The 967270-nt window shown below is 35.2% G+C and overlaps 1 protein-coding gene, 1 non-coding gene and 1 pseudogene across 6 annotated transcripts; 1 reads left to right on the top strand and 2 right to left on the bottom strand.

The window, feature by feature from the left end:
- Positions 1-40824: 40824 nt before the first annotated feature.
- Positions 40825-40897, bottom strand: TRNAM-CAU (transfer RNA methionine (anticodon CAU)). The gene has a single exon. It is a non-coding gene; the product is annotated as a tRNA-Met (tRNA).
- A 603-nt stretch (positions 40898-41500) lies between these two features.
- LOC150103911 (YTH domain-containing family protein 1 pseudogene) lies at positions 41501-43390 on the bottom strand (annotated as a pseudogene).
- An 18284-nt stretch (positions 43391-61674) lies between these two features.
- LOC150103910 (uncharacterized) lies at positions 61675-651383 on the top strand. Of its 5 annotated transcripts, none has more exons than XM_090397176.1 (25): positions 61675-61809; positions 164925-164989; positions 169421-169479; positions 185519-185629; positions 189445-189521; positions 223546-223654; positions 244174-244266; positions 283768-283848; positions 293817-294038; positions 328300-328392; positions 358243-359502; positions 388431-388727; positions 416532-416748; positions 435362-435446; positions 457397-458172; positions 475028-480089; positions 499203-499321; positions 512654-512839; positions 531737-531936; positions 532030-532210; positions 542403-542578; positions 572601-572750; positions 603180-603269; positions 628901-628949; positions 649923-651383. In XM_090397176.1, exons 1-25 carry the CDS (start codon positions 61775-61777, stop codon positions 650000-650002), a joined length of 9873 nt encoding a protein of 3290 aa, XP_090253302.1. In that variant the 5' UTR covers positions 61675-61774; the 3' UTR covers positions 650003-651383. The 5 variants fall into 5 exon arrangements, with proteins under 5 accessions (XP_090253302.1, XP_090253301.1, XP_090253304.1 ...); XM_090397175.1 differs by having other exon boundaries at positions 169418-169479; XM_090397178.1 differs by lacking the exon at positions 61675-61809 and adding an exon at positions 134861-135154 and having other exon boundaries at positions 169418-169479; positions 457397-457782.
- Positions 651384-967270: the final 315887 nt, after the last annotated feature.

Genomic DNA, 967270 nt, shown 5'->3' with positions numbered 1-967270 from the left:
AAATTTGTTGCAGGTGTATGTTTATTTTATTGTATTATGATGATTTCTGCTTTAATTACTCTTCATAATATTATATTACATGATATAATTTTATCAATTGTAAATACTTCGAAGTTGAAATAAAAATATATCTATCAATATCGGAGGTTTCATTTTTTTTTTTTTTTTTTTGATATACATTCAAATTTATTCATGTACATAAATATTTCAGCAAAGCTTTGTTGTGTGTGTGTGTGCTTATTCAGTAATAAATAAAACAAAAATCATTTTAAAAAATCCTTCATAACTAAGGCTTATAAGACCACTGTATTACGAGTTACCTTAACATGAGTTTTAAATAATTTAATTAAAATTAAATGAACTTTCTTATTTATTTCTTTGCATCTGGATAGGTTTAATAAGGACTATTACAGTTCTCATTTACAATACACTCAAGATGCAAACATTTCGCACAGAGCAGTGCTTCCCAAACTCTGGGCCATGGCCCCCTTGGGGGCCGTAAGTTTTGTTTAAAGGGGTCGTGAAATAATGAAAACAAATTTTAAATGTTTTTAAGACTAAGTAGATATTTTTTATCTTAAAAAAACGTATTTAATTTTTATTATTTATTTTTTGTTCTTTATTTTTAATGGAAAAAATCGCACATTGATGTGATTTGTGAACATTCATTCTTATGTTCACAAATTTTGCTTGTTGCGTATTTCAGCGCTTAATGAATATTAGTAAATATATGCTTATTCATATAAGTTGCATTTCAAAGGTATCGATAAGAAACACAAAAAAGATTACAAACACAAAATCTTGAATATAAATACAATAAATATTATAATAATATGTCTATATTACGATTTTTTTTTTTGATGGGGCCATGAAATATTTCAATTTTTCCAAAGAGGGTTTCGTATCCGAAGAAGAACTGACATAGAGAATCCAATCTACCAATTTCTAATTGCATCACAAACAGAAACCTTATAGTCCTAATAAGGACTGGCTTAAAGGGACGAAGCAAGAATGCTTTTCATCTTCCCCGTTATCTGTAGAGGACTGTATAGGGATAAGGTGTTATTGAGCTATTAAAGCTCTGATCATGACAGGAGGGTAACAGCAATAGCCGAGCCTCAGTTAGAACTTCATTGGCTACAGCATTGCCAACCATTGCCCTCCAAAGGTATTAATCACCGCATCTCACGGTCGATCAATCCAATAACAAACAGAAACCTTAGAGGTTTCTGTTTGTTATCCGAAGAAGAACTGACATAGAGAATCCAATCTACCAATTTCTAATTGCATCACAAACAGAAACCTTATAGTCCTAATAAGGACTGGCTTAAAGGGACGAAGCAAGAATGCTTTTCATCTTCCCCGTTATCTGTAGAGGACTGTATAGGGATAAGGTGTTATTGAGCTATTAAAGCTCTGATCATGACAGGAGGGTAACAGCAATAGCCGAGCCTCAGTTAGAACTTCATTGGCTACAGCATTGCCAACCATTGCCCTCCAAAGGTATTAATCACCGCATCTCACGGTCGATCAATCCAATAACAAACAGAAACCTTAGAGGTTTCTGTTTGTTATTGGATTGATCGACCGTGAGATGCGGTGATTAGTCCTTATCCTTATATAAGGACTGGCTTAAAGGGGCGAAACAAGAATGCTTTTCATCTTCCCCGTTATCTGTAGAGGACAGTGTAGGGATAAGGTGTTATTGAGCTATTATTAAAGCTCTGATCATGGCAGGAGGTAACAGCAATAGCCGAGCCTCCAGCTAGAACTTCATTGGCTACAGCATTGCCATCCATTACACTCCAAGGGTATTGGAATGAATGAATCAATCCTGCGGTGATTAATCGTGTCCACTAATTTTTATTATATTATGATCATGATTTTGAACAGGTGTAGTTATAATCTTCTTAAAATATCTCAATTATTTCAAAAATAATCAACTAAAATTAAAAAAGTAAAGAAATGTTAATGTTATAATTAATATTATATAAAAGTTAAATTATTTAAAATAATTAAGTTAATAATATGACCATTTAATTCTATTTTTAGATAGGCATTTTAACGATTGTGCTGTTTTATATAAAAATTAAAAAGCATACAGTTGTTCAGCTATAGCGATATGGCTGAACAACTATAGCGAGAAGATACCCAAATGGATAAGAATGATTTTCAGACAGCGTCCCAGTTTAAGACTGGAAACTTTTATGGCAAAAGTGAGAGAATTCCATGATTATTACTTTGATATTATTTAAATTCCCTAAGTGATCCAGTAATTCAGAACAGTATTTATTTATTTATTTATTTTTTAATTCTGTGTTCATATTAGTCAGTCAGTTTTCTTGACACGTTCTTAAATTCAGTTACTTTGTTCTTATTAGGTAAGTCCAGGATTCGAAGAATTTTAAGAACTCTTCGACTGAACATGAAGTATCCGACCTTAATATGGGTGTGACAGGGTTTTCAAGGACTCACCACAAGAGAGCACATACACGGAGTTAGTACAGAATTAATAAGGGTTTTATGAAGCCAAGTTACCTGGCCGTGAGAGGCCATTGAGTCTAACAAGTGAGAGCGAAGATCAGATGATTCTCTCGCATATTTTCTCAGTAATTATTTTATCCTCTTTAATCAAAAAACCTTACACCAACTTTATACCAGGACTTGGGTTGGTTATATTTCTCTGGTTATATATTGTTTTATATCTCTGGTATATTTCGTAGCATCAATGTATGGCATTACATTCTGAAATATTTAGAGTTATGTTTCACTAAATTCGTATTTACTTTGCACAAACCATTTGTTATTGGTATCGACAATGTTTTATGGTTGGAGAGACTTAAGTTCGAATTCGTAATAGGACACCGAGGACCTTTATCAGCTGAAGCCAGTCTCACAGAAAGGTGACACTTTTCCTTCCCGAAACTCGAGTTTTTTTCATTCCATATGACAGGAAAAATGACACAGAGACAGCTATAATACATTGGTTGTATAGCCTTAGTTGGCTTCGGTCGAAATTGAAAACAGACAGTCATTGTTATGGACGATATTTAGGTTTTATAAAAATATCATCGCTATGTAAAAAATTTATTAAAATATAAACATTTGACTGTCGATTTATATTACGATGTTGCAGAATAATAACCAATTTTTTTTTAGGATTTTTTAAAAAAAATTATATGACTCCTACGTATACGAAAAGTTGCATACCTATAGTACGTTAGTGTACGTAAATAGGCTATGGCCTATTTATGTATACTAATATACAATAAGCAGGGAGATGGTCTGATACCGACAGATGAGATTCACCTAATGATAATCACAAATATCCATCCCTACAACGGGTTTGAACACGCAGCCGATTGGTTACAGAACGGATAAGTTAACGACTCAGACCACCGAGCAGTCCGGCAATGTGTCTACATTATACGCCGACTTAAATTAACACATTTATTATCAATACTATTTTTAGTACTTATTTGAATAACTCAGTTGCGTTTTTTAGATTTTTGGCAAACTGTTCATTTAAATGGATTGAAAAATCAAAGTGGTTTAAGTAGATATTACCAAATAGCCTTTTAAGACTTCTTACATTCCCCCCCCCCTTTCAAATAAATATAGTTTCGAGATGAGATGAAACGAAAACAAATCCCTAAGAACAGAAAGAAATATTATTAATAGGATTTGATACTTAATGACCTCCACGTTATTTTGCATCTAGTCATAATTCATAGTAAATGATCGAGAATTAAAACGGTGTATGAACTACAAGAACATGTCATTCATATCTAAAGTGAAGGAAAAAACTATTTTAACATCGACTACGCCATTGTTGGTGACGTAAAAAGATGGCATCACACGGTATGTTGCCTGTTTCATTGTTATTCTATCTATTGTAAATTCACCAAGTATATTTAATAACACATTTCTGTCATGTTGTGATCTATCTATTGTGATGTCTGACTATATTACTGAATTGCCTCCAAATTTTTACAAGATAATATTTCCCGTTTTGACTCTCGAGACCTTGTTAGCTAAGTGAAATCAATATACCACCGCGCAGAATACAGTCATCTGTATTGATTATGATCAAATAATACAGACATATATGATACATTGTGGGAAAACATAACCTCGAAACTGAGGTATGTTTGGCTGCTATCATGAGTAATGAGAATCTAAATATATCTGGTCCTTAACATAACCAGTAAAGTACTGTATTATTTACTACCAAACAAAATAGGAAAACCAACTATTTCTATCTTATCGAAATATCTATGAGCTATTTGCATAAATATGTCAATAAATATTCATTGAAAGACTCAATTCTATTCCTCTGTTGGCTGGGAGATGCTTCTTGTTAGACACAAAACAACAAATTTGTAGCTTTTCTAAAAGACGCCCACTTCCACCAATGAGAGCAAACTGCTAGGCAAGTTTGCACGATAAGCGTTCGTTCTTTACTCCTGGTGACAGGTAGATATTGAGCTGCGACCTTAAACAAATGATTCCCATCTCAACCATACTGTGAGGATTCCTTTGATCATTTTTCAGCAGCCGCCAACATCTCTATTACGTCAAATAGATCTGTTGCTACAGTTTTGTTCCCAGGAACGCCGGTGATGTGCTCTTCCCACTAAATGATGGGAAGTGTAGTCATGCAATCATTTGGGAATTCTGCCTTTAACTGCACTTTCCGCTGTGGATACGTTGTTCTTAAAAGGAACATTCAGAAAAAAACTTACAAAAGGCAATACCCAAATCCGTTTTTATTTTGGGGGAGGGGAGGTGATTGTTAAAACTGATGTTGATCGTTAACTAATCTGACTAAAGCAAAATTTGTTTAAGTAGATTCTAATCCAAATAATTCTTTAATTACGAGATCGTCATTTACAGAAAAATTGACCTGCTCACAACCAGCACCTATTGTTTGGAAGAAACAAGTTAAGGCTCTGATCATGTCAGGAGGGTAACAGCAATAGCCGAGCCTCAGTTAGAACTTCATTGGCGATGTGTAAGTAAAGCCAATCTCTAAAAATTCGGATGATCCCTAGGCCACTCAATCGTGGGCGAAAGACCGTCCATCTCAGCGGTGGCTCCACTCAGTGATGGCCTTCCACCCACACCGAGCAGAACCGCTCATATTCCGAAGGAAATCATTCACCGACAAAGCCCCTCAGCGGGCCGTGCCGGAGAACACTTTCTCCGGAGACTCAAATTTTGCTCCCTTAAGGCAAAAACCTTAAGAGAGCGAACTCAAAACTCTCGAATCTCTGCGCCCCAGTGGGTAACAGCAACAGCCGAGCCTCAGTTAAACTTCATTGGTTCAGCATTGCCATCCATTACCCTCCAAAGGTATTGGATTGAATGAATCAATCACCCAAAAATTTGTATTAGGTTTTATTAAATTTAATTATAATAAATATAAAAAGGTATATTAAATTATTCATAAAATATTTACAAGTTTTTTCTAATTTTTAAATATTTTCAAAAATTTTCAATTAATATTAAACTTACAAATAGCTTTTATATTTATATTTATCAAAATTTTTAAAACAAATGCATTTTATAGTTTATCTAGATGGACTGTTTTTTTCGATCATTATTCATGGAATATTCATATACACATTATATGTGTATATGAATATTCCATTTATATGACTACTGTACTTTAATTCAAAACTCTCCGAAAGAATTTACTTGAAGAAACTAAGCATGCGTGTATAAAATATTCAATAGAAATAATTTAAAAAAACAACAGCATATTCTGAAATATAATGAAAAGCATCTTCATTACATTTATGGGTTTCAAGTAATTTTGCTGATAGGATCAAACACAAAAATACCATCGGTCTCGTTTCACATCTCACTGTAAACAAGCGACGCGAGGTCTGGCTTGGCGCCCTTGTGACCTTTAGGGGCGTATCCCAAACATGGGCGTCACTTCGGTGTTGCGCCCTTCATCGCATTCACGAACCGTACTAGCGGAGGAAGCAGTTAATAGGCGGAGTTAAAACGACGAACAGAAGGCGTTTGAAAAGGGTAACACACACATACAGGTAGAAGCGTCACTTTTCTTGTTACGTTAATATTTTAGCGTTTAAAATGAACGCGCAGTTTGGAGTTTTAAAAAAAAAACATCATTTGAATGTTGGCAGAGAGAGTAATAGCACCATTTTTAGAAATGAGGTTTATACAAATAGAGATTCTGGAATAAAAGAAATATTCTACTAATATAAATATCAATAAATACCTATTAATAATATAAAAAGCGTTACACATCCGAAGGTTGTATTACGCAGACGATCAAAATTTTGATGATGTAATATAGAGGACGCTAGTTTTTTTTTTTTTCTTTAGCGAACTTAATATTTAAAATGAAAAAGAAAATATTTCATTCTTAATTATTATTGAACAGATATTGTCGAATAAGAAATAATTCTCCTCAATAATAATAATAATGCAATATATAGTAATAAACACAGGTTACCTATCAAAGTTTGTACTTATTTTTCGTTGAAATTACATGACGTAATTCATTGGGCGCATTTTTTAGTGATCTTCTAATTAACTAAGATATAAAATAAGATAGAAAACTGCAAATTTTATTTATTAATAATTAATTGAATAATAAAAAAAATTGTTTAAAACACAATGATGTGTTTTAATATAAAATGTAAAACTGTTAATTATTATTTAATAATTAACAGTTCAACATTCAACTTATATCAATTAATATAGTTGGTATAAGTTGAATGAACAGTCTTTTGAAAGAGCTAATGATGCAAAACTTTATAAATGAATAAAAATATTTGGGTATTTTGGTTAATACGAATTTAAGTTTAGGTTGCAAGTATGTTAATTATTATTTAATAATTAACATATTTGTCAAATAATAACAATAATAATAATAATTATTATTATAATTATTATTATTTGACACCTAAAACTTTATTTAATATATATATATTAACACTTCTTATTTTTAATGTATTATGAAATTAGGGAGGAGAAGAGTTCTTTTCAGAACTTCCAGGGTAACGAATGGCAATGCTGTAGCCAATGAAGTTTTAACTGAGGCTCGGCTATTGCCGTTACCCAGCCATGACTAGAGCGTTTAGCCCAATAGCACCCCCATCCACACAGATTTTCTTCATTCAGATGACGGGATAAAGAGTCAAGGACTCAGTCCATCGCCCAGTTCTTATAATTTAATGAATTATAATTTAGCATTACGTCTCACTAAAATTCCATTCAGTTTTCTGAATAAATGAAATCGCTGTCGTACTATTTTCACTTTATTTCTTTATGAAATTAATATAAAATTGATTATGACATATGACGTATTTGCTTGTTTTTTTACGCGAAGTCAAGAGCAAATAGATCAAAGTTGGTTACGACAAGATTAATTTCGATTTCAGTTAAAACCTTTGGCAGTTCTGTTTTAAAACTACACACTATTGTTAACTAAGTGTTCAAAATAGGTACTGACAATTACTTTTTTTTTATTTAAGATTTTTTTTTTTTTTTAAATCCACAGCATAAGTCGAATGCTGTGGATTTAAAAAAAAAACTTAGCTTATCACATTCAACTTATATCAATTAATATAGTTGGTATAAGCTGAATGAACCTTTTGAAAGAGCTAATGATGCAAAATTTTATAAATGAATAAAAATATTTGGGTATTTTGGTTAATACGAATTTAAGTTTAGGTTGCAAGTATGTTATAAAACTACCCTACTACAGTTACAAGATGACTTGGTTACTATTGCATTATGGCCCCATCAAAGGATTCAATGGATATCAAGAAAATCTACAATATTTTAGATGGATAGCAGGAACGTGGGATGGCCTTTACATTTTTGTTTGTGTGTTTGTTTACGTTTCATTTCTCTTATCTCTAGGAATTGCGTGTTTTCTGGTCGATTTGGGAGATGAAAAATCAAAGTATCAGGAAAGAAAACTCCTCCATCTCCTTATGAGAGTAATTAATCGCCTTCAGATGGCTATCAGCAAAGCGTTAGAGGAGCAGTAAGTTTAAGATAGAGTTGTTGCAAGTGGAGGACAGGTAAATAAAACTTTTATTTATAATGCTTACCTAATTTAGCAAGGGTGAAGTCGGTATTACTACGCGTTCTTTGTAGACATTTAAAAAATGATGAAACCAATTTTTTTATTTTTAGTTTTAACTGGCCAATTTTTCAATTTTAGTTTAAACTGGCCATAGTTGTGGACATAGATTGGGGAGATGATTTCCTCCTAGTGCTTTACCCTCTTACAAACGTATTGTTTTATATCGAATACATTTCGATAACAGTTCTTATATGTAACCGTAAAGGGAAAGGTTTCAAAGTATGCATTTTAGGTAATACTCAAATATATGCCATTGGCATCATAGACATGTTATCTCCTGGTGGAAGGATGATAATAATAAAGAAACACTTTGAAAAGCGCTTAGAAACAGATCATAAAAACAAAGATGAATTTTAAATTGAGAAACGAAAAGATGTTGAGACGGGAAAAAAAAAAAAAAAACGAAATTTTCAGATGTGTCAACAAAATTGAGAATATAAAAAATGCAATTTAACAAAATAAATCAATAACTGCGCTTTGGGGGAGTAGTTGGTTGAATTTATTAGATGTGTTCGCGATATTGGTAATAATCCACTAGCCTTTTTGAGGTTTTCTAATTAAACATGAAGTAAAAGGTCAGCGGAGGTTTAACTCCTATATTCAAAGAGAGACAGCAATTACGGAATATTTTCTTTATGACCGGTGAAATATCGCGGACTGCTCCACCAGACCCAGAGAGGAAGAAGAAGAGAAAAGATTGATTTTCGTGTCGCTTCACTTCTTTCCCACCAGGCAAACTAATCTTGTTATCCATAAACTTATCCAGTTATCCTCAAATATCTCGTAATATTCGCTAAAGGTAAAAATGACAAAAAAAAATGCCTTAAAAATAAATATGTTGGCGAAACAACCAACTATTAGGATTTCTACTTACATATCTATAAAAGATTTTGTTGATTTCTCTTTAACACTCAGTCGTAGTGAGTGTGTTTTCAAAAACGCAGTTATGTATTGGTCAAGAGATAAAGTTTGTAGATTTCTATAGATATTTACAGTGCTTGGAAAGAAGTCAACGTACAACCCCCTATGGGCAACGTGCCATATAACGAGTCATGTGTTTATAGCTGGTATAAATTGGATGAATATGATGCTCCCAACTTTGCCCGGGTGAAATAGCTGCGAGAACTGACAGAGTTTAAAAGAGGAGCTTTGATAGGCCTGCCACGTTGCAGGCCTATCTGTTCGGCAAATTGTTGAAACATTGGACCATCCCAGATCAACAATCAGTGATAACATACTGAGATGAAAGCGCAGGGGGGGGGGTCAACTGCAAGTGTTACCCGCAGTGGACGACCCACCACATTCGCTGAATGGGACCGTTGGGTGCTACGATCGTAATATCTAAAAATCGCCATTTCTGTCATGTAACACGTTGAATGCTGGAGTTCTGGGCATCGACTGGAACACGAATCTGCACAAAAACATTCAGAACCGACGCTCACGACATGGGCTTCCATGGTAGGACCGCAGTATGCAAGCCCCACATTACCCAAACCAATATGCAGCTTTGTCTTCAGTGGTGTAAAGAGCGTGTGCAGTGAGACGAGGAAGCTTCTTATGGAGCGACGAATCACGCTATACCCTCTACCGAGAAGAGGGACGGGTGTGGGTGTGGTGGATGCTCGATAAACGTCTCTTATACCAGAGTACGTAACCCCAACTATGAAATTTGGGGGTAGCGGTGTGATGGCATGGTCCTGTGTTTCCTGGTTTGGCCTCGGACCTCGGTTTGTGCTGGCACAAATATTGCACTCCGAGATGTTTCTGCACATCCTGGACAATACAGTGCTTCCTACGTTGCAGTGTTTCTACAGAAATGTCCATTGTCTCTTTCAGTAAGACAATGTCATAAGGGCGCTACTGCTCTGTAACTGCGTGGTTTGTGGACTCGAATGTCACCACACTTCACTGGTTCCACTTTATCCCACAACATCTGTTGGATAAACTGGTGCGTCGGGTAAGGTCAAGAGACATCCGTTCCAAAACAGTCCAGCACCTCGTTACATGCCTATCGTACTTGTAGAAAGTATGCGCCATCATTGCAACGAAAGGAGGTCCTACATCTTATTAAGGTGGGTGCCATGGCTGTTTGTTTAATAAAATTAGACAAGTTATTAAACATGCCATGAACACTTTTAACCAAAAGTAATGTGCAGATCAAACTTTAGGTGTAAGCAAGAACTAAAGATTCGCCTTCACAGATTTACTAAGTTTATAATTAAATAAAAAATATAACATAAAAGTATGAATTAAAAAAATAGAAAGCTATACAATAAATTATTAGACAAAATCCTCAATATTTTCTTAAATATTGCAATAAATACAGTAACACCATATAAATAATAAAACAGATTTAACTAAATAGGCCTTATTACCAACTGGGCATCAAACAAGATTGCTGAATTACATTCTTGTTTGCGTATTTTGTTGTCTCTGCCATATTTGTTTTTCTTTCGTGTTAATTCAACTTGAAAGGATTTGATACCCCATAATATTTGTTTTTCTTTCGTGTTAATTCAACTTGAAAGGATTTGATACCCCATAATACCCCATAATTTTAATTTAATACACTGAGTCGGTTCGATAATCCGGAAGCCATGTTCTAGATGCTAAACATACCAATATGGCCATGGCGAAATTCGAATCCGCAGCCTGTTGGAGAGCGGGACCGCTATTCACTGAGCCAACTAGGCTGACATAATCCGATTCGAATTCTGACCTCCTTCTCGTGCTAATTCGTGCGAAATACTTACACAACTTCTCTTGACCTCGTCAAATAGTTACATGTGATGATGGAATTCTAAATTTTCTCTTGGAGTTCTGAGTTTGATTCTAGAGATGTATTTTTTTCTTCTTCTTTCGTAGTTAATGCCAAATGTTACACTGAAAAAAAAACAACAACAACAAAAAAAATAGTCCCATAGTTACCGGAAAAAAAGAAAAAAATAACAAACGATTTTGTTAAATTTTTGGTTTCTTTGAATGTCGGTGAAAGTGCTGGTCGGCGGTAGATGGCATTGGTGTAGATGATGAAGCAAGCTGCGGTCGATGGAGCAGTGGAGACGGAGAGTTGTGGAGTAGGTGCCCTCTCTCGATCAGTCTTTGGACCTCCTGGAGGTGTCGTGTAATAATTATAATAATATACCGTTTATTTTAACGAACTTTCTTTTCGTAGTAATAATTGTTGATAAAGTTAAGTTCACCTGGTGCAACAACTGGTATTATTCAAACTTTAGTGTTAAAAATAGCTTCAAGAACAATGCAATGTTTTATTTTTTAAAAAAAGTACTACAAATTACCAATCTGTCAATACTAATCAGCTTTCAATACATTTAAATTATGTTTGCCATCTATTTTTATTTCGCTAATTATTAAATCCCAATTATCCAAATGTATAATGTCTCGTCGTCATCTTCATAACGCTGATTATGGATATCGACCATATTGGTCTGTTCCGGTCTTATTATCCATCCAATATCCTTTTTTGAGGTCTACCCTGCCTTCTCTTTCCACTTGGCTTATATTTTCGTATTTGTTTAGGATGTCGGGTGTTGGCCATTCGGTTTACATGTTCAATCCATTCTTGTTTATAATTGTTTAGTTTTTCTTCTTAGTTCTTTTTAAAATGTCTTCGTTCCTTTTTTGATCTAATAATGTTCTATTTTGCAGTTCTCATAAATCTCATTTCAGTTGTTTTTAATTCTTTATTTTTCTTGTTTGTTTATTGCCCAAATTTCACTGCCATATAATAATGTGGGCACTGCTAAAGTATTGTATATTTTCAAGAGTGTTTCTTTGTGTACTATATTTGGATTGCGTGTTCTATTTATCAGGCCTATAATCTATAAAAATGTTGAAGTTTTTAATTTTATGTCTTTTTCTCCTTCATGTGATATTTCACATCCAAGATAACTGAAAGTATTTATCTGTTCTATTATTTTTATTATTAATAATTATTTTACTTCTATAATCTATAATTTCTCAATCCACAATTCTACAGACAGAGTGTAATATAACCCCTTGACTTGAAAGTCTTTGTTTATCATTTATAAATTATTGATATTTCATGGGAGATATATAACAACTAATGCGGTTATATGAACTTTACACCTTAAAAAAACAAACAAAAAAAAAAATAATAATAACGTTAAACCGTATTCCAACTTGTCAAATCCAGAAGTTATCTTGGAATATAAGGTTCTGGATCATTCTTCCTACTTGGGTCTAAAATGTGATTTTGTTGCGAATCGCTAGAAAAAGAATTTCTGATTATTGTCATCAATTAGACTTAGAGTTAAAAAAAAATATGCCTTTTAAAGAATACCAAGTTTTGGATGATCCATTTGGATAATGATACAGAACATGTCCGTGCAAGTTTAGACGTTGTTGATTTCGCTATGTAGATTCCGTCAAAACTAAATCTGTTATGTTTTGCAGTGATTTTTACAATGTCTAAAGAAACGGACTAATGTTTCTTTAATTTTATTTTAAAATTGGCAAAATGGATAGGGAAATAAAACATGCTTTACGGAAAATATGGGACATATACAAGTCTGTGAGTACTTTGTTGATTTAATGGCAAGCAATCCAAGCAATACAAGACCAGCAAATTCTAGAAACAATAAACCGGAGAGAAAAGTGTATTTAGAAGTGATCTGTTTTAGCTCCGTGACTGTGATTATAAAAATAAAAATAAAATAAAAAATCGCAAGGCGCCAGATTTGATGATATCGTGGCAAATTTGACAAAATAAAATGAAAATTTCGTAAACGTTTCCGACAGCTAGCAGAAATGAAGGATAAAGTGTGTTGCGTTAAAAGGACTTTGATATGCTTTATTCTAGAAATAAAAGTCCATAATTTCAGTGAAGGATGTTGTACAGAATTATTTATGTGATTAAAAAAAAGGGAGGACATTATGGATCCATCCATATTTTATAGTCAAATTTAGGAAGAAACTTACAAGTTTCGAAATTTACCAGAGAACTTATGAGAATATAACTTTTTGCATCGAAGTTACCTTGGTTTGCACTATTGAAAAGACGTGAACTCTACCCAGGAGTCCGTAGATTTACCTTTTATTAGTGCTTCTCGGTTCTCATCAAAGACCACGAAGATACCTTAATACCATGTGTAAGAAAGTTATATTCAGACTGTCCATAATATCCTCCATTTTACTATTTTATTTTTGCAAAATTCATTTCTGCTCTATACGTCAGTATATATATGAGCCTGTGTAGCTCAGTGGATGTGGCATTTGCACACCACAGCGCTTGACCGCACGAAGGAAGACGTCTTGGTTTCGAATCTAGTCGGCGACTAGAAGAAATTTTTCGACCGGTTCCCGAGTTAGTCGATCTCAGGCATGGGCAAGCGGGTTTGTTCTCCCGGAAAGTCGGATTTTTCGTGTCGTAAACTCAAGAAAATGGAGCGTAGAACCCCCATTATTTCAGACATTAAATACGAGTGTTAGGGACCACGAGATGACGGCACTTGTTGAGCCATCTCTCTTCACTGCATGCCGCTTAATTAGTGATAGCCCTGGGCCAGCTATCTCTGATTGGCTACCAGTGGAGATTGAACTGCACACTCAGTCTCCAAAGTTAGATAGGGCTAAACGGCCTCGCCTACTCCCTATATACGGGAATAAAAAGGCGTTAGCTGATTTTTCTTGATTGACACAATAAAATAATAAATAAGTCATCTTAAATGATATGCTTGTCTCTTACACACGTAAGTGGCCTTTGATTTGATTTTTAATTAGAGCTAACACGTCTGATCAGAGACGAGGTTTATATAAATGTACAAAATAATAAAAATAATAAAAGTTTGTATTAATTAGTGTATGTAAAAATACAAAAAATCCTCCTTTTAATGTAAAAATACATGTTTATATTTATTAAGGTAATCTAATAAACAATTCATTTATTTGTACATGGACAGTATGTACAAATATATCATTAATCTGTTATCTTAGATCTCAGTAATTGTTGTCAAATCCTGTTATTTATAACTTCATTTTATAGTGTCAGAGACAAGTGTGATCTGGACCATATATTGAGTACTTATGTACGTTGAATACAGTGGGCCTGGGCTGGTTTGAGAATTGGAGAAGTTTCTCTTTCGAGGGGTACCAACATCGCGTCGGCCTTCTGATCCCAAGTTCGCTTTGCACACACCCCCATGTTCTTTTTTTTAAAGCTAGAATTTAATTTTAACATTGCTGGTACTTCAAACAAAAGGCAAAATCGTTGTATGTTACAGTGATCTTTATCAATTAACTTAATAATAACACAATTAATCTATAAACATATTATCAATTATATTCATACAAATAATCTAATGGTGTCTTCACTTATACTTAATTAAATTCTATATTTTATTAGACTAACTAGAACTTTTATTATTTTAGTAGTATATTATATTTTAAATTAACTTAATTTTTAATTATAAAAACATTTAATAATTGTGGCAATTTTGTTATTTTGTTAAAACTTTCAAATAACAATCGGGATTTCATCTTTTCTTTGTCCACTTCATTATGATTTGAAATGGCCACCTATTAATTTCTTCACATACAGTATTTTTTTTTTTTAATTTTAAAAAAGTAGTCTGTTAAAATTCGAGAAACTTAATAGTAGAAAATTAATACAAATATTCAAACCAAAATGATTTGAATGTTGTTGTTTTTTTTCATAAATTTTCAAAAACCTCAAAATCCATTTTAATTTCATTTTAAGAATGAATTTCTACGGAATAATTAGAAATAATATTTACTATATTGTAAATTAATTAATTAATGGGAAACCTTCATTTCTCCTAGCAATAATAACTTTCAAAAAAAAAAAAAAACCGAAGTCTTTAAACAAAACAAAATAAAATAAATAAAAAAATAACATAAATAAATAAAATAGTGTAAAGTTGTATTTGTACTCGGTCTTTGTGCGTTCGACATCGGAAACACAATTAGAGGACTCGCAGCAATACAAAACTAAGATATTTAACTACAGATTACTGAGTATGAAATACCTCATTTGCCTTCCTTGATGAGGGCCACATTTCGCCATTTGGCGTATCGTAGTTCCTATCATAACAATTCCCCTCTCCTAAGCACTCGACGATGCAGACTTCATTGAATTGCAGTAGTAACACCATCGCAATGCTACATAAGTTGAGTTAGAGAACTGCCTTGCAATTTGCTATTGCAAACAAGGCCATCGCTTTAACAAATTACTCGTAACTAACTGCACGATCACATTCAGCAAATGTCGTGCTTTTATGAGTAATGTTCTGGTATATTAATGCGTGATAAGCAATGGCAGAAAGCACAACTTTCATGCACAGAACATGTGTAATTCCTGATTGTGTCATTAGGTTAACTTGCGGACTAAGGAAAGGGAAAAAAAAAAAAAAAACGAAGTCTGTAAACATAACATAGACAAAGTGCCCGAGCTATTAATATAACACATGACTCATATACGTATGTCACAGAAGAAGTAGCATATTACTTTAGTCATAATTAATGAACTTTTGGTTGGTAAGCGCCCAGAATTTATAGGAGACTCCGGTGTGTTTATTGAAACCGAAATCGCCTACCCACTAGAGAAATAAAAGACATTCATCTTGTCTCCAGTTATTGCAGTAGCTGTAAATATTAACACAACGAACGAATTAATTATTAATGTTATACTATTTAGAAAAGTGACATTAAAGTATACAGCACGCTCGCCTTCCTTATCATCAGCGCAATTAATAACGGGAACACCTACTTGATAGGAAACGCAAGATAACTTATGGTTTTTAGATCGAAAATGGACAGTAGCTCAGCGAGTGTATTACTAATGAACAGTGTTACCATCCCTCCGCCAGCAGGTTAAGAGTTCGCTAACTTTAGGTTTTAAAACACAGAGCTTTAGGCATTGAACGAAAAACTTATTTTTAATTAATTTAATGGGAAGAAAAAATCGTAATTTAATATGTAGTTTTATGTAAAATGATTAATCTCGCCCGATATAAAATAAAATAATAAATAAAATGGAATTCTAGGAGAGAATTTACCTCTCTACCCAGATGTACTTTCAAATTTAGCACTGCTGACTTCATTGGAATATATAATAATCAAGACTTATGTCGGAAGACAGTTTTCATAGAAACAGTTACCATAGTGACATGAAATTGACACCAAATAGAAAGGTGACGTAATTTCACTTTTTTCACAATTCGGAGAGTATAAACATTCCTTATTATTATTATTTTAACGTACATCCTATCCATCATCTAGATGTGGTTGGGTATATTAAAGATTAGATAATAAATAAGACATTTAGTATATTTATGGATGAATGAAAGAACTGTTGCACATGAGTATCAACTTGTACATAATTCCTAACAGTTTGAAAATGAGTATAAATAAATACGGATTAAATACTAATTAAACTTGCAATTTCTATGCAAGAATGATTCACGGAAAGATAGATGGCGCCACTTTACAGTTAACAACTTTGGGATAGCCTTTCAAACAAATTTCAAACAAATATTCAAATCTAAAATTTTAATCTCATGGTATATAATGAAAGAGGATCAGTGGTGTTCTTCCATTTTTTCTTTCTTTTTTTAAAATTTTTATATATATATTAAAACATGAAAATTTTCTCAAGGAATATTATATTTTAAGTCTCTTTTTAAATAAGATATTATTTATTTTTCCATAAAAAAGCATTTTTTTTCGAGATGGCGTTTTTTTCTTCATCATTAATATTACAAGACTTTTGTTTTAAAAAAATGAAACAAAATCCATATTAATTTTGATTAGCAACTGATTAATCTAAGGAGAGATGGTCGTGGATTTTTCTAATTAGATGAGTAGTGCGCTATACAAGGCCGCATTTATACTTTTGGAGGCCCGCATCATTATGAGGCCTCAAAAATAAGCATTTTTTAGTTTATTTATTGAAAATAAAAGTCAGCATTTCCATAATAACTCATTTTAATAACTCTATACAACATTGGTATACACATATTTGCATTTTAAAAAAGTATAAAAATAAATCAGTTCAAATTTAAATAAAAAAAATTAATAACTAAAAGTTTTTTTTTCTGGTTTTGGTTTCAGCAAATATATCTATAATGACATCTAATTAATCGAGTCCATTACATCTGATTCAATGCATAATAACGACAGGTCACTTGTTTATTTTGATGCAAGTTGCTTTTTCCATAATTTTTTATTCGTTGCAGCACTGAAAATGAGCGTTCAGCACTTGCATTTGAAATAGGCATCGTCAAAAATATTTTTAAAATTGTTTCTACGTTCGGAAAAGTAGACCTTAGTCCATAGTTTATAAATTTGTACATATTTTGAATTGAAGAATTTTCTTCCTTTATTATTATTAAAAATTGCTTAACTTCATCAGTAAATTTTTCTGGATCAATATCAGTCCCATAAGTTTGTAAAATTTTATTAATACTAGTCTTGATCTATATCTTTCTTCAAAAAAATGTCAAACATATCTGATATGTCGAAATAGCTTTTTGTTCTTTCATTAATTTCCAAAATTAGCTTATCGTAAATGACATTAAAAGTGTTCACAACGAAATTTTCTTTCCCATGTAATATAATCTCACTGTTAGTCTGTGAAACTTCGTCACTCATTTTTTTTTTCGTCTTTTAACTCTTTCCTTTTCATCTTTAAATTTTGTCTCATCTTTAATAAATTTGCTTCTTCATTTACAGCATCAAAACTATTTCTTATATCTAAAATAAAACCAACTAAAGACTGTAACAAATTATTAGCTAAAAACAAATCCATATCGAGATCTTGTAGAGATTTACTAGTAGCATGTATCGTTGTAAAATTTTGTCCCACACAACTATTAAAATTGCTGTTTATGGTTTGTCAAAATGTTCAGCCAATGATGAGCTCTCTAATTTAGAAATAAGCTTTTCATGAGGAGAAATGGTTAGTTCAAATAATGCGTCTTTAATTTGTTTATATTCGCGTTTCAAAGCCCATATAAAGTTAGCTCTTGCGGACCACCTCATTTCACTTAGTCTTTTAACTGTTAAAGATTTTTTTTCTAAATGTTTAAGGAGTATACCCCATCTTCTTGTTGAAGATGAAAAGTAATTATATACATTTTGAATAAAACAAAAATATTGCACTGCTTCCCGACAAGATTTCGCGGCATAGTTACCAATTAAATTTAAGGAATGACTAGAGTAGGGTATATAATGTGCAGAGGGACTATATTTTTTCAGCCTAGCTTTTAAATCTTTATAGATACCTTTCATATTGGCAGAGTTATCATAGTTTTGCCCTCTGCACATTTTTATATCCAAAGATAATTCTTCTAATTTTTTTAACACTACCTCTTCTAAATATAAGGAATTATGTTGTGCAATACTGATGAACCCGATAAATGTTTCTCTAATGTCAGAATTTGCGACAAAATACCTAAATATCATAGCTAGTTGGTCATTATGGGCAATGTCTGGCGTTGAATCGAGTATTATTGCAAAATAAGCAGCTTCCATAATTTCTGATATTAATATTTCTCTTGTTTTTTTAGCTATTAGAGCTATGAAATCATCACAAGTGTGATAAGAAAGATAATTTGATCTGCCAGAACCATAGTTGGCGTACATTTTCATGTGATGTTTTAAAAAATCATGAAATTCACTTAAATAATGTAAACACGATAAATAATTTCTGCAAGAATCAGAAAAAATATCATTTGTATTTCCTCTAAATGCTAGCCCTAGTTTACTCAGCAACTTAATGGTAGTTATTATTCTTTTTAAAACCTCTCTCCAATAATTTTCTTCAGATTGTATTTGTTTGATCAATTCAGAATCAATTCGACAATTTACAGAAGTTGATTTTCTCTTGCGATATGTGCACATCGCTCGTATATGCTCAGTAGAATGCTCGTGATCACATAAGGTTCGTGTTATATTTCCCCAGTCATTAAATCCCTTCATATGCTATTGTTTGTCTTAGAAAACAATCTACAAACAAAGCAGTAAATTGCTTTGCTGATTTCTGAAAAAAATAACCACTCTCGTTTCTTCTTTGTTCCATTCGCCTGTTTACAGTAAAAATGTGATATATTTACACTTCTGACATATATTCTATTGCGTTCTGTGTATTCGTTTTTTTAAATTTTCGATTTTACCAACATTCTGGGGCATATTTATTAAAATATGCTCGATAAACTGTTCATTAATAGTAAGTGACCACACTGCTATATCGGTAGGATAAGAGATAGCTTGCTTGCTGGTAAGTACAGACTCCGATTGAAAATTTTCTTCAGAACTCTCTTGATTTGTTTCATTTACTTCTTTCTCTCCTTCTGTGTTTTCTACATCATTTTGATGTTCTTCATTTTCACTTTCATCTCCTCCTGATAATGATACCAATGTTTCGTTTACATTCCGAGAACTGTGAAGTACAACTTCAGTTCTACGAAATTCTTCATTTTCAGAACGCAAGAAAGAACAAAATTTGCCCCCTTTTGACTATTTAGCTGTTTTTCATTTTCTCTGAGTCGTTTTTCTTTTACTAGATCCGGATTCAAATTTTCTTGGCATCATTATGTGTATTAATCTATGAAAAGCGAAATAAATATTTATTAAATACAAAATAAACATATAAATAAAATAAACAATTACGTTAAAAGCTAAAAAAAAATACGAAAATAGAAACGGTAGTATCTTGGTTTTGTTAAAATAAACGAGTAACAGCAAAATAAGAATAATAAATTAATTGAAAAATATATTCTTACCGACTGCGACAACTACTTTAAACATACAATTAGGTAATACACTTGTATACAGTATACTGCTTTACAAATACTAGCCAAATAACGGTAACTAAACTGTCAGTTTAATTTGGAATTTCCTTTGCTATTCTACGATATTTGACCCTTTTTTGGTGCACAACTTATTTATTGTGTCTCTTCCCAAAAATAAAAACGAATTTCACATGTATACAATAAATATTAATATTAAAAAAATCTTGGTAATATTAAACCAGCAACGTTGTTAGTCATTTTATATAAATAAATGGCTAACTTATATCGATGGATTATCAATAATTATGCAACTTCTACGATACTTTACATTTAATATTAAATTTTCTAAATAGTTTAATGTAAATCTTTTAATGTAATTCTAAATATATATATTATTTACACTTTTAAATATTCCATGTAATTGAATCACAATTAATTTAAAGAAAGATGTAATTAAAATCTTTCTGTGAAAGATTTCAATTGCAGCGTTGATTGTTGATTTTGAGAACGTTGATTTTGTTTGACAAGCTTCGTTGACGAGCATCATAGTTGCTATAAAAATTCTGAATACCTAAAAAATATCAAAAGGTATGGTAATAATTTAGTATAGCGATAAAATTTTTTTTTTTTTTTTAAAGAATTTAAATGCAATCAAATTAAGCTTGCAAATCAAGGTAAAAATAGGAACTTCATCAACTGTAAAGTTCAGATATTCTCACTAAAAATGAAAAAATTTGAATTTACGGTAATAAAAATTGTAGAAAAAATCGTCATATTTATGGAATTACAACATGGATCTAAATATAAATATAAAACGTTTCAGTTTGCAGTAACATGCATATTATGCCTCCTTGGTTGACAGGATTGTTAACGTATCTTACTGGAGGCCTGGGATTCACATAAAAAGCATAAATAGAGGATTAATTCAGTTCCAACTTTATTGCACAATTATTAATATTTATTCAACTCCAGCTTTGATTTTTTTAATAAGTGCAGTAATAAGCATAATAATTCCAGCTTTAGTTAAAACGTAGGGACAATAAATATTAACGATAACTTGCTATTCTCACTAGCATCCACTTTTCTACTCGACATTTTACCCTAAAATAACTAGAATCTTGATGCACATAAAAATGAACTGAAAAATCAATTTAATTTATAAATAATAATAAACTTGAAAATCAAATGCATGCACCTACAGATGTTTCGAAAGATAAACTGTATGGAAAATATCGCTACTTCAAAATTGCCGCATTATATCGAAATTAGTCGAAAATATATACATAACAGTTTACTTCATAACTGACGTTTATTTTGATTTGTAGTGAGTGATTGAGGGGGAAACCAAGAAAGTTGAAATGCAAACACCTATCGATTACGTTATAAAAATTATGCATTACATGATATGATTCAAGATTTATGTATGATTCTCTATAAAGCAAAATTTAAAAGTGCGAACCTTAAAAATATAGCGAACCTTAAAACTTGAAAAATATAGCGCCAGGGCCGCATTTACCATTAGGGGCATGAATTTTATTGAATACAGAAGTTCCTGTTAGTTTTATATTCTAAGGAAAGAACAATGTATTTCAAATGGAAGCGGGAGGTCTCAAAAAGTTTTCAGCTGCCTCTAGTTTTTATATTATAAATTTAATATCTAAAAATAAGTATTTTATTTTACAACTATAATTACGCTGTTTTTTATTATTCTTTGTGAGGAGTAAGGTTTTAAAATGTAGCCCCCATAGAAAGTGAGGCCCCCAGCTTGCGCCTCATGCCCCTAATAGTAAATGCGGCCCTGGCGCTATATTTTTCAAGTTATTCTGTTGTTAACTTGATATTAGGTGCTGCTAATTGAAGAAGTAAGCAAAATGTTCCAGCTCTTATGCCATGAAGATAGATAGTTAGAACATTACCTACATTTTTCAGCTTATTCGATTGAGTGTGTAGCGTTTCCGGTTCATCCCTCAACAGGCCAAGGATTCAAATCTTATTGGGTATGCGCATTTTTAAGTGGTAGATAATGTCATCACCTCATGGGAGACTATTACCCTAATTATTGGAGACACGAAGGATTGGAAACGTCCCCTGTTTGTTCTATAGAACAGGATTTATCGAATTTTAACATTTAGTATATCGGGTATTAATTTACAATGTTTTACAAAATTTTTATTTTGTAAAACATTGTAAATAACTCCCAGCCAAAATGGGCAATTGGCTGGGAGTCACATGACTTTAACAAACATCCAAGTAGCCGAATTTCAACGCCAGGTGGGAGATTACTACCCTCATTATTGAAGGCCCTCAGTGGCGCTTTTAAAAACTTCCATGATTGTTATCTACAGTAGAGTTTCTAGATTCTCTAACCCAGGGATGGCCAACCTTTTACGTTCCATGCGCCAACTTTTTCACGCACGAGTTCAAATGCGTCATACAACTCTTGTACCCTTAAAAATCCCTTAAAAAATGTTAATACTGTATATACATTATATATTGATTTAATATGAAAACAAGATAAATATTATTTACCTTAATGAGACTTTTGAGTCTGTTTTGATTTCGCCAAGCTTTTAATGTTTGGAGTAAAATTGTTAACTCCCAATATGTTATATAGTGTCTATTAAGATCATGTCTTTTATTATGCGAGGAAGTGTTTTCACAAACAATGAAAAACGGTTTTCCTGACGGATTCGCTATAAACAGGAACTCATTTCCCCACCGTTCATTAAATTCACGTTTACCATCACCTTCTGTTTTTTTTTTTTTTTTTTTCTTTCTCAACTGCAAATGTTCACACGAATAAAGCACAACCCCTCAGCGCACGAATATCAATTGTAAGTAAACGACTGTCAAAAACCTGTGACGCAGCGCTGTTGCTAACGCTTGGTGCCTCAGGACCAAAACAATAAATTCGCTAAAAATAATTACTAATTTTAGCTTTTTTTCTATAAATCGGTTTTTGTTAATATTTTCCATAAATAGGCTTACATATTTATTATTATCATTGAGGTCCAATGCACCACTTTTGGCGGATGCGCCATAGGTTGGGCATCCCTGATCTAACCTATAGCATACCAAAGCTTAGAGTGTGGGATATATGGATTAAATACTGTGGTGTGTGTGCGCGCGCGCGCGCGCGCGTGTGTGTGTGTGTGGTTCCACCTGAGTTCTTATGTATAGGAGAATATTGCTATTTCAGTTATAAACTCTTAAGTTGGTCAACAGACTATAAACCAGACAGATATGTAAACTTTTCATTTCAGTGTGGTCTGTGTTTCTTGTTAATTAAATGAAAGTAGAAGAATTTTCAACTGAAGATAGGGTTTCCGTCCTCATATAAAGAAGTGATAGGATTTTCTTCCCAGAAATTCATGTTTTCATCTGCAGAAAATGATAAATCAGCCGAAGAAAACACACACAGTTAACAGACAGTACACTAGCTTCACAACCTTTATTATTGGTCTTAATTATAATTAAACTATTGGTTAAGTTTAACAAATATTTCTTATAGCACACACACACACACACACACACACACACACACACACACACACACACACACACACACACACACACACACACAGTGAATAGAAAAATCAATTATTTGTAGAAATCGTCACAAAAGATCTTCCACAAGTGTTTTTTTTTTAATCATTGTTGCTGCAAGTGGTCCAGGAGGATTGGTACCTTTGGATGCCTGGTGCAGGGGCAGAAGCGACCCACGTCTGCATCTGCACCAGACTCTTATAAATCCACCTAGTATTCGCCTGAAATCACGAAACCCCTTTCTGGTCCATGGACAACTCTCTTCAGCTGCCTTACATCAACTCCTCACATGTGGAGAGAACACTAGTCCAACAATCTCCCAACAAACGGTTTCCTGATTGAAGAGTCTTGTGCTCCGCAACCTGGTTTTGCCCTTCCCAGGAAGATTTGATCATCTATCAACATATCAGAACTAACCAGGGCAGATATGGTTACCTACTGCATAAATGGAGATTATCAGCCCACCCTTATTGTGACTGTTCCCCTGTGACTCAGACAATCACTATTGTGAATGACTGCCCAAGGTGTCAATTTCATGGTGACGGTGGCCTCCAGAACATCCACGAGGTGACAGATCAGGCCCTGGATTGGCTTTCTGTTATGGACATTGACCTGTAACTGCTTTTGCCATAAGAATAAATAAATAAATAAATAAATAAATTCCAGAAGTTTCAAAATGTTATTGTTGTTTATTCAGTACAAATGGTCAATCTAATTCTGTAGCATTGGTAGGTTACCCTTAGAGGCTCCATATAGAACCTAGGTCTTTCCGCCCCTTTGGCCGGAAAGACCTGGGTTCGATTCCCATCAGTGATGTGAGGAACCTTTATCTGGTCTCTTTCGAGGAAAGGTGAGTTAGCTGGTCTCATGCGGTGGTAGAGGTTTTTTTCGTCCCCACACAACAGACAAATCGGCACAGTGAACACACGTGGATTATAGTCATGAATACGTCCAACTCATATGCCAGTGCAGAGCCCGGATAAAATTGGAGGGTTGGGGAAAGCAATGGTGAACACCCCTGTAAAAAATCTCAGCAGGGCAATGCCTATAAAGTCAACTGTGATCGGAAACTACTGAAAGGTAAAACTAGGTTACTTGAAGCTATTAGCAATTTGGAGTTATGACTAAAACAATTAAGGCTGTGAGACCACTCACAGTGGTATATTTCGAAACATTAAACACTGAAACCAAAACTTAGGTAAAATAAATAAATAAATAAGGTGATTCTTTACTTGCATATTGCATTCAATTTTCAATGTACTGAGACATTGGCGAGAATTTCACAACTATTAAATTTATTTCCCCTAAATGTTAGCTTCGTGTTTATTTTTTCTAAGTATGTCAACTTACGTACCGATATTAAAGCAGTGTGTTATATTTATCATTTGCGTGTGTTCTTCTGTCAATTTTGCTTTTTTTTTTGTTTTTTTTAAATGAAAAACCTAGTTTCCAGCAGGAGAAACTTCTCCATCTCCAAGTTGGGACCAGAGATAACGGCTAGTTGAGTCTTTTCTTGGAAAAATGAATTTTTTTTTAAAAAAAAAAAAGCTTGGTAAATTACTCGAATACTAAATATTTATTGCAGTACCTTCTCATTTGATTATAGAATGCTGTTTGGAAAGGTTCTGGGTTCGAAACCGTCAAGACGTTACAAATTTTAGAAGATAAATTTTTACTGGACCTCATTAAAATTTTTATAATAATCATTTTCGAAATTTTGAAAAAACATAAAGGAAACAATTTAAAAAGAAAAATCACAAATATTTAGTAAAAGAATAAACATTAATAACAATATTCATTTGAAATAGTTTTAATCACACCTTGGGCAGACAAAAACACTGTCTGAAGACCTGATCGATGCTGCAAGCTCCCTAGGACTTCTGTTATGAGTGTGTGTTGTACGCCATAAACGACCTGAAAAAAAGGCTTTTGATTCTTTGCAATAACAAGTGTAATGTCTAAATCTCAGTATTTCCTGCATATAAAATACTTTGTATATTTAGGTATGTTTTCTGAAAGATACAAGGTTCGGAGACATCTTTCAAACAATTGACTAATCGCGTTTTAGAAAGTGAAGTTGGTAATGTATCAATCATTAAGAACCTACTTGATCTTACAAAAAATAATAGAAAATATTTAAAAAGAAAATTATAAATAATTAATAATATAATGTATTTGTAAATGTTTAGGATTTTAGAGATTTTTCAAGAAAACTCAAATATATAAATGCACCTCTTATTTTATTAAATATCTTATATTAAAATTAATAGTTTAATTATTATTTGATACAGGGAGGAAATCGAATACCGTTGGCTTGATATCCATACCCTTGGAGGGTAATGTATAGCAATCTGTAGCCAATGAAGTTCTAACTGAGGTTCGGCTATTGCTGTTACCCTCCTGCCATGATCAGAGCTTTAATGGCTCAATAACACCTTATCCCTTCACTGTCCTCTACAGATAACGGGGAAGATGAAAAGCATTCTTGCTTCGCCCCTTTAAGCCAGTCCTCATAAGGACTATTTGATACAGGGAGATGAGGCGGTGCGTGGAATACATAGTCCTTTTTAGGACTTCCAGGGTAACAAAATGGCAATGCTGTAGCCAATGAAGTTTTAACTGAGGCTCAGCTATTGCCGTTACCCAGCCATGACTAGAGCTTTTTAGCTCAACAACACTCCATCCACACAGATTTTCTTCATTCAGATGACGGGATAAAGAGTCAAGGACTTAGTCGATCGCCCAGTTCTTTTAATTTAATTAATTAATTTGATACAGGGATTACGAATTCGGTGGGAATTATGAAATTGATATCGGCATATAATGAACAAGGAATTGGAGAGGCGATGATTAATACCCTTGGAGGGTAATGGATGGCAATGCTGTAGCCAATGAAGTTCTAACTGAGGCTCGGCTATTGCTGTTACCCGCCTGCCATGATCAGAGCTTTAATAGCTCAATAACACCTTATTCCTACACTGTCCTCTACAGATAATGGGGAAGATGAAAAGCATTCTTGCTTCGCCCCTTTAAGCCAGTCCTTATAAGGACTATTTGATACCGGTAACAATCTCGACAGCGTTACAATTGTATGACACTAGATATTTCTTAATAAATCTCTTACTAGCAAAAGAATCAGTGTATGAAAGGAACTAAATACGACTTCTCCTCAAGAGAGATATCCTTACCTATAGATGAAGACATCCAAATTCAATGGTGAAAACTACAAAAATAATGTTTTAGAATTTTAGAGATTTATTAAGAAATATCTAGTGTCATACAATTGTAACGCTGTCGAGATTGTTACCGGTATCAAATATTCCTTATAAGGAATATTTGATACCGATAACATTTGTATTGGTGTTATCTAGAGAGTACAAACCTTTTTTTTTTCTATACCAAACTTTAAGAGTTTAAGTCACGTTTTGGGTTAAATTATCTGCTGTCTCTCTCTAAAAACACCAAATTCTAACAGGTCAGATTTTCGAGTAAGTGAATGAAATGTTTTCAGATAACTCAAACAATGTCAATAGGTAGCATTGGACAAATTTCTAAATAATTAATTAGAGGATATCAGGTTTCCCACGTTCCTGGCATTAATTTCACAGTTGTAGTGATTTTTTTTACAATAATTAAACAGAATTGCATTAAGGTATAAAGTTATGGATTTAAATATCAAATTCTAAACTGAATAACTGAGTAAAAATTTCACTGTGGAAAACACAACAACAACACACATCTTTGTTCATTTAAGTTTTAAAAATGCATATTTTATTTTGCTGGAATTTTATTTACAAAGAAAAAAAAATCGAAACTTGTAATTACCTAAAAATATTTCACAATATTTAGTTTACACTCTTAACATTTTCCAAAGATTTCAAAACCTGGCAACATAAAACCAATGCAACACACGATGAAGACGAAAAGAGAGGCAGAGGGAAGTATTGATCATAAAATAGACTATTTGTGAGGAACCACTCAACAATTACTGATTCCTTAGAATCATATTGTTAATTAAACAGAAAGGCAATAAAATAGTATAATTCAGGGACGATTGGAGATACATTTTATTCCCCATAAACATGCTCGAATTCATCCAAAGGAAGATGAGCGAGCTCGCTATTTGTGGATATCTTTTAGTGATGTCACCTCAAACTGATAACCAATGAGATGAACGATCTTGCCAATTTGCAGATGTCCGAAATTGTTGGGATGGGAAAAAAATAGAATTACATAGTGGAGGTGAAAGGGTAGTCGAGAGGTTGACAGTGGTCTTCCCTACAAGGCTACACCAGTCTACACCACCCCGCACCCCCCTTCTCCTCCAGAAGATGTCTACTCATCCAAGGGGAGATAAGCGAGCTTGCCGTTTTCGGATTTCTTTTAGTCATGTCACCTCCAACTGATGCTGATAACTTTGGAGAGGGAAAAATTTTTTTTTTAGATAACACAAATACAATTTTACCTTTCCTCACACAAAGTATGATAAGAATTTGGTTATTTTACAGAGAGACTGCAGATATTTTTAACCCATCACATCATACCAAACTCTTACAAAAGCTTGGTGTAGAAAATAATAGAAGGCACATTTTTCTTTTCGTTTCGAGCATTTGTACATGACAAAAGTTTAAAAACATATGACTGGCAGTCGAAACTTTTTTTTCTTTCAAAACTTGACAACACATTCTATTCCATTAGGAGAATGAAAAAAGAAAACAAATAGACAGATGTGATAGCTAATAATGTAATTGTGTCTTTTGAAATGAATAAAGTACAAATGAATTTTTTTTAATGTGAAATTTCTGTTGGTGGTTTTACATAGAGACTGCAAATAATTTAACCCAAAACGTGACTTAGACTGTTAAAGTTTGGTATATAAAAAAGATTTGTACTCTCCAGATAACAATTTTAACTTTACCCACACAAAGTAAGATAAGAATTTTACAGAGAGATTGCAGATATTTTAACCCATCACATTACCAAACTCTAACAAAAGCTGCAAATGTTAAATCAGAAGAATAAGAGAAAAAAAACTGTCTTTTTCACTTTATTTAATTTCTGTATGTTAGATTCAGTAAATGCAATTTGTTAATAATATTACAGTCAAATAAAAGATAACATAGAAATAACAAAGTATATATTACAAAGCTAATATTCATTTCAAATAAATTCCAGTTTCTTAGCTACACAATATATAAACAAACAAACAAGCCATCTACTTGAAAACAATAAGTGTATAAAATTCTTAATCAGGAATGAATAAGTTTAGGATATGTATCATCACAATCATATGAATGCTAATCACTTAGTCATATGTAAGTGTTTGAGAAACATCCAAACTTGGGAAAATGATACCTTTCAAACAGTGCCACAACTCGTATATTACAGGATGTGATTAATACAATCAGACTAAACTACAGACAATGACCGGAAATAAATGAGATTAACAGAAAGGCAAGCACTGAGTTTACTTTTCTTTCACGATGTCGGTAATCAGAGAAGCTCCAGAAGCACGGGAAAAAAAATGTGGGAAATTATACCTTTTGAATAATACTGCAAGTCATCCAATACAGGATGTACTTATTTATATACAAAATGACTAACTATCGTTTCATAGTCTGAAAAGAGGATCGAAACTAAGACTGGAAATTAATGAGTCATCTCCAAGAAAATGAACAGAACCAAACAGGTGGAAATCTAAACGATGTAGTCAACTATATTTTCTGGTTATTTACAGAAATAGTGTTCTGTGTGAGCGGTTGTGTTGTGCTGTGGATATAAAATTCAACTATTTTGGAATATCTTTTTTTGAAATATTCGCATTTTGATGAGCCATTCTGGAAAGACTGTAAGGAATTTAAATTATCATTAGGATTTCTAGAAAGAATTCCCATAGTCTTTAGAAAATGAATATAGAATAAAATATGTATGAGCTATGAAAAAAAAAGTGTGTGTTTGAGGGACACCAGCATATAATTAAATTATTCAGAAAAGCCTAATCACTTCTGCCATCACGACTCTACTCTAAGAATTCTCACCCATTAACAGGAAAGAAATACCCCAAAATGTATTGGAAAATTAGTACAGCCATCTATAGACAACCAAAGACAAAACATGACAACAATGATGGATGTGTGTTAACCTGGGAAAATTCCAAGATATCTTATATCAAAAACATCGCCCATAATTTCATAGGCAAACCAAAACACCATGTGATATCACAGAGAGACATATGTTCCCCAGAAATTTCCAAACACATAACGTCACGATTGCTTATCTGTAAATATAACCCACAATGCTGACGCGAACCCTACACACCACGTGATGTCCCTGACAGAAGGGGAGGGGGCAGCGAAATTCCAAACATTCCAAAATTTATCTTATCACTATCCATCACCCATAATACCATATGCAATCCATTTACTTATCTACAATTCATAACAACACACATCCAGGACACTGACGTCGCTTCCTCTTTCATCCTACCCCTATTTAGTTCATAGTGTCCCACAAGTCACGTCACGTCACGAATGCTTATCCACTAATATATCTCCCTTTTCCATTCAAAACAATAACGCCACTTATTTACAACTAACAAATTACGTCACTTATCTACATCTGATAATAACAAACATTCATGTCACAATTCCTTATCTTATCTTGATCTTGATCTGATCAGAAGTGACCACCCTACTACTGGAGCCTGCTTAGAACAATCAAAATAGAGACAGATTTCCTTTAGAATACGATGAGAAAAGCGACGACGTCATTCATAGGATCTTCTCAAAATGGGGAACTTTCAAAGGCATCAAGAAAGGTACCGACAACGATTAACAAGAGTGGAAATCTGAGAGATTAGTTTACCTATGGATTTTTTTTTATTTTTTTTATTTCGTATGGTGAATCAACAGCCATAAGCCCCTTTCACTGGGGAGGTATGGCACCACCTCAATTCCCCCTGTTTTTATCCGGGCTCGGGACAGACATAGCTGACAATTCAGACCTATGACTGGAGGGATCGTCTTAGGTATTCCTGACTGTATCCGTGTGTGTTCAAGGGCCGGTTTGCTTATTTGCGGGATGAAAAACCCCAGATAAACTGGGGGGGGGGGACCTGCTGTCAACGCCCAAGAACGGCTAACTTGGCTATGGCTGAAGAAGATCCTTAAGCTCCTCGTCGCCGATGGGAATCGAACTTAGGACACTCCTTCCCCAGTCATATGGCTGCAAAGCGCAAAGCCACAAATCTAACCCCAACTATGGAAATGAAGAGCCGTGTTCCTAATTTCGTACTAATTGATTCTGCAAAAAAGGTTATGGTTTTTACCCGGGTGTCAGAAGGCAGCGCTTTAGGTGTGGCGCTCATTCATAGGAGCGGATGCATACGAGCTAAATGTCGTAATTGCAACGTATCTGGACACACCCGAGAGCAGTGCTTCCCAAACTTCTGGATGTCAGGTTAGGTTTCCCCTTTGGAAAAATTGAAATATTTCACGGCCCCCTCGAACAAAAATCGTAACCTAGACATATATTATTATTATATTTATTGTATTTATATTCAATACAAAACATACACAGCGAATATTGCAAAAATCAAATGCAAATATTACATTTTTAGCAACTTACATACACATTTGACATGGCCCATTACCTCATATTTTTATATAGATAGATATGTTATTGTACATTTGCAGTACAAGCACATGCAACGTAAGAATAGTAATAAAGAAAGAATTAAAAACATAAAAGAAGTTTAATAACAATTTAATATGTTTCAATACTGCTACACAAAAAGTCAATATCAGGTGAAATATTTGAAACTGCAATTTTTAGATTCCTTTCCAGTGCTTTCATTGATAAGCAGGACCTGTGTTTATTTTTAATTACCAGTAACGGAATGAAAATTCTGTTTCGCAAAGGCATGTAGATGCGAAAGGAATTAACATATTTAAGGCTGCTTTTGCTAATGAAGGACATTCTTTTTGTCGTCGAATCCGAAATTCTGATTAATCACTGTTAACAAATTCCGATTGGAAGGTTGAATCTTCTCTCATATCAATTAGTTCTTCTAGGGATGACCATAAAATACGAAACAGTCTTGAATTAGTAGCATTACGTTTTATATAATTGACTACAGTAGAAACTTCTGATCACACTTTACTCAGCGATTCTTCCATTTGTCGAAATACTAAGTTTTCTCTATGGATAAGGCAATGAACATGTCTTCCATTCGAATAAACTTTTTTTTTTTACTTCTGCTACAAAACCTGAAATTCTCCCCGTCATGGCTGCCGCACCATCAGTGTAAATCCCAATGCACTTTTGCCAATCAAGTTCATATTCTTTAAAAAAATTATTCCCTTTTTCAAATATATCTTTTCCTTTGGTTGTACCGAAACGATTTCTGCAAAACAGTAAATCTTCATGAATTTGAAAATTATAGAGGTATCTAACAAAAACCATTAAATTAGCGTCCTTTGTATTATCCGTAGATTCATCAAGTTGAATGGCAAATGTTGTTTGATTCGTGAAATTAATATAGACACGATATTATCGGCAATGCAATCTGTTCTTCTTTTAATTGTGTTATTAGACACAGGAATTTTTTTTTTAAAGATTCTGATATTTCGGAACCATAGATAGTTTCGCAAATTTTTATTACTGCTGGTAAGACGAGGTCTTTACCAATTGTATGAGGTTTCTTTGTTTTTCCAATTAACAAAGCAATTTCGAAAGATACTTTTAATAATTTGTCATTCAGTTTAGTATGCTTTGAAAAACATTTAGTTTGTCGTTTTAATTCTTCAGCCTTTCTTTGAAAAAACTCAATGGGCTTACTCTTATATTCCCCACGAACAGTATCTAAACGGCGACAAAGTTTTCCGGTTAGCATGCAATCATTTGATAACTGTTTCCAGCAGATTACACACATAGGTTTGTTTGGATCATCATATGATGATACAAATCCATATTTCAAATAAGAAGGATCGTTTTTTTGAATATTTTTCATGGACATTTTTTGCCTGTTACCGTCTTGCGCTGAAGACGATGCGGACTGTTCTGGTCAAATATTAGATACTGTCGTCTGTGAGTCTGTTTCTGCTTCTGCTGACTGTTCGCTGGATTTTTATTTTTATTTTTTATCAGCAACTTATGCATCTCGGGGTTAAATTTTTAACATAGAAATAATAACACCACGTACCGATACCGGAACACCACAGACTAACAAAATGAAATTAGTGAATTATTACCTGAATAAGGGAACATTTTTCTGTTTTGTTACTTTTCTCCCATTACGGTAATTAAGCCTAATGCAAAATAGACAGCAAAGGCAGCAGTGGCTCGACGGCCATGGAAAAGTTCAATTCACAAAGTGATTTTTCTTTCTGTTTAAATATTTATTTAATTATTTCTTTACCCAATAATGTTTAATATGTTCCTATTTTATATACTTGTAGGTTCCTATTATTTATTTATTTTATTATTTATTATTTATTTTTTACCAAATCATTTTTGTTGTTTTTGTACCTTTCTTGTATGTTTATTGTTTTTTACACATTTTTTTTTGTAATTTCTGCTTTTTGTCCAATAAACTTATAATGAGTATATTTTGTATTTCATTTTTACTCACTGATACGTTTTTATAAAGTGATTTTTTATTGGCGGGAGGATATAGGGGCACCAACTAAAGTTTTGCACACAGGCGCCGGACACTACTGGCGCGCCACTGAAAGGCAGGTTATTAAGACGTGCATTTTGTTAATGCAGTATTAACAAAAAATCGCGCGACCGAAAGATAAAAGGATAGCTGAGAACTGAGCTGAAATGCTAACTTTCTTAAACTGAATTCCATACGTGAAACTGTCATAACATTCACTATATACAGATACTGTTTGCTGGTGCAACATATAGTTTTGCTTGAGTCTATACAGCATAGTTTCTGTATGAGGGAGGACATGTGATTCATTAATTAGTGTCGTTTTTATCTCAGTTGAATTGCACTCTTTGTTGAGTAATATATTACACAAACCGATCGCACCTTATTCACCGACATAATAAAAGCACTTGTTTTTCTTGCCTCTGTACTATAGTGGCTGTTGGGGAGGGCGTGTTGTTTACCACTGCAAGCGAGTTACTATCGCTCGACATGAACATATTTAAGTTTTTTTCATGTACGAGGTATATGCGAAACTTTTTAATTTCTTTTTTCGAAAAGCAAAATCAGCGGTGCAAGTTATATGCCAGGGCGAGTTATATTCGAGTAAGTATTTCAAGTATGGATAAGTACATTGGTACCTTCTTTAAACAGAAAAATAGCTCGGATGATAGTGATAATATAAAACGAGTTTTGAATGTGTATATAAAATCAGTATCAACAGTCGCCTGATTACGAACGGGTGAAGAAAGGGACGGGAAGGTTTGGAGCTTCCCCGGAGAGCATTCAAAGATAAATACAATTGGTTATTTTGTATACGGTCCCGGAACTAATTCGTTTAGAATTTAACCACTACTTTGAAATGAAACTTAGATGAATAAGCATATATTTACTAATATTCATTAAGCGCCGAAATACGCAGGAAGCGAAATTTGTGAACCAACACCGATATGGAATTTTTTCCATTAAAATATAAAAAAATAACAAAAAAGAAATAACAAATAATAAAAATTAAATACGTTTATTTTAAGATAAAAAATCTACTTAGTCTTGAAACATTTTAAATTTATTTTCATTATTTCACGGCCCTCCTAAAATGATAAAACATCTTATCATGGACTTCAAAGCAAACTCACCTCGAATGCGTGGGTTAAGAATTAAAGGACAGTTTTTTTAACTACAGTTTTCTCTTGTACACGCTACAACTGAAGAAAAGAATAATGCTGAAAAGAGTTGTTTTATGATGAATTAGATAAGATCTATGGGGAATGCCCAAAGAGGGATGTAAAAAATATTATAGGTGATTTAAATGCCAAGATAGGCGAAGAGGACACAGGCCAACCATTGGGAAATATAATTTACTTAATGAGACTAGATTGATCAACTTTCGGTTTCAAGAAATATGGTTATCGGTAGTACAATGTTTAATCATAAAGATATCCATAAAATGACCTGGAAGTCTCCTGATGGAGACACCTTTAACCAAATTGATCATCATTTAATAGATGAAAGACATCTATCCGATTTGATGGATGTTAAACCTACAAAGGAGCAAATATTGATTCTGATCACTATTTGATTATATCAAAGATTGGAAGCAGAATCTCTGATGCAAGGAAGATATATGGATCCCATGCTAGAAAGTTTAACAAGGAAAGATTGAAGGAATTAGAAGTTAAAGCCAAATATGGTGGAAACCTCACTGGTCTAACCATTGGGGAGAGTATTATTTGTCACAGGGACAACAGCAGACGTAGGAAATGTCAGTAGAGTTAAGTATAACCATTGGTTTGATGCAGAATGTGAACGTGTGACTGTATTAAAAAATGAGGCATACCAACAAATGCAGCAAAGGAACCACACTCGAAAAGCAATCGCTTGGCTAGAAAACAAGAAAAAAAAGCATAAAAACAGACAGAAGAAATACTATGAGATGAACTTAAGGAATCGGAACATCTCAGAAGTATGAATGAAAGCAGATCTTTCTATCCAAATTTAAATAGTAGTCGGAAAGATTTCCAGTCTAGAACAACGTTATGTAGTGATAAGGAGGGTATAATTGTGAATGGGAATGAAATGATACTAGGAAGATGGGCTGAGCATTTCGATGAATTATTGAATCCAAATATATCTGGTCGAGTGACTTTCAAGAGAGCCAAGATCTAGAAGCAGTTCAACCAATGCTAACAGATGCAGAAGCGAGGCAGCTATTAAAAACTTAAGAACAATAAGGCGCCAGGAATGGATAAGATACAAGCAGAATTAATTAAAAGTGCAGGTACAGAATACTTCAAGCAGCTGTGTCAACTTATCCACCAAATCTGGATTAATGAAACAATTCCAGGCGAATGGAATCTGAGGGTCATATGCCCCATCCAAAAGAAAGGTGATGTAATGATATGTTCCAACTATAAAGGAATTAATTTACTACGTACAACTTATAAAATTTTCTCTAACATTCTACTTAAGAAACTTTATCCTTAAAAAACGAGACTTTTTGTGGTTATGAGATATAGGTTCTTTAATTAATACATATGCAGTATTAGTATAATTCCGTTTATTAGTTTCGCTAGCGACTGCTTAGCTTTGTCAAGACTCGAACGCTGCACACAAGAAACTATGAGAGAATACAGAAACGTTGCTAACTGTTAGGCAGTTAAATTTGAACATATGCGTGACAATGCGTGCATGTGTTGAGAAGCTTCAGTCAGTATCATGGATACGTGTTGTATGCACACGTGTTACATGATTTTCGCGTATTGTAGTTCCGTTAAACTGAGTGAGTTGATTACGTTTTTCCATATATCTTTCAGTATGGCACCCTGATTTCTGTTGAGGTTGTTACCCGGTCTTAATACCACTGCAGCTACCTTGAAAATTCTGACCATAATCATTATCTAAATACGGCATAGAGCTATTTTCCCAGTCAATTGCATGGTTGGAAGTAGAAAAGTGATGTGCTAAGCCTAAGGAGACTGTCATGTCGTGATTCACATCCCCAACATGCCCCTTCTGTCTGATTTCCAGGCTTCTTGAAGTTTGCCCAATATATGAAAGACTGCACGTACATGGAATTCTATAAACACCTGGATATTTGAAAAATGGTACACTGTCTTTAAGAGATCTTAATACTTGTTTGATGGTAGTAGTTGGCTTAAACACCACTCTGATGTTGTGAGATTTTAACATTCTCCTAATCTTGAAGAGACAGAATCAACATAAGGGATGACTACTGTTGTTGGAGGTTGTCTTTATAAAGGAACTTGTTGATGATATTTGTAGGAAAACATTCTGCGATAGTGTTATAGCAATTTGAGAAAGTTCTGTCTGTACCTCTTCTTCGTATGAAATAATTCTTGTTTGGTAAGGCCGTGATCTGACATGTTGAAAATCACTTTGTCATCTGGGAGGTTGTTATAAGAATGGTATTTTTTCTTATACAGTTCTTCAAATGTTTTAATTTGGTTCACCTTGCTTAACTGGAAAGTTTTCTCATATCTAAATTGTAACATGTGGTCTATACTGTTCCAGGTGGTGTAGTCTAAACTCTTTGAAATATCGTCAAAATGGTTCCAGCAATTAAGGTCAATAATATTCAGTTCATACCTGATATGTTGTATCCTTTCTCGAATTAGCGCCAAAGAAGCTTTGTTTTAGATAAATTTGGCTCATTTAGATGAATATATACTTTAATTATTAATAGCTTCGGGATGATTGAAAAATCTCTGCATCTCTCAACAATTTGTAGAGAAACTGAAGTACGTTAAGACATCACAAATGGGCATAATGGCCAGCCTGGATGTAGTTTCCTTATTTACGAATGTTCCAGTGGAGGAGGTCATTAACATTATTAAAGATCTCTTCCCTACAGACATTACACAGTTGTTCAATCACTGCCTGAAATCAAATTTCTTCAAAGTAAACAACACAGTTTACCAACAATCGGAAGGCCTAGCAATGAGTAGCCCACTGTCACCACCTTGTGCAGACCTATTCATGGAAATGTTGGAAAATGAAATTTTTACCAAAATTACATCTAAACCATCGATATGGTGGAGATACGTTGATGATATTTTCATCATTTGGAATGAAAACATGGAAATGGAAAACCTACAGGTGTTTTTAAGGGAGAATGAACTCACTTCACAACAAAATTAAATTTACTCTAGAAGTTGAAAAAAAAAACAGACAACTCCCCTTCCTAGACATACTGGTGAAAAGGCAGGAGAATAATTTTAAACTTTCCATATACAGAAAACCTACAGATACTGGACGTTATTTACAATATTCGTCTAACCATCATAGATCACAAAAACATAGCATCATCCACATGTTACGGAACAGAGCCAAAAAGTTTATTTCAGACGAAGAAGAGGTACAGACAGAACTTTCTCAAATTGCTATAACACTATCGCAGAATGGTTTTCTTACAAACATCATAAACAAGTTCCTTTATAAAGACAACCTCCAACAACAAGGAACAGTCATCAAGTACGCTTCAACAATAGTCATCCCTTATGTTGATTCAGTCTCTTCAAGATTAGGATAACCATGCTTCGTCAACAAGGAGTGATGCAAAATTAGAATTATGTTCATTTACAAACAATAAAACTTCTAGCCTTAATTGAAATAATCTTGTTAGTACTTTTCCCTTGGAAAGCCAGCGAATTTCAGAATGAAACAAAAGGTGTATAAATTCACTGCCCATTTCATCGAAGTGTACTGAAAATAACCTGTTATTTAACGGTCGAGCCTTAATAAAATTAACTAGCTTTACAGCATTGTATAGCGCAGTTTTAAATTCTGGTGTCATTCCTTTGGAGGCCAACCTTTCCCTATGTATGGAACAATATACACGATTCATATCTAGAGCCACTTCCTTGACCATAGGAACAACCCTCAACTTTGCCTGCCTGTATGGCGCTGTTCGGGTTGAAAAAACAGAATATCGTTATGAATGTTCTTATCATGCGCATATCTTACATAGCATATTAATTGCGCATCATCTGTAACATCAGTAGCCTCGTCTATTTGTAACGCATAACAAGGGCTCTTCTTAACTCTTTCGATTAACTGAGATTCTACGTCACCTGCCATATCATTAATTCTGCGACTTAATTCTGTGTCATGGGAAGAGGAGTCAAATCAACAATTTTTAGTAACTTGTTGCCAAACATAGTTTTTACTACATCTTTTATAGTTGGAAGTAGTAAATTTCCCCCGATAGAATGGGGTTTTCCTGTTTTCGCTATTTGTAAACTTAAGAGATAGATGCTTCCAGTGCCTTGCTATTAATCGAACCCATGGCCGAAACTACATCTTTCCATAATTTAATGTTGCTAAGCGTTGCTGAAATTGGCTTTTTTTCTTTCAATTTTCTTATTTTAGAAACTAAACATTACAATGTTTAGTTTCTAAATGTTTGAGTTTCTCAGGTTTCATGCACTCGTTCGACAACACTTCATAACACAAAACACGCTGAGGTTTCTGTTCACTTTCATCGTCACACCAAGTAAACCCGAATTCCAAATACGAACTGTTATATTTCCTACTGTATTTTTTCTTTGAACTGCTTGTTTCTTCTACTTTAATAGTATCAGATTTACTCGCCATTTCAACATGTGTATTATAATTAGGGTTAGCATCACCTGTTTCATTTGCCCTTCTTTTCAAAGTCCTAGTTCTAAGTCACTTTTCCATTATTAAAAAAGGTTTCCGAAAATTATATAAATATATAAATACTGAGGTTAACTCACGACGCACTTTGTCCAAGTATCATTTAGCACTCTGAAGGTATACTGAGCCTTGGTTGAAGGAGGAAAACCTTTAGTAATAAAAATCAATAAACAACAAGCAATTGGTTGAAACGTGGATAACATGTTCACTTCAATGTTCACTTGAAATCTGACAAAACAGCAAGGGAAGGTGGAAGCAATAAAACTATATTGTTGTTCACTTCACCCCCTTATTATTCGTCATTCTGCCGCTACAAATTCTTGTAGTGCCAGAATGACGAGTAATAAAAAATGGGTGAAGTGAACAACAATATAGTTTTATTGCTTTCGGCTTTGAAGATTCTGACGCTATTTGTTGCTGTTTTTAAAGTCTCCATTCGATTTCAATAATTTTTACTTACTTATTCAATTTTAATTTGTTTTGTTTGGATAATTAAAAAATATACATTTATTTAAGTAATTTAAGTCTGCCTGTAAACCACCTGTCCCATCGTCGAGGACCACCTGTGGTCTGCGGACCACAGGTTGAGAAACACTGGGTTAGTGCACGAGACCGAAAGGGTTATTAACGAATCGGACGCTTCGCTATCAGCTACCACTAAATTCTGTTGCCAGTCCATGACTGGGGACACCAAGTACAATAAATGCAGGGGTCGAGAACTGTTTTGACCACGTGTAGGCAGGAGACTGGATTCCCTCCGTGTGAACAGTGCGTGTTTGCGAGCATCACTTTTCATTGCACTTATCTCTACCTCCCAACATACGATGAATTACAACTAAAAGAAACATGATTTTACTGCGGATCGTAAAAATTCTCCCACAACATATAATAAAAATCATAACATCAACAAAAATCTAAATAGAAAAATCCACCAACATCAATTCTTACCGAAAATAGGTGAAAAGGTTGGGGGGGGGTGGGGGGGGGGGGGGGTGGGGGGGGGGGGGGGTGGGGGGGGGGGGGGGTGGGGGGGGGGGGGGGTGGGGGGGGGGGGGGGTGGGGGGGGGGGGGGGTGGGGGGGGGGGGGGGTGGGGGGGGGGGGGGGTGGGGGGGGGGGGGGGTGGGGGGGGGGGGGGGTGGGGGGGGGGGGGGGTGGGGGGGGGGGGGGGTGGGGGGGGGGGGGGGTGGGGGGGGGGGGGGGTGGGGGGGGGGGGGGGTGGGGGGGGGGGGGGGTGGGGGGGGGGGGGGGTGGGGGGGGGGGGGGGTGGGGGGGGGGGGGGGTGGGGGGGGGGGGGGGTGGGGGGGGGGGGGGGTGGGGGGGGGGGGGGGTGGGGGGGGGGGGGGGTGGGGGGGGGGGGGGGTGGGGGGGGGGGGGGGTGGGGGGGGGGGGGGGTGGGGGGGGGGGGGGGTGGGGGGGGGGGGGGGTGGGGGGGGGGGGGGGTGGGGGGGGGGGGGGGTGGGGGGGGGAATAAAAAAAATCGAAAAAAAAAAACCATAATTTGCATTATTCAACGAGTGTCGCCATCTGTCTGAAACATAATAAAATATTTAAACTGCATGGTAAATGAGAACTCTTCATTTTTGGATTGAATTTAATTTTGTAAAATCTAATAAAATTTAGCATATAACTAATGACAGCTCATTTCCTCTTCAGGACACAAAATAATAATAATAAAAAAAACTATCTTCAAAAATGTTTAAAACAAAATTTTATAAAAATAAAAAAAAGTTATAATATTCTTTTAAATTTTATATTTTTGCTATTTGAAATTAAATTAAATTTAATTGTATAATTTATTTTTAAATAGGAAAAAGTATAAATTAAAATTGCATTAAGTTTTTCTAATGAAATTAACATATTCATAAAAAATAAAATAAAATACTACTAAAATCATTCGTGAATTTTTTTACTTAGCCAATCAAAAATATGGTACATTTTAGCTGACTATTGTGAGCAATTTAAATATTCATTTTGACTATCAAGTAAACTATCAGAAAATATGTCAAGTTAACATAAAAAATGCCCCAGGTGAGGATCGAACTCACGACCTTCAGATTATGAGACTGACGCGCTACCTACTGCGCTACTGAGGCACATAGTTGTTTAGAACGTATGTTTTTTTTTTTTTTTTTTTTTTTTTTTTTTTTTTTTTTTTTTTTTTTTTTTTTTTTTACAGCACTTTATATATGCATGTATATTTATATATATATAATGTGTCTATAACAAATTTCCATAATCCAACAAAACATGTAATAGCTACTTGCAATGTTGCTTTTTTTTTTTTCCCCTTTTTTTTTGTAACAGTGACTCAACATTCCATATTTTACAATTAAGCTGGCTAACCTAAAAATCTTGCAAAAGACAGGTTCAATAACTTGCAGTGCCTGCTAAATTTCCTATAAACCAGCAATATAATACAAGTTTCAACAGCAGAAACCTAAAACCATCAAAGTTCATCTTTTTTTTTTTTCCAGTCACCCATTACAAAGATACATCATGAGATTAATAATAATTATATATATATCTATATATATACATACAGATCTATCTACATATATATAGATATATATAAAATATTATCGCATTAGATATTAATGAACCTGAAAAAAATACATCTGCATTTAGGATGGGCTACATAAGGCTTTATTTTACGTGCTTTTTTATAAGTTTTAACACCTTATAAATCTCCAACAAAATGATCTTCCTCTTGAACATGCATATCCATTCTTGTAGTACTGGAAACTTTAGTGGAGATTAAAAAGCAGACTTCTATTTTAAAAAATTGTGAACACTGTCAAAAGGTATGTTCTTGCTTGGATTTATTTTTGTTTTTGTTTTTTTATTCACCGTAAAATGTATCTAAATTGCATCCCTTCATTTGTCTAATTATTTAGTTCTCACAGCCACTTAGATTAAGAATTTGAGTTATAATATCTGTTGTAGTAATTGCCATTAAATTACGGGAAAGTCAAGCTGTATGATGCAGAATGTGAAGAACATCAGCCCATACAGAACTGAAGGTTATGTGAAAATTGTTCTGAAAGAATTCAAGGCTTCACACTGTCACAAAAAACTTGAAAAACACTGATGTCCAACACCAAATTCCCAAGTATTACTGTTCACTTTTCTTATGGCCACATCGTTCCTCACTGATACTCTGAGGAACGCTTGAGTATCACTGGCCTTGCTTCTTTTCCCTTATTAGATATATGATCTTGCAGTCTTGTCACTGAAGGAGTATCAGGTTGAGTTTTACGATGCTCATCTTCTTCTTGACGTTTCTCATAATGAAGAAAGTCATCAAAAATAGATGTCACATGTTGAAAATTATGAATTACTTTCAGTACTTCTTTTCCCTTTTCTAAAAGAACTTCTTGCGTGTCACGTGAATTAGTGACAGGTTTATTCTCATTGTTCTCCAATCGAATATGTCGTAAATGGGAATTGGGAACATCTTTAACATAAATCCATTTAACCTTGAATTGTCCTTTCCACTTATACTGTGTCCACACACCTGATAATGTATCATAGTCTACAGGCGACACCATCTGCGCCATTCCACAGAAGTGTCCAGAGCCATTTACACTAAAAAACAGGTAAACAGGACCTTTACCTTCCTGTTGACGATATGCAACATCTAATCGCTTATTACCATGTTCTGTTGAGCACCAAATGGAATACTTAATAGAACGATGAATATCATCCTCTGAGTAAGATTTAATGATGAAAAATCGTGCTCCCTTAGGATTCAGATCAAATTCTTTTGGATTGTAACTATTTTCCATTCGAAGCTTTTCTAACACAGGATGAGAAGGAAAACCATCAGTTCCAGTAGACAGCTGATTAGACGACACATGAGGTTGCTGTGGCTGATTTGATAGTGCATTATAAGAAGGCCCAGAAGGTCCATTATCCCTACTTCCTCGAGGTGCACCCCAAGCAGCAGACCTGGATTGTGGAGGAGGTGGCGGCGGCCCCATTTTACCTCCACCAGGACCACCAGTACTATTGCCATTCTTATTTTCCCAGGTACCAATATCCATTCCAGGAGAATTATGCTTTCCATGAAGCATTGGAGCTGGTGGAAATGACTTTTTCAATTTTGGTTGCGGTTTGGCTGGCTGACTTGCAATAGTAGCCCAGGTTAATTTTTTTGCACCAACTGGTTGTCCAGAAGCAGAAAGGGACACTGAATCTGAAGTGGCAAATTTTTTTCCTAACTGATGGTCACTTATCAAACTAGTTGAACCAGGTGTAACTACTGGCTTAGTATATCCATCTTTGTTAAAATGAGAGTCATTCTTGTGATCAGTCAAAGCAAGATTTCCCATTGCCTGTTCTACATGTTTTAATGCACCTCTATCTGCTCCCTGATCATAAGAACTACGATAATAGTCATCATGATAACCTGTATGGCCTGCAGGTTTATGTGTATTAACAGCAGAATTCCCCAAAGTTGAATAATCTCCACTGGTCCCAGCAAAAAAGTTGAAGCCTTGATTATAACCACTAAAGCTATTTTGTCCAAACATGCCATCCATGTAATGCGAGTCACCACCTCCCATCTGTCCACCAAGGAATGTCATCGGATCACTACCATTACTCCAGGCTCCATACTATACTATTTAGAACGTATGCTAAACTCAGGGATTGTGTTATTCCACGTAACAATGGATACAACGAAAAGTGTGCTGTAAGTTGCTGTGTACACATCAGAAAAGACAGAGAACAACAGTTAGAATACTGATTTTATTCAACGCTCCTAGACATCGTCTTAGTTGTTCAATGGGTTACAACAGCCTGGGATACATAAGTTTAGCTCGTCTGTTTACTATCTAATAACCATAGTAAGATCTTACGATACAGGAAAGGTTTATCATAACTTGGCAGGAGGGGGGAGGCACGTCGATGATCTCTAGAAGTTGAATAAACGTAAACAAGCGATTAAGTAAAGTCTTCCAGTATAAATAATGGGGACGTGAATACACTACAAGTAAGGGCGAGTAGAGATATTTTGACGTCGAAAAAATTGAGGGAGAGAAACGAAAACCTATGTCAGGTACAGAGAAAAATAGATGGAATGGACCTCAGTGGATTTTAAAGTGAACGGCTCAGGAAATATGTCCTAAGACCTCCGTTTAGAAGATGGTGTTTTGTGCAGCTCGTAAATTCTAGGAAGACAGTGCTGATAACAAATATTTATAACTTCTATTCTGTTCTATTGTATCCGTTTGGGGTATATTTTTAATAAACCTTCTTTTCAATCATTTCCCAAGTTTTTTCGGTCATTGGCGCATACAAGTTGGGTTTATAATCCCCTAACAGCAGCAATCAATAGAAATTACGTAATATTACCACAATAGTGAAATGGTGAACGGTTTTTATGCACAGAAACGAATTTTCGTACAAAACATTTATTGCTAGTTAACCAGTCATATGGTACGCATCTCGGGCTACTGACAGTAGCGCAGTGCGGACTATTATTTCGTCTCTGTGTCGTGTTGTGTAATAATTCCTTATGAGTATAAAATAGAAATGAAATCAAAAATTGAACAAAAGTTATCCGGTGCACAAAATCGTAAGCGTCATGCTGCGAAAGAAGCGGATATTAAGAAACAAACTGGGGCTCTTAATAAATTTATTAAAATATTCTGATGCAGATTGTAACCAACTCGATACATCAGAAATCAGAGTTGAAGAACCGTGCACATCATCCAGTTAGCATGAAAGTACTATTGCAACTATTGAACACGATAACAAGACGCATGATTTAAGTGAAAAACAGTTAAGAGAAAATTTAGTTGTAGTTGACCCATGAAATTAACACGTTGTTAGTCTCTGTAAATTTAGAAGATCCAAGTGAATGGGAAAATATTGATGAAAAATTACGAGTTGTTTTAATTGAAATGGGGTCTGTTCAAAAGAAAAATATAATATATCCCAGAGATATACTGTATATGGTCGTGAATTTGGCGACACGTATTATAATAGAAAATGGAAAATGGGAGTTCGTGCCAAGAACATGGCTCATTTATTCCGAAACTTTAAATTCTAGTTTTTGCTTTTGTTGCAAACTTGTCGCACCTACTGAATCAACTGAATCACCCACTGAGTCTTGTAGATGGTTATAACGATTGGAGAAATGTAAGTCCAACTTTGCATAGACATGAGACTAATTTAACTCACATGAAAAATTTCTTAAAATGGAAGGAACTTGATATAAATTTAAAAAACAAAACTACTATTGATTGCCAGACTCAAAGCATGTATGAAATGGAAAAGAAACGTTGGACGAGTGTTTTAGAATGCTTGATTGAAATTATAAAATTCCTTGGTAGCCGAAATTTAGCTTTTCGCAGATCATCTGATAAATTATATGAAAGGAATAACGGCAATTTTTTAAAATTAGTCGAACTGTTTGCGAAGTTTGATCCCTTTATGGAAAATCATGTTGAAAGGGCCTACAAAGAAACAATAGAGTATACTATTTGAGTGAAGACAGTCAAAATGAAATATTGGAAACTTTAAGTAACGCAATCAGGGATACAATTTTATTATCAATTCGCAAATCTAAATATTATTCCATAATTTTAGACTGCACACCTGATGCAAGTAAAACAGAACAAATGACAATTATTATTCGCTTTGTTTCCTGTGACAATAGAATTGTCAAGATCAGGGAAAACTTTTTAGGTTTTGCAGATATATCAGATTCCACAGGACGTGGTTATGTGCAACAATAATGGAACAACTGGAAAAATGGAATACTCCCATTGAAGAGATGCGAGGTCAAGGTCACTCTAAATTTTATCATTAACGATGCAGCCAAAGCGAATGCAGATACAATTAGTTTCTTTGCAATTATTCAAGATATATACAATTTCTTTTCATTCTCTTACAAACGTTGGGCAATCCTTTTAAAATTCGTAAAAAATTAACATGAAACAGCCATCAGAAACGCGATGGGAAAGTAAAATTAATGCAATCCGCCCTCTACGATATCAGTTAAGAGAAATTTAGGATGCACTTTTTTGAAATTTTAAATAATGAAAATTTTAATAAAGAAACTCAGCATGAAGCACAAACATTATGTGCTAAAATAAAAGATTACAAATTTATTTGCTCTCGTATAACTTGGCATGATTTACATAACAGAATAAACCCTGTGAGTAAAATGCTTCAAGACAAAAGTATGAACATTACACTTGCTTTAGAATCTATCGAAACTTAGAAATATTCTTACAAGAGTATCGATCAGATACAAATTTTAAATAAGCTCTAAAAACGGCAAAAGAACTGAGTGAAGAGGTGGATGGAGATCAAGAATTTAAAACTGGTACTGAAGTTCGACGACGAAAGAAGACACAAACAATTTGACTACGAGCATCACGACAAAACGCCACAATCGCCAGAAGATAAATTTAGAGTGAATGTGTTTTATACACTTCTAGCAGTTGCAATGCGTTCGTTAATAGAACGTTTTGAACAACTAAAAACATGTTATGATAATTTCAATTTCTTGTATAGCTAATTAATAACGAAGATTTACGAAAAAATTGTGACAATTTAGAGATTCTCTTGAAGGACGGCGACAACAAAGACGTAAATGCAATAGAACTATATGACGAGTTATGTGCTTTCCAGGATATTTTTCAGAAGGATAATTTAAATATTCAAAACCCTTTCGATATTCGTAATTTTATTATGTCCAATAATTTATCTTTCCCTAACTTTCAATTTTAATTTTCAACTTTAAGAATACTATTAGCCTTACCTCTTAGTGTAGCGAGCGGTGAACGTTCCTTTTCCAAGTTGAAATTGATTAAAACCTACTTAAGAACAAGTATGTCACACACAAAAAAAAAGGCTTGTTAGTTTGGCGTTAATAGCTATTGAAAATGATATATGTGCGGAATTAGACGTTAAGACCATTCTTTCTAATTTTGTGAATATGAAATCAAAAACCCTAAAATTTTAATTAAAAAAAAATTCAAGTATATTTATGTAATTTATTTTATTTTCTATTATTTTGTAAAGATGTTTTTTTCTTGAATACTTATATTCTTCTTCTTCTTCTTCTGCAGCTTCTCCCACTTAAGTGGGGTCACTGTTGATGATGAGTCTCCTGCACATCCTCTTGTCTTGGGCTGTCACCACATCCAAGTTCTTGATCCTCAAGTCCTCTTCTACCAGCTCCCTCCATCTCTTCTTCGTCCGCCCACGCTTCCTCCTTCCTTGCACATCCACCTGCATGACCCATCTTCCCACATATTCGTCCTCCCTCCTCATCATATGACCAAACCATCTCAACCTTGCCTCCTGTATCTTCGCTCCTAAGTTCGTAACTTTCACTGTTCCCCTCACATAGTCATTTCTCAGACGATCCTTTCTGGTCACACCGTACATCCACTTAAGCATTCTCATCTCTGCTACTTCCATCCTGCTGATGTTATTTTTCCTCAGGGCCACAGTTTCTATAGCATACGTCATAGCTGGCCTCACTACTGTCCTATAGATTTTGCCTTTCAGATTGATCGGCACCCTCTTATCTCATAACACTCCAGTCATTTCCCTCCAGTTCCTCCAACCGCTTGTATCCTGCGTCCCACTTCCTTCTCATCTCCTCCATCTTCTTCCACTGTTGAACCTAAATATCTAAAGTCCCTGACCTTCCTGATGATATTTCCTTCCAGATCTCTCTCCTGGCCGCCGTTCACTCTGCAACACATATACTCTGTCTTACTTCTGCTCAGTCTCATACCTCTCTCTTCCAGTACATTTCTCCATCTTTCCAGTTCAGTTCCCGCTTCTTCTCTTGAATCTGCACGCAGCAAGATGTCATCTGCATACAACATTGTCCAAGGTGCATCTTCTCTCACCTCCTCTGTCACCACCTCCATCACAATGCTAAATAGAAACGGACTTAATGCCCTTGATGCAAGCCAACTGTTACTTGAAAACTTTCTGTCTGTCCCAGACAGGTCCGAACACTTATCTTCACATTTCTATACATCTCCCGCACCAACCTGACATATTTCTCCGAAACCTTCTTCTCCCTCAGACACCTCCAGACTTCTTGCCTTGGCACTCTATCGTATGCTTTCTCCAGATCAATAAATGCCAGATGTAGCTCCCGTTGTTTCTCTCGAAACTTTTCCATCACCTGCTGTAACCCAAAGATAGCATCTGTTGTTGATATACCAGGCATGAAGCCAAATTGTTCCTTTGCAATCTCCACCTCCTTCCTCAATCTTCCATCAAGAACCCTTTCTAGGATTATTATAAATTCGGCTATTATAGCCTGTTTTTGTATAGGAGTGACCCTAATTTAAATACATTGGCTATCAATACTCAAGGGGTATACACTATACTTAACCCTTACTAGGATAGTCTATACTTAACCCTTTCTAGGATTTTCATTGTGTGAGACATCAACTTTATTCCTCTGTAATTTTTAGTCTTGTGCATCCCCTTTACCCTTGTAGATGGGTAAAGGGGATGTACATATTAAATTTAAATTTAAACTTATATTAAATGTTCTAATTATTTCTGAATTCTTTTCTTATTTTCTCATCTATCTTGAGTTTCTTTTATTTTCCTAAAAGATAGTTCCACTTATAAAAATTATTAAAAAAATTTTACAAGTTACTAAATTCTTAATAACTTGTAAAATGCAAGAATTTTTTAAACTTTAGTTGAAATAAATTTTAACTTTAATTAAAATTCATTTTAATTTTGTTAGCGATTCGAGTCGGTGAGAAGGCTATAATCCCTGTATCATTATATTTAACGATTAAAGTGAAGTGGCTTTATCAAAATTTGCTTTAACTTTTGAGAATTTTTTGAATATTCGGGTTTTTAAGATTATCCTGCCTTGTCAACACCCCCCGGTTCGTTACATTCAGCGAACCAACGTGTGGCTGTTCTGTCAAAATTTATTTAAGAAATTTCAAATAATTTAAATTTTTATTATTGTAAAAGAACCACACACGCTCGGATCATTACAGGGGCGCTTAGATAGAAATTGCATGCGGGAGGCAAAGACACTAGCGCCGGCTCTGGCAGTGCTTATCGTGTTTACTCCGTCTCTTTAAATATTTGGACATTACAATTAAAGACATAATATTTGTTATAGTAATTTTTAAGTAATTTTGAATTGTACTAAACTATAATTTTATCGATAATAAACGATATTTTTTCATGAAACAAAACAAGAAGAATATATTTTATTTTTAAGTAATTTTGAATTATACCAAACTGTATAATTTTATCGATAATAAACAATATCTTTTCATGTTTATTTTTTTATTTTTTACCATAATTTTGATATTTTATCCAAACACGTATTTACTTACGGTGTGAATGTATATTTCGAAAGTTGCAGCACCTCCACAATTTCAAGCCACGAGCCGCCATTGATCACTACATATTTTCCTACCTCTCCTTGAATTCATTCATCGTCAAAAGATTTTTCGTCCCATCATTTGTAGTGCATTATTCACGTGACCATCCTTTCCGTGGGTAAAATGCACCACCCCGTTTGCCAAGTTACGATAAACATTTTCTTTACTCTCTCAGATTATTTTGCATAACACTGGCGAATCTAAAAATGACGAATGAGATAGCCTCAAGCGTCGAATAGTAATATGAATTTTCACTTTAAGCAAATAAAATCAGTATTTTTTTTATGTTATTTGTGCTTTTTATTTTCTATTTTATTGATTCATTTAATTTATTTGTTTTATTTATTTATTTTATTTATTTATTTCGTTTCCGATGTGTGCAAATACTTTTAATAACCATGACCCATGCATAAATTGGATGTCGCTGAGTTTGTCATTTAGTCTACTGAAAAAAGATGTCCTTCAGTAGCGCCATTCGTAGCCTGAAGGTCTTTAATTGGGAACTTTTGTTCTTTATTTTTTATGATTTGCTTGGAATACTGAGCTAAAGTGCACAAAGGCTAAAGCAAGAAAATAATAAAAAAAAAAATAATAAATAAAAAATAAAATAAAATAAATAAATAAATAATATTTTAGTTGTATTTTATTCTATTTTTGATGAATATGACGAGCTCAAGAGAAAAAAAAACTGAACTTAAATTATATATTTGCTATTTAAAATTAAATGAAATTAAATTATAAATAATTAAAAATAGAAATTGAAACTTGCTATGGCATATTTTAATTTAAAAGAATGGTTTACAAATTTTATTCAAAAATCGATTCTCTTTTGTAATTGTTTTTGAGTTTGGCAAAGAGGAAATTATCGATCGTTGGTTCTTGGCCTTTTGCCGCATTTAAGAAAAAATTAAATGAAATAAAAAAATGAAGAGTTCTCATTTAAGGTAATAATTAAATATTTTGTTAAATTACCGAGAGATAGCGACACATTAAATTATATAGCAGTGGAGGCTAACCTTTTACATTCCCTGCGCCAATTTTTTCACTTACGAGTTGAGATTCGTCATACAACTCTTGTACCCTTAAAAACTCCCTGTAAAAATGTTAATATAGACATATTTAATGCACACATGATATATTGATTTAATATAAAAACAAGATAAATATTACTTACTTTAATGAAACTTTTGAGTCTGATTTGATTTCGCCAAGCTTTTAATGTTTTTGGAGTTAAATTAGTAACTGAGAGCATCAGAGAATTCTTCAAATTTGAATCTGTCAATCGCGACATCATTTTGTTTTTAATCCATTTTGTGGATAAAAATGCTCGTTCACCTATATACGTCATTCCGAAACGACTGATATAACTCTGGGAAACTTTTCTTAATTCTGGAAAATGTTCACATGGTAATAATCGCCAGAAATTAATCATGTTCGAAGCATTTGGGACTGAGGGAAGCTTATCAAATTTCATGTTCAATAATGAATTTGTCTTCAAGTCAAATTCCATTTCTCTAACGGAATAAGCATCTTCATATTTTTTTATTCACTAAGTGAAAATGGGTTTATAAATGCAGGTATATGTGGCTCTTTTTTTCTTTATCAAAATCACGAAAACGACTTTCAACTGACTCTTGCAATAGCCAGATTTTTTTCAATATATTTTATAAAATTGCCATTATCTTGAACACATTCACTCTGTTCTTTTAAGTGCGGAAACTGGCTCAAATCCACATTTTCTATAGCAAATATCATTTGCTAAGCTAGGAAATAATTTGTTCTTGTCCTGCGGTTTCAAATTTAAATCAATGAGATGGTTAGTAACATCAACTAAAAATTCTAAATCAAACAGCCAGTTATAATGACATAAAAGGGCTCTTTCCTCATGCAGCTCATTCTCTCTTTAAAAAAAATTACGAACAGTATTTTTCAGCATCCAAAATCTACTCAGAAACCGGCCACATAACATGCTGCGCATATAACCTTGGTGTATAATGCAGTGATATTTTATTAAAGAAGGACAAAAAAATTTCAAGAAAAGTTGTAGTCCAAGTAGCTTTACCCATCATTAACTGCGCTTCGTCAGTAAAAACATTGTTGAGTTTATTAGAATCAACTTGTAGGTTTTCTAGGCATGATTTCACTTTCTCAAATATATCTGATCCTCTTGTTTTTCCATGAAGCGATTCAAGACCGATAAGTTCTTTAAAAACTTTAAAATTATTCTCAATTCGTCTTATAGAAATGCTTAGCTGGGCTACATTACATATCTCAGCAGATATGACTAAAGTTCAAGAAAAGAAAGTACAATCACGGACTAGCTCTTTCACTTGCTCAGATACATCATGAGAGAGTTCTTCGGTGCGTCTTGTAACTGTTTGCTTTGACAGAGCAATATCAGATATTTTTTATTACCAAGACATCTTGGAAGTATTTGGAGACAAGGCTTAACAATTTCTTCTACATCAGAGAAAGACTTCTGATTTTTGGCCAACTCTAAAGCTCTTTTGTAGGATGCTTCTGTCATTGCCGAACTTTCATAACTTCTTTTAAGAAATACATTTCGTCATCTTTTGATTTCTTCCTTTTTCTTAATCACATATTCTCTCCGTAACTATTCAGACCTAAGCATTAGCTTCAGTTTTCCTTCTGTTTCAGTCTGATGTTGTGTTTTATAGTGTCTATTAAGATCATATCCTTTATTATTCGTAGTGTGTAGTGTTCGTGAAAGCTCCTGATAAGATAAGCGTTATTTTCAGTTATCATTGATAAATTTACTTTAATATTGCGTAGTTTTGTTTGCCTTACATATCTTAGTGCGTCTGTTTGTGTGTTTTTGGTGTTTATAATTTATAATTTGATAAAATACGTTACCAGTAAGTATGGCTCCAGTACGAAGGAATATGGCGGCCAGTAATGATGGTTCGCCATCTTCTTTCAAGAATGGTAATGTAAAGGAGATTATTCAGTGTACTACCTGCGAAATGTACGCTTTGCGGAGTGCGGTCAGAGTGTGGTTAGATGACAATAAAGGAGTGAATGTGTATGTGTAGAAAATGTAGGGAGAATGAGGAATTGAAGTGTATTTCGGATCGCGAGTGTGACATTTTTGTAAAACTTCAGAATGAAGAAAACAAGGATATGACAAGAAACGGTTAGGTTGTACCAGAGAATTGTGAGAGTGTGAATGTAGAAAGTGTAAATGATAGTATTAATGGTTTTACAGAGAATAAAAAAGATGAGATAGATGCAATGAGTGAGATCGCGTTGTTGAATAGTGCGATACAAAGGGCAAAACAGCAGCTAGAGCGTATGAGCAAAAGTCGACTGATTGAACCAGCCAATAATAAAAAGTATGACAGGAAAAATAGGCGTATGAATGTGAACATGAACAAAATGAAGGATAGAGTGCTGTATGGAGACTCGCTAGTACGAGGTGTGTTTGTAGAGGATTTGACAAAATCGTACCAACCTGGTGCCACCACAAAGGATGTAACTGAATCTATTAGACAGCAAAAAGAAAGGGTGAAAGAAATGATTGTTGTGGCAGGTACAAATGATTTCAAAGGAGATAAAATGGAAATGATAGAAGACCTGAATGAATTGTTTGAGGGTAGCAAAAGAAAAGAGTGAGACAGTTAGAATGATTAGTCTTTTGCCACGGTATGACAGTGAAATGTTTCAAAGGAGGGCCATAATTGCGAATGACTTTATGCGTGGGTTATGTATGACGAGTGGTGTGGAATTTGTGGATGTGTGGAGTGAGTTCGATGGGCGAAAGGATCTATATAAGATGGATGGCTTGCATTTGAATGGTTACGGTTTAAGGAGACTTGAGAAAGTGTTGCTGAATGTAGTAAATGTGCAAATTCAGGGAAACTAGATTTATTAAGGGGGAGGGTAGATATACAGTCCTTAGGGAGGCAGTTGAATGTATGAATGAATATAATATGCCCGAGTGAATAAGGACAACAAATCAGAGTGGGACAGTTAATATAAGGCATTAGAGTACGGTTGGGGCTAATGGGGGTCTTAAATTCATATACACTAATGCTAGGAGTATTATGAACAAGAAGGAAGAGTTTTTGGCCATGGTTGGCACTTCCAGGTCACAGGTTATTGGTAATAGTGAATCATGGGATATAGCTAGTGGGATTGAATGTGATGGATATAGTAAGTTCAGAAATGACAGGGAGAACAAAATGTGGGGAGGAGTTTTGTTGATGATAGCTGATGAGCTACAGCCAAGGAGAATAGAAGTTGAATTGCAGGATAGAGAAAAGAGCACATTTGGGGCCATTTGGTGTGAGATTGTGACTAGCAGAACTAAATATACAATTGGGTGCTGCTATAGACCAGGTGATGGAAAAGATGGTGGTGACAGTATGCACAAGCAAATAGAAGAAAAGAGTGGAAGGAGGGTAATTATTATGGGAGATTTCAACTATGGTCGCATTGATTGGAGTGAGGAGAGGACACACGGGAGGAAGGAATTGGATTTTATGCGGTTATTAAGGGATAACTATCTGCGACAGCATGTAATGGAAAATACTAGGGGTCAGAGAGTGCTTGACCTAGTAATTACATCTGAGGATTTGGCTGTAACAAATATGACCACATTGCCACCAATTGGTGAGAGTGATCATAGGGTCTTGACTTGGGAGGTGGCTAAAGGTGTGGAATTTTCAATTAAGACAGGGTACATGTGGAATTATCAGGCTGGAAAGTATGAAAAGCTTAGGAGTTTGATTGGTTCAGTGCCATGGCATGTACAACTGCAAGGACTAGAAGTTGATAGTGCATGGGAGGCAGTTAAGAAGTGTTTGCATGAAGCAATGGCTGATTGTATACCTAGAGTCCGAATAATAAATCAAGTAGGGATTAAATGGATGAATAACACCATTAAGCTTGAGCTGCAAAAAAAAGAAACAACTATGGAGGGAATTTAAGGAGAAAGGTGACCGGCAGGCACAAGAACGGTATAAAGCGCAGGCCAGAAGGGTAACGAGTGTGGTAAGAAAAGCAAAAAAGGATTACGAAAGAACATTGGCCATGCAGGCTAAAGAGAATCCTAAACAGTTTTTTAGATATGTAGCAAGTAAAAGGAAAAATGTACATGGCAGAATGATTTTAAAGAATGCCGATGGTAGGGAGGTAACTGAATCAGTTGAGATAGCTGAGTTACTTAGTGAGCACTTTGCAAGTATATATCAACCAGGTGGTGACATTGCAGAAACGAATAAACCAGTAGATTATACGGGAATTGTGGTAAATGAAGTGGAGGTGAGTAGTATGTTGCATAACCTCAATGTCAATACATCCGTGGGATGTATGGTATACCAGCTCGTGTTGTACGAGAAGCAGCTAAAGAATTGTCAGTACCCTTGACGATTTTGTTTAATTTGAGTCTTGGGTCTGGGTTAGTCCGAACGGGTGGAAAGAGGGGAAAATAATTCCACTGCATAAAGGTGGTTCCAAGACTGCTGTTGTAAATTACCGACCGATTAGCATATCAGGAATCATTGTCAAGGTCTTAGAGAAATTAGTCAAGAAAAGACCACAGGATTGAATAGATGAAAATGGGATATTGTGTGGGGGACAACATGGTTTTGCGAAGGGTAGATCGTGCCTCAGTAACTTGCTCACGTTTTATAACAGTGACGGCTGAACTGGATAGGGGTAATGGGTTTACAGTGATACTACTGGACCTTGCCAAGGCCTTTGACATGATACCACATGGAACCCTAATCAGTAAACTGGAGCAGATGGGAATAGATATAGGGTTGGTGAGATGGATAGGATGGTGGTTGAAGGAGAGATACCAGACAGCGGTTTATTCAGGAGTGGAGTCTAAAAGACGGCTTGTGAGTAGTGTTGTGCCACAGGGCTCTGTTCTTGGACCACTGCTTTTCAATTTGTTCATCAATGATATAGGAAAGGATTTGAGAGGAAGTGTTCACATGATTGCTGATGATGCAAAGTGGGGTAGAGCAATTGTGAATGCACAGGATGTCAAAATTTTACAGGATGATTTGGATAGTTTGGAGGACTGGGCTAGGAAAAATGGATGTCAATTTAATGTGGCAAAGTGTAAGGTTATGCACTTTGGGGTGAAAAGTATAGCTGCAGTATATCGCATTGGTGGAACCATACTCCAGGAGATTGATGAGGCCAGGGATTTGGGAGTGTTGGTGGATAGGGAATTGAAGTTTAGGGGCACATTGCAAAAGTGACTAAATCAGCTCATCAAATCACTTGGCTTCTGAAAAATGCTTTAACACGCAGAGACAAACAAGTTGTTGTTCCTCTGTATAGCCTTGATAAGACCCCATCTGGAATTCTGTTCCCAGTTATGGGCACCAGGGTTTTTTCGTGATGGGGAGGAAGTGGAGAGGATCCAGAGACGAGTGAACAAGATGATAGCAGGTCTGTGTAATGAACTTTATGAGAATAGGTTGAAGATTTGTGGGTTGCAGAGATTGGAAGATAGGCGAAGGAGGGGTGATATGATTGAGACATTCAAATTACTGAACGGTTTCTATAAGATTGATCCAGAAGATATTTCTGAAAATATGACTGGTGGCGGGAGGACTAGGGGCCATGCATGGAAGCTGGGCAAGAGCGTGGTTGACAAGGGTGTTAGAGCTAGGTTTTTTACTTGGAGAGTGGTGAATGAGTCGAATAAGCTTCCAGAGTCTGTTGTGGGTGATACGATCGTGAATGAGTTCAAGGCAGGGTATGATAGATACTGTGTCAATGTCGAATAGTTGTTCTTGACATGATGTTAGGGCCTCCCTCGATGAGTCTGTCGACTTCTTGGAGTTGCCCGGAACAACAACAATAATAATAACAATTATGTTTTTATTATTAAAGTTGTTATTTTTATTATTAATTGAGACATTCAAATTACTGAACGGTTTGTATAAGATTGATCCAGAAGATATTTCTGAAAATATGACTGGTGGTGGGAGGACTAGGGGCCATGCATGGAAGCTGGGAAAGAGCGTGGTTGACAAGGGTGTTAGAGCTAGGTCTTTTGTACTTGGAGAGTGGTGAATGAGTCGAGTTGAACGAGTTGAATGAACGAGTTGAAATTTTTATTATTAAAATTGTTTTTATTTATTAAAAAAGCAAAACTCCGTAACGCACGAATATCGGTTATAAACTGACTGACATAAACCTGCGACGCACCGCTGTTGCTTGGTGCCTCAGGATAAGATAAGTGAATAAGCAAAAGATGTGCATAAAACAATAAAATCGCTAAAATTAAAAATAATGACTGAATGTTAACTTTTTTTTCTACAGATCGGTTTTTGGTTAATACTTTTTGCATAAATAGGCATACTTTTTTATTATTTAAATGGACATTTTTATTATTTTATTATTTAAGTGGACATTAAATCTACCATAATTTCAAAGCCGATTGCAGAAACTATGAAAGTTTCGTACGAAAATTGTCCAGAGAGGTTACAGGAATACAGTCGCTGGTTATTTACGATTTGCCCTAGCGCGGACCTTATATGAGACATGATCGCTAGCCCAAGCGTCCATATATTCGCCTTCTATTAGTCTATTTCGATAAGGTTTCACTCGCCAGACAGCTGTTTCGAACTGATTTCGATATTTCGATTGAAATAATGCCGGGTTTAATATCTGCTTGATTTATATAACTTTGCATCGTTTAAATGTAGCCTTTTGGCTCTTTATTTTAGTAATTACTTTTTATTGTTTTCATTGGGATTTAATGCGTCACTTTTTGGTGCATGCGCCATAGGGTTGGCCATCCCTGTTATACAGGGTACAATGCTGTATTTTGTTTCTCTCAAGTTTTTCTTATTTTGAAAATATTATCATTTTAAGTAAAAAAATCCTGTAATCTAGAAAGCGGGAAAAAAGTGAGCTAAGAAGTCAACAAGCAGAACGTTTGTATTTACATATAAAGCAAACTTAGTGGCATTTTTAATCATAATATTTATTGTTTGTTTGTTGTCCTGCTGCCCTTGCTATGTTGTAGCATTAGTGGTGACAATCTTCAACAATTACAAGAATCCTGTCAGTCACGTATTTATAACTGGTACTAGAGTTGATTTCTCAAAACGTAATTTACTTTTCTTTACATGTAAGATTTTTTATGTAGTTTTCATTTGATTTTAATTTTATATGAAGTAAGGAGAAAATCCAAGGTTATTTTTTACATATTGATCCCATATACGAGAGGTCAAAGGGATCTATAAGCGGAACAGTATCATATGTGAGGTGCAGGTGAGAATGAACAAAGAATTTTACATTTTCATCCTTCATTGCAGATTGTAGTTGTTTGTTAACACTTCATGGGGAAAGCTGTTTCAGAAAACAGAGGAAGATGCGCTAAAAGACGAAAAGGAGAAGCAAGTTCGGTATATGTGTGTTTGCAGTTGTACTGAAAAAGATTCTGGGCAACTGCTGCTCTTCCATTAACAGATTCAACAGAAAGTGAAAGGATGACGGTTACCACTTCAGCTGGGAAAACCATTAAAGTATTTGTAGATAGATACAGTGCTGAAACCTTGTGTCTGTGAGATAGAGGTCGAAATGAGTCTACAAGAGAGGTAAATATCTATGAGGCAAATTGCTCTCCTCTGGACTGCATCAAGAATTTTGGGGAAGTTTTTGGTGCATCTTTTGAGATAAAAGTTGGCTAAGGCAGGGGAAAGTGGACTTCTCATGGCAGTTCCTTCTATTTGCTGTGGAATTTGTTTTGACACAGGAAATATCCGGAGTGCATTACGAATCGGAATAATTTTACGATATCTTGTGGGAAGATGTCAGTAAGCCAACCTTTATTAGGAGCATTTAGAAGACATCCTTTTTTCATCTATATACCCACAACCTTCATTCTGGGTTATATATATATATATATATATATAGACGACAATTTTGCAGTGTGGCCTCCCAACAGAGATTCCTTACCTCCCTTTTTAGCCAAAATAATACTTTACACCCTCCCATCAAGTTCACCATGGAATTTGAAAATGATAACAAATTATCCTTTTTAGACAGCCTTCTCTTCCGTTCGCCATCAGGTAATTTAACTACATCTCTTTACAGAAACCTCACTTTTACTGGACGTTACATTCTCAAGCAATCTGCTTATCATCCTTCTCAAAAGACAGAAATCGTTAAATGTTTAATTCGACTAGCTAGAACTAATTATTCAACTCCCCAGCAGTTACAGAAAAAACTTTCTACTTCAAACATTACAGGAAGTTAAATGGTTTCTCCGAAAGGACCAAAAAACATCTTTTCGAATCCTACAAGTCAAACCAAAACAACAAAGAATCTATATGTTAGTTAGAGTTCCATATATATCTCCGGAATATCAGAATCAATTTCAAGAAGTCTGAAGAAATACGAACTAACAGCTATTTATATTCCTATCAATAAAACATCCACTTATTTTCCATCGTCGAAAGATTAACCTCTGCTACACCGTCTGTTCAAAAAGAAACCGAACTTTTCAAAAAAATAGAAGAAACTAGTGGTACCACTTGTTGTATCTTTTTGTTCTCGAAAGCGGCAACCTTCATTAATGTTGTTTCAACTGTTTATGACATTTGTTTCATTAGAAGAAGAGTTATAGTGCAAAGAGTGACAGTGTTTTTGACGAACGGTCGGAAAATGAGTTTCAAACAGAGAGCTGCGATTGACTTTTGTGTTAAACTTGGTAAGAGTTTTACCGAAATGCATGAAATGCTTCAAAAAGTATACAGTGATGAATTTTTATCCCGTCCTCAAGTTTATGAGTGATTGAAGCGATTTCAAAGTGGGAGGCTTGAGGACGACAGTAGTATACCAGCCACTTTGAACCAGATCAAGATCAAGATAAGATAAGAAATCGTGACATGATTGGTTGTTCATTCAATGAAGTCATTGTGGGCGTAACGTCATTAGTTTGGAATGTCAGGAATTTCCCTGGGGGCATATGTGTCAGTGACGTGAGTTCTTGTGTTTTGGTTCGCGTATGGAATTATGGGTGATGATAGAAATAAGGATTCGTGTCGTGATTGGTGGTGCACTTCTGACCAGATCAAGATCAAGAAAAGATAAGGAATCGTGAGGTGGGTGTGTGTTGTTATGAGATGTAGATAAGTGACGTCATTTGTTATTTGTAAATAAGTGACGTCATTTGTTAGTTGTAAATAAGTGACGTTATTGTTTTGAATGGAAAGGAAGATATATTAGAGATAAGGAATCGTGTCGTGATTGGTGGGACACTTCTAATAAGATCAAGATCAGATAAGGAATCGTGACGTGACTGTTTGTTGTTATAGAGTTTGAAATGTTTGGATTTCGCTAGGGCCCTGGTCGGTCAGGGACATCACATGGTGTTTTGGTTTGGCTATGGAATTGTGCGCTCGTGTACGAACTCTATCAATGTACACAGGCCCTACATAATCTCCGAGGTTTGGAAACTTCACAACATAAAATTGAGGTCACAACACCGACCAATAGGCGATAACATAAACACTTGAAAAACAGAAGCACCTACCCGACCTGCCATAGCATCCACTTTCCCAATGTGTTCAGATGACGACCAAAAATAGTCGAAACGGACCGCACCCCGTCAACCCCCTTTCCCCTATATAAAAAATCAACCCTTTCACCTTTTCCTCACCCTATATAACATACTAATATAATATATATGTTTATATATATATTACTGAAAAATACCCAGGTTTTTCTAATTTAATTCGCCCAAATTGCTCACCCCCCTCCACACACTCAGCAGTTTTCAGAAAGAAGAAAAGCCGCAACACCCAGAAAAAGGTATGTGTAAATTTCTCTTCCTTATGCTATATATACCTTTTGGTAAATTTACATCTACAATGCCCTAATAATCCGTGAGTAAATAGCCAGTGACATTTAAACAGGGGCACTCCTAAACTGAAGCAGGCAAAATAGCCGTAATTATAATAATCTTTAATATGATTTATAAATTAAGTTTTTTGTATGACATTGTGAACTTATACATGTAATTTATTTCTGTACTCTTACGTTTACATTTCTTCAGTGAAACGATATCGTGATTAGCGATATAACATCACTCGGGTCGTTCTAATTTTATTACCACAACTAGTATTTTTAGTCTGTAAATTGCGTGTGTTCTGAAGGGCCGATTTGTCTGTATGCCGGATGAAAAACCCGAATTTCCGGGAAAGAAACCCTGCTACCTTCGTATGAGATCAGCTAACTCACATTCGATTGAAATCGTCCAGATAAAGATTCCTCCCGTCCAGACGAGAATCGATCTTAGGCCTATTCCAATCGAAGGGCGCAATGTACCGTCGTTCTTCCAATTGCGCTAAGGCGCTTGAATTAATTTAATTTTGAATGATCAATTATTTGTATTCTACTTTGCAGTGGCGGCCAGTGAAATTTTAAGTAGGGGCGCTGCCTATACAAAATAAAAAATAATTAATAAAATAATAAATAATAAAAATAATATAAATTTAAATATAATATAAATAATAAAAATTTATATAAATAATATAAATTGGTTACTGATTAAGAAAAAAAAATATATATATATTTTTTATTTTATATAGGCAGCGCCCCCACATAAAATTTCACCGGCCGCCACTGATACCTTGTAAAAGACTGTTTCCTGTCAAGCCACTGATGATAGTTTGTTATTTTCAAACTGAAATATCTGGCAATATATTAAAGATTCTTCTTGTGCTAACGTGTTGATAATTCTTAATTTCAGCTCACAAGTTTCTCTCAAAAACAAAACAAAATAAAATGTGAAACATGATTTTAATTTTTTGCCCTCAAGTCATAAGTAAAGAAATCTCTAGTAATATTCGACTACCAGCCTTCAGAAAGTTAATTTTGGCTAAACGGCATCTCACATTCTCTTTAGGGAATGAAAGGAGTTAGCGATTTATTTATTTATTGAGTTTTGTATTTCACAGGGCCAGTGAAAAAAGAACAACCGTTTCAGGTTTTGTAAACACTTGTTTGATAAACACCTGGGGTGTAGTTCGAAGATTTTTCAAAGCATATAGTACCAAAAAAAACAACAACAACCGAACTTTAAAGTGTATACTCTTTCTGTTTAGAGACTCTTCATAATTCCAATTGTCTCCATTTGAACTATTTAAAGCATAAATATCTATCATTGAAAGGAGTTTTAGTGTTTATTATATACTTAATATGCATTGCTTGATTCGCAATCGTCTGCTACAAGTCCGTTGTGTGTCAATGTTTTTTTTTGTTTATACAAAGCATTCTAATGTATAAATTAATATTTTAATATTATTTAAAAATAAAATGTCATATTTTGATATTTTTTTCTTGTGGTTTTTATATTTAATTTAAGTGAATGTTTCAAATCACTTCAGTTTTTGATTTCCGTTTCATGTTGTTTCTGTTTTCGAAACACGTGTTTCTAATAAGTTATGACGCGGAAATTTCAGTTTGGAACAGCAACGTATTCGCTTTCAATGATATTATTTAATGTGCTATACATCTAAGCTTTTCAGCAACGCTGTAATATTAAGAATTCTAATTTGACTTTTTAGTGGAATGGAGGAATCTGAAGTGTTCTCAGAACTTAAAAGGTAAACTGTGGCCGTTAACGTTATATAACATGTAGAACCAGTTTAAATTTACAACTGATATTACAGGTTTTTATTATGTATAAATATATATATTTTTTCAACCGTTAGTTTATGCTGCAAGTTTTAACACGCGAAATTAAATTCTCAAAATATCTACATTTTTAAAATTGAATTATATGGAAAGTATATGTGTAAACAAGAAAAATAACGAACAGAAAACAAAAAAGATCGGCTGATGAAAATGTGCAATATTCATTTGCCAGTTTAGCTTAAAAGAGTCAGTCAGTACTTTAAATGCGGAAATACTTCTTTTGTCTTCCATTAAATATTTCAACTAGGAGAGAGAAATGAATTGGTTTAAGGGAGCCAGACAAATACAAACATTAATGTAAATGTTGTATCATGCATGTAGTCTTGTTTTTCCGAGTTTATATATATATATATATGTCATGTGTACTGTATGATATAGATTTGATAGATGTGCCAACGTCTTAAAATTAGAACAAGGACAGAGCTGTAATTTTACACTAGCAATGGATGAATTGAGAACAAAGCAGAATTTGAAATAATCATAATTTAAAAATTCATTCACCTTGCCCTAATTTAAATTTAAAAAAAATTGCAGAAAAAAAAGTAAAATGATTTATTCAGTTTTCATGTTTCAAGCAGTTGATTAATAGAATGCCTTTTTAATAAGATAATATACAGCAAGGTAATAATATACAGCATAAGTACTGCTGACGATAGCTGAAGAGCTGCAACCAAAAAACAGTATATCAAGAAGATAGATGTGTGAATGATAGTTCATTTGAGGTGATCTGGTGTGAAATATTATCCAGCAGAACTAAATATACAGTTGATTGCTGCTATAGGCCAGGGAGTACAAGGGGGTGATGTATAAAATATGCATCAGCAAATTAGTGCAGGTAGAGTGATTATTATGCAGGATTTTAACTGTGGTGATATTGATTAGAAGGAGGGAAGATCATGTGCCAAAAATGAAATGGAATTCATACGACTTATAAGAGACAATTACTAGAAACAGTATATAACTGAAGGGACTAATGGCGTGAGAGTGATGGATCTGGTCATAGGTTCAGAAGACCTATGCATAAGTAAGGTGTCCATGTTACCTCCAGTTGGTGAGAGTGATCATGCAGCATTGACTTGGGAGGTTGCAAAATTTGTGGATTTCTCTCTTAAGAAGGGGTTATGTGAAACTACAGGTTAGGTAATTATAACAAACTTTGGAGGCAGCCATCCCATGGCATAAAAAAAAATTTGCAGGGAAAAGAGGTTAGAGTGGGTATCTGAGGGAAGCAATATTGGAATGTATTCTCGTGGTCATGAAGATAAGGTTGGCACTAGATGGATGAGTAGTAGTAATGTCCGACCACACAAGGTAGAACTCTCGTTGGAAGGCTGCCAAGAAGAATCGATTCATGTTGAAGGGAAGAAAGAAATAAGACGACGAGCGAATTGTGCAACAACATGCGAAATCATGTGCTTCATAGGTAAAATATTCCAACTGTTATACAAGCAAAATAGTTACCACTTTAAAAACTACAATGATCATAAAAGGGAAGTTAATTTTTCGACATGTAATAATAAACAACTCATCCCGCAATACGGATTGATTACCCTATTATCGGAATGGATTCTCCTTCTGTTGACATGCTCAGATGAGTCGAAGGGTCTCGTATCTGTGGGCATGCTATATTAGGCGTGATCTGCAAAAAAAAAAGAAAATGTTATGGAGAATTGACAAGGAGAAAAGTGATCAGTACAAAGCAATGTCTAACCAATGTATAAGCTTATCTATAAGAATTTTTATAATAGTGTGACAGCTGAGTTGGACAAGGGGACACAGTGATACTGCTGGATTTTGCAAAGGCTTTTGATAGGATACCCCATGGAATACTTTTATGCAAATTAGAACAAATTGGGATGGATATTAACTGGTGATATGGATAAGAGAATGGCTCATGGACAGATACCAAAAAAGTAGTGTATGGAGGACCAGAGTCCAGGATGAAGTAGGTGACCAGTGGTGTGCCTCAAGACTGCTTGGTCCATTATTGTTTAATTTGTACATACATGATATAGGAAATGACTCAAAGGGAAATGTTCAGTTGTTTGCTACTGATGCAAAGTTGGATAGTGCAATAATTAAAAAAAAAAAAAATTAACGAAGCTGATGTAGATTCTTGTAGATAAACTTATGTTGATAATACATAACTGTCAGATTTTAGGGAAAGACAACGTATACTAGAATATTAATTAAAAACTTTAATTAATACTTCCTATATTTTGGTAATGTTACATTACCATCTGCAGAGAACATAAAACATAATGATATGTGCATGCAGGCACCAACACTAAACAGATATGGCTGAAGAAAACAACTGAAGTCAATCCTACAGTCTTAAAGGTGCTCTCTAGTGGGCTAAATTGGGTTGTCTTGGCTGTTGGGCTGATGTTCTTAGATTGCAAGCTTCCCAAATTTGGGGTAGTCTCATTGCATCCAAATTTGTTGAGGTTTGGACTGATTCCAGGAATAATCTCTCATATTTATACTTGTCGCGATGTAGTGAAGTGGCTTTCTTCCAAAGCTGATGTAGAGAGCTTGCAGGATGATTTAAATAAGCTGGCAATATGGCCATATCCATGCTTATATATTAGTTATTCATAATTGTAATATTTTAAGAAATTACAATGTCAACAAATATTAATTACCATAACTTTGCTGAAATATTGGAAATATTAATTAAGTCAAATTGCCATCATCAGGGAACATGATGCAATCTTTGTTCATGCAGGCACTACCCTGAATAACCAAAGGTGAGCTTAAAGTCCTAAATAGTGCACCTTACTGAATTAAAATGGCTGAGAATGAGGGCTTCTTAGAGTTTGGGCAGTTTTGTGCAATCAAATTTATCAAGGTTTGTGCAGTTTCTTAAGACTGAGGCAGATTCTAGGAATAGTCTGTTGTATTTATATTTGCTACATTAGAGCAGGGCAGCCGTCTTTCAGCATATCCTATGGTAGGTGCAAAGCATGGTCAGCAAGTCTTAAGTGCCCATAGTGGGAGAACTGGAGTGTATTTATTATACTTGGCAATTCTGATGTTGACTGCCCTGTCTTGCTATTGGTGGATAGTTTACAAACTGCAAGGAACCTAGTAAACATCCGATAGGTCAAGGGACTCTGGCTTATCTCTGAAGTGAAGTGAAAAGGGATGCTAATTTTTATCTTGTCTGTAAATGGTATTTTTCTAAAATTTTTGCTAGTTCATGTGTCCCAAATACATGGGATGGTTTTAAATTTCATGTTGTCTCTTATGGAGGATGTGTGTGTGTGGGTTTGGGGTTTTAATATTTTTAAAATTTGGTGAGATCATAGCCATTGGCCAAGAAGGTGTTGAGAATGTGGTCAAATTCAGTTGTGAGGTCACTGGTATCAAAATTAATTAATTTTGTCTTGCTATATACATTTTTAATAATTCCATACTATCGAGAGGCATGACTTGATGAATCTATCTGCCAGTCTGTGTGCATTTTCTGTAAATGGAGAATGTCAGGGACCTCTCAGCCTGGCTTGTGATCAAAGTGCCTAGGAAAGGAAGGCTTTTGTTTTTCCCTTTCTAAGGTGAACTGGATCCTAGTATGTTGGTTATTTAGATGTGTTAAAAAAATGTTGAGAACGTCTAGGCCATGTGGCCAAATCGGGAACATTTTCATAGCGTAGCCAGATAGTGGATCTATGTGGGGCAGAGTTTAAGGCTTTCTTTCAAAGATCTCCATGAAGTAGACGTTCACCATGAAAAAAACTCAGCCCACTTTAAGTCCAGTATAGAAAACCTCACACTCTGCCATACTGACATAATGATTAGTTTTGATGTCATTTTTCTCTAGTGTCCCACTTAAAAGCACCTTAGACATTATACCAAGAAGAGTGAACTATATGCATCTTCTCCATACCCTCTTGTCTTTCATTAGAAAATTCTAAATAGCTTAGATACCAACAAAACCAGACTGTCTTGCTAATATCTAATCATCTCATTCAAAAGTGTTTTTCCCTAGTTGTGATCAAAACTTGTATTACAGAATTAATATCATTTCTATATTCTCTATGCTCTTATACAGTATGCACTACAGAAAAGATGCAAAAGTGCCATCTACATGAAACTAGATGTAGAGTCCTTTATGCAGGAGTTTCAAGAAAAGAAGAATATCAGGACAGCTCTGGGTGATGTTACAGTGGTACCATTGAGATGTGAAATAAGATATGAAGGGCTGAAGTTGGAAGTTATTGTTTCTATTAGTCTTGCTGAGCTGAGGTACCAGAAAACACCAACTGCGGTTGCGATACACTGAATTTTTTTTTTCTCGGACAGCCTTGGCACTTGTTGGTGATTCATGTTTTGGATAGTAGGCAGTGATGATGAGTAGAAGGAGATAAAGGCTTTCATTTCAGCAACAGTTAGTTCAATGATTCAGTTGGAGCAAGTGTTTGGAAACAGTAATATGTGACTAGATAAAAATTTTGAAGGTCATCCTGCTTGATATCATCATAGTGTCAGAGGACATAGGGCCAGGAGAGACTGAAAGAAGAGCATTTTGTTGAAAAAGAAGCTTGGATGAAGTTGAAGGTCTGAGTTACTAAGAGAACTGAATCTACAGCACATTTGTAAGGGAAACTGGTTGAGTAAAAGTTAAGAATGTGGATTGGTCAGGGCTTTCTGATATTCAAATAGCTAGACATCATATAGTAAAGCCCTCCTTCTCACCAAGCAGAATGGTTTTGGAATTTAGATAGTTCAATTGCAGGAAATTCAGCATTAGTGATAAAAATTCAGTGGTTAGAATTAGACAGTATGTTCCCCCCCCTGCACATTCTCCTTCTTTTTTTCTCTTTATCTTTTGAAAGATTTAAAAATGAAACTTAGCCTGAATAAGCATAGCATTTCTGTGCATAAAATAAAAAATAAATCTCCTCCAAAATCCCCCCCCCCCCCGCCCCGAAAAAAAAAGACTCAAAAATTTTATGAAAAAATTTTCATATTCAGTTTAACATCCATGGCATCAGCACTAACTCCCAAAGGGCTCAGTACTGGGACTATATTGTTTAACCTTTATATCAATGACATTGTCAGTGGATTGCAGGGGGATGTTCAGTTGTTTACGGATGATGTGAAGCTGGGAAGGGTTATTAGTAGTAGTGCAGACGTGGTAGTCCTGCAAGAGGATTTGAATAAGCTAGACAGATGGGCAAATGAATGGGGGTACGGTTTAATGCAGCAAAATGTAAGGTCTCGAGGTTTTGGGACACATGATGGGATGCTGCATGCTCTATTGAAGGTGCTATACTGGAGGAAGTAGGGGAGACAAGAGATCTGGGGTTGTTGATTGATGGAAACCTGAAATTCAGGGGACATATTGCAAAGGTGGTGAAGGTAACACAGAGGATTGCGACAATAATGAGAAGGATGCTGACCTGCAGAGATAAAACAGTTATCATTCCATTGTATAAGACCGTGATCAGACCACACTTAGACTATTGTTCTCAGATTTGGTCCCAGGATTTGAAGGGGATAAATTAACTGTGGAAAGATACAAATGTAGATAACAAAGATGGTTTCAGACTGTACAATGTTAGTTATGAGGATCGGCTGAGGGAATATGGACTGCGGAGTTTGGTAGATAGAAGGAGAGGTGATATGATTGAGACTTTTAAACTGTTGAGAGGTGGTTACAGGGTTGACACTGAAGAGTTCTTTCACTTGGTTGAACAGTGGGAAGGAGTGATGTCAAGGGGGCCATCCCTGGAAGTTATGTAAGGAAACGGTGAGCAAGGGGGTCAGGAGTGGTGTCTTTGCATGGAGGATGGTTGAACCGTGGAATGCATTGCTTGATAGAGTGGCGAGAGTGAGAACAGTCAGTAAGTTTAAGGAGTGGTATGATGGACTTTGTGTTTACTAGGAAGGACTTCCCACGATGAGTCTTTTGACTCCTTGGAGGCTTAAATAATAATAATAATCTCATCTGTTTTGGTTTAGCTATTAGCTTGTCACTGGTAGTCTATCAAAATTTGATAGACTTTGAAAATACCACTGTATATGCATCTCCTTTAATGAGTGAATTTGTCACCCTGTTGTAATTAATGATGTAATTTTTTTCATGTAGTACTATCATATCCTGTACACCTCTTGAGGGTACATGGCAGGAATTTGATGATGGTTGTAATATATAATCAGATTGCTGAAACATACTCTTTATAAACCCCAACAGCCATCCTTGGAATACTGCTCTCATGTTTGGAGTGGTGCATCTAAGATCTCTGCAGTTTGGGTTATTAATGACACATCTGTTACTGACTCTCTTCAACCACTTTCCCATAGAAGATCAGTTTCTGTGTCTCTTCTGTTTATAGATATTTCCATGGCTGAATATATAGATAATTCAGCAGAATTATCATCCATTATGCCTCCTATTTCTGCTAAATCTACAGGAACTTGAGCAACAGCTGCTCAACTTCCTTTTACAGTTAAACTGCATATTCACTAAACCTGCTACTCCTAGTCATCTTTCATTCCATCCACTTGAATTCTGTAGAACAGCCTCCCCTGCAAAGCATTTCCAAAGGACTATAGCTTCCAATGATTCAAAAAGGATATCAATAGATTATCCCTGCCTATACACAACATTTATTGCTATAGGCCCTTCTGCCTTTCATGTGTGGAAGTAATATACAGGCATCCCTTGGTTTATGCCTCACTTCCGTTCCTGAAAAACGGGCATAAACCGAATCGGCGTAAAATGAGTCCAATTTTAATGGGGGGTACAAATTTATGTTCTGTGCAGTCAAAAAATATGCACATGAAGTATGTGTGACAGTATTATATTTCAAGTTTTGATCATACATACATATATATTTGTTAAAATAAAATTATTAATAATGAAAACAAAACAAAATTGTATACAAAAAATATGAAACTTCAAAAAGATATTACATATGTCTATGTTGAAGTTCCTGGTTTTGGATCACCTACATTTTTTTTTTGCAAAAAAGTATCCAGTGTTAACTGCCTAGATTTTCTTTTTTCTTTCTTTAAGGAGTTCAGCGTAAGGTTGAATAGATGCCATTACACTCCTTTTTTACGTTCACACTCAGTTTCCCAATCGTGGTCCATTTCGCAGAGTTCATCTGTCAATATCCCTATGCTTGCAAGGATATGCTGTAAATCAGCCATTTTTATATCTCTCAGAGGACCTTCTTCATTTTCTTTCTCCTCCTCTGGATGTTGACTTAATTGTTTGGCTAATTCTTTTAAGTTTTCATTGGAAAGCGGTCTATCATGGTCTCTAAGACTTCTGTCACATCTTCAGCCGTAATATCATCCAATCTCACCTCTCTCGCAAGCTTGGTAACGTCTTCAATAACATTCTCCTCTTGCTCTAATTCCTCAAAGTTGTGCATAAATGCTGGAAGAAGTTTTCGCCATGCCCCTTTAAAACACTTTGCTGACACTTCGTTCCAAGCTGCCTTGATGTTGTCAATACCCTTCAAAATATCAAATGACCACCAATGGTCTTTAATAGTTTTTACCTGAAGTTTCCAAGACTTACCATTTCTGTAAATGTTATATGGAAGTAATAGGCTTTGAAGAGTGATATAATCCCCTAATCCATCAGTTGCAAAAGCGATGTTGTGTTTGGGGACATGTGAACAACCTTGAAATCCAATGGTGTTCTTATTTCAGCAAGATTTTGAGGATTTCCAGGGGCATTAAACAAGAGAAGCAATGCCTTGGCTGGCAAATCATTTTCTTTACAGAAGCGAAGGACAAGAAAGGACAAAAATAATTTGTCCTTTCTTGTTCCATTTCCAATAGACTGGCAGCATGGCTTTTAGACCCTTGACGGTGCGTGGTGTCTGTGAATGGTACACCAACATTGGTTTAAGCTTCAAAGTTCCAGTGACATTTGCACCCAACAAAAGTGTAAGTCTATCTTTTGCAGCTTTAAAACCTGGAGCGGAACGTTCTTCACAGGAAATGAAGGTGCATGATGGCGATTTTTTCCAGTAGAGCCCAGTCTCAACAACATTAAAAATGAGACCAGGGGGATAACTTCCTTGTTCTACACAGTCTTGAAATTCTTTAGGAAAAGTAGCTGCTGCCACAACATCTGCACTTGCCACCTCACCACATAATTTGACACTATAGCACTTACTTCGAGACTTATCTCATGAACCAACCTTTGCTTCCTAAAAATGTTTCCTCACCTCCATCTGTCTTTTTAAGATCCTCAAAAATTGTTTTTGCTTTCTCAGTTATAACAGCTTGCATCAGAGAAATGATTTTATGATTCAAGTCATCCACCCATGATAATAATTTTTCCATTTTTTCATGAAGTTTATCCCTGCTATAACTTACATGTTTTGCATTTAGTATTGCCGTAGATTGTTGTGCAGACTGTTTTATTCTGTCTGCATTTTTCATAATTGTAGTAACAGTCGATGGAGATAAGTTCATACTTCTACAGATTAGCACGTCTGCCCTTCTTCCACTCTTCAAATCATCTCCATCTTCTTTTCAAGTGTGATTGATTTCTGCACCTTCTTAACACCAAGTTCTGCTAACTTTTCTGCACTTCTTTTATCAGACATGGTATGTAATTATGTACTTTATCAATTTAAATGCATATGTAGGTAAAAAAAAAAAAAATTAAATAGAACAATTAGGTAGATTCAATACATATACGTTGTAGTAGCTCGGTAAACACTAAAACACTTGCGTGCCTGCTAGTGTCGTTTCTCAGTCAAATCACACTACAGTAAGAAAGCACACGCAGGCATCCACCGTTATTGTGAATCGGCATAAATTGAACCGTCGTAAACAGAGGGCTGCCTGTATATAGAAAAATATGTAAATACAACAGAAAAGGTCAAATTGAGGTGAATTCGGATCATTCAGTTTTGCATAGGATGTTGAATTATGTGAGTTTATAATTATTCTCATACATGAGAGGTCAAAGGACCTATAAGCACATCAGTGCAGTGTCTGCGATGCAGGTAGGAACGGAGATAGAAGTTAATTGCATTTTTTTTGAAGAGTTGCAGGTTATAGTTGCTGAGAAATACTTCTTGTGGTAGACTGTTCTAGTGGGCAGAGGTAAATAGAACAAAAGAGGAAAAGCACGTTCAACAGGTGTTTGCAGTTGCGTAGTAAAGGCAGCTGCTGCTCATATAGTAAAGACATATATAGTAAAGACAGCTCCTGTCTATTCTACAGAGTGCCTGTAGAATAGACAGGAGCCAAAACATTGCATTTGTGAAGATACAGGTTGAAGTGAATCTGTAAGAGAGGGATCATATATGAGCTGAACTGCTCTCCTCTGGGCAGCATCAATAATTTTTAGAGAGCTTTTAGGTGTACCATCCTAAACATGTGAGCAGTATTTTAAGCTGCTCACATGTTTAGGATGGGATGTTAGGATTTGTATATAGTTAAGAGCTGGCTGAGTATAAAATAGCATTCTGAATGAAAGACAATGCCTAGTTTTTTGGATGCTAAGGAAACTATTGGTGTAATGTATTTGTGCTAGGAGAGACTGGAGGTAAATGTTAGTCCAAGCAGGGAGATCTGATCTTGTATGGTGATTTGTATATTACTGAAAGTAAGAAAATGTGAGCTGAGATCTGCAAGAGAAGCACGACTGTGTTTTGGTGGCATTGAATGTGACCAGATTGTCCTCACCCCGTTGAAAGATAGCATGGTTATCAACGTTTAAGGCACTGGTTGTAGATGATCTTGTTTCCTGGGATGTTTGCATACTGCATGTCAAATTAGTTGGATGAGTTGAGAGTAATATTGTTTGTAAAGATGCGGGTGGGATTAATAGTGATTGAGATTAGGTCATTTACATACATGAGAAAGAGGGTAGATAATACGATGGTACTCTGAGGTACTTGTGCATTGGTGAAGTTTTTGAAGAGAGGGAGCCAGCAAGCTTGACATGCTCACTGACTGATCAGAGACGAAAGCTGGCAACCTAATTACAGAGGGTGGCAGTTTGTTTAGCAGGCAACAATGCTAGATACAATATCAAAAGCTCTGGAAATGTCAAGAGTGACAGCATAAGTTTCTCCAAACTTTTCCATAGCATGTGTTCAGTGGTGGGTGGTGTAATCTAAGAGGTCAGTTAATCCTGAATTATGGATCCATACTAGTTGCTGCAGATTAATTGGTGCGCCTCAAGATAGTGGAGAAGTTAGCTACTATTGATTACTTTCTCCATTATTTTGGAGAGGACCAAGGTGATGTGATTGGTCGGTAGTTTGACTGTTGACTTTCTGAGTGGCTGGATTGAATAGGCTGGATATGTGATTGCTCTTACATAAACACAAGCTATGTATAATAGATTGTAGAGATGATACAGGATGGGTATTATCTCTGGAACACAGTGTTTGAGAACAGTTGGTGAGATGTCATCAGAACTAATAGACTTTTTAGTGTCCAAATTGGTAATGAACTGTCTTTTCATTGAAAAACTACAGGAGATATATCATGTTCAGATTCCAATATGATAGGAGGCGATTTTCCTTCTCAATGCTGGAGATCCAGGAAAAGAGTGATGTTAGGTGGTCAGCATTATCTTTGGGTGAAGTAACAGTGATGCCATCAGGATGAGAGAAATGGAAATGCAGGCGATCAGAAGTTGCTTCCAATGGCCTTAGGAAGGGACCAGAAGGCACGACTTCTATTTGGACAGAAGGAAGTTTTCTATTGTTGGCCTTTATGATATCAGATTTAGATCTGCTAATGACAGTTTTGCATTTGTTGTATGCTTTAATATAGGCAGAGTGTGAAGCAGGAGGTCTTGATGTGATGGCATCACTGTTACTTTACTCAAAGATAATGCTGATCACCTAACATCACTCTTCTGATTTCCCTCCTGCATTGAGGAGGGAAATCCGCAGAGTATTGGGAGGGAAAGTGAAGAGGGTTTTCAGGAATTTGTGTAGATGGATGAATTATTTGCATTAGGTCATTTCTTGTGGCATAGATTTCTGCCTCTTATCTAGCTTGGTTGCTAGTGTTGTAAAATAGGAGCCATTTGAAATTATGAACATTGAGGTTGCTTAGGAAGATGACATCACTATTTATTTGGATTGCTTTTGGTTGGGTTTTGTGGAGAGGAATGTGAAGAGGTCTGAGTGGTTATCAGAGTTTGGAGCATAGTAAATACAGCTACAAGGAAACCTTGAAGCATAGGAGGTCGAAAGCAGGGTCTGAATTAGCCATTCTCTGGCATGCAATGTCTGATCTCACAAAGGCACAGGTGCCACCCTTATGGCAAAAGGAATTGTGACGTGTGTAATATGAACACTGCAAATGGTCAGTAGTGGATGCAGATGCTATTCGTGTTTCTGTTAAGAGTCAGAAGTCTGGTTTGGATGATTGTAAGTGATGGTGAATGTTATTTATGATGGTTTTAAATGCCACAGACTGATAGACGTAGGAGAGGAGATATGATAGAGGCATATAAATTATTGAAGGGGTTTTATAGGATACTGATTGATAGGATTGATTCCTCATTCTCTCCCTTCCTACACTCTTCAGTGTAGGAAGGGAGAGAACGAGGGATTATCCCTGGAGGTTGTGTAAGCGTGTGGTTAACAAGGGTATTAGGACTAGATTTTTTGCATGGAGGGTGGTGAATGTGTGGAATACATTACCAGAATTGGTTATGAATGCTTTGTCTGTTAATAAATTTAAGAAGTATGATAGGTATTGTGTGAATTATGGTTAGTGTGTTAATGTAGGGTCTTCCGTGATGAGTCTTTTGACTCCATGGACACACCATTATAGTAATAATAATAATAACAATAACAACACAGTTTTCTAAGCTTCTGTGTCCCACTGTACAAATTCTTTGCACTGTAGACCATGCTGCATGTTGGTTCAAGTAATGTGGTGCTTGCATATTGCAGTTGTACCATGGAAACCCATGTTGTGAGCCTCAGTTCTGAATGTTTTTGTGTGGTTTTGTGTTCCAGTCGATATCTTCCTCTGGTCATATTTGGTGAGTGGTGGGTCATCCTCTGCTGGTAGCACTTTCAGTTGACTTCCTTCACTTTCATCTCAGTATGATATCACTGATTGTTGACCTGGGATGGCCCAGTTTGTCAACAATTTGCCAGATAGATAGGCCTGCAACATGACATCCTATCACAATGCCTCTTTTAAACTTCATCAGTTCCCTTCTCGCAGCAATTTCGCCCGGACACAGTTGTACTGACTTGGGAATATCATAATTCCTCCAACTTATTCTGGTTAGAAACATGTGACTCATTACATGCTACAATGCACCTTGCCCATGGGGGTATCTGTTGCCTTCTTTTCAAGCAGTGTATGTTGTGATTGGTTATGTTGTGTCATTTTTGTTCAGATTAGTTTGAGTAAGATTTCTCTTTTGTTGCAGTGTTGCACCCTCACTGTCATTGATTATAAGATCTGTTATTGGCTTATTTGTGGATTGATAGGAGGATGAAGTGGGAACGTGCAGTGAAAGGAGATAAATTCTAGGACATGACATCCATACAGAGAGTGACCAGTCTACTTGCCATAACCTGGCCTTGACAGTGCTTCCTACGTACTACTAGAACTTTCTCCAGGCATGACCTTTCAGAGTTTGTGGCATTTGGTCAGGAAGCCTTCTATCTTGTTACTGATAAGTTCAGACGCATACACTGACTGGCAGTCAGTCTGCATCACAACTGTTTTAACTCAGCGATTTTCAACCAGTGTGCCGCGATAGGTCTTCAGGTGTGCCATGAGATTTATGAAAACAAATTAACCGAACGAAATAATGTCATAATTTGCACGTTTATTTGTTAGTATCTGGTCTTCCATCTTTTTGTATGTGTAAATCAATCAAACCTATTTTTTGCCAGATCATCAAAAAATTAAAAGAATTTTTTTTTTTTAGTGTGTGTGAGAGCCAGTGTAGCTCAGTGGATGTGGCGTTTGCACACCATGGCGTTTAACCGCACAGAGGAAGACTCCTTGGTTTCGAATCTAGTCAGCGACTAGAAGAAATTTTTCTAAGCCTTTTTTCGACCGGTTCCCGAGTTAGTCGATCTCTGGCACGGGTGAGTGGGTTTTTTCTCCCGGAAACTTGGGTTTTTCATCCCGTAAACTCAAGAAAATCGACCGTAGAACCCACATTATTTCAGACATTAAATACGAGTGTTAGGGACCACGAGATGGCAGCACTTATTGAGCTGTCTCTCTTCACTGCGTGTCGCTTAATTAGTGATAGCCTTGTGCCATCTATCTCTGATTGGGTACCAGTGGAGATTGAATTGCCCACTCAGTCTCCAAAAGTTAGATAGGGCTAAACAGCCTCGCCTACTCCTTGTATATGGGGAATAAAAAGGCGTTAGCTGATTTTTTATTTTTTTTATTTTTAGTGTGCCGCAAAATTTTAATAATTAGTCTAGGTGTGCCGTATTATGAAAACAGAAACTGGAATCATGCTCAGGCTAAATAAACATGGCATATGCCACTTCAGTACTCTAATAAGCTATTTGGTAGTATTTCACTGGGAAGTGAAAGTCATCTACCACCTAGTGGTTGAGTTGGCATATCTTTCAACTAGGAAGAATTCCTTTATAGCAGGAATACTTTTTTTTTTTTTAACAGAGCCTGATTTGTGGAAACAGGCTACACCACAGGAAAGTGGGATTAACTTGACAGGGAGATGCTGTCTATTGTGCATCACCTGTCCATTGGAGAATCCCAAAAGTGCACTACCTTGTTGCAAGGAATTATGCAAACTGTAGTTTGATCATTGTGTTCATTTAGGAATATGCCATATTTGGATGCCTATAACTAGTGCCACACACACACAAACACACCGTTTGTTTACATTTAGGCCATGAATATTAGTAAAGATATTGAAGTGCTATTTTCCATTCTGTTTTTTTAAATGCATTTTGGATTTTTAGATGCATTTAATATTATTCATTCTAGCCATTTCATTTTACATATAAAAGATAAACTTTTGCACTGACTTCCTAAACAATTGTCAAGATCCGGTAAAATTTCTGTTGTACTGTTTGCATGGTGCTGCACTGGTAAACTCTCCATTCTGATCCGTTTAAAGCATTGTGGCCTTGTCCATTTTTTCAGTAACTAACAACTTTCATTTACTAACATTCATGCAGGGCGTTGCAGTCAAACATTAACAGCTGTCATGGAACATGCCGTAGAAAGGGCCAGTCTTCGTGAAGCAAAAAATGGAAGGCATTTACATGATATTGTTTTTCATAACTAATAATAAAAAATACAGAACCCGGAGAAAAAAATCTACAGGTTCTGTATTTCATTATAACAAACAAACTAACCAAACAAGAATAAAAATAATTAATAAATAAATAAAGTTATTGAATGTTTAAATCCTTTTGTGATTTATAGCCCACACTGCATTTATTTATTATTTTTCATTTTTGTATAAGTAATGTATGCACTTGTACTCTTTGTTGTAAGCAAGTTTAATTTCTTTCTCAGGATATTGTGTCTGACAAAAGTAATCTCATATCTATCTTTTAACTTTTTTTTTACTCAGTCGAACTTTATTTTTTGTGAGATATATATATGTATATATATATAAAATCCCACATTGTTACTATAATTATTTATTTTTCATTGTATTGGAAGAGAAGAGTTAGATATCAGTGATTTGCAGCATGAGTGATACTCATAGATATGTCTCTTATCTACAGAGCCCTTCTCCTGAATTTTTGATCTTTACATAGCTTCAGTAGTGTCTCCCCATACCATTGTATTCAGACTCTCTTGGCACAATCTTGAACAATAAGTGATTAGAATAGAGATTATGGATTACCTGATCAAAAGCTTAGTACTATCTATCAGCCTGCATTGGCTCATAGATTTTATTGCTTGTTTCAAACAATTTTAAGAGAGCATAACTATTATTTTTTAGAAAATAACATCATATACCAAAATATTAATTATAAAAACTTTAATTGCCTCACTTGCCCACTGTTAGTGCCTGTGGGCACATATTGTTTTTGTGATCCATGATGATGTCAATGTAACATTGCCAAAATATAGGAAAGTATTAATTAAAGTTTTTATAATTAATATTTAGCATACGTTGCTATTTCCTGAAAAGTAATAGTTATGAGTAACTAATGTATAAACCTATCTACCAGAATTTAAGAGAGCATCTGCAAAAGAAATGTCTTAGCAGATGTCATACACATAATAAGGTACAAAAAATTGTACATGCCTGTACTGAAAATCAACTGAATCCAGCTTACCAACTGGGGAAAAAAAAAAAAAAGTGTAAGAGAAGTTCCTCTAGTTGGTAATTAGAATTGAGCCTATAATGGTTTTTCTTCTGACAGTCTAGTCCTATGGATACAGACATTATCATTGACTATATGTATTGTGCAGAAGCATTATTATTATTACATGACACCTCCAAGTACTCATTCAACTCAAATCGTTCTGATGATGATCTCCCTTAATCTTACAAGTACATGACATTACTACCATCAACATAGTGCCACCTACTGCCCACCACTAGTATATATTGTCTCTAAATTGTGTATTTTCTTATGGCCAATTTGCCTGTATGTGTGAGATAAGAAACCCAAGTTTCCAGGAGAAAAAAATTGTACTACCTCCATGTGAGATTGACAATTCACCTTCAATTGAAAAAGTCCATATAAAGATTCCTTTTGTTATGATGAGAATCAAATTCAGTTCTTTTCCAATCAAAGTGCAACGTACTTACGTTTTTCCATCCATTTCATGCTCCACAGCACATAATGTCAGGTCAGGCCAAGCTGTTTTCTCCAGTTACTTCTGTCTTTTGAGGTTTCAGAACTTATAATACATTGGCAGTGTATGGTGAGCAGGAGTTAATGAGAGAAGGGATCTGTTATATTCTTTTCAAATAGCTGAAGGTTGTATTCTATAGGGAAAATTGTTGAGGAAATCTGCTTCAAAGAATGGAGATAAATGAAATGAAAAAGAAGATTGGAGAGGAGTTTTGTAGGTGAGCATTTGAACTGCAAATGAATCTCTTTGATTGAAATGAGAGATAATAGCTTAGTGGAAATAGGGGGAGGGAGATAATATATGCTAATTCAGTGGAATAGTGCCTTTAATAATATATGTAGAAAACGTTTGACGCAGAAACAGACCATCGGAGTCGGTCTGTGAGAAAGGGATCATTGATAAGTTAGAAAAGAATATCCAGTGAGGTGTTTGGTGCATTACCCCAAATGTGAGAACAGTATTTTAAGGATTGAGTAGATTTGGGATTTTACAGAATTAGGAACTCAGCCTGTGAAAAGTAATGTCTTTCACAAAAAAGGACATCTAGTTTTTTGTTGGACCAGGATGCTACAGATGCGACTTGTTTCTCCTAGGTAAAAATGAGGAAAATGTCAGTTGAATATTATCAAAAGTTAGGAGTGGTGAAATACCATCTACTTTATAAGAAAAAGCAGGATCTTGGTTTTGTAACTACTTCATTCAGATGATGGCTAGTTTGTCATCATCCCATTGAAAAATGGTATTTAGATGAATGTTTAAATCATTACTTCTGGATATGTATCTTGAACCTTGAGATGTTTGAGCACTGCAGGATTTGTAGCAAGAATTCTAATCAGTAAACTGTAGATAGGAGAGATGAGGTTTAAAAGTCATTTATGTGAGAAAGAGGGTGAGCATTAGAACAGAAGCATGGACACCCTGTATATACATTAATATTTAAGACACTACTTGTAGAAGATCTTGAAGCTTGAGTTGTTCAAGCAGACTTTGTCAGATGAGTAGGAGGAGTTATGGTGTGACAGACATTTGTGTGTGAGAAAGAAAGATGGGCAGTAGCAGCCTTAGGCACTCGTGTATTGGTAGAGAAACCCGAAGAAGAATTATTCTCCATTATATGCATTGAATTACCAGAAAGGAAACTGGGATAGAGAGAGAGAGAGAGAGAGGGGGGGGGTATTGTTCAGCAGCCTGTCAGCTCATGATCCTGCAGTTTTGTAACGTAGAAATGTCTACTGATAACGTCTAATGCAAAAGCAAAAGCTGAACATTTCCTTGGACATCCAGAAATGGGTGCTTCTGGCAAGAAGATCTACTGTGAATCTAGAGTAGGCATCCATACTGGTGGTTATTGTTAAACTAATGGAGATCTCCAAATCATGAAGTTAATGGCTAATGACTTTGTCCATTATTTTTGAAAGGTGAGTAAGGGCAGCAGGTTGATAATTTGATGGTAAACTTTTATCTCCGTGCTGTAGGATAGAAATTCTTATTTATGAAAGTTATAGAAAATTAAAGCATTGCTATTAATCCTTAATTAGTTGTTATCTACACGGTCACGTAACTTGCATATAGCGATAGGAGTACCACCATATACTAATCATATGAATAGCCTAAACAGCTTGAACATGAACACATCATCTGGTCCTGATTTCCAAATTTGCTCCAAAATTAATACCTATTCTGTATTATCTTTTCATTGTTTCTTTTTTACTTGTCTGGCATCTCCCTTTTTTTCGTAGAAACAAGCTTATCTTCAGCCTATCCATTCCACACAAAAAAGTGATAAATGTGAGCCATGAAACTGTTTTCTTATTGCATTCTAATTACATTCTTCAGTTTTCTCAAAAAAAATCATTGAGAAGCATCAACACCAACTTCTTCACCACTATCCTGGAGGCTTATCAGCTGATTAGTGACCTGTAATATGACTTTTGTCACTCTCAGTACACTTCTGATCTCATGGCTATTGCCATTGAGCTTTGGAAAGATTTTGAGATTTTAAAAAAACATGGAAAGATTTTAAGAAACTTACTTTGTTGCTTGATATTTCCAGAGCAGTTCGATTAGGCTTGGTCCATAGGCCTGGTCAGGAAACTGCCATCTTACGGTCTGCCTTTTGCAATTTTGGTCACCTTGGTTGCTCATGGCATATCATGGTAGGCAGCTTCTCCCTCTTCATATTTTTTGATCACTGCTAGTGTACCTTAGAGCTTTGTACTTTTACCCACTCTCTTCCTCATGTACATAAATGAAATGCTCTTCTCTTACTGGCTTCAAATTCTATCCATAACTTTGTTGATGCAGTAAATTTCATTCCTCTTTTTTATTTGACAGGCCTTATAGTTCAGTCACTTGAATCTTGCACTAAGTGTAATTCTCCATTCTCATCACTTTTGAATTCAACTCTGTTCCTTGATTTTAAAATTAAAGAACCTATAATTTATATATTGGCTAGAAATTTTTTTTTTTTAAGTTTTTTTTTTTTTTTAAATTTGAACATCACAACCGTAAAAGTAAGACATGCATGAACATAATGACAATTTCAACATAATTGCACAGAAGGTAACTTTATTTCATAGAAATGAAATTAGTACTATGCTAGGGCAGCTAATCCCATCTGTTATGTGCTCTTCTGCCAGCTCATCTTTCTTGTGGAATCAAAAACTTGAATTTTTGGAAGATGTATTATGCTAGAGATTAAATATGGTTCAAGCCACTTCATGAAATTATAACTAAAATATTATAACTAATAACTAATATTTTAGACACAAGGAAATCCCTCGATGATGTGATTTTATGATCTAGAAAAAAAAAGAAAAGAAAAAAGAGTCATTTGTTTATCCTTGTTCAAGCTGAAGTATTTATTCCCAAAAATATTGTAAAAGACATTCTTTTAAGTATGTAATCAGCAGATTTAGACACTTAATGTTTGAACATAAAACTTTTGCATGTAGATTCCAGAAAATTCTTCTTAGTTTTTTAAACATTTTGCATTTCTTACTTTTTGTAAATCCCTTAACACACACATTCATTTTTTACATGTATCTTGCCCATTGGAAGGTCATAAACATTGGTATACATTAACATACATTAACATTGGTATCCATGAGCAGACTAAGGAGTTAGATATACAAAAAACACTGCTCTTGAGATCAGACCTGAAACATTTTCAAATCACTTCAAGTCATTTGTAAGCTGGTTATAATAGTCTTGCATTGGGTAGTTGAATTCATATCTGTCACATAAAGACATTTGCAGATGTCCATTTTTATGGTAGAATTCCAACCCACAGCCAGTTGGTTAGAGGTAGATTCACGATCCACTCGAACAGCCAGTAATTACTGTGGTAAAGGACTGAATAATTAATTAATGGCATGCCACTTGAATTTTATTTGCCATCCCTGACCTAAAGACTTTCACGAGTATCTGTGCCAATGTTGGATTTGAAACCAGAGCCAGTTGGTTAAAATTTTGAGACTTATTTCACTCAGTCAAAAAAGGTATAGGATGGAATATAATGATATTTTCCAACTTGCACTATAACAAATTCGTTGTTATAGTCAGAGTTGATTCTTGTTTCAATATCTGAATAAATTTTGCTTAACCACCCAACCAGCCATGGTAACCTTAACGCTTATAGACGTCAAGGTTACCATGGATGCGAAGTGCATATTAAAATTGTAATACCATTGATATTAAACATTGTCTGCTGTTTTTGCTCAGAAATTTGAAATGATGACTAAATTAGAATTAACAACAATATGTTAATTTAAAAAATAATAATTTACTGCCAGAATTGCTAATTGTATGTGCACATCATGACTTCTATCAAAAAACACAAATTGGTGGACCATTGAAATAACTATTTGGACAGCAATGTAAATTGCATGGAACTCATTAGTGATTAGAACCCTCTGTTGGTTATTTTATCCTTTGTGTCATGCTATCCACTAGTTTGCCTGCACTCTATTCCACTTCATCCTAAAAGTATACTGTTGGGTTGAAATGGGGATTTGGTTCTGGTCAGTCATTTTTTACATATTTTCCTCAAACCATGTTGCAAAAATACTGACAGTATGACGTGGTGCATTGTTGTGTTGATAGACACATGAGTCTGTTATCTAAAGCTGTCATGATGTAGGAAGGAAGCATTGTACTATTCAGTAGAGTTGTAGTTCTGAGAGCATTCCCCATTCCAGACACTATAATCAAAACTCAATCAGTCCATATTGAACACATTATACTTGACACTAAACTTGAATGTTGGGATAATGCACTGAGATATAAGGTTCTCTCGATATCTGCCTTGCCCACACTTCCTTATCCTGTCGAAAATGGTGTAGTGTGGTTGTGCCAGTCATAATGTGCTTCACCCTACTGTAGCAAGTTCATTGTAACTGTTGGCATTTGGCTTATGTGTAGTGCTTTTCTTTTGTCTCTGCTATTAACTCTTTACTAAATACTACCAGCATGAAATTCTGTAGGTACTTTGAACTACTAGTTGTGTCCATATGAGATGTTGAGATTTCTATCCTTTTTGAGCACTTGAGATAGTTACTTCTTAGTCTTTCTGTCCATTTCTTGACTATGGCAGCATTCAATTTCAGAATGAAATATGTTTCATTCAGAAATCAGTGGTTAGAATGTTAAATTTGAGATTTGACTGTTCTAAAAATTCACGGTTTAATCCAGTGTTATTTCAAAAGTGTTTATCCCATACATTTTCTGTGTCGTGCTAACGAATATTTTCTCACGTACACGTTATATGACCTGACTTAACGGCGGCGAATTTTGCATGCGGTTGTGGATGGATATCACAAGATGCCCAGTCATTTTACGAAGTATTTCTTTTCTTACTCTACTTCGCCCTCCATCGTTTTAAAAACTTTTCTTAAAGCGAAATTATTGCCAAAACAGAGGCGAGTAAATAATCATCATACTCGTAAAGACGCGGTTTAGGTATGTAAATATGCTAACCTTTTTTTTAATTATTAGTAATTATTATGCCAGACATATGCCACAAAGCACTTGTGAATCAGTATTCTTGTAATTTGGCAGAATCGACACTACTAGTCCTTGTGTTAAAACTAGAACCTCACTAACTTTGTTTTGTAACTGCGTTACCATAGTAACACCGATAGTAACAATTCTCGTTCTGGTGCCTGCACGTGCAAGAAAATTAGCCTGTGTTTAAGCTTGGCCTTGAAAGTCAGGAACTTTCGCATCAGAAGTAGCTGACGGTAATAACTGTAAGCGTCATTTAGCAGATGACACATTTCAGCGAAAAAAAATCTATCTCGGTTTAATTATTGATCAACACCCAAATCGTCATCAGACTTAATGCACTATTCTGATAAACGTTGTTAGTCGTACTGCTTATTGGAAGTTTTCAGATGACATTGGTACCTGACAAAGGCATAGTAGGTGGAAGTAACTGTTTTTTTTTTTTTTTTTTTTGGACATAATATAGCATTTCTGTACGATAAAGCTAGAAATGTTCATTATTTGTAAAATGTATATAATCAGTTCATATTTGCAATTAATTTTCTCATTTTATCTTCAGAATCTGATACGTTAAGACCAATTAGTCATTGCTCCCATAGGCTGATAAATAAGTTTAAACCAAAGGGAGTGGGGATGGGAACTTAATGATTTGGAACATTTTTAGATGGCCAATTTATGAATACAGCCGAGAACAAAGTACCACTCGACCTTCTGTGTTCATTAAGATATACGATATAGTCCACCTTGAAAGAACATTAAGCTAAGAGAATAATCTTGCTAATTAAGTGCCGGTACAAATTGAACACTTATTACACATGCAATAAAGTGCTTAGTTTCTTCCTGTCATTTGTAGTTTTTAAGATTTTCTTAACTGACGTTAAGAAACCTCAGTTTGTGCTATTTTTAATTTATTTACATTTTGTTATTCAGTGCGGTTTTAGTTGTTAGTATTATTAACATTTATTCCTTCTCCACTTAATATCAAATTTTGAATTTTGTATACGTGTGAGCAGTCTACATAAGTTGCTTAGGATCTTGCCTTAATTAGTATGCAAAATATTTAGTATTAAGTGTTAAAGAGCAGTATGGACTGCTCTTAATTAGAGCAGTACATACTCGTAATTCAAGTTGACAGTATCATTATTGACCTGATTAAATTAAGTGATGAAACTTTGTAGTTTTCTAGTTTCGATAATATTGGAATTGTAGGGGAAATAAGTGCAGAATTACTCTAGATTATTGTCAGATAATCTAGAGTAATTTAGAAGGAATATCAGATAATGGAAATGAGGATTATTAGTTATAATGATATTCTTGACTGGAATAGAAGTTGATGGATCTAGCATTTTTAGAGGGGATACAAGTGACAAAAAGGGATGAGATGAGTATACTCCTAATGATGCGAATAAGGTATATCTACATAGGTGTGAGAAAATAGGAGATGGTCATGACAGTGGAAAGTATTTAGTGTAAAATACTTATGAAGATATTTGGGGAAAGATATTTGGTTGGTTTTTTGCTGTCTACCTTGGAACACTGTGGATGATGGGATGGAAATGTTGAGTCAAATTGGTTTTACTAGTACTAAAAAGGTTATCCTAATGAAGGATTCTAAGGAGGAAATGATTTATGAAAGTACGAAAAGAAACTGCATGTACTTGAGAGAGGTGGGGGGAAAACATGATGGTTAAGGTATATATTTGGTAATAGTGTGGAGGTAATAATTTTGGAGGTGCTCAGATACTCTTAAGTTATATGGGATAAAAAGATATATGAAAGTAATGCTTTCGGTTTTTTTTTTCTTTCTCAGAAAATAGAATTATTATTTAATAATTGCATTTACATGGATTAATTCTCCATCTCTCTGGGACATTCTATTTTTCAACAGTTTCCATTATTCTTTCTACGCTTCTGCCACTGCTGAGTGAGACGCTGTATGCTGATCCCGTCAAGTTTTTACTCCAACGTTGGAGCTCTTCATGAACAGTTTGTTTCAGTTCCTCGTCGAGGGCACCTATTTATACAATTCATATGCTGAATTGTATAGATAGTTCAGCATATATATATTCAGAGAGATGATGCAAGACTCAAGAGGACAGCTTGAAGGAGTGTTGTGGAAAAAAAAGAGCCCCCCCCTTTGAAATTCCTTTCAAATTCATACCTTGGAGGTAATTAAGAAGTATTTAATGCAGTAACAGATCGCGTACCTACATGCAAAAAAGTAAATCAAAATAATGCCAAGTGGATGAATAGAGGAATTAAGAATAGCAAAGGAGAGATTATGGGAAAAGTGTAAAAATGGTAGATTTGAACAGTTACACGAAAAAAAAAAAAGTGTAATCTATAAGAATAACAAGTATAGTAAGAAAGTAGTAGGATAGAGTATAAAAGGACACTAGTGAAACAGGCTAAAGAAAACCCTATGGAGTTTATCCGCTAATATGGCCATCAGGAGCAAGAATCACTATGGAGAAAATCGCCCTGTCCGATGGAGATGGTGGCAAAGACAAAATCTATTAATAGTGGAACCGTTCAGGTTTTTCTCACTGATTGAAATAATAGTTCCCAGGGGAGCTGAGAGGTTGAAGGTGACTGAGCTAGAGGGGGTTTAAATAATATTGAAGAACTGAGATTTCGCCACATTTTGCGTTGTGAAAGAATATGCTAATGAATTGATCACCACCACCACCATTGCATTGGTTGTTTTAATGAGATCCTTATATCTGGAACTATCCAAAAAGTAGAAAGAGGGAAGGCTTACACTTTTGCATAATAGTTGAAGTAAAAATATAGATGTATTAAATTACAGAGTACTTTGCATTTCTGGATCCAAAGTTCTGATCCCCCCCACCATCTTCAGAGATGGTGGGGGGGGGAATTCCATCTACAGGTCAACACGGTTTAGTTTTAACAAGGAATAGTCTCTCTTCACCAATCTCATTACATTTCGTAATGAGGTGATTAATATGATGGATAAGGGGATTCATATACTATTTTATCGTTCGTCAACAATATTATCAACAAACGTTTTTCAAGTAATTCACCAGTATTTTTTTATTTTCAAAAATATCTTCACTAAATGTTACTTAAATATAAAGAGCCAATCGGCTTCATTTCGGCGATATAAACATTATTAAAATTAAGGGGATATTAAATCCCACATTATTTTAAAACCGAATAAGAAACTCAAAGATTGGAATCAGAGAGTTTCATGCCGAATATAGTAAACTATAAAAGTATCGGCGATTACTAGCGTGAGCTAATGCAAGTAGTCCTAGTACGTAGTACAATCTCGGGCAACTCGCAGCAAAGGTGGTAAAGTTCTGATCGCTATTCTTGGTATTTTCCATAATGTAAAAACACATTTCCTAGGAAATGTATGCTGTTATTACATTATGGTGGGAGGTCACTACCCAGACCGGTTTCAGCCTTTATTGAGGCTTCATCAGTGAGCAGCTAGAATTTATAGTTTACTATATTCGGCATGAAACTCTCTGATTCCAATCTTTCTGAGTTTTTTATTCGGTTTTAAAACAATGTGGGATTTAATATCCCCTTAATTTAAATAAATCCAGTAAATGTTTTTTAATTGTTCATTGCGCTGAAGCGCTATTTGATATTATAATAGTCATTTCGTTAATTGTAAATAATAATTGAAAGCGTATTTAGAATACGCCTGCTTGACAGTCCGTGAAGCAAGGCCAGTTGACATTGAAAGATTATCTCCGGTCTCATTCTACGCTCCATACTGCGGTTCAGTAGGCAAGCGTGATATGAAAGCGACTGTAAAAGTAGAATTCGAAAGGGGAAAAAAATCGTGTTTTTTTTCTTTTACGAAGGGGAAAAAAAACGTAATCAGCAGTGTTTTTCTTTTCGAAAAAACTGAGTTCAAATCCCGTCAAGGAATTTCATATGAGGTTATGCTTGTATGATCTAAGGCGGACGGTGATTCTTCTTCCTCTCTCCTCCGCGCACACAAAGCAGCCTTTAAAAGACATAGCAGTTACTGAAAGCAGGATTAAAAAAAAAAAAAAAAACTACTGAGAAAATTATTCTTGCTCAGGGTTAGTTTACACTTACTAGAACACTGCAGTCATTAGCCCAGTGTATGCTCACGGTCTTATAATTTCCATGTGTCATTGACCCCATTTTTAGAACGCATTTGTGTTTAGTTTTTTTGTGTGTTCTCTTCTTTACGTGTCCCCCCCTACTCGAAATATTGGCTGACAATTGTTAATCCCATATTAGGCTGCCTGCTATTTACATAAATATCCGATAAATATTCGAAAGTTGTGTTGATGTTCTTTTCGGTTATGCTATTTTTATTTTTTCAAGGCTCACACGTTCATATTTAGTTGTTTATTCAGTAGCGCACAATCCGATTTTTAGAAAGCTGCAGTTTAAAATTTTATTTTTCACTACTTTCATGTGTTTGTCATTCTGCACCTTTTTAAAATGAGTAAAATTTGAAACTATCTGTACCATTTTTGATGAGGCTGCACCTTATCGAGTATTAAATTTATATAAATTAATCTTCATCTTTATGTAAATATGAAGTGATTAGTGGTTGTCAAAGTTGATACGAACTTCAGAATTCTGATACAGTAAACCCTTGATTTAACGGACTAATAGGGGCTAAAGGGGTGGCCGTTAAATCGCGAATTTTTAAAATAAAAATATCTGTAACATTATACTGCAATTTTATCAATATTAGCACTGCAATAACAGAAAAATTGTTTTACGCACAATTTTCACACTTTTAGATAAGTTAATGTTCGATGTTGAGGCGCTTGGTTTGGTAATCCTGCTTTGAAAAAAAACTATCACTTTTTTTTTTTTTTGAATTTTTGAATTCTGCTGGGTTTTTTATTTTTTTATTTTTATAATTAACTCCCTAAAATTACGAAAATGTGTGTAATAAAACTGCCGCAAAAATCACGCCACACGACAAAAGAACCAATTATAGTGCGATTGGTGTGATCACTTCCTAATCATTCGCAGAACATGTAAATTAGCAGTGACGCATTTATGTCGACTAAATTACTACAGTGTTTTTCAAACATGTGATGGCCTATTCGCCAAAATTTGTTAAAAAGAACAGGAAATTAATAACAAAAATAACCTGTTAATTTAATTATAGGCAAATCTTGGTTAAAATCATTTTAAAATTAACAGGATGTTAATTTTCACATGTGACATACGGACCGGAAATTCTGTCCGTTAAATTGAAGTTTACTGTACTAGGAAATTTACTAATTTTCTGTTTTCTCTGAACAGATGACATATGCCTAACAGATTCTCTCAAGTTGAGGGGGGGGGTAAGGCGATCAATTATTCAAAACGTTGGTGCCAAATCAGAAATGCTTGCACATAATAGCTAACGGTAAAAACCTGCGCCTACAATAGTTGCAATAAAAGAGCTAATGTTAAAATTTCTGAGAATCTCCGAACACATTAAATGACTTGGAAAGTAATACATTCCAAAGCGTGTTATTTGGAATTTTTAGCGTTGCTCCAAAACAGAGAATTGTAAAGTACTAAGGCCCAAAAAATGAACGAAAGTGTTAATTTTGAATTGCGTTAAGTTTTATTGCGAATAAATGCTTGTTTTAAATTAATCCGGATTCATTATGGTAGATTGAATTGACCGACGGAGATATTTTGTTTTTTTAAACAACAATTTAGTTTTTTTTGTTTGTTTTTAATTTATCCGTGTTATCAAATGTAGTAACTTTTAGGTGTTTTAACGTTTATGTTTTTCGAAACTTTTGATGGAATTATTTACTTTCGACCAACTAGCTGCATTTGGAAATAATGTGACAACACTGCTAGTGCATTTTGATATATAATAAACGAGTGCTCATTTTTTTTTTTTTTTTAAATTCAAGTGCGTCACAGATGGCTTGATAATTTATATATACTATAAACGTTAGTGCCCTATCCTCATTCGTTAGCAAGCTCGATTCGACAATTTTTTTCCCCATTAAGTGCACGTAGAGGTCTAATAAGTCAAGTTTTGTTTATGTGTAACGACTACCGTTAGTCCGTCTTATTGCATGTATAAATGAATGCATATGCGAACAAATCGGTTCGATTCATGTAAGTACTGTATACAGTATATTATCATTTAATAAGTTAACTTCATCTCATGTACTTTGATTGAAACTGAAAGATGGTTTCTTAACTTAAATATATAACCTTGTGATTTAAACAGTTAAGATTATGAAACCTCTAGCAAACCATTTATATGCCGTTAACTATATAGTCTGGTACTTCAAAGCGCTTTTATTTGAAGAATTAATTGCTTATAATCACATTATCCAGAAGATGTGAATACAGCAAACCCTCGATTAGTGCGCCTAATGCGTTCTTTAAAACAGGTGCATTAATCGAAAACGCACTAATCGAATATAATAACCTATGGGAAAATGTATAATCGTTCCTCAGATTTCTTTTTTGACCCTTAATTTTTTTATAAAAGAATTAAGGTATGCCTCAGGGCCTAGTTAAAGGAAAACCATGAAGCTGAAAGACAATAAAACATTCAGAATATAAATTTTATTATTCTACTTCTTAACAAAGAATTGAGCTAACGTAGTTTGGCGGGCATTTTTATTATTATTTTTTTTTCATACAACCGACGGTATGGCCCTATTGCCTCTTCTGCAAATTTTACTGCTCTTCTTCATCAGGGTCAGCCTCTAGGCATTGCTGCTTAAAAACTTCGATTGTACGAAAAAAATCTTCAATTGTTTCTGTGAAATCTCTTTTGGCTGACTATCAGTAATTAAATTTTCTTCATATTTTTCATGATCTTCCCGCTGTGCATCTAAATATAGCAAGTCTGAATCACTCAATTCTTCAGAATGAGATTTATTAAGTCTTGAACGTTATCACTGAAGGGGAGAAAGAAATGAAGGACGTACGAATTGGTCGCCAACACGTGAAATCACGTGCTTTATAGATAAAATTTCCCAACTGTTATACAAGCAAAATAGTTACCACTTTAAAAACTACAACGATCATAAAAGAGAAGTTAATTTTCCGACGTGTAAAAATAAACAACTCATCAGAGAAGACGGATTGATTACCTTATTATCGGAATGGGTTCTCCTTTTTGTGAACATGCGCAGAAGTGTTGAAGGGTCTTTAATCTGTGGGCATACTATAACAGACAACATAAATTTTGGCGGTAAAAATTTGTAACATAGTATACATCAGTAGTGTTCAACCCGTCGATCGGGGAGCGATTTTTGGTCGATCTCTTGTGTATTCCTCCTTACTTACAAATTTAATTAAAACTGGAAATATAATGTTTTATTCATCATTATTTTGTATTATTTTTAATTCGCTTTAAGTGTATTGCTATTGTTTATTTATTTTTCGTTAAAATTGTCAAATCAGTAATTTTCTTATAAGTTCGGGTAAATGAATTAATTTGGATCAGTGGAAGTCAAACAGTGAGCCGAGTGAATACGATTATAAGCAAAGTGTAAAAACTCGATTGTAGCTTAAATATTAAATATCCCAAAGCACATTACATCGATTTTTTATTTAGGTTAAGTCCCATGTGAATATTGTAAAAAAATAAACTTTGTCTTGGTATAGTTTGTATTAGATGTTTTTGTAAATAACACTTTTGAAAGCTAACTGTATATACTGCTTTAATAAGAATATGTTAGAGTGTTAAAAACAAAGGCAATGTTTTTGTCGCCAAAGCTATACATGGCGGCATTAGAAAGATTGTTATTGAAACTTGTATGTATGAGAAAGGCTTTCAGGCTCTAAGTGTAAACAGTAGAAGGGTAGCCACTTCTGACAAGATCAAGATAAGATAAGGAATCGTGACGTGATTGGTTGTTGAGATAATGACGTCATTGTGTGTGTGACGCCATGAGTTTGGAATGTTAGGAATTTTTCTGTGACCATCTCTGTGTGTGACGTCACATTGTTTGTTTTGCTCGCGTATGGAATTATGGGTGATGATTAGAGATAAGATTCGTGTCATGATTGGTGGGACACTTTGATCAAGATAAGATAAGGGATCATGTCGTGAGTGTTATCAGATGTAGATAAGTGACATAATTTGTTAGTTGTAAATAAGTGACGTTATGAATGGAAAGGGAGATATATTAGTGGATAAGGATTCGTGTCGTGATTGGTGGGACACTTCTGACAAGATCAAGATATGATAAGGAATCGTGACGTGTATATGTTGTTTTCAGATAAGTGACGTAATTTGTTAGTTAAATAAGTGACAATTGTTTTGAATGGAAAAGGAAGATATTAGTGGATAAGGATTTGTGTCATGATTGATGGAATACTATGAACAAAGGTGAATTGGGGAAACGATATCAGTGTCTTGGATGTGTATTGTTATGAGTTGTAGATAGGTTTACGTATGGCGTTATGGATAATGATAAGATAAATTGTGGAATGTTTGGAATTTCGCTTCCCCCCCTCGTTCAGGGACATCACATGGTGTGGTAGGTTTGCGTATAGCATTGTGGGTGATATTTAGAGATAAGAAATCGTGACGTTATGTGTTTGGAAATTTCTGGGGAACATGTCTCTCTGTGATATCACATGGTGTTTTGGTTTTTTGGTTTGCCTATGGAATTGTGGACGATATTTTTGAGATAAGATATCTTGGAATTTTCCCAGGGTGAGACACATCTGTCATTGTCATTATGTTTTGTCTTTGGTTGTCTATAGATGGCTGTGCTAATTTTCCAATACAGTTTGGAGTATTTCTTTCCTGTTAAAAGACTGGGAATTCTTAGAGTCTAGTAGCAGCGGTGATTAGGCTTTTCTGAATAATTTAATTATATGCTGGTGTCACTGAAACACACTTTTTTTTTCATGGCTGATCCATATTTTATTCTATATTCATATTCGAATTCATATTTTATTCATAATTCATCCGAATATTCTGATTTGTCTAAATTTAAGATCAGATCAATTTCTTGGTTGTCAAGCCTTAAAAGCCGGTCAGCATATGATGGGAGATGTATTGGAAGGGGTACCTGTACGTCGATCCTTTATAAACAGAGCATCAGAAGCTGGGAAAACCATTGCTGAAAAGGCTCAGAGCCGATTACTTCAGAGAGAGATCAAGGAAGCAAGAAGAAAGAAACGAATTCCAAAAAGTGCAAGCGAGATGACGTCTTTTGCTGAGGATATGATGTCAAAGTTAGATCATTTTTTCCCACCCTGGTGTCAACATGTGTGTGTGGAAAGAAGTTCTTATGTCACCTACCAACCAATATCCAGTACTGACAGTGGAGGTTCTGTGGAATTTTGCATACCAGGTACATCTGAAGAATACTTGGATTTGGGAAAATCATACCTATGCGTTTGTGTGCGCATCACTGACAATGATGGTAAACCTACTAATCGAAGATTCTTCAGTTGGTGTTGTGAATAATTTTTTTCATTCCCTGTTCAGTCAAATTGAATTTTCTCCAAGATAAACTAGTGAATGTGGCATCAGAGAAGTATCCTTATAGGGCTTATATTGAAAACCTACTAAATTATGACAGATGCTAAAAACAGTCTACTGACAAATGAACTATTTTTTAAAGATGATGTGGCTAATGTTAGTGATATGTTTACCAAAACTGAATATGGGATGCGTAGACGACAAACTTGAATTAACCAATCAAAAAGTGTCAAGATGCTTGCGCGAATACGTGCTTGACATGCATCAAGACCGGTACTTGATCAACGTTTCTGTTCATATTCATATGGTTTGCAGTTCTACCAAATTTTGTTTACTGACTGCAAATGCTGATGCTAAGGCTAAAGTGCAAATTGACGAGGCTACACTTTTTGTCCGCAAAGTCAAAATAAACCCAAAGATTCAACTGGCTCACCTGTCTGTGTTAGACAAGTCAAACATGGTATATCCCATCAATCGAGTGCAAGTGTCTTATTTTTAGATTCCCAAGGGTATGTCAGATGCCACACGAGACAATCTGTATCTAGGTGAAATACTATCTAAATTAATTATTGGACTGGTTGCTAGTGATGGATTTAATGGCACTTTCAGCAAAAATCCATTTAATTTTTATCATTTCAATCTGAATTTTCTTGTGGTGACAGCTTACGGTATTCAGTATCCCTTGCAAGCTTTGACTCCGAACTTCAAAGAAAGGCATTACAGCAGATGTTACATATCATTGTTCACATCACTAGGCAAATGGAACAGAGACTGTGGTAATGACATTTCTTATGATGAATACATAAAGGGAAATGCTCTCTATGGATTTGACTTATCGGCAGATCAAAATGTAGTTGCCCCCATGTCAACCTGTTAAGAAGAGGAAGTGTGCGACTCAAAGTTAAATTTGCTCAACCTCTTCCTGAAAACATCACAGTGGTTCTTTATGCAGAATTTGAGTGTTCGTTATCCGTAACAAAGGATCGTTCTGTGTTACTGTACTATGAACACTGAACAATTAGTAAGTATACTAGAGTTAGAACCCATCACAAGAAAAGTGGGTTTAGGAGTTTGTGCTCGTGATGAATTGCCACAACATCCGATCAGACAACAGTCGATGTTCGTCGTGAACACAGATCCGACCTGGTTGCCAGGACAACATTGGCAAGCTATCTATATCAAAGACAAAAATGGTGATTTTTTTGATAGCTTCAGTCATCCACCCGAAAGCGATATTGTTAACTTATTGAATATCAACACTAATATAGCATTATAATAGTGTACCTGCACAAGCTAATGATTCTGTCGCGTGTGGTTTGCACTGTGTATATTTTTTAATATTGAGATGTCGTGGTCTTTCTATGCAAAATATTATTAGCAAACATTATTCTAAGGATTTGTGGTTAAATGATATTGTAGTAACTTATTCTGTTACAGATCATTTACTGAAAATAAAAAATAATTTAAAAAAAAATGTTTTTTTTCACTTACCATTTTTTCCACACCAGTTTCTGGTGTGGAAAAAATGGTAAGTGAAAAAAAACCCACGCAGCTTTCGGGAAGATAAAAAGAAGTTGCTATTGGTTCTTCGAGCTCTCCTGTGGGCAGGGAGTGGACTGAAGCATTTTCCTCACTGGGACTGGCTGATGTTGATGGTTGACAGGAATGGTTCTGGGTGTTCGGTTTGTTTGTTCAGTGTAGGTTCTGGATGTGGCAGTCTATCTTCCTGTTGCTCTCCTGTGTGAGCCAATTGGTTTTTCAAACCTAAATACTTTTGCAGAACATTTAAATATGCTTTTACTTTTTCATCTGCATGTTTATTTCTGATTTTTAAAACGGCACTCATTTCATCATCTAGTGTGTATAGTTCACACTCCTCAGGTGATTGGAGGAGTGTAAATTTTTTAAATATGATTCATTTCCTAATAAGTGAACATAAAGGAACAATGATACTGCCTAATAATGGGAACAGTGCTGAAAAAAACAGTTTTCTTCTAGTAATGGGAGGGAACCAATTTGTTACTTAGTGCTCTTATAATTTTTTTCCCTTCGTAGGCATGACTTCTGGTTATGTTTTAGTGGAATATTTCCACATAAAACATTTTTGCAGATTTCACAGAGTGGTAATTTGGCTGGAAGTGCAGTGTTTTAAAGTATTATTTGCTTGTTTGGGAGAGGAATGAGATAAGTACTTGATGAGTACTTATAAAGGGATAAACTCAGGGATAAACACTGTATTGGGTTCTTCTCCTGGCAAAATCCATGACCTTAAGCATAAAATATCAGGTGTCCTGTCTAAAGTCAAACTAATATGAGTGGAGTTCCCATGTTGCATCTTTATAAATCTGAACTAATACGTTCGTTTATATACTTGGAAAGCTAAATGAGAAAACTGTAAAGAGTCTCGAGGATTTTTAAAAGCAATATCATAATGGCTATTGAGAGAAATTGTCCAAAAATGTGTTCCTTTGCAGAATAAATTTTGTGTCAGTAGAATGACACTGAGGTTACAGTGATGTGAACCTTTTATGAATCAGCTATTTCTGTGCTGTCCTTAGCCTGGTGAACCAAATCATCGATTATGAGTAAATTTCTCACATTTGAATCAAATTCAGGTAACTTCAAACCATTCACAAATTCTATGTTGGTAAATTTTTTAAATTTATCCTGATTTTCACTGTAACAGTAAACGATTCGCTCAAATGGTGGTTTGATTAGTTGATTACAATGTTCTATGAGAGACAACACGAATGTTGTTTTTCCTGATTGTGTAGCTCCAGAAATAATGCATATAAATGGATGCATGAACATAGCAAAAATGATAACATAATAGATTGTGATTATTTTATATAATCAGAGATCATGTAAAAACAGATAGATACTTGTTTTAATATCAAAAAATCTCCCTATCAAGATTTTTTTTTTTTTTTTATCATATTTACCATGTAATCATACCAAGATGAATTTTTTCTTTTCAAATTCTAAGGAAAAAAAAGCTATTGTGGAATAATAGTAATAACAGTCATGTGAAAGATGCACAAGAGAAGGGCGACACCACAAATCATCGTGTTGGGAAACAATCATGGATTTTTACCTACCAGGTAGAATGTTTAGTTTTCTGTCCCATAGATGGCATCTTTTGCTTATGGGGTATGTATGTGTAAGGAATTATCCTTTAAAATATTCATAGGGAAAAGCGCATGTGTCTGTTGACACTATGCGCTTCGCAAAAGTGTATCCAAATCTTTTTGTTACGGAGGTCGTTTTGAGTTGACAGCTCCGTTTGTCTCTATGAACAGAAAATGGTACAGGAATTTGGATATTTTGTGGCTCACCCCCTTACTGTTGCTATCATAGATTCCAGATTAATATCAGTGGCCACACAAGAATTTAAAGTAATGCCTTTGCATTTGGTCACAATCTTCTCCCCCCCCGCATTCTGTAGGAATAAGATTTGGGGCCTGTGGTAATGTCATGACGTTCTCTTCTTCATGTTCGAATCCGCCATCTTGTTACAAGTCACTTTCATAAAAAAAACAACTAATTGTAAATTGATCACCAATCCAAGGGTAGAGAAATTTCTATTATACTGCGCCACTCTATCCTTAGATTAGTCTATATAAAATAGCAGGATCAATTCATAGTTAGTTAGCAGTCTCCTCATTCATTCTGGCTGAGGTATTTTATTTTCCACTTGGGATTCCCGCAAAATTCGAATTTTTATGAACGGTGCAATAAAAAGGAATTCAGGCAAACACAATAATTAGATTAACAAAATAAAACATTTAATATAAGCTATATGATACATACATAAATTCTACCTCTAATTTTAAACAATAGAATAAAGTTAAATATTAGGTCAAGTCAATCACATTACTTCAATCTTCCAAACATTACATACATTTTCTCAGTTTCTGAGTCACAAAATTCCTACACTTAATTAAATACAATAGAACTTCCCATCTGAATGGTTTCCACACAGTTCTCAGCTATGCTATACACTTAAAGAACACCGCAGGCACTAATTGCTGTAAATATCTCTCAACAATTCTTATTTTCAAATTCTCATTCGCAAAGAATTTCCAGTTAAGGTTAGGTTAAACGTAGCGTAACTAACATTCAATTCTTCATACATTGAAAATGATCAATATGTCAGTTCTTACCAGAAACAGTTCCTAGTACATCAATTACGTTGCGAATAACTTTCAAAATATATTTGTTGCACATAAGAACACATTTATAAGACTTCTCCGCAGTTATAACTAAAACACTATTAATCACGCTTCACGACTATGGATATCAACTGTAAGGTACTTTGATTATCCTTGTTACCACTCATTAAATAATTAAACACTGTGCAGTTCTGCTTAAGGCGATTTAGAATTAAGTCGCAATTCTAGATTAACTGGGTTTAATCAGAATTCTTCACTGAACGTCCAATTTCTTCATATTATCTGATTGCAGCATTAAATTCCTTTAATTATCACTGCTGACTTTACTTTCAGCTAACTATAAAATTCACTTCGTCTTTTTTCGCTTATAATTATTATCCCCTTTAACTTCTGCCCTTGAGAACTTTTTATTTACTTCCACCTCTCTAGTTTATACCCTTGCTTCCTTTCACTTCAAAATTTCCGTTCCAACTCTCTCTTGTTACCTCTATATAATTTTTTTATTATCCTTGTCCTAGCTCACGCTCTGTTCCACTCGCGCTTGCTTCTTCATGCGTCTCCATGACAACAAATAAAATATAATAAAATTGAGCTATTGCATAACTCTAAACTTCTATAACAGAAATAAATAGAGAATATTTACATTTCAATTAATACGCAGTTAAAATTATCAAGTACAAATTCTATAATATTAACATAGTAATAAATAAAATAACTTAATAATATTTAATACAGTATTTTCATTATTAATACATATATCTTTGATTAATTAATTTAATATTAGACAAAAGTAAGGTAGTTATATGAATATTTAATTGTAAAATAAGTGATTTACATTAAATAATATTTACAAGTTTTGCCTATGTGATGGAAGATCATGTTGGATTCTGAAACAAATAATAATTACTTCAATCTCTATATAATCAGAATCCAACAGTAACAAACTCAACTATAAAGTCACCGTCGAGTTTGTCGCCTAGCTGCCCAAGGTGGATGGTGAGTAAACGCCTGGTTTTTCACTGAAAATGACAGAATCGGTATCTGTGTATAAAAGCCGTCTTTGCAAAGGTTCCATGACCCTCATATAACTTTATCCTACTGTAGGCAGCTACAAATGAGGAGATGATAGCATTCCCTTTCCTATTTTCACGCTCAGTGTCTTCAATAGGAGAGTAAGCAACCATCATCTGCTCTTCTGAAACTAACCTGGCATCTTTGGTAAATTTACTGTTATCAAAAAGTTCTACGAGGTCTTCATAAGAGGAAATCACCATGGTCTGAGTTCTTAACATTCTCATACCAAGCGAATTCAAATGAAGCTTAGCAAGTGAACGTTTACCAGGATTTTTATTAATGTGTTCACTATTTAACATAACACCTTCCCTTAGCAAAAATTCATCCAGATAAGACTGTCAGTTTTGACCTTCAGGCCATCCAGATGCTTCCTGTTTCAGCTTCAGAAAGGTATCAATGTAGTGAGCAAAGAAGTTTTCTTCACCTTCAAATTTTTGAGAAAAATCCCACACCTTGTAAAATTCTAAAACTTTATAACTGCAAGCACGTGCTAAATCTAAATCTGGAGTACACCAAAAACCTATAAAAGATCGGTCCATATGAGAGCACAATGGGACTATTTTGGAAGCACATTTTCCACACAGGGGGAAGATTAATTTTTCGTTCACTGTGATGGGCAAAACCGGTAAAAAGAGATTGGTAGGTGCTTCCACTTTTGCGTGGCAAATATCAAAGTATACTCCAGGAGAATAGTCGAAATTATCGAGAATAACTTCGGGATGCCCCATAGGAAATACTTGGTATTTCATTACCTATGGATAAAGGCTATTGAAGTCCAAATAGCGAATAACTTCCCCTTCTGAGTTTTGTGATACATTTTGTAGCAGTCGGTTCTGCCACCATGCAGAGCACTATGAGGTAAAATGGGATCTGGAATATTTACCTCCCTACTGGCTAGGACGTCTATAGACGTCCAACTAAATCTGGATATGTTTCAGCCTACCTGTTTAAAGAACCTGGATAAGAAGTGCAATTTGACTGTCATATCCATTAGAAGGTGTGATAAACCCTCACGCTGAAGAGAACGGTTAATCGGATTATCTCCCATTCGTAGCTGCCTCTCAGTTGCCTATAACAAGAAACGGACTTTCTTGTTCCATGCTGGTTAACTGGATTTTAGTTATATATGATAGTCTAAAAATAGAGAAATTATTTATATTGTTGTTTTCTCTTTTTATTGTACAATACAATTTTAATTTCTGGACAAAATAAAGGTCTTGCATAATTTCTTCACTTAAATATTGCCTTACCTTGGAGAACCAATTTAATTATTTATTTTTTTGCGCTAATTTTTTTCTAATCGCTTACTAGACAAAAGATTTTTCTTTGTTCTCGAAGAAATTAATTCACGATAATTATTTGAAATATTCTTTTAAAAAAAGAAAAGAAAACCGGCTGCCGACGTTCCAGATTATATTATTTTTATTTTTGTACAAAACCATCAAAATTGAATAATACTTCAAAGTTGCTCAAAGGACAGGCTTGAGCAACTTTGCTTTATAGATAATAACATGAAATTCTTTAATCATATTACTAAATTTTTTCTTCATGTTGTATAGTAATCTGTACTTTCACTTTCTTGGTTTCCTTGTATAATTGGTCCTTACAAAATGAAATTAACAGTTATGATTTAAATTTATATTTTCTGCATAATTCAGATATTTTATTCTCCAATTTTTAAAGTAAGCGAAACATTTGCTGCTTATTTTTATCATTCAAAATATGTATATCAAATGTGAAATTTCATTTCCATATTTTTATAATAGAATTGAACTTTATTTCGCCTCTGATAGTTTAACCCCCCCCCCCCCCCCGTTGCATTACTATCACACCCCCGAAAACTGTTATGAAACATAGGTATAGTTTTTATTTAATTCGTTATTTTTCTCTAGTAAATGTTCCACATACCTTTAATTTTTCGATACTGAAACTATGTGGTGATTATTATAAATTAGCCAATATAAATCAGACAATATACATATTTCCTGATTATTATAAATCAGGAAATTATGTGATATTCAGATATAGCTGAAATTAATATTTAAAATCACTGTCATCCTTCAAATGCAATATCAGAATAAAGAAAGTGGAAAGCCCGAAGTTTCGAAATACATTTCGAAAGCTCGCTCTTGAAATGTATTGGTCTACAGACTGGATTCTGAACACGCCAATGTTTCTTGATGTTATGACTGAAAAACAATTCAGCCTCATCATGAAGTATTTGCATTTTCAGAATAATGAGGAATACGATCAGGCAACACATTCTTGCCCAGTCCTCAACAAAATTTATGATTTTCTGATGAAAATCCATCAGAAATGTAGATCACTCTACATTCCTGAGAGAGACTTGAGTATCGATGAAAGCCTTATGCCATTCAAAGGTAGACTGAAATGTAAGCAGTATATTCCCAAAAAGAAAGCGAAGTATGGAGTAAAATTTTTTATGCTTTGCGAATCGGAAAGTGAATATCTTTGGGATTTCAAACCTTATACGAGAAAACAAACTGTAATCGAGCATGATAAATATTCGGATCTTCCCTTGTCGATGCGTGCAGTAATGCAGTTACTAGACCCTTTACTGGGGAAAGGTTACTGCATTATAATGGATAATTACTATATATATGTCCTGAACTCGCTGATTTGCTTTTACAGCATCGTACAGATAGTTATGGTACTGTAAATGCAAAAAGGCGAGATATGCCGCCAGATCTGGCTTCAGGAAAGCTATCGAAGGGGGAAATCCGAACTTATCAGCGAGGGAAAGTCTTTGCACTACGTTGGAAAGACAAAAAAGATGTTTTTCTGCTGTCTTCCCTGCACAATCCATCAACGGAATCCGTGGAGAAGCATGGTTTGAAGAAAGAAAAACCCATTGCTGTGTGTGTGCATACAACGACACTATGGGTGGAGTCGACAGATACGATCAGCAGCTATCATTCTACTCTGTAATGAGGAAACAGCATAAAAATATTACAAAAAAGTGTTTGGACATGTATTGGATTTTGTTATTTGGAACAGTTTCCTCCTGTACAAGAAAAACTGTTTGTCTACCATAACATATCTAGAATACAGAATAGAAAATCCGAAAGCATTGCTGCATGCACATGCACCTTCAGCAAGCAGAAAAACAGGAAATCCTGCCAGACATCTGAGGTTGAACGCTGCTAACTCCAATCATTATCCTGAAAATCTACCACCAACGGCTAATAAAAAAAAACCTGCACGCAAATATTATGTATGTAATAAAAAAAATATCAGAAAGGAAACAAAAATCTGGTGCCCTGAGTGTAAAACTGCTTTGTGTGTTTACCCTTGCTTCAAGGTGTTCTACGCTGTTCAAGAATTTTAAATTCTGAACAGTATGAAATAAAAAATGTTTGTTTTCAAGACCATCAAAACAGTCCTTTTCAGGACTACAAATATTGATAGAGGGATACCCGAATGCACTGTTTCTTTATCATTCTGAAGGCTAATATTTAAGTTCTTTTTATGACAGAGAAACTGGAAAGAGTATTCCAAGTAAAGTAATTCATCAAAACAATAAAAAATAATGAAATAAAATCTACCCTATATATATATATATATATATATATAAAATGATAAGCCTTTTTATGTCGTGTTTATCGAAACGTTTTGAAACTCAGGGGCTACCCTGAGTGTCGAGTCATCAGAATTCAGGGGCGGAACTCCCTTTCGAGTTATCGCAATTGAAGGAGAACTGGCCTACCATACCGGAACACGGGGGGTTGGGCATAGCCCCCCTAGTTAATAAATGAAATATATAAATAATAACGGGAACATTTTCACCTTGCCAACACTCAACATTGATGTGATATGGGTTCCAAATTTCTTGTTTCGGAGATATATATATATATATTACAAAGTTTTGTAATAAATATTTCTGCTACAATGAAGTTTGGCAGAATCAACAATATTATTACTACCTTATTTCTGCTTCTCGTGTGGGAGAAAAACAGTAAAATGTCACTCTTATAATTATATGAGATGTTATAATGGCAAAAATAGTAAGAAAAAAGTCATTTGCACTTTCTCTTCAAAACACAAAGAAAGAACATTGTAAATTCAGCCAGTGGAAAAGAAAATACTACATATTTTTCTCCTGTTATCTGATTTTTTTTCTTGTAGTACAAAGAAGAAATCACTGCATATAACATGAAGTCTGCAGGAGGGAAAAAAATCTGGAAATTGATTACATTATAACGAATAGAGAAATCATGTCAGAAAAATTATTCACGTAAGATTCTAATCTCAGCAGACATAACATTTTCTTCTAGATTACATATCTAAAGTAACTGAACCTTTTGCTACTATTTTACACTAAAATGAATGGGTATGTTCCCCAAGTGATTTACGTTTGTAACAGCTGTCTTGCGAACGATTTATGAAATAAATTATCTGAAATATCTGCAGATTGATTAGGTCTATGCCCCCTCCCCCCAAAAAAAGAAGATTATGAAACGCATATGCACCTTTTCTTTGAAAATAATTCAAATAATAAGATAATATTCAAATAAGATAATATAAGTGAAACTGATCATTATAAATTAAGCAATTATTTTGGCATAAATAATGTATAAGCATGTAAACGAAATATCAGTATTTCTGTTAGGATATAGGTAATCAACAATCGAAAAGGAAACAAGACATTCTTGACATATTCTGCATTACAGCCTGAGGCACTTTAGTGTTCTCCCCTTTCTTCTCAATAGCACTGAGAATAATAAGCCTTCAACTTTTCCTCCAGCTAAGAGGATATTACCAAGTATTTACAAGATGTAGATTATTTCAGAAATAGCTTCCAGCAGAAGTAATATTTAGATTTTTTTAAAGAAAAACAAACACAAATAATACTACTGAACTTTCTTTTGTGTGGTATGCATACAAACAATTTTGCATGGTGAAAATATACCATATTATTTCTAAAATTTCACATAATTTCAGCGGACAGTAGAACAGCTGGTTTTAGATTGCAAATAAATAGAGCAGAATTAGAAGCTTCACAGTACAATCTGATTGCCGTATATCTATTGTCAAAATGGTAAAATGAAGTAATAGATTTTGAATGCTGTCTAGAAAAGCTTTCAAACCTGTATAGAAATTTAGAGTAGTTATGCAATTGAGTTCCAGGAGAGAATAAGGAGGGGGGGGGCATTAGAAAATCTTCAAAATGAGCAAAAATGTTGAATCATTCCGTATATGATATTTTTCACATTATATTTTCAACATATCTACGAGGTTATGCACTAGATATTATCGTAATATGCATAATACAAATAAATAAATGATGAAGGCGAAGAATCACTGCTAAAATATCATTGGATATAAATTTTTGATACCAAAAAGACATTATTCGGAAACCGAGTAATGCAATTTAGCATTTTAACATTTTTTTTTATTTTGTCTTTATGAATAACAAAAAATCGTATCTAAATCTGAAATGTGATGATCCATATAATGCTATTTGGCTAGAAACGAAAGAAAAAGGATATATTTATTTCAATAAATATTATTTAAAAATATAAATATTTGACATAATATTTTCAAAGCAAACATTTGAAAATTCTAAAATTCGAAAAAAAATTATTCAATTATTATAAGTAAAGTGAAAGAACAATCAGTGCAACTCTTCCGGTGCACTGATTTGTAGAATAAAATACACCAAATTTACTATCACTAAATAGATTCATTGCAAAAGCTGATCAGTGGTCATTTCAGGATTGATTTTTTTTGCATATGTGAAATCCATTTCAATTTTTAGGAAGAGATACAATAAATCATTTTAGATGCAAGATAGGTCAAATAACTTAGGACAGTAAATGAAATTCTAAGCAACACAATAGACGTAAAGACAGGGGGAGGGGACACAAAGGTCACTCAGCAACAGTTAATCCACTAATGGCCATGGAATAGCCGTAACGAGATTAACGGCAGAGGAAGGTAATGGCATGATAAAAGGTAGAATGCTGATTAAGTTTTGATCCATGAAAAAAGCTAGGGAGTGTTGAATATTTCATCCACACTGGCAGGTTGGGAGTTAAGAGCAGCAATAAAGATTTTCAAGGCTGTGTTTTCAGAAATTTCTTTATTCAATTGACATTCCCAAATTGAGATCACATCAAATCCTTTGCTACAAAAATAGTTTTCACAATCCTTTGTTTGCTCAAAAAGGGAAATAATGTCTGTGTTTCTGTATGGTTGGAATGTACTTGATTTGTAACATTTTTGGCACCCATGATGGAAGCAGCCGCAGAATTCATATAAAAAGCTTCCACATTTCCCATCGACAAAATAAGGTTCGATGCAGACTTCTCCCTCCACAGAATGTGTATGTATGGTTCTGTTCTTGCCATTTGAGCCAAGCCAAAGCCTTTCGACTTTGCACGTTTGCTCCTATGTAACCCTGAGCAGGAAGTATGGCCAAGGTTTCAAAAAGTTTTGGAGAAATACTCTCAAACATACTCTTGCAATTGTAATGTCATAGAGAAAGGGATCAATCTGGGTGAGCTGTATGAAGAGAGTGCGAAAAGTGTTGCAACTGTCACGCAAAACATGCACGTCATCTTTCGTATATGCTAGTAGTTCCGCTTTCAGACAGTATTCAGTGTCTAGCCAATTTTTGTACCAAGTCTCGAACTCTGTATGAGTTTCTTTGTTCATAAATTCCAGCTGGAAATATGATTTTTCGGGGATGACTCCGCGATAATCCAGAGAATCAAATGTGTGAAACTTATGAGGAAAGAAACTCTTACGAACTGGGAGATCGAACATGGCTGGTAGTTTCCTCAGACCCACACTAATGTAGGAAAAACTGTCAAGAAATATGATGTTTAATGAGTCATTATAGGTAGAAAGTATCTTCGATCCGTCAAACACTACACGGGGTTGGAAATTTTTTGAAAAAAGATATTCCAAAATAAAATACCCGTCAAAACTACGAAAATTGTGTGCAATTGCACAAATATTTTCTTATTTTGGTTTGACAGTCCGAAGGATCCTACCATCTCGATCCCTTTTCATGATATTCTTGACAGAAAACAACTCGTCTAGGAACTGACCCACACAGTTTTCACCCCAGAACGCGCGTTCGTGACTACCGAAACGAAATCAGCTATACATAATATTGGAACATGACGATGATTTTTAGCAATAGTTTCAGTGTCAAAAAAAATCATAGAAACCTGTTTATTTGAGACCTGATTTTTGCACAAAACACATCTGTTTTGGGTGAACTAACTTGGAGTGGCAGCAGAAATTTTCAGGTGGACACGGGTTTTATCTGTAGAAAAAGTAACCAAACACTGTCCGCAACAGTGGAATTTTGAACAAATATTTTGTATGTGCAAATTCAGACAATCATTGCTGTAGAGAAATCTATTGCATGACTCACACAAGAGAAGGTTCTGCACTTTATGAATGGCGTTTGTGTGACAGCGGATGCATACATTTTTACAACTATGCATTTGCAATTTGATAGATTGTTTGAATATTTTCAAACAAAAGGGGCAATAATAGTTATCCCCAAACAGAGCTAGCACACTATGCACAAAATCATAATGAGAGCTGTGGTATAAAAGACAGATCTGTTTACTTGCATTTGGACCATGGAACACCACAGAAAAATCAGCATCTGCCGAAAAAATTACGATTTGGTATTCCAGAGTCAAATGCTTTTGAAAGAGACCTGCTTCTGGAATACCACAAGAAATTAGCAGAACCCCTGCAATTTTGTGGAGAGTTAAAGCCCTCTTTGTAAATTTTTACAATCTAATCACACTTGTCTGTATGTTTTGCATCATCAACGTGTGATGAAACAGCCAGAACAAGTGCTCGGGCCATGCAAAGATTGTCTTTGTTGGTAATTTCCACAATAGCTTTTTTATTTTTACAAATTCATCCAAGCTAAGCAGCATTCTTCTTTTTACATTGGATCTGCCTCCACCATTGTTACTGATGTTAATAAGTACAATATCAATAGTAAGATCATTTGCCAAAAGAAACTCTCGTTTCGATTGGGTGACAGCATAAAATGCATCAACTATCCTTTGGATAGTTAATTCAGAAAGCAACATGAATGGTAAGTTAATATTGCTTTCTAAACTGGATGCACTAACGCCCAACCGAACATGAGAACAGATTTCTAGACTCGATACACTGAATGATCTCATTAAGCATATCTCGAAACATTTAAAAAAAATACTCTGGTGGTAGGAGTTCAAGATCACGAAATCGAATTTGATACTCCATTTGACGAGTTTGATATTTGATGGAATTACGTGATTGGCCCACCGAAACAGTATAAAAATCCCTGTAGAGTGAGGGGTCAGTAGTGGTAGAAGAACTTTTAGTTTCACATTCAGAATGTAAAAATTGTGGGGGATCACGAGAACTTCTAGCCACACCAGCAAGAGAAACACATGGATTAACACCATGACCTGTGTGTTGTTGTTCATATTCACTTACAGATGAATCTGTTAAATCAACTTTGACAATAACTGGTGCATGATTATGTACAATGCCACTACTAACAAACCGAATGACTGATGATCGCTATAAAAAAAATTACTTTTTGGATTCAGAAATCTCTTTTATAAATAAATGTTAATCATCATAAAGTGATTTTGCAATTGCGACACTACGCGATTCTTTCACTAACACAAGTTGACTAAACATCACCCCTCAAAATCTTTCCAAAAAACCCTACAAACAACAAAAAAAATAATGATGACTTACGGACATTTCACTTAATACAAAACCACTTTGCAGTATTTTCATGAACATGTTTTTAATTCCATTGCAAAACCACCTTATAAACATATTAAAAACTTAGACCTTAAAAAATTACTTTCTAGATTTCAGATAAATGTTATTCATCATAAAGTGTTTTTGCAATGGTTTCACGAACACAATTTACTAAACATCAGCCCTCAAAATCAGACAAAAAAAATACTTTCTAGATTTCAGATAAATGTTACTCATCATAATGTGATTTTGCAATTGTGACACTATGTGATCCTTTCACTAACATAATTTTACTAAATAAACACACTCAGTATCTTTTCCCAATGAATAAAACACACACACACACACATATATATATATATATATATATATATATATATATATATATATAATGACTTATGGGATTTCACTTAACACAAAACAGATTGAAAATCATGAACATGATTTTAATTTTCTATTGCAAAAACCACCTTATAACTTTATAGACAAAAAATTCGCTAATGTAGTCACTAAAAAAATTCAACTAATGTTAAAATTTTCAAATGACATTGCCATAAAAATGACAAAATTAACTTACATTTTCTCCAGAAATTCTCATTCAGAAGAAAAACTTCTGAATGCATACAGATATTCCAAATACTAGAAAAACAAAGGGAAGCACTAAGCCCATTAGTCTATTTATAAAAAATCAGAACCAATGGAAAGCCAACAACGACATGTGACATTGAATAACTTAGTTCTCATCGATCACACGAGGTCAAATTACAAACCTTTGCTACCTAACAGTAGTGTAATCAATTCCTGTATCACCTCGAATACATTAGTCACATCAGAAATCATGAGTAATGTACAACTCGGAAAAATTTTACCTTTGAAGAAACTGCGATACGTCTATGAAAGGAAGTGATTCGAATAACTTAATTCTCGATTACATGAGGTCAAATTGCAAACCTTTGCTACCCAACACTAGTGTAAACATTTAGTCACATCAGAAAGCATGAGTAATAAACAACCCTGGGAAAATTTTACCTTTGAAGAAACTGCAATACGTCTATGAAAGGAAATGATTATTTATTTTACTAATGTCTAACTAATGTTCCCAATCTGAACGAGGACTGACTGGATATGAGTCACTCAGTTATCTACAAACAAGTCTAATGAAAATTAACCATGGGAAAATAATTCACACAGTTTATTTATTTTATTTTACTCAGTTATTCTGGTTATAATATGTAGTTAACTGAATTTTAAAAGTAGAAAATAACCAATCATTTGAAAAAAAAGAACCATAGAAAAAAAATCTGCATTGAGAGATGGGAAATTACCGATCGCTGGCAGATATATTAGTCAGAAAAACACAGTTTGAGGTTACACTCACTACCTTGGGGAATAAAACATGGTATGACCAATGCGAAGGAATGAACGGTGTACCAAACGGACAGAAAATCTGAGGGAACAAAAGTCGAATAGCTTTTCAGGTTATTACAGAAATTTCGTTCTTTGAAGCTTGTGTTTTTGTGTGTGTTCTGCTGTGGATAAAAATTCAACTATTTTGGAATATCTATTTGCATTAAGAAGAGTCATTCTGGAAAGACTAAGTAAATTTAAATTATCATTAGAATTTCTAGACTACATACAAAAAAGTTATTGTAAGCCTTTAAGTCTCGTTTATTTTTAATTTATTTTTTTAAAATGCCATTCGGTTTTTCTCTTCACGGTAAACTAAAAAAAAATACCAATTCCCAAACATTTGTAAACAAGATAACGTTAATTCGAAAAAGATTGTCATTTACCAATAATCTTTTAGCGATGTCACCTCCAACTGATAGTGATAATTTCGGAGCAAAAAAAAAAAGTGTGTTTGAGGGACACCAGCATATAATTAAATTATTCAGAAAAGCCTAAACACTGCCACGATCACGACTATACTAAGAATTCCCATAGTCTTTTAACAGGAAAAAAATACCCCCAAACTGTATTGGAAAATTAGTACAACCAAAGACAAAACATAATGACAATGACGGATCTGTGTCACATCCATCATTGTCGTTATTGTCCATAGGCAAACCAAAACACCATGTGATATCACAGAGAGACATATGTTCCCCAGAAATTTCCAAACACATAATGGCACGATTTCTTATCTCTAAATATCACCCACAATGCTATACGCGAACCGAACACACCACGTGATGTCCCTGAACGGGGGGGGGGGGGCAGCGAAATTCCAAACATTCCAAAATTTATGTTATCATTACCATAACGCCATATGCAAACCATTTACTTATCTACAACTCATAACAATACACATCCAAGACACTGATGTCGTTCCCCCATTCACCCTACCCCTATTTTGTTTATAGTATCTCACCAATCACGACACAAATCCTTATCCACTAATATCTTCCTTTTCCATTCAAAACAATTGTCACTTATTTACAACTAACAAATTACATCACTTATCTCCATCCGAAAACAATATACACGTCACGATTCCTTATCTTGATCTTATCAGAAGTGTCCCACCAATCACGACACGAATCCTTATCCACTAATATATCTCCCTTTCCATTCAAAACAATAACGTCACTTATTTACAACTAACAAATGACGTCACTTATCTGCATCTGATAACACTCACGACACGATCCTTTATCTTATCTTGATCAAAGTGTCCCACCAATCACGACACGAATCTTATCTCTAATCATCACCCATAATTCCATACGCGAACAAAACAACGTGACGTCACACACAGATGGTCCCCAGAAAAATTCCTAACATTCCAAACTCACGACGTCACACACAACGACATCATCTCAACAACCAATCACGTCACGATTTCTTATCTTATCTTATCTTGATCTTGTCAGAAGTGGCTACCCTTCTACTGTAAACATCTCCGAAGTCAGTCAGATAGAGTTTAAACAACTTTCTGATGGCTGGCAACTTTTAAAATCAAAAGAAAGCGGAGGAGAACAAAAGGCGGGCCAAACTTGAAACTTAAGATGAAAGACTCGTACCGATTCTTTGGGGTTGCCAAACTTCATACGAGGTTTCAGAGGAGGCCTAATAAAAAGGGACTGAAGCAAGCAGAAGGGATCCTGGTTCCAGAATTGCTGTCAGAGAGGAGACCGCCCGGTCCAGAGTCGCCGTCAGAGAGACTGCCCTGATCCACGTTGCTTGAGAGAGGAGCTTCCCGCTTCCTGAAAGGAGCTTCTTGATTCGAGACGTCGCTAGAGAGAGAGAGTACTAGGTCGCAGACAAGGTTTCAAATTGCCGAAAGGAAGAGTTCCAATTGCCAGAGAATAGTTTCCAGGCCAGGTTAATGTCAGGCATTCACCAGTGTGTTGCGTTTTCATTACAATTTGATGAATCAAACGACTTCACTGATATTGTTCAGTTAATGGTATTTATTCGCATGGTATTTCAAGATTATTCAAGTAAAGAAGAACTTTTGAAAATTATACCATTATTGGGAAGGACTAGGGGAGAAGACATTTTTTCGGCATTTGATGAATGTGTGACAAACTTCCGATTTTTAAACTTGTCTATTACTACTGATGGTGCTCCTGCAATGATAGGTAATAAATCAGGCTTTTTTCATTATGTAAAAACGATGACAAATATCCAGATTTTTTAACGTACCACTGTATTATTCAATAGAAAACGCAACACGTACTGTGTAGTAAAAGATTACACACAAAAGATGTTTTGGATATTATATTTAAAATTATAAATTCTGTTCGAGGAAAAGCCCTGCAACGGCGGTTATTTAAATTACAGGCAGATGATGATAGGGAACTTCTGTTGTACAATAATGTTCGCTGGCTCAGCAGACGTCAATTTTTAGAAAGATTTCTTGTATTAACGATATGAAAATTTTTCCTGATGAAAAAGGAGATATTTATCCACAATTGAGTGATAAAAGATGGTTGTTACGCTTATCAGTTTTAGTAGATTTCTGTACGAAATTAAGCAATTTAAATTTAGAGTTACAAGGTAGAGATAAAAATTTAATTGACATGTTAAGTTCAATAAAAACTCTCAATACTTACTTTTATTAAAGAAAAATATAAATGACCGCGAATTTAGACATCTCCCATATTTATTAAATTTTTTGAACAAAATCAAGAAATGCTTCGTTATGATTTAAAAGAATTTATTCGTGAAATAGAATTAGTTGAAGAAGAAATAAATTCAAGATTTAAAGATTTTAATAAAACTGAAATGATTGTATCTTTTATCAATAATCCATTTCAAGAAAACTTGAACATCACAGAAATTTCAAATAAAATTAGTGGGCTGTTTGATATAAACCAAGCTGATGTAGAACTTGAGATAATAAACATTCAGAATTTACATTTGAAATCAATAAACAATGAAGTCATTTGGAAGTATGCACATGAAAAATTTCCAATATTAACTGATATTGCTCGAAACATTCTGTCGGATTTATTTATTTCGGATCGACATACTTGTCAGAATCCGCTTTTTCAAATATCAATGTCATAAAAAAATCAATTAAGAAACCAAATTACAAATGATCATTTGGATGATTGTCTGCGATTGGCCACTTCTTCATATCAACTTGACTATGAAAATGTTGCGAGGTCCAAACAATGCCAAATTTCACATTAACGTTTTTTTTTTTTTTTAATCAACCAGCATTTCCCTTAACTTGTGAGTTTGTAATCAATCTGTTGTTTTTTCTAACTTTGGTTTTCCAAAATAGAGAAATAAATATTTTATTCCAATATTTTTTTTTTTTGTTGTATTAAAATAATTAAAAGTGATAAATAAATTTTTAAATACACAGATAAAGTTTTTAGTTGTGTATTTTTTTTAGTTGTTTATTTGTGCGTAACCAGATATCGTGTTGGGGAAACGTGATCTATATAAGAGAGTAGATCGCCGAATAACTTTTTATAGAAAAAGTAGCTCGCGTAGTAAAAGAGGTTGAACACCACTGGTATACATAGTGTGATACTACACTTTGCTCTTAGCCAAAAGGACCAGAAGCGATAGTGTACATGGAAGTATAGTATACCATTAAAAATGATTTTGTAAAATGTTTTAAATCGGTAACTAAATTATTTCATCCTGGCGAGTGATTTTTTTAAAAAAGTTAGCCATAAAAATGTATAGACAGAAAATTTTTAAAATTTGTGACATTTATTTTTAAGATGTATATATATAGGCGCATTAACCGAATTTGGGTATCGAAAACGCACTAATCGAGGGATTACTGTATACAAGAAGCATCTTTCAGCGCGATCTGGGCTGATAGTTGTCACTTAATCGAAAAAGTAAGTTTTTTTAGTTTCTCAACATAAATAGGAAAAAGATCATAATGTACCTTGAAATTTTATTTTCATTTGAAAATAAAATTTCTTTATTTACGTAAAATCATGTTCAGCCATTTACACAAAATCAGCAATTTTCAAATGATGAGATGCAGTGTCTCGTAGCATAGCCTATTTTCCCTTTTATTTGCACATAAACGACGTTGTTGATTGAATCAATTCAATATACCATAAAACAATTTAAGTCGTCTTTTGCTGTTGCTTGAGAAATTTTCGGATCGGGATTTGATCCATTTTCTTCTGAGTACACTGGTGTAACCTTTGTTTTGGCGCAGGTATGATTTTTACTGTCCTAGCGCCCATCGACCAACCAATTTCATATTCCAATCCATGGGTTTTCTGTCATGGCTTTTGATTTCTGCATTGGCCTTAATTTCATTTTTGCTCTGTCCTCTAGCTGTAACTCAAATTTTCAGTTCATTTGGAATTAATACACTACTTTTTTTTTTACCATCTTGTAGTTTTAAGGGAGCTCAGTTTGCATTGAACTCAGTTCAGGCAAATGTTGAACTTGAAATTTCGATCCTTTATTTGATGTTGACGACTTCATGAGTTTACAAAACTGAACTCAAAAACTTTTGCCTGCATCATCTCTAAACATTTTAGAACGCCTTGATCTATACAGTGAATCACGGATGTCACATCGATGGTAAAAACATGGCCTTCATGGCCATCGATTAAATTCCTTATAAATGGACCGTGAATGAGCGTTATTCAGAACGAAAATAGGCTTTTCGAATAAGTGTTTCTTCGCCTCTTGCTCGCAAAAGGTAGAAATTCAAAGGAAAAAAACATTCTTTGAAATATACAAATCACCCATGCAGTGCAGTGATTTTTTTTATTTTTTGCATCGTGCTTCATACTTTTTTTATTTTATTTTTTATTACGTTCTAACGTATTTCATTTGTTATAGAGTCGTTCCCAGTTTTCTATCTGCTCTGGAATCTTCCATAAATTTTTAAACAGCAAGCTGATTAAATAATTTCTCCTCACTAACAGTCACTTATGTATACAGTGATTTTTTTTTTTTTCCCCCAAAGTTCCAAACGATCTGTTACTTGCTGTGCCACCAGTCTTTTGATGTTGGGACCAAGGCTTCCCACAAGCCTTAGGACATAATCTACAATCGTTAATTTTGGTTTCTTTCAGGTGTTACGAGAACTTAATGCCTATTGTGAAGCAGATGGAGAGTAGTACTGTATTTCTATTTTTACGACTTCTTCCCCATTTTTTTTTTTTTTTTTTTTTTTTTTTTGCGTTTGCCTTCCCTCCTCCCACAAATGATTTTTTTTTTAGCAACTCGCTAACTTTATTAAGGCTTTTCAAAACGTTTTCGTAAAGGAGACAAACTTCTTTCTTTACTCTTATTTCATTATACAAATTTACAGTAATTACAAATATATTCACCAATATATTCAGTTGTGTAAATAAGAATGGCAAATAATTTTCCCTCAAGGAAAACACAGTTTGTTCCAAACACGCGGCTGACCTATCCCAATTCAATCGACTCAATAGGGGGTAGCGGGGTTCCCGACTAACCTATTCACCGCGAGCGTATATTATTGTATGCTCACTGCACTGTAGTGTTACGGACATCACCGTATGTTTTAAAAGAGGAAAGGTGGAGAATGTTGCTTGAGTTCTATTGTTCTGTAAAGCTTCCCTGCCTGGCCCTTCTGCATCTATACGAGAGCTCTGGAAAATATAGGAAATCGAGTGTTTTCTGGAGATATTTCGACCACATACAAGTTTCTTGATTAATCTCCTTCAGAATATAATCTCAATATGATAAGCATGAACTTATAAAGTTTTTGTGGATCAGCTTTTGTGGTAAGCTACATCATTAAGAATTGTCATATACGGTCACTTTGATACCTTTCTCGGTTTCCGCAATAAAAATTCTATTCCAGATATTTATGATAGCCTTCGTATAATGAGAGTAGTTTTTACTGGATAGATTTTGACAAAATTTGATATCCGCAATAAAAATTGTGGGGCTATTTCAAATGCTCGTTACAATAGGACAGATTTTAAAAATCGCAAACACGCACATTGCATCTTTTTTATGAATTTTTTTGAAAAAAAATTGTAAAAAAAAGTTGACATTTTTTGTTCAAGTGCCTAACCATCAGTTTGTTCTATTTACTACTTACATTAAGTATGCTAGAATCATGAAGAGTTACAGGTTATAAGGAAATTGGAATATAGTCCATCGAATATCTATAAGTTATCATTTTTAGAAAGTTGTAAGTGTAGTTGGATTATGCCTTGAACATTGATAATTATTGTAGAAACGAATGCCGAAGAAACTGTCGGTCTTCGTAAAATGTACCTAGTGTACGAAGTGGTATTAATTGCCACTTTACTGGCTCGCTTGGTTGACAATGCATTGCATCTCGGTTTTTCAGCCTACACGTTGTTCGTTTGAATTTCATTGTCGCATGGATGTTTGTGAATGCCTTTAGGTGGTAGATTATTTTCATCGTCCAGTGTGAGATCAGCATCCTTTTTATTCGAGGTCTGAAATCGGTCTCTGGAGCAGAGTTTCCGGATTGGATTATAACCATAGTATTTTTGTGTTACATGTTTATAACGTTTCGTGGATAGATTGTCATATACACTGTCTACCAATAATTGTCTAGGCATCTCTATTATTTGAAGTTATGAACATTTGAGGTTTGTTAATAACATAAAACCGGTGTACAGATAGTAGGAAGCAGTATTTCATCTTAGCAGTTGAATACAGGTGGTGTCGTATGGCAACACGACACGAACTCAGTGACTTCGAGAGAGGCGTCATCGTAGGCTGTCACATTGGTGGCAAGTCAATACGTGCCATTGCCGCTCAACTGGAGCATCCAAAATCATCGGTTGGCAATGTGATCAACAAATGGAGACGTTGTGGACAGGTGCCGAATCTGACTGACAGAGGAGAGTTAAAAGGGGTGGCACGCAGAAACCGGCTACAGTTGGCAGAGACCATCCGTGATGAGTTCCAGAGCTCCGCTAACATCATGCTGAGCACTAATACCGTATGAAAAGAGCTATTCAGTGGGTTTCCACGGAAGAGCAGCGGCACACAAGCCGAACATCACAACAGTGAAACAAGGTGGCTCGCCTGGCCTGGTGCAAAAAGCTTGTGAACTGAACAGTTGAGTAGTGAAAAACGGTACGCTGGAGCGATGAATCAAGGTTCAATTGTTTCCAGTCTGATGGCAGGGTGTGGAGGCAGCCTGGTGAACGCTTGTTACCACAGTGTGTTGTATCACAGTAAAGTTTGGTGATGGAGGAGTAATGGTGTGGGGTACATTCAGCTGATTTGGAATGGGACTACTGGTCGTTGTCCATGGTTCCATGCAGTGCCTGATTACCAAATAGGCTGAATAGGCCTATTTGGTCTATGGGCCCCCACACCATTCAGGGACCCCGCGACAAAGGATCAAAATAATACTGATTTGATCTTGAAAGAAAATTACAATCAAGCTTTCTTAAATTGTTTCCAAAAGATAGAAAAAATGAATTAACTCAAAGAAACGAAAACTTTACAATAATGTTATCCCACTAGAGCGTGCACACGAGAAACTCCAGAAATGAAGCTTTCTGTGAGTTAGTGTGTCGCGCGTTCCCGCCGACTCCAGATGCTAGAAGAATATTCGCTAGTAGAAGCTTTGAGAACACCAACGAGTATATATACCCGACGTCTGCGTAAGTTAGCTCTTCTGAGTTATAATGAAGTTCGATTAACTTCACCGTCTAATTTCTACTGTAAGGGTGAAAACAGTGTAGCCTCGTCCAAAGCAAAGCACAAAGCATCGACTATTCAATCATCTGCTCAACCATCATATTAAGCATCAACTGCGTGCATAGTGGAGCATCAACTGACCACTATCGACAGTCTTATCGATTGATGACTGAACTTACCATTATGGCCACTGAATACGACGTCTTGCACAAGGTAGACTTCCAAGATATCCTGAAAGATTTCACCACAAAAAATTGAGAAAAGTGAATGCTTAGTTTTTTGTTTATTAAAATTAAGAATTCCTTACTTTTTGTTTAATAATATTGTGTAATATTGTTTAATAATATTTAATAATTATTGTTTAATAACTTAATATGTTTATTTGTTTAATAACATTAATAATTGCTAATGTTTGTTTTGTGTAATAAAATTGGTTTATTAATATTGTTGGTTGGTAAAATTAAAAGCGTATCAGGAGATAATTTGCGAGGGATTCCCCGAGATTTCGACTGCCTAGGGTCCTCCACAGGGTTTAATCTGCACTGGTTCCATGAAGGCACTTAGTACCTTGATATTCTGGATAATCAGGTGCTGCATACACTGTGGAGTTTTATGGAACGGACCCGTGTTACTGTCAAGACGAGAATGTCCCATATCACAAAGCCGCAGCTGTTATGGAATGGTATGAAGAGATGGGTGTTAAACGACTACCCTGGCCTGCGCGGAGTCCGGACCTCAACCTCATCGAACGTGGGACGACTTGGAGCGGCAAGTGAGGTCCAGAGCAGTACGTCTTCGATTTGTTGATGAATTCAGTGCTGCTTTGATGGAGGAATGGAGACAAATTCCACCTGATGTTTGCCGCACATTGGTGGAAAGCCTCCCTCAATAAAGGGTGCAGGAGTTGATGAAAGCCAAAGGTGGACATACCCGATATTAGGGTTCGCCTGCTGGTATCAATTGTAAATTACTAAAGTGTCTGGACAATTATTGGTAGATGGTATATATTTATGTAAGGTGATGGGGTTTCTATGAACATGAGTGTACATTCTTTAATTCTCCCAAATGCATCACACGTAATTATACAGAAATGGACTTTCCCTTAATGTGGGTTTAAAATTTACTCAACAAGTCACTGTGCTTGTCCTTCATTTATTGTTCATAATGAAGGTTGAATTTATATAAATTATTCGTGAATAATAATTTAACAGAGACAAACAAATAATAAAATTCACGAAAACAAGAAAGCAGGTATACTGGATGCAGAGCCAGGCTCACTTTTCACAATGCATCCGTCTCATGAGCCAGTATCTGAATTGTTTTTGCCAGATAATTGTATTGTTTGTTTGTTTTAATATCAGTATTAAAAAGAATCTGTATTATGTAAATTCATGTTATCAGCTGTGAAAATAAGCTTAGGACAATACTATATTACAATTGCGCACCTACTTGATGGGTAAAGGTGTTCGACGAATAAGATATATATAGATGTACTTCAGTATTTAATTAGATTGCGGTAGTTTTAATTTGTGTTTATAATTTTTGGTTTATTTTGTTAATGAGATAATATTGAAATTATCAACATTTGGTCAAACCATTTCTTATTGTATAGACACATCTGAAATGGCAATTTCAGAGGGGTAATTTAGTTTTGGTAAAATAATTACTTTTGCGTGCTATTTCAGATTGTGATAGTGTAACTATATTATAATTAAATGTGGTGGGATTATTGTTTTTTAATATATTAAAAATGTTGCCTCCTTCACTTCCTCCCCTCACCCCTTTTTGCCAGCATTTCGCATTGAAGATAACATTTCACTCGAACTCGAGAATGAAGCAGACGAATTGTTTGCACTTTTGTATAGTCGACCTGAGTGTTTCGGTGATTCTTGAACTATTTAGGAAGTTAACAGAAGAAATTGCGCAATTGACAAAGCAAAAGTATTTGTATATGATATCAGATGGGACGTCTTTGTTGAAAGAAAAGATATTTTTCAATTTTAAAAAATGAACTTTTTTAAAATTATTTTTAAAGATATTCACATTTTGATAAACTGAAGACGTAATACACATGCAAAAAGCTTTTCTCACTAATGGTGCCTCCGTAGCTTAGTGTCAACGGATACTCATTTGGTTGGAAAGATCCGAGTTCGAACCCCATTTAGGACGTGAAGAACCTTTATAAGGGCTTTCAGTTTTTTTTTTTTTTATAAGGTGAGTTAGCGGATCTCATACTGCGATGGATGATTTTTTTCCCTCCCAGAAACTGTTTTCACGCAGAACAGGCAAAAGTGAGTTATCCAGTTTCATACGGAGGTAAGGTTTCCCCCCCCCTTCCTCTGGAAACTCGGGGAGGGGGGAAATTCCGCAAAATAGTTAGCCAGAAGAACACGCAATTTACAGACATCGTAGGCTGTTCTCACTTTCTTGGTTGGTCTTGGATACCTGTGTTATTTGATCATTGATCAAGTAACACATGTCAGTGTTTATGCCAATCGTCGGTCGAGCATTTGGTAGCAGTAAGCGTCCTGTTTCTAAGCTGATGCATCTGTATTGCATTCGCAAAGATTACGTGACATTTTTGTCCTTCATTTGAAAGACGATACAAATCCAGCCTTAGGCATGTCAGTCCAGTGTCAAATGCAGGTAGAAAGGTTTTCATCCCTCAAACCGACTGAAGAACATATGTAATAAACACAATGTATATACTGACCTCTAATTTAGAAAACTTAATTCCAACTTGCAAATAAGCTTAGTTTAACTTTAAACACTTATTGGCTAATTTAATTATTATTATTTTAGTCTTTCACTGTTTATCGAACTAAACATACTGACTTACACTTACCACGTTTTTTCACGTTTAATCATTGGAAAAATAACCTGCATTGCTTGTCTAAGAGGCGTAACTGTGGTCTTCAGACAGTCTGTCAGGAACGAGATAGCCGTCGTCTGAGGAGGACTGTACTGACAATGAGAGCTTCCTGCGTGCAGCAGTTGACCGAAGTCACTGGCCGGTATCTGTGTAATGGCATAAGTGTCATCTGACCTACCAAATTCATTACTAACTCTTCTGTGTGCAACCCGCTTAGTCTTTTTTCATTTGAGTATTGAACTTTTTTTTTTTTTAACACAGTGTTGTATAATTGAATATAGTTAATTTGGCATTACTAAGAACTTTATTTCCTCTGTCTTCTGAGTAGTATTTTTTATTTAATAAGCGAATGATTATAAGAAAATAGCCAAAAAAAAAAAAAGTAAGCGTAAGGAGTACAATGACCCTGTTAATAATGTTACCCCAGTAATCACTTAAGAACGAGAGACCGGAAATTTGCTTCTCACAGATCCATAACGAAAGTGACATCGAGACTTACAAGCTGGTAGAATAACTTCCGTGCTCCAAAGAAATTACTCTTTTGGAATATCTATTATGTTGCAGAGCGATATAGAGCAGAACTGGCCCCTTGATGTGCGTTCATATGATGGTGCTATTTCACATTAAATAGTGATTCATCGTATAGTGAAATGTGTGGCCGTCGCCACAAATGCAGTGACTAAATTTTTCAGCTTCTATTTTTAAAACTATTGATTTTTAATAATTTCTTAAGATTTTCTGATTCTAATTAACGCCAAATTTCGAATGAGATTTAAGATAGCTTTGTTAGTTCCTTTCAGAAAGCGTTTAATGGAGAACTGAACTTCGTTAGCAGTTTACTCTGGAACAAATATACCCCCACTTTTTTTTTTTTTGAAAATATATTAAAATGCAACTTTAGTGGATTAGATGTACTGTGAATGTTATTCAAACTTGACATGCTTTCTTCTTGTTAGCATTGATGTTATATAGTTGACATTTGCTCTTAAATTGCTAGTTCACTATTAAATTGGTATACATTCTCTTTTTTTTGGGGGGGGGGGGCAGGTTTATGACAATTAGTTTTCATTCGTTTGGTGTTCTTAGAATCCCTACCCAGACTGGGTTCTTGAAAAAATAAAATAAAAATATTTTATTTTTCTATGATTATTATTTTTTGTATGAATCCCATGAACTATTTATTAGCACCATGGATTGGTTAGTTAAAATAAATGCAGAAACGCTGTTCTAGAGATCAAGCACGGAACTTTTTTCAAACCAATTCAGGCCTCCAATAACCAAGCCAGTGGTTTCAAACCCTGGATGAAATTCATATCACCTAAAAACATTAATTCCGAAGTGGAATTCGAACCCACAGAATATTTTGGTTGAAGAGCGGAGACACTATTTATTCAGGCAATCAGGCTGGTATTTTCCAGCTTTATTTTTCAGTTATCAAATTTTAGAGCATAATTAGGTTTTTTTTGTCCCCCCCCTTTCCCCATCACCTATAGAAAGCTTTACCAACTACTTCATCCGTGCAATTTATAGAATCACAAAAAATTTCAGCTCTGCGTATTTGTATGATGCATTTCTGGGAACTCCTGTTTCTGATTAAAATGAAATCAAACCTTATAAATAATACTAGCAGAACCAATAACCAAACTTTCAATTTACAACTTTACTTTGTGGACTTCAATACATGAAAATGATGTCAATAATTTTATTTAGTATATACTTACCGGATCGTCTACTTGGAGTATTTTGCTCATAGGTTCTTACCGAACTAAGAGATGCTTGTGCAACTTTCTATAGATGTTTTCATAAATTACATTCGAACATCTTATCATTTTACCACGGTCATCTGAACCCTTTAAAAAAATGTGTTGTTAGGGCAAAAAGCCAGAGTTTTTTGCTAGTTGCCTTTATAAGGCAGGATTTTTCTTTCCTCAGATCCAGAGACAATCCCGGCTCAGAGCGCGTGGAACTTGTAAACGTTGACGCACCGACGCCTCATGCCTTTATTTGACGCCCACAGTAGATTATTTAAGCTGAAGTCCATCCACAGTACGGAGATGTAATGGTTATAGAAGAAGAAAAATTGTTTGTTAAATGTGTGTGTGTGTAAACAACTTGTATGCGAGTCCACATTAATTCTACTGTTGAACTGATTTTGAGTAACTTAAATATCAGAATAGAAAAGAAACGACAATGTGCATAATCATTCTCAATAATGGATATGCAATGCGGTGCTCTTTTTAATTGCGTGGTAGCTAATGGGTTGCTTTATCGATAGCGGAAGCCTATCGATAAATATTTCGAACAACTGACCTAATAGCTAATCTTTGATTAAAAATGATTAGATTAGGTTACCGAATGCAGGGATTGGTATAAACCGAAGCTACGGATTGCGAAGTAGTTCCCCCTCCCCCCTTATGCACACAGAGTTATGTAATTTGAACGAACTGAAGCCGATATGGCGAAGAGGAGGATAATTTTTTGTTACATTTAAATGGCAAGCTTAATTTTAAATCTAAGAAACTCAGTTCATTTGTGGATTGATGTACACCGACTGACCAAATCGTTGCAGGTCCATTCAAGGTCATATAAAGCAGGTAGACAGAGATTGATCTTGTTGAATTACGAATGAAGCAAATAAGACGATGTGTCTAGTGTATTACGTTTATTTCTTTAAGGAATAGGTCCTTCTCATCCGATACGGGATTCGAAGCCAGATCTTTCTAGCCAGGGCAAATGTCATTTTTGTTCTCACCACTGCATTACAGAGGTGTAGATGGATACCAAAGGATAGTATTTAATGTGTGTGAGAAAGAAAACGATTCGGGATGATAATGGCTACCTTTTTGAAGTGCCCACAAACGGGAGTGAACAGAAAGTGTCGACAGTCGTCTGACAACACTGGAAACGTCCTATTAATGACAGTCTCATGGCTGGAGAAAGATTAAGAGATCTTCATACAAAGATGACGCATGGATTTTCTTCCGGGAAATTTAGGTTTTTCATTCATCAAAACAAGCAGATAGGCTAGTGGAATACAGACATTTAAAACATTAGTGGGGGGGGGGATCTCATAACATTGGTTCGGATGTAGTCAAACCAGTTTATGATCTGAAACCGACGGAAAGTTACAAGAAAGGTCCTTGATTTTAACAGCACCACAGTTTTCGGACTGCATAAAAAAGTATCGCTGTCAAAAAAGGGTTTGGTATAGCAACATGTTCTACCCTTATCATCTGAAAGTTGAAATAATGATGTCCTTTGGTTGGAGAGACCTGGGCCTCAATTCATTCTAGAATGGGGGTTCATGGCTTCCATTCAGGGATGCATTTCATCTAAATCCGAACTTATTACGGAAACTCCACCTTTTCATCCTGCAGAACACATATCCTTTTGACAAGAAGAACACACGCAGTTAACGTGCATGATACCGTTAACTGTCTCATGGCTTTAATTCTAAACAAGCCAAACTTATTTGAAAGAGAACGCTCAACTGAAACACTCGATCTGTGGAAAAAGGTGATCTGATCCGATAAATTTTAGTTCCATTCTGCCAGTAGTCAGGAAATAGTGATAGCAGCATGACAATCGGTCCAGCGGTACCAGATAGTTGCTCTTCAGATGGTGTGTATGTGTGGAGTATTCATATACTGGTAGAGCCGTCTGAACGCCAAAGCTCACTCTAATTTCTTTCGCTACCAGGTATGTCTCCCTCGTATTTAGTTTATTCATACAGCAATAGATACTTATTTTTACCAGGATAATACGCTCCATCATTAAGATATTATTCGAAAATAGCTGTAGGAGAATGGTGACTTTAATGGTTGCTTAGTCAGCGAATCTTAATTTAGTTAGTTCTTAAAATGAAGTTGAACGAACCTTTTACAATAGTGCTTTGCTATAGTCCACTCTGAGGCAACTGTGGTATAGAATAGGGTTGGCATGGATCAGCATTTTTATGGAACGCTTTCAGCACTATGGAGTTAATGCTTCGAAGTTGACGTCGTTCTGAGGTTTAAAGGCGGTATGAGGAAATGCAGGTATAAAACAACATGCGCATACAAACAGAGACCTGAATACTGGCATAGAACTAGTCTGCTCATGTTTTGATGGAGGGAGAAAGTTGAATCTCCAGAAGAGAGAGAGAGAGAACGAGAAATATAGTAACCGATGGACGGATAAACTGCTCATGTTCTACTGATGCCTCATCAGAGAGAATTAAAAACTTTTATTTTTACTCTTCAAATCGGAAGACAGTAATTCATAAGTGTCTGACATTACTTTTTAGACGTTTTCATTTGGATTGGAGATTTGAAAAGAATCGTTTTTAATACCCAAACGCTTTTTTTTTTTTAACTTTTAGTTGCTGTTTTTCTGTTGACTTTAATAAAATACCGAATTATTGACTCAGAAAATTAAATCTATGAAAGGTCATTTGGATTGGAAAGTAAACTGAGAATGTTCTCTAAAGATATTTTACATTGTTCAGACAACCATCAAGCAGGAAAAACCATAGGAGTTGCCAAAACTTTGATACCGTTATATAATTACTGCTTCAGTGTTTTCATTTGTAAGCAGGTTTAAACTGAAGTAAAGTAGTAGGTTACTATAGATTATTTTCTTCTCGAAACTTCTCTCTCTCTCTCTCTCCAGGTGAAGGACTTTGCATCTTAAGGTATTAAAAGTTAATTGCCTTTCCTCAAACTAACAAAATATACTTTTAACTTAGCCTGAAGCAATGAATCCTTAATCCTCATTATTAACTACCATATCCACTTAGGTATCACTGTAAATTTACATATAAACTTTTAATTCCATTATCAGTTTCATTGATAAAAATTAAAAAAAAATAAGTGGATCCAATACCGACCTCTGCGACCCTGCTAGTTACCGAAGGCATCAACATTCAATGCTTTCGTACCACTTCAGCACCTTATCTAATTCCTTTGTAACCGTGTTTAAGTTTGTGAAAGACCTGTCTTAACAAAAAGATGTTACGAATGGTTCTGTAGGCTGCCCTTAACAATAGACTATTATTTAACTCTAAATAGATCTCAGGGAGAGACCTGTCGTCCATCGCATCACTTTTTGTCCCTCCTTTATGAATCGGAGAACATTTGCCTTCCTTCTTCTTCTTTGGTGCATCAATCCGAAAATTGGTAAATATAGCAGCACATCACAACATCCTGTCTTGTGACTTCCTTTTTATTTCTTCATAACCCTTAGCGCCAGTTAGCATCATTATGTTATTTATATATGAAATACTTGGTCTGCCTCGTGGCCTCTTTCCTTCTACAATCCCCTCCATTATTTCTGTAATCAGTCCCCCATACCTCAAATGGTGTCCAATTAAGTTTTTTCTTCTCTTATTGATGTGTTTTTATTAATGACCGCTCTTCATGAACTATATTCAGAACTTCTTCATTACTTTTCTTTTCTGTCCAACTAATTTTCATCATCTTTCTCCAGCACCAAAGTTCAAATGCCTCCAACTTTTTCATGTCTTGTTTTGTTAGAGTCCAGGCCGCACAACCATATAATGCAATGCTCCATATGTATGTTTTCACTAGCCTTTTTTTGAGCTGGATGCTAAGTCCTTTACTGGTAAAAATGTTTCTTCTGTTATAGAATGCTTTTTTGGCTAGGATTATTCGTGCTTTAATATCTGATTGGTTTTTTCCGTCTTCTGTGATAAGACTTCCAAGATATTTAAAAGAGGATACCTGTTGTAGTAGGTTATTATTTATTTCCAGGTTTATTTTTCCAGTTCACTGGAATTTCCCTAAAATACCAACGGATCCTTCATTATTAAAGTTACAATGAAGGCTTTGTTGGATTTTACGGCTCAAGGTTTTGTTTTAACCAGGGGTGCGGAACTGCAGCACCCCCAATTTTTCTAGATATATAAATATATTTATTAATTTATTTATATTTGCTTGTAATATTTAATTTTATCATCAACAATCCTATACAATTCTCTTATTTTGTATAAAAAATAATAAAAATCCATCTTGTAGCACGAGGGCGAAGGACGCTAGCAGCACTGTGTTTACCACAGTATCATATTGCTACGCGCGCAAGCATATCACGTCATAGTGAGATGCGAGCTATTAGCGTAATGCGGCACTGTTGTTTATATGCAGTTTGCGCCAGTAGTAGAGAGTGTTCGTAGAGTATTCTACAGTAGACCCGACATACATGATTATTGTAAATTAATTGACTTGTTAAAATTTATAACAAAAAATAATTTAGATTGTGTTCTTGGTGAAATTACTGTATTGATAAAAATTCTCTTGACAATTCCTGTGACTACATCAGAGCCTGAACGCTGTTTTTCAACATTAAAGAATAAAAACATTTTTCTAAGGAGCACTATGCATCAGGATAGGTTAAATACACTTGCGATGATTTCAACGGAGAAAAAAATTCTTCAACAGTCACACAAACATTAAGGAAAACGTTATTGACATTTTCGCTCGAAACAAAACAAGAAGAATGGATTTTATTTTTAAGTAATTCTGAAATCGGGGACTATTACATTTAGTGATTTTTTTAAAGGGTTTTTACTGAGCTGATGGCCATTTGGACATTACCAGATCCTCATCGGCAGCCAGATCCCTTGCAGACTTACCAAATATATATATATATATATATATATATATATATATATATATATATATATTTGAAAAAAAAAAATTAGTGTATATATATATATATATTTTTTTTTTTTTTTTGAATTATACCAAACTGTATAATTTTATCGATAATAAACAATCTTTTTTCGTGTTTAATGTCTTTTTTAAATTTTTACCATAATTTTGATATTTTATCCAAACACGTATACACTGTATTTACAGTGTGTATGTATATTTCGAAAGTTGCAGCACCCCAACGATTTCAAGCGACGAGCCGCCACTGGTTTTAACTATCTTTTTCTTTGCTTAATGTCACATTATGAGATAAAGCCCGTTTTATTGGAAATTGTGCTTAATTATAGATGCAATAGCTTTACTGAAAAAACAGGAGCATTTTGCTCTCGAGGATTCTGTTTGAGTTCTGAAGTTGGTACTCAAAGCTCTGCTTCTTTGCATCAGATTTTATAGTAATACTATTCTGTCTTTATGATTTGGATAATATTTATATTTTTTATGTGAATGGTCGATAGTTTTGGAGCAAGACTGGAGTGTGATGTATTCGAATTGAAACTGATTGACTGGGTTGTCGTCCACCTATTACAAGATGGCGTGAAGATTTATGGCGATAGTTCAATGTCTGATTAAATTGCTGAGTTTGAAGAGAAATAAAATGTTCTCACTTCTAGTGGAGGATAGAAAATAAAAATAACTTTTTGATAGGATTTGAAGTCGGTGATATTAGGAAACAGAAATCTGAACAAACAGTTAAAAGTAAGAACCCTCAAGAAGACAATGATCTGGAATGGAGACATATGGATGTGAGTCCTGGACGATCAATAAAGAGATGAGTGACTGATGGAATACGTTTTGAAAAGTGGTGCTTAAGAAAAATGGATCGTATCGGCTGCACTAAAAGAGCGATCAATGAAGAGGTTATTGAAAGATTCAAGATGAAAAGAGACTATATGGCTCGTATCCAAAGAAGAAAAAATAGCGTTTGCAGGACATTTGATGAGTGGGTTCTTCTGGAGAGCTCCACAGAATAGTATTGCAGGGAATGGTGGAGGGAAGGAGAGGAAGACCCGACTGCAATGGAAAGACAACACCAAAGACTGGACGGGCAAGAGTCTTACAGAAGCAAGAGATACAGAGGCATGGAAGTGAACTGTTCATCAACTGCAACTCTCTTAGAAGAGGAGGCCACAGGATTAGATTAGATAATTAGTTCATTGTGTGTTAGAGTTAAAAGCAAAAGAACAGACTCAGGGACACTCCTGCTTTAGTAGGGAAAGCCATCGACCGTAATTTGGAACTAGAGGAAGGACCCAGATTAACGAATAGGGTAGGGTAGTAAAAATTATTATTTTTTAAGTATAAAAAAAAAAATGAAAAACTACTGAACGTGAATAGAAACAAATTGAGTTATGATTTCCATATATGATAAAAAGCCAAACGGCTATTTTTTTCTGGCGAAGTTAATTAAATTAAGGGGATAAAAATCCCTTATTATTTTACAGCCAGTATGCGAAACTCTGAGATCGAAAACTACGATCTAAGAGTTTCATGCCGAAGAACTATCGGCGAATCCAAACTTAAGTGAACACCTGGTGGTACAACACCAAGGAAACTCGAAGCAAAGGTGAAGCAAGCTCCCTCACTATCCTTGATATTTTCTCATAATGTAAAAGACAGCTCCTAGGAGATGTGATACTGCCTTACATTATGAGGAGAGGTCACTACCCAGACCGGTTTCAACCTTTTTTGAGGTCTCATCAGTGAGTAGGTAGACCTGGATGATGTTTAAGTGAAAAGAACTTACATACCTTCACTATACGAATGCCAGAAAGGTGTGACCATATATTATAACTAAGATAATTATCTTAGTTATAATATATGGGCACACCTTTCTGGCAGTATAGTGAAGGATCCAGGTCTACCTACTCACTAATGAGACCTCAGAAAAGGTTGAAACCGGTCTGGGTAGTGACCTCTCCTCATAATGTAAGGCAGTATTACATCTCCTAGGAGCTGTGTTTTACATTATGAGAAAATATCAAGGATAGTGAGGGAGCTTGCTCCACCTTTGCTTCGAGTTGCCTTGGTGTTGTACTACCAGGTGTTCACTTACGCTTGGATTCGCCGATAGTTCTTCGGTATAAACTCTTAGATCGTAGTTTTCGATCTCAGAGTTTCGCATAGTGGCTGTAAAATAATAAGGGATTTTTATCCCCTTAATTTAAGATTTCCATATATGATAGTGTGGACGTTATCTCCAACACACACAAGCTAATATATATATATATATATATATATTCATCAAAACTTGATTTGCTTCCTCAGTCTTAAGAAAAGGCTGGTTATATTCCACTAATTCGAGCCCTACTCAAGGGCCTATGAGTTGTGGAAATACTTTCTGAAAATGAAATCTGTGCCGAACAAATTGGCCTTTTGCAGCTGCCCAATTTTTAATCCATCTAACTCGAGTGATTCTAGATGTTTTTTCAATGTTTTAGGGATGGCGCCTAAAGCACCTATTATTATGGGAACAACTTTCGTTTTCTTTTGCCAGATTCGTTCAACTTCGATTTGCAAATCGCGATATTTTTTAATTTTTTCATTTTCTTTGTTGTCAATCCGACTATCTCCTGGTACTGATATTTCGATAAGCGTAACACCCTTGTTTTCACTTTTTTCAACCACTGTAATATCCGGTGTATTACATTCCAAGCTTTTGTCAGTCTGGATTTTGAAATCCCAGAGTATTTTAGCTTTTTCATTCTCAACCACTTTCTGGTGAACTTTATGCTTCCAATAGTCTTTAGATACTTCAAACCTATACTTTTTACATAAATGCCAGTGGATTATCTTAGCTACGTTATCATGCCTTTTATGGTACTCAATTTGTGCGATTTTGCTGCATCCATTTATAATGTGGTCTACCGTTTCTTCCTTTTCTTTGCACAATCTACATTTACTGTCTTCTTGAATTTTTTGTATTTTTGCCTTCATAACGTTGGTTTTAATGGCCTGTTCTTGTGCTGCAAAAATTACTTTCTTTAGTTCTCCATTTCTCAACCATTGCCAGGTCAAGTTGCTGTCAGCGCTGTCCTCTATGCTGTGAAGGTATTTTCCATGCAATGCCTTATTTTTCCATTTTTCGGTTCTCACTTTTACTTGGTTGGTTTTGTATTCCAATTTTGTCTCCATGGGTTTAAATAAACTCTCTTTCCTTACCTCAATTAGAAAATTTTCCGTTGTTTGCTGCAGATAATCATTTAAATTTCGTTTTTCTTCTTCAATAACTTGCTTCACTTGTAATAATCCTCTACCTCCTTTTTTCCTTGATAGATATAGCCTATCAATGTCACTGCGAGGATTGAGGGCATGGTGCATTGTCATTAATTTTCGAGTTTTTCGATCTAAATCTTCCATCTCTAGCTGGGTCCATTCAACAATGCCTGCTGAATATCTCAGAACAGGTATGGCCCAGGTATTAATCGCTTTTATCAAATTTCCAGCATTAAGCATTGACTTAAGGAGTTTTCTTAATCGTCTTATGTATTCTGCTCTAGTTCTTTCTTTGATCTTATTGTGCAGAATTTGTGATGCTTCTAAAATTCCCAAATATTTGTAGCTGTCTTCGAATTTTATTGCTTTGATTATTTCACCATTGAGCAGCTCGATTTCGTTCATATCTTCAAACTTTCCTCTTGTTATTCCAGCAATTGCACATTTGTCTAAGCCAAAATCCATTGATATATCTTGACTGAATATGTGCACAGTGTTTAGCAACGATCCGAATTCATTCTCTGATTTTGCATACAACTTCAGATCGTCCATGTATAAAAGGTGAGATATCTTTGCACTCTTTTGCGCAGTTTGATAACCATGAGCAGTTTTATTTAAAATTCTAGTTAAGGGGATCAATGACAATATAAACAATAGAGGAGATAATGAGTCGCCTTGAAAGATGCCCCTTTTTATGTTTACCTCTCCAATTTCTTCTCTATTTATAACCAACGTTGTTTTCCAGTTTTTCATGCTGGATTGCAAAAAGTTTTGTACATTTTCGCTAATACCAAATAGTTCTGTGCATTTTAAAATCCAACTATGAGGCACCGAATCAAACGCTTTTTTTATAATCTATCCAAGCCATATGAAGGTTGGTTTTTCTACGTTTGCAATTTTTAAGAATCATTTTATCAATCAGCAATTGGTCTTTTGTGCCTCTTGAATTTTTGCTGTTACCTTTTTGTTCAATTGGGAGAAGAGAATTTGCTTTAAGATAGCTGTATATTTTATCAGCTAGTATGCCTGTGAGTAGCTTAAAAGTTGTTGGCAGGCAGGTTATTGGTCGGAAGTTTTCTGGGTTTGGACCTTTATCTTTATCCTTATGATCAAAAACGTTTTCCCTGCTGTGAGCCACTCTTCTTTGCATTTTCCTTCTAAAACATCATAAAATTGGATAGCAAGTCTTTCATGTAAGCCTGTTAGATATTTCAACCAGTAGCCATGTAATTCATCCTTCTTGGGTGTTGACCAATTTTTTATTTTTTTAGCTTGCTTTTGAACCATTTCAGTTATTTTCAGTTGGTCCATTTTTGTTCTTGAGATTTGTTCAATCCATTTTGCCTTGTTATTGTGCCTCTTAGGATTGTCCCATAGGTTTTTCCAAAACTTCAGTGTATTTTCTTTGTCTCTGGTATTTATATTTATATTTTCTTTAAGGTTATCATTCCTGCAGCAATCAATTTTCTTGTAAAACTGGTGCTGATTTGCGCGAAACATCGAATTTTGCTTGTACTGTCCAATGCGTGCACTGTATCTTCTTATTTTAGCTGCAACTATTTTTTGCTTCACTTCCTCTAATACTTCATCAATAGGTCGTGTTCCAGTATTATATCTCTTTATGAGGTTATTTCGGATTTTTGTGTTTTTCAGCTTCTTTTCCTTAAGGTTTTTCAAATTGCTCACGTCTGCTCTGAGTTTAAGAATTTTATTCTCCAGTCGATGCTTCCATTTTAGTTACTGAGCCTCACTGCTTTTGGGTTCACTAATCTTATATTCTAATTCAGATGTTACGACGTAGACTATTGAGTACATAAGTTGATTCGTTTGCCCAATAGTTCCAGTAGGAATATCCCTTGCAGCTTTATTGGCCTCTTGTAGGAGTTCCTTCAGTTTTTGTTGAGGTACTTGTCTCAATACTGGAAGCCTAACTCGTTCCTGGTTGCTGTTCATTTGCTCGATAATTTTTCGTGCGAGTTCTTGTTCCTTATCTGATAGCTTCCTTTCAATTATTTGTATATTTTCAAAATTTTCAGCATTCTGCATGTTGGAATCTGGTTCTGCTTCATTCATATTCTTGGTCACTTCATGGTCAGTACGATCTCCTTTTACAGCTTGAGGTTTCAGTGCTTCCAGCTCAAGTTCACTAAATACCTTGCGTTTGATAATGAAGCTGCATCAGCCTTTCGAACGAAATTTCAGAATTTGGGTGTCGTTCAAGCCAACGTTGGAAGATATATGTGTGTGTGTAGCTTGTGTGGCGAGCATTGGAAAGATGTATCGCAAATAATACGCCCAATCATCCAGAAGTTGTGTTGATGCTGAAAGACACAGATGCATACAAACAAGCTGTGGATTCGGATACCACTGTGGCACTGACTGTTTGCGAATGGCGGCAAATGATTTTATCACAAGATACGAGACCACCTTTTGCTTATTAGAAAGATGGAGAGGATCGGAAATGACCATATTTGGTATCCGAAGACTGGTTCTCTTCCAAGTGAGAGGGCTTCCGGTTTATCTATTACATATTGCAATGTTTCTTAATTTTTTTTTTTTTTTTTTTGAAACTGCAGAATTTTACATACGAATATTTCTTTTTAGAGGAATATTTTAATAAGTTTCCAGGAAAAAAAAAAAAAAAAAACTTCCTCTGTATGAGACCGGTTTTACTAACCTTTAACTGAAAGGACCTGATAAAAGTTGTGTTGATGCTGAAAGACACAGATGCATATAAACAAGCTGTGGATCTTATACACGGGATTTGAAGCGCAGATCTTTCCAATCAAAGGGCTCCGTCGAAACCAACTGAGCTAAAGAGGCTAATTTGACATGTTGTCAACAATATAATATTTGATTCGTGGATATTGTGCACCACCTGTGGGAATAAATCAGATGCCGAATTATGTTTCTGTAAATTGAAAGTATTAATGAGAAAAATTCCGACCCATTTTGCTCGTAATTCTTTATTAATTGATGCTTTAAAAATTTAGGCTTATAAATTATCATAAAATAATAAGGGATTTTTATCCCCTTAATTTAAGATTTCCATATATGATAGTGTGGACGTTATCTCCAACACACACAAGCTATATATATAAATTAGGAAATTGTTTGACAGCAAAATTTGAATGTTGCTAATATGTAATAAGACTATATTGTTGCGACCGTACACAACTGCTCTGTACCTAATTCTTATTTCATCCAGTTGACAGAGCTGCTTCTTGAAGCGATAAGGTAGTATATCTAAGTATACTTTATACTAAAAAAAAAAAAAAAAAAATCTAGGATAACTAATTGCGTAACTGCTGCGAAATTCTACATTGCTGTTATTTGAGAGACCATAAAAGTTTGAAATCAACGTTTGTTAAAACCAACGTTTCAAAAAAAGTAGTTACCAACCGAGCTATTGACGCTCTACTTGTAGGATTTGCGAGCGTGGTTGGCCGAGTCGATAGTATTTCAATCCTCTAACCCAGGGTTTCCCAAATTGTGTTCCACGGAAAATGAATAAGTTTTTCGTGAAAAATTATCAAAATTAATATTAATATGAGCCTGGAATGGTTTTAAATACTGCTACTCTAACCAAGGTTTTCCGTCAAAAATTTCTTGATTTTTGAAGCGTTCCGTCGTAGGAAAAATTTGGGAAAGCTACTCTAACCAGCTGTGGCAAGAATGTTTGTGAATCTCTTAGGTAGCAGACACTTCTTTCCCCGGTGTTAGATCAATGCCCTGCTTATTCGAGTTCTGAAGTGGCTTGAAAAGTGGCATGCGTTTTGATCTCTATAGCAGGGGAACGGATTATCTAATACTTAGCCCACCCTATTATGTTGATTGTGCAATAGGTTTATAACTCTTTTTGAACGGGATTCACGTAAATATATATTTCTATAATATGTATATAAGAAGCGTGTTTATTTTACTGTACCAAAAGAGTTCACTTATTCAAATATAATTGAATAATAAGTGATAAATTATTCTGCGTTTGCTCGGATCGTTAACTCATTTATTTATTCAACGAAATATTTTCAAATCTGACAATTTTGAATTACTTATTTTTACTCCCTCTGTTTCTCCAAGTTTGTGTTAACATAGCTTGTGGTTTTCTCATATCTTAGGAGACCACAAAATTTTGGGCTGATAGGTTCAATGGTGGAAATGCTTATAACAAAGAACCGAACAGACAGACATTTGTCATTAGGATTGCTTGGAAGAATAGCGCTTCTGTATGTCTACCAATAAATGCAGTAAACGTTGTTAACTGTTGTAACAATTACCTCTTTCTTCTTTCGTTAACCTTGGGACTACATATACGAGGGGCGTTCCGAAAGGAGCGCCTCCATTGCAATAGCTCCCCACCCAGAGGAGAGATGTCAGTGAAATAAGAAAAAAAAAAGTGTGAAGGCTACTTTATTTTTATACACTGTTTCTCAACATATCTTTCTCTTTAAATACATTTTCTGGCCAAGTTTTTCAATGCCGTTGTAGTATATCTTCGTAAGTTGTTTTTGGAACCATTATCTCTCCCCTGCTTGGACCTCTCAGTCATTTTCAAAATTGATATCCTTTAAATGCATCTCCAGTTTAGGAAATATCAGAAGTCCAATTGAGCTAAGTCCATGTTGTAGAGAGGTTCCACAACTTCATTCGTTTGAACGGCTATCGAATAGATCGGAATTGAAGTTGCGGAACAACTTCAATTCCGATCAGATCAATTACTACCTCCAGTCATAATCATGATAAATAGTCAAGGGGTAACAGTTCGGCTTTCGGACATTAACCAAAGCGGTAAACTAAAATTTGATAGTTGTAGGTTCAGTGATGCAAATTTTGTACAGGTTGCCCGATAAATCACGAAGGGGTTTAACATTTAATGACTTTTATTTATTAATTATTATTATTTTTTTTGTTATAATGAAATACAGAATCTAGAGATTTTCACATTTTAAACCCCCTTCGTGACTTATAGGCCACCCTATGTATGGATAATAAACATTCACTTGTGTATTTTTTTTATTATTTTATAATAATTGATAGGCTACTTTTATAGTATTTCATAGTTTGCTCCTTCCTGAGCACTCCCCCGCCCCAATTCATGGATTCTCCATAATTAGGAACTTGTGACCTGTCGATCATTTTAATTGCTTTCCGTAAATTTTAATTGCTTTCGTTGGGCCAATACACGTGGTAGTGTATTGGCCCAACTATAAATGAGCCTTTCCGACTTAACGGATTTTGACAAAGTTTGGTATTTGAAATTTTTATTAATACGTATTTACCATTATTAATTCAGCTTTTATTTATATTGGTCAGCCTCTACATAAACATGAAATTTCAGTGAAATCCTTCCAAGCCACTGTTAGTTTCTAGCTTTTGCAGCAGTCAATAAATTGTTAGAAAAAAAATTGTTTGACCTGTGAATATTTTTCGCATTAGCTCATTCATATATAAATATAATCAAACTGGTCAGAGTAATTGAACCCAGCATATTCAAATATAGTCACAGTTTACACGCATGTGTATTTTATTTTATTTTAAGTTAAATTTAAATCTTTTGTTAAAATCCTGCCAAACGTAACATCAGCATCGAACTTCATACCCTGAATTCTCAGTTTCATGTTTTTTTTTTTTTTGTTGAGCTCTTTGAGTACTGGTACCATTGAAAAGTTTTTATCATTACAGAATATTGCACATCTCTTGTCTGCAGTGTGGATACAACAGTTTACAAAACTACTCTTGGAATGTTTTCTAAATCAGTAAAAATTGAAAACATTTTCGGATGTTTTCAGCGAGTCATAACCTTATTCGCATTTCAGATATGCAACTGGGATGTTTTTTCAAAAAAAAAAAAAAAAAAAACCAGTTGTACATCTCAAATTTCGAATGAGCTATGGCTCGCTGAAATCAGCTAAGAAATGTAGGAGTTCCTTAAAAAATTCACAAGAAACAAACTAAGTAATTAGTATTATAGAAATAATTTGTGTGAACTAGCTTTCTTCTGGTTTTGTATAATAGCAAGTTAATTGTTGAATAGTTCTGTAATATACTTATTAAATTATAATTGGTTCAAGGTTTCAGCACAATGTTGATAAAAACCTTTGGCTCAGCGAGGTTGACACCATACATTTTAACAACATAATTAGATAAGCCATTCTCTTGGTGTCTTAATTCTGTCCAATAAAAGATAAACTTAGTGTTTTTTGTTATTATATTTATTATTCAAAGTTGGGATCGTTATTAAAATTTTAACTTGGATTATTATACGCTGAATGACTTTGCTCTCATCTTTACGCAGAGCATTTATTTTTAATTTTTGGCGTGAAAATTTCATTTCCAAACATTTCGGATTCATTGTGAATGGATACCCCTTGTTTCACATGATAGGTTCCTTAGCACGTGACTCAACACATACACGTGTTCGTTTTTAGTTTACATTATATATCTGTGGGAATGCCAGTATACCTTTTCTTTTCTCGCTCATATCCACTGTATAGAATTTTCTTTTGAGTTCTACGTTCTCATGGTAACTGCGGTCGTTTCTTGGTATTGAATTTCTCCGTCAATGCGTTCATTCTGCATACTCAAACCCCCGACTGCGTGGACTCGACTAAGTATGAGAATAAGTGTATGCGCAGAAGGCACACGGTGGATGAGGATGCTGAGAGGCCACTGACGCCTGTGCGGGCGCCCCCACACTCCTTCTTTCCACTGTGGGGGGAACTTGAGCCAGGAAGTCGGGAGCGTCTGCTTCTCACTGCTGGTGGTTTACTGACACTAGACTGAAGACTCCAGCCATGCTTTATCCAAGAGAAAACTCGAGTATTTGTGAACGCAAGTGTGTGCGCGCGTATGTATGTGCCAGCTGGCAAACAAGACGCGAGATGCTCTCCACTGGTGACCTTTATATAGTTCTCGGTGCTTGCATCATTATAACATAGCCGAGAGTTTTGTTTCGAAGTAGTTGATGGAACTCAGAAATCTTCCCTTCTGTGTTACTTTAGGATGTAGTAGCCGTTAAGTTCCTATGGCTTCAATTAGACCGTCCCGATGTAGGAGTAGTAGCCCGCCTAAACGGAAATTACGACTTAATGACTACCGGCGACCCTTCAGGAGGTATTGTGTATATTATTTGTAGTGTTTTATACAAAATGTTGGCCATGCTAATGCTAATAGTAAACAAACTTAGAAATAATATGTACCGTGTAATGATTTTCCATTAGCAGCTTGGAGATTCTGTTAGTTACACTGTTGTAACTTAAATTATAACTTTCTCTACGTGTTTCACAGAAAAATTGACTGCAGTGATTAAGTGACTTGAGCTTAATGAATGCAGTTTTATGTTCAGACCCGTATCGCGTGTAAAACTTATATATGAGATTTATTATCGTGTGTGTGTATTTAAATTTCTTAATTCTTATAGCATAGAAACAAGAATGAAAAGAAATATTTATGATGATGATCACCGCATTCAAATTGACTTTCAGATCATCCTTATACATGTGAATTTCTCCCGGAAAGTTGCCTTGTCATCTAGTTGACTCCAGAAAGGTCCTGATTCGTTATTATGGTTTCATCTTTCCGGTGGGAAAAACGAAATCATTTTTGTAGTGTGTTTATCGTCTTTTAAAATATTTATGTGCTGTTCCGACGGCATTAATTTTCCTCTACTCGAATAAGTAGAAGGTATTTCTTTGCTGCAGATGTTTTGTATCTTGGTGACTCACAAGAGATAGAAAGAATGTATGACAAACAGTTCGTTCATAGTTATTGATTGCAAAGTGTCTGATGTAACGGGAAAAAGCAGACGAAATTGTAACCCCCCCCCCGCTTTCTGCCTGCCAGATTTGCAAGTATGTTATTTCATCCTATGAATAATGTATCAGCAGTTTGGAGATCGTTGTGGCTACTTGTTCTGCAACAAAATCAACTTAAACTTCCTTTTTTTAAGTGGTTTTTTTTTTTATTTTTAAATGTTTACTTTACATCGTGTTGTCTCGAAACTTATACAGTTTATCAGCGATCGTTGTCTTCTTGACATTTTACAAGATAAGTGTACATACTTTATTCAAGAAACTTTTGATTAAACAGGCATATAAAATTACAGTAATTCCTCGATTAATGCGCCCCCGATTAGTGCGTCATTTTTTTTTCGATACCCAAATTCGATTAGCGCGCCTATATACATCTTAAAAATAAATGTTACAGATTTTAAAAATTTTCAGTCTATACATTTTTATGGCTAACTATTTTAAACAATCGCTCACCAGAATGAAATAATTTAGTTACTGATTTAAAACCTTTTACAAAGTTATTTTTAATGGCATACTACACTACTTCCATGTACGCTATGTATTCTATGTTACAACTTTTTACCTCCAAAATTTATGTTGTCTGCTAATTACATAGCATTTTCCTGATCATATCTCGTACCTCCTTTGCTTTAGATTTTCAATACTTTTTTTTTTTTTTTTTAAAGTATTTTCCCAACCTTTCACCATGAGTAAAAGAATTAGTGAGCAAAAAAGTGAAAGTGTGAAAATGATTCGAAAAGTAATCTCATTGAAAAAAAAAAAAAACTTGAAATAATAAAGAAAGTGAACAAGGCGAATCCAGAGCAAAGATAAGACAAGAACACAAAAATGGGTGAATCAACTGTAAGAACAATTTTAAGCAAAGCTGAATATAAAGTATTATAATGACTGAATTAGGGAGACTTCTTTGTACACGGATCGAAGACTGTCATTAAGTCTCTTAAGTGCATTAAGTCTCTTTGCAACCTTGAAAAAAAGGGCTATCAATGATGGGAAAGAAGAATTCCACGTTAGTGCTGGGTGGTTTGAGAAATAGCCTACATAATGTTCTAATCACAGGCGAAGCTGCAAGTGCCGATAAGCAGGCGGTTGCAAATTATCCAGAGATTTGAAGAAAATTGTATAAGAAGGGGGCTATTATGACCAACAAATATTTAATGTCGATGAAACTGGCCCTTGTTTGGAAGCCAATGCCTTCCACGACTTTTCTGGTTAAATCAGAGAAATCTCAGCCCGGTTATAAAGTCGATTGAAATTATTGCTAGCAATATGCGATCCATTTGGAAGCACATTCTTCCACATTGTGCAAATGATTTTAGAGGCTTTTCAAATGAATCTAAGTTAATTAAATCTCATTCTGAGAAACTGAGTGATTCCGACCTGCTAAATTTAGATGCACAGCGGGAAGATCCTGAAGAATATGAATAAAATTTAATCACTGATAAGCCCAAAGAGATTTCACAGAAACAAATTTAAAATATTTTTTGCAACCGAAACTTTTAAGTAGCAATGCTTAGAGACTGGCCCTTGTGAAGAGAGAAGCAGAAAAATTTGCAGAAGAGGCAGTTGTATGAAAAAAAGAAACAGAATGCCCCAGAATAATAGATTTATATTTTGAATATATTTTATTGTCTTTCAGCTTCATAGTTTTCCTTTAACTAGGCCCTGAGACACCCCTAATTCTTTTATAAAAAAATCAAGGGCAAAAAAAATAATTTGAGGAACGAATTATACTTTTTTCCATAGGTTATTATACTCGATTAGTGCGTTTTCGATTAATGCGCCTGTTTTAAAGAACGCATTAGGCGCACTAAACGAGGGATTGGTGTAGATTTTTGTCTTGTCAGTGTGAATACAAGACTTTTACACTTACCATTTTTAATAGGCTCATAAGATTAAAAAAGAATTGTTTTTAATCATTCTAACTGAAGTGCAGGTCCTAGATATATTACTTGCGACGTGTATTTAAACTTCTAATGGTTTTTTTTTTTTCATTTATATCAAAATCCTTAAGAACAAAGGGCTTAAATTCTCTTTAAAAACAGAACTGTTTTTATTGTTTTGTTTGCTATTATGTTTAGACCGCTTCAAATTGCCGGCATATTTAGCTGAGCGGATAGTGCCTCCTCTTTCCAATCAACAGGCTATCAGTTTGCATGCTACTATGGGCATGGATGCTTGTGAATATCTGTAAGTTGTAGACTATTTTCGTTGTGCGGTGTGAGACCACCATTACCACTACCCCGCTTATTGGAAGTTTGAAGTGGCTCGTAAAAAAGTTTCATGATATAATCCTTAGCCGACCGCGGTATCACACGTGCTATGGATGAGATTCACATAAAATATACATACTACATTGTTACTGCATGCCTGAATATTGATATAATTTTTAAAATTCGTATCCCACGATCACATAATTTAAATTATGAAATTATATTTTGCCTAAATATTCGTATATATATCCCTCTCGAATAGATATACAGTAGTTTAATTACAAGGCACTAGCTACACAATTTGTCAACATTTCTTAATGCATATTTGTAACAATGCGTTTCGAATTTCTGTAGTGTTGCGGTTTCCTAAATATTTAAAGTATCCCACTGCTGAAGTCTCAGATCAGCCGACATATAATTGAGTAATTTGTTTATGACAGCAAACATGGATTTAAACTCGACTTTTAAGTAATTTTTCAAACTGAAAAATTGTTACATAATATATACAAACTTCTTACTTTTTCTTTCTTTCTTTCTTTTTTTTTTTTAATCTATGTATTATCAGTTTATATCCAGTAGAAGTGTGTGTCTGCATATATAAGAAAGCATCTTCGAATTATTGTCAGACAGTATGGCCAGATAAAGCTGCTTTTGAATTCTATACAAGTCAGCTTTGTGTATTGTTTCTCGATTTGGTATAATCGCCGTTTTTGTCTCAGAGAGGGGATGAAATATGCTGCCTTATGCGACCGGCTAACTGTACACGAAATCTTTTATAAAGATTCCTCACGACTTAGAAAAGGTTTAAACATAAATCTTCCATAGGGTATATTGGTTTTTCGACAGCACTACAGAAATTATTATTTTTTAAAATCAGAGTTTTTTATTTCGCTCAACAGCAATTAACTTATATTTTCATGTAATATTATGGAATATTATTGGAATGAATATTAATATATTCTAAATGGCATATAAAATCATTTTTGTATGCAGTTTGATAGGCATTACGCCTTTCCATACTTGCATTGCAGATAATGCGTTTTCATCGCTATTCTTAAAATTTCCTTGTCTCAGAAGAGTCGAATCCCGCTGCGACTTAACTCAACCCACTGACCTTCAGTGGGTTTTTTTTCCAGTGAGAGTGAGTTAACCAGTCTCATACAGAGTTTTTCATCCTGCAAAAAGACACAAACTAACAATAGAATACACATGGTTAACAACTTCATAGCCTTAGTTACTAATTCCAAACAGTTCGACTGTTAAAAAGTAGTACTATATATAAATTTTATAATATTAAATTTCATAATACTAAATATATCTTATGCATTTTAATTTTTATACCTCGATCAATAGCTGAACACAAAATGATCAAGGACATTTTGTTAAATGTCCCCCCCCCCCCCAAATGACTGCTGTGCTCTCTCTCGCGTGCACACACACAGACTCATATATTCACTCTGCATGTACCGATATATCATTGAAAAATAGCACCGCCGATTTTGTGTATCTGACAGTTTAAAAATTTTCATGTTGGCATCTTAACCTCCCTCAATTCTGTTTTTGTCGCATGACAATAACGCTCACAAAGGCCAATTTTCTTTTTTGTTTACGTTGTGACGTGGGAAACTTATTTACTCCAATGTTTGTTCTTTTTCTTGCTGCCAGATTTCACTCCTATTCTCCCGTCTCCCCCATAAAGTTATTCATTTAACTAGTGACTATTTGGACAGCTTCTTTTCAAAATTAAAATGAGAAAACATCTTGAACTTGGTGAGTTTCAGTGGAAATCAATTCGCTTGTTATCTTTAACTTGCCTAAACTCGAATGACCACTATAAATTCCAATTGCCTGTCTGGCAGGACGGACTGATCTTAGGATATATGTTACTCTAGGTAAGCACAAATTTGCCGCCCCTAAATTCAAGAAAAGATGTTTAAAAAAAAAAAAAAAAACGGCGTTTTTAATTTTGAAATTTTGCCGGCTTCTAACCATCATTGGTTGCTTAGTGGGTTATGATGGTCCTGATTGATTCTATAATCACTCAGTCTTGCATGACCATTTTACTATGAGAATTGTATTGTATTGTATGTAGGCTACATTTTGATCTAACATTTCTGAGTTTATGGTAGTTTTCTCTTCGTTTCTTATTTTCCTTATTTTTAGCCCCCCCCATTTTTGGCTTCTGTGCTTGCGCTGACCTGTTTTTCACTGTTGACATATTTTCTGTATGTGTATTAATCTGCTTGATTTCTCCTTCAAGTTGTCTCTTAATGGACGATGCAGTAAATATTCACAGAACTGTAGCTAGAATTACTCTGTGCAAGGGATGAGACATGAACAGGAAAACTTCTGTGACAAGTTTTGAAATAGGCAGGTTTTTCTTATCAACTACTATATCGCACCACATTTCTTCGGGTGCATCTTGGTTTTTTTAACGACAAATTATAATGCCATTTGTATTAACATCCACACAAAAGATTGAAAACCAATAGTATCATGGGTGGACCAAGGTTTTGAGAAGTGAATCCTTTTCTATATACATTGGCATATTTAATACTATTCTGAATCCCCGGTAAGTAAATCGATGTTATACCACACCGGATGATGATTCAAAAGTATATATCTGCACACACATCTACTCGTTGAATGGAATTCTGTCCATACGAGTAGATAACTTTTAATATAAATATTTTATATATGTTTCTAAAGTAATTGATACAGTGAGATAGCAAGCGGGCTTGCTGCCACGTATGAGACTCTGTTTAATTCACCGTTAAAGATAATTGAAAGCTTGCCTAAATATTCCTTTCTTATTATAACTGAAATCGAGCCCAAGTGTTTCATCCTGCCTAACACGAAGAACCAACCAGGGAATCCAAGACATTTCTAGATAAAATACTCTCCTCGTACCCTTAGTTCGGTTGGTGTGTTTTGTAACTATAAGGAACCAATGATATAGAAATGTGTGCCTATAAGCGATTTATATTTTTCTTGTATTGGTCAGATGTTAAATCTACCACCTATCTGGTAGATGATTTTTATTTGCCGGTGTGACGCCTTCACCTTGCAAGATGGAGGTATGACGCATAAAACACTGTTGGTCTCAAGAGTACAGCTCTTCACCAACCTACGGCACTAATGTGTTATCTGTTTTAGCTGAAGAGAAGATAGCTTTTTATCTCCCAAATTCGCTAGAAGAACTCACGCAGTTAACCGATATAAATATGCTGCCTTAGTTGCTTCGGTCGCACTTCCGAACAGAATGAAACAACCCAATTTTGTTTTTAGTAACTTTTTTTAATATATATATATATATATATATATATATATATATATACACACCCATCCTCTCTCTCTAATAACAGATAACACTAATGCGTTATCTGAAGAGAAGTTAGTCCGTTTCATACTGAGATGGAAAGGTAATTAATGATAATTTAGATAATTTTTATCTCCCAAATTCGCTAGAACTCACGCAGTTAACCGACATAAATATGCTGCCTTATTGCTTCGGTCGCACTTCCAAACAGAATGAAACAACCCAATTTTGATTTTAGTAACTTTTTTTTTAATAAACAGATAACACATTAGTGTTATTTGTTTTAGTTGAAGAGAAGTTAGTCCGTTTCCTACTGATATGGAAGGTTTTTTATCTATCAGATTTTATATATATATATATATATATATACACACACACACACTCACCTCTCTCTCTCTCTCTCTCTCTCTCTATATATATATATATATATATATATATATATATATATATATATACACACACATAGATATATATCTATATATATATTCAAAATATATACTACTTATATATATTTGCCAAGAAAATCTTATGAACAGAGACTTAAGTTATTTTGTGATATAGTGCTGCAAGATGGGACACCTAGTTCGGAAGGCATTGGAATGGCTACTAGGGAAGAGCAGAGAGGAACTTCCAATGAAGTTAACAAGAATGATGAAGCTGGATCAAAGCCTTCTGGAAGTTCAAGTACTGATAATCTCAGAAGAAGACGCCTTCTCTTTACTGATTTACATAAAATAAGAACATTCCATTTTCCTGTTTTATGTAAATGTTACATTCATACAGATGTATGCACTCACTACAGATTCAATTGAAGATGACGTCGAAGAATTTTACAGCTGCATGCAACAAGCAGTATACAGTATTGATAAAACAGATTTTTTTCTTGATATTAGGTGATTTGGAATGAAAAAGTGGAAGAAAAAGAAGAACAAGGCATCACTGGAAAGTTTGATTTAGGACCGAGGAATGAAGCAGAAGAAGGATATTGGAGTTTTGTCGAAAACAGTTACTTTTTTTTTTGCGAACACTTGCTTTCAACAACATAAAAGAAGATTGTACACATCGTCTTCACCTAATGGTGAATATAGAAATCAGATAGATTATATATATATATTGTTGCCAGCAGAAGATGGGGAAGTGCTATCCAAGCAGCAAAAATACTACCTAGTGCAGACTGTAAGACAGATCATGAATTATTGATAGCTGAAGTTGAATAGAAATAAAGTCTAAGAAGAAACAAAAGGATAGTATTAGATTTGATTTAAATCTTATAAATGAAGCATTTAATGTAGGACTCCGAAAGAAATTAAAAAAAAAGTTTGGAGAAGACAGGAAGAGAATTAGAACTGTGGGAAGAAACAAAATGTACAGTCATAGAAGCAGCAAAGAAGAAACAACAAGTAAAGCAACAAGAATGTGAATTTTGAAGCTATTCAAATAGCAGAGGAAAGAAGAAAAATGAAACTTCAGAGAAAGGAAAAAAGGGTTAGACAACTGAATGCAGATTTCCAGAGACAGGTTAGGAATGATAAGGAAAAACATCTAAACAAAAGGTTCAAGGAAATCGAAGAAAGCAATATTACGGATAGAACAAGAAATCTGTTTAGAAACATAAATGATGTTACAGGGAAGTTTATCCCTAAATTAAGACTTGTAAAAAAGTAATTCGGGAAAATGTCTGATGGAAGAAGAAGAAGCAGTGAACAAAAGATGGAAAGAGTATGTAGATGAATTGTACAAGAAAGATAATAATATTGAAGGAGGATTTGAAAGGAGAGAATTTGTTGAGGAACCCATGAAAAGTGAAGTGATATCAGCAATGGAACTGCTGTCAAAAGGAAAAGCTCCTGAAGCTGATTGAGTGTCAATGGAATTATTGAGATTAGCTGTGGATGAAGTATTGAATATATTGACTGAAATTTGTCAACAGGTTTGGAAGAAAATACAATGGCCTAGAGATTGGAAAACTTCAGTATTCATCCCACTTAAAAAAATCAAATCTCAGAGATTGTGAGAATTGGGAATACCTGAGCATCTAATTTTCTTGATAAGAGAGCTAATTAATTAATTAGAAGAAACACACGTATAAACCACAGTGAAAATTATTTAATTGTAAATATTTCATCCTAAGTATCTTAGGACATCATCAGTACAGTATTTAAACAAAATTAGGAATAACATACAGTTAGGGCGCATGATTACAATAGAATCTCATGAAAACGTGCTACAGTAGTACAAAAAAAAAAAAAAAAAAAAAAAAAAAATTATTTAACACAATTTTGTATGATAATTTCCCATACTTTAGGAATAGTAAGTTCTGAAGCCCTACTACACAGACCAAACCTAAACCGCAACGACGTTCTTACTATTCCTAAAGTATGGGAAATTATAATACAAAATTGTGTTAAATAATTAATTATTATTATTATTATTATTATTTTGTACTACTGTAGCACGTTTTCATGAGATTCTATTGTAATCATGCGCCCTAACTGTATGTTATTCCTAATTTTGTTTAAATACTGTACTGATGATATCCTAAGATACTTAGGATGAAATATTTACAATTAAATAATTTTCACTGTGGTTTATACGTGTGTTTCTTCTAATTATGAACGCACCACAGGTTTCGTTTTTTAAAAAAAAAAATGATAAGAGAGCTGTTTGATAACTAAGAAGCTTCGGTAAAAACAGTCTTTTTGGAGAAATAGACAGTGTTCGAGTAGGAAAAAAGGGTGCGGCACGGTTGTAACTGTCTCCCTATCTTTTTAATATTTACAGTGAATATATTATGAGAATGTCTGCCTTAGACAAAGATCCAGCTGGAGTTAAGATTGGTGGAGAAAAATAATTTAAGATAATATGCAGATGATACAACCTCTAATAGCAGAAACTAAGGAAGATCTGGAGCAGTTGATTTTATTGGTTAAGAGGAAAAGTAACAAAGCCGGACTTAATGTAAATATCAGCAAAACAAAAGTGATGACTTCTGGCAATTTAAATGAATTTATATTAGAGGAAGATAAAATAGAAATAGTTGAAAGTTATGATTTACTGGCTTCTAGAATCGGAAATGAAAAGGATAGTCATGAAAAATAAATAAAAAAGCTATGTTAAACCTGACAAAAATTATGAAAGATAGAGGTGTGAGTGAGGCCACGAAAGTTAGAATTGTGAAAGCAATGATATTTCCATTAGTGATGTATGGATGTGAAAGCTGGATTATTAAGAAGAAAGACAGAAAGCGAATTGATTCGTTTGAATTATGGGTGTGGAGGAGACTATTAAGAATCCCATGGACTACAAGAATAAACAGTATGGAGGTTTTAGAGAATATAAAGGCAGAATGCACCTTGGAGGCGATGATCGCTAAACAGAAATTGTACTTTGGGCATATGCGAGCTGATGAATCATTGGAAAGGCAGTTGTGTCGGGGAACATTAAGGGAATGAGAAGAGGAAAACCACAAAAGAGTGGGATGGACAACATAAAAGAACTCGCCATTCTTGAACTTACAATTGCTGAAAGAAAGGACACTAGGCTGAATGGGATAGAGATTCTTTGTTCACAACATCACCAAGAATCGAAAACGACTGGATGGCACATAACAGCAAAGTTGATATAACAACTTGTTCACCTAATTAGAAAAAAAAATTAAAAAAACGTTGTTAGTTTACTGTTTACTCGAATAAAAAATCAGTTTGTTGGTTATTATTGATATGTTTTGTCACTAGTTTTCTTTAAATTACTGTATATTTTCATTTATACAAACGCTTATTTTTACGGACTCTAAAATTCAGAGACCACACACAAAAATCGAATTAGAATCGGTGATGCTCTAATAAACACCAGAGTAATGTAATGAAAAACTTCCAGAGGCACGGCAGACCTCTTTAGCCTTACAAAGCGATTCGCTTGACCACTCTTATTACAAGAATAATTAGGGCCAAAATTCTACCTGATGTAACTCTAAATTTTAATTGAATATTACAGATGAACCATTTTTATTCGACAGATATATTCAAGATGACACAGTCTTCAAAATTTGAAGCATTAAATCCATTTAATGTAAAAAAAAAAAGAAAAAGAAAGAAAAGTGTACCCCGAAAATAGCGAAAAACGTCCTCTTCTACAGACTTCTATCATATTTGGAATGTTCAGGTAGTTCCCGCCTTTAGGAATTAAATGATTCCTGGCGACTGTTCATAAAGCGGGAGTTTATTTGCCTTTGAAATAATGCTATAAGCGAGAGTTATTTTCGTAAGAAGGAATACTGTATATAAAATAAATATTAAATGGTAAGAAAAAACTTTACTGGCCAAAGATTTACATATTTAAAAAATAACATGATAAAATTCGTAAAGTGAGAACTACCTGTAATTGTTTCCTACGTTGTTTATGCCACACTTAGAATTTCAGTGCAATTTAACAAAAAGGAAAGGGGTGGAGTTGGGGGAGTTAAGAAGAATGTGTCCTTCGTGGACATCTCTGTATCGCCAATGGAGGAATATAGCAATTCCTAACGTTGCATAAGGTCCTTCGGAAGAATTCTGCCCATTCCGATTAAAATGAAGGTGGTAGCTGAGAAATCATTTACAGATACCTGCGGATCACATCATTCAACCATATTTGACCATGAATTGTAGTTATTTCTCGAGATCGCTAAGTTCAGTCCATTCAGAAAAGGAGAGAGGTGATCCTGTTGTAGTCGCTTCCTCCTTGGACACTGTAGGTGTTGCATCGTTTCAACGATGCCGACAAAATTTTGTCATTATTTAAGGTTCCCCCCCCCCTGCAGACAGTTTAGCACAGCTGGATCAAAATAGAAGGGACAGGGCTGAGGGAGAAGAAAGAAAGAAAATTATTATTTTAAAACCTGCTTTCATTTATCTTTAATATTTAATACTTCTCCACGTGAGTTTTTCTATAAGTATGTTTATTCGCCTTTGAATTAAAATACGTCTATTCTTTGAAAAGATATATATTTCATTGTTTTCATTTTGGGTGTGTGTGTTTGTTTAATTTCATTTTTTCTTATTCTTTTAAATAACGAAATTATCTCTCTAAAGCTTTGAATCGAAACTTGCCTCACAGTATGAATATGTAATCCCCAATCCACCTGGACGCTCGCACCTTTTGGAAATATGCATTCTAGGGAACTGTTCAACAATAGAATAGACACTGAAACGATAGAAATTGTTTTATAAAAGTAACACAAGTTAAAGAAATCTGGAACAACCCCTAAGAGTTCACCAGTTTAAGAGCCAAGTATATTATGCACCCTGAAAAGTATGATTCGTTAATTTTCGTGTAATTGGTATTACTTAGTTTTTGTGCCTAAGAGCACCTCAATTCATGGGTCTTTATAGCATTAGTATATTGGAAATTACAACTGTGGTTTGTTACAAAGTTAAGGGAAAATATACGATATAAATTTCAGCAGTGTTATTTTTTTATCGTTTTATACATTTTTCTTTCTTTCTCGAAAGCGAGTTTACTTGTTCATGGATACCTAAGTCTGTTTGTGGGTCACTTTTTTTGCAAAGTAGATAAAAATTTATTTGAATATAATCTATTGAGTCCACGAACCTCCTGGAGTGTCAGGTAATAATAATTATGAAGTATGCTATATAAACATAAGAAAATATCAGGTATAATTTTATTCATTGAGAGACACTCAAAATCTGCATCCTATTTTTGTTATTTTAGTTGTTTCTACACAGAAGCAGTGGAAAAGTATTAATGATTATTGATTATAAAAATTATTGATTTTTTTATTTATTTTGTCATTCCTTTCCATAATTATTTGTCTAGATTTGCATGTCGAAAGTAGTATTCAAGACACATCAGCATTTGGCCGATCTGGTTGACAGAGTGACTAACGTCTTCGCTTATTAAGCTGTGGGTTCAAGTTCCACATTGACATTATTATTATGTACACTGTAAGGAGTTTATAAGGATTCATCTTAGAAAGGCATTCCACACACCTGCAGTCTCCATTCTTCAATTCTCTGTTCACACACAACATTTTATACTTCCCAACAGTAGTATTTTTGTCTGTAAATTGCTTGTCGATTCTATAAATCTTGTTGGATTTGTCTCTGTATGCAGGATGAACAACCTGAGTTACCTGGGGGGGGGGGGGGGAGGAATCCTGCTACAATATTTCCGTATGAGATCTGCTAAACCCACCTTCAGTTGAAAAAGCCCTTATAAAGATTCCCTTTGTCATCGAACAGACCTCTTTTCGTGGATATTTGCGAGTCTATGCAGATGATTTTCATAGTCCGTCTGTGTGTCAGATATTACACTGCCTATTTGGAGGTCAAGTGGCTCGGGAAAAAAAAAGTTTGTTGTCTAGAACATTTCGAATAATCCAACTCCGACGGAAAAATTTCTCTGCAACTTGCACCGTGTGATTGTAATGGTTTGATAATTTATCATTGATATGATACAACGGCCGTGAAGTCCATACGGGCAAATATGCATCATCTTATGAAACTAATATAATGCTGTTGCTTGTAATGTAATTTTTGTCTGTAAATTGAATATATCCTGTGGCCGGTTTATCTATTTTGAGGGATAAAAAACCCGAATTTCCGCAGTGAAACCCCATCGTATGTGATTCGGTATCGGTAAATTACCGAGTAAAATACTCGGTAATTTACCTTTAGTCGAAAAGCCTTTATAGAGATACTTTTAATTACTGAAAAACCCTCATAAAGAATTTTCGCGTCTTAGACGAGATTCGAACCCAGGACTTTCCCGCCAAAAGAGTGTAGTTATTGGCTGTGACGGAGGTTGCTCAAAGGTCTAAAAATACTGGTAGAACGTCATGTGAATCAAATTAGCCTTTTCCGTCATGTATATATTCAATAATCGGAAACGTCGAAAGTGCTGCAGTAGCTATACGTGTACATGGATTTCATCGAAGTTAATATCTGCCCAGCGAAGTTGATATGCTTAAGTGCTAACTCTGCTCTTGTGTTTTACGCGCATCGCCAACAGTTTTATTGACTACTGCTACAAAGTATGTTCGATTTTTGGCAATGATTTGGGTGACCTAAGAGCACACCAGACTTCCGTTTTCTCTTTGCACTTTTTTAAAATTACTACTACTACCGTTCCACTTCCAGTCAATGCATCAACTCGGATTTTTTAAACGAAATGATAATCCCAACTTAATATACTGTATAAGCATTTGTTGAAAGAGCATGTTTAAGGCAATCAACTAAAGACATTTGAAAGATGGAAGGGAATAGTTGTTAAAGTTAGCAAGTGGACGTGTTGTAAAAATAGCGCCTTTTCATCACTCCTTTCTATTTTGGGATGTTTTGTGTTCACGACCAATACACATAACCTATTTTATATATATTTAAGCTATAAATATTTGCTGAAATTGTTTAGCGGTTATTACATTCGATGTTAAATAATCGCATCGTTATCGTTCCTTGAGCTTGTTAGATCTAAACAGATTTCTGTAACCTAGAAAATGTAACAGATGTAATGATTCAAAATGCGTATATGTGGTTTTTATTACTTTTTTTTAGGAGAGAAGCATTGATTGTTTATTTTGTTATTATTTCTTCAGTCCGTCTGCAGTGGAGAAGAGATGAATTGATTTTGAGGACTGTCGTGACTTTTTATTTCTTCTTCTTCTTTCAAGATATAGGCTAAAAGCCTGTTTTGGCATCCTAGGGACTATATTTTCATTCTCTTGCTAAGTGTTTTTATGCCTCTTTTCCCCTTTAGTTTATATACATTGTTACTTTTTTTTTTTTGGTATCTTTCCCTTCTCCATTCTTTGTATTTTCTCCAGTTCATTTGGTGTTTTATTTTTTTATTTTTATTTCATAAGTAATAATAATATTATTTATTCAGTGCACTAAGAGTTAGTGTAGAGCAGGGCTGACATGATGGGATTGCCATTTGGTACATTCCTCTCTCCCTCCCTTCATTTCATTTCTTTGGGCCTAAAATGTGTGTGGGGCTGTAGAAGGCATTCTTTATTGTTTCCCAATACAATACATTTGTATTGTATTTGTATATATTTGCTATCTCAATACGTGATAGCAAATTAGATTTCATGATCACAGCATCTAGGGCTAAATCTTAAAAATCTGAAATTTCTGATGGAACTGATGTTATGGCAACCACTGTATGTAGATGCAATTGGATAAGTTCATTTGGTCTGCAGCAGCCATATCCTATGCATTCATATTGGCAGGCCTGTTAGTCCTAGATATATCTCCCAGTCAACAAGCAGTAGACAATCAGACTGGAAATTATCCAGGAATGAGCTGTCAGAGGCAAGGGTGACAGTATGGTACTCACATCTCTCAAAGAAAATGCTGCCAAACCTCTGTGGTACTAGGCATTACTAGGTTGTACAATGAGTTTCATCTTCTGATGTGATATCACCACTTTGCTTTGAAGCATCAAGTAACTATGTTTGGATTGCAGTGTCCCATTTCTTTCAGCATGCAATATAAGTAATGTCGTCAGAATTATGTTGGATATTGTGAAGAACAGGGGCATGCCAAGGGTATTTGCTGCCCAGGCGTAAACTTTTATCGGCTGCCCCTAATACGGCATTGTATAATCCAAATTAGATTTTAGCTACATAAAATGCCGCCCTGTCAATGTTGCCGCCTGGTTGCGGTGCACCCCTTGCACCCTCAGGTTAACGCGCCGAAGTTGGATCTCTTCAACCTCAGGTTGAAGAGATCTAACACTTCTTCCTTTTGAGGATACAGCTCTTTAAAATGGTTATTATGCATACTGGCTGCCTGATAATATACTGGGCCAAACCTAATGGTAATGCTTTAGGGACTTCCAGGTCAGCTGGCAAATAATCTTATTGTGACTGTTCTGCTAGTTGTACCAGGAAATAATTGGAGTGTATTAGTGATGAGATTACAGTTTGCAAAAGAATTGAGAGGTGAAATTCTCTGTGTACAGCTTACACATAGAGAATGTGTAAAGAAAGAAAGTTATATGTAGGAAAGTGTATTTCATTGAAATCTTCATCTTCCTTTTCTGTTTCTATCAACACCCGAAATAACTGCAAGCAAACTATCAGTACATCGAAAACTGATTTTGAAAGGGTAAAGCAAGAAACTTTATCATATCCAGATGAGCTGTTAGTGTTGATAAGAGACTAGAATTCTCTTCTGCTCTACTGAATATCTATCCTGCAGTCTGGAAATTAGTCCATATTCAACCTGTTCCTAAGAGAGAAAAGAAATCATTTCTATTTGATTACTACCAAATTTCGCTCTCTATAGTTCCTTCTAAAAGTAATTAATGAAGAAAACTATTAACACTAATCTTCTAAGCTACCTTGAATCCTCTTACCTTCTAGTATGGATTCTGCTACTGTCCATGAACAGGGAATCATCTTGCTTATATTACCTACCTTTGGACAAATGGCATGGAAAAGTTTGCTGAATCTTAAGTGGTTGCTGTTGATATCTGTAAGGCATTTAATCAGATTTAGCACAAAGGCCTGTTAAGTAAGTTGCCATCATATAGTCTGATTTCTGCAACTGGGTTGCCAGTATTTGTTTGGACCCACATTACTTGTGATGAACATTGTTTGCAACTAATGCTGGTGTATTCGAAAACTCTTCTTTATATATTGATAACTTCCAGTTGCCTGCAAATCCAATACATGCAGCTTTGCTGAAGGCAGTACATTGCATTCCTCTTTTTCATTTGGCCTTGCACACAAATCTCCAAAACTTTCCAGATTAGCAAACTTTTGCACGCTTAAATACTGATACTGATCAAACATTGCTTCATTGAGGTTCTGATGATAACCTTGTGAGTAAAACTCAATCCTGTTTTATTTCATGAAAAAAAAAAAAATCCCCCTTCTTGTCTTACTTTTGCCCACACTCAGATCTCTAGACAAGATGAAATTTCACTAGTTTCAAGTTTCACTTGGCATAAACATATTACAAATATCACCTCTTCAGCTCCAAAAAATTAGATTTGCTCTTTTGCTTGAGGCATTACTTCTGAACTGCTGTAAATCTTATACAGATCCATCTGACTATTGAATACTGTTCTTACATTTGGGGTGTTGCCCATAAGAGATGCTTAAAAATGCTTGACACAACACAGAGAAGAGCAATTAATTCACTCAACTCTTTCATGCACAATGTTCTGTTCTGTTTTACAAAACTCATCAGAATGATGAGTTTTGTAACTATTAGGTGACACCTTCAAAACCATTAAGTGATACTTTTTGACTACTTGTATATGGAAATATGACTTCTGCATTACTTCAACCTTGGTATCACTTCTGGGTTTGACTCCCAATGATGAGACCTCCATAATGGTCAAAACCAGTCTAGGTAGTGACCCTTCCCATAATGCATAGTATTATACATATCTATAAAAATGTGATTGCATTATGGGATACTAAGGCAATTGATGTGAAGTCATTATCCTCTATATACAAGTAGTTCAGTCGTGAAGTACTTCATGTGCAGACTTTGTTTGCTTACACTTAGATTAAGGATGAAACCTAGAATATAATTTCTTGGCATCTTTAATTTATAGTATAACCAAGTAAATCAACTTTCAACATCCATCTCTAATCCAGAATATTTTAGTAATAAGGTGTGACACCTTATATGACTTTTGCATTACTTCAATCTTGGTATCACTTTTGGGTCTGGCTTCCACTTATGAGACTATCTAATACTGACTACAAGATAATTTTCCTCCTTATCAATAAGGCTCAAAGTGGAAATGAGAGACAATTAAAAGCACACAGGCATATGGAGTTCCTGGTGGAGCGGTAGAATTTAATCTGTTTCTGCTATGCGATCTCATCTGTTTAGTTAATACAAAAAAAGCAGTCAATAGCAATGCTATCAGTTGACCTTGCTCAAGCATTTGATAATGTCCGGCATCCCTTTCTGTTTCACATCCTCCAGCAAATTGTTGTAGGTAAAAAGCTGCTATTCGTTATCAAAGGAGCCTATGCCAATTCAACTATCTGCCTCTTAGTTAATGGGTTCCTGTCAGATCCCGTCAAAATTCAAAAAGGAGTCAAGCAAAGTTGCCCTCTTAGTCCATTGCCTTTTGCATTGGTTCTTGAACCTTTCTTACATGAAGTCAACAATACACATGTTGTGCAAGGAATAACAGTTCCTTCAGCTATGAAGGAAAATAAGGTATTAGCATATGCCAATGGTGTAGTGGGCACTTTGAAGGATGATGATTTCATATATATATTTTTAGATATTTTGGAAAAATTCAGCAAGATCAGGGGATTAACTACTAATGCAGACAAGACAATTAAAAGTTTTTGGAAAGTGAGATCTTGGAGGCATTCCTTTTTTGGACTAAGAGAGAACCCCTCATTATACTTGGAATGCCCTTCTCCACTTATCTAATATTACCAGTTCAAGAATTTATATACAAGAACTTTGAAGACTGGAAAATAGGGCCACTTTCCTTTTCTTCTAAAGTTACTCAAAACCACAATCCTTTCCTGCTCAGTTGTTGTACTCATATATAATAAATATTACAGACATAGCTGAAGAAAAGCAATTATATAGTAAGCCTGTGCAATTTTTTTTGGCCTAGCCAATATCAAGAGGTTAAAAAGGAATTTCTTCAACTATCAAAGAAGCATGAAGGATTTGGACTTTCAGACTTAAAATTCTGCTATTGAAGCAATACAGCTTCAAAAATTCATAAAATATTGCAGACCAATCGTGCCGATCTTCTCCTTTACTACCTGGGTTTTCATCTTTCCCTGTTTGGAATAAATGATTATGAAGTTTCAAAAGCTGAGATTGTTCCTGATACCACAATACTATGCTTAATTCCAAGACTGCTTCAGCACTCTGGCATCGACATTCTTTCCATTAAAAAAAAGAGTAAAATTTGGCAAAAATTTAAAAATCTTCAGAAAAATTTAGAAATCTTTAATCTCTTTCGCTGCAAATTTCACAGTTGGGTACTGACAACAACGCTTTGTTTCATAACTTATTTGAAGTTCCCAGGTATCTTAACAGCATGGATCTTGCTTGGAGAATTACATATGGCCACCTTCCAGTCAATACCATCAAGTGGAGGTACTTTAACATTGGAAATCCAATCAGTGACATCTGTTAACGATTGGAAACAGTAGAACATGCATTCTACAGCTGCCCTGTGTATTTGGAACAGATTATGTATTCCATTACTTACAACAGAACAGGTTATTTTTTTGCAGTAACCACCACCTGTCAGCAATAGGAAGAGAGGTTTGATTTTTATAATTAATGAATTAAAATACCATTTATGGATAGCTAGAAAGAAACATGAATTTGAAAACTAGCAATATGACCTCCAAATGCTTTATAAATATCGTGTTGTGGAAATTTTATTGTTCAGTCAGATGATTTTTGTATTTAGAAAGAAGCATTCTAGGAGATATAAAATTTTTGACTAGGTGATGTAGACCAGTGTTTCCCAAACTTCTGGATGTCAAGCCCCCCCCCTCGAAAAAAATTGTAATATACTGTAGACATAGATTATTATAATATTTATTGTGTTTATATTCAATACAAAACATACACAGCGAATATTGCAAAAATCAAATGCAAATATTACATTTTTAGCATCTTATATACACATTTGACATGGCACGTTATCTCATATTTTTATCTAGATAGATATATTGTTATTGTACATTTGCAGTACAAGCACATGAAATGTAAAACGATTAATAATAAAGAAAGAATTAAAAACATAAAAGAAGTTTAATAACAATTTAATGTGATGGATATATTTCAATACTGCTACACCAATATCAGGTGAAATATTTGAAACTGCAATTCTTAATTTCTGCTTAGAAATGAAACTTATATGAATAAGCATACATTTACTAATATTCATTAAGTGCCGATACACTCAGGAAGAAAAATTTGTTAACCAACTCCAATGTGTGATTTTTTTTCCATTAAATTATAAAAAATAACAAAAAATAAAGAATAAATAATAAAAATTAAATACTTTTCTTTTAAGATAAAAAAATCTACATAGTCTTAAAAGATTTTAAATTTGTTTTCATTATTTCACGGCCACCCTCAACAAAACCTATGGCCCTGCCCCACAGTTTGGGAAGCGCTGGTGTAGACCACCCACATTATGCACCAGAATAAAATTCTGTATATTTTTGCTATTAAAGTTTTTTTAATAGTTCCATCATCTTAATTCAATGTGATCTTATAGTTAATTGCAGGGACGACTGGAGAGCAATCCCGGGCAGAGAAAGCTGACTCATGGTGGCTAATTCAGATAAGGCTAACCATCTGGGTGTCAGTCTTCTTTGTGTGTTTTAGTTTCAATTGGTCTTTTTATCATTCATCTATGAGATTGGTGAAAAAAGGAAAACTGATAGCCATTGGCTATATGATGATATAAAAGAAGTTGAGGCCTTTTCTCTCTCTTACTATATCTCTGTCTTTCTTTTCTTTCTCCTAATACAGTCATACCCTGACTTATGTGAATCCGGAGTTACACGATTTCTTATATGTACGTATTCCCGTTCCGCTTCACGCCTCACCACTAGTCGTATCTTTCATGCGCCGGCCACATTCGTTAGTGTCACACATGCTGTGAACAAGCACTGACGTGTTTCGTGCGGTCTCCATTCATACATGATTTTTATAGTCTACAAACCTTGCGATTGTTTAATGTTATGTTCTTGATAAAAATTTTATCACATAAAAAAAATAATGTCATCCAAAAGAAGCAAGTCCGATTCTTCTACTGCTAGCAAGAAAAGAAGAAACAAAACTAAACATTATTAAGGATTTTGAAGGCAGAATGAAATTTTGTGAGCTAGCAAAGAAGTTCGATCTACAGGAATCCACAGTAAGAACAGTCATAAAAGAAAGGTTTACAGATTTTGGAGGACATAGATTCTAACGAGGAACGAATTGTAGCCACAAGGCAAGGAATAAAAAAATCATTAGCTTGCTATGAATAAATTTTGTGTGACAAGAAAAAGACATTATGCCGTCAGACAAATCTATTAGATTTTATGAAACCATCGACACCGAAATAACTTTCTTTTTTTTATGTACGAAAAACTACAATTATGATTATATTTCTTAAAAAATATAGGTGTTTTTGTAAACCTTTGGTCCCAATTGTATGTTTGTATATATAAATTGCATGCAAAATTATACTCCGAGTTACGCGAATTCGACTTACGCGCTTTTTGTTGGTCCCACCTACCGTGTAACTTCGGGGTTTTACTGTACTATGCACCCCTATATTACTCTAGACCAGCGCTTCCCAAACTATGGGCTGTATAGAGGCGGGCTATATTGAGGCCAATATAGCCCGCCAGGGGGCACCATCAGGACTTTAGGAAACGCTAGCTTCCTTGCTTCAATCTCATTTGCTGTTATTAGTACTTGTGTGCATGTGTCTTTTAGTAAGTTCCCAAGAAGATGGCAATGTGACGTTCGCCGAAATATCGGAAAGTATATATTAAAGTTTATTTAATCTATATTTCTAGTATATGCTGTCAATTCCTTAAATATTAGTTACCTTTATTCAAGTGTAAGCAAACAAAGTTCGTGCGTGAAGTAACTTCATGCCTGGCTACTTACATATAGAGGCTAATGACTTCACATCGGTTGTCTTAGTATCCCATAATGCAATGCAATATGCATATCCTTACTGACATGTATAATGCTATACATTATGGGAAGGACTACAAGCCAAAACTGGTTTCGACCTTTGTAAAGGTGAGGGAGTCTCCAAAAACTTGGGCAATCCTTCAGATCACCCAACAGTGAATGACCCAAAGGATCATTTAACTCAGCAGTGGTTCAACTCAGTATCAGGCCCATCCTGCCATGGAGAAGAACCCTCAGCAGTGGCTCTGACCAATGGCATGCTCACTCCACCACTGAGCAGAGCCGCTCATATCTAAGAGAAAAGCATCCGTTTTTCAGCAGCACCGTCTCAGTAGAAACCACTACAGCGGATTTCCCTCTTCCCCACAAAACCATATCAGTGAGAGCCAGACCCAGAAGTGATACCAAGGTTTGAAGTAATGCAGAATTGATATTTTATTATTATTACATCACACCTCCAGGGAATCCAAAGACTCATCGAGGGAGGACATTTACTCCACCAACCTTCATCTAACACCAACGCTATCTACCACCAACTACCACCACTAGTACTTTCACAGACAATCACAAACATCCATGCCCACAGTGGGATTCGAACCCACAGCATTTGGCTGGAGAGCAGATATGCTAACCATTTGGCCAACCAGGCCGGCAATATTTCTATATACAAGTAGTCAAAAGGTGTCACACATTATTACTAAAATACTCTGGATTAGAGGTAGATGCTGAAAGTTTTTTCACTTGGTTATACTATAAATTAAAGATGCCAGGAAATTATATTCTTGGTTGTTCCATCCAAACAAAGTTTGCACGTGAAGTAACTTTATGACTGGGTTACTTGTATATAGAGGCTAATGACTTCACATCTATTGCATTAGTACATAATGAAACATAGATATCCTTCAGACATGTATAATGCTATGTATTATGGGAAGGGCCACTAGCGAGATCGGTTTTGACCATTAATGAGGTCTCATCATTGGGAGCCAGACCCAGAAGTTGTCCGATGCAGTGATCAGATCTAGCACTCTTGAACATTGTATCCCACCATTACATGTTTCCTCAGGTAATTATCCCTTAGCAAATGTATAAATTCATTTTCTTTCCTGCCTGTGACCATTCTATGTCCCCACAGTTGAAATTCCCCCATAAGTGAGTTGGATCTTAACTCTCTGTATCCTTACAACATCACTGACATCGTTTATCTTAGCTCCAGAAAAACATTATTTTGTCACATGCATTTTTGAAAATTATGGAGACAACTACCGTGTTTGAATAAAAACTTTAGTTTAATATAACTGAAATCTACATTCGACGTTTCTACCTTTATGTCAAGGTCATCTTTTGGAGCATACAACTATACACAGAAAACAAGCTACACTACAATCAGACTGGTTTGTTAAAGATATTGACCAACTGCTACAACAATTGTTGGCCTGACCTCTGGTGAAAAAAAAAAAAAATTATACATCAACGCTAGAGTCGTATTGTTAGTGTTATCTGTTGGTTGTAGAAATACATTGAGCGCAACAACAAGTATCTATCTATATATTAACATCATGATTATACTTGTACATTCCAGCCAGTTGGTATGGAATGGTTTCTAATACTAGCTGAAGATGGGTTAGAGTCCTGACTTATGCTGGTCTTATATATTAGGTAGGCTGAATGTGTGCCATCCAGATCCTTGGAATTTTCATGCCATCTTTGTTGTTGATATTTGGGTGGTTTATCAGGATTTCGCAGGCTTCCTTAAATTTCCTTTCATACCAGGTTTTTGTGTGGTGTAAAGAGCGGGTGCTTTTCCAGTTGATTTGGTGTAAGGTGTTGAGTGCGTGGTCTGAGAGGCCTGCTTCACCATAATGGTTATATTTAATGTGTTTAATGTGTTCTTTCTTGCATATGGGGATTGTCCGTCCTGTTTCACCAATGTACGGTAAGTTACAGGTGCAGCGGATGCAATAGACTCCAGGATGTGCTAATGGGAGAAGAGGATCCTTAGAGGAGTTGAATATGGTTTTAAGTTTAGTGGGTGGTTTAAAGGTGGCATTGAGGTTATAATGTTGTAGGATTCTGTTGATTTTTTCTGATAACCCTTTAATGTATGGGATGGCTATGGTTTTACTGTAATCTAGATTCGTTTTTGTTGTTGTTTTATGGAGTATTTTATTAATAGTATTTTTGTTATAGCCATTATTTATAAATGTGTCACTGATGATTTTTAGTTCTTGTTTCAGGGCTTGTTGGTTAGAGCAAATTGTTGTAGCTCTGTTTTTAAGGGTGTTAATGACTCCGTATTTTTGTGATGGGTGGTGGTATGAATTAGCTAGATGTATTGGCCAGTGTGTATCGGTTTTCAGTAGACTGTGAAGGATAGACTGCCTGAAGGAAGACGTGCGACTAGTGTGTCTAGGAACGGGAGCGAATTTTGATTTTCGATGGTAAATTGTATGCGTTTGTGTTGTTTGTTCAGGTGGCTAAAGAATGTGTTTAGCATTTGTCACCCGTGCGGCCAGATCACGAACACGTCGTCAACGTATCTAAGACAGACTATCGGTCTTAGTGTGGCGGAATCAAGAGCCCTTTGCTCAAAGGTTTCCATGTAGAAGTTAGCGATTGGGGGGGGGGGAGATAGTGGTGAGCCCATGGCTGTACCTTCTTTTTGTAGGTAAAATTTGTTTTGCCACACGAAGTAACCGGACTGTAGGATGTGAGCAAAGAGGGCCGTAATGTCGGGCAGAAATTTGTTCTGTAGTATGAGAATTGTGTCATTGATGGGGACATTAGTGAAAAGGGCAGAAACATCGAAACTGACTAATAAGTCATCTTTGTCGAGTGTTATGTTTTTAATTTTGTTTATAAAATGTTGTGTGTTTTTTATGTAGGAGGGCGAATGACCTACCAACTCCTTAAGTGTTGCTGCTAATTTCTTAGCTAAGTGGGAATTGGGACTGTCTATTCCTTCCACAATTGGTCGAAGGGGCACATTTTGTGTGTATTTTTGGGACCCCATATATTCTGGGGGGGGGCAGGCGTAATGGGGTTTGAGTTTTTTTAACTGTGTCTGGTGGCCAAGAAGTGACGGACTCGAGTAGTTTCTCTGTTTTATCCTTTATCCTTTTTGTTGGTTATAATTTACCAGCTTATATGTGTTGTTATCAGCTACTAGTTGATTCATCTGAAGTACATAGTTGACCTGTCAAGGACAACAGTGGCATTGCCTTTATCCGATTTCGTTATTATTATGTTTTGTTTGGCTTTTAATGACTTAATTGCTGCTAATTCTGTTTTGTGAGATTGTTCTGTATGGTTTTCTTAGTGTTCAGGACATTACTAGTTTCTAATCGTATTTTATCGGCTATATTGTTAGGTAGGGACCCCTGATGCCTTTCTATGTGGTAGATAAAATTCAATTTGTTTACCTTTTTAGGTGCTATTGCGTAGTTAAGTCCTTTATTCAGTAGCATAAGTTCGGCGTTGTTCAGGGTGTGGCTTGATAGGTTGATCACATGGTTCTTGCTTGCCGGTGCTTGGTCGCTCCTTGTCTCCCTTGTTTGTTGTTCATTGTTGGTGTTTATCGGGGAGGAGGTCTTCTCATTGGATGGATTCCTGTGATTGGCCGCCATATTTTGCCGTTGTTTCAAACTGTGGAATTTGGTTTTGAGTTTTTCTTTATTCTTTTCCAGGGTATATTTGGCCGAATTGTCAGTAATTCTTTCAAGTACTTGTAGAATGTCTGGATTAATATACCGTATTTTCCAGTGTATAAGATGCACTTTTTTACCTTAAAATTCATCTTAAAAATGGGGTGCCTCTTATATAATGAAGGTAAAGATTGTTTCCTCTTTTCAAAGTCATGCGCACCCTTTTATATTCCAAGATCTTTGTAGGTGGTTAATGGTGCAATCAAATTGATGCGTGGCCTTCACGTGACTTCTAGCGCGTCATTGGCTAAGAACGGGGAGTCCCTATTCAAGTTTCATAATATCTTATCCGAGTAATCAGTTACCGATGTTTATAAGTATTGAGTTGACGTGTTGAGATATTTTGTGTTCAGTTTGATATTTCCCCGTAGATTTTAGTGATGGAAAAAAACAGGCGACATTCATATTCTTCAAGTTACAAATTGCAGGTTGTAAAATATGCAGAAGAACATATGAATAGGGAAGCTGAAAGACATTTTGGACCTCTGCCTACAGAAAAAATGATTAGAACTTGGCATGGTCTGAAGGAGATTTTGTACAATTTGCGTAATGAAAAGCGTGCGGAATGTGGAAAAATTGCAAAGTGGCCAGAACTAGAGACCGAAGTTTTGAAATGGGTGCAAGAAAATCGGCAAAATGGCATTGCCATTTCAATAAAAATGATTTGTACACATGCAGTCAAAGTAGCCTGTGAGCATAACATTGAAGATTTTATAGGTGGTGCGTCATGGTGTTACCGTTTCATGAAACACAGTGGACTTTGTATGCGTACAGAAACAAAAATCAGTTAAAAAATGCCAAAAGAATATGAAGACAAAATTATTTCTTTTCATAAATATTGATTCAACATCGAAAAAATTACAATTTTGAAATGTTTTAAAGTTTAGGTTTTTTCCAGAAAATTGTATTAAATTTCTTGGGTGCGTCTTATACATAGGAGCGTCTTATACACTGGAAAATACGGTAGTTCGATAGTTCAGATTGCAATTTTGAAACCAGATTTTGTGTTATTGCTAGGTTTTGGCATGCTGTTTGGATCTGTTCTCTGAGCATTGCTTTTTCTGTGTGGTCATAAATACGGAGTGCTTTAACGGACGTAAATTTCTTTTTTAGCCTGATGCAGATAGGAATAAGGTTATTGTCTCTGCATCTCTTTAAAAAGGCCAGCCGATTGATCAAGAGGGAAATGCGAATCTTTAACTTACCATACCGATTGCAGCGCTTGTGGGTATCATTTCCATGGATGATCTGAATCCTTTATTTTATTTTCTTTAAAGCTTAAAAGAAAGGATTATTTTGTCACACTTTCTTCAAGGATTCCTTGTATCAATAAATCACCATACAAAACTGATTCTCATTTTCATGCTTTTGTTTTTCATTCTCTGCTTTCTCTTCCTTTCGCTTCTGTGTCAAACCATCCGCTAGGATTTCTCCAACTGCTCAATCTCACATTTTGTTCTATGAAGAACCCCACCTAAGTGTGCTATCTTTTCCATTAATATCTGGTCACTCTCTTCATTTTCCACTGTGTCATTTGTACAGTCACTCGTACTGCTTGCAACACTAACTATGCCAATTGCATTATCACACATTTCATCTTTCACCTGACTGCTATCACTCTTCTTACACTCTTCATGCTTATGACATTTGCTCACAAAACACTTTTGACAAACACATTCACTAGTTTCATTTTCATTCCAAAAATCTCTTTTGCAAAGGCTTTACATTTTGCACATGCTACAGCAAATGTAATCACATGCATTAAAATCATCTGCCACTAAGCAGGGTAGTGGTCTCACACTACCCTGCTTAATGTTGAAATTCATCTCTCACCTAAAGACAGTCACAGACTTCCATGCCCATAGTGGGATTTGAACCTGCAGACTTGATTGGAGAGTTGGTGCATTAAACACTTGATCAGACTAGGCAAGTAATACATGTACATATTTTTTTTTTTTAATAGCATAAAGAGTCTGTATGTTGTTGGTGTATTGCCAGCAAATTTAAATTTTAAAAATAAGAATGTATATGTTATCATTTATTTTCTAAAACCAGTAATGCTCTGATTTTGAATCTCTCAATACGGTATGACAACTAAACTACCTCAACCCAGAAAATAATTTTAAAATGTTTCACCATGTGTCATAAAGTTTCATATCAGCAACATGTGCCCTTCCAGAAACCTACTCATGACCAATGTCGAAGGGTCTCATATCTGTGGACGTACAGTGCCCACAGATTTAAGACCCTTAGACACATTTGTGCATGTCAGAAGGAGGAGAATCCATTCCAATAATAGGATAATCAATAATCCGTCTTGTGGGATGAGTTGTTTATTATTACACTTCGGAAAATTGACTTTTCTTTTATGAACATTGTAGTTTTTAAAGTGGTAACTATTTTGCTTGTATAACAGTTGGAAAACTTTACGTATAAAACACCTGATTTCATGTGTTGGTGACCAATTCGTACATCCTTTATTTCTTTCTCCCCTTCAGCATGAATTGACTCTTTTTGGCAGGTTACCAGACTAGGGTCTCGGATATGTGATCGGACAGTAGAGTGCATTCCCCTACTTTCAGAGACTTTTCTGTGAATGGCTAAGGCTGGAAGAGCTAGCCAGAATAAGAACCTCTTTGACCAGCCCAACAGTTGGAATAATGATGGTGTAGATAATTGGAAACCTTTTGGAAAAACTTGCAGTGGAACTTTTATGACTGAAATGCACATTGCTGTTGTGTCAATAAAGGAATATCCTCAAAGGCATGACAACTCATTTAAGAAAAAAAATAAACATAATAGTGAAAAAAAAAACTAATCAAGTCATGTTCTACAGGCTAACTGTCTACCAGATAGTGTAAGGGACTGACCATGATAGTAATGTGTTTAGGTGGCTTCCTGATCAACTGGCATGATTGCTACTATCTACACTGACAGGTCATGTTTGTGGAAGGCCATGTAGTGCTGTGCAAGAGGCACTGTTGAGGCCATGTTGTAATATGGAGACTGGATGCTCTTTGTATGGGCAATATGTCTAAGAGTCTACTTCCACCCACAGTATATTATTATTATTATAAGAACGACAGTACATTGCACCCTTTGATTGGAAAAGACTTAAGTTTGATTTTTGTTGTAATTGTGATGAGAGGAATCTTCATATCGGCCTTTTCAGTGGAAGGTGAGTTAGCCGATCTCATTCAGAGGTAGAAGGTTTTTACTACTGGACACTCAGGTTTTTTCATCCTGCATACAGATAAATCAGCCTTGAGAGCACACAAAATTTACCGACAAAATAAATACTAGTGGTGGTGGTGGACAGTAGATGCTATTGGTGTCGATGATGGTGGCGGTTCGGTATGGTAATTATGGGCACAGAGTTGTTGAAGTAGGTGCCCTCCCTCAATGAGTCTTTGGACTCTTTGGAGATGTCACAATAATAATAATAATAATATTATTATTGGTCAGAAAAAAAGGAACATACATTTGGAATGGAGAACCAAAAACTGGACTATAACATAACAAATACATCTGGAATGGAGAACCAAAAACTGGACTATCTCAACATGCTTTAGAGAAAGACCACTTCATAAGATGGAAGCCAGGCTACTTTACAAATCTTGGTTTAAATCAGAGAGACTGTTCCTGGAATTGGCACAAGTTCTACAGGAATCTTGTTAACTGTGACAGAACAGATGGTATCATTTTAAATAGATTTTGGCACATTGCCCTATCTATCCATCAGCATTCACAACAGAAATCACCACAAAGAGCACTGCCCACTGTTGCCATACATGCACATGACTGCCCTTGTTATCCTGGTCATTTTAGTTTGTGTCTCTACTGAGTGTGTGTGGTGTTATATTGCCTCCAATAATGCTAGTGAAATGTTGGCTCTAAATAATTTTAGCCAGTAAATTATTTATTTGCATTCCAGTGTCTACGTAGTTTTCTATTTCAGAAACTTTGACACTTGGTTCAAAAGATGATTTGATTCAGAGATCTATATTATACTATAACAATATAATTTGAACATAAGTTATGTTCTATTTTTAATCCTTTACTCATGCACATGCAAGCAGGTTTGCATGTGCTTGAGTAAAATTTAATTTTACTCGAACACACTGTAGAAAGTTTCACCTCTCGGTCACAAAGTGTATTATACTTGACAAGAAGATATATTCTTTTTTAATCTTTTACACAGTTTAATGGATAGAAAGGCACTTTTAGTTATCCTTGCTACTGTTTTTTTATGATGGGTACTATTTGGATGTATTACGGACTTTCTCATTGTTCACAAGTAGGTCATTAATTTCTTCTTCACTCTGTGGTACTTCTGTATTGATGCCGATGGATAAAGCATAAAGAGAACATGATGCTATGAACTTTTATACCTGTTGTTAATAAAAACACTGATTCATCTTCAGTGAATACTCTAACTTATAAGAACAGTAATTTAATTACTAAATGTCTGCATAGTGCACTTAAAAGGATGTTGCAACCTTTACCTTTAGTTGGAATTGCCTGGGTTTGAATTCCATCTAGGTGTGAGGAACCTTTATGAGAGCTTTTCAGCTGAAGTTGAGTAATTGGTTTCATGTGGAGATGGCAGAGATTTTCTTCCATTAAACAGGCAAACTGACTGGAGAACACAGCTAAGTAATAGACTTAAGCTAGTCTCATAGATCTAGTTGCTTCAGCCATAATTCCAACAACTAAATCTACTAAGTCTGCATCTACTTACTGACAGTTAGGAAGAGCCTTCACAATGTACATGACGCTGACTTGATACACAGTGTGATTTATAGATGGGTCTTATTTGGTCTTATGAAATCTGTATTAGTAATGAACAGTGGGAGGAAATAACTGATTTAGCATAAAGATTACCTGTGACAAACTAATACTATTATATATTGCTAGTATCATATCTAATACAATACACTGAACTTGTTGCTTATGGTTGTCAATTTCCTGTGAGATAGAGGGAAGAGTAGCATACACATTTTGCATAATTGTGTAATCTGTTGAATGCCATAAGAACAATGGTAGTTGATTTTTCCAGTTGATTTCTGGCTGTTATTTTAATTTCATTGAATAATCAAGAAGTTCTAAGATCCAGTTCTATAACATATCAAATTATATAATATATGCTGAAATTTTATATTTTTTTCTCTTTTAGTACACATTTAGATAACTTTCCTGATGTATCAATGGACAATGAGCAAGAAGACTTGTCTCCATCAAGTAAGTATTGTGTATATTTTTTTCCCATATAATTTTTAAATTATTCTTTCATCAAGATGTATAACTACATTGTTGGATGATTTCTTGAAATACAGCATGTCAAAAAACAATATTACCTAGATAAATATAATATTTACATTTGCATTTTTATTTCAAATACTATCTGCATGTGAGTGGTTTCTGATGTGCAGTTACTGCTTAACATGTGGACACTGCCAGCAAGAACTGCTTTATTGTATGTATAATGCTTCATATTGAGCAGCTTTTCATAAAGTGTATATGGCATGTTAGTTGCAACTTTTTTTTTGGTAGAATTTTATTTGTAAAATTAGCATTTGTGAATGAACTGTCTTGATGATATCAAAAATCTCAAATGGAATTCAAACTGATTTCAAGTTGCATATATGCATATACATCTTTATTTGCTTTTTGCACCCAATAACTGCATTATAATGCAGGCCTGGTTGGCTGAGTGGTTAGCATATCCACTCTCCAGCCAAAAGGCTGTGGGTTTGAATCCTGCCATGGTTGTTTGTGATTGTCCGTGAAAATACTAGTAGTGGTGGTGGTGGTGGCCAGTAGATGGCATTGATGTAGTTGGGTTCATTGTGGAAGGTGGATTTGAGTGGTGGAGACAGTTGTAGAGTAGGCCCTCCCTCGATAAGTCTTTGGGCTCCTTGGAGGTGTCAAGTAATAATAATAATAAACAGCTAACACACATTTTTTGCAACTGAAAATTTGGAAGAGGATGAGAGTTTATTTTTCACTTGGTTAGACATATGGGAGATATTGAGATAGGAGTGATGAGAGCTTTCTCCACCTTTGCAACGAGTTTCCTGGTGTTGCACTACCTTACCACAGTCCTGAAGATACTTTCAGGTGCAAACTTTGTTTGCTCACACTTGGATAAGGGATTAAACTAAACTTATTATTTGGAAGAGGATGTTAGAACAAATGTATTTAGTTAGATGCTATGTGCAGCATCTAACCAAATTGCTTATATGCAGCATAATGTGTGTGGGAGGTGATGTGTTTTTCATTATAAATGTTCATTAGAGTTCTCTTCCCAGTGAGTGCAGTAATTTATTTCTCCCCCCCATCTTTTTGGATGGAGGGGGGGAGATAAATTACACAATACACAACTCCATAAACAACTTGCTGGCTCCTATTAGCCAGCCAGCCAGCCTTGTAACCAATACCTTGTATACCACATGACTATCCATTTTCATCCTTCCCAATTCAATAGTAGTTTATCTGTGGTATGCGATCAAATACTTTAGCAGAATCTAAATAAATCACTGTATAAGCATCTCTCTCATCTAATACATAGTCACCCTATTATAAAATCTAATAAGTTAATAAAGTTAATAAAGCATGACCTCCCCATTACAAAACCATGATGCTATTTCGAAAGATTTCCATTTTCATCAATCCAGGATTGTATTGTCTCTAACCAGCCTCTCTAACACCTTCATCACTACACTTTATATGCACTGCCCTATAGTTTGACACCACTGACTTGGATTCTTCCTTATGTGGTGGCACTATTTTTCCTTTTTTCCACTTGTCTGTTCCTGTTTCCTCTCAGCTTCTTATGATCTATGTTCAAAACACAGTTGTCCTTAATCCTTATTAATTCAAAGCCCTTAGAATGTTTGATTTGCCCTCACATGCATCTTTTGAGCATGTTATTTTTCATCTTTGCAGGAGATAGCCTTAAAGTATCTTGGCATAAATTACCGTATTTGCCGGCCTATAAGATCCACCCCTTTTTTTCTACACATTTTTTAGGAAAAAACTTGATTGCTGAATATTATAATGAATTTACATAATGAAATTCAATAATTTTTTCTTCATATTCAGCTGGCATCTTTTGTGATATTTTTGTTTTAGTCTGCATACATAGCTGGTTTCTCTTCATGAATCTTGAACATCATGATGTTGATCCAGTAAAGTTGGCGATCTCTCTGTTAGTGGCTATCGCTTTTGCTTGATGAATAATCATTTTTGTAAACACTGAAAGTCCCGCTTTTCTGTGTAAAATCCAAGTATTCAGTTCTGCCTCAAGTTCTGGCCATTTTGCAGTTCCATTTCGTAGGTTATGTTTACTGTGAGTTGCTTTTTTTTTAGATCCTCTTCCTGATTCCTCCAAGTTCTTATCATTTTCTCAGTTGGGAGTGGCCAGAAGTGCCTCTCTGCAGCCCTGTTTCCATGTTCTTTAGCATATGCAATATTGTAGCAATGACGACGTTTTTCAACCATAATTTGCCAAGAAATTTAGAGAAAATTTAACGACATATCTGTGATTTAACAGCTGTGATCGTCGATGACAGCGCATGCACATTCACTGAACTCTACGTAACTGGAATGCTCACACACACTAAGGTCTAAATAGAGCCTTACACACACACACACACCACAAGGAAGCAAGAAAGAAATCGCATAACTCGAAACAGAAAATTTCCAGAAATGAAAGTAATAAAAAACTGAGTATCGGCAGAAGCACCCTGTTTTTCAGACCTATTTTCAAAGGAAAAAAGTGCGTCTTATACACCGGCAAATACGGTATATACTTGACAAGAAATTACATTGTTTTTAACTTTTACTGAGTTATAAGCAAACAAAGCTTGCACGTGAAATATCTTCATAGTGAGGTTACTTGTGTATAGAGGCTGCATCACTTGCGTGAGTATCATTATTATGGGATACTGAGGCCACTTATGTGAAATCAACAGCCTCTCTGTACAAGCAGCTCATACTTTGGTAAAAGATTAAACATGAATATAATTTTAGGACAAAATAACACATGAACACAAGGGAAAGGATGAATAAAGTATTAAACTTTAATAGCCATATATTTCAACCTAAAAAAAAAACTCACAAAAAGCCAGAATCATAAACTCATTTACATTGTGTTTATATTATATGCGCTAAATCACAACAGCTCAGACAAGAATTTCTGGACATCAAGAATTTTATTACTGAATGGCTTCTCAGAACAAACTATACAACATGTCTTTGATTTCTACAGCCTACTTCAAACAACTACAAAACAAAATGGAGGGTTCTGATCCCATGCATTTCTAGCCTCTCTGAACTAATCTCAAGAAACCTTAAAAAAAAATAGTCTAGTGGCTAGCTACATTTATTCCTTTCCTCAAACTCTCCTCTTGGTTCCCATCTTCTAAAGATAATCTCCTCTTTCTCTTTCTGGCATTTACCAAGTTCTTTGTGACTGTCACCTTTTCTACTTTGGACAAGCTGAACTTTCTGTGGTAAAACAATTACAAGAACACTAATCATACATTTGTTTATATATGAGAAATCTGGCCTCTCACAACATGCAGTTACTATCGACCTTAATATCCTCTGGATGAAACACTTACTCCATTGTTGCTACTACAAGCTTGAATGCTTATTTAAAAAGAACAGTGAAGTGCTCCATTGTCCAAATCTGAATCAGAATGACTGCCTCTCCTTACCAAAGATATGGGAAAGGCTTTGTAATCAGATGTAATAATTTTTTTCTGCAACTATAGTAACATTTTTCTGCTAACTGTTAAGCCACGCTTTCCATACAGCAGTATCATATTGTATGAATAATCTGTATTATGTGCTATTCTTCAATGTGTAATATGTCTACCATACAGAACATCAACTGTAATTGTAGTACTGTGCACTTATCTGGACACTGAATTATTACTTCATATTGCAGCAACTCCAGTATTTCTGTTGAGCTGATGATATTTAATTTCTGGAATTCATTGTGAATCAATGTAGCAATACCAATAACCAGTCTCTTTTTATGGAACAATTTATAATGGACTAGTTTGCAACAAAATTTAGATCGACATGGACATAAAAAATTTGGTGATGTAAGATTTTACAGTAAATCTACCTGTTAAGAATGTATATTAAAATAAATTCTCTAAGTGGATCTTACTAACCTATTATATCATCATCTTGGGTGGCATCTTCATATTGGGGGTTCACAATTATGGATCTATCCATAATACAGCCCTGGAGGGGTGTGTGTGTGGGGGGGCTAATACTGCACAGGAGCCCCAAGAAGCAAGTTCAAGAGAAAAGTTTCCTATATATTTTTGATTGTATATATCCATGCGTGTTCATGGGACCAGTTTGCCTGTTCTGAGTGATGAAAAACCCTAGTAACCTATTACATACATGTTAATAATTTATTAATAATGAAATCATTTTAAGTATGATTTCACTTCGATTACTGAGATGAAAACTTTATTTCAGCAGTTAAGTAAATTTTATACATTTGTATAGATTTTATCCCAAAATATATTTTATACTGTAGTATCCTTCAGTAATTACAATAGTTTATAACAAAATAAAATTGGGCTACTATCATAAGCATACATTATTATGTTTTGAAAATAACATAAAACAATACTTTTGCAGCAGTTCAAAGATGTGGATATTTGTCACCACTTAAAGCTAGAACCATCAAAGAATATGATCAGGTATGGTCTTAAAATACAAAAGATGATTAAAATCATGCTAAAATAAGTAAGTTTTTGAAACAAATCTTAACTATTAATACTGATATATATGTTACAGTTAAAGTGATAAATCTGGTTGTTATTATTAATAATTACTGGTTAAAGTGAATAACTATTAATCACTTTAACCAGTTAAAGTGAACAATTCCTAGAGGAGTCTGATAAATGCAATAAAAACATGTTTATAGGTTTTGTATATAGGTTTTCATTCTCAATAGAAATTATAACAGGTTAGGTTAGTTTAGTTTAGTTTATAATGAAAAAAGTAAGGAAAGTACTTCTTTTGCACTTAATGAAATCAGAACCTAACCTAAACTAACCTGGATGTCACATGTCGAACCAGAGTGTAGTCGTAGTTTGTCGTGGGCAGATTAATGGGTGAAAGATAAACATTGTTCTGGGCTGAGCTTAATGATTGCGGGCAGATAAATGGGGATAACAAATAAAAGTTATTGTGGGCAGATGAATGGGGATCAGAGAGGAACTGATCAGTGTTTTTCTCCATTGATGAGGAAAGAGGTACAGGAACGACATTTATCTATTATCCCCATTTATCTGCCCACAATCATTAAGCTCAGCCCACAACAACGTTTATCTTTCATCCCCATTAATCTGCCCACGACAGACTATGACTACACTCTGATTCGACATGCGACATCCAGGTTAGTGTATAATGATTTCCATCCGATAAAGGTTAGGTTAGTTTATAATGATTTCTGATTTCATTGAGTGCAAAAGAAGTACTTTTCTTACTTTTTTTCATTATAAACTAACCTAACCTAAGCTGTTATAATTTCTATTGAGAATGAAAACCTATATATAAAACCTATAAACATGTTTTTATTACATTTACCAGACTCCCTAGGAATTATTCACTTTAACCGGTTAAAGTGATTAATTCTCGTAAATTATTCACTTTAACCGGTAATTATTAATAATAACCGTATTTATCATTTAACCGTAACATACACACACACATATATATATATATATATATATATATATATATATATATATATATATATATATATTAGTATTAAATCTACCACCCTCAAAAAACTTACTCATTCAAGGTATTAGTCTATATAAATATTATTATAAGCGATGTTTTAAAAAGCTGAATGTTATGATAAAATAAAGTAATACATTATTTAATTATTATTACACTTAATTATACAGCAATATCCTTTCCATTCAATATTGGTTTAAAATGTACACAACTAATATTTACTGTTCATTTACATCAGAGTTTCATATGTCCTACAGTGTGTCTTTTTTTGTAAAGTCCTGTGGAGAGGTGCCATTCATATGTATCATTGAAAAGTCATTCAGGGTGGAGGGTTTCATTGATGACCTCAACTTCTCTATTTTTAGATTCATTTGACTCAAATGTTGTTCACATGACGACATACTTACTAGTAATCAATTTTGAGAGAAATGGTAATGATCTTATTACATTATTCCTCCATAAAGATCTTGTGTGTTTAAATGCTTCCATATAACTGAAACTATTTACCACCTGTTCACAAAATTTACTGAAACTGTTTCTTCATTATCATAAAAATATTTGTTGAAATATTTACCCCAAATCTTACTTTCTTCTTTCCTAAAGTCTTCCAGATCTTTATGCCAGGTAAGTTTGAGATATCTTCTAAATACATTATTGCTTTATATATTAGATTTTTTAATACAACATTGGAATAGTGCTTTGCATGCGTTATCTGAATATTAACAAGTGCATTCAGTGCCCTACTCTATTAAGTACATCCACCTTACCAATTGCCGATGCTTCAGGATTTTTGTGTGTAATATTGTTGCTTCTTTTTCCTAATTCTTTCAGTCTGGCAAATTCTGTTAAAATATATATAATTTTTACTACTGTTTTAATTTCAGCATGCAATACTACATGTTGATATAAGATATGGCATGTCTGTCTTTAATTATGCTACCCTATTACTTTTTTCCAGCATGTTTCCTGCTCCATCTGTTCCAATGTATTAACCAGTTACAAGTTCTTCGTAAGCAAACAAATTTTATGTGTAAGTTATCTTCATGAATAGGCTAATTGCACATAAAGACTGTTGAATTCACAGCAAATGCTTTACATTAGTAGCCTAGTCATGAAGATACTTCACGTCTTGCCCAGAAAAGGAGTGTACTGTGCATTATGAGTTTATAACTGTTCATTTTCGCTTTATAATGCATCAAAGTATTCTGCAGCTTGCAGCAAAATTACAGTAATAAATGCCTCTTTCAGTTTCTGATTTTATCTGAAAGAGGCATTTATTACTGTGTATCTATGTATCTCATCCTCATTGGAATATCTGTAGAAGCATCTAGAAGAAACCTAACTCTACTGGGGTTTCCAATTTCCTTAACTAATTCTTGTTTAATAACATCAGCAATAATTGACATGTCCTTTTGATACTGGGTAAATTAATAAGTTAATTCGTTATCAGCTGCTCCTGATCAAATAACTTCACAGTGAATGAGATGATATTTTAAAATGGGCGGTGAAAAAAGATAAATTATGCAAAAAAAATAATATATTCTGAATGCATTTTGAACCAGGCTGAAAATTCACTTCATCATACTTGTTTGTGATAACTTGCCTGTGGTGAGTGTGCAGGTAGATTTCTAGAGCCGTCTTACTTACATTGAACTGAATGCTATTTCACATGCCCACATTTCCAGCCTATTCAAATTATTCTGCAAGTACTGATATCAGCTGCATTCCTGATTACTTTTCCTATCTTTGCATCATCAGCAAACAGCTGTACTTCACCTGTCAGTTTCTTCCCAAAGTCATTCTCGACCTGGTTGGCCGTTTGGTTAGCCTACCCACTCTCCAGCCAACAGGTCATGGATTTGAATCCTGCTGCAGGTATGGATGTTTGTGATTGTTTTACCTTGTGTAGTGTTGTAACCTTTGATATGCTGGAGAATTGACCTTTGCTATCCTTGTGCCATTAAGACCATAAATGATGATCATCATCATCTCAAAGTCATTAATGTAAATTTTGAATACTGTAGACCAAGGACTGATCCCTATGGTATCCAACTGCTCATATTAAATCCTGCAGACTCAAATCTACCATATACCACTTCTTGATATATATCACTCTTATCTACACTAATATTTTATAATCTAATCTCATATGAGTAGACAAGCTTATCTGTTGGCAGTTCAGTTGAACTCCCATTACATAAGCTTGTCTACTGTTGTAGGATTCTACATGGAGATTATATTGTATATGCAAAACACGACAGTTTGGTAAGTGTAAGTTGAAATTCACATGGCAGTTAAACAGGTTAGTCTTTTTACAAAGATGCCAAGATATTAACACTATCCTGAACTGTGTCAAAATTAAAAGTAGGAAATTCATTTGGCCAAGGCCCGATGTATTTATAAACAGACTAGTCTAGCACTATGATATGAACAAATTAGCATTACTCGTGTGGAGCTGTTAAAAATAAATATAGCTATCAACAGCTATCTTGAACTGTTGGCCATCCTTCTTGACATCTCTGAAGCTGCAACAAATAAGGAATTAAAAAAAAAAAGTCAAGCCAGCACAAGCAGAATTTGAAGTTTTCCAACATTGTCATTCAAGGAGAGACTACAGTCACATCTGGATCACATTATTGTAATCTGATCATCAGTAACACTAATGGAAGAAGCTGTCAACACATTAAGCCATGGTCATAACTTTTCTGTTGCATCTAGGCAAGTTCCAAAAGTAGAAATAATGGCATTTGTTGAATAAGGAATATGCGACCTGCCTGCAGTTATTGCCCGTAGCATTCATTTGGATGTACATAGTGTACCCATTAAGTAATGAGACAGTTATTATATCAAAACAGAGCACTATATTTGGAATTATCACTTACACAGATTCAAAATAATCTCCCTCCATCTCCACACAATGTTTACATCTGTTGTACAGGTGTTCAAAGGCATGCTGGAAATCCTGAATTTGAGTCACACTGCATTTGATGTCCTCATTTCACTGAAGCACTCCCCTTTCAAGGCACACTTCATCTTTGCTAAATCTGCTGGAGCAAAATCTGGTGAATGCAGGGGGGGGGGAGTTTACAGTCACACAGATTAACTTGGAAGTTAGAAGAGACAGCACTATGTTCAAAGACGATGCACAGTGCATGGGCACATTGTCATGCAACAGAAGCCATCATGGAACAGTTCTTTCCTGACACATCTCATGTGGGCTTACAGATGCTGCATTTACTAATACTGACTGTTCACTGTGGTGCCCTCAGGAACAAATTCGCAGTGTATAATTCCAACAGTGTTGGGAAAAAAAAAACAGTGACCATCGTCTTGACATGTGATTTTTGCAACCTGACTTTCTTTTGCTAGGGAGAAGATGTTCCACACTATTCCATGCTCTGGCATTTCGTTTCTGGATTAAACTGAAAACACTAACTTTCATCACCAGTGACAATTCTTTGCAACACATCACGATCTTGATCAACTGCATGGATGAAATTTTTACAATGTGCAACCCAGTGCCCTCTCTCGGGGTTTGTGCCACACACTGTTCATGTATCAATGTGTGTGGCACAAACATTGAACAAAACTTCCACTTGTGCAAATCTCTTTCCAAGATTGTCATTTGTCTTTGCAGAAACTGCCATTCACAGTGTAGGTCATTCTCCAGGGACTCCCCTCCCCCCCTTTAAACATTGCAAACCAGCAGAACATGTGCACACGGCTCAGACAGTTATTGCCATCAACGTTTTTTATGTCTTGTATTAGTACACTACTGTAGCAGTTTTTCCTAATTTACAGTAAAATTTTATCACAGCCCTTTGCTCCAAGACTCACCTTCTGACCTGTTCCACTCATACACTCTTACTTCAGTAGTTGCCACACGAAAACTGCAGCTTCACCTGACTCAAGTTGCACCTGCGATTACAACACACGAGTGTTCAAACGTTAAAATGTTTGTTACTTTTACTCAAAGGGCTATCCTGTAAAAAATCAATCTCATTACTTAACGAGCAATCTGTGTAGCTTATATCCTAACTAAATTAAAACCTCCCAATAAGGAATATCCTGCCAAAAGAAATCAGTTTTAAGAGCAATGCAATAACAGGAATATTGTTATATTGAAAGAAGAAAAAGGAAACTGCTGTGGTAATGAATGAAACGGAATGTAACAACAAAATGCATGATCTTCAATATCATTCTATTTACAAAATCGTAAATCATGAGCCTACTAATACACAAGAAGCATCATCAAATTCCTGATATATACCCTCAAGGGGTGTGCAGGATATGATAGTACTACATGTAAAACCACATCATTACTAACTTCCTATCTGCAATTTTCCTCCAAATCAGTCTTTTACCTGTCAAGAATCCAACATTATCAGATCTTATATTTCTATCTTCTAAGGCACTTTTTACTGTATCAATCCACCTATATCTTGGTCTAAATCTAGGTCTTTTTCCTGCCAACCTGGCAGAGAACACTTGTTTTGCTAATTTTTCCTCTTCCATTCTGTTTAAGAATGGAGCCATACCACCTGAGATTAGCTCTGCTAATGCATTCCTGGATGTTGACAATGTCGAGTTAATTCCTATTATCCTCGTTTTTAATATGATATTGCCATTGATGCCATCTGTTCATGCCTCTAATCTTACTCAGGACTCTCATATCAGTGGTCTCTAGTCTTTGGTCAAGTGTTTTTACTTCTGACCCAGCTCTCAGATGCATAAGTTAAAATTGGCTTGAATACTATCTTGTATACAGCTAATTTAACGTTTTGGCTAATTTCTCTCTTATTCCATATAAATTTATTCATTTGACTTCCTACCATACCATCTTTGTTGATCCTGTTGTTTATTTCCATATTTAATTTCCCATGTTCACTAAAAATCGTGCCTAAGTAGCTGAAGTGCTTTACTTGTTCTATAGGTTATCCATTCACAATGCAGTTGATATTTTCAATGTTCCTGCCTATTTTCATTGTCTTTGTCTTTTTAATGCTGACCTTCATACCATATCTATTATAACAGTTATTCAATTCAGTCAGGGAATCTTGCAGACTTGTAGTGGATTTATTTAGAAATATAACATCATCCGCATAAAGCAAAGAGCTGAGATTAACATCTGCAATTTTGATATCAGGTTTAATACCACTTTTTGTGATCCATGTAGATAATGAATAACAGAGGGGATAATGTACATCCTTGTCTCACACCAGATTTAACATTAAAACCACCTTCCTGTACTTCCTTCAATTCTAACTGCTGACTTACAACTCAAATAAAGACTAAGTATTGCTTGATATAATGCCCCATTGACACCATATAACTATAGCGTATTGAATAGCTTCTCTCTTGGCACCTTGTCATATGATTTTCCAGATCTACAAAACTTATATACAGATCTTTATTATAGTCCCATGATTTCTCAACTATCTTTTTTTTTTTTATTTTAATTTATTTTATTTTATTTTTTTTTATGTTGGGCCCATATACAGGAGGTTGGTTGGTTGGTCAACCTATAGTACATTGGTACCATGTATGTGGGTTGGGAAAGGAGGAATTTGTTTACATTTGATTTGAATGACTTTAAGTTGTATTCATTGGGAAACACAGCAGGTGGGAGACTGTTCCACAGTGCAGCAGTTGCAGGGGTAAAGGAAGAGGAAAAGAAACTTGTTCTGTTTGTTTCTAGGTGTACTGTGAAGGGTGTTGTGCAGCAGCTGCATGTGTTCCAATGAGCTTAGTACTGAGATGGGAATTATTGATGTTATTTCAGATGAGCATTTCCCATGGAAATATTTGTAGAATAAACTGCAGAGACCATACGTGTGTGTGAAAGTGGCGGGGGGGGGGGAGTTGATAAGGGATGGATCATTGATACGTCTAATTGCTCTCCTCTGTATTGAGTCTAGCATTTTGAGAAAGCTTTTAGGGGTCCCACCCCATATGTGGGAGCAATATTCAATAGTTGGGCGGATTTGTGACTTGTATAATGTTAATAGCTGTTCGGGAGTAAAGTAATGTCTTGAATGAAAGAGAAATCCTAGTTTTTTGAGGATGCAATGTTTGAGATATGTTTATGCCAGAAGAGGTTTGATTTGAGGGTGATTCCAAGGAGTGAGATCTCAAACTCTGGAAATTTGGGTATCATCAAAAAGGATACTGGGGAAAAATTGATCTTTTTTATGGGAAATAGTACAGAACTGGGTTTTATTTGCATTGAAATTTATGAGGTTATCCGAACCTCATTGTAGGATGGCTTGGAGATCGGAGTTTAGGGTGGTAGTGGTTGATGTTCTGTAGGATGAGGTGAGTTGTGTAGGGTTAGGCTTATCAAATGCAAGCGAGGGGTGTAGTGTGCTGTCGTCTGCAAAACCGTGTATTGGGTTGGAGGTAAATTACAGTAGGTCATTGATATAAAGCAGGAAGAGGGTTGGTGAGAGGACAGAACATTGTGGGACCCCTCCCCCCCCAGCATTAATTGAGTGGTGAGAGGATAGGGAGATGTCCACCATCACACACAATGTGCATCCGGACAGAAAACTGGCAATCCACCTACAGAAGTTCTGGGTCAGACTGAACGATGGTAGTTTGCCTAGTAGACCTTTGTGCCAGACCTGGTGAAAGGCTTTGGAGATATCTAATGCAACCATTTGAGATTCGCCAAACCTCTCCTTAGGATTTGTCCAGAGATGGGTGACATTATGTGAGTAGATCTCCTGTTGATTGGCAGTGGCAGAATCTTTGTTACATTCCCATGATTTCTCAACTATCTTTTGTAAAGTGGAAATCTGATCCTGACAGCCTCTATTTGGCCTTAATCCAGCTTGTTCTTCATCAAGCTTCTCTTCCATAATTCTTCTCAACCGTTTCTCAAGTATACTTGCATATATCTTACCAGGAACACTCAGTAGAGAAATACCTCTGTAATTCTCACATTCAGTTTTATTTCCCTTTTTTATATATGGGTACTATGAGAGCTCTACTCCAATCATCTGAAATTCATCCCCCTGTCTAGTCCTTCTGAACTATGCAGTGCAACCACTGTAAGACTTTTGTACCTCCATACTTCAGCATTTCTGGTTGAATATCATCTACTCCTGGTGCCTTTTCCCATTTCACTCAGCACTCTTTCACTTTCCACAGCACTCTTTCCTCCATTTCTGAGCTTCAATCTCCAGAATATCTTTCCACCTTGATATTTATTTTTTATGTTCTTGCCAAAGTCATCCCATGACTTTTGTTTAGCTTTTACACAGTGGTTAGCTTTCTTGCATTTGTCTCTGTATTCTCTAAGAGCACAAGCTGACTTATTTGCCAAGAACTCTGGATATGCTTTATTCTTTTCCTTCACTGCCTCTTTAGCTTCCTGTGTCCACCATGGAGTTCTGATTTTTCTATCCTTGCAAACAACCTCGCCACATGCCTCTCTGGCTGAATTAATCAGGATTTTCTTCAAGGTTTGACACCGAATCTCCAAGGGTTGGTTCTTGTTCTCAAACTCTCATTTTTTCTTCAATAATCTTTGTGTATTTTAGTCTATAGTTCACATCTGAGAGCTGCTCAACTTTTCGCTTTAAAACTTTCTTACATGTCATTCTTTTCAATATGAAATTCAGTTTTATCCTACTCAAGACTAAATAGTGATCGCTTCCAATTTCAAATCCTCTGTACACTCTGTTATCCTGCACCAGGGAGAAAACATCACTAGCAACAATAACATAGTCAATGAGACTTTTCTTATTCCTTGCCTCTTCTGTCCATGTGAATTTGTGCACATTTTTATGTTGAAACATGGTGTTAGTAATAACCAGTCCATGTCCTGAGCAGAAATCCAACAGGTTATAACAATTTGCCATTATTATTAGCTTTGCTCTTTTCTCCAAATTTTCCCAAAATATTTTTGTATGTCTCACAATCATTTCCTACTCTGCTATTTAGATCCCCAACAAGGACCAACTTTTCCTTTTTCATTGTGTCAGTAGCTTTCTCTAGACCCTCAAAAAATTCCTCCACTTCTACCTTAGTAGAGCCTTCTGTGGGACCATAGGCAGAAATAAGTCTCATTATCCAGTTCCCCATTATGATATTTGCCTGCATCACTCTACTTGAGACTGCCTGCCATTCAAGAAGATTAGCCTCGTATTTTGTGTTGAATACTATGGCTACTCATTCTTTTCCTTGATGGTCATTGCCTGAATATAACATTTTGTATTTATTGCTCAGAAAGATCTCACCAGTTTTTGTCTTTTTTGTTTCAGTCACCTTTATTATGTCGATCTGGTACTTATCTAATTCCTCAGCTAGCTTCATTTCTTTGTCATTCAGACTTCTTATGTTGATAGTACTGATCTTTAAATGGTGATGTTGAGTAGGGGTGTGTTTTCAGATTTGTTCCAGTAGCTGACTTTTCGCTGTTCGCCCTGGTTCCCTGGTGAAAACAATGGGGGCCTTGTTTAATCAGGCAACTCTCCAGCCGGCATGAAATTTTGTTATGTTGTACCATCATTTTGTATATTGATATAAACCAATAAGAATACAATTTGGTCGGCTAAATCCCAAATTGGCAGCCCATCCTCATTCGTTCAGTATCCAGGTAGATACCCAACAGGGTGCACCACGAGAAGGTGAGGATTGGACATTAGGTCAGAAGCCCTGGTCAGTTCTCCGCATTCCTTTAAAGCTGTATAACTGACCAGGTTATACTTTTCCTGGTCAGTTATATCAGTGACCCTTAAGCACAGTTTAGTGCCATACAATTATATAAGGCTGAGGTTAGCTAGGGGAATAGATGTCCAGTGTATTTGGCAGGAGACTAATTAAGAAATGATTCACAGTGTTAGAAAAACGATGAGGATTATGGTTAAATAGTGAACTATTTGTGATACTTCATGACTGATGGCAAAGTATTCAGCTTCCCTTACAGCTTGATCTGTGAAGTTGGAGAAGGAGAGTCAATTTGTGTTGTAGTCATTAATCTCCTAGTAAGACAATCTCATGGTCTGGGTAATTAGTGTGCAATCAACTTTTCATGATAAATAGTCAAAGAAGGACAACATAGTTGCCAGTTGTGGTTCATTTAGAAAAAGTAGATCAAGTTTTGATGTCTTTAAGTGGTGGTGAATATTATTGTCTGTGTTGATGTTTCATATGTTGGTGAAATGGATATGGAAGTGCTTTTATTGGGAAAAAATTGTGTTATTTTGGAATTTTTTGTTATATTTTTATTATTTAAAAACAATTGTATTTTTTCATGGAGGAACTGGAGAGAGATGGCTGGAGTGCTATGCGACAAGAGGGTGCCGATCAATCTAAAAGGCAAAATCTGCAGGACAATAGTGAGACCAGCTATGACATATGCTATGGAAACTATGGCACTGAGGAAAAATAACATCATCAGGATGGAGGTAGCGTATATGAGAATGCTTAGGTGGATGTGCAATGTGACCAGAAAGGATCATCTGAGAAATTATTATGTAAGGGGAATGGTGAAAGTTATGAACTTAGGAGCCAAGATACGGGAGGCAAGGTTGAGATGGTTTGGTCATGTGATGAGGAGGGAGGAAGAGTAAGTGGGAAGAAAGGTCATGCAGATGGATGTGCAGTGGAGGAGGAAGCATGGGCAGCCAACAAAGAGATGGAGAGAGATGGTGGAGGAGGACTTGAGGATGAAGAACTTGGATGTGGCTACAGCCCAAGACAGGAGGTCGTGGAGGAGACTCACTACAAACAGCGATCCTACTTAAGTGGGAAAAGCTGCAGAAGAAGAAGTTGTATTTTTTCATAATTTTGATTATTTAGGATGGAAAATATTTTTATATCTGCATTTAAAACATTAGCATTTGTATGGCTGTCTTTCATGTAAGCGTTATTAATTCAGGAAACATAAAGAGAAGGGATATGCAGCTGGGGCGAGGGACTTGTGCACATGACACCTACATAAGCAGTGTCCAGACTCCAGTTTAAGTGTGATCTTGGTGGCCTCCTTCCAGACTTGACTTGGCAGAGTAAACAGTAGCAGAATTATTCACTAGCTGATTGGGATGCCTCCACCAGACATGTTACCATTGGGTTCAGTCTTGTGCACAATCTGGATCAGCTTGTAGAAAGCTGCTTTACTGCTGTGCCATCCAATGGATTAGATACTCCCTAATTTAACAGTGTGTTAAGCATTCCCAGCAAGGTCATCATGTGCACTCATGTGGGAAGAAACAGGTGGACAGAAGCTAAAGACTCTACTGGAGAGATGAAACATGGTAGTTACCACTTCACATCTCCAATAAGCAGAGTGATGGTATTTCATCTGGTGGAGAAAGATATCTACCACCTCCACCTTGAGGTCTGGCTGGCATTTCCTCCAGTTATGGAAGATATGCATTTACACCATTTAGAAAGCAATACTTGCCTTGCCAGAGCTCTATTTGTGGAAGCAGGCCATACCATGGAAAGATAAGGACGGCTTGGCTGGGATAGGCTATATATTGCATCATCATCATCAGTCCATATACAATGGCCCATTTACAAATATATAGTGCATAATATATATATATATATATATATATATACTGTGTGTAAAATGTTTTCCCACTATTTCATCCAGACACAGTTGCATGGACTTGGGAGCATCATATTCCTCCCATTTACATTGGCCACAAACACATGACTTGTTACATGCCGTTATTCATGATAATGGATAACTCCATAATGAGTTACCTGGCGTTACTCATTATGATGCATTATGACCCATTGGGGGGGGGTATCCAATGACTTCTTTCCAAACAATGCGTAGTGTTATGTGTGTATCTGTGTTCCATAATTATGTAATTTTGTCACACAATTTCTGCTCTTATGCCATTTAGGAAACAGCTAAGAGCAGAAAAAACACAAAACCATTAAGAATATAAAATAAATAAATCCACTGACACCTTTTCCCTTAAATGAAGTAGCAAGACTATTTGGCCGTAACCAACTTTTTGAAGTCAAGCTCCACCCTTTGCCAACACTGATAGCTGGCCAAAAGCTATCACTAATTTTAATAAGCATCGAGGAGGAGAGTATGGTAGACAACTGCTGCCATGTCATGGTTCTTAATACTATTATTACTTGAGCCAAAGTGAGTTCTATAGATATTCTTGAGTTGTGTTATGAGATTGTAAACCCTGGTTTTGAGGAACAAAAACCTACTTGCCCATTCCAGAGACTGAATAACTCTGGAAACATCAAAAAAAGTTCTCCTGGTTGGCAACTAGAATTGAACATATAACAATCTTTTGACAAGTACTCTCTAGTGCTGTGGATGCAAATGATGTTTCTAAAGGGATTCTGGCTTACTAAAACCACTGAGCAAAAACTCATTTGATTTTTTTTAAGGAGCATAAAAGAGAATATTAGCCATTTTTGTACTCAGAACTTTATTTTGATATTGTACAAGTTTGTTACAGTGAAATTGGATGTTAATTTTAAAACGTATTGCATATCATTTAGATAATGTTATTATCATTGTACTACTGTTTTGCTGTGTTCAGGTTTATTTATACTGTAAAGTCCTACTTGTGTTTCTGTATTTTATTTTTTTCTTTAAGAATCAAAAATATCTTTTTATGCAGGCTATAATTTTATTCAATTATTACTGTGGCATTGCATAAACAGATCACTATATACATGCTTGTGGAAGATATTCATACTATTGACACATGCATCATTGGCCATGGCAATTCTTGGTCTGTAATCCTGTATGGTCTGTCCAGATATTCACCTATTTTATTTTAAAAAAAAATACTGTACGGTTAAGTGTTTCTGTCTATATAGGTTTACCTTTTGTAAGTTGTATTTGCATCATGAGAATACTTATAGTTGTATACATCAGTATTTGAGATGGGGAAAAAGCCATCTGAAATCTAAAATATGGGAAGTCAACCAGAAGTATATAGTGTTCAACCTGAAATGCTGACATATCATTAGATATTTTTACTGAATAATCCAGAAGGCTTGGTCAGAAGTTTGATTCCCAAATGATTAGTGTACAGCTCTCAATATATCAATTTATTAAAAAAAAAAAGCAAAATAATAAAAAAAATATAAAAATTGCTTCCATAGTGCAGTTAGAAGAGCAGTGGAACAATGCACCCTTTGATTTGAGAACTGTTTTTAACTTTCCAAAATCTAATACTACATACAAGACAACTATTACAGGCTTTAAAATACTTGTAGGTGAATATGAATTTCTTGAAAACACAACATTAATTAATTGTATCCTGTCTTCCTGAAAAGTCTCCATCATATAAGTTTTTCATAGTTATTGTAGAACAAGAAAAGGGCACTTTGACTGACTGTTGGAATGGCACAGGTGTTATTGACCAGCACTGCACAGCGAAAGGGATGACAATAAATTTGCCAAACTATGTGAAGACCTTGAGAATGTTGAAATGATAATCCTGTTTATATCAAGTAATCACCATTGCATTTGTAACATGACAGCACAAGGTCTCACATGAGCATGTTCACAAGCAGTGAGGTTAGATTTGAAGTCGTGGAACAACTACATCCCAGATTTGGCTCTATCAGGCTTCTGGTTACTTGCTAAATTGAAGACATATCTCTAGGATATTCATTTTGAAAATGATCAAAGTGAAGTGAGAAAATGGATTCCAGCAACAGCCTGAAGAGTTGTACCATGACAGCATTGAAAAACTTGTTATACATTGAAGAAATCACCCTCCCTTTCAAGGTTTTGCAAGATACATTCCTCGTCATCAAATTCCTGATATGTACCCTCAGGGTAGGTGAAGGATATACAGGTTATTCATAATGGAATAATTACAGCACAAAGAGAAATAATTAAACAACAGATTTAATCATATCAATATTTCATGTCAAACATCTTCAGGAATACAATGTTAAAATTGTAATAACACACACAAGAAATAATAAGTGAAAAAATAAAATTTGACTAAATGAAGACTAGTCTTATGAGGGGCTCCCTCTATGGGTGCTGTTGGCCAGCCTTAGATGTGGTGGGAGGCCTAAGAATTAAAATTTCTCAAATCTTAGGAAGATTAATACAACCATATTTACTGGATGGAAGATTCTAAAAAAAAGTCCTTCAAGTTTGTATTTAATGTGATTGAGCATGATAGTTTCTTCCATCTGATTCTGTGCAGGTATAAGTAGCTAACCAATGAAGGGAAAATAATTAAATTTATATTAATTTATAAGTTTAAGCCATGACTGACACAAGAATATTGGTTAGGTGTAAATGGGAATAACTTTTATTTTATTACAGTTTAAGAATTGCACATACTCACACTCATTAACTAAATGCTGCAGTCGATAGGTAAATAAAATAAATTTAATTAAAGAGTGTGAAAGTGAACATGTGGGAGACAATAAAATACTGAACGTCAATGCACTAATAATAAAATAAAATAAATTATAACATCCCACCGTTTTTTCCACTACTGGAAACAGTTCTGGAACTGTTTAATTGGAATACTGTTTATGACCTCCATTGACTTTTCTTTCACTTCATCCACATCAACGAATTGATTCATGGGAATCAAAAAAGACATATGGAGAGAGAGAGAGAGAGAGAGAGAGAGATATCAGGTGAGTAGGGAAGGTGAGGAACCACTGCCATGTTGTTTTTCGTCAAGAACTGTTGGATGGACAAGACCATGTGGACTGGGCATTGTCATGGTGCACCAACCAATCTCCCTACTCCACATTTCTGGCTGTTTTCGTTGCACACTATCATGCAGTCTTCTCAAAACATTGAGATAAAAATGTTGGTTCACTGTCTGTCCAGGAGGAACAAATTCTTTGTGCAATTCCATTCACATAAAAAAAAAAATCAACATTGTATTGATATTTGATCGTACTTAACGTGCCTGCCTTCTTGGGTCTTGGTAAATTTGCATGTTTCTATTGGCTTGATGCTTGTTTTGTTTCTGGGTCATAAACATAACACCAAGACTCATCCCTGGTCACAACTCTCAAAAGAAAGTTCTGGTCATTAAGAACTTACACCCTCAAATTGCAGCAAATATTTACTTTTTTTTTTGATCCTCTGAGCTAATGAGGCACAAATCAATCGAATACACATTTTATTTGCAAATCTTCTGTTAAAATTCACTGGCACAAACTCCATGACAAATTTGTCTCTTCAGAAACTTGCTCAATGGTCTTTCGATGATCTTCATTGTTTGCCTGGCAAACCTTTTCAATGTTTTCATCATTTCTGCATGTTGAGGGTTGGCCAGATTGTGGTTGGTCTTCATCTGACATGTCCCCATTTTTGAAATGGGGAAAAACCCTTGTAGACCTTTGTTTTACCTAAAGTATCATCCTTTAAAGGCTTGCTGAAGCATAACAATAATTTCAAATGCAGTTTTACCAAAAGAAAACAGAATTTCATGCACACTCTCTGTTCCTTGTGGTCAGCCATCACAAAATCGCTAAACTTGGTTGTAAGCACTAACAAAAAAGCAACCATAACAACGAACCAGTTCACACAGGATGACACCACTTGCTAGCCTGGTGCAGAAAACTGCACACTCGCAATGCCTAGTGGCATCACCTGTAACTAGAAAATGCATGCATGCCAAGTTCAGATTCAGGTTATTTTTGCACCCCCCCCTCGTATATTTAGCATTTTTAACAGGTTTTCTCTTGACACCTCTTCATATCCCTTAGATCTACAAAACTTAAATACAGATCCTTATTATATTTCTATGACATTTTAACTATTTGTCTTAAAGTGAAAATTTGATTGTGACAATCCCTATTTGGCCAGAAGATTTGAATTATGATAGCAAGATACACTAGTTTGCAAAAATATTTCAATTTTTCTATTCATTTAGAAGAAACATGGCATATGATAAGATGCACTTTATATTTGTTTAGTTCATAAGTTAATATTGGTAAGCTATAATTTTCATCTATATATATATATATATATATTTGTCTTTTAAAATTTCTGGTTTTTAGCTGATATCAGCTCTAAGGAAAGAAAATTTTGATTTAAAATTAAGAATGTATTTCCTGGAGGAGAAAATCGACAAAAAATTTGATGGTGACAGTAAAAAAATCCATAAAACTGTAAGTATCATCTTAGCTACAAAGATTTAATTTTAATAGTGGTAATTTTTTTTTTTTTTTTCATATAAGGAATAATGGTATGATGAAATATATAATGTTTGCACCTTTGTGAATCTTCTTCTTCAAGTGCCTTCTCCTAGAAGGAGGTTGGCAACCATGTCACGGAACCTTTTTCTTTCTTTTGCTGCTCTGGAACATTTTTGGTAATTCAAGCCAGTCCAGTCCTTAATGTCTTCGAACCACATTCTCCTGAGTCTACCTTTGTGAATAGAGATGGATAATTTGTCATTTAATTCAAAAGAACAATTTTTTTTTAGTGAACTGCATAAAATGAATGAAATAATTGATAGCTGAAATTGAATTGAATTTTAATCCACATAAACCATAAAAATGAAACAGTCTACTTCTGTTGTGTTTTTCCCTGCTAATTTAGAATATTAGTAGACCTGTCAATTAATATTATTAATTGACAGGTCTACTAAACTGATTTGTAAACAATGTATTGATTTTCATTTTACTTTAACTACTGCTCTTTAATTGTTTATGTTGTAGTTAAAAAAAAAAAAAAATCCAAATGATGCTTTCACTATAATTTATATTTGCAGAAATAGCATACAATTCTAAAAAACATTAATGTTTAGTTTTATTATAATTAAATTTTTAGGTCTGTTGTTTAGATCTATAAAGATGTAAACAAAGGATCTCAAAAAAGTGAACTGTTTGAAACTAATTAAATGATTGATATTTTCTTTTAAGTTAAAATCCATCATTTATATAACAGTAAATTATTTAAGTTAATAAACCTTTTAAGATAATTGGCTTATTTTGAATGTTAGACGTTTCCTATGTAGAGAAGCTACAGCACGAATACAGATATTTAGTTAAAAATATTGTCCATGTTATCCCATCTTGTTCATATGTCATCTCCTATCCAGGAGGCTGACTACCATGATGTGACTCATAGTTAACTATGGGCATAACAACATATGGTGAGGACCCTATCTCTTCTACATATTGTCATAAGTATCCATGGCTGTAAATCTGTGTGTGTGTGTGTTCGTGGGGCCAGTTTGCCTGTTCTGAGGGACGAAAAAACAGAGTTTCTGGATGTAAAAAATGCTCTATCTCTATATGAGACTGACTAACTCACCTTGAAGTGCCATCTTATATGGAACCATAAAATTCTACTTTTGTATTTTTTTTAATAAGCTTTGGGAATACTTTGCAGAGCAAAATACCGTATTTTCTGGTGTATAAGACGCACTTTTTTTACTTAAAAATTCATCTTAAAAATGGGGTGCATCTTATATAATGAAGGTAAAGATTGTTTCCTCTTTTCAAAGTCATACGCACTCCCTTTTATGTTCCAAGATCTTTGTAGTTTTGGCATTGGCTAAGAACGGGGAGCCCCTATTCAAGTTTCATAATATCTTATCCGAGTAATCAGTTACCGATGTTTATCAATATTGAGTTGATGCGTTGAGATATTTTATGTTCAGTTCGATATTTCCCTGTAGATTTTAGTGATGGAAAAAAACAGGCGACATTCATATTCTTCAAGTTACAAATTGCAGGTTGTAAAATATGCAGAAGAACACGGGAATAGGGAAGCTGAAAGACATTTTGGACCTCCGCCTACAGAAAAAATGATTAGAACTTGGCATGGTCAGAAGGAGATTTTGTACAATTTGGGTAAAGAAAAGTGCGCAGAACGTGGAAAAATTGTGAAGTGGCCAGAACTAGAGACCGAAGTTTTGAAATGGGTGCAAGAAAATCGGCAAAATGGCATTGCCATTTCAACAAAAATGATTTGTACACATGCAGTCAAAGTAGCCTGTGAGCGTAACATTGAAGATTTTAAAGGTGGTGCATCATGGTGTTACCGTTTCATGAAACACAGTGGGCTTTGTATGCATACAAAAACAAAAATCAGTCAGAAAATGCCAAAAGAATATGAAGACAAAATTATTTCTATATTATAAGAAATTAATGATGATAGAGAAGAGTCAGATGACAGTGACATGGGTTTTGCAGGTTTCTAAAAGGTCAGTTTACTATTAAAAATTACCTATTATTTTATCCATTTTTTTTAAAAATCATACTTTAAAGTTTAGGTTTTTTTCCAGAAAATTGTATTAAATTTCTTGGGTGTTCGTCATGTCAGCCTAAAGTTACTTTTTTTTTTTTTTTTTCAAAGCTTAAAATAATTTTATAAGCTTATAACATAAAAAAAAGTAACTTAAGCCTTAACACATGAACATGCACAACTCTTAGTATGTATTTTTTATTTAGTCTTATTGAATTCTTTCTTATACGAATTTTACACCTTTTAACTTATTTTTTAAATTTTATTTTTAATCAAAAAGCCAATACCATGGTTGCTTCCATCTTGTTTTGCACATGTTAATAGATGCCTATTGCTTAGGTCTTGGATCGTATTTCCTTTTTGTCTATCTTCTTCCAATTATATTCCATTTAATATCTTCATGCTCTTTATCTAGATTTATTAATCTGTCATCATCAATAAGCATATCTACATTATAAGTAACTATGTATAGAACTCTTGCTGATCATATTTAATGAATTATTAATTTTTAAAAGTTGGTTAGTTTATTTCCATCTGGGACATCACTTCTTTGCAGGTTTGGAACTGTTTCTTTATTCTTCTGGCCAAATAGTCTTATTTGTGATTAATAAATAATAAAGGTCATTATGGTCTTTGACATTATAGCCTTTCTTTCTTCTCTTCATATGCATGGAAGTTTTTGGTCTCATCTCCCACATTGACCACACAAATTGGGAAATGCATTTTATAGATTACTGCTAGCAGTATAGTAGAATAATAGGAAATGGAAGAGGGGGGCAGAATAGAAACCTCAAGTTGCTCTAATAGCATAATGTCTGAAGAATTAGAGAAGTTAGAAAGTAACAAGATGAAATTAAGGAGACAGGAAAGGGATTTCACCATCAAATAAGCATAAAGTATGATCAGATCCAGCTCAGGTACCTTAGGATTGCCAATGCTGTGCTCACTAGATGTGAGCCCTTGAAGGAGAAATTTGCTTATCTGTCTTTAAATAAAAATATTCAGATATATAAAAATATTTATATTTTATCTGTGTTAATCATTTTTATTGGTTTCAGAAGAAATTCTCTCAAAATAAGCTTTAACAAGTTGAATCTATTATTTTGCTTTTATTAGCCAAGTCACCAAGATATTTAATAAAACCATTTGATACTTTAATTCCTCCAGAAGAGCATATTGAAGCTGCAGCTGTTAAACTCAAAGTAACTGTCAGGAACTGCTTTTATGATATTCAGTAATCCAGTTGAGAAAAAAAAAAATGGATAAAGAATAGGTAGTGTATTTTTGTTGGCCTAGTTAGCTGAGCAGATAGTGTTCTCATTCTCCAACCAGTAGGCTGCTCGTTCATATCCCATAGAAGCATGGCTCTTTGCAGATGTTTTTAGGTAATAGACTATTTTTGTCACCAAGCCATTACTTTGCTTATTTAAGGCTTGAAGTAGCCAGAAAAAGTACCATGTTTAGTTTTTTGAACAGGATTCCTGAAGTATGGAAAGCTATTACAGCCTCATTTTTTTTTATAGACAATATTCACATTATATAAACCTTCAAGGAGTGGAGGTGAGGAGATTTGTGTCCATCCTGTAGTTATTTTACTTGCAGATTTCTTTGGTCTTAATTAAAGGTTAGTGTTTTGTTTATACTGCTCTTAACCTATTATTTTCTTAATGCATCTTATTTTTAATTTTTTTTTTTTTTAATTTTATACTGATCTGAATTTCTGTTTCAGAATATTCAGTTGAAAGTTGATAATGAAAAACTTCAGAAAGAGTTAGAAAAAAAAACTAAATGGCTTCAGGATGCACTGTGAGTATTCTGATTTTTATTTTATAAATTTCAGTTTCAATATTTTTTCCCCAGTATTTCCTTTCACACTATGATTGAGGGTCAATCATAGTGTGAAAGGAAATACTGGGAAAAAATACTGAAATACTGATTTTGAAAAATGCTGACAATAAAAATGTAGGTACTGAAATGATTTGACATTTTATTTTCTATTGAGATTTTGCTGCATTTTAATGAGATATGCTGTTAGGGTAGAGCTGGTCAGAATATATTTAAAATATATTTTATATGGGTTTTAACCGTAATATATTAGCTGTTATGAATACAATTATGAGAAAACTGACTTGCATAATGCAAAAAGTTTTGGATTTTTTTTTTTTTAATACTATCCAACTTTCAATTGAGAATCTTTTTTTCAGTAAAAAAATGGGCCTCAATTAGTTTCATCAGTATCTGCTTTGGTTTTTAAACCAAATGTTTTAGAGAATTTTTCTTCCTGGTAATGCTGTAGTCAATACTGTAAGAACTGTGACACCATTTAAATGAGCTTCCACATCTGAATCCTTTGAAAATAATAGAAGCTACTTGATGTAGCTGATATTTGGCCACAGTTTTGGAAGCCTCTACGATGATAGCTATTCCATGTAGATTTTTCTATGTTTAGAGCTGGATGGCATTACCAAGCTGTGGCCTTTTTTTGAAAGATTCAGATGAAAGTTCATTTCAGTTTTGTCAGGGTTCTTATGTTAATGGCTGATGCAATGCTTAATAGAAATCTGAAAACATGCTGTAAGCATTTTCTCTATTATTATTATGATTATTATAGAGATTTTAGGGAGCCAGGGATTTATTGGCGGGCACACATCGCCAACAGCAGTTATACTTTTTCTTAAATTCATTCATACAGCTTGCATTCGCTCACCTAGTAAGCCATTCCAATCATGCATTGCTCTGTGGGAGAAAAATCTCACTTTCAACCCTTTTTGGACTGCATTCATTCTCAACTTCCAATGATGCTCTCTCTCAACTTCTCCTTGCCTTCTATAAAATGAAAAATTCTATCTACTATGCTGTAGGTCTTAATTATGTCATTTTACTTTCTCCTATTTTTTACTATGCAATCCACACATGCTCAGTCTATTTGTGTAATCTGTCACAATTCTGATATAATCTTTAATATCCTCTTTTGCACTTGATCTGCTGTACCTGCATCACTTTGAAAAACCAAGCGACCAGATCTTTGCACAGTAGTCTAGGCGAGATTGTATCATGACCTTGTAAGGAATAAGGAAGGCAAAACGACTTCCTTATTTCTTACAAGTCAATGTTCATTTTGGCATTGCTGTAGTATAATTTGAAAAGCATAATTTTCATTTCTTTCTGCTCATTTGAAATCTGGAAAATGTTTGTATAATTTCAAGTAACATAGTCTCTTAGACTATTTTTATTTTTTATTTTCATTCTAGGACTAACAAAATAAATTAGACAGTCCATAACATTGTGTAACACCCGTTTCATGTCATAATGCAACATAGTATTAGATATGTTTGGTCTAGGTCCAAGGAAGTGATTTATATTTCTTGTTCTTCTTTATTTTATTTTATTTTATTTTGTGTGTTTCATCAAGCTCTGTTAAAATTTTCTTATCTAGTTATGATTTTGTATATTCATCCATTTTAAATGCTGCTGAATCACTAACTGGATTCATCCTTGAGCAATGTTATTAGTGATTGCAGACTCTAAGTGATTAACTATGCACTGAAACTTAGCTTAATTATTTTAAATGAAGTCAGAAATCACTCCAAGTACATAGGAATAAATTTAGTTCATCACATGTTATTTACAGTGATTAATATAAACTCATTAGCAGTGCTCAACAAATACACTTGCTCATAGTGAGTAGATTTTTCTGCTTTTGTTTTTATATTAATAAAAATATTGGTGGGTTGGGAAAGGAGGAATTTGTTTACATTTGATTTGAATGACTTAAAATTGTATTCGTTGGGAAACACAGCAGGTGAGAGACTGTTCCACAGTGCAGCAGCTGCAGGGATGAAGGAAGACCAGCAGAACGTGCAGCAGCTGCACGTGTTCCAATGAGCTTAGTACTGAGCAGGGGAATTTTGGATGAGCATTTCCCATGGAAATATTTGTAGAATATACTTACTGCAGAGACCAAACGTCTGTGTAAAAGTGGGGGGAGAGAGAGAGAGGGTAAAAGATGGATCATTGATAAGTCTAATTGCCCTCCTCTGTATTGAGTTGAGCATTTTGAGGGAGCTTTTAGAGGCCCCACCTCACATGTGGGAGCAGTATTCAATAGTTGGGTGGATTTGTGACTTGTATAATGTTAGTAGCTGTTCAGGGGTGAACTAACGTCTTAAGTGGAAGAGAAATCCCAGTGTTTTTGAGTCTGGGGATGCAACGTTTGAGATATGTTTGTGCCAGGAGAGGTTTGATGTGAGGGTGATTCTGAGGAGCGAGATCTCAGGCTGTCAGGAAATTTGGGTATCGTCGAAAAGGATACTGGGGAAAAGTTGTTCTTTTTTATGGGAAATAGTACAGAACTGGGTTTTGTTAGCGTTGAAATTTATGAGGTTATCCGAACCCCATTGTAGGATGGCTTGGAGATCGGAGTTGAGGGTGGTCAATGTTCTGTAGGATGAGGTGAGTTGTGTAGGGTAAGGCTTATCAAATGCAAGTGAGGAATATAGTGTGCTGTCATCTGCGAAACTGTGTATTGGGTTGGAGGTCAATTACAGTAGGTCATTGATAAAAAGCAGGAATAGGGTTGGTGAGAGGACAGACCTTTGTGGGATCCCCCCCCCCAGCATTAATTTAGTGGTGGGAGGATAGGGAGATGTCCACCATCACACACAGTGTGCATCCGGACAGAAAACTGGCCATCCGCCTAGAAGTTCTTGGTCAGACTGAATGATGGTAGTTTGCCTAGTAGGCCTTTGTGCCAGACCCAGTCAAAGGCTTTGGAGATATCTAGTGTAACCACTTGAGGTTTGCCAAACCTCTCCATAGGATTTGTCCAGAGATGAGTAACATATGTGAGTAGATCTCCTGTTGATCAGCAGTGGCTGAATCCATACTGGCAGTCATTTATTTGGTGAGTGTCTTCAAGATAGTGTAGAAGGTGGGAATTGATGATTTTTTCCATTACCTTTGACAGGACTAAGGTAAGTGAGATAGGGCAGTAATTGGATGGCAGTAACTTGTCACCCTTCTTGGGAATGGGCTGAATATAGGCCAATTTCCAGTTTGTGGGATAGATTCCAGTGGAGTAGGAGAGTATATATAGGTGACATAGGATAGGGGTCAGTTCTGAAGCACAATTTTTCAGAATAATTGGAGGGAATGCCATCGTGGCCAGGAGACTTTTTTGTGTCCAATTAGGACAATATTTTTCTGATTTCATCCTGGCAAAAGGATATAGGGAGCATTGTATGGTGGGTGTCTGGAATGGTTGGGGGACATTTACCATCATTAGTTATGCATGCATTTGAAGCAAAGTATGAGGCCAGAAGATTGACTTTTTCTGTGGGTGATGGGGCAGTAGAGCCATCAGGGTGTGGGAATAGTGTTGGACAGAAGTTGAGGCCAATTGCTTTGGCAAGAGACCAAAAGGCTCGGCTGCCATTTGGACAGACTGCTAGTTTCCTGCTTTTTGCTCTTTCGAACTCTGTTTTGGAAGCGTTGATTGTTTTTTTTTTTTTTTTTGCATCTATTACGGGCGTTGGTGTAAGCTTTGAGGGAGGATGAGGTTCTTGATTTCAGCCAGTTGTGGTATGTCTGGTGTTTCATCTCTACAGCCTTGGCACATCTTTTGGAGAAGTTTTAGGGAATGGCAGTTCAGAGTGTTGTGTGGAATGTTTGTATTCATATGAGGATTACTTTGGTAATAAGCTCGGTGCATATGTTTGGGTTGGAAGGCCGGAAGCAATAGTCCAACCAGGGAATGCAGCATAGATGTTGCAGAGGCTGTCCCACTTGGCACTGTTATAGTGCCAAACTACTCTTGTATGGGAGTGTCTGTGTAAACGTTGTTGCATGGGGGAAGAGATGAGCCCTAGGTTGTGGTCAGAATTGCCCAGGGGGCTCACTACTTTCATTGTGTATTTGGAGGGGTCATTGGTGAGGAAGAGATCTAGGGTGTTTGGGATATGGCTTGGGTTATCTGGTATTCTGGTTGGCATCTGGACAAGTTCTGTAAGGTCGTGGTGATGGCAAATGTTTCTGCATCTTTGCCTGCAAGATCTGTACAACCGGAGGAGGAAAGCCAGCTAGTGTTGTTGGCGTTAAAATCTCCTAGAAGGCTGATTTTGCTGTTGAGAAAGTGAGATTGGAGAAAGTCGACTTTTAGGGAGAGGAAATTAAAGAGCTCGGGGTGGTTGGTTACATTGGGGTAGCGATAAAGGCAGCAGATGAATTGAACTGAGTGGTGAAAGGATATTTTCAACCAAAAAAGGTCAAAGTTGGGTGATTCTAGGTTAGGTGCTTTCTAGCAAGGTATGTCTAAGCAGATGGATGTGCAGACACCACCCTTGGGGCAAAAGTTGTTGAAGAGTGAGTAGTTTGGGAGGTTGAGATAAGTGGTGCTGGGGGGAGGTCAGATTTGGGTTTCTGCCAGGAAGAGTAGGTGGGGTTTGGTAGACTGTAGGTGGTAGTGGACACCATTCAGGTTGGAGTTTAAGCCATGGATGCTGATGAAGTGGATATGTAGGGGTTTGTGGGACTTTTGTTGGACTGCATGGGTCTTGCACATTTCCTATGCAGTGCCTGCCTGCTGGTCTCATGGTGGCTGCTAGTGGCATCACTTGGTTTTTTCACCAGTTCTTCTTGTCTGTAGTTGATGGTCCAACTGTTGTCACTATTTTGATGTCTTTCTTCGAGTTGTCTTCGAAGCTGACGTCTTCATTCTCTTTGTGCAAATGATGTCTTGTTTTGCACGTATGCGCGATTGGGGGTAGGAGTCTTTGAACGTGTTGTTGATCGCTGTTATTATTTTTGATGTGCTTGTCGGCATGTCGTAAGTCACTTTTACTAGGCGCAGAAAGTTCGTACTGTCACTTCCTTTTATTTATAGGCCCAAAACGATGGCACCTGACGATATTCTCGGGATCGATGTTACATTCTTCGGTTAGTTTCTTGATGTCCTCTTGTAGGGATATTCCATTTTCCGCCAGGAAGTTCAGAATGATGCTGTTGAGTTTTTTGTGTTCAGCCTCCATCAAGTCATTTACTGTTGATGCGATTAGATCGTGAAGTTCTTTCACTGGCGGAGTGGAGCTTGCATTGTGCTGGTTTTCGATTTGATCTAGCTTAGCTTCGACTGCACGTATTTTGTCGGTAAAAGTTTCATTTAAAGCATTGATGTGCTGTTTGAGATTTTCGACGCGTTTGCCTATGTTCAGAAGTTGTTCTACCGAAGGAAGGCACAGCGAACAGAAGTACGGCTGGTTAAGTTCGATAAGTAGCTTATGTGCAGCTTCATCAATTTTCGCACAGATAACGTGCAGCCAGTGGCAACAGAACTTGCAGAATATGCCGTTTTTTTTGTCTGTGACACCTTTTTTTTGTCTATGATCGTTCGCCATTGGCTTTTAGTGCTGCCATCTTTGCTGTGTATGGTAGGCGTCATGTGCGCTTACACGTGGCTGATTTTGAATTGGAAGGATAACTGATTTAATACACTAAAAGTACTTACAGGTTGTACTGAAGTATTCCGCTGTTAGGTTTCTGTTTGATGGTTAATTTCAATGGAAAAACACTCGCAATAACGGTAAATTAGGGAGCACAATCTTATAGTAGCTTGTTCGCTGATGCCACCTGGTGTCACTTCGTAATGCACAATATGTATTTTACTTGAATAAATGTTAAAGAAATACACAATGTGGTAGTTGCTATTTGCTTGAAGGTTTGCTTTTGTGAATATATATTATTGCAATTTCTGCAAAAGTACTTCAGTCTTTTATGCAAACTAATATGAAGGTTTTTAAACTTAATGCTGCTAATATCCCTATAAGTGCTAAATTTTGTCACCTGTATGCAAAAACTATTAATATGCAAGATAAACTTGCTCAGATTATTTGGTATCTTTTAAAAGGCATTAAATGCATTCATCATGCGTATCAAGGATTTAGGCCTAGCATGGCCTGTCTGGCCTTAGAAGTCATTGTTGAATCGTTTAAGAGGACGTCCTGGTTTTCTTTTATCTAATGGCTTGTACTTTAAGGCTTATTTTGGTAATCTTTCTGTTTTCTTTCTTTGAATGTGTTCCATTCATTTTTTAATTTTCATTTTTTAATTTTTTTCTATTACTGGTTCTTGGTTTAATTCTTTCATAATTTCTTCGTTTTTTGGTGATCAAATAGGGTATACTTTGCAGTTTTTCTCATAAACTTCATTTCTGCTGTTATTAATCTTTGTCTTTTTGTTTTGTTGTCTAGATTTCGCTTCCATACATTAAGACTGGTAGGGCTAATGTATTGTATACTTTTAGTCTGGTTTGTTTTTGAAATAGGTTTGATTTAAATATAGAGTTAATTACACCTGTTGTTTTTAAATATTTTGCAATTTTTACATTTATATCTTTTTCATTTTCATATGTGATCACACATCCTAGGTAGTTAAATGAATTACTTGTTCTAAGATCTTGTTATCTATTACTATTTTAGTTTTTGCTGGATCTTGTCCTTTAAAGGCCATAGTTTTTAATTTTTCTGTTGATATTAAATTATCATACCATAATTTTTGGCCATCTCATTTAAAATCTAAAATAGCTTTCTGTAAGTTATTTTCAGAATTTGTAATTATTATTTGGTTGTCGGCAAAGAGGAGAATGTTTAAGTTTACTGTAGGAGAAAGTTTAATTCTTTGATGTAAATTTTATTCCATTTTATTATTATTTCATTTAAGTAGATATTAAAAAGAGTTGCTAAGAGGGGACATCCCTGTCGGATCCCTTGGTTTATCTCTCTCATATATGATAGCTCATGATTTAATCTTATTTGTATTTGATTATTTTCATATATACTTGTGATAGCTTTTAGAATATTATTTGGTATTTGTCTTTCTTTTAACTTGGTCAAATGCTTTTTCAAAGTCAATAAATGCAACATGTGTTTCTAAATTGTATGCTCTTCTTTTCTCTATTATTAATTTTAGGCAAAAGGCTGGGTTTATACATGATCGTCCTTTTCTAAATCTATTCTCTACTTCTAAAATAAAGTTTTCGGAATATTTCATTAGTTTGCTATTTAATATTCTGCTATATATTTTGTAACAGGAATTTAGTATACTGATACCTCTGTAGTTTTTAGGATCATCTCTATTACCTTTTTTAAAGATAGGAATCACAGTTGTTTTTTTCCATTCTATTGGGGGGGATACCAGTTGAATAAATTATTATTTAAAAATAATAAGAGTCTTCCTTTGAATCTTGTTCCTGCATATTTATATAGTTCTGAACCTAGCTTATCTTCTCCAAATGATTTTCCGTTTCTTGTTTCTTTCAGGCTGATTTCTAATTCTTCTTTAGTTATTTACTTTTCATTTTCATTAATTGTTTGCCAGTTGTCTTTTTTAAAATATTTGTCTGTCCACAATTCTGTGTAGTAATTTAGAAATTCTTCTAATTTCAATTCGGTGTTTAATTTTATGTTTTCTTTGATATCTGCATTTAAGTGTTTCAAAATCTTATATACATTGGGTCTTATTTTATATAAATCATGTTCTAAATTAGAAACAGATTTGTTCCATGTTCTCTGTCTTTTTCTGACTTCTCTTTTAGATATGGCTCTTATTCTTTTATATTCTATTTCATCTTCTATAATCTTTTACTGCTTAACCATTTGTGATAGGCCTTCTTTTTTCTTTTTGATTATTTCTTTGATTGTATCATCCCAGATCTTCAGTTTTTTTCCTTTTATTGAATTTTTTGGTATGTTCGGACCACACACACGTATACATGGTGGGCTCCCCTATCCGCCACCCAGGGGATGTGCTCCTTAGGGGTTACAGGGTCCCACCAAGAGTCTGTTTCTTTTCTGTTTTTAATAATAGAGTAAAATAATGAAAAATTGAAAACAGAAATTTTCAGGTTGAAATATTTGTTTTGACTAGAATATCTCCAGGAGGAACGAGTTTTATTTGAAATGACATTTATTTATTTCGTATCCAAACACAAGTGATACAGTAGTAAGTGGTACAACATTATTTACAACAAATTAGGATACATTACAAATGAGAACAGCTTAAATATGGTAGGTGAATTATTCAGGGAATAATAATTAAATATGAAAAAAAAGAAACTATACATAACTTGTATCTATGGTCAGATGTTCCTCCAGTATCTTGCACAATCAACTGCTGTTTCTGTGCAGGATATAAGATCCTCTTTTGTTCAAGGTGATGGAAGAAAGGGACAAGAAAGAAGGTGTTCCATTTGACTGGGTTGTCCCACACTCACAATTATTTGGGCTAGTGAGGTATCCCCATTTGATGAGGTTTTGTTTGCAGCATCCTGTCATTTGAAGTCTGCTGAGGCTTTAACAAGTATTCCAGTCCCACACTCACAGTTGTGTGAGTGTGGGACTGGAGAGTGGGCACCACGTGGAAGATGTTCGGCTGTTGGAATACCAGTATTATTTTCAGGATATATTGCAAGCCATTGTTGAAGTCTCGTCTCTGGGAGGTTTTTACGTGATTCAACAGTTGCCAGGCAGCTATGTCGGGATCTTAGTCTTTGGGGCACTGCGGTCTGGCCGATGGCGTTCATCATTCATTTGTCTGCTTGAAATGACATTATCAGCTATTTACTAATAGGCATAATGCTGAAGCCAATTAGTATCACTTTTGTTTAATGTTCTTATAGAAGTAAACAATTCTTGCCAAACCAATTTTTGAGAAATTTAATGTTGGTGATCCTTAAGAAAATTCATTGACCAGATTCTGTATTACTCAAGGTTAGACATTCTGATCTGCCACATTATGTGGAACCCAGGGAACATTTTATTTTATTTGAGATTGGCTCACCCCCACTTTTCCTATATCTCTAAAAAATTCCCAAATTGTTTAGGCAATTAAGATTTTAATACGAAATTATGAACTGAAGAATTTTTTTCTTCTTTTTTTAACAAACAAATTTTGTTATGTAAATTTGATGTGCAGAACTCAAATTTACACTGGCCCTATATTGCAGTACATTATCAGCAAATTCAAAACAAACTATTCGTAGGCCAGACTTTGCTTACTGTTCAAATGCCAGTCAAGTCTTCTGGTTCCTTTATTAGGTATAAACTAACTTTCCATTTTTTCACCTCTGCAATGTCAAGATCACTATTATAACATCATCCACAGATAACACTGATAAGCTCTGTCTGTGGCCAATGTCTACTAGTCACAGATAAGCCTACTGTGCTCTATTCCACTTTAAGATTGCAGCCTGCTGACCACAAAGAAGGTGCATATTCCTCTGTGCTTCCTCTCTGTGCCTACTCCTATTAACGAATGTTGTTTTGATGGAAAAGGCAATATTCCTTTTTGGCTTCTCGTGTGCTCTTAACAGTTGTGTCATTCGTGATTTGCTGGTAGTGTGTCTTAAATTAACACACGTTTCTTGTAGATATACTTATACGTTGGTAATACATAACTGTCAGATTTTAGGGAAAGACAACTTATACTGGAATATTAATTAAAAAAAACTTTAATTAATACTTCCTATATTTCGGTAATGTTAAATAACCATCTTCAGGGAACATAAAAATAATGATATGTGCAAGCAGGGTCACTAACACTAAACAAATATGGCTGAAGAAAACAACTGAAGTTGGTCCTAGAGTCCTAAAGGTGCCCCTAGTGGGCTAAATTGGATTGTCTTGGCTGTAGGGCTGATGTTCTTAGAATGCAAGCTTCTCATATTTGGGGCAGTCTCATGCATCCAAATTTGTTGATGTTTGGAGAGTTTTTTAGAGATGAGGCTGATTCCAGGATATAAGGAATGGTGATAGATTTAGAGTAATCTCTGTTATGGAGGGGGGGTAATTGGTTTTAATATGTCCTACCAGCCAAATAGGCAGAATATCTAATATATATATATATATATATCTGAACATAAGGACTATATCTGGTTCCACTTCCACTAATACAGCCACTCAGGACTTGCTGACTATGCTTTGGACACCCACCACAAAATACGCTGGAAGAAAGCCACTTTACTACACCACAGCAAGTATAAATATGAAAGATTATTCCTGGAATCAGCCTCGGTGCTAAAAACTCCCCAAATATGTGAAGCTTGCATTCTAAGAACATCGGCCCTACAGCCAAGACAACCCAATTTAGCCCACTAGGGAGCACCTTTAGGACTCTAGGACTGACATCAGTTGTTTTCTTCATCCATATTTGTTTAGTGTTAGTGCCTGTGTGCACATATCATTACTTTTATGTTCCCTGAAGATGGTTATGTAACATCACTGATATTTAGGAAGCATTAATTAAAGTTTTTTAATTAATATTCTAGTATATGTTGTCTTTCCGTAAAATCTGAGAGTTAACCCATGTTTCATCCAGAAAAATTATACTTCTCCCAGCTTGTTGGTGCTGTCTAATAACTTGAAGGTATCGAAATGAGATGTAATTATCGAAAAGGATGTAATTGCCAAGCAATTACATCCTCTCATTTCTGAAGGTTGCTGCACGTCGCTGTTTTATGTACCTAAAGCCAAGATCTTCCATCATCCAATAAATCTTCTTTCTTGATCCTTTGTATTTTTACTAAATAGCTTAAGGAAATTACAACGTATACTAGGATATACATTAAAATAAATTTTAATACGCTTCCAATATTTCGGCAACGTCACGTTGCCATTTTCACAGGAACTTGAAAACAAGACACTTGCACGCAAGCACAACAAACAGTAAATGAGGACAAAGCAGGAAGCTATTCTTTCTCCTAAAAGTCCTGATGGTGGCGCCTAGCAGGCAATGTTGGTATTCTTGGGCGATTGTGGTGAAGGTCTTCTGATGTAGGTTTCCCAAATTTGGGGCAGTCTCATGCAACCAACTTTGTTGAGGTTTGGATTGTTTCTTGTGGCTGAGGCTGATTCCATGAAAAGCCTTCCATATTTGAATTTACTATGGTGTATTATTGTGGCTTTCTTCCACCATATTCTATGGCAGGTATCCAGCGCATGGTCTGCAAGACCAGAGTGGCTGTACTGGTGAAAAAACCGGATGTAGTCCTTGTGTTCTGAAATTCTGATATTAGCCAAATGGCTAATATCAGAATCTGTTCCAATGACAATGCCCTAACCACAGAACTAAACCACATTCTCAACACTTTCTTAGCCAATATCTACCCCCCCCCTTCCCAACCCCCAAAAAATATTGAAACCAGTAAACCACAACCCCCCTCCCACCTCTCACAAAAAGGATTTAAAGCCATTACCATACCCTATATCCAAGGCACCTCGGAAAAAATTACAAAAATAAAATCTTAAAAAAAACATGACTTCTTGTTACAGACCATATAAAAAATTGGCATCCCTTATCCGCTCTACTAAAGACCCCCCCACCTCCTAGACCTACCTGGCATATACCAGGTCCCTTGCAGCTGTAAGCTGTCCTACTTTGGCCAAACAGACAGGACAGCTAATATCAGAATTTCAGAACACAAGGACTACATCCGGTTTCACTAGTACAGCCACTCTGGTCTTGTAGACCATGCGCTGGATACCTGCCATAGAATACGGTGGAAGAAAGCCACGTTAATACACCGTAGTAAATTCAAATACGAAAGGCTTTACATGGAATCAGCTTCAGCCCTAAGAAACAATCCAAACCTCAACAAATTCGGTTGCATGAGACTGCCCCAAATTTGGGAAACCTACATCAGAAGACCTTCAGCCCAATCGGCCAAGAATACTAACATTGCCCGTAGGGGCACCATCAGGACTTTTAGGAGAAGAATAGCTTCCTACTTTGTCCTTATTTACTGTTTGTTGTGCTTGTGTGCACGTGTCTTGTTTTCAAGTTCCTGTGAAAATGGCAACGTTGCGTTGCCGAAATATTGGAAGTGTATTAAAATTTATTTTAATGTATATCCTAGTATACGTTGTAATTTCCTTAAGCTATTTAGTAAAAATGCATAACCAACGTCTAAGCCTTTCCACGAGAATTGATCCTTTGTAATTGTTGGCATCTACAGTATATTTGATAGGATATTAATAAAAGGTTCAGGATGTTTGGAGAATGAAGATTATCCTGTATTCTCGTTGGTTGATCTACGCTTTGTATTAGATCATTACTAATAGGAAATAGAGTACTTCAACATCTCTTCCCTCTTCATCATCATCAAATTCCTGCCATGTACCCTCTAGGGGTGTACAGGATGTGATAGTACTACATGAAAAAAATTATATCATTACTAACTTCCTATCTACAATTTTTCTCCAAATCAGTCTGTTACTTGTCAAGACTCCAACGTTATCAGATCTTATGTTTCTATCATTTAAGGTACTTTGTACCGTATCAATCCACTTATATCTTGGTCTTCCTCTGGGTCGTTTTGCTGCCAACCTGGCAGAGAATACTTGTTTTGCTAATCTCTCTTCGCCATTCTGTTTAAGTGACCATACCACCTGAGATTAGCTCTGCTAACGCATTCCTGGATGCTGACAATGCCAAGTTCTTTCCTAATATCCTCATTTTTAATATGATATTGCCATTGATGCCATCTGTTCACGCCTCTAATCTTTCTCAGGACTCTCATATCTGCGGTCCCTAGTCTTTAGTCAAGTGTTTTACTTCTGACCCAGCTCTCAGATCCATAAGTTGAAACTGGTTTGAATACTGTCTTGTATACAACTAATTCAGTGTTCTGACTAATTTCTCTCTTATTCCATATGAATTTATTCAATTGACTTCCCACCATACCAGTTTCGTTGATTCTGTTGTCTATTTCTATATTTAATTTACCATCTTCAGTAAAAATTGTGCCTAAGTAGCTGAAATGTTTTACTTGTTCAACAGGTTCTCCATTCACAACACAGTTGATATTTTCAATCATTCTGCGTATTTTCATTGTCTTTGTCTTTTCAATGCTGACCTTTATCCCATATCTATTACAACAGTTATTCGATTTAATCAGAGAATCTTGCAGACGTGTAGCGGATTTATTTAGATGTATAACATCGTCCGAGTAAAGCAAAGAGCTGACATTAACATATCCAATTTTGATATCATTATTTAATACCACTTTCCTTCACGATGCGATCCATATAGATAATGAATAACAGAGGGGATAATGTACATCGTTGTCTCACACCAGATTTAACATTAAAACCACCTTCCTGTACTTCCTTCAATTCTAACTGCTGACTTACAACTCAAATAAAGACTAAGTATTACTTGATATAATGCCCCATCGACACCATATAACTATAGTGTATTGAATAGCTTCTCTCTTGGCACCTTGTCATATGCCTTTTCCAAATCAACAAAACTTAAATACAGATCTTTGTTATATTCCCATGCTTTCTTGACTATTTGTCGTAAAGTGAAGATCTGATCCTGACAGCCTCTATTTGGCCTGAATCCAGCTTGTTCTTCACCAAGCTTTTCTTCCACAATTCTTCTCAACCGTTTCTCAAGTATATTTGCATAAATCTTGCCAGGAACACTCAGTAGGGAAATACCTCTGTAATTCTCACATTCAGTTTTATTTCCCTTTTTATATATTGGTACTATTAGAGCTCTACTCCAATCATCGGGAATTCGTCCCTCTGTTCTGTCCAGGCTTTCTGAACTATGCAGTGCAGCCACTGTGAGACTTTTATACCACCATACTTCATCATTTCTGGTCGATTATCATATACTCCTGCTGCCTTTCCACATTTCAAGCCTTTGATGGCTTTTTCTACTTCAAGTATGGATATGTATTCCTGACTGCATGCCTGGTCAGTGTCTTTTACCACTATGCTGTCATCACTGTTGTTTCATTTAGCAGTTTTTCAAAGTAATTACTCCATACTTCAAGGATATCTTTTTCTCCTGTTTTCATGTCACCTCAATCATCTCTAACTCCTTTTACAGCACTCTTTCCTCCATTCCTAAGCTTCTTCAACAACCTCCAGAATATCTTATCACCTTCTTGATATTTATTTTCTACGTTCTTGCCAAAGTCCTATGACTTTTGTTTAGCTGGTTAAACAGTGTTTTGTTTTCTTACATTTGTCTCTGTATTCTCTAAGAGCACAAGCTGACATATTTGCCAGGAACTTTTGATATGCTTTCTTCTTTTCCTTCACTGTGTCCACCATGTGGAGTTCTAATTTTTCTATCCTTGCAGACAACTTCACCACATGCCTCTCTAGCTGAATCAATCAGGGCTTTCTTCAAGGCTTGCCACTGAATCTCCAACGGGTTGATTCATGTTCTCAAATTCTTTCATTTTTTCTTCAATAATGTTTGTGTATTTTAGTTCTACAGTTTACATCTGAGAGCTGCTCAACTTTTGTTCGCTTTAAAACTTTCTTACATGTTATTCTTTTCAACATGAAATTCAATTTTATCCTGCTCAAGACTAAATAGTAATCACTTCCAATTTCAAATCCTCTGTACACTCTGGTGTCCTTCACCAGGATGAAAACATCACTATCAATGAGACTTTTCTTATTCCTTGCCTTTTCTCTCCATGTGAATTTGTGCACATTTTTATGTTGGAACATGGTGTTAGTAATAACCAGTCCATGTCCTGAATAGAAATCCAACAGATATTTGTCATTATTATTAGCTTTGCTCTTTTCTCCAAATTTTCTCAAAATATTTTTGTATGTCTCACAATCATTTCTACTCTGCTATTTAGATCCCCAACAAGGACCAACTTTTCCTTTTTCATTGTGTCAGTAGCTTTCTCTAGAGCCTCAAAAAATTCCTCCACTTCTATCTTAGTAGAACCTTCTGTGGGACCATAGGCACAAATAAGTCTCATTATCAAGTTCCCCATTCTGATATTTGCCCACATCACTCTACTTGAGACTGCCTGCCATTCAAGAAGATTAGCCTCGTATTTTGTGTTGAATACTATGGCTACCCCTTCTTTTCCTTGATTGTCATTTCCTGAATATAACATTTTGTATTGATTGCTCAGATAGATCTCACCAGTTTTTGTCTTTTTTGTTTCAGTCACCTTATTATGTCGATCTGGTACTTATCTAATTCCTCAGCTAGCTTCATTTCTTTGTCATTCAGACTTCTTATGTTGATAGTACTGATCTTTAAATGGTGATGTTGAGTTTTCAGATTTGTTTCAGTAGCTGACCTTTCGCAGTTCGCCCTGGTTCTCTGGTGAAAACAACGGGGGCCTTGTTTAACTGGGCTATGCCCCAGTTGGCATGAAATTTTGTCATGTTGTACCATCTTTTTTTATTTTTGGTTTAACCAATAAGAATACAATTTGGTCGGCTAAATCCCAAATTGCCAGCCCATCCTCGCTCGTTCAGTATCCAAGTAGATAACCAACAGGGTGCACCACGAGAAGGTGAGGTTTGGACATTAGGTCAGAAGCCCTGGTCGGTTCTCCGCATTCCTTTAAAGGCTATGTGGAGGTCTCCTCTCAGTTATACAGCTTTGACCCTTAAGCACCCTTCTTCCCTCTTAAATGTTTATAATCCATATTTAGAAGTCAGTTTGAATTGTGAACATGAAGTCTCCAAGGAAGATTTCACTGTTTGGGTGTAATAATTAGACCATAGGAAATAAATCTACAGAGATAAGTGAATAGGTTATAGTTAATAACATAATTAGAAATGCAGCAAATAAAAGCAACAAAGTGATAGGAGATTTTGAGCTAGAGCAGATGGGAGAGGTTCTAGATTTAGCAATGTCTGACATGTCATGCAAGAGTTGATAAATATGCATGCTGTCAAAAAGAATCAAATTGTAGGTTTGGATAGGTGAGGATGCCATTTGTGGTTTTGTGATAAATAGATCAGTTTTGTATGCAAGTGATGGAACATGTCATTGAGGTTAGTGAGTTGGATCAAAGTGTTTTTTTTTACATGGGATTTTATTTTTTTTTTTAGAGTTGGAGGAGGAAGCATGTATTTTTTATTTTATTTACGATGTGCATTACAATATATCCAAATAATTTACATTTTTTGTTTTGGTTTGATCATTTTTATTGGCAATGATTATTTGAATTGATAGTAATAAATAATTCTTGAGGAACTTGCTGAGATTTAATAAAATTTGGCATTGAGGATCTTTAGTAAAATATTTGAGGTGATAAACAAAAAACAAATTGATATTTTGTGACCTGCATTATAACTTTATTACAAAAGTCCATCATTCAGTAAATGTCTTTGAATAGTGTTACTTGTAACTTTGACATCACAATAAGCCTTTCCAAAAACAGTGGTAATACCAGTAATTGAAAATTCAGCCCCATACCATTTCAATTGTATTGCATGTAAACAATTATATGCAAAATATTCATAGCACAGTTACAAGAATGATGGAACCTTGCACTCTTCAATTGGAAAATATTTGATTCCAATTCTTGTCATGATGAGAGAAATCTTTATATGGAGGGTCAGCCAACTCACTTTCAACTGAAGGCTAGTTAGTAGCTCATATAAAGATAGCAGGGTTTTATCTTCCAAAAACTCAGCAGCAGAATACAGATAAATTGGCCAGAGAATGCACTCAATTAACAGTCAAAAATGCTATTATTGGATAATACAGGTAATGGATAAAAAAATGGAAACAGTGACATGCTTCTAACGCTTCTATTATATTAATCGAAACAACACCATATTGGTGTTTTGTCCAATGTGGGCATCTAGGACATCCTTTATTCTTGAGGGAGAGACTATCAGTGCTTGGAACTCAATAGGAGGAATTTTACACTATTTGTGCGACAGAAACTGGATGAATTTGCTGGAAGTTTATTTTTCACTTGGTTAGACTATAATAAATTTAGTTTAGTCCTTTATCCAAGTGTAAGCAAACAAAGTTTGCGCCTGAAAATATCTTCAGGATAAGGTAGTGCAACACTAGGCAACTCCGAGCAAAGGTGGACCTAGCTCTCATCACTCCTTGTCTCAGTATCTCCCATAATGCAAAGCACATCTCCTTGTGGACATGTATACTGCTATGCATTAAGGGAAGGGCCACTACCCAGACCGGTTTCAACCTTTATTGAGGTCTCGTCAATGGGAGGCAGACCCAACCGTTAAGATACTAAGGCAGAAGCAATAGGAAAGGTCATATTTACCTATAGGCGTTGCCAACAGATGTACCACCTGTTTGGCAACTGGTGTTGGGGTTGGAGTTGCCAACAGGTGGTAAACCTGTTGACAACTCCTATAGGTAAATATGACCTCTCCTGTTGCTTCTGCCTTAGTATCTCAAACGGTTGGGTCTGCCTCCCACTGATGAGACCTCAATAAAGGTTGAAACTGATCTGGGTAGTGGCCCTTCCATTAATGCATAGCAGTATACATGTCCAAGGAGATGTGCTTTGTATTATGGGAGATACTGAGACAAGGAGTGATGAGAACTCAGTCCAACTTTGCTCGGAGTTGCCTTGTACCGCCTGTTGGAAACTGGTGTTGCAGGTTGGAGTTGCCAACAGGTGGTACACCTTTGGCAAGGAGATGTGCTTTGCATTATGGAAGATACTGAGACAAGGAGTGATGAGAGCTCGGTCTACCTCTGCTCGGAGTTGCCTGGTGTTGCACTACCTTACCTCAGTCCTGAAGATATTTTCAGGTGCAAACTTTGTTTGCTTACACTTGGATAAAGGATTAAACTAAATTTATTATATTCTAACCAAGTGAAAAATAAACTTCCAACATCTTTCTCTAAATCCAGAGCAATTCAAGAATAAGGTGGTACGCGTGTTGGCAACTCCTATAGGTAAAGGTTGAAACCGGTCTGGGTAGTGGCCCTTCCCTTAATGCATAGCGATATATATCCCCAAGGAGATGTGCTTTGTATTATGGGAGATACTGAGACAAGGAGTGATGAGAGCTCAGTCTACCTTTGCTCGGAGTTGCCTGGTGTTGCACTACCTTACCCCAGTCCTGAAGATATTTTCAGGCACAAACTTTGTTTGCTTGCACTTGGATAAAGGATTAAACTAAATTTATTATGGATCAATTTGCCTTTGTTTTTTGGAAGTGGAAAACATTTCCTGAGAGCTTGCTCCAAATTTTCCCATAATTGTTCTATAGTCTGGTAATTGTTCATATATAGTCTGGTAATTGGAATGACCATGGCGACAAGACACTTCACCATCATGTTCTGCAAACCACTGGGTGATCACATTTACTCGATGAATGTGAGCATTATCCTTTTGAAACATGGCACGCTGCATAGGAGAAATGTGTGTCAACATGGGATGAAGATGATCACTTATGATTGTAAGATAACATCCACTTTACCTTCCAATATAAATGGACCCATACCATGCCATGAGAATGCACCCCAGACCATTACAAAACTACCAAAACCTTTCACAGTTGGAAACAAGCACTCTTGCTGGTAAGCTTCTTTCAGCTGATGTCACACACATATTCGTCCGTTTTGCAGCAAAAATTGTGAACATCACTACCACTAAATAATGCAAAAATCACTACCTGTGATTTTTGCATTATTAGATGCCTTGACGTGAGTGATCAAAGGCTTGTATAGCAACCCAACCATGATATCCAACTTTGTATAGTTCCTGGCACAGAGTTTTTGTTGAAATGAGTTTCTTACAACTGGTGTTGAATTTTTTACAAAATTGCTCAGCAGTAGCCCACCTATTTTTCATGGTACAATGCAGTAATGCTCAAACATCCCTCTCTTGCAGTAACCCCTTTTGCCCTCTATTGCATTTCGCTGATGATATTTGTCCTGTCGACTGCTATTCTAACATAACCTTAGAGACTGTTTCTCGACTAACATGTGCAGTTTCAGCTGTTCTGGTCACAGATATACCTGCCAGCCTGGCTCCAACAATCATGCCCCTTTTCAAAGTCACTGAGGTCCTCTCTGGATTCCATTCTAACATGCAATAAATAGCAGCAGGTCTCTGTTTATTTTTATATACACATTCCTAGGAATGTTGGGAATATATTTGCACATCAACTGTCTGTGTTTGGTGCATTGTAGGCACTGCATTGCAACTACCGATTAACACAGCTCGCTAGCTCAGCATTTCCATTTTTTTTGTCCATTACCTATAGATAGTATAGTACGTAGATGATGGATAGTTATGTACTATATGAAGATAGAAGAGATGTTGGGTTGTGTTGGATCTTGAATAAAAAGATTTCCTTAAAGAAATAATTTATTTAGGATTCAACAAGTTTTAGCTAAACAATTAAAATGCTTGTACATAGTTAAAGATACAAATTGTTTTAGTCATATGCTAGTACTATTTTTGTAATATTACTTAAAGGTAAACGATGTCAATTTTTTGCAAGAATTTATAATGGAAGAAGTATTCTTTGTAAGATATATGTTAAGGCATGTAACAGAAGTTCAAAGTCTACTAACGAAAACCTCGGGTGAATTGCATAGCCTATGGCAAATTGTCTACATGCGGGGCGGCATGTGCTCGGTATTTTCCAGGAAGATGCGGTATGCACACAGAATTCTCCAGGAAGAAGCGAATAGAAAAAACAACATGTGCGCAATAAGAGGGTGCCAGGCAGAAAGGTATGGAAGTGAAGAGGGCGCCAAAGGTAGTGGATATAAAAGTGGTTTGTCCCTCTTTCAAGCTGCTTTTAGTCTCTGTCTTTTTGTCTGTTTTACTTTGAATTTTCTTGTGAAGTCGGGGCGAGTGTGAGATCTTATCAGTAGCGTGTAGTTATTCACGGCCATCATTTCGAGATGTCGTATGGAAGGATTCGATGAGGAGATAATCGGCAGCATTCCGAGCAAGCTTGAAGGAACTGACTGCCATATATGTCCACATGGATTGGTCCGACCCATGCTGTTTCTAGTCCACAATGGGAAAGAAAGGCAGAACAATGAAGTTCAAGCCTAGCCTGTGAGACAATCATCTAGAAGAAGACTGCACATTCCCTGGGATGAAGTAAGGATAAGATGACAGAATGAATATACTTCCAGAGATATGGTAATGTTAAAACCTTTTGTAATTCTTTGTTAAGAAAGAGAAGAATATTGTAATATGGAAGAAAAGAGATGTTATGTTTCAGAACTCTATACTTGTAGGAAAAGGACTATAGTGAACATTGGATAGCAGTGTTTTAAGTCTTAGGGCTATTTCTCAAGTAATTAATTGAATGAATTATAGTTTGAATTGTTGTGAGTAATTATCTATAAAGTTACCGATGCGATTAAATTAATTAAATTAAATTAAGGGGATATTAGATCCACACTGTGTTTAAACCGAATAAGAAACTCAAAGATTGGAATCAGAGTATTTAAGTTTCAATCAGGGTATTCATTATTTAAGTGATTAAATTAATTTGAGAGAATGTGTAGACCACTAAGGATATTTGGAAGATGCTAACAAAATTTTGTGCCGTGGAATTAACCTATGCTTAAATTGTTGTATAGAATACAGTTGCTATGCTTAACCTTTTACTTAGGATACCTATATTCCAATTGAGTTTATTCTTGTAAATGTGTAACCTTAGGAATTTAATAAATGTATCTTGAATATCTTAACCTGGTTTGTGCTTTGAATTGAATCCAATGCATCCCTTGCTAATATCTGAATCTGAGCAGGATAGAATTATTTGACAGAGACCATGACTGCAAACTAAAGTAAATTTAGTGACATAGATAAAACTGAGATAAGAAACATTTAGTAAATTGATTAGCTTAGTATATTTTCTGAGGATTATTCCTTGGTTAAGAGGAATTTGTAATCTAGGGATCTGGCTGGCACAGCTTGATCAAATAAATATTGCCAGAACCTGATTTAGGAGGTGACTCCAGACCGTTATTACTGAGGATAGGGCTCTATTCAGAGGTCTACCCTTTGTTAATTATTTATTATACTTAATCATTCTAAGAATTGGCCAGTTGTCTGGATAGATTTTACAGTGAATGCGAGAGTGCAGTGTTATGTTAGTTTCATGAGTATAGACCATAGAAGTACGTAGTTAAAGTGATAACACTACACAGCGATAGTTTAATATAATAGGAAGAACACAATTAAAAATATAAAAATAAGGAAATGTCACGACATAACAGTTGTATGGCATAAAGCATACTACAGTAATGAGTCCTTGGAGATGTCATATAGTACAGTCAAGTCCCAGTTATCTGACATAAATTGGACCCACATGTAGTTTAATAAACAATAATATCATATAATACAGAAATGTATTATCTGATATTTTTGATGTAGATATGGGATGAAAGAAATGCAAATTGAATGGGGATCTGGTATTAGTTTGAAATCTTGTTGATTAGTAACATTATGCAACTATAGAAATTACATCAATTGCATGAGTATATAATATTTTGAATGCAGTAGTTTATTTAAAAAAAAATAGTGATTACAATTTGTTTTTCTGTTCTATATCTCTTTATTGTGGTGAGCTTGCACCATCATCTCAATTGCATGACATCAGTAGCAAATGCTTCCTGTTGTTTCGTGTGTTTATTTTTACTATTCATTCCATGATTAGAGGCCCCAACTTTTCCAACACCAAATTTAGATGCAATTTTTTGCACGGATTTTTTTAATAGTCTTTTTAATGCTTCTTTTTTATGCCTCCATTTTTTGCTCAATTGAAAGAAACACTTTTTTCTCTTTTCGTTTGCCTTTTTAATGGAAAAAGAAATTACAACCGCAATTTATACAATTTCATTCCACAGACCACCAAACAGTTAGGCCTGTTGTGAAATATGATGGACTGAGATATATATATAAAAACTAATAAGGGGTGTAACTGAATTGTGCATGTCACTGTAATTAGCTTGGATGAGACTCGGGCTGAAATAGCTCACATTGTATAGGCATGTTGGATAAACTGCAATGTTGGGTAGCAAACAGTCATATAACTCATAGTTAAAAATATACAACCAGATATGTCTTTAATATAAATTAAAATTTTTATATTAGTCATTTAATTTAGCCTCTATTTGAAGAAGAAGGATAGCTCCATCACCCGGTGTGCTTTTATTATTTTTATTTTTTATTTTTATCTTTTGGTATTGTATACTACTACTACTACTATAACATTTTTAAAAATTTTATCATTTGCATGTTTCTTTTTTTTAATGAAACAGCTGTTACTGATATTCAGTAAACTTCAGTAATCTTATTAAGTAAGAGATTCATAAGAAAAATATGATGTGAAAGGAATAAAGTGTGCATAAAGATGATGTCAGTTATGAAAATTATAAGGAATAGGCCAGAAGAGGTACAACTTAGTATGAAAAGAAACTGACTCTGCATGCTAAAGACATCCCAAGCAATTCTATTTTTATGCTGCAAGTAAAAGAACAAATGAATATGAAAGAATAACCCTACTGAATGCATATACAGAAGAGACTGTTCAACTTATGAGTGTCCATTTCGCTAAAAAAAAAGTTATCAATCTGTGTATGCAACATTGTGCTTACTGCTACCTCTTCATTGGTTGAAGAGACTCAGGTATATGATGAGGTACTAAAGCTATTGCACAAACTGATTAAGAATTTGACAATAGTACCAATGGGTTATCGGTACAGATGGTAAAAGGGTGGTGTTCAGTTGAACTGGCTATTCTTTTGATGAGGCTATATAATTTGAATCTCTAAATAGTGAAGATTCCACAGGAGTAAAAAGAATGTATGGTAATTCCACTGCACAAGGGTGGTGTAAAGATTAACAATTTATCAACCTATCAGTATTTCTGTAGTGGTGGTGAAAAAGTTGGTTAGGGCTTGCATATAGAAATGGGTTGACAGAGAATCTATGCTTTGCAGTGAACAGCATGGGTTTACTAAGAGAAGGTTGTGCTTGGACAACTTGATTGCATATGAGACTTCTTGGATTTTGCTAAAGCTTTTGACAGAATACAGCATGAAAGACTTGTACAAATAGGAGAAGATGGGGTTATGAAATATTAGCATGGATAAGAAGATGGTCAACAAATGGTTATATAGGGGATTTGAGTCTGTAAGATTTAAGGTAACCGATGGTGCACCACAAGGATCAGTCCTTTATCCATTGTTATTCAGTCTATACATTAATTGGGGTTGGAAAAATATGACAGGACACATCCAGCTATTTGCTGATGATAATGCAAAGATAGGCAGAATAATCAGGAATGCTGCTGATACGCACTACTGTACTTGGCAGAATTATTTGATTAGGCAAGAATTGTGGGCATGTGAAAATGGCTATCAGTTCAATTTTAATAAATGTAAAGTCATGCACTTTAGTGTGATTAGATATCCAATGTCATATTATATTGGCAGGATTATACTAAAAGAAACTGATTAGACTATGGATCTTAGAGTTTTAGTAGATAGGAAGTTGAAATTCAAGGGCCATATAGCAAAGATTGCAAATATAACTCAGAAGATAATTGCAATGCTGAAATGTATCATGACATGGTAAAGATAGGAAGTTATTATGCCTCTTTACAAGGCCTTGATAAGACCTCACCCAGACTATTGTGTGCAGATCTGGTTTCTGTGGGGATTCTGATACAGTGGAGAGAGTGCAAAAGAGAGTGTTAAAAATGATAGGATTGTGGAATGCAGATTATGAAGATAGATTGAGAATGTGGAGTGCAGACAGAGAAGGAGAGGGGTGATATGATTAAGAATTGAAATGGTCATACAGGATGTTAGTAGATGGATTTGTTCATTTTATTTTTATGGAGATAGGGGAAAGGATGAGTGCGCATCCTTGGAATTTAAGAATGAATGGTGCCAAGAAAGGGGGGGGGAAGCTAGATTTTTCTCACATAGAATGGTGTGTGATTGGAATGGATTGTCATTAGTGTGGTGAGTGCTGTAGTGTGAACAAGTTCATGAACAGGTATGACATCTAGTCTGGGTAATATGTGGCTTCCCTTGATGAGTACTTGAGTCCCTGGAGGGCTCTCTTAATAAGAAAAATAACTTCTCCATTTTTATTTTGTGATTATCTTACCTCAGAAATATCACTTGTACACAAGGACTGAAAAATGTTTGCTGACTGACCACTGTTAACCATTTATATATTAATGTGTTTATTAACCTGCAAATAAAAAATTCATACATTTTGTAAGTGATACAAGACCATTTATTATTATTATTTTTTTATTAATGATACTGTTTTTTGCTGTTTTCATTTCTAACACTTATGTTTTGAATCCCTTTTATGGGAAAAAAAAATTAAACATTTTCTTCTCTGCTGTAAATAAACAAATGTTGAAAACACAACAAAACCTTTAGGTCTACTTTAGTGGATTTCCAAATTCTGATTGGCTCCAAAACGTTGTCAGATGACCAGCGATGTCATAAGACATGGCAGCAACTCAAACAGTCGAATAGCGATGACAAAGGGTCATCCTAGAAGTTGTGAAAGGAAGCTGTGAGCAAGAGGGTGAGGAGTGGTTTCTTTGCATGGAGGGTGGTTGAACTATGGAATGCATTGCCTGATAGAATGGTGATAGCAAGAACAGTCAATGAGTTCAAGGAGTGGTATGATAAAGACTTTGTGTTTCCTAGGAAGGACCTCTCAGGATGAGTCATTTGACTCCATGGAGGCCTGAATAATAATAATAATAATAATAATATTTAGGTTAGAATCTATATAAAGAAATACTTCGGGAAAATAACTACTTCTTTCTAAACTTTCCAAGTTTTAATATCCATTAATAATGGTTTGTATTCTGCACATTCCATCACTGGATAAGAAATGAAGTAATTACTTCTCTCCACTGTGTATCTATATTAGGTTGCCATGTTACCTCACAGTATGACCGAGCACTCTCTAAAGATAAAATGATTTGTATGTATCCTTTTCTCTCACTGGTTATATTCCATTATTACAAAATCAGTGATAATCAACAGAACAAGTGTTTAATGATCGGCATTCCCAACAAATGCAATAAGTAAGATAAACATGCAATAAGTAAACCACAAAAACTATTTATAACATAAAACGTGAAATGAAGTCAGCATAATGATATGTGTATGACCAAAGCTTGAAAATTCTCACTATCTGCAGACAAGCAGATGAGCACATTTTTCAATCCCTGATCATACACATATCATTCCTTCAGCATTAGAAAAATTATTATTATTATTAAGCTATAAATCACCCAAACCAACTATCATACCTTTCCTTAAATTCATTTACACTAGATGCACTCACTACCCATAAGGGCAAATTATTCCACTCAGTCACTGCTCTCTGTGAGAAATACCTAGCTCTTACCCTTTTCTTGACTGTGAACAATCTTACCTTCCATGGATGCCTCCGTGCTCTCTTCCTGCCTTCCATATAATGAAAAATTTCATAAGTTGAAATGCCATAACACCCATTCAAAAGTTTATAGACCTCTATCATATCACCCCTCTTTCTCCTGTTAACCAGAGTCTGCAATCCATATACTCACAATCTGTCCTCATAATCTAAATCCCATAATCCTGATATAATCTTTGTAACTCTTCTTTGCGCCCTTTCCACAGCTTCTTTATCCCCTTGGAACCCGGGAGACCAAATCTGCGCACAATAATCCAGGTATGGTCTTATGAAAGCCTTATAAAGAGGCAAAATTACTTCCTTATCCTTACATGTCAAAGTTCGCTTCAACATAGCAATTATCCTCCGAGTTGTATTTGCAACTTTTGCTATGTGATCTTTGAATTTTAAATTCTTATCCACCAATACACCAAGATCCTTTGCCTCTTCAGTTTCTTGTAGCATAACTCTGCCAATATAATATGCTGCTGGAACTCTAATCATGGCAAATTGCATAACTTTCCACTTACTAATATTAAACTGACAGCCATTTTCGTTTGCCCAGATCTCCATTCTATTCAAATCATTTTGTAATTGCTGAATATTAGTAACATCCCTGATTGCCCTGCCTATCTTCGCATCATCAGCAAACAATTGCACATCTGATGATAGACCCTTCTTGATGTCATTAATGTATAGATTGAACAATGATGGCCCAAGGATCTTTCATTTATCATTATTTTGAAATGTAAATAGTTAAGTAGTAGACATAACTATAATTATGAGAAAATTTTTGGTCTTGTTTCAAGACCGTTTTCAGTGTATGCAGTTAGACATTTAAAGAGAAAAAATAACATTTGAAAATTATAATATGTTATAATATATGATGTTAAATGCAGAAAGAGAGTTTGATCTGTAATCATTAGAATTCAAAGAAAATGTGATACTGAAATTATCATATTAAATTATTTAGCATAGTCATGAAAGGTATGAAGTAGAATAACTTTTCCAAAATTAGGAAAATTATAAGGAATCATTTCTGTTTCAGTTCATTTGATGATTATAAACTTAAAACTTTCTTTATATAATATTTCTAATAAAATATGGATAAATAATCTTCTTTTTGTTATCCAAGTGTTTACAGAATTCTTTGCTTATGTGGTCTATCATATTATGGACAGACACGTTTGTTTGTTCAAATTTATTTAGAAGGATACATTCAGTGCCCATTTATATGCTATAGGGCCTTCTGTCTCTTCATGTGTGAGAGTAATATTTTATTTTATTTTATTTTTTTAAAAAGGTTACATGATTCTGATAAATTAGGTCTTGCATTCACATCATATCTACAGAATTCATGGCTTAAGATTGAAGTTTCACACAAAGTTCTTTTTATCTTGAATCCTCCATCTCATTGTATCATTATTCTATTCCATTTCATTCTATCCATCAAGTTTTTTGGTTTCATAGATAATTCTGGAATTTCTTTGAAATTCCATTTATATTAATATTGTTCCTATGAGTAATTAGTAAACAGATCTATACAATATTCTGTATGTAATATACACTTATTTGTGAGAAGTAAATTATTTTTGTACTGAATATCTCACGAGACTTATAAAACAGCAAAGTAGTTAATAGAAAATTTATTAGTTTTAGTATTGTAATATCAGAATTGAACTCTAGCATTTATTGAGAGTGCTAAATGAACTATTTATTTAATTATAAGTATTTGGCTTTTATGGTAGGCTTAGAGTTAAACATTGTTAATGTTTCATTGATGATTGTATTCCTTTCAATTTATTGTAGTTGTGTATAGGATTGCCAAGAAGAAATTCTTAAAATGTTTGCTAGTAGGTACAAATATCATGTGCTTAATAATTACTGAAAATAACTGACTTAAGTCAGTTATTTTTCAGCAATGATTAGCTAAGTATATTTTGAACTAAGAGCACTATAATTAAAGGTTATGGTTTTTCATTGTAAAAAATCCACGCCTGTTTATAGATATCGCTGGCGTCAAATTTAAGTTGCACAATGTTGAAATATTTTTCATGCCAGTGATGCTTGTAGGCAGACATAGTTTGCATATAGGCATATTGTATTAAAAGTATTATAAAATGCTTTGATAAGATTATTTTATTTTAAAAAAAATTCCTTTTAAAAATCACTTACAAATAAAAATGTGAAAGCACATATCTAACTAACACAGACACTTATGGATGAATTGCTGTTTTTAATGTTTATTATCAAATTAAAATATCTCATCATAAAACAACTGATTCACAATTCATTCCATCTATCTTCTGAGAATTATTCTTCTTTATTAATTTAAAATGTAAGTTTTTCTAAGTTTTGAAAGGCTATTGCAGTTCTCACTTACATTGCATTGTTGAGGATAACTCACATGTTGGCTTTGAAACTTATTTCTTAGAGCCAAGCATTTCACTCTAAGAAATAATTTTTATTGTTATTTGTACAATGTCATTTGTAGAATAAATGTTTATAACAAATTCTGGAGACATTGATTAAGGGCAATGTACAAATGCTTGTGTGTTGCTGATGCACACCATAAGTGACATTTCCTATCCCTTGTCAAGGCTTCAGCATTAGAAAAGCTTATGTGTAGTTAATATTAACATGAAAATAACTGCAAACAAGCTTTTTAGGTTTTCTAATGCTTACTGTTTTTGTGAATTGTGAAGTTAAACTCTTAAGCAGTGAAAATTTCATGTTACAATATTACTAAGCATTTCCTCTCATATTATGTTTATGTACATGTCAAATTCTTTGTTTTGTGAAGAATAATATTTTGCTGAATTCCTGCAGTATATTATTCTATTTGGTCTTCCTTTATGTATTAGGCTCATGGTATTTTATTTTTTATTATTTATTTATAAACTTAAATTTTTAAGTTTATAAAATTATGTGATTAATCCTGTTATGTCTCTCAACCTCTATTCTTTTGTAAGTTTTTTTTTTGTGGAGGTAGAGGAACAGTTTCCAGAAGGTAAAACTGCTACTTCTGTATGAAACTAACTCACTTTTATGAAATGTGCTTTAAGTGTTCATCAGTCTTTTTAACCAAAGGACATCATCATAACTATATTATGCAAGCATGCATTATGTAACAAGTAGTTGCATGATTTTCTGATTTCGTCATGATTATACCAGTATTAGAGTAAAATGTTATTCTGATTTGGAAATTGCAAATTCTCAGCTTCTTAAGCAATTTGTTATAATTAGAAGTTGGATGATTAAATATGTCAAAGTGATTATATGTTTCGAAGGTTGACAGTGCTTATTATTATTATTATTATTATTGACACACCTATCTCCATGGAGTCAGGAGACTCATTGTGGGAGGTCCCGCTCTCACATGCACAGCTTTATCATACCTCGATTTAAATGCATTCACTGTCCCTGCGCTTACAACTCTCAGGCAGTGCATTCCAATTACCCATCACTCTTCATCCAAAAAATCTGCTCCTCACCCTCTTGTTCTCCCTCTGTCTCCAGATATTCTACAAGTAATCTCATCCATGTTAAACTGGTAATTACTCATCTGAGTGGTTAGCGTATCTGCTCTCCAGCCAAAAGGCTGTGGGTTCGAATCCCGTCGTGGGATTCGAACCCACAGCCTTTTGGATGTTTGTGATTGTCTGTGAAAATACTAGTGGTGATGGTTGTCAGTAGATGGCATTGGTGTAGTTGTGGTTCATTGTAGTTTGTGGATTGAGTGGTGGAGACAGAGTTGTAGAGTAGGTGCTCTCCCTCGATGAATCTTTGGACTCCCTGGAGGTGTCACATAATAATAATATGTCTCGATCATGTCTTCCCCTCTTCCTTCTATCCACTAGACTCTGTAATTTGCATTCTCTCAATCTTTCCTCATATTCCACATTCCGGAGACTAGAAACCAACTTAGTCTGTTGTCTCTGAACCCTCTCCTACATTTCATCATCCTTTTGAAAACCTGGTGACCAAATATGTGCATAGTAATCCTTATGTGACCTGATCAAAGCCTTGTACAATGGAACCTTATTTCTACATGTCAGTGTTCTCCCCATCATTCTCATAATCCACTGTGTTGTCCTCACAATTTTAGCAGAATGACCACAAAATTCCAAGTCCTTATCGACCATCACTTCCAGATCTTTCATCTCCTCCACCTCCTCTAAAATATCCCCACCAAATCTATACTCCACACTATATTCTATACTACTAAATCTATACTCCACACTATATTCTATACTACTAAATCTATACCAGTCTATAATATATTCTATACCACACTAAATCTATACTCCAAATCTATAATCATCATCTTCCCATCTTTGCTTCCCAAAATTTAAAACCTTACATTTTGCAACATTAAACCGACATCCTCACAAATTCGCCCATTCAGTTCAGTCAGTCTATTTAGGTCCTCTTGCAAAGCCACAACATCTGCTCTACTTCTTATAACTCTCCCTAACTTTTCATTATCTGCAAACAGCTGTATATCACCATTTAAGTCCTTTCCAATGTCATTTACATACAAATTAAACAACAATGGCCCTTCAAACAACCAAAGTCTATTCATTCCAGTCTATATTATCATAATTGAAATCGCCTGTGATGATCACCCTTTTCTTATTAGCCAGATCAATTTGTCTAAATATTTCCTTCTCATTTCCCTAACACTTCCATATTACTAGGTCTATAGCAACATCCTACTAACATTTCATCATGTCCACCTTCACACCATACTGCTTCAAACCACTGTCAGTATATGGACTAGGGTGAAGATACTCCTTGCATCTCCACCCTAGATGGACACAACTCCTCTGCCATCATTAATAGCACTCTTCCCCCCCCCCACCCCACCCATTGCTTTGTCTTCACGAAAGACTACATATCCTTCCATCTCTATTTCTGTTAGCATGTCATCCTCATTCAATCATGTCTCACTTATACAAACAATTTTTGGGCAAACGAACTCTACCAATGCTACAATTTCATTCCCTTTGTTTTAAATACTTCTAGCATACACACTAGCTCATTTCTGTTTCTATAACAAGTCCCACTAACTCCACTTCTTAGATATGACTCCTCCACACTTCCCCCTGTTCTTTCCTGTCTATCATCATTAATATTACATCCCTCCCCAGACCTAAATGCCACATTTGCATCCTTGACTATCTTAATCCTTTCTTGTGCACTCACATGTCTACTCCTGAAACCATCATCTACACTTTTCATACAGTGTTTCCTCCTATCCCCATTTCCCTATCCATTCTGTGTTCTTTCTCTCTCATTCTCTCCACCTGTGCCACTCACCTTTCCATTCACAAACTTGCCTACCTTACTCTCCTGCTATTCCACAACACACCCTTTGCTTCCTCAGGTCTTACATTCACTTCAGTCATTCTCTCTTGCAGCAACAATTTCTCCAGCTGACGTACACCAAATCCATTCAAATGTAGTCCATCTCTTTTATACACTCTGCCTGTGCCTCAAACTCATCCCAAACATTCACAAATTAAACTCCTTTCTCCTCACACAACTCTGCTAGCATACCATTTGTAATCTTTGCTTGCCTTCTCAACTCATCATACCTGGGCAACACACTATCTTACCTGCTACACTATTATCTTTCACTCTCCTTAACAGCCTCATGACATTCCTCTTTATATTCTTCTTGTTACCAGTCAAATCATTCTTTCCAACTACCACTACCAACTCTTTTGCTTGCATACTCTTCTCATCCAGTGCTTCAACCACCCTGCTCATTCTACCTCCTGGAAAATGGACGACCTTGTGTGTCTTTTCACTCACCACTCCTCTTATCATCGAATCTCCATACTGTGCCACTCTCAAATTATTCGATATTTTTTTCATATCTTTTGTCTCATTCTTCTTCACATTCCCATGCAAATCTGTAATTCTCCTCAGTTCATTTCTCATATGTTTAATCTCTTGCCTCATCTTTACCAACTCTGATTTTATATCTTCAGTTAGTTTTTCAGTGCCACTTACTCAAATCGCATTTTCACTACACAGCTGATAGCCATGTGGCGTGCTCATATAATTGAAACCAGACACACACCAAAAATCAGAACTGCTGTCATAATAGATCTATAGTGGTTGGCTGTAAATGAGATACATGTTGGTTGCAAAGTCCCCCTGGAAATTTTAGTAATAAGAAAATAATTATTTTTGATCCCATCTTCAGAATAGCAGACCATCCCCCCCCACCCCCAATCCTTTCTCTGTTTTTTTTATTCAACCTAACCCTCATGTTACAGGAACCATGTGATTCAACTCTCTTCTGCTTCTCATTAAGGTTTAGCCATTTGCTTTTGCTTGTTTTGGCTTCATTAGCCTGCATTTTGCAGTTAGCTTCTTTTCTTTCTTTCTTTTTGTCTATATTTCTCTGCTTCTTTTAGTCTGTATAAATGGCCTTACCATTTCTCCTCATATTCCTTAATATTTTCAAACTATAAATAACTAATCTTCTAATATCTAATAATTCTCTTCTGATATCTTTATTTTTATATGATCTAATTGCATACATCCTTCAATTGTTCCTAAAAATTTCATTTTATGATGCTTGTATTTTACTTTGATTTTTCATTTTGATTGTCCATATTTCTGAACTGTATATATATTCGAAGACCTGTATTCGAATCCTGTCTAGGATGCGAAGAAGACCAGGTTAGCTAGTCTCATACAGAGGTAGCAGCTCCCCCCCCCCCAAAAAAAAACAACCTCATTTCTTCATGCAAAACAGGCAAACAACCAGAAGAATACATGCACACTACAGGAATAAGGATTAACTGCTATATTTCTGTTAGATCTGGTTTCAAAAGTCTGCAGAGTATGATTAGGTCTACATTTAGAACTGAACAGAACACAAAAATAAATGACTATTACTTTATAGAATTTAACTTTTTTTTGTATTTTTTTTAATTCATTGTCATTATGTTCATTTCACAGATTTTTCTGACATTTATTTTATTTTTTTGGCTTTATCTGTCTTTTGAATGTTATTGTTCATTATAAGTAATTAAATTTGCTGAATCTTCTACGACTAGTTTTGATCTAATATGATTTTTACCTTTAAAGTTTAAACTTTTAAACCATGTTTTTTTTTTATCTTTAAATTGTATTGTTGCTTATTTAATTCATAAACTGATTTAAAATTCCCCTTCATTATTTTATAATATAATCTGATCATCTCTATGTAGCATTTTGACAACCATTCTTGTTAACTGGATACCCTGTTTAATTGTTATTTATAATTTGATTGGCGGGAATATATATATATATATATACACAGTAAGACCCCGAAGTTACGCGGTAGGTGGGACCAACAAAAAGAGTGTAAGTTGAATTCGTGTAACTCGGGGTATAATTTTGCATGTAATTTATATATACAAACATACAATTGGGACCGAAGGTTTACAAAAACACCTATATTTTTTAAGAAATATAATCATAATTGTAGTTTTTTGTACATAAAAAAAAAGTTATTTCGGTGTCGATGGTTTCATAAAATCTAATAGATTTGTCTGATGGCATAATGTCTTTTTCTTGTCACGCAAAATTTCTTCATAGCAAGCTAATGATTTTTTTATTCCTTGCCTTGTGGCTACAATTCGTTCCTCGTTAGAATCTATGTCCTCCAAAATCTGTAAACCTTTCTTTCATGATTGTTCTTACTGTGGATTCCTGTAGATCGAACTTCTTTGCTAGCTCGCAAAATTTCATTCTGCCTTCAAAATCCTTAATAATGTTCAGTTTTGTTTCTTCTTTTCTTGCTAGCAGTAGAAGAATCAGACTTGCTTGTTTTGGATGACATTATTATTTTTTTATGTGATAAAATTTTTATCAAGACATTAAACAATTGCAAGGTTTGTAGACTACAAAAATCGTGTATGATTGGAGACTGCGCGAAACACATCAGTGCTTGTTCACAGCACGTGCAACACTGGCAAATGCGGCCGGCACCTGAAAGATACGATTAGTGGTAAGGCATGAAGCAGGATGGGAATATGTACATATAAGAAACCGCATAACTCCAGATTTGCGTAAGTCGGGGTATGACTGTGTGTATGTATATATATATATATATATATATATTTTTTTTTTTTTTACAAAAATAGATCTGAAGACAGACATTTGTATCTTATTCATTAATTTCTTATTAGAAGCATTTTCTGTCTATAGATGTTAAATATATCTCCAAATTAAATTCTCATCTTTTTCAATAATTTCTTTATCAGTCTGATGTATCTTTCGATGATTAATAAATAATCTTTGAAATCTTTCATGTAAGTATTCTCTGCTGTCCTCCAAACCCAATTCTTCCTTTTGTCACTCTGCATAAGCTATCTAGTTCAAGATAAACCACCTCTCTCTCTCTCTTTTCTTTTTTTATTTATTTTTATATTATATATATATATTTTATTTTTATTTTTTTTTTATTTTATTTTTTTTTTGCTAATGGTTTCATTTTATTGCACTTGGACGTATTAACTACTACTAATCTTTTTTTTTTTTTAAGATCTCACTAATTTTATGTAAAATATAGTTTTTAAAAATTGAAAATGAATTCTTTTGTTATAGTCTAGCATTAGAAAAAGAGGCAGCTAAACACAAATCGGAGCTTGAAGAAGTAAGGTCATCTGCTGATAAACAAATTGAGAGCCTTCAAGAACAGCTTGATCTTGCTGAGGTAATATGCCTGTGTGTGTGTGTGTGCGCATAACTTTATTTATTTGTTAGCTTGTTATTAGAGAGTAAAAGGATTTTTATGAAATAAAAGTAGCCAAAATTTACATGAGATCATTTAGAAAAAAGTAAGGGTACTCATGGAATACTATTTATTCATGAGTAAACAAGTATTTTGGCTTAGGTGGTGATTTACATTTTTGTTGCACTTAAATGGAATAACTTATAGCACAAAAAGAAATAATTAAACAACAGGTTTAATAGATTTCAATATTTCATCTCAGTCAGAGAATCATCAGCAGCACAATGTCAAAATTGTAATAACACACCAAAAAACATGCAAGAAAAAATTTCTTCCAATCATTGTTTCTTGCTTTTGTGTGTGTGTTATTACAATTCTAGCACTATATATTTCTGATGTCTATGTGTTGGATCGTAACTTCTTCTCAATCACGTCTTATCATCTATAACTCTTTCTCTCGTTGGTATTTATTGGTTGTAGGCTGATATATTAATCGAATATGAAGAAAATTTATATTATGCTGCGCCACTCCATATTCAGAAATTGCAAGAGCAATTTAGATAAATCAGCCTTCAACTGTATCAGGTTATCATAAGTTGATTTTAGGCTGAGGTTTTTATTACATTATTACATAGGGTTCCCTCTGAGATTCGAATTATTTAATGAGCAGTGCAATGAAACAATCAGGCAAATATAAGATTCAATTCAAACAAAATTATTTAATGCAGTGTCACATAAATTACATTATAACACAGTATTCCAACAGGGACATTACAATTAAACGAATACAAAGCTCTCATAAAGATTCTAGTATACTACTCAGCTGAGCTTAAACTTTATACTTAAAGATTATATTTAACAGATCTTATCCTTCTTGTTACAATGGACTTCTATCATAACTTTACTCTGATCACGGTTACATTTCAAAACATTTTAAATATCAAATCAGTTCAAGATATTCGCAAAGAATGCAACTCATGAACCATCAGACATTCATTTGTAATTCTCTAAGCTCAGTCTAACCTTAACCTTCTTTCATCATCATTATATTCATCTGCCTAAGGCAAGTTGAGGCTAACATGAACATTAGCTAATCTGTTTGCAGCTTGGTTATTAAATTTCAGTGGAAGTTTAGACAACTTATAATCTTCATGTTTTCTGTCTGTTTCCTTTTTGGCTTTCCTTGCAATATCTTTCCTTCTCTGCTTCTTTTTTGGAGAAAACATTTCAGTAGGACATGTGCAAGAATGTCCATACTACTACAACTATTATTAGAATATGTGGTGTGATTCTTCTCTGATCTTCTCCCTTTTCTTTTTTTTTTTTTCATGCTGTTTTTAAATTTATTTTCTCACACATGTTTTCAAAGCAGGTTTATCTTTGTTTTTCTTTTTGTCTAATAACCAAAGTCTCTGCACCATGAAGAACTGTAGAAAGTGTTGGTCTATATGCCAACCTGGTTGGCCGAGTGGTTAGTCCATAGCCTTTTGGCTGGTCCGCTCTCCAGCGAAAAGGCTGTGGATTCGAATCCCGGCATGGGCATGGATGTTTGTGATTGTCTGTGGAAATACTAGTGGTGGCGACGGGTGGTAGATGGCATTGGTATAGTTGCTGTTAGTGATAGTTGGTGGATTGAGTGGTGGAGACAGAGAGCTGTAGAGTAGGTGTCCTCTCTCAATGAGTCTTTGTACTCCCTGGAGGTCCAATAATAATAATAATATACTTTTAAGTTCTTTAGAGAGATGTGTTTTCTGTCAGACCAGCCTAGATTTATTATGTGTTTAATGGTGTTTTCATAATTTAACCTCTTTACGTCTAAGTAATTAAATTTTTTGACCTGTTTCAGTTTATTTCTATCCACTTCTGTCTTCTCCATCTCTATCTGTTGCCATTGTGTTGGTTTTATTAAACTTTATTGACACTGCATAGTCTTTGCTGTTCTTATGTAATTTTTCAATTATATACTTTAAGTTTTCTTTATTATTTTATATGATGTAAATTTATATACAATACTTTATATGGTGTATTTTATACACCATATAAAGTATTGTATATAAATTTACAATACAATAAAAATATACAATTTATTACACAAGGGTGGTCTGAAAAGTTCTCAGCCTAACAATGAAAAAACAAATTTATAATTTCAAAATTATTTTTATTTTTCAACATAATCTCTCTTAAGACTAATACATTTATTCCAGTAATGCTCCACTGCCATTATCCTGTCCCTGTAGTGGTTCTCAGTAAGATCTGCAATTCTTATCTTATTCTACAACTGCAGTCACCTCTTGATTCGAAGAAAAACACTGACCAGCGAGGAAGAGTTTTTGTTTTGGGAAGACATAGAAGTCAGAGGGAGCCAAATCTGGGGAATAGGATGGATGTTCCAACAATTCATAGTGCAGACCACTTAATTTTCCCATTGCCAAAACATCTTTGTGGGCAGGTGCATTGTCCTGATGAAAGATGATTTTTTTTTCTTCTGCAAACCTGGTCTTTTCTCATAAATTTTTTTTATCTAATCTGGTTAAAAGATCGGAATATTATTCCCTTGTTATTGTTTTACCCTTTTCAAGATAACTAATAAACAAAATGCCTTTAGCATCCCAAAACATGCTGTTTGAATTCTGGTGTGTAATGGTGAATCCTAGTCTCATCCATATAATAAATCGACACACAAAATCGGTTTTATTCTTTTTAAATTCTCCAAGCACTGTTTAGAGATTTTCATGTGAGTGTGTTTTTGATCTGCTGTGAGCAAGAGTAGTACCCATCTTGTGCAAAGCTTTTTCATTTGCAATTCTTCATGCAAAATATATCCTTCACGTTCTTTTGAAATGCCTAGTCTCAACAATTTCATGCACTTTGACTCACCGATCATCCAGTACCATATTCTACTTGATCAATGATTTCTGGTGATTTGTTAGACTTTTTGGACGTTCTTCATGTCGATCATCTTCAAGGCTGGTACGGCCATGACTAAACTTTGTAGCCCGTTTCTTAATTGTCAGAATCAAAGGAGAAGAGTGCCCATAAACATTTATGAACTTTGAATGAATTTCTTTTGGCATTAAACCTTCTTTAACAAAGAATTTTATAATGCATGATACTCAATTTTATCCATTTCAAGGGATACAGACAATACTTCAGACAGCTGTATAAAACAAGCTACTTGACAGAATGAGTTGCAATTGAACATGGATGCTTATGACAGTGTATCAACTTAGAAAAAAAAAATCTTGCCAATGGTGTTGCCATCTATAGTCGAGGCCGAGAACTTTTCAAACAACCCTCATATTTCACCATATTTTACATGATGTAAATTTTGTCAGTTTTAAATTTCCAATTATGTTAAAATATCTATTCTGGGATAGAGAATTTTACCAGTTTCTCTCCCCCCCCCCCACACAGATTAAACAAATATGATGAGAGCAGACATTACTGTGAGAAACCTCTCTTGACACTGCTCACAAAAGAAATAGCTTTGAATGAATTGCCAGAATGATAAGCTTAAGATAGGTAGTGAAATAAAATGAGGTTGTATTGTTACGAGGTAATTTTGTAATAGAAGTATTCTTCTTATTGTGCTATCTTCTATCGAAGGTCAGCGACCATCTTGGCGAACAAACCGCGCTCTTGTGCTAATCTGAGCAGTTGTGCACTGCTCTTTCCTGTCCACGTCTTGATGTTGTCAAACTATGATATTCTTTTTCTTCCTCTAGTTCCTTTGCCACCAATTCTTCCTATCAAAATAGTTTGTAGAAGTTGGTATTTGCTGTTTCTCATGATGTGGCCATGATATGATGTTTTTCGTTTCTTGATTATTTGTACAAGATGTTTAGCTTTGCCAATGGATTTTAAGACATCTTCATTGGTAATTTTTTCTGTCCATGATATCTTTAGCATTCTTCTGTATAGCCACATCTCAAAGGCTTCAATTTTCTTGATGATTGTCGCCTTCAATGTCCATGTTTCAACTCCATAGAGCAGAATAGACCACACGTAGCATTTCAGCATTCGGCATCTGACCTCCATGTTTAGGTCTTTATTGCAGAATAATGTTCTCATTTTCATGAAGGACTGCCGTGCAACTTCAATCCTTGTCTTTATATCTATTTCTGGATCCCACCGTTCATTAAGCCAGCAACCAAGATATTTATATCTTGACACTTGATCAATATTTTTCCCATTGAGTGTCAGTTTCATTGATGAGGCTGGATGTTTGCTGATGATCATGTATTTTGTCTTGTTGATGTTTATATTTATTCCCATTCTTTGGCTTTCTATGTATACTCTGTCAATGAGTTTTTGGAGATCCATAATATTATCTGCAATTAGCACGGTGTCATCTGCATATCGAAGGTTGTTAACAATCTTTCCATTTATTGCGATTCCCTCTGAACATTCTTCCAATGCTTTTTTAAAGATTACCTCTGCATATATGTTGAACAGGAGTGGTGAGAGCACACATCCTTGTCTCACTCCTCTTTTGATGTTAATATCACTGGTGGTAATGTTGTCTAATTGAACGGTAGCTGACTGATTCCAATACAGATTTGTTATTAGTCTTATGTCTTGTTCGTCTAGCCTTATTTGTTGAAGAACTTCTATTAAGTTAGTGTGTCTGACTTTGTCGAATGCTTTTTCAAAATCTATGAAACACATAAAGACAGATTTCTGTTTTTCTATGCATTTTTGTATCAATATTTGGGTACAGAAAAGGGCCTCTCTAGTACCAAAACCATTCCGAAAGCCGAATTGTGTTTCACTTAGAGTTTCTTCACTTTTTCTATAAATACGATTCTGAATTACTTTCAAAAATATTTTTAATGTTTGGCTCATTAGACTAATAAGTTGGAAGTCACCATAGGAATTCGCTTTGGGTTTCTTTGGGACAGTGATAAATGTAGATTTGAGCCAATCTGATGGAAATTCATCACTTTCATATATTTTATTAAATAGTTTTTCAAGAAGTTTGATGTTATCTGGTTCTATTAATTTTAAAAATTCTGTTTGCACACCATCTGGTCCACTGACTTTTCCTGTTTTACTTGTTCGTATAGCATTCTCTATTTCGCATGATTGCTGGTCCTTGAATGTTATCTTTTATATTTATAGGCTTCTGTCTAGTATCATTGAAAAGTTCTGTTACATATTTTACCCAAATCTGTGCTTTATTCTCTTCTTCTAGAACTATTTTTCCATTTTCGTCTCTTAGAGACACTATTTGCTTTTTCCTCAGTTTTCCAGAAATTTCGTTGATTTTCTTATACAGATTGAAATTATCATGTTTCTTCTGAAGCAGTTCAATTTCAGTACATAAAATTTTCATCCAATTTTCCTTGGCTTCTTTTATTTTTTTCTTGATGATGTTATGTGTTTCTGTATACCTGGCAAGGTCTTTGTTTTTGTACATTCTTCTTGTATCAGTAAGAGAAAGAATCTCATCTGTCATCCATTCCTGTTGTTTTATATTATTCACATAACCTACTTCTTCAATACTTGTTGTTACGATGGCATTCTTTAAGCTATTCCAAAGAGATTCCACACTTGTTCTTTACTTCTATGTTAGTCTGTTGTAATTGCAGGTTAAGCTGTGTCTTGGCACTTTTATTTATGTTCGTGTCTTTCAGTTTTTCTACATCAATTTTCTTTTTCTTCTTTTGTGATTTTTTAGCTGATTTTAATCTAAGACATACTTCTGCAACTATGGGATTGTGATCTGATGAGATATCTGCTCCAGGATAAGTCTTTGCACTCTTTATACTACTGTGGAATCTTTTATTTATCAGTATATAATCAATTTGATTTCTGACAATGTTATGTTGGTTATCTTGAGGCGATTTCCAAGTATACAGTCTTCTGGGTGGAAGTTTAAACCAGGTATTTGCTATTATAGAATATTATAGAATAGAAGTATTAGAAAATTCATTATAATTAAATGAAGTAAGAGATTAATTACATTAAAACTAGATATTCATACTAGAGCAAATAAAGAGAATATTCACTTTAGAAGTAGAAGCTGTTAAACCAGAAAAATGCATTACATGTTATGGCTGCTACTAATGCATAAATACATAGCTCACACAGATTGCATGTAAATATTCTAAGAATACTTGCAATGGAAACAGAAGCCATTTGACTTCCTCTTTCTATATCAGTTTTGCTTTGCAAATTCTGTCTATTTATTATTATTATTATGTGACTCATCGACGGAGAGTGTGCCAACAGCATCGAACGATTTCTCCTTCCAACTACTAACCGCGCTCAAAATTGCTTAACTTTTTGTATGAGCCATTAGTAGCAGAGGCTCTACTGTTATATCTTTTCTTTCTCTTAAGTGTATATTTATTTATTTTATGTTTTATTGTTTTAATTACTATCTTGTTATACACTTGTTATGATATTATCTCTCATCCCTTTACGTAGTATTGTATCTTAGCTAAAACCTATTCCTTCAGTGGCCTATCATTCCGATAGATCACGGGTGCAAATCCTACAAACAAAGAGAATGCCTTAGGCTAGGGCCAATTTTCCTTGGTTGCAATTCTGGAGTTAACTCCTTTTCAGAATTAAGAAAAATTTATTTTTTGAAGCTGCACCATCTTAATTCCTATACAAGAGAAATCTCCTTGTCAGGGAGTTAACACGCAGACTGTCACACGATCTTGGAATCTAGTAATCAACAAGCTCTTAAATTACTTTCTTCAATTAGCAGTCGTAACCAGTAGTAACCCCCCCCCACTTGAATTTTTTTATACAGGTTCTAATTTAAGCAAGCAAGGTTTGAGAAATCAGGCAATTTACTTAGGTAAAAGAAACGAGAATGTTTATTCATTCTAAGGTATTGTTTTGATTACTATGTAATCAATAACTTTGATTACATAGTAATCAAAGTTATTCTAAACATAAAAATTTTGTTCCTGCAGGTAACACCAATCTATCAGACAAGATTTAATTACAATTAAAGCATTACACTAAAAGACATCAGCAAATCAAACTGTCCTATTCTCGTTCACTTATCACAGCTATGCAAGTGAATAACTACTCAATATCCAAAGATTAGATTATAATACACCGAAAATGATTGAAGGACAATATCTGTTATAATATACTTCTAGGATTACAACAATTTACCACAGGTTAAAGTACTAGAGTTCTGTCATATATTAGCAAGTCCTGTCACTTATTACATTAGCACATTAACTCTTCCTAGCTCTGTTTACAGTTCAATGGACAAATAAAAGGTTACGTTACCGGCCAAGTGGACTAAGCAGGAATTTCCTCTCGATCAATCTTTGCTGACTCCTCTCGGCTAGTTTCTTCGATCTGCTACCTGTTGTCCTCCGATTTTGCCAACTAATAATTACATTCACGAATCACTCCTGTGCCAATGATTGCGATACTACTCTGACAGATGGGTGCATGTGGTTCTGCATAAAGCTGCAGTCTTCACTGGCTGCTTAGCTGTGCCACTGCTATGTCTGTACCAGACCACTACCTGACCGCATGGCCGTTGTTGACCATTGTTCTTCCCATCCGCATGAACAACTTCTACTGGAACCCGAAACCAAGGGGGAGAGAGGCATGAACCAAGAAAAAAACCTTGAGCTCGTGCCGCCAAATCTTTTATATCCATCGCGGCTGCTCTCCCTACTACGTCACCGATTGCTGACGGTATCTAAGCCTTTTGCACTCCATGCTATCTTCTCTCCGATATGTCTCCTACGTGAGTGCCTTGCACGTGCCTCGGACTTCGAATCGCGACTACCTGGGGGTTATGTCTACAAGCCAATTAAACCAGTGTGAACTTTGCTCTAACTGCTCTAACTTTCTTGTTCCAGTGTAACCTTCACAAAGACTTTTATGGTTCTTGTCTGTTATTTACAGGACAGTTTACAATATAACACATACAAAATTTCATTAAGAAAGTATTATTACATTATTTACAAAATCACTTACACCTATGTACAAGCATTTCCTTTCGAGAATTTTGGCATCTTAGTTAAATCCCAAATGAAATGCTTAATAATAAATTAAATCTTTCATTCCAGATTTAACGCTACCAATCGACCAACCTTTGCTGGCAAATTAAACATCTCCATATTTAATTTACCATCTTTGCTGAAAATTTATGCCTAAATAGCTGAAATATTCACTTGTTCTATAATTTCTCCATTCAGGATGCATGTGATGTTTTTCAATGTTTCTGCCTATTTTCATTGTCTGTTTATTACTAATTTTCACACCAAATTTTTAACACCAGTTATTCAATTTAGTGAATAACTACTCAATATTCAAATACTGGATTTATTTGAAATGTAACGTCATCTGCATAAAGAGCTGAGATTAACATTTCCAATTTTAATATCAGGTTTAATACCACTTTCCTTCATAACATGATCCATATTGATAATGAATAAGAGTGGAGATGATCTACACCCCTGTCCCCCTGATTTAACATCAAACCATTTTCTTATACTGCCTTCATAGCTGCTGACTTACAACTGAAATGTATTGCTTGATATAATATCATATTTACAGTTATATCAGTGGTTCCCAAAGTGTGCGCTGTGGTGCCCTGGGGAGCCGTGGCTTCCTCACAGGGGCGCCGCGATTACAAAATTTTCATAATTTTATTTCCATTTTCAATTCCATGTGGTAGGACGTGACATCTAGTGCCCCTGGTGCAAACCAGTAACTCACTTTGTAATAACTTTTGCAGAAGCCTCTACAAATGGTTACTAGATGGTGCTCTACAATAATTAAGTTTCTCGATTGTTTTAGTAGTTTATTGAACTTTCTCAGTATTTTGTGTTTGTATATAAATAGCTGTCGGTTTCATGCAGTCTTAGTGTTGAATTAGTTTTCGGAGATTGTGTGAACTGAATATTGTTGTGATTTAGTCAAGTGAAATTTTTGAAGTATTTCTTCTTGTATGTATTTTTAAAAATGGATCGGTTTTTACTAAACTGTAATAAGCATTGTGTGAGAGAGAAAATAAAGATGGGGCACACTGTCAAATAGTGGCAAGAGTGTGAAGAAGCATAAATATCGAAAATATGCTGACAATTATTTGGACTTTAGTTTTACATCGACAGAAGTGCAGTGGTGAATGGAGACTGCAGTGTGTACTGTGTATGACAGTTTTGGCACCAGAGTGCACACTACCAAGTAAGTTGAAACGCCATTTAGAAACCAATCATCCCAGCATGGTTAGTACATCTCGTGACTACTTTACCAGAGAGTTAAAAGAAGTGAATCAACAAAAAGGTAGTTTTTATAAGCAGGCGTCAATACTAAGCAGTGCTTTGCTAGCATCTTACAAGGTGGCACATAGAATCGCAAAATATAAGAAGCCTCATACCATCGCAGAAGAACTCATTCTACCGGCTGCTGTAGATATGGTGAACATCATGATTGGTGAGTCTGCTGGGAAGATGCTTTCAAAAATGCCTTTGTCCAATAACACCATCAGTCGCAGAATACAACACATAGTGGTGGACCTCAATGATCAATTAATTGAAAAAATAAAAGGGAAGGAATTTGTGTTGCAGCTGGATGTGGCCACAGATAATAATAATGATGCTCACTTGATTTGCTATGTACTGTTTATACATGGTAATAACATTGTAGAAGAACTTCTCTTTTGTAAAAGTATCACTGCTGGTGCTAAGGCTCAAGACTTGTTCGAGATCCTTGATACTTTTATATCCGAAAATAATTTGAAGTGGACTAAGTGTGTTGGTGTCTGTACTGATGGTGCTCGTTCTATGTCCTGCTGTTATGGAGGATTGCAGGCACTTATTCGAAGCAAAGTCCCCTGATGCACTGTGGACCCATTGCGTTATTCACAGGGAAGCACTCGCACCAAAATATCCGAGTTCTACATTGAACCAGGTCTTAGAAGTAAACTTTATAAAACCTCGGCCGTTGAAGGTAAGGTTTTTCAAAAAACTATGTGAGGATATGGGATCCGAGCACACATCTTTGTTGTACTACAGCACTTCGCAATGGCTCTCTCGTGGTAATGTTTTGTCTGGTATGTTTGAACTGCAACAGGAAATTTATATTTTTCTTAAAGAGGAAGACCACAAGTATACTGAAAATTTTGTGAATGAAGATTTTTTGGTAAAACTAGCATACTTATGTGATATTTTTGAAAAGATGAATGCTCTGAATCTCTCCTTGCAGGGATGCAACATACACCTTTTAAAGTCGATTGAGAGAATTTCAGCTTTTATGAAAAAACTAAAACTATGGAAAAGAAAAATGGATGAAGATGGAGGCAAAGAATGTTTCCCCATGTTGCAACAGTTTTTGACCTCCAATGGAATTGATTTCTCTCTAGGTATGAAATCCATTTTTGAAGAGCTTATCACCTGGTTTGAGAAATATTTTCAAAACGATAATATTGATAAATTTGCATGGATTCAAGATCCATTTAATGCCAGTGCTCCATCTGAATTTACTGCTGCAGAAGAAGAGAATCTTATTGAGTTGTCTTGCGACAATATGTTGAAAACAAAATTTAGCAGCATGGAAAACTGAATTTTGGATATCAGTAAAAGATGAATATCCCCTTCTGAGTGAAAAAGCTCAGAGAATTTTAATTCCATTTGTGACTTCTTATTTGTGCGAAGCTGGATTTTCGGCGGTCGCTGGGATAAAAACTAAGTATCATGCAAAAATCAATGTGCAGAAGGAAATGAGGGTGGCTGTATCCAGTTTGATTCCAAGATTTGAGAAAATGTGCGGTGATCAACAGGCTCATCCATCCCACTAATGATAGTTAGTTGAATTTGTTCAATTAATTTTTATTTTGTGATCTTAAATACACGTTTTATTTATTTTTACCTAACTCTTTAATTAAAAAAAAGTTATTCACTATTTCGCAAAGTGTACTTGTTAGAATTTGACATAGGGTGCCTTGGGAAAACCTGGATTCAGCAAGGGCGCGAAAATCGAAAAAGTTTGGGAACCACTGAGTTATATGGTGTAAATGTGAACAACAATTTTAACAGCTTTTCTCTTGTTACCTTGTCATATGCCTTTTCCAGATCTACAAAACTTAAATACAGATTCTTGGTATGTTAACATGATCTCTTAACTATTTGTCTTAAAGTAAAAATCTGATCCTGATGACCTCAATTTTGCCTGACTTCAACTTTGTTCTTCTCCAAGCTTTCCTTTCACAATTTTTCTTACCTCTTTCTCAAGTATACTTGCATAAATCTTACCAGGAACACTTAATAGGGAGATTCCTCTGTAATTCTTGCATTCAGTTTTATTTCCCTTTTTATGGATGGGTACTGCGAGAGCTCTACTCCATCTGAAATTCGAACCTCTGACCAGGCCTTCTGAACTATGTAGTGTATCATTATAAAACTTTTATAGTTCTATATTTAAGCATTTTTGGTAGACTATCATTGATTCTAGCTGCCTTTCCACATTTCAGGTTTTTGATGGTTTTTTCTTCATTTGATATATATTCCTGATTGCATTCCTGTTGAGTGTTTTCTACCATCATGCTTTATTGCTTCTTTCATTTAATAATCTTTCAAAGCAATTACTCCAGGCATAGACTGTCTTTACCTTCAGTTTCATGTCACCTTTATCATCTCTGATTCCTTTTATAGTATTCTTTCCTCTATTTCTGAGCTTTTTCAATAGCCTATATAATATTTTGCAGCCTTCCTGATATTTCTGTGTTCTTACCAAAGTCTTCCCATGACTTTTGTTTTGCCAGTTTCACACAGTTCTTCACTTTGTTACATTTTTCTCTGTATTCTCCAAGAGCACATGCTGACTTATTTGCCAGGAACTTTTAATAATGCTTTCTTCTTTTTCTTGACCACTGACCACCTCTGTAACTTTTTGAGTCCACCATTGAGCTTTGATTTTTCTATCCTTGCTGATAACCTTACTGCATACCTCTCTGGCTGAATCAGTGAATGTTTCTTTTAGGGTTTGTTTTCAAATTCTCATTTTTTTTCTTGTATAATGTTTGTGCATTTGAGTCTACAGTTCAATTCTGGAAACTGTTCAGCTTTCATTCATTTCAAAACTTTTTTATGCACCTTCTTTTCAATATGAAGTTTGACTTTATCCTGCTCTGGTGATCACTTCAGATTTCAAATCATCTGTATACTCTTTGTGTCCTGGACCAGTGGGGGTAACACCACTATCAACAATAACTTAATCAATGAGACTTTTCTTATTTCTTGCATTATTATGTCTCTATGTGAATTTATTTTTATTTTCATGTTGAAACATTGTTAATAATAACTAGTTCCATGTCCTAAATTGAAATCCAGAAAATACTTACCATTATTATAAACTTTTAGTTTTTCCAAAGTTTTCCAAAACATTTCTATATGTCTGATAATCATTTCCTTCTTTGCTGTGTAGATCCCCAGCAAGTACTAACTTTTCCTTTTTCATTGGAATGGTGTCCATGAAAGTACATGTTAAAAAAAAAAAAAAAAAAATGGTAACAGTCCATTTTAGAGACAGTGGCTGGAGGGAATCTTTGAGAGTGACACCATTGATTAGCTGAACAACATTAAACAAAAATGGGGGAGGGAGGGGCTTTTAGTCTGCCACCCCAAATGTGAGAGCAGCATTCTGAGTTGAACAGATCTGAGATTAGTACAGAGTTAGTAGCTGAAGAGCAACATCTTTGGCATAAGAAGGTAACATGTTTTAGAGGCTGAGGGAGCTGCAGATGTGATGTCTTTTGTGACAAGAAATGTCAGATTTAAATGTCATCCCACAAAGAGTGCTGTGTAGCTAGTTGGGTATTGTCATAGATAAGGGAAGGATAAAGGGGAAAAAAAATCTTAGGTGACCTAACATGATGATAATGATTATTATTTATTTTTATTTTTTGCAAGAGGAAAAAAAAATAAGGGAGAACTGTATTTTGGTAGCATTGAAAGTGAATAGGTAATTATTATCCCACTGAAGGATATATGAAGAACAGTGTTTAGGACACTGATTATTAAAGACATTGAACCTTGGAATGTTTCAGCACTGCAAAGTTTGAGGAATGAGCAGGAGTAATGGAGACCATGCTGTCATCAACAAAACTAAAATTAGTAAGAGTAAGTCATTTATGTGTGAGTGGAAGAAAGTGGCTATAACAATCCTGAGAAACACCTGCATTAATTCTTTTCAGGAAGGGAAATATGAAAAGAGAACAACATCATCTATCATTACACACAGTGAATGACATATAGTAGGTAGCTAGCCCTAACTTATGTTATTCTCCTGGTTGGCAATTTGCTAACCCTGTCAAGTGCCCTGCAAAAATGTCAATGGAAACATCCAAACCTTTACATGGCATGTGTCCAAAAGTGGGTGATTGTAGGCAAGGGTTGGCTCTTGATGACCATCTGTGTTATTTTAGCACATTGAGGCAAGGTGGGGACAAGAGATTAGTAGTTTGATAGCAGACGATTTTCTTTTCTTTCTTTCTTTCTTTTTTTGGGATGGGCTGAATATTAATTTTTACATTCTTACTGAAGTCTTCCATGATAAAAGCTGTGACGAATTTGGTAAGAATATAGACAGTAAATAAAGTTAAACATAATAGAGGCATGAAATGTTGTGGAGGAAAGAGTACTGTAAAGAAATCAGATGATAAAGGAACATAAAATCTTTTAAGAGAAAGATTACTGTCATTATTACATGACACCTCCAACGACTCATCGATATCTTGAACTAATTCAAAGGATTAAACTTTAAAAAATTGTTAAACAGAGAGATTAAGATTAGGGTTATGTTGTGTTTCACACATTTCAAGGAATAGATGATCGAATTTAAATCTACCATAGTAAAATATCTTTGTCTGATTCCAATGAACCTGTCTAGTGTTGATGTATGAGAAGCAAGGCCTTAACCCCCCCCCCCCCATCCTCCATCATCCCTGATTCTGGAAATCTTAAATCTGGGTGTTATTTGATGATCATAGTAGAATGGCCAGTCTGCCCAAAATAACAAAATTGACATGAACAAGGTACTTGATAGACACTTGGTAAGTGTTGTGGAGGTAATTTATTTTTTGTAGATGATAGGAAAGGAGATAGCTTTCATTCTGTTTGAAAGTAATGTACATGTTGTATTTGTAGAGAATTCTTGGTATTTGTTCAGAAGTCCCTTTAAGGTAGGATAGGGTATGGAAATTCTCTTCAAATCAGATTGTAATCTGGCTGAAGGATGATAATTATCAATTATTTTCTGATGGTAGATTCTTTATATCCATTAGACAAAACAAAGTGATTCATATTTTATTTATTTATTTTGATAAAAGGAGTTCAAAGAAGAAAATTTACATGTTCTCTGTTCAAGACTTTTGATAATACCTGTCTTGTATGAAGAATGATATCTTATCTTAGTAATCCGTAATCCACACGCAATATAAAAACATTCAATATTGCCTGTGGAGTTACGGATTACTAAGATATCCAGAAATGGAAGACTGCTGCTAGACTCAAGTTCAATAGTGAACTTGATGCGGTTATATCAGCAGTTTATCCTATCCAAAAACTGAAGTAATTCTGTTTCAGAGTGGGTCCAGACTGCAAACATCAAAACTACATGGTCTTCATTCCCTTTCTTGAAACACTACCATTGTCATCAAAAAAGCTGACAAAAGTAATGCCACAGTTTTGATGAAAACCACTGAGAATCACAAACTGAATGCTTTATTATGGGACAGATCAACATAGTACAATGTAGTATAATTATTTGTGATGAGTCTTTGAACTCCATGGTTGGAAGTAATATTAATAATCAGCATGGATTCTACTCAAAGTCAAATAAATGAATTACTGTATTTTTGGACCATAAGACGCACCCCAAATTTATGAGACAATTTTTAGAATAAATATATTATTATATAAAAATATTCACAAACTTTAAATTTCATTTATTATTACCATAACTTGCATTAGAAGCATTCAGTTCATCTTCACTCATCTCGTTACTGTCACTTTTCATATTGTTGTCTAAACTATTGTTATCACTCTCTTCAAAAACTAAGTCATCTTCAGTACCGTCCATTGTGTTACTTATGCTGCATTATTTAAAAGACTTAGTAATCGTCTCATCCGTTCAAAACCGCATACGCTTGCCCACTAACTACTGTTGACGCTGATCAAGTTTTCGTATGTAAATCAGGGATTCCCACATATGCAGTGAAACACGTGTTTGGCTCATATCGAAAACATGGGAATCCAAGACTTACCCAGAATCACCTACCTTCGGACCATAAGATGCACCCCAATTTAGACTAAGTCAATTTCTCTACATGAAAAGGTGCTTCTTATGGTCCGAAAAATATGGTAGTGGATCAAACATATTCTTTAGATGCTAGTACTGTCGAAATTTGTAAATTCATCAAACCAATGCAATAGTTGATTGTATCAGTTCTCCTACTTACTATTTAGTTAAATACCTTTCGAATCTTCTTCAAAACCTCATTAGCCAAACCGTCTCTTACGTGAAAAATAGCATTGACTTCAAGGAGAAAGTTGAAGATATTTGTTGGCTGGAATTTCAAATTATGGTCTCTCTTGATATGGTTTCTCTGTTTGCAAACATGCCTCTCCAAGAAATGAGAATTAGGCACATTAAATTGTTTAAATTTACCATTAATGCAGGAATTACTTCAGTTTTTTGAACAGAATAAACTCTTTATACAACTGCATCAAGTTCACTATTGAACATGAATCTACAGCAGTCTTCCCTTCCTGAATATCTTAGTAATCTGTAACTCCACAGGCAATATTGAATTTTTTATCTACAGGAAGCCTACCTTCATTGGCAGGTACATCTACCCATCTTCACATAAGACAGGTATTATCAAAAGTCTTGTACACAGAACATGTAAAATTTATTCTTCTGACTTTCTTTATCAGAAGAAATAAATAAAATATGAATCACTTTGTTGTCTAATGTATATAAAGAAACCACCATCCAGAAAATAAATGTTCCTTACAATCTTGTGTCCTGGTCCTATTTGAAGAAATTATGGGTATTTTTATGTTTGAAATATGGTGTCAGTAATAAATACTGTAGTTCATGTCCTGAACAGAGAACCTTGTTTTCAATTGTTTTTTTTTTTTGCAACTAAAATAAATGATAACAAAAAGGATATTTTTTGCATTAGGCATTAGAAAAACTTGTACCAACTAGTTTTGCTCACACATATGATAGATTCTTCAGGGTTTTTAAGAAAACACATAAAAATAGATGACTACATAGCCATGCAACTCTGAAACAAATCATTGTAATAGAAATTAAAAAAAAAAAAAAAATCATCCTAACAAGAATGTAGAGTAGTGTGGCAAGTACTAGCTGTCACCCAAGAAAGACCGAAGATAATTGTTGGCAAAATTAAATTCTGCCATGTTGAAAAATCTAATGAGAGATTTACAGATTTCATTTAATATAAGCCTTTGGTTTCTCTTAAGAGACCTGCGTGAATGGATAATTGTCACCGATTGTAAAAGTTTTCTTCTAAATACATCATAATGGAAATATCCCAATCTACTGTATGGCTAGTAGTTGAGGTATGGCTGACCAGACCAGATTATTCCTTTCTTTTTGTGCTTAACATCTCCAACATATTCTCTCTCACCTTCAATTCATGGCTTGTCTGCCCCACGTAAGCCAAATGGCATGAGCAAGATCCTGTAGACTCCTAGATGTTTGTAAAAGGGAGTGCTGTTTTTAGGAGATCTAAGATGGCTGTAAACAGTTTGAATTGGCATGAAAGTCACTCTGCTATTATGATTCTTGAAAAGAGCAGCAGTACTAATAAATTGCCAATTTATGGAATGGCATTTGAATCTGTACTGAATGTTCTGGTTATGGAGGAGATGGATGGTTTGAAAATGATATCTGCATGGGGTTCACCCCCCCCACCTTTTTTATTTTTTATTTTTTTATTTTTTTTCCACATCCCTTTGGGGAGGGGGGGCTGAGTCCTCCTGATGAGGGATTAAGTATATATAGTTTTTAGGAGTGTAGATCTGTGTGTGTGTTCATGGGGCCAGTTTGCCTGTTCTGAGGGATGAAAAACCTGAGTTTCCGGGTGGAGAAACCCTCTACCTCCATATGAGACTGGCTAACTCACCTTTTAGTCAAGAGAGACCAGATAAAGGTTCCTCACATCATAGACGGGAATCGAACCCAGGTCTTTCCGAGCTAAGGGCTGAGCTACTTTGTTTGAAAATGAAATCTTGTTAACTGTTTTCTTGGAATATCTATTAAGAACAAATCAGAAGAAAGGACTTGAAGTACTGTCTCAAGTTGATACTCATTTTGTAAAATAGAAACTGCTTAATTCTTGAGGATGTGGACAATGCTTAGCTTTGGAGAAGGATGGTTATGGTATGAAGCATGAAGACAGTATACAGTGTGAGAAAGTTTAAAATATACCAGTGTCAGGTTTCTTTATGATGAAGACATTTAGGAAAGGGACTTTACCATCCTTTTCTAGTTCTAATGTGGAATTAATTGTAAGTTTAAATGAGTTGAGAGAGCAAGTTGTGGTTTGGGAAGTCATGTTTCCAAACAATTAAGCCATCATCTATATATCTTCACCAAATGACTGGTTCTATGTAGTTTGAGCCAGAAAACATTTTTCAAAATTTTCAAAGGAGAGATCAGCCAACAGAGGAGATGAGGGGGCTATCTTTTGCTAGTGCAAACTGTTTGAAAGATATCACATAGATAGTTTAGTCATGCATATTATTAGGCATATCATGCTATATTTCACTTTATGTGACTGTCAGTCTGAACTGTTGTTTATAAAAAAAATCATTCTTCCAAAGAAATTGGATCAGACGAAGAGTGTTCAAATAGTTTGGCAACATCCAACAAAAAGAGGTCTTCAATACGGCTTCAAACATCATCGACAGAAACATTATTAAAGAGAGATGCTATCTCAAGACTAGTGAGAATGTCAGATGATGATGATATCTGTATAACCTGTTTCACTTTAAGATTGCAGGCAATTACTTCCTCATGGAAAATAGCCAATTCTGCAAATAGAAAATGGTCCCTTCTTAGGATGCAATTAAAATATTGTTTGGGCATAATATTATGAGAGTGTGTGTAGTCTTTTTTAAATCAAACAGAACATTTAAAATATTAGTACTACTTTAAAAAAAACCACAAAAATAAATAAATACACTGGCTGATTGTTTTGACCAATCGTGTCGTTTCGTGGTCACAGTATGATTTTAAAATCAGAACAAACAACATGCTGGACGAGACAGGTGTTTTGATTATGACTCCAAATTTTTTTCCTTGAAATTCTCACAAGAAAACATTGACAAGTCAGTCAAAGCAAATTTTGACTGAGTTGTCAGGGTGTAAAGCTTTGCGAACTTCACACCCTGGCAATACCAAAGAAGAGAGTGTAACGATGGTGAGCAAGCTGACCAGTGTTTCAGAGAGAACCATTTTCAGTGTGACAGCCGATAAAAAGACGTCATACATTCTGAAGACAACATCCAAAAAAAGCAGGTATGGCAGGGACTTGAACTCAGCCAATCCAGTGCAAAGCACTTGATGCCAAGATTTGACGACTTCATTTTGTGTGCCATTCACCAAAAGATTCATGAATTTTCCTTCAGGAATGAGCAGCCCACACTGAACAAGCTGATTGTTAAAGTTAACAGTGATTGCAATCCGCCACAAATATCAAGAATGATGGAGGATCTCTTCTTCAGATACATAAAACAGCAACATACATCAGCCTTCATAGAACAAGAGGATGCAATTGCTTGGCAACATTAATACCTTCAAACTATTCAACATCACTGACAAACTGGGAGGAGCATAATTTTTCTAGATGAAATGCGAATTAATTTCAGCCACACTACAACAAGCCAACGTGATACTAGCTGTGTGTATCTTTGGAGAGATAGTCTTAGAGAAATGGCAATTTGAGTTTTTGTAGTAAGTGCAATGGCTGCCAGTTCATTGTATTCCTAAGCATTTTTTTTTAAAATTTATTTTATTTCATTTTATTTTTTTGTGGGTGACAAAAAAAAGAAATCATTTTCATCAAAACAATATCTGTTAATTTAAGTAGGCTGTCAGAGAAGGAGCATGGAGGAATATGCACCTTCCTTGCGGTGGGCAGGCTGAAGTCTTAAAGTGGAATTAGAACATATACATATTAGACAATTTCTGGATGAAATGAGCTGAATTCTTGATATAAGAGTCAAATGACCTGATGTGATATCCTAAAAGACCATCACATCAGGTCATTTGACTCTTATATCAAGAATTCTGTGATCAGTTTCAAAGAGATGCCAGCTTTGTGTATCTTTGGAGACCATACAGTCATGGAGAAATATTGATTTGAGTGTAGAGATTTGAATTTTTGTAGTAAGTCCAGTGGCCCACTTTTGCATATTCCTAAGCAAATCGTTAGTTTTTTTGTGAGTGGCACAAGTAGAATCATGATCTAGAGTTGAGTAGGTGGAGTCAGGTAGCAAACTGGATATTTTTTAAATTATAATCATTAGTGTTCATCATTAGTGGTATTTTCCTTTGTCTCTTTTTAAATTGACAATATTTCTGTTATTCTTAAGGGACAAGAGAGCTTCTCTTTCTGATATGGTGATGTATTGATGAATAAATGAGAAAAGCAGTAGCTTTGAGTGTAATATCATTATCAGGATCAATTGCAAAGTTACGAATGCCTTTTTCTCTTCTGGACAAAAAATCAGCCTTTGGAACGTTACCAGGAGTGACTCTGAAAAGTTAAATAGATTCTTTTGAACATGAAGTGTTGCAGAAGCTGCTGGTTGTGTGTGAACAAAACTAGTTGGAACGAGTTTTTAAATCTAACAACTAATAAAAAATCATTTTTGATCCTTAGATTAGCTTTAACCTTGCTTTAGTAAAAGCAACAATGAATATTTATTACTTAAATTAAGGGGATATTAATTCCCACATAGTTTTAAAACCGAATAAGAAACTCAAAGATTGGAATCAGAGAGTTTCTTGCCGAATATAGTAAACTATAAAGTATCGGCGGACACTAGCGTTAGCAAATGCAAGTGATCCTAGTACATAGTACAATATTGGGCAGCTCGTTGCAAAGGTGGAGGAAGAAGTTCATATCGCTATTCTTAGGTATTTTCCATAATGTAAAAACACATTTCCTAGGAAATGTATGCTGTTATTACATTATGGAGGGAGGTCACTACCCAGACCGGTTTCAGCCTTTTTTGAGGCTTCATCAGTGAGTAGCTAGACCAATTATTCTTCATTCGGTTTTAAAACTATGTTGGAATTAATATCCCCTTAATTTAAGTAATGTTTTCATTGCCGAAATGAAGCTTATTAGCTCTTTATACTTAAGTAGAATATTTATTATTTTTAATTAGCTTTAGTTACATTCTAATTAAAAATATTTCCTTTTAACTGTAATGCACAATTCAATAATTTATATATTGTTGTATTTTAAGGATTGTCAGAAAATTGACTCCGAATCTAAAGAAAGAAAAAGAGATAGTGAATTTTACAAGCAGGCTTTTGGTCTTGAAGATACATTCAGAGAGGTAAATAACAGTTTTGCAGACTAATATAGAAAATTAATCTTTTTGAGTATTTTGTTCTTCTGGTATATGGAAACTGGAAAGGGAAAAATATGGAATGAAAACATACATTGTTGTGAAATCTTGCTTCCATTTCTTTTTTTTTTTTGAAAAGTGACTCATACAAAATCAGAATACAGTACAGCTCAATGATCTCTAGTAGATTTGTCAGCCTGGTTGGCTGAGTAGTTAGCATACCCACTCTACAACCGGTATGTTGCGGGTTCATATCTGCTGTGGATATGGATGTTTGTGATTGACTTTAGATAGAAGATGAATTTTATCACCTGGTATGAGACCACTGCCCTGCTTATTGGAGACTTGAAGTCGCTGGGAAAGTTCCATGCTTGGTCTATAGAGCATGATTACAAGACTATGTAAAATTAATTAAAATAAATTGCAATATTGGGTTGGCAAATAAGTTCGTTTGGTTCATGCATTAGTACAAATTTGTCGCTTCGCCTGTCACTATTGTTGCGCTGTTGTGCAATTGAAAGGTGGCATTTCACATAACCTTTCAGTGAATTTTCGTTCGGCCTACTTCAGTTGCATGTGTGTAACATATTTTTAGAAATGGAAGGAAATAACTTACCTCACCAGCATATTTTGCTTTTTTATTTCAAAAAAGGCAAACGAGCTGCAGAGGCCCATAAAAAATATGTAGCGTATATGGGGATGATGCCTTAACAGAATGCGTATGCCAAAAGTGGTTTACCAAATTCTGTTCTGGAGATTTCGATGTCAGTGATGCAGCTCACACCGGTCGTCCGACCGAGGTTGATTCGAGTGTTGTGAAGGATATTGTCGACACAATACGTCACAAACAGTGTGGGAGATAGCTGCAGTACTGAACATATCCCATAGAAGCGTTGAAAACCATTTGCACAAGCTGGGAATATGTTTCAGACTCAGTGTTTGGGTGCCGCATGAATTAACTGAGGCCAATATGACTTCTCGCTTATCCATCTGTGATTCGCTGCAACATTGCCAAGAAAATGACCCATTTTTGAAGTGGATGATTATGGGAGATGAAAAATGGGTTGTGTACGATAATGTGGTATGTAAAAGATCATGGGGGCACAAGAACGAACTGCCGCAAACAACCTTGAAAGCCGGATGGCACCCAAAGAAGATCATGCTCTCTGTGTAGTGGATATAAAAGTATTGTCCACTACGAGGTGTTACTGTCAGGCAGAACGATTGATTCAACTGTCTATTGCTCACAGTTAATGCTCCTGGCCTGTGCATTTAGCACAAAACATCCTGAATTGGCAAATTGGAAAGGAGTTGTCTTTCACCACCACAATGCCAGATCCCACACATCGTTACCAACCTGAAGTAAATTGTTATGTCTTGGCTGGGATGTTTTGCCGCATCCTCCGTATTCACTGGACCTGGCACCTTCCGATTATCACTTATTCCGATCGTTGCAGAATTCTCTGAATGGGAAAACCTTCGCTAATGAGGAGGCTGTCAAAAGACACCTGGATCAGTTTTTCGCCAGTAAATCCCAGGAGTTTTATGAATGCAGCATAATGAAGTTGGTGGACAGATGGCAAGAATTCATTGATAAAGAGGGTCAATATATAACTTACCAGTATGTATTATATATATTAAATAAAATGTGTTTCATTCCACTCTGAAAAACCGAACGAACTCATTTGCCAACCCAATATATATATATATATATATATATATATATATATATATTTAGAATTAATAATTATACTGACTAGAACCCGAGGAGTATAATAAAAAACTTTAATGAATCACAACTAGTTTCATCGGGGTTCCAACTTCTTCAGGTGAGTAAGAAATAACTAAAAACTTATAAAAACTAATACAGTAAAAAAATGGGCTTTTCAGTTTAACACAAAAGAGTTAGAAGAATAGCAACAGTCATATTTGAAGTAGAGACCACGTGGCATTATTAGCGTGAGTTGATGTTGCGTGATAGCTGATTTTAGAGCGCCAGTATTGGATTACTGTGCTATGGGAATCAAGCAAACTATAACTTAGATTGCTGTTCATGTGTGAAGGATCCAGGACTATTTCTTATATGTTGTTACTAGAGTTGACTCGGGATGTATACATTTAGAATTAATAATTATACTGACTAGAACCCGAGGAGTATAATAAAAACTAGTTGTGATTCGTTAAAGTTTTTTATTATACTCCTCGGGTTCTAGTCAGTATAATTGTTAATTCTAAATGTATGCATCCCGAGTCAACTCTAGTAACAACACACACACACACACACACACACATATATAATTGAAAAAATAGGGGGGGGGTAGTAATAACCTTTCATGGGTGGTAGGCACATTAAAAAAAAATCTGCTATGGAAAACCACTCATATTTCTGGAACTTTGTCCTTGTTGGGTACACCTAAATTTTATTTATTTTTTTTTTAATATGAGAGGACTAAAGCGTGGTTAAGCAACTGTGCAGGAAGGGTTGGGAAGGGACAAGAGAGTTAGAGGAAAAGGAAGGAATCTCTTGTTTCTTAAAAAGCTGGAAGTTGTATAGATTGTAACAGTCTTTCCTATAATATTTTCGCTGAAAATGGGAGAAACTTTTGCTAGAATCTCCGCAACAGCTTCATATTCATCTGAATTTTTAATACTGAAAGAGCAGCAAGAGAAACAAAAGCTTAATTTTTTACCAACATTCTTCAGCCATTTGTTAAGGAAGAACTAAAAAGAGCTCTCCTACAATCTCACCGTAGTGCAGTAGGGCTTGATGACATCCGTTATGAAATGATAAAACATCTACCATCATCTTCTATGGATCTCCTTCTCTTACTATACAATAAAATACTTGCGGAGGAAGAGTTTCCAAATTCTTGGCATAAGTCAATTGTCATTGCTATCCCAAAACCAGGAAAAGATCCAACACAAGCAAATAATTATTCACCCATTCCTCTGACCAGTTGTCTTTTCTGGTATTTAGAAAGCAGCAGTCTTCTTTCCAGTACACAATGTGGTTTCCGTAGACATCGAACAGTTCATTGAGGTCAGTAGTAAATATTATTATTTTACAGCATCTCCATGGAGTCTGGAGACTCATCGTGGGAGACCCAAATCAACCATCATACACACAAATCCTATCATATCTCTCCTTGAATCCATTCACTATCAGGGAACTTGCAACCAGTTTTGATAATCCGTTCCACTTACTCACCACTCTCCACACAAACTAACCACACTCTTACACAACTTCAATGAATGGCCCCCTTGTTCTCTGACTATTTGTCATATATTGAAAACTTTCACTTGCATAACTTTTATGAAACCCCTTTAATATCTTAAAAGTTTCTATCACGTCTCCTCTCCTCCACTTATCAACCAAGCTTTGTAACTCAAACCTTCAACCTATCCTTGTAGGGAGTATTCCACAGACTTGTCACCATCTTGGTCACTCATCTCTGAATCCTCTTGACCACCTCCTAGTCCCCAAGAAACCCAGGTGACCAAATCTCTGTGCAGTACTGAAGATGTGGCCAAATTATGGCCTTATAAAGAGGGATAATAACATTGGGAAATTAAAATAATTGTAACACTGTTGTAGAATCCATAATTTGTGTAAAATGAATTCCTTATCTTTAATGAGCATGTATTTTCTTGATCACAGAACTAATGTAAATAACTATTTGAGAACATTGATCAAGTGTAAACAGATAAGTATTTTAATACCAACTAGTTTCACCCAGCTTAAGCTGTTGGCATCGTCAGGTACAAACACTGAGGTTAAAACATATCACAAAATAGATCTTAACTGTAAATTCTAAAAATTATAGTTACAAACTAAAATAGCATTGAACGTGAATAATACACATATCGCATGTACATGATTTACTAGTTATTGCTAAGGGACATTCTATAGTTAGCATTAAAGTTCATTTCTTGTGTGTTCAGAGATCTAATTAGAGTTTTCCATATCTCTGGAAGTATTAAACCTTGGTTCCTGTTGAGGTTATCTGTAGTGCGTGCGACTGTGGCTGCTTCTTTAAACATTCGAGAGTGGTAGTCTTCCTGTATGTAAGGGGTACAACTTTTGTCCCACTCAATGATATGGTTTGTTGTGGAGAAATGTGATGACAGGTCTGATATGTCTTGTCTGTTATTTTTAACATAACGAATGTGTTCCTTCTGCCTAATCTCGAGGCTTCTCGAAGTCTGGCCGATGTAACTTGAACCACACGAGCATGGGATATTATAGACTCTAGCATACTTATAGAAAGGATGGGTATCTTTTGGAGATCGTAGTAGTTTATGAATTGTTTCTATAGGTTTGAATGTGACTCTTATTTTGTGTGGTTTGAGGAGATTAGTGAGCTTGTTAGAGATACTTCTCACATACGGAATGACGATTGTTGTAATATATTGAGTGTCTTCTTGTTCTCTTTGTGGTGGCTTAGAGAAAAGGATTTTGTTAACCAAGTCTTTGTGGGTAGCCATTCAAGGTGAAGTTATTAGATATCAATGTTAATTCATCTTGGAGGTCTTTTTTATCTGTTGTAATGTGGACAGCTATTTTCTTTAGTATGTGTATTGTGCTGAGTTTGTGAGAAATGTAGTGTGAGGAGCTGAAATGTAGATAACGTCCTGTATTCATAGGTTCAAAAGGCCATTAACTTGCTTCTTAATTAAGATGTTCAAGAACGGTAGTTGTTTGTCTTTTTCAAGTTCTAGAGTAAATTTAATAGAATGGTGAAAGGAGTTGATTTTATTGAGAAAATCAATTAGGTCATCTGTGTTGTGGTTCCGTACAATGAAGATATCATCTACATATCTCCACCAAATTATTGGTTTAGGATTTATTTGAGATAGAACTTTATTTTCGAGATCCTCCATAAATAGGTCAGCACAAGAAGATGAAAGGGGGCTACCCATTGCCAGGCCAGTCAATTGTTGGTAAATAGTTTTCTTCCAAGAAAAATAGTTTGAATTTAGGCAATGATTGTACAGTGAGGTTATATCTTGTGGGAATAAAGTGCCTAAGATGTTGATAACTTCCACCACAGGAACGTTTGTAAAAAGAGAAGTGACATCTAAGCTTGCAAGTAGATAATTTTCAGATATAGTAATGTTTTTTTAATTTATCCCCAAAATGTTGTGAATTTTGGACATAACTCTCTGAGTTATGGATTTGTTGTTGTTGTAAGAGTTTAGAGAGATGCTTAGACAATAAGTAGGTAGGCGAGTTAATTCCATCTACAATGGGACGTAAAGGAGTACCATCTTTATGAACTTTTAGAACCCCATAAAGTCTTGGAGTTAGAGGGTGCATGGATTTTAATTTTTTAATTAGATCTGTTGGCCAGTTGATCATGTTGCGTAGTAATTCGTTTGTGTTATTGTGGTTTTTTAATGTAGGATCTTTCGTTAAGATATGGTAAACAGACATGTCCAACAGTAGATTGTTGACTTTATCCTCTTAGTCCTTGGTGTTTAATATCACAGTACTGTTACCCATGTCTGCCTTAAGTATTATGATATCTTTCTTTCTCTTCAAATTATGAATGGTTCTTCTATCTAGAGAGGTGAAGTTTTGGTATGTGTTCTAGAAGAGGAGAGTATTATGCAACTTTTTAATCTGAGGTCATTTGCTATGTGTGGTGGTAATAACGAGATTGCTTTGTTCAAACTGCAGATGAAATCTACTTTTGTTATCTGTTCAGGTATAGTTGAAACCTTTTTTGAGGATAGCAATTTCAGGTTTGGTTAAAACGTGATCCGATAAATTAAAAATAACTTGGTTATCTGGCAGAGAAAGTTTGGACTTAAAATGGTTTGTATAAAGATGGTTAAATTTCTTGATTTGGATCTGTTTGCTTTTATTGAAAACTTTAGTGTAGCTAGTTTTGTCATTCTGTCTAAGAGTTGCCAAACTTCTTGGTCTAGAGAGCTCGAGACATCCATGAAGAAATCGTAACATTGTGAGTCTATTTGACTTAACAAAAATCTTCTGTGTTGTATCTTTTCACGAAGGAACGAGAATTATGCCCTCTGAACTTCAACTTCCTGCAATACAATACTATCAATATGATACACCATATACAACCATTTCAATCCCAACCTTACATTTTGCAGCATTATATTGACAATCATTATTACCATCATCCTGCAGGATATCTACATCACCTTGATCAATTATTGCTCTCCCCAGTTTTGCATCTTCAGCAAACAACAATATCCCCTTTTAAATCTTTCCCTATGTCATTGATATACAAATTAAAGAGTAATGGCCCTAGTACCGAACCCTGAGGTACTCCACTAGTCACTACCATTCTCCATGATTGAAAGAATTCTTGATAATAATAACCTCTCCCTTTTAAATAATAAACTCGATACTTTCTTCCATATGCCTACCCGTTCATATTCTGCAATTGATCGTACAATCTGCTCCCCCTCCATTTTTCCACTGCTCACATGGGACGTTGAAGAGAGCACATATGGGAGTGATCACTTTCCTGTTCTCTGCACACTGTCTTCACAGGAACCATGTTCACCCACATGGATACCTATGTGAAAAATGGACCAGACTGACTGGAACACTTTCTCTCATCTTGCAAAATTTAATGCTGATGCCATTAATCAAACGCCTATCAATGAAGCAGTAAAATATATAACAGAGTGCATTGTCCAGGCAGCAACAGCCTTCATCCCAAAAACATCATCTCAGTTTCCACTCTATACAAAGCCTTGGTGGAACCCAGAATGTCAGACATCCAAAAAAGATCAACACAGAGCATGGGGTATATTTTGTAGATATCCCACCACATCAAACCTTATAGCTTTCAAGTATGCTCGAGCCAAAACATGCTATGTGAAGCATCAGAGTCAAAAACAATCATGGATCCAATTTACTACATCAATTAATCAAATGACCAGTCCAAAAATTGTATGGGATAAAATCCATACATTATGGTCTATACAAATCCATACATTATGGTCTAAGAGAGACAAACATTGTTTGTCTCTCTTAGACCATAATGGAAGTGTTATTGCTGATCCCAAAGCCATTGCAGACACTCCGGGAGAAAATTTTGCCAGAATCTCAGCAACAGCTTCATATCCTCCTGAATTTTTAATTCTGAAAGAACAGAAAGAGAAACAAAGGCTAAATTTTTCTACCAATGTTCTTGAGTTATACAATCAGCCATGTTTTAAGGAGGAACTAAAACGAGCTCTCCTACTATCTCACCCTAGTGCAGTAGGGCCTGATGACATCCATTATGAAATGATAAAACATCTACCATCATCTTCTATGGATCTCCTTCTCTTACTATACAATAGAATACTTGCGGAGGAAGAGTTTCCAAATTCTTGGCATGTCAATTGTCATTGCTATTCTAAAATCAGGAAAAGATCCAACACAAGTAAATAATTATCAACCCATTGCTCTGACCAGCTGTCTTTGTAAGATACTAGAGAAAATGGTTAATGCCAGACTTCTCTGGTATTTAGAAAGCAACAATCTTCTCTCAAATACACAATGTGGGTTCCGTAGATTTCGCTCAGCTTTAGACCATTTGGTTCGTTTAGAAACTTGTATAAAAAAGATGCATTTCTGAAGCAAGAACACCTTGTTTCATTTTTTTTTGACATGACAAGCTTATGACACAGCCTGGAGATATGGCATATTAAAAGACCTCTATAACCTGGGTCTTAAAGGACATCTTCCTGTATTTATTAAAAACTTTCTTTCCAGGCGAATTTTTCAAGTCAGAGTGGGAAATACATTATCTCGATCATATCATCAAGAACAGGGTGTTCCCAAAGGCTCTGTCTTAAGTGTGACACTTTTCTCTGTTAAAATTAACAGCGAAAGTAAGACAATTTACTGCCACTCCCGTAACATGAGGGTAATTGAAAAACAACTTCAGCAAGCAATTGATCATGTTTCTCTGTGGGCTCTTAGTGATGGGTTTAGTTTTTAACAGAAAAAAGTGTCTATGTACACTTCTGTCTTAAACGCACTCTTCACTCAGATCCTGAATTAAGAATGGGATGGACTATTATTCCAGTAGCTAGAGATGCTAAATTCTTGGAACTGATCTTTGGCAGTAAACTTACATTTATAGCACGCATTTGATAACTAAGAGAAAAGTGCAAGAGAACATTGAACCTTCTTCGCAATCTCTCGTCTACTGGGTGGGGTGCTGATCGAGCTTCATTGCTCCATCTTTATCATGCACTCATACGTTCAAAACTGGATTATGAGTCCCAAGTCTCTGGTTCTGCAACACAGAGTAACCTGCGATCGTTGGATTCCATCCATCATCATGGTATACTGATAGCTACTGGTGCCTTTCACACATCACCCACTCAGAGTCTTTATGTTGAAGCAAATGAACCAGCTCTATCACTCTGATGGAAACAGTTGTCTCTTAATTATGCCCTAAAGATAAAGATAAAGTCTCTCCCAGATCATTCTACATGGACTAGTCTCTTTTCTCTGCACTGGGAAGCTCAGTAGTACTACACACTTCAAACTGCCATACGTCCTTTTTGGTATGCATATTAAAGAGACTATGCAAGCTCTTGGTATAAATGTTGACAACATTACCTACACTAAACATAACAGCATCCCTCCATGGCAGGTTTGCACAACATCCTGCAACCTTTCACTTTGTCAGTTACAGAAATCTCATACTCCATGTCTACCTCCCATTGTTTAATGCACACAGAGCCGTACACTCTGATTTCTTGCCTATCTATGCTGATGATTCAAATACTAATACCGCTGGTGGCTGTGCTGCTGTGTTTCCTGACATTATCTCCAACCAGATCCCACCTGATTGCAGTAATTATACAGCAGTGTTGCCATTCAGCTTGCACTTGTTCATATAAAAGAAAATTGCTATGAAAAGTGTATAATTTATACAGACTCATTGAGCTCTCTACAGGCTATTTCCTCTGCTATGCATAATCCACATCCAGTACTTTATGAGGTGTTACATCTTTTCACAAAATGAAAATCCTTAATTTTGGTGTTCAGTTGTGCTGGATTGAAATTACAGCACAACTCATTTCCCTTAATTCCAGCCACGTTGGAATTAAGGGAAATGAGTTGTAATTAAGGGAAATGAGTCAGCAGATGCTAAATCAGCTTTCTAAAAAAACTTTCTCCATGTTCAACAGTACCATATACAGACAACAGACAGTTTATACGATCAAAGCAAATTGCTCAGTGGCAGTCATCATGGCAGGAAGCATTAACAAACAAATTATATGACATTAAATCTGAAATCAAGCATTGGCATTTTAGTTCAATGAATAAAGAGAAGAGAGGAAATTGTTCTCACTAGGCTCTGGATAGGTCACAGTCATCTTACACATTCTTATTTACTGAGCGCTAATGACCCTCCCATGTATGAAAAATGCAATACACATCTCACTATTTATCATATACTGATAGAGTGCCAGCACTTTTCATGAGAGAGGAATGAAATTTTTGCCTACCTGGCCAGACCATATACACTCAGGCAGATGCTGACAGACTCGGGCAGATTGCATGATGTTTTTAATTTTTTACAAAGAATTAATTTATACAAACACATTTCATTGTAATTTTGTTTATATGTAAATACTGTATTGCTTCACTTAACTTTTGTAAGTATATATTACAAAATATGTAATGTTTTGTAATGTATATGTGCAGGAGTTGAGTATTAATGTATATATTACTCATTAGGTTAATTTCTGACCAGTCACATATTTTTGTAAATTTTTATGCATACATAATGCATAATAATTCCTCTTTAATTCTATATATTACTGTAATAACATTTGTTGTAATCTTATACGTAGATACTGCATTCCTTGGCTTGGTGTTGTACATGCATTTTGTTTATTAACTTATATTGTTGTCTAATTATGTACTGCCTTAAATGCTGCAGTAATTTTGTTTATATGTAGATACTGCATTGCCCAGCTTAACTTTGTGCATTTTAACTTTTTTATGATTAATTATATATTTCTGTAGGACACCTTGTATATTTGTGTAACCTTCTTGTAATTTTGTTTATATGTAGATACCACATTGCCAAATTTTATTTTTATGCATGTATGTTGTATAATAATTCCTTTTTGCCTATTTATGTATGGCTGTACAAACATTTGTTATAATTTTAACTATATGTAGATACTGCATTCCTTGGCTTGTACACACATTTTGTTTATTTAAGTTGTATTGTTGACAATTTTTTGTACTACTATAACCTTTAACCTCGTGTGTTGCTGTGCCCTCTGCAGCAATTCTGTTTCTATGTAGATGCTGCTTTGTGGAACCTAATTTTTGTACAGGCATATTGGTTAGAATTTTCTTTAACTGCTTATGCATAGTTGTAACCTTAGTATGGCACAGTATGACCTTTGTAATTTTTGTGCCAAATAAACTATTTACCAAATAGTTCACTCCACCATATACTATTTTCTGGTGTCTGTCTGTCAGCCACCCCTTATCCATGCTATGATACTAGCCTCATATCCATTCCCATTTGCTCCAGTTTTTTTAATAGTTTTTCATGCAGAATTTTGTCAAATACCTTGTTAAAGTCAAGCAGTATCATGGTGTAGCCATTACCTTTATCCAGTTCTGCCATCACCTTATTATAAAATGTGAATAAGTTACTGAAACAGGACCTATCCTTTACAGAGCCATGCTCCCTACTCTAGAGTATTGCATCCCTACCCACCCAGTGTTGTATTTTATCTTTCACAAACTTTTCCAATATTGTATAGCCACTTGTGATATATTAATTGATCTGTAGTTGTCTTGTCTGAGACTTAGTTTGAACAACTTCATCAGGGGCAATGCCTATTCTCTTTCACATTCACAGTACACAGGCTGATATGCCATCTAGTCCCACTGCTGTGTTCACGTTCATATTTTTTAATATGCTCTGAATGCCTCCTGTTTATCTACCTCAATGTTGATATGCATCTCTGCAACATCAGCAACTGCAAAATCTCCACCTGGATGATACACTTTTGCAGAATAATCACTCAGCAACTCAACTATTTCTTTTGGTTCAGTCACCTTCCTGCCATGAGCATTGCTTAAAGTCGTTCTACTTTCCTCTTACTCGCTACATAATGAAAAAACTCTTCTGGGTTTAATTTGGCCTGTTTGGCTCAATATCTCTCATAGTCTGATTTGGCCTTCCTTACCATACTAGTCACTCTTCTTGCTTGCACTTTGTACTGCTCATGAGTATGCTGATTACCTTTCCCTTTATGTTTCCTCCACTTTTTTTTTTTTTTGGCTCTTGTTTTATATCCCTACTCAGCCACTTAATTCCAACTTGGTTTATCCTCCTGACTTTGGGTATGCAGTTTGATACTGCTGCTCTCAAGCCATCTCTGACCTCTTGCCATGCACTACTGACATTCTTTCTTTGTAGCTTTTCAAGCCTGTTCCAAGATGACTCCTGAGTCTCTCATAATCACCAGCCTTATAGTTGAAGATAAACCCCTTCTTGACAACGAACTGCATATGTTTGGTAAATTCCCAGAACAAGACTGCATGGCCACTCTCCTCATTTGGGAAGTGGGACTTATAAGTTGCTAAGGGATAATTACAGGGAACAAGGATTTTGAGGATGTTGGATCTGATAATAGCATCAGAAGATGTGGTGGATCTTCCAGTATAATAATAATCAGAATATGAATTTGTATTCATATCACATAGCTCTAAATAAGTTAGTTTAATCCTTTATCGAAGTGTGAGCAAATGAAGTTTGTGCCTGAAGGTATCTTCAGGACTGAGCTAAGGCAGTGCAACACCAAGGCAACTCGTGGCAAAGGTGGAAAAAGCTATCACTCCTATCTCGGCATCTCTCATAATGCAAAGCACATCTCCTTGCAGATATGGGTAGTGGTCCTATGCATTAAGGCAAGGACCACTACCCATACTGGTTTTGACCTTTATTGAGGTCTTGTCAGTGGGAGCCAGGCCCAGTAGTGGAGACACCAAGGCAGAAGCAATGAGAGGTCATCCCCACCTATAGGAGTTGCCAAAAGGTATACAACCTTAACTCCAGATTCAGAGAAAGATGTTGAGAGTTTATTTTTCACTTGGTTAGACTATAATAAGTTTAGTTTAATCCTTTATCCAAGTGTGAGCAAACAAAGTTTATGCCTGAAAGTATCTTCAGGACTGAGCTGTGGTGGTTCAACACCAAGGCAACTCATTTAACACAGTTAACTCAGGCAACTCACCAAGGCAACTGAGCTAAGGTGTTGTACCACCTTAGCTCAGTCCTTTATTATAGTCTAACCAAGTAAAAAAATAAACTCTCAACATCTTTCTCTGAATCGGGAGTAATTTAATAATAAGGTTGTACACCTTTTGGCAACTCCTATAGGTGGGGATGACCTCTCATTGCTTCTGCCTTGGTGTCTCCACTACTGGGTATGGCTCCCACTGACGAGACCTCAATAAAGGTTGAAACTGGTATGGGTAGTGGTGCTTGCCTTAATGCATAGCATTACACATATCCGCAAGGAGATGTGCTTTGCATTATGAGAGATACCGAGATAGGAGTCATGGTAGCTTTCTCCACCTTTACGAGTTGCCTTGATGTTGCACCACCTTAGCTCAGTCCTGAAGATACTTTCAGGTGCAAACTTTGTTTGCTCACACTTGGATAAAGGATTAAACTAAACTTATTATAGTCTAACCAAGTGAAAAATAAACTCTCAACATCAAAATCACTTAGCTCACTATGGTGAAACAGTGCAACTTCCTATAAGGGTGTAACACCTCTCTCTCTCTTTTATATTATCATCAGTGTGTGTGTGTGTGTGTATATATATATATATATATATATATATATATATATATTTTTTTTTTTTTTAAATTAATGTTTGCACATTTCAAAAATAAAAGATTTTCAGTTTTTTTTTTCTTAGCCCCAGATTATATTTTCTGAGAGTTTCATTTTTCTGCATTTGTCTAAAAATTAGGCAGTGTTATTCTATCTGATTTTCACTGTCCAATGAATCACTCTCCTGATTATTGAAGCTACCTGAAATGATTGAAAAAGTTCCATGTTTGGTTTCTAGAGTCAAGTTTTCAGCATTCATAAAATAGAATATTCTTTAAAAAATTATGGTTTATCTAGAATAATTAACTGAACATTTCTTTAATTACTAATGGAGTGAGATTATATTTATATTCAGTGGCAGACTGAGTCTAAAAATATTGGTTGTCAAGAGACAAAGGGAACCCACAACTATAATGCTATCATTTAATTTTTAAGACATAAATAAAATTTTAAAAAAATACATAAGTGGAAAAAAGGTGCAATTATAATTTTTGTGAAATAAATGTATAATTTTTTAGTAATTACAGTGTACACATATTGTACAAACTACTGGTAGTATACGGTAGATACTAAGTATAACAGATTGTTATAATTAAATTTTTAATTTATTTTTATTTTTATTTTAAATAAATGGTGGATATTTTTAAATAGTTTGCTTGTATACTGAACATTTTACACATTAACAGGTAGTTCAAAAGCATATTTCATGCAGTCCACTATATTAAGAGCAGTCATTTGAATTCACTAGATGATTGTATGAATCTGTCAATAATTGTTCTGCATCCAATTCATCTGACAATTCCTTATCAGTGGATAGCAACATGTGTAATTCCAAGTTCTCCTGAGACAGTGAGTTTCTTAGCCTTGTCTTTATGATCTTTAACTTTGAAAATATCCTCTCACATTAGACTTGAGTAACTGATAGTGTGCAGATGACTTTATAAAGTTCATAAAGGTTATCATATGCTTGTCATGAAGTCTGTTGGAAGCCAGAATGTTTAGTACACACACGATGGGCAATTGCTACAAATTTTACACTTGTTGCAACTGGAATCTATATTCACACCACCTTAAGCAATAACTTTAATACATCAAAGTCCGAAGCAAAAGAAAACAATTCCAATATTACTTGATCTTTGTTGATTTGTCGAGATAGCTTAATTCTAATACCTTCCAATGCTTCATCTTCAAGGCCCCTCTCTGCAGTAGTTTTAAACTTTGCTGGGTCCATCAGGATAAATCTTTACACAACTTTTTGTGTTGTACAAAGCATGAATCTAGTGACTGGACAATGTGGTCCATTATTAAGTTAAACACGTTTACTTGCAAATCAGCTAGAGAATCTGAGGAATTTCCTACATCATCTATAAACTCATCTGCCATTCTTTTCTTCTTCCACTGCCTCTTAATTGGCAGTGCTGTTTCCAAAGTGTCAATTTCCAATGTTTGATTTTCATCCATATTCAACTGTGAAATCTTGTTATTACATTTATTTACAAATTCCAATGCCTTGTTGTGAACGCTATCAAATGTTCTTGTCTATTCCTTCAACTTTGTTGTAGTTGAATCTATTAAACTCCATGCAGCAAACATATCTGAACCACTTGTCTGTAAATAACTTAATAACGGAGCTGTAGTTTCAAATATATACAAGTCAGTAAATGCTGTCAATATTGTTTCAAACTTTAGAAGACTTTGAAATAAAACATTTGCTTCTCGTTTTGTTGTTGTATCAAACTTGTCTGAATCTTGTGTCATTGATAAGCATGTCAATAGATTTATAAAAGTACTGGCAGCAGCATCATCAAAACATCCAAATATAATTGTTGTTGCATTGGATTTTCCTGACAATCTTGTCTCACCAATTAGCTTTAATCGTTTCATTTTTTCTTGTTCTAGATGTTTTCCAACAACTTCTATCCATACAGCCATTCTTGTGTATGATGTTTTCACAAAAGTTGCTAAATTCTGGAGCAAATTGAAAAAAAGAAAATGCAGGCAAGCAACGTTTTGTTTTTTTAGTTATCACCAAATTCAAGACATGGCCATAGCACCATATATGAACATGTTGATCAGCCACATCAGTAATTTTACTTTGTAAACCATTATAGCCATGGTAGCTTGCAGCTCCATCTGTACTATCAGATAAACATTTTTTGGGATCAATTTTAAGATACTGTAATGTTTCAATCAATAGATCTAAAAGTCCCTGTTCTGTACCATCATTACTTGGCACACCTGAAAGTAGTTGCTCACAGATAACACCTTTAAGCACATACTGAATAATACAGGTATCCCTTGCTTAACTCGGGATTTGATTAACATGGCAAAATTAATTGTTGCAATTCATTGATATATGCGGCAAGAGTTTTGATTAACGCATCTTTAACTCTGCAGAGCTCACAGCTGATCTGACAGTTACATGCAAAATGTTTAAATAAATATTCTTACACAATTCGGTGTATAGCTTGGAGGTCATTAGAAGCTGTGCATTCATACGTTACGAGTGATATTCCACACTTTTTTACTGTCAGTTTCGTTTAACACATGTTACGTAAAGGTTTGTGATATTTTACAGTAAATTGTATCTGAGAGATACCGTGACCTCCGATGTCAGTATAGTATGGTTTAGTTGTTTTTCTTTTTATTCTTTGTTCAATAATTTTTAGATTAACTGAAAAATAAATAAACCATCATATATTACTGAAATAGAGAGCCAAAGGCTTATTTATCATACATGTCCTCTGGGAGATGTGCTTTACATTATGGAAAATACTAAGGAAAATGATCTGGAGCTTACTCCACCTTTACTATGAGTTGCTCATAAGGTTGCTTATGCTTCCATCTGCCGAAAATGGTGGATATATAGAAACTGAAATGGCTTTTAGTTTCTATATATTCAGCATGAAACTCTTGTAGTTTCTATATTCAGCTATGAAATAATGTTGGATTCAATATCCACTTAATCTGTACCATCATGTATTATATATATATATTTTTTTTCCTTTATGTTTTATTGCTTGTTTGCTGAGGTCTAAAGAGTCATTTTGCTTACTATCGTAGAATTTATGCAGATAAGAAAAAAACTAAAACTATTCAAACGACTCTTGATGACTTCTTTTGATAAAAAAAAAAAAAAAAATTGCAGTAAATAATTTAGGTACAAGTATTTATTATAACATTTACTTTGCCTTCATTTTTTATCTTTCCAAAAAGAGTACCATATAAAACATTATTAATACAGTAATCGATCATAGACGAATTGTAATTTTTACCATTGATTGTTAGATTTGATTAACGCGATAACATTGAGGGATTAATTAACTGCATTAATCGAGGGTAATACCTGTAATATTTAGTATTACAGTTTAGTATTACAGTAATACCTGTAATACTAAACTGATTGATGGATGAATTATCTTGTGTTGAATCAACCTGAATAGAATAATATTTTGCTTGAAAAACTTCACGACTAATTCTTTCTTTTATCATATTCCCTATAATTTGGATTAACAGGGTAATAGTTTTTTACTTAGGTATGTAACAAGTCCACTACTGCCTTTACTTTGAGTCTTTCCTTGTTGTTCTAATTGTTTGATTCTTTATGCAGACTTTGTGTTTTGTACTGCAGAAACGTGAGCTGCCATAATGGGGTCATATTTTGCCATCGACTCACTGTAGCTAAAAAATTGCCATGATTCAGAACCTCATTATCCAGAATGTAGGCCAGTTCATTTCTGTGACCTCAAAAAGGAATTGCTTGCTTGCCTAACAACTTTATGGTGTATATAATCATCATGATCCATATACTTTATATAAAACACAGCAACCACGAGATAAAGAGCTGATGAAGCACACTCAAACTGAGGCTGACGTAATGAAAAATATTTGCTGTCTTTGCAATGTTATGCAATAGCTCGATACAAAGTTGACTCCAGCTGCACGTCATGATCCCAGGCTGGGATTCCCAGCTAAGCTTCATTGTGCAATCACAGTTATTAAAGATCGGCCTCACATAACCGAATCAGTGTTATTTGTTATATTCTTAAATCTAAAGTATCCTCGAAAAACGATTATGTTTAAGGAGGCCCACTTACCATTAGGCTAGCTGACAGCTTGGCCAGTGCGCCACTGTTTATATTATTCGAAATTTGTGAGTGTCGGTGTTATTTTGTTTTCTTCATTGCTTAGCTGAAGATTTTCAGTTATATGTTTTGAGGAATTTCCTTCATCATCTATAAGCTCATCTGCCATTCTTTTTTTCTTCCTCTGCCTCTTAATTGGCAATGCTGTTTCCAAAGAGTCTATTTCCAATGTTTGATTTTTATCCATATTCTACTGTGAAATCACTAACTATGGTATCAGATGGCTTGAGTTCAGTTAGAATAGAACTTACATTTTTCGTTGTCCATTTTTGAGATCAGAATTTTTGTATGCGACAGAAAAAAAAAAAAAGGAAGGTGGCACAAAATTTTATCAGTGAATAAAAATTGCGATAATTTAGAGCTGTTTAGCAATAATAGTAACATTTCACAGTTCCAAACTACTAATTTGTGAAGTGTAGGTGATTAACATTACCTACACTTCATAGATTCTAATTACTCACATGCATATTTATTGTTGGTATTAGTGAAACCTTACTCTCAGAGTCAGATGTCATAAGTAGAATTAAGTACAAAGGATATAGTATTTTTAGAAATGACAGAATGGATAGAAGAGTGCAAGTACCACTATGATATCAGATGGCTTGAGTTCAGTTAGAATAGTAAAATATTGTTCTGTATAGCACTGAGTTTGAGACTGTGTGGAGTGGAAGTTAACAGGGTGAAATGTATGGTTCAGGGCTTTGCTACTGAACTGGCTGGTTCATGGTGAGGAAGAAGACATGCTCTACCAAGTTACCTTGATTCACACTAAAGGGATAATTATTATGGATAACTTAAATTATCAGAATACTGATTGGATAGAGAAAACTCATGATAAGAATGAAAGAGACTTGTTTAGCTGTTACATGACAACTTCCTCAAGCAGCTTGTTAAAGACATGACTCAAGGACAAAGAGTGTTAGATTTGATCATAGCCTTAGTGCAGGTTATATGCTGAACCACAAATCTGGAAATTATAACTAACTCAAGAGAATAGTATCTTCACTCATGGTATCAGTTGTTGAATAGAAAGGATGTCAGCAGTAAATCGGAATTTCTTATATAATGTGACCTATGGAGTATCCATAACTATAGAATCACAAGTACCACAGTAAAATTAAATTTATTATACAGATATTTCATCTTACATATCGTAAGATATCATCAGTGCAAACAATGAACAACCATAAGGAATTTGAATAAAGAAACTGTAGAGTGCATGTGTTAAATTGAAATCCTTCTATATACAGTTGCATGTTCATAGGTTAAAATTTCTAGACTAAACATTTCCATTGGACTTAGTGGACTTATTCAAATTTACAATTACATCTGATTACTTCATGTGAAAAGATAAAATATATAAACAAGAGGAAGGAATTGCAATGGGCACACCCCTATCACTTAACCTAGCCAACTTTTATCCTGAACACCTAGAAGAAAGAATCTTCTCTTGAACTAAAACCAACAGTTTGGCTGCAGTACCAGAATCAGAAGTCCACTTATTTCCACAAAAAAAATCAAAACACCCTACATCCTTGTATTAAGTTCACACTAAAAAATCGCCTGAAGATGTACACATCCAACATAAGCAAGATGGATATATGTCCATTTCCACTTCTGTCTACCAAAAACTAATTTTTACAGGTTGTTTTATTCACAATATATCAGCTCACCATCCATCTGAAAAATATGGCATCATAAAATCCCTAGTATCAAGAGCACAGAAGATTTGTTCTTATGAAGAAATTCTCAAAAGAAACAGCCTTACTAAATGGCTATAATCCTAGAATAACTCGAAATAATTAATGACTCGCCTATACAACAACCCAGACAAGAAGAAGCCCATAGTCTCCTATACCATATATTAAAGGCATCTCTGAATGGGTGGCATAAATTATTAAAAATGTATAAACTTATTGCTACCTGTAAACCCATCAACAAAATTCATAAACTATAATCTTTCCCAAAAGACCAACTCTTATCACTGATGCTACCTGGTGTATACATACAAAGTACCATATTTGTGCAACTTCTCTTACTGGACAAACAAGGAAGATCTGTCAGTAAACTAATCTCTGAACATCAAGACCACATCCAGCTTATCAAATCTCACAAATCTGTCTTGGCATTACATGCAATTAAAAACACTAGCCACAAGATCCAATGGGGAAACCAAGCTGATGCATAGATCCATATATAAACTTGAATGTTTATACAAAGAAAGTGCTGAAGCCCTCCTTCATTGGATTAAATTCAATCGTAATGACTGCCTTACTATTTTAAAAGGGTGGGAAATTGTTATTCTCAACTGTATTAAGTAAATTTGTAATCTCTTATATTTTATTTTTAACTAATTTATTTCAATTGATTATTCAGCCCAATAGTTTTAACCTGTGAACATGCACCTGTATGCATAGAAGTATTCCAGTTTAGCATGTGTACTCTACTGTTTCTTTATTCAAATCCCTTATTGTTCACTGTTTGTATACTGATGATGGCTTACGATATGTAAGACGAAATATCTGCATAATAAATTTAATTATTGTGTGGTACACATGGGATTCTAAGTTATGGTACTGCATGGGAAGATTTGAAAATATGAAGATGCTTAAATGATGAGGTATCTGAATGCATCCCTAGAGTTCAAAAAGCAAATAGAATTGCAGTAAAAGGGTTGTGCAATCTCATTAAACAAGAGATCCATTAAAAAGATGATGTGGAAGGAATATTGTGAGAACAAGAATGAGAGGAGTTATGAAATATATAAAGTTCAGGCCTGAAAAGTTATGAGTATTGTAGGAAAGTGAAAGTTGGAGTATAAAAAGAAATTGGCTGCACAGGCTAAAGACAACCCAAAAGAATTTAATTGTTATGCTGTAAGTAAAAGAAAGAAAGAATGAATGCAGAAGAATAACTATCAAATACATATGGATCCTAATATCAGAAGCAGATTAGAAAGTTCAAATAGTGAGTGCTCACTTCATCAAGATCTATCAACATGATGTATGAAACATCGTGCACGGTGCCAGCACTACATTTGATGAAAAAATAGAGGTATACGAGTAGGTTCTAGAGCTGTTGTATGACTTGGTAACCTGGATAAGAATTCAGTAATTGTGCTAGATGGGATATCAGTGTGTGTGTGCGCTAGAAGAATGTTCAGCTGAACTGGCTAGGTCTTTGACTTGCTTTAATAATTTGAATCTTAGCTCTGGAAAAATCCCACAAATTTCACAAGGGTGGTGTAAAGACTGATGTCTGTTGACATGTCTGTATCTCTGGGCTAATTGTAAAGATTTTAGTGAAGTTGGTGAGAACTCGCACAGAAATGGGTGGACAAACAGTATATACTTTACAAGGAACAGCATGGGTTTACTAAAGGTAGGTCCTGTCTGAGCAGTTTGCTCATTTTATAATAATATTATGACTGAGTTGGATAAAGAAAATGGATACATTAATATCATAATGTATCCATTTTCTTTATCCAACTCAGCCATAATATTATTATAAAATGAGCAAACTTAGTAAACCCATGCTGTTCCTTGTAAAGTATATACTCAGCTATACCATTAGACTTTGCTAAGGCATTTGATAGGATGCCATATGATGGGCTGTTGCATAAACTAGAAAATATTAGATTGGAGTATAAACTATTAACTTTGATAAGTGGATAGCTGATGGACAGGTATCAGAAAGTGGTATATGGGGATGCGAATCTGACAGATTTAAAATGACCAGTGGTGTGCCTCAGGGATCGGTCCTGATATTGGAAAGGGACTGACAGGAGATCTTGAATTGTTTGCTGATGATGCAAAGACATGCAGGACATTGAGAGATATACAGCATTTACAAGGCGATTTGCATAGGCTGGAAGTGTGGGCAAGTTATAATGGCGGTCAATTCAATGTTAGTAAGTGTTTGGGGTGATATATTGGTAGGATTTTGCTTGAAGTAACTGATAGGCTAGAGATCTTGGAGATAGGGTAGATGTTGAAGTTCAAAGGTCACATGACAAAAAAATTGCAAATACAGCTTAAAGGATTCTTTCTTTTCAAGTTACGCATTGGTTAGCATTCAATGTGAAGAATTTATGGAGACAAAAACACGTGTTGGAGTATTTCTTTACTTCTAATTATGAAAATAACACAACATTTTGATCTGTGTATTGAGGATGAAGAAAAAAATCATCAGTAAAAACATACATATGCAAGACACAAGCTACATGATACTACAAAAAAGTAAGATATATCGAAATGCTTTGCTAATAGTTTAACCTAGCCTGACCTCTGGTGAAAAAAAAAATAAATAAAAAATTATACATAAATATAAATAACAAAATAAAACAATTTTTTATACATATAAGTATAATGATATACAGTTGATAAAAAAACTAAATAAATAAAAATAAAAGTTTTATAGTGCAACTACATTAAACTCATCTCTATAGTCCTCTTATATTAAGGTTTTTAATGTGTTGGGGTTCTGGGTGCTGTGTAGGTTGCAGATGGGTCCTCCAGATTTTTGGAATTACTATTCCATCATTCTTGTTTAGATTTGGACAATGTTTCAGCATTTCACAAGCTTCCTTGAACTTTCTTTTAAACCAGGTTTTGGTGCAGTGTAAGGACTTGGTGCCCTTCCAGTTGATTCTGTGATATGTTTGAAGTACATGGTCTGACAGACCTATTTTACCATAGTGGAGAAATTTAATGTGGTGTTAGGTTTGGATGGTGCACTGTGTTTCCCCTATATAGGGTAGGTTGCAGGTGCAGTGAATTTTGTAAATCCCTGAGTGGGCAAGGTAGGGAAGTGAATCTTTGGATGAGTTGAGTATACTTTTTCATTTTGCAGGAGGTTTGAAGGTTGTCTTAGCGTTGTATTTATGTAGTGTTCTATACAGCAATCCCTCAATTAATGCACCTAATGCATTCTTCAAAACAGGCGCATTAATTGAAAGCACACTAATCGAATATAATAACGTATGGGAAAATATGACTATTATGCCTTTTTACATAATAGTCAAAAGGAAAACAATGCCAAAAGGGGAAATTTCCCTCTGGAATTCATGTAAGAGTTTAAAAGAAAAAGGGCGAATGGATACTACAGTGGTGAAAGATTGGATTAGAACAGTTTGAAACTGCTTTCAATTTAGCGATAGTGAATAGCAGATTCTTGGTAAGTCATACCCATTTTCAGTTTTTTTTTAAAATCATGGTAATCTTATGATTCCGAAATGATAAAATGACAAGCAATAATGAAACTGTTTGTTTCAATTTAATTACAGCAGCGTTGTCACTAAAGATTCAAATATATTGCGTGATGAAGGTGATTGGCTGATCATGTCAATGTTGATAATTAAAATTTAAATGCATTCATTTTATAAATAATTATAAATTATTATGAATTATAAATTCATTATTATTTATAAATTATAATGAATTTATAATAATAGCAATTATAAATTATAATGAATACTGAGGATTTAATTATAAATGTCAGTTTAGTTTTTTTACTGAAAAACTTTAGTTTCCAAAAATCCCTACAGTTGAATTTTTAACTTGAATTTTTTGGAAAAAAGTGAGAGTTATATTTGAGTAAATATGATAATAGTTGTTAAGGCTGTATGTTTGAGGGTGCTGATGACCCCTAGTTTTTGTTGGATGATGGTATGAATTTTTGTGTATGTATTGGCCTATGTGTGTAGGTTTGCTGGAAGTTTTTTTTCTCTACTTGGTTAGACTATAATAAATTTAGTTTAATCCTTTATCCAAGTGTAAGCAAACGAAGTTAGTGATGAGAGCTTGGTCCACCTTTACCATGAGTTGCCTCAGTCCTGAAGATACTTCAGGTGCAAACTTTGTTTGCTTAAACTTGGATAAAGGATTAAACTAAATTTATTATATGTAGGTTTGCAGTAGACTGTTAATGAAAGGCAGCCTGAGAGGGAAGATGTGTCTAGAAAAGGAAGAGGATTGTTGTTTTCAATCTTGATGGTAAATTGGATATGTTTGTGTTGTTTGTTCAGGTGGCTTAGTAGTGTATGTAATGTTTCACAGCCATCTTGTCAAATGGTGAAAATATTATCAACATATCTGAGTCAGACTTTGGGCTTTAGGTTTACTGAATCTAGAGCTCATTGCTTGAGTCTTCTGTAAAAGTTAGCTATAAGGGGGGAAAGGTGTGAGTCCATGGCTGTATCTTCTTTTTTGCAGGTAGATATTATTTTGTCACATGAAATATCCAGAGTGAAGTACATGGGCAAAGAGCCATAATATTGGGTGGAAATATGTTCTATGTGAGAAGAATAGTCTCATTGATTGGGGCATTAGTGAAAAGGGCAGTTATGTCCAAGTTGACTAATAAATGTTTGTTATTGAATGTGATCTTTTTAATTTTGTTGAAGTGTGTGTTTTTTATGTAAGAGGGGAAATGACCTACCAGCTCCTTGAATGTAGCCATTAGTTTCTTGGCTAAGTGATAATTGGGGCTGTCGATTCCTTCAGCTATCAGTTGTAGTGGTGTGTCTGTTTTGTGTATTTTAGACAGGCCTTAAATTCTTGGGGATCCTTCTTAGCACAATAGTCCATATTCTTTATATGATGGAATGACTACTCTTCTATTCCTGCTGGTTAGCATCCTTCTCAGTATTGCAGCAATCCTCTGGTTACTTTCTTCACATTTGCAATATGTTCTCTGAATTTCAGGTTTCTATCATTCATCACCCAAGGTCCCTTGCTTCCAATACACTTCCTCAAACAGAGTATGCAACCTCCTATCGATGTATCCCAAACTTCAGGACTTTACATTTTGTTGAATAAAACTGACCCCAATCCCCATTCATTTGCCCATCTATCCAGCTTATTCAAATCCTCTTGAAGGACTACGAGGGTTGTTAGTAATAGTGCTGTTTTCCAATTTCACATCATCTGCAAACAACTGAATATCCCCTTGCAATCCATTGACAATGTCATTGATATAAAGATTAAACAATACCAGATCCCAGTACTGAGTCCTATGGGGACCCCACTTGTAACCTTTTTGCTTCCTTGATACTGCTCTCGTATACAACTCTGATATCTATCAGACATCTAATCATATATGCTGTAACTTAGATGTCAGCTTATTGTAAAATAAAAAATGATGGCAGTATATGCCTTCCCCTCATCAACTGCTCTCATTACTTTCTTATAAAAGGCAATTAGATTACTAAAACACCAGTGCCCCCTTAACAAATCCCTCATACATAACATTACCCTCATCTGTTTAATGCTGTATGTGATCTCATTAATTTCTCCAAAATCTTAACTACTAATGAAATACAAACTGGTCTATAGTTTGACCATCCATTCGACTATCATCCTTATGCAATGGCATTATTTTACTATCTTTCCATTCTTTAGCCACCTTTCCTGTAGCCAGACTCATTCAAAATCCAAGTCAATGGAGGTCTGTTCTTTAATGCATTCCCTCAAAACCTATGGTGAAATTTCATGCAGTCCCATTGCTTTATTGACATCCAGAATACGTAACATTTGAAATTTGAAACACACACTCTCCTCTTTCACTTCTAAACCTTGAATCCTCCCTATCCCTTTAGTATTAAAACCTACTTGTCTGTGATAAAATATCTTAATAAAGTATTTATTAAACAACTCTTCATCAGTTACTCTACTTCTATCTTTGTTAGACCAGTCATTCTTCCACAGTCATTCCTCCTCCCACTGGCCACTTAATGAGAGAATTCCTTAGGGTTTTTCTTGGATCTCAGGCCAATCTTTTCTCATATTCAGGTTTTGCCTTCCTTACCATACTAGTCACCCTCTTGGCATGAGTCTTATATTCTTCATGCATCTGTCCCCCCCACACTTTTCCTTATATCTATTCCACAATCTCTTTCACCTTCAGTTCCTGTTCGATATTGTTTATCATCCACTTTACATCAAATTATGTTCTCTTTTTCACTCAAGATATACAACTTACCATTGTTGCTAATAAATTTTCCTCACCAGTTCCCCATGCACTGATGATATCTTGCGCTTCCAATTCTTTCATCCATGGAACTGCCACAGCTGATTTCTAAGATTATTATAATCACCTTATAATTCCACATAACTTCCTTTCTGTTTGATGCTCCTGCATGCCTATTCATCTTTCAAGTCAAAATCCCATGGTCACGCTCTCCATCCTGAAGCAGAGATGCCATCTCAGTTACAATCAAATCTTCTGATGCTATGACCAAATCTAGGACTTTTGAACCTTGTGTTTCTTCTACTACAAATGTTGCATAACCCATTTGTCCTTCAAGAATTCCAGAAATTCCATCCCCTTGCTGTTATGTGCAGTTCCCTTTTCCCAATTTATACTGCTGTAGTTAAAATCTCCATAACGATCATTCCTTTTGCATTTGCCAAGCTCAACTGCTAAACATCTCCTGCTCCTCACCCCTTTATGCTTTATGTAATGTTTCACAGCCATCTTGTCAAATGGTGAAAATATTATTCATCTCCTCAGGAGATGACTCCATGGCTTATGCCAACACCTCACTAACACTCTCAAGACCATTAATGCCACTGCCATCCAAATCCTCCACTCTGAGAGAACAACACATCACTTACTATAAGCAATATTCCATCACTGCATTTGGGTTTATTATCCTGCTGAAAAATGCTATACCGTTCTATTTCTATTCCTGTCAGTGTATCATCTTCCATCAACCATGTCTCGCTGATTCCAACAATCCTTAGTCTCTCACCTGCCGCATTTCTGACTGCCGGAATGCCAACATGCCGCAAACCCAACTTTCCTTCATAATATGATCCATATTTATGATGAATAAGTAGAGATAATATGCAATCTTGTCTCATACCAATTTCATCACAGCATTTTCCTCACCTCCAATTTAAACTGCTTACTGACAGCTCAAATATAGACTGTGTATTTTTCGATATAATGTACCATTTAGGCTGTATAATTGTAGTGTCTCAAACAACTTTTCTCTTGGCATCTTGTCATATGTCTTTTTCAGATATACAAAACTTAAATACTTGATTTCTGAACTGTTTGTCTTAAAGTAAAATTCTGGTTCTTATAACCTCTATTCAGCCTGAACAAGTTTCTTTTCCAAGTTTCCCTTCCATAATTTTTCTTATCCTTTTCTCAGGTTTGCTTGCATGAATCTTGCTAGGAATACTCAGTAGGAAAATTCTACTGTAATTCTCATATTCAGTTTTATTTTCCTTTTTATAGAAGGATGCTGTGAGAGCTCTCCTCCAATCATCTGGAATTAGACCTGACCAGGCTCTCTGAATTATGCATTGGAGGCTTTGTAAAACTTTTATACCTCAATATTTGAACATTTTTTCCCTCAAGTATCATCTAGTCTAGCAACTTTTCCACATTTTAATTTTTGATGTCTTTTTCTACTTTAATAGTGATATTCATTCCTGTTGAATGTTTTCTACCATCATCACTGCTTGTTTTATTTAAGTGTTCCAGAGTAATTAGTGTGGAATTTTAGAATATCTCTATCTTCAACTTTTATCATTTCTGATTCTTTTTACAGTACCCTTTCCTGCATTTCTAAGCTTTTTCAATAGCCTCCAAGATGTTTTATCATCACCTTCCTGATATTTATTTTTTATTTTCATACCAAAGTCTTCCCATGACTCTTGTTTAGCTACTTTTACACACTGCTTTGCTTTTTCATTTTTCTCTGTATTTCTTCAGAGCACAATGCTCACTTATTTGCCAGGAACTTTTGATATACTTTCTTCTTTTTCTTGTCTGTTTCTTAACTTGCTTAGTCTACCATGGAGTAGTAGTTTTTCTATCCTTGTAGAGACGTCCTCACCACATGCATCATTCTGGCTGAAACAATCTTTTCTTCAGGTTCTGCAACTGAATCTCCAAAGTTTGTTTTTAAACTCTCATATTTTCTTGAATAAAAAACAAAGTCTGAGTATGAAAAGAAACTGCTCCACATGCTAAAGACAACCCACAAGAATTCTATTGATATGCTGCAAGTAAAAGAAAGAATGAATATGAAAAAATAACTTCTAAATGCTGATGATGAGGGTTAGTATTAGAGCTGTTGCACAAACTGAATAAGAATTCAGCAAATAGGGACTAATGGGATATCAGCATGTGTGTTAAAAGAGTGTTCAGCTGAACTGGTTGTTTCTTTGACCAGGCTGTTTAATGATTCTCAGAACAGGGAAGATTCTACAGGAATGGAAAGAATGTATGGTAATTCCATTGCACAAGGCTGGTGCAAAGACCAATGTATCCAACTATCGACCAATCAGTATCTCAGGAGTGGTGAAGATTTTAGAAAAATTGCTTAGGGTTCGCATTCAGAAATAGGTTAAAATTGGATCTCTACTTTGCAATGAGCAAAATGGGTTTACTAAGGAAAGGTCATGTTTTAGCAACTTGCTTACATTTTATAGCAATATTACCAGTGAACAAGACAAGGGGAATGGATACACCATGATACTTTTGGATTTTGCCAAGGATTTTGACAAAATACAACATGGCAGACTGTTGCATAAATTGGAGAATATGGGTTTGGGTTATAGAATATTAGCATGGATAAGCAGGATGGCTGACTGACAGACATCAAAAAGTGGTATATGGGGGTTTGTGAATCTGCAAGATTTAAGGACGATTTTAATCTCATAGCCTCTAATAAGGTGGGCTTACAGGAACTCCTTGATCGGGCAGTTGACTTTTTTCTCTATTCGAGGTCTTTCTATTAATGTAGAGAAGTCCTTCTCTTTAGCTCTTGTCCCCCCTGTGGTTGTGACAAGAAGCCTAAAGTCAAGACTATAGAGTTTCCCCTGCACGGGAGGCCGTTGCATGCCTTGACCATCCTGGAAGAGTGGAGATACCTCGGTATTATGTTCACCCTCAAATGGAGGGTTTTCTGTCCCTTCTGTCCTAGAAGTTGGGATTGCTTCTTTGAGGAAAGCCCCTCTCAAGCCCCAACAAAACTGTTTCTCTTTTCACACTATCTCCTACCTCGCTTTTACAACAAGTTGGTGCTTGGTAGGACGTATATCTCTGTACTGTCTCGAATGGACAGGGCTATCCGTTCAGCCGTGAGATCATGGCTCCGACTGCTGCCTGACACTCCTACTGCATATTTCCACACAAGGGTAAAGGACAGCGGGCTCGGCTCCATCACTTAGATGGCCGATCCCACGCCTGCGGCTGTCCACAATCACAAAGTTCGAACTATCTTCTTCCCCTATCTGCAGAGAGGCTTTCTATAGCCAATTAATACAAGAAGACTTTAGGTCGGCTAAAGGCTGGTCCCATTATCAAGTTACATTAATTGAGTCAGCACCGGCAGAACACAAGAAATGGGCATCTCTGCTGCACTGTTCTGCAGGTGGTGCTCCTTTAAAAAAGTCATATCTGGTGCCTCCTCAGCATGATTGGATAAGGGATGGCACCAGGCTCCTCCTTAGGTTCGAGCATATTGACTTTATCAGGACGAGGATTAATGCCCTGTCCACTCGGCCTGCACAGCTTGATGGGGTAGTGACGACTCAAACTGTAGGGCTGGCTGCCAGTACAGTGGGACATTGTCTCATATAGCCCAGTTTTGCTTCCACAACCATGAGGACCGCGTGCGGAGGCATGACACCTTGGTCTCCATTCTTAACAACCGCTTTAAGAACAAAGGTTGAGAGATCGCAGTGGAACCACATTATAGGACCTCCGCAGGTTTGTGTAAGCCAGACTTAGTGATTAAAAGAGATGGTGACGTTTGAGTAGTTGATGCCCAGGTGGTGAGAACAGGGCGCCCACTAGCCTATAGCCATAATAATAAAGTAAATTATTATAAAAGTAACCCAGATCTAGTTAGTAAGATACGGGAGGAGCATGGGGCAACTCCGAGGTTTACCAGTGCCACCATCTCTTTACATGGTGTATGGAATGCAGATAGTTATAAGGACTTAAAACAGCTTGGGCTTATGTAGAAGGATATAAAAGTTCTTTCCTTGAGGGCCCTACAGGGCACACTGGTGGCATGACTACAATGATAACTAGAACAGGCATAGGGTAAAACACTTGTAAAGGCTTAGGCCTATATCAAGTCTGGACGTGATGTAAGGATAGTACTGCTCATAACCAGTACAAAGATTAATAATAATAAAAAAAAATAACAAGTGATGGATCAGTGCTTGGTCCACTGTTATTCAATCTGTACATTAATGATATCAGAAAGGATTTGACAAGCGACATACAGCTATTTGCTGATGATACAAAGATAGGTAATGTAATCAGGAATGCTGCTGATATGCAGTACTTGTAGAATGATTTGAATAGGCTGGAATTCTGGACATGGGAAAATGGATGTCAATAAATGTAAAGTCATTCACTTTGGCATGATTAGATATCCAATGTCATATTATATTGGTGGGATTATGCTAAAAGATGAGGCTGGGGATCTTGGAGTGTTAGTAGATAGGAAGTTGAAGTTCAGGGACCATGTGGCAAAGATTGTAAATACAATTCAAAAGATAATTGCAATGCTGAAATGGATGTTCACATGTAAAGATGAAGATGTCATTTTGCTGCTTTACAAGTCCTTAATATGACCTCATTTGTACTATTGTGTGCAGATCTAGTCTCCTGGATTCCATTGTGATTCTGATATATTGGAGAGAATGCAAAGGAGAGTGTTAAAAATTATATCAGGATTGTGGAATACCGATTATGAAGACAGATTGAGAATTTGTAGACTGCAGACACTAGCAAACAGGAGAAAGAGGGGGTGATATGATTGAGACTTACAAATTTCTGAAAGGGTCACACAGAATTTCAATTGATGTAATTTTTTCATTTATGGTGGGTGTGGAAAGGAAGAGGGAATCCTTCGAAGCTAAGAATGAATGCTGCTAAGAATTGAGTGCTTTTTTCCATAATGTGGTGCATGATTGGAATGGATTGCCATTGGATGTTGTGAGTGCAAGCAGTATGAATGAATTCAAGAATAAGTATGATAGCTGGTGTGTGTGTGTGTGTGTGTGTGTGTGTAGTATGTGGCCTCCCTCGATGAGTCTCTGGCTTCCTGGAAGTCTCTCTTAATAATAATAACAATATTTTTGTATTTGCATCTATAAATCATCTTTTGAAAGTTGCTCAACTTTGATTCCTTTTAAAACTTCCTTACATACTAATGATATCACTATCAACCATAACATAGTTAATTAAACTTTCTGATTTCTTGTTTCTTCTCTTCATGTGAATTTGTATACATTTATGTTGGAACATTGTATTAGTAATGACTAGTCTATGTCTGGAACAGAAATCCAGCAGGTATTTTACCATTATCGTTAGCTTCCCCCCCCAACAGTATTTCTACATACTTGGTAATGGTTTTCCTACTCTGCTGTTTAGAACTCCAACAAATACTATCTTTTCCTTTTTCCTCCTGTCAGCCTCCATCTTTAATGTCTCAAAATTCCTCCACTCTTTCTTGGTAGAACCTTCTTTGTGATAGGCACAAATAAACAAATAATTTTTATTGTCTGTTTCCCCATTTTAATATTTGCCACATCACTCTACTTGATGTGGGCAAATATCTCTACTTGCCTACATCCAAGAAGCTTATCCTAATATTTAGTATTTATTATTATTTATTTAGTATTGAATATTGATGAACGTGATTAATTAATCCATCAATTAATGAGCGGTAAACGAAATCATGTTAAGGGAATACAGTAACCAATTGATCTGGTACTTATCTGTTTCCTCTGCTAGTTCCATATCTTCTCTGTTGATACTTCTTATGTTTGGTGCTAGTCTTGAACTTTGCTGGAGTTGAGTTGGATTTTCATAGTTTACCTTGATTCAATGACAAAAACAGCAGGGCCTTGTTTAATCATGTGGCTACCCACCCAACATGAAATTCTGTTATGTTGCACCGTAAATTTATTTTGATGTAAGCCAATTAGAATCATCATCATTTATTTATAATTTTACAATTATAAATAAGGAAACTAATCAAAACAAATAAGTAGTTTGTGTCCACTGAGACAGGACTTAGAGGTAGGCTTCTTTATCATATGCTAACTGATGGAACTGTGATGCAGAGAGTTGGTGGGAAAACAGGGAATGCTGATGTATTTCCAATATTGAGTTCGGGGTTTGCCTCTTTTTTTTTTTTTTTTTCTCATCTGTAGGAGTATAGAGGACCAGAACATCAAAAAGTGCAGAGGGTGGGCGTCTGAGCCATTTTATTTGTTATTTTTGAAGTGCTCACTAGAGGATCTTGATGAGTTTCATTTAATATAATAGAATTGGGAATGTGGTCTTGCCACGAGTAATCCAGGATATTTCTTAGACAAGTAGTTCCAAATTCTCGTGGAAAGGCTTAGACATTGGTTATGCATTTTTTACTAAATAATTTAAGGAAATTCCAACGTCAACTAGGATATACATTAAAATAAATTTTAATATACTTCAATATTTTGGCAATGTCACATTGCCATTTTCAAGAAACTTAAGAACAAGACACGTGCACGCAGGCACCACAAACAGTAATGAGGAAGAAGCAGGAAGCTATTATTTCTCCTAAAGTCCTGATGGTGCCCCCTTAGCGGGCAATGTTGGTATTGTTTGGCGATTGGGCTGAAGGTCTTCTGATGTAGGTTTCCCAAATTTGAGGCAGTCTCATGCAGCCAAATTTGTTGAGGTTTGATTTGTTTCTTAGGGCTGAAGCTGATTCCAAGAAAAAAACAACTGCCTTCCTTTCTTAGACACACTAGTCACCCGCCAGATGGAACCTTGGTTTTCTCAGTCTATAGAAAACCCACCCATACAGGCAGATTCATTCACCAACAATCCCACCACCCCTCCTTGCAACAGTATGGAGTCATTAAGACACCACACAACAGGGCTAAACTTATCTGTTCAAATGACAATTTTTTACTAAATAATTTAAGGAAATTCCACCACATTCTCAACACTTTCTCAGCCCAATGGCTACCCCCCCACCAAAAAAAAAAATATTGAAACCAGTAAACCACAACCCCCCCTCCCTCCCCTCACAACAAGGATTACTCTAAATCCATCACCATACCCTATATCCGAGGCACCTCGGAAAAAATTACAAAAATCTTAAAAAAAAAAAATGACTTAACTATGTATATTATTTCTGGGAAAACTTCCATGTTACTCCTCTTTATAAACTATTATAATTACAGCTATTTTGCCTGCTTCAGTTTAGGAGTACCCCTGTTTAAATGTCATTGGCTATTTACTCATGGATTCTTAGGGCAATTATGAGTGTAGATGTACTAAAAAGTATATGTAGCCTAAGGAATAGAAAATTGCACATACCTTTTTCTGGGTGTTGTGGCTTTTCCTCTGTCTGCGATGTCGAGAACTGCAGTGTGTGTGTGTGGGGGGGGGTAGGCAGTTTGGTAGAATAAGTTAGAAAAACCCGTTTTTTTTTTTTTTTTTTTCGTAATATATAGAAACATATACTATTATATAGGGTGGGGAAAAAGTGAAAGGGTTAATTTTTTAAAATAGGGATGGGGAAGGGGAAAGGTGGTTGACGGGGTGTGGACCGTTTCGACTATTCGTGGTCGTCATCTGAACACATTGGGAAAGCGGAAGCTATGTCAGGTCGGGTGGGTGCTTCTGCTTTAGAGGTGTTTGTGTTGTCTCCTATTGGTCGGGGTTGTGTCCTCAATTTTATGTTGTGAAGCTTCCAAACCTCGGAGATTATGTAGGGCCTGTGTACGTTGATAAAGTTTGCGTCGCACTTTATAGCTATTGTTTCCGATATTCTGAGCATTGTTTCATTGTCTTGTCTGTCTATTATGATGGCCTTGTCTATCTGCGGGGTGTGTTTTTGTTCAAGGGCGTGAACAGCTATTTCCGTTTTTCCTGTTCTTTGTATACGATTTTTCTTTTTGATGTTGCATTTTTTAGTGTTGTTCTGGAATAGGGATGTTACAGTCACGGAAGTGTTCTTGTAGTCTTGCCCATAAAGACCTGATGGTGGAACCTGTGTAGGTGATGTCACAGTCTTTTTGGCAGGGAAATTTATAGACTACATTGTGCTGTTCAAATATTTCTTTTTGTGTGTGAGGTTTTGGATTTTAGGAGGTTTGCCAGTTTTTGGCTTGTGGTGAATACCAGTTTGTAGTCAGTATGTTTGAAGATGTATTTATAGGCTTTGTATGTGTTTTGGGTGTATGGTAGTTTGATAATTTTTTGTGTAGGGAAGTTCGTTTTGGTACTTGGGTTGTTTTGGCGGTTTTTTGCCGTCTTGTTTGCGTAGTTAATCAGTTGTGTAGGATAGTTGCGATTTAAGAAGATCTGTGTTAGTTTTTTTATTTCAGCGTTTAGACTATTTTGATTGGTTGAAAATTTGTAAGCATTTATGAATTGTGATAAGATGACGGATTTTTTAACAGAATACGGATGGTATGAGTGAAAATGGAGGTAGTTTCCGATGTGTGAGGGTTTGTGGTATATTTTCGTGGCTATTTTGTTGTGTGTTCTGGTTAATGTCAAGTTTAAGAAGTTGATGGATTTGTTCTGTTCGGTTTCTGTGGTGAATTTTAATCTGTTGCTGTAGCTGTTTAGGAATGTTTTTAAGGTGGTGATGTGTGTGGGATTACCAATGCACAGAATATCGTCTACGTATCTGCCATAAAAGGTGATGCCAGGGGGAAGGGAAGGGTGGAGTAGAAGTGATTCTATATGTGCCAGGAATAATTCCGCTAGTTGTCCACTGATGTTTTGGCCCATGGGGAGTCCGAAGATTTGTGTGTACATGTTGTTGTTGAACTTGAAGAAGTTTGCCGAGATTACTAGTTTTATTAAGTTAATAATGTCAATGGGCGTTAGTTTAGTACGAGAGTGTAGGGTGTGGTCTTCTGTGAGTAGTGTGTGTACGATGTCTAAAGTTCTGGGGACGTCCACATTAGTGTATAAAGAGGCCGCATCCAAAGAAGTGAGGATGTCTTCTTGGGATAGGGTTAGGTTTTTTATTTTTTGAAAAGGTCGTCCGTGTTTTTTTATCATGAAGTTAGACGTTGTGGTTAGTGGTTTGAGGAGTTTCGCTACGAATTTTGATAAAGGGGCTGTGGTGGTATTTTTTGTGGTGGTACTTAACTTCTTGTTACAGGCCATAAAAAAATGGCATTCCTTATCCGCTCTACTAAAGACCCCCCCCCACCCCCCAGACCTACCTGGTATATACCAGGTCCCTTGCAGCTGTAAGCTGTCTTACTTTGGCCAAACAGGCAGGACAGCAAATATCAGAATTTCAGAACACAAGGACTACATCCGGTTTCACCAATACAGCCACTCTGGTCTTGCTGACCATGCGTTGAATACCTGACATAGAATACGGCGGAAAAAAAAGCCACGATAATACACCATAGTAAATACAAATATTGAGGCAGTCTCATCAGAAGACCTTCAGCCCAATCGCCCAAGAATACCAACATTGCCTTCTAGGGGGCACCATCAGGACTTTAGGAGAAATAATAGCTTCCTGCTTCTTCCTCACTTACTCTTTGTGGTGCCTCCATGCACGTGTCTTGTTCTTAAGTTTCTTGAAAATGGCAACGTGATGTTGCCGAAATATTGAAGTATATTAAAATTTATTTTAATGTATATCCTATTTGACGTTGTAATTTCCTTAAATTATTTAGTAAGTAGTTCCAAAGCTATTTATAATATTGGATGCTGCTTTTGTAAACAGCAGGTCTGGGAGCCGTATAGAAAGATAGACTGGCTGGTACACTTGTAAAGACAAATCTTCATCTCCTTTGAGATGAGACTTGACTTTCATACTTGATTAAGAATTCTGTGGAACTGGAGTGCTTTTTGTTTTTTTCTCTTAATATCTGTTAAGGAATCTGAAATGTGTGATCCTAGGTATACAAAGTCCTCTACTTCATCAAGGTGATCATTTTGATTTATATAGATGTGCCCATCTATCTGATTTTTTAATATCTTTTTTTTTTTTTTGGTAATTTATTTTTAGTCCAAATATTTTTGCGGTCCTAAGGCTGTTGAAGTGGTTTTGGGCATCTGTATATACAGATCTTTGATGAGGATTCCAGATTTAACTTGAATATATTTGACTATATTTTTAATTAAAAATATAGTCAATCACAATGATGAATGGATATGGGGCCAGAGTATCTCCCTTTGGAAAAACTGTCTGTTTTGTCTCCATTAACTATTACTGTGGCTTGATATCCATGGTAGAGTGCCTTGATAATTTTAGGTGGAATGGCATAAAGTTTGAGTGTTTTCCATAGACGTTCCCTGTCAACAGAATCAAATGTTTTAGTAAAGTCAATAAAGTTTAAAAGCAATGGTAAGTTCTTATCCTTTGAATCCTCTATTGGTCTTCTGATGCAGTGAATGCGTTCTAGAGTACCACGTTTTTTTGAGGAATCCAGCCTAGTTTGTGCGAAGTAATGGAGTTATATGTGGTTCAATTAGAATACAATTTGAAAATTTGTTCAGTATCCCTATGTATACTAACTAATGGGGTGCATGATGAAAAGATAAGATTAGGCATTAGGTCATTCGACCTGGTCAGTTCTTTGCATTCTTTAAAAGGCTATACAGGCAAACCTCGTTTAACCCGATTAATTAATCCATGAAAATTGTGCTAAGCAAAATCGCGTTAAGGGAATACAATAACCAATAGGAATAATTATAATTCATCCATCAGTCAGTGTAAATTTGAAAAAAAAATTACAGCATAAGCTATATTAAATGATAAAATCAACAAAGTTAATAAAAAATCAATTGTTTAAATTTTTGTTTAATGTCTAAATATTTGATGAGCTACTTTTTTTTACAAAAAAATTAAGTAAAGATGTTTGAATAGTGCTTGACATTTTCATCTTGTTATGCAATTTGTGATAGCTGGCGATCGCTTTATCAAGATTTTGGCAGACTTCAAAGCTTCGTCCCATGTCAGGATCAGCATCAAACAAATTTTCCTTAGCATCCTCAATGTGATTGAAAACTAGCTCAAGTTCTTTTGCAGTTAGTCTCTTAGTCATAACATTCTCTTCTTGTTCGCACTCGTTATCTTCTTCATATGCACACTGTTCTTCTAGTTGAAGGAGATCATTCTTGCTTGACTGTTCTAAATGGGAATCGAGCAAGTTTCTCACATCTTATCCAGTTCATTAAAACCAAGTCTTTTCCTATTGTGCTGATTTCTTCAGTAATGTTAGATCTTAGATTTTGTGCATGATAAAATAGCATAGGCTTGAGTATAAAGTTGCCTTCTGCATTGCCTCCTAATAGAAGCGTAAGACGATCTTTAGATACTTTGTATCCTGGTTGAGATGCTTCAGTTTTAGCTAGGAAAGTTTTTGTTGGCATACACTTCCAAAGAGACCATTTTCGTCAACATTGAATAATTAATGATCATCATAATTACCCTCCTGAATTATCCTTTGAAATTTTTAGGAAACTTGGCTGCAGAATCTTTTTCAGCACTAGCAGATTCCCCAGTTATTCTTACGTTATACAGTCCAGCTCAACTTTTAAAACGGTCAAACCATCCTAAACTTGCAATAAAGCTTTCACATTCCTCCTGAAATTTGGTCTCTTTCAATGAGGTAAAAATATTGAGAGCTTTTGCCTGAATATTCCTTGTACTAAGAGGTATTCTTTTTTGGTTACAATCCTCAATTCAGAGTGATCAAAGACACTCCATCTCACTGCAGATCGATGACAAAAATTTCACGTGACATAAAAAAATCACGTTAACTGATTAATCACTCTCGTAAAGTGGGAAATAGTATCATTTCACTCAATTGCACTAACTGATTATCGTGCATATCGAATTCAAGTTAAACGACGTTTTCCTGTATTAAACCTCTCCCAGTTATCCAGTTTTGAGACTTTGAGACAGAGCAATTTGTAGTTTATCTCTAAGATGATTAACCACATGTCAGGAGTCAAAGAAACAGAGGCAGATTGATGAAATGCTAAGACCAAAACAGGTCATCTGACCTAGATTTCTGAAACTAGGAGGAGGAAAAAAATTTAGAATTTTTATCAAAATTTACCAACCGTAACATTTGAATTTCAACTGAAAATGGATAAATTAGACAAGTGTTTCTTAAATTTTTTTTACAATGGAACACTTCACAAATCCTGAAATTTAATGGAACACTTTGGTTAGAGTCGAGTATCACTGGTCTCGTATTCAATATAAAGCTAAGTGCACACTATTGCCGAAGCAGGCTTATCGCATCACAAAAGTGCGACAGTGTACACTACAAGCATGCAGGGGCCCAGCGTATCACATTGACCCTGCTTCTGACCTCACGTTTTCTAGAATAGATACTTCCATACTTCACTCGTGCTCAGAGGTGTTGACAACCGCTGGCAGCTGAGTCAAGGCCAGCACACACACTGGCCTTAATAGCATAATCTACATGCAAAATGAAAATCACCTGATTTTCAAACATGTTTGAACTTGTCTCAGCATTTAAAACCATTCCAGGCTCATATTAATTTTGATAATTTTTCACAGAACACTTATTCACTTTCCGCAGAACACCAGTGTTCTGTGGAATATAGTTTGGGAAACCCTGAATTAGATCATGGATAGCAAGAAATGTACTTTTTTTTTTATCTCTTTCCATGCTTCATGTATTGAAAACTGTAAAATATTACCTATCAAGAACATTTTTCAAAATTTGATCACAATGCAGTTTGCATATTTTGAAAGAGTTGTACGTTGTTGCCTGCATAGTAAAAATGGAAAGATCAAGTTGAGAGCTTGATGTTGCCATCTGTTTGATGAATTGGTGGATTTAGGGTGACCAACTCTCCCATATTTCCCGGGAACTCTGGTATTTTAGCTAAGTGTTTTGGATCATCCCGGCTCCTGTATTGCTCTTCATATACTCCTGTATTTTTCATAATCAATCATTCTCGTTAAATTTTCAATGTGTTATAACTGCCAAATACAATTTGACACTAATATCAATAGTTTTTAAAAATTCTAATTGATACAATTCTGTTTCGACCAACGAATATACGTGGGTGTTCCAGCAACGATGTGTTATATTGTTGTGTTGATCTTGTAACCTTTGGTGCCATTTTAATAATCAATACCCATTCAAAATAATCAAATCGTTGGTAGCGATTTTCGATATACACTTCTGGATTTTGTTTGTCTGTTTCCTATCTTGTGGTCCTACCAGCTGTTGTATCTGCATTCATTCTCAAAGTATTTTCAGTCGTGATGGATAGTGATGGTGAAACGGAAAGTAATAATGTAAAAAGGCAACCAAAAAAGAAATGTAAATATTTGTGTATTTATCTGAAGAAATGGGAAGAACAGTACTCGTGGCTAAAACCCGTGCCATCCAATGTTCACAAAACTAATTGTATATTATGTAAACGTGACTTCATTATCGCCCATGGAGGTAATAATGATGGCAAGCAACAAGTGCCATAGTATATTTTTGGGATGCGTAGTGACGGTGAAACGGAAAGTAATAATGTAAAAATGCCACCAAAAAAGAAATGTAAATATTTGCGTGTTTATCTGAAGAAATGGGAAGAACAGTACTCGTGGCTAAAACCCGTGCCATCCAATGTTCACAAAACTAATTGTATATTATGTAAACGTGACTTCATTATCACCCATGGGGGTTAATAATGACTGCAAGTAACATTCTAGCACTGAAGGACATAAACAGAGAGAGAAAGATGTGAAGACGTCTTCGAATTTGAACCTCTTTTTCGGTAACACATGTAAGGATTTAAACAACACTGCAGGTGAGCTAGCATTAGTTTTTCACACTGTAAAAACACAACATCAGTTATAGAAGCACGTACTGCACAAATAAGCTATCAAGGGACAATTTCTATGACTCGAATTTGGCCAAGAAGATTTCATGTGGTCGAACAAGGGCAGATACAATTGTGAAAAATGTTCTGGCTCCAAGAATTAATTAAATTAGAACTAATGGTAGTGATAAATTTTGATTATGATTGTAAAGAGTTTTTGCAGTTTGCACAAGGAGACAAGAAAATCAAAGCTGCAGCTGCAGCATCTGTTGATAAATATAAATAAGTTTAATCTAAAAAGTATGGATATTTTAATTGTATGTAAGTATAAATGTTTAAAATTATATTAAATATTTTGATGTGCTATAATTTAAACTGCTATTTGTATATTTTAAATATAAAACATCCTATCAATTAATGTAGGATTCATTCATTTTAGAAAAAATTTTTCTAAAATTTGTCATGACAAAATCTCCCTTATTTTCATGTTCAAAAGTCACCCAAGGTGGATTATTAAATTTCAAATCAACACTAGGAAAGGACTTAAGTTAAAAAAAAAAATGTTTAAGTTAAATAAATATAGCAGTATGTATTTCTTGGTTGTCTTTTTGTATGTATTCTAGAGTTATAAATTTTCTTTTATGCTAATTATATAACAGCTACAAGATAAGAAGAAACAGACAGAAGAGGAGCTAACAGAAGTGAATCGTGTGCTTATTGAGAAGATCAAAGAATTAGAAGTAATGTTCATGTTCATTTTATAATTTAACTAATTTTTAAGAACTACTTTTATTCAATTATGTGTAGAGTTATTGATTTTTCCTGATTCATACAATTAATAAGCAGCATTAGTAATAATTAATACATTCCTTATTTCTTTCAACAGTATTTTTGCAGCATGTGGAAATTTATGTCCTAAACTAATTTTCAGATATATTTTGATTGCTGTTTTATTTTGCTTTCTCTCTCAGCATGATTTTGTTTGTACAGTTATAGGAAAATTATTACATAAAAATCAAATTTATACCTAATAAATTTATGTATGATTTGAAAACAGTTTGAAATATGAACTCACTCTTTGCTCTGAATATATCGGTGTTTTTTTATGCCATAATCAGCACTAAATTTTTAAAATATTTTTATTATTATTAATTTTTGAATAGTACGAGTACACTTAACATTACTTGTAGTACAACATCATAACATGCATATAACAAATGTCACTAGCAAGTAATAATATTTTGTATTATTAACATTATAATATCTGGTGCATACCAGATAAAATGATTGTCACAACTCAATTACTCTATCACTCCTATTAACAGTTTTCTTCCAAGTTGGCTAATAATGCTACCATTTCTCTCCTTACAGATACACACACACACACACACACACACACACACACACACACACACACACACACACACACACACACACACACACACATATATATATATATATATATATATATATATATTACAATGAAATTTTTTTTTTGATAAAGAGGTTCTCCTTATTAAAAATTAAATATTAAGCATTTAATGCGTATAGAAGATATAAAAAAACTTAAAGAAAGTTATCTTTTGTTCTCCAAAACAGACTGTCACACTAAGGTATAAAAAACTATAGTAGACTCTCGACTATCCGGCTTGCGACTATCCGGCCTCCGTATTATCCGGAGCCCGGATTTTATCACGGAGAATTATAATAATACAGTAATTCTCCGTGATAAAATGAGGAATACGTACTGTAATTTACTTTGCCAAGGCGTTGCAAGCGGACGTCTGCTACAATCCTCCTACGTGCCATGTGCATAACACAAGTTGAGACATGCAAAGTGCGGATTTCCCCACTTCGTCAGTTGTGTATTGGATGTCCACAAGTGCGCAATACGTTTGCCACTGTTTCTGGTTACGTTAGTAAATTGTTGTTTGGTGTGCTTTGTTGTTTTTTTTATTAAAGATTACCAAATGGGTGATAAGCGAAAAAAGGTTGTAGTGACTATGAAGGAGAAACTACGTGCTATAAAGCGACTAGACTCTGGGGTAACGGTAAAAACTATTGCTTCAGAGGTAGGAGTCAGGAAAAGTACAGTTGGAGACGGGAAGAAAAATCGAGCAGAAATTGAAAAGTGGTGTGCTTCCCAAGCTAGTGGAAGTGGAATAAAAGTAAGAAAAACGATGCTGAAAAGTAAGCATAAAGAAATTGAGGAAGCTTTGTTTTTGTGGCATGAACACTTAAGAGGAAAAGGCTTGCCTGTTACTGGGCCGATATTACAGGAAAAAGCATTGCAATTTAAGCGACAAATACATGTAGAAGGAGAAGATTCAGAATTTAATGCCAGTGATGGTTGGTTAGATCGGTGGAAAAAACGATTCAGTATACGCCAGATTACCACAAGTGGGGAGGCTTTATCTGCTGATAAAGAGGCTGTACCAAAGACTATCTTTTTAAGCTTATTGAAAAGGAGGGAATTTCTGGGGAGCATTTGTAGAACTGCAATGAGACTGGTTTAAATTATAAGATGCTCCCTACAAAAACGCTTGCATCAAAAAAAGAAGCCGGTGCACCAGGATACAAGAAAAGCAAGGAACGAGTCACCATCTTGGCTTGCAGTAATGCAACTGGCAACCACAAGCTTATGCTTATGTTAATAGGAAAATCAAAGAAACTTGGAGCTTTTAAAAAACTGAAAAATCAGGAATCACTACCCCTATATTACACACATCAAAAGAAAGCATGGATGAATTCAGAAATCTTTAAAACCTGGTTCCAAAATGAATTTGTACCGACTGTAGAAAAACATTTGAAAGACAACAATTTGCCAAGAAAAGCTGTGCTACTTCTTGACAACGCACCTTCGCATCCTGCCAATGACGAACTCACAGATGGAGACATCAAAGCTTTATTTTTAGCAGCATCCAATGTGACTGCTGTTTGTCAGCCGATGGACAAGGGCGTCCTTGAAATGCTAAAGAAAAAGTATCATCGGCATCTTCTCAGTTCGTTGATATCAGCGATTGATAATAATGAAGACTGCGTAATCACTCTGAAAAAGATTGACTTGCTAGATGTCATGAGGTGGTTGGCCGAAACGTGGGAAGAGATTCGAAACATATCACTTGTAAAGTCTTGGAAAATTCTTTTGGATCATGAAGGTGGACATTTCAATCTTGAACCTGTGTGTGAAACTGAAGTGTAAGATGAAAACGATAAACTTGTTTCATTGCTCAAAAATGTACCGAGCTGTGACAATGTCAATGCAGAGGACATTACAGAATGGATGTCAAACGACAAAGTTGATGAAATAACTGACAACGATATTGTGGAAATGGTGACACGGGGGGGAGAAGAATAGGAGGAGGAGGCATCCTTAGATGACAGGAAAAATCTCATCCCACATTCAGAAAGGTTCAAGACGATTGAGGCAGCGCTGCACTACATTAGTGAGCTGGAGGAAGCGACGCCAACTGATATCATCTGCTTGCGTAAGTGTAAGTGGAGGGACATTGCATTGTGGAAGAGGGCTAAAAGGGTGAAGCGGTCATCTATCAAGGACATTTTCAAAAACTAAAAACTAAGTTTTGACTCTTTCATCTTATGTCTACCTTTTCATATTTGTGTGAAAAGGTAGGCCTAGAACTCTGGCCTATCCAGCTTTTGCGTTATCCGGCATAACCTTCCACCACATTAGGCCGGATAGTTGAGAGTCTACTGTACATACAAAAATAATGAAGTAAGATATGATATAACTGAAACTGGGATTTGGATCGTTTCAATATTATTTTTAAATTGTGAAAATATCAATCCATCTTCTTTCATGTCCTAATTTTTTTTTTTTTTTTAATAATGATGCTATAGTATTTATACTATATATTTAGATTACTTTCCTGAAAAGCTACTCAAGTCAAAAAAACATTCCTACATTTGTCAGAATAAGAGATAATTTTCTACTTAGAAATGATATGTCAAAATAAGTCAATACATGTTCCACAAAGTGATTAATAGTACTGTACTGTGGTTTGAGAAGTCATCTTATTTTTTTATTAAATAAAAAATATTCTGTTTTGTCTGTTTGCAGCTAGCAAAAATTACTCTCACCAGCTAGCAAAATTACTCTCCATGGGTGAAAGGACAAAAATATTTGTAAAATCATCATCATCATCATCAAATTCCTGCTTTGTACCCTCAAGGGGTGTACAGGATATGATAGTACTACATGAAAAAAATTACATCATTACTAACTTCCTATCTACAATTTTCTTCCAAATCAGTCTGTTGCTTGTCAAGAGTCCAACATTATCAGATCTTATATTTCTATCATCTAAAGCACTTTGTACCGTATCAATCCACCTATATCTTGGGCTTCCTCTGGGTCGTTTTGCTGCCAACCTGGCAGAGAGTACTTGTTTTGCTAATCTTTCTTCGCCCATTCTGTTTAAGTGACCATACCACCTGAGATTAGCTCTGCTAACACATTCCTAGATGCTGACAATATCAAGTTCTTTCCTAATATCCTCGTTTTTAATATGATATTGCTATTGATGCCATCTGTTCACACCTCTAATCTTTCTCAGGACTCTCATATCTGTGGTCTCTAGTCTTTGATCAAGTGTATTACCTCTGACCCAGCTCTCAGATCCATAAGTTAAAACTGGTTTGAACACTGTCTTGTATACAGCTAATTTAGTGTTCCGACTAATTTTTCTCTTATTCCATATGAATTTATTCAATTGACTACCCACCATACCAGCTTTGCTGATTCTGTTGTCTATTTCTATATTTAATTTACCATCTTCAGTAAAAATCATGCCTAAATAGCTGAAATGTTTTACTTGTTCCACAGATTCTCCATTCACAACGCAGTTGACATTTTCAATGATTCTGCCTATTTTCATTGTCTTTGACTTTTTATTGCTGACCTTCGTACCATATCTATTACAACAGCTATTCAATTTAGTCAGAGAATCTTGCAAACTTGGAGCAGATTTATTTAGAAGTATAACATCATCCGCATAAAGCAAAGAGCTGACATTAACATCTCCAATTTTGATGTCATGTTTAATACCATTTTCCTTCATAATGTGATCCATATAGATAATGAATAACAGAGGGGATAATGTACATCCTTGTCTCACACCAGATTTAACATTAAACCATCTTCCTGTACTTCCTTCAATTCTAACTGCTGACTTACAACTTAAATAAAGACTAAGTATTGCTTGATATAATGCCCCATCGACACCATATAACTGAAGCGTATTGAATAGCTTCTATCTTGGCACCTTGTCATATGCCTTTTCCAAATCGACAAAACCTAAATACAGATCTTTGTTATATTCCCATGCCTTCTCGACTATTTGTCGTAAAGTGAAGATCTGATCCTGACAGCCTCTATTTGGCCTGAATCCAGCTTGTTCTTCACAATTCTTCTCAACCGTTTCTCAAGTATACTTGCATAGATCTTGCCAGGAACACTCAGTAGGGAAATACCTCTGTAATTCTCACATGCAGTTTTATTTCTCTTTTTATATATGGGTACTATCAGAGCTCTACTCCAATCATCGGGAATTCGTCCCTCTGTCCAGGCTTTCTGAACTATGCAGTGCAGCCACTGTAAGACTCTTATACCACCATACTTCAGCATTTCTGGTCGAATATCATCTACTCCTGCTACCTTTCCACATTTCAAGCCTTTGAATGCTTTTTCTACTTCAAGTATGGATATGTATTTATGACTGCATGCCTGGTCAGTGTTTTTTACCACTATGCTGTCATCACTGCTTGTTTCATTTAGCAGTTTTTCAAAGTAATTACTCCATACTTCAAGGATATCTTTTTCTCCCGTTTTCATGTCACCTTTATCATCTCTAATTCCTTTTACAGCACTCTTTCCTCCATTCTTAAGCTTCTTCAACAACCTCCAGAATATTTTGCCACCTTCTTGATATTTATTTTCTATATTCTTGCCAAAGTCCTCCCATGACTTTTGTTTAGCTAGTTTTACACAGTGTTTAGCATTCTTGCATTTGTTTCTATATTCTCTAAGAGCACAAGCTGACTTATTTGACAGGAACTTTTCATATGCTTTCTTCTTTTCCTTCACTGCCTCTTTAACTTCCTGGGTCCACCAGGGAGTTCTGATTTTTTTATCCTTACAGATAACCTCACCACATGCCTCTCTGGCAGAATCAATCAATGTTTTCTTCAGAGTTTGCCACTTGAATCTCCAAGGTTTGATTCCTGTTCTCAAACTCTTTCAGTTTTTCTTCAATAAGCTTTGTGTATTTTAGTCTACAGTTCACATCTGAGAGCTGCTCAACTTTTATTCGACTTAAAACTTTCTTACATGTTATTCTTTTCAATATGAAATTCAATTTTATCCTGCTCAAGACTAAATAGTGATCACTTCCAATTTCAAATCCTCTGTACACTCTGGTATCCTGCACCAGGGAGAAAACATCACTATCAACAATAACATAGTCAATAAAACTTTTCTTATTCCTAGCCTCTTTTCTCCATGTGAATTTGTGCACATTTTTATGTTGGAACATGCTGTTAGTAATAACCAGTCCATGTCCTGAGCAGAAATCCAACAGATATTTGCCATTATTATTAACTTTGCTCTTTTCTCCAAATTTTCCCAAAATATTTTTGTATGTCTCACAATCATTTCCTACTCTGCTATTTAGATCCCCAACAAGGACCAACTTTTCCTTTTTCATTGTGTCAGTTGCTTTTTCTAAAGCCTCAAAAAATTCCTCCACTTCTACCATAGTAGAACCTTCTGTGGGACCATAGGCACAAATAAGTCTCATTGTCCAGTTTCCCATTCTCATATTTGCCCACATTACTCTACTTGAGACTGCCTGCCATTCAAGAAGATTAGCCTCGTATTTTGTGTTGAATACTATGGCTACTCCTTCTTTTCCTTGATTGTCATTGCCTGAATATAACATTTTGTATTTATTGCTCAGAAAGATCTCACCAGTTTTGGTCTTTTTTGTTTCAGTCACCCATATTATGTCAATCTGGTACTTATCTAATTCCTCAGCTAGCTCCATTTCTTTGCCATTCAGGCTTCTTACGTTGATAGTATTGATCTTTAACTCTGATGATGTTGAGTTGGGGTTTATTTTCAGATTTGGTCCAGTAGCTGAATTTTCGCTGTTTGCCCTGGCGAAAACAACAGGGGCCTTGTTTAAACCGGGCGACGTCCCAGCCGGCATGAAATTTTGTCATGTTGTACCATCATTCTATATTTTGGTTTAACCAATAAGAATACAATTTGGTCGGCTAAATCCCAAATTGCCAGCCTATCCTCGTCCATTCAGTATCCAAGTAGATACCCAACAGGGTGCACCACGAGAAGGTGAGGATTGGACATTAAGTCAGAAGCCCTGGTCGGTTCTCTGCATTCCTTTAAAGGCTATGTGGAGGTCTCCTCTCAGTTATACAGCTTTGACCCTTAAGCACCCCTATTTGTAAAATATCTACTTTTATCTACTTTAATTAGTTTTAACTTTAACTACTTTAAACGCATCTACTTGATGCAACTCGATGAGTTGCATCGAGTAGATCTCGGCTGTAATTGTTTGGCCTGCAGCAAGAAACTCATAGTAGACAGTACTGGCTCCATTCCACCACACACAAAGCATACACTTCTGAGGATGAAGTGTGCAGTACTGGATCGTTTGGTGACAACCAACGATAAAATTTGCTTCCTGTTAGAGTAAAAGTTCCATTTTTCATTACAAGTGAGCAAGTAATCCAAAATGTTTTTTTTTATGGTGTGAAAGAAGTGAAGAGCAAATTGATTGTCATCTGATAATGCATGTGGGACTCATTTGCTTAGCTTCCATGATTTTCCCAGTTGATACAAGTGTAAAAAAATTGTTTCACCACTCACCTTAAACATTTGTGAAAGTTCTTGACATGTTAATCTTGTATTATTTTCAACAGTGGCATGTAATACTTCACTATCAATAATGGATGGTCTTTTTGAACATTCATCTTCAAGTGATTCATCACCAGAAACAAAACTTTTCAACCATTTCTGCACTGTATGTTCTGCTTCCGCATCCAAATGCTATACATATATTATGGGACACTTCTGAAGCCTTCGAACTGAGTTTAAATTTGTAAAACAAACAAGCCCGAATTACACCAGGTTCAACTGACATTTTAAAAGGGTTCAAAAGTCACTGAAAAAGAGTACACACCAAGTTAGAGCACACTGATTGACTGACACACATGAACAATTGTGCTCTGCAAACCACTACAAAATAAAACAAACCATTGCAGTGAACTGGACCGAAAACCGAATGAGCTTTTTTGGAATCCTTATAATAACTTTTATTAAATTGACTTATTTTCTAGAACAGACAGTTACTTTATTATGTGTAATATTAAGCATCATATTTTCTTGATTGAAATATTTTGCAATTGATATTTTCATAATGACATAGTCATGTCCTTTTAGTTCTTTCTAAAGTTATTTTTTTTTTTACTTCTCATCTTCATTATTATTTTTTTATATATCACACCTTTCTAGGCCTTATGTATTATCTGGCTGTTGTAGCTCTAATGAGTAGCATTTCACATGGCATTGTTGAACCTTTCTGTTCTGTATGTTTGCAATTGTATTCCAGCCAGTTTATACTGAAGATGCTTATGATATGTGGTGAAAATTTTTTAATAAATAATTGCTTTCATATTTCCATTTAATTATTTTTAATACATATACATCAATTAGTACATTGATTTCTAAATTTACTGAAGTGTATTTCTAAACAATGCAGTATTTATGGAAGGCAACTGGTAAAAAAAGGCCAAGTACATTAACAGGATCAAGATTTCTTAAGCTCTGTAAAATGGTCAAGGCAGTATTCTCTCTAAGATGTGTAGGTGCACAGTTGCTGGCAGACAGTCATAAAGTTCTGTACAGTCATCAGGTCATGTAAAAAGTTTCTGCACAGAGCAGTAACAGGTCTGTACAGCTATAAAAAAAAAAAAAAAAAAAAAAAAAAAAAAAAAAAAAAAAAAGTGGGGGAGAGACATTGGGTTCAGGTAATCCCTACCTGTTGTAGAATTAAAGAACCTTATTTGGTCTTACAGAACCCACCATATTTACTCCTATGCAGCAACTTATTACTATCATGTCAGCTTCATGATACGTATAAAGTGCAAGTTTTTTATTAATGCTGCAAACCTTTGATAATTTATGATGAACTATTTTTTGCATTATAAGCTGAAATGTTTATCATTATATGCTGAATTTCTGTGGAAATTTATGATAATTTCTTGTTTCACAGTAGCATCATTATCATTGAAACTGCGTTTGTTTCTTGGGTGTTCTCTCTCTTCGTGTGAATTTGTTCATGTTCACATTTTTATGTTTGAACATGGTATTGTTATTAATGACTAGTTCATGTCCTGATTGGAAATTAGCAGGTACTTACCGTTATTATTAGGTTTGCTCTTTTCTTCAAAATTTTCTCAAACTATTTCCAAATCATTCTTACTGGCATGGTTGACTGAGCAGATAGCACATCTGTTCTCCAACCAGCAGGCTATGTTTGAATCCCACTGATCGGCATGAATATTTCTGAATGTCTTTTGTTAGAAAATGGATTTGATTGCTCAATGAGACCACTACCCTGCTTTAGAGGCATGAGATGGCTTAAAAAAAAGGTTTAATGTATGGCTTGTAGAGCAGAATTTCCATTTAAAATATATACGTAAGGTAAATTCATTTATTATTTGTTAATTAACTGCATACAACTTTGTGTTCCTACATTTTCTCAGTATTTCTAAGGATTCATTCTGGTTTATTAACTGCTATAATAACTAAAAATATTTATTTTGAGACACCCCAACATCTGTTTTTACATTTCATTAAATATAGTCAACTTTTTCTGCATCAAAGTTATAGGGACTATAAAAGAAGTAGTTCATTGTTTTGGAAAGTCCAAGGTGAATTTCCTTTTAAATAGCATTGTTATTTGGCTGGACCTTTTGGTAATTTACACTGATATCTGTAAATGGATTTCACATAATAAGAGTTGAGTCTATAATGTTTATTTATAATGTTATTTTGCCTCTTTACAAGGCCTTGATAAGACCTCACTTGGACTATTGTGCGCAGGTCTTGTCTCCTGGTTTCCGATGTGATTCTGATATATTCGAGAGAGCACAAAGGCAAGTGTTAAAAATGATATCAGGATTGTGGAATGCTTTGATTATGAAGACAGGTTGAGAATTTGTAGATTGCAGACACTAGCAAATAGGAGAAAGAAGGGTGATATGATTGAGACTTACAAATTGCTGAAAGGATCATACAAGATTTCAATTGATGGGATTTTTCAATTTATGGAGGGTGGGGAAATGACGAGAGGGCATCCTTAGAAGCTGAGAATGAAGGCTGCCAAGAAGAGTGTAAGGGCTAGATTTTTTCTCTCAGAGGGTGGTGCGTGATTGGAATGGATTCCCATTTGATGTTGTGAGTGCAAGCAGTGTGAATGAATTCTCAAGAATAAGTATGATAGCTGGTGTGTGTAGTATGTGGCCTCCCTTGATGAGTCTCTGACTCCCTGGAGGTCTCTCTTAATAATAATAATAATAATAATAATAATAATGTAATTAGCATTTTGTTTCTTTAGCTTTGGTTCGTACATGTGAGATTAAGAATACACTGTATATTTTATAGGAAACAAAAATGCAATTAAAAGAATTAAAAAAAAAGGTTTCAGATCTTAAAAAAGGAGTTTCTAAAAGAGATATGACCATTCAAGGTTTAGTGACAATGCTGCGTGGCAAAGATCGAAAAATTAAAATACTTCATAGCCAACTTGGACATAGTGAAGAAGAGAAGCTGCATAATGAGACAGTGCCAAATGCATCTGACAGTGATGAAACAGACTTCAGCAAGGTTAGTATTCAACATAAATAATGGAATTGATGTTAATTATGTGAATTTTACTTGATATTTTTTTTTCTTTAGAAAGTTTGTAATGTAAAGTGTATACTAGTTTTAAACAATTATTTTCATCAATCTTTATTTACTTATTAAAAATCATTCTGATTATGTAAAGAAATGCAAATACATTAAAAATTTATACTCTATTAAACTTTTGCATATTTTTCATTACTGTGAATGTCACAGTGCCAAGTGCTATCGGTGTTAGCACTGATGAAATAAGACTGTGTTTAATAAGATTAGCATTCAATAGAAACATTGAATTAATATTCTTTATGTTCTGTATTTGATATTTGTGATTGATATATTTTCTTTGGGAAAGTTTGTAGTATACTGTAAAGTGAATAATTATGAACTTTTATTTGCATATTAAAAATTAGTGTAAAATCCGTGTAAAAATTAATAAAGAAATGCAAAATACATTGAAAATTTGTGCTCTGGTTAACTTGTTGAAATTTTTAATTATTGTACACTAAATTCAAACTTTATTAAGGAAGTTAAGAAAGAACTACAGTACCTTTTGCATAAGAAGTTATTTAAGATTTATTATCATTGATCATGTATTTTAATGCCAACAGTTGAGCTATTTAAAACTGCAAAATATAATGACAATTTGTTTTTGATAAGTTTTATTTAAATCCCTATTTATTGCACATTAAGTTAAAACTTTAATAGTATCAGTGGAAGAACTACATAATTTTCAACTCAAGGAATTCTGATATATTTTATAAACATACTTGTATGTTGTAAATCGAAGTGGAAGAAGAAACTTGTTAATATCTGCAGGACACACACACACTCACACTCACGCTCTCTCTCTGTCTAGAAAATACATGAGAAGAAGGCTTTTCTTTGGAAAAGCCTTCCCACTAATGAGCAGTAGAGAGAGAATGAGTGAATGAAATGTAAGAAAAATCGGAGTATGTAGGTGAAGTGTGAAGGATATTGAATACCTACAGCATGTGGTACAAATTTAGAGGAGAGTGGAAGAAATACACATGCCAGTTCTGATGAAGAGTGACAGTAGCTTTTGTTTGTATGTTTCCCTTTTATAGGGAAAAAATCCTGCCATCTTCATAAAAGTCCTAAAAGTAACTCGCACACTGGACTGAATTTGAACCCGAGTCCGTCTGCATGAATGGTTAGATATCAGTCACCATAGAAATATCTGAAATATCTATAGAAAATTCAACATACATAAACTGATTATTTGTGAAAGTGTAGTGAATTGGTGAGAGATGATGGGTCATTAATCAACCTACTTGCCATCTTTAGTTAGTTTAGCATTTTTATGGAGCATATTAGCATGCAGTGCATGTGAGAACAGTGTAGTCAACATTTAAATTGATTTGTGTAGGGTTAATAGTTGTTCAGAGGTCTTCAAATACTTGGAGTGAAAGGATATCAAATTTCTTGATTTTGGAGTGATACTTGTAATATATTTATGTTAAGAAAGATTGAAGGGGTGTTAGAGCTGTCCTGTGGGCTTATCCTGATAGTTGGGTGTTGTCAAAATAAAATAGGAAGAAAAAGTGTTTTTGCAAGAATTAAGACAGGATTGAGTTTTGCTGGCATGAAGTTAATCTAGGTAAGAATGGTCTGGGGAGATTAGAATGTAGTACCACAGAAGTACATATTCTAATAGCTTTTTGCTATTAGAATAAAAGGTTTCTCTAACCTTACCTCTCTCATTCTGTTTAAGTGAACATACCACCTTAGCTTATTCTACTCACATTCTTGAATACAAACTATATAAAGTTCCTTCCTAATGTTCATTTTTAATATGCTTGTACCACTAATGCCATCTGTTCAAGTCTCTAGTTTTTCTAAGTATCCCCATATCTGTGGTCTCAAGTGCTTTATTTCTAACACTACTCTCAGATCCATAAGTTAAAACTGGTTTGAACATAGTCTTGTATACTGCTAATTTGGTGTTTTGTCTAATTTCTCTCTTGTTACATATAAATTTATTCAATTGGCTCCCCACCATACCAGCTTTGCTTATTTTGTTATCTATTTCCAGATTTAACTTGCCATCTTCGCTAAAAACTTGACTAAGTAGCCAAAATATTTTACTTGTTCTATAGGCTCTCCATTGAGAATGCAGCTGAAGTTTTCTATGTTTCTGCCTATTTTCATGCCAAATTTGTTACAGTTGCTATTCAATTTACTTAGAGAATCCTGGAGACTTGCACTAGATATGTTTAGGAGTGCATCATTATCTACATAAAGCAAAGACTAAGTTTGTCATCTCCAGTTCTAATATCAGACCTACTGTCACTTCCTTTCATAATGTGATTCATATAGATGATGAATAAGAGTGGAGATAATGTACATCCATGTCTTATCCCTGATTTTGCATCTAACCACCTTCCTGTATTTCCTTCAATTCTAAGTGCTGACTGAAAACTTAAATATAGACTTGTGCTGTATAACATTTCATTTGCCCCGTACAATTGAAGTGTTTTGAAAGGCTTTTCTCTGGGCACCTTGTTGTAAGTCTTTTCCAGATCTACAAAACTTAAATATATGATGATGAAAATCACATTCTATAACAACCTTTATTTGGCCTGAATCCGGCTTGTTCGTCACCAGACCATTTCTCTTCCACAATTTTTCTCAGTCTCTTTTCAAGGATGCTTTGCATAAATCTTACCTGAAACACTTAGCAGAGAAATTTCTCTGTAATTCTCACATTAAGCTTTATTACTTTTTTTTTTTAGAGACAGGAACTGTGAGAGCTCTAATCATATGAATTTGACCTTCTGACCAGTCCTTCCATGAATTATGTAGCTTAGTCACTGCAAAATCTTTTATATCCCCATATTTGAGCATTTCTGGTTGAATATCATCTATTTCAGCTGCCTTTTCACATTTCAAGTTTTTGATAGCTTTTTTTCCTACTGCAAGTATTGATATATATATACACTCCTTTTTGCATTTCTCCTGAAGATTTTCTACTATGGTTCTGTCACTGCTTATTCCATTTGTCATTCTTTCAAAGTAATTACTCCAGACATTGAGGATATCCTTATCTTCAGTTTTCATGTCATCTTTATCATCTTTGATTTCTTTTACAGTACTCTTTTCTCCATTTCTAAGTTTTTTCAATAGCATCCAGAACATCTTGCCACCTTCCTGATATTTACTTTCTATATTCTTACTGAACTCTTCCCATGACATTTGTTTATCTACTTTCCCACATAGTTTAGTTCTGTTACATTTCTGTCTGTAATCCTTTTGGGCATCTGCTGACTTATTTGCTAGGAACTTTCAGTATGCTTTCTTCTTTTTCAGAATTGCTTCTTTAACTTCTTGTATTCTTGCAGACAACTTCACCACATGCCTTTCTAGCTGAATCAATCAATGTTTTCTTCAGAGTTTGCTACTGATACTCCATTTTTGTTTTCAAACTGTTTTGTTCTGTCTTCAATATGGTTTGTATAGTTGATACAGTTTACCTGTAAAAAGCTGTCCAATTTTTTTTACATACTGTTCTTTTCAATGTTATATTCAGTTTTATCCAACTTAAAACTAAGTGATGGTCACTTCCAATTTCAAATCCTCTGTACACTCTTGTATCCGGAACTAGCATGAAGATATCACTATCAAGAATAACATAGTCAATGAGGCCTTTCTTATTTCTTCTGTTTTTTCTCCACATGAATGTGTGCACATCTTTATGTTGGAACATGATGCTAGTAATGACTAGTCCATTCCTGGTGAAATCTAGTGAATACTTTTCATTATTATTAGCCTTTCTCTTTTCTCCAAATTTTCCCAGAAGATGTCAATATGCCTATTGGGATTCACTTCCCACTCTGCTGTTTAGATCTCCAACAAGTACCACTTTTTCCATTATCTTTATGTCAGCCGCCCACTATAGTGATTTGAAAAATTTCTCCACTTCTTCCTTGGGAGAACCATCTGTGGGACCATAGCACAAATAAGTTTCATTGTTCTTTTCCCAATTTTGAAGTTTGCCCACATAACTACTTGAAACTGACTTCCAATCAAGAAGTTTATCTTCATGTTTGGTGTTGAGTGCTATCATTACTCCTTTCTAATAACTATTAACTTACCCTAATAACCATATATTTTGTCTGAAATAATCTGAGTTCCTACTGTTAGTGTTTTGAGCTACAGTCTTTCTGGAGGAAAGTCTTATTTGTTTGTGCCAGAGATCAACTAACTTAGGAACCAGCCAGAGAAAGGCTTAGAAAAAAACTGTCTAGTTGGCAAATAGAATTGAATCCATAATGGGATTTTTTTGTGCTATGAAAGTGCTATGTAATCAATTACCATTTTCACAGGACTGCAAGCACCCTAACCTGTTAATGTGTTTAAAAATATGTATATATATATACATAGAAAAGATGGGAAGAGAACATCTGTGAGTATATTAATAAGTGTGAAAGAGGGAGAAGGTTATCTGTTAAGCAGATTGGTTTTGCAAAATCCTCCCAAACATTTTTAGGGAAGATTTTGATACATCACTCCAAATGTGAGAACACTATTCTATAGTGTTCTCACATTTGGAATGATATGGAATTTTGTAGTTTTTGAGTTATACAAGTGAATAGAAAACCTTGAACAGAAGTGGAAAATATTTTTTTTGTTATGGAGCTATGATTTTTCTTAAGGAGTTATGTGAAAAGGCTATGGATGTGATATGTTTGTGCCAGGAATAACTAGAGGAGGAAATGGTCCTCAAGAAGAGTAATCTGAATTACTAATTATATGAAGAGCCAAAGGCTTCAATTCGGCGATGTGAAATTATGTAAGTTAAGGGATATTACATCCCATATTGTTTCATAGCCGAATAAGAAACTCAAAGAGTTTCATGACGAATATAGAAACTATATAAAGTTCGGCGAGTCCAAGCGTAAGCAAATACCTGGATAGTGCAACACATAGTCTCTCTGGTAGTGCAACACTGAGGCAACTCATTGCAAGGGTGGAGCAAGCTCCGATCACTGTTCTTGGTATTTACCTATTATGTGAAACCCAGCTCCTAGGAGCTGTATTACTGTTCTACATTATGAGAGAAGGTCACTACCCAGACCGGTTTCAATCTTTATTGAGGTCTCATCAGTGAGTAAGATTGGGAGTTCATATCTTTCATCACCAGCCTGTGGAGTCTAAAAGTTGTGCTGAGGGTCAGCAGATAGTGAGTGAGGAAGAGAAAAAGGTAGAGAGGATAGTAGTAGGTATTAAAGAGGCCTCAGTCGACCTGCTTGGCCACACATAACCTATTAACAGGTCTGTGGCCAAGCAGATCTCCAACATCATCTCCCTATATCTGTTCTCACAGCTCTCGTCGGCTAGCCATCTTCAGATGTCTGACCGACGAAAGAGGCAAAAACAAATACAAAGAGAACACACAAATGAACAAAGAACAGTACTGGGCTATAGCACGAGAAATTACACAAATAAAAAAAAAGAACGAGTGAATTGCAAAATTTAGACATGAAAGAGTGGGGGAAGAGCCTGGCCCGAGTGATACAGCCCACGAGGAGCTGCACCGCCTCGCAGTAAGCCTTCGCTGCTCGGGTTCTCAGGTCTACCCCCCTCCTATGTGGATTAATCATCAAACCTGTTGAAAACAAACTGAGAACCTTTTTTTTTTCCTGAGCTAAAATAATTTTCCAATGACTGTTATAAAAATTCTGTCAGGATTTTAAGAAAGACCGATATCATCTTCCGGTCAAGTTCTTCTGGCAAATTCCCTCATGATCCATGGATATCTCTTTTCCATGTCTGACCGTGTCAGCGACTCCAATGTGTTGCAAAATTGTCTTTTCTCATTCTCATTTAAGTCTAGGTGACCGTTTAATTGATGAGGCGCGACTTTGGTTATATCTTTGATATAGAGTTCTCCCCATTCAAGTCTTGTGCTCTTTTTAAAGAATGAGAAAGTCAGTTCCCCTTCTATAGTCATTTTACTGAACAGTTTTCCTACTGTTTTGAGGGGCCCTTTAAAGTTCTTTAGAATTACGGAACCGTTTAGAGTACTACCGTCAAAAAAGTCATCTGTTTCTTCCATAGGTTTTTTGTTGTCTCTTTGCTCATTTTCTTCTGATGGGGGTTACTTCTTCCGTTTCTGTTTGGTTTTCTGTTCTGGTCTTGCTTTCCTCCTCCTCCTCAGAACCTGAAGCTTCTGCTGGGCTTCTGTTGTTTGGTTTAGTTCTTTTTGTTTCTCTTTCTTCTGGCGTAATGGGTCGTTTGGTTGTACTATTACTGATTTCCATTTCTTCTGCTTCTGTGCTTTTATTGTTGTTCTCTTCCGTTTCAATGTTATGGGATTTCTGTGCATTATGTTTCTTTTTTTTTTTTCTTTGTTTTCTCTTCTGCGTTGTTCCTAGTGGTTGGCTGATTTCCTTTCGTAACTGTCACGATAGCTGGGGATTGGAGGACTGGAAAATCTTCTGGCTCTGTTGTTTGAGGCTCTTCTGCTGTTTTGCCTGTAGCTGGATAGTCCTGTTTTGTGGTTTCAGGACTAATTACTGGAGTGGTTGCTTGGACTGGCGATATAGCGCCTCCTATTCTTTCTGCCTGTGTCCTGTTAGGACAAACGTCTACTTTGTGGGTTGTGTTTCCACATTTCAGGCAAGGTGCTTCACACTGAGCTAGGGCATGTCCTGCCGCCATGCAGCTCCTGCACTTGTTCTTGGGGCAGTCTGCGCCTAGGTGCTCGAGTGATCCGCACTGAAAACATTGCTTCCTAACCCCAGGGTAGTTAACCACTACCCTGGCAAAGCCTAAAAACACAAAGTTGGGCACTTCTTTCTTCATATTCATCCGGAAAGTTACTTCTCCGGTCTTCCAATTAGGGAAATTGATTTCATTGGCGATTTGGATATCGCATGCATTCCCCCATGTCACAAATACTTTCTTTATTACTGCAGTCGTACCCCCCCCCCCCCCCCCCCCCCAAGATATTCTAGAGGGAACCTCTCTATCTTTAGTGTCTTAAGGGTACTGCCTACTAAAAAGGGATAGATGGTTTTCCATTGGCACTCAATGCCTTCTAGTTTTTCCGTTGTTTCTGCATTTTTTGCTACAACTTGATATCGGCCGCCTCCATAAGGGGGTAAGACCAAAGATATTGTCTGTGCCTACGACGTCCACTAGAGCTTTCGCTAACATCCTCTTTGGGATCTTGGCATCTATTTCGATGGCGAGCGTTCTCACTCGCGGTAAAAACATGGTCATAATTTTGAATGAAAAGACTAAGTTCACAAACGGACAGACCTTAAGAGAAGGCCTGCACAGACAGAAATAGGGACCAAAAAACTGTAAAGGTTCTTACCAAAGGGATACTGCTTTGCAGCAGGACTGGAGCTCTTTCTCAGGGCTGCTGGAACTAGAACTTCTAGAAACCAAGGGACACTTTTTGCAGCAAAACTGGCAAACATGGAGCTCTCCCTCAGGGTTCCTGGAACTGGAACTTCTCACCAACTGGATCATGAACAGGTACTGCAATCTCGATTAGCACTGGAACTGGATCTCACTTGATTGGAACGGTACCAAGTCTCTACACCACACCAAAACCTGGTTCAAGCAGAAATTCAAAGAAGCATGTGAAATGCTCAAACATGATCCAAATCTGAATAAAAATGATGGTCTAACCATTCCAAGAATGTGGAGGACCCATCTACAACCTTCATAGCAACCACGAAGAAAAATCTCAATACAAGAAGACTTGAAGTGTTTTTTTTTTTTTTTCCTTCTTTCTCCTGAACATTCAATAGCAACCTGTACCGTACAAATCCAGAAGATAATCGTAATATAACAATATAAACTGTATAATTCCAGAAGAATCCTAACACATGAGGACTTTAGCAAAGTTTATTGTAGTTTTTATTTTATTTTACTTTTTTTTTATCACTAGAGGGCAGGCTAAGAAAAAAGATTAGTTAACAACGTAGATGTAATTTACCTGTATAGAGTGCAACAGCATGTAGCTTGGTTCTTATACATATGTATCTTTCTGAAGATGACCTCAATACAGGGGTCGAAACGTAAAGTTATTATTTTATTATTAATCAGTAAAATAATCTTTTCAACACGTGTTTTGTGTCCCTAAATTCATAAATATGAATGCTGATCACCGTGTAACCTTAAAAGAAAGATACAAAACAAGTGTTTGTAACAATCAGCATTGTCTAATAGATTTGATGAGTAAGATAAGCATTAAAAAAAAAAAAAAAACTATTTTTGACATGAAACAGAATCAGCATTACATAAATAAAATTGATGATTAAACCGAAACTGCTTTTCTCATTTTTTACTTGTCAGTTAAAAATTCTCACTCATCACGGATGAGCAGACATTTTTCAAGCCCTGGTTATGACAAAAAGTCTATATGTACTTTAGAAGTATGTATTCCAGGTAGATCCAGCTCTTGATGCCAGGGAGAACTAGACAAAGAATAGAGGTAGATGAAATAGAAATATGTTACAAAATCTTGAATCTTGTAACATATTTCTGGTTATTCAGCATGTAAATAATTCCTGATGAGCAGAGGGAGAGCAAGATAATTCTGTTATACAAGAGTTGTGGTTGTGGTACAAAGACTGGTGTAGTAAATTATAGAACAATTAGTATCTCTGGTATAGTCCTAAAGGTATTGAAGTGGCTAGTTAAGAATTGCATCCAAAGTTTGGTAGACAGTACTAGGATCCTCTGTAGAGGATAGCATGATTTTGTTGAATGCTGGTTTTGCTTAGCAATCTGCTCATGCTCTGTAACACAGTGAGAACTGATAAGGGAAATGACTACACCATTATTTATACCTCTGGATTTTGCAGCTAATGCAGAATCTCTTTAAAATTCTACAAAGAGAAAAGATGTTCAAAAAATACTGAGCAAACAATTAATGGTTAAACCAGACATTATATCAATCAATATATCGCCTATACTTAGGTTCCAAATGCAGTTAGAATTAAAGAATGTATAGTAAAGATGCACAGGCCATCAGATTAGGTGTAAGATATTAGTGTGCTTTCTCTGCAGTTATTCATCTATATAGCTCCTTCTGTAAAGGAAAAAAAAAGGGGGGGGGGAGCATTACCTCATTTTAAAACCAAAGACATTAATCTCAGCTCATTACACAGAAGATTTAGTACTTCTAAATAAATATAGCACAGATCTTCAGGAGTCCTGAATTTAATAACTGCTGTAAAAAAAATGTTATGAAAATCAGCAAAAAAAGAAAATGATGAAAATGGGTAGGAACATGGAAAACATCACTTGCATTCCAGTGGAGAGAGTGTATAGATAAAACAGTTCATCTATAAATAGCTGATATTTTTATGAATTTTACCAATAACAGCAAATTAGATACTTAAATAAGGCCAGTATGATGGAGAGAGAGAGTAATAAACTTATATGGAATAAGAGAGAAATGACCCAATATTATAAATAATTTAACAGATATAACATATTCATACAAAAAAAAGTTAAAAGATTATTAAAAACTTTTTATTTTTTCATTGAATTAAGGACTTAAAAGGTAAATAATTAACATACAAAATTAAATCCGTTAAATAACCATCTTTGAAACAAGAATATGATATCATCAAATTCTTGATCAGCTGTTTTTATTTCATATTCAACTCTCTAACGCATAAGTTAGAATTGGTTTGAACACTTGTATACTGCTAGTTTAGCATTTGGCTAATTTTTATCTCAGCCTTGTTCCATATAAAATTATCCAGCTGGCTCCCAACCAATACCAGCCCTGCTTATTTTGTTGTGTATTTCCATATTTAATTTGCTGTCTTCACTAAAGTTGTGCCTGCATTGCTGAAATATTTTACTTGTTCTATAGGTTCTCCACTGAGAATGCTAATGTTGTTTTATGTTCCTGCTATTTTCAAAGCAGTTTTTCAATTTAGTTCTTCAATTTCAATTAACATCATCAGCATCAAGTAAGGAACTGAGTTTGAATACACAATTTTGATATTAAGTTTAATGCTACTTTCCTTCATATTGCAATCCATGCATGATGAATAAGATTGTAGGAGTGCACCCTTATGTCACACCATCCTTCTGTATCTTATTCAGTTCAACATAATTGTAGGGTGCTGAAAGTTTTTCACTTGGTTATATTATATAAATTAAAGATACCAAGAAATTATATACTTGGTTTAATCCATTATCCGTAAGCAAACAAAGTTTGCACCTGGAGTATCTTTCAGGACTGGGGCAACTAATGGCAAAGGTGGTATAAGTTCTTGTCACTTGCCTCAGTATCCCATAATGCAAAGCACATCTCCTTATGGACATGTATAATGCTATGCATTAAGGGAAGGGTCACTATCCAGACCCGTTTCGACCTTTATTGAGGTCTCATTAGTGGGAGCCACACTGAGAAGTGGTGATACTGAGGTGGAATAATGGAGAAGTCATATTTCCATATACTAGTTGCCAAAAGGTGTCACACCTTATTAAAAATACTCTGGATTAGAGATATAGTTGTTGAAAGTTTATCACTTGGTTATTGTTTTGTCCCTTATTTCGTTGTTTATTATTTAATTTTTTTATATCTTTTCTCTTATTTAATTCTAACCTTTTTTCTTTTCTTATCTACATTTAAGACCCTAACTTTATTACAAGCTTCGGTGCTAGTTATAGATGTTATCTATACACTCTGGCCGATCCCTAGATTAATCGTGTGCATTAACTACTTAGACAAGGGGTTTACCTCTGACTGGAGACAAATCCTTTGTTATTCTGTCTGGAGATATTTTCCCAACTATATACTGGCAAATTTATTTGTTTCTCTGGGACAGCCAATATCATTAGGTTAGAAGGTATCCTTAACCAAGGAAAATTCTCAGATAAACATACAGCAATGATCAATCTACCATTAATACTTAGCACTTAATTATCTATATCACCTTTGTCAATTATCGTTTGCAGTCATGGCTATTGACATACTATTCTATCCCGCTCTAGTTCTAGGTTAAATGAGTGGTACATTGAATTCAATCTCAGGCCAAATTTCAGGTAAAATACAAAGCACATTTATTGAGATCATAAGATTACAAGTTCACATACATACATACACTCTACTAAATTAATATCATTCTAAGTTATAGAGCAATTTAGGACAACTAAGTCTTAACTCGACTGGATTCTGTCATGAGCTCTCTCTATAAGGTTCCCTCTATACAATATATTGACTTAAATTTGCATCCATACAATTATTTAATCTCGTTAATCACTTTACATAATATATTTGACACACTGCATCTATTTAAAAAGCTGTACATTACCAATTTTCAAGATGTTCAATAGGTCCATTACTTAGTTCTTAGTTGAACTTGCACTGCTCGGTCCTTCTTCTTCTAATGAGACTAGAATGTCTCAGTCTGGTTTTGACCCACGTGGTCACTCATGGAGGTCCTTCGATCTGGCTATCTCGAAAGGCTGTCATTTTGCCTGCCCTTGACCCGCTCTGCTGCCATTTGTCATCATCCGCATTGTTGACCCGAATGCCATACTCAGTTATTCTTCTCCGAAAACGTACCGAGCCAGGACTCTGGAATTATGGTTGTTGACATCAAACTACCGAAGGCGGTCTGGAATCCATGAATAGGTGAGAGAGAGACCCGACATCCCCGAAGAATGCAAAAAAGGCCTTCCCAAAGGGGAGCAGACTCCTTTTATGTTGCACCTTTGGCGCCGTCTTTACTGCCATGTTTTTTTCTCGCTAGGTACCGATCCTTTTACTTTTGCACGCAGAACGGTCCCTTATACCATGTCTCCTTGTGCACATGGGACGATCCTCTCCTCCGCGTCTTCCGAGAAATACGAGCGCACGCTGTTCTCCGTGCAAGTGCCACTGCCTTAGGCCAAACGCTCACCCTAAATTTTCGCCAGTGGCCCTTGAACTTTTGGTTTTACCTCATGACAAACATTTCATATAGAATACCTCTTAATTGTTACAGTTTACAAAACAGATCATATTACTTAGATTAAATAAATTCCATATTAAGGTATCCAATCACAGGCATCTCCTTGTTGATTTATTACACTTGTTAAATCCTGAATAAAAATTTTCTAGAATGAAAACTCTTCATTCAAGATCTATGCATGATGAATAAGATTGTAGGAGTGCACCCTTATGTCACACCATCTTTCTGTATCTCATTCAGTTCAACATAATTGTAGGGTGTTGAAAGTTTTTCACTTGGAAAGATACCAAGAAATTATATACTTGGTTTAATCCATTATCCAAGTGTAAGCGAACAAAGTTTGCACCTGGAGTATCTTTCAGGACTAGGGCAACTCTTGGCAAAGGTGGTATAAGTTCTCATCACTTGCCTCAGTATCCCATAATGCAGAGCACATCTCCTTGCAGACATGTATAATGCTATGCATTAAGGGAGGGGTCACTATTCAGACCAGTTTCGACCTTTATTGATGTCTCATCAGTGGGAACCAGACCTAGAAGTGGTGATACTGAGGTGGAAATAATGGAGAAGTCATATTTCCATATACCAGTTGCCAAAAGGTGTCACACCTTATTATTAAAAATACTCTGGATTAGAGATAGATAGTTGTTGAAAGTTTTTGACTTGGTTATATTATATAAATTAAAGAAAGATATTCAGGTGCAAGCTATATTTGCTTACGCTTGGATAATAGATTATACCAAGTATATGATTTCTTGGTACCTTTAATTTATATAATATAACCAAGTGAAAAACTTTCAACAACTATCTATCTCTAATCCAGAGTATTTTTAATAATAAGGTGTGATACCTTTTGGCAACTGGTATATGGAAATATGATTTGTGCATCACTTCCACCTCAGTATCACCACTTCTGGGTCTGGCTCCCACCGATGAGACCTCAATAAAGGTCGAAACCGGTCTGGGTAGTGAACCTTTCCTTAATGCATAGCATTATACATGTCTTCAAGGAGATGTGCTCTGCATTATGGGATACTGAGACAAGTGATGAGAACTTATACCACCTCTGCCACGAGTTGCCCCAAGTCCTGGAAGATACTTCAGGTGCAAACTTTGTTTGCTTATACTTGGATAATGGATTAAACCAAGTACATAATTTTTTGGTATCTTATAATTTATATAATATAACCAAGTGAAAAACTTTCAACAATGGGGGAAACCCCATACGAATAAATAAAACTGCATATATTGATCTCCAACAAAATACTAGCATACATGAGATATTTGAATTTTTTTCATGTACATTTTACAATAAACTTTCATTGTGAAAATACATAATTACTTTCATATTAATTATATAAAATCAATATAAAAGAGAAAAAAATCCTTACCCTCTCCCCCTCCCCAGTATGCATGTACTATAGGTTTGCAATAAACCTTTCATGGGTGGCAGCTACATATAAAATAACTGTCCTATATATAATGACAGTTACATGTATTGTACCTTTTTTTTATGAAGGAACCTAAAAAGCGACATGTCCTTTTTGATTCTGTGATTAAGCTCTATTCTAATTTTAATTAATTAAAATTGGAAAGAAAGGATATAGGACAAATCAGAGAACTACAGGGAAATTAAATTGTTCTACATTACATGAAAATTATACATACAAATTATTGGAAATATAATAAATAATTTAATTGAATTATTCAATGAGCAATAAGGATTTAGGAAAAAGATCAATAGATGTATATTTATATTAAAGAATATAATAGAGAAATCAGTGGAATACAATAAATCTCTCTACATGCTTTATTAATTTAAAAAGAAATTGCAAGAATTATTTGATAGAATACAGTTAAGATATAATAAGCACATTAAAAATTTGACTGGAACAAATTTTATAATTAAGAATACATATACAGATAACAGTTCTATAATAAATACAGAACAAGGAAAGGCTGAAGAAATTAAAATAACCAAAGGAATTAGACATGGTGAATCATTAAGTCCCATCTTATTTATTGATGGATAAAATAATAGAAGAAGTGAATTAATGAAAAATTAAGAATAATTGGATATGCTAATGATATAATCTTACTAGCAGAAAATGAAGGACCTACAAAAATATGAAGATATCAATATAACTAAAACAATGATGGTTGCCAAGGAACCCATAAGTTGCATTTCAGAAATTAAAGGGAAAATAATTGAACAAGTTAGTGAGATAAAATATTTAGGAATAGAAATGAAGTACAAGTAATGATCTGGATAGTGATTCCCTCCCTTAAATGCATAGCCCTATACACTTTGAAGTGTGCTTTGCATTATGGATACTATGGCAATTAATGTCATCAGCCTCAATATATAAGCAGTCTAGTCATGAAGATACTTCATGTACAAACTTTGTTTCCATGTGGATAAAGGATTAAACAGTAATATATATTCTTGGAAAGTATAACATTATTTCTCAAGTTAAATTTGACAGATGAACACTCTATTGGGAGAATGTCACCCTTCTTTAATCCATAACAGTTTGGAAAGATTTATATGATTTTCAAAATCAAATTTAAAAATAAATAAATAAAAAATAAACATTCTGTTCAGAAGACTTTTTTTTATTGGAAGAACATCTTCCCAGAAACATTACCAGCAACTCCTTCATGCAAGTCTATAACTGGTATTCCATCAATTGATGGAATACCAGTTACAGTAGTCCACAAAACTTTGAATCTTTCAAGATGAGTGTTATTGGAATGGACCACCTTTATGTTCCTTCTGAGGAGATTTTGCTCAGAATTAAAAAGATCAAGGAGTCAACCATATGAAGAATGATTAGAATTGAGCAGGAATGGTATCCTGGTGCTAACCAGAAATATCATATATATGTTTATCATCTTGAAACTCACATCAATGAAACCAGGGTGTCTTAACTGCACTTCCCTACACCCCAAACTTACTATTTTAAGTATCAGAAATATTGTCTGCTCTGACAGCTTATGGCACATGGCTCTACCATGTGTACCTGATGTGACAGTAAAGAGCATGAAAAATAGTGTAAAAGCAAAATACCCAAATGTGTTTGATGACAAGGTAGATTATCCAGTCTACTCCCAAGAGTTGAGAGGTGGAAAGATGAGAAAGAGATTCAAAAGATCAATACAGAGCATCTCAGGAGGTAAAGAGAAAGCATACCACAAAAACATCTAGTGGAAAATCGTCTTAAAAAAGTATGTAAGGTGACATTAACACACGACTGTCCCACCTTCTTTTAATTATATCATTCTTGAATGGGTGTTACTTTATTCTCAATAGAGTGAATCAGAGAAAAAAATCAATAGGCATCACTCCTGAAAACACATCAAAAATTATTCCATTATATCAGAACTCACTTGTTAAATAAAATATAATGGGATGCTCACCTCAAAGAATAAAGGTCTTGGCCCCTGAAAGAGATGAATAGTTATGTTCCAGCCCCTCCCCTAGAGAGGAAAATAAAACTATAAAAATACCCATTATCCTGGATGGAGTTGAATTTGATTTTTATTAGATGTTTATTAGATGTTTTTCCTGAGGATGAAGAGATGGACACTGGCTGGCCACAATTTCCCCAAAGTTTAGAATCTGTTTAATGGAAGGGAGGCGCAAAGGATAAAAAAAAATGCCTGGCTGAGGTTAGTCAGGAGTTTTATGACTGACTCATCAATCTTTATGATCCACCAAAAATAAATAACGAAAGCACTCCTATAACTTCTATAATGGAATTGTTGTTGAGAACACCCTGGTTTCACTGATGTGAGTTTCACCAAAATAATGATAATATGAGGGATCGCTTGCAGAAGTAAATCAGGCCCTTGTCTGCAGGAGATACTTAAACCTGGTATGGATCTTGTGTCATAGAATGTTACTACCATCTTTCAGCCCATGCATGGTATTTATTTGCTTGTAGGCCTTGGGCAGAGGATGGACTTGCCCATGGAAGAGTTGCCATCCATCCACTTCTCAGTCAGGCCTCTTTTTTACTATATGCTGCATCTGCTTACCACCTGGTGCAGATATATCCCAGGATGCTCATGAAGATGACATTGTAGACATTGGCATCAGAGGAAGAGCTATAGATCTTATGCTCATCAACAGTAATTTGCCATTCCTAAACATAGGAAGCAACACTTTTTTTTTTTTTTTTCTGTATGCCTACTTGAACATCCACTGCCATTGACTTAACAATCTGTTCAATTCCGTCTTCCTACTGTTTAAGCGTGAAACTGATAACTTATATGGATATGACCATTTTCACATGATATCTGTCATCTTACATGAGCAGTTTTTTCTCTTTTCACCTTTTCCTTTTTAGCAGAATTTGATTGTCAGCAAATCCCTGTGATATAGTGAATTACATTATAGAATGTATAATACAAGCTGCTGCAACTACGAAACTTAAAAACATCTAGTTGATTCTTGTCTTACCATAAACCAGGGCTCAACAAACATGCTTGCCAGCTTGCAAATAGCTTCAGACTGGATGAAAGAGAATATTTTTTATTTGATAAAAAATAACTTTTTAAACAAAATCTTTTTAAGAAAACATAGATATAGCACTACTAATCACTTCATGAAACTTTTAGTGACTTATTGGAACATTATCATTAAAAAAAAAAGATCTTAGTGGACAAGCGCATTTTTTTTTCTGTGATAAGTAGTGTTTTCCATAATTTGTTGAGTCCTGCCTTAAACTGAAATGCTGAATGTAGAGTACCCAAGAAAGCTAAGAACAAAACTTGGAATATCCTCCTGAGATACCACCACAACAGATCTGATTGCTTTAAAATGTGCTCAAGCTTGAGCACATATCTGTCATCAGAGGACTCCCAGATCTAGTATACATCTTTTATAACCAGATCAACCAGCCTCAAAGAGATATGGAAAATGAAGAGCAGATATACCACTTACCTACTTTTGATCCAGGAACACAATGGATGTGTTCCTGGATCTCATTACTGGTATGTTGTGTTCTCGTTAAACAGCCTGCAACTTGACAGTAGGCTGCTTGTGAAACCAGAACTGAAAACTGCTTCCTTTCAGTGCTGACCAGCTATTATAGGACTGGATAACATCCATTATGAGATGGTGAAACATCTATTATCATCTTACAGATCAGCTACTCTGCCTGTTTAATTAAATTTTTTGTGAACACAAATTTTCAACTTCCTGACAAGGACAATTATCATTACCTTTCCCAAGCTAGGTATGAATAATAATCTCCAACAAATTACTGTCCAATCGATTTGACTAGCTGTCTGTGCAAGATCTTGGAAGAAATGATTAACTCTTATGATTTATTGTTTCTAGAGAGTAATAACCTTTTTTACACCACAGTCTGGCTTCCAAAAACATCATTCAACATTAGATCATTGGAAACATCCATTAAAGATGCTTTCCTTAAAAACACCTAATATCAGTTTTCTTTGGAAAAAGTCTATGCCACAGTTTGGAGATTCAGCATACTGAAGGACCTATAAAGACCAAAAAAATTGTATACAATTTTTTTGGTCTTAGAGGAAATCTGTCTCTTTCTTATTTCTCTCTTTATATATATCAAAAAATTTCTGTGTAACTGATCTTTCCAATCCAAGATATTTTAACCACTCTTTCCCAATCCTTACTCCGAGAGAGAGAGCCACAAGGATCAGTTTCATGTGTCATGCTATTTGAAGTCAAAGTGAACTTGATTCCAGAACAACTTTTTCCTACCATAAACAGTATCCTGTATGTAGATGACTTTACATCTTTTGCCATTACAGCAATATGTAGGCCATAGAAAGAACTGTTGCACCAAGCCATTGCCCCCCCCCCCCCCACACACACACCTGGGTACCTGCATTGTGGTTTGTGTTTTCACTACAGAAGCCTGTTTATATGCTTTATGCAAAAGTTGTCTTCATCCTGACCTACTGCTGATACTATGACCAGTGGTAATAGTTGTGACAGAAACAAACTTTTTTGACTTATATCTGATTAAAAAAAAAAAATGCTGATATGTTAGTTGCAGAATAAGTGTCCTTGAGCAATGAACATGCTTCACACATATCTTCTATCTTCTTGAGTGCAGACTAATGTTCCTTGTTCTGTCTCTATTGAACACTTATCCAATGAAGACTCAACTATGATTCCCAAGTCCATGTATCCACCTGTGACATATGCTTTAATGATTGGATTGCATCTGCCATCAAGCATCCTGGCATCACTTATTTATTCCTAGTCTGTGTTAAAGTGAATGATCTGCCAACCTCATTTCAATGACAGTAACTGTCTTTGTGGTAGGCAACAAAAATGAAATCATTCAACATGGACACACATTTTGTGCACATGTTGGAAAAACTTATATAGCATACAACTGACTGCCATATGCTCCTTTGGGCTGATTTCACTTGAACATTACAGTGAGATCAGTGCTGAGCTACATGATATAGGGTTGCATCATATTATATAAAGAAAAAATGCTGCCAGTTATTTACACAGACTCATTAACTTGTCTGTGGACTTTGAGAAGTCTGGTAAACCAGTCACATCTGATGCTCTGTTGGATCCAACACATTTGGAATCCAAGTGATATTGGTATCAAGGGAAACAACTGTAAACACTGCAGCTAACTCAGCCCATCCCTTAAGATGAGATTATCTGTCTGTACCTCACATAAATTACGGATTACAAGACAAATACTGATATTCCAGTGGCATACATCATGAAATAGAACAATGACAAGCTGTATTAAATTAAGCCTGAAATTAAACTGTGGCAATCTAGTCTTTTCAGGGTTTACAGAAAGGATTGTTCTTGCTCTCTTTCTCATAGGTCATACTCAACTTGCACACTCTTTCCTTTTCAGGGATGATGATATACATATGTGTTTTGTTATCCATTTTAACAGTTCATCATATTTTAATAGATAGCTCTGATTATTTTACTCATTTTACCGATCTATCTGGGCCTTATACAGTCAAGCACATTTTATTGAATTTATCAGTTGTATTTCTACTACATATTGATTTATATAATATTCTTTAAAATCTGTGTGAGTATATACATTTCTCTGTAATTTTATTAATACACACTGGCAGATCCCTGTGTACATGGTTGTTTTTCTTTTAAACACTTGACTTGGCACAGTGTAGTTATAGTTGCTGATGCACCGTAAAAATGCAAACAATTACTTTGCCCTTTATTACATGTCTTTTCAAAAACTACAGAAATATTCAGATCCTTGTTAATTTCTCACCTGTTCATCTTAAAGTAAAACCTGGTGTTGACACCCCTAATTGACCTGAAGTCAGTTAATTCTTCAAGTGTCTCTTCCACTTTAACCTCTTTCAAGTATGTTTGGAACACAGCCTTCCACAGCCTCTTTCAAGTGCCACAGCCGCTTGAAAGAGGCTGTGGCACTCTATGAGAAAATTTCTCTGCAATTCTCATCTTTTTTGGATGAATATTTGTGAATGCTGTATTCTAATAATTCAGAATTCATTCTTCTGAATTTTATAGTATAGTGTAAAAATTATGCACTATATGGTTTCCAGTAGTTATTCTGCTAACGGCGAGTGGTATTAAATTTCTATAATGAAATCTAAGCGTACTAGTTTGATCCTAGGTGTATATGTTGCTAAAAGATAATTCTCTTCTGTTCTTAAAAACATTCCAATATGTTCAACATTTAAAAACACACACTTCTAAATACCAAAATGAAAACAGTTTAATAAATTCCAAAATCCATTTTTTAAAAGAGAAATATACAACATGTGATATTTGATTTCAGGGACAAGTAATTAATTTATAAGATTTTGAAAGAATAAAATTTTAACTGCATTCAAATTATACAAGTGTTTAAAGAAAAGAACTTCAAGCTACTCTGATTTGCTTAATCTCAAAGTGTACATCTTTAAGATTAAGTACGAGGGTGGTCTGAAAAGTTCTTGGCCTTGACCATAGATGGAAACATTATTGGCAAGATTTTTTTTTTCTAAGTTGGTACATCTGTCATAAGCATCCATGTGAAATTGCAAGTCATTCTATCAAGTAGTTTGTTTTATACAGCTGTCTGAAGCAAACGTTTTGTCTGTATCCCTTGAAATGGATAAAATTGAGTATTGTGTGGTTATAAAATTCTTTGTAAAAGAAAGTTTAATGCCAAAAGAAATTCATTCGAAGTTCATAAAAGTTTATGGGCACTCTTCTCCTTCATTTTTGACAATTAAGAAATGGGCTGCCAAGATTAAATATGTCCATACCAGAAGATCATCCACTTGAAGGGCATCCAAAAAGTGTAACAACACCACAAATCATTGATCAAGTGCACGATATAGTATTGGATGACCAGTGAGTCAGAGGGCGTGAAATTGCTGAGATTATAGGCATTTCAAAAGAACGTAGGATATATTTTGCATGAAGAATTACATATGAAAAAGTGCTGCACAAGATGGGTGCTGCATTTGTTCACAGCAGATCTAAAACTCGCTCACATGAAAATCTCCGAACAGTGCTTGGAGCATTTTAAAATAAAACTGATTTTGTGTGTTGATTTATTACTATGGATGAGACTTTGATTCACCATTACCCATCAGAATCCAAACAACAGTCAAAACAGTGGACAGAAGCTGGTTGTTCAGCGCCAAAGAAGAAAAAGTCAGTTCCATCAACAGGAAAGGTCATGGCATCGATGTTTTGGGATGCTAAAGGCATTTTGTTTATTAATTATCTTGAAAAGGGTAAAATAATAACCAGGGAATATTATTCCGATCTTTTAACCAGACTAGATGAAAAAATTTGAGAAAAATTGAAGAAAAAATTGAGAAAACACCTTGTTTTTAGAAGAAAAAAAATCACCTTTAATCTGGACAATGCACCTGCTCACAAAGGTATTTTGGCAATGGGGAAATTAAGGGATCTGCACTATGAATTGTTGGAACATCCACCCTGTTCCCCAGATTTGGCTCCTTCTGGCTTCTATCTCTTCTCAAAACTCTTCCTCACTGGTCAGCGTTTTTCTTTGAATCAAGAGGTGATTGCAGCTGTAGAGGGGTATTTTGCAGATCTTACTGAGAACCACTACAGGCAAGGGATAATAGCGCTGGAGCATCACTGGAATAAATGTATTAGTCTTAAGGGAGATTATGTCGAAAAATAAAAATAATTTTGAAATTCGTTTTTTCATTGTTAGTACTTTTCAAACCACCCTTGCATATTAAAAGCATTTTTATTCTGCCGAGAAGAAAAGGAAATGCCAGTTATTTTCTATTTCTTTTATTAACTGACTGAAAGTTATAAATAAAAATTGCAAGTTATTATACTCGATCTATTCTTATTGTGAAATCATGAAAGCAGATTCAGATTTCTTGTTTTTAATAAGAAAATGGAAAGTTTAACCTTTGATTTTCTCCAAAATATTACATAAACCAGATACCTTTACTTTCTGTTTTCTTTTTATCTCCTTCAAGGGTCACATCATTATTCTTCTTTCTGTGTGAAAGACTGCTACAAAAAATGAACAATCATTAATCCAAACAAACTCCCAAACAGCTGTCACTGTTCTGACAAAGCGTTTGGTAACTTATATATTCCTGTATGAAAGACTTTGTACAGGATTACGAGGGGGGGGGACTAAAAGTTCTAATAAACACCTTGAACAAAAATTATATTAAAGCATCTGATATAACCACAGGAAAGAACATATATGTTTAAACCCTTTAACCCTCATGTTTCATCAAATTGTAATAATTTGTTCTGTTTCTTTTAATATATATAAGATGCATCAGAGGTTTTGAAGAAATTTGAAGACACAGAAGTGTGAGCTGTCATCAAGTTTTTCATGCTACAAGAAAAGTCCACAGCTTAAATTCATCAAACTTTGTGTGAGACTTTAGGCGAATGTGCCCTATCATATCCAGCAGTTGCCAGATGGGTGGCCAAGTTTAAAACTGGGCATCCTGAGACAACTGATGCCCCCAGGTTCAGGAAGACCTTCCACAGCAAGAACACCAGAGAACATCGATACAGTGCATGCCATAATCCTTGATGATAGAAAAATACTAGCCAGAAACACTGCAAAGACTCGGGATATCCAGGGAACGAGTTGGAGTCATTATTCACCAACATCTGGAAATGCAGACACTCTCAGCGAAATGGGTCCCCAAATTGTTGAATGCCGACCAAAAAAAAAAAAAAAAAAAGAAAGAAAGAAAGAACGTGCTCAAGGGATTTTGGGTCATTTTGAAAAATCAGGTGCAAATATTTTGGCTCGTATTGCGACTGTTGATGAAACATGGCATCACCATTATGAGGTGATGAAGAGACCAAAGTTATCATACTTGATAACCAGGGATAACTCTATAACCTGGAGACCAAACAATCGTCAATGGAGTGGAGACACAAAGGTTCTCTGCGGTCAAAAAAAAAGTTCCGAATTCAGAAGTCAGCAGAGCTGGGGATATCCAGGGAATATATAGTGTAATCCTTACGAAGTATCTCAAAAAAAGGTGAAACTGTTACAACAGCAGTTTATTCAACAGCTCTGATGGAACTGAAAGAGGTACTGAAGGAAAAATGCCGCAGGAAACTGAGCAGAGTCGTGTTACTTTTGCAGGACAGTGCACCTGCTCACACTGCTCATGAAACCCACAGACAATACACAACTTTGGCTTTCAATGTTTGCCTCACCAACCCTATTCGCCAGACCTGGCCCCATCTGACTATTTCCTATTCCCAAATTTAATGAAACACTTGAAAGGAACAAAATTTTCCACAAATGATGACGTCATATCTGCAGCTGAGGACTGGTTTGTACAATAAGGGAAAGACTTTTTTCTCAGAGGATTGCAAACAATTCAGCAGCATTGCAACATATGTATAACGCTTCATGGGGAATATGTAGAATAATGTGTAATTTACATAGTTCTACCTCATTTCTTCATGGTGATTATCACAACTTTTCAGTACACCCTCATATTTATTATCATGTTCCAAAAATTTCTATACTTCTCATTTTTTCATTGAAAAATGATTTATAATAACTGTTTTCCTAATTAACGTCATAACATAACTTTACAACTTTTAAATGTTTTTCTTTCTAAATGAAAGATTTCAAATTAAATTCTCCATTATCATTTCCAAAATTTCCTTTATATCTTTATGGTCGTTTTCCTAGTTACCATATTCTTTTCATTCATGTATACTAGGGGTTCCCAACGTTTTTGTTTCCTAGAGCACATTCTAAAATACCAGAAGGGCGACGGGCACCATCTATTTTTTCAAGCAAATTTTTTGAATTCTTTTGTTAAATGAATACATACAAAGTTTACATTATATAAAAATTTAAATATATATATGTAAGTTAATGTGATCCTTGGCATTGCATTTCATTGACCAGTGCTTCATAATTAGGAGAATATGATGATATTCCAGATCTTAAACAATCATCAAGCTGCTCATCAGTGAGTTGTGATCTATATTTTGATTTTATGATATTCATGGTTGAAAACAATGATTCATAAAGGTATGTGGAACCGAAAAATGATTTTATCTTGTACACTGGTCTTTTTAAGAATGGAAACCTTTTTCTATCCACTAAATTCCAGAAGTTTTCATCTGTTATATGGGATTTTAGCATAATGTCATTCTGAAGATCCAAAATTTATAGCTCCAGTTCTTCAGCATTTACTTGAACAAGCTTTGCAACGCATGCAGCTATTTCCATTATATTTACTTGGCAAGTAAAAGGATTGATAAAAAAGGAGATCATTGGCTCAATAGTAAATTCCTGAAATCTCTTTTCGAACTGTTCTTTAAGCACTTGAAGATGTTTAACAAATGGTGACAAGTTAAATTCACTATCACTTACCATTTTTTTCATATTTGGGAAATGAATGGGAGATCCCATCTGCAGATGTGATATCCACAAATCCAGTTTTGCTTTAAATGAGTTTACAGAGCCTATCATTTTAGTGACATGTCTATCTTTTCCTTGCAACTCCAAATTTAAAGAATTCAATTTTTTCATGATGTCTGTGAGAAAACATAAATCCAACAGCCAGCAAAAGTCATTTAGTTCATCAAAATTTTAATTTTTGACGTGAAGATATTTTTTTATTTCTTCAATTAACTTTACCTTTACTGAGCCAACGTACTTCAGTATGTAGGATGAGATCAGGTTCTTTATCTTCAATGTCTTGCATTAGAGCTTTGAAAAGTCAGTGCTGCAAAGGGACTGCTTTAATGGAGTTGATTATTTTTGTAACAACTTTCATGACATGTCCAAAGGGCAGTATTTTACTGCACAAAGCTTCCTGGTGGATAATACAGTGGTAAGGCATAAAATGAATGATCTTTCTTGCAGAGTGCAAGAAAGATCATTGAAAGTAGTTATCGCAGACAGCTTTTGCAAAGACATATCTATCGACTTGGCATATATTCTGAATGTATTATAAATATATTCACCCGTTGTTCATCCTTTCATAGGTAATATTTTCAGTAGATCTTCTTTTACAGTGAAGTTACTAAATACTATTCTCACCATAACTGTGTTGTGTCTGATACATCTGTTGACTCGTCAAATTGTAAAGAGAACCAGTTACATATTTCCAAGTCACTTTTTAACTGAGTTTGTATGTCCATTGAAATTACACGTATTCTTCTTGTGATGGTGTTATTTGACAATAGTAAATCTTGTATTGCTGACATAATCTCACGTTTGTTAGAAAATCCCTCAAATAAGCAATCGGCACCAGTCATAAATGCTTCTATTAACAACTCGCCATCTTGGAACAGTTTTTTCTTCTTTGCAAGCATTGAGAAATTTTTAAAGAAGCAATGGTGGCATTTTTAGATGTTATCACATGTCTAGTGAAAACCGACTGTTGGGCAGACAGTTTCAATTTTAGTTGATCTATTTTTTTCATTCTTATTTCAGACTTAAGGATAATTCATATTAAAAGTGACATGCATTGTCTGGAAGTTACATTCAACATTATATTTTTTCGGAATTGCAGTGCTACTGTTGCACAACAAACAAACACAATTATCTTTAAAATTAATGAAACGATATGTTTCCTCCCAGTCAGTGTTAAAATTATAGGTTCATTGTCTTTTACTTGATCCACTCGTTTTAGGATTAAAAATCGAAATATTTCAAAAATTTAAGTACAAGACACCGTTAAAATTATGCGCATATAACTAGCAACAGATAATGAACAACTTCGAATGCGCGTCTACTTTATATTGTATGCGTTTAATACTCGTCGTGTGTCATTAACATATGCGTCATATAGCATGCCACAAATTGTTGTGTGATGTTCGTGTAATTATTTCAAACTATACAGCACATGGTTGAACAGCAGCGGGCACACAGATTGGTCGATGGGCACCATGGTGCCCGCAGGCATGTTGGTTGGGAACACCTGATGTATACCGTAGCATGGATGATACTTCCAGTTTCTCAATCATGAAGCAAAAGCAAGGAGATGCCATTATGTGTTTTTATCATGTTGCTTTTCTTGAAAAAGGGTAAAATCTTATATTCTCAGTAAAAGAAGTAATTTTTTTTTTTCATTTATGTACATGAATACATCAAAAACATTAGAATTACTGCCCTAAAGGAACTTTTGAGTATTCTCAACTTTTCTTCAACATGGGGGGGGGATAAAATAGTATAGAAGCGAAATAAAAATAATCATCTTATGCTAATTATCCTGAAAGAGCTAGAAAAATGGTGAATTATAAACATTTCACTTAACTTGCCTGTATTATTCTCATGCCATCTAATGGCAGTCTTCAAGGCAGACAGCCCATGCACTTTCCATGCAGACAGCCCAAAGCTCATGCCTGCACTTTCCTCAGTCTCACTATCAACATGGACATGGTATATTTTCAATGTTTAGTGCTGCCTATTTTTATTAATAGCACGAATGTCTCATGCCTTATAAAAGTCCAGTGAGAAAAAGATGATGCCGTAGCCTGTTATTAAGAGATTTATGAAGAGAAGAAATAAGCCATTGTTCGCACTTCTCTTAATTTCATAGGAAAAGTCTAATGGACATTTGTAATTACATATTAATATCCAATTTATGTGTGAATTTTGTGACTTAACTAACCTGAAATAACCATTAAAAATGCACTACTGTATGCACATATTAGGAACACATAAGTCGTATGGTGTGGTTAACAGGCAAAGGGAATTTTCTCTAGCTCTAACGACAAAAAGTTATTTGAAACCTATAATACATTTGTATCATACATGACATAAAGATTTTTTTTTAAAAATTTTTTATCTGTTTATATTTATTTGTATATATGCAGTGGAACCTCAGTCGTTGAACTTAATTCATTCCTGAAGGCTGTTCGGAAACCGAATTGTTCAAAAATTGAAACCATTTTCCCATAAGAATTAATATAAAATGGATTAATCCGTGCCCGAACCCCAGGTGATTGTTTATTTAAACCTTTACAACAGTACCTCATGCATAAGATCATATACAAACATAATGAAAATGCATAAAATCTTACATAAAAAGAATAAACACAATAAATAGATAAAATATAGACGAAAATCGATCGCCTCTTTATTTTTGAGTATTGTACAGATCGTTGATTTCGCCATAGCAATATCTGAGACACGAATGCCATTTTCATCTTTGGATATGATTTCTTTTTTCATCTCTATCATGGTGGTTCTAAACAACTTTTCTTTTCGCTTTGCTGCTATTACTATTCTTCTGCACTCCCATGGTGGCTTAATTAATAATAATTTATGGAAAAAAAATCAAACAAAACATAAAGAAAATCGAGAAAACTCACTGCAAATTCGAGCAGGTGTCTGCACTGAATGAAGGCTGCTGCTTAACTGACGCTTTCCTGCCTTACAGCTAAGCACGCAAAGCACGTGGTTGCCATTTGTCTGTTCAGGAACCGAAATTATGTTTGGAAACCGGGGCATTTTTTGTTCAGAAAATATGTTCGGAAACCAAATTGTTCGAGAACAGAGGCATTCGACAACCGAGGTTCCACTGTATTTATTTTTTATTTTTCTGGAAACACTTCTTTAGACACCAAACATGGAACTTTCTCAATCCACTGCAAGCCTCCAATAAGCTGGATGGTGGTCTTATACTAAGTGATGAAATTCATCTCTCACTTGGAGATGGTCACAACATCCATGCTCAAGGAAGAATTCAAACCCACAATCTTGTTAGTTGGAGAGCAGATATGCTAACCACTTGACCAACTAGGCCAGATTTATTAGTAGTTAGATTAGATGACTGTTAGATTTAATCAGATTTGCTCTGACTTACGTAAAATTCAAGTTACATAAAGTGTGCGGAACATAACTCTTACATAATTTGGGGACCGCCTGTAATTAATAATGCAGTTGTGTGTCTATGCTGATTATTATATTAGAAAACTTGGTGCTGTGATTTTCTTTCTTTTCTTCATTTGAAACATTAATCGTATGTTTTATAGTTAAATAGAATAGGCAATAATCAACATAAGGGGATTTTGTTTTCAGTTTTCTATGCTGAAATTAAGTTTAGTAATGTTATGTGAAGTTAGAAGTACCCCTTAACAAACGTGATTGAAAACTATTCTTGGCAATGAGATTATAGGAAAACCTCGCTTAACGCGAATTTGATATGCATGATAATCAGTTAGCATAATTCAGTGAAATGATATTATTTTCTGCTTTAAGTGAGTGATTAATCAGTTAACACGATTTTTTTACGTTATGCATATATTTTTTTTATGTTTACGAAATTTTTTACGAATATTTTTTTACGAAATTTTCTGTCGCCAATCTGCAGCGAGAGGAAAAGCTGAAAGTCATTAAGAGACATCAAAGTGGCTTTAGTAATACAATGATTGTGCAAGACCTGGGATACAGCGATTAAATAAGAGCAAAGAATACAAACAATAAGGAAAAGTTGCTACTGCTTCTTTAAGCATGCAGATCACCCGAAATAGAAGCCTTTTAATGATCAAAATGGAGAGACTTCTTTCACTCTGGATTGAGCATTGTAACCAAAAAAGAATAACTCCTAGTACAGGGAATATTCAGGCAAAAGCTCTTAATATTTTTACTCATTGAAAGAGACCAAATTACAAAGAAGAATGTGAACTCTTTACTGTGAGTTGAGGATTGTTTGACCGTTTTAAAAATCAAACTGGGCTGCATAACGTAAGAATAACTGGGGAATCTGCTAGTGCTGATAAAGATTCTATGGCCAAGTTTCCTGAAGAATTGCAAAGGATAATTCAGGAGGTTAATTATGAGGATCGGCAAATATTCAACATTGATGAAATTGGTCTCTTTTGGAAGCGTATACCAACAAAAACTTTCTTAGCTAAAACTTAAGCATCTCAACCAGGATACAAAGTATCTAAAGATCATCTTATGCTTTTATTAGGAGGCAGTGCAGAAGGCGACTTTAAACTCAAGCCCATACTAGTTTATCGTGCACAAAATCCAAGATCTAACACTATTGAAGAAATCAGCACAATTGGAAAAAAATTGATTTAATGAACTGGATAATGAAGATGTGAGAAACTTGCTCGAATCCCATTCAGAACATTTACGCGAGAATGATCTCTTCAACTAGAAGAACAACGTGCATATGAAGAAGAAGAAAAAGATAAGGAATGCAAATTGCTAACTGCAAAAGAACTTGAGCTAGTTTTCAATCACATTGAGCATGCTAAGGAAATTTTGTTTGATACTGATATCGGATGAAGCTTCGAAGTCCACCGAAATCTTGATAATGCGATTGCCCGCTATCACAAATTCCATGACAAGATGAAAAAGTCGAACATGATTCAAAAATCTTTACCTAAATTTTTTGTAAAAAAAGTAGCTTAATCAAATGTTTAGACATTAAATAAAAATTTAAGCAATTGATTTTTATTAACTTTGATGATTTCATTACTAATATAGCTTATACTGTATTTTTTCCACAAAAATTTACGCTAATTCATGGATGAATTATAATTATTCCTATTGTTTATTGTATTCGCTTAACACGATTTCGCCTACCGTGCAATAATTGATAGATTAATTAATTGCATTAAGTGAGGTTTTCCTGTATTATGTGTGTCATTTATTTATTTATTTCATTTTTTGTTTGTTCAAAAATACTTTATCTCATGTAAATTTTCTATGCCATTATAGGAAAGATATTTTTATGAAAATGAGAATATATGCGCTAGTACATTTCCTCAAAGAAAAAATAATAATAACAAATAATGTTCTGTTATAAGTTATAGAAATACAAGAACTAAGCTTTCATGGAATGAGCAATACTAAAAGGATCAAATAAATAATTTATTGAATTACTAATATTTTGATGGATTTCAAATGAGCATCTCATTAGCATAAATTGCAAATGTTGTAAAGCACACAGCAAGCAACTGTTGGTTGTTGAAACTATTCAGATTATAACTTAAATGTCATCATCAAATTCCTGATATATACTCTCAAGGGGTGTACAGGATATGATAGTACTACATGAAAAATTTACATCATTACTAACTTCCTATCTACAATTTTCCTCCAAATCAGTCTGTTAAATGTTAAGACTCCAATATTATCAGGTCTTATATATCTGTCTTCTAATTACTGTATCAATCCACCTATATCTTGGTCTTCCTTTGGGTCTTTTAACTGCTAGCCTGACAGAGAACACTTGTTTGGCTAATCTGTCTTCTCCCATTCTGCTTAAGTGACCATACTACCTGAGATTAGCTCTGCTAATGCATTCCTGGATGCTGACAATGTCAAGTTCTTTCCTAATATCCTCGTTTTTAATATGATATTGCCATTGATGCCATCTGTTCATGCCCCTAATCTTTCTCAGGACTCTCATATCTGCGGTCTCTAGTCTTTGGTCAAGTGTTTTACTTCTGACCCAGCTCTCAGATTCATAAGTTAAAATTGGTTTGAACACTGTCTTGTCTAATTTAGTTTTTAGGCTAATTTCTCTCTTATTCCATATAAATTTATTCAGTTGACTTCCTACCACACCAGCTTTGTTGATTCTGTTGTCTATTTCCATATTTAACTTACCATCTTCACTAAAAATCATGCCTAGGTAGCTGAAATGTTTTACTTGTTCTATAAGTTCTCCATTCACAATGCAATTGATATATTCTGCAATAAGTAAAGAGCTGAGATTAACACCTCCAATTTTGATTAACATTTTGATTAAGAGCTGAGATTAACACCCCTCCAATTTTGAAATCAGGTTTAATACCACTTCATAATATGATCCATATAGATAATGAATAAGAGAAGGGATAACGTACATCCTTGTCTGACACCAGATTTAACATTAAACCATCTTGTACTTCCTTCAATTCTAACTACTTACAACTCAAAGACTAAGTATTGCTTGACATGTACCCAATTGACACCATATAACTGTAGCGTATTCAATAGCTTCTCTCTTGGCACCTTGTCATATGCCTTTTCCAGATATACAAAACTTAAATACAGATCTTTGTTATATTCCCATGATTTCCCAACTATCTGATCCTGACAGCCTGTATTTGGCCTAAATGCAGCTAGCTTGTTCATCACCAATCTTCCCTTCCACAATCCTTCTAAACCATTTCTCAAGTATACCTGCATAAATCTTTCCAGGAACACTCAGTAGAGAAATACCTCTGTAATTCTCACACTCAGTTTTATTTCCCTTTTTATATGTGGGTACTATGAGAGCTCTTCTCCAATCATCTGAAATTCGTTCCTCTGTCCAGGTCTTCTGAATTATGCAGTGCGGCCACTGTAAGGCTTTTATACCTCCATACTTGAGCCTGAATCCAGCTAGCTTGTTCATCACCAATCTTCCTTTCCACAATCCTTCTAAACTGTTTCTCAAATATACTTGCATAAATCTTACAAGGAACACTCAGGAGGGAAATATCTCTGTGATTCTCACATTCAGTTTTATTTCCCTTTTTATATATGGGTACTATGAGAGCTCTACTCCAATCATTTGGAATTCGTACCTCTGTCCAGGCCTTTTTAACTATGCACTGCAGCCACTGTAAGACTTGTATGCCTTCATACTTTAGCATTTTTGGTCGAATATCATCTACTCCGACTGCCTTTCCACATTTCAGGCTTTTGATGGCTTTTCTACTTCAAGTATGGATATGTATTCCTGACTGCATGCCTGGTGAGTGTTTTTTAACCACTGTGCTGTCATCGCTGCTTGATTCATTTAGTAATTTTTCAAAGTAATTACACCATACTTCAAGGATATCTTTTTCTCCTGTTTTCATGTCACCTTTACCATCTCTAATTCCATTTACAGCATTCTTTCCTCCATTTCTGAGCTTCTTCAACAACCTCTAGAATATCTTGCCATCTTCTTGATATTTATTTTTTATGTTCTTGCCATAGTCCTCCCATGACTTTTGTTTAGCCAGTTTTACACAGTGTTTAGCTTTCTTACATTTGTCTTTGTATTCTCTAAGAGCACAGGTGATTTATTCGCCAGGAATGTTTGATATGCTTTCTTCTTTTCCTTCGCTGATTCTTTAACTTCCTGTGTCCACCATGGAGTTCTGATTTTTCTGTCCTTGCACACAAACCTCACCATATGCCTACTCTGGCTGAATCAATCAGTGTTTTATTCAGGGCTTGCCATTGAATCTCCAAGGTTTGGTTCTTGTTCTCAAACTCTTTCATTTTTTCTTCAATAATCTTTATGTATTTTAGTCTACAGTTCACAACTGAGAACTACATGTTCTTCTTTTCGATATGAAATTCAATTTTATCCTGCTCAAGACTAAATGGTGATCACTTCTAATTTCAAATCCTCTGTACACTCTGGTCCTGCACTAGTGGGAAAACATCAACAATAATATAGTCAATGAGACTTTTCTTATTCCTTGCCTCTTCTCTCCATGTGAAATTATGCATATTTTTATGTTGGAATATTGTTTTAGTAATAACCAGTCCATATCCTGAGTAGAAATCCAACAGGAATTTGCCATTATTATTAGCTTTGCTCTTTTCTCCAAATTTTCCCAAAATATTTTTGTATGTCTGACAATCATTTCCTACTCTGCTATTTAGATCCCCAACAAGGATCAACTTTTCCTTTTTCATTGTGTCAGTTGCTTTTTCTAAAGCCTCAAAAAATTCCTCCACTTCTACCTTAGAACCTTTTGTGGGACCATAGGCACAAATTAGTCTCATTGTCCAGTTCCCCATTTTCATATTTGCCCACATTACTCTACTTGAGACTGCCTGCCATTCAAGAAGATTAGCCTCTTATTTAGTGTTGAATACTATGACTACTCCTCCTTTTCCTTGATTGTCATTGCCTGAATATAACATTTTGTATTTATTGCTCAGAAAGATCTCACCGTTTTTTGTTTTTTTTTGTTTCAGTCACCCCTATTATGTCGATCTGGTACTTATTCAATTCCTCAGCTTGCTCCATTTCTTTGCCATTCAGGCTTCTTATGTTGATAGTACTGATCTTGAACTCTGGTGATGTTGAGTTGGAGTAAATTTTAGGATTTGTTCCAGTAGCTGACTTTTTGCTGTTTGCCCTGGTTCCTGGCAAAAACAACAGGGGCCTTATTTAACCGGGCGATGCCCCAGCCTCCATGAAATTCTGTCATGTTGTACCATCATTTGAAATTTTGGTTTAAGCCAATAAGAATACAATTTGGTCGGCTAAATCCCAAATTCCAGCCCATCCTCATCTGTATATTATATATTATCCAGGTAGTCCAGATACCTAACAGGGTGCACCACGAGAAGGTGAAAATTGGGCATTAGGTCAGAAGCCCTGGTCGGTTCTCCGCATTCCTTTGAAGGTTATATGGAGGTCTCCTCTCAATTATATAGTATAGCTTTAACCCCTTAAGTGTCATTTCTTTAATAATTATAAAAAAAATAAAATAAAATAAAAAATATATATATATACTGGTAACCCTCGTGTAATGTGATACCTATACAACGTGGTCTACAAATTGTAGTAACCCTTCATCTTTTCATATATTTTTCACCGCGCTACTTAAAAACCATATTTTATCTTCATTAAATTTGCATCTGCCCATATCACGCATGTAGTTATAAGTAGTGAATTTATATTAGGTGAAATACCCTTTAGCAGTACGTCAGTTGTTTACCGTATAAAGTGTTTATTGTTGAAAGTTGTCTTTGTTTTCTCAGGAAAGCACATAAAAATCATAAATGTGTCTTCAAGCTGAGCACTTTATTTTCCAGTGAGTTACATGCAATATGTAATGCTTTTTTTATGTAAAAATTTTATTTTTATAGTAATGGCCTCTTAGTGGGCTTTTGATATGGTTGAAAACGAAATGAGGGAATTAATTGATGGGGAAATAGATTTAAATGAGGAGGAACTGGTACAATTAATAGATGACATTGAACGAAATGGCAGAGAAAGTTCTGCCAAAAATTTTGATTGTGATGAATCCATTAAAGAATTCAGTTTAAAGAAATTAGCAGAAGGATTGAACTTGGCAAGAAAGTTAGGAAGTTATTTTACGGCTAATGATCCATCAATAGATAGCTCTGGAAAATTCACGAGACAATTGGATATTTGTTTAGCTTTGTATTATGAACTTAATAAAAATTTTCAGCATAGTCATAAGCAAAGTCTTATTACTGACTTCTTGATAACTAAACCAACCGATGTATGCAATGAGAATTATACAAATGACGTCCAAGCGATTTCAAATGATGACGACGTCTGGTCGCTCGTAAATAAAGAACATCTACGAAATGTTCTTTTTGAAGATAGTGATGATGATTATTAAATTATGCACTTTATTTTATTTTGCCTAAAACATTTATGCATTATGTGCATGATGTTTATGTACAATTTGTATTTTTATAAGTTTATATATGTATTTGTTTCATAGTTTGTTTTCTTAGCTTACATGAATTACCTGAATTAAATAAAATTCAGGTAATTTTAATTATAATTAAAAAACGATTTTGGAACATCCCTACTTTTTCTATTTGATCTGAGTCTCGCATAATGCGATTTATATAACACGGTATTTTTGTGGAACCTAACATTTGCGTAATGTGAGGGTTACCTGTGTGTGTGTATATATATATATATATATATATGAAGAGCTAGGTTCATCTCATTAGTGTTAAAATTAGAAGTCGCTGAATGCACTATAAAGTTAATTATAAACATTGGATACAAAAGTTAGATTATAAAATTCAATAACGTTTTTTCTGTTTTACATTTTATTCAAGGTTGATGAAATGATATCAGATTACAAATCACCTCTGAAAGAAGAATGCAAGACCTTGCATGAAGCTGTGAAAAAGAAAGATATTTTTATCCAGGTAAGATAAATAATATATATGCATTTCAGTGTTTGCTAAGTATACATTTCACGTAGTATGTTCAGGGGCCACATTACACACAAGATGTGAAACCATCACACTGGATAATGGCAATGATGCAGAGGACCGTGACAAGCAGAAATAAAGAGGTTATATGGCATTGTATAAAGCCTTGATCAATCAGTCCTCATATGGATTATTGTGCACAGATCTGGTCGCAGGGTTTACATGGTGAAGAGGATATGTTGGAAATGGTCCAGAGAAGATTCGCAAAGGTTGTCAGTGATCTTTGGAATGTAGATTGAAATGTAAATTGAAAAGCCTGATGAATAGGAGGAGTGGGGGGGGGGATATGAATGAGACATAAAGTAATCAGGGGCTGTTATCAGTTTGACATGGAAGACATTTTTCTTAAAATGGGAGAAGAGGTTAAAACAAGAGGCCATCACTGGAAGCTATATAAATAGGATGTGAGCATAGGAATGAGGAGAAGGTTCTTTGCATGGAGAGTGGTTGGTGACTCAAATGCTTTGCCTGAGTGTGTTCTAAATGTAGACACATTGAATCATTTTAACGCATGGTTGAATGAGCATTGTGTGCAATAGTGTGTATCTCCCACAATCAGTCTCTGACTCCATGGAAGTTGGATTTTAATAATAATAATAATAATAAACTTTCTGCATATAGGTTATAGTTTAATCTTTTTAATAAGATTTCATCTGTTTATGTTTGCTATTATTATATGCAGAAATTTGCAAGTAGAAGACTCCTTGTCATTAAAGGATTTTTATTTTTTATCTTATTTTCATTAGATCCGAGTTCTCTACATGAACCATAAAGTGAGCTGATCACATTTCACAGTAGGCTTAATCACTCTCTAGGTGATGCTCTAGATTTTGTGCTATCTAATTTAGTGCTATTTAAAGTGATTTTACCAATTTTACATCTCAAATGATGTATAGCAATAGATCTAAAGGAACTGAAGAACTCACAGCTGTAAGCATTCTGAGCTTAAAAAAAAAGATTTTTCCAACTTTAATATCAGTCAAAGCAAGTGCTCTGCACTCAGTGCAAATATACTTGCAGCTCAAAAGATGGTGGAAACAAAGCCAAGCATTGACAGAGTGCTACTAGTCCTCCTAACTCTGACAGGACAGTTGAAACTCAGAAGTGTCATAAGCTGCAAGCAGAAAATTATGGACAATAAAAAGAACCTTCAGTGTGATTTTGCTGCAGTCAATGCATGCTAATTTCATAAAGATTCATGAATCAGTCATAAAACTCCTGACTAACTTCAGCCAGGCTTTTTTTTTTATCCCTTCGACCTCCCCTCCATTAAACAAATTCTAAACCTTGGAAAGTACATGGACAGTCTAGAACAGTACTTTATCATGTATGATCATACTTTCTTATTTAAAATTGTTGCATTAGGAAAAAACTTGAAGCAGTTCACAATCTACATCTTGCCTACTGTGAGAAATGCTAGTGAATTTTGCAACCTTATTGCTTTGTCAGTCCATGACATCATGGAGGCAGAGAATAAAAAATACAATGCCCTCATCTGAACTTTCCTTTAGAAACAGGCAACACTTAACAACAATATCTGCAAACTTCCCAAACAATGCAAATTTGACCCTAGGAAAATATTTCGTCAGGTGTCACCACTTTGGGACTACAAACCTACAGAGTAATGGAACAAATCTTCCATGCCTTGCCAGAGTGGCTTACAATATGCTAATGATATTAGCATATGTTATTCATGATGGTTATGAGTGGCTTATAATATGTTATTCATGATGGTTATGAACACCAGATTGGTGTTCATAACTATCATGAATAACATGTCAGAAGGCACCTCTGTCATGGCACGTGTACTGCATGTGTACATGGCAATAATCTTCTACCTGGAATCTAGAAGAAAAACAACAAAGTTGAGACAACACATGGACAGTCAATTATAAAAAAGGAGTACTAATGCCAAAATCCACTCCTACCAGCCAGCCAGCACAGACACTTTAACTCCATCACTGCATTGGGGAACGTGCATGAGCCATGCAGTCAAGAGCGAACCTCACAGAATCTTCCAAGTAAAATGCACTAGTATACATTGCCTCAGATCCAACTTTAATGATATCATTTCCACCTCCAATCTGCAATCCAAACCCAAATTTCTACCCCAAAGCACTACTCAACTGAACTATCCCAGTTACACACTCTTTGACTCCTTTTGCCTCAAAGGTTTGTGCATGTTCACTCAGATATGGCATTCAGACAGCATTCGTTTGCTTCTTTACTACTCTCCTAATATCAACTATTTCTTTTCCTTAAAAGTCTATATTCTTCAATCCAACTTTCCTAACAGTGGGGTTATTTGCCTTGGAGACTTCAATGTCCATAACATTAGCTGACTCTCCTATTCTAACTGTATAGATCAAGAAGGTAGAGAGGCTGAGACATAAGGCTACTAGTGACCTTATGCAAATAGTACACATGCCTTCCAGAATTACAGACAACCTAAACTACTTTCTGAAAACGGACTTCTTCCTCACTAGTGATCCATTCAAGTACACTGTAAATGTGACCTGTCCTCTAAGCAGTTCAGAATACAATCAGTTATATCCATGCCTCATATTGCATTATAAAAAAAAAACCAAGTGGGATGATCTATAGAACTACTATGTCACATTCCTTGAATGCTATTGTTTCTGTCCATCTGATCCAAACCTATGTCCTGAATGTATCACCAAAATAATTCTTATTAGAATCAAAACATATATTCCCTGTTCCACCCTAAGTTCTCTTGTTCCCTATCTAAGCCTTGGCTGCATGCATACCAGAGGTGTACAAAAGATGAATTAAACATACCCTAACTGACTTGCATCAAAACTCCAACTACCTGTATCACTTATACTAAACCCCAGAATAGCAAGAAAACTATCAACATGTCAGAAACTGACTTTGAAAAATCTAAAAGCAGGAAACTTGTATCCTATCCAAATGGCAGCCATCCATTCTGGTCTCTAGCCAAAGCCATTGGCTAGAGACCAGAACATCATCCACAGAATAAGCCAAACTTCGTGGTTTCCTTCTTTTAAAATTTTTTCATGGCTGAGTATGGTAAATGTCCCCAACTGTTCCACTATCAATCAGTAGATGATCTACTCACTTGTCATCCATATCTGGACAAATTCCATGGAATAGTTTGGCAAGTGTGAAGTGGTTGTCCTTGATATCTACAAGGCTTTTGTCTGGGTCTGGCACAAAGGCCTGTTAGGTAATATAATAAATTTAGTTTAATCCTTTATCCAAGTTTGAGTAAACAAAGTTTGCACCTGAAAATATCTTCAGGACTGGGGTAAGGTAGTACAACACCGGGAAACTCATAGCAAAGGTGGAGCATGCTACCATCACTCCTATCCCAGTATCTCCCATAATGCAAAACGCATCTCCTTGCGGATATGTATAATGTTATGCATTAAGAGAAGGGCCACTACCCAGACTAGTTTCGACCTTTTTTGAGGTCTCTTCAGTGGGAGCCAGGCCCAGAGGGGGAGATACCAGGCAGAAGCAATAGTGAGGTCATCTTTACCTATAGGGGTTGCCAAAAGGTGTTCCACCTTTTTATTAAATTACTCTGGATTTAGAGAACGATGTTGAAAGTTTATTTTTCACTTGGTTAGACTATAATAAATTTAGTTTAATCCTTTATCCAGGTGTGAGCAAACAAAGTTTGCATCGAAAAATATCTTCAGGACTGGGGTAAGGTAGTGCAACACCAGGCAACTCTTAGCAAAGGTGGAACAAGCTACCATCACTCCTATCCCAGTATCTCCCATAATGCAAAACACATCTCCTTGCAGATATGTATAATGTTATGCATTAAGGGAAGGGCCACTACCCAGACTAGTTTCGATCATTATTAAAGTCTCTTCAGTGGGAGCCAGGCCCAGAGGTGGAGATACCAGGCAGAAGCAATAGCGAGGTCATCTTTACCTATAGGAATTGCCAAAAGGTGTGCCACCTTTTTATTAAATTACTCTGGATTTAGATTAGGTAAACTCCCATTATTTGTTCTACCCCATGACTTTTGCAGTTGGGCTGCACGCTTTCTGACTGGACACTCACTTCAGGTGATGGTGGATGGTCCCTTATCTTCTAGGTATACACCAATGCAGGGATCCCGCAAGGCTCTGTTCTCTCACCTGCTATATTCGTTCTATATATAAGCGATCTACTCCAGCACACTACCAATCCAATACTTTAACTGATGACAGCACATTACATTCTTCCTTTTCATTTGACAAACCTGGCAAAATCACTGCAATCTTCAGAGCCTTAACCACTACTACCTTAAATACAAATCTCCAAAACATTAATCTGTGAGGATTTAAAAATCTTGCCAATTTCAATACTTGCAAAATAAATCTCTACCCTTTTTCCCATAAAAAAAAGAACCCTTCTCTTCCAGCCTTGCTTTTAACAACATTCAAATTCCTATGCATGATGAGATCTACCTTCTTGGAATAGCATACACCTCAAAATTTTTTTGGCACAAACATATTACAAATATTGCCTCCTCTGCTTCCAAAAAATTAAGTTTCCTTTTTTGCTTGGGGCATTACTGTAATTCAGACAACTTCTAACTTTATATAAATGACATCCATCTGACTGTTGGATATTGCACTCACATCTGGGATAGTTTTCCTACGAGCTCCCTAAGGATAATGGACTCTGTATACAGAAAATGGGTGTTCAAACTGATTAATGACCCCCCCCACCCACCCCTATCTCACTAATACATTTGACTCACCTTCATATAGGCATCTTCTACAGCCACTGTTCAACAGAATTGGCATCAATAATATACTGGTATCTAAAAGCCAAGGACAAACTACATTTTTACCTGTATATGAAAAAGTTTCATGACTACAGCCAAATGTGGACATATATTTATTGCCAGCATATTAATAAATTATATTGTACAAAAATGTGTTATAAATTTCATACAGATTAAATTGCAATATGTTTTGGCAAAAGTTACGAATTTCTTAAGGAAGTAGTTAGTGAATTAATGTACAGTGCTTACAGAAAGCTATGAGGAGTGACATTTCAGTATAGAATGCATCCCCCCCCCTCCCCCAAACTGTGATGTCAGCAGCACTACACACAAGAAAGTGTGACATTCCAAACTCTGGCAATATCAGTAATTCTGCAACCTTTGCATGAAATCATCTAGTTGATGTCTTTGAGACATTCAGGTGTTCAACTTTATTCCTCCATGAAAAGAGCTTCCTTCAAACACAATTCACTTAGCACAGCCTTTTGCCTTTTATCTAGTTGAGTGCTATCATGTGACCCCTTTGCATGCAATTTGGAAATTTGAATGTATATCCACATTCTGCTATAAATTGTCAGTTATACAAATTGCCACAAGTTGATTCATCTGAATTTGTAGTTGTAATATTCAGAAATAGTGTTTGTCCTTATATTTTGGACACCAGTGTATCTTAGACTCTGTCAAATCTGTTCAAACATATGCAGCAAACTAATCAGCACTCCCTCTCTGTGCATCTCCAAACTCACAGAACAAATTCTCCTCCTGTTCATCCATCCCTTCCACTGTTATCCTCTAGGACAGTCTGTCATCTTATGTGTTTCCCAAGGAATACAATCCACAGCTCTTAAAGGTAAATGTGAACAAATTCCTTCTCACCCATCCACGGTACTAGTGTACTATAGATTGATCTACCTCTCATGGATGGTTTCACATAAAAAAAAAAAAAAGTAAACTGAAATTGAATTTGCTACTGAGTAACATCTATTCCTCTTATTGACTTAAAATATCAGATCTTAGGATCAGTCTTAAAATTGTACATCAGCAATATATAAAATTCTGATTATTTCAACCATTCCAGATCAGCGTTTAACCGTTGTCAGTGGTGAATCTTGTCATGGAAGTCTTTTCATTTTGTAGAAATAAAACACTTCTTGTTTTCCATTAATGCTGCATAGAAATGATTGTGAAACATTTATTAACATTGGTATTGTGTGGATGGGTGTAGATAATTGATTAAAATGAAGAAACATTGATGTTTATTGAATAACTGGAGATTATAATTTCTTGAGATTATCAAACAGACTGTTTCAAAGCACAGAGATGGTTTAAAGAAAGTTGAGATATTGGTTTGATAGTTTGAAGCTAGCCTGTGAATGGATGTTGACCAACGGTTGCACTTTTTTTTTTTTTTACAGGTTTAGAGGAACATGATAAGATAATGGAAGCTATTTCAACAAAACGGCACTCATCAAATTACATATAGAAAAAGCAGAAACGGAAATATGAAATGTCTGTGAAAAAATTATTGGTATAAGTGTGTTTGTGTGTGTATGCGAGAAAGAAAGAGAGAGAGAGGGAGATCATCTGATCACCTTATTGTCCTTTTCTGAATAGCATCAAGTAATTTTCAGGTACCTAATATTGTGCATATTTGTAGTAGTAGTAGTAGTATAGGATGAGAAGTAATGTCTTGAGTGGAAAAAGATATGAAGTTATTGGATTCCATGGATGTGACGTGTTGTTTGTGCACAAAAAAGAGTAGAGATATAAGTCAGCCCAAGAACAGAAATCTGATCCTGTCTATAGATCTGGTTTAAATTTAAATAAAGTTGCACATTAAGAGCAGTTAAATATTTAATTGACTATGGTTAATTATAGTACAAATATTTTGTTATGCATGTCACGAGTCATCCTCAGTGTAACATATTACAGTAAGAAATTCAAAATCAAACAATAATAATGGTGCTTGGAAAATGGATTTTTTTATGTCTGTAGTTATGAGTCAGCCAGGTTCAAAAATGATACTACAAGGATCAATCGAAAAGAGTTGTGTATGTGTGAGAGAGAAAGAGTATGTATAAAATACAGGAAGGTGGTTTTTTATGTAAAATAAAAATTGCACATTATCTCCATTCTTACTCATCTATATGGATTATACATTATGAAAGAAAATGCATTAAACCTGATATTAAAATCGGAGATGATGTACTCCTAAACACATCCCGTGCAAGTCTCTAGGATTCTCTAACTAAATTGAATTACAGCTGCAACAAGTTTGGCATGAAAGTCGGCAATTAAAAGACCAAAACTTGAAAATACAAAGGAACAAAGAAAACTTCAGCTGCATTCTGAACAGCGAGCCTATAGGACAAGTAAAATATTTCAGCTATTCAGGCAGTTTTTAGTGAAGATGGCAAGTTAAATCTAGAAATAGATAAAAGAATAAGCATAGTTGGTATGGTGGGGATCCAGTTGAATAAATTTATATGGGGTAAGAGAGAAATTAGCTAAAATACTAAACTAGCAGTATATTAGACGGTGTTTAAACTAGTTTTAAGTTACGAACCTGAGAGTTGGAATAGAAGTAAAGCACTTGATCAAAGATTAGAGACTGCACATATGAGAGTTTTTAAAAAAATTAGTGGCTTGAACAGGTGGCATCAACTGTAGAATCATATTAAAAATGAAAACATTAGGAAGGAACTTGACATTGTTATCATTCAAGCATGTGTGAGCAGAGTTAGTCTAAGGTAGCATTGTAACTTAAACAGAATCGGAGAGGAAATAGGGGAAGACCAAGGTCTAGGTGGATTGATTCGCTCAGAAGTGTCGTAGAAGAATGAAATGTTAGACACAACATATTGGAATGCTGAAAGTAATAGACTAATTTGGAGGAAATTGTGAATAGGAGATTATTAATAACTTAAACTTAATTATGTAGTATCATAGTTAACATCCCTTGAGGGTACACATCAGGAAATTGATGATAAGATGAAATCTGTGGTAATAATTGAGCATGTAGCTGTGGTGATCCTCTGTTCAGCTACTCCTGATTTGGGACATTTCTTGGAGGGTAGAACTGATCATAAATGTATTTAGAAACAGATCAGTCTGCTTGTTGAAGTAGAATAACTTGCAGTTGCATGGGATTGAAAATATATTCCAGGTAGAAGCAAATTGAATTTTAGCTTTTGAGATGGTATCATAATAGGTTTGAATGTAATAGAGATAATGAACTTCTGTAAGATATGAGAGGTTCATTTTGCAGTACCTTTAATGTGTGGGATGGAGTTTGTGAAAAACAGTTAGTAATTTTCTGTATTGTTTTGGAGTTGTAGCGTTGGGAGGAACAGTTTCTTTGATAGTAGAAATTTCCAACAGAATTAGTTCAGACAAGGAACAGACAATATGAACTCTTGAAATTAGGTATTTAATAGTATCATACATTTGTGAAGAATGGTGAGCAGAAGCCACCTCTCAGAACATCTGTGGAAGAATAAAGTCTCATTTTATTCTGGTTCCACAGTGATTTTGATTTTGTGATGAAGGTTATTAAATATTTGAAAGAATACTTTTAGTTCTTGACCCCATTTATTCCAAATAGCAAAAATATCATCCATAGATCAAAGCTCTATGGTGAAGGGAAGGTTTGAAATCAAAAGTAGATGGTTTTATTTTTTATTCCGGTTATAAGTTTGCAAGGATAGGTGAAATTGGTGAATTGATGGCTAGCCTTTCAGTTTGTTGGTCAAGCTTTTCATTCCAGCTAAAATATCTAGAGTAAATCCATTTACGTTCATAATGAACTTAAATTGAAGTATGTAGTAATTACTTTGAAAAACTGCTAAATGAAACAAGCAGTGTTGACAGCACAGTGGTAAAAAACACTGACCAGGCATGCAGTCAGGAATACATATCCATACTTGAAGTAGAAAAAGCCATCAAAGGCTTGAAATGTGGAACGGCAGCAGGAGTAGATGATATTTGACCAGAAATGTTGAAGTATAGTGGTATAAAAGTCTTACAGTGGCTGCACTGCATAGTTCAGAAAGCCTGGACAGAGGGACAAATTCCCGAGGATTGGAGTAGAGCTCTCATAGTACCCATATATAAAAAGGGAAATAAAACTGAATGTGAGAATTACAGAGATATTTCCCTACTGAGTGTTCCTGGAAAGATCTATGCAAGTATACTTGAGAAACGGTTGAGAAGAATTGTGGAAGAAAAGCTTGGTGAAGAACAAGCTGGATTCAGGCCAAATAGAGGCTGTCAGGATCAGATCTTCACTTAACGACAAATAGTCAAGAAAGCATGGGAATATAACAAAGATCTGTATTTAAGTTTTGTCGATTTGGAAAAGGCATATGACAAGGTGCCACGAGATAAGCTATTCAATATGCTGCAGTTATATGGTGTCAATGGGGCATTATATCAAGCAATACTTAGTCTTTATTTGAGTTGTAAATCAGCAGTTAGAATTGAAGGAAGTACAGGAAGATGGTTTAATGTTAAATCTGGTGTGAGACAAGGATGTACATTATCCCCTCTGTTATTCATTATCTATATGGATCACATTATGAAGGAAAGTGGTATTAAACATGATATCAGAATTGGAGATGTTAATGTCAGCTCTTTGCTTTATATGGACGATGTTATACTTCTAAATAAATCCGCTACAAGTTTGCAAGATTTCCTGACTAAATTGAATAACTGTTGTAATAGATATGGTATGAAGGTCAGCATGACAAAGACAATGAAAATAGGTAGAATCATTGAAAATGTCAACTGTGTTGTGAATGGAGAACCTGTGGAACAAATAAAACATTTCAGCTATCTTCCATCTTCTTCTTCCTTCTTAGGTACGATTTTTACTGAAGATGGTAAATTAAATATAGAAATAGACAACAGAATTATCAAAGCTGGTATGGTGGGAAGTCAATTGAGCAAATTCATATGGAATAAGAGAGAAATTAGTTGGAACACTAAATTAGCTGTATACAAGACAGTGTTCAAACCAGTTTTAACTTATGGATCTGAGAGCTGGGTCAGAAGTAAAACACATGACCCAAGACTAGAGACCACAGATATGAGAGTCCTGAGAAAGATTAGAGGTGTGAACAGATGGCATCAATGGCAATATCATATTAAAAACGAAGATATTAGGAAAGAACTTGGCATTGTCAGCATCCAGGAATGCGTTAGTAGAGCTAATCTCAGGTGGTATGGGTCACTTAAATAGAATGGGAGAGAAAAGATTAGCAAAACAAGTGTTCTCTGCCAGGTTGGCAGGAAAACGACCGAGAGGAAGACCAAGCTATAGGTGGATTGATACGGTACAAATTGCCTTAGATGATAGAAATATAAGATCTGATAATATTGGAGTCTTGACAGGTAACAGACTGATTTGGAGGAAAATTGTAGATAGGAAGTTAGTAATGATATAATTTTTTTCATGTAGTACTATCACATCCTGTACACCCCTTGAGGGTACATGGCAGGAATTTGATGATGATGAACTTAAATGGGTTTTATTTATTTCGTATCCAAACTCAAGTGGTAGTAAGTAAGTGTTACAACATGATTTACAACAAATTAGGATAGATTTGGTAGGTGAAATAATAATTAAATATGAACAAAAGGAAATAATAATTAAATATGAACAAAAGGAAACTATACATAACTTATATACAATAAATATGGTCAGATGTTCCTCCTGTATCTTGCACAATCAACTGCTCTTTCTGTGCAGGATATACGGTCCTCTTTTGTGCAAGGTGATGGAAGAAAGGGGCAAGAAAGAAGGTGTTCCATGGACTGGGTTGTCCCGCACTCACAATTGTCTGGGCCAGTGAGGTAGTCCCATTTGATGAGGTTTTGTTTGCAGCGTCCTATTGTCCGCAGTCTGTTGAGGCTCTTCCTAGTATTCCAGTTCAAGTGGGCACCACGTGGAAGATGTTGAGCTATTGGAATACCAGTATTATTTTCAGGATATAGTGCAAGCCATTGTTGAAGTCTTGTCTCTGGGAAGTTTTTAGATGGTTCAACAGTGGCGGGTGGAAGCTATCTCGGAATCTTAGTCTTTGGGACACTTTGGTCTGGCCGAATAGTGGATGGCGTTCATCATTCATTTGTCTGCTTCTTCCATCAGTTGAGAATGCAGATCTTCAAATTGAAGGGGGTGCAATACCAGCCAAAGTATACAGGTCTTTTAGTGGTGTTGGTTTCAGGCATCCTGTAGTTATGCGACAGCGTTCATTCATTGCTGGATCAAGTTTTTCAGCATGGCAGGATCTGGACCATACTGGGCAGGCGTATTCAGCAGAAGAATAGCAAAGGGCCAAGGCAGAAGATCTCAGTGTGTGTTAGGGTCTGCACCCCATTTGGAAGTGGTAAGCTTTCGTAGTATATTGTTTCTTGTATTCACTTTTGCCTTTGTTTTTTCTATGTGGGTTTTATATGAGAGGGTGCGATCGAGAGTCAAACTAAGGTAGATTGAGTTCCAGGAATGTTCTATTTTAGAGCCTTCGCAAGATATCTGTAGCTTCCTGTTGGCTTCCTTATTGTTAAGGTGGAAAAGGCCAGTCTGTGTTTTCAAGGGGTTTGGTTTTAGTTGATTGCTGGTATAGTATGTAGTTAGACTATTTAAGGCAAGTGATAAAGTAGTTTCAATGGACTTGAAATTTTTTGATTTCATTTTGATGAGTAGCTATGATAAGGTCATCAGCATAGATAAAATTTCTAGTTCCTGGAAAGATGAGGAGATCATTGACGTAGATGTTGAAAAGTAATGGTGATAATGCACTTCCCTGGGGGAGGGCATTTTTTTGGAGGTGCCAGTGGAAAACAGACGTAAAAGCGTCTGTTTTCCAAGAGTGACTTGATCAGGAGGACGAGGCGATAGTTATTCTGTATATTTTATTTCTGAGTGTGAGGTGGTTTATGGTATATGCTGCAGTTAGGTCTACAAAGACTGCTCCTGTGGCTAGTTTTTGCTCATAACCATTATATATTGAGTGAGGTTGAGAATTTGTGATGTGCAGGATTTGCCTGGTCTAAAGCTAGCCTGCTCAGCAATAAGATGGGGTTCGATTAGGGGTTGTAGCCTATTCAGAATTAATCGTTCATAGAGTTTAAAGAGGTTGCTGAGTAGTGATGTAGGTTTGTAATTTTTTTGCTTCTGTTGGAGTTTTCCCTGGTTTCAGAAAGGCTACCACTTTGACATGCCTCCAGATAGTTGGTATCCTTAGGGTTCTGAGGCAAGTGTTGTTTAGGTTTAATAACCACTCTTTAGTCCTGTTTCCAAAATGCTTAATCTGTTCATTACAGATATCATCAAGGTTTTAATAGATTTATGGCAGCGTTGAGTTCAGTGATGGTGAAATCTGAGTTAATCATATTTTGTTCCTCACTTGGGGTTCTAAATATCTTCTTTTTTGTGTGCTTTTTAGGGAATTTTCCATTCAGCAGTAGCTGGTGAGCAATTTGGTTAGCTGTTACCTGTGGATGCTCATATGGTTTAGTGAAAGCCTTCCTAATTCTGTTGATAAAGTTCCATGCCTTTCTGCAATAGAAGCCCTTGATATGGGTCATATCAAGGGCTTCTACTTCTTTTTTCCATGAGGAACATCTTTCCTCTGCCATCTTGGAGCATAATTTTTCTCCTGCTTGGATAGTCTCCTCTGAGAAGGGATTGGTGTTGTAAAGTTGTAAGTAATCAGCATACTGGGCTTGTATGTCACTGGAAAGGCCTGGAATGTAGTTTGTGCTGCATCCTCAGGGGATATGTTTGGTGGAGATTTTCCTCAGTATTTTTATGAATTCAAGATACTCTTGAGGGTTTGGAGGGATTTGTTCTATGGAGTGGTCGAGATCTTCCATGAAACCCTTCCAATTAGCTTTTTGGAAATTAAATCGTCATCTGTAAGGGACTGTGTTAGGCATAATTGCTGGGTTGAAGTGAAGCATTATAGGTCTATGTTGAGTATGTGGAATTGGATTTAAGACCTTTTTAACACAAATGTTGGATATTTTCGAGCTAACAAATATGAGGTCAGGATTATAACCTCACATCTGCCACTGTTGAAAGAAGCAGGGAGTTTTGGATTATGTATCAGGTTTAGAGAAAAGTTTTCAGCCCTTTTTTCAACAGTTCTCCATCTTCGTTGGACTTTGTGTAACCCCAGTTAACACTATGGCTATTAAAGTCACCTAATACAACATTAGTCATGTATGCATTATTATTGAGAAGATGTCAGGGAAGGAAAAAGCTTCTTGTGGTGGTTTATGGACTGAGGTGATTGAGATATTTTTAAATGTGATTGTAATAATCTCAATGTTTCTGTTGTTCGTTGAGTCAATGGATGATGGGATCAAGTTCTCTTTTGTAAATATTGCACTACCATATTTGTCGTGGGGTATTTCTTTGATGAGTTTCATGGCATGGATGTAAGGTCTTGCAACACCTTCTCCTCTGTGAGTTTCTTGCAGGCAGAGCACATCACAGTCATTATCTCTGCAAATATTTGCAAGGAGATCTTGCTTGACACTGGAGAAACCTTCAATATTAGATGATATTATTTTTAGGCCTGGCCCCAGGTAGGATCCTTTAGGGCAGAAATTTGGGAGCATTTTAGTTCAATCACTTGCGTTTGGTTGATAGCAGCTTTAGCTTTCCCTAATGGGTACTAACAGGGTGCAGGAACGAGAACCTAGCTGCTGTGCACCCCAACTTAAATGGGTCTAAAATAATGATGGAAATTTCAAGGATAAAAATTAAGGTGTCACCTAGAGGAACATTAGTAAAAACTGAAGCTATGTTGAAACTTATTAATAAATCTTTGGAATTAAGTTTCAAATCCTTAATTTTGGAGACAGAGTCACTGGTATTTTTGATATAAGAGAAGGAATGTCAAATTAAGTTAAGGAAGATTTCAAAGAAATTTTGAAATTTTGTATATAGGACTTCCTATATGATCTATGATGGTTTATAGAGGACATGGCTACAAATGATGCCGCTGGACTTTATATGGGATGGAAGGCATATGGCAAAAGGCATCAAAGGCATTTGACAGAATACCACATGGAAGATTATATAAGTTGAAGCAAATGGGAATAGATATGGGGCTGATGGCATGGATAGGATGGAGGGTAGCTGATAGGCAGACATCAGAGGGTGGTGTATATGGTGGAGTGGAATCAAAGCAAATATGGGTGACTAGTGGAGCCTTGCTGCTCTTTAACTTGTATATTAATGATATAGCAGAAGATTTAAAGGAGGGGGGGGGCATTCAGTTGTTTGCCAATGATGCAAAACTAGGGAGGGCAGTAGCTGATAAAGGTGATGTAGATATCTTACAAGATGATTTAAATAAATTGGCAGTGTGGGCAAAAGACAGTGGTTGTCAATTTAGTATTGTAAAATATAAGGTAATGCACTTCGGGTTGAAAAGATTACACACTTCGTATCATATTCATGGTGCTACTTTACAGGAAGATCTGAGGGTGAGTGCATAGAGATTTGAAATTCAGAGGACATAATGCAAGAGTTGGCAAAATAGCTCACGGAATTACTTGGATGCTGAAGAGCACATTGACAAGTAAAGATAGGGAAGTTTTTCCTCTTTATAAGGATATGATTTGGCTATGATTTAGTCACATGTTGACTACTGTGCACAGATTTGCCACCTGTGTTTCTTGGGGATTGGGAGTTTGTGGAGAAGATTCAAAGACAAATAACCAAGCTAGTGACAGTCCTATGGAATGTTCCCAATGAGGATAGATTGAGGGTGTGTGAGTTGCAGAGTTTAGCTGACAGGCAGAAGATATGATAGAAACTTATAAGTTACTAAAGAGATATTATAAGATTGACAGAAGAAATTTTTCAATACATGGGGAGTAGGAGGAAAACAAGGGATCACACTTGGAAGCCGTCTAGGAGTGTGTGTGTTTAGTAAGGGTGTGTGGACTAGATTCTTTTCTTGGAGAGCGGTGTGTGATTAGAATTGGTTGCCAGAGGTGGTTGTGAGCACTCCAACAGTGAATAGGTTTAAGGAGATGTATGATAGGTATTGAGTTAATGAATACAGTGGGTCTCCCACGGCGAGGCTTTTGACTCCATGGAGTGCCCCTATAAGTAATAATAATAATCCTGGTTTATGTAACATAGAGAGTCCAAATATTCTAGATGGCCTTGCATGATGGGCTCTAAGTTTTTGGTCTGTATCAGGATCCAATGAAAATGTGTCATCTAACACAGAGTTAAGCTTGTTAAGGTGGATCTCTCTCTCTCTGTTGGTGGTGGATCTTTCTGATCTCTTTGTTGGATCTCTACTGATTATCACAGAGATTATTATTATTATTTTTTAATCTTGTAATAAAATGTTCATTTTTCATTTATATTAAGAAGAATCAGATCCATTGGTAATATAGCTCTGGTTGATTTTTTTTTTTGAAGATCATGTAAAGTTTTCAGTTCTGCAAATTTTTAGAGGTTGTGGTTTTGGATTATAAATGACTTTAGCAACTTCAAAACATAATTTATTTTTGTTATCATAGAAGGATAGGAAATGCATTCAGTATTATGCATAAAATGCATGGTATCAAGCATAATCCTGAAGAATTTAATGTTCTTCTTCTTCTGTTAGTGGATGATTTGAGAGATTTACTACCCACTTAATGTGGAAAAGTTAGAATTAGGAGGTCGATGTTGGAGGTTACTTAATTGTTGAGATACAGTGTAAGTTTACTGGACTATTTGGAAATATTAATATGATGATGGATTATGTTGGCCAGATCTGTTGTTGATTAAGAGTAGCTGAATCACATTGGTGGTCCTTGATTGAGTAATATCCAGGAGATGAAAAAGTTAACTACTGATTAATTTCTCTATGTGTTTTGGAGAGAGCCAAAGTGAGGGTGATAGGATGGTAGCTTGAGGTTGACTTGTTTTCCTTTATTGGTATGAATTTAAATACAAACTTACTTCCATAATTTAGGGAGATCCATATACTAGATAGTAAAGAATATATAAGACAAAATATCAGTACTTGGAACACAAGTTTTCAATAATTGTGTGGAGGTGGGATACGGTTAGGTTTAGAATAATGGGATACCATTATTCTAAACAGCCAGGTTAGTATCCTTGCTGTTTAGAATTCTTTTGATGTGTTTGAGGTAAAAAAAAGAAGAGCAAAAGTGTAAAGATTGTAAGTCTGTTACCACAGGACAGGCATGAGCTGAGGAGTAGCTCTGATTGCAAATGAGTCTGTAAGTGAATTGTGTAGGAGAAATGGTGTGCAGCATGTAGATGTATGAGGTGATTTAGATGGTTAAAATGATTTGTACATAAAAGATGAATAGTTTTGGTATCAGACACTTGAAGAAATTGTTTGATGATGGCATGAATTGTCAGGAAAATTAGATATGTCTGGGTGGTTGCATAAAATTGTGGATGCATGCATTAAATTAAATGGTAGAAATTGTGAGTAATGAGATAATAATAGCTTGTTAGGGATGACCCTGGGAAATATGGGACTAGTATGTCATGAGATGAGCAATAATTGCAGAAATGGATGAGAGATTTGGTTAAACATTCAGCTTGTCAGCCAAGTAGCAGTTATGTGTAGACACTAATGCCAGAAGCATCAGGAATAAAGGCAAAGCAAAGAGATCTTAGCTTTGGTAGATGCAGTTAAATCGAAGATTATAGGCATTAGTGAGACCAGACAGCGGAGGATATTGTTATAAGAATTGATATGATGGGTTTATTTTATTCAGGATAGATAGAGAAGAGTAGGGGAATACTAATAATGATGATAATGATGGCAGAGGAATTAAACTGAAAGAGTGTAGAGATTTCTATCCCAGTGGTAGTAGTAGTATGAGTGATACAAGTTTTTGAGGATGTTTGGTATGAGAGAGAGGTTAACAGGACTGTGAGGGTGTTGCTACAGATCAGGATCATCTAAAAAGGATTATGAATTGCATAGACAGATAAATCTTATCCATGCAAGGACGACTATCATTATTAGTGATTTCAACTATGGGAATATAGACTGCAGGGTGAAGAAAGCATGCAAGATGAGAGAAAAGGGAAAATGAATTTCTAGAATTACTCAGGGATAACTACTTAAGCAGCACATGATGCAAGTGACTAGTAGTACAAGAGAACATTGGATCTAATAATAGTAATCCAAGAGCACTGGATCTACTAATAGCATCTGAGAATTTGCAGTTTTGATTGGGAAATGACAATCGGTATAAAAGCTTTGACTAAGAAAAGACATACATGGGATTGTAAGGCAGGTGATTATAATAACAAACTGAGGAGGGAGCTCGAGGCAGTGTCTTTGCATGAGAAACTGTATGGTGGAGGAATCGACAGTCTATGGAAATGAGTCATAGGGTACCCAGAGGAAGCTTATCTGACTGCATCTCGAAAGTTAGGAGTTGAATAGTTAAATTGATAAATAATACTCTAAAGCAAGAGTTGCATAAAAACAAAAAAGAAGTGTGAGGAATATCATATGAAGAGTAATGATAAGATCTGGGTTGTTATAAACAACAGGCTAGGAGAATGACAGCATGGTGAGGAAGGCAAAATCAAATTATAAAAAAGAAGTTAGCCAAACAGACTGAAGGAAATCCTATAGAATTTTTTTTCTATGCAGTGAGAAAAAGAAAGAATAACTTTGGTCTAAAATGCAAATGGTCTAAAACTGTTAGTTATACAAAAAAAAAGCTGAGTTATTAAGTGATAACTTTAGTAGAGTATATTTTCTAGACAGACCCATTAACTCTCTGGATGACTGCTACGAACTGGACAAAAGAATAGAAGTAGATAAGTTAGAAGTACTAAAGCTGTTAAAAGACCTTGACTCAGATATAGCAGTTGGATTGGATAGGATCTCAGCACAGGTGCTGAAGGGATGTGCAAAACACTTAGCAGTGCTCCTGACCCTACTGTTCAACTTGAGTCTCAGCACATGCAAGATTCCTAATGAGTAGGAGCAGGGCAAGACAGAGTAAGATAATATCATTATATAGGTAGAGTGAAGTCTGAATTATAGACCAGTTGGTATATTTGTTGTGATCATCAAGGTATTGGAAAGCTTGATTAGGAATTACATCCGAAGGTGGGGTAGACAACACTAGGATCCTATATAGAGGACAATGTGGATTTGTTAAAGGCAGGTCTTGCTTTATCACTCTACTAATGTTCTGTAATAGTGAGAGTATAATTGAATAATGAGAATGGATACACTATGATACATCCAGATTTTGCCAAAGCATTTAATAGGATTACACATTGGCAGTTATGTTTGATACAAATTCAAAGCAAATGATTTATAAAATAAACTTGTAACATAGATTGGAGAGTGGCTGACTGACATGTACCAGAAGTTGATGTATAGTGGTGCTAAGTGTGATCAAGTATGACCCATAGTTGATCACATTGTTCTGCACATGGGATGTTGTTGTTTAACATGTATATTAAACGTTCATACTGGGCTATGTCACCTTAGTTCGCACCAATCAGCATGAGACACATCTCCTGATGGGATTTTTGTTAATGATATTGGGATAGGTCTTGAGTGTGACATTCAATTCTTTGCTGATGATAGGGAGAGTGATAGGAATGCAACTGGTTCAAAATTTCTTCAGGGTGATTTCATTGGTTATATGGGCAAATGACAATGAATGTTATTTCATTGTTGCCAAGTGAAGCTAGTTTGTACACTGCCAAGGATGTTACAGGTGGATTAAGGCAATTTGTCAAAGGGAGCTGTAGCTGCCTTGGAGGTTATTCAAGTTATAGTGAGTTACAGGCATTATTTATTGGGTTACACAGTGCTTACTGTATTACTTAAAGTTTAGGAGTGACATTGCTAATGTGGTTAACAGCACTAAAGAGAAACTAACCTGCAGGAATAAGGAAGTTATTCTTCCTCTTTTACAAGGCTTTGAAAAGGTCAAATCTGGAGATTACTGTGTGCGGTATGGTCAAGTGAGATCCAAGAAGAGATGATGACACAGTTGAAGAAAAGATTCAATGACGAGTAATCAAAATAATAACATAACTGTTCTGTGGACAGATTGAGAGAATGTGGTCTTCAGAGTTTGAGGAATAGATAGAGGAGATTGATAGAAACACACAAGTTAGTATGGGATTTCACAGTATAGACACGTGATATTTTGTAACTTATGGATGGTAGAACTTGAGGTCATCCCTGGAAACTGTTTAGAGGGATTAGGAAGGTGGTGAGTGTATGGAATGAACTTCATTAGATGCGAGTACATTTTTAATAAATGTGTTCATGGAGAGAGAAAGATGCTAGATATTTAAATATGAATGTTCCAAATAGGCCCTTCCTCAGTGATTTGATGCTCTGGAGATGTTTAAGGAGATATACAGTGGGTTGTCCACGGTATTTATTGTTATTTTGTGGCTAAGTAAGCAAACTACATTTATTCTTACATTTAAAAAAAAAAAAAAAAACTTGAAAGTTTGAAATTGAGAAAGAACATATGAAAATTCTTTCTTTCATGTTTACATGACGATCTGAATTAATCAGAAAATTATGGAAACGACTACCATGTTATAGTGAAACTTTAGTTTAATATATACTAAAATAATCACTCGATGTTTCTGCTTTCACATTAAGGTCATCATCTGGAGTAGACATATACAGGTATCCCTTACTTAACGCGGTGAAATTAATTGTGGCAATTCATTGATATATGCGGCAAGAGTTTTGATTAACGCGCCTTTAACCCTGCAGAGCTCGCAGCTGATCTGACAGATACATGCAAAATGTTTAATATAAATATTCTTACACAATTCATTGTATAGCTTGGAGGTCATGAGTAGCTGTGCATTCACATGCTACAAGTGATATTCCGCTTTTTTTTTTTTTTTTGCTGTCAGTTTGGTTTAACACATATTATGTAAAGGTTTGTGATATTTGACAGTAAATTGTATCTGAGAGATACCATGACCTCTGATGTCAGCATAGTATGGTTTAGTTTTTATTTATTTATTTTTTTTATTCTTTGTTCAATAATTTTTAGATTCTAACTGAAAATAAATAAACCATCATGTATTACAATAGAGAGCCAAAGGCTTATTTATTATACATGTTCTCTAGGACAGCGCTTTCCAAACTGTGGGCCGCAGCCCCCTTGGGGGCCATAGGTTTTGTTGAGGGGGTGGTGAAATAATGAAAACAAATTGAAAATGTTTTAAGACTAAGTAGATTTTTTAACTTAAAAGAAACGTATTTATTTTTTGTTATTTTTTATATTTTAATGGGAAAAAAATCGCACATTGGTGCGGGTTCACTAATTTTGCTTTCTGTGTATTTGCTTCCTACGAAACTTGTAGTTTCTATATTCAGCTATGAAATAATGTTGGATTCAATATTCACTTAATTTGTACTATCATGTATTATATTTGCAGTGTTTATTCTTTGTTTTATTGCTTTTTTGCCGAGGTATGGAGAGTCATTTTGCTTGTTATCATAGAATTTATGCCGATAAGAAAAAAACTAAAACTGTTCAAACGACTCTTGATAACTTTTGATAAAAAAATTGCAGTAAATAATGTAGGTACAAGCATTTATTAAACATTTACTTTGCATTCATTTTTTATCTTTTCTAAAAGAGTATCACATAAAACGAATTATTAATACAGTAATCGATCATGGACGAATTGTAATTTTTACCATTGATTATTAGATTTGATTAATGCGCTTTTGATATATGCAGTAACATCGAGGGATTAATTAACCGTGTTAATCAAGGGATACCTGTATATACAAAGAAATAAGCTGCACTGCAATCTACATGGTATGCTTAAGTTACATTGATTTGGTCAATCATTAAAATTACTCAAATTTAAACTATTGGCCTGACCTCTGGCAGGGAAAAAAAAAACCTTACTACAGCAAAGCTAAAGTCCTGTTGTTATTATTATCTATTTGGTTACAAAAATAAATTAAGCTGGGGAGCAACATGTTCATTTAATGGTCACTACACATACTGGTTGCGACCTTTATTGAGGTCTAGTCAGTGGGAGCCAGACCTAAAAAATGCCAAGGGTGAAGTAATACAGAGCTTATAAATATTTTACCTAAACAAATTGCCAGAAGGTGCTTTGACTTCATTAAATAAAAATCTCAGGATTAGAGTAATATGTAGAAAGTTTTTTAGGTCTGGCTCCCACTGACGAGACCTCAATAAAGGTTGAAACCGGTATGGGTGGCCACTACCTTAATGCATAGCATCGTATATTTCTGCAGAGAAATGTGCTTTGCATTAGGGGAAAATTCTAAGGAAAGTGATCAGAGCTTGCTCCACCTTTACTATGAGTTGCCTAGTATTGCATTACGTGTAGCCACAAACTTGACTTACTTGTCTGTTTGCTTACTTGGGAAAAAGGATTAAAAAACCTAGCTTATAAAATTGCTTGGTATCTTTAACATAATATATACCCAAGGTAGAAAACTTTCTACATATTACTCTCATCGTGAGATTTTTATTTAATGAGGTCAAAGCACCTTTTGGCAACTTGTTTAGGTAAAATATTCATAAGCTCTGTATTACTTCATCCTCGGCATTTTTTAGGTCTTCTGGCTCCCACTGACGAGACCTCAATAAAGGTCAAAAATCTTGTAGAACTAGAAAATACCACCATCGAATGTATACATGCAATTTTAAATCCATATGGGTTTTCTGATAACTATATAAAAAATCATTTCATTGCATTTTGTTCTGATGGAGCTAGTGTAATGTTAGGAAACAAATCAGGTGTTGCAATCAAACTTCTACAAAAATTTCCCAACCTTATGATTTGGCATTGCGCTCATCGTTTACACTTAGCATTAGATGATTCGATACAAAAACATTAAAGAAATAAATCATTTTGAAATATTTATGGATAAATTATATGCTTTTTATCATCAATCACCAAAAAATCAACGAGAATTAAATACGATTGCAAAAGACCTTGGTATCGAAATTTTAAAGATCGGCCGTGTGTTTGGACCACGATGGGCAGCTTGCAGTTTACGAACGGCTCTTGCTTTGTGGAGAAATTACCCAGCTTTATGCAAGCATTTTGCATCGAACAATAAATATAAGGGCTTTTTAAACCGACTTCTCAATTTGGAATTTTTAAAAGCTTTAGCATTAATGATTGATGTCCTACAGGAATTATCATATCTGTCAGAAGCTCTATAAAGTCTCAATATAAGTATTATAAGGGCTAAGTTAGGCCTTTTTTTTGCTCGACTATGCGAGTCCCTTTGTTAAAATTTCCATAGCTCATCACTGGTAGTGACCATTACCTTAATGCATAGCATCATACATTTCTGCAAGGAAATGTGCTTTGCATTAAGGGAAAATTCTAAGGAAAGTGATCAGAGCTTGCTCCACCTTTACCACAAGTTGCCTAGTGTTGCACTGCGTGTAGCCACAAACTTGACTTACTTGTCTGTTTGCTTACTTGGGAAAAAAGGATTAAAAAACCTAGCTTAAAAAATTGCTTGGTATCTTTAACATAATATATACCCAAGGTCAAAAACTTTCTATACAACATGTTTTGACGGAATGCCTACTTCTTCAGGCGTGAGAACATTAAAAGCAAACATAAAAAACACTGCAAAGAAACATTGTACCACTACAATAGCAGACTTATTAACTGGAATTAAGTTTGAACTGAAGCTACAGTCCAGGCTAGAGTTCTGTTGTTAGGCATATGTGAACTTGACTTCACAAGTGCACCAGTATCTGATAGCAGAGCTGTGTGAGTCTGCCAAACTATAACTAAGGTTATTACTGTTTATGCAAGAAGAGTCTAGGATAATTTCTTTGGATTCAGCTATGTGGCTTTCTACTTCATCGTGGCATATATGAATGTTTGATGTTGTATTCCAATCTTTTCATGTTGGCAGCCTTCATTATTTGTGTTCACTGAGAACAGGACACGGCTTGAGAGGGTGCTTGCTCTGGTTCTACTATAAGAAATGTCTCTCTGATGTTCTTCGAGATGCAGGAGGATGGACTTCTCAGTTTGGCCATAATATGGCTTTCCACAGTCAATATGATTTTATATACACCTGGAAACTGAAGATGGTTGTGAACTGTTTTGGTTGGCCTAGAATTGATCTGAGTTTAAGAAGAGTGGAAAAATCATGTTTTTATATTAAATTTTTTCAAAATTCTTCTTAGTTTCTGGGAGAGCGAGCTGATGTACGGTAAAGAGATATAACCCTTGTGGTTGTCCTGTGTCTCTGTGTTGTTTTGTGGACAGCAGTATTGTTGTTTATTGATAGTTTTTGAAGAGTAGCCGTTATTTATGAAGGTTCTTTTGAGATGTTGTAGTTCATTTTTTAGTTCTTCCTCATCTGACAATACAGACCTGGCACAATGAGCCAGAGTGGAGATGATACCTAACTTCTATGCTGGATTGTGGTGTGAGGACGCATGCAGATACCTGCATGCATCCACATGTGAAGAGTGCCACTACATCAAAGTTCACCATAATATCTGAATTCTTGAGCTTTATATTTTTAATTTTGGAGACGAAGTCTGTTGAATTTTTAATGTAAGAAGGAGATTTTCCTGCTAAACCTTTTAAGGAGGATGCTAGATATTTTGATAACTTATATGTAGGTGAGCCAATACTATCAACAATTGGCCTTAGTGGGCAGTTTTCTTTATGTACTTTTGGAAGGCCATATAATCTGGGGATGAGTGGATGTAGAGAATGAAGAAAATGGTGTATGTTTCTTGGAAATTCCATGGTCTTTTTCAGAAGGTTGTTGGTTCTGTTATGTATCTCTCTCTCTCGTTGGGTCTCTCTCTAGCTCAAAGTATCTATCTGACTCCAATAGTGCTAAGATTTTGTTGCGGTAATCTGTTTTATTTAGGACAACAGTTGCATTATCCTTGTCAGCTTAGAGGATGATAACATCTTTGTTCTTAAGTTTTTTAATGGCTAGTCTTTCACCAGGAGAAATGTTATTTTTTCCCAACATTAGAGGGTGCTATGAATAGGATTTTAGATCTTTTGTACACTGCAATTTTATTGTTTTACTTACTGTTGCATGTACAAGTGTATTATGCTCTGATAATGCTGATTTGAAATTCAGCAAAATATAAGCATTTAATAAAACATCTTTTGATTAAATTGTTTGGTGTTGTTAATACCATTAAAAACTTAAGTCATGATTAAAACAATTTGTTTGTATCTATCAGATCAGCCACGACCTCAGCAAGGTTAAATGATTTTTCACTGTTCATAGTGTTGCCCTGACACAAACAGTATGATTCATCATCTTGTGGTACCATTATTGTCTTTCAGTATAGGCCATAACTCAAAGCCTCAGTTTCTTCAAGTGTAATCCCACTAATTACTAAAATAAAGAGCCAAAAGGCTTTAGTTCGGCAATGCAAAATTATATAAGTCAAGTGGATATTAGATTCAGCATCATTTCAAAGCCAAACATAGAAACTATGAAAGTTTCATAAGATAAGTTGACCAGAGAGTTTATGGGAATGACATTTAAAGTTCCTTAGTACTGAATGAGAGTTTTTGCTCTCTTAAGGTTTCTCTCTGATCTCTGAGGAGAACCAACCAGTTCAAAACAGCTGTCAGGTCATGAAACCTTATCAAAATGGACTAATAAAAGGTAACTATATAGATGCTTGGGCAGCACCTATGTCTTCTAAGTAGTCCATACTAAGGCAACTCATGAATGCTGGGAGGTGTATTCCCATAAGCTCTTTGGTCAACTTACTTTACGAAACTTTCATAGTTTCTACATTCAGCTTTTAAATAATGCTGGATCTAATATCCACTTGACTTATATAATCCCACTAATATAAGAGAGGGGGGGGGGGCAGGTCTAGAAGGTTCTCATAAATGCCTAGAACAAAAATTGATTAATTTTGTCTTCTTATATATTATTATTATTATTATTATGTGACACCTCCAGAGAGTCCAAAGACTCATTGAGGGAGAGTGTGCCAACAGCATTGAACGGTTGTTCTCCTTTCAACTACTAACCACGCTCAAACTTGCTTAACTTTTTGCTGAGCCATTAATAGCAGAGGCTCTACCAATCAATCAACCTTTGCTGGCATAGAAAAGATGTTTTCTGAAAAATCATTTTTGGAAAAACATTTTTATATGAAGAAACATTTTTGTTCTAGGGGTTTATCAGAACTTTCCAACCCCCCACTTGTAATATCCCACTGGAAATCTCATCATGCCCAAGTGCATCACTTTACACTTACTAACATTGGATTGATAGCAATTATCAGTTTTCTTACATTTCCAATCTATTCAAATCAATCTGTAAGTTCTGGATTTCCAGCAATCCTGATTATCCTATGTATCTTTACATCATCAGCAAATAATTGAACATCTCTTCTAAGGTCTTTCCCAATATCATTAATGTACAGATTAAACAACAGTGGTCCAAAGACTGAAGTACCAGCAGGCACCCTAGAGATGGAGTACTCCACTGGTCACCTTAAATTAGAAAGTGGTATATTATCATTATACCACTTTCTGATACTTCTCTTTCAATCATTTCTTATCCAAACATATTCCATGTCCTCCACTTCAAAGCTTTCCTAAACCAGGGAATTCCAAAATACAGCATCCAAGAAAGTATAAAACATAGCTTAAGTACATTTGCTTTTGAACACTTGTGCTTAATCTACATCCAACATTGAAATAAAAAGGAATTTTGACCCAGTTTGCATATTTTATAACCAAATTGACTAGTACCGCAATATTCTGAGACCAGATCTGGAAAATGGAAGACAAATACATCTCTCATCACTTGAGAGAGAGAGAGAGAGAGAGAGAGAGAGAGATAATGACTCACCTTTGTGCAAGAAAGCATCCCAACACACTTTTACTAATGTATATATAAATTTTAATTGACCTCTCTCTTTATAATAATGAGAAATATCTTGCACATGCCCAGGTATAATTTTATCTGCTATGGAGTATAAAAAAAGAGTTCACACACACACGAGTGGTACAAAAACTAAGCTGATGTGTCTATTGACCTGTTCAGTATCTTTGTATTGTAGATGAGAAAGATTTTAGTGAAGTTGGTAAAAACTAGTTTACAGAAATGGGTTGAGAAATGGGCTAAGGTATTTGATAGCTTACCATGTGAAAGGGTGTTGAATAAATTGGAGGATATGGAATTTGAATATAAACTATTGACTTGTATGAGCAAGTGGCTGACAGACAGGTATCAAAAAGTGGTGTATGAGATGTGAGACTGCCTGATTTAAGGGGACCAGTGTACCCCAGGGATCGTTTCTTGTATGCTGTTATTGTTCAGTCAATACGTTAATGATGGGTTGCTGCTGACAAAAGATGTTCAGTTGGTTGCTGATGATGAAAAGAGAGGCAGAGCAATCAGAGATGCTACTTATATGCAGCACTTACAGAATGACTTGAATAGGCTGGAACTGTGGACAAACGATACCAGTTGTCAATTCACTGTGTTAGTACATGTAAAGTTATGCACTTTCACATAATGAGATTTTAGTTGGCTTATTATATTGGTAGGATTTTAGGCTTGGAGAAACTGATGTGAAACAAGCAATGGAGACCTTGAAGTTCAAAGGTTACAGCAAAAATTGTAAATACAACTCGGAAAATAATTGTGATACTGAAATGAACATTGATATGTATGGATAAGGAAATCATTTTTCCTCTTTACAATGTCTTGATTTGACCACACCTTGTGTGCATGGTATCATGGGTTCCAAGAAAATGAGCAAGCTGTGGACAGGGCACAAAGAGTTACAAAGGTAATATTGAGATGACAAAATGCAGATTATGGGGGATAGAGTGAGCATATGTGGATTGCAGATAATGGTAAACAGGAGAAAGAGGGATGATAAGAGATCTGTAAACTTCTGAATGGATGCTATAGGATACTGGTTGATAGAATTTTTCATTATATGGAGGAGTGGACAGGACAAGGGGGCATCCATGGAACTTAAGTTTGTGTGCATTTAAGAATGGAGTGAAATCTAGGTTTTTTTTTCTCACAGAATAGTGAGTGGAAAAGTTTGCCTGTTGAAGTGGTGAGCACATACAGTGCGAATGAGCTTTAGAGAGGGCATGACAACCAGTGTGGATGATAAGCCCTCAATGAAATTATAGAAAGTTACTGGCATATTTTTTCTTTAGAATTTTTGTATCTTTGCAAATAACTTCACTAAATGCTAAGCTTTGAGGCATGTTTCTTACCATTCTGCAGTTAGATATACATGTTTATCCATTGGAAACTAGATGGGAATTATTTATTATTTCATATCTATAAATTCTTATAACCTGAAACATAAAATAAAGTAATGTAATTTCAGCAATAATTGATAAGACTTGTTTTTGTATGTATGCTATCTATGTAAATTTTTGCAAAATTTTTATGTTATACTTGGTGTTATTCCTGTGTCTATTAGGATATGCCTATTGAGGAAATATGAGAAATACCTATTAGGTTATTCACTTCTCATTTAACCTGCAGTTTTTCCACATTTTCACAAAATATTTCCTTCTCCAGCTATATTGGTGATAGAAATGTTTCAAAATTTGTTGATGACTCTTTCTAATGAGTGAAAGAATTCTATTTCTTTATTATTTGCACTTGCAATAAGACCATAGGCAGTTAACTTGCTTCTTTAACTGGCCATTTTATTTGAAATTGTGTTCCATTCAAGAAGTTTATTTGCTTGCATAGTACTAAATATTATAGGTACTCTCCCTTTCTTTGATCACTGTTGCTTGCATAAATCATCTTAGGCTTATTATTTAGAAGACTGTCACCTATTGCTTTCATTTTCTTTTTAGTTAAAGTTAATTCCACGTGTTTCTATAATTTAATTAACTACTAGTTTTATTTCTTATGCCATAGGTGTTGCATATATTTATGGTACTTAAATTGTTCTGTTGAAGCAGTTCCACTAACTGATTTGTCATTGGTGATTGGTGCCTAGGTTCATCTGATGAAAACAGTACAGCACTTTTTTTTATACTGGATAATTTGTCATTCAGATTCATCATAATGTATGTGTGGTGTAAGTAGCAGAATGGAATACAATATATTCAACCAAGATTCAAATCCCCCCTTCCTCCTTATTCATTCAGTATCAAAGTGATCAATATCTACTTACTAATACTGGGTGTGTGCACGTGCACCAGAGCAAAGCGAAGACAGTTCTCTACATTCCTTACAAGCGGTGTAGAGTTCTCCAAGTTTATTTCCAGCTTATATCCTTAACTATACTTGCTTGGTTTATATATCTTTACTGGATGAAGAAACTCAGGTATATATGTAAGGAGGAGATACTAGAACCGTTGCACAAACTGAATAAGAATTTAGCAATAGAGGCTGATGGGATATCAGCACAGATGCTAAAACAGTGTTCACTTGAGCTGGCTGTACCTTTGACCAGACTATCTAATTTGAGTCTGGGAAAATTCCAGAGTGGAAAAAATGTACAGTAATACCATTGCACAAGGGTATGCAAAGACTAATGTGTCCAACTATCAACTTATCTTTATCTCTGGAGTGGTCTGATAAATTTTGGAAAAGTTAATAACAGCTTGAATAAAGAAATGGGTTGACAGAGAATCTAGACTTTGTAATGAACTTCAAGAGTTTACTAAGGAAAGGTAATTTTGAGCATTTTGCTCACAATTTATATTAATGCTACTACTGAGCTAGACAGTCAGAATGGATACATCATGATACTTTTGTAATTTGCTGAGTCTTTTGATTGAATATAGCATGGAAGACTGTTGCATTAATTAGAGAATTTAGGATTGGATTATAAAATATTAGCACGGATAAGAGGATAGCTGACTTACAGATATCAAAAAGTGATATCGGGGATATAAGTCTGCAAGCTTTAAGGTGACCAGCAGTGTACTACAAGGATCAATCCTTGGTCCAAAGATTTGACAGGAGACATACAGCTATTTGCTGATGATGGAAAAATAGTCAGGGTAATCAGGAGTGCAGCTAATATGCAGTATTTGCAGAATGATTTGAATAGATTGGAATGGTAGGAATGTGAGAATGGCTGTCAGTTCAATGTCAGTAAATGTGAAGTTATGCATTTTGATGTAATTAGATATCCATATCATTATATTAGTGGGATTTTGCTAGAAGAAACTGATCAGGCTAGAGATCTTGGAGTTTTAGTAGACAAGAAGTTGAAGTTCAAGGGCCACATAGCAAAGATTGCAAATTCAACTCAGAGAATAATGACTTATATATAATAATGACTGACTTATATTGTTGCAATGCTGAAACAAACCTTGACATGTAAAGATAAGGAAGTCATTTTGTCTCTTTACAAGGCAGATCTGGTCTCCTGGTTTCTGTAGGAATTTTGATGGAGTAGAGAGAGAGAGAGAGAGAGTGCAAAGGAGAGTGTTAAAAATGATATCGAGATAACAGGGCATCCTTGGAAGTTGAGAATGAATATTGCCAAGAAGAAGGATGTGAGAGCTAGATTTTTCTCTCATAGAGTGGTGTCTAATTGGAAATAATTGCTATTAGATGTGGTGAGCACAGGTAGCTGTCATGCCTGTTCTTGAGTGAAGAACAGGCATGACAGCTAGTGCAGGTAATATGCAACCTCCCTTGATGATTCGGTGAGTTCCTGGAGATCTCTCTTAATAATAATATTCAGAATTTTCTATAAACTGATACTAAGAATTTGAAAATATATACATATAAACTCTAACCACAGATTTATTTGAACAGCTAATTAACATGAACATGTGAAATTCAAGTGGACTTTTACAGTCCTATATTGTTTGGTTTATTTTGCAAAAGATAATATATACTGCTAACTGCAATTAATTATTTAATTTTGCTTACATTAAATCTTACTCTATAATGTTATTAAAAACTCAGCATTTTAAATGTATACATTTTTTAAGTTTGTTTCATTTCTTTTAATAGGAACTTCTCAGTGAACGTGCTAAAGCTGCAGCAGAAAATGAAAAATCGATTGAGGGTCTTCTTCTAAATCTTCACAAAAAGGATTCCATGATAAAGGATCTTGAGGCTAAACTGAATGGAGGCATGGTAGATACTGAAAAGGATGCACTACCCATTAAATTTGGAGACTTAAAAAAACTTAATGAAGAGAATGAAATGTTGTTGCAAAATTATCAGCATGAAATAGAAACATTAACTTGTCAAATATCTCAGAAAGATTCAGACTGTAATCATCTTCAGCAAACCTTAGAAGAGAAAACAAAGTGCCTTGATGCTACTGAAAAGCAGTATAAGGATCTACAAAATGAACATTTAAGAGTAAAAGCACAGTGTTCAGAAAGGGAAAAGAAAATTATTGTTTTAAAACAAACTATAGATGAATTAAGTAAACAGTTGAAAATTTCTGAAGAGAATTTTACACACAGTAAATCCGAAAATCAAGAAGAAATAAATAAGCTTAAATTAGCTTTAGAAAAGAAAAGCCATTCCTTAAAGGAACAGTGTAGTATGATGGATATTTTGCATTCCAAGTTACATGATCTTGAATCCTTGAAGAAACAAGAACTGACAGCTAAGGATGCAGAATTGGAACATTTAAAATCATGTGCACAAAATGCTTTCTTGCAGGCAGAAGCTGCACAACAAGAATTAGATAACATTAAAAGGGAACTAAATGAAACATCAAATAGTCTAAGTGAAAAGCTTTCCATTATCAAGGGCTTGCAATATGAGCTGAATGCTAAGGAAAAAAAATTTAACGAGTTGAAAGAATTTGAAAAGGGATTGTTAAAAAAGACTCTGGATCCTGAGATGCTGGAAAAAATAAAGTTAACATTTCAAGTGAAAGTAAAAGAGAAGGAGCCAGATGATAAACACATTAAACAAGATGTTAAACAAAGTGGGCAAGCTGAATGTAATAACTTATTTTGTTTAATTGAGAAATTGGAACTAGGAAAAGAGCGCTACGAGAAGGGAGAATTAGAACAACGACTTCATAATAAAGAAGATGAATTACAAAATCTGCAGTTAGAATTTGAGAGAACAGATGTAGAACAAAAAGATATGATAAATTCTCTGGCAAAAAGTAATAGGGAATTGAAAGAAGAATTAAAAGAAAAAACATCAGAAGTAGCTGAGTTCAAAAATTACATTAGTGAGTTAAAGAAAAAATTGCATCATAGAATGAAACGAGAAGGACCATTAGACATTGAAGAACCAAAGGTAGATTCAGTAAATGCTGTCTGTCTCTCTCTTTCTCTAACATACACACAACAAACTCTCAATTCTGGATTGACACCTCTAAAATAGCTTGTGCCTATAGCCTCTTTTAGGTATATTGTGTCTAAACACTAATTTAACCAACAGTTGATCATATAGTAACATGTATAAACTAAAGATACCATATATCATTCATCTTTTTTTTTTGTTTTAGCTTTTAGTATATATTTTATGTTATGATAGGTTTCATGGTATAAAAGAACACAGATGGTTAAGAAAATAACTATTTATTAACTTAAAAGCTAATATTTCACTGGTATTATATCCAGCATCTTCAGAGCACACAACACAAAGTTTGTTACACAGGCAAGACAACTACAATCCGGTGTAACAGTGGGGACAGTAGTGATTGCAGCGTGCAACACAAGACTAAAGTCCTAATATGGCGCCATCTAGGTTGGAAAAAAAAAAAAAAATTCAAAGTTTTGAAATGGTAGTCCAAATGATAAACAATAAAAGTAATAAATATTAATTTGGTCTTAGGATGACTGTCTCCCAAATCTTTGGTAGATTTATACAGCCATACTTGTTAAGGTTTGGAGTATGTTTTAAGGCTTCTGTTGATTTCAGGAACAACCTCTCTGACTTGTAGAAGCTTCTGTGAAGTACTTTTGTTTTTTTTTTTTTCCAATTGATCCTGTGTGCAGGGGTATCCAGAGCATGGTCTGCCAGACCCGACTTACCATAGCGAAAGTGTCGGATATATTTTTTGTGTTCACTGAGGCGGATGTCCACATTTCTTCCTGTCTGTCCGTAGTAGGCTTGATGGCAAGAACAGGGCACTTCATAGACACCAGGATGTGATAAAGGGGTGCATTTGTCCTTAGGTGAACGGATGAGAGTTGCTAATTTTTTATAAGGTTTAAATACTGTGCGTAATTGGTGTTTATTAAGCACCCCAGATATCTTTTCAGATGTGCCTTTAATGTATAGGATGGTGATTGTTTTGTTGTAGTCTTCTGTGGTAGATCGAGGGGATTTATGGGTAGCATTGAGTATGTTATCTATTTTACGTGGATTATAACCATTGTTTAAGAAGGTTTGACATAGGTGGGAAAGTTCAGCAGTGAGAGCAATGTTATTGGAACAGATTGCTCTAGCTCTATGGGTTAGTGTTTTTAAGATACCATATTGTTGAGAAGGGTGATGGTGTGATTGTTTGTGTAGGTATCTCCCTGTATGTGTGGGTTTTCTGTAAACAGAAAATGATAAGGAACCTTCTGGAAGACGTGTGATCAGTGTGTCCAAGAAAGGCAGGCAGTCATTGGCTTCTAGTTCCATTGTAAAGTGGATTTTAGGATGCTGGCTATTTAGATGCACTAAAAATGTATTCAATGTGTCTGGGCCATGTGGCCAAATGGCAAACACATTGTCAACATAGCATAGCCAGAGGCTAGGTTTGAGAGTGGCTGTGTTGATAGCTAATTTTTCCAGATGTTCTATGTAGAAGTTGGCTAAGGGGGGAGAAAGAGGTGAACCCATAGCTGTCCCATCTAACTGTTTGTATATTTTCCCTTTCCATGTAAAATAACCTGCCTGTACTGTGAATTTAAATAGTTGGAATATATCTGGGGGAAATTGTGAATTTAGTAAGTTAAGTGTTTCAATCAGTGGTACAGGCCACATGGCCTGTATTCAATGTGTCTGGGCCATGTGGCCCAAATGGCCACATGGCCCAGACACATTGAATACATTTTTAGTGCATCTAAATAGCCAGCATCCTAAAATCCACTTTACAATGGAACGAGAAGCCAATGACTGCCTGCCTTTCTTGGACACACTGATCACACGTCTTCCAGAAGGTTCCTTATCATTTTCTGTTTACAGAAAACCCACACATACAGGGAGATACTTACACAAACAATCACACCATCACCCTTCTCAACAATATGGTATCTTAAAAACACTAACCCATAGAGCTAGAGCAATCTGTTCCAATGACATTGCTCTCACTGCTGAACTTTCTCACCTATGTCAAACCTTCTTAAACAATGGTTATAATCCACGTAAAATAGATAACATACTCAATGCTACCCATAAATCCCCTCGATCTACCACAGAAGACTACAACAAAACAATCACCATCCCATACATTAAAGGCACATCTGAAAAGATACCTAGGGTGCTTAACAAACACCAATTACGCACAGTATTTAAACCTTATAAAAAATTAGCAACTCTCTTCACCTAAGGACAAATGCACCCTTTTATCACATCCTGGTGTCTATGAAGTGCCCTGTTCTTGCCATCAAGCCTACTATGGACAGACAGGAAAAAATGTGGACATCTGCCTCAGTGAACACAAAAAATATATCCGACACTTTCGCTATGGTAAGTCGGGTCTGACAGACCATGCTCTGGATACCCCTGCACACAGGATCAATTGGAAAAAAAACAAACAAAAGTACTTCACAGAAGCTTCTACAAGTCAGAGAGGTTGTTCCTGGAATCAACAGAAGCCTTAAAACATACTCCAAACCTTAACAAGTATGACTGTATAAATCTACCAAAGATTTGGGAGACAGTCTTCCTAAGACCAAATTAATATTTATTACTTTTATTGTTTATCATTTGGACTAACATTTCAAAACTTTGATTTTTTTTTTTTTTTTTTTTTTTTTCCCAACCTAGATGGCGCCATATTAGGACTTTAGTTTTGTGTTGCACGCTGCAATCATTACTGTCCCCACTGTTACACCGGATTGTGGTTGTCTTGCCTGTGTAACAAACTTTGTGTTGTGTGCTCTGAAGATGCTGGATATAATACCAGTGAAATATTAGCTTTTAAGTTAATAAATAGTTATTTTCTTAACCATCTGTGTTCTTTTATACCGTGAAACCTATCATAGCATGTCTGACGAACACATAAGCCTATCCATGAGTATATATATTTTAGTTTTTAAAATTTTATTTTGTTGATTATTTTTAAGGATCGTTATTTTCGCTGTTGTTATTATTTAATTTACTTTATTTATTTATTTTTGGATTTCTGGTCTGGATTTGATACTGTGTGGTTGTTGATTTTATTTATTTATTTTTATGGTGCAAAGACATCAAAGGTCATACTGTGTCAGGACACAGGTCACAGCAGTATATATGATATAGTTCGCCCACAGATTAGAGACCCTTCGACACTTCTGCGCATGTCACAAAAAGGAGAATCCATTCCGATAATAGGGTAATCAATCCGTATTGTGGGATGAGTTGTTTATTATTACACGTCAAAAAATTAACTTCTGTTTTATGATCATTGTAGTTAACTATGTTGCTTGTATAACAGTTGGAAAAATTTACCTATAAAGCATGTGATTTCGCGTGTTGGCAACCAATTTGTACGTCCTTCATTTCTTTCTCCCCTTCAGTATGAATCGACTATTCTTGGCAAGTTTCCAAGTAGAGATCTAAAAAGCGTGGGCATACTATAATTGGTTAGTAAGACAATCACAAGTATCCATGCCCTTGGCAGGACTCGAACCCGCAGTCCCTTGGCTGGAGAGCAGATACATTAACCACTCAGCCAACCAGGCTGGCATATGTTATGTGCTTAGGATACTACAGTGAACATGGCAAATAACTTGGTTATATGCCATGTCCATCCTAGGTAAAAAAAATTCTATTACTTGAGATAGGAAACATATGTGCAACGAATTTCCTTGAAATTTTCTGTATTTTGTTAAATAAGAGTTCTTTAGAACTGCACTTATGAAATAGTTAATCAGGTTTCTATGTGAATTCTTCATGCAAAAGGTTGTAAATAAACCTATTATACAGTAGTATCATAGGCGGGATAAGGGTAGATAAACAAGACTCCTGCTTTGGAGACTAAACATGAAATGTTTTCAAGCCACTTCAGGCTACCACAATTAAACAAAGATAATTTAATTTATCTTCGTTTAATTGAAGACATGTCTGAATTGTTGAAAAGCCAAAACAGTATTGATTTGCCCATCCAGAATGGCATGGGCAAATCAATGCCCATCCAGAATACCATGTATATATGATTTTTCAAACTAAAAAATCTTATTATTTGTATAATTGTATACAAATAAACGTTTGAGGAAATTGATTTAGTAATGTATTTCAAAGATATTATTATTGTGCAGGCACTTCCATGGAGTCCAAAGACTCATTGTGGGAAATCCAAACTGTTCACACAATCTATCATACCTCTCTTTGAACCCATTAACAGACAAATTGCTCAGAACTAACAATGGCAACCCATTAAATTCATTTACCACTCTCCAAGAGAAAAATTTAACCCTCACACTGGGTAATGAGTATGATATGGACATTTTAAGAGGAGAGGTAGAAAAAGCAATAGGACAAGAAAAGAAACAGCAAGAACCCTGGTAATAATAACATCACTGGAGAAATGATTAAATGTGGTGGCAACAGTATGGTTACAGAAATGCACCAACTACGTAATATGGTATGGAAAGAAGGAAAAATGCCAGAAGAGTGTTTGAAATCGATATTAGTGACATTATACAAGAAAGGAAATAAGCTAGAATGTAAAAATTATAGAACAGTTGCCTTGACAAGTCATCTTGGTAAGGTGATGATGATATTGACAGAAAGATTGAGAATACAATTGGAAGCATACCTTGCAGACGAGCAAGCAGGATTTAAAAAATATAGGACTACAATTCAACAGATTTTGACAATGCAATTAATAGCAGAGAAAGCTAAGAAAAAAAACAAAAACATATATACTTGCTTTGTTGATTTTCAGAAAGCATTTGACAGTATTGACCAGAAAGCGACATTAGCAGTGCTAGAATCCTATGGAATTGACGAAAAACTAATAGCTATAGTAAAAGATGTCTTTAAGAATGCAGTTGCAGCAGTTAGAATAGGTGATGATTTGGGGAAATGGTTTAAAACAAGAAGAGGTATTAGCCAGGGGGACACAATGTCACCAAGCATTTTCATTGCACATTTAGAAAGAACAGTGGAGAAATGAAGGAAGATGCAAAAGGAATATCAGTGCATGGGATGAGAATTAACAATTTGAGGTTTGCAGATGACATTGTTATTATTGAAGAATGCTAAAAAGAACTGCAAAAAACATTGAAACTGTTAAATGAGGAAGGGAAAAGATTTGGACTTGTTATGAACTTGGAAAAATCAAAGGCAATGGTATTTGGTGAGAAGAACATGAAACTAAAGATACAAGTGGATGGAATTGATATAGAAAATGTAGAACAATTCACATATTTAGGAAGTAAAATTACATATGAATTGGACTGTAAAAAAGAAATAAAGATCAGGATTGCAAAGAGAAGAACAAATCTGAAGGACATGGATAATATCTGGAAAAGTAAAGTGATCAGCCTGTAAACAAAACTAAGAGTGCTGGAAACATGTATCTTTAGCGGTGTACTGTATGCATCTGAAATGTGGGTAATAAAAAAGGAATCAAGAAAAATAATTTTGGTATTTGAAAGAACTTGTTACAGGAAAATTCTAAGAATAAGATGGGTATAGTCACAAATGAAGATCAGAAGATACAACCAAAGAGGGATCTAATGCAGAAGATTATAAAATGCAAGCTGCAATTATTTGGATACATCTGCAGAATGAGTGAAGACCGGAAGATAAAGACATTCATGTTTGATAATATGGATGGTGTAAACAGAAGAGGTAGACCATACAGAGAATGGATAGACATAAAGGACTGGTGTGGAATGGGTGTACAGAAACTGTAACACTGTGCACTGGACAAAGAAAGGTGGAAGAAGATAGTGAAGGAGGCATCGGACACCAACAGGCATTGAGCCCATAGTTCGTGATGATGACACCCCTATTAACAATGCCTTTACTCAGCTTCCAGATGACCTCTTGTTCTGAATCCTCTAGCCAGTTTCTAAAACATTTCCCCTGCATCAATCCTATAAAATCCTTTAAGTGACATAAACATTTCTCTCATATCCACTCTTTTTTGCCTATCAATCAACTGCAATCCACACATCTTCAATCTCTCCTCATAATTAAATTCCACAGACTACTTACCATCTTTGTAGCTTGCCTCTGAATCTTCTCCATTGTTTCCTCATCCCCAAAAATTCCTGGAGACCAGACCTGAGTACAGTAATCAAGATGTGGAGATATCAAGGCTTTATAAAGAGGAATAACAACTTCCTTATCACTAGTAGACTAGTGTGTCCTTCATGAAGCTGCCTTAGCAGTATGCCCTCTAAACTTTAACTCTCTGCCTACCACAACCCCTAAATCCCTAGCTTCATCTGTTTCCTGGAGTGCAGTTCCATCAATGTAGCACCCAACTTATAACTGATTTATTCCCAAAATGCATAACTTTACATTTTTTCACGTTAAACCGATACCCGTTATCTTTTGCTCATTCTGAAAGCCTATTAAAATAATTGATTTTAATAAATTATCCACTGATTCATTATTACTCTACCTAATTTTGTGTTATCTGCAAACAACTGAATATTTCCTGTGAGATTATTTCCTGCATCATTTATATGCAAACTAAACAGTAGTGTTCCTAGTATGGAATCTTGTGGTACACCACTATATAAGTATCAACTCTGGTAGAGTTTTAAGGGAGTAGAAGGGCAAAATAATTCCGTTGCATAAGGGAGGTTTTAAGACTGCAGGAGCAAATCATAAACCAATCGGTATCTCAGGAGTGGTGGTAAAATTACTGAAAAAATTGGTGGATGAGAACATGATTCTTTATGAGGGACAACATCGCTTTGTTAAGGGTTGGTCTTGCCTTAGTAATTTACTAAAGTTTTATAATAGTGACAGCTGAATTGGATAAAGGAAATGGCTATGTGATAATTCTGCTGGATTTTGCAAAGGCATTTGACAGAATACCACATGGAAATCTGTTATGCAAATTAGAACAAATGGAGATAGATATGGCACTAGTTATGTGGATAAGACGGTGGCTACTAGATAAATATCAAAAAGTAGTATATGAAACAGAAGAATCCAGACAAAAGCAAGTGACTAGTGGTGTGCTGCACAGTTCAGTGCTAAGACCAGTACTGTTTAATTTGTACATAAATGATATAGGAAGAGACCGGAAAGGAAATATTCAGTTGTTTGCTGGTGATGCAAAATGAAGTAGAATAATAGTTAATTAAGGCAATGTGGAGAACTTGCAGGATGATTTAAATAGGCTGTCGGTATGGGCAGAAGATAATCGGTGTCAGTTTAATGTGGAGAAATGTAAAGTTATGCATTTTGGGATAAATAGATTACAAGCTGTTTACCACATTGATGGAAATAGATGAAGCTAGAGATTTAGGGGTAGTGGTAGACAGAGAGTTAAAGTTTAGAGGACATGTTGCGAAGGTAGCTCATAAGATTACTTGGCTGTTGAAGAACACACTGACAATTAGAGATAAGGGAGTTGTTATTCCTTTTTATAAGGCCTTGAAATGTCCACATCTGGATTACTGTGCTCAAGTCTGGTCCCCTGGGACTCAGGGGATGAAGAAGCACTGGAGAGGATTCAGAGGTGAGTACCAAGATGGTAATTGGTCTGTGGAATGTTCCCTATGAAGATAGATTGAGGATGTGTGAATTGCAGAAGTTGGTTGATAGGAGAAAAAGAGGAGATACGATGCAAAGGAAATATTTGAGCACTTGGATAGAGGGGTCACAACAAGAGATTATCCCTGGAAGTTCAATAAAGGGTGTGGTTAGTAGGAGTGTGAGGACTAGATTTTTTGCTTGGAGAGTTATGATTGAGTAGAACAGGTTGCCAGAGTCAGTTGTGAGTGCTTTGTCTGTTAATTGTTAATGGCTTCAAGGAGAGGTATGATAGATTGGGTTTCCTGCATTAAGTCTTTGGACTCCATGGAGTCCAAAGTGTGCCTGTATTATTATAATGATAATAATAATAATACTTTTACTAAAAAACTACGCAATAGCACCTAAAAAGGTAAACAAATTGGATTTTATCTACCACATAGAAAGAGGCATCAGGTCCCTACCTAACAATATAGCAGATTAAATACGACTAGAAACTAGTAATGTCCTGAACACTAAGAAAACAATACAGAACAATCTCACAAAAACAGAACTAGCAGCAATTAAGTCATTAAAAGCCAAACAAAACATAATAATAATGAAATCGGATAAAGGCAATGCCACTGTCGTCCTTGACAGGTCAACATACGTACTTCAAATGAATCAACTAGTAGCCGATAACAATGCATATAAGGTGGTAAATTATAACCCAACAAAAAAGGATAAAACAGAGAAACTACTCAAGTCCGTCACTTCTTGGCCACCAGACACGGTTAAAAAAACTCATCCCCCCCAGAATATATTGGGGCCCGAAAATACACAAACAAAATGTGCCCCTTCGACCAATCATAGAAGGAATAGACAGTCCCAATTACCACTTAGCCAAGAAATTAGCGACAACACTCAAGGAGTTGGTAGGCCATTCTCCCTCCTACATAAAAACACACAACACTTTATAAACAAAATTAAAAACATAACACTCAACAAAGACGACTTATTAGTCAGTTTCGACGTTTCTGCCCTTTTCACTAATGTCCCCATCAATGACACAATTCACCTACTACAGAACAAATTTCTGCCCAACATTACGGCCCTCTTTGCCCACGTACCACAGTCCACTTACTTCTTGTGGCAAAACAAATTTTACCTACAGAAAGAAGGTACAGCTATGGGCTTACCACTATCCCCCCCCAATCGCTAACTTCTACATGGAAACCTTTGAGCAAAGGGCTCTTGATTCCGCCGCACTAAGACCGACAGTCTGGCTTAGATACGTTGACGACGTGTTTGCGATCTGGCCGCATGGGCGACAAACGCTAAACACATTCCTTAGCCACCTGAACAAACAACACGAACGCATACAATTCACCATTGAAATCAAAATTCGCTCCCGTTCTTAGACACACTAGTCACACGTCTTCCTTCAGGCAGTCTATCCTTCACGGTCTACCGAAAATCGACACACACTGGCCAATACATACATGCTAATTCATACCACCACCCATCACAAAAATATGGAGTCATTAACACTCTTAAAAACAGAGCTACAACAATCTGCTCTAACCAGCAAGCCCTAAAACAAGAACTAAAAATCATCAGCGACACATTCATTAATAATAGCTATAACAAAAATACTATTAATAAAATACTCCATAAAACAACAACAAAAACAAATCTAGATTACAGTAAAACCATAGCCATCCCATACATTAAAGGGTTATCTGAAAAAATCAACAGAATCCTACAACATTATAACCTCAGTGCCACCTTTAAACCACCCACTAAACTTAAAACCATATTCAACTCCTCTAAGGATCCTCTCCTCCCGTTAGCACATCCTGGAGTCTATTGCATCTGCTGCATCTGTAACTTACAGTACATTGGTGAAACAGGACGGACAATCCCTATACAAAGACGACTAATTAGTCAGTTTCGACTTTTCTGCCCTTTTCACTAATGACCCCATCAATGACACAATTCGCCTACTACAGAACAAATTTCTGCCTGACATTACGGCCCTCTTCTATGGTGAAGCAGGCTTCTCAGACCATGTGCTCAACACCTTACACCAAATCAACTGGAAAAGCACCCGCTCTTTACGCCACAGAAACCTGGTATGAAAGGAAATTTAAGGAAGCCTGCGAAATCCTGATAAACTACCCAAATATCAACAACAAAGATGGCATGAAAATTCCAAGGATCTGGATGGCACACATTCAGTCTACCTAATATATATGATCCAGCATAAGTCAGAACTCTAGCCAATCTTCCGCTAGTATTAGAAACCATTCCATACCAACTGGCTGTACAAGTATAATCATGATGTTAGTATATGTATTTAGATAGATACCTGTTGTTACGCCCAATGTATTTCTACAACCAACAGATAACACTAATAATAGGACTTTTTTTTTTTTTTTTTTCACCACAGGTCAGGCCAAGAATTGTTGCAGCAGTGTATAGTTGTATGCTCCAGAAGATGACCTTGACATAAAGGTCGAAACGTTGAATGTAGCTTTTAGTTATATTAAACTAAAGTTTTTATTCAAACATGGTAGTTGTCTCCATGATTTTAAAAAATGTATTCGGATCACCGTGTAAGCTTAAAAGAAAGGATAAAGATTTTTTCATTTTTTTTCAGAAAAATCTATTTTCAGTCTAAATGCTGGATTTCTTTGCATTTTTCTATTGATGATGACAGTATTTGTTATGAATTCAGTTTGCTATCATGAAAATTTTGAGCTTTTTCTGGTTGTAATTGTGGTCTTAAAATAGAATTGGTTCTATAGTACTTAGGCCAGGACTTTTCTGTAGTTCAGTGAAGCACATAATTTCATTATCGGTGTTCACTAGTGCACAACTACTGTACTTGCTTTCTAATTGCACATTTCTTTCTAATTCCAACCATGTGGAAAGGCTTATGTGTTCGTCGCACATGTTGAATTGGATTTTAACAGTATTGATGCGAACACAGATTGTTAAGAAAATAACTATTTATTAACTTAAAAGCTAATATTTCACTGGTATTATATCTAGATCTTCAGAGCATGCACAAACAAAGTTTGTTACAATAGCGAGACAACCACAATCCGGTGTAACAGTGGGGCTAGTATAAGTAAATGCAGCGTGCAACACAAAGCTAAAGTCCTAATTAAGCACCATCTAAGTTATTAAAAAAAAAACAGTAGTCCAAAGTTTTGAAAAAAATAATAAATAAATAAAATAAAAATAAGTATTAATTTGGTCTTAAGATGACTGTCTCCCAAATCTTTGGTAGATTTATACAGCCATACTTGTTAAGGTTTGGAGTATGTTTTAAGGCTTCTGTTGATTCCAGGAACAACCTCTCTGACTTGTAGAAGCTTCTGTTAAGTACTTTTGTTTTTTTTTTCCAATTGATCCTGTGTGCCGCGGTATCCTAAGCATGGTCTGCCAGACCTGACTTACCATAGTGAAAGTGCTGGATATATTTTTTGTGTTCACTGAGGCGGATGTCCACAGTCCTTCCTGTCTGTTCGTAGTAGGCTCGATGACATGAAGAGCACTTCATAGACTCCTGGATGTGATAAAGGAGTGAATCTGTCCTTAGATGAATGGATGAGAGTTGCCAATTTCACATAAGGTTTAAATATGATGTGCAGTTGGTGTTTGTTAAGCACCCTAGATATCTTTTGTGATCTGCCTTTAATGTATGGGATGATGGTTTTGTTGTAGTCTTCTGTGGTAGATAATAGGGGAGGAGATTTCTGGGTAGCATTTAGTATTTTATCTATCTTATGGGGATTATAGCCATTGGTCAGGAAGGTGTGATGCAGGTGAGAAAATTCAGCAGTGAGAGCAATGTCATTGGAACAGATTGCTCTAGCTCTATGGGTTAGTGCTTTTAAGATACCATATTGTTGAGAAGGGTGATGGTGTGATTGTTTGTGTAAATATCTCCCTGTATGTGTGGGTTTTCTATAAACCGAGAATGATGAGGAACCTTCTGGAATATGTGTGATCAATGTGTCCAGGAAGGGCAGGCAGTCATTGGCTTCTAGTTCCATTGTAAAGTGGATTTTAGGATGCTGGCTATTTAGATGCACTAAAAATGCATTCAGTGTGTCTGGGCCATGTGACCAGATCGCAAACACATCATCAGCATAACGTAGCCAGAGACTAGGTTTGAGAGTGGCTGTGTTGATAGCTAGCTTTTCCAGATGTTCTGTGTAGAAGTTGGCTAAGGGGGGAGAAAGGGGGGTGGGATCCCATAGCTTCCCCATCCAATTGTTTGTATATTTTCAATTTCCATGTAAAATAACCTGCCTGCACTGTGAATTTAAATAGCTGAAATATATCGGGGGAAATTGTGAATTTAGTAAGTTAAGTGTTTCAGTCAATGGTGAATTAGTGAATAATGAGGTGATATCAAAACTCACCATTAAGTCTGAACTATTTAAGGTATGGTTTTCTAAAATACTTTTTGTAGAATTTTTAACAAAAGAGGGAGAATTGTTTGTTTGTGCAAGTGACTAGTAGTTTGGCTAAATGTTTAGCTAGTTTATATGTAGGACTGTTTATACTATCTACAATAGGGTGTAAAGGTGTACCTTTTTTTGTGGATTTTTGGAGCTTCATATATACTGGGTGTTTTAACGTGAAAGGATTTGAGTCTGTCAACTGTTTCTTTTGGCCAGGAAGCGACTTTGTTCAATAACTTGCGCACCTTATTCTTTTGTGAGTTAGTAGGATCTCGATCTATAATTTGATACGTTGAACTGGTCTTGGAGATGTGCATGCATTTTGCTTTCATATTCTGTTGTATCTATTACTACAGTTGCGTTTCCTTTGTCTGATTTGGTTATTGTAATGTGGTTATTATTACATAGATCTTTTAGAGCCATTATTTCTTTATGTGGGATATTATTTTTGGGAGGCTTAGAATGGATTAGGATATTGGCCACATCTAACCGAATATTATTGGCTATTGCTGGAGGCAGGTCGTAAATCCCACGTTCAACGGAAGCCATTATTTTGGTTTTTGGAACTTCTTTAGGAGTAACTGCAAAATTGTGTCCCCGACTTAGTGCCCTCGTGGCTTCTTTGGTTAAGGTTACCAATGATAAGTTCACAACGATGCCATCTTGATGTAATTGCAGCTGCTGTGTAGCAATGCTTTGCTGGAGGATTTCAAATTTTTTCTGGTGCCGATTTTTAACTTGGCGAATTCTTTAATGGCTGTACAGTTGGCGATTCTATCCAGGATATCCCATAGCTCCTGGTTCAAAATGTTAGATAGTATATCACGTAGTGCAGTATTAGCTTTTAAGTTAATAAATAGTTATTTTCTTAATAATCTGTGTTCGCATCAATACCATTAAAATCCAATTCAACATTCTAATTCCAAATGTCCACATGTGCAATTAGAAGATATATTTTTAGAAATGAGAATTTTCTTGATTAAAATGAACTTACTAAAGACCTGCCACACATAAATATTCTTATAACCTGATATTTGTTATAATTTCAGTGGTAGTATTTAGCTCACAGAATTTGTTAAATGTTGCTCTGCTAGTGATTATAGCTGTTATTAATTTCTGCTTGCCCTAGAAGACAATTGCACATGCACAGCAAAGAGATTCATAGGAAAATGACAGCTAGATTCAGAAAGTGTCGATATTTGAATAAATGACCAATGGATCTTCTTTGAGTGCTATCTCCTATTGGAGGTCGGCAACCACCTCTGTAAATTTTGAGCGATCCTCAGCCACTCTGAACAGGCCCTCAGAACTCATGCCAGTCCATTGTCTGATATCTGCCAGCCATGATTTTCTTCCTCTTTCTAGTATCTTATATTTTTCATTATGAAGTAGATGACCAAGATATGCAGTTTTTCTTCTGTTTATGGTGTCTAAGTTCTCATGATTTTCCTATTTGGTCCATTACTTCCTGATTGGATGATTTTGCTGTCTGTGGGATTTTTAACATTCATCTAGATAACCACATCTCAAAGGCTTCAAGTTTTTTTATTGATGTTGTTTTCAAGGTCCAAGTTTCTGCACCATACAGCAGTACAGACCATACATAGCATTTAATCATCTGTACTCTAAGCTCTAAATTTAAATTGTGGTTACACAGTGTTGACCAATGGATAAATTGTCAAATTAAATAGACAATACTAGAAGGAGATACTCAATAAGCATTCTATTTAAATCTTTGAATAAATGTTAAAGCAAAGTTTTTCTTTCCTTCATCATTTATCCAAGGATAGATTTCAAGGACATAGCTGATAATAAAATGAATTATTCTTATAAATTATTATTGTACAAGCAGTTTCATGCCATCCAAAGACCCAAACTATCCACACAATCTATCATACCTCTCGTTGAATACATTAACAGACAAAACACTCATGAATGAATCTGGCAATCCATTTTGCTCATTCATAACATATACCCTCCACAGCATTTGTTCTAATTTGCGTAACAGAGTTCCATGTGGTATTCTGTCAAATGCCTTTGCAAAATCATCGTGTAGCCATTTCCTTTATCCAACTCAGCTCTATTATAAAAAGTTAGTAAATTACTAAGGCATGACAACCCTTTACAAAGCCATGTTGATCCTCATACAGTATCATATTTTTATGTACCCATTCTTGAATTCTCTTTTTAACTAATTTTTCTAGTACGTTTACCAACACACCTGAGATACTGATTGGTCTATAATTTGCAGTCTTTGAACCTCCTTTATGTAAAGAAATTATTTTGCCTTCTTTCCACTCCTTTGGAACTCTACCAGAACTGAGACTTAAATTAAAGAACCTAGTCAAAGGCATTGCCAGTTCCCTTGCACATTCTTGCTAAACCCAAGCTGATATCCTATCTAATCCCACAGCTGTATTTACATTGAGAGTCTGCAATATCCTAAGAACCTCCAATTCATCCACCTCTGTTCCCACATTAGTGTCTGCCACATAGGTTAAAGCAGTAACCTCACTAGGATGATATACCCTTACAAAGTGGTAACTCAACTATTTTATCCACTTCTGTCTCCTCATGAACATCATCACTCATTAAGGTTAATCTTCCACAGTCATTCTTCCTCTTATTTGCCACATAACAAAAGAATTCTTTGGGATTTCCTTTGGCCTGCTTCGTTAGATTCTTCTCATAATCTGATTTTGCCTTTCTTCCCATGCTGGTCATCTTTTTTTGCCTGAGCCTTGTACTGTTCATGAGTTTCCTGGTCACCTTTCTCTGTGTGTATATACCCTCAACAGCATTTTCTTCTTCTGTAGCTCGTGCTTAATGATATTACTCATCCATCTAACTCCTACCCGATTAATCCTCCTTACCTTAAGTATGCAATTAATATTGCTTCCTCTAGATGACCCTTAACTTTTTCCCATGCACTATTAACATGCTTACCCTGCAGTATTTTATGCCATGGCACAGATTTAAGCTCTTTCTAAGCATGTCATAATCACTTCCCACAAATACCCCTTCTTAATAGAATATTTATTATGTTATACAATCTCCAAGTCAAGACTGCATGGTTACTTTCACCAATTGGAGGCAATGTTTTCACTTTGGTTATGGATATGGATAGCTATTCTGATTCTATGACCAGGTCCAGTACTCTCCCATCCCTAGTTCCCTCCATCACATGCTGCCTTAAGTTATTATCTTTTAGTAGGTGTATGAATTCTGTTTCCTTTCTGCTATGCGATTCTTTCTTCCTTCCGGTCTGTATCTCCATAGTTGAAGTCCCTCATAATAATCACTCAACCTGTACTCATTGTACTAATTTGGCAATGCATGTCTTCCAGATCATCTGTGGAACTCTGGCCTATAGCAACAACCAACTGTATATTTTGTCTTACTGGTACCAGATTGCTTCAAATGAATAGCCACCCTCCCACTTGTCACATATTCTTTTAGGCTGCAATTCATCTGCTATCATCAGCAGTCCCCCCCCCCATCTTCTTTATCTGCCCTTGAAAATACTAAACCCTTCACATTCAATTCCTGTAACTACATCATCTGCTGTTAGCCAAGTCTTACTAATGCCTATAACTTTTGGAGAGGTTGCACTAACCAATGCCCAAAACTCTTCCCTTTTGTTCCTGATACTTCTGACATTAGTATATGGAAACTGCAGCATCTCCTTAGTCCCCCACCCACCTTTACTTTCTGAATTGGCTACCCTATTCAGTATTTTTGCTTGAGTGACTAAATTCCTCACTTTGTCATTCTCATACTCACTCACTTCATGGGTGTCTTCAACAAACTCACCTGCTTCCTCCCTAATTGCTTAAGTTTCCCTGAATTTGTACTTCAACATGCTTGTTGAACAAAACTCTCCAATAAATATGACAAATGATAATTGACACTGGGTTTAATAGGTTGTGATAATCTAGACCAACCAATAAATGTGTTGTTTAATTTTTAACATTATGAGTATATTCTCAATACCTAATTATCTTAAATTAGGGGCCCACCAAAATGATTCCAATTAGGTCTCATTTTGTACTACCACGACTAATTACAACAAAGGAAATTACTGAAAATATAACAAAAACAAACACAGAAAATGATATTTGAACTCTAGAGCAAATTTTATATATATATATATATATATGTTAAAGATACCAAGCTATTTTAAACCTGGTTTTACTCCATTTCCCAAGTAAGTAAACAGACAAACAAGTCAAGTTTGTGCCTGCAAATGTTGCAAGTCAAGCTGATCCTGCACTTGCAACACTTGCAGGTGCAAACTTGACTTGTTTGTCTGTTTGCTTACTTGGGAAATGGAGTAAAACCATTTTTAAAATAGCTTGGTATCTTTAACATTTATTATACCCAAGGTAAAATACTTTCTACATATATATATATATATATATATATATATATATATATGTAGAAAACAAGTGCAGGTACAAACAAGTCAAGTTTGTGCCTGCAAATGTTGCAAGTCAAGCTGATCCTGCACTTGCAACACTTGCAGGTGCAAACTTGACTTGTTTGTCTGTTTGCTTACTTGGGAAATGGAGTAAAACCATTTTTAAAATAGCTTGGTATCTTTAACATTTATTATACCCAAGGTAAAATACTTTCTACATATATATATATATATATATATATATATATAAACTTTAAAAAAAATTGAAATAAAAATATGTTAGCCCATCCATGGTACTAATATATGATAGGTTCCCAACCCTTTGTTTGTAGGAGTCACATAAACACCTTCTAGGTGACTGTCAACTTGCTCCTTCATCACTGTTTGGTTCTACTGGTATATCTTATGTATATAGTATTTAATTTGAATGAATGAAAAGAAAGATAGCATATTGTCTTTTATACCCAAAATGTTTTATTAATATAATTCTTAATTTTCAAACTGTTAAAGGATATTTGAGCTCAGATCCAGTTATATATTTCTGCACATATCATTTTGCGATAGTTTATTTAGAAAATCATCATAAAAATAATATATTCAAGTTTATTAAAATGAAACTCTTGGTATGTTGTTCATGTTGCTTACTTGGTTTAATGAATGAATAGTTAGTATCAACACTTTCAAATCAGTGTATTTGAATCTCACTGTGACATGAATGTTTGTAGAAATGTAGGTAGTACATGGTTTTCATCACTCATTTCTTACCATTAGATCCTGAAATGACTTGAAAACTACCTTGTTTATCTCTACAGGTGGGTAAACTGGATTTCTTAACCTTTAGTCCACCTGTTGTACTCAATATACAATAGGTTTAAAACCATTTTTAGTTGGTGGTATTTATATAAATGTGTATAATTCTGAAACAGGAGTTTTAGAATATTACTGTAAAGTTCTCGTTGTTATTAATGCCACTATTAACTTTGCAAAATGTGTATGTTTTGCTTTGCACAGATGAAATCCAAATCAACATCAATTCCTAATATGTACAATTGTGTGTTGTACAGCATACTCTGATAGCACTATATAATTAAGTTTATAGTGAATTTTTTAAGCACATCTGTATTGCATGCTTACCTTTCGATGGGAAACGACCTGAGTTCAATTTTTGTCATGTGGGAAGGATATGTGTATAGGTTTCTCAGTAACAGGCTCACCCTGCTACTGAGAAGAACTCTCAGCGTTGGCTCTACCCTGTGGCAGTCTCACCCTACTACCGAGCTGAGCCGCTCATTTGCTCATATGTCATCTAAGGGGTAACAGAAACAGCCGAGCCTCAGTTACAACTTTACTAAAGCATTGTCATTCATCACCCAAGCTTCCAACCAGTTTTGACCTTTATTGAGGTCTCATCAGTGGGAGCCAGGCCCAGAGGTAGTGATGCTAAGGTGAAAGCAATAGAGAAGTCATATTTACCAAATGAGTTGCCAAAAGGTGTCTCAACTTATTATTAAATTACTCTGGAGAAAGATGTTGGAAGTTTTTCTCCACTTGGTTAGACTATAATAAATTTAGTTTAATCCTTTATCCAAGTGTAAGCAAACAAAGTTTGCTTACACTTGGATAAAGGATTAAACACGAGTTGCCTCAGTCCTGAAGTAACTTCAGGACTGAGGCAACTTGTGGTAAAGGTGGAGACCAAGCTCTCATCACTATTTGTCTTAGTATCTCCCATAATGCAATGTACATCTCCTTGCAGACAGTGGCCCTTCTCTTAATGCTATGCATTAAGGGAAGAGCCACTACCCAGACCGGTTTTTACCTTTATTGAGTTTTCGTCAGTGGGAGCCAGACCCAGAGGTGGTAATACTAAGGTGGAAGCAATGGAGAAGTCATATTTACCTATACCAGTTGCCAAAAGGTGTCTCACCTTATTTACTCTGGATTTAGAGAAAGATGTTGGAAGTTTTTTTTTTTTTACTTGGTTAGACTTGGAGAGCTTAGTCCACCTTTACCATGAGTTGCCTCGGTCCTGAAGTTACTTCAGGCACAAGCTTTGTTTGCTTACACTTGGATAAAGGATTAAACTAAATTTACCAAGTTTTTTGAAATCTGAGAATACCAAACTAATATGTTTTTCTGTCAGGAAAGGCTAAGAATAAGTGTCAGTCCAAGAAGAGAAACCTGATCTTGATTATGTTAAGCATTATGAAAGGTAAGAAGAAGAAGAAGAACCAGTTCTATTGATGCTTTTTTGCAAGTAAAAAAGACAAACTGTGTATGAAAGCACTGAAGGTGATTGACATGGACGAATAACCTCATTGAAGGATGATTTGAGATATCAGTGTTTAAGGTACTGGTTTTAGATGACCTTGATGCTTAATGCATTTGAACATTGCAAGGTTTATCAGATGAGAGAAGTGGACTGTGTTATCAGTACCAACACTATGGATGAGGTTTGAGGTCAGTGAGAGAAATCTGATATATGAGAAAGAGAATGGGTGAAATAAAAAGCCCTGAGGAACACCTGTATTTGTGGGAAAATTTAAAGAGAGAGAATGCACTGAATGACCGAGAGAATATTTTGATCCAATTAAAAATGCTGGAAGGTAGACCATAAGATGGCAGTTTGCTGAGAAACTTGTGGTGCCATACCCTAGCACAGCATTTCCCAAGTTTTTCCTACGATGGAACACTTCACAAATCCTGAAATTTTCACGGAACACCTTTGTTATTTTGTAATGTATTAATAATTAATTATTGATACATTATAAAATTAATAATCAATTATGGCATAATCATAAAGAGTATTAGTACACTTATGTATATGGTGCGACATGTTGACAAATATAAAATTACATTTAAATCAGTTATCAATCATTAATGAAATCTTGTAGCATATTGTAGTTTCCTCTGGCCAACATCATTAAATTAATTTGTACTGATTTTCATTGACATATCCCATTCTGATCACCAAAAATTTATAACATTATTATAAGTACTTATGAGTGAATGCAGACGTTTTCTCCTGTGTGCTGGTAGTTTTCCCCTCCTTTTGTACATCCTGGAGATCACTCTGTAAGCTGAAGATGGATGAATCACTATCTGTTGTGTCACAAACACCTTCAATAAGAGATTTCTTAACACCAAAATTAAACAAAATCCCTTGTCTCTTATTCATATTAAAATTTAAATCTGTTACTTTTACCTATTACTTTTAAAAAATCACTGCACTACAGTTACGAAACAGGCACTTTCATTCTACAATACGAACTTGCGAATAAAGTATTCAGTATTACTAGATTTGAGAAACAGATACAGACTATCTTGATCTTCAATTTCAGTGGAAAAATTTTCTTTATACTTCTTTCTGATTGGTCACTAACATTTGCAACACGTTATTTCATTCAGTTTTGAGGAACAGAGGATATGCCGCCCATTGTTGCAATCAGCTTGCAGGCAATTTTTATGATCGGTTATAAACAGCGGTATTTCCTTTCCCAAATGTTGAAAGGTTTCGATGTGTGAAAATTAACAATAATTCATGAATGTTTCCATGTTTAAAAATATGCCACTTGGTCACTGACATTTGCTACACAGATGTCATTTCCTTCAGTTTTGAGAAACAGAGGATACGCCGCCCTTTATTATAATTGGCTTGCAGGCAATTTTTATGACCAGTCATAAACAGCAGTATTCCCTTTCCCAAATGTTGAAAGGTTTCGATGTGTGAAAATTAACGATAATTCATGAATACTTCTAAGTTTAAAAATACACGGCTTGGTCACTAACATTTGCTACACAGATGTTATTAGGCGTTCTGGGTGTGAGCTTTTCGACATATTCTCGAATATTATTCTCCTCAGAATATTTCCACTATAAAATATTTATTAATGAAAAATGCTTAGAAAACTAAAATTACAAATTCCAGGAGAACTTCTCACGGAACACCATTTGGGAAACCTTGTCCTAGCAAATGCCTTGAAAATGTCAAATACAACAACACAGGTTTCTCTGAACCCTTTCATGCCACATATCCAGAGATAGGCAATGTAGACAAAAGGATCTGCTAGTCACCAATTAGTTAACAGCTCTCTGTGTTGCAAAAGTTGATTGTTGATAACCCTTTACATTACATTTAATAGCAGCAAGATGCGAGAGGCAATTGTTTGGCTGATTGTTGGCACACAGTTATCTTATTTGGTATTGGCTAAATATATGCTTATTGCTATGCTATTAAGTGGGTGCCAACTGAATGCAGTATAGTATAGAGATGGTAAAGGACAAATACTTGTTCAGGAACTCATCTCTTGAGCAAAATGGACAGGATACCATCAAGACCCAAGCCTTTTTTGGAATCATGGTTGAACACGATTTTTCATGATGCTTTTCTGGCAGAGGCCTCAACAGGCATGTGGTGCAATGTTCCAAGTACATTTACAGTTGATTTGCCTTTGGCATCTGTTCAGGAGTTAGAAGAGAGAGGAATTGATGCCAGGAGATTATCTTTAGTAATAAAGTAATGAAACTTTTATTAGTTTGCAAAAGGTAGCAAAGATGAACCAAGAAAAAAAAAACAGAATATATACCAGTAACTAGGAAAGTTTGTGGCAATGGCCCTTCTCAAATACAAATCAGGTCCTATAAATTTGAAATTGTACATAATTTTACTTACTTGGAACAGAGATAAACTGTAAAAATTGCATCAGTGTTGTGATCCAAAATGTGTTCATTCTGCAAATGGATGCAGGAAACACTTACTCACATTCAATCTCATGAAAATAAATGATGATGTATAAAGTACTTATAAGATCAGTATTAACATATGCCTCTGAAACTTGAGTATTATCAAAGACATGAAAGATCACTGTTTATTTGAAAGAAAGGTTCTCAAATGCATATTTGGTGTAGTACAAGAGAATGATGTGTGGACAAAAAGAAATAACCATGAACTCTACAAAAATGAACTAGAAATTATCAAGTACAAGGATCAATTAAATTCGTCTGAATTTGTTATGCTTGTTTCTGATAATAGGAGGGGTTAAAATGTTCATTATAAGTCCAGAAGGGGTGGAGGAGGGTTAGATTGAGATGGAAAGATGGAGTAATCCATCCTTTGATCTCAATCTGTGTCTTCCATTTTTTTTTTTTTATATATATTAAGTCTCTGGAAGTGAGACTAGAGGATTCTAGGAATAAAGAAGGGAGATTGATGAAAGTTATGGCTCACACAGTGTTGTTAGGCAGGTGATGACAGTGAAGTTATAATAGTGCTATCTAGGTGAGAGAGAGATGACATGGCGGGAAGGAAACTATAGATAGACAGAAACTGCACTTCTAAGGCACTTTTTATTGTATTAATCCACCAAGATCTTGGAATCTTCCTTCCAGTCTTTCTCCTGCCAGCCTGGCAAACAGCGCTTGTTTTTATTAATCTTTCCTCTTCCATTTTGTTTAAGTTACCATTCCAGAATGTGTTATCCCTGCTAATACATTCCTGAATGATAACAATGGCAAGGTCTTTCCTAATATCCTCGTTTTTAATATGATATTACCATTGATGCCATCTGTTCACTTCTCTAATCTTTCTCACAACTTATATCTAGTTTCCAGTCTTTGGATGAGTGTTTTATTTCTAACCCAGGTCTGATCCATAAGTTGAAATTGGTAAAATTAAAATCCAGCTAATTTAGTTTTTGATTAATTTCTTTCTTATTTCATATAAATTTATACTCTTGACTTTCTACTATACCAGCATGACTAATTCTGTTTGATATTTTCATATTTAATTTACCATCTTCACTGAAAATTGTGTCTGAATAGCTGAAATGTTTTACTCTTGTTCTCCATTCAGGATGCATAATACCATTAAGCATGAACAACACCAAGAGGTAAAAAAATTATTAAACTTACTAATATTTCACTGGCTATATATCTAGCATCATCAGAACACAATGATATCTGAGACAGGCACACAGCACTAAACTAAGTTAGCTTAGGAACTCTCCCTCATCTATTAAAAACTTCTTGCACTTTAAAACATTAATAGAAAATCTTCAGACAGATTCTAACATCATGGTAAGTTTCAATATCAGCTCACTTTTCACTAATGTATATCTTTCACAGATACCCTTAACTGTGCTAAGCCACATCCCCCCCCCCCCCCCCCCCCCCGACATAATTATTCAAATTCACTATACAGTTGACCCTTGAACAATGTGGGATCGGACTGCATGAAGCCACTTATGTGCAGATTTTTTTTTTTCAATAAATATGCTGTTAAAATTTTTGGAGATTTATGACAATTTGAAAAACTTGCAGATGAACTGCATAACCTAGAAATATCAAAAAAAAAAATTAAGAAAGAGTTAAGTATGTCATGAATTCATGAAAAATATGTAGATACTAGTATATATTTTATCATTTACTACCATAAAATATACACAGATCTATTATAAAATGTTAAGATTTATCAAATCATATGCACACGAACACTTACAGACCGTTCATGGTGCCATTTGCAGTTGAGTGAAATGTAAACAAAAGTAAAGATGCAATATTAAATCATCATTACATAAAATTAACTGTTATTAATTAATTAGTTAAATTTAATTAATTAGAATAAAAATAATTTTGTAATTTATTCATTAGTGTATAGGCTAAGCTACCATGAAGCAATCATATTGATTACAGTAGGCTACCATAAAGCAATCATTGCTGCTGTTTTGTTATAAGTGCATGAATAGTTATACCAGTAAATGTGAATAATTTCTTTATCACTTTATCTTTTCATTTTTGATGTTTAGTGTTAGCAATACCTATAACATGTACAGTGTTTTGTATCATATAAGACTATATTGATGTAGCTATTAACAGATATATGATTCATCTTGTAAACAGACGACGTAAACTTACTGTATCGATAAATACAGTATAGTACTGTAAATGTATTTTCACTTATGATTTTCTTTAATAACATTTTCTTTTCTCTAGCTAACTTTATTGTAAGAATATAGAATATATACATACATATAAATTATGTGTTAATTGGCTGTTTATGTTATCGGTAAGGCTATTGGTTAAGTTTTTGGGGAGTCAAAAGTTATATGCGAATTTTTGAACAATGTGTGTGTGTGTGTGGGGGGGGGGGGATTGGCACCTCTAACCCCTGTGTTGTTCAAGGGTCAACTGTATATGCAGGTTATTTCCTATGGAAAGAAAAAAATATACAAATAGGTAGATGGGACTGCTATGGTTTCCCCTCTTTTCCCATGCCCCAAACCATCTTCCTTATTTCTTCAATTCTAGCAGCTGACTTAAGACTAAGTATTGCTTGATATAATGTCCCATTTACACCATATAACTGTAGTGTTTTGAACAACTTTCCTCTTGGAACCTTATCATATGCCTTTTCCAGAGATACAAAACTTAAATACCTTAAATATTAAAGTATTAAAAAACTGAAGAACTTAAATATTAAAAAATTTAAATCCATGTTATATTCCCAGCTATTTACCCTAAAAGTGAATATCTGATCCTGACAACCTCTATTTAGCCTGAATTCATCTTGTTCTTCAAGTTTCCCAGCCACAATTTTTCTTAGTTGTTTCTCAAATATGCTGGCATAAATCTTACCAGGAAAACTCAGTAGCAAATTACCTCTGTAATTCTCACATTCAGTTTTATTTCTCTTTTTATAGATGAGTACTATGAGAGCTCTACTTCAGTCATCTAGAATTTGATCCTCTGACCAGGCTTTCTGAATTATGCAGTGCTGCCATTGAAAAACGGTTATACTTCTATATTTGACCATTTCAGGTCAAATATCATCTGGTCCTGCTGTCTTTCCATATTTTAAACGTTTGATGGGCTTTTCCATTTCAAGTATATGTTGTACACTGCTTTGAAAGAAGGCAAAGAACCCCCCCCCCCCATGTGCAAGGTGCATCATGCCATGTGACGAGTCACATGTTTGTAGCCGGTATAAATTGAAGGAATATGATGCTCCCAAGTCAGTGCAACTGTGTCTGGGTAAAATAGCTGTGAGAAGGTGACTGATGGAGTTTGAAACAGATGTTGTGATGGAATGCCATGTCACAGGCTTATCTGTTTGGTAAATTGGGCCATCCCAGGTCAACAGTCAGTGATACTATACTGAGATGGAAGCTCATGGAGTTAACTGCAAGTGTTACCTGCAGTGGATGACCGACCACACTCACTGAATGTGACTGTAGGGTGCTATGAAGGATAATATATAAAAACCAGCATTCATTGACCAACATGCTGAATGCAGAATTCTAACACTGGAACACAAATCTGCACAAAAGCATTCGGAACCAAGGCTCACAACATGGGTTTAATGGTAGGACTGCAATATGCAAGCCCCACATTATGCAAACCAACAAGTAGCGTCATCTTCAGTGGTACAAACGGTGTGTATGGTGGGATGTGGAAGCTTGGCAAGCTGTGTTATGGAGAGACAAATCACGCTACACCCTCTATTGAGCAGATGTACCTCTGTGTGTGGCAGATACCCAGGGAACATCTCTTACCAGAATGCATAACCCTAACTGAAATTTGGTAGTAGCAGTGTTATGGTATAGACCTTGTTTGGCCCCGACCTCTGTGGTGCCACGAACATTGAACTTCGAGAGGTATCTGAACATTCTGGACTTTGTGGTGGACCTGACCATTGTTTCTTCTAGCTAGACAATTCACCATGTCATAAGGTTGCTGCTATAACTGCATGGTTTGTGGACATGAATGTCACCACACTTGACTAGCCTTTAAAGAGCCTTAAAAAATGAGGTCCTGGACTGTTATGTAAGCGGAGCATTAGGTGAAGTCAAGAGTTGTCCGCTTACATAACAGTCCAGGACCTCATTACATACCTACAGGAAGAATGGTTAAAAATTCCAATTGAATACTATCATAAGCTTGTAGAAAGTATGCCCTGTAGGATTGCTGCTGTCATCGCAGTGAAAGGAGTTCCTACATCTTATTAAGGTGTACCCCATGGCTGTTTGTTTCTCGCACTATGGTGTCCATTGACTTCTTTCCAAGTAGTGTATATCTGATTGCATTCCTGTTGAGTGTTTTTACCATCATACCATCACTGCTTGTTTCATTTAGCAATCTTTCAAAGTAATTATTCAGACATCAAGAATATCTTTATCTTCATGTTTTATTTCATTATTATTATTATTACATGACACCTCCAGGGAGTCCAAAGACTCATCGAGGGAGGGCACCTACTCCACAACTCTCCGTCTCCACTCAATCCACCAACTACAACCCTCCTCAATTACAATCATCATCTACACCAACACTATCTACCACCGACCACCACCACTATTATTTTCAAAGACAATCAGAAATATCCATGCCCATGGTGGGATTCGAACCCCACAGCCTTTTGGCTGATGAGTGGATACACTAATTACTCGGCCAACCAGGCTGGCAATTATGTTGCATTTATAATCTCTCATTCCTTTTACAGTACTCTTTTCTTTTCTCCGTTTCTAAGCCTTTTCAATAGCTTCCAGAATATTTTGCCACCTTCCTGATATTTGTTTTCTGTGGTCTTACCAAATTCTTCCCAGGACTTTGTTTAGCTAGTTTTACACAGTGTTTTGCTTTCTTACATTTTCTTTGTATTCTTAAAGAACACAAGCTGATTTACTTGCCAGGAACCTTCAGTATTTCTTCTTTTCCTTCACTGCCTTTTTAACTTCTTCAGTTCACCATTCTCATTTTTCTATCTTTGCAGACCACCTCAACACATAGCTTTTATTATTTGGTTTTTAAGTGATGGATATTTAATATTCTCATTACCTATTAGTAAATCTTATCAAATTGAATCCTTCTACTCACTGTATTTAGGTTTTCATTCTCACTATTCCATCACTCACTGGCTATTTCAATTTTTCAAAGCAGTTTTTCAGAGGATCAAAAATAATGAAGAAAGTAATTATTGGTCAACTTCACCACCACCTGAAGCTCACCAATTAATCTTGAACGTCAACCATTTCTGTATTCAAAGCTATTTTGGTAACTCATGAGCATCGTACCAAATCTGGTACAATGACTTACCTGATTTTCAGAGTGTGATCTACCATCTGCTCTTTGCGATTGGATTACCAATTTTCTTGCTCAGTATGTCTTGTTGGATAGTTTACTTTTTTCATATTTCTTCACTAACTGTGTAATATCCCCAAGCACAGTATTTTCTCACTGACCTCACATCCTATCCATAATTTTGTCCAATGACTGTACACTCTGTTTCTTTAATTGAAAAATCTAGTGATGTTTAAATAACTTATCTTCCTATAATAAACCTATAATATTTACCATCCAGCCCTTCTCAGTAAAGTTTGCCAACTCATGGGATAGAGGATGCACATAATTAACATAACTTACTGTATAGCCTCATTTGCTTTGGCATAATTATAACCTTGTTGAGAGGCTTATACGCTGTTTAAACATGATAACTAATATTTAAGGAATTGACAGCGTATACTAGAAATATAAATTAAATAAACTTTAATATATACTTTCCGATATTTCGGCGAACGTCACGTTGCCATCTTCTTGGGAACTTACTAAAAGACACGTGCACACAAGTACTAATAACAGCAAATGAGACTGAAGCTAGGAAGCTAGCGTTTCCTAAAGTCCTGATGGTGCCCCCTGGCGGGCTATATTGGTAGTTCTTGGCCTTTGGGCTGAAGTTCTTCTGATAATTGTTTCCCAAATTTGGGGCAGTCTCATGCATCCAAATTTGTTGAGGTTTGGCATGTTCCTAAGGGCTGAGGCTGATTCCATGAATAGTCTTTCATACTTGAACTTGCTGTGGTGTATGACTGTGGCTTTCTTCCATCTTATTCTGTGGCGAGTATCCAGAGCGTGGTCTGCAAGCCCAGAGTGGCTGTACTGGTGAAATCGGATGTAATCCTTGTGTTCTGAGATTCTGATATTTGCTGTCCTGCCTGTTTGGCCAAAGTAAGACAATTTACAGCTGCAAGGGACCTGGTATACACCAGGTAGGTCTAGGGGGAGTGGTTGGTCTTTAGTGGAGCGGATAAGGGATGCCAATTTTCTATGTGGTCTATAACAAGTGGTTAAGTCATGTTTTCTTAAGATTTTGTTGATTTTTTCTGAGGTGCCTCGGATGTAGGGAATGGTGATGGATTTAGAGTAATCTTTTTTGTGAAGGGGAGGGGGTGGTGGGTTGTGGATCACTGGGTTAAGTATTCTCTGAATTTTTTTTGGGGGGGGTAGCCATTGGCTGAAAAAGTGTCATCTTCAGTGGTTGGTCTTTAGTGGAGCGATCAAGCCCTAACCACTGAACTAAATCACATCCATGACAATTTCTCAGCCAATGGCTACCCCCCCCCCCAAAAAAAAAAAAAAAAAAAAAAAATCCAGAGAATACTTAACCCAGTGATCCACAACCCACCACCCCCTCCCCGTCACAAAAAAGATTACTCTAAATCCATCACCATTCCCTACATCCGAGGCACCTCAGAAAAAATCAACAAAATCTTAAGAAAACACGACTTAACCACTTGTTATAGACCACATAGAAAATTGGCATCCCTTATCCGCTCCACTAAAGACCAACCACTCCCCCTAGACCTACCTGGTGTATACCAGGTCCCTTGCAGCTGTAAATTGTCTTACTTTGGCCAAACAGGCAGGACAGCAAATATCAGAATCTCAGAACACAAGGATTACATCCGATTTCACCAGTACAGCCACTCTGGGCTTGCAGACCACGCTCTGGATACTCGCCACAGAATAAGATGGAAGAAAGCCACAATTATACACCGCAGCAAGTTCAAGTATGAAAGACTATTCATGGAATCAGCCTCGGCCCTTAGGAACATGCCAAACCTCAACAAATTTGGATGCATAAGACTGCCTCAAATTTGGGAAACAATTATCAGAAGAACTTCAGCCCAAAGGCCAAGAACCACCAATATAGCCTGCCAGGGGGCACCACCAGGACTTTAGGAAAACGTTAGCTTCCTAGCTTCAGTTCTCATTTGCTGTGATGTAGTACTTGTGTGCACGTGTCTTTGTAATAAGTTCCCAAGAAGATGGCAACGTGACGTTCGCCGAAATATCGGAACGTATTTATTAAAGTTTATTTAATTTATATTTCTAGTATACGCTGTCAATTCCTTAAATATTAGTTATCATAATTATAACCATCTAATTTTAAGGTGATGATTATTATTGCTATGCATGTTTAATGCAGTGTGGTATGGGCATTTCATGTTTGGTAACATTATGATATATTTTTTGATAAAAATGGTTTGCTTATTAAATGAAGATCAGATAAGTGTTTATGTATACTGTAGTAATTATGATTTATGGTTTTGGTGAAAATTTTATATGGTGTAATTTTTTTTTATTATTTGAGTTATAAGCTATAATTTATTTGTGCTATTAATCACTCTTTTGTTATGTTTTGCTTTTAGTATGAAATGTTTCAGCAATCTAAATCTTTAAGTGTGTTACCAAGTGATAAATTATGCTCTTCATCTGTTAAAAAGCATCACAGTCTTCCCTGTGTACTGGCACCATCAAAATCACAACTGGCTCAGTTGTCTTGCAGTTTAACAAGCATTGAAGAAATGGACAATGAGCAAGATCTTAAAGAAGAAATATATGTACTTAATCTAAAACTTGAAGAAACAGAAGATAGCCTTAATTCTCTAACGAAGGAGAATGAAATGTTAAGGAAACAACTGCAAAAAGAAAAACTTGTGGATACTGTAAGTTTTTAGACCATTTTGATATCCATATTCATTGATTTTCTTTCTCTTCTCTGTAACATGTTTGAGAGGAAGAAAAAATTTTCAGTATATATTTTAAGAATAAAATTTTGCTTAGAAAATTATCCTTGCAACAAATTTTTGTTCTGAATGCTTTCATGGTGGGCATGAAGAACAAAAATAATGGCCGTTAGAAAGGCCTTGTTCAAATTATGCCAAGAATTCAAGAACAGTGACTGACATAATATATTAATTCATAGAATTAGATGCTTTAGTAATAATTTCAATGACTTATGATCTGAAAACATTATATTAGCTCATAATTTTTAATATGAATAAGCACTGATAAATAACTACATTACAGTATTAATAAATACTATTTCTTTAAAATGATTAATTATATTACTCATTAAATAGTGCTTCTAATTTACATCTACAAAATACATTCTGACACACTGTATATACCCTTCATTTTGGCTGACAGATGGATGAAACCATCTGGAACTTCATTCCACATTTTGGTTGTGGTGCATTTTATTGACTTTTGTCCAGTTGCTTTCCTGTATAATGGTAGTTTAATTTTGCTACTCTGTATGTTTAGATATATAGATTATATATTTAGAAATGTATAGCTTAAGCTGGCAGTCACTTAGTGGTCAAAGCCAAATAACTGGGAGGAGATCTTGACATTGCCTTTCATTATTGCAATGAACTAACCAGTGGTTCTGACATAATGTCCAATCCTAACCTTCACGTGGTGTACTCGATTAGTAATTATCTACTAGGTACTAAATGAATGAGGATGGGCTGGCAATTTGGAACTTAGCCAACCAAATTGTACTCTCAGTTGACTTTAAACCAAAAATGCATATGATGGTACAACACAATGAGATTTCATGCTGGTTGTGGGAACACTCAGTTAAAGCCCCTGCTGTTTTCATTGTGGGAAACAGTGCAACCACACAGTTTAAAACCAGTTGGTTTAAAATGAAAAATGCTACTGGAACACGGTCCAACTCAACATGTTAGGTTTATTCTTCTTCTAGAAGAATAAACCTAACATCAGAAGAACAATCAACATAAAGAGTATTAATGACATAATGTCTAATCCTAACCTTCACGTGATGTACTCCATTAGTAATTATCTACTAGGTACTAAATGAATGAGGATGGGCTTGCTGGCCTGGTTGGCCGAGTGGTTAGTGTATCTGCTTTCCAGCCAAAAGGCTGTGGGTTCAAATCCTGCCATGGGCATGGATGTTTGTGATTGTCTGTAAAATAATAGTGGTGATGGTGGTCAGTAGATGGCATTGGTGTAGATGAGACGGTTTGTGGATGAGGTTGAGTGGTGGAGACTGAGAGTTGTAGAGTAGGTGCCCTTCCTTGATGAGTCTTAGGACTCCCTGGAGGTGTCTAATAATAATAATTAATGGAAAGGAAATCAAACTTGCAGAAGAATTGGAAAAGTACCATGTGGACATAATTGGCATTACTGAGACAGAGAAGACAAAAACAGGTGAGATGTTATAAGTATAGGATGTTATTCAGGCAATAATGATCAAAGAAATGAAGAAGTAGTGATAGCATTCAACACCAAATGTAAAAATAACTTCTTGATTGGAAGGCAGTTTCAAGTAGAGTGATATAGGGAAATGAACAATGGACAGTGAAACTGATTTATGTCTATAACACTACAGAAGGTTCTTCTAAGGGAAAAGTGATAGAATTTTTTAAGTCATTAGAAGGGACCACTGACATAAAGAAAATGAAAAAAGTGGTCCTTGTTGGAAATCTAAAGAGCAGAGTGTGAATTGAATCTCACCAGTCATAATAGAACATTTTGGGAAAATTTGGAAAGAAGACCAAAGCTAATAATAATGGTAAGTATTTGCTGAATTTCTACCCAGGACATGGAATAGTCATTCTTAATACCATGTTCTAACATCAACATGTGCACAAGTTCACATGGAAAGAAGACACAAGAAATGAGACAAGTCACGATACACAATTACTTAGTGCTAAGCAGGATAAAAATGGATATTACATTGAAAAGAACATTATGTAAGAAAGTTTTAAAAAGAATTAAACTTAAGCAGCTTTTACAAGTAAACTCTAGACTTGACTATACAAACTTTATTGAAGAAAATTTGAAGAAGTTTGAAAACAAGAACCAAACCCTGGATTCTTAGTGGCAAGCTCTGAAGAAGAAGACATTGATTGATTCAGCTAGGGAGGTAGCTGAAATAATAAATGGTGAAATTGTAAGGATAGAAAAATAAGAACACCATGAATAGAAGAAGTTAAAGATGCAGTTCTAGAAAACAAGAAAGCATACCAAAACAAAAGCATACCGAACTTTTTGAAAATAGAAGAAACCAGTGGTGCCGCCTGTTGTATCTTTTTTTGCTGTCGAAAGCAGCAACCTTTATTAGTGTTGTGTCAACTGTTTATGACATTTGTTTCATTAGAAGATGAGTTATAGTGCCAAGAGTGACAGTGTGTTTTGATGAACGGTCGGAAAATGAGTTTCAAACAGAGAGCTGCAATTGACTTTTGTGTTAAACTTGGCAAAAGTTTTACCAAAACTTATCAAATGCTTCAAAAAGCATATGGTGATGAATGCTTATCCCATACTCAAGTTTACAAGTGATTTAAGCAATTTCAAAGTGGTCGTGAGATGCTTGAGGACTACAAAAAGCTGGGCTGTCCAAAAACTGGACTGAGTGAAGTTAACACCCAAAAAGTGCGTGATTTCTTCAAAAAAAACCCGAAATCGTCCATGAGATTGATTGAAGATGAATTGGGGATTCCAAAATCAGCTGTGTGCAACATTTTGACTGAGAGTTTGCACTTTTTTAGTTTGAGTTTGGGCTAAATTGAATTCGCGATTTGTTCCCCACAAGTTAACTGACGACCAAAAAATTTATCGAATTGAACACTGCAAATATCTCATTAAAACCGTAAGGACTCAAACTTCCTTGAAACAAATGTACTGGTGACAAAACGTGGTGTTTTGAGTATGAGCCCGAAACAAAGCACCAGAGTGCTGAGTGGAGACCACCAGAAGAGGGGCATCCGAAAAAAAGTCACTTGGAGAAGTCAAAAGTAAAGACAATGCTGATTTGTTTCTACGATTCCAAGGGCATTATCCACAAAGAATTCATTACCCCTGGCCAAACGGTCAATGGTGAGTTTTATCTCAAAGTTTTGAAGTGATTGATAGTGACAATTTCTCGCTTACGGCATGAATATCGTGATGCAGGCAGCTGTTCACTTTTGCACGATAATGCATGATCTCATCGTTCGAACACTGTGAGACAGTTTTTGAGCAAAAACCAAGTTTGTGTGTTGGATCACTTGCTGTATTCACCCTGTGACTTAATCAGGTGAAAGGAAAGCGATATAACACCATTGAAAACGTTCAAGTGGCAGTAACCACGACCCTCAACAGTATCCCAAAAACCAATATAAAAAGCTCATTTAATGAATTAATTGACTGTGCCAAATGCTGTATTGAAGCTGAGGGAGAGTATATTGATTGAAATAAATGATTTGAATAATTATAATTGGCCTGGGTTTTATTTTCTATCAAAAGTTCAGTTTCTTTTTGGACAGAGGGTGTATGTGTAAAATTTATTTGTTAAAGAATTTTAACAAATGAATATATAAATAAATATCATCAAATTCCTGACATGTACCCTCCAGGGGTGTACAGGATATTATGATAGTACCTGATATTAGCTTTGCTAGAACATTCCTGGATGCTAACAATGTCAAGTTATTTCCTATTATCCTCGTTTTTAATATGCTATTCCCATTGATGTCGTCTGTTAACACCTTTAATCTTTCTCAGGACTCTCTAGTCTTTGGTCAAGTGTTTTATTTTTAACCCAGCTCTCAGATCCATAAGTTAGAATTGGTTTGAACTCTGTCTTGTATACAGCTAATTTACTGTTTTAACTAATATGTCTATTATTCCATATAACTTTATTCAGTTGACTTCCTACCATACTGGCTTTGTTGATTCTGTTTTCTATTTCCATGTTTAATTTACCGTCTTCACTAAAAATCGTGCCTAGGTAGCTGAAGTGTTTTACTTGATAGCTGAAGTGTTCTATAAGTTCTCCATTCACAGTGCAGTTCATATTTTCAATGAAGAGTCTGTTTCTAAGAAAAAAAAATGGAAGAAAAATGGAAAGTCTGATGCTAAGTGTCACATTAAAAGATACAAAATGAAAAACCTAAATATGAAGGCAGTCTCGTATCGCAGATATCATTCTTTACCACAAGTCTACTAAAATGGAAATGGAACAGACATCTATCCAGAAGAAAAGATGAGCAATAGACCACCATATTAACAAAGTGGATTCCAAAAGAAGTGAAACGAGGCCAAGACATCCTAAAAGAAGATGGGACAATGAACTATCAAAATTTGTTGAAAAAAATTGGTCAACCATTAATAAGAACAGAGAAAGATGGAAAGAGCTGTAGGAGGCCTTCATCCAGCAGTGGACTGAAAATGGCTGAAAAGGAGAGGAAGAATGTTTGTGTGTTTTGGTCTACAGTTCACATCTGAGAGCTGCTCAACTTTTATTTGCTTTTAAACTTTCTTATATGATCTTCTTTTCAATATGAAATTCAGTTTTATTCTGCTCAAGACTAAATGGTGATCACTTCCAATTTCAAATCCTCTGCACTCTAGTGTCCTTCACCAGTGAGAAAACATCACTATCAACAATAACATAGTCAATGAGACTTTTCATATTCCTTGCCTCTTCTCTCCATGTGAATTTGTGCACATTTTTATATCAGAACATTGTGTTAGTAATAACCAGTCAATGTGCTGAACTGAAATCCAACAGGTATTTGCCATTATTATTAGCTTAGCTCTTTCCTTCAAATTTTCCTAAAATATTTCTGTATGTGTGACAATCATTTCCTACTCTGCTATTTGGATCCCCAACAAGGACCAACTTTTCTTTTTTCATTGTGTCAGTTGCTTTCTCTAAAGCTTCAAAAAATTCCTCCACTTCTTACTTAGTAGAACCTTCTGCAGGTCCATAGTCACAAATAAGTCTTATTGTCCAGTTTCCATTCGATATTTGCCTGCATCACTCTACTTGATATTGCTTGCCATTCAAGATGATTAGCCTTGCATTTAGTTTTGAATACTATAGCCACTCCTTTTCCCCTGATTGTTATTGCCTGAATATTACCTTTTGTATTTATTGCTCAGAAAGATCTTACCAGTTTTTTTTTTTTGTTGTTGTTTTGTTTTGTTTCAGTCACCCCTATTATGTCGATCTGATAATAATCTAATTCCTCAGTCAGCTCCATTTCTTTGCCATTTAGGCCTTTTATGTTGTTCTTACTGATCTTGAAATCTGGTGATGTTGGGTTGGGATGTGTTTCAGGATTTGTTCCAATAGCTGACTTTTCACTATTCACCCTGGTTCCCGGACGAAAACATGGGGACCTTGTTTAACTAGCCGGCATGAAATTCTGTCATGTTGTACCATCATTTTATATTGTGATTTAAGCCAATAAGAATATAATTTGTCAGCTAAATCTCAAATCAGCTCGTTTGTTCTGTATCCAGGATACCTAACATTAGCTCAGAAGACCTGGTCGGTTCTCTGCATTCCTTTAAAGGCTATGTGGAGGTCTCTTCTCAGTTATACAGCTTTGATCCCTAAGTACCCCCCAAAAAATAATTAAATATCAGGAATGTGCAAAATGTTCTGGAGACTATTGAAAAAGCTTAAAGATGGAGGAAAGAGTGTTAAAAGGAATCAAAGATGATAAAAGTGACAAGAAAACTGAATATAAGTATATTTGAGATGTGTGGAGTAATTACTTTGAAAGACTATTAAATGAAACAGGCAGTGACAAAACCATACTAAAATATTTTCAAGAGGAATGCAAAGTGGAGTACATATCAATACTTGAGATAGAAAAAGCCATGTGAACCTTGAAATGTGGAAAAGTAGCATATTCAACGAGAAATGCTAAAATATGGAGGTATAAAAGTTTTACATAATTTAGAGGACCTAGTCAGAAAGTTGAATTCCAAATGATTGCATTAGAATTCTAATAGTTCCTGTCTATAAAAATGGCACTAAAGCTGAATGTGAGAATTACAGAGGAATTTCTTTTCTAAGTGTTCCAGGTAAGATTTATGCAACCGTACTTGAAAATCAGTTTATGGAGGTGAAACTTGGAGAAGAGCAAGCTGGTTTCAAGACAAATAGAGGTTGTAAGAATCAGATTTCACTTTATGACAATAGTGGAGAAATCATGAGAATATGACAAGGATCTGTAGTGAAGTTTTGTAGATCTGGAAAAGACTTATGAGAAGGTGCCGAGACAAGCTTTCCAAATGACTACAATTATATGGGGTAAACCAAACATTATACAGAGCAATACATAGTCTATATTTAATTTATGTATAGTTAGATACATGTTGATGTAAAATCAGGGGCCAGCCATGGATCACATTATGAAAGAAAATAGCATTAGGCCTGATATTAGAATTGAAGATGTCAAACTTAGCTCTTTGCTTTATGCAGGTGATGTTGTAACTCCTAACCACACCTAGTGCAAATCTCCAGGATTCTCTAAGTAAATTGAATAGCAGCTGTAGCAAATTTGGCATGAAAATCAGCAATAAAAAGACCAAAACTATGAAAATAGGAATGAACATTGAAAACTTATTTCAGTTGCATTCTGAGTGGAGATCCTTTAGAACAAATATTTAGGCACAGCTTTTAGTGAAGATGGCAGGTTAAATCTGTAAATAGACAACAGAATAAACATAGCTGGTATGGGGGGTAGAAAGCCGAATAAATTTATTTGGAATAAGAAAGAAATTAGCCAAAGTACCAGAACAGTTTCAAAACAATTTTAACTTATGGATCTGAGAATTGAATTAGAAATAAAGCACTCAGTCAGAGAATAGAGACCACAGATATGAGGGGTCTGAGAAAAATTAGGGGAGTGAACAGATGGCATCATTGGCAGAATCATATTAAAAGTGAAGACATTAGGAAGTAGCTTGACATTGTTAGCATTCAAGAACGTGTAAGCAGAGCTAATCTAATGTTGCCACTTAAATAGAATGCATGAGGAAAAGTTAGCAAAACAGGTATTTCATGCCAAGATGGCAGGAAAGAAATCTAGAAGACCAAGGGCTAGATAGATTGATTCATTGAGAAGTGTCTCAAAAGCATGAAATGTTAGATAGGGCAGTATTGGAGTGCTGACAAGTGATAGACTAATATGGAGGAAAATTGTTTATAGGAGATTATTAATAATGTAAACTTAATCATGTAGTGCTGTCATAGTGATCTGATCACTCCTTGAGTGTACATATTAGGAAATTGATGATGATAGTTAAAACTGATTATCAGATCAGTTATGAGATGGTGGACATTGGCTAAAGACAGGCAGAACAGGAACATTAAGGGGAAGGTTCTATATTTAGCAGTAAATGGAAAGAGGCTAAAGAAGAAAAAAAGAAGTTCAAGCTGATCAATTAGGTTATTCTTTATAGTATAGATAAGTTTCACCACATTTGTTCTTCTCCACTTGACATCTGTTCATGTAGAGGGGACTTCATTGTGATGCTAGTAGTCCATTTAATTTTTCCTTTTTTTATCATTTACATCCATATTTTTCACTCTATTTTTGAGTCTTTTAATTTATTCTATATGCTACAATCATTGGGATCTACTGCTCTTCTGTTGTTTTTGCATTGCAGTGTGACCTGTGGACACCTGGAAATGATAATCCTAGTTGTGTGCATGTTCTATTTTGGTCTCTGCTTCAGCAATACTGGGCAGACCTGGATGTCTCAACCAGGATCAGCTGGTGGGCTTGCAGTGGTCCACAGTGTTGTATTTAATTTCCTTCCCAATGGTCCAGATATGCCTATTAAAACATTAAACCTTTTCAGAGGGGGTAATATCAAAATGGGTCCTCCTTGATGCTCCATATGAGATTTTGTCTGAATTGAAAAATCAAGGAATGACAGTCGTCACACAGATTCTGATGTTGTTCTTGTACCAACCAGGATTTATCATCCTTACATTTAACTTTCTCATATGTCCAACTTCTTTGAGAGCAGTATTGCTGCCCTCAGACTCTGAATTCTTAATTACATAAAGGCTGCTCCAAGATAGATGTAGCAATTTATAGACCTATTTATAGTATCTCAGGAGTTATAGTTAATAGCCAAAACTGAGTATTATAGTAATATGGTCCTCTATGGGGACCATATTACTATAATACAGAACAGGCTTTGTGAGGGGGGGGGGGTTATCTTGTCTTTTTATTTTATTTTGTTATTTTTATTTTTTATTTATTTTTACCTCTTTCTATATTAGGGACAGTTGAGTTAGATAGGGGAAATGGTAACATCATAATGACATTGCAAAGGCATTTCACAGAACACAGCAAGGCGATATTGATAAGAGGATGGCTGAAGCAAGAGAGCATGGTGGAGTTGTATCAAAGAGTGGGTAGGTGACCAGCGGTTGTAAAAGGGTTGCTGATACTTTTTTGGCACATTAATCCTATTTTGAATAATTTGACAAGGAATATTAGCTTGTGAGAATTAGTTCTCTGAAGTGGTATATTGGTCAATAGGGAAATTACATCAAAAGAAATCATTATTTCATTATCCACCAAATCTGTCTTTAATTTTATCTTTGAAGTTAGTACTGTTTTTAATATAAGAGCTAATGTGGCCAGCAAGATGATTGAAAGACTAAAAAGATGTTTAGAAGACTAGAAAGATATTTAGTAGGAGAGCTGATACAGTCAGCTGTAGGATGTAATTGATAACTATTTTTATGAACTTTAGGATGAATGTAGATATGTGGATAACAAGCATGATGATTATGCAGTTTTTCAGTAGTGGGAGATACTCCATGAATGTACTCAGTAAGGAAACAACTGAATACATTTACATGGAATAACAGAGAAATTAGGCAGTATACTAACCAACAGTTTATAAAGGAGTGTTCAAACAGCTTTAACTTATGGATCTGAGAATTGTGTTAGAAATAAAACAGTTGAACAAAGATTGGAGACTGCAGATATGAATTCTGAGAAAAATTCAGGGAGTAAACAGATGGCATCGATGGCAGAATCGTGAAAAATGATTGAATTATATGATAAGTATTTGACATTGTTCACATTCAGGGATGTGTGAGCAGAGCTAATCTTAGGTGGTATGGTGCATTCTTGTTAAGCAAAACAGGTATTTGATACTATGATGGCAAGAAAAAGACTCAGAGAAAGCCCGTGATCTGGGCAGATTGATGAGTGTCCTAGAAAACAGAAATATATTGATTTGAGATTAGTTATAATGTAAACTTAATCGTACAATACTTTCATAGTACACTGTACATGAGAGAGATTAGTTGCATTATAACTAATCCCAAATATATTGATTTGAGATTAGTTATAATGTAAACTTAATCACGCAATACTTTCATAGTATACTGTATACCCTTTAAGATACATATCAGTAATTCGATGACGATTTGCTTTATACTGTTTGTGGTTAGAATTACTGAATCTATTTAACAACATGTTTTTGGCATATTCATTCATAATGCATAGAACATAAATACACATATCTACCATTATTTATTTATATATATATATATATATATATATATATATATCAGTGATGTGTATCCATTTCGGTTGGGTGTGTGCTGTTGTGACTTAAACAATCTGCGCTACAAAATTCACATCAGAGTGGTGGACAATGTGTTTGTTTTAAAATACTGTATATTAGAAAAGAATAATGAAGGAGAATGGTATATTTGAATTACTCAAAGGTGTAAAATTTGGAAGAGGACGAGGCTTACCTCCTTCAACTACAATACTATTTCCCATTGTAAATATGGACAAAAAAGTTATAAATTTATCGAAAATTATATATTTAAAACTTGTCTATATTATTATTATTATTATCTGAGAACTCCAGGGATTCAAGGACTCATCCCTGACATAACTGACGCAATGTTCCAATATAAAAATGTGCACAAATTCACATGGAGAGAAGAGGCAAGGAATAAGAAAAGTCTCATTGACTATGTTGATATTTTATTGTTGACGATCACTATTTAGTCTTGAACAGAATAAAATTGAATTTGATATTGAAAAGAAGAACATATAAGAAAGTTTTAAAGCAAATAAAATTTGAGCAGCTCTACATTATTCAAGAAAAAATGAGAGTTTGAGAACAGGAACCGAACCTTAGAGATTCAGTGGCAAGCCCTGAAGAAAACACTGATTGATTCAGCAAGAGAGGCATGTGGTGAGATTGTCTGCAAGGATAGAAAAATCAGAACTTCATGGTGGACACAGGAAGTTAAAGAGGCAGTGAAGGAGAAGAAGAAAGCATATCAAAACTCCCAAGCAAATAAGTCAGCTTGTGCTCTTAGAGAATACAGAGACAAATGTAAGGAAGCTAAACACTGATTAAAACTAGCTAAACAGAAGTCATGGGAAGACTTTGGTAAGAACATAAAAAATAAATATCAAGAAGATGGCAAGATATTTTGGAGATTGTTGAAGAAACTCAGAAATGGAGGAAAGAGTGCTGTAAAAGGAATTAGAGATGATAAAGGTGACATGAAAACTGGAGAAAAAGATATCCTTGAAGTATGGAGTAATTACTTCAAAAAATTGCTAAATGAAACAAGCAGTGATAGTGATAGTAGAAAAAGCCATTAAAGGCCAGAAATGTGGTAAGGCAACACGAGTAGATGATATTCGAACAGAAAAGTCTTACACTGGCTGCACTGCATAGTTAAGAAGACCTGGGCAGAGGGACAAATTCCAGTTGATGGGAGTTGACTCTCATACTATCCATATATAAAAATGGAAATAAAACTGAATGTGAGAATTGCAGAAGTATTTCTCTACTGAGTACTGCTTTTAAGATTTATGCAAGTATACTTGAGAAACGGTTGAGAAGGATTGTGGAAGAAAAAGCTGGAGTCAGGCTAAATAGAGGCTATGAGGATCGGATCTTCACTTTACAACACATAGTTGAGAAATCATGGGAAAACAAAGATCTGTATTTAAGTTTTGTAGATCTGGATAAGGCATGTGACTAGATGCCAAAATGAAGCTATTCAATAAGCTACAGTTATATCCTGTCAATGTGGCATTATACCAAGCAATACTTAGTCTTTATTTGAATTGTAAGTAAGCACTTAGAATTGAAGGAATTACAGGAAGATGATTTTATGTTAAATCTTGTGTCAGACAAGGATATACATTATCCCCTCTGTTATTTATTATCTATATGGATCACATTATGAATGAAAGTGGTATTAAACCTGATGTTGTACTTCCAAATAAATCCACCACAATTCTGCAAGATTCCCTGACTAAATTGAATAACTGTTGTAATAGATTTGGTATAAAGGTCAGCCATAATAAGACAAAGACAATGAAAATAGGCAGAAGCATTGAAAATATGAACTGCATCGTGAATGGAGAACCTATGGAACAAGTGAAAAATTTCAGCCACTTTCGCACGATTTTTAGTGAAGATGGTAAATTAAATATGGAAATAGACAACAGAATCAACAAAGCTGGTAATGTAGGAAGTTGTATGAATAAATTTATATGGAATAAGAGAGAAATTAGTCAAAACCAAATTAGCTGCATACAAGACAGTGTTCAAACCAATTTTAACTTATGGATCTGAGAGCTACATCAGAACTAAAACACTAGACCAAAGACTAGAGACCACTGATATGAGAGTCCTTAGAAAGATTAGGCCCATGAACAGATGGCATTATCATTATTAAAAATGAGGATATTAGGAAAGAGATTGACATTGTCAGCATCCAAAAATGTTTTTGCTGAGCTAATTTCAGGTGGTATGATAAATTTAGTTTGATCCTTTATCCAAGTGTGTGCAAACAAAATTTGCGCCTGAAAGTATCTTCAGGACTGGGGTAAAGTGGTACAACACCAGGCAACTCCTTGCAAAGGTGGAGAAAGCTACCAACATTCCTATCTCAGTATCTCCCATAATGCAAAACACATCTCCTTGTGGATATGTATAAAGTTATGCAATAAGGAAAGGGCCACTATCCAGACTAGTTTCAACCTTTATTGAGGTTTCTTCAGTGGGAGCCAGGCTCAAGTGGAGATACCAAGGTCATCTCCTCCTATAGGAGCTGCCAAACGGTGTGCCACCTTTTTATTAAATTACTGTGGATTTAGAGAAAGATGTTGAAAGTTTATTTTTCACTTGGTCAGACTATAATAAATTTAGTTTGATCCTTTATCCAAGTGTGTGCAAACAGAGTTTGCACCTGAAAGTATCTTCAGGACTTGGGTAAAGTGGTACAACACTGGGCAACTCTTTGCAAAGGTGGAGCAAGCTACCCACAGTCCTATCTCAGTATCTCTCATAATGCAAAACACACCTCCTTGTGGATATGTATAATGTTATGCATTAAGGGAAGGGACACTACCTAGACTAGTTTTGACCTAGACTAGTTTCGACCTTTATTGAGGTCTCTTCAGTGGGAGCCAGGCCCAAGTGGAGATACTAAGGCAAAAGCATTAGCAAGGTCAAAACTAGTCTAGGTAGTGTCCCTTCCCTTAATGCATAACATTATACATATCCGCAAGGAGATGTGTTTTGCATTATTGGAGATACTGAGATAGGACTGTTAGTAGCTTGCTCCACCTTTGCAAGGAGTTGCCCAGTGTTGTACCACTTTACCCCAGTCTTGAAGATACTTTCAGGCGCAAACTCTGTTTGCACACACTTGGATAAAGGATCAAACTAAATTTATTATAGTCTGACCAAGTGAAAAATAAACTTTCAACATCTTTCTCTAAATCCAGAGTAATTTAATAAAAAGATGGCACACCGTTTGGCAGCTCCTATAGGTAAAGATGACCTTGCTAATGCTTCTGCCTTGGTATCTCCGCTTGGGCCTGGCTCCCACTGAAGAGACCTCAATAAAGGTCAAAACTAGTCTGGGTAGTGGCCCTTCCCTTAATGCATAACATTATACATATCCGCAAGGAGATGTGTTTTGCATTATGGGAGATACTGAGATAGGACTGTTGGTAGCTTGCTCCACCTTTGCAAGGAGTTGTCTAGTGTTGTACCACTTTACCCCACTCCTGAAGATACTTTCAGGTGCAAACTTTACTTGCACACACACTTGGATCAAACTAAATTTATTATAGTCTGACCAAGTGAAAAATAAACTTTCAGGTGGTATGGTCATTTGAACAGAATGGGCGAGGAAAGATTAGAAAAACAAGTGTTGTCTGCCAGGTTGGCAGGAAAAAGACACAGATATAAGTGGATTGATATGGTAAAAAGTGCTTTTGAAGCTAGAAATATAAGATCTGATAATGTTGGAGTCTTGACAGGAAAATTGTAGATAGGAAGTTAGTAATGATGTAAATTTTTCATGTATTACTATCATATCCTGTACACCCCTTGAGACATGGCAGGAATTTGATGACGTTGATGATGATATTATTTTTATTGCTGATTTTCATGCAATATGTGTGTTACAGCACTTTTTCAATTTAATTTAGGAATCCTGCAAACTTGTGGATTTATTGAAGAGTTTAACATCATTGTCATATAACATGGTCTATATTGACTCTGTAGTGCAATTAGAAGAATGACTGAACATCACATTCTTCAATTGGAAAAGATCTTAGTTTGATTCTTGTTGTGATGAGAAGAATTTTTATATGGATTGTTCAAGTGAGCTAGCCAATCTCATACGAAGATCATAGGAACCTTTGGTTTTTTATCCCTCATACAGAAAAAATGGGACTTGAGAACACATGCAATTTACAGACAAAAACTGTGCTGGGCAGTAGATGAAGAATTAAGTATGAGAGATAGTTATTTGGTTGTAGTAGAGTTGTGTGCTACTTTTACAAGTAGCTTATCTTGTTGACATGACCAGTTTATTCAAGTTTACTATCAGTGCAGACTATTTCACTTTGCGTAATAAATTATTTCAAGATTATTTCATGGAGCATTTAGAGGATCAGATTTCTGACACTATTTCTCTTCGATCTTGCATTTGACTGTTTCCTGGATGACAGCTGTGCAATCTGGTCTCACTCTGAAACAGAACTACTTCAGTTTCTAGATAAAATTATCTCCATGTATAGTCGCACCAAGTTTGCTATTGAACATGAATTCAATAACAATCTTCTCTTTTTGGATACGTTAATACATCATAACTCTGTTGATAATATTGAATTTTCTGTTTACAGGAAGCCATCCTTTACAGACAAATATACCCACACATCTGCACAGAAAATAGGTATTATCAAAAGCTTTGTACACTGAGCATGTGCAATTTGTTCTTCCGAGTCTCTTCTATTAGAAGAATGAAATAAAATGAAACCTACTCTATTGCTTAATGGATAGCAAGACCTTGTTGCAGAAACTATCTGATAATCATTATCACTCTTCCAGACTACAATCTGATGTTAAAAGAATCAGCATACCTTACCTTAAAGGAACATCTGAACAAATAGCAAGGACCCTTCACAGATATAATTTGTACACCACCTATATTTATTTAGTTATTATTTTTAAATTAATTAACTATACATCTATTCCCACTTCTCTGAACTCTAATAGTGTTTCCTTCTACTGGACAGCTGCAACTGAGACTGGCAATGTTAAATGTATGCTGTATGACTTGTTCTTATATTCAGAATTTAAATGTTGTTAACAGTTTTTCTGTCTTCTCATTGAAAGAAGCTCCTGAAATATTGAGCAAAATTTAAATTATATTTAGTTTCCTCTTACATTGCAAAGCTGTTATTCAAACAATATAGTATGTCTAACAAACATGTCTCTATTAAATAACTAGTAACTTACCTCTACTTCTCTTTATCAACATATGAGTTGATAAAGACAAATGACATGTTTTGCATAGTAGAATAGCATTTAAGTAAAAGTGGGGAAAGTGATTTGGTCATTGCCAGTAACTTTAAACATAACTTTCACTAACTTTTTAAGGGGGAAAAAAAAAAGTAGCCTTCAAAATTTATCTATTTATATATTTTATTTATTTTTTTTTATATCAGTCCTATTTATTTATTTTTTTTGTATCAGTCCTACATATGAGTGATCCAAAGACCTGTAACATGACAGTGCCATGTATGGGCAAGTGGCTAGAAGGAAGAAAGGAATTTGGGCTTTTTTTTTGAATACCTGAATGTTGTAATCAGTGGGGAAAACAATTTAGGGAAGGCTGATTGCTTTGTCTGTATGTGGGATGAAAACTCCAGGAGGGAAAACCTTGCTACTTTTATGAGGTCAGCTAACTCACCTTCAGTTGAATAAGCCCATATGAAGATTCCTTTCGTCACAATGAGAATCGAGATCAGGTGTGTAGGTAATGAAGAAGATCAGAAGTTGGTGTTCAATGAGTTTGGAGTTCTAACTGCATATGGGTGTTGATCAGCAGTTGCTTGTGTTCATATGTGATCAGAGAAAAGTTCAGTGGAATAAAACTCGTAGAAATACTTATAGAAGAGACATAATGCAACAACAGAGCCTATGTGGGAAACAACTAGAGTGAAGAGTCAGTAAGGAAAGGGTCATTAGTTAAATAAATTGATCACTTCTTAAGCAAGCATTTTGAGGGAGGTTTTAGATGCACCCAAATGTGGAACAGTATTCTAAGATTGGGGGAATTAGTATTATAGTGTCAGGAGAAGTATTGTTTGGAACAAAAAAAAGAACACAAAAGCTTTTTTATGGCTATTGGCTTGATGTGCCTGTGCCAGGATAAATTTGATGTGAGAGTTAATCCAAGAAGAGAAAACTAACCTTGGTTGACCTGAAGAAGAAGAATATTATCAAATAATTGAGGGACAGGGAAGCAAGCATAGACTTTCTTCTTGGAAGTGAGATAGGTCACGGTGGCCTGAAAATTCACCAGGTTGTCCCCCCCTCTCAAGAATGGTAGGAAGGTGGGTATATAAAGCATTGGTTAAAGAAGATTACAGTCATAGGAACATATTCACTCAAAGAAGGAAAAAATCTGAAACAGAAGAATTCTATAAAACCTCCAAAAGAACACAAATAAACAAGATTACTTAATCATTGCAGGTGATTTCAATGCTAGAATTGGATCAAATACAGTTGAAGATTTAATAGGCAATTAAGGAGAAAACACCATAAATAAAATGGAAGTGAACTCAGGGAATTTTGGCTTATAATAGCTTGAAAATCACCAACAGCTTCTTTAAACATATATGGGAAGCCAGAGGATATAAAAGCATCATTGACTATATAATAGTGGGTGAAACACTAACGAAGTTGGTAAGAAATTGCAGAGTATACAGAGGATGCAATATTGACTCAGACAACCATTTATTAATCAGTACTATTAAGATCTCAAACCAGAGAAATAGAAACAATACAAGAACACAAAAACAAAAGCAGGAGCAATTTAAGATAGAACTGTTACGGTAAGGTAGTATCAGAGAACTATATCAAAGAAGACTTACAAATAATATAAAGAAAATAAATGAAGATACAGATATAGAAAATGAATGGCAAAACATTAAACAATAAAACAGGCAGCATATGAAAGCATAGGAACAAAACTGCAAAGAAAAAGGAAAGGACTAAGAACCTGGAACCCAGAAATAGAATCTTTAAGAAGAAAGAAAAAGAAATCTACCTTAAATGGTTAAACGACAGAACCATAGGAAATGAAATAGAATATAAAAGAATTAGAGCAATAACAAAAAGAGAAACCAGGAAAATCAGAAGACAGGACTGGGAAAAATTTATATAAAGATTAGAGCATGACATAAATGGACCTCAACTAAAGAGCTATAAAATCATAAAAAAAAATGATTCAAGAAACAAAGATTAATCTACAATTAGAAAGCCTCTCCACAAAAGAATGGACCAATCACTACACCCAGCTTCTAAACAAGTAATAAGTCAAGAAAAAAATGAAGAACCAATACCGTTAAATGATCTAAAGAAAATATTGGAAAAACTAAAAAATAGAAAAGCTACTGGAGAAGATGGAATAAATTCAGAACTATACAAATACAGCTTGAAACCATTTCAGTTACTATTAATTAAATTTCTGAACAGAATATGGGAAGAAGAAACATCCCACAAGATTGGAAGACAGCAATAGTCATAAACATATTCAAAAAAGGAAACAGAAAGGATTGCAGAAACTACAGAGGAATATCCTTATTAAATACATGCTATAAAATATATCTAGATATAATTAAAAGTAAATTAACACCATGGTCTGAGGAAATTATTGGAGAAGAACAATGTGGCTTTAGGAAAGGAAGATCTTGCACAGATCCCACATATACACGCAAACAAATTATAGAAAAAATAATAGAATTTAACCTGCCAATATGGCCTTCTTAGATTATGAGAAAGCATATGATCAAATCAATAAAACAAAATTAATCAATATGCCATATGAATTGAAAGCTCCACTTCAAACCATAAAAGCTATAGCAAATATAATGGAAGAAAGCTATATTAAAATTAATAATTAAACAACCGAAAAAATTAAAACCAATAGCGGTCTCATTCAAGGAAGTGGATTATCACCATTACTCTTCAATATATATATATATATATATATATATATATATATATATATGACAGAATGATCATTGACTCGGTTAACATACATAGTTTTATGAAAAAATTGAATGACTAGAACTGAGATTTAAGTAAAAAGGTTTTAATATAAACACACTACTAGTTTCGGCCTGTAAGTCGCAAAGTCTGCTGGGAAAAATCTACTAACATCTTCCGTTGCAGTGACGAAATAGAGAGAAAAATTGTGGAATCTAGAGAAATCATCTTCAATCCTGTTCATCTAAATAACAACTTAAGCTACAACCTCCCAGATAGTCATTCAGCTGTAATCATGTACTGGTATTCACGTGATGCAGCAAGCACGCACTCTCCCAACAATGCAACAAATGAAAGAACAGCTTCAAATACAACTACAACGTTTTCATGCTAATTATGTATAAAGATTGTCTATGTTGTTCATAGTCTTTTAACCCTCAATGTTTAGTGTTTTTTCTTTTATAATGTCACCTGAAGAAGGCTGTTACAGACTGAAACTAGTAGTGTGTTTATATTAAAACCTTTTTACTTAAATCTCGGTTCTAGTCATTCAATTTTTTCATAAAAAAAATATATATATATAATATATGGAAAAAATTTAAAGAGAATGGAGAAACAACAAAATCGTAGGAATTAAAATAGGAAATAAAGAATTAACCAGCCTATTGTATGCTGACGATCAAGTTATTTTTGCTGAAAATGAAGATGGTAAACCTTAAATGGTTAACGACAGAACCATAGGAAATGAAATAGAATATAAAAGAATTAGACCAATAACAAGAAGAGAAACCAGGAAAATCAGAAGACAAGACTGGGAAAAATTTGTATAAAGAAATTATAGAAATTACAGAAAAATCTATACATATTGAACAAAACAATAAAACAGTATGAGATGAAGATCTCAATAAATAAAATGAAATCAGTAGCATTTCAAGGTAAAGAAATTAAAAGATGCAAACTAGTCTTCACAACAAAGTAGTAGAACAAGTGAACAAATTTAAATATCTAGGAAATTATAAACCCCAATGAAGAAATCGACATTGCATATAAAAAGCAAAAATTCCTAACAGTCATTGGAACTTTATTGAACAGACACTTCAATAAACAGATGTCCAGAACAACCCAAATAAAACTATATAAAATAATAGCCAAACCAATTCTGAAATATGGCAGTGAAACGTGGACTTGGGGAGAATGGGATAATCAAGTGGAAGCAACAGAAAGGAAGTTCATAAGACTGCTCGCAGGCTATAAAAGAATAGACAAGATAAGAAATGAAGAAATAAGAAAACAGTTATCCATAATTAACATAATAGATGACATCACAAAGTATAGAAAGAACTGGAAAAACTACATAGAAAGAATGAATGAGGACAGATGGCCAAATATTGCCTAGAAATATAAACCAAAGGGACACCGATCAAGAGGAAGACCCAGGAGGAGATGGGCAGAAGACTTTTTAAACCCTTGAAAACATTACAGGCAAACCATTGCCTAATACGGGAAGCCAAGAAGAAGAAGAAGAAGAGTTCAAGAATAACGTGAAATGTAGGATACAAGGTTTTGAAAATGATAAAGTGGAGTGGAGACATCAGTAAAGCTATGAATAGGATTGAATGTCAGAGGGGTGGGGGAGAGAAGGTCATTGGTGTATAGGAGGAAGAACACATCCCTGGAGCACATCAGCATTAAATTAAAAATCTGATTAAAGGAAACCATTCACATGACTTGCAATGAATGATTGGAGAGGAAGCTGGCAGTCTGTTCACAGAGAGGAGGAATATTAGTGAGAAGGTCACAATGTCAGACTTAATCAAATGCCTTGAAAATATGAAGAGTCACCACTTGAATTTCTTTAAACTTTTCCATGGCTTGTGTCCAAAAGTGAGTGAAATTGATTAGGAGAGCAAGTGTGGAATGTGGATTGCAGAATTCATTTGATGATCACTAAGCAGTTGACGAGCGTCCAAGAAGTGAAGTAGTTAGGTGTTAATGACTTTTTCCAGTATTTTAGAGAGTATTGAAGTCAGAACAATAGAGTGATAGTTTAATGGATAATTTTTATCTCTTTTTTGGGGAACAGGATGGATGTAACTGGATATAAGCTTGATTCCAAGCAGGTGATAGATGCCAGATGAGCATGGAAACTTCAGCTTGAAGAGGTGATACAAGATGGGTGTGAGTTCTGGAGGACAAACTTTTAGTACAGTTGGAAGATAAAAGTATTACAGCTGTTGAGTATTTTTCTGATGTCCTTGCAAAATTTTAAAGGAAGCATGCTTTGTATAGTTTGTAGAATGGTAGGGAATCTTCCTTGTTTATCTATGTGAGAGTTGGAGGAAAAAAGCAATGCCTAGAAGTCTGCCTTATCCTTAGGACATGTTACCATTTGTGCCATCGAGATGTGAGAGAGAGAGGTGGAATCATGGGAGGAACAAAGTTGCATCCCACAGTCTTGATGAGGTATCAAAAGGCTTGACTGCCATTTGGAGAGTCTGCAAAGTCTCCCCCACCCCACACACACATATTATGAGGTATAGTGTATGCTGTGTGAGTTAGTTAATTATCGACATGGAGTTATTTGATGTCATATAGTCACTCCCGTACCTCATTGGGTTTTGGAGTGAAGCCTTCTGCTAGAAGAAGTGGTAGAGTCACAGATGCCCTTTCCACAAAGAATAAGCAGGACAATCAGAAACATCTGTACCCCTGGCATGATTTGAATTCACAGCCTCTTGGCTGGAGAGCAGATACCACTCAATCCTTAAAACAGCAAAGATACCACTCAGCCAAACAGGCTGCCAGCTGAGTGAGAGATTGGAATTTTCAACTGGAGCTTTTGGATATGTGCTGAATTTTTGGCTTGGCTTGCTTTGATACAGTTAATTGAGAGACAGAATTTGGATAAGAGTTGAGGATTTAGAGTGGAGTGGAGAATAATAAAAGCATTCATCTCAGCAGAATCATTTCTGTTATCAGAGCAAGTTGCTAGAATCAGGAAAGTTGAAGTAGTAATGAAACCACTGAAATGAGGTACAGATGTCCCAAAAGTCATCCCAGTTGACACTATTGCAGTGCTACAGGATACAAGGCTGAGAATTGACTGGGTGAGAGATGATCTGTAGAAAAAGACATGGGCAAGGTTATGGTTAGACTTGCTAAGAAGAGAGCCAACATCAGTGATATATTTGGAGAAGGAGCTGCTTAAGAAAGGTCCAAGATATTTGAATAATGATGAGGATTATCTGAAATTCTGGAGGGTTAGTGAACAATTTGTATTAAATCATTACTAATAGCAAATAGTTTTGTTTCTTTTCTAGCATGGTTTGTAAACTGAGTTACGGGAAGCCAGTCTGAGTTGTGGACATTGAAATAACAAAGGAAAAATATCTCACTGTTAGAGTAATTGGACTGTCTGTGATCAACTTTCAGAGATAGTCAAATAAGGGGAACTAAGAGAGTTTCTCCTGCAAGCTCCTGTACTCAGATTCCCCATCCAGGCACAGCCTGGCAGGGTAAACAGCAACATGATTATTTGTCAGTTGACTGGGAAGCCTCCTGAAGAGTTACCAACAGGCTTAGTTCTATGTACCACCTGGTGACTGGCCTGTGGAAACTACTTTTACAGCTCTACTGTTGAGCGGGGAGGTTACTGGCTTCCTAGTTAAAAAAAAATAATATAGTGTGAAGAGCATGAACAGAGAGGTCATTGCCCTCACTGCATGTAGGAAGAAGGGGTGGGGAAGAAACTGGAAACCCTACTCTAGAGACAAAACATAACAAAGGCTACTTCATGCTCCCCAAAACGTGGTGGTGTTTCACCAGGTGATGAATGACATCTACCGTGAAATTTCCACCAGCTAGGAAGAGTATGTTTCTGAGGTGGCAGTACTCACCTTGTCAGAGAGTCCTGCTTGTGGAAAAAGAATACTACAGGAAGGTGGGGATGACATGACTGGGAGAATCTGCATATTTCATGATCACCCAGCCCTTAATGGTATGATATTTTTATATCGTGAAAATATAAGAGGAAATCTATTTGTAAAAATTATCATAATTTCAGCTGCTGGATAATCTCTAACAACTGATGCGAGGCCTGGAAGTTAGAGAGGGTAGTGGCTGGGAATCACACTGCAAAGAATAGCGAGTTTTAGAAATACCTGCTTCAGCTGGCACAACAATATTATTATTTCTTTTCTCAAAATAGTAAAATGAAGTAATACATTTCTAATACATATGAAATACTCCCTGTGAAAGATTTCAAACTAGTAGAAAATTTGATTTAAAAAAAAATCATCCGTTGCATTTTTGTGCTAATTGTGAATTGGGATTCTTCTGAAATATGAATTTGTGACATTTTAAATAAGTCTCACAGTTGCAAACAAGTAATGCAGTTTAGTGTAATTCATTGTTTATAAAAATTGAGCAAGAATGTATCTATGAATGGCAAGCCACATAGTGGAATTTTGCTAGGAAAAGGGAAGAAAAATGTTAAACTCATGTTGATTTCAATAAATGTTGTTTAAAAATATGTTTGTCATCAATATTTAACATAATTATTTTGTAATCACAGCACTTCATAGATAAACCAGCCAAGTTGAACCATGGGGCAAATATTACTGGCACAATACAACAAGTAAACTGGGGGGGGGGGGAATAAAAATTATTCACTTGAACCCAGATATGAGTTTATATCATTTGATAATTTTTGTCCTAGCTCTCAGAATTTTCACCCAAGGCAAAATATCTCTCCAGCAAAGGAAACATGTCTTCATAGAACTATTAACCTTTCTTTTGTGAGCTACAGTAGCCAAAAGCACTCTATGGGAGAATACTAGTCATGGCTGATTAAGTGGTATTAGTATTTTCCCATGATTGGCACCTCTCTAAAACTCAGTGACAAGAGAGAAGTAATTTTTTAGATTATTTTGAATTTTCCATGAGACACATTAATTACATTTTTGGTCCATCTTAACAGCCAAATGATGGTACATAAATATACCATCATTTTTTATTACGGTTTAAGCCAATAAGAATACAGTTTGGTCAACTAAATCCCAAATTGCCAGCCCATCCTTGTTCATTCAGCATCCCAGTAGATACCTAATAGGGTGCACCACTAGAAGGTGAGGATTGGACATTAGGTCAGAAATATCAAAATTTAGGCCAAGAAATGTAGAGCACCCTGGTTGGTTTTCTGCATTTGTTGAAAGGCTACATGGATGTCTCCTCCCAGTTTTCCAGCTTTGATCCTTAAGCACCCTTGATCAGTAAATTAACTAGTAAAATATGCAAGTCCAAAATCAGTTAATGCCAAAGACATTAACACATATTTGTATTTATGCTCTTGCTCTGGCCTTAGCACTATGCTTTTGTTTAAGAGATACTTGTGCTATGAGAGGTTAGGTTTATTTAATTATTATCTTAATCTTAACACAAAAGACACAAGGAATAAGTAATACTACTTATCATCATCATCATCATCATCAAATTCCTGTCATGTACCCTCAAGGGGTGTACAGGATATGACAGTACTACATGAAAAAATTACATCATTACTAACTTCCTATCTACAATTTTCCTCCAAATCAGTCTGTTACTTGTCAAGACTCCAACATTATCAGATCTTATATTTCTATCGTCTAAGGCACTTTGTACCGTATCAATCCACCTATATCTTGGTCTTCCTCTGGGTCGTTTTCCTGCCAACCTGGCAAAAAACACTTGTTTTGCTAATCTTTCCTCTCCCATTCTATTTAAGTGACCATACCATCTGAGATTAGCTCTGCTAACGCATTCCGGGATGCTGACAATGTCAAGTTCTTTCCTAATATCCTCATTTTTAATATGATATTGCCATTGATGCCATCTGTTCACGCCTCTAATCTTTCTTAGGACTCTCATATCTGCGGTCTCTAGTCTTTGGTAAAGTGTTTTACTTCTGACCCAGCTCTCAGATCCATAAGTTAAAATTGGTTTGAACACAGTCTTGTATACAGCTAATTTAGTGTTCAGACTAATTTCATTCTTATTCCATATGAATTTATTCAATTGACTTCCCACCATACCAGCTTTGCTGATTCTGTTGTCTATTTCTATATTTAGTTTACCATCTTCAGTAAAAATTGTGCCTAAGTAGCTGAAATGTTTTACTTGTTCCACAGGTTCTCCATTCACAACACAGTTGACATTTTCAATGATTCTGACTATTTTCATTGTCTTTGTCTTTTTATTGCTGACCTTCATACCATATCTATTACAACAGCTATTCAATTTAGTCAGAGAATCTTGCAGACTTGTAGCGGATTTATTTAGAAGTATAACATCATGCAGTTCTTACTTTTTCAGATCAAACCATGTTTGTATTCTACTTCGTAATTAACTTTTGTTGCCACTGATGATTGCCTATAATCTTCTGTGGCCTCCTCTTTTTGAGAGGGTTGCAACTAATTACTAGGGAGATAAGACACAAGGTGGTTTCCCATTGTCTTCCTTGCCATAAGTCCCGTGAACACACGACTGCAGCCATGTGTGCTCACCAGACTGGTTTGCTTGTTTTTAGGGATGAAAAACCCAAGTTACTGGGAGAAAAAACTCGGTTAACTCACCTTTAGTTGAAAGAGACCAGATAAAGATGATTCCTCATGTCACTGACGGGAATCAAACCCAGGTCTTTCTGACCAAAGGGATTCATCTATACTGACTGAGCTACAGAGGCTCATGGCCTGTAAAATTCAGGCTGAAATATTGGCCTTGAATAAATAGTATTACTTATTTCTTGTATTTTCCATTGGCACTGTGGTGCTGATTCATGGTACCCACAGTTTCCATAATCCGAACAACCTCAGTCTCTCTTTGCAAGATAAATTTATGTGTATTTTCATGTTCAAAATGAAATGATGCTGATGTTATTATGGGGGGGGGGGGAACTGAATCCATGGCATGTATTCCTTAATTCTGGTGATGAACTTCATTCCTTCCCATCCTCCTTCATGAATAGATATTAATATCAATTTATCAAATCAATTTGGATATGTTTTTGGAGCCTGTGTAGCTCAGTGGAAGTGGCAATTTGCACTCTATGGCACTTGACTGCACGAAGAAAGATTTGTAGTTCAAATCTAGTCGCTGACTACAGGAACATTTTCTAAGCCTTTTCTTGACCAGTTCCAGAGTTAGTCAATCTCTGGTATGGACAAGCAGCTTTTTTCATCCTGTAAACTCAAGGAAATAGGCCATCGAACCCCACACTATTTTCAGACATCAAAAATATCGTGTTAGGGACCATGAGATGGTGGCACTTGCTAGCCACCTTCTTCACTGTGTACTGATTAATTAGTGATAGCCTTGGGCCAGCTATCTCCGATTGGCTACCAGTGGAGATTGAACTGCCCATTCAGTCTCCAAAAGTTGATAGGGCTACAACACCCTCACCTACTCCCTATACGGGAGCAAAAAGGTGTTAGCTGATTCTTTGGATGGGTTGCAGAATATGAAACAGCATATGGTGGAATGTTCACAAAATACTTTTAGTACTTCCCAGAGCCAAAATGCATATTTGAGTAAGAAACCTTTTCATTATCAGTCTTCAAACATTGCCATATAACCTGTCAGATTCAGAGAAGAAAAACTCATGGTGCTGACTTAAAAGGGATGCCTGAGAACTGCATGGGAACAAACTATGCTAACATTCTGGATAATTCTGATAAACCCCTGGCATACCCCCCTTCTTTTCTTGACTTCATTACATCTGTTTGGATTCTCCACACTTGTTAACCTTAAAATGAAAATATTCCTACCTTAGGGTCTATTACTATTTCTCACATTTATGATTGGTATTCAAATTAATTAAATTTTTTTTTCAATAAACTATATTAGCTCAATAAGTTTCTCTATTGTCTTAATTTTCCATATTATCTTCCTATAGGATAGTGAAACATGGCTACTATTACTTTTACTGCCACCAAATATGGAAATTTTTAATGAATTTTTGCTGCATAGAAATAGTGGAGGTATACATTTTTGGTCGTTTTTATAGATATGAAATATAAACCACATATAAAATATGAAATATAAAATATATGAAATATATGAAATATAAACCACACATATGAAATATAAACCACATATTTCATATGAAATATGAAATGTAAACCACAACAGAAGCATTTCTTCCGGCTTAGCACATCATTTCTGCACGTCTAACCACACGATAGATTGGCACAACAGCTCCATGCCATATCTCGATGACGACTACAGGCATCGTGTATTTAAGGAAGCCACAATAGTACTAATAACCGGCGGAAACCTCAACAGAAATCAGGGTATAATTCTCAACAGTTCGTGGAAAAACTTGATCCTCTCTCTCAATCAATCTGAACTACAGCTAGCCAGTAATCACATTACAAGTCTACAACAAACACGCATGCGTGATAATGAATAAGAACAATAAGCCATCTTTGTCACGCGAAACGTGTAACCATAGATACTAGTTTGGTTTACAACGATTTTTATGTTCCTTTTAATTTGCATTTACTTTCATATCTCCGTAATACCTTGAAAAAGCCAGACAGTTTGCTGGCGAAACTGGTAGGTTTTAATAAATGTTTATTTGTAAAATACTGGTCTGTATTAATAAAAGTGTATTTCTAGAAATAGTGGATATTAAAAATTCAACATTATTTCAAAGCCAAACATTTGTAGTAGCTATGAGAGTTTTGTGAATTTGACCAGAGAGCTTATGAGAATATGATCCACAGCATCAGAGTTACCTTATTCTTGTACTACTTAAAAGAACATGACTACTGCCCAAGCACTCATATTTGCCATGTTTTTTTTAAGTGCATTTTGATAAGGTTTTATTAGCCTGACAGATGTTTTGAACTGATTAGTTCTCTTCAGAGATGAGACCAGACAGAAATCTTGAGAGCAAAATCTCCCATTTAATGCTAAAGAAATCAAATGTCAGAGAAATGTGTTTTTAATACATTTCTCTGACATTTGTATTAAAAATACATCAAGACTGATATATAACAATCCTGTTTGGTCCTGTACTATCATGTACCAGACTGGGTGCTGAATCCTCAAATGGTGGAAGTTCTGAATCCTTATAGTGCATTTAGCATGCCCTCAAATAATGTTATTTATGCTGCATGTATGGAGAGTATGGAAGCAGAAACCACTTTTGAAGACCAAACATGAAAGCAACTACTTCAGCTCCAAGTAAGCAAAGCAATGAGATTTCACTAGAAAAACAGTCCTCTATCTACAAGAGCTAGTAGGTATGTTTTTTCAACTAGAAAATATATGCTTTTGGGCTGAAGTACTTGTCAGGTATTTGCAGATTGATTTGTGGAGTGAGAGAGACTACAGGATATATATAATATATACCTGACTATGAAAACATCCAAATGTTTTACATCAGTTATTGAGCTATACTCTTGATCATTTATGTCCACACAGTTAACCTAGTGGCTTTGCGCTTCACAACCATATGTCTGGGGAAGGAGTATCCCAGGTTCGATTCCCGTCGAAGACGTGAGGAATTTGAGGATCTTTCTCAGGCATAGCTAAGTTAGCCGGTCTTGGGCGTGGGCAGTAGAGTTTTTTCTGCCAGTTTCTCTGGCATTTTTCATCCCGCAAGCAGGCAAACTGGCCCCGTGAAGATACGCTTGTACAGTCAAAAATATATTCCCCCCCAGCGGCAGACTAGGTGACCGGTCAGTTGGGAGTGGTACTAACAAGAAGTCGCATCTAAGTAACACGCTGACCCTGCATAGGATGCCGGAATAATGCATAGTGAAAGAAGATTCTTGATCATTTATAATCTTGCTGTATAAAATTTCGAGATTGTACACAAATTGATAAAGCATTAATATTAGTTTTTTCTAAATTATCTTATGAATCATTAGTGGAAGTTTTAAGTAATTAACTTCTCCAGTGTCATATGGTTAATGTTTTTTTTTAATATTTATATTGCACAAAAATTATATATTTTTAGCTTAATATAAGTAAAAAAAAAAACTTGAATTACAGACCATTACAGTGCAGCAGCATAATTTTTGCAATATACCATGAAAAATAGAAATGAGTTATAATTGGTAATTCTTAATAACTTTTTTTAATAGAGTGAGATTCTAGAAACTACAAAAAAAATGGATCAAACTCAAGAGCAAATGCTACAAAGATTAGAAGAGCTTGCAGAATTTCTTGAGCGCCTATTAAAATTTCAAGCAGAGGGAAAACTTGACAGCACTGCATTTACAGAAGAAGAAATATCTGAGATAAAAAAATATTTACTTGAAAGCAAAGAATTGTCTCAGACGCTATCAAAAAGTATTATAGGTAAATTTGTTTATGAAAACTGATTTTATTGTGTGCATTTTTCTTTAGTTCAAGATTATGGTATTATTTCTGATATACTGTTTTTCCTAAATTAAAAAAAAATTGGAAGCATATATAACAATAATTGAAAAAGCAGTCATCATCTATTAATAAAGAAAAATGTACTGAAATTGCCAAGTGGTGTCTATGTCTGTAGTATAACTATTTTTGCTGAAAAAAGCTTATTAGATAGTGGGCTTAAATACCACATCTTGACCCCTGCAATTGGCCTAAAAGTCTAGCATAGGCTAAATGAAAGTACTTGATTGCAGTGGGGACTGTGGAATTTTAAAGGGAGAAAGAACATCATAATTTCTTGTAGGATGGAAGGCAAAAAAATTAGGTGAAATGATATAGTTTTGCCACCTCTGAGAGATACAAAAATGCAACGTTTCACAGTTCATTATTTTATTTGAATAGGTTGCTTATCGTGAAGCATACTTGATGCTATTTATTATTATGATATAGTTACTCGTGTTTATGCTTTAAGGAATATTCAATTCACCATAAATACAGTAATAAAGAACAATAGTGTATTTCACTGGAATACTCATCCATTGTCTTTACCAAACTTAAAAATAACAAAAGATAATTACTAACAGAATCAGACATAAAAACAAGCAGATATTAGATATGTCATGCATTTTAACATATTTTTTGGGGAAAAAAATAAAAATAAAAAATAACAAAAAATTATCAGTAAAAACAAAAATGAAGAGTAAAGAATTGCTTAGATGTTTATTCTTTATGGTAATATTTTCCAAGGGATCACTTAAGGGTCAAAACGAAATGACTGGGAGGAAACTTACCACATCACCTTTTAAGAGATGCAGAGAACTGGACATTAGGTCAGAGACTAGGGTGAGAGACTGACCTAATGTCCAATCATCACTTTCATATGGTCCACCCTGTTAGGTATCCATTGGGTACTGAACGAATGAGGATGGTGGATTGGCTTAAACCACAAATACATATGATGGTGCAACATGATTAGATTTCATGGTGGAGGTGTTGTCTTCCTCAGCTTTAGAGAACCAGGTTGAACAGTGAAAAGTCAGTTGCTGGAACAAACTCAACATCTAGAAGAAGAAGAATAAAACCAATGTCGGATGAACTTAAGATAGGAACCATCAATATAAGGAGTATTAATGGAAAGGAAATCGAATTTGCAGAAGAATTAAAAAAGTACCACATGGATATAATTGGCATTACTGAGACAAAAAAAAGGCAAAAATAGGTGAAATCTTACCAATAATATGTATAGGATGTTATATTCTGGTAATAACTATCCAGGAAAGGAAGGAAGGAGTAATGATAGCATTCAATACCGAACATGAAGATAAGCAACTAAGTAGAAGGCAGTTTCAAGTAGAGTGATGTGGGGAAAATGGACAATAAACCTTATTTGTGCCTGTGGTCCCAAAGAAGGTTCTCCAAGGGAAGAGGTGAAGGAGTTTAGTTTTTTGAGTCCTTTGAACAGGCTTCTGACATAAAGAAAATGGAAAAATGACCCTTGTTGGAGATTTAAAAAAAAGCGGAATAGGAAACAAATCCCAATAGGCATATAGAAATGTTTTTAAGAAAATCAGACATGAAAAGCCTGGTGGTAAATATCTGACTAATTCATATCCTGAATTTCTGCTCAGGATATGAATTAGTCATTACTAACACTGCATTCCAACATAAAAATGTCCACAAATTCGCATGGAGAGAAAACACAAGAAATATGAAAAGCCTGATTGACTCTGTCATTGTGTGGATAGTGATATCTTCATGCTGGTTTAGCATACAAGTGTCCAGAGGATTTGAAATTGAAAGTGATCATCACTTAGTTTTAAGCAAGATAAAAATGAATATCGCTTGAAAATAACACTATCTAAGAAATCATGTTGGAAGCGTAATGGAATGTATACAGCACTTGGAAAGGATTAAAATAGACTTTGATACTTCCAATATTTCGTCTCAGTCACTGCGACATCTTTAGGGATTACAAAAAAACTAATGTAACATATGCTCAAATACCACACAACACTAAGCTAACCACATGGGTGACTCTAAAGTCCTATCTAGGTGGTATGCCCCTCTATGGGCAATTGTAGGTGGCCTAGAATGTAAGGTGGGATCTCTGTTGATGATGATTCTTCTTCTTCTTCTGCAACTTTTCCCACTTAAGTAGGGTCGCTGTTTGTGGTGAGTCTCCTCCACAACTTCCTGTCCTGGGCTGTAGCCACATCCAAGTTCTTCATCCTTAAGTCCTCCTCCACCATCTCCCTCCATCTCTTCTTTGGCCGTCCGTGCTTCCTCTTCCCCTGCACATCCATCTGCATGACCTTTCTTCCCACATACTCTTCCTCCCTCCCTCCTCATCACATAACCAAACCATCTCAACCTTGCCTCCTGTATCTTTGCTCCCGAGTTCGTAACTTTCACCGTTCCTCTTATATAGTCATTTCTCGGATGATCCTTTCTGGTCACACCGCACATCCACCTAAGCATTCTCATCGCCGCTACCTCCATCCTGCTGATGTTATTTTTCCTCAGGGCCACAGTTTCCAAAGCATACGTCATAGCTGGTCTCACTACTGTCCTGTAGATTTTGCCTTTTAGTTTGATCGGCACCCTCTTATCACATAACACTCCAGCCATCTCTCTCCAGTTCCACCATCCTGCTTGTATCCTGCATCCCACTTCCTTCTCCTCACCATCCTCTTTCATTGTTGAACCTAAATATCTAACGTCACTGACCTTGCTGATGACATTTCCTTCCAGCTCCAGATCTGTCTCCTGGCTGCCATCCACTTTGCATCACATATACTCAGTCTTAGTTCTGCTCAGTCTCATACCTCTCTCTCTTCCAATACTTTCCTCCAACTGTCCAGTTTGGCTGCCACTTCTTCTCTTGATTCTACACACAGCACGATGTCATCTACATACAACATAGTCCAAGGCACGTCTTCTCTCACTTCCTCCATTACCACCTCCATCACAATATTAAACAGGAACGGACTTAATGCCGACCCTTGGATCTCTGATGATTAATGTTTCCCAAATTTTCAGAAGTTTAATGCAACTGTATTTATTTAGATTTGATTGATTTCTGAGAGATGCTGCAGATTCTAAAAATAGTCTCTCTTTTTTTGAATTTACTGTGGTGTGTGGTTTTTTCCCAACAGATCCTGTGGGTTGCAACTAAAACATGGTCTGCCAGGCCTGACTGACCATAGTCATGATTGCAGATGTATGACTTGAGACACAAGAAATACGAAAAGCCTGATTGACTCTGTCATTATGTGGATAGTGATATCTTCATTCTGGTGTAGCATACAAGTGTCCAGAGGATTTGAAATTGAAAATAATCATCACTTAGTTTTAAGCAGGATAAAAATGAATATTGCATTTTTAAACCCAGGCACTTTATAACTTTAAAACTTTATAAACTTCAGGCACTGAGTGAGAGAGAGAGGAGGGAGCTGATCTTTGGTAGAATGGATGAGGGCAGCAAGTTTGCGATGGTGCTTAAAGTTGAGCTACTTTTACATGTAAACTGTAGATTCAACTATACAAACATTATTGAAGAAAAAATTTAGCAGTTCAAAAACAAGAACCAATCCCTGGAGTCCCATTGACTAGCCTTGAAGATGACATTAATTGATTCAGCTAGAGAGGTATCTGATGACATTGTAAGTATGGAAAAATAAGAACATCATGTTAGACACAAGATGTTAAAATATCAGTCCTAGACAAAAAGGAAGCATACCATGAGTTCCTAGCAAAAATGTCAGCAAATGCCCTAAAAGAATATAAAGTATGTAAGAAGAACTAAGCTATATTTTTGTAGAAAATAGTTAAACAAAAGTCATGGAGAATACTTCGGTAAGAATGTAGCAAATGAATATCAGGAAGGTGACAAAATGTTCTGGAGGCTATTGAAATGGAGAATAGTAGTAGGAAAACAATCAAAGATTATAAAAGTGACACGAAAACTGAAGATAACGTTATCTTAGATGTTAGGAGATGTGCTTTGCATTATGGGAGATACTAAGGCAATTGATGAGAACTTATACCACCTTTTTCCACAAGTTACCCCAGTCCTGAAAATACTTCAGGCGCAAACTTTGTTTGCTTACACTCAGATAAAGGATTAAAGCAAATATATAATTGGTAGCATAGCCAAGTGAAAAAACTTCCATCAACTTATCTCTAATCCAGAGAAATTTTAATAATGAGGTGTGACACCTTTTGGCAATTGGTATAGGTAAATATGACTTCTCCATTACTTCCACCTTAGTATCACCACCTCTGGGTTTAGCTCCCACTGATGAGACCTCAATAAAGGTCGAAACCGGTCTGGGTAGTGGCCCTTCCCTTAATGCATAGCATTATACATGTCTGCAACGAGATGTGCTTTGCATTATGGGAGATACTAAGGCAAGTGATGAGAACTTATACCACCTTTACCACGAGTTGCCCCAGTCCTGAAAATACTTCAGGACCAAACTTTGTTTGCTTGCACTTGGATAAAGGATTAAACCGAATATATAATTGATACTTTCATTGCTAAAACGTATCCTTTTCCAGTCCTCTTGATCCCGGAACATTGCACTGTAGCTGCTTTTTGCTTGGAAGTTATAAGTGGCTTCATCTTAGGTACACGAGATTTAAAACCCACTTTGTGAAGTCATATCGACATCGTAGATTTAGACACATTTAGAAAGAACTAGATGATCTACATCTAGTTCTTTCCATCTCATGTGAAAATACCTTACACTTCTGAAGCAGTTTTTCTTCACTGTATTCTTCAATCCCCTCTCATTTCTTGATGATGTTATTACCTTCCAACTGCTATTGCAGCGATTATTTTGAAAAGTGGTTATTAGAATACTGTCTCAATATACTACACACACTTGCTCGAGAGCATTTTAATTCCTTAGCTATAAACTGTTGAGTTTGGCCTTCTTTGTGTAGAGATGCTATATGAAATCTCTTAGCTTCTGATATGTCACTCATTCGATCAATGTTTAGCAAATGATTAACTGAAATCCATGGGCAAGCGATTCCTCACACACACACGTCTGTTCTGCAGCTACTGAAATATACGCTATTTCTGTGCTCTCCTCAAAACTAATCAGAATATTCTAATATTTTGAACTATGTTAAAAATTATTCTAATTTTGTGAATGTTTTCAAATAACATTTGAAATTTTACATTTTCATGTGTTTACATTGTTATCATCATTATCAGCCATTGTCGATTCACTACTGGATGAAGGCCTTTCCGAGATTACTCCAAAACTGTCTGTACATGGCTCTCCTTTCCTATGTCACTCCTCTGCAAATCTGATATTATCATCAATCCACCATGATTTAGGTCGGTGTCGTGGTCATTTTTCCTCTTGAGGTGAGGAATCCTATCCAGTACTTCTTTTGTCCATCTTTGATCTTGTCTTCAAACAATATGCCCAGCCCATTGCCACTTCATATGTTTCATTCTTCCTATGATGTCGGAGACTTTGGTTTGATTTCTTATTCATATATTCATTTTGTGATACCAAGAATACTTCTTTCCATACTAAATTGTGCTGTTCTTAGTTTTTGAATTTCCTTTGCATTCAGTGTCCAGGTTTCACAAGCATATGTCAGTATAGGATGAATACATTGATTAAAAACTTTTCCTCTTCAGTCATAATGGTAGTTGGCTTTTGAATATTGAATGTAATTTTCCAAATGCTTTCCACTCAAGCATCACACGCATTTTAATTTCATCCATGATATTTTGTTCCATTGATATCTGTTTTCCTAAGTATATGTAATGATCTACTTGTTAATTTCCTCATTATTATTTCTGGTTGGACATAGCTATTGAACATAACTTGGGTTTTGTACATGGCCAGTTGTTTTGCTAGTAATTTGGAATTCATGGATACGAGTCTGTAATTCATGCGCAGTTGAAGTAAAGATAACTATGTCATCTGCAAAGCGTAAATGGCTTAGATATTTTCCATTTATCTTCAGACCTTTCCCTTCCCAATCAAGAAGTTTGAATATTTCTTCTAGGCACACTGTGAATAATTTTGGAGATATTGTGTCACCCTGTCTTATACTTCTCTGTATTTCCACGGTAGAGATGTTTCCATTGAAATGAATTGCTTCTATGGCATTGGTGTATGTTGATTTAATGGTCCTGATAACCCTGCCTGTTCTTTTGGTTGTGCTAGGTCTAGAATTGCACAAAGCCTATGAGCTAAGACTTTTGTAAACCACTGATAGTAAACTGACAGGTCGGTAGTTTGTCAAGTCTTCAACCTCACCTTTTTTATGTATCAGAATCAGGGTAGCCTTCTTCCATGTTCTTGGTACATCATTTTTCTTCAGGCATAAAGTAAATAGTTTTGCTTAGAGTTTGTAGATTATTTCTCCACCTATTTTTAGAAGTTCAGCTATAACTCCATCCTTGCCTGCAGCTTTTCCATTTTGCAAGCTTTGGATGCTCCACATAACTTCTGGTAGGATCTGTGGTACTTCAGCTGTTTCGTAGTTGTCTTCTTTTTCATTTAATTCATCATCCTGATATAATATTGAGTAAAATTCTTCAACTCTTTTTGCTATAGCATATCTATCTCTGGTGATGGTCCCATCTTGTAATTTGACTACAACCATCCGTTTATTGCTGTTTGGCTTTTTTGAGACTGCGGTTGTTTTCAACAGTTTTTCTTGTTTGTCTTCAACAGGTTTGTTTTCTACTGTTTGTTGTATGATTTTACAGTTGAATTTTCTTATTTCTTCTGTGATTCATTTTCTGATCGTTTTGCACAAATCAATGTATTCAATTTTATTCTGTAGGTTAATCGATTGTTTCATTTCTCTTTGTTTCTTCAGAAATTTTGTTTTGTTTCTGTTCTGTGGTACCAGCTATTTCAAGTGAGCATTGTAGAAGGTTTTGGATAATAGTGTCATTACTTTCTGAGATCAGCATTGTCATCTATAATAAGATGTTTAAATCTATTGTTTAGTTTGTGTTGGAATATATCTTTTTTAATGTTGAGTTTGTGTACATCTATGTTTTGCTTTGATCTTTGAAACATTTTCTTCTTTCTTTCTTTCTTTTTGGCAGTATTTGGATTTTACTGTGTACCATATGATGGTCACTTCCAATGTTTAAGTTGTTTTATAACAGAGCAGTCCTGAAAGATATGTTTCTTACTGAAGATAAAGTCACTTTCACTAGTTTTTCCATTTGGACTTTTCCATGTCCACTTTCTCTGTGTTTTTTCTTGAAAAAGGAATTCATGATATACAGGTTTTCTTTTTCTGCAAATTCTATTAACCTAACTCCTCTGTCGTCTCTCATGCCATATTCAAGATTTCCCATTTCATCTGAATGTTGTATACCAATTCCGGCATTAGTTTCCCATTAATTTTCTGAAATGATGTTTTCCTTTATTGTGGAGTCGGGATACATCATGGTAGAAAGCTTCAATTTCATCGTCAGTATGACTTATTGTTGGTGCATAGACTTGGATGATCTTAAGAGTGTATCTTTTTGAGATTTGAACAGCAGTACTTGCTATTCAATTGGATATACTGTCAAATTCTATTATTTGTTCTTCAGTTTTTTGTTGATCAAGAATCCAACTCCACTGATTCTTTCCTTATTTTGGCCTCTATAGTATAGTATGTCTCCATTTTTTAATTCAAGAATTTCTTCACCATTACGTCTAACTTAACACAGTCCAAGAATGTCCCATTTTAGTCGCTTTAGCTTTAATTCAGTTAGCCGTGCTTCACTGCTCAGAGTCCTACAGTTTAATGTTCCAAGGTCTAGTTTCCAGTGGCAGCATGATCTGGTTACTCGGGGATTTTTAGCACCCTCTGCCTTCATATGTAACTGTCTGCTGCCATAGGTAGTAAAAATCTGGCCTCTGGGGAATGAGGGCCATTTTATTTCTGTCTGATTCATCTTGGTAGGTTAGGCCATAAATTCCCCATGCTGGTCCAGTGTGGATTGGTGAATGGCAATATTTTCACAATGGATCACCAGTCCCAAAACCACTAGTCCATGGCTCTTTGTTCAGATATCCAACAGATGGTAGTCAGTGTTTTCCTCCACCACCACCACCTAGGGGACGCGCTCGGTAGCCTATGGGAGCCCCAAGTAAATAGTTTTGCTAAGAGTTTATAGATTATTTCTCTACCTGTTTTTAGAAGTTCAGCTATAACTCCATCCTCACCTGCAGCTTTCCCATTTTGCAAACTTTGAATGCTTCACATAACTTCTTCTGGTAGAATCTGTGGTACTTCAGCTGTTTCATAGTTGTCTTCCTGGTTATATAATCTATAAAGTACATAGATTTAGGTGATGCTAATTCATATTTGGTACTAATTATTTTCTATGCAATAAATTAGAATTGCAAATCATTCAACACATTTCCTTGATTATTCTAATCTTTTGATTTGGAGGTGTATAGCATCACACCTACTTTATATTTACCAAATAATCAGTGTAAATTAACAGATCAGTTCATGACTTATATTCAACAGCAGCTACTTGTCAGCCCTCCAATACTGTTGTATCTAACATTTCATTCTTCTAAGGCACTTCTGACTAAATCAGTCCAACTAGACCTTGATCTTCCTCTGGAACTACCTTAGATTAGCCCTTCTCACACATCCTTAAATGCAAATGATCAAGTTCCTTCCTAATGTCTTCATTTTTAATATGATTCTGCATCATGCCATCTGTTCAAGCCTCTCATTTTTCTAAGAACTTTTATATCCATGGTCTCTAATCCCTGGTTAAGTGTTTTATTTCTAACCCAACTCAGATCCATAATTAAAAACTGGTTTGAACACTGTCTGTATACCGATAGTTTAGTATAGTGACTAATTTCAATTTTATTCCATATAAATTTATTCATTTGGCTCTGCAGCCATTCCTGATTTGCTTATTCTGTTGTCTATTTCTAGATTTAACTTGCCATCTTCACTAAACACTCTGCCTAAATAGCTGAAATATTTTACTTGTTCTACAGGCTTTTCATATGGAATGCAGTGGAAGTTTTTATATTCCTGCCTATTTTCATAGTTTAAGTCTTTATATTGCTGATTTTCATACCACATTTTTTACAGCAGATATTCAATTTGGTTAGAGAACCCTGAAAGCTTGCATTTAGGAAACCTGAAAACTTGCATTGTGTTTAGGAGTATAATAAAATCTGCATAAAGCAAAGAGCTAAGTTTGATATCCCCAATTGTAATATCAGGGTCAGTACTCTTTCTTTCATGTAATCCATATTGATGACGAATAAGAATGTAGATAATGTGCATCCCATGTCTTACCCCTGATTTTACATTAAACCATCTTCATGTATTTCCTTCAATTCTAACTACTGACATCATCATCATCAAATTCCTGGTATATACCCTCAAGGGGTGTACAGGATATGATAGTACTACATGAAAAATTTACATCATTACTAACTTCTTATCTATTATTTTCCTCCAAATCAGTCTGTTACGTGTCAAGACTCCAATATTATCAGATTTTATATTTCTGTCTTCTAAGGCACTTTTTTACTGTATCAATTCACCTATATCTTGGTGGAAAAAAGTGGATACCGAGTGGGGAAAAAAAACTTCCATCTTTCTCTAAATCCAGAGTAATTTAATAATAAGGTGGTACACCTTTTGGCAATGACTTCTCCATTGCTTCTGCCTTAGTATCACCACTTCTGGGTCCGACTCCCACTGATGAGGCCTCAATAAAGGTCGAAACCGGTCTGGGTTGTGGCCCTTCCCTTAATGATAGCATTATACATGTCTGCAAGGAGATGTGCTTTGCATTATAGGAAATACTGAGACAAGGAGTGATGAGAGCATGGTCCACCTTTACCACGAGTTGCCTCAGTCCTGAAGATATTTCAGGTGCAAACTTTGTTTGCTCACACTTGGATAAAGGATTAAACTAAATTTATTATATCTTGGTGTTCCTCTGGGTCTTCTTCCTGCCAACCTGGCAGAGAATACTTGTTTTGTTAATCTTTCCTCTCCAATTCTGTTTAAGTGACCACCTGAGATTAGCTCTGCTAACACATTCCTGGATGCTGACAATGTCAAGTTCTTTCCTAATATCCTCATTTTTTAATATGATATTGCCATTGATGCCATCTGTTCATGTGCCCTTAATCTTTCTCAGGACTCTCATATCTGTGGTCTCTAGTCTTTGGTCAAGTGTTTTACTTCTGACCCAGCTCTCAGATGCATAAGTTAAAATTGGCTTGAATACTGTCTTTTAGACAGCTAATTTAGTGTTTTGGCTAATTTCACTCTTATTCCATATAAATTTATCCAGTTGACTTCCTACCATATCATCTTTGTTGATTCTGTTGTCTATTTCCATATTTAATTTAACATCTTCACTAAAAATCATGCCTAAGTAGCTGAAATGTTTTACTTGTTCTATAGGTTCTCCATTCATAATGAGTTGCTATTTTCAATGTTTCTGACTATTTTCACTGTTTTTGTCTCTTTAATGTGACCTTCATAATATATCTATTACAACAGTTATATTCAATTTAGTCAGAAAATCTTGCAGACTTGTAGCAGATTTATTTGAAAGTATAACATCATCTGCATAAAACAAAGAGCTGAGATCAATATCTCCAATTTTGATATCAGATTTAATACCACTTTCCTTCATAATGTGATCCATATAGATAATGAATAACAGAGAGGATAACGTACATCTTTGTCTGACTTGCCAGATTTAACATTAATCCACCTTCCTGTACTTCCTTCAATTCTAACTGCTGACTTACAATGCAAATAAAAGACTATGTATTGCTTGGTATAATGCTGCATAGCTTATTGAATAGATTTTCTCTTGGCTCCTTGTCATATGCCTTTTCCAGATCGACAAAACTTAAATACAGATCTTTGTTATATTCCCATGATTTCTCAACTATCTGTCGTAAAGTGAAAATCTGATCCTGACAGCCTCTATTTGGCCTGAATCCAGCTTGTTCTTCACCAAGCTTCTTTTCTACAATCCTTCTCAACCGTTTCTCAAGTATACTTGCATATATCTTAACAGAAACACTAAGTAATGAAGTACCTCTGTAGTTCCCACATTCAGTTTTATTTCCCTTTTTATATATGGGTAGTATGAGAGCTCTACTCCAATCATCTGGAATTCGTCCCTCTGTTCAGGCCTTCTGAACTATGTAGTGCAGCCACTCTAAGACTTTTATACCACCATACTTGAGCATTTCTGGTCGAATATCATCTACTCCTGCTGCCTTTCTGCATTTCAGGCTTTTGATGACTTTTTCTACTTCAAGTATGGATATGTATTCCTGACTGCATGCCTGGTCAGTGTTTTTTACCACTGTGCTGTCATCGCTGCTTGTTTCATTTTGCAGTTTTTCGAAGTAATTACTCCATACATCAAGGATATCTTTTTCTCCAATTTTTTTCATGTCACTTTTACCATCTCTAATTCCTTTTACAGCACTCTTTCCTCCATTTCTGAGTTTCTTCAACAGCCTCCAGAACATTATTATTATTATTATTATTATTATTATTATTATTCATGGTACCTCCAAGGAGTCTGAAGATTCATCGCAGGAGGACACCTACAACTGTCTCAACCACTACACTGAACCCTCTACTACGAATCATCTCCATCAATGCCATCTACCGCCATTTTGCCAATATCTTGCCACTTTGTTGATATTTATTTTCTATGTTCTTACCAAAGTCCTCCTATGACTTTTTTTTAGCTAGTTTTTCACAGTGTTTAGCTTTCTACATTTGTACTATCTAAAAGCACAAACTAACTTATTAGCCAAGAACTTCTTTTGATATGCTTTCTTCTTTTCCTTCACTGTATGTTTAACTTCCTGTATCCACCATGGAGTTCTGATTTTTCTATCCTTGCACACAACCTCACCACATAAATCTCTGGCTGAATTAATCAGTGTTTTCTTCAGAACTTGCCACTGAATCTCCAAGGTTTGGTTCCTGTTCTCAAACTCTTTAATTTTTTCTTTAATCATGTTTTTGTGCATTTTAGTGTACAGTTCACATCTGAGAGCTGCTCAACTTTTATAAGCTTTAAAGCTTTCTTACATTTTCTTTTTTTCAATATGAAATTCAATTTTATCCTGCTCAAGACTAAATGGTGATCACTTCCAGTTTCAAATTCTCTGTACAGTCTGGTGTCCTGCACCAGGGAGAAAGCATCACTATCAACAATAACATAGTCAATGATACTTTTCTTATTCCTTGCCTCTTCTTTCCATGTCAATTTGTGCACATTTTTATGTTGAACATTATGTTAGTAATAACCAGTCCGTGTCCTGAGCAGAAATCCAACAGGAATTTGCTGTTGTTATTAGCTTTGCTCTTTTCTCTAAATTTTCCCAATATATTTTTGTATATCTGACAGTCATTTCCTACTCTGCTATTTAGATCCCCAACAAGGACCAACTTTTCCTTTTTTACTGTGTCAGTTGCTTTCTCTAAAGCCTCAAAAAATTCCTCCACTTCTACCTTAGTAGAACTTTCTGTGGGGCCATAGGCACAAATAAGTCTCATTATCCAGTTACCCATTCTGATATTTGCCCACATCACTCTACTTGATATTGCTTGCCATTCAAGAAGATTAGCCTCATATTTAGTGTTGAATACTATGGCTACTCCTTCTTTTTCTTGATTGTCATTGCCTGAATATAACATTTTGTATTTATTGCTCAGAAAGATCTCACCAGTTTTGGTCTTTTTTGTTTCAGTCACCCTATTATGTCGATCTGATACTTATCTAATTCCTCAGCAGTCTCCATTTCTTTGCCATTCAGGCTTCTTATGTTGATAGTACCAATCTTGAACTCTGGTGATGTTGAGTTGGTGTGTGTTTTAAGATTTGTAGCTGACTTTTTGCTGTTCGCCCTGGTTCCCTGGCAAAAATACGGGGCCTTGTTTATCTGGGTGACACCCTAGCCGGCATGAGATTCTGTCATGTTGTACCATCATTTTATATTTTGATTTAAGCCAATAAGAATACAATTTGGGTGGCTAAATCCCAAATTGGCAGCCCGTCCTTGTTCGTTCAGTATCCAGGTAGATACCTAACAGAGTTCACCACGAGAGGGTGAGGATTGGACATTAGGTCAGAAGCTCTGGTCGGTTCTCTGCATTCCTTTAAATGCTATGTGGAGGTCTCCTCTCAGTTATATAGCTTTGGCCCTTAAGCACTCCCTAACTGTTGACTTATAACTTAAATATAGACTGTGTACTGACCTGAATAATGTTCTATTTATCCTATATAACTGTATTGTTTTGAGAAGCAGTTCCCTGGCCACTTATGCCTTTTCCAGTTATACAAAACTAAAGTACATATCCTTGTCATATCCCCATGAATTCTCAACTGTTTATTATAAAGTGAAAATATGTAGGTTTCCAATGTTGTTCTGTCAGCAGCAAGTGGTATTAAATTTCTACAATGAAATCTAAGCATACAAGTTTGATCCTAGGTGTATATGTTGCTGAAAGAAAATTCTCTTTAGTTCTTAAAAATATTCCAATATGTTCAATATTTAAAAACACACAAACTTCTAAATACCAAAATTAAAACAGTTTATTAATTCTAAAATCCATACTTTAAAAGAGAAAAAAGAATAAAATTTTAACTAGGTTCAAATTATGCTAGGTGTTTCAAAAAAAAAAGATAACCTTCAAGCTACTCTAATTTGCTTAATCTCAAAATGTACATCTTTAAGATTTAATGTTTAAGTTAATCTGAGTTAAGTGAACTTTAAGATTAAGCAAATTAAAAACATCTTTATCCTACTGAGAAGAAGAAGAAGAAATACCAGTTATTTTCACTTTCTTTATTCTTCTTTCTGTGTGAAAGTTTACTACAAAAAAAAAGAACAATCTTATTCCAAACAAACTCCCAAACAGCTGTGTTCTGACATAACATTTGATAACTTATTCATTCCTGTATAAAACGCTTCGTACAGAATTAATAAACACCTTGAACAAAAATTATATTAAAGCTTCTGATATAACCACAGGAAAGAACATATCTTTAAACCCTTTAATCCTCATGTTTCATCAAATTGTAATAATTTGTTCTTTTTCTTTTAATATATATAAGAAGATGCATCAGAGGTTTTGAAGAAATTTGATGACACAGAGGTGCAGGTCATCAAGTTTTTCATGCTGCAAGAAAAGGCTGTTACTGAGAGTCATCAAATTTTGTATGAGACTTTAGGGGACTGTGCCCAAGCATATTCAAAAGTTGCCAGGTGTGTGGCCAAGTTTAAAACTCTGGGCAACCTGAGAAAATAGTTGTCACCAGGTCAGGAAAACTTTCTGCAGTGATCACACCTGAAAACATCAATGCAGTGCATGCCATGATCTTTGCTGATATATGAATACCAGCCAAAAACATTGCAAAGACTCTGGGAGTATCCATGGAACAAGTTGGGGGTCATTATCCACCAGCACCTGGACATGCTCTCAGCAAAGTGGGTTCTCAAATGTTAGAATGCTGACCAAAAGAGAGAGAACATATGCTGTCATCTCAAGAGATTTTGGGTTATTTTGAGAAATCAGGTGCAAATTTTTTGGCTTGTATTGTGACTGGGTCAGAGCAATGAAACATGGCTTCATTGCTATGACCCAGGGATCAAACAACAGTCAGTGGAGTGGAGACACAAAGATTCTCCACGCCTAATGAAGTTCTAAACCCAAAATTCAGCAGGGAAGGTTCTTGCCATTGTATTTTGGGGTAAAGATGAAGTAATCCTTACCAAGTACCTAAAAAAAAAAAATGGAGCTGTTACAGCAGCAGTTTATTCAACAGCTCCGAAGGAATTGAAGTGGGTGCTGAAAGAAAAATGCCACAGGAAACTGAGCAGAGGTGTGTTGCTTTTGTAGGACAATGCACCTGCTCACAGTGTTCATGAAATCCAACAGACAATACATAACTTGGCCTTTCAATGTCTGCCAGACCTATCCCCATCTGACTATTTCCTATTCCCAAATTTAAAGAAACACTTGAACAAAATTTGCCACAGGTGATGAAGTTGTTATAAATTCAGTTACATATTTCTCAACCCTGCTTTGTCTTTGTTTTTCCTTACTTAAAACTTTGTGAGCTGTCATAAATGGTCGACTGATACCATTTATTTATTTCTATTAGATCTTGTTTCTCATACTCTATAGTCTAACAAATTTATTTGTTTTATGACTATGCCAGTTTGTCTATGTATTGAGTGTAAGATTATAAGATTTTAAACTAAAATGTTGATCTTTACTGTTAATTAGTCGTGGCCTGTTTATTGATCACCTGAACTTTATCTTATGCAAGTTTGAAATTTTCAGGATAGTGCATTGACAGAATCAGTCCAATGTGTTGTTCACAAACCATTTAATTAAATCAAAAAGGAATATTTACAGTCCAATCCACATTAAACACACACACACACACACAATTCCATCCCATTCCAAATCTGTCAATTTCAATTCTTCTTGATTCAGACTCAGTTCTGTGTTTCTTCCCTTAAAGTTGAATCACAATCTATAATATCCTGCTAGTCAAATATACACAAATTGACAATAAAGCATATCTTGAATGAGCTTAATTCAATATCAATATACATTATCTTATTGTACCCATTAAACAGTCACACTTGTTGTACATTCTTATTCAGAATTATCACATAAGTAATTACAATTCTAGTACAGCACTGCCTTTTACATGATTCTTTTTCTTCACATGAAATTCTCCTTTTTGTCCTTTCCTTCTGCTTGCTTGTTCTTGATTTCCCACCAAATTTATTCTTTGTCCGAGCCATTGATTATTCTCTGCCATTTTGGACCCTTAACCTGGTGGCAATGTGCACTTCTTTCCGATGATCGATACTGTACTTCACATGCTGGCAATGTGCAGCTCTTTCCGACGATCGACACAGTACTTCACATGACAGCTGACCCAAGACCCATGACACTTCTCTTTCAGTTCCCGTCAGCAGACCTCACGTGCCGATGGACCCAGTTAACAGAAGGTTGAGAACCCTAAGATCAAGTCCTCAATGTCTTGCCTTACATAGGCCTAGACTTCCATTATATGCATGTGTGCGTCTGTCGAAACTTTTATATATGGTCATATTGACATTTGACCATGATAAAGTTGTACTTTGCATGTCTTTTGAAATTGCTGTATATGGACATGAGTTAACAGTCCACATCAAGTGTTACATGATAACATCATGTGCCACATTATTTTAACAAAGGCTGATGGTTGATTTATTACAAATATGAGATCATTACAGACAAAATTTGACATTTCTTTAAGTGCAATCTCTTTAGAAAAATATGTAAAAGCGAACATGATGAAGTCATATCTGCAGCTGAGGACTGGTTTGTGCAACAAGGAAAATACTTTTTCTCAGAGGATTGCAAATAATGCAGCAGCATTGTATCAAGTATATAATGCTTCATGGGGAATGCATAGAATAATATGTAAGTTACATGGTTCTACTTCAATTCCTTCATGGTGATTATCACAATGTTTAAGCACACCATCATAAGCTATATTTGTTTGGCCTGTCTATATGCTTTCCTTATTATATTGTTTAAAGGTTTATATTCTGGATTATTTTTTGCTTGTATATAAATTTATACACAAGCAAAATTCATGTATAAATTTAACATACTTTCATTCATGCTATTTTTCTATTTTGAGTCTTCTTGGGAATACAGTCATAGGCAGCATCTGTAACAGTCTCCATGAAACTCTCTAATGCGTTTAAAACAATTTTATTTTGATAGCATACTTATTTTTAACTGGGTCATTCTTTAGATAATTGAATTCCAGACAAGGTTTTGTATTTGCACTCTTAACAACCAGAATGTACTCTGAGCTTGTATCTGCACTTAGGTATATTTTTGTTTGCACAATTCGATTTAGAAATCTTTTCCTGTCATTATAGAATTAATCTGGTTTCTGATTTTACCAGTGTGGCCGGCCTGGTATATAGTCGTCTTTTTGGTTGTTGAAAGAAGTTATTTGCTATTATCAGATCATTTTGTTTACAAAACTCAATTAGCCTTGCACCACTGTATGTCATTCATATCGCCAAGTTCAAAGTTACTAATTACTGAGGACACACCTCTTCCTGTTATCCAACACTTGCATTTAAGTCTTCCATAACAACCAGGATATGAACTTTATTTATTTTATCAGGAAGTGTTCTTCACTTTCTGATAAAACAAACAAATAAATAAATCCTGTCTATCTTGTCTTACTAAATCCCATTATGTCTATATTCATATTTAGCATCTCTTTCATTAAGTTACCAAATTTACCAGTTTGGTATATACTAACATTCCAAGTAGCTGTTTGTAGTATTCAGATGAACTTGATCGCAGTGACATCCTAATGGCTTTGGGGCATCAACTTCATAAGCTATGTTATTGCTTATATTTCTTATGATTCCCATTTTTGGCACCTTCTTCCCTGTAGTTATATACAACAGAGTCCATCATAGGGGATCCAAGTTCTTCTGCATGGCTAAAACTCTTCAGTCTGCTGTCCATAATGTGCAGTAGAAAAATAAGATGGTGAGTCTCTAATCTCTTCCATCTCGCAGTATTACAGCCATTAAAATCATTCTGATCATGCCTATAAGTTTCTGGAAATGAATCTTTCTAAGTCATAAATGAGTAAATAAGTCATCTTATGTTTTCAGCCTCAAGCCAGTGTTGATAAGAGCTACTGTATTAGGATTTCACCATTGCTTAAGTTAGCAGATTTTCAGAGTTCCTATAAGGTCTCCGTGGCTACTGTAGCATCACAGGACCTAAAAGTTCCCACCTACTTTGCCCTTGCAGGCATTTCCATATTTCTTTCTTGTCTCCCTCCCATAATGAGGATTCTTGGATTGGACTTTGGGAAGGAAGTACCTTAATGCTGAAAAAATAAAAATAGTCACAACATGTTATGACAACATGCCACAATCAGTATAAAGTAATGTCATTGAGGAATTTAGGTGGCTATCTTCAAATGAATTTCTATTTTAAGAAAGGGTGGTGGTGGTAGTCGTCTCACATTCTGTGATTAAATCCATCTTCCACCTAAAAATATTCACAAACATCTGTGTTCTCAGTTAGATTCAAATGCACATCCAACTGTTTGGAGAGTTGAAATGCACTCTACTCAGCTAGCAAGCAAAGCTATATTAGATTAGCTGAGCAAGTTGAACTTTTGGACACATCACTGCAAAGTAATATCATTGAGGAATTTAGTTGGCTATCTTCAAATGAATTTTTATTTTAAGAGTTAAAACATTATTCATGATGCCATGGTTTCTTACTGGCAAGAGAATGGCAAATGAATGATTAAACACATATGAATATATTGAACTTGATCTTGCTTGAAAGTTTGGTGCATTTGAATTAGTTATCACATACGATGTTTGTACAGTAGGGAAAATTAAGTTTACTTTCTGATTTTAAATTTGTTTGTATCAGAGTGTTAGTAATATTCTTAAAACATTCATTCTTTTAGAGTGGAGTAGTGTATTTGATGATACCCATCGTCATCCCTCAGAACACAAAACTACTGGAATTATCAGTGATGTTATGGATACTTGGTAAGTTCTGCTTTTAAATGTTTATTCTGTCTCTTTTGATGATTTTTTTTTAAAATGGAAACTGAACATAGCAAATGATATCACAATCAGTGGACAAGGGAAATTGTACATTGTCAAAAGAAATTACAATTAACAGAACAAAAGAACTGGCAGGAAAATGATACATTGACAAGAGGAACACAAAGGATTGGCAGAAACCATACATAAAGCACACAAAATAACAGTGTGAAAAAGTGTAAATGCACAATAATAGGAAACATAAGAACAACTTGAAGAGTACGAAATTATTAAAATGAAAATTCAAAATTAACATTTAAATTTTGAAATAATACAAAAGCTTACATTAATGTCATGTGTAGACTGTCATTAAAATCAAAAATTTAATCAAAAACTTAAATCAGAAATTTAGAAATATTTTTCCCATAGGAATAAAATACAGATGAACTTCTACTTAAAAGCTTTCATGATATGGACAATTTTTACTTATGAAATATCAAACAGGCTAATAAATTGTGACCTCAGTTCATTTAACGAACACCGAACCCTGCACTCATAAATATTTTGTTGCCCAAAGTTCATTGATATATTAATAAGTTTCATAATATATCTTATGAAAAAAATAAATAAATTCAGCTTTTGTACATTCAACTTGCAAATACACTTCAAGGAACATATTATATTTGTAAGTTGAGTTTTGCCTATATTTCACTCCAAGAAGGAGGTTCTTTATTTCTGCAGTTCTAAGGGAATAAGTATCAATATATGCCAAATTTGCATCATTTGGTCTCTGCCCAGTTGGAAAGCTTACAGTTACAGCAGCTATGTCAGTCACTTTTCCCTTCCCTTCAGTCTGGCTAATGTTCATCATAAAAGTCTCCCTCCTCTATGTAACCAGTTACGATGTTCACCAACCACTGATGTTTTCTGATTTCTTTTATTTCTTGCAATTTCCTTTGTTCTTTTCCCCACAGTTTTCTTTTGTATTGTTTCTTGTGATTTCTTTGTTCTCCTTCCTGAACCTTTCTTTTGTGAGATTGGAGTTAGGGGTCAGTAAGATTTTTCTCGTCCATAAGGATTCACTATGGCAAGCACCTACTATATATATTCAGCCTCATTAATTTTTGCTGTACTGTGTATGTTCAGATGCATAATAACATTATCTATTATACATGTGAAGGTTTTTCTCTTGAAATATTTGCTTTACTAGTCCTGAGCAGAATAAGTGTATTGCCCAGTAATAGTACTGTTTGTAGTGCTTTGATTTGCAGAAGGGAAGAGAGTTGTGTTGAGAGCTTTTATGAAAAGTTGCGTTTACTAACAGAAAAATCTGAAAGTTCATCTCTTTCATTTGAGATGGTCATTGTAACCAATGAGCATTTCATCTTGCAATGAACATAGCTGCCAAGGTACTATTTGTTTATCTAGCACAGAAGTTGGCAATCTTTTGCTAAAATTTTAGTAAAAGTGGCATTCACTTGAATATTTTGAGACCCTTACCCAAGAAAAGTTTGCAGTAATAGAAATAAAACAGTGCAATATTTCTGAAGTAAGATTTCTTAATAAAAATAGACAATCCTGCAATTCTTTTCATTTTTAAAAAACCAAAAAAAACCTTAGATCTAAATGTGCTTCCTGAACCTTGAATTGCCTGCTCACTTGAGTTTAATTTTTGTTGAAATAACAAAATAATGCTGGTTTGGTTGTAAAGGAAAAAAAAATTAAATAATAATAAAAATCTAAAAAACAAAATGAAACATTTTCTATGAAAATAAAAATAGAAAATTTTGTTTGAATCGAACAATTAAGGAATATTGCCTGCAGGTTCATATTCCACCATTAGCGATTTTGAATTGTGAGTACACCATTCAGCCGTTATTTTGGTGAAGCACTATTAAATAATTCTGTGAAATTTCTAAACTTAAAAAAAAAAAAAAAAAAAAAAAAAAAACACTTAAAGTTGACTAAAGTGAAAGCTAGTTAACATGGGATAAGTTTGCATGTGAGCCTTTAATTTGAGAAGAAAAATTGAAAGTTACAGCTGACTCACTATAGCACACATCACTACAACAAATAACTGATAAGGTCCAACTAATGTCCTATAGGTTACAATGTTATGTTGATGTACAATGTCATCAAGTTTGCTATAGTGAGCATCAACTATATGAGAAGAATGGAAACTCAGGAAGGAAGATCTAATATGTATGAGCTGTGATTTAGTCTGTTCAACTGTTATTACAGCCACAATGAAGAATTCTGGGGTGGGATGGGTCATTCACATTCATCTATTAATGTTAGTATCTTCAAGATGGACACAGTGCAAAAATAATTAAATAAATCAAAAATTGTAAGCATTTGAATTCTCTGACTTTTGATGTGGTTCAATCGTATTAGGAAGTGGATGAAACATCAATTACCATTACTTGTGTTATGACTGTCAGTGATACAAATTATATATTTGGTTTAATCCTTTATCCAAGTGTAAGCAAACAAAGTTTGCACCTGAAGTAATTTTAGGACTGGGGCAACTCGTGGCAAAAGTAGTATGACTTCACATCACTTGCCTTAGTATCCCATAATGCAAAGCACATATCCTTGTGGACATGTATAATGCTATGCATTAAGGGGATGGTCACTACCCAGACCAGTTTCGACCTTTATTGAGGTCTCATCAGTGGGAGCTAGACCCAGAGGTGGTGATACTAAGGTGGAAGTAATGCAGAAGTCATATTTCCATATACGAGTTGCCAAAAGGTGTCACACCTTATTATTAAAATAAGATGTGATGCCTTATTGAGACCTCAGTAAAGCTCGAAACCGGTCTGGGTAGTGACTCTCCCCTTAATGCATAGCATTATACATGTCTGCAAGGAGATGTGCTTTGCATTATGGGATCCTTAGTTCTCTTTCATGTATTCAAAAATATCTTTTGTGTCAATCTTATTGAACCCATTTAGTAACTTATTAGTTTTTGTAATGTTCTCTCTTTTCCAGCCATGAACTGAACTTTGCAATCTGCACATACACACACCTTCAATCTATCCCCATTCTACAGAACTGTCACCAGTTTGGTAGCTTCTATGAATCCTCTCTTCCACTTCCTGATCCTCAAGAAACTCAGGTAACCAAATCTGTGCAAGTAGGGTCAAAATGTGGCCGAATCATAGCCTTATGAAGAGGGCTAATAACCTCTCGATCTTTACTTGTTTTTAAAGTTTTTTTCTCTTGGTTATTGTATACAAACATGCCACGAAATTATATTCTTGGTTTCATCCTTTATCCAAGTGTAAGCAAACAAAGTTTACATGTGAAGTCACTTGGCGACTCGCTACTTATATACAGACTACAAGAATATAATTTCTCGGAATCTTTAATGTATAGAATAAGCAAGTGGAAAAACTTTCAATATCTCTCTCTCTCTCTAATCCAGAGTATTTTAGTAATAAGGTGTGACACCTTTTGGCTACTTGTATATGGAAATATGACTTCTGCATTACTTCGACCTTGGAATCATGTTCGGGTCTGGCTCCCACTGATGAGACCTCAATAAAGGTTGAAATTGGTATGGGTAGTGATCCTTCCCATAATGCACAGCATCATACATGTCTATAAGGATATGTGTTCTGCATTATGGGATACTAAGGCAATTGATGTGAAGTCATTAGTCTCTATATACAAGTAGTTCAGTCGTGAAGTGACTTCATGCACAAACTTTGTTTGCTTGCACTTGGATAAAGGTTGAAACAAGGAATATAATGTCTTGGCATCTTTATTTCACTTGTTATTGTGTTTTTCAATATCCAAATAATCCTTTGAATTACAGAGCCTTAAGGTGCTCCACTAGTCACCCTCATTCTCCTAGATTCTCTCCACCATATACTACTCTCCTCTGTCTGCCTGTCAGCCACTCCCCTACCCATGCTACCAGCTGCATATCGAGTCCAATTTCCTCCAACTTGTGCAATTTTGCCTTTTACAAATGCCTTTGTAAAATCCAGCAGTATCATGGTCTAGCCATTTCCATTACCTAATCTGCTTTCACCCAAGTCTGGGTAGTGGCCCTTCCCTTAATGCATAACATTAGACATATCTGCAAGGAGATGTTTTGCATTATGTGAGATACTGAGATAGGAGTGATGTTAGCTTGCTCCACCTTTGCAAGGAGTTGTCCTGGTGTTGTACCACCTTACCCCAGTCCTGAAGATACTTTCAGGCACAAACTTTGTTTGCTCACACTTGGATAAAGGATTAAACTAAAATTATTATAACTGAAAATAATAAGGTATCCTGAAGTCAGCTGAGAAATGAATGTATATATTTTTGATCAGCAGCATCATGTAAAATTGTAACCACTGTAATACTTTGATATTAAACTGCAAGTATAAACAAATTTAAAAATAATTACTAAAAAGTGGATCCATACAGCTTCATATAATGTTGGATCTAATATCCACTTTGCCTATGTAAAAAATTTGAAAATATCAGATGGGTGGTCAAACCATTTTTGTGGTATCTAAGTTTCTAATTTTATTTATTTTTTCTGTATGTAAGTGAACTATATGATTCACTTTTTTGATTATATTTATATGATTATATTAATTATAGAATCTTTATAGGTATTATTTCTGGGAAAATTCCCATGTTACTCCTCTGAAATAAACTATTATTTTAGTGGCAAATATAGCCTACTTTTGTTTAGGAGTGCCCCTTTTTTACAATGTCATTGGCTCTTTATCCAAAATTCTAAGGCATTACTGAAGTGTTATAAAACTAATATATAAAGAATAAAAAAATATAAAAAATTCTCCTATTTTTTATTCTTCGTATATTAGTTTTATAACACTTCAGTAATGCCCTAGAATTTTGGATAAAGAGCCAATGACATTGTAAAAAAAGAGGCACTCCTAAACGAAAGTAGGCTATATTAGCCATTAAAATAATAATATAAAATCTTTGTTATTAATTACATGGGTTATATCGTAATAAACCTTCTTTTGGTTTTATGCTTCAGGTAATGTATTGTATGTAATAAAGATCATAGATTGGGAATAAGAAATGAGAGAGGAGACTGTCTTCAATTTCAGCCAGCAAAGGTTGGTCGATTGGTAGAGCCTCTGCTATTAATGGCTCGCAAAAAAAGTTAGCAAGTTTGAGCGCAGTTAGTAGTTGGAAGGAATCCATCATTTGATGCTGTTGGCACACTCTCCCTCGATGAGTCTTTGGACTCCCTGGAGATGTCAAATAATAATAATAATAATTCAAAGAGGAACTTGAAAGTTTATTTTTCACTTGGTTAGAATATATAATAAATTTAGTTTAATCCTTTATCCAAGTGTGAGCAAACAAAGTTTGCGCCTGAAAGTATCTTCAGGACTGGGGTAAGGTGGTGCAACACCGGGGCGACTCCTTGCAAAGGTGGAGCAAGCTACTAACATTCCTATCTCAGTATCTCCCATAATGCAAAACACATCTCCTTGCAGATATGTCTAATGTTATGCATTAAGGGAAGGGCCACTACCCAGACTAGTTTCGACCTTTATTGAGGTCTCTTCAGTGGAAGAGCTTCTGGGCCTGGCTCCCACTGAATATTAATTAACACAATAAAGGTCGAAACTAGTGTGGGTAGTGGCCCTTCCCTTAATGCATAACATTAGACATATTCGCAAGGAGATGTTTTTTGCATTATGGGAGATACTGAGATAGGAGTGTTAGTAGCTTGCTCCACCTTTGCAAGGAGTCGCCCTGGTGTTGTACCACCTTACCCCAGTCCTGAAGATACTTTCAGGTGCAAACTTTTTTTGCTCACACTTGGATAAAGGATTAAACTAAATTTATTATATATTCTAACCAAGTGAAAAATAAACTTTCAACATCTTTCTCTAAATCCAGAGTAATTTATTAAAAAGGTGGCACACCATTTAGCAACTCCTATAGGTAGAGATGACCTTGCTAATGCTTCTGGCTGGTATCTCCTCTTGGGCCTGGCTCCCACTGAAGAGACCTCAATAAAGGTCGAAACTAGTCTGGGTAGTGGCACTTCCCTTAATGCATAACATTAGACATATCCGCAAGGAGATGTGTTTTGCATTATGGGAGATACTGAGATAGGAGTGTTAGTAGCTTGCTCCACCTTTGCAAGGAGTTGCCCTGGTGTTGCACCACCTTACCCCAGTCCTGAAGATACTTTCAGGTGCAAACACTTGGATAAAGGATTAAACTAAATTTATTATATATATCAAAGAGGAACTAATAATCACAAACATATGGTTTGTGATTATTAGTTTAATCTAATAATCACAAACCAGGATAATATTACAAATATAGTTAGAAACAAATTGGTTATTTGCTAATTAATCAACAGTTTCAAAGTTCCATAAAGAGTACAAAAACCTATCCTAGTAAAAAAAAAAGTTTGATCCAGGAAAGTTAAAAACCCAGATCTAAGAAAAAAACTGAGTCAAGGTCTGAATCAAGAGATAGCACTTATCAAGAATGATGACGTCATGAGGATTGATGTATCATGGGACAAATTAAAATCTGTCTTCATAGAGTAATGTGCCAATACCTTGTGTCCTGATAGAGCAGTAAAAAAAAAAAGATTAGATAACTGATGCAATTTTTTTTCTCTCGTGGATTAATGCAGGTCATATAAAAATCATAGTCCAACAAAATTTAAAGAGGTTCAGAAAATTATTAAAGACAAGATCAAAGAAGCAAAAGAAATCTGGATGAATGAAAAATGTAAAGAAATAGAATTTCTACAGGAAAAGCATGACAGTTTTAATGTACACAAAAAACTAAAAGAGATCGCATGTATATGAAAAAAAAACAACTATTCTATCCTTTGAAACAAAAAAGGGAGAAATAATATCCGCAAAAGATGATAAAAGACAAGAATGGGTGAAATATAAATAACAGACAAAACGCAGAAAAACTTATGAACAGACGGAAGGTCCATGCATCATGTTGACTTAAAATGGTAAAGTCTTAGGCCCTGATAGAATACCAGCAGAAATAGTAAAGTTATTAGAAGGCAACAGCATCACTATATTAGAAAGCTATTTAATAAGATCTATAATACTGGCATAATGTCTCAAGACTGGTTACAATGAACCTTTATCATGCCCTGAAAAAACAAATGCAAAAAATTGTAATGACTATAGAATGATCACTCTAATGAGTCATGATCTCAAAATGTTTCTGAAAACAATTTAGAAAAGAATATACAGAAAATGTGAAGACACCATCAGTGATACCCAATTTGGCTTTAGAAACGATTTGGGAATGAGAGAGGCTTTTCTGTTCTCAAATCTTATTCCAAAAATGCAGTGACCAAAACAAGGAAGTATTCATTTGCATCATTGACTTCAAGAAAACATTTGACAGTCCAACATACTGAAATGATTGAATTATTAAAAAGAATTGGATTAGATGGTAAAGACATCAGCATCATTGAAAACTTATATTGAAACCAAAAAGGCATCTGTTCAAGTTGATGATATTATTACAGACTTCATTAACATCATAAGCCATATTTCAAAAAAAGCTTAAAAGGAAGAGAGGAAGGGATTAATATAAATGGTGAAATCATCAATAACATCTGATATGCTGATGACACAGCTCTCCTGACTGACAATATTCAGGATCTTCATAATCTTCTGGAACTAGTAAACAGGAAAAATCCAAAAATGGGATTAAAAATAAATATCACCAAAACTAAATTCATGGTCATAAGCAAGAAACCACTTCTTAATTCAACACTTCCTTTAAATGGGAAACAAACAGAAAGAGCGACAAATCTTAGATACTGGTTAAATGAAGAATGCAATCCAGAAATGGAAATAAAAGAATTGAAATGGCAAGAAAAATTTTTTTCTCCTGATGAAATCAACACTGTGTAATCGCAATTTAAATTTACAACTTAGAGTACACATGGTTAAATACTATGTATGGTCTGTGCGTTGCAGAAACTTGGCCTTGAAGACAACATTGATATAAAAAAAAAAATGTCCACGCAGTTAGCCTAGTGGCAGTGTGCTTCACAACCATGCCTGGGGAAGGAGTGTCCTGGGTTCAATTCCCATCAGAGATGTGCAGAACTGAAGGATCTTCCTCAGCCATAGCCAAGTTAACCGGTCTTGGGTGTTGACAGTAAGGTTTTTTCCCAGTTTATCCTGGGGTTTTTCATCCTGCAAGGCATCAAATTGGCCTTGAGAACTCAATGCTACAGGACATAGGATACACCGGGGCATAGGGCTGACCACATTATCCTGTGAGTGGCTTGAGGTCCAATGATTAATAAACCCTCGCCACCGCAAGGTAAAAGAGGGAAAGGAAGATGAGATGAGGGAAAAAAAACAAAAAAACTTGATGCCTTTGAGGTGTGGTTATACAGACAAATGTTAAGAATTCCATGGACAGCCAAAACATCTAATCAAGAAGTATTGGAACAAATGGGGAAATCTCATGAATGTTTCTTCTTTTGCTTCTTCTTCGTCTATGATCTTTTATGCTTTAAAGCATCGAGATTTTGCCAAAGAGATTTCCATGCTGTCCTGTCCAAGGTTTGTTGTTTTGCTTCTTTCCAATTAATTCCCTTCTTTTCCAATTTTTCTTTAATTTCCTTTTGCCAACCTTTCCTGGGTCTGCCTATGTTTCTTTTTCCTATTTTTCTTATTTTTTCTGGCTTTCGTATACAGTTTTTGCTATTCTTCCTTCTTCCATTTGAGTGGCTTGAGGTCCAATGATTAATAAACCCTCGCCACCGCAAGGTAAAAGAGGGAAAGGAAGATGAGATGAGGGAAAAAAAACAAAAAAACTTGACGCCTTTGAGGTGTGGTTATACAGACAAATGTTAAGAATTCCATGGACAGCCAAAACATCTAATCAAGAAGTATTGGAACAAATGGGGAAATCTCATGAATGTTTCTTCTTTTGCTTCTTCTTCGTCTATGATCTTTTATGCTTTAAAGCATCGAGATTTTGCCAAAGAGATTTCCATGCTGTCCTGTCCAAGGTTTGTTGTTTTGCTTCTTTCCAATTAATTCCCTTCTTTTCCAATTTTTCTTTAATTTCCTTTTGCCAACCTTTCCTGGGTCTGCCTATGTTTCTTTTTCCTATTTTTCTTATTTTTTCTGGCTTTCGTATACAGTTTTTGCTATTCTTCCTTCTTCCATTTGATTAAGATGTCCATTTGATTAAGATGATTTGGAATTTGTGAGTAACTTTCCACCCTTATTTTTGATAAACTTTATGGGGCATTCTTTCTCTGACCTCATTCTTCTTAAAACATTATAGAAGAGTTTCTGGTTTCCTTTAAAATTTTGTTCTAAAGTATGTTCGGAGTTTTCCCAGCATTTTCTTTTCTCTTCTTTCACTAAGGTTTTAACTTTATTTCTTTGGTTGTTGTATAGTTCTCTATCAACCTGCAGCTTTGATGTTATATATCTCTTCTATAATTGCTTTTTATTTTTAATTTCTTCTTTTAGTTCTTCAGTTCCACCAAGGTGTTTTATGTTTCTTCTGTTTATTATTTAATGATACACCACAAATTTCTTTGCTTGTTTCTAGAAGAAATGTTTCAAACCTGTACCATAGGTTTTCTACATCTTGGTCTTCATATATCTCTTTTTCTACTTCTTTCATCTTCTCTTCTATTTTACTTTTATAATCAATGGCTGTTTCTTCTTTCTTTAGTTTGTAGTTCTTTATCTTAACATTTATTTCCTTGCTACTTTTTCTACATTTTTCAACTTTTATTTTATGGATTGTTTCCAATACTAGTAAGTAGTGGTCACTGCCTATTTCAGGACCTCTATAGACTTGCATTTTTTTGTATACTTCCAGTACAATCTGCTTATGATGGCGTAGTCAATTATAGATTTTTCATTTCTACTGGGCTCTTCCCTGGTAAACTTATGGATTTCTTTATGCTTGAACATAGTATTCGCTATTACTAAATTATTTGTAAGGCAAAGATTTATTATTCTCTCTCCATTATTATTCCCGGTTATTTCTCCTTGTGATCCCAACACTTGTTTCGTTTCCTCATCTACTTGATTCCCTACCCGGCCATTAAGGTCTCCTAGTAGTGTGATATGCCCTTGAACTTCTTCAATTGTTTTTTGTAAGAGTTTGAAGAATTCATCTTTAATTTCTTTATTAGCATTATCGTTTGGGTCATATGCAACAATTACAGTGAATACTTGGTTGTCTGATTTAAAATCTATAGTGATTGTCAACAACCTTTCATTTATTAGTTGCCATTTAGTAATATATTTTTTGAGATCTGGTTTAATTATGCAAGCTACCCCTTGTTTTCCCCCATTCTCTTGGGTTTACCCCTGAATAGAAAAGTATATACCCATCTTTCATTTTCTGGCAACCTTGACCTTTCTTTTTTGTTTCTGTGACTGCTAGCAGATCCAATCTTGATTTTTTTAAATTCATCTTTGTCATTAATCATTTAGGCAGTTCCGCTATCTCTTTGTTATTTCTTTTAATGGGTGAAATTTTAAGGTGTGCAGGGGATTAGCCTTCAGCACCCGAGTATGGTGGTGGGGCTGCCATCTTCGAGGCCCCCAGATCGGCCTATGAGGGAAGTGCTATCCTGTTGGTCTGCGGGAGGTATTTTATTTCCCTCCTACCCTTCATAGTAAACTATGATGAGCATTCCCCGATTCGCCACCAGGGGGACGTGCCCGATGGGGATTACAGGTGTCCCCACATGGGATCATGAACTTTTAGGTACAATAAAAAGAAGAAAAACTGCATATCTCAGTCACCTACTTCATAATGAAAAATATAAGATACTTCAATTGATTATAAAAGAGAAGATAAATGGAAGACGAGGACAAGGAAGACACAGAAAATCTTGACTGGCAGACATCAGTCAGCATGAGCTTTGAGTGACTTTTTAGAGTTGCTGAGGATCGTTCAAAATTTGCCAAGGTGGTCACTGACCTCCAATAGGGGATGGCACTCAAAGAAGAAGAATATAGATCTACTAACATGTAAAAAATGTGAATTTATTAAAATATAATGGTAAATGCAACAAACCCATAAAATAACAAGACATAATACTGCAGAACATATTTGTATGAAAAGATGAGGGTGTGCTGGAAAGTTGTGATAATCACCATGAAGGAATAGAGGTAGAACTTGTAACTTACACATTATTCTACATATTCCCCACAAAGTGGTATGTACTTGTTACAACGCTGCAGCATCATTTGCAGTCCTCTGAGAAAAAATTGTTTCCCTTGTTGCACAAACCAGCTGTTGGATTTCACGAGCACTGTGAGCAGGTGCGTTGTCCTGCAAAAGCAACACACCTCTGCTCAGTTTCCTGTGTCATTTTTCTTTCAGCACCTCCTTCAATTTTTCGGAGCTGTTGAATAAACTGCTGCTGTCTCCACCTTTTTTTGAGGTACTTGGTAAGGATTACTCCATCCATATCCCAAAATACAATGGCAAGAACCTTCCCTGCTGACTTTTGGGTTTAGAACTCCATTAGCTGTGGAGAACTTTTGTGTCTCCACTCCATTGACTGTTGTTTGGTCCCTGGGTCATAGCAATGAAGCCATGTTTCATTGCTCTGACCCAGTCACAATACAAGCCAAAAAATTTGCACCTGGTTTCTCAAAATGACTCCAAATCCCTTGAGATGACAGCATATGTTCTCTCTCTTTTGGTCAGCATTCTAACATTTGAGAACCCACTTTGCTGAGAGCATGTCCAGGTGCTGGTGGATAATGGCCCCCAACTTGTTCCATGGATACTCCCAGAGTCTTTGCAATGTTTTTGGCTGGTATTCATATATCAGCAAAGATCATGGCATGCACTGGATCGATGTTTTCAGGTATGATTGTTGTGGAAGGTTTTCCTGATCTGGGCACATTTGTTGTGTCAGGATGCCCAGTTTTGAACTTTGCCACCAGTCTGGCAACTTTTGAATATTCCCCCTAAAGTCTCACACAAAGTTTGGTTAATCTCGGTTGCGGACTTTTTTGCAGCACAAAAAACTTGATGACGGCCTTGCACCTCGATGTCTTCAAATTTCTTCAAAACCTATGACATGTCTTCTTATATATTCTAAAAGAAAAAGAACAAATTATTACAATTTGATGAAAAACATGAGGGTTAAAGGGTCTTAAGATATGTTCTTTCATGTGGTTATATCAGTTGCTTTAATATCATTTTTGTTCTAGGTGTTTATCATAACTTTTCAGCCCTCCCCCACTCCCTTGCACAGTAGTAAATGCAACAAAAAACACAACAGCAACAAATGAACATAATACTCCAAAACATATTTTTTTCTACAAAAAGCAGACCTGTTAATAATTTTTTGAAAGGAAATTCTTTTTTAGTTCTCTCTCTCTTCTAATGCTAGTCTCATTGTTTCCATCAAGTTCTTGACTGTTAATTGGTTGGGATGTTTATTTTTAATAGAATGCAATGTATTAAAATCTCATTCAAAGTAAACTGTTGTTAGGAGTATTGGTAAAAGTACATTACTGTAGCTAATTCTTTATATTCGTTTGAATTGTTATACCCATCCATCCAGAATGATATTTTGTTGAGTTTCATCTTTGAAAAACTTTCAGTCTGTCATCATCATATTACAAATCTCTGTTAAGAAAAATTTTACATTTGTCCTTTAAATATTGAAATAATGAAAAATGAAGATAGTGTTGTGTAAAGATTCCATATCCATTTCTTGAAAAGGAAATGTTATGAAAGAAATTTATTTAAAAAAAAAATCAAGTTCTTGAAATCTTGCATTGCGGTCAGTATTTAAAAATTTCAAACAGTTGGTAATTTTATGTTTAATATTTGTTCAAACTGTTTTCAGTTAGATATATTTATAAAACTATTTAAAAAAGAAAAAAAATCAAAAAAAATCCTCACTCTCAGCTTGACACTTGACATGTAAGATCATTGAGATATTTTTAAGTTTATCAAATTGTAAACATTACATCAATAGTTAAGTTATTACTTGAAATTGCTTATTTATGGAACTCAACCTATAAAAAATTGCTTAAAAATAATATGAACCTGTGCACAACATTATTTTGCAATTTTTTCACTAACTCTTTATAATTGGGTTCCAGTGAACTAAAAACATTTTTATACTGTTCACAGAGATGCTGAACACTAACATCAAATCTTAACTATCTTATGTGATTATAATAAGTAATGCATTGTTTTCATCATTATTCTTGCATAGTGCACTAAATTTATTTTATAGCACACTACTTGTGTTGGTTGCATTTAGAACTCTTTGCATTGTCAATACTATATCATCCATAAACTTAATTACAATTTTGCTGATGAATACATCTTAATTAACAATAAATGTATGCAAAAATGAAATTTTTGCATATATTTTCTTTTAAGAATTGGTGGAATCATAATCCAGTGGTTTATAAGTAGTGTGATCTCTAAGCAACACACTCATTTTCCAGCTATATTCACTGGCATTGATGACCGTAGTGGTGTTACCCTTATTAGTTCTAGTGAATGGTATATTAAACTTAATATACTATTTCTTTCACTTTTCATTACTGTTACATGATCATCAGTTACATAAAAATTATTTTTGGAAACATTAAGTTTTGTACATCTTTTTTTAATTATAAATATTCACTGCATTAAGAGGTTCTTTTGAACTGAGACATAATAACTTTCAATAAATTTAATTTTATCTGTGTTGAAGTATTTTGCATATACCAGCATTTTACTGTTTTTTGTTATATTGTTTCTTTCATCTAAGCACAAATTCTTAAAATGACTGTTTTTATTTATCGATTCATTTACTTCTTTGCCTATAAACATACCTATCGACTATTTATTATTTTGGCCATATTATGGTTAAAACTGGGAGATCTGCAAACATCCACCTAGAACATAAAAAATACAACTGCTGCCTTAATATGGTCAGTCAAGTCTAGTTGGCCATTCCTTTGGATACCTTGCACAGAATCACAGCATATTTTAAAAAACTAACCCAATCTTAATAAATATGGTTTTATTAAACTTTCTAAGATTTGGAAAATTTTAATTCTAAAGCTTCCTCCCCAACAGCTAAGTCTAGTCAGCAGTACCCATAGAGGGTACCCCTCATAGAACCTGAGGCTTTCAGCCTAATCTTTTTTTGATGATGACTCAGTGACTGAGTTGAAATATAGGATTGATTAATTATTTTTAATTAATTAATTATTAATTAATTAATTAAATATAGGATTGATTAATTAAACGTGTTTAATTATTTCTTTGTGCCATTCGTATCACATTAAACCTTATAATGAGTTCAAACCAGCACATAAGATCTAAATAGTCAATTGTTAATACTACATGGAGTAGGCATAGCACACAAAGCTAAACAGTATGGTAAGTGGAAACTTGGTTTATCAAGGGAACTCAACTGGCTAACCGTAGAGACACTGGAATTACACCTACTTGGTTAAGTTGAAGATTAAATTTCACTCTTTAAAGCTCTTCATATCTACAGACAACACTAGCTTTGCTTTTCTGTGAGAACAGATCAGTGCAACACATGTTACTCTTTCTGCTCTTAACACAACCATTAACTCTCTGCAAGAAGAACTGCATTCCTAATCCTGAACTTGGACTATTCTCTCTAATATATCAGATAAATTAGCCTGTAAAGACTTTAAGAAATATAACAATCTGTGCAGATCTTTTTCTCATCTGCAGAGTCAGCCATTCCAAGCTGTTCTAAACCTTTTGTCTAAAAGGCTCAGTGAAACAGCTGTTAGCATCCTAGTCTTGCCTACAACTTTGCAGTAATGGCATGTCAAGTTCCATCTTTAGAATATACTGCATATAGAACATGGTATTTACAACTTCCTTTTAATATCTCCAACAATATTAGGCTTCATATAGCTAACATCCTTTCTCAAGGTTTGCCTAGCAGCCAGGTCCTCTCCCTCCCATAAATTCCTCAAAGACAGTAGCATGATAATCACTAGAGCCAATAAGGGGTAACACTACTATCGTCATCAATGCTAGTGAATATAGCTGGAAAATGAGTGTGTTGCTTAGAGATCACACTACTTATAAACCATTGGATTATGATTCTACCAATTCTTAAAAGAAAATATTAAAAAGACTGCTTAAAAATGCCACATCTTAGCCTCCTGAAATAGTTAAAACTCAAACCATTTACTGTTTAGTCCCCCACCTCACAAGATATACAGGTTTTGCCAAAAATTCATAAACTAAATAACCATATCCATTCTATATAGATACCACTACCCCCCCCCCCCCCCCCACACACACACATACGCTTACGTTAGCTAAATCCTTTACTCCACTTACAGGTCATTCTTCATTTTATATTAAATATTCCACTTATTTCAAATCATTAATGCAAAATTTAGTTCATATCTACAGATAACACTAGCTTTGCTTTTCTTGAGAACAGATCAGTGCAAAACATGTCTCTTTCTTAGATAATAACAATGTCATGGTAAGTTTTTGACGTCATCTCTCTTTTTACTAATATTCCTCTTTCTAACACTTTTACTAAAAAATGTTTTTTTCTGCTGATATCATTCATCTTTTTAATTTTACCATTTATTCTGGCTTCTTCACTTGGAGAGATACTATTAAACATATTGAGGGGCTCTTCCCCTTTAGCCAGTTATTATATGGAGCATTTTTAACAACACCCTCTTGATATTGCTATTCTCAAAACTTTTATCTGGCTAAGCTACAGTGATGATGTGTTCTGCATTTGGCCTCATGGCCCCAGGCACATTAGACTCTTCTTTCTCAACAGACAGTGTCCCAGAATCCAGTTCACTATAGAAAAAGAAAATAATAATAGCTTGTCTTTACTAGATACTGTTAATCACACATGTTTCCAATGGCACCCTTTTTTTCTCAGTTTACAGAAAACTCACCCACACACACACACTCCCATCACCCCCCCCCCCCCCCCGACTCCAAAAATATGGTGTTATCAAAACCCTTGTTAATAGAGTCTCCAATCTCTATTCTGCCCAAGCTGAACTCTTCTTTATTCACCAGCCCTTCTTGTCCCATGGTTACAATGCCAAAACAATCAACAGATTAGTTGTTCCTCACATCCCTCTTTGCTATGCTGACTATAGTAATGCACAATTGGTCTTTATATCCAGGACACCTTGAAAAAGATAGCCAAAACTCTTTAAAAAAAAAAAAAAAAGTACAATTTCTATACTGCATTCTAACCTCATCTGAAGCTTGGCTACCCTCATAATACACTCTCCTCAGGATCCTCCGCTCCTTCTCTCTCTCTTCCATTTTTCTTGTTGAGAGGCTTATACGCTGGTTAGACATAATAACTAATATTTAAGGAATTGACAGCGTATACTGGAAATATAGATTAAATAAACTTTAATATACACTTTCCGATATTTCGGCGAACGTTACGTTGCCATCTTCTCTCTCTTCCAGGTGTTTACAAGATTCCGCTTTATTGCAACTTATCATATTATAATCAAACGGGGAGATATGCAAACATCTGCTTAGAAGAACATGTATGATCATTCAAATCTAGCTGAACATGCCTTGGATACATTGCATGGAATCAAATAGAAGAAAACAATTATTCTTCGCTATAACAAACACGAATTTGAAAGATTTTTTTTTTTTTTTAATCATCAGATGATTTAAAAAACCAACCCAATCTTAATAAATATAGTTGTATTAAACTTCCTAAGATTTTAGAAACTTTAATTCTTAGACTTTCGGCCCAACATTTAAGGCTAGCCAGAAGGCACCTTTTCATAGCATTTTAGGCTTTCAGTCTAATTTTTTGCACTTTTGTTTTGTGTAATTTTGTGTGTGTTTTTGCAATTTTAATATTGTTTTCATGACAATGTTTTAGTGACTGAGACAAAATACTGGATTGGTTAAACGTGTGTATAATAGTTATGTGTCTTATTTATGAAACTTTATAATGAATAAACACATACCTAATTTCTTAAGTTGTCTTTGATTTGAATCATTACTGAGACCATTTTTTGAAATATTTTATTTTCACACTGTACAGCCAAAACAATTGATTTCAAAAATTCAATTTATTGAAATTTTGCAGTATTTTTCTATCAAAAATCTTACTTTCAAAGATCCCAAATGTAATTTTATCATTTCTGGAGAGGAATATCATTTGTTTCTTTTGCATAGCTATATCCTTTTTAAATTTTTGATAAGTTTGCAGCATAAATGTTGGCCTGGTTGGCAGAATGGTTAGCATACCCACTCTCCAACCATCAAGCTGCTTGTTCATATCCTGTCATGGACATAGATCTTTGTGATTGTCTTTAGGTGTGGAGATGAATTTCATTGTCCAGTATAAGACCACTGGCCCATTCATTGAAGGCTTTAGTGATTTGAAAAAGTTGCAGGTTTGGTCTCTAGAGCAGGGTTTTCGGACTTATAAAAAACACAACATGCACGCACACACACGAGGCTAGAAATCTGCTTGCCACAGGCAACTAAATAGAGACAAGTGGCAAGTGAATTTTTGGTTTCGATCTAAATTCATTCCAAAAAAAGAAAAATTATATCATTCATTGTCAAGTTATTTAATTAAGTTCTGCCAACAAATTTATTAGGGAAGTTTTATTTTCTGAGGGTTGAAAATAAAATAAAACTTCTGGATCTGAAATCTGTAATTCAAACACTATATCTTTTTCTTTTAAAAAATTGCTGAAACAGTTGCATTTTTAGTTGCCAGTTTTCTCTAAAAGTCATAATGTAAGTCTTCACTTTCTTCTCTTCTTTTACTTTCTTTAAATTTCAGAACTTTATTTATTTTTCTTTCTGTGTGAAAGACTTTGTTTTTTTTTCATAGTAACAACTGATCACTTATAAATGATTTTCTTCTATGCAAAAGACTTCATAAATATCCACTTTTGAGTTCCAATTCCAAAAATCTTCCCATTTCACACAGCAATATCATAGGGTTCTTTTCACTCCATGCATGCTCTATTACATGACACTTCTGTTTTTCGTTTCAATCATGGAGTGATAAAAATGACAAGCCCTTATGTATTGTAGTAACAGTACTTTACTTGAAAACAGAAAATGCATAAGCTTTTCATATTCGTGTATGTGCATTTAAATTAAATTGCAGTTATCATTTTCAATAAATAAATGTTTAATCAAATCAATGCATTCGTTTAGTTCAATATTAACCTTAAACATGTATACAGTACTCATGACATATGTAGTTATTATTATTACATAACATCTCCTATGAGTTACTTAAATAAAAGAGCCAATAGTGGTGAGGTAACATTATTTAAATTAAGGGTATATTAAATCCCACATTATTTCAAAGCCGAATAAGAAACTCAAAGATCGGAATCAAAGAGTTTTATGCTGAGTATAGTAAACTATGTAGGCTGTTCAATAAGTAATAAGACTATATTTATACAGAAAACAGATTACCTTTAATTGTTATCATTTACATGATCTTTTTCGAAGTAACTACCGTGAGACACGATGCATTTGTCCCACGTCCACTTCTTAAACACATGTGAAAGTCCATTTTTTGAGAGCTCTTTCAAAACCACCTCCGCAGCTTTTACACATGCTTTGTTGCTTTCGAAATGGCAGCCTCTTAGTGGTTTCTTGAGCTGAGGAAATAGCCAGAAATCGCACGGTGCAAGATCAGGACTGTATGGAGGGTGTGGTAGGATATCTGTGTTGTTCTTCTGCAAATCTAGGATATCTGTGTTGTTCTTCGCCACTACACAACCAGCAATATGTGGCCTTGCATTATCGTGGTGCAATAAGAATCCATTCTTCAGCAATGGACACTTCCTTTTGACGTGCTTGATGATAATCGCTGCTGTGTTGATCATCGTCTCTGTGATGGACGTTGAAGGTCTTCCCTCACGTTCAAGATCTTCCACATTTTACCTTCCTTCCTTAAAAGGTTTATGCCAGCGAAAAACACTTGCCTCGACATTGCTTCATCATGGAAAGCTTCGTGTATCATGTTAAAAGTGTCCGATGCCGATTTTTGCAAACACACACAAAATTTAATCGCATAACGCTGTTCCAAGGACTCTTTCATTTCGAAGACTGGTCACGCCTTGTAGGCGCTCCGAAACAAGCTTGAGTTTAGTCATGTGACACTCTTTTAGCAATATTTCTTTATTCCACAGAAATTAATATTGTGATGAGTGGTTTCGCCACAGTAACATTAGTCATATTACTTATTGAACAGCCTGTATAAAAATTTCTGCAGATTGTGGCACAAGCTAAAGCACAAAACTTTCCGCCGAAATTTTTATAGTTTACTATATTTGGCATGAAACTCTTTGATTCTGAATCTTTAAGTTTCTTATTTGGCTTTGAAATAATGTGGGATTTAGTATCCCCTTAATTTAAATAATCTCCTATGAGTCCAAGTATTCATTGTGGGAGGAGGGACACTACTCCTACAACTCCCTTTCTTCCTTACTTATTCTTCAACTACATGACCACTATCATTCAGACACAGACAGTCTAATAATAGACAATCTATTCTTAAATGAACAATAATAATTATACCTTTTTTTTTTACAATATATTTTCTTCAACACAAAAAACCGATAATTATAAATGGAAAAATTAAAATTGACCTAATTTAAATTAAATACTGCACTACATATATATATATTATTCTTTGCTCACTTATAATATAGTATAATCCTGAACTGATTTTCAGAGTTCACAATATGAATTAGCTAAGTGTAATTAAATGCATGAAAAATGTATGTATACTGATTCTTTTTAACACTGTTATTTAAAAAAATACAATTATCTTGAAAAGTCAGGTCAAAGACCGAATCATCTGACTGAGTGCATTGTGAAAAGCGAGTCTGGCTCCACCTCAGGTGCCACTTACTTTCTTGTTTTTGTCAATTTTATTGGCTTCCCTGTTAAATTATTATTCATGAATAATTTATATAAATTCACCATTCATTATGAATAATAAATGAAAGAAAACACCTACCTTAAAGGATAGCCTGCATTGATATAATTAAGTGTAACTTATATTGGGAATTAAAGAATATATTACTTTATTTTGTCAACATAACATTAAAAAAAAATTACTTACAACAATATTTATATAAAGACCAATACATTGAGTGAGTAAACTTTTTTTCTGACTAGTAGATTTAAGTTGTATTTTTGGAGTCGTGCATGCGCGTGCATATCCCCCCCCCCCCACCACACACACACACAGATATCAGAAATCACAGATAGTACTGAACAGTATATATATATTATGCTTTTCCTATACATGCATACATATTTATGATAGTTTAATTTATAAATTAGGCATAGTAAGAGATTAACGACAATAACTCGTAATAAAATAGAAAAATTACAACAACATACTGTAATAAAAGTTATCTGAATGTGAATGGAATCTTAGCAACCTCAGCATATGTTTTTTTATTATTATTTATTATTTTGTGAAGTCGAGAACTTTCATCTCTTTCACTTAAAAAAAAGAAGCACTTTACGCTCTTTAGCATATCCAAATTGCCAGCATCACTACTCTTGCACTTTGGAACCATTATTAAGTAAAATAAGGATTACTTGAACACAAGCACTGCAATACTGCGACAGTTGATCTGATAACTGAGTACTACTTACAAAGCTAAGGTAACTCGGGGATCCCGAGGAGTATTCTTGTAAGCTATCAGGTCAACTTAACAAAACTTTCATAGTTTCTACAAACATTCAGCTTTGAAATAATGTTGGGGATCTAATATCCACTTTGCCAATGTAATTATAAATTGTTTATTTTTGGAATTTTCCATTTAATATTTTCGGACCAGGATTGACCGTGAATAACTGAAACCATGGATAGCGAACCCACAGATAAGGGGGGGACCATGGTATATATACATGTGTGTGTATAAAATTGTAAACATAGAAAAAATATCCTTAGCCCATCCATGGTACAAAATGTACCATAGGTTTGCAAATAATGTTTCGTGGGTGGGAGCAACAGAAAAAAAAAAAAGTGTAGTTGACCATTTTTTCTCAACTCCTCTTTATGAATGCTTTAATGGTGCTGCATAGCACGTGACTTAATTTGATGAATTGTTCGTTTTACAAACTGTACATGGCCTTGGCTGCATCATCTTTCTTGTTCTCATTTGGAAGTATTCTTCATTAGAATACATACCTAATGAAAATAATAGATGCAAGAGGGAAAGAAAACGCAGGTAATATAACTTAGGTAATTATGTACAAATGTCACATGCATTGAAAAACGAATTTCACCAACAATAACTTTTCTTAGAAGCATGAAACTGCTATTAATGTCACATCACTGATATCTTACATAAACATTGAAAAGTGTCATCTCTGCAGTTTAGAAAAAGAAAAGCTGGCAATGTGAAATCTCTGTTAATATATATTTGTCATCATCCTCACCATCAGATTCCTGACATATACCCTCAGGTGTACAGGATCTTATGATAGTACTACATGAAAAGTTATATAATTACAAACTTCCTGTCAACAGTTTTCTCCAGATTAGCCTGTTATCTGGAGGACTAACCTACATCTTGGTCTTCTTCTTCTTCTTCTTCTTCTGTGTCTTTTTCCTGCCATCCTGCTAAAGAACACTTGTTTAGCTAATCTTTTCTCTCCCATTCTTTTTAAATAGCCATACCACCTGAGATTATCTCTGCTGACACATTTCTGAATGCCAATAATGTCACGTTCTTTCCTTTCCTTTCCTAATATCTTAATATTCTTATTAAGATATTAGGAAAGGAAAGGAAATATTTTTATTTATATTTTTTAAATTTATTAAGTTTATTATATTATGATATAATAAACTATTTTTATAGATTTACTTATTTTTATGAAAGTTTATATGCAAGAAAAAGGAATAAGTCCATGCTCTGTTTTTCTTAATTTAGGTCATATTTGGAGCCTTCAAAAAGAAATTTTCTATCACAGACAGAAGATACAAATGAAGAAAGATGCGAGACTGAAGGTAGGGAGTTAAAGTTGCTAACTACAGGTGAGGGCAAGGAGCAGTTAACTTATCTGGATCGTGCAAATCAGAGGCATCAGTGGTCATTTTCATTGAAGCATCAACCACTTTCAGAATGGGATGCCACAGATTCTGAAAATATTGATCAGCACAATGTTGTTGTATTAGAAGCCAGTAGTGATGATATTTTATTATATTTGAATAAAAAAGGTGTCCCTGAAAATGTCCTTCTTCATCATCGATGGGATGAAACTGCTTCAGGAAAATTATTTTCAAAAGATGAGCAAGAATGCCTTTCCAACAACTCAAGTAATCAGTTAATAACTTATGATGATGCACATTTTGTTATTAATAATAATGAACAGAGAAGTTATAATAATCCATTTTTAAGAACGATAGAAGTAGATAATGATAATACATTTAACTTTGCACAGAAACAGAGAAATGGTCTTCCAGTAAAAGTGAAAAAGTATTCTAATAGAATCTTATATACTTCACAGATTTCTTCAGATTCTGATATTTGGTCAGAACCTGATAGAAATGTTTCTTTACAAAGAATTGGAATGAATATACAAAGCAGTTATTTAAAGAAGACTCGAAATAACCATAAATGTGTGTCTAACCAAATTCATAATCCAAAATTCAGCTCAGGAGGTAATTCATTTCTGTTCAGAAAAAAGCTGCCTGGAATGCAGAGTGGTAAACAACTTATATATTGCACTACTTATCTGTTCTTTACTTTAATGTATGCATGTAAAGCTTCTACCTTCATGCTGCACTGCCAAACTGTTACTGCTTTTTGCTTTCAAAATTAGCCTTTCATTAGAATGTGCACTTTTTCACTCCTTGCACTTGTTACTGTAATAATGTTGTTTTTCAGCTTATAGTCTATTTGTAAATACTCCTGTTGTAATTATTAAAAAGTAATATTAGTAACTGAATTTTTAATTTGACATATACACTATTTTGCCGAAAGTGTCCAGACACTCCATATCTCTATGTTGCCTCACACATATGATGCTGATACACATATGCGATGCTATATATGTATAGGCACATGGGCATTAGCTGTGTAGATATTCTTTGTTGTCAGGATGAGTGGACAAAAGCAGTAGAGTTCATTTAAATATGGTATGATAGTCAGAGCCCACGAGTTTGGTCATTTGGTCTGAGAGAGATTTCTGCCACGTTGCATGTGCCCCCAGTCTACTGTCAGTGAGGTTATTGTGAAGTGGAAACATGATGGAATCACCAAACCCCTCTCCCCTGAACTGGGAGCCTCAAGAAACTGAACAAATCAGGACTGATGAACTGTCAAGAGTGTTGTTACAGTAAATCATCAGTCAGCCTTAGCAACTATCACAAATGACTTCCACATGAGCTCTGGAAACAGATGCCAGTGACAGAACTATTCACTGGAAGATGTTTGCCCTTGGGTTTCATGGTTGTGCTGCAGTTCACAAGCCCTTGATTACACCTGCCAATAGGCATCATCTGGAATGGTGCAAACAACACTGTCATTGGAGTGTGGATCCATGGAAGAGGGTCCTATGGATCATTGAATTGCAGTACATGATCTGGTACATCCAATGGATGTGTCTGGACACGGTGAACAAAACTTACAGGAATGCCTTGTATCGACCATGAAATTTGCAGGCATAATGGTCTTGGGTTTCCTAGTTTGGACTAGCCCCATGATATTTTGGACAATTCCATTCTTCCCATACTATGGCAACAGTTTGGCATAGGCCCTTTCCTGTATCAGCATGATAATGCACCTGCTCACAAAGCAAGGGCCCCAGCTCTGTGGTTTGAAGACATGCAGATGGAAGAACTAAACTGGCCAGACCAAAGCCCTGACCTCAACCCTATTGAACATCTCTGGGGTTAGCTGGAGCGAAGGTCACATGCCAGACCTGCTCATCCAGCTAACACTCATCAGCTGTTTGCCATACTACTGGAGAATAGATACAAATTCAGGCAACGGTTTACCAGAATTTAATGGAGAGCCTACCTTGAAGGGTAATGGCTGTAATAGCAGTGAAAGGAGATCCAATCTTGTAGTGACAAGAAATAGCAACAAAAAAAGCCCTGCAACATATTATGAATGTTCTTTAATGCTCATACTTAGGCTGTCGTAAAAACAAAAATTACTTTTGATCACAGTCACATAGGAGTGAGAAGGAAAGAATTAGAATATCTAGCACATAGCAATCTCTGTTGATCAGTTTCTTTGATGTTTCATTCAGAATACTTCTACTCATCAAAATATGTTAAAAAATACTAGCAATTTTTGGCTGTAAATTGTGGTAAAAAAATTCATTTAATTTTCATGTAAATACATTCAAAGTTTCAGCTTTGCAAAAGTACAACTAGATACACATAATTTCTTATGTGTAATGGGATGAAGGGTACTACAATAATTTATATCATAAGAATTTATATATTTTTAGATGCTTTCAGAAGTTTAAAAAAAAAAAACATGGCCATTGAAAAATACCATCATAGGCCTAAATTTTGGCTATGTTGTTATTGCCAATGATATTTTCTCTGTCTGGCCAGAGCCCAAATAAGCACTTAATAGTTTCATTGACTTCTTTTTTTGAATAGGTTAATCCTAAAGTACATTTACAATTTTACCTACTTCATCATCATCATCATCATCATCAAATTCCTGCCATGTACCCTCAAGGGGTGTACAGGATATGACAGTACTAAATGAAAAAATTACATCATTACTAACTTCCAATCTACAATTTTCCTCCAAATCACTCTGTTACTTGTCAAGACTCCAACATTATCAGATTTTATATTTCTATCGTCTAAGGCACTTTGTACCGTATCAATCCACCTATGTCTTGGTTTTCCTCTGGGTCGTTTTCCTGCCAACCTGGCAGAGAACACTTGTTTTGCTAATCTTTCCTCTCCCATTCTATTTAAGTGACCATACCACCTGAGATTAGCTCTGCTAACGCATTCCTTGATGCTGACAATGTCAAGTTCTTTCCTAATATCCTCATTTTTAATATGATATTGCATTGATGCCATCTGTTCACGCCTCTAATCTTTCTCAGGACTCTCATATCTGTGGTCTCTAGTCTTTGGTCAAGTGTTTTACTTCTGACCCAGCTCTCAGATCCATAAGTTAAAACTGGTTTGAACACTGTCTTGTATACAGCTAATTTAGTTTTCCGACTAATTTCTTTCTTATTCCATATGAATTTATTCAATTGACTTCCCACCATACCAGCTTTGCTGATTCTGTTGTCTATTTCTATATTTAATTTACCATCTTCAGTAAAAATCGTGCCTAAGTAGCTGAAATGTTTTACTTGTTCCACAGGTTCTCCATTCACAACACAGTTGACATTTTCAATGATTCTGCCTATTTTCATTGTCTTTGTCTTTTTATTGCTGACCTTCATACCATATCTATTACAACAGCTATTCAATTTAGTCATAGAATCTTGCAGACTTGTAGCAGATTTATTTAGAAGTATAACATCATCCACATAAAGCAAAGCACTGACATTAACATCTCCAATTTTGATATCAGGTTTAATACCACATTCCTTCATAATGTGATCCATATAGATAATGAATAACAGAGAGGATAATGTACATCCTTGTCTCACACCAGATTTAACATTAAACCATCTTCCTATACTTCCTTCAATTCTAACTGCTGACTTACAACTCAAATAAAGACTAAGTATTGCTTGATATAATGCCCCATTGACACCATATAACTGCAGCGTATTGAATAGCTTCTCTCTTGGCACCTTGTCATATGCCTTTTCCAAATCGACAAAACTTAAATACAGATCTTTGTTATATTCCCATGCTTTCTCGACTATTTGTCGTAAAGTGAAGATCTGATCCTGACAGCGTCTATTTGGCCTGAATCCAGCTTGTTCTTCACCAAGCTTTTCTTCCACAATTCTTCTCAACCGTTTCTCAAGTATACTTGCATAGATCTTGCCACCAACACTCAGTAGGGAAATACCTCTGTAATTCTCACATTCAGTTTTATTTCCCTTTTTATACATGGGTACTATGAGAGCTCTACTCCAGTCATCGGGAATTCGTCCCTCTGTCCAGGCTTTCTGAACTATGCAGTGCAGCCACTGCAAGACTCTTATACCACCATACTTCATCATTTCTGGTCGAATATCATCTACTCCTGCTACCTTTCCACATTTCAAGCCTTTGATGGCTTTTTCTACTTCAAGTATGGATATGTATTCCTGACTGCATGCCTGGTCAGTGTTTTTTATCACTGTGCTGTCATCACTGCTTGTTTCATTTAGCAGTTTTTCAAAGTAATTACTCCATACTTCAAAGATATCTTTTTCTCCTGTTTTCATGTCACCTGTATCATCTCTAATTCCTTTTACAGCACTCTTTCCTCCATTCCTAAGCTTCTTCAACAACCTCCAGAATATTTTGCCACCTTCTTGATATTTATTTTCTATATTCTTGCCAAAGTCCTCCCATGACTTTTGTTTATCTAGTTTTACACACTGTTTAGCTTTCTTACATTTGTCTCTGTATTCTGTAAGAGTAAAAGCTGACTTATTTGCCAGGAACTTTTGATATGCTTTCTTCTTTTCCATCACTGCCTCTTTAACTTCCTGTGTCCACTAGGGTGTTCTGATTTTTTTATCCTTGCACACAACTTCACCACATGTCTCTCTGGTAGAATCAATCAATGTTTTCTTCAGAGTTTGCCACTTGAATCTCCAAGGTTTGATTCCTGTTCTCAAACTCCTTCATTTTCTTTTCAATAATCTTTCTGTATTTTAGTCTACAGTTCACATCTGAGAGCTGCTCAACTTTTATTCGCTTTAAAACTTTCTTACATGCTATTCTTTTCAATATGAAATTCAATTTTATCCTGCTCAAGACTAAATAGTGATCACTTCCAATTTCAAATCCTCTGTAGACTCTGGTGTCCTGCACCAGGGAGAAAACATCACTATTAACAATAACATAGTCAATGAGACTTTTCTTATTCCTAGCGTCTTCTCTCCATGTGAATTTGTGCACATTTTTATGTTGGAACATGGCGTTAGTAATAACCAGTCCATGTCCTGAGCAGAAATCCAACAGATATTTGCCATTATTATTAGCTTTGCTCTTTTCTCCAAATTTTCCCAAAATATTTTTGTATGTCTCACAATCATTTCCTACTCTACTATTTAGATCCCCAACAAGGACCAACTTTTCCTTTTTCATTGTGTCAGTTGCTTTTTCTAAACCCTCAAAAAATTCCTCCACTTCTATCTTAGTAGAACCTTCTGTGGGACCATAGGCACAAATAAGTCTCATTGTCCAGTTCCCCATTCTCATATTTGCCCACATTACTCTACTTGAGACTGACTCCCATTCAAGAAGATTAGCCTCGTATTTTGTGTTGAATACTATGGCTACTCCTTCTTTTCCTTGATTGTCATTGCCTGAATATAACATTTTGTATTTATTGCTCAGAAAGATCTCACCAGTTTTGGTCCTTTTTGTTTCAGTCACCCCTATTATGTCGATATGGTAGTTATCTAATTCCTCAGCTAGCTCCATTTCTTTGCCATTCAGGCTTCTTACGTTGATAGTACCGATCTTTAACTCTGGTGATGTTGAGTTGGGGTTTGTTTTCAGATTTGTTCCAGTTGCTGACTTTTCGCTGTTCGCCTTGGTTCCCTGGTGAAAACAACGGGCGCCTTGTTTAACCGGGCGACGCCCCAGCCGGCATGAAATTTTGTCATGTTGTACCATCATTTTTTATTTTGGTTTAATCAATAAGAATACAATTTGGTCGGCTAAATCCCAAATTGCCAGCCCATCCTCGTTCGTTCAGTATCAAAGTAGATACCCAACAGGGTGCACCACGAGAAGGTGAGGATTGGACATTAGGTCAGAAGCCCTGGTCGGTTTACCTACTTTTACTACTGAAATTGAAGAAAACAGAGCCTTTCTTACTTTCTTTGATGTGCTCATTTCAGTCACCAAACAAAACAGATTTAAAAAAAAAAGTTAACACCAGTAGATATTTACATTCTACTTCTCACCTTTACTCTCCCTAGAAATGGATTATCATAAAAGCTCTTAAAGGCAGCATGTGCATCATATCTAGTGACTATAGTAAAAAAAAAGAATTCTATTTAAGAGACATTTGTAATGGCTACAACTTGAAAACTATTAACCCTTTGACATATAAATTATTTTAAAATTGGAACAGATTAAACTACTGAATGATATAATCACGTAATCACAAGAAAGATATTTATTTAACCAAATATTTTGGTCTGGAAATAGCAGACCATCTTCAGTGGTATTACAAAAACAGTTTAAAAAATAGAAGCTAGAATACTAACAATAGATCATTAAAATTAGAACACGCTGCGTGATGTTATATCACTAAGTATGAAACGAAATATTTTGAAGTAGAAACATGATTGAATTTGCTATTTAAAAAAAAAAAAAAATTAATGAGTAATCTTGATTAGACTTTCCCAGATTTTTTATATAGATATACAGTCATTATGATTCAGGTTGGAGCGATGGAGCAAGGCATCCATGCTTTCCTTGAACAAACTTTCAAACCTATAACGGGATCTATGTAAGAGGCGAGTCCTGGACCAAAGGATGCTGTGGTCAGTTTCAATCCCGTGTTGAGCCAATCCAGACTTTTCAGGTTTGTTGTTTCAGGTTTGTGAAGAATGGATGATTGATGTTCTTGGATTCTTTTTTCAAGAGAACATCCAGTCTGTCCAAAATAAGAGAGATCACAGTTGCACGGAATTTGATAAACTCCAGGAAGAGATAAAGTTGAGTGTTTGTCTTTAGGAGAAGGAAAATGAGAAGACAGTTTGTTAATAGGTGAATATGTAGTTGTTAAATCATATTTCTTTAAAATTCTTGCGATAAGTTCTGTAATACCAGAGATATAAGGAATAGGCACCCGACATATTGAAACTTTGTTGTTTTGTGATTATAAGAATTGAGAAGACATTGAGTACTTTTTTCAGAAAAGCCATTGAGTTTCATGTGTTGTTGGATAGTAGAAAGTTCTTTCTGTAGATAATCAAAAGTAGAACAATTAGTTTTGGCTTTTCTGATGAGGCATTTTATAATTCCTGTTTTTTGACATGGATTGATGGGCTGATTCTTTAAGAATATAACGACCTGTGAATGTTGGTTTCCTGTATACTGTAGTTGTAAGAATATTTGAAGGTGATCGGATGAGGAGAATGTCTAAAAAAGATAACTGGTTGTTTTCTTGTAATTCCATAGTAAACTTTATGCGATGATGCAAGGAATTAATACTGTTTAAAAAGGAAGGTAAAGCATTTTTGCTGTGAGGCCAAATAGTAAAGATGTCATCTATATATCTTACCCAACAAGATGGTTGAGGGAAAATAGATGCAAAGAGGACTTTTTCTAAATGTTCTAAATAAAAGTTGGCTAAAGCCGGAGAAAGAGGACTTCCCATGGCCGTTCCTTCTACTTGGCTATAAAATTTGTTTTGACATATGAAATATCCAGAATGTATTACGAAATCGAATAGTTTTATAATATCTTGAGGAAAGATGTCAGCAAGTAATTTTAAAGTTTCCTTGAGAGGTACATTAGTATATAAAGATTCTATATCAAAGCTAACCATAAGATCTGTAGGTTGTAATGAGACATTTTTTAATTTTTCTAAGAAATCTGAGTAGTTTTTCAAAAAAGAATTAGAGTTGCCCATGTAAGATTTCAATAATTTAGCTAGATATTTGGCTATACGGTAAGTAGGAGAATCAATACAATCTACTATTGGACGAAGAGGATAGTCAATCTTATGGATTTTTGGAAGGCCATAAAATCTAGGAGGTCTTGCAAAATGAGTTTTAAGTCTTTCGATTGTGTCTTTATCTAAACTGATGACTTCATCTAAGAGAGAATTTAATTTCTTTAGTTGTCTGTTGGTTGGATTATAATCAATTTCTTGATATGTGGAGCGATCTCGAAGCAAACGTGAAAGTTTTCTTCTGTAATTTGCTGAGTCTATAACTACTGTTGCTTTTCCCTTGTCAGCTTTAGTGATAATGAGGTGATTATTTTTTCTCACGGACTGTAAAGATTTCATTTCAGAAGGAGATATGTTGGAAGGAGGAAGTTTAGCCTTAGGTAAGAGATGAAGCGACTTCTAGGCGAAGAGCATTAGCTTTATCACTGGTTAGATGATTGAGATTCCTTTCAATGTTAACTAGGAAATCTTGATATGGTATCTTATTTGGAACAATAGAAAAATCATGTCCTTTTGACAGGATGAGGGTTTCGCTTTTAGTCAAATAATTGGAAAACAAGCGAGTAGTTGGTCTTGCCTATCAACACCACTCATTCCAAAATTATATTCAAGAACACATTTAGGTTTTATTACTTTTTCTTCATCACCCCTCTTACTTCTTACTTTTCCTATATCTACCATTTCTTCTTTTGAATGCTTTGTGCTTATCATGTAAACATCCTTCTTATCGCGCCAACATAATGACAAAATTCCTCGACAAGATAAAGTTTTTGATTCGCCTTTTTTATTTTATATGTTGTCAATTTCTTAGGCATATTGTTGCGATTTTTTCTAACTGTCCCCACAATGTTTGTACTATTTTTTCTTAAGAAATAAAATAATTCTGGTGATGAATACCAATTATCTAAGAATAATGTATATCCTTTTCCTAAAATAGATTCTGCCAACTCCATGATGACATTTTGAGATGTAGGTGTATCGCTTCCTGGAATTTTATCCTTTCCTGTATAAATTTTGAACTTTGAACAATATCCAGAGTCTGATTCACATAGCTTGTAAAATTTTATCCCAAATCGTGCTCATTTGCTATCAATGAAATGTACAAAATTTAGTCGACCTCTATATTTCATAAGGGATTCGTCAATTACTACATTTTTATCTGGTGTATATAATTGCTGATACTTATTATTCAGGTAGTCAACTATATTTTGCACTTTGCATATTTTGTCATCTTTCTTTATTGTTTCATTATCCACGAAATGGAGAAAATGAGATATAGCCAAGAAGCATTTACGAGGCATAATTTTTGAATATATATATGGGTGTCTCGACCACAACCCTCTTTGGCCAATACATGTCTATATTAGATTTTTTTACCTGTGACATAATTATACATAATGCAAAATATGCCTGCAATTCGTCATTTGTTATACCATTTGGATACCATTCTTCAATCTTTTTAGTAATTTCCTTGTTTATTGCTTGAGCCGCATATCTATTGGTTTCTGTAACTATCATGTCAAAGAAATCATCACAAAGTATTTGTTTCAAAACAGAAAGAGGTATCGGATTTGCACCAAATCTTAGCAAAGCAATTGCATTGATGCCAGGAATTTCCGTAAATGATTTTATAATAGGGATATTTTCCTTTTTTTGCCAATTCCATTCATTTTCTGTTACATCAGAATCATCACTACTAGACGATATCGGTCTCAAATGTTTACGAACATTGCCTCAAACCGAACTTCCACTGCTATTGTCACTTGACAAGTCAAAAATGCCAACACTTTGATGATATAAATTTGTCTCGCTGTTTTTATCTAAACTGTCCTCTCTGCTTTCAATTTCACTTTTGGCTAATATATTATAAATATTTGCAGACATATTAGGGATGATAATAAATTGCAACACAAACTAGCCTAGTGAATAGAGTTTATATGCATATATATTCACTGCCTAGCACCCTAAATTTGTTTGAAATTGACATGAACTTTGTAACGTCTGCAATACATCAAAATCAATTTTGGTGCAATAAATAAAATACGTGTCACAGATGTCTTTGTTAACTCTAAATTCATTTGAAATTGACGCGTACTTCGTAACGTCTGCGATACATCAAAATCAAATAGCAAATAGTTAGCATATTAAAACAGAAAGAACTAAAAGATTCCCTTCATACCTATGGAAAAAAATCGCCACGATGAGCTTTGCCAACCACCTTTGCCTTTCAAGAAACCAGATTTTATAAAGTTTTCTATACATGCAGCATCTGTTACAAACAGGATGTTCAAACAAAAAACAGGGGAGGAGAAAGCACATATATTAGACCTGACTTATTCTACTAAGGAAATGCACCAGATAATTTTCCAACCAAAAATAGAAAAAGAAAATGCCATATATTGAATTTAATAGCTATGTTCACAAATTTTGGATCCTCTCAAGTGATGCCACAGTATAATAAAAATCAAGGCCTTCTTGTAAACTAACTATAGCCAGCATAAATAATCATCATCATCAAATTCCTGCCATGTACTCTCAAGGAGTGTACAGGATATGATATTACTACGTGAAAAATTTACATCATTACTTACTATCTACAGTTTTCCTCCAAATGAGTCTGTTACTTGTCAAGACGCCAACATTATCAGATCTTATATTTCTGTCTTCTAAGGCACTTTTTACTTATCAATTCACCTATATCTTGGTCTTCCTCTGGATCTTTTATCTGCCAACCTGACAGAGAACACTTGTTTTGCTAAACTTTCCTCACCCATTCTGTTTAAGTGACCATACTCTTGAGATTAGCTCTGCTAGTGCATTCCTGGATGCTAACAATGTCCAGTTTTTCCCTAATATCCTCGTTTTTAACATGCTACTATCATCGATGCCATCTCAGGACTTTCTCAAGTGTTTACTTCTGACCCAGCTCTCAGATCCATAAGTTACAATTAGTTTGAAAACTGTCTTGTATACAACTAATTTAGTGTTTTGACTAATTTCTCTCTTATTTCATATAAATATATTGAATTGACTTCCTACCATTCCAGCTTTCTCGATTCTGTTGTCTATTTCCATATTTAATATACCGACTTAACTAAAAATCATGATTAAGTAGCTTAAATGTCTCACTTGTTCTATAGGTTCTTCATTCACAATGCAGTTGATATTTTCAATGATTCTGCCTGTTTTCATTGTCTTTGTCTTGTTATTGCTGACCTGCATACCATATCTATTACAACGGTTATTCAATTTAGTCAGGGAATCTTGCAGACTTCTAGCGGATTATTTAGAAGTATAACATTGTCCACATAAAGCAAAGAGCTGAGATTAACATCTGCAATTTTGATATCAGATTTAATATCACTTTCTTTCATATTGCAATCCATATAATAATGAATAACAGAGCTGATGTACATCGTTGTTTGATACCAGATTTAACATTAAACCATCTTCCTGTACTTCCTTCAATTTTAACTGCTGACTTACAAATAAAGATTAAGTATTGCTTGATATAATGCCCCATTGGCAGCATTATGACTGTATCATTTTAAAAAGTATTGAAAATGCTACAGTCCTATGGTGTTAATGGGGCATTATATGAAGTAATACTTAGTCTTTATTTGAGTTGTAAGTCAGCAGTTAGAATTGAAGGAAGTACAGGAACATGGTTTAATGTTAAATCTGGTATCAAAGAAGGATGTACATTCCCTCTGTTATTCATTATCTATATGGATTGCACTATATGGTTTTCAATAGCTTTTCTCTTGGCACCTTGTCATATGCCTTTTCCAGATCTACAAAACTTAAATACAGATCTTTGCTGTATTCCCATGCTTTCTCAACTCTTTGTCTTAAAGTGAAAATCTGATCCTGACAGCTTCTATTTGGCCTGAATCCAGCTTGTTCTTCACCGAGCTTTTCTTCCACAATCCTTCTCAACCATTTTTCAAGTATACTTGTGTAAATCTTACCAGGAACACTGTAGAGAAATACCTCTGTAATTCTCACATTCAGTTTTATTGCCCTTTTTATATATGGGTACTATGAGAGCTCTAATCTAATCATCTGGAATTCGTCCCTCTGTCCCGGCCTTCTGGACTATGCAGTGCAGCCACTGTAAGACTTTTACACCTCCACATTTCTGGTCAAATATCATCTACTTCGGCTGCCTTTCCACATTTCAGGCTTTTCATAGCTTTTTTCTACTTCAAGTATGGATATGTATTCATGATTGCATGCCTGTCAATTGTTTTTTTTTACCACTGTGCTGTCACAGATTGTTTCATTTAGCCATTTTTTGCAGTAATTACACCATGCTTTAAGGATATCTTTTTCTCCAGTTTTCTCCATTAAGGATATCTTTTTCTACAGAGACAAATGTAAGAAAGCTGAACACTGTGTATAACTGGCTAAACAAAAGTCATGGGAGGACTTTGGCAAGAACATAGAAAATAAATATCAAGAAGGTGGTAAGATATTCTGGTGGTTGTTGAAGAAGCTTAGAAATGGAGGAAAGAGTGCTGTAAAAAGAGTTAGAGATGATAAAGGTGACATGAAAATTGGAGAAAAATATATCCTTGAAGTATGGAGTAATTACTTCGAAAAATTGCTAAATGGAAAAAACAGTGATAGCACAGTGGTAAAAAACACTCAACAAGCATATAGTCAGGAATACATATCCGTACTTGAAGTAGAAAAAGCCATCAAAAGCCTGAAATGTGGAAAGGCAGCAGGATTAGATGATATTCAACCAGAAATGCTGAAGTATGGTGGTATAAAAGTCTTACAGTGGCTGCACTGCATAGTTCAGAAGGCCTGGACAGAGGGACGAATTCCTGATCATTGGAGTAGAGCTCTAATAGTACCCATATATAAAAAGGGAAATAAAACTGAATGTGAGAATTACAGAGGTATTTCGTTACTGATTGCCAGTATACTTGAGGAACAGTTGAGAAGAATTGCGGAAGAAAAGCTTGGTGAAGAACAAGCTGGATTCAGGCCAAATAAAGGCTGTCAGGATCAGATCTTCACATTATGACAATTAGTCGAAAAAGCATGGGAATATAACAAAGATCTGTATTTAAATTTTGTCGATCTGAAAAAGGAATATGACAAGGTGCCAAGAGAGAAGCTATTCAATACACTGCAGTTAATGGTGTCAATGGGGCATTATATCAAGCAATACTTAGCCTTTATTTGAGTCAGCAGTTAGAATTGAAGGAAGTACAGGAAGATGGTTTAATGTTAAATCTGGTGTGAGACAAGAATGTACACTATCCCCTCTGTTATTCATTATCTATATGGATCGCATTATGAAGGAAAGTGGTATTAAACATAATATGAGAATTAGAGATGTTCATGTCAGCTCTTTGCTCTATGCGGACGATGTTATACTTCTAAATAAATCCGCTACAAGTTTGCAAGATTCCCTGACTAAATTGAATAACTGTTGTGATAGATATGGTATGACGGTCAGCAATAAAATTTCAAAGACAATGAAAATAGCTAGAATCATTGAAAATATCAACTGTGTTTTGAATGGGGAACCTGTGGAACAAGTAAAACATTTCAGCTACTTAGACACGATTTTTAGTGAAGATGGTAAATTAAATTTGGAAATAGACAACAGAATCAACAAAGTTGGCATGGTAGGAAGTCAATTGAATAAATTCATATAGAATAAGAGAGAAATTAGTTGGAACACTAAATTAGCTGTTTACAAGACAGTGTTTAAACAGTTTTAACTTATGGATCTGAGAGCTGGGTCAGAAGTAAAACACTTGACCAGAGACTAGAATATTTGAAAGAGTAGAGAATATGGCATTCTCTGGGAGTAAATGCAAGGTAATTTGAATCCTCGCAGTTTTATAGTTGGATCTATGATCAGGTACTTGTTTATAGTTTATTCCAGAGTCGTCTTCATCATTTAAGGGCCATCATTTGGAAATTCCACAAGCCATATTGGAGATCTAGAAACCAGGTAGTACACTGGAGGTGAAGAGATATCTTAATCAATTGGAAGATACATGTTATTTCTGATTTTCTTTATTTCTTTGATGATAGCTTCTTCCCTTCTGAAACATGGAAGAGTGACATGAGAGAGGGGTAGATCGTAAGTACCAGAAATTGTTTTCATTGTTATCATAAGTTGTGTCTCCACAAGAGTCATGAGGACTTCAAGTTGTGCCCGTCAGTTTGTTTATGATGTTCCTGGCAGATATCTTTAACTTAGTTATTTCCAAATGATTTGAGTAAGCTAGACTATGTTCCAGTGTGACACCAAAATTAACAAGGGTTACTTTCATAGATTAGAGTCCTGTTGCAGAAGTTTATTTTTAGTTTTCTGTGAGCCTCATGGTTATTTAAGTGGAAAGCAGAAACAACAGTTTTGTTAGGATTAGGAGATGGTCACCAGCTTTTAAAGTAATTTTGTAGTTCAAATGTTTGCTCATTTTTTCCTGAATGCCTTGGAAGACAAGCTTGTTTAGCTTCTTGAGTTTATAAAGGCTTTTTTTTTTTTTGAACAATCAAATCAATTTTTGAACACAAAAATTGAACAATCACTTACAAAATACAATCTGTAGTAGTGTACAGTTGAAGTGTTAGACTGTTTTATGTTATGATATGATTATTCTGACTCCTTTTGTTTGATCCTCTGAGGTACCAGAACGTCCATTTTCTTAAATTCTTACTGCTAACCTTATTCTGTGTCATGCACCATAGGATCTTATAAACCCGTGGAAAAAATGTCCAGGTCTCTCACCTGATTTAGTTGTGTTTGCATAGGAATAAAGATCACCTGTAAGTTTTATAAAGAGATAGTATCATTTTAATTTTATGTTGGAAGGGATTATATTTGCTGTCATAAGTTTTGTATATGTAAATCCTACTTATATTCATTAGGTAGTAAAATATATTTTCCATTTTCTGTGATTTGAAGTTTGTGTTTTAAAGTTTGTTCCACTGAATGGAAAACTCGAACTTGAGACTGATTTTATCCCATTGTAAAATTATCTTCGCAGTTAAATATGCTGACAAATTTTTTGTGTTACATACATGCTTTGCACTCAAAGAAATGTGCCTAAGATGTTGAACTACTGTCAAAAACTATCAATTTCAACATTTAGTTATGTGGAAATTGATAGTTTTTGGATTCTTGGATGTGAAGAGAAGGAATAATTTTGATTGCATTTAGGGATATTTATAATTAATTTTTGTATCAATGTAACATGTTTTAATTTTTATTTTTAATAAAAATTTTTAAAGGTTAATTTCTTGTTCAACAAAGTGATCAACTGGGATAAAGATGCCATCAAGAAATTGAAGGTCCATTTTGGAAGCACCCCACATTTCTATGGCTTACCAAATATTCATAAGGAGCTCCACTCAACCCTTAGTTGACTTCATAGAAGCTCCCACTTAATTGCCTTGCCAAATTCCTAGTTCATCTTTTAATCTCTCTCTCTCATACAGGCCACATGCAAGTTTGTCTGTAAAGTTGATTGGGATTTCTGACCAGAGTAAAAAAAAAAAAAAAAAAAAACTAACCCTACAAACATCATGGTCAGTTTTTACATCCAGTCCTTATTTACCAGTGCATCCATGTTTCTCTGGCTGACACTCTCCAACTGTTATCAAAGGAGTTCCCTTCAGACATAGTTGAACTTTGACTTTGTCATGCACTCAGGCTATTTCATCTGTAGAAACCTCTACAAACAGATGAAAAGAACTACTATGGGAATCCTGTTGTCAATTGCACTTGCCAGTTTCTTCTTAGAGCATCTTGAAGACTTCCTATTCTTTTCAATATAACTTCAACTTTCCTTATGGGTACAATATGTGGATGATGTGTTTGCTATCTCTACCAACTTTCTTAACCAAAATCAACAGCCTACATCCATAAAAAAATTCACCATTGGAGAAAAAAAAAAATAAGAAGGAAAATTACTTTTCATGAATACCCTCCTTTTCCATACTCCATCTGGAATGCTAACTGTATCTGTGCACCATAAACCTACCTTCACAGGCTGCTAAATCCAGCAAGATTCAGCCTATCATCCATACACACACACACACACACACACACACACACACACACACACACACACACTATGGCGGGCCCCCCCCGAGTTCTGGACTGGTAGGCCGGTTCTCCTTGAATTCTGGTGACTCTAATTTTGAAGACTCGACACTCCGGTCCCTGAATTTCAAAAAAGGCCTATCATTTTATATATATAGGGTAGATATATAAACATTTAAAATCTTTGTTCAGTAGAGCACATGCTCCAATTCTCAAACTCTCCAACAAAAACTGAGCACTATTTGAGTGCATTATACTATAGGATAGCTTCACTTCAAGGAAGTTTAAATGTGTTCTGGACACTTATAAACCTATCTCCAAAAATTCTGAACCTATACAGCAAGTCTTTATCCCATACATTGCAGGCATCTCAAGACAATAGCAAAGATACTGAAAAGATATGGTTGGTACTTACATCCTTCCCTATCAACAAGCTCCTCCTAGTTAACCTTCAAAAAAACATAAACAGCCCTCTTCTCCCTCTCTGGGACAAACAAGACATTTTCTCAAAAGATGACTACAAGAACATCTATCTTATACCAACAATAAACCTGAAACATCTGGCCTTGTTCATCATGGAGTGAACATTAATCGTGGTTTCCTCTGGTCCAATACTCACCTTTTACATTGGTGCCAGTTTAGGTTTGAGTGGTTCGTTAAAGAGAAGCACTTCTACTCCTTCCAAACTTAAATCGAAATAACTGCCTATCCATTGCCAACATATGGGAGAGTCTCATTCACATAAATGGCATGCAGCAGTGTCCCTCCCCCATCCCCCCCCCCACTCTTTTTATAATATAGTATAATGCTGTGTCATTCAGTTACTTATCTAAATTTTGTTAATTTTTGTATTTCAAATCGTTTTAGTTTTAATTGTAATTTTTTTTTTTTTTTAACCACCTGTATGTTGGAATTCAGTCACAAATTTTTATTCATGTGAATACTATTTTTACTATGTCACAAGTGCCATTAAAAACTCATGTTTTAATGTTACATAGTTATCTTTTATAATACTACTTTCATTTAAAAAATTACTGTATTGGAAGTTTTCATTAATGTGCTTCATTAATATTGTCTTTTTCTATGGAATATTCTGCAAGACTTATTTTATTATTAAAATTAATCTGAGTTATATAAATTAATTAACTAGACAAATTAAAGAAAACTCTAACTTGTCTTGATTTTTCTTGTATTCTATAACTTGAAGTTTCCTCAGATCTGGAGATTGGCTAGCTGGCTGTTTGCAGAAGTAGTGGGAAGTTCATGTCACATTAGATTAACTGAAGAAAATATTCCATATAAGCAGCAGGCCTATTCAATCATGAACTTAAGTTTCCACATGTTTTAAAATGTCTTATTTAATTTATTACAAAAGATAGAGACATAAGTAGAAGACATTACAAAACAATGTAATTATTAACATCAGAATTTTTTTCTCTCATCTCATGACTGATATTGCAACTGTTTGGTTAAAAAGAGAACAGAATTAATAAATATTAAGTCTAAAGCAAAAAAAAAAAAAAGTAGTAAATTAATTGATGTCAGAAAATACATTTTTTTTAAAAATTAACTACAATAGTGAATGTATTTAGGAAAATTACTTCCCAAAACTGAGAATGTATAGGTAATGTATACAATCTTTCTTTATTTTTCTTTTGTTATATTTTAACACTGAATTTTAATTGCAGGTATCGGTACAACAGAAGCAGAGAGATTTTTGGAGCGCCCAGTTAAAGATATGTATGAAAATCTTAAAGAGAATTATAGCAGCCTACAGAATGATTTAAGACTTTTACAAGATAAAGTTCACAGTATAGAATCAGAAAAGAATGATATAGAGGAGAAATTAAATCATGAATTGAATGAAAATAAACAGTTGCAGTGTGCCATAAAGACCCATCAAACAGAAAATATTACACTGAAACAAGAAAAGGTGAGCTTTGAAGAGAAATATTTAACAGCAGATAAAATGTGTATGCAACTTAAAGATGAACTTGAGAAGCTCAGAGAAAAACTGTCTGCAACACTGAAAAAATCAGTAAATTTGGAAACAGAATTAATGGAGAAACAAAACACTGAACATAAATTTCTAGAAAGAAATAGAATTTTAGAAAATGAGTTAGATTCACAACACAGAAGTTTCGGAAATGCTGAGATAGAGATTGCCAAGCTTAAACAGCTAATTAGAGAAAAAGATGACTCGCATAATACACTGAAAAGTACCAGAAATGATCTTGAACAGCAAATATCAGCGATGCACAAAACATTAAAAGAAATGCAGCAATCAGAAGAGCACCACAAGAGAGAATTAGATTCCTTTCAAAATAATGTTATGCTACTTGAAGAAAGTGTAAAAGAAAGAGATAATAGCATAAAGGAAATAAGAAATAAAAATGATATTTTGGAAAAACAAAATGGTTATTTGACTGAAGAACTTGAAGAACAGAAATCTGCACTACAGCTGCTTCGAGCTGAAAAATGTACAATAGATAAAAGATTAGAAATCTTAGAGGAAAAGTTGAAGACTAATGCCAAAGAGAGAACACAAATGGAATCTCAGCTATGTGCTCTTCAAGATGAAATTGTAAACTTAAATCTTCAGCTGAAAGAAAAGCAGAATTTACATAACAAATTAAATGAAGAGAAGACTAGTTTGTTAGAAGAAATTGCTCATTTAGAAAAAGAAATCAAGAAGAAGAACACTGATTTAAAATTACTGAAGCAGGAATTGGAAGAAGTTCAGGAAAAAGTAATAAATATTAAGAAACTTTTGTCACAAAATGAAATATGCAAAATAGCATTAGAAACTGAAAAGGAAGATTTTAAAAGGCAGTGTTCAAAATTACAAAACTGTATTAAAGAACAAGAAATACTTGAGCATGATATTTCAAATTTAAAAGAAGCAATACAAGAGAAAGAAAATTTAATAATGCTCATCAATAAAGAGAAAATTGAATATCAGAATCAATTAGAAATGTTAAAAATGAAAGAGACAGAAATTGCCCCTTTAAAAAATGAGATAGAAGAAATTAAAAAACACAATAAAGAATTGGAAAGCAATATTGAAGATTGGAAAATGAATTACAAAAAATCTGAAGAAAAATTAAAAATTATTGAAAAAGAAAATATGGAGTTAAGTAATCTACTAAAGGAGAAAGAGATTATGAGTGAAACCCTTAAAAATGAAAAAGATAATCTCCATAAACTATACCAAAATCAAATTAAAGAGTTAGAAGAAGGTCTCAAAGGCAAGGATCAGGGAATAAGTTCATTTTTTTTGAAAGACAAAGATTTAGACAGTCAGATATCACATTTGAATTCTGAAATAAGGCAAAAGGAATTATTGCTTTCGAATGCTGAAATGGAAAAAAATGCATTTAAAGATGAGTTGATGAAGTTACAAACAGATTTAGAAGAGCATAAACAAAATGCAATACAATTAAGTAATCTACTAAAGGAGAAAGAGATTATGAGTGAAACACTTAAAAATGAAAATGATAATCTCCATAAACTATACCAAAATCAAATTAAAGAGTTAGAAAAAGGTCTCAAAGGCAAAGATCAGGAAATAAGTTCACTTTTTCTGAAAGACACAGATTTAGACAATCAGATATCAAGTTTGAATTCTGAAATAAAGCAAAAGGAATTATTGCTTTCAAATGCTGAAATGGAAAAAAATGCATTTAAAGATGAGTTGATGAAGTTACAAACAGATTTAGAAGAGCATAAAAAACAAAATGCAACATGTGAAAAAACAATTGGTGATTTACATGCAAAGATAAAATTTTTAGAAATTCAGTTGGAGCAGTCAAAACAAAAAGGACAGGTATTATTAAAGGAAAAAGACACAGAAAAAAGAAGCATAGGTGAAGAAAATGATCTTCAGAAAGTTCACCAAGATCAAATAAAAGACTTTGTAACCAGTCAAATTAAAGAAAGTATTAGTGTACAAACTTCATTTACAGAATTTCTTACAACTCTAAAAATGAAAGAAAATACAGAAAATGTTTGTACACAAACATCACTAGGAGAATTAGCACTGCAAGAACAAGTTGAACAGAATAACTATTCTCTACTTCACAGATACATTTCTGAAAATAAATTTCTTCAAAACGAGATTGATGAATTGAAATGTCAGATGAGGCTAAATGAACAACCTCAAAAAAAAATGGAATACAAAGCTTTTCTTCAAGAAATGCCATCTACATCATCTGAAATTGTAAGGAAAACATCATGGAAAGAAATTAAAGAGCAGAAAGATTCTTCTCAGGCTGCAGAATCCCAACAGAGGACTGAAGAATATCAGCATATGGATACTTTTAAAGAAAAGTATTTATTACAACTGAGTGAGAGATTGCAAGAATTGCAAAACCAGCTGCATGAATATCAGAGTTTAGAAGTAAATATGGATAGAGAAAAAGATTTACTAAAAATAGAGATAATAAAACTCCAACGAGAAAGAAACAATCTTGAAAAAGAAAAAACTTGTTTCCAGCAGATGTTATCTGAGAAAGAGATTCTTTTGAAGAAATATGAAGAAAAATGCATGGTACTTGAAAAGGAAAAATTGGAGAAAAATGAAGACTTTGTCAATGAAATTGAACATCTTAAAGAACAATTAATAAAAGGAGAAAGTGAAAATAGAATGTTGCAAATACAGATCAGCCACTTGCAAAAATTATTACAGGAAAATGAAGTAATCCCGAGCAAACTTGAACCAGACAAGGATACTTTAGGAGACAAACAATCATTATCTTGGAAAAAAATTCAAGAAGAAAATAACCAGTTTCATAAACAGTTACTTGAATTACAGGATGAGTTGACAAGAATGAAAATTGATAATGATTCTCTTCAAAGCAAAGTAATCAAATTACACAAACAGGTTGAAATCTTACACACAGAGAGAGATGACTTAAAATCACAAGTTTTTGATATGCAGAAAGAGAGACTTGATTATATTCAAAATATTGAAAAGTTGGAATTGGACAAAGAGGCCCTACAGAATCAGATATTAGGACGAAAAATGTTACCCTCCATTAAAGAAATTGTTTCAACTCCAGATTTAAGGCTTGATGCAGATGTTAATACCATGGAAACACTTGTGGAGAAAATTAGAATTCTTGAAGAATTAGTGAAACAAAAAGATAAAAGTTTAAAGCAAATTTCTTTGGAAAAAAGTGGAATGTCAGAAAATTTTAGTGAAAGTGCTGAACAATTATGTATTCCTGAAGAAGAAAAATCTTCGTGTTATCAAATATTAAAATTAAATGAAGAAAACAGACAATTAACAAAACAAATTTTTGATCAAAAGAATAATTTTACTGATCAATTAACATCCCTACTTCAGAAATTGAAAACAATGGTTTCTGGAGAAGTGAAAGACAAAAAAAATGAAGATGTTTACCTTGATCATATATCAGATATAACTCATCACTTATCACTTATTTCATTGAAATTAGCCAAGTGGAAAAGTATGAAAACTCATATACAGGACCTGCAATTCCAATTGAAAACTATTAATGAAGAAAAATCAGTGCTTCAGAAACACATTGAAACCTTACAGCAGCAGTCAGAAGTAACAGTCCAGGAGAAAACTGCTGAAGTGCACTCTAAGGAAGCTGTAAGTCAAAGCTGCTCACAGCCATCCTTCCCAATATCATCAGGTGATGTACATAAGGAGAATGTATATCTTAAAGGTAAGGTAGTCGCTTTAGAGAAAATGCTAGCAAGTATGCAATCATCACCACCAGAAACCCAAAGAAAAACAAGATATATTCAAGATGATTTACCAAAGCTTCCAGAAAAAATGTCCACAACAGCACTTGATAAATTTAATAAATTTGCTAGATATTCTTTATCAGATGAAATCTCTACAGGCAAGAAAGTAAGTGCACTAAATGACACAGGGTATTCAAGTTTAGCATCGGAACAAAGAAGAGCATCAAGTAGGGAAGAAGTGGTGCTGGAACAGCTAAAAGAAAGAGGAATAGCAGTTAGCAATCTTGAAAAGGAAAAGTCTGCATTGCAAGAGAGGGTTAAGGATTTGCAATGTCAATTACAAAAGACCAGCCAGTTACTGGAAAAGGCAAAAGATGAAAGAGAGAATCTAGTGACTGAGATAAATCGGCTGAAGCAGATTGTGCACAATAGATATAAATCTGCAGATGCCAGTGATGGCTTGTATGATAAATCTGATTTCTTGATTGAAGACAATGAAAAAGGTGAGGCAAAAAGTGAACATGTTCAAAGAGTTATATCATTTCATAATTATATTCAACAACATGAAATTGTTTATAATCAATTGTCCTTGATGGAGCAGAAAGTAAAAGACATGACAACAATACAAAAGAGGATGAAAGAAGAAAATGTTGCCCTTCAAAATCACATGTCGACAGTGGAACAGCAACTAAAGGAAACAAAATTTTTGTTGGACTGCGCAATTGAAGAAAAAAATAATTGCCGAATTCTATTTGCTGAACTTGAAAAACGAATTAAGGAGAACTTCATGAGACCTGCTAAAGATTGTGAACATTTTGTAACTATAGATAATGGTAAATTTTTTAAAGAAGAATCATTGCCACAGCATTATGACAATGTAAAAACTTCCTTCCATGTCATTGAAAATGAACAGGATTCTTTCATAAGCAGAGCAGCTATTTTGGAAAGGAAATTGGAGCAGAATAATCAGAACAAGATTTGTCCTGTTTGGAATTCTGATGGGAATGAAGATACAAAAGTTGATGTTGAGTGGTAAGTAAAATAGTTTTGAATGTGTGACTAGCTAGGCTTTTAATACAGAACCTCCCTTAAAAACAGTGGGCTACTTATTAATGTATTGTTGGCTAAAAAATGATAATTTATTGAAATTTTAAATGTATTAGATTTGAACATTTGAATATACTTGGATATCTTGGAGTTTAAAATTGCACTAAAAAATTGTAAGAAATTCGGGGAGTAAAAAGTGGATGATTAGGTGTGTGTGTGTGTGTGTGTGTGTGTGTGTGTACACACACACACACACACACACACCCAGGTCTCTTTTTATGCGGATTTAAAGTTATGCGGTGCATAACTTCAAAACTTATGTATAGTATGCCCACAGATACGAGACCTTTCGACACTTCTGCGCATGTCAACAGAAGGAGAATCCATGCCGATAATAGGGTAATCCAGCATTTCCCAAACTTTTCCTACGATGGAACACTTCACAAATCCTGAAATTTCCATGAAACACCTTGGTTATTTTGTAATGTATTAATTAATAATTAATAGTTAATTTAGCTGAATTTATATTATTAATTAATTGATAATTAATTAATAATTAATTACATTTGGCCCAACGGAGAAAAAAAAGCACCAAAGAAAAGCAATTTCCTTGGAAATGAAAATTGCAATTTTAGATTGCTTAGCAAAAGGAGAGCAATCTACGGTGATTGGTAAACATTTTAATTTAGGCGAATCTACTATAAGAGTAATTAAAAAGAATGAAGTCGCAATAAAAAAATCTGTCATTTCTGGCACAAAGCTAAGTGCCAAATTATCATCGTACTCGAGAGATGCTTTATCAGAAGAGAGGAATGAGCACTCATAATTTGGATTGAAGAATTAACTCAATGAAGAATTCCTATAAGAGGTTATTTAATTAAACAAGAAACTCTTTGGTTTAATGAACAGATGAAGCAATTAGAGCCATCTGCTTCTGCTTCCCAGGCTGATAAAGAATTTTCTGCTAGCAAAGTATGGTTAACCAGGTTTTTAAAAAGGAATGCACTTCATAACATGATTACAGACGAGGTTGCAGTAGCAGATGAAGAAGCAGCCAAAAATTTTCAAGAGAAGTTAGCCAAAATTATTGAAGATGGTGGATATAGTCTCGATCAAGTGTTTAACTGACGAAACAGGATTGTTTTGGAAGAAAATGCCTAGTCGAACTTACATTTCAAAGGCTGTTAGAAAAGCAAGTAGGTTTAAAGCAAGCAAAGATCGAGTAATGTTGTTACTTTGTAGCAATGCATCAGGAAATCAAATGTTGAAACCACTTCTAGTAGATTGATTTCTAAGACCACGTGCTCTAAAAGGCAAAGATCTAAAACAGCTGCCGGTACATTGGATGGCTAATACAAATGCCTGGGTAACAACTGCTGTATTTACTAAATGGTTTAATAATTGCTTTGTATACCAGAAGTGGAAACATATATGAAATAAAAAGCTCTCGATTTTAAAGTTTTATTAATTGTTGACAATGCACGAAGTCATTCGCATTTAGAACATCCAAATGTGCAGATAGTGTGTTTTCCACCCAATACAACAAGCATTATTCAGCCATTAGATCAAGGCATAATTGCTACTTTTAAAAAATATTGTGTTAAGAACACTTTTCAATTTCAATTGGATAAACTAGAAAATGAATCATTAACAGTAACTGGTGTTTGGAAAAAATTTTCTATTTTGAACTGCTTAAATCATGTTGCATCTGCTATCACTGAAATAAGACCACAAACTTTAAATGCCTGCTGGAAAGCAGAAAGTGCAACCATCTACATTATCAGCTGAAATCATTACTTTGGCACATGAAATTGGTGGAGAAGATTTTGATACATTTAGCCAGAACGATGTAGACGAATTGCTTGTGGATAATGCCTTAAGTGACAATGATATTATTGGATATTGATTAACATTAGATATCATCAAAGATCCAGAAAACGATAGTGAAGCGAAAGAAAAACCTGTCCCACTCACTGCAAATATAATTCGTGGTCTCAAACTTGTAAATTGGAAAATCATTTTCTTGTTAATGACACAAATTCTGAATGAGCCTTTAAATTCCAACATGAGCTGAAGAACTATGTTTGGATATCGCGAGTTATATAAAAAATTAGTGAACTCATCATCGCAAAGTTTAATCACTGATTACATTGTCAGAAGAAAAAATCAGCACAGAATGAGGTTGAAGCTAATTCTATTTGTGAAGAACTATTGCTTTTACCATACAGATTTGATGTGCTGACTCTTCTGGTGATGAAAGTGATTTTGCACTAGTTTCGCAAATGTTGCCGAATATTGTCTAATAGCAATGATAATTCTGATGACAAAAAAAAAAAAAAAAAAAAAAAAAAAAATTGTTACTACTCAATAAAATTAAATGAATAAAACTTTAAAACAAACTTAGGCATTCTTATTTTCCTGAGTTTTCATAAACGTTTTTATGTGATTTTAGGTTTAATTTAATTTATTGCTTCGGTTTTATGTGGTTTTAAGAAATTATGGAACGTATCCCTAATTTTACGACATAAATTAGGCCTTTTTTGTGCAATTTTTTTATATGCGGTTTTCTGTGGAACGCAAAAAAGAGACCCGACTGTATATATATTTATTTTATTTATTTATTGTTTTTTTGATGGGAAGAGAAGAAATGTGATTTTGAGCAGAATGGATAGCATAGGCTGTTGTGAATGCTGCCGGTGTGGAAGGTATCTTTACATGTGATTTCTTGGTTAAAGGTAGTGGTTGAGGAATAATATTCACAAGCATTGTTAAATTGCATTAATTTGACAGATTTTTTTATGTAGTAAGAGTGGTAGGAAGAAAAATGCAAATATTTGCCAATATTAGTAGGTTTTCTTTTCTTCAGTGTTAATATGGTGATCAGATCTATAAGGTTGGAAGTTTTATTCTACTTGGTTAGACTATAATAAATTTAATTTAATCCTTTATCCAAGTGTAAGCAAACAAAGTTTGTGCCTGAAGTATCTTCAGGACTGAGGCAACTCGTATGACTTCTCCATTGCTTCTGCCTTAGTATCACCACCTCTGGGTCTGGCTCCCACTGATGAGACCTCAATAAAGGTCGAAACCGGTGGGAAGCTTGGGTGATGAATGGCAATGCGATAGCTCATGAAGTTTTAACTGAGGCTTGGCTGTTGCTGCCACCCAGGTCCTGGGTGGGGGAGGAATGGCAATGCTGTTGCCCATGAAGTTAACACATTCGCTGCCATGCTACTTTGGCATAGTCTGTTCCCGTACGCCGAACAATTTCACTTCTTCAAGGTCAGTACGGTGATCTTGTTGCCTGTGGTAAGCGTCATATGAGTATACTCGTAGTTGGCTTGTGCAGAGCATATACCATCTATGACTATACACAGTATAGTCATAGATGGTATATGCTCTGTTTTGCTGCTAGCTCCACAAGCCAAGCATTTTCACTTCTTCAAGGACAGTACGGTAATCTCGTTGCTGGCAGTAAGCGTCATACGAGTATACTCGTAGCTGGCTTTTGTAGCTCATATACGCACTACGAGTATATTTGTAGTTGGCAGCGAACATGTTAACTGAGGCATGGATGTTGCTGTAACCCCTCAGATGAGATATGAGTAAATGAGCGGCTCTGCTCGGTGGTGGGATGAGCCTACCACGGTGTAAAGCCAATCGATTCTGAGAGTTCTCAGTGGCAGGGTGAGCCTGTTACTGAGGGGAACAATGCTGAGTTTTTGGAGTTTGACCTGTACTTGAACATTCAATAAAGGTCGAAATCGATCTGGGTAGTGGCCCTTCCCTTAATGCATAGCATTATACATGTCTGCAAGGAGATGTGCTTTACATTAAGGGAGACACTAAGACAAGGAGTGATGAGAGCTTGGTCCACCTTTACCACGAGTTGCCTCAGTCCTGAAGATACTTCAGGCGCAAACTCTGTTTGCTTACACTTGCATAAAAGATTAAACTAAATTAATTATAGATCTAATTAAGGTGTTAAATTAAAATTTTTTATGGAGTTCTTCCTCGTACTTGATATATAAATTTTGGTCTGTGGCTGAAAGTATTTAAAGAATGAATAGTTTCTCTGTGTGTATGGCCACAAGCATTATTGCTTATAAATATTATATTTGGGGTTGGGTCAAGAGCAAAGTAATCTGTTGATGTTCTTTGTGAAGAGTTGAAAGCCGTAGTCTTTGGAGAATACTCCATGGGAAAGGCTATTCCACAGAACTGAGATGGATGGAATGGGAGTAACAGTTTCAGTGAGTTAGCTGTTCAGCATAAGAAACATCTGTTTCTTAAGTTGTAGGTTTATCAGAAATGAGGCACGATGGATGTTATTTCTGCTGAACAGTGCCCATGGAAATATCTGTTTAGCATTAATACTAATTGTTTCATAATTAGAGTTTATGATGTTTAAAGGAATGGTTGCTTTCATTGATTGATCGATTGTTTATACAATCTTTAATATATTTTTTAAATATGAATCCAGATGACCAGATGTGGAGGCGTGTGGTTGGGAGGAACGGAGACCCCTGACCTTAATGCGAATAGGTTGAAATTATTGGACTTCTGCTGTACTAACAGCTTGTCCATAATGAATACCTTCTTTCAGCACCGAGAAGTCCATAAGTATACCCGGTACAGAGATACACTTGGACAAAGGTCTCAAATTGACTACTTTATAGTCTCAGGAGACCTATTTTCCTCAGTGCTGGACATTCGTGTGAGGAGGGGGGGGGGCTGAACTGTCAACTGACCACCACCTTGTTGTCTGCACTCTACTGCTTCAGAAACCAGATGCTACCATCAACGCTGGTAGTCCTAAGCAGCAATACCTGAAATGGGAGGCACTGGAAAATGAGGCTGTGAGGAAGAATTTTGCAGATGACATTTCCTCCATGTTCAAAGAGATTCCCAAGCATACTGTGTAGATGTTGAGGAGGAGTAGGAGCTGTTCAGAACTGCTGTCACTGTCTCTGCAGTCTCATGCTGTGGCAGAAAGCGGCTCGGCATGGCTACTGGCAGTGAGAAAAGGACACCTTGGTGGAACCAAGAGGTCCAAAAAAGCTATCTGGGCATGGCTTAGGGTCAGGTCACCTGAGATGCATTTCTGGTACACTGAGGCATGAAAAGCTGCAGCTGAGGCAGTAAAGACAACAAAGCAGAAGGCTTGGGAATCCTTTGGAGAAAGATTAGACTCATCCTATGTAAATGGAAGCAAAGTATTCTGGCAGACCATCCGCCGCCTTCGAGGGAGGAAATCGTGCACAACAAGGGCAATTAAGGCCTCTGATGGTGTACTTTTAACAACCGAGAAGGATATCTTCCACGGATAGAGGGAATACTTTGAGAGCCTTCTTAACCCAGGTGGCCCAGCATCCAAGAGGTGCAGATCAGTGTGATGACTAGTCTCACAGCAGAAGAGGTTCGTTTAGCAATAAAATCACTAAAATCGAGCAAGGCTGCTGCTGATGATGAAATTCGGCCTGAAATGCTAAAAGCTTTAAATCGAGGTGGGGTGCTCTGGCTGACTCGAGTGTGTCAGGATGCTTGGATATCTGGACGAGTATCAAAGCAATGGCAGACAGGCATAATAATACCAGTCCTCAAGAAGGGAGACCAGAGAGGTTACAGCAACTATTGTGGCATCTCTCTGCTCAGCCTGCCTGGAAAAGTATATGCTAGGTGCTTGGAAAGAAGGTGCAGGAGCATAATTGAGTCAAAGTTCCAGGAAGAACAATGTGGCTTTCATCCTGGTAGAAGCACAACTGACTAAGTCTTCACTTTAAGGCAAGTCTTTGAGAAATCTTGGGAATATGCAAAGACTGTCTACACATGTTTTGTAGACTTGGAGAAGGCATATGACCGGGTTCCTCGGGATAAGCTTTGGCAAGTAGTACAGGAGTATGGAGTGGATGGCCACTCCATGCTTTCTGTCATCCCTGTTAGCCCATCAAGTCCCTGTATGAATGCCCGGAGTTTTGTGTCAGGGTAAACAGCACAAAGTCTGAACCTTTCACAGTTTCCGTTGGCCTCCGCTAAGGGTGTGTTCTGTCACCCCCCTTTTCATAATATTTATGGACTGGATTGATAGGCACAGCTAAGGCGGTGAGTGTGTCAGAATTAGATGTAGCATTGGACGTCTGCTTTTTGCAGATTACTTAGTTCTGCTTAGCTCATCCACAGATGACCTCCAGCAGACCCTGGATAGGTTTGTAGCTGTTTGTGCAGAAGCCAGAATGAAGATCAGTATGGCCAAAACTGAAATATTTGTGGTCTCAAGACAACCATCTCAGTGCGCTCTACATGTGAGTGGATGCCCACTGAGGCAGGTGGAGAAGTTTAAATATCTTGGGTCCATATTCAGATTGGCTCAGCAAGCACAGTATTGCGGGAGCTTGGCCGTTCAGTAGTATTGAAGTGGGAGTTAAGCCAAGTGGCAAAGCTGGGTGTCTTCAATACAGTCTATGTCCCCATCCTCACCTATGGTCATGAGAGTTGAGTAATGACCGAAAGAATGCGGACACGAATCCAAGCGGCTGAAATGAGGTTCGGGGTTGCAGGGCTGCCAAGACCCAAAAGAGTCGGAAGCTCTGCAATTTGGGAAACCCTCAATACTGAGACAAGGTTTTTGTCATCTCAGTCAAGATGTAATTTCTTTGCTTGCATCCTCGAAGCTTTTTTTTATTAAGCTTATCTGAGGATGACACCAGTTAGTTATTGTTTATTGGTTTGATTGTGTGTTGGAAGTAGGCTGATGTTTGATAGGTCTGATATGCAGGGACGCACGCACACACTCACATGATAATTTGGAATATCATTATTATAATATTATTATTATTACTATTAATAATAATAATGTTGAGTCTTATAATTTGAGTTCTGTAAATTTATCACTTGAAAAAAGTTTAGAAAATATAAAAGCCAGCTTAGTAGATCTTGTCCAAGAACTATTTGATAAACAGAATAAACAAATAACAAAAAAAATTAACAAATATGAAGAGTTTGTTAAATTTAATAATTCAAAAGTTGAAGAAGTCTTACAAACGGTAAAAGACATTAAAACCAGCATTAATGCACTAACCGACAGGCAACACAAATTGATTAAAGACACATCGGAACTCCGTCAAGAATTTAATTCCCTGAAACTACAATAGGAAGTTTTAAACCAACAACAACATAAAGAAGACCTTGTCATAAACAGTCTTCCAGAAACTGAATCCACAGAAAATCTCAGAGACGTAGTTTTAAAGTTAGGCCATGCAATTGACATCCCCCTAAGTATAATGACATTCAGACGATAAATCGGATTCCCAGGAAGAACAAAAACGAGGCTTGCCACGACCCGCACCTGTTATAATCCGTCTGACAAGCAAGGCTACAAGAGACAAGCTCATAAAAGCCAGCAGACTGAAAAAAACCAGTTGTCAAGGATTTAAATGCATCACAAGACAATATGCCAATCTTTCTATCTGAGTATTTAACGCCTTTCAATCAGAATCTTTTGAATCAAGCAAGAAAAGAAAAAACAGAAAAAAGTATCAATTTTTGTGGATTAAAGATGGCAAAATATTCTTGAGAAAGTCACAGACTTCAAAGTCTATACAAATAAAAAGCTCAGAAGATATAGTTAGGTTGCCAGAGTGAAACAAAAGACTCCAACTTACTTCAAAAAGAAGATCTCAACACAACAAAAATGAATGTGAACCATCAGATAGATCTAATTACACCAGAATACATCAGTAATTGTACTTTCGAATCACTTGATTCATGGAAACAACACATAGTACAAGCAAGAGGTCTCTCAATTTTGCATGCTAACATCAGAAGCATCCGAAAACATTGGTTATTGTTACAGGCTTATCTGAGGAATTACACTGATATTATTGATATATTGATTCTAACAGAAGTAACCATAACTAATGACAAAGCAACTGCTTTCTAAATTCCAGGCTTTCAACAACATAGATCATGCCGCCAAACAAAAAGAGGGGGTGGAATATTAATATTTATCAAACATAAATTAATAGCAAAAGAAACGGCTTATCAATTTGAGCATGCTGAAACCCTTTGCCTCGAAATCACTAATACCACTAATAGACAGCATCCCATAATACTAAATGCTATTTACAGGCCACCAAACCTAAACATGATAAAATTCTTGCACGAACTCAATTGCTGGCTTTCATGCCAAGAAATATGCTCAACCGAATACCTAATGATAATTGGCGACATAAACATAAATATTGCAAACGAAAGCCAGATCAACACTGTACAATACCTAGACACGCTATCCATGTATAATCTAATACCAACAATAACATCATGTACTAGAGAAGAAATATTCGGAAATATTATCACTGCCTCCTGCCTAGATCATATAAACGTCTGAGCACCACCAAACAGTTATACTGCATGAGTCATAAAGTGTAAAGCAGCAGACCATTACTTCACCGCTCTAAACTTGCACACCAAGACAATATCCATGCAATATCCCACAGAAGAAAATCGACAGAAAACAATAATAGACGAAGAAATAGTCAACCACGAAATAAGAAAAACAGACTGGGAACACCTGGCATCAGATTCAGCAGATATCTTATTCAACAACATTAAACTCACACTGGAAGAAATATATAAGAAAGCCGCAAAGAACGTCAGAATTCATTCAGAAACAACACAAAATCCTTGGAAAACACAAAACTTAATCCTAGAAATACACAGAAAGGACGCTTTATGGAAAGAATTAAAGCAATATCCAAATAACACAGCTTTAAAAACTGAATATAAGATAACAAGGATCGCCTTACAACACAAATCAGAAATGCCAAAAGAAGCTGCTACAGAGACAAACTAACCTCTGCACAAAATAATATGAAACAAACCTGGCATCTGATAAATGAGATGCTAGATTATGTTCCCAACACCACCGCCGCTGAAACCATAAAACACAGCTTCATGAAAGACGCAAAACCTATCCAACAACTAGCAAATGACTTTAAACAGTACTTTGCAAACTCCATCCAAGAGCTGCACAGAAATATTCCCCCAATCACAAAACGTGACCCTCCACTTGAACCTCAATCAAAACAGACATTATGGTTCCCAACTATAAAAGAAGCAGAACTTCTCTCTGCAATACATCAAACAAACCAAACAAAGGCCCAGGAATTGATGGTATAAGACCTAAGGATATCAAGCAACATGTAACCAGCTTAAGTCCTATCCTACTAAAATTAATAAATAAAATATTTAAAACAGGACAGATACCAAGTATGCTAAAGACCGCCATAATCACACCCATATATAAACATGGAAAAAGAAATTTAATCAGCAATTACAGACCCATAGCAACATTACCAATTATCAATCAAATTATGGAGCGAATCATACTGAAGAAACTCACAGCATACACAGAGACCTTTCATATTATCCCCAAATCACAATATGATTTTCAGAAAAAGAAGGGAACAGCATCTCTCTTGGAAGACTTTACAGATGTAATTAATACCACCTTAGACAAAAACAAAATTGCCATGGTAGTCTTTATTGATCTAACTAAAGCATTCGATACACTCACACATCAAACTTTGTTAGAAAAGCTAAGGCATGTTGGAATAGACAGGCCTCTGCACAGGTGATTTACACTACCTTCAAAATAGAAAGTATATCACACGTATCGGGTCAAACCAAAGCAGAGAGCTACCAGTAACCTGTGGAGTACCACAGGGAGCTGTACTCTCCCCAACTCTATTCAACATTTACATGCATGATATTAATCAGCTACCTCTCAAAGGTAAGATATTCCAATACGCAGATGATACAGCTATAATATCCATCCATAATTATAGCTGTTCAGGCATAGCCTAAACAAATATGCAACATGACATAAATCTGATCACAGACTGGCTCACCAAAAACTCCATACACCTAAACTCAGAAAAGACAAAATTAATGATATTCAGAAATCCCACTGACTCAACCAGTTGATAACAAATATATAACCATCCAACATCCACTTTCCAACATAAAAAACACGCAGTACAGCAAAACCACTACAATCACTCAGGCTGAAACAATACAATATCTTGGAATTTACTTCGATGCAGATATGAACTGGAATAGCCACATAAACCATCTACACAACAAACTCCGAACAATAAGTGGCAAACTCTACAGGTTAAAAGACATAGTTCCCACACACCTAAAAATACTAACATACAAAGCACTATGCCAAAATATACTTAGATACGCTATAACAACATATGCTTTCTGTGCACCCTACAAACTAAATAGATTAATGTCGCTACAGTACAAAATGATAAAACTGATCTTTTGGGAACAAAGAGACAATAATGACTTTATATACACTGCAATTTCAGAACACAAAATACTGACAGCAAAACATTTATGTCACTATGCAGCTTTGCTAAAACATTATTTCGATGCCAACTACAGGACAGTCAGAAATACATACCGTATAACAAGATCTCAGACTACTAATTATATCACATATAAATACAATAATCACTATGGAAAGGCCATGCGAAACTTCTACATCCCTGACATGATAAACAAATTACCTTTTGAATACAGAAATCTTACAAACTGTGATATCCTAAAAAGAGCTCTAAGGACATACCGTCAACAAGAAACATGCACCCCAAATAACATACAAATGCAACGAAACACAATATATTCATTCAGGCTTTCAGTTCAGCGACGCATCAAGACATTTCAAGTTGTCATGTATGTGTGCGTGCATGTCTGTGTGTGAATTTCTCAATCAACGGCTGCAGTGGAAATCAAGCCAATTAAACATAGATTTGATTTCATAGCTTCCTAGCACAGCAAATAAACCAATAAATAACTGGTGTCATCCTCAGATAAGCTCACAAATAAGCTTCGAGGATGAAAGCTGATAAAAAATACATCTCATCTCATCCAAGATAAAAAAACAAAAATAATAATAAATAAATTTTAAAAAAATGTATCATGTGTAATCAAATGCATGTAATGTACATATCACATGTAAACAAATGTATGTAATATTGTATCATATGTAATGTATGTATCATATGTTATAAATTATTATAATTATTATTGCAAAAAAAAAAAATATTATTATCAGAATACATGAATGTATCAAATGTAAAGAAATGTATGTAATGTTGTGTCATACGTAATCAAAACTATATAATGTATGTATCATATGTAATAAATTATTATTATCATATATTAAAAAAAAAATAATAATAATGCTGTTCTCCCTGCTGTTCTTCAAACAATTCTCAGTATGCCTCGTGTGACTTTTGTCAGAACGACATTAGAAATAGACTTAATAGTCTTGATACTAATGAGTCCTCTGTCCGAAATGTATCCCCCCTGCTCTCCAGTTGTACTAAGAGTTTGTGCTTCAAAACTAACACTTATTCTGTATCACCTTTACAAGCTGCCCTACTCCTCTGGCATCTATCCTACAACATGGAAATCTCAATAGTCCCATTCCACTCATTCACCACTCTCCATGCAAAAAATCTAGTCCTCACACCCTTACTGACCACACCTTTATTTAACTTCCAGGGATAACCCCTTGTTCTGGTCCCTCTAGCCAAGTGCTGAAACATTTCCCTGCATATATCCTATGAAATCCTTTAAGCAACTTAAATGTGTCTTTCATATTCCCTCTTTTTCTCCTATCAACCAACTTCTGCAATTCACACACTTTCAATCTGTTGTCATAGGGAACATTCCACAGGCTGCTCACCATCTTGGTCACTCGCCTCTGAATCCTGTCCATTGCTTCCTTATCCCCAAGAACCTCAGGTGACCAGACTTGAGCACGGTAATCCATATCTGGCCATATCAAGTACTTATAAAGAGGAATTACATGTTAATTTGTTCTTCACTAGCCAAGTAATTTTATGGGCTACCTTAGCAACCTTTGGAATATGTCCTCTAAACTTCAACTCTGTCTACCACCACTCCTAAATCTCTAGCTTCATGTATTTCCTGGAGTACAGTGCCATCAATGTGATACATGGTTGTCATCTATTTTTCCCAAAATGCATAACTTTACATTTCTCGACATTAAACTGATACCCATTAACTTTTGCCAATACTGACAGCCCATTTAAATCGTCCTGCAAGCTCTCCACATTGTCTTGATTAACTATTACTCTACCTAATTTTGCATCATCACCAAACTGAATATTTCTTTTCAGGTTATTTCCTATATCATTTATGTACAAAATAAACAGCAGCGGTCCCAGCACTGAACCTTGTAGTGGCACATCACTAGTCACCTGTTTTTGCCTCGATTCTGCCCCTCCATATACCACTTTTTGATATCTGTCCCGTTGCCACCCTCTTATACACTTAACCAGTGTCATATCCATCCACATTTGCTCTAATTTGTGTAACAGTGTTCCATGTGGTAGTCTGTCAAATGCCTTTGCAGAATCATCATGTATCCATTTTCTTTATCCAACTCAGCTGTATCTCTATTATTAAAAAAAAAAAAAAAGTTAGTAAATTATTAAGGCATGACCAACACTTCACAAAGCTATGTTGTGACCCTCCTACAGTATCATATTTTTATCTACCCATTCTTGAATTCTCTTTTTTACCAATTTTTCTAGTACTTTTACCATCACACCTGAGATACTGATTGGTCTATAATTTGCTATTGTACTCTTAGAACCTCCCTTATGCAACAGGAATAATTTTGCCCTCTTTCCACTCCCTTGGAATTCTGCCAGAGCTGAAACTTGAATTAAGCAGCCTAAGGCATTGTCAGTTCCCTTGCACATTCTCGCAAAACCCGTGCTGATATCCCATCTAATCCCACAGCTGTATTTACATCGAGATTCTGCAATATGTTAAGAATCTCCAATTCATCCACCTCTGTTTCCATATTAGTGTCTGTCACATAGGTTAAATCAGAGCTATAGCATGATGAGGAGTTAAGCAGTAACCTCACTAGGAAGGCATATGCTTGCAAAGTGGTCATTAACTCAATTCTGTCTCCTCGTGAACATCAACACTCATTAAGTAAATCTTCCATAGTCATTCTCTCTTATTTGCTACATAATGAAAGAACTCTTTGGATTTCCTATGTCCTGCTAGGATAAATTCTTCTTATAATCTGATTTTACCTTCCTTCCTTTCCATGCTGGTCATCTTTCTTGTCTGAGCCTTGTATTGCTGCCTTAATTATGATAACATAGATTGGAATGAAGAGAAAGCATTTGGGAATAAGGAAAATGAATTGCTTGAGTTCTTGAGAGACAGCTATCTTAGACAGTATGTAATGGAGGACATGAAAGGATTGAGAGTATTAGATCTGATCATTTTATCAGATCTAATACGCATAGGAGCTATAGCATGATGAGGAGTTAAGCAGGTAGGAAATAAATGCTGCTTGGACACTAAAAAAGAGATATTTGATAGCATCAATCTTCTTCTTCTTGTGCCTTATCCCATCTATTTGGGTTCAGCCTTTTTACACGATGCAACCTTATGCACACGATCCCAACTGACTTACAGCAAAGCCTGACTTTGGGGACAGAAGATATTTTTGTCTGTAGAAGTGTGTATTCATGTGGCCAGTTTGCCTGTTCTGAGGGAACAAAACCCGAGTTTCTGGGAGAAAAAATCCTTCACCTCCATATGAGATCGGCTAACTCACTTTTAGTCGAAATAGACCAGATTAAAGTTCCTCACATCATCATGGACAGGAATTAAACCCAGGTCTTTCCAATCTGGGTTCTATTTGATAGCATCAATGTGTAAATATATTCCAAAGGTCAAAAGGCTGAATAAAGGAGGTGTATAATAGATGAATGAGGAGATCAAGCATGCAATTTGGGAGAAAAAGGCACTGTGAGGCTGCACAAGATGAATAATGGTAATACTCAGTTGCATAAATAAAGAGCAGACCAAGATGACTCATTTAGTGAGGACCCCTAATCTGGAACCCTACTCTAGTGACACATATTCAAGTCACTTTAGATCTTCGTTAAGCAGGGTGGTGACCTTACACTGGATAATGCAATTCATCTGCTGTCTGAAGGCATTCATAAATATCCACAACTATGGTAAGATTTGAACCTGCAATCTATTTGTTGCAGGTTAGATATGCTAACCATTTGACCAACCAGACTGGTGTCTGGTTAAGGATTTATTTCTGATCACTTGTACAGGATTTATTTAATAATATAATATCTGAATAAAGCAAAATGTGTAATATCTCTGATTTTGATATGATGCATGTTGTTAGCATATGGAAGTATTCAGGATTCAGCATTCGTGTTTGGATCCAAGATGGGGTATTGGTTAGAAGTCATTACTTCCTAGCTGTAAATCATTGCAGGCTACCATCAATTCCCAAAGTGTTCAATGTCTGGGGCCTGTTTTGTGTGAAAAACCTGTTTCCAGGGAAAAACCCTCCACCCTCATGTGAGACACTTTTTAGTCAAAAACGCATCTCACACCATAGATTGGGAACCCAACCCAGCTGTTTCTGACCAAAGACCTTAGCTCACTGTAGCTCAGTTGGTCTATACCAACTGAGCTACAGTGACTCTTTATCATGTATAATGCCATATTTCCTTCCTAATATGATCTAGATGAATAATAGTGAAATAGCATGCACCCTTATCTTGTAACTGGTTTTACATCAGCCATCTTCCTGTACATCCTTTAATTCTAACTGTTGACTTACAACTTATGTGGTGTTTGGAATACTTTTTCTTGTAGCACTTTATCATATACCTTTTCCAGTTTACAAAACTTAAATACTGATCCGTGTTATATTTGCCTCCATTGCTCAGTTTGTATAGACGAAGCCCTTTGCTTGGAAAGACTTGGGTTCGATTCCCATCTATGATGTGAGGAACCTTTATCTGGTCTCTAGAGTACAAAGAATAGCTTAGTACTATTGTGTATGTGTCATATCAAGCAAAACCATGTTACTCTGACTGTTTGGAGATGTCTGAGCTATTGTCTTGAATTCTATCAAAACAATCAGGCCAGTAGCTGATGAGCTGTGGTAGAGTTAGTAATGTTTACATGTGTGTTTGTTGATTTCAACCTTAAAAATTAGTGAACAGAATTTAGAACAGTGTATTAATCAAGTTTTATGCCAAGTTAGGTAAAAGCTCAAGTGAAACTCTAGACATCCAAGGCCTGACCCTGGATGCACTTGGCATAGAGACAATTGAACAAACAGCAAAATATGTACCACACCAAATCAAGACTTTGGCTTAGGTATGCTAATGACATCTTCATCATTTAGCCAGACTCAGAAGAAACCTTCCACAAGTTTATGGAATTACTCAACAGTTTAAATCAGAAATCCAATTTACATTAGAAGAAAAAAAAAAAAAGCTCTCTTTCCTTCATAGATATGCTCATCATCTCAATAGAAAATCATGGCAATCTTTCATTTGAAGTCTACAGAAAAGAGGAAAAAAATCTCAATACCAGATGATTTCATATACATGCCATATCACACCACACCACCATCCAGCACAAAAATGAGGCATCATAAAACTCTCAAAGATAAGGACATTTTTTTGGACATTACATTATCCTGTGAAGAGATAACAAAAAACGAAAAAAGAAGTAATGTATCTTAAGAATATTTTTCTAGAAAATGGATACAATCTCAGGACTATCAATGACATCTTAAATAGGCTATCACATATTCTAGAATATGTGACAACTATAAAAGTGCTGTTTTTTCCCCCTCTACATTAAACATGTTACAAATAAAATAGCAAAAGTTTTAAAACAGTAACTTGAAAAGTTGCCTTTTGACCACTTCAAAAAAATATCCACAATTCAGAAATCTTTACATGAAAACCTTTTTTCTATTTGTTTTTAATCTGAAGAAGTACACAAAAATGTCCAAAAAAACTAGTTATTAAATAAAATAATTTCTTACTTAAAAAAAGAAGATTGATCAAGCCACAGAAACCTTAACTTCTGCAAATACTCATCTTCTGTCACTGATTTAAACCAAGACATCACACATCTAAAAGATATCTTCCATTCTCAACAGTATCTTTTGAGATACTGTTGAGAATGGAATACAACAATTAATAGATTACACTATTCACACAGCCTAAAATCATGATTCTTCTTTACAAAGAAACATATCAAAATCTCATATAGGCTTAAAATTGCCATATATTCATAACATTTTTAAAGCCATAAAACACATATCTTCACTACCAGCAACAAACTAGCATTTACTAAAACATAGAACCACAGTAGTTCAAACCATGTTATTATGCTATATTGAATATCGAAAACATAATGTTGCACTGAATCCACCATTCGTTCCATAAACTCATGCTTAATTGAACGTTATTAAGATTCTGATACCAGCCTACTTACTTTCCAAACGCACACTAGCAACAACAAAAATTCCACCACTGAGATATCTTTATGTGCAGTACAATCCAAACACACCGTTGGAAATTGAGATGGTCACCATTATTGATTTCCAAGAAAACAAAATCAAATTATGCTACTCTGAATCAATAGCAATAAGAACCACTCAGTATGTCATAAACAGGAAAAAAAACCTGTATACTCTCTCCCTTGCCCTTGTAGCAATTAAATAAGATTAACCCCCCCCCCCATGACTCTCAAACTAGTCAAACTTCTTGATACTCTCAGACCAACCTAACTCCTTAATTTGTTGTCTCATTAAACCACATGGTAAGCTTACAGTCAGTTGTCTCCATTCTACATCTGATTCTATTTTAAAATGAAGCAGCCAACACTGTCATGTTGCTGGCTTGCTGTGAATATAACAGGTTTTATGTTTCTTTTGTTCTTTATTTTCAGCGCTTTTAAATTCTTAGTTTGTGTCATTCACTTTTTTGTTATTAGTTTATTCATGCTTTTAGCTATCTGATAAGTATTTCTATGTGCAGATTATTGGTTCTTCATCTTCAACATGTTCTAATTACATACAATTTTAACCTGATCATGTACTGGCCCAAGTACTGTGTTATCCTTACTTTCAAAAAATGCTCATAGGTATGTTAATTTAATAACCCTTCTTTAATATACTCCCATTCATTTAGTATCTTTATAACTTAGTTGGGGGGGGGACACTCCATGTAATGGAGTGTCCCCCAAAATGGCTTTTTTTTGTTTTGTTTATTATCAAATATAAGAGCATCATGATTTATCAGAATTTTAAGTATCAGTGTATTTTTCCCCCACCTATTGTAAAATCTTGTATAGACAGAAATTTTAAAATAAATTCTTTCTATACTGATTTTACTTAGAAATTAAAATTAGATTGATATCTAACTGTTTTTTTTTAATTGTAACTAAATATCTGACTGCTGAATTACTGTACAACAACTAAGAACAAAGAAAATTATGTATAAATGAATTGTAATAGTAGAATGTTTAAGACAAAGAACAAAGATAATTGTGTATAAAAGAGTTGTATTAATAGATTGTTTAGACAAAGAAATATCCCAGACAGATTAAAATAAGACCTAAGGTCTTATTTTATTCCGTCACTAAAGATAACTACTATGAAGGTCAAGATTGTACGGGATTTCCAGCCTTAATGCAGCGATCTAGAAAGGTGGCAGGTGCAGACCCATGTGAATACCCAAGGGAATGAAAGGGTAGCAAAATCCAAGGTCAATGGAGCAGCTTAAAAGGGGGAGACATCGAAAGCAAAAAGGTCGTTGTTCATCACGTAGCAGGTCACTCAGCAGTTTGTTTTTGTCGGGGAAGGTCGGTTGTAGGTAGCCAGTGGGCCACTAAAAGAGGAGAGGCTGTTATCGATGGTCATCACTAGTTAAGCATGCTTTCGCCCGAGTTTCTGGTCCAGCTCCCAGTTCGTGGATAACCTGTCAATTCTAGGTCAAGGGATCCTTCTAGCCACCAGTAGAAGTGCCCCATCGATGTCGAAAAAAGGTGCTCGTAAGTTAAAAGAAATATCAGAATGAAATAGATGGTAACAATCTCAAGGATCTACTGATATGGACTAGATGATTTAAAACCAAGTAAGGTCTTCTATATGTGATTAACTTAAGACAAGAATTATAGTAGAGATTGCTCTAGTGCATTTGTTTGTTAGTATTAATTCAGGACTGAAGGCTATTAGCTAAATATTGAGAATTTACCTGCTTAGTTGTGAGATAAGATAGTATTTTACCCAATGTTTAAACTTGCCTATTGTATAGCATTGTAGGTCATTTCTAATATATGAATTAAGTGTAGGCACAATTATTGCCATAGTCTGTGTACGTAGTGAAAATTTGTTGAACTAGGTTGATTAGTGTAAGCTCCTAGCTAAAGTTAATGAGAAGTATAGAGTAAGAAATATTTTGTGTGCTTAATATTAACCTTTAATGTAACTTGATTAGTATGAATAAACTGTTTTCTTTGTCAGATAATTTGCCTGATTCCTGCATACCAATGCACTGCTCATAAAAATTGAACCTATGTGACTTAAGGGGATAGTTTACCACGACTGTAGAATAGAGTTTTACATTGCTTGATAGAGTGTTGAGAGTTAGAAGTATTTCCATGCTAAACGAAGTGTTTTTTCTTTGAAAAGATATTTAAATCTTATCTGCAATTTCTGATGGCACAGTTGAAATAAAAATAAATTTTCAGAAATCATTATTGAAAAAATACGCTTGATGTTATAACAAAGGAATTCGACTCTAACCTGAGGCAAATTCCCAAGTTATTAAATTACATGCACATGAATAATATAGTTACAACCTTGAGAAAGGGGGGGGGGTCAAAAAGTTATTATATTAAAAGAAAGAGGATTAACTGTAAGTGAAAAAATCAAGCAACAACTGATTAGAACACAGCGTTACGACAAGAAGTTAATAAGTATACTTGAACAAGTAACGGATAAATATTGAATAGACATTTAGAATCAAGTTTACATAAAAATTGAATAAGAAATAAAGCAAATAAATAAAAATCATTTATTTTTACACTATGTATAACCATAAGAATATAAATTGGCTCTGATATTTTTTTTTAATGTTATAAAGAATCTAGCCACTACTTTGTAGTTAAGAAATTTTTTTTTTTTTGTAGGTTCAAAAAGGAGCTGCTAAATTTTCCAGAGAAGTTAGAGAAAGTGACTAGGTTATCAAAATCTTTACAGACAGAACTAATAGCAAATCAGCAAAATCTAAGACAAAGAACAGCAGCCAGTAAGTAATCTGTGGCAAATCTAGACTATCTATCTCGATTTGAAAGAAGTAAATAAATTTATTTTTTGCAATATATAGATCAGTACTGGCTACTGGAAATTAACTTGTACATAATCAAATTCCCTAGAAAAGGCTGTTTATTGAATCCCACAATTCTTTAAACATTAGTTTGCTTTGTTATTTGATTTTGCTATAAGTGCAAGCTGACCCATCAGAACTGTTGCCATCGGGAGTACATAACATCCTGAGATAGAAAAGTCAGCTGGAGTAATTGATGTGCTCAAATATTGAGGTATAAATGTTTTATGCTTTCAGAATGTTGAATTTCAGACAAGTGGTGCAAAGTCTTCATAGTACTATCCTTCTATAACAAGGGAAATAAAACTGAATATGAGAATTACAGAGAAATTTATCTGCTAAGTGTCATTCCAAGTAAGATTTATGCAAGCATACTTGAGAAGAGGCTAAGAAAAATTGTCTAAGAGAAGCTTGAAGAAGAAAAAGCTGGGTTCAGGATTTGTCAGCATCAGGTATTCACTTAAGATGGATAGATGAGAAATTATGGGATTTTTTCTTTGAAAAAATCCTATAATTTCTCATGTATTTAAGATTTAAGGATCTGTATTTAAGTTTTGTAGATCTGGAAAAGGCATATTACATAGTGCCAAGAGAAAAGCTATCATATATTTTGATACTGATAATGTTAAGCCATATTTGATATATGATTTGATACTGATAGTCTATATCTGAATTATAACTGGTAATTAATTTACGGAATTAACAACGCATATGAAGTATTTAATTAAAGATAACTTTAATGAATCACTTCTATATTTCGGCAATGTCACATTGCCATCTTCAGGAACATAAAAGTAGTAAGACTTATACGTTGGTTAGACATAACTGGTATTCTATATTTCGGCAATGTGACATTGCCGAAATATAGAAGTGATTCATTAAAGTTATCTTTAATTAAATACTTCATATGCGTTGTTAATTCCGTAAATTAATTACCAGTTATGTCTAACCAACGTATAAGTCTTACTACTAGAATCTGAATTATAAGTCAGCAGTTAGAATTGAAGGAGGTATAGGAAGATCGTTTGATGTGAAATCTAGGGTTCATTATCTGTGGATCGCATGTGAAGGAAAGTGACATTATGCCTTATATCAAAATTGGAAAAGTTAATCTCAGCTTTTTTAATGTATGCAGATGATGCTATACTCTTAAATGCAACAGGTCTGCAGGATTGCTCAAATAAACTGAATAACTGCTGCAACAAACTTGATATGAAATAAATATCATGGAAAATGATGGAAAGGATCATGCTAAGATTGCAAATACAACACAAAAAATAATTGCAATGATGAAACGAATGTTCACACGTAAAGATGAAGATGTCATTTTGCCTCTTTACAAGGCCTTAATGACTTCACTTGGACTATTGTGCACGGGTCTGGTCTCCTGGTTTCCATTATGATTCTGATATATTGGAGAGAATGCAAAGGAAAGTGTTAAAAATGATATCAGGATTGTGGAATACTGATTATGAAGACAGATTGTGAATTTGTAGACACTAGCAAAGAGGAGTGATATGATTGCTCTGAAAGGGTCATATAGGATTTCATTTTCTTGTCCTTTCCCCACCTTACATAAATTGAAAAATTTATGGAAGGTGGGGAAAGGACAAGTTGACATCCTACAATGAATGCTAAAATGAATGCCATTAAGAGGAGTGGTGAGATTTAGATTTTTCTTTCATAGAGTGGTGATGATTGGAATGGATTGCCATCGGATGTTGTCTGCGCAAGCAATGTGAATGAATTCAAGAACAAGTGTGATGGCTGGTGCGTGTAGTATGTGGCCTCTCTCTCGATGAGTCCCTGACTTCCTGGAGGTCTCTCTTAAAAAAAATAATAATAAAAATATGCAGGATCATTGGAGACATCGGCTTTATCCTGAATGGGAAACCTATAGAATAAGTATTTCACTATTGGGACCTAAGTTTTAGTGGATGACAAATTATATTATATTATTATTCGACACCTCCAGGGAGTCCAAAGAATCATCGAGGGAGAATGTGCAAACACCATCGAACGATTGTACCCCTTCTAACTACTAACCGTGCTCAAACTTGCTTAACTTTTTGCGAGCCATTAGTAGCAGAGGCTCTACCAATCGACCAACCTTCACTGGCAAATTGGCATTAGAATTAGCAAGCTGGTGTGGTATGGAGTCAGCTGAATAAAGTTATATATAATAAAAGAGAAGTTTGTCAAAACACCAAAGTAGCTATATGCAAGAAAGTTTGCAAACCATTTTCAAGGGTGGTGCAAAGACAATTATAGTACATCTAGATTAAATATTATGCCAACTGGAATGTTCCCACTTAAAGAAAGCCTGCTGTTTTTGTCAGTAAAATGGGGTGAACAGAATATCAGCTGCTGAAATAAACTCAATACCATCAGAATTAAAGATAATTCTGATGGTATTGAGTTTATCAATATGAAATTTACCATCACCATCAATATGAAAAGTACAGAAAAGAATTTGAACTGGCAGATGAATGAATTACTAAAACAAAGGAGAACAAAAACTCATGAGATTCGTCCAAATAACAACTACAAATACTATTCTATATTCAGGCAGTGATCTAGGAAAGGAAGGAAGGAGTAGGCTATAGTATTCACACTACACTACACTTGAGGGCCAATATCTTCTTGATTGACAAGCAGTATCAAGCATTGGCCCACAGAAAGTTCAACTGACAAAAAAAAAGTAGAGGATTTTTTGAGTAATTAGAAAAGGTAGCAGACAAAAAAAAAAAAGTCTATTGCAGATCTAAGCAGCAGAATAGCAAATGCCAAATGAAAATTTTTTAAGAAAATCTGGAGGAAAGAGCAAAGTTTATGGTAAGTACTTGCTGGATTTCTGTTCAGGACATGGATTAGTCATTACTATGCTCCAACATAAAGATCTGACAAATTCTCATTGAGAGAAGACAAGAAATAAAAGTTATATTGGTTAGTAAAAAAGTTATAATGATATCTTCACACTGATTCAGGTCACAAGAGATATTGGGGATTTGAAGCACTAAGTGATCACCATTTAGTTTTAAGCAGGATAAAAATTAATATCATACTGAAAACAGAAACATGTGCCAAAAATTCCTTGACAGAAGAATCAAAGTTGAGCAGCATTACTAGGTGAACCATATACAAATATTATTCCAGAAAAAATGAAAGTGTTTGAAAACGAGAATCAAACTTTGGGGAGTGAGAAGAAAATATTTATTGATTCAGCCATGGGATAAAATTCTGAGTATAAATATTAATAATATAAATGAGATAAAATATTGAGTATAAATGTTTTAAAATGGTTGCAGTGCATAATTCACAAGATTGAATTCCAAATGGTTGGAGTAGAGCTCATAGTACCCATATATAAAAATGAAAATAAAAGATTTATGCAAGCATACCTGAGAAGAGAGGCTAAGAAAATTTGGAGTAGAGACAAATAGGAGTTGTCAAGATCAGATTTTCACTTTAAGACAAATTATTGAAGAATTATGGGAATATTACAAGTATCTGTATTTAAGTGTCGCAGATCTGGAAAAGCACATGATGAGGTATCAAGTAGAAAGCTGTTCAGAAAACTCTACAGTTTTATATAGTGTAAATAGACACTATATTGATCAACATTTAATCTATATTCAAGTTGCTATTCAGCAGTAAGAAATAAAGGAAGTAAGGAAAATGGCTTGAATTAAAAAGCAGGTATACAACAAGGATGCACACTCCTTGTACCGTTAGTCATCATTTATATGGATTATATTATAAAGGACAGTGACATTAAACCTGATATCAAAATATCATGTTAATAAGATGTTCATCTTAACTTAACGTTCTTAACATTGGATATGTGAAGATGTGTCAAGTACAGTCCAATGTGCAGTATATAGCCACTTGTATCCGAATCATCCTCGCTTTTCTGCAATATAGCCTGTTTCCACAAATGGGACTCTGGTGCACCTGGCAAGCATTACCACTAAAAATGCATGTCTTTCCTAGTTGGAAGAAATGCTAGCCAGACTTCTAGGTAGTTGATGTCTCTCATTGCCCTGTCCCTCTTCCTGCATGTAGTGCGAGTGACATGCCAATTACATTGTAGGGGGATCCAGACCATCCTCCACTTGAGGATACAGCAGTAAAATGGTTCCACAGACCAGCTGCTGGTTAGTGCATGGGTCCAAACCGATTAGTAACAAGCCTGGAGGCTTTCTGATCAGCTAGTTCCAAATCTTGGAGGCAGACCAAGTACAGTGGATGCAGGGGGGAACTGTCGAGGTCATGTGAATAGGATATGAGTTCCCTTTGTGTGGGTGGTACATTTGCATTTCACCTATCATTACATACCCTCATTCTTTATTATCTCTTCCTTTCCACATACAATGGATTTTTATATTGATCCCATACTTGAGAGGTTGAAAGACTTATAAGGAGATTAATGCCATGTCTTGGGTATAGGTGAGGAGTCAGAAATTTATTGAAATATTTTTGAAGCACTGCAGGTTGCAGTTGTTTGGATACAGTAGGCTGTTCTAGAGATAGATGGCATAAAAGAGCAAGAAGAGAAGAAATTTCATGGGTTTTCAGTTTTACAGTAAAGAGGTGCTAGTCAGCCTGCTCTTGATTAACACGTGCAACAGAAGGTGAAAGAATGGTGATTGTTAGTTCAGTGGAGCAATCACAATTGAAGTATCTGTAGAATAGACAGCCAAAACAACTTGGGAATCCAGCACTTCTTTGTGTAGTGAACCATTGGAGCAATGCTTCAACTTCTTGCACTTTCTAATTTTTTTTTTTTTTCCCAAGAGGAGGGGTAATCTCTGAGCCAAATTGCTCTCCTCTGGACAACATCAAGAATTTTTAATGGTATTTTAGGTGCTCCACCTCAAACATTTGAGCAGTGTTTTAAGAATGGCTAGATTTGATATTTGTATACGGTTGAACTTTGTTGTAACGAGCACAGAAATAACAAGATCACAGCTGTAATGAGTAAAAATTTATAATGATTTTAATTTTCACATATGCCCATAAATTGCCCATTTTTATAATGAGCATACTACGCAGATAATTTTGGTAAGTATGCAAACATTGTTAGCTGCTCCGGTAGGTCTTGGCATAGACAAAAATGAAAGGAGTGACTTAGCTTTTATGATCACCTGCATCAGATTTTGGGATGTTTTAAAACCTAATCTTGTCCTTCGGGACCATTCCCTCACTGTTTAACTCCCTAGTTTCTAGCCTCTGGTCCTCCTCCTCCCTCACTTTAACCAAACACTGCCATGACTGTAAAATCAGTTAAAAACAAATCCTTATGTCAGAAACATGTCTACTGAAAAAAAAGTCTCTCAGTTCATGAAAAAGGTGAAATTATTCATGGGGTGAAAAATCTTGAAGCATGTAAAAAAGTTTTCTTTGTCCTCTTCAACAGTATTATCAATACTAGAAAACAACATAGCTGAAACTTCTGTCGTACTTTGGCCAAACAGGCAGGACAGCGAATATCAGAATTTCTGAACACAAGGACTATATCCAGTTTCACAAGTACAGCCATTCTGGTCTTGCAGACCATGCTCTGGATACACGCTGCAGAATACGGTGGAAGAAAGCTACAGTAATACACCGTAGCAAATACAAATTCGAAAGACTATTTATGGAATCAGCCTCAGCCCTAAGAAACTCTCCAAACCTCAACAAATTTGGTTGTATGCGACTGCCCAAAATTTGGGAGGCATACATCAGCAGACCTTCAGCCCAACAGCCAAGAACACCTACTTAGCCTGCTAGAGGGCACCATCAATCAGGACTTCCAGGAGAACGATAGCTTCATATCTTCATTCTCGGTTACTGTGTTGTAGTGCCTGCGTGCACGTGCCTTTTTGTAAGTTCCTTTTGAAAATGGCAACGTGACGTTGCTGAAATATCGGAAATATTTATTAAAGTATAATTTAATTTATATTCGGATCTACGTTGTTCAATTCCCTAAGTGATTTAGAAATGCATAACCAACTTATAAGCCTGTCTACGAGAATCAACATAGCTGAAACAAACAAACAAAAAAATAATTAGAAAGTGCAAGCTTACAAAAGTTGAAGCATTGCTTTAGTGGTTCACTACACAAAGAAGTGCTGGATTCTTGATAGACAATCCAATTTTGAAGGATCAAGAGGAAAAATTTGCTAAACAAATTATACGGGACAATTTTTTTATACAACAGCAGTTGACTGGAGAACTGAAATTGTATTTATTATTAATTGGTATTGTTTTTGATTTTGGAGAAATAAACTCGTTTAGTATTAAGTGTATGGTTTTAAAATTATGGACAAATAAATTGTGTTTAATCTTAAGTATATTGTAGTTTATACACACATATTTATAAAATAATATCTAGGTATGTAATTTTATTAATTTTTCTCTATCTAGTACTTCTTTTGATTTTTGAATCTATTTTTATCAAATTATTGAAAATTCAGAAAAAAAAAATGGGATCAGCTTTAACTCATCACTGATATAGTGAATAATAGTTATAAGAAACATTTGTCTGCCCCTGGTGCTCATTATTAACCAAATTCATCTGTATAGTTAAAAGTTGATAGGGCATAAAATAGCATCTTGAGTAAAAGAGAATGCCTCATTTTTTGGATGTTAAGGAAGCTACTGATGCCATGTGTTTGTGCCAGGAGAGACTGGATGTGAATGTTAATCCAAGGAGAGAGATCTGATCTTGTCTGGAGATTTGTGTATTACTGAGGGGTAAGGGAATGTGAACTGAAATTTCTTTTGTGAGAGAAGGGGCAAGACTGAGTTTTGGTATCATTGAATGTGACAAAGGATAGTACATAGATCACTGTTTAAGGCACTAGTTGATCATAGCTGGGGGATATCGGAGTATTCATGTATTCATGTGATAAGGAAGAATGATGAGTACTGTCATCTGCAAAGCTGTGGATAGAATTAGTGGTGATTGAGATTAAGTCATTTATGTAAATGAGAAAAAAGGTAGATGATAGGACATAGCCCTGAGATACTCCTGCATTGGCTGTGAAGGTCAAAGAGAGGAAGTTATCGACCATAACATGTAGTGAACAACTGGAGAAGAATCTAGCAACCCAATTACAGAGGGTGGCAGGTAGACCAAAGGATGGTGGTTTAGCAAGCTTCAATGTTAGACGTGACCAAAAGCAACAGAAGAGTTTCTCTGAACCTTGCCATTCCACATGTCTAGTAGTAGGTGGATCTTGAATGGCAGAAGCCATGCAGGTGGTTCCTGATTAATTGATGAGCCTCTAGGTAGTGGAGAGATTGTCTATTAATGACATTTTTCATTATTTTGGGGAGGACTGAGATGATAGCAGTTGTTCAGTAGTTTGATGATAGACTTCTCTCTCTCTTATTATTTTATTTTATTTATTTTTTTTTTTTTTTCAATGGATGCATGATTGTCTCCACACATTGGGATAAGTACCAGCTATGTATAATATATATTGATTAAAAAGATGATAAAGGATGGATGTTAGCTCTGAAGCACAATGTTTGAGAACAAATGGAGTGACCATGAGGACCAGGAGACTTTTAAGTGCCCAAGGATTACAACTCAAAGAAGCATGATTTTACTCATCAAAAAATATCTCCCACAAAAAACAATTTAAAAGAATCATTAAAAAAAACGCAACAAAAATGCAACCAAAATCAACAAACTAAAAAAAATCAAACACTCGCATTAATTGTGACCAAAAATATTTTTATCTGTATCCACTTAACCGAAATTTGTGACTTAAAGAGTAACATAATATGCACTATCTACAGTCATCTAAACCAGAATTACTGTTTCTAACAGAACCCCAGTTGACAACCCCAACAACAACCACCACTGTCCACTTCAACTGCTCAAATACACAAGGGCAGCACTTGTGCATTCATCAGACCCAACAATTAGAGATTGCAAAACATTGAATCCTCCCTGTTCGATATGCTTTCGCTCAAAACCTTACCAAACACCTGTCACTTTCATTTGCTGTCTGTATTGTTCCCCAAACTCCAATAATCTCTTAGAAATAGTTGAAGAGGTCAAAGAGATCATTGGCGTTTGGGGAATATCCTAATAGTGAGGACATTTTTTGGGGTATTTCTATGTCTGCAATGGAAATTGGCTTCTCCAGTTTTACTGACCTAATTTTTTTGATTTTGGCAGGCAGGAAGGAATCTTAGGTATCAACCATTAGCAATGACCTATTACAGATCATCAATCTCCTTGCCAGAATACCTGACAGTCCCCTTCTGATTCTGCCAATACACTCTGTCTCTTCTTAACAAGCCTCCCTTCCAAATATTCTGTGGATGTCAGTTCTCTTCTTGGTAACTCGCTCTTACCTTCACACAACATTTCTCAGTCTCATGTCCTTTGGCACTGCAGAGATGCCAAATGGGATAATCTCTATATCTTCTACCCCTCCTCTCCCATGGTCTGACTACTGCTTCAGTTTTCTCGATCCAAACACTGCTCAGATCAGAAAACAGTAAGCATCCTCACAGGAATGAAAGCCTAGATCCCTCGTTTCACCAAAAATCCTTGGTCACCATCCAAACCTTGTTCTCAAAAAAGTATGCCAACACAGTACAAGAAAAAAAAAAAAAAATGCAGCATACCATGAGTGGCTCAGAACTCCAGCTCTGCCTATATTGCAGCTTGCAAAGCTATAAAAGAAGCATCAATGAATGCAAATCAGATTTGAAAGGGCCAAATGCTGCAAACTTGCCTCCTGTCCCAATTCCAATGTCAAGTATGCCTTCTGGTTCCCTTGCCAAGATCATTAGGTGTAACTTCTGTTCACTCATGATTCCTCCACTCTCACAGCTATATGTTAGCCACTCCACCCAATCACTCTTCTCTTTCAGTTTCTGCACTTATGACTATGGCACCTCCCCCCTCCTTTACCAAGAACTATTCATTCCATGTCACCAATAAATAGTCTTGCACCAGAAAGAAATTCAAAGAATTCTTAATAACCTGAACACGAAGAAGGCATGTGATCCTGATAGTATCCTTCCTCTTGTGTTAAAACCTTGTTCCCCAGAACCAACACCTCTTGTATTGCCTTTTTAATAGTGAAATAACGACAGAAAATAATGACGCCTTCGAGTAATATTTGCATTGATGAAACTTTAGTTCCTTTCCTTTTCATTAGTACATCACGAATTTGGCATAAAACTATTCAAATTGTGTATTGAAGATGGATATACATATGATTTCAAGATATACTGCTGCACAGAAAAGACCAATACTACTAATAGTGTATTGTAGATAATTATTATACCAGTATTGAATTAGCGCACAAACCTTTGAATAGACAAACACACCTTGTAGGCACTTTGAAAAAAAATCGAAAGGGAATTCCACAGGATGTTATCCAGAATAAATTGAAAAAGGGTGAAATAATTAGTAAAGAAAGTGACACAGGGGTGGTGGTAATAAAATGTTGCGATAAACGTGAAGTGCTTATGTTATCAACAAAACACACAAACAAAATGAAATCCCTTACAGCAAGAAATGGTAATGAAGTGCAAAAGCCGGTAGCTATTATGGACTATAACAAAAGCAAAAGTTTTATTGATCTATCCGATCAGGTAAAAGCCTATCCTTCTTGTCTCGAAGAAGTGTGAAATGGTACTGAAAACTCGCAGTTGAAATTCTTTTAGGTTCTGCTATAGTGAACGCTTTTATAGTATATAAGCGAGTTACTGATAAAAACATTAGCATCACAGAATTTAGAGAAAAAATCGCAAAAGAGTTATTAGGAATTACACCATAGGAAAATAATGTCACTTCGACTTCAGACAAGGAAAAACATATTTTAGAAGAGGTTGGTACCAGTAATAGGAGAAGATGTACATCTTGCTACAAAAAGTTAACTGAAGAACATAATAGAAAATAATCAACATCTAAGGCAACACTAACACAGTGGAAATGGGTTCAGTGCAAAAAATTTTACTTTGTTCGCTGTTTTACTGTTGTGCATAACTGTAGTTTGTAATTGTTTAGTAATAATTTCACCTAATTATTTTTTTCATATCTATTTGTCTATTTAACATATTTTTGTTTATTAGTTTTTCAATTTTTTAGAAGAAAAATTTATGATTTGACACGTTTCTAATGACACATATTATAAATAAATATTTAGCACCATTGTTATTGTTTTATTCAACATTAGAAAATGGCCTAAATCAGGTAAAAATAAAACCCCTATAATAGGCCACCTGTTGTACATGTAATTGAAATTCTACTGCGCTAACTATATAAACCTGTTTACCAGGCCCCACATTTCCATCACCCATAAGCATTTCATTTAGATATGAATCACGGGTGAACTACGCGGCCTGAAAGAAAAATCTTTATGCAAATCAAATATGATTCATGCAATGCATTGAAAAAATGTAGTGTGAATCGTATTTGATTCATATGGAGGTCAACGTGTTAAAATCTTTAAATCTTTCTTCAAATTCTTGTTGTAATAATACTATTTTTCTTGCATATTCTTGAGATTTTTCATTTGAAATAATTGGGCAGGATTTAAGATATAGGAAATGTACGAAATTTTTTGATTCCAGTTGTGTTTCCCATAATTGCAATTTAGCTTTAAAAGCTTTAATACAAGCATACATGTCAGTGATAAGTTTATTCTTTCCTTGCAGCTCTTTATTGAGAATATTTAAATGGCCGGTTAAGTCAACAAGAAAAGCTAAAGCTGTTATCCATGTATCATTACGTAGCTCGTCAGTGGTTTTATTTTTTTGTGTCATGAAAATTTTGATTTCATTTATTAATCAAAAAACCTTTTAATATAGCTCCTCGACTTAACCACCTCACCTCGTTATAATAAATCATTTCTCCATACTCACTTTCAATTTCTTCAAGCAATGCAACAAATTCTCGATGATTCGGAGCTCGTCCACGGATAAAGTTTACTGTTTTAGTTACTGTTTCCTTAACATTATCCATCTGCAAACTTTTAGCACAAAGTGCTTCTTGATGAATAATGCAATGTATAGTGCAAAATTTATTCAGAAATTTTTCTTCTTTCACTATATTTCTTAATTTTACTGCTACTCCGTTTTTTTTACCAACCATAGCAGCTGCACCATCACTTGCAAATCCAACCATTTTATCCCAACTTAATTTATATTTATCTATTACAGTTTTTATTTCAGAAAAAATATCCTGTGCACTAGTTTTTCCTTTCATAGGAATTATTTCCAGTAATTCCTCAGTTACTTCAAATTCATCAGTAACACCTTGTACGAAAACGGCAAGTTGTGCTATATCTGTGATGTCAGTACTCTCATCAACTGCTATTGAGAATGCTGCAAAATCTATACTTTTTTCTTTTAACTGACATCATAAATCACTAGCGATTTCATTAATACATTCTGCTACCGTGTTGACTGACAAACTAATATTTTTAAATAATTGTTGTTTGTCAGGACAAAGAAGTTCAGCAGACTTAATCAAACAGTCTTTAAGGAATTTGCCATTTAGTAAATGGTTTTGATCGTTTTGCAATAATGTGCACGAGAGCAAAACTTGCGTGAACTGTTGCTTCACTGGATTTATTTGCTTCAGCAAAAACATTTTATTGTCATTGTAAGCCAAATATCAGAAACTGTAACTTTTCTTTCCTCAATTTGCCTTCTAACATTTCAAATTTTTCTTCATGGTTCGTTTCGTAATGGCAACATAAATTGTATTCTTTTGGAACTGATATTCCCTTATTACAAATAAAAGATACAATTTTATTGCGCACAATACCACAAAAGTACATAATTTCCCATTATCTTGAAAATCACGTCCTTCTTCATCCACTTTTCTTTTACTCTTTGTTAAAGACATGGCTTGCAGTTTAATCTCTTAATTAAAATCACTATTATAATTTTATTTACAACTTTAATTCAACAAGATGAATTTTTGTATAAAAGCAACACTCAAAAGTTATGCACAATTCTAAACGATAGGTATTGATATAATGTGGATTTAACAACAAGCACAAATAAACAGGTTTTATATGCTGTACGTTAGTTTGTCTCCATCTATATTGCAATATGAACTGCACAGCTGTGCATCGGAAACACCAGAATACTGGAGTGCCACCAACTGTCGGCTGGCAAACTAAATTTACTGATTGTAAATCGTAGATATGGACTGAGCTTATGCGCACATAAGCTCAGTCCATATCTCTATGTCTCTAAAACTATAAGCACCATATTTACAACAAATACATAATTGAAATGTATTCGTGGGCCGTGTGAAATTGCTTTGGGGGCCAGATGCAGGCCGCCAGTTTGAGACCACTGCTGTACACCCCTTCAGGGTACATGTCAGGAATTTAATAATGAAAAACAGGAGGGAGGAGGTAAATCTGAATGTGAGAATTTCAGAGCAATTTCTCTATGAAGTGTTCCAGGTAAGATTTATGCAAGCATACTTGAAAGGAGGCTAAGAAAATTTGTGAAAGAGAAGCTGGGAGATTTGGATCTACTTCCTCAATGGTTATCCAATCCATACAAACAAACATCCATGCCTAGTTGGGATTTGAACCTGCAACCTCTTGGCTGGAGAGCAGATATGTTAACCACTTGGCCAACCAGGCCGGCAGTAGTTTGAATACATCTGAAAAAATAACATTTATGGATATACCAACTGCTAAGTTTGACAGAATAGGACTCCCCATTGCAATCCCCCTGTTGGTCTATTTTGTATGAATTGAAAAATCAGAGAATTGGATAACTTCAGGAGGAAACTTCTGTTTTGTAATTTCAGACATTCTTGTAAAGAATATTAATGAACATGAAATAAATATTAAACATAGTAACATCAAAGCTTACATATACATTATATACATTACAAAACATATGTATACATTACATTATAAAACATCTTCATTAACAGATAATTTCATTCTGTTAATGAAGATGTTTTACTTGAGAAGTAATGCTTTCTGCCAACTACCAAATAATGTCATCCTGACCAAAACACATTTTGATAAAATACTTTAAAAATCAATCTTAAGCCAATCAGTTTTGATCTGTTGTAACTTTCTAGTGGCTGAAAATAATTAAAAAATATGGAAGAAAATGACTGAATTCTTCATCCATTTTTTAATGTAAAATTTATTCTTGTATTAGTTAATTTGCATGTTTTTTGTTTTCAAAAATATCTGTTTTATTATTTGCTTATTATCATTATAGAAAAATAAAAAAATCTCTTTATTTTAGCTTTGCAAAATGAGCTCTTCAAAAGAGAAAACAATGTCATGCATGAGTTGAGCAGTCAAATGAAGCAATTAAGATATGATCTTGATAAGCTTCAAAAGGCAAACAGCTATCTCATTTATAAATTGCAGCTAATGTTTGGACCAAAACTGTGCGACTCCAAAGATCACAGAGAACAAGTTATAAAAGGTAAAACAAAGAAAATGCATTTTTATTATATCAGTAGTTTAAAAAAATACAGTATGTTTTTCGATTGCAGTTTCTAATTACTTTTCAGAAGTTATTCCTAGAGATTAGACTTGATAATTTCTTTTGGATCAAAACATGGAAATAAGTTTTGATTTCACAAAGCACATGAAGTTACATAACAATAGGCTTCTTGTATATGAGGCAGATGACTTCACATCAGACTCCCCCCCTAGTACTTCATAATGCACCACATTCTTCCTTTTGAATTAATTAAATTAAGGGGATATTAGATCCCACATTGTTTTAAAACCGAATAAGAAACTCAAAGATTGGATTCAGAGAGTTTCATGCCGAATATAGTATAAAAAAACTATAAAAGTATTGGCGAATACTAGCGTGAGCTGAATGCAAGTAGTCCTAGAATGTAGTACAAACATGGGCAACTCGTTGCAAAGGTGGAGAAAGTTCTGATCACTATTCCTTGGTATTTTCCATAATGTAAAAACACATTTCCTAGGAAATGTATGCTGTAATTACATTATGGTAGGGAAACCCAGAAACGGTTTCAGCCTTTATTGAGGCTTCATCAGTGAGTAGCTAGACCAAATTATTAATACCAAAGGGTATAGCGAAAAGAACTTATATACTTTGCTATATGAGTTGTCCAAAAAGGTGCACCCATTAAGTTGCTTCAGTATAAAGAAACATTGGGAGCTCAACTCATGAAGATAATGAGAACCAAATCAATAGTCGAAATCATGTTTACATATGTAAAAAGTTGCTTATTGTGATGTTACTTCATGCTTTCATGTCTGGATAAAACAAAAATATAATTTCTCATTAAGTATAATTTTCATTGTTGGCAAGTGTAAAAATTTCCTACAAAAAGTCTAATCTATCTAGTCCACGAGAATCTACCTGTTTATATATGTATCAAGAGTGTATATAATGAATTTAAAGAAACTGGTACTGTTTAGAAATATGAATATACAGGATCACCAAAAATTTTTCAAGAAACTCTTGAATACATTCATGAGTCATTGCTAAGTCTGAAGAAGCCAGCTATTTGTGCATGTTGGTTGGAGTTAGCCATTCCTCTATTGACAGTGCTTCAAAAAATGGTTGTATTATATGTTTCAGATCATTCATCAGGTCACAGAAGCAGTCTCATTTTTAATTCACTAATATTATGCATGAAAAGATAAATTTAATGCAAACCCTTATATTCAGATGAAGCAGCATTTTAAAAATGTAAACAGCCACACCTGTTATATATCTAGACCCTCAAAGATACCCCCACCAAAGTCAGCATTGTTAGATGGGAAAGACACTTTTGCACTGTAGCAACAGTGTACTGCAAACTTTGAGTGCAATTTCCATCATAGGCGATTGGTTAGAAGAGCAATTTCCTTGCCACCTTGCTGTCACAATGCTACACTTTTAGCATTTTGACATTTTTCTATGGGATTATGTAAAGAATAGTGTGTGTGTATACCTTAAAAGTGACTCTACTACAAGGGTTGCTGTGCATACATTTACTCTGGAAATGTTGGAATGCATCTGCCATCATGAGTTAAGTTAGTTGGATGCATGCTAGGCTACACATGGTGCTCAGATTAAATTTGTACATCCTCCCCCCCCCCCCCAAAAAATTACACTTCAATCTGTCATTCACAATATTTTCTTACTATTATGTCCTAGTTTTGTTCTAATAAGTATTTGCTTTTTAATATACTGGTATTCTTTTGCAGAAAACCTGTATATTGCAATTTCAAGTATTCTGTTGTCATTATTTTGTATGTCTCAGTGTCCTCTGTCAGGATTTCTGAATGTTGTTACAGTGACTTGTAACAACATTTAGTAGCTAAGTGGCACATCTACTGAAATTTACACATGGATACCTGCTTTTAATGCCCAGTGGACATAATCCCATGTTTATATCACAGTATTGCCTTTGTATGTGTCTGTGAATTCTGTTAGTCATTTTCCATTTATTCCAGTATTTTGGAATAATGTGTTTAAATATTTATTTCTTGAATGACATGATTATTTATTTTCATTAAAAATTTTTTAATAAAAATTTACTTAAATTGCAATTACAAGATAATTAAAAGCGAACAGTTATTTTCTATCTGGAAATAATTCAAAACAATCTAACAGATAAGCTTAGGTGTTGACGGTTATTCATCACCTAAGTTTTTAACGGTATTAACAACACCAAACAGTGTGTAAAACTAGCTAAACAAAAGTCATGGGAGGACTTTGGCAAGAATATAGAAAATAAATATCAAGAAGGTAGCAAAATATTCTGGAGGTTGTTGAAGAAGCTTAGAAATGGAGGAAAGAGTGCTGTAAAAGGAATTAGAGATGATAAAGGTGAAATGAAAACAGGAGAAAAAGATATCCTTGAAGTATGGAGTAATTACTTTGAAAAACTGCTAAATGAAACAAGCAGTGATGACAGCACAGTGATAAAAAACACTGACCAGGCATGCAGTCAGGAATACATATCCATACTTGAAGTAGAAAAAGCCATCAAAGGCTTGAAATGTGGAAAGGCAGCAGGAGTAGATGATATTCGACCAGAAATGCTGAAGTATGGTGGTATAAGAGTCTTACAGTGGCTGCACTGCATAGTTCAGAAAGCCTGGACAGAGGGACGAATTCCCGATGATTGGAGTAGAGCTCTCATAGTACCCATATATAAAAATGGAAATAAAACTGAATGTGAGAATTACAGAGGTATTTCCCTACTGAGTGTTCCTGGCAAGATCTATGCAAGTATACTTGAGAAACGGTTGAGAAGAATTGTGGAAGAAAAGCTTGGTGAAAAACAAGCTGGATTCATGCCAAATAGAGGCTGTCAGGATCAGATCTTCACTTTACGACAAATAGTCGAGAAAGCATGGGAATATAACAAAGATCTGTATTTAAGTTTTGTCGATTTGGAAAAGGCATATGACAAGGTGCCAAGAGAGAAGCTATTCAATACGCTGCAGTTATATGGTGTCAATGGGGCATTATATCAAGCAATATTTAGTCTTTATTTGAGTTGTGAGTCAGCAGTTAGAATTGAAGGAAGTACAGGAAGATGGTTTAATGTTAAATCTGGTGTGAGACAAGGATGTACATCATCCCCTCTGTTATTCATTATCTATATGGATCACATTATGAAGGAATGTGGTATTAAACCTGATATCAAAATTGGAGATGTTAATGTCAGCTCTTTGCTTTATGCGGATGATGTTATACTTCTAAATAAATCCGCTACAAGTCTGCAAGATTCTCTGACTAAATTGAATAGCTGTTGTAATAGATATGGTATGAAGGTCAGCAATAAAAAGACAAAGACAATGAAAATAGGCAGAATCATTGAAAATGTCAACTGTGTTGTGAATGGAGAACCTGTGGAACAAGTAAAACATTTCAGCTACTTAGGCACAATTTTTACTGAAGATGGTAAACTAAATATAGAAATAGACAACAGAATCAGCAAAGCTGGTATCGTGGGAAGTCAATTGAATAAATTCATATGGAATAAGAAAGAAATTAGTCGGAACACTAAATTAGCTGTATACAAGACTGTGTTCAAACCAATTTTAACTTATGGATCTGAGAGCTGGGTCAGAAGTAAAACACTTGACCAAAGACTAGAGACCGCAGATATGAGAGTCCTGAGAAAGATTATAGGCGTGAACAGATAGCATCAATGGCAATATCATATTAAAAATGAGGATATTAGGAAAGAACTTGACATTGTCAGCATCCAGGAATGCGTTAGCAGAGCTAATCTCAGATGGTATGGTCACTTAAATAGAATAGGAGAGGAAAGATTAGCAAAACAAGTGTTCTCTGCCATGTTGGCAGGAAAACGACCCAGAGGAAGACCAAGGTATAGGTGGATTGATACGGTACAAAGTGCCTTAGACGATAGAAATATAAGATCTGATAATGTTGGAGTCTTGACAAGTAACAGACTGATTTGGAGGAAAATTGTAGATAGGAAGTTAGTAATGATGTAATTTTTTCATGTAGTACTGTCATATCCTGTACACCCCTTGAGGGTACATGGCAGGAATTTGATGATGATGATGAACAATTTAATCAAATGATGTTTATTAACTGCTTATATTTTACTGAATTTCAAATCAGCATCATCAGAGCACAACACACTTGTATGCATGACAGTAAGTAAAACAATAAGATTGCAGTGTACAAAAGATCTAAAGTCCGATTTATGGTGCCCTCTAATGTTGAAAAAAAAAAAAAGATAATTATTACAACTATGTGGGAGTTGCTCTTAGGATGACAGTCTCCCAAATTTTTGGTAAATTAATGCCAGGTTAGGAGAATTCTTCAAAGCCATTGCTGACTCAAAAAATAATCTTTCAGATCTGTAACAACTTCTAAATAGCACATTCGTTTTCTTCCATCTAATCCTGTGTGAAGGAGTGTCCAAAGCGTGATCCTGACTTGCCATAGTAATAGTAGCAAATGTATTTTTTTATGTTCTTCCAGGCGGATGTTAACTGATCTTCCTGTTTGTCTATAGTAGGCCAAGTCACAGGGAACTTCAGGAAGCTAAAGGGTGAAGTTTATCCTTAGTGGAAGTAATGGAGAAGTCATATCATCATATACCAGTTGCCGAAAGGTGTCAGCACCTTATTATTAAAATTCTCTGGATTAGAGATAGTTTTTTCACTTGGCTATGCTACCAATTATATATTTGGTTTAATCCTTTATCCAAGTGTAAGCAAACAAAGTTTGCATCTGAAGTATTTTCAGGACTGGGGCAACTCGTGTTAAAGGTGGTATAAGTTCTGATCACTTGCCTTAGTATTTCATAAGGCAAAACAATCTCCTTGCGGACATGTATAATACTATGCATTATAGGTCTGGCTCCCACTTACAAGAGCTCAATAAAGGTCGAAACTGGTCTGGGTAGTGACCCTTCCCTTAATGCATAGCATTATATATGTCCGCATGGAGATGTGCTTTGCATTATGGGATAGTAAGGCAAGTGATCAAAACTGATACCACCTTTGCCCCGGTCCTGAAAATACTTCAGGCTCAAACTTTGTTTGCTTACACTTGGATAAAGGATTAAACTAAATATATTGGTAGCATAGCCAAGTGAAAAAACTTCCATTGAGTTTTATTCTTGTTACAAAGATATAACCTTCCTATTTGGAGAAAATGCCAAATTGGATGATAATCCCTTTATATTAGGAATAGCAGTAGTTAACCTTTATACCTCAGTGAAGTGCTATCTGGAGAACTGAACTGGCCATACCATGTTTGGTCTTCAGAGAGAAGATTCTAGTTTCAATCATCCCTTTCTTTTTTCATGCAATATTTGTGATACTTTTAAGACAAGCCAGACATACTGTGGAGACCTCAAGCCACCCTCCTCAATTCAAGGATACAACAGTAAAGTGATTTCTCGAGTCAGCTGCCAGAAATTGCAAGGAGATTTGGGTACTAACACTATGAGCCACATGTCTAAGAGTCCGTCTCTTCTCATTCCATGTCTGCACTCTATTTTCCTTTTTTAAATGTAAATGCCATACCCATATATACTACAAAGGTATTGTAGTATATATCACATATATATACTACAATATCTTTGTAGTATATATGTAACATGTGTGCAGCAAGGGTTAGATAAACTGCTAACCTTGCGCTTGAGTCCAAACATAGAACTTTTATAAGACACTCCAGGCCTCTAGTAAGTAAGGTGGTCATCTCACACCAGACAACAAAAATTGTAGGCTGTCTGTATTTCACTATTCTCTAAATTATGGAAAGAAAATGCAATCATCGTGTACATGTGTGAGAGAGATGATTTGCTGCTGAATTGATCAGAATTTCTGCTGATTCAGGAATTGAGAAAGTTATGTGACATCTTGAGACTGATCTTGGAGAAAGAAGGTGATACCTAATGATTGGCCCAAGGGGATTATTGTTCCAGTATATAAAGGAGGCTCCTGAAGGGAGTGTAGTAACTGTAGAGGAATAACATTATTGTGTCACTGTGTATTATGAAAGGATAATGGCAACAAGAATATGTTGGGGATTCTTCTTGGTGGTGTGAACCTGTCATTGAGTAGAACTACTGTTGAGTTAAATGATCCTTTGAGTTACTCGTTGTTGGGTGATCTGAGGGATCACACAAGTTTTTGGAGAGGTATCCTCTGCACTTAAACATACCTCAATAAAGGTCAAAACCGGTCTTGGTAGTGACCCTTCCCACAATGCATAGCATTATACATACCCATAAGGATATGTGCTTTGCATTATGGGATACTAAGGCAAGTGATGTGAAGTCATCAGCTTCTCTATACAAGTTGCCCCAGTCCTGAAAATACTTCAGATGCAAACTTTGGTTGCTTACACTTGGATAAAGGATTAAACCAAGTATATAATGTCTTGGTATCTTTAATTTAGTCACCAGGCATTAAACATGGAAGGACAAATTAACTTTGGTACTATGGGGCATATGATAAAACTAGGTGTTGTGTACTCACATTCTCTCAAAAACAAAATTTAAATTATCTGCCTCTATTCTGGCAATATAATCAGAAAGCGTGGGTAACAGCCATCTTGTTTACGGAATGGTTCCAGCAATGCTTCATCCCAGAAGTGATGTTAATACTATCTGTATTATCTACTGATAATAGACAATGCAGCCATCCCGAATCTGTTGCTATGAAAATGTCAAATTTGTATTTTTACATCCAGATACAACCTCATTGCTTCAGCCTCGTGACTAAGGCATCATTTGGTTTGTCATGACTACATACACCCACCTGGTATTCGATCACTTTTGATCAGCAATTGATGCGGACCCTAATCTGGACATAACACAGTGCTTGAAATTATTCACTATTGCTGATGCAATAACATTAACCAAAGCTGCAATTGATGAATTAAAACCAGAAATTGTAAATGCTTGCTGGAAGAACATTTAGGAGTGAAGTCATGAATTATTTTTAAAGGCTTCCCAGGATCAATGGAGAAGTTAGGAAAATCATTCATGCAGTAAGACAAGTTGGTGGAGAAGGATTTGCGAACATGCTTGATGAAGAAGTGGAAGAACATATTGAAGACCATCGAAAAGTGTTAAAAAATGAGGAATTGGAAGAATTATTGAGTCATTTACAGAAGAAACTGAAGAAGAACTAGCAATGTGGACATTACTGAAATTTGTTGAAGTGTTTCAAATTGCATAGATTAAAGGACAAAATTATGGAATACGATCCTTGGATGGAATGCAGCATCAAAGACACCCATATGATCACTGAAGGATTACAACTTCTGCAGCAATACTTTGTTGAATTAAAAAGAAAGAGACAGCAACTTTCCATTACAACATTCTTCCAAAAGTTTTTGGCAAAAAAAACCCTTCAACTATCAAGGATTTCCAACCATCGACATCGTCATGGCTCAATGATTCTCCTTCTGACAATATGTCAGAAGGAGAATCATTGAGATTATTGTCAGAAGGTCAATAGTAGCCTATATCAATAGGTCCATATCATTGAGATTATTGCCAGAAGGTCAATAGTAGCCTATTACACTTTATCATAAGTATGTATGTATTAGAAACCTACTTAATGCTTATGATGGGGTGAATAATCTTATCTACATTGACTGCTATGTCAGTAAATTGCATATGTTCTTCTGACCAGTTTGCCTGTTTTGCAAGATGAAAAACTTGAGTTTCTGGGAGGAAAAACCCTACCACCTCCATATAAAGCTGGCTAACTCACCTTCACTCAAAAAGCACGATAAAGGCTTTTCATCTAGATGAGATTCAAACCTAGGTATTTCCAGCTGAAGGACATTGTTGATACCAGTGGAGCTGCAGTCTTTACTATATGTCAGTTATATTTTTAACGATGATCTCATCCAAGTTAGTATTGTAGATGGACAGAAAGTTGATGACAAAGGATAAACTTAACTGGATTAAAACTTGCAGATTGTATTCTTTAAGAAATACATAACAAGGAAAACTGTTCTAAAAGAGTACTTGAAGGAATAAATAAAGAATGTTTTGAATTCCACCCACTGAAAGTTGTAAACCTATAGTACATTATTATTATCATTATTACATGACAATTCCAAGGAGTCCAAAGACTCATCGAGGGAGGGCACCTACTCTACAACTCTGTCTCCACCACTCAGTCTGCCAACTACACCAATGCAATCTGCTGTCCACCACCACTAGTATTTTCACAGACAATCACAAACATCCATGCATGTATGAATTTTTCCAGAAGTAATACCTACAATATATTTCTAGTCATTTAATGAGCAGTAGGCAGCATTCCACAGAGGAATGCTGATTATTAGAATCTTCCTTATTAGAAACAAACACCAAGCTCACACTAACATCAACAGCTGTCATAAGGCACTTTTTTTTTTATAGAGTTAAAGTAATTTTTTTTTCAGAAAATATATCAGGAAATTTTTCAGGAAATATATCAAGTTATTTGATATATTTCCAGTATATCAAATAACTTGTGATGAGATATCACAAAGATAGTGTATATGAAAGAAGTATTCACCCACAGTATTCAACTATGAGATAATTCGATTCTTGTTCCTTAACTAAAAAAAAAAAAAAGTTTGTAGCTAGGATGACAAAGTGAAAAAAAAATAACAGGACTTCTATATTTTTGAAGAGAAAATACTAAAAACATTTTAGCAGCAGTGGAAGTTGATAATCAGATTATGGTGGCTGCATGCTGACAGGGCAACATTAGTGCCACTCCATTTCTAATGAGATGCTCATTCTTCCTGTGCAGAGTAGCAGCTTTCAAACAGTGTATAACCATGAACATTCTGGAAGTATTTTTTTTTTTTTTTTTTGTAACTAAAAGAAAGTGTTTGTTGTTACAGTAACATTGAAAATACAAGCAAACTATTGACATCAGTGGCAAGTTTACACATGAAGCTAAGGGCAGCCAACCTGTTAAGAATTAAACATAAATGATTTGCATATCATTCTGCTTACAAGAATAACATCTTTAATTTAATATATAGATATTTTTAATTATGACACACAATTTAAAAAAAATGAAAATACAACATAAAAACATAAAAATCCAAAAGAAAAAAAAGAAAACTTTTTACAATCATTCTTCTATACAAAGTGTAAATAAAAAGTGAAAACAATACAGTCGACTCTTATAGACTAGTGGAAACCAAGTAGTTTGCATAGTGAATTTCCATAAGTATAGTATTATACCTATGAGACTATAATAAATTTAGTTTAATCCTTTATCCAAGTGTGAGCAAACAAAGTTTGCAGCTGAAAGTATCTTGAGGACTGGGGTAAGGTAGTACAACACCGGACAACTTGTTGCAAAGGTTGAGCAATCTAACATCACTCCTATCTTAGTATCTTCCATAATGCAAAATACATCTCCTTGCGGATATGTATAATATTATGCATTACGGGAAAGGCCACTACGCAGACTAGTTTTGACCTTTATTGAGGTCTCTTCAATCCCATAATGCATAATATTATACATATCCGCAAGGAGATGTGTTTTGCATTATGGGAGATACTGAGATAGGAGTGATGATAGCTTGCTCCACCTTTGCAACGAGTTTCCCGGTGTTGTACTACCTTATCCCAGTCCTGAAGATACTTTCAGGTGCAACCTTTGTTTGCTAGCACTTGGATAAAGGATTAAACTAAATTTATTATAGTCTAACTAAGTGAAAAATAAACTTTCAACATCTTTCTCTAAATCCAGAGTAATTTAATAAAAAAAGGTGGCACACCCTTTGGCAACTCCTATAGGTAGAGATGACCTTGCTAATGCTTCTGCCTAGTATCTCCAACTCTGGGCCTGGCTCCCACTGAAGAGACCTCAATAAAGGTCGAAACTAGTCTGGATAGTGGCCCTTCCCTTAATGCATAACATTAGACATATTCGCAAGGAGATGTGTTTTGCATTATGGGAGATACTGAGATAGGAGTGTTAGTAGCTTGCTCCACCTTTGCAAGGAGTTACCTGGTGTTGCACCACCTTACCCCAGTCCTGAAGATACTTTCAGGTGCAAACTTTGTTTGCTTACACTTGGATAAAGGATTAAACTAAATTTATTATATATTCTAACCAAGTGAAAAATAAACTTTCAACATCTTTCTCTAAATCCAGAGCAATTTAATAAAAAATACTGAGATAGGAGTGATGTTAGCTTGCTCCGCCTTTGCAACGAGTTTCCCGGTGTTGTACTACCTTATCCCAGTCCTGAAGATACATTCAGGCGCTAACTTTGTTTGCTCACACTTGGATAAAGGATTAAACTAAATTTATTATAGTCTAACCAAGTGAAAAATAAACTTTCAACACCTATGGGACATTAGTTTGAACTTTCCAGTAGAAAAACACTGATCTTGCTATAGAACACACTAAAGTGTTTTCTATAGCGAGAGTCGAATGTAATTACCATAGAGATTTTCTGAAACATATATTGAAGTATTGAACACAAAATATGAGGCTGATCTTCTAATGGCAAGCAATATCAAGTAGAGTGATGTGAGCAAATAACAAAATGAGGGAATTGGACAATGTGACTTATTTGTGCCTATGGTCCCACAGAAGGTTCTACTAACGTAGAAGTGGAGGAATTTTTTGAGGCTTTAGAAAGAGCAACTGACACAATGGAAAAGGAAAAGTTAGTCCTTGTTGAGGATCTAATAGCAGAGTAGGAAATGATTGTCAGACATACAAAAATGTATTGGGAAAATTTGGAGAAAAGAGCAGAGCTAATAATAATGGAAAATACTTGTTGGATTTCTGCTCAGGAGATGGACTTGTTATTACTAACACCATGTTCCAACATAAAAATGTGCACGAATTCACATGTGGAGAAGATGCAAGGAATAAGAAAAGTCTCATTGACTATGTTATTGTTGATAGTGATGTTTTCTCTCTGGTGCAGGACACTAGAGTGTACAGAGGATTTGAAATTGGAAATGATCACCATTTAGTCTTCAGCAGAATAAAATTGAATTTCATATTGAAAAGAAGAACATCTACAAAGTTTGAAAGTGAATAAAAGTTGAACAGCTCTTGGATTTGAACTGTAGACTAAAATCCACAAACATTCAAGAAAAAATTGAAAGAGTTTGAGAGTAGGAATCAAACCTTGGAGAGTTAGTGGCAAATCCTGAAGAAAACATTTATTGACTCAGCCAGAGAGGCATGTGGTGAGGTTGTCTGTAAGGAGAGAAAAAAAAAAAATCAGAACCCCATATTGGACATAGGAAGTTAAAAAGTGAAGGAAAAGAAGAAAGCATATTAAAAGTTCCTTGCAAATAAGCCAGTTTGTGCTCTTCGAGAATACAGAGACAAATGTAAGAAAGCTAAACACTGTGTAAAACTAGCTAAACAAAAGTTATAGTAAGACTTTGGTAAGAACATAGAAAATAAATATCTAGAAGGGAATAATATTGTGGAGGCTGTTGAAAAAGCTCAGAAACAGAAGAAAGAGTGCTATAAAAGGAATTCATCATCATCATCAAATTCCTGCCATGTACCCTCAAGGGGTGTACAGGATATGAAAGTACTACATGAAAAAATTACATCATTACTAACTTCCTATTTACAATTTTCCTCCAAATCAGTCTGTTACTTGTCAAGACTCCAACATTATCAGATCTTATATTTCTATCGTCTAAGGCACTTTGTACCGTATCAATCCACCTATATCTTTGTCTTCCCCTGGGTCGTTTTCCTGCCAACCTGGCAGAGAACAATTGTTTTGCTAATCTCTCCTCTCCCATTCTATTTAAGTGACCATACCACCTGAGATTAGCTCTGCTAACGCATTCCTGGATGCTGACAATGTCAAGTTCTTTCCTAATATCCTCATTTTTAATATGATATTGCCATTGATGCCATCTGTTCATGCCTCTAATCTTTCTCAGGACTCTCATATCTGCTGTCTCTAGTCTTTGGTCAAGTGTTTTACTTCTGACCCAGCTCTCAGATCCATAAGTTAAAACTGGTTTGAACACTGTCTTGTATACAGCTAATTTATTGTTCCGACTAATTTCTCTCTTATTCCATATGAATTTATTCAATTGACTTCCCACCATACCAGCTTTGCTGATTCTGTTGTCTATTTCTATATTTAATTTACCATCTTCAGTAAAAATCGTGCCTAAGTAGCTGAAATGTTTTACTTGTTCCACAGGTTCTCCATTCAAAACACAGTTGACATTTTCAATGATTCTGCCTATTTTCATTGTCTTTGTCTTTTTATTGCTGACCTTCATACCATACCTATTACAACAGCTATTCAATTTAGTCAGAGAATCTTGCAGACTTGTAGCGGATTTATTTAGAAGTATAACATCATCCGCATAAAGCAAAGAGCTGACATTAACATCTCCAATTTTGATATCAGGTTTAATACCACTTTCCTGCATAATGTGATCCATATAGATAATGAATAACAGTGGGGATAATGTACATCCTTGTCTCACACCAGATTTAACATTAAACCATCTTCCTGTACTTCCTTCAATTCTAACTGCTGACTTACAACTCAAATAAAGACTAAGTATTGCTTGATATAATGCCCCATCGACACCATATAACTGCAGCGTATTGAATAGCTTCTCTCTTGGCACCTTGTCATATGCCTTTTCCAGGTCGACAAAACTTAAATACAGATCTTTGTTATATTCCCATGCTTTCTCGACTATTTGTCGTAAAGTGAAGATCTGATCCTGACAGCCTCTATTTGGCATGAATCCAGCTTGTTCTTCACCAAGCTTTTCTTCCACAATTCTTCTCAACCGTTTCTCAAGTATACTTGCATAGATCTTGCCAAGAACACTCAGTAGGGAAATACCTCTGTAATTCTCACATTCCGTTTTATTTCCCTTTTTATATATGGGTACTATGAGAGCTCTACTCCAATCATCGGGAATTTGTCCCTCTGTCCAGGCTTTCTGAACTATGCAGTGCAGCCACTGTAAGACTTTTATACCACCATACTTCAGCATTTCTGGTCGAATATCATCTACTCCTGCTGCCTTTCCACATTTCAAGCCTTTGATGGCTTTTTCTACTTCAAGTATAGATATGTATTCCTGACTGCATGCCTGGTTAGTGTTTTTTATCACTGTGCTGTCATCACCGCTTGTTTCATTTAGCAGTTTTTCAAAGTAATTACTCCATACTTCAAGGATATCTTTTTCTCCTGTTTTCATGTCACCTTTATCATCTCTAACTCCTTTTACAGCACTCTTTCCTCCATTCCTAAGCTTCTTCAACAAACTCCAGAATATTTTGCCATCTTCTTGATATTTATTTTCTATATTCTTGCCAAAGTCCTCCCATGACTTTTGTTTAGCTAGTTTTACACACTGTTTAGCTTTCTTACATTTGTTTCTGTATTCTGTAAGAGTAAAAGCTGACTTATTTGCCAGGAACTTTTGACATGCTTTCTTCTTTTTCTTCACTGCCTCTTTAACTTCCTGTGTCCACCAGGGAGTTCTGATTTTTTTATCCTTACACACAACCTCACCACATGCCTCTCTAGCAGAATCAATCAATGTTTTCTTCAGAGTTTGCCACTGAATCTCCAAGGTTTGATTCCTGTTCTCAAACTCTTTCATTTTCTTTTCAATAATCTTTCTGTATTTTAGTCTACAGTTCACATCTGAGAGCTGCTCAACTTTTATTCGCTTTAAAACTTTCTTACATGTTATTCTTTTCAATATGAAATTCAATTTTATCCTGCTCAAGACTAAATAGTGATCACTTCCAATTTCAAATCCTCTGTACACTCTGGTGTCCTGCACTAGGAGAAAACATCACTATCAACAATAACATAGTTAATGAGACTTTTCTTATTCCTAGCCTCTTCTCTCCATGTGAATAAAAGGAATTAGAGATGATAAAACTGACATGAAAACTGGTGAAAAAGATATCCTTGATGTATGGAGTAATTACTTCAAAAATATAGATATGAGAGTCCTGAGAAAGATTAGAGGGGGTGAACAGATGGCATCAGTGGCAATGTCATATTAAAAATGAGGATATTAGGAAAGAACTTAATATTGTTAGCATACAGGAATGTGTTAGCAGAGCTAATCCCAGGTTGTATGGTCACTTAAACAGATTGGGAGAGGAAAGATTAGGAATTTGAAGATGATTATGATTTGCATATCATTCTTCTTACAAATATAAGGTCTTTAATTTGATATATAGATACTTTTAATTATGACACAATTAAATTAAAATAAATACAATATAAAAACATAAAAATCCCCCAAAAAAGGAAAAAAATTTTACAATCATTTTTCTATACAAAGTGTATATAAAAAAGCGAAAACAATACAGTTGACTCTCATAGACTGTTGGAAACCAAGTAGTTTGCATAGTGATTTTCTATAAGTATGGTATTATACCTATGGGACATTAGATTGGACTTGACAGTAGAAAAAAAAAAACTGATCTCGCTGTAGAAAACACTGCTGTGTTTTCTATAGCAGGAATTTAATATAATTACCACAGAGATTCTCTGAAACATGGGAAGAATTTGTTGGAAGTTTTTGTACTTGATTATACTATAAATTGAAGATACCAAGGCATTATATACTTGGTTTAATCCTTTATCCAAGTGTAAGCAAACAAAGTTTGCACCTAAAATATAATCAGGACTAGGGCAACTCATATATAGAAGTTAATGACTTCACATCACTTGCCTTAGTATCCCATTATGCAAAGCACATATCCTTATGTGCTTTGCATAAAATATGAGTATGTATAATGCTATGCATTATGGGAAGGGTCACTACAAAGAGTTTTGACCTTTATTGAGGTCTCGTCAGTGGCAGCCAGACCCACACAGGATACTGAGATTTGAGTGATGGAGAGGTCATATTTTCATATACAAGTTGCCAAAAGATGTCACCTTATTATTAAAATACTCTGGATTAGAGATAGTTGTTGGAAGTTTTTCCACTTGGTAATTAAATACTATAAATTAAAGATGCTAAGAATTATATACTTGGTTTAATCCCTTATCCAAGTGTAAGCAAACAAACTTTGCACTTGAAATATAATCAGTGCTAGGATAACTTGTATATAGAAACTAATGACTTCACTTCACTTGCCTTAGTATCTAATAATGCCAAGTACATATCCTTACGAGTATGTATTGTATTGTATATATAATTCCTGATTATATTTCAGGTGCAAACTTTGTTTGCTTATACTTGGATAAAGGATTAAACCAAGTATATAATATCTTTGTGTCTTTAATTATAGTTTAACCAAGTGGAAACACTTCCAACAACTATCTCTAATCCAGAGTATTTTAATAATAAGGTGTGACACCCTTTTGGCAATATGACCTCTCCATGTCTATGAAATATGAAAATATGACCTCTCCATTACTTGAATCTTAGTATCCCCTCTGGGTCTGGCTCCCACTGATGAGTCCTCAATAAAGGTCAAAACTCTTTGTAGTGACCCTTCCCATAATGCATAGCATTATATACCCATAAGGATATTCTTTTCATTATGGGATACTAAGGCAAGTAATGTGAAGTCATTAGCTTCTATATATTAGTTGCCCTAGTGCTGATTATATTTCAGGTGCAAACTTTTTCACTTGGATAACGGATTAAACTAAGTATGCAATGGCTTGGTATTTTTAATTTATACCATAAATTAAAAATACCAATATAAATTAAAAAAATCAGAATTTTTCTAGATTATTTCATCTTACTTTGAGTTAGTTGGTCAAGATCAAGGAAGCAATTTTTTTCCCTGTCTGTAAAACAAACTGACAGATCTGAAAACATGTGCAAGTTGTAGATATTTCCATATTGGCTTCTAGATCTTATTGCAGAACCTGGAGCTTTAGTCGTTTCTCTGGACAATTTTATCTGTTATCTGTCATTTGTAGTAAATTGAAATCTTTACAATTAATATAATTATATTAATTTTCTTATTATCATCATCATCAAATTACTGATATTTACCCTCAAGGGGTGTACAGGATATCATAGTACTACATGAAAAATGTACATCATTACTAACTTCCTATCCACAATTTTCCTCTAAATCAATCTATTACCTGTCAAGGCTCCCACATTATCAGATCTTATATTTCTGTCTTCTAAGGCATGTTTACTGTATCAATCCGCCTATGTCTTGGTCTTCCTCTGGGTCTTTTTCCTGCCAACCTGGCAGCAGAGAAAACTTGTTTTGCTAATCTTTCCTCTTCCATTCTTGTTAAGTGACCATACCACCTGAGATTAGCTCTGCTAACGCATTCCTGTATGCTAATAATATTAAGGTCTTTCCTAATATCCACATTTTTAATATGATATTGCCATTGATGCCATCTGTTCATGTCTCTCATCTTTCTCAGGACTCTCATATCTGCAGTCTCTAGTCTTTGATCAAGTGTTTTACTTCTAACCCAGCTCTCAGATTCATGAGCTAAAATTGGTTTGAACACTGTCTTTTATATAGCTAATTTAGTGTTTTGGCTATTTCTTTCTTATTCCATATAAATTTATTCAATTCACTTCCTTCCATACCAGCTTTGTTGATCCTGTTGTCTATTTCCATATTTAATTTGCCGGCAAAGCTTGGTCGATTGGTAGAGCCTCTGCTACTAATGGCTCGTAAAAAGTTAAGAAAGTTTGAGCACAGTTAGTAGTTGGAAGGGGACCAATTATTCGATGCTGTTGGCACACTCTCCCTCGATGAGTCTTTGGACTCCCTAGAGGTGTATAATAATAATGAATAATAAAGAGATCTTCACTAAAAATTGTGCCTAAGTAGTTGAAATGTTTTACTTGTTCTATAGGTTCTCCATTCATGATGCAGATGATATTTTAAATATTTATGTCTATTTTAAATGTCTTTGTCTTGTTATTGCTGACCTTCATACCATATCTATTACAACAGTTATTCAATTTAGTCAGGGAATCTTGCAGACTTGTTGCTGATTTAATTAGAAGTATAACATCATCCTCATAAAGCAAAGAGAGCTGACATTAACATCTCCAATTTTGATATCATATTTAATACCACTTTTCTTCATAATGTGACCATATAGATAATGAATAACAGAGAGGATAATGTATATCTTGTCTGACATCACATTTAACATTAAACCATCTTCCTGTACTTCTTACAATTCTAACTGCTGACTTGCAACTCAAATAAAGACTAAGTATTGCTTGATATAATGCCCCATTGACACTATATAACTGTATGGTATTGAATAGCTTCTTTCTTGGCACCTTGTTTTATGCCTTTTCCAGATCGACAAAACTTAAATAGCGATCTCTGTTATATTCCCAATATTTCTCAACTATTTGTCGTAAAGAGAAAATCTGCTCCTTACAGCCTCTATTTAGCCTGACTTTAGCTTGCTCTTCACCAAGCTTCTCTTTCATCCTTCTCAACTGGTTTCTCAAGTATACTGACATAAATCTTACCAGGAACACTCAGTTGAGAAATATTTCTGTATTTCTCACATTCAGTTTTATTTCAGTTTTTATATATGGGTACTATGAGAGCTCTACTCCAATCACCTGGAATTCATGCCTCTGTCAGTACCTCTGAAGCCATTCATACCTTTCATACCTCCATACTTTAGCATTTCTGGTTATATATCATCTACTCCAGCTGTCTTTTCACATTTCAGACTTTTGATGGCTTTTTCTACTTTGGCTATGGATATGCATTCCTGATTGCATGTCTGGTCAGTGTTTTTTATCACTGTGCTATCATCACTGCTAGTTTAATTTAGTAATTTTTTTGAAGTAATTACTCCATACATCAAGGATATCTTTTTCTCCAGTTTTCATGTCATCTTTATCATCTCTAATTCCTTCTACTGTACTCTTTCGTCCATTTCTGAGCTTTTTCAATAACTTCTAGAATATCTTTCCATTTCTTAATATTTATTTTCTATGTTCTTACCAAAGTCTTCCCATGACTTTTGTTTAGCTAGTTTTACACAGTGTTTAGCTTTTTTACATTTGTCTCTGTATTCTCTAAGTGCACAAGCTGGCTTATTTGCCAGAAATTTTTGATATGCTTTCTTCTTTACCTTCACTGCCTTTTTAATTTCCTGTGTCCACTATGGAGTTCTGAATTTTCTATCCTTGCAGACAACCTCACCACATGCCTCTCTGGCTGAATCAATCAATGTTTTCTTCTGATCTTTCCACTGAATCTCCAAGGTTTGATTCCTGTTCTCAAACTTTCATTTTTTTTTTTGAATAATGTTTGTATATTTCAGTCTACAGTTCATATCTGAGAGCTGCTGAACTTTTATTCACTTTAAAACTTTCTTATATGTTCTTGTTTTCAATATGAAATTTAATTTTATCCTGCTTAAGACTAAATGGTGATTACTTCCAATTTCAAATCCTCTGTATGCTCTTGTGTCATTATCAACTTGTATACCTAAGAGTCCAGCTAATTTTCCACTCTGCTTAGTCATCGGCATTTTATTGTACTTTGGAAAGTGGTATAAGGGGAAGAGAAATCTTTCTTGAGTGAAATCAGTAGCCTATCCCTATGTTTGATACCTAAATAGATACTTAATTATATATTGTCAATGGTTGAAAAAAAAAATTTGTGAAGGATAAAAAAAAAAAAAAAAAACATTTTTTTTTTTATCCTTCACAAATTTGATCTCTTTAATAAACTTTCGGTATGTTTCGTCTTGTAATGAAAAATAGAAGCTTAATAATAGAAGGAAAATCAGTGCCTAAACAATACAAAATGCTAGCTTGCCACAGTTTTGTTTTTTTAGTCATGTAAAATGTTTTGCTTCTAAAATATTCATTTCTTTCTCTCATTGATGTGTATTTACTTAAAACAGGAAGTGCTGGTAAACAAGATTCTCACAGTAAAGCTGAAAATATCATTACTTTAGAAGAAACACGTATCAATCATAACAGTTTAAACAATTTCAGTGGGTCTTCATGTGGAAGTAAGGTTCATTCCTCCAGATCTCTTCATTTGTTTGAAATGGTAGAAAGCGATCATATCCAAAATGTCAAGAAACCATCTCTACAGAAGGTATTATCATTATCTTTTTTGTTCCGTTAAAATTCAATAGTATCATCTTGATAATATGGATTCTTAGTGCTTATTGCTCTATTTATGTTTCAGGAAGTTGAAGCACAGAGGCCTGATTTTTCCTCTCCTGACTTGGGAATAGAATCAGATCCAAATCCAGAAAGCCAAGCTAATTTTCAGCGTGAGCCTCTTCCATCTCATTTAGATGCCTTATCTGCAAAGCAAAGTCAAAGAATGCATAATGAAGGACATGAAGAAAAACATAAGCATTTTTGTAAGTTTATTTCATTTATCAATTAACAACTATACTGATATTGCACAAATTAGGCTTTCAGTCTTGTGCTTTTTAAATTATTGTTTCCTTTTATATATATATGAAGATATAAATTTCTCTCCATGTCCTTTTGGTGTTCTGCATTTGCAAATTCATCTGCCATGATATTGTCAAAGTCTAATTCTTTTGGCTAACAATACATTATTTTGAGGCTAATAAGTTGAACCCCGTAGAAACTGGATTTACAGTAATATATATAATATTTTGGCTATGCTTTTCAACATATTAAAATGAATGTGCATATGACATCTGCAAAGTTTTTTTTTCTTTAATTGCCGTATTTTTCGGACCATAATTCGCACCTTTTTACATAGAAAAATCGACTTAAAATTGGGGTGCATCTTATGGTCCGAAGGTAACATTAAAATGAGAATCTTTACACTGCACCGAAGCTGTTAGCGAAGTTCATTTACTGGCACAATATATTAATAAAATTAGTAAGTACGCCACTGATGGTAGGTACCTAAGTTATCTCGCTGCATGTGGGTGAATCACCGATTTTAGAGCGTCAATAGTCATTACTGTGTAAACATATGTGCTTTTGTATGGTTCACTTGAACTATTTTTTATAAATCATTAAAATTTTTATATTAAAATTACAAAAAAATGAGTGTAAAACAAAAAAGACTTTCATATAACATGAGTTATAAATTATGCAAAACAATATGGAAACAGAGCAGCAGAAAGACCTTTTGATCTACCGCCAACAGAAAAATGGTTCGTGAGTGGAGAAAACAAGAGGAACAATTAAAACTGCTATGTAAACACAAGAAAACATTCCGTTCGCACCTAGAAAAATGGCCAGAATAAGAAGCACAAATGAAAAATTGCTTAACAAATCATCGAAAGATGGGAATATCTGTTTCTATGAAAATGATAATTTTTGAAGCGAAACGATGGGCAACTACTAATGGAATTTTAGATTTTACCGGATCACCATCTTGGTGCTTTAGATTTATGAAAGACATGGGTTATGCATGTGTACAAAAAACATTCTAGCCCAAAAAATGCCGACTGACTATTCTAAAATTATAGAATTCCATAGATTTTGCATATCAGCAAGAAGGAAATTTAACTTTGAGTTTAATCAAATTGCGAACATGGATGAAGTGCCTCTAACTTTTGATGTTCCTTCAAATCAGACAGTAGATTCAAAAGGCACCAAACAATAGTGATCAAAACAACAGGTCATGAAAAACTCACTAGCTTGTTGCGCGGACAGAACAAAACTACCCCCATGTTAATCTTCAAGAGAAAAACGTTACCGAGAGATGAATTTCCTCGTGGCATTATTATCCATTCAAGATAAAGGCTGGATGGACGAAACAGGAATGAAATTATGGATACAAAAGATATGGGCAAAACGTCCAGGTGCGTTGTTTAAAAAGCCTGCGATGTTAGCGTGGGATCAATTCAGAGCGCATAAAACAAAATCCACCAAGAAGCTTCTAAAAGAAATGAATACAGAATTAGCTGTCATTCCTGGAGGCCTTACAAGTCAATTACAACCCTTGGGATGGATCTATAAATAAACCATTAAAAACTTTTATGTGGGAAGAGTTGAACAAATGGATGGCAAAGTCAAATCACGATGTTACAGCAACAGGACGTATGAAACGTCCAACAATTTTAGAAGAATTCATGTGAAAAATTCATGGGAAGCTGTGAAAGAAGAGACAATTATAAAGTCTGCAGGATAAGTAATGTGATGGATGGTACCGAAGATGACACAGTTTTTGAAGGGAGTGACAACAATAGTTCAGACGAAAGTAATACGAACAGTGACATTAATGAGACCAGAGATAGTACCGAGAGTGAAGATGAACTGAATATTGCTAATACAAATGATTGTAACAATAAATAAAAATTAAGTAAGCATTTGTAAATATCTTTATATAATAAACATTTTTTTTCTAAAAATCATCTCATAAATTTGGGGTGCATCTTATTGTCCGAAAAATACTCTAATTTTTAAAAATATATGCTTTAATTATGTATGAATAAATGTGATCTACCCTTCACAAAACCATGTTGTCTCCCATACAGTATCCCATTTTCATCTATCCAGTCCTGTATTCTTCTCTTGACTAATTTCTCCAAGATCTTGACAACGATTCCTGATATGCTAATTGGTCGGTAATTTACAACAGCATTCTTAGAACCTCCTTTATGCAGTGGAACTATTTTCCCCTCTTTCCAACCCCTCAGGACTAACCCAGACCCGAGACTCAAATTAAACAAAATGGTCAAGGGTACTGACAATTCTTTAGCCGCTTCACGTATGACACGAGCTGGTATACCATTCAATCCCACAGATGTATTGGCATTGAGGTTTGGCAATGGACTACTCACCTCCACTTCATTCACCACAATTCCCGTATAATCTATTGGTTCATTCATTTCTGCAATGTCACCACCTAGATGATATATTCTTGCAAAGTGCTCGCTTAGTAATTCAACTATATCAGCTGATTCGGTTACCTCCCTACCATTGGCATTCTTTAAAATCACTGTGCCATATATATTTTTTCTTTTACTTGCAACATATCGAAAAAACTATTTGGGATTCTCTTTAACCTGCATGGCCAATATTCTTTCGTAATCCTTTTTTGCTTTTCTTACCACACTCATTACCCTTCTGGCCTGCACTTTATACCGTTCATGTGCCTCCTGTCACCTTTCTCCTTAAATTTACTCCATAGTTGTTTCTTTTTTTTTTTTTTTCAGCTCAAGCTTAATGATTTTATTCAACCATTTAACCCATACTTGATTTATTATTCGGACTCTAGGTATACAGTCAGCCATTGCTTCATGCAAACACTTCTTTACCACCTGCCATGGCACTGAACCAATCAATCTCCTAAGCTTGTCATACTTACCAGCCCGATATTCCACATATGCCCCGTCTTAATTGTAAAATCCACACCTTTAGCCACCTCCCAAGTCAAGACCCCTATGATCACTCTCACCAATTGGTGGCAACGTTGTCATATTCATTACAGCCAAATTCTCAGATGCAATTACTAGGTCAAGCACTTTCTGACCCCTAGTATTTTCCATTACATGCTGTCGCAGATAGTTATCCCATAATAACCTCATAAAATCCAATTCCTTACTCCCATGTGTCCTCTCCTCCTTCCAATCCATGTTACCATAGTTGAAATCTCCCATAATAATTACCCCCTTCCACTCATCTCTTCTATTTGCTTATGCATTCCATCTATTCCATCACCTGGTCTATAGCAGCACCCAACTATATATTTAGTTCTGCTAATTTCAATCTCACACCAAATAGCCTCAAATGTGCTCTTTTCTCTATCCTGCAGTTCCACTTCTATTCTTCTTGGATGTAGCTCATCAGCTATCATCAATAACACTCCGTCCCCCATTTTATTCTCCCTGTCACTCCTGAACACACTATGCCCCTCACATTCAGTCCCACTAGCTGTGTCATCTTCTGTCAGCCATGTTTCACTAATGCCAATAACCTGTGGTCTGGAAGTGCCAACCAAGGCCAAAAAAAGCATTTGTATACATGAATTGAAGAAACCGATTTGTCCCATCCCTATTTTGATGCCTTATACTAACTATCCCATTGGAACCTCTCTTTCAGCTGAACTCAACGATATACACAACACCTTCCTATCCAGTGGCTACAGTGATTACAGAATTAAAAAAATAATCAGTTCCTCCCCTATTCCTCGGTCATCGTTCAGAAGGATTTCAGAAATGCCATCACCATTCCCTACATCCATGGCACATCAGAAGAAATAGAGGTCTTTAAAAAAAGTACAACCTCTACACAGATTTTAAGCCCCACTAGAAACTTGCTACCCTTATCCATTCTACCAAAGATCAGCTTCCTCCTCTCAGTGCCTGGAGTACATCAAGTACCATGTTTCTGTAAGTTGGCCTACTTCAGACAGACAGATCAGTGACTGTCCATTTAGAAGAACACAAATTGTACATCTGCAATCACGACTGTGGTCAATATTACTTTGCAGGCCATGTATTGGGTACAATCCACAGTATCTCCTGGAAGAAAACCACCATGCTTCACAATAGTAAATTTAAAAAAGGAAAGACTGTTTTTAGAATCTGTAGCAGCACTCAGAAATCAACATAATTTAAACAAATATGGATGTATAAAACTTCCCAAAATTTGGGAAACAATAATTGTCAGAGGTCCCACTTTACATTCTTGGCTGCCTACAAATACCCTTAGAGGATGCACCACTTAGATAGGACTTTAGAGTCACCCACATATTTCATTTAGTTGTGTTTGTCTTTGTGTGTTACAAGTGTTATTTGTAATCCCTGAAGATGTCTCAGTGACTAAGAGGAAATATTGAATATTAGTTTTTAATCCTTTCCTAGTGCTGTAAATATTCCATTAAACCTCTAACATGATGTCCTCCCAGCACTTAAGTCTTGACACAAAGAGTTTGACTAGGTTTTTCTTGGCTAGGTGATAATTCGGGCTGTCTATACCTTCGACTATTGGCGCCGGTGTGGTGCGTTTTGTTTGTGTATCTTTGGTAGATTATATGGTAGACCGCAAATTCTCGGGGAACGAGCGTAGCGCAGAAGTAATTTTTTGACTGTATCTTCAGGCCATGTAGTAATTGATTTAAGTAGTTTCTCTGTTTTCTTTTTTATTCTATTGGTTGGGTTAGAAAACAGAGAAACTACTTAAATCAATTACTACATGGCCCGAAGATACAGTCAAAAAATTACTTCTACACTATGTTTGCTCCCGGAGAATTTACGGTCTACCGAAGATACACAAACAAAACACACCACTTCAGCTGATAGTCAAAGGTATAGACAGCCTGAATTATCACCTAGCCAAGAAATTAGCAGCAACACTCAAAGAGTTGGTAGGTCATTCCCCCTCTTATATCAGAAACACATAACACTTCATAAACATAATCAAAAACATTACAGTAGAGAAAGATGATTTAATAAAAGTAAGTTTTGATGTCTCTGCCCTCTTTATGAATGTCCCAATTGTATGGCTAAACACTTTTTACCTACAGAAAGAAGGCACAGCCATGGGCTTGCCATTATCTCCCACTATTGCTAACTTTTATATGGAACATTTAGAGCAACATGCTCTAGAATCCTCTTCTTTAAAACCCAAAGTCTGGCTTAGATACGTTGACGATGTTTTCGTGATCTGGCCCCATGGCTGCCAGACACTAGACACTTTCCTTAGCCACCTAAACAAACAACACAAATACATACATTTCACAATTGAGATTGAAAAACAGAACACACTTCCGTTTCTAGATACACTTGTTACACTTCCTTCTGGCAGTCTTTTCTTCACTGTTTACCAGAAACCGACACATACGGGCCAATATATAAACTCCTACTACCACCCAACACAAAAACTAGGTGTCATTAATACCCTAAAAAACAGGGCTTTGAAGATCCGCTCCAATGAACAAGCACTAAAAGACGAATTTAAAGTTGTCAGCACTACTTTTCTAAAAAATGGTTAGCCAAAACACTATTAACAAAATTCTCTACAAGACCTCAACAAAAAACAAAGATAAACCAGACTACAATAAAATTATAACCATTCCTTACATTAAAGGGACATCAGATAAAATAAACAGAATACTATAGAAATACAACCTAAAAGCCACCTTTAACCCTCCTGCAAAATTAAAAAACTTATTCAACTCATCCAAAGACCCACTCCCTCTGCTGGCCCACCCTGAAGTATACCGTATTTATTGCACCTGGAATCTACCATATATAGGGGAAACAGGACGTGCAATTCCTATCAGACAAAAGGAACATAAATGACACATTAAATATAATAACTGTGGTGAAGCTGGCCTTTCTGATCATGCCCCGAACACTTTACATAGAATTGACTGGAAAAGCACCAGTTGTTTACATCACACAAAAGCATGGTATGAACGCAAATTTAAGGAAGCCTGTGAGATTCTTATCAACCACCTCAATCTGAATAATAATGATGGTCTAAAAATCCCAAGCATATGGAAGGCACATATTCTATGCACGGAATCTTTCTCCCTAAATTATTAGGTTCTCAAACTTTTTGAAGTCGGGGCGCATTTAAAATCCTACAAATAATTGTAAGCCCACTATATACAAATTTCTGAAAAAATATGTTATAATAATTAAGTCAAATATTACAGAAAAAAAATAATGCGATAAAAAAAAATAAAATGAAACATACCTTGAGTTTATTCATTCTTGTGTTTATGAGAAACATGAGCCTGATGTGTCCCAGCAATTGCTTCAATGTTTGGGCATATATTTGAAAGGCAAACTCTCATTTCCTCGTCAGTACATTGAAGAGTTCCTCTCTTTTTGCACTTAATTGTGGTGAGGGTAGAAAATCCTAATTCACATAAATATGATGTTGAAAATTGTAGTAAAATGTTCAAAGCTTTTTTAGATATTGACACATATTCTTCTTTTATAGAAATCCAAAAGGCTTCAAGAGACAATTCCTTATGTTTAATCATCAATCCATGATCAGTGGATATAGCTGCCCGTTCTTCTTCTTCTGTTAATGTTAAACCAAAATCACTTGAAGTTTCCATAAATGGGTTTCTAATCCAATGGTATTGTTCAGTGTTAAGTGATGGAAAATAAGAATTCAATTTTTCTTCTAAACTTGTTAAATGTTCAACTATTATTGGAAGTGTTTCATTTATGCAAATGTTACTTACCAATGGAAACATTTCCAAATTACCTTCAACTGCTTTTCTTTTCCAAATCTGTAGTTTTCTCTGAAACACTTTCACTTTGTCCGTGGATGTGAGAATATTTTCTTCTTTCCCTTGCATGCTAGTATTCAAAATATTGAGCTGCTGAAATATATCGGCCGAATACTGTAACCTGGCAATCCAAAATTTGCACCGAAGGCAGTTACAAAAATGTAATTATTTCATCTCTTCAAAAAACACAAGAAGTTCTTGTCATAGCTCATGTACACGGGCATGTACTTTCCTCCTTGACAGCCACCCCTCAGTGTGTAAAAGCAGCCGTCTGTGTTGTGAATCCATATCAATACAAAGTTTGGAATAAACGCGATTTGACAGGTCTTGTTTTAATAAAGTTTACCATCTGAACAACCTTGATCTAAAACTTCTCTTAATTTTTCTCCCAATGTTTTTGCCATCAAGGCCTCCCTATGAAGAAAGCAGTGAGTTACGATAACATTCTCATTTTGTTTTTTTACAAAAGATGTAAGGCCCTTAACACAGCCTACCATGGAAGGGGCTCCATCTGTACAAATGCCTACACACGACTTCCATGTTAGCTGCCATTTATCAAGATAGCTATTCAAAATGTTAAAAATGTCCTCACTTTTTGTAGACACACTTAATTCTTTGCAAAAAAAGAAACTGATTTACTATTTGATCTTCATTAATAAAACGGATGAATGCTAAGAGTTGTGCCTTGTTGGTAATGTCTGTTGACTCATCAATTTGCAATGCAAAATTTGAATACTGAAGTTTATTACTGCATACATTTTTCTCGATATCAGAAGACATTTCTATAATACCCTGTGAACTGTATCGTTGGACAGAGGAATCTTGCTTATTTTCATTGCTGTTTCATATCCTAGCATTGTCATGACCATTTTTTTGCATGCAGGCAAAATAAGTGACTCACCTAAAGTATGATCTTTCTTATTTTTTGCTATCAGTTCTGAGACTTGATAAGAAGCAATTTGAGCTTTATCAGAAACAGTCATTATACTTTTAAAAGAATTTGCCGCTTTTGTTTGCTATTCAGACAATCTCTTGAAAAAATTTACAGATTTATCTTATAAATTAGAGTGTATAGTTTTAAAATGTTTACTCAATTTACTAGGAAGCAATGATTCATTTGCCATTTTACATCCACATACTTAACATAGCAGTAAAGGATGATCTTCACTTCTGGTCCAAGTGAAACCAAAGCTTAAATAACTTGCATTATATTTGCGAGTAGGCCGCGATTTTGCTTTCTTACTTGCACTTAACTTTTGTTCACTTCCAGAATATGATTCTTCAATATCACGCTTCTTTTTAAGAAATCTATCCATTTTATTTGGGTGTATTTATCTGAAAATAAGTAATATGCACATAACATCCACTTCCAACACTTTTAAAATAAGTAATATACACAACAAGAATAAACCATATTCTTGTTCTCTTTGCAAGAAAAACCATTGTTAATTAACATAATAATAATGTGTTGACAAAAAGAGCGGTATATCCGTAATGAAAAGGTATAATAGAGTAACTATATTTATTTTTATATCTGGACACACATTTCTCTGGAATACCATAGGGCGCACCCTTTGAGAACCACTGCCCTAAGATCTAACTATAAACAGGACTGCAGATAATCCAGAATTGTAAATCTAATATAACAATTGTCATGTTAAAAATAGGACATCATTGTTACTGTAAGAAAACTATCTATGTGAAAGAATGTTTCTCCTGTATTGTCTTAAATAGAATTTAGCTTTGATGTAGTTTCTAAATATTGAATTTATTTTTAATTTTATCTGTTTTTTTTTTTTTTCCCACTAGAGGTCATGCCAGTAGAATCACCTGTGATCAAATCATTGTTTCTTTAGCTTACTGTGTGAAATGTAACTCAGCTTGTCCTTGTATATCTGTATATACTCCAGACGATGACCTTAATATGAAGGTCGGAAAATTAAAATAGTTATTCATGACACAGTTGTAAAGTCCATAATTTCTAAAATGAATGCTGATCACCATGCAACACTGAAAGAAAGGCTGATGTGTTTGCTATTTAGCTACATAGTCCAGACACATTACATGCATTTTAATGCATTTAAATTACCATACATCCTAAAATCTACTTCATGGTGGAAAAAGAATCAAATAATTGTCTTCCCCTCCTAGATACATGTCACATGCCTTTCAATTGGTTCATTATACACATGCTGAAAGATATTGACCCAAACAATCACACCGTTATTCTGCTGCCAATATTTTGGTATCCTTAAAACTTAAGAAACAGAGCCATAGCTATCTGTTCTCATGATAATACTGTTACACTGAACTTTGCTACACTACATTTTAGTCTGTTGCTATGATCTTCAGAAAATAGATAAATTTATAATGCTTTCCCAGATTCCCCACTTTCCCTAATACACAACAGCAAAACAGTACTAGCCATGTATTTAGGGTAGGTCTGAAAAGATATCCAGAATCACTTAATAAAATACAAGCTTCATACTACTTATAAACCATCTATCAAACTAATAACCCTTATTGGTCACCTAAAGACAAATTCTTTATATCTGAGGATGCAAAGATATTTGTGTCCTCAGCAAATAACTGAACATCTCCTGTCAGATCTTCCCAATATCATTAATATATAAATAGAATAACAAAGGTCCATGGACTGATCCCCAGGATACACCTCTGCTCACCTTAAACCTGGCTGATCCATACACTTATATACCTACCACTTTCTACTACCTGTCCATCAACCACCCACTTAAATAGTTTATATTCCATCATGTTGGATACTTAATGGATTGTATACAGCACTCAGAAAGGGTTAAAACAGAATTTAATACTTCCTGTATTTCATCTTAGTCACTGAAACATCTTCAGGGATTACAAAAAAAACTAATGTAACATATACACAAATACCACACAATACCAAGCTCAACCACGTGGGTGACTTTAAAGTCCTGTCTACTTTAAATAGATAGGACTTTTAATATTTTGGTTCTCTGTTATTGGTAGGAAGATATGTGTTTCTTCAAGAAAGAAACACATATCTAGGAGTAGTAATTAAATACCTTTTGTTATTATATTATTAACCAGTATTTTGCACAAGGATGTGATATGCATATGGATGCAGGCACAACCATAGGAAGGCAGATAGAGTAGATTCAAAATAGTGTAATCTTAATGTCCTAACTGGTGACTTCTGTAGACACAGAGGATAATCATAATCATTCAATTGACAGTCTCATGGCAAGTCAATCCATCCAAAAGTATTGCATACTTTTATGGACAAATACTAATGTTAGAGTAGCATTTATAGAATTTTAATTAATATAATATATATATTCATATATTTCTTTCTTCTTTTTTTTTTCCAGCTGTTGTTGTGAAAGATGTTCAAGGGAGAAATTCAGTTCTGCATTCTGTTGGACGGCTTGAGGTATATGAATTATTGAAACGAGAGATAGAAGAAGGTCTTATAGGCATTAAAGGGATCACAGCAAGAGTGAAAGATCGTTTAACTTCAGTAACAGCAATGACTAATCCATTTAAGGTATGCCATATTGTATTTTTATCTCTATTATTATTATTATTACATGACACCTCCAGGGAGGACACATGCTCTACAATCTGTCTCCACTTAGTTCTCCAACTACAACGAACTGCAACTACAATCATCATCATCTGCACTAGTGCCATCTACTGCCCACCACCAGTAGTTTCACAGACAATCACAACATTCATGCCCATGGTGGGATTCGAACTCACAACTGAATACGCTAACCACTCAGCCAAGCAGGCTGGCATCTGCACATTTTTGAGGGCTAAAAATTAATGCACGTTCACATCTCTGTAGTAATTCATTTTTATAAAAAAATCAAGAGCAAAATGTGTATTTGGAATCTGTAAGGATACCAATACTAATAATTTTGGATTATATTTCATAATTTTAAACCCTGAAAGAAGCTCTAAGAGACCAACTTGTCTCTGGTGATGAAAGTTAAAGAAAATGTAATGTGGTTGAATGTACTTAAAATAAACACTTCCTTTCTTATTGAAATTAAAAATTAATAATCTGTTGAAACAGGTGCACTGAAAAGCAAAGCTAGATGCAGCTACTTAAAATTTTATAAAGAAATTACCATTATTTACTGAAGCATTCTGTATCTAGTTCTAATTAAAAAAAAATAAAATGTGAAACACTCACTGAATATTTCCTATGTAGTTTGTAAATTACTTTTTTTAGCACAAAGTTTGTTTGTAAAAATGGTTTAGATGGTTATTAAATGGAATGGTTTAGAAGAATGATTAATATATCTGCATTGCCTATAAAAATTGAGCACTTAGTTTGAGTAGTAGAGTAGACATCAGGGGAGCTCTCTCTGCTGTGTACAGAACACAAGTTAGTCACTAGGCATGTGACAGGCTGTGGTTACTTTTCTTTACATAATCACTGAGCATGTGTGAGATTGTCACTCACTAAAATATGACCTACAGGCTTAGTTGGTAGGTCGCACCTCAGATAGTAAGACCTTAGTTATAAGCCTACTGTGTGAGGAAGAAATTTTCTTAATATATATTTTTAATTGAAGCAAAATGAGCTTTCTTAAGATATGGGTGTCAGGATTTGTAGCCAGAATCTGTTTTTTCTGCAAACATACAAACCAGTGTCATAGTCCTCAGTCCCTTACTTATTCTTACTATCATGGAGCAATCTATGATAGATGGCTCCATGATAGTAAGAATAATATATGGAGTTGAAAACTTTTACTAAAATCATTTGAGTATCATTGGAAAAATAAGAAAATATCAGTTTCACTAAGAATGCAAAAGAATGGATGGTCATAAGTCATCATTAAACATATCCTTAAAGGAAGTATAGGATACCCTGGTATTCCGACAGAAAGTTTTTTTTCCTCTCCTATAAAATAGACATTCTAGCTGAAGAAAACATGAACTTAATAGACATAATATACTGACATTAATCCTAATGTCAGTATGTTAATTTTAACATCCTAATTTTAACACTTCCTCTAAACAGTTATCTCCAGAATTTGTTATTTATTAGTTAGGCATCTAATTTGATCAGTGATTACTTGTCAATCTTCTTAAACAATATGTGTCATTACTTTCATGTGGTTGTTCTCTGAATCATCCCTTCCCTGTTATTTTTTCTGAAAAATTCTCTTTCATTTGCTATTCTCCTTAACATATTTACACCAGAAGAGTGCTTGCCTAGTATACATACCACATTACTGTCAGGTGGGTATCCTCCCAATTATCATATCCTCATCATCCATGATATTCACCTACAACAGATTTACAGGATACTTAAATAATACTACATAATTAAGTTTGCATTATTAGTAGCTTCCTGTCATCAAGTTTCTTTCAAATTAATATGTTCTTTTCCAGCAATCCTATCATTTCAAACATCTATTTTGCTAACCTTTCCAATCCAATATCTCTGTCTATGTTCTTGAATGAAGTTTTTTCTTTTGTAATATCTTCATTTTTAAGACTTGCTTCTGCTACTGGTATCATCTGTTCACTAATTTTCCTCAGAAACCATCTCTTGTTCCAAATCTTTAATCAACTGCTTTAGTTCTAACCACATTTTTGGATCCATATATCAGAATTGGTTCAAACACTGTCTGGTACACTGCAATTTCATATAAATGTGTTATATATTTTTATTTTTAATTTTCAATTCTCATTAAATTTTTTCCTGAATAGCTGAAATGTTTTACTTATTCTGCGGGGTCACCATGGAGAATGCAGTTGATTTTTTTCCATTTCTGCCTATTTTCATCTTTTTTTTTTGTTGCTGAGTCTATTAAGCAATTATATTATTATAAAAAAAAAAAGTGAGAATTTGAAAACAAAAATCAAATATCTGTCTTCTCCCTGATGGGCAAACTCAAAATTTAAATTGGAAGTCCAATTAAAAAAGATGTTTTATTGAAAGCTCTTAGCAAATAAATCTACATATGCTCCAAGAGAAAAATCTAAGAAATTTAAATTATGTTTAAAAGTAACTAAGTGAAAGTCATGGACCTCAGAGGAATGTAGAGGATGCATATCATAACAACCTTTATAGGTTGCAGAATGTTCTTGAAGCAGATGAAAAGAATAGAAACATTGGTATGAGTTTAAAAGGAATTAGATAATGAGAGACATAAAAACTGATGATATGAATACTCTCAAAGTTTTGAGTGATAACTTTCAAAAATTATTAAATGAAATCAATAGTGATGGAACAGGAATAAAAAACCTGATAGAAAATATCTAGGAGAAAAGAAATGTAGTCATGAGTATATTTCATTATTAGAGGTAAAAATGTTAGAAATTGAAATGTAAAAAAACATCTATAACAGATACTATATAATCAATATAATTGATTATATATAATTACTATGGTAAAGATATAAAAATTTTTTATAGTAGTTGCTTACTTATCCTCATCATGCCAAGGCCAAGATCCATTTCTTCTTTTTCTGTCCTGAGCCACCAATTTGGCTTCTCTCCCACTCTTCCAGTCAACCAGTCTTCTTTCCTTTTCTGTCATTCTTTGCCAAGTTAATTTAGGCTTCTCCATTTTCCTTCTAGGATCCATGTCAAAGCCACTCTAGGAATCTCCCTACTGTCCATTCTCAGTATGTATCCAATCCATTTCCGTTTGTGTTTTTTTATTTCATCAGTGACATCTTTTTTGCACATTCAGCTTATATAAATCATCATTTTTTATACATATAAGTTGTATAGGAATTTCTCTGGGTGTTCCAGGAAAGATTTATGCAAACATGCTGTTAAGAAAAAGCTAATAAAAATAATTGAGGAGAAAACGGATTTGGGTAAATAAAAGTTATCAAGACCAGATTTTTACTTTAAAGTCATGAGTATAACAAACATCTGATTAAATTTTGTAGAGCTGGAAAAGGTATGTCATAAGATGCTAAAAAAAAACTGTTCAAAACACCACAGTTATAATGTATGATGTAGATGGTACATCATACAGACCAATATATATATATATTTATATGTATCCTATACTCAAGTTGTAAATGCATTTAGAATTAAAAGATGTACAAGAAGATGGTTTGATATAATAATCAGGTGTAATTCATGAACCGTGTTATCTTCCCCATTATTCTTCATTTGTATGGATCATATTTGAGGGGAAATGCTATTAAACTTCATATCAAAATCAAACATGTTATACTGTTAAATAAATCCACTCTAAGTATTCAGAACTCAAATGAAAGCTGTAAACATGCCAGACACACAGTAAACATTTCAACTATTTAAACACAATATTTAGTGAAGGTCACAAATTAAATATGGAAATAGATAATAAGCATTTCCTGCAGAAAATTTTGGCTGTAGCATCTTCCTCAGCAAATCAGTCAAATGTAGATGAAACAGACCTATGTTGGAAACTGATGCCAAATAAAACTTATTTGTCTGAATGAAGTATCACAACTTGGGTATAAAGTCTCAAAAAGACCAACTAAAATTTTTATTAGGAGGAGGTAACACTGAAGGTGATTTTAAAATGAAGCCTATACTCATTTATTGTACACAAAAGTCCCAGATTTTAAAAGGATACAGCCATGAGTTTATTTTAATGATTTTATGAGCTTCATGGATTCAGTTCAAGAAGTTATTATGGACATGTATAATGCTTATTTTTCCATGTATAATGTATATTTTCCACTACCCAGACTGGTTTCAATCTTTATCAGGTCTCATCAGTGGGATACCAAGGTGAAGTAATGCAGAAGTCATATTTCCATATACAAGTAATGAAAAGGTGTCGCACCGTATTACTAAAATACTCTGGTTTAGAGAAAGATGTTGAATTTTTTTTTCAATTTTTTTTTATATATTTATTATTATATTTAATATTTATTTATTATTATCATTTTTTATGTTGAACCATACACGAGAGGTTGGTTGATCAACCTATATTACATTAGCACCGTATATAGATAGTGGGTTGGGAAATGAGAAACTTGTTTATTTACATTTGATTTAAAAGCCTGTATATATATATATATATATTGTCGGCAAGGAAGGCAATGGGAAACCACCTTGCCCATAGTCACTTCCCTAGTATGGTAGCATAGCTGCCCCTACCATCTGTATGGATGAAAGGAAACTAATCATCATCATATATATTGTATTCCTTGGAAAACACATCAGGGGAAAGAATGTTCCATAATACAGCAGTAGCAGGGATGGAGGAGGAGGAGGAAAAGGAACTTGTTCTGTGAGTTTCAAGGTGTACTTTGAAGGGAGGTTGAGCAGCAGCTGCTTTTGTTCCAATGAGCTTAGTACTAAGTGGGAGAATTATTGATGCTATTTCAGATGAACATTTGCCATGAAAATATTTGCAGAATATGGATATTGCAGAAACCAAACATTTGTGCAAAAGTGGGAGGAGTGGGCAAGAGACTGATAGGTCATTAATCAGTCTGAGCTTTCCTCTGTATTGAGTCAAGAATTTTGAGTGCCCCCATTCCAAATGTGAGAGTCAGTATTCAATAGCTGGATGGATTTGTGATTTGTATAAATTTAACAGCTGTTCTGAAGTAATGTCTTGAGCAAAAGAGAAATCCTAGTTTTTTAGAAGCTGAGGATGCAATGCTGTGGCATGTTTATGCCAGGAGAGGCTTGATGTCAGGGTAATTCCAAGAAAAGAAATCTCATCTTGTCTGGAAATTTGAGTGTTGTCAAAAATAATACTGGCAGAAAATGGTTCTTTTTTGTGATTTGAGAAAATAGACAGAACGCTGTTTTACTAGCATTGAAATCGACGAGGTTATCTGAACCCAATTGAAGGATGGCTTGGAGATAAGAATTGAGGGCAGTGGTGGTTAATGTTATGTAAGTTAAGGTGAGTTGTGTAGAGTAAGGTTTATCATATTAAAAGGAGGAGTGCAATGTGCTGTCATCTGCAAAATTGTATACTGGGTTAGAGATCAACTGAAGTATGTCATTGATAATTGATATACAGAAGGAAGATGGTTGGTGAGAGAACAGAACCTTGTAGAATCACGACATCAATTGAATGCGGAGAGAGCATAAGGAACCATCTGCCATCACACATAGCCTGTGTCCATACAGAATGCTGGCAATCCAACTGTTGAAGTCCTGAGACAGACCAAATGATAGAAGCCTACTTGTATTCATTTGTGCCAGATGCAACCACTTGAGATTCAGCAAATTTCTCCATGGCATTTGTCCAGAGATGGGTGATATGTGTGAATAGATCTCCTGTTGATCAGCAATGATGGAATCTATAATTTTATGGTCGTTTATTAGCTGTTGCTTTCGAGGTAGTGCAGGAGTTGTGAATTGGCAGTTTTTTCCATTACTTTAGATAGTGATTTGTTACCCTTCTTGGAATAAGTTTTGAATATAGGCCAATTTCCAGACAGTGGGATAGACCAGTGGAGCAAGAGAGTATATACAAGTCACATAGGATAGGAGTTTCCTAGACTTTCCTATAATGCATAGCATTATACATGTTCATGAGGATATGTGCGTTGGATATGGAATACTAATGCAATTGAGTGAAGTCACCAGCCTCTAAGTAGTCCAGTCATGAAGTGACTTCGCATGCAAACTCTGTTTGCTTACATTTGGATAAAGGATGAAACATGGAATATAATTTCTTTGTATCTTTAATTTATAGGATATTTAATTTTTAGGATAGAAATTGATGTGAAATCATCAGCCCTCTATATGCAAATAGTCCAGTCATGAAGTGACTTCACACGCAAATTCTGTGTGCTTACACTTGAATAAAGAATGAAACCAGGAATATAATTTCTTGGCATCTTTAATTTATAGGAAAACCAAGTGAGAAAAAAAAAAAAAAACTTTCAACTTCTTTCTCTAATCCAGAGTATTTTAGCAATAAGGTGTGATACCTTTTCACTGCTTATATATGGAAATATGACTTCTACATTACTTAAACCTTGGTATCACTTCTGGGTAGTGGCTCTTGCCATAATGCATAGCATTATATATGCCCATAAGGATATGTGCTTTGCATTATGGAATACTAAGGCAAATAATGTGAAGTCATCAGCCTCTGTATACAAGTAGTCCAGTTGTAAAGTGACTTCACATGCAAATTTTGTTTGCTTACACTTGGATAAAGGATGAAACCAGGAATATAATTTCTTGGCATCTTTAATTTATAGGATAATTTCTGCTACTCACTCAGAGCAGGTAATGTTGGAAAAGAGGAGCCAGTTGAAATTGAGGATGTTGCTGCATAGGAAGGTGAAGAGGTCAGAACTGTTTTTGGAATATGGAGAGTGGCAAATACATCATCCGAATGTTACTGAACATCAAGGAACCATTAAGCCAAGGAAGGTCAATTGCAGAGAATTCTAAATTTTGCATTCTCTTGCAAGGAAGTCTGAATCTTACATAGTCACTTTGTCATGCTTGTGCTGAAAGAAATCATGTATTGTGTAATTTGGACAGTGAAGGTGGACTGAAGTTGTTATAGTTGTGATTTGGATTTCTATAAAGAATAGGATGTCTGTAAGTGAAGGTATACATCATTTACATTTGTGTTTATTCCATGGATGTTAAAGGGAGTTTGTGAGTTTTTTTTTTTTTTTTTTTGTAGGATTCTGTCATGTCTTATATATTGAGCTTGGTTTGACTTATTATTATTACTATTATTATTACAAGAGACCTGCAGGGAGTTGGGAACTTGTCAAGGTAGGCCACATTACCTTCTCTTGAATTCATTCACAATATCTACATTCACCACCTGCAATGGTAAATCATTCCAATCACATACTGCTGTATGAGAGAAAAATCTAGCTCTCATCCCATTTTTGACAGCATTCATTCTGAACTTCCATGGATGCCCTCTCGTGCTCTCTCCATCCTTCATAGAATTAAAAATTCTATCTACTGGTATCCTGTAGATGGACCCTTTTAGCAAGTTGTAGTTCTGTGTCATATCACTCCCTTAATGCATAGCAGTACACATGTCTGCAAGGAGATTTTCTTTGCATTATGGGAGATACTGAGACAAGGAGTGATGAGAGCTCGGTCCACCTTTGCTCAGAGTTGCCTGGTGTTGCATTACCTTACCCCAGTTCTGAAGATATTTTCAGGACTGGGGTAAAGTAGTGCAACTTTGTTTGTTTGCTTACACTTGGATAAAGGATTAAACTAATTTTATTATATCATGTCACTCCTCTTTCTCCTGTTTGCTAGTGTCTGCATTCCACAAATTATTAATCTGTTATCTACATTCCACAGCCCCAATATCATCTTTAACACTACTTTGTTCCCTCTCCACAGTATCAGCATTATCACTGATCAGAAGACCAGATATTCATACAGATGAGATTGTATCAAAACCTTATAAAGAGGCAGAATGGCTACCTTATCGTTACTTGTCAATCTTTGTTTCAACATTGTAATTATCTTGTGAGCTGTATGTACCCTGAACTTCCAATTCCTATCTACTAAAACTCAAGATCCCAGGACTAGTTGGAATTAATTGTTGATGAAAATTTATTTTGATCAGCATGTTGTTTATGTTTCATTTTGGTTTATGATTAAATGAAAAGATAGAGCTTGAAGAAAGATCTTGATAATGCCTTTCTCTGCTTGAACTCCAGATATCATGGCAGAGTAAACTTCCTTAGACATTGAGTATCATGTAAACAATACTGCAAGCATGTTACATCACAGCCCAGCACTTGTATTAGGGGGAATATACCTGCTTGCATTCCATCATGCTGGTTTTCTGTGCAACTTAAGAAAACACTGTCTGCTTTTCTCTTTTGGCAGTTTTTTTAAAATACGCAGAGTGGATTACTCTGATTTTGTACTCTATGCAAGTAGTTTGAAATCAGTCTTTAGTGGAATTTGGTGGAGCTTTCTCATAAAGCATAATGTCTAATTATATTTTACTTGAATGCAGCAACTATACCACTGAGCTACAAGATAAGAAGCATTAACAAAAATGTTAATGTTTGAAAAGTTTGACCTTTATTGAGGTCTGATCAGTGAGAGCCAGACTCAGAAGGGCTTGGCTTACATTTGGATAAAAGATTAAACCAAGAATATAATTTCTTGGCATCTTTAATTTATAGTATAATATAACCAATTAAAAAAACTGATAACATCCATCTCTGATCCTGAATAATTTCATAAAATGTGATATACCTTTTCACTACTTATATACAGGAAATATATGACTTCTGCATTACTCCAACCTTGCCATCCATTCTTGAACTGACTTCTGCTGTTGATGTTTAATAATGTTCATCTTTGGACTTGCTTGCTTCCTCAGTGGTGGTGGTGCCACTGAGTTTCAGTGGCACCACCACCACTGAGTTTCCTGTCCTATAGTGATTCAGATCAGGAGTGATGAGCCTAGTAGTGTTCCTTTGGAGTCACTCAGTGAGATTTAGAGTGATCTTGTAGATCACTCAGAGTTTTTTGCTAAGGTATCTCTATACTATAACATACCTCAATAAAGGTGTGTGCTTTGCATTATGGGATACTAAGACAATTGATGCAAACTCATTAGCTTCTATATAATTCTAAGTAGCTGATTTGTGAAGATACTTAACATGCAAATTTTGTTTGATTACACTTGGATAAAGGATTAAACTAAAAATATAATTTCATGGCATCTTTAATTTATCTCATTGACAAAGTCATTGTTGATAGTGATATCATCTAGTTCAGGATGCAGTAGTATACAGAGGATTTGAAATAGAAAGTGATCACTATTTAGTTTCTAGCAGTATCAGATTGAATATCATATTGAAGAGAAAAGTGTTTGAGAAAATTTTAAAAAGAATCAGTGTTGAGCAGCTTTCAGAGGTGAACTGTGTAGATTCATATCCACAATTATTACTCAAGAAAAAAATGAAAGTGTTTGAAAACAAGACCCAAACCTTGGTGATTCATTGGCACACTCTGAAGGAAACATTGATTGAATTAGGTAGAGAAGCATGTGGTTAGATTGCCTATAAGGATTGACAAATCAGAACTTTGTGAAGAACTCAAGAAGGGAAAGAGGCAGTCAGGGAAAAGAAGATAGCATATTGAAAGTTCTTGGCAAGTAAGTCTGCTTGTGCTCTAAGAGAATACAGAGAGAAATTAAGAAAGCAAAGCACTATATAGAATTAGCTAAACAAAACAATGGCAAGAACATAGAAAAAATATATCAGGAAAGTGGGAAAATATATGAGACTACTGAAAAAGCTTAGAAATGGTAGAAGAATGCCATAAAAAAGGAATCGTGATAATAAAGGCAGCATGAAAATAAATGCTCCCTCTGACTTTATTTACAGCTGCACAAAACCTGCTATTTATCTCTTTTTAAATAAAAATGTTTCTATGCTGCATCTCTCGTTAAAATGTTACAATAGTATGAACTCTGGCTGGTTTTAAACAATTAAAAAATCATCTATACTTAGCTTCATGTAGGAAACAAATAACTATATCTGCCAGAAGCTGTGCAGAAAGGATTTAGTTATATGGGAGCATTTCAGTTAGCGCATGACCAACTGTAGATAAAAATGTTCTAGAGATCGGGAGTAATTATTTGAAAGATTTCAATATGAAACAATCAGGACAACATGTTGGTAGAAAACATTCAAGAGGAAGGCAGTCAGGGATATATATCTATACTTGAGGTAGGAAACCCATCTAAAACCTGAAATGTGGAAAAGCTGCTGTAGTAGATGGTATTCAACTAGAAATATTTAAATATGACTTGAGTGCTATGTGGGCTGTAATCAGGAGCTGAGTAATCTGTTGATATTCTTAAACATTTGGGGGGTTTTAGTCCTTTGGAAATACTGTACTTTATGCAGTGGAATGAAATACTGAAAGATGACTGGGAGTAACAGATTTGGCAAGTATGTAGTTTGACTTTAAAGGGATGTTGAGCAGCTGTTGCCCAAGTTCCTGTTGACCTGGGCAGAAATGGGAGGCATAACAGATGCTAGCTCTACTGAACAGTAGTCATGGAAATATCTGTGGAAGAGTCACAATGCAGAAATTGAGAGAGTGGCTGAAGAGTCTCTGAGAAAAGGTCTTATTAATCAACCAGATCACCCTTTTCTGAACAGTGAAAAGAATTTGTAGGAGGGTCTTAGATACATCACCACCACAAACATGAGAACAGTATTTCCAGGTTGAGCAGATTTAAGATTTATAGGGAGTAAGTAACTGTCAGAACAGAAGTATTGTCTTGAGCAAAAAAAAAAAAGTCAAGTTTTTTGGAAGCAGAGAATGCTATAGAGGTGATGTGATTACGTCAGGAAAGGTTTGAAGCGTTGCTTCAAGAAGAGAGAGAGAGAAAGAGAGAAATTCTGTCTTAACAATTGGGCTAAGCCTTATCAATAGCAAGTGGAGATCTGATGTCATTTTTTTGCAAAAAAAAAAGGGGGGGAGAAGGCTGTGGTTTTGAAGCATTGAACACAACTAGGTTGTTTTTACTTTGGTTGAGGATTCTGTGGAAATCAGTGTTATAGTTACTTATTATGGATGATCTTGAAGCTTAAAATGTATGAGCACTGCAAGGCTTGTCTTTGAGCAGGATGATTGAGGAGAGTGCTCTCATCAGTTAAACTACATAAGTTTTGTGGTCAATGAGAGCAGGCTGTTTATATATTTCAGGAAGAGTGGGGATAAAATGACAAAGGTCTGAGGGACATCTGCATATTTAACAGGAAAATCTGAAGAAAGAACACCTTCCACCATTACATATAGTGATTGATCTGAGAGAAAATTAGCAATCCAGTTACAAAGATCCAGTTACAAAGGGAGGAAGGTAATCCATAGGATGGTAATTTGTTGAGAAGCTCTTGATGCTAGAATCCGTCAAATGCCTTGGAAATATAAGTGCATCAGCATAGGTTTCAGGCGTAGACTTCTGTGGCTAATTGGTTCAAAAGACATATTTTGAACCAATTACACCACATTTTTTATTATTCAGTTATACAATATACTGAAATAATAGTTCTCGACAAGTTTCGTAAATCGTAGGATTTACATCTTCAAGAGTAAATAGTATAACTTAAAATTTAAACAAGAGAAATTAATAAATACAAATGATAACCGTCTGGCTATTCATAAACTCAAATAACAGAATGCAGATATAAAAACTTGTTTTTATATCTGCATTCTGCAAGAGGAATTTCGAGATTTGTGAAACTTGTCGGGAACCATTATTTCAGTAATTCAATTATTTCAATATTTCAGAAACCTATGTCTTTTGAGCATAGGTTTCATCAAACATTTCCATGACACATGTCCAGAGGCAGGTGACATAGGCCAGGAAATGTCCTTTAGATTTAGATTGGCAAAATCGATACTGATCACTAGTTAGCTGGCCTGCAGGTGTTAGAGAAGTTGACTGTTGATAACCTTCTCCATTACTTTGGACAAAATGTAGGTAAGAGCAATAGGTCAGTAGCTTGATGGAGATATTTATCACCTTTTTTTAAAGAATTGAATGCATATGGGCTTGCCTCCTTTCTGTAGGGTGGATGCCAGCTGAGTATAATAGCATATAGATGATAAAGAATTTCTGCTAGTTCAGTAGCACATCTCTTGAGCACAATGGTGGAATTCCATCAGAACCAACTGCCTTTTTTGGTATCCTGCTTGACATTCTTCTGATTCTTTCTGGAGGAAAAGGCTGCATGCAGTGTTTTAACTAAAGGGGATGGTAATTGCTTTGGTATCTATGGTAGAATTGGAAGAGAAGAATGAAGCCATGACATCAGTCAGCTTTGTCTTTAGGTAATGATGCAATGCTACCATTAGAGAGAAAGTGGAGGAAGCTCAGATGGACAAAGTTGCACCCAACAGCTCTGACAAGGGACCAGAAAACACTGCTGCCATTAGCACATGTGGTGAGTTTTCTACCTTTAGCCCTATCAAAGCCCCAACCCTTTTGATTATTGTTTTTCAAGTGTTGAATGCAACCATATAGGGTGTGAATGAAGCTGTGGTTTTTCAAGCTACTTATCTTATTCTGTTTTTTTTCTTTCTTGGGCTTCCCTAACATGCTTCTTGGAAAATCATAGCTTTGATACAGGGTGTGCATTTTGAACTGAGTGAAGAATGAAAGCCTCCATTCCAGTATGGATTATTTCTCTAACAAGATCATAACAAGTATCTGAATCTGAAGAATGGAAACAACAGTCTGACCATGGAAAGGGAGAGTAAAAGTAAGCCCTCATTGTTATAGTGCCAAAATATATGAGATTATGAATGGCTGAGAAAAGGGCTTTCCTCCAAAGATGAAACTTAGATGAGATTGCAATATGAATTACCAAGAGGAACAGTAACCTGAACAGTGTGCCTGGAATGAGAACCAGTTAAGAAGAGATGGGGTATTGGGTGGGTGAGTGAAGAAGATTGTCGGGAATTCTGGTCAAGAGAGAGAGAGATGATCTGTTTTAGGTCATTGCTTACAGCAAAATTCTCTGCATTTCTTTCAGCTTGGTCAGTGGAATGGAAGAAAGGGAAACAGACTTGTGGACGTTAAAAGTAGGCATGCACTGAATGTTTGGTTTTGCTTTGGTATTTGACCGATTCAGCATGTTTTTCAGATATTCGATATTCAGCCAAATCAGTAGAATGATTCAGTATTCAGCCGGCTAAAGTAAAAATTCCTGTTACATGCTTTATAATAAATGCAATGAATTGGGGAAAAGCTTCCCCCTTATCTCGTGCCACTTCATACAAAGACCTGTTATTATTTTTATTATTACGTGACACCTCCAGGGAGTCCAAAGACTCATCAAGGGAGGGCACCTACTCTACAGCTCTGGGTTGTGTTCTCATAAGATCTCTGGTCCATTTTCAAAACAACTTAAAATTTCTTTCTACAATGGCTATAAAATATGGTCAGATACATGACATTCTTCACTTTATATTATTATCGAACTGTCAAAATTTCTTTCCATTCCTGTAGAATTTTCTCTTTTCTGAGACTTAAATTATATATCATGGTCAAAGGAATAGCCATTTCAGCTGAACACTCTTTTAGCACTTGTGCTGATGTCCCATCTTTCCCTATTGCTGAATTTTTATTCAGTTTGTGCAGCAGTTCTAATATCTCCTCTTCATACACCTTGGTTTTTCATCCTGTGAAGAGGTAGCAATGAATTCAATGTTGCATACATAAGGCTGGTAGCCTTAAGCAAAATGGGCACTCATTAGTTGAACAACCTCTTCTGCACCTACTCTATGTTTCCACCACTCAATCCACCAACTACAACGAACTGCAACTACACCAATGCTATCTGCTGTCCACTAGTATTTTCACAGACAATCACAAACATCCATTCCCATGGCGGGATTCGAATCCACAGTCTTTTGGCTGGAGAGCGGATACGCTAACCACTTGGCCAACCAGGTCGGCAAAGCATTGTATGCCCAGGTGCAATGCTATTATCAAGTTGTATTTTCTTCTTTGTGCTTTTGTTTTTATTGTTCAGCACTTTCTTTGGTGTTTTATATTATGCGGTCTTAAATTTTTATATTATGAAATATTATATTATGTTTATATTATGAAGCATTAAAAATTGTCTTAAAATATTGAAAAAAAGAGTACAGTAGTATAGTTTTAGCCATAAATAATATTAAAAATAGCAATATTTGAAGTTCTATGATTTATGATGGTATGACACAGGAAAATGGAAGTACACATCTATGATTAATAATTAATCATTTAAAAATGCAAGAATAGTAATGATTTTGTAGAACAGAATAAACTGAAATATCAAATCACAATGCAAGAACAATTAAGCATTCAGAATCTAAACTAAATTCACCAAAACAACAAATGCTATTTGACATTAGCAAATAATCTGGGGGGGGGGGGGTGCAGATAGCAAAGAGATAAAATCTTTGCATTACTATGGCTGAAATTGACTGCATTGAGAAACATGTGATAACAGGCCATATTCAGTTGTTCAAAAAAATTTACCACCTCCTTGTGCATTAATCAAAGAATTTCTTCAGAAGAAGAAATGTTTGTGAAGAAACCAGATGTGTGCTTCTCCAAAAAATGCCAAAAAAAATTTCTTTTCCTACATCATAATTTATCACAAATTCATTTCGATTAATAAATCCATGATTATTCTCTATATTTCAAAATTTTAAATAAAAGTTTTAACATTTTTATTTTATCATTTGAGGAAATAAGTGCAATATTTTTTCTGAATTTTATACTGTATTGCATTTTTCAAATAAATGTTCCCTATAAAATTTTAACAGTTTGATAATAATATAAAGTGAAGAATGTCATGTATCTAACCATATTTTATAGCCATTGTAGAAAGAAATTTTAAGTTTGTTTTGAAAATGGACCAGAGATCTTATGAGAACACAACCTTTTGAAATTGTAGTTGCCTTGGCTTACACTGTTTAAAGGAGATGAACTCTGCACTTGAACCCATATATTTTCCTCTTTATTGCTGCTGTGATCAGGTTTTACTGGCCTGATAGGTATTACGAACTGCATAGACCACAAAGAAACATCAAAACAACAAGAAAAACCCACTGTTAAATATTCTATAGCAATCCCATGTCGAAATGTTAAATTCATAATAAATGAACTCTTGATAGATGCATAATCAAATATTAAAGTATAGAGCAAAGAGACATTAATTTAGAATAAATAGGATACTATATTTAGAAGAATGTTGTGGATTCATTTATATTTATATTTTATAACCAAATATAGAAAAACTTAAGTTAATTAGTTATTCACATGTGACATCATTTGATGCCATATGGTCACTACCGTACCTCATGTTTAGGGAGTGAAGCCTTCTGCTAGAAGTGGTAGGATCACAGATGCCCTTTCCACAAAGAGTTAGTAGGATTCAACTTGCTGCCTCTTGGCTGGAATCTCTGAGCTAACCACTCAGCCAACCAGGCCAGCTACTGAAAAACTTAAAAGGTTTGAAAATTTACCAGAGTACTTATGAGAAAGTTATGTTTCATAACTCTTAAAATTTCCACATTTTGCCATAAAATATGAATGGATCCATAATACTTCCCTACCCTTCTTAAGTGGCATTCATTCTCAGCTTCTAAGGATGCTCTCTTGTCCTTTCTCCACCCTCCATACAATAAAAAATTCCATCAACTGATATCCTGTATGAAAATTTCAGAAGTTGTAAGTCTTAATCATATCACCCCTCTTGCTCCTATTTGCTAGTATCCGCAGTCTACAAATTCTCAATATGTATTCATAATCAGTATTCCACAATCCTGATATCATTTTTAACACTCTCCTTTGCACTCTCTCCACTCTGGTCCACAAGAGACCAGACTTGCACACAATATTCCAAGTGAGGTCTTATCAAGGCCTTGTAAAGAGTCAAAATGACATCCTTATCTTTACATGTGAAAGTTCGCTTCAGCATTGTAGTTATCTTTTGAGTTGTATTTGCAATCTTCTCTACATGATCCCTGAATGTCAACTTCCTATCTACTAACACTCCAAGATACCTAGCCTGATCAGTTTCTTCTAGCATAAATCCCACCAATATAATATAACATTGGATATCTAATCACACCAAAGTATGTGATTTTACTGAAAGTTTATTTTTCACTTGGTTAGACTATAATAAATTTAGTTTAATCCTTTATGCAAGTGTGAGCAAACAAAGTTTGCACCTGAAAATATCTTCAGGACTGAAGTTATTTGGTGTTGTACTACCATCCTGGGATAAGGTAGTACAACACCGGGCAACTCGTAGCAAAGGTGGACCAAGCTAACATCACTCCTATCCCAGTATCTCCCATAATGCAAAACACATCTCCTTGCAGATATATATAATGTTGTGCATTAAAGGATTGGCCACTACCCAGACTAGTTTCGACCTTTATTGAGGTCTCTTCAGTGGGAGCCAGGCCCAGTGGTGGAGATACCAGGCAGAAGCAGAGACACCTTTTGGCACAACACTCCACGGGATGCTGCCAACACAAATGGATGAGATCATGTCATATAGTGAGTCCTTGACAATAATGACCTCTCTCTTTTAAATAATGGACTCAGTACCTTCTTTCATATGCTTACCTAATCATATCCTGCAATAGATCTTACAATCTTCCCCCCACCACCATTTTTTCACTGCTCAAATGGGATGTCAAAGAGAACATGTACTGAAGTGATCATTTTTCTGTTCTTTGCACAGTCTTCACAGGAATTCCTTTTACCATCTTGCCAAATTTAATGCTGATGCAGTCAGTCAATCACTTATCAATGAAGCAATAAAGTATATAACAGATTGTTTTCCAGGCAGCAACAGCCTCAGTTCCAAAAACATCATCTCATTTCCCGCTGTATCCAAAGTCTTGGTAGAACCCAGAATGCCAGGCAACTAAAAATTATCAACACAGAGCATGGGGTATAGGTTGTATGCCACATCAAGCTTAATTGCTTATAAACGTGCTCGGACCAAAGCTTGTTATGTGAAATGTCAGAGTCAGATACAATCCTGGATCCATTTTACATAATGATTACTCAAACAACCAATGCAAAAATTGTATGGAATAAAATCTGGAAAATGAAAGGTAGATACAGAACCCACCGTTTGTCTTCTTCTCTGGTATTTAGAAAGCAACAGTCTTCTCTCTGATACACAATTTGTCTTTTGTAGATATCGTATGACTCTGGACGATTTAATCCATTTTAGAAATTTGTATAAGAGACGCATTCCTGAAGCAAGAACATCTTGTTTCAGTATTCTTTGATATGGAAAAAGTTTATGACACAGCCTGGAGATATGGCCTATTAAAAACTTTCTGTCCAGGCAAACTTTCCAAGTTAGAGTGTGAAGTATGCTGTTTTGGTCATATCATCAAGAACAGGATATTCCCCAAGGCACTCTCTTAAGTGTGACACTTTTTTTGTTATAAAAATAAATTCAATTACTAAACATAGAGCCTCTATAACTCAATCAGTATAGATGAAGCCCTTTGGTCCGAAAGACCTGGGTTTGATTCTCGTCAGTGATATGAGGAACTTTTATCTGGTCTCTTTCAACTAAAGGTAAGTTAGCCGGTCTCATATGGGGGTAGGGGGTTTTTTCACCTGGAAACTCTGGTTTTTCATTCCCCAGAACAGGCAAACCGGCCCCATGAACACACACATGGATTACAGTCATGAATACTTCCATATGCCGGTCATGAGCTCAGATAAAATTGGGGGATTGGGAAAAGCAATGGTGAATTACCCTCTAAAAATCTCACCAGGAATACTTTACGGGCAATGCCTGCAAAGTCACCTGATTTTCTGATTTTTCCTTTCGGTCAGAGACGACTGAAAGGAAAAATCAGAAAATTACTAAACAGCTTCCTTCCACTGTAGGCAGTGCTCTATATGTTGATGATTTCACAATTTACTGTCACTTGTAACATGATGGTAATTGAACAACAACTTCAACAAGCAATCAATTGTGTCTCTTCATGGGTTGTTAGTAATGGATTCAGGTTTTCAGCTGAAAAAACTCTCTGTGTACATTTCTGCTAAAAATGAACTCTTCACCCAGATCCTGTATAAAGAATAGTAACATAGTTATTCTTTAAGATGAAAAGCCAAACGGCTATATTTTCTGGTGAAGTTAGTTAAATTAAGGGGATAAAAATCCCTTATTATTTTACAGCCAGTATGCGAAACTCTAAGATCGAAAACTACGATCTACGAGTTTCATGCCGAAGAACTATCGGCGAATTCAAGCGTAAGTGACCACTTGGTAGTACAACACCAAGGCAACTCGAAGCGAAGGTGGAGCAAGCTTCCTCACAATCCTTGATATTTTTTCATAATGTGAAAATACAGCTCCTAGGAGATGTAATACTGCTTTACATTATGAGGAGAGGTCACTACCCAGACTGGTTTCAACCTTTTTTGAGGTCTCATCAGTGAGTAGGTAGACCTGGATGATATCAAAGTTTAAGTGAAAAGAACTTACATACCTTCACTATACAAATGCCAGAGTGGTGTGCTCATATGTATTATATAATTAAGATGAAAAGCCAAATGGCTATAATTTCTGGCAAAGTTAGTTCAATTAAGTTTTCGATCTTAGAGTTTCGCATACTGGCTGTAAAATAATAAGGGATTTTTATCCCCTTAATTTAACTAACTTTGCCAGAAAATATAGCCGTTTGGCTTTTCATCTTAATTATATAATATAATATATATGGGCACACCACTCTGGCATTCATATAGTGAAGGTATGTAAGTTCTTTTGACTTAAACTTTGATATCATCCAGGTCTACCTACTCACTGATGAGCAGGTAGACCTGGTTTCAAAAAAGTTTGAAACCGGTCTGGGTAGTGACCTCTCCTCATAATGTAAAGCAGTATTACATCTCCTAGGAGCTGTGTTTTCACATTATGAGAAAATATCAAGGATAGTGAGGGAGCTTGCTCCACCTTTGCTTCGAGTTGCCTTGGTGTTGTGCTACCAAGTGGTCACTTACGCTTGGATTCGCCGATAGTTCTTCGGCATGAAACTCGTAGATCGTAGTTTTTGATCTTCGAGTTTTGCATACTGGCTGTAAAATAATAAGGGATTTTTATCCCCTTAATTTATACTGTTATTCTGTTAGCAACCGAACCAAGTTCTTGGGACTCATCTTTGACAGAAAAAAGACTTGTATTCTTTGCACACATTCATCAAGTAAGGGAAAAGTGCAAGAGAGCAATAGTTAATTTTCATTAATACCTTCACACTGTTATTAGGATTGCTAATCTTCTTTGTGCTCTATCCTCTACTGAATGGGGTGTTGATCGATCTTCATAGATTCATCTTTATCATGTGCTTATATTCAAAGCAGAATTATGGATCTCGAGTCTGGTTCAGCAAGGCAGAGTAACATGCATTCGTTAGATGCTTTCCATCATCAGGTCTATTGATAGCTACTGTTGCCTTTCACACATCACCTACTCAAACCCTTTATGTTGAAGCAAATGAACCAATTCTATCACATAGATGGAAATACTTGCCTTTTAACTATGCCCTAAAAATAGTCTCTCCCAGACTATCCAATGTCAACTAGTCTTTTTTCTCTGTTTGGAGGCTCAGTATCATACATATGAGACTATCATATGCCCTTTTGGTATGTGTGTTAAAGAGATTATGGAAGCTGTTGGCATGAATGTTGACAATTGCATGCACCAAACATAACAGCATTCCTCCATGGGATTTGCACTCCATACTGCAACCTCTCACTTTATCAACTACAAAAGTCATACACCATGATCTGTCTACCTTCAATTGAATAATGCTCACAGAGCAGCCCACTCTAATTTCTTGCCCATTTGTATTGATAGTTTAAATTGAAAAAACTGTTTCTTCATTTTAAACTATTTGAATATATGGACTTACTTATCCCTTGTGTTTTTTCGTGTTAATTGAAGAAACCTCTCATGGCACAAGTATCTTAAACAATAGAAATCTCTGTAGGCCATGCTGCTGTGTTTTCCTGATTTTATTATCACCAACCAGACCCCACGCAATTGCAGTAATTATACAGCAGAGTTGCATGCCATTCAGCTTGCAGCTTTGTACATAAAAGAGAACCACTACCAGAAGTGTATAATTTATACAGATGCTTTGAGTTCTTTACAGGCTATCTCCTCTCCTATGTATAATCCACATGCCAAGAAATTTTATTCTTGGTTTCATCCTTTATCCAAAAGTAAGAAAACAAAGTTTGCACATGAGGTAACTTCACAACTAAGTTACTTCTGTATCGAGGCTAATTACTTCACATCAATTGCTTTAATATCCCATAATACAAGCCACATATACTTATAGACATTTATAATCATCATCATTGTCAAATTCCTGACATGTACACCTCAAGAGGTGTTCCTATCAACAGTTTTCCTCCACATTAATCTGTAATCTGTCAAGATTTCAACATTATCAGATCTTATATTTCTGTCTTCTAAGACACTTTTTACTATCAATCCATCTACATCTTGGTCTTCTTCTGAGTCTTTTGATTGCCAACCTGGCAGAGGACACTTGTTTTGCTAATCTTTCCTCTCTCATTCTGTTTAAAGTGACCATACCACCTGAGATTAGCTCTGCTAACACATTCCTGGATGCTAACAATGTCAAGTTCTTTCCTAATATCCTCATTTTTCATATGAATTTTCCCCTAATCTTTCTCAGGACTCATATCTGTGGTCTCTAGTCTTTGGTCAAGTGTTTTATTTCTAACCCAGCTCTCAATTCCATAAGTTAAAATTGGTTTGAATACTGTCTTGTATAATGCTAATTTAGTTTTTTGACTCATTTCTTTCTTATTCTTTATATATTTATTCAGTTCACTTCTACCATACTGGCTTTGTTGATTCTGTTGTCTATTTCCATATTTACTTTATCATCTTCACTAAAAATTGTGCCTTGGTAGCTAAAATGTTATATTTGTTCTATAGGTTCTCCATTCACAATGCAGTTATTTTCACTATTTCTGCCTGTTTTCATTGTCTTCATCTTGCTATTGCTGATCTTCACACCATATCTATTAGAACAGTTATTCAATTTAGTCAGGGAATCTTGTAGACTTGTACGGGATTTATTTAAAAGTATAACATCATCTGCATAAAGTAAAGAGCGATATTATCATCTTGATATTAGGTCCAATACCACTTTCATTCATAATGTGATCATATAGAACAGAGGGAATAATGCACATCCTTTTGTAGGAAGATTTCGGTATATTGAGAGCATATTGTAATATAAGAAGTTTATTAAAAATTAACAATTAATAATAAATTAAAATAATTTATAACTTCACAGTTGTAAAGCTATTAACGATTAATAATGTGTAATTAATTGTTAATAGCTTTCGTTTTGTAAAACGTATGTACATTTATCCCTGATAATGTAAGTCTTACAACATATGAAACTTGTTGGGTTATAATTGTTTATTTTTAATAAACTCCTTATATTACAATGTAGTCTCAATACCGAAGACTTCCTGGATGTAAATGTGCATCCATGTCTGACACTAGATTTAACATCAGACTAACTTCCTGTACTTCTTTCAATTCTAATGGTCGACTTACACCTCAAATAAAGATTAGGTATTGCTTGATATAATCGCCCATTTAAATCATATAACTATAGTGTTTTGAATAGCTTTTCTCTTGGCACCTTGACATATGCCTTTTGCTGGTCTACAAAATTTAAATATATATCTTTGTTATATTCCCATGATTTCTCAACTATTTTTGTCATAAAGTGAAAATCTGATCCTGATAGCATCTATTTTGCCTGAATCCATCCAGCTTGTTCTTTACCAAGCTTCCCTTCCACAATCCTCCTCAACTTTCTCAACTATACTTGCATAAATCTTACTAGGAACACCCAGTAGTGAAATACCTCTGTAATTCTACATTCAGTTTTATTTCCCTTTTTTATATATGGGTACTATGGGTACTCCAATCATCTGGAATTCATCCCTCTGTCCAAGCCTTCTGAATTGTGCAGTGCAGCCACTGTAAAACTTTTATACCTCCATATTTGAGCATTTGTGGTCAAGTATGGAGTTTTACATCACTAATTTCTTCATTTCTGAGCAATAACCTCCAGAATATCTTGCCATTTCTTAATATTTGTTTTCTATGTTCTTACCAAAATGTAAGTCTTCCCATGACTTTTGTTTAGCTAGTTTTACACAGTCTTCAGCTTTCTTACATTTGTCTCTGTATTCTCGAAGAGCACAAGCTGACTTATTTGCCAGCAACTTTTGATAGGTTTTCTTCTTTTAATTCACTGCCTCTTTAACTTCCTATATCCACCATGGAGTTTCGATTTTTCTATCCTTGCTGACAGCTTCACCACCTGTCTCTCTGGCTGAATCAATCAATGTTTTCTTTGATTGATTCAGGATTTTCCACTGAATCTCTAAGGTTTGGTTCATGTTAAAAACTCTTCCAGTTTTTCTTGAATAATGTTTGTAGCAAGGTGAGTTAGTGGCATCTACTATTGGTCTTAGTGGGGAATTGGATTTGTGGATTTTTGGTAAACCATATATTCGGGGGGGACGGGAACAGAAAGGTTTGAGTTTTTTCGTGATTTCCGGGGGCCAGGAAGACACTTTTTTAAGTAAGTTTTTTAGTTTTTTAACTTGTGTTTTTGTGGGGTCATGTTCTAGCGGGGTGTAGGTAGAGCGATCTCGGAGAATAATCTCCATTTTTCGATTGTATTCCATGGCATTAAGAACGACTGTGGCATTACCCTTATCAGCTCTGGTGATAACGATACTTTTTTCTTTTCGTAATTTCATGAGAGCAGTGTGTTGGGAGGACCCACGCACACAGGCAGATACATCCACAAACACTCCCACCACCACCCTGCTCAACAATTATGGCATTATTAAAACTCTTACCGAGAGCCCACACATTTGTTCCAGTGGAACTGCCCTTACAACTTGACCACATATACAACACTTTCCTCTCCAATGGCTACAGTGATCACAGCATTGGAAAAATAATCAGTTCATCCTCCTTCCCTGGTCTTCTCTTCAAAAAGAGTTTAGAAATGCCATCACCATACCCTATATCCATGGCACATCTGAAAAAATAGCCAAGATTTTAAAAAAATACAACCTACACACAGCATTTAAGCCCCACTGCAAACTTTCTACCCTCATCCGTTCTACAAAAGTTCAGCTCCCTCCTCTCTCAGTGCCTGGAGTCTATAAAGTACCCTGTTCCTGTAAACTGGCGTACTTTGGACAGACAGGCAGATCAGCTACTATCTGCCTGGAGGAACATAAGTCATACATCTGCAAGCACGACTATGGTCAGTCAGGCCTGGCTGACCATGTCTTGGATACAACCCACAGGATATCATGGATAAAAACCACCATGCTCCACCACAGCAAATTCAAAAGAGAAAGACTATTCTTAGAATCAGCAGCAGCTCTCAGGAATCAACCAAATCTTAACAAATATGGTTGCATTAAGCTTCCTAAGATTTGGGAAATGCTTATCACCAGAGGTCCCACTTTACATTCCAGGCCACCTACAACCCGCCCTTAGAGGGCGCTCCACCTAGATAGGTCTTTAGTGTCTCCCATGTGGTTGAGCTTAGTATTGTTTGTTATTTGTTTTTATGTTACATTAGTTTTTTTGTAATCTCTGTAGATGTCTCATTGACTGAGACAAAATATAGGAAGAATTAAATTATGTTTTTAAACCTTTCTGTGTGTTGTATACAATCCATTAATCCTCCAACATGAAGTTATTTAACAATAATTGGTTTATATTCCCCAGAAGAAGGAAGAGAACAGGATAATATAAAATTTTCTAATCAGCTACAAAATATATATAATAAAATAAATAAAAATGATTATGTAATTTTAGCAGGAGACTTAAATGCAAGAATTGGAAACATGAAAATTAATAATAATATAGGATTATAAGGAGAACATATTCTAAACAGGAATGGTAAAAAATTGATTGACTTTGTAGTTTATAATAACCTAAAAATAATGAATTCTTTCTATAAACATAAAGACATGCATAAATATACTTGGGCAGCAAGAGGATGGAAATCAATATTAGATTATTGAAATAAATGAAAATGAAAAGACATCAAAGTTTTTGCTAGATGTTAGAGTTCACAGAGGATATGAAATAAGCAGTGACCACTTCCTCGCTAAAATAAAATTAAGATTACCATCTAAATGGCTACAAGTAACAAGAACAGAAAGAAAATTTAAAACAGTTGTTTATAAAACTAGACTATTAAATGACACAAATATACAGTGGCTATATGAAGAAATAATTAACCAATATCTAGATAAAATAAAACAAAATGAAGAAATAGAAATAGAATGGCTTAATATAAAAACGATACTAAATGCAGCAGCAAAAAATGAAAGCTTAGGAAAGACCAAAAAATTCAATAAATGGAAAAACTGAGGATATGGGATACTACAATCAAAGAAATAATCAAAATGAAAAAAAAAAAAGAAGTCTATCATAAATGGTTAAGCCGTAAAAGATTGGAAGATGAAATATAATATAAAAGAATAAGAGCCATTGCTAAAAGAGAAGTCAAAAAAAGACAGAGAATCATGGAACAAATTTGTTTTTAATTTAGAACATGATTTATATAAAATAAGACCCAATGTATGCAAGATTTTGAAACACTTAAATGCAGATACTAAAGAAAACATAAAATTAAACATAGAGTTGAAATTAGAGGAATTTCTACACAGAATTGTGGAACAGATAAATATTTAAAAAAAAAAACAACTGGCAAACATTTAATGAAAATTAAAAGGAAATAACTGAAGAAGAAATAGAAATCAGCCTGAAAGAAACAAGAAATGGAAAATTACCTGGAGAAGATAAGCTAGGTTCAGAACTATATAAATGTGCAGGAACAAGATGCAAAGAAAGACTCCTGTTATCTTTAAATAAAATTTATTCGACTGGTAACCCCCCAATTGAATGAAAAAAAAACAATTGTGGTTCCTATCTTTAAAAAAAGTAGTAGAGATGACCCTAAAAACTATAGAGGAATAAGTATACTAAATTCCTGTTACAAAATATACAGCAGAATTTTAAATAGCAAACTAATGAAATACTCCGATAACTTTGTTAGAAGTACAGAATGGATTTAGAAAAGAACGATCATGTATAGACCTGGCCTTTTGCCTAAAATTAATAATAGAGAATAGAAGAGAATACAATTTAGAAACACATATTGAATTTATTGACTTTTAAAAAGCATTTGACAAAGTTAAAAGAAACATATTATTTAACATATTAATTGAAAGACAAATACCAAATGATATCGTAAAAGCTGTCGCAAGTATATATGAAAATAATCAAATACAAATAAGATTAAATCACATGCTATCATATATGAGAGAGAATAAACCAAGGGGTCCGACAGGGATGTCCCCCTCTCAGCAACTCTTTTTAATATTTACTTAAATGAAATAATAATAAAATGGAATAAAAATTTCCATCAAGGTATTAAACTTTCTCCTACAGTGAACTTAAACACTCTCCTTTTTGCCGATGACCAAATAATAATTACAAATTCTGAAGATAACTTACAGAAAGCTATTTTAGATCTAAATGAGATAGCCAAAGATCATGGTATGATAATATCAACAGAAAAATCAAAAACTATGGCCTTTAAAGGACAAGATCCAGAAAGAACCAAAATAGTAATAGATAACGAGATCTTAGAACAGGTGAATTCATTTAACTACCCAGGATGTATGATCACATACGAAAAAGATATAAACGCTAAAAATTGGAACAAGACACGAGTTCTTCATAAAAGTCGTGTCCTCATAGAATGGCTTTATAAAGAAATGTGTGAAAATCTACTTTACTGTCCTAACTTAAATAGATCCGATGGTCTATGTCTGTCCCTTTTGTGGGAGATAGTACTTTTTAAATCAGTTCTAATATTTCGTTTAACATTATATAACTAAATGTTCAAACGAACATATAATTTTTTTTACACGTTTAAGTTAGAAAATTACTGAACTTTTATAGTTGTCTTATATTAGCTGTTTAGGTGGTGCTTTTTAGAATTGTCTGTTAATGTTTAATTGCCATTTTGTGATCTTTGTACTGACAATGCCCATGGTAGTTAGGTGAAAATTCTATTGCTAATAAAGTTTTTTTGCATGAGTTTTATTTTCCTCTGGTGTTTTAATTCTTTTCAATATGCTAACTCACAGTATTTCATTACTGAAACAAAATATCAGTATATCATTAGAACATTAAATTTGTTCTAATAGTTTCATGCAGTTTTGAAAGACAAAATATTTTGTGATTTACTCACCCTGCAAGCTCTGTTCATCTGTATCTATTTCTAAAAAATATCTTGTCGTTGAAGAATTGAATGCCATTTAACACCTTGATTTTGGGATCAGAATTGGGGAAAGGGAATGCTTGTTTTTCTATACTGCAATAGAAAGTTGAGAGGCTGAGAGTTGGCCTGCTACAAACAAATGTATGAAGAAATACAAAAAGTGAATACAATAAACATTTCTAAAATAAATTAATTATTTTCGAGTAATGCATTTTTGATATCTTTGTAACGTAATTTATCAGAAATGCATTAACAGATTTGACATATCTTATGAAAAAAATAAGTTCAACTTACAAATATATTTTAATTAATATTAGTTAGTTGGAGTTTACTGTACTCTCCTAATATCCTATATCCCCCCCCCCCCCATGAAGGTACATATCAGGAATTTGATGATGATCAATTATTATTCCTTAATAATATAGACCTTTGTATATGTTTAAATTTCATCATCATCAAATTCCTGATATATACTCTCAAGGGGTGTACAGGATATGATAGTACTACATGAAAAATTTACATCATTACTAACTTCCTATCTACAATTTTCCTCCAAATCATTCTGTTACCTGTCAAAACTCCAACATTATCAAAATTTATATTTCTAACTTCTAAGGCACTTTTTACTGTATCAATCCACCTATATCTTGGTCTTTTTTCTGCCAACCTGGCATATTTTTGCTAATCTTTCCTCTCTCATTCTGTGTAAGTGACCATACCATTTGAGATTAGCTCTGCTAATACATTCCTGGATGCTGACAGTGGCAAGTTCTTTCCTAATATCCTCATTTTTAATATGATATTGCCATTGATGCCATATGTTAAATAATATGTTAAATTAATTCTTTATATTTATTAGAAAGGTTTTTTTACACACTATACACTTAACAACATGTTTGTAGATCTGATGTGGATGCTTAGATGTTGATTGATATTCATATTGGTGTTTAATATAGTAAACACATGTCTAAAAAATAATAATTAACTAAATTTATTTGGCTAATTAGGTTATAAGCCAATATTTCACCTTTGTCACCAAGGCATCTCTATAGGCACAAAGCAAATCTAATCACTTGCACACAGGGCACAGCAATGCAAATAGACTGATTTCATATTGGCTCTATAGGTCCTAATTGGTGCCCTCTTTGGCCTCTGCTTCAGCAAGAGGGGGTCGGTCCCAAGGCTTACGTACAAAAGTCAACAGTGTTCCAGTAAGTCTCATTTCCCAGTGTCTGAGAACAGGGCCCCAAGGCTTGCTGTGGTATAGCATCTGGGAGAATCCTGGCATTCTGCTCACACTTTTGGTTATTGCTTGCCAGAGAGTGGGTGTCTATATGTGGTAGGTGAGAAACTATGGTGCTGAATTCTCATATTGAGAATGAATAATTTTTCATCCACTTGTTTATCAAAGTGCTCAACATGCCCCAACCAGGCTCAGAAACCATAAAATCATCAATGGAAAAAGTGAGGAACAAAAAACATCAGAAGCTGCTACAAATCCTCGTTTAATCCTGCATTCAACAGAAGAACAATAACTTTGGAAAATTTCACTATTCTTTTTCCAGAAGGATTAGCAGGATCTCCTAAATCTGTAAAGAAACTGCATTCAGGAGATATCCTTATGGTTACCTCCAATGAAACTTTAAACTTTTTTAGAGGCATAATATCTGAGTAAGCACCCGGTTTCAACCAGGAGCATCATCCTTATCTTCACAAACCAAAATCACCAATCTGTCATCTGTCTAAGCAGGTTATCTCAACTATTCAGTAAGGTTCTATATCCTAAATCCTTTATGCTCAATTAAATATTAGAAATGTGGTCATTCTCAAACTGTGTCACGGCTTTGCATCTGTGTCTGATGCAGCAGTAAAAATCATGAGAATAAAGACTAAGTACAGAACACGGAAATGGTCTGTGAGGAAGACTCAACTCCCAGCATCCTCCCAAGCATGTCAAAGATGGAAGGATGAAAAAGAGATGCAGGAAAAAACAGAGCAGTGCAGCATAACACAACAGTAGCAGTGATATTTGGTAAACCTTACACTAAGAAGTCAACTGTAAAGAAAGTGTCAGTCAGGATGTTGACACCATGTTAATCCTGCCTTCTCACAACTACAGCATCCCCAAAAGATGTGACTTGCTCACTATCTCCATAGAAACAAATCAAAGAGAAGAATTGGTATGAACTCACTCTTGAAGGCATGAAATAATGGTTCCACTACATGAAAATCCTCTTATTAAAAAAAAAATAATGGAACAGGCACCACAGAGGATCAAAGACATGCCTCCAGTAGTTAACACCCTTTGAATATTTTGGAATTTGAATATTTTGGAAGACAATTAGAAAATGATGTTGCATTCGTCACCTCATCACTGATATACTAAAAAAACTAACCATTTTCAGCAATAAATTGTCAATGTTGCAACCCTGACTTTCTGAGAAAAAAAGCTGACATCACTAGTACAGCAGTCAACATAAATACAGTATCAAGAAGAACTCTCAGAAAAACAAAATGATGAGTCTATTAGAACTTTATTCAACATAAAAGGAACAATGGCATGGCTTTCTGACGAGACAGAAACGAAATACCACAATTCAACTAGTTTTGCAAAAAAAAATACTGTTGCCCTTCCCGTCGTCATATTTAGTTGAATGTGGCTTTAGTGCTGTAAAAAAAAAAAAAAAAAAAAAAAAGAAGAAATCATCTGGATATCACAAACCATGGGGATTTGAGATTGAAAATGACTAAATTAGTATCTCAAATTAAAACTCTTTGCAGCAGAAATCAAGCTCAAGGATTGCATTAACTTGGATTTTATTTCCCCGAGTTCAGTTTGATTTATGTTTTATAATATACAAAGTGTAATATAAAATTTATATTCATCGAAGAAAGTCAAATTAAAAACAGTTTTACCTATGTTCCTTTTTTATTTAAAGTACATATTTATATTATACTTTTTCAGAACTTGGTTGACTATTATGCTAGAGGGGGCGCATCAAAATCTTTCAGGCATTGGGGTGGGGCATGATCCAAAAAAACATTGGGAAACACTGCAATACTCTATACTGCATTTTGTAATAAATAATGTTTTCACTTAGCATCAGTAATTTGATTAGTATGAGTCCTGATTATAATTCATTTTCATTTGGTTTTTGTAGCTAGAAAATCCATCAAATCAGTATGAGTGATGTTAAGAGGTTGCGATTATTTCCTGATGCTGAACACTTTAGTGGAGAAAAGAATTATAAAAAAATATTAACTACTTTGATCAGCTTCTTTTTTATGGATTTTTCTATATTCTCCCTTCAGCATGAAATATACAAGAATCTGTCATATGTGTAAAAATTTGATCTCAATTATCCAAATTAAATAACATTACATTCCATAGTCTTCAGTGATTAAATGAATTTAAGCAAATGTTGTGTCTGGAGCATGATGGTTTGGTCACTATGGTTTGGTCACTATAGTAATATAGTGAAATAGTGAAAGTGCTAATGAAACGTTCACATACTATAATGTGAACGTTTCATTAAGCATTTTGTCAAATATCATTAAGTATGTTTTATGTTATTATTAGAAATGTTGGAGTACCTGATGTTTTTTTTTTTAATCATTGATTTGGTATTTTGAATAAAGCTTAGCTTTACTTTTTTTAACAGAGTTTGGAGTATAGTACTTTAAAAGCCATTAGCAGTAGCTGTCATAATGTTGAAATATGCTTAGAAGAAGCAAGTCGTCTCATTTCCACATTTTGGATGGTTCCTTTGTGTTCTGAGGGGGAAGGGGACTGGAGCTCACTTATCAAAGAGGTATACTTTATCAGGTTATTTATTATTTTTTAAAACATGTATAAAATGTTTTGTATTATAATCTATATTTCTTACAGTGTTTTAATTTAACTGCTGTATTCGACTATGGGACTCAAACATTAGTTGTCTTTAATGTTTTCCACATATCTGCTGGTCAATACATGAACTGAATAAGAACCGTTGCTCTATCCATAATTTGCAAAATGTTACAAAGGAGAGAGACAGAAGAAAAAATATTGGAATATTGCGAATTTAGAAATGCAGTGAAATAAAAATACAGTTTTATTTAGCAATAATTTTTTAAAAAAATTAGTAATAATAAACCACACTCAAATGCAAGATTTGCAAATAAAGGCTCAGTCATAAATTATGAGAGTAGTAGCACACTGGGAATGTGTTATTACATTAATATATCATTTTGCAATGTGAAAGCAGAAAATCAAAAAAAAAAAAAAAAGCATTATACTGCTACTCTTATGGATATCTCTTTAGTTTACGGCCAGCAAGCTGTAGATCTGAATCCCAGTATCATGACTTTTATACCTGAGATTACTGCCCTGTAGATTTATTCAGGACCTGAAGTGCTCAGAGGTGCCATGTTAGGTTTCTAGAATCAAGTTTAGTCCATTCCATTCATAGTACTAATGTGCCATAGGCTTCTAATTCTATGACATTTTCATAAAAAATATTTAAAAAGTAATTTATGGATGAATCATGAATGGACTGTATTTGTAGTAATTTTGCATCTAATGTATAATATAGAAAAATCCCACAAGCAACTTACAGATGAACATACTCATTATTCATTAATGCTGCATCCAAGAATAACAAATTAACTTCTTTTTCTGTAAATATAATACAGCAATCCCTCGATTAGTGTGCCTAATGCATTCTTTAAAAAAGGTGCATTAATCGAAAATGCACTAATCGAATATAATAACCTATGGGAAAAAGTATAATTCGTTCCTCAAATTTCTTATTTGAACCTTAGGGTCTAGTTAAAGGAAAACCATGAAACTGAAAGACAACAAAACATATTCAGAATATAAATTTTATTATTCTACTTCTTAACAAAGAATTGAGCTAACATAGTTTGGCAGGCATTTTGTTTCTTTTTTTTTTTTTTTCATATAACCGACGGTATGGCCTTATTGCCTCTTCTACTCTTCTGCAAATTTTACTGCTTCTCTCTTATCAGGGTCAGCCTCTAAGCATTGCTGCTTAAAAACTTCGATTGTACGAAAAATATTTTCAAATTGTTTCTGTGAAATCTCTTTTGGCTGACTATCAGTGGTTAAATTTTCTTCATATTCTTCGGGATCTTCCTGCTGTGCATCTAAATTTAGCAGGTTGGAATCACTCAATTCTTCAGAATGAGATTTAATGAACTCTTCGGCATTATCATTGATGGGGAGAAAGAAATCAAGGACGTACAAATTGGTCGCCAACACGCGAAATCACGTGCTTTATAAATAAAATTTCCCAACTGTTATACAAGCAAAATAGTTACCACTTTAAAAACTACAATGATCATAAACGAAAAGTTAATTTTCGACGTGTAATAATAAACAACTCATCCCAGAAGATGGATTGATTACCCTATTATCGGAATGGATTCTCCTTTTTGTGACATGCACAGAGGTGTTGAAGGGTCTTGAATCTGTGGGCGTACTATAGCAGACGACAAATTTTGGCAGTAAAAATTTGGAACATGGTGTACATAGAAGTAGTGTAGTATGCCATTAAAAATAACTGTAAAATGTTTTAAATGGGTAGCTAAATTATTTCATTCTGGTGAATGATTTTTTAAAATAGTTAGCAATAAAAATGTATAGATAGAAATTTTTAAAATCTGTAACATTTATTTTTAACATGTATATAGGCGCACTAATCGAATTTGGGTATAAAAAAAAATGATGCGCTAATCGAGGGATTACTGTATTTAAATATCATAGTGTAATCTCAGACATGACAGCTTATGTATCTATTTTAAAACAAATAACTCCTCTAATGCCTCTCTTTCTCCAGTGGATTAGGTGAAACTTTTCTTCACCCTTAGTTATCACCAGTAGTTGGATTCATGATTACTGACAATTTGAAAATATTTATGGATGAAAATAGTATAACAGACAACTACCTACATCTCATGTTCCTAACCTTAATTAATATTCATTCAGACATTTACCATCTCAGGACAATTCTGTAACTCTCTTCAAAAATTGATCAGACAACAATAAAAATAATGTTTTGCAATAGCAATGTGTAATGACAGCATTAATTATTACAGCACTTGTACCAAGACATAATTCTGTGTTGTCTAATTTTGCCATTGATGGTCTGTCTGAAACCAAAATTGAAATGAATAATTTCATCAGTAATTAATTAATTAATTACCGTGTGATGATATAGCGTAAGTTCCCTTTTACAGGAATGTACGGCACCATCTAAGTCCCCCCCCCCCCAAATTTTATCTTGGCTCTGGAACCGGTATAAAGCTGACAAATCAGACCTATGGCTGGGTCAGTATTCCTAACTGTAATCCGTGTGCGTCCACAGCTGGTTTGCCTGCTTGCGGGATGAAAAACTCCAGATAAACTGTGGAAAAAACCCTAATGTCCACACCCAAGACAGGCTAACTTGACTATGGCTGAGGAAGATCCTTAAGCTCCTCACGTTGTCGACGGGAATCGACCCGCGGACACTCCTTCCCCAGGCATATGGTTGCGAAGTGCAAAGCCACTAGGCTAACCGCCGGACATTTCATCAGTGTGATAAACTCATTGGCCTGACCTAGCCAAGTAACTTAATTTGTAAGAAATCTAATCCATGTTGTAATATGATGCTTAAGAAATCCTATCTGCAAAGTCTTCATGTCTGTTAGTTGTGTGTGTATTCTCTATCCAGTCAGATTGTTTTGCAGGAAATAAAATCCTGTCTGCTCTGTATGCAATCAGTTTACCCTCATGCTGGTAATGGTAAAGACCCGAGTTCAAATCTATCTTGGATTTGAACTCGGGTCTTTCCAACCAAATGAATGTCAGTACTGACTAAGCCATGAAGGCTTTTCCAAATTTTAATAGAAATTCTAAATAATAAATAAATTTCATTACATTTCAAATTTCATTCAACCAAAGAAGAATTATTTTTGTCATTTCTGTTTGCTTTCTCTCCTGCCAAATTATAGTGAGATGTTCATCAACAAGTCTCGAACACTGGAAATCACTCTTCTAAAGTGTATCTATTTCTCCTTATCCATTTACTGCAGGTTTTTCATCTCTTACAAACAGATGATATATTAAAAAAATGCATACGACCAGATATATATGGGTTTAACATGATCGTATAATAATTTACATAAAATCATCTTAATCAAATTCCTGATATGTTCCAGGTGATGGACAGGATATTAGAATAGTACAAAAAGTGTACATCATTACTAATTCCTGTTGATATTTGTCTTCCAGTATTGTCTGTTCTTATATTTCGGTCTTTTAAGAAACTTCAAATTGCATTTCTTCCATCAGAGATCATGTGTCAGAACGTATTGCACAGCTTCCATGACTGCAATTCCTGAAACATGTAGTCAGTTTTCTTATTTTCCTAAGCCATGGTGCAATGACGATTGCACCTCAGCTAAAGAAGCTCAGAAGAAGCTTGGAAGCATTTTTTGAAGATACCCCACTACAACAAACCTCATTACTCTCAAATGCACCTATGCTCGAGGAAGACACATCCGGCATCAGAGTCAAAAGGAATCCTAGATCCAATATACATCTAGCATAAAAATAATAACTAAAACTAAAGATGTCTGAGACAAATTCTGGAAAATGAAGGGCAGATAATATACCACCCATTCCATCTCTATCTCTGAACACTGTCCTTACACAGTTGCTGAACCAACAGTGATGACTGACATGCTGGAGGGGATTTTCACAAAAAACATCAGCAACATCTTATCCTCCAAGTTCTTTACCCCAAAAAAATAAAGCAAAGAAGAAATGAAAGCTGCTTTTCTTAAATGCCATCCAACATCTGTTTGACCAGATAATATTCATTACAAGATGGTTCAACATCTGTCACTATCATCCATCGATCAACTGTAGCACCATTATAACAGGATTTTCTGTGAGACATATTTCCAGATTACTTGCATACAAGAATTAATATTGCTATTCCTAATCCAGGAAAGGATCCCAAATCACCAAACTGTTGTCCAATTGCTCTGAACCAGCTTCTTTTTTTTTGCAACAATCTGAAAAAAATGGTTAACTCTTGTCGTTTATGGTATCAGATGAACTTTTTTTTTTATCCAAAATACAGTCTGGCTGGAGGCATCCATTAGAGAGACATTCCTAAAATGCAACCATTTGAATCAGTTTGCTTTGATATAGAAAAAAAGCATATGACATTCCTTCGAGATTTAGAATACTGAAAGACTTGCGTAATTTTGGTCCTAGAGCCATTCTCTTTCTCTCTCTCTCTCTCTTTTTGTTAAGAAATTCTCATCTAGCCGAATCTTCCAACTTTGATTGGGAACTGCCCACTCCCAGCCCTATAACCAAGAAGAGGGAGTCATACAAGGTTCTATTTTAAGTGTCACACATTTTGTAATGTAGGTCAACTCAATAACACAACAACTTCCAACAGTAGGTATTGCCCTCTATGTGGATGACTTCATCATCTTATGTCATTCATGTAATATGAGGGTTATAGAAAGACATTGACTATCTCTCAAAGTGGGTGCTCGGATTTTCACAGCAAAAGATAGTTTGTGTGTACTTTTGCCATGGACATTGTGGCAAAAGTGCACATGAACTTCATCCTGACCCTGAATTACAACTAGGACAATCACTAATCCCAGTTACACTGAAGCAGAATTTTTTGGACTGGTATCTGACAGCAAACATAATTTCCTCTCTCACATATGTCAGTTACAGGTCATTTGTTCAATGCATTGATAAGATCAAAAGTTGATTCTGGATCCAGTTGTCTGCCAAGAAATGTACACTGCAATGGCTAGACCTTATTAACCACCAACCATCAGAATTGCAACTGTATCATTTTGCATGTCACCTCTGTACATTAAGGCAAATGAACCACCTTTCTTTCTTTGATGCCGACAGCTGTCTCATTTAATATGTCATTTATGTTCCTTTTTTTTTTTCTGATAGGAATTGTGCATCCAGTTTCATCTATATAAGGCAAGTTACAGGTGTATTGAATATGGTGTATTCCAGGATGGGTTAGGAGAGGAAAGGGATCCTTGGAGGAGTTTAATAAGTTATTTAATTTTGCAGGTGGTTTAAAGATGGCATTATGGTTGTATTTGTGTGATATTCTGTTTATTTACAAATACAACCTTATACACAAATAAGACCTTAATGTCACATTTAAACCTGCACAATTAAAGAACTTATTCAACTCCTCCAAGGATCCCCTGATCCTAGACTATACCATATTCATTGCACCTGTAACTTGCCTTATATACACAGTGTGCCTGTTAAGTATGAAATGTTTTTTACAAAACAGCCCTTTGAATAAAAGTGACAAATGTGTTTATAGTTTTGACTACTAGAGTACATTGTAATTGCAAGTGTAACTTTCGAGTCAGATTATGCAGCAATTTTCGTGTAGCAACTGTTGTAGTAATAGTGTGTGATTAGAGCATGTCAGAAGTTGCATCATGGAGCAAAGAGCTGTGATAAAATTTTACTGTAAATTAGGAAAAACTGCTACAGAAATATACCAAGACAAAAAAGGTTTATGGTGATGACTGTCTGAGCCATGCACAGGTGTTCCACTGGTCTTCAATGTTAAAAGAGGGGGAGGAAGTCTGCCCACACTGTGGATGGCCAGTTTCTGCATGGACAAATGAAAATGTGGTGAAAGCTGGTGAAATTGTTGCCCATGACAGGTGAATAACCACTGGACTACTTGCTGTACATCTTGGTGTCAGTAAGGAAACAGCCAGATTAATCTTAGAAACAGATTTGCAGAAGAGGAAGATTTGTTCAAGGTTTGTGCCATGCACACTGACACACAAACAGAGAGAGAGAGCACTAGGTTTCATGTTTTTAAAATTTCATCCATGCAGTTGATCAAGATCATGATGTGTTGCAAAGAATTGTCACCAGTGATGAAAGTTGATGTTTTCAGTTTGATCCAGAAATGAAACTCCAGAGCATGGAATGGCATGGAACATCTTCTCCATGGCAAAAGAAAGTTCAGGTTACAAAAATCATGACAATGTTTTTTTTTTTTTTTTTTTCCGATGCTGCTGGAATTATCCACTGTGAATTTGTTTCTAATGACACCACAGTGAATGGTCAGTATTATTTAGGAGTAATGCATCTGTATGGCCACATGTAATGTGTCAGAAAGATCTGTTCCACAACAACAATTGTTTTCTGTTGAATGATAACACACCTGTGGACTGTGCGCTGCCTGTGAAGCAGTTTCTGGCTTCAAAGTCAATCTGTGTGATCGAACATCATCCCCCCGATTCTCCAGATTTGGCTCCTGCTGACTTTTTCTTCTTCCCAAAGATGAAGTGTGCCTTGAAGGGGGAGTGCTTCGGTGACATTCAGGACTTTCACCGTGCCTTCGAACACCTATACAACATGTAAACATTGTGTGGAGTTGGAGGGAGATTAATTTGAATCTGTGTAATTGACAATTCCAGACATAGTTCTTTGTTTTAATATATTAATTGTTGTCTCATTAATTAACAGGCACACTATGCATGTGAAACCGGATGCACAATTCCTATCAGAACAAAGGAACATAAATGACAGATTAAATTTAATAACTATAGTAATCTAGCCTTTCTAATCATGCTCTGAATACTTTTACATGGAATTGACTGGAAAGGTACCTGTTCATTACATCACAGCAAAACATGGTATGAACAGAAATTTAAACCTGTGAAATTCTAATCAACTAGCTTAATCTTAACAAGTGATGGTCTAAAAATCCCAATAATATGCATGGCACATATTTTACTACCATAACATTTCTTCTAAGAGGTCATTATAATTAGAACTGTAGTACTCCAGGATATTAGCCTTATAAATTAAAGATGCCAAGAAATTATATTCTTGGTTTAATCCTTTATCCAAGTGTAAACAAAGTTTGCACCTGAAGTAACTTCAGGACTGGGCAACTCGTATATAGAGTCTAATGACTTCACAACACTTGCCTTAGTATCCCATAACATAATGCAAAGCACATATCCTTACAGACATATACAAAACTATGCATTATGGGAAGGGTCACTACCCAGACCAGTTTCAACATTTATTCAGGTCTCATCAGTGGGAGCCAGACCCAGAAGTGATACCAAAGTTGAAGTAATGCAGAAGTCATATTTCCATATACGAGTAGCCAAAATGTGTCACACCTTATTACTAATATACTCTGGATTAGAGATAGATGTTGGAAGTTTTTATGCTTGGTTATGCTGCAAATTAAAGATGCCAAGAAATATTATAGCCAAGTGTAAGCAAACAAAGTTTGCACCTGAAGCAACTTCAGGACTGGGCAACTGGGATACTAAAGCAAGTGATGTGAAGTCATTAGCCTCTAAAAGAAGAAGAATACCTGTTTAATCAAAGTAATCTCCAGCAGCATCAATGCATTTTGCCATTGTGTGGCAAGGTCATTTATACCACATTTGTAAAAATCAGTGTCTCTGGAAGTGATGAAGTCCTCCACTGCCTGATAAATTGATGCATCATTGGCAAAGCATTTCTTGGACAAAAAATGGCTCAAGTGCCAGAAAAAAATGGTAATCTGTTGTGGAAATGTCAGGAGAGTATGGAGGATGAGGCACAATTTCGTATCCCAAATTGTTGATTTGCTGTATGGTTGACATTGCCGTATGTGGTCGGGCATTATCCTGAAGCAATAGGACTCTATTCATAAGTGCTGGTTGCTTAAGGCACAATTTGTCATGCATTTGCCGCATATCTGTACATTATCGAGCTGCATTTATCGTTTCACCTCATGGAAGGAATGAGTAGTAAATAACACCAGCAGAAGACCACCATACAGTAAACAACATCTTTATTGGATGCAGAGGTGCCTTTGGAGTCCTTCCTGGAGCGTCTTACACTCCCAACCACTACGACAAATGTGTACGATTGTCATAGAATATCCACTTTTCATCCACAGTCACAATTCTTTGCAGGAACCTTTCTTCTTTACTACTTAAGATAGAAGAGCACACTTCCAAACGGTGTGCTTTGTTTTCATCAGTGAGTTCGTGAAGCACCCACTTGTCGAGCTTCCTTACTTTTCCTATTATTGCCAAGTGCTGTGAAACAGTTCAGAAGTGTACATTTAGTTTCTGGGCGATCTCTCGTACAGTTTTTCTTGGATCTGATTCGATTAAATCCTTTAATTCATTCGAATCAATGGAGGAAGGACAATGGCCACGGGGTTCGTTTTGTAGCCTCGAATCTCCTGAGCGAAATTTTGCAAACCAACGGCGAGTGGATCTCTCATTAGTTGTTCCTCCACCGAATGCTTTATTGATGTTTTTTACTGCAGCCACTGCAGAATTTCCCACTTTGAACTCTTAAAGGTATAGCAGTTGACTGGGTTCCATGATTGACTTGAAGTCGGTAGTATTCAATGTTCAATGCTTGTTGAACGGAACAAATACTACAATTGCATCACCCATGTGTGACGCTGTCACATGACATAAAAAATTTGCATATACCTCAGCGCTTGCTTTCTTCAGCAACCAGTAAAAACCTGACAGCCATTCAACAGCCATTTCATTTGCAACAACTCAATACAAGTTGTCCACTCCTGAAGTTACTTCAGGTGCAAACTTTCTTTGCTTACACTTGGATAAAGGATTAAACCAAGAATATAATTTCTTGGCATGTTTAGTTTATACAGGGTGTCCCATAATTCACGCAAGAAGTAATTTTGATAGAAAACACAGGTTTTTAATTAAAAATTGTCATTTCTTATTGATTCATAAAGTATACAGTATAGCGTTATGCATGGAATAGCATATTGGGTAAATGGCCTCCATGGCTTTACTGGCACATACGCACTCTGTTGTCAAAATTTTCCATGACCGTTTTGTATAAATGTAGCTGAATTTCATTGATACAGCGCTCAATTTCCTCCTTCAAGGCATCGGTGGTCGTGGGCTTGTTGGCATAAACCTTAGACTTCAAAAAACCCCAAAGAAAAAAGTCCAACGGCATTAAGTCACATGATCTGGGCGGCCAATTCTGATCACCAAAACAGGAAATTACACGACCATGAAATGACTCATGCAATAATTGAATTGTTTCTCGGGCTGTAATGCATGTGGCACCGTCTTGTTGAAACCACATGTCGTCCACATCCATATCTTGCAATTTAGGCACAAAAAACTGGATTATCATGTCGCGATAGTGAGCACCATTAACTGTTATTGCCTTACCAGCCGCATTTTCAAAGAAGAATGGACAGATGATGCCTCCAGCCCAAAATCCGCACCAAACTGTGACACGTTGTGGATGCATTTGTTTCTCAACAATCACTCGTGGATTTTCTGAACCCCAAATGCAACAATTTTGTCGATTAATGAAGCCATCAAGATGAAAATGAGCCTCATCGCTGAAGATGATTTTGTTCGAAAAATAAGCATCCACTTGTTGTTGTTGTTGTTGTTCCATAATCCATTCAACGAACTCTCTTCGCTGTGTGTGGTCATTTTTAATAACCCTGAACTGTCACACTGTCTTTTTTTTCTCGTTGGCAACACTTTACCGCACAAATGGCGCTAAATTTAAATCTTGCGTGAATTTTGGGACACCCTGTAGTATAAACCAAGTGGGAAAAACTTTCAAAATCTTAGCCTTAATATAATGCTTACGTTAGATTGTTTATTAGACCACCACTATTGCTGTATTAAAAATAGCACACAGATTTGATGTAGTTTTTTTTTTTTTTTCCACTAGAGGTCAGGCCAGCAGAATAATAGTAGATCAAATCATTGTCATTCTGGCATAGTGTATGAAATGTAATATAGCTTGTCTCTGTTCTTGTAGATAAACTTATACGTTGGTTACACATGACTTGTCTCTGTTCTTGTAGATAAATTTATACGTTGGTTACACGTGACTTTAAATTTTTCAGGAAATGACAGCGTATACTAAAATATTAATTAAAAAACTTTAATTAATATCTTCCTATATTTTGACAATGTTACATTGCCATTTTCTGGGAACATAATCTGCATTTGGGTTGTCTTGGCTGTTGAGCTGACGTTCTTAGGATGCAAGCTTCCCAAATTTAGGGCAGTCTCATGCACCCAAATTTGTTGAGGTTTGGGAAGTTTTTTAGAGCTGAGGCTGATTCCAGGATCATCTTTCATATTTATATTTGCTGCAGTGTAGTAAAGTGACTTTCTTCCAGCATATTCTGTGGTGGGTATCTAGTGCATGGTCAGCAAGTTCTGAGTGTCTGCATTGGTGAAATGGATGGATGTTGTCTCTGTGTTCGGATAGCCTGATATTAGCTGTCCTGCCTGTTTGGCCATAGTAGGACAGTTTACAACTGCACACTGTACAAAATATATTACTGCTCATGTCAATATCCCTCCTACAATCAACACACGAGATTGTATCCTCATGGAGTTAAATATTCAGCAAATTGTCCTCATGGAGGACAATTTGCTGAATATTCTCCTGTTGATGAATATGTGAACATTAGCTATATCCACTCTTTTCTATAAAGGAAAAATTCAGAATTAATAAAAAGCAATCCCTAATATTGTCAGAAGCTTGATGGATCATAATGAGTACATTCCTAAAAGGAATTCTCATGGATTCTGCTATTTTGATGTTAGAGTCCTCCTTCATAAGTATATGATCTGTGTTTGCTTGTAGGCATATCTGTAGGAGGTCAAACAAAATACATTTACAGCATTTTCTCTAAAGAACTGTCTTAGGGCTGAACTTGTTCATGAAGGAGTCATCATCTTTGTGGACAGCTATAATTTATTCCATCAAGGCCTCTGCACACTGTGCTAGAGGCTGTTGTCATCTCTCTCTCTCCGAATAGGATCTCTAATAAAATTATACTCCTATCTACATATAGGGCTAGCATCTTTAATGATGATCATGGTGAAATGATATTGCAATTATTGTATTCTTGAGATTTTAATGGTCATTATACTCTCAGGATCGGTAGCTCAGCAACCTACCTCCCACCATCAGGAAGAAACAGAAAACATCAGAAGCTGCAACAAATATACCACTTTTCTTAATTCTGCATTCAACAGGGGAATATCTCCTCTTGCAGTGTCACCTATCTTCATTCAGAAGGGTTTGAAAGGGTTAGCAGGATTTCCAGAATCTGTATAGAAACTCCATTTAGGAGATATTCTTATTGATGCAGCAATAGTGACACAATCCAAAAAATTACTTTTGCAACATCTGTCAGGGGGAATACCAATTATGGTTGCTCTCCACAAAACTTTAAACTTTTCTAGCAACATAAATCTGAGTAGGACTTCTTCGATGTTCCAGATCATGAGGGTAGTCTGAAAAGTTCTCAGCCTAACAATGGAAAAACAGATTTATAATTTCAAAATTATTTTTATTTTTCAACATAATCTCCTTTAAGACATACATTTATTCCAGTGATGCTCCAGTGTCATTATCCTGTTCCTGTAGTGGTTCTCAGTAAGATCTGCAAAATCCCCCCCCTCCCCCCCTACAGCTTCAATCACCTCTTGATTCGAAGAAAAATGCTGACCAACAAGGAAGAGTTTTAGTTTTGGGAAGAGATAGAAGTCAGAGGGAGCCAAATCTGGAAAATAGGGTGGATGTTCCAGCAATTCATAGTACAGATCCTTTATTTTTCTCACTGCCAAAAACACCTTTGTGGGCAGGTGCATTGTCCTGATGAAAGATGATTTTTTCTTCTGCAAACCAAGTGTTTTCTCACGAATTTTTTCGTCTAGTCTGGTTAAAAGATCGGAATAATATTCCCCAGTTATTGTTTTACCCTTTTCAAGATAATAAACAAAACGCCTTTAACATTCTCCCAAAACACCAATGCCATGACCTTTCTTGCTGATGGAACTGACTTTGTCTTCTTTGACGCTGAACAACCAGTTTCTATCCACTGTTTTGATGGCTGTTTGGATTCTGGTGCGTAATGGTGAATCCAAGTCTCATCTATAATAATAAATCGACGCACAAAATCAGTTTGATTCTTGTTAAAATGCTCCAAGCACTGTTCAGAGATTTTCGTGCGAGTGCGTTTTTGATCTGCTGTGAGCAAACACGGCACCCACCTTGCATGCACAATTCTTCATGCGAAATATATCCTACATGTTCTTTTGAAATGCCTATAGTCTCAGCAATTTCACGCACTTTGACTCGCCGGTCATCCAATACCATATCGTGCACTTGATCAATGATTTCTGGTGGTGTTACACATTTTGGACATCCTTCACGTGGATCATCTTCAAGGCTGATACAGCAGTGTTTAAACTCGGCAGCCAATTTCTTAGTAGTCAAAAACAAAGGAGAAGTGCACCCATAAACTTTTATGAACTTCAAATGAATTTTTTTCGGCATTAAACCTTCTTTTACAAAGAATTTTATAACTGCACAATACTCAGTTGTATCCATTTCAAGGGTACAGACAACACTTTTGCTTCAGATAGCTGTATAAAACAAACTACTTGATAGAATGACCTTGCAATTTCACATAGATGCTAATGACAGATGTACCAACTTAGAAAAAAAAAAAAATGTTGCCAATAGTGTTGCCATCTATGGTCAAGGCCGAGAACTTTTCAGACCAACCTCGTAGGAGATCTACCTTGAACTGAATAACCAAGAAGTGATAGCCATAAGAACAATCCTGATATATAGGGATGGGCATCTTGTTCCCACCAGGAACATCATCCTTACCTTCACTGCACCAACATCTGTCAAAGTGGGTTATTTCAGCTCCCCAGTAAGGTGATATATCCCGAACTATTTACATTCTTTTAAATGTCATAAATATGGTCATTCTCAAAGTGCCTGGCTGTCCACAATTCTCAAAAAAGAGGAAATCCAAGGCTAATGAAAACACAACTTAAACTAATTCAAGTCCAATCCAAGTCATTGGGCTTTGGGTACATTTCCTACATAGGAAGTCAGATGAAAAAGGAAATAATGAGAACCACTAAAAAGAAATAACTAAAACATTTCTACAATGGAAATGTTGTGGATTCCAACAAAACAAATATCAAGGCTCTCTTACAGAAGTATAAGCCAGTAGGCTTCTGTATTCAGGAAATGTACCTGAAGCCCAGTGACAATCCCACATTATGAAAAGTAACTGTCATTTGAGAGGACAGCACAGGGGTGTGTCTGACATGGAGGAGTTGCCATCCTAGTGGGCATACAATTCCCCCCCCCCTTCAACAAGTCCCACTTAATAACATGCGAAGGCAGTTGTCATCCAAATTCACTCAGAACTCTCATAACAGTATGCTTTATACCCTTCCTCCTGCAACAGATATATCTCATATGACATTGATGATGTCATAATGCAGTTACCCCCCTTAGTTTTAATGTAAGATTTAAACAGACATAACACAGTTTTGGGTAGAGCAGTGAGTGAATGGAGCAATTTGCCTGTTGAAGGTGATGAGTGTATCTACTGTAAGGGAGTTTAACAGAAGGTGTGAGATCTTCGAATAATAATTATAAAATTTTAACAATTCATCCTGTATTTTGTCTGTTTCAGCAATTTTTTTTTTCTTAATTTTTCTTAAAATGTTTTCTACTTGTTGTGATGTTATTTCTAAATTTTCATATTTTAAGTCTTCAGGTTTTTTCCAGCATTTGTATTCAATTAAGCATATGTTTATATATTTACATAATTCAGTTCTTTAGTTTCCAGTTACTATTATTATTATTATTATTATTATTATTATTATTATTATTATTCAGGCCTCCATGGAGTCAAAAGACTCATCGTGGGAGGTCCTCCCTAAGAACATAGTCTGTCAAGACTCATCGAGGGGAGGTACCCTCTAAGAAACACACAGTCTATCATACCACTCCTTAAACTTATTGACTGTTCTTGCTCTCACCACTCCATCCGGCAATGCATTCCACAGTTCAACCACCCTCCATGCAAAGAAATCACTCCTCACCCTCTTGCTCACAGTTTCCTTTAGTAACTTCCAGGGATGGCCTCTTGTCATCACTCCTTCCTGCTGTTCAACCAAGCGAAAGAACTCCGCAGTGTCAACCCTGTAACCACCTCTCAACAGTTTAAAAGTCTCAATCATATCATTCTTCTTCTAACCACCAAACTCTGCAGTCTCCACATTCCCTCAGCCATTCCTCATAACTATCCTTGTACAGTCCTGAAACCATCTTTGTCATCCGTCTTTGTATCCTTTCCATAGTTAATTTATCCCCTTCAAATCCTGAGGACCAAATCTGAGAACAATAGTCTAAGTGTGGTCTGATCAGAGACTTATACAACAGAATGATAACCCTTTTATCTCTACAGGTCAGTGTCCTTCTCATAATTGCAGCAATCCTCTGTGTTACCTTCACCACCTTTGCAATATGTCCCCTAAATTTCAGGTTTCTATCAATCATCAACCCTAGATCTCTTGTCTCCCCTACTTCCTCCAGTATAACTCCTCCCATAGAGTATGCAGCATCCCATCAATGTTTCCCAGACCTCAAGACCTTACATTTTGCTGCATTAAACTGACATCCCCATTCATTTGCTCATCTATCTAGCTTATTCAAATCCTCTTGCAAGGCTACCACATCTGCACTATTACTAATAATCCTTCCCAGCTTTGCATCATCTGCAAACAACTGAATATCCCCTTGCAATGTCATTGATATAAAGGTTAAACAATATAGTTCCTAGTACTGGTCCCTGTGGCACCCCACTTGTAACCCTCTGCCTCCTTAAAACTGCTCCACCATACGCAACTCTCGGATACCTATCAGACAGCCAATCCTGAATCCAGTTGACCAATCTGACATCCAGACATGTGCTGCAACTTAAATATCAACTTATCATGTGGCACCCTGTTAAATGCCTTTGCTAAGTCTAAGAAAATTGCAGTATACGCCTTTCCCTCATTTAATGTTCTTGTAACTTTATTATAAAAGGCTAGCATATTGCTAAAACAAGAGTCCCCTTTCACAAATCCATGTTGACTCTCACAGATAACATTACCCTCATCTGCCCAATGCTGTATACGGTCCCTCACTAACTTTCTCCAAGATCTTAACAACTACTGATGACACACCAACTGGCCTATAATTAGACACTTCCAGTCTGTTACCACCCTTATGCAATGGCACTATCTTACCTTCCTTCCATTCCCTAGACCTTTCCTGCAGCCAGACTTTCATTGAAAAGCCAGGTTAAAGGCACTGTCAGTTCCCTAGCACATTCTCTCAAAACTCGTGGTGAAATACCATCCAGTCCCAAAGCTTTACTGACATCCAGAGTACTCAGTATCTGAAACACACTCTCCTCCTGTACCTCTAAACCTCGAATCTGGCCTATCTCTCTAGCATTAAAACTGACTCCTCTAAGATGAAATACTCCAATAAAGTGTTCATTGAACAATTCCACTATGTCCTCTGCTTCAGTCACTCTATTCCCATTTTTATCCCACAATATCATTCTTCCACAGTCATTTCTCCTCCTACTGGCCACATAGCTAAAAATTCCCTAGGATTTTCTTTGGATCTTAGGGCCAATCTCCTCTCATATTCCAGTTTCGCTTTCCTTACCATACTAGTCACTCTTCTGGCCTGTATCTTTTATTCTTCATGCATCTTCTCTTTACCTGTCTCCTTATATCTCTTCCATAACCTCTTTTTCGTATGCAATTCCTGTTTAATATTGTTTGTCATCCACTTTACTCCAAATTGTGTCCTCTTCTTCACTCGTGGTATACAACTTACCATTGCTGCTAACAAATATTCTTTCACAATTTCCCACGCACTAATGATATCCCGGCCTTCCAATTCTTCCCTCCATGAAACTTCCCAAAGTTGACATCTAAGACTATTATAATCACCTGCTTTATAATTCCACATAAGTTCCCGTCTCTTTGATTTCCTGCACGTCTATTCATTTTCCAAGTCAAAACCATATGGTCACTCTCTCCAACTGGTGGGAGAGATGTCATCTCAGTTATTATCAACTCTTCTGATGCTATAACCAAATCCAAAACTCTTAAACCTCTTGTTCCCTCTGTTACATGTTGCTTAAGACATTTGTCCCTCAAGAATTCTAGAAATTCCATTCCTCTATTGCTACATGCATCTTCCTCTCTCCAATTTATACTACTGTAGTTAAAATCTCCCATAACAATCATTCTTCTTGCACTTGCCAAACATGTGCTCCTGGGTCTGTAGCAACACCCCACTAAATATCCTGTCTTGCCTACCTCTACCTCACACCACATGCTCTCAAAATCATTTGTCTCACTTCCTTCCAAAGCCTCCACTCTTAGAAGACATAGGTCGTCACTTATCATAAGCAGTACCCCACCACCACCACCATGCTTTCCCCTCTAAAAAAGGGGAAATTTAATATTGCTTTTATGTGCCATAAAAGTCCTGTTTAGAATAGTTGTCTTAGAACTGTTTTATTTCCTATATTTTGATACTAGGTTTCATTTCTTAAACTTTTTTCATACCTTCCACTTTTATATGTTTCTATGCTAAAAAAGCTTTTTTTTTTGTTGTACCAATAGTTTATCTTCCATTAAGTACCAAGAAGTGTATCTCTTTTATAGACTAGACTTCTTGCAACTTCTATCTCTTTTATTTCTTGCAACTTCTTGCAACTTTTTAGCATCAGGTTATAGCATCAGACTTCTTGCAACTTCTATCTCTTATATTAGGGTCCAGAGACGAGTGACCAAGATGATAGCAGGACTGTGGAATGAACCTTATGAGAATAGGTTGAGGATTTGTGGGTTGCAGAAATTGGACGATAGGCGAAGGAGGGGTGATATGATTGAGACATTCAAATTACTGAAGGGTTTTTATAAGATTGATCCAGAAGATATTTTTGAAAATATGACTGGTGGTGGGAGGACTAGGGCCATGCATGGAAGCTGGGCAAGAGCGTGGTTGACAAGGGTGTTAGAGCTAGGTTTTTTACTTGGAGAGTGGTGAATGAGTGGAATAAGCTTCCAGAGTCTGTTATGGGTGCTACGACCGTGAATGAGTTCAAGGCGAGATATGATAGATACTGTGTGAATGTTGAATAGTTGTTCCAGACATGATGTTAGGGCCTCCCTCGATGAGTCTGTCGACTCCTTGGAGTTTCCCGGAACAATAATAATAATAATAATTTGGAAGGTGAAGGATGGGTTATTATTGTAAACAGCCTTGCTTCAGTGCAAGATTAGTTGCGACTATTTGTTTAGTAATAGATGAGTAGAATTGGAATATTTTAAGTTTCTTTTAAGCTCTTTTAAGTTTCTAAAAATATCATCTTTTACGGTATACAGTGGTGCCTTGGTTAACGACGGTAATCCGTTCCAGGATTACCGTCGTTATCCAAGGTGCGATTCCCCATAAGATTTAATTGAAAATTGATTAATTTGTTCCAGCTCCTTACCACAACCATAGTACATATTAAAAATGCAGATAAAACTCATTTAAAATGTCATAACAATATGGTAAATATCATTTATTTATTATACAGTATATGTATTTGCTACAAAAAAATTAACATTAATAAAATGAATTGTTCATGAAAACAGTATTTAATTATCAATCTTCACCAGAAGGACAATTGGGCTCACTTTAGAGTTTTTTTTGACAAATGGACCTGTAAAAAAACATGTCTAGGGTTGTTTGCTTCTGCCTCTTTTTTAAATTTTTTCTGAAAAACTGCATGGACTTTTCATTAAATAGATCTGCAGTTCTGATAACCTCAGATTTGTTTGGATTCCATTTCATAGCAACATTTTGAACTTCCTCCCACTTTGCCAAAACATTTTTGATTTCATCAGTCGTAATTTGTTCTTTTTCTCCATCCTCATCTTCAGATGAAATTTCCATTTCCTTTTCTTCACATTGCTGCTTGAAAAGTTCTTTTAGCTCGTCAGTAGTCAATTCTCGGTCATGCATCTCCAATAATTCTTCAACATCTTCCTCTACTCCAAGTTAAGATCATGAACAGTTGCCACAATATCCTTTACCAATTTGTGTCCTTCATATGAAGTTTCTTCATTACCAAAGGAAGGACACAGTTTCCTCCATGCTGCGTTAAGACATTTCATTGTTACTTCTTGCCAAGCCTTTACAATTAACCTAATTGCTATGACAATGTTGAATTCTTCCTTCCAAAATTTTCTTAGGGTTATGTTGATAGCCTCACACATTTCAAAGCCACCTAGTAAAAAGTGCCCTTATGTAAAGTTTTTTAAAATTTGCAATTATCAGCTGATCCATTAGTTGAATCAGAGATGTAGTCTTGGGAAGAAGAAAAATCACCTTGATAAAATCTAATTCCTATGGTAGCTTGTATGCCCTTTGGATGGCCAGGTGCATTATAGGTTAAAATGGCTTTTAGAGGCAGATTGTTTTGCTCAAGATAGGCTTTGACAGTTGGCCCAAACACTTCACGAATCCAATCTCTAAATTCTATTCTTGTGACCCACGCTTTGCTGTTAGACTTCCACAAAACACCAAGATTGGATTTAGAGACATTGAACGTTTTGAATGCTGAGGGATTCTCTGCATGGTAGATTAACATTGGTTTTACCTTGCAGTTCCCATTTGCATTTGCTGCTAAAAGCAATGTTAACCTATCATTCATTGGTTTATGCCCAGGAAGTGTGTTTTCTTCTTTTGTGATAAATGTCCTGTTGGGCATTTTCTTCCAAAATAACCCAGTCTCATCACAATTGAAGACTTGTTGAGGTAGGTATTCTCCTTCTTCTATAATTCTTGTAAAGCTGCTGACAAATTTATCTGCTGCTGCTTTGTCAGCACTAGCTGCCTCTCCATGTCTGACCACACTATGAATTCCTGTTCTTTTTTTAAAGTTGTCAAACCATTTCTGCTACCTTTGAAATCATCATCATTTACCTCAGAACTTGATCCTGAAGTCTTCTTTTTCAAATCTTGATAAATCTGTTTAGCTTTCTGACAGATTGCATTTTGAGGTGTAGTATCGCCCACCATTTCTCTTTGATCCAAATTAGTAATAGATTTTCCATTTGCTTAAAAAGAAGTCCCCTGACATTCAATCTTGAAGTTCCCTTAGCAACCTTAGCTACCATAAGTTCTTCTTTCTTAGCCAAAATGGTTGATATTGTAGAATGACTGGTTTCATATATTTGAGCTAGCTGCATAACTTTCACACCTTCATGATGTTTTGCTATTATTTCTTTCTTCTGTTCAATAGAGAAAATTTTTTTTCCCCTTCACTAGCTTTCTGGGACCCGTTTTGTCACACGGTAAAAAAATTCACTCTATAAAAAAAAAAGATACACAAAACACGGTATTATTACAAATTGTACAACACTAAGACAAGGGATACAAAGAACATATCGCCACCTGAAAATAAAAATAAGAGTTCAAAAAAAACTTTTTGAAATAAAAGTTAACAGTTAAATTCGAAACTTTTGATTTTTTGACTTAGTGCATTTTGCTTGTAAGGCGACGATATTAGATACAGCAGTTACTGCAACATACACTGATTAGCAGCTTATAGATACAACGTTTTGATTTTGTCTTTTGATGGCGAACGAACAGTGACACGCACCCGCCGATTTATTTTTTGTATGAATGAACACATAAAAAATAAATGCTTAAATACTCATTTTCATTATAAAATACATCTATAACCACAAATTTTAAAATAAAGCACAGTATACTACAAGAAAACAAACAATGAATGGAAAACGTAAACAGCTGGCTATGATGGGTCAAACATATCTGAGCTTCACAGCTATGCCGCGTGGCTGTTCTCTATTCGACAGTGTCTTCCCACGCGTGGCTGAGTGCAATTGGAAAATTCCGGTTTTTTAGATCGGATAGACGTTCACATAATCAAGAGTCATTAACCAAAGCCTGTGTCGTTAACCAAGAGATTTTTTTCTTACAGCCACTCCTCATTATCTGAGGCCATTGTTAACCAAGGCACCACTGTATATGTAAAATCTCTCATGATAAGTGACTTCGTAACTTATCACGTTCAGCTTAATGTATTTTTCAATTTAGGAGAATGCGCTCAGAAAATTGTTAAATTTTGAATGAAATTATATTTTCTAATATTATTGTATTCAGCCTGTATTAAAAATAATGTGGTGCATGTGTCATCAAATAAGTCTAATAAGTAATGTTAAATAAGTAAGTCTTATACTAAAATTAGTGAAGATTTCTGAGAATTGCTATAACTGGAAATTTCAAAGACCCACGAAGAAGGATGTCATATATCCAGAGGTTAGTATGTGACCAAATTCGAGAGATGCACACAAAGGGAGGTCTGGGCCTATATAAGGCAGCTCTCCAGAAAGGAATTAATTTAATGGTTTCCTATCTCTTCCCTTTCTTGAAATCACCATCACACAAGATTTCGTTGTTGGGAATTGAAGGGGAAGTGTTGTTTGTCATCTACCTAGATCGCCGTCATATGAGAAATGTGTCGAGTCATTGTGGAAGGAAGGAAATGTACATCGCTGTGATGTTAAGGATCCAGTAAGGAAAGGTACAGTTGACTACCCAAACAAGGAAGAAATTTAGTGGGAAAACAGGAACAAGTCAGTAAGTGGAAAGAAAGACAAGAAGAGGACTTACATGTGTACAGGAGTTTGTGAGAGACTGTCTGCTGAACAAATATTATAAGTAGTTGTACTGAGCAAGAGCATATGTGAGATGTTATATTTGAATTAGGCTTGACCAAGGTATATCCTATACTCAAGCATGAAAAATAAGATATAGTAGAAATAAATATATGGTGGCAGTTCATAGCTTAAGTCAGTCGACCATTAATTATAGTTAAGTAAAAGAAGATATAAAGGCAAAGCAGGGTAGTGGAAGTGTGTAGTATAACAAAAGGTGCAGTCAACAAGAAAACTGAACGTATTTACATATAGATCATTTACACTATTTTTATTTATATGGTGTTGTTTCTTGTGTATTTTAATACCTTGTTTTTTATTTATGTTTTATAAACTTTTTTACTGTTTTTTTTTCAATTTTTAATTGATCATTTCTACAACTACTTTTTATTCATTACATATACTTTTCTATATCTGCTTATTTCACATTTTACTACTTTTTAACTGATGTACTGGTATGATTATATACTGGCACAGTGTGACCACAGTCCAGCCAGCAGTACTGCAATAATTTAATCATTTTAATTTTGCTTTGGTTGTTGAAATCTTTGACATATTCATGGTATCATCTCTTTTCCAATTCATTCATTTAAAAGTTGACCGCCGTAATGTTAAAAAATTTTGTGATCCCCGGGCCAACTTCTTTTTATTTTACAAATTGCTGAAAGTAACATAAAATAATCATATTTTATAATTTTTTTTATCTATTTCATGCAGCTAAATAGATTTGTTAAGTGCAAATCATGTGTGCACCGCACGGCCTGAGAAAAATTTTTTTACTGACTGGGCCGAGCGGTGCACATAACATTCGCACTTATGTTATCACACAAGGTCAAGCTTGCATATCTATAATGCTTATGCACAGTTATATGCATTCAGTGTTTTGTCCAGTGGAATAAATTTGTTATAGTGATAAATATTGTTATAAATTGCCCTAATATGGGAGACTACGAAAAAGAACGTCATTTAGAAGCCTTGATAAATGAAGTTCTATCTGATGACGAACCATACGAGTATTTGTCGGACAGTTACAACGGAAGTGATCTTTGTTCTGTGTTTCAGATTCTGATTCTCTCATTGCTAGAAAGAGAATAGAAGTATCTACAACTAGTAATACCGAAGTTTTCACTCCTAGTACATCTCAGTTTACTGCTGCTCATTCTGTAGAACAAACAATTGATGATGTTAAAAGAAATCTGCATTTGACTAATGGTTCTTCCTCAGATGACAGATGAAATACTTAGAAATGTGAATTCAACTGACCTACAATGGAATGAAATTACAGGTGATAATCTAAAACGTTTTCAGTTTGTGGATAATAATTTTGGAATAAAACAAAATGTATTTGAAGAAATGCACGATAAACAGACTTCTTTTTTATGTTTGTTGATGAAGGACTGCTGGACCTAATGGTGCAAGAAACTAACAGATATGCTCTTCAAAAACTCAGTAAGACAATTTTACCAAAAGCAAGGATAAGAAAGTGGAAAAACACAAATCCCAATCAAATGAAGATATTTTTGGGTCTGCAAATTTGGTTCGGTTTAGCAGATGCCAAAATTAGAATGTTATTGGTCGAATAACATTCTCTATTCTACAGAAATCAAACAAGTTATGTCAAGGAATCGGTTCGATCTTCTCAGTAACTGGCACTTCACAGACAACGAGGGTGGAAATACTTCTGAAAGACTTTATAAAATTACACCTCTCATAAATCATATAAGAAAAAATTTCCAGAAAATAATGATGCCTTTGAATAATATTTGCATAGATGAAACTTTAGTTCCTTTCCGAAGTCGTCTTGCCTTTCGTCAATACATCAAGAATAAATGACAAATTTGGCATAAAACTATTCAAATTGTGTATTGAAGATGGATATACATATGATTTCAAGATATACTGCATTCCAGAAAAGACCAATACTACTAATAGTGTTCCAACTTCAATTGTTATGGGACTTTATGAGAATCTACTTGACAATGGACTCACAATATTTGTAGATAATTATTATACCATTATTGAATCAGCACACAAACTTTTGAATAGACAAACACACCTTGTAGGCACTTTGAGAAAAATTCGAAAGGGAATTCCACAGGATGTTACCCAGAAGAAATTGAAAAAGGGCAAAATAATTGGTAAAGAAAGTGACACATGGGTGGTGGTAATAAAATGGTGTGATAAACGTTAGTGCTTATGTTATCAACAAAACACACAAACAAAATGAAATCCCTTACAGCAAGTAATGGTAATAAAGTGCAAAAGCCGGAAGCTATTATGGACTATAACAAAAGCAAAAGTTTTATGATTTATCCGATCAGGTAAAAGCCTATACTTCTTGTCTTCGAAGACACATTTATAATGACATATATTATAAATAAATATTTAGCACCATTGTTATTGTTTTATTCAACATTAGAAATTGGCCTAAATCAGGTAAAAATAAAACCCCTATGATAGGTCACCTGTTGTACATGTAGTTGAAATTCTACTGCGCTAACTATATAAACCTGTTTATCAGGCCCCACATTTCCATCACCCATAAGCATTTCATTTAGATATGAATCACGGGTGAACTACATGGCCTGAAAGAAAAATCTTTATGCGAATCAAATATGATTCACGCAACGCATTGAAAAAATGTTGTGTGAATCATATTTGATTCATACGGCAGTCAACGTGTTAAATCTCCAGCTATAACAATCACCTCTGTTAGTTTTATTTTATCTAGAGTTTCTTCTAATTCTTTATAAAATGTGATTTCTGCTTCTTGTTTCTCTTCTTCAGGACTGTAAAAACTTATGAAATTTGCTTCAATATAGTATGTAAGCTGTCATGTTTGTTAAAAATTAAAGATGGAAACTTGTACTTATGGGAAGTAAATTTATTAGATGTAAACTTTCCATAAAATATGAGATGCAAAATTTGTGTTCCATTGTTAATGTACTGAAGATACTTAGGCAAAAATTTCACATCTGATAAATTTACTTCCAATAAGTTTAAGTTTCCATCTTTAATAGTTTTATATACTTCATCATCAAATTCCTGCCATGTACCCTCAAGGGGTGTACAGGATATGATAGTACTACATGAAAAATTTACATCATTACTAACTCCCTATCTACAATTTTCCTCCAGATCAGTCTGTTACTTGTCAAGACTCCAATATTATCAGATCTTATATTTCTGTTGTCTAAGGCACTTTGTACCTTATCAATCCACCTATAACTTGGTCTTCCTCTGAGTCGTTTTCATGCCAACTTGGCAGAGAACACTTGTTTTGCCAATCTTTCCTCGCCCATTCTGTTTAAATGACCATACCACCTGAGATTAGTTCTGCTAACTCATTCCTGGATGCTGACAATGTCAAGTTCTTTCCTAATATCTTCATTTTTAATATGATATTGCCATTGATGCCATCTGTTCACGCCTCTAATCTTTCTCAGGATTCTCATATCTGTGGTCTCTGGTCTTTGGTCAAGTGTTTTACTTCTGACCTAGCTCTCAGATCCATAAGTTAACACTGTCTTGTATTGCTAATTTAGTATTCCGACTAATTTCTCCCTTATTCCATATGAATTTATTCAATTGGCTTCCTACTATACCCCAGCTTTATTGATTCTGTTGTCTATTTCCATATTTAATTTACCATCTTCACTAAAAATCGTGCCTAAGTAGATGAAATGTTTTACTTGTTCCACAAGTTCTCCGTTCACAATGCAGTTGACATTTTCAATGATTCTGCCTATTTTCATTGTCTTTGTCTTTTTATTGCTGACCTTCATACCATATCTATTATAATAGTTTTACATACTTATGAAATTTATTATATCCCCTTTTATCTTTAATCATATGAATGATTCTTTCTGATATGTAGCTACATTCTTTAGTTTTGCCCTTTCTTCCTCACTCCACTGTGTGTGTGTGTATGCATTACATACTATAGTTTTGTATTTTATACATTCCTTTCTTTCTAGTCTCAGATAATGCTATTGTTTTAATATTAATTTCTTTAATTACTTCATCTTATTTTTGATTAAATGATCTTGAATTGCTAGTTTCTATTTTTAAATCATATCCATTTTTTAGTTTTTGATTTCCTTATTCTGGATCCAGCTGTTTCCTATGATCAGTCTGGTTACTGTCTTCTTTGCTTCTTTGAGCAAGACACTTTTACATCTTGAAGTAGGCTGCTAATCTTGGTCTCTCTCAATGTCCCCATTGTTAGTTAGGCATAGTGATATGTCATATATAATACAAGACGATACAGGTAATATGCAATTTTTTTTTTAATTTCCAAAAAAAAAATTGATATGACCATATTTAGTCATTTACTATATCTTTAATATTTTAGTTTCTGCTCTCTCTTAGTTAACAGAAGTTACTTTTTGCCCATTTTGTTTTATGCAGCAGAGACATGGAGACTAACCAAAAGAGACATAACATACAAACAATGGAAGTTAAAGTTTTAAAGAAAATGTTGGCAAAAACAAGGAAAACTAGAATAAGAAATGGTACATTTAGGAATAGTTTGGGACTAGAAAGTGTTTGAAGAAATGCTTATGAAATATTGCTTAAAGTGGTTTGAGCATATAATGACAAGTTTCAAAAGAATACCAAGAGGAAAGTATGAAACAAAATTAGAAGGGAAGAGACCAAGAGGAAGTCAACAGAAAAGATAGAGATACCAGATTTAGATCTAGAAAAAAAGAACAGTGTTCATGCAGAAAGAATTTGGGAGGATAGAAAGAAATGGAGATCTTTGATCTGTCTTACCTGACAATTTCTGTTGAAACAATTGTAGATAAAGAAAAATCAGAAAGAGTATTAAATAATTTAAATTAAAAGTTAATAATTATTCTTTAATTTACATGATTACTCAGTGTCGAATTTTCCAACATATTAATGCAGATGTTTTCGTGTTACAATTTGCAGTGATAATTTATAATACATCTATTTGGGTAACAGTGTTTTCTTTAAATATCTGACACATGTGAATCTTCTGCACCCCATGTCCTAATTTGACTTATTTTATGAATTTTCAGTTAGTGAACATCAACTTTTTCTTTTTATTACTTTTTGTGATATTGATACATTATCACTTTTTTGATGGATATTCCCTAGAACCAAAGAAGAAAGACTTAGTCTTCCCCCCCCCCCCCCCATAGTAAACGTCTGAAGCCTATCATCACTGCTGTTCTAATGGAAATTTACCATAACAAACTATTCCATTTCATCAGTTTTATATAGTAAAGACAAAGTCTTTTGGTTCGAAAGACCTGGGTTCAATTCTCATCCATGACATGAGGAACCTTTCTGAAAAATTTAAAGTCATTAGGAATCTTTCACTAAAAAACACATGTACTAACCACAGTAATGACTATTTAATTCGTAAATATTTCATCCCAAGTATCTTGGAACATCATCAGTACAGTAGTTCAAACAATACTAGGAATAACATACAGTTAGGGCACATGATTACAATCTCAATATGCGTGCAGTAACATGTTAAAGAAGTAAATTAAATATAACTGGAAAAAAAAAAAAAAAAATATATATATATATATATATATATATATAAAGATTATTTTACACAATTTTATATGACAATTTCCCATACTTTAGGAATAGTAAGAATTGTTGCGGTTTAAATTTGGTTTGTGTAGTAGGGCTTCAGCACTTTCTTTATATAAACGTTCATATTTATATAAAGATCTGTGTAAAAGTTTCGATTTCTCCCAATGGATCCTTATGGTTTGGATTTTCAACTCCGTGTTTGGAGAGACCAGATTTCTGTGGTTTGAAAAGACGAATGTGGTTTTGATGTTCCGAGATGCGTTTCTGAACAGACCTACCTGTCTGACCAAAGTAAGACAATTTGCAGGAGCATGGGATTTCATAAATGCCAGGTAACATCAGAGGTGAGAGTTTGTCCTTACGAAAAGGTAACAAGTTATAGATTTGGTTGATAGGTTTGTAAGTAGTGGCAAAATTGTATTTCTTCATAATTTTTGAAAGATGTTCGGAGATGCCTTTGATGTAAGATGCGGACTACTTCTTGTCTGGGTTGATTTGTGGGAAGGTGACTGATGATTTTTTGAGTTGTTTTAAGATTATATCCATGTAGTATGGCTGTATTTTTGATTATTTCTAGTTCTTGGTTTAGAGAATCTTCAGAGGAGCAGAATTTGTGTGCTCTGGAAACTAGTGATTTAATGATGTCAAATTTCTGAGATGGATGATGAGCGGAAGAATTGTGAATATAGCAACAAAATGTAGGCTTGCGATAGACAGACATGGCGATGGAACAGTCTTCTTTTCTTTGAATGTGTAAATCCAGAAAGGAGATACCCTGTGGAGATTCTTTTTCTAGCGTAAAGTTGATGCAAAGGTGAAGAAGGTTTATTTTATCTAAAAACAGTTGTAATTCCTGTTCGGGATGATCCCAGACTACAAAATCATCGACATATTGTAACCAAATTTTTGGTTTGGGTTCAAAAATGAATATTTTTTTTTCCTCAAGGTGTTCTAGAAACAGGTTTTTGCTAATTTGGTGATAAAGGAGATCCCATTGCTGTTCCTTCTTCTTGCTTGTAAGTTTGACCTTTCCAGGTGAAGTAACCGGATATAATAACAAATTTGAATAATTCAACTATATCAGAGGAAATTTTTTGAGTTAATAATTCTACTGTTTCTTTGTGGGGAATGTTCGTGAAGAGGGAGACAATGTCGAAGCTAATTAACAAATCAGTTTTTAACAGTTGAATGTCTTTTATTTTTGCATGAAACTGTGGAATTTTTGATTGAAGAGGCTGAGTGGCCTATGTGAGAATGGAGAAGGTTAGATGAGAATCTTGATAACTTGCAAGTTGGACTGCTGATAGAATCTATGACATGTCTGAGAGGAACATTTACGAAGCTTAGGTAAGCCATAAATTCTGGGAAGTCTAGCATTGTATGTCTTGAGTTTTTTAATTGTTTCTTCATCTAAGGAGGAGGTTTCATCAAGTAACTTGTTTAATTTCCTGAGTTGACGTTTTTTAGGATCATAATCCAGTTTGGTGTAAGTATTATGATCTCTGAGTAATAAATTAATTTTTTGGTCATATGAATTGGTATCAAGAACCACAGTGGTATTTCCTTTGTCAGCTCTGGTAATGATTATATTTTTATTACGTTTTAAGGATGTAAGAGCTTTCAATTCTGATGGCGGGATATTTAAGTCTGAAGGTTTGGTCGTAGATTATTTTGCTACCTCGAAACGAAGTCTGTTGGCTTCAGTACTGGAAAGGTGGCAGATGTTTCTCTTTATTTTATGTATGAAATCTAAATATGGAAAACATTTTGATGAAATCGCAAATTTATGACCTCTTGCTAGAACATTTAATTCATCTGTTGTTAGTGGACAGTTAGATAAATTGACTACCCATTTTTCCTTTGGTAATTTGTTAGTAATCTTTTTTGATCGATTTAGTAGATTAAGGTATTTATTATGAAGATTATAAGATTATTATTGCTTTTATCAAAAGCTTTTTTCCCCGAATTCTTTGAGACAATAATAATCAATTGTAGCAGATCTTGATTTAACGTATTTGATAAGTCTGTTTCTAGTTCTGTAATTTTTAAATTATTTATTGCCAATTCATGCTTAGAAACTCGTAACTGATTGAGTAGTAAGGAATGGCTTGCTTTCTGATATATTTTATGGGCACCTGGAGATTTGATGACTTATTTCAGGTTTGCAAAAGTTGGAATGAGATTATCATGTCTGCACTTTTTTAAAAAAGAGATTCTAGCACGTAGCTTACCCTGTTTTATTTGAAGTTTGCCTAGTAAGTTGGTCTTCTGCGCTGTCAGTTCCCCGTGAAGGAATAAGATGTTTTTATGTAACGAAACCTGTGGTGAATTCATCGCTAAAAAACACACGTAATGTTTGTTCCCCCCCCCCCCCATTACTAACCACAGTAATGGGGGGGGAGGAATCTTTATCTGGTCTCTTTCGACTAAAGGTGAGTTAGCCAGTCTCAAATGGATGCAGAGGGGGTTTTTTTTGTCCCTCAGAACAGGCAAACCAGCCTGTTAACACACACTACAGTCATAAAATACATGCTTAATCCCTCACTAGGACGGCTCAACCAGTCCTAAGGAATGATCGAGGAATGGGGAGAACCCCATACATTTTTTTTAAAAAATCAGGAAATATTTATAAACATGGAATAGAATTCATTCTTAAAAATTATGGAGACAACTAAGTGTTATAGTAAAACTTCAGTTTAATATAAACCCCAACATTTCAACCTTCATATCAAGGTTATCATTTGGAGTAGAATATATGGAATACAATTACAGTGTGCATTTTAAATCACATGCTGTAATTCTTAAATTTTAAAAGTGATATAAAATTTAAAATGCATATTGTAATTCTTAAAAATATAAATAAAATAAATCCTCAGTAACTTAATCACTTATTTTTGAAATTTGAAGTGTGATATCTGTCAGATGTCCTAAGAATCTTGAAAGGCTTCATCTTAATATCAAAAATTGTTAAAAGAAGGTGATTACCTTAAGTGACCAAGAACAGAAATTACTTTTGCCTCGTTATGTCACTTACCTGACATGAGTTCTCTCAAGGAATCTATATTTGTTATTTTTAGTGTTTTTAATTAAATGTTTCACTTGCTTAACAATTGTTTTATCAGCTTTCATCATATACCAAAGAAGGTCATGTTTAAAAGTCACATATTTTTCATAAGTGAACTGTCAGTGAGTGTGAATTGTAATTATTAGAATAAAATACTTTAAAAGGACATGTTGGCACTGCAAAAGTTTAAAAGAAAGAATAATAAATGTATGTTCCTTGCATATTTTCTAAGTGTACAATATCTGCCTTGGAAACTTTAAAAATTCAGCAGTTACTGAGAGAGTTTACAAAAATGCATAACTTTTACAGAGCTAATTCAAGTGTTGCATAATTCTAAGACATGAAGTTTACCTTTTATTAGTATTTTGAAGGTTGCAAATGCCAATGTTGTTTACCTTTAAACCCATGATCAGTCGATGTTCTTATACTATGAATTTGTTATTCATTAGCTTCATTCAAAACATCCATAATTCAACCCAAGTTAGCACAGATTAAATAATGGATGTTTTATTCAGCATTAAAAATACTACACTGATCCTTAATATGAGAGTCTTGTTAACTCTAACTATATTACTGTTGTTAGGTGACCTCCTAAACGAGACCAAACACTCATTGTGCAAGGTGCACTACTCCACTACACACACATACACATAACTCGCCATCTGTCCTACTTAATCTTCCAACAACACAGTGACACTACTACTATCAACACACAACTCCTTTTGCTGCCCACCACCAATAGTATTTTTTGTTTGTATATAAACAAAACTACATATAAATTTCCTTGTTCAAAATCCTGCACTTTTGAAATTATAAGTTTGAGATTTTTGATTTGATTTTAAGATTCAGTGTCTTATTCAGAAACATCTTAAGTAATATGTTCGTCAATGTTTATCTTATTCATTGCTTTCAGACTGTGGAGCTGAGAGAGGAACTCATTACTGTTCGGTGTCAGTTAACTGCACAAACCAAAGAACTTCAACAGGCTCTAGATAAAGTAATGGTATGTAATACAGAACTGATTTTTATTATTAAGTACAAAAATATTTAGGCTGTTATGGATTACATCCAGCAACTTAGAATTAAGTTAAGGCTTTTCTATTATTTGAGAGGCTAACAATATCTGTATGCTGTGCTTAAAACTTTTGATAGCAACCTTTGAGATTCTGTTGTTTTACCCACCTCTTCCTCAGTGATCTTTACTCCTGACTGCAAATCACATCCATAATTTTGCTGATGACAATACTTGTGCTTCTTCATTTTAATGTAGTTAACTGCCATCTGTTTTTGTCTCTATTCTTTGATCAAATGTTTTATTTCTAACCCGGCATCTCAGATGCATAAGTTAAAACTGGGGTTACTGCTCTCTTGTTATATGGCTAGTTTAATATTTTCTTTAATTTCTCTGTGATTCCATATAAATTTATTCAGTTGATTTTCCATCATTCCTGCTTTGCTTATTCTATTTTCATATTTCTGTTAATTTGTCATCTTTGCTAAAAATTGTTCTTAAATATCTGTAAAAACTTTATTTGTTCTACACTCACTATTTAGGGTGCTGCTATTCTTGCCAGTTTTCATAGTCTTTGTCTTTTTGCTGATTTTTATGCCAAATTTGTTACATTAGTTATGCAATTTAATTAAGGAATCCGCAAAGTGGTTGGGATTTTTTTTTAAAATACAAGCTCATCTAGAGCAGGCTTTTACAAACATCAATGCACCAGGTGGGATTCGAACTCACAACCCCTTAGTTGAAGAGCAGGTATGCTATCCACTTGGCCAACCTGGCTAGTTTTATTTAATAATATAACATAATCTGTATAAAACAGCTGAGATTCAAATCTCCAATTTGTGGCAAATAAACTATAAACCAAACCAAATCCAATTTGATATGTAATTTTATGATCTATAATGTGATCTATCTAAATGATAAATGAGTGCAGACTGTGTGCACCATCTTTCCCCTGAATGTTGCAAATGTCTGCTGACATTTGCAACTTAAATATAGACTATGTATCCTTATATTGATGTTCCATTTGTTTCTATATAATGATACCATTTTCAAATTGACACCTTGTATGCTTTTTTCAGATCTACAATGCTTAAATTCAGATCATTGTTGTAAAAAATCATGGTAAAAAGAACAGGCCTGGAAGGTGGCTCAATTGGTAAGAACATAAACTACAGTATGAGCAGAAATTAGCAAATGAGGCATGCCAATACTATTGTGAATTCTCTGGAACATTCCCTTAAAACATGTGGTGGTATCATCATATCCTATCACCTTAATGACATGAAGCTTATTTATTTCCTTGCATACCTCCTTCTCACTCAAAATTAAGCCATCCTCTCCTATTTCCTCTACACTTGAGTTTCTCATGATTTGACCCTGATAAGAATGAAAAATCTGTATAAATTGTTCGCTGAATACCTCAGCTGTTTCTTCTACTTGCCACATATCTAAAAAACTTTCTAGGAGTTTTCTTGGCCTGATTTGCTAATTTTTGTTTGTAGTTTATATTCTTTCCAACTGAACCACCTTCCAGGCCTGTTCTTTATACTCATGTAATGGATTGCTACCATTATTCATTTTGTGCTGCCACCATAGTATCTTCTCTTCCAGATTTCACAGGATTGCCAGGATCAATTTTAACTTTAAGCCAAATAGTGAATGGGAGGTATGCAAGAATAAATAAGCTTCATGTCAATAGGGCGATAAGATTTGATGATATATCACCACATGTCTTAAGGGAATGTTCCAGGGAAATAGCAATAGTACTGGCATGCCTCATTTGCTAATTTCTGCTCATACTGTAGTTTTGCTGTTCTGGGGGGGAGCATACAAGTGGGGATTGCACCACAATCTAGAGATTGGCAAAACTGAGAATTGCTTCCAGTACACTACTTTTGCTATTTAATCAATCCTATAAAACTGAAATATTTCATAAATCTAATTTTCCAGTAAAATGTGTGTATGTGTGTGAAAATAATAGTTGGGGCAGAATATGGCAACAATCACACAACTGAGGCAGCAGTTATATAGTATAACCGGGAAGACCAAGAAAACAGCGACATGAAACTAGAACAACTACTTGACCTAACTCTAAGATTCAATAGCAAGAAAAGAAGAAGGCTACTATTTCTCTAATGCCAAGGTTTGCAAAGTGCAGAGCATCTACCATGTGTGGTGTCTTACCACAACTGTGATTTGATAATAGCATGTATTGTAATATATTTCAGTGTAGTAGTACTATGTGGCTTTTATTTGTAAGTACATATTGATAGTAGATTTTAAAAGTATTGTAATAACCTGGTGTCATATAAGGTTATAGTATCTGTGTTTTGTTTTTTTTTATTTTAATTTAAAATATCTATATATGCTTTATTTTCTGTGCATGTTTTGTCTGTGTTACAAAAATTACAATTTAATTGAATGAAATACATTATTACATTAAATATTTGCACTAATGATTTTATGATGAGTGATGGGGCAAGTTTTTTCTTTACTAATGGTTTCATTACTAAAATTGGAAACTAGTACTCTTGTGTAACTCTAGCATCTTTGGTAAGTATCTTTCCCTTACTGCACAAGTTTCCAAAATTCAAAGTCAAACTGCAAATTAATTAAATATTTTGATCTGTATAATATGTTTAACTAAACAAATTTGTAATTCCCACTGCGTATTTTGTCTAACTGTGCATTAGAATAAAGGCTACAATGGCTACTGAAAACATTAAAAAGGAAAGCAGTGTGCATATATAAATCACACTGGAACATCCTGAATTGTCATCCTCACAAAAAAATAAACAATATAGATCCTCACTATAGGGAATTCACTGTAGATAGTGTTTGCTATAGTAAGAAATGTCTATATATTAAAATAAGTAGGAGACAGCATTACACCACACATTTTATTTGTGTATGGACTGTGTTCCTTGGTCATATCCTCTATCAATTTTCAATAATAGTCAGATTTGGCCTTCAACATAATCAGTTGTATATATAGTTATAGGTTACACTGGTCTGACCCATGTCTGACATCCCTGTTCATTCCAAAGTGCAACACCTCTGACATTATCCAGAAGTGTTGTATATTCATCACCCTTCATCCTTTCAAATTTCCAAGATTATACCAAGAGCAACAGCTCCAGACCATTATACTGTAATATTTAGTTTTTTATTATTTGAATTTAATTATTATTTATGTTAAACTGCGCCAATTGTAATATATAGTTGTTGTTGTTGTTGTTTTTATTGCGTTACCTTTTACTCTAAGTGTTTCCCCTCTTACTTCATTATTTTTGTGGTTGCTTGAGCTTGTACAAAATGTCTACATACTCTAATCTCTAACTCATGTATCACACTATTAACTTTTGCCCTTTTGTAATCTATTTGCTTACTTCCCCCCTTTCAAGGCTGTAAAGTATAGTCTCACTGTCTATTATTCAAATATATTAATCCTTAAAAATTTATTTTTGTTAACGACTGTGCCATTAAGGATCATGTAAAAGAATTTTCTATCTTTCCTTTACATACAAAAGAATATTTTAGCTAATATTTTAGTGTAATAACTCTTAAATCAGTTCTATTTCAAGCAACTCTGAATTACTCAGTCATGGCTGTTACTTTACTTAGGTTACACATGTTTGAATTATTTTTATGAGACAGTGCATTGGCTAACAAAGATCAGGCAAGCTATTAACACAACCAAACATGTTTATTTTAACTTAGACAGTTTATATTATTATTATTATTATTTCGGGCAACTCCAAGGACAAGGAGTCAACAGACTCATCGAGGGAGGCCCTAACATTATGTCAAGAACAACTATTCGACGTTCACACAGTATCTATCATACCTTGCCTTGAACTCATTCACGGTCATAGCACCCACAACAGACTCTGGCAGCTTATTCCACTCATTCACCACTCTCCAAGTAAAAAACCTAGCTCTAACACCCCTGCTAACCACATTCTTGCCCTGCTTCCATGTATCGCCCCTAGTCCTGCCACCAGTCCTATTCTCAAAAATATCTTCTGGATTAATCTTATAGAAACCCTTCAGTAATTTGAATGTCTCAATCATATCACCCCTTTTCCACCTATCCACCAATTTTTGCAACCCACAAATCTTCAACCTGTTCTCATAAGGTTCATTCCACAGACCTGCTATCATCTTGGTCACTCGTCTCTGGATCCTTTCCACCTCCTCCCCATCAAGAAGAAACCCTGGTACCCATATCTGGGCACAGTAGTCTAGATGGGGGTCTTATCAAGGTTTTCGATACAGAGGAACAATAACTTCTTTGTCTCTGCTCGTTAAAGTATTTTTCAGAAACCAAGTGATTTGATGAGCTGATTTAGCCACTTTTGCGATGTGCCCCCTAAACTTCAACTCCCTATCCACCAACACTCCCAAATCCCTGGCTTCATCAATCTCCTGGAGTACGGTTCCACCGATGTGATATACTGCTGCTAATCTTTTCACCCCAAAATGCATAACCTTGCACTTTGCCACATTAAATTGACATCCATTTTCCTTAGCACAGTCCTCCAAACTATCCAAATCATCTTGCAAAATTTTGACATCCTGTGCACTCCAATTGCTCTACCCAACTTTGCATCATCAGCAAGCAAGTGAATACTTCCCCTCCGATCCTTTCCTATATCGGTAATGAACAAATTGAAAAGTAGTGGTCCAAGAACAGAACCCTGTGGCACACCACTAGTCATAAGCCGTCTTTTGGACTCAACTCCTGAATAAACCACTCTCTGGTATCTCTCCATCAAACACCCTCCTATCCATCTCACCAACCCTATATCCATCCCCATCTGCTCCAGTTTACTGATTAGAGTTCCATGTGGTATCCTGTCAAAGGCCTTGGCAAGGTCCAGTAGAATCGCTGTAAACCCATTACCCTTTTCCAGTTCAGCCGTCACTGTGTTATAAAACATGAGCAAGTTACTGAGGCATGATCTACCCTTCACAAAACCATGTTGTCCCCCATACAGTATCCCATTTTCATCTATCCAATCCTGTATTCTTCTCTTGACTAATTTCTCCAAGACCTTGACAACGATTCCTGATATGCTAATCGGTCGGTAATTTACAACAGCATTCTTGGAACCTCCTTTATGCAGTGGAACTATTTTCACCTCTTTCCACCCCCTCGGGACTAACCCAGACCCGAGACTCAAATTAAACAAAATGGTCAAGGGTACTGACAATTCTTTAGCCGCTTCACATAACACAAGCTGGTATACCATCCAATCCCACAGATGTATTGACATTGAGGTTTGGCAATAGACTACTCACCTCCACTTCATTCACTACAATTACCGTATAATCTATCGGTTCATTCATTTCTGCAATGTCACCGCCTAGATGATATATTCTTGCAAAGTGCTCGCACAGTAATTTAACTATATCAACTGATTCGGTTACTTCCCTACCATCAGCATTCTTTAAAATCATTGTGCCATATACATTTTTCCTTTTACTTGCAACATATCGAAAAAACTGTTTGGGATTCTCTTTAGCCTGTATGGCCAATGTTCTTTCGTAATCCTTTTTTGCTTTTCTTACCACACTCGTTACCCTTCTGGCCTGCGCTTTATACCGTTCATGTGCCTGCCGGTCACCTTTCTCCTTAAATTCTCTCCATAGTTGTTTCTTTTTTTGCAGCTCAAGCTTAATGGTGTTATTTATCCATTTAACCCCTACTTGATTTATTATTCGGACTCTAGGTAAACAGTCAGCCATTGTTTCATGCAAACACTTCTTAACTGCCTCCCATGCGCTATCAACTTCTAGTCCTTGCAGTTGTACATGCCATGGCACTGAACCAGTCAAACTCCTAAGCTTGTCATACTTACCAGCCCGATAATTCACATGTACCCTGTCTTAATTGTAAATTCCACACCTTTAGCCACCTCCCAAGTCCAGCCTGTGATCACTCTCACCAATTGGTGGCAACGTGGTCATATTCGTTACAGTCAAGCACTCTCTAACCCCTAGTATTTTCCATTACATGCTTTTGCAGATAGTTATCCCTTAATAACTGTATAAAATCCAATTCCTTCCTCCCATGTGTCCTCTTCTCCTTCCAATCAATGTTACCATAGTTGAAATCTCCCATAATAATTACCCCTCCTTCTACTCATTTCTTCTATTTTCTTATGCATTCTATCTCCACCATCTATTCCATCACCTGGTCTATAGCAGCACCCAACTGTATATTTTGTTCTGCTAGTTTCAATCTCACACCAAATACCCTCAAATGTGCTCTTTTCTCTATCCTGCAGTTCCACTTCTATTCTCCTTGGCTGTAGCTCATCAGCTATCATCAATAACACTCCTCTCCCATTTTATTCTCTCTGTCACTGAACACACCATATCCCTCACATTCAATCCCACTAGCTGTGTCATCTTCTGTCAGCCATGTTTCACTAATGCCAATAACCTGTGGTCTGGAAGTGCCAACCAACGCCAAAAATTCTTCCTTCTTGTTCCTAATACTTATGGCATTAGTGTACATGAATTGCAGAAGCCTATTTGTCCCATCTGTATTTTGATGCCTACTAACTATCCCATTCTGATTTGTTGTCTTTCGTACTCGCTCGGGCATATTACACACATTCACATACTCATCTGTCTCCCTAAAGTCTGCATATCTACTTACTCCCCCTCCCCCCAATAACTCTAGTTTCCCTGATTCTGCACATCCACTTCCACTACATTAGATAACACCTTTTCAAGTCTCTGTACACCAAATCCATTCGAATGTAAACCATCCATTTTATATAAATCCTTTCACCAATCGAATTCATTCTACACATCCACAAATTCCACACCACTCATCCTGCATAATTCATGCATAAAGTCATTAGCGATTTTGGCCCTCTTTCTATACTCTTCACTGTCATACCGCAGCAACAGACTCGCCATCCTTACTCTCTCACTCTTCTCTTTTGCTACCTGAAGCAATTCCTTCACATCCTCACTCATAGCCTCTTTGTTTCCTTTCAAATCTTTTGTACCTGCTATCACTGTCAATTCTTTCACCCGCTGCTTTTGCATTCTAATTGACTCGCTTACATTCTTAACGTTCGCACTAGGTTGGTACGATTTTGTTAAACTCTCAACTAACACCCCTCTTACTAAGGAATCTCCATACAACACTCGCTCTTTCATTTTGTTTACACTCACTATCATACCTTTATTTTTTCTATCATACAGCTGCCGATTTGCCCTTTGTTTCACTCTGCGTAATAGCGTGATCTCACTCATTGCGTCAGTGTCATCATTTTTATTCTACGATGATTCATTCAATTGTTCTGTATGTTTACCTTCATTCATTCTCACTTTCGACTCCACTCTCACAGCTATCAGGTACTACCTCGCAAATATCACCATTCATACCTTGCATATCACTGTTATCGAGATTCTCACTTTCAACAACGATATCACTCACACGACCTGAAACACTCTTTAAATCCTCACATTCTTTACACTTTTTGCACACATTCACTCCACTATCGTTGTTTAACCAGACTCCAAACGCTCTCCTCATTGCATACATTTCACAAACAGTACACTGAATCAAATCCTTTAAGTTAAACTTTTTTAGACAAATATGGCAACCTGGACACCATCTTTGTATTCCTCTTTATGGGAGCCATGTGCACAGATAATCGTATCTATCAATTTACTATTAAAATACTCAAAAAAAACACACAAAAATCACCCAGACACACTAAAATACTAAAAGTAAACGATACTATGTAAATACTATGCAAATTCTCCAATTTTTACTCAAAATATCACTTACCTGTTCAGGAGCTATCCACAAACACTACACACCATATACAAAAGTAAATTCTCCAGATTCTCCACACATTCATTAGAACAATTCACTTAAAGCATTAGACAAAGAAATTATTCACACTCAACTTATTAAACACATGGATAGATTTTAGCACACATAACCTGTGTAATATAGAATACTGTAGCTCAAGATTACAGTATTCTATATTACATTCAAACAGACGTTCGGCTTTCTGACCTCTTCAAACACATTATACCGTTAGTTAAATAGAATTAACATCAATCATCTGTAACACAATCTGGGCTATTAACATTAAGCAATCTACTTACATGGTCTCTATATCATTGTACAGTCCTGAATCCAAAAAAGGTTAAGGGTAAATTCCACTGGTTCCTTTCTTATTCTTGTGCTACGGCTGTGGTCAGGCACTATCTGGCGGTTGTTGTCTTGCAAATTCCTTCCTTGTAACTTTAATGCATTTTTTTCATCAATGTTGGGAACTTCATCAGCTGCAACAAATCAGCGTGCACTTGGATCGGTACATTCTTCGAAGAATTTCATGGAAGGATATCTTGTAATACTGCCAGCAAACTCCCCATGATCTCCAGAAACTACTGCTCGCGGGATCGCAACTCCTCGGAAAGCCGGTCACAGGCACAAAAACTGAGAGAGCCCCCGAGCCTAAATCTCTGCCTTTTATATCATATCCAAAAAATTCCCGGATTTTCTCGAAGCACCCTTATCACCCCACTTGCGTTAGGTTTTGGCGAAACTCGTAATCCGTTGACCTTCAGTTCACTAACCTAATCCTGTCTGAGCTTTTTAGTTACAATTGCTTGTGGTTCTACATTCAGTTATTTTAATCTTATATTACAAAATTATTATACATTAAACAGGTTTCATGGTGAAAAATATTCCTATTTTTCACCACAAGAGATTTTACGATACCTTTGCCATCAGATTTCACAGTTGCTATGACAGTTATAAGGTATCCCTTAAGCATTTATCACACCCTCACATATCCATCAAATCAGAAAAGAAAATAGCATGATTTGCCACTCCATATTATGAACTTTCTAATGCTTCACTAACCATTTTTGTTCTTTGACACCGTAATCCATGCATTTGATTGCAGTCTATGATGTTTAACTTATATATGTAATTGTTGTTTCAGTGATACATCTGTGGACAAGGTTTAACAGATTAACGCAATAACATAGTGAAAAGTATGAATAATATGTTTAATAGCCAAATATTTCAACTTGAAAATTATAGGTCATCATCACTGGCATCAGGCAGTTTAAACCCAAGGTAGCTCATAAATCATCATCATCATCATCAAATTCCTGCCATGTAATCTCAAGGGGTGTACAGGATATGACAGTACTACATTAAAAAATTACATCATTACTAACTTCCTATCTACAATTTTCCTCCAAATCAGTCTGTTACTTGTCAAGACTCCAACATTATCAGATCTTATATTTCTATCGTCTAAGGCACTTTGTACCGTATCAATCCACCTATATCTTGGTCTTCCTCTGGGTCGTTTTCCTGCCAACCTGGCAGAGAAAACTTGTTTTGCTAATCTTTCCTCTCCCATTCTATTTAAGTGACCATACCACCTGAGATTAGCTCTGCTAACGCATTCCTGGATGCTGACAATGTCAAGTTCTTTCCTAATATCCTCATTTTTAATATGATATTGCCATTGATGCCATTTAATTAAATACTTCATATGCGTTGTGAATTCCGTAAATTAATTACCAGTGATGCCATCTGTTCATGCCTCTAATCTTTCTCAGGACTCTCATATCTGCGGTCTCTAGTCTTTGGTCAAGTGTTTTACTTCTGACCCAGCTCTCAGATCCATAAGTTAAAACTGGTTTGAACACTGTCTTGTATACAGCTAATTTAGTGTTCCGACTAATTTCTTTCTTATTCCATATGAATTTATTCAATTGACTTCCCACCATACCAGCTTTGCTGATTCTGTTGTCTATTTCCATATTTAATTTACCATCTTCAGTAAAAATCGTGCCTAAGTAGCTGAAATGTTTTACTTGTTCCAGAGGTTCTCCATTCACAACACAGTTGACATTTTCAATGATTCTGCCTATTTTCATTGTCTTTGTCTTTTTATTGCTGACCTTCATACCATATCTATTACAACAGCTATTCAATTTAGTCAGAGAATCTTGCAGACTTGTAGCCGATTTATTTAGATGTATAACATCATCCGCATAAAGCAAAGAGCTGACATTAACATCTCCAATTTTGATATCATGTTTAATACCACTTTCTTTCATAATGTGATCCATATAGATAATGAATAACAGAGGGGATAATGTACATCCTTGTCTCACACCGGATTTAACATTAAACCATCTTCCTGTACTTCCTTCAATTCTAACTGCTGACTTACAACTCAAATAAAGACTTAGTATTGCTTGATATAATGCCCCATTGACACCATATAACTGCAGCGTATTGAATAGCTTCTCTCTTGGCACCTTGTCATATGCCTTTTCCAAATCGACAAAACTTAAATACAGATCTTTGTTGTATTCCCATGCTTTCTCGACTATTTGTCGTAAAGTGAAGATCTGATCCTGACAGCCTCTATTTGGCCTGAATCCAGCTTGTTCTTCACCAAGCTTTTCTTCCACAATTCTTCTCAACCGTTTCTCAAGTATACTTGCATAGATCTTGCCAGGAACACTCAGTAGGGAAATACTTCTGTAATTCTCACATTCAGTTTTATTTCCCTTTTTTATATGTGGGTACTATGAGAGCTCTACTCCAATCATCGGGAATTCGTCCCTCTGTCCAGGCTTTCTGAACTATGCAGTGCAGCCACTGTAAGACTTTTATACCACCATACTTCAGCATTTCTGGTCGAATATCATCTACTCCTGCTGTCTTTCCACATTTCAAGTGTTTGATGTCTTTTTCTACTTCAAGTATGGATATGTATTCCTGACTGCATGCCTGGTCAGTGTTTTTTTATCACTGTGCTGTCATCACTGCTTGTTTCGTTTTTAGCAGTTTTTCAAAGTAATTACTCCATACTTCAAGGATATCTTTTTCTCCTGTTTTCATGTCACCTTTATCATCTCTAACTCCTTTTACAGCACTCTTTCCTCCATTCCTAAGCTTCTTCAACAACCTCCAGAATATTTTGCTATCTTCTTGATATTTATTTTCTATATTCTTGCCAAAGTCCTCCCATGACTTTTGTTTAACTAGTTTTACACACTGTTTAGCTTTCTTACATTTGTTTCTGTATTCTGTAAGAGTAAAAGCTGACTTATTTGCCAGGAACTTTTGACCTGCTTTCTTCTTTTCGTTCACTGCCTCTTTAACTTCCTGTGTCCACCAGGGAGTTCTGATTTTTTTATCCTTGCACACAACCTCACCACATGCCTCTCTGGCAGAATCAATCAATGTTTTCTTCAGAGTTTGCCACTGAATCTCCAAGGTTTGATTCCTGTTCTCAAACTCTTTCATTTTCTTTTCAATAATCTTTCTGTATTTTAGTTTACAGTTCACATCTGAGAGCTGCTCAACTTTTATTCGCTTTAAAACTTTCTTACATGTTATTCTTTTCAATATGAAATTCAATTTTATCCTGCTCAAGACTAAATAGTGATCACTTCCAATTTCAAATCCTCTGTAGACTCTGGTGTCCTGCACCAGGGAGAAAACATCACTATTAACAATAACATAGTCAATGAGACTTTTCTTATTCCTAGCGTCTTCTCTCCATGTGAATTTGTGCACATTTTTATGTTGGAACATGGCATTAGTAATAACCAGTCCATGTCCTGAGCAGAAATCCAACAGATATTTGCCATTATTATTAGCTTTGCTCTTTTCTCCAAATTTTCCCAAAATATTTTTGTATGTCTCAGTCATTTACTACTCTGCTATTTAGATCCCCAACAAGGACCAACTTTTCCTTTTTCATTGTGTCAGTTGCTTTTTCTAAAGCCTCAAAAAATTCCTCCACTTCTACCTTAGTAGAACCTTCTGTGGGACCATAGGCACAAATAAGTCTCATTGTCCAGTTCCCCATTCTCATATTTGTCCACATTACTCTACTTGAGACTGACTGCCATTCAAGAAGATTAGCCTCGTATTTTGTGTTGAATACTATGCCTACTCCTTCTTTTCCTTGATTGTCATTGCCTGAATATAACATTTTGTATTTATTGCTCAGAAAGATCTCACCAGTTTTGGTCTTTTTTGTTTCAGTCACCCCTATTATGTCGATATGGTACTTATCTAATTCCTCAGCTAGCTCCATTTCTTTGCCATTCAGGCTTCTTACGTTGATAGTGCCGATCTTTAACTCTGGTGATGTTGAGTTGGGGTTTGTTTTCAAATTTGTTCCAGTAGCTGACTTTTCGCTGTTCGCCCTGGTTCCCTGGCGAAAACAACGGGGGCCTTGTTTAACCGGGCGACGCCCCAGCCGGCATGAAATTTTGTCATGTTGTACCATCATTTTTTATTTTGGTTTAACCAATAAGAATACAATTTGGTCGGCTTAATCCCAAATTGCCAGCCCATCCTCGTTCGTTCAGTATCCAAGTAGATACCCAACAGGGTGCACCACGAGAAGGTGAGGATTGGACATTAGGTCAGAAGCCCTGGTCGGTTCTCTGCATTCCTTTAAAGGCTATGTGGAGGTCTCCTCTCAGTTATACAACTTTGACCCTTAAGCACCCCGCTCATAAATAATGGATTATTTAAAATAGAAACAGCTGCTTAATGTTATACATAGAACATTGCAAATGGATGACAGAGGAAACGTGTTATTATTATTTTAAAAAAATTGTTAATAAATGTTTGATTAGAATATGTTCATCCCTATCTTCGATAGTGAGAGGCAGCCATTTCGATTTGGGTTTGAATAGTGGAGTAAGGTTTTGGTAGTTTCTTTCAATGGATATTCAAACTTATGGTGACAACATTGGAGTACGTTTGTTTCAGATCATAGGATATTGTGGTTAGTATTAATTTCATGGTGTGCAAGGCCAGATTTCTCAGATTTTTTTTATTGGTGATGTAGGAGAGGTTATTGCACTCTCTCCTCCATCAAGCATCCACTTTACCTTAAGCAAGAAAAGTAACAGTCACACAGAACCTAGTAGATCTCAGGAAGAGCCAGGACGGATGGTTTATCTTTAGAAGATGGGAACCATTACAATAATTTGTTGACAGGAATCCTCTTTAAGGATTCTATAGATTGGTTCCAAGATGCTAGAAAGGTATGGGACAGGAATCCTTCATATTGTTTCGTTGTTGTTTGAACTCAGCTTATAGGAATCAAAAACATATTGTATATTCCATTCTGAGAAGCCATTAAGATGCACGTAATGTTTGGTGTCCAGAACTTCTGGACACCAAACATTATGTGGTGTTGAGGTTTACAGCATATAATATGAGCACAGTATAACAGAAGTTTTATGATTCCAGTCTTCTGAGAAGGATGGTGAACAGATTGCTTTTAAAAACATAACATCCAGTAGAGGTAACTTTTCAATAAACTGAAGTAATTTTCACCTGAAGAGGAGTAAGAGAGTATGATGTCTAGGAAAGTTAGTTTGTTTTCTTTTTTTGTTTTCATTGTGAAATTAATTCATGGATATAAATTATTTATTTTGCTAGAACCTTGTGCTTCTATGGCTTGCCTAATATCCACAATGAAGGCATACCTCTTTGTCCTATTGTGGACAATCCATAATAGGGTGAATAGCTCTTCCTGTCAGGATGAATAGCTCTTCCTGCATATAATCTAGGAAATCAGGAATTCTGATTTCCTAGATTAGATGCTGCCATAGAGCAATTGAAAGAACAGTGGAACATTGCTCCCTTCAATTGGAAAAGGCCTGAGTTCAATTCTTGTCATGATGAGAGGAATCCTTACATGGGCTTTTTCAATTGAAGGTGAGTTAGCCAATCTCATATGGAGGTAGCCGGGTTTTTCTCCTGGTAACTTGGGTTTCTCATTCCATGTACAGACAAATCAGCCTTCAAAATATACACAATTTACAGACAAAAAATACTGTTGTTGGTGATGATGGGTGGTAGATGGTGTTGATGGTAGTAGTATCATAGTTGGAGAATTAAGTAGTACAGGAAAACCTCACTTAATATGAATTTGATATGCGCAAAATTCAGTTAGTGTGATTGAGTGAAATGACACTATTTCCCACTTTAAGTGAGTGATTAATGCGATTTTTTTTTTAAGTCATGCAAAATTTTACGTTATGCAAAATTTTTTGTCACCAGTCTGCACTGAGCAGTGGCACTTGTCAATATAGCAGGCAGTGGCCAGCAACACTCTGCAATTGACTGAAAGCTGTCTTTGCAAGTGCACGTGCAAACTCTGTTCTCTTGTTCAATCACTTTTCCTTCATTTCGCTTTATTTTAGATACCTATAAGGCTTTATTATATTCAGCCCCTGATATGGAAAAGAGAAAGACTGATAAGCAGCAGTAATTAAAAAGAGAAGAAAAGTAATTACTTGAGAGGAAAAGCTGAAAAACTTGCTTTGATTCCCATTCAGAACAGTTAAGCGAGAAAGATCTCTTTCAACTAGAAGAACAGAGTGCATATGAAGAAGAATGATGGGGAGTGCGAACAAGAAGAGAATATTACAACTAAGAAATTAACTACAAAAGAACTTGAGCTAGTTTTCAATCACATTGAGCATGCTAAGGAAATTTTGTTTGATGCTGATCCTGATATGGAATGAAGCTTTGAAGTCCACAGAAATCTTGGTAAAGTGATCGCTAGCTATTGCAAATTGCATGATAAGATGAAAAAGCCGAGCACTACTTAAACATCTTTACTTAATTTTTTTGTAAAAAAGTAGCTCAATCAAATGTTTAGACATCAAAACAAAATTTAAGCAATTGATTTTTATTTCACTGATGATTTTATCCTTTGATATAGCTTATATTTTTTTTTTTTTCAAATTTAACTGATGAACTGATGGATGAATTATAATTATTACTATTGTTTATTGTATTCACTTAATGTGATTTCGCTTAGCATGCCTTAATTGATGGATTAATTAATTGTGCTAAGTGAGGTTTTCCTGTAGTGGAGAGGATAAGATGTATTTAGCAAAGTAGAGTGCCCTACCACGATGAGTCCTTGGACTCCCTGGAGGTGTCATGAAATAATAATAAAGTGAGAAATCTTTCCCTTCAACCTAATACTTAATGATAAGCTTCGATATTGAATCCCTACTCACTAACTTGCCTCTCATTTGCTCTCACAAGCCTTTTTCTAGATATAGTCAAATTATTTGATGTTGGTGTCCACTCATGTTATTTTATTTGTTAAAACAGAATTTACAGGCAAGTTGAAGCGGGCTGCTATATTCTTCCACTCTCACCAACTTTACTAGAACATCTAGAAGAAATCATTTTCTCATCTAAACAACCTCAGCCTTCGTTTTGAATGCATCACATAGATGATGCCATCTGGCCCCACAATAAAGATACCAAAAATAAAAATCTACATCCACAAATTAATTTCATGATGGAAATAGAAAAGAAAACAAACTAGCTTTCCTAGACATCATACCCTCTCACTCCTCTTCAGGTGAACTAATTACTTCTTTTTATCAAAAACTTACCTTTACTGGATGTTATGTTCGACAGCAATCTGTTCATCATCCTTCTCAGAAGACTAGAATCATAAAAACTCTGTTATACTGTGCTCCTATATGCTCTCAACTTCAATAGCTACAGCATGAACTGCTGGCCATTAAACATTATATGCATCTTAAATGCTTCTGAGAATGCTGCATGCAACATGTTTTTGATTCCTGTAAGATGAGCTTAAACAACAATGAAACAGTACAAAGGGTTCCTGTCCCATATGATTCTGACATCTCTGAACCAATCTCTAGAATTCTTAAATAGTTAATCTAGTGACTACATTTATCCTTTCAACAAACTATCATCATGTTCCCATCTTCTAAAGATAAACAATCCCTGTAGCTCTTCCTATCATCTATTAAGTTCTAATCTCATCTTTCTTGCTTAATACAAACTGGATGTTTGGTAGAAAAAAGAGTGCAAGACCATCTGTCCGATGGTCTTGATTGTGGATTATGCAGTCTTTTATCATTTTCATGAATGAATAGGCAAGTAGTATGGTATTCTACTATAACACTTCTGATTCTCTGATACTTATTTAATGTTAATTTTTGATGACTATTGCCTAAATATAAGAAATTGACATTCATTCTTGTTTAGGTTTCTATACCTTTAAATTTATAAAAAAGTATGATGGAGTGCAATTTCTTGCCATTTATTATGGTGATCAGTGCCTAAGCTATGGTCAGCTAATTCTGATATTCTATGTTCTTGAAATCAGGTATAATCTTTGTTGCCTGCATTTTACTTCAGCAGATAAGCAGCCCCAATATATTTTCGTAATGGCCTTCTGCATATGAGGCACCTGTTCATGGTGGTGGGAATCTCCCAATGATGGTACTGGCCCTTTTCATTCATTTTTATGCTTTTTTTACTATATTCTTTGCTTTACTTCTCCTGATTCTTTATTAATATCCTGTTTTGAACACCACCATTACCGGGATCCAAAGCCTTGCTACAATCATGTGATACAACTGATGGACATCTAGAAAGGCGGTTCTGCTTGTTTTACACAACTTTAGCCTCTGTTCTGGCAAAACAGGCAGTCTTGGATTGCCCAGCCAGGATCAGTCAGTCAGTGAACTTGCCTGCTAGGGTCAATAGCATTGTGAGTCTCCTTCCCCATAGTCTAGTGAGAGGCTTGCTGTGGTGCCAGTATATATAGCATTCCACTCCTGAGTTCAGTCATTTCTTGCCATAGAGTGACCATCCTCTGTGTGTGGCTTAGTAGTGTTTGGTGAGCTCTGATGCTGAACTAAACTCTTCCTCCTGAGAATGAATACTTCTTCATCCTCTTGTTTAAGAGGTTCACAACAAGGTTCAGAAGCCATATCATCATCAACAGAAAATGAAAGTAAGAAACAAAAAACATCAGAAACTGCAATAAGTACACAAACACCACTGTTCTTAATCCTACACTTAATATCTGAACATCCATTTGGAAAAATGCCACTCTTCTTCATACCAAAGGGAAGGATCTCCAAAATCTGTAAAGAAACTGCATCCAGGAGATATACTTATTGAAGCAACTATAATAACACAATCTGAAAAATTACATCTATCTGAAGAATACCAATTATATTTAATTCCAAAACTTCATCAAATGACATGTACCCTCAAGGGGTATACAGGATATTATGATAGTACTACTTTAAAAACTTGCATTGTTACTAACTTCCTATCAACAATTTTCCTCCAAATCAGTCTGTCATTTGTCAAGACTCCAACATTATCAGATCTTATATTTCTGTCTTCTAAGGCACTGTTTACTGTATCTACATTTTTGGTTTTCCTCTGGATCTTTTTCCTGCCAACCTGTCAAAAAACACTTGTTTTGTTAATCTTTCCTCTCCCATTCTGTTTAAGTGACCATACCACCTGAGATGGTATATAAGTAACGATGTCAAGTTCTTTCCTAATATCCTCGTTTTTAATATGATGTTGCCATTCATGCCATCTGTTCACATCCCTAATCTTTCTCAGGACTCTAATATCTGTGGTCTCTAGTCTTTAGTCAAGTGTTTTATTTCTAAACCATCCCTCAGATCCATAAGTTAAAATTGGTTTGAACACTGTCTTGTATACAGCTAATTTATGACTAATTTCTCTCTTATTCCATATAAATATATTAAGTTGACTTCCTACCATACTAGCTTTGTTGATCCTGTTGTCTATTTCCACATTTAATTTACCACCTTCACTAAAAATTGTGTCTCAGTAGCTAAAATGTTTTATTGGTTCTATAGGATCTCCATTCACAATACAGTTGATATTTTCAATGTCTTTGTCTTATATTGCTGATTTTCATACCAAATTTATTACAACAGTTATTCACTTTAGTCAGGGAATCTTGCAAACTTGTACTAGATTCATTTAAAAGTATAACATCATCTGCATAAAGTAAAGAGCTGAGATTAACATCTCCAATTTTGATATTGGTTTAATACCACTTTCCTTCATAATGTGATCCATATAGATAATGAATAACAGAGGGGATAATGTACATCTTCGTCTGACACCAGATTTAACATCAAACCATCTTTCTATACTTTAATTCTAGCTGGTAATTAATTTACGGAATTGACAACGCATATAAAGTAAATAAATTAAAGATAACTTTAATGAATCACTTCTATATTTCGGCAATGTCACATTGCCGAAATATAGAAGTGATTCATTAAAGTTATCTTTAATTTATTTACTTTATATGCGTTGTCAATTCCGTAAATTAATTACCAGTTATGTCTAACCAATGTATAAGTCTTACTACTTTAATTCTAGCTGTTGACTTACAACTGAAATAAAGACTAAGTATTGCTTGACATGTACCCAATTGACACCATATAACTGTAGCATTTTGAATAGCTTTCCTCTTGGCACCTTGTCGTATGCCTTTTGGAGGTCTACAAAACTGGAATATATATCTTTGCTATATTTCCATGATTCCTCAACTATTTTTGTTGTAAAGTGAAAATCTGATTCTGATAGCTTATTTGGCCTGAATCCAGCTTGTTCTTCACCAAGCTTCTCTTCCACAATGCTTCTCAACCATTTTTCTAGTATACTTGCATAAATTTTACCAGGACACTCAGTAGGGAAATACCTCTATAATTCTTACATTCAGTTTTATTTCCCTTTTTATATATGGGTGTGATTAGAGCTCTACTCCAATTCACTTGGTATTTGTTCCTCTGTCTAGGCATTCTCAACTGTTCAGTGCAGCTGCTGTAAGACCTTTATACCTCCACACTTGAACATTTCTGGTCAAATATTATCTACTCCTGCTGCCTTCCCACAATTTCTTTGGTCTTTGGTTTTTTCTACTTCACGTATGGATATGTATTCCTGACTGCATGTCTGGTCAGTTTTTTTTTATCACTGTGCTGTCATTCACCACTTCTAGTTTCATTTAGCAGTTTTTTGAAGTAATTACTCCATGCATCAAAGATATCTTTTTCTCCAATTTTTAAGTGTCACCTTTATCATCTCTAATTCCTTTTACAGCACTCTTTCCTCCATTTCTGAGTTTCTTCAACCTCCAGAATATCTTGCCACCCTCTTGATATTTATTTTCTATGTTCTTACCAAAGTCTTTCCATGACTTGTGTTTAGCTATTTTTACACAGTTTATCTTTCTTACATTTGCCTCTGTATTCTCTAAGAGCACAAGTTGACTTATTTGCCATTAACTTTTGATATGCTTTTTTCTTTTCATTCACTGCCTCTGGCTGAATCAATCAATGTCTTATTCAGTATTTGCCACTGAATCTCCAAGATTTGGTTCCTGTTCTCAAACTCTTTCATTTTTTCTTGAATAATATGTGTGTATTTTAGTCTACAGTTCACATCTGAGAGTTGATCAACTTTTATTTGCTTTCACACTTTCGTATATGTTCTTTTCAATATGAAATTCAATTTATCTTGCTTAAGACTAAATGGCGATCACTTCTAATTTCAAATCCTCTGTACTCAAGTGTCCTGCATCAGTGAGAAAACATCACTATCAACAATAACATAGTCAACGAGACTTTTCTTATTCTTTGCCTCTTCTCTCCATATGAATTTGTGCACATTTTTATGTTGGAACATTGTGTTAGTAATAACCAGAACATGTCCTGAACAGAAATCCAACAGGTATTTGCTATTATTATTAGCTTTGCTCTTTTCTCCAGATTTTCCCATAATGTTTTTGTATGTCTGACAATCATTTCCTACTTTGCTATTTAGATCCCCAACAAGGACCAACTTTTCCTTTTTCATTGTGTCAGTTGCTTTTTCTAAAGCATCAAAAAATTCCTCCACTTCTGCTTAGTAGAATCTTTTGTGGGACCATAGGCACAAATAAGTCTCATTGGCCAATTCCCCATTCTGATATTTGCCCATATCACTCAACTTGAGACTGCCTGCCATTCAAGAAGATTAGCCTCGTAGTTAGTGTTGAATACTATGGCTACTCCTTCTTTTCCTTGATTGTTATTGCCTGAAGTACCAGATCAAAGTGTTGATCTGGTACTTTTCCAATTCCTCAGCTAGCTCCATTTCTTTGCCATTCAGGCTTCTTATGTTGATAGCACCGATCTTGCACTCTGGTGATGTTGAGCTGTTGTTTTGTTTCAGAATTTGTTCCAGTAGCTGACTTTTTGCTGTTCGCCCTGGTTCTCTGTTGAAAACAACATGTAAAAAAAAAATAATAATAATAATAATAAAAAATGGGAGGGGGGAGCCTTGTTTAACTGGGCGATGACACAGCCGGCATGAAATTTTGTCATGTTGTACCATAATTTTATTTGTAGTTTAAACCAATAAGATTACAGTTTGGTCAGCTAAATCCCAAATTGCCAGTCCATCCTTGTTTGTTCAATATCCAGAGAGAGAGATACCTAACGTTGTGCACCATGAGAAGGTGAGGATTGGACATTAGGCCAGAATCCCTGGTCGGTTCACCACATTCCTTGAAAGGATATGTGGAGGTCTCCTCTTAGTCTCAGTTGAAGGGAGAAGACAGTGCATAGAATGTTCACTGCTTTATGGCACTTGTAAAGGGAGGAAAATGAGTTTGCTGTCAAATATCAGTCCCAAGAATTTGGCTTCATCATGCATAAGGGTCAAAGCTGTATAAGCCAAATTCTTGGTACTGATATTTGACAGCAAATTCATTTTCCTCCCTCACCTATGTCAGTTACAAGTGCCATAAAGCAGTGAACAGTCTATGCACTCTGTCTTCTCCCTTCCTGGTGACAGATGTTCTTTGCTTCATTTGTATAGGGCATTAATAAGATCAAAACTTGATTATGGGTCACAAGTGTATGCTTCTACAGGGGGAGAGAGAGAGAGAGAGTGTACGCTGCAATGGCTACAACCTATTCACCATCATGTGTTCAGAATTGCAACTGGAGCATTTTGCATGTTACCTATTCCTAGTCTGTACATCAAGGCAAACAAAGCATCTGTGTTACTTCAACTCCAACAGCTCTCTCTCTCTCTCTCTCTTGTATGCAGCAAAAATAAAACCTGTTCCAGACCACTCCATGTATTGAACTATCTTGCAGCCAGAATGGAGAATCTTTACAACACTCAGTAGACTTCCTAAAATCCTTGGTTGTGGATAAAACCTGTTCTACAAGCTCTAGAAATAGTATTAGACAACATAGCTCAGACACTACCAGGTACACTTCCACTGTGGAAATCATACATTTCAGCAGGCTACCAAAATTTTCCACCCCTCCTGTCATCTAACAGCAGTTCTTTGAAGCTCATAGAACTGGATACTCTGATTTTGTGCCTGTCTGCATAGAACCCCACCCCCCCCCCTTGACATTGGAGAACCTAGTGGAGGATCTTCTGCCATCTTTCCAGACTACATTATATCTGCACAAATCCCACTAGAGTGTAACAACATTGCAGTAGAGCTGTATGTGATAGAGCTTGCATTAAAATACATCAGATTCCATCACTACTGAAGGTACATAATATATTCAAGAAGCCTAGAATACTTTTGTAGCCCTAGAACTTTACAGAAACATCTGGTGTTCTCTCAAATCCAACTCCTCATATTTCATTTCCCATAATCCCAACTTGGCTTTATACTTCTGTTCAATTCCAAGCCAAGTTGGGATTATGGGAAATGGGACTGCAGATACTACAGCTTGGTCATCTTGTTTCTCAAACATCCACCATCTGTCTGTACCATATACAGATTGCTGGCAGGTAATCAAACAGAAATCTTTATCTCAGTGGTAGTTATCTTGTAAAGGAGAGACTAATAATAAGCTGAACCAAATTAAGCTTGAAATTAAATAATGGCAGTCTTGCCTGAGCAAGGTTCGAACACATGAAGTTGTTCTTGCTCAGTTCTGTATAGGTCATAGTCATATTTTATGTACTCTTTCCTATTGTGGGATGATGACATACATATGTATGAGTTTTGTGATGCTAGATTATCAATTAAATAATACAGTCATTATTTTAAATGTGTGAAAAGGCTTATGCGTTCACAATACATGTTATTTATTTTCACAGTATTGATGACAACACAGAATGATAAGAAAATAATAATTATTAACTTATTTGCTGATATTTTGATGGTATTATAATTATCATCTTCAGAGCACAAAAACAATTTGTCACAGTATGTGAAACAACAAGAACAATTTGGTATAACAGTGAGACTAGTTTAAAGTCATTATTTTAGCAACTTTTATAATCTGTCTGAGCCCTATACACTCAGATTTTATCAGACTCATCAACCACCACCCTGGTTTTTAAATTTTTACAGAGTATTAATCTTTACTACCTGATATAAATTATATATTTATTAGTTTATTTTATTGTAAATATGCTTTTAATAACCTGTTTTTATATGTTTTATGAATTTTAATCTGTTTTTATACTTTTTACATCTGTTTTATACTCATCTTTTACATTTGGTTTTCTATTTGGATTTTATGCCATTTTACTTATTTATCACCTGGTATGATTTTAAGAAATATTTTATTTATTATTATAATTTTTTTTTTTATGTACAGTTTTTAGACCTATACGTGCCGCTTGCTTATTACATGTGTTCTGACATGGCGTGGAGAGAAAAGTAACAGACTTTGCTCTATAATCCAAATATGTCTTTTAAGTACTTAAAGCTTCAACAAGCAAAGTGGTATGAAACTCATACCACCTAAAATTGCCTAGTGCAACACCTCTATTCCTGCTTACATTAGTTCACTAGTTTATAATCCTCCAGTTTGATAGTTTAATTCTTTGTTGATTGGGAATATATCTGGGTCTGCTATCTGTCCCACCATTGTGGATGTGTATGCATAGGATTTGATTGCTGAAGACTAATTAGACTCCATCAAAGTTCAGTGTTCTCCACCAAGTTATGGTCATAACATTAGTAATATCAATGTTTTAGACTTATGAGATTTATCTTTAGACACTGTGATCATGCAGTCTGCTTGGCTATCCTGAGATAATGTTTTCATCAAACCCTCTTATTCTTATTCTATAGCCTGTTAGCCATGGGTGGGCTATGGTCATGTAATCTTTCAGCCATGCTTAGTAACCTAACATAGTACTTTTTCAAGTAACTTTATTCTCCAATATGCAGTGTAGTTGTCCCATGCCAACTGATGAAAATTATTTCCACTAAAAGACATTCACAGACATCCATTCCATAGTGAGTTTCAAAATATGTGAAATATTTAATTTAAAATGAATATTTAAATATTTAGAGGTGTTTTTCATCTTTAAAATTCATATTGTGTTTACAGATGGCCTCTTTTTTATGATGGTCCTATTCTCAAAAGAATGTTTTTAACTTCTCACTGTGTAAGCAAGTTATATCATAACACGAATTGGTTATCAAAAGATTTAATGACAAATGACATTATATATGATTGGTATGGACTTCTCAAGGGATCATAATTACTTGGATGCAATCATAAATTTAAATTGAACTATGAAAAATTGTCTAGGAAAATTTAAATCTTATGAAAATTTTGAATTTCAGCAGTTATAGAAAAATTATTGCCACTTGTTTATTAGTTCAGTTTTTTTTTTAATTAAGTTTGAGACACACGGTTTAAAATTTTTATACAGCACTATAATAGAAAAAGCAAACTACAGTCTACAAGTCCTGTGGATGTCTTAAAAAAAGTGGCAGCAATGAAAATTGCTGCCGCTTTAGCAACATATAAGTAAAAGAGGCATGTATATGCAAGAGAATTACAAATACATCATTGGAATTTGAGAGATGGGTACATGTTAGAGTTCAGCAATACATTCTAGTAAAATGTCAAGTCGGTGTATTTAAAAATAATAATAATAATAATTATATATATATATATATATATATATAAAGGAATAAATCTGAGTGTGAGAATTACAGAGGGATTTCTCTAAGTGCTCCAGATAAGATTTATGCAAGCATACTTGAAAACAGGTTGAGAAAAATTGTGGAAGAGAAACTTGAAGAGGAACAAGCTGGGTTCAAGCCAAATAGAGGTTGCTGAAGATCAGATTTTCACTTTACAACAAATAGTTGAGAAATCATGAGAAAGAACTGTACTTGAGTTTTGTAGATCTGGAAAAGGCATATGACTAGCTTTAAAAAAGATAAGCTTTTCAAAATGCTACAATTATATGGGATAAATGGAACATTATACAGAGCAATACAATGTCTATATTTAAGTTGCAAGTCAGTAGTTAGAATTCATGGAAATACAGGAAGATAGTCTGTTTTAAAATCAGATGTAAGACAAGGGTGCACACTATCTCCACAAGTTATTCATCATCTATATGTATTGCATTATGAAGGAAAGTAGCATTAAACTTGATATTAGAATCCTAGACATCATACTTAGCTTTATGCAACTTATGTTGTACTCCTAAGCACATTAAGTGAAAGTCTCCAGGCTTCTCTAACTACATTGAGTAACAGTTGTAACAAATTGGCCATGAAAATCAGAAATGAAAAGACCAAAAAAAAAAAAAAAAAAAAACAATGAAAAAATAGGCAGGACATAAACTTCAACTATATTCTCAATGGAGAACGTATGGAACAAGTGAAATATTTCAACTATTTATACACAGTTTTCAGTGAAAATGGCAAATTAAATTTGTAAATAGACAACAGAATAAGCAAAGCTGGTATGGTGGGAGGTATACCAGTGGAATAAATTTATATGGAAATAAGAGAGAAATTAGCCAGAACACCAAATTGGTAGTATATATGATATATGGCAGTGTTCAAACTAGTTTTAAGTTATGGGTCTCTGAGAGTTGGGTTAGAAATAAAGCACTTGATCAAAGACTAGAGACCACAGATGTGAAAGTTCTTTGAAGAATTAGGAGCTTGAACAGATGGCATCAGTGGCAGAATCATATTAAAAATGAAGATATTAGAAAGGGACTTGGGATTGTTAGTATTCAAGAATTTGTGCTCAGAGCTAATCTAAGGTGGTATGGACAATTAATTGGATTGGGTGAGGAAAGGTAAGCATAGCAGGTGTTTGATGCTATGATGATAGGAAAGAGACCCAGAGGAAGATCAAGCTGTAGTTGAATTGATTCATTCAGAAGTGCCTTAGAAGCACAAGATGTTAGATACAACAATATCGAAGTGATGACAAGCAATAACTAATTTGGAGGGAAATTGTTGATAGGAGATTAATAATAATGTAAACTTAATCACGGAGTGCTGTCATAATAGCCTGAACACCCTGTGAGGGTATATATTTGGAAATTGGTGATGATGATGATAATAAGCAGTAATGGAATTGCCATTAACCGGTGCTTCCTAAAACTGAGTCAATCATTGCAGTTATGAGTAGGTTATGAATATTTGCTCAGTTCTCATTAGAGTCCACAAAAGTCACTTCCAAAAGCTAGAAATCTTTTGTGAGAACTCTAGTTTAAAGTCTTAAAATGTAAGCATATGAGGAGTGAATTGCATTGAAATTAAATATTTTCATCTCATTTCTGTTTAGGTAGATGACTTTAAATCTTTTTTTAATATAATTGTCATAAAATGGTAATTCTAAAGAAAGTAAAAAGAAAATAATTTGGTTTAATACTTTTTTTTTTTGAATAGTTATTGTCATTCTGTTGATTTTATCATTATTGTATATAGGTAGCTGAGAACAAAAAGGATACTATGGAAAGGGCTATAAGCAGACAATGTATGTATATTAATTTAAGTGTCAGAAAATTTTCTTTCTGTTAAATTTTTAATCCTGTACATAAAATAGTGAAATACATAACATGGAGCTTATTTTGCTGTCCACAGTTGATATTTGGTTTTGTATGTATGTGTGCACTATGCAATTTGTGAGAAATATATTTGGACTGCAGTCTGTCTCTCTCTCTCTCTCACACACACTCTCCTTCCCTCTAACATGCCGCTGACCGAAGATCGCTGCACTGAGGATTAATATTAAAATAAGTATTGGAATACCATCTGTTTTTGGATAAAACATATTGCCATCACATGCAGTATAATCTTAGATAAAGCAAACAGATGTAGTCCTAGTTGGCTGCAAACTACCACTTATATAAAAGGAAATTGAACCTTCAAAAGAGATGTCATCTCTTTTGAAGGTTCATGACTACATGAAACAATCAGCTAAAAGTTGATTGTTTCATGTGGTCATGTAGTGTTTTCACACTACATAAACAGCTGCACGACCTAAGTTTCTATTGAAGGGCAGTTACATATAAGTGAAACATCAATTATATTAATCAGTTACACCTCTGCCATTAAACTTTACAGTTGGGATACTGCAACTGAGAATAATGCTGAATTTAGTGTTCTCCAGGCAAAAGTTGCACCCCTTTTATTAAGGTCAGTAAAAGGATATATAATTTTAGCCAGTCTCTGGTTAGCCAAGTGGTTAGTGTATCCACTCTCCAGCCAAAAGGCTGTCGGTTTGAATCCTGCCATGGGCATGGATATTTGTAATTGTCTGTGAAAATACTAGTACTTGTGTTGGACAGTAAATGGTGTTGGTGTAGATGATGTGATTTGCTGTATGGTGGAGAGGGAGAGCTGTAGAGCAGGTGCCCTCCCTCGATGAGTCTTTGGACTCCTTGGAGGTGTCACATAATGATAATAATAATAATTAATTGAAAGGGATATATGACTTCCAATGTTCTAAGACCAGTCATGATGTTCTTTACATCAATGTAGTCTTAGAGCATTGGAAATTGGAAGTCCATAATGTGGAGCAACAAATCATGCTATATCCTTTTCTGATCTAATGAGTGGTTGTGACTTTTGCCTTGAAAGCATCAAATGCAGCATTATGCCCAGTTGTACAGTCCCAGCTGTAACCTTTAACAGGAGGTGCAATGTTCTGAAGCTGTTTTGACTGGTATGACTTATTTCTGTGGTGATAGTGCCTGAAAAGGATTAATGATCACAGATAGGCAATGGTTACATTGCAGTAATTATACAAATGGATTATACAAATTATACAGAATATCTTCTGTATTTCTTTCTATGTATGTACTACTGTGACATGGTTTGAGAAAAATTATACAGAAAAATTTGACTGGCCTACAGATAATGCTTGGTTTCAATCCACTAGAAATAACTTATGACAAACTGGAACATCTCTTATACACTAACTAGTGCATCAGGACTAAAGAGCACACACAACTGAGTTGTATGCAGGTGAGGATTCTCTGAAATAAGTGCTATCTTGAATAATTATTGCAACGTATAGGTAAATTATCAAAACATTGATTAGTTAGCAGAGAAACTCATGATAAGAATGAAAGAGAAATAATTGAGCGCTTGAGAGACAATTATCTCAAGTAGCATGTGAATGAAAGAACCAGAGATCAAAGAGTGTTAGATTTTATCATAATCAGAAGGGATCTCATTTAAGAATGTTGTTTTTCTGCCAGTTTGACATTAATCATGCTGTACTAACGTGGAAAGTAGCCAACCATATGGATGTTCCAGTTAGGACAGGTAACATGCTGAACTACAAATATGGAAATTATGACACGCTGAGCAGAATACTATCTTCGGTCTAATGATATTAATTACTAAATGGGAAAAATATCCACAATGGATGGGAATCTAAATGTGCCCTTAGAGTTTAAAGGACAAATAGAATGGAGTGAATGTGCAACCTTATTAAGAAAGAGATCCATAAAAAGATGATGATGTGGGAGGAATTTCTTGAGAATAAGAGTGAGAGGAGTTATGAAATGTTATTATTAACACCAGACCCCCATAGAATCCAACAACTCATCATGGAAGGCAAACTCTGTTACACCCAAAGCCCATCAAACTATACTTTAAACTCATTCAATATATTTGTATTCACCACCAACCACTCCATGCAAAGAACCTACTCTTTATGCCCCTGCTGACATCCTCCTTATACAACTTCCAGGTATGTCCCCTTGTTATACCCCTTCCCCATACTACAAAAAATTTCTTTCACATTAATCCGGTAACAACCCTTTACCAACTTAAATGTATCAGTTAGGGGTGCTTTAGGATCAAGGCTGGATAAGTGGGAGGAGACCTCCACGTGGCCTTTTGGGGAATGCAGAGAACTGACCGGGGCTTCTGACTTGATGTCCAGTCCTCACCTTCTCATGGTGCACCTTGTTGGGTATCGACCTGGATAGTGAAGTAATGAGGATGGGCATGTTTTGAGTTATTGGCTTTAACCATAACTCAAAATGATGGTGTCACCTGGTTTCACAATCTCCCACTCCACCCCATTGTTTTTGTCAGGGACCAGGGTGAACAGCAAAAATTCAGCTGCTGGAGCAAACTCAAACCCCAGCTCAATCAGCAGAGATTAAGATTGGCACCAACAACATAACAAGCATGAATGGAAAAGAAATGGAACTAGCAGAAGAACTGCATAAGTACCAGATCAACATAATAGGTGTTACTTACTGAAAAAAAGAAGGCAAAAATGGGTTAGATCTTTCTAAGTAACAAATTACAAGATGTTATATTCAAGAAATAACAATTACGGAAAAGGAGTAGCTATAACATTAAACACTAAATATGGGGATAATCTTCTTGAATGGCAGGCAATATCAGATAGAGTGATTTGGGCAGAATGGACAATGAGACTTATTTGTGCTTATGGTCCCACAGAAGGTTTTAATAAGGAAGAAGTGGAGGAATTTTTTGAGGCATTAGAGAAGGCATTGTACAGAATGAAAATGGAAAAGTGGTCCTTGTTGGAGATCTAAACAGAAGAGTAGGAAATGATTAACAGACATATAAGAATGTTTTGAGAAACTTTGGAGAAAAGAGCAAAGCTAATAATAATGGTAAATATCTGCTAGATTGCTTCTCAGGACATGGACTAGTTCAGTGGTCGCCAAAGCGGTCGATATTGACCCCCAGGGATCGATATAACATTGTTAGGGGTAGATCGGGGGTTGATAGAAAAATATAAGGCATCATTGTATGGGTAATATTTAATTCAGTTAACTTGGATTACCTCCATCCTGAATGATAATGCAATTAAGAGTGAATCATGGGAACAGTGACATGAATAGGACCTGTAAGATGGAGCAAGGGAGGCCAATCAAGTAGGCCAAAATGACATATTTACCAGTAAACGGATGTCAGTGATTCCCGCCCGGATGGCGCAGCGGGTGCGAGATTGCAACACGTGTGAGGTTGCTTATTTACTTATACTTACATGTATCAGTCTCATTTCTGCACATCGACATACAAGTGAGCGTTAATGTTCTAAAATTCATCAACATACGTATTATAATTCAGTCGTTATTCATTCACGAATTAAACTTCTCTGTGTTGAAGAGTTGAGCAGGGCTGGTAGTTTTGTATAAATAACATACGTATAAATAACATACCTACTCACGTCCTATAGAAGGACGTGAGTAGGTATGTTATTTAGACTTATTACTTTTGCTTACTGACTTCAATTTTAATTATTTTGTTACAACCCCAGTAACCAGCTTCAGATTCTAAAACGAAATGCAGACAATATTTGTTAGAATATTTGAAACTTGGGTTTATTGCTTCATTAAGAAACGAAACGGGACCTATGTGTCTTCTTTGTAAGAAAAAAACTTTTAGTAACGATGCAATGAAACCAACAAAAATGAAAGATCATCTTCAAAGACTCCATCCCGATAAGAAAGATAAAGATCTTGACTTTTTTAAAGAACTGAAAGAGAAATACACACATCGACCAACTATAAAATCATTTATGAAAGCACCTGCCAAAGCTGACAATAAACAAGGATTAAGAGCCTCCTACAATATTTCTTCTAATGTAGCAAAAAAAGGAAAACCATATATAATTGCAGAGGACATTGTTATACCTGCAATCAAGGTAATTGAAACCATAATGAAAAAAGATTCTGGCCCTGTTTTAAAATGCTTACCATTGAGTGCGAATACCGTGAAAAGACGTATTAGTGAAATGGCTGAAGATGTAGAAAAAACTGTAGTATCAGAACTCAAAAATAGTGAGTTCTCCATCCACTTGATGAATCTACATTCGATAGTTCTATTCTTATGGCTTATGTAAGATATTACAGTAAAACCAAACATCAAATTATTGACGAATTTTTATTTGTAAAATATCTTGAAAGTGATGGAACAGGGTTGACAATTTTTCAGCGATTGCAGGAATATTTAAATAAGTATGATATTTTATTTACTAATATAACAACAGTAGCCACAGATGGCGCACCTGCAATAGTGGGCCGTTATTGAGATTTCACTGCCTTTCTGAAAGAAAAAGTTCAAAGTGTACGTGCTATTCACTGTATGTTGCAACGAAACCATTTGGTGGCAAAACCTCTCAGTGATGAACTGCATGATACTCTAAGAGTGTGTATTAAATCTATTAATCAAATTAGAACTCATCCTCTTAAATCGCGATTGCTTGCCAAACTTTGTGAAAATAATGATGAAGTATCAAACCAATTACTCTTGCATACTGAAGAAAGATGGTTGTCTAGAGGTGCAAGTCTACAAAGATTTGTTGAGTTGTTCGACTCAACCCTAGAATTTCTTACAGATGTTAATTTGTTTTTGAGTGATGAACTGAAGAGAAATAAGAATCATATTTTCTACTTGGCGGACTTATTTTCAAAATTTATGACGTACAGATCCGTCTACAAGGTAAAGATATCACGATTATTCAAGCTTGGACGATTCTTTTACGCTTCTAAGCTAAATTAGCCTTATTTAAATCATCATTGTTACGAAAAGATTTTCAGTACTTTTCGAATTTACGGCAATTGGAAGTAAAAGATGAAACAGAAATATACACAAAACATTTCAAAATTTGAGTGATGGTTTTAAATTGCGTTTATCAGATTTTGAAACATGCACATTCCAGATTAGATTATCACGCCATTTTCTGCAGATATTGAAAACATCGAATGTAACTTACAAGATGAACTTGTTGAATTGTCAGGTGATTTTGAAGCTAAGACGGCTTTTTAAAAATAGAACTTTAAGTTACTTTTGGACGAATATAAATGTCATAGAAAAATATCCAAACTTTCTGAAGTGGTACTCCCCTTTTTTGCTTGCATTTCCAAGCTCGTACATGATTGAAGCTGGTTTCAGCCATGTTACTTCCATTTTAGCAAAACAAAGAAATAAGCTATATATAGAATTCCGTTTGCGATTTAAGGCTGAAATTTACTAATTTTTAACCCAAAATTGCTAATCTTGTCAAGAGTTACGAAGCACATCCTTCACATTGACAACTTTAGTAAATTGCATACTAAGTTGATAAAAGTCTTATTTTCGTATATATAAGGAAGAGTGTATTATTATTATTTTGAAATTAAATTTTATATTTTATATATTATTTATCCCTCCTATCAAATATGTAATGTTAAGAAGGACGTCAAAAACAAAAACGTATCCCTTTGACGTTAAGCCAATATAATAATATATACTATATTATACATACAATAAACATGTAACTATAAAATAAACAATCTAAAAACTCACATAAGCGTCTTTTTTGCTTGTCCTATTATAATTACGTAATAGTAAAATAGAGGGGGTCGATAAAAAGTCAAGAAACTCTTGAAGGGGTCGACAGTCAAAGAAGTTTGGCAACCCCTGGACTAGTTATTACTAACACCATATTCTAAAATAAAAATGTCCACAAATTCACATGGAGGGAAGATGCAAGGAATAACAAATAAGAAAAGTCTCATTGACAATGTTATTGTTGACAGTGATGTTTTCTCACTGGTTCAGGACACAAGAGTATATAGAGGATTTGAAATAGGAAATGATCACCATTTAGTGTTGAGCAGGATAAAATTGAGCTTCATATTCAAAAGAAGAGTTTTGAAACAAATCAAAGTCAAACAGATGTGAACTGTAGACTCAAATACACAAACATTATTCAAGAAAAACTGAAAGAGTTCGAAAACAAGAATTAAACCTATGAGATTCAGTGGCAAATCCCTAAAGAAAACTTGATTGATTCAGCCAGAGAGGCATGTGGTGAGATAATCTGCAAGGATAGAAAAATCAAAACTTCATGGTGGACTCAGAAAGTTAAAGAAGCAGTCAAAGAAAAGAAGAAAGGATATCGCAAGTTCCTTACAAGTAAATAACCTTGTGCTCTTAGAGAATACAGAGAAAAATGCAAGAAAGCAAAGCATTGTGTAAAATTAACTAAACAAAAGTAATGGGAAGATTTTGGTAAGCACATTGAAAATAAATATCAGGTAGGTGGTAAAATGTACTCCAGTACATTTTATTGAAAAATGTACTGGAGTACAATTTTCAATAAAATTCTGAAAAGCTCAGAAATTTACAGTACTCAAGGAGAATGAGTACTGTAAAAGAATTTGAGATTATAAAGGAGACATTAAAATTGAGGTAAAGATATTCTCCATATATGGAGCAATTACTTTGAAAGATTGCTAAATGAAATGAATAGCAGTGACAGCATGTGGTTGAAAACGCTCAACAGGAGTGCCATCTAGAATATATATATCTCTACTTGAAGTAGAAAAGCTATCACAAACCTGAAATGCAGAAAGGCAACTGGATTAGATGATATTCAACCAGAAATACTAAAATATTGAGGTATAAAAATATTACAGTGGCTACACTGCATAATTCAGAGGGCCTGGTCAGAGGGTTGAATTCCAGATAATTTGAGTATAGCACTCACTCATGGTACCCATATATAAAAAAGAGAATAAAGCTGAATGTGCAAATTAAAGAGGAATTTCTCTACTGAGTGTTCCTTGTAAAATTTATGCAAGTATTATTAAGAAATGGCAAAGAAAAATTGTGGAGGAGAAGAATAAGCTGGGTTCAGGCCAAACAAAGGTTTTCAGGATCAGATTTTTACTTTAAGACAAATAATTGAGAAATTATGGGAATATAACAAGGATCTGTATTTAAGTTTTGTAGTAAATGCATATGAAAAGATTTCAAGATGAAAGTTGTTTAAAATGGTCAGTTATATGGTGTAAATGGGACATTATATCAAGCAGTACATAGTCTCTATTTGAGTTGTAAGTCAGCATATAGAATTCAAGGGTGTACTGGAAGATGGTTTGATGTTAAGTCAGGTGTGTGACAGGGGTTTATATTATCTCCACTGTTATTCTTAATCTACATGGATCACATTATGAAAGAAAGTGGTATTAAACCTTATATGAAGATTGGCGATGTTGGTTTCAGCTCTACTTTATGCAGATGATGTTATATTTTAAAATAAATTCTGTACAAGTCTGCAAGATTCCCTGACCAAGCTGAATAACTGCTTTAATAAATTTGGTATGAAAATCAGCTTTAAAAAGACAAAGTAAAAATAAGCAAAAACATTGAAAACATCGAATCTTTCTGGATGCCCATTATCTGACGCTGAAACTAGTGCATTAGCTAAAGGCCTTGATTTTGCCATAATACCTAAACGCATTCCTTATCTTGATTTTTTGCATAATATCGAACGTAATTTGACAGGACTTTCTAGCGAAGATGCTAATAAACCATGATTAGATGTTGCGGCTTCTCTTTTTAAAAAGCAAGTTACTGCCATGTAATTTATCAAATACTGAAATCCATGGGCTAACTTCATTAAGAAAAAATAATGAAATATATATTTCAAAAGCCGATAAAGGAAAAGCTGTTGTGATCATGGATAAAACTGATTATGAGAGAAAAGTAACCAGCCTTTTACAAGATACCTCCACCTATCAAGAAATCAATCATAATCCAACAAATTTTTGCAAATTAAACAATTAAATAAGTTGCTTGATGAAGTTATCAATTGGGATCAAAACTTTGTGGATAAACTGCACACTCATTTTGGAAAACTCCTCGCTTATATGGCGTCCCAAAAATCCATAAAGAAGGTTATCCAGTAAGACCCATCGTGAATTGTATTGACTCTCCCACTTATCAAATTGCTAAATTTTTGTCACGTTCATTAACTGCCTTTACTGGACATTCTAGGTCTTTCATCAAAAATTGGACACATTTTCTTGAAAAAATCAAGGATGTTCAAATCAAAGAGTCTGACTTACTAGTCGGTTTTCATATTGTTTCCTTTTTTGCCAATATTCCATTAGCTGACACAGTCAACTTATTATACCCTCCAGATATTGCAAAGATTTTTGAATTCGTTATACATTCAGGTTATTTCAGCTGGAAAACAAGATCTACAAACAAGTTGAAGGTACTGCCATGGGTAGCCTCTGTCTCCACCTTTGGCAAACTATTTTTTCAAACGTCTGGAAGACACCTTGTTTTCATCCATTCATCCCCAACCCTCTCTTTGGTTTCGTTATGTCGATGATGTTTTTGCTATTTGGCCACATGCTGAAGAGGAACTTACCACATTTCTACAACAGATAAATAGCCTTCACACACGCATTCAGTTCACCATGGAAAAAGAAAAGTCTGGTAGTTTACCATTCTTGGACATCCTCCTTACACATACATCCTCTGGTACTTTGTCTACAAGTGTCCATCAAAAACCTACTTTTATTGGCAGATACATTCATCAAAAGTCTGCTCATCACACCTCTCAAAAAATTGGCATTATCAAATCTTTAATTAATAAAGCACATAAAGTGTGCTCCTCTCCATCAAGCTTACAACAAGAACTTTTCACTATAAAAAGATTAATAGAATCTAATGGTTACAACTCTAATCAAATCCAACAGATAATTGACTCCTATGTTCCAACACCTCAGGATTCTTCAACAGACTGCTGAGTTCCAATCCCTTACATTTCAGGCATCTCAGAACCTATAGGCAGAATTTTGAAGAAGTATCATCTTATTCCCACATATTTTCCTATCAACAAAATTTCTCACTTATGCCATCTACAAAAGACAATCTCTCACCTCTATCATTGGCTGGTGTTTATCATATTTTGGACAAACAGGCCGTTCTGGAAAAAAGAATGAAGGAACATCAATATTATATTGAATACATGAAACCTCGTAAGTCTGGTCTAGCACAACATAGCATTGACACTAATCATAATATCCAGTGGGATAAAGCTTGTCTTCTCCACAGATGCAGGTTTAAATATGAACGCTTTTTTTAAAGAAAGTTGCGAAGCTCTCTTACGTCTGCCGAATTTAAATCGAAATGACTGTCTCTCTCTCTCCCCCAAAAGTTTGGGAGACTCTTATTTTATGCAACCATCAATGAAATAATTATCTTTAAAGAATTATTTAATAATATTTTAGTAATTAATCTTCTGGCATGCAGCAACAATTTATTTGGTGATCCACCAACTGTTCTGTACTTTGTATTCCATTCCTTTAACTGTTTGTTCTACACTGAGGATGTACATTTACTTTCAGTACGAAATATTTGTACCTTTATTTAATTAAAGTTATTACTGTGGTCTATACGTGTTCCATTATTAAACAAGTGTTCTTTGCCAGGATAGCAGGGAAAAGACCCAGATGCAGGTGATTGGTATAGTAAAAAGTACCTTCCTTAGAAGACAGAAATATAAGATCTGATAATATTGGAATGTTGAGAGATAACAGAGATCTGGTGGAAAATTGTTGATAGGAATTTAGTAATGATGTAACTATTCATGTAAGACTATCATAAAGATCCTTTATACCCCCTGAGGGTATATGTCAGGAATTTGTTGATGAATGTCTGGATCCTTTCCAATATATCCTCATCACCATGAAAACTAGGGGACAAATCTGTACATATTAATCCATACGAGACCTGATCAAGGACTTATACAATGGAACCAGAACCTCTTTATTTCCAAGTTAAGGTCCTCTGCATCATTGCCATAATTTGTAATGTCTCCACATCCTATGCAATGTGACCTCTGAATTTCAGATGATTCTTGTCCACCACCACTCCAAGGTCTTTTATCACCTCAACTTCTTCCAAAATTTTCCTGCAAAGTGTATACTTTGCATCCCATTGTTGCCTACTAAATTTCAAAACCTTACGCTTGGCATCATTGAATTGACAGTTCCATACTATTGCTCACTCACACAATCTATTCAAATCCTCCTGTAAGGCCACAACGTCTACATGATCCCTCATCACTCTTCCCAGTTTTACATCATCTGCAAACAGTTGTATATCACTAGTCACTTGCCTCTTTTGAGATAATGCCTCTGCATACATACACTACTTGCTGATACCTATCCAATAGCCATTCACTTATCCAACTCACTACTCTGTCATCTATTCCCATCTGCTTTGTTTTAGTGACCAACTTGTGGCAATCTATCAAAAGCCTTTGCAAAATCTAAGTATGCCACTGTATATGCAGCTCCCTCCCTCCCTTTTAACAAACCCACTGACAAGCACAAAGAATACCATTGGTCAACCCACTTTTGTGTCCTATATCTCACCAACCTCTCCAATAACTTAACTACAACTCCAGATATGCTGATTGGCCTACAATTTGTTGTCTTAACCTTATCACCACCTTTGTGAAGTGGAACAATTTTGCCTTTCTTCCACTCCTTTGGAACTTGTGCTTTGCAAGACACATGGTGATATGTCATCAATATATAAAGTGCAGTTCAGAAGCGTTAAGAGTATTGTACAGAAAGCTAACTCAGAATATGAAAGGAAACTGGCTGTGCAGACTAAACGCAATCCAAAAGAGTTTTATTGTTATGCTGCAAGTAAAAGAAATAATAAGTGTGTAAGAATGACTTTACTGAATGCAGATGGTACAGTAGTCATGAGATGGGTCATGATCAGATGAGATTGTTCAAATAATGAGTGCTCACTTTGCTAAGATCAATCAACCAGGTATATGTGATATGGTGCTACCAATACATTGCATGAAGAGCTAGAGGTATATGAGAATGAAGTTTAAGAGCTGTTGTGTAACCTGGATGAGCAGTAGTGGCAAATGAAATATCATCATGTACGCTATAAAATTATTGAACCAAACTGGCTAGACCCTCGACATGTTTGTATGAGTTTCAGATCAGGAAAGATACCACACGAATGGGTAAAAAATGTAGTTCCATTGTACAAGAGTAGTGCAAAAACCGATATATCTTACTTCTGACCTATCAGTATCTCTGGAGTGGTAGTGACGATTTTAGAGAAGTTAACTTTTTAACTTGTATCCAAAAGAGATAATTGAGCTGTTTATGGGCTGACAGGCAGTCTGTACTTTGCAAGAAACAACTCGGGTTTACTAAAGGGAGGTCGTGGTTTAGCAATTGGCTCATATTTTATATATAATGTTATGACTAAGTTGGATAAAGGGAATGGGTATGCTATAATACACTTGGACTTTGCTAAGGCATTTGATAGAATGTTACATGAAAGACTGTTGCATAAACTTAAGAAAATAGGATGGAAATATAAACTATTGACTTGGTTAAGTGAGTGGTTGATGGAAAGAAGTATATGGTGGGTGTGAATCTTCCAGATTTAAGGTGACCAGTGGTGTGTCAGAGATCAGTCCTTGGACCATTGTTGTTCAATCTGTATGTCAATGATATTGGGAACACTCTGTTAGGATATATGGAATTGTTTCTTGATGAAGCTATAACAGGAAGGACAATCAGAGATGCTGCTGATATCCAGCACTTTCAGAATGATTTGAATAGACTGGAAATGTGTGCAAATGATAATTGCTGTCAATTTAGTGTTACTAAGTGTAAAATTATGCACATTAGTATAGCATAATGAGACATCCAGTGGCATATTATATGGGAGGATTATGTTATGAGAAACTATAGTGGATAGGAATTTGAAGTTCCAAGGTTGCATAGCAAAAATTGCAAATACAAACCCGGAAGATAATTGGGATATTGAACAAACAAAGGATAAGGAAGTCATTTTTGTCTTTTTGCAAAGACAAAATGACTTATATGACTGCACCTGGACTGCTGTGCACAGATTTGGTCTCCTGAGTTTGGAGAGGGATCAAAAAGCTGCGAAAAGGGTGCAAAGATGGACAGCACAGGACTGGACAGTAGAAAGAAAAGTGATATGATAGAGGTCTATTAACTTCTGAATGGTTGTTACAGGGTATTGTGTGATGAATTTTTTTGTTATATGGAAGTTGGAGAGGACACAGAGGATATCCATGAAAGTTTGTGTGAGGTTAAGAAAAGAATGAGAGGTAGAATTTTCTCTTCTAGAGCAGTGAGTAAGTGGAACAGTTCACCTGGTGAAGTGGTGTATGCATCTATTGGAATGAGTTTATGAGAATGCATTGATAGAATGCTGGCATAGGTAATGTATGATAATGACTTGTCCTTGCCCATATACAGTACTAACGTACTATGGGTTGACCAGCCAACCTCTCGTATATAGGCCCAACATTTAAAAAAAAAAAAAAAAAAAAACACCTGGAAATCTCAGGTAATAATGTTTCTATGTTGGTTTGAACATAACAATCTGCATTTAATATTAATTTAATTCTTGGATGTTTAGTTTTTTAAAGCTTGATGTTTTCTGATCATAACTGAATGGCTGTAATTTGCACCAGAAAAGAAGCGTATGTACTAGTTATACAGGGCCATGTAAACATTTGGTTTTTAACTCACTTTCTTAATGATGTTATTTCATGATGAAGTAACTTCTTCCTTCAGACTTTAAGCTGTTAGCTTTAATCAATGTTTCTCTTGAGTTACTTGGATCTCTTTTTCTCTTTTCAGATAATTTGTAATTGTTGGCATATAGTGGAAAATTTTCTTGTTCCCTCTTTTTTATATGATTTCTCCATTCTTCTCTGTAAATTTTCTGTTAAGTATTATTTTCTCAGGCATCACCATGGGTCTACCTTGGAACATTATGGATGTATTGTTGCTAATCCCAAAGCTGTTGCAGACACTTTGGGAGAAAATTTTGCCAGAATCTCACAACAGTTTCCTATCCTGATTTTTTAATTTTGAAAGAACGTCAAGAAACAGCAACTAAGTTTTTGTACCAAGGAGATTGAGCCATACAATTGGCCATTTGTTAAGAAAGAACTAAAAAGAGCACTTCTCCTTTCTCACCCTAGCGCAGTTAGCCCTGATGATACCCATTACGAGATGACAAAACATCTCCCATCATCTTCTATGGATCTTCTTCTCTTAATATATAATGTTATATTTACAATGGAAGAGTTTCCAGACTCTTGACATAAGTCAATTGCCATTGCTATTCTCCCAAATCCAGGCAATGATCCTTCCCAGGCCAACAATTATCATCCCATTGCCTTGACTAGCTGTCTTTGTAAGGTTTTGGGAAAAACGGTAAACGTAAGGCTTCTCTGGTACTTAGAAAGCAACAAACTTCTTTCCAACACGGTGTCTACGAAACCTACATTGTGGCTTTCATAGAAACCAATCAACTTTGTACCATTTGGTCCGTTTAGAAACATGTTTAAGAAATGAGAACATGTGGATTTTAGTGTTCTTTGACATGGAAAAAGCCTATGACACAGCCTGGAGATATGGCATATTAAAAAACCTATTTAATCTTGGTCTGAGAGGGGTACCTTCCTGTGTTTATTAAAAATCTCTCTCCAGCCATTTCTTTCAAGTCCAAGTAGGAAGCACATTATCCTGGCCATATCAGCAAGAAGGTGAGGGGGGGGGGGGGCTCTACAAGGCTCTAAGTGTGACCTTCTTTACTATTAAACAGTGGTTAAATTCTAAACGAATAAGCTCTGGGGCCCTTAAAGTAAGGATCATAAATGTGAGGCTTTTTCTAGATTGTCACAACACTTTTGAAAATTTTATTTATTTATTTATTCAGGTGGAGTAAAGCCATCAGGCCTTCTCTTCCACGCCACCAAAAACATTAAATACAGATACAAATACAAAATTACAAATTAACATAATACTTCTAGCATATTAAAAGATAATTCAATTTAAGATAACATTAGGTTATATGAGCGTGTTTCATTTGTTTTGCAATATGATTCACTATCTCAGTGCATGTTACATTACTATGTAAAGCATGCCCCACATCTGACCTATTAAGAATCTGAAGATCAATTAATTTTGGATATCTACAAAAGGACGATTAAGTTTTGCAATATAATTATACAGTGCGAAATACACAACACTTGATTTCGTGAGTTAAAAAGTTCTATTCTATAATGTGTCGCAATGAATTCTCACTTTTACTACTAATAATTGCTTCTGCACTTTTGTGAGATTTGGTACCTCTATATTTGTGAATTTTCTTTCTGAGTTGCTTTTGTTGGCATTATTTAGACCAGACATGGGCAACCTTTCCTAGCTTGGGGACCAAATTATTATTCTGTCTCCGAGTCAAGGACCAGACCAAATTATTAAATAAAATAAATTAATATTAAATGAATTAAAACAAGTTGCTACTTCATATTTTATAATATAATGAATGACATAACAATTTAATGTGAAGATTGGCCTTGTACTTCAACTATGAGATTATCAATATTGACGTTAATATTACTTAAGGATAATCGCATAGAATTTTCGAGGTTTTCGTCCGTTATTCTTGTCCAAATTTTTGATTTATTGTATTTCATCCTCGAAAAAAACTGTTCACACATATGTGTGCTGCCGAAAAGACAAATGATTTTTCTTGAAAAGGTGCGTAAATTTGTATATTTTTCTTCCACCAAATAAAATTTATAAAAATCCGTCAAAGCAATGTTGTTAAATTGTGATTTTAGCGCTAAATCCGCCTGAAGCTCAATAAGTTCCATCTGTAAGTTTTCTGGCACATTATTTACATCAGCATCCATTGGACGAGCAAATATAGCAAATGTGGAGTCTTTGCTTTTGAAGTTGGCAAACCTTGTGTCAAATTGCTATATTAGTTCCTTCAGTTCATTTCCATAACAAATATAAGGGATATTTTTATGAGTTGCTAGAGTAGGAAAATGATAACAATTTTTAGCTCTTACCTGACTTTCCAACAATCTTAGTTTATTACAAAAAGCTTTGACATGTCCATGCAGTTCATGAACCAATTGTCCTTGTTTTTGCAATTTAAGATTCAGTTTGTTTAGGTATCCAGTGACATCTACAAGGAATGCTAAATCACACACTCACTCATCATCTTTTACTTGGTTAATTGTGTTTCCTTTTATGTCCATAAAATCTGCAATGTCTTTTCTCAGATCATAAAATCGTTTTAACATTTTACCTTTACTCAACCACCTCACTTCACAATAATAAGACACATCTTCATAATCCGAAAATAGGTCTGCCAAATACTCCTTAAATTGGTGGTGATTAAGTGCACGTGACTTAATGAAGTTAATACTGGCTACTACAACTTCCATAACATTTGTGAATTTAATCGATTTTGCACACAGATTTTGTTGATGGATAATGCAGTGAGAATTTGTTAAATTTTCTGGATGGATCTGTAGTTCTATTGCTCTTTCATGAACTATTCCAATAAATCTCTTCTGTGCACCAACCATTGCAGGAGCTCCATCAGTGTATATGCCAGATAGTGAACTCCATTTAAGCCCAAATCTCTCGAAGACTGTGTTGACTGTTTCAAATATATCTTCACCGATAGTTCCTTTTAACGGCCGAAGCACCAATAATTCTTCTGTGATGTTGAAATCCGCATCAACTCCTCGAATAAATATTGCTAGTTGTGCTGTATCAGAGGCATCGGTGCTATCATCCAAAGCAATTGAAAATGCTTCCATTCTAGCAATCTTCTCTTTTAAACTTTTTTTGATATCATCATCCATAATTTCTATCCGTTGGACAACAGTACGTCTCGACAAACAAATATTCTCAAAGTCTTTTTTTCTTTTCAGGACATATTATACTTGCAACATCCAGTAGACATTCTTTGATAAATTCTCCTTCACCAAATGACTTAGAATGCTTAGCGATTTTTTTCGCTTACCACAAAGCTGGCTTTGACAATGCTGTGGTGCTGCATTCTATGCTTATTGAACATTGATCCGCATGTCTCAAAATAAAGTGTCTCTTCAAGTTGTATTCTTTGTTGACGGATACGGTTCGTTGCACAGCAAACATACAGGCAAACCTTTATTCAGAATAATAATCCTCCATCCAGTTGTCTTGAAATTGACGATTCTCTGCATCTACTTTTTTTTTTTTTTGCAATAACCCTTGACATTGTCCCAAATTTATAAGCGATATTCAGAACTATCAAACAAAACTGTCTTCTACACCGCAGGCACTGAACACAACACAATTCAACATCAACACAGGCACCGAACAGAACATAACATCAATGCAGGCACTGAACAAAGCACAACATCAATGCAAGTACCGAACTGACATGTTGTAACACGTTCACACACACCGCTAGTCAAAGTGAGAAAGAGACCTTGGTTTGAGAAAACATAGTGCATTTTGCGCAAGTCATATGATGTCAGCTTAATGTGAGTTAGTAGAACACACCATGTTTTCTCCCACCATGAATCAGACAAACTTTGTTGAAATAGATTACGGCCAGATCCGGGCCGGGGGTTGCCCATATATGTGGTTTAGACTCTTCCACTTTAATGCGTATTAATCCATTTATCCACTCTGATGCTATATCCTGATGTGAAGAACGTGCGCCTAGGGTCTGTACCTCTGCTCATGTTATATGCCCCAAACCTCCGTACTTACAAAATAACCAGTTGTATTTATCTTTGAATGCTATCCACTGGTCAAGTGTCCAGCAAGTCTGCAAATCTTTCCTTTCGTTCAATGTATTAATATTATCGCATTGCAACAGATGGGAATCCTTTGTTTCTGTGGATTCATTATAGACTTCTTTCTCTTCAGAAACTACACACAAACTATTATTACAAACTCATTTTGTATTATCACTGTCATCCAAGCTATGTTTCCGTTTAAAGAAGGTACCAATGTATTTATCCATAGTTGAAATAGTAGGCCTACATAAACATAAAAATATTACACGATTTTCTTTGTGCTTCTCACAATCAGGAACTCTGATAAACAGCTGCAAATCTGCCATTCTATTGTTGGTTACTGACTGTTGCTGACAGTGTTGCCAACCAAAAAAGACAAAATATCGCTATGAGTCTGTCAAAATTCTGCTACACTATGCTGGAGCAACCCTCATCTATCGTCCTTCAATTGTTCAGTGCACACACAGAGCAGCCCACTCTGATTTCCTGCCCATCTATACTGATGGTTTAAGATCAGGGATCTCTGTTGGCTGTGCTGCTGTGTTTCGTAACATTACAATCTCCAACTAGATCCCACTGGAATAGAGTAATTGTGCATATCAAAGTAAACTCCTACCAAAAGTGTATAATCCACACCCAGTGCTTGGTGAGGTGCTACACCTCTTGTACAAAATAAAGACATCTTAATTTTGATGTTCGGTTGTGGTAGTTTGAGATTCCCAGCCATGTTGGAATTAAAGGAAATGACATCACAGATGCAGTTGTTAGATCAGCTCATGCATTTTCGACATGTTGCTTGACAGTCCCTTATACTGACTACACCCAGTTTATAAAATTGAAGTTAATTGCCCAGTGGCAACACTCCTGACAGGAAGCACTGATGAACAAATTGCATGAGGTTAAGCCTGAAATTAAGCATCGGCAGTCTAGTCAATATAGGAACAGGAGAGAGGAAGTTGTTCTTGCTAAGTTCTGCATGAGTGATAGTCATCTTGAACATTCTTATTTGCAACCTGCCTATGTGTGAGAAATGCAACACCCATCTTACCATTAGTCATATTCTGGTGGAGTGCAAGCACATCACATGAAAGGAAAAAGGACATTTTATTTATCTGACCAAGTCCTATATACTCAACCAGATGTTATCAGACTTCGACAGATTACATGACTTTTTTAGACTTTTTCCAAAACATTAATTTATATTATTCACTACTTTATCTCCTTGTAACTATTTATTTATCTATCAACACATGTGTATTGTTGTAACCTGTGTCCTGGTGCAGTATGATCTTCACTACCCTTGCACCATAAAACCACAAATCATTCAATCGGTGAATCAAAGACTCACCATGGGGGACCCAAGCTATTATTCACATTATTCCTAATATTTATTATACCCTTCCTTGAACTGATTCACCAACAAAGCACTCATAACTGCCTCCAGAAACCTGTTCCATCCAAATAAAATCTGATCCTTGCTACCACACTCCTTTGCAATTTCCTGGATTCCCTTTCTCTCCCTTCCTGCCATGTTTTGGAGAAGAAAAAATCTTCTGTGTCACTCCTATAAAGCCTCTTTAATAGCTTATATGTTTTTATCTTATATCCTCTTTTTACTCTGTTCTAGTAGCATTTGTAATCCACAGACCTTCAATCTGTCCTCATACACCTATCATTTGTCTGTCTGCAATTGTTCAACATGCACAGAGCAGTCCAATTGAATTCTTGCCCATCTCTGCTGTCAAGATCTGAGAGTCTTCTGATGGTTGTGCCGCTGTGTTTCATGACCTTATTATATGCAATGAGATCCACTTGGGTAGCAGTAATTACAAAGTTGCATGCCAATCGGTTTGTGGTGTGTGCAATAAAAGAAAATCACCATGAAAAATGTATGCTTTATGCCAATTCTTTGAATCAGCATAAATTGAATTCATTTCTGTAGAAAAATATTTCCAACAAAAAAAAAAAAATTCTGTTGTGTAGTATGTTCCATTTTTTGTACTGATGATACCTCCAGTACATAAGCAAAAATGCTGTGTAATCTATTAGTTCTACTTACATTCCTATTTTAGAAAGAGTATCTTGCTAAGAACATAGTGAAAATACAACCTATATCATACTTCTTCAAGGATAATAACCTTAGTGCATTTAATGTATAATATTAATTTGTTTCACAGCCTATAGGCAGAATTTTGAATGAGTTTTAGTATAGTAACAGGGGGGGAAAATACACAAAGATCAAAAGTGTGTATTCATGTGTGTGTGTGTGTGTGTGTGTATTCAAAGAGATTAAAAATATATTGTTTATAACAAAGGTTTTAGTTGTTTTTTCTAGAGAAAAGTTAAATAACAGTTTTTGTGAATCCACAACCTCCCAAGTGAGGATCACATGATCATTCTTTGTAGTCAGAGGCAGGCCACCTTTGTTATGGATAGATCTGACCCCCATTGACCAGATCCATCACTCTCATCTCCTGAAGTTCTCTCTATCATGTTTCAAATTAGTAAGATAGCAGATGATACAATTACAGGCTCTCACTAAAGCCTATAATAATTTATGGACCAAAAACTTCTCCGTCTTATTCCTGATGCTTAAGCATCAGGATGCATAAACTGTATCATCTCCTTCGGCCTCCAACTGCCTTTACATGTGTATTGACTGCCTATTTGATTTCATATCTTGAGTGACTTATATTTCACTCCATACAACTTACTCTGAATCCATTTAAGTGCAGCTTTATATAAGTCCATCCATCCATCACATTCAGTGCATAAGTCTATGTACTGAATGGAATAGTATGTAAGGAATTCCTTTTACACAACTGATCATTGCCCTCCTCCTCCTCTCACCTCTGTCATAGCATGACAGCAAACTTAAAACCTTCACATTGTTGCCCTTCTTCCGGTAACTCTAATGACACCTTTCTGTCATCACTGTCAGCCAAAACTATTAATTCTTTCACCTTACCTAACAGCTTCATTAATGTTATTAATTTTTGCACTAGGGAAACAAAATTATACAATATACTTGCTAAGTCACACATTCTTGTTCTTACTTCACATTTTCCTTTTTCCTCTTCTCAGCTCAATCATTTGTCTGCAGTCTTTGATCTCATGCTTTATCCTGTGAAAGATGACCCCACATAAGTGTGCTATTTCATTCACACGATCCTCTTTGTTCTCCTGACCTTCCACCACCACACTTTTAACATTACTGCTGACGCTAACATTTTCCAGACTCATCAATGTTCTCTACTCCAATGTTGCATGTTTTACTCTCCTCATACAACTGGCACTCTCTCTGAAAACACTTCCTAAATATTTGCTCACCAGTCTTACTTTCCTCCCACAAATCTTTCAGCTTTCACAACAAATACATCTCACATGTAGTGCACCAAACAAAATCCCGCATATTCAACTCAGCCAACAAAAACTTCTTGACTGAATTGTGGTGTGCCAACATGATCTATTGCATGTTGGTACCATATTGGCAATATCTACTTTAATACAAGCTTTTCTTAAATCTAAATAACTGGATTATCACATATTCATAAGAAAACAAAAAATTACAACAAATTAACTTAATATATCTTTAATTATGCCAACCTGGTTGGCCAAGTGGTTAGTGTATCCACTCTACAGCCAAAAGGCTGCAGGTTTGAATCCGCCATGAGCTTGGATGTTTGTGATTGTCTGTGAAATACTAGTGGTAATTGTGGTTCATTGTAGTTGGTGGATTGTGGGTGGTGAAGATGGAGAGTTATAGAGTAGATGCTCTCCCTCGATGAGTCTTTGGACTCCCTGGAAGTGTCAAGTAATAATAATAATAATATCATTAATTAATATCTGAAAAAATACTTAGTTTTCAGCAGTACTAAAAACATGCATCTTTCTCAATTTCGCCTTGAATCCAAAATTATGCAACCTAATTAAGAAAAAAAGTTAACGACATTTTTTCATTACTATTATGTTATTTTTAAATTATATGCATTGTTATTTCTGATTTTTTAACTGTCTAAAAATGATCCTTTTTCTGTCTTTTCACAGTGCATAAAACAAAGAAGCTCTTAAAAAAAGCAAGTAAACGTTATCCTGAAGATCCTGTCCAAAGTTCCACTCCAAGATGATAAGCAATATCATATTTAGAATTATGTTCTGCAGTTACATTTATGAAAAACTATAAGATATTTTGCTCAATGTGCCAACACAATGTGTCTTATATATATATACTTTAAAAGACTTAGTAGAAATAAGTTTTTAAATTGATGTAGATCTGACAAAACTGGTTAATTAAGGAAGGTTCTTTGTGTATTTTTTTTTCCCTGTACATATATCCTAAAGAGAAGAAAGGACAAGAGAAGAAAAATAAACAGCATTTTTTAACAGAATGTGAATTAACATTTTCTTTACTTAAAACCATTCCTTCTTAATTTAATTGTAATTTGTATCCTTCTTTTCTTCTTACTGTTAATTTTCCATTCATGTATTTATGTAAAATATTTTAAAATGCAGCCATCACTAAACAACACCTGTGATAATTGTCCGTTACCTTGTGGTTCAAATCTGCACATGCATATATATATATATATATATATATATATGTGTGTGTATGTGTGTGTTACAAATATTACATGTTAATTTATAATTTTTTTATTTTATCATTGTATATTAAATTCAAATAATTTCAAATGTAAAATGCCTGTAAGATTATTTTTATGGCATTTACATTAATCAGCATTGAAATCACAATAAGAAACCTGGTAGAGTTATATATATAAATATCAATATTAAACCTTTATTCAAAACTCAAAATTCATTCTTAAATTATGTCAGTACTTAGAAATCAGCTTAAATACTGAGTTGATATTATTGTTGTGCATATTACTAAAAGTAACTAATTTACACTGACGAAATACTTTTAGCTATGCTGTTGTCTGTAAACATGTAATTAGCTTATATATTTCTTTCAAGAAATTTTTCTGAAGCTCTGTAATTGTCTATTGTACTTCTAAAAACTGAAATAAGCTTGTTACATGTTAGCCATGCAAATTAATGAAAAATAACAGTTTCAGTTTTGTTGTAAATTTTGTTGTAAATCTTGGCCAACAGAAACTGATAAATTTAAATGTTCACTTAGTTTTAGTTTCCATCATCCATAGAATATAACTGCTGTTCTGTATATACCACACTGAAATCAAAACTGGTTGATCTGCACAATATAGTGTGCTTTCCTGGAGATTTCTAGGAATCTTATATTTATGCCATCCAATATGGGTTATTGTTGATCTGTGTCTTTATACTGTAGATATAGAAATAGGAATACATACTTCAGTCATTGTACTTTTTTATTTTTTTTTATCAGTATAATGTACAGTATTTGATACCAATTTATAGTTCTGAATTTCATGTACAAATTAATAAGGACATGTATTATATATATTTGTATAAAAGTAACGATATAAGAACCAGTTTGTACATCCGTGAAAATAAAGTTGTATTTTAAATTTTTTTGTGATTACTCCTTTTTATCATTGAATTGATGTAAATTTCTTAAAATTTATACTAGCAGGAGCAGTGATTTCAAAAGTTTCTTTAAAACATTATCTTTCCTCTGTGTAATAATGTACAAGCATTTTAAACTAACAGATTATTCTTGCTAACAAATTATTTTGACATAATATTGGAAAAAGAATTACCTAAACCCTCATTGTCTCAATCAGTTTACTGTATTGAAATTTTTTTAGCATGGCACCGTGCTTGTGGGGTTTGGTTAGGACCCTTCAGTAGTTTGTTATAGTGGGATTTGCTACAGGTCAGCTGTAACATCTTTAGTCAGCATAATATGGATAGACTAAACTAAATGCCAGCTTTACTAGTAAATCTTAATGTGTCAGTTTGCTATACATTTAGTAAAATGAAATAAAAGATCAATATTTCTTAATGAGTGCTAAAACCAACTTCTCCAGCCACCAGTATGGATTCTGCCATTCAAGATCCACTGCTGACCTCTTAGTTTACATCACCCACTGCTCTACATGTGCATTGGAAAGGTTCAGCAAACTTATGCTGTCACTCTTGACATTTCCAGGGATTTTGGAAAAAGAATTACCTAAATCCTCACTGTCTCAAACAGTTTACTGTATTGAATTTTAACAATCTTGGTCTACCCACCACTCTCTGTAATTGGGGTGCTAGCTTCCTCTCTGGTCCTTCACTACATGTCATGGTTGATGACTTCCTCTCCTCAAGCTTCACCGCTAATACAGGAGTACCTCAAGGGTCTGTCCTATCACCTACCCTCTTTTCCATGTACATAAACAACTTACTCTCAATCACAACTAATCCTATCCACAGCTGTGCAGACAATAATGCTGTACTTGGCATTCATCCTACATTTGACAAACCACGCAGTGCACAGATATTCTAAACATGAAGATCATTTATAACTATTGCCTTAAACACTGGTCTTTAAGGCAATAGTTATAAATATTTCATTCCCCCCCCCCATTGGAGAAAAAAAAAACCATAATACAGACATATTATAATATTTATTGTATTTATATTCAAGATTTTGTGTTTGTAAGCTTTTTTGTGTGCTTTTTATGAATACCTTTGAAATGAAACTTATATGAATAAGCATATATTTACTAATATTCATTAAATTTGTGAACCAACACTAATGTGTGATTTTTTCTATTAAAATATAAAAAATAACAAAAAAAATAATAAAAATTAAATGTTTCTCTTAAGATAAAAAAAAATCTACTTAGTCTTAAAACATTTTAAATTTGTTTTCATTATTTCATGCGACCCACAGTTTGGGAAACGCTGCTCTAGAACACCCTACGTCAAGAAGTATTTTCAAACATCTTCAACCTGCAACTTTCAAAAAAAAAGTCAAACTTTTATCAGACTCCTCACATGTACCCCAGACATGGAACTGATGTGCTTATGGGCCCTTCGACCTTTCATGTATGAGATCAGTATAATATGTAATATAGCATTAGGATTTGCACACCACACAAGAAGTGTCCTAAATGGAAGATGCCGCTAAGTTTTTGTAGGGACCCAGAAGGTTGTGGATGTGATTTATTTGTGCTAGGAAGACTAGAAGTATAACTTAGTTCAAAAAGAGGAATCTAATCTTGAATAATTGAATAAAGATTATATTTATATTTATATAATGAAGATCTGAATATTATCAAAAGCAAGAGGGAGTGAAGATATTTTTTATGAGAAATAAGATTGCACTGTCTTTAGATAGTGTCAGAGTTCATTAGATTGTCTTCATCCCACTGGAGAATAGTAAGCAGATTATTATTTAAGACATTGGTTATGGAAGATCTCGAATCATTTGAACACAGCATGAAACAAAAAAAAAAAAGTGGAATGAACCATATCATGAAGAACTGGAGATCAGCAAGAGAAGGTTGTTAATATATAGGGCAAGAGTATGAATGACATCATAGAATCCTAGGTACTCCATTATTGATGAAGAAATCTAAATAGAGAAAACTATTCTCTGTGACAAGCATTTAACTTTAGAGAAAACTGAGAACCAAATCATAAAGGGCAGAAAGTATAAATATAACGGTTCCATGGCTTGTCTACAACAATGGATGAAATTGGATATGGAATATGCTCTGTAATGAGGATGGTAGAATTCATATCTGTTAACCACTAATTAATCAATGGGCTTCTGAGGTGGTGAAGGAGTTGGCTGTTAATGATATGCATTGTTTTTGAGAATATTACTGTGTTGAAATTGGACAATATTATTTTATTACTGAATTTTATCTCTCTTTTGAGGGATAGTACCTTGTTTCTTGTCAGTTGATGTGAAGTCAACTGCCTCCATATATGGATATCCTTTTGTGATGCTACTTTACGTGCTCATGACTGTTCCGGAAACAGGGGTAAATGCAAAAAAAAAAAAAAAAAACTAGACAGTTAATGGATATTGACTAGCAGTTATGCGTTTTTTTTTTTTTAAAGGAAAAGTAGAGGAATTGTGGTAGTCGGTTCAACAGAATAGTGCCTAAGAAACAGAATATCTTTGAGAAATTAACTGAAATGTCTTTAGTTTACTGAATTGCCCTCTTTTGGATGGTATCTAATATTTAGGGAGATATGGCGAATTTGGGATTTATACAACAGCTTTGTTGGAGGCAGAGATGGCCATCATTGTGATTTATTTATATGCCAGGAAAGATTAGAGATGTCAGTCAATCTAAGAAGAGAATGCGGAACGTGCATAGAGATCTGGATATTATTAAAAATCAAAAGAATGAAGACCATCATTCCAGTAAGGATTATTTCATTATTTTGTTGGAGTGTTTTGATATCAGAAGAGAGGAATAGAAATTACAGAATTCATCCTTTTTACTACCATTATTATTATGTGATACCTTCCAGGGAGTCCAAAGACCCATTATAGTGATAAAGGACACAGTGCTAAGATTGGTTGATTGAAGGTCAGTCTGTAGTGGCAATTATTGAAATTACTCAGAGAAGTGCTGATATCAGTAGTTTATTTGGAGGGTTAACTTTTTTTTTTTTTTATTAAAAAAAAAAAAAAGGTCCAGGGGGCAATGTTAGGATGAGTAATTATCATATATTCTGGTTGGTAGATGACCCATGTGTGTTGAATACGGATATAGAACTAAACTTATGTATCTAATCCTTTTATCGAGCTGCCTGTGTAGCTCAGTGGATGTGGCGTATAAAGTACATCATGCCTGTCTCCCCACAAAAATGTGGTGTGTAGCAAAAAAAAATCCCATTACAAGGCCCAGTGAAGTGTCATTTCTGTCCCAACCCAGAAACAATATATCATATTATGATGTTCTGTAGCAAAACGACCACAGTATGGAACATCATACAGAAACTCCTACATAAGACACAACTATTCTCTGAAAACACATTATTTTGGTTGGAAGACCAAAAAATGAAAAAAAAAACAGAACTAATAATCATAATAATAATAATAATGTATGCAATATGGTCCCACAGATGTGACAAAATACACGGAAGAGACACCAGACCAAACATACTAGCAAAAATTAACAATTATTTAAAGGAAATTATCATAAACACTACACAAACCAAGAGCATAACAACACAGCAATGGAAGAAACTCGACCTAATTGAAGAAGGGAAAATAAAACTTATACCGATAATGGAACCCCCGTAGTTAGTGGTAAACAATAATGATAACCCACTATCTGAACAAAAAGCATAATCCCAGACAAAGGTGCTGTTAACGTAGGCCCGTTCGCCACAATGAGAGGAATAATGACAAGATATCAAATCTAATAAAATAATAAATTAAAAAAAAAGTGTATATATATATATATAAAATAATTAAAATAAATAAATAAAAGTTTAAAAAAATAATAAAAAAATTAATAATAATATATAGGTACGCCTATATATAAGGGATAAGAATGTTATATGTATATCTAATTATGTAAGGGGGAAAAAATGTAAATGTAAATAGCAAATTACTCCTTAAGATAAGTCAATACTACTCTAGTAATAAATATGTAGATTAAGATATATTACCACAAATATGTATATGTTCTTGTATATACAGACACAAGGACGGTAGATATGTCAATTGTAAGAAATGCAGATAACATGATAACCCAAAATGTTAATAGGATATATTATCCATTTATAGACCTGTAACTAATTCTGCAATTCAGAGAACTTTGTATATAAGAAATTACAGATTTACCTCTTAAGTTAAGCAAACAATATAATGTTAAAGCAAGATGGAATTCTTTTTTGTAAAAATAAGAGTGCCTACAAAAAAATAAAATCTGCATGAGACATAGAGATACTACCAAAATATATGCATATATAAATGTAAATAAAACATACGCAATGTATGTATTTTAAGAATAAGATGTGCATTTAAATTAAGTTAATAAAATAATCATCCAAAATATGTGAACAAAGATAAAAGATATAAAATGAAGATATATGTAAAACGAATTGTACATATGGAAAATGTCAATGCTAACATATATATGTATATATGCCTGTGGATGTATACATATATATATATATATATATATATATATAAAAACGAGAATAGACTGATCTGATAATGGAACTTATAAATAGACTGAAATCACTATGTAACATATACCAACAAAAATAACAGCTCAAGCAATTCAATAGGACAATTCATAAGGAAAATAGAAATTGAGCATGTGATGTATCTTATTTAAACAGTGATTGTAAAACAGGTGTCATAAGTATATTGTAACGAGTAAATGAAAATGCCTAATAGAATTAGCAGCATATGTGCAAATTGTAAATAGCTGTATATATATTTATTTTTAAATGTACACAGCTGCTGTTGTTGATACAAATAAACTCAGTGGATGTGGCGTTTGCACACCACGGCGCTTGGCCGCACGACGGAAGCCTTGGTTTCGAGTCTAGTCGGCGACTAGAGGAAATTTTTCTAAGCCTTTTTTCGACCGGTTCCCGAGTTAGTCGATCTCTGGCACGGGCAAGCGGGTTTTTCCTCCCGGAAACTCGGGTTTTTCGTCCCGTAAACTCAAGAAAATCGACCGTAGAACCCACATTATTTTCAGACATTAAATATATTGTGTTAGGGTTAGGGACCACGAGATGGTGGCACATTTGAGCCGTCTCTCTTCACTGTGTACCGCTTAATTAGTGATAGCCTTGGGCCATCTATCTCTGATTGGTACCAGTGGAGATTGAACTGCCCACTCAGTCTCCAAAAAGTTAGATAGGGCTAAATGGCCTCGCCTACTCCCGTGTACGGGAATAAAAAGGTGTTAGCTGATTTTTTTTTTTAATCCTTTTATCACATAATTACATTTTGTTGTTAATGTTAAGACAGAACGCGAGAGAAACTTTCAATATAAAAGCAGTTTTACCTATGTAAATTTGATATTTTAAAAATCTATCTAAAAGGGAGAAAGAAAATGTTACAAATCTAGTGTTTATAAAAGCAGAAAACTTACACTCCACTCAAATTATGAACACGATAATATTTCTCCCCCCCCCAGGGTTAAGTAGTCTCCTGTGTACTTTTCACAGACGAGGTGATGTTCACTCGAGATGTTATTTTCCGTTATCTCACATGCAAGTCGATCAAAATTTGCATTCAATTATCCAGTCGCATCAGCTGCAATCTCCATCAACATATGGGTAAGTATACCTTTGAAGACACATTAATTGGGCAGTTTGTTTTGACAAACTGGATTACAGGGCCTTTGTACCATGACCGCTTACCAAACTTAGTAGAAAACATCTTTCATAAAGTGCTCGATAACGTACTGTTCGCATGGAGAGAACATGCGATTCATACATGGGGGTTCCACAGCACTTCAGTTGATGTCCAAGGGTATCTTGATCAAAGATTTCCCGAAAGATCGAAGTGGGCCAATAACTGGCGTCCATCATTACCTGACCTAAATCGCGTGGATTTTTATTTGTGAGACCATTTCAAATCACTTATGCACTGAATCCTGAGGTCAATGTTGAACATGCATAGACTGCCATCATACATCAGCCAAGTACTTTCGAGTGCCTGAGGCTGTCAGTGATGAGACGTCTCAGCAGTTGCATGTCTAGCGATGGAGTATATCTTAAAGCGTTTCTTTTGCCAGATATCAAGAGATTTATGTTTTTATTTCTTGAATTTGGTCTTTTATTTGTACTGCAAGTTGTCAATGTTCATACAGCAACTACAGAGAACTGTATATATTGCAATGGAAATACGATGCTTACTGACCTGTTTATTGGGAACGTTTTATTCAATTTTGAGGTGTACACTTTATAACACAGGTGTGGAATTATTCTCCGTGTGCACGCGCGCGTACAACGTGGCATCTTTTTTCTCCCACAAATTATGCAGCCAAACAGCATATGCAATGTTGCCTGGAATACTTATTTCTACTTTTAAAATGAAGAGGTGCTTTAACTAAATTCGGAAACATATCGAAACCGAGAGATCTCCAGATGACTCAAAAGCTTTGTTTGAAAAATCTGTACTACCTAAAAAAGAAAATAAATCTTTTTTTTTTTTTTTAGGTGATTAACTCTAGAACACAGTGCCTCATTAATTTGATGGCAACAGCTGTTAATAATGAGTGTCATGTTTACAAACTTCTCAGTGACTTTTTCAACACTTAGAAAGAGAAAATCAAGTAGTTTGTATTGACATTCCACATCTGTTTGAAGTTATAATTTTTAATTCCGCATTGTATAATCATATACGTCTATATTGGAATCAGAGAAGTTCCCATTTTGGTAAACTGTCTACTTTAATCGTAATAATTAGAATTTTAAATCAGTGGAATGAATTCTGCTTATTGTAAATAATCATTGTTAGTCGCTTATTGTAATCAAGAAATTTGTTTGGTATGTGATTTCCACTACCTTTATTGACCTACTTTATTATTGAAGTTATATTTGATAATAAAGTAGGTAGATTGCTAAATGACAAGCCATGAATTAAATTGGAAAACATGGAGTTGGATAAGAGATTGGCTGTAGGTATTAGAAAGTTGTGTATGGTAGAGCAATATCCCAGAAGAGGAAAGCTACTAGTGGTGTACCCCAAGGATCTGTTTTGGGGCTGGTGCTGTTTAACTTGTAAGATAATGATATTCAGTTGTTTACAGATGATGCAAAGTTGGGGAGAACAATGAGGAAAGAACTGATGTCGTGGCTATACAAGAGGATTTGAATGCGCTGGCTAAATGGGCAAGTGATTAGAGTTACCAATTCGATGTTTCAAAGTGTAAAGTTTTACAATTTCGGGATCAAAGATGGGTAGCAGAGTGTACAGAGTATACACGTTGCTAAAATCGTGAAAACAGAACAACGAATTATGGCAATGATGCGGAGGACACTGACGTGTAGAAGTAAGGATGTTATGGTTCCACTGTATAAGGAACATCTCTCTAGCTTTGATTAGACCACATGTGGACTTGTATATAGATTTTTAGTTATCTTGTTTTCAAAATGATGAGAAGATTATTATTGTTATTATTACAGGCAACTCCAAGAAGTCCTTAGACTCATCCAGGGAGGCCCTAAACATCATGTCAAGAACTATTCAGCATTCGCACAGCATGTATCATACTTTGCTTTGACCTTATTCACAGTCATGGCACCCAAAACAAAATCTGGCAACCTATTCCATTCATTCACCACTTTCCTCTCTACCTTCTCTCCATCAAGAACCTAGTTCTGACACCCTTTCTAACTACACTCTTACTCAGGTTCCATGGATGAACCCTAGTTCTCCACCACACCTGTTCTGAAAACTTTGTTGTGAATTAATCTTGTTAAACCCCCCTCAGTAATTTGAATGTCTCAATCACATCATTCCTTTTCCTTCTATCAACCAGTTTCTTTAATCCACAAATCTTCAGCCTGTTCCCGTAAGGTTCATTCCATAGACCTGCCACCATCTTGGCCCCTCACCTCTAAATCTTCTCTGCCTCCTCCCCATCAAGAAAGCTTTGCGCCCAGATCTGCACGCGGAAATCAAAATGAGTTCTTATGAAGATTCGATAAAGAGCTGTGGTGTAGCTAGAGCTTTTTCCTCCCCTCTCAATACACACCAAAAATACTACAAAAAGTCAAAACGACGTATAGCGAAATCTGTTAGCAAAATCATCGATGACATTGGCGAAGTCTATTTCATAGTAATGTAGGTAATTCTTAATCAATTTTAATTTAGAAAAACTCCTCTCACAACAAGCAACACTTACAGCAATTGTGAGGAAAATTTGCAGTAGTATTACAATATTTGGAAATGAGGTGTTCTCGAGACTGTATTTTAGAATTAACTGCAAAAGTTCAAAAAGGTTCAAAGTGCCGCCCTCCGTCCCTCCCTAGCTACGCCTCTGATAAAGAGAAACAATAACCTGCTTTTCTCTACTCGTCAAAGTACAGGGTGGCCATAAAATAACTTTCTTCTCTCTTTGGAGGCATCTATAGCTAAAACCGATATACGGAATGAGACCAAATTTTATATTGAGACTTTTGAAGCCATGGGGGAGATGATTTCCGCTAAAAAAAAAGATTTAGTACCAAATGTCGCCGATTGGTGAAATTTTGGAGCTAGGGTAGCCGAAAACAAGTGGATAATTACATTAAAGGCAGATAAAATGGAATAATAACATTTCGACGGTGTAAGCGACAGCCGCGTCATTCATTCCAGCAGGATATGTGGCACGTTACAATGATAATAAGAAAATAATAATTAAACTAAAACAACTTGCGAGCTATGGCACGAACGCTTGAACCAGTACTGGTCCCTGTGTCGTTGAACACCGCAGTAGCAACGTCTGTTACTATCTCTTCTTGCACTGCTTTCGATCCTTTGCCAGGTCTATCTCTCAGTGATCAAGTTTCTTCAAACTTCTTAATCACAGCTCTCAGTGCTACAGCTGACATAGGACCTGTACGAAGGTTATGAAGCCTTCTAAATTCCCAAAGGACCGCTACGGCATTGCACTGTTTAAGGTAAAACAACTTAACAAGTAAAGCACGCTGAGGCAAGGCAGGATGCAAATTGAGCACAATTCGTCAGTCATTCGAATAACTGCCTGAACGTTCCCAATCCCTTTTTAAGTGGATTGGGAAGTGGAATTGGTGGCGCTGCTGTCACGTACGCAGTAAAATTTGCATAATCCTTTTTACCTGTGTTTACTGCAAATATTTAACTGTCAGCTACTTTTGGTACTAAATTTTTTTTTCGTGGATTCATCTCCCTATGCCTTCGAAAGTCTCAATATAAAATGTGGTCTCATTCCGTTCATTGGTTTTAGCTACAGATGCCTCCAAAGAGGGAAAGTTAATTTATGGCCACCCTGTATATTTTAGTATACTTCAGTAACCAAGTGATCTGATGTTCTGCTTTAGCCACTTTTGCTATGTGTCCCCAAAACTTTAACTCCTATCCACTAACACGTCTCTGACTTCGTCTATTTCTTGGAGTACAGTTCCACCAATGTGGTATTCATTTGTTAATCTTTTCACCCCAAAATAATCTTACACCTTGCCACATTAAACTGACATCCATTCTCCTTTGCTCAGTCTGCCAATCTATCCAAATCGTCCAGCAAAATTTTGACATCATGTACATTCCCTATTGCTCTACCCATTAACTTTGCATCATCAGCAAATAACTGAACAGTTCCTCTCAGATCCTTTCCTATATCGTTAATGAAAAAAATTAAACAATAGTGGTCTAAGAACAGAACAGAACCCCTGCAGCACGCCACTAGTCACAGGCCTTCTTTTGGACTCTACTCCTGAATAAACCACTTTCTGATATCTCTCCATCAACGATCCTCCCATCCATTTCACCAACCCTATATCCATCCTCATTTGCTGCAGTTTCCTTATTAGAATTCCATGTGGTATCCTGTCAAAGGCTTTTGCAAAGTCCAGCAGTATTATCTAAAAACGCATTACTTTTATCCAATTCAGCTGTCACTGCATTATAAAACGTAAGCAAGTTACTGGGGCACGATCTTCCCTTTACAAACCATGCTGACCCCATAAAATATCCCATTTCCTTCTATCCATTGCTGTGTTTTGCTCTTGACCAACTACTCCAATACTTTGACAACAACTCCTGATATGCTGATCGGTCAGTAATTTGCAACATCAGTCTTAGAGCCACCTTTACACAATGGAACTATTTTACCCCTCTTTCTACTCCCTCGGGACTAACCCAGAGTTGAGACTTCGATTAAACGATATAGTTTTAAACTTAGATTATACAATAACATTAAACTTTCCATACTTAATTTACTCTTTTCACTAAAAATCGTGCCTAAGTAGCTGAAACGTTTTACTTGTTCTATATGTTCTCCATTAACAATGCAGTTGATATTTTCAATGTTTCTGCCTATTTTCATTGTCTTTGTCTTTTTAATGCTGACCTTCATACCATATCTATTATAACAGTTTTTCACTTTAGTTAGGGAATCTTGCAGACTTGTAGCGTATTTATTTAGGAGAGTAACATCATCCGCATAAAGCAAAGAGCTCAGATTAACATCTCCAATTTTGATACTGGGTTTAATGCTACTTTCCTTCATAATGTGATCCATATAGATGATGAATACCAGAGGGGAAATTTTACATCCTCCTTTGACACTAGATTTAACATTAAACCATCTTCCTGTACTTCCTTCAATTCTAACTGCTGACTTACAACTCAAATAAAGACCAAGTATTGCTTGATATAATGCCCCATTGACACTAAAAACTAGAGCGTTTTGAATAGCTTCTCTCTTGGCACCTTGTCATATGCCTTTTCCAGATCTACAAAACTTAAACTCAGCTCTTTGTTATATTCCCAAGAAATCTCAACTATTTGTTGTTAAGTGAAAATCTGATCCTGACAGTCTCTATTTGTCTTGAATCCAGATATTTCTTCATCAAGCTTCCCTTCCACAATTCTCAACCGTTTCTCAAGTATGCTTGCATATATCTTACCAGGAACACTCAGTAGGGATATATCTCTGTAATTCTCACTTTCAGTTTTATTTCCCTTTTCATATATGGGTACTATGAGAGCTCTACTCCAATTATCTGAAATTCGTCCCTCTGTCTAGGCATTCTGAACTATGCTGTGAAGCCACTGTAACACTTTTATACCATACTTGAGCAATTTTGGTCGAATATTTACTCCTACTGCCTTTCCACATTTCAGGCTTTTGATGGCTTTTACTATTTCAAGTATGGATATGTATTCCTGACTCTATGCCTGTTGATTGTTCTTACCACTGTGCTGTCACTGCTTATTTCATTTAGCAATTTTTCGAAGTAATTCATATCTATACATCAAGGATATCTTTTTTCTCCAGTTTTACGTATCACTTTTATCATCTTTAATTCCTTTTACAGCATTCTATTCTCTATTTCTGAGCTTTTTCAACAACCTCCAGAACATCTTACCACCTTCTTGATATTTATTTTCTATGTTCTTGCCAAAGCCTTCCCATGACTTTTGTTTGTCTAGTTTTACACAGTGTTTAGCTTTCTTACATTTGTCTCTGTATTCCCCAAGATCACAAGCTGACTTATTTGCCAAGAACGTTTGATATGCTTTCTTCTTTTCCTTCATTGCCTATTTAACTTCCTGTGTCCACCATGGAGTTCAACCTCACGACATGCCTCTCTTCCTGAGTCAATCTAAGTTTTCTTCAGGATTTTCTACTGAGTCTCCAAGGTTTGATTACTGTTCTCAAACTCTTTCATTTTTTCTTCAATAATCTTTGTGTATTTTAGTCTTCAGTTCACATCTGAGAGCTGCTCAACTTTTATTTGCTTTAAAACTTTCTTACATGTTAAATGGTGATCACTTCTAATTTGAAGTCCTCTGTACACTCTGGTGTGCAATAGGGAGAAAACATCACTATTAACAATAACATAGTCAATGAGACTTTTCTTATTCCTAGCTTCTTCTCTCCATGTGAATTTGTGCACATTTTTATGTTGGAACATGGCATTAGTAATAACCAGTCCATGTCCTGATCAGAAATCCAACAGGTATTTGCCATTATTATTAGCCTTGCTCTTTTCTCCAAAATTTCCCAAAATATTTTTGTATGTCTGACAATCATTTCTTACTCTGCTATTTAGATCCTCAACAAGGACCAACTTTTCCTTTTTCATTGTGTCAATTGCTTTCTCTAAAGTCTCAAAAAAGTACTCCACTTCTACCTTAGTAAAACCTTCTGTGGGACCATCGGCACAAATAAGTCTCATTGTCCAGTTCCCCATTCTCATATTTTCCCACATTACTCTACTTGAGACTGCCTGCCATTCAAGAAGATTAGCATCGTATTTAGTGTTGAATACTATGTCTTCTCCTTTTCCTTGATTGTCATTGCCTGAATACAATATTTTGTGTTTATTGCTCAGAAAGATCTCACCAGTTTTTGCCTTTTTTGTTTCAGTCACCCCTATTATGTCGATCTGGTACTTATCTAATTCCTCAGCTAGCCCCATTTCTTTGCTATTCAGGCTTGTTATGTTGATAGTACCGATCTTTAACTCTGGTGATGTTTGAGTTGGGGTGTCTTTTCAGATTTGTTCCAGTAGCTGACTTTTCGCTGTTTGCCCTTGTTCCCTGGCAAAAACAATGGGAGCCTTGTTTAACCGGGCGACGCCCCAGCCAGCATGAAATTTTGTCATGTTGTACCATCATTTTGTATTTTGGTTTAAGCCAATAAGAATACAATTTGGTCAGCTAAATCCCAAATTGCCATCCCATCCTTGTTCGTTTAGTATCCAGGTAGATACCTAATAGGGTTCACCACGAGAAGGTGAGGATTGAACATTAGGTGAGAAGCCCTGGTTGGTTCTCCGCATTCCTTTAAAGACTATGTGGAGGTCTCCTCTGTTATACAACTTTGACCCTTAAGCACCTCTAAATCATCTGTAAATATTAAGGTTTTAAATTTGTCTTCCGGATCACATCTTTAGTCGTATCCGATATACTTCTCATAAAGATTATTTAATAAATAAACAAAGAAATGGTGTAGGATTAAGAAAAAACTTAAAGAACCAACTTATATTTATTAATTTCTACAACAAACTGGTTTAATAATGTTTTTGTTGTTGTTCTTGATTCAAACTTTTAACAATATTAAGAGGTAAAAAAAAAAATAATAATAATAAAAAGAAAGGCAACCAAGAATTTAAAAGTTTTCACATTTCAATAGCAAAGCAATGATAATTAAAATTGGTAAATATAAAATGCTGCGAGATTACAGCTAAAACACACAGAAGCATAAAACTGGAACTTCGAGGCGAACTACAAAATTGTTTATTTTTTTAGATATTTCAGTTTTTTTTTGGACTTAAAAACTTAAAGTTTTAAAGTCGAACTATGCTTATTGACCGCTGTCTAACTGAGCACATTCCATCTCACTCTTGCATTGTATCCCAATTTTTTTTTTTTTTGGGGGGGGGTGGGGGTACTTCTTCTGCACCTCCTACAAAATACACACCTGAACTGATCTTCATTTATTTTCAGAATTATATCGTAAAATAAATAAAAATTTGGTTGGATGGAGTATTGTACATATTTGCTTTATAAAAAGTCGATAAATAAATATGACATGACGTACTGATATTGTTTTTAAATATTTTTCCAAATAAGCTGAATTTTTCTCTCTGAAATAATAATGCAACTTATATTTTACTTTAAAATATTTAGAAAATTTTAAAAAAATGAAATTTCTTTTCAAAATTCTAAAATGTATTCATACACCTTTAATTATTTTAAAATATTATATTATTATCGAATTGTGATAACTGATTATTCCGCGGGGAGATGACTGAATCAATCGACCGTGAGATGCGGTGATTGATTCATTCAATCCAATACCCTTGGAGGGTAATGGATGGCAATGCTGTAGCCAATGAAGTTCTCACTGAGGCTCGGCTATTGCTGTTACCCTCCTGCCATGATCAGAGCTTTAATAGCTCAATAACACCTTATCCCTACACTGTCCTCTACAGATAACGGGGAAGATGAAAAGCATTCTTGCTTCCCCCTTTAAGCCAGTCCTTATAAGGACTATTATTCCGCGGATTAATGACAAGGTCTCTCCGCCCACACTTGGCCATCAGTCGTCTCCAGGATACTATCACAAAGCTAGAGAAATGGTTCTCCGACTGGAGGATACAAGTAAACCCCGTCAAAAGCTCAGCTATACTCTTCACCAGACGCAAAGCCTTCATCCAAGATGATATTGAACTTCTCGGAAAAAAGATACCATGGCAGACAGAAGCCAAATACCTTGGAGTACAGCTAGACAAAAAGCTAAATTTCAACAGCCATATCAAGCTCATAGGTACAAAGACATCCAGAACCATAGCCCAACTCTATCCCCTGATCAATCACAACAGCAAATTGGATAAACGCAACAAGCTGTTATTATATAAGATGGTAATTCGACCAGTAATCACACATGCACCCCCGGCATGGAGTCACACATCCAAATCTAACATCCAGAAACTACAGAGGATACAAAACAAATGCCTGCGGATGATCCTAGACGCCCCATGGTTCGTCAGAAACACGCAGATCCACAGAGAAACCGGAACCCCTGACATCCGTTCTCTCCTTCATGACCATGCGGAAAAGTTCTTCAGCAAGGCACATTCTCATCCTAATCCACTAATCAGACAAGCTTCCAGTTATAGTGAACATGACTATCAAAAACACAAAAGACCCAAGGCAATCCTGCTTTCAGCAGAACAGAGCTAACTCCATAATTCACAAAGTGCGAGCATAAGTCTCACAACCTCCCCCTTCAAGCTTCTCCACACAGATAAAGGGGAAAATAAAAAGCATTTTATGCTTCACCCAGCAAGCCAGTAACGTTGTTGTTGTTGTTGTATTATTCCGCGGAGGTTTTACGAGCCCGAGGATTCTTTCAATCCTTATCCCTGGGAGGGTAATGGGCAATACTGTAGCCAATGAATCCCTGGGAGGGTAATGGATGGCAGTACTGTAGCCAATGAAGCTCTAACTGAGGTTCGGTTATTGCAGTTACCCTCCTGCCATGATCAGAGTTTTAATTAATAGCTCAATAACACCTTATCCCTACACTGTCTTCTACAGATAACGGGGAAGATGAAAAGCATTCTTGCTTCGCCCCTTTAAGCCAGTCCTTATAAGGACTTTTATTCCCCGGAGAGTACCCATATTGTTTTTAAATATTTTTCCAAATAAGCTGAATTTTTCTCTCTGAAATAATAATGCAACTTATATTTTACTTTAAAATATTTAGAAAATTTTAAAAATATGAAAATGTCTTTTAAAAATTCTAAAATGTATTCATACACCTTTAATTATTTTAAAATGTTATATTATTATCGAATTGTGATAACTGATTATTCCGCGGAGAGTAGACCGAAGGGGAATCAATCGACCGTGAGATGCGGTGACTGATTCATTCAATCCAATACCCTTGGAGGGTAATGGATGGCAATGCTGTAGCCAATGAAGTTCTAACTCGGGCTGGTTATTGCTGTTACCCTCCTGCCATGATCAGAGCTTTAATTGCTCAATTATTCCGAGGTTCAAGGTAAAAAAATAGGTAGAATTAAGTAGAATTAAATATATCCTTGGAGGGTAATGGATGGCAATGCTGTAGCCAATGAAGTCCTAACTAAGGCTCGGCTATTGCTGTTACCCTCCTGCCATGATCAGTGCTATAATATAATATAATATCAGTGCTATAATTATTGTGGAGGGTAATGGATTGCAATGCTGTAGCCAAATGAAGTTCTAACTGAGGCTCGGCTATTGCTGTTACCCACCTGCCATGATCAGAGTTTTAATGCTCAATAACACCTTATCCCTACACTGTTCTCTACAGATAACGGGAAAGATGAAAAGCATTCTTGCTTCGCCCCTTTAAGCCAGTCCTTATAAGGACTTATATTATTATTATTTGGAAGAAAGAGAGGGAGAATCGACCGTGAGTTGCGGTGATTAATACCCTTGGAGGGTAATGAATGGCAATGCTGTAGCCAATCAAGTTCTAACTGAGGCGCAGCTATTGCTGTTACCCTCTTGCCATGATCAGAGCTTTAATAGCTCAATAACACCTTATCCTTACACTGTCCTCTACAGATAACGGGGAAGATGAAAAGCATTCTTGCATCGCCCCTTTAAGCCAGTCCTTATAAGAATTTTTACTTGGAATTTCTGTTAGGTAGTTGTAATTTCTCTCTGGTCCTTGTGGTTGTTCTTATAGTTCTTATAAGAACTGGGCGATGGACTGAGTCCTTGACTCTTTATCCCGTCATCTGAATGAAGTAAATCTGTGTGGATGGAGTGTTATTGAGCTAAATAGCTCTAGTCATGGCTGGGTAGCGGCAATAGCCGAGCCTCAGTTAAAACTTCATTTGCTACAGCATTGCCATCCGCTACCCTGGAAGTCCTAAAAAGGACACTGATACTCGTGTCTAATTTTAAATCCATTTTAATGTTTACACAGTACAGCTGTTTATTAGCTATTTCTGGGTAATGAAAAATAATATGATCATGTAGGAAGTTGTTGTGATATTTCGCTGGATTTCAAAGCATTAATCAGAGTGTTAAAACGATTGTTATACAGGGTGTCCCAAAATTCACGCAAGATTTAAATTTAGCGCCATTTGTGCGGTAAAGTGTTGCCAACGAGAAAAAAAAGACAGCGTGACAGCTGACAGTTCAGGGTTATTAAAAATGGAGCGCTACACGAAAGAACAACGCATTTTCATTGTTGAGCAATATTTTAAAAATAATGAAGGTTTGGCAGCTACAGTTCGCAATTTTCGTACAAAATATGGTCGGAATAGTGATTTAACTTCATCAACTGTGAAAAGATTAATTAAAAAATTCAAGGAAACTAGATCAATTGGTGATCTTATATACTCTGGCCGTCCTTCAACAAGTCGTTCAACAGAAAATATCGAAGCAGTTCGTGAGAGTGTTGCTGAGAGTCCAGGAACATCAATTCGGCACCGTGGTCTTGAATTGGGCATTTCGAGAAGCTCTCTACAGCGTATTCTCACGAACGATTTGCATCTTTATGCTAACAAAGTTCAATTGACTCAAGAACTGAAGCCTACTGACCACATACAGCGAAGAGAGTTCGTTGAATGGATTATGGAACAACAACAAGTGGATGCTTATTTTTCGAACAAAATCATCTTCAGCGATGAGGCTCATTTTCATCTTGATGGCTTCGTTAATAGACAAAATTGTCGCATTTGGGATTTCAGAAAATCCACGAATGATTGTTTATCATTCGTGGATTTTCTGCATCCACAACGTGTCACTGTTTGTGCGGATTTTGGGCTGGAGGCATCATCGGTCCATTCTTCTTCGAAAATGCGGCTGGTAAGCAAATAACAGTTAATGGTGCTCGCTATCGCGACATGATAATCCAGATTTTTGTGCCTAAATTGCAAGATATGGATGTGGACGACATGTGGTTTCAACAAGACGGTGCCACATGCCATACGGCCCGAGAAACAATTCAATTACTGCATGAGTCATTTCCTGGTCGTGTAATTTCCCGTTTTGGCGATCAGAATTGGCCGCCCAGATCATGTGACTTAACGCCGTTGGACTTTTTTCTTTGGGGTTTTTTGAAGTCTAAGGTTTATGCCAACAAGCCCACGACCACCCACGCCTTGAAGGAGGAAATTGAGCGCTGTATCAACGAAATTCGGCCACATTTATGCAAAACGGTCATGGAAAATTTCGACAAAAGAGTGCGTATGTGCCAGCAAAGCCGTGGAGGCCATTTACCCCATATGCTGTTCCATGCATAACCCTATACTGTATACTTTATGAATCAATAAGAAATTACAATTTTAATTAAAAACCTGTGTTTTCTATCAAAATTACTTCTTGCGTGAATTTTGGGACACCCTGTAGAATACAACACACCATAATCAGTATTTTTTTGTTTCTCCTACCCACAAAAGATTATTTACCAACCTGTAGCACATTAGGTACCGTGGATGGGTGGGTGAGCTAAAGATGTTTTTTTCCTATTTTTAAATGAATTTCATTTTATTATTATTTTTTTTTTTGCATTTATTTATTTATCTTTTTTTTTTTTTTGTTCGAGAGACCAAATATGGAACTTTTTTTTCAAGCAGCTTCAGACATCCAAATAAATGGGACAGTGTTCTCACACGATGAAATTCATCTCCAACATAAAGATAATCACAAACCTCTATGCCCGAAAAATTGTAAAAGAGCTTGCAACTGTTGGGCTGAAAGTGGGCTAATAAATGAATTTCCTAATTTTGTATAAATTAACGCAATCATATTTTCTAATTCCAGACTACCTCGCGGACTGTTGTCGGCTTCTATGTATTGACGTAGTAAATATTATTATTATTATTATTATTATTATTATTATTATTAGTAGTAGTAGTAGTAGTAGTAGTAGTAGTAATAGTAGTAGTATGGGCGACTCCAAGAAGTTCTTAGACTCATCGAGGGAGGTCCTAAACATCATATCAAGAACAATTATTCGGCATTGGCACGGTTCTATCCTACTTTGCTTTGAACTCATTCACAGTCATGGCACCCACAACAAACTCTGGCAGCTTATTCCACTCGTTCATCACTCTCCAATAGAAAACCTAGTTCTAACAACCTTGCCAACTACACTCTTGCTCAGTTTCCATGGATGGCCCCTAATTCTCCCATCAACAGACCTGTTCTAAAAAATTCCCTCTGAATTAATCTTGTAAAAACCCTTCACTAATTTGAAAGTCTCAATCATATCACCCCTTTTCCACCTATAAACCACAGATCTTCAACCTGTTCTCGTAAAGTTCATTCCATAGACCAGCTTTCATCTTGGTCACTCGCCTCTGGATCCTCTCTACCTTCTCCCCATCAAGAAGAAACCCAGGGGACCAGATCTGGGCACAGTAGTCAAGATGGGGCCTTATCAAAGCTCGATAAAGATAAACAATAACCTGTTTGTCTCTGCTGATCAAAGTATTCGTCAGTAACCAAGTGATCTGATGAGCTGATTGACACTTTTCTATGTGCCGCCTAAACTTCAACTCCCTATCCACCAACACACTCAAATCTCTGGCTTCGTCAACCTCCTGGAGTACAGTTCCACCAATGTGGTATACTGCTGCTAATTTTTTCACCCCAAAATGCATACCCTTACCCTTTGCTACATTAAACTGACATTCATTCTCATTAGCCCAGACTGCCAATCTATCCAAATCATCCTGCAAAATTTTGACATCATGTACATTCACTATTGCTCTACCCAACTTTGCATCACCAGCAAATAAATGAACAGTTCCTCTCAGATCCTTTTCCATATCATTAATGGACAAATTAAAAAGCAGTGGTCCAAGAACAGAACCCTGCGTCACACCACTAGTAATCATCATCATCATCATCATCATCATCATCATCATGCGTATCAAGGATTTAGGCCTAGCATGGCCTGTTCCGGCCTTAGAAGTCATCGTTGAATCGTTTAAGAGGACGTCCTGGTTTTCTTTTTCCTAATGGCTTGTACTTTAAGGTTTGTTTTGGTAATCTTTCTGTTTTCATTCTTTCAACGTGTTCCATCCATTCATGTTTATATTTTTTTCATTTTTTCTATTACTGGTTCTTGGTTTAATTCTTTCATAATTTCTTCGTTTCTTTTGTGATCAACTATTGTATACTTTGCAGTTTTTCTCACAAACTTCATTCCTGCTGTTATTAATCTTTGTTTTTCTTTTTGTTTTATTGTCCAGATTTCGCTTCCATACATTAAGACTGGTAGGCCTAATACCACTAATAACAGGCCTTCTTTTGGACTCCACTCCTGAATAAACTACTCTCTGATATCTCTCCATCAACCACCTTCCTAGCCATCTCACCAACCCTATATTCATCCCCATGTGCTGCAGTTTACGGATTAGAATTCCATGTGGTATCCTGCCGAAGGCCTTAGCAAAGTTCATCAGTATCACTGTAAATCCATTACCCTTATTCAGTTCACCCGTCACTGTATTATAAAACATGAGCAAGTTACTGAGGCATGATCTACCCTTCACAAAACCATGCTGTCCTCCCTACAGTATCCCATTTTCATCTATCCATTCCTGTATTTTGCTCTTTGCTAATATCTCCAAAACCTTGAGAACGATTCCTGTTATGCTGATCGGTCGGTGATTTGCAACAGCAGTCTTAGAACCTCCTTTATGCAATGGAACTATTTATCCTCTCCCCCCCCCCCCTCTGAACTAACCCAGAGCTGAGACTTAGATTAAACAATGTGATCAAGGAAATTGACAATTCCTTTGCAGTTTCACATAAGACTCGAGCTGGTATACCATCCAATCCCACAGATGTATTCACATTAAGGTTCCGTAATATATTATTCACCTCCATTTCATTCATTTCAGTTCCTGTATCAGCCATTCGTTGTCTCATTTCTGCAATATCACAGCCTGGATGATATACTCTGGCAAAGTGTTCGCTTAGTAATTTTACTATTTCATATGATTCGGTTACTTCCCCACCATCAGCATTCCTTAGAATCATTTTGCGTATTAAATTTTTTCTTTTACTTGCAGCATATCGAAAGAACTGTTTGGGATTCACTTTAGCTCGCATTGCTAATTTACTTTCATAATCTGCTTTAGCTTTTCTTACCACACTAGTTACCCTTCTGGCCTGTACTTTGTACTGTTCGTGTGCCTGCAAGTTGCCTTTCTCCTTAAATTTCATCCACAGTTGTTTCTATTTTTTGCAGCTCAAGTTTAATGGTGTTATTCATCCATTTAACTTCAACTTGATTTACTCTCCGGACTCTAGGTATGCAGTCAACCATTACCTCCCTCAAACGCTCCTTAACCACTTTCCATGCACTGTCAACATCCAGCCCTTGCAGTTTAACATGTCATTGCACTGATCCAAGCAATCTCCTAAGCTCATCATACTTGCCAGCCCTGTAATTCCACATGCACCCTGTCGTAATTGAAAATTCCACACATTTAGCCACCTCCCAGGTCAAGACATTATGATCACTCTCACTAATTGGTGGCAACATGGTCATATTCATTACAGTCAAATTCTCAGATGCAATTACTAGGTCAAGCACTCTCGAATCCCTAATATATTCCATTACATACTGTCTCAGGTAGTTATCCCTTAATAACTGCATAAAACCCAATTCCTACCTCCCATGTGTCCTCTCCTCCCTCCAATTAATGTTACCATAGGTGAAACCTCCCATAATAATTACCTATTCTCCACTCATTGGGTCTATTTGCTTCTGCATATTGTCTCCATCATCTATTCCACGCCTGGTCTATAGCAGCAACCAACTGTACATTTGGTTCTTCTGACCTCAATCTCACACACCAGATAGCCTCAAATGTACTATTTTCACTATCCTGAAATTGTACTTCTCTTTGGCTGGAGTTCATCAGTTATCATCAATAACACTCCCCCCCCCCCATTCTTTTCTCTCTGTCTTTCCTGAAAACACTATACCCTTCACATTCTATCCCACTAACTAAAGGGAAGGAGAGTTATTTGATATTTTTCTTATCTATAATGAAGTGCATGTTTTGGATACTGACTGTTTACATGCATAGTGTACATAAAGTTCAGAAGTCCCCTCGCCCCATCCCTATTTTGACGCCTTATACTAACTGTCCCATTTTGGTTTGTTATCCTTCGTCCTAACTCAGGCATATTATACACATTCTTACACTCAACTGCCTCACTAATATCTGCATGTCCACTTAACAGCATCCCCACCCTCCCTAAAAGCTCTAGTTTCCCTGATTCTGTACATCCACTTTCACTTTATTCAGCAACAATTTTTCCAGTCTCCGAACATCAAATCCATTCAGATGCAAACCATCCTTTATTTATTTATTTTAGTAAAGCCAAGACGTAGTCTGTTAATTCTGACTGGCCATGAACAGTACTGTAAATATCTTATTCAAGTTCCATAGTAGGCTAAGTTGAATGCACGCAGCACTTTATACTCCTAGATATCAAAAGATGGAGTTTGTCCTTAGGATAACGGATTAGGGTTTCTAGTTTTAGGTGCTGTTTAAAATTGATGCAAGATTAATTTAGCAACTTCTTGTAATCCCGTAAGACTTGGGATGGAAAGAAAGAAAAACAGAAATGGGTGTATTTTTTTTAATCTATTTTACAATGATTGTAGCTATAGAAAAAAAAAGGTACAGCGTAGATGACTGAATTCTAAACAAGACTGAAATTGGAACATGAATGTTATGTGACTGTTTCAAGGACACGCATCGTTGGGCTAATGAAGATACTGTTTTTGTGTTCTGTTTGTATCTTCTCGTGTTTTTTGGCTTCTATAAATCAAAAAAAAAAAAAAAAGATAGTGAACTGTTTTAATGACGTGTGAGTAATTGTCTTGAAGGGAAGGAGAGTTATTTGATTTTTTCTTCTTCCCTATAATAAAGTGCATGTTTTGAATGCTGACTGTTCACCAGCTCTAAAAATGCATCTTAAAATGTCTAGAGCAGGATTTCCCAAATTGTGTTTCCGTGGAAAGTGAATAAGTGCTCCGTTGTGTATTTTTAAACATGGAAGTAATTCGAGAAAGAGAATACAATACCGCTGTTTATGACCGGCCATAAAAATTGCCTGAAAGCCGATTACAACAATGGGCGGCATATCCTCTGTTCTCAAAACTGAACGAAATAACATCTGTGTTGTAAATGTTAGTGACCAATCAGCAAGGAAGTATAAAAATTTTTAATTGAAATTGAAGATGAAGGTAGTCTGTATCCCGTTCTCAAATCTAGTAATACTGAATACTTTCTTCGCAAGTTCGTATTGTAGGGTGAAAGTGCTTGTTTCGAAACCGTAGTGCCGTGATTTTTTAAAAGTAATAGGCCTGCAGATTTAAATTTTGATATCAATAAGAGACAAGGGACTTTGTTTAATTTTGATGTTAAGAAATCTCTTATTGAAGGTGTTTGTGACGCAACAGATAGTGATTCATCCACCACCAGCCTGCAAAGCGATCTCCAGGATGTACCAAAGGAGGGGAAAACTACCAGCACACAGGAGAAAAAGTCTTCATTCACTCGTAAATACTTATAATAATATTATAAATTTTTGGTGATCAGAATGGGATATGCCAATGAAAATCAGCACAAATTAATTAATGATGTTGGCCTGAGGAAGCTACAGTATGCCACAAGATTTCATTAGTCCAGTGATTGATAACTGATTTAAATGTAATTTTTATATTTGTCAACATGCCACACCGTATACACTCGTGTACTAATACTCTTTATGATTATGCCATAATTAATTATTAATACATTACAAAATAACCAAGGTGTTCCTTGAAATTTTCAGGATTTGTAAAGTGTTCCTTCGTAGGAAAAATTTGGGAAACGCTGGTCTAGAGTATGGAACTAAATAGCAAACCAAATACGCCTCCGGATTAGGAGATCATACTCCATTAATTTATGAAAGTTTCCGAGATAGTCATTTTAGGAGATCCATCAGCTCAACGTCAATAGAGAACTTTAAAGCTAGTCCTGGAGGGCGTGCGCCATGATCGGACAATAATTTGACCAAAGATTTAAATCTTTTTAAGTAGAAAATTTGGCTATTCCAGACGTGTTTCAGATATTGATGAGAATAGTTTTTGTGTGACTCTGTACGACATGGGATGGATGGAAAATTAGGTTCTGTGACAATAGTTGCTGTACTCCGATGATGCTGTTTTGTAATTCAGAAAAATATCAAACAGTTTAAGCAATTGTCATGCTTATTTGACCTTCTGTGGCGAGTCAATACCGTCAAAAATTAACCTAAATAATTAGCATGTTATATTATTTAAAAAAAAAAAATCTCACTTTGAAATCTTATAGTCCACGATTACAGATAAACAGTTTGTACCAAGTCTTAAAGCTTAGAAATAAAAAAAAAAAAAAAGGCTTACAAGTGGACTATGGATTTGTTATCACCATGCAACAAATGTAAACTACAAACACCAAACACAATAATAAACCATTGTCGAATTCCAGGAACTCTTTTTCCCTTAATGCAAACACTTTACTTCTTCTTTGTCTCATAAACAAGGCTTTTAATGGATAATTATTTCCCGGTTTTTATAACAACAACAACAACAAAAAGGAATGTAATCTAACAGGATCCCCGAGTGATTGTGTTACGTCTGAGCAGGTAATCTGACGGGTCGTAAATCGTTCAAAGAACAGACACCTAAAGTGTATTTCGTGTTCACAGACTTAAGTAGGAAAAAAAAAAAGAATCACTTTGTCAAGTAGTTGAATTCTTTTCTGGTGTGCATGTTATCTGAGCAGTAAATGGACTCCAGGAGGAGGAATATCAAGCAACTGAGTTCTCGCCTTGTGCATGCATTCTCTGCCTATAGCTATAAACGATAAGAAATTTGGGTTCTAGTTAAAACACTTGTTTAAGATCATCGCACTTGGCATTATTCCTGTTCGTACTCTCGAGGTCTCCCTTATCTGTTACACAGCTTTCGTAAGGCGTTCCTTTAGTCAAGTGCAACAAGATTTTCTTTAAGATAGTCTTCAAAGGGATGTCACGACATTGAAGCACGCAAAGTTTGCTCCGTAGTTTACGAAGAACGATGTGTCTATCTCCTGTGACCTCATCGTTATAACCGAACTACACTCTACTGTTTCTAATAATAGGGTTAAGGTAAACGAAGAAGAAATGTTAAAAAGAAGGTTACACTGTTAAAATATAATCTTTAATTCTTTTCCTTATTATTTTAAAAATAATCCGTTTTTTTTTTTATTTTACTAGAGTTAAATGCCTTCTAGGTTCTGTAAGAAGGTCCTTCATAAAAAACGGACTCCTTGATTTTATTAACGTATGTCTGCCCACCTTACTACTTACATTTTGACGCATTTCGGATTATCAACATTTTCAGGTTTCTAGGAATGTATTTATTCATTATTCAGCTATTAATATTTAATAAACCTTTTTTTAATATTTAGCGTATATTTTATTTCGTTTTATTATTATTTTTTTTGGGGGGGGAATATTCTTGTGAAAGTCTAATCATAACATAACGGCACTTGTTTTAGAAGATTATGATGTGAATTTTGAATTTCTTAATATCCTGTGATTCATACCTATAATGTATTCTGAATAATATTATTGTAATATTATGACGTGAAATGTTCTAAATCATATCTCACATATCTCATAAACGCTGTCTGTTCTGGAACGATATTTCTCCCACAATTGACTAAATACAGTACAGATTGGATTCTAGTCGCCAAATAAAGGAACTACTTTTCAAAAGTTTTCTCAGTCGGTTTCCGAATTATTCGATCTTTTGGCTGAGAAAATAGCCACCCCCCCCCCCCCCGAATAGACTAGTTCTTAACCCCGTAACTCAGAAAAATTTACACTTTTTCAAATAAAAATATGAATTAGGGTTTAGGATCGCAATATGCTGTAAATATCTTTGTACTCGTTCCCCTAAACCTTTGAAATCATCGATAGTCATGAACTCGGCTATCGCTGATGGGTAAGAATTGATGCCGGCTGCCCGATGATTTCACTGACAGCTAAAATAAAGCTAGAAGATAATTTAAAATTTTAACCATTTAATTTAAATATTGATTAATGTAAATAGGATTAATATTTAAAATTTTACAGTATAAAGTATAAGCTACATCAGTATTTTCGAGGAAAATGAAATTGATGACATAAATAAATCGCTTAAAAATACTTCCATCTCAAAAAAGACCAGCAAGCATTATATATATATATATATATAAAGTTTTTTTTTTTTATATTGGGGCCTTACACGAGAGATTGCTTGATCAATCTATAGTACATTATATGGTACTATAGATTGATATACGGTATCCATATACGGTACTATCAATATATAGTACCGTATATGGGTAGTGTGTTGGAAAAGGAAAAACTTGCTTACATTTGATTTAAAAGCCTGCTTATCGTATTCCTTAGGAAATACATCGGGGGTAGAGAGACTGTTCCACAGTACCGCAGTAGCAGAGATGAAGGAGGAGGAAAAGAAACTTGTTCTGTGGTTCAAGATGTACTGTGAAAGGATGTTGGATGGCAGCCACACGTGTTCCAACGGACTTGGTATTGAGTGGGAGAATGATTGATGCTGTTTCAGATGAACATTTCCAGTGGAAATATTTATGGAATATACAAATTGCGGAGACCAAACGTCTATATGAAAGCAAGGAGAGTGAGTTGGTAAGAGATGGGTAATTTTTCAACCTAATTGCTTTTCTTTGTATTGAGTCAAGCATTTTGAGGGAGCTTTTTAGAAGCCCCATTCCAAATTTGAGAACAATATTCGATAGCTGGGCGGATTTGTGATTTTTGTATAGGGTTAACAGCTGTTTAGAGGTGAAGTTACGTCTTGAGAAAAAGAGAAATCCTAAATATAAAGAGTCAATGGGCTTCATTTCGGCGATATAAACATTATTTAAATTAAGGGGATATTAAATCCCACATTGTTTTAAAACCGAATAAGAAACTCAGAGATTGGAATCAGAGAGTTTCATGCCGAATATAGTAAACTATAAAAGAATCGGCGATTACTAGCGTGAGCAAATGCAAGTAGTCCTAGTACGTAGTACAAACTCAGGTAACTCGTTGCAAAGGTGGGGAAAGTTCTGATCGATAATCTTGGTATTTTCCATAATGTAAAAACACATTTCCTAGGAAATGTATGCTGTTATTATATTATGGAGGGAGGTCACTACCCAGACCGGTTTTAGCCTTTTTCGAGGCTTCATGAGTAGTGTGTATTCTCAAATCGTCTACTAAACTCGACCCCCCCCCCCTCAAGATTACATCCTGAGTGCGCTACTGGTTAAATATATGACAATTTCCAGGCTTTGGGATAGATACAAGTGGAGTAAGAGAGTATGTACAGGCGGTATAGGATAGGAGTTAGTTCTGGTGCACAAACCTTCCGGACAATTGGAGGCATGCCATCAGAGCCAGAAGACGTTTTTGTGTCTAATTTAGACAATGTTTCTGATCTTTTTCCAAAAGGATATAGTGGGCATCAGGGCCGGCCATCTCGGCGGTTCAGTGGGCACAGTCGGTACACATTTGCGGAAACGTATTATATGTCGAATGTGTTTTTTTGGTTTTCCTGTACCAAAATCATTTGCATATAAGAGGTTTTACAATACGTTTATTTCGAATCCTTTAATTTTTATCTTTGAAAAATATTTTAGGGCCCCAAAAGGTTTCTTGCACTCGGGACCCTTTATAGAGAAGGCCGGCCCTGGTGGGCATTGTATGTTGGGCATCTGGAATGGTTGGGGGAAATTTGCCATTGTCAATTATACGTGCACTGGAGGCAATGTGTGAAGCCAGAAGATTAGCTTTTTCTGCAGATGATGATTTAATAGAGCCATCTGGGTATGATAGGGGAAGGAATAGTGCAGGGCAAAAGTTACGACCAATTGCTTTAGCAAGGGATAAAAAGATATGGCTACCATTTGGGCAGGCTGCAAGTTTTCTGCTTTTTGCCCGTTCAAATTCTGTTTTGGAAGCATTGGTAATTTTTTGCATCAGTTTTCTTCTGTATAAGCATTGAAGGAGGATGAGTTCTTGATTTGAGCCAGTTGTAGTATGCTTGCTTTTTCATTTGTACAGCCTTTGCAAAGGGTTTAGTAAGGGAAGGACCGCACTTCAGAGAATGTGGGGAATGTATGTTTCCATGCCAGTGAGGATTACTTTGGTTATGAGTTCGGTGCATATGTTTGGATTGGAAGACTGGAAACAATAGTCCAACCATGTGAATGCAGTAGTCTCGGAGACTATCCCATTTGGCACTGTTATAATTCCAAACTACTCTTGTGTGGGAGTGACTGTGTAAGTATTGTTGCATCGGGGAGGAGATGAGCACTAAATTGTGGTCAGAATTACCCGGGGGGGGGGGGAATCACTACATTCACTGCATATTTGGAAGGTCATTGGTAAGGAAGAGATCTAGGGTATTTGGTGAGTGGTTTGGGTTATCTGGTATTCTGGTTGGCATGTGAACAAACAGACTGAAAGCAACTGCCTACAAGATCCGTACAACCGGAGGAGAAAAGCCAGTTGGTACTATGGACATTAAAACCTCCTAGGAAAATGTTTTCGCTGTTAGGAGAGTGGGACTGGAGAAAATCAATTTTTAAGGAGAGGGAAATTAAAGAGCTCAGAGAGGTTGGTGGCATTAGCAGAGCGATAGAGACAGTAGATGAATTTCACTTAATGGGTAAGGGATATTTTCAACCGAAGAAGGTCAAATTGGGCGATTCTAGGTTGAGTGCTCTCTGGCAAGGTATGTCAGAGCAGATGTATGCACAGATGCCACCCTTGGTTAGAAAGGAGTCAAACAGTGTGTAGTTTGGAAGCTTAAGATGGATAGTGCAGGGAAAGATGGGCTGCAGGTGGTAGTGGACACTATTAAATTTGGAGTTGAGGCCACAGATGTTGGTGAAGTAGATATGCAAGATTCGATGAGGCATATATTTGACCGAAAGGGTCTTGCATGCTTCCTATTGGTGTCTGCACACTGGTCTCCTTGGTGGCTACTGGTGGCATCACTTGATTTTTGCTGTAGTTTGGCTTGTTTGTAGTCTATGATCCAACTGTTGTCTCCATTTTGGCATTTTTCTTCAATTTGTCTTCGAAGTTGGCGTCTTTGTTCCCCCTGGGTAAATGATAAGTCGAGCACATATTCCCAATTGGGGGCAAGTGCCCTTTAACTTGTTATTTATCGCCGTTATTAATTTGGATATGCTTGTCGTTGTTTCACAGGTCACTTTCACGTGACGTGGAAAGTTTGTTACGTCCTTTCTTTTGTTTATGGGTCTGAAACGATGGCATTTGACAATATTTCTGGGATCGAAGTTGCATTCTACTACTAATTTGCTGACGTCCTCTTTTCATGATTTACCATTTTCCGTCGGAAATTTCAAAATAATGGTTTTGAGTGTCCTGTTTTCGGTCTCAATCAACTCGTGTACCGTTGATGTTATTAGGTCTCAGAGGTCATTAGTGGGCAAGGATGCACTTGTGATGGGGGCACTGATCGTCGAGTAGCTTGAGCTTAGCGTTCGGACGTTGGAAGAAAAGACTTCGATCATAGTGGTAAGGTGTTGTTCGATTGTTTTCCACTCATTTCCCTAAGTTCAGAAGTTCTGGCTGAGATCGCTTGCGCCGATTCATCTATTTTTGAGCCGGAAGCATGTAGCCAGTGAAACAGAAATCTCACAATATACCTTTTTTTTTTCTTCGGTAACGTCGGTTTACAGCTGCGGCACTTCATATTGTCATTCAGTTTCGATCGACAGCACTACGCTGCCGAGACTCGAAGTACTCGTTCGTCGTTGACCTTAGTTGCCGCTATCTTCACTTCGTACGGTAGGTATATGAGGCGCTTTCACGTGGCTTTTTTAATGGTAAGGATAATTGATTTGATGGACTATAGGAACTCACAGGTGTGGGGAAGTAATCGGCACCTTAGTACCCTCTGTTAATTTTCCATTCAGTGTTTATTTAGCAAGAAAAACATTTACAATAACGATAACTCATAATCCTTATTGGTATTAAAATTTTTGTAAAATTAAAATAATTAAAATTAATATTTCTTACATTAGATGTGATCTTAACTTTAACATCATTTCTGAATACCTTGATTGTTGTTGAGTATAAGCTAACTGAAGTCTCAGTTAGCTTGTCTCAGAAGAGGACTGGTTTACCCTACTCAAACTTCACCAATCAGCTGAACACACACTAGTAAAATTTTGCTCCCGGTTAGGGGGACTTGGATTTCGGGGAGTTTGCCCTGAGAGAGCATTTCGAGTCTCTGGGGAGGGTGTTCTCTGGCGTGGCCTGTGAGGGGCCTTGTCGGTGGATGCTTTTCCCTGGAATATGAGCGGTTCAGCTCAGTGTTGGGGGTGTGGCCTTCACAAAGTGGAACCAAGGCTGAGTTATCTTTCGGTCACTCGTAGGAAGTGGTCCGGGGGATCCTCTTAATTTTTAGAGAGGGCTTTACTTACATACCAGCCCCACTGTAGCCCATGCATGTCGTACGAGACGCCTAAAAGGGTACCCAGGGGGGGGGGTAATGAATGGCAATGCAATGCTGTAGCCAATGAAGTTTTAACTGAGGTTCGACTATTGCTATTACCCTCCTGCCATGATCAGAGCTTATAGCACTATATTACCCCATCCATACGTTTTCTTCTACAGATAACGGAGAACATGAAAAACATTCTTATTTCACTCATCTAGCACAAAAAAAAAAAAACAGCAAGGTATGTTAACCGATTGTATTATTGTTAACGTAAATTTTGAAGTGTAATCAGCGCAGATTATAATTAAGTAATATTATTATAATTGACAAAATTAATGTCATTGATATAAAATAAAAATGTAGTTCATGTATCATTGTTATTAGTAATAATCATATTATTAATTTACAATTAGTAAATAATTATACAGCGAGTACATAATCATGTTAATAGTTTACAATAATAATTTTCAGTTATTACGTGTTGCACTTTACCTAATAAAAAGAATATATATGTAAATTATTCTTTAACAACACAACTAATTTATTCTCCTTCAAAGAAATTACATACACAGAATGTGAATTTCTTATGAAGAATATAAGAAAAACACTGTGTGTGTGTGTGTGTGTGTGTGTGTGTGTGTGTGTGTGTGTGTGTGTGTGTGTGTGTGTGTGTGTGTGTGTGTGTGTGTGTGTGTGTGTGTGCGTGCGTGCGTGCGTGCGTGCGTGCGCGCGTGCAATAAATGTGGTTGCGACGAATGCAATCGAGAAACAGAAAAGCAAAGCAAAATAGATGGTAGTGTTCATAAAAACAAATAATTTAAATAATGATAAACAAAGTATGAGAAAGAATATGAAAGGAATTCTAGAAAAAGCGACCAAGAAGAATGAGAAAGTGAGAATTGTTAATCCATTGCCGACATATGATAGGACTGAATTAAGAACGACCATGATACCAACTGATTCGATGCACAGGCTTTGTAGAAGGAATGGTGTGAATTTTGGCTGGATAGAATGAGTTTGACCGGTAGAAAAGAAGTGAGAGTGATGATCTACAGTTAAATGAATTTCGTATTAAGAGTCTGAAGAAGTTGTGTAAACTAAAGTATGCAAACACGATAATGATATAAATCTCATCGAGCACGGTTATGAGTTTGGTGAAGGGATGGGCCTTCACATTGAATTCAGACTTTGTTCTGGGGATGTGAAAGAGAAAACCTAACTGGGCAAAACAAACTGAAGATGTCATCATCATCATCATCATCATCAAATTCCTGCCATGTACCCACGAGCGGAATACAGGTATGATAGTACTACATGAAAAAATTATATCATTACTAACTTCTTATCTATTATTTTCCTCCAAATCAGTCTGTTACTTGTCAAGACTCCAACATTATCAGATCTTATATTTCTATCATCTAAGGCACTTTGTACCGTATTAATCCACCTATATCTTGGTCTTCCTCTGGGTCGTTTTCCTGCCAACTTGGCAGAGAACACTTGTTTTGCTAATCTTTCTTCGCCCATTCTATTTAAGTGACCATACCACCTGAGATTAGCTCTGCTAACGCATTCCTGGATGCTGACAATGTCAAGTTCTTTCCTAATATCTTCGTTTTTAATATGATATTGCCATTGATGCCATCTGTTCGCCCCTACAATCTTTCTCAGGACTCTCATATCTGCGGCCTCTAGTCTTTCGTCAAGTGTTTTACTTCTGACACAGCTCTCAGATCCATAAGTTAAAACTGGTTTGAGCACTGTCTTGTATACAGCTAATTTAGTGTTCTGACTAATTTCTCTCTTATTCCATATGAATTTATTCAATTGACTTCCCACCATACCAGCTTTGCTGATTCTGTTGTCTATTTCTATATTTAATTTACCATCTTCAGTAAAAATCGTGCCTAAGTAGCTGAAATGTTTTACTTGTTCCACAGGTTCTCCATTCACAACACAATTGACATTTTCAATGATTCTGCCTATTTTCATTGTCTTTGTCTTTTTATTGCTGACCTTCATACCATATCTATTACAACAGCTATTCAATTTAGTCAGAGAATCTTGCAGACTTGTAGCGGATTTATTTAGAAGTATAACATCATCCGCATAAAGCAAAGAGTTGACATTAACAGCTCCAATTTTGATATCATGTTTAATACCGCTTTCCTTCATAATGTGATCCATATAGATAATGAATAACAGAGGGGATAATGTACATCCTTGTCTCACATCAGATTTAACATTAAACCATCTTCCTGTACTTCCTTTAATTCTAACTGCTGACTTACAACTCAAATAAAGACAAAGTATTGCTTGATATAATGCCCCATTGACACCATATAACTGTAGCGTATTGAATAGCTTCTCTCTTGGCACCTTGTCATATGCCTTTTCCAAATCGACAAAACTTAAATACAGATCTTTGTTATATTCCCATGCTTTCTCGACTATTTGTCGTAAAGTGAAAATCTGATCCTGACAGCCTCTGTTTGGCCTGAATCCAGCTTGTTCTTCACTAAGCTTTTCTTCCACAATTCTTCTCAACCGTTTCTCAAGTATACTTGCATAGATCTTGCCAGGAACACTCAGTAGGGAAATACCTCTGTAATTCTCACATTCAGTTTTATTTCCCTTTTTATATATGGGTACCATGAGAGCTCTACTCCAATCATCAGGAATTCGTCCCTCTGTCCAGGCTTTCTGAACTATGCAGTGCAGCCACTGTGAGACTTTTATACCACCATACTTCAGCATTTCTGGTCGAATATCATCTACTCCAGCTGCCTTTCCACATTTCAAGCGTTTCATGGCTTTTTCTACTTCAACTATGGATATGTATTCTTGACTGCATGCCTGGTCAGTGTTTTTTACTACTGTGCTGTCATCACTGCTTGTTTCATTTAGCAGGTTTTCAAAGTAATTAGTCCATACGTCAAGGATATCTTTTTCTCCAGTTTTCAAGTCACCTTTATCATCTCTAACTCCTTTTACAGCACTCTTTCCTCCATTCCTAAGCTTCTTCAACAACCTCCAGAATATTTTGCCACCTTCTTAATATTTATTTTCTATATTCTTGCCAAAGTCCTCCCATGACTTTTGTTTAGCTAGTTTTACACAGTGTTTAGCATTCTTGCATTTGTCTCTATATTCTCTAAGAGCACAAGCTGACTTATTTGCCAGGAACTTTTGATATGCTTTCTTCTTTTCCTTCACTGCCTCTTTAACTTCCTGTGTCCACAAGGGAGTTTTGATTTTTTTATCCTTGCAGAAAACCTCATGACATGCCTCTCTGCAGAATCAATCAATGTTTTCTTCAGAGTTTGCCACTGAATCTCAAAGGTTTTATTCCTGTTCTCAAACTGTTTCATTTTTTCTTCAATAATCTTTGTGTATTTTAATCTACAGTTCACATCTGAGAGCTGCTCAACTTTTATTCGCTTTAAAACTTTCTCACATGTTATTCTTTTCAATATGAAATTCAATTTTATCCTGCTCAAGACTAAATAGTGATCACTTCCAATTTCAAATCCTCTGTACACTCTGGTGTCCTGCACCAGGTAGAAAACATCACTATCAACAATAACATAGTCAATGAGACTTTTCTTATTCCTAGCCTCTTCTCTTCATGTGAAGATCTGTGCACATTTTTATGTTGGAACATGGTGTTAATAATAACCAGTCCATGTTCTGAGCAGAAATCCAACAGATATTTGCCATTGTTATTAGCTTTGCTATTTTCTCCAAATTTTCCCAAAATATTTTTGTATGTTTTAAAATCATTTCCTACTCTGCTCTTTAGATCCCCAACTTGGACCAACTTTTCCTTTTTCATTGTGTCAGTTGATTTTTCTAAAGCTTCAAAAAATTCCTCCACTTCTACCTTAGTAGAACCTTCTGTGGGACCATAGACACAAATACGTGTCCAGTTCCCCATTCTCATATTTGCCCACATTACTCTACTTGAGACTGACTGCCATTCAAGAAGATTAGCCTCGTATTTTGTGTTGAATACTATGGCTACTCCTTCTTTTCCTTGATTGTCATTGCCTGAATATAACATTTTGTATTTATTGCTCAGAAAGATCTCACCAGTTTTGGTCTTTTTTGTTTCAGTCACCCCTATTATGTCGATCTGGTACTTATCTAATTCCTCAGCTAGCTCCATTTCTTTGCCATTCAGGCTTCTTACGTTGATAGTATCGATCTTTAACTCTGGTGATGTTGAGTTGGGGTTTGTTTTCAGATTTGTTCCAGTAGCTGACTTTTCGCTGTTCGCCCTGTTTCCCTGGCGAAAACAACGGGGGCCTTGTTTAACCGGGCGTGCCCCAGCCGGCATGAAATTTTGTCATGTTGTACCATCATTTTTTATTTTGGTTTAACCAATAAGAATACAATTTGGTCGGCTAAATCCCAAATTGCCAGCCCATCCTCGTTCGTTCAGTATCCAAGTAGATACCTAATAGGGTGCACCACAAGAAGGTGAGGATTGGACATTAGGTCAGAAGCCCCGGTCGGTTCTCCGCATTCCTTTTAAAGGCTATGTGGAGGTCTCCTCTCATTATACAGCTTTGACTCTTAAGCATCCATTCTTTGCATGAAGTATATACATGAAACAAGATCCCCCCCCCCAAAACAAAAATACTATTACTACACAAATGAGAGCGTCAGGAACAAATGGATTGAGTTTGTTGCCGGTCAGTAATAATAGTGATAATGTTCCATGTAGCAGTGAGTTTGATGTTATGTCGTGTGAAGACACCTTAGACTGCTTAGACACCGGGTCTAAGCAGCACCTTACCTTAACATGTGGTAAGGTGCTGCTTAGACCCGGTGGTTTACTGGTAATCGTCAAAGAGTGTTGTATTTGATCATAACTTCAGAAGGGGGTCTCGGTTAAGAATGTGACCGTTTTGTCACTAGATGGTGACAATGCTGATATCTTTTACTAAAAGTGAAAGATATCAATAGTGCATGGGAATCTTCGTAAAAGATTTTTAAATAATGAAATGGCTGAATGCGTCCCTAGAATTCAAAGACAAATAGGATGGGAATCCTATTTGTTCTTTGAACTCTAGGGACACATTCCCTAGAGTTTTTCCTAGAGTTCTTTGAACTCTAGGAAAAACACGTCAGAAAAGTTACAAGTGTTGTACGGAAAGCAAAAATAATAAATATGCTTATAATAGAATTAATAAAACAAATCAACTGATTATTCGTAATAATCAGTAGATCGGGGGGGGGAGTAAAAATAAATAAATTGGACACTTCTATTACCTGAATACTGTTAGTTGTCGAATTGCTGTAAATCTGTCATTTTTTATAAGTTTGGATATCAAAAATAGCATATTCATATAAGAAAATGTTGTGTTTATTATTATTTAAAAGATTTTTTAAATTATTTTAATTTTTTTGATATTTTAAAAGTTTTATTGCTTTTTTATTAAGACACTTTATATTGTTAGTATTAATTAATTTACTGGATAAAAGTTTCCATTGCATTGTCTTCCCGTGTGGTGGCCGGGATAAAAATAGCCCCAACAATGCAGCTCATGCATGTTGTACGAGGCGACTAAAATGGGTATCTAGGGAGGGTAATGGATGGCAATGCTGTAGCTAATGAAGTTTTAACTGAGGCTCGGCTATTACTGTTACCCTCCTGCCATGATCAGAGCTTTATAGCTCAATAACACCTTATCCTTACACTATCCTCTTCAGATAACGGGGAATATGAAAAGCATTCTTGCTTCGCCCCTTTAAGCCAGTCCTTATAAGGACTAAAAATAATAATGCATCCCATTGTAAGTCGCTGTTTTACAACAATGTATTATGTTAGAGGTGTTAACGCAAAATGAATTCTTCGGACGAACAGTGGTAGGACATTACTAATTCTTGTCTATGGGCTAGGAAAGATCAATCCATCGAAATGTTGCAGTTGGCAACTTAATTTTACCTTTTAAAGTGCAAACATATGTTTCATCATTCTTAAAGAGTATTCTGTGCTTAAAGAGTATTCTGTATTCATCAACGGTATCATCTCCATAGACATTCTCAGGCGGGTGGGATTGCTAGATGACGGTGCTATCAACCTTATTCTTATTGGAGGATGTTTGTGTCATCTGTGGATTATCAGTTTGTATGCTAAAGACCTCCACCGGGTCTTCTACCTTCGGATCGAGCTGCTTCAAAATACTCTTCGTCATGGCTAAAATGTGGATTTTATTGTGTCGATTTATTTGACTTGGTATTTCTAAATTCCTGATTGCGAGTACTTGCATTTGAAGCTCTGAGAAAGTATCTTCTAGATGTCTCTGAGGACGACGATTTCTAGAAGGATCTTGGAAAGTGAAGCTGTCTTCACAGTATGCTGTAGATTTAAGTTCTTCCATCTTTGAAGACATCTGTGTAGAAATTTGTTAGATCGATTAGCACTTGAGCCGTTGTCATTCTTAAAATTGTGGGAAAAAATAAACATAAAGCAAAAGACATCTAGCTGCAGAGGTAAAGATATATTTGGTGGTATGTTTATGTTTTGTTTCTGTTCAAAAAAAAAAAAAACGTAAATGACATAGAGAATATTGGACAGCAGTTATGCAGATAATTCAATGTATATAGTTACCTATCTGTTAACAATGAGCCTGCATCCATTTCCACTTTTGCAAATTATGGATGAGTTAACAAACTACAAGAAAGTCTCTGGTTTTACTGGTTAAACAACGAACATTGTTAATACAGAACGTATTCAAAGGGCTACGTTAATGCCACGTTCTAGTATAAATAACTGCTAATTAAATATGTTTTCTGATATTACCGGATGCGTGATATATTTTGGAATTCTAAAAAAAAAAAAAAAAAAAACGATGTTTTTTATATATACTTACACTTCGTAATGTATGAGTGCATACATATAAAAATTAAAAATTACTTCATGTAATATAATCACTCTTTGAGAACAAATGTTTGATTTTTTTTTTTTTTAATTTTCCTTTTATTAAACACACAGAAAGAGAGCTGTGCTAAATGCAGGCGTTTCCTGCCATCTGGTGTAAAGAATTAACAAAAGGGTATGTTTTAAAACCTCGGAAATAGCTTAAAGAAGAACTGCAGTTTTTACTTATAAACTTTAAAAAAAAATTTTTATCCGGAAGAATAAATCCTATATATCTTCGCTAAATGTTGATTACTTCTGGAATGACTTTAAGAAAAAAAAAATAATAATAAAAATAATAAAAGCTACTTCAGTACCTACTACTTTTGAAGAAAATTGCATCAGTTTCAGTACATTTTGTACAAATATCACGACAAAGCATCTTGTAACGGATATTATGGTTACAAATAATGCTAGCTTCGAAATTCTTACATATCGGCATCCCTTTGATGCTAAACTATTTCAAATTCACATTCCGATATAAAACACAGCCTATATAAAATTTAATTACCAACTCTTCGTATTAGCCAGGAACTTAAGTCTTCTCTCCCCCCCCCCCATGACCGTTCCCCAAAAGGAAATGTTCCATTTTTTTTTTTTTCATCCCCCAAAAGTAACGCTCCCAACACGTGTAGCCCTGATTACAAGGAAGCCGTTGATATAGGCTGGAAAAAAAAACCACACGATCTTGACAAAGAAGGTCATTATAGATATTACACATAAAGCTTGTTGTAGAAATAAAAAGTTAATGTTGGAGTAGCATTATGTTCTCACTTTACAGAGGCCGCTGCTTGTCTGCCTGCTTGCTAACGATAATGATAGTAATTGCTTCTACATAATTACACTCACAAGAGTCAAAAACAAAACACGCTTAATGCTCTGTTGCCGGGTTCAATGGGTTCTTTTAGTTTCCAATTGGCTATTGTTTGCATTTATTCCACGGCTATTTAGAACGCTTTTTAAGCCTTTCGTGAACATCGCCGACAAGCGTTTGGATGCTATAGAAAAATGCGTGTCTCGAATCTTTAACATGTTTTGCACAGATGTAGTCGGTATAAATACTTCCTATTGTGATAGTTTATGGAATGATCTATAAATAAAAGTAGGGAAAATAATTCACTTTTACAGATGGTTGAAAATGCAGACATCTCATAACAGCTAATAGAATCAAGGCAATTGATTACTTGGTTGAAAAGAAAGAAGATTAAAAAGTATTTCAAGAGATTCGTTACTGGACATGACTACAGGTTCTTTGGACATTTTAGACTTTAAAAAAAGTTTGGTAATTAAAAAAAAAAAGTGGAAATTAGCTGGCTGGTCGAATGGTTGTAAAATCTATGCCCTCGACTTTCATTTTCTTTTTTTCTCTTCTCTTCTTTCCTTTTTTGTTTGTTTGGTCGGTTAGTTCAACTAAAGCAAACTAGTCCATTTTCAATTAAAAAAAATTACAGCCTACCTTTACTGGGCAATTATTGAACGTCGAAATTTTATAAGTGAAGATAATACTCGCTTTATCAATGAAATGTATAATATTCTAGATTGGTTAACAGCTTAATTATCATGCTATGCTTCGTTATTAATAAACATGAGAACGTCCGAAAAGAATTCACATGACTATATCTCCCAACTCATTAACCAAATGGTAGAATAAAGTCCATTTAGTGTCCTCGAATGTACACACGAAAAATTAGTTTTTTTTTCTCTTTTTAATCGATGTCACTAACACCTTAAAGTGGTGACTCCTCACGTAACTAATTATATAAACTTTTAACTGTAAACTCTTGAGGTACCGAAGACCATAATTATTATACTATAACGTTGCTACATGAACGCTTAGGATTGCGAGACACGCAATCAGACCGTTTTGAATGTTCTTCTTTTGATAACTAACTTTAATTGAAACTAAAAAATGCACCCAAATTAAAGTGAACGGCTTACTCTTGTTCCCGTATCCTATATTATCGTTTCCTTCTAAGGTCCTGCATTTCTTCTCTATACGTTAATGGTTTTCATCGTGTTCAAAGAAAAGTGAACCAAAGTCTCATATTTCAATGTATGTCTTTTGATTCAAAATTTTTATTATACCTCTTATTATATTAAGATAACCTGTTCTATGAATTTCAACACTCTGTGTGTGTTACAATAGTTAAAATCGTTTAAAAACAGGTATGCAAGGTCACGCACATGAATCAGACACATAAAAATAAAAATATCCTTAAATATTTAGTATTAATATAATATATTGACATATAAACGTTGACAAAAAATTGTGTCATTGAAATTTAAATCTTGTATGGGATGAAATGTAACATGTTTAACCATATAAATGTTTTAATTCGTATTTGTCAATATTTGTTTACAAAAACAAATGCCTTCCGGTTTGCTATTCAGAAGGTGGCGCAGCGATCGTTGTAGTGTGCAATCAAACTGTAATAAGTTGTTGTACAAGTATTGCGAAAGTCGAACTTCGTATCTGACCAGCTGGTCAGGATTATTGAGGATTCGATGTGTGTGCGTGTGTGTTTCTTAATGTATATTAATGCAATTCTCGGAAATTTAAAGGGGGGGGGGTAAATACCCCGGGCGATATTCCGTTATCCTTATCCCCCCCCCACTTCCATAGTCGATAGACGTCGAGAAAACAATTATCAAGATTGAGGGGAAGAATCTAAAAGTAAAAGCGAAAATCATTCTCGAGTATTGACTTCACTATTCATTCACCAGAGGTCGCTCAAGTGACGAATCTGTACCCTAAGGTAAGGGTAAACGAACCAGTGTCGAGACTACATTTGCGTGTGTAGAGAAAATTAATTAAGCCACGTCTGCACCTCGGACAGGTGAGTTGCGCCCTCTATGTCGTGCTGTGCTCAAGTGTTCTCTGTAACTAATTATTTCATAGCCCCGGGTTGAAATTTAATTAATGTCCCCTTTAAAGACGTCGAGAGCCGAAATGAGCTTGATGACGACACGATAACGACGCGTGGTGCACGCCTGGACGCGTGCTTTTCCCCCTGGAAGTGACATGGTATTAAGTCTTAAAGAATAGAGCGACTACTTGGGGGCACGGCTACCTCCGAACATTACAAGGTGTGTCGAGCCAACGTGACAATGGCTTCCAGCTAAAACTGCGAAACCGCCTTCTTCAAAACGGCTCGTGACGAATGAACGCGGGTCTGCGATCACGTGGTTACATTTAATAACGTGTCATTATTACCCGGAGCTGGTATTAGCGACTTCACATCGGGGCGTGACATTTGGGCCTTTTTTATATCCCTCGTCCATTATTTGTGGGCTAATCAACATCTAATAGATGTTTTCTCCTCTCCTTCTTAAGCCTTTGTTCTGTTAGACAAGCTCAGCTCTCTTAATAGAATTTGCTCTGCTTCATGGCTAATTTGTGTTATCTTTAGCCTCGTGGAGCGTCCTCCTACCATTGCTCCGAAGACCCACTCTCATCAATGCCTGCTGAGTTGGATTTTTTAAGGAGATGGACCCTTTATCGCTTCTCCCCCTCCCATCTGCTCTACGGATGTTAGGGTAAAGTATTATATCCGTATACTTTTATCCAACAAAGATTCCAACTTTTCGGAAACATATAAGGAAACTTATGGAGTCTGTAAGAATTTCTCCTCTTTCATATCATTAGGGTGTCGTTTCTCTGGACTCAATTCAACTGGCCGCGTACCAAATAACGACAAAGATTCAATCAATCCATACTCAATTCTTCACATTTTCTATGTATACTACAAGCAAGTTAATTTTTCTGGCCCAACCTACTCCCTAAGAGCCGATTACCTTTTTTTTTTATATAATCCCACTTTCCCTTCATTGGAGATTAAATGTCAAAAATCAGTGCTGAATTTACTAATAAGCCTTTGAAATGTAAATGCCTAATAGTTGCTTAAAAAGAACATGTAAATAAATAAAAAAAAGATTCAATTGTAAATATATTTTATAAGTATCAAATCAAATAAATAACGATTTATGTCCTGCCAGTAGGGTGAGAGAACCAGATATTTTGGGGCTTACATCAAAACACTAATTATATACCTCCCTAGGAATTTTCTTTGAGGCGAAATACTGCGATGCACTCCCCAACCACCTCCACTTGAAGAATACCTGTTAGCGTATAAATGCATTTAGCGATTTTTTAAAAAAAAAAATACATTAAGAAACATTGTTATGTAAAAGACGGAAACACCTATTTTTTTTCTGTATTATCCCCCTCGCCACTTCTAGTTACGGCACTGTACATCATGGTAATTTAATTCTATCAGAAATAAGAATTTTAATTGTCATCAACCAAGTAAGAGCTAATCTAAAAATTAATATTTTGGGAATGAGGGTTGAGAAATGTCTATTAGATTTTGAATGTTTTTTGTTTTATTAAAAAAAATACTTTAATGTATGATTAATAACATTTATTTCAACATGTAATTTATTTTATTCAAAAATCAGATATTTTGTAGTAGTTGTGAGAATAGGTCACTGTATAAGCATTGTGTTTAAAGGGGTTTGTTTTTTTCCCTCCGTCTGGAATGACTGTCTTTTGTATAAAGTCCTGTTCGCCGGATTTAAACGGCTCCCTAAACACACGCACACACACAAATATTCATTATAAGTCATGATTATGTGGAATGCAGGGTTTTTTCATCTCGCATACAAGCATATCGGCCATGAGAACACACGCAGTTTACAGACAAAAATACTGTTGGTGGTAGATGACGTTGTGTATTGGTAGTAATCGTAGTTGGAGGACTAAGTAAGGGCAGTGCCGGATTTATGTATAAGCTAAAAAAGCTACAGCTTAGGGCCTCGCAATCTGCCGGGGCCTCAAATAAAAAAAAACAAAAAGACTAGCTGATGTAATTTAAAACAGTAGGGAGGCCTCTGGGATTTGTATAGCTTAGAGCCTCAGCAAGTCTAAATCTGGCCCTGATAAGGGGACGGTGCATTGTGTAGAGGGCCCTCCCGCGATGAGTACTTGGACTCCTTGGAGGTGTCACGTAATAACAATAATGATTATTATTATTATAATTTTTAGTTGCCTTCCAATTTATTATAAGCCTCGCATGTCTTTAAAATATTGTCAATGGAGAAAATTCTTGAGGTTATCATTTTTTCTAAATATACAGTACCTTGATTTTTGGAGTAATACTGATGTTAAACTTAATGATTTAAAGAAACTAAGCGACATCCTCTACCAGTTAGTACATACATTGTATTTACTCTTCCAAGATATATTCAAAGATGATTACGATGAATGAGTGTAACTAGTTTTTCATTTATTTATTTAATTACATAAAATGAAAATATAATACAAAATCTCTTACAATGGAAATTATATTTACTAATACTGCAAATTTAGGTAACAATGTTATAAAAAAAAAACATTATCATTTTAATATTTGTTTTCCAGAAAACTGATTTGTTTTTTAATTTTTTTTTTTTTCAAAAATTTTCCGTCTATTCTCAACATAAACAAGGAATTAGAAAAAGTCACAATTTCTTCTCCACGTTATAACCACATATTGTGTAACTGCATGAATGAAAGTAAATTAAAATGTACGTTTCTGTCCACGTGACAGGTTAGTATGCGTTTGCAAATAAAATCCAGAAATTCAGATTCCCCCACAGTCCATTCCGATTGTATTTCTAAGCATGGACTGTGAAAGAAATGAAAGAAAATTACCTCGTTCCGAACGCACAAAAGGAACCACCCCACAGCTAGGAACTCATCTAAGGAAAACTGTCTGCCTGTTAGTAGACCTGACGTCTGTTCTTCCAGATGGCATGTTTTTGTTGCAGGATTTCCCTGCGGCATATACAAGTGGACTTAACCTTCTGGATGTGGCGAGATAATTGTTAGCGAGCCGACCGGATGTACCACCGGGTTCAGTTCTCGGCACATCTGTTACCCTACCCTCCACTGAAGCAAATGAAAAGAAGTAAGTTCATTCTAGATTTTTCAAACAGAAACACATTTCTAGTCGACTCTGAGATCGTAGCAAAAGAAAATTTGTTGGTTTAATATTTTATAGCTATAAAACTTTTATAGCTATACAGCTGTATTTTATAGTTATTGAATAATATTTAAAAGTAATTGGTAATTCTGGAAAAACAAACATGATAAAAACATAATATATAAATGCGCCATTTTGTTTGATTAATTTGTGCTTTTTTTTTTCTTTTGCACAGATTTGCTCGACGCGAGAGGTCGCTGTTGGATATTTTCACTCTTTGCTGTTATAGGTTGGTGAATGCTAGTTTCGCAAAGGGCGTGTATTAATTACGTAATTCTCCAAACGAATTTTATGGCAGCAAATGAAATAGAAATACCATCAGAATATAATAATATTTAAACAATATTTTCAAATATAAAGTCATAACAAGAATTTATATTAAATCTTTATAAAATCAAATAGATTATAAATAGCAAAATTTTATAGCTAATGAGAACAGTTGTTAATAAAATAAATATTAACGATCACATATGAAATCTGTGCGTGATATGAAAGTGGTTGTCATAGGTACAAGCATAAGCAATTTTAATGCACAGGTTTGGTTCACTTAATGAACCAAATTATGAATAAATAAATAAATAAATAAACATTTTAACTAATATTTAAGTGTTTTTTTTTTCTTAAATAACAAATTAATATTTGTTGTTTATCTCATTATCTCATTTCTGTTTAATAAATGAATACATTATAATAGATGATATGTCACGTGATATGTTTTTTTTTTATTGTCATTCTGCGATTGAATAAACAGATATGTGCAAACATGTTCAAAATTGGCTAATTCTGAATTTGACTACAATATTATGAGGACAAAAAAAAAAAGGATAGATATATAATTTTATGTAGAACGCTATCATTTGTCGCATATTAATATGAGAAACTCGAAAATAATATATTGTTTAAAGATTTGGATGTAGTTATTATATAAAGGAAAGATTTAATAATCGTTATAATGTTAAATGATGCGAATTTATAAATAACTGTTATAAATATATATAAAAATATTGCAATAATAATTATATTTGATATTCTTTATGCATATCCTAAATTTCTGAAAATATAAATTAAAAAAGTTAATGCAAACAATAACATGAGATAAATAAATCTTGAAGTGGATGTGGTTATTGTGTGTTAACCGTTATATGGAACGTATCATTCATTGCGTTTATTTATATTTATATTTTTATTATTTTATATTTTATTTAGGCGTTTGTCTTAGTAAGATTTTAAACATATGTTTGTGATTTTTATAAATTTCATTGTCTTTATTCTAGTCATGTTTGTCAATTCTCTTTTGCCCTGCGTCCAACGAATTAAATAATAAACAGCATTATTTTTAATGTCGTTTAGATCTAAAGAAGTTCAAAAGGCCATTTCCATATCGAGACGCTAACTTCTGCGACAGTAAATAGCCTGGATTTGTTCGTAAATATCACGGATAGCTCTCCTGCCGTGTGGGGCGTAAACATGAATTCAATGACAAGTAATTTGTTTCCGCTGACGAGGCTATCCTTTCTCATCACGGCTGAATGATGGCCCCGGAGCACGTGCCTACCAGTGACTCTCACAAGTGGCACATTGTGTTATCGGCGCTGCGATCGACGGCAGCTGGTTTGGTCAATAATGAGAGACCGTCCGTTAGCGATTGGAGCCAATCAGTGACACCGGAGTGAGGGATAAGAAAGATAAAAAAGCATTAAAATAAAAACCGCGTGACTGTCGTGAGAAAGGTCGGAGCCGTCTTTGTCTGAGCGGATAAATTAGAAATGATTGGCAAATGACCGTTATAAAAACACCGGCTAATGACAGCCAAATACATTGTATAATTTTTTAATTATCCCTTGCAACATATCTGAATTTTTTTTTTTAATTGCAACCACTAATGTTCGGTAATTCATCTCAGTTAGCATCTGAGATTAATAATAATAATAATAATATTTAATAATATTGAATAGAAAAAGAAGCAAGATTTTAACTGTATTATTTTAACTGTATTTACCGTATTACCGATAAATATAGTCAATAAGAATTAGCTTGATAAAAATAAAATGGACGTGTATATAGATGCATTATGGGATGTTGTTAATAACAAAGTCAGATATCAGTCCTATGAACAGCTTTTGAAAAACCTCAGGATAAAATCCATAGGATTCTGCAGAGCCTTATTTCAATCGCTTATAAACACAGAAAAATGTAATCGCTAATTACAAACCGCGTATTCATGAAGTAGTTCAAGTTATCCCTCAACCAAGTACAAAATTCAGTACTCATCTTCCAAGACTCCGATTTTCTAATTAGTAAGATGTTATTAACAATTATGAATAGTAATTAATTACGATGTTGTGGAAAGACTTTTATTGGGATTATATTGATCGAGTGCATATAATAAACAACTAAGTTATACCAACTAGTTTCACCAACTAAGTCTGTTTTTAACATAATTACGATGTTATTAATAATATTAAGGATATTGTTAGGTATTAAGAACAGCGTACAACTTTTTATTAAGATACTTGTGCCGAAGATTATTATTATAAAAATTCCTAGCTTGAGTAAGCATCATTGCAACATAGGATTGTCAGAGTTGGAATATTGGTGATCTTGAATCTTCCGATCGCGTGTTGCAAGCTTAGGTGTGTATTCATCCCAAAATACGATCATGTGTTTGCAATTTATTTAATACTCTAAACAGAAAACATAATTTAGTACTCCTTATTTCAACTCGTCTATTATATGAATAAATAAATAAATAAATAAAATAAAATTTACTTTGTGTTCGATGTATGATGTAGCTAACATCACTCTGTATTTATTAATCGCCCAATTAGAAAAGATTTATTGCACCATAAGCTTAAAATACTTTTTAATACTATATATATATATATATATATATAATTTAAAATACTATATATATGATCATGTGATGATTTTTGACTGGGGGGACCTTCCTTATATGGGAAATTTTTAATCATCTTATTAGCAAGATTATCAGTTATTCAATACAATTAGTGTAATATATGTTACATATTTACAAATGCTCGACAAGGATCATTTCAAGCAGTTTTAGATCCGAAAGAGCAATTGTGGATGCCTGAATTTCTCTATTTTTAGAAGCATCGACAAAAATAGGTTTACTTTATGGTCCTATCATAAATCGAAAATGTTTGTTTCGAACATTCCTCTCTTGCTACAGACCGATGTTACTACACCCCCCCCCCTCTCCCAAGATCATTTTGTTCCCGTATAATTTGTGATGAATCTGAAAATATTGAATTCGTAAATAGTACATTTTGTTTCTACAAGCAGTTGGCAATTGCCGGAGATCCCATAGCGGAGTGATATTAATGCCACCAAGCGACGGTCATTGTGATCAATAAAGAGTTTGTATTGTCCAGTAAAGAATATATCCTATTAAACTTGCATGTCAATGCTATTTCGAGCTAGTAATATTTCAGCTTATGGAGGTTTTTCTTGTGTGGACGATGGGAAAAAAAAAAAAAAAAAAAACTTAAGGGCCAAAGAGAAATCTAGCGGGAGGGTTGTAAGGAAGGATGAAATAACAAAAATATAAATATTTGAAAATTCTACTCGGTTGGCTACGATATATGTAGCAGAAGTGATGGTTGCTTCTCGAGAGTTTCACGAAGATAAATCGATTGGAAGAAAAGGTTCAATGTGTCTTCAGTGGAGTGGACTGAATGCTTCGCCGCTCAAAGCAACCGACAGGAGACGCCAGTAGGCCAAATCTACTCAATACACGGGTTTAAACTGTACTGCCTCTTCGATATTTTATCCGTCAGTCCTCTGTTACCATTATTGTAGCGTAATGGTGAGGGGTTAAAAACTACCGTACAACTAGACGAACAATAGAAACCAATTGTAGAATCAGTCAACAAATTCAAAAACGTTAAAATTAATACCAGGACTGTCGCCAGATTAGATCGCACCCTAAGGCAAACAAATAAATATCGCCCATGATGGATTATTAGACAAAAATATAAGAAAATCTCCAATTGCTATTTTGTTTTTATTACAAGAGAAATATTAATTCAAAACAGTTACATAATAATATTAATTAAATGTTTGCTCTACGGGGATATCGCACAATAAAACTGTTTATAAGCTCTTCAAATTTAAATTATTATAAGTATGTCCGCCTCTATCGATGTCGTTGCTAGACTAACCAATCTTTCTTGGATCACACTGCTGTTCGCAAATAATTTGTAATTAGCTTAATCTTGGAAAAACTTGTTTCCGCACTTGCTACGCTGACAGGAATTGTTAGCGCAACGACATCGCCTACCGCAATATGGCTGAACGAGCGCCCTTATTAAGCCGCGCCGTGAGACATGCTGCCTCTATGCTACACGCTGTCGATGGTACTGATTAATACCCATACTTAAGTACTAATACTAACGATGGTATATCACTAGGCTTGAATTTCATTTCCTTTTAATTAAATATAAAATGGTGTATAAGTAGACTTCATTAATCTTTGTAATTTCTATTTGTTATATAAAATTTTTATAAATGTTTAATATAATGAAATATATCCTTTCTTTTTTTTAATTTGTATTATAATTTAAGTATCTAAAATACAGTCAAAATATGTTAGATAACGTTTTCGAGTAGCTAAAGTAGCATTTCAGATTACTGTGAAATTGACTTTTTTTTTTTTTTTTTTTGTAGATATACGAGAACTGTTGTATTTATCGGCAGTTAATTAACCATAGTGGTTTTTAAGTCTTTTTTTTTTTTTAAATAAAATAATAAATACTAAAATAAATTACAGAATATAATGCAAGTAGCATTGCAACTTATGAAATAAATGGGTGATACTAATAAAATCTGAGTCCTTCCATTTTTTAACATACAGAAGAACCACCTGGCTGCATATATTTGGACGAAATTATTGATTTCAAATCTTTATTCAACTTTCTCTGTTATTGTTTATTTTGTCTTAAATCGAATGTTTTTTAATTTTCTAAATTATGTAAAATGAGAAGAGACCAATGGGCGTATCAGACTTACAAAAAAGCTGATGTCTGTAGGTGTATAAATGTACTCACGTCATCAGTGGTTTCGCTTTATAAAAATAGATGCCTTTTAAAACCAGTTTCCGAATGGCTTCTCGAGGGTCGAATTGTTATCTTTAGCGGATCTGCCTGCAATCGTAAATTAAACAATTATAATCTTTAACTTTTACCTTCAAATAGCTGATTTCGTTAATCTTGGTGTGTTCGACCCGGTTTCCGGATGAAAAAATAAAATAAAATTAAAAATAAATGCATTTTGGGTTTAATGTCGATAAATTGATCTGACTCGAAAAGGGGACAATAGAGTTTTTTTTTTTTTTTTTCCAGAACCGAGGATTTTAATCCAAAAATGATTAGGAATGAAATAAATGATCTTTTCCTATTGTTAAAAATATTATTTTTATACTATTCTTTGACAATTGATTTACGTTATAAACTCATATCATAAAAGCATGATTTTTTTTAAAATTATTTTCAGTTATTTGTAAATAATATAAACACCTTTTTAATATTTGGATACTCTTTGTTAACATGTCAGAGACCTATATACAACACGTACGGCGAGCGGGCGGTGATTGATTTATTCAATCCAATACCCTTGGAGGGTAATGGATGGCAATACTGTAGCCAATGAAGTTCTAACTGAGGCTCAGCTATTGCTGTTACCCTCCTGCCATGATCAGAGCTTTAATTGCTCAATAACACCTTATCCATACACTGTCCTCTACAGATAACGGGGAAGATGAAAAGCATTCTTGCTTCGCCCCTTTAAGCCAGTCCTTATAAGGACTATAAGGACAACACGTACGGAGATCTGGCGGATGGCAATGCTGTAGCCAATGAAGTTTTAACTGAGGCTCGGCTATTGCCGCTACCCAGCCATGACTAGAGCTTTTTAGCTCAATAACACTCCATCCACACAGATTTACTTCATTCAGATGACGGGATAAAGAGTCAAGGACTCAGTCCATCGCCCAGTTCTTATAAGAACTATAAGAACAACACGTACGGATAATGGAAGGCAGGCTACGATCATGAATTGGGATCACAAGCCAAAAGTCCTTTTTAGGACTTCCAGGGTAACAAATGGCAATGTCGTAGCCAATGAAGTTTTAACTGAGGCTCAACAATTGCCGTTACCCAGCCATGACTACAGCTTTAAGAACAACACGTACCAGGAGAGAGATGAATCAATCGACCGTGAGATGCGGTCGATTGGTTCATTAATGCCCTTGGAGGTAATGGATGGCAATGCTAATGCTGTACCAATGAAGTTTAACTGAGGTTTGGCTGTTGCTGTTACCCCCTTGGGCGATAAGTTTTTGAGTTCGCTCTCTTAAGGTTTTTGCCTTAAGGGAGCACTTTGAGTCTCCGGGGAGAGTGTTCTCCGGCACGGCCCGCTGAGGGGCTTTGTCGGTGAATTAATTTCCTCGGAATTTGAGCGGTTCTGCTCAGTGTTCGGGAAGCCCGTCACTGAGTGGAACCAACGCTGAGATTAGGACGGTCTTTCGCCCATTATGGAGTGGCCTAGAGATCGTCAGTATTTTTGAGATTTCACCTTTACTTACATAGTCGGTGGACTGATTCATTAATGCCCTTGGAGGTAATGGATGGCAACAATGCAATGCTGTACCAATGAAGTTCTAACTGAGGCTCGGCTATTGCTGTTACCCTCCTGCCATGATCAGAGCTTTAATAGCTCAATAACACCTTATCCATACACTGTCCTCTACAGATAACGGGGAAGATGAAAAGCATTCTTGCTTCGCCCCTTTAAGCCAGTCCTTATAAGGACAACATGTACCGGATATAGCTGTACGAAGTAAAGTCCTTTTTAGGACTTCCAGGGTAACAAGTGGCAATGCTGTAGCCAATGAAGTTTTAACTGAGGATTGGCTATTGCCGTTACCCAGCCATGACTAGAGCTTTTTAGCTCAATAACCCTCAATCCACACAGATTTTCTTCATTCAGTTGACGGGATAAAGAGTCAAGGACTCAGTCCATCGCCCAGTTCTTTTAAGAACAACATTTACCGGAATAAATCAATCGACCGTGAGATGCGGTGACTGATTCATTCAATCCAATACCCTTGGATGGTAATGGATGGCAATGCTGAAGCCAGTGAAGCTCTAACTGAGGCTCGGCTATTGCTGTTACCTTCCTGCCATGATCAGAGCTTTAATTGCTCAATAACACATTATCCCTACACTGTCCTCTACAGATAACGGGGAAGATGAAAAGCATTCTTGCTTCGCCCCTTTAAGCCAGTCCTTATAAGGACAACATTTACCGATTATTAAATACTCTGGGAGGGTAATGCATGGCAATGCTGTAGCCAATGAAGTTCTAACTGCGGCTCGGCTATTGCTGTTACCCTTCTGTCATGATCAGAGCTTTAAACGACATTTACAGAGGTGAGATGCGGTGATTGATAACCTTGGAAGGTAATGCATGGCAATGCTGTAGCCAATGAAGTCCTAAATGAGGCTCAGCTATTGCTGTTACCCTCCTGCCATGATCAGAGCTTTAATAGCTCAATAACACCTTATCCCTACACTGTCCTCTACAGATAACGGGGTAGATGAAAAGCATTCTTGCTTCGCCCCTTTAAGTCAGTCCTTATAAGGACATTTACAAGTGAATTTGTTAAAAGTTAAAATCGACCGTGAGATGCAGTGATTGGAGGGTAATGGATGGCAATGCTGTACCAATGAAGTTTAACTGAGGCTCGGCTGTTGTTGTTACCCCCTGGGGCGCAGATATTCGAGAGTTTGAGTTCGCTCTCTTAAGGTTTTTACCTTAAGGGAGCAATTTGAGTCTCCGTGGAAAGTGTTCTCCGGCACGGCCCATTGAGGGGCTTTATTGGTGAATGCTTTTCTTCAGAAATTGAGCGGTTCTGCTCGGTGGTGGGTGGAAGGCCATCACTGAGTGGAGCCAACGCTGAGATGGACGGTCTTTCGCCAACGATTGAGTGGCCTAGGGATCTTCCGAATTTTTAGAGACGACTTTACCTTTACATATGGCAATGCGGTGATTCTTGGAGGGCAATGAAGTTCTAACTGAGGCTCGGCTATTGCTGTTACCCTCCTGCCATGATGACAGCTTTAATAGCTCAATCACACCTTATTCCTAAACTGTCCTCTACAGATAACGGGGAAGATGAAAAGCATTCTTGCTCCGCCCTTTTAACCCAGTCCTTATAAGGTCTATTACTAGTCAATATTAAATTTATTTGGGGATATATATATATATATATATATATATATATATATATACAGTAAAACCCCTTTTTACACTTTTCAGGAGACTGATGGAAAAAAGTGTAAATAGCAGGAAATGTAAAAAAAAAAAAACATTTAAAAAAAGGCTAAAAAGATGACTTGCTGCTAATATGTGAGTCTACATACTTGATTACAAAATTTAATGACTGAAAATAAATGAATCTAGAATTACTTATATTTATCTATTTAAAAAAATCTTTAATTGTTGATTGTTTATGCTTTTCGCTTTTTTCTTTTTCTTTTTTTTTTTTTTTTTGACATATCGCCAGATTGCTTTGCATTGAGTTCAATGCTTGACCTGTTTTCTACTATCGTGTTCAAAGTGGACACGGAGAGTCCAAGATCTTTTGCTAAATGCACTCGTGTTCCGGCATGCTAATCTGCACGTCACAGAATTGCCATCTTTTCTTCTGTCGAAATACATTTTCTGTCTTTTTTTCTCCATGTTACTAACATGGATAATCCACCACCGCAACTTGAAGGCAACTTTCAGACGCTAAATTACGTAACAGAAATTCTGCAATATCAATTCGTACTGTGATTGAAAAATCACGGTATTGCTCATCACTACATTACTGCTTCAAGCGTGCAAGTCACCGTGATGGCGGAAACGATACTTACAGCCGAAAGCAGCGCCATCTGGGAACAGAAATGCGCATAATTCCGCAGAAACCGATTCGAAAATCAGTATTGCCACCCGAGAAAAAAACGCAAATAACGGAAAATAACGTCCACATCAAGTTGTTAATGGCGGGAAAACAATATATCGTAAGAATAGGCCTTACGACGGGACAAACGGAAAATGACGTATATGGCAGGAAAACGTAAAAACGAGGTTTTACTGTATATATATATATATATATGTTAATTTTTTGTAATTGAATTCACATTAAGTAAGTCATATATTTTGAAACTGAAATAATAATAGTGGTCAGAGGAATTTTATTACGCTTTTATCAGATAAGCCTAATTTAGCCACATCGAAGTTAGCTTGCCTAAATGGCAGATTATATGACATTATAATCCGTAATAATTGAGCTGTGGGAACTATATATGTTCATTATTGAGTTAATAATGAATCAATAACGGTACTAAATATTGTGTCACAGGTTTGTAAATCTATAGCACAATTAGTACCGTTACTGGCTATGGATGACCGTTTCTTTCATAATACCATTAGGTAATGAAAGGGCTTTTTTTCAGGGAACGTAGGCTTCCTCCCTCCTCAACAGACAAATCGGATTAAGAAATGTGATAAATAATGTATTCTGTTAAAGTGTTTTCGATTGAATGACTAAAATAAAGTGTCCAAATGAGAGTCTAGCCAATTCACAAATGGAAAACGATCTAGTGGCTGAATTTTGTTTTGTTCAGCAGTTTTTCAAATTTCTTTTAATATTTTATATATGATTATAATGCAGTTTTTTTTAAGATGAAAAAAATATCAGAATTTCTGTTTAAAAATAGTTTGACCATTTTTATAATGACAAATATATCCCCCCCCCACAAAATAAGAATAACCCTTCTCTATTCTGATTTCCAATAAAAAAAAAAAAAACGGCAACTTTATCGAGATTAGTTACCAACAAAAAAGATAATCTTTTCTCGGATTTAATTCTGTTATCCATATTTGGAGATTAGGCTTAGCTTTTTTTTTTACGTAACCGCATTTGATAGCGAAAAAAAATTGTTTTTTTTTTATGATTATTATTTATTTTGTTTTTTTATAGTAAATTTTCGACGACTGACTGACATGTCAGCGATACTTAAGTTCGGTCTCGAAACCAAGAAAAAAAAAAGTTGGGTATTTGCATGCATCACTAAGAGTGGGTTGTTCCTGTGAAGGAACTAAATTAATAAACTCCTAACGATAATTTGATTGCTCTTTGAATTATTTTTTTTTCATTCCAAGTTGATTAATTAGCCTTGTAAACTCCCCGCCGTCTAGTGAACGCTAAGTTTATCATTCTCTCCTCCCCCTTCTGCCATTTACCGTACTAAATAGGACAGAGTTGGTTTAAAGGTGTAGTTATCACAATCTAATCTTATCTGACTTTTTTTTTAAGGGTCAGTTAATAGGTTCTTGTAGCCTTCAGCTGACTGCGCATTGCCTTTTTTTTTTTTCCCTTTTTAATCCTGTATGGAGGTTAATTGCCAAGTTTTTCAGCTCCGCAGTGATTGAATACTCCGATAATGTATTTGGTAGAGAAAAGACCGGATTAGCTATTCATTGACAGGCTGTAGTAGCAATCGGAACACAATCAGAGTCTCGGCAAAGAAGATTAATAATTGCTTCCCACCCAACCCCCCCATTTTTTCCCTCTCCAACCCCCTTTACTTACCTAGCTTAATCCTCACGCGTAAGGTGAGGTCAACATGTTCGTCGAGAAAACTACCTCTCTCTCTGTCTACCGAGGTCGTATCCTGGTAGGTTTATGTACGGACATCTTTTCCGCTGACCCACAGCCTTTCTAGCCACGGTTATTAGAGTGTTGACGTCCGAGTGACAAAGGCGAGAGATGGATGAGGGAAAAGAAAAAGCCCCGCCCACTGCCAGGAGCATACATCTGTCAAAGAGATGACACCTCATTCTGTCAGACTACGACGTCGTGTCAGCGTCCACACATACATTCGTAGAGAGATCCGTATTTGTTTCTGTCGGAAAATGTTTAGAATGTCTTTCGGTTGATGAGTGATGTTTTTTCCTTGTACTGATCGGTCTACTTGAAGTTTTCGTTGAAGGTTTCTTAGGAAATAAAGCGTTTGTGATTGAAATCTTCACGGTTTTCGTTCACTTGTAAGATTTTTGATACTTGTATACACTAACGTACCAAAAGTGTTTGCACCTCCATTTCAAACTTGCTTTTTCAGGTTGAAGTATCAAACAATTAAACCTTCCCTACAATGAGTTAATAGACTGAATTTTTTTCTTATAGAAAATATTAATATTATTTCCCCCCTCTTTTCAATGAGTAGATTTTACCGGACGTAAAATTATCGACGGGATTTGAACCCGGTCTTTCCCATCAAAGACCATTATTGATACCGATTGAGCTACGGAGGCTGTAAGAAGAAGCACTTATGAAAACAAAACATCAAAAAAAAAAAAAAAAAAAAAACCTGACTATGCATCTCTTTATATTAGCCTGAACTGGAGATGGAACGGCTGATATGCAAAAAAAAAAAAAAAAAAAACTACAGAGAGAGACAAACCTGCTATAAGAACACGTTCCATTAACAGGCAGTATATACTGATATTGCATACTACCCATACTACTCATATTGCATAATACAATTTAGAAACACATATTACATTTATTGACTTTGAAAAAGCATTTGACAAAGTTAAAAGAAGATTTTATTTAACATATTAAAAGAAAGACAAATACCAAATAATATCCTAAAAGCTATCATAAGTATATATGAAAATAATCAAATACAAATAAGATTAAATCATGAGCTATCATATACGAAAGAGATAAACCAAGGAGTCCGACTGGGATGTCCCCTTTCAGCAACTCTTTTTAATATTTACTTAAATGAAATAATAATAAAATGGAATAAAAATTTCCATCAAGGTATTCAACTTTCTCCTACTGTGAACTTAAACACTCTTCTTTTTGCCGACGACCAAATAATAATTACAAATTCTGAAGATAACTTACAGAAAGCTATTTTAGATCTAAATGAGATAGCCAAAGATTATGGCATGATGATATCAACAGAAAAATCAAAAACTATGGCCTTCAAAGGACAAGATCGATCAAGAACTAAGATAGAAATAGATAACAAGATTTTAGAACAGGCGAATTCATTTAACTACCTAGGATGTATGATCATATATGAAAATGAAAAAGATATGAACCTAAAAATTGCAAATATTTAAAAATAACAGGTGTAATTAACTCTATATTTAAACCAAACCTAAAAAAAAAAAAAAAAACAGACTAAAAGTACACAATACATTAGCCCTACCAGTACTATTGTATGGAAGAAATCTGGACAATAAAGCAAAAAGACAAACAAAGTTTAATAACAGCTGAAATGAAGTTTATGAGAAAAACTGCAAAGTATACTTTATTTGATCACAAAAGAAACGAATAAATTATGAAAGAATTAAACCAGGAATCAGTAATTGAAAAAAAAAGTAAAAAATATAAATATATATACTGTTTGGAGGATTTCTTTTAAACATAAATGGATGGAACGCGTTGAAAGAATGAAAACAGAAAGATTACCAAAACAAGCCTTAAATTAGAAACCACTACGAAAAAGAAAACCAGGACGTCCTCTTAAGAGATTCAACGATGACTTCTAAGGCCAGAACAGACCACTCTAGGCCTAAATAAGTATTTCTCAACGTGCGGCGGGGGGGGGGGGGGGCAATTTGAATATTTTTTTGGGGGAATTAGAAAATGTACATGTACATATTTATATTATACTTTTTCAGAACTTGGCTGACTATTATGCTAGAGGGGGAGGGAATCAAAATCTTTGAGACGTTGAGGTGGGGCATGATCCAAAAAAGGTTGAGAAACACTGGCCTGAATCCTTAACAAGCATGATGATGATGATGCATACTATCCTTTAGTTCATTGGTGTGTTAAGTTTCCTGTGTATTTCTTGACACCCTCATAGAAACATTGGCTTATAATATTCCCTACAGTTGAGTTTGGGTAATGCAGTGTTTTATCAATGTCACGAACTAATGACAGCACATATTTCGAACTCCCCTTACTTCATACATGTATGATTGATAATATACATGTTTGTTCTGACAAAAGGGGATGAAGTAGCAAAACTTATCTGAAAATAGTATGTATACGTATTTGTGTTTGCTATAAACTTATATATAACTTTTGTATATAATTCCCCGCTTTTCCTTTGCGAGCTAGGCTCAGGGGCCTATCACTGTCAATTGAAGTGGTTTCAAAGAAGCCAATTCAATGCTCTGATGGGGGGGGGTTACTTCCTGTCTACATAGTGTAATACGGCTATCAAGCGTGTTCTTTTTGACCCGTTTGCTTATTTAGCGATATATAAAACTTGAGTTTCCGGAAACGGGGAGTCTCCTCCTCCATATAAGACTGGCTAACTCACATTCAGTTCAAAATCTTTGGTAATGGTCCTTACAAAAGATTACGTTTTTCATAGGATTCGAACCTGTCTTTCAAATCATAGAGCTTCGTCGAAACTCTCTGAACTATGCAGCATTTCTATATAATTTTAAGAGAGAAATACTTTGTTTAGATATGCCGTATGGAATTAGAGAGTTTGTTTCATAGTCGTTCTGTTTCAAAATCAGAGTAACATACAAGTGAGAGAGATTGAATTTATAGACAACATTATATTATTTAAATAAAATATTTGATATAAAAAATTATAAGATCTTTAATTTTAAACAAAAGAAATAATTAAAAATGAAAACATTAAAATTATATAAAAGTTAATTGAGATAATTTAAAGTACACCTTTTAAAATTATGAATACGGTACTATGGATATTTAAGATGCTGTTTTCAATTATAGTGAAGGAATCAATCGACCGTGAGATGCGGTGATTGATTCATTCAATCCAATACCCTTGGAGGGTAATCGATGGCAATGCTGTAGCTAATGAAGTTCTAACTGAGGCTCGGCTATTGCTGTTACCCTCCTGCCATGATCAGAGCTTTAATAGCTCAATAACACCTTATCCCTACACTGTCCTTTACAGATAACGGGGAAGATGAAAAGCATTCTTGCTTCGCCCCTTTAAGCCAGTCCTTATAAGGATAGTTCAATTATAGTATAGTTTGGCAGAATTATTCACCTATTGGTGAGGGAAATACAATACTCGTAATTTTGCATACATACATATATTTAAAACAAAATGTTTCTTTTGAATGCTAATTTGCGTCTTCATTTAATACTATTTTGGCAACTGTATATATATGTATATATATATATTATTTTACAAATGAGTGTTAAGATCATTCATTTAATCGTAAGTATGAGTATTATCAGATTTTCACCTGTTCACACACTTTACATTCTTTAATAGCAGACGATTCCTTTCACTGTCCACAATTTCCAGATTTTTTTTTTTTTTTTTTTTTTTTTTCTTTTCCTGAAGGTAATGTCACGCGATAGCATTTGGTCGACTATAGCCAGCCGTAGTAATAGAAAGCAGTGCGTGCTTGATCTAGCCGTGATAGTTATCTGGGTAAACAGAGCTTATTTTCCTTGGACATAGGATGGTGAAGAAATCAATTTAGCCCTTGCCCCAAAGGAAGACCAGTAATCGATGGGAGGTCTCGATCGTCACCGGCACGCAAGTATAGCGGCTGCGATGGGTGTATGGCACAGTGTCTACCCATAGATAAAGTGGCGAGACTACTCCAAAAAAGATGGACACAGAAATGTATTAGACTACTCTTAGTCCATGACATCTGGGAATTCTCAAATCTTAGGTACAAAAGAAGCCCTCAAAAAACGTCATGTTTAAAAAGATAGCCAGTCCGACGCGAACAAATAACACCACAGCAGGTCTATTAGCGAAATGATTTGAATCCCATTTTTTTCCCTTCCCCCCTTCCAAAGTATTACTGCACCGATACATTTACGGAGTTCAGCGTACATACGAAGCGATAAAGTCCCTATTATTGTCGCGCTAAACCGTTTATATAGAGCGTCACTAGCTGCTTGCACGTGATTTACAAGCATGACACACGCAAACCGTTTCATTGTTAGGCTACAAGCATGTGTACAATCATGTGACAGGGAAATCTACAATTAAACTTCTGTAGCAGACGAAACCCATCAGTTTATGCCTTTGTCAACAATTAATAAATAAACAGATAGAAAGATGACGTAGTCAATTTTATAATCACTGTTTGCGCAAGCGCAATTGTCCATGAGGGGATTTCGTTTTATTGGATATTAGCAAATGAATGTAGGCGTTTCGTCTGCTTGTATTTATTAGATTTCTGGATGAGAAAAAATGTAAAGAAGAAAAAAAATCAAATTATACACGAAATTATAATAAAATTCCTTAGATTATGATTAGATTAAAATATAAATTAATTTTTAAAATTAATTTCAAAAACTGTAAGAAGTGGACTATTTTTTATAAAAAAAAAAATAAGCTGTGCTCTTAAATAGGAGCTAAAAGCATCTAAGCATATAAATGTACACTTTTACATATAAATGTACATGTTTTTGTTTAATTTTGTCACTAAAATTGATTCGACTGAAACCAAAACTCTGATGACTTGATAAATTTTAGCAGATATTATCAAATCGTTCTAATTAAATTTCATTTAGACTGAGAGGGGTTACTGCTATTATTGTAAATAGTTTATTTCCCAAATTTTGCCGATAAAATATCTCATGGGTAAGTTCTAGAGGAGGAGTGGGGAACCCCTGACACGTGTGCCAAACGTGGCACGCCAACGACTTTTTTCCGGCACGCAACCCAGGGCTCACGTTAAAAATAATTAAATAAATAAATACATATCCAACATCTTCTGATAGGTTTTCATTGCATCATACATGAGGAGACTTTATATGCAAAAGCTGGCCTAAAGGAACTTCAAGAAGGGATACAAGCAGTAACCAAGGTTGTTAATTACATTTCTGCACGTGCTTTGAATAAAAGACAATTTCATAATCTATTGAATGAGGTGGATTCGGTGTACAAAGGACTAATAATGTACAACAATGTTCGTTGACTTAGTCAAGATCTTGTTCTGAAACGATTTGTTGAATGCCTGGATGAGATAAATCTCTTTTAGACTAATCAACAAATGACATATGAAGAAATGTATGACATCGTGTTATTTGTCAACCTTTTTTTTTGTTGTTGTTGTTGTTGCAGATTTCTGCGAACATTTAAATGACTTGAACCTTAAACTACAGGGCTCTAATAAAACTCTTGATGTTATGTTTGATGACATAAAGGCCTTTGAAATGAAATAGGAATTTTTAAAAGGGATGTAGACAGTGAGAGATTTAGATATTTTCCAAACCTAAAGAAATACATCAGTGATCTTCATTGTGTCAAGTGGGAGCAGTTCTCTCTAAGATTTGTTAAGTTCAGAGAATTAGAAGAGACTGCAAAATTCATAAAGTTTCCACACTTTAAAACCGGATGAATCAAACTTGCAGATGTTTTCGTGGATAAATATAGATGATTTTGAAATGCAATTGATTGATTCTTAAAGTAGCTCAATTTGGAGACAGAAATTTGTTGACTTTGGAAAATATTGAAAAGGAGTGATTAGAGACGGGAGTGACAGAAAAAAGTGTGGAAAACGAGGTACTAAGAACTTGGAATATTATTCCAAAAACTTCTGTATGTTTTAAAACCCTTGCAAAAGCATTACTATCCATTTTTGTATCTACGTATTCTTTCTTGTGAATCATTGTTCTCAGTGATGAACTTTGCTAAGTCTCGTGATAGGAGTAGCCTTACAGATGAAACCAGTAGCGCATGCATATCACTAAAGGTTACAAAATATAAACCTGATATAAATTATCTGTCATCACTGATGTTAAATAAATAAAACGTCCACTATTTTTCTTTCTCTAGTTTTGATTTGATGTTTTCTCCTAAAAAATGGTAACCATTAACTTTTGTTTCATATATTATGTAGGTAAAATAATATTTTATTTTATCTGTAATTTTTATGTATTACTCGTAAGGGAGTAAGAATTAATAAAATAATATCTTTAATTTTATTTTCTTTTATTGTGCTTTAGTCAATTAAAACGATTATGAGATTGTGCATTGTAATATATTGGAAAAAAGTGAAAAAACTTGTCTGATTAATCTTTATAAAAAAAATTCAGAATTATAGTTTACTCTTTTGTTGATGTTAAAAATTGCGTTCTTTAAATTGTGTGGCTATATATGGTGGCAGGTACAATTACACTTAAGGGCAAATAAAAAAATATCCACACTATCAACAGGGTAGAAGTACTTTTAAATAAAAATTTCGTCACTAATTTTTACATTCATTCAATATCACTTACAACAATCACCCTTAAATCTTCTTTGATCTTACCACTCTAGTGTGATTTTTGATTATTTGAAACAAATCCCAATACTTAAAAGACACCAAATAATAATAGGTTCCCCAAACTTTCAGTTTGGCACTTGAGGAAATTTTGCATCAAAGATTTGGCGATTTTGGCACACACACTTAAAAAGGTTATCCATCCCTGTTATAGGGTTATTACTCCCTAAAAACAGACATTTCTGCCGAGAAATCTATGTAGTTGCCATCCATAATATATTAGCTTCAATATTTAGTTGCCTTATCATGATTCCAGTCTCATTCCATTCTCGACCAGTAAAAGAAAATTCAATTAAAACCAAAAGCAAGTTAGTTTGAAAACGTTTAGTGCAGATAGACAAAGCACTATTAATTTGTGTTATTCCAAATCGTTTGCAAAATTTTGTCGCTTAAATCAGTCGCATTGTAATAAAAACTCACATGGCTGGACACATTTAGTAAGAATTCCAAACACGAAATTTCAGTGGGATCCTCTAATCGCCGAATTAGAGCCAATGAATAACAGGCGCATGGACAGACAGGTAAACACGAATCCAATAAAATGCTATCATTTTGTACAATAAATGCAAAGCAGATAGACAAAGCACTATTAATTTGTGTTATTCCAAATCTTTTGCAAAATTTTGTCGCTTAAATCAGTCGCATTGTAATGAAAACTCACATGGCTGGACACATTTAGTAAGAATTCCAAACATGAAATTTCAGTGGGATCCTCTAATCGCCGAATTAGAGCCAATGAATAACAGGCGCATGGACAGACAGGTAAACACGAATCCAATAAAATGCTATCATTTTGTACAATAAATGCAAAGCATAAAAATATGATTTTTTTTCTTCAAAATGTTTATTTGCATCTATTTAGATGAATCCAGAATTGCGTAAACAATCACCTGAGAAAATAACGATCTTTGAGATTCATGATTACAAAAAAAAAAAAAAAAAAAAAACTGCTGGTAACTATTTAAACGATTTTGTATTTATCTGGATACAGAAGAATCTACAAAATAGACTGCCTTTCTCTATCCCACGCGCTATTAGAGACACATTACAGAGTTGGCTGGAGACGAGGCTTTCTGATCCCATTTCGTCCATTGCATCTAAATCACGTAGACATTGTTAAACTGTTAAGGCATTCTGTTCAAGATCGCTGCATAAATGAACGAGGGTCATTGGAATTAGTGATTGTTCGTTCAATACTGAGATAAATAAGAAAAAAAGGATTTGAAGGTAAGAGCCTTTTAAGCCTGAACATATTAATGGCTTACGTGAGACGGAGTTGGATACACTTGAGACACTTTGCGGGACACTCTTACAACGTTTTTTTAATGATGAGCACCGCTTTAACATCGAAGAACACGATTTTTTTTTAAGCAGTCAGTCCAGTAACGTTTATGTCGGGTACAAAACAATCCTCAAATTACTTTGAAAACCCTAAGAATATCCCCGTGAAAACAACTTTATTTATTCAATGAATTACTTATTATCTAATTAATTTATTATTATTGTTTATTTATTTTGTTATTTTAAAAAGAATCACAAAACATATCTAAGTACTACATATTGAAGACGTGGTTCACTTTAGTACTGCCTGAGAAATATCTGGTTACGCAAATAGACCCTTGAGTAAGAACGCCTGATCCAATATTTCTCCCTGTTGCTTAATTCTGACTTGAATCCCATTTGTGGGACCACATGGAACGCACCATCCTCCGATCGACGCCAGTGCATTGGTCGGTCGCTGACTTCCGAAGCGTTATTCTATCTAGTTCAGTGGCGCACTCAGGATTTAATCTTGGGGAGGGCCAAGTTGAGTAGAGGATTTGAGGATACACACTATGCATTGCATACGACCTATGACTGAGCATCCGCACTGATCGCTAATACATGATATCCGTGATCTCCTCTGGCCCGGCTCAGGCAAACGAAGTAGTCCTCGGTCCGCCCGAGCACTACTTCGTTTGCCTTGCGTTCACAGCGGCCTTGATTCCAGAGAGCTATAGGGTATTCCCACATTACGTGACCGCTAATTCATAAGGAGTATAGAGAGTAGCGGCTCGTGGCTTGAAATCGTAGGGATTCTGCAACTTTCGAAATATACATGCACACTGTAAGTACAGTGCATACGTGTTTGGATAAAATATCAAAATTATGATAAAAGTTAAAAAAAAAAATAAACATGAAAAAATATTGTTTATTATCGATAAAATTATACAGTTTAGTATAATTCAAAATTAGTTAAAAATAAAATTCATTATCATAGCCCCAATAATGTTCTGAAATAAAAACTATAACAAATGTTATGTCTTTAATTTTAATGTCCAAATATTTAAAGAGACGGAGTAAACACGATAAGCACTACGAACACTCGACTACTGGCGCAAACTGCATATAACCAACAGTGGAACTGCACGACGGACAGTGCCGCATTACCCTAATAACTCGCATCTCACTATGACGTGCATATGCTTGCGCGCGTAGCAATATGACACTGTGGTAAACACAGTGCTGCTAGCGTCCTTCGCCCTCCAAGATGGTTGTTTATTATTTTTTATAGAAAATAAGAGAATTGTATAGGATTGTTGATGATGAAATGAAATATTACAAGCAAATATAAATATATTTATATATCGAGAAAAATTGAGTGCAGCAATGCACGAGTCGTCCCTGAGTATAGAAATAGAAGACACGACACAATATAAATAAAAAATGAATTTTAATTAGGAAAAGATTTTTGGAAAATTTTCTATTTTTTTTCCCCTTTTTCTTTTTTTTTTTGGGAGGCCCAGGCCATTCTGGCTGCACCACTAATCTAGTTGCTGCAGAAGACCTCATGATACCTTCCATGGTCTAGTGGAGTCAATGTCAAGACGAGTATCAGTGGTTATCTCGGCCAAAGGAGGTCCAAAACGCTACTAGGATGGTGATAATAATGTTTCGGTTCACGATGGAGTTCAAGTATAAAACTTGTATTAATAATTTATTATGCCGTGATGTAACTTTAAAATGAATCTTATTTTAAAACTTTTATGCTATATTAAATTATTATTTCGTTAAAAACGATATTTTTCACAGTTAGTCAGGTTTAAGAGATTTTCTAAGAACGAAATAAAGATCTCACTTTGACAAATTCTAAAAAAAAAAAAAAAGTTATTAAAATGAGCTGTAAAGCACACGTTAAATACTAGGAGCATTTCCTCTATAAGCTCCGAAATTCCTCAAGTGAATATTAATAATTAATTCATGCCTTCACTTCTCTAGGCTTAACCTCCATGCTACGATATTATCAAACCTTACCTACGATAAAAATTTTTCTCTTATGTTATCTATAAAATTAATTTAAACGCAATCAAAAATTGCAACTACCAAAGAAAAGTACGCCATTGATCCTCCACGTCGACTTCCTTCCCACTCTGGGTCTGTTAATTTGCCTACCATGAAATACAAAGTTAAAATATTTACCCTTCAACCGGGCTTATCTTCTTGTGCCAATTAAATTTCCTGGCTCTCTACGGCAATTCATCTTTCGCAATAAAATCTAGTTGCTCTCGTCTCCGAAGGCACGCGCTTTCTCTCTGTGATTAAACATGTGAGGTGTGGCACTTTCAAAAATAATTCCCTCTCTGCCCTGAATCATTAATGATTTTCAAATAGACTTTCCAAATGTTTGCCTCTTACCTTCAACGATTACTAATGAAATGTCAGAAGCTTATCATCAATAGCGCCACCTACACTACTTTCTCTTATTAAACCTGAACTATCGTTAGCCATTTTCTTCAAGAGATTTGACTTACCAACTGCGCTATTTTGTTAAGCATTCCTAGACGATGAGACAGACGACAAATTCCAAATGAATAAAACTTCATCATAGACTTATTCCCATTTCGTTAGGATTGATTTAATGCACTTCTGTAGAAGCTTTTAATCCTACATTAAATATATTTTTTAATTTAAATTTAATCCGGGTATTGAATATCTGCAATCGAAAAGTACATTTGAAATGTTACATTTATTATACATGTTGGTTATGGGTGAAATCTGCAAAAAAAATGAACATTTAATGAGGCAGACAAAAAATCTACACTTTTCTCATTGAGCGCGTGCTAATCCTTTCATTGTTGTAATATATTTATTATTATTATTATTTCTTGCTGCTAGAAATCGACACATTGTTGTACGTGAGCACGCGCTGAGCTGGTATTGTTGTAATGTAATGTCGAAAAAAAAATTAAAAAAAAAAAAACTCAGGCCAAACCAATTAAGTTAATCTATTACAGTCTCGGATTCTAGGAGATGTAATAAAAAAAAATAATAAAAAACCCTTCAAGTGTTGTCAATTTGAACAACCAGAGAATATCAAAGTTTCGCTAACTTCGTGTTCTACTGTTAATAGATTCTCTGTCTCTGCATGCAATCCAAAAGGGAATTTGGACTTTTAAAACGCGACAAATCCCCCGACCGACCGACTTTTGCATGTGACAAATGTATTTTTGATGAACCCACCTAGTGAGGGCGCTACGTATTCGCCTAATCCTAAATGGCATAAAATGGGCAGCTCACTGGAGAAAAAAATCTAAGGCCTATAACAATTTATGGATATATCAGGGGGAGATAGCGGGAGTCTGGTGTCCAGAGTAAGTACCCTGGACATTCTAATGGAGACGTAAGGGACCGTGTTTTTGAAGGAGATTGATTCTCGTCCGTCCACGCCCTCATAGCTCGCTCGTGGGCTGATTGCTTCTTGCAAGCCAGTGTTTCTTTCAAGACCTCGGTGGTGTAGATCGCCTGGTCCGAGAGTACGTTAACAGTGTGCCCCCTCTCCTTTCTCCTTGATTATCCATCGCTGGATTCAATTTTATCTCTCCGGTCTTAAGTTCACGGTTTGGTGCAAATTATCGTTCGATCTCTCCCACGAGAAGAGGCACATCCCCTAGTTTTTGAAGAGTAAGACAAGCGTGCGGCAGAATTTGTATTTTTTTTTTTTTTTTTAGATGCAGGGTGAGTTGCATTTTTTTGTAGACAGTCTTATTGATTTCTATCAGCTCCCTCTTGTGGCAGTGCTTAACAGCAAATGTAGTGTTTTTAATTTCGTTTTCAGATTGCTGGAGATTTGGAAGATTGGACATAGAGGAGGGTGGGGATTTTGATGACAATTGTGAAGCGTTAATGAAATTCTCTAGATATTCAAGAATCTATTGCTATCATGTACCTATAGCGATGCTGCTGTTTTTATTATTATTTTTGTATAAAAGACGATTGTTCGAAAATGATCAGCGATTATTATCCGATTCAAATTTGTTCCAAGTCTGAAACAGATAAAGTTATCCTATCGATCACTGACACAATATAATATAATACACTATACGGAGAAGTAAATCTTCTACAATACAAACATATTATTAAAATAAATTCGAAACATCATTTTATATATTACCTTATTGCATCATTTTATCCTTATCAGGACTGGCTTAAAGGGACGAAGCAAGAATGCTTTTCATCTTCACCGTTATCTGTAGAGGACAGTGTAGGGATAAGGTGTTATTTTGAGCTATTAAAGCTCTGATCATGGCAGGAGGGTAACAGCAATAGCCGAGCCTCAGTCAGAACTTCATTGGCTACAGCATTGCCATCCATTACCCTCCAAGGGTATTGGATTAAACGAATCAATCAGCGCATCTCACGGTCGATTGATTCACTGTCGCATCATTTTATCCTTATCCTTATAAGGACTGGCTTAAAGGGGCGAAGCAAGAATGCTTTTCATCTTCCCCGTTATCTGTAGAGGGCAGTGTGTGGATAAGGTGTTATTGAGCAATTAAAGCTCTGATCGTGGCAGGAGGGTAACAGCAATAGCCGAGCCTCAGTTAGAACTTCATTGGCTATAGCATATTGCCATTCATTACCCTCCAAGGAGTATTGGATTGAATGAATCAATCACCACATCTCACGGTCGATGGATCCATTCTTCTCCACCCTCCTTCTGCATCATTTTATGTAAAGGTAATATATTTTATATATTACCTTTATATAAAATATGAAATGGTGTCTAAATATATTTATATTTTAAACTTTAAAAACATTGCAAATTTTATATTATATTAAATTAAAATTAAATACAAAATAAATAATATTTAATATATATTATTTTATAGACAGAACAAATACTTTTTTGGCCATAATTTAAAGTATTCGAATTTCAAGTTATGGAAACGTATTATATAGCGTAATACAAGAACATACAAAAAAAAGAAAAAAAAGAAAAAGAAGCCTGTTCACATTTTATCCACCTATTTTATGTACGTTTCCGCTTTAATGCAATAACTTTACATTTGTAAAATATAATAATTACAGGAAAAACAATTTGAACTTTCACGTGAATTTTATACAGAAAATTTGCGTGAATGTACGGGATTTGAACCTAAGCCTTTCCAACTAAAGAGGTATCGTCGAAATTGAGTTACTGGGCTGGAAGATTGGTAACCACCTTCTTGAAATCCAAACTTTTTCTTCTTCTTCCCTCTGCTCTTCCACCGATTAATTCAATCTCATGACATTAATTTAACTTATCTTAAAAATTTCCCGATCTTTCTTTTTTTTTTTTTTTGTTGTTGAAAATATTTATTAAAATCAAGGAAAACACCGCCGAAACGGCATTCCTGCTTGCTTGTTTTACAACCTCTCCTAAGAATTCGTAGCTGATTTATTAAGCTTATGATGAAATTTCACATTCGCTTGTAATCCAATCTTTTTTTTTTTTTTTTTGTAATGCTAAAAAGATATGATGATGACGTAATTATGTCTGTTTTAAATAATTAAAAGTAAATATGGCAATGATGCTAAACAATCATGAAAAGGTGAGTTTTACAATTGCATTCCTATACAGTGACTTCGTTGGTTGCTATGGTAAAATTTGATTACCATAGCAACTAAAACTAAAATCGTCTATTGCTGTCGTGTAGATCAATTATTGTCCTTTGTAGCGTTTTTTTTTTTTTTTTCTATCACTTACAATAGTTTTGTCTAAGTTTGTCACTAAAAATGACCCGATTTAGAACTAGACAACTTAAAAAAAAAAAAAAAGTTCTGAATAACAAATGCAATAAAGTGCAGCAATACAGAATAAATGCTACGTATTTTGCGAAGTACACACAAAGAGATATTTGCTTTTGGATCTATTGCTAGCTTTATCATTACTGATGTGTTAGTAACTTAACATGGGTAACATTAAGGGATTTCTTTAATTCCAAGCTAATGGAGGGTTTAGCATTGCAATTCCGATGGACCACCTGAGAACGAAAAAAAAAAAAAAAAAACACAAAATAGCTATTAGTTTCATGGGAAATTTAATCTCCACGAAGGGCGTACGGACAAATGGATGAAGGCGGCAAATTGAGGAAGTATAAAGGAAATAAATAATGTCTGACCAAATGTAGGGTGTGTAGCTGGGTTCTAATCATCCGTGATGACGCCTGGCCAAGGACAGACGCTGTCTTTCTCAGTACAAACAAATATTTCGAGGGGGGGGGGGGGTAGATTAAACCTCACTGATTGCTGTGGAAGTTCAAGGTAACATCCGTTTTGCTACGTGAGCCCCCTTCAGCTAGAACTCTTTATAAAAGACACCATAACATTTTCCTGGTCTAATAATTCCAGGAATTTAAGAAATAGCAAGAGCAGTGAACAAATTCTAAGACGTATTTCTTCATTGAAGATAAATGACCACAAACAGACAATAGAAAATATTTTCTTGTAGACCACGTTTCAGTAAAAAAAAATTGTTTTGTGAACCAGGTGGCGCTGCTGTTCGAAAGTATAAGACTCTCCAGCAACATAATAAATGAGATAATTTACTACTTTAAGGAATGCTCTGATTATTTCTTTCATCATTAAGAGATATTTCTCATTTTTTAATCGTTCACATGAAGGGAAGTTACAAATAAATTAAAAAAGAAAGAAATACTGAATGTTAAAATAAAAAAAAATAAAGAGTCGGAATTAAAGCAAATTATATCAAGAATTGTGACTCTCCCATCGACTTATCAACAGTCACGATAGTAATTCAAGCCAGATTCTGTAGTTACTCGTATTACACGAATCGTTAGGATCTCCAATCCATCCTGCTGTAACTCCGATTAAGCTGAATATTACCGATCCATCGCTTTTATTCGACGAAGATATTCAACACCACACAAACAACCAATCCAATTCTTAAAAGAGCTAGGGACTTTGAAAAGATATTAAAAAAAATCGAATATATTAGTTTATATATTCTATATATTAGACTAATATATTCCCAGATTTGGGAATATATTAAGTGTTATGCTGTCTATTGTAGGCTCTTTACGTTTGACTCGGAGTGCTAGAAATTTGTATGCTTTTTTGAAATTAGGTTTCAAAATATCATTGATCATCTCTGTTATCTTTAGGAAGTTTGAAATTTTGTGATTAATGTGAATATTTTTTTATACTCGTATACAACAAGGAATATCCTAAAAATATTCACAGTTGGTTTTCGCAGTCCGAAAGTTTAGTTACAGTCCTAATTTTACTTCGGACTGAAGAACGACTTTTTTAAAAGCTACAATTGTCGTTTTATCTTGATATTTGCATTCCAAATTTTTTTGATAATTTTGTTTAAAGAAAATATTGAGCTTTCGAGCTCATCTTCATTTTTTTATTTTTTAATATTGGTCGCCTGCAAACCATAGGACATTTAGTGCAATTCCACGCTGCGTTTTAAATATTGGTTTTATGTTTTTATTCCATTTCTTTACTATTTCACAATATTCTTAATGATAAAAATACATATTTTTATAAAAAATTTAAATAAGGGTGACGATATTGGATATTCTTGAACTTTTATTGCTTTACATTGTATAACTTTTTCATTGATGACTTACAGCTATTTGATTAATACAGGGATCGCGAAGGGGTTAAAATGTGAATAATTTTTTGGATTATTAATTTTTTCATTTTATTTTATTTTTTTCAGGTATTCTAAGGAACATTTGGGAAATTAATTATGGAAAAATTCACAATTCAAGAACGAACCAAAATCGTGCAATTTTATTTTGAAAATCAGCATTCGATTGGCCATCACGTTCTCGAGATCTGACAACACCCGACTTCTTCGTATGGGGATTAGCTGAAGGAAAAGTTGTATGCGAACAAACCCCAGACAATCCAACAGATGAAGGAGAACGTTCGTGCAGAAATTAGGGCGCTGCATCCACAAACATTCACAGCTGCCATAGAAAGGGTCCGTCTTTGTGAAGCCAAAAAAGGGAAGACATTTATGTGATGTTTTTTCATAACTAATAAAAAATCTCCAGGTTCTGTATCTCATTATAACAAAATGTAATAAAAATAATGAATAAATAAAAAACGTTATTAAATGTTTAAATCCCCTCGTAACAGATCGATCACCCTGTATATATCGGTTGCTGCTGAGAGTAGCTGAATTGGGTCCTTTTAAGTCCTTCAGAATTCGTTGCATAATTTGATTCCTAATAGCTTTATCTCCTTTTCTTCTTTCTAATTTTTTTATTTCTCTGTCGTAAACGCTTCACTCTGAATTTGGATTTTTCTTCAACAAAATTTCATTCGGCTCAGTGGAGACCAAGATTTTGTCGAATCCCACAGAATCTTTGTTGAGTACACCGAAGCTTTTTGTCCCACGATGTGCACTCAGTGGTTAACCACCATGATTTGCCATCATGGTGGTTAACCACTGAGCCTCCGTAGCTCAGTCGGTATAGGCGAATCCTTTGATTGGAAAGACCTGGGTTCGATTCCCACCAGTGACGTGAGGAGCCTTTATCTAGTCTCTTTCGACGAAAGGTGAGTTAGCCGGTCTCATACAGAGTTAGGGGATTTTTTCACCCTCAAACCCGTCCCCAGAATAGGCAAACCGGCCCGTGAACACATGCATCTACAGACATAGGACACGCATAGGCTAAACACCTTATCCTCGAGTTATGGTTGCGAAGTCCAAGAATACTCGGAAGAGTCATGGGCGCTTAAGCGCCTATTAAGACCACTGATAGGACAGGTGGTTAGCCACTGACTTCTCCTACTTATGACACCTAAATCCTAAAAAAAGTTCCTTGATTAGATTAAATTTTATCAAACTTTTTTGCCATTATTCATCACTTCTATAGTTGCATCTTCTTGCAGAAAGCTCTTTCTTATTCTCTCTGTCTATCATGAAGATGGTTGGGTTCTGCTTTTCTTATCTATACTTTTGTGGGCACCATCCAACTGAACCTCTGATCCACAGTCCTTTCATTCTTGGGCAATCATTCTTCAGTAGATGACGAGAAATTGTTTTCAGTAATTACGGTGTTCTTCAAAGAACCAGACAAACACTAACAACACGAGTTGACGTTTAACTGCAAACACACCGAACCAATTTCATCTCTTTTGCATCTGTTCCTTCGAACAGCCTTGTTTCGTCAGTCATAATCAAGATCGATGTCAATGTGTTTCTTCTTTTTCTTGCTGGTGACAATTCAAGCTTTAAAATAAATAAATAAAAGCTACATAAAACCGATTAGTCTGTTTTCTTTTTATATTTTTTCCTTTAAATAGAAGAAATAGCAATCAACCAGAACAATCATCGCTCCCAGTAAGGTGGTGTACCAAATTGTGTTTTTCTGATAACCGAAATGGTAGAAGTATTATTAAAGGAACTTGGCTCAGTGAACAAATTGCAACAGAACCTTTATTTGAGTGATAGGAGACTGTCGACATTAAGCTTAGGTTGTTGATAAATTGTCACTCGTTTATGTAAGACCAATCTGATGGTTTTCAAGAGCAAACCGCTGTTCATAAATGCTTCTCCTGAACGAATCCTCTATATCTGGAGAAAGGTTTGTGACATACGTTTTTTTTTTACAATAAATTATAATAACTATAAACATGATCATTACTAAAAGATGTTAATCTTCTAGTTACAGAGCAAAAAGTGAACATTTGATTATTTCAGATCACTGATTTTATTTATTAGGTGGATCGATTTGTTCATTCCCTTGATTTAGCGTCTAATCAGAATTTGAAAAGAGAGGATTAGGAAGTCCTTTAAATATTAACAAAAGCATATTCAACCAATTATGACTACAAACCGACACAAGACAATGCCGAAACCAAGTCAAATATTAATAATTTTATAGTGGTTTTATGGTATGTCAAACATAAACTTGATTGGATAGCGGCTCGTGGCTTGAAATCGTGGGGGTGCTGCAACTTTCGAAATATACATACACACTGTAAGTACAGTGTACACAAGTTTGGATAAAATATCAAAATTATGGTAAAAATTAAAAAAAAAATAAACATGAAAAAATATTTTTTATTATCGATAAAATTATAGTTTGGTATAATTCAAAATTACTTAAAAATAAAATCCATTATCATAACCCCAATAATGTTCGAAAATAAAAACGATAACAAATGTTATGTCTTTAATTGTAATGTACAAATACTTAAAAAGATGGAGTAAACACGATAAGCACTATGAACACTCTACTACTGGCATAAACTGTATATAAACAACAGTGGAACTGCGCGAGAGACAGTGCCGCATTACCCTAATAACTCGCATCTCACTATGACGTGCATATGCTTGCGCGCGTAGCAATATGACACTGTGGAAAACACAGTGCCGCTAGCGTCCTACGCCCTCCTAAGTGCTACAAGATGGATTTTTATTATTTTTTACACAAAATAAGATAATTGTATAGGATTGTTGATAATAAAATTAAATATTACAAGCGAATATAAATAAATATATTTATATATCGAGAAAAATTAGGGGTTCTGCAGTTCCGTAGTGCCTGTGCACGATCCGCCCCTGATTGGACTAGTGAAGAGTGTATCCCATCAACAAGCCGAAGGAGCGGGATCCAACTCCACTGCTGGTATATGAAAGTCTTTGGTGTGTGGGGCTTTTATCACATTTTAATAAGCTTGGTTATGAGATTATAACCAAGCTTATTAAAATTAAAGAAAGAAAGCTGAAGTGGCTTGAAAACAAACTTTTATGTTTGGTAATTCTTTTGGTATATTTGGGCACAGATAGTTGGTGAATATTTTTAGGTGCAATACGAATTTTAACCCTCGCTTACTGGAGGCCTGAAGTGGCATGGAAAAGTTCTATGTTTTGGTGTCTTTCTAGAGAAGGATTTCGAGCTATGTAAAAAATTAAATTAATAAAAATAAAATAAAATTATAAAATAAATAAAACACAAATTGTTAGCCCACTCAGGATACTGTACTAGTCTTAGAATCTTTCGCGAGTGAAAAATTACATAAAAAATCAGAACAGTTCACCAGATTATCTAAGCCTTAATCCATCCAAAGGAATTCATATAATTTCTCATCCAAACCGGGACATTTTTGAAGGAGGGAGATAAAATAATTAAAATTATATAATATTTTGAAATATTTATTTATTAACCGACACGTTGATATATTGGTGGATTCCTAAATTAGTTAAATTAAAAACTATTTTCAAAAATAAAATTAATTCTAAAAAATAAAAATAAAAACAACGTATGTCTGTGTACATTAAAGCAAAATAAAAAGAGTCAATATAAAACATTAAAAAATAACATAAGCAGAATAATTAATCTTCGTTGGGCGTATCTATCTTTAAAACTGTGTCACTAGTATTTTCCTGAAGAATTTTTTTTTGTCGATATCATGTTATTATTTTTAATTTTTTTCATAAAATTGCCCGCAGTCTTCTTCAAAATTACGTTTTCAATTATTATTAATATATCTATCTCAAACAGATGATTTCTAAATAAAAAAAAATACGATTCAAAATGATACTAAATTATATATTACATTGGCAATAAATAAACTGTTTGCAATACTAGCAAATTAACCACATTTAGCTAAATCATTGAATTGAATTCATTAACATTGCAATCAATTAAATCAATGCATTTTTTCGTTTAATACCCAAAAGAAATGCCCTGTTTGTCATATCCTTATGTCTGATCCTGCAGATACGCAACATATCTTTATAATACACCAAAGACACCACAGAAATACACGAAAAAGGAAAATCTCATTGCAAAGTAATTTATTTCCACCGTAAAAATATTCACTTAATAGGAGAAATTAGGGGAGAAAAATCCATACAGAGAAATTATAGGTTCGTGTACTTGACGACTTGGATATCTGAGAACTTCGAAATTCTTTTTTTCCTACTGTTCGATTGATATCTTCTCAAAGAACATTACGCATTTTCAACAGGTTTGTTAACTGCATTCCATTGATCAGTACTTTCTGAGAAGTATTCAAAAAAGCACCAACAAAAAAATTTCGATTTTTCTCAATCACTAACAACTGGTGCTGCCCTCTGGGAGGAATTTATTTTCTTTTGAGTGCTAATGATGGCAAGCTGAAATATGCAAGACGAATCTCAACTCTGTACACGTGACTTATTATTTTTAATAAATATAATTTCTTAAATATAATTATATTCAGTCAAGCTTTGAAATCGATTTACTAAGTAAAAATTAAGGACTAATTTATGAGAATTAGAGACTGCATTTTTGTTAGGAAATATAAACCGATTTGTTTAATTAGTAAATTTTAATAACCAGAAATATTTGAAATGACGTAGACAATAACGATCTTTCTCGATCTGTCAATTTTAGTTTTATTTTTTCTTTGTATATCCGTCAGGTCATGGCTGCGCAAATATCGAAAAAAAAAAAAAAAGGAAGCATTTCTAATCACTGATTTGTAGATAATTTTTTGTGATCCATTCAGGTGGCTCACTGGGAAGGATGCGCTGAGTATTCTCTTTTTGCAATATAAAGTGGTTCGAGCCATAGTTAAGGAAGGCAGATCCTCATCTTCACATTGGAAGGTTGGGATCAATCGTAGAGGAAATTGTCTCTTAGCAGACCTATCATACAGCAGAAACTTTTACACACCGTCCCCTAGTAATGAAGGATAGAGAAAATAATAATTTTTTATGTGCATCTAGTCCATAGATATCATAAATCTATTAAACATTAGTACCATACACCTCTGTCCAAAATGAAACGGAACTTTTCGAAAATAGAAGAAAATAGTGGCGCCACCTGTTGTATCTTATTGTTGTCGAAAGCGGCAACCTTCATTAGTATTGTGTCAACTGTTTATGACATTTGTTTCATTAGAAACCGAGTTATAATGCCAAGAATGACAGTATATTTTGACGAACGGTCGGTAGTCACGATATTCATGCTGTATGCGACGAATTCTCGCTATCAATCGCTTCAAAACTTAGAGATTAAACTCACCATTGACCGTTTGACCAGGCGGAACGAATTGTGGATAATGCCCTTGGAATCGTAGAAAGAAATCGGCATTGTCTTTACTTCTGACTTCTCGAAGCACTTTTTTTTTCGGATGCCCCTCTTCTGGTGGTCTCCACTCAACACTCTGTTTCGGGCTCATACTCAAAACACCGCGTTTCGTCACCAGTAACGATCATTTCAAAGAAGTGTGAGTTCTTACGAGCTGTTTTAATGAGGTCCTTGCAGGACTTCATTAAAACTCATTTAAGGACCTCATTAAAACCGCTACATTTTTGATAAATTCGATACATTTTTTAGTCGTCGGTCAACTAGTGGGGAACAGTTCGCGAATTCAGTTTACGAAGAGCCAAAATCTTGTGCACAGTTAATTTTGGAATCCTCAATTCATCTTCAATCAATCTCACGGACGATTTCGGATTTTCTTTGATGAAATCACGCGCTTTTTGGATGTTAACTTCGCTCAGTCCAGTTTTTGGATCGCCCGGCTTTTCGTCGTCTTTAAGCGTCTCACGACCACTTTGAAATCACTTAAACCACTCGTAAACTTGAGTACGGGATAAGCATTCATCACCGTATGCTTTTTGAAGCATTTGATGCTTTTCGGTAAAACTTTTATCAAGTTTAACACAAAAGTCAATCGCAACTCTTTGCTTGAAACTCATTTTCCGACCGTTCGTCAAACCACAGTGTCACTCTTGGCACTATAACTCGGTTTCTAATGAAACAACTCATACATAGTTGACACAACACCAATGAAGGTTGCCGCTTTCGACAACAAAAAGATACAACAGGTGGCACCACTAGTTTCTTCTATTTTCGAACAGAGGGTGTATGTGGGCTAAGGGTCTTCTAAAATAATCTGGAAGTCTTGCTCTGAGAGACACAAATATGGAAGTTTTTCATGTCACTTCAGGCCTCCAATAAGCTTATAAAGGGTGACAAATATCGTCTCTCTCTCTCACAAAACATCTATTTCCACAGTATATTCGAACCAACGATCTGTGGTTGAAGGGTACTTTATCTATTCACTCAACCGCGAATCGCTAGAAACACTGTGTTGCGATGACCGAATTGCCTCACCAAAGAATCTTTTGATAATAAAGCCTTGTATTGTTAGAAAATATTTGGTTTCTTACTTTTAGAACTTTTTATAAGACATGACATCTTACTTTAAATTAGGATATAGGATTATGAACATGCCTTCGAACAGTACTAGGATAGTGGCAAGATTACATTCTTCATACTGTCCTTCTTGAAGAAAGCCAGCAAAGAATCCTAATAGAAACAATTCAAAAAAGTCAACTGAGATGGTTGGGACACAGCTTAGACATTCACTTTCACCTGGGTTTAGTGTTCTTGCTGTGCACAGGCCAACTAATGGACACAGAGGAAGAGGATGACTAAGAAAATAGTTTTGGCAATACATAAGCAAAACTTCTTTTTGAAGATTAGACTCATGAATCATCTGACATTTACAATTTGCCACAAAACAGAGCAACTTGGTCCACTTTCATCTAATAGTCTCTCTCCATGAGTTTTTGTTATTTATTTCTGTATACATTTCCCTGTTCATAAATGAATAAATAATCATGATGATATAGGACATCCGAGGTATCATTAACAACTGATTTTGGTTTTTCTAGAAAAGAGAACTGTTTTGTTTCAAGGATCATGACTGAACTATCTGAATCAGTTATTGTTCGTATGATGAACCGTGTTAAAATCCCCTCATCAAAGTCCAGAATTTTTTTTTTTGGGGGGGGGGGGGCTGAGTTAGTCATTGTCCAATAATGGTCACAAAGTTATCTTCATTACTGGTATTTCTTCATCCTAAAATATTTATCGCCGATTACACACAAACATATTCATCTAAGAACATCCATATAATCTATCTAAAGTTGAACAGTAAAAAAAAAAGCAGAAGCCAAATTAAATAAATAAAAGATTTGAAAATATATAAACAGTTATACAGGGTGTCCCAAAATTCACGCAAGAAGTAATTTTGATAGAAAACACAGGTTTTTAATTAAAAATTGTAATTTCTTATTGATTCATAAAGTACACAGTATGGGGTTATGCATGGAATAGCATAGCGGGTAAATGGCCTCCACGGCTTTGCTGGCATATGCGCACTCTTTTGTCGAAATTTTCCATGACCGTTTTGCATAAATGTGGCTGAATTTCGTTGATACAGCGCTCAATTTCCTCCTTCAAGGCGTGGGTGGTCGTGGGCTTGTTGGCATAAACCTTAGACTTCAAAAAACCCCAAAGAAAAAAGTCCAACGGCGTTAGGTCACATGATCTGGGCGGCCAATTCTGATCACCAAAACGGGAAATTACACGACCAGGAAATGACTTATGCAGTAATTGAATTGTTTCTCGGGCTGTATGTCTTGTTGAAACCACATGTCGTCCACATCCATATCTTGCAATTTAGGCACAAAAAACTGGATTATCATGTCGCGATAGCGAGCACCATTAACTGTTATTGCCTTACCAGCAGCATTTTCGAAGAAGAATGGACCGATGATGCCTCCAGCCCAAAATCCGCACCAAACAGTGGCACTTTGTGGATGCATTTGTTTCTCAACAATCACTCGTGGATTTTCTGAACCCCAAATGCGACAATTTTGTTGATTAACGAAGCCATCAAGATGAAAATGAGCCTCATCGCTGAAGATGATTTTGTTCGAAAAATAAGCATCCACTTGTTGTTGTTCCATAATCCATTCAACGAACTCTCTTCGCTGTGTGGTCATTTTTAATAACCCTGAACTGTCAGCTGTCACGCTGTCTTTTTTTTTTCTCGTTGGCAACACTTTACCGCACAAATGGACTAAATTTAAATCTTGCGTGAATTTTGGGACACCCTGATATCTATATATATATAAAGATCTATATATATCTAAAATAAATAAAAATATGAAATGATAATATATATATAATAAAAATCTTTTAGCCAATCTACGGTACTAATGTACTATAACAGGGTGGCCAAGTTTATTGAATAAGCATAAGAATTGGTATAAAACGTTTTCAGATGTTAACGAGCCGCAAAATATTTTCTAAAAATTTAATTATCGAAAATTATTAACCTCTCTTTTTCTCTATGAACCGTTTCCAGAGTACATCGAACAACCTCGCGCTACACGTTTACAACCTCAGTAGCTCAGCCGGTAATGGCGATGCTGTTTTTAGTTGTAAAGATACGAGTTCAAATCCCTTCTAGGATGCAAAGAAACATTTCCAAAACCATGTCAACAGAAAGTGAGATCTCCATTTTGTGGAGGTGTAAGGATTCTTCCTTCTCTCCAACTTGGAATTCCATGTTATAAAACAAACAAAATTGCCTGAGAATATCCAGCTGACAGAGTGGATTAATGGCCCTATTATAGAATTAATCAGGCTTATATGAAATGAAGTCACTCGGCCATATGAAGCCTTAATTATGAAAAAGAGAAGGTATATAAAATGTTATAACGATGAAGGGCTATATAAATAAATAAAGTCTAATGCTTTTTTTTATTCATCAAAGATAATCTCCGCCTCTTAGACGTTAATATTAGTTGAATGCGTGGATATTGTGTAGATTTCACAATTATATAAAGGATGTCCCAAAATTCACGCAAGATTTAAATTTAGCGCCATTTGTGCGGTAAAGTGTTGCCAACGAGAAAAAAAGACACCGTGACAGCTAACAGTTCAGGGTTATTAAAAATGGAGAGTTACACGAAAGAATAACGCATTTTCATTGTTGAGCAATATTTTAAAAATAATGAAGGTGTGGAAGCTACAGTTTGCAATTTTCGTACAAAATATGGTCGGAATAATGATTTAACTTCATCAATTGTGAAAAGATTAATTAAAAAATTCAAGGAAACTGGATCAATTAGTGATCTTATACACTCTGGCCGTCCTTCAACAAGTCGTTCAACAGAAAACATCGAAGCAGTTCGTGAGAGTGTTGCTGAAAGTCCAGGAACATCAATTCGGCACCGTGGTCTTGAATTGGACATTTCGAGAAGCTCTCTACAGCGTATTCTCACGAACGATTTGCATCTTTATGCTTACAAAGTTCAATTGACTCAAGAACTGAAGCCTACTGACCACACACAGCGAAGAGAGTTCGTTGAATGGATTATGGAACAACAACAAGTGGATGCTTATTTTTCGAACAAAATCATCTTCAGCGATGAGGCTCATTTTCATCTTGATGGCTTCGTTAATCGACAAAATTGTCGCATTTGGGGTTCAGAAAATCCACGAGTGATTATTGAGAAACAAATGCATCCACAACGTGTCACTGTTTGGTGAGGATTTTGGGCTGGAGGCATCATCGGTCCATTCTTCTTCGAAAATGCGGCTGGTAAGGCAATAACAGGTAATGGTGCTCGCTATCGCGACATGATAATCCATACAGCCCGAGAAACAATTCAATTACTGCATGAGTCATTTCCTGGTCGTGTAATTTCCCGTTTTGGTGATCAGAATTGACCGCTCAGATCATGTGACTTAACGCCGTTGGACTTTTTTCTTTGGGGTTTTTTGAAGTCTAAGGTTTATGCCAACAAGCTCACGACCACCCACGCCTTGAAGGAGGAAATTGAGCGCTGTATTATCAACGAAATTCAGCCACATTTATGCAAAACGGGCATGGAAGATTTCGACAAAAGAGTGCGTATGTGCCAGCAAAGCCGTGGAGGCCATTTACCTGATATGCTATTCCATGCATAATCCTATACAGTATACTTTATGAATCAATAAGAAATTACAATTTTTAATTAAAAACCTGTGTTTTCTATCAAAATTACTTCTTGCGTGAATTTTTGGGACAACCTGTATTAGTATATATCACATTTCATATTTGCTTTTATCTGTTTTATCGTTGATAAGGAGGTTTCGAATACAAACAGAGATCTCATTTTTTAAAAGATTGAGCTAGTTAATACATATCTTCAGCAGTTATCCAAACGATACATTTCGAACTAAGTATTCAGCATGCAATAGTACATTTTACAATTTCATATTCTCATCTCTTTATTCCACGATTTTCTTTCCTAAGCTCTATTTGCAAACCTTTATCTAGTTCACAGCTAACTCTTCTATTTCCCAATTTTTTTTTTCCATACCCATTTACGCTTGCATTCTTGAATATTTCCGACTCGACTACAGTTCTTGAAGCTGTACACATACATTCTTACATTCCTCCAGCTATTGACAGGTGCTCAGATAAAAATAGTGTTGAGAGAAAAATGACCCGTCTGTTTGTCTTTGTCCTCTTCGTCAACTTCACAGGAACACAGGCTCCTGTCACTAACTTAAACTATAGCAATCAGTTATCCAAGAGGACTTATGTTGCGCATCGGATGCATCTCTGTAATCGGTGAGAGAAAACAGAACTTCTTTATTCTCCACAATTTTAATGGAATATGCTTTTCTTTTATAGACACAAATAGATACAAAACACAAATGGTGCCACTTTGCCTGCGGGGGCGGTACGTAAACATCAGTGTTGTTCAATAGAATAAACTTAGAAAGCATAGAATCCGTGAGTCGATAAAGGTTAGGTGATGATTCAATTCTGACCTCGTATTACTTCCTAAATAAAAATATTACTTAATAATTTATTATTTAATAATAATTGTAATAATACTAATAGCATACTATTATACCAAAACATTACAATTTTTTACAGACCATTGACAATTATATCTTTAGGGGTGAAGCAAAATGTTTTTCATATTCCCCGCTATCTGTCGTGGTTACAATGAGGGTAAAATTTATGAGCAGTTTGCTCGCCCTGAATGGGCATGGAGATTATGCATCCCTATAGGAGGGTAATATAGCTTTTGGTCTTCTATGTTTGAATATGTCCGTTGCCTCGTATGCTGCAGCTTGCTGAACCAAATCGTTGGGGTGTGTGGACGTCTTTAGGAAGAACTTAGATGATAAGGATTGTAGGAAAGAGAAAATATAAGGAATATTTGTATCTCTATGAAGTTGATTGTTTCTAACATACCACGGGGCGTTCAGAATCATTCTCAAGCACTTGTTCTGCACTCGCTGTATTTTGATGTTAGTATTAGAGGTGTGGCTCCAGGCTTGAGAGGCATAGGTGATTATAGGACGAATCGTCAACTGGTATAGCTACAATTTGATTCTGTTGCTGAGCTTGCTATTTCTATTAATTAGCGGATAGATCTGAGCTATGGCTTTAGATGACTTTGGTGATTTTTTTCCTATGCATCAGAGAGTGCAGATAATATGGATTGGGTTTGCTGTAAGAACCTTTTTGTAACACTTAGTGATGGATTTGAATTGCTGAAATCCTGAAGCATATTTGCAAGAGAAGAGGTGATAACAGCTGATAGATTTGAATGTGGATTAGCCAGGTTCTGGTTTTGTATTATCTGTTTGGAACGGGCCACATCAGCATATGTTCTCGCTTGATGTTGAAGATTCATTTTCTTAAGGGGTTCAGTTAATGGTGGGCGAGCACATGTTGTCATGTTCTCACTCTTGGAGGACTGAGCAACTTCAATTTCAGGAACTCTCGCACTAGATGACGAGGTAGGTTGATTATTTGGATCGTTCCATCTGTTTTTGGGGTGATGTATACACCCTCTATAATTAGCCGGGTGAGGACCGCCACAATTAGCTCACTTAACCGGAGTGGATTTTGGCTTGGTGCTGGTGTTTGTGCGGTGATTCTCGCCACATTTTAAGCATCTGTACTGGTCTTTGTATAGCTTCTGGGCATGGCCAAATTTTTGGCATCTGTGGCACTGCCCAGAAAGATGCTCTCTTTCTCAGCGGTTCTGGGGTGATTTTAAGTCCACAGATTGACTTTAAATTGTATATATCTTTGTAAATATTGTGTATCTCAACCAGAACATACACAATATTTATATAGATATATATATAATTTACAGAGGCATAGTGCCACAGATGCCAAATTTTTGGCATCTGTGGCACTGCCCAGAAAGATGCTCTCTTTCTCAGCGGTTCTGGGGTGATTTTAAGTCCACAGATTGACTTTAAATTGTATATATCTTTGTAAATATTGTGTATCTCAACCAGAACATACACAATATTTATATAGATATATATATAATTTACAGAGGCATAGGGGTCTTATTTGATCTAGACATTCTACTGACCTTTATGGGAGGTAGATCCTGCGTGTTGAGGTCAGTGAATATTTCGTCCGAGTCAATATCCTCGGAGCACCACTTTCAGATTTTTTTCGGAGGCAAGTGTAAATGTACGATATTGTATTCCTCTTGCGTCCAGTTCCTTTGTAAGATTTCTATAATCAGCCACCGTGGCGGACTGAATTTTTATGCCCTCATAAACGTTTTTTGCCGATCTAAAATTTATTTGCAGGTTAGCCATGGTGGTTCTTAGTGTTGTCCATCTCTGCTTTTCCCTTAGGATAATCGGTGGCACCTTTTCATTGGGAGAGGCAGAGGGATCTGAATTGGGAGCGTCTTCATCCATTCCAACATCAAGTGTTGGTTCAGGCGCGAGAGTTTTTCGCTTCTTACGAGCGTGAGTCTCTCCTTGATCGGAAGGATTCGAGTCAGAGACTACTAGATTGAGCTTTTCCTCCATTTGAAGAGAGTCTTCATTTTCCTCACCATCATCCCCGGGTAAAGAATATAAGTTTAAGTAGCCCGGCCATTCTTGTTCAAATTTTTTAAGAAGCTTTTTGACGAAAGTGAGTGCTAGCTCTTTGTCAAGTGACTCAATGATGATCTGGATTCGATCATGTTAATAGGCCATTTCAGCTTGAACTTGTTTTGAAGTTTATTAATGAGCACGAGAGCCGGTTCTTCATCGAGAAAATCAATGACGACGTCAGGGTCAGGCAGGCTCATAGCGACTCAATTGCGTATGAGTGCGAGTAGAAATCTCGCAGCCACAGAGGACTGCCAGCAAAACCGAGTGTTGGATAAATACGCGGAGTTATAGCAGGTAAATTGTATCAAAAGTCAAAGTCTTACCTTGTGCTCTACAATCAATCAGTCATTCTTCCTATCGACACGACACTTAACATGCATCATATTTTATCACTATGTGATGACACATCAAAAATCCACACTGCGCCACTAAACGAGCACTGAGAAACCCTTTCATACCATACTCTTATAGAGACTGGCTTATAAAGACCATTCTTAAAGTTCTTAAAAGAACTGGGAGATGGACTGAGTCCTTGACTCTTTATCCCGTCATCTGAATGAAGTAAATCTGTATGGATGGAGTGTTGTTGAGCTAAAATGCTCTAGTCATGGCTAGGTAACGGCAATAGCCAAGCCTCAGTTAAAACTTCATTGGCTACAGAATCGCCATTTGTTACCTTGGAAGTCCTAAAAAGGACTTTTGATTCTTCTTATAAAGACCATTAGTAAGAGCCTAAATATAAGAATAAAATTGATATCTGAAAATTTTTGGTGTCTTTAATTTCTTTTCTTTTTTCTCCAAAACGTCTTCTTTTTGCAAGTAATTTGGTATATTTTATTTAATAATATTTGAATCTTTATAATAGTATAAGTTATGTTATTTAATATTTTTTTTCTATTTTCTCACTGTGTTTTTTGACATCTGTGTCTATCGTTTAGTATCTACTTACTAGTAATAAGTGCATTTGACTTTCCAGTCCTCAACATCGCAAGATTCCTATTTTTCAGGTCCTGAAAATTATTATATAATTAAAAAACCAATTTACTCCCTCCTTGAAATCTGCATAATAACAATAATAATTACAAGTGATTCATTCAGATTCTAGTTAATATCCTTATAATTTGCACAACGTGCGACTCAAATCACAGAATAATAAAAACCACAGTTTGCAATTATATTTCTGTTACGCAAATGGATAATAGGATTCACACACACACACACACACACGGCTCTCCAACGCACCGTGGAAATGATTCTCTTGTGCAACTATTCTAATACGCTGTGTTCGCATAGACTGTTATGCTATCTTCGTATTGTTTCACAGATGCTATGGAAGATCATTTTCTTAGTGTTGATTAGAATCATGTCCTTTACTTGGAACAATTTAGCTGCATCAATGCAGAGTTTTCTTCGAAAGTATTCAACGTGTCTCATTTAAAATGGTAGTCGATATAAAGGCTCAGGTATTTAACGTGTTACGGATGTCGTTTCAGGACAAAGGCAATTGTTGGCATCGATAATACAATGATGTGTATAACTGTAGTGTGATTGGTACCGGATATGCGACTCTTGTGTTTTTAATAATTAACAATTGGGTTTTGGTATTGTTTATTATGATTGAATTGTTATGAAAATATCTCGTTAATTCATTCAGGTCTTGTTGTACTTGGAGAGGGCGATGTTAATGTCTTTGTGGATTATTTATAGTGCAGTGTTGTCTGCATACTGATATATCTGGCACTGTATGTGGAGGTTGTGAGTGTTGTTTATGTATATGTTATAAAGGGTGGATGATAATATTGCGCCTAGAGGCACTCCGTGTTCCGCTTGAATTCCTGTACCATAATTGTTACCTAAGTTTGTTATTACTTGAATTCTGTCTGACAGGTAATTCCTGAACCAGGCGTGTGTGTCTTTGCGCGGACTGTAATGGAGTATAATTTGTTCAGCAATATTTGGCAATCGAGAATGTCTAATGCTGCATTTTTTTAGATCTAACAGTATAAGTAGAGCCTCCGTAGCTCAATCTCATACGGAGGTGACAGCGCGTCAGCCAGGCAAACTGGCCAGTAGAACACACGCAATTTACAGACAAAGAATACCTGTAGGCATAGAGCTAACCACCCTATCGTCGAGTTATGATTACGAAATCCAAGGATACCTGGGAGGTCGTAGGACGTTCCATACCCCGATGAATGACGAACAGTATAAGTATGGTGAATTTGTTTTTATCCAAAGTTTTGTATATGGTATACGTAATATCTTTTAATAAAGTAAAGATTTTTTTTCTGGAATCAGTATTGTTTTGGAGAGATTATATTGTATTTATGTAAGCAGTTTCTTAATGTAATGTGTGTGTGTGTTATTTTTTCTAGAGTTTTTAAGATGACAGATAAATTAGCAATGGGTCCACAGTTTTGCATGTCATTTATTTTTACTCTGGGAGTAATAGTCTTATCGTGTATTGCCATACCTACTTTCAACAATACGGAATGTAGTTGAGTGTTATAAGATCTCTTAGCCTGAAGTTGTCTATACCTAGGCTAGATTTAAAGTTTAGTTGAGAAGGAGAGCATCTTTCATTTCGAGTTTGGAGACGGATGGAAAAAATATAGTTTGTTGATGACTGTGGTGAGTTGATTTTGTATTAGACATGATTAGAGTGATGTCCCTCTTGAGTAGCGTAACTTAACTTTACGACAAGGTACATTTACCCGCAGTTAAGTCCATAGGTCGGTGAAAGAGTGAGGCCTTCTATGCCTGAACTATAAATGGTATGATTATCTGAATTAATGTCTGTTCTGCAATCTCTGACTCTATGAAGTCAAACCTCCAGAGAATTTCCTTGTAAAAATAAATAATTTTTTTAAAAAACATAAAAATCATAAATTATTTTCACTATTTTATTATAAAAATAAAGAAAACCTTACTTTGAAATGAAAATATCATAATTTCAGGGCAAAGATGGGAGGGTTCTGATAATTATTTGCTATACCGCAAGACGTAGTAACTGGAATGAAACGAAAAATATCACTCTCGATTACATGTCTTCAGCTGGTGGTAAATTGTGTAGGTGTTTTTTTTAGTTTTTTACCCTGCAAAGTATACATAGTTATTTTAATTTTTACGCGCATAAGATTTTATTATTAATTATAGGGTATAAGGTTACATTATTTCTAAATGCGCAAAATAAGATCAAATGATTTACCATTACACTTATCATCATTCTAATGGATTAATAGCACTATTCTAATATATCACATGGGGAGATTACTTACTTATTATTATTATTATTGTTATTTTATTCACATAATTGATACACAGTCAAAACAAGATATATCATTCAAACAACAATTTGACTGGTGATACAGAACAATTCAGATTCTATCCAAGAATCTAAGAATAGTCCGTCAGGTAGCGTCGTAAAATATGGACTGTTCCAAGTAATGCTGTTTTTTGTAGGTCATATGGGGTCACTTCGTTGATGTTTAATTGCTGTAAATAGTTGGATAGCTTCTTTGAAATTGCAAGGAAGTGCACCGATAACTATTGGGATGACTTTGGTGTGTTTAAGCCACAGCCGGCCAACTTCGATTGCCAGATCTCGATATTTAGTAATTTTTTCCAGTTCTTTGTTGTTAATGTTGTTATCGTGAAGTACTGCGATATCGATAATCCAAACCTGTTGATGTTCGATAATTGTGATGTCAGGTCTATTGTGTTCCAAATACCTATTACTTTGTATTCTAAATTCCCAGAGAATTTTTGCTGTTTCATTTTCCAGTACTGTCTCTATTTTATGCTGCCACCAGTTATCAGAAGTTGAAAAGCCATATTTTTTTTTGCATACATGCCAATGAACTATTTTGGCCACTTGATCATGGCGGTATTTATAGTCAGTTTGAGCAATCTTACTGAGGCACTGATGAGATATTCTACAGTCTCATCTTTCTGATCGCATAATCTGCAATTTCTGTTATTATTGATGTTAAAAATTTTTGCTTTCATTGTATTAGTCTGTAATGCCTGTTTTGAGCTGTTAGAATAAATCCTTCTGTTTCTTTTTAATGTATCCGTATTGTAGCCATTGCCACGTCAATTATGTAGTCAGTATCTCGAAGAAATTAGCCATGCAAGGGTTTATTTTTCCAGCGCACATATCCCTTATTTTGTTGTTCCTTTTTGTAATCGGATTTGCTTATTGTTGCTTTTAGAAGGCCCCTCTTGTGTAATTGCTTGAAACATTTGTTCAGAGCTGTTGTCGATGTAACTTATTAAACTAATTTCTTCTTCTTCCACAGTCTGTCTCACTTGCAGCAGACCCCATCCACCTATTCTCCTCGGTAGGTACAACCGGTCAACATCACTTCGTGGATGCAATGCATGATGAATAGTCATTACTTTTCTAGTTTTGCGGTCCAGTTTGTGCAGGTCTTCTTTTATCCAATCTATTATGTCAACTGCGTATCGGATCGCTGGCATAGCCCAAGAATTCATTGCACTAATTGTGTTTAATCCGTTTAGTTTTGTTTTCAGAATATTTCTAACTCTTTGCTGTATTCTGATGTTGCTTGTTGTTTACCTTTCGAGTGGAGAATATCATTGGCTTCTAATATTCCGAGGTATTTATAGTGTTCGTCAGCTGAAATTATTTTTATATATTTCTCTTGATCAAAATTAAAATTTCTAGTGACATTAATTTTTCCTCGTTTAATAGATAAAATTTAGCATTTATCTAAATATCAAAGAAATGTTGAATAGCAATAGTGACAAGGAATCACCTTGGAAAATTTCACGTTTAATGCTAATATCTCCAAATCGTTCATTATTGACTACTAAAGTTGTTTTCCATGATATTATTATTATTGTAGGCATACGAAAGTCGCACGGTGATATCGCTGCTCCAGTTTTTTATAGTTTTAAAGTGGTTCCAACTCCTGTTTTAAGTTGAAAGTGCTCCCAAGTAACCCTACTTATCACGCCGAAGACAGTGATATAAAATTCAACGAGATCGGCTAAGAAGAAACCAAATTTTGAAGTGTTGAAAAGGGAACAGAGAGGACCGTGGTCAACAACCAGCGAAGAACAAAGGACGTTGCCATCTTTATAATCACGCCTCACTGCCTAAGGGAAGAAAGGTGAGTCATGAAGTGTATCAAATGCTTGGAGGAGTTATCGTCCAACGGAAATAATATAACTTGTACGAAATGCAGTAGGATTCTACACTTAAAATGTGCCGGCTTTTCAGAAACAACCGGGCAACATAAATATGAACCCGATGTAACACGTGAGGAATGGAAGTGTGTAATCTGCATGAGGAACAAAGAAACGCACGTAAGGCAGCCACCTACGATGCAGCCGATTATACCGGAGGCAAAATCAGATGACGAACTGAACAGACAAAAAAACGCAGGTGAGTCCTATACTTTAAACTCTTTAAGTAAACTAATAGAAAACGGTCTAGTGACTATAAAAACCAGCTTAGTAGATCTTGTGCAAGAACTCTTTAAGAAACAGAACGAACAAATAACAAAAAAAATCTAGTGAATATGAAGATTTGGTAAAACATAATAATTTAGCAGTTATAGAAGTGTTGCAAACGGTAAAAGACATTAAAATGAGCATTAACGCACTAAAAGACAGGCAACACAATTTGATGAAAGAGACATCCGAACTCCGTCAAGAACTTCATTCTCTAAAACTACAATACGAACGTTTAAATCAGCAACAACATAAAAAAGATCTTGTCATAAACGGTCTTCCTGAAACTGCACCTACAGAAAACCTCAGAGACGTGGTTTTAAAATTAGGCCATGTAATTGATATCCCCCTACAGCTTAACGACATTCAGACCGTAAATCGGATTCCTCGGAAGAGCAAAAACCAAGGCCTGCACCAGTCATAATTCGTCTTAAGAGCAAGTCCACAAGAGACAATCTCATAAAAAGCCAGCAGGCAGAAAAAACCAGTTGCCATGGACTTGAACGCACAGCAAGACAATACACCAATCATCCTATCCGAATATTTAACACCATTCAACCAGAATCTGTTGTACCAAACAAGAAAAGCAAAAATGGAAAAAAATTACCAATTTTTGTGGACCAGAGATGCCAAGATATTCATAAGAAAGTCACAAACTTCAAAGCCGATACAAATTAAAAGCACAGAAGACATAGAAAGGCTTCCACTGTGAAGAAAAAAACTTCCTAAATAGTTTAAAAAGAAGCCCACAATAAAAAAAAAGAACGTGAACCATCAAGACAGATGCTATAACACAGGATATATCGGCAATTTCACTTTGATCCGACCTTTCAGATCATTCATTTGACCTCCCAAAGATCTGCCTACTTCCCACACAGCAACCAAATCAATAACAAATATATGTATTTATAACCAGTATCACCCTCATATAAGCTAATTACAAAGCTTCGAGGGTGCAGTTGAGTTACATCCCAGTAGTAGTATTTATCTAACATTATTCACTTAACATTCTGTAATGAATTCTAGTAGTAAACAGAAAATGTGATAGTAATACTTCAGTAATATATTTAAGTTTAAAATTATATATTTAATTTACAATTTAAATTAAAAAAAATTATTATTATGTAAACTGCAACATAAGTAATATTGTTTAACTAGTGAGTCATTAATAATAAACACGATTACTATGATTATTATTAATGGTAATAATACACACTTTTTACTCTTGTGTCAATGAAAAATTCTGCAAATGATAATGATATTAAGAGTAATTATAATTCTTACTGAACCATATATTCATGTAATTATTTGAGAGATAATAAACTATAAAAAAAAAAAAATAAAAAAAATTATTATTATTATCATTATTATTATTATTATTATTATTATTATTATTATTATTATTATTATTATTGTATACTTTATGTACGAGAAAGTATTTGTTATGCATAATTGTGTTCATATAATGTATGTAATTTATCTGAGAAATAAAAAAAATTATTATTATTATTATTATTATTATTATTATTATTATTATTATTATTATTATTATTATTATTATTATTATTATTCAGATATTCCTTTTCCTCAGATAAGCTCTGGAGAAGCTTCGAGGAAGAAAGCAGAAATGCCAGCCAAAAAATAAATAAACAATTATATCAAAATGGAATCTACTCGGTAACTTGCATACTGAATTTTTGTAGAGAAGTAAAACATTAATAAAAATTATTATTTTTAAAATATCTGTATTAAATACAGAACGAACAAAAATATTGAAAGAAAAATACAAATGACAAAATGAAGAAAAATTATGTATATTTATATAATAATGTTATCATTATTCCGTTATCATCATTACTATTCAATTGTGTGTGTTGTTGTATTACTGCATTGTATAGTGAATTGTACGCATATTCGTGCCACTCCATGCGCAAATACAATGGATAAATATATAGTTAGCTTTAAAAACTGTAAATTAAATGTAAGATAGCTTTAAAAAATAAAAATAAAAATTTATATTTATAAAGAATTAAGCACTCTGCATTTTATACTGAATCTTTGTACTGTACACAAAATATAATAATATCTCTCATTGTGTATATATATTTATATATATACTCTGTATGCTAATAGACCTTGTCATTGTCATTTTAAAAAAATAAAAATAAATTATATGTATGTAATTTATCCGAGACATAATAAAATGTTAAAATTATTTTTGTAGTATAAAATGATAAAAATGATCTTCAGGGAGCAAAGAGAAATGTCAATTCTGTCAACACTGCAATGACAGCACAAAAAATTAACAGCTGAATACCTATGGACACTACGTACTTATGCTAAAGCATTACTTTGATGCTAACTATAGAGTAACTAGAACCACGTACCATATAACTTCAGACCTCAGATAGCTATTTACATTACATATAAACACAACAACCATTATGGAAAAGCCACCAGGAACTTTTATATTCCAGATATGCTAAACAAACTGCCATTTTAAATAGAAATTTTGCAAACTAGAGTACTCTGAAACGAGCCATAAGTTTACACTATGAAAGAGAAATATTCACACTGCATAACCTACAGACATAAGTTAAAGCACTATACTAAATGGTTTGCAGTTCAGTAATGCACCATCATGATTCCTGGGTATCATGTGTGTGTGGACTACCCGAGTAAAGTAACAAATTATACTACAATAACTGATGATTGTCACCCTCAGATAAGCTTAGTACACTCTTTGAAGATACATGAATTTGCATTATGCCTCATCTAGAATTATACCTTATCAATATTATTAGAAATATATTTATCCATAAAAATATATGAATTATTCTAAAAATATTTTGCCTACTATAAATAATATTGCATCTTAAATACGTTCTTAAAAATTGCAAAATACAGTATCATTATTATTATGTATGTTTATATAAGTATAGTTATGTAGAATTTTTGTGCTTAATCTGAACTGTATATTTGTAAATAGTCTTTCCCTGTTTTCCAGCCGCTATATGAAGCTGGCTTTTCAGCTATGAAAAAAAAAGCCCTTTATGAATCAAGGTACTTTACATCCTAACGGGATTCCAACCAACAATAGGTCTTTCTAGTCTAAAGGTAAACGTTGTAGCTAAGTTAGCTACAACGGAGGCTCTCTTGTTAACTTTTCCTTAAAATAATTCATTCGATATGTAAATATTGACCTATTAGGAAGAATTTTGTTTTTAGGACAGAAATAATGACTCGAATGAACTTGCAGTGCGTGTTTGAAAAACAAATCTTGTGACTGCTTCACATTTAACTGGACTTCAGAATTTTTGTTAAACAATAAACAAGAACAGTAAAGTATTTATTTTCGGGATTAAATTCCCAAGAATCACAAAAATAGGATGATTTTTACAGCTACCAGATGTAAATTAACTTCTAGGTACCCTTGTCGTATGCATCAGTTGGTCTCACTATTATATAACATATAATATAGCATAGCACTATAATATAGCATATTCTAGAGGTTGATGTCAATATCTATTAGCTCGCTGGAGTCCCAAACTTCGCATTATCCACCTAATATGACCTCTGACAAAATCATCCAACATCTGTGAAGCTCGAGTTCATAGTACTACTTGAATAAGAAATGATCCCCCTACACACTTAGGACTATGTCATTATTTACATACCACTCAATCGGGACTACCTATAAACCTCAGGGAGCTTCGAGAGGGGTCTACTCACTTACTGACAGTCGCTCAACACAAATACTAGTTACCAGTAGTATTGATATGCCTTTCTGATGGACAGTTTCAAGTTTATCAACCAGGGAAGGAAAAGAAACCAAAGGACGAATGTTTTAGTGAATTGTTTAATAGCTTTCAATAAAGACTTTATTAAATAATTAAAACTTTAATTTCTGTTTCCATTTTCATCAGTAATTAATTGAATAAATTGAACATCAACTTATAACCAAATCAAATTATCTTATTTGATCTTCAACAAAATTAGTGACCAAATGCTTGCCATTCACTTTTTTCTTATACAAAAGTTATTATTATTTGTTAATGGTGTATTGATATGAATCACGTAGAAAAAATATTTTGTATCTTATAAAATAAAAAAAAAAAACAGTGATTTTAAAATTTCTTAAATTTTTTAATCTCTTCTTTTTTTATATAGAGGTATTATCTTATTTTTCCTTTTTTTAGAAATTCTGTAATCCTTGTAAAATATTGTAAATCCTATTTCCGTGTCCCAGCCAGACGAATGCAAGAAAAGTATTATTTAGGGTATTAGTTAAATTGCTTAGAAAGTAGTTAATGGACACCATAGTGTGAGGAACAAACAGCCATGGGACCTACCTTAATAAGATGTAGAACTTACTTTCGCTGCGACGACTGCAGTAATCCTACGTGGCAAACTTTCTACAGGAGTACGATAGCGATCAATGGGTATTTTGGATAACTCCTCCCTTACGCTTGTAATGAGATCCTGGATTGAATGGGGCGGACGTCGCTTGATTTAACCCAAAGCTCCAACTCATCCCACAGATGTTCAGTAGGGTTGAAATTAGAGCTCTGTGCACTTCAGTCAAGTGTGGCGACGTTCATGTCCACAAACCACGCAGTTAGAGCCGCAGCCTTATGACATGGCGCATTGTCCTGCTGAAATCTCTTTCAGCAAGACATGGATAATGATAAGACGGTCAGTATTTAAATCGTTGGGGAAGATTATAATCTTGAATCATTACAGCACTGCAAGCTTGTCGAATGAAGAAGAGGAATGATGTAGGCTGCCATCATTAAATCTATGGATAGGATCCGAGAGAAAATCATTGATGTACAATTAGAACAGCATAGGCAAAGCACATAGTTCTTGGATACATACGACAATGAGTAAGAAATCCGAAGCAAATGAGCCATTCATAAGGACATTCAGTGAAGGAATAGAAATAAAGCTGGCAACCCAATCTCAAAGGTTTGAAAGCAGAGTGCAACATGGTAACTTCGTAAGGAGGCTACTATAGAAGATCTAATCAATTACCCAGAAGTGTCAACTTTCATGACAGGTCTCCAAAAGTGAATATTTGTCCTTAGATAAGCAAAAATATTCGCAAGAACAACGCAGTATTTGCAGAACAACTGAAAGATATGGATTGGATAATCCATCTAGGAATTAAATATTCTTTATAATGGGTTTTCTGCTAAAGATGAGTTACCCGTTCTCATATGAAAGTTGAAGAATATCCCTCTTGAAAAATCAGGAGGGATACTACCAGAACCAAACTGTGAAGTTTGGTTCTAGTTCCATGAAAATGGATCGAAAAAACAGTTAATCGAAAGACAATTAATCGAAAAGGCAATTCATCGAACGACAATTCGTCGAAAATGCAATTAATCAAAAAAACAATTCACCGAAAATTTTAACTAAAATTTCATTAAATTGATCCAACCCAAGAGGAATTGCTGATATCATTTCGAAACTTTTTTTTCGAAAATGGTTTGATAAAAGTGATCCATTTAGAACAAAAACTGGTCCGTGCAGACAGCTTCTTGTACCGAGAACTTCTACTAATTCTGATAGCCAAAGAGTTATTGTAATACATAATTTGGACACGTGATTTCTTTGTTGCCCTGAATATAGCTGAACTGAAAACTGGAACGGTTCGACATTTTCTTGTAAAAGTTTCAAATAGCGAATCTGATTCAGATTCGCTGTTTGAAATTTTATTCATCCCATAATAATTCTATTTGAACTCTCCGGATACCTTGGTTCTAGTAGTGTCAGAAGTAGTACTGGCGATAAATAATGTCTTGAAGGAACGACGGATATGATGTATTTTTGACAAGAAAGAAGGAAGATGATTAGATTAGAACAATATTAAATATGTGACCTCATTAATAAACATATACGCAAACATTGCTGTTGTCGTATATGCATTATGGGAACAGGTACAGTCAATGTTTGTTGAAATTGATCATTAATTTCCCCCTCTGACCAATTTTGGGGTCTAATAGGTCTTGGAGTCAATTTTCATCTTTCAATGAAGAGATTCTTCATCTAGGCTCCACAGCTTTAACTCCTCGCAATTCACTTATATTTATGGGGTAAAAGTTCTATTTGGTATGTTGTAAATGCTCATTTCAATGAAAACCACCCTGCTTCTACTCGGATGAGTACACTATTATAATTTAATCTTATTAATAATCGTGTCGCAAAAGTACTTTATATAAAGTAACTTGCTTCAACTAGTGTTGATGATTTCCTAGATCTCATTTATTCCTCTCTTTTTTGCTTTTTTAAGCTCAATAGATTTTCACAACTAAGAAACATCCTTTTCCGTATGCAACTGGCTAATTCTTCTTCAGCTAAAGACTCCTTCAAGAGGTCCTTCACCTCCTTGTTGGGATTCAAAATATGTTTGCCAACCAAACGGCATCATTGATAAGATATCGACTGAAATAAGTAGGCTGCATTTCCATATTTATTTATTTAAAAAAATAAAAAAAAATCAGCTAACGCCTTTTTATTCCCGTATACGGGGAGTAGGCGAGGACATTTAGCCCTATCTAACTTTGGAGACTGAGTGGGCAGTTCAATCTCCACTGGTACCAATCAGAGTACCAATGACTCATCACTAATTAAGCGGTACACAGTGAAGAGAGAAGGCTCAAATGTGCCGCCATCTCGTGGTCCCTAACCCTAACACAATATATTTAATGTCTGAAACAATGTGGGTTCTACGGTCGATTTTCTTGAGTTTACAGGACGAAAAACCCGAGTTTCCTGGAGGAAAAACCCGCTTGCCCGTGCCAGAGATCTACTAACTCAGGAACCGGTAGAAAAAAGGTTTAGAAAAATTTCCTCTAGTCGCCGACTAGACTTGAAACCAAGTCTTCCTTCGTACGGCCAAGTGCCGTGGTATGCAAACGCCACATCCACTGAGCTATACAGGCTCTTCTATTTATTTATTGACAATCAAAAAGAAAAACTTTTGCATAATCAAGTAGGCTATTTTATAAGTATTTAAGGAAACAATATGAAATGATTGAAGTAATCCGTGATTAATATCATTAGGATGATGATAATTTTTGAATTTTTTTTAATCATGGTGATTACGGTTAAAGATCTTCCGATCTGTTCCAAATCCATTCTTTAATAGAATGATTTTCATTGAATCTTTCAGGTTTTCGTTTATTTTTGATTTACAGTTTAATATTCGGATTGCATATCGAATAGCTAACATTCCATTTACATTTTACATCCGTTTCTGTTTATTTTTATTTATGTATTTTCTTTTTTTAATTTCAATATATCCCGACTTCTTGTTTTTTGTAATTAACCAATATACATTTATTAATGATCTGTTAGTCGAATAAGGGATTCTCGAGGTAATTAAATAAAATTCATCACGGTCTTTTGTTAGACAAAGAGAGTTGGCGGAATTCTTGTAAGTCTAGCTTTTGGAAACAGGTCAATACCCGATTTCCATTCCTAATCATCTGCCAAATATGTGTGGGTGAGAACAGTAGGACAGACAACACAATTTTCAACACTTCTCGTAACCGTAACTGGTACAAATACTTTTTTGAAATAGTGTTAGTTCTCTTTATAGTACTTTTCTGAACTGTGGAGTTTAAAACTTTGGTTTCTAGGAGAGAACAAAACATACTTGCCTGATTAAAGAATTGAAGTATGAAAACATTCCCGTAGTCCACAACTTTTAGGTTGGAAATGAATATCATTGTCGGATATTGAGACCATCGACTTGCTTACTGGATGCCTGAAATGGCTTGAAAAAAAGTCAATGTTTGGTCGCAAAGCAGGGTTTTTGGACCAGCTAAAAATAAATTTTCAAAAAATTTATAAAACAGATAAAAAAAATATATTCTTAATTTCACCCACGGTACAAAACGCGCTGTAGGTTTGCAAATATTCTTTCCTGAGAGTATGATTGTGTGTGAGAGAAACACACACACACACACACACTACAACTTATAAAATGGTTTCTTTTACTGATCTACAGTCATCTTGAATTTAATTAACCATCTTTTAACTCGAATTTACCAAGTCGCTATTGATGATGATAATTAAAAAAAAAAAAAAAAACCCGACATTCTGACACGTACATGTACATATTCAAACTTGATAATGATCATAGAAATTCAGATTACTTAGAGGTCACACGTTACTCATCACTACACCCATCATGCATTGAAAGATCTGTAAAATCATGGCCATTATTTTGTTTACTTACAGATTTAATTAAGACTTTTACAGTTTTTTTATAAGACAGACAAGCTCGGCTTCCAGGTTTATTTAATCTAACTTCCCAAATGATAACAATAGTTTCCACAACAAGTTAATGTGTATTGTTTGCTACATTACCATCGAGAAGAGACAAAATTTTACCGGTATTCGTGTTATATTGTTACTGTATTTCATGAAGTCACAATGCCATCAACGGGTATATATTCGGATCCAGTGAGGAAGAAAGCAGGTCGATTAAATGTTCAGGTCTAGTATGTTCTAAAGACAACGTTGTTATAATAGTTTCGCAAGGACCCTCAGACGACTAGGTTATCATAGACACGGATTCAATTGCAGTGGCAGAATGGACTGTCCAATTAGGCATAATGGACTGTCCATTTAATTGAAGATTGGTGTTTCTATGACGATCTCGTAGGATGGTGAATCAGAGGCGGTTGGAGGTACTGGTTCATTGTTTTAGCGTTTAAGGGTCCATTAGATGGTTGATGAAAGACGTTCAGTTACACTAGCGCTAACTGAGGTCTGATGGATGTTGCATGAGATTAATATCTAACCGCGAGGTGGGGGAGGTAGTGGTAGGATTACTCTGTAATTCCGTCAAAGATCCAGTTCACACTTTCATGCAGAATTCATTACGAGAACTCAGATGATGATGAGAACTCGTAAAAGAAACGCGCCATCGAGTATTCTTGAGGGGGCGAGGGTGGTAGATTCTACTCTTTAAAAGAATAAAACTCCGTGGTCGGAAATTCTTGAAGGGATAATGGATAGCGTTCGGTTTCAACGGAATTTAACAAGCAAGCAACTATGACTCATGAATCATTATTCCTTAAAAATTCTCTATTGAATCTCAATGTATCCATGAGGATCAAGATCATCCAGCGCTGAAGAGTTTGGACGGTTGGAGGATAACATTTCAGTGTTCGTTTCTTCATCATTGTAAGTCCAATCGGTTTGTGTGGTTCGAGGATTGTGAAGTCAAAACTTTACAAATACAACAACCTTCGGTGATACTGGAATCTGGGGCGGGGTCATACATGAGGCAAATATTTGGCAGTATGGCGGCGGAGGAAACTGTGCACTGTTTGTTCGTAATGGTGTCCCTCCGCAAGGGTAGTCTCAACAAAAGATTCAGAAGTTCTCGGGGTTGATTTACATAAACAACATTTACAAAGAGGTTTATGTGGTCCACTTTTAATATGATTTTATTATGCAAAATGTTTATAATATCTTTTCAAATTTGATGTATTATTTATAGTATTCATCCCTTTTAATTTCACGATAGTTCAATTTTTTTTGTATAGTAATATAATTTGTTGTTTTCTTATATTGACGGTATATAATATAGAAAATATTTTTTCATTTGAAAACTGTTTAATAATTTACTATTTTTATTGAATTGCAAATTTCTCGTAAATACTTGCTATTAAAATAATAGTAATATTATAGCATATAATATTACTATTATTTTATAGTAATATTAATCCCATTTAATATAACAATCGTGTAAGATTATATGCTTGATTTTTATTTTGTTATACATGTATCATTACATTTTTATTTTTGTATCTGATTTTGTTTTATTTTTCTAATTTCATTACATGGTTTTATGATAAAAGATTCAATTGAGATTTATTGTTTCAAGTATTTTTCCTTCGCGTGTCTCTCGACATGATCGTTTGTTAGATACTGTCGTATTTTCCTTATTTCCATAGCAAGTGAGTAAGTGTGGATTTATATTACAATGCACCGTGGGGTGATCGGATTCTATCGATGGGGTGGTGGACGACAATGGAATGGCCTTCGGAGTGAGGACGATGCGGAGAAATGCCTCTAAAATCCGACAATGTGAGATCAAAACTCTTGTCCCGCTCGACTGAAGCCAGTCGCGCTGTTGTCTATCAAGGGGTGAGGGACGTTAGTATAGCAGGCGTTTCGTTATCTGCCAAGTGCTAATGTTTCTCAAATGGGGATTAGAATCCGAAACTTGAATTCAGTTTCGAGAATAATAATTTTGTTTTTCCATCAGAAAATTTAGGTTCGACTTCCATTCACAAAGTTAGGAACACAACATTCTTGGGGTTTATGATAAGCCCGTGGAACTTCTATTATTTTAATATCAGATTTCGAAATTTGCTTCAAAGAATTGAAAAGACAAGGCGATGTAAGAAGCTTATCGTTACTGAACCTCGCTGATTGAAAGTTCAATAGAATTTTTACTTCGTTCATCACTTTATTGTACTGGACCGAGTCGAAATAAGTTGACCATGAATTTACAATTGGGGCAATTCTCACCTGTGTGTACCGAAGATATGTTTCGGTACACACGTTGACCATTTCATGTATATCGCATGGGAATTTAAATTCATATATATGAAACAGTTATGTAGAGAATATAACGAACGGATTTATCCACAAGAGGAACATTTACCAATGTTGGTTTGGATTTTTCTGCTTTTGTTTTCATTACAAACGGAAGAGTCCTCATTCAACAGTAGGAGGGTTCCATTTTCAGTTATGAAGAAAAGACTGTTTAGAATCATACAATTGCAACTTTCAAAGAAGAGTATCTCCAGTTGTGAAAACGCCATGCTATGAAATAAAAGAATTTAAGAATCATATGCTGCTGAGACTATATATAGTTTCGATACAGTCTATGAAAATATTGATACCTGCTTAGAAGCAAATAGCCTTTTAAGATATTTGAACAGAAGAGCTCTCCTTGCTCATACAGTGAAGACAGGGTTTCTCCCTCTCCGAATCAAAATCCCTCTCGGTTTCAATTGCTTTGGAGAAATTCTAAACACGTAGCACTTCGTCCAGGATGCTGATCAGTGCCGTGAAATACCGCAAGATGAAAGAGCATTACCATTATTCATAGTATATAAAGACAACAAGAGTTTTTTTTCTTTCTCTATTGTGGTCTCTATCATGATGGAATCGCTGAACTGCAGTGACGCAATCGAGATCCAACAGTGCAATGCAACAGTACAAAAACTGCGACACTGTGCACTGGACAAAGAAAGGTGGAAGAAAATAGTGAAACAGGCATCAGACATCAACGGGAAGTGAGTCCATGGTTCGTGATGATGATGATGATGAATAGAAGTTTATCACTGCGGTTAACAGTGATGGTAGTGTAAGAGCGATATTTAGATTTGGTAGGAATGATGTGCATATCCTTTATGGAAGATGAGCCGTTTTTAATAATTTCAGCGACAGAAGATGGTTTTTTTTGTGTGTGTTTAAAAGTGCAATCCAATGACGATCGCTTGAGCCAGAAATCAGGTCGATTAAATTCAGGTCTAGCATGTTCTAAAGACAACGTTATTCTAATAGATTCGCAAGAACCCTGAGACGAATAGGTTTCAATTGCAGAATGGATTGTCCAATGCTTCTATGACGATCTCGTAGGTTGGTGAATCAGGGACGGTTGGAGGTACTGGTTCATTGTTTTAGCGTTTAAGGGCCCAATAGATGGTTGATGAAAGACGTTTAGTTACACTAGCGCTAACTGAGGTCTACTGGATGTTACATGAGATTAATATCTAAGCGCGAGGAGGTGGGGGAGGTAGTGGTAGGATTACTCTGTAATTCCGTCAAAGATCCAGTTCACAGTTTCATGTAGAACTCATTACGAGAACTCAGAATGAGATGAGAATTCCTAAAAGAAACGCGCCATCAAGTATTCTTGCAGAAGAGAGGGCGGCAGATTCTTCTCTTTAAAAGAATAAAATTCCATTGTGGAAAATTCTTGAAGGGATAATGGATAGCTTTCGGTTTCAACGGAATGTGACAATTAAGCAACTATGACTTATAAATCATTATTCCTTAGAAATTCCCTGTTGAATCTCAATGTATCCATGAGGATGAAGGTCATCCAGCGCTGAAGAGTTTGGACGGTTGGAGGATAACATTTCAGTGTTGTTTATTCATCACTGTAAGTCCAATTGGTTTGTGTTGTTCGAGGATTGTGAAGTCAAAACTTTACAAATAAAACAACCTTCGGTGATACTGAAATCTGAGACTGGGTCATACATGAGGCAGATATTTGGCAGTAAGGCAGCGAAAGAAAATGTGCACTGTTTGTTCGTAATGGTGTCCGTCTGCGAGGGCAATCCCAACTAAAGATTCAGAAGTTGCCGGAGTTGATTTACATAACCAACATTTACAAAGCAGATTTATATAGTTCATCATTTTTAATATGTTTTTATTATGCAAAATGTTTAAAATATCTTTTCAAATTTCATGTATTATTTATAGTATTCATCCCTTATAATTTCACGATAGTTCAATTTTTTTTGTATAGTAACATAATTTGTTGTTTTCTTATATTGACGGTATATAATACAGAAAATATTTTTTCATTTGAAAACTGTTCAGTAATTTACTATTTTTATTGAATTGCAAATTTCTCGTAAATACTTGCTATTAAAATAATAGTAATATTATAGCATATGATATATAATAATCCCATACAATATAACAATCGTGTAAGATTATATGCTTGATTTTTATTTTGTTATACATGTATCATTACATTTTTATTTTTGTATCTGATTTTGTTTCATTTTTCTAATTTCATTTCTTGGTTTTATGATAAAAGATTCAATTGAGATTTACTGTTTAAAGTATTTTTCCTTCGCGTGTTTCTCGACATGATCGTTTGTTAGATACTGTCGTATTTTCCTTATTTCCTTAGTAAGTGAGTAAGTGTGGATTTATATTAAAATGCACCGTGGGGTGATCGGATTCTATCGATGGGGTGGTGGACGACAATGGAATGGCCTTCGGAGTGAGGACGATGCGGAGAAATGCCTCTAAAATCCGACAATATGAGATCAAAACTCTTGTCCCGCTCGACTGAAGCCAGTCGCGCTGTGGTCTATCAAGGGGTGAGGGACGTTAGTATAGCAGGCGTTTCGTTATCTGCCAAGTGCTAATATTTCTCAAATGGGGATTAGAATCCGAAATTTGAATTCAGTTTCGAGAATAATAATTTTGTTTTTCCATCAGAAAATTTAGGTTCGACTTCCATTCACAAAGTTAGGAACACAACATTCTTGGGGTTTATGATAAGCGCTTGGAACTTCTATTATTTTAATATCAGATTTCTAAAATTGCTTCAAAGATTTGAAAAGACAAGGCGATGTAATAAGCTTATCGTTACTGAACCTCGCTGATTGAAAGTTCAATAGAATTTTTACTTCGTTCATCACTTTATTGTACTGGACCGAGTCGAAATTAGTTTACCATGAATTTACAATTGGGGGAATTCTCACCTGTGTGTACCGAAGATATGTTTCGGTACACACGTTGACCATTTCATGTATATCGCATGGGAATTTAAATTCATATATATGAAACAGTTATGTAGAGAATATAACGAACGGATTTATCCATAAGAGGAACATTCACCAATGTTGGTTTTGATTTTTCTGCTTTTGTTTTCATTTTAAACGGAAGAGTCCTCATTCAACAGTAGGAGGGTTCCATTTTCAGTTATGAAGAAAAGACTGTTTAGAATCATACAATTGCAACTTTCAAAGAAGAGTATCTCCAGTTGTGAAAACGCCATGCTATGAAATAAAAGAATTTAAGAATCATATGCTGCTGAGACTATATCCAGTTTCGATACAGTCTATGAAAATATTGATACCTGCTTAGAAGCAAATAGCCTTTTAAGATATTTGAACAGAAGAGCTCTCCTTGCTCATACAGTGAAGACAGGGTTTCTCCCCCTCCGAATCAAAATCCCTCTCGGTTTCAATTGCTTTGGAGAAATTCTAAACTCGTAGCACTTCGTCCAGGATGCTGATCAGTGCCGTGAAATACCGCAAGATGAAAGAGCATTACCATTATTCATAGTATATAAAGACAACAAGAGTTTTTTTTTTCTTTCTCTATTGTGGTCTCTATCATGAGGGAATCTCTGAACTGCAGTGACGCAATCGAGATCCAACAGTGCAATGCAACAGTACAAAAACTGCGACACTGTGCACTGGACAAAGAAAGGTGGAAGAAAATAGTGAAACAGGCATCAGACATCAACGGGAAGTGAGTCCATGGTTCGTTATGATGATGATGATGAATAGAAGTTTATCACTGCGGTTAACAGTGATGGTAGTGTAAGAGCGATATTTAGATTTGGTAGGAATGATGTGCATATCCTTTATGGAAGATGAGCCGTTTTTAATAATTTCAGCGACAGAAGATGGTTTTTTTTGTGTGTGTTTAAAAGTGCAATCCAATGACGATCGCTTGAGCCAGAAATCAGGTCGATTAAATTCAGGTCTAGCATGTTCTAAAGACAACGTTATTCTAATAGATTCGCAAGGACCCTGAGACGAATAGGTTTCAATTGCAGAATGGATTGTCCAATTAGGCATTTCATTGAATATTGGTGTTTCTATGACGATCTCGTAGGTTGGTGAATCAGGGACGGTTGGAGGTACTGGTTCATTGTTTTAGCGTTTAAGGGCCCAATAGATGGTTGATGAAAGACGTTTAGTTACACTAGCGCTAACTGAGGTCTACTGGATGTTACATGAGATTAATATCTAAGCGCGAGGAGGTGGGGGAGGTAGTGGTAGGATTACTCTGTAATTCCGTCAAAGATCCAGTTCACAGTTTCATGCAGAACTCATTACGAGAACTCAGAAGGAGATGAGAATTCCTAAAAGAAACGCGCCATCAAGTATTCTTGCAGGGGAGAGGGCGGCAGATTCTGCTCTTTAAAAGAATAAAATTCCATCGTGGGAAATTCTTGAAGGGATAATGGATAGCTTTCGGTTTCAACGGAATGTGACAAGTAAGCAACTATGACTTATAAATCATTATTCCTTAGAAATTCCCTGTTGAATCTCAATGTATCCATGAGGATCAAGATCATCCAGCGCTGAAGTTTGGACGGTTGGAGGATAATATTTCAGTGTTGTTTATTCATCATTGTAAGTCCAATTGGTTTGTGTGGTTCGAGGATTGGGAAGTCAAAACTTTACAAAAAAAATAACAACCTTCGGTGATACTGGAATCTGGGACGGGGTCATACATGAGGCAGATATTTGGCAGTAAGGCAGCGGAAGAAAATGTGCACTGCTTGTTCGTAATGGTGTCCCTCTGCGAGGGCAGTCCCAACTAAAGATTCAGAAGTTCCCGGAGTTGATTTACATAACCAACATTTACAAATCAGATTTATATAGTTCATCATTTTTAATATGTTTTTATTATGCAAAATGTTTAAAATATCTTTTCAAATTTCATGTATTATTTATAGTATTCATCCCTTATAATTTGACGATAGTTCCAATTTTTTTGTATAGTAATATAATTTGTTATTTTCTTATATTGACGGTATATAATACAGAAAATATTTTTTAATTTGAAAACTGTTTAGTAATTTACTATTTTTAACGAATTGCAAATTTTTCATAATTACATGCTATTAAAATAACAGTAATAATATAGCATATAATATATAATAATGGCATTTACTGTAACAAAATAAAAAGCAATCGTATAAGATTGTATGCTTGATTTTAATTTTGTTATATATGTATCATTACATTCCTGTTTAAAGTATTTTTTCATCGCGTGTTTCTCGACATGATCGTTTGTTAGATACTGTCGTATTTTCCTTATTTCTATAGTAAGTGAGAAAGTGTGGATTTATATTAAAATGCACCGTGGGGTGATCGGATTCTATCGATGGAGTGGTGGATGACAATGGAATGGCTTTCGGGGTGAGGATGATGCGGAGAAATGCCTCTAAAATCCGACAATGTGAGATCAAAACTCTCGTCCAGCTCGACTGAAGCCAATCGCGCTGTGGTCTATCAAGGGGTGAGGGACGTTAGTATAGCAGGCGTTTCGTTATCTGCCAAGTGCTAATGTTTCTCAAATGGGGATTAGAATCCGAAACTTGAATTCCGTTTCGAGAATAATATTTTTTTTTCCCTCAGAAAATTTAGGTTCGACTCCCATTCACAAAGTTAGGAACACAACATTCTTGGGGTTTATGATAAGCCCGTGGAACTTCTATTATTTTAATATCAGATTTCTAAAATTGCTTCAAAGATTTGAAAACGCAAGGCGATGTAATAAACTTATCGTTACTGAACTTCAATGACTGAAAGTTCAATGGAATTTTTACTTCGTTTATCGCTTTATTGTACTGGACCAAGTCGAAATTAGTTTACAATGAATTCACAATGGGGGGGGGGGATTCTCCCCTGTTTGTACCGAAGATATATTTCTAAAAATAGCAGTAGTTTCAGATAAAAACATGGAATGAAAGGTTGGTTCCATTTCAAAATGATAAACGTTGACCATTTCTTGTATATCGCATTGGAATTTAAATTCATATATATGAAACAGCGCATGTAGAGAGTATAACGAACGGATTTATCCATAAGAGGAACATTTTCCAATGTTGGTTTTGATTTTTCTGCTTTTGTTTTCATTCCAAACGGAAGAGTCCTCATTCAACAGTAGGAGGGTTCCATTTTCAGTTATGAAGAAAAGACTGTTTAGAATCATACAATTGCAACTTTCAAAGAAGAGTATCTTGCAGTTTTGAAAACACCATGCTATGAAATAAAAGCACTTGAGAATCATATGCTGCTGAGACTATATCCAGTTTCGATACAGTCTATGAAGATGTTGATATCCTGCTTAGAAGCAAATAGCCTTTTAAGATATTTGAACAGAAGAGCTCTCCTTGCTCATACAGTGAAGACAGGGTTTCTCCCCCTCCGAATCAAAATCCCTCTCGGTTTCAATTGCTTTGGAGAAATTCTAAACACGTAGCACTTCGTCCAGGATGCTGATCAGTGCCGTGAAATACCGCAAGATAAAAGATCATTACCGTTATTCATGGTATATAAAGAGGACAAGAGTTTTTTTTTTCTTTCTCTATTGTGGTCTCTATCATGAGGGAATCTCTGAACTGCAGTGACGCAATCGAGATCCAAGAGTGCAATTTAATAGGGTTAAAAGCCAGTCCACACTTCCAGAGGGTTATCTCTGCGGTTAACAGTGGTGGTAGTGTAAGAGCGATATTTGGATTTGGTAGGAATGATGCACATATCCTTTATAGAAGACAAGAGCCTTCTCAAATTATTTCAATTAACTTCAGACAACTAGATTTTCATTAACACTGATTCATTGTTTGACTGGGTCATTCTTTTCACAGTTTTAACAGATGTTAGAGACATTCCATAAACTTAGCGTCAACTGAAGTCTGATGGATCTCAAGTAAAACAAATTTCTAAACGTTAGAAGAGGGAGGAACTGAATAATTATTGTATCATTAAAAATCCAGTTCACACTTTCATGCAGAACATTAAAAGAAAAGCGCCATCAAGTGTTCTTGAGGGGACGAGGGTTCAAAATTCTATACTCTTTAAAATAATATATATAATTTTATTTAAAACATAATTTTATTATATGGTTTTATGATAAAAGATTCATTCCAGATTTACTGTTTAAAGTATTTTTTCTTCGCCATGTTTCTCGACATGATCGTACGTTAGATACTGTCGTATTTTTCTTATTTCCATAGCAAGTGAGTAAGTGTGGATTTATATTACAATGCACCGTGGGGTGATCGGATTCTATCGATGGGGTAGTGGACGACAGTGGAATGGCCTTCGGAGTGAGGACGATGCGGAGAAATGCCTCTAAAATCCGACAAAGTGAGATCAAAACTCTCATCCCGCTCGACTGAAGCCAGTCGCGCTGTTGTCTATCAAGGGGTGAGGGACGTTAGTAGAGCAGGCGTTTCGTTATCTGCCAAGTGCTAATGTTTCTCAAATGGGGATTAGAATCCGAAACTTGAATTCCGTTTCGAGAATAATACGTTTTTTTTATTATTTTCACAAAATTTGAGTTCAATTTCCATTCGTAAAGTTAAGAAAAAACATACATGGGTTTTAAATCACGAGTTGGCTGATATAAAAACATGGAATTAAATAGTACCATTTCAATGATCGTGTATATAGAGAGTATAACGAATGGCGTTATCCATATGAGAAACATTTGCCAGTGTTCGTTCTGTTTTTTTGCTTTTGTTTCATTCCAAATGGAAATGTCCACACTTCAGTAGGATCTACTGGTGCGAATTTAGCTCTTTTTAGCAATCTTTCTCCCCCCCCCCGTAAGTGAGTTGTAAAGTCGATCCATATTCGCATCCATATTTGAACACTTCGAGGTACTTCATTCCCAGTAGCAGATTCCTTTTTCAATTAGATTACGAGGGAACGAAAACCTTTCCTTCGTGGTTTGAATAAATTAAATGTGGAATCTGGGGTTTTCCCATCCTCGTGGTTTGAATTGCGTTGACTTGACAGGATACTGACAAGAATCCTGGACGAAGAGCTAAACACTTAGCTATTCGTATCCTGGCATACTTCTTAGGACAGAACAGCATTACCATCAATTGGAGTTCAAGAAGACAAAAGTTTTGCAGCTGTATTTTTACATGAGGAAACAAACTGTAAAAAAAGAATTTTTCTTCATACAGCGACAGTAGGGACTTTCCTCCCAGCATCTCAGGTTTTCTCCTCCCTTCCGGTTTCCATTGCTTTGGAGAAATTCTAAACCGAGAACGTCGTCGAGGATGCAGATCAGTGCTACGGAATACCGCTAAGATAGAAGACTATTAGAATTTCTCACTGTATATAAAGCGGGCAAAAGACATTTTGTTATTATGATCTCCATCCTGATTGAGTTTCTGAACCGTAGGACGCTATCGAATTACAATAGAGTGCAATTTAATAGAGTTAAAAATTAATGTTGTCTAATAGAAGTTTGAAGAAACAAAAACATATATACTTGCTTTGTTGATTTTCAGAAAGCATTTGAGAGTATTGACCAGAAAGTGACATTAGCAGTTCTGGAATCCTATAGAATTGATAAAAAAAAAACTAATAGCTATATTAAAAGATGTTTACCAGAATGCAGTTGCAGCAGTTAGAATAGGTGATGATTTGGGGAAATGGTTTAAAACAAGCAGAGGTACAAGACATGGAGACCGAATATCATCGACATTTTCATCGCACATTTAAAAAGAGCAATGGACAAACTGAAGGAAGATGCCAAAGGAATATCTGTACACGGAATGAGAATTAACAATCTGAGATTTGCAGGTGACATTGTTATTATTGAAGAAGACGAAAGAGAACTACAAAAAACACTGAAACTGTTAAATGCGGAAGAGATTTGGACTACTTGTTATGAACTTTGAAAAAACAAAGACAATGGTATATGGAGAGAGGTCCATGAAACAAAAGATACAAGTGGATGGAACTGATATAGAAAATGTAGAGCAATTCATATATTTGGGAAGTAAACTGACATATGACTTGGACTGTAAAAAAGAAATAAAGATCAGGATTTCAAAGGGAAGAATAAATCTGAAGACAGTGGTCAATCTGCAAACAAAGCTAAGAGTATTGGAAACATACATCTTCAGCGGTGTACTGTACGGATCTGAAACGTGGGTAATAAATAAGGAATCAAGAAAAAGAATTTTGGCATTTGAAAGAACTTTTTGCAGAAAGATTCCAAGAATAGGATGGGTACAGAAAATAACCAGCGAAGAGCTCAATCAGAAGATACAGCCAAAACAGAATCTAATGCAGAAGATTAAAAACGGAAGCTGCAATTATTTGGATACATCTGTAGAATGAGTGAGGACCGGAAGATAAAGACATTCATGTTTGTTATTTTGGATGGTTTAAACAGAGGAGGTAGACCATACAGAGAATGGATAGACGATATAAAAGATTGGTGTGGAATCGGTGCACAAAAACTGCGACAGTGTGCACCGGACAAGGAAAGGTGGAAGAAAATAGTGAAACAGGCAACAAATATCAAAGGGCAGTGAGCCCATTGTTCGTGATGATGATGATGATGAATAGAAGTTTATCACTGCGGTTAACAGTGGTGGTAGTGTAAGAGCGATATTTAGATTTGGTAGTAATGATGTTCAGAAGATGTTTTTTTTTTTTTGTCTCTTAAAGTACAATCCAATGACGATCCTTGAGCCAGAAATCAGGTCGATTAAGTTCAGATCTAGCATGTTCTAAAGACAACGTTATTCTAATAGATTCGCAAGGACCATCAGATGAATAGGTTTTTATAGAGACGGATTCAATTGCAGAATGGATTGTCCAATTAGGCATAATAGACTGTCCATTTCATTGAAGATTGGTGTTTCTATGACGATCTCGTTGGATAGTGAATCAGGGACGGTTGGAGGTACTGGTTCATTGTTTTAGCGTTGAAGGGTCAAATAGATGGTTGATTAAAGACGTTTAGTTACATTAGCCATAACTGAGGTCTGATGGATGTTACATGAGATTAATATCTTATTGCGAGGTCGGGGAGAAAGTGGTAGGATTACTCTGTAATTCCGTCAAAGATCCAGTTCACACTTTCATGCAGAACTCATTACGAGAACTCAGAATGAGATGAGAATTCCTAAAAGAAACCCGCCATCAAGTATTCTTGTGGGGGAGAGGGAGGCAGATTCTTCTCTTTAAAAGAATAAAATTCCATCGTGGGAAATTCTTGAAGGGATAATGGTTAACGTTCGGTTTCAACGGAATGTGACAATTAAGCAACTATGACTCATAAATCATTATTCCTTAAATATTCCCTGTTGAATCTCCATGTGTCCATGAGGATGAAGGGCATCCAGCGCTGAAGAGTTTGGACCGTTGGAGGATAACATTTCAGTGTTGTTTATTCATCATTGTAAGTCCAATTGGTTTGTGTGGTTCGAGGATTGGGAAGCCAAAACTTCAAACAGAACAACTTTCGTTGATACTAGAATCTGGGACGGGTCATGCATGAGATAGATGTTAAGGCAGCTGAAGAAAATGTGCACTGTTTGTTCGTAATGGTGTCCCTCCGCAAGGGCAGTCCCAACTAAAGATTTAGAAGTTCCCGGATTTGATTTTCATAACCAACATTTAAAAAGTCCATTTTCATAACCAACATATATAGTCCATTTTTAATATGTTATTATTATGCAAAATTTTTAAAATATCTTTTCAATTTGATGTATTATTTATAGTATTCATCCTTTATAATTTGACGATAGTTCAATTTTTAGGTATAGTAACATAATTTGTTGTTTTCTTATATTGACGGTATATAATACAGAAAATATTTTTTCATATGAAAACTGTTTAGTAATTTACTATTTTAATGAATTGCAAATTTTTCATAATTATATGCTATTAAAATAAGAGTAATATTATAGCATATAATATATAATAATCGCATTTACTATAACAAAATAAAAAGCAATCGTATAAGATTGTATGCTTAATTTTTATTTTGTTATACATGTATCATCACATTTTTATTTTTGTATCTGATTTTGTTTTATTTTTCTAATTTTATGATAAAAGATTCATTTGAGATTTCCTGTTTGCGTGTTTCTCGACATGATCGTTCTTTAGATACTGTCGTATTTTCCTTATTTCCTTAGTAAGTGAGAGTTACATTATATTACACTGTAATTTTCCTTATTACATTGTAATATAATATGTATTTATATTACAATGCACCGTGGGGTGATCGGATTCTATCGATGGGGTGGTGGACGACAGTGGAATGGCCTTCGGAGTGATAACGATGCGGAGAAATGCCTCAAAATCCGACAATGTGAGATCAAAACTCTTGTCCCGCTCGACTGAAGCCAATCGCGCTGTCGTCTATCAAGGGGTGAGGGACGTTAGTATAGCAGGCGTTCGTTATCTTCCAAGTGCTAATGTTTCTCAAATGGGGATTAGAATCCGAAACTTGAATTCCTTTTCGAGAATAATAATTTTTTTTTTTTTTAATCAGAAAATTTAGGTTCGACTTCCATTCACAAAGTTGGGAACACAACATTCTTGGGGTTTATGATAAGCTCATGGAATTTCTATTATTTTATTATCAGATTTCTAAAAGTGCTTCAAAGATTTGAAAAGACAAGGCGATGTAATAAGCTTATCGTTACTGAATCTCAATGATTGAAAGTTCAATGGAATTTTTACTTCGTTCATCACTTTATTGTACTGGACCGAGTTGAAATAAGTTTACCATGAATTTACAATTGGGGGAATTCTCACCTGTGTGTACCGAAGATGTGTTTCTAAAAATAGCAGTTGTTTCAGATAAAAACATGGAATGAAGGGTTGGTTCCATTTCAAAATGATAAACGTTGACCATTTCATGTATATCGCAACGGAATTTAAATTATTCCGACAATGTGAGATCAAAACTCTCGTCCCGCTCCACTGAAGCCAGTCGCGCTGTTGTCTATCAAGGGGTGAGGGACGTTAGTATAGCAGGCGTTTCGTTATCTGCCAAGTGCTAATGTTTCTCAAATGGGGATTAGAATCCAAAACTTGAATTTCCTTTCTAGAATAATACGTTTTTTTTTATTATTTTCACAAAATTTGCGTTAGACTTCAATTCATAAAGTTAAGAAAAAACATACATGGGTTTTAAAAACACGAGTTGGCTGATATAAAAACATGGAATGAAATAGTACCATTTCAAAAGGATAAACAGAGACCATTTTATATATATTATATGCGAAGTGAAATGCACATATATGGTATTGTGTATATAGAGAGTATAACGAATGGTGTTATCCATATGAGAAACATTTGCCAGTGTTCGTTCTGTTTTTTTTGTTTTTTTTGCTTTTATTTCATTCCAAATGGAAACGTCCACACTTCAGTAGGATCTACTGGTGCGAATTTAGCTCTTTTTAGCAATCTTTCTCCCCCCCCCCCGTAAGTGAGTTGTAAAGTCGATCCATATTCGCATCCATATTTGAACACTTCGAGGTACTTCATTCCCAGTAGCAGATTCCTTTTTCAATTAGATTACGAGGGAACGAAAACCTTTCCTTCGTGGTTTGAATAAAGTAAATGTGGATTCTGGGGTTTTCCCATCCTCGTGGTTTGAATAAAGTAAATGTGGATTCTGGGGTTTTCCCATCCTCGTGGTTTGAATGGCATTGACTTGCCAGGATACTAACAGGAATCCTGGAAGAAGAGCTAAACACGTAGCTATTCGTATCTGGCATACTTCTTTGGACAGAACAGCATTACAATCAATTAGAGTACAAGAAGACAAGAGTTTTGCAGCTGTATTTTTACATGGGGAAACAAACTGTAAAAAAAGAGTTTTTCTTCTGTTATGGTTGTTCTGATTGAGTCTCTACATCGCAGTAACGAGTTTGAGTTAAAACAACTGCAATTTAACAGTGTTAAAATACTCTTGACGCCTAAAGTTTTTCTCTCCGGTTACCGTTTGTGGTAGTGTAAGAAGAACATTTGGATTTGATTGCAATGCTGCTCAAATTAGGATTCTAATAGAATCCAAATTGCCTTTTCCCGTAATTTCAGCATAAAAGAATTTTTCTTGTTTCAAGCAACTGTTTATTTTTTCCCGGTAAGTCAGCTAAACCTCCCTTTTGCATTGAATTGCCACTCACTACAGTTTTAATCTTTCCAGTCGTGGAAGAATGGCATGTGGATTTGTTATATGAAGATTTTGGAATCTTCCTTAAAAGCCTAGTGACTTTTTTAAGTTACTTGAACAGAATAAGAGCTTTCCTTGTTTATATACAGAGACTGTAGGGTCTTTCCTCCCAGCATCTGAGGTTTTCCCCTACCTTCCGGTTTGAATTGCTTTGGAGAAATTCTAAACCTAGAACTTCGTCGAGGATGCTGATCAGTGCTACGGAATACCGCTAAGACAGAAGACCATTAGAATTTTTCACGGTATATAAAGCGGGCAAAAGATATTTTGTTATTATAATCTCCATCCTGATTGAGTTTCTGAACCGCAGGACGCTATCGAATTACAATAGAGTGCAATTTAATAGAGTTAAGAATTAATCTTGCGTAATAGAAGTTTGAGGAAACACTTCAGGGAGCAGTTGAAGAAACACTACTAGAAGAAGAGAAGATCAAGAAGAAATGGATTACACAAAAAACACTGAAGTTATTACAGGAGAAACGAATGTTGAAGAAAAGAAGGGATACATCAGAACAAATAGAAGAACAATATAGAAGAATGTGCAATGAGGTGAAAAAAGCAGTCAGAATGGATAAGATGAAATGGTTAGAAGCCCAATGCAACAATATAGAACAGTACTATGGAGAGCGTAAAACAAGGGAGGTATACAAAATGATCAGAACCATTAATAGAAAGTGGCAACCAAAACAGACAACAATTAAAGATGAAAAAGGCAAAGTATTGATGAATAAAGATAAAACTTGTACAGCGATGGACAAGATACTGTAGTGAGTTATATGAAGGAAAAAAAAGGAGATTCAGATAGCGTTGGGAAACTGACTGAAGAATTGAAGGAGATATCTCCACCAGGTAATGAGCATGATATGGACATTTTAAGAGGAGAGGTAGAAAAAGCAATAGGACGGCTAAAACACAACAAGAGTCCTGGTAACGGTAACATTACTGGAGAAATGATTAGATATGGTGGTGAAAGTATGGTTACAGAAATGCACCAACTATGTAATATGGTATGGAAAGAAGGGAAAATGCCAGAGGAGTGGGTGAAATTAATATTAGTAACATTATGCAAGAACGGAAATAAGCTAGAATGTAAACATTATAGAACAATTGACTTGATAAGTCACCTTGGTAAAGTGATGATGATCATATTGACAGAAAGATTGAGAACACAATTGGAAGCATTCCTTCCAGACGAGCAAGCAGGATTTAGGAAGGATAGAACTACAATTCAACAGATTTTGACAATGAGATTAATAGTAGAGAAACCTAGGAGAAAAAACAAAAACATATATACCTGTTTTGTTGATTTTCAGAAAGCATTTGACAGTGTTGACCAGAAAGTGGCATTAGGAGTTCTTGAATCCTATGGAATCCTATGTTTATCAGAATGTTAGAATCCTATAGAATCCTATGTTTATCAGTTGCAGCAGTTAGAATAGGTGATGATTTGGGTTTAAAACAAGCACAGGTACTAGACAGGGAAACCCAATATCACCAAGCATTTTCCTCACAGATTTAGAAAGAGCAATGGAAAATTTGAAGGAAGATGCCGAAGGAATATCTGTTCACGGAATGAAAATTAACAATCTGAGATTTGCAGATGACATTGTTATTATTGAAGAAGACGAAAGAGAACTACAAAAAACACTGAAAATGTTAAATGAGGAAGGGAATAGTTGTGGACTTGTTATGAACGTAGAAAAACAAAGACAAGTGTATTTGGTGAGAAGAACATGAAACAAAAGATACAAGTGGATGGAACTGATATAGAAAAATGTAGAACAATTCACTTATTTGGGAAGTAAACTGACATATGACAGTAAACTGATATAAAAGACTGGTGTGGAATGGGTGTACAAAAACTGCGACACTGTGCATTGGACAAAGAAAGGTGGAAGAAAATAGTGAAACAGGCATCAGGCATCAACGGGCAGTGAGCCCATGGTTCGTGATGATGATGATGATTAGAAGTTTATCCCTGCGGTTAACAGTTGTGGTAATGTAAGAGCGATATTTAGATTTGGTAGGAATGATGTTCATATCCTTTATGGAAGACGAGCTGTTTTTAATAATTTCAGCAACAGAATATGTTTTTTTGGTTGTTTTTTTTTGTCTCTAAAACTACGATCCAATGACGATCCCTTGAGCCAGAAATCAGGTCGATTAAGTGCAGGTTTGGCATGTTCTAAAGACAACGTTGTTCTAATAGATTCGCAAGGACCCTCAGACGACTAGATCTTCATAGAGACGGATTCAATTGCAGAATGGATTGTCCGCTTAGGCATAATTGACTGTCCATTTAATTGTAGATTGGTGTTTCTATGACGATCCCGTAGGATAGTGAATCAGAGGCGGTTGGAGGTACTGGTTCATTGTGTTAGCGTTGAAGGGTCCAATAGATGGTTGGTTAAAAGACGTATAGTTACACTAGAGCCAGCTGAGGTCTGATGGATGTTGCATGAAATTAATATCTAACCGCGAGGTGGGTAGAAAGTAGTAGGATTACTCTGTAATTCCGTCAAAGATCCAGTTCACACGTTCATGCAGAACTCATTACGAGAACTCAGAAGGAGATGAGAACTCGTAAAAGAAACGCGCCATCAAGTATTCTTGAGTGGGCGAGGGCGGAAGATTCTTCTCTTTAAAAGAATAAAATTCCATCGTGGGAAATTTTTGAAGGTATAATGGATAGCGTTCGGTTTCAACAGAATCCAACAAGTAAGCAACTATGACTCATAAATTTATTCCTTAAAGTATCCCTGTTGAATCTTAGAGTATCCATGAGGATCAAGATCATCCAGCGATGAAGCGTTTGGACGGTTGGAGGATAACATTTCAGTGTTGTTTCTTCATCATTGTAAGTCCAATTGGTTAGTTATTTAGAGGTTTCTGAAGTCAAAACTTTCTGAATACAACAACTTTCGTTGATACTGGAATCTGGGACAGGGTCATACACGAGGCAAATATCTGGCAGTAAGGCAGCGAAAAAAAATGTGCACCGTTTGTTCGTAATGGTGTCCCTCCGCAAGGATAGTCTCAACTGAAGATTTAGAAGTTCCCGGAGTTGATTTTCATAACCAACATTTTCAAAGCAGGTATATATAGTCCATTTTTAATATGATTTTGTTATTCTAAATATTTAAAATATCTTTTTAAATTTGATGTATTATTCATAGTATTCATCCCTTATAATTTGACGATACTTCAAATATTTTTGTATAGTAACATAATTTGTTGTTTTCTTATATTGACGGTATATAATACAGAAAATATTTTTTATTTGAAAACTTTTACTTTTAAAGTAATATTATAGCATATAATATATAATAATCGCATTTACTATAAGAAAATAAAAAGCAATCGTATATGATTATATGCTTGATTTTTATTTTGTTATACATGTATCATTACATTTTTTATATTTGTATCTGATTTTGTTTTATTTTTCTAATTTCATTACAAAGTTTTATGATAAAAGATTCATTTGAGATTTCCTGTTTAAATTATTTTTTCTTCGCATGTTTCTCGACATGTTCCTTCGTTAGATACTGTCGTATTTTCCTTATTTCCATAGCAAGTGAGTAAGTGTGGATTTATATTACAATGCACCGTGGGGTGATCGGATTCTATCGATGGGGTGGTGGATGACAGTGGAATGGCCTTCGGAGTGAGGACGATGCGCTGAAATGCCACTAAAATCCGACAATGTGAGATCAAAACTCTCGTCCCGCTCGACTGGAGCCAATCGCGCTGTTGTCTATCAAGGGGTGAGGGACGTTAGTATAGCAGGCGTTTCGTTATCTGCCAAGTGCTAATGTTTCTCGAATGGGGATTAGAATCCGAAACTTGAATTCCGTTTCGAGAATAACAATTTTTTTTTCTCCATCAGAAAATTTAGGTTCGACTTCCATTCACAAAGTTAGGAACACAACATTCTTGGGGTTTGTGATAAGCCGGTGGAACGTCTATTATTTTAATATCAGATTTCTAAAATTGCTTCAAAGATTTGAAAAGACAAGGCGATGTAATAAGCTTATCGTTACTGAACCTCGCTGATTGAAAGTTGAATAGAATTTTTACTTCATTCATCACTTTATTGTACTGGACCGAGTCGAAATAAGTTTACCATGAATTTACAAGTGGGGGAATTCTCACCTGTGTGTACCGAAGATATATTTCTAAAAATAGCAGTTGTTTCAGATAAAAACATGGAATGAAAGGTTGGTTCCATTTCAAAATGATAAACGTTGACCATTTCTTGTATATCATATCCGAATTTAAATTCATATATATGAAACAGTGTATGTATAGAGTATAACGAGCGGATTTATCCATAAGAGGAACATTTACCAATGTTGGTTTTGATTTTTCTGCTTTTGTTTCATTCCAAACTGAAGAGTCTTCACTTCAATAGGAGGAGGTTATGATGTCCCTCATGATGGAATCTCTGTATTGCAGTGACGGAAATCGAGTTGCAACAGTGTGCAATTTATTACATTTAAAAGCTATTCCTCACTTCCAGAAGGTTATCACTGCGGTTAACAGTAGTGGTAGTGTAAGAGCGATATTTGGATTGGTAGGAATCATGCTCATATCCTTTATAGAAGAAAAGAGCCTTTTCAAATTATTTCAAAGATTCCCAGACAACTGGATTTTCATCGACACGGATTCAATTTCATTAGTAGAATGCATCACTGTTTTAGCAGTTTTAGTAGGGTCCATTAGATGGTTTGTTAGAGACATTCCATAAAACTATCCCGAACTGAGGTCTGATGGATCTGAAATGATCTCATTTCTAAAAGTTAGGAGGGGAGGAAGTGGTATAATTATTGCATCATTAAAGATCCAGTTCACACTTTCCCGCAGAACATTAAAGGAAACGCACCACCAAGTATTCTTGAGGGGCGAAAGTGGAAGATTTTATTCTTTAAAAGAATAAAACTCATTTGTGGTAAATTCTTGAAGGGTAATGGAAAGAGCTCGGTTTCAACAGAATTCAACAAGTAAAGCAAGTATAACTTATAGACCATTATTCCTTAGAGTTTTCCTGTTGAATCGTATTGTATTCATGAAGATCAAGTTCATCCAATGCTGAAGCATTTAGACGGTTGGATGATAACAATTCAGTGTTGTTTCTTCTTCATTGTAAGTTCAATTGGTTTGTTGTTTCCAAGATTTGTGAAGTCAAAACTTTATGAATAAAACTTTCGGTGATATCGGAATCTGGGACAGGGATCACACATGAAGCAGATATTTGATACAGTGTTTGTTCGCAATGGTGTACCTCCGCAAGAATAGTCCCAACTAAAGATTCTGAAGTTCCCGGAGTTTATTTTCATAAACAACATTAACAAAAGAGGATTATATAGCAGTGGTGGCCCGTGAAGTTTTAAGTGAGGGTGCTGCCTATGCAAAATAATTAAAAAAAATCTTTTCCCTAATCAATAACTAATTTATTAATAAATAAATTTGTAGATTTATTTATTAATAAATTGGTTACTAATTAGGAAAAAAAAGAATAAATTTTTTAAAAATTTTGTATAGGCAGCACCCCCCACTTAAAACTTCACGAGCCACCACTGTTATATAGCCCACTTTTTTACGTACTTCACACATATAATACAAAGCAAGCATGTAAGATGCTTGATTATTATTAATTTATTATATATGTATCATTATATTTTTATTTTTATATGTGATTTTATTTTATTTTTGTAATTTTATTATATGGTTTTATGAGAAAAGATTCATTTCAGATTTCATGTTTAAATATTTTTTCTTCATTCATTTCTCGACATGCTCGTTCATTAGATATTGTCGTAAATATTTTCCTTATTTCCTCAGTAAGTGTGGATTTATATTACAATGCACCGTGGGGTGATCGGATTCTATTGTCGGGGTGGTGGATGATGGCGGAATGGCCTTCGGAGTGAGGATGATGCGGAGAAATGCCTCTAAAATCCGACAATGTGAGATCAAACTTTGATCTCACATTGTGAGTGCTATACTGAGGGACGTCAGTATAGCAGGCGTTCGTTATCTGCCAAGTGCTAATGTTTCTCAAATTTCTAGAAGAATACTTTTTTATTCCTCTGAAAAAAATTCGGGTACGACTTCAATTCATAAAGTTAGGAACAAAACATACGTGGGTTTTAAAAACAGCAGCTGTCTGATATAAAAACATGGAATGAAATGTTGGTTCCATTTTAAAATAATAAGCAGAGATCATTTCATATATATCATATCCTACTTGAAATCCATATATGTCGCACAGAATATATAGAGAATATAACGAACAATTTAATCCAAATGAGAAACATTAGCTAATGTTGGTCTTCATATGATATCAAGTAAAAGTCATAAATGCTTTTACTTGATATCATATAGAGTTTTCAAAACTCCGAATACTGTTTTGTCCAAGTTGCAATTGTATTAATAATTCCAAACGGAAGAACCCACACTTCAGTTGAGCGAGGCTCTACGTTTTCATTTATGGAGACAAGCCTGTTTAGAATCATTTATTAATACAATTGCAACTTGGACAAAAGAGAATTCGGAGTTTTGAAAACTCTATGGCATCAAGTAAAAGCATTTATGACTCATATGCTGCTGAGGATACATCCAGACTTCTATAGAGTTAAAGTGGAGAGAGAAAGAGGGATACAGCTGAGATTCTCTCTTATTTGCAGGATACCCTTCTTACCGGAAAACCACTTTAAAAATTATACGTTGCTAAATGATGGCTTCGAATTTCTGAATTCCACTGAAGACTTTAACCACCGATAAATGTCTGCTCCTGAAAAGGACTTGTTATCGAATGTAATATTTAGACAGGGATCTCTAGAGAGTTGCGCATGATTCTCAGTTTGTTATCATTATTAGGAACTGCTATCTTGGAATGTTTCATCGAAGGTGACAAAAATATATATATGAGAGGAAAGAAAATTTTAAAAATATAATGGAATATAAGTTGATGAACTAGAGGTCTGCATAAGAGAAGTAAAGAAAAGAAATAAATCAAGCTCATTTATTACGCTCGATCAACTCTTTGAGGGTTGATTCGCAAAACGTGATATAATTCAATGCAGCGAACTTCTAATATCAAGAAATCATGCACAGAATTTATTTGAATGTATGAGGACCATCTCGACATAGAGTCACTCGCAAGTATTGGCGCGAATTTAGCTCTCTTTAGCACCCTCCCCTCTCCCCCTAAGTGAGTTGCAAAGTCGATCCATATTCGCGTCCATATTTGAACATAGTAGCAGAATTTGATTTTAATCAGACTACGAGGGAACGAAAAATCCCCTTCGTGATCCGAATAAAGTGAACAGAAGAACATTCCTATCATTCCTAGGACAAGATTTTTTCCGCGTTATTTTTATATTACAGGCTGTAAAAAAGAGTTTTTTTTCTGTTATGGTGTCTGTTCTGATTGAGTCTGAATCGCAGGGACTCCTCTGAGTACAAAAAAGTGCGCAATTTAATAGAGTTGAACAACTCTTCATTCCTATAAGTTTATCACTTCGGTTACCAGTGGTGGTGGTGGTAGTGTAAGAACAACAATTGGATTTGGGTGGAGTAATGTCCAAATTAGAATCTTTTTCAAATTCCAAAAGCCTTTTCGAGAGATTGCAGCATAAAATAAATTTTCTCGTCTCAAACACCTGTTTTTTTTTTGTTATTTTTTTCCGGGATATCGGCTATATCTCCCTTTTGCATTGAATTGCCACTCCTTACAGTTTTTTCTCTCTCCATTCGTGGAAGAATGGCATGTGATTTGCTACATGAAGATGTTGGAATCTTGTTTAAAAGCTTAGAGCCTTTTTAAGTTACTTGAACAGAATAAAGACTTCCCTTATTGGTGCAGCAACGTCTGGCTTTCTCCTATCAGCATCTCGGGTTTTTCCTCCCTTGGGTTTGAATTACTTTGGAGAAATTCTAAACACCTAGTACTTCCTCCATGATGCTGATCAGTGCAATGCTGGCACTGCACTGCACTGCACAACGCTAGCACAAAAGACCATTACAATCCTTCACGGTATATAAAGCGAGCAAGAGATTTTTTTTCCTGCGACAGAAGATGAATGTTCATGTCTCTAAAAGTATGATGAAATTATACGATCAATAGTGTGAACGATTCAGTGTTCGTTTCTTCATAATTGTAAGTCCATTTGGTTTGCTGTTTCGAGGTTTGTGAAGTCAAAACTTTTTGAATACTTTCGGTGATACTGGGATCTGGAACGGGAGTCATACATGAGGCAGATATTTGACAGTCAGGCGGTGGAGGAAACCTGTTTGTTGGTAATGGTGTCTCCTACCCAAATAAAGATTTCGAACTTCTCGGAGAGTTGATTTACATAAACAACATTCACAAAGAGGTTTATGTGGTCCACTTTTAATATGTTTTATTTTTGTTATTATTGTTTATATTTTTGTATATTAATATCATTTTTATTTCATTATTAACAGTATATTATTTTTTTAATATTGTTTCATAAGTAATTTACTATTGTTAATGAATGTCAAATATTTTCATAATTATATGCTATGAAACTCAACTATGTATGATTATATAATATATTTTGTTACATTTTTAATATTATTTTTTAATTTTTATATGTGATTTTATTTTATTTTGAGAATTTTATTATACGGTTTTATATATTTTTATGATAAAGATTTATTTCAGATTTTTTGTTTAAAGTATTCTTGGTTCTTGTATTTCTCATCATGATCGTTCATTGGAGAGGATACTTGCAAGTCTCAGCATTTTCCTTATTTCCTCAGTAAGTGTGGATTTATATCACAATGCACCATGGGGTGATCGGATTCTATTGTTGGGGTGGTAGACGACAGTGGAATGGCCTTCGGAGTGAGGACGATGCAGAGAAATGCCTCTAAAATCCGACAATGTGAGATCAAACTCTCGTCCTGCTCGACTGAAGCCAGTGGCGCTGTTGTCTATCAAGGGGTGAGGGACGTTAGTAGAGCAGGCGTTGGTAATCTGCCAAGTACTAATTTTTCTCAAAAGGGGATTAGAATCCGAAACTTTAATTCCATTTCGAGAATAATAATTTTTTTTATTATTTTTTTAAATTTTTATTTCTTTCAGAAAATTACGGTTCAACTTTGATAGCGCGTGAAATTTTTGTTATTTTAATAGCGGCATCAGATTTCTAAAATTTCGCTTCATATATTTTTCAATATATGAAGCGAAAAGGCGATGTAATAGGCTTAATATTCCTGAACATGAATTTTTCAAAGTTCAATAGAATTTATACTTCTTTCATCAGATTATTTTTCACTGGTGAGAATCCCCTCCAACAGGGGATTCTAACCTGTGTATAGCGAAGAGATGGTATAAGAACAGCAGTTGCCTGAAGAAAAAAAAAAAAAAAAAAAAAACAGAATGAAAGGTTGGTATATCGTATCCGAATTGAAACCCATATATGTCGTATTTGCCAATGTTGGTCTTGTATTTTTCTTTTTTTTTTTTGTTTCAAAGGAAGAGTACACTCTTCAATCGGGCGAGGGTTCTACATTTATTGTTACGGATACAAGACTATTGAGAATCATTCCCAATTGCAACTTGGACAGAAGAGTATTCTCAGTTTTGAAAACACAATGCTATCAAATAAAAACATTTGTGATTCACATGCTGCTGAGATTATACCCGGACTTTTATAGAGCTAAAGATGAGAGATAAATAGCGATACAGCTGAGATTCTATGACTCCATTTTGTAGAATTTGAAACTAAACTCCTCACCGGAAAATCACTTTAAAAATTAGACATTGTGCAATGATGACTTCGGATTTTTGAAGTCCATTGAAGACGTTGAACACCGAAACATTTCTGCTCCTGCAACATAGTTGTTACTCATTGTCATCGCTAGACATTTCCTCACGATTTTCAGTTTGTTGATAGGACAATTCGGAACTACTATGTTGGAATTTTTCTTTGAAGGTAAAAAAAAAGTGTATATATAAGAAGAAAGGAAATGCAAAAAAATATAATGGAATATAAGTTGATGAAGTAGAGAAGCTAAAGAGGTCTGCATAAGAGAAGTAAATAAAAGAAATATAACAAGCTTATTACGATCGATCATTTGTTGGAAAGGTGTTTCGTGAAACGTGATATTATTCAAGGCAGCGAACTTCTAATATCAAGAAATCATAGAAAGAATTTATTGAAAGGCCATGTCTGAGGAATCTCTCGACATATGAGTCATTTGCAAATATTTGCGCGAATTTAGCTCTCTTTAGCAACCTCCCCTCCTCCCGAAGTGTGTTACAAATTCGATTCATATTCGCATCCACATTTACATTCTAACAAGAACTTTATTTCCGGCAGCAGATTTATTATTATTTATTTTTTTGGTCTCAGCATGTGAAACTGTGGGAAGTAATGAAAATAATGGGTTTTTCCTCAACACGCTATTAAGTTGATAGCCAACTTTTACAGGAAGCAAGAAGCCTTGGTAAGAACAGGTGTTGGATTGATAGTTGGCTTCAGGTGGGAAAAGGAATTAGTGAAGGGTGTTTGCCTTCTCCTCACTTGATCAGTATATATGCGGAGATGTGGTGTTACAGAAGGTGATATCATTTACTGAAAGGCATAGCAATGAATGGGTGTTAGAGAAGATCAGTAGAAATTTAAGGCTGCTAAGGATATTGATAGAAGAAAGATAAAATATTTTGGACACATCGAAAGGTTGGAAAGCGGACTTCTCAGAAAAGTAATAGAAGGTAAAGTTCCTGGGAAAAGACGAAGGGATAGACCGTCAATGAGATGGTGTGTGTGTGTGTGTGTAGTGACTGATCTTCAGAAAGTTTGAAGCCTCCAAAAAAGCATACAGCCGAACTATATGCTATATGGAGAGGCCTTGTGTGGCACATCACGGAGCATCGGAGTGAGCATACGGCAACTGTGGATGTCCAGTGAACATCCACAGTTGCCAACATATGGATGGATATTCTGATTGATTCTCTAAATCGCAGTGACGCCTTCCAGTTAAAAAAAGAGTGTGAATTTTATCAGAGTTCAACAACTCTTGACTCCTATAAGTTTATCTCTCCGGTTACCAATGGGAGTAGTGTAAGAAAAACATTTGGATATGGCTGAAATGTTGTCCGAATTACAATCCTAATAGAATTGAAAGGCGTTTTCGAGCCATTTCATCAAAAATAATTTTTTTCGTCTCAAACACCTGGATTTTTCCTCAATATGTCAGCCATACCTCCCTTTTGCATTGAATTGCTGCTTCCTACAGTTTTTATCTTTCCGGTCGTGGAAGAATGGTATATGCATTTGTTACATGTGGATTTGTTATATGAAGATGTCGAAATCCTGCTTAGAACCTTTTTGAGTTACTGGAACAGAATAAGTGATTTCTTTGTTCATACAGTGACGACAAGGTTTCTTCTTCCTGCTGCTTCTGGGGTTTTCCCTCTCCCTTGCGGTTTGATTTGCTTTGGAGAAATTCTAAACACACCTAGCACTTCATCCATGATACCGATCAGTGCCATGGAATACTAGGACAGATGATCATTACAATCTTTCACGATATATAAAGGGGGAAAGATATATATATATTTTTTGTGCGAAAAAAGATGCATTTTAATGTCACTAAGAGTGCGATGAAATTCCGATCCAGTGAGCGAGTAATCAAGTTGATTAACTCCAGATCTAGTATGTTCTAAACACAACGTGGTTATAATAGGTTCGCAAGGACCCTCAGGTTATCATAGACATGGATTTAATTGCAATGGCAGAATGGATTATCCAATTGGGCATAATGGACTGTCCATTTCTTCATCATTGTAAGTCCAATTGGTTTGTTGTTAATAGGTTTGTGAAGTGAAAACTTTATAAACACAACAACTTTCGGTTATACTGGAATCTGGGGCGGGGTCATACATGAGGCAGATATTTGACAATGAGGTGGTATAGGAAACTGTGCACAGTTTGTTGGTAACGATGTCCTCACACCCAACTAAAGATTAAGAAGTCCCCGGAGTTGATTAACATAAAAAACTTTACAAAGAGGTTTACGTGGTTCGCTTTTAATACGATTTTATTATGCTAAATGTTTAAAATATCTTTTCAAAATTGACGTGTTATTCATAATATCGTAATCAATTTGATGATACTTCAATTATTGTTGCTTTTAATATGATTTGTTATTTTCTTATAATGACATGATATAATAGGGAAACATTGTTATTATTTTTTGAATATCGTTTTTTAAGTAATTCACTTTTTTTAATGAATCGCAAATATTTTCATAATCTATGCTATGAAAATAAAAGCAATCATGTAAAATTATGTTTTTTTATTTTGTTACATTTTTATAATTATATTTTTATTTTTATATGTAATTTTATTTTATTTTGGTAATATTATTATACGGCTTTATATATTTTTATGATAAAGATTTATTTCAATTTTTTTGTTTAATTCTCGTGTATTTCTCGTCATGATCGTTCAATAGATTAGATACCTGCAAGTCTAAGAATTTTTCCTTATTGTGATATAAATCCAAATGTGGATTTATATAACAATGCAACATGGGGTGATCGAATTCTATTGTTGGGGTGGTGGACGACAGTGGAATGGCCTTCGGAGTGAGGACGATTTGAGTCTACTCTTCTGCCGGAAAACCACTTTTAAAATTAGATGTTACTCAATGAAGACTTCGGATTTCTAAAGTAAATTGAAGACTTTAAGCGCTGATTCATTTTTACTCCTGAAAAGGACTTGTTATTTCATCGCTAGACAGTTATGCATGATTTTCAGTTTGTTGATAGCATTATTAGGAACTGCTATCTTGGAATTATTCATTGAAGATAACAAAAATATTTATGAGAAGAAAGAAAATGTAAAAAATATAATTGAATACAAGTTGATGAACTAGAGAAGCTAATGTGGTCTGCATAGAAGTAAAGAAAAGAAACATAACACGTTTCTTTATTACGATACGTCATCTGTTGGAGGGTTGATTCCTAAACGTAAAGATTTCAAAGCAGGGAACTCTTAATATCAAGAAATCATATAGAGACTTTATTGGAAGGTCATGTCTGAGCACCATCTCGACATGAGTCATTCGCAAGTATTGGCGCGAAGGTAGCTCTCTTTAGTAACCTATCTCCCCCCCCCCTCACAATTGGGTTGCAGAGTCGATCCATATTAGCATCCATATACGAACATTGCGAGGAACTTCATTTCAGTAGTATTTTTTTTTTATTTTAATCAGACTACGAGGATACGCAAACCCTCCCTTCGTGATCCGAATAAAGTAAATGTCGGGAATCTTGGGTTTTCCTACTTTCATTGTGTGAATTGCACTGGAGGAATTCTGAAAACGTAGTTCTTCGTCCAGGATTCTTATAACTATCCTGGTGTAGTTCATTGAGAGAAGAGCATTACCATCGTTCATAGTACAAGAGGACAAGACTTTTCCCGCTGTGTTTTTATATGAAGAAACAAACTGTGAAACATAAGTTTTTCTTCTGTTATGGTCTCTGTTGCGACAGTGGCTCCGAATGGCAGTTACGCCTTCGAGTTAAAAGAAAAAAAAGTGACAATTTAATACAGTTGAACAACTCTTCGCTTTTACAAGTTTATCTCCTTGGTTACCAGTGGTGGTAGTGTAAGAAAAAAAATCGGATTTGGTTGGAATGGACTGTCTATTTAATTGAAGGTTGGTGTTTCTATGACGATCTCGTAGGATAGTGAATCAGAGGCGGTTGGAGGTACTGGTTCATTGTCTTTAGCGTTGAAGGGTACACTAGATGGTTGGTTAAAGACGTTCAGTTACACTAGCGCCAACTGAGGTCTGATGGATCTTGCATGAGATTAATATCTAACCGAGAGGAGGGGGAGGAAGTGGTATAATTACTCTGTAATTCCATCAAAGATCCAGTTCTCACTTTCATGCAGAACTCATTACGAGAAAAACTGAGAACTCCTAAAAAGAAACGCGCCATCAAGTGTTCTTGGGGTGGCGAAGGTGGCAGATTCTACTCTTTAAAAGAATACAACTCTTTCGTGGGAAATTTTCTTGAATTCTTGAAGAGATAATGGAGCACGTTCGGTTTCATTGGAATCCAACAGCAATGACTTATTATGACAAATTATAGCTTACAGATCATTATTCCTTAGAGATTCCCTGTTGGATCTCAATGTATCTAAGAGGATCGAGGTTATCCAACGTTGAAGAGTTTGGACTGTTGGAGAATAATAATTCAGTGTTGTTTCTTCTTCTTTGTAAGTCCAATTGGTTTTTTGTTTCCGATGTTTGTTAATTCAAAATTTTACGAATGCAACAACATTCGGTGATACTGGAATCTGCGACGGGGGTCATACATGAGGTAGATATTTGACAGCAAGGCGGTAGAGGATTCTGTACACTGTTTGTTGTTTATGGTGCCCACTCAACCCAACTAAAGCTTCAGAAGTTCCTGGAGTTGATTACATAAACCACATCTACTAAGAGTTTTATGTCGTCCACTTCTAATATCTTTTATTATTCTATATATTTTGTATATTAATATAATTTGTTATTCTTTATACTGACAGCACATAATAGAGAAATTATTATTATTATTATTATTATTATTATTATTATTATTATTATTATTATTATTATTATTATTTGAATATTGTTTCATAAGTAATTTACTATTATTAATGAATTGCAAATATTTTCATAATTATATGCTATGAAACTCAACCATGTATGATTATATAATATATTTTGTTACATTTTTAATATTATTTTTTTATTTTTATATGTGATTTTATTTTATTTTGATAATTTTATTATACGGTTTTATATATTTTTAGGATAAAGATTTATTTCATATTTTTTGTTTAAAGTATTCTTGGTTCTTCCATTTCTTGTCATGATCGTTCATTGGAGAGGATACTTGCAAGTCTCAGCATTTTCCTTATTTCCTCAGTAAGTGTGGATTTATATCGCAATGCACCATGGGGTGATCGGATTCTCTTGTTGGGGTGGTGGACGACAGTGGAATGGCCTTCGGAGTGAGGACGATGCGGAGAAATGCCTCTAAAATCCGACAATGTGAGAACAAACTCGTCCTGCTCAACTGAAGCCAGTCGCGCTGTTGTCTATCAAGGGGTGAGGGACGTTAGTATAGCAGGCGTTCGTTATCTGCCAAGTGCTAATGTTTCTCAAATGGGGATTAGAATCCGAAATTTGAATTCCATTTGGCGATCAATACGGTTTTTATTTTTTTTTATTTCAATTAGAAAATTTAGGTTCGACTTTCATGCATAAAATTACGAATACAACATAAGTGGGGTTTATAATAACGCGTGAATTTTTTGTTATTTTAATAGCGGTATCAGATTTCTTAATGGTTGTGAACCTGAACGATGGCTTCGGATTTCTAGATGCATTGAATACTTTAAGTACCGATAAATTTCTGCTCCTGAAACGGAGTTGTTATTAAATGTTATCGGTATTCAGTTTGTTGATGGGCATTATTAGGAACTGCTATTTTGGAATTATTCATTGAAGGTAACAAAAGTATATATGAGAAGAAAGAAAATGCAAAAAATATAATTGAATATAAGTTGTTGAACTAGACAAGTTAGAGGGGTCTGCATAAGAGAAGTATAGAAAAAAAATATTACAAGTCCTTTTATTACGATTGACCATCTGTTGGAAGGCTGAGTGGTAAAGGGCTATTAAATTCAAAGCAGCGAACTCCTGATATCGATATATCATATATTAATATATAATTGTAATGTCATGTAAATATTTAGTTAAGATAAGAAGCCAAATGGCTAGTTTTCTGGCAACCTTAATATAGAAAATAAGGGGATAAACATCCTTTGTTGTTTTATGGCCAGTAAGCGAAACTAAAGATCGATAACTACGATCTATAAGTTTCATACCGAAAAACTATCGGCGAAGTAAAGGTGGAGCAAGATCCCTCACTATTCTTGATATTTTCTCATAATATAAAACACAGCTCCTAGGAGATGTAATACTGTCATTACATTATGAGGAGAGGTCACTACCCAGACCGGTTTCAACCTCTTTTGAGGTCTCATCAGTGAGTAGGTAGACCTGTAAGATATCAAAGCTCATAATATAAAACACATCTCCTAGGAGCTGTGTTTTACATTATGAGAAAATATCAAGAATAGTGAGGGAGCTTGCTCCACCTTTACTTCGAATTGCCTTCGCCGATAGTTTTTCGGTATGAAACTTATAGATCGTAGTTATCGATCTTTAGTTTCGCTTACTGGCTATAAAACAACAAAGGATGTTTATCCCCTTATTTTCTGTAATGTAAATATATGATAATATGAATTTAATTCATGTTTTCATATATTTCAAAATTTATTGGAAGTTCATATCTGAGGATCATCTCGGTTTTAAAATCGGGCCATAGTCGCATTCATATTTGAATATTTAGAGGTTATTCGTTTCCAGTAGTAGATTTTTTTTTTTATTTCACTCGGGAATATCGGTATCGAAGAATACCGCTTGAATACCATCTTTCATATATAAAGAAGACAAGTGATTTTTTTTTTGTCTATTATTGTCTCCGTTCTGGTTGAGTCTCTGAACCGTAGTGACGCCATCGAGTTACAACTGTATGCAGTTTAGTAGAGTTACGGGTATTCTTGACTTCTACAAGTTTATCTTTCTGGTTAACTGCGGTGGTAGCGTTAATGACATTTGGATTTCGTTGGAATGCTGTTCAAATCCTATACATTTCAAATTATTTCAGCCACCAGAAGATGAATTTTCTGGTCTCTGGCAGCAGCTGTGACAGGGTATTTACTTCCTGAATCTCAAGTTTTCTTTCCTTATACCTTGAATTGCAAACTCCCTACTTGTTTCGTCTCTCCAGTGGTAGAAGACTCGCATGTGGATTTGTTTGGTGAAGATGTTGGAATTCTGCTTAGAAGCAAAAAGCCTTTTCAAGTTATTTGAACAGAAGAAGAACTTTCCATGATTATACTTTGAAAGCAGGGTTCTCCCACTAGGAATCTCGGGTTTCCCTCCCTGCTAAACGTCTTCCATCGGATTGAACTAAGTTCCTTTCACAGCCACCATAGGATTTCTCTTACAACATTTGAAGTTCTACAAACCATATGTAGTTGTGTAATATCAATCACCTTGAGATATTCGAACAGTGTTACAATCAATGATGATAATAAATGAATTTGAGCCGGAATTTTAGTTGGTTGATGATGAAATATATTTTTATGCAGTGCTACTTCTACTTGTCTTGTAAACTGATAACTATCTAAAAATCAATAGAAAACATTAGAAACTATATATACAGAATTTAAATATTAAAAATGCTCTGCGACATAATTGTGATTTTTTAGCTCTTCATGAAATATTAGTTGTCAACTCTATTTTTCGTTTTTTTTTCCAGTATTGTGCTCTCCTCCCATGTTGCTAATTAAACTCCCAGAATGATCACTTAAAAGTCCAGTACTGTTTTGTTTTGTGTTTATTTTTGTTTTACGAGATAAATCGGGATGTAAGGATACGTGTAATTAACAGTCATAATAATGATATATTGGGATCAATTAGCTTATTCGTCACTTTAAGCTGGAGAGGGAGGAGAGCGTGTGGCAAACAACTGCCGCCACATCGTAATCCCCAATCCTAACACTATATATTATTGTCTGTAACCGTGTAAGCACTACATCGATTTTCTTCAGTTTACGGGATGAAAAACACGAGTTTCCAGGAGAAAAGAACCGCTCTCCGTGCCAGAGATCGATTAATTCCGGAACCTTTCAGAAAAAGTAATCGAACTTATAACCGACTTTCTTCTAGCTGTCTACCGCTGTGGGTGCTTTAGTACTAAGATGCTATAATTTATAAAAAAAATCATAAACATGAATGTAGTGATGTATGCAAACGATGCCATCAAAATGATCAAAGATTGAGCTCTAATTCTGAAGGGATGGGCTGCACCTGACAAGAACGTTTTGACCTTATTATAAAAAAAGGTTATGTTCTTATCCTCCAGGGTGATAATGACTCACAGGTCCCTTATATTTATAGAAATTCCGTTTTGTAAATGCACTCACTGTTTATAGTTTGAAAATATGTTGTTCGCTTTCGTTTCCATTAATTATTAAGAACTGATTTTAACTTTATCTTAGTCACCCCCCTTTTTTTTTCAAACTACTCTGCTTATAATGCTGTTAAAAATATTTTAATTGTTTTAAATACAGAATCGAAATTCTGTATTTAAAATGAAAAGAAAATCCTCAGAGTTTGGCTTTCAGCAACCACGAAACCAAATCCCGTCAGCATGTTTTAAAACCTTTCTAGATAATTTTGGGATGGAGGTGCTTGGATGTATAACCACATTGAAAAATATTAAGTGAAATATACGGTGAATAGATTATTTTATACTATGGATTTAGAGCATTAATTTAAAATAATAATAATAATAATAAAGAAAGTTGAGATAGCGAGAAAAATAAAATGTACCTGAAAGTTAAAAATTCAAGCTAAATAATCAAATTATAGAAAACCTGAATGTTACACTCATTTAGAATGTTTATTAACACAAGATAGAAAATGCAAAAAAGGAATTAGAAGAATGAAAATCGCAAAAGAAACCTTTATCAGAAAAAAAGAATGCTATCATTAAGATAAGAGCATAAGCAAAAATATATATGCAAAAAAAAAAAAAAAAACCTAGATTAAGATTATGAGAGTGTTCTGAAAAGTTCTCGGCCTAACAATGAAAAAACGAATTTATAATTCCAAAATTATTTTTATTTTTCAGCATAATCTCCCTTAAGACTAATACATTTATTCCAGTGATGGTCCAGCACTATTATCCCTTGCCTGTAGTGGTTCTCAGTAAGATCTACAAAATATCCCTCTACAGCTGATCACCTCTTGATTCGAAGAAAAACGGTGACCAGCGAGGAAGAGTTTTAGTTTTTGGAAGGCATAGAAGTCAGAGGGAGCAAAATCTGCAGAACAGGGTGGATGTTCCAACAATTTTCCCATTGCCAAAACACCTTCGTGGGCAGGTGCATTTTCCTGATGAAAGATGATTTTTTTTCTTCTACAAACCGGGTCTTTTCTCATGAATTTCTTTCGTCTAGTCTGGTTAAAAGATCGGAATAATATTCTCCGGTTATTTTTTTTTACCCTTTTCAAGATAATTAATAAACAAAATGCTTTTATCCTCCCAAAACACCGATGCCATGACCTTTCCTGCTGATGGAACCGGCTTTGTCTTCTTTGGCGCTGAACAACCGGTTTCTATCCACTGTTTTGACTGCTGTTTGGATTCTGGTGTGTAATGGTGAATCCAAGTCTCATCCACAGTAATAAAGCGACGCACAAAATCAGTTTAATTCTTGTTAAAGTGCTCCAAGCACTGCTCAGACATTTTCATGCTAGTGCGTTTTTGATCTACTGTGAGTAAGCTCGTCACCCATCTTGCGCAAAGCTTTTTCATTTGCAATTCTTCATGTAAAATCTATCCTAAATGTTCTTTAGAAATGCCTATAGTCTCGGCAATTTCATGCACTTTGACTCGCCAGTCATCCAATACAATATCGTGCACTTGATCAATGATTTCTGGTGTTGTTATACTTTTTGGACGTCCTTCACGTGGATCATCTTCATGGCTGGTACGGCCACGTTTAAACACGGCAGCCCATTTCTTAATTGTCGAAAACGAAGGAGAAGAGTGTCCATAAACTTTTATGAAATTCGAATGAATTTCGTTTGGCGTTAAACCTTCTTTTACAAAGAATTTTATAATTGCACGGTACTCAATTTTATCGATTTCAAGAGATACAGACAACACTTTTGCTTCAGACAGCTGTATAACAAACTACTTGATAGAATGACTTGCAATTTCACATGGATGCTTATGGCAGATGTACCAACTTAGAAAAAAAAATCTTGCCGACAGTGTTGCTATCTATGGTCGAGACCTGGAACTTTTCAGACCACCCTTGTATTTATATTATGACATTATTGGATTACAGCCACCAGGTGGCCTATGAACAGTACATCTGGATAGGCGATCAAACGAAGGTCGTAGATTTTTCTTCACAGAAACTTGTATTTTTAATCTTATATAACAGGATGAAGCACACATGAACACATGAAGTTAACCTCACACACACACACACACACACACCAGCTTCATAAACCAATATTAATTCTTCGGTTGCATTGGCCTTAATTTCGAACAACAATAACCAAATAGTTCAGTCTTATCCAGCCTAAACGTGCAGGATGTTCTGTCATAATAAAGAGGACAGTGTTGAGATCAACGTATACAGCCAGTCCAGGTATCTTCTGAGCAAATTTCATAGTGTTTTATATGAAATCCTTTCTGTAGGAGAAATCTGTATAGATTTTAAACAAGACTTAATAAGGTGAGCCTAATGTCGAAGTTTTTTTTTTCTTTCAGAAATTTAGTTTAAAATTCTTCTTCTTGTTTATTTATTTATTTATTTATTTTATTTTTTTACGATGAGTCATTTTACCATCTTTTACCACTAACAAGATTCCGGTTAATATTTTATTTATTTATTTATTTATCTCATTTACCTCTGAGATGTGAAACCAGGGATGGAGATGAAGAATCAAGAAAGTCAAAAGCCATAGGAAGAACATTATTTTGTTAATTAATACATTAATATTTTTTTATATTATTATTTCATTTTATTTTTATTAATTAATACCGTTATATTTTATTGGTAATTCCTATTTTATTGTTTAACAGGCTAATTTATTATAAATAATTATTTTTAATAATTTATCTTTTACCATTTATTTTCAATAAAGATTTAATTAATTTATTTGGGTCTTTTTCCTGCCAACTTGGCAGCAAACACACCTGTTTTGTTAACCTTTCCTCTCCCATTCTGTCTGAATGGCCACTACCTGAGATTAACTGTGCTAATACATTTCTGAATGCTAACAATGTCAAATTTTTTCATAATGTCCTCGTTTTTAATCGATACTACCATTGATGCCATCTCTTCACCCTACTAAACTCATATCTATAGTCTCTAAATTTCATCAAGGGTTTCATTTCTAATTCAATTCTCATGTTTTTCAAACATGAGAATTGGATTAGTTCAAACGAGTTTCCATAACTTGAAACTGGTTTGAACACTGGCTTGTATACAGCTAGTTTAGTGTTTTGGCTTCTCTCTTATGTCATATAAATTTATTCATTTGACTTCCTGTTTCCAACATCCATACATTATCATCATCAGCAGCAGCATTTTCTGTCCACTTCTGAACGAAGTCCTCCCTCAACGTCTTCCATTCAATTCTATCTTCAACTTTTCTATGCCATCAAATTCGAGCCATCTCTTTAATCTCATTTTCCACCGCATCTTTGGTCTCCTGCAGCTCTTTCCATCGCTGGGATACCAACAGATATCAACTTTGTTCATTTTTTTTAGTGTTACTTCTTGCACTATGACCGTGTTATTGCCATTCGAATCCTTTAATGATTATAATCTAAGCTCTGATGCAAGTATTGCACTTTCTATTCTGAATGATGATACTGACTAATAGTCTTTCTATTTTCCCATCGGTAATATTGAAACTTGTCGGTCAATTTTTTGGTCAAAGTCCTGTTTCACTTCCATAAGCCATCACCGGAAGTATACAAATGCCGAATATTTTTCTTCTAAAGCAGATTGGGATGTTTCCTTTGAGTCCATTTCCGTATTTAATTTGTCATCTTTCTTAAAAATTGTGACTAAATAGCTGAAATGTTTTACTTGGTTCTCCATTCAGTATGCAGTTGATGTTTGTTTTCTGTGTTCCTTCCTATTTTCGGAATCGTTATCTTTTTATTTCTGACTTTCATGTCAAATTAGTTACAATGGTTATGCAATTTAGTCAGAGAATCCTAAAGATTTGCATTCGATTTGTTTAGGCGTACAGTATTATCTTCACAAAGAAACGGAAAAAAAAATATATATATAGATGTGATGATCAGCCTATAGAATCCTTACTGCTGGGTGAAGGCCTCTCCCTAATTCCAGGCAGTTAGGCCTACTTCTCCCATGGTGATCCAATCCATCTTGTGTGAGTGTATATTTGATATGGGGAGAGAATACACTCAGCCATCTAGACCAATTTATATAAAGTTTAAATCCAGATCCCTTATTATTTGTCTTAAAATGAAAATATCATCCTGACAATCTCCATTTGGTCTGAATCCAACTTGTTCTTCGGCAAGTTTCCTTTTCACAAATTTTCGTCTCTCCTCAAGAATACTTACATAAATCTTACCAGGATAGGGATACCACTCTGTAATTCTCACATTCAGTTATATTTCTCTTTTTATAGATGGGTACTGTGAGCGCGTTACTACAACCATCCAAATTCGGCCCATCTATCTAGGCCTTCTGAATTACGCAGTGTAGGCTCTAAAACGTTTATATTTGAACGTATCTTTTTCTACCTCAAGGATTGATATGTGCTAACTGTATTCTTGTTGATTGTATCTCAATACAGTTATATCGTTACTTATCTCATTTAATAGTATTTCAAATAATTACTCCATGCATCCAGAATATTTCATTTTTATATCACGTTTATGATCTCTGATATTTTTGCAGTACTCCTTCCTCTCTGATGAATATTTGTATATTTATATTTAATTTGTATTTTAAAAACTTTCTTGCATATTTCTATTTTCAGTATGATAATCATTTTTATCCTAGACATAACTAAGTGATGATCATTTCCAATTTCAGATATTCTGTATACTCTCATATCTTGTACCAGTCTAAAGATATCTTTTATCAAAGATAAGTCACTGAGACTTATCGTTGATCAAGGTACACTGAGACCTTCGTTATTTCTTTTATATTATCTCCAAGTGAGTTTTTGCGCATGAGTGAGTGTTGAAACATGGCATCAGTGATAGTCCGTGTCCTGAACCAAAGTCAACAGGCATTTACCATTACTAAGATTTACCCTTATTCCTAACGCCAATATGAGGTGTTATTGAGCTAAAAGCAATGACCGAGCCTCAGTTAAAACTTCATTGGCTGCAGCATTGCCATTTGTTACCCTGGGTGTTCCAATTCAATATCCTCTATGTGTAGTTCTTAAAAGAACTGGGCGATGGACTGAGTCCTTGACTCTTTATCCCGTCATCTGAATGAAGAAAATCTGTGTGTGAATGTGTGGATTGAACTAAAAAGTTCTAGTCATGGCTGGGTAACGGCAATAGCCGAGCCTCAGTTAAAATTTCATTGGCTACAGCATTGCCATTTTTTACCCTGGAAGTCCTAAAAAGGACTTTTGGCTTGTCTTTAATCTATCCTCAATGGTAGTCCTTATAAGGATTGGCTTAAAGGGGCGAAGCAAGAATGCTTTTCATCTTCCCCGTTATCTGTAGAGGACAGTGTAGGGATAAGGTGTTATTGAGCAATTAAAGCTCTGAACATGGCAAGAGGGTAACAGCAATACCGAGCCTCAGTTAGAACTTCATTGGCTACAGCATTGCCATCCATTACCCTCCAAGGGTATTGGATTGAATGAATCAATCACCCCATCTCACGGTCGATTGTTCATTCAAAAACCTCTATGCGTAGTTGCGTAGTTCTTAAAAGAACTGGGCGATGGACTGAGTCCTTGACTCTTTATCCCGTCATCTGAATGAAGAAAATCTGTGTGGATGGGGTGTTATCGAGCTAAAAAGCTCTAGTCATGGCTGGGTAACGGCAATAGCCGAGCCTCAGTTAAAACTTCATGGGCTACAGCATTGCCATTTGTTACCCTGGAAGTCCTAAAAAGGACTAAGATCTTCCTTCTCCTCTCCTCAAAGTAGTTGCGTAGTATATCAAAAATAATTAATAATCACGAAAGATGCAAATTTATATTTGGTGTATTTTAATTGTTTAAAAAACTAAAAAGATTAAAAAAATCAAGTCTTTTTTCTTCTAAAATAGATATATTTCTTTATTTTAAAAATAAATTTATTTAAAAATTAATCATATTTATATCTATTTTGTTTTTTTTTAGTTTGTTTGTTTTTAAATTTACCTATTTTGTAGCAATGACAGTATTAATTTATGAATACGTCAGTTTTAGTTTCAGCGAGAGCATTATTTGTCAAAAAGACTTTTTTTTTTTTAAAAACCGTGTTAAATCGTATTAGTAGTATCACAATCCTTCATTCTGAAACTTTTCTTTTATTAGTCGTATTTAATCATTGCATTGCCATTAGCAATGTAATACTATTTGTGTCTAACAAACATTTGTTTGGCAAATTGAACAGAATGCATGTCACTGACAGAATTAGTTATTTAATATTGATAAATTTACATCACACTTCTTTAAAATTATCTTATTATAAAAATATTATTAAGAAGCCTGTAGAATTCAGGTGGTGTTGCAATTATAACTTGACAATCATAGATCTGTCTTTTGAGCACTTGATTTCTGAATAAGTATTTCAACGGATCATCGATTTACTAATGTAGTGTGTGTATCTGACATTGCTTATCTCCGGAAACAATAGAAAATAATGACATCCATTTTTCGCTATTTGTTTTCCATATGTTGTATAACGTTTTAGTCGGTTTTTATGAAAGCTTGCGATGATCTGATGTTATTAGCCAATGAGATGAGTCCATAAACATTATAACTGTTTTCATTTAGGTTATCTGCAAAGAAGACAGTAAAATGCAATTCTCTCAATAATAATTCATCTTCCTTTTACCCTCTTTTATTTGCGGTGTCGAGGATTTATTAATCATCGGACCTCAATCCGTTTACAGGATAAGGTGGTCAGCCCTATGCCTTGGTTTATCCCATCTCCGTAGTGTTGAGTTCTCATGACCGGTTTGCTTGCTTTGCGGGATGAAAAACCCCAGGATAGGAGAAAAAACCCTGCTGTCCACGCCAAAGACCGGCTAACTTGGCTATGGCTGAGGGAATCCTTCAGCTCCTCACGTCACCGACTGGAATCGAACCTAGGACATTCCTTCTATATATATATATATATATTCTTCCTGGAAGCTTTGTAGAGCTTATCTGAGGAAGATAATAGATGGCGGTGGTTTCGTGGTTATGTTTCTATACTAGTCGCTTTTGTAATAATAATAATAATAATAATAATAATAATAATAATAATAATAATAATAATAATAATAATAATAATAATAATGTTCATCTCACCTAAGGAAACCTTTCGTAGATGAAATGATCACACCAATATTTATCCGACTTATGGTTAGATTGGCATCCTGAGCAGACTAAAAGATCATCTAGGAGGAGGGGATTAATTATTTTTTTAGCCATTTTCAGGCCTCCTTATTTTCCACAGTGTAAAGTAAGAATCATTTATTATCAAAAATTATAAAATACAAATTTGAAAAACAGAAAAAAGTCTTCATGAAAATTAAATTAGTATATTCATACTTTATAATAACAATCTATTTCAAATACATCTTTTTTTTTTTGGCTAGAAGGGTGAATCAAGAATGTTTTTCTTATTCCCCGTTATCTGTATAAGAAAATGTATGGATGGGGTAATAGAGAGTTATAAGTTCATGGCAGGAGGGTAACAGCAATAGCTGAGCCTCAGTTAAAACTTCTTTGGCTACTGTATAAGTAAAGCCATCTCTAAAAATAAGGACGATCCCTAGACCACTCAATAGTAGCCAACTCAGTGACCGTCCAACTCAGTGACGGGCTTCCCCACCAGCGAGCAGAACCGCTCATATTTCAGGGAAAGGCATCCACCGACAAGGCCCCTCACCGGAGACTCAAAATGCTCTCTCAGGCACCTCCCCCCGGGAGCAAACCTAAGAAAGCGAAACTCAGAATCCCAGGGCAGCAACAGTCGAGACTCAGTTAGAACTTCATTGGCTACAGCATTGCCATCCATTACCCTTCCTGGTCTTAATGTTCCAAGTCTTGACCATTGACCATTGACATTACTGACAGGATGGATGAAGCACAAGTGCTTTTCACATTCCCCTTTATCTATAATGAGAGTTATTTGGGAATGGGAGATTTGTGAGCAATTAAGCTCGCCCTCTGAGGGCAGTAGTGTTAGCTATGATCGGTTGAGAGAAGAACAGCCTTCGGTCTTTTGTGTTTGTAGTAATCAGTCTCATTGTAATTGACAGCTTGCACGATTAGTGGGTTTGAATGTGAACTTGACTTCACGAAGAATTTTTTTGCAAGATCACGAAGAAGGGAGGAGATGTATGGAGTGCCGGTTTCTCGGTGAATTTGTGAATTTCTGATGAACCACGGTGCATCCAGGATCATCCTAAGGCATTTGCTTTGGATTCTCTGTAATTTTGAAATGTTTGATCTTGAAGTGTGACTCCATGCTGGTAAGGCGTAGGTAATGACTGGACGTATTACCATCCTGTAAAGAAGCAATTTGTTATGTAGGTTCAATTTGCTCTTGCGGTTGATCAATGGGTAGAGCTGAGCTATGACTTTGGAGGATTTGGAGCAAATGAGATTGATGTGTTTGTTGAAAAGGAGTTTCTTATCCATCAATACCCCAAGATATTTGGTCTCTGATTGCCATGGGATCTTTTGACCAGAGAGCAGGATGTCTTTTTTGTTGCAGATCTTTCTTCTTGAAAACATCATGGCTGAGCTTTTGAGAGGGTTTACTTGAATTCTCCAGTTGGTGAACCAGTTTTCTAGCTCATTGATACTTCCTGTGTCTAGTGATTGCTAGGTGTGGGCTGAGCGATCTACCTAGAATAGCGGTGTCGTAGATAAAGAGCCGTAGTAGTTGTTTTTGGGTTGAGAGGAATATCTGCCATGTAAGTTGTGAAAAGTATTGGGGCCCGAAGAGAACCTTGAGGTACTCCCGCCAGGATTTTGCGCCTTGAAGAAACAATTCCGTTGAGTTTTACTTGTATGTATCTTTCATTGATATATGAATATATGAGTTTCACTAGTTTAATTGGGATATTGTTTTCAATTAGTTTGAAGATAAGGCCTTGATGCCAGACCTTATCAAAGGCCTTGGCAACATCCAAAAATACAGCAGCAGTATGAAGGTGCCAGTTAAAGCCATGAGTGATATGTTCTGTTAGTCGGTGAATTTGTTGCACCGTGTTGTGAGCTTTGCGAAACCCAAATTGCTCATTTGGGATTATTTTCTGTTGGTCCACTGCTGATTGTAATCTTGATAGGATGACCTTTTCTATTACTTTGCCAAGACAGGAAACAAGACTGATGGGCCTGTAGCTTTGGGGAAGTTGTGGGTTATTACCAGGTTTTTTCAGAGGTATAATGTCCGCGATTTTCCAATCAGAGGGAAAGTATTGGAATCTTAAAATGGAATTGGTAATATTAACTAGATGAATTATGGCTTTCCGTGGGAGTAGCTTTACTATTCTATTGATAATGCCGTCAGGGCCGGGGGCCTTTTTATTCTTCAGATGGGAAATGATATTTATTATTTCTGTTGGAGATGTGGGGGGTGATGGTTTCTGAATCATCCTTAGGCTGACTTAGTGCATTTCTAACTTTACGATGAACTTTGTAAATAAGATTGATATTTAAGTTTGCATAAGATGGGCTGCATTGATTTTCCAGATTGTCAATTAGGGCTTCTGCTTTTTCTTCATCTGTGTGTGCAACTCCAAGATTGGTCTTTAAAGGGGGAAGTGGTTGTCTTTTGGTACGAAGAGATTTTACAAACTTCCACATGGAGTTATCTTCTGGGTTGATTTCTTTCAGTTTGGTTTCCCATTTGGAGTTCCTGTGGACCTGGAGGGCATCTCGAACCTGTCTGTTCAAAGTGTTTAAGGTTGCTTTGTCCTGCGGGGCTCTGGTGTTGTGATATCGCTTTCTGGCCTTGTTTTTGGCTCTAATCAGGTCCATTATCTCTTCTGGGATCTTAGAAGCGTGGAAGACAGTGGTTTGAGTGACTGATGCTATTGCTGTGTTGATTTGCCTAGTTAAATTGTTTACAGCTTGATCTATTTCTTTTTTACGAATGACAGGGGGAGGACCGATGTGGATTGGAAGAACCTTAGAGAGCTTGTCCCATGGTATGAAAGAATGATGGGGAGAGAGTTGGTCTTGAAGTCCTAACCTGAGTAGGATGGGATTATGATCTGAGTTAAGCTCTTCTACTGTCTCCAGCTGGTATTGATATTTGATGTTTCTGAGGATAACTATGTCTAATACATCAGAACTTCCTGATGGGCTGTAGTGGGTGGGCTCAGTGGGTCCAGCTATTATTGATGAGTTGAGTAATGTGTAGTTGTATAAGGTACGGCCTTTGGTGTTGATTGACGAACTGAACCAGGCCGTATGTTTGGAGTTAAGGTCTCCAGCTATAATTATGGAATCCGTGGAGCCGAGGATGGAGTCTAAGTCTGCTGTCAATAGTGGAATACTGGGAGGATTGTACGCTGCGTAGATTTTGAGTTTGCCAGCGTTATTAGTGTGCAACTCAACACCCGTCACCTCAAGGTTTAGAGTTTGGGAGTTGGTCAGCGACTTGTGGCTTAAATAATTTTTGATAAAAATAGCTGTTCCGCCTCCACTAGAGTTAAGTCTGTCTGTCCAGTATAAAATATAACCTCTTAGTTTTGGATTGTTTGGTGGTCTGAGGTGGGATTCACTGATCAAGATTATGTCTGGATTGTATCTTTTTGCAAATTCTTGCAGCTCGAGAATTTTGTTTGTTAAGCCATTGGCATTCCATGCTGTTATCATGAGAGAATTTGGTTTAAATTTTTTAAACATTATAGACAGCTGTTAATATGGATTGGGTTTCTAGGTAGAATCTTTTTCTAGAGGATGGTGAGGTGCTTGCTTTGCTGAATTCATGCAGCATTGTTGCAAGTGACGAAGTTAAAGCTGATGTGAGATTAGAGCTTGTTCGCTCTTGCGATGAAGAAGTCTGGGTTCTTACCGCTTCCGCATATGATTTGGACATGGTTGAGGGTCGAGTGCCTTCCTGTGTTGTCGAATGTAAGGTAATATGATCTGGAGGATGAACTGCTTTGATGTGCATTGTGTCATTCCTTGGAGGAGCGTGGTTACTTCTTAATGATCCACGGTTTTTTGGATGGAAAAGGCAACCCTTGTAATTAGAGGGGTGTGGTCCTCTACAGTTGGCACAACAGGCAGATGTCGATCTGAGTTTGGTGCAGGAGTTGGTTTGATGACCCTCACCGCATTTTAGGCATCTATATGCAGCTCTGCACAGTTTTTGGGCATGCCCGAACCTCTGGCATCTGTGGCACTGCCCTGCCGATGCCTTCTTCCTTAGAGGTTCGGTTGTGATTTTAAGCTTACAGATGTCCGTTACTTCATAGATGCTTTTTTGTGTGTTGGAGATTTCGACCAACACCAGTGGCATTGGTGTTTTATCTGACCTCAACATTCTACTGACTTTGGTTGGAGTCAGTACTTGATTGATGAGGTCAGCTGTGATCTCATCAGTTGTGATGCCTTCAGCCACTCCTCTTAGAACTACCTTTAAGTTCTTCTCGCTTGCTAGCGCAAAGGTGTGGAAGGGCAGTTTGGAGTTGTCAAACATTTTCGTCATCAAGCGATAATCAGTGACAGTGGTAGGTGGATCTTTACACCCTCTTCAATATTTCTTGCCCAGGAAAAATTGATAAATTGTTCTCCTAGGGATCTTGAGACTGAGGTCCATTTGTCTTTATCTCGAAGGATAACTGGAGGGACCTTTTCTTTTCTGTCTTGGGAGATCTGATTTTGTTGAGTTGTTACATTATCTTCCAATTCACCTCCCGATGTTCTGCGTCTTTTATTAGATTGTTCCTCACGAGAACAATCGAACTGTCGGGGAATCTTTGTAGGTAGAACAGGTGTAATGTCCTCTTCTATATCCAAATCATCATCTTCAGTGTCATTTACTTGAGTGAAGAGATTTAAGCAACCAGGATAGTCTGTATCATATTTCTTAAGGATGAATTTGAGAATGTCAAGTGACATATCTTTGTTTAGCTGTTGAATGGCGGCCTTGATATCGTTTACATTCTCCATTCTTGTGTACGCAATATTATGATATAAGATATATTTCGGATAGGTATGATGGCGAATAGAACGGGCTAGGGCCAGAAAATTGTATCAAAAGTTAAATTCTTACTTTTTATTCCGCAAACAAAGCAGATTCACAATATCTAAAATTCACTAGTCACCACTGAAATCAAAATACATTCTTTGCAACAACAGCCATCATGCGAGACTACTATCAAAATCGTTCCAAATCTTCCTTATCCTTATAAGGACTGGCTTAAAGGGGCGAAGCAACAATAATGCTTTTCATCTTCCCCGTTATCTGTAGAGGACAGTGTAGGGATAAGGTGTTATTAAGCTATTAAAGCTCTGATCATGGCAGGAGGGTAACAGCAATAGCCGAGCCTCAGTTAGAACTTCATTGGCTACAGCATTGCCATCCGTTACCCTCCAAGGGTATTGGATTGTTCCAAATCTTTACCCCAAGAATTTTAAAAATATACTTCGGATATAATTTATAAAAGGGTGTTTTATGTAAACAATATAAAATCCGAAAAATAAAAAAAAATTCACATTTTAAATGAAAATTTTCTTCTTATTTTTAAAGTTATATACTTTTTTAATAATTGAAATGGATAATCGCTTAAAAAGATCATGATCAATAGGTTCTTTACGATTATTATAATTTGACTAGACAATAAAACTGTACAAAGCAATTTATTTATAACTATAGATCATTCATTACAACACTCAGACTATGGCTTAATGCAAACTAATAGAAAATATAATTTCTCTTGTCAAAACAAAAGAATCTAGCTCACAAGATTAAATAGAATCTAATATCCATGAGTCATGAAAGAAAAATAACATGCCCTTTAAATAAGGCACCACGCGTAGATTAAAAAAAAAAAAAAGATAATAAAAAAGGAGGGCAGAGTTATAAAGTTAAACTGGATAAAGCCTGCGAAAAATGAAGACCAAAGATGTGTAATTTGAAATGCATGCCTTTGAATGTAATTCCACCTAATTTATGATGTTGTCACCACCTAATCTCAGAAAGCAATTTGGTGATTTTCTCCGACAGCGATCTGGGTGCTAGATTCATTAAAGCTACTAATGGGTTGTTATTTGTTGCTTCCACATCTCTGCACTCTTCCTTGAGAACGATAATGAAAGAAACCGAACTCCATGAAATAGAGGCAGGAAAGTAAAGAGAGAATTAAGCCAATGAACTACCCCAGTCTGTTGTAAATGGGTTTCAAATTAATACCATTATTAATATCATTCTAATGAAGCTCTCAGGGCTACCTTTTCTTCTTATTTACACAATTTCTACGCATCGCGGATGAATACAAATCGATGTGTGTATTTGCATAGATAAATAGCATTTTTCTACGTGTTTGACACATCTCGCTGGATTTCTATTTATAAGGGTGTTTGCTTTACTTTTGTTTCTTTTTTTTTTAAAGTTAACGATTCCTATCTCCTCCTTTTTTTACTTAGTATTTCTCCATCAAAGGAATTAAGATGGAAAACCATTTTGAAAATTAAGAATTTTAAGGCTAATTTTTTTCCCCTCGATGTTAGCCCTTTTCCACCTGTTGAATTGACTCTATTGAAATGCAGACGACTGGCTTAATGAGCAAATTTCGTCCTTTCTAAATTGCTATTACGTAAATTGATAATATTGGTAGGTGTTCCTGATAGCAAACGCAATAAAGATCTTTATTTTCGATAAAGTACTCTATCCTTTCGATTAAAAAAAGAAAAATCAACAAAAAATGTCTTTAGTTTACTGTCTCTATTCCTTCCTACACACGCTTAAAAATTAATAAATCGGCCTTGTTTACACGCTTAAGAGGAAAGTAGACTGTGGAGAGGCAACCATTTACATATCTCATTATCAACATACAGTTTCTTTTGTGGCCTTCATGTATCTCGATGCCTTTTACCATCTACCTTGTTCGAAGTTAATTACATTTTTTTTCTCCTTTCCCGAACGCAAAACAATCACTTCTCATTTTCACAAAAAAAAAAAAAAGAAAAGAAAAGGTCGCATTTGTAAAATAAATCTGTAGATGCATTTAAATAGATACCTTCAAATGAATGCATTGAGCTGTGCTCGTTTTAAATAGATGCCTTCAGACAAATGTATTCAGTCTCGTATATTTTTTTCCCTTTAAGTCAAAACTTAATTTTGCAACTTTACCAAATATTTATAATCATTAAACACACGAAGATGGGCGATAAATATTTTTTTTATTGTATATTGCATTTTATAATAATCATTATTATATTGGATATATTCTTTGCGATATAAAAAAAAACAATTTTTTTTTCTTAAACATAAATAAAGAAAGATAATCTGTAATAGAAGGTTATATTTTATATTGTTATTAATCAGTGGGCGAGTGCTAATTATTAACTTGATTTTATTAACTAAATAACTTCAAAATTAAATAATTGAAATAATCTGTAAGTTATGCACATATCTATAAAAATACTGTATTATTATTATTATTATTATTATTATTATTATTATTATTATTATTATTAACTATACGCAAATAAACAGCAGTGATAACTCCACTACATAAAAAAAATTTAAAAAAAATAGAACAATGAAAATCCAACAAAATCAACAATTACAGGGCTATTATCCCCACTGTTAGTAATAGAAAAAAAATCACCAAAGGAATAGTTACTGAAAAATATTCACATATCTAGAGAAATTGGAAATAATATCCAACACACAATACGGATTTTGTAAAAATAAATGAACCAATATTGTTCGACCACACTTGCGAGAACCTTGGCTGGCACAGTGTCAAGAGGAGTCAGTTCGTGTTGAAGGGGGAGAAAGGAATAAGAGATGTACAAATTCGTCCCCAACACGCGAAATCACGTACTTTATACGTAAAATTTTCCAACTGTTGTACAAGCAAAATTGTTACCACATTAAAAACTACAATGTTAATAAAAGAAAAGCCCCGACGTATAACAATAAAGACTCATCTGATTATCCTATCTGAGGAATGGTGTGATTACCTGTCTGAGGAATGGATTTACCTTCTTCTGCTAGGCGTAGAAATGTCGAGAGTTTCGCATCTGTGGTCGGACATCTTATTGGATAACATTACAAAAATAAATCGCATATACATCAATAGAAATGAGATTAATTGTGGTATTCCACAAGGGATAATTCTATCGCTGTGGCTTTTCAATATTTTTGCAAACTTTCTACCCAATAACAGCTATACAGTCACATTTATCAGTAGGCAAATGACACACTACTCGTATCCATACACAAAGACCTATCAATAGGCTTACAACTTTTACAAACAGACTTCATCATGGGTCGTGCATAATTCTGTTGTAATAAACAATAAATCACAACTTATCATGTTTAGAAACCCTCGGGTGGCTTAAATGTCATACCTCACATTACCCAAAGAAAACAAAAACCTGTCCTTGCGCGCGCACGCGCGCGCGCACGCACACACACACACACACACACACACACACACACACACACACACACACACACACACACACACACACACACACACACACACACGCAATGATGTTAGATATTCTACTATCATGCTAAGACACTAGAAACTAAGACACTACTTTTCTAGAAAATACCGAATAACAGTAAGAATTCCATTTCAATTCAGACCTCAGCATATAACATACAATAGGTAATTATAATAATGCACATGAAAAAGTAACACATCGGTTCTAGTTCTATGTACCAGACCTACTAAATAAACTTCGATACAATATAAAGAACCCACTTCATATGTTGCTCTAAAGAGAGCTTAATAATAGTATTAAGCATATAATCTAAAATGCATCTGCTATAAAAGCTATTAGTAGTTTCATTCTATACTGTAACGGCACCTAAAACACCTTCATATAAGCTAAATATTGGCTTCGAAAGATGAGCAAAATAATAAATGAATTGCTATGATTATTTTACTTACTATATGTTATATATGTTATATATGTTCAAGCGTGTTTCTTTTTGTACTATATTTGAATTGAATGTTCTATTTATCAGGATTATAATTGTAAAAATTTTGAAGTTTTTAATTTTATGTCTAATATATGTATAATACTTTAGCAGCGCCCACATTATTATATGGCAGTGAAATTTGGACAATAAACAAACAAGATAAACAAAGAATAAAAACAAGTGAAATGAGATTTATGAGAAGAACTGCAAAATACGCTTTATTAGACCAAAAAAATGAACAAGGATCTTTTAAAAGAACTAAAAACAAAATAAATAGAAAAAAAAAACGAAACAATTATAAACAAAAATGGATAGAACATGTAATAAACCGAATGGTCAATACCCGATATCCTAAACAAATACTAAAATATAAGCCAATTGGAAAGAGAAGGCAGGGTAGACCTCAAAAAAGGATATTGGATGGATAATGAGACTGGAACAGATCAATACCCGTAATTAGTGTTATGATGATGATGATGATGAATATATATATATATGTATATATACAGGGTGTTCGGGATAAATTTGACATATTTATAATTAATTATATTTTTCCGTAAGTTACATGTATTAACACACACTTCTCTTCATTTAAAAGTTTGGACCCTTCTTCATTCATATACAAGATGTCAGAAAGGATGGATAGCTGGAACCCACCTGAATCATGGAAGAGAATAACTTGTATCATGATGATTCGTGCCCGCCATCAAAAGAAGGATATTACGACTGCTGCCCAATGCTCCCTGAATACAGTAAAAACAATCAGGCATGAACTAGAGACTTGCAATGGTGACTACGAGGATGTAGCAAGAAGAAAGATCCCTAGCAGACGATCTGATTGCGTTCGTACAGCAGAATTCCTCGCAAATCTGCAGGAACAGGTGTTGAAGAACCCTGGCATTGGAATTCGGGCTTTGTTCGTGGAGTTGCTAACTGTAGTCAAGCCCTGGATAACAAGGGTAGCCAATGGTAGGCCGTATGTATGGCAGCAGGATTCGGCCCCTTGCCACACCTCTGGGAAAAGTCAAAAATGGTTGTCTGAAAATTTCTACGACTTCACCAGTCCAAATGTTTGGCCTCCAAACTCCCCAGACCTTAACCCCATGGATTATTTTGTATGGGGCGCAGTTGAAAAAGACACCAATCGCACTTCCAGTAATACAAAAGCCCAGTTAATGGATAAAATTAAAACAGTTTTTGCGGCCCTTCCCAGGGAGACTGTAGCATCAGCTTGTTCGAGGTTCCGAAGCAGAATTGAAGCTGTGATCGATGCTAATGGTGGTTATTTTGAGTAAATCTTGTTGATAGTATTGTAATTAACTCTGCCTGTAATGTTTTTTTGTCAATTCATTAAATTTAATAGATACAAAGAAGATTTTCTTTTTCCTTACGAAACTGTCTTATCCCGAACACCCTGTATATATATAAATCCTTTTACTGCAATAATAACTTTTTGTTAGTTCTCAAGGTAAATAAAGAAATATTTCACACACAAAAAAAAATTATTTTATTCTTATTTGAAATGTAGATGATTCATTCGGACATCACGAATTAGCTAAAGCAGACGAAAAATTAAAACGTGTAATATGTAAGTCATTTTATGGTTTTAATCGTTTTATTTTCTAAAAATAAAAGCGCCATTGTGAGACAACCTAGTGAGGAAATATTTTGCTATTTCTCAAAAAAAAAAAAAAAAAAAAAATCGCTATGTAAAATCTCTCCCACTATATTTTTGAATTAACTATTGTTACTTTATTAAATGATTTATTAGATTTAGATTATAAATTATTAGATTTTTGCTAATGCGATTGCCTTCTTGATAATTTCACTATTTTTTGAATAACATTACAAATTATTTTATTATAACAATTTCTCTATAAAATATTTTAGCTAAAATATGATTTTAATATTTAGACTTTAAAATTTTCTTTATTTTTTATTTTTAAGTAATACACCACTTTGATTTTTTAATAATTATATTCTATATAATGTGTAAGACTAAATTTATACATACTTCAAAGGAAATGAACTCAGAAATTGATATCAATCGACCGTGAGATGCGGTGATTAATACCCTTAGAGGGTGTTCAGATGTCTTTGCTGTTGTTCCTGGCATCAAGAAACGAAGGTTAAGTGAAGGTAAAAAGGGATTCCAAGCAGAAAAATAAGGAAAGAATAGTCCAGTATCATCGAGAAAAAATAAGGAAAACATGTAGTGATGTTTAGAGGAATCTATACTCAGGCAGAGAAACGGACATATCCACTACTAAATTTAGACGAGGCGGATACAAAACCACCAATCAGAACACAAGAATTATGAAGTCCTCATGTCAGCTAAAAATAATCAAAGTCCTGGAAAAGATGGTATATTAACACATAAAATCAGGAAGTTCACAGTTTCTGTGACGCTGGATATGGCTAATGATATTTTAACTACAGAAAAAAAATTATGCGAAATATTTATGCCCATTATATTAAATAGAATCAAGATTTTTGGATACTGCACTGCCATATAAATAAACAGGCAAAAAATAAAGCGCGAAAAATGCGAAATGACCTTAACAGAGAAAGTAGCGGGGGAAAGGTTTAAAAATTAACATTACTAAAATAAAACTTATGACAAATTCAAATCAAATTGAACTAAAATTAGCAGATTATCTTGTTGAGATTGTGGATGACTATGTTTACCTCGAACAATTACTTTTAAGGAAAAACAAAGTAAAGAAATCCTAGCTAGTATTACTGTGTGAATATTTTATGGCTGATTTCTCTCGTTTGTGGGAGTGAAAAAAAACAATGACCTAAGCCTGTTACGGGAAAGAGAGGCTTTGGTCTCTCTTTCCTGTAACACAGTTAGTTGATCTTTTGGTCAAAGATCAACTAACTGTGAATACTTAGAATCTGTGTAACGCGTCTGTTTGCTGATAGCATCATAGAAGTATGAGATATGCATTGTTAGGTATTTCGTGGGAAGGTAAGTTTAGTTTTCGTACTCAGGTGATGAGAGTGAGTTCGTCGCGACAACAAATAAATCGAACTGGCACTCCATAGATAGACATGGAATATTGTTATGGGATTATGTTCATATGAAATTAACGTAGTTGTAATTTAATAGGAAAGCAGGCTGGCCAAAGGGGAGTTGAATGGCACAATCATTCCTCAGAATTTTTATGGTATTCAAAATAGAGAACCATCAGTTATTTAACAATTTTTATATATGGTAGATAATTAAAAACTGGCCTTCTACATCGGTACCGACAACTGAACTGAAGGTATGATTCATGCTAGTTAAACTCAGAACGTTACTGGCTGGATGGGTGAAGCATAAATGCTTTTCATATTCCCCTTTGTTGTAAAGGGAAAAACTATGGGTGGGGTGTTATTGAGCTATATGCTAGCCCTGTGAAAGGCACTGAATTTAGCTGTGTTCAGCTGGGCGTAGGATTGACTTGGGTCTTTTGTATTTGTAGAATTCCGCTTCATTGAAGAACATTACCTTGAAGTCTTCTGATTGCCAGTTGGGGGCCGAGAGATATTGCACTGATAGTTCTTCTCAGGTTTTGTAGGATGTGACCTGTGTAATTTGAGAATAGAAGCAGGGGGAGAAGAGAGCCTTGAGATACACCTGCCAGGATTTTACGTCTGGTTGATACTTTTCCGTTATTATAATATTTTAATTTGCATATATCTGTCATTGAGGTATGCATGGATTATTTTTGTTAACTTTATTGGCATGTTAAATTCTATAAGTTTATAAAGAAGGCCCTTATCGAATGCCTTCACAGCGTCGATGAAAGTTGAAACTGTATGAGATTCCTGCTGAAGTCTCAAACAAGCTACCTACTACAATGAAGCGGAATTCTACAAATACAAAAGACCCAAGTCAATCCTACGCCCAGCTGAACACAGCTAAATTCAGTGCCTTCACAGGCTAGCATATAGCTCAATAACACCCCACCCATAGTTTTTCCCTCTACAGACAAAGGGGGATATGAAAAGCATTTATGCTTCACCCATCCAGCCAGTAACCTTCTGAGTTTAACTAGCATGAATATACCTAAGAAACCGTTAATTTTTTAACTAACAGGTCAGTTAAAAAATTCTAAAGTTCTAAAAAGAACTTGGCGATGGACTGAGTCCTTGACCCTTTTACCCGTCATCTGAATGAAGAAAATCTGTGGGAATTGGGTGTTATTGAGCTAAAAGTTCCAGTCATGGCAGGGTAACGGCAATAGCCGAGCCTCAGTTAAAGCTTCATTGGCTGCAGCATTGCCATGTTACCCTGGAAGTGCTAAAAAGGACTGGGATGTTCAATCTTCGAAAACGTCCGTTTCCAGTTAAAAGATTAACAGTCCTTATAGTCCTTATAAGGACTGGCTTAAAGGGGCGAAGCAAGAATGCTTTTCATCTTCCCCGTTATATGTAGAGGACAGTGTAGGGATAAGGTTATTGAGCTATTATTAAAGCTCTGGTCATGGCAGGAGGGTAACAGCAATAGCCGAGCCTCAGTTAGAACTTCATTGGCTACAGCATTGCCATCCATTACCCTCCAAGGGTATTAATCATCGCATCTCACGGTCACTTCTCCCAAAATTAACGGTTTCTTAATTTCTTTATCCTTAAATAAGGACTGGCTTAAAGGAGCGAAGCAAGAATGCTTTTCATATTCCCCGTTATCTGTAGAGGACAGTGTAGGATAAGTTGTTATTGAGCAATTAAAGCTCTGATCATGGCAGGAGGGTAACAGCAATAGCCATGCCTCAGTTAGAACTTCATTGGCTACAGCATTACCCTCCAGGGGTAATGAATGAATCAATCACCGCATCTCACGGTCGATTGATTCTCATTCTTATAGTCCTTATAAGGACTGGCTTAAAGGGGCGAAGCAAAAATGCTTTTCATATTCCCCGTTATCTGTAGAGGACAGTGTATGGTAAGGTGTTATTGAGCAATTAAAGCTCTGATCATGGCAGGAGGGTAACAGCAATAGCCGAGCCTCAGTTAGAACTTCATTGGCTACAGTATTGCAATCCATTACCATCCAAGTATATTGGATGGAATGAATCAATCACCGCATCTCACGGTCGATTGATTCATCCATTCTCATTCTGAAAATCATATATATATGTATATATATATAACATAATCTAATAATTTTGCTGTGTATTTTTAAATGTATGATTTTAATACTTATTTTAAATTACTTTATATAATAAGCTTGCATTGAAATTTTTATTTTAATAGAATTATTTAGGTATAAATAATTATTGAATTAACATTGCTATTATTAGGTTAGAGCCCTGAAACCTGTTTAGTCCTCCAGTATTGCTTGCAGAATCATGAACGCAGTCATTATATATATATATATATATATATATATATAAAGTACAGTTTGCTAGTTACTGTCCAGAGTTTGTTGTTGTGTGTGGCTATTCCAGTTCATACCTGCATCGAAGTAAATTGTAAGTTATCCTATTGTTTGAACCTGGGTGATGGTAGTGGTTTTAATGTTATGTGAGATTTTTATGTTGGAAAGTGGATGTGGGATGGATATATATTTGTTATCAACTAGTTGAGTCATAGATTTCTGAATATAATTCATTTTGTCTTTTCTGAGTTTAGGTGTATAGAGTTTTTGGTGAGCCAGTTAATCAGCAGATTTATGTCATGCTGCATATTTGTTTGGGCTATGCTTGCATTATTATGGATAGATATTATAGCTATATCGTCTGCGTATTGGAAGATCTTGAATTTGAGAGATAGCTGGTTAACATCCTGCATATAAATGTTGAATAGAGTTGGAGAGAGAACAGCTCCCTGTGGGAGCTGTTCTCTCCCAACTCTCTTCACAGGTTATTGTTAGCTCTCTACTGCGGTTTGACCTGATACGTGTGATCTGTTTTCTATTTTAAAGGTAGTTTCTGAACTACCTGTGCAGAGGCCCATGTATTCCAACATGTCTTATCTTTTCTAATATAGTTTGATGTGTGAGTGTGTCAAATGCTTTGGTCATATCGATAAAGACTAAGTGACAATTTTGTTTTTATCTTAGAGTATTAATAAGGCTGCAAAATCTTCCAAGCGAAATATTGTTCCCTTATTCTTCTGAAAATCGTTTTATCTTTTAGGTATGATGTGAAAGTTCTCTGAATATGTTGCAAGTTAGTTAAGCACGATCTGTTCCATAATTTGATTGATAATTGGTAGTGTTGCTATGGGTCTGTAATTATTCATTAAATTTATTTTTCCCATGTTTGTATATAGGTGTGATTATTAACGTCTTTAACATACTGGGTATTTGCCTGGTTTTAAAGATTTTATTTATTAATCTTAATAAGATCAGGCCTAGGCTAGATGCATGTTTCTTGATATTTTTAGCCGTCGAATCCTGGGCTTTTGTTTGGTTTGGTTTCATGGATTACAGAGAGAAGTTCTGCTTCTCTTATAGTTGGAAACCATAATGTCTGTTTTGCTTGTGGTCAGAGTGGAGGGATCTTTCTCTGTAATAATAAAAATAATAATAATAATAAAAATAATAATAATAATAAAAATAATAATAATACCATATTTATTCGAATATAACTCATCCTCGTGTATATACATATCGCACCCTTGATTCTACTTTACGAAAAAAAAATTTCAAATCGCTTAAACCTCGCAAACGAAAAATGCTGATTCTCTTTGGTTGAAGAGAATCAGCATTTGAACTCAACAATTGTCGGCTTGCCTTTATCGTTGAGTCGCGTGAACTTTTGTTAATACCACACCAATCATATACATAGAGATGGAAGAAATCAGTAGAGGAAATGTGCGAAGTGAGAGAACATTGACTTCTACTCGATCTTGGATTGCGCTGGAGGGTGGAGCAGTGAATGGAGTGAGGTTTAGGTTCTACACACGGAGTGGATGGCAGCCGGCGGCTACGACCTGACTCCGGCAAGGAAGATTAAGAGACTATCATTAGAACTGTTGTACAACGATTTTGAGAGTTTGGGACATGATTTCGCCAGAAATAATTGCCAAGAGGTTTTTAAAACCCGACATCTCTAATTCCCTGGATGGGAGCGAAGATGATGCTGTTTGAGTAGATGACTGTTTGTTTTAATGTAATCACAGAAGCGTTGTTTATCAGTTCTCATGGTTCCTTTTAATTTCTTTTTTTGTTTCAGCGATTACTGCTATTTGAAAATTTCTTTCATTTAATATTTAGTCTAATTCTATACAAACCATTAGGGAAAAAAAACAGGACGTCCTCTTAAGAGATTCAAGGATGACTTCTAAGACCGAGATGGGCTACTCTAGGCCTTAATCCTTGACAAGTATGATGATGAATGATGATGATGATGATGATGATGATGATGATGATGACAAAAGTGTTGTTGCTAAAGGTTCCAATATATTGCGTGATGAAGGTGAGCGGCCGATCGCGTACATAACGTTGATAATTAAATTTTAAATACATTCATTTTATAAATAATGTGAGCAATTATAAATTATAACGAACACTGGGGATTTAATTATAAACGTCAATTTATTATTATTTTTTTCCTGAAAAACTTTAGTTTCAGAAAGTCCCCGCATATATCTCGCACCACCATTTTTCAACTTTAATTTTGAGGAAAAATGTGAGAGTTATATTCGAGTAAATACGCTAATAATAATAATAATAATAATAATAATAATAATAATAATAATATGGTAACACGCACTGAAGTACTTTATCTTGATATAGATGAACATGATGCATAAGTCGATTGTAATCACTGCTTTCTACTATTCGCTAAAGATACTTTTACATTGTTAGACAACGAATAATCTATCATTTATATCAATAGATAAAAGAAAAAGAAATAAACAAGAAACAACAGTTCAAATGTTCCTTCAATGGCCCATCGAGATGGAAATCACTTGGTGGAAACTGGGTCTATTTGGTTGGCAGTCCAGAACATCTCAGAAGTGAAGTTGTCTGAGCAGATTTTGTGTGTGTGTGTGACTGCGTTATCATACAAGATGATGACGTCTTCAATCATCGGCAATCAGGGCCTGTTACGAATGGTCAATGATCTAGAATCTAGATCATTGACCACTTGACGCCGTATGATGGTCGTGTGAAGAGGAAGGCGATGTAAAAGCTCTCTTCGCCTATTCAATGATTATGCTAAGAACTCTTAAAGATTAAATGTATTCCTAGGAGAATTTCTTACCATTTAAAGAGCTAATTTTTATACATAAAAAGTTCTATTAGTAAAACAGGATTCTTTCTTTATTGTTGAAAGAAATAACAGTATTAAGTCTTAGTAGCATGCAAATTAATGACTTGATCTGTCATTGATTAAAAAGGGTGCTGATTATAGTATATTATTCCTCTTTTTTTAATTAACAATCCTTGCGAAGTGTTATCATCAGCAAAATTATGAATTGAATTGGAGTGAAATGGAAATCAACAACAGAAGAAAGAACGAAGAAAATTCTGATATATCCAACAGTAATTGCAAAGCCAGATGCCAGGGGATTCATAAGAATCCACTAACAACGCATGGAATAAACTTCATATCGAACACAAGGTACAGGACTACAAAAACTCGAATGTAGACCGTGAGATATCAGCTTACTTAGAAGGTCTTTATGTAGAACCCAATTAATTGCTTCGAAATGTCAAGAGCAACCGATTAAATTTCTCCAAACTTTTCTATGGCATTTTTCCAAAAGCTCCCTTGGAGATCGATGGTGACAGAGTCTATATTGGTGGTCATTAATTAAGCAGGAGGTTTTGAGGTAGCAAAGAAGTTCCCCAGTTGATAAATTTCTCTATTATTTTTAAAAAAAGAATTGAAATGAGAGTGAGAAGAAGATAATTAGATTTTAAAGAGTTGTCTTCAGTTTTCAGGAATGGGAGAGATGTGGTTGGTTTTTCGAGGTACAAGGTAAACGAGGTTAAAGTGGGTTTTTTCCCTCAAGGAAATAAGCAAACCAGCCTACACAAAATAAAAGTTAGTTCTGGATTACGAGTTGTTATTAGATCCAAATAGCTTTTTGATATAACGTAACGTCTTTTGGATTAACTACCAAGCACCTACCACCACTGTGTAGACTTATAGCCTTTGGTGCTGGCTGGTTTGCTTATTTCCTTGAGGGAAAAAACCCCACTACCTCCATATTTATTTATTTATTAGTATGCCCCCCCCTCCCTGTTCCTCATCTATTATTTAGGACTGGTTGAGCCCAGCCCTCTTAATGAGGGATTAAGTATGTATTTATGACTATAAATGTGATCGTCTCCCCCGAGTTCACGGGCCGGTTTGTCTGTTCTGGGAAAAGAAAAACCCGAGTTTCTGGGGGATTTTTTCACCCGAGTTTCCGGGTGAAAAAATCCCCCACATCCGTATGAGACTGACTAACCCACCTTTAGTCGAAAGAGACCAGATAAAAGTTCCTCGCGTCACTGATGAGAATCGAATCCAGGTCTTTCCGACCAAAGGACTTCGTCTATACCGACTGAACTACGGAGGCTCTAATGTGAAGTGAGAAAGACAAAAAAAAAAAAAAGAAAAAAGAAAGAAAGAAAGATAGGTCGGTCCATCACTACAATTTGAACACTTTTAGTAAACTGTTTTGTTAATAATTTCTTTGTAGTTGCGTCTAATAATCTCTACTAATGAGCTAGTGACCCGAGAATAGCACAACTTTCACTTAATGTTCATTGTACCACTCTTGCCTTCATTATACGATCTGTCTATCCACTGAAGAATTACAAAATCTATTAGCACACTCTTTAGGTCAGGAGTACTTCTTATGACTAAAAGCAAGCTAACAAATAGCCATTGTGGAAGGATGTTTCTAATACAACGTTAGAACACTTCATTTACGAGTTCAATTTCATGTAGTATGAGAAAGTCCCATGACTTGAACCTTATTTTAGAATATCACCTGCATCATGCCACAGTTTTCGGGATTCCATTTCGATGATCCGCTTTAGAAGTTCGATACGAAACTTTTTCCAGCTACTTCAGGTCTCCAATACGGCATTCATCAAACATCTCTGCAAACAGCAGAATTTTAATCCACAGTCTGTTGATGAGAGAGTAGATTTTTCTTTCATGGTATACAAATTGGGATTTAACAACTTTGTATAACTTTTTTAAGAATTAGCACTTTTGAGTTATATATTAATACCTAAATTTCAAAAATTTTATTCTTTTTTTTTTGTTTTGTTTCCGATTTCATTAGTTTGAAAATGTTTTCAAAAAAGTTTGCTCTATTTAAATAGAAAATGAACAATTTCTTTTTTAATTCTAAAAGTTTTTAAGTTTAGAAGTTTTCATGACATGGTAACAGAAAAAAAATTAAAGATTTTTAAGAAAAATGAATTGCTAATTACTTAATTAACTTTTTATTAATTAGGTACTTTTTAATTAATTGAACAAAACTCTAATAACATTAATTAGAGTTCTGTTCAGTTCTTTTTTTTTTTTTTTTTTGTTATTAAAAACATACTCGAGATTGAAGATTTCAGATTTTACTGAGATTATCCATTAACCTTTAACCTCAGGACAGATGTAGCACGTACGCTTTATAGAAAAATTCTTGATATCATTAGAAGCTGCCTCTATTTCTATGTCAATACTAAAGTATTTCCACATTGTGGAAATTATTCTTAAAACTCAATAAATCACTAGATGCATACAAAAACAACACTTTCGGCAGATCGTCTCTCTCGGATAGTAAATAGTCCTCAAAAGGACTGGCTTAAAGGGGCCAAACAAGAATGATTTTCATCTTCCCCGTTATCCGTAGAGGACAGTGTAGGGATGAGGTGTTGTTGAGCCATTAAAGCTCTGATCATGGCAGGAGGGTAACAGCAATAGCCGAGCCTCAGTTAGAACTTCATTGGCTATTGGCTACAGCATTGCCATCCATTACCCTCCAAGGGTATTGGATTGAATAAATCAATCACCGCATTCCACGGTCGATTGATTCTTACGATCCACGATTACTCTCTAATTATTATACACCTAGGCAAGTAACTTTAAGGTGTACTTGTAAATACTACAGCTATTTACTTTAACTGTTTTAATTTTTCATTAAAAATTATTAAATGAATAAATAATAAATATCCACTGATATTTCATAGCCAAGTGATTAAAATCTTATAAAAATATAATCTTTAGCATGAGTCTTTTAGTATTGTATTACGAAAACCATTTCTGTTTTTTAAGTGATTCTAATTAAAGGTTTTTCAGGAGACAGCTGTTTTTGGAGACAAATTCTCAACAGTTTGTTAGCTCATGTTTGAAAGATATATTTTACAATGACAGTTCAGTCATGCAGAATGTTGTACTCTTGGGGTTTTCAACCACTCGACTTTTAAGGCTTCAAAAGGCAAAATTCTTACCCTACTCGTGACATGACAATAGATATTCAATTATTCTTTCTATTAATAATAGGTTGCACAAAAGTTATCACGAAAATTTTGTAGTTATTTATTTTCAAGATCTAAATATTGTAAAAAATTAAAAACTATTTGGAAATTCACTTTTCTTTTTGATTGTTATAAATACACCATTTAAGATTTATAGTAATTTAACTATAAGAGTAGTTGTGTAGCCTTTTATGAAAAACCGGAAGACGGACCCTTGGAGGGTAATGGATGGCAATGCTGTAGCCAATGAAGTTCTAACTGAGGCTCGGTTATTGCTGTTGTCCTCCTGCCATGATCAGAGCTTTAATAGCTCAATAACACCTTATCCCTACACTGTCCTCTACAGAAAGGAAGATAAAAAGCATTCTTGCTTCGCCCCTTTAAGCCAGTCCTTATAAGGACTATTATGAAAAACCATAGCTCAGATCTATCCGTTAATTGCTCAGCAACAGAATCAAATTGCAACTATACCAGAAGACGATTCGTCCTATAATCACCTATGCCTCTCCAGCCTGGAGCCACACCTCTAATACTAACATTATTAAGATACAACGAGTGCAGAACAAGTGCTTGAGAATGATTCTGAACGCCCCGTGGTATGTTATAAACAATCAACTTCATAGAGATACAAATATTCCCTATATTTTCTCTCTCCTACAATCCTTAGCATCCAAGTTTTTCCTAAAGACGTCCACACACCCCAACGATTTGGTTCAGCAAGCTGCAGCATACGAGGCAACGGACATATTCAAATATAGAACACCAAAAGCTATATTAGCCTCCTATAGCGATGCATAATCTCCATGCCCATTCAGGGCGAGCAAACTGCTCATAAATTTTACCCTCACTGTAACTGCAAGAGATAGCGGGGAATATGAAAAGCATCTTGCTTCACCCCTAAAGACATAAATGTCAATTGTCAATTATTTGAAAAAAGATAATTTATTTCATAAATAGAAATGTTTATGTACTAGAATTAAAGTGTGAAGTTTAAAATAAAATATAAGATACTTTTTTGACATTTTAAATATTTCATCAAGTTGACTTTTTTTTAACACAGAATGAAAAAAAAAGTGTAAATAAGTCCGTTTTTATAAACGTGGTATCTGTCTGGATTCTCTACTAAGATATAATTATTAGACAAAATACTACAACACATATGATATTTACTATCAAAGAATCATCCTTGTATGTCAACCAGCATATTGGTTGACTTGATATAATCTGAGTCCAAAAATTGGTCAGGAAATTACGAAATGTAAAATGTTGATGACTGTCGTATATTCTTATGCATAGTTAAATGAGTTGCGACAGTAGCAGGTAACCTAAGGGTTGCTTAATTTTATTTTGAAATGCTTTTGCTTTCTTCAAAATGAGAAATGCAAAGAGACAAGACCGTAACTTTTCTCTTGAAACTTAAATGAACTTCTGTTTGTCTGTTGTACCTTGTAGTTCGTCAATCGTCTCAAGATTAGACAGCAGACGCAAATAATCCAGACGCGTCGCTAAAAACGCAAGATGATAATGAAGGCAAGGATTAAGTTTCGCTTGAATAAAGAACAGGCAGACAAGATACATTGCACTGTATCTTGCTGAAAACTTACCCGTTAGATGGCAGGACGTTCACCAAACCTCAGGTAAGTAGCTACCAAGACGAAACAATCACAGAGAATCTACCAGGTGTGCCTCGCTTCGGCTTTCAATGCTGTCTACCCATTAATAATTTGTGTGTGTGTGTGTGTGTATCGTTGGTTATTTCTATTTTCAAACAGATATATGAGATAGAAAGGGGGGGGGGAAGTAAAGCAATTATCTGTACCAAGTACAATTAATCTATTTTTAAAAGAAGATTGTAGTTATGCAAGACTGTATTAGAGATATTGGAGTATAGGATTACTCATTAATTTTTCTATCTGTTCAACGTTTAGTTATTAGCGATAGACAGATCTTTCCCCTTAAAATTCTAATTATAATGTCATTCCCACCCACAAAATGTTGAAAATCATTAATATGGCGATCTATAGGTGGACAAAAGATTAATTAAAAAAGTGTTTGTGTACATCCATGATTCAAATAACTCAGATCATTATTTCTGGGAAGTCCTACAAGAAGATCGATCCCATATGAGACATAAAAAAATGACCTCAGATACATTTGAGTGACATTAAATGTCATTTAGAGAGATAATTCGTTTTACACTCTAAATGAACTTAAGATGTGTCCGGGAGGGGCTGCAAAGGCCGCCAATAATACCAGAAATATTACATTAATGCAAACATTGAGTCTAAAACTTGAGTCAAAAACTTGCTCACGAAATTTTTTTCATGTCCACATTGGCGGACAAAATTTAGAGAGAATACTATTGAGGACATAATCTATAAATTCAGGACAGTGGGACACATTGTATCAATCCGTTACTAATGGGTGATAATGTGCAATAACTTTCGGCCGTTGGTAGTGTAAGTAGAACAAGTACTTCTTAGAATCATAACAATCATGCCATCTGTTGATGTATTTTAACATCTACCGCATTTTTTATCTAAAAATGCATAATATAATAGTAGTACTGCATGCTATCATTTTCCTGAATTGATGATTTTATTAAACTTTTTTTTCCTGTTATTTCCAACTTCTTCCATCTGTTCAATTTTTACGAAAACATAATTACAGGACTTTTTTTTTTAACCCTCATCTTAACATTCATCATTTTGCCGGATATGGAAACTAGTTATGATAACATACGTTATAATGATTTTACTTCCAAATCGGGAGAATAAATTGTTCCACTTACTTTTGCCCAAGGGTGTAGTTTAATATCTCAAATATTTCGCCGTGTTTCTTCTTCTTAACTAACTGCTAGTACCAGAATGAAAGGAAAGAAATTAATATACAAGCGGTGTTAACTGCTCTAAAGGAATTATCCAGAGATGGCCAATTAACCGCGATGCTGGAAGAATATTAATATATCAAGGAATGTGCAAACCACTGAGAAAAACTTATTTTGATTACCCACGTGCTCGCAGTATAAAAGATAGCATTGCAGAGTTTGTGTGAGATAGACTTGTAAATAAAAAAGTGTTTTCTAGGCAATACACAAAACACAGGTGCAATTTAAACGCAAGTAATATTTAGACGGCATGTGGAGGCCCTAAATAAATAACATCCTTAAGTGAGAATAGCCCAGAACAGGTGGAAAGGGGGGAGGAGGGGTTCATCAACCACTTGCCTGTTTATCGCGGGTGTATGGCCAAGTGGACAAATGAGATGCATCATTTTCAAGTCGCTTTTGTGTTGCAAGAAAACACCCAACAGTGACCTTTACGATGTGTTTGATGCCCGTAAAGAAAATGAAAAATATTTAGGAAAAAAAAAAATTTTTTTTTTTTTACTTATTTTGTTTTTGAACCTACCAAAATTTTCATGTTGGCAAAGAAAGCGGAATGATGTTGGCTGCAAGTTATTAAAGATTTAGGAAATTTAGCCACGCTTCTAAGAATTGCAATTTGTGGTGCTGTTTCGAAGCTCTACTACCTAAGCAAATAGTTGGGTACGGCCTTCAACAAACTTTTTAGATGAATCGTTTGCAATTATTTCTCTCACCACATCATTTTGGCATTTAGTTATTGTGTGAGAGAAGCTATCGTGTTGATTGGTTTGAATAAATAAAAATAAACAAGGTTAGAATAAATTCACCAGTGTTGAGCGATCGCTTCATTCAGATTAAATATTTCGAAATGAGAAAAATATAAGTAATGAATTCGAAATATAGAATATTTTAGTCATAAAAAATAAAACTGGCCTTTTTTTTTATTATATTTGTAGCAAGAGCGAACAATGATTGTTGGCAACACAATCTGTTAAAGTATATTTAAAATTCTTAATAAAAATCATTTGTATATAATAATATTAATAAAATTATAAAAGATATCTGTATTACTATTAATTTTAAAAGATTGTTTTAGAATGTATTATAACACCCTTTTCTTATTTATATATGTTAATTAAAAATATTTCTAGATATGTGGATGTATATTGATATATTCAATTAGTATTTTATTTAAAAAGGTTTTCATATGATGGTTGTTTGCGAGTGTTTTTTTTTAATTTTTTAATAACAATCATAGAGTTATAAGTTTTTTTTTTAAATCTTAGTACGTTATACATTACATTGCATCCTCATAAAGAATTTCATCTGATTTTTCTAGGAAGTGGAAGTGCGTGTATTTTTTTTTTTTTTTTTTTTGTGTGTGTGTGAGGGGGGAGGGGTGCAGCCTGAACAAACATCGAGGCTCCTCCCATCCCACTGAGAACGGGATCACCGTGAACAGGTCTTCTTCCACTTTGTTTCTATTGACTGTATTTTTATACTTATTTCATTTATCCTAGCTTACATATTGTTACATATTTTCTTTCTCTGATTTATTGCACACGTTTTAATGTCATTGTTTTGTTTTTATTCTGTTCTTTCTATTTTCTATTAAGGTTTTATTACTTTTGTTTTTTCTTCTTGGGTGAAAACTCAAGATAACCATTTTAGAAATTGCCCCCCGCCTCTCTCTCTCTCTCTCTCTCTCTCTCTCTCTCTCTCTCTCTATATATATATATATATATATATACATACTTTGGCATTGCAAGTAACGTTTTTCCCCTCTTGTATTTTTAATCTCACATAACAAAAATCGATCTAAAATCCAACAATAATATTAGCGTTAGGATCCAGGTTCTATCGTATTCTCTCCCCCAAACCTTGGCCCATTGAGAGCTTGAGCTCACTATAGGTGATGGCTTAAGGATGGAGATTAGCTGCCCATCTGTCTTCTATAATTAGTTAGGGCCAAAGGAGCTCTGCCTACACCCATTTGGGCAATAAAACGTGTTAGAAAATAATTTATAGTGTAATATTGTATATTTTTGTATCGTGGATTTATATATATATATATCTACACGGACGCTCGACCGCGCGCACACACACACACAGAGTATAATAGAAAGTATATTTCAATTTATATTTATTTTTTTATATAATTAATTGCACTACTGCCAGTATAAGCATAATATCTATTATGTTTATACCGGCAGTGTATAAGAATAACAGCATATAAGTCAGTAATAATATTAGTACACCCTGCTGAGGAGCCGTCAAATTTACAGGAATCTATAACTTGAGCATTATACTGACTGGATTATGGATTCTGAATTTGGACATCGAATAAACATTGATAGATCCTTGTGAAAGAAAAGTCGCTGATATGTTTCTTTGTTTACTTCTGCTGTTCACTTGGCAATACCAGATTTTAACTGATGTGTCACTGACAGATGATTTAGACAGCTTAAGCTGAAGGCAATTGGAAGATAGATTATTTCTCTATGCTTGCGATATATTTTGTTGGGTCCTCAAAGAAACAAAGTAATTTTTCCACAGATCTTGTAAAACTTTTCTTATCATAGGGACCTGAACGAAGACTTTTTGCTTGATGTCCTCAATGAAAATTTTCACGGATATAAGTTGGAGATTCTTGGTCTATAGGAAGTGAGATGATGAAAATGTAACATCCATAACTGTAGAAGTAGCACTGATTCATGCAATCTGGACTCAAGGACAGTAAAGGTCAATAAGGTGTAGGACTTCAAGAATATATATATATATATATATATATATATAATAAATTTTTTAACTTGGGGATATTGTATATTAGAATAACCAAGTAATTTTATAAACTTGGTTGTTTTAACTCCTAATCCCAAGTATGTAAACAATTAAGGTTGCGCCTGAAACAAAGTTCAAGTCTAAAGATGTTACAACACCAGGGAAACTCATTGTAAAGCTCTGATCACTATTCTTAGTATTTTCCCGTAATGTAAAGCACATCTCACTAGAAGATGTATACTGCAATGCATTATGGGTGGGGTCACTACCCAGACCAGTTTCAACCTTTTTTGAGGTCTCCTCAGTGAGTAGCTAGACCTTAAATATACCAATACCAAGGTTCTTATAAGGACTGGCTTAAAGGGGCGAAGCAAGAATGCTTTTCATCTTCCCCGTTATCTGTAGAGGACAGTGTAGGGATAAGGTGCTATTGAGCTATTAAAGCTCTGATCATGGCAGGAGGGTAACAGCAATAGCGGAGCCTCAGTTAGAACTTCATTGGCTACAGCATTGCCATCCGTTACCCTCTAAGGGTATTGGATTGAATGAATCAATCACCGTATGTGTAAGTAAAGGTGATATCTCAAAAATATCGGATATCGGACGATCTCTAGGCCACTCATTCGTGGGCGAAAGACCGTCCAAATCTCAGCGTTGGTTCTACTCAGTGAAAGTCGAGTACCGAGCAGAACCGCTCATTCCGAAGAAAATAATTCACCGGCAAGCACCCCTCAGCGGGCCGTGCCGGAGAACACTTTCCCCGGAGACTCAAAGTGCTCCCTTAGGGCAAAACCCAAGAGAGCGAACTCATTTACCCAGGATAACAGCAACAGCCGAACCTCAGTTAAACTTCTTTGGTTCAGCATTGCCATCCGTTACCGTATACGGGCATCTCATATAAAATCAATCTCACCGCATCTCACGGTCGATTGATTCTTCAAACCCCAATACCAAGGTCCTTATCCTTATAAGGACTGGCTTAAAGGGGCGAAGCAAGAATGCTTTTCATCTTCCCCGTTATCTGTAGAGGACAGTGTAGGGATAAGGTGTTATTGAGCTATTAAAGCTCTGATCATGGCAGGAGGGTAACAGCAATAGCCTAGCCTCAGTTAGAACTTCATTGGCTACAGCATTGCCACCCATTACCCTCTCCCAATACCAAGGTTTTAGTAATACGGAGCCTATCATCTTTACCTATAGAGGTTGCAACAAGGTGTTTTAATTTTTAATAAAAATCTCTGGAGAAGATATAGATGTAATAAATTTTTTAACTTAAGAATATTGTATATTAGGATGACCAAGTAATTTTATAAACTTAGTTGTTTTAACTCCTAGTATCTTTAGACTTGAACTTTGTTTCAGGCGCAAACTTAATTGTTTGCATAGTTTATAAAATTACTTGGTTATCCTAATATATATATATATATATATATATATTTTTTTTTTTTAATTTTAAAATTAAGAAAAGTTAAGAATTAAAAAAAAAGTAATGTAAACTTCAAGAAATTAACAGAATATTTTTGTTCAGATATTGAAAACAGTGTAGAACGACTTTGAGAAAATAAAAAGCAAACGTCAAGAGAAATAAATAAAGTGATGAATACGTTTATTATATTTGTAAATAGTAATATATAATAAAAGAGGAGCAACTCCGAATAAATGGAAAACAAACAAAATACATAAAAGAATCTAAATTTATCCGATGAACAGAGATATTGATGAAATAAGAAATATGATGAGAAGATTGGTTTGCGTTTAGAAGCGTTTCTCCTTTTATCTGCCTAAAAATTTGATCAAGTAGTAATATTGAAACTTAAAGAAAGAAAACTTCGGGAATTATCAGAAGCTAAATAAGAGAATGATATTTCCGCATTTTAATGCAAGAAAATGTGAAATTATCTTTGAAAACTTCCGTCCGTACACTGCTTTAAAAAACGTAAAAAAAATCAGAAATGTATTAACGGAGATTAATTTTATTATTGCTATTGTCATGAAATAAAACTGGTTAACGATACTAATCATCCACTAGACTATTTAATAAACAAACTCAAGGCATTACAGATAAAATATTTGCCGATTGTTATCATTATTTTTTTTTACTTTTAATTAAATCTTGTAACATGATTTTATTTTTTATACATGAAAGTTTTAATCGGATGTTTAACATTTCTATATTTTTAATTTACGTATTAAAGTGAGTTTGAAAAACAATGCGAATTTTATGCAGTTCGATGTCATATTGTCTACCATAGCCTCTTAGACAACATTGGAATAGTTTCAAAAGATTTAAGGATAATAAAAATATATATTGGAATGAACTATCGGTTTAGAAGATAAACAACATGCCTTTACAATGGATAGATATGAAAAGAGGAGTCCGACAGGTATATATATATATATATATATATATATATATATATATATATATATATATATATATATATATATATATATATATATATATATATATATATATATATATATATTTTTTTTTTTTTTTTTTTTTCACCAAGAAACATAACCTTAAGATAGGCAGACGACACAGTACTAATCATTAAGAACGAATAGGATCTACAAAAGATAGTTAACAATAAACTAACCAAGATCAGGGATTTTAAATCGGTAAAAGCCCAAACATAACCTACAGAAAAAGTTACAAGCACTTAATAGAGCAAACCAAAAAAAAAAGGAGATTACTGAATAAGGAAAAATTAAAGTCTTAAGACAAGTGCTAAGAGAAGGAGGACTGGCCAATATAATCCTCACGGAAAACTATAGGGAAGAAGAGGAAGAAACCAACCAAGACATCACTCTGAAGGATATTGAGGACACGCAAAAGTACCGTGAAGATCTTTCGAGATGCAGACGAGACAAGTGGAGGGCCATTGCCGCCAACCTCGAGATCAGAGATGGCACTTGAATGAATGGCGTATAAAAAAGAGACAGAAAGAATAGGAAAGATGTGTGTTATTTTTTTTCTCAATATTTAAATCTTCATGTTCCTCATTCTGAATGATGCTATCTGCAAGAATGTATTATCAGAAATAAATTAAAATGGTCTACTTTGCTGAAATATCGGAGTTTTTTTTTTCTCTTGGCATACAGAGAGGATGCTGCATGTACAACAGCAAGCATTCTTGTCTCTAGAGTTCAGTTTTGCAAATTTGTACGCAATTTATTGTTGTTGTATTCAATTTCGAATGTTTTTGGACAACTGTCTCAGTGATATGTCATAACAGAAAAATGTCAGGTAATTAAATACTAAATTAAATGGAAAATGTAGTCTTAATGGTGATCAGTACCACTATAAAAATCATATGATTTACGAAACTCGTTGCTTTTTATCTACAATTTCCTTACTTATTAGATAACTCCTGTAAGGTCTGTGATCAACAAAAGCATTGAAAGGAAAGGAGACCTGAGAAAAAGAAAACCTCGTTGGCTAAAACATTCTTTAATTCTTCCGCAGCTCTGTTGGTGCCGGAGAAAATTTAAGAGAGAAAATACCAATACTGCAGAGGGGAAAAATCAATAAATAAATAGAATTCCGAATATGTTACTGTTATTTTTTGCGATGTTGGAAATAGTAACATAACGGCACAACAAGAAAAAATTACGATCCCAAAAGCCGATGAGACTCATGATGAGACGTATTAATTGCAATCAAAATTAAGGATATTTGTTGCCAATTTAGACGCTTAAAATTTTCAATAATTTTTATAAATAAAGTAATGACAATGTCCTATCAATATCTAAAAGAATGCCTTCCAAGAGTTCTTTCATATTGTCAAGTTAACAGCACACCAACGTTCTCAAACTCTAAAATGTCCCTTAGGTAACGGGGGACTTCTTCCATTGAGAATTATTGCAATAAATCTTTGCAATATGATTCTCCATTTACTTTTCTTTTCTATTCTATTCATTTTTTTCTTTTATCAGTAAAGGATTAAAAGTATACTTTTTTAATCAAAGGATAACAAAAGGAATGAAGTGAGATCTTTATTTTTTTGGTAGAGAGTTTAAGCACTAGGTTGTTCTAACCCCAGTAGAGAATGAGAATGATATTAATGTTTAAGACAGTTTTTTTTTTCTTTTAAAATGCGAATCACACCCACGAAAGATTGTAAACGTATTATATTAGTATCCTGGATGGAATAATGGTTAGACAACCCATTTATAGAAGATTCAAGTTTGCAATATTAAAGGCACTACATAAATTGCCAAAGCAAAGGAACGGAGTTATTGTCATCAGAAAAACTATGAATAGGATTTTGAGGTTAATTCGTGAATGCCATTAATATATCAGAGAAAAAGAGGCCAAAATACATAGCCCGGTATACTCCATCAGTAATAGAGAAATCTGATAACAGAAAACTACTCGCCATCATACAGTTAGAAAATGATACCAATAGAAGAAACTGGCATCTCTAAATGGTATAAGAGGGACCATAAGATGGGAACTTGGTAAGAATGTATAGTGAATGTAAAGTTGTAGTTTCCCCAGTATTTTTTCATGCTTGTGTTCAAAGGTGAATAATGTTGGCTAGGCGAAAAGCTGAGGATCGAGAGACAAGTAATTCATATTGATGTTCACCAGTTAGATAGTGAATCTCCAGGTAGTGAAGAAGTTGGTTGCCTTGTCAGTTGTTTTCTAGAGAATTGAGGTTTAACAAACGGTTTCGCGTACTGGGTAAAGGTAGGTGATGATCCGGTATTCTGGTCTGGAGATTGGACAATTTCTATATAAGGTCACATCTAACAGCGATACATATGACCTCATCTTTGGTATTGATAGAAAAAAAAATCATCTGTACAAAATTCAAATTTGGTCACATTTAATTTTAAATTCCACTACCCCAAATCCTAGCAATTATAGATTATATGCCATTATATGATCCAAGTCTCCTTCAAGTTATATATATCTTTTCAAGTACATTCTTTGATATAGCTAATTTTTATAGGAATAAATTGTTATAAATGTATTGCAAGAAAGTTTTAAATTATTGTATTACGATAATTTCATATAAACTACTTTGTATCCAATATTAAATATAACATAATACAACACAACATCCAGTACTAAATACAATACAACACAATGTATATATAATATAATATAATATAATATAATATAATATAATATAATATAATATAATATAATATAATATAATATATCATATTATGTATATGTATATGTATATATAATATATAATATAATATAATATATAACATATAATATATAATATAATACAATACATAATCTTCCGTATCCTTCGGCTGCTGGCTAACTCCCATAAAACCACATAGTCCTTATAAGGACTGGCTTAAAGGGGCGAAGCAAGAATGCTTTTTATCTTTCCCGTTATCTGTAGAGGACAGTGTATGGATTAGGTGTTATTGAGCAATTAAAGTTCTGATCATGGCAGGAGAGTAAGAGCAATAGCCGAGTCTCAGTTAGAACTTCATTGGCTACAGCATTGCCATCCATTACCCTCCAAGGGTATTGGATTGAATGAATCCCATAAAACCATATTGAGGTCTGTAAAATACATTAACTTGTATTTTAATATTTACAAATCCATATTTTATTTTATTATATAAAGTATATATATATTTTTTTTTCATAAAAGAATACGTTTCTGATCATTATTGTCAAGAAGTTTTCACAGTAATAATTCATTATGTTATGTTACTGAATATTAATTGATATGAATATAAGATATAAGAGATATGAATTTCAATAACTGGTGCAAGATTACTACACCGTTTATTAGAGATTTAAAAGGTTTTTAAACGATTATCTTTTATTTTTCTAAAGTAATTTTCAGACTATGAATAAAAATATATAAAAATAAGAAAAATCTTATCTTATCAATGCAGTTATTACATTATTATAGGGATTATCATTTGTTACGTAATATTCCATTGCTTTTAAACATCAAATTTCTTACATTAACAGTCTACGAAATTACTCAGCAATTTGAGCTTACATCTGAATTACTCAGGACAAGTTTAGTAATAAAATTAAGCAAACAGAAGATGAAGAAGAATAGGATAAATACTCAAGATAGTAAAAAAATGACTTTTATAAAGCTGAGAGGTAAACGTGTGTGTGTGTGTGTGTGTGTGAGAGAGAGAGAGAGAGAGAGAGAGGGAGGGAAGAAATGGAATAAATGGAAACTATTGTGCCATTGTGTGATTGAACAATTGGTCGTAATATCCAGCCATTTTCTTGCCGTTGTGAATAGCTTAGGAGAAAATTAGCATCTGCGTCTTTTAAGACTACTATTGTAATCCTGAGGGAAGACAAATTGTAATCAGTTAAGAGAAATTAAGGAAGAGTTCCAAAACAATCAAGACAAATAAAAAGAAAGGTGATTCTACCTGTTGTGTCTAGCTTTTTATATCTGAATTATTCTCAAAGATCTGGTAATTCTGAGCATTCTTCTGTTGAAATATTTTATATTATAAATTTAAAATTTTTCAATTTTAATTATAAAATATATTTATAAGTTTAAAAATAAAACATATAAAAAATTTGGACAGTTTGGAAATTTAACTTGTATTTTAATATTTACAAATCCATCTTTTATTTTATTATATAACGTACATATATATATATATTTTTTTTTTCATAAAAGAATACGTTTCTGATCATTATTGTCAAGAAGTTTTCACAGTAATAATTCATTATATTATTTTACTGAATATTAATTTATAATTTATATGATAAAATGACATTGTCTTTATCTTATACAAAATTTTAAACCACAAGTATGGAAATGATTGCAGATGGTCATCAAAATTCATTCGCAATAAGGTTTTTGTACGTTATATCATTCGTTCTCACAACATTTGAAAAAAAGAGCCTTTTTTAATAGGCATTATACATGTTTCGAAATTTATGGTACCTATTAGATTCACCAGCATATTATTCAGACCTCACTGACTGAACGAGTATTATAGAAGTTCAGTATTTGGAATCCTTACTAAAATTACTAAAATGTCTTCTCAAGCCTTTGTTTTAATCGGATCTTTTTAGTGGTATTTTAGTGTGTGTGTGTGTGTGTGTGTGTGTGTGTGTGTGTGTGTGTGTGTGTGTGTGTGTGTGTGTGTGTGTGTGTGTGTGTGTGTGTGTGAAGCATCATTCTTGACCATCTTGACTAAACAAAGTATCGTTTTTGTTTTTGTAGTGCAGTGGCTCATTATGTGACACTGTGTAGAGAAAAAAAAAACATCCATAAAGTGGACACATCTATAATCTTTGTTGCAAAAAATAAAATAATAAAATAAATCATCGTCATCGACAAATAAGGGATTCGCATTTTGTTGAGCTTCTTAACTAGGGTGATTGTATTGAGTGCTGATCTACTGTAACACGATGGATTAGTCCTTGTACAGTCGCTGTGTGTGTTACACTATACTAAAGCGACATCCACACTGCCAGTTGCACAGGTGAGTGGCTACATCCCTACACTTGGGAAATTCTGGGTCATTCGTCATACTGTCTTCATCTCGCATTCACTTATTTCCGTCTCTTTGGACCACGAAACAAATTCTAGGCTGGCAAGTGATTTGCAAACCACAGCAATGTGCAGCACGTTTTTCATTCATAATGGTGTGTGTGTGTGTGTGTGTGTGTGTGTGTGTGTGTGTGTGTGTGTGTGTGTGTGTGTGTGTGGCTAATTGCTGCACGCGGGAAGTTCTGTTTGTTCGTTGTTCGTACAAGCGTCCTTAGACGAAAGCGATCTCGTTCCTGATTGACTGTCTTAAGACCACAATTATGTGCCTCTTAGACGAGCAATGCGGGTTATTTTTTCAATGATTAAACACCCGGGATATTTCACCTTTTGAGAAACCAGTTAGCTCTACTGTTTTCAAAATTATGGCTCCAGCTAGACAGGAGCCCACAATAAACCCTTTATCGAACTCCTTAAGATCCTTTGTTTGTTTGTTTTTTCATTGCGATCAACACTGTTGACTTTTACTGACAGCAGCATTCTTAAATAGTTGCCTAGAGCACGTGACCAAGTATTTTGCACAGCCTAAATAGCGTTTACGTATTGCATAAAGGTTTCTAATTCAGCAGCCGAGTGTAGCATTTACGTGCTTCAGCGGCAATTCTAATCAAAGAAGGCTGAAATTGAAAAATAAACAGGAATGCTAATTCCCTTTAGCTTCTTAAGTAGTGAAGTCGCTTTATACAGGAATAACACCGTCTAGTCCATTGATTTCCCCCCCCCCCTCTATCCTTTCCCGAAACCAACATAGCGGAAATAAGGTTGAGTCGACCTTATATTACAAATTGGTTAAAATTCTCACCTAAGACTGGTTATCAAAAATTATATCAAAACTGCATCTTGTTATCCAGAACGTCATATAAAATTGCATAATTAATTAGTATTAAATTATTTAATTTAAATTAAAAATACATCCTAATCCTGTGGCTTCCTCTCTTTGAGAGGGTTGCAGCTGATTACTAGGGAGATAATGACGCAAGGTGGTTTCCCGTTGCTTTCTTTGACGTAAGTATTTATGACTGTAGCCTGTGTGTGTGTGTGTTCACAGGGCCGGTTTGCCTGCTTGCGGGATGAAAAACCCTAGATAAACTGGCAGAAAAAAAACCCTTCTGTCCACGCCCAAGACCGGCTAACTTGGTTATGACTGAGGAAGATCCTTAAGCTTCTCAAGTCATGGAACATAGGACACTCCTTCCTCAGGCATTTGGTTGCGAAGCGCAAAGCCACTAGGCTAACCGCGCGGACAAAAATATATCATTCAAAATAATATTAATCATAATAATATGAGAATAAGAGTGACAGGAGTTATGAAATATATAAAGTTCAGGCCAGAAAAGTAACGGGTTTTGTGAGGAAAGCTAAATCGGAGTATGAAAAGAAATTAGCCACTACACGAGTGTTTGAAGCTAAGGCGATTGTTCAGATAATGAGTGCTCACTTTGCTAAGATATATCAACCAAGTGTATGTAGCATGGTGAACAGTGCTGCATTGGATGAAGAGTTAGAGATTCATGAAAAGGAGGTTGTTGCATAACCTGGATAAGAATTTATCTATAGCAGGGTTGGGCAAACTGCAGCATGCGGCTCCCAAAGCTGCTCTGTGCGGATCCCGAGACAATATTGGTTTTCATTGCTATTTTTTCTAAACGTTATATTAATAATCTATAGTAGTATATAGTACATACCAATCTTAGAATATTTTATTTCGTAAATGCTTTAAAAATAAGTAAAAAGCATATCTTTTGATACTTTACATTTTTAGCTTTTAAATGGTACCGGCCAAAAAGGTTTGTTAATGTGGATTTTATTATCGTATTTGGTTGGTAAAAAGTGTTTCGACATTTTATGGCGTGTATCGCTCCAGCCAAAATTAGTTCCAAAAGTGACTACTATGATCTCTGCATTACCCACCGCCTCTGTTGCCTGGACTCTGCGTCATCACTCTTCATGCAGTACACACAAGTTACGCGCTTGTGGTGGTAGAGGAACCTAACTAGTGTAGTGTAGTGTAGATAAGTACTTTTGATTAATAAATAATTAAGGTTGATTTTAGTGAAAGTTATAAAACCCTTGTTTAAAATGACTGAGCAACAAAAGAGTATAAAACGGAACGAACAAGAAAAGAGAGTGTTTAACTCTCATTTCTTGTTCGTATTTTAAACTGAAACAATACGAAGGAATCTTAGAAACACTTTACAACGATTTTGAGAATAGGTTTGAGACTAAAAAAAGTTAAAGGCATGTTTTGAATTTCTTGTGAATCCTTTTGTGATTGATGTCATCAACGATGGATGTCCCCTGTTGTTGCACCTTTTACCGTGGATGTTGCTTCAATAGAGACAGAGCTTATTGAGCTGCAGGAAGATGTGGGTTTGAAGCTAGTACATAAAAGCTCATCTGTAACTGACTTTTGGAAACAAATCCCAGAAGCAAAGTATCCCATTCTTCAGAAAACTGGCTTCCGACTATTCTCTGTTTTTGGGACAACTTACTGCTGTGAATCTCTCTTCTCTGTAATGAAATTTGTCAAGTCAAAACATCGTACTATCCTCACTAACAGCTACCTCATCGAGCCTCTTAGAACAGCTTTGACATTCTGCCAGCCAGAATTTAAACTATTAACTGCACAAATGAAGAATCAATCAAAGCCTTCAGCGAGTAGAGATTAAACATATTCTTCTTTGGTAAGTAGGACTATTATATAGTTGTATTTTTTATTATTTATAAATACACTTTTAAAAATGTGATTATATAGAGAAACCTGTGGAGAATTATTGACTAAGTTTAACACACGTAAACCACAGTAGTAGGTTTTTTATTACGTAAATCTTTGTACGCACGCGCCCTTTCTTTTGTCATTCGTAGTATTGCCTTACTGTACTGATGATGTCCTAAGATATCTAGGACGAAATATTTACGTAGTAAAAAATCTATTACTGTGGTTTACGTGTGTTAAACTCAGTCATTCAAAAATGTATTATATGCGGCTCTTATTACCGAAGAACTTGCCCACCCCTGGTCTATAGGGACAGATATAATATCAGTCTGTTTGCTAAAGGAATGTTCAGCCAAATTGCCTACGCCTTTCACATGTTTGTATTACTTGAGTCTCAGTTCAGGAATGATACCACAGGAATATATGATAGTTCCATTGCACTATGTGTCTAACTACCGACCTATCAGTATCTCTGGTGTAGTAGTGAAGATTTTACAGAAGCTGGTAAGAACTCGCATACAGAAATGGGTGGAAAAACATGCTATACTCTGCAAGGAGCAGCATGGGTTTACTAAAGGAAGGTCATGTTTTAGCAATTTGCTCATATTTTAGAACAATGTTACGGCCGATTTGGATAAAGGGAATGGATACCCTATGATAATGGTGGATTTTTCTAAGGCATTTGATAGGATACTACACGATAGGCTGTTGCATAAACTGGAGAATGGGATTGGAATATAAACTCACGACTTGGATCAGGGGATGGTTGACAGACAGATATCAAAAAGCATACAGTGGATGTGAGATTTAAGGTGACCAGTGGTGTACCTCAGGGTTCAGTCCTTGGACCATTATTGTTTAATCTATACATTAGTGACATCAGAAAGGATCTAATATCAGATGTGCAATTGTTTGCCGATGATGCAAAGATAGGCAGGGCAATCAGGGATGCTACTGATATTCAGCAATTACAAAATGATTTGAATAGGCTGGGAATTTGGGCAAATGAAAATGGCTGTCAGTTTAATGTTAGCAAGTGTAAATTTATGCACTTTGGCGTGATTAGAGTTCCAGCTGCGTATTATATTATCGGGGTTATGCTACAAGAAACTGAAGAGGCAAGGCATCTTGGCGTATTGGCGGATATGAATTTAAAGTTCAAAGGTCACATAGCAAAAGTTGCATATACAACTTAGAGGATAATTGAGATGTTGAAGCGAACCCTGACATGTAAGGAAAAGGAAGTCATTTTGGAAGTCATCTTTATAAGATTTTGATAAGCCCACAATTGGATTACTGTGCGCAGATTTGGTCTCTCGGGTTCCAAGGGGATAAGGAAGCTGTGGAAAGGATGCAAAAAAGAGTTACAAAGATTATAACCAGATTATGGGATTTAGATTATGAGAACAGATTGCGAGTATGTGGATTGCAGACTCTGGATAACGGGAGAAAGAGGAGTGATATGATAGAGGTCTATAAACTTTTGAATGTTATAGGATATCAACTGATGAAAACTTTCGTTGTATGGAAGGTGCGGAGAGAGCACGGGGAATCCATGGAAGTTAAATTTATTTGCAGTCAAGAAAGGGGTAAGAGCTAGGTTTTTCTGCCAGAGAGCAGTGAGTGAGTGGAATAATTGACCCTTAAGGGTAGCGAGTGCATCTAGTGTGAATGAATTTAAGGGAAGGTATGAAAGCTGGTTTGGGTGATTTATAGCCTCCCTCAATGAGCCCTTGACTCCCTTGAGGTCTCTATAATAATAATAATAATAATAATAATAATATCCGCTTTTCAATCAACAGGCATCTCATTATTTGCATGGGTGTTTGTGAAAATCTTAAGGGAAGGAACATGAATTTCATCGACCTTATAGAAAGCAATAGCGAGGTACCCTGTAAAAATCTCACCAGGAACACTTTGTGGGCAATGCTTACATAGCCTAGGGTCGGAAAAACGACTCAAAGGAAAGATCATCATCATCATCATCATCATCATACCGGTTACCGGCAGTATATTTTCTTTCGATTTTATTTCCACAAAGCATAAAGCCCTCGAAGAAAACATGCAACCAAGAGACGTAGTAGGCTCTGAAAGTGGATTTAATCCCTCTGTTCTAATAAAATTTGACTCATAAAAATCTGAGTTGGCTGTCATGAAGCATTCGTCCTAACATGAAGATAAAAGACATTTGAATCTTTGTTCAAATATTGCGAAATTTACATAAATAATGTTTAGAAAATAATTCTATATACAACTGATGGTAACCTTTTAGTTTTAACCTAACGATCAGGCCTTCTCCACCATCAGGCCGAGGGTTCGAATACCAGCATGGATAGTTTTGAATGTCTTTAGAATGAACTTTATTGTCTAGTGTAAAACCACTCCGTTCACTGAAGACCTGAAGTGATTTTGAAAAGTTCTAAGATTGGTATCTAAAGTGGAATTTACGGATTATCGAACCCTTAACTCACTAACGATACTAATATTAATTTGAACTATAGGCTAACAGCCTTTCGTGGATGGATTTCGCTTTCTTCGAGAGTTTCCCGAAACTCTCGTTCCTTTAAGAGTTTATGAAGTTATATATTATTATATATTATATAAAGTTATATATTGATCCCATTCCTATTTGAAAACTCTTATGTATACGTGGATAAATAAATTATAAAATGTGTCCGATTTGTTAAAAAATATTATTGCATAAATATGGTATGTAAATACATAACAGTTAAATTTAGGAAACGTTTAAACCTATAAATGCAAAGCTTCATAGCCTCTGTATGTATGAATGCAATACTACATTACCAGTTATATAATTTATTTACAGAATAAATTTTAAATTATTTGCAACGTGCCTGGGTAAATCTCGAGTCCTCGTTCTGTCTACTACTCTCTCCTTGGTAGGTGTTTATTGACTATTGGAGCTGTTCCCCCTTGACCTCAGATGGTCATATCGACCACTTGGAGATTCGCTGGCTTAAAATAAATAGCAACATGAGATTCTGGCACCTTCTCATATTAATTGAAATCTAGATCACCTTGCTCTATATCCTAATCCGTGCTAGAAAAGGGGTATATGTGTGTGTGTGTGTGTGTGTGTGTGTGTGTGTGTGTGGTGTGTGTGCGTGCGTGCGTGCGTGTGTGTGTGTGCGTGCGTGCGCGCGCGCGCGCGCGTTGATGTAACATCACACACGTACACAAGGCTTGAGTGTCAATTAAAATACTGAGGAGATAAATCTGTTTGAAGGGTTGAATGATTATTTTTGTTTTGTTCTGCGAGATCATTTCCTCGTGTAAATTTGGTAACGGAGTTACATGACTGGTTTCCTCCCACAAGTGAACTGAAAATCTCACCCTCCCCTCTTTTATACAATCTACTACTACTACTACTAATAATAATACTAATACTAATAATAATAATAATAATAATAATAATAATAATAATAATAATAATAAAACACTGCTGAACAATGATATTATAGCTTCCAAAGTTCCGTGCTAAGATACTAACTTTTCTTGCTTATTGCAGACCTGACATTTCTAAAACCTTATTTTTGGTTTAGACTTTTGTTTCAATCGCCATCTAGCGTATTCTTCCAACCAACAAATTTTTATCCTGTCAAGTGTCATCTCCATCCAGGAGGTTGACTATTATGGATCTCTACATGAGATCCATAATGTGTAGAAAGATAAGATGGTAAGGTTCTCATCTCTTCCTTGTCGCAGTTAGCAATTCTATATCTGTAGCGCTGTGTGTTCACGGGCCGGTTTGTCCGTTTTGAGAGACGAAAAATTCTCCACTCCGTATGAGACTGGCTAACTCCCCATTTGATTGAGAATCACTGAAAAAGATTCCGGGATTCTAACCAGGTCTTTCCGATCAATGAACTCATCCATACCAACTGAGGATACTCTTCAAATAAAGAGAACTACCCTTAAAATGAGATTATTATATGTTTTCATTTTTTTTTTTTTTTACTTAAACTAATGTAATATAACAGATGTAAGTGTTTCGGGACAAATATAGGAAACACATTTAATATTAAATATTAAAATGATTAAGCAATTTACTTGATTGAGATTTCTGAAGATAGATGCCTGTGGCTAATTTGTGTTATATTATCTTTTAAACTAAATGCAGAAATATGTGAACATGGCTTATTCAACTGCAATTCGGGATAGTCTTAATTTTTGAAAATTCTTCAGCATTGTTTAATAGCGAGGAAGTTTTCCGGGAGGGGGGGGGGGGCGCTCTGCTTGAAACTGTCGTGTAGGATTAACAGGCTGAAATCATCATTCAAGAGCGTTGTGATTTTGTAGTACTTCAATCATTTTTATTTGCTTCTGAGTGTTAGCTTATCAATATCTACAGGAGAAGGGTTTGGTTCCTAGAGACTATATTTGGCTACCTTGAATAGAATTGGCGGACTCTAAATGAGATTCATTTTGGACAAATCGCATCATGTCAATAAAAGTATATTTTTTTTATATTTTTGTTATTTAAGTTTTATTTTTATACACCTTACCTTTCAGGTAATCCCATAAGAAGAAATCTCGAAGTGACAAATCTGGGGAGGGGGGGCAAAGTCCTTCAGAAATCAGTCTGTCACCAAAAAACTATTCCAAAAGTTGCAGTTTCATTTGATGCATGGCAAGTGGCACCGTCTCCTGCTGGAAAAAACAGCAATCAAGTTCTTCAATCTCAAGCAGACCCACGAACCGAGTGATAATGTCTTGGTGAAGTGCATTGTTCAATGTCATCTCACAGAAAATGGGTCCGACAATGTGACGGCATAATACCGCACGCCACAGTCCGATTTTCAGAGAATGCAAGGGCGTTTCATGGAAAACAAACGTGAGGATTTTCCGATGACCAAAGTCTGTTATTTTGGCTATTGACGTATCCACTTAGGTGGAACCATGCTTCGTCGCTGAAGAAAACATTGTCCAGCTTCTAAACTCCATTTTCTTTCACAAAGGATCGAAACCACCCACATTTTTCCTTATCCTTCAATTCCTGAACTGAGTGAGTGAACACGTTAGGGAGAAAAACTTTAATTGTTTGGTGGCTCTCCGTGTACTGCCATATGACATACCTGTCAGTGCAGAGTTTCTTAAGACTCTTTGAAGGTGGCGGTGGCAATAAGTCGTGTACCACAGTCACTTTAACTTCAGTCAAAGGAAGGTCATGGAAGGTCTTGGATCACCCTGTATGTCGTAAATAGTGTAGTTCCTATGGTCCGGGATCCGTTTATGACTTTTCGTCTTTTTAACGCATTTTAGCCTTTTCTATCGCAGTGTGTCAGATTCGGCCAAAGTGTCTCTGTCAGATCGTAAATGAAAAAAAAAAAAAAATTTTTTTTTTAAGACTGAACCCTTCACTGTCGAACAGCAAACAGTATCAACATATTCTCTTTTGACTTCAAAAGACCTGAGTTCGAATCCTGTCTAGGACGCAATGAACCATTACGAGGGATTTTTCGACCGAAGATGAGTTAGTGGATCTCATACAGATCCACTAACTCATCTTGATTTAGACGTGATTTATCCCCCCCCCCCCCAGATACACGCAGACTGGTTAAATGAACGAGCGCAGTGAACAGAAATAATACCAGTTTTTTTTTTTTTAAATTGAAACAAATTATCTCAATACATTTACACCAGTTTTTTTCTGTGCCTTTCACTACAGACAGATCGGATGACAGGCTTCAGTTGTTGAGCAACCACTAATAACCATTACGCCACAAATACTGATTTATTAAAGGTCTAGGCAAGTGGAACTCTTACAATATGTTTTGTTATTTAATCAAAGGGGATCTCAGAATAGCCTCACACCAGTTTTAGATGTTATTTTTAAAAATAACAAAATACAATAAATAAATACATTGATAGTTTTCTTTTTTCATTATTTTTAACGAATCGTCACCTTAAAATATTTTTGAACGTTTTTCTTTTATTATTTTTTTTTTATTTGCATTATATATGTTTTAAGTTTATACTAGTTTCACATTTAATACAACATAATATTTATTAAGAAATATAGCTTATATATGATCGGTGGCGCACTTGTATTAAAAGTTTACCCAGTTCTGTACTACGATCGCTTTTTTTTTTTTTTTTTTTTGCTAGATGGATGAAGCAAGAATGCTTTTCATAGTCTCCGTTATCTGTAGAAGAAAATGTATGAATGGTGTAATATAGGACTATAAGCTCTTATCTTAGCAAGAGGGTAACAGCAATAGCCGAGCCTCAGTTAAACTTCATTGGCTACAGCATTGCCATCCATTACCCTCATTTTAGTCGTCTCGTACGACATGCATGGGCTACTAGTGGAGCTTTTTTTAAGTAAAGCCGACTCTAAAGATTAGGACGATCTCCCGATCACTCCATAGTGGCCGAAAGACCGTCCAACTCAGAGTTGGCTCCACTCGGTGATGGGGCACCTCCCCACCACCGCTCATATTCCAGGGAAAAGCATCCACCGACAAAGCCCCTCACCTAGCCTTGCTGGAGAACACTCTCCCAAGAGACTCAAAATGCTCTCTCAGGGAAAACCCGCCGCAATCTAAGCCCCGCTTCCCGGGAGTAAAATTCCGGAAGAAACCTGAGAGAGCGAAACTCTGCGTCCATTTAGTCGCCTCTTACAACAGGCATGGATTTTCGGTAGAGCTATTCTTATCCCGACAACCACACAGGGTGGATTCCACGATCTCTTTATATAGTCCTTATAAGGACTGGCTTAAAGGGACGAAACAAGAATGCTTTTCATCTTCCCCAATATCTGTAGGGGACAGTGTAGGGATAAAGTGTTATTGAGCTATTAAAGCTCTGAACATGGCAGGAGAGTAATAGCAATAGCCGAGCCTCAGTTAGAACTTCATTGGCTACAGATTGCTATCCATTACCTTCCAAGGATATTGTGATCATCTATCTTCGATCGCATTAGTCTTTGCTGGGTTCACATATTGATGTTACATATTAACACAAAGAAGGTGTGTGGGTTAAAGAATTATAAAAATTAAAAAAATTAAAATGATCTTGACTACTTTTTCCGCTGATTAATGAATATATAGTATTTTAAAAGTCGCTTGCTTTTTATTTATTTTAATTACCTTTAATAGCCATATTTCATGACGTTGATGCTAATAACAGTAAATATCCAAAAACAAAATAATCATATCAATAAATAAAAATAAAGCTATTCGCAGGCTAATGTTTCAGCTCTATTTCCACCAACTTGCAGATCGAAGACCTTGAAGATTCATCGAGCATTCACCTCGTTATATTTGAAAGCATGCAAAATAGTTCTCATGCACGTTTTAACTATTCCAGTCGCACGAAAAAGGCTTATTTGATATCCATCAAACACGTAAATGAGGCTTCAACTGCTTCTTCTTCTTCTTTTTTTTTTTTTTTTCAATTGAAATAAATCATACCCTGATTCAGGAAATGTGCTAGCGTGCTAAAATTAAATTAATTGGTTTCGTATTCTCTTCCTTACTTCAGGATTTTTTTTCTTTTTTTTTAACTTGAGAGTTTTAGCGTGATTTAATATTTGCGCTTTAATAATACTGACATACTCGTACACCAAAATTAACACTATTTATTTTAAATTTGCATTAGTTTCATTATATTATATTATTATATCATAATAGCAAATATATTTTATATTATATGATAGTAAAAATATTATATATTATATAATACGAAAAATATTGTACTAGTAAATTATAATTAAATTATAATAGTAGATTATAATAAATTCTTATTTTATAATAGAGATTTATTAATTTTTTTTTACATTTTACAGATTTTATTAAAAAAAAGTAACATTTCCCCCCTCACAAACATAAAAACAACCTTTAACCATTATCATAATACTTAATGGTATGTTTTTTTATAACTTAATATTTTTTTTCATCTTCTAGATTACCAAAACCATTCTCTAAACTGAAGAGATTTCGCTGCGAACCTGAAAAAGTTTGTTCCAAAATTTTTCTCAAAATGAGGGTAATATTTAAATTCATGTAATGAATGTATTTAAATTAATTTTAAAAAATAATTATAGAATATGAAATTAAATTATAAATAATATCAAAAAATTAATTTAAATTTTATGATTTTGGTCTATTAAAATAATTTCTAAAAATAACTATAGACACCTAAATTTTTATAACAAACTATGTCTATAAATGAAAACGTTAATAATGGCTTTTCATTAGGGTTCATTCAATCCAATACTCTTGGAGGGTAATGGATGGCAATGCTGTAGCCAAAGAAGTTCTAACTGAGGCTCGGCTATTGCTGTTACCCTCCTGCCATGATCAGAGCTTTAATTGCTCAATAACACCTTATCCCTACACTGTCCTCTACAGATAACGGGGAATATGAAAAGCATTCTTGCTTCGCCCCTTTAACCCAGTCCTTATAAGGATAAGGAAGGCTTTTCATTAGAATTTCTAATGAAAACATGGGAATTTCAGATGAAGATAAATATTTTTGAATGTTGTCTGTATGACGTTGTAATAAAATATCTGAAATGTAAGTACGTCACGTCTAAAATTAACACAGAAGTATTAATTATATCTGAAATGTAAGTACGTCACGTCTAAAATTAGTGCACATGCACAGAAGTATTAATTATTTTATTTTATTTTCAAAATCCGAAACTCTTAAAATACTATTTTTCGCTGATTAAATTATCATCTACAGAATTTAGTTTTTGGTCATCATTTTAACACGCCAGGAACATCTAATCAATAATAAGATATTCCTTAGCCATGAATGAATCAATATTTACACAAAACATTTTTATATTTCTCTGTAAAATATAAAATGTGTGTGAGGTTCCCGGTGACCTTTTTAGCCATCTTCCTATAAACATTCCTATGAGCTTCGATCTTAGAATATAAATATTTGAATAATGCAGGAACCCTTATTTCTTCCATGATTTTAATTAAAAATCGGGGCCAAAATATTTCTTTCACTGCTTCGCACGATTTTAATTAAATGCATTCGCCAGAAAGAATTCTAAACCTTTCTTTGCTAGATTTCTTGACCATAAAAGGCGTGAAAGAGGTAGAAATTTCCATCTATTTCAAATAAAGAGATGGGATTTTATTGGGGTTTAAGGGGCTAATTTTTAACTGTGTGTCTGTTTATGGCGGAGAAGAGAGTTGTGCTGGTAAGCTAAACGCTTTATCGTGCCTAATTAACTATAGCAGCGAACTACTGCGGCCACATGGCCATAAATCATGACGGCATCCTCTGGGATGAATCGTAGCCTTGTATCTTTACCTCTGAAAGACTGCTAAGTTGAGAGCAATCTGAAAACTCAATTAGTATTTTTCTTCTGCGTCTCCCATTTATCACAAGAAAGTATATTTCTGGAGAAAGTAAACTAGGGCTGTGTATCATTAAAATTTGTTAAGTAAGCGTTTGGGAAGAGATGGAAGACGCTACCACATTGTTTCATCTTACGTATTAAGGAGGGGAATTTGCAGGTAAACTGCATTTCAAAACGGAGTTAAGAAGGAAAAAAAAAATGCAGTGGAAAAATTCTTTTAAGTGTGAAATAATAAAAGTATCCTTGAATCGTCGGTGTACTCTGCTATTGGAGGAGAGAATACATCAACAACAGTCACACACAGAAGAAAGTTGGATAACTTTTACGCTCAACTTCCTTGCGAACTGTAACAAAGAATCACTTGATGGTAATTATGGTGAAAATTAGTTGTGTAGATGGGCAAAGAAAAAGAGTTGTATTTAAGTAACTCATGGGGTCGCTTTACGCCAACACCTTCGTTTAGAATACTTCCTCTAAGGATTTTACATTTGTTTAAGAATATCTATTCCCAGGGTATCTCCAAGATAATCAACAAACTTCGTGGAAAGTTTAAACAAAATCTACTGTACGCATGGCTATGTTATCTGAAGTTATCTTTTGTGTTGGCTTTCTCCTTACTAAATCGCTTTCTTTTAAGGTGGTCTTCCGATTGAATGCTCAACGCTAACTTTAATATTAAGCTCTAATTCTTAAATTGACATCGTTATAATATGATAGGAATTATCTTTAGTGTTTTTACTTTATTAGCAAATATATCAGTTATAATAAAGTTTTTAACCAAAATAAAATTTTAAAATACTTTTTTTTTTCTTTTTTTTTTTTTTGCTACGGAAAACAGGATCTTTTAATGAGGGTTCGGTTATAGAGTTCATTTTCAAACCTCTTCCTAACCGGTTGGTCATTTTCAAAACGAACTGAATGCCTTCAATTTAGAAAATAACCAGAGAGCTGATGAAGCCAAGTCTGATTTGTGAGGGGATATTCCATAACTTTAAATCCGATTTATTCGATCCTTTGAAGTGCATCAAGTTGTGGAACATCCTCCCTACAGCATGGACTTGACTTCGTTGGACTTCTAGTTATTTCCTAAAATGAAAATACATCTCAAGGGTATCCTTTATGAAAATGACGAACAATTCAAAGCAGAGATAAAAAAAAAAAAACTGGCGCACGAAAACAACCCGAAGAGTTTTATTGATGGCTTTATGATACTTGTTATCCAGTGGGGGAAAATTGAAGGAATAAGAAGATTATACTGAGAATTATTAATGTATTAAAATGAAGTAGATTTCATACTGTTTTTAGTGTGAAATCTATGGCAGGGGTTTTGCTCCTGTAAAGTAGAGAAACTTGGGGAACACATACAGCATATAGACTAAGGAGATCGTGGGAATAAAGATTAGCCACCCTATTCTGGTTTCGAAAACTGCATAGTAAAGCACGATCTACGCGTAATCGTAGAACAGGAAGAAATGAAGTTATAATTGACATTGATATATGCGAAGATATATAAAAACAAGAAAAGCGATACTTGCTGCAGTGCAAAATTTATGAGGTCTGACGAGATAAGGCCCTTTTGATTAAAACTCTCAAGGAAACCAAAGTGAGTCTAATTATTATTATTATTATTATTATTATTATTATTATTATTATTATTATTATTATTATTATCTGAATCTCCAGGGAATCATGGACTCATCGAGGGAGACATACACGTACATCACCCAACTATCATACCTTTTAAACTCATTCACTCAAGATGCACCAATCACTTCGCCAGGTGAACTGTTTCATTCACTCACTCACTGTTCTTTGAGAGAAAAATCTAGCTCTTAACCCATTCTTAACAACTTCCAAACTTACTTAACATGGATGCCCTAGTGTTCTCCTCCACCTTCCATATAACGAAACATTTGATCAGACGATATCCTATAACACCTCTATCATATTCTCCCCTCTTTCTTTCTTTACCAGTCCATATATTCTCAAACTATCCTCATAATCGACAATCCATAATCCCGATATACTTTTTATAACTCTTCTTTGCACCCTTCCTACAGTTTCTTCATCCCTTCCAAACGAAGGAAATCAAATCTATGCACAGTGGTCGAGATGCAGTCGCAACAAGGCCTTGTAAAGAGCAAAATGGCTTCCTTATCCATATATAACAATGTTTGCGTCAACATCGCAGTTATCCTCTGAATGATATTTGAATTTTTGCTGTGAACTTCAAATTCCTATCCGAGATCCAGACTCATCAGTTTCCCATAGCATAATCCAATAGAATATGCTGTTGATATCTCATCACGCCAGAGTGCAGAACTTTACGCTTACTAACGTTGAATTGATTGACAGCTATTATCACTTGCTCACACTTCCAGCCTATTCAAATTATTCCGTAAGTGCTGGATATCAGTAGCATCCCTGATTGCCCTGCTTATCTTTGCATCATCAGCAAACAATTGAATATCTCGTGTCAGAGCCTTCCCGATGTATAGATTGAATAACAATGGTTCAAGGATGGATCGCTGGGATTTTCGAATATAAATCTACGATCATTGATGTATTTCGAAGTTCAAAATATTGGAATTTGAAACACATACTGAATGCAAATGTGAAAGTTTAGAATAGCATCTCTCATAAATGGTTTTGGGCTAATTTCTCCACTCGTCCTATCCCAGAATTTCTTAACCCTATTTTAGAGCGAGCGTTTATTTTATTCTGTTATGTTTTGTTGGAAGTTATGTACCAAATGATCGATGTTTTTGGTTACTTTACTCTGCAGTTGACGTGTTCCAGCACATATCGAAGAGTAGGAAAATATCAGCAGTATTTTATGTGTATTTAATTTTTAATTTTAATTTCGACTACTAAATACACACACTGTTGTAAACATGATATACCATTATTGTTAAAGTGAAGTAGTTAATCTTAAGAAATCGTCGTCTTGTTGAATTACCCGATGAATGTGTACCTGGGGAGAATAGTATTCAATGATTCTTCATCAGTTTAGACTGAACACATACAGATATTGTAATTCATAAAACACAGTCCGGTATAAAGGCAGGCCTATTGGTCTATTCCCAGTACATACTCTACCAGTGTTTTTGAAAGTGTGTTGCTGTGGAACTCTAAGGTTCTGCGAAAACATGGAGAGATTTCTCAGAGAATATAGACATTTATAATTTATATGAGATAGCTTCTAAAAAAAGCCTTCATCGAATAGGAAAAATACCAATTTCTATTAAATTGACTTATTTTGAGAACAGTTAGGTTACTTTACTATTTGTAATATTACGTATCATATGTTTTCTTCAGTAAAATATTTTGCAGGTAAGACTTCACTGTTATACTGTCTTTGTGATATTCTTTTATGAAAATTTTCATTGAAGGTCTGAAAAAAGTTTTATGTAGGGTTCCACAGTCAGGGGGAAAAAATGAAGAAACACTTGCTCTAAATATCGTGTGTGTGTGTGTGTGTGTGTGTGTGGTTTCCATGATATTTAGACAGCAGCAGCATCTAGCGCTAACTATCATACCAAACTCAAAGTCTTTTTTTTTGTTGTTGTTGTTGCACTTTGATAGTATCTGAGAACTGATGGATTTTATGGATCATAAAGGTACGCTTAATTGAGAAGGCTACTCAGCAATATTAGAATCAACTAACTTGGGATTGGCTTTAATGATTCGTTTGGTATCTGTGTTCAAATAAAACTAACTCGATACTAGTAACATGTTTCTGTCATAAAGTAAAAAAAAAAAAAAAACTTTATACAGACAAAAATTATTCATATGAAAATGTAAACACTTCCTAAATTATTTGATAGCGAATATAAAAAGCTGTTTTTCAAATGATAAAAACAACTTTGTTTTTATAAAGAAAATCACACCAAACTCAGTTCATCAACTTCACATGATGAAGTAAACAATAAGTACAGAATATAACAAGTATTCGTTGGTAGATAGATACAGAACTTTTTTTTTTTTTTTTTACAGTAAAGAATTTGGCTTTAATTTTTAGAAATTGAACATACTAAAGAATCTAGATTTATTTCATTTCACGCAGTCAATAAAATAGAAAACACCGTTATGGCCAATATTGGTAGGTTGCCAGCCTTTTTTTTAGATAGCATCTATGAAAGAGATCACCTATTTTATCATAATTTCTTTCTAGAAAATCAAAGCTATTTTGTTGTGTTCAGGTTGGTTTCATACAAATAGCTTCGATGTTTCCCATCACTACATATTGTCATCTTTGAACCAGTCAGTTCATCAAAATCTTTTCTCCTTCGTGACATACATATTGATAGAGACAAGACAGGACTACAGAAATAGCAAACAACCGATTTTAACGGGTTTCCTGTAAAAGAATGAAATATCAAAAATTGGAATATTATTTATTCAGTAAAAAATCGTGGAAACAAACCTTGAAGTTGCCTGTTATACATTAAAGTTTACCACAATGCATTTATGATGGATGGATAGTAGCTGGGCTCGGTACACTTGGCTCATCTTGCAAATAATGCGTTGAAATTTAATATAAATATTCGAACAGAATGTAGATAAATATAGTTGGTTATATTCGAACAGAATGTAGATAAATATAGTTGGTTATACCTAAAAATAGGGTCGTTTGTGAGCTCTTGTTGACCTGAATATAACGAGTTTTTGTTGATGATCACGCTATGATATCATCGCAGTATTTCTGATACTCCATTTGGCTTAAAATGATAAATGTATTATATTGGTGTTTGGCTAAATTTTCTTTTTTATTATTAGTATTTTAAATAATTTAGTTTTTCTTTAAAAAAAAATAATTTTTAATAATTGCAATGAAAATGTTTAATATTTTACAAGAAATCTAAAATATAATTTTATAAACATCTTTTCAAGTGAAAAGATATCGGCGACAGTATTCAAAATCTGATAAGTAGAGGATTATATCCGAAAACTACTCGCACATACAAAAAAAGAACTAAATATTTTTGAATATATTAAAATCATTTATTAGGGATGTCTCCATTTAACTTTATAGCTAGTATCACTAGTATCACTTCAACGCCATGTTTGAAGTGTATATTTAGAACGATTTTTTAATAGATTTACAAAGATGATAAACCAATTCGATATAAACATTGAAGCTAGTTTCTATTGAAGCTATAGAAACTAGCACAATTCAGGACTATATACGACTGTGCACAATACTATTACATATTCTTTGATAAAGTATATTACAGAATACCGTGTGTTAATTATTTTATAATAATAATAATAATAATAATAATACGAGTGCCGCGCTAATTCGTAATCAAAATCTCATTTTTTTTTTTTTAAATTTGCAAGCTTTGCGACAGCTTCCGTACATTGATTATATATATTAGAAAACGAAACATAAATCGTAAAGAAGGATGATGATGATGACTTATTTGACTCATCTAAATTTTGACAGATTAAGATTAAAAATATCAGAACCAAAAATTTTGTGAATTAAACAATTAAAAAAAACACTTAAAAAAAAACTAGTAAACCATATACAGGATCAGCAATATGACAGTGTATTGTATTGTATAGTTTGGATACAAATTTTAATATTAGTCATTTAACAGCTGTTGGTTGCAAAAGTGGGGGCAGCACCATCACCACAGGTTTTACAATGATTTTAATTGCACCCACTTGATAGAAAGCACACGTTTGTCGGATAGTTATGAATCTAAAAACTACCAAAAAAATTTCTACTGCCTGAAATTAAGAAATTTGTCGCATTACTGCATTTCAACTGTTATTTAGACATCATCTCATTTAAAAAAATTAAAATAATAATAATAAATAAATAAAAAAAAAAAATTACACTTCGCCATAATCGTCAACCATTTTGAATATATAATTATTATATTACTGTATAAACATCTTTTCAAGTGAAAAGATTATATATTATTTATATATTAGCATATATAAATAATATATAAACTTTATTTAAAAATATATAAATAAAATTCAATAAGTATGTAAATAAAAAATTGGCATATATATATATATATATGCCAATTTTTATTTACATACTTATATTGAATTTTATTTATATTTCTTTAAATAAAGTTTATATTTTTATTTAAAACAACCGTTACACCTTTTTTTATTAATAGTTACCATCCTTTATTAATTATGCAAACTACTGTTTACTAAAATGGAGGAGGAGCGATGATTAATACTTGGAGGGTAATGGATGTCAATGCTGTACCAATGGAGTTTAACTGAGGTTAGGCTGTTGCTGTTACCCCCTGGGGCGCAGAGATTCGAGAGTTTGAGTTCGCTCTCTTAAGGTTTTTGCCTTAAGGGAGCAATTTGAGTCTCCGGGAGGGGCTTTGTCGGTGAATGCTTTTCTTCGGAATATGAGCGGTTCTGCTCGGAGGTGGTGGTGGTGGGTGGAAGGCCATCACTGAGTGGAGCCAACGCTGAGATGGACGGTCTTTCGCCCACGATTGAGAGGCCTAGGATTTTTAGAGACGGTTTTACCTTAACATAAGGTAATGGATGTCAATGTTGTAGCCTATGAAGTTCTAACTGAGGCTCGGATATTGCTGTTACCTTCCTGCCATGATCAGAGCTTTAATAGCTCAATAACACTTTATCCTTACACTGTCCTGTACAGATAACGGGGAAGATGGAAAAGCATTCTTGCTTCGTCCCTTTAAGCCAGTCCTTATAAGGATAAGGACTGTTTACTGGAAATTACGATTCAAATTTTTATTGAAACCATATCAATACCAGGCATCTGGAATTTCATGTGATTCTGCAATTAATCAAGGGCTAAAATTAAAGCACTCAACAACTAATCGTTCAACTCAGTTATCGTAGGTTGATGCGATCTTGTTGCAAAAAAAAAATTAGAAAAAAAAAAAAATTTTCCGATTAGACCTCCCCCCATTCTTTTTGAACTAATGAATATAATTTAAGATAACACTTTTTAGATTTGCACTCTGACGTATAAATTAGTCTATTATGCATACACTTATTGTTAGTTATGATTATTATGACTTGATTATTTTCATTCACACAATTTTTACTAAACCAGGTGCATTTTAGGGCACGTTTGTTTCGTATCTGTTAAACTGTTATCAGATTTTCCTCTGTTATTTGTTAAATAACCCTATATATCTACTTTGTAATCTTCCTAGCATTTTTATGACATTGATTTATTAACAATACTAAAAATGAACAGACAAACAAATTCAGAATTTTTTTTTTTTTTTTGGCAGCTTCAATTATAATTATGGAATACTATTTTAAATCCCAAAACATTAACGAAAGTGATGAATCTACAAACCACTTTATATCAGTTTAAAACTAGAAGCGGAGGAGATGGAGACGTGTGCAAAGCAGTTAGCCATGGTCTGCTAAATATCGCTACAGACATCACCAAACCACTGAAACTCAGTCAACGTAGCTCGTCCTACTGTCCCTACCCCACCGTTGTCACAATGGACCATCCTAATTGTGCCCACGCCACGAGCTACCGCTAAAGAGGTTTGTATGGGGCTCCTGAGCATGTGGCGTTGTATACATCAGCGTCAATCGTGTGGGAGGATGGCCTTACGGTCAATGTACAGGTCTTTTGAGGAAGGGGGGGCGGTTGATTGGAATAGTTAGGATGTCTTAATTTTCTTCTGTCTTTCCAATTTAAGATTTTCGCTAAAATATTCTTAGGGTCAGGGTAGAGGTGAACAGATGGAGCTAAAGACGTGAGGGAAAAGCAGTTCGGCTTCGAAATTAACCTCCCAAGCAGAGAGAGAGAGAAAGAACGAGTGAGACACTGCGTGCATGTGCGTAAGCCTCTGAGTGGAAGAGAGAGAAAGAGAGAAGGCTTGCGGCTGGGAATGAAATATAGCGAAGCCTCTTCCTGGTCAATTAGGTCCAATTCACCGTGTGTCAGGGAGCCCTATTAGGATGGTCATTGGAATTCAAAGTGCATCTAGCATATCAAACAAGGTGAGCCTTCTTTCACCAATCAGCGGACGGGAGACTCCGAAAAAAAAAAAAAAAAAAACGGCACATTCGTTAGACATCACAAGATACTTTGAGTGTTATGAAAAAAAGGGCTGCAGATACAGATTACATCGGGTAATTACAATAGACGTAATTGGCATCAGTTCAGGGGTGTCTGGACCACTTCTTATCTGATTAGAGCTAGGGCAGGGAAACGCGAGTGTCATAAAACGTTGATAATGAACCCTTTTCAGAGATGATAAGAGACCTAATTCTCCATAAGCGTTCCTGTCTAATTCGGTTGTGACAGAGACACAGCCATTACCCAGTCAGGGGGACTCCTCCTGTCAGAACACGTCCTCTGAGTAGGTGGGGAGAGGTGGAAAAGATATGTTTCACTCGGATCTTCTCTCTCTATGTAGCTTAATAACTTTCTTTCAAAGTTACAATCAAGAAGTTGACTAAACTGTGCATTCTTATATGATAATTAGTTTAGTTGTCCAATCAATACATTCACGAACCGCCCATAGTTGCAGTTGAAAAACACACCAAAAAAAAAAACAAAAAAAAAAACGTCAATCCAAAAGAAAAATTATATTAAATACTCTATAGCTCGAGTTAGATTTTAACCTTTTTCCCCTAATAGATATTCTTTTGTATCAAATCAACACGGTATTGCACTTTCTCTTTTCACCAAACTAGCATTTGTGTAGCTCTTTTATAATGCCTTGATTTGCCTTTTCTTGTCCTTGGAGAAAACTTTTCTAAGTACGTCATAGGTGCCTTTTAAAGTTCTGTGTGATTTTTACGACTACTATCTGCTCCCGGATGATTGCCATTCTTCTCACCCTCCCTTTCTTACTCTCATTTCCTCTCTTCTTTCTTTCCTTTTCCGATAGCTTAAGGTTCGTTCTGGTTACTATTCCGTAGACTTGATGAGGATTATAAGAAGCTGACGAAGGAGATAGAGAAGACACAAGACAGAAGTTCAATGATGGGCATCTTGCCAAGATTTGATAAGGAGAATATTTGTTAGTATCAATAATTGAAGAGTAAGATCATTACGATGGAAGGAAGAAAGGAGAAAAAAATTATACTTGGACGGAATGTATTGATTAGTAAAGGTACAGGGATTGCATCATTTCTTTTAACATGTGCAACTAGAATTACCAGAACTCAGTTAACTGTTTTTTTGCAAAAAAATATTTCTTCTGAATACTTCGTTTTGTTCGTTGAGAATTTGCTGATTTGTTACAGATTTCGGTGAGCTACGCTGTCCAATTTTCTAACTTCCATTGTTAGATTTCTACTTTTATTTCTTTGGTTCAGATTGTTAAATATTTTCTACTGTTAGATTCCATGTATTTTATTCTTAAATCTATGTAGGACATTAATAACTATTCGAGCATTGTTTTGCTATCATTATACTTTATCTTCGATTCCATTCTTAGCTCATTTTATACTGTCATTTGTAGATTTATGTGACTTTTATTATTAGGTGATTGATACGATAAAATTCCGAAACACCTCGTAAAAAAAAGAATACCAAGTTAAAGACACCTAAAAATTACTTATATAAATTTAAGTACTTATTCGGTAAGGAATTTGAAAAATTTAGGAGGGAAGAGTTCTTTAGGTATACGTCTTGGCTGAAGCATTTCTGAAGGTCCTTATTTCGTTACTTAAAATAAAATCACATAAACATTGAAATCGCATTAACGATTTCAATTTTTATTTTCTGACTAGCTGATTTTTGAAGCCATTATCAATTTTAAGATTTTTTAATTTGACATTATGTAATATATTGCACCAATAATATTTTTGTCATATATTAATTTTTTTGGTGTTAATAACATTTGAATCTTCCTAAATACTTTGTTATACTGCTGATTTTTCTATACTTTCTGAGAATGATCTGTTTAAAATTTATGGCTTTACTTAATGATACTTCTAAATGTATTTGTAACCCCACCCCTTTCAAACCTTGGTTCGAAATCTCATCTAGGACTCTAGGAATATTTATAAGGGCTATTCAAGTAAAGGGAAGATAGGCGACCTTATACAAGAGCTGATAGTGTTTTTTTTTTTTTTTTGCTTCCAGAAACTTAGGTTCTCCTGCAAGGCATGCAAAGAGGCAGAAGAATATGCACAACTGACAGAAATAATTACGCATGATCCATCATCTCCTTGACGAATTCAGCATAATCCATATTAAAACACAATAATATTCACTCTTTCATATTTGAGTTAAACTAATCTTAAAAAAATACTTAGAACTGTTTCCCCCAGGGGAAATGCTCTGAGTAATAATATTAAATAAATATTAAAATATTAAAAAAATTTTAATATTTTATTTTAAAATAATATTTTATTTTAAAATAATATTTTATTTTAAAATAATATTTTAAAAATATTCTTCGAGATCCTTTAAGTAGTGTGTATTATCAACGTTTTTAACTCACAAAAAAAAAGGTTAACTTTTTTTTTTCGAGTTCTTCATCTTTATCTATTAGTATAGATATTTAAAATATTACTTCATGCGTGAAATACGTAAAATTAGATATTTAAGCATGATTAAAATATAATACTTATGGAGTAATATATATATATATATATATATATATATATATATATATATATATATTATATTTTTACATATATTTTTATTTATTATCTTTAACATATATTATACCTTGGGTATATAATATATGTTAAAGAGATACCAAGCTATTTTAAACCTGGTTTTACTCCATTTCCCAAGTAAACAGATAGACAAATAAGTCAAGTTTGCGCCTGCACGTAGTGTGAGTCTAATTGACCCCACAAAGTAGTGCAAGTCTAGGCAACTCGTGGTAAAGGTGTAATAAGTTCTGATCACTATTCTTAATATTTACCCTTAATGCAAAGCCCATCTCCTTGAGGAGATGTATGATGCTATGCATTAAAGGCAAGGGGCCACTACCCAGACTGATTTCGACCTTTATTGAGATCTTCCACTGATGAGACCTCAATAAAGGTCGAAACCGGTCTGGGTAGTGGCCCCTTGCCTTTAATGCATAGCATCATACATCTCCTCAAGGAGATGGGCTTTGCATTAAGGGTAAATATTAAGAATAGTGATCAGAGTTTATTACACCTTTACCACGAGTTGCCTAGACTTGCACTACTTTGTGGGGTCAGTTAGACTCACACTACGTGCAGGCGCAAAATTCTCTTATTTGTCTGTTTGCTTACTTGGGAAATTGGGAACTGGAGTAAAACCAGGATTAAAATAGCTTGGTATCTTTAATAGTAAGATGAAATGTCATGACGGCTGGGATACCTTTTGGCAAGTTCATTTTTAGTTTTCATCGAGAAGTTAGGGTGAACAGTGAAAAGTCAGCTCCTAGAACAAATTCGAATCCAATCAGTAGAACTGAATATAGGCAGTTGAAAATAGGGACCATCAGTGAGAAGTATGAACGGAAAACGCGTGGAACTGACAGAAGAACTAGGAAGTACCAGCTCGACATGTTTGGTGTTACAAAGAAAATAAGTGAAACACTTTTAAATAAATTATATGCTCTATTCATGCAATAATGATTAGGAAAGGAATTAGTAGCACTCGATAATAAATACGAAGATAATCTTCTTGAATGACAGCCAATATCAAGTAGAGTGATGTGAGCAAATATCAGAACGGGGAACTGGAATGAGACTTATTTGTGTCTTTAGTCCCACAAAAGATTCTACTAAGCAAAGTTCATTTATGTGGAATTGAGAGTCCTTTTATAAATTTATATGAAATGGACCCAATAAACTCAATAAGCTAAACTAAACTCTCCGATCCATAAACGAAAACTAATCTGAGTGTCCAAATCACTTTTAGTTCATGGATCTGAGGACTGGGTTAGAACTGAAACAGTTAAGACCATAAACATGAGATTTCAGAAAAATTAGGAGAGCGAAAAGATGGCAGAATCATATTACAAATGAGGATATTAGGAAGAAACTTGGCCATTGTTAGCATTCGGGAATGTGGTTTGGCAACAAAAAGAATATGGGAGGAAAACTAACCACAAACAGATGTTTGGTACCAGGATGGCATGAAAAAAAAAAAAAAAAAGAAGAGGAACAAGATATTGATAGATTCGGTTAGAAGTGCGTTAAAAAGACCAAAATATAAGATCCAACAATGTTGACGTCTTGGCAGATAATAAGCAGACTAATTTGTAAGAAAATCTTCTGTTTTTTTTTTTTTTCCATATTTCAATGTGTTTTTATTGTTATTTTCCCACCTCCTATTGCATTTTTTCACGTTTTTATACATTTTATACATTCTTAGAATTTTTAACTAAGCATAAAATCATTAAGAATTGTTGAGTGTTTACTATGACACTTAAATATCTTTATATAAAAATTTTATATAAATAATTCTTCAGGAGTGTTTTTAATATTTTTTTTCTTTTGGTAGTGGTAAATTTAGTTATGCATAATTATACACCAATTCAATTCGATTATATTCTTTATTGATTAATTCAGACGAATATTTTCATTTTCAAGTCAATATTTTCGACTTTATTATGGTTTTTTTTTCATTTTAGTTACTATTTTAATGCTAGTAATAATTAAAAATTGCAATTAATTAGCTCTTAAAAGAAAATGAAACATAATGTAGTATTTAGATATTTAGAAGAAACGTAAATCCTTAAGACCAGTTCAACTTAAAAACTTCGGACAATATTATTATCAAGAGATCCCCTGGCGGGAGTTTACTACATACCGAAATTTAAAAGGTATTGATTCGCTGTACCAACATATTATTTTTTGCTGTTGTTGTTGTTGTTGTTGTTGTTAGTTAAATAAAAAAAAAAATAATTTCGATATTTAGTAAACTTCTCTCATCGTCCGTTAGTTGCATTTGCGCTTATGTGGGTCGACAATAAATTAGCGACAATTTTTTCCTCACATCCGCTAGGCGTGGCTGTCAATGGCACATTTGTTTATTATGTCTGCATGTGTTTTTGGACTACTTTGTCTATTCAGTGCAAATAAAAAAAGCTGAATTATAACTTATTTGAGCTTAAAAAAAGTCTAATCAGGTTTTTCTCTTCAGTACAAGTCTCATGCAGTGCGTTTACCCTTAAACGGGTTGAATTCAGTTTTTAAGAACTTTTCAACTGACAGTGGAAACTGCTGAGTTTTTCATCCCGCAAAACAGACAAACTGGCCAGAAGAATATACGCACTGATGAATCTTTACTGACCTCATAAATTTTAGTTTATTTTATGTTTTTTTTTGGAGGGGGGCTGTAATTCCAACCGGACTAAACAAGACCAAATATTATTGAGGAGATGTTTATTATTACCCTATTCAATTAAAAGGTTGTTTTTTTTACGTTTTCTCTTGTCGAGAGCTAATGGATTGTTAACAGTCTATTGGCGATTGATCGATGGATGCGTAAAAGAGATACAAAAAATAGATAATAAGGAATTCCCTTAAATAGAAGTAATTGTGACCGAAACAAGTCCTACAATGTTAACATTATAGTCCGAAGTTGATGACCATTTTCGAGATGAAGATACCTGAAACCTGTCTGCAGATTTCAGAATAATCACTTTGATTTACTGTACTGGTACTGTTCGAAACAGACTACATGATCTTAAAAGCGAAAGGCGAATTCAAACTCAGTTTTGTTCTTTAAAAGTTGGCTAACACCTTCAAGTTCGGTGGAGATTTCGCGGAGAAAAAAATTAAAGTGAACTTTGTCATCCTATTGATCAATCATTTATATTAAAGAGAAACACAAAGATGTTAATGGTATCACCAACGTTAAAATGGAATATTTAGATGTGATCGGAAAGTAGAGGTTTGAGAAAGATTCTTCTGTTAGATAAATGCAGTGTTTTGCAACAGACTACAGGATGGAATGTGAGGACCGCCACATGAAGATTGAACCCGTTTATATCTCACCACCAGAAATCTTCACTTGGTAAGAATTGAGCTTACAGATGTGTGAAGGGAGCAAAATACATATTTAAGCAAAATTGCAGATCGGGTTACTCCTAACTGTATAGCCCGAATTCGATTCGATGACCATTTTGATTTATGCTTGGGAATACCGCGACACACACACACACACACACACACACACACACACACACACACACACACACACACACACACACACACACACACACACACACACACACACACACACACACACACACGAAAATCCAGTAAAAGGTAATATAATAAAAGCCATAATTGACTCTCTGTAGTGCAGTTGTTATAAATAAATGAACCGTATGGTTGAAAAGATCGATGAAAAGATCGAATTCTGTCCATGACATGAGGAGCCCTCATCAGGTCTTTTCAATCAAATACTGATTGAATTACGGTCTCATACGATATTGGAGGGATTTTTCTCAGGACAAACAAACTGGCTCTATGAACACAAAAATCCACAGGTATAAATACTTGAACTTAGACGATGCTACAGAAGAATGACTTGTCGGCTGCATTAATTCGTCGTGATCCCTAATAAGAGGAGACTCTACTCATTCAACCCATCCGTTTCTTAGGTCGCAATAGTTGTCTCAACCAACTGTAGTCACAACCTAAATTTTGTTGTCCTTAACTGTGTACAAGATGTAGATATACCATATAACAAAACACAAAAACGGTCGAACTCAGCTTAGCTATCTAAATTGAGTTCGGCTTTCCTCTAATAAATATCGGGCCACTTCAGATCATCAATTGAACGGATCGCCAACAGAAAGAAGATAGGCAACAAAGTTTCAGAAGGTTCACGTATACGGTTCATCTGTGCAGCCAATGCAATTTAGCGATAAGCGAATTAGTTTTAATTAAGTCTATTCCAACATCAATATGAATACTGATGAATTAACACGGAAGGAAGAAAGGATACATGTTCACCTCCTAATGCATATTTTGCTGCGCTGCCATTGACGATTCTTTCGATTTATGTTCCTCGTTAACTAGCTTAGAATAGGTTGCAAGAAGCCGATCTTGTCTAAGAAGGAATGGAAGAATTTTTAAAGCAAGTAGAACAGCCATTTCCCACTTGCTGAAATTGCATCTGAATGGAAAAACAGTACTTTGAAATCTATTTTCAGAGGATGGAAGTCATGTCAGTTGTAAGATGTCCAGAATTTCTGTTACGAATGTTCCACCACCTTTCAAATCGTTTTCTTGACGATCTGTTGAGTATGACGCTACACTTTCATGAAGAAATCTCATACGAACCTGTTGCTGAAGCACTTGACTCAATTTATTGAAAAACTGCAATGATTGAACAAAATAGAGGTCCGGAATGAAAACCATTATGAATGCGAGTATAAGCAATTGAGCATGCAGAGGAAAGAACCATTGTTTGCTTCGAGACAGAAATTCATTCAGCATTTTCTTCTGTGATCGCAACGTTTACCTGAAAGGTAGTGCTAGCTTTTCTTGATCACCCAGTATTCATGCTAATCGATTTTTAGAACTTGTGGTTTCCATAAAATGCAATAAACTCGTGAATTCCTGCCCATTACAAAAAAATCTGGGAATACCCTCAGATTTTATTCAGGAATTATTCACTATGACAACGCACAACCTTGTATGACGCCTCATCCAGCAGCCCATGCAACTTCAGTATGTCCGGGTGCTCTGAAATGAATGCCAATGCATATGATGATTTTATGGGATCGAACTCAATACTTCGTTAAAGTCTATGGATTTATATGTGATAATAATAATATAATAAGTTTCAGTTAAGTTCTACTAATATCACTGAATTGTTATTTTTACTACAAAATGAAATTAAAGAGTTTTGAAGAACTGAACTTTTAGTTCAGTTCTTCAAAAGTCGCTATACAAGACAAATATCGCCCAGAAATGCTTGGATTTGAATTCCTTGGTCCACAGTCCTCTGTAATTGAACAGTAGACTTTTGGAAAGATGAAAGAGTGGCAAATTACGATTATGCCTACCAACTTTTGGAAATTGATGGTCAGCCGCTTTCTTCATTGTCATCAGTAATTGAGTATATTTCTGTCGGCGATTTATAGATTATAGCTGGGAAGAGTAGGACAGAAGGACAGTCTCATTCATTTAGTATTTTTAACCTTAACATTGCACTTAGGGGATTCTGTGGCTGATTTGACTGAATTGAAAAGGTTAAAAACTCGAGTTATAGCGAGTTTTGTTAGGTGAATTATACTTGAATTATTTACTTTTCAGAATTTTAAGTTACGGTATATACCACTTTGAAATAATTGGCTGTAGTTACATTTTATCTTTTGAAATTGGAATGAATATGACTCAGATTGAAAACAAAACACAGCCTTCAATTGTTAGAGAAATCATTAAACCTAGTCAAAATTTAATATTCGAAGTATCTTAAAATTTCTAAAATTTATATCAAAGCATTGTTGTAGTACCACCGTTGTATGATCGGCTGGTTCATTCCAGTTCACCTAAAAAAAGAATTTTTTTTGTTTGAGATAGCAGAGGATTACGTTTTGTTGACACTGAGATCAACATGGTTATTAGAACCAGCCTGATGAATAGTTTAAAATTTGAGGCTGCGGAAGAAAAATATTCCACAAAAATAAGTAAAAAAAAAGGTTTTTTTCTCCCCCCCCCCGTTTTTATTAATTACACCTCAAAACAATTAGAGGATATTTGGTTTTTTTTGTAAATTATAAAGTTATAAAAATAATTTACAAATGTAACACATTTATTTTAAAATATTCTTAATATACACGTAACTGCGTACAAAATCATGTCTTCGAAATCACTTGTCGAAACGTGTCTTAGCCATATTAGCATGTGGGGGGGGGGGTGTAAAAGAGTTGCTTGTTGCGCTCACTTCCACAATACACAATTGTCACTTCAATTGCAAACTTGTGTGATCTACCACCCATTATTTTGTTAAAAATGGCAGAGCAACATGATATCCCGTAATCCATGGTTTGGAGAGCCATTGGTCGATTAGAAGCTGGACAAACGCAGCAAGTTGTCGCTCAAGCGTGTCGTGTGTCTCAAAGCGCAATTTTGCGGCTTTGAGATACACGTCTCCCGTCTCTAGAATCGTCTTTTGGAGACGGGAAATGTTTGTCGAAGACACGGTCAAGGGCGCTCATCACAACAACTCCAACAGACGATCAGTATTTGTCATTACTTGCCAGAAGAAATCGAACATTTAACGCAATAGAACTTCGAAGAGAACTTGCCGCAGCAACAGGGAGGCTGGTATCGACACAGACAGTACGAAATCGTCTTCATGCCATAGTTTATATGCTCGAAGACCAATAGTTTGCATTCCACTTACAAATCTCAAAAAAAAGGCCAAAGAATTTGGGCACAGGAACACCGGAAATTGGACATATGAGGATTGGGCTAGTGTACTTTTTAGTGACGAGTCCAGGTTCAGTTTGCACCCAGATAACCGACGTACTTAATATGGTGTGAAAGTGGAACAAGAAATAATCCACAGTTTGTTTGTGAAAGACTCCAACATCAAGGTAGGAATTCGATGGTATGGGATGGAATAAGTACAGGTGGCCATACTGATCTCTGTTTTATCAGAAACAGTTCTGATAAAATAGCGGTCAGCGCGCGCTGGCCTTAATAGCACAATCCACGCGCTAAGTGAGGAGGTCTGATTTTCAAACATGTTTGAACTTGTCGCTGCATTTAAAACTATTCCAGGCTCATATTAATTTTGATAATTTTTCATGGAACACTTATTCGCGGAACACAATTTAGGAAAAACTGCACTAACCACTCAGCCAACCATTCTTGCTAACGTTTTCATTTATGTAGTTATAGGTTGGTTGGTCAAGAACGTACTGTGACTCTGATTTGCTTCCAAATGGAGAGGGTCATTGAATATGCTGCCCAGGGAAGGGAGTAAGTAGAAAAATCAGAACTCTATGGAACCTCAACGTTAGGTACAAAGCATGAAGACAAAGATCCTTAACCCACACAAGCAGTATTACAAAGGGCGATTGGATGTGAGAAGAAAAAATAAATAAACGGTAGTAATCTAGGTGCATAAAATAGATCATAAGATGGGAATTTAATAATTTTTATGCCAAAATCATTAACTGTATCTTTTCGGCAGCGTCTTTACCATTAACTTAACGCTGCAGATTCCAAGCCTATAGACAGCTTCTAAGGGAATGTAAAATAAAAAATCAAGACTATTTTTCTTTTCGTTTTTAGTCACATTTTTTAGCAGTCTAGCACTAGACATGAAGTGTACCGTGGTTGCAGATATGGAATATAATGAAGTATCTCTTAGTAATATAAACAAGGTTTTTTTTTGGAGGAGGGAAGGGATATGGACTGAGTCCTTGACTCTTCATCCCTTCATCTGATTGAAAAAAATGTGTGTATGGGGTGTAATTGAGCTAAAAGCTCTAGTCATGGCTGGGTAACGGAAATAGCCGAACCTCAGTTAAAACATCGTTGGCTACAGCATTGTCATCCGTTACCCTGGGTATTGTCTATCATCGCTATGCAACAAGGCATTTTTTTTTTAATGGCTAGATGGGTGAAGCCAGAATGCTTTTCATATTCCCCGTTATCTGTAGAAGAAAATGTATGAATGGGGTAATATAGCGCTATAAGCTCTGATCATGGCAAAAGGGTAACAGCAATAGCCAAGCACCACTTAAAACAAAACTTCATTGGCTACAGTATTGCCATCCATTACCCTCTCTGGGTACCCATTTTAGTCGCCTCGTACGGCATGCATGGGTTGCAGTAGGACTGGTATGTAAGTAAAGCCCTTTCTAAAAATTAAGACGATCCCCCCGGACCACTCCCTACGAGTGGCCGAAAGACCGTCCAACTCAGCGTTGGTTTCACTCAGTGACGGGCTCCCCTACCACCGAGCAGAACCGCTCATATTCCAGAGAAAAGCATTCACCAACAAGGCTCCCCTCACGGGCCACGCCGGAGAACACCCTCCCCAGAGACTCAAACCCCCCCTAATCTAAGCCCCCTTCACCGGGAGCAAAATTCCTGGAGAAACCTAAGAGAGCGAAACTTTCGAAACTTTACGTCCCATTTTAGTCGCCTCTTCCGATATGCATGGGCTACAGCGGCGATTTTTAAGTAAAGCACTGTTTAAAAATTAGAACGATCCCCTAGACCACTCCATAGTGGCCGAAAGATCGTGCAACGCAGCGTTGGCCCACTCCAGTAGCGCAATCAGGGTTTAATCTTGGAAGGGGGAGGGGCCCGAGTTGAGTAGACGATTTGAGAATACACACTACGCATCGCATACGACCTATGACTGAGCATCTGCAATGATCGCTAATTCATAAGTAGTATAGAAATAGAACACAAGACACAGCATAAATTTTAAAAAATGAATTTTATTAATTTGGAAAATTTTATAGTGTTTTTTACTTTTTCTTTGGGTGGGTCATGGCCCCTGTGGGTGCGTCGCTGGCCCACTCAGTGATAGGCTCACCCTACCACCGAGCATAGCCGCTCATATTCCAGGGAAAGGCGTCAACCGACAAAGCCTTACACGGGCCACGAGACTCAAAATGCTCTCTCAGGGCAAATCCCAGAAATCTAAGCCCCCCCCCCCCCACCACCACCACCAGGAGCCAAAATTCCGGAAGAAACCTAAGAGAGCGAAACTCTGCGTCTATTTTAGTCGCCTTTTACGACATGTATGGGTTACAGCTGCAGTATTCTTGGATCGGCCACCACACGGGGTGACAAAGCATATTCCCCGCTATCTTGAGAGAAACTGTAAGTGGAGAATGTTTATGAGCTAATTGCTCGCCCTGAGTGGGCTAGAAGATTAGTCCCCAGTGTTGAAGTTTAGGATGGCTTTAGGTCTTTTGTTTGAAATAATCCATTGTGTCATAATCTGCAGCCAGTTGGTTCAGTTTGTTAGGGTGCACAGATGATTTTGAGAAGAATTTGATTGCTATAGTCGGCATGAAAGTGTAAATATAGGGGACATTTGTGTCCCGATGTAGCTGGACAGTTCGGATGAACCACGGAGCGCCCAGTATCCTTCTGAGACATAATAATAATTTGTGAGTTCAACAAGCTTCATCATCGGCCTGTAGAGTAAGATAGGCTAGAGTCAGCAGATAGTAGGAGAGGAAATAAAGTTAGAGTGCATAGTGGTAGAGTAGGTAAAAGAGGCCTCAGTTGACTGTTTTAGCTGTTTGCCCCCCAGGGGCGTTTCTAAAACGGTTGTTGATTTTTCACTTTAAAAAAAGGAAAAATCCTAAAAAAGGAAACATGTAACAAAACAACAAAAAGAAGTACAGAGAAAACAACAATAAAAAATCTGGAGAGGAATGGAGAGTTAAACTTAGAGGTGGAGGAAGGGTCTGGCCCAAGGTGATGCAGCTCACAAGGAACTGCACCGCCTCGCTGTAAGCCTTCGCCGCTCGGGTTCTCAGGTCCTCCCCACCTGTGGGAGCTAAAAAAAAACCAGTGAAGCTGAGTACAGAAAACCCACAAGGTGGTTACTGTTGCTTTCTTTTGTTGTGGGCTGTTATGATTCTTTTAGCCACCTCACTTCCCTTGGCCATGTCTAGTTTGCAGAGAGCTATGTAGAATGCCGAAGCTGCCTCCTTGTCTATATCCAGGGCTACCTCTACTTGCTCAGGGGTGATTTTGCTGATGTCATCAACAAAGAGGTCACCCCATTTTGCATTGACGATGTCGGATCCATATTTCCCTGTGAGGAGGAGTTCAGGTTCTTCTACTTTATCTATAGCTTCTCTGAACTTTTCTACCACCCCCGGCATACCTCTAAGGAGATGTCTTAGAGTCTTCCCTGCTTTTGCATGAGGGACTTCTGGATGTTCGTTTTCAGATATTTTTGCTGTTTTGCGATTTGTCAGATCTTCTTCCTGCGGACTTAATGGCCGTTTGGAAGTGATGGTATTCGTCTCCATCTCTACTTCAGCTTCTACGTTATCTGAATTGGCGATGTCTATATTGGCAGTGGTAGCTCCGCGTTTGTCCGTAGGAGTTAACATGATGGTTTCTGCATTGTCAGTCTCTTCTGTTGGGATCGTATTGCTGGTTTCTGCAATTGTGGTAGGTTTCCCTTCCTTACGGGACCTTTTCGTTGTCTTAGACATGGCGGCATGATCAGGAGCGGCCTCAAGAGGCGGAAACTCTTCCTGTGTTGTGACCTTTTCATTATTTTTTTTTTTCTGATGTGATTGAGCTACCCATCCTCTCTGCGAGGGTTCTGAATGGGCAGGTGTCCACTTTGTGATCAGTGACCTCACATTTTTCTTGGTTGTGGCCTGTTTTTAGGCAATTTTTGCATTTTATTCGAGGGCAGTCTGCCCCAAGATGATTGAAGGCGCCACATCTAAAGCATTGCTTTTTGACGCCTGGTAATTTACTATTACCCGGGCAGATCCTATGAGGACAAAGTTAGGAACTTCTGTCCTCATTTCAAGAGAGATGGTTGCCTCCCCTGACTTCCACTCGGGATTGTCTGCGTCATATTGAACCTGGATTTCCCGTACAACTCCCCACTTAGAGAATACACTACGGAAGATGTCGTTGTTCTCAGCGTATTCTAGGGGGAATCTTGGTATCTTCAAGGTTCTCAGGATGCTCCCTACCATGAAGGGATGTACTTTTGTTTCCCACAGTCAAAGCCTTTGAGAAGTTTTTCTCTGGTCTCCATATTCTTCGTCACTACCTGATATCTTCCTCCCCCATATGGGGTAAATCCGAATATGTTTTCTACGCTGACGCACTCTATGATTGCTTTCGCCATCACCCTTGCCGGTATTGTGGCGTCCACCTCAATTCCGAGGGTACGCACACGCGTCAGAATGGAGGGCATGATCAGATGGGGAGGGGGATAACTATTCCCACCATCGAGTGTTTGTTATTGCCCCAGTCAGGGGTTTCAGGAGATCTCTAATTCGCCGGTTACATATCTTGTCTTGAGCCCCAATGGGAATCGTAACGATATCAAACAGTGAAGAACAGATACTACAATTTGTTTGCTCTTAGCCTGTTAAGCTTGTAAGCACAGATACTATACTACACGTTGATCTTAGCCAAAAGGCCGAAATGCGATCAAGATCAATGATGACCCTACCAGATCTAGATACGTTGTAATTTGAGAACAAAGCCTTTCGTCCTTATAAGTAAGGACTGGCTTAAAGGGGCGAAGCAAGAATGCTTTTCATCTTCCCCGCTATCTGTAGAGGACAGTGTATGGTAAGGTGTTATTGAGCAATTGAAGCTCTGATCATGGCAGGAGGGTAACAGCAATAGCCGTGCCTCAGTTAGAACCTCATTGGCTACAGCCTTGCCATATATTTATTTATTTATTTAAAGGTAAAGCCGTCTCTAAAAATTCGGACGATCCCTAGGCCACTCATTCGTGGGCGAAGGACCGTCCATCTCAGCGTTGGCCTTCCACCGACACGCCACCACCGAGCCGAACCGCTCAAATTCCGAGGAAAATATAATTTAATTTAATTCACCGACAAAGCCCCTCAGCGGGCCGTGCCGGAGAACACTGTCCCCGGAGACTCAAATTGCTCCCTTAAGGCAAAAACCTTAAAAGAGCGAACTCAAAAACTCTCGAATCTCATCACCCAAAGGGGTAACAGCAACACCCGAACCTCAGTTAAACTTCATTGGTACAGCATTGCCATCCATTACCCTCCAAGGGTATTGGATTCTTCTTCCAAAGCCTTTCGTTAACTCAATAATTAGAAGTATCTCTTAGTAATAAAAAAAAAAATGGTGTCGTAACAAGTATGTATTTTATAACATTTTTATAATTTATATCTAATTAATATAGTTCTTATCAAATTTTCTTTTAAATTTAATAAAGTATTTATTATTATTTAAAAATTTTTAATGGTAAACAGTATCCGTTCTTAATGTAATTTGTCTAGAATTATCATATAAATAATGATTACATGTATTTTAAAAACGCTTAAAAATAATGTACTAAAATTTTCTTTAATATTATTTTACAATGTATTATAGAAATATTTTAAAATTATTAATCTTTTAATTAATTTATTTATTTCTGATAATTATAAATAATTGAATCTACAAAACCAATGTTTAAAAAGGTCACACCCCTCACCTCTCTTCCATTCACGGAAAAATAATAAGTTGAACGACCTCTCTCGTTCAGGATGACAATTAAAAAAAAAAATGAATATACAGAAAGAGATTGGTTACAGTAATCATGTGACATGCTCTATTAAACGCGTTTTCTCTACTCTTAGTAATGTAATATTTTTAATGGATCAGGATGATATCATTCAGAGCATGAGTTGTTTCTAAATGAAACTTTTTTCTAAACGAAGCTAATCAGCTGTAATGAAGTTTTTTTTTTTTTACTTTCAACTCACTTTTCAATATTAAAGGGTCAAATATACACTTTTGCTTATATATAATCAACCCTATACCTGAGAGATTTCACAACTTTCATCATATTATTGCCCTGTTTTAGCAACGATTAAAAAGAGAGAAATCTATTGATTCCTTGTTTATTATTTTAATAGCTGGAGGTTGAAGTTGCTGGACACACTTCACGAGTGTGCCAACAACATTATGAGACTAGTATTTTATGTTTATTAATTAAGTGTGTGGTGCTACCGGTTTGCTTGTTTTGCCTCTGTGCAATGAATAGGCATTTGTATAGAAATTTGGACTTAATTCCATGCTTTTTGATAAATACCAGCCTATGAAAGATGTTAAGGCGTTACAGAACAGGTGTTCATGTCCCAATGCTACATCGCCTCCTTATAGAAGTTTTAGAAAACACTGACATGATCCATAAATTGGGGGGAAAAAGTTAATTATTACTAACAATGTTTGGCGTGCCCCGATTGATGCAAGTTGAATAGACTGATTTTGAATTAAATGAAGCAAGTTGAAAACATGTTGCGCTGATGTTGCGCTGATGTTGCTCTGATCACACGTCTTCGTCTTACTATGTTAGTCTCAATGACCTGTCAGAGCTAAATAACTTGGTTCATAGAAACCCTCTTTCAGCCATGGTGTTCATCTTAATAAGATGTATGATTTCCTTTAGCTGTGATGACGGCAGCATTCCTACAGGGCATACTTTCGCGACGTTAATGTCCATAAACCACGCAGTTACAACAACAGCCTTATGACACGATGCATTATTGTCTTGCTTAAAGAGACAATGGTCAGTTCCGTAGAAACGCCATAAAGTAGGAAGCATTGCATTGTCCAGAATGTTCAGATACCTCTTGGAGAATGTTCGTGGAACCACAAACAGGGTCCGAGGCCAAAGCAGGGAAAAACAGGAGTATACCATCACACCGTCATATCCGAATTTCATGGTTGGGGTTACGCACTACGTTAAGATATGTTCACCGGGCATCCTCCACACCCACACCCATCCATCTGCTCGGTAGAGGGTGTAACTTGATTCGTCTTTCCATAACAGCTTTCCAAACTTCCCCGTCCCACTGTACACACTCTTTTGCACCACTGAAGACGACGCTGCATGTTGGTTTGGGTGTGGGGCTTGTATATTGCGGTCCTACCACGGAAACCCATGTTGTGAGACTCAGTTCTGAATGTTTTTGTTCAGATTCGTGTTCCAGTCGATGCCCGGAACTCCGAATTCAACGTATAGTTCGAAGAATGGCGGTTTTTACACATTATCCTTTGTAGCACTCTACTGTAAAGTCTGGTGAGTGTGGTGGATCGTCCACTGCTAGTAGCACTTGCAGTTGGATCCCTGCGCTTCAGTATGATATTACTGATTGTTGACCTGGGATGGCCCAATTTGTCAGCTATTTGCCGAACAGATAAGCCTGCAACATGGCATCCTTCCACAATGCGTCTTTTAAACTCTCTCAAATGGCTACGAGAAGGGAACTGAGAGTATCAGCGACTTTGGGAGTGTCATATCAATTTACACCGGCTACAAATACGTGACTCGTTACATGGCACGGTGCACCTTTCCCATGAGGGAGGGGTCCGTTAATTTCTTACCAAGCAGTGTATATTAGCTTGTTTGTCTAAGTACTGTTGGAACAACAGAGAAATCTCAACAATGTTTATACAACTAAAGTAATCGGAAACCTACATAGAGCAATCGCAACGATAGTATTTGTTTAGGATTTTCAACTGAAGGTGAGTTGACTCGTCTTATATAGAGATGATAGAATTCTGGAGCTTCATCGCTCAAAAGATGCAAACAGTCCAATCTGGCTTCATAGTCATTTTGGTAGCATTTTGGCTTTAATGCTACCAAACGAAATCAAGTCAAGGTAACAACATGCAGCTGGGAAAAAATAATAATAGATAAATATGTTAGAAATAGAAGGCTGTAATCTCTATTTGTCCTTTCTGACTCTTGATTTGATTTATTTTTCACTTACTCATTTATTTACGTTCATTTATCTATCAAATGTAAAATGCGTGATGGTTAAACAAATGGCTCACAGATGCTATTTTTATTTTTTGTCCGGCTTACATGGTTGTATTCATAGATGAAAAGAAATGTGCGTGAATAGCTGCATAACATTAGATCAGTGGTCTAAATGGTTCTCTTGGATTCATCGATTAGAGGAGCTTCCCACCTCCACTGACCTCGTCCTTTTTATTTTATTTTTCCGGTTTTTAAGTTAGATATTCAGACAGTTCAATAGATTTTTCTCCCCGGACAAAAAAAATATTCAAATTCAGTTTTTTATTTTAGCTGTATACCTCAATAAATTTGGAGCATAGCATATACATAAACGCAAAGTTACGATTAGGAACACGAGATGGAGGCATTTGTTTCCTTTATTCTTATTGCCTTTAGTCTAGCATGTAGGTGTCTACCTACATGGAAATGCACTCAATTGCATCGATGAGGAAAGTTTGAAAGAAGGTAGTCAACTAACCTATAAAAATTAAGCCTAAAAGACACAAATGTAGCTGATTATGCTCCAACAGTAATCATATCTTTTGTTGTTCCTCTAGGACACTGGAAGCAGGTTTTGCTCTTTCGTGGTTCCACCCAACTGGATAGTATCAACAGAAATTGATGGATTGATTAATAATTAAATTATTAATTGATGGTACTATCAATCAAAGATAAAATTGGCCTTACAGAGTCAGATTCACCACCACAGTATGTCATGCCACGGGACCCAAAGGCCAGGAACCCTATGGATTCCCGCGATTTTTTTCTCCTCATAATTTATTTATTTTCCTCTCAAGTTGATCCAATGAAAGGGAAGAGATATGTGATACAATCTAATAGTTGTATGACATTCCCAAAGAGATCTAGTAGAGATCAATTAAGCAATGTAAAAATTACATACAGTACAATTGTATATATGTGCTTATACATCCTCTGTCTAAAAAGAAACCGAACTTTTGATAGAAAATAAAACACAGGCCAATTATAATTATTCAAATAATTTATTTCAATCAATATATTCTCCATCAGCTTAGATACAGCGTTTGGCATGGTCAATTAATTCGTTAAATGAGTTTTTTATATCGGTTTTTGGGATACTGTTGAAGGCCGTGGTTACTGCCTCTTGAACATTTTCAATGGTGTCGTATCGCTTTCCTTTCATCGGCAAATGAAGTTGGGGGAAGAGAAACAAGTCACAGGGTGCTAAATCAAGTGAATACGGCGAGTGATCCAACACACAAACTTGGTTTTTGCTAAAAAAAACTGTCTCACAATGTTCGAACGATGAGATGGTGCATTATCGTGTAAAAGTGACTAGATGCCTGCATCACGATGTTCATGCCGTACACGACGAATTCTCGCTATCAATCGCTTCAAAACTTTAATATAAAACTCACCATTGACTGTTTGGCCAGGCGGAACGAATTCTTTGTGGATAATGCCCTTGGAATCGTAGAAACAAATCAGCATTGTCATTACTTTTGACTTCTCCAAGCGACTTTTTTCGGATGCCCCTCTTCTGGTGGTCTTCACTCAGCACTCTGGCACTTTGTTTAGGGCTCATACTCAAAACATCACGTTTCGTCACCAGTAACGATCGTTTCAAGGAAATTTGAGTCCTTACGAATAGTTTTAATGAGGTCCTTGCAGTGTTCAATTCGATACTTTTTTTGGTCGTCGGTCAACTTGTGGAGGACAAATCGCGACTTCAATTTACGACGGCCCAAACTCTGGGTCAAAATGTTATGCACAGTTGATTTTGGAATCACCAATTCATCTTCAATCAATCTCACGGACGATTTCGGGTTTTCTTTGAAGAAATCACGCACTTTTTGGATGTTAACTTCTCTCAGTCCAGTTTTCGGACGGCCGGCTTTTCGTCGTCCTCAAGCGTCTCACGACCACTTTAAAATCGCTTAAACCACTCGTAAACTTGAGTACGGGATAAGCATTCATTACCGTGTGCTTTTTGAAGCATTTGATGAGTTTCGGTATAACGTTTATCAAGTTTAACACAAAAGTCGATCGCAGCTCTCTGTTTGAAACTCATTTTCCGACCGTTCGTCAAAACACACCGTCACTCTTGGCACTATAACTCGGCTTCTAATGAAACAAATGTAATAAACAGTTGAAACAACACTAATGAAGGTTGCCGCTTTCGACAACAAAAAGATACAACAGGTAGCGCCACTAGTTTCTTCTATTTACGAAAAGTTCGGTTTCGTTTTGGACAGAGGGTGTATGTTCCTAATTTCCATTCAAAAATGTTTTGTCCATGATGTTTCTGAATCCCCTCCCTAGTAAACCTGAATGTATTAGCATGCACTACAGCTTAATAATCTTATATAGCAGAAGAAAACGAAACTATACAGATATAAACACAGAGAAACTTTTATTGGAAGTGACTCAAGTAATATGGATCTTTCGATCTTAACCAAGCAGACGGCATATGGTTCTTTTAAATCACAAGCCTAAAAGAAAAATTACTGACAACGCCACAAGTCTAGCAATAACCACGTTTTTACTTTATTTTGTAAGTTATTATGTAACTTAGAGTGTAATTTAAATATTGCCTTGGATTTCATTGACCTTGTGAAACGTTGGATAGTTAAAATCGTAATACAGTATATTAATTTATTTATTTATTTCAGAAGGCTGATCATAATAGCTTGTTCTGGATCCATTGTTTGAAGATATTTTTGAAGTTTGAAGAAACTACCAACCAACACCAATTGGCGTTGAATGTGATCACTGCAGAAGATACGCTAATTTCAAGATAATAATAATAATAATAATTTTATTGGGAGTTATCCAGAGACCTATAAGGAGGTGAATGCTTCGCGAATGCACTTGGATCATTTGCGGGGGGGAAAATCCAATACGAGTTTACGAAAAAAAAAAAAACTCATTCTAACTCTTTAGTTGCCAAAAGTGATATGTTGGAATAACATTAACTGAATATGAATTAGTTTAACATTGCGTTAAAAAAGTTCTTAAAAAAAACTGTATTGTGCAAAGAATTTCATAGAGAGCACATTTCCGATTATTCTAGCAGGCATTTACTATTTTATGTATTAATTTTAATTGCTGCACTGTAGTAACATTAACAATATTTTCTTTATTATGACTGCCCGTTTTTTTTTTTTTTTTTTTTTTTACCCTTTTGCTTTCATAATCAGTAACCTCCAAGTATTCCAAAGAAAACTATTAGCTCAATTACTCATAAAATCTCTAATAAAAAAGTATTTAATGTCTGTAGAAATCTATTAAGTGATATACTGAGAGAAAATTTATAATATTAAAGAAAATATTCTATTTTTATAAATCTATTTTGTTAATCTACTCCAACACCCATTTTTTTTCATGTTTTCTTTAAAATAAAGATTGCAAAGGCGCAAAAATATAGAATGCAATAACGCGATCGTTTCTAAAGCGACCTAAAGACAATTTGTTCTCCAGCAATCGACGAGAATAAAAAAAATAAAAATAAAAAAATTTAGAAAAAAAAAATGTAATGCACGAAGAACCGTTAGGTGTACTACGGGGGCCTAAAAACTCATCAGAGCCATTGAAAATACGTTCACTTCAACCAACCTGAACTCATCTTCTACATAACGTTCGTGGCATAGTTCGTACGTTCAAAACGGTATACACAGTACACGTCATGTCCAAACATACAGCACATTTAGTGTACAAATAGTGTCGCGAAGAGCTTTTGCCGACCCCATTACCGAAAGTGCTAGCGGGAGGGGCAACGCTACGTCACCAGTGCCATCAACATGATTTGTTCCATCTCTCGGGCCCTGTTTCGATAAAGTAAATTAATTTGGTCGTAGAAGCCATTAATGGAAAACACCAGTCGCTTTAAACTGGCACACCACTTCGGGGCTTCCATAAAAAGTCTACCATAGAGTAAGTAATTTTCTTAATGTTGGCCAGTCTGCGCGCCTGCCGAGCGCTGAATAGAAACGTTTTTATTACATTCAGCCCATGTCGATTTTAATCAGGCACGCTCAGACTCCCCATCCTCGTTTTCCTCGCTTCCCCCCCTTCTCTGCAACCTTTACGATCAAGATGGGACAGCTCGTCAGCAACCGGAGTTTGTGTCCGTAATTGTGAGACCACCACCACTACCACCACCATCCAAACCCCCTCCTTTTTTACCTCCCACTGTTCGTTAAGGGTTTGTTGTGGCTCTTAACAATAGAATGAGTCTGTGCAAGTGCACGCCAGTGTTCTTGCATCTTTTCGAAGGAAATTGTTATTCAGTGATAAACGGAAACCCTCATTAATTCACTATATGAGGTGGTAGGTGGGAGGTAGCGTTTATTTTGCATTGCAGGTACTCGGAAATTTCGTTTTCAGAGGGATGGGGTAACGTTATCTTAAACGTATGTCGCAAGGGCACTTCCTCCACGCAGAAACGTTATGTTAATTGGTAATTTTATATTTGTGCGTTTGTGTAAGTTAAAAAATCCGCTATGGCAAATTAAGATTTAAAAAAACACCACTTTTTTTTATTAATAGGTTTAAAATATATTAGCTGACAACGGTTTATTAGTTCATTATTTTCTTAATTTTCTTGAATTATTATTATAATGAGTATAATAAGTACATAACGTTTTTAGACGAAATTATTTTCTCTACAATTTTTATGTACTTTGAAATATTATATTATATTATATTAAAAATTAAAATTAAAAAAATGTGATTTTCGTCATTATCATGTGACTCTTCTCCCTTGCAATTTTGAGCGCATGCGTGATATGCAAAATGCCATAGTTAGCCAATAGATGTCGTCTTGGAAAAATAAAACGGTGCACAAAGCCAATGTGTGTACTAAAAATATCACTGCTTTCAATATTATTAAAATATACTGCACTATATTAAATATTATTTAAAACTCATGTTTTTATATATTTAATTTAAAAAATATTCAATTTATTATGCTCATATAAAACCACATTCGTATATACCGTTTTTGCATATAAAATTACAAAATAATAAAAAAACACCTTACCCCATTCAGAGTACTACAGGTTTACAAGTTTTATGAGTAGGAATATTAAACAATTATATCTTCCCATATGATAATTATGTTTCACTAACAGAGACGGATATGACGTCATACTTCCGTTGAATGTCACGTCATGCTCTGAAATCTACAAGTACATAAAGTATACGAGAGCTGGTAATACTTTTATGTTTCCATGGCAACACTGGGGTCTGATGACGTGGAGAAATAGTCGATGTATGTTATGTGATGTAAATATGTAAGATGTTTAGCACAGTGATAATGCGCATGCTATTACTTTCAGATATTTGAAAATAATGGCAGATCGACAGGATCATAAAGTTCAATAGACTTATTTCGAATTTTTTTTTTTTTTTTCAAAACAAATCAAAAAGTAAAGAAAGAAAAGAAATCTGTGCACTCCATAAAAGGAAATATAGAAATAATACTTTTAATTACACTTTAGTTGGAAATTGTGAATACGAGGCAGCTTACTTGTGTTATGATTCACAACCGCGTATGTTGTCAGGAGTGGTTTGTCCGTTTGTGGGAAAATAACCGGAGTTACAGAAATAATTTTCGTATCCATATTTGTGACTGGCTGACAATTCCTGACTGATAAAAAGCCTTAAATATCTAGCTGTTATATCAATGTTCTCAAAACAGACAATAGTGTGTGTGTGTGTGTGTGTGTGTGTGTGTGTGTGTGTGTGTGTGTGTGTGTGTGTGTGTGTGTGTGTGTGTGTGAGAGAGAGAGAGAGAGAGAGAGAGAGAGAGAGAGAGAGAATCTGTGGAGATCTACGGCTGTTTGGTTGCAGTTGAAATTTTCTAAACTTAATACTTCAAACTTTAAAAACGGTATACATTCAGTGCTCAAAATATTAGAAAAACAGACCATAGCAAATAGAATCCACCAGATGCAATATGCAACTAACGACCGTTGGCAGCACAGCTTCTAAATAGATACTTTTCTCAAAATACTGTCTGCTGCATTCAAGTGTATGTGATAATGGGCGAAGATCATGCTCTAAGTAACTTTGAAATGTGTATGAGAGAGACAGATAGATAGATTGGGAAAAGTATTTTGGAAATCTGCTAAAATGTTCATGAAATGCTGTCTCGAATATATAATTTATCACATATTCTTACTAACCCAATTTAGGCTCTCTCTGTCATGTATCGATTCATCAAGGAATACATAAAGTCAACGTTGGATAGGTATCCAGAAATATGTGGGAGGCAGGTGAATAGAAAGCGTCTCATGACTCCGTGAGAATATATCTGATCGCACATCCTTCAGAGATTGTCCTGAACTGGGACATAACGGCAGTCGGGGCACAGCTAATTAGTCACTACACCATTGAACCAGCAGAATGGAGAAAGTTGTCCTGGCGTGATGCAGGTGGCAGGGTTTTTCCTTCCAGAAACTCTGGTTTTTCATTCAGAAAAAACAGACAAATTAGCCGTAAACATAGGGATAATACACTGAACTCATAGCACAAGTTTTTGGTTGAGATTACTGTAGAAGAAACTTATGCAATGAGGCCAGTATATTATCCCTTCCGTAATATTCGGAAGGAAATATTCTGTCCAGGATCGTTATTAGGTTATATGCCACTCCTAGGAAACCACTATTTTGCCGTCCCTAAATTCAAGAAAATATGCTAATAAAAAAACAAAAAAAACAAAAAACAGTGTTTTTAGGGTTGAGATGCTTTTTTGACAGTTTTTGCTGAATTCCCAACTTGACGCTCCTGGTTATTGCCTTAGTTTCTTAATGGGTTACGATTGCCCTGATCCTGTTACTATCACGCCATGTCACCTTTTCTGTAGTCCCTTGGTCCAATGCTGACAGTCCCTAACTGAGCAGTACCAAATTTCTCCTTCAGAGGAAAGGCAAATTAATCCTCCCCCTTTTTTTTGTTGCTTTGTTTAAGACTCTCGTGGAGGGAAAGAACATAATTTTCAAATTGTACTGTGGATTCGGCTCTATGTTTTAGAGCTGAATGTCATGTCCAAGATGCCTATTTTCTGATAGTTAAGGGATGATGAGACCTAGTGTGAATATGTTTTAAGGTTTTTAGTGAGATTTATTTCTATGGATATGAACGGAGAAGTGGTTTTTGTATTATGTTATGCGCACATATGTTGAGAAGATGCGGAAACGACTCGAACAAACTGGAAAAATCAGCTTTCTTTTCTCTCTCTCTCTCTCTTTCTCTCGGTCAATTTTTTTACAGTTCTCATGAAGTTGGAAGTAGAAGGGTATGACGGCTGCGACAGAGCCGTCATACCCTTCTACTACTGGAAATATAAACATATCTTCCTTAAGGCTATTCTAATAAAATAAAAAAAAAAGAAAGAAAGACATCAATTGCTTAATCGCAACGATCGCTTATATTTAAGTTCCATCTGGTCATTCGCCCCGTGTGCCTATTGAGGACTGAAAAACATGGTCTCATCAACCATGGCTCAAGAATGGCTGATTCATTTGGGACTTTCATCTCGTATCTTGATCTTATACAAACATTGAAATGTTTATATAGCATGTAGTTGAAGTTTTGTAATTTCTTGTTTTTAGTATTGATGTGTCTCTGAGAATGACAAGCAGTAAGATATTATCAAAAGTGTAGAGTTTACTTATTAAAGCCCTTTAGCAATTTTACATGCGAAGTTCTTATCCTTAAAAATTCATTTTATACGACAATAAAGCAATGTTATAGACAAGGTAATGGGAAAATTTAATTAATGATTGTGTGCAGGATATGCATGACAGGAATCACTTGTTGAGCAGGGCACAGCATAGTTTCAAAAAAGGAAGATCAATTATAACAAAAACCTACTTTTTATGAAGAGGTCACGAGGAAAATAGACCTTTTTTTTTAAGGTTTTAAAGTAGCGTTTTAAGGAGTAGATTATTCTCATTATTCTCAGATTCTATTAAACTTGCTAACAAATTATATTTTTGCTTAATTCTTTATCCAAGTTTAAGCAAAAAAGTGTGAAGCATCTTCACGACTCGGCTATTTGTATACAGAGGCTAATGACTTTGCATCAATGACATGTATAATACAATGCATTATTTGAAGAGCCAGTACTCAGACTGGTTTTAACTTTTATTGAGGTGTTATCAGTGGAGCCAGATTCGGAAGAGAAACCAAGGTTGAACAACTATTCCTGAGTTCAGTATGCTAGAATCCTTTAATTTCTTATAAACCATTTAAGTTCAAATATTAAGAATAAAAATTGCCTTCTCTTCTGATGACGTAAATCTTGGTAGAACTGTAGATTTTCTTGATGACACTATCACTACTCTTCAGTTTAAGTTTAAGGATTAAAACTTAAATTGAAAAAATGTAACCAGATGTTATTGGTAATAATATTAATGACAACGAGGATTTCACTGTTTGGGTTGATAGGGAATTTGAGTTTTGGAGTCATACTGATAAGGCATAATAAGGTTCAGCAGAGTGTAGGATTCATTAAAAAAAATAAATAAATAAAATAAAAAACTTCACATATAGGAGAAGGATGTTCGGATGCTGTTATATAAAATCATAATCCAAAATTCATAGTAATGAATTATGACACACCCAGATTAGTGTAATCGGTTGGTTAGACGTAATTTCTTGTAGAATGAAGAATGAAGTAAAGAATGAAGTGCCTGAAATTTAAGTTGGTTCAATACCGTATTAGAAGCAGCGAATGTGTGCCACTGCAAGAAAGACCTAGAAAGGTATTGTGGCTAGATGATAAGGTAATTAAAGAAATTATGATACTGATTAGCTTATTTTTATGGTTCCACCTGTCGATGTATTTATGTGTTCATGTCTAAATACTGTATATATGTAAAAAAATAAGAATCATAAAATATATATAAAAAAATGTATTTGAGAATGAAGAATGGCTTAAGGTAAGTGAAGAGTATGCATATATACATAGGCTAACATACGTGGCGTGGTAAACCCTGTATTATGCGTATAGGGTTTGGTGTCAGTAGTATATATTGTTGCTAAAGTAAGATGGCGAAAAGATTGATTTTGAGAATATTATTTAAAAAAAAAAAAGGTAAATGTTTTCCATAAAAATAATTATTTCATGTAAAATTATAAAAATATATATTTAAATTAACTTTTAGCACTTTTATTATTTAATAATTTGGAAAATATAAAACATTTTATTGCTGAATTTTAAAATATATTTTTTATAACTACACCTTTTTCTTTATTAATGTAATTTTTATGATATTGTTACGCTGCAGAAGAAGTTGCGTATAGGGATTCATTCAATCCAATACCCTTGGAGGGTAATGGATGGCAATGCTGTAGCCAATGAAGTTCTAACTGAGGCTCGGCTATTGCTGTTACCCGCCTGCCATGATCAGAGCTTTAATTAATAGCTCAATAACACCTTATCCCTACACTGTCCTCTACAGATAACGGGGAAGATGAAAAGCATTCTTGCTTCGCCCCTTTAAGCCAGTCCTTATAAGGATATAAGTTGCGTATAGAAGAAGCTGCGTATAGTCTCGCTTTATCTGTTATCGTAGTAAAATTTTGTTAATGATTTAGAAAAAGTAAAGTAAAAGCGAAATTTTTGCCACAAAAATAATTATTTCATATAGAATTTAAATTTCATATAGAATTTAAAAAAGTTAAGTTTTTCGAATATTTTATTATTTATTTAAAAAAATTTTATGATATGATGTAATATATATTTAAAGGATACTTTTTTTTTTGTAATTTTTATGATATTGTTATGTCTGGAACAGATACTTGTACAGGGTGTCCCAAAATTCACGCAAGATTTAAATTTAGCGCCATTTGTGCGGTAAAGTGTTGCTAACGAGAAAAAAAAAGACAGCGGGACAGCTGACAGTTCAGGGTTATTAAAAATGACATCACACAGCGAAGAGAGTTCGTTGAATGGGTTATGGAACAGCAACAAGTGAATGCTTATTTTTCGAACAAAATCATCTTCACTGATGAGGCTCATTTTCATCTTGATGGCTTCGTTAATCGACAAAATTGTCGCATTTGGGGTTCAGAAAATCCACGAGTGATTGTTGAGAAACAAATGCATTCACAACGTGTCACTGTTTGGTGCGGATTTTGGGCTGGAGGCATCATCGGTCCATTCTTCTTCGAAAATGCGGCTGGTAGGGCAATAACAGTTAATGGTGCTCGCTATCGCGACATGATAATCCAGTTTTTTGTGCCTAAATTGCAAGATATGGATGTGGACGACATGTGGTTTCAACAAGACGGTGCCACATGCCATACAGCCCGAGAAACAATTTAATTACTGCATGAGTCATTTCCTGGTCGTGTAATTTCAGGTTTTGGTGATCAGAATTGGCCGCCCAGATCATGTGACTTAACGCCGTTGGACTTTTTTCTTTGGAGTTTTTTGAAGTCTAAGGTTTATGCCAACAAGCCCACGACCACCCACACCTTGAACGAGGAAATTGAGCGCTGTATCAACGAAATTCAGCCACATTTATGCAAAACGGTCATGGAAAATTTCGACAAAAGAGTGCGTATGTGCCAGCAAAGCCGTGGAGGCCATTTACCCCATATGCTGTTCCATGCATAACCCTATACAGTATACTTTATGAATCAATAAGAAATTACAATTTTTAATTAAAAACCTGTGTTTTCTACCAAAATTACTTCGTGAATTTTGGGACACCCTGTATATCTTCTTTTAGTTATCTGTAATTATGACAACATAATCTTTAACACACGCACACGGATTAAACAATGGACTCTCGGGTAAGAAACCTGGCTTCAGATATACCTCATTACTGTCATGATGGGGGTTAGAAATAATAAAATCCACCGTTTCCAAATTTTCATTTCAATCCAAATTGCATTTCAAAATATTCTTCCTAATTTAAAGTAAAAAAAAAAAGGAACGAAGTGCATGATATTTTTAGCGCTAGTAATATAATATTTTCTCTTTCGGCAAGTTTTCTCTTAATAACCTACTTAATAATTTAATAATCTTTAATAGTACAAAAAATGTGCTATGAAGCTTCAAGTAAATCGAAAGACTAAAATTAGGCTTAGATTCTTATTTAATGTCACAATTACCATTTTCTTACCTAATGTATGTAAAGATTGTAAATCCAAATTCTGAACTCAACAAAATTCCATCATATGACCGGATTCCTAGTTAAGAAATAGTTTAATAGAAATTGGAAAAATATTCGGCGCTTTCATCTTTCTGTAGAGTTTGTTGTCGAATCAATAATTGAAGCAGTATCTCTACAGCTAATTTTAGCGCTAGCAAAAGTTAAACTCTTCATTAGCCATCCTTTTGATGTTCGCTATGAGGATTTGCAATCACACAAACAGTGGGCTCTTGATTTATGTGGGCATGCTTGTATGACTAATTAATTCGATGTAATTAGCATAATTAATTTTCGGAAGGCGACTTTGTTGATGAGAGATATGCACAAGGTTATATCAACATGTTTCCTACTTAAGTCATTCATCAGCTATTCGCTTCCTAATATAGAGTTCGTTATCTTAAAAAAGAGATCGTAAGCACGTGACTGTGATAGTGCAGACTTTGTAAAAATACATCTGTTGTGTTCATCGCCAACGATGTACTGCAGAAGAAAATTCGGCAATTTGCCAGCTTCCATCTGATGACCGGACAATTGGCTTATGTTCCCATGAATACGAAGGTGGAAAAAAAAAAAAAAAGGTTAGTTTCGTGCAGTTGCTAGAATTAGTTCGGTGAGGTCACTGTTCACATGTCCTGCGAGGGTCCTGTTCCAATAGACTATAACTGTTTTTCTTTTGTTCTATATTCACGCACTCTTTGGAGGTCCCGTTTAAACTGGTTATTTGATGCTTACAACCAGCACTGCAGTAAATAACTTAAGATAAAAGAGATAATAGAAAGGTAATTACAAATACAAGCCTTATCGTGCCGTTACCTTCCCGCCGTGGAATTTATTGCATCTCATAGACAGATTTTCTGATTGAACTATGAAGACCTACTTTGCTTTTATTTATTTATTTTTCAGTTAATAGCTCTTTGGAAGGCATGTTTGTTCCCTTTTATAGATCTAGATCTCAAATTTAGTGTTAAACGATGCATTTAGATTGCTACCTGATCAATTTTCATCAATTCATAATGAAAACAACATCTAGGTCGCTGTATTAATTTTTAAGATTCTACAGGTTTTTTATTAAAAAACGTAATCTGGTATCTAATTCTATTATAATTAAAATTTTAGTTTCAGGTATCGAAATCAAAATTTAAAAAAGTATGTCTTATGTTCAAAATCATATCATAATCATTGCTTCTCCTGTCTTTCTGGCTATTAATCAGAAATAACCATCTAGTTACCGTATTCCACTCGACATACCTAATGGAAGATCAATGCGAAATGAATATCAATATCAACTGTATTCCATAATTTTTTTTTTTTATTTTGGGAGATGGACTGAGTCATTAACTCTTTATCCTTTCATCTGATTGAAGAAAGTGTGTGCATTGAGTGTTATTGAGCTAAAAGCTGTGGTAATGGCTGGGTAACGGCAATAGCCGAGCCTCAGTTAAAACTTCATTGGCTACAGCACTGCCATCTGTTAACCTGGGCTCCATTTTTCACTCCCTTTAAGTATTCCATAAACACGGGGTCCACCACACCACTATTTCATAAGACGCAACACGTTGCTGACTATAAGGGTGAAGCAAAATGCTTTTATAATCAATGCTATCTGATAAGGTTGATGTGTAGGGAAACGTTTATGAGCTAAGTGCTCTGCCTGAGTGGGTGCGATTTCAAGATCTTCATTTGGAAGTAGGATGGCCTTGGGTCTCCTATATTTTGAGAAGTCTGTTTCATTATAATTGGCTGCTTGTTGCACTAATTCATTTAAATGTGAAGAGGATGCTGAGAAGAACTTTACTGGTGAAGACTGCAGGAAAGAGTAGATGTAGGGGATATTTGTATCCGGGTGGAGTTGGACATTTCTGATATACCATGGTGCGTTTAAGCTCATGTGGAGACATTTGTTTTGCACTATCTGTAGTTTGAGGATATTTGTACTTGAGGTGTGGCTCCAAGCTGGGGATGCATAAGTAATAATGGGTCGAATCATCAACTGATATATTCCATAATAGTCCTTATAAGGACTGGCTTAAAGGGGTGAAGCAAGAATGCTTTACATCCCCGTTATCTGTAGAAGACAGTGTAGGAATAAGGTGTTATTGAGCTATTAAAGCTCTGATCATGGCAGGGGGGTAACAGAAATAGCCGAGCTTCAGTTAGAACTTCATTGGTTACAGCATTGCCATCCCTTACCTCCAAGGGTGATACATAAGTAAAGCCAATCTCTAAAAATTAAGACGATCCCTAGACCTTTCAATAGTGGCCGAAAGACCGTCCATCTCAGCGTTGGCTCCACTCAATGATGGCCTTCCACCCACCACCATCGAGCAGAACCGCTCAAATTCCGAAGAAAAGCATTCACCGACAAAGTCCCTCACCGGGCCGTGCCGGAAAACATCTTCCCCGGAGATTCAAATTGCTCCCTTAAGGCAAAAACCTTAAGAGAGCGAACTCAAACTCTCGAATCTCAGCGTCCAATTAGTCGCCTCTTACGACATGCTTGGATTTGAATTGGTGCTATTCTTATCCCGGCAACCACACGGGGAAGTTGATCACATTTGTGATCTACCAACCATATTCCATAATATTCTTAAAAGAACTGGGCGATGGAAAGAGTCCTTGACTCTTTATCCCGTCATCTGAATGAAGAGAATCTGTGTGGATGGAGTGTTATCGAGCTAAAAGCTCCAGTCATGGCTGGGTAACGGGCAATAGCCGAGTCTCAGTTAAAACTTCATTGGCTACAGCATTGCCATTCGTTACCTTGGAAGTCCTAAAAAGGACTTTTTTTTCTTCTCACCGCCATTCCATAACAGTCCTTATCCTTATAAGGACTGGCTTAAAGGGGAGAAGCAAGAATACTTTTCATCTTCCTCGTTATCTGTAGAGGAAAGTGTAGGGATAAGGTGTTATTACGCTATTAAAGCTCTGATCATGGCAGGAGAGTAACAGCAATAGCCTAGTCCCAGTTAGAACCTCATTGGCTACAGCATTGCCATCCATTACCCTCCAAAGGTATTAATCACCGAAACAAACAGTCTAAATTCCATTCCATAATATAGTCCTTATACTATATTATGTAGTATCTCGCAGGACATATATGGCGCAGAGGGTGAAGCTTGGCGCTTTTCATATTCCATGTTGTTAAGTGGTATCCTTATCCTTATAGTCCTTATAAGGACTGGCTTAAAGGGGCGAAGCAAGAATGCTTTTCATATTCCCCGTTATCTGTAGAGGACAGTGTAGGGATAAGGTGTTATTGTTGAGCAATTAAAGCTCTGATCATGGCAGGAGGATAACAGCAATAGCCGAGCCTCAGTTAGAACTTCATTGCTACAGCATTGCCATCCATTACCCTCCAAGGGGATTGGATTGAATGAATCAATCACCGCATCTCACGGTCGATTGTTCATCCTAAGTGGTATCTTATATCCTTATAAGGACTGGCTTAAAGGGGCGAAGCAAGAATGCTTTCATCTTCCCCGTTATCTGTAGAGGACAGTGCATGGATAAGGTGTTATTAAGCAATTAAAGCTCTGATCATGGCAGGAGAGTAACAGCAATAGCCGAGCCTCAGTTAGAACTTCATTAGCTACAGCATTGCCATCCATTACCCTCCAAGGATATTGGATTGAATGAATTCAAGATGAATCTATTATTTTTGTATATAAAAAAGAAACAGGTGTTTGCATATATTTCAGATTTCAGAGATCTATAAAATGTTTTTTTCTTTAGTATAAGAAATTATATTATTATTTAATTAAATCTAAAAATATTTAGATACTGTATTTAATATTCTAGATATTAACGTTCTTTGGCTTTTGAAAATAATAAGCTTTTGGGTGATGGAATATTTCACATTGATTTTGACGTCATGTGTACACGTCATCTGTCACATGATTCTACTGATTAGAAATTATATGTATAGAACCAAATGAATTCTTTTGGATTTCTTATTTGATAATCAAACGGAAAATATAATAAGAAAATATAAAAGTAGATATATTTAATTATTTTTATTCTATAAGTCTTCAATGTTGCGTGTAAAACTAAATCTTGTAAACTGAAAAAATTATGAATAGTTAAGGATTAAGATAAAAACTAATTTAACAATTTTGCTTTGAATTTTGTCAGAAAACAAAATAATAGTCATATAAAATCAAAAAAAAAAAAATTAATAGTCATATAAAGGCAAATGAGAACAAATGGATACTTTAAAGGTTTCTGTTTGTTCTCATTTGACCTTATATGCAAAACAAAGTTAATTAAAGGCATAATCAAGTGATAGAATATTATGAATAGTTTGAAAAAAGAACTAAGAAGCACCCTTTGATTTGAAAAAAAGACCCGACTACAATAATCTTTATTTTGACAATTTTTTAGTAGAAGGTGAATTAGTCGATCTCATACAGAAGTAGCCGACTATTTCCATCCCACATACAGGCCAAATACCCATAGAACGCACGCAATTAACAGAAAAAATTGCTATTATTAATTATTAAAAGTAGATGGCGTAGTGTAGATGATGGAGAAAGTTGGAAACGGTGAAATGTGTGGTGCAGAGTGTACTCTCGCGATGAATCCTTGGATACCAAGAAGGTGTCAGGTAATAATTTTTTTTTCATTGATTTCCAAAATATTTAAAATTACAATAATCATTTTTAGTGACATTCCAACTTGTAATTTTTACAAAATTCAACACTAAGTGCTGTGTATGTGATTCATTTTCTGCATTGCATTTCAATTAAAATTTTGATGATAATAACTTTTTTTTGCATCTATATTATGTATTTACAACACGTGTTCTAATATTAACAATGAAGATTACACTGAAGTTTTGAATAATGGATAATAATAATATGATAATGTCTCAGATAAATTACATACATATACTAATAGTAATAATAATAATTTATATATATATATATAATATTTATAATACACGAATACAGTTGTTCATAACAGATACGTGCACGTACATAATATTTTTTAAATAATAATAATAATTGTTTACAACGTATATTATTATAATATTAACTTTGATGATTATTACAGACATTTTTGTATGTTTACACATTATGTATAAAATAACAATTTTTCTATTTTCGTCGTACAGAGTATTTACAATTAATGCATATTACACTTGATGCTCTGTACAATATTCTGTACGCAGTTTAAGGCACATTATTTATTTTCAATATTTTTGTCTTTGGATACAAATTCATATACTTTTTTTTATATAAATATCAGCATTTTCATTATTATTATTATACGCCGTACTGATTGTTTTGTTACATAATATACAGTCTTTGATTATGAGGATTACGTGTAGATGAATGAGGCCAGTTAATCCTACCTACTTCGAAGCTTGGGTTAGCTTTTATGAAGAGAATGGGATTAGCCTTCACTATTTATGTTGTTGTTACTGTTTATGGGTGGGATGTAGGCATTGGATGCTGGTGATTTGTGATGTGTATATTAATGTTAATGATATATTAACTTTGTTGGTATATTTCCAAGATTTAGTGTTTTAATGTTCTGTAGTTATCAATGTGTTTTAAATTTCTTGGTGGGTTGTTGGGTAACGTGGGTATTTGATGTAATCTCACAAAAGAACCGTTTGACTTGTTGAAGGGTGTAGGGATGTAGAGAGTTGTTGTAGGTCGTGTTATTCGATATGTGTCTCTGTTGTTTCGATAGGTGATGTTGAAGTAATATTATGTAGTTTCAGATTTTTAATGCTCATGATTCTGTGTATCGCCATAAGCGGTTCAGATATTGGCTGTTGTGTATAAGGTGTCCAAATCACTGTTGACACAATTTTCCTATGTAATATTTCTAATTTTGTTAGGTGGCTGTTTGATGTGTTTGCATACACTGTTATGCCGTATCTGAGTAGGGATTCGCAGATACTGTGATATAGGAGTTTTTTTTTTATGTTAATGTTCTTTTTATGTTGATGGAATAATGTCTTTTACTTGGAAGAGTTTTGTTGCGATGATGCGGAGTTTGGTATGTAGGTATTCTATATGTTTTGTCCATTTAAGGTGGCAATCTATGTAGAGACCAAGGTATTTTTCATGTGTTACAGGTTTGATTCCTGGACATTGGTAGGTTTTATTGTTGTTAATGCAGCGGTTTGTGTGACAGTGTACCGATAGTGGTGTGGGGCGCGTGATTCTCGGGTTGTGTATTATTAACATCTGTGTTTTGGTGCCGTTGATTAGAATTGCGTTTTGATAGAAGTATGTTGTGATTTCATTTAAGTTGGAGAGAGCCGTGTTGATGTCTGTGTGGATTGCTAGTAGTGAGGTGTCATCTGCGTACGTACTGAAATATTTGACTTCTTATGGCCAAGTTATGAACATCGTTAATGTATATGTTGAATAGAGTGGGTGATAATATTGCGCCTTGAGGGACACGGTGTTTTATTTGTATATCCTGGCTATGACATGTACCTATTTTTGTTACTTGTGTTCTGTTTGAGAAATAGTTCCTAAACCAGGTATGCAGTGTTCCTCTTATACCTATTGAGTATAGTTTGGTGAGTAGTATGTCATGGTTAAGTCAAGCAGTATAAGGACGGCGTACTTGTTTTTATCGAGAGGTTTGTTTTTTGCGTCGGCGATGTCTTCTAATAAAGTGATGGTGCTTTTTGTTTTCTGAAAGCCGTATTAATAATAATATAATAATAGTAGTAATAATGGTAGTAGTAATAATATCCAATAATAATAATATGCCATAAAATCCACACTATTGAATTATGTAACATAATATAACCATCTTGAGAGATATAATAATTTTAAATATTTATACATTTATGGCAAATTTAATTATTCTCAAATATATAAATGGATATGGAATGAATAAAATTATTGGATATTAATTTTAAGTCTAAATAACATATAATTATTATATTTGTACTAAAAAAAGGTGAAATATGTATACCTACGAGAAGTCAAATCCAGCTACAGTTGATTTCCTTAGGGAATAGAGATCAGTTTAGTGGTGTAAATAACGTGACACCGTTTGCCTATTTTTCGGTTATCCGAAAAAATGGAATTCGTCTCATTTCTGTATCACTGTTAAGATATCATAATGAAATTCTTGATATAGATCCTCAAGGAAATTTACAGGATATTATGATAGCACTACATGAAAAAGTCACATCATTGTCAACATCATTGTCAACAACAAAAAGTCAACAATATTCCTCCAAATTAATCTATTAGGACTTTAACACTATCAGATCATATATTTCGGTATTCTTACCGTATCAATCCACCTATATCTTGGTCTTTTTTTGCTGGCATCCTGACATCAAACAACTGTTTTGTTAATCTTTCTTCTCCAATTCTGACAATGTCAAGTTCCTTCCAGATATCATTGATTATAATATGATTCCACGTTGATGTCATCTGTTCAATCCCCTAACTTTTTTTTTTTTAACTCTGATATCTGTAGCCTTTGATTAAGTGTTTTATTTTTGAAACCCAGCCATAGTTAAAATATATTTGCTGCTGTGACTTTAAAGGCGTCGATCAAGAAGCAAAAGTACTTTTACCGATTTCTTTCTCTTTCTTTCTTTCTTTTTTTTTTTTATTTAATTTGTTTCTTCGCAAACGCAGTTTTTTTTTTATCTTCTTCACCTTTCGTCAAAAGTACAAAGGGATGGGGGTTGGGGGGGAGGGACTCTCGCTTTTGAGCCCTTCCTGATCGCTTTACTGTTCCCACCTGCGGCACATGGGTTTGTTCCTTTTCACTTTCCACTGTGATCACTTGTCGGCCACACTGATTAAACGTGCAAACCTGAGAAAATTGATTTTGGCACGCTCCCATTGCCCACCTTAGCTGGCCGGTCCACTGTTCTGTTTGCCGTGGAGAGAGAGGACTTATTGGCCGTCGTCCAGTTGTGTTGACTCGGGCTCGACTCCTTAAATAGCAGTTCGATTTTGTCTGAGAAAACATTCCGTGGACAGATGAAAGTTTTCAATTTTACCTCTCCGCCAAGGGTGGACGTGATGCTACTCGTGTGACGGAACAAAAAAAAAAAACGTCGGAACACTTTCTGAGGGCATAATCAAGAAGGAACAAAGAACAGAAAGATTTCGTATTTATTCGGTGTTCGCCATTTAAGCTGACTAAACCATGACGACGTTCGTACAACATGCCCCCCCCCCAAAAAAAAAAAAGACCATCACAGTAATAGAATTACCTTTATGAACACAAGAGGGAATGGGTCCGGTGAATGGAACTGCCTTCATCGGGCTTTTTTTCTTGAACATAAAATGAAGAGTGAAAAACCACAGAAAGAGAGAGAAAAAAAGAATATAGGATGAACGTAACAGAGAATAATATAAAACAGTTTTTCCTCCTTCAAACACGTACCAATGATACGCAGATTATTTCCATAGAAATTAGCATCACCATGGTAACTAAAAGTTCTTTTTCTCTCTTGGCTATACTAATATGCATGAAATACAATTAATTAGCACTCGAATCTCAGTAGCTTAGCGATATTAATAGATAAAGCAAAAGTAATAGCTTATTATTGGGAATCACTAACACACGTCTGTGTGTGTGTGTGGGGGGGGGGGGGGTTAATATATACATATATAAGAAACAGCATAAAGAATGGAGAAGTTAAGGATACAGAAAACAGTGGAAAAAAATTAAACTTATCAGAGTACGATAAAGAAAAATAGTACAAAAAGAAGTAATTGTTAAAAGGACAAAAAAAAATGATTGTAAGGAAATTTAAGTAAGTGTTCAGAAACAAGAAAAAGCAAAATAATGAATCTTAGAAGAGTAATATTAGACAGAGAGAAAGAGATTGGTTGTGGTTATTCAGCATTTCCACTAGGCGGTTAAGGTCATGAACTATATGTATGTTAATTGTGTGTTTGTCTGTCAGTGTGTGTGTTTAGAGGAAAAAAAAACTAAGTTTATGGGAAGAAAAATTCTATTATCATCTTAAGTATTGCTAACTCATGAACAGATGATTATAAATATTCCTCAAATCGAAGACAGACTTGAATCCAAATATCCTTCCAATCAATGCATGGCCGAAAGAAAAGAAAGGAGAAATTTGTGTGTGTGTGCGTGTGTGTGTGTGTGTGTAGAAAAAGGAACAGAACACACACACACACACACACACACACACACACACACACACACACACACACACACACACACACACACACACACACACACACACACACACACACACACATAGAGAGAGAGAGAGAGAGAGAGAGAGAGAGAGAGAGAAAATCCTACACTCTTCTAGAACAGAAAAAAGTTGTGGGGGAGTAGATTGACAATGTTGAGTGTCTCAGAAAACAAAAAACCACTTACTCTATAATTCTAAAAATGCAAGGCGGTGACGCAAGCCAGAGAAAAGAATGCAAGGCAGTCTGGATGCTACTCTTGATAATCTCGACAACATTACAAGCATTATCTGTGTGCTCCATCGTAACCTTGTTTTCGAACATAAGATGGAAAGTAACAGCAATATGTGTATATTCTTGTATAGTCTTCCAGCCAAGGGACTCTTCTCTCCCTTCTAACTTCTTAGAAATGGGTGCATACAGAGAGAATGAGCTTCACGTATTCTCTGCATCGCAATTTTTTTTGCACTTTTTCGGGAGTAAAAACCAAAGGGAAAATGGAATCTAATGGTTGCTAACGTAGGCAAACAAATTTGTTTTCAATAATGCAGATGTTGTAGTACGTTGGACCAACTCAGCTTCATAGACTTCGCTCAGATATCTTACGACCTGTCCGATTTTTACGTCCACAATCAGATTATGACCTTTGTTTCGACTCTAGAAAATTAGGTGGTTAAATTTTGATAAGGTGTTAGTTAAGCTCTGCCACTTGGTTTCTTCAAATAGGATTGGTAAAATACCAAAGCTGAACTCTGCAAGGTATATAGTAGCTAGTCTTTTTATTATTTGTTAAAATAACCTCATTTGCATTCAAAAATCGAAGAAACACTGCTTGTTTATGTAAAAACAAAAAAAAACAGTAAACAAAATAAGTAAGGGGTATCAGTTCCATCCTCCTGTGTACATCGTTCGATTCTTATTCGTAGGCGGTTTTCTCTATACTTTCTATTTCGGTGCGCTGCAGAGCTTTGAACAGCACAAATAAATATATTTAACCTGTGGATAGATAAAAACGTGCTTGTATGGCATACTCGGTGCATCTTTAGGTTGGAGAAACTTGAGATCAAATCCGAATTACAAGATAATATGACGTTTTAGGACAAGAAAATTATTCAAAGCTGTGTTAGTTAGTCTGAAAGGGTGCCTAAGGTGTAAGCACATCATATGCCTACATAAAGATGAAATCACTTTTTTCATTTTGCTTCGATGTTCTTGTGTAGTATTATAAATAGTTTTATTGAAATTAAATAAATATTTAATTTCAATAAAATAAAAAAAAAATAAAAAAAAAGAAACGGAAAATTATCTGAAGCAGTTACTGATGTTTAACATTGATAACCAGAACTGACACGCTCAGTACTTTGCCATATCTAACTTTTTTTGACTAGATGGGCGAAGCAAGAATGCTTTTCATCCTCCCCGTTATCTGTAGAGGAGAGTGTAAGGATAAGGTGTTATTGAGCTATTGAAGCTCTGATCATGACAGGAGGGTAACAGCAATAGTCGAGCCTCAGTTAGAACTTTATTGGCTACAGCATTACCCTCCCTAAGTACCCATTTTAGTCTGCTCGAACGACATGCATGGACTGCAGTGGAGCTATTCTTATCCCGGCCACCACACAGTATAATGGGTACTTTCTAGCGAAACGGAGAAGCGATTAATGTTATCACAAAATGCTTCTGATTATATGGTACTTATGATTGACAGACTACTCGGTGAAATTTTCGTTGCTGCTATGCGTTTTAAAACATATAAAGATAAGGAAAGCGGCACTGTGATTGGTGCTTGTACGTATTATACCTATTACAGCTCCTGTTCTTCGAGGATTTATTTACGATAACTTTATTCAGCTAAAGTTCTAACTTTATTCAAATGACTATCAACTATCAACTTTACTAACATAAGGGGTGAAGCAAAAGCTTTTCATATTCCCGTCTATCTTGAGAGAAACTGTGAGTGGAGAAAGTTTATGAGCTAATTGCTCGCCCTGAGTGAGCTAGGAGATTAGTCCTCAGTGTTGAAGTTTAGGATGGCTTTAAGTCTTTTATGTTTGAAATAATCCATTGCGTCATAGTCTGCAGCCAGTTGGATCAATTTGTTAGGGTGCACAGATGCTTTTGAGAAAAATTTGATTCCAATAGTCTGCATGAAAGTGTCAACATAGGGGACATTTGTGTCCCGATGTAGCTGGACAGTTCGGATGAACCACGGGGCCCAGGATCATTCTGAGACCTTTATTCTGGATACGTTGTAATTTGAGAATATTAGTATTTGAAGTAGTCTCCAGGCCGGTGAAGCATAGATGAGTATTGGAGGAACCATCCGTTTGTATATGAGAAGTTTGATTCTGGTGCTCAGCTTACTGTTTCTGTTAATTAGCGGGTAGAGCTGGGCTATGGTTTTTGATGTGTTTGTACAGAGAGTCTTGATATGGGAGCTGAAAGTCAGTTTTCTGTCCAATATCACACCAAGATATTTGATATCGGTTTTCCACGTAATTTTAGTGTTGAAAAGGAGAATATCTTCTTTAGGAAGCACTGATCTTCTAGAGAATAAGAGGCTACGCTCTTCAGGGGATTCACTTGGAGTCGCCATTTGGAGAAATATTGTTCGATTAGCAGTAGGTTTTCTTGCAGTTTCTTGATGGCTAGGTGAGGCTTTAGAGATCTGCTGTATAGGGTGCACAGATGCTTTTGAGAAGAATTTGATTGCTATAGTCTATCAGCATATAGAGCTTTAATTGAAGATAATGGGTTATGCGGTATATCATACAAGTATAAGGAGAATAGGATTGGTGCTAGTAAGGATCCTTGTGGAACTCCATACAAGATGCGTTTTTGTGTCGAGACTACCCCACACATCTTGACTTGCATGCGCCTATCGTAGAGGTATGCCTTTATAAGATGAATGATTCCGATTGGTACACCAGATGATATCAGTTTGTATAGCAAACCATAATGCCAAACCTTGTCAAATGCACTGACTATGTCAAGGAAAACAGCCCCAGTGCATTGACGCCAGCTAAAACCCGTGATGATGTGTTCCAGTAATCTGTGTATTTGTTGCATGGTGCTATGCGATTGTCGGAAGCCAAACTGCTCCTCAGGCAGGATATTTAGTCAGAGTACTGAATTTTGGAGTTTGATAAGAATTACCTTTTCGGCAATTTTGCCGAGATATGAGACGAAGCTGATTGGTCTGTAATTGCGAGGCAATCTGGGATCTTTTCCAGGTTTATGGATCGGTATTATGTCCGCCAGTTTCCAGTAGGAAGGGAAATGTTTGTAGTAAAGGATGGAGTTAATTATATTTGTCAGATGGACAATAGCTCTACGTGGTAGAAGCTTTATTACTTTGTTAGAGATACCATCGGGTCCAGGAGCCTTTTTGTTCTTGAACTTCTTAATAATAGCATATATTTCAGCAGGTGAGGTGGGTGCAACTTCAGTGGAATATGTGAGAGCAGAATTGAGTGAATATCTGACGTTACGGTGGAGCTTGTATATATGGTTAAAATCGAAGTGATCGTATGCAGGTTTACATTGCTTTTCAAGATGATTTGCTATTACTTCAGCTTTATCAGCATCAGTGTGGATGAGACCTGGATCTGTTTGGAGGGGGGGAAGAGGTTTATTTCTGTTTTTAATCTTTTGGTTGAGATTTTATATGGAGTGGTTATCAGTAGAAATGGAGGTCAGTTTTTCTTCCCAGAGTTCAGTTCTATGGGCTGCGAGGGCATCTCTCACTGCAGAGTTGAACCTGTTCAAGATCTGTTTGTCTTGCGGCGCCCTGGTGTTGTGGTATCTTTTTCTTGCCTTATTTTTTTCTCTAATCAGATTCATAATATCTTCTGGCAAGTGGTTGGATTTGCGGGTAGTTGCAGGGGTAGTAACTGCTGCACAGGCTACTTTAATCTGTTCTGTTAGATTTTTAACGGCTGTTTCAATTTCCTCTTTTGATTTAATGATGGGAACAGGATCAATATATTTTGGAAGTACCTTGGAGAGCCTTTCCCAAGGAATGAATGAGTGAGGGGGGGGATAATTTTTCAAGGTTTCCCAATTTTAACCGTATTGGTTTATGGTCTGATGACAGATCGTTAATCGTCATTAAATTGTATTGGAGTCTGATGTGCTGCAATATGGCTATGTCCAACACATCAGCCCGACCATAAGTATTGTGATGGGTGGGGTCAGCGGGGCCTATTACATGAAGGTTGTTGAAACCAGCATAGTCTTGTAGTATCTGTCCATTTTTGTTAGTGGAATGGCTATTCCAGGTTGAATGCTTGGCATTTAAATCACCTGCCACAATGATAGGCTCTCCGGTATCGAATAAGGCGTTCAAATCCGAGAAGAGTAATGATTTTTGTGGAGAATGATATGCTGCGAAGATTTTTAATTTGCCGACAGAACTCGTGAGAATCTCAGTGCCGGTGACCTCGAGGTTGGTGGTAGGAGGGATGTTTATGGAGTGATGAGAGATGAAAATTTTAATGAATATTGCCATGCCTCCTCCTCTGTGGGATAGTCTATCAGCTCTGTACAGTTGTTATCCACAAATTTTGGGGTCGTCTGAAGGTCTTAGGCGCGTCTCATTTAGGAAAAGAACATCTGGCTGATATCTTTGGATGAAATTTTTAAGTTCTAAAATCTTATCCACAGGCCATTCGCGTTCCACGCAACGAATCTCTAGAGATTCTGGTTTTAATTTGTTCTGTTCATTAGTGAGCGCTGAAATAATGGCTTGTGTGTCCTTTAGAAATCTGTTAGTAGAACTTTGTGAAGGGTTGGATCTGCTAAAATCCAACAGCATATTTGCGAGAGAAGAGATAATGATAGCTGCCAGATTTGTGTGTGGTGTTGTCTGTTCACGGGATGACTGTTTAGGAAGAGTTACATCCGCATATGTCCTAGATTGTTGTTGCGGAGTTACTCTTTTGGGAACCTCTGGCATCGTCTGAAGGGCGTCTCACTTTTTATATTGAACTTCAGGAAACTGTGAAGTAATCTCTGACGTAGGTATGCTGAGTGAGGAAGAAAATGTTTCTGCTTCTGATTTTCTATTTCTTGGATTGTGAGCGCATCCTTTGTAATTGGCAGTGTGAGGACCGCCACAATTGGCACATTTAGCAGGGGTAGATTTCGGTTTAGTGCATGTATTTATTTGTTGGGTGGGCGACCCCACATTTTAGACATCTGAATTCAGCCCTGCATATCTTCTAGGCATGTCCAAATCTTTGACATCTGTGGCACTACCTTGTTGAAGCTCTTTTTCTTAGTGGTTCTATAGTAATTTTTAGTCCACAGATGGATGTTAGATCATATATGTGCTTATAAGCTTGACTGATCTCCATTAGAACCAGTGGCATTGGAGTCTTGTCTTTTTTGGTCATTTTACTGACCTTAATGGGTGGTAGGTTTTGTTGGTGTAGATCCGCAACCACTTCTTCTATGGATACGTCTTCCAAGACATCTCTGATTACTACCTTGAGGTTTCTTTCTGATCCTAGTGAAAAGGTGTGATACTGTATACCTTTGGCATCCAATTCACCAGTCAATCTTCGATAATCCATCACTGAGCAGGGCTGTATTTTAATACCTTCTGTGACATTCTTTGCTTGACTGTATGAAATCTTTAAATTGGACATCATAGTCCTTAGGGACATCAATTTTTTTCCCTTAAGGAGGTAGGAGAATCCGGGTCAGGACCGTCTTCTTCCATTCGATCCGCTTTGGGTGGTTCAGAGGCTACAATTTTGCGAGCGCGAACCTCCTGATAATCGCTGTGATCTGCAATGGAATTGTCATCAGCGGTTGTTTCTATTACGCTGGTGTTATCTTGATCGATACTGGGAAGAAGTTCAGAGAGTTGAGGGTCATCTGAATCAACCTCTTTTATTTGATGAATTACGACTTTATCTGGCTATTTAGTGTGCAGTAGATTGCCTACATGCTTGAAGATAACCAGAAGTTCTTTGAAATTTAGTTCTTTATATGGTGCCTCCATGACTGGCCCCAAAGTCTGTGGGGAAGGACATGCCTTGCCCTTGTCACGATAGCAAATAGATAGTTGCTTACGATTACAAGATATGAAACAATGGCGATACTAGCGGCAGTAGGCCTAGCGTATCGCCCTTGTAATTTCAATTGACTTACCTGGATAAATCACTATGCAAAAATAAAGTGTCTGTTTAATGGTAGCAAGCAATTAACTACTATTACTAATGAATAAGCATAAATCACTAAAAACATATCAATCAAATTCACCATCAATAATACACGAAACACTAACACGCAAGCTGCCATCACGAACGTTTTCCATAATAATTCAAATCCTTAAAAGGATTTGAATTATTTGAATTTCTGGCTTAAAGGGGCGAAGCAAGAATGCTTTTCATATTTCTCGTTATCTGTAGAATATAGCGTAAAAATAAGGTGTTATTGAGCTATATCTGTATAGGACAGTGTAGGGATAAGGTGTTATTAAGCTATATAAAGTAAGGGTCTCTGATCATGGCAGGAGAGTAACAGCAATAGCCGAGCCTCAGTTAAAACTTCATTGGCTACAGCATTGCCACCCATTACCCTCCCAGGATTGAGATAGATCTCATCTCTCCGTCCAATAATTCAATTGACAATTGACAATTATGACTTTAGGGGTGAAGCAAGATGTTTTTCATATTCCCCGCTATCTGTTGTGGTTACAGTGAAGGTAAAATTTATGAGCAGATTGCTCGCCCTGAAAGGGCATGGAGATTATGCATCACTAAAGGAAGCTAATATAGCTTTTGGTCTTCTGTGTTTGAATATGTCCGTTGGATCGTATGCTGCAGCTTGCTGAACCAAATCGTTGGGATGTGTGGACGTCTTTAGGAAAAATTTGGATGCAAAGGATTGCAGAAAAGAGAAAATATAGGGAATATTTGTGCCTCTATGGACCAATAATTCAAATGCAAAATGTCATATATAATAAGAAAATAATTAAAATAAACATAAAGGTGTATTACTAAATTTTACATATAATTAAGATTTAAAAAAAAATTCCTTAATTTTAACATATATTATTTAATGATATAAAGTTTTTGTTTATATTTTATATTAATTTTGGAACATATGAATATATTTAATTTTTTTTAAATATTCAAAATCGAACATTACGCCATCTTACGTTGTATATTACTGTGCAAACTTAAAGTCAAATCAGAATAAAAAAGTGACGGTTCCAAAAAAAAAAAAAAAAAAGATCTTCATCTACGCGGGAAGGAAAGATACAACGAATGGAGTTAATTTTGATAAACGTTAACTGCGTCTTAAGCTATTATGCACTCCTCTAACAAATGTAGCTTTTTTTGGGGGGGGGGGGGTACAAAAAATCTGGCATCACCTAAAAACAATGGCATGCATTCTTTACTCCAGCTGACCATTCCTGTATAACCAAATTTTTCACTCACACTCTCCTGTCGATAAGGGAGAGTACCAAGTAATCTTTTTCATTAGCCAGCATAAATAAAACACGGCTCAGGCTTATAAATTTAATCTTTTATTTCAACTTAGGTATTTTTTGCAGAAATAATCAGGGTAAGGGGACTATTTCTTATGCGTGCAAGAATGCCATTAAAAACGTCATCACACCCTCTAACACACAATATAAGGATGGCGAGTTTCCTTTCATTACAAAGACCTGAGTCATAATCCCTCAAGGATGCGAGGAATTTTATAGGTCGTTTAGAATAAAGATAAATAACCAAGTCTCAGGTAGTTGTGTAGATTTTTCTTCGTGAAAACCAATTAGTTCCTACCCGCCAAACTAGTCATCAGTGTAAATTTCTCTCTGGGAAAAAAGAAAAGTAAGCTATTAAGCTCTTTACAAGTCTTTATTTATTTCTCATTAAATATCCTTTAAATAACTCTGTGGAATGAATATATTACATGAAAAACTTTTCAAGTAATGTCTTAAGTATTACAAGAACATGATTATATAAAAATTGCTAGCCAAAAATGCATTTGCTAGAACAAATAGAAAAACAGTCAGTCGCCAAACATATAGACAACATGCTGGACTACCATATCACTGTTCCCTCCACATTGCTTACACTTTGGAGACTTGAAATGGCATAATTAAGAAATGCTGCAACGCACCCAATGATATGTCTTCCACTATACAAATGAATTACAGTCTATACGTTAATTCGCTACAGAGTTTTCCACCGATATAAAAATGGCCACAATCTGTTCGTGCGTGTGTCTGTACAAGCATAAAGCGACCGAAATCCCATTACTAGACTCCTGAATGTATTTAATGATTTCCAAACCATGTCAGCTATCAGAGCAGAGCGTAGTTATTTCTTGGCCCATGCTTATGATCACACAGCCTTACTTAGATGCTATCAAATCGATATTCCATATCTTTCTCGAAGCTTGTATTCCTTCTCTGGATGCGTAATGAAAGAATTTTTCTTCCATTTGCTTCTAATGCTATCATACCCACTGCCTAAAACTTTAAACTAATTCTGAGAAAAATTTATAGATTTTTAAGACTGTGATCAACAATTTCAGATTTTTATGGGAACATTAACCTCGCTAGCGTGCATTCCTCCCAGTTCCATAATATGATTTTATTTATTTTATTTTTTTAAATTTCATCCACAAAATAAAAGGCATTTTTTTTAGATTTCTTTCCTTCTCTACAAATTATTTGCATCTGTTGAAATGTGTGATTCTTATTTTTTTTTATTTGTCAAATTAATTAGCATGTAAAATCATGAATAAAATCCAACCAGTTCGTAGAAAAATAGTATAGTAGAAATCACATTACGCATGCGCAAGATAAGTAGTGGAAGATAAAGTCTCTTGATAAGGACAATATAGTTTCTTTAAATTGGTGCCTCCAATAATTGAGTTTATTTTTTCTGTATATTAATTTTAGACAATGTTTTCAAGATGAAAAGATAAAATTATTATCTTAACCTGAAATTATATAAAAATATATTTAATAAATTTGAAATCAGCTTTCTGCTAGTGCCATTTCTTCATTACCCTTTGCTCAGAACTCTCATATCTGTGTTCTTCATTCGATTTTTCCAATTGTTTATTTCTAACACACCTCTCACATTTATGAGCTAAAATTGGCTTGAACATTATCTTGTATGCTGCTAATTTAATGTTTTGACTGTTTTTTTTCTCCTATTTTTTTTCCTACTTTACCTATTTTATTGTTCACCTATATTTTATTTATCATCTTCACCAATAATTGATTTCTCTTTTCCTGCCCATCCTCACATTTTTTTATTGCTGGTTTTATTATGGCATTTGATTTAACAGGATAATGTCATCTGCATAGAGTGAAGAATTAAACTGAGTGTCCCATATTTGAATCTAAAGTAATTCGTGATTTTTAAAATATATCTAAAGTATCGTATGCTTTATCCAGTTAACTGGACAAGATACTCACAGCCATCATAGAATTTAATAGCAGTCGTAAAATCAGGGGTCGTAAAGCGAGGAGTCTACTGTATTTTGTGGCGCAAAAACTAAATTATGGATAAAAAAATAAATAAACCACATGATTCAGTTATTATATATCATTCAAACTAATTAAAATGCATTGTTCTCAGTTGTACGCTGTGGTCAATCAGCACCCTGCTGTTGAAGGATACATCATTTCATACAATTATAATAGAAAATGTATACCAGTCTTAAAGCGGGAAGGGTCTACTATATAAAGACTCGATTATTTAATTAATTTTTTTTGTACAAAATTGTGATATATATTGAAATAAAGATGGAGTTAGGATCATATACTTCTTATAAGTTGAACTCTTTGGTATGTACTTTTAAGTATTATCGAGTACGGGGTCAAACCAAACGGCAGACGTGCAACAAAGGTGGGATGGAACTACATGCATGCTTGAGGCGATGAATTTTAGAAAGAAATAATGCCTAACATATATAGAAAAAATAACAAATATAAAAGCTATTTATTGAATATTACAAATAGCATGATATTTCTGCACTAATGTCTGTAAAGGCGTTGAAAAATTTTCTTGAAAGTTTCACTTATATGATTTGTCTACAAAAGTTGTTAATTTCAGTTATATTAAATCCTTTCTTAATAGCTTCGTGATTAGTTGCTTTCTAGATTAACGGTAATGCGCCACCTATCGTTCAATTATCTCTCCGTCCAAAAGGCTTAATCATCGAGCGCCCTCTATCACATATAATAAATTCTATGAATTCTGTTTCCCTTCCAAGAACAATTTCGTCCTTCCAGTCTACGTTTTTTTTTTTTTAAATATAAAAGAGTACACAGAAATGGTACATGCATTTTTATAACTCAGAATAAGTGCAGATACTCTTAAGAGTACCGCTGGTAAACCCTGAAGATACTAATTAAACTGTTGAGCATTAATACACTACACAGTTGGTCTGTTTTCTCGGTAGGGAACGTACGTTGCAATGAACTCAGAAGGATTCGGCTTGTTTGATATTTGTCATGGCATGACGCACAGTGTCGTCATTATTTTGAATTTTAAGAAAGAGTTAATGGATCATTACTAAAACGACCCATTAGCCCAGGTTGAAATATTACAGTAGCTTAATTATAATCATGGCAACCACAATAATTAGTTATTTTAAAATATCTTATTTCTTTAGATATAACTATTTTTAAAACTAAATAAACTATCCAAGAAAAATAAAAATTTTACCTATATACTTTGAAATACTAAAAGTAATCTAATTATATTTTAGACACCTTTTTTTTTAATTTATATATATAAAATGAGTTGTAAAGGTGTTATGTTATAACTTATATAACTTATATGAGACATCGGTATGAATCGCCCGTGAGATGCGGTGATTAATACTCTTGGAGGGTAATGGATGGCAATGCTGTAGCCAATGAAGTTCTTACTGAGGCTCGGCTATTGCTGTTACCCTCCTGCCATGATCAGAGCTTTATATAGCTTAATAACACCCTATCCTTACATTGTCATCTTCAGATTACAGGGAATATGAAAAGCATTCTTGCTTCGCCAATCTAGCCAGTCCTTTTAAGTTAAGGACAATATTAGTATCTCTATTGAATAAAATTGGATCTGGAAGGTTTAGAAACTGGCTATGAATTATTTTTCATTATAATTTGAATTTGCTATTGATTTATGATATCGATCTATTTACAATTTATTTGCTACTGAGTTATATATAATATAATATACTAGTATCTCTATGGAATAAAATTGGATGTGAAATTATTAGAAAATGGTTATGAATTAGTTTTCTTATCATTTGAATTTGCTATTAATTTATGGTATCGATTTATTTGCTACTGAGTTATATAAATTTAAAATCATTCTAATATTTAAGAGTTCGTTTGTGGATTATTGTTTGCATACAAACAGAATAGTGAAAACCAAATGTTCGCATTTATGTTTAATTTTTATAAAGACGATTTTTAATCAATTAAAATAATATAAAACAATCATTTTATTTGAAAAATCAGATGTAAAAAGGTTTTTTTTTTTTAATACACCCATGAGCCACTTAATGTTTTTTCCCTTTGGATATTTGTAAAATGACAAATTCTCCAGATTTAAATTTGATATTTGTATTTCGTTAAACATTTTTGCTAACTGTTCATACGAAGAATATTTTTAAATAAGATGGTATTAAAAGTGAATGAGAATATTTATAATTATTCTTTAGAAATACTTGTGTGTGTGTGTGTGTGTGGGTTATAAGTCACTGTCATTGGTCGAAGAGTTATGACGTCACCTTATAAATTTAGTGCCTCAACCAGCTCTTGTCATTTCATATAGTCTCCCCGATTGAACATCTGTTTATTTTAGCAACAATTCTGGAACTCATAATAAATTACCGAACCTGATCTCAAGACTTTTGCAGGTGCATTTGTCAAATTACGAACAAAAAAACTTGACTAACGAGTATGGTTGAAGAAGGGAAACAAATCACTGCAATTACAAAATACTGAAAACACAAGAAAATAAATTTGTATGCGTATCAACAATAAACACAATTTTGTTTGAATATATTTCTTTTAATGCTTTTTTTTTTCAGTATACTTTCTTTGATCCTGTTAAAAAAATAACTACGAGACAGCAGATGCAATAAGTTATTTGAAAAAAAAAAGCATTAAAAGAAATATATTCAAACAAAATTGTGTTTATTGTTGATACGCATACAAATTTATTTTCTTGTGTTTTCAGTATTTTGTAATTGCAGTGATTTGTTTCCCTTCTTCAACCATACTCGTTAGTCAAGTTTTTTTGTTCGTAATTTGACAAATGCACCTGCAAAAGTCTGAGATCAGGTTCGGTAATTTATTATGAGTTCCAGAATTGTTGCTAAAATAAACAGATGTTCAATCGGGGCGACTATATGAAATGACAAGAGCTGGATGAGGCACTAAATTTATAAGGTGACGTCATAACTCTTCGACCAATGGCAGTGACAGTGTTCGTTTAAAAAACGAAAACGTACTATTGAACTTTGTAGGTAATAATAAAGTTGCTTTAAGTCTGCATTTTATGATCACATAGACTTTCAATATTTTGCAATTGTCTAAAAGCAGTCTTCACAATCCATGTTAACCAAGTGAAGAGTATTTTTCTAACGAAATTCAGTGTTTAATTTTTTTATTTGTGGCGAAATCAGATTACTGTTCCAGTTACATGAAAGTAGTTTATTTTCTCCTATTACGATAGCTCTAACGACTATTTTAATAATGACCACTGTTCGCCATCTCCGATATACAGTAGCGAACAAATTAATCCGAACAAACCGAATTTTCATCAAGTTTTTGGTTTTGGTTTATTTTCGATTTTGGTTTTAGTTCACTATTTTGGGTGAGTGCTACATATTTTAACTGTTTCTATGATGTTTATTAGTAGTGTTGTGCATTTTTAATAGTGTAAACAAGTTGACATTCGTAGTGTTTTATTCATTTCGTGTAGCTATAAAATGGATACATACATCTCCAACAAAGCGTTCAAACATAGGCACTCTTTCTCATCACACATCCATGACTCAAAGACAAATTGCCAATGAGTGTGGTGTTGGTTTGGGTACTGTTAATGCGATTTTAAAGTGGTTTAGGGAGAGAGAGGTACCTTTTCCTCATGACAGAAAAAGAAAATGTGGGCGAAAAAGGAAAACTACTCTTACTCAAGATCGTTTACTAGTTAGGAAAAGCAAAACGAATCCAAGATTACTGTAGACTTAAATAGAGAGTTGGCATCTAGTGGAATTAATATTTCTGACATGACAGTCCGTCGAAGATTGTTGGAAGCAGGGAGGCTGCGCACAGACCAAAAAAAAAAAAAAACAGCTGTTGACAAAGGCTATGCAGAAAAAGAGGCTCCAGTGTATAAAGATTGGACTGTTAAGAAGTCGAAGAAGGTCATATTCTCAGATGAGAGACATTTCTTTGTCCAAAGAGTGCGAGTACACTTGTTCGCAAATAACGGCTGAGAAGACTTCTTCCGCCAGGAGAAGGTGTACAACCCCAGTTAAAAAGATGTTCTGGAGTTGTTTTACACATAACATGTGACCAAAACATAGAAATATTGGAGAAAAGAATGGTCCCACAGATAGAAAGAACTCATCTTCCAAAAGGATCTGGCCATGCCACATTTCCAAAAAAGTGAAAGAATTCCTCAAAAATCACAATGTCCAATTGCTTCAGTGGCCAGGTAATTTTCTTGAGAGTAATTCAATAGAAAATTTCTGGGCCATAGTGAAAAAGAAACTTGGAAAATTAAATATTGTGATACAAAGGATAACTGAATACAATCCATTATAAAAGTATGGTTTCGAAATGAAGAGAAACAATATAAATGTGTTCTATGTTGGTAGAGTACATGTTTAAGCAAATTAATGAACTTATTAAGAACAGTGGAGCGCATATAAATTATTAGGTAAAATTGGAGTTTGATTTTTGTAATCTTGCGAAATTAAAATTTTTCTTTAAAATATGTGTTTGGATTAATTTGTTCGCCTACTCTACATATTTAGAGAATTATACATAAATGATTTCTGCGCTTTTTAAGATTATTTTAACAATTATTTTGGTTATAAAAGCATATTTGTAAGGAAAGAAATTTTATGTTTTAAAAAAAATTTGCCCTTCCGATTTTCTAGATAAATGATCATTTATCTAGAAATCTAATGATTATATAGTGTGTTGGGGTCCAATAAATCAATAAAATAATAACAATCTATCCCAGTTTGACAAATGCCAAAAAGAGTGTTTTTTTATTATTATTCCTCTTTTTCTACAGCAACCACTATAGGTTACATAGTTCATCAAATTTGGATTAATTTAGGATTATTTCTTTCGTGGTTTGTACTCTCATGACAATTTCAGCCTAATCGGACAAAAACGAAGAAAGAATCGTGTGGTGGATTGGGTCGTGTCCTTCGTGGACATCTACAGATTATATCGTTTAACCAATTTCAGCTAAATTTGGAATACTAAATTTCTGATATTGCTTAAAGATCTCCGAAAAATTGAACTCAATCAGACTAAAAGAAGTTGCAAGTATATTCTCCTGTTTATTAGTTTATTATTATCCTTTTTATTTTCTCTTATTTAAGGGTCATTTATTTCAAATGACTCTATCTAAATACGTTGCTACAATGCATTATAAAGCTATGTCCAATTTCATCTGCATAACATTAAATGGGAACAAATCACAAAGTCACGTGTGCAAATAATTTTGCTAGGGTAGTGTATAAAGCAACAGTAATTCAAATATGTAAGTCATTTCAAAGCTTCTTTCATAACAGTATAAATGTTATAATTAATGAAAGCAACGCAGTCATCACCTGGGAACACTTCTTATGCCAATTTTTGACGAAATAATTAACATTTCTTTTATTCAACAATATGGAAATGAATAGTTGTTTTAATGAGGTTATTCCATGGTGGATTAATATGATAGAATACCTGACTGTTAATCACATCTGGTATTCTTGCGTTTAGTTGTATGCGATGTTTGAACAACTCTCTCTCAGCGACATATTTTCTTTTCTTTTAATATTATTTATTTTCTGCCTCAATTGTTTATAAAGAGACCTGTAGGTAAAGTCTTAAATCTTTGCAACCTAGCGTTGGTAAATTGTGTAAAGCTGCTTATAGAGTCTGTTTCAATTCACCAACAACACAAAGCGATGGTTATTTGAACGTGTGTGAGATCCATGTAGGCTTAACTGTGTTCATTTCTCTGTGTGTGTGCAACACTGCCCTGGGACTCTCTCTGGTTACTATAACATGCAACCGAGCTAAAGAACAAAATTTTCTTTTGGTAGCACACTCTACATGAAATCAAGGACCTGTCAGAGATGAGGAGGGAATGAAAAGAGAAATCTATTTATCGTTTTAAAAGTCCTAACAAATAGAATACAGTATGCTATCCTATTTTCTCGGTATTTTGAGAGAGGAAAACATCCCAATTAGAATAACTGTCCCTCTGGAATGAAGTAAATTAGGATTACGTTCAATTTCGACACTAAATACGGAGCACAAAAAATAATACTCGAATATTTCTTATTCGTCATGTAAATTCTTCAACAAAACACAATTCATGATTATTTTCCAAGAAAATAAACATCATCAGATATAAATGATTGCGAAGCAAAATTTTATTTAAAAATTTTTAAAATATTTCTGCTTTATCCTCACCTCTAGAAAAGGCATATGTATATCTTTTCAATATTATTTAGAAAGAGAGAGAGGGGGGGGGGGGGAAGAATCATCGTTTACAGATGAAAATATTTAAGAATTAGGCCGTCCAGCTTATATGCCATGTATATAACCTACACACAAGACATACCTCAGTGTATATTCTTTCCCTGCTCTTTTGTTGCATTCAGTTGTGCTTTTTTAAGACTGGCTAACTCACCTTTAGTGGACAAGTCCTTATAAAGGTTCTTCACGTCTTGGACAGGATTCGAACTCTCTTATTTCAAAACAAAGGACATCGGTGATATGAGTATACATGCTGCATTTTAAATCATATTTACAATATGATTTAAAATACTGCCTCAGTTCAGATCTCAATGAGATTAATCGAGGCGTAATTGTTAATGAACCATTCGTAAGTGTTTCAGCAATAAAAATCGTATAGAAGAAAAAGATGATGATGATTTGAGTCTGGGGAAGAATAAGGAAAGCATCGACGAAAACCTTGATTGTACTGGCTTGTTATTTTCAACTAACCTTGAAACAATCAAGACCATGAGGTAGATATATCAATATCTCATATCCGTCAATTTCCTTGTAGTCAACAGTGGTTTGTTATCATCATTATTATTGGTGTTGTCGCAGACCTTCTGCTTTGTTTGGGAGCACGGTATAAAATTTACGAATTTTCCAATTTTCGACTTTATGCCTAACTTAAGTGTAACATTTCTACGAAATATTTTGAGATCGATTTTATGTTTATGATGAAAAAACTGACTCGGAGGTAAAGCTAACCTAACAACCAACCTAGTTAACAGTATGGATGGAGTCCCCACTTTCCAACCTACAGAACGTAACTCATAATTCCGTGACCTGGATGCATGAATGTCTTAAAGCGATAGATAATTTTCGTCCACTGGTAATCCAGCTCTGATTATTGATGGGTTGAAATGACTCGATAGGCCCACTCTCTAAAATCTAACTCTTTAACCCACTCACAGTGCTAATCTGTTATAGGTTACAACATTTGATTGGTGGGGGTTGTCATAAAATATCACATTCTTGGAATCTGGTATTCTTATTAACAGTCACTGTTATCACGAGATGAGGGCACATATAAGGAGAATCCAATGGACTCTACGCTCTCATGAGTCTGGATCTACTCATTCTATTAGAAACAAGCTGAAAGTGTGTGTTGAGGGGAAAAAAATGAAATTCCTTTTAACTTGAGTTGGAGTTTTGAGTTCATAAATGTAACGTTCAACTTTAAAATTTTCACATATAAAATATCAAATATACAAATTATGTGAAAATGAATTAAAATGAATATTCCAATGCTAACTCTCTCTCTCTCTCTCTATTTGTCTATCCATATCTCTTCCTATTCCTGCTTCGTCATGCAGTTTTTCCCCCTTGATCATCCCTCTATTTTTATTCAGAGGTCGGTTTGTCTCGTTATACTTCCTGTAGCGCCGCTATATATTTTATCCCGTATTTACTCTACGACATCTGAGATTGTACGTCAACATATTACTGGGCAACCAATCAGGCTTGTATTATTACAATTTGAATGAGTCAACGAAACATTTACTTGGGAAAAGACCTTCCAGATGCTACAGGATCAAAGATCGTGCAACAGAGATAGGCTACCAACAGACACTTAAAGAAGTATATGACTACTAAAGATGGCTCATTATTATTAGCTGCAGAAAGTATAGCAAATCAAGTATTATTTTATTTCCTGAGAGTCTGGTTTAACATATTTGGAAGAGGCGAATCGTTTTTGTGACTCGATATTCTGAGATTACATATCCAATAATAGGAAGACGTTAAAATTTTTCTTCTTATTTTTTTTTAACTTGAAACAATTAAAGTTCATAGGTATAAAAACGCATTTTAAAAAAAGTCGGTTGATAAAGTTTTTCATAGATCCAGAACTTGAGACCAGTACCATAACCTGGAAAGTAAAATGTCTCTAATTATACAAAACTCTTATTTTTGCCAGTACGAACGCTACAACAATAATTCTGGTGTTTTTCAATCAAGTAAAGCGCCATCTAATGGAACATTTTCTCTCCTGATTCTCCTGATTTATGGAAATCTCACCAGAAATTATAATTTGCTTGCAGCAATTTATTTTTAAAACTTGAAATATTAATTAATGTTCGTAGATATAGAAACACATTTAAGAAAAGTCGACAGTAAGAAAAAGTTTTGTGTAGATCGAGAATTGAGATAAGTACTTATAAAAAGACAAGGTACTAATTATAAAAAAAATATATATATTATTCTATTTATGCCAATACGATAGAATATTAACTTCATTTCTTCAGTCAAGCGAAGCGCCATCTAACGGAATTTTTAGCCTCCTGATTTATAGAAATCTCACGAGAAATCATAATTTGCTCACAGCACGAACTATTTTAACAGGAGAGGATGCGATGCTATCTCTTTTTTTTGGGGGGGGGGAATAACAACACACGCTTTCTTACCTTGCACAGGTGGACGCGCGCCGGCTAATCTGAACAGGAGGTCACGGGCCTATATCACATACCGTATTATCATCTGAAGGAATCCAGCAGAAGGTGGCCGCAGAGGGTGGGGCCAGACCACTCTTTCCCTGAGGGAAAAGTTGCCAATTTGTCAAGAACCACGGAGAACACTTTCTTTCTGTTCGGGTCGAAGAGCCGATTATCATCTTCCCCAGTCACGACTGGCCCTGTTCACATCCTGGACATGGCTCCGAGCGGCTCCGTATAAACGTATTAGAGGTCAAGGGTATGACTACACATGAGTAAAAGGATGCACGGAGATTGCCGCCTGGCGGATATTTGGAAAATTTAAGGTAACCATTTTGCCAATCAAAAAAAAAGATGCTTTCTTTAGTGAGGTCGTGGACGCTATTTTCAATGAAAGAAGGGAAGAAATGAAAGAATAAAAATAAATACGCAAATAGATAGACAGTTACATTTCACGATCTTCACGACTGCTTCTCTTTATATTTTTATAGCATTATTATTTTTGCATTGTCTTTTCTCTATCATACATTTATATCTTTTCTCTATTCTTCTCTCTATCTTTTTTGTTTTTATTTTGGCTTTTGACATACTTTTCTCAGTTATGTTTTCTCTCTCTCCTCCTCGCTTTATTTTCTTTCTTCTATCTTTCTTTCTTCCTTTCTTCTATTTATTCTGTTTCTCTCTCTCTCTCTCTCTCTCTCTCCTTCCTCTTGTATTTATCCTTTGTCTTTCTTTCCTTCTCTCTCTCTCTCTCTCTCTCTCTCTCTCTCTCTCTCTCTCTCTCTCTCTTTACGGCAGATTTCCTTGCCGACTTTAACCACCTTTGAACACAAGCAACGGAAATGTTTGGAAAACTCGTAATCTCTCATGATATCCCCAGGACTTTTGATTAGATTTGGAAAAGAAACCCCTTACTAAGCCACCATTTTATGGGCTACCTTCTGCTCTTTTGCTGGTCGCCATTTGATTTTCTGGTCTTCCACTGCATGTCATGGTGAATGGTTTTTTTTTCTCTCGGAATTCTTCTAACAATATAATGGTATCTGCCCAGGGCCCAACATTTTTTTTCACCTTTTCCTCTTGCATTATATAATAGTGATCTTTTCTCATTAACTTCGTATATCTAAAGGTCTTCCTGGTGATAATACATTCTGTTTCTCTTCATTCGACAAACCAAGACGTGCTCAAATGATTCAAGCTTCGAGATTTTCCACAACCAATGTCTTAAACAGTGATCTGTTGAACATTTCCAATTGAGCAGAGAATCTAGTGGATTCCAAGGCTACCAAAGTACAATATCTTAGTTCTCATGAGAAAATATCATTTCACCCTCCTACTTTTCATAACATTTCGATCCAGATTCGATTTCTTTTCTTAGGCTGACTTAAACTTCTATCCTTTCATGGCACAAACACGTTACATCTAAACTCTTCAACTTTAAAAAACGCCGATGATGTTACTCATAACTTGTACGGCAAATGTAACACAGAGCATAAATCTCGAATTCATCTATGATTTGAATACTGTTCTTACATTTGGGGGTGGTGTACCTAAAATATTTCATTCGTTCTATCTCAGTTCTTCGGAACAGTTTTTCTTACACTGTTTTCATCAAACTTTACAATCCACAGCACATGAAGAGGTTCTTGGTATCTTCTTTTTCGTATTATTACTCAATGGCTATCTAAGCCAAGTAACTTTGCTTCTTATAAACACATGAGACCAGTTAACTCGCTTTCAGCTGAAAAGCTCTGATAAAGGTTATTTGAGTCCTAGACGGGATTCGGACCTGTTCTTCTCGGGTTTCTCAGAACTGATTGAACTACGTAGCTCATAAGTTCATTCTTTCTCTTTAAACCATCTTCCCCGCACATTTCAGTGATTTATTGTAAGTTGTAGATGGGAGTAATTAAAAAATTCTAATTAAATATAAATCCTTGTATTAAAAAAAAAAACACCAACCAGAGCTTCTGTTTGGTTAATACTGAGGCCTTCACTTCTGAAATTGACACTCACGTGACGTTCAACGTATGTTAAAATGTACTTTTTAATTCATAATGTATTGCTTGGTTTTTTTTGGTATGTGACTAGTGAAATTCATTGTCTCTGTTTCACAAAATCTCTCTCTCTCTCTCTCTCTCTCTCTCTCTCTCTCTCTCTCTCTCTCTCTGTGTGTGTGTGTGTGTGTGTGTGTTTCATTTTCAAACAAAATTTCCACTTCAGTCAATGAATATTTTACTCCAAAATACATCCGTTTGAGAAAAGCTTGATAGATAGATGGACGAAGAGATTGTAATTAGAAACTTTCCTTCAATGATATTATTGTTCTTTCCCGGTTTATCGAAACTCTTCTTAACTGCGCTATTCCACTTCTCTACTTATTAACCGGAACTCCGTAATCTGCCTCTTCCATTCGCTTAGCAGAAAATAAAGCTAATTTCGTCGTTCCATCTGAAAAGCGAGCGAGCAATTAATTAGAATAATCGATAAATTGATCACACTTTGTCAAGCAAATGTTTCTCGAAAGAAAAATAAAAATCTTTGCATAACCTTAAAGCTTAATGGATTCAAATCAGATACACCTTTCATCAGACGTACAGTCAAAGCTGGTCTGTCTGATACTGCCAATTACATACGCCTTTCTAGAGATTTCCACTCCGAACAGTCTCTTTTCTGCTGTGTTAAAATCTTTAACAACGACAATTTTATCATTTGCTTGTTAGTAGCCTCAAGGCTTTCACTGTGGAATTTGGAAAAATTAAAATTTTGTAACGCAAATATCAATGGCTTTATTATTAATAGCAAAACCGATTATGTTAATGGAGTTAAAACAAAAATTTCCAACTTAAAAGTGATTGTAAAAAAATCGAATTTAATAAATATTCGGTTTTTTTTAAATAAAACCTAAAACGATTAATGGGAGGCTAAACGTGGCATTAATTTTTATTTATGAATTAATCCGGGATTTGTATAAAAATGACGTAAAACGACTTTTATTTTACATATCGGCATGCGACTGCCAATTCCGATCCTTTTCAATTCCCTTCGGTGAGATATGAATCAGGAACAGCCTTCATTAAATGCTTCGGTCAATTCTGCACAAAGGAAGTTCTGTTGCCCGTATAACCTTCTCAGACAACGGCGATCTGGTTATTGACAGACTGTCTTAGGACCACAGTTGCGCCTCTTAGACAAACAATGTCGGTTGTTTTTCCACTGATTAAACACTCAAGATATCTCACCTTTTGAGAAACTAGTCAGCTCTGTTTTATAGGGCTTATTATGAGTACCCGTCTAGCTGGAGCCAGACAGGTATTCGCAATAAGCTCTTCAAAATAAGCCCTTTATCGAACTACGAAAGATTCTTTGTTTTTCCCACTGTGATCAACACTATTGACAATTACTGACCAGCAGCATTCTTATATAGTTACCAGAACATGTGGTGACCAAGTATTTTGCATACACGCTGGGGAAGTGATGTTTACTTACACCTTCATAAAGTTTCTAATTCGTGGCCGGTATGTGTAGTTTCCTTTGCTAACTCCAAAATCGTAACAACCTCTCATCACATAAACATCTTCAATGAGTGTGCAATCGGCAACAGAGTTAGCACCAGAAGACTTCAGGGACAGAGTTCATAAAGAGAAAAATAAACTGTCTATGACGATGGTATAGCTTTAAATCGAAGGCCTCCCTACACTGGGGCATCGTAGTGACATACCAGTGATTTAGGAAAAGAGATAATGTTTTCATTATTTACTAGTACAAAAGAAAATATTGTATTTTATTTATATTCGAAAAATATCAACATTTACACATTATGCATAAACAATAGTTTCGTGTAAATATTATGTGAACAAATAACAGAGTACTACGAGGGACGTCCAGAAAGTAAGTTCCCATTGGCTGTCAGAGAAACAAAAATATACTTACAAAAAATACTTTATTGGAAATTAAAATAGACATCTTTCACTACTCTTCTAGATAATTTCCCATTGTTCAGGCACTTATCATAATCGGGCACCAAGAGTTGCATACCTTCGTCGTAGAAGGTTGCCGTCTGTGACGCAAACCACGTATTGACTGCTTCATTGACCTCGTCGTCTTGCAACCGCCGGCCACCAAGGAAAGATTTCAGATGTTTGAACAGCTGAAAGACGCTTGGAGAGAGGTCAGGACTATATGGGAGATGGTGGAATTGTTTCTAGCCGAAGGTGGCGAGAATTTGTTGTGGGTGGACGTTATTATGAATCAAAACAACGCCCCTGGTAAGCATGCCACGTCGTTTATTTTGGATCGCACGATGCAGTTTCTTAAGGATTTGGCAGTACATACCCAAGAAGTCTACCAGCAAAATTCCTTGTCTGTCCCAAAACACAGTGCACATGATTTTCTGAGTGGAAACTGTTGTCTTCAAATTCGTCTTGACTGGTAATGAGACCATCCCATGGACTCAGGGGGTTGCATGGATTCGATTTTACATGCGGCGGGCAATTCGATTTTCTTTATAAACACACACACACACACACACACACACACACACACACACACACACACACACACACACACACACACACACACACACACACACACACACACACACACACACACACACACACACACACACAGCATGCATACGCACTATAGCGATCGCAGCGCTGCAGTGAAAATATTTAAAAACGGAACTTACTTTCTTGACGTCCCTCGTATAAGTATAAAATCCTTTGAAGATTTTTATTCTCCAATGAGAGTGGGCAGATTGGTCCTGATTTTTGGCAATCGATATGCGCGCCGATTACAACTAACCGATATTTGAAACCCGAATTTAGTTATTTATACCTATCATTGGAATTTGACTTCAGGGGAAGAATATGGGATATAACTGCCACCATTTGGTATTGCTAGTGAACTTTAACTAATATATTATTGTCTGAAAAAGTGAGGTTCTGTGGTCATTTTTTACTTGTGGGGTTAAAACGGAGTTTCTGGGATGGAGAGGGGGGGGGCCTCTATTTGTGTATGTGAAGGACTTGGCTAAAAAAGACTTAGACAAAGTTCCTCAAGTGGAAGAATTGAAACCATGATAGTATTCTTTCCGGTGGCTTAGAAGAATGATTATACTATAAGGCACATCACATACTAATAATTATACTTCATTTATATGTAATGAATTATTATTATTATTATTATTATTATTATTATTATTATTATTATTATTATTATTATTATTATTATTATTCAGGACCTCCACGAAGACACTCTTGTCTCGATTACTTTCTTTGAAACCTTTTTAATATGTTCCTTTTCCTCACTTTTATTTTATTAATAATGTTATTACTATTATTAATAAAAGTATTAAATAAATAACATGTAACATAAGGAATAACATAATCTTTTGCTAAAATATCGCTCTTGACAGACAAGGTAACTTTTAATATCAGAATCATCGTCATCACTTGCCTTTTTTTTTTTTTTTTTGCAAATGATCTACCGGTGAGTCCGGTGATGACTGATTAGATGATAGCTTCTGTTTTTGAAGACAGTCTGTGCGTGACTTATTTTAATTGAGGATGTTAATAGATTACATTGCGATATCTGCATGGGATAACAATGCTCTTTTTATTTCTGAAAGATTAAATTATTTTCAACAGATAAGTATAATTTCAGAGAGGCCAACATGCTAAAGAATTATTTATAAATTGAAACTATATTTTTCAATAACTTGTAAATTATCTGGATAAAACTCAGTATATAAATGATATTGAATTTTCAGAATTTTGAATATATATATATATATATATATATAATGGTTATGTATGCTTGTAATATACTGTATTACGCTTTTTGAATAATGAACATATAAGAAACTAAAAATATAATTTATAATTGTATATATCTATCAGCAATTATATTTATTATAATATTATAAATCTAAAGTTGAATTGGAATATATTCAAACACCATTTAGTGTTATATATAAATTTACATATAAGACATCATAAATAGTATACACGGAATTAAAGAATATGATAGGAATAATCAATCGACCGTGAGATGCAGTGATTGATTTTATATGAGATTTATATGAGATGCCCATATAGGGTAACGGATGGCAATGCTGAACCAATGAAGTTTAACTGAGGTTCGGCTGTTGCTGTTATCCTGGGTTAATGAGTTCGCTCTCTTAGGTTTTGCCCTAAGGGAGCACTTTGAGTCTCCGGGGAAAGTGTTCTCCGGCACGGCCCGCTGAGGGGTACTTGCCGCTGAATTATTTTCCTCGGAATCCTCGGAATATGAGCGGTTCTGCTCAGTGTTCGGGGAGCCCGTCACTGAGTGGAACCAACGCTGAGATTAGGACGGTCTTTCGCCCACTATGGAGTGGCCTAGAGATCGTCCGTATTTTTGAGATTTCACCTTTACTTACATAGTCAGTGATTGATTCATTCAATCCAATACCCTTGGAGGGTAAGGGATGGCAATTCTGTAGCCAATGAAGTTCTAACTGAGGCTCGGCTATTGCTGTTACCCTCCTGCCATGATCAGAGCCTTAATTGCTCAATAACACCTTATTCCTACACTGTCCTCTACAGATAACGGGAAAGATGAAAAGCATTCTTGCTTCGCCCCTTTAAGCCAGTCCTTATAAGGACTATAAGGATACATGTAATTAAGAATCGACCGTGAGATGCGGTGATTAATATCCTTGGCGAGTAATGGATGGCAATGCCGTAACTAATGAAGTTCTGAGGTTCGGCTATTGCTGTTACCCTTCCTGCCATGATCAGAGCTTTAGTAGCTCAATAATACCTTATCCCTACACTGTCCTCTACAGATATCCTTGGGGGATAATGGATGGCAATGCCGTAACTAATGAAGTTCTAACTGAGGCTCGGCTATTGCTGTTACCCTCCTGCCATGATCAATAATACCTTTAATAGCTCAATAATACCTTATCCCTACACTGTCCTCTAGAGATAACGGGGAGGATGAAAAGCCTACTTGCTTCGCCCCTTTAAGGCAGTCCTTATAAGGACTATAAGAACTCTAATTGGTGTTACCGTTGAAATTTCCAGTGGAAATTTTGTTTATACTAATATATATATATGAATTTACGCTTCTAATATAATTTTGATAAATAAAGAGAATTGCAGTTGTATTCTATATAATTTTGATATATTAAGGGGAATGTCAGTTCTATTTTCAGTGCCATAGAGTGGGGGATAGCTGCAGAGTGGATGGATGGTAAGCCGGATTGCGGTGCAAAGGTCAAACAGACAAGGATGATTTATGTTTACGAGGCACACAAGTGTGAATTTCATTCTTGAAAACGAAAAATGGTGTGCGAATGTAAGCACTTGAAACTGACAGTTTCTGAGTTTTCTCTATTTCTTGCACTTTTCCAGATTCTAATTTCTGCTTGAGCAAAGAGGAAAATAAAATTGTTTCAGCTGTACTCGGTGAACGAGGTTAGGCTCATAAACAGTTATAGGTAGGCTGGTTTTGATTGGGAGGGCAACGATGATAAATAAAAAAAATAAAAAAATAAAAAAAATAAAAATAAAAAAACTTTAACTTTTAGTGTGTGGAGCCAAAGTTTGTAAAGTTGCGACATTATTTCACCTAGCTGCCTTTCACCTTCCCGGCGACCTGTACGTACAACCTGGCTGACCTTTAGCACTAGCGGAAAGTGTGAGAAACTCCGAATTTTCCAACATAAATTTTTATTCCCTGCGCACATATATAACTGTAACGAAGGCTCATTCTGCACGTGTTCCTAGCAATCCTCGCCAGTCGAAAGTATTGGAAACACGTGCTTCGCATCGACCCGTTTCCTTCCCCCCTCCCCTGCCATTCTTTCCACCCTAGCGTTCGTCTCCCTCCGCTCGACAGCGGAAAGGTAATCACAAAACGCGTTCTTCAACACATTCCATACAGAATTGACAAGTGTGGTAACGGTGTAGGGTCCTTGTACGGCACGCGGCCAACCTGCCCGGCTTGTCCGTCACATTCATAATTCACTATAAATGCCCTCTGAACGAGATCTCCGGATCGTTTGCAAGGTGTCGACGCGTCTGGAGTTGTACGTGCCCCGATCGGAACTGAAACCCAAGGGACCGTTCAAATGACTGTACTGTGGATTACCATCGACACACAACCCATCTCCATGACCTCCCCCCAGCGACAGAAAGCACTCTGGACTGCTTTCGCCACTCGACGGCTCCTGCCGACGTGTGTGATATTATACACAACCGCGTGCCGTAGCGGGAAGAGGTGTGTATGAATCTTTTACACATCTCCTCCGGCAAAAGGTACGATGACGACGATGCCTGTATGGTCAGAGAACGGAACTCGCTCGCGTTTCGGGATCCGTAACTACGCTGTTGTCGTCTGCTTTAGCCTTCCTTAGCTGCGTGATCATTTTCCGAAGGTGCTTATTATTTATTGGTTATCGCTCCTTATCATTGTCCGCCGTTGCTGATTTAGCTGTAAATCAACCTTCGTTATGTGTCTGCTGTATTAACGTGTTTTATTGATTAGACCCAATGTGACGTCATAGATGACGTTCAGTTCTGTAGCTGAGTAATAGTTTTAATGGGAAAATGTACAAAAGGAGTGTTAGAAGGAAGTGCTAGGCTATGCTTATGGTTTGTATTTCAGACAGAGACGAAAGATATTTTTCCCTAGACCTTTTCCAATTAAGGATGAGTTAACCTGTCTCAGTGAAAGGGGAAAGGATTTAGTATTGAGGAAGATGCAGCTTCTCAAGCCAGTTTTCTTAACTTAGCGATCAAGTATCATCGTATTAGGCACTAAAAATCAGCTTTTCACTTATAATTTTCATCTTTCTCTTACTGGGAAATCGTCAGTAATGAATTAGTGTGGTGCAATCAGATGCTAAAAAGCGCTTCAGGATCCCATTACTTAAGTGATCTCGTTTTACTCACGTGACAACAATATTAATAAAAGAACGCTTTCCTGATATTTCTTACATTTTTGTCTCTATAATAACGTACATTTTCATAAGGTAATAAATTATCAAGTTGTAAAATGAAGTGACAGTTGGATTTAGATCCCACCACGCTTTGTTATGCCTAGGTCTCCAAGTGTGATATGGTTCTTACATTGCTGTAACAAGATGCAGTTGCTACTTACAAAAAGCATCTGCTATTCCTTAAATATGACATCCACGTTCTTAGCTGAGAAGATATTTTTGTTATTAACTGTGGGCTTCAGCGAGAAATAAGTCCATCTAGGTCTAGCTACTCACTGATGAGACCTCAAAAAAAGGTTGAAATCGGTCTGGGTAGTGACCTCTTCTCATAATGTAAAACAGTACTACATCTCTTAAGAGCTGTGTGTTTTACATTATGAGAAAATATCAAGAACAGTGAGGGATCTTGCTCCACCTTTGCAACGAGTTGCCGTGGTGTGGCACTACCAAGTGGTCACTTACGCTTGGATACGCTGACAGTTCGTCGACAAAGAAACGTTACAGATCGTAGTTTTCGATCGTAGTTTCGCTTACTGGCTGAAAAACAATGATGGATTTTCATCCCCTTAACTTATAACTCCATCTAGATTGACAGAATGAACTTTACTTTTATCTAGTTCCTACTTATTATTTTTACTTCCTGCTAGGTTTTAAGTTGTGTGATAGTGCCAGATGTTCCACAGATTGTTTATACAGTATATCTGTAAGGGAAAAACCGGACCACCCAAAAGTAAACAAACTTCCCGGCTCGATCCCAACTAGCAATGCTGATAAAAATGAAAAATTTTGAAAATTTTGAAAATGTTCCGAGACAATCATAAAAATCAGAACAATAAAAGCAATTTATGTAAATGTTATCGCCCGGTGTGAGAGATCAAGAGCCTTCTTTGGTCAGTCAGTATCGACAACGCTCTTCCGTTGAAAAGACTTGGATTCAATTCAGTGGCGGCCGGTGAAACTTTCAAGTGCTGCATATACAAAATAATAATAAAAAATTAAAAAAAAAAAAAAAAAAAAAAATCAGCTGACGCCTTTTTTATTCCCTGTATACGGGGAGTAGGCGAGGCCATTTAGCCCTATCTAACTTTTGGAGACTGAGTGGGCAGTTCAATCTCCACTGGTACCAATCAGAGATAGATGGCCCAAGGCTATCACTAATTAAGCGGTACTCAGTGAAGAGAGACTGCTCTAATGTGCCGCCATCTCGTGGTCCCTAACCCTAACACAATATATTTAATGTCTGAAATAATGTGGGTTCTACGGTCGATTTTCTTGAGTTTACAGGACGAAAAACCCGAGTTTCCGGGAGGAAAAACCTGCTTGCCCGTGCCAGAGATCGACTAACTCGGGAACCGGCCGAAGAAAGGCTTAGAAAAATTTCCTCTAGTCGCCGACTAGACTCGAAACCAAGTCTTCCTTCGTGCGGCCAAGCGCGGTGGTTGGTAAACGCCACATCCACTGAGCTACACAGGCTCTAAAATTAAAAAATAATAATAAATTCTTTTTTTTCCTAATCAGTGACCAATTTATTAATAAATAAATTTACATATTAAAAAATTGCTTTACTAAAAATATTTCACCCTCACCACGAACAAACACCAATAATAAAAGTTTCATATCTCACAGAAATAACGCGCGCAAGCATACGATACCACTGCCCAAACGAGCAGTGTGGGAATCACTGGTAACGTGCAATGAGAAGTGCAAACGAATATCGGCGAGACCAGCTGCAATTGGCCTAACGTGATAATTCCAACACTGCGTTAGATCTCAGTGCAATCTAAAGCGTTAAACGAACAATTCCAATTATTAACTATTCGATCAATGTCAAAACATAAGCTGTAACCTTTAACATGTATTGCATTTATATAATGTTGTAAGCATTGTTATTATTTATAAACACAAACAAAATTTAAGGTTTTCGTTTTTTTTCTTGGGGGGCTGCAGTGTCACAGTGCTTATGTAAGCCGCCACTGATTCAATTTCTGTGTAAGACGTGACTAACCTTTATCAAGGCTTTTCAAATGAAGGTGAGTTAGTCAGTTTCGTACGAAATAGCGGGGTTTTCACTCCCGGAAACTTGGGTTTTTCGATCCACAACTGGTCAGAAGAATACCTGCAACTGACAGTTATAATACATTATGTAAATAGGATCAACCTCCCTATCAGAGCAGTTATTAGGTTTCAGAGAAGTTATTGATGTTAAAATCAGTCCGATTTAAACAGAATTTCGATCAGATTTTTTGGTAACGATCTCCAAATATTGCATTTCAAAACTGGCCCGTTGAATCGTTTCACCAAAGTACTCTACTAAACGGATCTTATTGAAACCAAAACAAATATGTTTTCAAAGATTTTAATGAGTACTAAATAGAAAATTACAATCAAATCCGTTCATCCAGCGCAGTCAATTTTGGGTGCTTCGCTCACCTAAAATTAGCTACCAGACAAACTATATATTGACTAATCACCACTGTGGCCAAATATTCACCATTCCACATGTAGATCGGATTGTATGTTTTATATTAAAACAAAGTAAAAAAGCCCATGAAAAGAGTATTATATCTATTGATTGAATGTATGTTCACCGGCCAACTTGACCATTTTACGGACGAAAAATATTTTTAAAAAATTTTAAAATTCTAGCGTTCCTAAAAATTTTAGCTTTCAAAATAGCAAACTGAAATTTGAACGATCCAAAGCACTTTTTGCTTTTTATGCGATATCCAACTAAGAAGTACTTATATGACATATTGAAGGTAATTTTTCAAAGATTTGGATCTTCTAGATGCCATTCGACTCAACGCTTTACATTTAAAACCGTCAGTGCAACAAAGTGTATGTAGCCGAGGATCACAGCATAATGGGCTGAGGAGTTTCTACAAATCTGACATTCATTATAAATACTATCAAATTCAAATGAGTTTGAGCTATCTTTATTGTAGTCAGCTTTCCATTCTCTTCCTCCCCAAGGCCCATTTCATCATCATCATCATCATCATAAAAATGTTATTCCCCACCAATGAAGATTTAAATGTTAGAGAGAGAAGTCTGTTGGTTGGCTAGGAGTACTGCAAGCCGTTACAATCAAGATACGAGTGTATTACACCTATCACGTGAGTGTGTTCATTGGCTTATTTGTGTATCTTGAAGGAAAAACTCGAACATTCCTGTTTTTGTTTTTTTTCGTTTCCTTTTAAGCAAAGATAAGACGTTAGATTACATTGGGAGATCTACTAGGTTAGCAACAGCATTCTATCTGAGAATTAACCAATTTCTATTGTGTAAAGTAATTCTACTGTACACATTCATTTAACGTCTTAACGAATTAAAACCAGAGCATCCGGAGAGGGAAAAACACATATCGGTATCCTCTAACTCCGTCATCAAAAAGAGAAATTAGAGAATTCTGAGGAAAAGAACACAAAACCAATTATCACAATGATAGAGATTAAAATAATAATAATTAGCAGCAGATGAACACTGTGCCAGTATAGATAACAAGAGATTTTTCTTTTTCACCTCAAATAGTTTAGCTTGTTTCTTTCTTACGAAATTATTATTATTATTATTATTAAAGCACATTTAACAGAACTAATTATGAGTCTTCTTATTAATATTAATCATAATAATATTAATATTTATTGTCGATTATCAACAATACATGAAATTTACAATACTTAATCCTCTAACTTTAACTAATCTCATAACACTATCTTTATATTCACTGTTATTAAAATTAACATTGATAATAATAATAACTTCTCATTCATTACTGTATTAACTCATCATCATCATCATTGGCTCAACAGCCCTGTGTGAGCCCTGGCCTTCTTCAGAAGCTTCTGCCCGCCTTCCTTATTCACTGCTAAACTCCTCCAATTTTGACTCCTAAAGCCTTAATATCTGCATCACTCCATCTTCTCATCTTAATTTGGTCTTCCAAGTTTTCTTTTCCCTTTCGGCTTAGCATTAAACATCTTCTTAACTATTCTATTACTATCCATGCGTATAATGTGTTCAACCCAATTTAACCTGTTTATTTTACGTACTTAATAATGTTTGGCTCATTAAACAATCTGTATAGCTAAATAAATATGATAAATTTAGTTTTATCCTTTATCCAAGTGTGAGCAAACAAAGTTTGCGCCTGAAAATATCTTCAGGACTGAATATGGTGTTGTATTAGCTCACCGGGCAACTCGTAGCAAAGGTGGACCAAGCTAACATCACTCCTATCTCAGTATCTCCCATAATGCAAAACACATCTCCTTGCGGATATGCATAATGTTATGCATTAAGGGATTGGCCACTACCCAGACTAGTTTCGACCTTTATTGAGGTCTCTTCAGTGGGAGCCTGGCTTACACTGAAGAGACCTAATTAACTAACACATGTATTGTGTTAGTTAATTAAAAGAGACCTCAATAAAGGTCGAAACTAGTCTGGGTGGTGGCCAATCCCTTAATGCATAACATTATGCATATCCGCAAGGAGATGTGTTTTGCATTATAGGAGATACTGGGATAGGAGTGTTGTTAGCTTGCTCCACCTTTGCTACGAGTTGCCCGGTGAGCTAATACAACACCAAATTCAGTCGTGAAGATATTTTCAAGAGCAAACTTTGTTTGCTCACACTTGGATAAAGGATTAAACTAAATTTATTATAGTCTAACCAAGTGAAAAATAAACTTTCAATAAATAAATATGGTTATATCTTTTCATCCAAACACCATTCTCTTGTACTTCTCCAAAAAATATATCTGAAAACTCTTCTTTCAAACAGATCTAGTAATCTTTCATCTGCCATTGGTAATACCCAGTTTTCAGAGGCATAAGTTAACAACTATATTAACTATGATTCTAAAAAAATTACAAGAATAAACAATAACCACACACACACACACACACACACACACACACACTAAAAAAAAATTGTACAATTTTGGTTTGTTTTTCGCTTGATCTTAATTTCGACCGGAACAAATAAGGGACTAATTGTATTGTGTTAGTTAATTGTGCTTGTTCTCCGGCTGGTTTGTCTGTTTTGTAAGATGAAAAATACGTGTTTCATGCGAGAAAAAAAAACGCAAACTGATAGCTATGATTATGATGAAACCTTTAAATAGAATAAAATTAAATACCAGATAGGTGTGTGCGTGTGTGTGTGTGTGTGTGTGTGTGTGAGAGAGAGAGAGAGAGAGAGAGTATTAATTTTTATTTCGGGACGTTTTGTTAGCTTTAATAGAATCCCTATCGGCTCCACACTTGTGGTTTTGTTCGGCATTTATCGTTCGGTTCGGCCACAGCTTTTCAATTGAGATTAATCTTATTTTCACAGTGTAGTCTAAAATTAGACTTCTGAGTGTTCAAATGATTTACAGAATACAAGAATGCTGACGCAAACTGCGAGTGTTGTGCATGTATCAGCACCCATCTATCTCTATCTGTTTCTGTGCACAACGCCAAGAATACATCGATCCTAATATCTACAGAAATAAAAATTTCTACTAACACCAATGTCCTGAGAAACGTCTAGAAGAAATCGATAGTTCTACCTGGCTCACAACCAAACGTTGATTGGCGTCACAAGATGCGTATTTCCTTGGGGGTTTCTAAATATTTCATAAGTTAAGGCGCACTGCATTGTCTTAATGAAGTGATTCATCAAAACTCTCCACAATTCCCAAATTCTGCAGTGCACTATGTATGGCAGCGGTGAAGTGAAGTGCGGAATGCGAACTGGGAGAATAATAAATATTAAATTATGTTCTTTGAAGTAAATTGTGACCTTTTCGAATAAGAGTAAATGTGCTAGTTGAAGGGGGGGGGGGGGAACCGGAGATCGAAGATGCTTATATTTTCACCAAATATTGAATTCTGTTCACTTGGAATTTATAGTATTCTATATGAAAACAACATATTTGATGTAGAACGCTTCTACTGCCATCTACAGAGATTTTTTATTTCAGCAAATAATAATATTTATTTTTATTTATATGAAAATAACGTTTAATGTAAAGCTCTGCTAGTGCCATCTACTGAGATTTTTATTACAGCAGACGACAACAGTTATTCTTATTATTATTTCCAGATTTTAGTGAATCGTAAGTAGAAGATATCATTTTGCTTGGTAACAAGTTTTTACTTGAAAAGGGAAATTATATTTACTTTAATACCAAAATATTCAACTACTAAAGTAATATGTTGATTCAATTCTTACTTGGGCTGGTTTTATTTTGCAAGTTAAACTTAGTGTTAATACATGAATATGAAATTATATATAGCACGGCTAGGCAATCTTTTTTTTTTCATGTTTTTTTTGTAGCTCTTCTATTATTATTTTATTATCATACTGCACTGTAAAGATTTCGTCTTTAAATAGATAACTGCAGCTCTCTTAATTTCTTGTGTAACTTCGCGTTTGTAAATTTATGTGAGTTCAGTAATGACCAATAGCATGATGAGGATCTTTGGACATTTGAAAAATTAAAAAAATATATATTAGGAATTATTCTCTGCTTATTTTTAAAAAAAATATTAGGAATTGTTCTCTGGTTATATCTGTTTTCATCTAACTGAAGATCAGTGAAAGTTGTCAAAGATGTTTATTAATTATTTAAAAATTAATGTTGGTATCGATTTTTATTAGCGATGAAAGTTATCATCTCATCTTCCTTTTTCTCTCTTTTACCTTGCAAGTGTCGAGGGTTTATTAATCATCGGACCTCAAACCGTTCACAGGATAAAGTGGTCAGTCCTACCCCCCGGTGTATCCTGTAGTGTTGAGTTCTCAAGGCGGTTTGCTTGTTTTGGGGTAATGAAAAATCCCTGGATAAACTGGGGGGGGGGGGGGAATCTACTGTTCGCTCCCAAGACCAGCTAACTTGGTTATAGCTAAGGAAGATCCTTGAGCTCCTCACATCATCGACCGGAATCGAACCTGGGACACTCCTTCCACATGCATATGGTTGCGAAAAGCACAGCCACCACTAGGCTAAACGCGCGTACTAAACTTTTACTGCTTTTAAATAAATTTATTAATTCGTTACAAATATAGCATTTCCCAATTCAGTACTCAATGTATATTTCATTGTAATTCATGCACACATACATATATCCATATTAACTCTGTTTAGTTCATTTACGATTTAATAGCACAAGTAATATTACTAATTAATTCAGAAACTATTTCAATGAATTTCCCAGAAATTGTATATCCTGTACATAATCCAAAGAGCTTCAGTTAACTCTTTATCTAAGCATAACTTAATAAATTCACTACTATTAAAACTAGTAGTGAATGTATTAAGTTATCCTTCACTACTAGTTTTAATAGTAGTGAATTTATAGTTTTATTAGATGTACTACTGTGCGGTATGTATTGCATATACTGCCACTATACTTTTGTATATATAGTATATTTGTTAAATGAATATATTAGACTCTATTAGAGTATGGACAATCCAAAAAGATTTTCGAAAGTTGTGACTTTAATAAAAGGGTGGTCTATTTCGAATAACAACATTAAAAAAATAACACTTTTTTTAAAATAAATTGTTAATACACTATTCCAATTATTTATTTTTCAGTTTCTAACGGATTCTCAAAGATAATGAACCATCATTTTGGTCCTAAAAGGGACTGGGAGATGGACTGAGTACTTGACTCTTTATCCCTTCATCTCTCTCTCTCTCTCTCTCTCTCTCTCTCTCTCTATGTTCACTGGGCATCTACAGATGCCGTATGGTCACTCCGATGCTCGGTGATGTTCCACACCAGGCCTCGCCATGTAGTCCTGTTGTTTGCTTTTCTGGCAAGCCTCAAGATCTGAAGATCAGTCACTCCACACACGTCATCCATCCATCGCATTGATGGTCTACCCCTGCCTCTTTTTCCAGGAACTTTACCTTCTATTACTGTTCTGAGAAGTCCTCCTTCCATCCTTTCTATGTGTCCAAAATATTTTAACTTTCTTCTGTCAATATCCTTAAGGAGCCTTAAAGTTCTACTAATCTTTTCTAACACCCATTCATTTGTACGCCTTTCAGTATATGATATCCTCAACAGCCTTCTGTAACACCACATCTCAAAAGCAGATATCCGTTTCTTATCTGACTTCTTTAGATTCCAAGTCTCGCATCCATAAGTCGCTGTTGGAAAAACAACTGCATCTAAAATCCTCAACTTTGTTCCCATGGAGATAGATCCATCCTTCCAGATTTTAGACAGGTCTCTGATTGCTGTTTTAGCCATTCCTAACCTTTTTCTGACAACTTCTGAACAGCAATTCTTCACATTAATAATGGATCCCAGGTACTCAAACTTGCTGACTTCCTCAGTTCTTTCTCCATTAAGGTACACTTGTTTCTCAAGAGCTTCTCTGTTTGTTTTTCCTTTGAGAACCATGATCTTTGTCTTGCTGGAATTGAGTTGAAGTCCTCTGTTATTACTGATCTTGTTAACTTTGTTAAGAATTAGACCTAGTTCTTCCATGTCATTACAAAGGAGTACTGTCATCAGCATACCTCAGATTACTATCAATCTACCTATCCTAATTCCTGTCCTGAGCTCACCCAATGCTTCATGCATGATGTCCTCTGCATATATACTAAACAAGTGAGGTGAAAGTAAACATCCTTGTCTAACTCCTTTTCCAACTTGAAGCCAGTCAGTCAATCCAACACCTGTTCTTACTGTGGCTTCTTGTTCCTTATACAAGTTGGCTATCAACCTGATTGTGTGGTGAGGAAAACCTATTCTTTTCATTACTTCCCACAGTTTCACATGCTCAATACAGTCAAAAGCTTTAGAGTAGTCTAAGAAACACATTACCAGAGGGAGTCTGAATTCTTTATATTTTTCTATGATCTGTCTAAGGCAAAGGATCTGATCTCTAGTGCCCCTACCTTTCCTAAAACCTGCTTGTCCCTTCATCTGAATGAAGAAAATCTGTGTGGATGGAATATTATTGAGCTAAAAGCTCTAGTCATGGCGGCATTAGCCGAGCCTCAGTCAAAACTTCATTGGCTACAGCATTGCCATCCATTACCCTGGAAGTCCTAAAAAGGACTTTTTATTCTACAACTTCATATCATCATTCTCGTCAATTTGATATAAAGTAAAGCTGATATGTTCCCATTTACAATTCAAATCAACAAAAGTAATGAATTAAAGATCCTTATAAGGACTGACTTAAAGGGGCGAAGCAAATAGGCTTTTCATCTTCCTCGTTATCTGTAGAGGACATTGTAGGGATAAGGTGTTATTGAGCTATTAAAGCTCTGATCATGGCAGGAGGGTAACAGCAATAGCCGAGCCTCAGTTAGTACTTCATTGGCCACAGCATTGCCATCCATTACCCTCCAAGGGTATTAATCACCGTCTCACAGTCGATTACCATTCCGAATTAAAGATGAACCATTTACAATTCAAATCAACATAAGTAAAGAATTAAAGAAAAAGGTGTTGGATTATATAATTATTTTATTTAAAAATTATATATATTTTAAAACTTTTATTAAGCAAATAAAATTAAATTGATTCTTCACATATTAAACTTGTATTAAAGATAAATTTAAGATTTTGACATTCCAAATACAATACTAGATACCTACGTCTCTGATTAATGTTTTCGTTTATAGAATGATATATATCTTAATAACATAGCACATAATCAGTTAGCAAATTAACAACAAATATTTTAATTGTGGAGGAAAGTTGTAAAAAAGAACAACCCTAGGAAATGCATGGCTCATATTGGCTTTTACAGCGCATTTAAAATAAAATACAACAATTACATTTTTTTAAAAAAAAATTTGCCTATGATTATAGGCAATTGACTTGTTCGAAATGGCGGAAAGAAGCATCGAATCCTATAATACTAATACTAATACTAGAGCATTGTGCCTTTTAACTCCATTTTTCTGGCTCGTTTAATGAGATAGAAAATTTAAATTTCCGGGAGTAAAAACCCTACCACCCTATTATGACGCTTCCTAAATTCGGCTTCATTTAAAAAGCACTTATAAAATTATCCTTGCGTCCCAGACGACAATCATAGTATAGTTAGGGTATAAACAATTCGTATTATAACATCATTAGATCATTAATGGTTTTAAAAGAAGCCAATTTTATAGTCTTCAGCAGTATATTATACTATTGTATGTCATACTGCCAAATATGGATAAAATTCATGTTATTTATGAAATTCAAATATTTATAAATAAAAAAAAGGAAAAATAATAAAATAAGATGATTTGTCTGTTTCAGTACTATTAAGTGAAATGCTAGCCGTATATTATTAGAATTTAGCTGAGGAGAGAGAAAGAGACGGTCTGTGTATTTCTAGAAAGACAAAGCTTCTTGGTTGTCACATAGGCTTCCTCCCCCCAGAAAATGATAGCAATTGGAGTCTCATTTCCCATCTAGGGATTGGGGTTCATAGTTTTTTGTTGTGTTAAGTGACATAAAACGATCCTTAATTCTTCCCCACCCACCCAACTCCAGAATAAAATTTCTGGAAAATTTAGGAAAAAAAAAATCTGGAAAAAATGGAAAATTTTGAAACTTCGACATTTTATTCCCCTCACCAACAATTGTCCTTTGGAACACTTAACTCTCATGCCCGTTCCTGATTACATGGTGTGGTAATTATACCTCTGATGGTTATGCTTCGGTGACTTCCCACAAGTATTACCTATATATCTGGTACCCTGCAAATATTATGTCAGGATCCCTTACAAATAGTGTGTGTGTGTGTGTGTGCGCGTGCGCGCGCGTGTGCGTGTGTGTGCGTGCGTGCGTGTTTTGGAGTCCCTTCAGATATATGATTGGGACGTTATTAACTAATTCAATAGAGGAGTTTTTATATTGAAAACCATCGATACATTCTACTTATTTTTGCACATTTTCCGCATTATGCGTACAAATAATATTTAATATAAGGCACAGTTAAGTGTATCAAATAACTATATTTGAATTCTATTCAACGAAAATCCAGTCATCCTTTTGTATCTTATTCCATCTATTTTGGGTCGGCCTTTTTACATGATGCGACTTTACGCGTGCGATCCCAACCGACTACTTGTCGCAGAGACTGAGAAGTATTTTTTGTTTGTAGAAGTGTCTGTTCACGGGCCGGTTTGTCTGTTCTGAGGGACGAAAAATCCGAGTTTCCGGATGAAAAAAAAAGCCCTATCTCCGTATGAGACCAGCTGACCTACCTTTGGTCGTAAGACACTACATAAAAGTTCTATTCAATGAAAATCCAATGTTAGTGTGAAAACTCAACCATTTCAAAATGGGTTTCTTTATTGATGTTTTTAACTTTGAGCTCAAGACGGGTCCTTAGATGGTTTTTTATAATTTGGGAACTATTAAAAGTTAAAGATGAAAATTTATATTGGAAAACATGATTAGCTTTTTTGATAAATTAAGTCTCCAAGGAACGTACTTTTCTGTTTGTAATCTACAATTGTAGATTACAAATAGAAAGTCCTTATACTTATAAGGACTGGCTTAAAGGGGCGAAGCAAGAATGCTTTTCATCTTCCCCGTTATCTGTAGAGGACAGTGTAGGGATAAGGTGTTATTGAGCAATTAAAGCTCTGATCATGGCAGGAGGGTAACAGCAATAGCCGAGCCTCAGTTAGAACTTCATTGGCTACAGCATTGCCATCCATTACCCTCCAAGGGTATTGGATTGAATGAATCAATCACCGACTATGTAAGTAAAGGTGAAATCTCAAAACTATGGACGATCTCTAGGCCACTCCATAGTGGGCGAAAGACCGTCCTAATCTCAGCGTTGGTTCCACTCAGTGACGGGCTCCCCGACCACTGAGCAGAACCGCTCATATTCCGAGGAAAATAATTCACCGACAAAGTCCCTCAGCGGGCCGTGCCGGAGAACACCTTCCCCGGAGACTCAAAGTGCTCCCTTAAGGCAAAAACCTTAAGAGAGCGAACTCAAAAACTCATCACCCAAGGGGGTAACAGCAACAGCCGAACCTCAGTTAAACTTCATTGGTACAGCATTGCATTGCCATTCATTACCTCCAAGGGTATAAAATCAGTCACCGCATCTCACGGTCGATTGATTTATTCACCTTACAAATAGAAACTCTGTCTGGTATTAAATATATATTTATGTAATAAATATTAACAAAAGGTGTTAAAAAATTACATTTTTAAAAATTAATTCTAGATAATTCTTTAAATTTTTATTAAATTATTTATATAATTAATAATAAAAAAGTATTATTAATATATATTTAATTTTTTGATAAAAATAAAGTTTTTATTACATAGTTAATTTTTAGTTAGTTTTAAGATTTTCTCCAGGTAACTGTTACTGTTGACACACACTATTAGATTCCAAAACCCTAAATAACACGGATCAGGATATCAGTCGTGCTTTGAATATTAAAATGAGAGGTAAACAGGACATAGTAGTATGAGTCTGGGTAATAACTGGATACGAGACCATAATGATCAGGTCTCTATAAAAACATTGCCATTACATAATCTCTTTTCAACTTAGCGTGCAAGTTTTATGTAGAACCAAGATAAGGAGTTGCTATCTGCTTGTTATTATGCCGTCGGTATATTGACAGAACAGCGACCTGAGTTGGCCAGAGGGGAAAAACAAATCTCCATCGTACAACAATATTACCGATGGACTTAGAGTAGCCCAGAGGCTTGGAAGGAGGTGGAATTAAAGTTGTTGAAAGGTGCGTACGGCGCAGGGGGGGGGGGGTAAGAGGTTGAGTGAATCGACTACGGGACCAAAAGTGAAGAGGAGTGTCCAAACAGTAAACATTAAATAAAAAGTCTAAAACGAAAGGGTCAACCGATCGAACGGAAAATAGACTGGCGGTTGACACCGAGTTGGCGGGGCCACAAGAGTGGACGACACCGGAGGTTGCTCATCAACATTCCGTCCAGCGCGACGGCTGCCAGTACACGGCGCCTAATTGGATTGGCTACGATTACATGGTGATTCTGAGGGCCTAATCAAGTCCTCGTTTGTTTGGTAGAGTCTCTAGAAACTTCCCCTAATTGGTTTCGCTCCGCTCTGACTTGAGTGCTTGTTACCTCGGCTAGGGCTGCCTTAATGACGATCACAAGAAATTACAGCGCGTCCCGGTAATTGATTGCGGAGACAGAGGAGCAATGCAGCCATTTCCGGCAATGTTTGTGCTAAAGGTCGCTCTGATTAACGAGCCCTTAGCCCGAGACAAAAAATTCAATTATAATTGTCTCAGGACGACTGTAATGATCAGTCATTAAACCCTTTCCCACTCTCGCAGCGTCCGCCGTTTACTCAGGGAACTCTCCTAATGAATTAATTTTGCTCTTGTATCTTTACAAGACGGCCATGCCCCAATTAAATGGCTGCAATCACAGGCTCTATGAGAAGCAGCAATCATTGGGCGATGTAGTCTCTCCAGATTAGTAAAAGGCACGAGCGTATAGCTACCCCCACATTAGTTATTCTGTTGTTCAGCTCAAAGTAGCAACTACTAATTAGACTGTTTTAATCTCGACCTATCGCCTAGTAATTGGCACTCCTTCATTATATCACGCTCTGTCATAACTCCCCAACTTCGAACGTAGTAACAACGAAGTAGGGGGGAAAAAAATCGTTGGTATGCACGAAGAGGACTCTTAGAAATAAGCGGGAAAAAGTTTGCTATGAAAATTGCTACCAAAAGTTTCCAAGATCGACACTAATAGTTGGTAAACATGAAATTCGGGCTTAATGACCGGATGTGGTTGGTAGTGAGGTATTAGAAAATTACCATTAGTCTTTTTTTTTCTTTCTTTCTTTCTTTAATAACGGAAATGTAATACTATAATGTGATGAATTTATCGTAGGAATACGTTGTGGAATGCTTATCCTATCAGGTGAGCTACAAGAATAAGTTAAATTGCGCTGACAATATTGCATGCCTAACTTGCTCAGTATTGTTGAGTTCTTGATTAATTTGCGCATGTCAGTATTAATTACTGAATTAGTGCAAGAATGGGTTACATCATTGTATTTTTGGACTGATTAGTCTGATAGATGGCTTGTATATTTCTATAGGGATAAGGTCCTTGCATACTACAAGTATCCTGTGCATTTCTAAAACCTAGTAGATCTTAAGAGTGACGCAACATTGGTTCAAACCCCTTCTAGAGAATGAAGAATCGTTATAACTTTTTTTTTTAAGGAAATCTGTGTTTTTTTTTGTTTTTTTTTTAATCCGTCAAAATAAGTAAACTAACTAGAAGAACAGGCGCGACACCTCTTGATAATTCCAAAACCCACCTGGCAAGACGAAAATCGGATGATCATCCAGCTGTGTTTTAAAACAAACAAAATTCTGAACCACAAACCAAATCTTTGAGAAAAGAGCTTAAATGTTCTATAGAACTTGCTTTCATCTTCGTATGAGTTGCCTTGGTATGCATTATTATGTGTGTGTGTGTGTGTGTGTGTGTGTGTGTGTGTGTGTGTGTGTGTGTGTGTGTGTGTGTGTGTGTGTGTGTGTGTGTGTGTGTGTGTGTGTGTGTGTGTTTCTCTGTCTAGTGATTGTTAGTTTAGCACTTTACTAGGGAATTATTATAGAACAAGATGGTATTCAATGGCCTTCCTTGTCTAATCGAATTCTATGTCTGTAGATCTGTATATTCATTTAAGAACTCGAGTTTGGGGAGGAAAAACCCCTCCACCTCCGTATGAGAAAGACTAACTCACCATTTAATTGAAAACACGTGATAAATTTTCCTGGTCATAGACGAGATTCTCGCTCAGGTTTTTCCAACCAAAGCGTTCCATCGAAACCAACTGAACTTGTGGTATTATGCATCCTTATACCTTTAAAGATTAGGTGGACATCGTTTAGATATGCTTTGACATTTGTCAATATTAGTTGTTGTCAGATTGATAATGAAGATATCGATATTCCTTAACAGTTTCCATTCAATGAAACCTTATAACATTCTAAAAACCAATACGGTAATGTTGATTGCGGGAAATGAGACTCATCTAAGAAGAAGAAGATTTATCCTTATAATCTTGGCCAATTATAGGATTCATAGCAACTATGGTGAGGCAGTTTTCATAGTATGGGAAAATTGATCTTTATTTATTTATTTATTTATTTTATTTTATTATTATTATTATTATTATTTTATTTTTTTTATTTTATTTATATTTTTTTTTTGAAGAGCTACAGGTTGTAGCCTTTGGGAATACTTTATTGGGAAGACTCTTCCATAAAATAGAGATCTATTGAATGAAACTTGCGTAGGAGTAGCAAGTTCAGTGAGTAAGCGATTCAACTGTAAAAGGACATCTGTTTCTCGTGTAATTATAGGTTTAGTAAAATTAGTAGGAAAGATGGACGTCAGTTGTGCTGAACAGCGCCCATGGAAATATCTGTAGAAAAGACGCGATGTGGAAACTGAACATCTGTGAGACAGCTAATAGAGAGAGAGAGAGAGAGTCTGTGAGAGACGGATAGTCAATTCGCCAAACTACTCCAATTTGAACATCATTAAAAATATTTAGAGATGTTTTAGGAGAGGACAACACAACGAATTCTGGCAATGATGCGAAGGACACCTAGTATGTGAGAGAGATATTCTCAAGTTCGGCGGATTTGTGATTTGTGCAATGTTTGTGACCGAACAAATAAAAAGTAACGTCTTTAGTAAATAAAAAATAAAAAAGGGGGGTGCCGACTTGAAAGTTAGCAACTGTTGTCTTTGAATTCCAATAAGGGAGAGAGAGATAGAGAGATCTGAATATTGATTGTTGCGATGGGATCAATAGAAAGAGAAAATGTACTAAGGTCATTATGAAGAGAGAGAAAAAATGACAGTTTGTCATCATCCCACTGAAGGTTAGCCTAGAGGACACGGTTTAGAGATCTGTGGTTATTGCGTTGGTTGTAGATGATCTTGAAGCTTGTAGATGCCTCAGCACTACAAGGCTTGCCGTATGGAGTAGAAGTGTAGAGTACGATCATCGGTAAAACTATGGATAGGGCTGGAGGCCACTGAGATTAGGTCGTTTATGAGGAAGAGGACACATGAAATAACAGATTCTCAAGGAACGCCTGCATTACTAGAGAAATTTGAAGACAGAACAGCTGCTACCATTATAGGCAGCGAAGACCAGAAAGAAAACTGACGAGGCAGTTATAAAGGGTGGAAGGTACGCAATAAAATGATAGTTTACAGAGAAACCCTCAATTTGACCCTGTCAAATGCCTTGAACATATCAAGTGCAACAGCATAGATTTTTCAAAACTTTTTCATGGCACTTTCAGAGGTGGGCGATGCGGAGAAGGAGATCTGACGTCAGTTGTGGTGGTTACTGATTGGCCAACAGTTCTCCACCGTGGCGGCTCGTGGCTTGAAATCGTGGGGGTGCTGCAACTTTCGAAATATACATACACACGGTAAGTGCCGTGTATACGTGTTTGGATAAAATATCAAAATTATGATAAAAATTAAACATGAAAAAATATTGTTTATTATCGATAAAATTATACAGTTTAGTATAATTTAAAATTACTTAAAAATTCTGAGGTCATAATTGTCAATAACCCCAATAATGTTCTAAAATAAAAATTATAACAAATGTTATGTCTTTAATTGTAATGTCCAAATATTTAAAGTGACGGAGTAAACACGATCAGCACTACGAACACTCTACTACTGGCGTAAACTGCATATAAACAAAAGTGGAACTGCGCCACGGACAGTGCCGCATTACACTAATAGCTCGCATCTCACTATGACGTGCATATGCTTGCGCGCATAGCAATATGACACTGCGGTAAACACAGTGCTGCTAGCGTCTTTGCTCTCCTAAGTGCTACAAGATGATTTTTTATTATTTTTTATACAAAATAAGAGAATTGTATAGGATTGCTGATGATAAAATTAAATATTACAAGAAAATATGAATAAATTAATAAATATATTTATATATCGAGAAAAATTGGGGGTGCTGCAGTTCCGCAGTGCTGCCTATGCACGAGCCACCCCTGGTTCTCCAGGTGTAGAAGAAACTGACTGTTGATTACCTTCTCCATTACTTGAGAAAGTACCAGTGTGATAGTTACAACAAACGATAGTTGCATAAAAGTGTTTTATTAATTTTTAAAGAAATGGGCTGAATCTTCCACGCTCTGACTGAAGGGAGAGGGATGCCAGAGAGAGAGAGAGAGAGAGAGAGAGAGAGAGAGAGAGATGATTAAGATAGGCATTAGTTCAGAAACACATCTTTTGAGCACAGCTGGGAGATATCATCAGGATCAGAACCTTTTCGTATCTGTAATAACTGAAATACAGTATTATTATCTTCCCTTGTCAGTTTAGTTAGAAGAATGGACAGTGGCATTCCAAGGTATGTACATGTTGTGGATTCTGATTACACTTTAGTCAGATGTTGGACGTTTGCAAATGTCATTAAGATTTTCTTTAACTGGTGTGAGATTCTCCCCCCCCCACACACACTTTACTTGTTGGAGACTGGTAAAAAAAGCTCCACGTTTGGTATTGCTAACTTAACAACTTTTAATCAGCTATGGATTACTAGCCGGTTAGATTGATATCTTGGTAGGTCGACATAAATTTAAAAATAGAAGATTTTATAAAAGCATAAAAAAATTGATGTTAACTATAATATGTTATTTAAAATAGGAAAAATATTTCATAATAACTAATATCTATAGATTATAATGGAATGTAATTATGTTCACCTTTTTATAAGATAGAAATAATATTAATATAATTTGTGCATCTTGATCAACCGTGAGATGTGGTGATTAATAATATACCCTTGGAGGGTAATGGATGGCAATGCTGTACCAATACCAATGAAGTTTAACTGAGGTTCGGCTGTTGCTGTTACCCCCTTGGGTGATGAGATTCTAGAGTTTTGAGTTCGCTCTCTTAAGGTTTTTGCCTTAAGGGAGCAATTTGAGTCTCCGGAGAAAGTGTTCTCCGGCACGGCCCGGTGAGGGGCTTTATCGGTGAATGCTTTTCTTCGGAATTTGAGCGGTTCTGCTCGGTGGTGGTGTGTGGGCTGAAGGCCATCACTGAGTGGACTCAACGCTGAGATGGACGGTCTTTCGCCCACGATTGAGTGGCCTAGGGATCGCCCGAATTTTTAGAGACGGCTTTACCTTAAATATGGCAATGCTGTAGCCAATGAAGTTCTAACTGAGGCTAGGCTATTGCTGTTATCCTCCTGCCATGATCAGAGCTTTAATAGCGAAATAACACCTTATCCCTACACTGTCCTCTACAGATAACGGGGAAGATGAAAAGCATTCTTGCTTCGCCCCTTTAAGCCAGTCCTTATAAGGACTATTAGAAAGCACTATTGCATGTTATAATTATAAAACCAAGTCATGGAAGTTGTTGCTAGGAGGTTATGAATCTTCATTTTTTTTTAAGGTATCTCACACCAACGAAAGGATGTGACTAAGTGTATATTAGTACCCTGGGTAGGTGAAGGAAGTTTTCTAACCTCTTTTTTTAATTTATTTTTTTGCCAGTACAGAAATTCTGTTCTAGAAACCAAACATGGACCTTTTTTAAGTCACTTCATCTGGAATAAGAAGGGGGAGTCTCCCACCAGACCTCATAACGCACTTAAGGCAATCACAAATACCTATGCCCAAGGCATAGATTCGAACCCGCAGCCTGTTCGTAAGTTATTCACTTGCCCAAGAAGGCAGCAAACAATTGTGAACACCAATATTTAAATAATTTTTGATGTAATTGTTTGTAGGTATTACTTAGGAAAGATTATAGAAGAGCTAATATAATATACAATTATACGTTGTACATTCTCTGATAGCAATATTTCCAAACTGCTCTCTCCTTCTCATCTCTGTGAACACTTATTGACAACAAGAACTTCTCTACTTGTCTATACATTGATATACTATAATGAGACTTATCTTCTCATGATGATATTACAGGGTGGTACTATTTTATGTTCCTCTTTACAAGTACAAAACCACAGATGATCTGTCTTTCATTTTGATTAACATACAGAATTACTAATCAAAGTTAACGTGTGAAAGATGAATAACATAAACATCAGGGTTTAATTTCTGTGAAAAAGTGCAAAAATCCTTCACTCCTGGCAGAATTGCAGTGGGATCGGGAAGCTCTACAATGGGAGAACTATAACATATTATCGCAAAGCTCATTTTGAGACCTATTGTAATGTTTCGAATAACACAAAAAGAGATATAAGAAAGAGGTCACTAGGATAATTAGTCGTTTCTTAAATAGAAAAGACCAATTTCGGTCGTTTCTGTTTAAGCGATATGCGCATGTATTAGAATTCGATCTACGCCTAGTGACCAATCATTCCTTGGGGACTGTGGTAAGGCTATTTATTTCACGACGTATTTATTGTATTTTTTTTAGATACGTTTCTCCAAATATGTAAGCACTTATTCTATTTGTTTTGTTCGTCCGTCCATACACTTATAAAAGCTTCTTAAGCAAAAAAAAAAGTTGAGATCATATTAGATCAAAAATAGTCTCAGAAGATATTTTTTAAAAACATCAGTTAAAGGATGCAAAAATTAGACCATATAAACCACGATGACATTAAAAGAGCGTTAGGTATTTATAACTTAAATGATTAAGGAATACAGAGAAATGGCGGGGGGGGGGGGGGGAATAGCATGAAAACATATCTGCTATCAAAAGTGGATAAATATAGACCAAAGGGAAAGAGAAGGATTGTAGACCAGCTGTGAGATGAAAAATCTAATGAAGCCAGAACAGGAACATGCCAAATCCTTGATGAGAAGAAAAAAAATATTTAGAATTCTACTAAAATTTAACCAGTTATCTTACCTTTGTTTTAAATCTGACTCATTTTAGTGGAGTAAAGTTGATAAACTATACTAAAGACATGACAAATAAACCTATAATTAAAGACTAGGATTATTATTATTCTAGTATTGAAAAATAGAAGATATTAAGAAATGAACCGTTTTATAAATCTTAAATTAGAATCATTTCTTGTTTAATTGCTCTTCTCTTTGTTTATTACGTAAATGAATTAGGGCACTTTTCTGGGGCACTAGTGTACTCTATTACATTGTTAGTTTGCAGTGATTCAAAATCCAATACAACCGTAGATTTTTTTTTTTAGCATCACAAACTCCTATTCTACTCTACACGATTTCCACTATGAATAGTAATGATCTAAATGCAGCCCAAAGAACTTCTGAGCTGCCCTAACAATACAATTAGAAAAATGGATGCCCTAGCAGAAGCAGCAGCAATGGTGTCTAGACAAGAAGAGACAATTCCGATCCATCCATGCCTCAGTAGCGCCACAAAATTGGGCTATTCAGAGCAATACCTCCGAATAAAAAGATTAACTTGCTAACACCACAAAGCCAAGGAATTCTTTTTTAAAAAATGCGCATAAGTGCATGGCTTTTAAGTACTAACTGTAGCTGTATAGACAAGCACGCGTCTATAGCTAACTCCGTTCAGACAAGCTCTCTCTAGTGCGGGATAAACTTGCCGCTATCCGACAGGCCACAGCTGTACGATAACAGCACATTCACATTATAGGATATTGAGTTGAAATTGAATTACGTTCTTAATTTCTTTCTCACACGTATGGCTGAGTTTTCTCATCAAAAGAAGAAAAAAGAAGAAATAAAAAAAAAAAGTATGGGTCTATAGCTAGAATGGACCCACCTTTCAAATCCGACCCACCCACACTTAGGAAGAGGAAAAATGATCTTTATAAGATCATCGATCGATAGTAGAAAAGAAAGTTTGCTTTTAAAACTTATACTTAGATTTAATAAAAACGAAATTCGTTTCATTCTGTGACATTTAGTTTCATCCAACTGATTTCATTCAATTGATTTTATTGGACTCATCAAGTTCAGGTTATTGACCTTTTTAAAAATTGTTATTAATGTACTTCACTGAACCTAAATAAATCGATTTTGTTTTGAACTATCATTGAACTAAAAATTCTGACTGCAATATGCATGAATTCTATGAAATATACATTAACTTTTTAGTTATATATAAAAAAATGACGCCACCTATCGTCAATATTTTATTGTGATCGATTGTCGCTATGTGTATACATAAGACAAAAATGTGTTGTGTTATTTGGATTCGCCACATCAACAATCGCATGGAAATTAATAGAATTTCAATTTTTTTCACCCCAAGGAATGATTGTTTAGTTGAATGTACTATGCCATTATTAATCATTATTAATGCCTGCATGTAAATCCTGATAATTTATAAGAGAAAATATGAGTGGACGTCCTTATAATAATAATAATAAATTTTTTTATTACATATGATACATACATTACATACATTTGTTTACATACGATACACACATTACATGTATTTGATTATATATGATACATACTTGATTACATACTTTTCTTTTAAAAAATGCAATTTTTTTTTTTAATGTAAATTATGATTAATATTGTGATTACCTATTTACAACAGGTTTAATTCTGTTTTTTTTTTGATGAAATTCGTACAGATTTTTTTTCTTTCTTTTCTTTTTTTCCTGTGTAATGTATAATGTATAATGTATTATTATTATTATTATTATTATTATTATTATTATTATTATTATTATTATTATTATTATTATTATTATTTAACCAATACTTTGCAGACACCATCCAGGAACTGCACAGAAATATTCCCCGAATCACAAAATGAGACCCTCCACTTGGACCACAATCAAAACAGACATTATGGTTCCCAACCATAAAAGAAGCAGAACTTCTCTCTGCAATACATCAAATCAAACCAAACAAAGGCCCAGGAATTGATGGTATCAGACCTAAAGATATAAAGAAACATGCAACTAGTTTAAGTCCTATCCTACTAAAATTAATAAATAAAATATTTAAAACAGGACAGATACCAAGTATGCTAAAGACCGCCATAATCACACCCATATACAAACATGGAAAAAGAAATTTAATCAGCAATTACAGACCCATAGCAACATTCCCAATTATCAATCAAATTATGGAGCGGATCATACTGAAGAAACTCACAGCATACACTGAGATCGTTCATATTATCCCCAAAACACAATATGGTTTTCAGAAATATAAGGGAACAACATCTCTCTTGGAAGACTTTACAGACATAATTAATACCGCCTTAGACAAAAACAAAACTGCCATGGTAGTCTTTATCGATCTAACTAAAGCATTCAATACACTTACACATCAAACCTTGTTAGAAAATCTGAGGCATGTTGGAATAGACGGGTCGCCTCACAGGTGGTTTACAAACTACCTTCAAAATAGAAAGCATATCACACGTATCGGGTCAAACCGAAGCAGAGAGCTACTAGTAACCTGTGGAGTACCACAGGGAGCCGTACTCTCCCCAACTCTATTCAACATTTACACGCACGATATGAATCAGCTACCACTCAAAGGTAAGATATTCCAGTACGCAGACGATACAGCAATAATATCCATCCATAATAAAGCAGGCATAGCCCAAACAAATATGCAACATGACATAAATCTGATCATAGACTGGCTCACGAAAAACTCCATATACCTAAACTCAGATAAGACAAAATTAATGATATTCAGAAATCCACTGACTCGACCAGTTGATTAAAAATATATAACAATCCAACATCCACTTTCCAACATAAAAAACACACAGAACAGCAAAACCACTACAATTACTCAGGTTGAAACAATACGATACCTTGGAATTTACTTCGATGCAGATGTGAACTGGAATAGCCACATAAACTATTTACACAACAAACGCCGAACAATAAGTGGCAAACTCTACAGGTTAAATGACATAGTTCCCATACGCCTAAAAACACTAATATACAAAGTACTATGCCAAAATATACTAAGATACGCTATAACAACATATGCTTTCTGTGCACCCTACAAATTAAATAGATTAACGTCGCTACAGTACAAAATGATAAAACTGATCTTTTGGGAACAAAGAGACAATAATGACTTTATATATACTGCAATGTCAGAACACAAAATACTGACAGCAAAACATTTATGTCACTATGCAGCTTTGCTAAAACATCATTTCGATGCCAACTACAGGACAGTCAGAAATACATACCGTATAACAAGACCTCAGACTACTAATTATATCACACATAAATACAATAATCACTACGGAAAGGCCACACGAAACTTCTACATCCCAGACATGATAAACAAATTACCTTTTGAATACAGAAACCTTACAAACTACAATAGCCTGAAAAGAGCTCTAAGGACATAATATATTCGTTCAGGCTTCCGGTTCAGCGACGCATCAATACATTACAAGTTATTGTGTGTGTGTGTGTGTGTGTGTGTGTGTGTGTGTGTGTGTGTGTGTGTGTGTGTGTGTGTGTGTGTGTGTGTGTGTGTGTGTGTGTGTGTGTGTGTGTGTGTGTGTGTGTGTGTGTGTGTGCGTGCGTGCGTGCGTGCGTGCGTGTGTGCGTGCGTGCGTGTGTGAGTGCGCGCGCGAATTTCTCAATCATAGATTTCGTAGCGTCCCAACACAGTAAAAAAAAAACGAATAAATAATAACCAACTGGTGTCATCCTCAGATAAGCTTACATATAAGCTTCGTGGATGAAAGCAGAGAAATTAGTTCTCATCCAAGATGTATCATATGTAACCAAGTGCATGTAATGTAAATATCATATGTAAACAAATGTATGTAATGTATGTAATAACTGTAACAGAAGTATGCAATATAGAGTGATTATATCCATTTATATTGTATATATAGAGTGTAAAATTGCAAAGGAATATCCCTAATAATCATCATTATGAATATTATAATAATATATGTTGTAAACAGTTATTGTTATTATTATTATTTAAAAAAAATTATGTACGAGAAAGTATTTGCTATGCATAATTGTCTTCATATAATGTATGTAATTTATCGGAGAAATAAAAAAAAATTAATTATTATTTTATTATTATTACAGCATTTATTCATTTAACAATGAGTTATATATATATTTACAATTTTCATTTTTTAGTATATTTAAGCGCTGTAACTACAGCACTGAAATGTGATATATGGGTTTAGATTTTTTATTTTATTATTTTTTTTTAAATCTTGGATGAGATGTAATTTCTCAGCTTTCATCCTCGAAGCTTATTTGTAAGCTTATCTGAAGATGACCCCAGTTAGTTATTATTTATTGGTTTGTTTGCTGTGTTAGGAAGTTACGAAATCAAACCTATATTTAATAGGTCTGATTTCAACTGCAGCCGTTGATTGAGAAATTCGCTCACGCCACGCACACACACACACACACACACACATACAGGGTGTTCGGGATAAATTTGACAGTTTCGTAAGGAAAAAGAAAATCTTCTTTGTATCTATTAAATTTAATGAATTGACAAAAAAACATTACAGGCAGAGTTAATTACAATACTATCAACAAGATTTACTCAAAATAACCACCATTAGCATCGATCACAGCTTCAATTCTGCTTCGGAACCTCGAACAAGCTGATGCTACAGTCTCCCTGGGAAGGGCCGCAAAAACTGTTTTAATTTTATCCATTAACTGGGCTTTTGTATTACTGGAAGTGCGATTGGTGTCTTTTTCAACTGCGCCCCATACAAAATAATCCATGGGGTTAAGGTCTGGGGAGTTTGGAGGCCAAACATTTGGACTGGTGAAGTCGTAGAAATTTTCAGACAACCATTTTTGACTTTTCCCAGAGGTGTGGCAAGGGGCCGAATCCTGCTGCCATACATACGGCCTACCATTGGCTACCCTTGTTATCCAGGGCTTGACTACAGTTAGCAACTCCACGAACAAAGCCCGAATTCCAATGCCAGGGTTCTTCAACACCTGTTCCTGCAGATTTGCGAGGAATTCTGCTGTACGAACGCAATCAGATCGTCTGCTAGGGATCTTTCTTCTTGCTACATCCCCGTAGTCACCATTGCAAGTCTCTAGTTCATGCCTGATTGTTTTTACTGTATTCAGGGAGCATTGGGCAGCAGTCGTAATATCCTTATTTTGATGGCGGGCACGAATCATCATGATACAAGTTATTCTCTTCCATGATTCAGGTGGGTTCCAGCTATCCATCCTTTCTGACATCTTGTATATGAATGAAGAAGGGTCCAAACTTTTAAATGAAGAGAAGTGTGTGTTAATACATGTAACTTACGGAAAAATATAATTAATTATAAATATCTCAAATTTATCCCGAACACCCTGTACATATGATAACTTGGAATGTCTTGATGCGTCGCTGAACTGGAGGCCTGAACGAATATATTGTGTTTCATTAAGTTTGTATGGTATTTTGGGTGCGTGTTTCTTGTTCATAGTATGTCCTTAGAGCTCTTTTCAGGCTATTGTAGTTTGTAAGGCTTCTGTATTCAAAAGGTAATTTGTTTATCATGTCTGGAATGTAGAAGATTCGTGTGGCCTTTCCGAAGTGATTATTGTATTTATATGTGATATAATTAGTTGTCTGAGGTCTTGTTATAGGATATGTATTTCTGACTGTCCTGTAGTTGGCATCAAAATAATGTTTTAGCAAAGCTGCATAGTGACATAAATGTTTTGATGTCAGTATTTTGTGTTCTGACATTGTAGTGTATATAAGGTCGTTATTGTCGACCTTATATACAATATATTTAACGACATTAATTATATTGTCGACCTTATATTTAACGACATTAATCTATTTAGTTTGTAGGGTGCACAGAAAGCATACGTTGTTATAACGTATCTAAGTATATTTTGGCATAGTGCTTTGTATATTAGGTATATGGGAACTATGTCTTTTAACCTGTAGAGTTTCCCAGTTATTGTTCGGCGTTTGTTGTGTAGATGGTTTATGTGGCTATTCCAGTTCATATCTGCATCGAAGTAAATTCCAAGGTATCGTATTGTTTAAACCTGAGTGAGTGTAGTGGTTTTGCTGTACTATGTGTTTTTTATGTTGAAAAAGTGTATGTTGGATGGTTATATATTTGTTAACAACTGGTCGAGTCAGTGGATTTCTGAATATCATTAATTTTGTCTTATCTGAGTTTAGGTGTATGGATTTTTGGTGAGCCAGTCTATGAGCAGATTTATGTCATGTTGCATATTTGTTTGGGCTATGCTTGCGTTATTATGGATGGATATTATAGTTGTATCGTCTGCGTATTGGAAGATCTTACCTCTGAGAGGTTGCTGATTAATATTGTGCATATAAATGTTGAATAGAGTTGGAGAGAGTACAGTTCCCTGTGCCACTCCACAGGTTACTGGTAGCTCTCTGCTTCGGTTTGACCCGATACGTGTGATATGCTTTCTATTTTGAAGGTAGTTTGTAAACCGCCTATGCAGAGGCCCGTCTATTTCAACATGTCTTAGCTTTTCTAATAGGGTTTGATGTGTGAGTGTGTCAAATGCTTTAGTCAAATCGATAAAGACTACTATGGCAATTTTGTTTTTGTCTAAGGCGGTATTAATTACGTCTGTAAAGTCTTACAAGAGAGATTTTGTTCCCTTATTTTTCTGAAAACCATATTGTGTTTTGGAGATAATATGAAAGTTCTCTATATATGTTGTGAGTTTCTTTAGTACGATCCGCTCCATAATTTGATTGATAATTGGTAATGTTGGTATGGGTCTGTAATTGCTGATTAAATTTCTTTTTCCATGTTTGCATATGGGTGTAATTATGGCGGTCTTTAGCATACTTGGTATCTGTCCTGTTTTAAATATTTTATTTATTAATTTTAGTAAGATAGGGCGTAAGCTAGCTTCATGTTGCTTGATATCCTTAGGTCTTATACCATCATTTCCTGGCCTTTGTTTGGTTTGATTTGATGTATTACAGAAAGAAGTTCTGCTTCTTTTATGGTTGGGAACCATAATGTCTGTTTTGATTGTGGTCCAAGTGGAGGGTCTCGTTTTGTGATTGAGGGAATGTTTCTGTGCAGTTCTTTGATGTAGTCTGCAAAGTATTGGTTAAAGTCATTTGCTAGTTGTTGGATAGGTTTTGCGTCTTTCATGAAGCTGTGTTTTATGGTTTCGGAGGCGGTGGTATTGGGAACAAAATCTAGCATCTCGTTGATCAGATGTCAGGTTTGTTTCATGTTGTTTTGTGCAGAGATTAATTTGTCTCTGTAGTAGTTTCGTTTTTGCATTTCTTATTTGTGTTGTAAGGCGATTCCTTGTTATCTTATATTCAGTTTTTAAAGTTGTGTTATTTGGATATTGCTTCAATTCTTTCCATAAAGCGTCCTTTCTGTGTATTTCTAGGATTAAGGTTTGTGTTAACCAAGGATTTTGGGTTGTTCTTGAACGAATTATGACTTTCTTTGCAGCTTTCTTATATATTTCCTCCAGTATGAGTTTGATGTTGTTGTATAAGATACCTGCTGAATCTAATGCCAGGTGTTCCAAGTCGGTTTTTCTTATTTCGTGGTTGACTATTTCTTCGTGTATTATTGTTTTGTGTTGCTTTCCATCTGTGGGACATTGCATGGATATTGTCTTTGTGTGCAGGTTTAGAGCCGTGAAGTAATGATCTCCTACTTTGCACTTGATGACTGATGCAGTGTAACTGTTTGGTGGTTCTCGGATGTTTATATGATGTAGGCAGGAAGCAGTGACAGTATTTCCGAATATTTCTTTTCTAGTACATGATGTTATTGTTGGTATGTATTAGGTTATACATGGATAGCATGTCTAGGTATTGTACAGAGTTGTTCTGGTTTTCGTTTGAAATCTTTATGTTTATGTCGCCGATTATCATTAGGTATTCGGTTGAGCATATTTCTTGGCGTGAAAGCCAGCAGTTGAGTTCGTGCAAAAATTTTGTCATGTTTAAGTTTGGTGGCCTGGAAATAGCATTTAGTATTATAGGATTGCTGTCTATCGATGCAGAGGGTTTCAGCATGCGCAAATTGATAGACAGTTTCTTTTTCTATTAATTTATATTCGATAAATATTAATATTCCATCCCCCCCCTCTTTGTTTGGCGGCGTGATCTGTGTTGTTGGAAGCCTGGAATTTGGAAAGCGGTCGCTTCGTCGTTAGTTATGGATACTTCTGTTAGGACTAATATATCAATAATATCAGTGTAATTCCTCAGATAAGCCTGTAACAACAACCAATGTTTTCGGATGCTTCTGATCTTAATATGCAAGATTGAGAGGCCTCTCGCTTGTACTGTGTGTTGTTTCCATGCATCAAGCGAGTCAAAAGTACAATTGCTGATGTAGCCTGGTGTAATTAGATCTATCTGATGGTTTACATCCATTTTTGTTGTGTTGAGGTCTTCTTTTTGAACTAATTTGTAGTCTTTTGTTTCACTCTGGCAGCCTATCATTGTCTTCTGAGCTTTTTTATTTTTATTTGTATAGACTTTGCAGTTTGTGACTTTCTCAAGAATATCTTGCCATCTTTGATTCACAAAAATTGATATTTTTTTTCTGTTTTTGCTTTTTTTGCTTCATACAACAGATTCTGATTGAATAGTGTTAAATACTCAGATAGAAAGCTTAGTGTGTCGTCTTGCGATGCGTTATAATAATAATAATAATAATAATAATAATAATAATAATAATAATAATAATAATAATAATAATAATAATAATAATAATAGATGCAATAGGCAGATATAATATTAGGTTTGTCATGTTGGTCATAAGGGTTCTTCCCCTAAACTTCAGTTTGCCATGCGGCAAAAAAAAAAAAGTAACCGGACAAAACATAGAATTAAGAAACATAACATATTCTTCAGAGCCTCTATCTTCGGCTTACGATATCGTCCCTTCTTATTATTTCACTGTTAAGCTAACTGCTTGTATTGCTATTATTTTCAAGACTATCCTGTCATCTTCACCTTGGTCTTCCTCTTCTTGTCTTTTCATTTGGTATCCAGTTCTTTACTTTCCTTGCCCATCTGTTATCTTACATTATTTTTAGATGATTTTTTCCTTCTTTCTCTTTCTGGATCCAATCATTTTCTCTTTATTTTACAATTTTTCTTGATTTGAGTTGTATTGTTACACCCTCAATTTTTTTCCCAATGTTTTAATCGCAAATAATTAAAGTTTGCTTCCACAAAATTTTTTTTATGAAATTAAGCAAATATGACAGAACACACACACACACACACACACACACACACACACACACACACACACACACACACACACACACACACACACACACACACACACACACACACACACACACACACACACACAAATTGACAGCCATAATACACTAGGCAGAGAAGATTAGCCGTCCTATTGAAGTATTCATTAAGTTATGAAGCCAATGACCGGCCATTGAGCCTAAAACGTAGGGGAGGATGACATGGGTTCCCCCCCCCCCCTAATTTGGCGAATTTTTGTAGTTTCTGCATACTTCTGAGCTGATGAGACCTCGTAGATTATTATTTTTTTCTTTAGTTATGTTCTTATTTTGAAGTTTCTGTACTCCAGTTTATTTGTTTCCATCGTTATTTTGTAGTATGCTAACTTATCCAATTATTTTCCCTAATTTGACCGTCAAAAGAGAGTCGCAAATTTAACATTTAACATCCCTTAAGACATTACAGAACCCCATAACATTAACATTAACATTTCTGGCTAGATGGGTGAAGCAAAATTGCTTTTCATATTCCCCTTTGTCTTAATGAAAGAACTTTGAATGGAGTGTTTATAAGCTATATGCTCGCCCATTGAGGGCAGTGAAGTTAGTTGCGTTCAGCTGAACTTAAAATAGATTTTGGTCTTTTAAATTTGTAGATTTCTTCTTCATTATATTCCGAGGCTTCCTTGATTAACAGGGTTGGATGGCTACTTGTCTTGGTAAAGAACTTCTCAGCCTGATTTATGAGAAAGGAAGAGATATAAGGGATATTAACTTCTCTATGGATCTGGGTGTTTCTTATGAACCAGGAGGCATCCAGAATCATCCTCAGGCACTTATTCTGTAATCTCGGAAGTTTTAGAATGTTAGAATTTGCGGTGTGGCTCCAAGCAGGGGATGCGTAAGTGATAACCGGTCTAATTACCATCTTGTAAATTGTTAATTTTGTTTGCATGTCCAGTTTACTTTGTCTGTTGATCATAGGGTAGAGCTGTGCTAAGATGTTGGATGTCTTTGAGGAAATGTAACTAATATGTTTACTGAATAGGAGTTTACTATCAAGAATCACTCCAAGATATTTAACTTCAGTCTGCCATGGAATCTTTACTCCCAATAAATAAATATCCTCCATGGTATGGATTTTCTTTCTAGTAAACAGCATGGCTGAGCTTTTCTGGGGGTTAACTTGGATCCTCCAGTCTGCCATCCACTTTTCTAAAGTGTGTATGCTATTTTGTAGTCTTTTAGTTGCCAGTTTTGGGCTCAGTGAACTTGACATCAGTGCAGTATCATCAGCATATAATGCAGTGAATGTTGTTCTTGGGTTCAGAGGGATGTCTGCTACATAGATTAAAAACAGTAGAGGTTCACAGAACCCCTTCCTTATAGTCCTTATAAGGACTGGCTTAAAGGGGCGAAGCAAGAATGCTTTTCATCTTCCCCGTTATCTGTAGAGGACAGTGTATGGATAAGGTGTTATTAAGCTATTAAAGCTCTGATCATGGCAGGAGGGTAACAGCAATAGCCGAGCCTCAGCTAGACTTCATTGGCTACAGCATTGCCTTCCATTACCCTCCAAAGATATTAATTACCCTCACAGAACACCATCATCCTTCCAATTCTTTTGAATTTAAGGTTATTAATTTATACAAGGTGTCTAAATTAAGTAGCAAATACTTTAAAAATATTTTTTAATTTATAAAAAAAACTTAAAATTTTATTTATAATAATTGTTGCATATATATTTTATAAACATTATAAAATATTAATTTAGAAATTTGAACCGATATTCTTAATCATGGACTATTTTCATATTAATATAAGCAAATTTGAAATAGGTCCCTAGTTAACTATTTAAACTGATTTTGATCCTCTGTTACTGCCTTTAAGAAAATTTTAACCTTCTTCACTATATATAATCCAAAAGTTCCTTACTGATTGGCGTATCCGTTCTCTAGCGATGTGTAGCGGGTTCGACCCCCTCTTGGTTATGGATGTTTGTGATTACTTCATACATATATAGAAGATATATACTCTCCCAACATGGACAGGAGCACCATGAAAGAAGTAGCCCCTCCTTTTGGAGGGAGGGAAGGCCTTCCTCAACAATGAGTGAGATCAGAGGCAACTCAGGTATCACTCATTGTGAGAAATTTTAAAACAATATAGTCTATGTAAAGGAGAAGTAAAGTCCTAGACGTTGTCCCACTTGGTACCGCTGTAATGCCAAAGGACACTAGACTGACAGTGACCAGGAGAATGTCATTTCTTATCAGAGATAATTTTCAGAGGAATATGGTCTCACTTAGAGAGAGGCGAAGTGATCTCTACAGCATACTTACAAGGAGAAGTTTAAGAAAACATCCATATTTTTGGGAATGAACATTTAGTATTCTGTCAGATTGATGATTTCATCAGACCATTGTTTTCAGCAAATACTTCTCCATCTCTTCACTCTTCACTCTTAGTGGAAGAGTGAAGAGATGGAGGAGTATTCCACTCTTCACTCTTAGTGGAATTTGATAAAGAAGCTATTTGGAGTGGAGTTTAAAGTAACCAAGGAAGATGACTTCACTTTTTGGGTAGATGGATAACAGAAGCTTCGATGACAAGAAATGACAAGAGATGACAAGAGAGAGATAGCAAATGAATGTTACAGAATGGGGAAAGGGGACAAAAAATTCTTAAGTCAGAGAAGATCAAAAAGAGAGAATTCGAGATACTTTTGTCACGGAAGAAATCCTACAGAATATAGATTGGAGTTAAGGTGTAAGGCGGTTGTTGTAGGCTGTTTCGGGTTGGATCAAAAACAGAAATTCTGATATGGATACTTAGAGTGGTGATGCACATAATTTATGTTTGCATTTGTGCTGAGGATACTGCCACAGTATACGTGGAAGTGATTTCTTGAAGCATTTTTAAATAGGTTTTTATATTTTTGAGAAAGTTTTTTTTTTTGTTTGTAGTGACATTATAAATTTTTATAATGTCATTTCGTTAGACTGTAGCATAGAGCTCTCCACCATCGAGCTCATCTTCAGTTATTCTGTAGAAGCTGGCCTGCAGAACTTTTTGAATGGAAGATGTTCTAGTTAGAGTTCGTAAGTCTTATATGCCCTTGGATAGATAGAAGGGACAGCAGAAACTTCTCTCTCTTGATAAATATGAAACATGAAATCAGCCACTTACGGACTCCAATAAGCAAAACGATGATAGTATTTCACTGGGTGATGTAGTCGTTACGAACTCGTTGGAATAGTTGGTATTTCTTCCGTTTAGGAAGATATATACCTCTGCCATAGTCCGTTTTGGTGGAAACAAGACATCAACGTATGAAATGTGAGCACAATGACTAGTATTTGCATTGAATTTTTTTTTTTATATTATTCGTTTTGGTCTCATGTCTGTTAACTGTGAGCATGCCTATTTTTCTTGATGAAACATCCCAGTTTCCAGGAGGAATAAATCCTGCTGCCCCCTCCACCGTATGTGACCAGCTAACTCATCCTCAGATGAATGCTGTACTTTCCAACTAAAGGGGATCCTCGATACCGACTGAGCTCTGAGGCTTGCAGCTGTTGGTGGGGGGGGGAGGCCAAACATATTCATGAAATGGGACTGGAGAGTGCTGAATAAGATGATGCGTTTACCCACGATCTACGATTTACACCTGTAGATTTTCCCAACCAAGATGTCACACAGTATCCAAATTTGTAGAGGTTTGTAACATAACTGCATGCATATTGAACTCCACAGTCTGTGGAACAAGACCAAAAGAAAGATAAGATATATATATATATATATATATATATATATATATATATATATATCTTTCCAGAAAGACTTTATTAAGAGAAGAATGGAGAAGATGGACTCATGAGGTCATCTTGACGAAAGAGAATCAATCATATATATATAACGATTTGTAATATTAACTCGGAATTGGGATATGTATATATATGGACATTTTTTTTGGATAATTATCTGTTGTTGTATGGAAATACTTTGAGAATGAACTGAACATGATAATGTGCTATGCTGCAAAAGTTATCAGGTAATCCCGAAATCACACTGAACCTTTTAAAAAATATTAAAATATCAGTTGAAGAGAGGTCAATGCGTCCAACTTTTGTAAGAGAAATAACTGCCAGTTTGATGAAGGGATGGCTCGTTTATCAACATTTAGTGGAAAGTTTTACCCAGGAGAGTGTCATTTTTAATACCTGCTACAGTGTAGGATTTATTAATTTTTTTTTTTTTTTAAATAAAGGATTTGCGTAACACTCTAGAGTCTACATCACAGAATGTGTTCAAAATGAGTTGTTACCTCTAATAGGCACCTATACTGTCTTCGAAATGGCTTTCATACTAATAATAGACAACAAATTTATATGTGGGCTTGTTCCAGTACTTCCGTATGACAATTGATGAGGTTTTGCAGAAGAAATTGGATGCTCTTTGTATTCTCTCCGTGATCAACTTGAGATAAAATAGTTTTTCCAATTATTCTGCTGTCTGTCACCTGCTTATGAATAATAACCTTATCATTTGAAAATTCCAACTATTATTAGTTGTTTTCTCAATGTCCTAAAAACATCGATTTTGACGATGGACATAGACCGAACTTTGCAGTATCCGCTGGAATGCGTATTTTTATTTATTTATTTATCATTATTATTATTTTGCAACACATGAAATTTGAGTTTCTTATCTCTCTAATTCTCCATTTAAAAAAAAAAATTAAGGAAGGTGTTAATTATACCACACTGTGAATTAGATTAGTACGCAGCCATGAAACAAACCCATTAAGCGACTCCTAAACTGATATGACCATGTTAAGAAAACTTCATCATAAATGAGAGAATCATTTTGTAGCCCACTAAACCCTATCTCAAGAGTGCTCAATGAAGAGATTTCAATATGCAGGAAAGAGTAGAGGGTCTTTCCGTCTAGTCTTAGATGTTATTAAAAGTAGAGGAGCTTTCTTTGAGATAATATTTGAACAAGTCAACTTATATCTGGTGGGGAAAGATCAGGCAGGAGGAGGTCAAGAATATAATCTATCACTGCAAATAATAATTTTATACTCAGTGGCATCAGAATAGTCTCTGCTTATAATATCTAGTCTTCAGTTTATCAACAAAGTCTCTTAATTTACTGAAATATGAGATTAAGAGACTTTTTGATAAACTGAAGACTAGATATTATAAGCAGAGACTATTTTTAGTAGTCTATTAAATCTTGTTTTGTCGACAAATATTTGAAAACTAGTCTTTATTTTCTTTGTTCAAATTATCATGTCTTGGACTAATTTATTGGTATGGCGTTTAATATGCTGGTATGTGGTATAATAGATTTAGTATCCTGTAAGATAAGGTTTCCCAAACTATGTTCCGCGGAACACTGGCGTGAATAAGTGTTCCGTGAAAAAAAAAAAAAAATGAGCCTGGAATGGTTTTAAATTCTGCGACAAGTTCAAACATGTTTGACAATCAGGCGCTCCTCATTCTGCGTGTGGATTGTACTATTAAGGCCAATGCACGCTGGCCTTGACTCAGCAGACCGCGGTTGTCGACACCTCCGAGCGCGAGTGGAGTATGCAGGTATCTATTCTAGAAAACGTGCGGTCACAAGCAAGGTCAATCCGATGCGATGCGGCCCGGCACGCCTGTGGTATGCGCTGGCGCATTTTTGCGATGGGATACAGCCTGCTGCAGCGATGGTGTGCGCTTAGCTTCATTGAATACGAGACCGATGATAGTCAACTCTAACCAAGGTGTTCCGTCGTAGGAAAAGTTTGAGAAACGCTGCTGTAAGAAATGGAATTCCCAGACCAAAGAAATGGTTTACATAAAGATTTTCACGAAGGCAGTGATGTTCTCTTTGTTATTTTAAGGTTTAGAATCCCCCCCCCATCGCTTCTTTATTCCAACAAAGCTGATTGCTCATTATCTCTCTCTCTCTCTCTCTCTCTCTCTCTCTCTTTTTTTTTTTTTTTTTTTGAGATTTGAAGTAGAAGACTAAAGCTGTAACTTTTTAAAAAAAGTTAACTTCGTTTTATCTTATTTTATTTATTTATTTATGCCAGCAGTATTTTTAATGTTTAATCCATGCTTGTTACTTATGTCCACTTTTGAGAGACGTCTAGGTCTAATCTCAAAAAGAACCACTTCTCTCTCTCCCATGTTATCCAAACTTCAGTCTGATATATTATTCTGCTATTTTGCAAATAGTCAAATTAGACTCTTTGATCCGTATTAATCGTAAGTCTGTGATCTTCGCCATCTTGTTCAGTTGCTTATCACTTGCTTTGTTGTGTAACATAATTTCTTCTTTATATAGATCTCAAAATCTTAATCCTAAAAAATCTTAAAAACTCTTATGGATGCATCATCCATCATCCTAACATTTAACATATCTTTGTATTAAATCTTACTAGCACTTTTTGCTAGAAGCATCCAGTATTCTCTGTGCCTTTAGGGATACAAACCGTAACTTATTATAATTATATCTTAATAAAGTCGTATATTAAAAATTTTCACCAGACTTAATCTTCTCCCTTTTCTTAAGCTATCAAACATTATTCATTTTTCTATGCTATTCAGAAATATTTCAGACGCAGAGAAAAATTAGGGGAGAACATCCCTAGTATTTTCTCTATTGAAATGTTGCATACAATGAAAAGCAAAACTGACCTTTTGTCAGTTACTCATCACCAAATCTCACACGGTGGACTGAGGGGAAATCAGCACTCAATTCTCTGGTTCGTTGCATCACGAAATTCTGGGATAAAGGTAAATGAATGATTCAAATCTACATCATCCCAATCAAAAATCATATGTTGCCAATTGTACCTCCCAAGGCATATTTTAAGAACGTCAAATTTTAGATGTAGTCCCTTAGTTATAATGTGCGCCTATTCCTATTCTATTCCCTCAGCCATACGGCTGGTGAGGGTAGCTATATGCTACCATACTAGGGAAATGATTGAGCAAGGTGGTTTCCCGTTACCTTCTTTACCGTACTATGGATGTATCCTGTGTGTTCAAGGGGGACGGTTTGCCTGTTTACGGGATGAAAAACCTCAAATAAACTGGTAGAAAAAACCCTGTTGTCCACTCCCAAGAACCTTAAGCTCCTCACATTCGTCGACGGAAATCGAAATATAATATAAGCATTATGTATTATACGCTGATGTATTTATGTGGGTATTAAATTTAAAAAAAATATTCTGTTTCAAGTTTTTAAAATGTTAGTCGCACAACGTGAAAAGTTGCAGAACCTAAAGTAATTAATGTCATGGTTAGGATAGGCGTTAAGAACAGAGAAGGAACAACTTTCATTTTCTTGGGCTAGATTTGTGCGTTGTCATCTATATAGAAATTTAGATTTGGGAGGCTGTTCTAAAGAAGAAGGGCAGGGGATGACAGAAGACGAAGAAACGCCAGCTCAGTACTTTATGGCTTGTCCGGCTACCATCATTTTTTTTTTTTTAATAAAAAATTGCACCTATGGAGAAAGTGGAAGGATACCATTTCGGTTGAAAAGAGTTTATGCGTGAATGCCTATAGAAAAGGGAAATTGTTGAATTATCATCGAATCTATGAGGCCAGTGTTTTGTGCCTGTTAACTGCATATATTCTCTAGTTATTATGAGTGCTTTGAGATGAAAAAAACCCTTCGACCTCTGCTCGAGACCGGTAGCTCACTTTCAGATAAGGAAAAAAAAAAAACATACAATTTCTTCGCTTTCTAGGGGGAGGGGAGAATTAAATTCGGAACTTTCCAAAGGGCATCGTCAATACCGAATGAGCTGACACGACAGATACATACTCTACCTTGGATAGAGAGTGAAGATTGCATCTCTTTAGATGTAGTTGCTAAATAGGAAATTATTCTCTTCTGAGAGAATGATGTCTTTTGTTGTGTTTGTACTGAATTTAATGCAAGATCTGTCAATTAAGGAGAAGAAATAGAGTGTGTCACACCGGGAAATGAAAATTGTCAGTCATAAGGAACCAGGATTCGTCACTCCATATGATTTTAATTCAGGTCTTTGTTATCAAGTAATGATGTTTCTTCGTCCCATAACGGAATCTGCTTGTTTTTGTTGAAAAAGCTGAGGTATCCTCAACACACACACACACACACACACACACACACACACACACACACACACACACACACACACACACACACACACACACACACACACACACACACACACACACACACACACACACACACCTTCTCTTTCCACCTACGCAATGATTTGACCAAACGTAGCACTAAACAAACAAAAGAAAATGTTTCTTTGTTTGTTTATTGTGTAAAACTTTGATCGAACAAACAAAACAAAATCTAACTTTATTTGTTTTGTTTGATTAAAAAAAGATTGAGATTTGCTTCCATGTTTCCATGGTAACAATAAGTCCATTCGCGTAGGGCAGAGTAGTAAGCGTTACTGCTATAAGAAAAACGCCATTAAATAATGTTACACCATCAAGAACAACAAAACCCGTGATAGGTTCACCACGAAAAAAAGAGAAAGCGAGAGAGATGGCGCTGTTTACTTGTGTGCATAGTCTAATAAATCAACTAGACATTATTTTAAGTCGTATGTACAAACGTACACAAATGTCCGATATATTTGTTTTATTCAATTTGTTATCTCTAATCTGGGACAACTGCATAATTTCATACGTCACAGGAAATTTTTAAGTGTAAAGACACGATTGTAATTATCTTAAACACTGTCTTTTCACCTATCAAAAGGATCGTAATAATGCCTGGAATGAAGTGCTGTACCCATTTGCGCCATCTTCTTACTCTACACTCTTTATACGAACAACAAAAAAAAAAGACATTAATGAGATTTTTTTGCAAAACACTTTACAGCGACCTCTAGCAGTAACCTAGAAAACTCATGCTTGCAATGTTAACTGTTATTAACTTTACCTAGTCCCCCTCTACCTCCCCCCCCCTTTCCCTAGCTATAACAAGAAAGTTTGATTCTTAAAAGAAACTGACGGTTTAAGTGGCTCAGGATAAAAGCAATACGTCAACACCGGCCGACATATGAAGATTGAATTTATTTTGCTCTCTCTATGTGTTCCTTTTATTAGTGAATTGAAAGCACTAAAGTGCTTTTCTGGATAGAGCCCAGGGTGGAAGCAATACAGTTAATGTATTGAGCAGGAAGTACGACTCCTAGCCGTCCGTTCAGGCAAACGCACTAATACAATTTATTAAAACCACTTCTGCGCGTGCGTCATTCTTAACACAGCGTCACACAGGACTGGATAACATGTTTTGTTTATGACACTCTCCCCTTAATTATGTCAGCTTCTTCTACTTGTGTGGAGTTAGTTTGAGAAGGTTTTTAGCGGCTACACAACTGATAGCTAGATTTTTTTTTTTTTTTTTTTTTTTTTTGTCCAGTCAGGTTCGGACAAATTTAATCTGCATGCATATGAGAAAAGTGTTTTAGATCTATGACAAAATGGTAAGATGGGGATGCGGGGGGGGGGGGGGGGAGTCGAGAGGCACGAAAAGAAAATACATGTTTCCTTACACGATATATTATTTTGAAAACTGTCAATGTGTCTCTTCAAAAATTCGATGTCGAGATAAAGTACGTTCCCCTGAACATAAATCATAGTATGAGAAATGCGAGATTAGTTCTCTAATATGAAGAAAAGTGTTCGATGAGTAACTGAGTCCATGCAAAGAAAATTGACTGAGAAGTCTGCTGAAACAAATTTGAAGCGGCACGGTATCAACGATACCTTTCCATACAAAGGATACACTTTTTAGGATTGGAATTCCTGAATGTGTTAGTTGTATATGTATATAAATATAAAGGAAAAAGCAGCTGTATGTGTTAAATGATTCTGTGCTTTCACAAGCTCTCTTTCTGAGCGAGGAAACAAAACGATTTGCAACATATTGTTTCTTCTGATTTTCTATTGTAATATCAATGAGAATTTATTTCCATAAAGCAAAATGTAATTTCAGAAATCACATTCAAGAGCTTAAAAGAACTGGGAGATGAACTGAGTCCTTGACTCTTTATCCCGTCATCTGAATGAAGAAAATCTGTGTGGATGGGGTGTTATTGAGCTAAAAGCTCTAGTCATGGCTGGGTAACGGCAATAGCCGAGCCTCAGTTTAAACTTCATTGGCTACGGCATTGCCATTTCTTACTCTGGAAGTCCTAAAAAGGACTTTTTCTCTAGCCTGACTAAATCAAGATTCAAGAGCCTTATACTTATATAAGGACTCGCTTAAAGGGGAGAAGCAAAAATGCTTTCCATCTTCCCCGTTATCTGTAGAGGATAGTGTTGGGATAAGGTGTTATTGAGCTATTAAAGCTCTGATCATGGCAGGAGGGTAACAACAATAGCCGAGCCTCAGTTAGAACTTCATTGGCTCCAGCATTGTCATCCATTACCCTCCAAGGGTATTGGATTCAATGAATCAATCACCGCATCTCAGGGTCGATTGATCCTCCAATTCACCTACCACATTCAATAGCTTAGTTCTTAAAAGAACTGGGTGATGGACTGAGTCCTTGACTCTTTATCCCGTCATCTGAATGAAGAGAATCTGTGTGGATGAGATGTTATTGAGCTAAAAAAGCTCTAGTCATGGCTGGGTAACGGCAATAGCCGAGCCTCAGTTAAAACTTCATTGGCTACAGCATTGCCATTTGTTACCCTGATTAGTAAGTAAAGGGTAAAATCTCAAAAAGTACGATCTCTAGGCCACTCCATAGTGGGCGAAAGACCGTCCATATCTCAGCGTTGGTTCCACTCAGTGACGGGCTCCCCGACCACTGAGCAGAACCGCTCAAATTCCGAGGAAAATAATTCACCGGCAAGAACCCCTCAGCGGGCCGTGCAGGAGAACACCCCGGAGACTCAAATTGCTCCCTTAAGGCAAAAACCCTAAGGGAGCGAACTCAAAAACTCATCACCCAGGATAACAGCAACAGCCCAACGCACAGCATAGTTTCGTTAAGGGAAGCTCTGTTATAATAAAGCTGGTTACTTTTTTTTATGATAAAGTTATAAGAGGAAAATATCAAATAATGATTATGATGTGATTCGCCCTCTATTTTTCCAAAGCTTAACAACATTACACATAAAAATCAACTAATGAAAATGTGCCAATAGGTACCAATGATTACATAGTAAAATTGATAGAAAACTGGTTCATAGTTGGCAAGATGTATTCATAAATATTAACGCAAAACTGGACAGAGCAGTCAATTGTTCAGATGACCTAAGTTCTTGACAAGATGAACTTAAGCGATTGAAGAGCAAGTAAGGAAGGGGAGTTTAATTAACGTGGATAAATGGAAGAGTATATTCGATTTGGTAAGAAGATAATATTACATGGATATAAGTTGATTAGACAGGCTTTAGGAGAAAAAAATAGTCAATGAATGCAAGGATTTAGGGAAATTTTGGTTCGCGGCGAATTGAAGTTTCGGGAATCGTATTAGCAAAACAACTAATAAAGCTCAACAGATTCTAGGATTAATTAAAAAAGGCTTCACTTGTAGGAGATATAAGGTTATGATACTGTTATGTAAATCTCTACTCAGGTCAATATTGGGTTATGATTTTCACCTTTACGAATCAAAGCTTTTAATGAATGTCAAGAAAATCCAGCATATTCAGAGAAGATTAAGTGGGTAGAGGGAAATGTACCACAATAGTTATGAAAATTCGTTGATTAGTTGTAATCTGATGATTTTATATAATAGAAGACAGAGAGGATATTTAATTGAAGTTTAGTTTAGTTTAGTTTAGGGAATATATAATAAGACAGGTACCAGGAAGTTGCTGTATTTGGTTTAATAATCTATTACATGACACATAATAAAAAGACAACGAAGAAGCGGGTATACAAAGTTCATTTTTGCTGTTGGGATAGAAAATATGTGGAATGGTCTGCACCAATGCGGTATAGAAGCAGTAAATTTATGTAACTTCAATAATTATGAGTAGAGGATGGATAATTAAAAGTATTGTATATTGTACAATTATATATTGAGCATCTAATTTAGCAGCATTGAACATGGTGTTGCTATGTGTTTGTGTATAAAGACATGGAAAACTATTTAAGAAAAAAAAAATCGGAGAGAATGAAGGGGAAAGAGAAAAGAATAGCTGAATGAATACAGATAAATCAGTTGAGAGATAGTCAGTTTGGAACTAGGACTATTCGGATTGCTTTCCTTGGGTGCTCTCCCCCCCCCGCCCCCATCATAATCGTAAAATCTACTTTGGAAACTTGGTAGTAGTTTTGCGTCGTATAGATCCGGGTATAAATATAAGTTTGTGGAATTCATGCAATTGCCACCATAGACAAACTTATGGTTCCTACTGGAAGACCGATTTTCTCTTATCGTATGACTTTTCATGATCTATAAAAACTTAAATAGAAACGACTGTAATATTCTCATGACTTCTTCATTATTGTGTTTCCTGATTTAAGCTAACGTATAGACCCACATTTTACCGTGCAGATATTCGATGCCAAATCTGATGGAATAGGTTGATTAATCTTTATTTCCGAAGCGTTCTCTGTCTGTATGTTCTTCTCACCGGTTTGTCTGTTTTGAGGAACGAAAAAGGCGAATTTCCGGGAAAGTAGAAACCACCATCTTCATATGAGACTAGCTAACTCACCATTTGAGTGAATAACCCGATAAAGGTTCCCCAGTTTTAATCCCCCCCCCCTTACAGACGGGATCCAAGCTCTCGTCTGTGGCGTGAGTTTTAATCATCCACATTTCTCAAGCTTCATTTAATTGTACTTATTATATAATGATAATCATCACATCATTGTACACAATTAAATATAACTGAGCGATTGTATATCATTCTATCCGATCATTATACGATTCTTCGTGCGTAAAGAGAGCCCATCCTTGAATCAAAACAAGAATACGATTTTTTTCTTGATTAAAATATACTACTCAATGAAAACAATTACTTCGTAATTTCAGTCGGTATCGATGACGCCCTTTGGTTCGAAAAACCTGCGTGTAAATCCACTTTATAAGTGCTTCTCTCATAATAAGGTAGCAGAGTATTTCCTCTTGGAAACTGGGATCTTTCATTCTTAAAAACATACTAGCCGGCCGTAGAACACACAGTTGACAGTTATGATATACTGTCCTCATAGTTGCAGTTGTTTTGAAACCAAACCAAAGCCCAATTACCAATTAGCTGGACAGATCTGAGTTGCTTGAAAATTTCCATCTAATGAAAAGACAAATTATCTTAGAAAAAAATAATTTCAGTTATTTGGTTAACGTCTCATCAATGTAAAAATCCGTAAATATTCCCCAACTGCCTTTTTCATATATACATGGAAATCAAATTGAAACCACATACTCCAAGAATGTTTTTTTTTTCCTTATTCCAAATTTACATATATAAAAATTAAGAGGGTGTATCAATGTAATAATTAAATTTAGAATTTGATGATAAATAATGCAATAAATTGATCAGATATCTAACTGCTATATTTAATTCTTTATTAATGTATAGGCATTTTAAGGTTAAAAAAATATTATTGCAATAATTTTGTTTCAAAATTTTCTTATGGTTGTCATGAATCTTAATACCAAGCATATATGTATATTAAATTACTAGAATTTGTCTTTGATGCCACCTATCGGAAGCTCTATATACTAAAGTATAAAGTTGAATATTTGTTGGCATAAAAAAAATCTACAGATCGGAGAGTTTGTTAATGCATTAGAATAATAAGATCAAGCCATTACAGGACAGTTGGGAAATTCTAAATTACTGAACCGCAAACACAAAAGTATTCTGATGAATAAATCCGGTAATTTTTTTCCTCTCTATGAGTCATCATTGTTCAATGAGACATCCGAAATAAGCAATAGAGATGGGTAAAATGAAATTAAGTCCTTTTTTTTTTCTATAGAAGGTAGCTGGCCAAGCACGTGTTTCATATATCCTTTTCACTCTCTGAGAAGCAAATCAAATTCAACGAAAGCCTGCTTATGGATTTGTCTATTGAATAAACAGAATCGTCAGCCTATTACACTTCGTTGTCTAATGGCGTGGAGATGTCCCCAGACACCACAATAATGGCTGGATTGCTGGAAAGCACGTGTCTGGTGACGTCACCGCAACAGACGCTAGCCATTAGGAGTGGTCTCTGCCACCGTTCGGATCCCCATTACAACGTCGGCTACATTTGGCAGGATGTACACATGTTTGGGTAGCGAGGAGAGAAAGAAACCAACTCTACGCAGCGAACACTCCATGCACCCGCTGGGTTCCCAGGCGGCTCGCTCGCGTTTGCCCCAGCTCGCCAGCATGAGAGTGATATCCTTTAATAATTCATGACGGTCGTTGAAATAACGACGCTCATATCGATCGCTTTTCTCTGTTACCATTCGCCATACTGCTGTAGCATGCACATCTTGAACCGCAAGTCGCACACAAGCAACTAGAAACAGATGAACTTCGTCCCAAAGATCGCAAACACCTCCTACAAATATACATCAGATTCGGTCTTCGATTATTTTGAAAGTAAATAACATATATGTAAATCCATTCCCACGATTCTCTTTGAGGTAAACAGAAGTGATCCTATTCTTTTGGATGACTAGTGCATACATCAGTACAGAAATTTCACTTCGGTTTTTTTGATTTTGTTGATGGAAAAATATTTCGATTTATAGAACTGGAGAGGAAATTCATGTTATTATAAGAAATAAATTATTACCACCCTGGTTGCCATATAGAAACTTTTCTATTCTTATTTCGAGCACATCATCTACATCATACATGCAAATAAGAAAAGCAAGAATATACCGTGTTTCTTTTAAGATGTAATATAATAACTGTCTGCTTTTTATGACACTCCCCATCCACAAAATGCTGAGAACTAATAGCACATTATGTAGGGCAAGAAAGGGTTACATAATCCGAGATCACCAAGTGTGAAATCAGCTTGATGCTTTCATAGCTATTACATAACTCATTAATTATATATAGCAAAATTTCTATTTTGCTATTATAGTGTATACAATAGTCAAATAAAATGATAAAATTCATATTTAATAAAACATAAAATGCTAAACGACAAAATCCATATTTTTTCTTTTATTTTTGGAATAGAAATATTTAAAAAAAAAGCAAGTATTCTAATTATAAATTCTGGATTCTGAACAAAAAATGCAATAATAATATTATGTAGTGACGTAAGACTGTCATCAAGCGAGTCAAGTGTTTCGATGCAAATTCGTTATCCAATAGAAATCGAGGAGTCATCACTCTAATAATAACAATTTGAAGATTTGAAGTGTAATGTTGCGAAACGAAATGTCACCGACAACTAGTCAAGTATCTTTTTAAATCAAATCCATTTCTCAGATTAAACTTGGGATAGTTTTAGTGTTAGCCCCAATTCCATAAGTCTTCTTTTCTTTTCTTTTTTGACCAAAGTGTAACACCCTTAAGGGATTAGTAAAGACAGATCAGTGGCTTTTCCTGCAAGTGCAAGTAATGAAAGTTCAATTTATTATCAACGTTTCTGTATTGCCATTGTGGGTAAACTACCGTGGAAATAGAATAATAAACTTTGATGGTCGACGAAAGTTTATAAAAAATGGGGAAATATAAAAAAGAAAGGAAAACGTTGAGAAGATTTAATCTTATTATTTTAGCTTAAAAGAGAAAGAAAAAATATTGTAAAAAATAAAATAAAATGTAAAATAAAAAAAAACTTTAAGAATATTGTTTAATTTTTTTTAAAAATTTGAACTAATTAATAACACCAATTAAAATATTACATATTAAATAAATATATTATCTTTTGAAATTTTCATGGGTATTATTTACCAGATGACGATTCGTCCCATAATCACCTATGCCTCTCCAGCCTGGAGCCACACCTCTAACGCTAACATTATCAAGATTCAGCGTGTGCAGAACAAGTGCTTGAGAATGATTCTGAACGCCCCGTGGTATGTTAGAAACAGCCAGCTCCATAGAGACACAAATATTCCATATATTCTCTCTTATCTACAATCCTTAGCTTCCAAGTTTTTTCTAAAGACGTCCACACACCCCAATGATTTGATTCAACAAGCTGCAGCATATGAGCCAACGGACATATTCAAATATAGAAGACCAAAAACTATATTAGCCTCCTATAACGATGCATAATCTCCATGCCCATTCAGGGCGAGCAAACTGCTCGTAAATTTTACCCTCACTGTAACCACGACAGATAGCGGGGAATATGAAAAGCATCTTGCTTCACCCTTAAAGACATAAATGTCAATTGTCAATTGTCAATTGTCATGGGTATTATGTGGTTACAAGTTTTCCATTGCATGTTTTTGTGTAATAATATGCTTTTCTGAATATTTAGATTTGACGTGTAATGTTGCCAAGAATTAACCCGTTTGGTGAATTTTATTCTTTCCGTCACCAAAAAAAGAAGTTATATTAGAAACTGTTTCTTTACTTGAGGCCAATAGATAACGCAAGAATGTCTTTGAGCCAACACATGCTTGGGTTATAGTTTCTTCTTGTGCTAACGAATTACCGGGCCTGTGAGCAGCCTCAGCAAGGACAAATCAATGTTGCCGGTTTTAAATCGAAGTGAGTGCCTTTTTTTTTTTTTTTCCTCGCAATTTTGCGTCAGCAAGTTTTTCACTGAGTCAAGAGGTTTTTGTTCCACTACTTTTCTCACTAATCTGGGAAAAAGAAAAATATAAACATTTTTCATTTGAATCATAAGTACCAAGTGGAATATGTGCTGTGTCATTTTTCCGAAGGATCAATGCAGTAAAGGAATATCAATTTAGAAAACCATCAAGGTATCTTACTGAAGTAAAGGTCAAGAAATATAATAGCCAACATATAGACTTCTATACCGTCTGTTTTAGATCATTGTTGTCCTCTTTATTTACGTGTTTTTTTTTTTTTTTTCATACACGCAGGAGTTGATGCCTTGAATCTACACGTTAGCTTAAAATAATAAAATCCATGCATCAGTTGTTCACAAACTGTTTTGACTTCATCAGAATTTCGGTGCTGGGTGTGCTTGAGAGAATTTTGGAAGATAAATGATATAGTCAATGATAAGATCTATTTGGGAGCATAAATTTTATCTTGTATTTCCGTACTCATTTTATTATCCAGTGTAATCCATGTTTTAAGATATTTGAAGGAAGTAGATTTTTAATTTTTTTTTGTTATCAACATTAAATTGGTCATTGTTGTAAATACGTTTAATTATTCGCTTTTATTGGTTTGTAATCCTAGTTTTTCAGCAACAGTTTTGAAATTTTTTTTGTTATTCTAATATCTTCAGCATTTCGTCCAATCCAACTAGGCGAATAGCTTCTAAATATCCTATTATTACTGTTCTATTTGTGTTACCTTTTACAGTTTCTTTAGTACATTTTGCAAAACCTAAAGGAGCCTCTGATTTAGTTGGTATCGAATGCCATTTGGTTGGAAAGGCCTAGATTCAAATTCCGTATGGGTAAGGAAGAATCGTTATTAGGAACTGCAAATGATTTTGCCTATCTACGGAAGTGGAAGGTTTTTCTCCCAAGAAGAAAGACAGTAGGCGATATTCCTCTATAATTTTCACATTCTTTTTTTTTTTTTTTTTTTTTTTTTTTTGTATTACGTATTATATTACATAAATGTTTTTGGATTTCTTCAATCTGATCAGGTAAAATTTTTATTTATGATTTTTGGTGCTGTTGTTGTTGTCATATTATTCATTCAGAAAATATCAGATGAGTAATTAAACAAATTACTTCTGTTTTCTTTCTCTTTACTGCCAGTTCACATTCTTCGTTAACCCAATAGCTTCTTATTTTACTGTGAATTCTACGTTTTCTACTGCTACTTTTATACTATCCTTGATATAATTCCAGATGTTTTTAATATTTTAAATATCTCTCAGCTGTTTATTTTTCAATTTTTATTTTAATTCGATGTCACATTTTCCCCCTCTCCTCTATTGTATCCAGTTTGTTAATATTGCATCTCGGTGGTGATTCATATGTACTGACAAAATATTTAATGTTTTTTTCTACCCTAAGAACAGTTCCAATTAGCACTCAACTCCGAATATTCCAGATACAATTTCGATGTCTTTTATTGATTATGATATGGCCTATTTGGTTCAATACATATCTATCAATAATTCCTTGATCCACAAAAATATTAACTGGCCTGAACGCCTTCAAATCACTTTTCATTTTAGAAGCCGGCCTGGTTAGTCGAGTGCTCTCCAGCCAAGACGCTACGGGTTCGAATCCCGCCGTGAGCATAAATGTTTGTAATTGTTTTTCACTTTCATGCATTCATTCATACAAGGGAATAAACACTTTCCCAGGATGGACTGGGTAACCATGGAAGAAATAGACTCAACCTTCCCGCACCCGTAATGGGGAGGCCTTCACCCTGCAATGGGTAGAAAACAGGCTGAACGACTTGCTATGTTCACCCTAATAACGCCTTTTTATGACAATTTAGAAAGCTGAAGCTCTCAGAAAATTTCTCTGACATTCTTTGTTTACAATGACTGGAATTTCGCTATCACATTAAAATTTCGATATGAGTACTGTTAAGTGTAATTAATTATTATATATATATATATTTATTACTTTATTTAAATTTCCTTTGCTTTAGATTCCAATCATAGTACGAAAATAAAATACAATAAACTTTGACATGTTCGTTCTTTCGTTTTTTTTAATTTTTATTTATTTATTTTTATAAAAGTGAAACGCAGCAATTAAAAGGTTAAGACAGTCTTTTAAAAATAATCTAAAGATATATATGAATTTCTGTTGAAATATTCATAAATTATTATTATTTATTAGACTTTAGACATATCTTGTATTTAATAGAAAATGATTTAACTTTAACATCTGAATATGATTCACGATCTTTTCTTAGTAGTGATTAGCAAAGTTCCAAGCAATTGCTAGTTGAAGTATAACGTATGAATAAACAGAAGTGGTATTGAAATGTCTTGCCTACTAAAAAGTGGTATTTATTTTAATTATAATGGTCTTTTTTAAGCGTACATGAAGTCCCAAGACTCATCGCGGTAAACCAAATTTTCCAAGAACCATAGATATACTATTCTGCCGAGGGTGACTAGCAGACCTTTTAGACCAGACAAGGCCCCTTTTTTCCATTTTTTTTAGTATTAATTAAAATTTTCTTATGCATATGACAAAATCATTTTCCTCATATGTTTATTACCCTTAATCAACTGATTAAGGGTAAGAAATTGACCTCTATATCAATACTGTGAGTGAGCCAAGGATTTATTTCTATTTTTTTTATTAATTTTTAAATGCATTTTTTACATTTTTATTCATTTTTACCTGCTCCAGAAACCCTGTTCTAAAGACCGAACATGGAACTTTATCAAGCCACTTCAGGTCACCAATAAGCAGGTGGTCTTACATTGGCGATGAAATACATTTACCATCTAAAGACAATTACATACACACAAACACATGGCGGGATCTCCCGCAATCTGTTGAGATTAATCTTGTACTTCTAACAACTTTGTAGTTGTTAGAAGTACAAGATTACTTGTACAAGTACAAGAAAAGTGGAAAATAAAATTCTACTGTCATCATCGAAGAGCTATTAAGTTTGTCTCACTAGCAACATACTTGGAAAATTCCGAATATGGATCGAGTCTCTTCTCTTGCTAGACGAAAACAATTGCATCAAAAATGAAACACAAAACATTGTAATGTATAATTATGATGAAAAAATAAATACTAAGATCAAAATGGTTATTAATTCTAACAATTTGAAACTGAACATGTAGCATAGCAATTATACTAGAATTCGTATGTCACATTGTATGGCGCTAGTTGTTGCTGAAGTAAGTGCAACAGCTTGGTAAAGACAAACAACTTAACAGTTTTAATTGTAAATTAATCTTACTAGACTGTCAGAACTTATAGGTTGGATTATAGTCGGGGACTAGAGGCACGTTTTTTTTTTCAGTTTCGGATTTAGTCGAGTTTTGGAGCTGACAAGTAGGATTTTCTTCCATAAAATAGGGGATTTGGGTCCCAGCTCAGAAAAATGGACTATAGAGCTCACATTGTTTTGTACAACAATAGGAGTTAATGTTTAGGACCACGACATGGCGATCGTTGCTACATTCCGACCTTGATGCATTTAAAATACCTCGTAGCTAAGAGCTTAACTATTGATGATGGCTAAAGTAGAGACTAGTTTACAAAAGTTACAGCTCCCTTTGAAGAATAAAAAGCATATACACTATATACAGGTGTATATAGTCTGAAAGATGATAAGTGATCTGAGAGTCATATACCTATACGGAGCTGTAAACCACTCTTATACGTTTAAAAATATTTGCTACAAAAAATAATAAAAATAAATAAATAAATAACTTTTACTGGCAGCAAAACTTACACAATTGAGAATAACAATCGTGAAGGTTTTCTTTACAGATGTTCAATGATTACCTGTCTCTACAATGTATTCAATTGAAGAACTCTTCAATCTCTATATAAGAAACTTGAATCTGGAAAACTGTTTATATTAAATGTGGTTCCAGTTTCTGAAAAAGAATTACAGATCTGGATTCATGAAAAAACACTTTAGGTGGATGAATTGTCATTTTATACACACGGCAATCAGCACCAAGTTGTCAAAAATTGGAGTAATGGCAGCTCTTTCAGATGGTAGAAATCTTAACGTTGGTCAGTTATTATTATTATTATTATTATTATTATTATTATTATTATTATTATTATTATTATTATTATTATTAGTGGAGGTAGTAGCAGTAGTAGTGATTACAGTCATGATTACGTCCAAGTCATTTGCCAGTCCTGACCCGGAAAAAAATTGGGGGGGGGGTTGGGAATGCAATGGTGAACTACCCTGTAGTTCACCATTGCTTTCCCCAACCTGTAGCTTCCAGCGATTGGTTTCCAGCATTATATGCTGGAAACCATTAGATGGAAGCTGCCGTTTTTTTTTTTTTTAATGTCCCGTAATGCCTTTTATTCCCAAAGGGAGTAGGTGGAACTCTTTTAGTACTATCTTTTTGAAGATAGAGGGGAAGCCAGTCACCATCCTTCTGATCTTCACTGGTAGTGAACCTTAAAAAAGAAAAAGAAAACCGCAGACAACCGCCAACACCATCTCATGGCACTAAACTCTAACCCCCGTATTACTGTGAGTTCTACGATCGATTTTTTTAGATGCCATGTTAAAACCCATTTTCGGAGGGAAAAAAAAAATTCAATACAGAGATTGACTAATCTGGGAAACAGACAAAAGAGTCGCTTAGAAAAAATTCCCAAAGGCATTTCAATTCCATATACTCCAAGACCATACCTTATGTTCTATATATTTCTTTCCGTATATTCCAAGACAATTATAGTTCAATTCCTGGAATTGAAACTATAATGGTGATTCTCCAGGCGACATAGTAGTGTGAATGCAAATGTCATTACCACAGAGCTACACAGGAAACTTTTTTGAGCACTAGAAACAAATTCAATTATGCTTTTAGTGTTTGAGCATAAGTCTGAAATCACTCACGCTGCTTAGAAGTCAACAGACACCATAGTGTGAGAAACAAACAGCCACCACGCCAACCTTAAAAGTATGTTCAGATACATCTCAAAGTTGAATGTTGTTGGCACCACAAACAGAGATCCGAGGCCAAACTTGGGCCATACCATCACACTGACACCCCTGAATTTCATAGTTGGAGTAACGCACTCTGATAAGAGACGTTCATCGAGCATCCACCACACCCACACCTGGTAGAGGGGTGGATGTGGCGTCACTCCATAACACAGCTTTTCAAACATCCAAGTCCCACTGTACACGCTCTTTGCACCACTGAAGACGACGTTGCATGTTGATTCGGATAATGAGAAGCTTGGGGTTCCACAGAACTCCATGTTGTGAGCCTCGATTCTGAATGTTTTGTGCAGATTCGTGTTTCAATCGATGCCCAGAACTGGACATTTAACGTATCGGCTGAAGAATGCAGGTTTTTACATAATATCCTTCGTAGCACCCTACGTTCACGTGTGGTTAGTTGTCTACTGCGGATAGCACTTGCAGTTGACTCCCTGTACTTCCATCTCAGTATGGTATCATTGATTGTTGACCTGGAATGGCCCAATTTGTCAACAGTTTGCCGAACAGATAACAACATCTGGCGTTGTGATAGTATCCTATCACAACGCCACTTTCAAATTCTGTCATTTCCCTTTATCAGCCATTTCACCAAGACGCAATTGTACTGACTTCGGAACATCATCTTTGTCCAATTTATACCAGCTACACACACGTGACTGGTTACATGGCACGATGCATCTTCCTCTAGGGGATGTCCACTGACTTCTTTCCAAGCAGTGTACATCATGAACCATTGTATGAGGATAACTCAAATATTATCCGAAACAGTCTGACAGTGCTGTACAATTCGGGATAATGCCGAGAACACAGTCACAAACAGAATTCCCAATAACCTCCCTTTCAGACAAGTTGGGATCCAAGGACTGATATTCAAAGAAAGTGTGAAGAGTTGCCATTTGGACCGACATGTTACAATTATGTCTTACCTTTATGGACTTGGAGACTGAAAGTCGAGAGAAAAGGAATGGAGGGGAAATTTGGAGTAATAAAAAACGGATTGAAATCTATAAGATATAGAAATTACAACATACTATTTGACACATTAAAATTAAAACAAATTCACTCATATCTTGTCTTTTTACACCCAAAAGAAGTTGTCGAAACTATTTTAGCCTTAAAAGCTTTTGAAAATCAGTGACAGTCGGTCTCCATCCTTTGTCGTTGATGATGATTTCGAATCAAAACATCGGAACGAGTGTACGATAGGCAACTGCTGCCATATAGTATTCCTAAATCCTAATTGGCATACCATGGTAGAATTTTCCGAGTTGGAGGATTAAAAACTATAGTTTTTGGTATGAAAAAACGTTTGGCTGAACCATAGATTGAATAATTCTAGAATAAATGAAAAATCATCTCCTCTTGTCAGCGACTGAAATTAAATCTGCAACGGTCTTTCGTTAGGAAGTCTAGCGCTGCGGAGGTCTAATACTAGCCTGTAAACCACTAAACTACACCAGCCTATATTCAAACGTTTTAACGTTTTATTAAAATATATCGAAATTAAACTCATTAATAACCATTCAGTATCATTGTTATAATAAATACACCTATGATGATAAAACAATTACATGTAATTCGAGATTAGGACTATTCGAATTTGTGCTTACACACTTCATATAGTTGATAGACTTTATTTACATGGATTTACAATCCAGACATTTCTTCTTTATATTTCACAACTTTGGACCACTGAATTAATTTCAAGAAAGGCAAAAATTTGATAGCAATGCGATAGTATAGACGTACGTTCTCCAAATGATGAAAACCTGTCGAAAAAAATGATTTCTCTAAATCAAAGAATATAAGAACTCCTCCGCCGATGAGACAAGAAGTTTACGTATGGGGCGGATTCTGTAGAAGACTGCGTAACAAAAAAAAAAAAAAAAAGTAAAACAATTATTGACACACTGTGATTAAAACTGCATCCAAAATTTGGACCACCCTGGAATATGCAAAACGATAAATCGATAAACTAGGATATAAAAAGGGATCTGCGGCATTCTTGAAATAGCTGATCTAAAAAGCAGGATATGCTGGGCCTAAAACAGCGTACAGATTACAACTAAATCCTCTGCCTACAACTTCATGTTGTAGGCCTATTGATAGCGCTGAATCTCAACCCGCAGACTTTAAATAATCGTAATGATAATAACTATCTGAGTGAACAAACGTAGGAAAAAGTCGAGGTGTGGTGTCCATACATGCCAGAAGGATGTTTAATTAAAACAAATCTCTGTGGTATACTAGGTACCATCGTTCATTGTAGTACCAACTCTGGCTGTTAGAGGACTGAATGGTCTGTAACTTTTTGATTCCAGAGCAAAAGACTGGCTTACTTTTCTTCATTTCTTTCAACACGCAATATGAGTGATATTTTCCGAGTTGCGTCACACATTATTGAGCAACCCGGAATTTCTTCATTTCGAGCGTACAGTTCTAAAATGACTGTTCCTGGCGGCTAGAAAACTAATTTCTCCCATCCCCTTCTGATTTCATTGCAGTTTCCAGTCTTCCAATCCTAACGTTTCATTTAGTCCAACTTACTAATTGCACTTTTTAAGAATATTTTAATGTTCACAGTTCGTTTATCAAAAAATCTTATAGGCATGTAAACATTCATTCCCAATTCCACTTGAACTTCTGTTCATAAGTCTTGGTTTTGTAAAGTGTGCTTAGACTGGCAGAAGAATGAAGCACATTGCAACCGACTTTCATTAAAATTCCCATCATCTCACTAAAACTGTAAATTATAAAAAACTGTAAATCTCATCCAAAGTTGCACACTCAGTCTACGAAAGGTGGTGGGGCGGGACTGAAAAGTTCCGATAAACACCTAGAACAAAAATGATATTAAAGCAACTGATATAACCACAAGAAAAAGCATATCTTAAAATCCTTTAATCCCCGTGTTTCATGGAATTGTAATCATTTGTTCTTTTTTCTTTTAGGATATATAAGAAGACATGTCAGAGGTTTCGAAGAAATATTCGAAGACACAGAAGTGACAGCCGTAATCAAGTTTTTCCTGCTGCAAGAAAAGTCCGCAACTGAGATTCATCAAACTTTGTGTGAGACTTTAGGGGACTGTGCCTCAGCAATTGCCAGATGGGTGGCCAAGTTTAAAACTACTCATCCTGAGATGTCCCCAAGTCAGGAAGACCATCTACAGTGATTGCATCTGAAAACATCGATGCAATACATACCATGATCCTTGATGATAGACGAATGCTAGCCAAAGACATTGCAAAGACTCTGGGATATCCAGGGAACAAGTTAGAATCATTATCTACCAACACATGGGCATACAGAAGCTCTCAGCGAAGTGGGTCCCCAAATGTTTGCATGTCAACCAAAAGAGAGAGAGAGAGAGAGAGAGAGAGAGAGAGAGAGAGAGAGAGAGAGAGAGAGAGAGAAAGAACGTGTGCTGTCATCTAAAGGGATTTGGGATCATTTTGAGAAACCAGATCAATTTTTGGCTCGTATTGTGGCTGTTGATGAAACATGGCTTCATCACTATGACGCAGAGACCAAGCAACAGTCAATGGAGTGGAGACCCAAAGGTTCTCCACTGCCAAACAAGTTCCGAACCCAAAAGTCAGCAGGGAAGATTCTTGAAATTGTCTTTTGGGATCTGAATGTTGTAATCCTTACTAAGAACCCGAAAGAAAAGTGAAAGTGTTACAGCAGCAGTTTATTCAACAGCTCTGAAGGAATAGAATGAAAAACGCCACGGGAAACTGAACAAGGCGTGTTGCTTTTGCACGACAAAATCACCTGCTCATGAAACTAACAGAAAATACGCAATTTGGGCTTTTAATGACTGCATCATCCATCCTATTCACCAAACCTGGTTCCATCTGACTTTTTCCTATTCACTTGAAAGGAACAAAATTTACCACAGATGATGAAGTCATATCTGCAGCTGACGACTACTGGTTTCTGCAACAATAATGACTTTATTTTTCTTTTTTTTTTTTTTTTTCTCAGAGGATTGCAAATGATGCAAAAGTTGTAAAACACATATCACAATTCGCAAAGAAAATGTAGAATAATGTGTAAGTTACATTGCTCTACCTCAAATCCTTCATGATGATTATCACATTTTTTCAGCACTAGTACTAGGGTATAAAGGCGTGTAGGCAGGTATATTTTGTGCAAACCAAAATGTTCATGTTGCATTCATAGGATAAAAGTAACGATATGACACAGTCCAAAGTAAGTGGCCATGAGCAATCGACAAGCAGTAACATATCTCAGTGTGGTCTCCCAGCCGCTCCATCTCAGGTACGTTACTGCTTGTTGATTGCTCATGACCAGTCACGATCAAGATGCTTACAGAATGAGAGCAACTAGGAGAAACCATCTGTACTCGACGAAACTGTAAAAGAGCGCATAAAGCAGATGTTAGTGAAAATGCATTGCTTGTACAGGTGACGTGGCAATCTCGCACATAATTCATATTATCCTTACGCTGTCCTGTACAGATAACGGGGAAGATGAAAAGCATTCTTGCTTCGCCCCTTTAAGCCAGTCCTTACAGTAAGGACTATAAGAACATAAATTTTGTAAAAAGACAGGCGGAATATCACTTCCAGGATAACGAATGGCAATGCTGTAGCCAATGAAATTTTAACTGAGGCTCGGCTATTGCCGTTACCCAGCCATGACCAGAGCTTTTAGCTCAATAACACCCCAACCACACAGATTTTCTTCATTCAGATGACGGGATAAAGAGTTAAGGACTCAGTCCATCTCCCAGTTCTTTAAGAACATATTTTGTAAAATCATTCTCATAATTTCTGTGTTGCATAAGGTCAATCAACCCTAATACTAAATACAAAGAAAATACCAACAGTAATGTATTAACACAAACAACTGCAGCATAAAGTTTTTGTTCTGTTTTTCCAGGATAACGAATGGCAATGCTGTAGCCAATGAAATTTTAACTGAGGCTCGGCTATTGCCGTTACCCAGCCATGACCAGAGCTTTTAGCTCAATAACACCCCAACCACACAGATTTTCTTCATTCAGATGACGGGATAAAGAGTTAAGGACTCAGTCCATCTCCCAGTTCTTTAAGAACATATTTTGTAAAATCATTCTCATAATTTCTGTGTTGCATAAGGTCAATCAACCCTAATACTAAATACAAAGAAAATACCAACAGTAATGTATTAACACAAACAACTGCAGCATAAAGTTTTTGTTCTGTGTTACTTGTTTCAAGAATGTCCTTGTTTATATTATAGAACTTTCGTTATCCTGCAATCCATCCAGTCGACAGAGTTTGATGCTCTATTATTCTGATTTCAAAGCTTCTACCTGTTTCTCCTATATAAGATCGTTTAACTTTTCTCATTTATTCAGTACCATTTATCATCATTTATTATTCATCAACCTGAATTCGTGATCTATGAAATAGTTATAAAGTGTTTAGAATTTTCTTAAAGAAGCTTTATCTAAAACAGAAGTTCAATTTCAGACAGATAGCGTTGTTTAATTTAATTCATTTATTTATTAGTTTATGGAGATTAAGACCTATCAAGAAAGGTTTAGCCCTATTTCTTTATTGGCAATTCAAATTATTGCAGTCAATATGGTCGCCTTCGAAATACTTTTTCAACTCACTTATTTTTCCCCCCCGAAAGTAAGTACTGATGATTTCCTTCTCTCTCTCTCTCTCTCTCTCTCGACCTCTTTCATTAATGAAGACTCTCGACCCCTGAGTGAAACATGCCTTCTGAAAGACGTCGAAGATAGGCCAAGACTGGAGAGTACAGAACTGTAACAATCAACTGGCCAATGCATAGAATAATGATCTCTTATGGTAAATCAATTTCTTAGAATTTTAGCTATGCTTCAAGACCATGTATCAGCTACCATAGTCTTTTTTTGAAGAAACTTTTGCATTGAACAATATCTTTTGATTTTTTTAAAGGGTTAAAATTAGCTGCTTATTGTGATATCATTTCAAATACCCTCCCACCCTCTTAAAAACGTTATTGAAAACATCTTGCACGGGGTGGATTAGCATCCCCGTTATGCCATTTCACAATTCTACAGTATTTGGTTGGTTGGTAATTTTCCAAGTTTCAACAAAATATTTTGCATTCACATGCAATGCATCATTTATTGATGCTAAATATGACAGTAAATAAATAGTGTGATCATGATCCTCCTTTATACAGTATGTTGCCAAAAACACCACAGCTAACCAGGGAAAAACAGAGATTAGCTGACATTCATTAGAAAAAAATCAGTCCACGAACTTTTTTGGTACGCCATCCAACTATATTTTACTAAAGAAATTTACGATTGGTCTGCATTTCCACATGATCAAAAAATTCCGTTTTAATATCAAAGCTCCTTTGTTTACCGAAATATACGATGAATGGAAGAAAAGTTGTCATAACACACTGTCGTGTTAGGCAGAATGTCATCAGAGTATGTTGCTAGAGCGATGAAGAAGCAGTAAAACTGTTTATGAAGAAGTAACAACCCGCATGGATTGTTAAATCCGTTTGTCACGGAATAATCCCCGCGAATTCTGACCTTTGCCACAAGGAATGGTTACTGTGGGTTTCAATACCTTGCAAAAAAATTGAGATAGTATTGGCAATGAGCCCTTCAAATTTCAACCAAAATGCCTGAAGCTTCTTCAGATTCGTTTATCCGTCCATGAACAATCACTTACCTGATAAAGATGGTACGGTACATGTTCGTTGACGGATCCTCCATAAAAGAACTCTCCTCTAGTAGAAATCTGTTTATTTATTAGTTTATGATAGTAATAAGTTTGATTTTCGGCTAATTTTTACAAATAATAATAATATGTTACCTTATAGAATTGGCATTTGATGTATTAATTTAATTTATCCATGGTTGATGTACGAAACTATAATTTTATGAGAAATACATGCTGAAGTTAATAATAATAATAATAATAATAATAATAATAATAATAATAATAATAATAAGCTTAATTTATCAGGAGGAAGAATAAAAAGATCAGTGCATTTGGTATAAATTAAGATTCTCCGGAAAGTGTTCAAAAATAACACCACGATGTCCAAAATTATAGTGTATTGTAAATTTGGCTATGATCCAGTAAATATTGGAAGTTTGACTTATGACCCAGCTAATCAACAAACAGAAAAAAAAAAAAATCGGTGCACTTAATAATAATAATAATATTATTATTATTATTATTATATTATTATATTATTATAATAATAATAATATTATTATAATAATATTAAGTTAATAATAATAATAATAATAATAATTATTATTATTATTATTATTATTAACTTAATAACACCACGATATTAAATTATTAACTTAATAACACCACGATGTCCAAAATTATACTGTATTGTAAATTTGGCTATGATCCAGTAAATATTGGAAGTTTGACTTATGACCCAGCTAATCAACAAACAGAAAAAAAAAAAAAATCGGTGCACTTAATAATAATAATAATATTATAATAATAATATTAAGTTAATAATAATAATAATAATAATAATAATAATAATAATAATAATAATAATAATAATAATAATAAGCTTAATTTATCAGGAGGAAGAATAAAAATATCAGTGCATTTGGTATAAATTAAGATTCTCCAGAAAGTGTACAAAAATAACACCACGATGTCCAAAATTATAGTGTATTGTAAATTTGGCTATGATCCAGTAAATATTGGAAGTTTGACTTATGACCCAGCTAATCAACAAACAGAAAAAAAAAAAATCGGTGCACTTAATAATAATAATATTATTATTATAATAATATTATTATAATATTATTATAATAATAATATTATTATTATAATAATATTAAGTTAATAATAATAATAATAATAATAATAATAATAATAATAATTATTATTATTATTATTAACTTAATAACACCACGATATTAAATTATTAACTTAATAACACCACGATGTCCAAAATTATAGTGTATTGTAAATTTGGCTATGATCCAGTAAATATTGGAAGTTTGACTTATGACCCAGCTAATCAACAAACAGAAAAAAAAAAAAAAAATCGGTGCACTTAATAATAATATAATAATAATAATAATAATAATAATATTATTATTATTATAATATTATTATTAAGTTAATAATAATAATAATAATAATAATAATAATAATAATAATAATAATAAGCTTAATTTATCAGGAGCAAGAATAAAAAGATCAGTGCATTTGGTATAAATTAAGATTCTCCGGAAAGTGTTCAAAAATAACACCACGATGTCCAAAATTATAGTGTATTGTAAATTTGGCTATGATCCAGTAAATATTGGAAGTTTGACTTATGACCCAGCTAATCAACAAACAGAAAAAAAAAAAAAAAAATCGGTGCACTGATCGCCTTAAAACTGGATAGATGAAATTAAAATTAGAAAAAATAAACATTTTTTTAATTAAAAAAAACTTATAGTTGGTATTTTTTTTCTTTGTTTTGAACTAGATCACACAGAGACTAACTCAATACATCCAAAAAGTTTGATAAGCTGAATACATTCCATATAACTGCAAAAGTTCTGATTAAACTGGCAGCAAAACGATAATATTTTGTTGGCATACAGGGATTCACCGCTAGGTGGTGATAGAATAGCAATCTGCTGTCGAGCGCGCCACTTCGGTATGTGTCAACTGGAAGCGATAATTATTAAATAATGTTGTTCTTAGTACATGTTATCCACTACACACTTGCCAAAAGAGTTTCTAAATATTTACATAGGACGTTTGCAGACTAAATCATAAACAGAAGTGATCGTAAGTTTCAGTAGCATTTCTCCTAGTATGCAAACATTGTCTATTAAAAAAAAAAAAATAGAATGTGCCTCAATAAATTGAATCGTCATTACTTTATTATTTTTAAGAGAGCTACTAACTAGTAGCGTTTAAATCCTTTATTTGCATTTTATAGAAAAATAAATAAAAATTATATAATAACTTGTATTCTTTAATATTCTAAAGAATTAAAAAAAAAATAATTTTCTTATATTTAAAAATTTTATTTTATTTTGAAAGTTTATAATACAGTTTTATTTATTGTACACAAAAGTTAATTAAATTATAACTAACTTCGATAGTTATATAACTTTGTTGTAGGAGATACCATACCCTTGTAGGGTAATGGATGGCAATGCTATAGCCAATGAAGTTCTAACTGAGGCTCGGCTATTGCTGTTACCCTCCTGCCATGATCAGAGCTTTAATAGCGCAATAACACCTTATCCCTACACTGTCCTCTACAGATAACGGGGGAGATAAAAAAGCATTATTGCTTCGCTCTTTTAAGCCAGTCCTTATAAGGACTTTATAACTTTGTTTTCCTACCTCCCCGTGGGTAGCCGGGATAAGAATAGCTCCACTACAGCTCATGCATGTCGTACGAAGTGACTAAAATTGGTACTCAGGGAGGGTAATGGATGGCAGTGAAGCCAATGAAGTTCTACCTGAGGCTCGGCTATTGCTGTTATCCTCCTGCCATGATCAGAGCTTATAGCGCTATATTATCTTATCC

Source organism: Typopeltis vanoorti, chromosome 8, assembly GCF_054136105.1.
Source record: "Typopeltis vanoorti isolate ZY-2024b chromosome 8, IOZ_Tvanoo_1.0, whole genome shotgun sequence".
In the NCBI taxonomy this organism is placed as follows: Eukaryota; Metazoa; Arthropoda; class Arachnida; order Uropygi; family Thelyphonidae; genus Typopeltis; species Typopeltis vanoorti.
The sequence above is the reverse complement of the archived record's forward strand: the minus strand, read 5'-3'. Positions and strand labels throughout refer to the sequence as shown.

Bases quoted from the DNA above. Each gene is read 5' to 3' on its own strand.
- LOC150103910 (XM_090397174.1), top strand. From the start codon at position 135,066: ATGGCTTCAATTAGACCGTCCCGATGTAGGAGTAGTAGCCCGCCTAAA. The intron at 169,480-185,518 runs GTATGGTCTTAA...TCTGGTTTTTAG, and splicing joins CCATCAAAGAATATGATCAG to CTGATATCAGCTCTAAGGAA. The intron at 572,751-603,179 runs GTATACTTTATC...CATTGCTTTCAG, and splicing joins GGAGCTCACTTATCAAAGAG to ACTGTGGAGCTGAGAGAGGA.